The 1,153,433-nt window shown below is 43.7% G+C and overlaps 1 pseudogene; it reads right to left on the bottom strand.

Annotated features, from left to right (window-relative positions):
• Positions 1-34,299: 34,299 nt before the first annotated feature.
• LOC126285601 (5S ribosomal RNA) lies at positions 34,300-34,419 on the bottom strand (annotated as a pseudogene).
• Between the last annotated feature and the right edge of the window lie 1,119,014 nt (positions 34,420-1,153,433).

The following is a 1,153,433-nucleotide window of genomic DNA, read 5'->3' as shown; positions in this document are numbered from 1 at the left end:
CCTGCTACTGGTTTTAGCTGCGCCCCGCCCGCCGAACGCTCTCCGGAATACTAAGTTACTGCCCGGCCCGCCGCACACACACACACACGCACACACACACACACACACACACACACACACACAGGCTTTATGCGCGCGGGACTACTCCTGACGGGTCCGAAAAAGAGAAAATAAAAATGCCTAGAGAAAAAAACGCGGGAGCTCGCCGCTTCAAGTGCTGGAGTGGGTAGACACCAGGAGCTTCCCGGAGCAATTTATGAACATATTTTCGTCGACGGGGTTGCGAGTACCCGGCGTCTGCCCTGGAAGCACGGCTCCGGGCGAGATACGGCCGGTCAGCGGACCAGAGCACGCTTTCTTAAGATCCGGTGGTAAGGTCGCATCACTTTGTGTGCGCGCCGATCTGTCGGAGCCTGAGTCCCGACTGCCTTTTTCACATCACAAAAACTGCCGTTTATCCCGCCAGTCCGCCTTCTAGCATTTTCTGATTTTACTACGATCGAGATCAATGTCTCGTCTGTCATTACCACGTCATTATCATTATAGTCATTACGCTAGATGAAGAGTACGATAATAATAGACAGCCTGACAAAGAATGTGATGCACCCGGAAGGCATGCTCGGATGTCGGTGTACACACGTTCTAACCATCTGCTGGAATGTAAATGTATGGAGCTACAATTCCCAGTAACAAGTAGAACAGCCAGTAGAGTGCATTCGTGGTTAGTATGTCTTATAAGGCCTATGAGAGTAATTAACGGGTGTGAACACCATCAGACGTTGAGTATTCACTGCGAAACACACAGAGCAGCCATGTACATGTGTGGGGTACTGTTATCATCACTCTACAGAATTTGAGAGTCGCCTCATTGTGTGTCTACACATGGCTGGCTCGTCAACTCAGCCAGTAGTCAGATATGTGAGCCACTCGAATTTGACAGTGACTCCATATTGAACTGCATAGGAATATAATGACAGGGGAATTCTTCATCACGTTTCCGGTCGACCACGTCTGAGCACCACAAAGGAGGATCGCCGCATTGTGCAACAAGCACGCATTCTAAACCCATCGCTTCAGCACATTCTAACCACGAACAACTAATGGATTTCCTGCAAAATTCTGCGTTATTGCGCACCTTCCACCATCGGCCAAGCATTAGTAGTAGCCACCTTAGAAAATTACCGTCCCAGGTGTCGGCTGCCGTCAATTCCACAACACAAACGACTGCATATGAAATGGATCCAAATGGGAAGCATGCACTGCAGATGAATAGCGTTGTGTTGTCTTCGGCGATGAACCGCCTTTCCGCCCTACCCTAGGTGGCCATTGCCGGTGAATATTGTAGTGACTGGAGAAGAGGTGTTATTCTTACTATGTTTTGGAGAGGCACAGCGATGTTTTTCCTGGCGCAATGGCGTGGAAAGCCATCGGGTATAACTTCAGGTCTCTGCATACTGTGACTGCACAACGATATGTCAAGGACATCCGGCATCTTCAAGTCTTACCTCTAGCAAGCCCATACCGTGGTGGCATTTTTCAGCAGGACAATGCTTATCCACGTGTGGTATGTGTCTCTAAGAAGTGTCTGCGTGATGCTGAGATACTCCTGTGGCCAGTAAGGTCCCAATTTCTGTCCCCGCTATAACTGGTGTGGGAACAGATCAGACGTCATCTCCGTCCCGCCGCCAGTATCCATGAAACCATATCAAACACCAGTTACAACAGTGGTGGATCAGTTTGCTACCGGAAAGGATACAACGGTTTTATGTCATGGTTCCCAACCGAATCAGTGCATCCTTACAGACTAGAGGAGGTACAACGTCATACTGATGAGTGGGCTGTTACTGTCAAGTTATTTTAAAACTGATTCGATTTACTAATTACTGAAATAACATTACATAGGTATCGTTTCAACCCGTGAAACGTCATTTAGTTTCCTCTCCCCTTCCTGGTGCTTCACTTTATTAGCCAGGCACATTACGTTCAACGATAGTTGAAAAAGATTGCATCCATCCACAGATTCTATTAAGAAGCTTTCTTTATTGACATGGTTGGTTTCAGGGCATTGTTTCCCTCTTCACATGGCTACTCTTGTTTAGTGATGTACACGTAAGAGGAAAGCGGTGGAGTGATACACACATTGTAGCAACAGGCAGTGAAGCACGTGACGCGACAACCAATAGCGTCTGTCTGTAGGGTGTAATGTGGTGTACGCGTACACCATTTAGCGCCAATTTTCATGTTAGTTAACTTATGGTGAAGCTACTTAGCCACTATAGTGGCCACTGGTGGTGGTATAAAGCAGATACAAATTCCGAGCATGTAAATGTATCGAGGAAAAGTCAGGAGCAGAATAAGTGGCCCAAATTATCGCCTACCACTGCGCTGCCTTTTTATCTGGGTACGCATCGGCTGCAGTGTATGGAACGGACAGAGAGAGAGGGACACGGAGCATACTGGTGACTTTGCAAAGTATTCTCCATTTCTGTCTGCACAGAAAGAAGCAGGCAGCCCGTCCGCCCCCCCCCCCCCCCCCCACTCCACTCCTCCCTTCCGTGCACGCATCGTGTTTGGACACCATTCTAGCACATGTCAGAACAGCACTGATGAAATGCGTCGTATTGTGTTCAGCGATGCATCACCTTCCCGCCCTACCCCAGCTGGCTATTGCTGGCGAATATTGCAGCGACCTGGGAAGAAGTACCATTCTTACAGTGTTTTGGAAAGGCACAGCGGTGCTACTCTTGGCGTCATGGTGTGAGAAAGCATCGGATATGACTTCTGGTCACGGCTGGTAGTGATTGGGAGAACTGTGACTGCACAATTATAAGCCACGGACATCCTGCATCTTCACGTCTTACCTCTAACAATACCATACCGTGGTGCCATTTTTCAGCAGAACAATGCTTCTTCACGCATGGCATGTGTCTCTAAGAACTGTCTGCGTGATCCCCTCTTCCCTCCTTCCGTGCACGCATTGTATTCGGACACCATTCTTGCACATGTCAGATTAGCACCATGTCGTCTGCTCCTGTAAATCATAGAATTATTGAAGCAGGTGGTGGCCAATTTTTCTGTTACCTAGAAATCTCTAGCTGATAGGATCGTGGATAAAATAACACGGTAATGTGTGTGACAACTCCCCTTTGGATTTCCGCCCTGGAAATATGACGAGTTTTTTTTAATATTAAGAGATTTTTCACCTGTTTTTTTCTTAAAAAGTAACTGAAAGCGCAGTTGTTATACGAACTAAATGCCTTTCACATTTCCGTTAACTCAACTTCACATGCGTACCCTAGTAGTGAAAAGAACTCGGAAATTAGCCGAATGACGGTTTTAAGGAAGACATCTTTTGTTCCTTGGATTACACAGGAACATCACAGTACGTCTCTGCCGTGCCAGAATTGGATTTATGTAGTTAAATCTCTGCCGATGGGTTACCATGCACGTAAATTTCGATGTGACTGATCCAAGTAACTGACCCGCAGTGTGTAGATAAACAGCATCGAGATTTTCTTTTCAGAGTGTACAAGTGACCGTATGCTCGGCTTGCGCGCACTCGCACATGCATTCAGGATCAAAGAAAAATTTAAATCTTCAACTTCTTCCGCACAATCGCAGTAATGGTATCTGGATAAGGAAAAGAAGAGTTTTAACTGATTTTTTGTTGTTGCCCTAAATCGACGATGAATGCTGTCACGAGTAGTAAATTTAATTGACAGCAGGGAGTGGATGGGGGAAAGGAGGGAAGGTTAGCAATCCATGGGCGACGCTGCAAGAAACTATTTCGAGATTACGGAATGTTCTGCGCTTCATGTATCTAAAAGCTGTCTTCAGACATAAGGCTAAAAGCGTGTAATTTATCTTTAAGGATATGTTACCTTAAGAGCAACGGAGGAAAATGTGAAAAATTCTGTACTGTCGAGGTTTTCAGGGAATTGTTTTCTGTTTCTCTATCATAAATAAACAGAACAGCATCCATATACAGTGTATACTGAGTCTAAAGATAGATCTTTTGGAAACATATATCTATGCTGGAATCGATAATTGCTATTAGAGGTTCGCCAGCAAACGTTTACTGTAAACAAGTTCTCATGAATACAGTTCTTAATGGCAGTACTTTTCAACAGTCATTAGCAAACTTACGTAATTGTTCGAATATTGTAGATGAACTGCAGCTGAACAAGACGGCCGGAAATGTACGATCTTGTTTTCGTATGCGTGGTTGCTCCAGTAAGTACTTCACTGTTAAGTTGTAGCCTTTTGCAAATTCATTCATAGCATGACAGCCGGCCATGACAGAGAACACAAGCTGGTTGTCGGCCTGATTGTTAGTGAAGGTTATGCAACCAGTTTATCACAACACCTCTGAACTTATATACGTTTCAAGTTGGTCCACATTCGTAATAAATCTCCTTTATGATTGGAACTACGAAACAGTACGTTTGAATAAAATGACGAATTGCAGTGACGGCATTGCCTCTTTGCTGTGTTTTAAAACTGCTATTGTCCCAGTTCTAATTGTAGCTAGGTATTGCGAAGTATTAAAGTATTTCCACCGTAGTAAGTATCAAAGTGTTTATTCTCACCTATACGACTGCACGTGTGTGCAGTCGCCTCAGAAAGAGACTGTTCTATGAAGTTATCTTTTACTTTTTGTACTGCCTCCTTTAGAAGTATTGTGAGCTCCCCCTGATCTTATCTGTTGTATCGTCATCAGTCATTCCTGCATCATAGCCAAACTGTCGCCGCTCTTTTCTTAGCTCGCTTGCCGCGCTCGGAATCTTAACAAGATCAGATACTCTCGTTTCTCGAACACCCACACAGCAATTTGCCACTTTGCGACCATTGTTTACACAACTGTATATGTCCAACTCACTGCTTTTCGGAGCGTACTATGTGGCTTCTGTGTAGCAGTATCGTTCGCTTGTCGTAAAACGTAAAAGGTTCTTCCTTTCTCTGTGTACGCTCAAGACATAGTCGTTATCGCCTACTACTCTTAGTTATTTGAAAAATGAGATCATTTGCAGATTAAATATTTTTGAAAAAAATAGACTGTTCACAACCTATGTACCTTTTTACTTTTTGTCAAACTTATAGTTTAGGACAAATACCTGGCCATTCTAACGTGTCTATGTCCTATGAAACAGACAATAATGGGGCACAAAGATCACCAGCCAATATCCATAAATCATTCGTTACACAGCATTTACATACAAAAAACTACATTAATTACAGGGCATGCATCCAATACAGATCATTGGTAACTCTACGGCGTATCATAATTAACAACGAAAACTTACACGTGCTAAAATATGCAACAATTGAAGCAAAAACGTTCCAGTCTAACTGAGAAATGATTTCCAACGCGTGGTTATGAACAATGTGATGATCGTCCCGTCTGTTAATGTACAATACAATGAAAGACGTGAGAAATGTCTTTAATTGTTGTTTAAATCAAGTGCATTAATTTAGCAGTGTCTACGCTAGTACAATACAGCCAGCATGTCTGAGAAAGGAAAGAGCACAATAAGCATTTTAATACTCTCTGTGTCTTTTCGATACTAGATGAAAGCATGGCTCAGAGAAAGATTAACCTTTGTCTATGTAATGTCCTTCAGGTTTCGATTTTCAGATAAGAACACTCTGTGGTAAATATTTTGATCATTATTGTATTCATTTCACACATAGTAATTTTCTTCTTCCAATATTGTCTTCAGATTTACCACTTCTTCATTATTTTCAGTAACGCTTCCACAAATCAAAAATTATGCTGTCTCTTTCAAACAAACCAAAAAAAGTTACCGCATTAGTGCGTAATTGAACTCATTTCGTCACACAGAGTCATTTGAATTAACTTCCAAATACAAAATGATGAAATTAAAACTGCCCGACAGTTCTGTATGTGCCAACACCTACCTCTCACACCCACCAAGCAGAAGGCCAAACATTGCGTATAAACCAAAGAGAGCATTTTATACAACAAATGAATTACTTATTTATTGTCATTTCTTTTTACTTATTTTAAAAGTTAAAATTACGCATATTGATGCCAATGGCTTCAGGTGAATTAATACTGAATAGCTAAATTTTGAAATAATCGCAATATATTAAAAATAATTACATTTTTTGAAAAAATAATAAAATTAACATCATTTATGTTGGATTCATGTTTGAACACGTATTTTGGATAGAGGTGTATAAAACCATTTAATTAATATCCTTAAGCCAATACGAAATGCAGGAATGCAATTTGAACTTTATTGCATCGTGTCGTAAATTTATCGCATGACCAGGTACTCCAATATATGACGAAACAGGAGCCACTGACCAGTTCCATTATAGCAGTCACTGGCTTCAGTAGAAATATAGTCCTCCTTAATAAAAATGTATTTGGTATGCAAAACTTCTACCGAGTCCCCACCTATCTTGGCTCAAGTTTCACCCATAGTTCACGATTGAGGAACGTAGTACATTTAAATAAGACACTGACACATTTTGTTGCTGAAATAATATGAGAATATGGTACATAATTAATAAATCGAGCAGGGTTTGTACCTTGGAATCCGAGATCACCTTATCTCAACCCTCTTGATTTTTTTTATTTATTTATTTTTGGAGTCATTTCAAAATTGAGGTGTACAGCACTTTCGTTGCTAAGGCTACGGAGATATTACATTGAGAAAAAGGAGGCAAGATAGTGTGTAACAATTATTGTAGCATAATTGCCACAGGTACAAATAGCAGGCTGTTAGGAAGGGTTTTAAAATCAGGAATCGAGAAATACGTAAATGAAGTGTAAGAACAAAGTGACTTTAGAAGATGCAGACCATTTCTAGACAACATCTTTACCGTAAGACAGATAATGGAAAAAAAGATGGGAAAGGAATCTAAGCAGTAATTTTGTCATCATAGATCTTGAGAAAGTATATGACACAGTGATACTGAGGCTGTTGTTCGAGGTGATGTGGTGAGGAGAACTGCCAAAAATTTGTATAAGAAGTATTATGAACCTCTACAAATCAGCAGAATGTGTCATTAGTGTTGAAAGAAATTTCTGGAGTGGTCTTCAGAATAACTAAAGGAATGAAACAAGGATGCTATCTGTCTCCCACATTTATAAGATGTATGTGCAGAAGGTCCTGGACCAATGGTGTAGAAAGTGTATGAGAATAAAGACAGTTGCGGGGGAAAGAGTGTACGTAGACACTTTTCTATGCCGATGGTCAGGTTGCTGCTGCAAACGATGACGACATTTTATCTTAGATCGTTAGGATCTAATGGAGAAAACTCTTCTGAAGTAAGAGTGATTTCAGGTGTGCAGCAGGGGGTGTCGTAGGACCGTTGCTATTCACAATATACATAAATGACCTTGTGGATGACATCGGAAGTTCACTGAGGCTTTTTGCGGAGGATGCTGTGGTATATCGAGAGGTTGTAACAATGGAAAAATGTACTGAAATGCAGGAAGATCTGCAACGAATAGACGCATGGTGCAGGGAATGACAATTGAATCTCAATGTAGACAAGTGATGTGCTGCAAATACATAGAAAGAAAGATCCTTTATTATTTATCTACAACATAGCAAGTCAGCAACTGGAAACAGTTAATTCCATAAATTATCTGGGAGTAGGCATTAGGAGTGATTTAAAATGGAATTATCATATAAAGTTGATCGTCGGTAAAGCAGATCCCAGACTGAGATTCATTGGAAGAATCCTAAGGAAATGCAATCCGATAACAAAAGAAGTAGGTTACAGTACACGTATTCGCCTACTGCTTGAATATTGCTCACCAATGTGCGATCCTCACCAGATAGGGTTGATAGTAGACACAGAGAAGATCCAACGGAGGGCAGTATGCTTCGTTACAGGATGATCTAGTGATCGCGAATGTGTTACGGAGATAATAGATAAACTCCAGTGGAAGACTTTGCAGGAGAGATGTTCAGTAGGTCGGTACGGGTTTTTGTTGAAGTTTCGAGAACATACATTCACCGAGGAGTCAGGCAGTATATTGTTCCCTCCTACGTATATCTCGCGAAGAAACCATGAGGATATAATCAGGGAGATTAGAGCCCACACAGAGGCATACCGACAATCATTCTTTCCACGAACAATACGAGACTGGAATAGAAGGGAGAACCGATAGAGGTACTCAAAGTACCCTCCACCACACACCGTCAGGTGGCTTGCGGAATATGGAAGTAGATGTAGAATTGATGGAAGAGTATAAAAAGTGATGATTCGAAATTAATTTTGAAAAGTTGGGAAATCTATGTTGTGCAGAAGAGGGAATGATTTGGGCATTGGTGGACATCTTATTAAAGTGTGTTAAAAGTTTAATTATCTTGGCAGTATGCTATCATGTGATGGGGCATGGGACAGAGATATTGAACAAAAGGTCAGGCAAGGAAGGGTAACTACTAAAATATCAAATCATGTCTTTTGATCCTCAAAACTGAGTTGAAAGGTTAAAATGCATTTATAGAAATCCATCCTGGATCCAATAACAAGATATATGTGCGAGTGCTGGGAACTCGCAGAAAGAAATAAAAAGAGACTTAGAGCTTCCAAAATTGTCTACTTGGGAAGAGCTCGTAGAATTTCCTGCCTTCACCAAATAATAAATGCGGAAATAAAATAAAGGATGCAGACTCATAGGGGTGCTACCAATAGAATAGAAGAAAGCCAGCTATAATATTTTGAGCATTTCAAAAGAACGGATGAAGATTGATGGCCCAAGAAAGTACTTTCATGGCAACCTCTTGGAAAGAGTAGGAGTAGAAGCTACGAAAAGTGTGGGTAAGGAATATCCAAGAGTGATGGAGAGAAAATGAGTAAAGAAGATGTGGAAGAATGGCAACGTCGAGGTGTTTGGCGACAGAGATGCAGGATGCGGCGATTGTAGTAGGATTCCCACAACAAGAACAAGGTATGGAGTTGGGCGTCAGTGGGGGCTAGGAGAAACTTTTTTTATAGTTTACTTTTAAGTCCGACTTATGAATGTGGTATATTAAAAATTCATTTTTATTTAGATAATTATTGTCAGGTAATTAGTCTTGTATATGTGTAATTTTTAAATCGATTTCAAATATTTTGAGAAAATTGCGACTGAGACACATAAATTGCACCTTTATTTTAGTTCACTCAACCATTATATTGCTTTCTCCTACACACACATCACAAAAAGACTGTGAAGGTAAAAACTAGAGAGATATGAACTCACACAAAGGCTTTTCAGCAATCCTTCTTCTCGTAAATCATTTGGGACTGTCATAGGAAAATGGGAAATGTTATTGGTACACAGTACACCCTCCGCCACACACCAGAAAAGAAAGCAAGGTAATATTGCAACATTACATTTTACCCAATTCTGGATTTGTCGGAAGTTTCATGCCTCTAACTCACTGGGAAACGACTGTGGTAAACAAACCATTCTAAGCCACACAGCAGACAAAAAAGTCAGTTATTATTGCACTTTCATCCAGGTGTCAGCTATGTTTGAAGTTTCACCTCCTTACAGTTACATTACTAATCAATTGATGTAGCAATAGCTCATATCCTTGCTATTATCTCTTGCATGCACCCAATGTTACTCGTTTTAAATCTCACAGATATTTTCGTTACTAAAAATTGGCAGTCACATATTTTCAGGAATGTCTGTGAAGGATTAATAATTTTAATGGGGCTTGGAGAATTATTTTACAGCAGCGATTACATTCAAAACTGTTTTTTATTATTATTTTTTGTATTTACTGGTTTCGACAGGTAAAACAGTCACTTTCAGATTTTTAAAAACTATTTGGTTGTACGTCATGTTCCATTGTGCGTTCATTATGATGGCATGTTCATGGACACACAATGGAACCTTATGTACAACCGAAAATTTCTTACAGATCCGGAGATAACCGTACTATCCGTCGAAACTGATCAAAAAGTAAACAGCTTCGAACAAGACTTTGCCCAAAAAAGTTTCTTTAAAGTACATGCAGAGTGCTCCTTCTCAGTTATTATCATTATGAGAAGTTACAGTTTCAGCTCCATTTTAATAACGTGTTATACTAAAACTTAATTTTTATTTAAATAATTAATCCGCTGAAGGCAGACCTTGGGTAATTATGCTTCCACTTAGATGGTGACTTAATCGAAAAGTGTAAATTCCAAATAGATCTCTGCTAACATTTCATACTGAAGTCAGTAGTGGCACCCAAATACACACTCGGAATTAGCTCGTAATCTGCTCATTTGACGACTCATGTTTACTGGAAAGTTTTCACACATATTATCACATATTTTTATTAGTGTCAACTTCCCCTACTATTAATTACTCGTATTTCGATACATCATGTGAACGAAACTTGTACATTAATTGCATCAACATTATAGAATACACAAGTGTATTCGTTTTGTATAATAGGAAACTTGGCCGGCTGGTGTGGCCGTGCGGTTCTAGGTGTTTAAGTTTGGAGCCGCGCTGCTACGGTCGCAGGTTCGAATCCTGCCTCGGTCATGGATGTGTGTGATGTCCTTAGGTTAGTTAGGTTTAAGTAGTTCTACGTTCTAGGGGACTGATGACCATAGATGTTAAGTTCCATAGTGCTCAGAGCCACTTTTAAGCAACTTGTTAACTAGGCAAAGCACGAAGACGTGTTGAAGTAGCTTGTTCTCTTGTATCAGAAAAGGGTGTCAAAGATTGTAGAAGTCATTCCATAGTTACTCTGTGTGGGTGAACCATAGTCAAAGAAGACTAATCTATGAAGTCATAAAAAAACATAGAAGCGAAGAATTGTTGTTGTTGTCATCAGTTCTGGGACTGGTTTGATGCAGCTCTCCATGTACTCTATCCTGTGCAAGATTCTTCATCTCCCAGTATCTACTGCAACCTACATCCTTTTGAATCTGCTTAGTGTATTCATCTCTTGGTCTCCCTCTACGATTTTTACCCTCCACACTGCCCTCCAATACTAAATTGGTGATCCCTTGATGCCTCAGAACATGTCCTACCAACCGATCCCTTCTTCTGGTCATGTTGTGCCACAAACTTCTCTTCTCCCCAATCCTATTCAATACCTCCTTGTTAGTTATGTGATCTACCCATCAAATCTTCAGCATTCTTCTGTAGCACCACATTTCGAAAGCTTCTATTCTCTTCTTGTCCAAACTATTTATCGTCCATGTTTCACTTCCATACATGGCTACACTCCATACAAATACTTTCAGAAAAGACTTCCTGACCTTAAATCTATACTCGATGTTAACAAATTTCTCTTCTTCAGAAACGCTTTCCTTGCCATTGTCAGTCTACATTTTATGTCCTCTCTACTTCGACCATCATCAGTTATTTTGCTCCCCAAATAGCAAAACTCCTTTACTATTTTAAGTGTCTCATTTCCTAATCTAATTCCCTCAGCATCACCAGAGTTAATTCGACTACATTCCATTATCCTCGTTTTGCTTTTGTTGATGTTCATCTTATATCCTCCTTTCAAGACACTATCCATTCCGTTCAACTGCTCTTCCAAGTCCTTTGCTGTCTCTGACAGAATTACGATGTCATCGGCGAACCTGAAAGTTTTTATTTCTTCTCCATGGAATTTACTACCTACTCCAAATTTTTCTTTTGTTTCCTGTACTGCTTTTTCAATATACAGATTGAATAACATCGGGGAGAGGCTACAACCCTGTCTCACTCCCTTCCCAACCACTGCTTCCCTTTCATGTCCCTCGACTCTTATAACTGCCATCTGGTTTCTATACAAATTGTAAATAGCCTTTCGCTCCCTGTATTTTACCCCTGCCACCTTCAGAATTTAAAAGAGAGTATTCCAGTCAACATTGTCAAAAGCTTTCTCTAAGTCTACAAATGCTAGAAACGTAGGTTTGCCTTTCCTTAATCTTTCTTCTAAGATAAGTCGTAAGGTCAGTATTTGCCTCACGTGTTCCAGTATCTCTACGGAATCCAAACTGATCTTCCCCGAGGTCGGCTTCTACCAGTTTTTCCATTCGTCTGTAAAGAATTCGTGTTTGTATTTTGCAGCTATGGCTTATTAAACTGATTGTTCAGTAATTTTCACATCTGTCAACACCTGCTTTCTTGGGGATTGTAATTATTATATTCTTCTTGAAGTCTGAGGGTATTTCGCCTGTTTCATAAATATTGCTCACCAGATGGTAGAGTTTTGTCATGACTGGCTCTCCCAAGGCCGTCAGTAGTTCTAATGGAATGTTGTCTACTCCGGAGGCCTTGTTTCGAATCAGGTCTTTCAGTGCTCTGTCAAACTCTTCACGCAGTATCGTATCTCCCATTTCATCTTCATCTACACCCTCTTCCATTTCCATAACATTGTCCTCAAGTACATGGCCCTTGTATAGACCCCCTATATACTCCTTCCACCTTTCTGCTTTCCCTTCTTTGCTTAGAACTGGGTTTCCATCTGAGCTCTTGATGTCATACAAGTGGTTCTCTTATCTCCAAAGGTCTCTTTAACTTTCCTGTAGGCAGTATCTATCTTACCCCTAGTGAGGTAAGCCTCTACATCCTTACATTTGTCCTCAAGCCATCACTGCTTAGCCATTTTGCACTTCCTGTCGATCTCATTTTTGAGACGTTTGTATTCCTTTTTGCCTGCTTCATTCATTGCATTTTTATTTTTTCTCCTTTCATCAATTAAATTCAATATTTCTTCTGTTACCCAAGGATTTCTACTAGCCCCTGTCTTTTTTCCTACTTTATCCTCTGCTGCCTTTACTACTCCATCCCTCAAAGCTACCCATTCTTCTTCTACTGTATTTCTTTCCCTCATTCCTGTCAAATGTTCCCTTATGCTCTCCTTGAAACTCTGTACAACCTCTGGTTCTTTCAGTTTATCCAGGTCCCATCTTCTAAAATTCCCACCTTTTTGCAGTTTCTTCAGTTTTAATCTACAGGTCATAACCAATAGATTGTGGTCAGAGTCCACATCTGCCCCTGGAAGTGTCTTACAATTTAAAACTTGATTCTTAAATCTCTGTCTTACTAGTATATAATCTATCTGATACCTTTTAGTATCTCCAGGGTTCTTCCATGTATACAACCTTCTTTCATGATTCTTAAACCAAGTGTTAGTTATGATTAAGTTGTGCTCTGTGCAAAATTCTACCAGGCGGCTTCCTCTTTCATTTCTTATCCCCAATTCATATCCACCTAGTACGTTTCCTTTCTCCCTTTTCCTACACTCGAACTCCAGTGACCCAAGACTATTAAATTTTCATCTCCCTTCACTATCTGAATAATTTCTTTTATTTCATCATACATTTCTTGAATTTCTTCGTCATCTGCAGAGCTAGTTGGCATATAAACTTGTACTACTTTAGTAGGTGTGGGCTTCGTATCTATCTTGGCCACAATAATGCGTTCACTATGCTGTTTGTAGTAGCTTACCCGCATTCCTATTTTGCTATTCATTATTAAACCTACTCCTGCATTACCCCTATTTGATTTTGTGTTTATAACCCTGTAGTCACCTGACCAGAAGTTTTGTTCCTCCTGCCACCGAACTTCACTAATTCCCACTATATCTAACTTTAACCTATCCATTTCCCTTTTCAAATTTTCTAACCTACCAGCCCGATTAAGTGATCTGACATTCCACGCTCCGATCCGTAGAACGCCAGTTTTCTTTCTCCTGATAACGACATCCTCTTGAGTAGTCCCCGCCCGGAGATCCGAATGGGGGACTATTTTACCTCCGGAATATTTCACCGAAGAGGACGCCATCATCATTTAATCATACAGTAAGCGAAGAATATAGAAACGCATATAGACTTACCTATGAGCATGTAATACACGAAAATGTGAAGTTAGAGGACGTGGAAATAACACGCAACCATATTTGTTTTTGAAAAGAGAGTAAATGAAGAAAAATTCACTGATAACCCGGAACATTGTGACCACCTATCTACACCGAAGAGCCAAAGAAACTGGTACACCTGCCTAATATCGTGTAAGGCTCCCGCGAACACGCAGAACTGCCGCAGCACGACGTGGCATGGGCTCGATTAATGTCTGAAGTATTGCTGGAGGGCACAGACATCATAAATTCTGGAGGGCTGTCCATAGATCCGTAAGAGTGTGGGTGGGTGGAGATCTCTTCTCAACAGCACGTTGCAAGGCGTCCCAGGTACGATAAATAATGTTCATGTTTGGGGAGTTTGGTGGCCAGCGGAAGTGTTACAACTCAGAAGAGTGTTCCTGAAGCCAATCTGTAGCAATTCTGGACGTGTGGCGGGTCGCATTGTCGTGTTGGAATTGCCAATGTCTGACGGAATACACAATGGACATGAATGGATGCAGCTGATCACACAGAATGCTTACGTACGTGTAACCTGTTAGAGTCGTATCTAGACGTATCATGGGCCCCAATCACTCCTACTACGCACGCCCCACACCATTACAAAGCGTCCACCAGCTTGAACAGTGCCCGCTAACATGCAGGGTTCACGGATTCCTGAGGTTAACTTCATATCCGCACAAGTCCATCTGCTCGGTACAATTTGAAACGAAACTCGTCTGACCAGCAACATGCTTCCAGTCATCAACAGTCTAATGTCGGTATTGATGGGGCCAGGCAAGGTGTAAAGTTTTGTGTCGTGTGGTCATCAAGAGAACACGAGTAGTCCTTCGACTCCGAAAGCCCATATCGATGATAATGTGTTGAACCTTTCGCACGCTGACACTTGCTGATGACCCAGCATTCAAATTTACAGCAATTTGTGGAAGGGTTGCACTTCCGTCAGGTTGAATGTTTCTCTTGAGTCGTCGTTGGTCCAGTTCTTACAGGATCTTTTTCCGGATGCAGCAATGTCGGAGATTTGTCGTTTTACCAGATGTCTGATATTCACGGTACGCTCGTGAAATGGTCGTGCAATAAAGTCGTCACTTTATCTCTATCTCAAAAATGCTGTGTACCATCGCTGGTGCGCCAACTGTAACAGCACGTTCCAAGTCACTTAAATCTTGATAACCTTCCATCGTACAGCAGTAACCGCTCTAGCGACTGCACCAGACACTTGTTGTCTTATATAGGCGTTGCCGACCACATCACAGCATTCTGCCTGATTACATATCCTTTTACGAGAATACACATGCCTATGCTCCTTTCTTTAGCGCTTCAGTGTAATAGCCAGTATGTCCAGCTTTGGCACGGTTAACAGCGGCAACGCGCCTTGGCACGGAGGCAATGAACCACTGTTAGGTCGCTATACGGAGTTGGCACCACGTCTGCACACACAAGTCATGTAATTCCCGTAAATTCCCGTAAATGGACGGGTGAAGGTGAAGGGGGGGGGGGGGGGGGGAAGGATGGGAGGCGGGGGGCAATGAGCTCTGACGACACGACCAACTACATCCCCAGATGTGTACGATCGGGTTCAGATGTGGCAAGTTTAAGACCAGCACATGAAGCGGAACTCACTAACGTTTTCTTAGAACCATTCCATCACACCTGTCCTTGTGACATGGTGTACTATCTTGTTGAAAACTGTGTCTGCTGTCGGGAAACATAATCATCATGAAGGGGTGTATGTAATTTGCAACCAGTGTACGGTACTCCTTGGCCGTGTAAGTAGGCTGTTTAGGTTTTCTTATTGGTAACGCCACATGGCGCTCTGTATGAAAAATCACTGGCTGTGCTGTGCGCAGTCTGTGTTTAGTTTGCATTGTTGTCTGCCATTGTAGTGTCGGGCAGCGGCAGCTGGATGCTAACAGCGCATAGCGTTGCGCAGTTGGAGGTGAGCCGCCAGCAGTGGTGGATGTGGGGAGAAAGGTGGCGGAGTTTTGAAATTTGTAAGTATTGGTGTCATGAACTGCTATAAATATTATGACTATTAAGGTAAATACATTGTTTGTTCTCTATTAAAATCTTTCATTCGCTAACTATGCCTATCAGTAGTTAGTGCCTTCAGTAGTTTGAATCTTTTATTTAGCGGGCAGTAGTGGCGCTCGCTGTATTGCAGTAGTTCGAGTAACGAAGATTTTTGTGAGGTAAGTGATTTATCCTCAAATATAAGTGATTTATCCTCAAATATAATTTGCATTAGTAATATGTCGTTTTCCTTGTAAATATGTTTAGAAATTATTTATTCTGTTCTGTTTTAATGCTCATGTGTGAAGTTGATGTTTCGAAATTTATTCAGAATTTTTATGTATGTGCTCCTGTCACAATTCCTGTAACACTGATGTATTTGTTATTTCGATTCTTTTGTAAAGCCTGTATTACTGAAAATGTTATCTGTGCTATTATGTTCTTTAATGATATATTTTGTGCCTTTGTTATTGTATTCTCATGTTATAAAATTGTAATTGACACCTGTTCATCAAATTAAGTAACTTGTAAGTTACATTTCACTGCACACATTTCAGTTGGTCATAGTTTATGGACTATATGTGAGAAATAGGGACTGATAGTGTTTGCACGTGTGTTAATAATTCAGTAAGGGACTGGATAACAGCATTGCTGGTTGTAAGGACATTTCAAAAACAATTTTTGTGAGTGCACAAGTGGTGGTTATGGACTTGCTATATTATCTGCAAGACTCTTCAATGGTGATTGTGCGCCTGCACAGTCAAACAGATGGCTGCTGGCCATCTCCACAAGGACTACAGTGGGTCTACACCTTTGATGACCCACCAATACCATTATTTCTACAAGGACTGCAGTGGGTGTGCACCTCTGGTGGCCCACCAATAGTAATCTCTACCAGGACTACAGTGGGTCTGCTCTGTGATGACCTACCTACCGATAGTCTTCAACGTCGACTGACTCTGCTGTGGCCCATTACCTGTCTGCATGTCAAGAGTCAGCACTGTCTTTCGTTGGAAGGACAACACTACTTCTTCAAGACTGCTTAGAAATCCACTACTTCCAAGTGCAATTTCTTTTATTGCTCAGACTTTGAAAAAAAAAAAAAACGCTGCAATTTTACTGTGATGAACGATCAGGACTGTCTTTATGGACTGTGAGAAAATTTTAGCTTCTGACCTACATTGTATCAATAAGTGTGTGCATTTGATATCTTTGTTATAGTAATTATGAAAAATTTAATCAAATCATTATTGGCCACTGCCCAAAACAATTTGTAAAAAATTTTTTTGGGCAGCATGGGGGCTATATAAGTAGGCTGTTTAGGTTTTCTTATTGGTAACGCCAAATTGCGCTCTGTATGAAAAATCATTGGCTGTGCTGTGCGCAGTCTGTGGCTAGTTTGCATTGTTGTCTGCCATTGTAGCGTCGGGCAGCGGCAGCTGGATGCTAACAGCGCGTAGCGTTGGGCAGTTGGAGGTGAGCCGCCAGCAGTGGTGGATGTGGAGAGAGAGAGATGGCGGAGTTTTGAAATTTGTAAGACTGGGTGTCATGAACTGCAATAAATATTATGACTATTAAGGTAAATACATTGTTTGTCCTGTATTAAAATCTTTCATTCGCTAACTATCCCTATCAGTAGTTAGTGCCTTCCGTAGTTTGAATCTTTTATTTAGCTGCCCGTAGTGGCGCTCGCTGTATTGCAGTAGCTTGAGTAACGAAGATTTTTGTGAGGTAAGTGATTTGTGAAAGGTATAGGTAAATGTTAGTCAAGGCCATTCTTTTGTAGGGATTTTTGAAAGTCAGATTGCGTTGCGCTAAAAAAATATTGTGTGTCAGTTTAAGCACAGTCTTGTATAATTTTTCTAAGGGGACGTTTCAGCCGTCATGGTGCTTTGTACGAATTGCACTGGACCCGTGAATGTCTTCCAGAGTATAATACAGCCGTCGCCAGCTTGTTTCCATCCCGCAGTACAGGTGGCAAGGAGCTGTTCCCTTGGAAGACGACGGATTCGCGCGCTGCCATCTACATGTTGACCCATATATGGCGATTCATCAGACCATGCAGCGCTATGACAATTCGCCAACTTCCAGTGCCGATAATCAAGTGTCCATTTCAGCCGTAACTGCCGATATCATTGTGATAACATGGGTAAATGTATGGGTATTCGGTTGTGGGGACCCATCGTTAGGAGTGTTCGGTGCACTGGGTGTTCAGACACACTTATTCTCTGCCCAGCATGAAAGTCTGATGTTAGTTCTATAACAATTCACTACCTGTCCTGCTTTACCAGACTACCCAGCCCACAACGTCCCACACGTGTAATGAGTGGTGGTCACCTAACCGCACGACTCCTGCACGTAGCTTCACCTTGGTTTCGCTACGTGTTGAAGACTCTCACCACAGCACTCCTCGAACACCCGACAAGTCGTGCGTTTTCCGAAATTCTCGCTCCGCGCTTCCGGGCCACCACAGTCCACCGTCGGCCAAAGTCTGATAGATCGCACGCCTTCCACATTCTACGTAAGGCCAGCACGCTCATTGATATTACATGCATCATGCGTGTGTCAGACTAGCAGTGATACCTGTCTGGGTGACGCTGTTAACGACTGAAGAGGTGTATATCGATAGTAGTTCGATGGTCATAACGTTCTGGCTGATTAGTATAATTAGTGATTTTTATGAGTTTACCCAAATATTTATGTATGTAAGTTCATACGATCATATTCTATCGTACATTTTATGAAGTTGATTGACCATTTTAAACCAATAAATGGCTTTATAGTACAGTGCGAATAGGAGATTAAGAAATGTACAGCACTGTAAGTCTACAGTCATATGGTATTACGTGGTTAAGCTACTACGTATATTTCATTTCCCAATTTCAATACATATAAACAGACACTCTACATATTTTACCTTAGATTCGTTACGTCATAAATATTGTAAGTTGATTTACATTTACTACGAAATCCAACACAAAGAAGCAACTGTGATATATACATAATCTCATCAAAGATATCCGGACACTAAAATGGACATTAATATGGCGTGTGGTGGCAGGAGTCAAACACAGGGAGCGGAAAGCTGTTTACAATTTGTACAGAAACCAGGTGGCAGTTATAAGAGTCGAGGGGCATGAGACTGAAATAGTGGCTAGGAAGGGAGTGAGACAGAGATGTAGCCTATCCCCAACGTTATTCAATCTACACTCCTGGAAATTGAAATAAGAACACCGCGAATTCATTGTCCCAGGAAGGGGAAACTTTATTGACACATTCCTGGGGTCAGATACATCACATGATCACACTGACCGAACCACAGGCACATAGACACAGGTAACAGAGCATGCACAATGTCGGCACTACTACAGTGTATATCCACCTTTCGCAGCAATGCAGGCTGCTGTTCTCCCATGGAGACGATCGTAGAGATGCTGGATGTAGTCCTGTGGAACGGCTTGCCATGCCATTTCCACCTGGCGCCTCAGTTGGACCAGCGTTCGTGCTGGACGTGCAGACCGCGTGAGACGACGCTTCATCCAGTCCCAAACATGCTCAATCGGGGACAGATCCGGAGATCTTGCTGGCCAGGGTAGTTGACTTACACCTACTAGAGCACGTTGGGTGGCACGGGATACATGCGGACGTGCATTGTCCTGTTGGAACAGCAAGTTCCCTTGCCGGTCTAGGAATGGTAGAACGATGGGTTCGATGACGGTTTGGATGTACCGTGCACTATTCAGTGTCCCCTCGACGATCACCAGAGGTGTACGGCCAGTGTAGGAGATCGCTCTCCACACCATGATGCCGGGTGTTGGCCCTGTGTGCCTCGGTCGTATGCAGTCCTGATTGTGGCTCTCACCTGCACGGCGCCAAACACGCATACGACCATCATTGGCACCAAGGCAGAAGCGACTCTCATCGCTGAAGACGACACGTCTCCATTCGTCCCTCCATTCACGCGTGTCGCGACACCACTGGAGGTGGGCTGCTCGATGTTGGGGCGTGAGCGGAAGCCGGCCTAACGGTGTGCGGGACCATAGCCCAGTTTCATGGAGACGGTTGCGAATGGTCCTCGCCGATACCTCAGGAGCAACAGTGTCCCTAATTTGCTGGGAAGTGGCGGTGCGGTCCCCTACGGCACTGCGTAGGATCCTACGGTCTTGGCGTGCATCCTTGCGTCGCTGCGGTCCGGTCCCACGTCGACGGGCACGTGCACCTTCCGCCGACCACTGGCGACAACATCGATGTACTGTGGAGACCTCATGCCCCACGTGTTGAGCAATTCGGCGGTACGTCCACCCGGCCTCCCGCATGCCCACTATACGCCCTCGCTCAAAGTCCGTCAACTGCACATACGGTTCACGTCCACGCTATCGCGGCATGCTACCAGTGTTAAAGACTGCGATGGAGCTCCGTATGCCACGGCAAACTGGCTGACACTGACGGCGGCGGTGCACAAATGCTGCGCAGCTAGCGCCATTCGACGGCCAACACCGCGGTTCCTGGTGTGTCCGCTGTGCCGTGCGTGTGATCATTGCTTGTACAGCCCTCTCGCAGTGTCCGGAGCAAGTATGGTGGGTCTGACACACCGGTGTCAATGTGTTCTTTTTTCCATTTCCAGGAGTGTATATATTGAGCAAGCAGTAAAGGAAACAAAAGACAAATTTGGAGTAGGAATTAAAATCCACGGAGAAGGAATAAAAACTTTGAGGTTTGCCGATGGCATTTTAATTCTGTCAGACACAGCAAAGGACCTGGAACAGCAGTTGAACGGAATGAACAGTATCTTCAAAGGAGGATATAAGATGAACATCAACAAAAGCAAAACAAGGATAATAGAATTCAGTCTAACTAAATCAGGTGATGCTGAGGAAATCGGGTTAAGAAATGGGACACTTAAAGTAGTAGATGACTTTTGTTATTTAGGGAGCTAAATAACTCATGATGGGCGAAGAAGAGAGTATATAGAACGTAGACTGGCAATGGCAAGAAAAGCGTTTCTGAAGAACAGATATTTGTTAACATCGGGTGTAGATTTAAGTGTCACAACGTTTTTCTTAAAAGTATTTGTATGGACTGTAGCCATGTATGGAAGTGAAAACATGGACGACAAATAGTTTAGAAAATAAGAGAATAAATGCTTTCGATATGTGATGCTACAGAAGAATGCTGGAGATTAGATGGGTAGATCACGTAACTAATGAGAAGGTACTGAATAAAATTGGGGAGAAGAGGAATTTGTGGCACAACTTGACTAAAAGAAGGGATCAGCTGGTAGGACATGTTCTGAGGCATCAAGGGATCAAACATGTAGTACTGAAGGGAAGCGTGGAGGGTAAAAATCGTAGAGGGAGACCAGGAGATGAATACACTAAGCAGAGTTAGAAAGATGTAGGATGCAGTAATTACTAGGAGATGATGCAGCTTGCACAGGATAGAATAGCATGGAGAGCTGCAACAAACCAGTGTCTGGATTGAATACCACAACAACAACATGGCGTGTGACCTCAGTTCGCCTTTATGACTGCCTGAACTTTGTTCGGTACACTTTCAGTGTGATGACAATGTTTGTGGAGGAATGGTAATCATTTATACCACGAATGTCGACACCTGAGACAGCAGTGATGCTGGTCATTGGGCCCTGGAGCGAAGCGGATCCTCAAACTCACACCAAAGGTGTTCCGTTGGGTTCAGGTAGGGACTGTGGACGGTTCAGCCAATTTCAGAAATGTTATTGTCCATAAACAGTTGCCTTACATATGCTGTTTTATAACACGGTGCTCTGTCATTCTGATGCAGTCATCGTTTTTTTTTTGTTTCGTTTTTTTGTTGTTTTTTTTTTTAAGCTGAATAAAGAGACGACACCTTAACTATGAAAAACACCACCATGCTGTAAGGTATCTCTTCCACAGTTCACTGTTGGCAATACGAAGTAAACTGACGGTACACCTGGTGATCATTTCCCCATTACGTAAGGGATACTTTTGATCGAATGGTGTAGAATGGAAGTAGAAACAGCAATAGCAGGAAAACGTATTCGTTCATGAAAAGTATAACAGCAAAGGCAAATTACCAACACACAGATTTAAAATGAGTGTACTACCATCAATGGTTTTAAATTAAGGGAAGAGCGAAGGAGAAGAAAACAAATGTGATATGACGAAGTAATGAGAAAGAGCGAGACGGAGAGAGACAGAGAAAGAGGCAGGAAGGGAGGTAGGGAGAAGGAAGGTTGCGTGACTGATTAAGGAACAAAGTGACAAAAATGTATAGCTGGGAGAAGATTGCAGCATTAGTTTTACGATTTGAAGGAGGAAAATAAGCAATTTATGCCAGTTCTGAAAAGAAACTTTATGCATTTGACCAATGGAGATGGTTCCATTTCTCTTAAATGAAACGCATGTCAGTAACACATTTGTATGTGTATGCGACAACGAGCGCGAAAGATATTTCTTATGGTGCCCATATTAACTGATGTTAACGGAAGAAATCGAATAAAAAACGGTGCTCACGTTTACAAGGTCGTTATTAACTGACTTAGTCGTTTTAAAGAGAAAATTACGATTATCAAAACATTTCATTGTCCTAATTAATTTTATTTGATCTACCATAATTTTCTTTGCGTAATAATCACGTATTTTATGGCGCTGTGGGACTGAAAGAAAACGCGATAACTCGTCAGGGCGGTCTTACTTTGCCATATAGAGTTTCACGCCTTATGTTCCATGTACTTATAAATCAACTCCAGATGTCTGAAAGACGTGTAGCTGTTTGATTTAAGCGTAGTAAGGTCTCATACACAGCACTTACCTCAGTATTTATACAGCAATGGAAACTTCTACGCTGTTCGTGTAACAGCTTGGTAGCCTTCATTCTAAATGGTCGTAGATCATTCCAGTTGTTTTCTCTCGTACCAAAGAAAGTAAAATAAGGCTATACGCCGATAGATGTGGCAAGCACTCCAGTGTTTCATAAAATTGCAACACAGGCAAGACTGAAAATTTCCTTTGAAAACAGCACACTACAGTGCTCTTCAGTGTAGACGTATAGGAAACTTGGTGAGATGGAGCAGTTATTACGACAGTGGTCTCGCCTTCGCGAAGATCTTGGTTCCAAATCCTGTCCAACCATCGGGATACAGCTTTGGCTCTAATATTCTCTGACGGAAAATGCTTAGATGATTTCCTTGAAAGAGATTCGGATGACTTCTTTTATCAATTCCCTCTAGTTCGGAAAGCAGCTTCGTCCTTAACGATCTCTTCGCGGACTGTTCGTTGTGCCTTAATCTTACTTGCTTCAGTCCGGAAGAGAACCACTGCGCTACCCACAGTAGCAAGACCTTCCCACGAAAAAATTGGGGCCAACATTCGGTGCAGAATTTTTACGATTACTCGAGCTATACTGATGAATTGAATACGCCGTTTAATATGTTAGATCATTTCCACTTTTTGTGTAGCGTGAATGTTATTTTCGTACACAGGCCCCGGCCGGCCCAGCGGTAACGACAGACCGTGTCATCCTCCACGCCATTGGACGCGGTACGAAAAGGTGTGGGGTTAGCTCATTGCTCCCGTGGCCGTTGTCAGCTTTCGTGATCTAGAGCGGATACTGAAGCTCCTCAGTTGGTACCACTGAGTGCGTCCCCCTCCCCAAAAAAAGTAAAACAAAAAGGAAAAATTAACTGGCAGTCCCGGGAGACGAACTCTGGTTCTCCGCATGACTGTCAGCCCAGCTGCCGCTCAGCCACGAAAACGGACGTAGGTCTTATGTGTGTCTTATTGTGTACTACTAGAGTCTTTCGCAGCCCAAATTATAACCCTGCGATCTCTTGTAGTTACAATAAATGTGATCGGATTCATATCATCAGCTAGTCTCTCGTGCGACTCATACAGCAGCAATTTTGATACTGGAAACGAAGCTGGATTCTCAAATTGAGTCCAGATAAAAGTCCCGAACACTGTTAGTTTGTTTACCTCATTTGGCTACCAAAACTACATTGCTCATCTTCCGGGTTGACTTTATCCATAGATAAAGTAATTATTTAGTTACTACAAAACATCCGCATTTACGAATGTAGTATCATAGTCCACCCAGCCAGATACTAATTGGTACTGCGATGTAAATTATGAAACAATTGAAGAAGCACAAGCGCAAGTAGTTTCTGCCATTCAGGTGTCGTAAGCTTATGAAACCAATTACAGTTTTAATACTGCAGAGCCTGTGTTATTCCGAATTATGGTGTAACGTTCCTTCGGATATGCATGCATGTCAGAAGGAAATTGCTTAATCATTTGGAATAACACAGGCACTGTAATATCGTAATTATACACCGACACCGGGCAGTCGACTTTCAAGTAAAATGTCTCCACTGTATAGGTATGTTCATAACGGATGTTGTTTGTATAGACGTGGTTGACAACATATACAAGCCTGGCTCTGGTCCCGAGTCGTGCTCGGATACCCAGATGGTGTTCCACTGGCGAGTCTACGCCGACGACTTGGCCTTCGTAGTTCAGCAGCCGACATACAAACTGCGTTGCGATGGATTACCTGGTATAGTGCAGAGGCAGGGAGCGCTATGAACATTGAAAAATACAACACCGTGATGATGGGCTGTGGTCTTCCCACAGACAACGTAGCCCCCTATCAACTGGTGGACGGACACCTTCGATGTCTCGGACTGGAGTAAACACAAGGCATTCGCCACACGTCGGTGATCAATATTTCGGTGCTACTGCAGCGCATCTGGGCAAACATACAGAATCACCTACTAAGTCCGCTGAATATGTCCCAGAGGGTCACCTTCGCCAGTACCCCTCTGGCAGCCCGGATACCCCACATCGCGCAGATTCTGCTCCTCACTGCGACAATGGCGGCCAGACTACAGGCGATCATATCTTAAAAGTCCAGTTGATGCCCTCATCTTACCGAAGCGGGATGGTGACAACGATCTGGTTAAGTTGAGAGCCAGGACTATGGCACTTTACACCAATGCTGTGCTCCGGTTATGGGGCAGCCAAAATGCTAGTTTTACTGGAATATTGACCACCGAGTTCGCACCTCTTTCTAGACGCCCACCAATGTCTTTAGTACACATCCCACCTCCGACGTCGCACATGGTGGAATACAGCTACATATGCACTGAGCTCCCCAGGACCAGGAAGATGACCACCCGCGACATCTACCAGCTTCTCCAAACGTACCCACCCCGAAAACCAGTCGAAGCACGTTAACCTCCCCCCGCCCCCCCCCCCCCTCCAGGTATCATGGCCTACAGTTAGGAAAACAATCCACCAAACATACCACGCCACTGACACCACCGTGACACTGTGACATGGTACCTTCTCGTCAGCGGCAAATATACTGCAAGACAGAAACTGCATCGCATAGCGCTGGTGGACTTACCCCTGTGCCTCTATTGCAATGTCGAAGATACAGATTTACGCGGTTTTATGTGTGGGGCAGCAGCTGTCTGGTCCATCGTACAGAAGATTGTGGCTTTCTACAACTGAGCACCACCACATCACGTCTCTCCTACCATGCCGGTATGTCTTGCCACGACCTACTTTCCGTCATCTAAATGGCCGGTCATCACATGGGTCAGTGACATGGCTATCAACTACATCTTCTGGAACGACATCGTCGACGCGGCAGACTTCTGGACACGTCTCCAAGTGCACCACCACACCCTTCACCGACATCGACATTATCGGGCCACTTTCGCGAACTATATACAAAGTATTTTCTCCAACCCCCTCGCAGCTGGAATCTCGACAAAACGTACAATCCAAGACTGGAAGTTCACACGTTCCCCTTCTAATAATCAGTAATAGAATGGACATTGTTTCGACGGTGCGACAAAGTGAAGCAGGGCTCAGCAAGTCTTCCTAATTTCCTTCACTCTCTTTTCTCATCAGCCTCTAATCTTCTTTCTTTACACATGTTTATTAACTGATCTCTCTGTATCTGAAGCGTATTTGTTTTCTTTCTCATGCGCTCCCCTAAAAAAAGTAAAAAAAAAGGTTGTGATGTTGATGATGTTGAAAAAGTATACTGATTTACGTTTACAGAACAAAGAAGGATGTTGAGAAAATATACTTGTTTACGTTATAAGATGGCAAGAACTGTGCCCTTTACATGAAGTCATTAAAGTTCACCTAACTCACGTTGAGCGAACAGTGGGGCTGAACAAAAATGACTGACAAGGCACAATGCATCTTGTAGAGTGTATAGTATGGACATATTAGAATAATTAATGTCGGGTGTTGGTTTTAAAGTAATTCACACGACATGAAAACTTTCTGGAAACGCGTCGATTTGCTGGAGGCTAGTTTATCCCTGGGATGGGAAGTATTCGAGTTGACTGCGGCCGGAGAGCGGCGAAGGGAAGCGACAATAGGCAGCTTAGGGGGGCTCAAGCTCTGAGAAAGCGGAAACAGGCCGCGGCCTCCAGCTGCCTTAAGATGAGTGACAGTGAGTGGGTGGTTGACCCCATGCTGGTGTACCGGGAAGCAGGCGGAGAACTTGTACGCCTGTTGATAAATGTCCGTCGTCGTTTCAGTGAAACATGCGCGAAAGCCGCGCAAAGCTACGGTGGAGAGGTCACCAGAGGTCAAAATATGCGTGTTCGTGACTATAGCAACTTCACTCTGAATTCACGGTCCGCAGAGTCTGAAGTAAATCAGGTGAAGAGCAACAGAATGAAATACGCCGACCTCCGATGGGAATGTAGGACCAAGGAATCTTAAGGACTCTCCTGGGAGTCAGAATTCCACAAAAATTGGTGTTTTGTGCAGACGCTAACCTTCTTGGATGGCCTGGGAGGAGCTAAATAGCAGAAGTTGAGAGGAAGGGATATTTTGTAGGAATTTGTTCACTTCCCAGAGCAGGCATTGGTCGGCGCTGGGAAGTGACACGTAATTAACCTAACTTGCGCTGCAATTGGCGTATGTGATTTTGCTGGAAGGGAAACCGAGGCGAAGAGCGGACTGGCAGAAGTCTCCGTAGAGGTCTTCCGTTCCCAGCTTAACTAGAGTGCGGACGTGGCGTTCTTTACTCAGCTTGCCTGAGAGAGAGTGAGCATCTCTGCAGTTTAGGATTTAGCAAACGGATCGATTGAGCCTGGAGATAGAAAGTTTTGGTTCAGCTATGTACTGAGCAAGATAGCTAGGAGTGAATAGACGAGCGCAGCCTTGCAGCACCATGAGGTCCGCCGACGTTCGCATAACGACGCCGTGCCGCCACGTTGAATTCGGTGATATTGCGCCCGCTCCGGCCACTGATTAATTTGTTGGATCACGTCGGCAAAGTTTCCATGAGGGTTTCATGAGTCGTGTATTGTAGAATTCTTCTCGCACTTCGCATTACGCCTGGGTCAGTTGACAGGAATTATTTTTGATTTATCGCGCTTTACTTCACGCAAACGCAATTTATTACCACTGCCTGTTAGGAGAGTCATGTAATGTGATGATCGAAGGTCGTGAGTTAAAATAAATCTGGGCTAACCAACTGCATCTGTTTTCAGTCTAGTAGTTCAAATCCCATGTCACTTTCTTAATTAAATTTATGTTCAACATTTGCATCTGGTGTTAAATAGCTGAATATAACATCAATGTGCACCCCTTTCTAATTAAAAGGGATCAATTCTGAATCAATTAATGTCAACATTGCCACCGCAGTTCAATCAGGAGTCACAGGGCCTTATTACTTTCTTTGCGTTACCCGACATTGCGGCAGTTTTGCACTCTCTGTTGATCTGTTAGTCAATTACCTTGGGTGAACACACACCAAAACCAGATAAGTGATGGGTGGGGTGTTACAACGTTTTATGTTTCCAAGAAATATTGTTTTGTTTCATGAAGAATGTCGTCTTTTATTTTCAAACAACAGAGATTTCTTCATTACCACCACCATTTTGCTCATGTTGTAGGTATTTACTTCTTTTTGTTTTTGTTCTCTACAAGAATGACATAATTGTTAATTTCAAGAACAGATATAAATAAAATTAAAAAAGTCGGTAGAGCACTTGACCGCGAAGAAGTAGTCCGTAGAGTACTTGCCCATGAGACTAAAAAGAAAAGAGAAAATGAAAAAAATTGGTAAGACGACCGCTCGCGATAAGCAGGAAATCCGGGTTTGAGTCCTGGCCTGGCACAGATTTTGATTGTCATCATTCCATTATACAGATGATGATAGTCCCTCTTCGCAACTGCGAACACGTTTCGTGTATTTCACAGATGATGGTTTCTCTTAACGACTTTAACACTATGAAGTTAACAACCGTCGTCTTTTTAACTAGTAAATAGATTTAGAAGCACTAAGTTCTATCTTCCTTCTTTTAATAAATAGACGAATTTATTCTCTGAGCACTGTAGTGTGCTATTTGGACAAAAAAAAATTTCAGTCTTGGCTATGTTACGATTTTCGGTTTACACTGCTGTGCTTAGTCCATCTTCTGCAAATTCGATCTTGGCTATATCTTTAACGATGTCATCGTCGATGGGCGTTAGGTCTTTCGTTCCAGTTGTAAGTATGCTGTTTAGGTTTTTATGTTGGTAACATCACGTTGCGCTCTGTATGCAAATCATTGACTGTGCTGTGTGCAGTCTGTGTCTAGTTGGCATTGTTGGCATATTCGCTATTGTAGTGTTGTGCTGTTGGATGTAAACAGCGCGTAGCGTTGGGCAGTTGGAGGCGAGCCGCCAGCAGTGGTGGATGTGGGGAGAGAGATGGCGAAGTTTTGAGAGGTTACTATAAGTGGACGATCTGGACGTGTGTCCGCCAGAAAAAGGAAATTTGTGAGGATGGATGTCATGAATTGATAGATATACATATGATGACTTTTGAACGTTATTAAGGTAAATACATTGTTTGTTCTCTATCAAAATCTTTCATTTGCTAACGATGTCTATCAGTAGTTAGTGTCTTCAGTTGTTAGCATCTGTTATTTAGCTGGCAGTATTGGCGCTCGCTGTATTGCAGTAGTTCGCGTGACGAAGATTTTTGTGAGGTAAGTGAGTCATGAAATGTACAGGTTATTGTTAGTCAGGGCCATTCTTTTGTAGGGATGATTGAAAGTCAGATTACGTTGAGCTAAAAATATTGTGTGTCAGTCTAGTGATGATCAGAATAACTAAAGAGAAAACTGTTTGAGTACGTTGAGTTTTGCTCAGCTGTTTGAAAATAACATAAAGGTTCACCAGCACAGTCATTCATAATTTTTCAAGGGGTTTTTCATACAGTGTTCTTGAAGATATGGAATTAATCCTTCCAAAAGTGCACCGTTTGCGCCATTCCAGGTAGGACTTACAGAAGCGATAGAGAAGATCCAACTAAGAGCTGCGCCTTTCGCCTCGCGTTCGTCTAGTTGGCACGAATACGTTACAGAGATGCCCACCAAACTCTTGAGGCGTTGAGGTTTAGTAGTGAAATTTCGAGAGAACACTTTCCTGGAAGAATCGGACAACATAGTTTTCTTCTACGCACATCTCACTAAATGACCGTGACGAGAAAATTCGAGAAATTAGAGCCAATAAGGAGGCTAACCGACAGTCACTCTAGCCACGTGCCATTGTGGGAGTAACAGGGAAGGGGGGGATGAGTTGGTCGTACCAGAACTACACTCCGTCACATACTGTTAGGTTGCTTTCGGATTATGATGTAGATGTAGACTGTATCTGCATTCTACTCCGAAGCCTAACGTCTGTGGAACATGTATTATTCATTTTTTGTAGTTTTCAGTAGGTTCCAGCCAACGACGGTCCGTTTGCGACCATACAACCAACATCGATGATATATTTTATTCGCCGTTTCAGAAAGTTTTATTGTAATTAATTTTACTCACTTTCTGTCTGTCGAGAGTGAACTAGGAAAAACTTACTGTTTAAGAATGGGGTGAGAATAAGGGCTGCTGAGTTTTTGATCCTATTCGTCTCAGTCAGGACTGATTACGGAAAACAATCTAAGCGAACAACACATCGACGTTCGAACTGTCGGTAACACAATCTTGAGAAATAGAATACTAGACCAATTACCAGAAATTTAGTTGTGGAATTTCGGAAATAAACGAAACTATCCACAACCTCGCCCATGTGTCGGTGTGGAATGTATGCGACAAACCACTGTTTGTAATGATTACAGTACTATTCGTAGTCCAATTTGAGGGAATTTATTTCTGAATCTCTGAACCAGTTTACCCATTTCTTGGAAATTATTATGTGGCTGATAGAGACACAGTTGCGTAGACCAGGAAGCACGGCCCAACATGATGTTTTTCCAAAGCTGTTGAAACACACAATAGCATACGCGTTCTCTTCGGAGGTTTTCCGATGCAGTTGCACACCGGATTAGCGTAACATTTATTCGGTAAGCTCCCTGCTTAACATGTCACTCGCAGCCGATTACGAACACTCGGCACATTGTTGCAGGGAGCAAAGCGATAAATGCATCGTTAATTGATGGCATGCAACTGCTCAGTATGAAAATAATGGCACCCCTAATTACACTTAACTCTATGTAACTCTTTTGACAATACAAACCTTAACGAAGCTACAATATGTGATTATTCCGCTTCTGAATAGCATGAAGGCTATCTTTAGACGCACAAATGAACAGTAATAGCTGTGCTAATAATTGTTTTTCTGCTCTTTTATGCTTTATTAGGGAATTACGTGCGCCATTTCTTTCAGTCTGGTTACTGGCCCACAAAAAAAAAAAAAAAAATACTTACGCTTCTTCGATATTGATGTCTCACATTAGGCTAAATTTGACTTGCAGCGTGTACACAAGCTAACGATACTGTAATCCCTGTAACCTCACAGTACACACCATGACCGCCGGTCGTGGTCTTCCGGTCGCGTACTCGGTTCCCGAGCCTGGGGTCCCGGGTTCGATTCCAAGAGGGGTCTGGGTTTTCACCTCCCTCGAGATAACTGAGTGTTTGTGTTGTCCTCATCGTTTCATCATCATTCATGAATGTCGCTAGATTGGACTGACAAAAGGTTAGGAATTTGTACGGGCGCTGATAACCGCGTAATTGAGCGCCCCACAATCCGAATCGCCATCATCATGATATCTCATCCAGTAAGAGAATCAGTCTGTCAACTAATTTATGAATGATCCGATACAAAACCTTCAGAAATTGCAACAACAGTTCTCATGTTATTTACAAGACCCTATTAAAGAGAAAAGGCGGAAGTTAGTCTATACGATACGGTTAGTAATAAAAAATGATACGGTATTCCGATCGTTAGCAGAAGGCGCACATTCTTGGGAAAGAATTAAAATCCTCAAAGAGAGCCATAAGTTTCTAAACAGTAGTAATACGTTTATTAAACATAGCTAGCGCACGTAACTACCAAACTTTTAGAAGTAAGTTTGTGTACAGCGTAACTGAAGACTTCATGTCTCGAAGAAACCTAAACCACTGTCAATTCAGCGGCAAGAAGCAATGCTTGATACCCAAAAGCAAGTCATTACGGTGAATTTTGTTCACTGTATCATGTGCAAGAACTACGGAAAAGTGTGTGTAGATCAATCATGTCGAGCCACGGCATGTAAGTAGTCTGAATGTAAGAGAAGCTGGACGACATAACAATGTAATTCAAGTTTTCTTGGGCATATTTTCATGGACATCGCAAAAATACTGCACAATGTGACATACCAGATACAGTGGGAAAAATCAGAAGGGTGACATACTGAGAATATTAGAAAGTATGAATCATATTGCACAGAATATTAGCTTACTTTTAGACGATGACACTTTTCCCTGTTTCCTGTGTGTATTTAAGACTCCTTTGCGCACATATGAGAAAGGTAAATAATTATAGGAATCAAAAGTCTTGTGAAAAAATCACAACTGATTTTTTATATCAATCTGCAGTTGTTACTGTCATTTATAAGCTGAGGATTTCATTGATTCTATCTTGTATTCAAGAAAGTTAACATGTAAATATGTTTGGTTGTCAGCAGGTGAAGAGTAACTGCTCCTTGGAAATGGCAGAGGTTACTGTTTCACTAATGCTGATGGCCATTAGAAGACAGGAAACGTGCCGATGAGTAGTAGCCAGTTGTCAGTTATTTCGATAATTCTATCGACTGTCACTTGAGGTTATGTCAGCATTGGCGGAAATTGATGTACCAACGACGAGAGATGTTTCCCCTCCAAGTTAGTTATTGTGATGATATGTGACAGGAATTAACTTTAATATCCTCCCTCACAGGAGCCATGGGTAAATACCTTTTAAATATTAGCTGTTATTACTACTGGAGGATGATTTTGTGGTGATACAGGGCATGTTATAAGGGGCGATCAACATGTTTTTGTTATAAGTCCGTACAGTTCAGAATCAATATACCAATGAGGTAAAATCGTCGTGGGGATTTAGACAATCTCTCCACGGAGCCTCAGCTTGAAGATACTCGTTTGGCAAAACACCGCGTCCTGCTGCATGAAGAAGTCCGTAACTGCTTATTGCACATGCTCGTCCTGCAAGTGTTGTCGACGTTTCAAGGTATTTTCAAGGGACCGAAAGCGTAATAACCACATGGAGAGGAATACCATACGACGGCTGCTCGAGCGTCTCCCACGTAACTTCTGATATCCCACATGTCGATGGCCGTCCTGTGTCCATCGCGACCAGCGTGGAACTTGGCACACCATTCAACTACAGTGGTTTTGGATATAAATGCTGCCCCGTAACATTCTTCACTCTCCGTTGGATGTCTATCGCTGTTTGTCCTTCGGCAGCCAAGAAAAGAATTACATTACGTTGGTCCTGTTTGGGCACATCTGCTAATAACGTCGCCATAGTTCACGGTCCGCATTTACAGCACGCACGTCGAAAGGACACGAGTACCACACTAATCCCTTATCTACAGGCCGATGCTTATGTACCAGCACTGGGGTCGTTCTACACTGCATAAACGCTGCAGGCACTCCTTCGAATGGAAACATTTTGATCGCCCTTTATATCTGAGTGTTGCAAAGCTATTTGCATTCACTTCATGGTCGCGTTTCAGGCCCTTCCAACTTCCTGAATGAATCGATAGATGTAAACTGAAGCCTACCCAGGATACTGAAAGTCATTAAATAATGCGCATAGTTTCATTATTTTTGAAATTTCTTCTGAATGGAAATGGAAAAAAAACTATATGAGTTGTGGCAAAAATGCTGTAAAATATGTTGAACTTCTGCAAATACTTGAATTGTTTCTAATACGAAAAATTCAGCAATAACTAATTTGAGAACTCATGATCAAGTGTTATGGTTTGTATCAAGCAAACACTTAGTATTCGAATAGGATTGTACAAAGAGAAGTATATATACAACTGAAAACATCAACTGTGGTCTTCGGAGGTGGAGCTAAGCTACGAAACGTCTCGTCAACGTAAAAGCTATAACGCTTAGGAATACAGGCGGTTTATTGTAAGGGCCATTTTCTCTTTATCTTTATCTCATACCGTATGTTACACTTCTTGGAAAGTTCTTCAGCGAATCAGCTATTAGCACCTGATAATACCTATTTAAGATCTCCGTAGTAAATTTATTTTTCTCTAGATGTCCAGTTTTTTAGAATCTTCCGCGCTGTTGTAAAATTGTATTTGTTCATGGATAATGGTGATAGGTCAACAAACCTTCGTTAGTTCTCGATTCAATTATACTAGCTCGACAGTGCGACACTTTGACAGATCTGGCGTATAAGAGCGTAGGCTTTCACGCATGAGTCCATTTCAACAAAATTCGTCTGGGCTTGTGACAGCGTTATGGTGCGATAAAATCATTTTAAGGGTGAATGGATGTAGTGAGAAAAGTATAAGGGAAAGATCTACAGAATCTCGCAGTATAAGTTGTCAGTCACTGTAGGTTCCAAGCCGGCCGGCCAACTCTACCAGTGGAGCTGCCCCACCGCACGTCGTAAAACCAACTCTGTAGACAATAGGAAATAGTAAAAGGTTTCTAGCGCCGTCAGCTACGTCACAATGGCAGCTTCCACAGTATTCATCGATGACAACCAATAAAAACTGATATCAAATATTCCTAGTGATAAAAACCTCAAGACTGTCTCTCGAGCCTCTCGTCTAATAAATACACAGCATGCAAGAACCACTTTTCATTAGAGCTGAAGAGATAAGGACGGAATACCATGTACATACCAAAGGAAGCCACGACAGACTAAAACTACCAATCTGCCGAACATGGGAGTTAAATCTCACGAGCGCCTTCATATACACTGACTTAAATTAGTTCTTTTCGAACAGACCATGAAGGCCCAACGGCACCGACCGGCCGCCGTGTCATCCTCAGACAATAGGCGTCACTGGATGCGGATAGGGAGCACATGTGGTCAGCACACTGCTCTCCCGGCCGTATGTCAGTTTCTGAGACCGGATCCGCTACTTCTCAATCAAATAGTTTCTCAGTTTACCACACAAGGGCTGAGTGCAACCCGCTTGCCAACAGCCCTCGGCAGACCGTTGGCAGTCACTCATGTAAGTGCTAGCCCAGCCCGACAGCGCTTAACTTCGGTGATCTGATGGGAACCAGTGTTACCACTGCGGCATGGCCGTTGGCATTCTTGTACACTATCCGATCAAAAACATCAGGACAATCGTATTTAATTCGTAGATGATTACTACATGACAAAAGATGTGAACTAGTGAGTATAAAAGGAGTCTGGGGAAAGAGGGGGAGGGGGTTGTATTGAGTTGTCGGTAGAGAAGCAGTATGAACAGAATGGGTCGGTGACGAGAGTTCAGTGACTTCAAACGTGGACTAGTCATTGGATGTGACATGAGTAGTGAACTCATCGAAGACATTTCAACTTTCTAAAGGTACTCATCTCGACTGTTGGTGACGCGGCTGTGTAGTGTAAACGTGGAGGAACAACTGTAGCTAAACCAATATCAAACAGACCTTATGTCCCGATGGAAGGGACCGTCCAGCATTACATAGGGTAATCAAATGACATCAACGTAAGCAATTATTCGTGAGCCCAGTCTCCTACCAGCAGTCCAGTTAGCACAACAACTCTCTGTAGGCAGTAAAAGAATCCACACATTTTTGTAGTCAAGATAAAAGCGACGTTTGAGATGGTGTAAAGAGCGATGCGTAACTGGAAACGGGTGATTTGGAGTAATGAGTATACCCTGTAGCAATCCGATGGAGGGGTTTGGGTTTCACGTATTCCTTAAGAATGTTACATGCCAAGATGTGTATTACTAACAGTGAAGTACGAAAGAGGTGGTGTTATTGTATGGGGCCGTCTCTCGTCGGAATTTTGTGGTCCGATTATTGCGGTTAAGTGAACCCTAAGTTTGGAAGGGCATAACCACGTTTTACAGCACTGTGGATTGCTTACAAGAGAGAAACATTTTGGAGACAAGGACTGCTTGTATCAGCTTGATAATGCCCCCTCTCATTGAGCGGTATCCTTGAGGCAATGATTTGTGGACCACAACATTATTGAAATGAACTGCTCTTCCAAGAGTGCCGACCTGAAGCCAATGGAGCTCCTTTTGGATGTGCTAGAAGATCGACTTCACTCGAGGCCCCAGCTTCATAACTCACTACCTTTTCTAATTTCCGGTCTTGAGGAGGGTGGGCTGCCCTTCCTCCACAGATTTTCAGACACTTCACGAAAAGTGTCCCTAGCATTGTTGAAGCCACAGTAAAGGCGAAATGTGGACTCATTCAATATTAATGTTCGCTAATAGCTGTCCTGATAATTTCGATCAGATAATATATGTAGATCCGCCATCTTTATCTTTGGCAATATATCATGAAGTTCCACTCCTCCCAAACGTTATCCATCCTTCCAAATCCTCGAACGACATACACTCCACACCGTTTTCTGTATATGGCTAGCTTTCCCCACTTGTATCAGCTCGTAAAATTCCCACATCTTCCCAGAAAACGAGTACTTTCGTCCCTCGACACCTCCCGTAGACGTGAGTCCGAGCACCCTACATTCTACCCCATTATTTGGAACCCAGGACTTTTGACGTTGCACTATCAACACTTCCCACCCTCCCTTCATATTCAAACTCTCCATGGTCTTTCGCAGCGCTATTTTAGTCGACTTCCTCTTCCATACCATGTTCCTCTCAACCATAACGTGCCTTGTACCTACCAAATACGACACTAACAGACCCATTCCTTGTTCAATGGACTTACAACTCATCTCCTAACACCTGCTTCCCATATGTCACTTCTTTTCACACATACAACTCACATCTTTTTTATAAAATTTCCTTTCCAGAACTTCCCGCATCGCAATCCTTACTCAGAACTACCAACACTATCATCACATCACCTTCATAATAATAAATTGTACACCACCACCATCCTCTTGCCATAAAACTCATCACCTATTTCAAACTTTTAAATTTTATTTATATTAAACTATAAAAATATGTAGTCAGAAGGGTGAAAGTGGAAATTTTACCGTTCTGAGCCCTGCCCGGTAGGGTGAATGTAGATAACATCTAAATAAAAACAAAACACAATAACAACCTTTGTAAAGACTGTTCTCAAGAGTATCCCAAACGTCGACAGTTTTATCATGTCTTGACGCTCTCACATACTCAGAGAAATTTATTAGAAAGAACTGATATGTAGTATATTCTTCTAGTCTGTACCTCCTGGCTCGACATAATGGACAATCGATGCTGTGCTAAAGCTGAGACCCAGGACTCGTGTCGGGAAGTATCATTTTTCACACGTTCCATTCCATTGGTATACTCCCGTGAAATTAGCTCTTGACAAGAAGGAAACTGATATCTTTCTGTAGGCTTCTCCACGTCACAGCAGACGTCTGCACTACTCATACAATGTATTGTCCAGAGCTTAGGCTCGCATCGATTGAACACTGAGAGTACGAAAGTTATGTGTTCATCAGCACTCCCAACTCGTCAATAGTTTTGCTTTCGGTAAATCACGAACTGGTCTTTGATTCAATTTGCAATGACATTCTGACACTAGTATCGATATTCAGAGAAGGTTCTTTGACTTGTGACTCTGAGACGTTGTGTCTGGAGGTTTCCACGCGCTCCCAATCACACGGCTAGCGGTTAGTTGGCACATGTTCATGTATAGGCTTAGAACACTCTTGTCTGCGGGAGTCTTGTGACGAAAAGACGCAGGCTGGAGGCGACATGAGTAGTCACCAGAATTAGTGATATCTTCAATTTATTGGAAACAGTTACTAATCGGAGAGATGCTGCACTGAACTCATTCGCGTGGTCTTCGTATTGAACTTTTTATTTTTCATTAATTTCTGATAGGAAACTTGTGACGGTTTGCGAAGACGAGCTGTTAGGAGCGTGTCGTTGTAAAAGTTCACATTCTTTTTGTTTCTCGCGAACTCGAAGCTGGTTACGGGATCATGCTCAACAATTTCTCTAAGCACTATGAGACTTAACATCTTACTTCATCATTTCCCTAGACTTAGAACTACGTAAACCTAACTAACCTAAGGACATCACACACATCCATGCCCGAGACAGGATTCGAGCCTGCGACCGTAGCAGCAGAGCGGTTCCTGGCTGAAGCGCCTAGAACCGCTCGGTCAGAACGGCCGGCACACCCTGTATTGTTGATGAATTGATAACTGAAGTCTCTGTCATCTTGATGGGTCAACAGCCATGCTGCGGTTGATGCACAGGTTCCCGAAGGGAGGGGGAGGGGGCGGTGTGCTAAGCCCTTGCCCTTCCGTTTACGGTGTTATGACGTCAGTTGACTGAAGATGACACAGCGATCGATCAGTACCGAGGGCTTACGAGGTCCTTCGGACAGACAGAAAATATATTTCGCTGGAAGACCTACACATAAATTTGAATCTGTGTGATTACTGAAATTCTCGACATACATCTCACTTGTATCTTGGAAGGCTAGCGCCTCATGTCCTTATCTTACTTAACGTGAAATCAATATAGATCAATTAATTACATACTTTGCTGTTACTCATCTCTACTTCCCCAAGTTATATATGAATATTTCTTGTGCAGCCTTTGTCTGGCGCCATTGGTCTTATGGATGCATCATTTATTTCACGGGCGGTTCCTGTCAAGACCCGAAAACATGCTTTTCGGGAACCAAAAAATGGTTCAAATGGCTCTGAGCACTATGGAACTTAACATCTGAGGTCATCAGTCCCCTAGAACTTAGAACTACTTGAACCTAACTAACCTGAGGACATCACACACGTCAATGCCCGAGGTAGGATTCAAACCTGCGATCGTAGCGGTCGCACGGTTCCAGACTGTAGCGCCTAGAACCGCTCGGCCACTCCGGCCGGCTCAGGAATCAAAACCGAGCCGCGGAATCCTCGACAGCTATACACAGCATATGTTTGAAATTATTTCAATTGATTTCTAAGATCCAGATCTAGAACAACCTTCGAAATTTTCTTGATTTCTTTATACGTTTTTGTATATAGAAGTTCAAGTTGCCCTACTTGTACAAGCAAATTACGCGGATGACATCACATCCCAGCATCCTGTGATTCACTTCCTAGATAACTAATATGTCGACGGAGATTACAGTAGAACTTTTCGTCTAGTCACCACGTAGGTGCGGGCGTGGAGGGGCTCCATCTCCAAATAAAATAAATGAATAACGCACGTAAACTCCAATGTGAGGCGATAACGCAGTTTAAAAAGTGACTTAGCACGGATAAATATGCTGTAACGTGTCTCTGTTATAATTACAAGGGTTCTGCGAACCCTATGTTGTGGTACTGAAGTGTATATAATATTTTGTGCACATAAAATCCAGTCTGAGGTGTGATATTAGTCTTGTGTTAATTTAATTTCACACTAAGTAGACTATCAAACTTTCACCGATCCATAAAGTTCTGTTTAGATGAGTGACATGATCTTCTGAAGCAAAGAAAAGGAAGGAACCAGTGGAAAAAAGCTCCTATCGGAGCCCAAGAAACATGAGTAAGCTCTTGTTTAAAAGACTCTGACGGAAAAGTGGGCACCACCTGCCTTATTATACACTCCTCAGTGTCGTTAAAAAATTTCCAGATATTTTTGGCATGCGAAAATATTCGCGCTCTTTACGCTGAGAGAGAATGAGACAGTCGCAGTGGAAAAGAGAAAAGAAAGTAATAAACAATGGAACATAATATTGTCGTATAGAAAGAGCGAAGGAGGGAACGGCATCATGAGAGAAAGAGGTTGACATAGAGGCAGCGGGACGTATTTGACTGTGACAGAACAGTGTTAGCAAAAGACTAAAGGAGACAGTAAAAGGGGGAGAGGATGAAAGAGAAAGAGAAAGTGGTACTGGGTGAGAGACAGTGATAAAGAGGGACAGAATCTGTGACAGAGACAACGAGGGGGAGTGGTGACGGTGAGAAGAGTCAGCAACAGCGGAAAGGAATTAATGAGTTAGAGCGGTAAGAGAGAGCAAGAGGGGGACAGTGAGTGTGAGAGGAGAGAATAGTTTCTAGAATAAAATTTTCACTCTACAGCGGAATGTGCGCTGATATGAAACTGTGTGCGGGCCGAGACTCGAACTCAGGAACTTTACCTTTCGCGGGCAAGTGCTCTCCCATGGCTAAGCCGTGTCTCCGCAAAGTCCTTTCTTCCAGGAGTGCTAGTTCTGCAAGTTTCGCAGGAGAGCTAGGCGGAATTAAAGCTGCGAGGGGGGGGGGGGGGGGGGGTGAGTCGTGCTTGGATAGCTTAGTCGGTAGAGCAATTGCCCGCGAAAGGCAAAGGTCCCGAGTTCGAGTCTCGGCCCGGCGCACAGTTTTAATCTGCCAGGTAGTTTCAGGAGAGAATAGTACCAGGACAGAACGAAGGAGACAGTGGCTTTGCGACTGGAGACAGTTACAGTTTGAGAGACGCAAAGATATAAAGGCGATCAGGTGGGCCGAATGAGTGAGCGAAAATGGGCAAGTGGGAATCGATTGGTATGGGCGCCTTATAGTGATGGTTGCGTGTTAAGAGCAGCGCGAGTAAGTTCTCAAGCCCAATTTTTTAGGATATTTTAAAGGTGCTGAGGAAGGTAGAATGAGGCAGACTCTTCAGAGTCTTTCAAGACAAGAGCATATTAGCCTTTTTTGTACTCCCATAGATCCACTTCGCACAGTGTTCAACTACTAGTTTGTCTCCATTACTCTCTTGTAATTTTATGCGATCTTCCGAGAAATTTTTCACAGTGCGTGACTTTCGGTTATATAAGATATGCATGCCATTTATTAGTTGCACGATTTATTGGTAAGTGTGAGCTAGTGCGTTAATTTCTTATTATTTTTTTCGAATTCAGATTGCATTGGGAAATTGCTTATTGAGTCACGTATTTGTTTACAACGAGGCTTGGTTTCGCGTGATCGCGGTTTAGAGATACTACTTGAATTGCGAGTCCAGGCTTCTAAAACAGTAGCCCGCTTTCCCGGCGTGTGCCAAGTGCAGCCGGCCATAGCGCGTCTTTTTCCCGTTAGTGTGCTGGGGTGCTGGCACCGTGGTCTACACCAGAGGTGTCTGCCAGCAAACATCTGCAGTCCACACGGCCGCCACACGTGGCCTTCTCGCGGCATTGGCCGGCAATGCCGACGGCTCTGCCAGGGTGAAGTCTTCCACAACGGAACTCGGTGTGCACCGGAGGAGTGAATCTCACTCGCATACGTAACAGGGTTGACGCATCTCCTGCCAGCACCCAGCACAGGCTACAAACAGAGCAAAACTTTTTCGTGGAACATTTACCGGATCCATAGCATAAGGGGCAGTCAAACCGTGCGAGACTCACTATCCTGCAACAGAATCATGCCGCCCGTCAATCTGCTGCTTACTGACTTTCTGTAACACAGTGGCACAATTAACGCACAACGGTACGTGGACACACTCCAAAATTCTAACAGCGTCATTAAGTCCCAAAGTTCATGAATGTTGACGGACAGCATCACTCTGTTGCATTATAACGTCGGCCCTCGTACTGCCAATGTTGTTTCGACTACGCTAGACACGTTTCTCTGGGAAGCACTTTCACATCCTCTATACAGATCCAGACTCTCCCCATGCAATTTCCGTATTTTTCGAGCCCTGAAGAAAGATATTCGTGGCTGTCGATTTGATCCGGTCGAAGAGATACACGCCTGTCTACAATCTTGGTTCCGTAGGTAACTGTAGATTTATTTTTCACGAAGGTGTTAATATTGTGGCGATTACGTTTGATTTAATATACCGTTTACTTTCTTGTTTTCTCTCTGTCTCGTTTCCATAATAGGTAGGGGTGTTCTCCCTCTCCCCCCCCCCCCCCCCCACTCCCAGTGCAGCAACTTAGGAACAATATTGTTTTTAACAAACATCAATCAGTTTCGAGTCAACGATAGAAATGAGGAAAAAAATTCTTTTTTCTGACCACGGGAGCCTTGTAATCACAGATGAAACACCAAAACTTCTAATACAGAAGTGTTATGACACCATAAAGGATTTTTGTAACTAGCCATCGTGCAGTAAACTTACACTGAACACAAAGAAAGAAAATAGCATGAATTTCTGCTGAAAGAAGGAAAATTTCTCTGTAAAATTAATTATGAATGAAACTTTCATAGATGGTATAGCAGACACAAAATATTTCTGAACTAATACTGACAATCATCTGAAGCGGAAGGAATACATAAACCAACTAACAAAGAAAATATCACCATATTTTCATGGTCTCAGAGTCTTGTAACCAATGTGTAACACATAGTGACGCATAATTACATACGATTCCTGTAAGCACTCCAACTATAGCTAAAGAATAAGTTTTTGTAGGTCCCACACACAAACCGTGGACACAGAACTCAAACTACAGTAAAGTGCTTTTAGAACAATAACTAAAATTGTAACTGAGCTCCCAGGAAGTACCTGTATTGACAGCTATGGATTCTAAATGCACCGTTCTACCAAACCGTTATGCACATCAAGATCAACATCAGCAATTATCTCACAAACAGCAGTATTCATGGTCATAAAACAAGAGCCAAATTAAGCTTACATTTACGAAGGAAACACAAACATAAAACAGAAAATAGCATTTTCTACATGGGAATAAAATTGTACTATAAATTTCCCAAGAATATTAAATAGACAACTAATATCCGAATGTTAAAAAAGTCAGTTAAAGCATACCATCTGAAAGAATTCATTCAGCAAAGTCAAAGATTTTTCAGATAATACAGAGAAAGGAATGATAAAAATTAAATTGATTTAATGATGACGAACTGTCATAATCACTCCGAAAGCAGGCGCAAATCCAGGGCTCAGTTCAGTGGAGTGGATGTAATGATAACTCAGTAATTCGCGGCAGATTACTGAGTTCAAAAGATACTGTAATAATGTTTGTTGATTTCAAAAAAGGCCTCAGGCTGTGATGAAAGAGGAATTAGAAATAAAAATATTCGAGATTTTGGTGTAAAGTAGAAATTATCAAATCTGATTAATGAACTGTCAGTGACATAGCATATAAAGTGAAATTTACGAAAGTAATATTTGAGTCCTTCAATATAAACACAATTGTGGGGTAAAGTGAAAGCCTATCACCAAAATTTTTAGTTGTGTTCTAGAAAACATTGTTAGAATTCGGAATAAAAAACTGAATGTATGTAAGATTGCACCAATAAGCTTGGAAAGAGTAGATAAAAATATTGGACTAACGCTACTTCCTGTTCCTATGACTTTGCTGTGCTTTCTGAAAATGTGACATCTGCTGCGATACAAATTAATCTTTTAGGAACAATAGTCAATAGGATCGACTTCAGAATTTGTGGAGAAAAACTAAAATACTGAAATGCAAAAATTTCGTGAGAAGATCCAGCCGTAACGATAATCGCCTTTGTTTTAATGGTATCCATCCCAGATCCTGTATCATGTCCGTGACTCTCTTCCCCTTTTTCGCGATAATGCAAAGCGTGCCTCTCTCCTTTGAACTTTCTTGATTTACTCCGTTAATGCTGGTAACACCGCGGAGTAGTACTCGATAAGAGGTCGGACAAGCGCAGTGTAGGCCGCCGCTTAAGGGGATTTGTTGCATCTTCTACGTATTTTGCCTTCCCCACAACATGTGCTACGTGTTCTTCCCAATTTAAATTGTTCGTAATTGTAATTCCCAGGTGTTTAGTTGAATTTCCGGCCTTTAAATTAGACTCCTTTATCATGTAACTGAAATTTAACGGATTCCTTTTGGCATTCATGGGGTTGACCTCAAAGTTTCCATTATTTAGGATCAGTTGCCAATTTTCGTACCATTCAGACATATTTTCTAAATAGTTTTGCGATTTGTTTTGATCTTATGATTAGTCTACTAGACAATAAGCGACAGCATCATTTGCAAACAACCTAAGACGATTGCTCAGATTGCTTCCTAAGGCGCTTAGATAGGTAAGGAACAGCAGAAGGCCTGTAAAACCACCTTGGAGAACGTCAGTAATCACTTCTATTTTACTCGATGGCTTTCCGTCAATTACTACGGACTGTGACCTCTCCGAAAAAGAATAACGAATCCAGTCACATAACTTAAACGATATTCCATAAGCAAGCAATTTCGCTACAAGCCGCTTGTGTGATACAGTGTCAAAAGCCTTTTGGAAATTTAGAAATAAAGGTGAAATATGAAATCCTTTGTCAATACCACTCAACACTTCGTGTGAGTAAAGAGCTAGTTGAGAGCTAGTTGCGTTTTACAGGAACGATGTTTTCTAAATCCCTATGACTGTGCGTCAATAGATCGTACATTAGTACGTGCTGATGCTAGTACACATGTTAATAGTTCGGTCACTGTGGCTCTAGTTCGTGGTGGTAAAGTGGAGACTGTATCAGGGTTGGAGACTTTTAACAGCCGAGAAGTTATTACTTGTCATACATTTCAGTTACATGAAGTGTATAACAGAGATCGTGGTTCATCTTACCACACGTCTACAACACCTTTGGTTCTTAGGACAATGAATTGTCGTAAAGTAAATGCATCACAGTCTCTGTCCGTATGGGCTATAGGTGCACAGAATTGTGGCAAGATGAAAGTTGTTGGCGATGGGACACATTACTATAAAAACAATAAGATGTGAAGGGTTGATGATGTGCTTGTACACAATACTGATGTGCTTGTACACAATACGACGATGACGCTTTGTGGTGATCAATCATGGTCGACCAGAAACTTGACGACGAGTATATAACCTATATAAAAACCTACAAAAAAACTTCGAATTCAAAAACTATAATAGGTAAGAAACACATAATAAGTGACCAGACAAACATCGCCAAACACGCCTTACTTAAATTAATGTAACATGTTGTTTAGAAACACCCAAGAGTCATAGACGCTACAAAATAACATCGTAAACTAGGCAATATCACCACTCTAGATCATCCACCACTGTACAGTAAAGCAGTAACTTGCACACACACTAGCTACGATATGTTACCTGCCGTCCCAAACACACACACACACACACACACACACACACACACACACACCCCACTTTAAAATAATAAGTAATAATAATAATACTCTATCTCTCTCTTTGTCTCTCTCTCCCCTTTCCACAGACACACACACACACACACACACACACACACACACACACACACACACACACACACACTCTCACACACAATATATATTATCCTTCACACACATACACACATGCATACGAAGATAGTCATATCACTTTTAAAAAATGTACTCTCTCTCTTTCTCACTCTCTCTCTCTCTCTCTCTCTCTCTCTCTCTCTCTCCCCTTTCCTTTTCACTACTTGAAAAAAATAAATACTCACTTAGCGATAGCAGGTGCTTCCACCATCACCAATCGTTGAGTAGCAAAGCAAAACACGCGAAATGTCGAGAGGACGGCTATACTTACCAATACATAAATGGGAGTTTATTAAGTGCAATGAAATTGCTGTATACAATAACTCAAAACATACACGTGGAAGACGAAGAAGAATGCAAAAAACCACTAAGAAAACAATAGTAACGAAAAGTCTAACTGTTTATAGTAATGAGCAAATCATACGAGCTCTTATCGATCATAACCAGTGAAACTGTAAGACAAAAAAAGTATTGTTAAAGTAACCACTGAAGATGCTTTAAAATAAACGCGTCTACAAAACTTTTCCTTGTACGAAAACAGCAATTAACCGATACTACATATACAACTTACGTCTACATTAATGTTTCCATGCAGTCCAGCAGAGGGCCACAGTCACATATGAATGCCCGAGAAATCTGGATACTTTACGATTGGACTAGCGGATCAAATAAAGACCCGCGACGAGGCCAATTTTGAACTCTCTGGGGCTGAAAACGCTGTCTCGTACGAGTACGCAGCGTCTCCCTGTCCTTCACAGTCATCGCTCAACAGCTGACAATTTTCACTCTGCTTATATACTCTACAAGCCTGGGTAACAACACTAAATGCAAAAAGCACTAACGCACTTTGAAGGACCTTCTACCAGTGGCAGGGAATTGCTAGTCCAATGGCGTGTAGTTGTGCGAAGTGACATTGACATCGGACCTTGTCTTCTGGGCGATTTACTTTTTCGTCAAGCAGCGTATGTGAGGACGCATCAAAATAGCTGTCTGAAGGATTAGTTAATCCCCTGAACGTGTCTTCGTGTTTTCAAGAACTCAATTGAGGAGCGAAAGCTAGAAAGACTGAGAGACAGAAAGAAAAAGTCGGAGACATAGGGGGTGGGGGGAGGGGAGAGCGACGCCTTCAGGTATTCTGTCTGCTGAGCCATCAGATTCGGGTATCTCACGGAAAATACCGATTTAGTGAAATCGGAAACAAAACCTATAATTTACTGTACGGACAGGCACAAGAATAGGCTGGTGAATGGTTCCAGGAAGTGTGTGTCCCGGCGCTGCCACAGGAATGTTCGCCGCTTCCGTGGATCGGGGCCTGCGTCGGCGGGAAACTGAGGAATACCAGGAAAAGCTGCCGTGCTGGGGGCATACCGATAAGCGGCCGGCACTTCGGGAAAATGTCGGGGAAGCCCGGAGGGAACGGTGCCGACGGCGGCAGGTAACTTCTGTGGTAAACCCAGTGTACTGTAAACTCTGCAGTTTAGTTGCCAGCCGCGTCATCCGGTAAATGACACGGTCAGTCGGTTTCGCCGTAACCCGGTTCTAGTACCATATTTAAATATTTGAATATCGTACATCACACTCTAACGCCATGAGGATTTTTCATGTACAAAGCATAGCGAATCCTTCTCCATAGTTGAATGACGAAAATATACCCCATATACACTGAGGCGCCAGAGAAACTGAAATAGGCGTGCGTATTCAAATACAGAGATATGTAAACAGACAGAATATGGCACTGCGGTCGGCAATGCCTATATCAGGCAAGAAGTGTCTAATGCAGTGGTTGCTACAACGACAGGGTATCAAGACTTAGTTTGAACGTGGTGTTAAAGCGGCGCCCGAGCGATGCGACACAGCATCTCTGAGCTAGCGATGAATTGGGGATTTTCCCGTACGACCATTTCACCAGTGTACCGTGAATATCAGCAATCCGGTAAAACAACAAATCTCTGACATCACTGTGGCCAGAAAAAGATCCTGCAAGAACGGAACCAACGACGAATGAAGAGAATCGTTCAGCGTGACAGAAGAGCAACCCTTCCACAAATTGCCGAAAATTTCAATGCTGGGCTATCAACAAGTGTCAGCGTGCGAACCATTCAACGAAACATCATCAATATGGGCTTTCGGAGCCGAAGGCCCACTTGTGTACCCTTGATGACTGCATGACACAGAGCTTTGCGCCTTGCATGGGACCGTGAACATCAACATTGGACTATTGATGACTGGAAACATGTTGCCGGATCGGACGAGTCTCGTTTCAAATCTCGTCTGCTGCACGAAGACACTCGAAATCCGCTTGTGCGGGTCAGAAACCGGAAGAGTGCACCTGTCTTCTATGAAATGTCGGATCAATCCCACAACCTGCCCATCGTGGAACTGGGCCACCAACCACAGGACAGGCCGGCAAAAATCTGGGTTAACCTGTGTGAGAATAATTGCCTCTGCAGCAGCCCGAGGTAAACTCACTTCCCTGTCACCAGAGACCAGCCCTGCTGGAGAATATTTTTTTTTCTGCAGCAACATGAGGACAGTCATTTACGCATTACCTAAGGCGAGTCCAGCGCGTCGGATAAAACACAGCTCCACACCGTAACGTTAAGAAAGAATAACACTTTAATTTTTAACTTGCACAGATGCCGAGAAGGCAATGCTCGACAGATATAGCGACTAGTGACCCTCCACGGACTGCTCCCGTCGTGCCGTCCTAAACAAACGACATGGACTGTGGCCTCTTCACAATAACGCTTGCCAACATTCTACTGCGCTGATGAAGGATGTTCTTCGGCAGGTTAAGCGGAAAGTCTTTGAACATAAGTCTTTTATCTCTGACTAGGCTCCCAAATGATTACCATCTTTTTGTTTTCCTAATAGAAGGATTTTTTGATCTGTAAGCAATAAGGCATTAACAGATAACTGAAACACGACGTTAGCGACCGCTTCAACAACTGGTATAGCTGCTTATGCTATTAGAGTTGCTGTAAATTTTGGTGATAAACATATCAGAAAATTATCCAACTATGCCTATTTTCATTCACTGTTTCATATGGCATCATATTTTGAGGTAACTCATCATAACGAGGAAACGCATTCAGTGAACAAAAGCGTGTAATCAGAATAATAGCGGGACCCACCCTAGATAACCATGCAGACATTTCTACATGTACATCTACATCTACATACATACTCCGCAATTCACCATACGGTGCGTGGCGGAGGGTACCTCGCACCACAAATAGCATCTTCTCTCCCTGTTCCACTCCCAGGCAGAACGAGGGAAAAATGACTGCCTATATGCCTCTATACCAGCCCTAATCTCTCTTATCTTATCTTTGTGGTCTTTCCGGGAAATGTAAGTTAAGGTACTCGTGATATTACCAGTACCTTCGATATACATATATTTACTTCTGGAATTTGTTATTAATAACGCGCCACAAATAAAAAGTGTAGCGAAGTGCATAGCTACAACCCAGAAGAAAGGATGACCTTCACTATTCTGTGTTAAATTCGACTTTGGCAGAGAAAGACGTGAATTACGCTGCCATAAAAATATTTGGTCATTTGCCAAGCACCATTAATAGTCTGACAGATAGCCAACCAACGTTTAAAAACAAATCAAAAGAATTTCTGAATAACAACTTCTTCTACTTAATAAATGAGTTTTCAGACATGAAGTAGCAATCGTAAAACAAAGTAATTATTCTGTATAATGAAACTTATGTTAAAGTGACACGTTCCAAATCATTACGGAATGTAGTAGTCATGATCTACGGAAAAAGTATTGATGTTTTTATGACACCAATTGTGTGTTCAGAATGCGTAAGGAGACTTGATGAAGGTCCATGGCAAGTGGCTTCGTAGAAAAATGGCCAAGATATCAAAACGCGTTGCTAAATAAGTTTTATTTTATTATCTTGTATGAGACTCGTACATGCGTGATTGTGTTGAGATGGTTCTCGTGTACCTAACGTTTCTAACAGAGAAGTGCCTGTTAGTACGTTCCTTTTGTGAGAGATCTGTGCGTTCACAGACTGATGCGATCTACGACGATCGTCGGGGCAGAGTAGGAATGTCAACTCCAGCGGCCTGTTCGCCGACTTTCTAGCACAGTGCTCGCTGGCTGCCTCCGGTTCTTACTAGGTAGCGGCTCCGGGCAGGTGGAGACAAGCCAATACGTTTTGTTGCTATCTCGGCATCTGCTCGCCGCCTGCTGCTTGCTCAACGCCACGATCGCGGAAACTGCGCACGGCTCGCAAGTGCGCACCCGCTGCCAGATGTTCCCTCAATAATGTTACTACGAGAGTTTACTATGTCGTGACATCTGTCTAAATTTTTCCGAAAAATTATAACAAATTTGGATGAAGGTAGTGTTGCGTAAACTGACATCGCAGACGGTATCAGGTGGAGTCGAAAAGACCGGCGAGAGGAGAAAACAGTAAGAGAAACACTGTGTGAGGTGAGTCTGTAGAGTGAGGACCATGAAACCATACTTCACTGTATCTGATTAACGGCTGAACGCATTAGGCAACTGTTTAACGACACTCACGGATAAACGAGGCAGAAGGGATAGGTAACACACGTTCTGGATTTCTAAAATTAATGAGGGAATTGGAAACCAAGCTACTATCCAAGTTAATGTGTAGAATGCATGAGACTTAAGACACACCATCGCACTTTCAGAATAATAGAACCCACAAGATCCCGAAAATACTGTCATGTCGTAATCACAATCAAGTCAAAATCCTAAAGCAGAGCCACCCATGAAGCTCAGCACTAAGTACTAAGGCGCGTTTCTTTATTGTACTTGAGGTACCGACACAGTGCGTGCTACTATTTGTATGAACATTGAATATTCTAAAATATGTAAACATTACTAACATAATAAATTTAGAGAACAGTCCAGAAATAATAATTACTAAATAATTGAGGGTGGATGAGTTTGAACTGATACCCACATTACGGCAGCTCCCAACGCTAACCGCTACGCCACAGTCCAGGAACCAGCGTAGCGACTGTACAGTACCTGCCGAGATAAACGTGCGACACGAATGCAGTACCGTTAGGAGAAAACAATGACAGATGACATTGCGTTAGAGAAGAAAGATGAGTGAGGACTATGAATTCATACTTCAAAGCATTTGCAAATGGTGGGACGCATTATACATCTGTACAGCGAAAGTTATGAATAAACAAGGCAGAGCTGATAGATAATTCTGTAAAATTATAGGGGGAACTGGAGGCCAACATGAAGTGTATAACCTACGAGGCTGGACACATACCATCGCACTTTCAGGAGAATGTCTCCCACTCAATTCGGACGATATCACATACTGGTAAAGTGAGAACAACCGCACCGTCGACTACACAGCTCATGCATACCAGTTTCTGACGGATATACTATGCAGAAGAATGAGTAATTGAGGATCTCTTAACCGACATCCAGCTTGGTCGTAGGATAGATAAATTCACCAGAGAAGCAGTTCACTACTTGCTTTCGTGAAGCACTTTCTAATTACAGTTATCACGATATTTTGTGGTTCTGTTAGCCGGCCGCTGTGGTCGAGCGGTTCTAGGCGCTTCAGTCCGGAACCACACGGCTCCTTCGGTCGCAGGTTCGAACCCTGCCAAAGGCATGGATGTGTGTGATCTCCTTAGGTTAGTTAGGTTTAAGTAGTTCTAAATCTAGGGTGACTGATGATCTCAGATGTTAAGTCCCATAGTTTTTTGAACCATTTGTGGTTCTGTTATTATGGGGGTGAATTTGATTTTGGTTCGTGCCTGATAGTTACATATTTAACGTACATCCACAATAATGTGTAACCAGTGTTGATTGTTCTGAAGGAGACGTTTAGAAAGACCTCGAAACCTAGATAAAGCTGAAGAAGACGTTACTAAAGATGTCGAAACCTAGATGAAGTGTTTTAATAAACATTAATATAGCAACTGATTTGGCTGTTTTTCATTTTTTTCTCACAAAAAAATAAAATAAGAAACAAATTATTTGAGAGCCCTAAGCAGGAACACCCATTCTGAAGAAAACAGTTTGGGCTATTAGTACGTGTCATTACCAGACAACGCAACTACACTGCTGGTTTTTCGACCGAGTATGCGGCTGTCTTCTTCAGGACGGTTAACTGCCCTGTAATGAAGTTAAATGCACCGAAGAAAAACGTTGCATTCAGTCGAAACGTCGGTAGTTTAGTTGTTTTAGTGTTTTATAATGACGTGGCCTAGTGCCAAAAATTACATATTTTAAAATTATACGCAATCTAAACCTTCACTCTGCGATACCAACGGTGAAGTCACTGGTGACAGTGCCACTAATTAATTATTAAACACGGATTTTTCCGAAACTCCTTCACCAAAGAAAACGAAGTAAATATTCCCGAATTCCAATCAAGGACAACTGCCAACATGAGAAACATAGAAGTACATATGCTCGGTGCAGCAAAGCAGCTTAAATCACTTAATAAAGGGAAGGCCTCCGGACCAGAGTGTTCTGGTACAATAGCTCCATATTTAGCAATTATATACAACCGCTCGCTCACAGAAAGATACGTACTTAAAAATTGGAAAATTGCTCAAGTCACACCAATACCCAATAAGGGAAGTAGGAGTAATCCGCTGAATTACTGGCCCTTATCACTAACGTCGATATGCAGTAGGGTTTTGGAACATATATTGTATTCTAACGTTATGAAGTACCTCGAAGAAAACGATTTATTGACATGTAGCACGGATTCAGAAAATATCGTTCTTGTGAAACACAACTAGCTCTTTATATTCATGAAGTAATGAGTGCTATAGACAGGGGATGTCAAACTGATAGCATATTTTTAGATTTCCAGAAGGCTTTCGACACCATTCCTCACAAGCGTCTTCAAACCAAACTGGCTGCCTATGGAATATTGCCTCAAATGCTCTACTGGATTCGTGATTTCCTGTAAGAAACGTCACAGTTCGTAGTAATGGACGGAAAGTCATAGATTAAAACAAAAGTAATATCCAGTGTTCCCCAAGGAAGTATTACAGGCCCTCTATTGTCACTGATCTATATTAACGACGTAGGAGACAATCTGGTAGCCCTCTTAGATTATTTGCAGATGATCCTTTCATTTATCGTCTTGCAACGGCATCAGATGAACAAAACGAATTATAAAATGATTTGGATAAGATATCTATGTGGTGCGAAAAGTGGCAATTGATCCTGAATAAAGAAAACTGTGAAGTTATGCACGTGAGTACTAAAAGAAACCCGTTAAATTTCGATTACGCGAAAGTCACACAAATCTGAAGGCTCTAAATTCAACTAAGGACTTAGGGATTGCAGTTACAAGTAACCTGAATTGGAACTATCACATAGATAATGTTGTGGGTAGAGTAAATCATTCATTGGCAGAATACTTAGAAGCTACAACAGATCTACTAAAGAGACAGCTTACACCACACTTTTACGCCCTTTTCTGGAGTATTGCTGCGTAGTGTGGGATCCGCATCAAGTGGGACTGACGAATGACATCGAAAAAGTACAAAGAAGGGCAGCTAGTTTCCTATTATAGCGAAATAGAGGAGTTAGCTCCATAGACATGATATATGAATTGGAATGGCAATTAGGCGTTTTTCGTTACGACGGTATCTTCTCATGTAATTCCAATACCAGTTTTCTGCTACGATTGCAAAAACATTCTGTTGGCATCCACCTACATAGGGAGAAATGATCACAAAGATAAAATAAGAGGAAGCAGGGCTCGCACAGAGAAATTTAAGTGCTCGTTTTTCCCGCGCTCCGTTTCAGATTGGAACAGTAGAGAGAGAGCTTGAAGGTGGTTCATTGAACTGCCAGGCACTTTATTGTGAACAGCAGAGTAATCACGTAGATCCAGATGTAGATGTAGATACTGGCGGTGGAAGCCTCCGAATTTACAACGGAAAGAACTTCGTGTGAGGTAAGATATCGTTTACGGACTTACTTCGGGAGACTTTCAATTGGTATAATGTACACGACCTACACACAATCTGAAGCTCGAAGATCGTTCGGAGGAACGCATCTGGCGCCTGCCGAAACGGTTCTGGCCTTGTTTGCCACTCCACCGCGTGTCACATAAACTGGACGCTTGGCACTCACCACGTTCTGAGATCGGTTTCTCCGCAATTTTTTGCGTCTGGTGTTCGAGCGTCTGGTGCAGGAGCGACCGTGGTTAGTACGTGGCGTCGCGGACACGGCTTCCAGAGGCAATGGCAGCGTGGCGGCGAGGCAAGGCGAGGCGGCCCGCGCGCCCAAAGATCAGAGGTCGGCAGCCATGTCGCAACTAGCGCCGCCGCCGCCGCCGCCGCCGCCACTGACCATGATTGACCGAGCACTCAGGACGGCCTCCACGGCCCTGCGGAGCCGCAGCGTGCGTCTCACACGACCAGGGCACCTCGCTCCGCGTCCTCACTGTGCCAGTAAAACACGACAAACGTGTAAATCTGTCTGGCTCTGAGCACTATGGGAGTTAACATCTGAGGTCATCAGTCCACTAGAACTTGAAACTACTTAAACCAAACTAACCTAAGGACATCACACACATCCATGCCCAAGGCAGGATTCGAACCTGCGACCGTAGTGGTCGCGCGGTTCCAGACTGTGGCGCCTAGAACCGCTCGGCCACAGCCGCCGGCCGTGTGAATCTGAAACGAAGTCAAGTTCCCAGGGTCAGACCAGAGAATCCTCACATTTCTGAAAACCGCAGTCTCTGTCATTCTTACTGCAACGCTACCATTCAAAACAATGTCAGCTGCAGACAGTCGATTGCACATCTTTAGTAGAAACCATAGAAAGAGAGAGTGTAGCGGTAGCCGCCGAGCCGAGAGGACGCGCAGTAAAGCAACAGCAGCACACGTGTGACAAACTGTAAATTAATGTAGTCTTTGTTTTTTGTTGACGTGCTTCTGCAAAAAAGTGAACTGTACGTGTGTATTTTGCTGTGTAGACTGGTGGTTAGAAAATTAATCGTTGTTTTTGTTGTAGCATAAGTACTGCGAATTTCCGTGTGTAGGGCGTCTTCCTAGTGTAAATTTTCCGATTAGGGATATTTATTTCTGTTTAATAGCTTGCGGTCTCAGTGTTCAGTGAGAAATCTGTACACCAACTTTTAGTGTTACTTGGTGGTCCTTTGGTATATTTTCAAATTCAGTAGCGAGATTTGAGACCTAATATCTATTTTATACACAGTACGGTATGCCTAGGGACTGTGCTTGTTGTCATCGGTCACAGGGAGAGTTGGCTGCTGTCCGTAAAAAGCTGGAAGCTGCGTTGGCTATCGTCGACAAGCTTCTAGCTAATGCTCGAAGTTGCGGTGACGTCGGGGCGCCACTGACGAGACCTGCGACACCTTTGATGCTACCGGAATCCCCTGGTTACCCGGACGTCGCTGCGGCTTCCGATACGCAACATCTGACCGGTCCGTCCTCATTCTAGAGTGTGTGTCAGGCAGTGGTGCGTTCGAGTGTCAACGGGCAGAAAGCGAAAGTGCGAACTGACCCCCTACGTCTTAGAAATAGCTACGAGGTGCTTCCCATTGTTGATGATAACTCTGAGCCAGCAAAGGATGCCTCTCCTGTTGGGCTAGTGGTTGATTTTCCTGCCCAGTCCGGACAAGTACAGAGGGTGGGTATCCTAGTCATTGGGAACTCCAATGTTAGGAGGGTGATGTAGCCCCTCAGGGAGATACCAGGCAAGGCGAGAAAGAATTCCGGTGTGAATTCGGTATATTTGTCGGAAGGCCTCATCTGGGATGTTGAGGACGCCTTGCCGGTGGCTATCGAGTGCACTAGGTGTGTAAGTAGGCTGTTTAGGTTTTTTTATTGGTAACGCCAGGTAGCGCTCTGTAGAAAAATCACTGGCTGTGCTGTGTGCAGTCAATGGCTGGTTGACATTGTTGTAATACTCGCCACTGTAGGGGACGTTTCAGGTGCAAACGGCTGCATGTAGTGGCACATGTCGACACAAATGACGCCCGCAGCTTGGGTTCTGAGGCCATCCTCGTCTGCTTTCGGGGAGTGGGTGATTTGGTGAAGGCAACTAGCAACGCTCGCAGGGTGCAGGCTAAGATGACTATTAGCAGCATCGTACCCAGGGTTGTGGAGGAGGAGGATATTTGTGTTCAACTCCCGTCGACAACGAGGTCATCAGAGACGGAGCGCAAACTCGGATTAGGGAAGGATGGGCAAGGAAATCAGCCGGGCTCTTTTACAGGAAACATCCCGGCATTTGCCGCACGCGATTTAGGGAATTCACGGAAAACCTAAATGAGGATGGCGAATCCAGTGTGCTAATCACTGCGCCACCTCATTCGATATCCAGGGTTGATCACTCTCCTCTGGTTTGGAGCAGAGTGGAAGGTCTCAACCAGAGACGGCTCTGTGACGGTATGGGATGCGAATTTTTCAACCTCCGCTATCGGGTTCAGAATTATAGGGTTCACCTTAATAGGTGAGGCGTGTACAACACACAGGAAGAGGATACTAGGGTAGCGGAGTATGTTTGGCGTGCACATGGGGCTTTTTTGGCTTATAGGACCACTCCCTTGGGAGCAAACACGATTTGTTTGGTAAAAAGGGCGCAGCAACCTCAGAGAATCTTGGTTCTCTAAGATCAGAGATAGAAAAGATTAATATGATTGTAGTAAACTGCAGGAGCATCCAAGGAAAGGTCCCAGAATAAGTATCGCTTATTAAAGGTTATATTGCACAGATAGTATTGGGAACAGAAAGCAGGTTGATCCCAGACGTCAATGACAACGAAATCCTAAGTTCAGGGTGGAATGTCTATTGTAAGGATAGGTTAGTCGGCAATGGTGGTGGCTTGTTTATCGCAGTAAAACATTCAATAAAATTTAGCGAGGTTATCATGGATTCCGAATGTGAATTAATCAGGGTGAAATTGAGTATCAAAGAACGGTCAAAAATGATGATCCGATGCTATTATAGACCACCTGGGTCAGTATTTGAGTTGTAGAGCGCTTCAGACAGAGCTTGCGGAATATCATTAGTAATTTTCTTGATCATGCCTTTGTAATAGGGAGTGAATTCAACTTGCCAAGTGTAGATTGGGAGTGTTATGCTGTCAAAAATGGTGCCACAGACAGGGAATCGTATGGCATTGCTCTGGATGTCTTGTCGGAAAATTACCTTGAGCAGATAGTTAGAGAACCAACTCGTGAGGGTAACGTCTTAGACCTTCTGGCAACAAACAGACCTAAACTTAACGAATCAGTTAACGTAGAGGAAGGCATCATTGATCATAAGGCTGTGACAGCATTTATGACAACGGGTCCTACAAGGAATATTAAGAAAGGTAGGAAGATATATTTGCTCAGCAAGGGTTACATGGTACAAATAGCAGAATACTTCAATAGTCAGTATCAAATATTCGGTGATGGGGACGAAGATGTTGAGAGCAAGTGGAAAAAAATTCAAAGGCGTCGTTCAATATGCCCTAGACAAGTATGTTCCGAGGAAGGGATGGGAAAGATCCACAATGGTTTATTAGCTGTGTTAGAAAAGCGCTACATGAACAAAGAGCACTTCATCTCAGATTCAAGAGGAGTAAAAACGTAGCTGACAAACAAATGCTGGACAAAGAAGAAATGAGCGTAAGGAGAGTAATGAGAGAAGGGTTCAATGGTTTCGTAAGTAAGACGTTGTCAATCGATCTGAGTAAAAACGCTAAGAGATTTTTGTCGTATCTAAAATCAATAAACGGGTCAAAATCATCTATTCATTCTCTCAGCGACACCGGCGTCGAAACGGAAGATAACAGAGAGAAGGCCGAAATACAGAATTCGGTCTTCCGATGTTGTTTCACCGCGGAAGATCATAACACTGTCCCTCCTTTCAATCGTCATGCGAACGTCGAAATGGCAGACATTGAGATAACTGATCGCGGAACTGAAAAGCAGCTACAATCGCTTAATAGTGAAAAGTCTTCAGGACCAGGTGAGATATCGACTAGATTCTATAAAGATTATGTGAAACAACGTGCTCCGCTTCTAACAGTAATTTGTCGTAGGTCGCTTGAGCAACGAAAGGTACCTAACGACTGGAATAAAAGCGCAGGTCATTCCCGTTTTTAAGAAAGGCCATTACACACGTCCACAGAATTATCACAATTATAGACCTGTATCGTTGACGTCAGTCTGTTGTAGAATTATCGAACAAGTTTTAGGCTCAAGAATTATGACGTTCTTGGAAAATGAACAGCTCCTCTATAAAAATCAACATGGATTCAGCAAACAGACATCCTGTAAAACTCAGCTCGCTCTGTTCATCCATGAGATCCACAGCACAGTGGACAAAGGCGCTCAGGCTGATGCCATTTTCCTTGATTTCAATAAGGCATTTGACACCGCACTGCCGTTTAATAAAGAAAATACGAGCCTACGGAGTATCGGAGCAGACCTGCGATTGGATTCAAGACTTCCTTGCATGTAGAACTGAACAGGTCGCTCTTAACGGAACTGCAAGGTAATATCCGGAGTGCCACAGGGTAGTGCGATAGGACCGTTGCTGTACACAACATATACAAATGATCTAGTAGAAAGCGTCGGATGCTCTATAAGGCTATTCGCAGATGATGCAGTTGTCTATACCAAAATACCAACGCCAGAAGATAGTAAGAATTTGCAGAACGACCAGCAGAGAATAGGTGAATGGTGCAGACTCTGGCAGTTGACGCTGAACGTAAATAAAAGTAACATAAAAAAATGTCTCTGAGCACTATGGGACTTAACATCTGAGGTCATCAGTCCCCTACAACTTAGAACTATTTCAACCTAACTAACCTAAGGACGTCACACACATCCATGCTCGAGGCAGGATTCGAACCTGCAACCGTAGTGGTAGCGCGGTTCCAGGCTGTAGCGCCTAGAACCGCTCGGCACACCGGCCGGCAAATGCAACATATTGTGCATACATACGAAAAGATGTCCATTACTGTACAGCTACACAATTGATGACAAACAGCTGAATACAGCGTCTGCCGTAAAATATCTAGGCGTAACTATCCAGAGCGATCTTAAGTGGAATGACCATATAAAACAGATAGTGGGAAAAACAGACACTAGACTCGGATTCATAGGAAGATTCTTAAGGAAATGTAACTCATCCGCGAAAGAAGTGGCTTATAAAGCGCTTGTTCGTCCGACTCTTGAGTGTGGTTCATTTATGTGGGATCCTCATCAGGTAGGACTGACAGAGGAAATACAGAAGATGAAACGAATTGCGGCGCGTTTCGTCACGGGATCGTTTAGCTGGCGAGAGAGCGTTACGGAAATGCTAAAAAAAAACTCCACTGGCAGTCGTTACAAGAGAGACATTGTGCATTACGGAGAAATTTACTACTGAAATTTCGGGACAGCACTTTTCAGGAGGAGTCAGAAAACATATTACTTCCTCCCACATACATCTCTCGTATTGACCACGAGGAGAAAATTTGAGAAATTAGAGCCAATACAGAGGCTTACCGACAATCATTCGTCCCACGTACTATTCGCTAGTGGAACAGGGTTGGAGGGATCAGATAATAGTAGCGAAAGTACCCTTCACCACGCACCATTAGGTAGGTTGCGGAGTATGATGTAGATCCAGAGAAAGGAAAATGGAGATATAATGGACTTTATCAGCAAGCACGTGAATAATAGCTGTTTCATACTTTTACGTGTTGAAATGTGTGTGTAATCTCACTTACCCCCTACATTAATGGACTTGCTCTTGTCACACAAACTTGGAAGTACTAACCAGTCTAAAACATACAGATTCTAATGGCTACGATTATTAGCCTCCAAATGACGTAAATACTGATTTAATGTTGTTCAGTATATCCCCCTCAGTCATCAATTAGAAAATCTGTTCTTATACCAATCACACTCTTTATATTTCAGAGAGCAAATACGATTGGAAATCTTACTATTTATATTCGTCTACAGTGTTTTCATCAGCGCTTATAGATTGAAAATGTACATTTCTATATCATAGGTTTATGACAAATTTGTATTTGTACCGAAGAATTAATAAAAATATATATATGTACTGCCTGGCAGAAAGAGGGAGGTACTTGGAAGACACGGCCAGACGCCGATGTCACTTCATACGTGTATGCATCATTGGCGGTTGTCTAAAGGATTAGAGCTGCATTTTTTCTGTGACACGTAGAACGTCCTCCAGAATGCATTGGTATTGTTCGTGTAGAGTATTGTTACCAGCCGTGGTTAGGTATAGAAGCAGTGGTAACAGCGTCAGATGTCGAGTGATCATTGTGAAGGACGCAGAGAAACCATGAACCGTAAGAGACAGCGTTATCCTCACCTGACAAAGTTTGAAAGCGTCTCTATTTGGTCGGTTGATTGAACCGTGGAAATTCAGATTTGTGCGGCGTTCAGATGTAACGGTGGTGCCAGCTAGACTGCATGGAACCATTAGGGCGGGCATACTCCTCGTTGAGGTTCTGGTCGACCGCATCTGACTACCACAAGGGACGGTCGCAGTGTTGTGCACCAGGCACATTTTAACTATTCAACTATTCGTATCTATGCCATCATCCGAGAACAAGTAATGATCTCCCTGCATAGGAACCTGGCTACAAGGCGTCTACAAACCGCCCTAAACGGGACGGAAAACTGGGCGAAGCAGTGGCGAATCACAATAAACACAGAAAAGACACAAGCCATGCTGCTCAGCAGACGATACGGGAAACGCCGACCCCCAAGAAGACCCTACCAACTGCTGCGATTACAGGGGCAGAACTTACCATGGAGAAATTCTGCGAAGTACCTCGGTGTCACACTTGACAGACGCCTGACATGGAAGTGTCACATAGAGGATCTTCGGAGAAAGACTCACGCCAGGATGCAGATCCTGTACCCTGTATTAAACAGCACCAGTTCCCTCGACCCCGCAACAGGAGTAGCGATCTATCGAAGTCTAATTCGACCGATACTTGAATATGCGTGCCCTGTATGGGGCTATGCAGCCAGATCGACGATAGATCGCTTACAGAAGGTCCAAAACAGAGCGCTAAGACGGGCCTTACACGTCCCCACGCGCTTCCCCGCGGCGGACCTGCACGAAGCTGCAGACATAGAGCCACTAACAACACGATTCCGTGCCATGGCAGAAGTTTTCTACGCCACGGCACGGAATTCACAAAAGGAGCTACTAAACACCCTTGGGCAATATGAACAGAATGGGGACAGATACAAAAGACCGAAGTCGCTACTCCTGGAGTAGCACAATCAGAAAATTGACACCTCTTAAAAATCAGCTACGCACAAAAGCACAGCATTAAAAACAACACAAAAGAAAAGAGGAGGAAATGTCTAAATCCGACAACAACCTCCACCAACACCCCCCTCTAACAGTAGAGGACAAAAGAGAGAAGACACATAGGTTTGTGTCCTCCCGCACCATTGGCTGGAGTATCAGCAGCTGGACCAGGGCATTAGCGCCCGTACCTAGGCTGCCGTTATCACCACAGTACAAGCGGATATGTTTGGAGTCTTTTCGTGACTGGGAAGCATAGACTGCCGGTAATTGACGACGTGTTGAGTTCACCGATGAATCGCTGTTCCGCACTACCCCAGATGATCATCGTTGGGGAGTACGGCTGCGACCTCAGGGGAGATGCCATTCTTCCGGCGCTTTGGATATGCACAGTAATCTGTTCTTGGCGTCATTTTGTGGGAAGCCATCGCTTACGGCATCTGGTTAAGGTTGGTAGAGATCGAGGTAACTGTGACAGCACAACGATGCGACATGGACATCCTACGTTCTCATACGCCACCTGTCATGGGATAGTATAGTGACGCCATTGTTCAACAGGACAAAGCTCTTCCACATATCGCACACGTCTCTATGAACTGCGTGCGTGATGCTGAGATACTCTCATAGCCAGTAACATGCCCAGGTCTGTCCGTAGTGGACATGTGTTCGACCCCCTTGGATGTCAACAGCGTCCTAGTGTCTTGAATGGTTCAAATGGCTCTGAGCACTATGGAACTTAACTTCTGTGGTCATCAATCCCCTAGAACTTAGAACTACTTAAACCTAACTAACTTAAGGACATCACATACATCCATGCCCGAGGCAGGATTCGGACCTGCGACCGCAGCGGTCGCGCGGTTCCAGACTGTAGCGCCTAGAGCCGCTCGGCCACTCCGGCCGGCCCTAGTGTCTTAATCATGGACATTCTACAGGGCATGCATCCAGACGAGAGAGGATGCAACAGTATTTTAATAGGAGGACTCATATCTACAAGGTATCTGTAAGTTTGATTTAATTTTGTATTCACTGCATGTAACATCATATACCCTTTTAACACGTGATGTTTCATTTTCTTCCCTTATTTGTGAATCATTCTTGTAAGTCATTATATGTTGCATCGTAATTCCGCAAAATACAATTATGAACTGAACTTAGCTGCCACAGATATGCATTTATGTCGTGTACATATCGCAACGCAGTGCGTTACTCAACATCTGAAGCCCTCATTACGAAGCTGTGACTTCGAAAATGGGGTTGGCGAAATAAATAGAGTACCGAAAAGACAGAAGAAAGATTTCAGTATAAAGTTTTTCATTCATTTCACTACTTTTAAGCAGAGTAACTAATATGGCTATCGTAAGAAGAAATTTGTGATTAATTCCTTCTTATTCTTTATTCTCTATTTGTTCTGCAGTACTGTATGCAATTTTTGATGCGGTCAGTTTCTATTCGTATGTTTATTACCCTGTCGTTTCTTGTGTCCCCAACTGCCCTGAAAATTCTTATATCTGTTGTCTGTGATCTTACTTCCTCTTTGTGAGAGCTTGTATCACACTTCAATATCGAAGAAACAGCCTTGGTTTTACTACATCTCCTTTTGTTCTTTCTTCTTGCTTCCCTCCTAAATCGTTGTCAAATATAACTGAATTGTTTTTTCTATTTTTTTAACATCTGCATCTTTGTGTCATGACACATCTATCCTAGGATGTAGTATGAAAACATTACGTTTTTCATTTATTTTCAGTCACTCAACAGATTCTAGTTGTGTAACTGGATGGAGTGAATCTTGTTGGTCAAAATACTGGGTTAGTACATCTTGAGTTAATACAACGTAGCTTTTCTATGGGGTTCATGAGTGGCTAGTGGCTAGTAGTTTCATTTTTCGCTGTCATCAAATTTTACGTGGTCATCAGCACCTAAAACAGTCATTAGATATGTAATGTTCTGCAAGTTGTGTGTGAAGTTATTAACCTCACGCTCCCACTGCCGCACTACTTCATCTAGGCCTTCATGAAAAATTAAAACGTATTCAAAGACGCAGCACTCTCGGCATAATACTAGATGACCTTGAAACATCCCCTTAGAAAAACTATAAATGACTGTACTTAAACTGACACACAATATTTTTAGCGCAACGCAATCTGACTTTATAAAACCCCACAAAAGAACGGCCCTGACTAACAATAACCTATACCTTTCATGAATCACTTATCTCATAAAAATCTTCGTTACGCGAACTAATGCAATACAGCGAGCGACACTACTGCCAGATAAATAAAAGATTCTAACTACTGAAGGCACTAAATACTGATAGGCATAGTTAGCAAATGAAAGATTTTGACAGAGAACAAACAATGTATTTACCTTAATAGTGTTCAAAAGTCATTATATATATATATATATATATATATATATATATATATATATATATATATATATATTCCAAAAATGCAAACAAGCCACATACGGCACACAGCACAGTCACTGATTTTCATACAGAGCAATACGTGACGTTATCAACATAAAAATCTTAACAGCCTACTTACAACCTTCCTTCTCATAATCGCCACGTCCAGCAATTACTAAGTCTTAATCTACACTACTGGCCATTAACATTTCTACACCACGAAGTTGACGTGCTACAGACGCGAAATTTAACCGACAGGAAGAAGATGCTGTGATATGCAAATGATTAGCTTTTCAGAGCATTCACACAAGGTTGGCGCTGGTGGCGACACCTACAACGTGATGACATGAGAAAAATATCCAACCGATTTCCATACACAAACAGCAGTTCACCGGCGTTCCGTGGTGAAACGTCGTTGTGATGCCTCATGTGAGGAGGAGATATGCTTACCATCACTTTTCCGACTTTGATAAAGTTCGGATTGTAACCTATCCCGATTGCGGTTAATCTTATCGCGACATTGCTGCTCGCGTTGGTCAAGATCCAATAACTGATACAGAATATGGAATCGGTGGGTTCGGGAGGGTAATACGGAACGCCGTGATGTATCCAAACGGCCTCGTAACACTAGCAGTCGAGATGACAGGCATCTTATCCGCATGGCTTTAACGCATCGTGCAGCCACGTCTCGATCCCTGAGTCAACAGATGGGGACGTTTGCAAGACAACAACCATCTGCACGAACATTCGACGACGTTTGCAGCAGCAGCATTGACTATCAGCTCCGAGGCCATGGTTGCGGTTACCCTTGACGCTGCATCACAGACAGGAGCGCCTGTGATGGTGTACTGAACGACGAACCTGGGTGCACTAATGGTAAAACGTCATTTTTTCGGATGAATCCAGGTTCTGTTTACAGCACCATGATGCTCGCATCCGTGTTTGGTGACATCGCGGTGAACGCACGTTGGAAGCGTAAATTCGTCATCGTCATGCTGGCATATCACACGGCGTGATGGTACGGGGTGCCATTGGTTACACGTCTCGGTCACCTCTTGTTCGCACTGACGGTACTTTGAACAGTGGACGTTACATTTCAGATGTGCTACGACCCGTGGTTCTACCCTTCACTGATCCCTGCGAATCCCTACATTTCAGCAGGATAATGCACGACCACATGTTGCAGGTCCCGTACGGGCCTTTCTGGTTACAGAAAATGTTCGATTGCTGCCCTGGCCAGCACGTTCTCCTGATCTCTCGACAATTGAAAACGTCTGGTCAATCGTAGCCGAGCAACTGGCTCGTCACAATACGCCAGTCACTACTCTTGATGAACTTTGGTATCGTGTTGAAGCTGCAGGGGCAGCTGTACCTGTACACGCCATCCAAGCTCTGTTTGACTCAATGCCCAGCAGTATCAAGGCCGTTATTACGGCCAGAGGTGCTTGTTCTGGGTATTGATTTCTCAGGATCTGTGCACCCAAATTGCGTGAAAACGTAATCACATGTCATTGTAGAATAATATATTTGTCCCGTTTATCATCTGCATTTCATCTTGGTGTAGCAATTTTAATGGCCAGTAGTGTATTTACGCCTTTTCTGTTAACAATCAACGCTATTTTTTTTATTTATCCCTATTTACATAGGTATCAGCGCGTGTTAGTGCAGTTTATCGAAGAGACTGCGACTACATAGTGTGGTCTACTAATTTGCTTTCTAAATCGTATATAGTCCTTGGCATTCCTCTCATAGATGTAAAGACGTCTAAGTAAAATCTGGTAAGCAACGAAAAAAACGATGGATGCGCCAGGAAGCATTCACAATAATAAATGAGTTTAGCAATTTGCGAAGTGCGGATGGTTATCAAATTTCAAGGTATAGTTCGTCAGACAAACCATTAAGAGTCCATAATCAGCGTGTTGATGTCTGTTCACATATGAACAGAGCGACCAAAGGGTGTGTGTGTGCATACGTGGCTGAAGAAGAGGGTGGGGGAGAGACAGGGCGAGAACTGAAGAAATACAATCAGGTACACTCACTGTGATTTAAAGTCAGATTCACACTGGCCGAGATATGAGCATTAGTGTCACTTGCTTGTTAAGTCCCAAGCAGCGAATTACGCACCAGTAATTCTTCCAAAAGGTCACTGTGCAGATTTACAAATTCTAAAGCATTTGGCGCGGTCTCTTGAACCGTAGAGGATGGAGTCTTCCACTGTGAAGATTGTCATATTGTTTCAGAATTGTAACTGTTCATCCATGATTCAGAGGCACTTATGACCCTGGAAATGGAAATTAGATCATCACGGACTGTTATCTGCATTCCAGTTCACAGTTAAACCCGATATTCTCATTGGTCGGCGTTCAAAGGACAAAGAATGAACGTCGCTGCAACTCGTGTCATGTTCAGTTCATCAACTGCAATCTTTTAACAAGTCCTGTACAAAATTCCGAACATTTCACAGACATCATGGACTGCCTGCCATTCTTCCTTGTAGATAATCACATCACGCACTAAATCTCGATAGTTCCTTGAGCTGTGCCTGATGACAGTCCACTCAAGTGTTTGTCATCCTCAACAGACTCCCGGCCATCTTTCAGTCGTAGAAACTGCTCACATGCCCTTGCTTGCCACAAAGCTTGATTACCAAAAACCTTCCTTAACATTTAGTAAATATCTACTGAAGTTTCGCGAAGCTTAAAACGAGTAGTAATGCAAGCCTTTTTTCCCTTCTCGTCAGCCTTTTCGAAATTCGCAGACACAGTAGACCATTGTGTTTTGACACCGATGCAGTCACACTGACACCATTTGCAGACTACCAGTTGGAAGACATAATATATAAGATATGCGTAACTGGTTCATTGCTTGTAAATAAACTGACTGAGCTCGATCATTTGATAGTTCCTAAATTGTATAGGAAAGAGCATAGTTATATGAGATGCCTAACGTCAAACCGTACTGTGTTGAAAAGGTAGTAACAAACTACTGCAAAACTGAAATCATTGGCGGACGTTTTGGTAACGTTCTCTCAGGCTAGTGTATTACAGGGTTATTCTCGTTACGAAAACACATTTTGGAACTATTATTTTATTTCAAGAACTACAACAACCAGCTACTTTTCATGAATTTTTATCGATGTAGTACGTGTTTCAGGCTTTCATCCATCTTTAATTCGCGAAATAGATATTTCCACCTTCAGTTAGCTCATTGTTAAAATATCGATGTCAGTGTGTATCCTGAAGATTGCCTAAGCAGATTAACAATTCTCTATAGCTCCTACACTTCAAAAGGTGTATATTTAGGATATATTACTGCTTAGATGTAATTAATTCCTTCTCTCGCTGTTGTTGTTCCGATTTTAGAATTTATAAATGTTGCACAGACACTTTTTCCCCTGCGTCTTGCACAAAAACAGAGCTGTGTGCTCCGCGTTTCTGATTGACATCATTGACACTGGAGAGCTATATTTATGGTTAAAGTAGTTTACTCGCAGATTCTGAAAGTACTTTTTCTAGATTAAGATTCTGTTTGACTAAAAGAAATTGAAATTATTTAGCATGAATTTGTAGTGTACTAATTATGGTTATTTAGTAAGTGCATAATTGACTGTTTAGTTAAACTTCATTAAATAGTATAAAAATAATATAGTTCATTAATTTGAAAAAGAATTAATATTACATATTTTACTCAGAGTCCGTGTGTCATTTACGAGCAATAAAGGCAGAACAACTGATATATATGATGCAGAGTCACAGTATGAATTAGATAGGCTCACAGTGGATTGCGGTTTTTCACGACGGTAGTTAGGTCGCGGCTCTGTAAGTAAATAATGGATATTCCTTAGAAAAATTTTGCTGCATAACTGTTCAATCACTTTATATGTCATTTGGCCATGAACTTTTCAGAAGACTAAACACTGTGACTCGGTGCTCATCAAATATGAATTTATTCAACAATCGATACTAGGAAGTGACTGATTAGTCTTCTTTTTGGAAGAATCAGCTTGTAACCAAAGGAAGAAGGGATGTGCAGGTTTCAGTGTGCACAACGACGTCATTAGACTTGGTAAACAACGTTGGATTGTGAAGAATAGAGAACAGAATTAGACGTGTCCTTTCCAAGGAAACTATTCCAGAAATCATCTTAAACAATTTGAAGAAGCCACAGAAAGCTTGATGCAAGGAAGTAAAGTAGAACTCCGTTTATCCCGAAGGCGAGCTTAATTAGTTAACCACAGCACCGTTTTTCTTAGTGTAGTAATACTACTTATCGGTGGAGAAGAGGCGAAGAGAGTACAGCATAGTACCATGCCCTCATATTGTAGTCTTGACGTAAGAATAACAGAATAACATTTTGTTGTGAAGCAAATTGACTACCTGTCGTTTAACGCAAGGGTGAACATAAAAGAAAGAAAATGTCCGAAGATAAACAGTCTGAAAGCAACGTTGTGTATCGACTGAGCGGCCGGAAGCAAGCCATCAGAGCTGCGGTCTTCCAATGTCTTCATTACGGTTGCGGGTAAGCGGAACTCTTAAAAAGAACCTGACCACACATCCAGTCACAAAACTCTGACGACACGAAAATAAAGGACTAAGACGATGCTTCAACAGACTGGAAAATAGTAATGTTAACTAATTACCTGTTGTTGTTTTCAGCGGTTAGATGTATTTAATGTGAGTGGGTCAGTTAATAACTTAGTGGTTAGGGTGAGTATTGTGTTCTTTTTGGCCGCTTTAGATGGCCTGGCACAGTGAATTACGACATTATAATGATATGTTCCGTAACACATATTTGTGGGAACATTGTTTCCAAACTAACAAAAATCGTCAATATTAGCCTTACAATTTTTGACAATCTTTGCTATATGAAACACTGAACAGCAAGACAACTAGCTTGCGAAAAATGAAGCAGTAACAGCAAGTGAGAGTCTGTTGGGAATTAATTGTTGTTTTAAGGAAAACTATGTATATTTCTTGCCAACTACTACATGAGATAATACGCATTTCTGTTTGTTCATTCAGTACAGAAAACAATCTAAAAATAAATTGTAAAACCACACTGTTCAGGTATAACATAAGTTAAGCGCGATGTTATGTCTACATTCAATGAATTTTGTAATTACGTCGTTCAGTTACGTGGCCCTACGAAGAATTTTTAAAGCCCTCTTGGAATGCTTTTACTTTTCATGAAAATGAAAAAAAAAATTACGAATTAATACACGCAACTTTAAAGAATAACCAACCACAGAAAAATGATGAACTTTTATTTATTTATTTTTTCAAGAATGCCCAGTTTCAGTTACCACTTTGAAAAAGTTTATTATCACGGTAGACAGATTTTCAATTTTGCAAGAGTAAAGTCTCGGAACGCAGAAGAAAGAAATTGACACAGTGGAAAGTAAAGGTCCGTTTTGAGGCTCTAGAAGGGCCGACCAGTCCCGACCGACCGCCGTGTCACCCTCTGCCAATGGCGTCATTGGATATGGTATGGGGAGCCATATGGTCAGCTCACTACTGTGTCATTCGTTGTCGGGGTTCTTGAGCGTGGAACCGCTACTAATCGGTCAAAAAGCTTCTCAGTTGGATTCACGAGGCTGTGTAAACCCAGCACCAGTCTTCTCAACGAGGAAAAATCCCTTCTCCTTTCTTCAGTGATGGCAGTACAAGTGATGACAGGTAAAGTTCTCCAGGCGTCCTTCAAATCCAAACGCTTCCATCCGATTGATACAGGATACAGTGTGATTCATCTCTCTAGATCACTCGTTTCTTATCGCTGGTCAAATGGTTCAAATGGCTCTGAGCACTATGGGACTTAACACCTGAGGTCATCAGTCCCCTAGAACTTAGAACTACTTAAACCTTGCTAACCTAAGGACATCACACACATCCATGTCCGAGGCAGGATTCGAACCTGCGACCGTTGCAGTCGCGCGGTTCCCGACTGTAGCGCTTGAACTTCTAGGCCACAATGGCCGGCAATCGCTGGTCAATTTATGATATCATCCTCCTTTTTTGTTTTTTTCACATTCACTGCCTAGGCGTCTAGGTGGGTTGGGAGGGGATTCTTGACTGCTGTACGCCATTCTAATTGATTTCCTGCTCACGGTCATTGCTCTAGCTGGACAGCTGCTAACAAATTGCACCCTTCTACTAATTTTACGGAAATTATTAACACCACCCCTCGCGCTGCTCCACAGTCTCTTTCTGTCAGTGTACGTGGTCTGCATGGTCTTGATATGGCTTCAGTGTTTTTCAAATTTCCACTTGATAAACGCATCATCGGCAGTAGCTTGGTCAGCTTTACAATGGTTGAATTTTATCTTATGGATTTGTTACTCAGGTGATCCAATACTAGCTCCACATTCCAAGTCAGTGAGCTCTCTTGACTGACAGATTTTGCTGTTCAGTTTCTCTTCTGACAAAACAATATTCCCCGCCTCTTTTTATAGTAGCAAGTGGACCTGTCATAACACCTAGTTGTGAATTTCGCTGAAACCTGGTAGTCAAGGGAGTGCAGGATTCGGCTATGATTGTGGACGGGGCAGTAATCAGTTACTATTGGTTGCCTTTCACAGTTACACACATTTATTTTTAAAACAGTAATTCCAAACTCAAAAATAAGTAAAAAAATACCACATGTTATTAATGAAGGAATATACCACTGTGTAAATAATAGTGTTTTCAATACATTACAGTTTAGCAAATCGCCATAAAATACAGATACCGATAATGTTTAAAAACAAGCCACTGTGATCACGACTGCAGGCCTTACACTCCAGGAATGGCAATAAATTAAGAATTGCTTAAAACTCGCTGCTGCTTACAAATTACAGGTATTGGAATATTAAAGGCAAGTCGTCACAAACACCACAGAAGGCGTCAGACGCCAGGAGTTGCAGTAAATAAGGTTTTAAGGCTTACTACTAAAATACAAATACCAAATTGGATTTTAAAGTAAATGACCACAATCACGGCTGAAGGCCTTACGCACCAGGAACAGCAATAATATAAAAAGAATTTAAAACCGGCTGTATAACAGCAAATAATCTAGGAAATGTAATTTAAAAAAAAAAAAACAAGCAACTAATCCAGACAGTGCTCCAGGAATCGACCTCTAAGAAGGTCCGGCAACAAACACTTTCGCGAGCGATGAGATAGGCAGCTATGAGTTGCATTCACTTCACAAGATGATAACTCAGACTAGTGGCAGTCTAAGGAATGACTATTGATAATCTTGCTGATGCTACCTGTCGTCCGATAATCCAAATTCAACGACGTAACAATACGCCAAAGCCGGTACCGGCGGTCTGCACCACGTCCCCAGAATACTGTGTTTAGAGCGCCCAGAATAAGAAAGGAACCACTACCACCAGAGTAGAAGAATCACCAACCGACCTACAATCAAGAAAGGAGTCAAAACTACACGCCTCTCCAGACAGCAGCGGCAAGGCGAGGAAACGTACACTGCCGTTACATACACTAACCGCCGCTGGTTGAACTTAACAAATTGTAACAAGTTGAACGCAGTAAATAGTAATAAGAAGTCGAGGAAAGCTAATCAGATCCGCTTTTCCCAAACACTCAACTTGTTGCTCTTCGACTCGGCGACACTACGAGCAGCAACACGAACCCAAGTCACTGGAGAATCGCGAGATATCACAATGGTGGAGGTTTCTCCACTTGGATTGAAATACACTCATCTTAAAGCTTGCTGGATCCGGTTTACGACGATGACGTGTACTCTGGTGACCACAGTCTTTCCATCCTGCAGTCCATGCGTGCCACCAGCGGTCCCAGCTTGTTCTGGCACTGCGCGGACCTGGCTCTTCCTGAGTCCCCAACCGAACTGGCCCACTCACACGACCCGGAAAAACAACGACGTCGCCCCAAAGATAGGGCAACAGTTACTACTTATCGATAACCGCCGCTGCTGCCACTAGCGGATAGGCAACGCTTGCGAAACCGAGTGGCACCAGTCAAAATGAGAAGAAGACAAACAACCGCAACCATGCCAACTAAACGACACCGTCTGGCATGCAACAGAGGGCGGAAACCTACAAACAACACCAATGCAAGCCGCAGCACGGCTCATTCACAATACTGGGGGTCCGATCAGTTACTGTACAAGGCCTTAAAACGTGTACACCTTTATTGAAGCACCCTGTACTTCGAAATTAAATCATTGTCAGCGAATTTCTTGGCACTAGCTGTATTAGGTGTAGATCTAGTACCCACTATTGAAATACGAAGACCGGCACTCGAAGCTGGATTTCAACCCTTTATACACCAGTAGTCAAGAAACTGGCACTCAGCGAATTAATTTCGATGTATTTCGCACAACTGTCGATCGCGAAAAGAGTCTTTTTTTCAGACAAGGCTAGGCGGGCACGCGATGGTAACTCAATGGTCTCGATTTCTTGCCTCATTCTCCTTGTTGAGCATATCAAACTAATGTTAGCAGAGTAAAGTTCAAAAATGGTTCAAATGGCTGTAAGCACTATGTGACTTAACATCTGCGGTCATCAGTCCCCTAGACTTAGAATTACTTAATCCTAAGGACATCATACACATCTATACCAGAGGCAGGATTCGAACCTGCGAGAGTTAAGTGACATATTTAGTTGACTACGATATAAAGATATAGACAGTGTGACGTTTGGAAGTTTGCGCTGGTCTGGGAAGCGTGCAGAGATAGCCTAACTACTTATGATTATCGAGAAATTAGGGTTCGAGTACCCGTCCGTCACAAACTTTCATATGTCACTACAAAATAGTGGATCTACACCTGATACAGATGCTGTCAAGAAATTCACAGTCAGCGAAAAACCACTGCTATGTGTCATTTCTCTGTATGGCTCGTAATTTTCACACAGTCTTCTGAAATCCTGGAGGTAGTTATGGAAGGTATCTACGAGAAACTGAGTAACAAGGTTTAAACCCAATCATACAAGTACGCGTTGTTAGTACGGCTGTGAGTACTATTTACAAAGTGGGTCTGACACTGTGTTTGATGTAATAAGACAGAAAAAGATGCTTCGGCTACTCGAGATAATGCAGCAGGTTAACCTAAGGTGATACACAAAATACGTACATGTCGTACCAATTCACATAAATCCACCTGGTGATGATGGTTTAGCCGGCCGCGGTGGTCTCGCGGTTCTAGGCGCGCAGTCTGGAACCGTGCGACTGCTACGGTCGCAGGTTCGAATCTGCCTCGGGCATGGATGTGTGTGATGTCCTTAGGTTAGTTAGGTTTAAGTAGTTCTAAGTTCTAGGGGACTAATGATCACAGCAGTTGAGTCCCATAGTGCTCAGAGCCATTTGAACCATTTGATGATGGTTTAAACCTCTGTAAGGTGTAGTGGCAATATAATGAAGTGTTACTGGTAACAGCGAACATATCAATGCTTGTCAACCTCAAACCTAACCTACAAATGTTCGCATTTAAAGTAGGTAAAGATCTCAGCAAAATGCAGGCTACCTGCTACGAATCTTAATTAATGTTTTATTAGCACTACAGAAACGAGTCAGTTATCTCACAGTCGTGTCAGATGTGTCGGGAGAGAGCTTCATAAATGACTAAGACTGAGTAAAAAAAAGAGGTGACTCTGGAAAGTAGGAGCGCATTCTTCGCAAAATTAGAGCTCTAGATGGCGACCGTGACAGGACTGACAGTCTTCACCAGGGAGCACCAGCGTCGGAGAGCGACATTCGGCTGCGGAATGAATGAGACTAGAGCAGCCCGAGCCTGATTGGCGTGTCGGCGGCAAGAAATGGGCAAAGGCGGGTCGGCGAGACGGTGAATGGCGAAGCGGAGCGGAACGGAATGGTCGGTAGCTAGACGGCGGCCGGTCCGCGATATTTCAGGCGGCTCTGCCGCAGCGAGGCAGGTTTGTGCCGCGCGCTGCCCGTTTTTATGCCCGACGTTCCCGGGCAACTTGTCATCTTTGACAATTACAACACACAGCTTATAGCGGCCACGCAGCCACTGGTTAACAGCTACCGGTTATATATTTAATTGTGAAACACTGTTCTATAATGAATGATGTCGGGTATTACGGTGGTGTTTTATTTGACTTTCCTCGTTTATTTACTTTCTTTCTCCGGCCGGCGGACGCGGTACGCGCACGCAGCGCCTCTGCCGCCTTCGAAATGCTTCGTCGACACGAAGGCTCTTATTTTGTCTAACCGGCTACCGAAACCGGCAAATAAATTCAGCCCGGTATCCGAGCGGAGCCGTGCTGCCGCGTCGTCGCCCAGTCGGTGCTAGGGCGGTCGCCCGGCGGGTAATATTTTCCCTCTGCTCACGCCGCTTCTCGGGAACTGGTCGCGTACTTGACGTTTCTTTATGTGGGCGGCCACAGCGCAACACGCTACCTGCACAAATACGTTCATCTTGATGATACACATCTAATGTGGACGGAGAAAGCGTATCGCTTCATCAGGAACATTACTGTCAAATGGAGTAGGTATTTCAAGTATACACTAAATGTATCGCAGCTCGCAGGAGACGTACGGAACAATCCTACAGTACGCGACCTACTATTTCCCCATTTTAGACGAAACTGCTTCCCTACGAAGTCCGTTTGTGTAGCTGCGTTGAACTCGTTTACGACGCCATAATTTGTCAAATATCTGGGTCGTGTCTTCTTGGACTCTCCCCACAGTTGGGGAGTGCCGTGTTTGAGAAGTTAACCCGAGGTGCATGTTAGTTTACGGTACTGACCGGAACAAGTGATAGAATCATATGAACCCTTTCTTCGTGAACACGTGTCCAGCCTGAATGAAGGGGTAGAAGGATCCATGGACATGTTCATCGATGGCAGCAGTAGGTATCTGTGTAATGTTGGTTCCGCCAGTAGGACGAAGTTCCCGTTCTATTTATGCTTCAGTTTTTTTGTTTGTTAGCTACCTTCTTTACCCCTACAAGGGCACCATTGAAAGAATGTTCGCCATGCGGAGAACCCAAGTTCAATTCCTGGCACTCAAAGGAATTTTGCCTCGTTGAAAGAGTTGAAACGTGGCGTCAGATAAAGGGGCCGTATTTTGGATAATTTCCCAATTTAGAACACGGTAATTTCTCTTGTAATAAGGTGCTGCACTCCACTGTAAATCATTACCATTAGCTTCTAGTAGTGGTAGGAGAGCTTGATGCGAGTTATACGTTTGCACTTCGAGATACAGTGGACTTGGAAGCGTCTTTTGTTCAGTTCAGATACTTTTTGTGTTTTCTCAAATGGTTCAAATGGCTCTAAGCACTATGGGACTTAACATCTGAGCTCATCAGTCTCCTAGACATATAACTACTTAAACTTAACTAACCTAAGGACATCACACACAACCATGCCTGAGACAGGATTCGAACCTGCGATAGCAGCAGCAGCGCGGTTCCGGACTGAAGCGCCTAGAACCACTCGGCCAAAACGGCCGGCTGGTGTTTTCTGAGTCAAGTTGTTATGAAGAAGGCAAGGTTTTATGACATTCTATTTGCTACGTCTAAACAATATATTTACTCTGAAACGTCCCCTTTGAAAAATTTATACATAACTGTGCTTAAACGGAAACACAATATTTTTGGCGCAACGCAATCTGACTTCCAAAAATCCCTACGAAAGAATGGCCCTGACTAACATTAACCTATACGTTTCACAAATCACTTACCTCACAAAAATCTTCGTTACTCAAGCTACTGCAATACAGCGAGCGCCACTACTACCAGCTAAACAAAAGATTCAAACTACTGAAGGCACTAACTACTGATAAGCAGAGTCAGCAAATGAAAGATTTTAATAGAGAACAAACAATGTATTTACCTTAGTAGTCATTATATATATATATATATATATATATATATATATATATATATATATATATATATATATATATATATATATATATCAGTTCATGACATCAATTCTTACAAATTTCAAAACTCCGCCATCTCTCTCCCCGCGTCCACCACTGCTGGTGGCTCACTTCCAACTGCCCAACGCTACGCGCTCTGTTAGCATCCAGCTGCCGCTGCCCGACACTACAATGGCAAACAACAATGCAAACTAGCCACAGACTGCGCACAGCACAGCCAGTGATTTTTCATACAGAGCGCTATGTGGCGTTACCAATAAGAAAACCTAAACAGCCTACTTACAACCCCTTATATTGATTTATATAAGTGAAATTACAATCACATAAACAATGCATTTGAAACGGCTATGTTAAATACTGGATGTAGCATTCCCAATTTCGCATACTGGGGTTGCTTATTTTCAGGTACACATAATTAGGCACTGCTTTGTGTGGTATTTAACGCACTGAGTTTTTTTATAGGAAGCAATTGTTACAACAGAAAGTACGGTTTAAATAAGAACTAGTTCACAGGTATCTGAAATTAAAGGGTGTCAAAAACTTCTATACTTTAAGGAAGTTTCCAAATTAGTTTTAGTCGAATCCTGTTTTGTATTTACGTGTTAATACCATATTCAGCTTACAATACTTTTCACTGATTCATTTTACCTAATTTTCTCAGCCTATACGTATAATTACCGCAGACGGCAACCGGAATTAGAAAACGTAGGTCACAAGAATCAATGAAAAAGGCTATTGAAGCAGTAAGGAAATGGGCTTCATAAAGGCATCCAAATGTTTTAACGTTGCACGGTCTACACCAGAAAATTGCGTGAACCATAAGAGCAAAGAGATTGATTCTTTGTTAAACACAGATTTGCAGGAAGTGTGCTCTGGGAGATAAATTAGGAGACGAACTACTTTCCTACTGCAAAATTGTGGATAAAGGTAAATATGGGCTTCGAATTAGGGATTTGACACAGCTAGTTTTTCAGTGGTTGCTGATAACGGCCTCGATTACCCTTTCAATCCTGAAAAGGCCCAACCGGCAAAAATAAATAAATAAATAAAAAATAAAAATAAAAATTAAATTAAATTAAGGCTCCGGAACTTCATGAGAAGACACCCAGAACCATCTGAGAACCGCGCAGTCGACCGCGTTAGCATGGGTGAAATGTTTCACGAAAGAAAACGCTCATCTGCTTTTCAGTATTCTGAAACCAGAGCTCGAAAAATTAAGTGCGCTCCGTCGAAAATGCATAATGTAGATGAGACAGGGCTGACTGTAGTCCCACTTTCGAACCACGTGACCACTACGGTCGCAGGTTCGAATCCTGCCTCGGGCATGGATGTGTGCGATGTCCTTAGGTTAGTTAAGTTTAAGTAGTTCTAAGTTCTAGGGGACTGATGACCTCAGATGTTAAGTCCCATAGTGCTCAGGGCCAGTCACGCGCTGAAGTCATCAGCATTAAAGGGAGAAAGCTAGTCGCAAAGTTGGCTTCTGCAGAGAAAACTATACTGATTATACTGGTAACGAGTATGAATAATGGGGAAAGCTTTGTTCCACCTTAAATAATCTTTCGGAGAAACAATATGAAGGCCGAGTTGTTAGATGGTGTTTCACAAGGCACTGTCACAGCTTGCCGATCGTCCTGTTGGATTGAGCTTCCGGTATTCACAGAATGGCTGTGGCATTTCATCCAGCGCGTTCGTCCATATGTGGAGGACTCAGTCATATTCGTACTCGATGGTCACTATTCTCAAAATAGTTGAAATGGCTCTGAGCGCTATGGGACTTAACATCTGAGGTCAACAGTCCCCTAGAACTTAGAACTAATTAAACCTAACTAACATAAGGACATCACACACAGCCATTCCCGAGGCAGGATTCGAACCTGCGAACGTAGTGGTCGCGTGGTTCCAGACTGAAGCGCCTAGAACCGCTCGGCCACACTGGCCCGCTATATAAACAGATATCTTTACCTATAGAAACTTTTCCTGGCGTGCACATATACAGACATTATTGAGATTGTATCGAGGTGTAAGTCGCCCACCTGTTTGCATGCAAAGAGGTGAACACATTTATGCCCTTACTCTGACCTTAGAAACTGAATTTTTCCATGGATAACGTGATTTGACCTTTTATTTGTGATAGATGGGAGCGAGCTATCGCAAGGCGCAACAAAAGGGGATAAGTTACTTAGAAGACACGTAATTTTAAACACTGAATACATGCTCACCTACGGCAGAACCTGCAAGTGTCTGAAGCGCACCTTGTAGATCAGGTCAGTGCATGGGAAAATGTCGTTTCCAACTATTAACTATTTTGCGCAGTAAACAATAAAATTTAGCCTTTGTGGTGAACTCAATGATCTGCAGTCGCGTAGCCTCAGCACTCCAAGATCTCGAAGAAGTGATGTCATCGAAGGCTTACCTTGTGAACTGAAAACCTTATTACATAAAAGTGTAACAGGGAACACAAGAGCAATGTAAGCCTGAACACAAGTTTCAAGCGTCATCAAGAAGCGTACCACCTCACGAGAGCGCTTAAATATTCTAGCACTGGTGTGAATACTCATGATTGAAATTGATAATACCGGAGAAGAGGTAGTACTTAATGAAAACACGACAGATAGAAATCATATATCTTTGCAGTGGATAGGGAGGTGATGGATGAACATCGATTAAGAATAGTTACCACTCCCTCCGAAACAACATCTCACAGTTAAAAGGAAATAAAGCTGTAAACCCTATGAAGATTTGAAACTGAGTGTGAAATGCTACTTGTAAGATACCTGAAATAACGAATCTCTAATCCGACGACGGATTCAGACCAGTACGTGCTCTGAATCAAACAGAATATGAACAGGAGCACCATATCTTACTAGTGAGATCTGGTCACAAAAGCTCGCGAAACTGGTACGACACTGTTCCCAATCAACTGAACGCAAATACAACGGCTAGCGGCAAGCTGTGGTCGTAGCAAAGTTCTAGTGCTTGCTGATTGTTTGCCCTTATTTTCACGCTAGACAAAGTGACTGCAAGACTACTTTCTACACCTCCCTGTTCTGGGCGACGGACGAGGTGGATGAACATATGTCCCAGTCGACAAACGAAGAAGAAGAAGAAGAAGTACTAAGCGTTGTCTCCCAGAACATGGAGGAAAAAGAAACTTATTCTTCTGGCTGCATCCAGTCAAAGAACTTCGCTAGCTTTAAGGGTGTCCCACCCTCCCTATCTTATGGTAAAGATACCTTATGCTAGGAGAAAGAGACGTATTCAGCCGCGTTCCATTCTCATTGGCTACAGCCAGTCAAAGAACTTGACTCGCTTTAAGGGTGTCCCGCACTTCGTAGATTATGGCGATGATACCTTGTGCTAGCAGAAAGACAAGACGCGTGACCGAACGTCAGTGATCAAAATAAGTGACTTGAGTTGTGTGCTAGGTAAGCTTAGCATATGAGAAAGGGGCTCGTTCTAAACGGGCGCCCTTGAGATTGGGAGAGGAATACCATAAAAGTATTTGACGTAGCCAGCTGTAACTCTTATACAGTATTTACCACCACTAACTTCGGATAACGGCAATGTAGTAAACCCAAAGAACCTATGATGAGGCAGTTCTGGCAAAAAGTCAACAATGTGCCTGTTTATGAATGTGTCTTGAGGGGAACTTTATTGCCATTAAAAGGAAAGAACTGACGTGAGGTGAACTATCTGTTGAATTGCTCTTGCACAAACTTCAAATTTTTAGTCAATATAGAAAACACAGTTTAACTAGTATAATGTCTGTTGCGTTTTCATGGCAAAGATTTTCTTTTATAATCAGATACTAGTTTATTTATCAGTTTCAAACTATTTCAAACGGAACATTATTTATCGTGGCTCAAGTAAAGCTATTCTCAACGCAAATGTGGTATGAACGCCAAATTATTGTACTGAAAATGATACTATTGGAGACAATACACATTTGCCTCCTCCATATCCTAGTTTATGGATGTACATTTCAAAACTCATCTTATTCTGTATCATTTATAACAGAAGTGACAATCGTACTCTCTGATCGCCCCCTGTTTGGAAGATAAAAGTAACAAATCCATAAAAAAACGTGAACCGAGAAAAGATGAACAGTATTGGTGAGACCACTGCGTGCCATACTTTCGAGTTACACTTAGTTATTTAAGTACCCCATCACCCTAAAATAATGGTGTGAAATGTATCAGCTGAACAGAAGCGGCACAAACCTTGTTACATCTTTGGCCATATGCTGTCCATTTGCACGTCTATAACTGATTGCTTGTTTCAACATAAGAATACTACGACGGTGAAAAACGGTAATCCTGAAAAAATTAGTTAAATCTTCATTACTACAGTCAGCGCGACCTAGAAGATAATCAGTGTGTTTTATTGGTTCAAACGGCTCTGAGCACTATGGGACTTTAACTACTGAGGTCATCAGTCTCCTAGAACTTAGAACTACTTAAACGTAACTGACCTAAGGACATTACACACATCCATGCCCGAGGCAGGATTCGAACCTGCGACCGTAGCGGTCTCGTGGTTCCAGACTGTAGCGCCTAGAACCGCAAGGCCACTCAGGGGGCACTCAGGCCGGCTGCGTTTTATTGTTTCGTATTTATTTCTGTGGCAAAATTAGATTCACTAGAAGGTAGTCCAAACCCTTTTTTTTAATTTTTTTACGTTTATGAACTTCAGGGTGCTCAAAAATTCATTGCCCCAACTAACAGGGATGATGACGGTGACAATAACAAATACACTGCATAAAGGAACGAAGTGTCAGAAACACATATTCTTGGGATATTGAGTATGGAGGTGGTTGTTGTTTGTAACTGAGAATAAAACGGCGTTAAATGTTTTTCACTGATTTATTGTTCTGATCAACGTTTCATTACAATAAATGTTCAAAATGAGCACCCTCAGCGACAGTGCAAAGCCACTATCGAAATAGCAGGGAGGCCCGTGATCTCTGGAAAATGCGTGGTGTATACTGTATTAGTGTGGCTGTTGCACCAATTCTTGAAACCTGTTCCGCCTCCGTGTCAACAGGGGCAGAATGCACCTAGTGTTTGAGGTGATTCCTGAGAAAAATCCTAATGGGGTTGAGGTTGTGAGATCTTGTAGGTAAATGTACAGGTCCTTTCCGGCTCATCCACCGGTTGCCAAAAGTGCTGGTTATTACTGCTAGGACTGGTTCTGCAATGTGCACTGGGGCCCCATCATGCTGAATCCACATCCTCCTTCTGTCTTCTGCCTTCGGCCGCATCGTTAATCAAGTGCATGTCTACATCTACATCTACATTCATACTCCGCAAGCCACCCAACGGCGTGTGGCGGAGGGCACTTTACGTGTCACTGTCATTACCTCCCTTTCCTCTTCCGGTCGCGTATGGTTCGCGGGAAGAACGACTGCCGGAAAGCCTCCGTGCGCGCTCGAATCTCTCTAATTTTACATTAGTGATCTCCTCGGGAGGTATAAGTAGGGGGAAGCAATATATTCGATACCTCATCCAGAAACGCACCCTCTCGAAACCTGGACAGCAAGCAAAACCGCGATGCAGAGCGCCTCTCTTGCAGAATCTGCCACTTGAGTTGGCTAAACATCTCCTTAACGCTATCACGCTTACCAAATAACCCTGTGACGAAACGCGCCGCTCTTCTTTGGATCTCCTCTATATCCTCCGTGAACCCGACCTGGTAAGGATCCCACAGTGATGAGCAATACTCAAGTATAGGTCGAACGAGTGTTCTGTAAGCCACCTCCTTTGTTGATGGACTACATTTTCTACGGACTCTCCCAATGAATATCAATTTGTATCCGCCTTACCAACAATTAATTTTATATGGTCATTCCACTTCAAATCGTTCTGCACGCACACTCCCACATATTTTACAGAAGTAACTGCTACCAGTGTTTGTTCCGCTATCATATAATGATACAATACAGGATCCTTCTATCTATGTATTCGCAATACATTACATTTGTCTATGTTAAGGGCCAGTTGCCACTCCCTGCAACAAGTGTCTATCCGCTGCAGATCTTCCTGCATTTCGCTACAATTTTCTAATGCTGCAACTTCTCTGTATACTTCAGCATCATCATGTTTCGCAGTTCTGTCTTCCGGATACTTTTGATCACATAGCGTAACTCACGTTCTGTTGAAAATAAAGTTTGGTATAGTAAACAATACTTTGAAGTACCCTGTCTCATACCGTTATGGTGGAATGTAACTTACTCCCATTACTTTTTCTTATTTTGGATTTAAAAGAAAAATATTGGCAAGTAGACCCAACTTCGAAGTGTAGTCTAAATTTGGCATAATCCTAAAATGTTGCGGTATCACTGAAAAAAAATTAAAAAGGTCTGAAAACACAACTTTACAAATATTTTATACAGCAGTTGGATAATGATATGGCGTGATTTTAGTTTTAAATGCTTTCCGTTAAAGAAAAAAAAATTGGTCACACAGTGTAAAACATTCTATCCCATTGACAAAACTCACAAATATAAATGTGCTTATGAGTCACTGCGCATTAGCTTTGTGCCCACATACGACACATGATACACAGAACCCGCAGCTCTCCTTGGACGTCATCTGAAAAGATTCCTTTATACAAAATGCATTCTTCATCAATGTCCGGCTTGTTATGTTTCATCAGCGAATGGCATGGTCGTTTTGCCTATCTGTGAATAATCTGAACTACGTTTTTAGTTTTTACTTTCAATTTCTTCTGTGGTTTCTTTTCTCCTTCTCGACCTCTAAATTTTTGGCCTTCTTGTGATGTTGCAAAAACAGATCCACCCAAACTCTCATTTCTATCCGTTTTTAAGCAGTTGTTATAAACCATTCCTTGTCGCTCACTGGTAAGTTGTCGACTTAGGTCACCAACTGGAAAACCATAAAATCTCTCTTGTATGTGAAGTAGGTAAGACAGTAACTCCTTTTCCTATTCTACACAAAACAAATGTTTCCTTCCAATTTTTCGAGAAATTAATTTTGAAGGGTAATCTTCAGCCTTTCTGAATGATTGTAACGTCGATCGTAGCACGTAAAATATTTAAGCTTCCTTCAGTATCGCCAAAGGCTTATATCCGACTGCGCAAATCGGCATGCTCGTTTCTGTTTCGCTCCATTTCTTTCTCTTTCGCTGAGGGATACTTTTTGACTTTCTTCTCGGCAGGACGAAACCGGCACAGACTAGTCATATTGATAAAATGGTCCAAAATCGGTTCTAGCCAAAGAATAACCGATATTAAAACTAATGATATTCTAAAAGGTAGGATAATCCTTACAGTACGAGAAACTAGCGAAATGAGTATTCGTAAACACAGGAAGATTATGAAAACAATAATGAATGTATAACGACAAAAGTTTTGAGATGGTCGGAACCGAATCTATGTTGACTACAATCGCATATGACACTAATCTGACGTGGCAGTATTCCAGTAAAACTGACCTAACCTGAAACACTGTTTAACATTCTTTCCGCTTGGCGGCAGCACCTTCCACAACTAAATACCTAGCTAGTCCAAATTCAGACTCTATCTGAAATTTAGATCACTTTCTCCATCGGTGTAAGTAAAGTGACGAAGGAGGGTCTTGATTCGTCTCTGGGTAGCTCAGTCGGTAAGGACATTGTCCAAGAAAGGCACGATTCCGTATTCGAGACAATTTCCGACACAGTTTTAATCTGCTAGGAAGTTTCAAAACTTTTGTTGCTGTGTCTTTAAAAGTCTGCTCACGTCCGTATCTGACTTGGAAGACAGCTACCTTTGCTGACTTTATCGTCGGTACCATGTAAACTCCCCTTTTATGTCAATTTTGGCACGGGAGGATTTTCCTCCGCGTAGGAGCCGTAGCTATTCTTGAGAGAGGGTCTCTTCACCTTCAGGGAACTGGGACGGAGAAATTGTCGTAGTCGTTGACAGGGAGAGTGAACAACAAAGTGACAGCGAGACACAGTAATCTCGTGGAGCCCCGACGAGAGGCCGTCCCATCCTGGGGCAGCCACAACAACAATACCACTTGTCGCCGACCGGTCGGTGTCTGACTCTGTTCGCTGGGTCCAGCTGTTAGCTGGACAAAGGCCAGTGTTCACCACCCGCTGCGGACAGCGGGTTACATCCCACGCCTTGTCCCTTCCGCCCTGTCGATCCTCATTCCGCGAAGACCTGTCGCAAACGCAGGTGTGTGGAATCTATGGCATCTGTCATCCTTCGTTTCGACCGACGCTCCCTTCTCAAAGTGGCAGAAAGTTAGAAAGAATGCTGCAGACAATAGCAATGAGCTTCGTGACTTCAAAAAGTATATCCATCCTACCAGCCAGATTACTTTCCCCCTCTGCTGATGCGGAGAAGAATCAGGTTTTTTTTTCCTCACGAAAGTATTCTGTCTTGGTTACTGCTTTGCTACAAGTTCTCGTGAAACTACACTGTTTATTGCCAGCTTCCATATAAATATTGTTATCGGGACAGAACTAAAGTGTGAATAGTATGTTTCAGACGTTCACGATACAGAAAACTATATCACACATTAAAATAGCTGCCACACAAAAGAAACGATGTGTATTAAGTAAATAAATGTTATACGAGTTTCAACTCTTGTAATAAGTAGGTAGTAAGTGAGGTGATTTGCGAGAAATGCCGTACTTGCGAGTGTGTTTGTGAACACCGTCTGTTCATATTATCGAGTGCGTGTTTGTAGGGGGGAGGGGGCCGTTGGGGATAGAGAGGGTGAGAAATATACAGTATAAAGGTTAACAACACGTAAACATTTAAAAATAAATTAACGAGAGGTCCCACACAGACGCCAGTTCACTAAATAAAAATCCAGAAAGAGGATGCAGGTGACTAATGCAAAGATGTGACGATAAATCTCTAAAATATACACTCCTGGAAATTGAAATAAGAACATCGTGAATTCATTGTCCCAGGAAGGGGAAACTTTATTGACACATTCCTGGGGTCAGATATATCACATGATCACACTGACAGAACCACAGGCACATAGACACAGGCAACAGACCATGTACAATGTCGGCACTACTACAGTGTATATCCACCTTTCGCAGCAATGCAGGCGTCTATTCTCCCATGGAGACGATCGTAGAGATGCTTGATGTAGTCCTGTGGAACGGCTTGCCATGCCATTTCCACCTGGCGCCTCAGTTGGACCAGCGTTCGTGCTGGACGTGCAGACCGCGTGAGACGACGCTTCATCCAGTCCCAAACATGCTCAATGGGGGACAGATCCGGAGATCTTGCTGGCCAGGGTAGTTGACTTACACCTTCTAGAGCACGTTGGGTGGCACGGGATACATGCGGACGTGCATTGTCCTGTTGGAACAGCAAGTTCCCTAGCCGGTCTAGGAATGGTAGAACGATGGGTTCGATGACGGTTTGGATGTACCGTGCACTATTCAGTGTCCCCTCGACGATCACCAGAGGTGTACGACCAGTGTAGGAGATCGCTCCCCACACCATGATGCCGGGTGTTGGCCCTGTGTGCCTCGGTCGTATGCAGTCCTGATTGTGGCGCTCACCTGCACGGCGCCAAACACGCATACGACCATCATTGGCACCAAGGCAGAAGCGACTCTCATCGCTGAAGACGACACGTCTCCATTCGTCCCTCCATTCACGCCTGTCGCGGCACCACTGGAGGCGGGCTGCACGATGTTGGGGCGTGAGCGGAAGACGGCCTAACGGTGTGCGGGACCGTAGCCCAGCTTCATGGAGAGGGTTGCGAATAGTCCTCGCCGATACCCCAGGAGCAACAGTGTCCCTAATTTGCTGGGAAGTGGCGGTGAGGTCCCCTACGGCACTGCGTAGGATCCTACGGTCTTGGCGTGCATCCGTGCGTCGCTGCGGTCCGGTCCCAGGTCGACGGGCACGTGCACCTTCCGCCGACCACTGGCGACAACATCGATGTACTGTGGAGACCTCACGCCCCACGTGTTGAGCAATTCGGCGGTACGTCCACCCGGCCTCCCGCATGCCTACTATACGCCCTCGCTCAAAGTCCGTCAACTGCACATACGGTTCACGTCCACGCTGTCGCGGCATGCTACCAGTGTTAAAGACTGCGATGGAGCTCCGTATGCCACGGCAAACTGGCTGACACTGACTTCGGCGATGCACAAATGCTGCGCAGCTAGCGCCATTGGAAGGCCAACACCGCAGTTCCTGGTGTGTCCGCTGTGCCGTGCGTGTGATCATTGCTTGTACAGCCCTCTCGCAGTGTCCGGAGCAAGTATGGTGGGTCTGACACACCGGTGTCCATGTGTTCTTTTTTCCATTTCCTGGAGTGTATTAATCAAAATGAGTGTGACAACAGCATACTACAAAAGTTCAAAGATTTTGAAAATGAAGCTGTCTCCCGGTCTAAACTAAAATCATCAGCTCATTCGGTGTTTTGCAAAGGTAGATAACGGATAATACATATATCCAGTCATTCACCAATCATGGTGGGACCGAAACGTAGGATGATGCAGTGCATACCTAAATATAGGGTGACACAGAATAACGGGAATGTTTGAAATGAGTAGTGGCAGCCATAGGCAGGTGGCAGCATTGTGGGTTCGTGACTGTTAGCGAGTAAACAGTGCGTCATTTCAGTAATCATGGATCAGGGGAATGGACGACAGCGTGCGTTAACAATAAAAATGTTTTATAAAAGCAATTATAGTTTAGTAGCGGCGCAGAGGGAGTTTCGACATTTTTATAATTTAGGACGTCATGATGCTTTTGTTGTATTAATAACTTCGAAGAGACTGCATCTGCCCTCAAGAAGAAATGAACAGAACGACCAAGAAGTGTGCGTTCTCCAGCGAACATTGATGTTATACGCGAGCTGACTTACGGAGCCCACGGCGTTCAGTTTCTAAGCAAGCTGCAGTGGTTGGAATGTTCTGGAAGAGTGTTCGCAGAATTCTTCATCTTGATATAGAATTTCATCCGTACTAACTATAGGTAGTGCAACAACTGAAGGACAACGATTGCCGGTTACGATTAGGATGCAGTCAACAAATGGCAACAAAAATAAATAATGATGGATTTCTAAACTTTTGTGTGTCAGATGAGGCACATTTTCATCTCACAGGTTATGTGCATAAACAGAACTACCGTTACTGGGCAAACACAAATCCTAATGACGTTTATGAGTGCCCTTTACACGCAAGTAAAGTGACAGTATGGTGTGTTATTTCATCCCGTGGGATTATCGGACAGTATTTTTTCGCAAATGGACAGGGAAACACAATAGCTGTCAATGCCGATCGTTACGTGGAGATGTTACGAACTTTCGTTACACCTGCATTGAACAACTTTCCAAACGTTCAAGAAATCTGGTTTCAACAGGACGGAGCGACACCATACATTGCACTGCAATCAATGGTACATGTGCGAGAATTGTATGACAACCGTGTGATCTCACGATTCGCTAACATTCCCTGGCCCCTGGATCGACAGACTTCTCCGTTTGTGATTTTTTCTTGTGGGCTACCTCGAGAACAAAGTCTACACGACTGTACCAAGAACCCTAGGGGAGTCAAAACAGAGAATTCGGGATGCAATGACAGTATCCCAACTGAGATGCTGCAGCGGTCAATGAGGAATCTCAACAGCAGATTTCACGTAATTTAAAAAATATGATAAATTCCATCAGTGTTTCGTAGTTGGCAAAGTTGTAAAGTTTCAATTACTATGAGTGCAATTTCTTTCGTTCATCACTTCTAGTTTTATTGGATTGTGGAAATGTTCCCGTTTTTTTGTGTCACCCTGTACTGATCAGTCTTGCGAAAATTCTTCACTGAGTAAAAGGATGCTACGGTTTCTCCTTCAGTTCGTCGCACGAAACCAATGATATTAGTGTGCGTTTAGCTAAGAAGTTTTACCACATGTGTAAAGATTTTCAGATCTTCTTGTGTCTTCTAAGCACTGTAGTGTAACGTGCTGGGCCTGCAGATGTGATCTGCTTTTGGACAAGGAAAAGAAATTCCACTACGTGCCAGTAGCTATATATGTGTTTATTTTACTAACGGATTTCAAAGCTATGTATCTTCATTTTCAAAACACAAAAAAGTTGTTTCTCACTGTACAAGTAGAGTAAACATGCAAGGTAAGAATAATGTCCCACGGATCAACATGACAGTTACACAAGTCTTACGTTTGTAAAGATGGTTTCCCACTTCCGACGTTTGTAACTGGTCATTACTGACTATTTAAACATGTATATTAATTTGTCCTTTCCCGTTCTTCAAAGGTATTTCTACTGTTTTTGTATTTTTTCGATGGGTTATTGCTCTGATTATACGTGTGATATATTTTTACAATCGCAAATGAATTTTCTGCATTGAATATGTTTTGATCCTAGTTTACAAAATAAATACACATACGGTAGTAGCTTCATGGTAGAATTTGCTTCCCTTATAAGGATTCGTAGAAATTAGTGCTGAGCTCTCTTTAATCCAGAACTACACGCATGCCGTCTTCAACTTCGCATAATTGAGAAGTGGCAATACTCTTCAGTGACAACAGATTCCCGAAACTGAATCGCGTTTTGTTTATAAAAAAAGGAATTTGTGCAGAAATTTACGCATTTTAAACACCTGAATTACAATCGCAAAATTCCATTAACATCATTCGTCAAGTGCAGAATATAATAATGCAGTTTCTACCAAGGTAACCAAGTTATAGCTCTGACTATATCCTATTATTTTAGGGACTCATTTTACTTGCAGGTTTTGTTTGTTGGAAGGAACCCTCCTTGCCTCCTGTTACTTTAGTTAATCGTTTTACTTGCAGGGTGTGTATGCTAGACATTAAAATAACATAAAGAATATAATTTTATCTTACACCATGATCTGTTTTTAAAGAAACCTTCGTATGAACCACTGGCTTCTGATCATCATCAGACAACTTCCATAGGAAACGAAGATAATGTAAAAGATATACAGGGTGGGCAAGATGAAACTCGAACTGAAACTCCGTCCGAACAATCCTTGAAGGCCTAAGAGTACCGACCAACCACCGTGTCATTCTCATCCTGTTTGCATCACTGGATACAGGTAAGTAAGGGCATGAGGTCAGCACACCCCTTTCCCGACCGGAGCTCCTACTTCTGAAATAGTTTCTTAATTGGACTCAGAAGAACTGAGTGCACCAACCACACTTGCCAACGGGACTCGGCAGACCCGGATGGTCACCCATCCAAGTACTAGGCAAACCCGACAGTGCTGAACTTCTGTGATCTGACGAGAACTAGGGTGTCCGCTACGGCAAGCCCGTTGGCCAAAATACAGCTGCCCCGGAAAATATTCGTAATATGACTGGCACGGAATTGGCCCTTGTTAATCAATATCACTGAATATGATGGAAATGGCCACCGTTGATTTCGATTCGTGGTGTGCTCGATGTATGAAAAACTGTGACAAACGTAGCTGCTCTGCCCAAGGGACAGCTACAATTGGGTTTTCATTGTCCTGCTGCTCTTCCATTTTGTGAGGATTACTTGTGCCCGTCCGATGTTTCAATTTGTGCCAGAGGTAAAAATCAGAGGAAGAGAGGTTAGGAGATCGAGGTGGCCAGGTGGTTTCACTGCCCCTGGTGAATGTTCTGTCCTCACCGAATACTTCATGCACACGTGACAAAATTATCAAAGCAGTTTGTACTGCTGCGCCGCCTAGCTGAAAATATCCACAGGCCGTACAATGGTTCATCTTATGTGAGTTGACCCGTATATGCATTAAAGAGTTTCTGAACGTATTGGTTAGCATTAAAAGTTTGTTGAAAGAATGGTGTTGCGATGGGAACACCAAAAACCAATCTTGTAATTATGCCCTTCAAAGTACTGATGAGGATACTCTCAAGCATAATGGCACATGTTACGTAAGATCACGTGCCATGACAGGCTGAACCAGGATGCATTTGAAGAAATGCGTAACTGAGGATCCAAGAGTCCTGTTTCCACACCACTCAGAAACGAGCGGCAGAAATCAACAGCTGAACACTCGTCTGGGCACTTTAACTCATGCACGACAGCATTTTTTGTGACTGTCAGTTCTCGCGCTCATTAACAAGGGCCAATTTCACATCTGTCCTATAAATTTACCAAACGAGTGTCATTTTGCCCATCCTATATGGTGAATATTATCACTGAAACTGTCTTAACAGATAGTTATTGAAAAACAAGAAGCCGCTGTGCATAGGTAAATGTAAAACAGATGACATGAAGTAATAGAATAGCTCGTTGGAAAACCGCAGTGGTAGTTATACTCCAAACCCCTCGAAACTAAATGCATTCAGGCCACCTACCCATTAAATTTCAATTGTGCGCCAAGCTCAGTGGAAAATGCTGCTGAGGACAGCGGTCCGTAGACTTACACACTAATTAAACTAACTTGAACTAACTTATGGTAAGAACAACACACACACCCATGCCCGAGAGAGGACTCGAACCTCCTGCGGGAGGAGCCCTGCAATCTGTGACATGGCGCCTCAAACCGCAAGGCCACTCCATGCGGCAAAGTTCAGTAGATAAAGCGAAATTACGGCCCTTACCATAGACCTTAAAGTGGGGGATCTGTATTAAAGTGAATGTGATTCACGTTATCTGACTGGAATAGCCGGCCGCTGAGGCCGAGCGGTTCTAGGCGCTTCAGTCTGGAACCGCGCGACTGCTATGGTTGCAGGTTCGAATCCTGCCTCGGGCATGGATGTGTGTGATATCCTTTGGTTAGTTAGGTTTAAGTAGTCTAAGTTCTATGCGACTAATGACCTCAGATGTGGATTCCTGTAGTGCTCAGAGCAATTTTCACTGAAATAATTTATCTGAGTATGTTTTACTGTGATTGAACCCTGGTTAATTGCACCTTACTTGATGCAGTGAGGGTATTAAATACTAAAATACATGCATAAACATTCATGAACACGCTGCTACTACGGTCGCAGTTTCGAATGCTGCCTCTGGCATGGATGTGTGTGATTTCCTTGGGTTAGTTAGGTTTAAGTAGTTCTAAGTCTAGGTGACTGATGACCTTAGATGTTAAGTCCCATGGTGCTTAGAGCCATTTGAACATCAGTTAACAACATTTAAATTCGACTACAAAAACCGTGAAAATTCTGTTTGCAGACTCAAAGATCAGTTTAAGTGTTTAGCAGTGTTACTTCCCCATCTAATAATTTACGTCTTGTCCACTCAGGAATTTACCCTGAAATAATGTACAACGATAATTGCACTCTATACAACATTGCAAATTTCTGATTGAAACAATTACTGACAATAGGTGACTATCCCCAAAAGTCCGTACATTTACATACACACGATGAACTTGAAACAGGCTTTCGTTCTGAATTCCACAAATGCGAAATCGTACTGAACTACTCTGCTGGTGCTGCGAATTACGCCCACCGTGGGTACAGTTGCTTTTTTTTTGTGCTATGCTGTACCCTGCTGAAGTGCTGGCCCTTCGTCAAACTCGGTGCTAAATCTTGAGTTTTCTGGGGTCGCACCTCATGACGTCATGGTACCCGCTACCTAAGGTTGGCACTAGATGGCACACTCAAAAGTAGTTTTTTTCCAGGCTTTTCATTATGACTTAAAATTGATTTGAGCTACTCTCGCTTTTGTTACGAGCTCTGTATGTGTTTGTACCCTGGTCAGACAGCAGCTTCTATAGATTTTACAACTGTGAGTATATGTGTGGGATATTATCTGGTATGGGGACCTGGTGGACTGGCCCTGTCTTTTTTAACTCTCATCATGTCCATTTACAGTCTTTTTCTGTCCCCATTTTTATCCCCCTTTTATGTAAGAGCTCACCCTCTGTATTTGTGAAGCCCTTTGGTTGAAGAGTGGTGGACTGTGCTGCTGCCGGCCCTCCCCTGCCCGTGTGTGGCAGGGAAATGAAACTACAATAAGGAAAAGAAAAATAAAACTATGGGACAAAATGTCAAAAAAGAAAAACTCAATGAAGTTTCCTGTTAAGTGCAAAAAAATACATGTTTGTCATGTTCATGTTATTATCTTCATAAATAGCAGTGAAGCTTCCTGTTACAATGATTTCATGTCCAAATATCTATTCACACCAATCTTTCTTTTACATTCTCTTTGCATTCTATATTTTTTGTCACATGGGAATTACAATAAAGAAAAACTGAATCATAATATTCTAATGAAAGTAACATAACTGTCATTTCAGTCACATGAACCAAACTAAAATTTTATACTGAGGTATGAAATGACTTATATACATCAATACTAATTTTCAGTCTGCAGCGGATGTGGCTGAAAAGAAAGTTTCTTGTACATTAAAACGAGATTAACCTGCTAGGACGCTTCATTAACAATACTGGTGCACTTCGCATGCTCATTTCTCCATGCAACGAAGAAATTAGTGGGAATTAGCGGTAAATAGAGAAGATATAAAATACTCATGACAAAATGCATTTTCAGTTGGCCAACAGATCTTTCTGTAGATACAGTCCAGTCTTTTGAATTTTTACGTACAGCGCTAGATTCTGCTAGATGACTTACGTGGGGGATGTCTGTCAAGATATTTCTTTGTTTTTTCAATTTTCTCAAAGTGTCTCGCAATGCTTTACGTGACTATATGAGTTTGTTTGTGTAGAAGTCATTTATTCTACCCAGTATGGGAATATACTGATTTTTTCATGGACTACAGCTCTTTAATGTTTCGTGCTTACAACTACCAGACTTTATGAAGGCTGTATTTCCCAGTCAGTGCTGGTGGCGAAAAGATTCAGTCTCAGTTTTATCACGATCCAGACTATCAAGTTTTACTTCGGTTTCGCTATTGCCGCCGACTGTTAGCTCTGATAAATTCTCAGCATTTCTTCTTTTTTCCTCGCACCTGTAGATGGTTGGTGTAGCACTCTTCACTGTAAATAAGGGCCTGCTTGAAGGAATTTTGCTGAATGAATTACCTCGACAACACAGAGTCATGAGATAGCATAAATGTAGATTTGCTGTCTAAATTAAGATATTAATATTTATTCTGTGGTTTTATCTAATCTGGCGTAATGTGTGTTTCATGTTTAACTTCTTGCACCTGAGATGGAAAACAAAAGTTAAAATATCTAAATTTGTAGTCTATGTTGTTGTTAGTTCAGTGATTCGTCTCCCGAAAAAGCTTAAAACCAGAAATATGTAGACTTATATGTATAAATATCTTTTACGATCTCTGCATTGAACTCCACATATTGCTAATGTAAATAACGCTGAAGAGATGTATTGTTGGTGCAGAAGGCATACAGTAGTTCAATTCATGTTTACTAGCGTATTTTCCGCAATCTGATCTTACGTTTTTGCCTCAGTGCAAGAGGTATAACACTCAGGTTTCGTCATTTGGTGTGTACCGCCACAGTTTAAAGACGACTCGCTCAGTGTGACATCTAGTGGCAGCGCAAGGTACCTGGTGTAGTGACGTCACGAGACGCGACCCCAGAAAGCTGTTTCGTGAAGACGAGATCGTCAGCACCATCCTGCAACTCAAAAATGTTGCAGGCCCAACCACGATCCATCTCTGCTACCTTTCATGGATTCGATCCAGTCACGTCCACAACCAAAACGCAAGACGATGTAAATACCTCCATGGCCACAGGCCTAGTCTCGCTTCTTGTCGCATACTTAAGCCGTCCTAATTCCTTCCTGCCAAACAGTGCTAGTTGCCAACTGGAAAGTTGAGAAGCATTGCCGCCCAATCACAAGGATTCGTTCCAATCAAAGAATCCTCTCCTTCAGACGCCATCCACAGCGGGAACATCTACACTACCAAAAAATGTTGGCTTCCAAGCTGCACTCTTGACCTCACACACTGTTATACCAGTCGAGCGTTCTCGCACCTGTGCCGTTAGCCTCGCACCTCATACTCCAGAAATAATGAAAGACCCTCTACAGGGCTACACTTTGTTTTCTGTAATCCAAACTTTCTGCAGTCGGTTGATGGCAATCTTTAAAGGAGGTCCGCAAAACACGGAATGGTGCCTCCACCTCTTGCACTCAGCGCAACACTGTTCACCGACCGGACATTAGCATTTTCATACCTATAGGTGGACAACAGCACGTCGTCCTCACGACGGACATTGCGGCCTCCGTTCTGAGAATTCAATACCTAGGTGGCTAGTACTTGCCACGGGCCAGTCCCATTTGGCCATTGCATTTCCAGCTCGCTGTTTAAAATCCAGTGCTCTGTTTATTCGCATGTGCACCATAAACTTTCACAAACCAGTGAATCGGACACTGTGTTACTAAAGGACGGAAACGGTACGGAGAATTGTCATGTGCGTTTTACATTATCCATAACTGTGGAGGAGGAGGAGATTAATGTTTAACGTCCCGTCGACATTGAGGTCATTAGAACGGGGCACAATATCGGGTTAGCGAAGTATAGGGAAGGAAATCGGCAGTACCCCTTCGAAGGGACCACCCTAGCATTTGCATGAAACGATTCAGGGAAATCACGGAAACCTAACTAAGGATTGCTGGACCCTGATTTGAACCGTCGTCCTCCCGAATGCGAGTCCAGGGTGCTAACCACAGTATTCATAACTGTCAAGGAAATATTACCAGTCATCAGAATGGTAAAATACAATTACCTGAGTAATGGTAGTACACTTGTCGTTTCCATATTCGTTGTTGTTCAAATGTTCGTATGTGTGTGAATTCCTAAGGGACCAAACTGCTGATGTCATCGATCCCTAGACTTATGCTAAGAGCAACACACACACACACACACACACACACACACACACACACACACACACACACACACACACACACGCACGCACACACACACATGCCCGAGGGAGGACTCAAACCTCCGGCGGGAGAGGCCTCGCAATCCGTGACATGACGCCGCTAAGAGCGCGGCGACTCCGCGTGGCTATTCATTGTTGTTACGTGGTCTACACCATGAACACCAACAAACTGAACACCTGATTTAAGTTCATTAGTTGGATTCGAAAATGGCAAATTATCATATGCTGAGGTAGTCGAGATATCTGTACTTAAATGAATTGCTATGGTTGAAATTTTCTTCACAGATACGTGGGCGGAACAGTGCGTAAACTATGAAACAAATTTTCAATAATGTATATAATAACCTACGAACTATGTTTCGTATAAAGCAGTATATTATGTGCATTATGATATTACTGAAAACTATGATTATGATCATACAGAATGAAACTGATACCACATGAAGGTACGTTTATTAGCAGCTCCGTGCTACATACAAATTACTTTCTTTAAGTATTTATGAGATGTAAAGCATCACTCTCGAAAAATATGTTCAACGATTACGTTTGTGAGTAGTTCATAGCGTTTTCATTTTACGTGTTGGTATTCCGATTACTATGGTTCCATTTATTGATTGTCATCTTTTATTAATTCTCTGTTGCTATTTGACTTTACATATCGTCATTCTCTCGTTTGTAGATAGTGAGTGAAGCTGTGGACGCTAGAAAATGGACTGCCAAGTGGAGATATCGGTATAATTCCGACGTATCCTTCTGTTTGAGCTCATTAGAGGAGTGACAGCATCGGAGGCAGCTGAAAACACTTGGGCCTTGTGTGGGGATAATGGCATTGGCCAGCGTCCGGCAAGAAAATGGTTCTCTCGTTTTAAGAAGGACTGTTTTTGCATAAGTGACTCTACATGTTCTGAAAGCCCTTCAGGGTTTGATGAAGATCGTTTAAACACACAATCATCCACTTTAATTTACTCGAGAACTGGCAAATGTGGTAAACTGCGATCACTCCATCATCGTATGACATTTTCAGGCAATGGGGAAGTTTCCAAAATCAGGTTATGGATACCGCATGCTCTAAGTCAAAAATCACAAAAATTAGCGGGTGCCCACATGTGTATGTCTACTTGCTCGTTATCAATTGGTCGTGAACAACATAGACTATTCCTATTCTGTATCGTTGTTGGGGAAGAGAAATGGTGTCTTTATGCTAACTTGAGGCAGCGAAATGAATGGTTGAGCCCAAACAAAGCAGCAAATCCCCGTACAAAGACCCGAGCGCATCCCTACGCTCGACACACGCCATCTTCAGAATCGTCTTGTTTGACGTCTGTCTTCAGACCACACAAACAAATGAGAGGGTTACAAATGAGAGGAATACATTCTGTAGAGTTTCTTCATTACCATTTCCGATGACTGGTGGATCACGTGTGTCGTAGCAAGATGCACTCCAGTGGGAGATCCATAAGAACCAATCGCAATGCCCCTTTCGTTGGATAATTGCTTTTCCTTGGCGTAGCTCCTGAAGCTGCATTAGAAGGGAAGCATATGGAGATCGAGAGAGGCCGCCGACAGCTTTTGTCTGTTAGGGCTATATATTTCGGGCGGTAGCTTCGAAACCGAGGACATGCCGGCTGCCTCGGCGGTGCCTGAAGATCTCACCTCCCCTAAGAGTCTACTGCAGGTTATTCATTCCCCCGTTGATAAATTGCTGTCCTTTCGTCCGGCTCCCTTCTTCGTGCTGACACAAAAATATCGCCATGTAAGACACTTCTCACCCCTCTGTCTCGCGCCGCCGTATTATCCCTCACAGCTTTCGTGCCGCTGTACGTCTTTCATCAACTAAGGCAGTCGTTGAGTCTTTTGCCGTAACCGCGTTTCATAAATTCCGTAAATCTCATGACATAAGAAGATTTCTTTTTTTTTGTCTCTACCTCCAGTCAAATCGCTTCTTCTGTTCACTGCTTTTCTTTCAGGCAAGAGATGAAATACATAAGCAACTTTAACATTTCATTTTATTAAATCCACTGAGCATTTAATTAAAACTAACGCATCCGTGATATTTTCACCACGTGAGAGTATGTATTTTTTGCGACGATTTTCATCTAAAAAAATCGGACTAATAATTCAGCCTTATGCGCATACCTCGCGATTTCGCTGAACACCAAGATTCTTTAGATCAAGGGCTCCCGAACTTCTTCGCTGGCGGAACACTTTGAGAATTCTGGTACTTCGATAGAACGCCTTGATTGTTCTTAAGGTCAATAACCTTTTTTTTAAAAATGAGAAAAAACCTTTTACTGAGTAATACTTCAATTTTAAACCACAACTAAAAAACTAAACTCCGCCCGAACAGGTCTCAGAAGACCCAACGGTACTCAGCAGCCGCCGTGTCATCTTCAGCCCACAGACGTCACCGGATGCGGATATGGAGGGGCATGTGATTATCTTACTGCTCTCCCGGTCGTTTTGTGAGTTTAGAAGACCGGAGTCGCTGCTTCTTAATCAAGTAGCTCCTCAGTTGGCCTCACAAGTGCTGAGTGCAGCCCGTTAGCCAACAGCGTTCGGCAGGCCGGATAGTCACCCATAGAAGTGCTACCCCAGTCTGACAGCGCTTAACCTCGCTGATGTCACGGGATCCGGTGTTACCTCTGCGGCAAGGCCGTTAGCATAAAATCTCAACTCCACTACTGGCCATTAAAATTGCTACACGACGAAGATGGCTTGCTACAGACGCGGAATTTAACCAACAGGAAGAAGGTGCTGTGATATGCAAATGATTAGCTCTTCAGAGCACTCACGTATGGTTGGCACCGGTGGCGACACTACAAAGTGCTGACATGAGGAAAGCTTCCAACCGATTTCTCATACACAGTTGACCGACGTTGCCTGGTAAAACGTTGTTTTGATGCCTCGTGTAAGGAGGAGAAATGCGTACCATCACGTTTCCGACTTTGATAAAGGTCGGATTGTAGCCTGTCGCGATTGCGGTTTATTGTATCGCGACATTGTTGCTCGCGTTGGTCGAGATCCAATGACTGTTAGCAGAATATGGAATTGATGGGTTCAGGAGGGTAATACAGAACGCCGTGCTGGATCCCAATGGCCTCGTATCACTTGCAGTCCAGATGATAGGCATCTTATCCGCATGGCTGCAACAGATTGTGCAGCCACGTCTTGATCCCTGAGTCAACATATGGGAACGTTTGCAAGACAACAACCATCTGCACGAGCATTTCGACGACGTTTGCAGCAGCATGGACTATCAGCTCGGAGACCATGGCTGCGGTTACCCTTGACGCTGCATCACAGACAAGAGCGCCTGCGATGGTGTACTCAACGACGAACGTGGGTGCATGAATGGCAAAACGTCATTTATTCGGATGAATCCAGGTTCTGTTTACAGCATTATGGTCGCATCCGTAATTGGCGACATCGCGGCGAATGCACGTTGGAAGCGTGGAATAGTCATCGCCATACTGGCGTATCACCCGTCAGGATGGTATGGGGTGCCATTGGTTACACGTCTCGATCACCTCTTGTTCGCACTGACGGCATTCTGAACAGTGGACGTTCCATTTCAGATGTGTTACGCCCGTGGCTCTACCCTTCATTCAGTCCCTGCGAAACCCTATATTTCAGCATGTTGAAGGACCTGTACGGGCCTTTCTGGATACAGAAAATGTTCGATAGCTGCCCTGGCCATCACATTCTTCAGATCTCTCACCAATTGAAAACGTCTGCTCAATGGTGGCAGAGCAATTGGCTCGTCATAATACGCCAGTCATTACTCTTGATGAACTGTGGTACAGTGTTGAAGCTGCATGGGCAGCTGTACCTGTACACGCCATCCAAGCTCTGTTTGACTCAATGCCCAGACGTATCAAGGCCGTTATTACGGACAGAGGTGGTTGTTCTGGGTGTTGATTTCTCAGGACCCATGCACCCAAATCGCATGAAAATGTAATCACTTGTCAGTTCTAGTATAATATATTTATCCAATGAATACCCGTTTATCATCTGCATTTCTTCTCGGTGTAGCAATTTTAATGGCCAGTAGTGTACTAACAAGAATTCATAACAAAGATTTAAGAAAATAAGCAAAATGTCGAAAGCAATGCCATCTTATTATAAGTTCGTTGTGGAATACTTTCTCACTTCCTGCGGAACACCAGTGATTCCCGGAATATAGTTTAGAGATCACTGGTCCAGATGGATAAATATTCTTTTCCATTACTATCGTAATCCACTAAACTTAGAAAGAGGGTTGCATTTCATTCTTGAGAAACGAGAAAAATGAAACGAAATGCTGTCTTGTAGTAACGTACTTAACTCACCAGTACACATTTCAAAGCATAGTTCATCATCAGGGCTTTGACAAAATTCAGGAATCTGCGTTTTTGGCGTATTGATGCCACAGTTCAGTTCTTTCGTTATCCAACTGAAGCCGTGATGATCATGTTGTTTTTGTAAACTGACGAATAAAATTTTAAACATTAAAAAGGCTATCTAAAAGACAGCAGACAGACATAATTGTCGGCTTTACCATTTAGACAGATGATGTCAAGGAATATCGGTTTGCAAAGTTTTCCGTTTGGGACCCACTGCATAACGTCCATAGATATGAGACACAATGGAAGTGGTGACTTCAGAGGATCTATGTCTTCAGCTTACATATGTAATCTGCAAGCCATCTTACGGCTTGTAACAACTATTTCTTCTCTTCCCCGCATCGATCGCGAATGACCTGCTAAAAGCAGGACTAACGGAAAGCTTTGCTCGTGCTCGATTTTCTCTGATATTTTTAGCCTTGGTGATTTGCAAGTTATACTTCGGAGAATCGAATAGCTTGCTTAACTCTTCTTGGAACATATATCCTCGAAATTTTAAAATTAAACCTCGCCGTGATGCAAGAATCCTCTTTGGCAGCTTCTGCAGCTGGAGTTCAGTAAGTACCTCCGCGACGCTCTCACACTTTCTAAACGATCGTTACGGAATGCGTTCCTCTTCTTTGGTTTTTCTCCATTCATTCTACCTGTTAATGCTCGCAGACTGGTAAACAATGTTCAGAAATCGATAGAATGGGAATTTCGTGAGCAACCTTATTCATTGAAGAAATTCATTGTCTTACGATTCTTCCACTGAACCTCAGCTAATTTCTTCTTTTCGTGTAATTGATTTTATGGTCCTCCCCACCTCAGATTATCTCCAAACGATACTGCTCGATATTTTTTGACGTTTGTGACTGTTTCCGGCGATAGATAGCCAATGAAGTTATCAACAATAATAGATCTTTTACCATGTGTTCGTGGTGCTTTACATTTGTTTACATTACGGGTCAATTCTTCAAAGGGAATGTCAATCCTCTACACGTCTTCATGTAATTCCTTACAGTATTACAATTTTGCGACTTCATGCTACAGCATCAGTCACAAAAAACTCTGCGGAGCTTCTAATGTTTCCCACCAAGAAGAGTAGCAGCCCTGCAACATTCCCTTTGCGGTACGCGCGTATTACACTGAAGAGCCTAAGAAACTAGTACAGGCACGCGTATTCAAATACAGAGAGATATGTAAACAGGCAGAAAATGGCGCTGTGGCCAGCAGTGCCTACACAAGACAAGTGTCTGGCGTAGTTGTTAGAACGGTTACTGCTGCTACAATGGCAGGCATCAACATCTAAGTATGTTTCAACGTGGTGGTACAGCCAGCGCACGAGCGATGGGACACAGTATCTCCGTGGTATGTAGAAATGAAGTGGTGATTTTCCCGTACGACCATTCCACGAGTGTACCGAGAATATCACGAATCCGGTAAAACATCAAATCAGCGAAATCACTGCCGCCAGAAAAAGATCCTGGAAGAATGGGACCAAGGACGACGGAAGAAAATCGTTCAAGTGACTTGTAATTGCTACAGATTTCAATGGTGCGCCATCAACAAGTGTGAGCGTGAGAACCAGTCAGCGAAACATCATCGATATGGGCTTTCGGAGCCAAAGGCCCACTCGTGTACCCTTAATGACAACACGACACAAATCTTTACGCCTCTCCTGGGCCCGTCAACACCGATAATGAACTGTTTGATGACTGGAAACATGTTGCATGATCGGAGGAGTCTCGTTTCAAACTGTATTGAGCAGTGGGACGTGTCGGGTATGGAGACGACCTCATGAATCTATGGACTCGACATGGCACCTGGGGACTGTTCAAGCTGGTGGAGGCTGTGTAATGGTGTGGGGCGCGTGCAGTAGGAGTGATATCGGACACCTGATACGTCTAGATACTATTCCGACAGGTGACGCGTACGTAAGCATCCTGTCCGGTCACCTGCATCTATTCAAGTTCATTGTACATTCGGACGGACTTGGGCAATTGCAGCATAACAATGCGACACCCCAAACGTCCAGAATGGCTCCAGGGTGGCTCCAGGAATACTCTTCTGAGTTTAAACACTTCCACTGGCCACCAAACTCCCCAGACATTAACATTATTCAGCTGCAACCTGCTATTCAGATGAGTACTCCACCCTCTAGTGCTTTTACGGATTTATGGACAGCCCTGCACGATTCATGGTGTCAATTCTCTCCAGCATTACTTTAGACATTAGTCGAACACTTGCCACGTCGGGTTGCGGCACTTCTGCGTGCTCGTGGAGGCCCTACATGATATCAGGCAGGCGTATCAGTTTCTTTGGCTATTCAATGTAGTATCTGACGATTTGACGCCGTCAGCAGCAATGTGTTCAGTCCTGTCTACTAGGAAGTGTTCAGTCCAAACAAAAAACTGTTTCGATGTCATATTTTTCTCATTTTGTAGTCTACAGGACTTTGTGGAACTATATCCGAAAGCCTTATGGGAACCAAACAACACTTTGTCGCTCTGGTAGCCACTATATACTGCCGTCTTGACCACGACGGAGAACAACGCGAGTTCAGTTTCTAAAATCTCAGTATACACAGCTAATGTGGGGTCCTTCACAAGAAAGTTTCGTTCTAGGAAAAGGACATAATATGCAAACATAAAACGTTTTCAGTGATTCTTTAACTGTTGTGGCATCTCTGTTCTAGACCTTCGCCCCTTTCTAAACACTTGTAACGCTTCGTTGCTGCAGCTGCCTGTCTTAAATTGCAGCTATAGTGTTGTGCATGTAGAGAGCCGGGTGGTGGAACACACACAACACGTCGACAACAGAACACATGCGAGGCTTAGACAACTCTGTCAAATGCTTAACATGCAAAGGAAAGTGTTGAGGTCCACGTTAACATTTATATTCTTTTGCTTGCCTCTGTTTATATAAATATTCACACAATTCTAACTACTAGTTATCTAAGCAATCTGGCTATTTAATTTCCGCACATCTGATTATATGTTCCAATTGTACTGGATTATTCACACAATCTGTCCGTAGATAATCTAACTACTCTACGCCACCAGATAAAGCATTCCGGATTTAATGAACTGTCGTTTTGCCGTTTTAACTGTTATATTATTATGAAGTTAGTTGTATCATCATTTCAATACATTTAATCAGCCCTAGCATCCTAGAACTGAGCGCAACTTCCTTCCTAAATATGCACTAATGGATTATTATTTTCACAGGGAAATAGGATGTTAATTAAGGGTTAAGCAGAAGTACCAATAACTGATTTAAAATGGAACATCTATTCTCTTCAAAAATGTTACGAACATATTTGCTGTTATATTTCGTTAAAAATACCCTCACTCGTTTCAGAATCCTCTCTAGAATCACAAATAATCTCTACCAAGTTACTAAATAAGGCAGTTAGTCATTGCCTATTCGGCGCTACAGTCTGGAGCCGAGCGACCGCTCCGGTCGCAGGTTCGAATCCTGCCTCGGGCATGGATGTATGTGATGTCCTTAGCTTAGTTAGGTTTAATTAGTTCTAAGTTCTAGGCGACTGATGACCTCAGACGTTAAGTCGCATAGTGCTCAGAGCCAGAGCCAGCCATTGCCTATTCGAAGAAAGCAAACAAATTCGTAAACACGAGGGATCTCAAATAACATATTCCTGATGCCACAAAGTTAATCAAGCTGGAAAGTAGTTGATAGAAACGAAAACGTTAATGTACAGTCAAATAATTGGTGTGCATGTATCAAAGACTTGGCTCACTACAAGGTGAGAATTGGTAGCCTTTGTCAATGAGACGTGTAGTATCTCAAATCAGCTCACTTTATCACCTCTTGAATCCGCCACATACTACAGCAATCAAAATGCGGAGCCTCTGCAAACGAAACAAATAGTTTGCAAGGCAGTTCAGCAGCTTTACCTCCTTGAGGAACGATTTCAGTTGATCACATGTGGTCGTCTCGAAGGTGGCAGATGAAGATTGTGAAATTTGGACGCTATCGTTCGAAAAGTGAAACGTTTTCCTCCTCTCTTTCTTACAGTGCACAGTATACACGCTACCATTACGGCAAGAAAGGAAGAATGAATTGATTGTTGGTGTTCATAACGATCATCCTTCTTTACCTCCTCGGCATGTTCTGTGCATGCAGTACACGTGAGGCGCCTAGTTGTTTCCACTACACTGTGTGGAATACGGAGGTTCTGTTATAGTTCCCTAACCTGCTGTCTTCAAGCTGATGTGCCCAGCGCAGAAAAGAGCACGCAGGTCGTAGGTTCCGTATCTTGAGACTGAAACTGACTCTTAGCGGGGTTCTGTTCTGAAATAATGTATCAATTCTTTGGGATGCCACACACGTATTTTAATATAGCCACACGAGAAGACTACATGATCCTAATACAACACCTTCCGCTACAGCAAAGTACATAATCAAACACAATGTTTACGAAAATATATCTTTACACTATTTGTGCCACCTGTCTGTGTCTCATGACTACTGGAGTGAATCTTTTAATACTGAATACTGGCATGCACATCCTGCCATAGACAACATGACTGTACATCTCGACTGCCTAATCCAGAGTGACAAACAGTCCGAAACACTTCACGCGCCTGAAAAGGCATGACCCGAACGCTTCCGAAGTGCTTCGTCTGCGATTTCATCAGCCTTTTATTTTGATTTAAATTGTTTTTAATAATTCTAAAATGACTGATTGATAGTCAGCTGTTGAGAGATATTTATATTAAAAAGTTAAGTCATTTCAATGAGTAGTTTAAGTAATAATAATAACTATACTTCCCGGGTGCGGGAAGAGAGAACGCTACCGCGCGACCACGAGCTGCGGACACACACTGTCATGTTAGAGTGACATTTCCTTTGGATTCTTCTCAAACCGAACACGTCAGAAACGGTTGATGACTTTGTTCAGGGTCTACATATGACCCTGTTTTAATGGTTGACTCTTCTGGCAAAACATCCATATGAGTTACTGGTGACTGCCTTATGGTTTCTAGGTCAGCCTGATGAATCCAGATTTCGTCACCTGTTATGTTTCATGAGAGGAGGGGCTTGCAGTCTACTTTAGACTGTTCCAACACTTGAGATGAAACGTCTTTCCTTGAATCTTGTGGTCTGTTATGAGCATTTGTAACACTCATCTTGAGTACCACTTTGAATATCCAAGAGTCTCAGTTATTGAAAACGCACCTGAAATGCTCACCGATAGTTCTAGAACAGTTGCCGAGTTACGACTAGGCGGTCTGCATCCCATAACGGCACCCGCGTTACTCACCATGTCGGGAGTAGTGGCTGTAACTCTGTGTAACCATCACCCAACTGTACTCCTATGAGCTGCATCATTAATCTACATTGCGCACAAATGTATCAGTATCATGCACTGCACAGAAATGTTGAAGGGTGCTCTCCACGGATTCTTTTTCCGCAACCAAGAAATCAGTTACAGCACGTTTCTTGTAACGAGTGTCTTGTGTATAAGACATTTCAATGCCTTACTACACCTCTGATACCAATCACAATTGTTTGAAACTTCGCGTACATGCAGAAGAAACATCGCAATAGAAGCATCTACGTTTCCCTATATACACTGAAGGGCCACAGAAATTAGTGCACCTGCCTAATATCTTGTAGGGCTCCTGCGAGCACGCAAAATTGCCGCAACACGATGTGGCATGGACTCGGTAATATCTGAAGCAATGCTCGAGAGAACTGGCACTATGAGCCCTGCAGGACTGTTCATAAGTCCATAAAAGTACGAGAGGGTGGATATCTCTTCTGAACAACACGTTGCAAGGCATGACAGATATGCTCAATAATGTCCATGTCTGGGGAATTTGGTGGCCAGCAGGAGTGTTCAAACTCAGAATAGTGTACCTGGAGCCATACTGTAGCAATTCTGGACGTTTGGGGTATCGTATTGTCCTGCTGGAATTGCTCAAATCCGTCGGAATGTACAGTGGGCATGAATGATTGCAGGTGATCAGACACTACGCGTACATACGTGTCACTTGTCTGAGTCGTATGTAGACATATCAGGGGTCCCATATCACACCAACAGCACCCGCCCCACACCATTACAGAGCCTCCACCATCTTGAACAGTCCCCTACTGACATGATGCAGGGTCCATGGATTCATGAGGTTGTCTCCATACCCGTACACGACCATCCGCCCGATACAATCTGAAACGAGACACGTCCGGTGGTGACGTGCCCAGGTGAGGTGTAAAGCTCTGTGTCGTGCAGTCATCAAGGGTAGACGAGAGGGACTTCATCTCTGAAAGGCCACGTCGATGATGTTTTGTTGAATGGTTCGCATGCTGACACTTGTTGATGTCCCAGCATTGAAATCTGCAGCAATTTTCGGAGTGGTTACACTTCTGTCCCACTGAACGATTCTTTTTAGTCGTCGTTGGTGCCGTTCTTGCAGGATCCTTTTCCAGCAGCAGCGATGTCGGACATTTGATGTTTTACCGGATTCCTGATATTCACTGTACACTCGTGAAATGATCGTACGGGAAAATCCCCACTTCATCGCTACCTGTGAGATGCTGTGTCCCATCGTTCGTGCGCCGTCTATAACACCACGTTCAGGTCACTTAAATCTTGATAACCTACGATTTTAGTAGCACTAACCGATCTAACAACCGGGCCAGACACTTGTCTTATTTAGGCGTTGCCGAATGCAGCACCGTATTCTGTCTGTTTACATATCTCTGTATTTGAATATGCATGCCTATGCCACTTTCTTTGGGGCTTCAGTGTTTAATGTCAGGCAGAAGAGGTGAAGCATCCAGAAAAAGATGAGTAAACGAAATAAAACTTCACGGTCTGAAAGGATATGTGATACTATTGCAGTGTTTAAAAAATCGAGTCAAATTTAGTAACACTTGGCAGTAGGACCCACATTCACAGTATAACGTTGCGCCCCATTGGGCCTGGATGCATGCAATTATTCGGTGGGGAAGGGCGTCGCAAGAGCGTTGTATCTTCCCCAGAGGCAAGCTGGCCAACAACGTCTGAAACTGGTTCTTGATATCGTGGATACTGGCACTGGGACAGAGTTGATGTGGGTGCTGATCCCAGACATCTCCTAGCAGGGACAGACCTGGGGATGTTGCTGGTCATGGGAACAGCTCAGCATATCGGAGACAGTTCATAGACACAAGTGTCATTTCTGGGCGGCGACATTATCCTGTAGAAAAATTGCACCAAGATACTGTCGCACGATCTGCGCCAGATAGGATTGATAGAGGAAATAGACAGATCCAATGAAGAGCAGTGTTTTTCTTTACAGGTTCATTGAGTAGGTGTTAAAGTTTGACGGAGATGCTGAGTCAACACCACCAGCAGACCCTCCAAGACAAGCGTTCCGTAATATGGTGTGGTTTACTGTTAAAGTTTCGGGACCGTACTTTACTAGAAGAGTCAACCAATGTATTGCTGCATCCTACGTATATCTTGCGAAAAGACCATGAAGATAGTGTTATACAGTTCGAGCCCATACAGAGGCTTACGAGCAATCGTTTCTCCTGCCAACAATGGCGACTGGTTCAGGAATAGGGGAAGTGACACAAAGTAAACCCCGTGCTATACACACACACAGCTTAAGGTGGCTTGCGGAGAATAGATGTAGATGTAGATGAGGTACAGGACGTTCTGGATGTACCGTTGTGCCGTCAGAGTACCCTAAATCCCTCAATAAGTATCATCTACGACATGAAGTCATACCCGATGACTCCACACACCATGATGCCAGGTGTAACACCACGGTGTCTCTCCAAAACATTCGAAGAACGATACATCTCCCTAGGTCGCCACCACTTCCACCGATGATGGTCATTCGATACAGCTGCCAATCGGCGAGTCACTGCTGAACACGATGTGATGCCATGCGTCAGCAGTCCATAGTTGCTGGTAGTGGCGCGACTCCAGAATCAGCCGTGTGTGATGTGGTGTTAACGGCAGCCTACGCAGGGGGCGCTACTTACCTAGTCCAACTATAGCTACTCTGCCACCAATTGCTCGGGATGGCTCACAATAGTGCAGAGTGTCCTTTACCTGTTCTCGGATGGCTGGCGCAGATGTTGATGGGGCTCAGCTGTGGTTGGCGCACAAAACGGAGATCCTCCTTTGTGATAGCCAGTTGTGGTCTGCCGGAGCCTTGACGTCGAGTACGCCTGATCTCACATTTTAATGCTGTCCGACATCAGGCACTGTCACATCTGGATGCCCCCAAAAACTGGATATTGCATGATCCGACCACCCAGCCTAATGGAAGCCAACAATGATGCTCCTTTCAACCTCTATCAGCTTCTGATAAATCTGTTTCACACATGTTGTAGACATCTCCGTGTCGTTCACAGTGACCATTCAAATTCTGACGCTGTTCACGCTTCCGTTGTGACTGATAATTCCAAAGTTGCAAATACTTTCAACAATCGCTTTCTAAATTTCATCACCGTCGTCATATCCCGTCTCGCGTCTTGATTTAGGCATCATCGCCTCTACCGGTTTCAAGAAGAATGTAGTTGATCTTTCCATCTCTTCTTGGGACTCGCAATATTCCTTTCCCCTTGATATGTATATTTGTATATTAATTTGCCCGGGTTCTCGGTTTCGATTCCCGGCGGGGTCAGGGATTTTCTCTGCCTCGTGATGCCTGGGTGTTGTGTGATGTCCTTAGATTAGTTAGGTTTAAGTAGTTCTAAGTTCTAGGGGACTGATGACCATAGATGTTAAGTCCCATAGTGCTCAGAGCCATTTGAACCATTTGACATCCATTGAATGTATTCATGCTATTTCCTTCTGTACTACTCTATTTTCTCAACTATGCTTTTGACACCCAGTTCATTCCTTATTTCATCATTTTTTTATCCTGTCTGTGAGTTTGTAACCAGGTAGAGGTCTACGGAGGCTCATCTGCACTTCCTCTATCCTCCTCCTTTAATTGGCAGCTAGAGTCCAAGTATCTGACCCATTCATTAGAATTGGCACTTCCATCACATTATAAAATTTTAGTACTGTCTTTTTTCTAACTGAGGAGATTGTGATTTATAGTGCCTACCAACTGCTGGAATTTTTGCAACTTGTTTTTTTCACCACTGTGTGCTGTATATGAAATCGCACATCCGTGGTAATTAAAAGTATTTATTTGTTCTGGTGGTTTAACATTAATTATTGTTTTTCGCTTAAATGCTCCTTACCGTGTAATATCATTATCTTAGTTTTACTTTTAGATTTTGTCACTTTATAATCGTTTGCTACCTTGTGCAAGAACCGAAATTCTTAATATAATTTATCTCACTAGAATTATTTAATCACCTGGAAACAAAAGTGTATTTACGACTTTATTACTAAGCTTAATTGCTAAACGTAGCAGCAATAGTAGTATTAAATGGTCAGTTGAAGAAGCAAAATAATATCTTAAAAATGTCATTCCCCAAAATTTTTAGCAAATAGATGCACTACCAATATCCCTCACCGAAATTATTAGAATTATAATAAGGTAGACTATTTTATTGACTCAGGAAAAGAAATCAGATAGCGAGTCCTACAGGATTCAATTTTGGATCCACTCCTATTCTTTATATACGTGAATGATATTCCTCTTAAAATTCAGATAGAAGAATTCATTCTTTTCGCAGATGATACTAGTGTTACAGTCAAACACGTTGCGGTGAAACCAGCAGAAAAGATGTTAAATGATACTCACCAAAGAACTACAAAGTGGTTCTCAGAAAATGGACTCTCCATAAATTTTACTAAAAAAATTACCATATTCATTTCCATACAAAAAACAGTCACACTAACAGCTGATGTAGCCCATGAGCAGGAGTCAGTAAATAGCAGAGAATGATTAAAGTTTTTTCGAGTACATACTGAAAAAAAATTAAACAGGGAGAAGCGTATTACAGAACTTATTAAACAGTTAAGTTCAATTGCTTTTGCTCTACGTATAATTGTTAATCTTGGAAACAAACGAAACAATCTCCTGCCATATTTTGCATGTTTCGATTCAGTAACGTATTTTGGATTAACTTTCTGGGGTGACTCATCACTTACAAAGAAAGTACTGATTGCAGAAAACTGAGCAGTGAGAATTACATGTGGTGTTCACCCACGGACGTCATGTAGGTACCTCTTCAAGGAGCTGGAGACTCTAACTGCGTCGTAACAGTACACACAATAACTTATGAAATTCGTCATAAGGAATCCACGACAATTTGAGAAGAACAGTGATGTCCGTACCTACACTAGACGGGAAAATTTGCCAGGTACACGTAGGACCTGTGCATTGAGGGTTCCGTACAAACTTAGTTATTATGAACTGAACAGTTCCAGTTCCATTCCGGAAATCGAGGATTTGCCGGTTATCGAAGCTGATACTAAATGGGTCACCTGGATTTCAACATTTTCGAGAATGTTTTAATTTTTAAGTTGGAAGTCAGATAACAAATTCCGCTTTATGGTGAGTAGCAACTATCATTTTCATATAAAATTGTTTCGTGTGTTATATTTACAGATTAAAGATTTTCTGATTCTTTTCCGCTTTACGTTTACTGTGAAACTTTTCTTCTTGCCAAATTTCATGATTCTAAGTCAAGAGTAAGTTCCCCATACTCTTACGTTATGTTGAATGAGTTTCCGAGTGTCAAGATATGTGGCATAAATCGCCGCATCTTTTCATTGCTCTGATTTAACAGCTTAAAATTTTGGCACTACCAAAGTACTGTAGACTGCAGTATGTGACATAAATTTCAGCTTGATACATGAACCAGTTTTTTAGAAAAAAGGGGGTTTGACATACGGATGGACACGCGGTCAATCACATAACAAATGACGAAAACTTTTGTTTTGCATGATATAATTCCATATTCACAGTTTTTGGATTTTTTCCTGTGGTTTTCTTTCGTATGATACAGTTACATGTTCACAATTTTCGGATTTTTTCCTGTGGTTGTAGTGGGATATCTTGTTTTTTGACATATTTCGCTATTGTAGACCAACGGGAAATACCCTACAGGTTTTGATGAGTGAGATCGTGAGTGTTAAAATATGTGATATAAATGGGAGTGTCTTTTTATTGCGTGGACTTAGAAGCCAACGTTTGTTATACCGCGAAGAGGCCAAGGAATTTAATATATGACATAAATTTGAACTTGATACGTCTACCGTTGCTGAGAAAAACAGTGGGACGGACAGACAGGCAGACTGACGGATAGGGTAGTGATGGTATAAGAGTTTCATTGCTACTGACAGACGTAAGGAACCATAAACTTATCCTTATTATCCACTATTAGATCGGCCTTTGCCTCAGGAAGGAGTTCAATGGTCAGCAACAAAAATCTTTGATCATTTGCCCAATAATATAAAAGTCTGACACGTAGCAAAGCAAGCTTTAAATATAACTTCAAATCATTTCACCTGGACAACTCCTTCTGTTCCATTGACAAACTTCCACTTAGAAGCCGGTAGCTAGTTAAAAGGAAGAAAAACAAGCATTCTTTATAAGTGCAATTGCACGAGTGGAGTAAAATAATAATGTGTTAATTAATGTTACACTAATCATATATATTCCGTCATGAATATATGCAGAATGAAGCTATGAATGAAAATTTGTACCAAGGCCGGGATTCAAACTGAGTTTTCCTGCTCGGTGGGCAGATGTGGAAACCACTACGCCACCCTGGTACAATGGATCTGCACAAATGCACAGACTACCAAAGTACACCTCCCTCCTCAATCCAAATTCCCTTTCACGCCTTAGGCTATTTGGTATTCCCTCTAAACTTGAACACCATTGGAGAGGCTCTCTAACTTTTCTGGAATAGCATCTCACCTACATCTATGGTGTGACATACGGACTGAAGCAACGAATGAAAATTTGTACCAAAGCCGAGATTCGAACCCAGGTCTCCTGCTCGCTAGGCATATGTGCTAACCAGTACACCACCCCACCACAGTGACGTTGCACAGCGGCACGGACTATCCTAGCATGTCCCATCCACGGCGTAAATTCCCATTCACGCCTCAGCCCACCTTGCATTTCCCTCAATTCGAACTGCATGCAGAAGGTCTAAAACTGTAATAGAATTGCACCTCAGCATCGAAAGAAATGAGTGAGGCATAGGTTCTTTCAATCAACTGAAACTATACGGATCCAGAGACCTTATCAAGTCTCAAAAGAAATAGTTCAAGTGGCTCTGAGCACTATGGGACTTAACATCTGTGGTCATCAGTCCCCTGGAACTTAGAACAACTTAAACCTAACTAACCTAAGGACGTCACAAACATCCATGCCCGAGGCAGGATTCGAACCTGCGACCGTAGTGGTCACGCGGTTCCAGACTGAAGCGCCTAGAACCGCACGGCCACACCGGCCGGTGGCAAGTCTAAAACATCTATAATGCATATATGCGGACTGAAGCGATGAATGAAAATTTGTACCAATTTCAGGCAGAATAACCAATTTTGTTCGATCCTGAAAGGCTGTTCCAGCACAGCTAGAGAACCTTTGCGGTGGTGTTCGTGTTAAGAGGGAATACCAAGTTATTTGAGGTGTGATGGTGTTTGGATTGAGAAACGAACCACGCAGGGGTAGTCCGAGCAGTTGTGAGGCGTAAATGGGAATACGAATGACGAGGCAGACATACTAGGTCTGTGTGTGGACTTGTGAAAAGCCACTGTGACAGAGTGACGCAGTGGTGAGCAGGAGATCCATCATTCGAATCCCGGTCATGGCACGTTTTTCTCATTCGTCATTTTAGTCTGTAAGTATACATCAAAGATGTTTGACATTTGAAAAGGTCCCTGGAATCATGTATTTCCATACAACTCCGCTTGATATCGTTTCGATAAAAGAATCGTTCAAATGACGTATCGAACACTTAAATAAGTACAGTAAACAAGAACCACCATTGGCAGATTGAAACTGTGTGCCAGACCGAGACTCGAATTTGGGACCTTTGCCTTTCACGGGCAAGTGGTCTACCAACTGAGCTACCCAATCGCGACTCACGCCCCGTCCTCACAGCTTTACTTCTGCCAGTACCTCGTCTCCTACCTTCCAAACTTCACAGAATCTCTCCTGCGAACCAAGCAGAATTAGCACTCCTGGAAGAAACGATATGCGGAGACATGGGTTAGACACAACCTGGGAGTTGTTTCTAGAATGAAATTTTCACTCTTCATCGGAGTGTGCACTGATATGAAACTTCCTGGTTGATTATAACAATTCGGAAGTTAGGAGAGGAAGTATTGCCAGAATTAAAGCTGTGAGGAAGGGGCGTGAGTCGTGCTTGGATAGCTCAATTGGTAGAGCACTTGCCCGCGAAATTCAAAGGTCCCGAGTTCGAGTCTAGGTCCGGCACACAGTTTTAATCTGCCAGGAAGTTTCGTATCAGCGCACACTCCGCTGTAGAGTGAAAATTTCATTCAAGAAGCACCATTGTGCACTCTGATGGCCATTTCAGCTGCCACAGGGAATTGCAATCAATCATTTACGCACCCGCCAACGTTGTGTATGTGTACGAAATTACCCTGACATCCAGCCACGTCTTCTGGGTGCTTCACTTTTCTTCTCAGGCAGTGTAGGCGTAAAAATGACGGATTATCCACTGAAAGAGCATCGTGAGTTGTGAGTGACAACAGTTGACGGGATGCTAACGTGAGACTACCGTCTCTCGGTGTCGGCAGCAGTCGCGGGCTGCAGACAGGTGCACAGCGCTACGCCCCGTGTGTCACCCGCCCGGAGCTGGGTGCGTCTCCAGCGGCTGCTTCCCTAATTTGTTTGCTATTGTTACCGCCGTGCGACGCGGGCCGATGCCTATCTGGTGCGCACACTGCGCGCCGCAGATAAATAAGGAGTCCCTGGTGGCCGCCGCGCGCCGTCACTTCCTCGCACCTGCCACGCTCCGCCGAATGAAAATCCGTCGCCCGCCTCCCTCTCCGCAGCAGACACACGCACCTGCCCGCCTCTCCTACGCGCCCCTGTCTCAGCGGCCACTGCGGGGACACGGCACACCTGATATGCCACACAAACACACGGAAACGAAGGAAGGAAGTAAAAGTAGCGTTTAACCCTATCGCTGCTACAGAAAACGGTTCAAATGGCTCTGAGCACTATGGGACTTAACATCTGAGGTCATCAGTCCCCTAAAACTTAGAACTACTTAAACCTACCTAACATAAGGACATCACACACACCCATACCCGAGGCAGGATTCGAACCTGCGACAGTAGAAGTCGTGCGGTTCCAGACTGAAGCGCCTAGAACCGCTCGGCCACAACGGGCGGCTATCGCTGCTGCAGACGTGCTCTTTGCATTCCGTGCTGTGCGCGGCTTCGTAGTAGCTGCAATGCTACTACTTGTGTTAAGAGACGGCGCTCTGGCTGATATGAAACACTCTAACGAAAAATATCGCAACGCTAAAAAGTAATGAATGTAGAGTAATGAAATTTGCGGAATAGGTTTGTCTAGGTAGCATACGTAAGTCATTAACAGTGAAAGTTCACAAGTTTATGTAAGCGTGAGATAACCCACTGCAAATGCGATATGGTCGTACGTTAATAATCTGTGTATCTGCCAGAATGTTGACTGCAAGCATACAAAAGTGCATGCATTGTGTTGTGGCAAGTGCCGTGTGCCAGTCTGGGGAATGGAGTTCCATGCATTTTGCACTTGGCCAGTCAGTAGAGGGACGGTTAACGCTGGTTGTCGATGACGCTGGAGTTGTCCGATGGTGTCCCATGTGTGCTCAATAGGAGACAGATCTGGTGATCGAGGAGGCAAGGCCACATGTCGATTGTCTGAAGAGTATGGTGAGTTACAACAGCAGTGTGTGGGAGAGCTTTCTGCTGTTGGGAAACACCCCATGGAATGCTGTTCATGAGTGGCAACACAAGACGTCGAATCACCAGAGTGATGTACAATATTTGCAGTCAGAGTGAATGGGATTCCAACTAGAGTACTCCCGCTGTCACACGAAATCACGTCCCACACAGTAACTCAAAGTGTATGTCCAGTATGTCTAGCACGCAGACAGGTTGATTGCAGGTCCTCAACTGGCCTCTTTCTAACCAACACACGATCATCACTGGCACCGAGGCAGAGCCAGCTCTCATCACAAAACACAGCAGACCTCCACCCTGTCCTCCAGTGAACTCTCGCTTTACACCATTGAAGTGGCATAGGGCGCTGGTTTGGGGTCAGTAGAATGCACGCTGCTCGGAGCTGTCCTTGAAGTAACTGAGTTGTAACAGTTCGTTGTGTCAGTGTGGTGCCACCTGCTGCTCGAATTTCTGCTGCAGGTGCAGTACGACGGCCAACCGCCGTGGCCGAGCGGTTCTAGGCGTTTCAGTCCGGAACCGCGCTGCTGCTACGGTCGCATGTTCGAATCCTGCCTCGGGCATGGATCTGTGTGATGTCCTTAGCATAGTTCTAAGTCTAGGGGACTGGTGACCTCAGATGTTAAGTCCTATAGTGCTTAGAGCAGTACGACGCGCCAGAGCAAAGGGACTGAGACGGCGGTCTTCCCTCTCGGTAGTGCGATGTGGGCGACCGGAATCCGGTCTCCTTGCGAGCGTACATTCTCGTGCCCATTACTGCAAACGATGATGTGTGGTGGCCACATTCCTGCCAAATCTGCCTGCAGTCTCACAGAAAGGAAATCCGGTTTCTCGAAGCCCTAATACACGACCTAAGAGAGGTGATGATAATGCCATCTATGTCGCCTTAAAGGCATTCTTGCCTAATATCAACTCATCACATCAATCCTCAAAGGTAACTAACGCTCACGACCGTTATAGCGTGTATATAAAGCAAACCTGATTTGCTTCCTCACAGGAGCGCTACTAGCTCCGCTCTTATGCGACTGTCGTCAAATCTGCCTGGACACCATCTTTGCGATGCAAAAACAGGCCTGTCGACTTTCGTATATAACGCACAACACTTCTTTTTGTTTCGATTTTTTTCCGACAGTCTGTTTATCATCTGATTTTAAGAAAACTATTCTCTGAAACATTTAATTTTCGCATGTGTTACTGTCTGGCGTCTTCATTCGATAAAGGAGTGAATTCATTTCCATTACTCCTCTTAGTTACTGCACTGCATCAAATTAAGTAAAACGCTCTATAAAATTTTTGACAGTTTGCAGAGGTAGAAGCGCATTATGGAAATTTTGCGTATGGTTGATTTTAGTTCATACATTGTAGTGTATAAATGTAGGTGTGATAATGAAATTTCGTTTAAAATTGAGAGTGGAACAGTATCTCATGACATTCTCGCGTTGTCTGTTTTTTTATATCTGATGGATCATAGCTAGAAAGCGCCCATTCCCATACATGTGCGTCAGTAATTCTGTGGTCAAAACAATCGTAATATTTCATAAAGGTTTCCATACGGAAATGATATTCCTTGCAAATGATGGCGCACAAAGAAGCACACATACAAAGGTGACAAACGATATATATACATATACAGATGGCAGTATTTTGCATACATAAGAGTATTGCATTGGCGGAGCTGTCTTTGCACTCAGGTGTTGCATGTGGAAAGGTGTCCAACATGGTCATGACCGCTCGATGGGCATTAACAGACGCGGAATGGTAGTTGGAACTAGACGCATGGGACATTCCACTTCGGAAATCGTTTGGGAATTCTATATTCCGAGATCCACAGTGTCAAGAGCGTGTTGAGAATAACAAATTTCAGACGTCACCTTTCTCCACGGACAATGCAGTGACCCACGACCTTCACTTAGCGACCGGGACCAGCGACGTTTGCGTAGAGTTGTGAGTGTAAGCAGAAATTAATATGAAACGTACGGCGAAAGTAACCGTTAGGACAGTGTGACGAAATGTGGCGTTAATGGGCTATGCCAGCAGACGGAGGTTTCATGGATGCAGACGGAGAGGCTATAGAGGCAGCGTGGTTCTAACTTTCTGCTGGGAACATCCAGCGACTTTTTGAGTCCAGTCTCGTGGGATTAGCCGAGCGGTCATAGGCGCTGCAGTCATGGACTGTGCAGCTGGTCCCGGCGGAGGTTCGAGTCCTCCCTCGGGCATTTGTGTGTTTGTCCTTAGGCTAATTTAGGTTAAGTGGTGTGTAAGCTTAGGGACTGATGACCTTAGCAGTTAAGTTCCACAACATTTCTCGCATGTTTGAACATTTTGTTGAGTCCATGCTCTAAACATTCATGGTCGTGTCGGTCTGTACTATATCGCGTCTCCCTACCACTTTCGCGCAACGACGCTCTGAGCGTGTTTTTTAGGGAATTGACTAGTTTGAACCTGGGACCTGTTGCTGGTAAGGAGACGCCACATCACACATGACATGTAGAGTTCAGAAGAGTTCAGTGAGACTAGTGATGATATAACCAAGTACTTAATGATCTCAGCGTCAGATCCACTGCACTCCCTGTAAAAGAATCTTTATACTAACTAAATTTAGTGGAAGGGGTTCAAGGCTTTCATATTTTTAGTTGGCTGGTAAAATAACGTCGAAAAAGCAGTTAAGTTTACCATTGGAAATTTTATTCTACTCACAAAACATTGTTTATAAATTGCGCTATTGATAAAAGGAAATGTTTTAATACAGGTTGGTAAAAACCAACTGCGTTCAACAAAAATGTGAACGAATATTCCCTGAATGGGTTTCCAAGGTCTAGAATCGATCGAAGGATGACCTATGCCATATCACATCTATAATCTAGGTTTAATTTAAGTTTCACAAAAGAGAAAACTATCAAAATGGTCTACAGTGACCCTCAATTATCTTTAATTACTTATCTAACTTGTCGTAAATTACAGTGGCTGATGTGGCTTCTCAATAACTATATAAAAGAAAATTTCATCGCTTTTCAGATCTGTTCTTCAAGTGGCAAATGTGAACACCATGAGTTTTAATTAACGATCGACACTAGTATTACGCAAGAAGAGGGTGTAATAGATGAGACTTCTCCAGTTCTGAGTGAAGCCTTATGCGCTCAAAAATGCGGCATCGCGTGCGTTCATTACCTTGTCGGTGTTTAGGCAGCGTCACGGCAGCGGCGGGCAGCACAGCTCCGCTCACCTCGCCATCTCGGAAGCAATTCTCACCTAACTTCTCCTTACTACAATTTACCGAACTTGGTTTAAAAAAACTATCTGGCTGTGTTTTCATCTGACCAATCAGGGTTTCAATGTTATCCTTAAGCTCCGCCTACAAAAATTCTGTCTATCCAATGAGAAACGTTACACTTTCTGTGGTGGGGCAATGTTTTTAAAGTTTGCAACGTAACAGAGACGCTAAAAAGTCTCACGCTAAAACCTGCATCTGGTGTGGTCCTTTTAGCGTTATCGTAAGATCTATACTGTTCTTCTGGAGGGCTCTATCTTTTAACATGGGCTGTAGGGTGGTCCTTGACGTACCTGAGACGCGAAAAAGTCTGACGCTAAAACTTGCGGGTGGTAGTGGCCCCTTTTTGTGTTATCGTAAGATCTATACTGTTTTTCTGGAGGGCTCTAGCTTTTAACATGGGCTGGGGGGGGGGGGGGGGGGTTGTTCTTGACGTAACAGAGACACGAAAAATTCTCACGCTAAAACGTGCGGGTGGTAGTCTTAGAGGAAGGCTGGCGACATGGGTGTCCAGTCCGTCCCTTATCGTAGGACCTTCTAGCTTAACACGGTTCTGCTCTCGGCTTCTGTCCTCGTTTCTCCCCTCGGAACTGCGTCTGCCTCACGGTGCGAAGGTACGACATGCATTAAGGCATTCTTGTATTAGTCTGTGGTATTCCATTTGCTCACTCGTTACTCGTATTACTTTGGTTAATTTAATGTCACGATTTATTCCGAGCTATGTGACATACTACTGGATTTGGTTATCATGTCAGGGTTTTCATGGAAGGTGTTGGATTTGCCTGACACCTTACAATGCCACGTCGAGTTTCTGCACTACACCGCGACAAAGGAGGTTCGACACGATGTTATGAGGTATCCCATGGCTTTTTTCATCTCAGTGTATATTGCATAATAAATACTTGAAACTTTTTTATTAGCCAGAAAAAGGAAGTGACTGATATGTGGCAGTGGTGTCCGCTGCTCAAGACGTACAGATGTCAACAGCACTTTGGGAAAACCCGTGCGGCGACTGTATACACGTCAACAGCACCTGCTTGAGATGTATACAAGTCAACAACAGCGATGTAGAATGGGAAGGGCATTCGGCCGTATCCTTTCCGAAGGAAATTGTCCCAGCATTTTCCTTAAGCGATATAGAAAAAGAACGGGGAACATAAACCTGGATGCCTACCGAGCAGCCGGCCAGTGTAGCCGAGCGGTTCTAGGCGCTTCAGTCTGGAACAGCGCTACCGCTACGGTCGTAGGTTAGAATCCTGCCTCGGGCATAGATGTCTGTGATGTCCTTAGGTTAGTTAGGTTTAAGTAGCTCTAAGTTCTAGGGGACTGATGACCTCAGATGTTAAGTCCCATAGTGCTCAGAGCCATTTGAACCATTCAAAGTTACCGGGTATTTGAACCACACTCCTCCTGAATGTGAGTTCAGTTTCAACCACTGCTCCATGTCACGCGGCCACCTATTGCTGCTGGATGGACGTTCCCAATGACTGATAATTTTGACTGTATAAGCCTACTGTATCAAATGAGAATTCGAATGAAGAAGAAACTGCCGCTGATAACCACGATCCTTTAGAAGAAACATTGCTTACCCGAAGAAGTGAAGGACTCATGCATTTTCTAGAATATTTAGTGTGCATCATTAGGAAGAAAATATTTTAATTTTGAAAATTCTCTGATTCCTTACGTTGCATAATAAATACTCCCTTCATTAACATTTTTGTCGATGTTGTACTGCAGAACACAATGATTTTCGTGCAGTGGGTCTTCCTGATTCACATCTGATGTGGAATGTGACTGTTCCTGTGTCTTCAGGCATAGTTCAAAAACTTCCTTAAGTATTTTGATGTTGGAGCACAACACTCACTGTTGACGAAAATTTGAGCATGTAGACGGGATGTGGGATACCACAAAAATGTTTGATTGGCCGAAGTAGAATTTTTTACTTAACGGCAGATAGTCAGCATTTGGTGTGCGATAGAGATTCAGACAAAATCACTAGGGTTCGCGATTGGGTAAATTGTCTGTCAGGTAGATTCAGCAAAACTTTTAAGTTGTTAATTGTCAATTTTGTTGCTTACAGGAAAATATAATGATGACAAAGCTAGTTAAGGAAGCCGACATTGCCCAGGTATCCATGTTTCAAATTTGTATTTGAAATGAAAACAAAGAAGGAATTAAGTTTGCAGAGTAGCATCAAAAAATTTCATTTTCATTTATTCAGGAAAAAACCTGTAAAACTATGAAACAGTCGTACAAACTTTTACCGTAAGCACAGCATACAGATTTTTGTGAAAGTCACTTGGGCTCGTGACAGTGTTGGTTGGACCACAGACGACTGGAAAACCGTACCCTGGTCAGCCGTTTGCACTTCGAAGTTGGAAGCTGTTAAAAACACTGTCATGTGTCACGGGTTTCCTTACGTAGACACGACTGTAGGAGTGTCTTAGTAGTAAAGAGTAAATGTAATAAAACCACTTACATAACCCGGCATTTCTTCACGCATTGTTTATGAGGTCATATCTCCTTACGTGTATGTGGTACAATGCCATAATTATGTAGTGAATTTAGCGGCATATGTGGAAACTGTCAGTGAAAATTTATTGCGAATAGAGTTAGTAACACAGTAACAATTAAACGTCTTGCAAATTGCAGCAGTGTTCTAAGCATCTCATTGTTTATGACGTTACATTTTCTGAGCTATGATAGATATGTGGTATTTATCCCCCCCCCCCTTCTTCCCCCACAACGGTTGTTGCTCGCCAGTAAGGGATGTGTGTATCAAGTTTGGTGGAATCGGTCTAGTGGTTTAGGTTCAAATGGCTCTAAGCACTATGGGACTAAACTTCTGAGGTCATCAGTCCCCTAGGACTTAATACTACTTAAACCTAACTAACCTAAGGACATCACACACAGCCATGCCCGAGGCAGGATGCGTACGTGCTACCGTAGCGGTCGCGCGGTTCCCGACTATAGCGCCTAGAACCGCTCGGCCACCCTGACCGGCAGTGGTTTAGGTGGAGAAGACGATCGTACAAGCATGCACACACAAACACACATACGCACATACGCACGTGTGCGCGTACGCATACCCACCCATCTACACAGTCACTTATATATATGAGAGTGGGTCGGTCGGTGTGTGTGCGTAGGACGAACATTAGTTCCACGTTGTATACTGAACGACAGTGCACGTTGAATATGACAAAATGAGCCGGCCGCGGTGGTCTCGCGGTTCTAGGCGCGCAGTCCGGAACCATGCGACTGCTACGGTCGCAAGTTCGAATCCTGCCTCGGGCATGGATGTGTGTGATGTCCTTAGGTTACTTAGGTTTAAGTAGTTCTTAGTTCTAGGGGACTAATGACCACAGCAGTTGAGTCCCATAGTGCTCAGAGCCATTTGAACTATTTTTTTTGACAAAATGAAAGATAAAGCACGCAAACAGGATAAAGAAATTTGGCAGTATGAGATTACAGCATTAGTAGCAATTTTCTTAACCCATTCATATTATTTAAATATCTATATATTCCGTAATGCAGACACTTGTAATCGAAGGTGGAGAATGTAATGGAACACTTAGGTTTGTTTTGAGGATTCAGGGAAAGTGAAATGAATTTTTTAAAGAAATGATGATGAGTTATAGAGCAGTAGACCAGTGTACGTAGTCTTCTTCAAGAAAAGGTGGAGAAGGCGTTGAAGGAATCACGATATCTGCATCTAGCATCGTAAGAAGACAGTATAGTCCATATCACTGTGTAACAGATATACTGAGACAAATCAAAGGGAAGCTTTATGGAAGAAGTAGAAGAACTTGCATTAGAAGTAAACTGTGCTACAGCTCTGCTGCGTTCATCCCATATCTCTCATATTGATGGTGAGACAAAAATAAGGAGTGACGCAGAAATCATTACTCCTTCACACCACATAACCCATAGCTCAAGACGTGAATAAGGAATAGTTAACAGTCGTATATTCTGACGCAAATTGTGTGAACTACCGAGGAAGTCTGTGCATGCAATTTTTTTTAATTTTCTGAAAATATTTCTGATTCTTGGGAACACCTCTTGCTCTCACATCACCATCCACTGTGTCTAGTGGCTACTGTTTCTGCCTCTGGATCACGGGATCCCGGGTTCGATTTGCGGCCCTGTTTGGGATTTTCTCTGCCCAGGGACTGGGTGTTTGTGTTGTCCTCATCATTTCATCATCATTATCATCATTCGTGACAGTGGCTACATTGGACTGTATAAAAAAAAAAAAATTGGACTGGGTAAAACTTGGGACATTGGGTACACTGGAATGTAGAGGGAGTGGGTTCTAAGGCGAAGTCTAATCAGCTTGTTTTAGTTCGTCCATGGCTTCCGTATACTGCCTCACTAATGTCCTGTCGGCTACTTTGAAAAGGCCAATGGTGTGTGCCCTTTCTCCACTTGAGCTACAAACGACATCTAAAAGAACCTGCCTGGCAACGGGATATTACGGTGTTGTGTTCTTTCGCCCTGATCACATTGATATTTTGTTTCGAATACAGCTCACAACACCGAAGAGTTTTCAGGAGCAACACATGACAGGTCAATACTCGCTAACGACTCTCCAAGCGTGGAGAGGTTATCGTCTAACTTATAGGCACCCCTCTGTCCAGTAGCTCAGATGTTAGGACTGACGTTAAACGATGTCAGAGGCTAGGAAAGCACTAGCATGTACAACGAGCAGCAATTGCAGCCACTCTATCACATTTTTGGAGGGTATGGGTGTCCAGCGGGTTGTTGTAAGAGAACAATAGATTTTTGTGATGCAAAACATATTCTCTAATCCTTCACCGTTAGGCGACGGTACTGGCGTAACCAGTTGTTTTATCGTACCTGCACTTAAATTTTCGACTGTATCTGTATTATTTCTCTCGTGTGCTGTTCTACGCATTTGTAACTTTTCTCTGGCCGCTGTGGCCTAACGGTTCAAGGTGCTTCAGTCCGGAACCGCGTGACCGCTACCGTCGCAGGTGCGAGTCCTGCCTCGGGCATGGATGTATGTGATATCCTTAGGTTAGTTAAGTTTAAGCAGTTCTAAGTCTAGGGGACTAATGACCTCAGATATTAAGTCCCATAGTGCTCAGAGCCACTTGAACCAATTGTAACTTTTCGGCGACAAGTACAATATGGCTATGATCGGAGGAGCAAGTAGCGCTCAGGTGAAGGAAGAGGATTTCCCTGGCAGAACGCTACAGCTGCCATACAGGATGACTTAGGAAGAATTTCCCGTCTAGCGGTGCAGTGATTTACATAAATTCCATCCATGTGCGTATCCTGCGCTAACTATATTTATTTCCAGTTTCGGTGTCATGTCCAGTCTTCATTCATTTAGTATAAAATAAACAGCTCCCCCCCCCCCCTCCCCCCCCCCCCCTCTCACACACCGGCCTGGTCTGTTCATTGCGTCGACACTAATTTCAAAGGGAACTCGTGGCAGTGTCTATATAACATTGTGAAACAATCTGTAGTTGTTGCTTGTGACGTAGCTGGGTAGAGTGGCGACTCGCCTGCTCGCTCTTCAGTTTACAGACAGACTACTGTGGTATTCATCAATACTGGTCTGGCGGGCAACATACGTAATAGCAAGATGCAAATCCCTGCCACAGAAAAGTACTAGCCGACTTGCCGTACAAAGATAGCTTGTTTGCCCGCTAGCATCTCAACTAGTCACTGGACGATGGTATCTATAAATATGAGCAGCACAAAATGAAACAATCAAAACCTTTTTTTAAAACAAGTTACAATTAAGTATTTAGTTTTGAGTGATGCATGGTACTTAGGTTAAATTCCTATACACAAGTCTTGGCCAACACAATGAAAGAGACGTATTTGATCTATAAGAATTGTCTCTGGATAGCTGTCGCTAACTGTTACCTAGAATGAGATTTTCACTCTGCAGCGGAGTGTGTGCTGATATGAAACTTCCTGGCAGATTAAAACTTGGTGCCGGACAAAGACTCGAACTCGGGACCTTTGCCTTTCGCGGGCAAGTGCTCCACCATCTGAGCTACCCAAGCACGACTCACGCCCCGTCCTCACAGCTTTACTTCTGCCAGTACTTCGTCTCCTACTTTCCAAACTTCACAGAAGCTCTCCTGCGAACCTTGCCGAACTAGCACTCCTGGATGAAAGGTTAGCAGGAGAGCTTCTGTGAAGTTTGTGACGTAGGAGACGAGGTACTGGTGGAAGTAAAGTTCTCCATGACTTCAGCTCTTACCGAAATCAGGACTCATTTGACCACGCCACAATTTTCCAGTCGTCTAAGGTCTAACTGCTACAGTCTAGTCTCCAAGAGTGGCGCTGTAGGCGATGTCGTGCTGTTAGCAAACGAACCCGCATCGGTTGGCTGCTGCCATAGCCCTTAACACCACGTTCTGCCGCAATGGCCTAATGGATACGTTCGTCGTACATCGAACATTGATTTCCGTGGTTATTTTACACAGTGTTGCTTGTCTGTTAGCACTGACAAATGTACGCAAACCCTATCGCCCTCGGCCGTTAGGTGAGGGCCGTCGGCCATTGCGTTGTCTATGGTGAGAGGTAATTCCTGAAATTTGGTATTCTTTGCACACTCTTGACACTGTGGATCTCGGGATACACAATTGCCTAACGACTTCCGTAATGGAATGTCCCATCATTCTAGCTACAGCTATCATTCCGCGTTCAAAGTCTGTTAACTGCCATCGTGCGGCCATAATCGCGTCGTAAACCTGTTCACACGGATCACCTGGATACAAATGATAGCTCTGCCAATGCGTTGCCCTTTTATAACTTGTGTACGTGATACTACCGCCATCTGTATAGGTGTATATCGGCATCTCACAGCTTTTGTCACCTCACTGTAGTGGTGGATGGAAGGAGGGGGGTATTTGTGACTCTTGTGGCAGAAGCAGCAATACGTTCCTGTTTATAACCACCCTCTTTGTGATTATAGACCTGATCTTTATTGTGTACATCTTGATCTCCGTTGTATATCTTTCGTGGCTGCATACACAGCAAGAATACGAACAACCACCGCATGTAATCAGTCCTTTGCAGTCAATAGTTTCAGTTAATATCATACGCTTTAACTTAGTATCTTAAGTTTTTGTGGCTGAGTAGCAAAAAAGTTTACCTCTTCAAGGCTGACGTCATCGAGAAAGGATGAAAAGGGAGTACTCACTGGTTTCTACTTACGACCAAAAGTAGTAATAGGTTCACAATGCATTCAGCACTGTCAGGAAATGGCGAAATGGCTCAATAGCTACCCCAACATTCTGAAAGCAGTTATAAAAAGTGGCAAACGTATATCAAAGATAATGATTACAGAGTGAAGCAATGAATTAAACTTTGAACCAAGACAAGGATTCGAATATGGGTCTCCTGCTCACTAGTGTGATGTATCTTTCGCTTTTCTTGCTTTTATATTTTTGTTTTATTCAAAGACAAAGAGAAAGCGTAACCTGTAACCTAGTGTAGAGCCTGCGCATGCCGTTATGTATTTTTGACTTTCAAGTGTTAAAGAATGTAAGATGTTTCTCCTGCTCCTCGGTAGGAGAAAGGACTCACTCTCTGTTAATGAACGAAAGTAGACCCACTTTATTTTAGAGCGTAATCGGCCGTTTTCGTTGTGAGAATAAGTAAAAAGTCTGTATTTTTGATGTGCATCAAAGGCGAATACAATATTATTATATGAGTTATTATATGTGTTATTATTCCAAGTGGTATCGTAATAAATAAGAATCCCAGAAGACCACCTATGTACTTCGGAGTTACAACGAAGATCCGATTACAATACCATGGACACGGTCAAGATTTTGCAGGTGGATACGGCGATCGGTCGTAGTATTTTTCATTGGTAAGCATAAATTTAAACAAGAGAAAGACTATTTCGTCCATGCAGAACTAATATGAACTAATATGAACCTATTCACAGGCATATCCCAGCTTATTGTGCTTGGCCGAGCGCCGAAAAAATAATCTCATTATTTCCATATATCTTAACATTTATTATTATATATTTCTCATTATATTATACTAGGCATATGCGCAAACCATACACCACCCTCACAATACGGCTAAAACAGCTGTACAGACCATCGTAGTATGTCTGCCTCCATAATACAAACACAATTTATGCTTCAGTCCATCTTGATGTTCCCCATTTTAACACTTCCCTGTATAACAGAGGCTCTCCACTACTGGAATAGCACCTTGGTACAAATTTTAATTCATTGCTCCGGCCTGTGTTCACTGTCGTAGATAAAGTCAGGGCGTGATTTGTTTCTGGTGCACGTAATGTCATTTGATTGCTACGTATATCACCCATGCCTGGCACAAAGGCAGGATTATCCCCATTTCGTTCAATGCTAAGGCGCTATTCCAGGGTCTGCACTACTGATATGAGTTAAGAAAGGGAACATCAAGATGAACTGAGCCGTGGAGAATGCATTACTAAGGGAGATATAACAGAGTAATCCTGCTGCTGTGTTAGCTGCAGTGTCGGGGTGACGTTGGGTTCGAATCCTTCACCGGCACAGTAGCTCAGCCTGTTCGGTCAGAGGGTTAACTGCCCTGTGTAATAAAAATTAAAAAAAAGGTGTCACAAGAGAAACTAAGAAACCAGAGATGCTGTATCACCAAGCACATCTCTCTCCTCACATCCACCACTGCTGGCGGCTCACCTTCAACTTCGAAACTCTACGCGCTGTTCAAATTCAACTGCCCAACGCTACAATAGCAAATATTCCAACTTTGCAAATCAGCCACAGACTGCACACAGCACAGTCAGTGATTTTGATACAGAGCGCTGCGTGGCGTTACCAACATAAAAACCTAAATAAGCCTACTTAAGATGTTTCTAGTGGTACCATTTTCATCGTGGCGCCGAGTTTCTACTGAGTTATTATTTCTGGCGGCGCTGATATCCCTGTTGGCACAGATGTGTCTAGTGACGCAGATGTATGTGGTGATGTCATCTTTCTGGAAACATCGTTGTCCTGGAGACACTGTCTTTCTGGTAACAAGTTATGTGTGGTGGCACTGGTGTCTCTTGTGATAGCTGTGTGTCTAGTATCACAAATGTGTTCGGTGGTACAGCATCTCTGGTCTCGTAGTGTCTATTGTGGCACCTGTGTGCCTGGTGACAGTGATGTGTCAGGTGGTGCTGATATGTCTTATGATAATGTGTCTGGTGAGGACCAAGTGTCTGTTGAGATCCACATGCCTGGTGACGAAAATATCTCTGGTGACACAGTATTGTCTGGTGCAACCGATGTTTCTGGCGGTGCCGATGTGTCTGATGACACTGATGTTTGTGATGATGGTGGTGTGTATGGTGATGTCGTATTTCTGGAGATAGAATGTTTCTGGAGGAGCCACGTTTCCATGAAGCTGGGCTACGGTCCCGCACACCGTTAGGCCGTCTTCCGCTCACGCCCCAACATCGTGCAGCCTGCCTCCAGTGGTGTCGCGACAGGCGTGAATGGAGGGACGAATGGAGACGTGTCGTCTTCAGCGATGAGAGTCGCTTCTGCCTTGGTGCCAATGATGGTCGTATGCGTGTTTGGCGCCGTGCAGGTGAGCGCCACAATCAGGACTGCATACGACCGAGGCACACAGGGCCAACACCCGGCATCATGGTGTGGCGAGCGATCTCCTACACTGGCCGTACACCTCTGGTGATCGTCGAGGGGACACTGAATAGTGCACGGTACATCCAAACCGTCATCGAACCCATCGTTCTACCATTCCTAGACCGGCAAGGGAACTTGCTGTTCCAACAGGACAATGCACGTCCGCATATATCCCGTGCCACCCAACGTGCTCTAGAAGGTGTAAGTCAACTACCCTGGCCAGCAAGATCTCCGGATCTGTCCCCCATTGAGCATGTTTGGGACTGGATGAAGCGTCGTCTCACGCGGTCTGCACGTCCAGCACGGACGCTGGTCCAGCTGAGGCGCCAGGTGGTAATGGCATGGCAAGCCGTTCCACAGGACTACATCCAGCATCTCTACGATCGTCTCCATGGGAGAATAGCAGCCTGCATTGCTGCGAAAGGTGGATATACACTGTAGTAATGCCGACATTGTGCATGCTCTGTTGCCTGTGGTCTATGTGCCTGTGGTTCTGTCAGTGTGATCATGTGATGTATCTGACCCCAGGAATGTGTCAATAAAGTTTCCGCTTCCTGGGACAATGAATTCACGGTGTTCTTATTTCAATTTCCAGGAGTGTATGTGGTGACGCTGATGTGTCAGGGGATGCTGATGCGTCTGATGATGCCCATGTGTTTGGTGACGCCCATGTGTCTGATGAAGCCTATGCATCTGGCAAAGCTTCTATTGCGAAGACAGCGTCTCGATAGTGACATCGTGTTTGTGGCGACGCCGTTTCTGACAACACTAGTTATTTCTCTCATCGCCATGTATCCTATTGCGTCGCAAACGCGTGCTCTACTAATGTACTCCCTATCGCCAGGCCAGGCCATTGCCAAGGAGGCAGAGCTTACGGCCTCCATCCTCTCCGACGGCAGGTGGCGTCGGCACGCACCTGCGGCCGACCCGGTATCAGATAGTCTTGCGCCCACCGGAACACGGCGCGTGTTATTAGTGTGACGGCTCGGCGGCAGCGGCTCCGTACAAAAAGGGAGCGGCGCTCTCTATCTGGCAGGAGATCCTTAACGGGGCGCCGCGACGGTTCCGGAACGCCAGGGCCCGCTTCCGGCCGCTAATGGCTCGTTACGGCGCGGCTAGGAGCGGGGATAGAGGATAGGCTGGCCGCCGTGCGCTGGCCCACGGCGTGCATTCCGCGGCTTTTTGTGGCCCGCGGCACGCGCCCCAAATTGACCACAATTTCACGGCGCTCGGCCACACACGCGCGACTCCACCTAATTATGTTATGCGTTTTTGTCTGCGGCCGTGCTCCATCGCTCCCGGTTGCGGTGGCAAACCGCGAGCGTGTCTTTTCCCCTGCTCGCAATCGCCACACTTACGTAGGACGTGAGCTCCACTTTGCACGGGATGATTCGGTCCAGTCGGTAATCGTCCGGCGGAAATAAGTGGTTTGCTGCGGTGCTGTAACAGCCTGCGTACCTATACACTTACTCCAAATAAAGCAAAGAAGAAGAACGAGGAACTTCCAACACATTCTGTAAAGTTACCGTTTGTACGAAGGTTATCCGGAAACTAACGTTACAAGGCACTTAGCCTCAGCATGGAATATCCGTGGGGGAAGTTGGTACCACTGCCGCGTAGCGGGAAGCTAACGGAAGGAACGACCATTCCCGACAGTCAGTAGCTCGTCGGTTAGTATTGTTGTGACTCTTAAAAATGAACGTTCTCATTCCGGACCCCGCCTAGTGCGAAGTGCGAACTGTAATTCGCTACCTAAGTGCTGAGGGCAGCCGCGCGGGATTAGCCGAGCGGTCTTAGGCGCTGCAGTCATGGACTGTGCGGCTGGTCCCGGCGGAGGTTCCAGTCCTCCCTCGGGCGTTGGTGTATCTGTTTGTCCTTAGGATAAAAAAAATGGTTCAAATGGCTCTGAGCACTATGGGACTCAACATCTTAGGTCATAAGTCCCCTAGAACTGAGAACACTTAAACCTAACTAACCTAAGGACATCACAGATATCTATGCCCGAGGCAGGATTCTAACCTGCGACCATAGCAGCCCCGCGGTTCCCGACTGCAGCGCCAGAACCGCACGGCCACCGCGGCTGGCGTCCTTAGGATAATTTAGGTTAAGTATTGTGTAAGCTTAGGGACTGATAACCTTAGCAGTTAAGTCCCATACTATTTCACACACATTTGCACACTTTTCTGCTGAGAGCATGAACACCACTGCGAAATTGTTTCAGTTTATGGAGAGGACGTAATGTCGAGGCAGCATGTGACGAAATGGGTACGGTATTTCAATTCTGGAAGGTTAGAAATTCACGATTAAGACAAAAGCGGAAGGCCGTTTGTTGTGACTGATGACGTGGTGCAGAAAATTGGAGAACATCTCTGTGATCGCGGTTCGACAATTGACGAATTGCAGGCACTTTGTCCAAACATTTCACGAACTGTTGATAATGAAATTGTAACCGGTTCACTAAATTACCGCAAGTTGTATGCGCAATGGGTGCCCAAAACACCTATCGAAGCACACAAATGTAACAAGAGTCAGTACCAGTCGCGGATTCCGTGACCGGTTTGAGACTGAAGGCGAGGCTTTTCTCAACTCTATGGCGACGGGAGATGAAACTTGGGCTTATCACCATACTCCTGAGAGCAAACGACAACCAATGCAGTGGCGCCCTACTCATTCTCCTTCAGCCAAAATGTTCAGAACACAGCAAACAGCGAGGAAAATAATGGTGTCAGTGTTTTGGGACAGATTTGATCATCATGCGAGTGTTACTGAAATGCTTCAGAAACTCCGGTGGGAGTCCCTAGAGGAAAGGAGGCGTCGTTTTCGTGAATCGCTACTGAGGAAATTTAGAGAACCAACATCTGAGGCTGACTGCAGTACAATTTTACTGCCGCCAACTTACATTTCGCGGAATGACCACAAAGATAAGATAAGAGAGATAAGGGCTCGTACAGAGACATATAGGCAGTCATTTTTTCCTCGTTCTGTTTGGGAGTGGAACAGGGAGAGAAGATGCTAGTCGTGGTACGAGGTACCCTCCGCCACGCACCGTATGGTGGATTGTGGAGTATGTATGTGGATGCAGAAAAGGGATTCCGCTCGTTGAGGTTTTGGAAGGAGGTGAAACTGTAAATGCTGCAAGATATTGTGAGACCATGAAGAAACTTCACAGAGCCCAACAAAACATACGTCTTGGGATGCTGACAACGGGAGTCTGTCTCCTTTACAGCAACGCGCGTCCCACACCGCTCATGAAACACTAGAGTTGTTGACTTCATTTGGTTGGGATGTTTTAAGCTACCTCTCTCAAAGTCCCGATCTTGCACCAAGTGAATTAAATTGAAGGAACACCGTCGTGGAAAACACTTTTCCGACGACCACGAGGTGAACATCGAAGTGAAGAACCGGCTGAAAAAGGCGGCAGGAGACGTCTATGACTCAGGAATCAAAAAGCACGTCCCACGGATGACAAAATGTATTGAGGTAAATGGTGATTACCTGGAAAAATAGTTCAAGACCTACACTACAACGCATATACATTTTATTAAAATTAATTCAGTTTTTGTACTTCAGAAAATTCTCGTAACATTATTTTCCGGAGTAGCCCGTAACTAGAGTAACCGACTGCATACTCAGAATCCTTCGCAAGAACGGTTTAAGGACTACGTTTTACAGTCGACACAAGGTCAATGACTTCTCTCCACCTACAATGGATATGCCCATCGGCTTCCACAAAGTGGAGTATTTGAAGTTCTGTGAGGTTGTGACAAAGTTTCTATCGACGTCATTTGAAGTACAATAACAGAACACATCAGATTACGAAAACCAATTGCGTTTAAGATAAGAAGTGCAATCAGCGTTAGTGGAGCTTCATGAAGAATTAGACCAGGTTATGGATTTTAAGAACATATTAGTCAACTACAATACCACTGCATCTGGTGGTAAGGGCGCTTGGTTTGGGTTTTTGTGAGTCAGCGGTAATCAGGATTGACACTATATGCACAGCTGACCTGCAAGGATTGAGAGGGTAATGCGTTTTCGTTATCCACCATTGTACTTATTTGCTGTAATGTTACTGCGTGTTTATCGGTAACGGACAAGTGCAATAACTTTCTCATACTTGCACGCAGAATTTACTCTGTACCCAAACAGACTGGATAGGCAGCTTCTGTCTCCTGGAGAGGGGGAAGGGGGATGGCAGGGAAGAATAGCAGACATTCACCTTCGCTGTTTGGTCTCATTGAAGACTCAATTAGCAGCAACGTTCACAATATACTATAATTCTATATTAATGCCCTGGAAACATTCCCCTTTTTATGAAATAAGGCCCACAAATGAAGGAAACGTGATCTGACTAACTTCAGTTTATAACTTTACTTTTTATAATGTACAAAGGGTTATTCTTGTGGAGCATCCACAACTGCACAACTCCATTTCCTAAAATGAGGAACCCGCAAAAAAAAAAAGTTCAAATGGCTCTGAGCACTATGGGACTTAACATCGGAGCCCATCAGTCCCCTAGAACGTAGAACTACTTAAACCTAACTAACCTAAGGACATCACACATATCCATGCCCGAGCCAGGATTCGAACCTGCGACCGTAGCTGTCGCGCGGTTCCAGACTGTAGCGCCTAGAACCACTCGGCCGCAACGGCCGGCCCCTGTACGCGATTTACAGTGTTACGCCTTCAGTTCCACGGCTCTGATCTAAACCTCATCGAACTTATCTGCAATTTAATGTAACAAAAATTTTCATCTAACAATGTTCAAAAAATGGTTCAAATGGCTCTGAGCACTATGAGACTCAACATCTTAGGTCATAAGTCCCCTAGAACTTAGAACTACTTAAACCTAACTAACCTAAGGACATCACACACACCCATGCCCGAGGCAGGATTCGAACCTGCGACCGCAGCAGCCCCGCGGTTCCGGACTGCAGCGCTAGAACCGCACGGCCACCGCGTCTAACAATGTTAACGTCACCCTTCCCCAACTTAAACAAATGACTACGGCCGTAATTCAGAGCAATACGAAAGACGACTGGACGAAGGCGTGTAGTAAAGCGAAAAGTATTACGGACGAGTACTGGCATAGAGACGCGCTGATGGACGAAACAACTCAGAGCGTAATTACTCAACTTGAATCTAACAGTGACAGTGAAATTTCCTAGCGTAGATCTGATGACATATCTGACGAGGCATATTGAAAGTCGACAGAGACAGCTGCTTCGGACGTCAGCAGCAGCAGATGAGACGGAATTGTGTTCAGAAGAGCTATGTGTCCAGCCCTTTAAATTGGGATTAAAGGTACAGTACATGCTTATTATGCGGCATCTCAACATATAAACTTTTATGTATGAACTATTTGATTATAAGGCAAATTTTGCTTTGAAAAATTATGTGTTAATAAAAATGTAGTTTTATGTTTGTTAGTCTACCTTATTTACTAGATCGTACACCAAAATTTGTATTTATTTTCATTTATTTCGGTTAACTGTAGAATAATAAATTAACAGTAAATATATTTTTATCTACTGGACAACCAACTCAAATTATTAGATCGTAAAACAACAGTTTTATTTTAATTTAGTACGCTTCGCTGTAGAACAATGTATTAATACCAGATGCATTACAATGTCGCTTCAGTTACTAGATAGTAACAAAACAATTTTAACTTCACCTTTAATTTCCTACGCTTTCCTGTAGAAGAACACGCTGGTGAGCCAAGACATTATACCACTGCCTACGCGAGGCTGCATGCGTCCTGGTGGTATTGTGGGCACCTTACGCAATAAGGAAAGAAGGTAAGAGGAAGAGAGATGAATGGGGAGTCACTGTAGTGAAGATACGGATCGCAAATGCTGATATCGACTGATATAAGCTGTTGTGACAAAGTGCACATTGTTACGGCCCTGCGGCTGGAAACGAGAATCTCCGAAACGGCGAAGCTGGTCGCCTGTTGGTGTACTACTGTCGTGAGCACCTATGGAAAGTGACTGAAGGGTGGTGAAATAAAGCGTAAGCCGTATGGTATTGGACGACCACATCTCAACACAAAACGCAGAGGTCGAAGGATCTCCCATTGTGTAATCCCGGACAGACAGCGGTCTGTGGCAGATCTGACGAAAGCGTGCAATCCTGTTATGGTCACAAGCGTTTAGGAGCACTCAGTTCAAAAGCCACGGTCGAACATGGAGCTCCACATCACACGACCGCTATGTGTGTCCTTGTTGCCCTAACAACGTCGTCAGCAATAATGGCAGTGAGTACAGCATCACTGAGCTTACACCGTGGATCAATAAAAACGTGTCGCCTTTCGAATGATTCGCATTTTTTGTTACACCAAGCCGATGGTTGGCTCATTACCCATCGTCATGAAGGCGAATGGCTGCACGAAATATGCCCCGCGCCATAGATGCAGGTTAGTAAGGGCAGAACTGTGCTATCGGGTACACTGAATTGGGCTTCCATGGGGTCTGTGGTGGTAATCGAAGGCATCAGACCACAGTGAACTAAGTGAACATTATTGCAGACTATTTGCATTGCTTAAAGCTTGAAGTCTCCCCGTACGGCGATAACATCTTCCAGCAGGATGACTGTCGGGGTTGCAAGGTGAGAATGGCGCTAAAGTGGTTTGAATGGCCATTGAAATTACTATACCAAGAAGCAATTGATATGGTAAGCGGGTATTCATTAGACAAATATATTATACTAGAACTGATATGCGATAACATTTTCACGCAATTTGGGTGCATAGATCCTGAGAAATCAGTACCCAGAACAACCACCTCTGGCCGTAATAAAGGCCTTGATACGCCTGGGCATTCAGTCAGAGCTTGGTTGGCGTGTACAGGTACAGCAGCCCATGCAGCTTCGACACGATACCACAGTTCATCGAGAGTAATGACTGGCGTATTGTGACGAGCTAGTTGCTCGGCCACCATTGACCAGACGTTTTCAGTTGATGAGAGATCTGGAGAATGTGCTGGCCAAGGCAGCAGTCGAACATTTTCTGTTTCCAGAAAGGCCCGTACAAGACCTGCAACATGCAGTCGTGAATTGTCCTGCTGAAATGTAGGGTTTCGAAGGAATCGAATGAAGGGTAGAGCCACGGGTCGTAACACACATGAAAGGTAACATCCACCGTTCAGAGTGCCGTCAGTGCGAACAAGAGGTGACCGAGACGTGTAACCAATGGCACTCCATACCATCACGTCGGACGATACGCCAGTATGGCGATGACGAATACACGCTTCCAATGTGCACCCAGGTTCGTCGTTGAGTACACCATCACAAGCGCTCCTGTCTGTGATGCAGTGTCAAGGGTAACCGCAGCCATGGTCTCCGAGCTGATAGTCAATGCTGCTGCAAACGTCGTCTAACTGTTGGTGCAGATGGTTGTTGTCTTGCGAACGTCCCCATCTGTTTCCTCAGCGATCGAGACGTGGCTGCACGATCCGTTACAGCCATGAGGATAAGATGTCTGTCATTTCGACTGCTAGTGATACGAGGCCGTTGGGATCCAGTACGGCGTTCCATATTACCCTCCTGAACCCACCGTTTCCATATTCTGCTAACACCAACGCGAGCAGCAACGTCGCGATACAATAAACCGCAATCGCAATACGCTACAATCTGACCTTTATCGAAGTCGTAAACGTGATGGTATGCATTTCTCCTCCTTACACGAGGCATCACAACAACGTATGAACAGGCAACGCCGGTAAACTGCTGTTTGTGTATGAGACATCGGTTGGAAACTTTCCTGATGTCAGCACGTTGTAGGTGTCGCCACCGTCGCTAGCCTTATGCGAATGGTCTGAAAAGCTAATCGTTTGCATATCACAGCAGCTTCTTCCTGTCTGTTAAATTTCGCGTCCGTTGCACGTCATCTTCGTGGTGTAGGAATTTTAATAGCCAGTAGTGTATATCGGGCGCTAGCTGCGTGCCTCCACAGCATTATCCTGTAATTTTTCGAGAACTGGTTGACCTGTGCAAAGATATCTAGTGCTACAATATTCTGTATTCCTGTCAAGGACTTGTAGAATCCATGCCAAGTAGAATCTCTTTTGGAATGTGCTTGAAAAGTTGAACAGCATGCTATTAAACAGGAGGTCACAATGTTTTGGCTCATTGGTGTATTTTAAAAGCGAATATACTGTTGTTTTTTACACGTACAGCTGCTTTATGCGGCCATAAAATAACTGTTTTGTTTTTCTTTTGTTCATACACATTGTTTGTCCGCACAATAATGAGTTAATATAATGCATGTTTGTTGTATCTTCTGTGTGTATACCAAGTACAGTTCAGGAATCGTGATACATTTTGGCTGAGCGCTGTTATATCACTCGTGAGTCATTCGAAGAAACAGTTCGCGGCACGCTCAGCTCAAATGGATATTGTAAAGGGAGCAGGTTATAACTATGTGGTATCATTGTACAGACACCACGTGGAACTGACTATTGAGGTGGGAGTAAGGAAAGGAGATGGAAGAATTTAGTGATGTCAGCTGCATCGGGACTTATGCAGAATCAGCGGCCACAAGTGAAAATGTGTGCCTGACCATGACTCTCCCACACGGGATCACCTGCTTGCTAAGCAGCTGCGTTAATCACTGCGCCATTCGGACACAGTGTTTATCACAATCTCGAAGAGTATTTCTGCACGCCTTCCGGCAGATCCGAACTCCCACCAAGCGCCAGCTATCCGCAGTTCCCACGATGTCCTCCGTGCTTGCTACTTTGAGATTCCCACAGGAAGTCGGATGTACGAGGGTGAGTCAAATGAAAACCTAAAATTTGTAATAACAAATCGAAATTTCGCGCCGTCATCCTGTAAGTTGGTAAGGGTGCTACAAACATCGTGCAGAATGACATGTAGATGGCAGCATAGTGCAGAAGCACACATACCGTCGCAGTGTCAGTATAAAGATGGCCGCTCCCCTTGCGACTTGCACCAGGGAAGAACAGCGTTCTGTTATTCGGTTTTTGCGTAGTGAAGGTCTGAAACCTATTGAAATTCATCGACAAATGAAGGTTCGGTACGGTGATGCATGTTTGTCACAGCAGCAAGTCTACGAATGGAGTAGGAAGTTCGCAAATGGTGTGACTATAGTGGAAGATGCTCCTCGTCCGGGTCAGGCACAACGAGCTGTGACTCCACAAAACATTGCAGCAGTTGAAGCCATAGAGAAGGAAACCCACCGAGTGACACGGAATGGCATTGCAACATGTTTACAGATTAGTCATGGGTCAGCACACCACATTGTCCACGATGTGCTCCAGTTTCACAAAGTGTGTGCAAGATGGGTGCCACGGCAGCTGACTCCTGAAATGAGAGAACGACGTGTTGATGCTTGCGAAGAACTTCTTCGGCGCTATGAACGAAAAGGTGATGGCTTCCTTGCAAGAATCTTTACTGGGAACGAAACGTGGGTTCACTTCCACCAACCGGAAACGAAGTGACTGAGAAAAGAATGGCGTCATTCCTCATCACCAAAACTAAAGGAGTTTCGAACAGAACCATTAACAGGAAAGGTTATGGTGACTCTCTTTTGGGACAAAAAAGGCGTCATTTTGGAGCATAACTTGCCTAAAGGGACCACTGCCACCAGTGCATCATACACAGATCTTCTAAAAAATCATATGCGGCCTGCAATCACATCAAAGCGACGAGGATTGATGTCAGCAGGTGTCGTTTTGCAACATGGCAAAGCAAGGCCCCACACTAACCGTACAACAGTTGCAGCAACCACAGACCTCGATTTTGAGTGTCTTCCTCATCCACCTTACCAGACCTTTCCCCAAGTGATTTCCATATGTTTGGACCACTCAAAGACGCAATTGGAGGAAAGAAGTTCCGTTCTGATGAAGAGCGGTGCAAGAGTGGTTGCGCGGACTACAAAAATAATTTTTTTAAAGGAATTTATGCAAATATGTAAGCGCTGGAGGCTTGCATTAAGCGTGGGGGAGATTATGTTGAAAACTGACACAGCTTTGTACCACTTCTGCACAGTAAAAAATATTTTTAAAAAATATTTAAGGTTTTCATTTGACTCACCCTCGTAATTATGCATCTTCACTGAAAGTGCGAATCAATTACGAGTATATGACAGCGTGGTGTCTGTTCTTTCGGACGTGCCTGAATCCACCACCTTCAGTAAGGATGCACTATTACGTTCGACCTCGTGCGGGAATCTCAAAGTGGCGTGCATGGCGGACATGGACGGGGCTGTGAAAAGGTGGCGCTAGATGGGAATGTGTTTCTGCCGGTAGACGTGCCGAGGTAATCCGCACAGTTGCAGTAAACGCTGTGTTCTGATGACGCAGTGGTTAAGAAGCCGACTAATAAGCAAGAGATCCTGGGTTCCTGTCACACATTTTCACTCGTCGCCGCTGATTCCACGCAAATGACATCAATAACCAATAGTTCCTTCCCTCCCTTTCCTTTCCTCCCCTCTCTACCTACGATTCACATAATAAGTTTCCTTTTTTGTTTATGGGCCGTGGATGTGGACAAGTGCTTCCAGTTGGAGCTTCGCACTATCGCTTCGATCGTGACAGTTTCTGGTGTAGTGCTAGTGTGCCGTTTAAAACAGACCTGGCGGCGACGCCCGCAAAGTGCCTCGGTCAGAGGGCAGGTTGTGGTTCCATAGGAATGTGGTCCCTGCGGCTGCTGTTGTGGGTAGTCAGCACGGACAAGGACGACTACAGGGTGCGTGCGTGGAGTGCGTGTGTGCGTGCGACGCCTGGCGCCGGGGGCGCGGGGGCGGGCGCAGTCCGCGGCGTGGCGTGCGGGGCCCATATTCGGTGCTGCGGGGGGCGGCGGCCCCCCGGGGGCTGAGCGCCGCCCCCCGCCGGCCTGTCCGCCTCCTCGTTAACACCCGAGGTGTCTGCCGAGGAATGCGACGCGCCGGCCGCTGATTGCGTCCTCCCACGCCGCCTGCTGCGCCGCCAACAAAGATCCGTGGGGTCGGGCCGGCTCGCCTCAGACTCTGGAGATGGCATCACGGAATCTCTTCCGCCAGCTGGCGACCGCGCCCCCAACTCAGTTTCGTTCGCGCCACGGTGTTCTTCCTGGCCTCGGGGTCGCGCGAATACCATCTACTGGCGACCTCTCATTTGTCAGCCTATTTTCTGCCTTTCAAAACTATCGGTTTCGCAACTGGAATTGCTTCCTTCCGAAGTACTAACGTTAGATGGTTAAGTACGTCACACAGGGAGTAAGATTTGCCATAACTTTGCTTTGAGGCGCCCTTGACTTTTGAATATTGGGGACGAATAGCTCACATGAGAAAGCTGCCACATGGTTTAAGACAGGAATGGACCATCTTGGTTACCCGCTGACCTAATTCACATTCTTACTTAAAATTGCCGGGCGCTTCATCGTGTGACGCGACAGCAGCACTTCTAGCGCATAATGTCAAAACCATATTGTTCTGTGATGTTAAATCTTATCGGACAACGTACTGATATGAATGGCACCCTTCTCTCGACGCTAAACACTCACAAATTGTGCCTCGAAACACGTGTTACTGTGAATAATGGTTTGGCTCTGAGCACTATGGGATTTAACATCTATGGTCATCAGTCCCCTAGAACTTAGAAGTACTTAAACCTAACTAACCTAAGGACATCACACAACACCCAGTTACTGTGAATAGATACATTTTATATTCACCCTGTCTTCTGATGATTATGCCACGTGAACACTGAACCTTCATCCACGACGAAATTAAGAAACAGGTAGCACAGAACTTTGCGGTTGAAGAGACTGTAAGCGAATTGTCATATCGCTGGCTTAGTTGCGGAGTATCTTTGCTTGAAGCCGCGTCTGCAGAGTCGAGTATGGGACACGGAACTGTTATGTTGTGTTGTGTGTAGTTCTGCATGTGAGAGGCATTGTTAGTATGGACATTGAAGTGTTGCTACAAGTGCTATTACAGTAAAGTGATAAAATAGGCAAATGGCGCAGAGGAAAGTGCGTCGAGAAGTAATATGAAACTGAGCAGTGATGCTGGTAACGGTCCAAATGGCTCTGAGCACTATGGGACTAAACATCTATGGTCATCAGTCCCCTAGAACTTAGAACTACTTAAACCTAACTAACCTAAGGACATCACACAACACCCAGTAATGACGAGGCAGAGAAAATCCCTGACCCCGCCGGGATTCGAACCGGGAACACGGGCGTGGGAAGCGAGAACGCTACCGCACGACCACGAGCTGCGGACAACGCTGGTAACGTATTTGTGTATCCTGTCGTTGCGTCTTGTACTGTATAGTATCAATCATCCGCGCCGTGTTCGGTCTCCCAGAATGAACTGATGTGAACCAGTAGAAATTACTTACCACAAAAGAGTGCAGTCAAATGCTAGTGTCTTGTAGCGAGCGTGAGGACGTGCGTTCGATCATCGCGTTCCGCATCATCAACAATCAACCGCGCCGCAACGGTTACTCGCTCGTACAACTGAGAACTGTGAACTGTAAATTTAACTTTGTGAACAGTGTTAAAATTTATTACTAGTGTCAAGGAGGACTGGTACCAAATAAATGTGTCTGCGTGACGAGCGTAAGAACTTTCATCCGATCATTCGGCTTCCGCATCATCATCAATCACCTGCGTCGTGTTCGGTACGCGTACGCTCGTCCGAGTGATATTGTGGACAGATTATCATCAAGATTGTTAATTGGGATAAACATTTACGACTTAGAGTGTAAACAGTGCAAGCTGCGACTTTCTTTTAGCGTCTCAAAATATAGTTGTTCATACCAGACGTAGAACGGTGTTGTGTTCTGACGATGAGTGGCTCCCCTGACTCGCTTGCATATTTCGATAGGTAATTTCAGGCAAGCCAGCAGCAGTGTGGAGCAGAACAATACGACCGCCGCGGGATCATCAAGTACGTGGTGAGGACAGGGCGCACAGTCAAGAAACGGTCCGAAACGACAACCAGTACAAAGTAGCCCCCACCCCCATTTGTACTCCCGGGCGTGTTACATGACAACAGATGAGTAATCTGTTCACCAAGTTATGGCCCCTGCTGGCATTGAGAAAAAAGGGCCTATTCCGTGAGTAGCTGGTAATTTTTGTAAAATTGTCGCCTACTAGCAACGTTTGCGGCCTATCAGCGTGTAGCAGAGACGAGGCAGCAAGCAGTAAATAACATTTGTGTGCAATCACCACTGATTCAGTCGCGAAAATACTTGTCCCGGCAGCTCTTCAAGGTAATAAGCTGCTTCCTCGTCCATTCTCCGCACGGACGTGAGCACGTGGAACGTAACTTCCTCGTCAGACTAGAAACGAGTTTTTCTTTGTTGTTCAATTTAGTGGCCGCGAATTGGCATTGCTCATGTGTGGCATAAGCAAAACTTTCCCTGGTCGGCGTTATGAGCTGCAAACACAACGTGAACCGGGCGTCGGAGGAAATATAATAAAATGCGTCACGGGACAGCTGGTTGCTCGCCAGTGGTGTAAGATGTAAAGAGGCCACACACTTTCAATAATATTGTCAAACAGTCAACACAAGCATCAGTATGCATTACTGTTGCAGACAGTTAACATGGATCGGGGCAGGGTGAGCAGAACTTAACTCGTAAAGCTGTTTTATCAATAGAACAGCAATAGTGCTTCTGCTCTTCGAGGGTACTGGCGTATGAAAGGAATACGGAGAGGTCCTCTTTCCGCGCCAGGGTTGTAGAACCTGATTCGGAAGATAGAATTAACTGGCGATTTTGGGAATTGCTCCTAGGAGACATCGACAGCTAGTTGCACCAGAAAATTGTTGAAGGCGTTTCTATTGTTATGGCTGGGAATGCTGGACGCAATACTGGATCCGTGAAGTCACTCGGTTACTCCATAGCACCGAATCTGTGACCGATAGTTCCAAACCGCACAGCCAACAAGATGACCAGATTTGAACCCGTGCGATTTGTGGCTGCGCAGTTACCTGAAGGGCAGGGTTTACCAGCGGGACACTAACACCCGTTGGAGGTTCAATGTGAGCATAGCGAGAGATGTAACTAACATATCACCTGAAATATTTTGGGCAGCAGGAGAGAAATCTCTCGTGCGACTTCAGGCTGTCGCCACACAGAGCAACATTTGCAACTTGGAACGTAAACTAGGCGCACAATAACAAATGCTATCCTCTCAAGCAGAGAAGAAAACGTGTGCCTTTCAGTGGTTTATTCATTGTTTCACTGCCACATATCCTTACAAATGTTTACACTATGGTTCATTTCATGGGGCTCTCCCCAGTAGTGGAAGTTTAATTACAACCATCTTGTTTATCCTTAGATTCGTCACTTGAAGTTGGTTCCAAAGCATTTATAATTGGGTTTTCATAGGATAATCTACCTTAAAGTGTCTGCCAGTTCAGTTCTTTCAGCATTATCTTGAGTCTCTCCCATGGTTGAAACAAACCGGTGATCGTTCGTGCTGCCCCTTTATATATTCGTTTAATATCCTCTGTTACTCTCATTTGCTATGGGTCCCACTGCGTATCATCTCTCAGATTCAGTTTCTTGTAATACACAACGGTTTAATAGATAATTTGGAAGGTAATTTATAACGTCCCTTCGACAACGTGTTACTTAGAGATGAAGCACAAGCTTGGATTATTAAAGAATGCGGAAAAAATCGGCGATGGCTTCTTCGAATTAACCAACCCGGCATTTGCCTGGAGCGATTTAAGGAAATTACGCAACACCTAAATCAGGATGGCCAAAAGTGTAATTGAACTGACGTCCTCCCGAATGTAAGTACACTGCCTTGGCCATTGCGCCACCTCGATCAGTCAGTTTCAAAAGGACTATCCATGGGTAATGTTTATTTTTCAACTTTAAGGTGTTCAATAAAAGATTCACTATGGCGTTAGTTATTTTGTTAGTGTGTAAACATAGGATCATTAGCTTGTTGAATTATACAACCGCGTAGAAAGAGACGTGTGCTATATATTCAAAGATTAGTAACAGCTGTGCGAAATACTGGTCACCCTTATCATTTAATCACAAAACATAAAAAGAAGTTTCACTTTTATTGCTTGAATATGTCGTTGCAGGATCAATATAATTACTTCGTAGGTACAATAATAATTTTGCTAGTTGTGTTTTGTGAGAGAACAGCGCTAAACTTCAAGCATACGAGTGGCCTGTCCGTTACCAGATATCTGCAACTTCCTCCCAATATCCAATCGACTCTCAGTAACATATTTTGCTCCTCTGATTATGTCGTATCAACACTGACACTTTGTCCTAAGATGCAGGACTCATCCTAAAATACTTCATGAAATCTTACAATTTCGTAGTTATGATTTTAGCCAGAACAAGCATACGAGAAGTCACTCCTTTTCCCCCTTTTTTCGGACCCATTTCCACTTTTTTTTATTGAGAATTGGCAATATAATTGATAATGTGGAAGTCGCTTGAATATATTGATGGTTCGACAAACTAATACTGTCAATAAATAATGAACAGTGTATGCCCCTTATCATCTGCTCCAACTTTGATCACAAAAAATTTGTCCGCTTAAAATAGAGATATTTCAGAATAACTGGCTTTTTTTTTAGTATATGAAAAAGATTCTTCCCTATATGTATCAATAAAAACTGTGATTCATTCTTTGCTCCGCTATCATAGCCACACTTGCGGTCAGGTTTCGATTCCCGGGCTGTGATGCCAGACACCAACAGTAATCCTGATAAGAGTGCGTAGGTAGCATGGAAAAAGCATGGAACCTTGACGTTTCACGTGGCAGACACACATAGGAAACACGAGGAAAAAGACAGTGAAAAGCTAATCACACTTGTTCCTTTTCAAATCCAAGTAGGGGCTTTGCAGCAGAAATTAGGATCCGTGTGTACTGTCTTACAAGATCCACATTAGAGTACCTATTCTCTGTCTCGGGATACGTTGCAAAACTAGACCTAAAAGGACTCTAAACGATTTAAAACAGACTCCTACAGAGAGCACTCCATGCAGATTGTAGATTTCCAGCAGCTGACTTACAGGCTTCAGAAAAGTAAAGAATTAGGCAGAGAGGGTATGTGGGGAGGATGTTAACCAGAGATATGCAAAGCGGATCTGTTGGTTTTACATAATTAAATCGTTGTCCTCTAACATAATGAACAATTAATTATTTACCTACAAAATTAAACAATAATCACAATTAACTCATTTTACTATATTAAAGAGCTTGATAAATGTTCTGACAAACATTGACAACTCTAAACTAAAACATTTGCTAAGTCTAATTAAAGGGTTTCGTGTCTGGAACTAATTAACATGTATCAGTACAAAACATTATATGTGCACAGTTATACCAAAACTGGCGAAGGGTTCATGTTAGCAGGCAGTTAATACTCTAAAAGGTTATGTTTGTATCTACGGCCGAAGGTGAACGCATGTGGATTGTAAAATCAGCAAGCAAAACTTCAGAGAGAAGTTTGAAATTACTGAAACTCGGTAAAAATTACTTGATTGTCCCTACGGTTCATCTCGTTGTCACGGTTAGATCTCACCTTGTTAAGGTGAACTGACCACAGAATCAGTCATTGGTTTTCTACTAACAACGAGCATCTGCTGCTAAGTTCAAACCAGCCAGCAAAGTTTGTAAGACCGCAGATTGTCAGTTCGAAGAAGTACTTGGCTGCATAGACACATGGCTGATAGGGTGTGGCTGGCAATTCTAACAGAGGAGAGCCCTAGTGGAGAAGTGATTTTGTGCCATCTGCTTCCTAAAATGGAGAACAACATCACTGTTTTTCTTTCATCACATCATTTTAGTTGGTTGAATTATGGATCTTCCGAGCGCTCACCAATGAAAAGATGTCTTAAAGGAAACGGGCCCCCTTCCCTGATTCTTGTTTCAAGTGGTTGACAAGTAAAACGCTACCTCACACTTGTTGCTGAAAATCTGCGTCCTCCTCTTTCTCTCTGTCTCGGTCTATCGCCAGTGAGGTTGGACCTCTGTCGCGCGCCTGTGTTTCTCTTTCTAACTTCTAAATTATTTATTTTACTCAGTCACTGCAGCTCTTACATTGTGTTAAGCATTTTTGTCTGGCAGTGCTTGAGCTCGGCGGCAACTTATGCCCTCAAATGTGTCCTAACTTCCCTGGTTCACATTCCACTTCCAGAAGATATGTATAGTCCGTGTATTGCGAAGAAGCCCTGCTTTCTATGGTTTTGTTTACAAAATCCTTCCTCCAGGGCTTGCCAAAAATGGTGGCACATCTCCTCCTTGCACCCACATGTTGTTAAAAGCAGACTCTGCTGGTGTCCGACGCCACATGAGTTAATATCTGCATTATGACTCCGCGGCTGGCACCAAGGAGGAAACTACATCAAAGCTCAGGCCACTCTCATTGCATGCCACACAACCCCCCCACCCCCCACCCCCCCGCCCCCACCCCCTCCCAGGCTGCCGGGGACTCGCTATGGCAAACTGCCCTATGTCGACCTCCCTGCCTGCTAATGTGACCTGCTGCACGTCCGACCAGTGCAGTATGCTTTCGTAGGGGACTCTAATATCGGTGAACATGCAATTCAGTATTAAAACGTGATCTACATTAGTTAAGTACTGGCAATCGCTGATACTAGTACATATCTCGTTCTTGTCGATGGGGAATAGTTATTACGGCTTTATTTAACTTTTTAACTCTGATTTTATGGCAGTTATGGGACAGAATTGGAAAAAATGATCGCGTGACACAAGAAACTGCCAAAAGTTTTCTACATGTAATCCGCTCCGTTGGCCATGCGGCTTTCCGGGCAGAAAGGAGTTTCGGTCACCGGCACGAATCCGCCCAGCGGATGTGCGTCGAGGTCCGGTGAGCCGGCCAGTCTGTGGATGGTTTTTAGGTGGTTTTCCATCTGCCTCGGCGAATGCGGGCTGCTTCCCCTTATTCCGCCTCAGCTACACTATGTCGGCTATTGCTGCGCAAACAAGTTCTCCACGTACGCGTACACCAGCATTACTCTATCACGCAAACATAGGGGCTACACTAGTCTGGTGTGAAACGTGCCCTGGTGGTCCACCGGGTGCCGAACCGCACAGTAACCCTGGGTTCGGTGTGGGGCGGCGGAGGGGTGAAGTGGACTGCGGTAGTCGTCGTGGGGTTGTGGACCACTGTGGCCGCGGCGGGGACGGAGCCTCCCGTCGTTTCTAGGTCTTTGGTTAACATAACATAACATAACAGTCTACATGTAAGCACGTCATAAACCAAGCGAGCTGATTAGTGGTCTGGGTCAAGGCGACCTCAGTTTATTCAGATGTAAAAAGTCTCAGAACCGGTCTTAGTACCTCGTATTTTAGTTTTTCTCCTTTGTCCCCAAATGAATGCAGACACTATCGGATCTGTAAGGATAATCATCTGACTTAATATAAAACTTTTCGAGTTAATGAAATTGATCTTAAGGACTTATCGTTATGAATCATGGAATAAAGTTGACGGTACTGCAGATGGTAACTTTATTCTCAGCCAAATGTAATATATCACACACTCAAGACTGTAAGTCTTATTTATATTTCTAGTGCTTCAAATACTGAGAACGAAACAAGGAAAATTCTCTACAAACAACAAGGCAGCCAGATGAACGCTGAAGGAACTTCGTGCTACGGTCACATCACGTCATCAGTACCTGTTAATTGCAGTTTTCAACTCGCTTCTGTCCAATGGAAGAATTACTATATTAGCAGCATTTCTAGTGAGACTTGAAATGGTTCGACACTGTAAACTAGTTCGAAGTCACTTACAGCCTTCTGTTTGACATATACGCATACTGGCCCATGTTCACACGTTTTCTTTTCATTTGACAAATCTTCTGTGACTGAGCTTGCAATAACAGCGACTTCTCCAGGTAGACAAGAGATGACTGCTGCGTCTATGTGCACTCTCTTTTATGGTGACCCGTATTTACAAACGTCCTTTCACAGCTTGTAAGGTGGCTATAATTTCGCACCTTACACTCATCTACATACTCTGCGGTGATTTACAACTCGGATTAAGTACCATTTGATACGTTGTATAATGTATATATGAATATTTGAAGAAGAGTGTCATTGTCACGTTCACCTTGTAAACAGATGTTAACACTTATTGCATGAAAGGTGATGGATTGTCTTTAGTAACAAAACGGCGTAATGACTGATTGCCTATAATGGTTCAAATGGCTCTGAGCACTATGGGACTTAACTTCTAAGGTCATCAGTCCCCTAGAACTTATAACTTCTTAAACCTAACTAACCGAAGGACATCACACACATCCATGCCCGAAACAGGATTCTAACCTGCGACCGTAGCGGTCGCGCGGTTCCTGACTGTAGCGCCTAGAACCGCTCGGCCACCCCAGTCGGCGATTGCCTGTACTAGCAGAGGTTGGAACACCAGTGGAAATGAAACGGCAGGGGTAACTCAGGCCCTGGGTGGACAAGTGAGCACAGACGCAACGGACGCAGTACATATGGTGATGTTACTAACTGCTCCGGCTTATTAGGGCTTTAAAGCTAATCAACACTGGAAATATCCCAAGATGGACGGTCGGCGCACCTGAGCACTGAAGCACAATACAGCGGCGGTCGGCCAGTGTTTTAGCTGGGCCGGAAGGATAACCAGATAATACTTCGGAATCTCTGAAAATCTTGGATGCAGTAGGCAGGGATAAGGAAGCGTTACCTCGGAAACCACACAGGCTGGGTTATTTCTGAGCATTTTTACTCTGAGAAACGCACCATTGTATGTTTCCTAATTAACGAGGATAGGTATTTCCTCGTAAACTTTCCGCGCTGGACGACAAAAGATTAAAATATGGTTGGTAAACGTTTGGAAGAACCTATAGAAAGGGAGATTATTCCGTGGTTTTGAGAATATGATTCGCCTTCTACAGTTACGAGGGAGGGGAGTCGAGCTTTGTTGGGAAGCGAGCGGTGGAGAGAAAGAAGGTGTTTGACGGTCGCTCAGTATCAGCTTTTGTTGGTACTGACTGACTTGCTGTCATTTCTCTCAGGGGATTTTATAGTTAGAACGGTTAGGCACTGTACTGTTGCGAACTTAAACGAATCTGAATTTCGCCTCCGGGTAGGGAGTGGTCATTGAGTATGCAGCGTTCAGTGATTGAGAGCACTTCTTCTATCTATAATCACATAGAGACATTATCTGAATACCGTCTTTGTGGCTGGGAATTCGAGTTTCTTTTCTGTAGAATACAGGGAGCAGAAGGCAGTATCAGATTATACTATTCAGAGGACCGCCTTCTGCCGACCTAGTGTTCGTATCAGTTGTTTTTGTATATTTATATTTTGTCGCAGACGTGTACGACATCCATCCCTTCGACGCATCGGACGCAGTACATATGGTGATGTTACTAATTGCTCTTGCTTATTAGGGCTTTAAAGCTAAACAGCTGTGATCACGTAACTTTTATTTCCACTGAGATTGCACGCCAATGTAGATCATTTTTGAAACTAGTGTCTTCTAGTGTTTGATATGTAGATGAAGTCAGTAATCTCACGTTATTTATATTATGTCGCTTAGCCATAAAGAGAGGCAGATTTGGGCAACTGATCAATTATATTAATTAGGAAATTCATTTGTATCTCTTTACGTACATTGGACATTGATATATACACATTTCTAACATATAAAGGATTTTAATATACAATAAATGTAAAAGTAGAAAAAGCATTTATTATTTTGTAGTTGCTAGTTCACTTAATCATTCATTTATGTTTAGGTTGTAACGTATATGTTAAAGACTAAGAAAGAGGAGATGATATCACCATTAAGAGATCGTAAGATCTGCTTCAGGGCGTAGTCAGACAGGGCCAAATCTTCATTTTCGCATTCAGTATTTTCCGTTGCGCACATTCATTTTTACATCGGCGTGGAGTAGCATCTTGGAAGCTCTTTAATCAATTTCATAACACATATACGTCTAGCATTGTGGGACAAATGCTTTTCAAATAAAGTATTTCGCTAACAGAAATTTCTCGGAATTTGTGCTATGATGATATACTTGGTACTAATGTAGCCAACTAATTATTTCTTTTATAAAACATTTCATACATATTTTCGTTACCAGTGTTGTTATCAACCTGATAGGCATCTGCGGAGCGTTAAAATTGCCACATATTGACTATGCCTTATTGCAAGTTATGTTTGGGGGAGGGAGGGATAATAACGAACTATGAATCTCAAGCTCCGCTGCCTCCTCCTTTCAGGACCGATCCCGGGATCCTCACCTGGCTGAAGATGTTAACGTTGATGAGGTCTTCACTCGAAAGACTGCTTTGACAAAAGACAGTGTGTTCTCTGGAAATCTTTTCATTTACGTAGAACTACAGTGATCTACATTCCCTTAAACATTCTTACTGTAGTCAAGCCTTCATCGCTCTCCCTCTACAATTGGCCAACTCTCTCCCTCCACCGCCTCCTCCGCCCCACTCTGCAGCCTCCCTCCATTAGGCCAAATTGACTAAGCCTTATTACCTCATGATGTTCCCTGTCAACCTAGCCCTTCTTTTAGTCAGTGGGAAATTACCAGAATGTGATTCGAAATGTATCTAGATCTATCGTCAGTCAGTCCTACGATTTCTATCGTCGCTTGTCTTGCCTCTTCGTGATTGTTATTCAGTGTTAAAAATTCTGAGTTTCACCGTGGATCATAATCGAAGTAAACTGTAGATGCCCCTGCGAATGACTCAGTAAGTCTTTTCACAGGTTGGAGAAAGGTAACGGCATACATCCCCTAATAGGACTACCTCTAGTAAGGCGCCGTGATGCTGAATCCAACCTTCAAGCTGAAGATGGTTTCAGCTTGTTGCTCATCACTGGGTACTTGACCTAAAGCCCATCTCTTATGGAGTAATATTTACTGTAAACTTACTTTCTGGCTCGCAAGCAGGTTCCCAAGCAGGGTCTGTCGAATGCTAGGCCACTTTCCTGCAGAGGGCTAAGTATTCGGCGCTTGTACCGTAAGTGACGGAGTATGAGGAGTCAGTAGTATGAGATGTATTTCTTCCAAGCCTATAAGGGTAGTTTATGATTTCTAGCTCAATGGGTTGTCCCAACATGTTAGTGCCGTTTTACACGCGAGACATTGTCAGGAAGTAAGTGTACTGGATTCTTATACTTATTTCCAAAAAGTGCATTTGAAAAAAATTTCGGGGTATTGTAGATATACCTATTGACTATTTTCTCTCACAATCTCCGTCCCATTCAATGCACGTGGTGAGCCTGGTGCCAGCTTCTTTACCCCCTTATTGAAAAACTCACCCGCCGGTTCCCTCCCCACTTTAGAACTTCTTTCTGCACTTGCTTGTCGGTTGAAAATGTACTTCCATTCATATGTGCATTGAGGGAATGGGGAAAAAATTGATAATCTGAAGGCGCCAAGTCAGAGGAATACGTGAAATGATTCAAAACATCCAAAGCAAATGAGACCAAGAGCACCTTGGTGGAGAAGGCCAGGTGAGGATGGGCATTGCGTGCAAGAAACACGCTCCTCTAGTGCGACTTTCCCTATTTTCGTTTTGAAAGCTTCTTCTGAGTTTCTTTTTTAGGGTCTCACAATATCGTTGTGATTTGTGGGTTGATGGTCTCGCTCTGAAATTCGTCCAAAACCATGCCTTTTCAGTACCAAAACGCTAAGACCATGGCCTTTTTTGCCCAAAATTATGGTTTTGAATTTTATCGTAGAGGGGGAATTGACGTGGCACCACTGTGACGATTGTCATTTGGCTTCATACTTGTAATGAGCCAATCACGCTTCATCTCCAGTCACAACACAGCTCAGAAAATCCTCACCTTCCAATTCAAGTTGCTCAAGAAACTCGCGGGCGCTGCTCCTACGATTTTTCTTTTTCTGTTCAATTAGCTGTTTAGGTACCCATCTTGCTAACAATTTCCAATATCGTAACGTTTCCGTGGATTTCTCGTACACGAAAGTTTTGGAGAGCTGTGGAAACGTCTGGAAAATTTCGTCTTCTGTCAACTGGCGATCTTCACGAACAATTACCTGGATTTTTTGCTCCAACTCATCAGTCAAAATGGATGTTCTGTCTAAACTGAACTCCGTACACCATTTACACATACTAGTTTTGTTCATAACACCCTCGCTGCAATTTGTTTTCATGCCCGAAAAAATTCGGTACGTGTTTCGAGTCCGAGTAGGAAGTGGATCACGCCACGTGGCTTGCACTTAGCAGAACTCCTTACGACATATTTCAGGCAACTGGACCCAACAAAGAGTGTTTACGTACTAACGCATTCCTGAAGATAATCACCCGTCTGCCCTCCCCCCCCCCCCCCCCTCTAACACTCAATATTACCAATCCTCAAAAAACAGAAAAACCACAGCACGTTATGGAAACTAATAGGCTAAACTTACTTTCTGAACATGTCTCGTAGAATGCCTTCAAAAGTGTAAGTTCTTATTATTTGTTTATTTTATTTATTTATATTTTTCTGTTATCTTCTTTATTTATATGTTTCTCTTACATTACTTATCTATATGTTTGTGTGTTTTTATTATTATTTTTCATTATATTATATTTTCTGTTTGCAATGAAAAGCAACTGCAGGGCAAGAGAAGCAGATCAGTACAAACGCAAGCATCGTAAGCAAAACAAATGTGAACAGCTGAGCTTGAAAATGGGGACAGATTCTTGGAGCACATCATGTTATACGTGAAAAATAAATGTTGCAATATCTTTTTCTTCTCCTTCGGCGTTTCCTACCAAGAGTTTTAAATTTCCACAGCTTTCTTTTTTCCCAGTCATCCAGTTCCAGATTTCGGTCTTACATTATTTGCTGTACGTATTTTTCCCTTCTTAGTGCTGACCTACCTCTCCATCTTCTGGGCGTCTCGCAGTTTTTAAAATGGTTCAAATGGCTCTGAGCACTATGGGACTTAACTTCTATGGTCATCAGTCCCCTAGAACTTAGAACTTCTTAAACCTAACTAACCTAAGGACATCACACACATCCATGCCCGAGGCAGGATTCGAAACTGCGACCGTAGCGGTCACGCGGTTCCAGACTGTAGCGCCTAGAACCACACGGCCACTCCGGCCGGCAAATGATGATGAAGGACACAACAACACCCAGTCCCCTGCCGGGAATCGAACCCAGGCCCGGTGCGTGGTAGTCGGTAACGCTCCCGCTACGCTATGGAGGCGGACTCTCCCAGTTTAAAATTTTCTTTGGCCATCTGTGATTAACCATTCTCTGTGCATGCCCGTGTCACTGAAGCGTTCTATCCTAAGTAGTCTTTGTTACGGAGCACCTCATCTCCCTTTGCTTCCTTACCTCCTCGTTTTGTTTCCTATCTTGCCCCGTTATTTGTAGACATCTTCTCACATGAACCGTTTCTACTGTTTTGATTTTATTCCTACCTTTCCTTGTTGGAGGCCACTTTGTTCTCCATAATACCGTGAGTTATGCTTTCCTTAGTGTCCTGCAAAATAATGCTAATCCATATCATCCCATTCTAAGCCTTAGTAGCTCTCTTCCCCATTGCTATTCCTGTTCCCGCGTTTTATTGTTTAAATCATTATCTAGACCTTCCAAAAAATGGTTCAAATGGCTCTGAGCACTATGGGACTTAACGTCTAGGGTCATCAGTCCCCTAGAACTTATAACTTCTTAAACCTAACTAACCTAAGGACATCACACACATCCATGCCCGAGGCAGGATTCGAAACTGCGACCGTAGCGGTCGCGCGGTTCCTGACTGTAGCGCCTAGAACCGCTCGGCCACCCCAGTCGGCGATTGCCTGTACTAGCAGAGGTTGGAACACCATTGGAAATGAAACGGCAGGGTAACTCAGGCCTTGGGTGGACAAGTGAGCACAGACGCACCGGACGCAGTACATATGGTGATGTTACTAATTGCTCCGGCTTATTAGGGCTTTAAAGCTAATTAACACTGGAAGTATCCCAAGATGGACGGTCGGCGCACCTGAGCACTGAAGCACAATACAGCGGCGGTCGGCCAGTGTTTTAGCTGGGCCGGAAGGATAACCAGATAATACTTCGGAATCTCTGAAAATCTTGGATGCAGTAGGCAGGAACAAGGAAGCGTTACCTCGGAAACCACACAGGCTGGGTTATTTCTGAGGATTTTTAGTCTGAGAAACGCACCATTGTACGTTTCCTAATTAACGAGGATAGATATTTCCTCGTAAACTTTCCGCGCTGGACGACAAAAGATTAAAATATGGTTGGTAAACGTTTGGAAGAACCTATAGAAAGGGAGAATATTCTGTGGTTTTGAGAATATGATTCGCCTTCTACAGTTTACAGCTTTGTTGGGAAGCCAACGGTGGAGAGAAAGAAAGTGGTTGACGGTCGCTCAGTATCAGCTTTTGTTGGTACTGACTGACTTGCTGTCATTTCTCTCAGGGGATTTTATAGTTAGAACGGTTAGGCACTGTACTGTTGCGAACTTAAACGAATCTGAATTTCGCCTCCGGGTAGGGAGTGGTCATTGAGTACGCAGCGTTCAGTGATTGAGAGCACTTCTTCTGTCTATAATCACATAGAGGCATTATCTGAATTCCGTCTTTGTGGCTGGGAGTTCGTGTTTCTTTTCTGTAGGACACAGGGAGCAGAAGGCAGTATCAGATTATACTATTCAGAGGACCGCCTTCTGCCGACCAAGTGTTCGTATCAGTTGTTTTTATATTTTTTTATTTTGTCGCAGACGTGTACGACATCCATCCGTTCGACGCACCGGACGCAGTACATATGGTGATGTTACTAATTGCTCCGGCTTATTAGGGCTTTAAAGCTAAACAGCTGTGATCACGTAACTTTTATTTCCACTGAGATTGCACGCCAATGTAGATCATCTTTGAAACTAGTGTCTTCTAGAGTTTGATATGTAGATGAAGTCAGTAATCTCACATTATTTATATTATGTTGCGTAGCCATAAAGAGGGGCAGATTTGGGCAACTGATCAATTGTATTAATTAGGATATTAATTTGTATCTCTTTACGTACATTGGACATTGATATATACACATTTCTAACATATAAAAGGTTTCAATATACAATAAATGTAAAAGCAGAAAAAGCATTTATTATATTGTAGTTACTAGTTTACTTAATCATTCATTTATGTTTAGGTTGTAACGTATATGTTAAAGACTAAGAAAGAGGAGATGATATCACCATTAAGAGATCGTAAGATCTGCTTCAGGGCGTAGTCAGACAGGGCCAAATCCTCATTTTCGCATTCAGTATTTTCTGTTGCGCACATTCATTTTTACATCGGCGTGGAGTAGCATATTGGAAGCTCTTTAATCAATTTCATAACACATCTACGTCTCGCCTTGTGGGACAAATGCTTTTCAAATAAAGTATTTCGCTAACAGAAATTTCTCGGAATTTGTGCTATGATGATATACTTGGTACTAATGTAGCCCACTAATTATATTTTATAAAACATTTCATACATATTTTCGTTACCAGTGTTGTTATTAACCTGATAGGCATCTGCGGAGCGTTAAAATTGCCACATATTGATTATGCCTTATTGCAAGTTATGTTTGGGGGAGGGAGGGATAATAACGAACTATGAATCTCAAGCTCCGCTGCCTCCTCCTTTCAGGACCGATCCCGGGATCCTCACCTGGCTGAAGATGTTAACGTTGATGAGGTCTTCACTCGAAAGACTGCTTTGACACAAGACAGTGTGTTCTCTGGAAATCCTTTCATCTACGTAGAACTACAGTGACCTACATCCCCTTTAACATTCTTACTGTAGTCAAGCCTTCATCGCTCTCCCTCTACAATTGGCCAACTCTCTCCCTCCACCGCCTCCTCCGCCCCACTCTGCAGCCTCCCTCCATTAGGCCAAATTGACTAAGCCTTATTACCTCATGATGTTCCCTGTCAACCTAGCCCTTCTTTTAGTCAGTGGGAAATTACCAGAATGTGATTCGAAATGTATCTAGATCTATCGTCAGTCAGTCCTACGATTTCTATCGTCGCTTGTCTTGCCTCTTCGTGATTGTTATTCAGTGTTAAAAATTCTGAGTTTCACCGTGGATCATAATCGAAGTAAACTGTAGATGCCCCTGCGAATGACTCAGTAAGTCTTTTCACAGGTTGGAGAAAGGTAACGGCATACATCCCCTAATAGGACTACCTCTAGTAAGGCGCCGTGATGCTGAATCCAACCTTCAAGCTGAAGATGGTTTCAGCTTGTTGCTCATCACTGGGTACTTGACCTAAAGCCCATCTCTCATGGAGTAATATTTACTGTAAACTTACTTTCTGGCTCGCAAGCAGGTTCCCAAGCAGGGTCTGTCGAATGCTAGGCCACTTTCCTGCAGAGGGCTAAGTATTCGGCGCTTGTACCGTAAGTGACGGAGTATGAGGAGTCAGTAGTATGAGATGTATTTCTTCCAAGCCTATAAGGGTAGTTTATGATTTCTAGCTCAATGGGTTGTCCCAACATGTTAGTGCCGTTTTACACGCGAGACATTGTCAGGAAGTAAGTGTACTGGATTCTTATACTTATTTCCAAAAAGTGCATTTGAAAAAAATTTCGGGGTATTGTAGATATACCTATTGACTATTTTCTCTCACAATCTCCGTCCCATTCAATGCACGTGGTGAGCCTGGTGCCAGCTTCTTTACCCCCTTATTGAAAAACTCACCCGCCGGTTCCCTCCCCACTTTAGAACTTCTTTCTGCACTTGCTTGTCGGTTGAAAATGTACTTCCATTCATATGTGCATTGAGGGAATGGGGAAAAAATTGATAATCTGAAGGCGCCAAGTCAGAGGAATACGTGAAATGATTCAAAACATCCAAAGCAAATGAGACCAAGAGCACCTTGGTGGAGAAGGCCAGGTGAGGATGGGCATTGCGTGCAAGAAACACGCTCCTCTAGTGCGACTTTCCCTATTTTCGTTTTGAAAGCTTCTTCTGAGTTTCTTTTTTAGGGTCTCACAATATCGTTGTGATTTGTGGGTTGATGGTCTCGCTCTGAAATTCGTCCAAAACCATGCCTTTTCAGTACCAAAACGCTAAGACCATGGCCTTTTTTGCCCAAAATTATGGTTTTGAATTTTATCGTAGAGGGGGAATTGACGTGGCACCACTGTGACGATTGTCATTTGGCTTCATACTTGTAATGAGCCAATCACGCTTCATCTCCAGTCACAACACAGCTCAGAAAATCCTCACCTTCCAATTCAAGTTGCTCAAGAAACTCGCGGGCGCTGCTCCTACGATTTTTCTTTTTCTGTTCAATTAGCTGTTTAGGTACCCATCTTGCTAACAATTTCCAATATCGTAACGTTTCCGTGGATTTCTCGTACACGAAAGTTTTGGAGAGCTGTGGAAACGTCTGGAAAATTTCGTCTTCTGTCAACTGGCGATCTTCACGAACAATTACCTGGATTTTTTGCTCCAACTCATCAGTCAAAATGGATGTTCTGTCTAAACTGAACTCCGTACACCATTTACACATACTAGTTTTGTTCATAACACCCTCGCTGCAATTTGTTTTCATGCCCGAAAAAATTCGGTACGTGTTTCGAGTCCGAGTAGGAAGTGGATCACGCCACGTGGCTTGCACTTAGCAGAACTCCTTACGACATATTTCAGGCAACTGGACCCAACAAAGAGTGTTTACGTACTAACGCATTCCTGAAGATAATCGCCCGTCTGCCCCCCCCCCCCCCCCCTCTAACACTCAATATTACCAATCCTCAAAAAACAGAAAAACCACAGCACGTTATGGAAACTAATAGGCTAAACTTACTTTCTGAACATGTCTCGTAGAATGCCTTCAAAAGTGTAAGTTCTTATTATTTGTTTATTTTATTTATTTATATTTTTCTGTTATCTTCTTTATTTATATGTTTCTCTTACATTACTTATCTATATGTTTGTGTGTTTTTATTATTATTTTTCATTATATTATATTTTCTGTTTGCAATGAAAAGCAACTGCAGGGCAAGAGAAGCAGATCAGTACAAACGCAAGCATCGTAAGCAAAACAAATGTGAACAGCTGAGCTTGAAAATGGGGACAGATTCTTGGAGCACATCATGTTATACGTGAAAAATAAATGTTGCAATATCTTTTTCTTCTCCTTCGGCGTTTCCTACCAAGAGTTTTAAATTTCCACAGCTTTCTTTTTTCCCAGTCATCCAGTTCCAGATTTCGGTCTTACATTATTTGCTGTACGTATTTTTCCCTTCTTAGTGCTGACCTACCTCTCCATCTTCTGGGCGTCTCGCAGTTTTTAAAATGGTTCAAATGGCTCTGAGCACTATGGGACTTAACTTCTATGGTCATCAGTCCCCTAGAACTTAGAACTTCTTAAACCTAACTAACCGAAGGACATCACACACATCCATGCCCGAGACAGGATTCTAACCTGCGACCGTAGCGGTCGCGCGGTTCCAGACTGTAGCGCCTAGAACCGCTCGGCCACCCCAGTCGGCGATTGCCTGTACTAGCAGAGGTTGGAACACCATTGGAAATGAAACGGCAGGGGTAACTCAGGCCCTGGGTGGACAAGTGAGCACAGACGCACCGGACGCAGTACATATGGTGATGTTACTAATTGCTCCGGCTTATTAGGGCTTTAAAGCTAATTAACACTGGAAATATCCCAAGATGGACTGTCGGCGCACCTGAGCACTGAAGCACAATACAGCGGCGGTCGGCCAGTGTTTTAGCTGGGCCGGAAGGATAACCAGATAATACTTCGGAATCTCTGAAAATCTTGGATGCAGTAGGCAGGAACAAGGAAGCGTTACCTCGGAAACCACACAGGCTGGGTTATTTCTGAGCATTTTTAGTCTGAGAAACGCACCATTGTACGTTTCCTAATTAACGAGGATAGATATTTCCTCGTAAACTTTCCGCGCTGGACGACAAAAGATTAAAATATGGTTGGTAAACGTTTGGAAGAACCTATAGAAAGGGAGAATATTCTGTGGTTTTGAGAATATGATTCGCCTTCTACAGTTTACAGCTTTGTTGGGAAGCCAGCGGTGGAGAGAAAGAAAGTGTTTGACGGTCGCTCAGTATCAGCTTTTGTTGGTACTGACTGACTTGCTGCCATTTCTCTCAGGGGATTTTATAGTTAGAACGGTTAGGCACTGTACTGTTGCTAACTTAAACGAATCTGAATTTCGCCTCCGGGTAGGGAGTGGTCATTGAGTATGCAGCGTTCAGTGATTGAGAGCACTTCTTCTGTCTATAATCACATAGAGGCATTATCTGAATTCCGTCTTTGTGGCTGGGAGTTCGTGTTTCTTTTCTGTAGAATACAGGGAGCAGAAGGCAGTATCAGATTATACTATTCAGAGGACCGCCTTCTGCCGACCTAGTGTTCGTATCAGTTGTTTTTATATTTTTATATTTTGTCGCAGACGTGTACGACATCCATCCCTTCGACGCACCGGATGCAGTACATATGGTGATGTTACTAATTGCTCCGGCTTATTAGGGCTTTAAAGCTAAACAGCTGTGATCACGTAACTTTTATTTCCACTGAGATTGCACGCCAATGTAGATCATCTTTGAAACTAGTGTCTTCTAGAGTTTGATATGTAGATGAAGTCAGTAATCTCACGTTATTTATATTATGTCGCGTAGCCATAAAGAGGGGCAGATTTGGGCAACTGATCAATTATATTAATTAGGATATTAATTTGTATCTCTTTACGTACATTGGACATTGATATATACACATTTCTAACATATAAAAGGTTTCAATATACAATAAATGTAAAAGCAGAAAAAGCATTTATTATTTTGTAGTTACTAGTTCACTTAATCATTCATTTATGTTTAGGTTGTAACGTATATGTTAAAGACTAAGAAAGAGGAGATGATATCACCATTAAGAGATCGTAAGATCTGCTTCAGGGCGTAGTCAGACAGGGCCAAATCCTCATTTTCGCATTCAGTATTTTCCGTTGCGCACATTCATTTTTACATCGGCGTGGAGTAGCATATTGGAAGCTCTTTAATCAATTTCATAACACATCTACATCTCGCCTTGTGGGACAAATGCTTTTCAAATAAAGTATTTCGCTAACAGAAATTTCTCGGAATTTGTGCTATGATGATATACTTGGTACTAATGTAGCCCACTAATTATTTTTTATAAAACATTTCATACATATTTTCGTTACCAGTGTTGTTATTAACCTGATAGACATCTGCGGAGCGTCAAAATTGCCACATATTGATTATGCCTTATTGCAAGTTATGTTTGGGGGAGGGAGGGATAATAACGAACTATGAATCTCAAGCTCCGCTGCCTCCTCCTTTCAGGACCGATCCCGGGATCCTCACCTGGCTGAAGATGTTAACGTTGATGAGGTCTTCACTCGAAAGACTGCTTTGACACAAGACAGTGTGTTCTCTGGAAATCCTTTCATCTACGTAGAACTGCAGTGACCTACATCCCCTTTAACATTCTTACTGTAGTCAAGCCTTGATCGCTCTCCCTCTACAATTGGCCAACTCTCTCCCTCCACCGCCTCCTCCGCCCCACTCTGCAGCCTCCCTCCATTAGGCCAAATTGACTAAGCCTTATTACCTCATGATGTTCCCTGTCAACCTAGCCCTTCTTTTAGTCAGTGGGAAATTACCAGAATGTGATTCGAAATGTATCTAGATCTATCGTCAGTCAGTCCTACGATTTCTATCGTCGCTTGTCTTGCCTCTTCGTGATTGTTATTCAGTGTTAAAAATTCTGAGTTTCACCGTGGATCATAATCGAAGTAAACTGTAGATGCCCCTGCGAATGACTCAGTAAGTCTTTTCACAGGTTGGAGAAAGGTAACGGCATACATCCCCTAATAGGACTACCTCTAGTAAGGCGCCGTGATGCTGAATCCAACCTTCAAGCTGAAGATGGTTTCAGCTTGTTGCTCATCACTGGGTACTTGACCTAAAGCCCATCTCTCATGGAGTAATATTTACTGTAAACTTACTTTCTGGCTCGCAAGCAGGTTCCCAAGCAGGGTCTGTCGAATGCTAGGCCACTTTCCTGCAGAGGGCTAAGTATTCGGCGCTTGTACCGTAAGTGACGGAGTATGAGGAGTCAGTAGTATGAGATGTATTTCTTCCAAGCCTATAAGGGTAGTTTATGATTTCTAGCTCAATGGGTTGTCCCAACATGTTAGTGCCGTTTTACACGCGAGACATTGTCAGGAAGTAAGTGTACTGGATTCTTATACTTATTTCCAAAAAGTGCATTTGAAAAAAATTTCGGGGTATTGTAGATATACCTATTGACTATTTTCTCTCACAATCTCCGTCCCATTCAATGCACGTGGTGAGCCTGGTGCCAGCTTCTTTACCCCCTTATTGAAAAACTCACCCGCCGGTTCCCTCCCCACTTTAGAACTTCTTTCTGCACTTGCTTGTCGGTTGAAAATGTACTTCCATTCATATGTGCATTGAGGGAATGGGGAAAAAATTGATAATCTGAAGGCGCCAAGTCAGAGGAATACGTGAAATGATTCAAAACATCCAAAGCAAATGAGACCAAGAGCACCTTGGTGGAGAAGGCCAGGTGAGGATGGGCATTGCGTGCAAGAAACACGCTCCTCTAGTGCGACTTTCCCTATTTTCGTTTTGAAAGCTTCTTCTGAGTTTCTTTTTTAGGGTCTCACAATATCGTTGTGATTTGTGGGTTGATGGTCTCGCTCTGAAATTCGTCCAAAACCATGCCTTTTCAGTACCAAAACGCTAAGACCATGGCCTTTTTTGCCCAAAATTATGGTTTTGAATTTTATCGTAGAGGGGGAATTGACGTGGCACCACTGTGACGATTGTCATTTGGCTTCATACTTGTAATGAGCCAATCACGCTTCATCTCCAGTCACAACACAGCTCAGAAAATCCTCACCTTCCAATTCAAGTTGCTCAAGAAACTCGCGGGCGCTGCTCCTACGATTTTTCTTTTTCTGTTCAATTAGCTGTTTAGGTACCCATCTTGCTAACAATTTCCAATATCGTAACGTTTCCGTGGATTTCTCGTACACGAAAGTTTTGGAGAGCTGTGGAAACGTCTGGAAAATTTCGTCTTCTGTCAACTGGCGATCTTCACGAACAATTACCTGGATTTTTTGCTCCAACTCATCAGTCAAAATGGATGTTCTGTCTAAACTGAACTCCGTACACCATTTACACATACTAGTTTTGTTCATAACACCCTCGCTGCAATTTGTTTTCATGCCCGAAAAAATTCGGTACGTGTTTCGAGTCCGAGTAGGAAGTGGATCACGCCACGTGGCTTGCACTTAGCAGAACTCCTTACGACATATTTCAGGCAACTGGACCCAACAAAGAGTGTTTACGTACTAACGCATTCCTGAAGATAATCGCCCGTCTGCCCTCCCCCCCCCCCCCCCCTCTAACACTCAATATTACCAATCCTCAAAAAACAGAAAAACCACAGCACGTTATGGAAACTAATAGGCTAAACTTACTTTCTGAACATGTCTCGTAGAATGCCTTCAAAAGTGTAAGTTCTTATTATTTGTTTATTTTATTTATTTATATTTTTCTGTTATCTTCTTTATTTATATGTTTCTCTTACATTACTTATCTATATGTTTGTGTGTTTTTATTATTATTTTTCATTATATTATATTTTCTGTTTGCAATGAAAAGCAACTGCAGGGCAAGAGAAGCAGATCAGTACAAACGCAAGCATCGTAAGCAAAACAAATGTGAACAGCTGAGCTTGAAAATGGGGACAGATTCTTGGAGCACATCATGTTATACGTGAAAAATAAATGTTGCAATATCTTTTTCTTCTCCTTCGGCGTTTCCTACCAAGAGTTTTAAATTTCCACAGCTTTCTTTTTTCCCAGTCATCCAGTTCCAGATTTCGGTCTTACATTATTTGCTGTACGTATTTTTCCCTTCTTAGTGCTGACCTACCTCTCCATCTTCTGGGCGTCTCGCAGTTTTTAAAATGGTTCAAATGGCTCTGAGCACTATGGGACTTAACTTCTATGGTCATCAGTCCCCTAGAACTTAGAACTTCTTAAACCTAACTAACCTAAGGACATCACACACATCCATGCCCGAGGCAGGATTCGAAACTGCGACCGTAGCGGTCACGCGGTTCCAGACTGTAGCGCCTAGAACCACACGGCCACTCCGGCCGGCAAATGATGATGAAGGACACAACAACACCCAGTCCCCTGCCGGGAATCGAACCCAGGCCCGGTGCGTGGTAGTCGGTAACGCTCCCGCTACGCTATGGAGGCGGACTCTCCCAGTTTAAAATTTTCTTTGGCCATCTGTGATTAACCATTCTCTGTGCATGCCCGTGTCACTGAAGCGTTCTATCCTAAGTAGTCTTTGTTACGGAGCACCTCATCTCCCTTTGCTTCCTTACCTCCTCGTTTTGTTTCCTATCTTGCCCCGTTATTTGTAGACATCTTCTCACATGAACCGTTTCTACTGTTTTGATTTTATTCCTACCTTTCCTTGTTGGAGGCCACTTTGTTCTCCATAATACCGTGAGTTATGCTTTCCTTAGTGTCCTGCAAAATAATGCTAATCCATATCATCCCATTCTAAGCCTTAGTAGCTCTCTTCCCCATTGCTATTCCTGTTCCCGCGTTTTATTGTTTAAATCATTATCTAGACCTTCCAAAAAATGGTTCAAATGGCTCTGAGCACTATGGGACTTAACGTCTAGGGTCATCAGTCCCCTAGAACTTATAACTTCTTAAACCTAACTAACCGAAGGACATCACACACATCCATGCCCGAGACAGGATTCTAACCTGCGACCGTAGCGGTCGCGCGGTTCCAGACTGTAGCGCCTAGAACCGCTCGGCCACCCCAGTCGGCGATTGCCTGTACTAGCAGAGGTTGGAACACCATTGGAAATGAAACGGCAGGGGTAACTCAGGCCCTGGGTGGACAAGTGAGCACAGACGCACCGGACGCAGTACATATGGTGATGTTACTAATTGCTCCGGCTTATTAGGGCTTTAAAGCTAATTAACACTGGAAATATCCCAAGATGGACTGTCGGCGCACCTGAGCACTGAAGCACAATACAGCGGCGGTCGGCCAGTGTTTTAGCTGGGCCGGAAGGATAACCAGATAATACTTCGGAATCTCTGAAAATCTTGGATGCAGTAGGCAGGAACAAGGAAGCGTTACCTCGGAAACCACACAGGCTGGGTTATTTCTGAGCATTTTTAGTCTGAGAAACGCACCATTGTACGTTTCCTAATTAACGAGGATAGATATTTCCTCGTAAACTTTCCGCGCTGGACGACAAAAGATTAAAATATGGTTGGTAAACGTTTGGAAGAACCTATAGAAAGGGAGAATATTCTGTGGTTTTGAGAATATGATTCGCCTTCTACAGTTTACAGCTTTGTTGGGAAGCCAGCGGTGGAGAGAAAGAAAGTGTTTGACGGTCGCTCAGTATCAGCTTTTGTTGGTACTGACTGACTTGCTGTCATTTCTCTCAGGGGATTTTATAGTTAGAACGGTTAGGCACTGTACTGTTGCTAACTTAAACGAATCTGAATTTCGCCTCCGGGTAGGGAGTGGTCATTGAGTACGCAGCGTTCAGTGATTGAGAGCACTTCTTCTGTCTATAATCACATAGAGGCATTATCTGAATTCCGTCTTTGTGGCTGGGAGTTCGTGTTTCTTTTCTGTAGAATACAGGGAGCAGAAGGCAGTATCAGATTATACTATTCAGAGGACCGCCTTCTGCCGACCTAGTGTTCGTATCAGTTGTTTTTATATTTTTATATTTTGTCGCAGACGTGTACGACATCCATCCCTTCGACGCACCGGATGCAGTACATATGGTGATGTTACTAATTGCTCCGGCTTATTAGGGCTTTAAAGCTAAACAGCTGTGATCACGTAACTTTTATTTCCACTGAGATTGCACGCCAATGTAGATCATCTTTGAAACTAGTGTCTTCTAGAGTTTGATATGTAGATGAAGTCAGTAATCTCACGTTATTTATATTATGTCGCGTAGCCATAAAGAGGGGCAGATTTGGGCAACTGATCAATTATATTAATTAGGATATTAATTTGTATCTCTTTACGTACATTGGACATTGATATATACACATTTCTAACATATAAAAGGTTTCAATATACAATAAATGTAAAAGCAGAAAAAGCATTTATTATTTTGTAGTTACTAGTTCACTTAATCATTCATTTATGTTTAGGTTGTAACGTATATGTTAAAGACTAAGAAAGAGGAGATGATATCACCATTAAGAGATCGTAAGATCTGCTTCAGGGCGTAGTCAGACAGGGCCAAATCCTCATTTTCGCATTCAGTATTTTCCGTTGCGCACATTCATTTTTACATCGGCGTGGAGTAGCATATTGGAAGCTCTTTAATCAATTTCATAACACATCTACGTCTCGCCTTGTGGGACAAATGCTTTTCAAATAAAGTATTTCGCTAACAGAAATTTCTCGGAATTTGTGCTATGATGATATACTTGGTACTAATGTAGCCCACTAATTATTTTTTATAAAACATTTCATACATATTTTCGTTACCAGTGTTGTTATTAACCTGATAGACATCTGCGGAGCGTCAAAATTGCCACATATTGACTATGCCTTATTGCAAGTTATGTTTGGGGGAGGGAGGGATAATAACGAACTATGAATCTCAAGCTCCGCTTCCTCCTCCTTTCAGGACCGATCACGGGATCCTCACCTGGCTGAAGATGTTAACGTTGATGAGGTCTTCACTCGAAAGACTGCTTTGACACAAGACAGTGTGTTCTCTTGAAATCCTTTCATCTACTTAGAACGACAGTGATCTACATCCCCTTTAACATTCTTACTGTAGTCAAGCCTTGATCGCTCTCCCTCTACAATTGGCCAACTCTCTCCCTCCACCCCCTCCTCCGCCCCACTCTGCAGCCTCCCTCCATTAGGCCAAATTGACTAAGCCTTATTACCTCATGATGTTCCCTGTCAACCTAGCCCTTCTTTTAGTCAGTAGTAAATTACAAGAATGTGATTCGAAATGTATCTAGATCTATCGTCAATCACTCCTACGATTTCTATCGTCGCTTGTCACATCTTGCCTCTTCGTGATTGTTATTCAGTGTTAAAAATTCTGAGTTTCACCGTGGATCATAATCGAAGTAAACTGTAGATGCCCCTGCGAATGACTCAGTAAGTCTTTTCACAGGTTGGAGAAAGGTAACGGCATACATCCCCTAATAGGACTACCTCTAGTAAGGCGCCGTGATGCTGAATCCAACCTTCAAGCTGAAGATGGTTTCAGCTTGTTGCTCATCACTGGGTACTTGACCTAAAGCCCATCTCTCATGGAGTAATATTTACTGTAAACTTACTTTTTGGCTCGCAAGCAGGTTCCCAAGCAGGGTCTGTCGAATGCTAGGCCACTTTCCTGCAGAGGGCTAAGTATTCGGCGCTTGTACCGTAAGTGACGGAGTATGAGGAGTCAGTAGTATGAGAGGTATTTCTTCCAAGCCTATAAGGGTAGTTTATGATTTCTAGCTCAATGGGTTGTCCCAACATGTTAGTGCCGTTTTACACGCGAGACATTGTCAGGAAGTAAGTGTACTGGATTCTTATACTTATTTCCAAAAAGTGCATTTGAAAAAAATTTCGGGGTATTGTAGATATACCTATTGACTATTTTCTCTCACAATCTCCGTCCCATTCAATGCACGTGGTGAGCCTGGTGCCAGCTTCTTTACCCCCTTATTGAAAAACTCACCCGCCGGTTCCCTCCCCACTTTAGAACTTCTTTCTGCACTTGCTTGTCGGTTGAAAATGTACTTCCATTCATATGTGCATTGAGGGAATGGGGAAAAAATTGATAATCTGAAGGCGCCAAATCAGAGGAATACGTGAAATGATTCAAAACATCCAAAGCAAATGAGACCAAGAGCACCTTGGTGGAGAAGGCCGGGTGAGGATGGGCATTGCGTGCCAGAAACACGCTCCTCTAGTGCGACTTTCCCTATTTTCGTTTTGAAAGCTTCTTCTGAGTTTCTTTTTTAGGGTCTCACAATATCGTTGTGATTTGTGGGTTGATGGTCTCGCTCTGAAATTCGTCCAAAACCATGCCTTTTCAGTCCCAAAACACCGAGACCATGGCCTTTTTTGCCCAAAATTATGGTTTTGAATTTTATCGTAGAGGGGGAATTGATGTGGCACCACTGTGATGATTGTCATTTGGCTTCATACTTGTAATGAGCAAATCACGTTTCATCTCCAGTCACAACACAGCTCAGAAAATCCTCAACTTCCAATTCAAGTTGCTCAAGAAACTCGCGGGTGCTGCTCCTACGATTTTTCTTTTTCTGTTCAATTAGCTATTTAGGTACCCATCTTGCTAACAGTTTCCAATATCGTAACGTTTCCGTGGATTTCTCGTACACGAAAGTTTTGGACAGCTGTGGAAACGTCAGGAAAATTTCGTCTTCTGTCAACTGGCGATCTTCACGAACAATTACCTAGATTTTTTGCTCCAACTCATCAGTCAAAATGGATGTTCTGTCTAAACTGAACTCCGTACACCATTTAAACATACTAGTTTTGTTCATAACACCCTCACCGCAATTTGTTTTCATGCCCGAAAAAATTCGGTACGTGTTTCGCGTCCAAGTAGGAAGTGGATCACGCCACGTGGCTTGCACATAGCAGAACTTCTTACGACATATTTCACGCAACTGGACACAACAAAGAGTGTTTACGTACTAACGCATTCCTGCGATAATCGCCCGTCTGGGTTCCCCCCCCCCCCTCTAACACTCAATATTACCAATCCTCAAAAAACAGAAAAACCACAGCACGTTATGGAAACTAATAGGCTACACTTACTTTCTGAACATGTCTCGTAGAATGCCTTCAAAAGGGTAAGTTCTTATTATTTGTTTATTTTATTTATTTATATTTTTCTGTTATTTTCTTTATTTATATGTTTCTCTTACATTACTTATCTATATTTTTTTGTGTTTTTTATTATTATTTTTCATTATACTATATTTTCTGTTTGCAATGAAAAGCAACTGCAGGGCAAGAGAAGCAGATCAGTACAAAACGCAAGCATCGTAAGCAAACAAACGTGAACAGCTGAGCTTGAAAATGGGGACAGATTCTTGGAGCACATCATGTTATACGAAAAAATTAATGTTGCAATATCTTTTTCTTCTCCTTCGGCGTTTCCTACCAAGAGTTCTAAATTTCCACAGTTTTCTTTTTTCCCAGTCATCCAGTTCTAGATTTCGGTCTTCCATTATTTGTTGTACGTATTTTTCCCTTCTTAGTGCTGACCTACCTCTCCATCTTCTGGGCGTCTCGCAGTTTTTAAAATGGTTCAAATGGCTCTGAGCACTATGGCACTTAACTTCTGAGGTCATCAGTCGCCTGGAACTTAGAACTACTTAAACCTAACTAACCTAAGGACATCACACACATCAATGCCCGAGGCAGGATTCGAACCTGCGACTGTAGCGGTCGTTCGGCTCTAGACTGCAGCGCCTAGAACCACACGGCCACTCCGGCCGGCAAATGATGATGAAGGACAGAAAAACACCCAGTCCCCTGCCGGGAATCGAACCCAGGCCCGGTGCGTGGTAGTCGGTAACGCTACCGCTATGCTATGGAGGCGGACTCTCCCAGTTTAAAATCTTCTTTGGTCATCTGTGATTAACCATTCTCTGAGCATGCCCGTGTCACTGAAGCGTTCTATCCTAAGTAGTCTTTGTTACGGAGCACCTCATCTCCCTTTGCTGCCTTACCTCTTCGTTTCGTTTCCTATCTTGCACCGTTATTTGTAGACATCTTCCCACATGAATCGTTTCTACTGTTTTAATTTTATTCCTACCTTTCCTTGTTGGAGGCCACTTTGTTCCCCACAATACTGTGAATTATGCTTTCCTTAGTGTCCTGCAAAATAATGCTAATCCATATCATCCCATTCTAAGCTTTAGTAGCTCTCTTCCCCATTGCTATTCCTGTTCCAGTGTTTTATTGTTTAAATCATTATCTAGACCTTCCAAAAAATGGTTCAAATGGCTCTGAGCACTATGGGACTTAACTTCTAGGGTCATCAGTCCCCTAGAACTTAGAACTTCTTAAACCTAACTAACCTAAGGACATCACACACATCCATGCCCGAGGCAGGATTCGAAACTGCGACCGTAGCGGTCACGCGGTTCCAGACTGTAGCGCCTAGAACCGCTCGGCCGGCTCTAGACCTTCCATTCGTGTTTCTTAATACCATAGCAAAATGAGGTCGTATAACATGAATGGTTAGGAGACCCCAAAGGGCAGATTCAGGCGTCTAATTGGAAATGTCTTCCCTATCCCTCTTGCCCGCAAGCACCTTTCCTTCGACAAATATGAGAAGTTGATGTGGAAATGTATCTGTTGAGTGTAGATGACTTTGATGGCGTGTGTGTGTGTGTGTGTGTGTGTGTGTTTGTGTGTGTGTGTGTGTGTGTGTGTGTGTGTTTGTGTGTGTAGTGTAGTGTCGCCTTCGTGATGAAAATGGTGAGAGAAGGGAAAGGTTGAAACACACTGCCGGGACATGGCCTTCTCCTATCGAAGAGTACCAAGCTTAACGACCCCATTTGGCGAACGGATCACAGCATCGCATGTCCTAACTTCACAAGACAATGCGAAAACAAACCCAGGACACTGGTGCAGGCTGGTGATCAGGTACTTTACGCCACCAAAAGCAACTGTGATAACAGCACGCGACGTACCGTGACCGTCGTCCACCCAACTACTGACCACGCCCGTCGATGCGAAAGGTTACCGATCTCACGGGAACCGGTGTATCTACCTTAGCAAGGCCGCTGACTTTTCTTAATACTGATCTCACATAATCGTCCCACTTGATACCACCTCTTAGCCCTACGTGCTTATTTGATGAGACTTGCTGAAGGTGTTCACCACTAATCTTGTAATAGCTGCAAATAACTGCGTAATTTCTCTCCGTTGCAAGCAGAATTCGTTGCGACCGTTAGTTACTTGTTCAGAACCGATGCAGATTAGCATTTTGTGACACGCTGTTCTTCTGTCCTGCCATGAGCGGACAGAATTCAGTTCATGGTCACTCGCACTGGCTGTGACGCCGAGACCGACGGAACTATGGGTAACAGATGGTTTCTGTGGCCGACGACGGCAGAGTTAACAAAGTGAGCGGGTAGTAAGAAGCTGTCTCCAAAGTGTAGCGCAAATTATTGTAAGCCTTCACAAAACAGTTGAGGGAGGTACCCGTACCTAAAAACGGAAACACAGGCAAGATCAATTACGGCTATCAATGGCACATATCGAAGGCCTGAATGGTATAGCGAGAGTTGTCGGACAAGTGCAACGCTGCCGTATTTACAGACATTATCTCGTGATTGTACCATGGAGTATGTATATCTATGGAGTGAGCACAGCGTAAGGCGCATGATCTCAACATCAAACCCGGTTAGTCACCTGATTTTGGGACGACACTGACTGTCTACAAGCTGCAGTAATAGCGAAACTCTAACATTACACATATTTGTCTTGTTTTATATACGTTTCTGCTGGTTTGTGTTTTAGTATCAGCTACGCTGAACTGTGGACGTTGCTACTGATGCAAAGAGAAGTATGGATAAGAAATACCTTTTAGTCTTCACAGATATATACAACAAATGTATAATTGTGATGACATATTGATATGAGGCACTTTACATATTGAAAAAAATCGAGACAAGGTATTGTAAAGCCTTGTATTGTAGAGACAATTTATGCGATCTTATGACCATGTGTTTGCGAGACAAGCGCTAGATAAATTTACAAGTGTATCTGAGAAAACTACCAGTCAGTGTGTACGTATTGGTGCCAGGCTCATATACAGTTAAAATTTTTACAAGACAATCTGATTAACGTTCTCTACGAAAGTTCTGAAACCCTTGTGTGTATATAAGTAATTCTGCAGTTTCCTACACAGTGTAATTCTAACATAATTAATTAAAACAGATTCGGCAATATGAATCAGTGCAATAGAAAAGTTAAAAAAGTATTCTTGACTGTCCTTTATTTTATCACTCTAAAATTCTAGAATTAATCTTGTGTGTATATATACAAGGGTTGGCAAAATAATGTGAACAGCGGTAGTAACGGGATGGTTGAATGTGACGGTCAACAACGCAGGTAAGGCAGGTGCCACTTTGGACTGTGCGTGCTCAGTACGGACTAGGCACCAATGTAGGTTGTTTAAGAGTAGTGCACACTTCCTATTTGCATTCAGAGGCTGAGATCGACGTGCAATGAAAGAACTAACAAAGTTTCAAAGAGGGCAGCTTTTGGCGGCCCGATTAGCTGGGGCATCAGTAACCAAGACACGACAGCCTACACAAGACATGGAAAGACGTTATCGTTTAAACATAACAGTGAGCGCAAATCAAATCTAAATGACAGATATCGTCGTACGCTAACAGAAACTGTGTCAAAACAACACAAAACTTCGGCGACTAAAGTGACTGCAGAGTTCAATAGCGATCTTCGAATTTCCGTATCTATTGACACTGTCCGCCAAGAAATCCATAAACTGAATATTCACGGACGAGATACCGATGTCATTAGTGATGACAAGCAAAGCAAAGAAGCGTAAAACATGGTATCAGGAGCATAAATCCTGGACGGCTGATCAATGGACACACGTCATACGGTCCGACGAGTCAACGTTTTCGTTATTTTTATCATGGGACCAGGTTTACGTCTGGGGAACGCCAACAGAAGCTTACAATCCTGATTGCATCATTCCAACGGTTAAGCACGGAGTTGGAAATGTGATGTTGTGGGCAGGCATCTCATGGTATTCTGCTGGTCCCACTATTGCTCTCAAAAGGCCGTATGAGGATCATACAACTGAAGTGCAGCGCTTTCCCTGGCCCGCACAATCACTGGTCTCGAACGATATCGAACCCTTGTGGGTGGCATTGAAGCGCAGATCTCGGAGCGGACTTCCGCCTACCTGGTCCCTACATGAGTTAGAAGAGGTTCTGATCGAAAGATGGCACAACATTCCACTAGAGAAACTAAACAATCATTATATGCCAGTATTCTAAGAAGAATCGCAGCTATATTACGGGCAAATGGGGTTTTACAGATGTTCACATTATTATACCTATCCTCTGTATGCATATAACATTTTTAAAATTTTTTTAAGCGTAGTATACGGGTGTATGGTTTTACTGTTTTGACGAAACTAAGAGAAAATGTTATAGAATATTTTACTGATTTTGAAAAGCAAGCAATTAATTAAAGAAAAATTGAGTATAATAATAGAAAAGGATGAGGTGCAAATCACTTATACATTTGCAAGTGTTCTATAGTTCCAAATGCTTTGTTTTTTCGTGACACTTCGGCGCCGTGTGCAACGTCATTGTAACGTAATTAGCTGCAACTGAGACCGGCCAGTATAAAAAAGTGCAACATAAAACGTAAAAAAATATTGTGGTTGTTAATTCTTAACCTGTTACCAAAAAAACGTAAAGAAAGCGGTATCTGTGTTATGATAATGTGGCGAAAAAGCACGATACCCTCACTTCTCACATTTTGTTTTTATTTTATTTACACATCAAGTACCGTAGGACAAAATTCTGGAGGAAATCTCCAAGGTTATGGGATGTGTCAGTACAAGAAGTTACAGGGTACAAGTAACAACAGGCAAAAATAAATGTTTATGAACCCGATATAAGTTTAAGTAAACACAATCAACAGGACAACAAGAATCAGCTTAAATTTTCAAGGAACTCCTCGACAGAATAGAAGGAGTGACCCACGAGGAAACTCTTCAGTTTCGATTTGAAAGCGCGCGGATTACTGCTAAGATTTTTGAATTCGAGTGGTAGCTTGTTGAAGATGGATGCAGCAGTATACTGCATAGCTTTCTGCACAAGAGTCAAGGAAGTCCGATGCAAATGCTGGTTTGATTTCTGCAGAGTATTAACCGAGTGGAAGCTGCTTATTCTTTGGGATAAGCTAATATTGTTAATAAGAAATGTCAGTAAGAAATATATATATCGAGAGGCCACTGTCAAATTATTCAGACTCGTGAACAGGAGGCTACAAGAGGTTCGTGAACTTACACCACTTATTGAAACGACCGCCGGTTTCTGAGCCAAAAATATCCTTTTAGAATGGGAAGAGTTATCCCAAAATACGAGTATAATACCATACGACATAAGAGATTGAAAATAAGCAAAGTAGACTAATCTCAGTGTCGAACGATCACTCACTTCAGGTACCGTTCGAATAGTAAAAATGGCATTATTAAGTTTTTGAACAAGATCCTGAACGTAGGCTTTCCACTATCTTTCTGAACAACTAGAAATTTGAACTGTTCAGTTTCACTAATCATATTCCCGTTCTGTGAAATTAAAACGTCAGGCTTTGTTGAACTGTGTGTTAGAAACTGTAAAAACTGATTCTTACTGTGATTTAACGTTGGTTTATTTTCTACAAGCCATGAACTGTGGTCATGTACTACACTATTTGAAACCGAGCCAATGTTGCACACAACATTATTCACTACCAAGCTAGTGTCATCAGCAGACAGAAATATTTTAGACTTACCAGTAATACTAGAGGGCATATCATTTACATAAGTAAGGAACAGGAGTGGCCCCAACACTGATCCCTGGGGCACCCCTCACTTGACTGTACTCCACTCAGATCCCATATCACAGCCATTATCAACATTTTGAATAATGACCTTTTGCAGTCTCTTGCTAAAGTAAGAGGTGAACCAATTGTTAGCTACTCCCCGTATTGTGTAATGTTCCAACTATGGAGCAATATTTTGTGATCAACATAATCAAATGCTTTAGTTAAATAAAAAAATATGCCAAGCGTTGGAAACCTTTTGTTTAACACATCCAGTACCTCACAGTGAAAAGTGAATATTCCATTTTCAGTTGTTAAACGACTTGTGATGCCGAACTGTACATCTGATAGCAAATCGTGTAATATAAAATGACCAATTATCGTTATATACACAGCCTTTTCAATATCGTTTTGCTAATACTGTTGGCTTAGAAAAAGGTCTAAAATTATCTACACTACCCCTTTCTTCCTTTTTACAAAGCGGCTATACTACTGAGTATTTCAATCGTTGAGGAAACCGACCATTCCTAAAGGATAAATTAAAAATATGGCTAAACACAGAGCTAGCATGTGCAGCACAGTACTTTAATATTCTGCTAGACACTCCATCATAATCATGAGAGTCCTTAGTCTCCCCCTTGTCTGTGTCACAGAGGAGTGTTTCAGACATCAACTCGGAAAGGCATTTGCCAAGAAAATTATATGATTCCCTGTAGAAACAAAATTTTTATTTTATTCACCAGCTATGCTCAGAAAATTATTGTTAAATACTGTACATATATCTGATTTATTAGTAACAGAAATATTTTTACTGCGAACGGATTTCATATCGTCGACCTTGTGCTGCTGACCAGACACTTACTTCCTACTGACCATATGGTTTTAATTTTATCCTGTTAGTTAGGTATTCTGATTGCATTCCACATACTCTTTGCCTTCCTAATAACATTTGTAAGCACCTTACAATACTGTTTGTAATGGGGTACTGTAGCGTGATTGTGACTACTCCTAACATTTTGATATACACTACTGGTCATTAAAATTGCTACACCACGATGACGTGCTACAGACGTGAAATTCAACCGACAGGAAGAAGATGCTGTGATATGCAAATGATTAGCTTTTCGGAGCATTCACACAAGGTTGCCGCCGGTGGGGACACCTACAACGTGCTGATATGAGGGAAGTTTCCAACCAATTTCTCATACACAAACAGCAGTTTACTGACGTTTCCTACTGAAACGTTGTTGTAATGGCTCGTGTAAGGAGTTGAAATGCGTACCATCACGTTTCCAAATTTTATAAAGGTAGGATTCTTGCCTATCGCGATTGCAGTTTATCGTGTCGCGACATTGCTGCTCGCGTTGGTCGAGATTCAATGACTGTTAGCGGAATATGGACTCGGTGGGTTGGATCCCAACGGCCTCGTATCACTAGCAGTCGAAATGACAGGCATCTTATCCGCATGGCTATAACGGATCGTGCAGCCACTTCTCGATCCTCGAGTCAACAGATGGGGACGATTGCAAGACAACAACCATCTGCACCCACAGTTCGACGACGTTTGCGGCAGCATTGACTATCAGCTCGGAGACCATGGCTGCGGTTACCCTTGACACTGCATCACAGACAGGAGCACCTGCGATGGTGTACTCAATCAGGAACCTGGGTGCACGAATGGCAAAACGTCATTTTTTCGGATGAATGCTGGTTCTGTTTACAGCATCACGATGGTCACATCCATGTTTGGCGACAAGGCGGTGAATGCACATTGAAAGCGTGTATTCGTCATCGCCATACTGGCGTATCACCCGTCAGGATGGTATGGGATGCCATTGGTTACACGTCTCGGTCACCTCTCGTTCGCATTGACGGCACTTTTAGCAGCGGAAGTTACATTTCAGATGTTTTACGACCCGTGGCTCTACCCTTCATTCGTTCCCTGCGAAACCCTACATTTCAGCAGGATAACGCACGACCGCATGTTGCAGGTCGTGTGGGGGCCTTTCTGGACACAGAAAATGTTAACTGCTGCCCTGGCCAGCATATTTTCCAGTTCTCTCACCAATTGAAAATGTCTGGTCAATGGTGGCGGAGCCACTGGCTCGTCACAATACGCTAGTCACTACTCTTGATGAACTGTGGTATCGTGTTGAAGCGGCAATAGGCAGCTATACCTGTACACGCCACCCAAGCTCTGTTTGATTCAATGCCCGGGCGTATCAAGGCCGTTATTACGGCCAGAGAAGGCTGTTCTGGGTACTGATTTCTCGCGATCTATGCACCCAAATTGCGTGAAAATCTAATCACATGTCAGTTCTAGTATAATATATTTGTTCAATGAATACAAGTTTATCAACTGCATTTCTTCTTGGTGTAGCAATCTTAATGGCCAGTTGTGTAATTCCCGCTTTGCTCTACAAGATATCCTTATCTTTAATCCAACTACAGTTTCTGGTATCAAATTATTATGACGGCTACAAAAAGTGTATGCCAAGTTTCACGGTATTTGTGAAGGTAATGTACCTGCAGCAGCGAAGTAATGACACAGGCTGAAATGGCCCGTCCCAGAATCACGTGACTGGCCGTGCAGGAAATGTTGTGAACACATTTTTTGTTCTGCGCATCCGGATGCTCAATTCGTAGCTAGTTATACGGTGTGGATTTGGCGGGCCCACGTGACATGCCTGCTGCTGCGGCTGCGCTCTCCGCGGGAGCGAGTTACAGCAGTGGTGTGGAACCCGATTACCTGTTAGCCTTTTTCCATATCGATAGTGGTGCAGCGAGGGGAATCCGTACCTCTATCGGATCCTGAAGTTGGCTTTCGTCCCTTGATAGGAGTCACGTTAAGCCGCGGTACGCAACAGGCAGGCGTATGAAGACGTAGGCGGTGCGTGCGCGGGGTGCGTGCGTGCGTGCGGACGCAGCCGCCGCCGCTGCCGCTGCCGGCGCTCCGTGGCTGACGGACGGACGGCAGAATGGCGTCGCGGTGACGGCCCGATAGACTCGTCGCGACGCGCGCCGCGGTTCGCCGTCATTAGGCGCAACTTGTCCGTCGATAAACGGCGAGCGGCCATTCTTCTGCCCTGCCCTCAGCTGCCCGCGTTTGCTTTTTCGGCCTGTGCACACGGTCTTACTCCGCTCCGCCGACGGCTGCTTTTTCGCGTGGCGACACAGCTCTGGGGACGCTAAGCGGTGGCAAAAAAAAGTTCTGGCGAACCAGACGATCAAGGAGAACCTTGACGTAACACAAAATTCGACACTTCTTTTAAAAAATTATTCTTTTATATCCATACAGGGTGCCTCGTATATCTTGACCACACAAAATACATTTTTGTCCAGAAGAAAAATAAAAAAATGTATCTAGCGGAGAACTATAAGGGCCAAAAGCACACTGTCGTCGATTTTCAGATTGTAACATGATGTTGACATCCGCTGATGTTATGATGAAGTAGCTTTATCTGTGCTGTAGGCCGACTCTCTATAATTGGTGAGGCACTTAAAATTGTTTTTGGAAATATCTGGACAAATACATATCAGATTAACCATCACATTACCTAGGGGGGGGGGCGGCACCTTTTGTAATTACTGTGTTCTAGATAATTATAAAATAATGCAAAATTTTGAAAAAAATATTTATTGTTTTTGATTAATTCTTCTACCACATTCCACAAATCTTATAAATTTTTCTGGTAAACTTAACCAAAAACATTAAATTTTAGTTATAAGTGTGACTATCCACAATGAATGGCAGATTTAATATTTACAGGTTCACGATCGTAGTTACACATACATCATTTTAAAAAGGATTTTTACATTTCTGGTGGTGGTTATTAAGTTTCGCTAGCTTTCATATTACACGTTTTTGAAAACGCGTTGATATTGCTACCAGTGAGCTAAAAGATATGTTCAGGTTTTGGACGTTACTTACTCATCAGTACCTCTTTAAAAAGTATGCTGTCTGTATGTGTCAACAACAATTAACGAGTTGTCCGAGTAATGGTTTTTATAAATTTTCTTTTGGGTGGACACAAAGCAACTCCTTCCCCCTCTTGGTAATGCACGTTATGAAAAATGCTACGCTTAAAAACAGCGTTGTAATAAAAGTTGTTCGTCTCGAAGCGGGATGTCCAATATCACCAAACTCTACCGCCCTGCCCCACCCCCCAGGGGGCTAGAGGGAGGCTGCTAACAATGAAATCTTATTTGGGAATCCCCATATTTCATTGCGGGTTCGGATTCCCCGCGAGGAAAAGCGGAATATTTGTATTTAACATATTTTCGTTGCGTGATACACGGCGATGTAATCGACAAAAGTCACAATGGGTTGGAAATTACTGGAGAATAATAATATCTAAGGAAATATACATCAGATACTTGGTTCTCGAGCCCAAAAAAATATTACTTTGTTCACGCTTTTGGTGTAATTTCTTTCACCGAAGATGCTTGACTGTTCTCAACTAATGGGTTCTCCGGTGACCAATAACGTATGTTATGCCGATTAGGTTGAACGTGAGTCATAAGAGTTGATTCATAAGAGATAAGTATGCGTGGAATACAATCAACGTCGTCTGATTTGCAACCGGTTTTGAAGTAATCGTCGTGTAGTTCTTAATACAGCGTGAAGTGATGAGGTTTGGATATTCGTTTTCATGTAGTATGCGCAAAACACTTTGCGAAATTCCAGAAACTCATGAGATTTGTTAAGAACTAATGCATTTTTTGCTATTACAACCGGTTTCTGCTACTGATTTTAGAATAACTGTCTTTGTGGCCACCTGGAATTATCATCGTATGGGTATTTCTTGCTTGTTTTGTACTGTTTCGCTTTAGGGTGCAAAAAACAATTGGTGTCATACGCGCCCAATTCAGAACTACAGAGCACGAACACAGAGAGGCGTTAAACGACTATATGTCAATCCCAATGGACAGAATAGAAGACAGCTAAAAACAAGCACGTGGACAAAGCGCGAAAAAAACATGGAACGTAAATTGTTAAAAAAAGGGCATTCCAGGAGGAAGTGGCGGACAGTTAAAACTTATGCGCAATGTGTACAAAGAGGTGCGGTAGCGCCACTTAGCAAATGACGAAAGCTAAAACGGCAGTGCTCAGTACGCAGCAGAGTTAAAATAATCTCCTCCCGACGGGAGGGTCGAGAGGAGGTCGTCCAAGGCGCTGGGAGAGGCTTAATGAGCCGAAGCTTGTTCCCATGAAGGAAGGACCATTGGCGATGTCAAAGGGACACCACCACCTGACCTACGGCAACGCAGGATCATCGGACTGAATACAGGTACTTGCAGGTGGAGGTACGAGGACTGCAGCCTTGGCAGCCTCGTCAGCAGGTTGGTTTCCTGGCAGACCGATATGCCCAGGGACCCACAGAAACATTACACTGGCTCCACGAATAGTGAGCAAGTGACAATTTTCCTGCACCCGCTGCACTGAGAGATGAGCAGTAGACAGACCACATAGACTTTGGAGGGCACTGAGTGAGTCGGAGCAGAGGACACAATTGGAAATGCTGTGTCGCCGAATGTACTCCGTGACCGGAAACAAGGCGAAAATCTCGGCCGTAAATATTGAGGAGTGTGCCGGAAGTCGATATCGAAAGACACGGGTGCTAATAACGAAGGGAAACCCGACCCCATGGTCAGTCCGACAGCCATCATTATAGACAAAGGCACTATCGCGAAGTTCCATGTGAAGGCCGTGAAACTGGAGGCGATAGACCGAGGCTTGAGTAGTGTCCTTAGAAAGCGAATGAAGGCCAAGGTTAACATGGGCTGCTTTACGAAGACAAGGTGGTGAAGGGTTCACACCCACCGGGAAAGTTGCAGGTAGTGTGAAGTTAAGCCGCCGTGGCAAGACGAGATAGCGGACTCTAGGAGGCAACAGAGAAGAGGCACGAGCCCCATACTGACGATCAAAGGAATCATCAAAGAAGGAGGCATAGGAGGGGTGGCCACGTATGGCAGACAAACGGCATGAATACCAGCTGAGAAGAAAGTCACGGTGGTAGGACAGTAGTAGTTCAGCAGCTTCAGCATACAGACTCTCAACCGGGCTGGTGTAAAAGGCGACCGTGGCCGAACGGATGACACGATGGTGGGTGATGTTGAGACTGCGTAAGATGGATGGGCGTGTAAACGCATTAAAAAAGCACCTATGGTCGAGTTTCGAACGGACAAGGGACCGGTACAAAAGAAGGAGAGTGGTTCGATCAGCACCCCAGAAAGTACCATTAAGAACACGTAGGAGATTGAGGGCCTGCGTACAGGTGGCTGCCGGGTAAGACACATGGGAGGATCAAGAGACTTTCCTATCGAACATGAGTGCCAGAACTTTCGTAGTTTCAACTAACGTGGGTATTTCTTGCAATGTTTTCATATTTCAGTTTTTTTAACTTATTTCGATTTTATTCGATTACAGCGCAATCTATCACCCAATGAAGAAGAATGTTAACTACAAAAGTTACGTATTTTTTCCCGGAGAATCCGAATCCGCCTTTTAAAGGGGGTTTCCTATTTAGGACTTGAAAGTGGATCCCCTCGCGCTTCCTAAGGGTGGGTCGGGGAGGTATAGTTTGGTGTCATTTGTTGGCCCAACTCGAGACGGAAAATTTATAACAGCCCTCTCTTTTTGTGATTTGTTGTTTTCCAGACACTTTCATCAAATTTTAAACACTCCACCTTGTATATGAACATTCACAAGAAGCTACCTCACCAATTTGTCTGAAATTCACTTCTATATGGCCCCAAAGCAAAAGTCATTATTTGTTGCTTTCTGCTGCTCAGTTATTATCTAGGTTTGTCAATAAAATTTAGTGTCTACATGACGTGCGTACGTCGTAATCGCAGGGTGACTGATTTTGAATGCTTGTTGAAGATGAAGTTGTAGCTGTTAATGAAGAATTGGTGCAAAATATAGTTTGAAAACATGTAAGGGATGAAAATCAGTGGAAAAAAACTCAGAAAGGAACATTGTTCATTTGAATCTTGGGAGGACACCACTTTCTGAAAGTCACTCGAGGGAGATCACACCTTGTCGTTTCTCAACATTTCTTAGATACCTTGCTAAATCTAGTGATAGGCAACTATCAACAATGAAACAAAAACCGTTAACAGAACTACTACATATCGTTCCTGAAGTTGGCAGACAGTTTTACTTGAAACTCAAGACACAGGATATGATTAAAGAAAATGGAGATGATGAATACAATGATCTCACTAGCATATGTAGGAAACATTTTTTGAATTAACGTCAATAATAATAATCCTAAATATTATTTAAGGTTTCATAATGTAAAGTGGTACATTATTTCTTTCATAGGAAATCTAGAATGCTGAGACTTGTATTGACTGGGTACCTAGAAACGACGGAGAGTCTTCGCCCCCCCCCCCCCCCCTCCCGGTAGCCCACAGTGGCTCACAGCCCCACAGGCCACAGCACTCCACCCACCCCACCGCCACCCCAAACCGAGCCCAGGGTTATTGTGCAGTTCGGCCCTCAGTGGACCCCCGGTAACCTATCATCCAGGCGAATGTAGCCCCAAATGTTTGCGTGGTAGAATAATTATGGTGTACACATACGTGGAAACGATGTTTGCGCAGCAATCGCCGACACAATGTAACTGAGGCGGAATAAGGGGACCAGTCGCATTCGCCGAAGTAGATGCAAAACCGCCTTTAAAACCATCCACAGGCTGGCCGGCACGCCGGACCTCGACTCTAAACCGCCGAGAGGATTCGTGCCAGGAAGCAGTGGCTTAGACCGCGCGGCTAGCCGGGCGAGCTATGCTGACACTTTGATAAAAAAAAAAGTCTAATCTAAGAGGCTGGTGGTTTGCCTATTAATCTGATTTTCCTAGACATCTATTTTTCTCAAAACTTTGTGTCTGTGCTTTGTGCTTTTATGGTTCTCTGTACCTAAAAAGTTGTTTAACTACCAGGGGGACATTAAGCAGTATGTTTGCCTTCCTTGAAACTTTGTTCGTTTCAAAAATACGAACAACGGCGCTTCTAATTTAAATAGCACTCTATATTGACGTCTGTTTGATCAGCGGTCGAGATATCGTCAGTGACAAAAGGCTGATAGATTTGAATCGTTAGTAGCTACGACATTAAATAACGCCGAAACAACACAAGCGATAAACCATGTCTGTAGGCGTTTGTCGCTCAGTGTTTGGCTTACAGGTGGCATCATCGTATAAGTGTGTACACTAGGACTGTCTCCAGGGTATTTGCTCTCTCCCCCTGCCCGGAATTTCCAAGAGCCCTTCTTGCTCCCTTCCAACATACCATGCTTCCCTTTCATTTTCAGACACAATGAACCTCTTTCACCACGTTATTCATCCACGACGTCTTATTTTTACCTACCAAACTTCCTCATATCTCTAGTACCTCAACAGTACGTCTTGAAGACGAGAGTTAGGCAAGGTATGGGATGCGGTTCAGTGAAACAGTAATGACACGTTTATAGTGACCGAGTGAGGTGGCGCTGTGGTTAGCACACTGGACTCGCATTCGGGAGGACTACGGTTCAAATCCGCGTCCCGCCATCCTGATTCAGATTTTCCGTGGTTTCCCGAAATTGCTCCAGAAAAATTGGGGTGTGGCTCCTACGAAAGGGAATGGCCTATTCCCTTCCCTATCTCCTCCTTGTCCGATGGGCCCCTCCCCCAAGCCAAGCAACCGTTTACAGTGTAATACATTTTGAGTTATAACTCCACATTGAATTATATAACCAAAATTAAGTTACATCATTCCCAGAGTATATATCTTAAATCTGTTCACTTTTCCCCGTTATCTGACGGTATTGTCGTCGTTTCTGCTGTACGAAGTGCATGGTAACAGGACAGCAAGTGAATTACGTATTAATGTATTATTTGTTGAAAGAAAGTGTATAAGTCGCCAGTTTTCATTTGGTGTGTCCGTAATAAACGGTTCAAACGGCTCTAAGCACTATGGGACTTAACATCTGAGGTTATCAGTCCCCTAGACTTAGAACTACTTAAACCTAACTAACCTAAGGACAGCACACACATACATGGCCCAGGCAGGATTCGAACCTGCGACCGTAGCAGCAGCGCGGTGAGGGACTGCAGCGCCTAGAACCGCTCGGCCACAGCAGCCGACGTGTCCTTAGTACGTAAAGGAAAAACGGCTATGTTAGAATATTGAAAATGCGTGCTTTCCGACCTGATGCGAGTATGGTTTGTGGATCTAAAAGAAACGCTTTTGAAAGCACTTTCAGGTATTGGAGTGGAAAGTAAGAGCTGTAAAATTATATTAAATATTAGGGTCTATTGATTACGACTTCAATACCGAGAAAAAAGGGAAAAAACTTAACAGAAGTTACAGACAAAGCAGAAAAAATTAATTCAGAGGACCGGGAGAAGTAGTGTAATGTCAGTCATTTTAATGGCCGATCTAAATAAGAAAGAGTGGCAGAGCAGGAGTTGGGGGTGGGGGGAAGATGCCAACAACTTTCCACGTGTAAACACCCGTTAATCCCAACGACTGAGTTCAGAAGACTAGGTCACGTGATGGAGAGTGCATAGTTTACTTATTCTTTCGCTATTCATTGCGACATGTTTATCTCAGTGATATCCCTATAGGGATAAAAGAATTGTTACGCCATCATAGGCTGACATTTATCTGCTTCTGGGGGCACATTTCAAGTGTTGTGTAGAAGCACGGTAGAAACAGAGTTACCAACTCTGCCATTTGTGATCTTTGCTGTTTTGAAAAACGCAACCAAGGCGATCAACTCCAGCGGTCCCTTGGTCATTTGTTTCACAATACCGTAAGCAGTTTCCAGTGAGACACTACATTTGAAGTTTGATTTGTATTTACACTTATCCTCACACTACTTCATCTACCTAAGACTTTTATTGCCTTGTTTAAGATTTTACAGATCTCAAAAACCTACCGTTCTGAGCGGTGGCACGCCTCACCCTCTCACCCGCTCACTACAGAGCGGCACTGGTAGGCACATGCGCTTGATTGTTATCAATTATCTTTGTTTAACGCTATAAATTGGTGTAGTGTAGAGCTGCATTTAGCTAAAGCATTGTTTGGGTGTCATTTTAAGGAGCATGTGGATGGGACCTGAAGTAATTCAGCGAAACAACTAGCTATAAAAAAATGTGAAAAATCGGCATTCAGTTAAAAATTACACAATAAGAAAAGCCGTAGTCGCATGACTTGTAAATGTGCTCGGATTCAGAGAAAGCGTAAGTCAGGGGAGAGACCGCGTGGAAAGGAATCCAAAAACCTGAAAAGTCGGATTCCGGGCGAAAACGACAGCTATGGCAGCGTCGAAAAAAAAATAATGAAAAAACTTGTGATTGATCTATTCTGTTACCGTTATGCTACATGTGTAGTTATTCTACTAAAGAGACTGGTAAGTTAATTACTTATTAACGCTAAACACTTGTCTTGATTTTATCTCAATGTTTTCACAAAAGGACTGCGGCCCGGACCGGAATTGCACAGAAAGGTATTTTTGAAACAAAAAATTCGTTAATGTCCTTGACATTACTGGAACGTACTACAAACTTGATTTTGACTCAGCTGCAGATACCCGCGGTGACATAACTCACCCACCTCCTGAACTTAGCAGTAAACAAATAGAGACGCAAGGAAAAAGCGCATTTCTGATTATTTTTCACACTTGCTTTACTGTTTGACTTCTTCAGAACACAAGCATGCCGTTCTCTAGTGCCGAATGTCGCAGTGTTCGATCACAAAGCACAACGTAGGTCACCTATTGCCAACGGGTATGTCGTGATGTTTTGCTGCATGGCGTATAAGTGTGGAGCGTGTCATGCAGTTTTGTTGTATACTGGGTTTGAGATGATCACTGCTCACAACGCTCCAAACGTTCTCCGTTGGGGAGATGTCCGGCGATCTAGATGGCCATTGTAGGGGTTGGCAAGCAATAGAAAATCTCACCATGTCCGGCGGGCATTATCTGGCTGAAACATAAGTCCAGAATTGCTTGCCATGATGGGCAACAAAACGGGTCGTAGAATAGCGTCGACGTCTCACTGTCCTGTAAGGGTGTCACGAATGACCGCCAAAGGCGTCCTGCTATAAACCCCCCCCCCCCTCCCACACCATACCATCACTGCTGCCAATCGGGCCGTATGGTGGCCGACAGTCAGGCTGATATCCCATTGCTGTGTAGATCGTCACCGGACACGTCTTTGATGGTCATTGGCATTCAGTTCGAAGCGAAACTCATCACTGAAGACAATTCTACTACAGTCAGTGAGATTGCAATGTGGCAGGAAGGTCACCGGTTCTCTTCCAATATCTGAAGCATTCTGCATCTAAATCTACACCAAGGAGTGTGTGGCGGAGTGCTTTATTCGCGCGAAAGTCATATTTCCCCCCTCTGTTCCACTCGCGGATCGCGCCAGGGAAAAACGACCTTCCGAACGTCTCAGTACGAGCTCTTATTTCCCTTATCTTTGAATGGTGATCATTGCGCGATTTGAACGTTCCTGGTAATAATATATGCTCTACACCCTCGGCGAAGATCAGATTTCGCGAGCAGCCCCTTCCGTTTAGTACGTCGTCTATCTACAAGTGTGTCCCACTTCATCCTTCCTATGAAATTTGTAACGCTCTCGCGATAGCTAGATGTACCAGTCACGAATCTTGCCGCTCTTCTTTGGACTTTCTCAAACTCTTGAATCAGACCCAACTGGTAAGGGTTCCATACAGACGAACGGTAATCTAAGACTGGACGAACTAACGTATTGTAAGCAATTTCCTTTGTTGAAGGACTGCTCGCTTCAGAATTCTACCAATAAATCGCAGACGTCTTGTCCGTTACTCGTGTAATCTGATCATTCCATTTGAGATCATTTCGAATAGTCACACACAGATACTGGACGGATGTTACCAAATACTGGGTGTTTATTTTGTACTCGTACATTAATGGGGATTTTCGCCTTGTTATACGCAGTAGGTTACACTTACTAATATTGAGAGATAAGTGCCAGTCATTACACCACGCATTTATTTTCTGCAAGTCCTCATTGATTTCTTTCCTGTGGACTACAGCATCATCGACAAACATTCTAATGCCGCTGTCAATACCGTCAACCAGATTGTTTATGTAAATCGCAAAAAGCAGAAGATCTACACAGCAGTGGTCAAGGCCCTCCAACCAGCTCAAGATTTTGACGATCTAAAGCACCAGTTAGACAGAATCTGGCACTATACCGTCTGTCAATCAGTGCCAACCCGCATGATTCCATGCATAAGGGCCAGAGGTGGACCAACGCATTACTGACTTGTTAAATTTTGGAGTTTTTCTCTTGAAGAAATCATCCACTTCTTTGTAATTGTAGTCACATCGACCGATTTCCGCCCATATGGAAAATTGCTTCGTGGTGCGCCGTTTATTCTTCAATCGCGTACCTGAGAATATAAGTGGGTTTACGTTTTCAAGCCTTCTGGTATTGACACTACGTTGCTCTATATTGTGCTGCACGTACAGGAGCATTGATACATTAGCGATAGTGAAATCTAAATGTTCATGTAGGCGTTTTGTAAGAGCAGAACCACAACAGACTTGTCTTATCGCAAGCAGGAGAATGTACTCCCGGAATTCTTTCAAATGGCTCTGAGCATTATGGGACTTAACTTCTGAGGTCATCAGTCCCCTAGAACTTAGAACTACTTCAACCTAACTAACTAAGAACATCACACACATCCATGCCCGAGGCAGGATTCGAACCTGCGACCGTAGCGGTCGCGCGGCTCCAGACTGTAGCGCCTAGAACCGCTCGGCCACTCCCGCCGGAGCGGAATTCTACAGATTCAATCTGTGACGCCAAGTGCATTGTCGGTGTTCTCTGCCAGGTCATTCATTACAAACAGCTGAAAGGAGAGGAGCTCTCATGTGCAGGCGAAACGCTACTTGGAACAAAAGTAGCAATTCCAAGCATATTCATCAACGTCGGCGCTCTAATTAACACAGGTCGTACTCTTCAAAGTCGGCTTCAGTCCATTACGACGGTAATCCGTGTCAGTTATTCATACAAGTAAGAGTGCTGTTGTCTGACGGTGCTGAATACCAACTTTCGTAGTTATGGCTGGTTTGCAGTTGGCAATCGTGCAGAGAGTAATTTAGATTACCGGAAATTAGTCGGCAAGATGATTATGATGATGTTTGGTTTGTGGGGCGCTCAACTGCGAGGTTATCAACCTTTGCTCAGTCCAGTCCCTCCACTTTCATGAATAATGATGAAATTTTGAGAACAACACAACCATCCAGTCATCTCGAGGCAAGTGAAAATCCATGACCGCGCCGGGAACCGATCCCGCTAGACGGTAAGAGGAGGCAAGTAGATGCTGATCAGCGATTTGTACGTTGATATTTTGTGTTAATCTCTGTTATTTCATCGCCATTCGTTGCAGAGTAAAAACACAGTAAAAGCTGATTTTTCTCCCAACTGTCTCGCAGATACGTTGAAGTAGGTGCATTTGACCTAGAGTAAGAAGGATACCTTTTCAATAGTGCAAAATACAAACAAAAAGTTTTAGAATTAGCCCGACGAGAAGCACATTCTGGTCAGTGGTCCGTTGCGACGATCGTGTCGTTATTCATAAATTTATTGATTTATGCTGTTTCTTATACGGAATTTTGGGAAATTTGCAGCCCCTTCTTAAATCTAACCTGGCCTACTGGATATAAAATCCACCTATTTTGCTTTAACGTTGTGTAAAGTGCATTTCATTGTGTAAAGTACATTTATCACGCTATGATGTTCCTGTCAATGAGAGCAATGAGACACTGGCATTAAGGCATAGCAGCAATAACGAAATAAATAAGTCTGTAGAAGTGTCCAGAATGAGTTTCTGTAGAAGTGATTAACTGGCTTGGGGAAGAAGCAGTGGTAGTAACGGAAGTGGTAATGGAAGAAAATGCAACGAGAACAAAAGAAGAAAAAGAAAAATAAAGTGGTAAGGTTGAAGAAAAAAGAAGTATTCACATAAAAGTTTTCTGAATGTGGTAACGCGTCTTTATGTAAAAAACTAAACGGAGAAACCAGTGTTTAGCCCACGGTTACGGTGGCCTTCTTCTAGGTCTTCTACTAAGCCCGTTGTAACTGTAGCCAAAACGACGGTTTTTCCAGATTAGTTTTTTATGTAAATTCAGATAACTCTTACGTCAACTGACTCTGGGCGCGGAAGCCTAAGCATTTATAAACCTGAGTGTGTTGACAATGGGACTCAGATCGTGATTTCCTGTTTGACAGCAGCAACATCTACATCTACATTCATAAATCTGCAAACCACTGCAAAGTACATGGCAGACAGTACCTCCCTTGTACCACTTATTAGGGCTTTCTATGGAGAGTGGGAAGAATGAATGTTTAAATGTCTGAGCCCATGGTGAAATTAATGTAACTTTTGCCCTCAGGGTCCTTGTGTGCCGGCCGCGGTGGCCGTGCGGTTCTGGCGCTGCAGTCCGGAACCGCGAGGCTGCTACGGTCGCAGGTTCGAATCCTGCCTCGGGCATGGGTGTGTGTGATGTCCTTAGGTTAGTTAGGTTTAAGTAGTTCTAAGTTCTAGGGGACTGATGACCACAGATGTTAAGTCCCATAGTGCTCAGAGCCATTTGAACCATTTTTATTATTCTACCAATAAACCGAAGCCTGGTACCTTCTTTACCCGCACTGAGATCTTTCAACTTCATGTCCCTACAAACCCCTATACCCAGTTCAAAAAATGGCTCTGAGCACTATGGGACTTAACATCTATGGTCATAAGTCCCCTAGAACTTAGAAATAGTTAAACCTAACTAACCTAAGGACAACACACAACACCCAGCCATCACGAGGCAGAGAAGCTATACCCAGTTATTTTTATGAATTGACAGATAGCAACAGTGACTCACTGATGTTATAGCCATAAAATACTACTTTTTTCATTTTGTGACGTGCACAATTCGACATTTCTGAACATTTAAAGCAAATTACCACTCTTTACACCGCTCTGAAATCTTATCAAGATCTGACTTAACATTTGTGGAGCTTCTTTCAGACTGTACTTCATTAAACTGCATTATCTGCAAAGACTATGACGTCACTGTTAATACTGTCATTAACACACAACACGCACAGCAAGAGATGGTTCAAATGGCTCTGAGCACTATGGGACTTAACATCTGAGGTCATCAGTCCCCTAGGATTTAGAACTACTTAAACTTAACTAACCTAAGGACATCACACACATCCATGCCCGAAGCAGGATTCGAACCTGCAACCTTAGTGGTCGCGCGGTTTCAGACTGAATCGTCTAGAACTGCTCGGCCACAGCGGCCGGCGAACAGCAAGGGACTCAACTCACTTACATTGGGCACACTTTCACAACCATCGACGACGATACATTCAAAATAACTTCTTGCATACTCCCTGCCAAAAACTCCTCAATCCTGTGAGACATTTCCCTTGATATGCCGTACGATTGTACTTTTCATAGTAAACGGAGATGAGGTAGTGAGTCAAACGCTTTTCGGAGCTACAGAAATACTGCATCTATCTTCCTGCCTTGATCCACGGCTTTCAACATGTAATGTGAGAAAAGTGCTAGTTCGGTTTCACATGAATTCGAAAGTTGGCCTGGTTGGCACGGAGGAGGTCAATCTTTTCGAGATACTTCATTATGTTTGAGATCAGAATATGTTCTAAGATTCTGTAACTAATGGACGTCAATGATCACTTCTACTGCCCTTCTTGCAGACAAGTGAGACCTGTGCTTTCTTCCAATGTACGGACATGGTTTTTGTTCGAGGGATCTATGACAGATTACAGTTAACAAAGGTGCTAATGCAAGCACAAATTGACTATGGAATCTGACAGGAATCCTTTCAGACCTTGGGGATTTATCCAGTTTTAACGATTACAACTGTTTCCCTTTGTATAGGAACATTTGAAAACAGAGCTAAGCAATGCTAATTTTGCTTTGCTAGCCTCAATTTTAGTTCCTGTCTCATTCGTGAGTGACTAGAAACTAACTTTGGTGATACTAATAACCTTTACGTATAATCAGAATTTCTTCGAGGTTTGCGAAAGATCATTCAATAATTTTCTTTTACAGTAATCATTGAAGGCTTCGCGCATTGCTCTCTTAACAGCCAATCGCGTTCCTTTCAGCATCCCTTATCTGCAGCCCGGTGCTTTGTTTTATACCTAGTATGCAGTAATCTCTGTTTCTTTCGAAGTTTACCGTGGATGATACTTCCCAACATGAACTGTTCTAACTAGGTACGTATATATCCAGTGCCTGGTTTATTGTTCATTTAAATTTGAGCCATAGCTCCTCTAAATGCTCCTGTCTTCACCTAATAGGTTCAAGTTCCTCATTACGATATGACTCTACTACTTCTTTGTCTATAACATATAAATCTTTACACTTGTTTCAGTTGGCCTTGGTACTTTGGTATTCATTGTTGCTATGACTGCCTCACCGTCACTGATACCAGTTTCGATGAGGCTGCCACAAGGAGGTTAGGTCTATTTGTTGACATCAGATCTAATATATTTCCATCATTAGTGGGGTCTCAAACAATATGTTGGGGTAGCTTCCAGAGAACGCATTTCAAAATGTTCCACAGGATGTCTTTTCATCCGCAGCACTAACAAAATTGAAATGTTCCCAATTGGATAAGGGTCATTAAAGTCTCCTCCGATTATCTCAGTGCAATTAGGAAACTTACGTACAAGCAAATTGAGGCTTCCTTTAAAGTTTTTGTTACATTAAGAAGTGAGTCTGCTGGCCTACAGAAGGATCCAATTATAATTGTACGCACACCTTTGATAATGAGTCTTGCCTGAATAACTTGGCTTGCACCTTCAGTTTCCGCCTCGGTGGATTTTCTTTTCTACTGTGTCTAAAATACACCGCCATTTGCCATTAACGTATTAAAGTTCCCCCATAAACTCTCACTGCTACCGACTTCAGGTTTTAAACTTCGATCTGTACGTAGTATATTATGTGCGTTTCACTGATTTTTAGGAGCTGGTATTTTGTTGTGAATACTTCGGCAGCTAACCACTAGGACTTTAATATTCTCACCTGAATGGTGCACTTATTTGGTTTGGACATTACACTGATATGTGCAGATCTCAAACACCTGGCGTCAGCTGCACTGAATGGAGAGTAACGTAATCTAAAAGCACTCTTGAGTGCACCCAGTTGACATTCAGCACCCTTGGTAGCTGCTTCTGATGAGCAGTGCACTCCTGACCTATTTAAGGGGACCCTACAGTTCTCATCGCTATGACGCAACTCTAGGAAGTTACAACCAGGTCTGTCAGAGAACCTTTGCAGTCTCTGGTTCAAGCCTTCCACTTAATTCAGTACCACGGCACACGATCTGTTCTGGGGACAAGTCTGCAGATAGTATTCTCAGCCCACCGCACTAGACGCTGGAATGACCCAATATGACTTTGGAGTGCAGATGACAGCCGTTGCTTTTCCTCATGTGTACCACAATCATCAGTTGGTTGCACCCTGTTCCCTCAATAGCTGCTGTAAGAACCTCTTCAGCATGCTGTGTGGAGCATATAAAATGTGTGCAAGTGTCTTGCTGCCATTTCCGCTAAGGGGTACTATTATTAGCCATACATTTGTACCGCCGACGACTAATAGATCCTCGCCTGTTCACGTTCTCCTCCACTTGATATAAGAAACAGCTGGTTTCCGAAAATGTAAACAGAGTCTCACCATTTAAGTTACGGTTTTGAATGGAAGATAGAACCTCGAACATTTTGGGTCGCAAGATAGGTATAACATCCTGATTTTTTCGTGGTACCTATCCACCGTGTACAGGACGCCTAGAAACATCACTGAGAGTCAAGTGGACAAATAGGGAAGGGGCTTGTATTCCCTGTAGAAGAGACAGTATCCACAGGAAAGGATAATACTTGAAGTATCTTTCCGGTACCTCTGATGAACAACCCTCGGGAACCCTTCCACCACATACATTTGCAGCACAAAAATGGCTCTGAGCACTATGGGACTTAACTGCTGAGGTCATCAGTCCCCTAGAACTCAGAGCTACTTAAACCTGACTAACCTAAGGACATCACACACATCCATGCCCGAGGCAGGATTCGAACCTGCGACCGTAGCAGTCGCGCGGTTCCAGATTGTAGCGCCTAGAACCGCTCGGCCACCTCGGCCGGCCATTTGCAGTAGCTTCCAATCACTTGAAAGCAGTCTAGTCGATTTATACAGCTGCTCACGAACAGCAGCCACTTCATCCGGTGCTTGAGCACACCAAACACATTGGGGCTGCATTGTGCCTAGTGCAGTACTTTACTCAACAGTATTCAAACAACTTTGTACTATGCGTAATGATTCATTTTCAAATTGTGATTCTGATACGCTGGAAGTATTAGAAGCAGCGTTTCAGAACTAAAGCGATTAACTACCAAGGCGAGATATCTATTACGACGTCAGAAATTTGGTACTAGTTTTGTCGTTTCTCTGAAACAGCTGTCACTTTATGGTCGCTAACAAATTCTAAATTCTACAACAGCGTTAATTTACTATAAATGGAGACAATACACACTCCTTTTACAATAGAGAACTAGTGTGACACTGTACATTGCTTGATTACACTAACTGTAAGTCACATATATGGATTTACCACGTAATAGGTTTTGCACAATACTTTTAACTTAACGAAATGTCTCGAAATTATACGTTTGCAACCGAACGAAAAGTTGCAATAATATTCATTTTTGACGAATCTATAAAATGGAACTAAGCAACTGTCGGTTTTGAACTAGCTTATTATGAACAAACGTATCTGGAAAAGCACAGGTTAAGTTCACAATTTGAGCAGTGCACGACTTGCTTTTATCCCATTTATTGTTTATCATCTTCTATTACGGTACTGCCACCTCGTTTTCTTATTCCATTTACTGACGTTACTGACTTCCTGTCTTACTAGCTCGTGAGCGGCAGTAGCAGCGCGTATCGATAAGTGCACTGTTGTACCATTTCTGGAGCAACCGATAGTATTTCCAGGTCATCGTGTGTCTGGCAAGTCAGTTCGAGATGGACCAGGCGTGCAGTCGTGACGCAGCAGCAGTGAAGTCGTGGGACGGAGCGCCAGTGAGGTGCCAACAGCCAGTGAGTGCTCGCTGACCGCTGGCGACACACATGCACGGTCCGACGGAGGGAGATTGGAGCGGGACGACCGTTGGTTGGTCGTTCGGTTGGTCGTCTCATTGGCCGATGTATACTTGGTCCTTCCACTGGGAGCTGGTCGGTTGGCGTGGAGTAGCGAGGAAATCTCCGCGGCCCGTAGTTTGGCCGGGCCCACTCGCAGCCTCTATGCAGTGCTGGAATGTGTAGTGCTGTCACCATTGCTACGAGGTTCGTGGCTCACCGATCCTGGACATGAAAGTTGAGTTTTGACTTAATCTACCAGCAAGTCACGACTGTTCACATTGTTTCGTTTGGAGTCAATTGTCGGCTGTTGGGATAATCCCGCGAGTGAAAATATGTGTTATCAAGCTGACAAATTTTAGCCACCCTCCGGTGAAGTTTAACTGTACTTTGTTATTTGAATTGAAGTGCACCAGTGGAATCTTCTACCTTGTGACCGTTAACGTTCCGGTTGCCTGCCCTGGCTGTTGGCGTAAAAACAGGCAGTGTATTTTCTCTCATCGTGTTGTCGCTGTCGAGCATTATGTGTGTAGTTTGACAGCTCAATCTATAATTGGTTGTGGGATCCAATACCTTTCTACGTTGTTTCATTGAACTCCCTGTTGTGTGCTGGTCGGGTGAAGCAGAGGTTAGGTTTTCAGTGGATTCGTTGACTGTTAGTCGTTTGGGTTGTTGTCGGGTCGAAAATGGTTGGTCCGACTGCCTGTCTCAACTAAGTGAGCATTAGTGTTTGAATTCCAGGCCGACCCTAGGAACTTCTGAGCACCCTTGGGTGTACTGCCTTTTCTTGATTGTTCTTGTTGTTTTACTTGTATGGCTTCTAGCCGATTTTTAGATTAAGGTTATTTTGCCCTTAAGGTGTCACATGGTTTGCGCCTTCAGCCTAATTTAAGAACTGTTTTATGTAAAACCTTCGGCATCTTTTAAAATTAATGTTATTGAGTCTTAAGTGTTGGACCTTCAGCCGAATTTAAGAACTGTTTTACGTAAAGCCTTTGGCACTTTTTAGAATTAATGTTATTGAGTCTTAGGAGTTGGTCCTTCAGTCGATTTTGAATTTAAGTTTTTTGCTCTTAAAGTGTCAGATTCTTTGGGCCTTCAGCCTAATTAAGAAACTGTTTTAAGATAAGGCTTTGCCTTTTAAATTTCTGATTCTGGTTGAGCTTTAAGTTATTGGCTTTCAGCCATTTTTAAATTAGTATTGCCCTTAAGGCAAGAGATTTTACGGCGCATTCAGCCGCTGATTAAGTTCCAAAACTAAAGCTATGCTTTTTTTAAAAAATTTCTTGGCTCTTGTAATTTTTGATGAAATAAAAGGTTGTATGTTCGAGTGTTACTGACAGCCGCTTATTTTGGCCCCTTTCCACAACTTTAACTACCTGGCCATGTCCTGTGGGTTTAGTAGGGCGTCTCACAGTTGATGATAAGATCCTACGCAGTCTATCACATTTCTGTAAAGCACAGGTTGTGTTGACAATTGAAGATACAATACTATACGATAAACAGCGGGACCCGAACTAGTCTTGATAAAATCAACATGAAAGACATCTTTCAGTTTTACGGCAAGTTCTGGATCTAAGTTTTAAGAAACGATTTTATCAGACGCACCTATGACAACAGTTCAATCTTTAATAATCTCATCGTGCATCTTGAATATATAGTGGCATGTGATCAGATGCAGCTTACTGGGTGGTTAGTTCAAGAGACGTACAATTGAAATGGAGGATCTAGAGGAAGATTTAGAGGTACTCTGCGATATTGCGTAGACGCTGGACCACGCAGATCTTGAACTAAACTTCTCTTTTCGGTCGATAGCAGCGTGACACCTCTGAGATCCTACATCGCGATGATAAGGTCCTCCTCAACCCATCTATCCTGCCGCTGTCGAAATCCGTCAGATGCTGGTGGACCTTTCTCGTTCTTACACAAGGCTGGACACGGTCTTCTCTCAAAGTAACAAAGGCCAAGTGAAACATCGGAATGAAAGGTCAGCTGCTTAATCTTTACTTGTATACGGAATTCAGATGGTGTGTCTACCATTTACTTTGTGCCGTTGTATTGCAAGGCTAATCATTTGCATACACAACCATGTAGTGTACCTCAAACCAGATTGATGTTTGCTGTTTTCCGCGTTCTTGATGTTCCAATTTTAATGGCCAACAGTGTATTGGGACACTTGCCTAGTACTGTAACATTATTTATGAAATTAGAGACAATTTGTCAGAATACTGCATGTAACATCTGTTTATACTAGTCTTTTACAACCACTCTTCTGTACGAAACATAATTTAGCGTTGTACCAAATCACTTTGTAATGACGAATTTCGGAAGAAATGCTGCCACAGTATTTTCGAGCAAGTCTTCTGGCCATCTTCAGCGTATATGGGCGATGATGCTGTGACCTTCACCTTTTAAGACACCGACGCAACATTCGTAGCGTTCACAGATGTTACTGGGCATACGTTGCTTGAGCAGTTGCGCTTCTGCTGCAAGACTGAGGTTTTCCTCCGCGCTGAAAACCCCCCGCATAGATGGTAGATCGCTAGCTCTTCACTTGTTACAATCGTAAAACGACTCCGCTTACGCATAAAACGAAGTTTTTCTATAACAGGATTCCATGCAATGTCTGACTGATAAGGGTGTCAGATAGTCGCATTTAAACTGATTAATTAATAAGGGAGTTCTAAAAATTTGAGATATTGGCCATAGTTTTTTGTTCCTGAATACACCAGAAAACACTGCGTCGTAATATTATGGCAACAAGTTACTGAGATCCTGCAGTTCGCCCGAAATTTATGGACCAATTTACACTACTACTCGTACAGCTATTAGTGCACATCGATATAGGGTGCGCCCAACCTTCGCCTATACTGCGGCTTGAACTCCGCTGGGAGCACTTTCGGTGCAGTGTGTGAATGTCTTTTTCTCAAGAGAGGTAACCAGAGAAGGTAGTGATGTTGGAGGCTCGGATCTAGATAGAACTCGATGTTTTGTCTCATTCCAGAGGTGATGTCGGGACTCTTGGCCGGCCAGTCATCTCAGGAATATTACTGTCCACAACCAATGCCTCATAGACGCTGCCTTACAAAGGCTACGTTGTCATGCAGATACGAACGATCATATTCTCAAAACTGTTTGTCTATTGTTATTGGTAGCAATACTGTAAAATGTATTTATGTCCTTCAACGTTTAGAATTTTCTTACGTGTGATAAGGGAACCACACGCCAACTACGAAAAACACCCCCATACCATGATGTCACCTCCGTACACATGATAGATGGCAGGTAACGCTCCCCAGGCAGTTACCCAAACCAAGACCTTCCACTGGATTTCCACAGCGTATAGCGTTCTTCGACACTCCAAGTAATTCGTCTTTAGTTATCCACTGCCGAGTGGCGTTGCTTTTTACACCATTTCAAGCTTAGCACTGACTACAGAAATGCGTGGCTAATGAGGAACAGCTCAATCACTTTATCCCATTCTTTTTAACTTCCTACGGACATTCATTGTGCTAGCTGAGATGCTAATAGCACTTCGGAGCTCTCGGTTTCGTGCGATTTTGTCTGGCAACCGTCCACAATGCTCAACGGTCCCTGTCCATAACTACATGGGGTTTACGTGGTCTTGGTTTGTGTACTGTATATTGAACTGGGGACCTAGAAAAGATGTAGAGGCTTCGTCCCCGCCGTAGCCCTCAGTAGTACACAATCCCACAACAGGCTACAGCAGTCCACTCACCCCACCGCCGCCCCACACCGAACCTAGGATTATTGTGCGGTTCGGCCCCCAGGAACTTTGACAGTAGAAGGCTACTACTTTCCCATCTTCTGAAGAGTTACTTCAGCAGTTAACAACCTTATGATGTTCGTGATTTGCCTGGGTCTCTGTGCTGCAGAGCGAAGGTCATGCTTCCCACTAACACGACCTCTCGGCCCCAACTACCTGCTAGGATGTGCACTAGCATCATATTTTACTGCCTCTCGACGAACTCTTCAACCGCCTGCAGCTCCGTCCGACGACTCACTCTCTGTATTGCCGCTGAAACGTACAGTCTGGTTTCTTGTCCCTGCCAAAGATGTTGTTTCCACCAGCCAGTGAATAAGAACTTTTAGCATGCCGATGACGTGATTTCTTCTTGAACAAAAATTCCAACAAGAAAGTATGCCACGTTAAGGTGCTAATAACATTCTGATTCGCCCTACTTTCTCAAAAAGCTACTACTTCTACTTTGTCATTTTGAAGTCACAAACGATTTTACACGTCACATGTACTTTCTCTCAGTAAGTAGCCCAGTGTCAGAGGTCCTCTTAAAGTAGAAAAACTACACCCGAGACCAGGTAGGCCCTTATTTTTCTGCAAGCCCAGTTTGCTTAGAAAAGTACAAAATTGTTAACTGCTAAAGACAGAATTTGGGACACGGGAGACGGTCGTTGTGGCCGAGTGGTTCTAGGCATTTCAGTCCGAATCCGCGCTGCCGCTATGGTCGCAGGTTCGAGTCCTGCCTCTGGCATGGATGTGTGTGATGTCCTTAGGCTAGTTAGGTGTAAGTAGTTCTAAGTCTAGTGGACTGATGACCTCAGGTGTTAAGTCCCATAGGGCTTAGAGCCATTTGAACCATTTGAGCTGCTGTCACTCCTCTATTGAACTTAAATAGAAGATTATGAAAGAAAGGTTCCGATTTTTTCACTTGGTACTCTACTTTATAGCGTCCACAGCTCCACTACCGTTCCCAAATGATGGAGCGACAATATTTAATCTCAATTGGAAACAGTGAACTACAAATGAAAATGACAATCCATAAATAAATCGCAATAGCAACATGAAAACAAAAGGGCTACGAACGCTCCAACGAAATAGTTCGCGCTTCTTCGTGTATGTTAATGCCACATACTTTGTTTATCGTAGGTAGAAGAATATATACCCGGATTACTGCAACTTCTACAGCGACCCGCGGCCGCACGTCGTCACTTTTCTCCCGCGGGTCACGCGTTACGCGCAGGTTAAATGGGAGGAGTTGCCGCGCGGCAGGGTGAAACGCGACTCGAAACAAAAGTGAAACGCCAGGTACATTCCGGGCCGTCATTCATTACCGCCGACGCACTAATTAACCGCGGCCGTACATTTGGAAGCGCGCCGCAGCCCATTAGGCGGGTAATCTGCGCCGGGTAATCGGTTACTCCCAGTCCGGGCGGCGGCGCGCCGGCGGTCGCGCGGTATCTGACGCCGGCCCTGGGCGTCGGGTCGCGTCGCGCAGCGGCGTGGGCGGCGTGGGCGGCGTGGGCGGCCGTTACGCGGACGCTAACGAAATTGCGCGCCTCCGATAGGCGCTGCATTTATCTGGCGCTCGCAGCGCCTAGCACGGATTTAATTAGCGCCGACCGCCGGCCGCGTCCGCGCCGATCAATCTTGGAGCGACCCGCCCTCACCTCCGCCGGGCTCGCCCGGCCGCGGTCCACGTGGGCCGGCCGGCCCACGTGTCGGCCGGAATCCCGTAATGAAGCAGCTCGTTATGCGCGGTATGCCCGCCGATGACGGATCGCCGGCGCGGGAGCCCGCGACAGTGAGCTATCAGTGACCTCGCGGTAGCGGCTGGCCGCCCGCGGGCGGCATTCGCTGTCACGTCCACGCCGCGCCTTCGCAGCTCCCGTCCAAAATCAGTAGCCTGCGTTCTACGTTGCAGCACTTTCGTTCAATCCCTCGTCATAAAAATGCTTCAAAATACACTGAGGCGGTGAAATTCATGGCGTACCGTCTAATATAGTCTCAGACCACCTTACGTCCGACGTGGCATGGACTCAAAAAGTCGTTAGGAAGTCCCCTGCAGAAATATTGGGCCATGGTGCTTCCACAGCCGTCCATAATTGTGAAAGTGTGGACAGTGCAAGGCTCTGTGCGCTAACTGACCATTTGTCATACACCATATATTTTCAGTAGAATTCGTGTCGGGCGATATCGGCGGTGAAATCGTTCTTTCGTATTTGCCCAGAATGTTCGGCAAACCTATTGCGAACAGTTGTACCCGGACACACTGCGAATTCTCATGAAGTCCAGTAAATGGCAGCGTCTGGTCTCCAAGTAGCCTAGTATCATCAGTTCCAGTCAATGTTCGGGTCAACTCAACTAGAGGACACAGGAATGTAAATTATATACTAAGATGGTATCTGTTCTTTCGGACATGTCAGAAAGAACAGATGCCACCTTAGTATTATGAAACGTCCCCTTAGAAAAATTATACACGACTGTGCTTAAACTGACACACAATATTTTTAGCGCAACGCAATCTGACTTCCAAAAATCCCTACGAAAGAATGGCCCTGACTAGCATTAACCTATACGTTTCTCAAACCACTTACCTCACAAAAATCTTCATTACTCAAGCTACTGCAATACAGCGAGCGCCACTACTGCCAGCTAAATAAAAGATTCAAACTACGGAAGGCACTAACTACTGATAGGTATAGTTAGCAAATGAAAGATTTTAATAGAGAACAAACAATGTATTTATCTTAATAGTCATAATATAAATGGTAGTTCATGACATCCAGTCTTACAAATTACAAAGCTCCGCCATCTCTCTCCCCACGTCCACCACTGCTGGCGGCTCACCTCCAACTGCGCAACGCTACGCGCTGTTAGCATCCACCTGCCGCTGCCCAACACTACAATGGCAGACAACAATGCAAACCAGCCACAGACTGCACACGGCACAGCCAGTGATTTTTATACAGAGCGCTACGTGGCGGCGGCGTTACCAATAAAAAAACCTAAACAGCCTACTTACAGTAATATATATAAGGCTCACCGGCCACTGGACCATCTTCTTCTTCTGTGCGAATGCATAAACAGTGCCCAAACTGTTACGGGAATCGGCAACCCGCCGCGGGTAATGAGGATAATGTGCGGGAACACTACGAATTTAGTGCGGGACAATAGGTTGAGAATGTGGGTTTCGCGGGAGGCGTGCCAGAGATAAATCTCTGCAGTGGCGCTACCCTCTGTGTCCTCGGTGGCTCAGATGGAGCGGCCTTCAGTTCCTACGTTTCCGCAGGTCATATCTTTAAAGTACGATACGACACTCTCACCCTCCCAGTGCACAAAGGAGGGCTGGGATTGGTCAACGTCAGGGCGAGAGCAGCTGCCCTTTACATGAGCAACATGAGGAAACGATGGAAAAGTCAATATACCTCTCTCACGGGTCGTTTACTACAGGTTCTGATGCCAGTCTCTAACGTCCCGCCGGTGTCGGTTGCGCACGTCGCACCACAGCTCTCCCATGTGTCGACCTTCATTCTTGATTACAGCTATGTCAGCTTGAACCTCTCCGCCACACGTCCACCAAAGGCGAAAGATTTTTATACCAACCTTCTGCGGGCTGTTCCCCATAACGTGGTGGAAAACATGTACCCTACGGTTCACTGGCCAAGAGTGTGGAAAACGATACACCACAACTTTCTGACATCCACGGTGCGTTCGAAGTGGTATCAGATCGCCAACAAAAAATATGCCACACGACAGCGACTTCACACTATTGGACTGGCAGACTCCCCTTATTGCCCAGGTTGTCACCTTTTGGATACCGATGAACATTGTTTTACTTGCGCATCATCGTCCAGAGTTTGGCGACTAACACAGAAGATCTTGGCTTGTTACCTTCGGGTCACACCTGATATGATTGACCCTCAGACCCTACTCTGTCCCTATGAAACTTACTTTCCGGCTGCAAAGTATCATGCGCTTACAAGGTTCAAAGAACTTACCGTGGCCTACATCTTTAGCGAGGAGAGAAAGAGCAGCTTCATTACTGGTGGTTCCTACAGAATGCTCACAATGCCCTCGAATGCACAACTAAATACCGTACGCTCTTCGCAAATTATTTACGCAGCGTTTTCGTTAACCCCTCACTCAGCTGGGGAGTACCAAGCTGCGATTAATGTTCTATGCCGCATCACACTAACGGCTGAACGTTCTGCCTTGTCAGCCATGAGCGAAGGAAGAGACAAACTGCTGCAAGGATGCTGTTTTCCTTAAGGCACTAGCGAAGCAGAATGCCCCCGTTGCAGATGCCCTTCAAAGGCGCTATTGGAGATATCAGATAACGATGGCGAGGCTCCAAGTGGAACCAGTTACATTATTGAAGAACCTTTTAGTTGGAATTTTTATTTTTTGATTACTCTTTTATGCCACCTTTGTTGTTCTAACACTTACTTGTAACACTTAGTTACTGGGATTTTCATTTCTACTACGTTCCCTAAATGTAATCATCTGAAAAAAAGTGGTAAAGGATAGCCTTCACCTTGAAAAACAAAAGAGTGAGGGCTAGCTGCCCTCTGTAATAAAAAAAATAGTTGAAAAAAAAGAAAGATGGATAGTGTGTCTGCCATGTATGCAGGAGATCCCGGGTTCGAGTCCCGGTCGGGGCACGCATTTTCATCTGTCCCCGTTGACGTATGTTAACGCCTGTAAGCAGCTGAGGGTGTTCATTTCTTTGGAATGTAATTTGCCATCGAAGCACAGCACACACGATTATGGAGCCACCACCAGCTTGCACGGAGCCTTGCTGACAACTTGAGTCCATGGTTTCGAGGGAGCTGCCCTACACTCAAAAATTACCATCAGCTCTTACTGACTCAAATCGGGACTCATCTGACCAACCTATGCTATTCCATTCCTCCAATCGATACGGTCACGAGCCCAGGCGAGGCGTTTCAGGCGACGTTGTGCTGAACACAAAACCTCTCACGTCGATCACATCCCATTAACATCAAATTTCATAGCACAGTTTTTAACCGATACGTTCGTCGTACGTCCTACATACGTCCTACATTCATTTCTGCGGTTATTTGACGAAGGACTGACTGTCTGTTAGCACTGAGAACTATATGCAAACGACGCTGCTCTTGGTCGTTAAGTGAAGGCCATCGGCCACTGCGTTGTTCACATAATGCCCCAAATATAGTATTCTCAGCACTCTCTTGAGTCTGCGGACCACGGAATATGAATTACCTAACGATTTCCGAAACAGAATCTCTGATGCTTCCAGCTAAAAGTACTATTCCGCGTTCAGGGTCTCTTTCCACGTCGCGCTGCGATAGTCACGTCGGACACCTTTTCACATTAACCATCTGAGTAGAATTCCCTACCTCGCTCATACCACACCTAAATACCATCCATGCTTCCTTTTTTTACACAAACACACACACACACACACACACACACACACACACACACACACAAACACACACACACGCGCGCGCGCGCGCGTAATCTCTCCTCCCCCCCCCCCCTCTCTCTCTCTCTCTCTCTCTCTCTCTCTCTCTCTCTCTCTCTCTCTCTGTCTTCCCCCCTGTCATCTCTCCCTCCCTCCTCCCCTCCCCCTTCCCTTTCCATACGGATACTAACCTGTTTGTTAAGCAATGAGCAACATGCCAAACATAACTTCACTACCAGAAATATTGTCCTAAACTCTTTGTTGTAGATTTTGTAAATAGCACAAGAAAATTTTGCAATGTAAAAACATAGTAATAATGTTTTCAAGTAATGTACTGTAATACATATATTTTACTACGAATGCCACACAAAACTAAAAATGAGCAAAGAAAATCTCTTCCTCCACAAACTCTTTGGAGAAAACAGCCACACTCCTTGGTTTCTTTATATTTTGTAAAGTATGTGGGAGTCGCCATCGGTAGCAAAGTTACTGTTTCACTTGATATTTAACGATACTGGTAAGCATCCATTATGTTTTCCAGTGCAGTGCCAGACACAAGAATAAAAACAGTGAGTAATACAGTCAAATTAGTCATTCAATCTTAATATTCATCCCACATACGGTGCTCAATTTTCGTCTCTGTATGTGCCACAGATGCACGACCCCTACAATACTCCAAACTAAATTGTATCATCTGACCGGTCAAAAAAAAAAAAAAAAAAAAAAAAAAAAAAAAAAAAAAAAAAAACGGCGATTGGTTGCAGTAATTCCTGAAATCTTTAAAGTGAACGGTAACAACGACTCTGCGTTCCGTCATTGTCCACTTGGATTCAAAAGATGAAGAAAATGTTAAGTTGGAAAGAAGAGATATCTTTTAATATTACTGATGAAGCGACATCTCGATAATGGAAACTTACAAAGTTTCATTTACCTGCCATAAACGCAAATACTACCAAGCAGTCTAACGATAGTTCATTGTTAGTGAACTGTACTGATTAGCCGGCCGCGGTGGTCTCGCGGTTCTAGGCGCGCAGTCCGGAACCGTGCGACTGCTACGGTCGCAGGTTCGAATCCTGCCTCGGGCATGGGTGTGTGTGATGTCGTTAGGTTTAAGTAGTTCTAAGTTCTAGGGGACTAATGACCACAGCAGTTGAGTCCCATAGTGCTCAGAGCCATTTGAACCATTTGTACTGATTAATTTCTGTTATTTGGCCGACACTAGACTTTCCCGAAGATTCCCCTTCTTTATACAATACGTGGAACAGAGTGAATGAATAAATGCCAAAAACCTAAAGTCATTTTCCAACTCCTCACCGGGCACACAAAAGTAGCACTCACACACTGAAGAACCAAAGAAACAGTTACATCTGCCCAATATCGTGTGGGGCTCGCAAGCAAACAGAAAAGTCGCAGCACGACGTGGCATGGACTCTACTGATGTCTGAATTAGTGCTGGAGGGAAATGACACCACAAATCCTGCAAGGCTGTCCATAAATTCGTATGAGTACGACGGGGTGCAGATCTCTTCTGAACAGCACGTTGCAAGGTATCCCAGATATGCTCAATAATGTTCATGTCTGGGGGTTTGGTGGCCATTGGAAGTACTTCAACTCAGCAGAGTGTTCCTGGAGCCACGCTGTAGCAATTCTGGACGGGTGGGGTGTCACATTTTTTGCTGAAATTGCCCAAGTCCGTCCAACTGTACAATGAACTTGAATAGATTCAGATGACCAGACAGAATGCTTACGCACGTGTCACCTGTCAGAACAGTATCTAGGTGTTTCACGTGTCCCATATCACTCCACCTACACGCGTCCCGCAATATTGCACAGCTTCCACCAGCTGCTGACACGCAGGGTCCATAGGTCATAAGGTTGTTTCCATACCTGTATACGTCAATCCGACGGATATAATTTGAAACGATATTCGTCGGACCAGGCAACATGTTTCCAGCCAGCAACAGCCCAATGTAGGTGCTAACGGGACAATGCAATGGCTAAAAGTTTGTGCCGTGCAGTGATAAAAGGTACTCGATTGGGCCCCCGGCTTCAAAAGCCCATATCGATGATGTTTCGTTGAATGGTTGGCATGTTGACACTTGTTGATAGCCCAGTACTGAAATCTGCAGCAACTTGCGGAAGGGTTGTGCTTCTGCCTCGTACTTGCAGGATGATTTTCCGGCCGCAGCGGTGTCGGAGATTTGTTTTACCTGGCTGCTGGTATTCACGGTACACTCGTGAAATGGTCGTATGGGAAAATTTCCACTTCGTCGCTACCTCGGAGTTGCTGTGTCAGCCGGCCGTAGTGGCCTTGCGGTTCTAGGCGCAACAGTCTGGAGCCGGGCGATCGCCACGGTCGCAGGTTCGAATCCTGCCTCGGGTATGGAAGTGTGTGATGTCCTTAGGTTAGTTAGGTTTAATTAGTTCTAAGTTCTAGGCGACTGATGACCTCAGAAGTTAAGTCGCATATTGTTCATCAGAGCCATTTGATTTTTTTTTTTTTTAGTTGCTGTGTCACATCGCTCGTGCGCCAAGTATATACCCTTCAAACTCACTTAAAGCCTGATAACCTACTATTGCAGCAGCAGTAACCGTCTATCAACTGCGTCAGACACTTGTTGTCTTATATAGGCGTTGCCGACCGTTGAACCATATTCTGCCTGTTTACGTATCACTGTACTTGAGTACGCATGCCTAGACTCGTTCCTTTGGAATTCAGTGTAGTTTGCAGTGACCTTCATTGGATTCCCTGAATGCACTGGTTCAGAATAGCTCCCGAAAACTCTAATACTGCCCATTAACTTTATAGATGACTGCTCTTACTGACTGAGATATCGGCTCACGACCCATCTTCTAAGTTCCACGTTTAGGTTTGCGGCGTTATTTTTCAGCACAGCGAAATTGAATCTCGTAAACTGTACAGTTTTGGATAAATGAAAGCTGATTATAGTGATAAATGTTATCGTTTCGGTCTGTCGTGCTGTAGTTTCAAAGTTGTCATTCTCTCCCGAATTATCTACATCTACATCTACATACGTACTCCGCAAGTCACCGTACCGTCCGTGGAGGAGGGTGGGTTGTACCAGTACTAGACATTGCCCTTCCTGTTTCATTTGCAAATACCGCAAGTAAAAAAAAAAAGACTGTCTATCTCAAATCTTTTGTTCGTGACCCCTACGAAAAAAGTACGGCAGTAGTATTTTTCTACAGTTATCGTCAAATACGGGTTCTCTAAGAGTTGTCAACAGTATTTCTAGAAGAGAACGCCTTGTTGTCCAAAGCTACCGATGATATATACATAGCAGTTCGCCCCTGAATCGCTTCGGTATCTTTCTTTAATAAGATCTAGTTGAGCAGTTCTCAATAATGTGTTATAAAAAAGTTGTTGTCTTATTAAGAGTTGCGTACTGAGAACTTAGTATTCCGATTGCTCATTTTGTAATTCACACATGCTTTTGTCTCTTTGAGGACCCACGTGGACTTTTAAAACAACCATATTTTTTCGGTGGCAATATTTATTATTTTTCAATGAACTTACCTTTGATTTATTTTCCCTTAAACTATGTCGTCTCTTCTTCGACTGTCCTTGATACACTGCCACACAGCTAGGTCACCATATTGGATAAAATTGTTGAAACTAATCACGGCCCGTGAATATTGTTGTGCATCAGAAGCCACTCCCTGAATTAATTTTGCAATCACAAAACGTGAGAAATAAGCAAAGAATCTCTTAACACGCAGTTACATTGCAAATGATGAAAGGAATGTCGACGGCTGCGGTTTCAGCGATCGGTCCTTACTGAAAGTGCAGCGGAGTGATCTGACACCTTACTGAAATATCAGATGAAAATTATACGCATAAATTGTGTTCACTTTGATGACTCAGTTTATCTTTCATGCTGAGATTCAATAACATGTGTGAGGGGACACGCTCATGAGCATTGCTAAAAGCAGATATGAAACACTAGTCTAATTCTTGATAAAAAAAAATTTTATGCATCTATACTTACAGCTCCGTGTTAGAATGGTAGCTATGCAAAAACCCAGGTTGGGCTGCGCTTAAATTATTTGTGTGTGTGTGTGTGTGTGTGTGTGTGTGTGTGTGTGTGTGTGTGTGTGTGTGTGTGTGTGTACGTGTGTGCGCCACTATTCTGTTAACAATTAGGGACCAGATAGTGTTTCCAAAGAGTCGTTCTGGAGCTGCAAGTTTCTTATTTAACGCATAACTTACATGTCCAGCCCTGTTCTATACACTGCTCATGGGAGTACTGTAGCTCATTTCTTTTACACCGCGCGAAACTTACACAATGTAACTCTACGAGTCCTCTTGAAGAGTAGTAACCAAGCACATTAACTGAAGCAGAAGTGTTCAGGGTCAACGATCATCAGTACGACCCTTCTTGTAGGATTGAATAAAAAAAACTGTGACAGTGAATCGGTTCCAGAGGTGCATAGTGAGTCACGATGGGAACACACAACCAATTATTTGGGTAGATCTTGTGAAAGAATTTATGAATCCTAGGAATCGCAGTAAAAATTGCATATATTCTTAATGCAGTTCGGTGACCGAGTTATGACAATAAAAATGTACAGAAATCCGATGAGCGAGTGAGAAGACAGAGGAACAACTACGCCAAGGTTCTGCTAAGCATGTAGAGTTTATCTTCATGATGTAAGATGGTTTGTTACGGCAGTGACATCTACAGCGCACAAACCCGACGTTGGAAACTGAGGTCCATCCTTCACGGAGACAAGTGCATGGCGTGTCTTGTTCTGTCTCTAGTTCTGCCCTCCTGCGAGTTTTCTCTTCTTCCGTCCACAAAACCGTTGACCTTTTGTCCTACTGTTGGCGTCAGTGAATCTGTCTCTATCAAGTCTCTATCTGTTTGTCTCCATCAAGTAGCTTCGTCAGGTCGATTTTTCCTGGGGCCTAAGACCGTCATTATGCCCATATTCTTCACTGAGTTTCACCTTAACTATATCGCTCTCACTTCGTGAAACAAGAAGCGCTCATTGTATAAAATATCTCACAAAACGCGGTCAAGAGCCATGTGTCGCCATCTCCTTGTTCATGTCGCTGACAGTTTTAAAAACGTACGAGGGTTTGAACTTTAACAGTGGCAACTATTTATTTACAGCTCGTACAAAATAGATTTGTGTTTCAAAGTTTTACTGACCTCCAAAGTAGTCATCAGCATTGTGTATAACCCGTTGCCAGCGATGTGGAAATCGTAGGACACTTTTAGCTGTGCCAATTGTGTTGACAGTTCGAGCAGCGCGGTCTGTTGGCCGACGAATTTGTAGCAGTTCTGAAGCGAATGCCGTGAAGTGTTTCCTTCAGTTTAGAAATCGAGTTGAACTTACCAGGGTTTAAGTCAGGGGAGTGCAGTAGGTGGTATAGCACTTAGCAGCCCCATCAGTCAATCAAATCAGTAACAACTTACACTGTACGTGCTTGAGCATTGGCTTGAAAAATGATGGTCAGATCCTACAGAAAGTGCCATCACTTATGTCTCTAAGCTTGTCGTACGCTGTGTTCCAAAAATGAACAGCATAGAGACAGAAATGATGACACTTTCTGCAGGACCTGTCCTTCATTTTGCAGCACAATGCTCAAGCACGTACAGTTACTGCTGCTACAATGCCAGGTTATCGAGGCTTAAGTGTGTTTGAATGTGGTGTTATAGTCGGCACACGAACGATGGGATACAGCATCTCCAAGGTAGAAAAGAAGTGGGGATTTTCCCATATGACCATTTCACGAGTGTAGCGTGAATATCAGGAATCAGGTGACACATCAAATGGTTCAAATGGCTCTGACCACTATGGGACTTAACTGCTATGGTCATGAGTCTCCTATAACTTAGAACTACTTAAACCTAACTTACCTAAGGAATTCACATACAACCATGCCATAGGCAGAATTCGAACCTGCGACCGTAGCGGTCGCGCGGTTCCCGACTAAAGCGTCTGGAACCGCTCGGTCACCGCAGCCGGCTAGGTAAAACATCGAACCTCCAACATCGCTGCGGCTGGATAGAGATCCGGTAAGAACGGGACCAACGACGACTGAAGAGGATCGTTTACAGAAGTGATACACTTCCGCAAATTGCTGCATATTTCAATGCCAGGCGACCAACAAGTGTCAGCGTAGGAACCATCAGTATGGGCTTTTGGATCTGGAGGCCCACTAGAGTACCCTTGATGACTGGACGACACAAAGCTTTACGCCTCGCCTGGGCCCTTCAACACTGACAATGGACTGTTGATGACAGGAAATATGTTGCCTGGTCGGACGAGTCTCGTTTCAAATTGTATCAAGTGGGCGGACGTGCACTGGAATTGAGACAACCTCATGAATCCGTGGACCCTGCATGTCAGCAGAAGACTGTTAAAGGTGGTGGAGGCTCTGTAATGGTATGGGAGAGTGCAGCTTTAGTGTAATGGGACCCTTGACATGTCCAGGTACGACTCTGACAAGTGGTATGTTCGTAAGCATCCTGTCTCGTCACCTGCAGCCGTTCGTGTACATTGCGCTATCCGACGGACTTGGGCAATTCCAGCAGGACAATGCGACGCCCCACACGTCAGAAATTGCTACAGTATGGCTCCAAGAATATTCTTTCGAGTTTATACATTTCCGCTGGCCACTAAATGCCGCAGACATGAATATTTTCAAGCATATCTGGGACGCCTTGCAACGCGATCTTCAGAACAGGTCTCCCCCCCCCCCCCCCCTAGTACTCTTACTTATTGATGGACAGCCCGGCTGGATTCATGGGGGCAGTTCTCTCCTACACTACTTGATACATTTGTCAAGTTTATGCCACGTCGTGTTGCGGCGCTTCTGCGCGGTCGCGGGGACCTTACATGATATTAGGCAGGTGAACCAGTTTCTGTGGCACTTCAGTGTATAAGTGTAACAATGGTAAGTGGATGACTTTTGGACATGTAACTAGCTGTTTCTGTAACTCCAGGAAATTACGCTGCAGAATATACAGAAAGGCCGGCCGGTGTGGCCAAGCGGTCCTAGGCGCGTCAATTTGGAACCGCGAGACCGCTACGGTCGCAGGTTCGAATCCTGCCTCGGGCATGGATGTGTGATGTCCTTAGGTTAGTTAGGTTTAAGTATTTCTAAGTTCTAGGGGACTGATGACCTCAGACATTAAGTCGCATAGTGCTCAGAGCCATTTGAAATATACCTAAGGCTAAATAACAGCGCGAGACAGAAGCTCTATAAATCAGTGTTTCGTGTTTCGACATCGAAAATGGGACGAATGTCGCCACTCGATACAGTGCCAGAAAAGAGGGAAGAATCATATCACGTACTGGTAGTCACTATCTGTCTCTCGTTCCCTTCCATGAAGTGACAGAATTTCCTTGCGAAAACTGCAAAAGACGCGAGTGTGGGCAAATGCGGAATTTGTAAGTCCTCCCGCACCCCTGACTTAGTATTTATGGCACCGGTCTTGGGCTTGTCACTGCCTGTTTGAGAATAACACAATGGCTTGCCAGCATTGTCTGCATCTGTCAGGAATATCATTTGGCGCCTCCCTACATACCTGCCTTTCCAACAAGAAGACAGTGCATGCCTCTTCTTACATTGTATCCTCTTAGGACCGGCAACTCTGTCGACGGTAATACTGTATAATCAGAAGTAGTATAATCAGAAACTCATCGAATTTCCATGTCTGAGAATAATAGTTCTTCGTACAATAATGCATTCCGATAATTAATTCTGTGCAGCTATGAGTTCAGCTTCGCTTACATTTACGAAACATACGGTATGCTTCTCCAGGTTTTGATGCGCCATTAATATCGTACTTTCAGTAGAGACTACATAATTAACCTAAGATGTTTAAAGAATCGTTAGTTTTGCTGAACTGTATTAACACCGTACTTTTCAAAGAGGTACTGATGTGTAAGTAGGGATCAGAACCTGAAAATACCTTTTAGCACACTCTTGAAAATATCAACGCACTTCCTGTAACGTGAACTACCGGCTTCATAATCATCACACGTTTGGTTCATAGTTGCTGGATTTTACCCGCAACAGATTCTTTAAAGAAATATTAATGTGTTAGTAACCCCCTGAACCTGGAAATACTGTTTCCAAAATTCATTGGGGAAAGTGACAACTTCTACTGAGAATTACATTTTTGACATCAGTTTAGCGGAAAACTTAAAAAAGAAGTAGGGACTCTAGTAGAAGAAATAATTAAAAGCAATGAATATTATTTTTAAAAATTTTTGAAATATATGTTAACTGACTGGACTGAAATACTGTATTTTCAGAAGGTGGGCCTAAAGTACTCCTTCACCCTTGGTATTGTGAAGGTTAATATATATAAGCTACAGACGCTTTGATTATTGGGTGAAACTGTCGCCGCAATTACCGTATGTGACAAGGATGGATGAGTTATCAGAATGCTAAGTAACGTGCTCTCTCCCAAAATATATATTGTTTGTAATCAAGTAATCTAATTTCAGAGCACAAAGTGTTCACTGTTCCTCACAAAATAGCTCCCCTGTCTACAAATCACAGTCCTTACAGTGTATGTTCCAGTCTGTGACAGCATCGAGCAGCGATACCATTGCGCTCGGCAAAAGTCATACGTGTGTCCAACGCTATGTGCTAAGGTAAAAAGAAAAAGAACAAGAAATCAAGAGAAACTTAGGGGAAGTTGTGCCTGGTGTAAGTATTCTCTACGAGTATGCTTCTCGAGTTTTATAATATTGTCTGCATTTAGCCGGGAACACGCTTCGGCTCGCCATACTTTCAGAAAACGTTGTAGCAAAGAGCGGCCGTTTTTATTTAACTACTATATTCTTTCCTACTGTTGAGGTACTAACGCACGTTTGTTAGGCGACGCATTAAAACGACAGAAAAAAACTTAACGCCACCAAATCTCCTCTAGCAGCGAAAATTGTCCTCCACCAGGACTGGAAGGGGCGTACCTCAAAGCCGCGCGACACCGCACAAACGTGCGATACAGACCGCCGCTACAGAGGCGGGGGAAACCATGGGGCTTCATTAGATGCAAAAATAGCTGTGTTCGTTTCGTTTGTTGTGTGGAAGTAGATTTACGGTTTTAGTACGAACTATCCACTAAACTGAGAAATAACAAAGAAAGAAAATCAATGAACTGCAATCAATTCTATCCGCTCAACAGTAGCTGTCGGTTTTTGCTAGCCCAGTGATCGAATCTAGAAATGCCTTCCTCGCTTCCTTAAAAACTTGTCACTTCATCGTGAAGTAGAAAAACTGTTTCCAAGATGGTCAGTTTGTGAAAGAAGGTACGAATATATTATCTGATGAATATTGGAACATTTACAGTGGTCGGATAATTCCTTTACAAGAAGAATACGCGCAAAAACAGTTTAAAAATGACCTGAGAATATGTGTCTGTTTTTCTCTATAATTTGTCGCGTCTGCAGGTATATCAAGCACAGCGCAACTGACATTTGTGGTGATAATGATATTTAGTAAATTTACTGTTAACGTAGAGCCACTCAAAATAATACTGATGAAAAATAATACTGATGACAATACGAAATCAGGTGAGGAAATCTTTAACATATTTGGACATCAACAATATCAGAAACTGAGTCCACCTTGATGCAAAACACCATATTATTTGTTTACTTGTTTATTTTCCCAAACTAGTTTCGCCGAAAAATATCGCCATCATCAGTGGATTAAAAAAAACCACTGTTCCATCAAGGCAGACTCAATTTCTGATATTGTTGTTTTTCTATGCAAACACGGACCAAATGGAAGAGTTCCAAGATAATGTTATATAGGACACATAAAAAAGTCGTTACGAATACTTCAACACGGGATGTCGTACAGAGTACCAGCAAAGGTTGGTAATATTGGTGTATTTATTACCATTTGTTAAAAAGATTAAGCATTTCCAAACTGGGTGTCGTGTTATAGCATTATACAGCAAGAAACTTTCAGTGCTGCTCTTTGGACCCACCATGAATGTAATTGCAAAAACAGCATACTTGATTCCAGCAGCCCCTTTTCGACACGGTGTTTTCAAGGCTTAAAGATCGTAATGTCATTGTGCAAATGATGAAAATGTAATACCAAGATTTGCAAACCTGCTGAAGAAATATATCATTGTCTCAGTACATTATAACAAACGTTCGACTAAACTACTGGACTCTCACCGGATAGTGGATCTGTATTTGGTCACAGGTGTAATGGAAAAACTGAACCATTTACAGTTGTAGCTACAGGTAAAAGACAAACATACGTGTTGAAACTGTGTTTTAACTCTTTTAAAGATAAACTGTTCCTTTATTATCATATGAGCAGATAACCTAACATCTGCCTTTCACATACATGTAAAAAATTAAGATAGTGGGCACTGAAATAGACTTACATTTCGTTATCCAGCGTCGATTATTAAAAGTATTAGAAGACTAGTGTGAAAAACTATTTAATCTTCGAAGTGTGACTCCCTATTTACCAGCCCTCTTACTTAGCAATCGAATGTAACCGAAACAGCTTTTTATTGTTCAGTGTCGAGTAGGGACACAAGCAACATTGCTAGAACTTTCCGATCGTCAAAAGATATTGCCCTAAAACGTAAAATACCAAGAAATTGTGGATTGTTCACAGCTGGACAATAAAAAGGAAAGTATCAAGAAGAGGAGGAGGAAATGAAATGAAACCTGTTGAGTTGAGACGGTATGTGGTGTTACAGCGGCGACTACAAAATAGCGTCAAGTTTACAAAGAACTTGGCAGTGTAAGCCCATTCCTCAGTAAGACTTTACATTCAGTCTGGCTGGATACAAGCACCGATTCGTTTGGGAAGGGTATCACAAAGGCATTGTATCTTCCCCTGAGGCAATCTGGCCCACAACTGCTGCAATAGGTTCTATATTTGTGGAGGTATGTACCGTCTATGCAACTAAACCAAGGCAGTTTGTTTATAGGACGGAAAACAGATAAAAATGACGAGGTTCTTCATGGTCGGGATACTGGCAGTGGGTTGCAGCTGACGCCCGATCTAGTCCTCGCATATCCTATTGGAGACGGATCAGGGGATCGAGTAACATGCGGGAGTCATCAACAACAGGCAGATAGTTAGTACAGACACGTTCAACATGTGGACGAGTACCGCCCTGTTGATAAAATGGCACCGCGGGACTGTCACATGAGAGGTAGCATAGATGGCACAGACTGTCCTTGAGGTACCACTTCGCTGTCAGAGTCCCTCAGTCACCACCTGTTATCACCTAAAGTCATACAGGATGGCTCCCCACAGAATGACACCAGAAGCAACGCCTCTCCAAAGCACTGGAAAAATGGAACTTCTGCCCAGGACGTCATACTCGCGGACCATTGATACGCGGGGTAGTACAAAACTGCGGTTCTTCGCTGAACAGGAAGAGACGCCATTCATCAGCAGTTCTTGCTTCATGTTCACAGCTCCACTCCTGACGCAGCCATTCGCCTATAGATGTTAACGGCAGCCTACGGATGGGGCAGTAATTCAAAAGTCCAGCTTCTGCCACTCTCTAGCCAATCGAGCGGTATTACACAGAATATTACTGTGAGTCAATTACTAATTTTCGGATGGCAGGCACAGATGTGAAGGTATCATGTTGTGCTTAGTGCTCAACACGGCGATCCACCCTTGTTGTTTTCAGACGCGGTCGACCAGAAACTTGATCAAGAAGTCACGCTCCCATCCAGCCCAACACCGCGACAGTCACATCAAGATTCCTCAAAAATCTGGATGTTGTACAATTATACCAGCCAGTAGAATGAAGGTCCACGACGACGCCACTTTCAAACTATCAGGTGTTGCTAACGCTGTCTCTGTCAAGTACGCGGCTTATCGTGTCCTGCACACTGTCTCTCAACACCTGACCCAGTTCGCAGCCCTTAGACATCCCACCAGGCATGGTCTCAACACTACGCACGTGCAACGCTAACCAAAGAAACTGGTACACCTGTCTAATATCGTTGGATTTAAGGTCCGCCAGTTATGCAAAACACCGTTTTCAAAGATCCCAAACATGTTTCAGCATCTCTGTGCCATCATCAGAGGGTTTCTGTTTTATTTAATTTGTAATGCGAACATTTACTAAATAATTACAAAACTACAGGAATATTTAGTTCAAACAACTATTTGTTTCTGTTAGTCAGTACCTTTCAATTTGGTTTGTATGGTTTTGCAGGACCACTTGCGTATTATTTCATACTGGTAACTTGTCATCTGCAACCAAATGATGTTGACGAGAAATTTTGTTGGGTGTTAACCTATCATGCGAATAGATTTTCTCCGCAACAAATCCGTAGAGCATTCAGTGTAAAACCTAGAATGCAGACATGTGATAGAGAAGAAAATAGTAATTCCTTCAGATCAAGTGAGTTTTTGCCCTATGTGGGTGCTGTTTCCTCGAAGATAGGCCGTGTTAGGATGATGTTCCGGCCACCCACAGCAGCTTTATTTGTCTCTGTAAAGGACGATTTACTGCTTCATAAAGAGGGTGTGTATCAGATACCTTGCGGAAATTGTGAGAAGTCATACATAGGTCAAACAACTCTCACCGTTCATGAGAGATGTGTGGAGCATCGAAGATACACACGCTTATCACAGCCAGACAAGTCAGCTGTGGCCTAAAATGGTGTTGATAAAGAGCTTTCCATGAATTACAGTGATGTGAAGATTTTAACGTCCACCTCTTCCTTATGGGATCCTGTCTTCAAGGAAGCTATAGAGATTAGGTTAGCTAATAATTTAATAAACAGAGATACTACTTACTATATCCAAAAATTCATCTACTGAGAAGAAGCAGTTGCCATTCAGAAATACTATTAATTTTCTTTCAAATGCTATGTGGCTATGTCAGACTTTTGATGCTATTAGGTAAGTGACCAAAGACTTTTGTGGCAGCATAATTTATCCCCTTCTGAGCCAAAGTTAGATTTAACCTTGAGAGTAGTGAAGATCATCCTTGCTCCTAGTGTTGTAGCAATGTACACAGCTATTACTTTTGAATTCGTTAAAATTGTTAATAACAAATTTCATAAGTATATATATATATATATATATATATATATATATATATATATATATATATATATATATATTGTGAGGCTACAATGAATATCCCTAGCTCTTTAAATAAGTGTCTGCAGGATGATCTTGGATGTGCTCCAGCACTTATTCTGATTACACGTTCTGTGCAATGAACACTCTTCTACTCAATGATGAGTTACCCAAGAATATGATGCCATACGAAAGCAGAGAATGAAAATAGGAGTGGTAAGCTAATTTACTGAAATGTATATCGCCAAAATTTGCAGTGACTCACTCTGAGGATGGCCAGACGATACGCTTCCGAAATGTGAGTGGAGGAAGTTTTATTTCCGCGGCTGCATGCCCGAAATTTAATAGACTATTCATTAGGTCTCTATAAGTTGAAAATGCATGTCAACAGATGTCCGTACGATTTTGTTCTGCACGGAAGGTGGCATTCGGGTCGACGGACAGCCACGCCAACGATGGCGTCAGGGCACCTCTCAAAGGGGTTAGTGTTTGCCGGGTAGCCCCACATGCACAATCGTCGTGTAGATAGTCACAAACGGTGCAGCATGGCACAGAGAAGACGGGTACCAGACTCTCTGTGGTGGAGAGCCATAGGAAGAACGCAAGCAGGACAGTCGCAAACTATTGTGGCCCGATGGCTTAATGTAAATAGGCCTGTTGTTTCTCGGACGTGGCATCAGTTCATAGAGACCAAAACTATATCCCAATTACTAGGACAGGGTCGACCATTTGTGAGATCAGAGAGAGAGAGGACCGATTTTGGCGGTAAGGGCATGACGGTGCCGCCTTAGTACTGCACGGCAACCATCATCTGGCCTCGCAGCATCCACTGAACGTGTTGTATCCAGACATACGCTGTAGAAAAGGCTTCAGCAGAGTGGTCTTGATTGTCGGAGACTGCTGCATGTGTAACACTGACGCGTCTTCACTGAAAGGACCGCCTAGAGCGGAGTTGACAATATGTCACCTGGACGGTTGAAGAGAAGGCCAATGTCATTTTCACAGGTGAGTGCCGATTTGATCCGGAGAACGATTCTCGACGTGTTCGCATCTGGAATGAACGTGGAACATGATTTCGGGATACAAACATTGTGGCAACAGACCAATATCGAGGAGGATCCCTAATGGTGTGGGCAGGGATTGTGTCGACCAGTCGGATGCCTTCCCGTGAAATTGTATGGCTGAATGAGCAAGGCTTAAGTGGTGTCAGGTATCGTGACGAGATCTTGGGACAACATGTGCGGTTGTTTCGAGGAGCTGTGGGCCCAGACTTCGTACTTGATGGACAATAATGCTCGACCTCGTACAGCACAGGTGACTGCGGTTTCCTTGGAAACGGAAGATACTACACGCATGCCGTGGCCTGCTCGCTCTCCCGACTTGAATCCCATAGAGTATGTCTAGGATCCACTAGGTAGACGCGTCGCATCACAGCAGAATACACCAACCAGTCTCCAAGACTTGTGAGGAGATCTGCGGGAATAACGGGCGTTGCTGCCTCAACATGAGATTGACTTCTTCATTTACAGCTTGCCCCGTCGTTCTCAGGCCTATATTGCTGACAGATGTGGTCACACCCCATATTGAGCATATCCTTCAGTTGTCAGCATGTGTGTGCAATTCCGACAAGTTGAAAAAAAACGAATAACGTGACTGTCTTCCGCTATGCATGTTGCAGTTGTTTACATTCTACATTCTTTAGATTGTTCGTAACTTGCCATCACCTGTTTGTACTGTTTTCTGGCAAAATGAACATAACCATTCAAAATTTTCGTTTGTTCCTTTAATTTTGGACGCCAATGTAACACTTTCCAGACGCAACAAAAATTTGATTTTCAGTATTTCATATAATTTTCGACCGAATTAAAAAATCTAAAATGCTGTCATCTGTACTCATTGCAATGCATAATCCTACATTAAAGGTTTAACGTAGTAAGTCAAGATTTACGGTTAAAAACTGTGTATGTGTCTTGATACAATGTAGTTCGCAACGCGACAGTTATCTAAAATGTATTAATCCAGTATTGGAAAGTGATAGCACTTACCTGCTACCAAAAAGCTTCACACATAATTTCAAACCTTAAAAAAAAATCGTTTCTCGTTGTAAACCCCCCCTCCCATCACTACACGATGAAAGGGTAAAAGTTTGTCCCTCACTACATTTTATTTTCACTGTTCATATAATACAACTTCAGCATTAGGCCTGAGGTTTTAATCATTACTTATATAGTGCTAGCTTCGCAACACATTTTGTAGAAACATCCACATTTACCAACAAATTTACCTGCAAAGTCTGTAGGTAGGTTGTTTAGGTTTTTATGTTAGTAACGCCACGTAGAGCTCTGTATGAAAATCACTGACTATGCTGTGTGCAGTCTGTGGCTGGTTTGCATTGTTGGAATTTTTGCTATTATAGTGTTGGGCAGTTGGATGTGAACAGCGCGTAGCGTTGCGCAGTTAGAGGTGAGCCGTCAGCAGTGGTGGATGTGCGGAGAGAGATGGCAGAATTTTGAGAGCGGACGTTCTGGATGTGTGTCCATCAGAGACAGTAAATTTGTAATACTGGATACCATGAACTGATATAGATATATTATGACTTTGAACATTATCAACGTAAATACATTGTTTGTTCTGTATCAAAATCTTTCATTTGCTAACTATGCCGATCAGTAGTTAGTGCCTTCAGTACTTAGAACCTTTTATTTAGCTGGCAGTATTGGCGTTCGCTGTATTGCAGTAGTTCGAGTAACGAAGATTTTTATGAGGTAAGTGATTCATGTAAGGTATAGGTAATTGTTAGTCAGGGCCTATCTTTTGTAGGGATTATTGAAAGTCAGATTGCGTTGTGGTAAAAATATTGTGTGTCAGTTTGGTTTTGATCAGAATAAGTAAAGAGAGAAATGTCTGAGTACGTTCAGTTCCGCTCAGCTGTTTGAAAGTCAAATATCGTAAGAGGTTTATCAGCACAGTAATTCAGTAATTTTTCTAAGGGGATGTTTCAAGTCATATAATTATACGATAAATAACGCAATAAATACTGAGATTCGTGAAAAGCAGCTTTTGGTGAAAATGGAGAGTAAATCAATCACACTACATTCATTGGGAGTTAAATACAGTCACCAATTAGCGACTTACAGCAAACTTTAAACATCATTTCATAGCTGAATTTCACGCATTCTCGACGGATATGCTGCAAGTTCCATCACCCGACGATGTCGAGAAGGTGAATCGACGAAAGATTGTGGGATTTACATAATACGATCTAGCGGCAAACCCAAGAGGTGTATTTGCATAGATTCACACCTTCTCGAAAGGTTTTCTCGTTTAAATGTTTAACGTCAAGTAATTAACATATTGCCTCAGTTGTGAAGTAATCAGACGTTTGAAGCTGTTTCCATACAAGGGAGCTCGATTCTTTAAAGATTTGCGGTTTTCTGGATCAGTTATACTGCCGAAATAACGCGGTTCAAAACAAATATGTAAACTTATTACGAGATGATGACGTTTCAATACCCAGTGCAGACCACAACAGGGTAATTTTTACCATTACCACGTACGCATAGAAGCTGTCAGCATGATAACCGGGCGAATGATAACAGTTAGTCTGTACGCTACTGAAATAGCAGCCACGATATTGCGAACGTAGTTCGAAGCCCACTGGTGTAAGCGATTTGCATTTATCGACATGTGTTCGTCAAGGTGAGCAGAGCTGGCAGCGTACTTTACTGATCACATGATTGGCGTTTGTGGATTAAATGCCACATCCCTCGGCAACGGTTCGTGTACTGGGCTTGTATCAGGGAACTGTACGTTCCTAATGACGGTCCCGACATCGTGGTTCCCTTCAATCGCTTCATGAGATTTGAGAGGCGGAAATTCAAACATTCGCTTCATTCCACGTGCTTTTTAATTCAACAAGTGCTCCATCTCAACTACATCTTACATTCTAAAGTCTAAGCTAAGCCCTTCTTGTGGAAGTACGGTATGTGATATTTACTGCTTTTCTTCGTGCCCTCACATGTTACATTTATCTGTTAATTTTTTTATATTTTCATTTTAATTCAGTTGTATTGTTCTACAGTTGTTTTGTGACACTTTCTTCACCATAACGTTTATCGTGAATTTGATATACGGAACAATTTGATTGATGCTGATCGTTTATTAAGGGTGAATAATGGAACTGCATTTGGTCATTAAGAACTAGATCAAGATATCTTTGGCTGATGTTTATTGATATGTGGAATTTCGAGTAATCTTAGTTTCCTGCCTCTACTTCCTGTATGGAGACTATCACATTTAATATTTGGGTTGTTTTGAAGATGCGCCATATGCAAATGGTATTTATTTCTTTTTACTGATTCAGACGTGTTTCGAGACCTACGTATCGTCTTCCGTGGGTTAAATTTTATTTTTGTAAGGTACAATTCTGTAACGTACATTTATTATCATGAGTCTATTGTAGTTCTAAAATTTGTAACATGTCCGTCTTACTTGGTTTGTTTCGATTGCTCATCTGAAGTATACATTTTTGGTGAAAGTGATTTATTATAGATGGGTTTTTGAGCACTTTTTTGTCGTTTCTGACAGTATCTCATCTGAAAAGTAGCCATTAAGAAAATTCTTTGGCCCATATAAGATGTCTCAACATATCTAGATGAATAAAAAGAAATAAATGGTGTTACATAATGTGGATTTTCGAAACAAGCCAAATTTTCACCAGTAAACATGAAAAAATATCAAGAAGAGCTTCAAACCTTAGGAAGATTGTCACATTTGATATATAATATATCATATTAAATGCGATCTTGTCCACAGAGATACAACTACGGTCTGAAAATTGACATTATTATCAAACACCAATAAAAGAATTCTGGCTTCATCCTTAATGACTATATACAGTTCCATTATTCTCACTTATTGAAGTAGCAGCAGTCATTTAATATTTTTCTAGCTGACTATTCATCAGATTCACCCGTAAATTTGTCCATGTAACATGTAGTCTGTCCCGGTACACGCTTGTGCGCCTTAACGGTCCTACACACACTTACCCATTTAATTTTTTAATATAGAGTTACGTAAGATTTATTTTTTCATAGCTTGTTTTGAATTTCATTATGTTTGTGTCTTTGCGTTGACATGTAGTTGTACAAGGTCTAATTTTTTAGATAAAATAATATCTGTACAACCATAAAGTCTCGCAGATGTTGTATGAACTATCTCTTGAGCCTAAGTTGTCCAAGGAGGGACCAGAAGTCCTAAAGCCGGTTCACAACGAACTATAAATTTGATATTATCGTGGAACATCAGTGTTGTGTATTTAAGTTTTTAATTACGAATTACTGTTACTTGAGTAGGGAACATACGTTTGTAAGTCTGTGTAATTGTCCAAAAATGTTCCAAAGTCGCTTGTAAGTCAAATATCAGAACATTATGTAGAGCATCTTTCGGCCTACAATATGACTTACAGGTTCGAGAATAATTTAAACGTCAATAAAACATTTAGAACTTGTTTAGTGTTAATATATACGAAGTCTTCGCTAGTCTGTCATTACCCTTGATACTGAAGAAAAAGAAATAAGTAGATAAGGTAAAGGTGACATCAAGCGGAGGGTTGGTTTGAATACCACAGTGTTTCGTTATTCATGGCGATATTGGAGGTAGACAGCCGTAGCCTTTCTCCGACCTTGGAATTCATTTACGCTGGCACTACAGGGAAACCACGGTGCAACCCGTCAAATTTTTAGCTATAATTTTATTCCTCTACAAATGTAATCTCTTAAGATACGATCCTCTTCCTCTGAATTCATTACTTTTGTTCAAATAACGTCATTGATGCGACACTGTCATATTCCACGATTTCGTGCATACAGAAATAATGTCTATGGAATGAGCATTCAGATGTGATGAATAGAATTTTTATAGCCATCATACATTGCCTCTTACTTTTCATAATGCGTGAGCGTTGCCCGTAAACGCTCTGCAGATTTTGTCATTACTTCGCATGCACTATCAGATCCCATTTAGAGGTACCTGTGGTTTTTGTTTACAGACATTTAATTGATATATTAATAATCTAGATTCGCTGTCTGTAATGAACTGTGGCTATGCAATGCATTTTATCGTATTCTCGAGACACTGCTGTAATAAATTTTGCTGCGGTGGTATTTGAAAATGGTTTTCTAGTACGTCAACTTAAAAGTATTCTGGAAAACATTGATTTTAGAGATCGATATACAATAAATCAGAGATAATCATCTTTCGAAATATTTTCAGGTTCGATATTCTTGCATTTCCACTCTCTGGTGGAAGGTATTTAATCTTCGTACATCCTTAGGGAAAGTAAAAGGTTAATTGCAGAGACATCCTCTACATCATAGATACTATAGCAGTGCTACAGTTTCATGTCGTGTCTACCTTCAAATATGCATCACTATTCGGAGATTTGTTTAATCTGGAAAAACGACTCACATTTTCATAATATGTTCGTAAAACTGTATGCATTCAACAGACTGAATGGCAGCACACAACATAATTTATACAGCACTTGTCTCGTTAGCACATGGTTACAAAATCACGTAAATTTATTCTACAGTGAATCAATATTTTTCAACACCTCTCAGTATTATAATAAATGTAACTGTAACTTTGCAATACCTAAGAAAATAACTTTGACACCTTTGAAATATTTCAATTCTCATTCGAAGTAGTAACAATTACTCTCCTCTTCGATATCTAATAAATCAATGCATCAAAATGGAACAAATAAGTTTAATATTAGAGTTGCGATCTCAAGGCAAAACGTAAACAAAAAGCTGGATATTGAGCCATGTGAAAATACCTGTTGATGTTGCCAGCGTTCTCTGTGGTCATTCGACAGATATTGATAATCTGTGGATTCATAATAAGTTCCAAATTTCAAGCTGGTAAGCAGAAAAACGCACATCTTCGAAATACTTCCGTTCAAGCTAAGCCCCGTCTATACTAACCTCTGTTACGATGTGCATGTTTTGGTTATAATACGAGCAAACTTTGTTACGGAGGACAATTTGAAGTCTACGTCTATAAAAGTGTACATGAACAACTGATAGAACATTTCCTCAAAAAGTACGTGCATTCAACACACTACGGATGTAACTTGGATATTTTACTAAACCCTCAGAAATACTGTTGTATCCAAAAAGTAGTTGTTGCCAAGAAACGAACCTTCCCCACATCTCTGTAATAGTATTGGAAAAACAAACGATGAATACAGTTGTAACGTCTTCCATGTTTTCCAATCATTTTCTTGCAGCTGTTTGATAATACACAAGATATCTTTATAGAAGAAATCACCTGTGAGAGAAGAAATTGAATGCGTCTTTACCGAAATATTTGGCTTTTAGAGGCAACAATCACTGGTCGGATTAAGCGATTGTGATTACTGTCCCCTTTTTAATGATATTGATTGAGTATTTGTAATAAAAAAAGTAGCTGCAACTGCTGCTAAAGTATACTTCTACATCAGTCATTAAATTTGAGAATCCTTTAAGAGGATGTATGTAGCAGCCATTTTTGATATCCCGTTGAATGATTGGGAGCTCGTAGAAAAGCATTTTAGTAGAATATGGTGAAATAGAATGACTGTAAGACAGCGCCCCCCTCCAACACCTCCAATTCAAGAGTAATATAAATGTTGTAGAATTCGCATACGACGCTGAAATGGCAGATATTGTTTCATTTATAACAAATTTCACTTCTGTTTTGATTGAAACGGGGCAGATATCGTTGTTTAGTTTTTAGTGCAGTTTTAAAAGATTTTCCGTACATATTTGTGATTGTTATTCTATTAAAAACGGTAATCGCCCGTAAAGAATCTTGTGAACATTTTGAAAAATTGAGAAGTTTTAAAGCAGTAACACCTCTTTTGTGCCCACCAGAGCTGTTTCGCTACGAATGCATAGGCATTTATTTGTGGGACCTCTAATTTATGTTCTCCTGGAAATATGAGCAATTCTTAAACGAAAAAAGAACAAGAATGGCTTCGGTTAAAAAGTTTACTTCGTCTCCTCCACGCTCACAGCCAGCGTTTTACATACTTGCCATTTTATAACTCTGTTTATCGTTTGCTAACAGTTAAGACTAGAAAGCAATTGGTTTAGGGAATTTACTTGAGTGAAAGACATTATTATTGTAATGAAGGTAAAATCAACATGAACAGCGCATTTTGCTAGGTGAAACGATGGTAGATAGATTTCTAGACATAAAAAAGGCCAGTCGCTGATGCGTTGTAAGATGCGTCGATGACATCAGGACACATCCAGGATCAACATGGATGTGTATAGCCGAAACCAGCATTAAGCGGCCTTTATTCGACAGTCATCCCGAAGTGGCTACCATTGCTGGTGATGATTACAATGAACGGAGCAACTACTTTAGCGACCTGTCTGGGAACAACTATTAAGAATAATGACGCACGTCTGCAAGAGTTACTGAAACTTCGTTACTTGAATGTGTGAATCTGTACTTAAATTCCTGAATTACTGAGGAGGTGAAACTTCTATGTTATTTGATTCTGAAACAGTTGAGTAAAACTGACCGTACTGAGACTACTCTCAAAGGAAAATACCACCTGACTTCAAATAAATAATACAAAAGAATGGCCCTGAATAAGAAGCAATCCTGACAATAACCTATACATTTCATTGAGCACTTACCCCAAAAAAATCTTCAATACGTGAACTACTGCAATATAGCGAGCGTCAATACTCCGAGCTAATTAAATGATTCTAACTACTAAAGCCATGAACTACTAATAGGCATGTGGTCAGCAAATGAAATATTTAGTTACAAACCAAATAGTGTATTTTTTACCTTAATTATGTGATATACAGTTCAAACACGAATATAAACCGTCACTGACATCCAGTACAAAGATATATAATCATATATAATTTTCATTCTCCAAGTCGGATACTTCCAGATCGTTAGGCCATGCTAACACTTCAGACCTCTACCCTCAGCCAATGCTAACTTCTCACGTTCAACATCCATCACTGCTGGCTGTTCACCTCCAACTGCCCAACAGTACTTCCATCACTGCTAGCGACGAACTTCCAACTGCCGAACAGTAGTGGCGATTAACTTCCAACGAGTCCAACCTGCCACAGAGTCTGTTACAAAGAAAGCGCAGTCAGAGATCCAATGCAAAGCGCTACATAGCGCTGCCAACACAGAAGCAGCCCACTTACATTACGTACCTATACTTCCAAATATTTACACTCCGTTAAATTTTAAAATTATTAAGTAAAAATGATGAAACCCGACTGCAGCAACATCTTCAACTTTTGTAGGTATGTCGTCACTAGCTGCTTGTAATAGATAAAGAAAAAACGTACATATTCCCCGCCATTGTAGATGTCTCGTTTAGATTAAAGACGAAACTCGTATTACACTATAATGCCTTTTATTTAGTTGTGATTAGACAGCCTCAAAGGAATAATTAACAACATATCGTAAGGTGAAACTCGTATTGAACCATAGCTGGATAAAGTTTTTTGTTGTCGCTACTGTATCTCAGGAAAGTAAATGAAAGAAAAATAAGATTTTTTAAATTATTCATGCAACGAGTGATCTGATATTTTCTAAGAAACTCAGAAATTGTTCATTTTAGGAATGAATTTAGTCTGTTTTGTGAACTTGACTAAAATAATGGGCCACTTAGTGTCTTCTGCGAACTGCTCAAAACGTGAATAACAAAACCGCTGCGCCTTTTATTTCTTTCCGGGCACAGTAAAATTTACTGAGGCTCTGACGTCTATAGCTGCTTGCAAGCCGCGCATAATGACCGAGTCGCTGGTGTGTTTAAAGCACGAAACTGTCATTCAGGAGGATCATGATTCAAGTTCCTGCTTGTTAATCCAGATTTAACTTTTTGTTGATTTCCCTAAATGGTTCAAATGGCTCTGAGCACTATGGGACTCAACTGCTGTGGTCATCAGTCCCCTAGAACTTAGAACTACTTAAACCTAACTAACCTAAGGAGATCATACACATCCATGCCCGAGGCAGGATTTGAACCTGCGACCGTAGCAGTCGCGCGGTTCCGGACTGAGCGCCTACAACCACTAGACCACCGCGGCCGGCGATTTCCCTAAATATTTTAAAGCAAATACAGAGATAATTCCTTAGTATAGAGCACAGCCGACTCTCTTTCTAATTCGAGCAAAAATTAAACCTCTAACGCACCTATTGATATTACTTTATTTCCTCTTTCCTTCTTACTTTGTAGAAAATGCATCTGGCTGGTAACATCATCAACTAATTAAAACAAAAACGCTTTTAAGATTGCCAAACAGGTGGTCTGAAGAATGAATCAAATTTTAATTTCCCAATAAACTTAACAAACAATGACATCAAGACGCTGACAGTTGCACCGCATTTGTCTTTCATGCAATGAAATCACAGTTGAATGTAAAAGCGATTGCTGAAAATAGGACTGATGACTTCATTTTTGCGTAACCACACTACGTTGAATTCGGAAGTTATGAAGTAAATGTGTTACATCCTGTATTCAGCTGTAGTTCACAAAATTTTGTAATTTCCAATATTCTTGCGATTACTACATGCGAGTATAGTACAAGGCAGAAAGCGAGTCTTCCATTCTGTTGCTACCATCTTCAGATTTTACATGTACCCCTGAAATGACTGAACGGAACTTAAATTTTGCAACATTGTTCTTATGCATTACGCTACATCCCTGAAGTACGATTACCCAAATCAAAGCTACACCTCAGGGTAACAGTCTTCCATACATAATGCTAACCACTGTGCTAGTGTTTTGTTTCCAGTGTCTTTCAACGACTGTATATGTTATTCATACAAACAGTAAAACAAGATTTTGAAATCGTTTAGAGAACGAAAAAAATCTGTTGTTCTGATGCCTTGCTTTCTTTTAAAAAACTACGAATAATGAAACAGCCTAGTGATTACTGCTCATCAACTGCTGCTATCTTGGCCGCTTAACTTTTTTTCTATTTTTCGGTCATATGTCATAGCAATAGAAAAAAATTGAGTTCTGGGAGAGCTCGTGATCGTTGCTTGTAACTCGGCTGTAAGTTGCCCAAACGACTTCCAGCCGCCTCAGGTGCCCATCCATTTCCTATATTTACCTTTATGACACATTATCTGAGATTAATCAGGAGCTTCCTACATATTTTCTGTGTTCATTCGACGTCAGTTGTACTGGCTCCTAATCATCACCGTCCGCTATCGTTCCGATGCGCTGTCCATTCATCATTAACCTACTGGCGCTCCTGGCCCCAACCGAGATAAGACAGCTTGCATACATTTGGAGTGAAACTGACGAGAATCGACTCCCTCTGTTATTACTCTGTCTGCTCCTCTTCGAGCCTCCATAATTTAATCTGTCAGCTCACCGTTTGGCTCATGTAAATACTCTCTTTTTTCCGAATAGTACCTGTCTAGTGTCTTTTTGCTTTTATCCTGCGTTTATATTATCCAATATATGTTTTCACTGTTCTGTTACATGCACACGTCAAAAGACAGAATTCCAAAGCTGTTTACTGGCAATGAAGCTTTCTTCGCCGTACTTCACATCCGCGTTACTGCCAGCTACATTAAATCAACAACGTCATACGCGAAACATTTAATTTTCTCTTTCCATAGCCATTTTTTGTTAACAGGTCCGATCGTTAACGAGCTGCTTGTGAGTAACATAACGAATAGTTCACGGGAGCCTCAAAATATCTTATAAATCTGTAATAGTGTGCTAATATCTCTCTTTTCATTTGCCTAAAATTCAAACATACCCACATTAAACATCTTTCACTAGTAGTGTTTCATGAGACCTGAGAGCGGTGATGCAGTGGTTCAAAAATGGCTCTGAGCACTATGGGACTCAACTGCTGTGGTCATCAGTCCCCTAGAACTTAGAACTACTTAAACCTAACTAACCTAAGGACATCACACACATCCATGCCCGAGGCAGGATTCGAACCTGCGACCGTAGCAGTCGCACGGTTCCGGACTGCGCGCCTAGAACCGCGAGACCGATGCAGTGGTAAAGTACTGGAATCGTAAGCACTGCCCATCCATGTAGATGTAGGTGATCAGTGATTTTACTAAATCTCTTTGAGCGAATGCAAGGTTGGTTGCTTTTAAACAAATACGATCTTGTTCTCCATCCCCAATGTCATTGTTGTTAACATGATATTTAAGGCTAATCTTCATATTTCGTCATTTTTGTTTTCTGTTGCTTCTTTAATATTACGAGGGTCGGTCAAAAATTAATGCCTCCCATTTTTTTCTACTTAAAAAAATTAAGTTAAGTGAAAAATTTGAATTTGGCGCCATTCCTCAAACCTTCTTCTGCAATCCACTGCAGTAGTAACTTTCTGTGTCAACAGGTGGCAGCACAGCAGAAGTTTGTAAGATGGCCGACATCGATGTTCGTTTGAGACAGCGTTGTGTGATTGAATTCTTGAATGCAGAAGGTGAAACGCCCATACGCATTCATGAAAGACTGAAGAAGGTGTATGGTGTTGTGACAGTGGATGTCAGCACTGTTAGACGATGGGTTCGTCGTTGTAAGGAAGCTGAAGGGCAAACACCGTTGACTGACGAAAAGTGGAGCGGCAGGCCGGTGAGTGCAGTGACTCCACACAACATTCAGCAAATTGATGACATCATTCGTGGTGACCGTCGGGTGACTGCAGATGAAGTGTGTCGCATTATTTCTCTTACGAGTAGTAAAGGCAGTGTGATCACGATTATTAAACAATTGGGGTACTCAAAAGTTTGTGCACGGTGGGTTCCAAGAATGTTAACCGATCAGAATAAAGAGGCAAGGAAAACAATAGCCTCCCAACACTTGCAGCGCTTCCTTTTGGAGGGAGATGAGTTTCTGAAAAAAATTGTGACCGGGAACGAAACATGGGTGCATTTTTTTGAACCCGAATCAAAGAGGCAGTCAATGGAGTGGCGTCACACAAGCTCGCCGAGGAAGAAAAAATTCAAAACTGTGCGATCGGCAGGGAAAGTTATGGCAACAGTTTTCTGGGATACAGAGGGTGTGATTGTGGTTGATTTTTTGGAGCAGGGATGCACAATAAATTCTGTTCAATACGTCACAACCCTCAAAAAACTTAAAGCACGTCTTCAGCGAGTTCGCCCAACAAAATCAATGGCAGATGTTCTTCTTTTGCATGATAATGCAAGACCACACACCAGTCGTCACACCTCTGACGAGATTGTCAAAATTGGATGGGAAGTTTTGCCTCATCCCCCATACAGCCCTGACCTGGCACCATCAGACTTCCATCTGTTCGGGCCACTAAAAGAAGCTCATCGTGGGATTCATTTTGAAGATGAGGAGGCCGTCAAAACATCCGTGCGTCAATGGCTTAGGAAGCAGAGCTGTGATTTTTACCGTGCTGGGATACATGCCCTTGTTCAAAGATGGACCAAAACTGTAGAGATGGGCGGAGATTACATTGAAAAATGACAAAATGATCCTCAATGTTGTGGTTTTCAACCTATGTAATTGCATTTAAATTTCCTGACAATTAAACGTAGAAAAAAAAAATAGGAGGCATTACTTTTTGACTGACCCTCGTATAATTACTATTATTATTACTATTATTATTATTATTATTATTATCTTATTATTGAAGATGTGGTCCGTCCACGCAACTAAATAAAAGCCTATAATTTTTTACATCAAACGCATTTCGCTTCCTTTTATTTACGAAGCGTCAACAATGGCCTATATTATATGTTTGCTGTGTGCATATAAAAATGTGTTGTATAATGTGTAGAGATACAGAACGACTTTAATGAAACGTCATTGCAGATTAAAACTGTGTACCGGACCTAGACTCTAACTCGGAACCTTTGCCTTTCGCGGGCAAGGGCTCAACTGCTCAGATGGTAGAGCACTTGCCCACGAAACGCAAAGGACCCGCGTTCGAGTCTCTGTCCGGCACAAAGTTTTAATCTGTCAGGAAGTTTGATATCAGTGCACACTCCGCTGCAGAGTGAAAATGTCATTCTGGAAACATCCCCCAGGCTGTGGCTAAGCCATGTCTCCGCAATATTCTTTCTTCCGGGAGTGCTAGTTCCGCAATGTTCGCAGGAGTGCTTCTGTGAAGTTTGGAAAGTAGGAGACGAGATACTGGCGGAAGGAAAGCTGTGAGGACGGGGCGTGAGTCGTGCTTGGGTAGCTCAGATGGTGGAGCACTTGCCCGGGAAAGGCAAAGCTCCCGAGTTCAAATCTCGGTCCGGCACACAGTTTTAATCTGCCAGGAAATTTCATATCAGTGCATACTCCGCTGCAGAGTGAAAATCTCATTTTAGAACGACATTAATGTTTTTTATTCTGCTATTGTTAGATCAGAAACAACCGTTTCGAGAGTAAGTTTCGTAGGGTTAAATTACCTTTTGATTCTACCTGCGATTTGTTGGAATCGTGTTATCGGACATATGTCTGCGCGAAATTGTATTTCATTTTCCTGCGTACACTAGCACGTCCGATTTTAGGCGTTTGATAATACGTTCCTCCTATATACTTCAGTTTCACTGTGTGTTTGCTTTGGTTGTCTGCATTTTGTGTTTATAGCGTTGCCAACTGTTGATGTGTGTTCCTCCATATTTCACTGAGACGTACAAAATCATGTTTTTACCGGTTTGTCGATCTCAGAATTTCCTTTAGGGTTGCAGAGAATTGTGTTGGTAATGTGGAGCACACTTGTCTCACTCCTACTTCACTTGTAAGTTTACAGTTACCCTGATGAGGTATAATGAATGGTTTGCTAGTCACACAGGGTGTAAAGTGTGTAAGTACACATATTTTTATGCGTTGTTTCTTAATATGTACACACAAAGGTGTGCTGATTGTTTTTTCTCTGCGTCGAACAGTCTTCCCACAAACATGTCACAAACTTTACGACTTGATGTTTTTTGCATGGCTTTGACTGTACCAGTAAGTGGACTACACCTGTCAGTATAGACTAACAATTTATTGTCAACGTGACCAAATTTCAACACCTGACCTGCTACCCAGGGGAAAATAAGCATTAATGTCTTGCTCTTGCCACATTTACTTGGAGGTATTAACCAACCCAAAAACGTTCTACATCTGATAGCTATAGTTATTAGTCTGCAAATGAAATACATGCTGATTTACTGTGTTCAGTACACCGTGCTCAGCCACCAACAGCAATATCTGCATTTATATCGGTTACAACCAGTATATTATTAATACATAATAGAACATAATCTTAAGCTTCATGAATCGGTTAAGACACCGTTTGCACAGTGGGTTGCACTAGTCGACTGATATAACTATCGAGTACAGTTCAGATTCTCTCTTCTTTATATCAGACCACATGAAACCGGTTAGGAAAACCTAATTTATGACTCTAACGCTTTGTACGGTTTCTCTGCTTAATACAGTAGTTCCCAACCTTTCTAAGACCATTGCCCCTGAATGCTATCAGATATTAGGTAGTAGTCCTACCTCCTTCCCCCACCGTCGTCAACATTATCATCGAACTAAACTTCAGAATGAAAAAGAATTCTCTTTGAAGAGTCTTGTTTTTAAAATGATGATAGGCAAATGGTATTAAGCTTTTGTAGGTGTTTTGTTAAGGCATGTACTAATGAGTCAACGAGATAGTTGGCACCGCTTATTTCTAACAATCTTTTTTTCAGTCGTATGATGACATAGTTCTCAGTGCGTTGCGAGCCCCACCAACAACTCAACCTTAGAAATAACATTCGGAGCATACAATTTTTACAGCTCTTCGCCATTCTTCTCCTTAGTGACACTTCCTTCACCTGCAGCATGTAGCTCCCGTTCATAATCAACCAAATTGAAACGTGAGCACTGTTCTTACTGTTTTTAACTCACTTGATCGCTGAACTCCTTACTTCTGAAATGGCAGAGATTGGAAGACTTCAGGGTCCCAATATTTTGTGCCTGATGACTGCCACTAACAACAACAACAGTAACAATGGCAATAATAACCGTAATAATAATATTGTGCAGGCCCTACAGCACTGTTGCAGTAATTATACAGCTACTGTTGTGTTGTACTGTCAGCTAGTCCATTTATTTTTGCGAAGTGTATAAAGAATCAGTTTATGGTCTACTGCAGGAAACACGTACAAATCGCACAAGGGTTTTTTATTAAATATTCAAGCATGCATTGTATACGTTTCTATTTACTGTCATACATGCGTAGTACAAAATGTGTGTGTTGCATGTGGATTATGTGAGGAAGATGCTGTTTACAAATTCGTTTTACAAGCTGTAACCTCCACCACACTGTGTCACTCGTTAATGCTAGTTTAAAAATTTGGAAAAATTCCATTTTTCGTAACATATGGAATCAGTATTACAGTCTTAATCCTTATCGATAAACGTAATGATCTTTTAAAAATAATTTATATTCGTGACCGAGACGCAACTGAACCCTTTCGTTTTTGCCCCTCAGAAAATTTCGTTTTACGCCTAATGTGGTACTTAATCCAACGTTGGGAACCACTGCTTTAATATGACAGCATTGTACTATGAATACAGGTGACTCTCAGAGTTAACCAACGTAATGTGTGGTCAATAAACATCTGTGGAGACACATTACACGAATGGTGGCAAATAGTGATTTACAATGACTATCACAAAATATCTATGAGTATCCATTCAGAGCAACATAAAGTTGAACGACAACATGTAACTAGCGAGTGAAAGGCAAAGATGCATTGGAAGTAAATATAACTTTGCACAAAAAATTTTAACCTGAAAAATATCATGTGGCACAAAACGAATAGTAGGTACACCTGTGTGTTAGTATTCATTGATTTTAAAAAATCGTAGGATTGAATTGACTGTGAGTTATTATTCAGTGTTCTGAAAATATTTAGTGAGATTAATACATTCAGACACCGCGTGAAAAGTGAAATTTTCAGGCGAGAGCTCGATAGACTTTGAAATCAAATCTGGCCTCAAACACTCAAGCAAGGCAGTGGCCGCTCTCCATTCATTTTTAACTGCTCATTGAAAAACGTCATTCTATAATGTGGAAGACACTAAGTCAAGAGGAGTGGAGTGAAGAACAGCTCTGACTAGGGCTCAAACTTGAAGACGTGTGTACTTATTGCATGGCTTTTGCGGATGGCCTAGATATTTTTTCCAACAATATGAACTCGGCAGTCAAAAAATTTCATCGATTTACAGCGATAGCTGAAATACTACTATTTTTCGTCTCGTTTAAGAAGACAAAAACATGACAAGCTTCAACGATTGAACATAATGAATGCTTTTAAGCCAAGGGAAGATTAATCGTGTGAAGAAATTTACATGTCTACGTAAGTAATCAAACTGACTGTCTTAGAGTAGGAAGGTATCGATTTTAGGATCTGTCTGCATATCTTTGAATTTAAATCAGGAACTTTACTGAAAGATAGAACATCATCGATTAAAAAGAAAAGGTTCTTGTTATACGGGCAAATGTTCAGAATGTGGAACGATGATGTATCACAGAAAATCTGAGAGTTTCATCAGACCAAAGGGAAAAAGATTGGGATGATTCCGAGAATGGGATTAAAATGCTAAGGATATCGGTATCCCTGAGGACAAAATAATGGATGGGAGTGAAGTTAAACAAATGGAGAAAAACTGCCGTGATTTTCTGCTGGGAGAAGAACTTGAAAGACGAAGGGGCCTCTGTCACAAGACCGAAAGAAGACACTGAGTGATGGGCTCAAGAGATACTGCCAGGACATCAAAGCCACGAATCTAACAAGTGCTAAAAATGGAAAATGATACTGATTTTTAAATCACATTCCATAGGGATTCGATTCGAATGTGAAAAAGAAACGCTTGACACGACAGACATGTCTCACAAAACACCCGTTCGACCATTCGTATGTTCTGCTCATTGGTCTGGGATACTTTCGAGGTAGGAGCAGTAGTGGAGGTGCGTTTCGTCAAGTGTTCGTTTACTAAGTGCTTAGGGCCACAGATTCTCGTTAACCTTCAGTGGTGGACGTTGCAGGAGAGTCGTTGTACATAAGGATGAGGTTTACCGCACAACTAACGAACGAGTATGTTCCAAGTACGAGCAGAATCGGGTAACATTCTCCTCCTACCCTTCTGCAACCCCTCTTTACCATAAACTACCATTCCCCCTCCCGCCACAAACTCACACATCTCGGAAAATGAGCGAGGCGAGAACAACAGAGAAATTAGGCTCACACGAAAGCTTACTGACAGCCGTTTTAACCACGCCCCATTCGCGAATAGAACTAGAGAGGCTAGAGAGGAGGGTGAATGACAAAGGTATGAAGTGTGAGTTTTCATGCGGAGGATAGCTGCAAACGTGCAAATAAGTTAAGCATCCAGGAGATATGATCGGATGTCATAGCTACTTAGTCACATACACACCACTGATCAGAGCTGCAATCCTCTGTAATAGACAGAATGGCAAACCGTCCAACAGAGATCATTAGTGTTGTACATCAAAACACCCGTTCGACCATTCGTATGTTCTGCTCATTGGTCTGGGATACTTTCGAGGTAGGAGCAGTAGTGGAGGTGCGTTTCGTCAAGTGTTCGTTTACTAAGTGCTTAGGGCCACAGATTCTCGTTAACCTTCAGTGGTGGACGTTGCAGGAGAGTCGTTGTACATAAGGATGAGGTTTACCGCACAACTAACGAACGAGTATGTTCCAAGTACGAGCAGAATCGGGTAACATTCTCCTCCTACCCTTCTGCAACCCCCCTTTACCATAAACTACCATTCCCCCTCCCGCCACAAACTCACACATCTCGGAAAATGAGCGAGGCGAGAACAACAGAGAAATTAGGCTCACACGAAAGCTTACTGACAGCCGTTTTAACCACGCCCCATTCGCGAATAGAACTAGAGAGGCTAGAGAGGAGGGTGAATGACAAAGGTATGAAGTGTGAGTTTTCATGCGGAGGATAGCTGCAAACGTGCAAATAAGTTAAGCATCCAGGAGATATGATCGGATGTCATAGCGACTTAGTCACATACACACCACTGATCAGAGCTGCAATCCTCTGTAATAGACAGAATGGCAAACCGTCCAACAGAGATCATTAGTGTTGTACATATGTTATCTCTCCTGGTGGAGTATATTACGGGCACAAACGTGTCACTTATTGAGTGAGCATTGTTATGGTCACGGAGACGCCATGCACCCTTGTTTGACTACGTTATCAGCACCCTGACAGAGTTGAAAGAGGCCTCGTTGTGGGGTCGGCTAGTACAATCGTGTAACATCCGGACATGCGGAAATAGCTGGAAAGGTGAGAGCACGGATACATGTCGTGAAGATTCAAGTCGATCGCGTCCTGAGATGCGTGTTACTGGACTGGCGAACCACAACAAATTCTGTGTGACCTGCACGTTCGTCATTACATTTAAATAAATCCTGAAAGACACTGATGTATGAGAAAAATGGCAGCAAGATCACCGAACTGTTAGTTAGTTAACACATTACCGGTGGCTCAGGGTCGAATTTGTGTAACAGCAAGAACCTATTACAGCATCTAAGCAGTTCCACTGCTCTAAGAAGCTCACTTGGAATAAGGTCATACACTGAGGTGTCCATAGTTGTAGGATACCTCCTAACATCCTATTGTACCTCCTTTTGCCCGGGGTATGCAACAACTCGACGTGGCATGGAATCAGCAAATCGTTGTAGTCCCCTGCAGAAGTAGTGAGTCATGCTGCCCCATTAGCCCGGTACTGTTACCGGTGCTGAATTTCGTGCACGAAATAATCTCTCGATTATTCCCATAAATGTTCGATGGGATTAATGTCGGGCGATCTGGGTAGCCACACCATTCACTCGAATTGTCCAGAATGTTCTTCAAACTGCGAAAAATTGGCGGCCGGGTGTCATGGAGCATTTCGGCGCATTTCCATCCATAAAAATTCCATGGTTACTTGCTAACATGAAGACCATGAATGTCTCTAGGTAGCCGGCCATAGCCGTTTCCAATCAATGATCGGTTCAGATGGATCAGAGGACCGAATCCATTCCATGCAATCACAGCGCAAACCTCTAGTTTGTAGAGTGCCCTGTTGACAACCTGGGCCCATGGCTTCGTGGTATCTGCGCCACACTCGAACCCTACCGTCAGCTCTTACCAACTGAAATTGGGACTCATCTGACCAGGACATGGTTTTCCAGTCGTTTAGGATCCAACTGATATAAACTGGAGCGCTGGAGAGGGGCTACAGGCGATGTCGTGCTGTTAGCAAAGGCTCTCGCGTCGGTCGTCTGCTGCCATAGCCCATTAACGCCAAATTACGAGCACTGTCCTAACGGATACGTTCGTCGTATGTCCCACACTGATTTTTGCAGTTTTCACGTAGTGTTGCTTGTCAGTCAGCATCGCCAACACTATACAATTGCAGCTGCTGTCGGTCTTTAAGTGAAGCCCGTCACTCAGTTGACTGAGGAGAGAGGTAACGCCTTAAATCTGGTATTCTTGGCACATTCTTGAAACTGTGGGTCTCGGAATATTGAACCGGCCAACAATTTTCGAAATGGAACCTCTCATGCGTCTAGCTGCAACTCCCACTCTTCGTTCAAAGACAGTTAAGACCTGTCGTGCGTCCATAATCACGTGGGAAAACTTTTCACATCAATGACTAGCGTACAAACGGCAGCTCTGTGAACGCATTGCCCTTGTAAACTCTGAAGAACCAAAGAAGCTACTACACGTGACTAATATCGTGTAGCTCCCCCCTCCCCCAATCCCCACCCACCGCCGATGAAGCAGAAGTGCCGCAACACAACGTGGCATGGACTTGACCAATGTCCGAAGTAGTGCTGGACGGAACTGACACCATGAATCCTACAGGGCTGTCCATAAATCCGTAACAGTACGAATGGGTGGAGATCTCTTCTGAACAGTACGTTGCAAGGCATCCAAGACTTGCTCAATAATGTTCTTGCCTCGGGAGTTTGGCAGCCAGCGGAAGTGTTTAAACTCAGAAGAGTGTTCGTGGAGCAACACTGTAGCAATTCTGGACGCGTGGGTGGTCGCATTGTCTTGCTGGAATTTCCCAAATCCGTCGGAAATCACGGTGGACATGAAAGGATGCACGTGATCAGACAGGATGCTTATGTACGTGTCACCTGTTTAAGTCGTATTAAGTTAAGTCCCATAGTGCTCAGAGCCATTTTGAACCATTTTTGAATCCTGATTTTCACAATACACTCGGGAAAATCCCCAATTCATCGGTGCCTCGGAGACGCTGCGTCCCATCGTTCGTGCGCCGACTTAACATCACTTTCAAACGATCTGGGTAACCCGCCATTGTAGCAGCAGTAACCGATCTAACAACTGTGCCAGACACTTGTTGGCTTATGTAGGCGTCGCCAACCGAAGCGCCGTAATCTGCCTTACATATCTCTGTATTTGAATACGAATGCCCACACCAGTTTCTTTGGCGCTTCAGTGTGCCTCGTGTCTGCGACACTATCGCCATCTGTATGTGTACCTATCGCTATCCCATGATGTTTGTCACTTTATTGTATATGCCAGAGCTGCAAAACACCGTTAACCAGTCACAATTTCCACAACAGCATTCCGAGAAAAGATTCGTCGTGAATATACGTTATCTTTCTGTTCCACATTTCTGATGTGATCATGCTAGTGTGGTAATTACGATACTGAAAATAATGTAGGGACTGAAGCAAGAGGATATTATGGGGAATATCACATTTTCTTTCGAGCATGTGATATTACATTAGGGTGCAGTGTCAACCCGTCTGTGAGACCGAAGAGCGGGACTGGAGAGACACCACCTGGGTGACTGCGAGTCTAGGCGAAGGCTAGCCTGTTGCTAGGCTCTTTAAGGTGACCTAAAGCTGGCAAGTGGAGGGCATCGTCGCCGACGGAAGCACTGACATCAGCGGCAGGAGCGAGCAGCGTTCACGTACAAGAGAAACGAAAGGGAACAAAACGAAATCCCGGCGGGCAGTGTGCGTATAATAAAACGCGGCGAGTACGCGGTGCGCCAGCCAAACAAGAGGCGCTGCCGCGGTGAATACCAAGCGCGGCGCCGCCGCCGGAATCGGCTATGAGGCGGCTTGCGAGTTGTGTCACGGAGCGGCCCGGCCCGGCCCGGCTGGGGACAGCGCTGATGGCCCAGATAGGCGCGGCCCGCCGCAGACGCAGACGCACACGCAGACGCACACGCAGCCGCAGATGCAGGTGCGTCCGCCCGCCGCGGCGTCGAGGCGCCCGCCTTCCGAGCAGCAGCGGCGGTGAGGTCACCAGGCCGATCCCGTGCTCCCATTACGGGTCCCGTACCCTTGTTTATTTATTTACACGTCAAGTTCCGTAGGACCAAAGTGGGGGAGCATAACTCCAAGGTCATGGAACGTGTCAGTACATGAAATTACAACATAAAAGTAATAACAGACAAAAATAAGTGTTCATGAGCATGAAAAAAGTCAGTCTATAAGCTTAAGTAAACACAATAAGAATCGGCTTACTTTTTCAAGGAACTCCTCGACAGAATAAAAGGAGTGACCCATGAGGAAACTCTTCAGTTTCGATTTGAAACCTCGTGGATTACTGCTCAGATTTTTGAATTCGAGTGGCAGCCTGTTTGAGATGGATGCAGCAGTGCACTGCCCACCTTTTTGCACAAGAGTTAAGGAAGTCCGATCCAAATGCAGGTTTGATTTCTGCCGAGTATTAACCGAGCGAAAGCTGCTTATTCTTGGGAATAAACTAATATTGGTAACAAGAAACGACAATAAGGAATATACACACAGAGAGGTCAATGTCAAACTACTCAGACTCGTGAACAGAGGTCGACAAGAGGTCTGTGAAGTTACACCGTGTATTGCCTGATTCACCCGTTTCTGAGCCAAAAATATCCTTGTAGAATGCGAAGAGTTACCCCAAAATATAATACCATACGACATAAGCGAATGAAAATAAGCAAAGTCGACTAATTTTCGTGTCGAACGATCACTCACTTCTTATATCGTCCGGATATTAAAAATGACAGTATTAAGTCTTTGAACAAGATCCTGAACGTGGGATTTCCACGACAGCTTTCTATGTATCTGAACATCTAGAATTTTGAACTGTTCACTTTCACTAATCATATGCCCGTTCTGTGAAATTAAAATGTCAGGTTTTGTAGAATTGTGTGTTAAAAACTGTAAAAACTGAATCTAACTGTGATTTAACATTAGTTTATTTTCTACAAGCCATGAACTGAGGTCACGTAGTGCACTACTTGAGCCGGCCGGAGTGGCCGTGCAGTTCTAGGCCCTACAGTCTGGAGCCGAGCGACCGATACGGTCGCAGGTTCGAATCCTGCCTCGGGTATGGGTGTGTATGATGTCCTTAGGTTAGTTAGGTTTAATTAGTTCTACATTCTAGGCGACTGATGACCTCAGTAGTTAAGTCGCATAGTGCTCAGATCCATTTGAACCATTTTTCACTATTCGAAACCGAGCCAATGTTGCACACAACATCCTTCTACCAAGCTAGTGTAATCAGCAAACAGAAATATTTTAGAATTACCCGTAATACTAGATGGAATATCATTTGTATATATAAGGAACAGGAGTGGCCCCAACAATGATCCCTGGGGCACCCCCCGCTTGACAGTACCCCACTCAGATCCCACATCACAGCCGCTATCAGCATTGTGAACAATGACCTTTTGCTGCCTGTTGCTAAGGTAACAGGTGAACCAATTGTGAGCTACTCCCAGTATTCCGTAATGGTCTAACTTCTGGAGCAATATTTTGTGATCAACACACCAAATGCCTTAGTTAAATCAAAAAACGTTTTGTTTAGCCCATCCAGTACCTCACAGAGAAAAGAGAATATAGCATTTCAGTTGTTAAACGACTTCTAAAGCCGAACTGTACATTTGATAGCTTATCGTAACATATAAAATGATCAATTATTTTAACATACACAGCTTTTTCAATAACTTTTGCTATCACTGATGGCATACAAATAGGTCTAAAATTAGCTACATTATCCCTTTCTCCCTTTTTATAAAGTGGCTTTACTACTGAGTACATTAATCGCTCAGGAAACTGACCATTCCTAAAGGAAAAATTACAAATATGGCTAAATACAGGGCTAACATGTGCAGCACAGTTCTTTAATATTCTGTTAGACACTCCGTCATAACCGTGAGATTCCTTAGTCCTCGGTGATTTAATTATTGCCTTAATCTCCCTCTTGTCTGAATCACAGAGGAGTATTACAGACATCAGTCTCGGAAAGGCATTTGTTAAGAAAGGTATATGATTTCCTGTAGAAACTAAATTTTTATTTAATTCACCAGCAATGCTCAGAAAATGATTGTTAAACACTGTACATATATCTGATTTATCACTAACAGAAATATTTTTATTGCAAACTGACTTTACATCGTCGACCTTGTGTTGCTGACCAGACACTTCCTTCACAACTGACGATATGGTTTTAATTTTATCCTGTGAAATAGCTATTCTGTTTGCATACCGTATACTCTTTGTCTTCCTAATAACATTTCTAAGCACATTACAGTACTGTTTGTAATGGGCTACTGTACCTAGGTTGTGACTACTTCTAACATTTTGATATAATTCCCGCTTTCTTCTACAAAATATCCTTATCCCACTAGTCAGCCACCCGGGCTGCCCATTACTGCTAGTACCTAGTTCAGAATGTTCTAATGGAAAGCAGTTCTCAAACAGTCGCCCTTCCGCATACGAAGGGCGCTCAATAAGTTATTCCACACGTTTTTTTCTGACAGCAGCTTCGTTTTATTCCGGGTTCCAATGCTCCATATTATTCCCCACCCTTTTGACTACAAAACCGTATTTTTCAACGTAACATCCGTATAATACGACGGCCTAAGACCACCTCACTAAGAAGGCCTGTTTCCCCGGAAGGTAGCCTACCACTCCACTGGTCGACGTCGGATTCAACCTGTTGCTGCATCAGTAACCTCCCCATCATCCACGTACGATTTTCCGTGGACTCCATCCATCATTCTTTATGGTATTCCGTTAGGTGGCGAGAGATCCACTAGGCGCATCTACATCTATATGGATACTCTGCAAGTCACGTTCAATTGCCTGGCAGAGGGTTAATCGAACCACCTTCACGATTCTCTATTATTCCAATCTCGTATAGCGCGCGTAAAGAATGAACACCTATATCTTTCCGTGCTAGCTCTGATTTCCCTTATTTTATCGTGGTGATCTTACCTCTCTATGTAAATCGATGTCAGCAAAATATTTTTGCATTCGGAAGAGAAAGTTGGTGATTGGAATTCCGTGAGAATATTCCATCGCAACGAAAAACGCCTTTCTTTTTACAATTTCCAGTCCCAATTCTGTATCGTTTCTGTGACACTCTCTCCCATATTTCGCGATAATACAAAACGTGCTGCCTTTCTTCGAACTTTTTCGATATACTCTGTCAGTCCTATCTGGTAAGGATCCCACACTACGCAGCAGTATTCTAAAAGAGGACGGACAAGCGTAGTGTATGCACTCTCCATAGTAGGTCTGTTACTTTTTCTAAGTGTCCTGCCAACAAAACGCAGCCTTTGGTTAGCCTTCCCCACAACATTTCTTATGTGTTTCTTCCAATTTAAGATGTACGTAATTGTAATACCTAGGTATGTAGTTGAATTTACGGCTTTTAGATTAAACTGATTTATCGTGTAACCGAAGTTTAAGGAGAGAGCACCCGTGTGGATGACCTCACACTTTTCGTTATTTAGGGTCAACTGCCACTTTTCGCACCATTGAGATATATTTTCTACATCTTTTTACGCTTTGTTTTGATCTTCTGACGACTATTAGTCCATCAACGACAGCGTCATCTGCAAACAACCGAAGATGGCTGTTCAGATTGCCTCCAAAATCTTTTATATAGATAAGAAACAGCAAAAGGCCTATAACACTACCTTGGGAAATGCCAGAAATCACTTCTGTTTTACTCGATGACTTTCCGTCAGTTACTACGAACTGTGACCTCTCTGACGGGAAATCACAAATCCAGTCACATAAGCACGTAATTTCACTACGAGGTGCTTGTGTGGTAATGGTAGAGTGTCAAAAGCTTTCCGGAAATCCAGAAATATGGAATCGATGTGAAATCCCTTGTCAATAGCACTCATACCTATCAGGAATACCTCTCAGCAATAGCATTCATACCTTTCAGTAACCCAACTGGTGGACGAGAGTGGCAGCATGACCAACAGAAACGTCCATTTCAACAGCGAGATATTTTATTTTGATCCGCTGATGTCTTCGAAAGAGAGTGTCCGCACCTTCCAGCACTGCAGGGGTCACGGCTGTGTGCAGCCGGTCGGCAAGCAGGAGATCGGACAGATTTCTGCAACCCTGTCACTATGATCACAGACTCCTGGCCCAACGCCTTACCGTGCTTTTGTTCACTGCCATATGTCCGTTGAGATTTTTCAAGCGCCTACGACTATCTGCCATAGTCTGGTTTTCCACCAAAAAAACTCAATGGCAGCTCCCTGCTTGGATCGCACCTACGTTGCAGACACCATTTTAAAGTCTGCTTACAGTGGCACCACCTATCGGAACTTCATGAAGGTATAGGGGCTGAAGGGCGAGTACTCCACGACGTTCTTCAACAATTACCTCATTTTTTCAACCGAAAGTGGCCGAGAAAAGAAGGTGTTGTATTGCTTATTGAACCCCCCTCATACCACAGTAGGCAACCCAGAAGACCATCTGCGGTACGTAAGGAGTGGAGTTGAGACATAGTGCCCTCATTCCACTAAATCCTGCAGCTACCTATCGTTTGCTTTGTCAGCTACCAGAAAAATATTACGATGCTAGTAGACTTAGAGAGCCGGCTAGCCATTACAGCTAGCCACATCTCATCCGTGTAACCAGTGATGGAACTAATTCGTATGTTAGTCACAATTGAACAAGCCAACCGCTCTTAGAATCTTAAGGAGCTATATGGCAGTGATTTCAGGGGACGTACTAACTCTTTGTGATTTCTTAGTCCAATGAGATTTCATGCATGTAGTATAAAGTTGTGTAGAGACAGACATAGGACCATCACGGACCGGCAGGCACTAGGGATAGCAAAGCACCGCTCTGGGGATCATTCCCTAGGGAAATGGAGATGATGTATTTTACAAATTAGACAGTGAACCCACGGCTGAGGGAAAGCATAAGAACGGGACTTTGTGCATGCAAACGTGCAGTCGCTGCACGCCATCAGGGTCGAGGAAAATGTCGGACGCTGTTGCTGTGCTGAAAACGCGATCCCCACTCGGCCTCCCCAATCTAACCTTTCGGTCATACAACGTTTCCTCAGATTTATGAGAAAAACTGGTCCACTGGATGTGCAGCAAAATAGGCTTTGCCGACAGACATCACCTCTATAAAGCGTACTAAAAACACCATCGACTGTGATTTTATTTCACGGCTGGGGGCCCACCAAGCCGACGCCAACATAGTAGGATTTCGTTTGTTTTCGTTTCTCACAAAGGCGGTAACGTGCTGGCGGGAATAGCACGGTGTGTGACAGGTAGGCGGCCTTTGACCTATGTCCTAAGTTCCACTTCTTAGACTGAGAAGAACGTTAAAGAAGTTGATTTGGGAAAGGAGTTTTTACGGAGACATTGGAAAGAGGATGAAAAACAGTACAAAATTATACCATTTCCCAGTGATGGCGTCAAATTGGGTGATAGACCGGAAGTCTTAGGCACGTGGAAAACTATCGCCTGGCGAGGAGAAGTACATTATTAGCGATTCGTGAAGATACGTGCATAAATTGCAGAACAGGATAGTCACAGACATTCGGGTTTGAGCAGTTGGGTTTGGACATTTGCAGACATTCAGTCTTGGAGTCAGACTTTCAGACTCGGAGATTCGGAGACTGACAGACTCAAGAGGAGTACTTGCTTCGTCGGCAGAGATGAAGAGCCCCCTCGAGTTACGTTGTTGTGGTTCGACGCTGACCACCGCTGCTCACATTGCAGTACCAGCGACATAGGAATGGATAGGCGCGAAAACTTGTTAAGGGGAGGTTTACTATCTTTTGGTTCAAAAACATCGATTTTTAAGTAGCATTTTTGGATCCATAAAAGTGTTTTGAATCCACTGCCGAAATGGTTTTTCCGAATACTGAACGCAAATGTTTGTTATTCGCGGTTGAACAAAAAAAATGCACCCTCCTGAAATCGGCCTTTATCACGCACAAGTTCTTTTTTCTTTCTTTCGGAGGACGAGGTATTGTACCTGTGCTCTGGAGAAAACACAAAATTCAAATGAAAGTTTGAACGCGTGTTTATGAAGGTTAGCCCCCAATCATTTACATTCTGGTGCGAAGACTGTGGAGATTGCAACTTTCCTGGCACTGAGCAGCTTCAGCGAAGGGTATTCAGCAATTATGAAGTCCATGACAACGACGTACATCACCCTGGGACTCTATTCACCAAGCATTCGGACGACCACAGGATTCAAGCGGCCGAAAACCGCTTGTCACCGGCTGTACGAGCGGCTCGGGAGCAGCGCAGGATCGCCCAGATCGAGCAGAATGCCCTCTCTGAGGAAGAGGAAGGACTAGTTTATGGACATGGAATAGCAGATTGAACGTACGTTGCATAATATTGAATTTATATGTAGTCAAAACTTAAAACGCGTTTTTCCCGAAATGTTTTTTTTTTTTTTGTGCGCGGTATGGTATCTTCAAATTTACTGAACCGAATTGGAATGATTCTTTGTTTCCGACGAAGCTAACTAAATTGTCTAGGAGTTGTACCACATCCATCAACTATAGATATTTTTACTTCGCCGACGAATTCGAAAAATTGGAGAAAAAAAACCTATTTCTTTCAAATGGCCGCCATTTTGTTTCCTATAGTACAAATGGCTTAAGCGAGACCGAACTCTTAAAGAATTTTACATACTTCGCTAACGTCAATTCAATTTTGATTTCCGACGAGCCAGATGACATGTGACATAACGCGCGTGGAGGTCTACATCGGAATTTTGTTCCGTTCCGACGGCTCTTCCGCCTTTGCTCTTCGACATTTCCGGTCGAAAAAATTTTGGTTTGTAAGTAAAATATCAGTAAACATTTTGATCAAATTTGACTCTGATATCTATAACACATCCTCAAAGAACATGCTTTTTTCGGGCCAAAGATAGTAAACCCCCCCCCTTAATTTGTATGGAAGACGTGAATGATCTATCGATCGCTTGGTCCCAGAAAGATACTTGTTTTCATTTGCTGTCATCCTCATGAAGTGCATTAACTGCATACCTGTTACATAGCACCACGATTTAGTAACAGTAGTAGTGAATGTTTCTAACCAAACTGCCACTCCCGTCCATCTCAGAAAGTTGCCAACAACTAGTAACTGTCATTAATGTGACCATGTACGTACTATTTGAATTGAAACTGTAAACAATGGATGTTAATAATCTTTCAAGATTTAATATGTCAGTTATGGAATAAATTATAAATATATTTTCTTTGGTGTTTTCCCTCCATAATGAACGATTCAGATGTTCATAGGTAGGAGTAAGAGAAGTGAGACCACCTCAGGATACCGTAATCAGGGCCTCATAACAGATCACTTTTCATTAAATTACGTGGCCTAACTTAACTAATCAGCAATGGCTCGTGAGAAATGATCCGACGCCATAACTATATCGATTAAGATTATTATGCGATGATTTTGCTACTTCTATGCCTTCGCCGTCCTCGAAATAGTGTGAATGATGTTTTTCCGAAAGTCTGACGGTGTATCTCCAGTCTAGTAGTTAGTACACACCATCTTGAGCAGTCGTATTGTTACCACTCCACCAAACGGTTATAGAAATTCTAAAAGAATGTTATATATGCCTTCCGCTTTGTTTGGTCGTTCTATGGTACTCTTACTGTAAAACTGGATACTCTATGACTTCCAAATCAACTTTCATTTCTTCTTTCATCATATCAGCAGACAGTTTAACAGTCTGAATGAAATTTTCACTCTGCAGTGGAGTGTGCGCTGATATGAAACTTTCTGGAAGATTAAAACCGTGTGCCGGACCGAGACTCGAACTCGGGATATTTGCCTTTCGTGGGTAAGTGCTCTACCAACTGCGCTACCCAAGCACGACTCACATCCCCTCCTCACAGCTTTTCTTCTGCCAGTACGTCGTCTCCTACCTTCCAAACTTTACAGAAGCTCTCCTGCGAACTTTGCAGAACTAGCACTCCTGAAAGAAAGGATGTTGCGGAGACATGGCTTAGCCACAGCCTGTGGGATATTTCCAGAATAAGATTCTTACTCTAGAGTTGATTACTTGATTCACATGTTGTTAAATATTGTAAATACTATTTTACTTGTAGTTCTTTAACTCATTTTTTCTAAAGACATTTTTGTTTTTATATTTGTAACGTGTTGTGTATACTCCTATCCATAATATATAGAATTTTGTCCTCGTCCCATTCCTCTCTGAAATGACGTTCATAGAAAATTCTACTCGGGGGAGGTGCAGCATATGTAAGGAGGCCATGTGTTTAGATTTTTGTAACGGTGTGCACCTCACACAGAGAGCAAGTAATGTTAAACAACCTATGGTCTTTTTGTGGCACAGTCTATGCCAACATGGAGTCTGAGACATTCTCAGTTGGAGTGTGGTAGATGATGTCCGTATTTAGTAGTGCTGTGTTGACTTGTAATTTTATCTGTTAGATGGAGAAATATTTTTTGTAAAGGACAACAAAGATGAATAATATACGAAAGCGAAAAGTATATAAATCTTGAGTAGTGTCATCATTACTGAAGAAAAGGAGTTTGAGATAAGACTGCCGAACTGGCTAGCTAGTTTGTCAGAATAATTATTGTCAGTTAGTTAAGTTGCTCAGACCTGAGAGAGAGAGAGAGAGAGAGAGAGAGAGAGACCGCCCAAATTCCCTGAATCATGCAGCAAGATATCAACTGATTAACCTGATTTTTTTTATAGAAATTCTCTGTTAACATTGTACCCTTCCAATGCCGTTGTTCACTTTGTTAAGCAATGTATTGTTCAGACAAAAGTTTTTGTGAAGATCACGCCAAGTGTTACTTTGTTTTTTTGAATACACACTTCATTCTAAAACTGTTGTGTTGGAATATCATTATAGGAGTAGTTACTCTCCCCATGACACTGTTTAAAGAAGTTTGAGCATTACGTTTTACTACACTCCTGGAAATTGAAATAAGAACACCGTGAATTCATTGTCCCAGGAAGGGGAAACTTTATTGACACATTCCTGGGGTCACATACATCACATGATCACACTGACAGAACCACAGGCACATAGACACAGGCAACAGAGCATGCACAATATCGGCACTAGTACAGTGTATATCCACCTTTCGCAGCAATGCAGGCTGCTATTCTCCCTTGGAGACGATCGTAGAGATGCTGGATGTAGTCCTGTGGAACGGCTTGCCATGCCATTTCCACCTGGCGCCTCAGTTGGACCAGCGTTCGTGCTGGACGTGCAGACCGCGTGAGACGACGCTTCATCCAGTCCCAAACATGCTCAATGGGGGACAGATCCGGAGATCTTGCTGGCCAGGGTAGTTGACTTACACCTTCTAGAGCACGTTGGGTGGCACGGGATACATGCGGACGTGCATTGTCCTGTTGGAACAGCACGTTCCCTTGCCGGTCTAGGAATGGTAGAACGATGGGTTCGATGACGGTTTGGATGTACCGTGCACTATTCAGTGTCCCCTCGACGATCACCAGAGGTGTACGGCCAGTGTAGGAGATCGCTCCCCACACAATGATGCCGGGTGTTGGCCCTGTGTGCCTCGGTCGTATGCAGTCCTGATTGTGAGTCTCACCTGCACGGCGCCAAACACGCATACGACCATCATTGGCACCAAGGCAGAAGCGACTCTCATCGCTGAAGACGACACGTGTCCATTCGTCCCTCCATTCACGCTTGTCGCGACACCACTGGAGGCGGGCTGCACGATGTTGGGGCGTGAGCGGAAGACGGCCTAACGGTGTGCGGGACCGTAGCCCAGCTTCATGGAGACGGTTGCGAATGGTCCTCGCCGATACCCCAGGAGCCACAGTGTCCCTAATTTGCTGGGAAGTGGCGGTGCGGTCCCCTACGGCACTGCGTAGGATCCTACGGTCTTGGCGTGCATCCGTGCGTCGCTGCGGTCCGGTCCCAGGTCGACGGGCACGTGCACCTTCCGCCGACCACTGGCGACAACATCGATGTACTGTGGAGACCTCACGCCCCACGTGTTGAGCAATTCGGCGGTACGTGCACCCGGCCTCCCGCATGCCCACTATACGCCCTCGCTCAAAGTCCGTCAACTGCACATACGGTTCACGTCCACGCTGTCGCGGCATGCTACCAGTGTTAAAGCCTGCGATGGAGCTCCGAATGCCACGGCAAACTGGCTGACACTGACGGCGGCGGTGCACAAATGCTGCACAGCTAGCGCCATTCGACGGCCAACACCGCGGTTCCTGGTGTGTCCGCTGTGCCGTGCGTGTGATCATTGCTTGTACAGCCCTCTCGCAGTGTCCGGAGCATGTATGGTGGGTCTGACACACCGGTGTCAATGTGTTCTTTTTTCCTTTTCCAGGAGTGTATATTGCACCATATTTATTTAGAAATTGAAATCTAGGTTATCCCCTACCTTCTTGCTGTTTTCTGTTGAGGCTGTCGAGAAATCTATAACAATGTTGGCAAGACGCAAGGTAGGGGACATAGTTTGGTAATACGTAGACTTTTTATAGAGCGGTAGGTACAGTTGAGCTAAATTTTATACAGAAATATGTAGTGGGGAGTTTACATTTGCATGACCTTAAACAACATCCTTCTTTCAGTTGGAAATTACAGAAGACAGTTGTACTGGACACTTGTGTAATACAGTAGTTCGTCGGTTTCTTAGAGAAAGTAATTAATATTGCGATAGCTTGCTATTTCAACTCTTACAATTGTGTCAGTACCATGTAAAATGACAGAGCCAATAAATAATAGAAACGATGATATTATATCGGGCAGCGTAGTGTAGTTGTAAGGTACTGAACTCGTTACTGGGAGAGCAGCATTCAAATCAGCGTCCAGCTAATAAGATTGAAGATTGTCGTACATATTTTGTGTGAACCGTGTTCACAGGTTCGATGTACAGGGCTACTATCAATGATTCATTCGTGTTCATATTTGAATGTTTCCCAACGTATAACGTGTGCAAATAAGACTGACGCATTAACAAAATCTTAAACTCACCGAATTCCATAATGCCCACTGTTTGGCCTTACGATTCAAGTGCCTTGAGTAAATGGCGAGAAAACAAAAAAAGAGTTTTGTGTTTTGGAATATTGGAGGTGTCTACCTGTTACATGTGCAGCATGTATTCGGGTGCATTTATGGAAAAGAACAGCCATGTAAACAGACCATTGTGCGTTGGCTAAAAATGGCTCTGAGCACTGTGGGACTTAACATCTTAGGTCATCAGTCCCCTAGAACTTAAACTTAACTAACTTAAGGACATCACACACATCCATGCCCGAGGCAGGATTCGAACCTGCGACCGTAGCAGTCCCGCGGTTCCGGACTCCTAGAACCGCACCATTGTGCGTTGGTAGGGATGATTTAGGGACACAGTCTCTGTAAACGACGACAAAGTACCGGTCGGCCAAATATGTCAGATTCAACCTCCAGGAGAGTGAGGGAAAGTTTCGTATGCAGTCCAAAAAATCGACAGTCCGTGCAAGCCATGAACTTGTAATACATCAGCAAAATGTGTGGAAGTTTTTTAGACTGCCGTTGTATTTCAGACCGCACTGTCTGCAGCTCGCGCAACAGTTAAAACACGAAGATTATTTAGGATCACATTGCGAGAAGCGTTGGTTAAACGCCATAATATGAGATTGGCTGTAAACATCCTCATTTAATTGTGGCAATTGAACGAGATATGACTAAGGTTAATGTTTTCCATACAGCGACACAGCCGTTTTCCTTGTGTGTGAAGTCTGTGACGGCTACCTCTTACCTTCACACGTTGCAGTTGTGTTTGTTTCCCCAATGTATGCTGATTCCAAGACTTTCGCTTTCCAAGAAGACGAGGCACCCCATGACTGGAGAACAGATGTTCGTCGATACCTAAACGACGACCCTCCGCACCGCTGGATGGGGAGTTGTGTGAGGACGACGTGGTTCTGTTCCTTTGGCACCCCAGGCCTTTTGATTTCCCGCGTGGAGTAGCCGCGTGATCTCAGCCGTCTTACCACGGTTCGCTCTGTTCCCCACGTCAGAGGTCCAAGTCCTCCCTGGGGCATGCTTGTGAGTGTTGTCCTTAGCTTAAGTTAGTTTAAGTTAAATTAAGTAGTGTGCAAGGCTAGGTACCGATGACCTCGGCAGTTTTGTCCCATAGGAACTTAACACCATCACCTTGTGACTTTTTCCTTAGGGAACACATAAAGGATCGTGTTTACGTACCCCCACTGTGAAGAACACTGGAATAGCTCTGGCAACGCATCAATGTTTCTATGATGACCACTGACGGGATGTTGTTACATAAGCTATAGAACGAAGCTGACTACAGCTACGACTTGTGCAGTGTGACCAGAGGGGTACTCATACAGCATTTGCAGAGAGAGAAATTCAGACCTAGTGAGTTTACTGTTCTATTCATGCATCAGTCATATTCGTACGTGCAACTCTTCGGAAACTGTAGAGCTTCAAAACGAATGAGTAATTTGTAGTAGCACTGTGTTTAATAAACGGCATCATGAAATCAGCAAATGCCGCTGTAATGTTCGTTTAAATCAACAACCCGTTTTGGGCAAGCGACCATCTTCACTTGAGGGCAAACTTTACACCAGGTTAAAGGAAGATTCCTTGGTGGCAAATACATAATTTTTATCATTTGCAGCATCTGTCACTTATACATGCATTCATTGTCTTATACCTTTCTCTAATAGTCAGCAAGTGCACGCTGTCTCACCAAAGTCGCGTCGTACACATTTATGACAACTGTGGACATTTCGAGATTATTTGCCACCTCTGACGGCGTCCCCGACGGGACACTAAACCCTGATCTTCATTCCGGGTAATAACACATTTTAAGAGTAATAATAGAGAGCAACCTTGAACATAAGCGGCGCGTTAACGGTCTGAGCCATTTTTGATAATCGAGTAACTCTCACCTGTCACAAAATCGAGATAGAGGGAAAGGTATCGATAGTCGCTAAACCGGTGATCCCGCTGTTAGCTTCTTCAAGTCCTGTTTGCCGACTCCCGACATCAAACTTGAAAATCGAAGACAGTTTATCACACACATTAAATTCAAACATTGTTCCACGTCTACACCGGGACACGCGCGCACACACACACACACATACACACACACACACACACACACACACACACACACACCATGGACGTCAGCTGAAACTTATCTAATAGGGGCAAGATTGCAGAAGGTCCATTTCTGATACTTCAAATTAGTTAACTCTGAGAGCGTTTCGTGTCCCAAAAAATAAATTTGACAGGACGTACACAAAACATACTGTTCAAGAAGGAATAGGCAGTCTCCATTGCAAAATGGCTTTCTGTTTATTTAATTTATGACGCGTTTCTCTCTCACGGGATCATCATCTAACATCTGAGGCAAAAACGAGTTTCCTCAGGAATAATCTATAAAGTTACACTGTTAATTTAATAAAGCAAAAGAGAAACCACAACCCGAGTTGTAAATAGAGCGTAAGGAAAGTTGAACTCATCGGGTAGAAACATTCGAGGAACACTGGCAAGTGTACGGAACGTCCCGTAGTCACAAAAAATAGCACGTCATCCAATAAAATATACAGGACACATCCACCTACGGAAATAAATAAGAATATATTTCAAGGCGAAAGGTGGAAAACGGAATAAATATAACATAAATAAGGGTGGAGGTAAAGAAACAAATATTGGGGACTAATAGACCTTGGCTCACAGTATGTGAGTAATATAAGGAATAAATTGGTACCAGAGTACGTTACATGTGTTTACGCTTACTCGCTCTTAACACAACGCACGACATGTTTACAGAATAGGTCAGATGTAAAATGCTCCCTTACGGCTAACTTTTACGGCTCTTAATCCACAGCTATGAACCACTGTTCTAGGTGGCTCCGCCATATGGGTAAACAGAGAATGTGTTTACAGAGCAATGATAAACTTAGATCCATTACATAACATAAAAACTAAGTAATATCAACGTATAAAACATAGCCATGTGTACATAGACATTTACTTGAAAAGTGACATCATAGCCTCGAAGTAACACTGTTTATGAAAGGTCAGTTCTTCGTTGAGCAGGCCTAAACTTTTAACATAGACTCTTTTTGAAATCTGGTGTTCGTCTTCTTACCTTTGTAAAATATCAAGATCATTTATGGGTGGTGGGTGATGGTGAGAAGTTTCATATGTTACACGAATCTAGAATCTTTTTCTAAGTTGCCCTTTTTTTGTTAAAAGATGCTCATGAAAACGGGCTATAAACGATCTCCCCGTTTGCCGGCCGCTGTGGTCGAACTGTTCTAGGCGCTCCAGTCCAGAACCGCGCTGCTGCTACGGAAGTCTAGGGGAATGATGACCTCAGATGTTAAGTCCCATAGTGCTTGGAGCCTTTTGAACCATTTTTTGATCTCCCCGTTTGGCCGACATATTTTGCTTCACAATCAAGACACGATATATACCCCGATCTCGAAAGGGGAAACACTTAGGTTTCTCATTGTGAGGAAGCAGAAACTGTATCCCTCATTTCTAGAGAACACAACTAGTACCTTAGTATTCCTAAATAGTTTGGTCAAGTCATAAATAAAGGGGACCAAAAAGGGGGAGCTAAATACACATCGGCACCAACCGTTTGTAGTTGTAAACTTAAGCCTTATGCTCTACTCTTTCCTAGTATTCGTTGTATAAACGACGGACCAAAGACGCACTGAAACCATTTTCGTGTTCTATACACGAATGGTTGCTAATTTATTTTTCAGTAGATTCCAAGGTGAGGGGAACTTCAAAAATTCATGCAATCGCCAATCTAAAAATGCTTAACTTATATTGCCTTGTGTGGGCTTCCTGAATCACTGAAGACCTAGTGGCAGCTTTCCTACAAATATCTTAACTTACCTTATTATTAACCAACTGGAGGCATTACTCTGAGTAATACCTTATTATTAAACAATTGGAGGCATTAATATGAGTAATTTAGCACACCCTACTGATCGATGGCTTCATGGGCAAAAAGCACTTTTTATTCAAGACTGTTAACTCCGAGTAAAAGGGGATCAAAATCCACTTCTTGACCTTTAAAAATGATCAATGTGCCATCGACATATCTTCTGTAAAAAAAAGATGTGGGAATTCGAAGCAGTTACATGGGAAAAATAACCGTTTTCAAGATTGCTTACAAATACATTGGCGAGAAAGTGTGAGAGACAACTCACCATAGCCAGGCTATCAGCTTTCTTATAAGTGTGAAGTGGTGTGAATTACAAAACTTAATGTGCCATAAAACTTTAACAGTTATCTAGTTTTTTGAAGGTAAGTTCATTTTTAATATTTTAATGTGAATATGGTTGTAAAGCACCTTCGAAAACAACCATGAAACGGGTCGCTAGATCCAATTCTTATCAGCATAGAATACAGCCAAAATGCTCTTCGTCTCCCTGGTTTGACTTATTAGTGTGTAGACGTGGCAAGTAGACAACGGAACTTTTAGCTCTAAGGCTGGATGTCGTGCTGGGTCGCGCTATATGCTTTAATAAGGTCCAAAAACTTTTTCGATTTTGATATTTGACCTTGTATTCCTCTCAAATGCAGAAGTATGTATTTCTTTTCTCTATTTGGAGCCGGCCGGTGTGGCCGAGCGGTTCTAGGCGCTTCTGTCTGGAACCGTGCGACCGCTACGATCGCAGGTTCGAATCCTGCCTCGGACATGGGTGTGTGTGATGTCCTTGGGTTAGTTAGGTTTAAGTAGTTCTAAGTTCTAGGGGACTGATGATCTCAGATGTTAAGTCCCATAGTGCTCAGAGCCTTTTTTTTTCTATTTGGACCATCTGATGAAATATAGGTGAACACATGTATAGTATAAGATGACGGTGTTTTTCATGTTCTACTATCTCCCTGCCCTGCAAAGCTGTGTGAAGTTTTATAAAGTAGTTATACTCCCCGGTGTATAAGAACGTTTGTGACTCGTGTGCCTAATATTCCGTAATTAATGGAAAAAAGGTATACAAAGCGAAGGATAATGTTTACCGATAGGAACATAAATAGTTATATCATGACCGTTACCGTACGAGTGTTCGACGTTGACAACAACTATCGAAATACACACATGAAAAAACGTTTTTTATCACTCCGGTTCCCAGAACTCCTCAAGATAGAGGTTGACTGTGGCTATTGTATCACATACACAGTCCCTTTGACTCTTCAGAGACGTCACTAAACCCGCCCACAGATGTAAACAACCATGCATGAGCAGCGCCTATTATCCGGAGGGGTTCCGACAGCCGTTCAGTTCCAGTCATTCTTCCAGGAAGGAGATAAATGGTTCGTGTTGTCTGTAGTTCAACAACGCCTAGATGAACACTACCGCGGTTCGATGGCGTCCGCATCGTTACTTTGTGCCCGGAAGGGCTCCTAACAAGGGAAGTGTCCAGGCGTCTCGGAGTGAACCAAAGCGATCTTGTTCAGACATGAAAGAGATACAGAGAGACAGGAACAGTCGATAAAATGTTTCTCTCAGGCCACCCAAGGGTTACTACTGCAGTGGATGACCGCTACCTACGGAATGTGTCTCGGAGGAACCCTGACAGCTCAGGATTGACATCACATTCTTTTCACCGATGAGTGTTGCACATGCCTTCAACCAGATAATCGTAGCCTAAGCTTTTGGAGGCAACCTGGTCAGGCTGAACCCCTTTGACAAGCTGTCCAGCGATTGCAGGAAGGTGGAGGTTCCCTGCTATTTTGGGGTGGCATCATTATTCTTTCAGCTTACATTACACATTCGTAACACTAATTAATAACAAACTTAAAAAATACAAATAGTTCAAAATGTTTTAAATTCGTGAAATCAATTAGACGAAAGTACGTGAGGCACCGGGTTGTTGTGTTTACAGTCATATCATGCCCTGACGGGTCAAATGCAAACTTACTGTTGAGATTACGGTATGTGCAAGCGAAGGGGCTTTACATGTGGGAGTTGGGGCGAGTGCCAAGCAGGTATACTGCAGTCGTCTTTGTACTGTGCTAGATGTTGGAACTATCCCTTTGTATAGCTCAATAAGGGTTGTACAATTAAGCGACATAGAAGAGATCGGGCACTTTACTTCGGTAAATTTCTGTGAACATATCCTAGCCATACGTCCGGAATTATCCCGGACAATTGTGTACTTTCAGTGCTGTGCCGCGTAATGTCCAGAGCTGTAAAAATGACCGAAGTTTGAGAATTAATGACTGGCGGATCATTTTTTTATTTTTTTTATTTTAGACCCATGTACTCAACATCGCGTGTTAAAACATCCGCTTACGGCTCTTCCTCTCTCAGCCGACATTGGAGCAAGCGCTAACGTCGATGGGGAGGCGCACACATCAGTTTCACAACTATTCCCTTACTGTTTGCAATTTGGAAACGCAAAAAGGCAACGTATTTCTGTTGTCGTCATGAGCGATGTCACTCGTCTACGTGTTTCTGTTCATTTTATCCCCGTTGCTTTACTGTCTCACTGTTTAGCAATGGGCAAGAGAAAGTGTGATTAATGTCAATCTACAACAGGAATACAAATTTTTGAAATTGTGTAATGACAACAACAAATGAGCGTGTTTACCGCAATCTCTGCACTGAGGAATTTTCTGTTGCACACAAGGAAAAAGGTGGCATTACGCTGAGATGCCGAAATTCGTACTGTAGCAATATGCACATATACAGATAGCGGGAGTATCACGTGTACAAGAAATAAAAAGGCAGTGATCTGATTTGTACTCAGATGATTTAAGTGAAATGGTTTTTTGACATTAGTATGGCCGCAGGACGGGAATTAACGAACTCTGAATGCGGAATGGTAGTTGGGACCAGACGCATGGGACATTCGGCTTAGCAAATCGTTAGAGGATTCAGTATTCCGAGATCCACATTGTCGAGAGTATGCTTCTTTTTTTTTTGGTTCATCAGTCTGCTGACTGGTTTGATGCGGCCCGCCACGAATTCCTCCCCTGTGCTAACCTCTTCATCTCAGAGAGTAGCACTTGCAACCTACGTCCTCAATTATTTGCTTGACGTATTCCAATCTCTGTCTTCCTCTACAGCTTTTGCCCTCTACAGCTCCCTCTTGTACCATGGAAGTCATTCCCTCATGTCGTAGGAGATGTCCTATCATCCTGTCCCTTCTCCTTATTAGTGTTTTCCACATATTCCTTTCCTCTTCGATTCTGCGTAGAACCTCCTCATTCCTTACCTTATCAGTCCACCAAATTTTCAACATTCATCTAAAGCACCACATCTCAAATGCTTCGATTCTCTTCTGTTCCGGTTTTCCCACAGTCCATGTTTCACTATCATAGAATGCTGTACTTTAGACGTACATCCTCAGAAATTTCTTCCTCAAATTAAGGCCGGTATTTGATATTAGACTTCTTTTGGCCAGAAATGCCTTTTTTGCCATAGCGAGTCTGCTTTTGATGTCCTCCTTGCTCCATCCGTCATTGGTTATTTTAGTGCCTAGGTACCAGAATTCCTTAACTTCATTGACTTCGTAACCATCAGTCCTGATGTTCTCGCTGTTCTCATTTCTACTACTTCTCATTACCTTCGTCTTTCTCCGATTTACTCTCAAACCATTCTGTGTACTCATTAGACTGTTCATTCCGTTCAGCAGATCATTTAGTTCTTCTTCACTTTCACTCAGGATAGCAATGTCATCAGCGAATCGTATCATTGATATCCTTTCACCTTGTATTTTAATTCCACTCCTGAACCTTTCTTTTATTTCCATCATTGCTTCCTCGATGTACAGATTGAAGAGTAGGGGCGAAAGGATACAGCCTTGTCTTACACTCTTCTTAATACGAGCACTTCGTTCTTGATCGTCCACTCTTATTATACTCTTTTGGTTGTTGTACATATTGTATATGACCCGTCTCTCCCTATAGCTTACTCCTACTTTTTTCAGAATCTCGAACAGCTTGCACCGTTTTATATTGTCGAACGTTTTTCCAGGTCGACAAATCCGATGAACGTGTCTTGATTTTTCTTTAGCCTTGCTTCCATTATTAGCCGTAACGTCAGAATTGCCTCTCTTGTGCCTTTACTTTTCCTAAAGCCAAACTGATCGTCACCTAGCGCATTCTCAATTTTCTTTTCCATTCTTCTGTATATTATTCTTATAAGCAGCTACGATGCATGTGCTGTTAAGCTGATTGTGCGATAATTCTCGCACTTGTCAGCTCTTGCCGTCTTCGGAATTGTGTGGATGATGCGTTTACGAAAGTCAGATGGTATGTCGCCAGACTCATATATTCTACACACCAACGTAAATAGTCGTTTTGTTGCCACTTCTCCTAATGATTTTAGAAATTCTGATGGAATGTTATCCATCCCTTCTGCCTTATTTGACCGTAAGTCCTCCAAAGTTCTTTTAAATTCCGATTCTAATACTGGATCCCCTATCTCTTCTAAATCGACTCCTGTTTCTTCTTCTATCACATCAGACAAATCTTCACCCTCATAGAGGCTTTCAATGTATTCTTTCCACCTATCTGCTCTCTCCTCTGCATGTAACAATGGAATTCCCGTTGCACTCTTAATGTTACCACCGTTGCTTGTAATGTCACCAAAGGTCGTTTTGACTTTCCTGTATGCTGAGTCTGTCCTTCCGACAATTATATCTTTTTCGATGTCTTCACATTTTTCCTGCAGCCATTTCGTCTTAGCTTCCCTGCACTTCCTATTTATTTCATTCCTCAGCGACTTGTATTTCTGTAATCCTGATTTTCCCGGAACATGTTTGTACTTCCTCCTTTCATCAGTCAACTGAAGTATTTCTTCTGTTACCCATGGTTTCTTCGCAGCTACCTTCTTTGTACCTATGTTTTCCTTCCCAACTTCAATGATGGCCCTTTTTAGAGATGTCCATTCCTCTTCAACTGTGCTGCCTACTGCGCTATTCCTTATTGCTTAACAATAGCGTTAGAGAACTTCAAACGTATCTCGTCATTTATTAGAACTTCCGTATCCCACTTCTTTGCGTATTGATTCTTCCTGACTAATGTCTTGAACTTCAGCCTACTCTTCATCACTGCTATGCCTAGAATACCCAATTTCAGGCATTACCCCACGCCATGTACAACGCAGTTGCCTGTGGCCTTCACTTAAGACCGAGAGCAGGGGCGTCTACCTAGAGTCTGCCTAGAGTTGTCAGTGCCAACAGACAAGCGGTACTGCGTGGAATAACAACAGAAATCAACGTAGGACGTTTGAACAGTGAGGAGAAACTTGGCATTAATGCACTACGGCAGCAGATGACCGACTCGAGTGCATTTGCTAACAGCACATCACCTGCAGCGCTCTCCTGAGGTCGTAACCATATCGGCTGGACCCTATACGACTGGAAAACTGTGGCCTGGACACACCGGCTCCGATTCCAGTTGGTACCCCATGGAGCCATATACCCAAGTTGTCAACAAGGCACTGTGCAAGTTTCTGGTGGCACCGTAGTGGTGTTGGTTGTGTTTACATGGAATGTACTGGGGCTACTGGTCCAGCTGAACCTCTCATTGATTGGGAGTAGTTATGTTCTGGTACTTGGAGACCATATGCAGCCGGTCGTGGACTCAATGTTCAAAAACAACATGGAATTTTTTATGATTGGCACTGCGCCATGTCAGTAGACCAATGTCATGCGCGATTGGTTTGAAGAACATCCAAGAAGCTACTCCAGGCGGCTGTAAAATGAATGTGCGTAACGGAAAATAATAAATGCTAAAATGAAGATTTGGCCCTGTCTGATTACCCCCTGAAGCAGATCTTAGGATCTCTTAATTCCATAAATTACAATCTAAACATAAACGAATGATGAAGGGAACTAATACTACTAAATGATACATGTTGTTACTTATTAAACGTTTATTTCATATTAAAAAAAAAGCACCCTTCTAACAAATGTCTACATTTCCTAAGTAAAATTATTAATCAATTGCCCAACTTTGCCCCCTTTTATGGCCACGCGATCTAACAAATGTTCAAATGTGTGTGAAATCTTATGGGACTTAAGTGCCAAGGTCATCAGTCCCTAAGCTTACACACCACTTAACCTAAATTATCCTAAGGACAAACACACACAACCATGCCCCAGGGAGCACTCGAACCTCCGCGATCTAACATAAATAACTCATATGACTGACATTATCTACTTACCAGACACTAGAAGACACCGCTTTCACAGATGATTTACAGTGGCGTGGAACCTCAGTGGAAATAAACTAACGTAATCACAGCTTTTTAGTTTTATAGCCCTAATAAGGCGAAGAAATTTGCGATATCATCGTATGTACTGCGTCTGGTGCGTCTGCGTGCTGGTTCTGTACACGTTTGCGTCGATTGAAGAACTCCAGCCACAAAATAAAACTCTTTCAGACACTAGGACGGCAGAAGGCGGTCCTCTGGCTAATATACTCTAACACTGTCTTCTCCTCTCTGTGTTCTACAGACGAGGAACGCGAACTCCCAGTCACATTGACGGAGTTCTAATAACGTCTCAACGAGAGTATAGGCAGAAGAAGTGCTCTCCATCACTGAACACTACGTACTCAACGACTTCCAACCCGGAGGTGAAGACCAAAATCGTATAGGTTCACAACAGTATAGTGCCTGACTGTTCTAACTATAAACACTCCTGGGAGCAAAGACAGCAAGTCCGACCGTACCACACTGGCACTCACAACGGAAAACCGTGTCTCTCCAGTGCTGGCTTCCCAGCAAGGCTTGGCTCCCCACCCTCGTAATTTTGAAAACGAATCATATTCCCGAAACCACGGAATATTCTTCCTCTCTACAGATTCTTTCGAATGTCGACCAACCATATTTTGTGTTTGGTCCACCAGCACGGAAAGTTTGCGACGAAAAACCTATACTCGGTCAATGGTATACTTCCGAGTAAAAATCCGTGGAAATAACCCCGCCTGCGTGGTTTCCGTGGTGCCGCATCTTAATTCTTCTCAGCTGCGTCCAAGACTTTCGTAGTTTCCGAAATGTAATCCTTCCAGTTCTGTTACAAAACCGACCGGTCGTGACTATATTGTACTTCAGCGCTTGCGGCTTGCTATTTCCTGTGTTTAAGCAGGACCAACACACCTGTGTGGGTCTTCCACCCAGGACTTCAGTGCCGCCAACCGTTTCATTTCCACTGGCGTTCCAACATCTATTAGTACAGGCAACCATTCATTGCGCCGTTTTTATAGTAAAGACACTCCATCACCTTTCATGCAATATGCATTAACAATTAGTTACAAGACGTACGTGACGATGTCAGCAGTCTCCTTTATATATTCATATATATGATGTACGACTTATTACTTGATACGTAATTGTGTTTGTAGATCACGGCAAAGTATGTGGATGAGTGCTTGTAAGGGGCGAAATTATAGCCACCTTACAAACATTCTGGACAATTCCAGAAAATGATTTGACCATCCAGATCGCCCGTCATGAATCCCATCGAATATTCACGGCACACTATCACGAGATCATTTCGTGCAGAAAATTCTGTACCGGCAAAAATTTCGCTATTATCGACATCTATGGAAACAGTGTATTTCAGTATTTCTGCAGTAGACTTCCAAGACTTGTTGAGTCCATGCCACGACGAGTTGCTGCATCACGCCCGGCAGTAGGAAGCCCGACGCGACTTTGGGAGGTATCTCACGACCTTTGTCACACCATTATACAGACCAAGTGAAAACAGCTAAATAGGAGTGTTAATAATGCCACTGCTTCATCAAACATATGAGATTTTTTTATAGTCAGGGGTGGAAATTGTGATCAGCTGTGTGCTGCTGCAGTAGCTGCATTCACTGATGGACATGAATTCAATATCCAAAACATGAGACTTCAAATCTAAACTGGTTAAAAAGTTGTACGACCAAAAAAAGGCCAGACAAACGTGTGGTTCCTGAAGTGGGGCAGCAGACTTTTCAGTAGTTGCAGGGGCAACAGTCTGGATGATTGACTGATCTGGCCTTGTAACACTAACCAAAACCGAGGCAGTTATTGCTAACGTTAATTCGCTATTTATATTTTATAATGTGTTCCGTCTTTGAAGAACATTAATTACGTAAAGGTAGCGATGTATGGATAGGACAGAAGTGCAATAAGACTTTTTCCGTTTTTTGCAAGATATTTCAGCCTTGAGTATGAACTCAAGTTAAACTTTTATGTGTCGATTGCGATAAGACTGCTCAAATTTTGACTCATTATCTTTTGCAATCTGCGAAAGAATACAAAGCTGAAGAAATTTTGGTTGTACTGCTGATAACACGAACAGTATATCTGGTTGCGTAAAGGGAAAGGGGAATGAAAACGCATTCTCACAAGTTAACAATGATTTATGCAGACATACTGCAGAAACAGGTTGTTAAATACACATTGTATACAAACCGTGTCTGAAAAAAGGCCATGCTAGTGAAAAATACAACCGAATAAGTAAAGCTAAGTCTTCGAGTCCCTCCCCCCCCCCCCCCCCCCCCCGCCCTTATAGTAGTACAAGTCTATATGCTACCGAGCTCTGCAGATGAAGAAATTGAAGAAACGTATGATGAAATAAAAGAAATTATTCAGATAGTGAAGGGAGACGAAAATTTAATAGTCATTGGTGACTGGAATTCGGTAGTAGGAAAAGGGAGAGAAGGAAACGTAGTAGGTGAATATGGATTGGGGTAATAAATGAAAGAGGAAGCCGTCTGGTAGAATTTTGCTAAGAGTATAACTTAATCATGGCTCACACTTGGTTCAAGAATCCTCAAAGAAGGTTGTATACATGGAAGAACCCTGGAGATACTAAAAGGTATCAGATAGATTATATAATGGTAAGACTGAGATTTAGGAATCAGGTTTTAAATTGTAAGACATTTCCAGTGGCAGATGTGGACTCTGACCACATTCTATTGGTTATGAACTGTAGATTAAAACTGAAGAAACTGCAAAAAGGTGAGAATTCAAGGAAGTGGGACCTGGAAAAACTGACTAAACCAGAGGTTGTACAGAATTTCAGGGAGAACATAAGGGAACAATTGACAAGACTGCGGGAAATAAATACAGTAGAAGAAGAATGGGTAGCTTTGAGGGATGCAGTAGCGAAGGCAGCAGAGGATCAAGTAGGTAAAAAGACGAGTGCTAATAGAAATACTTGGGTGACGGAAAAAATATTGAATTTAATTGACTAAAGGAGAAAATATAAAAATGCAGTAAATGAAGGAGGCAAAAAGGAACACAAACGTCTCAAAAATCAGAACGACAGGAAGTGCAATATGGGTAAGCAGGGATGGCTAGAGGACAAATGTAAGGATGTAAAGGCTTACCTCACTGGGGGTAAGGTAGATACTGCCTACAGGAAAATTAAAGAGACCTTTGGAGAACCACTTGTATGAACATCAAGAGCTCAGATGGAAACCCAGTTCTAAGCAAAGAAGGGAAGGCAGAAAGGTGGAAGGAGTATATAGAAGGTTTATACAAGGGTGATGTACTTGAGGACAATATTATGGAAATGGAAGAGGATGTAGATGAAGACGAAAAGGGAGATACAATACTGCGTGAAGAGTTTGACAGAGCACTGAAAGACCTGAGTCAAAACAAGGCCCCCGGAGTAGACAACATTCCATTAGAACTACTGACGGCCTTGGGAGAGCCAGTCATGACAAAACTCTACCATCTGGTGAGCAAGATGTATGAGACATGCGAAATACCCTCAGACTTCAAGAAGAATATAATAATTCCAATCCCAAACAAAGCAGGCCTTGAAAGATGTGAAAATTACCGAACTATCAGTTTAATAAGTCACAGCAGCAAAATACTAACGCGAATTCTTTACAGCCGAATGGAAAAACTGGTAGAAGCCGACCTTGGGAAGATCAGTTTGAATTCTATAGAAATATGGGGACACGCGAGGCAATACTGTTCCTACGACTGATTTCAGAAGTTAGATTAAGAAAAGGCAAACCTACGTTTCTAGCATTTGTAGACTTAGAGAAAGCTATTGACAATGTTGACTGGAATAATCAATTTCAAATTCTGAAGGTGCCAGGGGTAAAATACAAGGAGAGATAGGGTATTTACAATTTGTACAGAAAGCAGATGACAGTTATAAGAGTCTAGCGACATGAAAGGGAAGCAGTGGTTGGGAAGGGAGTGAGACAGGGTTGTAGCCTCTCCCCGATGTTATTCAATCTGTATATTGAGGAAGCAGTAAAGGAAACAAAAGATAAATTCGAAGTAGGTATTAAAATCCATGGAGAAGAAATAAAAACTTTGAGGTTTGCCGATGACCTTGTAATTCTGTCAGAGACAGCAAAGGACTTGGAAGAGCCGTTGAACGGAATGGACAGTAGTGTCTTGAAAGGAGGATATAAGATGAACATCAACAAAATCAAAACGAGAGTAATGGAATGTAGTCGAATTAATTAGGGTGATGTTGAGGGAATTAAATTAGGAAATGAGACACTTAAAGCAGTAAAGGAGTTTTGCGTATTTGGGGAGCAAAATAACTGATGATGGTGGAAGTAGAGAGGATATAAAATGTAGACTGGCAATGTCAAGGAAAGCGTTTCTGAAGAAGAGAAATTTGTTAACATCGGGTATAGATTTAAGCGTCAGGAAGTCGTTTCTGAAAGTACATGTATGGAGTGTAGCCATGTATGGAAATGAAACATGGACGATAAATAGTTTGGACAAATAGAGAATAGAAGCCTTCGAAATGTGGTGCTACAGGAGAATGCTGAAGATTAGATGGGTAGATCACATTACTATTGAATAGGATTGGGGAGAAGAGGAGTTTGTGGCACAACTTGACTATAAGATGGGATCGGTTGGTAGGACATGTGTTGAGGCATCAAGGGATCACCAATCTAGTATTGGAGGGCTGCGTGGAGGGTAAAAATCGTAGAGGGTGACCAAGAGATGAATACACTAAGCAGATTCAGAAGGATGTAGGCTGCAGTACGTACTGGGATATGAAGAAGCTTCCACAGGATAGTGTAGCATGGAGAGCAGCATCAAACCAGTCTCAGGACTAAAGACCACAACAACAACAAACAGTCGTTGAGTAAAATTTTAAGACTTTTAAGCCCAAAAAAGTAAGGTAATATGTCCTGGCGCTGGACGCAAAAGTAAATTTGGAAAACCTATGTAAAAGTTCACGGTCCTGAGACCGGTAAACAAACACCCCTTTTCCTGACTCAGGATACGTGGAAGGGTGTACGATCCTGCACGACCGATCAAATAACATGTCTGTCTTCTCTTCGCTAGTCGTGTGCGACCGTTGCGATCCAGCATGGCGTTGTGCATAGACTTCCTGGCCCCATTGATTCCATATTAGCATGACAACAGTGGCATGCCGACCAACGTATACATAAATATCGCTAAACGGGAAATAGCAGTCTTTGACTGCCACGATCCAGCATCTCTCTCATCCCGACAACACTTGTTTGAGGTCCGCAGCTTGTGGTCGTGCGGTAGCGTTCTCGCTTCCTGCGCCCGGGTTCCCGGGTTCGATTCCCGGCGGGTCAGGGATTTTCTCAGCCTCGTCAGGACTGGGTGTTGTGTGATGTCCTTAGGTTAGTTAGGTTTAAGTAGTTCTGAGTTCCAGCGGACTGATGACCGTAGATGTTAAGTCCCATAGTGATCAGAGCCATTTTCTAGTTTGGGGTTTGTGACTGTTACACGAAGGCTAATACGATATTCTCATAACAATACTCAGATGCGATTTCCTAACGAGTAACCGGCTGCCTTGCCTTACATAGAGAAAGCAGATTGAGTTACTCATTGATATTTTGTGAGGACACATTTTCAGCTTATCCTCTGCCTATACAAATATGAAGTACCCCATATGTCCGTTTGACGACTATTGCAATCCATCTTCATATCCTCGGAATTTTAATGGCCGTTAGTGTGTTTAGAACTAATCCAAAATTTTCTCTTCAATAGACTGGTTAACTCATAAAAATGTCGTGCAACATCTCTTTCCTTTTTAACCACCGAGTTGTCTTCTGTTTCCTGCGAAAGAAGAAGAGTGTTGCCTCACATTACGAGTCTACATTGAAGTATTTCGAAATACTATTCTTTCATTAACCGATATTATCAAGGGTTTATCCCATTTACCAGCTTGGTAAAATCCTGTGATTTTCCTAAAAGCGATTTAGGATTCGATGTTCGGAAGTAAAATAAGTGACGCGTACTGTAGATTTCACGATCTCCTTGCGCGACTGGCAGCGACTGGTAGCTCGGCAACACGGAAAGATAATCCAAGAAAAGGCGGTCTGTGGAGGCCGGTTATACAGGGTGAGGTGGACTGGAGGAGCCCGTTTGTTTATCTCGCGTGTGGACTGGTTCTGACTGCGGAAGTACGCAGCGGCGACTCCTTGATAAAGGTGCGGCGTGTCCGTAAGTCAGGAAAATGCGGGCATCTATTGCCGTAGTCCACAACTGCGTAAGACGCCTCACTAGATCCTGAGTAATCTTTTGTGAAAGTCGCAGCAAATACTACTTTCTAAAATAAGTCCTAAAACAAATAAGAAACGACGCCCGACGAACGAATTATCCGAATGGGGCAGAATTCTCTAGATATGAAGTACTTGTACAGATAGATACACGGCTGTAATTTGGAAAAAACTGGATGATTTATTCAAAAGCTTAACATATTGAGCAGTCGATAAGGCGTTGGTTCAACTCTGGCCATTGTGCAGGCAGTTATTCGGCTTGGCATTGATTGATGGAGTTGTTGGATATTCTCCTGACTGATCTCGTGACATATTGTGTCCAACTGGCGCCTTAGATCGACTAAATACCGAGCTGTTTGGAGGACCTTGCCCATAATGCTCCAAAAGTTCTCCATTGGGGGAGATCCGGCGACCATGCTGGCGAAGGTACTGTTTGGCAAGTTCGAAGACCAGCAGTAGAAACACTCGTCGGGTGTGAGAGGGAATTATCATACTAAAACGTAAGCCCCGGATGGCTTGCCATGAATTGGAGAAGAAATGGGTCATAGAATGTCGTCGACCTACTACTGTGCTGTAAGGGTGCCACAAATGACAACCAAAATGTTCCTGCTATGATGGCACCCAGACCATCACACCTGGTTGTCAGTCTGTACGATGGTCGACAGTCAGGCTGGTATCCCATCGCCACCCAGAGCTTCTCGAGATACGTCTTTGCTGGTCATTGGAGCTCAGTTCGAATTGGGACTCATCACTGAAAACAGTTCAACTCAAATGATATTTCAGGCCTTCAGGGCAAGTCATTCAGGGCTTACACTTCAACAAAATAATGTCCGCCCAAACACGACAACAGTTTGTACTTCTTGCTTGCTAAACCTTATCTTGGCCAGCAATATCTCTGGATCTCTCCCCCATAGAGAACATTTGTAGCCTTACGAGAAGGGCCCTCCTAGCAGCTAGCGATTTTGACAATCTAACGCATCAGTTGCATGGAATATTGCATGATATCCCTCAAGAGGACATACAAAAACTCTGTCAATGAATGGAGAGCTGAATAACTGCTTGCATAAGCACCAGACGAAAGGCAGGCAACTTTCTCATGCTTGCTCGACACTGTGTATTGAGGTCTTTTTTATTTTTTATTTTTTTTATTTGTTTCTACTCTCTCTTTCTCTTTGCAAGCATTTATCCCGACTTTGTGGGGTTTGCTGGTTAATTGGATGTGACATGTTAATTTAAGGGGTGACGAGATGCCCTTCCTGTCGCCACCCTGTACCTCCCAGGAAGGAAGTAGTGTACCCCAACAGTCTGCATCTAATGTAACCCATGGAAGAGTGCGAATGTGTTCAGATGTCTGCGGGCCGTATAACTAAGGCGGAACGTGGGGACCAGCCCGGTATTCACCTAACGGGTGTCGAAAACCGCCTAAAAGCCACATCCATGCTGGCCGGCACAGCGGCTCCCGTCGCTAATCCGCCAGCGCGCCTTCCCGAGTCCAGGAAGCAGCTCTGGGCTACCCTTTCGCGTCTTCATTTATACGGCTACTGAGAGGGAATTTTTCCCGTCAGCTATATTTTTAACAGCCAGCAAACCAACAAACATAATACAGCACATTAGGTGTTGATAATGAATTTTCTGTTATGGAAAGCCCATAATCATTAGACTTATTCTAGCGGACGTCAATGAGCAGTCGACTCAATCGAAACTTTTCACCCTCGGTGCTGCTTTTTTATATACTGCGCTGTCCGCAGTTGACGATAGCCCAACACTGACTCCTGCCTCGTAAGAAACCGTGCAGGTCGGAAAAAATTACACTGTTTAAAGAACTCTGAACTGTCCTTCGTACATCACAGCAGATGTTTAAACGGCTCGCTCTGGCTTGTACCTACTGAGCACTGAACAAAATACTTCCATATTTTCTGCTACTAAGATGGCGTATTAGTGGTTTCAAGCAGGTAACTTGCTAGGAATTCGTAACTAAATGTCGTATAGACCATTTTCATAGCAATGTTAGCTACACAGATATCGGTAACACGTCGTCTTTTTCAAAAAGAGCCATGTTAGCTATTTACAGCTGACATCGGAAGCTGTAAGGAGCAAAATCATCAGCGTCTCACCAACCAAAATCTGGTGAGTGATTTCGGATAAATTACAATTGTTAAAACTTAAATCCTGTTTTGAATATTTCGTATAAAGAGTAAAAGGGAAGCTGCATAGCCCCAGTACTGATATAAAAGCTGTAGAGAAGAAATGCTGCTTTGCATTCTGTCTTCCACTATTTCGAATCTGTAATTAGTCTCACTTAGCTACAAAAAGCTAGGGTGAGAGTGGGGCTCGACAGTTTGATGTTTAGAGCAAAGAGATCCTAATATTCAAAATAGAAATTCTTTCAAACTAGTTGTCGGACTTCTCGGAGTGAAACGCTATTATATGTGTCTCTTTTTAGAACTAAGATATTACATGCGAAAGCAGTATTCTTTGAAGGAGAGGAATTCATGCCGATGTATCAGCAATTAATATTGTCATGACAAGGAAATAAACGCCGTTTAGTGAAAATTTCTTTCAGTTCATCTAAATGAAAATAGAATTAATATATTTTCTTATTCATCCCGTGTACAATTGCATCTCGCAACGTATAAAAGACAAAAATTTCTCCTCCGTACAAGAGTCTTCACATTACACCCGCCCCAAATATAAAAATCTTCGTGTCTCTTTCCTTTGTCTGCAGTCGCACAACCTCTAAACAACAAAAATCAGTACAATATACCTTATTAACAAATTTTCGTCAGACAACCGTTTCACCAATACTTCCCTCCCGCGTATTTAATTTCTAGATACAGTTTTTTAGTGAGGTACAAACTCAAAAAGGTAATGCTGCCTTCGACGAAACTCAGAACAGAAATCAAATAGGATGTGACCGTCTGAAAACATCTTCGATTTTCGAGTTACTATAGACTAACAAGAAACACGGTAAAATACATACAAAAGTAGAGAATAACAAACTCATAAAGGAAGAAATTCTAAATTAATATAATCTAAGAAGTACGTACCCTAGATTACAGAAAAATCAACAACAGCAGCAAATTGCCAACGAGTGTTATCTAGATATGAACAAAAAGTGCAGTTATTTAGCAACGGTACTTACGCAAACAAAACAAAAAAAGATGTTGCATGTACAAAGAAAGCTAAAGAAAAGGAAATCGGAAACGTAGGAAAGCTGCTGTCATGGAAACAGACAGACTTTTAAACCAAAATTAACTGGAACATGCTACGAATTAAACAAAAATGTTAGGAAAAGTCTGGCAGGAAATGTGAGACAATCTTCATAATAAATGCTTGTCCGTATAAGAAAAATGTTGCAAGAGCAACAGATGAAAATAAAAAGACAATGAGTAATAAATACATAACATAAATTTAGGAGGGATAGATATCAGCTGTCAAGATGGCAGACAGAATGGTAACTTCCTACACTTCATTATATGTTTGTATAGTTCCACAGATGAATCAGATACACAGACAGCTCAAAATGAAGATGGCATTGTCGAAGTAATTACAGTTGACGTATATACGTGGGTTGCCCAGAAAGTAATGCACAAGATTTTTGTCTTCAATTCTTTTTTGAACATAATGAGAATGACACACACGAAAGAATGAGGTTTTATCCACACACCCTAGTTTTCGATGTAATCTCCATCCAGTTCTAAGGCCTCCCTCCAGCGCGAAACAAAGACGTGTATGGCTTGCCGGTACCAATCCCTGTCCAGGTGGCGGTGCCAGTGTTTCACTGTGTGAATCACCTTCTCATCTTCCTCAAAATTTCTTCTCTAATGGAACCCTTTAATGGGCCAAACAAGTGCAAGTCCAAGGGGCTATGTCAGAGCAGTAGGGTGGATGGGTTAACATTGTCCAAATCTGTTTCGCGACGTGTTCAGCAGTCCTAAGGCTTGTGTGGACCGAGCGAGGTGACACAACGCTTAGCACACAGGACTCGCATTCGGGAGAACGATGGTTCACTCCTGCGTCTGTAATTTCCCTAAATCGCTCCAGGAAAATGATGGAATGGTTCCTGCGAAAGGGCACGGTCGACTTCCTTCCCCATCCTTCCCTAATCCGATGAGACCGATGACCTCGCAGTTTGGTCTCCTCCCCCCAACAACCCAACTTGTGTGGACCGAGGGTTATCATGATTTAGCAAAGCATCTCCTGGATCGCTGTGGCGCTGTAGTCACCGGAAGTGCGTCTTGAATTTTGTTAATGTGTTGACGTATGCTTCTGAATTAATGGTACCGCCTCTTGGCATCACATCAATGAGAATCACACTTTCACAGACCCGGAACATGGTGACCATTATCTTACCAGCGGAAGCAGCTTTTTGAATTTTTTTCATCTAGGGGAGTGGGAATGGATCCATTCCTTCGACTGTCGTTTTGTTTATGGATGAAAATGTTGAACTCAGGTTTCATCACCTGTCACAATCTGCGACAAGAAGGCTTCCCCCTCAACTTCAAAACGTTGCAACAGATCAAGACAAATGTTTTTTCTATGCGATTTGTGGTTCACCGGTAGACACCGAGGGACCCATCTTGCACACAATTTTGAATATCCAAGAGTGCGGATAATTGCATCAACACTTTCTTTGCTTATTGACAGATGCAGCACTAACTGCCGAGTCGTAATGCGTCCGTCCTCGCGAATGACATCATCATCTGGCTGCAGCATGTCAGGTGTGACAGCCGTGTATGGTCTCCCCAACCTCTGTACATCGTAGAGCTCCGTCGAACCGTCTTCTGATGACCTCACCCTCCGTGCCGAACGACCAATTGTACTTCTGTCGACAACAGATGCTCCATAGACTTTACACAAGCGTTTGTGACTATTCCCCTCACTTTCATTCTTTGCAGTGAGAAATTCAATAACGGAACGTTGCTTTAAACGTACATCACCTACAGAACCGTTCTGTAGCTACGCTATCTATCGGAAGTGACGCAAACTTTGCGCGCTCATTCAGATTTCAGACAACACATACATAACGTTTTGCATTGGCAGCATTGTTTTCGGCTGAAAAAAAAAAAAATGCCATGCATTAGTTTCTGGACAACCCTCGTAAATTCATTCGAGATATGAAGAAAGGAATAGTGCCAACGAGTAATTGTGTTTCAGTAGGTGTGATTAAATGTACTGACGTATTTAAAAAGGAATTTGCAGAATTATTTACAGATCGCCCATCGATTCAAACATCCCAACAATAGCTGCGGCAATCGTCGTAATGAGCTTACAGATTGAAACTGCAGCACTTGCGACCACTATTTGAAACACTGGAGCGACGCCACTGCCCTTGCTGCCATACAATACACAAGGAACGGAGATGATTTTCGGCGGCAAAGAACTCTGTGTGAACTGAATCTGTGATTAGAGATAGGAGCTGCACTGTTGCGACGTCTTGGCTAGTTGATTTAAAAAAGCACTGAATTCTATGCTTTGTCCCGGCAATATCTACCAGTTAAATCCTTCGCTACACGAATTTACACTGCTTCGTTCAGAAAAGAGTCCTAGACTGATGAAATCTACTCTAGAATATCGATACTGTCTAAAGCACAGAGTTCCCGGTCTCCTCTAGTGTTCTGCGAAAGCCAATTTATTGCGCTGACGGAATCAGGTGTATGTTCGGTAGTCCGATCATCTTTATAGATGGTACGCCTTTTCTGCCCAACGTAAGAAAGGCCACGTTGACAGTGGATTGTACAAATCACGACCTAGTGGAACATCAAGTTATTCTTGACTGAAACAAAAGTGATGCTGTCTTCGGTGGAGGGCGAAAGATCATTTTAACTTTATACATTTCTTGAGGATTCGACCTATACGGCAAGAAACCAACGGAGTTTGATCTTTCTACTTCATTTACCTCACATTCTATCTTAAGCCCGTGGTTCCGGGTAAATCTGTTTTGGATAGTACCCACTGTCTCCAAAAAGTATTTTTACATGTAAAAGATCATCTTGCAGCCTGCTCTCTTAAGCAGTGCTGTATCTCCTGTGAATAACAGTTTAAAAAAAATTCAAGCAGGGTCATACAGATTCGAATTTACGTGTAAATAACTGCCACCACCATTCCCAGACATGGGATGTGGGTCAGTTACGAAGATCCCCAGTTTCAGGAAGGAGCTGCAGTGACGCCGGAATTGTTCTGCCAAGGAAAGTCAAAAACAGGTGGAGAAAAAGAGGAAATAACAAAAAAGCCGTAAACGAAGTAGTGTTGATCAGATGTAGCACGATGAAGAAATGGATGCTTTAAATGTATTATAGCAGACGAAGAAGAAAACGAAATAGACGATGATGATGACAATGGTGGTGAAAGCTATATTTCAAAAGGTATTGCAAGAGTAGATGATGCTAGACATTGATGCTACGAGTGTTCACTGTTATTAAATGTCGTAATTCACTCTTAGTCATTGAAAGTTAGCAAAAATGGTACAGGTAACGTTTTCTTACTCCTCAGTCAGACGGCCATCTCTTGTGTCTTCCATTAAACACACTTTAATTTTAGCTCTAAACACATCCACAACCTGTTTTGTGCCTTATTTATTATCATTATCTAATTTAGCAACAAGTTTAAAGGAAACTTCCTGGCAGATTAAAACTGTGTGCCCGACCTAAACTCGAACTCGGGACCTTTGCCTTTCGCGGGCAAGTGCTCTACCAACTGAGCTACCGAAGCACGACTCACAGCTCGTCCTCACAGCTTTACTTCTGCTAGTATCTCGTCTCCTACCTTCCAAACTTTACAGATTCTCTTCTGCGAACCTTGCAGAACTAGCACTCCTGAAAGAAAGGATATTGTGGAAACATGGCTTAGCCACAGCCTGGGGCATGTTTCCAGAATGAGATTTTCACTCTGCACCGGAATGTGCGCTGTTATGAAACTTCATGGCAGATAGCTCAGTTGGTAGAGCACTTGCCCTCGAAAGGCAAATGTCCCGAGTCCGAGTCTCGGTCGGGCACATAGTTTTAATCTGCCAGGAAGTTTCATATCAGCGCACACTCCGCTGCAGAGTGAAAATCTCATTCTGCAAGTTGAAAGGAAATTGTGTATATATGAACTTTCGTATCGTTTATATGTTTTTTATTCGTTATTTTTTATTTCATCCTTTTATAATATTTTCAACAAAAAAGTACTTGTAATAAAGCTGAATTGCGTGATGTAACATGTAAAATCATATCTTAAGTATAAGAAGAGGAAGAAGGTCTTTACTTGAAAAATAAATAAATAAACACTCCTTAGTCCAGAGTACTGCTTCCACTCTTAATCCTAAACAGTGCAGGAAGCACCTTTTCTTCTTCTGTAAATAAATTGGGAATATTTCTGGACCATCGCTCACACTGGACGGAACGCAAAGCTGCAGTCTGTAAGTAGGAGTCAGAGTCATTTTATTCATTACAGAAATACAAAAACAGTATTTCTTCTCGAGCTTAAGAGCAAAACTCGAGTCACTAATATTCCGCATTATGTATTGTGATGAACACATTCTCCATTCATATGATAGCTCACGTCGGCTGGAGCTGGCGATGAATGCTTGTGTGCAACACATTTCTGATGTTCGCTGTTTCGACCATATCCCTCCTGGCTGCCCCCTGTGTTTGCTCTATCATTTTCTCACTCATTGCACACCTTCCTGTTCATTATGAACGCTCACCTACTATCTTAACAACACAGCAGAAATACTAGTTCCCAACAAACTAAAATTCTCTCTGTACCACTACAGACCACTGAAATGTTACCTAAGTCATTTTCTGTATCATGAACCCGACTTTGAAGAAATCTTCCTTAAAATAGTAGAGAAATTAAAATCCTTTCAAACTTCAAAAGACAGCTAATGGCTCACCTTCTCTGCACAGTAGCTACCTCTTTTTGCAATTCACTCTCGTCAATCCTTCTTCCACCAACTTTCCGTTCCTCTTGTCTACATTCTCCCTTGAACTTCTTTTCCTTCCGAGGGACCACTATTACTTTCATTTCAATCCTCTCCTCTTTCACTATCCTTTCCACTTCCTGTAATAACCAAACGAGGCGTAAAACATGCTGAACTAATCAATACTAATCTTAATGTCTCCATTATTTCATTATTATTGTTACAATTATTGTTATTGATAATTATTACTTTTGTTAATAACGCAAATTATTATTATTATTGTGGTTGTAATGTAATTGTTTGTGTGGGTTGTTCATGGTCAGATTTAGGAGACATCCTTAAGGTTCTAATCTGGAGAAGCGAAATAAACAATAAATAAATGAAATAAATAAAAAATATATTCTAAGTGAACCCTTTACAAATTACGAATAGAAACAATATCTGTAGTTCTGTCGCGTTTCCCATGAAGTAGAAAGCGAGCCTAGCTATAAACAGCCAGCGTATACGTGTCTTAGTACTTTATTAAATATGAAAATAGTGTTAGAACTTCACAGATTGACTGAATTAATTGTAGTTTTTTCGGTAAATAACTCAAACGTTTTGTTGCTACAGTTATCCAGTCGTTTCTCTTTTTAATTATCCCCTTCATCTAGAATAGATGCTGCATCCTACATCATTTACTGATCTGCCATATATCTAGGCTAGACCCTATTACTCTTCCCCTCAACCGTCTCTTCAGCTATTAATGTCGTAAAAAAAGCCTATGTATTTTCTTTATTAGTCATTGCTTCTCGGTGACTAATGAAGTATATCTTAATTTCTTACTCATCTACAATGTTAACAATCTCTTGTAACAACACATTTCAAAGACGTTTAATCTTCGAAATTCTCTGGAACTGGGGTGAATTCGCACGTTAACAACATATAGATTGAAGACATTGTTCGATAACTTTGATAATTTCATTTCATAAAAGATATGAGTGGAAATCCGACTCGCGCTCTCTACTATAGCATACACTCACATCTACAATTTACGGATTAGCTGGTCTATACAATTTGTTTTCATTAACAATTGAGTATTGGTACATACGCTCATTTGTTCTCTTTAATTTACTTAGCGTGTCTGTAATAAAATATTAAATAATGGTACCTATAGGAAAAGAAGGGGAAATGTTGTTAGTAAGTACCAGATCTGCAACGTGCTGAGTTGTGGCACTGCAACGGAAGTGCCTGTTAGCAAGTTACCAACATAGGCATATTAGGACACACTGCTATTCTATTTTACCCGCTAATGGCTCAAAGCCTACCAGCTACTTTTGGAAGCGCATTCATCACCAACTCTTGAGAGGTAATATATAATCACAGAGCCGCTTTCGCGCCCTGAGGGAATGTCTGATTTACGAGAGTTCGGGAGAGTTAATCTCATCTGTTGCTCTGAAGTCGCAGTTAAGTGATTCTCACTTCGATTTGTTAATAAAACGAAGGCGACACGTTCTTCCATTGCAGATGCAATCGGCGCTGCAGTTTTATGCAATCAATGGTTCGTATTTTTTCCCTAACATCACGCCAGTAGGAAATAATACCGTAATTTCTTTTTACCTTTCGTTCTTATCCAGTTGTTGACAGTTGAGAGAAAACAGAAAGAAAGAAAGAAAGAGAGAGAGAGTTTCTTGGGGGAGTGAGAGGCTGTATTACAGAATATCTTGTCAAACACTTATGTTAATATGGCAAAGGCTATTTTTTGAAATAATCAGCAACTAGTTTGCACAAAAGAAATTTTATTTCCTTTACCGGTTTCAGTCACCTAGTGGTCATCTTCAGAAGGGAATAATTATTTATAACTATTGCATTATTTGCGAGTATAATTTTTATTTAACTCAGAATTTGATTATAAACAATATATATAATTACAAATCCAGGAGCTACGATGAACACAGTCATTAGCAAAGAAGTAATAAATTTAAACACTATATATGTTGCGGCAATTTTTCGCGCATTTCAGTGTTTATGACGACATATCTCCTGAACTATTTGTGGTACCACGATGTAATTGGTGTAGTTAAATTTACCAGCATTATCGGATTTCGTCTGAGAAAGTTATTGCGAATAAATTTAGTAGCAGAAAATTAACAAACTTGATCGTCATGCATGATACGACAGTTTTTCATGAATTTCATTGTTTATGACGTCATATCTCCTAACTGTGATAGGTAGCTGTTTCTTACCCCCACAGCTTGACAATAAGGACAGGTGTACCAAGTAAGGTTCAGATCCGTACAGTGCTTCAGGAGAGGATGTGACACATACAAACACTTTTTTAATACGCAAAAATATTTTGAGGAAGGGTACCAATATTTTTGAATACCGGAAGAAATTAGCCTCACATTACCGAGAGGTAGACATTCCATGTGGCAATAGAGCAAATATTCGTAAAAAAGCACGACAGAAACTTAAAAATATGTTGGAACTATATTATGAAGAAAATACGGCAAAATTTTTCAAAGAAAACCGACAAAGGAAGTTTGATCTTGTGAAGACAACTGTTTCTTTGTTTACGGTGTTTCAGTAAGATACATTTAAATTTTTAGTTCGGTAACATTGAAGCACATTAATCATAAGAAAATGTAATAAATAAAAATAACATAAACATAAAATTAATTGTAAGTAATTGCTTAAAACAATGTAATTTAAAACAATGAAATTTTTCACTTTTGTATCGTATTTTATGTTGTCAGTCGGCCTGAATGGAAAGACCATTGTCAGTCACCGATGTCTGACGAGGCACATAACGTGTTAGCAGCTACCGTTTTTGGAACGTTGTTTGGCGTCAGATAATGTAACTCACAAACAACAAAATCTTTTCGTTATGCGTTCTTGATAACCGTGACAAATATTGCCATTATGTAGTACGAATCGACGCTTGATGGCTCATCATCAAAGTGACAGTAGTTGTTCTGTTGTTCCCACTTCTTAGCTCTCCTCTCGATTTTCGCGGATAAGTACTACCAAAAAGCAACAAAAACTTGGATCTTCCCTAGAACACCCACAGCCCTCTCGAAGACACTGCCATTCGTTCGCAAAATAATGAAAAAATACGAGCTAGATTGATGGAAAACTGTGGTATATTGTAAAGATTGTCATTTAGGAAAGTAAAAAAGGAACTCAAAGACTTCTCAGCATCCTCCGTCCATTCTACTGCATTTTCCGTAAATTCTCGGATTTTAATCAAATCGTACACGAACCAGCGGAAGACATTAACTAAGATGGAATATTCCTTTCCTAGTAAAAAGAAAATAAACGGATTGTACTCATGCATCACAATCTGTTACAAATAGTTTTTTACTAGGAACGGGAGATTCCGTTTTAGTTAATGCCTTCCGCTGAGGATGTGATAACAAGCCGAGAATTTACAGAAAATCGACTAGAATCGTTGGAGGATGTGGGGAAGTTCGTGAGCTCCTATTTACGTTCCCAAATGACAATCTTTGGAATATATTGCAGTCTTCCATCAATCCAACAACATGAGTGCAAGACTAAAGAAAAATCAAGACACATTGATAGGATTTGTCGACCTGGAAAATGTGCTCAACCGTGTAAAATGGTGCAAGATGTTTGAAATTCTGAAAAAAGAGGGGTTAGCTATAGGTAGTATATGTTCAAGAGCCATGCTGGAATAATAAGAGTGCACGACCAAGTACGAAGCGCTCGAATTAGAAAGATTGTAAGACCGGGAAGTAGTATTTCTCCCATACTGTTCAATCTGTACATCGAAGAAGCAATGATGGAAATAAAAGAAAGGTTCAGGAGTGAAATTAAGATTGAAGGTGAAATGATACCAATGATAAGATTCGCTGATTACTTTGCTATCCCGAGAGAATGTGAAGAAGAATTAGGTGATCTGATGAACGAAATGAACAGTCTAATGAGTACAGAATATGGATGGAGAGTAAATCGAAGGAAGACGAAAATAATGAGAAGTATCAGAAATGAGAACAGCAAGAAGCTTAATATCAGGATTGATGATCACGAAGTAGATGATGTTAAGGTATTTAGCTACCTATGTAATAAAATAACTAATGAGGCATGGGGCAAGGACATCAAAAGCACACTGTTGTTGTTGTGGTCTTCAGTCCTGAGACTGTTTTGATGCAGTTCTCCATGCTACTCTATCTTGTGCAAGCTTCTTCATCTCCCAGTACCTACTGCAACTTACATTCTTCTGAATCTGCTTAGTGTAGTCATCTCTTGGTCTCCCTATACGATTTTTACCCTCCACGCTGCTTTCTAATACTAAATTGGTGATCCCTTGATGCCTCAGAACATGTCCTACCAACCGATCACTTTTTCTGGTCAAGTTGTGCCACAAACTTCTCTTGTCCCCAATCCTATTCAATACTTCCTCATTAGTTATGTGATCTACCCATCTTATCTTCAGCATTCTTCTGTAGCACCGCATTTCGAAAGCTTCTATTCTTCTCTTGTCCAAACTAGTTATCGTCCATGTTTCACTTCCATACATGGCTACACTCCATACAAATACTTTCAGAAATGTCTTCCTGACACTTAAATGTATACTCAATGTTAACAAATTTCTCTTCTTCAGAAACGCTTTCCTTGTCATTGCCAGTCTACATTTTATATCCTGTCTACTTCGACCATCATCAGTTATTTTGCTCCCCAAATAGCAAAACTCCTTTACTACTTTAAGTGTCTCATTTCCTAATCTAATTCCCCTCAGCATCAGCCGACTTTATTCGACTACATTCCATTATCCTCGTTTTGCTTTTGTTGATGTTCATCTTATATCCTCCTTTCAAAACACTCTCCATTCCGTTCAACTGCTCTTCCAATTCCTTTGCTGTCTCTGACAGAATTACAAGGTCATCGGCGAACCTCAGCATTTTTATTTCTTCTCCATGGATTTTAATACCTACTCCGAATTTTTCTTTTGTTTCCTTCACTGCTTGCTCAATATACAGATTGAATAACATCGGGGAGAGACTACAACCCTGTCTCACTCCCTTCCCAACCACAGCTTCCCTTTCATGTCCCTCGACTCTTATACCTGCCATCTGGTTTCTGTACAAATTGTAAATAGCCTTTCGCTCCCTGTATTTTACCCTGCTACCTTCAGAATTTGGAAGAGATTATTCCAGTCAACATTGTCAAACGCTTTCTCTAAGTCTACAAATGCTAGAAACGTAGGTTTGCCCTTCCTTAACCTAGATTCTAAGATAAGTCGTAGGGACAGTATTGCCTCACGTGTTCCAACATTTCTACGGAATCCAAACTGATCTTCCCCGAGGTCGGCTTCTACTAGTTTTTCCATTCGTCTGTAAAGAATTCGCGTTAGTGTTTTGCAGCTGTGACTTATTAAACTGATAGTTCAGTAATTTTCACACCTGTCAACACCTGCTTTCTTTGGGATTGGAATTATTATATTCTTCTTGAAGTCCGAGGGTATTTCGCCTGTCCCATACATCTTGCTCACCAAATGGTAGAGTTTTGTCAGGACTGGCTCTCCCAAGGCCGTCAGTAGTTCCAATGGAATGTTGTATACTCCGGGGGCCTTGTTTCGACTCAGGTCTTTCAGTGCTCTGTCAAACTCTTCAAGCAGTATCGTATCTCCCATTTCGTCTTCATCTACATCCTCTTCCATTTCCATAATATTGTCCTCAAGTACATCGCCCTTGTATAGACCCTCTATATACTCCTTCCACCTTTCTCCTTTCCCTTCTTTGCTTAACTGCGTTTGCATCTGAGCTCTTGATGTTCATACAAGTGGTTCTCTTATCTCCAAAGGTCTCTTTAATTTTCCTGTAGGCAGTATCTATCTTACCCCTAGTGAGATAAGCCTCTACATCCTTACATTTGTCCTCCAGCCATGTCTGCTTAGCCATTTTGCACTTACAGTCGATCTCGTTTTTGAGACGTCTGTATTCCTTTTTGCCTGCTTCATTTACTGCATTTTTATATTTTCTCCTTTCATCAATTAAATTCAATATTTCTTCTGTTACCCGAGGATTTCTACTAGCGTTCGTCTTTTTACCTACTTGATCCTCTGCTGCCTTCACTACTTCAACCCTCAAAGCTACCCATTCTTCTTCTACCGTATTTCTTTCCACCATTCCCTTATGCTCTCTCGAAACTCTGTACAACCTCTGGTTCTTTTAGTTTATCCAGGTCCCATCTCCTTAAATTCCCACCTTTTTGCAGTTTCTTTAGTTTTAATCTACAGGTTACGCTAGTAATGGTTACACTACACTACACTACACTAGTAATGGTTACACTAGTAATGGTGAAAAGGCATTCCTGACCAACAGAAGTCTACTATTATAAAACATAGGCTTTAATTTGAGGAATAAATTTCTGAGAACATATGTCTGGAGTACAGCATTGTACGATAGTGAAACATGGACTGTGGGAAACTGGAACAAGAAAATCGAAGCATTTGAGATGTGGTGCTACAGACGAATGTTGCAAATAGGTGGACTGATAAGGTAAGGAACGAGGCGGTTCTGAGGAGAATCGGAGAGGAAAGGAATATGTGGAAAACACTGATAAGGAGAAGGGATGAGATGATAAGACATTTGTTAAGACATGAGGTTCAAATGGTTCAAATGGCTCTTAGCACTATGGGACTTAACATCTATGGTCATCAGTCCCCTAGAACCTAGAACTACTTAAACCTAACTAACCTAAGGACAGCAGACAACACCCAGTCTTCATGAGGCAGAGAAAGTCCCCGACCCCGCCGGGAATCGAACCCGGGATCCCGGGCGCGGGAAGCGAGAACGCTACCGCACGACCACGAGCTGCGGACCTAAGACATGAGGAAATGACTTCCATGGTACTAGAGGAGACTGTAGAGGGCAAAAACTGTAGAGGAAGACAGAGATTGGAATACATCCAGCAGATAATGGTGGATGTAGGTAGCAAGTTCTAGTCTGAGATAAAGAGATTAGCACGGGAGAAGGATTTGTGGCGGGCCGCATCAAAGTAGTCAGAAAACTGATGACCGAAAAATAATGCATGAACTGCTCATTTGCCAGAGAAACACTTGACGTCAGTCCATACTTATGTGCATATTATTCGTCAAGTAGACGAGCATTACCTCTCTTTCCTCGAAAACATTTTTGTAGGAACTTAATGCTCCAATACCTCTACCAAACATCCTGTTGCATGTGCTGCCGAGTAACACAGAACTACTTCACTGACGAGCGAAAGCATTATGACCACCTGCTCAATAACTTGTTAGTCAATCGTTGGAAGGTAACACGTCAAAGATTCTGCTTATCATGGATCCGACAGTTTCTTGGAGAGTTTGTGGAGGTATGTTACACAAGTAATGTAATTTCTCTAAACAGTTAGCCGCTGATTTGTGTACGTGGTGATGGCACCACATAGCGACCCAAATGGGTTCCACTGGTATCACATCAAGCAAATTTCGTGGCAAAAACATAGTCTTAAGTACACTATCATGCTCCTCGGATCACTGTAGCACGGTTCTGGTTTTTAGATATGGACAGTTATCCTCCTGGATGATGACGTCTTTGACTGGGAAGACATCGAGCTTGAACGGGTGCAGGTGGTCCACAGCTGTCAGCTTGTCTTCGATTACTACGACACGTCCCACGTCCCACGAGAGCGCAGCAGAAAGTCTCCAGTACCATAATACTGCTACCACCAGCGTGCGTCCTTGCCGCATTGCACGTTTCGAACCGCCGTTCGTGTGGATGACGGCTTTGGACCATCGACCTGGTGTAGTAAAAACTCGGTTCATCCGACGATGCGACACGTTCCCATTGATCTAGGGTCCAGTCTGGATGACGACGTGGCTACTGCAATAGTAAATGACGATGTCGTAAGCCAACATGTGAACACGTGGGGGTCGTCTGCTGCGGAGTTCAATGTACAACAATGCACGAAATTCTCCAAAATACTTACGATTGAACAAGCGGTGTGTTCCTTTGGCAGAGATGCCACAGACCACCACTTATCCTGCTTTACAGGGCAGGCGAGCCTCCATATCCCACGTTCTGTGGTTCTGTGAAAAGTCGTGGACGTCCAACCACTTAGCATCCAGTGGTGGTATCACTGTCGTTCTGCCTCTTTCCATAGATGCAGACTACAGAAGCACATGAATATTTGACCAGCTAAGCTGTTTTCGAGACTTCAGGCTCTGGATAATAATAATATCACCATTTTCAGAGTCGCTTATGCCAGTAGATTTCCTCATTTGCTGTCCATGTAGTCCCTAGAATGATTTCCCATCCGGCTTTTGATCCACTGATATACTTTCCTTACCTGTCATGTTCCCGCAACGCTACCAGACAACATCCAACCTCGCGGTGGGAAGTGTTGATAACGTTCTGGCTTATCAGTGTACATTGTACTGCAAATAATTTCTCTACAGACAGAAGATAAATGAAAGAAAGCTCTTCTTTGCTTGTATACCATATATTGTTGTACATACTACACTGTTTAGAAAAAAAAACATTTTACATTTGTTTTTGTGTAACCAATCAAGAGCGTACGCTGGAGCTGAGCTACGGTGAAGATCAGCCCACGTTAGTTTCGCGTAAAATGACGAAATACTTTTGAGTTTTCACGCCAGTTGGCTCTTACCACAAGTCAGTATCCATTACGTGTCCCAGATCTCTTCAGGTTGATACTGAATTTTGATGTCTGTCTGACTGGGCGGAATGCTGGTATTCTTTGCGAAGTTTTTTTCCGGAAAGAGGGGGGGGGGGGGGGAGACGAGAAGGGGGCAGTTACCTTCTCCTGTCTTTCAAAGAGCACTGAGTACGCCCGGTAACTAGGTCGATTACTGTAATGCGGTGAAACTAATCTGTAAAACTGTCAACATTTTAAACATGGCTAAAGCAGCAACTGTTAAAAACCTTCACGGTAAATGATAAAAGCCAAATGGTTGCAGGCTAAAGGTTTATTGAAATCCTTGACCACGGTTTTGGTTAAATCTAAATATACTTTCATCAGAAGCAAAATTACACCTGAACGGGAATGCACCTTCATTAACAAAAAAATTAGCAACGTAACTGAGACAGAAGAAAAAAAGAAACGCTTATAGCTTAAAGTAACCATGAAAATACCGAAGAATTAAAAGCACAAAAACTTTTAGCCACTTACTAAAATCACATCCTGCAGTGAAGATGCGGAAAACAATCGTGCCAAAGGCGGTACCAGTAGTTAAAATTAAAATATCACCTCCATGTGTATAGCATAATTATGAAGATATGGTCGATGCGAACGCAGCATACTATGAACTAGCGTGAAAAGGGTGTGGAAGCACTAGGGCAGGCAGTTTCCACGAGAGAGGGCACTTGTGGCATGCGCGAGACACTCGCGCACACTAAAACCTAGGATACATACTCATGCGCATCAAAATTTTGAAGGTTTTACTAATTTAAAATCTACTGTGTTAATAAATAAAACATATTAGAACCATTTAAAACACCTGCATACAATAGAAAATATGAACACCAATTGGCCTGTGTCCTAGTGTCAAGCAGGTGAAGCCTGCCCTAAGGAACATATCCGGCGAGAGAGGGCACGCAAAATTAAAGGCTAGGATACATACTAACAAAAACGAACAAAATGTTGTAGAAAATCGAAACCATTTGTCATTATAAAAAAATAACAGAGTCATTTAAACCACACATACACATCGAAAATCGCGAACACCAATCATCAAAAATATGTAAAATACCAACAAGACAGGAAAGAAGCATCTCACCAGCATCATCAGACAACAAAACTAGCTTCTAGTCGGCATAACTAAATAACGTTAGAGCAAGAAGGGTTTGAAAATATAAAAAAAAATTGTTTCTAAGGTGCACCTGTTCGTTAAGAATAAATCCATCTTTTCAAAATATTTCTAATTCCTCGACAGGGTCCAGTTTTTAGCCATTCTACGTCATCCATTTTACATGGCGTATGTTTTAAGAGCAATAGATGTTCAGTAAACGTAGAACTGTAGACGTTTTCCCCATTTTTTCTAGCATGTCCTGTCTGTCCAACGCAATAGTTGGGGCAGTCGTTACAGGTAATTTTGTTAACTCCGGATGTATGACTGTTCTTGAAAACTGCAAATTATCCAACTTCTTTTCCTGATTACTACCCAGTATTATGTGCTGTCTTCTTAACTCTAGGTCTGAATTCCTAATTGATGATTTAATTATTTTATTATTATTGGTAAATACGCTAAAACTTTTTATCATGTGAGGAGATACTCCTTAAGGCATTTGCTGCAAACTGATCTCAATTGAACGCACGACATCACTACTCTATATAGGGCAGTGAAATCTGCTTCTATCGAAGCTATAATTTTACTTCAATGCCGAGCAGAAAAAGTAGCTACAGAGAGAGAGAGAGAGAGAATCATTGCTGAAAACTCTAGCTGAGCTGGTGTATTGTTGTCGTCTTTTTCGTTTTACAGGTCACAGAAAAAATTCTGTATTCTTCTATTGCTGAGCCAGCAAGTACCATGTATCAATTGTGTTATTTGTTTCTGAAGAATTACACTCAGTGGTTAATTTACTACTGGTTATAGTGTCCACACAGGTAGCAATTGTCGCAAGATATTATATAGAAGTGTGATAAATATCTGCTTCGGACAGTCTGTATTGTAAGTTTATTTACCTATTCATTTCTTAATAAGTCAAATCTTTACGTCCATGACTTAAGAATAACGAGTTCGTCAAGATATAGTCACTAACTTTTCATAAAACAGTATGTATCAAATAAATGTTAAATTATAAATTTCTAGAATAATATTTGCAATCATAACAATGGTAATGAAAATAATAAGGCATTAAAATTTACGAAAAGGATATTCAGAGACCGCTATCACTTACAAATGTTTTCATATTATCAAACTGTTCATGATTAATTAATAGACAAAATTTGCTTTAAACTGTTAAAAAATAATTTACACATCTTAGACGTGGACAAGGATTTTGCGAAGTATAGGTCTGTCTCTAGGAAGACATCCTGACATTATCATAAATGACTCGACAAAACCATGGAAAATCCAAATCAGGATAGCAATAACGAGAAAAGAGACCTGAATTCTCTGTACATGGTTACGTTTCTTATTTTTCATTGCATCTCAGTGGATTAAAAAATAAATGGCATGCTCCTAAAGTACCCATATATGAATAGTATCGTCTACCATTCCAATTATTTCAGCCTATTACATTACAAACACAATCAAATGGATCTCAGTTTGCCTACATGAGCTTATCGAGAGAACACCATTAACTTAGGTAAAAAATAAAAAAGAGCTGCTGTTTATAACTAATGGCTTTCTACGCTTGTGGAGGTCTCCTAAAATGAGGGTTGCGGAGTGTTGCACACTTTTGTTCAACAGTAATTGGAAATGTGTTTGTAACAAAGGAATAGTTCTTCTGTCTTGTGTCTGAATACATTTTTCTTGCAAACGAGTGCATTAGACAGGTAAAAATTTCATAAGCGAGCAGATAGACTCAGTATAATAAACTCAACTTCTTAAACAGAGGCCAACAGATGACTAATATGTCATAACGGCTGGCTTTTCTGCCAAAAAATAGTCTCTATACATTAACTCAGGTAACTCATTCGACAAAAAGGGATGAAACCGCAGGAATCAAACAGATTTCAGTGTGCCACCGGAGCAGACCGTGGATAAAATTCTAATTGTAAAGATAGCTTTATTCAGCTTCTACCCAAAGTGCTAACCATATCCTTCCCGTCTGCCCATGTACCCTTAGTCTCAGAAATGTGATGTCTGCCACCAAATAAGGGAGGAGGAAAAATCGTGAGAATAAGATGTGTGGGTAAATGGAGGGCTTGTAGATTGCAGTATGAATGAAGAAACGTCAAACGCTCTAGTGAGATCTGTGTCAGATTATTGACAACATAGCATATCCATTCACTTTACTATGGTTCCAGGCTTCGCGCGTTTCCTGTATACTCACATAAACTTTGAAATTGTTAAAATATTTATGATTTCCTTCTGTTCAATCTACGTATGGAATTGGGAAGTATGCTACTTTCAAGTCACTGTGTAAATATTTTATAACCCATAAATAATCAACAGGGGCAGATTTCTAATGAACTGTGTCACCAGCTGAACAATCAAAGGTAGCACCCAACTAGCTGAAGGCAAGCAGAAGTGATCCACAAAACCACCGTTCGGTATTTATTACATCGCTCTCTTGTAGAATCTTAGGGCATAATCTGATATTCCTCCTCCCATGAACCATGGACCTTGCCGTTGGTGGGGATGCTTGCGTGCCTCAGCGATACAGATAGCCGTACCGTAATTGCAACCACAACGGAGGGGTATCTGTTGAGAGGTGGTTCCTGAAGAGGGGCAGCAGCCTTTTCAGTAGCTGCAGGGGCAACATTCTGGATGATGACTGATCTGGCCTTGTAACAATAACCAAAACGGCCTTGCTGTGCTGGTACTGCGAACGGCTGAAAGCAAGGGGAAACTACGGCCGTAATCTTTCCCGAGGGCATGCAGCTTTACTGTATAATTAAATGATGGCGTCCTCTTGGGTAAAATATTCCGGAGGTAAAATAGTCCACCATTCGGATCTCCGGGCGGGGACTACTCAAGAGGATGTTGTTATCAGGAGAAAGAAAACTGGCGTTCTACTGATCGGAGCGTGGAATGTCAGATCCCTTAATCGGGCAGGTAGGTCAGAAAATTTAAAAAGGGAAATGGATAGGTTAAATTTAGATATAGTGGGAATTAGTGAAGTTCGGTGTCAGGAGGAACAAGACTTTTGGTCAGGTGACTACAGGGTTATGAACACAAAATCAAATAGGGGTAATGCAGGAGTAGGTTTAATAATGAATAAAACAATAGGAATGCGGGTAAGCTAATACAAACAGTATAGTGAACGCATTATTGTGGCCAAGATAGATACGAAGCCCACACCTACTACAGTAGTACAAGTTTATATGCCAACTAGCTCTGCAGATGACGAAGAAATTGAAGAAATATACGATCAAATAAAATAAATTATTCAGATAGTGAACGGTAACGAAAATTTAATAGTCATGGGTAACTGGAATTCGGTAGTAGGAAAAGGGAGAAAAGGAAACGTAGTACGTGAATATGGACTGGGGCAAAGAAATGAAAGAGGAAGCCGCCTGGTAGAATTTTGCACAGAGCACAACTTAATCATAGCTAACACTTGGTTCAAGAACCATAAAAGAAGGCTGTATACATGGAAGAAGCCTGTAGATACTGACAGGTTTCAGATAGATTATATAATGGTAAGACAGAGATTTAGGAACCAGGTTTTAAATTGTAAGACATTTCCAGGGTCAGATGTGGATCTGACCACAATCTATTGGTTATGACCTGTAGATTAAAACTAAAGAAACTGCAAAAAGGTGGGAATTTAAGGAGATGGGACATGGATAAACTAAAAGAACCAGAGGTTGTACAGAGTTTCAGGGAAAGTATAAGGGAGCAATTGACAGGAATGGGGGAAAGAAATACGGTATAAGAAAAATGGGTAGCTTTGAGGGATAAAATAGTGAAGGCAGCAGAGGATCAAGTAGGTAAAAAGACGAAGGCTAGTATAAATCCTTGGGTAACAGAAGAAATATTGAAAATATAAAAATGCAGTAAATGAAGCAGGCAAAAAGGAATACAGACGTCTCAAAACTGAGATCGACTGTAAGTGCAAAATGGCTAAGCAGGCATGGCTAGAGGACAAATGTAAGGATGTAGAGGCTTATCTCACTAGGGGTAAGACAGATACAGCCTACAGGAAAATTAAAGAGACCTTTGGAGATAAGAGAACCACTTGTACGAACATCAAGGACTCAGACGGAAACCCAGTTCTAAGCAAAGAAGGGAAAGCAGAAAGGTGGAAGGAGTATATAGAGGGTCTATACAAGGGCGATGTACTTGAGGACAATATTATGGAAATGGAAGAGGATGTAGATGAAGATGAAATGGGGGATACGATACTGCGTGAAGATTTTGACAGAGCACTGAAAGATCTGAGTCGAAACAAGGCCCCGGAGTAGACAACATTTCATTGGAACTACTGACGGCCTTGGGAGAGCCAGTCCTGAAAAAACTCTACCATCTGGGACCGGACCGCAGCGACGCACGGATGCACGCCAAGACCGTAGGATCCTACGCAGTGCCGTAGGGGACCGCACCGCCACTTCCCAGCAAATTAGGGACACTGTTGCTCCTGGGGTATCAGCGAGGACCATTCGCAACCGTTTCCATGAAGCTGGGCTACGGTCCCGCACAACGTTAGGCCGTCTTCCGCTCACGCCCCAACATCGTGCAGCCCGCCTCCAGTGGTGTCGCGACAGGCGTGAATGGAGGGACGAATGGAAACGTGTCGTCTTCAGCGATGAGTGTCGCTTCTGCCTTGGTGCCAATGATGGTCGTATGCGTGTTTGGCGCCGTGCAGGTGAGCGCCACAATCAGGACTGCATACGACCGAGGCACACGGGGCCAACAGCCGGCATCATGGTGTGGGGAGCGATCTCCTACACTGGCCGTACACCTCTGGTGATCGTCGAGGGCACACTGAATAGTGCACGGTACATCCAAACCATCATCGAACCCATCGTTCTACCATTCGTAGACCGGCAAGGGAACTTGCTGTTCCAACAGGACAATGCACGTCCGCATGTATCCCGTGCCACCCAATGTGCTCTAGAAGGTGCAAGTCAACTACCCTGGTCAGCAAGATCTCCGGATCTGTCCCCCCATTGAGCATGTTTGGGACTGGATGAAGCGTCGTCTCACTCGGTCTGCACGTCCAGAACGAACGCTGGTCCAACTGAGGCGCCAGGTGGAAATGGCATGGCAAGCCGTTCCACAGGACTACATCCAGCATATCTACGATAGTCTCCATGGGAGAATAGCAGCCTGCATTGTTGCGAAAGGTGGATATACACTGTACTAGTGCCGAAATTGTGCATGCTCTGTTGCCTGTGTCTATGTGCCTGTGGTTCTGTCAGTGTGATCATGTGATGTATCTGACCCCAGGAATGTGTCAATAAAGTTTCCCCTTCCTGGGACAATGAATTCACGGTGTTCTTATTTCAATTTCCAGGAGTGTAAAATGTAGACTGGCAATGGCAAGGAAAGCGTTTCTGAAGAAGAGAAATTTGTTAACATCGAGTATAGATTTAAGTGTCAGGAAGTTATTTCTGGAAGTATTTGTATGGAGTGTAGCCATGTATGGAAGTGAAACATGGACGATAACTAGTTTGGACAAGAAGAGAATAGAAGCTTTCGAAATGTGGTGCTACAGAAGAATGCTTAAGGTTAGATGGGTAGATCACATAACTAACGAGGTAGTATTGTATAGGATTTGGGAGAAGAGAAGTTTTTGTCACAACTTGACCAGAAGAAGGGATCGGTTGGTAGGACATATGTTGAGGCATCAAGGGATCACCAATTTAGTATTGGAGGGCAGCGTGGAGGGTAATAATCGTAGAGGGAGACCAAGAGATGACTACACTAAGCAGGATTCAGAAGGATGTATGTTGCAGTAGGTACTGGGAGATGAAGAAGCTTGCACAAGATAGAGTAGCATGGAGAGCTGCATCAAACCAGTCTCAGGACTGAAGATCACAACTACAATCTGATTTTAAACGTAACGATGTATCTCGAACATAATCACCTTCTGCAAGTCAGCTAGCACGGATTGCAAAACCATAGGTCATGAGAAACAGATCTCGCACTTCCCTAGGATGCCATACTGAAAGTTACGGATCTGAGCAATCACATAGATGTAGTACTTCTTGACTTCCAAAAGTATTTTAGTCAGTAGCGTACCTACGACTATTTTAGAATGTACCAGCGTATGATGTACCACGTGTAATATATGACCGGATTTTGGGCTTTCTAGTTGGAAGGACGCAGCATCTTGCATGGAGATTCATCGACAGACCTATACGCAACATCAGTCCAGCCCCAGAGTAGTGTGTTGGGACCCTTGCTGTTCTTGTTGTATACTAATGACCTGGCACACTGCATTAATAATAATGTCAGGATACACGCAAGTATTGCAGTTCTATGCAATGATGTGCTGTCTGAAAAAAATGTACATAAATTTAGTCGGGTCTTGATAAGATTTCAAAGAGGGGCAAAGAGCAACATCAACTTTAAAATGATCGGAAACACAACACGAAAACACTTTGTGTACTAATACAGCAGTTTCATCGAGTCACAACTGGAGTCGTATACGGTTCCATAAACCCTGGGTGTCATAATTTCCAGGGATATGAACTGGAATAATCACATACACCCTGCCATAAGTAAAACCAATGGCACAGTTCGTTTTATTAGTAGGATACTGGCAAACAGCAATCAGATTACAAAGGAGACTGCTTCTTATAAGTTCGTGTTGGCCCGTTCTAGCGAATTAATTAAGTGTGCGGGACTCATACTCAACAGTAACAACAAATGTTACTAAACGTACGATTACACAAAGAAGGGCAACGCGAATGGTCACAGGCTCGTTCGATCCCCGGGAGAGAGTTACGAAGAAACTGAAGAACATGATTGGTAGACACTTGAAAACAGACCCCTAATATCATGAGAAAGCTTGCTTACCAACTTGCAAGAGCTAGCATTAAGTCAGGAACCCAATAATACACAACAGCCTACCTATCACTCCCGTAGGAACCGCGAAAGCCGGCCGCTGTGGCCGAGCGGTTGTAGGTGCTTCAGTCCAGAACAACGCGGTTGCTACGATCGCAGTTTCAAATCCTGCCTCATGCATGGATATGTGTGATGTCCTTAGATTAGTTAGTTTTAAGTAGTTCTAAGTCTAGGGAGCTGACGACCTCAGATGTTAAGTCCCATAGTGCTTAGAGCCATTTGAACCATTTTGAACCGCGAAAATCGGATGAAACTAATAACAACGTGCACTCTGGCATTCACACAATCATCTTACCTTCCGTGCAATTCAAACAAGAATGAAACAGATAGAAGTCCTAAATAGTTACGTGGTACAATGGGAAGTTCTTTGTAGTACGCACATTACAGTGTTTAGTTCCTTACAGCGTTTCTGTATACACCGACGTACAAAAGAAGGGAAGAACCCAGAAGAGATGGTCGGAAAACAATAGAACTTCATGCAGGTAGGTGTGGCGGCTATGCGTGAGGTACTTGTGAAAGTTCGTAGCATTTTTGCTGTGCATGCTCATATTCCGGTTGCTATCATTTTATTTATCAATTTTAATTTTCTATTTGAAGCTCATTGTTGCTATTTCAGTTTACATATTGTCATTTTCTAATTTGGTGATAATGAGTGGAGCTGTGGACGGTAGGAAACGGAAGGCCAAGTTGAGAATTTAGAACATTTCTACATCTACATCCATACTCGGCAAGCCACCTGACGGTGTGTGGCGGAGGGTACTTTGAGTACCTCTATTGGTTCTCCCTTCTATTCGAGTCTCGTATTGTTCGTGGAAAGAAGGATTGTCGGCCGGCAATGGTTCTGTCGTTTTAAGGATTGTAAAATGTAATCTTTCACGGCCGGAACTGTCATGATTAATAAAATTCTTTTCCGGGATATTATGCCGTGGTCTGATGGATTTCGCATTGTAACCCAACGTTTCGTCCCCATCTGCGGAGGACATCTTCAAGGGGGTTCGTGGCTTCTGTTAACTTCCGAAACACACACTGTCATTAGTGAGACAGTGTGTGTTTCGGAAGTTAACAGAAGCCACGAACCCCCTTGAAGATGTCCTCCGCAGATGGGGACGAAACGTTGGGTTACAATGCGAAATCCATCAGACCACGGCATAATAGCCCGGAAAAGAATTTTATTAATCATGACGTTTTAAGGATGTTAATTTAGATATTACTGACTCTTCAAAATCAGGAAGACCTTTGGGGATCTGTGGAGATCGTTTAAACATGTTAATCTACTATGATCACCGTCAGTCTACTCTAGAACGGACAAATGTGATGAACTGTCATCATAACACCACCGTGCGACGTTTGCGTGCCATGTAGAAGATTCAAAAGTCAGATATATAGGCATTATATGCTATAAGCCAAAATCACGAAACTCAACGGGTGGCCATATGTGCATCTCTGATTGCGCGTTACTAATTTTCTCTAGGATAACACAGGCCATTCTTATCCTGTATCGTTGGTTACTGGTGAAAAGAAATGATGTCTTTACACTAACTTAAGGAAAAAAGAGGAATGTTTGAGTCCAAACTAAATAGCAACTCATCGTACAAAGTCCTGCGCGAATCCATAAAAGATAACGTTATGCATCTGGTAGAAGATCGACGGTGTGGTGTGCTACGAATTGCTCCACCGAAGTGTAACCATCACTGCTGACATTTATTGTCAACAAGTGAGACGTCTTGGAGACGCAATCCAACAACTACCATCAGGAAGACTGTGTGAAGTAATCCTACACCATGATAATGCCAGCCCGCATTCTGCTAGACTGACAGAAACCACTATACGGGAATTCGGCTGGGAAGTCATTTGGCACCCACCTTATTCACCTAATCATTGGCCCTCAGATTTCCACCTCTATCCGCTCTCTGTCTAACAACCTTCAAGGGACTTCCTTTCCGGATGAAAATACGCTCCGATCATGGACGGACGAGTTCTTCGCCAGAAGAACAAGCGATTTCTACAGTGGTGGAATCGGAAAGTTTCCCCATCGTTGACCAAAGTTTTTTGTTATGTGCATCTATTGCGTTTATTAAACTTATGAAAAGTCCGCAGCTCGCGGTTGTGCGGCAGCGTTCTCGCTTCTCGCTCCCGTGTTCCCGGGTTCGATTCCCGGCGGGGTTAGGGATTTTACTGCCTCGTGATCACTGGGTGTTTTGTGATGTCCTTAGGTTAGTTAGGTTCAAGTAGTTCTAAGTTCTAGGGGACTGATGACCATAGATGTTAAGTCCCATAGTGCTCAGAGCAATTTGAAAAACTTATGAAAAAGCACTACGAACTTGTGCACCAGCCCAATAAATAGAGTTGCCTATTCGTCTTGTGGCTGAAGCTTCATTTTTGTCCATGTATGTTTTAATTCATAATTATGGAAATATGGTTCTTGTTTGAGATCCAAACATGTTCCAGTGAAGTTTTAGCTTCGTAAGTGGGTTCATTTAATTTCTTGGTATCAGGTATTGAAGTTAATATGGATTTGTGACAGATTTAGCACAACCGACATCTCGCCCCGGTTTCTCATTTATTGCGGGTTCTTGTTTTACATGGCTTTTCAGAGTACGTAAACAGCTCTTTGTAACAACATTGTCATGCCCTTCATCGGAATGTTCAGTGTACGTTTCTTTGTGAACTGTCTGCGTGACGCTGCGGTACTTCCGAGGCCGGAAAGATTCACAGGTCACTCAGCAATAGAACAGCCGCGTACATCAGCTCCAGCCCAGTTCCGGTACCCAGGATATCAACGACCATTTATACTGATGAGCCAACTAAACCAGCACACCTGCCTAATATCGTATAGAGCCCCTGCGAGCACGCAGAAGTACCGCAACACTACGTGGCATGGACTCGACTAACGCCTGAATCAGTGCTGGAGGAACCGACACCATTGAGCCGTGCTGCGGCTCGCGTTGGTGCCCTTGTTAAGTTGGAATCATTTAGTTGGTATAGTTACTGTTGTCATCTTCTTCTTGTGTTCATTGACACCTCTCCATTTGCAAGCGTTGTCTGTCTGCTAGTGGCAGCAGCGGCGGTTATCGATGCCTAGTAACGGTGGTACTATCTTTTGGGTGTAGTTGTGGTGTTTCCGTGCCGTGTGAGTCGGCAGTTCGGTGGGGGACGGACGAGCAGATAGGTCTGTGCAGCACCGGAACACGCCGGGACCACTGGAGACGCACATGCACTGCCGGATGGAACGGCTGCAGTCGTGAGGGGTACAAGCTCGTTGTCAACCGGACCCAGGAAGTTTAAGCTGAGTCGACCTTAATTCAAGTAGTGAAACCTCCACCATTGTGAGATCTCGCCATTGGCTTGCGTGTTGCTGCACGCAGTGTCGCCGAGACGAAGTGCAGCGAGTCGAGCGATTAGGGAAGGCAAACCTAATTAGCCTTCCTTCAGTTCTTATTATTAATTGTTGTATTCTACGTGTTATTAGTTGTGAAGTTCAACCAGTGATATATTCCTGGCTAGTGGCCGCTAACGCCCCAATTACCTGCCCTGGAGCTTAGTGTATGTTATGACAGTGTACTTTTGCTCACCTCGCCACTGCTGTCCGGTAAGGCATGTAGTTGGACAGCTTCCTTGATTTGTGGGCAGGGTGGTGTTTTTCCTTTCCCTACTCTGTTAGCAGTGGTTCCTTTCTGCCTCTGGATGCTCTAAACACCGGAGTCTGAAAACATAGTGCTGACTGCCAGTTCCGGCTTGGGTGTGTTATTCCATCATTACATTGGTCATGGCACTTTAGGTAAATTCGGCAAATGATTATTGGTCATGCGCTTAAACTGCCACTAGTCTTTGTTACCATCTCATGTAGTGAATGCAACTCTTGGCTGCCTGTCTCATCGCTGGCTGAGTTTTGAGGGACTTTCCCAGATCGATCCTTGGAGCAACGCCGCCCCACCCCCTCTCCCCCTTTGTTTAGACACATTTGATGATTTTTTTTCAAAAAAAAATTTAATGACTGTAATTTAAAGTTTGAAGATCTTTAACTGACTCCTAAAAGGATTGCTAGTGAAGCCGTCAGCCGTGAAACAATTTTAAATTATTACTATTGGAGCCTTCAGCCGAGAAGTAGTTTGAAATTGTGGTCATTAAGGCCTTCAGCCGTGGGTGCTATTTGTCTTAAAATTTTAATTAGACGATTGTATTCTAGCAGTGAGATTTTGATGATAGTTCTTTTAAAATATTTTAGTAATTGTAATTGCTGGTTGAAGTAGTTTAATTGATTCTTAAGACTGCTATTCAGGCTTTTAGCCGTTAACCAGTTTTAAATTATCGTTATTGGGGCCTTCAGCCGAGAAATAGTTTGAATTTGTTGTCATTAAAGCCTTCAGCCTTGGAATACTTATTAATTTATTGATGCCTTTTATTTTTGTTGTTTCCAAATAAAGTGTGCGTGATTAAAAAGTAAACTAACCAAAATTGATATTGGCCCTGTCGACAATCGCTACCCAACCCTGCCTTCCTTGGTACCAGGTCTCCACCATGAATTCTGCAGGGCTGTCCACCGACCCGTAAGAGTGCGAGGGGGTAGAGATCTCTTCTGAATAGCACGTTGCAAGGCATCCCAGATTGCTCAATTATGTTCATGTTTGCATGGTGGCCAGCGGAAGTGTTTAAACACAGAAGAGTGTTCCTGGATGCACTCTGTAGCTATTCTGGACATGTGGGGTGCACAATGGTCATGAATGGATGCAGGTGATCAGACCAGACGCTTACGTACGTGTTACCTGTCAGAGTCATACCTAGACGTATCAGGGGTCCCCTTTCACTTCCACTGCACGCGCCCCACACCATGACAGAGCCTCCACTACCTTGAACACTATGCTGCTGACATGCACGGACCACGGATACATGAGGTTATTTCCACACCCATAAATGTCCATCCACTCGACCTAATTTGAAACGAGACTCGTCCGCCCAGGCAACATGTTTCTAGTCATCAAAAGTCAATTTCGGCACTGACGGGCCCACACGAGACGTAAAACTTCGTGTTGTGCCGTCATCAACCTTACATTAGTGGGCCTTCCGAAATCCCATATCGATTATGTAGCGTTGAATGGTTCACACGCTGACACTTGCTCATGACCCAGCATCGAAATCTGGAGCAATTTTCGGAAGCATTGCACTTCCGTCGAGTTGAACGATCCTCTTCAGTCGTCGTTGGTCCCGTTCTTGCAGCGATGTCGGGGAGTTGATATTTTATCGGATTCCTGATATTCACAGTACAGTCGGGAAATGGACGTACGGGAAAACCCCGCTTCATCGCTGCCTCGGAGATGCTGTGTCTCATCGCTCGTGCGCCGACTATAATACCACGTTCAAACTCACTTAATGCTTGACAGCCTGCCATTGTAGCAGCAGTAAGCGATCTAACAACTGCGCCAGACACTTGTTGTCCTATACAGCCTATGCCAAGTGCAGCGCCGTATTCTGCCTGTTTACATATTATGTACACTCCTGGAAATGGAAAAAAGAACACATTGACACCGGTGTGTCAGACCCACCATACTTGCTCCGGACACTGCGAGAGGGCTGTACAAGCAATGATCACACGCACGGCACAGCGGACACAGCAGGAACTGCGGTGTTGGCCGTCGAATGGCGCTAGCTGCGCAGTATTTGTGCACCGCCGCCGTCAGTGTCAGCCAGTTTGCCGTGGCATACGGAGCTCCATCGCAGTGTTTAACACTGGTAGCATGCCGCGACAGCGTGCACGTGAACCGTATGTGCAGTTGACGGACTTTGAGCGAGGGCGTATAGTGGGCATGCGGGAGGCCGGGTGGACGTACCGCCGAATTGCTCAACACGTGGGGCGTGAGGTCTCCACAGTACATCGATGTTGTCGCCAGTGGTCGACGGAAGGTGCACGTGCCCGTCGACCTGGGACCGGACCGCAGCGACGCACGGATGCACGCCAAGACCGTAGGATCCTACGCAGTGCCGTAGGGGACCGCACCGCCACTTCCCAGCAAATTAGGGACACTTTTGCTCCTGGGGTATCGGCGAGGACCATTCGCAACCGTCTCCATGAAGCTGGGCTACGGTCCCGCACACCGTTAGGCAGTCTTCCGCTCACGCCCCAACATCGTGCAGCCCGCCTCCAGTGGTCTCGCGACAGGAGTAAATGGAGGGACGAATGGAGACGTGTCGTCTTCAGCGATGAGAGTCGCTTCTGCCTTGGTGCCAATGATGATCGTATGCGTGTTTGGCGCCGTGCAGGTTAGCGCCACAATCAGGACTGCATACGACCGAGGTACACGGGGCCAACAGCCGGCATCATGGTGTGGGGAGCGATCTCCTACACTGGCCGTACACCTCTGGTGATCGTCGAGGGCACACTGAATAGTGCACGGTACATCCAAACTGTCATCGAACCCATCGTTCTACCATTCTTAGACCGGCAAGGTGTAAGTCAACTACCCTGGCCATCAAGATCTCCGGATCTGTCCCCCGTTGAGCATGTTTGGGACTGGATGAAGCGTCGTCTCACGCGGTCTGCACGTCCAGCACGAACGCTGGTCCAGCTGAGGCGCCAGGTGGAAATGGTATGGCAAGCCGTTCCACAGGACTACATCCAGCATCTCTTCGATCGTCTCCATGGGAGAATAGCAGCCTGCATTGCTGCGAAAGGTGGATATACACTGTTCTAGTGCCGGCATTGTGCATGCTCTGTTGCCTGTGTCTATGTGCCTGTGGTTCTGTCAGTGTGATCATGTGATGTATCTGACCCCAGGAATGTGTCAATAAAGTTTCCCCTTCCTGGGACAATGAATTCACGGTGTTCTTATTCAATTTCCAGGAGTGTATTTCAATACGCATGCCTATAGAAGTTTCTTTGGCGCTCCAGTGTACAACACTTGTGGGTCATTTTGCCTAATGAGAGCTTACAATGGTTTCATAACACCCTTCCCAAACGAACCAGTACACGAACCCAGGACAGAGTTTGTAACATAGTGAAGTAGGCTCGTAACCACCAAGTTTTCTGTAAATTTATCTCGATTTTATACTCACTGCGCTCCATATCCTCTCAGTTCGTGAATTTTCCTTTTGTACCCCTTGTCTTCTTTTGGGTGCTTATTTTCTTTGTCAGATAACCTACGTGTAGTGCTGCCTACGGCCTAGCCGGAGTGGTAGCACCGGTTCCCGTCAGATCACGGAAGTTATGCGCTGTCGGGCTTGTCTAGCACTTCGATGGGTGGCCGTGCAGGTCTGCCGAGCACTGTTGGGAAGGGAGGTGCGCTCAGCCCTTGTGACGCCAGTTGAGAAGTTACTTGATGGAGAAGTAGCGGCTCCGGTCACGAAAACTGACAACGGCCGGGAGAGCGGTTTGCTGTCTACGTGTCCCTTCATGTCAGCATCCAGTGACGCCTAACGCTGAGGATGACACGGTGGTCGGTCGGTACCCTTTGGCCTTCCGAGGCCTGTTTGGACGGAAAGGAGTAGGTGTAGAGACAAATGTACAGATTCAGGAAACGGAAATAGCCTGACAAAATGAAGGAGAACTTTCCTGCCACTGAAACTTTGGCGGGAAGACGCACTCAAGGGATCCCATGTCCAGAGGACTGTCTAAGTGGGCGATGGTGGTACGTTAGCGGCAGTTAAAATTGTAACGCGCGAATCTGCTTGTAGGTCGGCGTCCGGCAGGCCGGGCTCTAATTGCAGCCCGTGGCGGGAGCGTCCATCTGCAGCAGGTGGTGGCGCGTGAAAGCCGGCCGCAGAGATACACGCCAGCCGGCTACACCTGCCGCAGGTGCCCGCCACCCAAACCCCGGCTCCCTCCACGTGCACACTAAACATGTACTGAGGCTGCTTCACGCTCCCGAAGTCCGTCGTCCCAATTTACACAGCATGCCCGCTCTTTTGACACGTATCGGCGATATTATACATGGTTGGACGAAAAGTTAGAATACTTGGAAACAAAACGTCGATTTTGATCCGATGACGACATATTCCGCATGGGTGACAGAAGATGTACTGATAATGTCCACTAACAGGTAGGGTAGTGGAGTACCTACCAGAGCGCCATTTCTGTCTAATCTTTAACAAGGAATGCTCACAACCAAAAAGCTCAGTGAAATGCAAACATGTGAAGCAAGAAGACGACCGTGACATGGAGACGCACTTGTGCTTTCTACAGCCAAGTAAGCGAGTTTGAAAGCGGTCAGATTGTGGCCTTCCGAGTGGCGGTATAGTCCTTTCGGAGAAACGTTGCAAGTTGGACATGCTGCGTCGATTGTGCAGCGATGCTAGTATCAAGGGTCACGTGAAAATTCTAAGTATCAATGACCACTCAACATTCTAAAGCCTGTAGACGAGGTTCTGGACGTCCACGCAGCAAAAACGCCTGTTCTCCAGGATCGTCGGATTGTAGTGGCAGCAGTTGCAGGTCATACAACTACCACAGCTCAGATAAAAGCGCTTGTGAGACCGGATGTATCAACATGAATTGTTGCGAACCATTTATTAGCATGGGCATGCATGCCTCCATCATGTTTTCCACTCACGCCACACCATGGCCGTGCACGATATTACTGGTGGACGTAGATCTGGTAAGCACTGTTCTTAGCCGGCCGGGGGTGGTCGAGCGGTTCAAGGCGCTACAGTCTGGAACCGCGCGACCGCTACGGTCGCACGTACGAATCCTGCCTCGGGCATGGATGTATGTGATGTCCTTAGGTTAGTTAGGTTTATGTAGTTCTAAGTTCTAGGGGACTGATGAGCACAGCTGTTAAGTCCCATAGTGCTCAGAGCCAATTGATTGGTTGGTTGTTTTGGGGGAAGACACCAAACTGCGTGGCCATCGGTCTCAACGGTTTAGGGAAAGACGGGGAAGGAAGTCGGCCGTGCCCTTTCAAAGGAACCATCCCGGCATTTGCCTGGAGCGATTTAGGGAAATCACGGAAAACCTAAACCATGATGGCCGGAGGCGGGATTGAACTGTCAGAGCCATTTGAACCAGTTTGAAATGTTTCTTTGACTACATTTGTCCAACACACGTTGGCCCACCCCAGACCTATACTTCTCGTTCACCGTTGCTATTTCTGGAGGGGACGCTAACCAGCTCTCGGTACATATACAGGGTGTTACAAAAAGGTGCGGCCAAACTTTCAGGAAACATTCCTCACACAACTGTTGGGGGGATCCCCATCATTGCAGTCCAGTTACTGCTGTAGAGCATTTTAAATGAGATTAAATTTAACAGTTCAACTGCTGAAATGTCGAACACAGGTATAACAATTCATATATGACATGTTGTTCCGGTGACATGAGTTTTACTCCCAGAAAGTGTAAGTGAGAAATACGAGATTCCATGCCAAGATCAAAGTTCCCCAGAGAATACTATTAGTGGAAGAAAGGGGATGGCGGATGACTACGGCCATGTTTGAGTTAAAAGTGTATCATTCTGCGCTGTTTGCTGCTTGGCTGAAAATATAAAATAAATGAATAAAAGTTTTCAAAAGTTGTCGTGAGAACGTGACATCTAGGCGTCGGCAGCGCTCTTTGATGTAGGTTTTGGAGTTGTGGGCTATCTTAGACAGAGATAATAATTAACTGTGTCACATAATCTGAAAGCTGAAGATAGTGATCACTTGGCTAGTGCTAGACTGCGTCATTTACTGGCGTGGAAAGCTTACAAGAATTAAAAGGTGCTTTTCTGTGGATACAGATTAGTTTTTCTGCCATATCTGTAGACGAATGTTGCTCATTAGAGCTAACACATGTTAGTGGTATGCCAGTCGATGTATTAGATTGTCGATTTATTAGGCACCGCAACTGCACGTTGATTGCAAAAATGTTCAAATGTGTGTGAAATCTTATGGGACTTAACTACTAAGGTCTTCAGTCATTAAGCTTTCACACTACTTAACCTAAATTATCCTAAGGACAAACACACACACCCATGCCCGAGGGAGGACTCGAACCTCCGCCGGGACCAGCCGCACAGTCCATGACTGTAGCGCCATAGACCGCTCGGTTAACCCCGCGCGGCGTTGATTAAACAGACGGTATTTGCAAACATACCAACTGAAGGATTCTAAGTGGTGCACGGAATAACTATCGTACCGGATACACTTGTCGTCACGCATTTGACTCAGAAATTTATTTCTTTCGTCTAGTTGTTAACATTCTGAAGGCTGCACTTATGCATACTTAGAAAGTGGCTTAGGAGTTGAAACGTTACAGTTACGCAAACAACGAAAAGAGCATAAAATTTGTGGAGCTTCTAGCCGCATCAAGTGGTTGAATATCCACAAACTTTCGCACGAATGCTCCCGTGTCATTGAGAAACTTGTTAGCACTTGACAATCGCTACACAGAACTCACTGAAGAGCTTGATACAGTCAGAGTTTGAAAATAGTATCATTAAGTTATTTTCCCTTCGATTTAACATACAATGATTTTGATGTGACTCATGACCTTCACTGATTTGAACGAGTGCTCTGTTTCGTCCTTCTAGAGATTTCTGCGAAGATTGTAGTGAACCGTGGGAAATAATGCTATGATTATTAGCAGTCTACATTTCCCGTCCAGTGGCCAGATTTTAGAATCACTGCGTGCATTTAGATTACTACACGGCATTCATCATTGATACAACAGTAGTGACTATTTTCACATGCTCCTGTGGACCAAAGTGATGCTTCCGACCTTTGTTAAGATTTTATAAGTGTAGTTGTGCTGGAAATTGATTCGGGTCCACAATGAACGTTTTGCTGCCAATGAGAAAGCTATAGAGAGATGGAACAGTAACTAACCGCAGTAAATGTAAGCACTGAAAGGCAAGATGTAATAGGGAAACACCTAACTCTTGAAGAAAGATGGAAAAGAAGATGAAGAAGAATTTGTCTCGCGTGCCGCACATAGCTAGGAAGGCCTTTTTTATGATTGAGGTTGAGAGTCGTGTTATCGCAGCTGCACGGTATCGCCGAGGACGAGGCGAAGGATCGTTTCAAATGTTTTTGACATGCACTTACCCAAAGGAATAGGTGTTTTGCGATCGTCCGTTTTCTTCACTTTTTTTACCCAGAAAGGTACTGAAACAACTAGGATCCATTTACCGATCTCCATCTACGTCTACATGAGCAACCTGCAGTTCACGCTACAGTATTTGGCAGAAGCTTCATAGAACCGCTTTCCTACTATTTCTCTACCATTCCACTCTAGAACAGCACGAGGGTAAAATGACACGTCAATCTTTCCGCGCGACCTCCGATTTCCCTTCTCTTATCACAAATGTCATTTCTCGCTGTGCCGGTGGGCGTCAACAAAATGTTTCGGCATTCGCAGGAAAAGCTGGTGCTGGAGATTTCGTGAAGAGATCTTGTTGTAAAGAAAAATGACTGTTTTAATGATTGCCACGCCTCCTCGCTTACCATATCCATGACACTCTCTCCACTATTGTGCAACCATACAAAACGAGCTGCCCTTCTTTGAACTTTCTCGGCGTCCTCTGTCAATCCTGTCACCCAGTGATACTGCAAAAGACGGACAATCGCTGTGTAGGCAGCATCCTTAGAAGAACATAGAAACTTGTAAGTGTTCTGCGATTTAAACCTAGCCTTTTGTTCGCTTTCCCTGCTACATTTTCTGTGTGACGGTTCCAATTTAACTTGTTCGAAATTGTAATCCCTAGCTACGCGTAGCGTTTAATAAGTTATACAACACTTTTATACTGAAAGAGGGTTGGTTTTATTCAGGGTTCTAGTACACCGCACTGTTCCCCACTGTTTTGGCTGTAAATCCCTATTTTTCATTTTTTAGCCGGCCACGGTGGTCTCGCGGTTCTAGGCGCGCAGTCCGGAACCGTGCGACTGCTACGGTCGCAGGTTCAAATCCTGCCTCGGGCATGGATGTGTGTGATGTCCTTAGGTTAGTTAGGTTTAAGTAGTTCTAAGTTCTAGGGGACTAATGACCACAGCATTTGAGTCCCATAGTGCTCAGAGCCATTTGAATTTTTTTTTTCAATTTTTCAAAATTATTTGCATCAAATGCGACGAGCTTATGCCACTTTACTGGGGCGAGGGGGTGGTGTACGATCGCATGGTACCACTCTACTAGTCGACATCGGAGCCCACGTCTTGCTGCATCAATAACCGCCCCACCACCCACACGCTTTCCGCAGACTGAAATCTTCATTGCGACAGGCAGATGTGAGTTGGAAGGTGCCAGATTCAGACTTTAGGGTGGATCAGAAGGAACAGTCCAATCAAGTTTTGTGAGTACCTCTCGGGTGCGCCGACTTGTGTGAGGCCTCGCGTTGTGGTGGAGAAGAAGTTAGTTTGCATTTTCGTGGTAACGTACAAGCTGAAACCTTCTGGCAGATTAAAGCCATGTGCCGGACCAAGACTCGAACTCGGGACCTTTGCCTTTCGCGGACAAGTGCTCTACCAACTGAGCTACCGAAGCACCACTCACGCCCCGTCCTCACAGCTTTACTTCTGTCAGTACCTCGTCTCCTACCTTTCAAACATTAGAGAAGCTCTCCTGCGAACCCTGCACAACTAGCTCTCCTGAAAGAAAGGATATTGCGGATACATGACTTAGCCACAGCCTGGGGGATGTTTCCAGAATGAGATTTTCACTCTGCAGCGGAGTGTGCGCTGATATGAAACTTTGGAAAGTAGGAGACGAGGTACTGGCAGAAGTAAACCTGTGAGGACGGGACGAGAGTCGTGCATGGGTAGCTCAGTTGGTAGAGCACTTGCCCGCGAAAGGCAAAGGTCCCGAGTTCGAGTCTCTGTCCGCCACACAGTTTTAATCTGCCAGGAAGTTTCATATCAGCACATGCTCCGCTGTAGAGCGAAAATCTCATTCTGTACACGCTGAAGTTGTTTCTTCAATTGCCTGAGTATAGCACAATACACGTCAGAGTTGTTTTTTGCACGAGGAGTGAGGAAATCAAACAGAATAACCCGTTCTGAGTCTCAGAAGACCGTCCCCATGACTTCGGTTGAGGCGTGGCTTTGAACTTTTTCTTTAAAGGAGAAGTTATGTGGTGCCACTACACGGATTTTTGGTCGTTTTGTTTCCGGTTCGAGGTGATAAAACCCATGTTTCATCGGCTGTGACAACTTTCGACAGTAAAGTCACGATCAGCATCGTAACGCGAAAGCAATTCCGCTCAGATGGTCCTTCGTTGCCCTTTACGACCTTCTGTTAGTCGGCGAGGAACCCAGTAAACGCACACTTTTGAGGACGAGTGTGTCAGCACCACCATCAGAGATGTCCATTTGAGCAATGAGGTGTTTGATAATGGCCCGTCGATCACACCGAATGACAGTCTCCGTACGTTCCATCATTGCACGAGTCACAGCTTTGTGCGGCCGGCTGGCCCGCGAGGAAGATGGGAGAGGCCTGCTTGACCTTGTTGCGATGGTGACTGACTATTTATCCAATGGCTCACGGTTCTTTTGTCCACTGCCGCGCCTCTGTAGACGATCTGCAACAGCCTGTGAAAATCTGCGATGCATGCTGGAAGTCGGACAGGTCTGCACTACCTTGCAATGACGACTGATACCTCGCTCAACGACTCACTGTGCTTTTGTTCAAGGCCAGGTCTCCGTAGACGTTCTACAAGCGCCTAGTAATATCTGCGAAGCTCTGTGTTTTCGCCAAGAGAAATGCAGTGACCGTTCTCTGCCTGACACGCACCTCCATCACAGACGCCATTTTTATGTCTACATATAGAGTAACTGTGCAGCTGGTCCCGCGGAGGTTCTAGTCCTCCCTAGTACATGGGTGTGTGTGTGTGTTTGTCCTTAGGATAATTTAGGTTAAGTAGTGTGTAAGCTTAGGGACTGATGACCTTAGCAGTTAAGCCCCATAAAATTTCAGACACATTTGAACAACATACATTTAGAGTCGCCACTTATTGGAACTTCATGAAACTATGGGGGCTCGAGAGGGAATATTCCACGATGTCCCACAAAAAAATTCCGCACTTTTGCAAGCGGAATTGTTGGAGAAAAAAGTGGTGCATTACTTATCGACTGCACCTCGGATTTACTTACATGATTTATAGAGTAATCGAAATTTTTTATCGGAATTTTTGTAGTATGCCCGTAGAGGACGTCACACGTATTCCTGAGAGTTATCGAGTTATCGGAATTTTTTATCGGAATTTTTGTAGTATGGCCGTAGAGAACGTCACACTTAATTTTGTTGGGGGTAAACTGCCAAGTTTTGCACCATCCCGATATCTTGTCTAAATCATTTTGAAGTTCGTTTAGATCTTCTGAAGACCTTACTAGATCATCTAGTAACATTCTAAGACATGTGCTTAGACCGTCTCGTAAATAGATTCTGTAGGTAAAGCACAGTAGTGTGCCAATAACGCCTCCTTGGGGAACTCCAGATCTAACTTAGGTTTCACTTGATGACATCCCGTGAATTACTACGAATCTGCGGACAGAAAATGTCGCAATGAGATTAGAAGCCGCTTGAGGAGTGGTGTAAAAAGCTTTCTGGAAAATCACAAATATGGAATCAGCTTGAGTTCCCTTGTCGGTAGCACTCAGTACCGTGCTTGCTTCACAAGAACGGTATAAGAAAGATTAGGCTGTAAGCCCAATCGACGATGACGTAATTGGAGAAAGAATTCAGGATTACGAAGGATAGCAGCCGCTGATTTTAAAGAATATATGTGGTATTCACTTTTAATGATTTAGGAAAACCACGGAAAATCCTAATATGGGTGTTTGGCGGGCATTTGAAATGCGGCACTTCCGACTGAACGTCAGTGCGGATAACTCGTTCTAAGACGGAGTTTACGATGTCTTCCAAATAATGATATAGTTGTATTTAGCAGTATAAGATTTCATAAAAGGAAAAGAGATAGACTGGTAATATACTGAATGTGTGGGCAAAGACGTCCGGTAGATCGTTGTTTCATCTGATTATCCATAAACACTAAAAGTTTATACATTTTTGAAGTGGGAGTTTTTCTCCACTCATTCAACAACAAAAATGACGAAAATGATAGCAATTATTCACGATACTTCCTGTGATATTTCGTTGAGGTGTAGTATGCTCTGTCGTTAGATGGTTGAATAACTATAAGCATTTATTGTAAGTATTGGCTAATGCAACTTCGGTAACTTCTGCCAGACTGTTATTTCATTGCATATTAGCCCATTTTATGGTTCGTAATAATATGCGATGAAGTTTTTAAGTAACGGAGGTGTCCACTGCTGGGCAGAATCTTTTCAGAATTCGACTGGCGGTCATCACATCATCAAACAATAAAATGATTTTTTTTGTTCACTTCCACATCCCAACCAAATATCCCGATGGATCTTTTCTTTGTTTCAGGGAGAAAGAATGTGGGCGCGCCGGGGAGGGTGTGGTAATACCTTAGGGACGAGGGCGTAAAAATTTCAGTGACCACGCCCCGGTGCCCCTAGCCAGTCTACACTGGGCCAGTCAGCAATTACGTGCCCGACTTCATTGCGTAGACGACCGGAAGCGAATGTCGACACGTTGCGTAGGATTCGTAACAACTGTAATTATCAGCATCATCTGCTACATTCGTTTCCATCGAAGTGGCTCAGTCGCAAGATACTGGTGCGTATTCGGGAGAACGCTGCCTGATTTCCGCCAATTCTCATCTGGCCATCCAGATTAGGTTTTCCGAGATTCTCCTAAATCGCTTGAGACGCATGCTGGGACGGTTCGTTTGCAAGGAATTTTCTTTCTCGTCCTTCCATAAACCGATCCTGTGCCCTGCCCCTAATGACATCGTCGTTGATGGGTAGTTAAACCCTCAACTCTCTTCGTTCCATCCTTCCAGTCCCCTCTTCTGCGAAAAAAAAAAATTAAGACTTCTCAACCACACTTCGTACCACTCAGCAACTTTATTAGCCATGCCAGCATGATTTAGAGATTTTCACCACTTTTAGTCCTAGCTCACTACATTTGCATTAAATTGCTGCATCTTTACACAGAGCTTCAGGGAAAATATTGAGTAAATAGATAAAAATCTATAATTGATTGTAACACAAGGAAGTGCAGTGGCGTAAGTAATGGAAATGTTACAGAAATAAACAGCAATATTCGGAAATGTCTTTAAGATAATTTGAGTCGATACGAGAGAAAGATCATATGAAAAACAATTAAAAACAATAATAGTATGAAGGAGACGATATTTCAGTGGTTGAGAGGAATAAAATTACACACGCCATTCGAAATTTCTTAAAGTGCCTGTGTCTTTCAAGAGATGAATCAGAAATGACAGTAAATGAAGAAAATAATGAAATTCCGGAAATAATGCCAGATGAAGTGTACAAAGCCTTTCGAGGTACGAAGAAGGGAAGATACCTGGTGACGATACTGTTTCGGTACATGTTGTAAAGTTGGAGGTGTAGAATTATAATGGTTCAAAAGGCCCTGAGCACTATGGGACTTAACTTCTGTGGTCATCAGTCCCCTAGAACTTAGAACTACTTAAACCTAACCAACCTAAGGACTTCACACACATCCATGCCCGAGGCAGAATTCGAACCTGCGACCGTAGCGGTCGCGCGGTTCCGGACTGCGCGCCTAGAACCAGTAGACCACCGCAGCCGGCGGTGTAGTATTATAGTTGAAAGTAATGTACAGAATGTTTACTAGTGAAGCCAGGGACCAAAAACAGAAAAACCCTGTAATTATCATTCTTCACAAGAGGGGACACCGTCGATGTATATGAACGACGTACCAATGTCTCTCCTCTTTATAGCGAGCAAGACAGAGCCTCAACAGTGATTAGCGTCGTTGGTTCAAGATTTCGGGTTCCCGGTGCGGGATTCCCAGCCGAGCAAGATATTTTCTTCTCACCGGCACTGGGCGTTCGTGTTTTCCTAGTAATTTTAGCTCATCTTAGTTGACACGCGAGTCGCCGAAGGGGCATAAGAAAAAGGATTGCATGAGGCGGCCGCACAACCTGGACGTGTTCTCATAGCCAACAATGCCACCGGATTATTTCATGTGTTTCACAACAGTCTCAGGTTCAAATGGTTCAAATGGCTCTGAGCACTATGGGACTCAACTGCTGTGGTCATTAGTCCCCTAGAACTTAGAACTACTTAAACCTAACTAACCTAAGGACACCACACACATCCATGCCCGAGGCAGGATTCGAACCTGCGACCGTAGCAGTCGCACGGTTCCGGACTGCGCGCCTAGAACCGCGAGACCACCGCGGCCGGCAACAGTCTCAGGAGTTTCAGGGTGGGGCATGATAATGACGTTAGTCACTCATTTACTTGAAAAATGTTTTTCGCAGCAAGCTGCCGTAACCCTACAGAAACTAGCTTCTAAAGTGTGCTGTGTCCTGTCATAAATGTGCAGCAGTCTGAATATGTACGATTTCATCAAATTGACGGCTGATAACAATTTCACGAACAATTTATCACACTCTATGGCAATGGTTATTCTAATACATCCTTGTATTGGCAAAATAAGTACCAGAGCACAAAAAAATGAGTTACCAACCCCCCCCCCCCCCCTCCGTAGAACACGTCACGTTAATACTGTGGCACATCCTCTGTAGCCCTAATAATAGTGAGAGCTGGTTGTGGTTTGGATTGTGATTACATATCCACTAGAATATTAGCTAACTATAGCATTAGCTGTCGTCTGCTAATTTTACCAAAAAGCGTTCTACCTGAACACACGCTTCGGATAGGCTTCTGTGATAGGCTTGGTCAGGTTGGTAACGGGGCCCATGAGAAATACAGGCCCCGCAACGAACTTGTGACGTCATACTAGTCGCTCTGTCAGCCATACTTGGAGAATGCTTGGCTCAGGGCAGGCTCCACGGGAAATCAAGATGTCAGTGAAAAGGTACCTACTAAGGGAGTTAATTCTGTAGTGTGCTACACAGAGCTTGCTGGCATCTAAACGCACAGTCGAGAATTATTAAACCGATCTGAAACAGTTCCTCCCACCCTGTCGGAGATGGCTGTTGACAGTCGTAACACCTGCAGCGTCAGGTGTTCTGGCGTACGCCAGGCGGTCTGTCTTCCTGTTGTCTGTTGATAGATGATGTCAAGGGTTTTCTGACAAAGTTAACGGGCAAGTAGAATTTGGTTGTGGCACAACACTTGCTCCCGGGACGTCGCTTGGAATCGACTGACTTCTGCCATTGTGCCGGCTGCCTTCTGCTTGCTGAATGAGGTAACGTATACTGACACTTTAGACGCGCCGTGATGTCAAATTTTTATAATATCCTTAGCGCGGAATAATATTAATGTGAGTTATTCTTCTCATATCAGTTACATTACTAGAAAATAATTGTATTTGACATTGCTTCGTGGTACCCACGTGGACCTTAACATTGTCTGTTTGGGCCTGCAGCTCGATTTCAAAGCACAGTTCAACAGGATTATTAATACTAGGAGCCAGGTTCTCATTCGAGGCACTCAGTGATGTGGTTCAAAAAGGGTTCAAATGGCACTTAGCACTATGGGACTTAACATCTGTGGTCATCAGTCCCCTAGAACTTAGAACTACTTAAACCTAACTAACCTAAGGACATCACACACATCCATGCCCGAGGCAGGATTCGAACCGGCGACCGTAGCAGTCGCACGGAGTTGGAGAACCGCGAGACCACCGCGGCCGGCTCATTGATGTGGTTTAATGTCGTCATATATCGTCCAAGTGCTGTGGACTTAAAAGTAATATGAGTTAACGGACGACAACTGATTTCTCACCTGCATATATTCGGTAAGTTGTCTCGCGGTTTGTGTATTCCATGCTGCTGGCTTAGTGACAGATATGCCTGAAAAAGTTTTTACTTCAAACTGAAAATATAAATGGAAACCTTTCAACATACATTTGTTTTTCTACATTCTATACAAAAGTTGAAATGTAAATTATTGATTCACAGTACCTTAGGAATCAAAACATCACATTTGCTACTGAAAAATCGTATCGCACAATAACATGATTTATTTCAGGTGCAGATGCAGACGATTATATTTCACGTACTGTTACACAGCAGAGCGGATCTTCCGTTGCGAAGGTAAAATTTTTAATCTCAGGGCCATGAGGAGCAGTTCTTTGGAGTGATTTAGAGCTACTTAACACGTATTCAGTTCCTCAAAATTTCCAAGGTACAATGAATGACTCTTTAAGGCAACGAATCGATTTCAACGTTTCACTAGCCTCAGTACTGGAAAGAAGAGAATCTACAAGTTGATTCATGTATGCCGACCTCTGTGACCGAGCCGTTCTAGGCGCTTCAGTCCGGAATGGCGCTGCTGCTACGCTCGCAGGTTCAAATCCTGCCTCAGGGATTGATGTTTGTGATGTTCTTAGGTTAGTTAGATTTATGTAGTTCCAAGTCTAGAGGACTGATGACCTCCGATTGTAGTCCCATGGCATTTAGAGCCATTTGAACCATTTGATTCATGTATACCCGATTGAAGACACTTATTACTGATTACATTCTATAGGACTACTAAACTGCGGGGATGTAGTCTGTTACTTACACCCAGTGCTATAAACATTTCCAGGCATATTCTTTGCGAATCAGATCGGCGGGAGGTGCGATTGGGTGCATGAGTGTTCATCAGATCGTGAACGTATGCGAGAAACCCTGTGAACGCGGGTGTTGACACCTCCAAAGAAGAAGTGTCCCCAACAAACTCATCATGAAGGTTAAGAAGGAAGTGTAACACTTTTCACCGAAAATGTTGAGATAAACGTCCTGGCTCTTGTTCATGTTAACCTGAACAGGTGTACCCAAGTTACTGGAAGGAATAACACGCTCAAAACTTCACCGAACCACCTCCAGTCAAGTTCTGTCCAGTTTCTGTATTCTTTGGTAAGTAACGCCCTTTTTACTGGTACCCGGCTCTATATGTCTGCTGCATCCAGTAGCTTTCGCAGTTTTGACTGGGAAACTGGCTGAGATAGCCCTGCATTCTCTGACAGCAACAATTCTTACCAAATCTGAAACTGATTGTCGCTGAACATGTGCGCTAGCATCCGGTCCCTGTCAGACGATGTCTTCATGAATACCGACGTTACACTTTATCTCACGGCTGCTGGTAGCACTCCATTCTTTGTACAGACGCAGGACAGCCCGTGTCTATGCATTATAATACACAGAAGAGCCAAACAAACTGGTATACCTGTCTAATATGGTGTAGGCCCCCGCGAGCACGCAGATGTGCTGCAACATGATGTGACATGACTAATGTTTGAAATAGTGCTGGAGGGAACTGACACAATGAAACCTGCAGGGTTCTCCACAAATCCGTAAGAGTACCACGGGGTCGAGATCTCTTCTAAACGGCACATTGCAAAGCATTCCAAATATGCTCAATAATGTTCAAGTCTGGGGAGATTGGTGGCTAACGGAAGTGTTTTAACTCAGAAGAGTGTTTCTGGAGCCACTCTGTAGCAATTCTGGACGTGTGGGGTGTCGCATTGTCCTGCTGGGATAGCCTAAGTCCGTCGGAATGCACAATGCATATGAATGGAAGCAGATGATCAGAAAGGATACTTACATACGTATTACTTGTCACAGTCTTATCTAAATATCACTCCGACTGCACACCATTACAGAGCCTCCAAAAGCTTGAAAAGTCTTCTGCTGACATGCAGGGTCTATGGATTTATGAGGTTGTCTCCATACCTTTAAACGTCCATCCGATCGACACTATCTGAAACGAGACTCGTCCGACCAGGCAACATGTTTCCAGTCATCAACAGTCCAATACATGGAAGAATCCTGGAGATACTAAAAGGTATCAAATACATTATATAATGGTAAGGCAGAGATTTGGGAATCAGGTTTTAATATGTAGGACATTTCCAGGGGCAAATGTGACACTGACCACAATCTATTGGTTATGACCTGTAGGTTAAAACTGAAGAAACTGCAAAAAGGTGGGAATTTAAGGACATGGGATCTGGATAATCTGAAAGAACCAGATATTGTACAGAGTTTCAAGGAGAGAATAAGGGAACGATTGACAGGAATGGGGGAAAGAAACACAGTAGAAGAAGAATGGGTAGCTATGAGGGATGAAGTCGTGAAGGCAGCAGAGGATAAAGTAGGTACAAAGACGAGGGCTAATTGAAATCCTTGGGTAACAGAAGAAATATTGAATTTAATTGATGAAAGGAGAAAATTTAAAAATGCAGTAAATAAAGCAGGCAAAAAGGAATACAAACGTCTCAAAAATGAGATCGACAGGAAGTGCAAAATGGCTAAGCAGGGACGGCTAGAGGACAAATGTAAGGGTGTAGAAGCTTATCTCACTAGGGGTAAGATAGATACTGCCTACAGGAAAATTAAAGAGACCTTTGGAGAGAAGAGCACCACGTGTATGAATAACAAGAGCTCAGATGGCAACCCAGTTCTAAGCAAAGAAGGGAAGGCAGAAAGGTGGAAAGAGTATATAGAAGGTTTATAGAAGGGCGATGTACTTCAGGACAATATTATGGAAATAGAAGAGGATGTAGATGAAGACGAAATGGGAGATAAGATACTGCTTGAAGAGTTTGACAGAGCACTGAAAGACCTGAGTCTAAACAAGGCCCCCGGAGTAGACAACATTCCATTAGAACTACTGACGGCCTTGGGAGAGCCAGTCATGACAAAACTCTACCAGCTGGTGAGCAAGATGTACGACACAGGCGAAATACCCTCAGGCTTCAAGAAGAATATAATAATTCCAATCCCAAAGAAAGCAAGTGCTGACAGATGTGAAAATTACCGAACTATCAGTTTAATTTGTCACAGCTGCAAAATACTAATGCGAATTCTTTACAGACGAATGTAAAAACTGGTAGATGCGGACCTCGGGGAGGATCAATTTGGATTCCGTAGAAATGTTGGAACACGTGAGGCGATACTGACCTTACGACTTATCTTAGAAGAAAGAATAAGAAAAGGCAAACCTATGTTTCTGGCATTTGTAGACTTAGAGAAAGCTTTTGACAATGTTGACTGGAATACTCTCTTTCAAATTCTAAAGGTGGCAGGGGTAAAATACAGGGAGCGTAAGGCTATTTACTAATTGTGCAGAAACCAGATGGCAGTTATAAGAGTCGAGGGACATGAAAGGGAAGCAGTGGTTGGGGAGGGAGTGAGACAGGGTTGTAGCCTCTCCCCGATGTTATTCAATCTGTATATTGAGCAAGCAGTAAAGGAAACAAAAGAAAAATTTGGTGTAGGTATTAAAATTCATGGAGAAGAAGTAAAAACTTTGAGGTTCGCCGATGACATTGTAATTCTGTCAGAGACGGCAAAGGACTTGGAAGAGCAGTTGAACGGAATGGAGAGTGTCTTGAAAGGAGGATATAAGATGAACATCAACAAAAGCAAAACGAGGATAATGGAATGCAGTCAAATTAAATCGGGTGATGCTGAGGGATATAGATTAGGAAATGAGACACTTAAAGTAGTACAGGAGTTTTGCTATTTAGGAAGTAAAATAACTAATGACGGTCGAAGTAGAGAGGATATAAAATGTAGACTGGCAATGCCAAGGAAAGCGTTTCTGAAGAAGAGAAAGTTGTTAACATCGAATATAAATTTATGTATCAGGAAGTCGTTTCTGAAAGTATTTGTTTGGAGTGTAGCCATGTATGGAAGTGAAACATGGACGATAAGTAGTTTGGAACAAGAAGAGAATAGAAGCTTTCGAAATGTGGTGCTACAGAAGAATGCTGAAGATAAGGTGGATAGATCACGTAACTAATGAGGAGGTATTGAATAGGATTGGGGAGAAGAGAAGTTTGTGGCACAACTTGACTAGAAGAAGGGATTGGTTGGTAGGACATGTTTTGAGGCATCAAGGGATCACAAATTTAGCATTGGAGGGCAGCGTGGAGGATAAAAATCGTAGAGGGAGACCAAGAGATGAATATACTAAGCAGATTCAGAAGGATGTAGGTTGCAGTAGGTACTGGGAGATCAAGAAGCTTGCACAGGATACAGTAGCATGGAGAGTTGCATCAAACCAGTCTCAGGACTGAAGACAACAACAACAACAACAGTCCAATGTCAGTGTCGACGGGCCCAGGCTAGGCGTAAAGCTTTGTTTCGTACAGTCATCAAGGGTACACGAGTTTGCCTCCGTAAGAGGCTCCGAAAGCCCATATCGATGATATTTCGTTGAATGGTTCGTACGCCGACACTTGTTGATGGCCCAGCATTGAAATCTGCAGTAACTTGTGAAAGAGCTGCATTTCTGTCACGCTGAACGATTCTCTTCAGTCGTCGTTGTTCCCTTACTTCCAGGATCTTTTTCCCGCCGCAGCAGTGTCGGTAATTTGGTGGTATACCGGATACCTGATATTCACTGTACACTCGTGAAAGGTGGTAACGGAAAAGTCCCACTTCATCGCTACGCTGGAGATGCTTTGCCCCATCGGTCGTGCGGCGACTATAACAGGACGTTCAAACTGAATTAAATCTCGATACCCTGCCATTCCAGCAGGAGTAACCGATCCAACAACTGCGCCAGACACGTGTTGCCTTATATAGGCGTTGCCAACCGCAGCGCCGTACTCTGGCTGTTTACTTATCTCTGTATTTGAATACGTATGCCTAAGCAAATTTCTTTGGAGCTTTATTTTATAAGGCAACGTCACTGACTGTGAGATCACAGACACGAACAAACGCGATAGCGCAGTTTTGCCATTCTGTCACGTCAGCTTGTGGATGGAGCTCAACGCTCTGATTCAATACAACCGAATGCCATATACACACCATTTCACTGCAGTGACGAAATTCAGGAACGAAGGGTCACATGATCTCTTGCCATCATTTCTGCACCATATATAGTCCCCAAAGCTATCAGCGCGCTCTTTTAGAGCTGTGTCCAGTGACCTTAACTTTACCCTTAGTGTGCCTTGGACGTTTCTCAGTACGTGGGACATTTCTTAACGTTTCATAAGTTTCCAGGATTACCTTGCGGGCCTTTCTAGAGTCTTTGATAAGGATAGCACTCAGAGACACTTTTATTCATACGAACTTGAAAGGGTACAGTACCACCCCACATTGAAACAGGTACAACGTTGTTCGTTATTCTTGTCAGAACAACATATTTTTTGTAAGAATAACTCACTTTCACTTAATACACCGAATCCGGATACCAGTGTAGGAAAGAAGGACGATTTATGTATTCAATTGATCACATGTGCACTCCCACAAAATAAATCCCTACATCTAATTTGGTGAGATCTATGAAATGAATGAATGTATGGTTGTCTGGTAGCTGCTGATTGTGAATTTGCAATATATGATCATCTTTCAGACGGTCCATTGGTCACCTTTGGTGGAACCAAAGAGACGAAATTTACCTGAGCTTTGAGCGCCTGAAACGTGGATGACCAATACGATGGCATGGTGCTCCCCCACCTCGGCAGAGGTGCGAGATGACCTGAAGAACGGCCATGTTTCAGCACTCTGGCGCTGAATCTTGTGTTGGTAACATCTGTCTTAAGTGTACTCCATAAAGACAAAAAGGTGGAGAGAATTGGTATGCATGTGAAATACTTAAGAGTACATTGGAATAATTATTTCTCTATTTCAGGAACTTTTGGTGGGAGAATTAAATGATAGGCAGGTAATATTAAGGGGATCGTAGCAATCTTCGGAAGATACCAACGGTCACAGTGAAACCACTTGCAGCAATAAGCTGAAATACTTGCGAGTGCTAGTACTAAGTTGAAATACTTCCGAATGCTAAAGTTAAGCTGAATTACTGGCGTGTGTACTATAAGTTGGAAATATTTAAGAAATGGCGCGTGCAAGACTTGAAATTAGAGACGAGCACTTCCACGAGGTAAGTACTGTGTGAGTCTCAATCTGTGTATGAGACAAAGGATAAAGAAAAGTACTCATCCAACGTATCAGTTGAGGACTCGCGTGTGTGACGAATATGATCTTAATATTACTTTGCGTGTTATGTTTCCGTGTGACGCTACACTCGAACTCTAATACTCTGAGAGGGAAGCAAGGTGAATGAGCCGTCTATCCAGCAACGCCACTTAGCTTGCACTGCACAGGAAGACGTGCATATATCTCCAGAGATCGTAGTAGGAAAGAAAATTACGAAGTGGGGCAGTGTCATGAGAAACTGGTATGAATACTAATTGAAGTGGTAAAGCTGAAGGTGAAGTGATTCTAACGTTGTGACTATTCTTTATGATGCATTCTGCGTTGATAGTGCGATGCATTTCATGTAATTTAAGTATGTGTGGTTTGCATGGGAGAGTAGCAACATAGGTTCAGAGGCAGTGGGTTATGCATGTTCCTTTATATACCGCTCGGTCTGGAGTAAATTTTCGTGAAGATGGGTGTGAGAGTCTAAGTGTGAGATACAGCAAAAGATCCACCATCCTAACCAGAAAGTGCAATGTAGCGTCAGATAATTACGAGACCATATGGTAGAGAATCAGCAATGTAAAGCCATGCCCACTGGGCAGAGTTTCTCTTGTGTAAGTGTTGTATAAAATGTAATGGTGTGTTCAGTTGTCTTTGAATCGTAATAGAATTTATCTGAATATAAAAGATAGTGAAAAGAAAAAGATTTGTGGCCTTATTCTTCGAATAGTGTGTAGTCATGATACCCAGAATTTATAACGTGTGCGTCATTCATATTCACGTGTTGATAAAAGCCGATGGTTAAGGAAGAAAATGTGGTATTCCAGAGCGTAGTGAACAATCAGAGTTGTGTAAATTCCTACTAGTCAGATGTGAGATATCCGTTTCCACTGCGTAATATTCAAACAGGAGACCAATTTGAAGCTTAATTGTGGGTACTAGAGCTCATAATCAGTCACTGATGTTACTCAAGAAATAAGAATAAATCCACTCGCTTGGCACACCACTCATCTTGCAGGCCTCACTGCTTGATGCCACAGTATGAGCAAGGCATGTGGGTGCCTCTCAAACTGTCAAGAAACATTGTTACCTGGATATGGCGCTTCATCGAGACTATTACGGCTAGTACAGCGAACATAGCGCTATCCGATGTACGTCCCAGTGCTACTTCGCTGTGTAGATACAGATGGTGCCCAGCGCGATATTTGCTGTGACAGCGTGCTTTCGGAGCCCCGGACGTTGGCGCGGTTCGGGCTGGCGGAAAACAATCACGCCTAGCGCAGGAGACAATAGCGCCATTAAGGAGGTGGCCGCTTCGGAAGAGAAAGGGCACGGAGCGCCGAGCCGCGCGCCCCACCCCACCCTCCTCGGGATCTGCCAGGAGCGGCAAAAAGCGCCCACCGCTCCTGGACCCGATGGCTATCGCCGCGGGAGGCGGAGGAGGGCTCCGCGAACCCCTCTTCACCTTTCTGGGAAAGTGACTTTTAGAAAGGGAAAAATACGTGAAACGTTTGGTTTTTTTTTTAAGTTTTACGTACATCTGTAGTCCCAAACCTGATGGACGGTATCTCTTGGAGTGCACCTTAGCGATGAAGTGACAAATGCACGAAATTTCTACGAAATAACATCAAATTTTGGTAAGCGGCATGTGTGTAAGTATGTGTTTCAGACAGGGCAATAAATCCCACTAGACTGCGTTCTAAGGCAGTTTCCTTGGATTCCGCAACGAATACGAGAGTGTATTACTGCCTGTGGGAGTCACACCTCATACTGATGTTAATAAAAGTTCAATCATACACCACTGGCCATTAAAACTGCTACACCAAGAAGAAATGCAGATGATAAACGGATATTCATTGCACAAATATGTTATACTAGAACTGACAGGGAATTAAATTTTCACGCAATTTGGGTGCTTAGATCCTGAGAAATCAGTACCCAGAACAACCACCTCTGGCCGTAATAACGGCCTTGATACGACTGGAGATTGATTGAAGCAGAGCTTGAATGGCGTGTACAGGTACAGCTGCCAATGCAGCTTCAACACGATACCACAGTTCATCAAGAGTAGTGACTGGCGTATTGCGACGAGCCAGTTGCTCGACCACCATTGACCAGACGTTTTCAATTGGTGAGAGATCTGGAGAATGTGCTGGCCAGGGCACCAGTCGAACCTTTTCTGTATCCAGAAAGGCCCGTGAAGGACCTGCAACATGCGGTAGTGCATTATCCTGCTGAAATGTAGGGTTTCGCAGGGATCGAATGAAGGGTAGAGCCATGGGTCGTAACACATATGAAATGTAACGTCCACTGTTCAAAGCGCCGTCAATACGAACAAGAGGTGACCGAGACGCGTAACAAATGGCACTCCATGCCATCACGCCGGGTGATACGCCAGTATGGCGCTGACGAATACACGCTTCCAATGTGCGTTCACCGCGATGTCGCCAAACACGGATGCGAATATTACGATGTTGTAAACAGTTCCTGGATTCATCCAAAAAAATTACGTTTTACCATTCGTGCACCCAGGTTCGTCGTTGAGTGCACCATCGCAGGCGCTCCTGTCTCTGATGCTGCGTAAAGGGTAACCGCAGCCATGGTCTCCGAGCTGATAGTCTATGCTGCTGCAATCGTCGTCGAACTGTTCGCCTACATGGTTGTTGTCTTGCAAACGTCCCCATCTGTTTACTTAGGGATCGAGACGTGACTGGACGATCCGTTACAGCTATGCGGATAAGGAGCCTTTCATCTCGACTGCTAGTGGTACGAGGCCGTTGGGATCCAGCACGGCGTTCCGTATTACCCTACAGAACCCACTGATTCCATGTACTGCTATCAGTCGTTGCATCTCAATCAACGCGAGCAGAAAAGTCGAGATACAATAAACCGCAATCGCGATAGGCTATAGTCCGAGTTTTATTAAAGTCGGAAACGTGCTGGTACGCATTTCTCCTCCTTACACGAGGCATCAGAACAACCTTTCACCAGGAAACCGCTGTTTGTGTCTGAGAACTCGGTTGGAAACCATCCTCACGTCAGTACGTTGTAGATGTTGCCACCGACGCCAACCTTGTGTGAATGCTCTGAAAAGTAAATCATTTGCAAATCACAGTTTTTCTTCGTGTCGGTTAAATTTCGCGTCTGTAGGACGCCATCTTCGTGTTGTAGCAATTTTAATGGCCGGTATTGTATAATACCCGCTATGTTGTGATCATCATCACAGGTTTAGACCAACAGCGCACTGGTGTTTCATGGCGTAACCTTTACAATTGCCGTGAGCTGTATGTGTACACTGTCTGAAAGAAAGGTCAAGTACCCAGAAGGGGAGGACGGAACGAAATAAAACTCACTGGTTAAGAGCGTATCTGATGTTATTTTAGTGATTACAATATGGAGTCAAATTTACAAAGAACGTGGCGATATGATCCCTCTTACTCTCTTGCATTTTCTCTGCCCCGGACGCGTGCACCGGTTCAGTAGGGAATGATGTAACAATGTCGTTATGTCCTCTCCTGTTAGAAGTTGCTCCGTAGCAGTTGCAACTGGTTTTTGATGTCCTATATACTGGCACTCGGACGGGGTTGACGTGCTGGGTGGCTCCAAACGTATGACACAAGTGAGTGATCTGGGAATATTGGTATCCACAAAGTACCTCAACAGTATGCAGACAACTCATAGACGAACGTGCCATGTGCGGACGAGTGTTGTCCTGCTGAAGAATGGTACCACAATACTGTGACATGAGAGGTAATGCAGCAGAGTCACAGTTCCGCCAGTCACTTTCAGCCATGACTGACGTCATACTCGAAGTTTCCCCATACGACGACTTCAGGAGCAACACCGCTGGGACTCTCAAAACATTGGAAAGTAGGGGTGTCTACCTTAAACGCCGCCATATCTGCTGATCGTTCTCATCCGTTGTAGTGCTCAACCGCAATTCATCGCTGAACAAAATTTTACACCATTCATCAGCAATCCATGCTTCCCGGTTACGGCTCCACTCCAAACGCAGCCATTTTGGATGTGGTGATATTGGCGTCCTAGGCGCATGGGACGGTAATTCTCTCATCTGGGTGCTACTTGCCTCCGAGCAGTGGTGCGGGATGACTCAGAATGTTGCAGTGTGTTACTTACTTGTCCTCGCAAGGTAGGTGAAGATATGGAAAGCTTACTATGCTCGAACCTTGACGATGGGTATGTCTGCCTCCCGTTCCCACTCCCTATAATATTGGATTACCATCACATCACACCCGAACGCTCTACAAATCTGGATATTACACAAATGGACCGATTGGCCCAATCAAAATCCACAGCTCCGTCAGGTGCTGATAATGGCGCCTCACACGAGTAATGGTTTCTTCTTTTTCTTCACAGTGATGACTGAATATCTGACGTTGTTCACTCCCCATATATATACTCTACTATGCCTGGTAACAACACTAAACACGAACAAGACCAATGGAGTCTGGTGTCCGTTCTGCCTGTTAAAGAGAATTCCAAGTCTAATCATTTACATAATCCCTGATGGTATGTACATGTACAAAGCTACACTGACATGGGCATATTTTGGGAGGCCTCACTTGCTTTCAGGCAGTGTAAGCAAGGTGCAAGAACTTGTAAAAACGTAACAGGACATAGAGATTGCTCCACTTATTTACAGCGAACATGCGTGCAAGTTTACGCTACTGTCATTATTTACTTGTACATTCTTTATTTCCCGCAGGGAAAAAGAGAATTGACAGAATTGTAGCTGCCTGTGATGTGATTCGAAATACGCAATGGATATTTGAAAGGGGGCATCAGAATCTGGTTCACCGACTTCTTGCTTTAATTCAGGTTCATGACCATCTATTTCAAAACATTTTATAAGATACAGTACAAATTGTACATTCATTGTGTCAATGACGGTATTTGCAGTTAGCTGTAACTAATGTAAATAAAAACTACACATAATGTGATTTTATTGCTGTTATCTCCTTCTGCATCTACATCTACGTGATTACTCTGCTACTCACAATTAAGTGCCTGGCAGAGGGATCAATGGAGCACCTTCAAGCTGTCTCTCTACCGTTCCACTCCCGAACCGCGCGTGGGAAAAACGAGCACTTAAACTTTTTTGTGCGAGCCCTGATTTCTCTTATTTTATCGTGATGATGATTTCTCCGTATGTAAGTGGGTGCCGACAGAATGTTTTCTCATTTGGAGGTGAAAACTAGTGATTGAAATTTCATGAGAAGATCCCGTCGCAACGAAAAATGCCTATATTTTAATGATTTCGACTCCAATTCACGTATCATATCTGTGGCGCTATCTCCCTTGTATCGCGATAATACAAAACCAGCCGCCCTTCTCTGAACTTTTTCGATGTCATCCGTCAGTCCCAGCTGATGTGGATCCCACACAGCACAGCAATACTCGAGAATAGGGCGGACAAGTGTGATGCAAGCAGTCTCTTTAGTAGAGCTGATGCACCTTCTAAGTGTTCTGCCAATGAATCGCAGTCTTTCATTTGCTCTACACACAACGTTATCTATGTGAAGGTTCCAATTTAGATTATTTGTTATTGTAACCCGTAAGTATTTAGTTGAATTTACGGCGTTCAGATTTGTGTGACTTATCGTGTAATCGAAATTTAGCTGATTTCTTTTATTGATCATGTGAATAACTTCACACTTTTCTTTATTCAAGGTCAATTGTCACTTTTCGCACCATAAAGATATCTTATTTAAATGATTTTGGAATTCGTTTTGGTTATCTGATGACTTTACAAGACGGTAAATGACAGCATCATCTGCAAATGATCTAGGAGAGCTACAAACATTGTCTTCTACGCCGTTAATATAGATCAGTAAAAATATAGGGCCTATAACACTTTCTTCGGGAACGCCGGATATTATTTCAGTTTTACTCGATGACTTTCCGTCTATTACCACGAACTGTGACCTTTCCGACAGGAAATCACGAATCCAGTCGCACAACTGAGGCGATATTCCATAGGCACGCTGTTTTGTTAGAAGACGCTTGTGAGGAATCAATTTTACATCCTCTGTCGATAACACTCGTTACTTAATGGGTATAAAGAGCTAGTTGTGTTTCACAAGAAGGATGTTCCTGAATCCGTGGTGACTGTGTGTCAATAGATCGTTTTCTTCGAGGTAATTCATAATGTCCGAACACAGTATATGTCCCAAAACCCTACTGCAAATCGACGTTAGTGATATGGGCCTGTAATTCAGCGGATTATTCCTTTTTCCCTTTTTGGGTATTGGTGTGACGAGCAGTTCTCCAGTCTTTCGGTACGGATCTTTCTCCGAGCGAGCGGTTGTATATAATTGTTGAATAGGGAGCTATTCATCAGCATACTCTGAAAGGAACCTGACTGGTATACAATCTGGGCCGCAGGCCTTAGTTTTAAGTGATTCAATCTGCTTTGCTACACCGAGGATATCTACTTTTACGTTTATCGTCTTCGCCGTTGTTCTTCATTGGAATTCAGGAGTATTTACTTCGACTTCTTAAAATGTTCAAATGTGTGAGAATTCCTAAGGGACCAAACTGCTGATGTCATCGGTCCCTAGACTTATACACTACTTAAACTAACTTATGCTAAGAACAACAGACACACCCATGCACGAGGAAGGACTCAAACCTCCGCCGGGAGGGGCCGCGCAATCCGCGACGTGGCACCTCAAACCACGCGGCCACTCTGTGCGGCTTCGACTTCTTAGGTGAAGGAGTTTCAGAAAACCGTGTTTAATAACTCCGCTTTAGTGGCGCTGTCATCAGTGACTTCACCGTTGTTATGGCCAAGTGAAGATATTGATTGCGTCTTGCCACTGGTGTGCTTTATGTATGACCAGAATCTCTTTGGGTTTCTGTGAGATTCTGAGACAGAGTTTCGCTGTGGAAATTATTAATAGCATTCGCATTGAAATACGCGCCATTTTTCGAACTTCTGCGGAACTTTGTCAATCTTGAGGATTTTGCGTTCTTTTAAATTTAGCATGCTTTATTTCGTTGCTTCTGCAACAGTGATATGACCCGTTTTGTGTACCATCACTAATCTATGCGGTATATATCTCTCAACTGCCGTCGATACTATCTCTTTGAAAACAATCCACGTCTTTCCTACGCTTACGTGATCAGATCGGAAGGAGTGGAAGACTGTGTCTTAAAAACGTATTAAGAGCATTTTTATCAGTTTTATTTTAAATAGATGTACTCGGCGTTTCTTTTTGACGTTTCAGCCTAGCAGTAACTGCCATGTGGCCGCTGACTTCTCCGATCGAACGTTCCCTGCCTCAAATTGTTCAGTGGAGCATCCTCTATGTCCTCCTAAAATTTTTGCACGCTCTTAGAGAAACATCCTTTATAATCTCACGCTTCCAATAACAATTGTATGTTTTCCGTTATAACCTAGCTGTTGGACGTCGTCTATTTAAAAAAAAATTTTAAAAAGGAGAACGCGTTAAGCGAAGCAAAGTTCTGCATTCGAAGGCTGCTGAGGAAGGTTGTTTGGTCGAAGCAAAAATAGTCTGGAATTTATCCGAACTCTTGTACCTGTCAGGCTCGCTATCTATCGAGACATATGTCTCCGACATCAGGGCAGGGTCGGAGGGAGGCAGGGGCGGGGATATCGGTGGCAGCGTTCAGCCGGCAGCCGGCAGCCCGCGCGGGTTCAGGTAATAAGCGCTGGAACGTTAACTGGAACGGCCGCTGGAATGTTAAACGCGTCGGCATTCCGCCGGTAAAATAGTGCCCCGTGGCCTGAAGGGGCAAAAACTACGGCCGGGTCTCGAGCGAAGACCGGGCCCGCAAGCTCTCAATGAAATGCCTTCCTACTGGGGCGGAAAGGGGGGGGGGCGAGAAAAAGCCAAAACAGGAGGGAAAGACCGAGAAAAGGAGGAGGGGGCAGCCGGCCGGCAAGTGCGCGCCCCGTCTGGCCGTAAAACCCGCTCTGCGCATATTTGGCATCCAATTTGCCATGTGCACCCGGAGGTGAGAGACGTTCTCACCCTCTGGCCTTCTCCGGAGGGCGCGTCCGTGCTTTCCTAGAACGAGGCGCTCTTCCTTGCCGCAACTGTTGCCGGCTAAGGGCCGCTTCTGAGACCACGTATTGTTCACGTATGTGTCCTTTTCTCATTTTCACAGATTACTTAAGTGCGGTCGAGCAGTCGCGTTGGACGTCAGCGCAACGGAAGGTAAGGCGATGTCGCCGTGTCAAATGATGGTACGTTCTAGGGACGGGAAAAACCGACCGGTTAAAACCGATATCTGTAAAAAAAAAAAAAATGGAAATGAGTGTATAGCAGAGTTGCCCAGGATGACCATATTCGGGGAAGTTCTGTCGGTAATCGAGCCAGGGCCCAGTGGCATGGGATCGGAATTTTAGAACTTCATAACCGGTATTTTTCGGTATTTGTTCACAATTATGGCTCTAAAATGGCTCTGGGCACTATGGGACTTGACTTCTGAGGTCATCAGTCCCCTAGAACTTAGAACTACTTAAACCTAACTAACGTAAGGACATCACACACATCCATGCCCGAGGCAGGATTCGAACCTGCGACCGTAGAGATCTTGCGGTTCCAGGCTGTAGCGCCTAGAACCTCTCGGTCACTACGGTGTGTGTGTGTCTGTGTGTGTGTTTGAGGTTTACGGGCGCTAAACAACGTGGTCATCAGCGCCCAAACGCATAGAAACAGGAACACAAGCGGCGAAGGGACGAAGACGGACGCCGAACAAGGAGAACGGCTAAAAGACACAGGCCTGACGCAGTTCCAAATGCGCACATACAGAGGCAAAAGAAGAGGAGAAGAAACACACTAAAAGAGGAAAGGAAACACAAGGAAAAGAGAACAGATACCGAAGGGAAACAAGGAGGTAATCGTGACTGGCGGACCTCTTACCTAAAACCTTGGTGAGCCAGTCACCCAGCAGCACATTAAAACCTTCTCCCTAAAATCCGAGGCAACAGATTGGACAGGACACAAAACCGTAAGACCTTAACCACAGTCGCTGCGTCGTCTTGCAAAATAGAGGGCAAATCCGGTGGCAAGGAAACCACCGCCCTCTGGTCTGAGAATAAAAGACAGTCAAGTAAAATGTGGCGGACAGTAATCTGGACGCCACAAGCACTGCAGATTGGGGGTTCCTCCCGTCGGTCACTACGGCTGGCTGTTCACACTATGATTGGTTTTCATTGTTTACTAATAACAGAGTAAAAAGACCGACACGTCAGTTTTGTTTTTAAACATTTTCTTAAACGAGACATGTTTATTCGTAAAATTTCCATTTCTTTGATAAACTGAAGGATTAGAGAAATTTTGGAGCGTGATCAGCACGCCTCAAGTTAGGAGCTATTAATAAATACGTGGCATAAAAATCAGTAAAGCAGAGCAGAGACAATAAATATTATACCTGCTGACGTGTTGAGTGGTCTATCAGACAGTACGCGTGTACATGCATCATGCAAGACTTGCCCCACCTGGTCTATACACATGGTAGTTTCTCTCCGTTGTCTTTGAACATAATTGTACTGCAGGATGGTTTGGAAATATTTTCCGAAATATGGTAGCTGTTAAGTATAAAGCTCCATTTTCTTTAAAAAATTAAAAACGGAAAGGCGCTTAACAATATTGAGACATAACATCCACAGACATAACGTCCGTGGAATTCCTTGGTAGAGAAAGTAAATTTCATTCATACATCAATACTTTTAATTTCACTGATGTTCTATACACTTGCTTTAATAACTAAGCCTTTAATTACGTGGTTTCCTCAGGGTGAAAAATTGATGCCGTGCAGAAGGGACTGTGTGGGGAAATCAACGACTTGTGATCTTTCGCTCTGGCCGGCACTGCAACATTGAGAGAAAGCACAAAATGCCCAGAGGCAAACATCGTGCACGCACCTTGCAAAAGAACATGACACACAAACAACCCATGATATTCCTTACAACATCCTTCATTCGTGATTTACCATTTACCGTGGTTCTTAAGTGTGTGTGAAGCTGTCTCCTATCTCCAGAGTATGTGCGTCTGTGCGAATTGACGGAGCACCGTTCGTTGACTTTCTGTTAACTTACTTGTCACGTGGGACGTAATAGCCTTTCAGTCAGATGCTGGCGCTGAATTCAATGTGAGCTGCAAGAACTATGTATTCATCACGAGCTCGTGTAGAAGCACTTTCCTTCGATTAGTATTGGCGTTGCGATGAGCACCACTGTAAATGTTTCAATCCATTTCTAAACGAAGTGCTATTCTTTTACTATTCAGAATGGAAGGACGGTTAGAGATTAACGTCTCATTGTCAAGGGACTTATTTAAGATGCAGCACAGGTTGATATCGGTAACGATGGAGGTAAGAATTGGGCGTGCTTAGCGAAGGAACCACCCCAGTGTTCACCTGGAATGAGAAACTGCAGGAAGCGTTAATTCGAATGGAACATAACTAGTCTGGTAATCTTACCACTACGCCCCTACCTCGATACTCAACAGGCCGGCGTAGACCATCCGTTTCCCAGACAGCTAGTTTTTATCATTTTAGCTGTCGGTCTCCTTCACGAAGATGTCAATACTTGAACACAGAAAAAAAATAAATTGTTAAAACAATTTCCTTTCATTAAATATCCTTTTCTAACAGTGAAAAATAGCTCTATTGAAGGACAAAAATACAGTTGTCTTTGATGTAATGTGACACATACTAAGAAAAGAAATACAACGAGTGAGGTAAACACGTTGTCTGTATTAGCTTATAAATATTGTTCGAAGTGTTTGTATGTGCATGTTTTCGCTAATAAGTAAATGAAAATATTTAGAAATTTTGGGATGACAATGAGCTATTGTTCCAGTTTCGGACGTTTACCACAAATCTGCATCAAGGACATCCGCTATGAAGTTTGCTTTGGTCATTAATAAACACTGTTAGCACTAGTTCCTGTCTTATGCTAGTCTATTTTGACTTATATCATGAATGGTATCTGATAACCTCACTGTCCCCGTTTGTACTGGGCTAAGCGAAATGACGTGGTGTTGACGTTAGGGCTAGAGTGAAGTCATCACGTCGCGTGCAGTTCTGTTCCGTTCCGTTGACGTCTACTGTGAATTGGCCTCAACTCTGGTGACGTCACGAAATTCACGAGAATTCCTTTCATAGCGTGATAGAACCGAAGCAGATTCGTGAGTTTCGTCTCAGCGGCTGTCGGTTGGCTCACGCGCGTGAGCAGACTTGAAGTCACGTATGAGCAGTGCCTTCTCCCGCTTCTGATTACTTGAAGCGCGGCTGTTAGCTCTACGAGTAGTGGCAGCAAGCAGCCAGATGTCACCGCAAAACAGTGTCTGGCGCTTTGAAGCTGCCAGATTCGGGCATGCGCAGAGCTGTCTGAGTTGTAGTGAAGGGTAGTCTCCACGTCACCTGTGTTCGTTTACACTTAATTATTTTGCTCTTATCTCTTCGTTTACAGCTCTCACACCAAACGAAATGAAGCGAATTTCTGTAACTGGGAGCTATCAGGTGAATTAAAATACATTAATGTCACCATGGAAGACTGAAATATGCTATTAGGTTCAGTTTTCACATCTTATTATATTTACACGTTATCAGCAATCAAGCATTAATCGTCTTGCAGAAAAATGAAGTTATTTTTGTCTGTTTGCTAAAGAAATTTGTCTTTCATTTATATTTTCTGCAGATGTAGCTAATTTGTTTGAAACAAAGTATTTCATTCCACACTACAGGCTAGTTTCAACTATTCGCTCAATTTCAAGTGCACATTTTCATTTTCTAGCTCGTATGACATTAATACACTATAAAATAAAAACAAATAAAACCAAACTTAAGATGATGCAGTACTTGTACTCGAAGAATATTGGAATCCCGAAAATCACACTGAAAAATTTAATGCCAGACTCTTCAGAGTGAATCTGGATATATGAATGTGAAGTTTAAGCGGAATTATGCATAAGTATGATTTACGAAATTCCAATGATCTTGGACTATTCTCTGATATGTACGTGCGAAACTGGCTAAGATTGCAGCGCCGGGAATTTTATGAGACAGCCGCTCACCGCCTTGTGTCACAGTGTGACAAGTGTCTTAACAGCCAGGGTCACTCCTTCTAACTTAGAGGTACTGGTTTCTGTAATTATGCCTCCGGCCCGTTTCTTTTTGAGCGCCGCTTGTTGAGTAAGCACGCACATTTGGTCAGTAATATTGAATAAAATATTTAGTTAGGAAAAGTTTAGAAATCCGTCTTTAGTGAAACACAGTGTCATAAGGTCACAGGACACCTATCTGGTTCCTCCTTTAGGCTTGACGTTATTTCTTAACTTGTGTCGTTTATGTTTTAAACTGACAGAATGCAATTCTTTGGTAAACTATAGATTGGCCACACACTGCGTTCTATCATTTTAACTCGACACTTGGACTTATATTTCTTGAGGGTATTTTTGTTCTGTCGTTGCACACAACATAGTGAAATATTATGGTGCTTTGGCTGTAGAATGTTGTTTTGAAGTGAATATTACGCCAAGAACTACTTCCTTAATTTGTATTCCTTGCCTGGAAAGGGATGATAAGCCGGAACCGCGATAACTCGGTATGCCCGCTCTGAACTACATGCCGCAGTTCTGGTCATGGCCACGTGATGTCTCAGCACGCATGAAATTCCAAACAGAAATGCGACGAAAGGCGTTATCAGCTGAGTAAACACCAATCACGTGCTTCATACGTCATCGCAAAAGTGCACGCGGAGTAACGTCTATGTTCATTCCCTCTCTGTCAACTGCTCATAAGATCCTAAAGCTGTCTCCACACGGACCGTGCATCCGAACGTTGAGCGTTGAGCGTCCCGAGTTTCTAACGTCATGGCGTGGAATAGCACGTTCGGGAGTCTTTCCGAACGTGCAGAGCAGAATCTGGCATGTCAGATATTCTGAGCGTGCGTCTGAGCGTCGACCAATGAGATGGCACAAGGCCACCTATGTCACAGGCTCGCCATCTCCCTTCAGTACAGAGTTGTGAGGTGCCATTTTGGCGTTCATTTCAAGCCTATATGTATATATGCCGTTTCTGAGCACCAGCAAATTGAGAATGACTGGAAAACCCGTTGTTAGTTGTGTGATTCGTTCCAATAAAGTAATGAGAAACATCTTATTCGTGGCAAATTAATTATTGTAACTTGCTTATTGTGGAGAGTAGGCTGTTTAAAGGCAGCGACACACTGACTATCCACCCAAAACGCATTGTTCTTGGTACAATTTGTTATAATTCAATTTCAGTTAGTAACATAATTATCTACGATTAACGTTTTTAGCAAGAGGTAACAGAATATGGTTAAGTACAAGAAGCGTGTTGTTGGTTTATCGTAATGAGTAGCGTCTATGTCCACTAGTGAGTTTTTGTTGGGGCGGTGGTTCATGTCTAAACACTTCCATTTTTTTTAATTTCGCTTTTTTATTAGTTTTTAATACTTTATTATTAGTTTAATATAAGTATATGCTATAATATTGGATGCTATGTAAATATAAGTCCACATTTTTTTTTAGGGTTGACTTTGTTCGATTATCTTAATCTACAGGACAGCTTGCGTTAATTGTATAGAGATATTTTGCTCCTTTTTCTATTACGCCTCGTAATTCACATGTTGCGAAGATCCTGCTACTGGTTAGGAACAGTGATCAAGTAAGACTGACCTTGGGGGTTTTACTAAAATGTGGGAATGATGAAATAATGTTTATCTTATGCGGAGAAGTATTCCAAATTTGTACCGCACTGTTTGTAATGAAACTTTTGTAAGCCTGTGTCCTAATTGATTGGTCATGGTACTTTCCTTTTCGTGGACGAAGGAGGTAATGTGCGTTTTAATAGAGCTAACGTGGGGATTTTACACGCGCCCGTTGAGTAAACAGTGTGATTTACGAACTAGAACTGCCGCTGGAGTGCGTTGCGATCGCGTATTCCACGTTGGGGCCCACGTACCGTATGCACAAGTCGCATCGTTCCTGAGCGTTCAGCAGCACGTTGAACTCGGCACGCTCAACGTTAACGTTTGACAGCACGGTCCGTGTGCCGACGGCTTAAGGCTTCCCTCGGCAGCGCGACAACATCGAAGAATATTTCCAGCGTCCAGTACTCAAAAGTCCTTCGACTCAAACCACAATCGTGGCGAGACAGCGTTGCGGGATGCCGGTAAGGCTGGTGGAATGTGGCGGACCGTTATGCTCGGCCGCGGGGCGGAAACGCGGGTTTTCGCCTGGAGGCCCACCCGCTCCTGGGAGCCCGGCGTCCGTCCAGCCAGCCATTGTGTTGCTCACCGGTTCCTCGCGATGCGACGCGACACAGTCTATTCAGCGGCAGCGCGCGCCGGCTCCGGTTACCCAGGATGTTACCAGGTGCGGCCCTGGCAGGCTGCCCGTCCCGGCCCGGCCCTTTGTATCTGATGCCACCAATTGTTGTACCAGCCACTCAGAGACAACCAGTCGGTTCTGGAGTTTACAGGGCGATTCCGTTTGCGGCATTCCACGGGTTTCACCACTTCGAGGCAGGATGTCAGTGTTTCTCTGTACATTTGAATGACCAGTGCGCGACAAGTGAAAAGCAGCAATACCTTCTCGGTTCAGTGGGTTCCCGGACAGGAGGATTAATCGGCATCAACTACTGACTCACATTTTCCTATATATACTGATGATCGTAGCAAGTACCCTGAAGGGCCAAAGATACTGGTACACCTGCCCAATATCTTGCAGGGCCCCTGCAAGGACGCAGAAGTGCTGCGACATGACGTGGCATGGACTCGACTAATGTTTGAAGTAGAGCTGGAGGGAACTGACACCATGAATCCTGCAGGGCTGTCCATAGATCCTCAAGAGTACGAGAGGATGGAGACCTCTTATGAACATACACGTTGCAAGGCATCCCAGATACGCTCAATCATGTTCAAGTCTGGGGAGTTTGGTGGCCAACGTAAATGCTTAAACTCAGGAGAGTTTTCCTGGGCCACTCTGCACCAATTCTTGACATGTGACGTATCGCATTGCTCTGCTGGAGTTGTTCAAGTTCTTCGGAACGCACAATGGACATGAATAGATGCAGATGATCAGACAGGAAGCTTACGTACGTGTCACCTGTCAGAGTCGTGTTAGGAGCTCCATATCTTTACAACTGCACACACTCCACGCCGTTACAGACCGTCTACCAGCTGACCCTTGCTGACATGCAGGTCCATGGATTCATAAGGTTGTCTCTACACCCGTACACGTCCATCCGCGCGATACAATCTGAAGCGAGAATCGTCCGACCCCGCAACATGTTTCCAGTCATCAAGTCCAACGTCGGTTTTGACGGGGCATTGCGAGGTGAAAAGCTTTATGTCGTTCAGTCATCAAGGATACACGAGTGGGCCTTCGGCACCGAAAGCTCATACCAATGATGTGTCGTTGAATGGTTCGCACGGTGAAACTTGTTAATGACACAATTTCGAAATCTGCAACAATTTGCGGAAGTGTTGCAATTCTGTTACGTTGAACGATTCTCTTCAGTCGTCGTTGGTTCCGTTCTTGCAGGATCTTTTTTACGCCGCTGCGATGTCGGAGATTTTATGATTTACCCGATTCCTGATATTCACGGATCATTTGTGAAATGGTCGTAATGGAAAATTCCAGTTAATCGCTGCTTCGGTGATGCTGTGTCCCATCTGTCGTGCACCAACTAAAACACTACATTCAAACTCACTTAAATCTAACAGTATCCAATTTAACAACTGCGCCAGTCACTTTTTGCCTTATATAAGCGTTGCCGTCCGCAGCGCCATATTCTGCCTCTTTACACATCTCTGTATTTGAATATGCCTGCCTGTACCAGTTTCTTTGACACTTCATTGTATTACAATAATGGATGTACTTGTGTGTGGGTATATATGTATGTATGTTTCACATCTCTTCCTAAACCACGAATCCATTACAATCAAAACTTGGTACATATATTTCTTACTGTCTGAAAAGAATCGATGTGGGGGTAAAAATGTGGGTGGGGCTGGGAGCGGGGATGAAAAAGCAGTGCAGCACACGACGCTTGAATACGCATACCGTAGTCACCCAATATTTGAGAATGACAGCACTTACACTCATGGAACAATCTTTACACATAAACTGAAACCTTTCCAAAACTTTTTCTCTTTGATGACCCTCACAGAAATATGAAGGGGAAAAACTTTTCCGGTTACTACATTTTCGCTGTTCGTGCAATAAAATTGTCACATGAAGCTTGATGTTTTAATTTCTTACTTCATTACTACTAGCTGTATTCGCGACACATTTTGCTGACGATATTCACATACGCCACAGGATGTAGATATACACAGTTATATCATTGCACGGCACAGAGATCAGGAGAAACGACGTCATACACAATGAGCTGTTGAAAATGAGAGTACCCCAATATTTCACTATGTCGTGACTTTAACTGAGAGTTTTTCATTCATATTCTGCCACGGAGTCCAGGGTTCGATTCCCGGCGGTGTTGGGGATTTTCTCTACCCAAAGACTCGGTGTTTGTGTTGTCCTCATCATTTCATCAGCATCTTCATCATTAGTGACTACACTGGACTCTGAAAAAAATTGGACTGTGAAAAAATTGGGACTCTGTACGGGCGCTGATGACCGCGAAATTGAGCGCCCCACAAACCAAACATCATCGTCATCATCAACAGCATTGGTATTCTGCAATGCTGTTACGTATCATTTCCAATCAGGTTTATATCTACACAGTATTGCGAGAAGCTAGTAAGAAGAAATACAAATCTCTTGCAAAGATACAAAGAAAACAACTGTTGCTTGCCTACAAGCTTTCTTGTGAAGCCTATAAACTGTAGACTGATAGTTTGTATTCTAGTTTAGGAACAAAAAAAAAATTCTTCGTTTGCGTCATCATAGTATCCGTAGTTCTTTATAATTCTTGACTGTATTTTTGTTCTGTCTTCGCAACTACGAAAAATAACGCATTTTTTGTAGTTGCTACGACAGAACAAAAATACCCTCAGGAAATATAAATCCATGTGACGAGTTTAAATGATAAATCGCAGGGTGTGGCCAGTCTATAGTTTATCGAAGAATGGCATTCTGTCAATTTAAGACATAAACTATACAAGTTACGAAATAACGTCAAGCCTAGAGGAGGAACCAGACAGGTGTCCTGTCATCTTAAAACACCGTGTTTCACTAAAGACGGATTTCTAAACTTTTCCTAAAGTTGACAATATATTTGAAACTAAATATTTTATTCAATATTACTGACCACATGTGCCTGCTTAGTCATCTTCAACTGAATATTTATTTACGTTCGTACATATATAGTATAAGGGGCACTCAAAAAGAAACGAGTCAGAGGCATAAATACAGAAACCAGTACCTGTATGTTACAAGTATTGACCCTCGTTTTTGACACAATAGTGATACAGATGAACTGTGTGTACAAATACGGGTGAAATATGTTAAATACATGTGAAACATATATACTTTTCATGTGTAAACATAAACAAACCAACAAGTAGAAAGGTCTTCCTAAACCACTGGAACGATTTCTACCAAATTAGGTACACATTTTAGTTACGATCAGGAAACAACTGTGGCGGTGAGAACTACCAGCTTCCTATTGGTGGTGATGGTGATCGTGTTGGTGGTGGGTGGGTGACAATGATGAGGAAGAAACGAAAGGAGAAGATGGACAGACAAAGAGCGGGAAGGAGGAGATAGACAGTGAGAGGGAGAGGGGGGATGGACAGAGGGGAGGAGATGGGAACGGATACGAAAGAGGAGCATCGAACATTGATAGGGGTAAGGGAGTATGGGCACCGAGAGGTGGGGAGGAGAATACAGACAAAGAGAGTGGGAGGAGGAAATGGATAGGAACCGATTAGAGAAAAATATATACAGAAAGAGGGGGAGGACGAGACTGACAGAGAAAGAAAAGAGAATGATGTGGAGAGAGAACAAAGAGAAGGAGATGAACAGCTATGGGGTGGGAGGAAGAGATGGACAAGGAGATGGGAGAAAGAGTTGGACAAAGTGAGAGGAGGAGATGAACAAAGAGAGGGGGAGAAGGGAGATGGACAAAGAAAGGGGGAAGGGAAGATGGAATTAGATAGGGGAAGGAGATGGACAGAGGGGGAAGGAGTAGATGGACACAGAGGGGGGGGGGGGGATGAGAAAAGTTAGAGAGACGGGTAGTAGGAGATGGAGAGAAAGTGGGTAGTAGAAGAGGCTGACAGGCAAGGGGATGAAGGAGAAGGGCAGAGATAGGAGGAAAGGAGAGGTGAACCAACAGAAGACTGGAAGTAGTGATACCCAGGCAGCGCTGGATAGTCGGTTTGTATGATACAAATGCAGTTAATAAATATCATGGCATGCACAACAAAACTTCCTTGGTTCACAGGCAGATGGCACACACCAGTCCTTACTTTGAATGGTACTTGCGATGACCAGGAATGTATCAATCCATCAAGTTGAAACAGAAAAGAAACTTCCAAATAATGAAAACAGTGGACCCCGCACGGTGGGATAAACACTAGAACGAGAATGGACGATACCTGCAATCACAGCGTTACCCTCAACAGCTAACTCATTGGATACTAGTTGAGCATGATAAGATTAGGAAATAGAAGTGAGTGCAGCTGGTACTACAAAGACTTAGTGAAGCGAACAGTGGCCACCAATTAATTAGCAGGTTACTGGTTAACAGTATGTTTCAGACTGTAATACTGATCAAGCATCTCGGATCCGTATCAGGTAAAACTAATGGGGGATATAACGACCATCTAGATGGAAGTTTGATGGGAATGGTGAAAGGCTCGTTCTAAATGGTTGGAGAGTGTAATACTAATGTTGAAAATCCTTAAGTACGTGGCACATGTAATATAATTCCGCGTGAACGAACTTGGAAAATCCCAAGAACCGGTTTCCAAAACAAATTCCCAGCGGAACCATGAAGAAAAAAACTAGATCACGACAGCTCTCACAAACATAAGCATCCAGTTTTCTCATACACTGTTGACGAACGTATACACTGGTAGCCTTAGAGCACGCTTCTCCACGAACATTACATTGATGCACGGTGGGGGTACACATGTATGATCTGATAGTGACAAAAGTGATCGATACCTTCCGACAGTCACCTGGACCTAATTACCACGGAAATCATAGACCAGAATGGCCTGATCGACATTTTTCCACTCCTCAATACTAGCACAATGTCTTAGCAATGGGACCAGTTTTTACGATGAGTAACTCAATGACAGTGTCGAAGAAAAGTTAAAACATTTCCTTTCGATAACTTTTTGAAATCTGGTGAAGTGGAACGGATGGCACAGTTCTTTACAAATGGCTGAACACTGCTCTGATTATTATTATGTCAGCTTTTAGCACAGCTCATCCCTCCACTCGCACAGATTTTCACTTAAAAATGGTCAACTACATTGTTGTACCTTGCATCTGGATACCTGACTTGCTTCTACGGAGATGTCATTGACTAAGAGGCTTCCAAGTCTCTATCAATGTTTATCCGATTCTACCTGAATCACGTGGGCTTTGCAATGCGTTGTTTTCGGTTTTGCTTGCAGTATACTCTCGTTAGCCGCAGTTTGGCTTCAGTATGTGGTAATGTTTGAACGTAACTGGCTGAAAATGTACAGTGACACATTCAGTCGCCGAAAATTTTCTGCTGGATCTGATTTCGGATTCGAAAACTAACGATCATATCATGTGGCTTTGTTGATCACCCTGGCTTCGCTAGAAATTACACAATGAGGAAATTTTTTAAAATAATATATATTTTTTGAGATGCTATTACTAGGGAGAGCTGCTTTCTCCACATATAAGACTTTGAATAGTTTGCTAAAAGAGATGAGATCACCTATCGGGTGTCTTGAAAGCCATAGTTGGAGATGGGGACATGTAAGCTTTTTCTGTCGCTGAAGACAGAGATTTGCCATTAAGTCAGCAGTTCTTCTTTGAGACTGTGACGTAAAGACTAAACATCCTGAAATATTCCCTGACAGCGGGCTAATTTCGGCACAAGTTTATGTTCGATTATACGTCCCCCAGACACTATCTTCTGAACTATGCATCTAAGTGAAATGCGAGGCAGCACCAGTAAGCGAGACTTCACCCAGCCCTCGTGCGTTCTTTAATGGAAGCTAAGATATCACTAGATGCAGCTTCTGGAAATGGGGCAGTTCCATTTTAGCTCTACGTGTACTTCTGAACATGTAGATTTTCTTTGGGCTCCGCAAGTGGTACAGAGCTAAGTTGTAACTTCTTACGGAGATTGTATACTGACATTGATTTTGTGGTGCCGATGAGTGAAAATTATTTCATTAAGGCGCTTTGGTAATCACCAGAGTTTGTTTTTCATTGCCTGACAACCTAAAAAAAAAGGAGGTGTAGGTGCTCCTTCCCGATTCTTACAAATAACAAACTCTTTTATCATTTAAGAACAATTTTAAAAACTGACTTCTATTAACAAGTAGGAGTATTTAAATTATTTAAAAGGACGAACAGTAACAAGGGATGTAGCATTTTTCATATGTGTATATACGCTAGTCACGGACATGTTTCGTCAAATTTTAATTGGGTTGTTAGATGAATCTCGTAAGAGATGGTGTTATGAGAGCTACGGCTGTTGGTGAATCCAAATAAATCAGTTTCTACGTCAGACACATGTTTATTTTGCCACTAGGCGTAAAGACAATTTATTTACATCGCTGGTGTTGGTAAAGTGCACAGGAACACAGATGTCTTTTCACAGTAGCAGACCTAGATTCGTGTGTATACTCTTCATTTATTTGTAGGGAGGCAGAGGTTTTACTGAGTATGGTGGTGTGCATAGTGTCAGGGAGAACTTCAGATCCGATCTCCGAATTTAGGAATAATATGGATGAGTCAGAACAAGCATCATGTTAATGTCTGAAACTTGTCTTGCAGATAAGTAGCAAGATTGACGACTGTTAATCAAATGTTTTTCGAACCGTGTCGCAATCCATTGTAAGAAGTGGAACGGTTACAACTTTATCTGAAAATTTAGCTGGAAAAACAGAACAGTACAGTACCAGACACCAGCAGTTCAATTTTAGTGTTTCTCTGCCTAAAATGATTTAGATCTGTTATTGAACTATATGAAATAAAAAAATGGCTCCAAGCACTATGGGACTCAACATATGAGGTTATCAGTCCCCTAGACTTTAGATTTACTTAGACCTAAGTAACCTAAGGACATCACAAACATCCATGCCAGAGGCGATTCGAATCTGCGATCGTAGCAGCAGCGCGGTTCCGGACTGAAGTGCCTAGAACCGCTCGGTCACAGCAGCCGGCATGAAATAAAATCGCATAGCTACTGAACGGTTTGCGTTAAGACGTTAAAACTGCACTGTTGGCCGCGGGGCATGATGGGAATTAGTATGCTCGATATGGTATCGTTTAGCAACGAAGCCCACTTTAATTTGGACGGGTTCATAAATGAACAAAACTGGCGTGTTTGTGGGACTCAGGATCTGCATTTTGCGATAGAGGAGTCTCTTCAAGCTCAATGGGTGACTGTGTGGTGTGCAATGTGTGGTCACGGAGTAATCGGTGCAATATGCCTTGATGCATGGCGACTATCGAACGGTACGTGGAGGTTTTGAAGGATGATTTCACACCGATTATCCAAAGTGACCCTGATTTAGACAAGATGTGGTTCAGACCACAAGGAGCTCTACCCCACCGAAGCAGGAGAGTGTTTTATGTGTTGGAGGAGCACTTTGGGACCGCATTTTGGCTCTGAGGTAACCTGGGGCCACTGGCATGGGCCTCGTTTGGTCGCCGTGTTCTCCGGATCTGAACACGTGCGACTCCTATCTGTAGGGCTATATGAAAGAAAAGGTGTACAGCAATAACTTCAAAATCATTCCTGAGCTGAAAACAGCCATTCATGGGGTCATCGACAGCATCGATGTTACGACATTTCAGCGGGTCATGCTGAATTTCGCTTTTCTTCTGCGCTACATGATCGCCACGGATATCGAAGATGTCATGACCTGAATCTGAATATTTGTAGTGAAGTTTACATGTTGAATAAATTGTGTACAGGCCTTAGTTTGGTACTAATTTACTTTTTTGTCATATAGTTCAATAATTGTCACGCTGTATCTCGTAACGGAGAAAGTTTGGGAACATATCGTATCTGAAAAATCTTTTGACAGGTGACATAGCGGCACAACAATCAATGTCATGAAAGAGTTTCTTTCCACAAAAGTTAATAAAGCTAGTACACATGTGGTTAAGAGGAACTTACTGTAGAGTAAAGATAAGTACCGGAATGTCGGAGCATTTTGAAGACAGAAATGTTCTTAGAGTAGGAGACAAATTAGTTCTAACACTTTTTAAATTAAATTTTTGAAAAGACAGGCAGAGAACACCAAACGTTAAACCTAGCTGGAATAAAACTGAGTAATATCTTAAGATGGTGTTCTAATAAATGATAGGAAAGAGGACTTGCAGCTCACGACAAATGTTTACAGAAATATTTCCTTTAAAGCACAGTTACAAACTAGCGAGGAGAGGAAGAGTATATGGTTGTGAGCAAGACACCCAGTGATGAAACCACATTGTAGTTGATGAATTCACTCTTAAAAGAGTAGACATATTTGAATGTTTGGGAAGCATTTTCAGCAGAACAGAATGGAAATTGAGATTAAGGCAAGGATCTCAGCGGCAAACAGATTATATTTTGGCTTACCGGACATACTGTGCAGTAGGGCAGTTTCGAGAAGGCGATACGAGAGTAATTGCACCCGGTAACTCTGTATGGCTCTGAAACATTGAAGATGAACAAAAGTTTCTAGTCTTTGAGAGAAACATATTAAGGAAAATATTGGGCCCCAAGAGGGCATCTCCTCATAGGAACAGGAATTTAAAAACAAGGAATTAGCAGACCCATACCCGCAAGCTGATATTGTACGAGGCATAAAGAAAAGAAGACTGGCATGGGCTGGACACAAAATTACGATGGAATAGGAAAGACTATCTCGAGTTGCATTCTCAAGATCTGTGGACGGCAGAAGGGGGAAAGGGAGGCCAATAACAAGATGGAAGGATGCCATCAACAAAGATGCGGAGGCGATGGGTCTGAGAAAAGGAGAACAGAAATGATTTGTGGAGGAATGTAGAGAACGAACATGGTGTCCCAGGTCAAAACTACAATCAAGAAGAGGGAGAACTGTATCTAAAGCCCGCAGATCCGACCAGATTATCCAACATATTGGAAAGCTGATAACTCTAGAGTGACGAGACTGTAGTAGGCCGGCCACAGTGGCCGAGTGGTTATAGGCGCTTCAGTCCGAAACCGCGAGATTGCTACGGTCGCAGCTTCGAATCCTGCATCGGGCATGGATGTGTATGATGTCCTTAGGTTAGTTAGGTTTAACTAGTTCTAAGTTCTAGGGGACTGATCACCTCAGATGCTAAGTCCCATTGTACTCGGAGCCATTTTTTGAGATTGTAGTAACCAGTATCTCCTGACGATTACAGTACACCAACTTACCGAAATATGGAGCAATTTGGAAGGTTTTTAAAGGTGGAGTCAGTTGTCTTCACGACGCTAAAGACGTTCACTTAGTAGTGAAAACACAGAGTAGGGGAATCCCATTTTTTCGACTAAGATTGGTCCGCAGCTCGTGGTCGTGCGGTAGCGTTCTCGCTTCTCACACCCGTGTTCCCGGGTTCGATTCCCGGCGGGGTAAGGCATTTTCTCTGCCTCGTGATGACTGGGTGTTGAGCGATGCCCGTAGGTTAGTTAGATTTAAGAAGTTCTACGTTCTAGGGGACTCATGACCATAGATGTTAAGTCCCATAGTGCTTAGAGCCATTTGAACCATTTTTGACTAAGACTGTCCATGAGAATGGCTGTGCATAACTATTAAGTGAATGATTTTGCAAAGGTAGCGAAGTACTGGGTACAGTGGAGGGGGCGCAGAGGTTCCGGTGACCCAGGACTGCTGAAGATGCAGTGGAACGGCTTATGGATCAAGGCCATCTTACTGACGGTGGCCTTGGTGGTTGGGCGAGCAGCTGCGGCGTTTTGTGACAGCTCTGTGCCGGGAGGCCCTGCCTGCGTGCGCAGCAACGTGGCAACGCGGGCGGCTAGCGCCCAGCCCCGCCCCTGGCCGCGGGGTGCTCGCCACACCACGCACTCACGCACCTGTTGGGCCGCCCGCGGAGACCCCGGTTCGACTTCCCCGCGGGCGCGCGCCGCAGACCCACCCTGACGCCTCCACCCGCCCCGGCACCCACGCACCTGTACCTGGCCGACAGGAGCCCGCCCGCCAACTGCAGCCCAACAACTGCGGTCAAAGGTTCGACATCGTTACGGCTCTGCGTGAATATTCTCTGTAATAGGACTGCTCTTGTTTATTTTATTTTATTTACACGTCAAGTGCCGTAGGATCAAATTGTGTAGCAAATCTCCAAGGTCATGGAACGCGTCAGTACATGAACTTACAACATAAAAGTAATAACACATAAAAACAAATGTTCATGAACCCGAAAAAAAAGTCTGTCCATAAGTTGAAGTAAACGCTATCAGCAATACAAAAGAAACAGCTTCATTTTTCAAGGAACTCCTCGACAGAACAGAAGGAGTGACCCATGAGAAAACTCTTCAGTTTCGTTTTGAAAGCTCGTGGATTACTGCTAAGATTTTTGAATTAGAGTGGCAGCTTACTGAAAATGGATGCAGCAGTATACTGCACATCTTTTTTCACTAGAGTTAAGGAAATCCGATCCAAACGGAGGTTTGATTTCTGCCGAGTATTAACCGAGTGAAAGCTGCTTATTCTTGGGAATGAACTAATATTGGTAACAAGAAACGACAATAAGGAATATACATATTGAGAGGCCAATGTCAAAATGCCCACACTCGTGAACAGAGGTCGACAAGAGGTTCCTGAACTCACACCACTTATTGCCCGAATTTCTGAGCCAAAAATATCCTTATAGAATGGGAACAGTTACCCCAAAACATAATACCGTACGACATAACTGAATGAAAATAAGCAAAGTCGACTAATTTACGTGTCGAAGTATCACTCACTTTTGATACCGTTCGAATAGTAAAAATGGCAGTTTTAAGTCCTTGAACAACATCCTGAACTTGGGCTTTCCACGACAGCTTACTTTCTATCTGAACACCTAAAAATTTGAACTCTTCAGTTTCCCTAATCATATTCCCGTTCTGTGAGATTAAAACGTCAGGTATTGTTGAATTGTATGTTAGAAACTGTAAAAACTGAGTCTATTTTCTACAACCCATGAACTGAGGTCATGTACTACACTATTTGAAACCGAGTCAATGTTGCACACAACATCCTTTACGATCAAGCTAGTGTCATCAGCAAACAGAAATATTTTAGAATTACCCGTAATACTAGATGGCATATCATTTATACATATAAGGAACAGGAGCAGCCCCAACACTGATCCCTGGGGCACCCCACAACTGACAGTACCCCACTCAGATCCCACATCACAGCCGCTATCAACATTGTGAAGAATGACCTTTTGCTGCCTGTTGCTAAAGTAAGAGGTGAACCAATTGTGAGCTACTCCTCTTATTCTGTAATGGTCCAACTTCTGGCGCAATATTGTGAGATCAACACAGTCAAATGCCTTGGTTAAATCAAAGAATATGCAAAGCTTTCGAAACTTTTTGTTTAGCCCATCCAGTACCTCACAGAGAAAAGAGAATATAGCATTTTCAGTTGTTGAACGACTTCTAAAGCCGAACTGTACGTTTGATAGCAAATCGTGTGATATAAAATGATCAATTAACCTTACATACACAGCCTTTTCGGTAACTTTTGCAAACACTGATGGCATAGAAATAGGTCTAAAATTATCTGCATTATCCCTTTCTCCGTTTTTATAAAGCGGCTTTACTACTGAGTACTTTAATCGCTCAAGAAACTGACCATTCCTAAAGGAAAAATTTCAAATATGGCTTAATACAGGGCTAACATGTACAGCACAGTTGATGGTCATTAATATGGGGTGTGTCCAGTCCTCGCTCTAAGGATGACTTGAACTCTGCTGGGGAGTCTTTCGGTGGGGTGTCAACCTACTTATTCTTCCTCAACATCCGAAAATACTTAGGTCTGTAGTGAAGTCGACGCTCTAACTCATCTCAAAGGTATATGAAGGCAGTATTTGTTTCCGAAAGAACAGATACCATTGATGACCGTGCTGCTCCTCTAGAATGAAATGATAATTAAATCGACACCCTTGCTGCAAACAGGCGTTGATATACACAATTGGGAACATGTTGAAAATATGTGCCCCGACCGGGACTCGAACCCGAGATCTCCCGCTTACATGGCAGACGCTCCATCCATCTGAGCCAACCGAGGGAACAGAGGACGGTGCGCGTCCGATTACGTTGCAAAATACAGTTGGTTTTAAAATTCACGTTCTAAGGAGTTCTAATCTTAAATCAGTAAATGGATCGAAGCCATCTGTCCAAGCACTGTGTGACAACAAACGCACCGAAACGGATGTAGGCAGAGAGACTCCCAAAATACTAAAATTCATTCTCAAAAATGTTTCACTGAAGTAGATCATACTGTGGTTCCACCTTTAACTCGTCCCAGAAACGTCAGATTCACAGGTATTGCAACAGTGACGACGGGACAGAAAGGCAACTGAAATTGCTCAACAAAGAAAAGGCCATTGGACCTGATCCGACTCTACACAGAGCACGAGAAAGAACTAGCTGCTCTTCTAGCAGCAGTATATGGGAAGTCGCTAGAGGAGCGAAGCGTTATTAGTGACTGGAAGTGAGCACAGGTCATTCCTGATTCCAGAAAGGGTCCTCGAACAAACCCACAGTACTATAGGCCTGTCTCTCTGACTTCGGTCTGTGGTAGAACTTTGGAACATGTTTTGTGCTTGCAAATTACCATACTTCTGGAGACCGAAAATCACCCCTGTAGGAATCAGTATGTGTTCCAAGAACACCAGTCGTGTAAAATCCAACTCGCTCTGTAAATCCAAGATACCCACAAAGAAGTAAATACACTATACTACTGCAAGTGGACGTCGCCTTCTTCCATTTCGGAATAGCGTTCGATATAGGGCCGCATTGCCGACTAATGAACAAAGTACTAGCTACAGAATATCAGACCAGCTGTGTAACTGGTTTGGAGAGTTTTCGAGGAAACATATCAACCAAAGTCATTCTTAATGGAGAGAAATCTTCAGACGCTGAATTATTTTCTAGCACACAACAAGAGAGTATTGTTGGGTCATTACTTCCCACAATGTACACTGAGCACCAAGGAAACTGGTACAGGCAGATATATGTAGACAGGTAGAATATGGCGCTGCGGTTGGCAAAGTCTTTATGAGACAACAAGTGCCTCACACAGTTTTTAGTTGGCTTACTGCTGCTAATATGGCGGGTTATCAAGATTTAAGTGCGTTTGAACGCGATGCTGTAGTCGGCTCCCGAGCGATGGGACACAAGATCTCCTAGGTAGTGATGATTTGCCCTCACGACCATTTCACGAGTGTGCCGTGAATGTCAGGAATCCGATAAAAAGCCGAATCTCCGACACTGCTGAAGACGGGAAAAGATCCTGCAAGAACGGGACCAACGACGACTGAAGAGAATCGTTCAACGTGAAAGAATTTGCAACCCTTCCGCAAATTGTTGTAGATTTCAGTGGTGGTCGATTAACAAGTTTCAGCGAGCGAACCATTCAACGAAACATGATCGATATGGTCTTCCGTGTACCCTTAATGACTGAACGACACAAAGCTTTACGCCTCGCCTGGGTCCGTCAACGCCGACATTGGACGGTTGATGACTGGAAACATGTTGCCTCGTCAAACGAGTCTCATTTCAAATTGTATAGAGCAGATGGAAGGGTACGTGTATGGAGACAACCTCATGAATCCATGGACCCTAAATGTTAGCAGGGGACTGTTCAAGCTGGTCGAGGCTCTGTAATGGTGAGAGAGGCGTGCAGTAGGAATGATTTGAGACCCCCGATATGTTTAGATGCGGCTCTGACATGTGGCCCGTATGTAGTCAAGCTGTCTGGCCACCTGCTTCCGTACATGTCCATTGTGCATTCCGACGGACATGGGCAAATCCATCAGGAGAAAGCGACCCCCCACAAGTCCAGAATTGCTTCAGAGTGGCTCCAGGAACACACTTGTCAGTTTAAATATTTTCTCTGTCTACCAAACTCCCGAGCCATGATCATTATTGAGCATACCTGAGATGCCTTGCAGGGTGCTCTTCAGAAGTTATCTCCACCCGCTCGTACTCTTACGCATTTACTGCCAGCCTTGCAGAATTCATGGCGTCAGTTCCCTCCAGCACCACTTCAGACACTAGTCTAGTCGATGCCATGTCGTGTTGCAGAACTTCTGCGTGCTCGCGGGGGCCCTACACGATTTTAGGCAGGTGTGTTAGTTTCTTTGGTTCTCCAGTGTATATAAATGATCTAGTGCCTAGCAACAGAAGTTCCACTAGGTCTTTTTGTTGATGACGCTATTGCATAGATGTAGCAACGCTAGAAAATTGTCCTGATATGCAGGAAGACGTGCAGAGGATCGCTGTTTGGTGGAGAGATTGGTAGTTCATCATCAACATTAACAAATGCGAAGTGTTGTCTACAGACAGGCTATTTGAATGTTTTCTTGAATCTGTCTTAAAGATTAATCGTGTCATTCTACTTTCATAACATACTTCTTTCCTTGTGAACTTATGTGATAAAAAAGTAACCGAAATGAAATCGCATAATTTGAATACCTGCTAAAACGTTTCATTTGAATCATGTGAGTCCTGTGACGTCACTGGTTAGTACGCTGCTCCTGCTGTCATCAAGCTCATTCTCAGTGATAGATTATTTTGGAATTTACGTATCAGAAAATGGATTACAAATAGTGTCTAGTGCCACAATATACAAATACATTTGTACAACTCCTGAAATATTTTTCTTGGGAGATCGAGAGAACGAGAAGATGCGTAAGATGTAGTTGCAACTCGGTAATAAAGCTCCGTAAGAGACAGTGGTCACCTCGTATGTTTATTTCTCTCAGAAGTTACATTTTAACGTCTATTTTCATTCATTAGATTCATTTTATACCTGAACAATTTGCGATGAATCACAAGGACCAACATGCTATTAAGCAGCCGTTCCAATTTTCATGAGCTGTCATGGAGGTGACAGATACAACTAAATGGCGAGACCACTAAATAAGGCAAGCACTCTCACGTCTTTAATCGTAACTTATGGTGACTATTAGCTGGTAACGAGTGCCTATGTTCCTCCAGAGATGGATGACATCTCCGTCACTCATTGTCGCCTGCAAGGAACGGAAATTTCGAATTTCAGCATCAAGCATCACTGGTTGTTCTGCTATTTCCAAGAGATACACACCTCTCGATAGTGGCGTAGTTGCTGGAATCGCATCAGCATTCATCAGAAATTATTTAGAAATCTAGTAGAAGCATCCCATGATTGAGTCGATCATTGCAGTTTATCTGTGGGACACTTAAAAATTCAATGCTGTCCCAAACACTGCATCAACTTCTGTTTATAGAAATGATGGATAGGCTTGCTGGAGTTATTTAAGAAAATCAAGGAAAACCTATATCTTAATGGCTAGACATGAATTTTAACAGCTATCCTCCCAACTGCTAGTTTATTGTGCTAACCACTGCACCACTCTGTTTGGTAGAGACTGTTATGAAAAAATGAGAGCTCACTCTGTGGAGTTTATAAATCTGTAGCGACATTGTTGAAGGACTCCCTCTAGTGGTTGTCAGACAAGATTTAGAAATCTTGTAGGAAAATATGATGCCGTTATCTGACATTTAACTCATTGCTCATCTAGTGTGATTCTTCCAAATACATCGTTTTTTTTTTCCTTTATGAATTTCCGGCTGGCAGAAGCTTAGTACGCTGCTCTTCAGCCAACAGAATTTTTGAAACATAAGAAGAAGATAAGAAACAATAAAAGCAGGCGATAAACGGTGACTTAAATTGTAAAACGGCGGAAAATTGTGGAAAGTTAAAACATAAAACGAAGGGTGGACGATACCAATAAAATACACAGGAAGCAGACAGGTAAAATAGTAGACAGACAATTAAAAAAGAACACGGCAACAGACTGGTTTCTGTTCGCAAGAAGTATAAAAATCACACCCAGCAACAGTATGATTTCCTTTCGCAACACTTCAGAAAAGATGCACGACACTGAACACTGACTGGAAACACTGCACTAAAAAGTCAGCACGAAGATGGCACACCACAGCCAAGGGCTGATGGGGGGGGGGGGGGGAGGGAACCTGGACAGATGAGGGGAAAAAAGGATGAAGCAAGGAAAAACGAAGGGGGGGGACTGACGGAGGGAGAGGACTCATAAGGGGGTAGGGCAGACGCGAGAGGTAATGGGGAAGGCACATGAGGGAAATGCAAAAGGACTTGGGGGAGAGAAGGGAGGCAGAGAGAGGGTAGGCGAGGAAAAAACTGGATGGAAGGGGGGAGGGAGCCCAGCAAAAGGACAGAACAAGGGAGTGGGAGGTGAGGATCAGAGTTGATAGGGGAGTCAAATGGAGGGACAGAGGGCATCATCTGGGAGGGTGAGACGACTGAAGCCACCTTGGGACAGGAGATGAAGGGTGTAGAGATGAAGGTAGGGGGATTCAACCCCCATGTCCAGCCACAGAGGAGTCTGAGAAGCAGTTGAGGGCTTTGGACTGGATAGAGCGGAGATGGAGAATCAGTGAGGTGACTGTCATTGGTGAGGCCAAGGTAGGTGTGGGTGGAGGAGAGGCGGACAGGATGGGCGCAGAGGGTGAGCGAGAAATCAAGGAGCCAGAAGGAACGAGTGGTATGACCGACGATAATTGCCTGTCCAAATAGATATACAACACCACTACTTCTATCTGATCACAATCCTTTCATAGATGAGGAGAATTGGGTAGATGTAGAAACTGTTGTTTCGTATGAACTTTTTGTTATTTTCCGAGAAATTTCATTGAAAATAACAATGACAAGCTGTTACATCATGGCATTGTTTTTCATACTTTAGTGGGGTCTTAGCTACTACATGCTCTTAGGACTCAGGGCACCTTAATGGACTTAAACGTTTACATAAGTAACAGCATGATAATACAAGAGGTGGACAGCCAGCAACCATGGTGTTCCATAGCATAAGCTGGAAGGGAGTGGTGCGATTCTGTGCTGTAAGTAATGATGTCCACCACAGCGGCTGGGTGACATTACAGTACTGTATTTTGTTACTTGACACTTAGACCAACAAGCATTTCATCCACCACTCAGATATCAGATGGAGCTCAGGCACGTGCCTAGCACTATCAACGATTTTTCATCACAGAATGCTGAACACAACTATGTTAAAAACTGATGTTCTCGTAATGTGATGTTCTTTTCTCTCTGTCTGTGTCTGCAGTGTTTTTGTTGATAGTATTTCAATACGTATATAAGTATAAACTTGTCTTATTCTCAAATGTATTTGATGCATGCGTGGTGTATTTTACTTCACACCTTTTTTTGTACGACTGGTGCTTAGGTATTGACGAGACCTGCTCATGTAATGAATTTTTTATGGTGAAACCTTTCACTGTACAAGACGTGCAGTGAATGATCAGGTATAGGCATTGGATGTTTTCACAACTGCCATAAATCACAGGTGCAGAGCTGACTCTAGTAGCATCCCAGATGCATTCAGATGGGACGAACTTGATTGCTGAGGTACAAACATGTGTGCTCCTCAGACTACTGTAGCTTGACTTGAGCCTTATACTACAGACAGTTACAAAGGCACTCATGCAGGAAGTCTTCTCCTAGTGAAGGATGTGAACAGTCATATTAGCTATTGTTAAGTGGCGACATGTCAAATGGTCTTATGTCTGGGCTTTGGAAAAGTCTACTAAGTTGTGGGTCATTAAAATATGCTCAATTGTAGTTAGACTTACATGCAACTCACAATGTGTGATTCTGTTGTGGAACTAATAAATGCAGTGGACTGATAATGCTAGCTTATGCTATCTCACTACATGACACTTCAGCTGAATGCATCGACACGTTATAGCAAAATTGTAAGCAAATGATCATGCCACAAAGAAACTGTAACAAAGCAAACTATGTTACAACAAGAATGTCTAATGTTTCAGCAAAAATTGTAACAATATAGCTTACATTATATCAAAAAAGTAACAATAGCCACACGTTACAGTAAAACTGTAGAAAATTACATCGTATTCCTACAAAATTGTAGCAAACTGTCTCTCAACATACACAAATATTTTGTTGTTTTATTTTGATAATATTCAGAACTAACTGTTATCAATATCTACAACTGTAACGTTCAATTCTCAGATGCTGACTGTGGTACTGATTTGCCATACAATATGTGTAGTGAACTACCCAAGAAAAGTGAAATATGCTATAAAGAAGATACTATGCAGTGCACTGACTTTCAGGAATCCACATTTAGGAAACTGATGTGTGCTAGAAACCCATCCAGCATATGGTTGGTGAGCAAATAAAGTGTTCCATAAACGTACAGATTGTATGGAATTGGTTGATGAAGCATTATAGACCCCACCCATTGGAACACATAGAAGAAGTCAATGTAATGAATTTCCAATAGGTTAGTTACTCACCAGGAATATGATATTGCAACACATTAAACTACTTAGACAAGTACAAACATGCTATTTCTGATCTACTCTACCCTACACTGTTACCACAGAGCCAGTAATCTGCATGAATATGATAGCTGTTAGTAGCTGACCTACTTTCCCCATACCACTTCTACAAATATGTTATTCTCCCACCAGGAGTGTGACACTGTAAACCACTTAGCTTGGTAGAGGTATTTCTATGCCATCAACCTGAATGTAGATGTTTAAGTTATAAGCGCCAACCATCAGCTTTCTAGTGCACAAACATGCCACAGCTGGCACAGATTGCTTGTCAGAATTCATGGACTTTCCCCACTGTCTGACATCAGGATCCAAGGTGATAAACCTACGATGAGTGTGCATCTCCCAATCTCCCTCTGAGAGACTTGAAATAATGCAATACTGTAGAATGTGTGTGTGGGCTGTTGTACAACTGATGGCATTTTAAATTTAGGACATCTGGGCTTGGAAGGGGGGCAAGTTGGTTAGGTTCTTGAATATCCAATCATTTTAAACACAAGGCACATGGCTCATGGATTCTAAAACTTGCATCTCAATATGACTGATCTGCAGGGTAACCATTTCAAAAATGAATTTCACAGCAATCTGTGGTTAGCATCGGTGAGCTACCTGTGGACTGTTGGGGTGGCTTGGCAGATGAAGTTGATGCGAGAATGGCTGAACTTCGCAAGTCAGCCCAACACTGGGACAGTCCAATGGCTAGAGATCTGCTGTCAGCCCACGACCTCAGTTTTTTGACACCAGCAAAGCTGATGTGAAGTGGGACCTGGAGGTGCTTGGGATGGCTGTTTGCACCAATACTCTGACTGTAGAAAGGAACTCTTCCCCTGCAATTTTTGTTTAAATGAAGACATAAAGATTCCTATATTATGTGTAGTGTAATGTTGTCACTTATGACAAGTCACTTCTACCTTGTGGAAGCCACATAATTTTGGTTGAATCATATATTATGGAGGAATCTTCACGCTGCATTAACAATCATTGTAGTGCTTACATCAGTAAGCATGGGTGAGACTTCGGATGGTTACTAACACTTGAGTAAACTAATGCCTACCCCTCTCTGTATCAGAGGCTAAGCATGCTAAGAGTGGGAATCCGAAAACCAAATATACTTGATTTGCAGAGATACGAACTGTTCCTTCATAATACTGAGTAGGAAGATTAGCTAACAGTCAACACATAAAACGATACTGAATTCAGGATGAGCGAGTGAAATCAGAAAACACTGAAATAACTTCCTTTTGTTTTTCTGTTTTTGACGATATTTACCAATTTGCTGTGAATATACCTGGTTATTTTACACAGATAATTTCGAAAATTCATATATATTATCGCAGTAACCGATTCCATTTGATGCCTTGAGACTTTATCCAGAACCAATCCTGAGGCATCAAGGAATATTTAGTTAACTGTTGGAGGGAAAAGTGGGAGGTAATAACTGCAGCGGGCGTTTGGCTACAGTGACCACATTCAGCTGATTGCAGTGGTTATATAAGGACGAAGAGACTAGCACAACATTGAGTGGAGATCATCAGACCCAATTTTTGGATTGAAAAACACAACTAAAACAACGAAACCAAGGCAGACCTAAAGTAATATGTTCGGTACGGATCCGTACCACTCAAGTACGTGGCCCATGTCTTCATGAATCACCACCCTCGTTCATGGGCAATAAGTTTGTCCGTTATTTAGCTTGTTATGCCGAAACCAAATTATTTTCATTCACGCTGTTGCATGGTTCTGTTGTTATTTTATTTTGATTTTACCTAGTAGAGATGTTTGGTGAAGCCGTACGATTGTAAAATCACTCCTTTTGCATATAGAATAACTTCTTCTGCCATCAGCTATGAGGCTGGAATCAGAAAAAAACTGTTTTTTTAGCAAAGGTATTGTTAGTTTATTGTCTACGATAACACGCATCACTGGTTAGGCTGTACAATGAAATCACCTCCCGTCAGTGGGTGAAGCGTATTTATTTGAGTTACAGAATTGTATTCTAGATTTAGCCTAAAAAAAAGATGTAGAGCTAAAGGCTGTCTTTCTAGCTCGCTTCACGAAATATGGTTCGAATGCACTTTCCTATATTCATATTTTTGTTATGTTTAGCTATGATCTCTGGTACAGTCGCTGTAATAGATGGTTATTATTTGTACCGAACAAGATTACGGAAATTATCTTGCATTGTTGGGGAGCGAGATTCAACTCCCATTTATATTCAGATTTTCCTTGGTATCCTTAACACATTCATGGTAATTCTGGAACTGTTCTCTTTAAAAGGACGCCATCGATTTCCTTCCCCATTCAAGTCTTTTCTGAGTTTGATCTCCATCTCTATTCACTTCATTCACTAATATTGCATCTCCAATTGACTCCTGGAAGACTTCCAATTAGCCTATTAGTGTACTGCTCAGGATCATCGTTTGGTAAAAAGTAAACTAACTGTGCTTCGGCGGTCGACATCATAGTCCGGTGTCGTTACTATCGAGAGAGTTTGCTTCTTCCATCGTATAGCCCCTGACGGAAGTGTGGGAGCTTGCATGAAAGTCACATCACGTAGAGCAAGAGACGAATATTCCGCTTCGCGGTAAGCAGCAGTGAGTCAGGCAACAGATAGCCGGGCATTACAGCAACACAGTTGGCACTGTGACCACTCAGCGCGGCAGTTACCTCAGTCAGCGGAGCCGGCCGCACAAGGGCGAGACGGGGTCCTAGCCGCGCGGAACGGCGCCGCATTAGGAACTGGTGCACTTAACTGCTTGCCTCACCAGCTCGTAACTACACGCGAACGAGCCTGCCATTGCGATTACCTGCTTCCATCTTCCCGTTCCTGTTCGCTACACCAGCCTAGCTCTTCTCATCTCAGCAACCCAAGTTCAGCTTCTTCATAACAACCTCAGAATAAATAATTTCAGGTAACTCCTGGTGTAACTAATGGCTCCACAAGATAAGCCCCTCCAAGACTCCGGCAACAATTATACTACGAACCACCCACACCTTCTGCCTCCTTATCATTTACGGCAGTCCAGACCAGTTACCTAACACACTAAAATGTATTGGACTTAACCTCAACTGACAACTAACGTGAAAACCTCACCGACTACCCGTTGTTGTTGCTGTTGTTGTGGTCTTCAGTCCTGAGACTGGTTTGATGCAGCTCTCCAAGCTACTCTAACCTGCGAAAGCTTCTTCAACTCCCAGTACCTACTGCCATCTACATCCTTCTGAATATTCTTAGTGTATTCATCCCTCTACGATTTCTACCCTCCACCCTGCCCTCCAATACTTAACTGGTGATCCCTTGATGCCTCAGAACATGTCCTACCAATCGATCTCTTCTTCTAGTCAATTGTATTCAATACCTCCTTATTAGTTATGGGATCTACCCATCTAATCTTCAGATTCTTCTGTAGCACCACAATTCGAAATCTTCTAATCTCTTCTTGTCCAAACTATTTATCGTCCACGTTTCACTTCCATACATGGCTACACTCCATACAAATACTTTCAGAAACGACTTCTTGGCACTTAAATCTATACTCGATGTGAACAAATTCCTCTTCTTCAGAAACCCTTTCATTCCCATTGTCAGTCTACACTTTATATCCTCTCTACTTCGACCATCATCAGCTATTTTGCTCCCCAAATAGCAAAACTCCTTTACTTCTTTAAGCGTCTCATTTCTTAATCTAATACCCTCAGCTCTCCCTGAAACTCTGAGCAACCTTTGGTTTAGTCAGTTTATCCAGGTCCCATTTTCTTAAATTCCTACCTTTTATCAGTTTCTTCAGTTTTAATCTACAGTTCATAACCAATATACTGTGGTCAAAGTCGATATCTACCACTGGAAATGTCTTACAATCAAAAACCTGTTTCCTAAATCTCTGTGTTACCATTATATAATCTATTCGATACCTTCTAGTATCTCCAGACTTCTTCCATGTATACAGTCTTCTTTCATGATTCTTGAACCAAGTGTTACCTATGATTAAGTTATGCTCTGTGCGAAATTCTACCAGGTGGCTTCCTCTTTCATTTCTTACCCCAAATCCATATTCACCTACTACGTTTCCTTCTCTCCCTTTTCCTACTGTCGAGTTCCAGTCACTCATGACTATTAAATTTTCGTCTCCCTTCACTATCTGAATAATTTCTTTTATCTCATCATATATTTCATCAATTTCTTCGTCATCTGCAGAGCTAGTTGGCATGTAAAGTTGTACTACTGTAGTAGGCGTGGACTTCGTGTCTATCTTGGCCAAAATAATGCATTCACTGTGCTGTTTGTAGTAGCTTAACCGCACTCCTATTTTTTATTCATTATGATCCTTACTCCTGCATTACTCTTATTTGATTTTGTATTTATAACCCTGTATTCACCTGACCAAAAGTCTTGTTCCTCCTGCCACCGAACTTCACTAATTCCCACTATATCTAACTTTAACCTATCCATTTCCCTTTTTAAATTTTCTAACCTACCTGCCGGATTTAGGGATCTGACATTCCACACTCCGATCTGTAGAACGCCAGTTTAATTTCTCCTGGTAACGACGTCCTCCTGAGTAGTCCCCGCCTGGATATCCGAATGGGGGACTATTTTACCTCCGGAATATTTTACCCAAGAGAACGCCATCATCATTTATCCATACAGTAAAGCTGCATGCCCTCGGGAAAAATTACGGCCGTAATTTCCCCTTTCTTTCAGCCGTTCGAAGTACCAGCACAGCAAGGCCGTTTTGGTTAGTGTTACAAGGCCAGATCAGTCAATCATCCAGACTGTTTCCCCTGCAACTACTGAAAAGGCTGCTGCCCCTCTTCAGGAACCACACGTTTGTCTGGCCTCTAAACAGATACCCCTCCGTTGTGGTTACACCTACGGTACTGCTATCTGTATCGCTGAGGCACGCAAGCCTCCCCACCAACGGCAAGGTCCATGGTTCATGGGGGGACTGACTAATCATCCAGCCGAAATACCATAAAAGACTAAAACTACTGACGGACAAAACTAGGGGATTACACCCCTCCACTGTTCTCCACACCTCAAAATCCTCATCCGGTCCATCATCTGCTACACAACTATTGAATGGATCTCTGCCCCACCAAATATCTGCAAGTACCTCCAAATCATCGAACGATATACATTCCGTCTCGCTTTCCGCTTCCGTTTACCTTCCCTCACTTGGATCCTCTATCATCTCATCAAATTCCCACCCCTCCTCACCCACAATGAATAGTTCCACGTCTCCTATACTATCCGCAAACTAGATTCCTATAATCGTATTGTCCCCCCCTGTGATCACCAACCGTGGTAGGCTGCCACGTCTTCGCACATAGATCCCTCTGACCCTACACCTCCATATCCCATCCCACCCCGACGTGAACCAACTCCCTCTCCCTGACAGTGAGATCCAGCCCAATATTTATACCTCCTAACGCTTTTAACTTTTAGCCACCTATACCACTCCCAATCAGGACGCCTTTTTCCCAATTCCTCTCCATCCGTTCCCATTCTTTTCTTCCCCTTTTCCTGCCCTACACACATACAAACTCCTCCCCATACTCTCGCCTTCCCAGTTTCTGTCTTCCCACCATCCACCTCAACATGTAATTCCATCTCCATAGTTTCCCCTACCCTTTAACTATGTGGAACACACTTTCTCCTCCGGAAATACATCTCCCATGTCAGGTCCTTCGGTTTCCATAGCGAAAACGTAGTGGTTTAGCATAATGTTCCTACAAGATCTTCACCACTTCTCTGTGTGCTTTTTATTTTTTACACGTACATCTGTGATTTTTTCAATTTAAACTAGTAGTAAATCAGGCCTAAATTATCTCAGTCTTTTATAATTGCAAAAATTCTCTTGGATGAATACCTAAAGGACCACCCCCCACCAATGTGGAGGGAGAGGGATGAAACTAACAATAAAGGAAAAGAAAAATCTCAGAAGAAGGACCTATTCCCATTGGCTCATTGGACTGTATTAGTTTTTTAGAGACCCTGTAGCTTCTGGAGTACACAAGAGTTAAAGCTTAGCAACACGCACGTATGCGCGCGAAGACACACACACAAATTAAGACGCCAGCGAAAGAACAAATTAAAAACTGATAGTCGGCTTTGTTAGAGGTTCGATCCTCGCCTTTGCGAACCCTTTCTGTTTGGTACGTCAAAAGCGCCAGCCTGCACTGTGCTTTGTGGAGAAGCGTGTTCTCAAGTAGCAGGAAGACTAGTTTGAATTAATCGCAGTACGACATTACGAAGTCTAGTTTCAGTTTTCCATGAACCACTAACTTAATGGACCTCATTTCTGAGAGGAGACAGCTCGCATTGCATCCAGCATAATCCGATAAATAGACTCACAGAAGAAGATACTCGTGTGGAAAATCATGAGACAGCTTTATCAATAATTTAATCATATAAAAACTTCCTATTTCAGTTGCGTTAAAAGGCGGTGGCTAACCACTGTTAATTATATTTTGACTTTCTTGAGTTTATCGCTCTGTTGTTTCAATGAAACAGACTGCTAGGAAAATAAAATAAATCAACAAGAAGTGAAACGTACAATCAATGAACATCGTATGTTATCTTTCCATTCAGTTGACAGGACGTTTTACATCACGCAATGTTAATTGGGTTCCTATTGCTACTCAAGTACGTGGTCAGATCTTAGGATATTTCAGGTCTTAACTAGGAGTACTAACAAACATGTTGCGCACTGAAACTACATTGAATTGTTATGTAACCTGATGGTAGATTTCCGATTCTAATCGATTGTGAAATGCAGATTATTCCGTCTGAACAGCTGCGTGTTACTTTCATGACATTAATAAAAGAAACATTGATGATGAATTATCTGAAAGTCATGTACCAGTCAGTAGTAACTCAGTAATTATGTAGTTTTACATGCCCAATATTGACAACGGTGCACATCTCAAAGTACCTATCCCGGCTACTGCGAGTAATTCATAACATAGTTAGCTCTTGTTCAGTCGAACTACCTCAAATGTTTCACAAAACGTGTCTATAAATATCTGTAATAATAATTACTTTGTAGTTCAGCGTTAAATATCAGAGTTAATATATTGTTTTCCGCTTATTGGCATTACGTGCATATAAATAACCTTTACTATAAAATCAGTGAATCCATAAATCTGTCTCTTAAATACACTGAAGAGCCAAAGAAACTGGTGCACTTACCTAATATCGTGAAGGACCCCCGCGAACACGCGGATGTGTCGTAACACGACGTGGCATGGACTCGACTAATGACTGAAGTAGTGCTTGATGGACCTGACACCATGAATCCTGCAGGGCTGTCCATAAATGCGAAGAAGGGGGTGGAGATACCTTCTGAACAGCACGTTGCAAGGCATCTCAGATATGCTCAATAACGTTCATGTCTGGGGAGTTTGGTGGAAAGCGGAAATGCTTAAACTCAGAAGAGTTTTCCTGCGCCACTCTGTACCAATTCTTGAAATGTGGGGTGCGGCATTGTCCTGCTGAAATCACCCAAATCTGTCGGAATGCACAAGGACATGAATCAATGCAAGTGACCAAACAGGATGCTTACGTACGTGTCACCTGTCAGAGTCGTATCTAGACGTATCAGGGGTCCCATATCACTCCAACTGCACACACCCCATACAATTGCAGAGCCCCCATCACCTTCAACAGTCCCCTGCTGACATGCAGGGTCCACGGATTCATGAGGTTGTCTCCATACCCGGACACGTCCATCCGCTCTACACAATTTGAAACGAGACTCGTCGGATCAGGTTACATGTTCCCAGTCATCAGCAGTCCAATGTCGGCGTCGACGGGCCCAGGCGAGGGGTAAAGCTTCATGTCGTGCCGTCATCAAGGGCACACGATGGGCCTTCGGCTCCGAAAGCCCGTATCGGTGATGTTTCGTCGAATGTTTCGCACGCTGACACTTGTTGATGACCCGGTTTGAAAATGCAGCAATTTCCCGAAGGGTATGACTTCTGTCACGTTCAACGATTCTCTTCAGTCCTCGTTGGTCCCGTGTTTACAGGATCTTTTTCCGGCCCCAGAGGGGTCGGAGATTCGGTGTTTTACCGGATTCCTGAAATTGACAGTACATTCGTGAAATGGTCGTGCGGGAAAATCACCACTTCATGGCTACCTCGGAGATGCTGTGTCCTGTCGCTCGTGCGCCGACTATAAGGTCACGTCCGAACTCACTAAAATATTGATAAACTACCACTGTAACAGCAGTAACCGATCTAACAACAGCTCTATACACTTGTTTTATTTAGGCGTTGCCGATCTCAACCCCTTATTCTGCCTGTTTTTATATCTCTGTATTTCAATACGCATGCCTACACAAGTTTCTTTGGTGCTTCAGTGTATATTTACAAATGAACTTTGAAGATCTTGTTACGTTGAGAAATGACGTTATCAAATCCTCACCTTGGGTAATTGAACTGATGAATGGAAAAACCACACAGAAACGCAACGTATATACTAAGATCCTCCACGACCATTCAGTTACGAAACATGCCTCAAAATAAGTGGGTGTTTGTGTTGTCCTCATCATTTCACCATTCAGGAAAGTGGCGAGATAGGACTGAACAAAGGTTGGAAATTTGTACGGGCGCTGATAACCCCGCAGTTGAGCGCCCCGCAATCCAAACATCATCATCATCATTCAGTTACGAAACAATTTCCTGTATTTAGCATACATTATCCACGATGGATTGCTGATAAATCTCAACCTGACTTAACATCTAGCGCCATCTTGCATCACAATGTGCCTATTCAGCCGGCCGCGGTGGTCTCGCGGTTCTAGGCGCTCAGTCCGGAACCGCGGGACTGCTACGGTCGCAGGTTCGAATCCTGCCTCGGCCATGGATGTGTGTGATGTCCTTAGGTCAGTTAGGTTTAAATAGTTCTAAGTTGTAGGGGACTGATGACCACAGATGTTAAGTCCCATAGTGCTCAGAGCCGTTATTGTGCCTATTCAAAGGCAGGTCGGATGCGAGTCATTCTTTAACTGAAATTCACTTTTCTCCCCCCCCCCCCCGCCCCCGTTTGGTTCATAAACAATGACGTCGGTTCACGACCGTGATTTGTCACTAGTCTGTTCTTAACATCACGACTACTGCTTATCAAGTCATCTCTCTCGACTTGCTCAGCAAAAGCCTGAGGCTGAAAAATATCGTGGCTTAAGTACCGTTCCAAATCAACGATTGAATGAGGGCAAAACGCCAAAGGAGAGTTTGTTATATTAGGAGTCAACACTATGTTGACGAAGATAAACGGAGCACATAATCAGGTCGGACAAGTATGGAGGCAGAAATCGATTGTGTCATCATCAAAAGTTCGCTGTACAGGACTTGGAGGAAACGACAGAAAACTAAAATTTGAGTGAGAGAGCAGAAGTCTGAATTGTACTGTTGCCGAATGCCCCAACCACTGTGGTACCCCATTCACTAAAAAGAATGTAAAAAAGGACAAAAATAGGTCAAATAGAAACTGCCAGTAAGTTTATTTGTATCAACTTATTAAGTCTCTTCTTATGAGTTAAATACGGTTCTAAGCCACAGGAAGAAAAGGATCTACGAACAGAAATGCGATGATGTTCCTCATTTGCTGGCTACTCGCAAAAAATTCGGCGAAAAACTTAACGTCCCTAGTCATCTGTAAGCATATAAAATTTCTATGTTTGATAAGCTGTCAACTGTTCGGGGCGATCTCAGTTGTTACATAATTCTTAAAGACCAGGTTCGTCAGCGTCGCTTGTAAATCTTTTAACTGATTACCAGTTTCGACAGATATGTGCTGTCATCATCGAATCTTGTAACATGAACTTCTATTAATATGCTCCGATGATGACACCATAGATCTGCCGAAACCGGTCTAAACGGCAACACATAAAAATACTTTCAGAGTGTGGAAGAATTTTGGGCTTCACAACTCAATGAGCCCCTGCACGTAAATAATTTCAACTTTCTATCGATGCTTCTCTGAACACCCACGTGAGAAGTTATACAGTGCACACATTCAAATTTAAGAAGTGATACCACGTACCTACACGTTTGTGACTACTTCAGTGCCATCTGTCACAAAGCGAAAAAAGTGGTCCAACTAAAACATTCATATTTCCTTACATACTACACGAATATGTAATAAAAAATAGGAGTTCCTATTTTTAAAAAACCAGTTGATGTCTGTTTGACCTCTGGCAGCGCCATCTAGCGGGTCAAGCATAGCGCTGTCTGTGTTCCCCCTTCAAGCTAGACGAGTTTCGTTCTTTGTAGTTTTTTCGTTTGACGCTTATTTCGTGAGATATTTGGCCCTCTCACGATCAATGGACCACCCTTTATATATCCCATGGTATGTGGGCGTTTCCGTTTCCTTCTTCCGATCTGCTTGTGCGTGACTGTGGTGAGTGTTTTGGGCAGTGTAGTGTTTGAATTGAGTTGTTACCGATGACAGGAAGCGAAAGGGTGAACATAGTGTAGGCACATAGCCTACTCGTCGCTAATATCACCAAAGGGACCACCGAGCTTAACGTCTCCATCTGACGGACGGACCACCGTCAACGGTGTCACATGTCCTCACTTTCTGAGAAACTCTAGAGAGGTTTGAAATTGAATCCCGGACATCTGCGCAAAGACTGGGGATCGGGAACTTTATGCCACCACCTCTCCTCCTCTTGCCGGCCAAATACTGACATTGGAAATTTCATCCATCATCAGGATTTGAACAGTCGTTTTTTCTCTGTTGTCTACCAATCTCCCCACAGACACGTCACATAACTCACTATTTGATGTTTCCTGTATGGTATAAGCACAACATTAAGTAGACTACGCCTGTCAATATAGTCTAAGTGTTTTGAATCCATGTGTCATCTCTTCAGCACCTGACCTGCAGCCTAGGAGAAAACAAACATTAACGGTTTGTCCTTGCCACATGTACTTGAAGGTACTAAACTCATATTACTCTTGCTGGTTACCCTACGTGATCATAAGTGTTCAGACTACCCCCAAAACACACGTTTTTCTTATTAGGTGAATTGCGCTGCCGTCTACTTCCAAATACTCCATATCAGCGACCTCAGTAGTCATTAGGCATCGTGAGAGGGAAGAATGGGGCGCTCAGCGCAAGTCACGGACATAGAACGTGGTCAGGTGATCGGGTGTCACTTGTGTCATTCGTCTGTACGCAAGATTTCCACACTCCTAAGCATCCCTAGGTCCGATGTTTCCGATGTGATAGTAAAGTGGAATCGTGAGGGAGCACGTACAGCATAAGAGCATACAGGCCGTCCTCGTCTTTTGACTGACATAGACCGCTGACGGTTGAAGAGCGTCGTAATGTGCAATAGGCAGACATCCATCCAGGCCATCACACAAGAATTCCGAACTGCATCAGCATCCACTGCAAGTACTATGACACTTAGGTGAGAGTTGAGAAAATGACGCCTCGCTTGCTCTAAGGAGCGTAAAAAAAAAAAAATGTTCAAATGTATGTGAAATCTTATGGGACGTAACTGCTAAGGTCATCAGCCCCTAAGGTTACACACTACTTCACCTAAATTATTCTAAGGACAAACGTACACACTCATGCCCTAGGGAGGAATCGAACCTCCGCCGGGACCAGCCGCACAGTCCATGACGGCAGCGCCTTAGACCTCTCGGCTAATCCCTCGCGGCTAAGAAGCGTAAACATTGGACGACTGAACAGTGGAAAAACGATTTGCGGAGTGACGAATTACGGTACACAATGTGGTCATCCGATGGCAGGGTGTGGGTTTGGCGAATGCCCGATGAACGCCATCTACCAGCGTGTGTAGCGTCAACAGTAAAATTCGGAGGCGATGGTGTTACGATGTGGCCGTATTTTGCGTAGAAGGAGCTTGCACCCTTTGTTGTTTTGCGTGGCACTATCACAGCACAGGCCTACATTGATGTTTTAAGCACCTTCTTGCTTCCCACTGCTGAGGAGCAATTCAGGAATGGTGATTGCATCTTTCAGCACGATCGATCACCTATTCATAATGCACGGCCTGTGGTGGAGTGGTTACACGACAATAACATCTCTGTAATGGACTGGCCTGGTCCTGACTTGAATCTTATAGAACACTTTTGCAAGTACTGCAGCGCCGACTCCGTGCAGGCCTCACCGACCGATATCGATACCTCTCCTCAGTGCAGCACTCCGTGAAGAATGGGCTCGTATTCACCAAGAAACTTTCCAGCACCTGATTGAACGTATGCCTGCGAGTGTGGATGCTGTCATCAAGGTTAAGAGTGGGCCAAAACCAATTGAATTCCAGCATCATCGATAGAGGGACCCAGGAACTTGTAAGTCATTTTCTGCCGGGTTTCCGAATACTTTTGACTATATAGAGTATAATCATTAGTCTAGTGTCGTGATGTTGTTCAGTACACTTCTCTCAGTCACGGATAAAAATATCGCCACTTGTACCCCTAACGTCCTGTAAGTTTATGTGTGTGTCTTCTACAGTAGAAAGATTTTTCCTCGTTTAAGGCAGTTCACATCAGTCCCTTATAGTCAACGAACAACACCGTTTTACTGCGAGGCAGCGGTTTAACATTGTTTTCATCGAGAAGCACTTTTTTGGTGCATTCGAGCTAACCTTTGAACATTCACAATTTTACAGCCACAGGAAACCTATGGCCTCAATTTTAAACAATGGTAAGATATCGCTTGGGCTGAGTTATCACCCTGAGAGAGGAAAGTAGAGTCAGAATAAAATCAAATTTATTCGCGGGAATTACTGTGCTGGTGGACAAAAGACCATTCGTAAACAAGCATTAGAACATTTCATCGTTATTGTTACAAAGCAGTTGGTAGAAATAACAGTTGTGGACAAGCAACATTATTTCTTTATGGACGTTTCTCACACCACATTAATTTGCCTTTACAGTGCTATCTTCCGCTCCAGTTTTATTTTCCACACTTTCCACACAGTTCTTGCAGGTGGAAGCGCACTCTTACGTGCATATTCGGAGATTATACACACACTACACAGACACACAAACACACACGAAGAGAGAGAAAGAGTGAAAGAGAGTACGAATATTGCGTTAGTTAGGGAATGGCTGTAACACCATATTACAAGCACCGGACACGTATTCGAGAGAATGACGGTTCAATCCCGCGTCCGGCCATCCTGATTTAGGTTTTCCATTTCCCTAAATCACCACAGGCAAATGCCGGGATGGTTCCTTTGAAAAGGCACGGCCGACTTCCTTCCCCGTCCTTCCCTAATCCGATGAGAACGATGACCTCGCTGTTTGGTCTCTTCCCCCAAACAACCCAACCCATAATACAAGCTACACATTGTCAGGCTTACATCCTGAGGACAAAACCACTAGTCCTCAAATGGAGCGGCTCTTATTTTTTTGCCCTAGAGTGTGTTTCCAGCACTAGCAGTATATGGCACCGCCTACTGAGAGGGTGACAGCCAAGTAAAGATGCGTCACTCATCTTCGAAACAGTGCGTGTACCAAGAAACAGGGCCGCTTTTTATGCATCTCTGGGCCGAAGGAACAGAGAAGAACCGACGCCTCCTGATGCCGACAAACGAACATCTCCCTTCCTCTCAACTTCTTAACTCCGGGGCACCTCGGAAAATAAATACGCTGCTTAAGACTTCTGAGCCGACCTTGAGCTGTTAAGTTTGAGCACCCGCCCAGAAGACCAGAACGAAATGTCGGGCTGTGACTCTGGAATCCCGGATAACAAGCGAAAAACCTGGGCGGGGTGCGGATGAAGAGACGGCTGGCGGGCGCGCCCTCGTTAAGAGTGGAGGAGTCGCTTCTTTAACCCGCGGCGCCTCGCGTCTAAGCGACCGGAAAACTGCAGATTACCCTCGGCGCAGCGCGTGGGGGGAAAGAGTTGCACTGTATAAAGATGGGACGCGGCCGGAGAGCTGGCCCGGAAGGGTTGCACCCCAGTCCGCGTGGCGTGCGCTAATGGAGATGAAGTCCGCGCTTAGCTAATTTCTGTGGCGCTGGAATACTTCTGTGGCTGCTGTGTCGGAGGGGCATGGCAATATCCTGATCCCAGAACTCAGATGTTAGCTTCTCTAAGTCTGCATCAACTTCGCGAACTAGTTGTGACTACAATTTATTTACACTACTGGCCATTAAAATTGCTACACCACGAAGATGACGTGCTACAGACGCCAAATTTAACCGACAGCAAGAAGATGCTGTGATATGCAAATGATTAGCTTTTCAGAGCATTCACACAAGGTTGGCGCCGGTGGCGACACCTGCAACGTGCTGACATAAGGAAAGTTTCCAATCGATTTCTCATGCACAAACAGCAGGTGACCGGCGTTGCCTAGGGAAATGTTGTTGTGATGCCTCGTGTAAGGAGGAGAAATGCGTACCATCACGTTTCCGACTTTGATAAAGGTCGGATTGTAGCCTATCACGATTGCGGTTTATCGTGTCGCGACATTGCTGCTCGCGTTGGTCGAGATGCAATGACTGTTAGCAGAATAAGGAAACGGTGGCTTCAGGAGGGCATTACGGAACGCCGTGCTGGATCCCAACGGCGCCGTATCACAAGCAGTCGAGATGACAGGCATATTATCCGAATGGCTGTAACGGATCGTGCAGCCACGTCTCGATCCTCGAGTCAACACTTGGGGACGTTTGCAAGACCAAAAATCATCTGCATGAACAGCTCTACGACGTTTGCAGCAGCATGGACAATCAGCGCGGAGACCATGACTGCGGTTACCCTTGACGCTGCATCACAGATAGGAGCGCCTGCGATGGTGTACTCAACGACGATCCTGGGTGCACGAATAGCAAAACGTCATTTTTTCGGATGAATCCAGGTTCTGTTCACAGCATCATGATGGTCGCATCCGTGTTTGGTGACGTCGCGGTGAACGCACATTGGAAGCGTGTATCTTCATCGCCATACTGGCGTATCATCCGGCGTGATGGTATGGGATGCCATTGGTTTCACGTCTAGGTTACCTCTTGTTCGCATTGACGGCACTTGGTTCTGTGGATGTTATATTTCAGATGTGTTACGACCGGTGGCTCTACCCTTCATTCGATCCCTGCGAAACCCTACATTTCAGTACAATAATACACGACTGCATGTCGCAGGTCCTGTACGGGCCTTTCTGGACACAGAAAATGTTCGACTGCTGCCCTGGCCAGCACATTCTCCAGATCTCTCACCAATTGAAAACGTCTGGTCAATGGTGGCCAAAAAGCTGGCTCGTCCCAATACGCCAGTCACTACCCTTGATGAACTGTGGTATTGTGTTGAAGGTGCATGGGCAGCCGTGCCTGTACACGTCACCCAAGCACTGTTTGACTCAATGCCCAGGCGTATCAAGGCCGTTATTACGGCCAGAGGTGGTTCTTCTGGGTACTCATTTCTCAGGATCTATGAACCCAAATTGCGTGAAAATGTAATCACATGTCAGTTCTAGTACAATATATTTGTCCAATGAATACCCGTTTATCATCTGCGTTTCTTCTTGGTGTAGCAATTTTAATGGCCAGTAATGTATTATTTATTTAGCGTATGGCTAATAGAGACATATCATGAAATTAAATTTCATATACATACGTACATATTGACACACTAGAAACTTAAGTTTGTCTTTACAACTGAATATCCAGTCCTTCAGTCTAGCGCACTGCATCTGTAGTTGCTAGCAGGAAGTCCTCTTTGGCGCCGTGATAGGCTCGAATTCTGCTTTCACTGAAAATGTGGTGAACAATCTGGTATGGAGCCCCGCATTTACAGGCTGGATCAGGCAGCTTCTTCCACTTAAAGAGAGCATCCCTGCATCGGCCATGGCCGGTACGGATTCTGTTGAGAGTAGTCCAGGTCTTGCGTGGTAGGTCGAACCCACTTGGAAGTTTAGCACCTGAAAAGATGTTATGCAAGTGCGCATCTGTCACTCCTTCCCACCGACCTTTCCATTCTTCAAGAGGTTTGAAATCCTTAGCTACCATGTTAGCAGCATCGCACAGAGTTCAGACTTTACGATTTAAAAGTGGCAGGTCGCTATGCACAGATAGGTTAGAATTCCTGGAGATCTTGTGGAATTCTCTCATAAGGACAATACACCTGCGTAGATCAGGAGGTTAGCGGTAGAAGCCGATATACTGGAGTAGAGCTGATTGCGCCAGATATCGGGCGCATTGTCGTATTCAGCTGGGTATCAACAAGCCTTGTATGATGACTGTTCGTCCAAACAAGTGTACAACACTCAGCACTTGAGTACACCGAGCCCAGAGCTGAAGATCGCAGTGGCTACGCTCTCTGATCAAAAGTATCCGGACACCCTATAGAATGCGCAAGTTTCGGCTAGATGTTGCGAGAGGCACACTGACCAGCCAGTGTGAAAGAAGGAGTGGAGTACTGAGTAGAGAAGTAGTAACAGCAAAATGTGTCAGTCACCGGAGCTCAGTGACTTCGAACCTAGACTAGTCGTAGGATGTCACTAAAGTATGAAGTATACTCCAACGACGCTCCATGAAGGAATTATCCGTATGGGACAGAATTCGATAGAGTACATATACAAACAAATGATTACAGTGTCAGAAAAAATACATCATTCATCGAAGAGAAAGAGTTTCACAAATTGAGCAAGACGATAACGCGTTGGTCCAACTCTGGTACCTTTGAAAACCGTTATTCGGCTTGGTTGTGATTGACAGAGCTGTTGGATGTTCTCTTGAGAAATAATATGTAAAATTCTGTCTAATTGGATCGTTAGATCTTCAAAATCCTGAGATTTTTGAAGGGCCCTAATCATAATCCTGCAAACGTCCTCAATTGGGGAGAGATTCGGCGACCTCTCTGGTGAAGATCGGGTCTGGCAAGCAGGAAGACACGCAGGAAGAACTCTCTCGTCTGCGTGCGGGCGTTATTTTGCTGAAATGTAAGCTCCGGATGGCTTGGCATCGAGGAAGACAAAACTGGGCATAGGATATCGTGGACGAGCCGCTGTGCTGTAGGGATGACACGGATGACCACCAAAGACTCCCGGTTTGGAAGGAAGTGGCATCCCAGACGATCACTCCTGGTTCGTGGGCCGTGTGGCAGACGACAGTCAGTTTGGTATGCCACCTCTGTCCGGGGCATCTCTAGACAAACATGTAATCTCAGTTGTCTTCAGTTATAACTTCCGCTTCGAATAGAGCCCCGATGACGATCGAAAACGTGATGGAGACCCTCTGGATAGCGGTGGGATGGCAAATTGGCATCGCCAGCCATATGGCACGATGACCAAGAGTAGTGGTCTGGGGAGCCATTTCACCTCAAAGAAGGTCGTCATCCGCGGGCACCCTTGTAGCACAGAGATACGTTGACGATCTGCTTTGCCCCGTTTTGTTGCCCTTCATGGCGAAGTATCTGGTGTTACATTTCAGTAACATAACGCCTGCCCGCACAGGGCGAGAGTTGCCACTGCTTGTCTTCATGTTTGCCAAACCCTGGCTAGCAACGACGCCCCATCTCTCAGCAACTGAGAACGTTTGGGGTGTTGTGGACGGGACCCTCCAACCATCTCAGAATTTTGACAATCTAACGAGCCAGGTAGGCAGAATTAGCCCGGGTATCGCTCAGGAATACCTCCAACAACTGTGTCCATCAGTGCCATGGCTAATAACTGACTGCATAGGACCAGAGGTGGCCCAACGGGTTACTGACCAGCTTAATTTGTGAAGCCCTTTCTCCTGAATAAATTATCTCACTTTTTCTGAAATTGTAATCATTTGTTTGCCTTGATCTCCGTCCCGTTTGGATAATAGAGTATACGTCAGCGACTCTTCTATCCTTCTAAAGCTTCCCAAGTAGACAATTTATGATTCGATTGTGAAGTGTACATGAGAAGGTATAACCACAGCTAAATCAAAACCAGGCGGACATGACGTACTAACGGTGAGGAACTGTTGAGCACTGCGGAGGGTGGTTGCAAAAAAACCCACCTGAGGTCACTGAAAGGAATCAGTCATGAATTCCAAAGTCAAGCTAACACCTTGACTATGTGTAGGGTGTTAAAAAGAATTGCGTAAAACGAAGGAGCAACTCCTGATAGGTCACATTCCTTAGCCAGTGCTAAGTGACTCTTCAGGTGGTGTAAAGAGCGATGTCGCTGTGACAGCGGATGGCGGGAAACGACTTATGGAAATGCAATGGAATTGTTTGCGCCTGGCGAATTCATAGAGAACATTATCGGCCATCATGTATAGTGGCGACAGCGTAGTACGGAGTAGGTAGTGTTATGGTATATGAGTATTTTTCGTAGTTATGGTGTGGTGCCTTTATCGGACTTAGAAAAAAGCTAAATGCGGAAGGATAAGAACTAATTTTTGGCACTATGAACTGCGTAAAATAGAGCAGTAGTATGGAGTCGATGAGTGTTTGTGTAAGTATGACAATGCATCCTAAGGCAGCATCTGTGATACAAGGATTTGTGGACAATAACTTTTCTGATATGCGTTGGTCTGCTCAGAGTCCCGACCTGAACGCTCTGGGGTGAGTTAGGATGTCGACTTCGTTCCAGAGCACAACGTACAATATTACTCCACCTTGTCTGGTAATGGGTAAGAATGGCCAACCAATCTTCCGCAGACATTCGCGCGTGACGCTAGAAGTGTCCCCAGCAGAGTTCAAGACCTCACATAGGCTAAAGATTATGCGAAAAATGGGGTACTGCAGCCGAAATAGCGGAGAATAATATGTCCACTGATAGAAGTCCGGATACTTTTGATCAGTATTAGTTTAGCCCACCAAATGAACCCTGCTATACAAAGTGTGTTTTGAAGCCAGATACAGATCTTTGCATAAATCTTGCTTTTAAAATCATCAAAATATCATGGAGAAGGAGAAGTTCGTTTGCACTTTTGTTTTCGATCCCTCTAATGAGAGTTTGCACGTTCCAGCGCTGCAGGAGTCACTATTGCGTGCGGCCGGCCGCCACGCTGGGGATCGGACAGGTTTGGGCGACCTTGTTGCCATAGTGACAGTAGCCTCGCCCAACGAATCATCGTTCCTTTGTTCACTCCCAGCTCTCCATAGACATTCTGTAAGCGCCTATGAATATCTGCGACGCTCTGGTTTGCCTCCAAAAGAAACTCAATGACAGATTTTTGCATGAAAAGCACCTCCGTCACAGACGTTATTTACAAGGCGACGTATAGTGCCGCCACCTATAGGAACATGATAAAACCCCAAGGGGCCGAAGGGGGTAACATTCCAAAACGTCCCTCAACAAATTTCACTTTTTTTCAACAGAAAGTGACCGATAAAAACGATGATAACGTTTTTATTTTAGTGTGCATCATCTTTGCTTTACTCGCAAGCATACTCTGTAAACCTGTGTCAGAGCGTCAATAAAATACGTAGGAAAATGTCACAAGTTACGAAAAATTATCAAATACGGAAATTAACAAACGCATACTCGTCGAATAAACGCTTACAAATTAATAGCACCTACAATCGCTATAAACATGAGCTACTACAAACATAAAGAAACGATAGATACAAGTGCAACCAAGTATCTTCTGAATAACAGCGCGTATACCTTGTAAACATATGATACCGTAGCTCCAGAACTCTCAAATTACTGTCGTAACGAATTAGTTACTATCTTAATTCAATAAATATACAACGAAAGTCAAAAAACAGTTTCCAGTGACGCTATATGTGTGCCGGTACATCTAGAAAATATATACATAAGTAGCAATCCATACTCAGTGTTATATCATAGTGGGAGTATGTACAAGCAAAATAAAGCCCCTCACATTGAACCGCAGGTCACTCGACAATGGAAAATACCTTTGGTGAAAGAGAAAGACGAAACATTTATGTCACGGAGCATCAATACCGGACACACATTTTAAATGTCTCACTTACTGACTTATACAGAGCTGTAAGACCTGTGGAACATAAACACAGTTGAGATACCTCCATTGGTCATTTTCTGCTCCAGCTGAAGCTCTGTTAAGTAATGAACTGCTTCTCGTCCCTTCCCTTTCAAAGTTTATTTCCTACCATACCAGACCACAAACCATTACAAGTATTACGCGAAGACTCTTATCATCATCTCCAGCCCCCCAGATACCGGAAACCATCTGTAATGTACACGATACATAAGACCCAACCCGCTAGTACGATTAGGAAATGAAGGAAATGGTATCTTGCATTACAGATCCGATTTAATTCTAGATATGACACGACAGACGGCAACGCCGTGGTAGGGTTATTTTCGTTGTTAGCCACGCAAGATCCTGGCAGCGTTCGGTGGGTTTCCGAGAGTCCTGTCTGCCACACTGGAACAGATGGGCTGGGTTCTCATAATAGGTTTGTGTAGGGGAGATACCTGTATGCTGAATGTTGTGGTCGGATGGTACAAGGCTCCGTAAAGGTAAGGGGTCAGACAGTTTCAGGAACTTGGTGTTAGCTATTCCCCCAGCAGCAATAAGTACAAAATAATACTGTGACAAGTCCTCAGATAAGGGAACATACTCCACAGTAGTGTTACCACTGGTTGAAATGGATGGCCGATAGCTCATATTTGAATCAAATGGTATCGCGTCTGCGCTGTTGGCATGAATGAGTGGAAGGCCTCAATGTTTATACTGAAAGTGGGACGGATGTTAATTCTGATTCAATAATTTTTCTTTCTTTGTAATTCCTCTACGTATTGAATAGAGGATATCATATCCGTTTAAATGTAGATGAATACTTGCACTTCCAGTTACGCTACGTTATATTGTAACACTTACGTCAATTAGAAGTAGGTTTATATAATATAGATGTGTATCTGCAATTTATGAAGTGTCTATTCTGTGTTGTTGAAACTCCTTGATCTATGGCATAAAAGTTACAGTTTTGTAAGTTATAAATGAAAAAGCACAAGAATATGTTGCAATTGTAAATTATTGTAATTTGCATATCACCATAAAAAGAAAATGTTTGTTAAAAGCTGGTTCTTGCTTAGGGCAATGCTATTTGTAACACGTAAAAGCTGTAGGGAAGTCCCTCCGCAACGCAAGTGGTACGGCGTGATGTAAAAGGTGGGTTTGGCAGTCGCACTGAGCGGCTCCTTTGTGTGTACGGCACGCAGTTTGTGGCTAGCCTTAGCACGGTACACCTCGACGGTACTAAGAGAGGCAACTGGAAGTTGCATTAGAAGGGGTTTGCCTTAGATGTGGAGCTGGTTATTGTTTGGTATTCACGCATGATAGAATGGCTCTAATATGTTGAAATTCCGACACCAAGAGGAGCTTTTATAGAGCATTCGTACATCAAGAGACGCGAGTACAGTTAGCAGTCATGTCGCCTGCCACCAGTCTTCTCCACAGCTTCAAAAACTCCATACATTCAGTTAAGTAATGCATATGGGCACACACCAATTTATTTGTGTGTTGTTTCAATAATAATCACAAAAACCTAAATTCGATTCCAGAACCATATCTTCTATCCTGACCGCGAACCTTGCAGGATCCTCATCTAAGTGTTACTAAAACCGAGTATCCTGATTTAATTTCTTGCATTCATGTGTTTAAAAGTGATTTTTTGTCTAAAGTTAAAGCAGTAGTAAAAATTGAAGCTAAAACCACAAAAGTGAAGTGGGATAGGCTTTTGCTAAAATATCCTTAGTTTATTAAAAAATATAATTTTGTAGGATTACAGACAAAGAATGTGTGAATATTATTGCAAAGAATACCTATTTCACAGGTAATCCAAGTTCAAATTAATTTAAATCTTTAATGAACAGTTTTACTGTATTGTTAGAAGAAAACTTATGCACTATATTAAAGAAGGTGTATTTTTGGCATCCATCATGAAAAGTTCCTTTTTCGAAGTTAATTAAACCCAATGTTGCATTTTATTGTCTTGCAAAGTAACATATGAACTACTCCAAGTGAACTGAGTGATTAGCTTTTACAGTTAGCCTTTGCTACTGTAATAATCAAAGAGCACTGACTGGTGAAACTATACTAGTTTATGGGTCCCCATCACATTCGCCACCTATTAGGAAAAAATTGAACTATTACTGTTGATAAGGAAAACTGATATATGTAGAGAGCTTAAACAATGTATTTATGATTTAATTCCTTTTTATTTGTGTTTTTTCATGTCAGTCAAGATAAAAGACCCTCAAGTCCAAATTTGTTTCTGCGCTTCATGCAGTAACTTTTCATTATTTGATTACGTAATACTCAGGAGTGTGGCTGCCATTAGTGTGGGCTTGGTGCAAAGTTACTTCCCATAATTTGCTGGTGTGTGTGTGTGTGTTATTGGTAACTGCTGCAACAAGCAGTACAGACTGCACTGTATCAGTTTATATCCAGTTGCTATTCAAAGGGAATTCTCAACAAAAGTTGTTTCAATAACCAATATTCAATTTTCTTAAATATATATTTCCAAATTAATGTGCCTAACTGGGCTGGCGACTGTTCATTTTTTTCATTTATTTATGATTTTACCCCTTTCATTAACTCCAAAGGTTAGAGCCCGTTTAAATTTATAATTTAAAATAATCTTCATCGCAATTTTTTTTATTTATTGGAGTGAGTGACCGGTTTCGACTCTTTCATAGAGTCATCTTCGTATTGACACGAGCGTCGACGAAACTCGTCTGGCAGTGTCCATCCACCGCTCTGGAGTCTGAAGATGACTCTATGAAAGAGTCGAAACCTGTCACTCACTCCATAAACAAAACAAAAATGCGATCAAGACTGTTTTAAATTTTAATTTTAACAAATTTTAAGATCGCTGAGTATGTTTTCAAAATTTTGAAATTTTTTAAAGTCCGTTTGGTTTTTCTGTTAATTCTACCAAACTCGAAATTGTAGTCCGATACCTTTGTCCATTAGACACACGCACGGTCAATCTTCGAAATCCTATCAGAGGGTAACATTAGCCTGTTTTACGTCACATATGTGCCTTTCCCGCGACCGGACTAAATGTTCGGTTGTTAGGGAAGAGAGTGAAATACATTAGTGTTATAAGCTCACTATCATGCTTGGATCAAATATTGATAACGCTGTAAGACTCCAATGGGCTGCGTCTAAACATAAACAGTGCCTTCTATCTGAATCGACTGAACTCGTTCGGTACACGTATCAGTACCCCACTACGACTCAGATGTATCCAGTAAGCTATGCGAAAGGAAACGGAAAGAAGGGGGATGGCCCTGACCATTGAGTCGGGGATGTGGTTCCCGTCGAAATTAATAGTGATAACGTGGATCAGGAGGCTCATCTTTAAATACTGAAGTGAAAGATGGTGCTTAGAGCATCGTTATTACAAAATATTCCTCAGGAAGACCAGCATACGACAAACAAGAATAGTAATGGACTCACCCAGACACTGTAGATGAGCAGAAATCGTTTAAACTCGACGTTTATTACGCAGCAAGAAAAAATTTGATTACTTAGCACAACAGTTAACTCAAAACCAAGCTAGCACGCCAGGGAAGGGAACGCACTGAACGTTGCAACGATCTTTATCACGTTCCACACTTTCTAATACATTCAACTCTCTAAATTTTAGATTAATTCTCATACGGTTTGCATCTATCTCACATGTAGGCAAGCACAATTGCGAAGATGGAAGACGACTGCATGATAGAAAATCAGTTGCCATAACGCAGAGGTACTTTCCATAATTACTGGTAACTATTTGTATACTGAAGTAAATCAAACTCGTAGGAATGTCACCAGCACCACTTAGCAGCGCATTTATCAGACAAAATGCAGTCTGCAAATATGAACACCTACATACAAACGATTATTACTTGGAGGTCCATTAGAATATTATTGTAACTGAACTACATCGGTACGGCGAACATGATTTGGATGTAGATCGCGTCGGAGAGACTAGGATTCCAAACAGAATCACTACGAGCAAACATGTAGCTCATGCACATTCGCACCACTGAGGAAGTGGGCAACGATTTATTTTATCCCCACTGACATTACAACAAAGTGAGAACAAAGACAGAGGTAAGTTACCGCATTTCTTGAAAGTGTATGCAATTTCTATCATTCACTTAAAAATCGAAAAACGGCTTAACTTCAGTAATTCTTAAGGGATGTGGGTGTTCGTTCGATATAGAATTTCAAGGACTGGAAACACCTTTCGAGCACTTCACAAAAGCTACGACGTCACGAACACGTGGTGTCGTGGCAGCACAGGTCACTATTTTAAACACAGGTAATGATCATTTAAAGACGGCACTAACTTCTAGAAAAATTCTCAACACAACACCAACATTATTAAGCAAACAGATTTGACATGAAATCGAGCTCACAGTGTTTATGGCAAATAACTCTGGACACTCGATGTGATGATTGTACATCACACAAAGCTGAAAATGCCCAACTGCCCTCCCACAAAAAATAAATTTTCCCATAATATGGAGAATCAAATTTTTCCTCATCGGAATTAATACCGAAACAGAACGGATATCAGACTTATATAAATTTAAACCACATATTCAAATACCAGAGGACTGTAATGAACCAGCGCTCCAGAGCATCACCTCAAAGAGTCGACTGTATCAGATAGCCGAAACGGTCCCATCTTCATACCGCGGTGGTGGAGAGAGACGTCAGTTGACTCTGTCCAACTGTGGCACAACTAAATATGATCCTAGCGCTTGTTTTTGGCGTTGTTGTCAACTTCGTTCTTTGCCAGACTACCCCACCAGATTAAGTTGGAAATGAATCCACACCATCCATGCTAACTGTGGTTGGTTCTGGAAACATCTGAACTGCAGACACACACGTATCAGTTCACCATGATCAAGTGTAGAATGTGTAAAGATAGCAAAGGAATTTATTGAGAAAATAAATGAGTAGATTGGTCCATACTCTCTCCGGAGGTCACAGGTACCTCCAGTGTTGAGTAACTTGTACTGTGAAAATTAGAACAAAAAGTATGCAAGATATGTCGCGAACACTAGTCATATGAAACGAGTCTGACTGAAACGCTTCAAAACAATTTGGGGAGCCGCTTGGAGCCTGCCAAGTGTGAGTCGACTGCCAGACCCTTGAGAGTAGAAGGCAAGCTGTGAGTCATCTGAGAGGGTGTTCTGTTTGGTGGTGCTTTTAGAGGTACAAAACATCGACATTATTGATGGGTTTTATCAGAATAAAGCAAGTAAGAGAACTAAATTTCAGTGGGTTGCAAGATATTATATGTGTAGTTTTCTTGTGGATAGGTGAATTGTTGGATGTATTATTACAAAGAGAAACAATCAGGGAACATTCACAGTCATAACCGCTCTGATGGCCCCATGAAAAATACACTCATATGAGCCCCTGAATTTTAACGAATCACTCGAGGGACATTTATATTATCCGCTGACTTTCTTTGTTACGCAGGTCCAGCGACAGTCGATACGCTTCCGTTTTCATGATCATACTGTCCCCAGAGAACATTGGTACCGAGGAAAGGGTCACGTCACTAGGGAGAGCAGTGCAAACGACTCCATCATCGGCTTGTGGGGCGACGGAAGAAGCTTTTACAGAGTGATGTGTGACTGTATAATTCGGCACCCAGTATGGTACCATGTGGACCTGTCGAATGTCTGGTGACTGATATTTACGACAGTGCGTTGAAGTAATGATATAGTGTTTTATACTGTTTTGAGTTTCCGACTGTTTTGGTTGATGACCAAAAGATTACAGGTGCTCATGAATAGATCAGAGACAATAGCATTTTTCCTCCTCTATCACAATAATTTTATATTAAATGATTCATATATATATATATATATATATATATATATATATATATATATATATATATATATATATATATATATAAGTTACTATAACAAACCACGCAAATTTCATTTGGAATTTACCAAACATAAATAAACGAACATAAAACTGAAATAATAAAACATGGTAGGTTTATTTAAACAGGCTGCTTAAAAAGCTGAAACCGAACACCCATTAGATCAACTAAAGTCTGAATTGCTTACGTAGCAATTTACCGGAAAAGAAATCTGGTCAATTCTTTTCCGAATGCTTGAGGAAGATTCGAAACAGATTCCGGTTTTGGCGAATCGGAAATTAATGGAGACATTTCACGAAAAATTAAACGTTCTAACAGTAGGATAAGGATGCCTTCTAGGCTATTAGTTCCATGTCTGGCCTCTTTATAGTAAACAAAAACCTTGTGTGGGTCTGTGGTTTCATAGTGTGTGTGGCAAATGGAACCGACAGTTCTTTTACTGATCAGTCATCTTCTGTGAAAATACAATAAATTCGTACAGGAAACGAAGTGTTCACACCTCTTTTGTGAGTACATGTTTGGCTTCCACGGGGCCCCAGACTTTGCAGCATTACTTCCCTTCCATTAACCATCTCTTAACCACACACTCATCAGAATATATTCATTTGCTTAAGTGGGAAACAACATGAGCACAAAATATCTTGTTGTAGTTTGGACAGATCACAAATATTATAAGAAAAACCAGTGTAGGATTACCACCTATCAATTAGAACGACATTAAGCCCTACTGACGTGGCACATGCTAGTTTACACACATGTCCATGCTGCAATCATTTACATGTTCCTTTGTCACATGCAGCTCTCCTGTTTTGCTCGGCGTCAGCGATGTAAAGTTTGGGAACAACGGAGTCAGTTACGCAATATGAAGTATTACTGTCAGCTTTGGCATATGTAAGATCAACCTGAACACATTTCTACCTCTTCTTCATATCAGCCCATCTACGCACTTGGGACAGTTGCTGGTTCGGTCTTTAGTCTGAAGATTGGTTTGATGCAGCTTGCCATACGACTTTATCCTGAAGACTGGTTCGGTGCAGCTTGCCATTTGCTATTTAGCTGAAGACTGATTTGATGCAGCTTGCCGTTTCATCTTTAGTGTGAAGACTGGTTTGATGTAGCTTGCCATTTGGTCTTTAGTCTGAAGACTAGTTTGATGCAACTTGCTATTTTCTCTTTAGTCCATTGACTGATTTGATGTAGCTTCCTTTTTGGTCTTTACTCTGACGATTGATTTGATGCAGCTTGCCATTTGGTCTTTAATATGAAGACTAGTTTGATGTAGCTTGTCACTTGGTCTTTAGTCTGAAGACTAGTTTGATGCAGTTTGCTATTAGGTCTTTAGTCTGACAACTGATTTGATGCTGCTAGCCCCACTACTCTATCCTGAGCAAGCCTCTTCACTTTTCTATAGCTATTGCAACCTATATTCATTTGAACCTGCTTATTGTAGTCAAGCCTAGCTCCTCCTCTTAAGTTTTTCTCCCCCACAGTTCCTACCATTTGTTAATTGACGAATCCTTGATGCCTGTGGATACGCCCTCTACCGATCCCTTCTTTTAGTCAAGTTGTGCCATAAATTTCGCTGTCCCGAATTCGATTCAGTATCATCTTATTAATTATTTGATCCATCCACCCAGTCTTCGGCATTCTTCTGTAGTACCACCGCTCAAAATATTCTGTTCTCTTCTTCTGTGACCCGCTTATCGTCCGTGTTTTACTTCCGTAGCAGTCCACGATTCAGACAAAAAGCTTCAGGCAAGACTTTATAACAGTTAAACTAATGTTAGATGTTAAGGAAGTCCTTTTTCTCAGAAGCGTTTCTCTTACTATTTCCATCTTATTTAATTGTAATTTCTTCTATGTTTAATACAACGCGTTTCGAACATGTTCTGTTCAACGTCAGGCTTTTATATGTACATACACACATAGAAATGTTACGTAAAAATAAATTAACCAAGTCAACGTAGAACTTTTGTCCATTGTTTATTAATGTAGTGGCTGGTGTGGCATTTGGCGGGGAGGGGGAGGGAGGCAGTGGATGGCGAAAAACCGATGTCAGTGACGTCATCTTCTGATTTTTATTGTTGTTGATTATATATGACATCACAGCCTGTATAGGATGCAGATAGTTTTGCATCTGTTGTGTGTTGCAAAAATCGTGTGAAAGACTTTTATATGACAGTTGATCACTGACTATTTTATCGGCTCGTAGTTTCACTTCCACCACTGATGTAACGGCGGAGCTCTTGAGTAACATTACACTACTGCAGTTTGTATTCTGTCACTGTTTTCCGAAGTAATTCACTGCACAAATTGATTCGACATTCATGTAAGCATTATGCAGTTCATACAATATGGCACACTTGTAGCATGTGAGTCAGTATGATGAACAGAACGTGTTCGAAACGCGTTGTATTATGATAGATTAAACATAAAACAAAAGTAAAACTGACTGGTAGCAGAAATTGGAAATAAATAATCATCCCACATAGTCGAAGTTCACAAACGTAGCCATTATAGCCGGAAATAATTGTAATTATACAATGTACATCCGTTCCACTTTTTGCCATAATCACTTATTTTGTTTCACAAATAACAAAGCTATCTGAACGTTTTAATTTTATTGATCTTCATCTTATAACCTCTTTTGAAGTCATTATTCATTGCGTTAAACACTTTTTCCAAGTTCTTTGCCGCCTCTGACAGTATTACAATGTCATCGACAAACCTCAAAGTTTTAATTTCTTTTCCAAATTTATCCTCGGTTTAAGGAAACCCTGGGAAATTAGTATACGATAACCATGGATTCTAAGGCCGTTATGATATGGAATGGAGAATCGCCAGGCTAATCGATTTCGTTCTGAACACCCATCGGAAAAACATCTATGGAGAGAGAACTTTGTTCTTAAACATATTTGGAACAACTAGTGAACAAATAACTCTTTTCTCCAACGCTAGTGCATCCGACTGATCTTCTAGAACTTTGGCTTACTAAGGAGGGCGTGATCTAAGACGAACAGAATCAGAGGTGGACGAGAGAAATGCATCGATATGCTGCACAGATGGGGGAAAGTGAACTCATCAAAGTGTGACTGTTGTGCAATGGAACAGACCATAACACTTTTTTTGCTGTTTACTCCATGAAAACGTATCACGCTGATGCCGGGGACCTTATTATCGTAAATGAGATACTGGGTTCGTGCATAAGTTAGTAGCGCTTTTCTATAAGCAAAATAAAGTCACAAGTTTGTTTGCGTGGCCATCCTCCGCAGCCAGCCTAGAAATACTTGTTTTGTAAATAAAACCACCTGTTCCTGCTGTCACTTAATTTACTTATTCCAGACGCGTTTCGCCTTTTTCTTGTTCTAAGGCATCATCAATGGGATCCATAACCAAATCGTCTGGTTATTTTTAGATTATTAAACAGTTCACTTGGCGATTTTCCACGTAAAAAGGTAATTACATACCAATGGCTGAACTGTGCTCCCTCTCACCTGGTCTGGAGGTCGCACTACCACTTTATTACTGACATATAAGCACAACTTTGCGTTCCCAACTTCTTCGCACTATTCACCTTGTTTCTCCTTTTTTTGTGTCACTCGATACAACTATTTCGTCGGACACTGTTTTCAACAGAGTAACTCCATAACGTGTTTCGTCCTCTTTGGCGTGTTTACCTATTTATTGCGAACCTAACGAAGTAGATGCTCAACAGTAACTTCTATTCATGATGTTTATATCGCGTATGTGTATGAGAGAGAGAGAGAGAGAGAGAGAGCTGAAGAATTTCTCTTTTTTGTAGAGGTTGGTGGTTTGAATTGCATGGTGTAGAGTATGAATGTATTAGCTGTTAGCGTGTGTTTGAGAGCTTTGGCGACAGCTGATTTGACTTTTCGTTTCAGTATTCTGTGGAGGGGTTCATGGATAAGTGAGTGGAAAGATGTTGGATGGTATCATTATTATATTGGATGGTATTGTTATATTGATAAAGTCAACACATACAGATAACAGAAACTTTAGTTGTCAATAATAAATCCTCCTTCACTATTTACTACCGTCTGCCAATGCTGGAGTAATCTTTCGATTCCGCGACCTTAGAAATCATGTGGTTTTGAGGCGAAGAACTCGTCGAGCCGTATTGGGAGCGATGTTCCATTCGTAAAGGAAGTTCCTTGAAGGTTGTTCAGTCCTTGCAGGTTGGTCAGTCTAGAAAGATGAAGGCGCGCACTATAGTGGAGTAGGGCGCTGATGACCTCGACACTGAGCGCCCATAAGCTCCAACACACACACATATAGTGGAGTAGCATCACTTCATTCAGTATTCCTCGTCGCTGGTTTGGACTGTATGTGCGAGACGTCTCAGATGATGACAAGTGTCAGCAGTGATGATTACATCTCGAGATAGCATTTCCTAGTACACCACAGCTCGCTGCTCCACTAGATGCATAACATTACCTATTGTGGATGCACGCAGGTCTTGTGTGGGGAGCTGCTGCTTTATTTTGGCTCAACCATTCCTTTCTTTTCCTTACGTTAGCATAAAGACACCATTTCTTGCCACCAGTAAGAGTACAGGATACTGATGGTCGGTGTTGTTCACGAGCCAGCTGATGACGAACGAGCAGATATGCACATATGGCCACCTGGTGATATTTGTGATTTTGGTTTAGTGCGTGCGGAACCCATACATTCCGCTTTTGAACTCTCCCCCTGAATTCAAGTGTCGCACGATTGTGGAAAGATCAAAGCTGATCACGTTTGCAAGTTCTCGAGTAAGTTGACGCGGATCTTTGCGGATTAATGCATTTACGATCTTCATCAAACCCTAAAGATCTTCCTGAACGCGGAGCGTCAGTAACGTCAAAATGAGAAGCCATTTTCTTCCCCTGCTCGGTCCAACTGCATTATCCTCAGGATGGTTCAAATGGCTCTGAGCACTATGGGACTTAACTTCTAAGGTCATCAGTCCCCTAAAACTTAGAACTACTTAAACTTAACTAACCTAAGGATATCACACACATCCATGCCCGAGGCAGGATTTGAACTTGCGACCGTAGACTGTAGCGCCTAGAACCGATCGGCCACCTCGACCGGCGCATTACCCTCACACACGGCGGAAATATTTCTGGCTGCCTCCGCTCAAACGGAAGAATATGTCGGAAATGTTCCGATTTCTACACTTGGAATTCCATTTTCTAGCATCCACAGTTCCACTCCAGATGACAGAATAACGATACTTAAATAGCAACAACGAACGATAAATAAAGAATGAAGACAGATAAAGCCCATAGCAGCCGGAATACTCACATGAAAAAAAGACCCTACGAACCTATGAACCAACCTAATATATGTGGTATGTGCTATACATTTTAATCATAGAGATTATTATTCAGTACCTATGCTCTTCACCTCTTCAAATCGTGCAGTGATTTTTGTATATCTGTCCTGTTTTTTGTTAGTTTGATTCGATTTTCGCTTTTTTTTTACCGCGCTGCAATCACTAGACGATAAACAATTTAATTATGTGTAAAAGGTAAGATGTATTCTAGAATATGTGAAAATGCAAAAAGTGCCAAGCTCTTAGTTTTTCTGTGGGAACGCAGAGACAGTGCATTTGTTACTAAACAGTTGTCACTCAATTTAAATCGTTAAGCGGATTTGTTCATCATTGCGAAAATGACCTACTGTTCGAATAACCCCAGTGCTAATGTTGCTGCGAACAGCTTTGTTACTTGCAACATAATCCAGCTTTTGTTCCACGTCCGCTTCGGGTACGGTAGGCGGCGAAGGCGGGCATCATCAAATTTAAACAGAGTTGGACAGGGACGGAATGGAAAACCTAATTAATTCAGTGTTACACGCGAGGCAACTGGCTCTAGGCAGTTGGAACGCCATTGCCCCGTGTTAGCGACAGTCGGAGCGGACGTAAAGCAGGGGGCCCAATCAATTCGGGCCCAACGGGATTACTCGATTGAAAACTGGTAATCTGGCGGGATAGGCGGCGACCCGCTAAATGCGGCCTAAACGGCTCACCGAGCTGCCGCGCCGTGGGCCTCGGCCGGTGCTCGCCGCTCGCTGCTCGCTCCGAATGCAGCCGGCACACTCCGTGCTGCTTGCCACTGTGCATACGAGGAGCCTCCTGGTCGATACAACTCTTGTTCATAACCTGGCTAGGAACAAAGTACCAGAAAAACGATCAGCTCTTTTCACCAGAATTGCTCCTATCGTTCTTGAAAATCAACGCATTTCTGTTTGCAAGACCGGAACTAAAAACCTGTCTTCCCCTAATATGCATACGGGATTGTGTAGGGGAAACGTACGATGTATGCTGAATATTGTGGTCGGAGATTATAAGGCTCCGTAACGCATCAGTAATATTACGGATTTGCGTGTTACACTACTGGCCATTAAAATTGCTACACCACGAAGTTGTGCTATAGACACGAAATTTAACCGACAGGAAGAAGATGCTCTGATAAGCAAATGATTAGCTTTTCAGACCATTCACACAAGGTTGGCCGGCGTTGACCGGCGTTGCCTGGTGAAACGTTGTTGTGATGCCTCGTGTGAGGAGGAGAAATGCGTACCATCACGTTTCCGACTTTGAAAAAGGTTGGAATGTAGCCTATCACGATTGCGGTTTATCGTATCGCGACATTGCTGCTCGCGTTGGTCGAGATCCATCGACTGTTAGCAGAATATGGAATTGGTGAGTTCAGGAGGGTAATACGGAACGCCGTGCTGGATCCCAATGGCCTCGTATCACTAGCAGTCGAAATGACAGGCATCTTATCCGCGTGGCTGTAACCGATTCTGCAGCCACGTCTCGATCGCTAAGTCAACAGATGAGGACGTTTGCATGACAACAACCATCTGCACGAACAGTTCGACGACGTTTGCAGCGGCATGGACTATCAGGTCGTAGACCATGGCTACGATTACCATACTGTTTGTAATGGGGTACTGTAGCGTGATTGTGACTACTCCTAACATTTTGATATACACTACTGGTCATTAAAATTGCTACACCACGATGACGTGCTACAGACGTGAAATTTAACCGACTGGAAGAAGGTGCTGTGATATGCAAATGATTAGCTTTTCGGAGCATTCACACAAGGTTGGCGCCGGTGGGGACACCTACAACGTGCTGACATGAGGAAAGTTTCCAACCGATTTCTCATACACAAACAGCAGTTGACTGACGTTTCCTACTGAAACGTTGTTGTGATGGCTCGTGTAAGGAGGAGAAATGCGTACCATCACGTTTCCAAATTTGATAAAGGTAGGATTCTTGCCTATCGCGATTGCGGTTTATCGTGTCATGACATTGCTGCTCGCGTTGGTCGAGATTCAATCACTGTTAGCGGAATATGGAATCCGTGGGTGGATCCCAACGGCCTCGTATCACTAGCAGTCGAGATGACAGGCATCTTATCCGCATGGCTATAACGGATCGTGCAGCCACTTCTCGATCCCCGAGTCAACAGATGGGGACGTTTGGAAGACAACAACCATCTGCACCAACAGTTCGACGACGTTTGCGGCAGCATTGACTATCAGCTCAGAGACCATGGCTGCGGTTACCCTTGACGCTGCATCGCAGACAGGAGCGCCAACGATGGTGTACTCAACGACGAACCTGGGTGCACGAATGGCAAAACGTCATTTTATCAGATGAATACAAGCTCTGTTTACAGCATCATGATGTTCGCATCCGTGTTTGGTGACAACGCGGTGAACGCACATTGGAAACGTGTATTCGTCATGGCCATACTGACGTATCACCCGGCGTGATGGTATGGTGTGCCATTGGTTACACGTCTGTGTCACCTCTTGTTCGCATTGACGGCACTTTGAACAGTGGACGTTACATTTCAGATGTGTTACGACCCTACCCTTCATTCGATCGCTGCGAAACTCTACATTTCAGCACGATAATGCACGACCGCAGGGTGCAGAATTGTACAGGCCTTTCTGGATACTGTGAATGTTCGACTGCTGCCCTGGCCAGCACATTCTCCAGGTCTCTCACCGATTGAAAACGTCTGGTGAATGGTGGCCGAGCAACTGGTTCGTCACAATACGCCAGTCACTACTCTTGATGAACTGTGGTATCGTGTTGAAGCTGCATGGGCAGCTGTACCTGTACATGCCATCCAAGCTCTGTTTGACTCAATGTCCAGTCGTATCACGGCCATTTTTACGACCAGAGGTGCTGGATACTGATTTCTCAGGATCTATGCACCCAAATTGTGTGAAAATGTAATCACATGTCACTTCTAGTATAATATATTTGTCCAATGAATAGCCGTTTATCATCTGCATTTCTTCATTGTGTAGCAATTGTAATAGCCAGTAGTGTATCTATTCTCCAAGCAGCCTCAATTGAAACGCCTGAAATTAACAAACATTCAGCTCACTGTTCAGGTCTAATCTTAAATAATTAAACACAGCTTAATATTTTCTTTCTTCTGAACTTCACACAATCCTCTCAGTTTTTCATTGCTTCCCACACTGTCTGTTCCTTAATATCCCTCATTATCCCGTATTCATTGATTTCTTTTGTTTTATTGAAATTGCCTATGTATTCGTAAAGTGTGTAGCTACCGTTGTTAAGTCTTTCTTTTAGTTGGTACTTGTATTACTTTCCATTTTTAATACCTCTTAAAGTTGTCTCCCTCCTCAAGTGCTGTTTTTATTTGATTTGGTTCATTTATTTAATACAAACTGCTAAAAACACTGTTTTTGAGTGTAGTGTTAATGTTTTTCCTATTTGCTCCTTTTATATTTCTATATTGTTCATTTTTTATTTTTTTAAATGGAGTAACACGACACTTTCAAATATGTTCCCTCACATCCCTCCATTCTCCTGCATTTATCATTACTATTTATCTTACTGATATTACTTAATTGCTTCATATATTCTGTAGTTACAACTGATAATTCTTTATTTTAATTGTTTCGTGTATCACTCCCCAAGTTTCATACCTCTTGTAGCATTTTATTTTACTTTTTTGCTTTTGCTTATTATTATACAATGTTATGCAGGCATGCTTTTCCTCTATTGTATTAGTTTTTTTCATGTTCTCACCCTTTATATTAATTTACTGTTCATTTTTTTTACTTTTTACATTCCATTAACACCGCACTGTCAAAGATGTCATTTACTGTGCACTGTGCATTTGTGCTTCAGTGTAGACATATAACTTCTTATCCAATGTCATTTATAAACATTGTAACTTCTTTGGCGGCAATAATCAATAAATACCTGAAGATCGCCATGTAGGCCGAGAACTGGTTAACGCAATAAATTAATACTGGGGAACAGAAGTAAATTTGTTACTTTCATTTATTATTTAAAAATAATACTGCTGGAAGTCCTGTGACGAGGCAGCATAGTCCACGGAAATGCTAATATCAGGTGAATTGGATGACCAACGTGAACACCCTCATTTCAGGTAAAGGTCATCGCATCAGCACGTGTTTATTGAATGACTGGAAGGCCTTATTGTCTAATCTGAACGGGAGGTTATAACAACATCCTACACTTCCGGTTAATTAGGACTTAAGTTAACCGTGTACCTGTTGCGGGAGAAAGGCATCCACTCCGAACAACAAATGAAACCCGTAAAATGTAGGTATAGTAGTTGTAACGGAATCATTAATGTTCTCTAGTAGCAACAATGACAACAAGAAAGTAAAACCCGATTAAACTAAACGAATATAAATTTAGGCTAGATGGGATTACAGTAGTTAGTAAGTTTTGAAAATATTATAAATTTAATTAATGAATCGATGAAAATTAACGGTGCACAGCTCATTACGTGAGCAAAGTTATTGCCTGTATAATTACTTCCTGTTAATTCTGATAAAATTACGTAAGAATGCTTGGTCTTGTTGCAAGGCGAAAACAGCACAAAAGTGGTAAATATTTCCCTGGCGTAATTTCAAATCGATACATCACAGTGAACAAATACCATTCAGTTAAATAGCAACTCATGGAAATAGTAATAGTCAAAGAATAACTACATGTCATCAGTAATGAGCAGTTACGTAAATGCAAAAATTTCGTAACGTCGCTGATCAAAATGCTTCCTGTCTTTAATTATATTCAAAAAGTTATTTATGTTTATTCATTACTTAATGCTGTTATTTAGCATAAAAATCATCGTAGTAATATAGCATCATTCAACAATCACTTTCCTGTGAGTTACAGTTACGTAGTTTGCAAAGTCAGATTTTCGTTTGTAAAAGAATGGCAAAATTCGTGATATGATTCTACTGATTCATTGGTTTCCTGTAACGTCAACTGTTCTTACTATTCATTAACAGTTACTGTTTATCGCTTCGTGCAGTTACTAATGTTCTTTGCTCTAGACGTTAACAAACTTTTCTGAGTGATTGCGGTTGCGTAAAATTGACAACTTATTTACCCTAGAAAAATACACAAAAAACGTCTTTTACTGTATCTTGGTCTGTTAAGTACTGTCTTTCAAATTACTGTTTGCCAGACTGGACCACTTCAATTTTCAGTCTTGTAAATTATTGAAATTTGAAGTAGTAGTGTTTCTTTCCTAAGACACTGCAGTTGTTGTTGTTGTTGTTGTCTTCAGTCCTGAGACTGGTTTGATGCAGCTCTCCATGCTACTCTATTCTGTGCGAGCTGCTTCATCTCCCAGTACCTACTGCAACCCACATCCTTGTGAATCTGCTTAGTGTACTCATCTCTCGGTCTCCCTCTACGATTTTTACCCTCCACGCTGCCCTCCAATGCTAAATTTGTGACCCCTTGATGCCTCAAAACATGTCCTACCAACCGATCCCTTCTTCTAGTCAAGTTGTGCCACAAACTTCTCTTCTCTCCAATCCTATTCAATACCTCCTCATTAGTTATGTGATCTACCCATCTAATCTTCAGCATTCTTCTGAAGCACCACATTTCAAAAGCTTCTATTCTCTTCTTGTCCAAACTAGTTATCGTCCATGTTTCACTTCCATACAGGGCTACACTCCAAACAAATACTTTCAGAAACGACTTCCTGATACATAAATCTATATTCGATGTTAACAAATTTCTCTTCTTCAGAAACGCTTTCCTTGCCATTGCCAGTCTACATTTTATATCCTCCATACTTCGACCATCATCAGTTATTTTACTTCCTAAATAGCAAAACTCCTTCACTACTTTAAGTGTCTCATTTCCTAATCTAATTCCCTCAGCATCACCCGATTTAATTTGACTACATTCCATTATCCTAGTTTTGCTTTTGTTGATGTTCATCTTATATCCTCCTTTCAAGACACTGTCCATTCCGTTCAACTGCTCTTCCAAATCCTTTTCCGTCTCTGACAGAATTACAATGTTATCGGCGAACCTCAAAGTTTTTGCTTCTTCTCCATGAATTTTAATACCTCCTCCAAATTTTTCTTTTGTTTCCTTTACTGCTTGCTCAATATACAGATTGAATAACATCGGGGAGAGGCTACAACCCTGTCTCACTCCTTTACCAATCACTGCTTCCCTTTCATGCCCCTCGACTTTAATAACTGCCATCTGGCTTCTGTACAAATTGTAAATAGCCTTTCGGTCCCTGTATTTTACCCCTGCTACCTTCAGAATTTGAAAGAGAGTATTCTAATCAACATTGTCAAAAGCTTTCTCTAAGTCTACAAATGCTAGAAACGTAGGTTTGCCCTTCCTTAACCTAGATTCTAAGATAAGTCGTAGGGACAGTATTGCCTCACGTGTTCCAACATTTCTACGGAATCCAAACTGATCTTCCCCGAGGTCGGCTTCTACTAGTTTTTCCATTCGTCTGTAAAGAATTCCCGTTAGTATTTTGCAGCTGTGACTTATTTAACTGATAGTTCGGTAATTTTCACATCTGTCAACACCTGCTTTCTTTGGGATTGGAATTATTATAGTCTTCTTGAAGTCTGAGTGTATTTCGCCTGTCTCATACATCTTGCTCACTAGATGGTAGAGTTTTGTCAGGACTGGCTCTCCCAAGGCCGTCAGTAGTTCCAATGGAATGTTGTCTACTCCGGGGGCCTTGTTTCGACTTAGGTCTTTCAGTGCTCTGTCAAACTCTTCACGCAGTATCGTATCTCCCATTTCATCTTCATCTACGTCCTTTTCCATTTCTATAATATTGTCCTCAAGTACATCGCCCTTGTATAGACCCTCTATATACTCCTTCCTCCTTTCTGCCTTCCCTTCTTTGCTTAGAACTGGGCTGCCATTTGAGCTCTTGATATTCATACACATGGTTCTCTTCTCTCCAAAGGTCTCTTTCATTTTCCTGTAGGCAGTATCTATCTTACCCCTAGTGAGATAAGCTTCTACATCCTTACATTTGTCCTCTAGCCATCCCTGTTTAGCCATTTTGCACTTCCTGTCGATCTCATTTTTGAGACTTTTGTATTCCTTTTTGCCTGCTTCATTTACTGCATTTTTATATTTTCTCCTTTCATCAATTAAATTCAATATTTCTTCTGTTACCCAAGGATTTCTAGCAGCCCTCGTCTTTGTACCTACTTTATCCTCTGCTGCCTTCACTACTTCATCCCTCAGAGCTACCCATTCTTCTTCTACTGTATTTCTTTCCCCTATTCCTGTCAATTGTTCCCTTATGCTCTCCCTGAAACTCTGTACAACCTTTGGTTCTTTCAGTTTATCCAGGTCCCATCTCCTTAATTTCCCACATTTTTTTAGTTTCTTCAGTTTTAATCTACAGGTCATAACCAATAGATTGTGGTCAGAGTCCACATCTGCCCCTGGAAATGTCTTACAACTTAAAACCTGGTTCCTAAATCTCTGTCTTACCATTATATAATCTATCTGATACCTTTTAGCATCTCCAGGGTTCTTCCACGTATACAACCTTCTTTCATGATTCTTAAACCAAGTGTTAGCTATGATTAAGTTGTTCTCTGTGCAAAATTCTACTAGGCAGCTTCCTCTTTCATTTCTTAGCCCCAATCCATACTCACCTACTATGTTTCCTTCTCTCCCTTTTCATACACTCGAATTCCAGTCACCCATTACTATTAAATTTTCGTCTCCCTTCACTATCTGAATAATTTCTTTTATCTCATCATATATTTCATCAATTTCTTCGTCATCTGCAGAGCTAGTTGGCATGTAAAGTTGTACTACTGTAGTAGGCGTGGACTTCGTGTCTATCTTGGCCAAAATAATGCATTCACTGTGCTGTTTGTAGTAGCTTAACCGCACTCCTATTTTTTATTCATTATGATCCTTACTCCTGCATTACTCTTATTTGATTTTGTATTTATAACCCTGTATTCACCTGACCAGAAGTCCTGTTCCTCCTGCCACCGAACTTCACTGATTCCAACTATATCTAACTTCAACCTATCCATTTCCCTTTTTAAATTTTCTAACCTACCTGCCCGATTAAGGGATCTGACATTCCACGCTCCGATCCGTAGAACGCCAGTTTTCTTTCTCCTGATAACGACATCCTCCTGAGTAGTCCCCGCCTGGATATCCGAATGGGGGACTATTTTACCTCCGGAATATTTTACCCAAGAGGATGCCATCATCATTTAATCATACAGTAAAGCTGCATATCCTCGGGAAAAATTACAGCTGTAGTTTCCCCTTGCTTTCAGCCGTTCGCAGTACCAGCACGGCAAGGCCGTTTTGGTTAATGTTGCAAGGCCAGATCAGTCAATCATCCAGACTGTTGCCCCTGCAACTACTGAAAAGGCTGCTGCCCCTCTTCAGGAACCACACGTTTGTCTGGCCTCTCAACAGATACCCCTCCGTTGTGGTTGCACCTACGGTACGGCCATCTGTATCGCTGAGGCACGCAAGCCTCCCCACCAACGGCAAGGTCCATGGTTCATGGGGGGAGGGACACTCCAGTAGTTTCTCAATATCAGTACTCTCTCGGATCAGCAGCGATGGATAGCAGCGATCCTACTAAGACAATTTCCCTTAGGTAAAGTTGGATGTCAATACTTAAGTATTACTCGGTATTATTGTTATTCAAAATGAACACTGACGCTTGCTAGCAGTACACAACTCTGACCAAGTAATTAGTTGGATTTTACTTCAGTTGAGATGTCATCGGTGTAAGGTACGACATTTTTTGTTGACAGTGTGTGGCGCAGGTTCAACTGCTGGTAGCTCAGCAACGAGTGAAGTTATTCCTGCAGTACTCTTCGTGTTCATTTGCATCCTCTTGCGATAATAATATTGTGCCCGTTTCATGCTATATACTTCGTCAGCCCTCCCTAAATTATTGGCCGAGCCATTACATACTTTAGTATCATTGCGTTCTGACCACCTCAAAACGAAAAAGTCGCTCTGCGACTCTACTCGACTTTCTCTCTTAACAATCTCCTGTGCACTGTACTCAACTGCTGCTTCGCTTGCGTTTCCAGCGAGAATGCAGCTGTCAGTTCACTATACTTCCTGAAAGCGTTGTATCGCCCTGACTGCGATTCCAAACAAAATCATTACGAAGAATCACATAGTCCATGGACATTGGCACAATGAAGAAAGTGGACAACGATTTATTCTACCAGCACAAGCCGAGAACAAAGGTAGAGATCAGTGGCTGCCGTTCTTGGAAATGCATGCAATTTCAATCATTTTATTGAAACAGAAAAATGGATTAGTGGCAATAATTCTCTATTGACATTGGGGTTCGGTCCATACCGAATTTCATGGGTTGGAAAAATCATTTGAGCACTTTGCAAAAGCTATGAGATCACGAACACGTGCCGCCGTGGTACACAAAGGCCACTATGTTAAACATAAAGAAGATTACTTAAAAACGGCACTAACTCCACGAGAAATTCCTCACATTACACCAAACAGATTTAATTGGGGATCGAGCTCCGAATGCAGCCAACATGGACCGTGCACCGTACAACTGCGCCAGTGTCTTGGTTGATGTAATTCTTTTTTACAATCTGGTTAAGAACAAGTTACCAGAAAAAGGAATAATTGTTTCTAATGGTCTTAAAAATCATTACGTTTGTGCGCAGTGTGCACAAAACACAATCCGTGTGTTTCAGTATTGACTGGAGGAAAATTATTCTACTCTCTTCTTTCTACAATGTACCTATAATAGGAAAATGGTAGTTCGGCTCGTGCGTTATTTTCCAACTTATTCTCTTTCATTTTCATTGCACTTGGAGAAGTGGTCCACAAGGTAAAATATTCTGGACAAAAAGAAGGTTGTCGGCTGATCGCGAAGCCACTTCCGCGCCGATCATTGCATCTTCACACCTTGGGAAAAATCAGCTATCTCGCATAGCACTCATGTCGTCCCAAGCAAATAAAAGTCGGAGGAAGCAAGATCTGGGCCACACTGAGGTTGTTTGAGCAGTTCAAAATCCAATTTCTTGATGGTTTCATTGGTCTGATGAACACTGTCCGGGCGGGAGTTTTCGTAACACCATTACTTTCTTTGAAAAAATACGTTGTCGATGGTGCGAATTACGGTCTTTAGATTGTTTTGCAAATATTCGCTTGGAGACATTATTGATCGTTGTTCCGTTTGCCATGTACTCTTCCAGTATAGGCCCATTTACTCTCCAAAAGCCGGCCGCGGTGGTCTCGCGGTTCTAGGCGCGCAGTCCCGAACCGTGCGACTGCTACGGTCGCAGGTTCGAATCCTGCCTCGGGCATGGATGTGTGTGATGTCCTTAGGTTAGTTAGGTTTAAGTAATTCTGAGTTCTAGGGGACTGATGACCACAGCAGTTGAGTCCCATAGTGCTCAGAGCCATTTGAACCATTTTTGAACTCTCCAAAAACTCATTAACGTAATAGTTCCTGTCGAAGGCAGAGCCTTGAATGGTTTGTCTGACTATCTGAGATGTTTCTGCTCCATACACTGGCGTTTTGACTGTCGCTCTCAGTGATGATCCCACCTTTCATCACCGATGACTACCTTCGACATAGGCTCTAGGTACTCGCTCCCAGGTTCATGCCATATTTCTCGACTTTCGAAAGGCGTTCGACTCAGTTCCGCACTGTCACTTGTTCCGATGACATATGCGATTGGATAGAAAGTTCTCTAAGAGACAGAGAGTGGTATAAATGGGGTGACTTCAACACAAACAAGTGCAACTACAGGTGTGCCCCAGGGCAGCGTAATGGGTCCACCGCTTTTTACGATTTACATAAACGATCTGATTGATGGTATTGACAGCGGCCTTAGACTGTTTGCCGACGATGCTGTTGTCTACAGGAAAGTAGTATCACACGAAAGTTTCGAACGAATCAATGAGGATTTTCAGCAAATAAATGCGTGGTGTAATGGATGACAGTTATCTCGCAGTATTGGTAAGTGTAGCCTACTGCGTATAACAAGACGAAAATCCCCATTAATGTATGAGTACAAAATAAATGCCCAGTCTTTGAAACCGCTAACATCCGTCAAGTGTCTGGGCGTGACTATTCGAAATGATCTCAAATGGAATGATCATATTACACAAGTAACGGGCAAGGCGAACTCTAGATTGCGGTTTATAGTTACAATCCTGAAGCGGTACGGTCCTTCAACAAAGGGAATTGTTTACAATACGTTAGTTCGTCAAGTATTACAGTATTGTTCGTCTGTATTGTAAATACGCTGTTTAGGTTTTCTTATTGGTAACGCCACGTAGCGCTCTGTATGAAAATCGCTGGCTGTGCTATGTGCAGTCTGTGGCTGGTTTGCATTGTTGTCTGCCATTGTAGTGTTGGGCAGCGGCAGCTGGATGCTAACAGCGCGTAGCGTTGCGCAGTTGGTGGTGAGCCGCCAGCAGTGGTGGATGTGGGGAGAGAGATGGCGGAGTTTTGAAATTTGTAAGACTGGGTGTCATGAACTGCTATAAATATTATGACTATTAAGGTAAATACATTGTTTGTTCTCTATTAAAATCTTTCATTCGCTAACTATGCCTATCAGTAGTTAGTACCTTCCGTAGTTTGAATCTTTTAGTTAGCTGGCAGTAGTGGCGCTCGCTGTATTGCAGTAGTTCGAGTAACGAAGATTTTTGTGAGGTAAGTGATTTGTGAAACATATAGGTTAATGTTAGTCAGGGCCATTCTCTTGTAGGGATTATTGAAAGTCAGATTGCGTTGCGCTAAAACCTATTGTGTGTCAGTTTAAGCACAGTTGTGTACAATTTTTCTAAGGGGAAGTGTTGAAATCGAATCTACTGTGTCCTTTAAGTTTTCCTGAGTTCTTGCAAGTTGCGTAACCGAATCGGTGGATGCAACTGAGTACATTTTAGCTTCCAAGGTGTCGTGATTTTCACGAACAATAGTTTGCAATTCTTTTATGGCTGCTTCGTGATTCTGTAATGCGTTTTCATGCCGCGAAAAAATAGGTTGAAAATGCTCACAAATTTGTGTTTTTACGTCATTACAGATTTTTTGACATTTGGATTCAATGTTATGTAAATCAGTAGTTAAATCTTCACGTGTTTTTCAAGTGTGATGTCTAACTTCCGAAGATTATGTTCCACTGTGTGCAACTGTTGCTGTGTTTGTCTCTGGTGTTGTTCCATTGCGTCTAACTTTCGAAGATTTTGTTCCATTTTGTCTAACTTTTGAAGCTTTTGTTGTGTTTGTCTCTGATTTTGTTCCATTGTGTCTAACTTTTGAAGCTTTTGTTGTGTTTGTCTCTGATTTTGTTCTTTTGTGTCTAACTTTTGAAGCTTTTGACCTATTTGTTGCATTAATTGTAATAACAATGCACTGGTGTCTGAAACATGTTCCTTGGTGCTATTCGGCAATGCATTTGAACCGGCAGTATTCACAGTTTGAAAAACAGAAAATGTGTCTTGACTTATTTGAGAAAACGGTGAGGACGCAAAACCTGAATCTACAGTATTTCCTAGATTGTGTCCTGTCGTTTCGGATTCCTGAAGCGAGCTGTTGCCGACCGATCGATCGATAATGCTTCCCTGTTCACTAATTGTTTCACTGTCTACACCATTATTTGCAGCCCGCTCCATTTCCCTATGCACTATTACCAAATTACTACTTTGAACATTAGTTAATTCATTACATGGTGGCGCTAACACACTGCTTTCGTCTTCACTGTCATTTCTCAGTTTACTTTGGAGCCTAGTATTACGTTTTTTACACGCCATTATTGTCACAATATTTCACACGATAACACAAAAAAGCACAATTTGAAGAGCAAAAATAAGAGAACACATTAACATAGCACTGAAAATAATATCTAGTTAATTGCAAGCGCAGCTGCGAAATACTTGGTGCAAATCTACATGCATGCCACAACTGTTTTACTGTACAACAATGAAAGACTACAGCTACAAAGGAGATTCTCTCTACAATTACGCGCTAGCAGTAAACAAAGTCTACACTTATTACACAAACTACAAGAAAAAAAATCAGAAGATTCCAGTGAGGTATCCTCGGCTAAGGGTCGACATATGAAACGTCCCCTTAGAAAAATTGTACATGACTGTGCTTAAACTGACACACAATAGTTTTTAGCGCAACACAATCTGACTTTCAATAATCCCTACAAGAGAATGGCCCTGACTAACATTAACCTATATGTTTCACTAATCACTTACCTCACAAAAATCTTCGTTACTCGAACTACTGCAATACAGCGAGCGCCACTACTGCTAGCTAACTAAAAGATTCAAACTACGGAAGGTACTAACTACTGATAGGCATAGTTAGCGAATGAAAGATTTTAATAGAGAACAAACAATGTATTTACCTTAATAGTCATAATATTTATAGCAGTTCATGACACCCAGTCTTACAAATTTCAAAACTCCGCCATCTCTCTCCCCACATCCACCACTGCTGGCGGCTCACCTCCAACTGCGCAACGCTACGCGCTGTTAGCATCCAGCTGCCGCTGCCCAACACTACAATGGCAGACAACAATGCAAACCAGCCACAGACTGCACATAGCACAGCCAGCGATTTTCATACAGAGCGCTACGTGGCGTTACCAATAAGAAAACGTAGACAGCCTAATTTCAGTATGGAACCCTTACCAGCTGGGTCTGATTCAAGAGATTGAAAAGATCGAAAGAAGAGCGGCGAGATTCCTGACTGGTACATTTAGCCATTGCGAGAGCATTACAAATCTCATTGAAAGTTTGAAGTGGGACACACTTGGAGATAGACGGCGCCGTAAACGGAAGGGGATGCTCACTAAATTCCGAAATCTGATCTTCGCCGAGGATGTAGAGCATATATTTACCACAAACTTTCAAATCGCGCAATGATCACCATTCAAAGATAAGGAAAATTACAGCTCGTACTGAGGCCTTCCGACATTCGTTTTTCCCTCGCGTGATCCGCGAGTGGAACAGAGGGAGGGAAATATGACTTTGGCGCAAATTGTGACCTCCGCCACACACCGCTTGGTGGCTACCGGAGTATATATATATAGATGTAGATGTAGATAAATGTGTTGCCTTTCCTACTGGAACGATCGAGTAAGCGTTGGCAATGACGACGTGTTGGCGAGTCTTGCACTAAATTGTCTTTGTACCCTTCACACTGGAACGTTATTGAGGCGATTTCATCGTGGATGATTTGATAGGCAGAACTCGTCTACCCGCGAAAATCATTGGTTGAGCTTGCTGAATATTCTGCACCATGGTGGACGATGTCGGGCGCTATGCTTCCTCTTCGTATGTCGTGCTCGTCCGGCCACTTTAAAACATATCCATTAATAAATAAACGCTTTTACGTGACACAGCACTGCCTCCGTATTGTGCTGAAAGCCTAAGCTCAACTTTAGCCCCATTCTCTCCTTCGTAAAAATACTAAGGAAATCGAAGTGGGCTCGTTGTTCTTTCTCGATGCAAAATACTTGCACAAAAGACATGTTTGCGCTGTCACTGGTAGAATGTAGCTGAAGTGGTCATGGTACCGGCTGTAAGCGTGCTCCCACAGAGGCTGTGAGAGAATTCTAAAGCCGTGTAGATATTTGTGGCTCTTCTTCGTACATTACATTCGCTGTCTTCATGCAGCTCCTAACAGCGCTACAGTTGTTTTACAAGGGGAGGCCAAGACGTTTGGAACGCGGATTTACTGCAAACTTCGTACAATCTTAGTACTCCATGAGGACCACAAAATGTGTAAGGAGCAGCGCGTAATTCTCAAGCATTATTGAGAAAATCGCAAGATAATTTCGGTCGTCGAATATATATATCTGTGCTTGGCCAATTTAACCATGAAGCGGCTGCAGCTGAGTGGTGCTGGCACGGTAGCTCAGCGTTGTCTTGTCCCCGTGGTTAAGTGGTCACGATGTTGGACTGCTGAACAGACGAGCCATGTTCAAACTTCATGTCATTTTTAAGCCGACACGGTAGCTCAGCGTGTTCGGTCAGAGAGCTGGTTGGCTTCTGTAATAATAAAAAAACGGAGTGAAACGATCAACAAACGAACTTGAACGGATGTCATGTGACGCCCGCAACGAACAAACACAACGATCAACGACGAACTGTGTGACAAAAAAAAAAAAAAAAAAAAAAAAAAAAAAAAACTGCGTGTTCGGTCAGAGCGTGAACTACCCTTTATAACAAAAAAAATGAGCGAACGGATTATCGACAAACTGAATGGGTGTCATTGGACGTCCGCCATGACCAAATTCAACGAATAATATAGAACAAATTTAAAAAAAAAGAATTTGGCGTTCAAGCCGCTGGATATAGTTGCGTTCGTCAGTTTTTTTTAATTTTCAACACTGTCATTTTCTTTGTTATTTATATTACAACTGATATAATGTGGAAAGCACGTGTAATCGGATGAAATTTTATAAAATTTACAATGTTATTTGGGAGTCTAATAATTTTTATTAACACAAATAAAGTAATATTCATAACTATTGACTACTAAACGACCAAATGCATAAAGACATACTGAAAATGTATGCTTGTCCGTAATTTGAGAAACCCCTTATACCTGGAAGGAGCCCGAAACGACTTATTACCTCCAAGTTTTGACCGTCACAGACGGCTTTCGAAAGATGTACAATTAATCGTCGCTTTCGACATTATGATGGTATTTTTCTTAAAAATATGGAAAACATAAAGTTAAACGGCACCAGGTCAATTGAATATATGCTATGTTTCAGCATACGCAAAGTCTTTTGACGTTTTCTGTGCAAAAACAAACTTTGTTTACATTTTCAAAAACCTCTCTTTTAGACGATAGTTTGGAAGCAAACCATGCATGACGCAGTATTTCCTTAAAAATCGGCGCTGATAATTGGTTATGCAGTATCGAGTGTATTTTAATAGCGTCTTATAAAAAAGTTGTTCTATATTGTTCGCTGAATTTGTAAAAAAAAAAAAAAACCATGTTGTTCTATATTGTTCGCTGAATTTGTTCAGGGCGGACGTCCGATGACACCAGTTCAGTTTTTTCATTTCTCTGTTCGTTCAGTTTTTTTTTATTAGAAAGGGAAGTTAACGCTCTGACCGAACACGCTTTTTTTTGTTTTTATCTCATTTTGTATGGTTTCGTTCGCTACATCTGCTCGGGGCGAACGTCGTAAGACACCCGTTTTAGTTCGTTGTTGATCGGTGAACTCGGTTTTTTTATTACAGAGTGCAGCTAACCCTCTGACCGAACACGCTTTTTTTTAAATTTTCATTTTGTATTATATTTATAGATTTATTTTTGTTTCATTGCAAAGAAAGATCCTACAACCGCAGTAGCCGAGCGTCCGAGTCTTCTTCTCGTCTGTTGGGAGGGGTTCTTCCCTATTCCGTCCGTAGAGGTTCAATATGCTCCAGGGTTCTTGTTCAGTTTCAGCGTCTGATACCCGGAACGCCCCAGTGTGCAGGAGGATCCGCAAATAATAAACCTAAATAATTTGCGAAACGAGTTCTGTACTTCGGGTGGCGGCTGAAAGCTGCATGTGTCCTCATCAGTAGGGACCAAAAGTCGAGTGTGCCTTTCGGAGCATAGCGAAATATGTAGTAAAGGGCCATGAGCACAGTTAACGGCGTTGGTCCTGGTTGATGGAAAGTATACTCCGTCGGGGCGCAATGTATCACCAGGGGAGATAGACTCCGGCGATCTCCGCAAGAGTAATGCCAGCATGCCCTGCGTCAGTAGCCAGCACTCGCTGGTCGCGGCACACGTCAGACGGTGTGTATCAGAGTCAGCGACTGAGCATGTCGGACACTAGGGGTCGTCCATCAGATGTATGGAATATAGCGTCTGACGAGTAGCGAACTTCCCATTCACAACCACGTACCACAATGAACGCACAGTCGTAGGTAGAAAAGGCGTGTGTACCGCTCGCCACACCGTATTCCAGGCAACTTCAGGATGTATGTGGGCGACCGTATTTACAAGTTGCTGTTGCTGATAGAGGCGATAATAGTCTTTCGTGCTGGGCTTCCGTGTCGTCGGAAGTTCTGACGTGGTGCCACTTCCGCTATCAGGGTGCCCGTCAGAGTGGCGTGGGCAGAGGTCCACGTGCGACGCATCGTGCTGAGATAAAGCGATCGCGCACGGTGAAAGGTCTCTGTTGGATTCCTTTAATGTTAATTTCTTAAATATGTTGTCATTTACGGCATAAATTCCTCTTCTAAATTTACTGTGGTGTTTCTGACTATCTGGGAGGAGACTGAGCAGCGAAACGTGTTACTTTTACACATAAAAATGAACGATCTGTCACACTACTACACTTTAAAACATAGTTTATATGTAATTCATGTCACACAGTCTCATACGGAACCTACATCCGCTTTCTTTTATATACTGTATATGATAAGATACTGTCATCCCCCTTCCGTTCTGTGTGAAAGAATGAATGAGCAAATGTATTTCCAGCCGCATGCTGGATGGTAGCAGACAAGCCTGTCTGCTAGAGAACAGTAGGACCAACCTCGGAACAGGTAGCTACGCTTTCTAAAAGCAAAGAGGTTTCTATCCTTATTATGGTCATATCCGTCCCTTGTCATGTTGGTATAGGAAGCTGCCTCTCTGGTCACTTCCGTTTTGTATACGGAAGCACCCATGGTAGGAGCCTAGGTCAGTCTGTCCGCGGGGAGCGTCTGAAGTGGTAAGATCTCCGGCTAAGCGCGTGTCTGCTAAGTCCGTAGGACTATGGATTCCTTAAGTTCAGCCTAAATGAAAATTTAATCACCTTTATTTCAGGTGTAGCTCTAAAATATCTAATGTTATCTTAAATTGCTACGCAGTGTAATTCGAGTGTGAAGTTCAGAATATATTCCGGTAGTTTCTTTGTCGCTAGTTTGTGACTAAAGTGGAACCACGTGTTGATCAGTAACTGTAACTAAGATAATCAATCTTAAATGCCAATGCGCGTGAGATTATAACGTCTCGTCTTGACAATATTTTTCAATATAGCAACTTTTCTCTATGTTCAACTCACGTGGAATGTACTTTGTGAGACCAGTACCACGTGCTTATACAGTTGTTTGACCCATCAGGTTAATAGTAAGACGACAGTAACCAGTTCAAGGTTTTTCTTTTGTAAATTGCTTTTCGATCTAATTTATTTAAATTATCAAAATGATTGTGCAGTTACACTCTTCGTGTAAACCAAGTTGACCACATGAAGCATGTGGTGTCATCATCAAAGTAGCCCTGAGCTATTCTTTTCGGGAAGATTTCACAGAGAGTTAGTATGAATTTAGTATACCAGTGTGTGGTAATTACGTGACGGACAGGATTGCGCTACGAACGTAACATCTTTGGGTGAAAATTGAATCGGTTGGTTGTGTTTAGTTTCCTCTTGCATATGTTTCAACGTTCTTCGTGTGTTATTTTATCAATGCAGTCTCCCAATCTTGTCTCCATATTTGATGTGTTCTATAAGATTACAAACTGACATTTTCACAGTCCTAAATAAGGCACCAGTTCAATTATGAATCAAGTTTAATATGCTGAAATTTCAAAGATGAATGTTAAAATAAATTTCCAAATATAAACCGATTTATTTCTTTACACACACACACACACACACACACACACACACACACACACACACACATATATATATATATATATATATATATATATATATATATATATATATATATATATCACCGTTTGTCGTATGACGATTAAAAGATTATAATTAATGTTAGTCTGGTTGGGAATTTGGTAAGCTAGACTGGATAGCTGGTGAAACAGTTGCTCAGTAATGCAAGGTGAACTTCCCCAGACAGCTCACAGCTTTAAACCCACTTTTATGGTCTTGAATAGCAGCACCGCTTGCAGAACAAATTAAAGCAACAACATTACACATAACAACATTACAACGGTTATATACATGAATTAAACCGATACCGCCCGCCCGCTGCAGCAGTGTCAGGGTGGCGTATCGGACTTTAAAAACCAGACCAGTGCATACGAAACGTCCATATGCTGCTTGAAATCTGTCGGCCATCTGTCGGCCGTCAAGGGAAGGACATGCGCAAAATAGTTTAGTTTGGAGACAAGATAGGTGTTGACATAACGTGTTCTGAGGAGCACATCCAAGCGACGCAGTTTGTTGTCCTGCAGCAGAGCACGTAACACGCTGAGCTACCGTGCCGTCACCACTGGGTTGCAGTCGCTTCATGGTTAAACTGGCCACGCACAGATATATATTCGACGACCGAAATTATCTTGCTATTTTCTCAGTAACGCTTGAGAAGTACGCGCTACTGCTTACACATTTTGTTGTCCTCCTGCAGTACTACGAGTGTACGAAGTTTACAGTAAATCCGCGTTCCAACGTCGTGGCCTCCCCTTGTCAGACATTTGGCAAAATGAGTACATTATTGACGTCCGGTTTATGTTAATATCTTATTCTCTTGTGAGTTCAACACAACACCAGCTGTACCGGCAGCGTGACAAGTAATCGTCTGGGCTACCAAGCTAGTAACGTGCGAAGTCCACACGAGTTGTGCGTGCCAGGTGAGCGTCCCGCCAGCTATCCCGGCGAAGTGAGTGGGTCGGCAGGCGGTGGCGGCGCGCCCGGAGGAAGAAGGATCCGGGCGGCATGGGCGGCGCCGGCCAGACACAATGGTCGCCTGTCTGTCAGCCCGGCGAGGGCGCGCCCCGCCACGGAAACACCTCGGCCGTGACAAAGGCGTCTACTGCCGGTCGTCGCCACGCCGCGGGCCGGCGCTCGCCTTTCCCTCAAGTCTGTTCAACAAAATTGATGGTAACCCTGCTACTGCCTCGGACAGCACGCGTGTTCCGCTTGGGACTAGTCGAAGAACGCAGGACAGGTATAGTCTGAAAACCGAAGAGCGAGTAAACTGTTTCACAAAGCCTTACCGATGCTTCCACAAGCGCCATACTCTGTCCAGTAGCATTAATGCACACCGAGCGAGGTGGCGCAGTGGTTAGACACTGGACTCACATTCGTCCGGCCATCCTGATTTAGGTTTTCTGTGATTTCCCTAAATCGCTCCAGGCAAAAGCAGCGATGGTTCCTTTCAAAGGGCACGGCCGACTTCCTTCCCCGTCCTTCCCTAATCCGTTGAGACCGATGACTTCGCTGTCTGGTGTCCTTCTCCAAAACAACCAACCAACCAACCCATTAATACACTATTGGCCATTCAAATTGCTACACCAAGAAGAAATACAGATGATAAACGGATATTCATTGGACAAATATATTATACTGGAACTGACATGTGGTTACATTTTCACGCAATTTGGGTGCATGGATGCTGAGAAATTAGTACCCAGAACCACCACCTCTGGCCGTAATAACAGCCGTGATACGCCTGGGCATTGTGTCAAACAGAGCTTGGATGGCGTCAACACGTACAGCTGCCCATGCAGCTTCAATACAATACCACGATTCATCAAGAGTAGTGACTGACGGGCCAGTTGCTCGGACACCATTGACCAGACGTTTTCAATTCATGAGAGATCTGGAGAATGTGCTGGCAAGGGGAGCAGTCGAACATTTTCTGTATCCAGAAAGGCCCGTACAGGACTTGCAACATTCGGTCGAGCATTGTCCTGCTCAAAAGTAGGGTATTGCAGGGATCGAATGAAGGATACAGCTACGTGTCGTAACACATCTGAAATGTAACGTCCACTGTTCAAAGTGCCGTAAATGCTAACAAGAAAAAAATGTTCAAATGTGTGTGAAATCTTATGGGACTTAACTGCTAAGGTCATCAGACTCCATCTTTACACATTAATTAACCTAAATTAACGTAAGGACAAAGACACACACCCATGCTCAAGGGAGGACTCGAGCCTCCGCAGGGACCAGCCGCTCAGTCCATGACTGCAGCGTCTAGACTACTCGGCTAATCCCGCGCGCCAATGCGAACAAGAGATGACCGAGACGTGTAACCAATAGAAACCCATACCATCACGCCGGGCGATGACGAATACACGCTTCCAATGTGCGTTCACCAACATGTCGCCAAACACGGATGCGAGCATCAAGATGCTGTAAACAGAACCTGGATTCATCCGAAAAAATGACGTTTTGCCATTCGTGCACCCAGGTTCGTCGTTGAGTTCACCATCGCAGGCGCTCCTCTCTGTGACGCAGTGTCAAGGGTAACCGCAGTTTGTGTCTCCGAGCTGATAGTCCATGCTGCTGCAAACGTCGTCGAACTGTTAGTGCAGATAGTTGTTGTCTTGCAAACGCCCCCATCTGTTGACTCAGGGATCGAGACGTGGCTTCACGATCTGTTACAGCCATGCGTATAAGATGCCTATCATCTCGACTCCTAGTGATACGAGGCCGTTGGGATCCAGCACGGCGTTCCGTATTCGCCTCCTGAACCCACCTACTCCATATTCTGTTAACAGTCATTGGATCTCGACAAACGCGAGCAGCAATGTCGCGATACGATTAACCGCAATCGCGGTACGCTACAATCCGACCTTTATCAAAGTCGGAAACGCGATGGCATGCATTTCTCCTCCTTACACGATGCATCACAACAACGTTTCACCAGGCAACGCCGGTCGACTGTTGTTTGTGTATGAGAAATGAATTGGAAACGTTCCTCATGTCAGCACATTGTAGTTGTCGCCACCGGCGCCATCCTTGTGTGAATTCTCTGAATAGCTATTCGTGTGCATATTACAGCATCTTCTTCCCTTCGGTTAAATTTCGCGTCTGTAGCACCTCATATACGTGGTGAAGCAATTTTAATGGCCAGTAGTGTATGTTCATCTGTCGAAACATTGAATAACCACCTTTTTGCAGCGCGAGACGTGAAGGAGGAGAGTCAGTGAAGTTCTGGAAGGTACTGGCAGGGATGCGGATCCATGTCGATTTCAGGGCCGTAGCCAGCTGCGCTAGGTTTCCAATTGAGGACCGGTGGCAGGAACAGCGCGATAGAGGTGGTCCCACAGATTCTCGATTGGGTCAGCCCGATTCAGCTACTTCCATAGATTCTCGATTGGGCTTAAATCCTGGGAGTTTGATGGCCAGGGGAGTACGGCAAACTCATTATGGTGCCCTTCGAAACACGCTAGTACACTGCGAGCTGTGTGACACGTTGTGCTATCCTGTTAGTAGATACCGTAGTGCTGAGGAAAAACAAACTGCTTGTAGCGGTGGACATCGATCTTCAGGATAATGCATGCTGGTGTTGATCCATTATGCCTTCCCGAATGACTGTGCCACTCAGAGAATGTCATGAAAACTATTACCTAAGCCATAACGCCCCTTCCTCTGGACTGGACCCTTTGATTTCAGATGTTTCACGCCGTACACGCTATCTGTCATCTGAAAAGGGCACTTGTGTCCACTAAATAGACGTCCACCTGTTTTGTTAATTCCAGCCTTCGCAGACGGAACACCATCCGCCTTGGTGCCTGTACAAGGCATCGCAGAAGAACAAATGTAGCAACGTACGCTGAACGGTCGTTGAGCAGACACTGTTGCCAGACCCTCTGTGCATCTGGGCGTTCAGCTGCTCAGCACTTGCACATGTATTCGCCCATACACATATCAACAGCCATCATTTACCGCTGTCACCTATGGCCCGTGGTACTCCATATTGCCTCTTCCCTGGGTTTGGTCATCTCCGTTTTTCAATGCACGGTATACTTTAACCGTTGTGGAAGCCGAACAGTTAGCAGAGTAAGCCGTTTCGGAAATGCTTTCACTCTTGGCCCGAAAGTCAATGATCATACCCTTTCGGATGCCAGATTAACCACTCCGTTAGCACATTACGAGAACGTCTGCGCTGGTTTCGTGTCCCCGACAGGCTTTATATACCTTCAACTGCTGGTGTTGCCACATGCCCCATGCGACTGTTTATTGCACGATGTCGTCTAACAAAGGCGATGATCATGTTAATATGACTGGATTCCATATATCAATTGTGACACAGTCCCAAGCATTCCTGATTAGTTGTATTTTGCACTAAATAATGTGTTAATACCATAAAGACTACAGATAGGGGTAATTAATATAATTGAGGCACGAAACGTATAAGGGTACAACGAACGTAAATCAATGAAAACTGCACGGATTCTTAGTGGTCCTGGACAATTGCGCTGTAGCTTCTCTAATCCGTGGACTTTTTCTGCTGATGCCATTGGTGGCGGGGGATGTCCCAATTACTGCTCACGGTAGAACACAGTGACTGACATACCTAATGGTTTTCGTTTATCTTTTATTGTGATTAACATTCTCTATTTCCTAACCACAGTCCTACATGGATCACACAAAAGCTCAGTTATTTTTAGTCAAATCTCATCGAACTGAGAGTAAGGACACAGAGTTTACCAATTAGGAATCTCTGCTTGCGGATTACCAAATCTAGCATTTACTGTAAAACTAAGAGAAACCACCCAGAAACTTTGGTCAGCTCAGTGGGGGGGAGCTATTTTTAAATTCAATAGCCTTTTTCTTATATTCTAACCTGCATTAAAACTCTTTATGGAAGTACTACATGAGCCTCTTTCTTGCTTGGAATAAACATTATGCTTAATTTAATTTGCAGTTAGCCTCGTTGGGCCCCGTGGGTATTATCGATCAATATCACTCTAAAATAACGTTATATACTAAGTGATCCATAATATATGGGCACCTTTTAAAGGGCTTTAGCATGCATTTTGCCCACTGCAATCCCTTACTATACCCGCAGGACAGGACAGATAGCCCAATTTGTGGAAAGGGGCCAAATTGAGTGGCTGTCTGTCGTACTCGAACATACTACTTTATTCATTTGACAAACATTACAAGAGTAAAGAAGACATTAAAAACAGAGCAAGCCAAACATTAATTTTAGAACTTAATTCCGGGCTAAAAACGCCATTCAGTCTCACGCCTTAAGGGCAAAACAACTTTAATTTAAAATCGGCTGAAGGCCAATAACTTAAAGGTCAAAACAAGAATATGAATTTTAAACGGCAGAAGGCCTTATCCTAAAACTTCTTTAAATCAGGCTGCAGACCCAAAGAATCTCACGCCTTAAGGGCATAACAACTTTAATTTAAAATCGGCTAGAAGTCATACATAAACAAACAACAAGAACAAATAAGAAAAGGCAGCACATCAAACGGCGCTCAGAATTTTCCAAGGGTCGGCCTGGAATTCAAACACTAACGCTCGATTACGTAAGACAGGCAGTCGGCCCAACAATTCTCAATCCGACGGCAACCCAACTGACAGACAGTCAACGGACCAAACGGCAGGATAACTTCCGCTCCACCCGATCAGCACACAACAGGGTGTTCAATGGAACAACGCAGAAGGTATCGGTGCCCACAACGAATTACACATATAGCTGTCAAACTACACGCCGTGCTGGACAGCAACAACACGACGAGGAAAATACACTGCCTGAATTTACCTCAACACCCATGGCAGGTAACTGGTACGTTAACTGCCACAAGACAGAAGATTGCGCTGGTGCACTGCAATTCACAAATAATCAAGCTAACAAGGGGAAGGCCTCAGACACGGCCAACCGATTCGGCTCAGATTTGGCAGGTCGCTTGTGTACAACGTAAAACGAAGGAATCTAAGATATTTTGGGTCAACACCCTCGCGTTTTTGAGAAAATCACCCCTAAAGGTTACGACGAGCAATCGACTCAGTATTGGCGGGATCAATAGATAATTGTAAATAGAGCATTTTTCATCATCAGGTATGGGTCCGCAAACGCATACTTTTCCAGAAATCGAGGTAAGAAACTTTTACAACTGCCGTTCTGTAACCACATGGTAAACGCTTCTCATCGACAGCACCGATATCGCCGGCACGGTAGCTCAGCGTGTTCGGTCAGAGGGTTAGCTGTTCCGTTGGTTTCATGGTGGGTCTCTTGGCAGGCCGGTCCATATTAGGATTGTTATTGTCCACAGATCACTGCCTCACAACTGCTGCTTATGATAGGGTACAGCGTCGAGCTGATACAAACAATCATTAGTTACAACTCACATCTGACATACTAAATGCTCTAAAGTGTGTCGATGTTCTCCCGCATTTACCACGGGAAGCATCCACGTACCACAGCAACACATCCTCTGTATTTCACTGTTTGCACCATACGTGATGGCTGGTAACTCTCTGCAAGCCTTCGCCAGATCATCAGAGTGGCACATGGTATAGCGTGATTAATTATTCGGATTCAGTCGCTCCCAACCATCCATAGTACGGTGCGTAGCTCGTTACACGTTCTCAAGCCAGCTTACAAGTGAGTGCAGAAATCTGTGGCTTACGAGGAGCTGTTCGACCATAGTAAACCACTATTTTTAACTCTCAACGTGCAGTTATTGTGCTGGCTTGGCTGCATGTAATACTTCGAAATTTTACAGCGACCCTCCTTAGTGCTCGGTAGTTCCTGACCGTTGTACGTGAGGTCCGCCTGGTCTGGGTTTGGCTGAAGTTGTTCCTTAGCGTTTCCACTTCATAGTCACATCACCACCAGAACATCTGGTAGCTATAGTAGGGTTTAAATGTCCCTGTTGGATTTTTTACTCATGTGACATCCAGTAACTGGTCCACATTTGAAGTCACTAAGCCCACCTGACCCACTTATTCTGCTGTTACTCCTCCTTTTATAATGACGCTTCCGTTTCTCGTAACGTCTAGTGGTCAACTCCGCATTACATCAGAGTATCCGGATGCTTTTGATTAGATCATGTGTGCTTACAGGACTTTATTTTCCCCACACCAACGTGGAATGAAGAATACGTAATGGTTTCCTTATTAAGAAAGCTATGCATCCGTACTAGGTACCGAGACAATGCTCACATTTGTGAAATTCTGTGACTAAATCCACAAACGGCTGCACTTTTATTAACTCTACATGTAGAACTTCACGTGTGCGACTGTCGTGCACATACGTACTATGTTGTGTAGTACAAGTTCCGTCTGAAAATTTCGGTGGATGGTCTCAGTAAACAAAAGGAAACAAGAGTTCTAAACATAATATCTTAACTGCCCTTCGTAGTAATCGTCATTTGCTACAACACACTTCTGACATCGGTTCTAAGGCTGTTATAAATTGTCAGCAAACGCTCGAAGCATTGTGGCAACGCATTATAGGATCCCATGAATGCATGGTGTTACTCGTCTCTCCCCCCTTTCTAGGGTAGAATTTGATGGTGAATCAAGGCCTCGTAAAAAAACGGCGATGAACAGCGTCTAAATCTTGGATTTTTTTGTGTCTACTGTGGGAGTCAGCACCGACACATACAAGGAAGGAGAAAAGCTGCGATGGCCGGTGGCAGGAATTAAAAATGATCTGTACATAACACTTTCAAATTAATAGAAAACTTAAATTCTATTAAGGAAAGAATCATAGCTTCTCGTTATGAGTTAGCTTGAAGTTCTTCCTGTGCCCCCTAGGAACATGTCCGAAAGATCATACACCATCTTAGTATATACACTCCTGGAAATGGAAAAAAGAACACATTGACACCGGTGTGTCAGACCCACCATACTTGCTCCGGACACTGCGAGAGGGCTGTACAAGCACTGATCACACGCACGGCACAGCGGACACACCAGGAACCGCGGTGTTGGCCGTCGAATGGCGCTAGCTGCGCAGCATTTGTGCACCGCCGCCGTCAGTGTCAGCCAGTTTGCCGTGGCATACGGAGCTCCATCGCATTCTTTGACACTGGTATCATGCCGCGACAGCGTGGACGTGAACCGTATGTGCAGTTGACGGACTTTGAGCGAGGGCGTATAGTGGGCATGCTGGAGGCCGGGTGGACGTACCGCCGAATTGCTCAACACGTGGGGCGTGAGGTCTCCACAGAACATCGATGTTGTCGCCAGTGGTCGGCGGAAGGTGCACGTGCCCGTCGACCTGGGACCGGACCGCAGCGACGCACGGATACACGCCAAGACCGTAGGATTCTACGCAGTGCCGTAGGTAACCGCACCGCCACTTCCCAGCAAATTAGGGACACTGTTGCTCCTGGGGTATCGGCGAGGACCATTCGCAACCGTCTCCATGAAGCTGGGCTACGGTCCCGCACAGCGTTAGGCCGTCTTCCGCTCACGCCCCAACATCGTGCAGCCCGCCTCCAGTGGTGTCGCGACAGGCGTGAATGGAGGGACGAATGGAGACGTGTCGTCTTCAGCGATGAGAGTCGCTTCTGCCTTGGTGCCAATGATGGTCGTATGCGTGTTTGGCGCCGTGCAGGTGAGCGCCACAATCAGGACTGCATACGACCGAGGCACACAGGGCCAACACCCGGCATCATGGTGTGTGGAGCGATCTCCTACACTGGCCGTACACCTCTGGTGATCGTCGAGGGGACACTGAATAGTGCACGGTACATCCAAACCGTCATCGAACCCATCGTTCTACCATTCCTAGACCGGCAAGGGAACTTGCTGTTCCAACAGGACAATGCACGTCCGCATGTATCCCGTGCCACCCAACGTGCTCTAGAAGGTGTAAGTCAACTACCCTGGCCAGCAAGATCTCCGGATCTGTCCCCCATTGAGCATGTTTGGGACTGGATGAAGCGTCGTCTCACGCGGTCTGCATGTCCAGCACGAACGCTGGTCCAACTGAGGCGCCAGGTGGAAATGGCATGGCAAGCCGTTCCACAGGACTACATCCAGCATCTCTACGATCGTCTCCATGGGAGAATAGCAGCCTGCATTGCTGCGAAAGGTGGATATACACTGTACTAGTGCCGACATTGTGCATGCTCTGTTGCCTGTGTCTATGTGCCTGTGGTTCTGTCAGTGTGATCATGTGATGTATCTGACCCCAGGAATGTGTCAATAAAGTTTCCCCTTCCTGGGACAATGAATTCACGGTGTTCTTATTTCAATTTCCAGGAGTGTATAAGGATCACCGGCTACTTGGCCATCTTCTTCTGTGCGGATAAGCGGATACACAAACAGTGCCCGAACTCTTGCGCGTCGCGAGTTATGATTGTAATGGGCAGGGCCTCTACGAATGTAGTTCGGGGCGATATGTTGAGAATGTGGGTTTTGCGGGAGGCGTGCCAGAGATAAGTCACACTCTACTCTCTGTCTTTGGTTGCTCAGATGGATAGTGTTTGCCATGTAAGCAGGAGATCCCGGGTTCGTGTCCTGATAGGGGCACACATTTTCAGCTGTCCCCGTTGATGTATGTCAACGCCTCTAAGCAGCTAACGGTTTTCATTTCATTGTACGATTACTTTTACATACTATTGCTACTCGCAGAATGCAGGCTAGGTGTCGCCTTCCTGTTACTCAGTACTAACACTCTTTAAGTCTGCGACCGAACTGGGGCCGACCAGCGATGGGTGGCTGATTAAATAACATTCGACAGGGGGCGTTGAAGTCTGTCTTCCTGGAGGTGTGGCGCTGCCAGCTCTTTCCATTGGCGCGCGGGTCAGCGCCTTCTTGATATCTTTTCGAGGAGCTTGTAACACCATAGCTCTTTTACTCCAATGATGTATTTTGCTTTTGTTTCATTTAATATTACATCGTTAAGCTTCTGTAAATGTGTTTGATTGAATCGATAACACAAAATTGTATACTCCTTTCTTTGTTTAAAACTTTGATGTTGTGGCTTGATTCTATGCAAAGTAGTGTATCTGTCATTTAAATTCTTTGTCCCATTTGGAGGGAACAAAACTTACTGTATATAATTGTAATTTCTGTGTGAATAATTTTTGGTAGAAATACTAATATGTGCAAATGATCTGTTTTGTTTAAACTATTTGTTTGCTGTTATGTAAACTGCTGATCCTCACTTAGGGTTCTTAGTTAGTTTGTATGTAAACGTTGTTGTGATTCCCCTCGGGAATGGAACTGTGTAGAGCGCGCAAATTGTGGTTGGCCTAGGTAGGAAAGGTGGAACAAGAGTCAGTGACGAGCTAACGAACGGAGAGTCGTGGACGAGCTACCAAACTGTGCACTGCCATGTAAATGTTGCATATTGTGCTGGTCCCGAGAGAGGAATTTTCTGCTCCTTTCCAATGCCTCGGATGGATGGATAAATAGCTGGAACTATTCTGGAATCTGTATCTATCATCGTCGGCAAGAAATGACAGAGTCCAGCAATTCTACCGGCAATTCCACCTACCGACATGCAATCGCCACCACATTGCGCAATCACTGTAATGGAGCACTATAGCAATGTACAGTGAAGGATCAGCTAAATAGATGTGTTAGTGTGCTCAAATATAAGGTAATTTATAACTGAGTTTATGTACCTACCTTGATTTTTCTCCTTATCATAACACCTCTCAGGTTCTTCTCCGTTTGAACTAAAGTGATTTCCTAGTGTCCCTACTGAAAGAACATTAAAGACCAGTGTTTTTGCTAATTAATACCTCTTGAACATAAAAAAAGAAAGTTAATGAAAGTAATTTTCCTAATAAAACTGCTTATTAATGTGTTGTTGCCAACTTCAAATTAAAAGTTCTGAAGACTGAGGCTTATAAAGTTTTCCTTAGTGCATGTCCGCATTACTGCCTGTTGTAAATCGCAGGTGAACCAGTATCTTACATATATGTTAATTTTCTGTCTCAATGTAGTAAAAGTGGAAAACTGCAGTGTGGAACGTTATATACTCAAATTTGATAAGTGTTTGTCTCTCCTGTGTATTAGAAGTGCTTTTAATAATATAATAGGATCCACAGTTTGTCTATTGGGTTGATGCTCGGTAACAAGTAACGGAAAGACCACTAATTAAGAAAACCTTAATTTCTCTAGTCAAATGATAGTGAGGAGCAACCTTTAAGTGGATTCAAATTAACTTTCATTTTAAGTAGTAACGTATTTAACTGAGAGAGTCTTAACCTATATCCAATTAATGATTTTGCAGTTAATAGTAATAATAACGTTATAAAGACCATTCAGTTTGTGTAAGCCCCGAAAGTAATAGTGTGTTTCAGTATCTGTTATAATTTTGCAAATAGTTTGTGCTGCTTTAACTGTTAGTTTCAATCTTACCGTACACATATGTATGTGTCAAGAGTTCACTGCACTCGCGTGTGACAAAGTATAGGTTGTGTTTATCCATTCAAGTTACTAATAACTATTTTCTTGAACGAGAATGTTAATCATTCTCTTGCCTAGTTAGGCTGGCGACCGTTTTCTTTACCTCTTAAACATTGCAGATAGGCAAAACTTTGTTTGTTACTGTTCAAATATTTCCGTAATTCTGACTTTCATTTCCGATAAGCCACCTCCGTTAGGTACAACACGGCCAACACAACAAAATTCCTCCCAGAGGGTAACACTGCTCTGTTGCGTTATACCATAATTGCTTTAATAATATTGTTCTATTTCACAACCTGCTTTAAGGTTATGGTACAGCAGTGACAGCAGACAACAGTGTTATAAGCTGCGCTGGTCGGTGTGCAGTCATGCTTTTCGGACTGCACAGATTTTGCCAGCCGACGTTTATTGGGAAGCAGGGAAAACGATGAACATAGTGTCATAGACTGTCGCTTTGTCTGTTGATCGTAAATGTTGCACCATGTCTCATCTCCAGCAATGAATTTGATGTCCAGCAATGCGTTGTCACGGTGCTTTGAATGATTCCGCAAGAAGTTCTCAACAGCTTTACAATCTATATTAGAAGTGTGTTGTAGCTAATGGTGATTACTTTGAAGGCTCGCCTTGTATTCTCATTTTTTAAACATTAGCCTCTCGCCAATACGTTCCTGATCAAAGAAAGGAAAGGCTAATGTATATCTTGGCACCTATTCCTATAACTAGAAGAGAGTAAAATCGAAGACTTGCTCGATACATATAATGAACCTACGTTGTTAGGTGAAGTATTGCACAAGTCAGCATGTCGTAGATTAGTCGATGAACTGACGATGAAATCGGTTTCTTCTCTTGTGAGAAAGTGAGTCTGTATTAACACTTTCCGTGGTTAGTTGTCCATGATCGCGATTAACATTTTTTTTTTCAAAGTGAAATGCCGAATCTTCGTGTTTCATTAATGTGAACGACGCAAAAAGCACTCAGACTTCAATACCCTACAAACGAGGGTGCTCTATTCTCATAGGTATCTCATAAATACATTTTAATAACACTGATATCCCCGTCCGTGCTCCAATATCCTCCGAATTTTGTATTGTTTAGAAACAAAACAGTGGCGAGAAGCACTTAGCAATGCATCTCTCTCTTCTTTTCTATATGACGAGTGAGGATGAATTACACCTGTCGTGTTTTACAATTTCAAGGTACTGGTAGGATCAACTTCGCGAAATATCTCTTTAGGGATTTCCTAATTCACAAGTATGACTGCTCAAGTAGAGCCTACGTTCGGTACCCTCGAACAAGTACCTAAAACAAAATTTCAGACTAGCGCGCCCCATTTTTAAATACTAATTAATTAAACTAATAGAAAAGTGCCACCTCACAGATAACTTGATGATCTAATAAAATATCAATCCATATACCGGATATACAATAATCGTGATAAATTTCATTGAAGTGTTACTAAGCGGAGGTGCAAACTGACTGATTTTTTCAGAGTCCTGACTTCGAAGCGGAATGGCACTGTAAGATGTAATAGTAACGAATTTAGGAATAATTAACATTTATTTCATCATTAAAAGTAACACACACACATAAACACACACACACACATATGTTAACTTAAAAAATAGCTACATGGAATGCTGGCTCGTGAATCTCGACACATACCACATGCCATACAACGCAACCACTGAACCGACACGAGTGGCGAGAAATCTGCTGAATTAATGGTTACAATTTACCAAGATCGCCCATACCACATTCACACTGACTACTCACACAACAAAAGATAGAACTTAAAAAGAAAGCTCCAGTACTACACTTTTAAACTCACTGGGTCAGAGCGCAGTTGGCCTTAACCGATACTTCCAGATAACAAAGCCCTTTTCCGAAATTCCATAAAACACAGTAATTTCGTAAGTAAATTTATCAAACGTGTGCACATCTACTCCGCGATGATACTGAGAATTCAGTTGGAACACGAGAGCTGTTTACTTCGAATTGGAGCCTCATGATTTACAAAGACACGTACTCGGTGCATTAGAGTGTGGCTGCTAAGTCTGTGGTAATGAAACACAAATTGGACGACCAATTAAATATAATTTAAGACTAGCATTCCACAAAGAACACGACACATTCATGCACGATACACGAAACTAACTGAAATTGTACATCAAGTGGCGAAACAGCTCATCATCCATGCCGAGTTGCAGTTGCACAAAATATCTCATCGGATAAACTGAATACTTTAACATCGTTCCCTGACTGAGATAGTTAGTGCGGCTTGATTATCAATGCCACTCACCACTACCGGAAACTCAAACAACACAAACTCTTACACATTTCAACTTAGCCACTAGAGATACTACTCAGAGCATCGTTTCTCACCGGCGTCGTAGGGAGGAGGGAAACTAACCTGTTCCGTCGCCGGGTTCTATACAGAAACCTGGAAGGTCTCAGAGAGTAAGCAGTTCCTATCTGTAGCGACCTCACTTTTGATGTTGCCTAGTGGCCACTGTCTCTCTGACACAACGTAGCCGTATTCAAAGGCTGACTAAGCAGCCCTTAAAAATTCAAGGAAACCTCCTGGCAACTAAGAAAATCCGAAGTGCTGACTATAGACAAACCACACATTCATACTAGCAGACGACAGTGGGAACAGGAAAGATACGACATGAATACATGATAATGGATTACAAAGCTACATACATTAGGAACTGGAAACTGAAAAAGATATTCTCCTTTGGCGTTGAAATGCCTCTGAGAAATGCAGCTGTAATATCACGATCTCTCTCGTCCATCTTTCTCTCAATGCATAGTCGTATCGAACTTTGGAGTCTTTTAAGAACTGTAGTAAAACCAAAGGTTGCTTTCCAAGATCAGTGGAATAGCTCACATGAAGACGTTTCAAGGAATCACTACCAATATCGCAGCAAGGCGACGGTTTCACAGCCCGTCAACATGTTCAGGAGGAGTAGTCATAAAGCTTTAATCGTCGCTCCGAAAAATAACGTTAAATAATTAATTTTTTGTTTGTTTGCTGGTAAATGTCTACAGTCCTGTTATACACCGTGTCACAGCACCATAGCACGCGGCTATGGGAGCCAGAACAAAATAGCGTGACTCATTTATAAAGTGGAGTATCATGTGACAATTAGTTTTCAGCATTTGAAGGGAACAACGCAGCAACGTGCCATGCTGAGTTTGTTGGAAGGATGCAATAGCGATGCACCCGTGGTTAGATTTCACAGACACTTCCGTGGCAAGTCTGAATGACGAAGAATGAGATGGCAGGTCATCTCTTTGTGAAGAACCAGGAATCGCAAGAGATGTGAAAAGCTTTGCGTCTGAAAACTGGGATATCACAATCGAGGTGGTGGTTAAAATACTGGGAATTAGTTAAGTACCAGTTTTCAAAGTTGTACACGACCGTTTGAACGTGAAAACAGTCGCTACAATGTGGGGAGTGCAATAGCTCTTTCCATTCACTGTAATCAGTCACCATGTGCTACTTCATGGGGCTATCAAATTTTGTCTCACCACCTGTGCTCTCATGTCACGTATCAGTACCACCCCACAGGGATGGCAACAGTAATGCAAGTCTCCTAAGACGCTAATAGCGGCAGTGGGGAATCCAGTGGACCCAATGGAGCACGCCCGCTGAGCCACGCTCCAGCATCTACGAACCACAAGAGCCGTCTTTCCCTGCACTCGGAGCCACTTCGCTACGTGACGCTCCGCAGACTAGTCACGGCTCCAACACCATCGTTCGTTTTTTAGTTCTTCATATTGTATTAGCTGGACTCTGTTTCTTGATGCATTATTTCTAATGAGTCTTTGTACACTTGGGAAAGCTAGCAGTTTTTTAAAGCTTTTGTTTACTGTATTTTCTTAGTCCCTCATCATTTCTGCTCCTGTCCATTTTTCCTACAATGACAGTTGCTGCACTCTGTAGCCCACCTCTCCGCACCACTGTGTACGAAGTCGTACATAATACTCCTCAGGTGGCAAGCAGCAGCCTCTTCCTCTACCACTGGATGAAGAAATCATTGCTTGGCAAGCGTTTCCAAAATTTCTAAGAGGTGATTTTAGAGGTGGAATGTTTCCTGAAAAGGCAAAACGCAGAATTCTATGACCACAGTCTCTGACAAGTCATCCATCGTTGAGAACAATGCTTCACATTTAAGGATGATTACGTGAAGAAGGAATGACGCCATTCCCTATATTCATGGTCGTAGCTGGGATTTTTGGATGTGGTATTTAAAATTTTTGTGACTATACGTCGCAAAGCGATATGCTGACTATTCGAGTTTAATCCTTATGTCAGAGTGGGCGTCTGAACACCTGTCTTGTCTGGCTTAAGGGGGAAACCAGATGGCGCTATAGTTGGCCCGCTATATGGCGCTGCCATAAGTCAAACGGATATCAACTGCGTTTTTTAAAATAGAACCCCCCCATTTTTTATTACATATTCGTGTAGTACGTAAAGACATATGAATGTTTTAGTTGGACCACTTTTTTCGGTTTGTGATAGATGAAGCTGTAATAGTCACAAACATATGAATCACAATTTTAGACGAACAGTTGGTAACAGGTTTTTTAAAATAAAATACAGAACGTAGGTACATTTGAACATTTTATTTCGGTTCTTCCAATGTGATACATGTACGTTTCTGAACTTATCATTTCTGAGAAAGCATGCTGTTACAGCGTGATTACCTGTAAGTACCACATTAATGCAATAAATGCTCAAACTGATGTCCGTCAACTTCAGTGTATTTGGCAATACGTGTAACGACATTCCTCTCAACAGCGAGTAGGTCGCCTTCCGTAATGTTCGCACATGCACTGACAATGCTCTGACCCATGTTGTCAGGCGTTTTCGGTGGATCACGACAGCAAATATCCTTAAACTTTCCCCACAGAAAGAAATCCGGGGACTCAGATCCGCTGAACGTGCGGGCCATAGTATGGTGCTTCGACGACCAATCCACATGTCATGAAATATGCTATTCAATACCACTTCAACAGCACGCGAGCTATGTGCCGGACATCTACCATGCTGGAAGTACATCGCCATCCTGTCATGCAGTGAAACATCTTGTAGTAACATCGGTAGAACATTACGTAGGAAATCAACGTACATTGCACCATTTACATTGCCATCGATAAAATGGGGAGCCAATTATCCTTCCTCCCATAATGCCGCACCATACATTAACCCGCCAAGGTCGCTGATGTTCCACTTGTCGCAGCCATCGTGAATTTTACGTTGCCCAATGGTGCATATTATGCCGGTTTACGTTACCGCTGTTGGTGAATGACGCTTCGTCGCTAAATAGAACGCGTGAAAAAAAAACTGTCATCGTCCCATAGTTTCTCTTGTGCCCAGTGGCAGAACTGTACACGACGTTCAAAGTCGTCGCCATGGAATTCCTGGTGCAGAGAAATATGGTACGGGTGCAATCGATGTTGATGTAGCATTCTTAACACTAAATTCAAAACAGTGCAGACTACCTCCACCAGTCATACGTACATATCACTGTGCACTCTTCAAATCAGTATTCAGCTTTGCAGCTACCACGTGGGCACATAAACTGAACGTGATCACCAACGAAGCATCCATCAGACGAGGGCAGAGAAGTGTCATACTTACGCTATCTGGAGCCTTCGGTACCACCTCAGCGTATGCACTGTGTTTGGTGCTCGGAAAATGCCCCATAGATATCACGATCAAATACAGAGCTGCAAGGTACTGGTTTAGATGGGGAGACTAGATAAGGTACACACAATAGATAGAGACGATACGTCACCTAAAAAGTTGGCGTTTGGATACATGGCAAGGTGAGTGGGACGTAAGTGATAAGGGACGTAGACTGGACGACTTCCTCCCTGACATAAGGGAGCGGTTGAGAATGAGACATATCGATCCCAGCCGCGGTATGGTACATGTCCTAATCGGACACGGACCTTACCCCACGCACTTAAACTGCGTGAGTCTGAGGCAGACACCTACATGCACATGCGGGGAAGAAGGTTCCCCAGAACACACTGTCTTTTTTTGCGGGCAATACGCGAACAATAGACATACACTACACTTAGATTACACAGATACAGACATAAAAATATACACAGCAATAAGAGACGAAGAACAATGGGCACAATTAAACGCACTGACAAACAGTATTTCAAAAACAACACATGAAGAGTATATGCGGACACGACATCACAGACATGCCTATGTACAGCGTAACAGAAATCTCCAGAGGATGGACAGCTATACCCACAGTGACAACGAAAATAGTGACAATGTGGAGGAACAGGAGGAAGAAGATGAGATGTGACAGTAAATAAGCAAACTGCTGGCAATCTAGACAAGAAAACACCAAATGCTGTACATGGATGGGCACCTAAAGTAGTTAATACAAATGATTAGTAATAAATAGGATAAGCAACATTATTTCTCTACTAATAACCATTTGCGCGTGTATGTGTATATGTGTGTGTGTGTGTGTGTGTGTGTGTGTGTGTGTGTGTGACTGGCGGTCAACGGCTCGAAGAAACCATTCCGAGGTATTCACTGTCAGTGACACTCGGTAATGGTACTAACAAATCTCTCACCTATCCTATCTTCTTTTTATATTCTTCTTAAAAAACAACAAAAATTTTATTTACATTTCAACCTTAAAATATTGTTATTTTGAAAAGTATCATTCTTTGTAAATGTTATAGATAAAACAAAAGAAAAGAAAACTGTAAAAAGATGAAAAACGAAAATTGGAAGATGTACGACCTGTTTTAAACATCAGGTAGCAGGTCTATAATTTGGCAATAAATAAATAAATAAATTCTTCAACACCGACGTTCTTGAGATTCCCGATTCTCGCGCAATTTGTCTGCTACTGATGTGCGGATTAGCCGCGACAGCAGCTAAAACACCTACTTCGGCTTCATCCATTGTTGCAGATCGTGGCTGACGTTTCACATGTGGATGAACACTTCCTGTTTCCTTAAATAACGTAAGTATCCGTCGAACGGTCGGACACTTGGATGATGTCGTCCAGGATACCGAGTAGCATACATAGCACATGCCCGTTGGGCATTTTGATCACTATATCCATACATGAACACGATATCGACCTTTTCCGCAATTGGTAAACGGTCCATTTTAACACGAGTAGTGTATCACGAAGCAAATACCGTCCGCAATGGCGGAATGTTACGTGATACCACGTACTTGTACGTTTGTGAATATCACAGCGCCATTTATCACAAAGCGAAAAAAGTGGTCTTACTAAAGCATTCATATTTCTTCACGTACTACACGAATATGTAATAAAAATGGAGGTTCCTATTTTAAAAAACGCAGTTGATGTCCGTTTGACCTATGGCAGCACCATCTAGCGGGCCAAGCATAGCGCCGCCTGGTTTCCCCCTTCAAGCTAGATGAGTTTCGTTCTTTGTAGTTTTTTCGTTTGACGCCTATTTCGTGAGATATTTGGCCCGGTCACTATCAATGGGTCAACGGACCACCCTGTATAGAGACTGGCAGTGTCTGCATTGAATCTGGCCGTGGCCACTGCGCTTTCTGATTTCATGGTGTTTCGATTTCAGACCAACCTGGCCCGTGGAAGGAGGGGGACGTAGAAATCGGATGTGATCCCTGCTTTTCTAAACCATTTACCCATCTCATCAGACATGATATCCAGATACGGGACCCTGCAATGAATTTTTCATGGGGCAATAAAATAATCTGGTAATTCTACATCCCTGGTAATGCTGGATTGAAACATCACGAAACCAGAGAGTGCCAGTCACGTATGTATGACATTGCCGATCTGTCTATATAAGCAAGACCGGTCGTTCCTTTGACGTACGGTTCAGAGAGCATCAAGACCTTAGCAACTCAAAATAAGCTTCGACCAATCACGTAAAAAATTATGGCCACCCTACTTCAGACATGAACATAGACTGCATCATCTTATATCTCCAACCTGAAGGCCGTATCAGATGTCCACAGGTCATCGATCCCTAGGCTTACACACGACTTAAACTAACTTACGCTAAGAACAACACACACACACCCATGCCCGATGGAGCACTTGAACCTCCAGCGGGAGGGACCGCGCAATCCTTGACATGGCGCCTCTTACCGCGCGGCCACTCCGCGCGGCTAGGCCGTATCCTGAACGTTCTTGAGGGAATCGAAATGCTCTGTAGCATCATCCACGACCCGGCAAATACTTTGAATGAACAAATCTGCTTTAAATACATGGTCGCAATCAAGAATTTCTCTGTTTTGAAACAACATCGTACTTCAGTCCTTCTCCTTTCTCGCTTAGAGTAGTTATTTAATTTTGTTTGGTAGCAGTCTTACATTAGGTTTTATAATATGTGTCTTGTACACGAAAGAAAGGACGTTGCATGTACTTTCCTTGGCTTTTCCATGAGTTTAACAACTCTCGCCTTTCACATTGGCAACAGCATGCAGTCATCATCTACATGTAGGGTTTTTTGAAAGAAGGGAATGGATAGCTGTTTGCGCATATTCTGAGAAGTGTGCTCCGAGTCGTTGAAGAGAGGGGTCATCTTTAACTGCCGACTGGTAGTGACTGTGGCACACTAGCTGACACAAGGGAAGCGGGTCGCAACTGCAGTAGAATGATGTACAGTCTGTGTAGCTAGTTAGTTGCTTGCTTTACCATGCAACTTGCTTTGCTTAATTTGGTTGTAATTTGGGCTTCTTGTTATAACGTTAACTTTGATTTCACGCGCTTCGCAGAAAAATGGTTCAAATGGCTCTGAGTACTATGGGACATAACTTCTGAGGTCATCAGTTCCCTAGAACTACCTAAACCTAACTAACCTAAGGACATCACACACATCCATGCCCGAGGCAGGATTCGAACCTGCGACCGTAGCGATCGCGCGGTTCCAGACTGACTGTAGCGCCTAGATCCGCTCTGCCACACCAGTCGGTGCGCTTCGCAGATAAGCTACGCTTACTCCATACTGTCCTTTACACTTTTTTGGTATCTTCTTCACCATTTTGTAATTAGATTTGAGTTGTATAAAACTTTGCTCTCTGTTAAATTGACTGTGGTTATGTTAGTCATTAGTCTTTCATTTCAAGATCCCTTAACTCGTCTTACGGCTTGTCGTGATTACGCAATCCAACTGGTTCACTTCGTTTGGTCGGTGTTGTACGTGTGTCCAATGGCCATCTACAAGGATAATTCACCCATTATTTTGTGAAACCACGAGCATCACACTCGCTCATCTTCTATCAGAAGGATAGAGTTACTTGTTATCTTATGACAACAACGTCTGTTCTTGGGGCAGAATCACTGGCAAGCTGTTCGTAATGCAGGCTGCCAAAAGCCTGGCAAAATTCTTGTGCTCGGCATTTAACAACATACTTGGCTGGCTGTCACTGACCGACTGTCCTCCTGCTTGCTTTTGTAAAAGTATGAGAAGCCATTCGACTAAGGTAGGTGGTACTGTGCCATCCGGGGACGTGAGGTCTCTTAACCATGCAATCCAATGGGGATGTCGCGGAAGGTTCGGCGAAACTCGTAATCCATCGGGCCCTGGAAACTTACTGACCGAAGCTTTGTTCAAAGCATCCCCGACATCCTCAGACAAGACTTCCTCCATTAACACCGCCTCTTACGTGTCGATAGTGCGTGTTACATGTTGTAACGCTTCCGCAGTGCCCTAGTCACCTTTCGTCTTTCTTGGTAAAGATGACGAAATTGATCCTCCTTTGCTTACACTACGGTTGACAGGGTTGTGCAGGAGCTACCACCTCGCGACGTAAGGCGTGTGACTAATTGTAGGCGGTGTCGGTGCATGTTAGCCACAGTGTGGTGCGTAGTGGGTACCCCTAGGGTAGATCGTTCGGGTCGTCCCGAGCTGACTTCGGCACATTCCTGTCGGTTCATCGACGATAGTATGTGAACGTTGATTCAGTGTCGTTCTTGGTGTCTGTCAGGCGATGGGGAAAGAGCATCGTGACCCCTGAGCGCCATCTAGTAAAAGTCCATGGTCTGCCGGTGCCACGCAGCCACGTCCTTGCCAAACGGCGTAAGTGTCTTGCGGGTTGCCAGATTGACGCAGAGGAGCCACCACCCCAAAGTCGAATGGTACTAGGAGTGACGCTGTTCAAGGTAGGCCCGCTTTATCGAGACTTGCTGAGGGAATTCCGAGTCTTGGATGTGTGTTACATTCATCTTACAAAGGACGTTACTACGACAGACTTGTTTAAGTTGGGGATGCATTGTCCAGATACAGCCACTGTGATCAGAGAAGGCCACAGGTCATCGTTTGGCGTCCACCAATCCCGATGTAAGACTTTGTAACGCATATATGCGATCCAGTCGGTGTGCCGAAAGACCATGTGTCGTCGTGTGTGTTTCCCAACGTGCCACACAAGTGTAGATAGGGAATTACCACACCCAGTTCCGAACAAGGCATGCTGTGAGTAAATTGGCCCTTAGGATGAAAGACGCAATTACAAACACCGGCGTACACTGCGTGTTCGTATCGTCCTAGGAAAAGGTGGGGCGACATCAGCGGAGTAGAACCGGGCCCGGTCAAGACGCTTGATGGTGCCCAATGGGGCATAATCATTAATGAATCGAGTGTCGAGTGTCGTGACCACTAATTCTCGTGCAGAAAGGAGATTTAGATGGCCTAGATACCGCCATCCGCTAAAATCGCCACGCCTGTGTCTGTGGGATCACCAGACGTCACGTACAGAAGCTGAAACACTAAACACCTTTTTCCAAAACTGTTTCACAGAGGAAGACCGCATTGCAGTTCCTCTCTAAATCCTCGCACAAACGAAATTAGTGTCCAAGTAATAGAAAAGCAACTGGAATCACTCAACAGAGGAAGGTCCAATGGACTTGACGGGATACCAATTCGATTCTACGCAGAGTACGCGAAAGAACTTGCCCCCCTTCTAACAGCCGTGTACCGCAAATCTCTAAAGGAACGGAAGGTTCCAAATGGTTGGAAAAGAGCACAGGTAGTCCCAGTCTTCAAAAAGGGTCGTCGAGTAGATGTGCAAAACTATAGACCTATATCTCTGACGTCGATCTGTTGTAGAATTTTAGAACATGCTTTTTGCTTACGTATCATGTCGTTTCTGGAAACCCAGAACGTAATCCGTACGAATCAACATGGATTCTGGAAACAGTGATCGTGTGAGACCCAACTCGCTTTATTTGTTCAAGAGGCCCAGAAAATATTAGATAGGGGCTCACAGGTAGATGCTATTTTCCTTGACGTCAGAAAGGCGTTCGATACAGTTCCGCACTGTCGCCTGATAAACAAAGTATATCAGACCAGCTGTGTGGCTGGATTGAAGAGTTTTTAGCAAACAGAACAGAGCATGTGGCTCTCAATGGAGAGACGTCTAGAGACGTTAAAGTAACCTCTGGCGTGCCACAGGGGGGTATCATGGGACCATTGCTTTTCACAATATGTATAAATGACCTAGTAGATAGTGTCGGAAGTTCCATGCGGCTTTTCGCGGATGATGCTGTAGTATACAGAGAAGTTACAGCATTAGAAAATTGCAGCAAAATGCAGGGAGATCTGCAGCGGATAGGCACTTGGCGCAGGGAAGGGCAACTGACCCTTAACATAGACAAATGTAATGTATTGCGAATACATAAAAAGAAGGATCCTTTATTGTATGATTATACGATAGCGGAACAAACACTGGTAGCAGTTACTTCTGTAAAATATCTGGGAGTAGGCGTCGGAACGATTTGAAGTGGAATGATCATATAAAATTAATTGTTGGTAAGGCGGGTACCAAGTTGAGACTCATTGGGAGAGTCCTTAGAAAATGTAGTCCATCAACAAAGGAGGTGGCTTACAAACCGCTCGTTCGACCTATACATGAGTATTGCTCATCAGTGTGAGATCCGTACCAGGTCGGGGTAACAGAGGAGATAGAGAAGGTCCAAAGAAGAGGAGTGCGTTTCGTCACAGGGTTATTTGGTAAGCGTGATAGAGTTACGGAGATGTTTAGCAAACTCCAGTGGCAGACTCTGCAAGAGAGGCGCTCTGCATCGCGGTGTAACTTGCTGTCCAGGTTTCGAGAGGGTGCGTTTCTGGATGGGGTATCGAATGTATTGCTTCCCCCTACTTATTCCTCCCGAGGAGATCACGAATGTAAAATCAGAGAGATTCGAGCGCGCACGGAGGCTTTCCTGCAGTCGTTCTTCCCGCGAACCATACGGGACTGGAACCGGATAGGGCGGTAATGACAGTGGCACGTAAAGTGCCCTCCGCCACACACCGTTGGGTGGCTTGCGGAGTATAAATGTAGATGCAGATGTAGATGTACATAACCATAGGAGTTAAGGAGTATGTTCGTTCATGCTTCTTGCAGGAATTTAAAGTCGACTCCTGTGGTTCATATTTTTTTCTCTCGGGAGATGGGTCTTGATGGGAAAGCTAACCATGCTGATATTCATAGTGGCCAGGCAGTAAGCCTGGTGGTGCGGTGGTTACACAGTGTTACCAGTGGTGATGGTGGGGAGAAGCGGACGTTACGAGTGTCTCACCTCACCGAGCTTGGCCCTCCCAGTCTTGTGCAGACATCAGCGGCTGCCGAACCGGGGTCCTACCCAATCTCCACTTCGTCGGCCTACAATGTGAGCGTGAAAGTCTGTTCATGTTCCATAGGGACATAGATATTGGCAAGAAGGAGCGAGTGCCTGCAGCCTGCTCTGGAACTTACCTTTTGATCAGGACCAGCAGATGGAATCTGCACGCCCTACGGTTTGTTCTCCAGGGGTGGAATCATTGACGATGACGTCACGCTCGGTTGGTGTCCTGCAGGTTTAGTTCTTTTTCCTCCCGCGAGTGAGAGCTGCCGTGTTCCGATGCTGTCTTGCGGTGTCTCTTTCGGCGTTTTAGTGAACGCTGTTTTCGTGTGTGGCCTTTCGTGTCGGACGATGGCATTGACTCACGCCTCATGGACACAGAGGCATCTGTTGGTACCAGAAGTGTATCGATTGCCATACAGTTGTCGGCTGTGCCTGCAGTGTTCGGTTGTATCGGTGGCGTTGTTAGGAGTTCTACCACTGGCCAGGCAGACTGATCGGCCAGGTTTCGGTCTTGTAAGGGTGGTTCCGGTACTGCAACGTCTGTTTGTTGCGTCTGGACAGACTGAGATGTGTCCGCTACCACTGGGAGAATTGTCGGCGTTGGTGGAGATGCCACGACCTGCGGTGGAAGTAGTGTGATGCGACCCTGGAAGCACTCTGAAGGTAGGTGACCTTTCCTTCCCCATACGGAATCCTTTTTATGCTGGCTGTCACAAATAACTAGAGCCAGGCAGCCTCCTATTTACAAGTATGAGGGTACGTGTCCATGGAGTTCAATGCACGCCTGACGTACTCCGTTAAGGACTAAATACGTGTTACGTTGGGCCCAATTTTCTGCTCTGTGTTATTGTACTGTACCATACGGGCTGAGAACGGCCACGACGTCTGCTGCCAGGAGTTCGAAGGATAGTTTGAATATACATTTAGTCCGCAGTCCCTCTCCAGCATTATCAACCTCGACATTGCCAACATTCCCATCAGCGATGCAGGCGCGGAGTCCTTGTTTCTTCTCTCGAAGATCCCTGTCCCATGTAGCTGGTTATTAAGTTTCACATTTGACCGCGTTACTTAACGGCCGAAAAGTGGCTGCCGACGATGTCAGTAGCCGGCATCTTGGCCACTTCCTTTTAAAATGCACCCGACATCGAGTGGTTTCTGTCTACCAAAGTTGTTTCTAAAAGCGAATTTCAGTGTTGATTTTCGGTACTGATTCGCCATGGTTTTGTCTTGCTAGGGCGTCACGTTAATGTCGGCTGAAGGAAGCAAATAGGCGAGGTTGCTGACGCTGCAGGCGGAAACATACGGCACGTCCTCTCTACTCGGCTGTGAATAAATGACATGCGACTATAGTTTACGTTCTACCATCTCCTGAAAGCTGTAATCGTATACATGTTATTATTTGACAGCAAGAACAACGCGTTGTTGATATATCCTAAATCTGCCAACCCCTTGAAACGGAATATTTTCATAATAATTAAGTTAGAACAATTCTTTAACCACCGGTAAGACGTTTACCGTTATTTTATCACAACCAATCGTACAACCAACAGCGGGTTTTCCAGAGATCTTCAGTTTGATAGTGCTTAGAAAAGGGATATACACATGCGAGCTTCAACTGAAAGGTGATGTGACGTCTCGCGACTCTGTACTGAAGAGATATGGCGTCTCGTGACATAGGTGGCGTTCTTCCATCTCACTAGTCTACTTTCAAAAGCACGTTCTGAATATCTGGCATGTTAGTTATTGCCCTGCACCTTCGGCAAAACTCTCCTACGTGTATTCTATCACGCTATGACGTCAGAAACTGTGAACGTGGCATTCTTCTATCTCACTGGTCTACTTTCAAACGCACGTTCAGAATATCTGAAACGTTAGTTATTGCTCTACACCTTCGACTTCACTCCGCTAGCTGTGTTCTATCATGCTTTGACGTCAGAAACTCTGAACGGTCAACGCTGACGTTCGAATGCTCGGTCCGTGTGACTACGGCTTGAGACGCGTACACACGTGGCCAACGAAGTCCAACAAACGACAGAGACTCGATTCGGCCGAACATTGCTAGACAATGCATTTGCATTCGGCTTACCATCCACACCAAACTAAGGACTTGGGGCCAAGAGATTCGGCCATGTGGAATCGCAGTTGGCTCTGATAATATGCCGACGGTGCTTCCGTTTCGTTGTTGTTATTATGTAGCGTTTTAATTGCCGTTTCACCGGCCGATATTATGAGGGAAGAGGAGGATTTAGCTGTCGTTGCATGTGTAGCACTTATTTTGCTGTAAGAAGCTGATTACCAGAGAAGAAAGAAGAAGAGGTAACGACATTGGCGGACGGCCCCTCTTTTAAGAAGAAGGGAGGAGTGTGGTGGGGCAACATTAATGTATACTTTGAAGCCGAATCGGACTATGGGCCATTTCATATTTTTTCCCTGATTTCAAAATTGTTATTGAACTGTGTAGGCCCTAAAGTTTCCAAAGGTAACACCTGTTTTAGAAGAGCCGCACCTACAGTATAAAGTTAATAGTCAATCCCGGTTTTGGTTCAATTGGCTCTGAGCACTATGGGACTTAACATCTATGGTCATCAGTCCCCTAGAACTTAGAACTACTTAAACCTAAGTAACCTAAGGTCATCACACAACACTCAGTCATGACGAGGCAGAGAAAATCTCTGACCCTGCCGGGAATCGAACCCGGGCGCGGGATGCGAGAACGCTTCCGCACGACCACGAGCTGCGGACCCGGTTTTGGAATGAGATTTTCACTCTCCAGCGGAGTGTGCACTGATATGAAACTTCCTGACAGATTACAACTATGTACTGGACCGAGACTCGAAATCGGGACCTTTGCCTTTCACGGGCAAGTGCGCTACCATATCAGCGCACACTCCGCTACAGAGTGAAAATCTCATTCTGGAAACATCCCCAAGGCTGTGGCTAACCATATCTCCACAATTTCCTTCCTTCCAGGAGTGCTAGTTTTGCTAGGTTCGCAGAAGAGCTTCTGTGAAGTTTGGAAGGTAGGAAGGAGACGAGGTACTGGCAGAATTGGAGCTGTGCTTTGGTAGATCAGTTGGTAGAGCACTTGCCCGCGAAAGGTAAAGTTCCCGAGTTCGAGTTTCGGTCCGGCACTTAGTTTTAAGTTGTCAGGAAGTTTCACTCCGGGTTTTATTTGTTTCTGTCTGCCTTTAACGGCGTGAAGATATCAATAAAGACATCATTTTATTTTCCACACCATGCATATCATTTTCTAATAGCTGAGTTATTTCCCACAAAGCGTCTAATCTATTAAAATTGTTTTTATAACCGCAGTTCACAAGCGCGCATAAACATAGCCATTCACGATAAAACTATCAGCTTGATAGCTCTCTCCATATCCTCCTCTATATTCCAGTACTTTTTAATACAACAAATACACGCCGTTAGCGAGAACAGGCATTGCCTGCAGGGGAAACAGCGACTGTTGAAATCAAGTTTTTCGGAACATCCCCAAGACGCACTCAGCATGCTTTTTTATTCACTGGTTTCGCTCTTTCATTTCACACTCAGTTAGTGAAACTTTAAACTTAAAATTACAGAGTTACAGGTGATGCTCTTGTTAAACCAAAGTGCGAAAACAGTCAGTGAAACACACTAAGTGAGAATTTTGGCAGCCACGAAAAATTTAATTCACATAGGTCTTAGGAACACAGCAAATCGCTACTGATCAAACGAACAGTTGACCTGGCGTTCACACTACGAGACGCGTCCCAAAGCCAACCAACCGCCAATGCTTTGAATCTACCGCCAGTACACCGAACCGCTAACAGCTTCATCTACATCTACATCTACATACATACTACGCAATCCACCATATGGTGCATGGCGGAGGGTACCTCGTACCACAACTAACATCTTCTCTCCCTGTTCAATTTCCCAAACAGAACGAGGGAGAAATGACTGCCTACATGCCTCTGTGCGAGCCATAATCTATCTTATCTTATCTTCGTGGTCATTCCGCGATATGTAAGTTGGTGGCAGTAAAATTGTACTGCAGTCAGCCTCAAATGCTGGTTCTCTAAATTTCCTCAGTAGCGATTCACGAAAAGAACGTCTCCTTTCCTCTAGAGACTCCCACCCGAGTTCCTGAAGCATTTCCGTAACACTCGCGTGATGATCAAACCTACCAGTAACAAATGTAGCAGCCCACCTTTGAATTGCTTCTATGCCTCGCTCAATCCTACCTGATAGGGATCCCAAACGCTCGAGCAGTACTCAAGAATAGGTCGTATTAGTGTTTTATAAGCGGTCTCCTTTACAGATGAACCACACCTTCCCAAAATTCTACCAATGAACAAACGACGAGAATCCGCCTTCCCCACAACTGCCATTACAAGCTTGTCCCACTTCATATCGCTCTGCAATATTACGCCCAAAGTTTTAATCGACGTGACTGTGTCTAGGGCTACACTGCTAATGGAGTATTCAAGCATTACAGGATTCTTTTTCCTATTCATCTGCATTAATTTACATTTATCTATATTTAGAGTTAAGTGCCATTCTTTACACCAATCACAAATCCTGTCCAAGTCATGTTATATCTTCCTACAGTCACTGAACGACGACACCTTCTCGTATACCACAGGATCATCAGCAAACAGCCGCACATTGCTATCCACCCCATCCAAAAGATCATTTATGTAGATAGAAAACAACGGCGGACCTACTACACTTCCCTGGGGCACTCCAGATGATACCCTCACCTCCGATGAACACTCACCATCGAGAACAACGTACTGGGTTCTAATACTTAAGAAGTCTTCGAGTCATTCACATACTTGGGAACCAATCCCATATGGTCGTACCTTAGTTAATACTCTGCAGTGGGGCACCAAGTCAAACGGTTTCCGAAAGTCTAGGAATATGGCATCCCTCTGATACCCTTCATCCATGGTTCGCAAGACATCATGTGAAAAAAGGGCGAGTTGCGTTTCGCAGGAGCCATGATTTCTAAAGCCGTGCTGATGCATGGACAGCACATTCTCTGTCTCAAGGAAATTCATTATATTCGAACTGAGAATATGTCCAAGAATCCTGCAACAAACCGATGTTAAGGATATTTGTCTGTAATTTTGAGGATCCGTCGTTCTACCCATCTTATATACAATCGTCACCTGCGCGTTTTTCCAGTCGCTCGGCACTTTACGTTGGGCAAGAGATGCGCGATAAATGCAAGCTAAGTAAGTACCCAATGCAGTAGAGTACTCTCTGTTAAACCGAATTGGAATCCCATCAGGACCTGGAGATTTATTTATTTTCAACCCATTCAGATGCTTCACAAGCCCAGGGATGTCTATCACTATTTCGTCCATACGGGAATCTGTGCGAGACTCAAACGGCGGTATGTTTGTACGATCCTCCTGCGTGAAAGATTTCTCAAATGCTAAATTTAAAATTTTAGCTTTCGTTTTGCTGTCTTCCGTTGCCAGGCCAGACTGATCAGTGATTGACTGGATGGAAGCCTTCGACGCGCTTACCGATTTGGCGTAAGACCAAAATTTCCTTGGGTTTTCAGCCAGATCTTTTGCTAAGGTATGACGGTGGTAGTTTTTGAATGCTTCCCGCATCGCTCTTTTTACAGCAGCACGAATCTCTACTAACTTTTGCTTGTCCTCATTCTTCCTATCTTTCTTGCACAGCTGCCTTTGCTTCCTGAGCATTCTCCGAATCGCGCAGTTAAACCACGGTGGGTCGCATTTGCCGCCTGTGCACAAAAAGCACATCGCGGCCAACTAAGCGGGTGACTGTGGTCCAAAGGCCTCCATTGGCCTACTGTTGAGCGTGGTAACACAGTAGCGTTAGGACTAAGGGAAGGAAACGAAGCGTTAGCTCTTAGGGATGTGCTGGGATGTGCTATGACGGAGTGAGGAGTAATTGGGCTCGTCATAGCAGGGGCGAACGACAACTGAGCCACGAATTATGTTCGGTAGGCGTGTACGAGACGAGAAGTGGAAGGGGGCGCTCCTGCCTCGAGGAATTCCTGGCGGGGACCTTGCACGTTGCTGGGCCATTACCTCCGCGATCGGCGCCGATCACTCCCGCAGGATCGCCGCGCGCCGGCGGCTGCGGGTCAGTTATCACAGCGGGAGGCGTTTAATGAGCGGCGCCTCGGCAAGGTGGCTCTGTTCCTCGCAGGGGCGCAGGGCAATTACGGCGGCAATAACGCCGACCCCCCACCCCCTCCCCCGCTCGCGCGTGATTTATAAAAATAGGCCGATGCCCCCGATGTGCCGGCAGTCGATAGGCGAGCGATATCTCGCCCCAGCCACCCCGAGCCGCCCTTTCTTTATTCGTTTAATCAGCACTGGAGTTGACGGAGGCGGCACGCGCCCGGATCTGCACGGCGCTCCAATTGCTTTCGACTTTAATTAAAGTGGAGTGAGAGCCGGGCAGCGCCCCGCCGCGCCGCGCCGCGCCGCGCCACCATACATCACGGCCCGAGGCGGAGCCGCGGTCGCTGCTTCGAAGCTCGGGCGAGTCTTCTCTACCAGCAGATGTGCTCAGTGGATTACGGATTACGGCACTGATCCTTTTTCATTTCGCATGCCGATGCTTTATAGCGGTTTCTGTTAGTATACAAAATTTTATATTATATCCTAGTAAATATTGTGAGTAAGGTTAAAATGCTCAACACAAAAAAACACACATACTCACACACATGTTGCACCATATATCTTGACTGCCTCAAATAACTGTTTGTCCATATCGGAGGCGAGGGTATAATCTCGAGTGCCGCAGGGACGTGTGTTAGATCCGCTGTTGTTTTCTATCTACATAAATGATCTTTTGGATAGGGTGGATAGCAATGTGCCGATATTTGCTGATGATGCTGTGGTGTACGGGAAGGTGTCGTCGTTGAGTGACTGTAGGAGGATACAAGATGACTTGGACAGGATTTGTGATTGGTGTAAAGAATGGCAGCTAACTCTAAAATATAGATAAATGTAAATTAATGCAGATGAATAGGAAAAAGAATCCCGTAATGTTTGAAAACTCCATTAGTAGTGTAGCGCTTGACACAGTCACGTCGATTAAATATTTGGACGTAACACTGCAGAGCGATATCAAGTGGGACAAGCATGTAATGGCAGTTGTGGGGAAGGTGGATAGTCGTCGTTTGTTCATTGGTAGAATTTTGGGAAGATGTGGTTCATCTGTAAAGGACACCGCTTGTAAAACACTAATACGACTTATTCTTGAGTACTGCTCGAGCGTTTGGGAACCCTATCAGGTCGGATTGAGGGAGGACACAGAAGCAGTTCAGAGGCGGGCTGCTAGATTTGTTACTGGTAGGTTTGATCATCACGCGAGTGTTACGGAAATGCTTCAGCAACTCGGCTTTAGAGGAAAGGAAGCGTTCTTTTCGTGAATCGCTACTGAGGAAATTTAGAGAACCAACATTTGAGGCTAACTGCAGTACAATTTTACTGCGGCGAACTTATATTTCGCGGGAAGACCACAAAGATAAGACAAGAGAGATTACGGCTCGTACAGAGGCATATAGGCAGTCATTTTTCTCTCGTTCTGTCTGGGTGTGGAACAGGGAGAGAAGATACTAGTTGTGGTACGAGGTACGCTGCCCCACGCACCGTATGGCGGATTGCGGAGTATGTACACTCCTGGAAATTGAAATAAGAACACCGTGAATTCATTGTCCCAGGAAGGGGAAACTTTATTGACACATTCCTGGGGTCAGATACATCACATGATCACACTGACAGAACCACAGGCACATAGACACAGGCAACAGAGCATGCACAATGTCGGCACTAGTACAGTGTATATCCACCTTTCGCAGCAATGCAGGCTGCTATTCTCCCATGGAGACGATCGTAGGGATGCTGGATGTAGTCCTGTGGAACGGCTTGCCATGCCATTTCCACCTGCGCCTCAGTTGGACCAGCGTTCGTGCTGGACGTGCAGACCGCGTGAGACGACGCTTCATCCAGTCCCAAACATGCTCAATGGGGAACAGATCCGGAGATCTTGCTGGCCAGGGTAGTTGACTTACAGCTTCTAGAGCACGTTGGGTATCACGGGATACATGCGGATGTGCATTGTCCTGTTGGAACAGCAAGTTCCCTTGCCGGTCTAGGAATGGTAGAACGATGGATTCGATGACGGTTTGGATGTACCGTGCAATATTCAGTGTCCCCTCGACGATCACCAGAGGTGTACGGCCAGTGTAGGAGATCGCTCCCCATACCATGATGCCGGGTGTTGGCCCTGTGTGCCTCGGTCGTATGCAGTCCTGATTGTGGCGCTCACCTGCACGGCGCCAAACACGCATACGACCATCATTGGCACCAAGGCAGAAGCGACTCTCATCGCTGAAGACGACACGTCTCCATTCGTCCCTCCATTCACGCCTGTCGCGGCACCACTGGAGGCGGGCTGCACGATGTTGGGGCGTGAGCGGAAGACGGCCTAACGGTGTGCGGGACCGTAGCCCATCTTCATGGAGACGGTTGCGAATGGTCCTAGCCGATACCCCAGGAGCAACAGTGTCCCTAATTTGCTGGGAAGTGGCGGTGCGGTCCCCTACGGCACTGCGTAGGATCCTACGGTCTTGGCGTGCATCCGTGCGTCGCTGCGGTCCGGTCCCAGGTTGACGGGCACGTGCACCTTCCGCCGGCCACTGGCGACAATATCGATGTACTGTAGAGACCTCATGTCCCACATGTTGAGCAATTCGGCGGTACGTCCACCCGGCCTCCTGCATGCTCACTATACGCCCTGGCTCAAAGTCCGTCAACTGCACATACGGTTCACGTCCACGCTGTCGCGGCATGCTACCAGTGTTAAAGACTGCGATGGAGCTCCGTATGCCACGGCAAACTGGCTGACACTGACGGCGGTGGTGCACAAATGCTGCGCGGCTAGCGCCATTCGACGGCCAACACCGCGGTTCCTGGTGTGTCCGCTGTGCCGTGCGTGTTATCATTGCTTGTACAGCTCTCTCGCAGTGTTCGGAGCAAGTATGGTGGGTCTGACACACCGGTGCCAATGTGTTCTTTTTTCCATTTCCAGGAGTGTATATAGATGTAGTAGAAAAAAAAGGCCTAGAGCAAATGATGAGGGATGACACGATCACCCTGAAACTCTCAGCGACCAATTACACTAACGTTTGTACGAAGTGAAACGCTCAGAAACAATGAAGTGCGGGATGTCATGATAAAGGAATGTGTAGACCAACGGAACAGTAATAAGTTATTTAAACTGCAGAGACTTGACGTGGAAGTACGTACAAAAGCGCCTTTTTTTGTGTGTCCGGACAGCTCGGTATTAAACAATGCTCAGTGGGTACAGACCATTCATAGGAAGTGGAAACGTGTATCCAAGTGCCATTACGCCTCGCCGACATCACAGAGTGGAATATCAGCATGAGTGCGTTAGTACGATGGGTCTTCGGGAGATATGTCAGTCGCTCCGTGATATTGAGGATGGTATGGGGTACGCTTCTTCAACAGTAAGACGTACGTAGAACCTGTGGAGGGAAAAGGGCCGTACACTGTGCCGACAGGGCACAGGCTGACACAGTGTGACGACAGTGCGAGATGGTCGCCATTTTCTGCGCTTTTACCAAACGAACAGAACAGCTTCGTTCATAGGAACAGCTCGACGCTGGAGCACTACAACAGACGTGGACACATCTGCGTCGACGGTTCGTCTTCTGAGGGCTGGACTGGTGACCCGCAAGCCACTGTGTCTGCTTCCGTTGACCAGACCCCACCAACGATGCAGACTTCAATAGGCATAAGAACGCCGACGCTAGAGTGCTGAGTGGGGAATTGTGGTGTTTTTCGACTGTATTCCACTGTGATATCCGCGTGCGCGTTCGACGCCGCCATGGTGAACCCAATCGGGCAGATTATACTATTTAGCTCCATAGCGGACAAACGCCTAATGTGATGGTTTGGGCACCCTTACCTATAAGACGCAACCTTGCCTCCTACGTCTTGAGGACAATCTGAGTAGCTACCGCTACATCAGAGAGGATCTATAGCTCGAGGCACTGTCAGTTCTCCAAACCATTCCACATGTCATGTTTCAGCAGGATAATGCCCCCCATCGTGTGGCGAGAGGTGTGCATACCTTCCGCGAAGACCACTGCATCGGATCGCCCGGCTAGCCACCCGGTCTAATGCGCTGCTACCCAAGGGGAAAGGCGTGCCGGTCCCTGGTACTTATCCGCCCTTCGGATTAGTGTCGAGGTCCGGTGTGCTGGCCAGCCTGTGGATGGTTTTTAGGTGGTTTGCCATCTGCCTCGGCGAATGCTGGCTGGTTCCCCTTATTCCACCTCAGTTACACTATGTCGCCGATTGCTGCGCAAACACTGTCTTCACATACGCGTACACCATTATTACCCTACAACGCAAACACTGGAGTACACTCGTCTGGTGTGAGACGTTCCCGGGGAAGGGAGGGGAGGAGGTGTCTACTGGGGGCAAACCGCACAATAACCCTAGGTTCGGTGTGGGGCGGCGGTGAGGTGGGTGGACTGCTGTGGCCTGATGTGGGGTTGTGAACCACCTACGGCTGCGGCGAGGCGAAGCCTATCCGTCTTTTCTAGGTCCCCGGTTCAATGCACAATACACACCACTGCATCGAATCTGTCTAGAGCATGGTCGTTCGGTAACTTCTTCTTTCAGGTCCTCCTGTACCCACAGTTGATGCTTTGAGGACGCGCATACGAACCACGTGGCGCAGCATTCCGCAGAAACATATTTGATGATCTGTAATTCCGTGCCACGACGTCTAGCGGCTCTGACTGCAGCACGTGGTGGCGATCCTCCGTACTGAATTTCCACAGTCACAGTGCATCAACAGGTCTGTGAAGCTAATCATTTGCGTAGTGCCACGACCCTAATCGTTGGAATACATTTCATTGTTATAATATCTCACGGGCTTGGAGTTTCAATTTTTCCAAAGACAAGTGTAATTGGTAGAAACTAAGACAGTCTTAATATGATCTTTTCTAACAGATTGACGGTGTCTCCTTGAGTAGTCCCCTGTTGCTCTTCACGTCCAGTTTGTTTATGGAGGACTTTGACAGAAAGGCGCTGGAATCTACTCTCCAAAAGCCTATATCTACATCCATACTCCGGAAGCCATCAGACGGTGTGTGGCGGAGGGTACCTTGAGTACCTCTATCGGTTCTCCCTTCTATTCCAGTCTCGTATTGTTCGTGGAAAGAAGGATTGTCGGTATGCTTCCGTGTGGGTTCTAATCTCTCTGATTTTATCCTCATGGTCTCTTCGCGAGATATACGTAGGAGGGAGCAAAATACTGCTTGACTCCTAATGCGTACTCCCAGATAATTGATGGAATTAACTGCTTCCAGTTGCTGACCTGCTATTTTGTAGCTAAATGATAAGGGATATATCTTTCTATGTATTCGCAGCCCATTACACTTGTCTACATTGAGATTCAGTTGCCATTCCTTGCACCATATGTCAATTCGCTGCAGATCCTCCTGCATTTCAGTACAATTTTTCAGTGTTACAACCTCTCGATACACGACAGCATCATCTGCAAAAAGCCTGAGTGAACTTCCGATGTCATCTACAAGGTAATTTATGTATATTGTGAATAGCAACGGTCCTATGACACTCCCCTGCGGCACACCTGAAATCACTCTTACTTCGGAAGACTTCTCTCCATTGAGAATGACATGCTGCGTTCTGTCATCTAGGAACTCTTCAATCCAATCACACAATTCGTCTGATAGTCCACATGCTCTTACTTCGTTCATTAAACGACTGTGGGGAACTGTATCGAATGCCTTGCGGAAGTCAAGAAACACGGCATCTATAGTAATTTGGAGGTTCGTAGATGCCACGTTTGTAATGTGGCCCCACGGTGACGATAAAGTGCAAGAATTTTTAAATCGTCTGAATCCAATCCCTGCACAAATCCAGTTCGTGATGGAAGCTGTAAAGGAGGAATGCTTTCCATTTTTGAATGTTTGGGCTCAGTGCGAAGATGATGGTACCATGGGACATACAGTATTTCGGAAACCTGTGCACACAGATTCGTGTTTACGTGCAAATAGCTATCCCTACCTACTCAGACGAGGAGTGTTCTCAGAACTTTACTCCAAAGAGCACATGTCTTTCTTAACGAGACAGTTCTGCATGAAGAACTCCTACAATTAAAGAGAGATTTTGTAGCAAATAGTTATTCTCCACAGCAGGTATGTGAGGCGCTACGAATGAAACTAAAGGTGACCATAAACAGTGCAGAAAAAGACACAGAAATATTTAAGTCCACGCTTCCCTGCCACATCTTGGAAGCCTATCGCCAAAAATAGGGCGGACCCTCAGTAAGTACAAATTAAAAAATCATTTTTGTGAATACAGCATCAAACTTGAGTTACGGTAAAGGTGATTTGTTGCTACGGAATGCTGGGGATTGCAACGTCTCCTGTGAATGCGGCCTTTCATACATCGAACAAACATTCGTACAGTCCATGAAAGATGTACAGAACACCGTAGGTATCGCCGCCTTTTACAACCCAATAAGGGCCAGACACTGCATTGATACGGGATACTCTATTTTTTATGAAAACATCGAAGTTTTGCTTCTACGTCATCTTTCTGAAACTAGGTGCTGAAAGGGGCAAGTACTGAAATTCGCATCGTGGCAAATTTAGTTATTGGAGATAGTGGCTTGAGCTTTGGTAAGTCATGGAATCCGGCGCTTTCTGTAATAAACTTACAAAGACGTCGCGAGACGGCAGCTCAGCGTGGATCGGCCGCACAGCCGCAGATATTATTCATACAATCTATACTTCTCTTTCGTCGATAAACGTGTCTGGCAACTGCGTCCTTATCCCTGTGGCTCGATCAACGAGCTTAAAAGGACGGAGCGAATGCTGTGACGTCCCTCATGCGACCCACCCTAACATTTTCCAGCGTTGCCGGGTCTACTCCTCGCCTAAATTTAGGAAGTCCCTTGAAATTCTGGAAAGACCTGCACTCTGCCTCTCCTTCCGCAACCTCTAACCTTCCCAAAACTCGCATTTTGTACCAACTCATCCACTTTCCATCCATACTTTATTCTCTTCCTAGAGTACCTTCAGATCTGATACATTAATCCCAGCATCCAATTTCCCACCCACTATACCTTATACATACTCTCCTGCAAGTATTTTAAACAACTCTCACTCCCCCCCCCCCCCCAAACAATTAAATCGGTCCCGAGATATACCCCTCTTTACAACCCTAATCATAACTCTCCCTCTCCACCTGACACCATCCTTCCATTTTCTCCATTTCCCTTCATCCACCTTGCTGACTTCTAGTCGGTACCTACGGTTATGCTGACCCGAATAATCATAACCATCATCACACCTTCATTATGACTTTTTTTATGTGTCACTTAGCATCACCATTACACCATAGCGTCACTTACAATCATCAGTGACTGTATTTTGACGTAATCCTTCAGTATTTTCCATCTATGTGTCACTTCTTGTTATGTAAAAATCGTAAATATCGCCCTCCAAAGTGTTTTTACAAAATCACCAGTTACTGTCATCGTTTTATATATTTTAACCATCTCCTAAATGTAGGTTATGTGACTGAAGAGCCTGTATCATCCGCTGAGAGCCAGTCCCCCTCTATGGGAAACTGAAGCAACGATATAGGAAAACAGGAGAGTCGGCCTCTGTGGCCGAGCGGTTCCAGACGCTTCAGTCCAAAAGCGTGCTCCTGCTACGGTCATAGGTTCGAATCCTGCCTCGGGCATGGATGTGTGGTATGTCGTTAGGTTTAAGTGGTTCTCAGTCTAGGGGACTGATGACCTCAGATGTAAAGTCCCATAGTGCTTAGAGCCATCTAAACCATAAAACAGGAGACCTGAAGCGTCTGTCTTTCGGCTCGCTCTGAAGATGGCTGAGCTATATACAGCCGATATATTATTATGCAGATGCACACCGGAAATTTTATGTAGCCCTAAAACAATCTTTGATCGGAAAGTAAGTAAATATACAAATCTGTGATCAAAGACTGTTTCACTTTCTAAGAATTATTAAGCAAGTGTTGTTCAGGTTTGGGAGGGTGGGGGTGGGGGGCATTAATCAGCATGATTGCCTTTATAGTATCTTTGTTCGTTACGAAGATATGATCAGAAAGTACGTCTTTTTCAAATATCACCCTATATGCTTTATTGAGAATCCACTACCTTTCCTCAAGACCTGTATAAAAACTAGCCACAGTGCACCATTGATGTAAGCAAGACATTACGAACGTAGTACAAATTTTGCTTTGACTACTCTCGTGTGCAGGCACACAGTGTAGGTACCGTGGGTATCAAAACTCGTCCACTTGCTGGAGTTGACAGTAAATAAATGGAAACATCAGGAATATTCTAACCACTCATTCAGTCAATCATCTTGAGTTGAAGGTTGAGTACAGTGTACAGGAAAGAAGATATAGTAGAAAAGATACTTATCTATCGGCTCTGTACTATATGCACCCATCGTATCAATGAAAATATTATTGCAATTTCCGCTACGCTAACTTGCATTTTCCACACATAACCGGTATTTCTATCTTCTGTTCCTGTCATATACACACATAAAAAAAAGGTTTGCAGCACCCCAGTTCCCAGAACTCCTGACGATAAATGTTGACTGAGGATGTTGTATCACAGACAAAGTGCCAGTGCCAGGAATGGCTCTCAACAAGGGAAGTGTTCAGGCGTCTCAGAGTGAACCAAAGCGCTGTTGTTCGGACTTGGAGGAGATACAGAGAGACAAGAACTCTCAATGACATGCCTCGCTCGGGCCACCCAAGGGCTACTACTGCAGTGGACGACCGCTACCTACGGATTATAGTTCGGAGGAACCCTGACAACAAGGCCACCATGTTGAAAAATGCTTTTCATGTGGCCACAGGACGTAGTGTTACGACTCAAACTGTGTGTAATAGGCTGCATGATGCGCAACTTCACTCCCGACGTCCTTGGCGAGGTCAGTCTATGCAATCACAATACCATGTTGCGCGGTACAGATGGTCCCAACAACATGCCGAATGGACCGCTCAGGGATTGCCATCACATTCTCTTCACCTTCAACCAGACAATCCTCGGAGACGTGTTTGGAGGCAATCCGGTCTGGCTGAACGCCTAGCCACACTGTCCAGCGAGTGCAGCAGGGTGGAGGCTCCCTGCTGTTTGTGTCATTATATGGGGCCGACGTACGCCGCTGGCGGTCATGGAAGGCCCCGTACTGGCTGTACGATACGTCAACGCCATCCTCCGACAGATAGTTCAACCATTTCGGCAGCATATTGGCGAGGCATTCGTCTTCATGGGCGACAATTAACGCCCCTATCGTGCACATCCTGTGAATGACTTTCTTCAGAAAAACGACATCGCTCGACTACAGTAGCCACCATATACTGTACAGTGGTACAAAGTGCGATGTATGGTTTTCATGTGCATTACAAAAAGCGGAAATGAAGCTTATGTTGATCTCTATTCCAATTTTCTGTACAGGTCACGGAACTTTGGGGGGTGATGCAAAACTTTTTTGATGTCTGTACATCTACTCACACAAAACTTTGACTGTTGACGTTTGACTGGTCAGCATTTTCCTTGTTCTTCATTTTTTTTTTTTTTGTCGACTCCTGCAAGTGAACGAGTTACGTTTCCCTGGGTACCTGTACTTTATATTAGCACAGAAGAGTTAAAGTCACTTTTTTGTAACGTTTATCATAACGTTATTTTTATGTGGATGTTACAGTGCTATGAATTTTTGAACAGTCCTTCAGGAGATGATATGGACTAACGACAAAACACATGGGGTGCTATTTAAAAGAGACGTACCACTGTTCATGTCTTGGAACTGAACGTAAATACAGTTAGGATACTCAAACGTGTACGCCCACCAGGTTCCTCGCCGCCTAGCAGAAGACCATGAAGAGCAATGAAAGACTATATGTACGGAATTTCTCGCACGTTACAGGCCTGACCATGAGAATTTCTTGTCGAATATCGTCAGAGGTGACGAAACAGCTCCATCACCTCGAACCGGCCACTAAAGTCTTCTGGGATTTTGAAGAGGTTATTCTGTCTGATGTCCTCCTTCGTGGCGCAAGGCTCACCTCTGAAGTGTATTGCGCTACCCTCAAGAAATTGAAGGAACAACTTCAGCTCGTTCGTCGCCAAAAAATGCAAACCAACTTCTTCTTCTCCACGGCAACCCAAGGTCTGCCACAAGTCAGCATCCGAGAGGATCTCAGCAAACTTCAGAGTACTGTTCTTCCTCGTCTTCCCTAGAGCCCAGATCTCGCACCTTCCGACTTCCATCTGTTTGGCCCAATGAAGGATACGCTTCCAGGGTAGCAGTACATGGATAATGGGGAGATTACTGATGCAGCAAGACGTTGGCTCTGGTGCCGACCAATAGAGTGATACGATGTAGATGTAGAAACTTAACAGTTTCATATATGCTTCCGGTCTTAGTTCAAATGCTTCAAATGGCTCTGAGCACTATGAGACTTAACATCTGAGGTCATCAGTCACCTAGAATTTAGAACTACTTAAACCTAACTTACCTAAGGACATCACACACATCCATGCCCGAGGCAGGATTCTAACCTGCGACCGTAGCGGTCTCGTGGTTCCAGACTGAAGCGCCTGGAACCCCTCGGTGACACTGGTCGGCTCTGTATGATCTCAGACGGATAGAGCGTCTGCCATGCAAGCAGGAGATCCAGGGGTTCGAGCCCCGGTCGGGGCACACATTTTCAACTCTCTCCGTTGATATTTATCAATGCCTGTAAGCTGCTAATGGTCTGGATTTCATGGTAATTTCGTTCTTCTAGAGCTACACGGTCACCAGTGGTACCTTTTCTTTCGGACATCTTCATAAACGTACAAAGGAAGTCAGATGAATGAATCCCTTAATTATTATCCAAATATCAAGCTTTAAAAAAAAGTTGGGCGTCTTAAAAAGAGACCTGAAAATGGAACAGGCACCTAAACTAAGCCGGCCAGGGTGTCCGAGCGGTTCTTAGCGCTACAGCCTGGAACCGCGCCACCGCTACGGTCGCAGGTTCGAATCCTGCCTCGGGCGTCATGGTGTGTGATGTTATTAGGTTAGTTAGGTTTAAGTAGTTCCAAGTTCTAGGGGACTGATGACCTCAAAAGTTAAGTCCCATAGTGCTAAGAGCCATTTGAACCCTTTCAACCTAAACTAAAAGTGAATGTGACGATAATGTATGAATTAGGTGTACGAGGACTTTTCGAACACGTTGCACGTAAGACAATATGATCATTAGAAAATAATGTTAGACTACGTTGATTAATATTAAGATAATAGTGGTCCAGAGGAAGCGTTCTATATTTTGTTAATGTAAGTGATAGAGCCCTTAAGTATAGCGCATCCCCCTTGTTTCCCTCCGCTCACACGGAAATTCTTTACAACAGCTATACGGCGGCATATTAGAGCGCACCCCTAAAGTGATGTTCTCCTTTAACGTTAGCGGCCTGAGCGCCTCGCAGCGGAATGAAGAATGGTGCGCGGCTGTAGCGGTCTGCTGTAGTGGTGCAGCAGGCTGGCTTCCCTCCTGCTTCTTAGCCGCGCGTTTAAAAAAACGCGGACTCGTTTCGGGGGTGGAGCGCCCCTCGCCGGTGGCGGTACGCACGTACGGCCACGCGCACGCACGCACTTTTTACTGCGCCAGCGATTGTGAAACCGCCCGCCCGCCACCCCAGCCTCCAAACCTCCATCCTCCGGCGGCGCTGTAAGCAGTAAAAGGGGCGCGGCCCTTGTGCGTGTGCGTGGGCAGACGGCTGCCGCTAAGACGGTACGCAAACAGCGGCTGCGCCGCAAATTGATAAAGTGGCTTTCGCACAGGCGTCCGGGGCCGTACAAACGCTCCGCTCAAAAGACATACTGACCCCGCCGCTGGTCCCAAACCAGTCACTTCAGTGCTCTTCTATGTGTGACGCTGCACCATCCCACACCCTGTACTGTGTTACCTCCTGATACTCTTTCAAAAAGTATGGTACATTTTTTGATAGGACTCACGCAAATGCCTCGGTGTAACACAAGTCTACTGCACGGTCCAGTCACGTAACTGTTACCACTTTTTACGTCAAATGCAATAATCGCTCACAGACGGCAGATAGCAGCACTGGTAGTGGAAGGTACATAAGGCATATCGGGGACGCGGAAAAGAGTGCAGCCTTTGTTGTTATGCGGAAACGGAGCTATTTACCTCCCTTAGAGGCGGTCATGATTATTGGCATTTGGACTAAGACCGGAGCCGGCCGGTGTGGCCATGCGGTTCTAGGCGCTTCAGTCTGGAACCGCGTGACCGCTACGGTCGTAGGTTCGAATCCTACCTCGGGCATGGATGTTTGTGATGTCTTTAGGTTAGTTAGGTTTAAGTAGTTCTAAGTTCTAGAGGACTGATAACCACAGATCTTAAGTCCCATAGTGCTAAGAGCCATTTGAAGCATTTGAACTAAGACCGGAAGCATATATGAAACTGTTAAGTTTCTACATCTACTTTTACATATATACTCCTCTAGCCACCAAGCGGTGTATGGCGGAGGGCACAATTGGCGCCAAAGTCATATTTCCACCCCTCTGTTCCACTCGTGAATCGCGCGAGGGAAAAACGACGGTCTCAACGCCTCAGTAAGAGCTCTAACTTCACTTATCTTTGAATGGTGATCATTGCGTGATTTTAAATTTGGTGGTAATAATATGTACTCTACATCTCCGGTGAAGATCGGATTTCGGAATTTAGTGAGCAGCCCCTTCCGTTTAGGGCGCCTTCTGTCTGCAAGTGTGTCCTACTTCAAACTTTCTATGAGATTTGTAGAGCTCTCGCGATAGCTAAACGTACCAGTCACGAATCTTCTTTGGTTCTTCTCAGTCTCTTGAATCAGACCCAGCTGGTAAGGGTCCCGTACAGACGAACACTACTCTAAGACTGGACGAATTGTAAGCAATTTCCTTTGTTGAAGGATTGCATCGCTTCAGAGTTGTACCAATACACTGCAATCTAGAGTTTGCCTTACCCGTTACTAGTGTAATCTGATCATTCCATTTGGGATCATTTCGAATAGTCACACCCAGATACTTGACGGATGTTACCGCTTCCAAAGACTGGACATTTATTTTGTACTCGTACATCAATGGCAATTTTCGCCTTATTATAGGCAGTAGGTTACACTTACTAATATTGAGAAATAACTGCCAGTCATTACACCACTCATTTATTTTCTGCTGATCCTCATTGATTTGTTCACAACTTTGGTGTGATACTACTTTCCTGTAGACTACAGCATCATCGGCTAACAGTGTAATGCTGCTGTCAATACCATCAACCAGATCGTTTATGTAAATCGTAAAAAGCAGCAGACCTATTACGCTGCCCTATGGCACACCTGAAGTTATGCTTGTTTCTGTTGATGTCACCCCGTTCAGGACGACATATAGCTCCCTGTCTGTTTGAAAAGTTTATATTTAACCGCGTATGTCATCGGATAGACTGTAAGCGGGCACTCTTTGGAGCAAGCGACAGTGCGGAACTGAGTCGAACGTCTTTCGAATGTCGAGAAATATGTCATCAACGTGGGAGCTGGTGTGCAGAGCCTGTTGTATATCATGCACAAAGAGGGCTAGCTGTGTCTCGCATGACGGCTGTTTCCTAAAACTGTGCTGATTTTTGCAGTTGACCTTTTAAGAGACTAGAAAGGTCATTATGTATGAACACAAAATGTGCTCCATGATTCTACAGCAAATCGATGTCAGTGAAATTGGCCGGTAATTATATGCATCCGATTTTCTACCCTTTTTATACATTGCTATGACATGGGCCTTCTTCCAGTTCCGTGGAACTTTTCGCTGTTCCAAAGATCTCTGATAGATGATGGGTAAGAATGGTGCTATATTTGTAGCATAGTCAACATATAATCTTACGGGGATACAGTCTGGGCCAGATGCCTTCCTGGCGTCTAAGGATCTTAACTGTTTTACAATCCAAGATACATCCTTGCGTTTGTTCGATAACTGAAAGGGGGAATGGTGCTGCAGTCCTCTACAGAAAATGAGGTTTTGAAAGCTAGGTTTAGAATTTCGGCCGTCTGTTTATCATCATCAGTTAATTTACCCGTACTGTCAGCAAGAGAAGGTATCTTACTCGCATGCCGCTACGGTTAAAGTGTACCGTGCATGGCAAAATGGCTTTATCTATAAGCGGCGACAAGGGAACTTTGTGCACCCCAGGACATAGATGATATGACTTAAACCGAGCGAGGTGGCGCAGTGGTTAGCACACTGGACTCGAATTCGGGAGGACGACGGTTCAATCCCGCGTCCGGTCATCCTGATGTAGATTTTCCGTGGTTTACCTAAATCGCTCCAGGCAAGTGCTGGGATGGTTTCTTTGGTTCCTTTGAAAGGGCACGGTCAACTTCCTTCCCCGTCCTTCCCTAATCCGATGAGACCGATGACCTTGCAGTTTGGTCTCTTCCCCCCAAAAAGACAAGCTCCCATGACTTATCGACAGTTGTAGAGATGTGTACGAGCGGATATACTTGCAACTGTTGAGCAATTGGGCCTCAAGACGAACCCAGGGGTTCCCGACCGTGTCTCCTCATCTACCGTTCCCATTCCAGCACATGGGCCTCCGCAGCAGGCTCCTGGTCATGCGACCATGCTGCCTCCTGTTCATTGGCGACGAAGGCTGGAATTTGCACAGCAATACCGCAACTCGACGTCCACTGAATGGCGACAGGTGGCTTTTCCACATAACTCACGTTGTACGGTCCATCGAACACCCTGCAACAAACGTCGAGAGGATCCATGCAGGAGGCGGAAGCGTTAGGGTCTGGGGAATGTTTTCGTGGCGCTCTCGTGATGATCTCATTATTGTGGAAGGCACAATAGATCAAAACAAGCATACATCTATCCTTGGGAACCATATCCACCCCTACTTGTAGTTTGTTTCTCCTTGGCACAATGTCAGCTAAATGACTCACACACGATCGAGAATCTGTGGGACCACCTCGATCGCTCTGTTGGTGCCATGGATTCTCAGCTGTGAAACCCGGTCCAGTCGGCCACAACACTGAGTCGGCCACGACACTGACGTCGACGTGGCTCCACGTCCCTGTCTGTACCTTCACTGACTATCTTTCTACACGTCTATAAGCGGTTAGAGCTACAAAAGGTGATCGTTCAGGCTGTTGCCAAGTCACATTAACATGACTGGACAGACTACAAACTATTCACTGATTTTCAAACTCTGTATTTTCCGAAGTATTACATATACATACATGACTGATGCATGAATACTACTGCAAACACGCCACATGTTCTTTCTCCAGTCCACAAATATTAAGTTGAGAATTATAGACTGACGGGAGGCATGCTAGGGTAGTCCGTGCAGTTGCAATGACCACTGTGTCCGGATGACTCAGTCGCCAGCTCATCTATGCCCAGTAAGCAGAATATCCGGGTTCGAATTCCGGTCGCCGAGCTGGGTAACTGCGCGATCTGAGGCTTCTTAACACGGTTAGAGCGGTCGCCCCCCTCCCCCCCCATCTCCCCCCTCCCTCCCGGCACCTTTCTCGGAGTTTCGAGTCCTCCCTCGTGCATGGGTGTGTGTGTTGTCCTTAGAGTAAGTTAGTTTAAGTTGGAGAAAGTAGTGTGTAAGTGTGTAAGCCTAGGGACCGATGACTTAGCAGTTTGGTCCCATAGGAACTTTACACGAATTTCCAATTTCGAATCCCGGTCGAGCACAATTTTTCAGTCAATGCCCACTGGCAGCTAATGGCCATAATTCTGTTGTGTCTTCTCATACGTATCTTTGAGAATACTGATGCAGTACTCTGGAACACAATGCGTACAAACAGCCTGCCATATAAGCTTCTTTGGCATTCGGTCAAAATATTTTTTGAGGTGAATAAACACGAAATGGAGATCTTCCTTATCTATTGAGACTAGCAGGAAATATTGAACATGTAAAATGAATACTGAAATACAGTTCTACAAAGAAGGCCAACACGAATCTTCACTGGTTTGTTCAGGGCGGGAGAGCTGTGTAATCAGAGACTTGTAGCTAGACAACAACTGTTCTGCGAATGTGTGCGAGAGACCGTCATAAAGTTTCATTATCACCGCAAACAAATCAAACTGCGACACTGAAACTTGGCGATGGTGATGGCCCATCTCAAATTATTCGCTCTTCAGTGCGGCTCTTTCCTCAACCAACCGTGACTTGGTGCAGATTGTGGTTGTAGAAAACTGCGTTTTGGATGTACAGGAAATACTCTCGTCATTCTGGAAATATCTGTAGAACTATAACGAGAGGTGAGACCAGATTTGATAGACCAAAACAACATGGACTCTGTCCGGTGTAGAAAGGCCCGAGAAGTCATCGCGAAACAAAACGACCTCCTTGAATATCTTCCTGTGACGCAGGAAGCTGCACAGAGATGTTCATCCATCTACAGTGGCAGACGCTGCAAGAGAATAGCTGTACGTCACAGAGTCGTTTAGTCTTAGAATTCTGAGAACGTACGTTTCTGGAACAGTAAACCAATTTATTGCTTCCTCCTACGTATAGACCGTGAAAAGACCATGAAGGTAAAATTAGAAATTGAGCTTCCGGGGGGGCTTACTGCATACCTATCTTCTGGCGCTCCCTTCGTCACTACACAGGAGAGGGTCAGAAGGGAAACTGGTGCACAAAAGATCTTCCGTCATATAGCATAAGGTGGCTTGCGGAATGCTGACGTAAATGTTGGGTAGAATCCACCGATCCTTGCCACTCATGCTCTCTGTTGCACTGTGATGACCTGGAGTGGATGGGCACATCCGCTTCACGCCAGAGGAGCAGAAAAATGGATCGCCTTGGGTGATGAGCAGCAAAATTTATTATCTGGCTAGGATATCGAACAACTGACCATTGTTAAGCCCAGTTCTGAAGTATTATTATGTAGATAATGTAAAGGGGGGGGGGGGGTGAAATAGATGTCCTGGAGCATATCGCCCCCGTTTCTGTGTCTTACGGGCGAGCAGTACAGTGACCTGTTGACAGGTAATACTCATTTGGTCTCCTGTAGCTGTTATCAAAGTCTCTGTAGACGTAGAACGCTTCATAATGTCGCAGTGGCTCAATAACTGATACATGAATGTGACAATTCTCCAGAAAACATTTCACACACTGCCTAGTGGAATTATCACCGTGAGTTGTGAGCCGCTGTTGAGCTGTCATGAAGCACCATGGTCCTCTACCGCTCTCGATGTCTCGCCGTTGCCGTCCATAGTGCAAATTCCTCTGGTTATTATGAAGGTGACCAGGCAGTAGCCCAAGCGTGCTTGCTCTATCTTGTATATTGTCCATTCGCATTTCCCAAACGACAACTATTGGTCTGCGCAGAGCAACACCCGGCGCTGCTGTACAAGGGCCGAGAGCCCCGCCAGCGGCTGGAGCCCCGTCCCCTCCAGCTGAGTTGGAATTGCCGATCTCTAATCCACTAACGCCCTATTCAGCTGCGAACGCATTTCCGCGGGCGATTTATTTGCAGATTATAAGAAGGGCGGGGGATGAGAGACTTTCTCTAAACACAGGAGTGAGGCGGATTATGTGGGACGGCTTGCGCGGGGTCGAAGTGGGAATAGGGGGAGGTAAGATTGAGCTCAGCAGCTGGCGCGATGTTGAGGTCGGCTTTCGCGCAACCACGGAGTACGGCTTAGCAGTAAACGTCAGACCGCAACACTTTACTGCACGGGCTACATCAAGAGAAACGTTTATTATTTCAACTACCATCACTATGTTTGTCAATTTCTTAGAGTTCAATAACCATTTTCGCAAAAACCACTTTCTTCTTAGTTCAATTGCTATTCTCATGATTTTATGCTGCAAATGTTTACTGCATACAGTGATTATGCCCAGATAGCCGTTGAGTTGATGTTCATCTTCCACCAAAATGAAATAATGTGTCTATGACTTAAGGGACACTGTATTTCTATAGCCTCTACGATGGTGGGCCATTTTTGTGTTGTGTTTATGAGCAATAGTCAGAGACACAAGCATGCGTGTTTAGGGGTTTAGAAAATGTCACATACCTCTACAGGACGTAGTATTGGCCATAGAATAAAATCTCCTGTAATCATATATCTGGAGCGGTTCTAGGCGCTACAGTCTGGAACCGCGCGACTGCGACGGTTGCAGTTTCGAATCCTGTCTCGGGCATGGATGTGGTGATGTCCTTAGGTTAGTTAGGTTTAAGTAGTTCTAAGTTCTAGGGGACTGATGACCTTAGAAGTTAAGTCCCATAGTGCTCAGAGCCAATCATATATCTGGAAACGAATACCTATTTAGGTGTGCTGCAATTTGTCCTTTTATTCTCATCTGTCTGTTACGCAGAGCTACACAATGCAGGCAATGCTGGATTTGGTTGCCATCCATTCTGACACATCCTTCAGCCCTTCTCCGCAGTGAATCGAGAACTCTCTCAAACACAACTAGCTCCATTCGGATTGTATAACTTGCATTAGTCATGCGATCCTATAACGCCTGCACATTCTCAATGGGCGGGGCATAGACCAGTGCCTTGAATGACCACATACCCAGAAATACACGGATACAGGTGCGATGAACGGGGAGACCATGTTACCGGGTCTCCTAGACCAATTGAATGCCCAGGAAACGTTATGGTGAGGCACTGCCGCATGATCCGTAGAATATGGGGTAGTGCCCGCTGTGCATAATCCACAGTCGTTATCTATAGCGCTCTTAATTCACTGCGCAAGATACGCAGCCTCTGTTATTCTGTATGGTAAATTGAATGCCCACGATACCAAAGCTGTGCTGTTGTCTCACTTCCACCATGTTTCATGGCTTTCTAATTTTCCGCACGTGCGCATTGTGGTAATGTATTATTCCAAATCTAGTGAACCCTGCCACACCTGTAAATAACACAAATTACTAGTCACGAGTAAAACGGCCCATATCTCGGCAGTTATTGTTTTCCGCAATTATCATTGTACGAACTTTTATTCTACACTGAAGCGCCAAAGAAACTGATACAGACACGCGTATTCAAATACAGAGATATATAAACAGGCAGAACACAGTGTTGCGCTCAGCAACGCCTGTATAAGGCAACAAGTGTCTGACGCAGTTGATAGATTCGTTACTGCTGCTACAATGGCAGGTTATCAACATTTGAGTGAGTTTCAGCGTGTTGTTATAGTCGGTGCTCGAACTATGGGACACAGCGTCTCAGAGTTAGCGATGATGTGGGGATTTTCCCTTATGACCATTTCACGACTGTACCGTGAATATCAAGAATTCTGTTAACCATCAAAACTCTGACACCGCTGTGGCAGGAAAAAGATCCTGCAAGAACGGAACCAACGGCGGCTGAAGAGGATCGTTCAACATGACACAAGTGTGGCCCTTCCGCAGACTGTTGCAGATTTCGATGCTGGGCCATCAACAACTGGGACAACCTCATGCACCCATGGACCCTGCGTGACAGCAGGGAATAGTTCAAGCTGGTGGAGGCTCTCTAATGGAGTGGGGCGTGTGCAGTTGGAGAGATATGGGACCCCTGATACGCCTAGATACGCCGCCTACAGGTGACACATACGTAAGCATCCTGTCTTATCACCTGCATCCATTCATGTCCATTGTACAATCCGAGGGACTTGGGGAATTCCAACAGTACAATGAGACACGCCACACGTCTAGAATTGCTACAGAGTGGCTCCATGAACACTCTTCTGAGTTTAAATGCTTCCGCTGGCCTCCAAACTCTAGAGACATGAACGTTATTCAGCATATCTTGGATGTATTGCAGCGCGCTGTTCAGAAGAGATCTCCACCCCGTCGTACTGTTCCGGATTTATTGAGAGTCCTGCAGGACTCATTGTGTCAGTTTCCTCCAGCACTACTGCAGATATTCGTCGAGTGAATGGCACGTCGTGTTGCGGCACATCTGCGTGCTCGCGGAGGCCCTGCATGATGTTAGGCAGGTGTACGAGTTCCTTTGACTCTTGAGTGTAGTCTTGACCAACACTATCTCTTGTACGAATAAAAGACTTTTTTCTGAAGATCCGTACAATGATCCTCACTGTAACATCTTGCACTTACTTTGCTGTGATTTACAATGCCATATTGTGGTAAAAAGCGACACACAACAACTACTTCGTACTGAAACGAAGAGTAAGTAAGGCAGACAAGTGACTCGATTAATGTTTGTTTCGTGAATTTTTTAGCGTGAAAACAGATATCTGTGTTGTTGCAACGTATGCATACTATTTAAGATGCGCAACATCTGAAATCTTTAGCAAACAATTCGTTCCCTGCTATCGTTTTTAACAAAAAAATACTCGTCTACTATATATACCCCGCCGTGAAACCAGTAGAGGAATAATTATACAGGATTAAAATAACTTTTCTCTTGTTCTAGTGTAACGTAAATAAATGTAGTTCACCATGTGAAGTACGCGGTGCACTCAAGTTCTAAGATCTCCGATTTTTTTTCTAATTAACTACTCACCCGAAATAGATGAAACTGGCGTTACTTCTCGACGTAATCGCCCTGCAGACGTACACATTTTTCACAACGCTGACGCCATGATTCCATGGCAGCGGCGAAGGCTTCTTTAGGAGTCTGTTTTGACCACTGGAAAATCGCTGAGGCAATAGCAGCTCGGCTGGTGAATGTGCGGCAACGGAGAGTGTCTTTCATTGTTGGAAAAAGCCAAAAGTCACTAGGAGCCTGGTCAGGTGAGTAGGGAGCATGAGGAATCACTTCAAAGTTGTTATCACGAAGAAACTGTTGCGTAACGTTAGCTCGACGTGCAGGTGCGTCCTCTTGGTGAAACAGCACACGCGCAGCCTTCCCGGACGTTTTTGTTGCGTTGCAGGAAGGAATTTGTTCTTCAAAACATTTTCGTAGGATGCACCTGTTACCGTAGTGCCCTTTGGAACGCAATGGGTAAGGATTACGCCCTGGATGTCCCAGAACATGGATACCATCATTTTTCAGCACTGGCAGTTACCCGAAATCTTTTTGGTGGCGGTGAATCTGTGTGCTTCTATTGAGCTGACTGGCGCTTTGTTTCTGGATTGAAAAATGGTATCCACGCCTCATCCATTGTCACAACCGACGAAAAGAAAGTCCCATTCATACTGTAGTTGCGCGTCAACATTGCTTGGCAACATGCCACACGGGCAGCCATGTGGTCTTCCATCAGCATTCGTGGGACCCACCTGGATGACACTTTTCGCATTTTCAGGTCGTCGTGCAGGATTGTGTGCACAGAACCCATAGAAATGCGAACTCTGGAGGCGATCTGTTCAACAGTCATTCTGCGATCCTCCAAAACAATTCTCTTCACTTTCTCGATCATGTCGTCAGACCGGCTTGTGCGAGCCCGAGGTTGTTTCGGTTTGTTGTCACACGATGTTCTGCCTTCATTAAACTGTCGCACCCACGAACGCACTTTCAGCACATCCATAACTCCATCACCACATGTCTCCTTCAACTGTCGATGAATTACAATTGGTTTCACACCACGCAAATTCAGAAAACGTATGACTGCACGCTGTTCAAGTAAGGAAAACGTCGCCATTTTAAGTATTTAAAACAGTTGTCATTCTCGCCGCTGACGGTAAAATTCCATCTGCCGTATGGTGCTGCCATCTCTGGGACGTATTGACAATGAACGCGGGCTCATTTTAAAACAATGCGCATGTTTCTACCTCTTTCCTGTCCGGAGAAAAAAAAATCGGAGGCCTTAGAACTTGAATGCACCTCGTAGGGCTTGGCGATATAGTGATAATGGTAAGTGCACTCTTCGACTGTGTCTAGTGTAAATTATTACACTCTCAAAGTATTTGGAGGTTGTTGTTGTTGTTATCGTTCGTAAACCTATCACATGCTGATGACGGTACACTGTACACCAAAGTGTCGACGTTGGGTACATGTAGGAGCATACTGGATGATTTAGACAGAATTCCTATCTGTTGTGATGAACGGCAGCTTTGTCTAAATGTAGAACGACGTACGTTCATGTAGATGATAGGGAAAATCAATCCCGTAATGTTCGAGTAAAGGATTAGTACTGTGGAAGAGATAGGAGATAGAACAAGCGCTTGAGGTCGGCAGTGTGGAAGTGGAATTGCCGACCTCGGTTTCTTCTACTTTTTGTTCCTGGCTCTTATCCCGTGTCTTCAGAGGGTTTGCGTGTTAATTATTGAATTTGCTAATGTTAGTGGTAGAGGCTGGCCGGATACACTTCCTGTCACGACTCCTTCCTTCCCAGAGGTGGAATGTCTGCGTCCAGTGTCATCCCACCTAAAAGTATGCGAATGTTTTATAAACGTTTGGGAATCGTGTAACAGAGGCAGAATATGGGTACTATACTAGTATTCACCTATTCGGAAGTGAGAAACCCCCCAAAACCACATTCTAGCTGGTCGGCTCGCCAGAAACCTACCACACAGATTCGATCTGGGATCAGTGCACTTCTCTAAACATCGGAAGAACCATGTGAGCTTCGACTTCTGTTGATCGGGAGAATTCTAGACAAATATAGTTCATCCATAAAGGAGACCGCGTACGGAGCCCTTGCACGACTCGTTATTGGAAACCACCCAAGTGTTTGCAGTCTCCAATTTGTCGGAATAAAGAAACATGTCGAAGAAATTCAGAGGCATTTGGCTAGATTTACTACCGGGTGGTTCTATCAACATGCGAGTCTTACGGAGAGGCTTCGCGAACTCAAACGGGAATACCTGAGTGCAAAAAGAATCGTTCTCGCGACGCGTTATTGAGGAAACGGAGATAGATTTTACTGACGCCAAGGTGCATTTAGCGTTAAGGGCTACGAAGACATTAAGGCTCATGCGGAGGGATACAGGCATTCGGTTTTCGCTCTCCTGTTGCCAGTGGAATATGAAAGAGAATTACCAGTAGTGGCACAAGTTACGCTCCGCCATGCATGGTATGGTGCTTCGAGAAGCTTGTAGATGCAGGTGTGGCTGACGTATGACATATGTACATCTCAAATTTTCCTACGAATGCTTTTCGATTTAGACAGTTTTCTGAGCTGCAATTTCTTTGAAGATATGTCAAAGCCATTTAAAGTACCAATTACGCTGCTGCTGTTTTCTGTTCCCCGTCGGTCGAACAGTGAACGACTTGATTCCCATTTTTGAGCAGTTGCCCGAACAATAACATTCGTGTTGATTCCTCTAACTTTCGGCTGACAACTACTCCATTCCATTGCCGCGCAGGCAGCTCAATCAGACTTGTAAATAGTCACTGTATTGTGTGCGTGCGACGGAGGCAGATGTAATGAAAAAAGAAATGTAAAGAAACTGTTAAACAGTTAGTTATGTGATGAATGAAGAAAACTGCGACTATTTCCCACTGACATTTTTTAACCCCCACACAAAAAGATGAGGCATATAAGAAAGCAAGTAACACCAATCTGGTGATTATATTCGTTGACAATGAGACGGTAATTCTCCTCGCAGTTGTAAAGTTTGGACGCAAAAGAATACAAAGGACTGCAGATTTCATTTCGGCCAAATATGGTGAAGAAATATACAGTCATTGGGATTATCAAATGAGTTTAAATCAAAGGAATCTGAAATCGGAAGAATTCTGAAAAGTTCGTTTAGACTACCTCTTCTGTCCCCTAACTAAAGGTAAGATTGCTTCGTGGAAGACCTAATGTCCTGCAGTCCTAACGATGAAGATTTGGATGACTTTTCTGACAATTCACTTAATACCTATATTCTTGCAGATAGCGACTTTCCACCGGCAATGTAGTTCGACTGAATGGACTGCTAAATTCTTTGAACGTTCCACTCTAAACACTTCCCATCCCAACATATTTCATCTGTTAGAGACATCAAAGGATGTTCAAACTGAAACTTACGTTGAAATGACAATCGAGAAGAAAACTACTTCCCAAAAACGCGGGACAAACAAAACTACATAAAAGAACAAATGTAAAAGAGGACTAATGTAACCATTACCTGGTAAGAACATCTTCAAAACATCTGCTGCAACTTTCTCCCACATATTTAGTTAACTTACTTATGCTTGACAACTGTAACTTGGCCTTTACTGTATTTACATTATGAGAATATCAAACAGCAAAACATTTTTAAAAATACGTGCTGCTTGTATACAGTCATAAGTGTGTGTATAGTGAAAAGGGAAATGTTATGCCACTGTTGATAGCTGATGGCAATCAGTACGTACACTACGCAAAAATAAGATGCTGTGGTACGAGGACTATTCGGAGAGTAAAATCCGATCGGAAACCACAGTGAAAATCTGATGAAGCTTCACACGGATGTGTTGCACAGTGTCTCTACTATGCCTGTAGAACTGGTCACATCACTCTTTTGAGCTCAGGACGCACAATGAGCTCGTACAGATGCCTAGAAAACAGTGTCTCCCGATAGGTATGAAGGCCTTGTGAAAGATTGCGCCTGATGTCACGCAGCCCACATGACGTAATAGCCATGCGTTTCCTTCTTCATGACAATTCTTGGTGACACTCTACAGAGGCAATCAAGATGCTGCTGCAGTTTTTTCGATGGGAAGTGTCTGATCACACACAATACAGCCCGCAACTTGCTCCCCGTAAGTGTCGTCCGTGCTGGCAAGAAGCACTGTCTATGAAGACAACATTTAGGAAAAGACAACGAGGTTTAAACCAGCGTAGAGAATTTGCGGAAAGCGCAGGCGGATTCCATCTATGAAGTGGGTATTGGAAAGTTGACACAACGCTACAACAAATGTCTAAGTCGGAGCAACGACTATGTAGAGAAGTCGCTCGAAGGTGAAGCTGATTGTTGCAAAAAAAAAGTTTTTGTTTTTCACTTTCTCAAATAGCCCTCGTATAAATGCGGTGACAGCTAATGGAAATCAAGACGTCCGTTTCGGAATCAGTTCAGGGTCAGCCAATACTTATCGTTACGTTAACACTTTGTATCTATTTCTACGGATCGGAGCGTGGAATATCAGATCCCTTAATCGGGCAGGTAGGCTACAAAATTTAAAAGGGGAAATGGATAGGTTACAGTTAGATATAGTGGGAATTAGTGGAGAACGGTGGCAGGAGGAACAAGACTTCTGGATAGATGAATACAGGAGTATAAGGACAAAATCAAATAGGGTTAATACAGGAGTAGGTTTAATAATGAATTAAAAAATAGGAGTGCGGGTAAGCTACTACAAACAGCATAATGAACGCATTATTGTGACCAAGATAGACACAAAGCCCATGTCTACTACAGTAGTACAAGTTTATATGCCAATTAGCTCTGCAGATGATGAGGAAATGAATGAAATGTATGATGAGGTAAAAGAAATTATTCAGGTAGGAAGGGAAACGAAAATTTAATAGTCATGGGTGACTGGAATTCGTCAGTAGGAAAATGGAGAGAAGGAAACATAGTGGGTGAATATGGATTGGGGCTAAGAAATGAAAGAGGAAGCCGTCTGGTAGATTTTGCACAGAGCATAACTTAATCATAGCTAACACTTGGTTCAAGAATCATAAAAGAAGTTTGTGTACATGGAAGAATCCTGGAGATACTAAAAGGTATCAGATAATGGTAAGACTGAGATTTAGGAATCAGGTTTTAAATTGTAAGACATTTCCAGTTGCAGATGTGGAGTCTGACCACAATCTATTGGTTATGACCTGTAGATTAAAACTGAATAAATTGCAAAAAGGTGGGAATTTAAGGACATGGGATCTGGATAAGCTGAAAGAACCAGATGTTGTACAGAGTTTCAAGGAGAGCATAAGGGAACAATTGACAGGAATGGGGAAAAGAAACACAGAAGAAGAAGAATGGATGAAGTAGTAAAGGCAGCAGAGGATAAAGTAGGTAAAAGGGCGAGGGCTAATTGAAATCCTTGGGTAACAGAAGAAATATTGAATTTAATTGATGAAAGGAGAAAATATAAAAATGCAGTAAATGAAGCAGGCAAAAAGGAATACAAACGTCTCAAAAATGAGATCGACAGGAAGTGCAAAATGGCTAAGCAGGGATGGCTAGAGGACAAATGTAAGGATGTAGAAGCTTATCTCACTAGGGGTAAGAGAGATACTGCCTACAGGAAAATTAAAGAGACCTTTGGAGAGAAGAGAACCACGTGTATGAATATCAAGAGCTCAGATGGCAACCCAGTTCTAAGCAAAGAAGGGAAGGTAGAAAGGTGGAAGGAGTATATAGAGCGTTTATACAAGGGCGATGTACTTGAGGACAATATTATGGAAATGGAAGAGGATGTAGATGAAAACGAAATGGGAGATAAGATACTGCGTGAAGAGTTTGACAGGGCACTGAAAGACCTGAGTCAAAACAAGGCCCCGGGAGTAGACAACATTCCATTAGAACTACTGACGGCCTTGGGAGAGCCAGTCATGATAAAACTCTACCAGCTGGTGAGCAAGATGTATGAGACAGGCGAAATACCTTCAGACATCAAGAAGAATATAATAATTCCAATCCCAAAGAAAGCAGGTGTTGACAGATGTGAAAATTACCATACTATCAGTTTAATAAGTCACAGCTGCAAAATACTAACGCGAATTCTTTACAGACGAATGGAAAAACTGGTAGATGCGGACCTCAGGGAGGATCAGTTTGGATTCCGTAGAAATGTGGAACACGTGAGGCAATACTGACCTTACGACTTATCTTAGAAGAAAGATTAAGAAAAGGCAAACCTACGTTTCTTGCATTTGTAGACTTGCAAAAAGCTTTTGACAATGTTGACTGGAATACTCTCTTTCAAATTCTAAAGGTGGCAGGGGAAAAATACAGGGAGCGAAAGGCTATTCAGAATTTGTACAGAAACCAGATGGCAGTCATAAGAGTCGAGGGGCATGAAAGGGAAGCAGTGGTTGGGAAAGGGGTGAGACAGGGTTGTAGCCTCTCCTGATGTCATTCAATCTGTATATTGAGCAAGCAGTAAGGGAAACAAAATAAAAATTCGGAGTAGGTATTAAAATTCATGGAGAAGACGTAAAAACTTTGAGGTTCGCCGATGACATTGTAATTTTGTCAGAGACAGCAAAGGGCTTGGAAGAGCAGTTGAACGGAATAGACAGTGTCTTGAAAGGAGGATGTAAGATGAATATCAACAAAAGCAAAACAAGGATAATGGAATGTAGTCAAATTAAATCGGGTGATGCTGAGGGAATTAGATTAGGAAATGAGACACTTAAAGTAGTAAAGGAGTTTTACTATTTGGGGAGTAAAATAACTGATGATGGTCGAAGTAGAGAGGATATAAAATGTAGACTGCCAATGGCAAGGAAAGCGTTTCTGAAGAAGAGAAATTTGTTAACATCGAATATAGACTTATGTATCAGAAAGTCGTTTCTGAAAGTATTTGTATGGAGTGTAGCCATGTATGGAAGTGAAACATGGACTATAACTAGTTTGGACAAGAAGAGAATAGAAGCTTTCGAAATGTGGTGCTACAGAAGAATGCTGAAGGTAGAGTGGATAGATCACGTAACTAATGAGGAAGTATTGAATAGGATTGTGGAGAAGAGGAGTTTGTGGCACAACTTGACTAGAAGAAGGGATCGGCTGGTAGGACATGTCCTGAGGCATCAAGGGATCACAAATTTAGCATTGGAGGGCAGTGTGGAAAGTAAAAATCGTAGAGGGAGACCAAGAGATTAATACACTAAGCAGATTCAGAAGGATGTAGGTTGCAGTAGGTACTGGGAGATGAAGAAGCTTGCACAGGACAGAGTAGCACGGAGAGCTGCATCAAACCAGTCTCAGGACTGAAGACAACAACAACATCTATTTTATTATTATTATTATTATTATTATTATTATTATTATTATTATTAAATCCCAATTAAAAAGGGGGTATCGGCCGGAGGAGAGGGTTGGAAAGGAGGAGACAATAGCAAACTATGAATCCCTCCAGTCCAGAACTGATCCCCAGATCACTGTTTTCACTTTCTCTAAGGAAGTCTCGCCATTGACGAACTGAGCCGGGAAGTCAGACAGGGTTTAATGACCTAACTGTTAACACGACGTCTGACACTGAGTAAAAATAATAACGACGGAGACGACACGGAATGAACATGCTGTGTTAACGCAGTAAAGTAGTCTTGGGAAGATCGATGGTGGTGGAGGCGAGTCGGCAGAGGGAAAACGACAGCCGGAGACGTGGGGCGGGGGAGAGACAGGTCAGCCTCGGAGGGCGCCCTTCGGTCTTCGGCGGCGACAAATGGGACAATTCATTTGGCGGAACGCCGTCGAAGGAAAAAAAAAGGAAGGAAGGGAAAAGGGGAAGGATGAGTGTGTGGGAAGGGACACGGCGCCGGTGGGGGGGGGGGGGGGGGACGAACACTCCAAGGAAAAGGGCCGCGCGCTCCTCTCGAGGCGGAACAAGCGACTTGTCGACGAGAATTTATAAAATCAACACTTTACTGCGCGCCAGTCCGTTCGGGGGAGATGTGATCGCGCCGGCCGGACGGACGGTCGGCCGCGGCGAAGAGTCCCCAGGGCGCAGGGGGCGCCGGTGTGGGCAGCCGGGGGTCGGACCCCCTCCGACACTCTCCAAGTGGTCCGCAGTTAGCAGCAGTAGCCGCCAGTCCAACCCACTGCCTCAACCCTGTGTCAGCTTCTTTAGTATTCCTTTCCCTCCAGTTCACTCTGTGACTGTCGAGAATAGAGTTTCATACGGTTCAAATGCCTCTAAGCACTATGGGACTTAACATCTGAAGCCATCAGTCCCCTGTGGCAAAGCGGTTCTAGGAACTTCAGTCTGGAACCGCGCGACTGCTACGCTCGCAGGTTCGAACCTTGCCTCGGGCATGGATGTATGTGATGTCCTTAGGTTAGTTAGGTTTAAGCACTTGCCTGCGAAAGGCAAAGATCCCGAATACGAGTCTCGGTCCGGCACACAGTTTTAATCTGCCAGGAAGTTTCATCTCAGCACACACTCCGCTGTACAGTGAAAATCTCATTCTGGAAACATCCCCCAGGCTGTGGCTAAGCCATGTCTCCGCAATATCCTTTCTCTCAGGAGTGCTAGTTCTGCAGGGTTCGCAGGAGAGCTTCTGTAAAGTTTGGAAGGTAGGAGACGAGGTACTGGCGGAAGTACAGCTGTGAGGACGGGGGGTGAGTCGTGTTTGGGTTGCTCAGTTGGTTGAGCACTTGCCCGCGAAAGGCAAAGGTCCCGAGTTCGAGTCTCGGAGCGGCACACAGTATTAATCTGCTAGGAAGTTTCAGGTTTAAGTAGTTATAAGTTCTAGGGGACTGATGACCTCAGATGTTAAGTCTCATTATACTCAGAGCCATTTGAACCGTTTTTTTTCTTCGACAGTCCCCTGGACTTAGAAATACTTAAACCTAACTAACCTAAGGACATCACACACATCCCTTCACGAGGCAGGATTCGAACCTGCGACCGTAGCAGCAGCGCGGCTCCGGACCGAAGCGCCTAGCACCGCTCGCAGAATATAGGAAAACAAGGGTGTAAGACTATGTACGAAAGCACGGTTTCGCACCGATATCTACTGATAAAAATCTCTCGGGCTTCTAGTCCTTTGAGGTGGTTTAAAATCCACGAGCTTTCGGCCTAGTGTTTCTCGGACATTGTCAGGTTGTAACTGTAGTATGATTGTGGGTGTCTCCTGTGACGTCACTGGTGCTCACTCGAAGCCCACGAGAAAGACCGTGGCCTATATGTCCCAGGACCTGACACTGCAATTCTTGCTTGTGTCAGCAGCTGTCTCCGGTTCAGAGCGAGTAACTATTTCAGACTAGTTTGATAATTGTTGACTGAGCGTTTAAATGCACACTTGCTCTCTACAGCACACGACAAAATTGAGATCTTTAGTGGACACATTTTCAATGATATGTTGATTTCCCCTTGGGCCTTCCGCCGATGTGATCCTTCGCGAAGTGTGAAGGACAAGCCGACTACTGCGACGTCTCATGTTCGTAGCGGGCCCGTATTTCTCTTTGGCCCCAAGCTCACTGCAATGCCACACGGGGGTTGATAAAAATACGGAATCACAGAAAACACAACACTGTACCATGTCATATACGGTGTAGGAAAACAATTGGCTTTCAAAATAGCGTCCATTCGTTTCGGAGTGGATAAATACAGATCTGTATGGTCTTAAAGTGAATATTACACAATTTTTCCTGCAAAATAATAGGAAGTTCAGTTGACGCTGCTGGCGGTGCATAACGATCACGCACCCTCCTCTTCAAACTAAACTACAAAGGCTAAATAATACGGAGATCTGGCGACTGTGAGGGCCAGGTGTGACGTGACGCTGGCCGAAGTCGCCTGTGGTTCTAGCCGCTGCAGTCTGGAACCGAGAGACCGCTACAGTCGCAGGTTCGAATCCTGCCTCGGGCATGGATGTGTGTGATGTCCTTAGGTTAGTTAGATTTAACTAGTTCTAGGGGACTAATAACGACAGAAGTTGAGTCCTATAGTGCTCAGAGCCATTTGAACCATTTCTTGTGACGTGACAGTTCATCCTCGTGCTGCCAAAACCAGTGGTGGACAAACGCCCCGTCGTTTTGCAACACATCATCAACATTGTGGAAAGAACATTCTACCATGATGTTGACTTCATCAGCCGAAACGGTCATATAGTCATTGGCAGTAATGCCCTCTTCAATCGCTCCTAAGTCCAGCTTTTATGACTTCGGCACCACGTTTTCCTGTTACGGGCATTTGAATCACTAATGAATGGTTCTGGAAGCCCACCTCTCCCTGCAATTCCCTCCTTCTAGAGCCCCATCAGCTTGTTTAGGTTTTAAGAGGGTTCGCAGGTGTGACAGTCGGTTCTGAAGTGACTTTTTCAGTTGTCGTTCTCTCATTTTTCGTCTAAGTCTGCTTCAATGATCGTGTGTCACAATCGCTCAACACACACTTTCGTCCGCGTTGTGACTTAGCCAATGATGTTCTTCTGCTTTCCTTCTATGGGGGCTAAATCTTCGGTACGGTGTCGCTTGAGACACCCAACACTTCCACTATCTTGGCTATGGAAGCACCCACCATAGCAGCCCCGACTGCTTGCCCACATCCGAATTCATTTACGCTTAGCACTCACAACTACACAGAACAGTCTTCTGTCAACGACTAACACTTGCTAACATTTTTGCGACATCGCACAGTTGTCATACGTTGTCAAATACAACAGTGCAACGTGCAGACTTGACTAGCATCTGCATTCTTGAACAAGCCTGAATTTCTCGTAGTATTTTGAAACTTTGGTCCAACCACTGTACATACAAATGAATTCGTTGCGGACCTGCCCCGTCCCCTACTGCCTTCAGACGATTGGGTGCTTACCTACAGGTCGCCGTCCTAACTGAGGGCGTTTTTTTTTCTGTTTATTCATTAAACATGCCCTATTATAAAGTAATATCACACGTTGTCCATAAAATTCGGTGCCAACAAGGCGCATACAACTCAGGCGATTGCATAAGGTGCCTTACTTTCCAAATACGATATTAAAATGTGTCAAAACTTAACAGTTAACTTAAATATCACTTTTATATGGTTATGTACAGATCTGAGTCTTCAGGATATTTACAATGATAATTGAAGTATTTATATGCACTGACTGTGTTGTCACCAATTTTAATCTCGATCGCTTCTTTCATGAGTCTATTCCAGAAACCATTAGTTCGTTTAATAACAGTTGTTCCTTCGAATGTAAATCGGTGTCCAGTTTGTGTAAAATACTCTCTTGTCCTCTATCCGGCTCCTTTTAGTAGAATGCACAATTTTTCCGACATAAAAATGTCCACGCCAACATGGTTTTTGATAAACATCTGGCGTTCTGAGACTTATGTCATCTTTCACATCCCTCATGAGTTGTCGAATTGTCGCTGGAAGACAGAAAACCGTGTCGTACTTATGTCTCTTTAGGAGTTGGCTAATATTTTCTGATACTATAAAAACACGAGCTTCTTCGTGTCTTCCTCGGGGGCTTTCAGCTCACGGAAAGGTGGCTTGTGGAATCTGTCGCTTGTTGTAGACTTCTTCCTTCAATGCTTTCCGCATGTGGCTCATTTCTAGGAAACGAACACCGAATTGCATCGATGTTATTAAAGGGACAGTGTCAAGAAAGAATCGATGAGATACACCTTTGTGGCAGCATCCTCAATAAAGACGTCGCCTTGCAGCTAAGCACTGTTTGGCACCCTTTCACAGGAATGGAGAAGCTGGCGCGGCTGGAGAGCAACGGAAACATACCCGCATACAGCTGTGCAGTGACCACCAGTGACGTCACACAGTGCAGCGCTACTATATAAGGATGGCATCACATGAAAGTCATAACTTGACAACGGCAGAAGAGCTTTACGCCGAAAGCTCGTTGATTTTAAACTACTTGAGGCTGCTAGGAGCTCGATAGAATTATATCAGTATAAGAATATGGTACTGAGAGTTTGTTTCCTGACGTTTCCATGGAGCTTCCACACGTGCTTTCCTTTCCTTCTTGTCCTACATCTGTGGTATTGTTCTGAGCTGCCAGCCTGTCTATAATCGTCATGTTGAAGTAATGGCATGCAGACCTTATCGATTTTTAACGACTTCATACAACATTAGATATCGTAACATTTCCGAACCACTTGAACCATGGATCCTGGCGAGGTGCGGTGGCTTGGGTGCCTCAACGATACAGACAATAGTAACAAACGTGCAACGGCAACCATCAGTGGCCAGACCAGAGTAGCATTTGGCCTGAAGAGGGGCAGCAGCTTTTTCAGTAGTTGCTGCGGCAATACTCTGGATGATTGACCAATGTGGCTTTCTAATGTCAACCAACGTGACTTCACTGTGTTTGTACTTAAAAGGAAAAGCAGGGGGAAACGAAGCTGTAGTTATCCCTGAGGATAAACAGCTCTACTGTGTGGCTTGATGATGACTCCATCCTCTCGAGGAAAAATCCCGGACGTAAAATAATCCCATATTCGGATCTTCCGGCAGGGACTATTCAGGAGGGTGCATCATTAGGAGAAACAAAACTGCCAGCCTACGAGTGAGAGCTTGGAATGCTAAATTGCTTAGTAGGGTAGGTAGGTTAGAGGACATAAGAAAGGAAATGGGCAGTTTGAAGTTAGGTATAGTAGGAATTAGTGAAGTGCGCTGGCAGTAAGAACGCTACTTCGGATCAGACGAGTACGGCCTTATAAATTTAAAAAGAAATTGGAGTAATGCAGGGTTAGGTCTGATAACGAATAAGAATACAGAACATTTCATCGTAACCAAGCAGATACGAAAACCAATATCCAATGCAGTAGTAAAACTTTATATGCCAGCTACTTTGGCAGATGATATGGAGGTTGAAATACATTATAAAGAGCAAGAGAAAATATTCAAGTAGTTAAGGGAGGCGGAAATATAAATCCGTTGGACTAGAATCCGATAGTAGGAAAGGAAGATGAGGAAAAATAGTGGAAGAGCTTAAGACTGCAGGGAAGAAATGGAAGAGGAGTCCGCCTGACAAAATTTTGCACGAAGCACAACTTAGTCACCGCTAACACTTGGTGTAAGACAAATCTAAGAAGGTCGTATGTGTGGAAGAGACCTGGAGGCACTCGAAGATTTCAGATTGGTTGTATAATGCAAAGGTAGAGATTTAGAAACCAGATTTTTGTACTATAAGGCTTTTCTTTGGGCAGATGTGGTCTCCGCCCACAATTTATTGGTTCTAAATTGTTGATAAAAATTTAAGAAATAACAAAAGATAGAAAATTAAAGGGATGGGGCCCAGGTAAGTTGAAATGTGGTCGGCAAAGAGAGAAGTGGTGCTGGAGTTCTGTTGGTAATTACCAGACTTTTCGACATGTTTTGAGTGGAATTCTCAATCTCCCTATAGTGTCTCATGAGTTAAGGTCTTATTACGCTGTTAATAGTGATTGATCCACATTTTGGAGGCGGCGCCCTTCTTGTTAGTGGAGAAATGCATTCTATGTGGCGGTACCAGATTTCACTCTCACGTTATCAACAGGTCCAAAACTTTACACATACTCACCCCAGTCGCCTATACTGGACATGTACACTTAAGACATGACACTCACACTTTCCATTTGATGCCGTTGTACATTCTGGTGGAGTAATAATTTGAGACAAGACAAAATAAATAAAAAGAATAAAATTAAGAAAAGGAAAACTTAAAGATTAATGGCCAAATTTACCTAGCGGCTTAATTGCTTTGGAGCCAGCCTGAGTCTAATTATTCCCAGCTGTGGAAAGTAGATGCTGTTCTTTCACGCCTACAACTGACGAGACTTAGTTTGTGCCAGGTGACGGGAGATGTGTGGACTCCCAAAGTTGCACTGTCGGATTTTCGAATTCATGGGGCAGACAGCATCTGGAAGGCAAGGAATCATTGCGCCCAGGGAAGGAAAGAGTTTAAAACTGAAGAACTCTCGGCAAAAGGAAGTCGTGCCCGGAATATTACCTCCGCAGACTGGCTGATCTATCCAGTCACGACTAGACCACACAACCAGTTCTGCTACTACCACTATCCTACCTTAAGAACTTCGCACGCATACGTTTGGAGACTACGCCTTCTGGACGAAAGGACATCACATAAACTACTTTGCCACAACGTACGAGTTGTCTCCAGAATGAAATTTCACTTTGCACCGGAGTGTGCGGTATTATAAAACTTCGTGTCAGACTAAAGCTGTGCGCAAGCCCCTATAATGTTCCTGGTTCGACCTCCAATGCGACAGGTATTTTTAATCTGTCTACAAGTGTTGTATTCAAAGACAATCTAGCTGCCAAAAATGCTACAAGATTTTACTCTTATTCATCAAAACACCATATAAGTATTGATTCTTTCCCCACGGAAACTGAAATTTGGAGTTACTGAAAAAAAATGACTCTTTGTACTAACGGACTTAACACATGAGGTCATCGATCACCTAGAACTTAGAACTACTTAAACCTTACTAACCTAAAGACATCACACACATGAATGCCCGGGGCAGGATTCGAACCTGTGACCGTAGCGGTCTCGCGATTCCAGACATAAGCACCTAGAATCGCTCGGCCACACCGGCCGATTTAATGAAGTAATTTATTTATTTATTTCGAAGTTTTTTGACACATTAAAAATATCTTCATAGTAGCAATAACAAAATTTACAGTATAATATGCATTGCGTTAAAGAAAATTATTGTATATTTTGACAGATTACAGTGTGGACCAGAGGAAGAATAAATGTTAGGTAAACATGAGCTCTGAAATGAATTCTGGAGAGCTACGAGTATTTGTTCATCGTTGATACTGTTAAACATATCTCTTCTATTGGAGCCTTTTTGCTATCACGAACGAGCTACAGAAAACAGAAAACAAATGAGTAAATAAATGGGAACACATTATTATCTTACTGTGACGTGGCTTCTGATGTAATCTGCTTGCCGTGATCTTATTATTAAAACAGTGAATGAGTATAGTTCAGATAGTTTGCACTCCCCTCTAACAAGGGAAACTTCCCTTCGTAACCCCTTCCAATTTCGTGGTAAGATGGCTCAGTGGACAGTACGTCAAAAACTGAATACAGATCAAGCATGAAAACAGGAAGAAGATGTACTGAACCGCGAAAAAAAAGCAGAATAGAAACAGTGACTGGTCCCAGATCAGCAAGTGCAACGTTAAACAAAACGGGGTAGAAGCGGCGTCGTAGGTAAGTACTTACGGTGTTGGACGGCAGGGCGGACATATTAGGTTCGAAACTCCTTCATGTCAATTGTCTTACTTTCTTTTGGGAACATTATGAACTATCCGACCGGTCATTTACATGTGTATTCTCTTTCTGTAGTCGAGGCAGTTGTCATGCCGTACATTGGTTGTAGAATATGAGTCATGTGGTAAGAATACATTACCGTCGCAAGCAAAAGTAATGAATAGTGAGAGCAAGCGTGATACAGCATAGATGTCTCACAGAAATGAAAACAACAAATATACGCGTGTGAACTATGTTACAACAAAGGAATTTAAAAGTAAAAACTTCCAAAGAGGAACGCAACTTCACAAGCGTTAAAACATATATTTTGACAGAGCTAAGAGACTGTGTGATTGTGAAAATATTCCTTTCATTTGCTACAGCTCATGTGACAAGCTAATATGTTTTCATCATTTCTTTGGAAGTATCACATTCACATTCATACGGACACCTATATCGGAAAAGGAGGTGTATCTCACTCACTTAACAGGCGTACAGATTAGGTTCGTCGATAAGAGATTCCTATCATATAACACACGTACTGTCACTAATGCCGTGTGTGACACACCAGATGTGTTTTTCGGTGAAGAATTAGGTTGACTTGTCGCTTTGTCATCAAAAATTATCGGTTCTCGGCTGCTAGTAGAGTAGTTGTGCAGAATCAACTTTCATTACAGGTCCCTTCTTTACACCTCGCTGTTGCAAACGGACGCTACACCACGACAAATTCAAAATGGTTCAAATGGCTCTGAGGTCATCAGTCCCCTAGAACTCAGAACTACTTAAACCTAACTAACCTAAGGACATCACACACATCCATGCCCGAGGCAGGATTCGAACCTGCGACCGTAGCAGACTGAAGAGCCTAGAATCGCACGGCCACCGCGGCCGGCTACACCACGACACATACACAGATTTTAAACAGCGAACAGAGGAGAAAAAAAACAATTGGCACGAGGGAGTTTTCTTTTTTCGACTGGAATGAACTGACACAGTCAGCTTTAGGCCCGGTGGAGGCAAAGTGGGTAGGAGTCGAAAGACCTGGCCACCACGCCTCCCCCTTGTCATTTCTGAACCGCTCCCCTCCATTTTTTTTCTAACCGGAAACGGGTTAAGTAAAGTAAATATCTTTATTTGTACAAGCATATATACAACAGAAAGGCCATCCTTCCGGCGGAAACAACATGAGACATTACACTCGAACAAGGAGAGCAAAAGTTTTTATTAACAAGGTGTGGAAAAAACTTGAGTAAGGTAAGAGTGTGAGTCCGTAGACAAAGAGAGAAGAAGGTGTGGGGAGTGTGATAAGACCTGCAGGAATCGCCCTGCCCGGCAAATGGGATGTGGAGGCACATTGGGCAGCGGTCAACATGCGAGGCCTGGTCACAGTGTTCCTGGCACCATTACCGGGTTGAAAGGAGGGTAGAAGCAAGGAGGAGGGGACAGTAGAGTAGGAAGAATGACCAGCGTGCTCTTGCATAGGGCATAAGAGAAAGGGGAAAAATGTTGAACACGGCTAGCTCGTTTAGCAGTCCAACACCGTATCAACGTAACCACGACGCCGTGGCTATGTTGCTCTTTTTGTACCAGGATCGCTGACTTTCTATTCTTGCTTTTTTTCACAGTTCAGTACACCTTCACCCTGTTTTCATGTTTGATCTATGTTCAGGTTTTGGCGTGCTGTCCACTGGCCCTCTTACCATTGAATCTGAGGGGTGTATAGTGGGGAGATGCCCTTGTAAGCAACAATTAGTTCTTTTAGCATCTCAATGATTATGGTGTCATATCTTCCGAACTACTTTTCATATACATTCTGCGCTACAAGTGGGTACTGTCTGCAAAATTTATTGCAAGTAGAGTTAGTAGTAAAGAAACAATAAGTTAACATGTCCTTTATTGTGCTGACTTTTCTCCCTCTCATTATTCTGCGGAGGGTGTCACCAAAACAAAGTTTCGTAGAGCTTTTTAAATTATGTGTAAAGTTTTTGTGAGATGGATAACCGTTCCGGATAGTCATATCTCATCCATACAAGCGAGGATATAACGGATTAGTATGTAAATAACAATCTAACGCACCAACTAGACTTGGAATTTCAGGGAGGGATATAATACTGATTGCAGTGGCATTCTAACTCTGTGTGCTTTTACAACTACAGAGACCCATCACTCCTAAGGATCCAGTGCTGATTAATTAAGTTCAGCTACCGAATTTAGTAAAACGCGATCAATTGTCGGCGCCTTACCAAAATGGTTGAAATGGCTCTGAGCACCATGGGACTTAACTTATAAGGTCATCAGTCCCCTAGTACGTAGAACTACTTACACCTAACTAACCTAAGGACATCAAACACACCCATGCCCGAGGCAGGATTCGAACCTGCGACAGTAGCGGTCGCGTGGTTCCAGACTGTAACGCCTAGAACCGCTCGGCCACCCCAGCCGGCGGGGCCTTAACACTGTATCCTGAGCGGGTCTCAGTTAACTTCCTATTACTCATACCAATGGAAACGGATTTTATTAACTATGAATCGAAAATCTAGGAGTAAAATAAGCTTGATATACGGCGAGGAAAGAGCGAAAGCTAGAGAGAGCCAGAGCTGTAACGAGTAGTGGGACGAGAAATCGAGGCGTAACCCATCCACCAGTGTCAGCCCAGTTTGCAAGTGAATATAAGTTTAATTTAGTGTTTTGTTTATATGTTTTGTATAATTTGTAATGTTTGTGAATTATCTAAAGTTTTGTATTTATTTTTATGTTTCATGTACGGAGAGGGCGGCGCAACGAACGGAGACAGCATCTTCAGTGCCGGGACCAGAGAGAAAATTGCTGGTCACTATACGTTGCGGGTCGACAGCCAAAGAGCAACAGAAGATCCTGAAACCGTGTTGGTGCGTCGTGCTTCTAAAAACCGAAAAAATAAGAATTTGTAATGTTTCTACAACAATGACGTCATAGAAAGTTTAAGCATGTTGTAAATGTTCAGTCCTGTCTTGTCAAAGCTCATGTTCACGTCTATATGTAGTATATATGAAGATAATAAACTAGTGTATACTACAAAAGTTTAAATACGTGTTCCGAGAATTTATTTATGAAGAATTATGTTAAGGAAGAAATATTACTGATTTATAGGACAAGATTATTAATTTTTGACAACGTTCATCGCGAGTTTGAGTCTTAAAAGTTTATTCAATGTGGTTTTAATATTTATTAAAGCAGATAACTTGCATTAATATAATTTCTGAGAAGAAACAAACGACATCTAAATTGAAGAAAAGTTTGCGCAAACTGAGTGACGTAATTCTGCGCATATGACTCGAATGATGATGTTTTTATTACAGTTTCGTTCAGGAACCACTCAGAGACAACTTTAAAAAGAATTTAAATAATTTTGAAGTGTTTTGTAACTGACGTAGGTGACGAAGTCTGCACATGGTGATATGTCAAAAGAAAATCATTTATTCAAAACTTACGTCGTTTACTAACGGTGGTCGTCCGGTAGAACATAGAAGGCAGTGTCCTTACAAGCTGGACAGTGAAACCACGGCCAAGGAAGAACAGAAGGATATCTGGGGATGAAGCCGTGGTATTCAAACGCAACCCCCCGCCCCCCTACCCAACCCCGTCCCCCTCTCTAAAGTGTTAGCCGTACACAGCGTGTCAGGTTAACGAGACAACGTTTTAAAAAAGGTATAGACGGTGCACGAGCGATGGGACACAGCATGTCCGAGGTAGCGACGAAGTGAGATTTCCCCGTACGACCATTTCACGGGTGTACCGTGAATACCAGCAATCCGGTAAAACATCAAAACTTCAAAATCAATGCGGCCGGGAAAAGATCCTGCAAGAACGGGGCCAACAACGCTTGAAGAGAATCATTCAGCGTGACAGAAGTACAGCCCTTCCGTAAATTGCTGCAGATTTCAGTGCTGGGCCTTGAACAACTGTCAGCGTGCGAACCATTCAACAAAACAACGTGGATGTGAGCTTTCGGAGGCGAAAGACCACTCGTGTACCCTTCATGACAGCACGACTCTGACAGGCGACATTTACGTAAGCATCCTGTTTGGTCGCCTGCATTCATTCATGTCCATTGTACATTCCGGCGTGCTTGGGAAATTCCAGCAGGACAATGCGACACCCCACACGTCCTGAATTGCTGCAGAGTGGCTGCAGGAACACTCTTCTGAGTTTAAACACTTCGGCTGACCAGCCAACTCCCCAGACACAAATATTATTGAGCATATCTGGGATGCCTTGCAACGTGCTGTTCAATAGGGATCTCCACCCCCTCGTACTCTTACTGATTTATATGTACAGCGCGGCACGAATCATGGTGTCAGTTCCTTCTAGCACTACTTCAGTCATTAGTCGAGTCAATGCCACGTCGTGTCGCGGCACTTAGGCGTGCTCGCGAGACCCTACACGATATTAGGCCCGTGTACCAGGTTTTCTGGCTCTTCAGTGTATTTTTTGCCCCGGTAAGCCAATGTGGACTTGAGATTGAGTGTTTTCTTTGGTTGGTTCAGATGGTTCAAATGGCTCTGAGCACTATGGGACTTAAACATCTGAGGTCATCAGTCCCCTAGATCTTAGAACAACTTAAACCTAACTAACCTAAGGACATCACACACATCCATGCCCGAGGCAGGATTGGAACCGGCGACCGTAGCATTCGCGCAGTTCCGGTTCTGAGTTCTAGGAGACTGATGACCTCACATGTTAAGTCTCATAGTGCCCAGAGCCATTTGAACCATTTTTGATTGTTTTAGTAAGTTACACCTTGTGCCCATTTGTCGGCGTTAACTCCATGAAGAAAATTAACAGTCTTCGTTGCGGAGGTCGTCGCAGGCTGCAATGGACTCGAAGGTCCGCGAGGGGGGAGGGGGGGGGGGGGGGGGAGGGCAGATCGTAGCGTGTCCGAAACCAGGAGCTGGCCGGGGCGTTTGTCGGCGCGCACTGTGTGGGTACGTGCCGCCGCCGAGGGCAGTTGGGGCTAATAAGGCACGAAGTGTGTGCCCGACGGGAGAGAGACACACTGGAAATGAATAGCGGCGGGCTGTGGCGGGCCGCCGCACGACGCCTGCGCCCCCGGCTACCGCCGCCGCGCGCCGCCACCTGTAATCAAGTCTCAATTTGCAAGCGGTCCGAATTATAAAATTGCAAGCCTCCGTAATGCGACTCTCTTTAATGCGCACAATTTTTGCATTCCGCGGGACCGCCGCGCCGAGCTTCTTTCCCCTTAGCTCTTGTTTTATTTTGTACTCTCTTTTGTTTTTTGTCTCTCCCTCGTCTTTACCCTTCTCTTTGCGGTTCTTCCTTTTTTTTGTGGCGCGCATGTGTGTGTGTGTGTGTGTGTGTGTGTGTGTGTGTGTCTACAATTACGGCGGAATGCGTGGAATCTCCGGGGCGCGCGAGAGGTAGGAGCTTGTGCGTGCGTGCGTGAGTCTTGCGTCGGGCCGCACCGCAGGACGGCTTGCCGGCGCCACGCGCGAGGGGCTGGAACGTCCGGTGCAGCTTGCGTCTGGGACACTACCTGTACGGCTCACGGTATAGCCATCCGTATCTAGGTCTTCCGCCACTCGGCGTTACAGGCTTTTGCAAGGGCGTTCTTAGGAACAAAAACTGAAGGGAGTCAAAAGTAGCGTGAAGCTGGACATCGACTAAGGGAAACTGACGCGTGTTACAGTCGGTGAGCGCCAAACCTGTGCGTCTTGACACGTGCCAGTCGTGTTTTATTCGATACGCCGCTAACAATGAAACGTCCACTTTGAAAAATTATACATGACTGTGCTTAAGCTGACACACAATAGTTTTTAGCGCAACGCAATCTGATTTTCAATAATCCCTACGAAAGAATGGCCCTGACTAACATTAACCTATACGTTTCACAAATCACTTACCTCACAAAAATCTTCGTTACTCAAGCTACTGCAATACAGCGAGCGCCACTACTGCCAGCTAAATAAAAGATTCAAACTACTGAAGGCACTAACTACTGATAGGCATAGTTAGCAAATGAAAGATTTTAATACAGAACAAACAATGTATTTACCTTAATAGTCATAATATATATATCAGTTCGTGACACCAATTCTTACAAAATTCAAAACTCCGCCATCTCTCTCCCCACGTCCACCACTGCTGGCGGCTCACCTCCAACTGCGCAACGCTACGCGCTGTTAGCATCCAGCTGCCGCTACCCAACACTACAATGACGAGTATTACAACAATGCCAACCAGCCACTGACTGCACACAGCACAGCCAGTGATTTTTTCATACAGAGCGCTATGTGGCGTTACCAATAAAAAAACCTAAACAGCCTAATTACAACTTTGTGGAGGGTGTTCGCTCTGTTGCTGGTTACTCAACGCGTGCGGCAGCGCCAATGAATCCAAATCATTCAGCGGCAGTGATGCACAGGGGTTGGACAAAAAATGGAAACATTGCGAGAAATGGATGCTTTAACATAAACTGAAGAGCGAAAGAAACTGGTACACCTGCCTAATATTGTGTAGGGTGCCGCGAGTGTGCAGAAGTGCCGCAACACGACGTGGTATAGATTCGAGTAATGTCTGAAGTAGTGCTGGGCTGTCCATAACTCCGTAAGATTCAGAGTGGGTGGAGATCTCTTCTGAACAGCACGTTGCAAGGCATTTCGGGTGTGTTCGATGACCATCCGAGGTGTTTAAACTCAGAAGAGTGTTCCTGGAGCCACTCTGTAACAACTCTGGACGTGTGGGCTGTCGCATTGTCCTGCTGGAATTGCCCAAGTCCGTCCGAATGCACAATAGACACTAATGGATGCAGGTGATGCGAATGGATGCTTACGTACGTGTCACCTGTCGGAGTCGTATCTGGACATATCAGGGATCCCATATCACTGCAACTGCACAGGTCCTCGCCATTACAGAGCCTCCATCAGCTTAAACAGTCCCCTTCTGACATGCAGGGCGCACGGATTCATGAAGTTGCCGCCATATACGCCCAACAGCTCGATACAATTTGAAACGAGACTCGTCCGACCAGGCAACGTGTTTCTCGTCAACAGTCCAATGTCGATGGAGATGTGCCCAGGCTAGGCGTAAAGCTTTGTGTTGTGCAGTCATCAAGGGTACACGAGTGGGCCTTCGACTCCAAAAGCCCATATCTTTGATATTTCATTGAATGTTTCGTACGTTGACACTTGTTGATGGCCCACCATTGAAATCTGCAACAGTCCGCGGAAGGGTTGCACTTCTGTTGCGTTGAGAGATTCTCTTCAGTCATCTTTGGTCCCGTTCTTGCAGGATCTTTTTCCAGGCTCAGCGATGTCAGAGATTTTATATTTTACTGGGTTACTGAGATCCACGCTACACTCGTGAAATGGTCGTACAGGAAAGTCCCCACTTCATCGCTGTCTCGGAGATGCTGTGTCCTACCGCTCGTGCGCCGACTGTAACACCACGCTCAAACTCACTTCAGTGTTGATAATCTGCCATTGTAGCAGCAGTAAGCGATCTAACAGCTGTCCGAGACACTTTCCGTCTTAGTAAGACTTTGCCGACCGCAGCGCTGAATACTGCGTGTTTACATCTCTCTGTATTTTACTATCCGTGCCTATACCAGTTTCTTTGGCGCATGTTTAGCAAACTCAAGTGGCAGACTCTGCAAGAGAGGCGCTCTGCATCGCGGTGTAACTTGCCCGCCAGGTATCCACAGGGTGCGTTTCTGGATGAGGTATCGAATATATTGCTTCCCCCTACTTATACCTCCCAAGGAGATCACGAATGTAAAATTAGAGAGATTCGAGCGCGCACGGAGGCTTTCAGACAATTGTTCTTCCCGCGAACCATACGCGACTGGAACAGAAAAGGGAGGCAATGACAGTGGCACCTGAAGTGCCCTCCGCCACACACCGTTGGGTAGCTTGCGGAGTAGAAATGTAGATGTAGATGTACATGCGGATGCTAGCCAGGCCTGCTGGCTCCACTGTTTAATTTGGCCACTAACTGCACCTGCTCGTTGCAAATATCAACTGCGCTCATATCAGTGTCCTGTGTAGTTGTGACTGCATTACGTCGAAGCTAAGTGGATTCGTGCATGGGCAAATTGTTGATACTCGTGTGGTGAGTGCTTCCTTAATCAACGTGGCTGGAGTGTTTGGTGTTAAAGATGCAACATATAGAAGGTTTACAACATGTGCAGGGAAAGCGGAAAAACATTATCTGGTAATTCACAAGGGCGACAAAAGTGTGTGTTGAGTGATTGTGACGGATGGACCTTGAAGATGATTGTGCAAAAAAATAAGAGGATGATAGCTGCAAAAGCCACTGCAAAACTGAATGTCGCACTCGCAAGTATTGTCAGCACCAGAACCACAGCAAGGGAGCTCCTTAAATGGGGAAGTGCAGAACGATGTATAATTCTAAAACGTTGCAAATGCCCATGAGAGGAAAACGTAGCGTCGAAGCCATAAAACTGTCTAGGGCAATGGAACAATATCATTTGATCGAAAGAGTCACCTTTCACACTGTTTCCACCTTGTCGGCTTTAATCTCAAGAGTGAGACACGGCAGGGGTTCGGTTCCGACCCAGGCGTATCGTGGTATTTCGTGGACTCTGAGGGAATTCTGCAACGTCGCGAAGGATTATTCAGATCCGATGATGGCACCTTCAGAGTGCTAAAACCGGTCATCTGGTAAACGATATTGAAGCGATCGTGACTTTTCAACTATTTTAAAAACAGAGCGATCGCACCACGACACACCATGTGTTCACTGCAAGATTATATGAGCATTTTGGTGGATCAGATCCATCCTGTCGTAGAATACTTGTTCACCAATGGTGATACTTTGTTCCACAACTAAAGCACCTTGTTCACATAACGCACATTGCCCACGACAGCTTTTCTGAGCAGGAGAATGACTTGTTGCTTCTACCCTGACCACCACAGTCGCAAGATTTCAATATTATCGAGAGTCTGTGACGTACTTTGAAGAGAAGGATACATTGGAGAGAAGGCTGCTTGATTGCAGTCCACTTGCACCACCTTTACCTGGACTTGCCACCATTTTGGAGGAATTATGGTGTAAAAGTACCTTGAAACAATACAGGACCTGTGTTTATCCATTCCGAGTCTAATGGGAGCTGTTTTTCATGCCAGCGTATTTCCTATGCTGCATTAGGCATGGTAATATGTTGTGTTTATGATGTTTCCATAAGTTTTTCCAGGCCCTGTACGTCATTGAAAACACAGTACCATTGGCATTATTTTTGCCTCTCATACACTCGAACTAATCGTGAGAAAACCACTTGTTACGGTGCTCGCTTATTTCCAAGTCCGTATCGATCTTAGTGCTGAGTTTTGACTCAGATGGCACTTTGGCGTTAGGCGGTCGTTTCCGTGTGTGATCGCTGGCCGGGGCTTAGCTGGAGGCGTGAGAGGAGGTGAGAGGTGGCTGCCTTAGCGTGGAGACAGTTCGGCTCGGCTGGGGTTGTTTGCGTCTGGACGCCGAGTGGGGCCTGATGGGAAGACCGGACCGTGATTTTACCGTTAATAGTGTGGACAGCGGCTTGGTGTGCCGTTTAACTTGATTCGCAAGGACAGCAAAATCTCGCCTGTTGTAGTATGTCGAGCTTGAGTTTGAAATACCTTCTATGTGCGGCGAGATGTCATTTCGTCCGCCTGTCTTTCCGTCGCTGGGATTGCTATCCTCGCTTACCGTCCCTTGGATGTATATCGATGGGCTACGCTGCTCTCCGTACTCTACTAGACTCTGGCGATGGAAGTGCGTCGTTCAGCGGCACGTTAGTCTGAGTGCTTTATGTTTGATCTTCAAGTGCATAGTCTTCGAGTGGCACTCCTTAGAGTTTGGCTTGCGCAGTTAGATTGGAGTTTATTTTGTCTTGTGGTGCTTCCGCTTTCCCGTAACGAAGGTTAAGCTCGATTCGGCACTCCGTACGACGTTTGGCACCTCAGCAGGCGGGTCGGAGCCACCATCGCGACTAAACGGAAGCCTTTGGACTGAGAGGTCTTGTGTTTGGCATATTGTTCATAAATTTTTGTTTTGGTATTAAGTTGGCTGAGGTTTCTGATGGGTTTGCCGGCATTTGGTCTGTTGTCCGGCCCGGGCTAGGTCTCGTTATTTTAAATGTCGGTCCTTGTTATGGCTGAGTACGATTTTGGTTTACTGCCTGGTGGTTCTTGTAGTACGCCGGGTCGCTGAGGTTGTGTTGCATTTTGTATTGAGCTGTGTGCTCGGAGCCGTGGAGTACCATTTGTGTGAACTGCTTCACTGGGGAGTACTGATCGGGTCATTCTCGGTCCTCTTTGGTATCGAAATAGTTTTATCATTATTTTACAGTAACATTATCACTTCAATGATTTAATTCTTGTTGCGTTAATTGCAACTTGGATACTGAGAAATGTAGTAGTGTAATTTACGCAAGATTTAATAGTGGCACATGCCCCTTTCCCTTTCGTAATCTGTTACTTACCGAAAGACCTTAAGCTCATACTCATATGATGTGATTTTCTTAAATTATTGTATTTTTATGTCACGTTATTGTTTTTAAATTCGCTGATCATTGGTGTACTGTTCCATGTTTCAAATGTTTCAGGTAGCTATTACAAGGGTGGAACGCGCGGAACCGCAACGGAGGGAGTAGCTGAGAGCCTTACGTGTCCGTTGTTGGCACGGCCTGATGTCCGTTGTTTGTTTTGGTGCACCCGAGTTCAGTATTGTGTTGCCTCCTCCCTTGCGGCCCCGTCGAGTTCTTCTCATAAACATTTCCTTCAAGGCACTTTAGTTAATTTTATGCTAGTATAATGTTAATTTCTTACATTGGTAAAATTGTGCGGCCTTCATTGTGCACACTGTTTGCCCTACTGTCTCAAATATCATGATGTACTTGTGTAATGGTGCAATAAATGGATGATTGTTATTTCTGTTTTGGCGCCCTTAATGCCTCCTTTCCTGACCCTATTGGTACGCTATTCTTGTACTTGTGTTGGTATCCCATATCACCACTTGGAGACAAAAAACTGTTAAATTCGTGTAGCCTTGGTGTATGAATATATTATTCAATCTTTAATGTTGGTCCCACTACGAAACGGGAGTTTTCTTAGACATACACGCAATATTTTACGGAACTGTCGTCACTGGGTCGCAAGTTATATATAACTTACAATCTTTTTGAAATTTTGTCAGTTCCTTAAACGCACTTCTTTGTACATAGGAAAATGTAAAATATTTGCAGTTTGTCGGCTACTGTCATATTCTAACGAAATGAAACGCGTATGGTGAAGGAAACTTCTAACAAAACGAAACGTCTATGGTGAAGAAAACATGCATCTAGCAACTGCACATACAGGTAAAATATACTAAGCGCAACGAAATAAAAGGATCACTCTTTTTTGAAAAGCCGTAAATGTCTTCCATTCCGACGTATAAGTTTGAAATTTGGCTCAAAGGTGCCTACAGCTTTCGTCTATACTGATGCAAAATCGTAGAGCTCTGCAAAGTCACCCTCGGGCACAGCGTCGCATCAAACAGTAAGGTGCCCACAAACGCGAAAAAATACCACAGATCAAAAGTTCATCCGAGCTTCAAATGGGTTAATGAAGTCACATTGGCACTCAATCCCACCACAGTTCTATCCAAAGCAACAGTGAGCCCGTCACACGATGGGAAAGTCTTCACACTCCCTCTCATCCGTATTTCATCCCTTCTATTGCCGCCTCTGCAATGGAGGTCAGAACCGCGACGCCCAGAGTTGAAATCGTGAGATTTTCTTATGGGTGTGCGAGGAAAACATTTCAAGGAGACCACCGCTGAGAATCGACACGAAAATACCTTACATAGTGGCGCGAAGAGTGTCAATGAAATAACCTCTCCCCTTCGGTCGTTGACTCCCACACATTTCGCTCTCAAAATGACAGTTTGCAGTGCGATCAGCAAAAAGACGACGTTCTTGACAACGTTCGACAGTGGAGACATTTTCTGGGCGTGTCAACCCCTCTCCAAGGACAACGTGAGGCTGCAACCTCATTGAACGCGATATGACGTCTTTCGAGTGTACTGCGACAGCTATTTTTCCTCTGGTGCACCTAACAGAACCACTAGGGACATTTCATGGCCATTCGACGAAAGTTGAACGTCATCTGAAGCAGCAGAGGTGTTTTACGCTTTTCAGCGCTTCTGTCGCTGAGATCGTGGGGGACAGCGCAGGCCGCCACGCTTCTGCACCATTAAAGAGAAGGTTGTATACAATTTTCACTCAAATTTCTAACTTATGCGTCGGAATGGAAGACATTTACGGAGTTTGTAAAAAGTATGTCTTTAGTTTTGTTACGCAGATGTTCTGTCACGTTATCACTGTTTATCAGCGGATTCTACAGTTCCTTAATTACAAGCAATCCGAGCTGTATACTCTCTAGAAGTTTAATAAAAATGTGTACCTCATAACCTGTTCTGTGACGTTACTGCATTTGAGACTTATATCTTCTTTAGAAAACGATGTCATTACATTCTTCGGTTCCTGAATCGACATTTTCATTTCCCTGCTTGTATCGATACATGCACCCTCGCAAGGAATTTTTTGTCGTTGTCTGTTCATTGGGTCCCACAACAATTTTTATTGTATGTACCGGCTTAGCAAAGCAAAACACGTGTTGCTGTACAATTTTGCCTCGGACAAACAGTAGAACTACCGTTATAAACCGAAATAATATTCAGTTGTAAAAGACTAGCAGTAATTATTCCTAACCAAAAGAAGAAAAACATATAACCAGCAACTGAAGAAAAGTACCCGGAAATATTAACAACATTCTTGGAACTGTCACTTCGGTGAATTGAATTTTCTTAGGTTCGTAGCCGCGCGAGGTAGCCACGCGTTGTTCCTCCGTCGGAGGTTCGACTCCTCCCTCGAGCATGGGTGGGTGTGTGCGTTGTCTCCAGCGTAAGTTAGTTTGAGTTACATTCAATAAAATTTTTCAGGGTTTGTGTCCGCATTATCAATATGTATAAAACTACCAACTTTTTGGTCTCTGCTGGAAGCGACCTTCTTCAGAGTGTTTTTGCTTACTGCAGTAAGCAAAACCACCCTGAAGAAGGTCGTTTTCAGCAGGGACCGAAACGTCCATAGTTTAATTTACAGGGTGTTTCAAAAATGACCGGTATATTTGAAACGGCAATACAAACTAAACGAGCAGCGATAGAAATACACCGTTTGCTGCAATATGCTTGGGACAACAGTACATTTTCAGGCAGACAAACTTTCGAAATTACAGTAGTTACAATTGTCTACAACAGATGGCGCTGCGGTCTGGGAAACTCTATAGTAAGATATTTTCCACATATCCACCGTGCCTAGCAATAATATGGCGTAGTCTCTGAATGAAATTACCCGAAACCTTTGACAACGTGTCTGGCGGAATGGCTTCACATGCAGATGAGATGTACTGCTTCAGCTGTTCGATTGTTTCTGGATTATGGCGGTACACCTGTTTTTTCAAGTGTCCCCACTGAAAGAAGTCACAGGGGTTCATGTCTGGCGAATAGGGAGGCCAATCCACGCCGCCTCCTGTATGTTTCGGATAGCCCAAAGCAATCACACGATCATCGAAATATTCATTCAGGAAATTAAAGACATCGGCCGTGCGATGTGGCCGGGCACCATCTTGCATAAACCACGAGGTGTTCGCAGTGTTGTCTAAGACAGTTTGTAGCGCCACAAATTCACGAAGAATGTCCAGATAGCGTGATGCAGTAATCGTTTCGGATCTGAAAAATGGGCCAATGATTACTTTGGAAGAAATGGCGGCCCAGACCAGTACTTTTTGAGGATGCAGGGACGATGGGACTGCAACATGGGGCTTTTCGGTTCCCCTTATGCGCCAGTTCTGTTTATTGACAAAGCCGTCCAGGTAAAAATAAGATTCGTCAGTAAACCAAATGCTGCCCACATGCATATCGTCGTCATCAATCCTGTGCACTATATCGTTAGCAAATGTCTCTCGTGCAGCAATGGTAGCGGCGCTGAGGGGTTGCTGCTTTTGAATTTGGCATGGATAGAGGTGTAAACTCTGGCGCATGAGACGATACGTGGACGTTGGCGTCATTTGGACCGCAGCTGCAACACGGCGAACAGAAACCCGAGGCTGCTGTTGGATCACCACCTGCACTAGCTGCGCGTTGCCCTCTGTGGTTGCCGTACACGGTCGCCCTACCTTTCCAGCACGTTCATCCGTCACGTTTCCAGACCGTTAAAATTTTCAAACAGATCCTTTACTGTATCGCTTTTCGGTCCTTTGGTCACATTAAACCTCCGTTGAAAACTTCGTCTTGTTGCAACAACACTGTGTTCTAGGCGGTGGAATTCCAACACCAGAAAAATCCTCTGTTCTAAGGAATAAACCATGTTGTCCACAGCACACTTGCACGTTGTGAACAGCACACGCTCACAGCAGAAAGACGACGTACAGAATGGCGCACCCACAGACTGCGTTGTCTTCTATATCTTTCACATCACTTGCAGCGCCATCTGTTGTTGAAAATTGTAACTACTGTAATTTCGAAAGTTTGTCCGCCTGAAAATGTACTGTTGTCACAAGCATATTGCAACAAACGGTGTATTTCTATCGCTGCTCGTTTAGTTTTTATTGCCGTTTCAAATATACCGGTCATTTCTGAAACACCCTGTATATTGACAATGCGATCGCAAACCCAGAAAATTTTTATTGAATGTGACAATGGCCGCGGAAGCCTATGTTTATATAGTTGAAGTTACATTAAGTAGTGTTTGGTCCCATAGGAATTTACCAAAAATTTTCAAATTTTCTTAAGTTCTTTTCCATCCAGAAGAACTCGCTCGTATACATAACTTATTTTCACTTTGAGAAACTGTACCGATGTGTTTTCTTAATCTGTAACCCGAAGACTGGTCTTTTGCAGCTTTCTTCATTTCCGTATTACTACTCCAACCTAAAAGCACTTTAAGTTGTTCATTTCTAAAACTGTTACCTCTTTCTTCCCTCTGTTGCCAAACTGACTATTTTTTGATACATTAGGATGTATCAGATCAAGTGATACCTTCTTTTAGTCATGTTACACCAAAAACGTGTTTTGTTACCAGTTAGTTTTGGCGCTACCCCTTCAGTAGTTATCAGATTTACCCACCTCAGCTCTGTTCTTCTGTAACCCCACACTTAAGTAGTTTCTGTTCTCCTCTAATCGTTGACTTTTCACTTCCGTGAAAGCCAGCATTCCTGACTAATACCATTACGACTTGATAACACTTAATTTTTTTTGAATAATTTATTTCGCACACAGTAATTTCAATAAACAGTTAACGGTTTCGAGAACCGCCAGCCATCTCCTTTTTCTAAAACTTAAAAAAATCTCTTAATTTTCTCTGTTTCATTTAACATTAAAACATATTTTACAAAGTTATGACCAGCTTTGGTAGCTTAAGTACCACCTCCAGATCTGAGAACAGACAAACCATTTACAGGGGATTTACACGCTACATATAGTATCCTAAATGCACTGTGGTGCTGTATCGTCCATAGCATTCTAATTTTAAATCTTCAAGTAAAATGCGCTATATGCAGCCTAAAACGAACGTAAGGGCAAATATATTACGTATTGGCAAACAAATAAGAATAACATGCTATCTATGTTTAAAACTTTCAAATAGTCTTATACAAAATTTTAATTTTTTTATAATTTTACATTTGGTTATCTGCTTACGATCGCTTTCTGTTGTGTCTGACAATGTCAGATATATTCAAAAAAATTTAAAAGTTAAAGGACAAGTTGCGCAGATCACGTCAAAACTAAAACTCAATAAAATAAAGTGATGTCGTACTATAACACAAGACCGTACCATATCATGAGACTTTATCATACCATAAGACCTTATGACGCCATAATGTTACCGTATTTTAAATTTGACGTACTATGGGCACCTTCTGTTTTAACTTTTAAACTGGTTTCTCCGGTAGATCTGAGAATCCGGTAATTTTGTACCGAAATTGTCGTGATAGTGCCGGGAAATAAAATTCTTTCAAAATATCTGAAATATCGTCCTTTCCAGTTGATGTTTATCTTCAACATTAATGAATTACTCTTTTTCAGGAGTGCTTTGGTTGCTATTTCCGGTGATAATTTTATGTGTCCAGTACTTTGGCTGTATCGGTTATCTTTCTGTCCGAACAGCAAACATTATCTACTACTTTCAGTGCCGGCCGCGGTGGCCTCGCGGTTCTAGGCGCGGAGTCCGGAACCGTGCGACTGCTACGGTCGCAGGTTCGAGTCCTGACTCGGGCATGGATGTGTGTGATGTACTTAGGTTAGTTAGGTTTAAGTAGTTCTAAGTTCTAGGGGACTAATGACCACAGCAGTTGCGTCCCATAGTGCTCAGAGCCATTTGAACCATTTCAACTACTTTCAGTGTCCAATTACCTAACCTAATTCCGTCAGCAACACTTTATTTGACAACATTCCATTACCCTTGTTTTACTTTTGTTAATATTCATCTTACAACCTCATTGTAAGGCACAATCCCATCATAAAACAAGGAGAGCATACAAATTTAGTACGGCCAGAATGAGATGAAATATGAATCTGAACACATTACGCACCTCTCTTCCACGTTGACGTAATGTACCACATGATGTGGTGGTTATATGCAAATCAACATTACGTCCTCTGCGAGGACTAAACAGTACGTTACTGTCCACTCTAGAAGCCCTGGAAGAACATCAACAACACATCGTATTTATTTGCATCTTAAATTCTTCGCAACGTTTCAGGTAAATTTATCGCGTGTCTTTATGCGGTAACACAGCTGTACAGTTACCACGGACATGGTTGTTCAGATGCAAACGACGTGATTACGTTAGGGAAGAGATGGGCAGACGCAAGACACCGTTCGCAGTGCTGCGCGCAAATGAATGTTGACAAGGCTATTCTTGGCGGAGACACAGCTATAGCGTTTGCACAATGGCTGTACCGGCCGTGAAGCCAAGGCGATGTCAGCTTTTATTTTATTTTTGCAAGAGTAGTTGTGTTAAAATATTTTGGATGGACCTAAAAGAAACAATCTGTCATAGTCAGCCTACTTACATTCATTAATGGCCGAAGAAGTTTCAGAAATTTGTTTAAATAAAGGGGAATTTCTGAAATTTTAATTTCCTTCTCATTTTTGTATGGACAGTGCATAATGAGATTTGTGACACGACGAAGCACAGCTTGCCATCTTTCTTCTTAGGAACAGCGATATATTGATATTATTAAGAAATTGATAATGGCTGTAGATATCCGCATTCAGTGGTGACTGTGAGGATGACGCGGCGGCAGGTCGGTACCGTTGGGCCTCCATGGCCTATTGGGCAGAGTTTAGTTTAGTGCAGGCTGTTATGCTACCTAATTATCGGTTTTTCTTTGAAAATTTTCACCAATAGGAAAACTGACTTAAGGAACGGAACACATCCTCTATTACAATTTGTGGTAAAAATTGAGATAATTAACTACAAAATTTGATTTTTTTCTAAACATAAAGTTTAAAACGTAACATATCATTCACTTTTTTATAAATTAAATAGATTCTAGAGTTTCAGACACCTGTAAGTATGATTTGTATGCTGTGCAAAATTCATCGAACAGTCTCTCTTACTTGAAGAAAAGTGTACATATAGCAACAAATGCAGCCAATAGTAAGTGAAAAACGATGAAATTCCACATGTAAGAAATTTTTTTATGTTTTTGCACTTCTGCTATGAGTGTGAATCCTGAATCCATCCCGGTCATGCTGACGAAGTTTTATGAATTTTCTTGTAAAAGTATAGACAGTGGAAATAATTAAAATGTCCTGTGCTGCCGCTCCTGCTAAGGTTTCAATGGCAGTCCACAGTCTTTAGACGACCAGAACTTTATACCTTTTGAAATGGCGTCGCATCGGTAAGAATCCATCACTGTGCTATGATACGTATGTTATGTAATAAGTGAGTTCGTATTAATTAAAAACTGTTAGAAGTTCTTGCTACGGGCTGTATTTGATATTGGTGGCACTGAAGGAGAATAGTTTGAGTACTAGTTGAAGATACGCCGCCTATTGCGGGAGCACCAATTACGAAGAAGAAAGTAGTTACTTGGTTTACAGTCACGTACTGCTGTATACCGGCTGCCCATTTTTCGTCGAGTGTACGTTACCGGGAGACTTTCGTGCTCGTATGTTGGCCACCCTGTCTTCGCGTGCTCTCGCCTCGCCTCGCCGGGACACCGGTACAGCGCCTGGCGCGCGCCGCCGCGTCTGATAAATTATTTAGCCGCGACAACAAGTGTTTTCTGATTCTCATTCAAAACAGTTTCATGCAATATTCATGCGGCCGGCTGGCGGCCAGGCGGCTACCGTATAATTGCCGGCCCCTCTCGCGCCATCAGCTGATCCGCTCGCTACTGGGTCACCGGCGGACACGCCGCCGCGCCGCGCTACGCCGGCACAGGACAGCCTTACGCACGTGCTGACGTCTTCGTGGTTCCTTCTTCTTCCTCTTCCTCTTCCCCGTCCACGGTGCCACACTGTCAGCCATGACTACACTCCCGGAAATTGAAATAAGAACACCGTGAATTCATTGTCCCAGGAAGGGGAAACTTTATTGACACATTCCTGGGGTCAGATACATCACATGATCACACTGACAGAACCACAGGCACATAGACACAGGCAACAGAGCATGCACAATGTCGGCACTAGTACAGTGTATATCCACCTTTCGCAGCAATGCAGGCTGCTATTCTCCCATGGAGACGATCGTAGAGATGCTGGATGTAGTCCTGTAGAACGGCTCTCCATGCCATTTCCACCTGGCGCCTCAGTTGGACCAGCGTTCGTGCTGGACGTGCAGACCGCGTGAGACGACGCTTCATCCAGTCCCAAACATGCTCAATGGGGGACAGATCCGGAGATCTTGCTGGCCAGGGTAGTTGACTTACACCTTCTAGAGCACGTTGGTTGGCACGGGATACATGCGGACGTGCATTGTCCTGTTGGAACAGCAAGTTCCATTGCCGGTCTAGGAATGGTAGAACGATGGGTTCGATGACGGTTTGGATGTACCGTGCACTATTCGGTGTCCCCTCGACGATCACCAGAGGTGTACGGCCAGTGTAGGAGATCGCTCCCCACACCATGATGCCGGGTGTTGGCCCTGTGTGCCTCGGTCTTATGCAGTCCTGATTGTGGCGCTCACCTGCACGGCGCCAAACACGCATACGACCATCATTGGCACCAAGGCAGAAGCGACTCTCATCGCTGAAGACGACACGTCTCCATTCGTCCCTCCATTCACGCCTGTCGCGACACCACTGGAGGCGGGCTGCACGATGTTGGGGCGTGAGCGGAAGACGGCCTAACGGTGTGCGGGACCGTAGCCCAGCTTCATGGAGACGGTTGCGAATAGTCCTCGCCGATACCCCAGGAGCAACAGTGTCCCTAATTTGCTGGGAAGTGGCGGTGCGGTCCCCTACGGCACTGCGTAGGATCCTACGGTCTTGGCGTGCATCCGTGCGTCGCTGCGGTCCGGTTCCAGCTCGACGGGCACGTGCACCTTCCGCCGACCACTGGCGACAACATCGATGTACTGTGGAGACCTCACGCCCCACGTGTTGAGCAATTCGGCGGTACGTCCACCCGGCCTCCCGCATACCCACTATACGCCCTCGCTCAAAGTCCGTCAACTGCACATACGGTTCACGTCCACGCTGTCGTGGCATGCTACGAGTGTTAAAGACTGCGATGGAGCTCCGTATGCCACGGAAAACTGGCTGCCACTGACGGCGGCGGTGCACAAATGCTGCGCAGCTAGCGCCATTCGACGGCCAACACCGCGGTTCCTGGTGTGTCCGCTGTGCCGTGCGTGTGATCATTGCTTGTACAGCCTTCTCGCAGTGTCCGGAGCAAGTATGGTGGGTCTGACACACCGGTGTCAATGTGTTCTTTTTTCCATTTCCAGGAGTGTATATACTGTCTTCGGTTGGCTTATCGTTCAGTACTGCACAAATTATTATTACCTGCTCTGCACCAGATTATTTGATAAATACCAGGGCAAGTCATAAAGTTTTAACTGTCACCTTTAAAAAAAAAGCTACGACTGTGAATCTACGTAATGGCATTAGTGCTTCTGCACATACTCTTCCTTCAATGCGACACGTTTTTCTCAACAACTGGTGACTTGGCAGAGACCTTAATTGTAGAGGTCAGCTTACTGGCTATTCAGGAAATGTTCTACATAGAAAATGATGTCGTTCTTCTCGAAATTACTCCCTCACAATAGTTTCTTCGTACGAGAATAGAAGGAGAACTTACTATACCATTTCAGGAGAATACTGATGATAAAGCGTGGTCTCGAAACTCAAAGAAAGAGAACATATGACTGTCGAATGATCTGGGGCGTCTTAACCCTTGACTACCATGCTCATTCACAGCAACACAATTACTATGGAGAGGTCTCACAGACCACATTTTTATATTTTGTATATCAAACGAGAATTTCTTTACTTCCTGTCTTTTATTACACTTCTAAGAGGTGGCCTTTGTAGAAAATTGATTTTTTTAAAACAATGCACTATTTTAAATACTTCGACAATTACAACAAAGCGAAATCTGGAGCATATTTTTATTTTATGAGTTACCGAAATAACAGCAAATAGTTAGCCTCTGCTCACACACAAATTTCCATCAGAGGGATTATATTAGAAATTGGCAATATAACTAGGTGGGAAAATCCAACCTGACATACGATAAATTGTGTGCGAACTCAGCTTTCAGTTTACGAGTCATCTTTGTAATGTAGAGCGAATATTTCAGTCCATAAGTCTATAAATGGAGAAACTTTGTCACATTTTACTTCTAAAATTGCAAGTAAAAACTAAATACTTTTTTTAATGTGCCACTGAATCATACATCAGTCAATTTCCATCTGCAAACACTTCACGCAGACCTTCCTGGAACACTCCAAACAAATCGGAACACAACACTGTTGGCATGGATACCTTATTTTCCTCTTCAGAGGAGGGCAAAAGGCACACGTTTTTCGATTTTCGAATTCATTCGGTGTCTGAGGCTCATCTTTTAAGTGAAGTATTCTTCTGAATGTGTCACTCAACTCTAGTGGCAAGCGTCCAATAGAAATTCTACGCTTCGCTATAGAAGTTTCAGCTAGGTCTCTTTCAAGAGTCTTCAAGAAGCTCAATCTCGTCATTACCTCTGCGTTTGAATAAGCTGGATGTCCCAGTTAACAATTTACACCGCAAGCAACATCTACTAATGTGAAGAAAATGGCCAAAGGCCATCTTCTTGTCCGGCGACTTGACGCATAAGCTGCACACCTTTGGTCGAGACAGTCCACACCACATTTTGTCGTCTTATAAAACAGGATGATCTCAGGTTTTCCTGATTCAGTATCGTTCTTTACTGAATGGCGCATAGAAGAGATCAGTATTACAGCTTTAGACTTCTTGGGCAAGAAGGAAACCAGGGTTATGTCTTCTGTAAAACCGTAAACAGATGTCTTCACACCACGTTTCTCGTTAAGTAAGAAGCTCTGTGGTATCTCTTTTTTGTTCTTTTTCAGCGTACCAACGTATGTGATACCATTTTTTGAAAGTTCATTGACTAATTCTACTGATGAGTACCAGTCATCACCTGTAACATTTCGTCTTGTCTTTTCAATGGGTTTCACCAATCGAAGAACAGCCTGTGTGGAAACACTGTGACCTTTCTCATGGCTGGGAAGGGGGTGACCATCGCTGCCTTTTCCAGAATAAATGTATGCATTGTACAAGTAATTTATACGAGGGTCAGTCAAACACTAAACTTTCAGGTCATACTTTGCCGGTTTGTTTGGCATGTACATTCTAAACCCACACCTTCCACGAAAAGGAACAAGCATTTCATCGACACACGCTGTTGCACCTACAGGGTAGCAGAGTTGACTGTTTTCGATGAAACGCAAAAGGATTTGTGAAATTGCTGCTGATTTGTCTATTTATTTCTTTCCACCCGATCATCTGGATTGTCAAACCGTAATGCAGACAATAAAAACAAAAATCTTTCTTTGCTAACAGTGCATCTGAAAACATCTCTGCCTGTTCCATCGGTTGCAAACAAGCTGTAAACAGACTCGTTCCCCGACTTGGAAATGGCTGAATACACGAAGATTCAATGGGGCGATCTTGAACGTCCACATCTGCCTCACGTAACACACGTTACATAGAAGTCTCAGCTTTCCCCAGAGACAGTAGCATGCAACAAAAAAGAGGCACACTATGGTACGTCTATGAGGCCTCTCAAGGCTAATAATTACGAAACAAAGAGCAGCAACAATGCAAGAATGCTGGCACGTGTAGCTTGACAACCAGAAGGAAGGTACCCGGAAGAGCCCATTTGGCTTTGCAGGGGTTGCAGGGGTGTGAGATATATCTCGACACAAAAATTTGTAGCGGTCTGAGAGACGGGAGACGGTCGATAGTAGTTAAGGGTTAACCCTTGGACGCCTAAGGGGGGGGGGGGTTCGTTGAACCCACAATTTTTTTATGTCCCCTGCTTTTTCCCAAGCAACTTTCATACTACATGTTCCCTTGGAGTTATTGTTTGGCTATTTTATGAAACATTAATGTCAAAATATTTTATCGAAAATTCCTGCTTTGAAAGAAAAAATAGATAAACTTATTATGGGGCCAACAACTCCCCCCCCCCCTTAGGCTTCCATGCTATATAAAATTTCCCTTAGTAGTATTTCCTATTTTTCACCTCTTCAACAATGAAAGTTAGTTTCTTGTTAGTTGGTATTCTTGACATTCACAACAATCAGTTTACTTTCAGAGGAAGTGATTATTGATGTCAGTCAGCTGTTATTTATCTTGTAAACGTGCAGTGAGTTAGTGCAATTCCCTACTGTTCACACCCAGACTTAGAAATGACTAAAAGAATACGTGACTCATCTTCAGAAAGAGTTCTGAATGAAATTTTAGTTGAAGATTGTGACTCGGGGAGTGAAAGTGAATTTAGCATGGCGTTATGGAGTATGATTCAGATCGGGAAAGTGATGTGGATGTTACAGAAGATGAAGATAGCACAGCTTCAGGCAGTGACCATCAGGATGTTTTTGTGGCCAAGTCTGGAAGAAGGTACGTAAGCACAAAGCCTAGAATTCCTCGGAAGTCTGTTGGTAATATAGTAAGAGAGCAGGCAGGAGTAACTCCAGCTGGTGTTTGCCATTCACCTGGAGAAGCCTTGAAGTTACTTCTTACGCCTGACATCACGGATGTTACAGTAAAACATTCAAATGAAGAGGCAGTTAGATGAAATGTTACTTTGACTAATGAGAAAGAATTGTATGCCTTTATAGGATTCCTGATACTTATGGGGGCAAATAAGGACAATTATATCAGTGTACACGATCTTTTGTCAGACCTAATTGGTCGGCCAGTTTGCAAGGGTATTATAGCAAGAGAACGTTTCAAGGAATTTATTGCAATCATAAGGTTTGATGACAAAAGTACCCGCCAGCTAAGAAGCGAAGCAGACACGTTCACAGCAATCCGTGATGTTTTCAACAAGGTGAAGGATAGGTTTCCCCTACTGCATAAACCAGAGGTTCACCTCACCATTGATGAGATGCTCAGCTTGTTTAGAGGGCGCCGAAACTAGTGAAATTGCAGGTAGAAGAAAGAAGGGCCAATGCAAGAGGGTTATCTAACCAAATTGTTCAATGAATGGAGACTATTCTACAAAAGAAAATCAAAGAACTGACAACAGAAGCACGTCAGCCTCCTGTAGGGAATGATCGGTGCCATATTTGTGCAAGAGAAGCTAAAACAAAGGAACAGAAGTACAACAATCTAAGTAAACCAAAACAGTATTGTGGACAGTGTCATAAACATGTGTGTAACACACATTCACAAAAAATTGTGAAGTGTGTTTCTTGCCTTGCAGTTGAGGAATCAGAGTAGTCTATTGTACATGAACACATCTGTATTTTGTATTGTAATATGTCAATTTTTTATTCACTCAATCCAATATTTATAACAATTAACAACATTTATAAGGCGATGCCTTAGTTAAAATACATTAACCATTTTGAAAGTTGTAATTTTTCGTCAGTAAACTTATTTAATACCTGTGTGTTCGCCTAACCACCCCCACCCCTTAGGCATCCAAGTTAGAAAAAAAAGGCTTGGGCGTCCTAGGGTTAATAGAACATAAACGCCCTCTCTGACAAATTACCTCTACAATTTGCCTTGAGAGTCTCCCGTAATGTGATCTGGTGATTACGATAGTACGCTCCTGTAACGGTTTGGTCGTTACGAACATTATCTGTTGGTATAAACTTGCTTCCGCGGGGATCTACAGCCTCTAAACCAGTGGTCGTCAAATTGTAGCACGCGTGCCGCATGCGGCTTGAATCAAGTATTCTTGCGGATCGCTCTTAACCATATTTTATAGTAATGTGTGTCTGGCAACTAACAGCCTCATCCAAAAACGTCAAGCAACGTTAAGAGCTTATTACAAGTGTATTTTTCCTACTATGTAAGAAGCAAAAAAATACTTTAAGAGACAGTAATATTTTAGGAAGTGCTACATTTAATTGACTCTGGCTAATTCTGCATGACCTGCTGAAGTGTCGGAACATCGGAGCTGTCGATGACCTCCTCAATGGCTCTTTCCAGCTAAGCAGTGGTTTTGGGTTTATTGCTGTGCACCATGTCTTTAACATAGCCCCACAAAAAGGAGTGGCATCCAAAAATATGGCGGTCAGTCGAGGCTCATGCTAGTGTTCTCTGGATACCCCAGTGCCAGAATGCAGTCCCCAAAGTGCTCCTTCAGGACATCAAGCAATCTCCTCAGTCGATGATGTCGAGCTCCATCTCGCATGAATCACATCTTGTCACAGCCAGGGTCACTCTGGATAATGGAGTTGAAATGATCTTCCAAAACCTCCACTTACCGTTCGGTAGTCTCCGTGACATCAGGGAGTAACTGTATCCCACCGATTATTCCCTGACTGCACATTTCACACCGCACGGTCACCCTTTGATGGTGAGGAGGCTTCTCTATCGCGAAAAATGCGGATTTTTGGTCCCCAAAATGGTCCAGTTTTGCTTATTAACGGACCCATCCAAGTGAAAGTGACCGACAACAACAGGGCGAGTGCGCACACGCGCGTACTCATATTCCCATCATGCCCCGCGGCAAGTCGTGCAGTTTGAACGTCCTAACGGAATCACTTCAGAAGTTACGAAAACTTTATTTTATATAGTTCAATAATTGTCACCCTGTACATGATAACACGCCGATGGCGCGTAATCGTCACATCGCCAAACTTTCGCTTTCCAGCAGAATAAAGTGCTTAAACATGAAGTTAACTTGTACAGACAGTTAAGTGATTTTAAGGTAGATATCCAGTAAATACTAAGTGATTTTAACTCAAAATCAAGAGCAGTGTTGAAAAATTAACGTAAAGCTACAAACATTGTGATTTCATATGCATCTATACAGAAGAAACTGTGAAAAGTAAGAAGGACCCTGAGGAACATTCTTTGTTACATATAAAAAAAAAGAACGGATTTACTTAACTGACTCAAGCTCATCGAGTTCCATGATACACATGTGTCTCAGAATGCTGCTCAATCAAAAGACCAAATTTAATTTATTACAGTGTCCTGTAGTTCATTTTCCATTGGTACAATCTTACTCAGCCTTCTAGCTCACAACTACTTGCTACTGAGATGTTGATGCCTGCATCCGGCCGCATTTTATTAGAGAATTGTACACAACTAGATTCTGCTGTCTGAAACATGACTTCATTTACAAGGGAAAGGCTTGTCCAATTGTTGCCATGTTCTGTGAGGTAACGCTGAGTGCGTGAGATCGTGTCTCGTCCTTGGCCAGTTGCGCCCCCAGTAGTTCAGTTAACACCCTGCGGTGTTCTTAAGTTACATGCGGGCTGCCGCCACACACTGAGGCGTTAGAGCTAATGCTTCTTTTGTGTACTGCTGTCAATCAGCACAGAGGGTCCGGAAGAGAAAACAGACCCGCCGGAGAGGCTGTTAAAAGTTACAAGCGTCCACGATGGTGATGGCCGTATCTTTTAACAGGTTTCGAAATAACGCAGGTGGTAATCCTACATTTATCGTTTACCTTGCATCATCTCGCAAATGAACAGGTGAATAATAGCTTTATACAACGAACAACACGCATTGTGCCTGTTGTTTTTCATATCGGGAAAATGATTTATCTTTTATCTCTATGCTTGACGAGTACCTCTGTGAACACGTCTACAGTATAAAATGAAAGGTATTGAACGAAACAAGAAAGTGATTAACCGTTAATGGTCCAGCGTAAGTCTAGCCAGTAATATATAAAGAAATGAAAAGGTAAAGATATGGAAATGCGAAAATGGAAACTAAAATATAGACTGAACACACACTCACACACACACACACACACACACACACACACACACACACGCACACACCGGTCTCCATACTGTAAACGGCGGGCCACAGATGAACCAACGGGATATTAAGTGAACGAAAATATTCAGGACACTAACAACATCCACTAGCAATTATGCCACTCTTTTCCACGAACGTAGGAAGGAAAAATTACAAGAAATCCGACTGAAAGCTTAAGCTCTCAATAAAATTTAGCTCTAATGACGCCGTTTGAGTAACATAAACGCACTGAATTTTCGTTTTGTGGTTGTTGTTGTGGTCTTCAGTCCTGAGACTGGCTTGATGCAGCTCTCCATGCTACTCTATCCTGTGCAAGCTGCTTCATTTCCCATTATGTACTACAGCCTACCTCCTTCTGAATCTGCTTAGTGTATTCATCTCTTGGTCTCCCTCTACGATTTTTACCCTCCACGCTGCCCTCCGATACTAAATTGGTGATCCCTTGATGCCTCAGAACATGTCCTACCAACCGATCCCTTCTTCTGGTCAAGTTGTGCCACAAACTCCTCTTCTCCCCAATTCTATTCAATACCTCCTTATTAGTTATGTGATCTACCCATCTAATCTTCAGCATTCTTCTGTAACACCACATTTCGAAAGCTTCTATTCTCTTCTTGTCCGAACTATTTATCGTGCATGTTTCACTTCCATACATGGCTACACTCCATACAAATACTTTCAGAAACGACTTCCTGACATTTAAATCTATACTCGATGTTAACAAATTTCTCTTCTTCAGAAACGCTTTCCTTGCCATTGCCAGTATACATTTTATATCCTCTCTACTTCGACCATCATCAGTTATTTTGCTCCCCAAATAGCAAACATCCTTTACTATTGTAAGTGTCTGTTTTCCTAATCTAATTCCCTCAGCATCACCCGAATTAACTCTACTATATTACATTATCCTCGTTTTGTTTTTGTTGATGTTCATCTTGTATCCTCTTTTCAAGACACGGTCCATTGAATTCAACTGCTCTTCCAAGTCCTTTGCTGTCTCTGACAGAATTACAATGTCATTGGCGAACCTTAAAGTTTTTATTTCTTCTCCATGGATTTTGATACCTACTCCGATTTGTCTTTTGTTTCCTTTATTTTCGTTTTACAGAAAACTAAAACTACTGAAAGTTAATAAATGTAATTGTTCGCAAGGTAAATTAATTTCAGGCCACTTATTCAATAAACAAAGTAAAAAACAGGGCGGCGCCATACTACATTGTTTTAATTTTAACAGACGAAACTTGAAATTGAAGTCTCTAAGTTGCAATCTTCCAGCAGCTACTGATTTCACACGATTCATGTACGCAGATCTTATCACAACCTGTCACTGTATGCAATCTGTGAAATGCTTTACTTTACATACGTCCTTTCAGATATAGGGTTAACAACAAAGTGTACTGCAGTAGGTCTGTCTTTACAGATCACAGCTATTTGTTGTTAGATGTGTATTGCTATGATCATTTGTACAATTGTTCATGATGTTGTTTATGAGACTTTTTTTAAAAAAATAGAGGTGTGCATTCATAATACCTGTCCAGCACCTGTTATGTTTTATGTAAACAGGAATTCCTTTACCGACAAGAGGGGTCTACAAGGAGAAAGTTTTTCAGTTTGTTTTCAAATTTCACTTTGCTGTCTGACAGTTTTTTTATATCTCTGCGTATGTGATAAAAAATATTAATGGTAGCATTGTGCACCAGGTTTTTTACTGAACAAAACTTTATTGTGAAATACTGAGCGGGATTTTTTCTGCTGCTCTAATTATGTACTTCAATATTCCTTTTGAACTGTAGTGAGTTATTTACAGTAAACGTTTCTCGTATTTATAACTCAAGGAAGTTCCGACGCAGTCGTCGTATCATCTCCTTTAGTTACCGGTCTGCAATTTGGTTCAGTTATTATTCGTATGATTACTATAAGTGAACATCCAAATTAGGTCTACGTTAAAGAAACCAAATGGTCTTTAATTAAATTAGTCAGATCTAATGCCATGAGAGGAGTTTAAAATTACTCTTTCTTTCAACAGACCTTAGTCATACCTAATGTGAATTAACAGTTGAAAATATTACTCCTTACCTAATTTTAAAACTTGCTGTGCTAAGTGAAATAGGTGGAATTTAAATACGTCTTTGCTGGTGTTTCTACGGCAGATTTCCAAATTTTAGGAGCGAGCAGCCTCTCTGCAGTATTCTCGTTATAGTTTGTTGAGGGTTTCTGCGACGCCCTCGGGCTAGCTAAACATGCACGTGACAATTCGTACAGATTTTATTTGTGTTTCCTGTACCTATTTCTTTAAACAAAGTCGGCAAAGGTTTAAGACTTGTGAAGACTATGCAGCAATCAGTTAGACTACATTTTATAAAGTGATCTCGTTGGTGGATACTTTTTTCTTCATAGCCGAAGAGATATTTGCGAATCTCGCGTTTCCCACGTCCTGTATTTTGAAGCTGATATTTTCATGTAACTTATTACTTCTAAGCCAACGGACATTAACATGCCATACCTTTACAGTTTAACCTACTCGCGAAAATGCATCTTTACTCTGTGGACATTACCTTCCTTCAGCTGCATCTGGCAAGTAACAAACGACTCCATCCAAAATCTTAACTCAAATAAGACATAGAAATGTATTAATAAAAATCTAAAAAAGCAAATTAAGAAACGCCTTGGTACAAAAAATCGGGAACCTACACAGTGGAAGAACATTCAACATCGTAAAGAGAAATTCAGGTCACTGGTAAAGAAATTGTTTTCAGTATAGACATGTAACAAGTTGTGGTAATAAAAGCGAAACATCAGTAGAGACACATAGCTTAAACGCTGTTAAACCGTGAGATAAACTAAAAAGAAAAAAGAAAAATCTGAATTTAAAAAATTACTGTGTGAAAGGGGAGAGTAAAGACGTGTGAAATTAGACTTTCCTCGAAGTTCAAAGGACAAGTTTAGAATAGGAAAGTGTTCGATGAAATTGGTGTATTTATTCGTGTGCACTGTGTACTAATCGAACACATCAGCAACAAACGTCTGAATAAGGACTTAACGAAATGTATTAAACGTACAACACACTTAAGATATAAATTAATCTTCCTATACTTGGATACTACTTCACTGGCACACCCAAAAACGAGACCACATCATGTTTCAGATTAATGTACATGTGGCTATAAAACACTTGATGGTGGAAGCATTCTGTCGAAACGCGTCGTGCTAATAAATATTAGTAAAAACTGACTGAAGTAGAAGCAAGTATTTTATAAATTTACAATACCGTCACTGATCTCAATGAATTCCATACAATGCGGATAAATTTAAGTTTTACAACAGTTAACGAGACGTTCACTGGAATGTCTACAGAAGATGTTTGCAGGACAAATAAAATGGGTACTGGATGTGGGATCACTGGTACGAGGAAACAAATCTGTTACAAATAAAAATGTGGAAATACAATATTTAGCAAACGTATTTACTCAGATTAAAAAATGTTATAATAGAAGTACAAACTTTTTCTACAGACGATTCTCCTAATTCGAAAAACTTAAATTCTCGTTTCAGTCATGTCACTACTTGTATATGAAGATGGCTAATTGTAAAAATTGTGAGATGCTGAAACAAACTGGAACTATGAAATTCTATGCGAAAAACTTCTGTCTAGCCCAAAAGCCAGACTTACTTCACTTTTAATGGAAGCAATGGTATATAGTAAAAAGCTGCAAAATCATCTGGAATTCTTTTTATATACACACTAGACCTCCATTCCAGTGCTTATTATGTTGTTACGAAGCGTTATAGCTCAAAAGTAACTTCTTCCCCATAAATTATTTTATAATACCAACTGAATTGTATATTGCTAACCATTTTCTTATTTCCACACATTGTAGTGTTACTATCACTGGGTGATGAAATAGTGAGCAGGAGGCTGATTTACTGTGAGTGATATCTATTTCACCACTGCGTCGCTAATGCATTTATGTTGTTAGTAAACTGAGAAACTTTTCTTGCAATCTAATACTTACGAAAAAGAATAATGCTTTACTTTTCAGTAAAGCTAAAATAGTGCTCAAATTGCGAACACATTCGATAATTGACTTTAAGTTTTTTAATTGTTTACAGCCATGTTCATACAACGTTCACGTAATTGATTGTACAATAATAAATATTAACACTGCTAGAAACGGGCTATAGATCGTACGTAAAAAGTAAAAGGAACACAAAAACATCTAAAAATGCCTGGTATTTGTTCATCTGTGGAGTTCAATATAAAAACAGCCATAGTTAAAAATTAACATCTATCAGTAGAGGTATTAACGTTTCTTAACCATTATATATCATTTTGTTCTCAATTACATTTTTAATATATCATCCTAGATTTACTTCAAATATTTCCATGCAACTCTAATAATGTGTATTTCAACTTTATAGATAGAAATATTAATAAATGCTGTTCAAACTAAAAAAAAAGGCTAGTTTTAACTGCGTGGTCTTCCTTTTGATAGAAATGTTTTTGAGTATCGTACCGCGACATACTGTAAAATCTGTATTGCAGAAACCAAAGTGTCGGCCATATCTACAGTGGCCTTCTTCTGCCTCATCAGTAGACCCAGAATAAGGTCACTGTAACAGTGGCGAAAACGTTGGTTTCTCCAGTGCAGTTTTTACATTATGTCGCGGTACGATACTCAGAAATATTTTGTGTCGAAAGAATGATTTTGTCAAAACTCTGTCTGGAAATAAAAGATATATTCAATGTTTTTACTAATCATAATTTAAGCACAAGGTATGCTAACATCTTTCAGAAAAAGAATAGAAGTTACAGTTGCTGTTTATTGAACTGTACTGGACTGTACCTATTTTGTTTCGACAGCTGTTGTAGGACCCTGTCACAGCAAATATAGTTCTATTTTATTTCTCCTTCGTTGAATAAAAGTTACGGTTTTTTATGTAACGCTATAAGGTGCTGAGTATTGCTAGAGGAAATAAAAAACACATTAAGCAGTTCAGTGACCTGTTTCCTCGTACTTGAAGTGAAGGAGATACGCGGATCGTTAGAGATAATGAGGAAAAAAGTGAAGTTATCCGGTCAACCATTTTCAGTCAGAACCAGCAAGAATATAGAAAACGAATCGTGATAAAGCGACTGTTCAGGCACGTGCTTGCATAAAAAAAAATTAAGTCTCTTCCAAACGTTGGTTGTTTTCCAAGAAGGGAAACGACAGAGGAACCATTGCGTCTGTCTTTTCTAATCTACTTCTCCATGGGAATTTAACGCAGCAACATCAGTGTTGGGGAATATAATAGCACTGGTGCTTAACTTTCTCCTAAAATTAAACCTTTTCAAATTATGGAAGCAACTTCTATGACAAATGTTCTTGTCATAATTTTTTTTTGTAAAATTGCGTTACATTCTTTCCGAAAATAATCAATAATGCATCAACAAATTTCTTTTGATATTCACTAAGTTAATTTCCTATGACATCACCGAGAAAGCTGTCTTAATGGCATGCTCACCGGAGTCTTATTAGAAACGTCGCCGCTACATATCCCCATTCATGGTTTCAGTGGATATATGAGGGCAAATGACTAGATGAGTTAATTAAAAAACGCGGCACATTTCCTCCTCCAGTTTTCGCCAATTAGTGTTCGTGCTCCACGTGTAACTGTGTAACATCATAGTCCTCGACAGGATGTTCAATCCCTTCCGATATGTTACTTATTTTTGCATTACTCTAACGTATATCATGCAAGTGGATAATACGTGAAGCATCTCTGCCAGTGTATAACTTGTTTGGGTATGACAACATTTAAAGAGAAACGTAATATTCTGCTGATTTTGTGTTAATGTTGTTTTGTTTGCAGTGAGTCTAATGTACTAAACCTCTACTGTATTCAAATATACATTGCGATATAATGTGCAAGTGCATAAACATCACGTTAAACACGTAAAGTGAATCGTGAATGAATACAGATTTGACAAATGCTAGGTAATGATCACAGATGGTGGTACACAATAGCAGTCAGTGGATTTACATGCATTAGCTCGGACAACGCAGTGACCTACGGGATTCACGTAACGATCGAGAGCAGTAATGTTTGCATAGAGTTGAAACTTCCTGGCAGACTAAAACTGTGTGCCAGTCCGAGTTTCGAAATAAGGACCTTTGCCTTTCGCGGCCAAGTTGTCCTTTCTTTCAGGAGTGCTAATAATGCAGGGTTCGCAGGAGAGCTTCTGTAAAGTTTGGAAGGTAGGAGACGAGATACTGGCAGAAGTGAAGCTGTGAGGACGGGGGCTGAGTCGTGCTTGGGTAGCCCATGAAAGGCAAAGGTCCCGAGTTCGAGTCTCGGTCCATCACACAGTTTTAATCTGACAGGAAGTTTCATGTTAGAGCACACTCCGCTCCGGAGTGAAAATCTCATTCTGATTTTCAAAGAGTTGTCAGTGCTAACAGACAAGTAACACTGCGTGAAATAACCTCAGAAACCAATGTGGGACATACAACGAACGCACCCGTTATGACGGTGGGAGAAATTTGGAGTTAATAGGCTATAACAGCAGACGACCGACGCGAGTGCCTTTGCTAACAGATTCAACTGCAGCGACCATATCGGTTGAATCCTAGAGTTCTGGAAAACTGTGGCCTGGGTGTAAGATGAGTTCCGATTTCAGCTGGTAAGAGCTGATGGCAACGTTCGAGTGTGGCGCAGAGCCCACGAATCCATGAAAGCAAGTTGTCGGCGAGGCACTGTGCTAGCTGGTCGTGCCAAAATAATGTGGTCTGTGTTTACAATGGATGGAATGTGTCCTCTGGTCCAACTGAACAAATAAGTGTCTGAAAATGTTTATGTTCGGCAACTTGGAGACCAATTGCATCCATTCGTGGGCTGAATGTTTCCAAACAAAATTGGAATCCTTGTGAATGAGAGTACGCCATGTAACAGGGCCTCAACTGTTCGTGCTCGGTTTGAACAACATTTTGGACAATTCGAGCGAATGATTTGGCCACCTAGGTCGCCCGATATGATTCCTATCAAACGTTTATGGGACATAATAGAGATACCTGTTCGTGCACTAAATATCGCACGAGCAACACTTTCGTAGTTATGGACGGCTGTAGAGGCAGCTTGGCTCCATATCTCTGCAAGATATTTCCAGCGACTTGTTAAGCCCATGCCGCGTCGAGTTGCTGCAGTGCGCCGGGTAGACTGAGGTCCGACACGATATTAGGGGGCATCCCATGACTGTTGATACTTCAGCGTACTTTCCCTATTTTGATAGGGAGCCGTACTATCTGAACTGAAGAGTTCTGCTAACTCATGATATTAGCGATAACCTAACCGGTATTAGTGTCATAAATAATACACTCCTGGATATGGAAAAAAGAACACATTGACACCTGTGTGTCAGACCCACCATACTTGCTCCGGACACTGCGAGAGGGCTGTACAAGCAATGATCACACGCACGGCACAGCGGACACACCAGGAACCGCGGTGTTGGCCGTCGAATGGCGCTAGCTGCGCAGCATTTGTGCACCGCCGCCGTCAGTGTCAGCCAGTTTGCCGTGGCATACGGAGCTCCATCGCAGTCTTTAACACTGGTAGCATGCCGCGACAGCGTGGACGTGAACCGTATGTGCAGTTGACGGACTTTGAGCGAGGGCGTATAGTGGGCATGCGGGAGGCCGGGTGGACATACTGCCGAATTGCTCAACACGTGGGGCGTGAGGTCTCCACAGTACATCGATGTTGTCGCCAGTGGTCGGCGGAAGGTGCACGTGCCCGTCGACCAGGGACCGGACCGCAGCGACGCACGGATGCACGCTAAGACCGTAGGATCCTACGCAGTGCCGTAGGGGACCGCACCGCCACTTCCCAGCAAATTAGGGACACTGTTGCTCCGGGGGTATCGGCGAGGACCATTCGCAACCGTCTCCATGAAGCTGGGCTACGGTCCCGCACACCGTTAGGCCGTCTTCCGCTCACGCCCCAACATCGTGCAGCCCGCCTCCAGTGGTGTTCTTATTTCAATTTCCAGGAGTGTATTTGCATGCTTTGATGCCTGAAGCTAATACTAGTGACTTAAATCACGACGCAAATTAATTACGGTAACTAGTGGTATTCCGCCCCCCCCCCCCCCCCCTCCGAATGAACCATGGACCTTGCCGTTGGTTGCGAGGCTTGCGTGCCTCAGCGATACACATAGCCGTACAGTAGGTGCAACCACAACGGAGGGGTATCTGTTGAAGGGCCAGACAAGCGTATGGTTCCTGAGGAGGGGCAGCACCCCTGATCTGGCCTTCTAACACTAACCAAAGCGGCCCTGCTGTGCTGGTTCTGCGAACGGCTGATAGCAAGGGGAAACTACAAATGGTTAAAATGGCTCTGAGCACTATGGGACTTAACATCGGAGGTCATCAGTCCCCTAGAACTTAGAACTACTTAAACCTAACTAACCTTAGGACATCACACACATCCATGCCCGAAGCAGGATTCGAAACTGCGACCGTAGCGGTCGCGCGGGGGAAACGACAGCCGTAATTTTTCCCGAGGGCATGCAGATATACTGTATGGGCAAATGATGATGGCGTCTTCTTGGGTAAAATATTCCGGAGTTAAAATAGTCCCCCATTCGGATCTCCGGGTGGGGATTACTCAGGAGGACGTTGTTATCAGCAGAAAGAAAACTGGCGATCTATGGGTCGGATCGTGGAACGTCAGATCCCTTAATCGGGCAGGTAGGCTACAAAATTTAAAAGGGGAAATGGATAGGTTACAGTTAGATATAGTGGAAACTAGTGAATTTCGGTGGCAGGAGGAACAAGACTTCTGGTCAGGTGACTACAGGTTCATAAATACAAAATCAAATAGGGGTGTTGCAGGAGTAGGTGTAATAATGAATATAAAAAATAGGATTGCGGGTAAGCTACTACAAGCACCATAGTGAACGCATTATTGTGGCCAAGATAGATGAGAACACCATGCCTACCACAGTAGTACAAGTTTATATGCCAACTAGCTCCGCAAATGACGAAGAGATTCATGAAATGTGTGATGAAATTATTCAGATAGTGAAGGGGGACGAAAATTTAATACTCATAGATGACTGGAAGTCGATAGTAGGAAAAGGAAGAGAAGGAAAAATAGTAGGTGAATATGAAATGGGAGTAAGTAATAAAAGAGAAAGCCGCCTGGTAGAATTTTGCACAGAGCACAACTTAATCATAGCTAACGCTTGGTTCAAGAATCATAAAAGAAGGTTCTATACATGGAAGAAACCTGGAGATAATGGAAGGTTTCAGATAGATTATATAATGGTAAGACAGAGATTTAGCCACCAGATTTTAAATTGTAAGACATTTCCAGGTACAGATGTGGACTCTGACCACAACTATTGGTTATGAAATGCAGATTAAAACTGAAGAATAAAGGTGACTGCGCGCTATCTTAGCGCTGCAGTCACAGACTCTGATGCTGGTCCCGGCGGAGGATCAAGTTCTCCCTCGGACGTGGGTGTGTGTGTTTGTCCTTAGGATGATTTAGTTTAAGTAGTGTGTAAGCTTAGGGACTGATGACCTTAGTAGTTAAGTCCCATAAGATTTCACACGCATTTTAACATTTTTTTGCGAAAGGGTGGGAATTTAAGGAGATGAGACCTGGATAAACTGACAGAACCAGAGGTTGTAGAGAGTTTCAGGGAGAGCAATAGGGAACGATTGACAAGAATGGGGGAAAGAAATACAGTAGAAGAAGAATGGGTAGCTTTGAGAGATGAAATAGTGGAGACAGCAGAGGATCAAGTAGGTAAAAAGACGAGGGCAAACAGAAATCCTTGGGTAAATGCAGATATATTGAATTTCATTAATGAAAGGAGAAAATACAAAAATGCAATAAATGAAGCAGCCAAAAATGAATTCAAACGTCTCAAAAATGAGATAGGCAAGAAGGGCAAAACGGCTAAGCAGGGATGGGTAGAGAACAAATGTAAGGATATAGAGGCGTGTATCACTAGGGGTGAGATAGATACTGCCTACAGGAAAACCAAAGAGGCTTTTGTAGAAAAAAATCCACTTGCATGAATATCAAGAGCTCACATGGAAATCCAGTTCTAAGCAAAGAAGGGAAATCAGAAAGGTTGAAGCAGTACATAGAGGGTCTATACAAGGGCGATGTTCTTGAGGACAATATTATGGAAAGGGAAGAGTATGTAGATGAAGATGAAGTGGGAGATATGATACTGCGTGAAGAATTTGACAGAGCACTGAAAGACCTGAGTCGAATCAAGGCCTCGGGAGTGGACAAAATTCCTGTAGAACTACTGCTAGCTTTGGGAGAGCCAGTCCTTACAAAACTTTACCATCTGGAGAGCAAGATGCATGAGACAGGCGATATACTCTCAGACTTCAAGAAGAATATAATAATTCCAATCCCAGAGAGAGCAGGTGTTGACAGATGTGACAGTTACCGAACTATCAGTTTAATAAGCCATGGCTGCAAAATACTAACACTAATTCTTTACAGACGAATGGAAAAACTGGTAGAAGCCGACCTCGGGGAAGATAAGTTTGGATTCCGTAGAAATGTTGGAACATGTGAGGTAATACTGACACTACGACTTATCATAGAAAATAGATTAAGGAAACTCAAAACTACGTTTCTAGAATTTCTAGACTCTGCGAAAGCTTTGACAAAGTTGACTGGAATAGTCTCTTAGAAATTCTGAAGGTGGCAGGGGAGCGAAAGGTTATTTACAATTTGTACAGAAACCAGATGGCAGTTCAAAGATTCGGGGGGCATGGAAGGGAAGAAGTGTTGGGAAGGGAGTGAGACAGGGTTGTAAGCTATCCTAGATGTTATTCAATCTGTATATTGAGCAAGCAGTAAAGGATCAAAAGAATGATTTGGAGTAGGAATTAAAATTCATGGAGAAGAAATAAAAACTTTGAGGTTCGCCGATGACATTGTAACTCTGTCAGAGACAGCAAAGGACTTGGAGGAGCAGCTGAACGGAATGGATATCGTCTTGAAAGGAGGATATAAGATGAACATCAACAAAAGCAAAACGATGATAATGGAATGTAGTCGAATTAAATCGGGTGATGTTGAGGGAATTAGATCAGGAAATGAGACGCTTAAGGTAATAAATGAGTTTTGCTATTTGAGGAGCAAAATAACTGATGATAGTCGAAGTAGAGAGGACATAAAATGTAGACTAGCAATGGCAAGGAAAGCGTTTCTGAAGAAGAGAAATTTGTTAACATCGAGAAGAGATTTTAGTGTCAGGAAGTCGTTTCTGAAAGTATTTGTATGGAGTGTAGCCATATAGGTAAGTGAAACATGGACGATAAATAGTTTGGAGAAAAACAGAATAGAAGCTTTAGAAATGTGGTGCTACAGAAAAATGCTGAAGGTTAGATGGGTAGATCACGTAACTAATGAGGAGGTATTGAATAGAAGTGGGGAGAAGAGAAATTTGTGGCACAACTTGACTAGAAGAAGGGATCGGTTGGTAAGACATGTTCTGAGGCATCAAGGGATTATCAATTTAGTACTGGAGAGCAGCGGGGAAGGTAAAAATCGTAGAGGAAGACCAATAAATGAAAACACTAAAAAGATTGAGAAGGATATAGGTTGCAGTGGGTCCTGGGAGATGAAGAAGCTTGCACAGGATAGAGTAGCATGGAGAGCTGCATCAAACCAGTCCCTGGACTGAAGACCACAACAACAACAGTGGTATTTACACATAACCTTCATTCTTTCCACATCTAATGATGTCCTCCCAGCAAGCTGGCATTTTTACTTTTTCTTTAATATCCATTGGAAATCTAACCCTTGCTTCTTTGCTGTGTATCAAAATGCATACAGATTTAAAAATACTATCGAAATGTTAATATCCCCAGTCGTTTTACGTCATCTGCTATTTGAGGTATACTGTTTCACCATGTAGGCAAGAAAAATTCCATCTTTAGTCACTAAGAGTTCTATTTGTGTGCACCACGCCACGACATAAATGGGACGAAATAGCATAAAGGATGTTATACTTCTTGAAAGACATTCACATACGAGAGTGAAAAATATTCAATTCCAAGAAGTACATACGGGAAAACAATCAGGTGGCCATGAAACACGTTTTAGGAAGTACAGTATTGTACGATCACCGAAAACTTCAAAAAAAATTGAGTTTAGTACCAGGTTTGCGATGGTTGAGGCCATCAAAATAATGCCCATACATTGTTAAATAGTCTGTACTATATGTGTGATAAATATTTTCCAAAAGTTAAACTAATTTTGCTTTAGGCCTATTTCGGTTCAAATAACTTTGTTACGAATTTTTGTTTATTTCAGTGAACTTGCTTCATACGTGGGAGCTTACTAAGATGTGTAGATGGTTCTTACTTTCGTTTTAATTTTATAACCATTTACGGTCAAATTAAAACATCTTTGTAACAGATATGATGATTTTATTCCTTAAAATTTCGTATCCGATACAGCCATGCAAAAATTTAAATTACAAAAATGAAAAGTATTTAAAAGATAAATAAACCTAGACTAGTTCGCAAAACTTTGTCACTGCGGGTGAAAATAACCAGATCACACATGGACGATACCCTGAGAGAACTGGTAACGTATAGTGCAGAAGGTATCTGAAAGAAATTTGAAATAAGACGAACGGAAATAACACTTTTATTCATAGACAGTAATTACACTGACGTCATCAAGATTTACAACAGTTTCCTGGGCATCCAAACGACGGGATGTAGTTCTCAGTAGGGTGTGTGACTACCACGGATGTCAATGCATGCTCTGCAACCTGCTCGCAAGCTGACCACAAGGTTGGTAAGGAGCCGTCATGGCAGGGCGTTCCATCCCTCCAACGGCGCTGTTAACAGCCGCTGGATGGTCGTTGGTGCCTGCAGACGTGCTACAATTCGTCTTCCCAACGCATCTCCCTCCGGCTCGATGGTGTTTAAGCCGGGGATAGGGGAGGCCAGTACATTTGCCAAACATTCTGTCGTTCCAAGAGCCCCTCCACCTGCGCTGTCCAGTGCGATCACGCACTACCGTCCATAAAAGTGCAGTCAGGTCCGAATGCATAGCTGAAAAGACGCACGTGAGGAAGGAGTACTGTGTCCCAATAGCGTTAACCAGTGAGTGTACCGTGTTCAAAGATTTGGACACCAGGACGCCCATCCAACTTTATGTCTCCCACATTGTAACAACTGGACCACAGAAAACGATAATGTCCGTCAATTTGTTTTGTTTGCGTTAGGTGGTCTCACCTCTCGACATATGAGGGTCCGCTTAGAATCACCATTCAGTTTCACTCTGCTTTCGTCTGAGGAGACCATGTAATCCCACTAATCGTTAGTCCAGTCCCTGTCGCAAACGCTGTCGCTGAAGGGCGGGTGTCAACTGAACACAACGTACTCGGGCAAACAGACCACCCAACAATCAGTCGCCGTGCCACTGTGGTTTTTAAGTCTGGTTGCCTTCAGTACTATTAAATATGGTCCAGCTGCACTTACTGTCTGACGTGGGTCCCATCTCCCCTGTTGCGTTTTGTTGCGGTCACCCGCTGCTGTAGCTGACCGTGGTAGACCAAATGGTTCAAATGCCTCTGAGAACTATGGGACTAACATCTGAGGTCATCAGTCCCCTAGAACTTAGATCTACTTAAACCTAACTAACATAAGGACATCACACACATCCATGCACGAGGCAGGATTCGAACCTGCGACCGTAGCGGTCGCACGGTTCCAGACTGAAGCGCCTAGAAGCGCACGTGAAACAATGCTGTGCGCACTAACAAACTCTTGGCCCACAATCGTCACAGTCTGTCCTTCTCTCACTTTCCCGATGATTCTTCCCCGTGTAAAATCTTCCAGCCACGTTGCAATGAAGAACACCGCTACGGTGTACTGCACCTGCTCGTTGATTGACACACACTGTCTTTTCCGTTCCTTATCTGCCCTGTGTTGCGGGGCCAGCAAAATTTTCAGCTATCGTCATGCTGGTCTCCCGCAATTGACTTCCAGCTTCTTGTACTAGACTGGGAGATTTCTGGCAACATGCTTCCTCACTTTCATTCGCGTACATCTCCATCATACTCCACAAGCCACCTAATGGTGTGTGGTGGAGGGTACTTTCGGTACCACTACCTGAGGTCTCCAACCCTGTTCCACTCGCAAATAGTGAGTGGGAAAAATGATTGGCGGTAAGCCTCTATACTGTCTCTAGTTCCACGAATCTTCTCGTCGAGGTAAATAAGTGAGGTGTAAGGGGAAGTAATATGTTGTTCGACTCCTCCTGAAAAATGGTGTCCCGAAATTTCAATAGCAAATCTCTCTGTGAGACACAGCGCCTCTCTTGTAACGTCTGCCAGTGGAGCTTGTTTAGCTTCTCCGCAACGCTCTCTCGCCAGCTAAACGATCCCGTGACGAAACGCGTCGCTCTTCGTTGGATGTTCTCTATTTGATCTTTCAGTCCTACCTGACAGGAATCCTAGATAAATGAACAATACTCAAGAATCAGCCGAATAAGCGCCTTATGGTCAACTTATTTCGTGAATGAGCTACATTTCCTTAAGATTCTTCCGATGGATCTGAGTCTGGTGTCCGCTTCTCTCACTATCTGTTTTATGTTGTCATTCCACTTAAGGTCGCTCTGGATGGTTACACCTGGGTATTTGACGGAAGACGCTGTTACTAGCTGTTTGTCTTCAATTGTATATTTCTTTTCCTACGAATGCGCAATATGTTACAGTTATTTAAGTTCAGCGTCTACTGCCAGAGCCTGCAGCATTCATCAATTCTCTAAGGTCGTTCTGCGAAATCGTACTATCTTCTGGCGTTGCTACTTTGGTATAGACAACTGCATCACCTGCGAATAGCCCCAAAAAGCATCAGACGCTTTCTAGTAGATCATTTATATATATATTGTAAACAGCAACGGTTATATCAGACTTCCATGTGGTAGTCGGGAATTACCTTTACATCTGTCGATCTTGTTCCGTTAGGAGTGAGATGTTGAGTTCTATCTGCAACAAAGTCTTGACTCCAATCGCAGGTCTGCTCCGATACTCCGTAAGCTCGTATTTTTTTGATTAAAAGGCAATGCGGGACAGTGTCAAATGGCTTACTTAAATCAACGAACACGGGATCAACGTTAGCGCCGTTGTCAACTGTGCTGTGGATCTCATGGAGGAACAGAGCGACCTGAGTTTCGCAGGATTTCTGTTGGCGGAATCCATGTTGATTTTTATAGGGGAGATGTTCATTTTCCAAAAACGTAATGATTTTACAGCGTGAAACATGTTCAATAATCCCACGACAGATTAACGTCAACGATAAACACTACTGGCGATTAAAACTGCTACACCAAGAAGAAGTGCAGATGATAAACGGGTATCCATTTGAAAAATATATTACACTAGAACTGACGTGTGATTACATTTTCACGCAATTAGCGTACATAGATCCTGAGAAATCAATACCCAAGACAACCACCTCTAGCCTTAATAACGGCCTTGATTCGCCTGGGCATTGAGTCAAACACAGCTTGGATGGCGTGTACAGGTACTGCTGCCCAAGCCGCTTCAACACAATACCACATTTCATCAAGAGTAGTGACTGGCGTATTGTGACGAGCCAGTTGCCACCATTGCCCAGACGTTTTCAGTTAGTTACAAATCTGGAGAATGTGCTGGACAGGGCAGCAGTCGAACATTTTCGGTATCCAGAAAGGCCCGTACAGGACCTGCAACATGCGGTCGTGCATTATCCTGCTGAAATGTAGGGTTTCGCAGGGATAGAATGACGGGTAGAGAAACAGGTCGTAAAACATCTGAAACGTAACGTCCACTGTTCAAAGTGCCGTCAATGCGAACAAGAGGTGACCGAGACGTGTAACCAATGGCTCTCCATACCATCACGCCGGGTGATATGCCAGTATGGCGACGACGAATACACGATTCCAATATGCGTTCAACGCGATATCGCCAAACACGGATACGACCATCGTGATGCTGTAAACAGAACCTGGATTCATGCGAAAAAATGACGTTTTGAGTCGCTGAGTACACCATCGCAGGCGTTCCTGTCTGTGATGCAGCGTCAAGGGTAACCGCAGCCATGGTCTCCGAGCTGACAGTCCATACTCCTGCAAACGTCGTCGAACTGTTTGTGCAGATGCTTGTTGTCTTGCAAACGTCCCCATGTGCTGACTCAGGGATCGAGACGTGGCTGTACGATCCGTTACAGCCATGCGGATAAGGTGCCTGTGATCTCGACTGCTAGTGATATGAGGCCGTTGGGATCCAGCACGGCGTTCCGTATTACCCTCCTAAACCCACCGATTGCATATTCTGCCAACAGTCATTGGATCTCGACCAACGCGATGAGCAATGACGCGATACGATAAACCGCAATCGCGATAGGCTACAATCCGACCTTTGTCAAAGTCGGAAACGTGATGGTACGCATTTCTCCTCCTTACACGAGGCATCACAACAAGGTTCAACCAGGCAACACCGGTCAACTGCTTTTTGTGTATGAGAAATGCGTTGGAAACTTTCCTCATTTCAGCACGTTGTAGGTGTCGCCAATCTTCTGTGAATGCTAATCATTTGCATATCACAGCATCTTCTTCCTGTCGGTTAAATTTCGCGTCTGTAGCACGTCGTGTTCGTGGTGTAGCAATTTTAATGGCCAGTAGTGTAGTTCTATAAATAAGTGTATCTCTCATTCATTGCCACACAGCATTTAACTTCTAATATTAATTGAACTATCTCGTCCATACGTTTAGTAGTGTGGATAATGTTCCAACGAAATCTCCAGAAAATAAGTAATTTCGAAAAATCTTCAAGGGTCCGCTAGTGTCCGAGCTTTCCCTAAAAAATTTGCGAGATGGCGTTGCTCGGCCCTTATCGTAACCCTGCCTGGAGCTGGCGCGTGGCAGTGGCTCTCAGCAGCAGCCTAGCAGCTCGTGCGCCGTCCCCGGGCTCGGCACACGTATGCTGGCCGCGCGTGCGTCGCGTGATGTCAGCGGCACAGGAATCTGGGCGTGTGGCGCGCCCGCCACCCAAATACCTGCGTCACCTCCACAGCAGCCGGCGCTGCTGTCACGGCCGCCGCGGTGACAACTCGTCACCCAGCCGGGCCGGGGCTTGTTCCTCGTGTGGAGTTTCCTTCAGCCAAAGAATCTACGTGACGTGACAGAAGTCAAGCGAGATGTGCCTATACAAATGGCGGTAGTATCACGAGCACAGGATGCAGAAGGGCAGTCCGTTGGCGGAGCTATCAGTTGTAGTCTGGTGATTCATGCGAAAGGGATTTTTTCTTTTCTTTTCTTTTCTTTTCTTTTCTTTTCTTTTCTTTTCTTTTCTTTTCAGTTAATCGGCTTCCTGTCCGTTCCCATGCAGCCATCTTAAGAGTAATGTCAATTATGATGATACGAATGTAAGGACCACACTTCCCTCCTCCTTTTTATGTGTACTCTCCCCCAACCCTCTTTTGCTTTTCCTCTGCTCCCCCTTTTCTGTACCTGGGTACTCACTCCCCTCTCTCCCCTTCTGCCATAGGTTATGATGTGTCATCCTCACGTCTACTCTACAGGGAGTTACAAAAAGGTACGGCCAAACTTTCAGGAAACATTCCTCACACATAAATAAAAAAAGACGTTATGTGGACATGTGTCCGGAAACGCTTAATTTCCATATTAGAGCTCATTTTAATTCTTCCACCTACGCTCAATGGAGCGCGTTATCATGATTTCATACTGGATACTCTTCCTGTGCTCCTAGAACATGTGCCGTTACAAGTACGACACAACATGTGGTTCATGCACGATGGAGCTCCTGCACTTTTCAGTCGAAGTGTTCGTACGCTTCTCAACAACATATTCGGTGACCGATGGATTGGTAGAGGCGGACCAATTCCATGGCCTCCACGCTCTCCTGACCTCAACCCTCTTGACTTTCATTTATGGGGGCATTTGAAAGCTCTTCTCTACGCAACTCCGGTACCAAATGTAGAGACTCTTCGTGCTCGTATTGTGGACGGCTGTGATACAATACGCCATTCTCCAGGGCTGCATCAGCGCATCAGGGATTCCATGCGACGGAGGGTGGATGCATGTATCCTCGCTAACGGAGGACATTTTGAACATTTCCTGTAACAAAGTGTTTGAAGTCACGCTGGTACGTTCTGTTGCTGTGTGTTTCCATTCCATGATTAATGTGGTTCGAAGAGAAATAATAAAATGAGCTCTAACAGGGAAAATAAGCGTTTCTGGACACATGTCCACATAACATATTTTCTTTCTTTGTGTGTGAAGAATGTTTCCTGAAAGTTTGGCCATACTTTTTTGTAACACCCTGTCTACTGCAGTGTTTACGTGAGTGTTCAGTGTTGTGCATACCCTTTTTTCAGGTGTTGCGGACAGAAACCAGACTGTCGCCGTGTTTTTTAATTGTGCCTATCTACTTACTGTGGGTCTGCATTAGCATCTCAATCATGTGTTATTATATTTTAACTTCCACAACTTTTCACCATTTTACAGTTTTTAAAAAGTCACCGTTTTATCTCCGGTTTTTATTTTAACAACACAACAGCCTGTCTCAGAGTGAAAAACTTTCCGACATGATTACGGCCGCACGACGGGAATTAATAATCCCTGAATGGGGAATGGTAGTTAGAGTTAGACGCAAGGGACATTCTAATGGTTCAAATGGCTCTAAGCACTATGAGACTTAACATCTGAGGTCATCAGCCCCTAGACATAGAATTGCTTAAACCTAACTAACCTAAGGGCATCACACACATCCATGCCCGAGACAGGATACGAACCTGCGACCGTAGCAGCAGCGCGGTTCCAGACTGAAGCGCCTAGAACCGCTCGGAAGGGAAACCCCATTTCGAAAATCGTTAGGGAATTCAATATTATGAGATCCAAAATGTCAAGAGTGATCCGGAAATACCCTTAACGACCGAGAACAGCGGCATTCGCGTAGGGTTGTCAGTGCTAAAAGACTAAAATCGCTGCTCGAAATTACCGTAGAAATCAATGTGGAAGGAACCGGCGAACGTATCCGTTAGTACAGTGAGGCGAAATCTGGAGTTAATGGCTGTGGCAGCAGACGACCTGAGTGTCTACCCTTGTTAACAGCTTAACACGGCCTCTAGTGCCTCTCATGGGCTCCTGACCATGGCGGTTTGATTCTAGATGCATGGAAAACCGTGGCCTGGTCACATGAGTCCAGATTTCAGTTGCTAAGAGCTTATAATAGGGTTCAAGTGTAGAGCAGATCCAACGAAGCCGTGGACCCAACTTGTCAACAAGGCACTGTGATAGCTGCTGGTAGTTCCATAATGGTCTGGATTGTGATTACATGCAATGGACTGAGTCCTCTGATCCAACTAAACCGATGATTGTTCGGAAACGGTTACATTCTCCTAGTTGTAGACCATTTCAGCCATTCGTGGACTTCATGCTCTCAAGAAAAGATGGAATTTTTATGGATGACAATGCATCATTTCACCGGACCACAATTGTTCGCGACTGGTTTGAAGAACATTCTGGGCAGTTCGAGAGAATGATGCGGCCACCCACGGAACATTTATGTGACGTAATCGAGACGTGAATTCGTGCACAGAATCCCGCAACGGCAACAGTTTTGCACTTATGGACGGCTATAGAGGCAGCATGGCTCAGTATGTCTTCAGGGAATTTCCAACGACTTGTTGAGTCTACGCCACGACGAGCTGACGTACTACCCTAGGCAAATAGAGGCCCTACATGATATTAGAAGGTATTGCAAGACTATGTCACCCCAGTGTGCATAGCTATAGACCATGGTGTTTTGAACGAAATTATATAGACAATGACAAAGACCTGAGTGGCATCAGTGTTTACAACATACTTCACTGTCTAGAAACGAGTTCCGTGGTGGATAGGTTGACAGATTAGCTCTACCATTTAAAATACAGACTCATGGTTAGTCCATGGGCAGCACTGCCGCAGTAAATGGAAGAATTGGTGCAATCACTAACAGGGGCCAGATGCATCTCGGTAGGGTTTACCAGCTGCGTCGACAACTTCGGAGATTGTCCCAAGTCCCATAGTGCTCAGAGCCATTTGAACCATTTTGCACTCGCAATCTCTGTCAGCGCCAAAAAAACACGACGAAAGTTCCATAAGTAGAAAACTGGAGAACGACCAGGAATTCCAACACCATTCATCAGTGTTACAAATGTTCGTAAGAGGAAACCGATGTCTCGAAGGCATAAAATCTGGACCATGGATCAATGGAAGAAAGTTAATTGGTCGGATGAGTCTTATTACACCGTGTTTCCAACATGAAGCCGAGTTTACGTCTCAAGACTGAAACCTGGCATTGGTTCGGTGATGACTTAGGCAGTCATATCGTGGTATTCCATGGACGCCATTGGTACTCTGCACGGTCGCGTTACTACAAAGGAATATGTAACCATTTTGGATGATCAGGTCCGCCTCACAGTAGAACGTTTGTAAGTTTGTTCCTCGCCGCGCGGGATTAGCCGAGCGGCCTAGGCGCTGCAGTCATAGACTGTGCGGCTGGTCCCGGCAGAGGTTCGAGTCCTCCCTCAGGCATGGGTGTGCGTGTTTGTCCTTAGGATAATTTAGGTTATGTAGTGTGTAAGCTTAGGGACTGATGACCTTAGCAGTTAAGTCCCATAAGATTTCACACATAATGTTTGTTCCTCAGTGGTGATGGTGCACTGTAAGACGACAGGGGTCCTTTTCACACAGGTCGCGTTGTCCAGGACTGGTTCTGGGAGCACGAGGACGAATTGTCGCATCTGCCCTGCCGACCACAGTTACTAGATCTCAATAACATTGAGCCTTTGTTGTCTACTTTGGAGAGAAGGATGCTCGATCGCTATTCACCTACATCATCTTTACCTGAATGTGTCGCTATTTTGCGTGAAGAGTGGTATGAGATTCACTCTGAAATCCTAAAATATCCATATTTATCCATCCTGAGTAGAATGTAAGCTGTATTGTGTGCCAACGGTTTTCCTATGGGTATTATGCATGCTAATGAGTAGTGTGTTTTGTGTTTCCGTATTTTTATCCACCCTCCAATATAATCTGTTGCGTGATGACATCACTGGCGTCACATTATGTGTAGAGCTCATGTACTGCGACAGCTTACGCTTCCATCGCCGCCACGAGACGAAAGTGACACTTCGAGTCTCTAATAATCTCGACATCTACGCGGTGTTGAGTACTAAGGTTGCCTTACATACACCATTCCGCTCTGCGTGTTAACACTGAATAGGTGTGGCTCGGAAAGGAACTGTGTCGCGGTGGTCGCTTTGCGCTGCGGTGCGCAGCAGGTGTGTGGTGGAGGCGGGCCGGCGGCTGACGGAGCGCCGGCGGTGGCGGCGGCGTGTCGCTTGTTCTCCATTAGCCGCGGAGATTTGTCAGCCGGCCGGCTCTGCGGGGGATGCCGGCCGACCGCAGCCGCACACTGCCCGCGAACCGCAGCCTCGCCACGTCCACACGCCGTCACTCAGTCGACTCGTTACTGCCGGCCCGCAGATAGCCCGTGCGCCGATGCTCTCACTTGCGAGCGACTCGTCCTGTACGCAGACCATCCTCCCCTCGATGAAGCTTTACAGGGTGTTACAAAAAGGTACGGCCAAACTTTCAGGAAACATTCCTCACACACAAAGAAAGAAAGTACGTTACGTGGACATGTGTCCGGAAGCGCTTACTTTCCATGTTAGAGCTCATGTTATTACTTCTCTTCAAATCACATTAATCATGGAATGGAAGCACACAGCAACAGAACGTACCAGCGTGACTTCAAACACTTTGTTACAGGTAACGTTCAAAATGTCCTCCGTTAGCGAGGATACATGCATCCACTCTCCGTCGCATGGAATCCCTGATGCGCTGATGCAGCCCTGGAGAATGGCGTATTGTATCACAGCCGTCCACAATACGAGCACGAAGAGTCTCTACATTTGCTACCGGGGTTGCGCAGACAAGAGCTTTCAAATACCCCCATAAGTGAGAGTCAAAAGGATTGAGGTCAGGAAAGCGTGGAGGCCATGGAATTGGTCCGCCTCTACCAATCCATCGGTCACCGAATATGTTGTTGAGAAGCGTACGAACACTTCGACTGAAAAGTGCAGGAGCTCCATCGTGCATAAACCACGTGTTGTGTCGCAATTGTAAAAGCACATGTTCTAGCAGCACAGGTAGAGTATCCCGTATGAAATCATGATAACGTGTTCCATTGAGCGTAGGTGTAAGAATATGGGGCCCAATCAAGACATCACCAACAATGCCTGCCCAAAAGTTCACAGAAAATCTGTGTTGATGACGTGATTGCACAATTGTGTGCGGATTCTCGTCAGTCCACACATGTTGATTGTGAAAATTTACAATTTGATCTCGTTGGAATAAAGCCTCATCCGTAAAGAGAACATTTGCACGGAAATGAGGAGTGACACATTGTTGGATGAACCATTCGCAGAAGTGTACCCGTGGACGCCAATCAGCTGTTGATAGTGCCTGCACACGCTGTACATGGTACGGAAACAACTGGGTCTCCCGTAGCATTCTCCATACAGTGACGTGGTCAACGTTACCTTGCACAGCAGCAACTTCTCTGACGCTGACATTAGGGTTATCGTCAACTGCACGAAGAATGTCTTCGTCCATTACAGGTTTCTTCGTCGTTCTAGGTCTTCCCCAGTCGCGAGTCATAGGCTATAATGAATGTTCCGTGCTCCCTAAGACGCCGATCAATTGCTTCGAACGTCTTACTGTCGTGACACCTTCGTTCTGGAAATCTGTCTCGATACAAACGTACCGCGCCACGGCTATTGCCCCGTGCTAATCCATACATCAAAAGGGCATCTGCCAACTCCGCATTTGTAAACATTGCACTGAGTGCAAAACCACGCTCGTGATGAATACTAACCTGTTGATGCTACGTACTGATGTGCTTGATGCTAGTACTGTAGGGCAATGAGTCGCGTGTCAAGACAAGCACCGAAGTCAACATTACCTTCCTTAAATAGGGGCAACTGGTGGTGAATTGATGAAGTACAGTACATACTGACGAAACTAAAATGAGCTCTGACATGAAAATTAAGCGTTTCCGGACACATGTCCACCTAACATCTTTTCTTTATTTGTGTGTGAGGAATGTTTCCTGAAAGTTTGGCCGTACCTTTTTGTAACACCCTTTATAAATGGACGCTGTGATCGCTCACACGCAATTTTTACATGACAGTTCATAATTGAATACTTGAGGATAAACACCGAGGCCACAAAACGCACGGGAGAGTGTACCAGAACATGCACCGGAGGTGTGTAACAACGTTGGTGCTCGCCACATCGAGTCACTGTTGTAATGCATCGGTACGTTGCGGCTGGTGCCGTAGATAATTGGTTCTTGTTGTTGTCGACTAATGTAAACCATAAGGTTTAAGTTGTAATGCAAATGCGTAAGTAATAACGGGACAGTCAGTATTATTTCCAAATGGATTGTAGCAATTGTACTGGGTCACGCCTAAGTACATTCCTCGATTGGGTGTTGATGAGATAATCATCTGCATTGAAACTGTAGTAAAACATGGGTTCCTATTCAAAATGTTCTGTACTCACTACCCTCTACATGTCCTAGAAGTTTGTAACGGGAATTTCCGACCACCCTGTACACAGATGGCGGTATCATCGCTTACACAACATATAAAAGGGTAGTACATTGCCGCAGCTGTCATTTTCAGTCATGTCATTCATGTGGAAAGCTTTGCGACGTGATTATGTCCGGTCGACGAGAATTAAGAACAGTAGTAGGAGCTAGTCGCATTGGACATTCCTCGAAAATCGTTAGGGAATTCAATATTCCGAGATCCACAGTGGTAAGAAAGTGCCGTGAATGCCACATTTAAAGCATTACCTTTTATCACGGACAGCGCAGTGACCGACGGCCTTCTCTTGACGACCGAGAGCAGCGGCGTTAGCGTAGAGTTGTATGTACTAACAGACAAGCAGCACTGCTTGAAATAACCGCAGAAAATAGTGTGTGACGTACGACGAACGTATCCCTTAGAACAGTGCGGCGAATTTTCGCAATTTGACGTTAATGGGCTATGGCAACAAACAACCGATGCGACTGCCTTTGCTAACAGCACGATGTCGTCCGCTCCTGCACTCTTCACCGTCTCGGTTGGGCGCTAGACGTCTGGAAAACAGCAGCCTGGAAGGTGAGTCCCGATTTCAGCTGGTAAGAGCTGATGGTAAGGTTCGAGTGTGACCCAGGTCCCACGAAGCCATGAACCCAAGTTGTCAACAAGGCACTGGGCAAGCTGGTGATGACTCCACAGTTGTGTGGGCTGTGTTCACATGGAATGGACTGTGTGTTCTGGTCCATTTGAACAGATCACTGACTGGAAACGGATATATTAGGCTACTTGGAGACCATTTCAGCCACTCATGGACTTAACGTTCCCAAACAACGATGTCATGCCACTGGGCCACAATTGTTCACAATAGGTTTGAAGAACATTCTGGACGATTCGAACGAATGATTTGCCTACAAATATCGATCGACATGAATCCCTTCGAACATTTATGGGTTATAATAGAGAGCTTATTTCATGCACAACATCCTGTATCTGCAACACTTCCGCAATTATGGACGGCTGTAAGGGAAGTAAGGCTCAATGTTTCCACAGGTGACTTCCAACGACATGTTGAGTCCATACTGCACTACACAGCGCAAAAAAAGTCCAACACGGTATGACTTTCGTCACCGTAGTGTTATGCAAACACTCATCTTTGGGATAACTCTGTTTATGCCAAAACGAGTTTCAGGCTTACACTCTTTATCAATTGGCGTAATACAACTACACACGGGCACGGGCAACATGCGGTGTAGCGTTTATACCTCGAAGCCGTCAGGCTACACTCGTAAGAAATGTAGCATCTGTTGGAAAAATAATTGCTTGTTCAAAAATAGGTGATCGTGTTGTGTACACAGTGACACCTCATATTATCACGCCACTAGTGGCCCATATGACTATGACAAAAGCAATGTGGCAACGTTCATTCCTTCAGAGCCTCCATGCACGATTACATTCATCGTGAGGTCTTGTCTGTAAAGAGAACGTTGTGTTACTCCTGGTTCCGATGTTGTCAGGTGCACCACTTCCTCCATTGCCGTGTCAAGTGAAACAGCAGGAAAGGTCGTCCTTCTGACAACCTGTAGCGCTGAAGACGTCTTCTTGCTGTCCGAATGGACAGCGGTCTTAGCTGAAAAACAAGCCCATATTCTGACTGGACGTACGTCAGTTGGCTGTACGACCTAGCGAACAATATGTTTGTTCTCTCAGGTGCTAGTCGCATCGGGCTGTAGGCATTCAGTACGGCCTTTCAAATCCCATTATTCTATATTCGCATGACTGTCATGGGGTACAGTCCAGCACGAGCAGCAGTATCACGAAGCGATGAAACAGTGTTTCCATACGCAACCGTCTGCCGCTAAGGAATCCTGACACGTCCAAGCAGACGTTCCTCCTAACATGTAACATTACATGATCTTCTCAAGATTTCCGAGTAAGAAACCTGCCACCTTATCTGCCTTTAAAGACAGAAAATATGAGAAGTAGTCAAATGAAAACCGAACAACCACCACAACGGGACCATAGAATGGTTCCATTCAAAAGTGATCAACACACCTGCTAAGACATCTATCCCACAGGGAGAAGAGACGAGAAATTTCTGTTTCGTAGAACGGGGTTGGCCGCTCACGGTTTCACAACTGGTCACAAAACAAATCAAAATTTCACGGTGGTAGATCCGGGCTACACAGAAGATGCTGCAGTGTTTCTCAATCAAGTCGCCGAAGCGTAACCTTCGTTACACGGTCGTGGAACAGGATGGTTCCGTCCGACGGCATTCCTACAGACTGAGGGAAAAAGCAAAGCAAATAGTGGAAACATTCCACATCTCCCCCACCAAAAAAGTCCAGTGCTGGTCATAGAACTTTCGGAAAGTCCATGATGACCACCTTTTTCGACTGCGGGAGGTCCTCTGCTCGTCGAGTTCCTAGAGCGTGGACCCACAGTCAGCTCTATGAAATTACTTTGCAGAAGCTGCAGCGCGCCATAAAGGCAAAACGTCCAGGAATGGTGTAAGTTGGAATCATCTTGCTGCACGACAAGTTCTCTTTCGCACTGTCAATCGGACGAAGCCTAAGCTTCAGCTTTTTTGTGTGGATACACTGTAACATCCTGCGTACAGCCCCAATCTTTCACCGCGTGATTTTCACCTCTTTGGTGTCCTGAAGAAAGACATGCGCAGTCGTCGGTTTCAGTAGGGCGAGGATGTGTAAGAGTCCATGCAGTTGTGGATCCATCAGCAGCCACCCGTGTTCTGCGAAAGAAGAATTGGCCGTCTCCTCTTCCTGTGCGATAAATGTCTTTACGAGTATGGCGATTACTTTTGGACGGAACCATTCTATAGTCCCATTATGACAGGTGTTCGGTTTTCATTTGACTGGCCCTTACTGATATCGTTAATGTGGGAAGGATAGAATCCCAATGGGTGTGGATGGTACTGGCTTGAGAGTGAATACACTAAAATTCATACGTCACGAAAAATATTTATTAAAATCCGACCATCAAAATGGTTCAAATGGCTCTGAGCACTATGGGACTTAACTACTGTGGTCATCAGTCCCCTAGAACCTAGAACTACTTAAACCTAACTAACCTGAGGACATCACATACATCCATGCCCGAGGCAGGATTCGAACTTGCGACAGTAGCCGTCGCGCGGTTCCGGACTGCACGCCTAGAACCGCTAGACCACCGCGGCCGGCTCCGACCATCAGCACATTCCAAGAACGACTTGAAACTTCTTTATTATAAAATGTTTACTTAAACTGCTAACTGAAAGTGGACGTACTGTCTCTTTGCTTGTCTTTATCATTTCATATCTGACCTACAGAATTATTCCTGACAAATACAACTCAAACGCAGTCTGACTGCTCAAATAATTAACACGAAAGAATGACCCTGAATTGTAAGAAATTCTAACAATAACCTATACATTTCAGAAGACACCTCACAGAAATTCTTCGTTACGTGAACTACAGCGATACAGTAAGCACCAATACGGCGAGCTAAATAAAAGATTCTAACTACTGTAGGCTCTAACTACTATTAGGCATGTGGTTAGGAAAGGAAATATTTTGTTGCAGAGCAAACAATGCATTTAGCAAATCTTACCTTAATAATGTGACTTCTAGTTTTAAAAAAATATATAAACGTCCGTGACATCCAGTTCCAAAACTTACATAATCATCAACTAAATTAAATTTCCACGACGGACACATGTCTAGACCGTCCGCTCGCGCTAACACTTCAGAACTCTAACCTCCATCACTGATAACTATTCATTTCCAACCTCCATCACTGCTGACTACACACTCCCAACTGCCATCATTGCTGGCTATTAACTTCCAACCTCCACCTCTGCTAGCTATTCACCTCCAAATGCGAGCCCGACCAGCCACACAGAGTCTTTTACAGAAGGCGCACAGCGCTCTCAGAGTTATTAACGCAGTCTATCGCGCTGCCAACATATAAACACATAAATAGGCTATTTACAGACTCTACTCGCTCCCGTAAGTGAATGTTCATTCATAAATTATGAAGCTTCCTTAAGAACACTGGGACAAGCCAGATGCAAATGGCCATAACTTCAGTCATGCTTTAGCAGCTAGCATATATCCTATTACATTTATCCTGACATTTGCTCAAATGGAATATACATAAAGCTCCCATAATAGGTCAGCTACGTTTGTGTCTTTCTCTACCAAACTCCGTTAGTTATACGTTCGTCAGAAACTTGGTATTCATCCAGATCCTCAAAACTTAGATAACTGACACTACTGCTGAAGCATTTAGAACAGAGAAAATTTCTTTTACAATTTAGTTAAAGTAGCAACTCCCGGACCCAGTCGTCCAACAAACACCCTTAGTCCTTTTCCTTACTGATAACAAGTCACAAGAATTCAGGTAGCATGTACGACTAGTGACGCAAGGCTAATTCACATCGCAGCTATCACACTGAAGAAAGCAACTGACTGCCGTTCATGAAGAAAGAACCAGGCAGATATCGACTGACAGGAGAATCGGGAAACGGCCATACACCACCCACAGTTTTTAACAGAAAACTTGCCAATGAGTATTTCTCTAGAATTAAACGTATGGTGTGAAGCATCGCAATTACAAGCACTCCCTAGTTCACACACAGCGCCCAGTGGGCTCGAAACCGAAAACACATAAATACAATCCTTTAAGCTAAACTAAACCAGCAATAAGAAGATGACAACAAGTAAACATCCACGAATACCGCGGGCCGAGACTTCGCCCGTTCCTGATGTGCAATCGCACAAGATAAGCGATCCGTCAAATACAGTGAGCCTTGCGTTTATTCTGTTTCCTATACCCCATGTATATGCAGAAATTCCACGAACTCCGCAATTTCTATTCCACACCTCGTCGCAACATACAGTCTCTCCTTCACTCCGGCTAATTGTCCGTCAATACTGACCAAAAGCACGGTGAAGATTCCGCAACTTCGGAACTGCTCAGTACACCAGCGAACACGTCCTCTCCACTCGGTAGCCAAAACTCAAGGGCGCTGCCGCCGAATTCCGCCGCTGGCCACCGAAACGAAGTGCGGACGGCGTGGACTCGTGCAACAGAGGTGCGATGCTATGCAATTTCCCACCGTGGCGTGAAATTTAAGCTGTTGCTCGGGCGATGACGTTGATAACGGCACAACTAGATCTTAGGTACCACGCGGAAATGCTAAATCTTTGCGTATCCAAGCACTAGTACACTTATCGCTCATCTGCAGTTTGCTACATGCTGCTTTGATCTTACTGCAGTTTTTATGGACAGTTGAGTAAAAAGATGACGTCCTATGCTGAGGAATAGCAGATGAAACTGTGACAATTAACTATGAAAATGAGTCAGAGGTCGTGTTTAGATTACTGTCTAGGCAGCTGGGAGAAGCAGTGGAATCGTCCTCTTGCATCATTCGAAAACTGTATTATTTGGAAAACATGGTCCTATCTACTGCTCGGAAGTTTGTATGTCTCGCTTTCTGATAGTTAATTTTGCTGTTATAATTGCACATAGGTTTTATAGTTAGTTAGTTACGTGTTCCATTGATCAAGAGCACGGAAAAACCGTTAAGACGTGGAACGTATCTAATGCACAAGAAATGCGCACAGGAAACAAGTTTTTTTGTTTACATTATAGTGTTATACCTAAATATTTCTATTATCTATCCCATTCCCTTAAATGGCACAAAATGCGTATGTTATATCTCCATATTTATTTACTCATATTCAAGAATTCACCTATGGTGTGGAAGGAGTTGTCAAAGAGGTATGATTTCAATTTGTGTTTGAAACTATTACTGCTGTCTGTCACACATTTTATTTCATCTGGTAATTTATCAAAAAAATTTATAGCAGCATATTTTAACTCTTTCTGTGCCAAAGGTAGGTTAAGTAAGGACAGTGGAGGTCTTTCTTTTTTCTGGTATCGTTATCATGAATGCCGCTGCTGATTTTAAACTGGTCCATGTTGTTGGCAAAAAATTTCATTACTGAGTACATGTACTGTGAAGCAGTTGTAAGGATTCCTAACCTTTTAAAAAGATGCCTACAAGATGTGCGACTATGAGCCCCACACATTATTGTAACTACTTCCTTTCGAGTAGTGAATACCTTTTGCGTAAGTGTTGAGCTGCCCCAGAACATTGTTCCGTATGACATCAGAGAGTGGAATTAGACAAGGTATGTTAGCTTACTAGTTACTACATCCTCAAAATTGGCAGTTATTCTGATTGCAAAACCTAGTCGCTTTAGGAGATCCAAAATATGAATTTTCCAATTAAGATTATCATCTATATGTACATCCAAAAACTTAGTATGCTCTACCCTAGCTACTGACTTCTTTTGATGTGTTACGTTTATTGAAGGAATTATACTTTTTTCAACAGAAAATTAATTACCAGCTGAGTTCCTGGCGTTCCCCAGGTATTTATTTATACGTCTTCTGTTGATTTACCCACTTTGTCCATCCTCCCCCCCCCCCCCCCAACTTCTCCCTCTGTCAATCTTCTCGCCTCTCCTCTATGTCTGTCCGTCTCCTGGTCCCTTCTCTGCCCTCCTCCTCTCCACTCTCCAACCATCTTATCCTTTTCCCTTTCTCTACTCATTTCTTCCTGCCAATCTTCTCTCTCCATCGCCATGTTATCATCCCTCCCCCAAAAGCAAACTGGTGATTCTTGACACCATAATATTTCTTTCCGGAAAGAAGTAATAACTGTAGCAAGTTTGGGTGAAATCGATCCAGGAACATCTTACCCTCTGCTTTGTCATAGTAAGCACATGTCACAAATACTTCACATACATTTAGCACATTTGATACATATCTCTACCCATGTTTCACCTGTATATGTGGCAAAAATCGCCCTACAGCTTCATTTTCAAGCAACTCAATCCGTATGACGTATCTCCCGAACTAAGTGTCATGCAATGCTTTAATTCTGAAGAAACAGTCAGTGGTACATACGAATACTGCCTGAAAAATGTATCCAGGTAATATTAAGAAAGTATTTGGCCCACAACTTTTCTCCCTCATTTTTTGGAGAAATTTGGGGCTTTTTTGTGAAAAACGTACAAAAAATTTACGTTTCGTAATATTGGCCACTACTATGTCCCATATTTCGGGCAGCATACGAACCCTGCAAAGGAAGAATAGGATGCATTTTGAGGACATCCATGAATCGATCCAACGTCGCACTTGTTCATATGACCGGAGGTGCTGGTCAGCCAGGCAACGTGCTTTTGATCGTAATAGGGAGTAGAGGGAACAATGTGTAGAGAATACAGCGAATCGGCCCAGACTGCCCATTTCAACGTTTCCAAGTTTGTTTTAGTGGGTTTCACGACATGAGGTCGAGCACTGTCATGCTGAAAATGTGGAATCCTGCACATTCCGATAACTATACAATGTACAAGCAAATCATATTAATGGAGTTTATTACAGTAATTGAATAGACAATACTTCGATGGGAGTTTGAAAAGTCAGTGCAAAATCCGAGAGGTAGCACCATCTTCACGTATCGAGATCATGTTAAGTTAGTACCATCTTTGGAAAGAAGGCACACCAATTTTCAGCCATATTGGTCTATTTCTTTGTGTTTGGCTTTCGTGTGAATCAAGGAAGTCGAGTAACTGTCAAAAAGTGGACGAGAAAGAATTTCGTGTGGTGATTAAACATTACTTTATGAAAGGCAAAACGCCTCAGGAGACTAAAGAGAAGCTTGATAAACGTTACGGTGACTCTGCACCTTCGATGATAACAGTTTATAAGTGGTTTCAAAATTTTTGGAGTGGCCGTGTGGGCACAAGTAATGCTGAACGTTCTGGACGCCCTTTGGAGGATACGACTCCAGAAAGCATTGATAAAATCCATGATATGGTGATGATTGACAGAATATTTAAGGTGTGTGACATTGCTAGAGCTGTGGCATCTTGAATGAACGGGTACATAATATTTTGCATAAACTTTTGGACATGAGAAAGCTATCCGCAAGGTGGTTTCCGCGATTGTTCACGCTTGACCAGAAACGGAAGTGTTGCAAGGATGGGTTGCAGCTGTTTAGGAAAAATCCGCAGAGTGGTTTTGTCACTGTGGATGAAATATGGATTCATTACTATACTCCTGAGACCAAACAGCAATCTAAACAATGATTTACCAAGGGAGCATCTGCACCAAAAAGGGCGAAGACCGTTACTTCGGCCGGAAATGTTATGGCGACTGTCTTTTGGGATTAGCAAGGGAAAATTCTCATCGACTATCTGGAAAAGGGTAAAACTATTATAGGTGCATATTATTTCTCGTTATTGGACCGTTTGAGAACCAAGCTGCAAGCAAAACGCCTGCGATAGGACCGCAAAAATGTCCTTTTCCATCACGATAATGCACCAGTACACACCTCAGCAGTAGTGGTCGCAAAATTAATGAAGATAGGATTCCAACTCGTTTCACATCCCCCCTGTTCTCCAGACTTGGCTCCCTCGGACTACTATTTGTTTTCCAATTGGAAGAAAAGGCTGGCGGGATAAAGATTTCATTCAAACAAGGAGGTGCTCTCAGCAACTAATAGCTGTTTTGCAGACTTGGACAATTCCTATTATTCGGAAGGGATCAATGCATTAGAACAGCGTTGGACGCAGTGTATAAGTCTAAAAGGAGACTATGTCGAAAAATAAAAAAGGTTTGCCCCGAAAGCGTGAGTGGTTTTTTATTTTTGCACGGACTTTTCAAACCCCCCTCGCTTAACATACGTTTCTACATGATGGCTCGCAAGAAATTGGCGACATGCAAATAATCAGTGTGCTTTGATCGATACAATTTCCTTGCAAGCTAATCACACATTTGCCACTGCTATCGATAATATCACTGTGGCTAGCGTCTTCTACTGTCCAGCCGCGGCAAGGCGGCGCGTCGCTTTTATTCTCTTCGTGTAGAGGCCGCTTCTGTCGTGGTGACATGCTAGTCAGCGTGCTATTGGCTAACGTTGTCTCACAGCCCTCTCTGCTGTACCGTTCTTGATCTTCGTGCCGGCGCTTGTCGTTACGCTGGAACAGCAAAGCCACCTTTTCGTGTCTGTCGATGTTTTGTGTCCTCTTGTCTTTCAGTGCTTGGCTCAAACGCATTATCTGCTGTTGGTAACGATCTCTTGTAATTGTTTCCATCAGTTTCAGTAGCTTCGAAAACTTTCCCTTTTATTCCGCAATGCTGGTCTTCGAGATCAAAATCACCATTCTTAAAGCGTTGAAACTATTCTGCGCATGTTCTTTCACTAACAGGTGCATTACCACAGTTCTTACCCAGCATTTTATGAGCCTAAGCAGCAGATTTATTCATGTTAAAGCAGAAAATTAAAAATTACCACAGTTGACAAGAATTGGGCACGTAAGATGACTTATTCAATTGAGAGTAACTTAATGATGCAGCCACAAATCGACTAACATTTTGATGGTGTTATGTTTACAAATGCGTAAGTTTACTATATAACGTTTACGACCTACCATCTGCGCCATCACTTGCCGTTACTACCATCTTGCGCAAAACGGTGGAAACAACGTTATAGACCTAAAAATAAATTAAAAGGTTATGCCTTATGGGGCAATATTACTGCATGAACAGCGAAAATCTAGTTGGCGATAAACTCTTCCCCTTTCATCACTTTGCGGGGATTTCGATCGAGAAAATGTTTCATAAAGGTTATGTATGTTTGTTGCAGCTCTCTAAGTACTGTTATTCACAAATAATTAATGGATAAAATCTGGGCTAATCGCTCGTCATGGACTACTCTACTTTTCAGCCCCACACCTTTGACTGGTAGGACGGTCTTACCACCACAGAATTTTTTGTTTTCGGATAGTAAGAGATGTATGTACCAAATTTGGATGAAATCGGCCCAGTGGTTTAAGAGGACATGTGGAACTTACAAACACATTTTTATAATATGTATAGATTTTATGCTTTTAAACTGGCATCGGGCAACAATTCATTTTTACGGATTTTAGAAGCAACAGCAGGCTCTGTGAATACAGCAGTTTTATATCGCCTAAATTACGATACGCTTCACACATGGTTTAATTTACGAAATGATCTGTGAACATGTAAGTAATACAATGAAGTAGGCTACCTGCACTGGATTCATGAAAGACGTGTGACCACACATGTGACAATTCCCACAGGTTAAGTAATCACATCGACACGTGTCGATGTAACCTTGAGCACCAGAGAACTCGTTACATTATATAATCTTACTCACAATGCGAAGAGTTGCTACTCCAAAAGAGAAAAATCTCGTTAAGTGAAAAGTTATGTTCTGACTTATTACGATAATACAGTGCTGTTCCATTTAAAAAGAAAATAAGCAATTTAAAATCCGAGCACGATCGATATGTAACTGATATATCAGGATATGACGTGTCTGCTAGGCAGAGATATATGCTCAGAGTGGAGTTCGTACAGTCTCTCAATACGTTCCGATAATATAAGTAAGCCTTCGATGTTACAGTTTAACATTGTCTCGCTAAGCGGTTACGAGGAACAATAGAGCGAAATGACGCGGTGGTAAGAGCGCTAAACTCGCACTGGTGATAATCGAGATTCAAAAAAATCTGTCTGGTCACCCAGATTTAGATTGCTCGTGATTCCCGTCATTTGCTTGAGGTTACTTTGGAAAGTACTTGATGTCCATCATGCGCTTGTAGACATTTAAGTACGGTACCTACTCTGTACAAACGGAATACATGTTCTTGTGTGGAACAGTGAGACCAGTTTATCTTTGTGCAGATTTTTAACGCTTATTAAATAAGGATCGTCGATTACGATTTAACGTCCGGTCAACGATGAATTCATTCGAGATGGACCAAAAGCTCTGACCGGGTAAAGATGTCGAGCGAAATCAATCTTGTCCTCCCCTATACAAGTACATTATCTTACTACTACACCACCTCATTCGATAAATTCATCCTGGTAAAATTAGCTGCTGCTACAGAGCGACTTTTATCAACAAGGGAATGAATTTTGCATTCATACAGAAGGTTTTTTACAGACTTAGTGAATGCCTGCTCTTACGCAAGAACTTTAAGAAAGCACACATGGAAGGGACTAATAGGACATTAGAGGGACCGATTGAGGCCATACTCTGGTACTTGTTTGCTCGTTGACATCTCGCTGCTGCTAATTCTATAAATCAGAATCAATCAGAAGCAGTAGTGGTAGTAATCATAGTAGTAGTAGTAGTAGTAGTAGTAGTGGTAGTAATGATGTGATCCCTTGTGTTGTTTGTAACGTATAGATTGCCTATGTGAGGTTGCATAATATTGTCTCCGCAGTGGAATTCTCACATGTACAAATGATTAAAGCGACACTGCCACTGACAACCTACACTTAGGGATTTCCATCAAACGGAGTATCACGTTGTGGTTTTACTTCAGTTTAGAAAATGAGACCAATTATTGCTATCGGAATGCTTCTAGAATGAGTCACAACTTTGATACCACAAATGATTTATAGAGTGCCAAAAACGGTATAAATGGGAAGTGCACAATGTCAGAGTCTACCCTAAATGTAATTTCGAGATTGTCAGAACATGTGTTTAACTTTCTTTAGACGTCTTCATGGACGACAATTCGCGCCCCCGTGGTGCAGATCTTGTGAATGTAGTCCTTCAGAATAACGGCATCGCTCGGCTAGAGAAGCCAGCATCTTCTCCAGACATGAACCCTATCGAACATGCCTGGGATAGAGTGAAAATGGCTGTTTATGGACGACGTGACCCACCAACCACTCTGAGGAATCTACACCGAATCGCCGTTGTGGAGTGGTACAATCTGAACCAACAGTGCCTTGATAAACATGTGGACAGTAATGCAACAACGAATACAGGCATGAAGCAATGCAAGAGGACGTGCTACTGGGCATTAGAGGTACCGGTGTGTACAACAATCTGGACCACCACCTCTAAAGGTCTCTCTGTATTGTGGTACAACATGCAATGCGTGGTTTTGATGAGCAATAAAAAGGTCGGAAATGTTATTTATGTTGATTCCTACTCCAGTTTTATATACAGGTTCTGGAACTTTCGGGACCGAGGTAATGTGTGTAGAACACGAGCCAATATTCCTGTTTACCCAATAGCCAGAAACAGAATTCAAGTATTCTTCCGTCTGAGTCCACAGACAGGTAAAGAACATTCACGCAATTAAACAGAATAACAATTCTTTCATAGAGAAACGACTTCTTGCCCTTCTTATGGTGAAATCAGCACTTCTTAGAATCTAAGATTCTCCCTGTGCGTCTAGCCAGCGAAGTCCCTTGGATAATTTGCTAACCGCAAATACCAATATACACTTTAGACTACTGACGGTTTTTGTCTGGAGTGCAGCTTTTACGGAAGTGAAACGTGGACGATAAAAGATTCAGATAAGGAGAGGAGAGAATCTTTTGGAATGTGGTGTAGAGAAGAGTGCTGAAGATTAGGTGGGTAAATCGACTAACTGGTGAAAATGTGCTGAATCGAATTGAGAAAAAATAAATTTATGGTCCAACTTGGTCAAAAGTATGGATAGTTGGATAGGACACATCCTGAGTCACGAAGTAATCTTCAATTTAGTACCAGAGTAAAATGTGAAGGGTAAAAATTGTAGAGGATGACCAAGACATGAATACAGCAAGTTGGTACAAACAGATGTCGGTTTCAGTAGGTAATTAGAGATGAGGAGCTTGCTCTAGATAGACCAGCGTGGTGATAAACATTACACCATTCTTTCATGACATAAATGATAAAAAATGTATCAGTTACGTATTTTTTCATGGTTAGCACGACATGTTAAGAAAATGTTTTTCTCACTGTCATGTGTACTTGTTAAGGGTTGCATGCTTTCCTAAATCATCGATTATAGTGGATGAATTGAACCAACCTTTGCACTGACGACCACAACATCAGAAAAATAGTAATAGTAGGAGCTTCATCTATCCATGGACTATTTGACAAAGGTACTGAATACGTCATGAGTCCACTTTTTAAGAAGGAAATGATCGCAATTCATGTGTAGAGCTGTATCAATATTTACAGTTCTAGTTTAAGAAGGATAGGACAAGTTGTCGACAGAGACGTTTTCTGAAGTAATTTAGGGAAGCCACTGAATGCCTTCATCCTATACAATACAAAGCCAGTCAGTATAGAACGGTGCTAACGCATCCAGTTTATTCATAATGTTTTACAAATAAATTATTTAATAATGCAAAAAAAAACTAATGCTAAACTTTTCATTCATTTCTCAATACAGGTTACTGCACGCTGCTCACACAACACACATACTATTTCACACCCACTAGCAGCTGACATCAGGACCACAGCTACAATTTGGTGTTTCGCAGCTTCACATTTGCTTGCCTGAAACAGCATTCATCCGTAATGAGTCAAATGTAGAGCTGAAAAAGAGAACAATGCTTTGAATTATCAGTTGTATAGTTTTTGAGTAACTCTTCCCAGAAAAGAGAAAAAACTATTGTAGTGAGAAAGTGTATTGTAAAATGACATGTTTTATTCATTTATTTATTTTTCGCGATGTTGTGCTCACCTATGGGGCGCGACTGAATCTATTTCAGAGATGTAGAGTTTTCCTCACGTTTTTCTGTTCATTTTCTCTTAGATGCAACAATTGGGTTAGCTTTAAACTGATGCTTGTCAAATGAAATTTTGAATGCAGCTCCATCCTGCAGATTTTTTTAAAGGCTTATTTCCTGGAGATCTTTTTCTGTTTTAAATATCTAATTCTTTTTAACTTTCATTGAGGAATTCTAGAAATGTGACCACAAAATTTCTATCATTTTTCCTGATAGTATCCGAGATTTTCTCCAAATTTTGATATAATTAGTCGTACATAAGCCTCATCCATATTCCTTCTACACAAACCAGACCAAAAGTTTTCCTTAGTATTTTCCCTTTATTCTTTTTCTATGACATCAGCAAATTATCTACGTCCGATGATTATAGTGTCTGATGCATATAATGTTTCAGGTTTGACTGATGTGATCCATTGTTTCAATTCTGCATTACATATATTGATTTTTGTTGTACCTATTTCATGAGCTATTTGTAATTTATTAATTCCTTCTTTGTTTGCCTCACAATTTCATTCAAAGGGTTGGATGATTTCTCTTAAGTATATGGTACTGGGATTTTTCATGAGAAAGTTTCAGTCCACTTTTGATTGCTATTTCATGGCGTTTATGGAAGGAGTTAGTCGCCTGTTCCCTTTTCTTGGAGTGGATACTAGATCGTTTCCATGAAGCCAAACTTTATTATTGAAATTAAGTTTCATGTAGTCCGCCAAGAGTTCTTCCTTTTACTTCTTTTTACCATGTCCTAAATACTTTTCTAGTATAAGATCGAACAGGAAGGCAGATAGTTGTTCTCCGTATCGGACCTCTGTTTTTATATGGAAGGAGTCAGTCATTTCACCCTGGAAATTAACATCTGAGCTTGTATCAGGTAACGTTTGTTTAATCAACTGTCTTGTATTTCTATCCGCTTTAAGCTACTCCCATATATTAAACCGTGTACATCGATAGATTTAACCTTTTTTATTTTTATTTTTTTTATGAAGTCTGCAAAGATGATCACAACAACGTCATTTACAAAAATCTGCTTGATACACACCACTTAAATTGTCCGTTTATACTTCAAGATTTTCAAGTAAGATTTTTTAAAGAATTTTGTAAGTAACTGGCAGCAACGAAATCACGCTATAATAATTTACGTCAGTCTTATCCCCTTTCTTGGGTAATTATGGCACATTACCATCCTTTAGGGATGATTTCATCCAACCAAGTAACTGTAACAATTTTCTGGATTTACTGCGTTAGGCTTTCATCAGCTATGTTCCACATCTTTCTTTTTTAAGTTCACGCATTGCTTTGTCAGCTTCTTCTATTGTTAAGCTTTGTGATTTTGTGTTTGGTTCGGGATTTTCTAATCTGTTAAATTTGTCATCTAATAGTTTAGAATTCTCTTTATTATTTACTTCCAGAGTCACATTTGATCGTCTAAAACAGAGAACGCCTGATATGTTGACATTTCTTCTCTAAAATTTCTTTAGAAATTCTGAGTGTTATTTTTCTTGAACACTTAATTTACTGCTGTTAGTCTGCTTTTATCATTAGTTTCACCAATTGAATAATATTTAAAGTCCGTTCCAGGACTACAGTGAATTCATGCCACTTTTATGTGATTTTATGGACGTTCCAGTCTTTCCAGCTTTTAATTCTTTGCTCTATAGCCTTGTCACAGATATTATACCACCACCTATGTTTATGTTTCCTAAGGGTTTACCAGTGTTTTGGGAAACTTGAAGGAGAGTATGTGAAAGTTGTTAGCAGCTGGGAGATTCTTAGCTAAGGATATTTACAATGAAGATGTTCCAATTTTGTTTAAGAAGTTCTAGATCAGTTATCAGATTTCTACGTGCACTGTCATTTTTTTCTGTTTGGCAGGAATTTAACTTTAATTAAGCACAGGTGGTGATCAAAATCGATTACTCCTTTTGCTTTTACATTCAAAAATTCATTTTGATATCTCTTTGAGATAATTATCTGATCTGCTAACAACACTATTATTATTATTATTAATACTATTTCTTATATATTACATTTTTTACCACATCTCTGCCTCGTATTATGTAATAAATCTTTCACTGTACTGACTGTATTGGTAAAAGACACTTTTAACTGTTTTTAAAAAATTATAATTTTAGTAATCTCTTTAATCTTTTTGGGTAACTTATAACACAAAAAGCTCTGTATTATCTTGCCGCGTCCAATTCAGTTTAAATGCCTAGTTTTAGGCGACTGTCTCCATCGCCGTCTTCTGGTGTTAAGTCTGACTGTCTTGTAAGTGACGAGGCACCTACCATAATACCCAAGAGACGGTATGTGAAGGGTTAGATTACGACATTATGTCGAGTATGGAGTAGTAGGTAGTAGTAGAGGGGTTTTGGGCGCACGACAGCATGGTCTTCAGCGCGCGTTCAGTATCATAGTGAGACGGGTGTCATGAAAAATCCCAGAACAGGAACATAAAACGAAACAGAAAACATGGATAACAATCGTTGAAAAAAATGTGCTCACCCACACCAAACGTGGGATGAAGTAAGAGCGTCAGTAGTGAAACATGGACAACACAGGAAGAAAATGTTAGAGGGAGCTGAAACAATGTAGCAGATGGAAGTGGCTGGCTGACCGCAAGGAAAAAAGGTGAGGAGTCAGCTACTCTGCAATACACTAAAACCTCCAGCCTAAAAGTTTAGGCCAGAGTCAAGACACATCACAAAACTTAAAAACCCTAGACACACACGTCTCATGATTAGCTAAAACAGAAGGTAGATCCCAATCAACTTGTGCTTCTGCCCGTGCATCACGGTATAAAGTGCAGTCTGTTAAAATGTGCCGCACAGAGATGTGCACACCACAAGCATCACAAAACGGTGGATCCTCCCGCCGTAACAAAAAGCTATGTGTGAGAGGACAGTGCCCGATCCGAAGACGTGTGAGGGCCACCTCCTCCCGCCTGAGCAACCGGCAGGAGGAACGCCACGGCCGTGTGGTTGACTTTATCAACCGCAGTTTATTGGCCGTCACCGCCAGCCATTCGTCCTCCCACAACTCAATGCACTTCCTGTAGAGTGCAGCGATGACTGACTGCAAGGGAATAGGACACTGGACCACGTCCTGCTCTCTGCAGGCCTCCTTGGCAGCCCGGCCTGTTCATTGCCCCATTTGCCGACATGACCAGGCACCCAGCAGAAGGATACTTCTGTACCCCGCCGTTGGAGCAAGTACAGTTGGCCATGTATCAGCTGGACCACCTCCTCAGTCGGGTACAGGTTCTGCAGTGATTGTAAGGCACTAAGAGAATCGGAGCAGAGAAGAAATCGATCGCCCCGAACACGATTCATCTGCTCCAGTGCCTTCAGGATCACGTGGAGCTCCGCTGCGAAAACGGTATATTCAGCAGGGAGGCGAATCCAGGTAACTTGATCGGGGAACACTACAGAACAGCCAAGGAAATTCTCCTGTTTGGAGCAATCAGTGTAAACGACAGTGAAACCGTGATGCACATCTAAAATGTTAAAAAAAAACAGAGATTGGAATGTAAAATCTGGTGTGCGATCTTTCTTAAAATTAGTCAAATCTAAAATAAGTTTGGTCTCCGGGGGAGCCAAGGTGGAGATCTGCTCCAACCGCGACGCAAAACACGAAGACCAGCCACAGACATCGCAGCGAGGCAATCCTGTGCGCGAATCCCATAGGGCTGCGTCGCATGTTGCCGGTTATGAAATACTTGTGCCAGAGGAGGCTGAGCAACGGTATGGTATGCAGAGGTGTATGGTGTGGACAAAGTTTTATACGCCTGGCACACTGTAAGTAGCCGTCGCCGCATATGAAGTGGCAGTTCACCAGCCTCTGCACAGAGGCTCGGTTTGGGGCTAGTTCGGAATGCCCCAGTGGCCAACCGAAGCCCTTCATGGTGCACAACGTCCAACATCTTTAAGTAAGAAGGCCTCGCAGACCCATACACAGTGCACCCATAATCGAGCCGAGATCGCACAAACGCCCTGTAAAACTGGAGCAGACAAGTCCTGTCAGCTCCTCATGTACTGTGGCTAAGACATTTTAAAATACTTAAAGCCTTAAGTGACCGCCATTTCAGGTATTTAAGATGAGGTAACCACGTGAGCTTCGAGTCAAAAATGAGCCCCAGATACCTCACCGTGTCTTTAAAAGTAAGAATAGTATCCCTCATCCGCAACTTAGGAAAGGTTAAAATCGAACGAGAACGGTTAAAAAGAACACATACAGACTTCTCGGTGGAAAACTTAAAACCGCTCTTCCGCGCCCAGTTATCCAAACGCCTAATCGTAAGTTGCAACTGACGAGTTGTCGTTGCAAGGCTTGAAGAAGAGCAAAACAAAGAGAAATCATCCACAAACAAAGAACACTGGACAGGACTTTTCACTATGGACGTAATGCTATTAATAGCGATGGCAAAGAGAGTCACACTTAAAACGCTACCCTGAGGGACACCGTTCTCCTGCTCAAAGCAATCAGACAGGACGTCACCAATTCGGTATCGAAAATGTCGTGGCGAGAGGAAAGACTGAATAAAAACAGGAAGACAACCACGAAAACCCCATTCGCGGAGCTGCTCCAAGATGAGACGCCTCCAAGTAGTATCGTAGGCCTTCTCGACGTCGAAAAATTCACCTAGAAGGTGATGACGGCGTAGGAAAGCTTGTTGTATAGCCGCCTCTAGGAGGGCAAGGTTATCGAAGGTGGAAAGAAACCTCCTGAACCCACAGTGAAAGCGACTAAGGAGTTGCCAGGATTCTAACATCCAGAAAAGGCGACGGTTGACCATCCACTCCAAGGTCTTCCCCATGCAACTAGTGACGGCAACACTACGATAGCTACTTGGGCTCATGCGGTCTTTCCCAGGTTTTAAAAAAGGGATTAAAACTGCCTCACGCCAAGCGTCAGGAAAGTGACCCGACGCCCAAATGGCATTAAAAAGTGCGAGGAGGATTTCTTTGTTGCGCATTGTGAGGTGCCATAGCATACTGTAATGGATCCTGTCGTGACCAGGGGATGTGTCACGAGCTCCAGACAATGCAGAATCCAGCTCCCACATAGAAAATGGGCAGTTGTAACCTTCATGACAGGTGGACTGGAAGTCCAGACTACATCTCTCAGCAACGGCTCTATGGCGCTGGAAACCTGGATCCTGACTGGTTGTTGCAGTAACTGTGGCAAAATACGCTGCCATAGTCTGTGCAATGTCTCGCGGATCTGTGTGGAGAGTGCCGTTATTCATTACAGCAGCTATGAGGCTCCTCCCTCCTCTGCCAGAAAGTCTCCTGATGGTCTCCCACACGATGGAACTTTTGGTGGAAAGGTTAATGGTGTTCAGGAACTTTTTGCCACGACCTCTTCTTGCTCTCGCGAATAATACGGCTACATCTTGCCCTCGCCACCCGAAAGGCTGCAAGATTCTCAGCAGTCGGCCGACACTTGAACCGACGCAGAGCCGCACGCCTGGTCCTGATTGCAGAGCGGCATTCGGCACTCCACCAAGGCACAGGTGGCCTCTTCCGGTCCCGTGGACTGTGGAACGGATGCTGCAGCTGCGTGGTGGACCGTTTTGGTAATATGATCCACCCACACCTCAACATTCGCACAATGTTCGAATTGGGCCAACTGGCTATAAAGTGTCCAGTCAGCTCCACTAAGCACCCATCGTGGTGGTCTCCTTTCGGGGGCCACGCCATCTGGCAGGTGAATCCAGATTGGGAAATGATCACTGCCGTGCAAGTCAGCGACCACTTCCCAGTGAGCACTGGCAGCAAGAGCAGAGCAAAGTGAGAAATCAATGGCGACTATCCAGTCGCCGTGCAGAAATGAGTACTCTGTCCTCCATTGAGCAAGTAGGCACAGGATGACAGGAGAAGCCTCTCAATTGCTCTACCCCTGGGGCAGGTAATTGCAGAGCCCCAAAGCACATTGTGGGCATTCAAATCACCACAAATAATGAATGGCTGGGGAGCTGTGTAAGAAGGCCGGTGAGGGCCGCTTCATCAAGTGCAACATGTGGGGGCAAGTACAGCGAACACACAGTCAATGGATGACGCACGTGTACAGACACAGCGACGGCCTGTAAAGTCGTCGTAAGTGAGAGAGGCGAGGAGTGGTAGTCCGTCCTGACGAAAATACCTACGCCTCCTCTAGCTCTCTCTCCACGCAGGTCGTCCTTTTTGTGGAGTGTATAGCCTCGTATCTCAGGGGAGTATGATGGATGGAAATACGTCTCCTGGAGACATAGACACAGTGGTCTACCCTGAGAGAGTAGACGAAGTTCCTCCACATGCGTCCTGAACCCTTGCAAGTTCCACTGTAGTATGGGAGCCATCTATGTCGGGTGTAGCACGTTCATCCTGTCTCCCCGACGGGGCGGGGAGACCGCAGCACGTGGAGGGGCATGCGTGGGACGAGATGATTTCCCCACACATACGTCGAATTCCATCAACTCAGGAGAAGAGTCAAATGAAGCCTCACGTAAAACAAGATCTGCATGGTCAGATGGTTTACCACGGGATTTGACCCGCTGTTGCTGCTGTACAGGAACTTTATGTGGTTTGGTGGGCATTGGGGGAGCTGATGTAGGAGTGGTAATTGGCGCACTGGTCTTAGCCTCAGCTGCTGGAGGCACCAGGGGCTGGCCCAGGTTCGCCACTGTTCCTTTGTCTGCCGTTCGAGTAGGGGCTACTGGCTCTGAAACACTGGCTGCGTTGCAAGTGCACTGACAGCTTTAGGAGTTAGTGCCAACACTCACCACCTCGATCTGCGTTGAGGCATCGACTTTTGGAATAGGCTTCTGAACCAGGGATGCAAAAGATGTAGCAAATGTGGGAGGTTGCATCGACTTATAGATCTTCTTGGCCTCACCATAGGGGATACGCTTGGTTGTTTTTATTTCCTGGACTTTGCGTTCCTCTAAAAATATTCGGCAGTCCCTACTCCAAACAGGGTGGTCCCCAGAGCAATTGAAACATTTGGCCGGAGACAAGCAACCAACTCCTTCATGAGCAGCCTTACCACAGTTTCCACAAGTCGCTTCGCCTTTACATCCTAAGGTGGTATGCCCAAAACGCTGGCATTTAAAACAGCGCATTGGGGTCGGGAAATAAGGCCTCACACTAAGGCGAAGGAACCCAGCTTTAATATGTTGAGTAAGTTTTGTGCTACTGAAGGTCAGAATAAAGGAGTCGGATTTGACAAGATTGCCATCAACCCTCTTCATAATGTGTTGGACATCAACGATACCTTCCGGAGCCCACTCACGTTGCAGTTCGTCCTTGGGAATGTCAACTAGATCCCGGCATGTCACAACACCTATGCTGTAGTTCAAGGTGCTAGGCAGTTCAGTGTCTATGGCATACTCCCCAAGGCATTTAGCAGCTTGCAGGTTAGTTGCTTGGTGGGAAGTGGAAGTTTAAACTAGCAAGGTCGCATTACGTAAGCGCTTCACCGATTTTAAGGAGCCACAGATGCCCTCCAACCCTTTTGTATACAGAAGGGCGAAACCTTCTCGAAACTACCCCCCTTCCGTTTCACAATGAGAAACACATTCGGATTACCAGAATGCATTCTGTTACCTAAGACTGGACTTGTCAAAGTAGTGCCGGAGTCAGGGGTACTGACTGCACGAGCCCTCTTAAGAGACTGGGTGTTAGCACCTTCTAGCGGCCCACCCTTTCCGCAGGGAAGAAGAAAAGAGGATTTCGAAGGATCCATCTCGGTCCCACGAGCAGCTAGGGAACTAGAAGTCCACCTAGACAGACCCCCGCATGCCTAGGTAAGCCTTATACAACTGAGGTGCGGCAGATTCCCCAGAGGTTGCCCGCTAACCACTGTTCCACCTCAACAGCCATGCATCTCATACGCGCGCAACACACCTTGAGATTGAGGGGTTGTTTATAGAGGTTTATTCCATCCTCGCGATCCGGGCGGCCAAGCCAAGATCCCCACTCCCTGAGACACACAACATTCCAACGCCGCGCCGCACGGGTGTCGTTGAAGCATGCCCAGAGATTACGGTGACAGAGGACTAGCGGCGCTTACCAGTCTCCAGCTCAGGAACCCCGGGGTCGCCAAGCCCGTACTCAGCAAATGAATGCTGAGCCCCTGGGGGCGATGACTATGGAAGCAAACATTGGAACTTCGGGAATCTATCCGAATATAACTTGGGAAACTATCCGAGAAACTCTTATCCAATTATTGCGTCACGAAAAACCTCGCAGGCAATTAATTGCCAAAGTTTTATTGCTTGGAAGACAGTAATGTTTAGATTGCAATGATTACTCTTCCTTGGTAGAAGAACGAGAGGCGTTGATTAAGTAATGCAACATATTTTTTCTAACAGCCGTTTTTTCAGGATTCAAGTACATGATTCTATCCCCACTCTTTTGGCTACAAACTTTCTTTATCATCATAATCTCCATTCATACCGACGGCCCTGAGCCACCTTATTAGAGGGGCCTGTATGCCCACATGGTACCACTCCACCGGTCGACGTCGGAGTCAACGTCTTACTGCATCAATAACCTCCCTATCATCAATGTACTGCTTCCCACAGAAAGCACCCTTCATTGGGCCAAACAGATCGAAGTTGTAAGATCAGGGCTGTAGGGTGGATGAGGAAGAACAATCCAATAAAGTTTGTGAGCTCCTCAAATGGCTCTGAGCACTATGGGAATTAACTTCTGTGGTCATCAGTCCCCTAGAACTTAGAACTACTTAAACCTAACTAAGCTAAGGACATCACACACATCCATGCCCGAGACAGGATTAGAACCTGTGACCGTAGCGGTCACGCGGTTCCAGATTGAAGCGCCTAGAACCGCACGGCCATACTGGCCGGCTGTGAGCTCCTCCCGAGTGCTCAAGACTTGTGTGATATCTGGCGTTGTCAAAGTGATGAACCCACGTTTCATGATCTGTGATCATGTTCGACAAAGAATTGTCACTACGAGCCTCCTAACGCGCAAGCAATTCCTCACAGATGGTCCTTCGTTGCTTCTTAGGTCTTCTGTTAGGCGGCGAGAAACCCAGCGGGCATACACCTTTGAGTACCCCAGCTTGTGGACGAGGTTTTGGAACTATCGACAGAGACTTCTCGTTGAGCAGCGAGATGTTTGATTGTGATCTATCAATCAACTCGAATTGAGTGTTCCAATAATAAAATACCAACAGCTGTTATTTTGGTTTTATTTGATAGTCAACCAGTTTCGAGATTACCTTATGCCATCTTCAGGCCTGCGTATATCAAGCAACCCTCATGCTGGAACCAATGCAGCACTCTCAACTGGTATCGTGACGATTGTTTTCCCACGGGCATGTGCGCTCCTTGGACAACTCTCAGCAACTGTCTAACCATCCACTCGAACTAGAAGGCGAAAGGTATCATCTTTAACCTTCTGGTTCGAGTGGTTGGGTTGACAGTTGCTGACAGCTGTCCAAGGAGCGCACATGCCCGAGGGAAAACAATCGTCACGATACCAGTTGACAGTGCTGGATTGGTTTCCAACAAGAGGCTTACTCGACATATGCTGGACTGAAGATGGCATAATGCTATGTCGAAACTGATTGCCTAACAAATAAATCCGAAATAACGGCTGTTGGTATTTTATTATGGGAAATCGAGCAGCCGAAGTCCCGCACTCCGGACATATGATAGAGTTACATTTATTGAATGAGAGTGCCCGCACATTGCAATATCACAGAAGTCACAGCTACGTGCGGCCGTCCGACGGGAGATCGGAGAAGTTTGGGCGACCATTTATGACGGTGGTAGACGCCTCGCCCAACGACTCAACGTGCTTTTGTTCACTGCCATTTCTCCCTAGATATTCTACAAGCTCCTATGGGTACCTGCGATGCTGTGATTTTCCGCCAGATGAAACTCAGAAACGACTATTTGCTTAGAAAGCACGTCCGTTACAGGCGCCATTTTCAAGTCTGCATGTACTGCCGCCACCTGTCGGACCCTCTTGAAACTATAGAGGCTGAAGCGGTAATTTCCCACGATGTCCTACAAAAAATTCCACATTGCTTGGCGGAGGAAAACAGATGTTGCACTACTTACTGAACGCCATCGTAGCTGTTTGAATAGTAATTGTCAGGGTTGCAGTTGACGTATGTTTTGGTCCTGCTGGCGACTACTCTCGTGTGCTGTGGCTTCCTTATTAATGGAAGAAAAGCCGCCCTGTGAGTACGGGGAGCTCTCCTGGGAGCCAGGCGCCACGACCTCCGCACTGGCGCCACCTCGGCACAGGCGCAGGGAAATCCGCGAGCAGCGAGCGACCTGCTCGTTACCGAGGTCGTGACTCGGCCAGTTACGTGCCGGCCGGCTGCGACGGCCGTGGCGCCCACCTCCCGTCTGGCTTCCTGGTCTGGTCCACACCAGCTGTCAGCCGCCACTCGCCTCCATAAATAACACGCCGTGCTTTCTCCTTCCCTTCAGCTCTTCCCCCGTCTTCTCACCTCCGTGACGTCATAACTCGAGTATAAGCACTCGCAAATTTGTGTGTATGTTTGTGTGTGTGTGTCTGTGAAGAGAGAGGGGGAGGGAGAGAGAGTGTGTTAGAGAGAGTGGGAGGGGAGGAGTCTGTGAATGCTGTAAATCAACTTTCTTTTTCAACTGGATGAGCTCAAACCCCATTCAAGCCATACAGTAACTTAGCCAAGCCATTTCAGGTAATTAACGTAATTGTTCCTTGAAGCCGCCCTCAGCCATTTATGGTGTCTTTTATTACACGCTTCTGTGGAATATAATAATTCAATCACCGTTGGCACCTCCACTAAATAATGTGCTGAGTTTTTCTATCTGCCCTTTCAATATTTTTGTAAAATCTTCTCGTTTGTCATTTTTTTGAAGATATTTCACTTCCCTGCAGTGACTATTACCAGGATGTAGCCATCAAGGATCACCTAGCCCCGCGAGCCTGACAGGTAAGGGGTAAACAAATGTCACGAGTCATGGATAAGTGTTGAGTCTCTCAATGTTCAGCCCTTGGTTCTTTTCTCCTTGAATGTCAATGATGTCTCACGTGTGATACATTTTAGTAACTGCCAGTTATAGTCTGACAGCAAGCAGCGTCGGTGCTGAGACTACTGCTTCTGTTCACAGATTTGTTCAGTGACACGATGGGTACAAAACCTGCTTCTCCAACCAAACCCTAAGAAGTTACAGATAATCCTTATATCTTCATCTACATAATTACTCTGCAATTCACAATTAAGTGCCTGGCAGATGGTTCATCGAACAACTTTCGAGCTACTCCTCTACCGTTCCACTCTCGAACAACCCACGGGAAAAACGAACACTTAAATCTTTCCGTGCGAGATCTGATATCTCTTATTTTATTCTCCCGATGTACGTGACCACCAACAAAATGTTATACCCCCTGAGGACAAAGTTGACGATAGAAATTTCATGAGAAGATCCTGCAGCAACGAAAAAAAACTTTGTTAAATGACTGCCATCCCAATTCGTGTATCAGATCCACGGCACTCCCACCATTATTTCGCGATAAAACAAAAGGAACTACCCGTCTTAGAATTTTTTCGAATTCTTCCGCTAATCCTACCTGATGCGGATCACACATCGCAGAGCAGTACTTCAGAAGAGAGGAGACAAGTGTAGTGTAAGCAGTATGCTAAGTAAACTTGTTGCATTTTCTAAGTGTTTTGCCAGTAAATCGCAGTCTTTGGTTTGCTTTCGGCACAACATTCTCTATATAATCGTTCTAATTTAAGTTCTTCGTAAATTTAGTCGCCATGTATTAAGTCGAATTTACAGCCTTTAGATTTGCGTTATTCATCGTGTAACGGAAATTATCGGGTTCTTGTAGTGCTCACGAGGATGACTTCCCAGTTTTCTTTATTCAGTGTGGGTTACCATAACCGAAAGTTGATCATCGAATATTTTGATTAAAACTTTACTCATAACTTCTTGATGAAACAAGTTCCCTTGTGAGAACAATAAAATATCTCGGCATAATATTTGAATATAGTAAAAGAAAAATGGTTCGAAAACCTTTAGCTACACAGAGATACTAAATTGTCTTTTTCGACTTTGATCATTTCTATTATGGACTCATGAGTAAGATCCTAGAAAAGGGACAGCGAGGGGGGGGGGGGTTGGAGGGAGCGGGTGTAGGATTGTTTACTCTGGAGAGAGGAAGAGTATGTTTCCCAGCTTCTGGAATATTGGAATATGTTCAGGTCGCTGACTTGAAAGAGCACCAGAAAAACACTTACCTTATATGCTTTTAGAAATTACTATCAAAGTGTCTGAATAAGATTTAAGACGCTCAGGTAGTCTTCGATTGCTGTTGTACTATAATGGGTATAACACAAGTTTGAAGCTACCTTTCAAATCTCCTTCTCCACGGCACGCGCACGAACTGTGAAGAGGGGATTAGTCGTTGTTATAATTATGACATTCCATACCATTTTCGTCCAACTGCAACAAAGGCTGGGGGAAATTAGTATGTTCGCGACTAGGAGGGTTCACTGTGCTCTTCCACGGCAAAGCCGCACTCTCGAAATTGAAGAGATGTATTTATCAGGTTACCTTCCATTAGGAACGAGGGTGCACTGAGCGACTGTGATGTCGTTTACAAATGATAGAGCACATCAATCAGTCGTCTTTTTTTCAGGTTTTATTTGGCAAATCTAGATTTGCAGTATTTTTTAGCATCAATGCATGTCCGTTCGGGCGTCCGTCACAGTTCTTTTGACAGAAGGCCGAGCAACAGGAAACTGACATGCTTTGATACTAAAAAGTAATGCATTGATAATGGCTAGCCGGCCTTGTAGCCGAGCGGTTCTAGGCGTTTCAGTACGGAACCGCGCAGCTGCCAAGGTCGCAGGTTCGAATCCTGCCTCGGGCATGGATGTGTGTGATGTCCTTAGGTTTGTTAGGTTTAAGTAGTTCTAAGCCTAGGGGACAGATGACCTCAGATGTTGAGTCCCACAGTCCATAGAGCCAGTTGAACCCTTTGACATTGCCTAGGCACTAGCAAAAAACTATAGTTGAAAAATAAAACCTTCCATATGGACGACTGATTGCTGTACTCTATCATTTGTAAGACGTACTTATTCACGTAGAAGAGAATACAATGACGAATACTCGAAATAGTGTCCGTATCATGGGCTCTTGCAGAAAATATACGTCAGAGTTTAATGTCTCCGTTTCGTGTGCACCGTAAAATGAGAGATTTGAAAGTGGTTTGATATTGAGGCTCAAAATTTTTTCTCCTAATAAACCTGTAAAACCCTTTGAAGCCTGTAATACCAACCGTAAATACAGTATACAACTGTAAAAACATATTGTTAGACGTGGTCTTACCAGTATAAATGAGCAAGCAATACATAAATCAATATGTTGAGGAATACAAGCGTTGAGAATTAGAAGCTGACTGATCGAATAAATACATTTGTTGAGAAAGGTAGTTGCTAGACTCTCACTGATCAATAGGACACTAAGAAAATATACTTCACGCACGATGAACGTCGCTTACAAATCTGTTGCCCGATCGACTTGTGACTATTATTTGTCTTTCTGGAACCCCATCAGATTCGATTAATAGCAGAGATAAAGAAGATTCAAAGTCCAGTTTCGACGTTTTGGAAGGCTCTTGTTATACAGCTGACGAGCAGCCAAGAAGTACTCAATTTTGCAGAGAGATATGCTGCCGAAAAATTTTGTCATCGCCTTGTGGATTAGGGTAGGGACGGGTAGCATCGGACACTTAAGCGTCTTCAAAATTAAAATGTGATTTGAAGATTGTACTGGAACATTCTTCAAAACAAACAATACTGTGATACGTCGTTTAATACAATCATAAAACTTTATGTCATAAGAATTTACGATCGTTGAATTTGTAACCTTTTTCCATCCTTTCCAATTAGGTCTTTCAAATTTTTGGAGAATTATAGGGCACAGTAAACTGTATTTCTTTTTTAAAAAAAAGTCATTTTGTTGAAACAACTTTTATTTGAATTGTATATGGTTATAAACCTGAACTTAAGCAATAGAACACCTAATTTGTCACAGAATCTGTTACCTTGTTCCTCACTTAGGCAGGCAGATCGCAGCAAACTTGTGGTTTCAGCTGTGCTTAACCTTAAATCTTCATGTCTTTTCATTCAGTCATAGCAAAAGTCTTTACCAGCTTTCTTTCTTGTTTTATTGAGTCATCGCTTTGATTTTAACTGCTCTACTTATTTGTACGCTAGATATAAGAGCTCAGTTCATTTCATTTAGTTAAATGCTGTGCATTATCTCTGTTTGATGCAAAAAGGAAGGCGTGGCGTTTCTGTGCCAGATTGCGCAAAGCGTCAGGAAAAGTGTCATATCTCACGAAAAAATTGTCGTATTTATATAAAACAAAAACTGTTTCACGCAGGAAAGACAAGACATTTCAAAAATGCTGAAAGCTAAAATTCGAATTTTTGAAGCCCACTTGCCTTGCGTCTCCCCTCTCCCTAAGTTCAGGGAGGGCGCAGCCCGTTCCACACATTCAATATCTTTCTTCACTTTGCATTGTGCTTGACACATCAGTGGTCCCGCTTGAGCGGGCATAGTCGTCCATTAACAGAACGTTGGGACGTACCGCACCCCTGAACAGACGGACATGATCCAGAATAATATCCCTGCAATGCCGCTGTGCTGTAACGCTAGCTCGCGTTGAGGTAAGCACCGGTTTTCGGCCATTGTGCGTAGTGACTGCCCACACCATGAAGCATAGGGCATACAGATGGCGTTTACGAACATTGTACGGTCTGTAATGCGTTCTAACTGGTGACCAGAAGCACATGTTACAATGGAGCAAGATTCATCGGAGAACGTCACTCTGGACCACTGTTACTGATCCCCGACCGACATGCTTCTACACCGACGAACTCCTTCTCGATGGGGGCGTGGCGGAAGTGAGATGCATTTAACAAGCTTCGGAGCATACAAACCAGCCTCATTCAATCGCCGCAGAACGGTTATGGCAGAGAGAAATGTTTCCGCAAAGGTTGTAGGACCTGCAGCGATCTGCCTCGTAGTGAGATATTTGTTCGTTTGCGCCACTGGAGGCTATGTATCGATCCTCTTGCCTTGTGGTGGTCCGCCTAATACCACGGCCATGCTTTACCAAATCATTTCCACCGTCAGCGGTGTTTTTCAATCGCGACATAATACTTTTGCGCGCAGTAGTAACACTTTGACCTGTTACGAGCTATCCAAATGCTTGTCCACGCTCGTAGGCATTCATGTTTCCATACCATACAGAATGTCGCACTAATCGGCTCCACAACAACCTTCGTAGACACGGTGCTGCATAAACTGTCGAATGCATACAAGCGTCGTGCAGAAGCCTCGCTGCAGTTAATGCGTCGCATACTCTATATTTCCTTTTTACTATCATTGGTACTGTACTCCGTAGCAATTGTTGGTTTTTCCGTACCAATTGGCAGATGTTCCTTAACAAGTGTCAGTTGTTCCTTAGTAGTTGTGAAGCAGTTTAATATTATTACTTGCAAAAAAAAAAAAAAAAAAATCGGGTAATATCGGGCACCGAAAACTTACCAGGAACAGATAACTTGTTGTCACACCGATGCGCACTGTTGTTTTGATTGAAACTCATGTGTGTAATCTTGTTCCTCAATAGCTCTTGCCCGGTACTGTCCACTGAGCGATACTAACCGATCTCCCCTTACATGTCACCAGTGATCTGGATGGCTGTATTGGCGTTCTTTGGTATAGAACATACGAGGATCTGGAAATCATCGGTACAGAAACTATATTTACAATAGAATAGTACGAGCCACATGTCAGTGACACAGAAGAACCACAATGGGCGAATTGCTGACCCTTGTGGCGTATGGTAATCCTGAGAAAACGAGACTTTCAGGGGGATTTATCATTCCCAGTGGTAAAATGCTTCTGTCTCCCAAGCAGCCACTCAACAGATTAAAACTATGCGCGAGAGTCAGTTTTCATCGCTGCCGTTTGATTTGACTGCTGGACTGCTGACTTAAGGTCCATTGTTTGAATCTGTCACGTAGTTAATACGAATCATTTTGGCCTACTTTGCCGTGCGGGGTAGCCGTGCGGTCTAGGGCGCCTTGTCGCGGTCCGTGCGGCTCTCCCCGTCGGAGGTTCGAGTTCTCCCTCGGGCATGGGTGTGTGTGTGTTATCCATAGCGAAGGTTAGTTTGAGCTAGATTGAGTAGTGTGTAGGATTAGAGACCGATGACCTCAGCAGTTTGGTCCCTTAAGACCTAACCACAAATTTCCAAATTTTTGGTTCACTTTCTTCGACAACAAGAAATAAAACATTGCCGTCAGTTAAAATATTTCGTTACACTCACTTGTATGCCAATGACGTGTAAAGATGAAAATTGGGAAGCGATGAAAGGTGGGTATTTTCGTCCTTCGCCGTTCTGGACTAGAGCGGAAAATTATCTTAACCAATAATCAGCAGATCTGCAATAGTTTTGCATTGAGGCTGACTAAGTCGCTATGGTAAAAGTCAACCATCAAGCAAGGAATGGTTTTATTCTTGATATACGAATACAAGCAATTATATCATTCCATGTTTGATGTTTGACTTTTACCATCGAGACTCAGTCAGCCTGAAGACAAAAATAGCGATTAATAGTCGCCTGCTGGACTTTAAAATGGTTCAAATGGCTCTGAGCACTATGGGACTAAACATCTATGGTCATCAGTCCAGCTTGACTTTATGTCACGTTTATATTATAATATTAGTTGTTTTATGCGTAACATATAATTAAATCTCTACGGCTGTTTCTGATACTCATAATGTGGTGATGGTAGGAAGTTAGTACTAATTTCGCCAAAGTGGTCTCAGTCGTGTCGCACTTCTTCTGTGGGCTCAATTGTTTTATTTTATTTCTTTAGGTACTTACAGACTTTTATCAACACTCACAGGCCATATGTTTACAGAGTGTTACTACCGTCCACGAGAAAGAAATACAGGAGTTGGGCGAAAATGTGCAATGCTTGCTTGAACGTAAAATCAAATGCTATCCAAGCCTGGAGGCTGCACTGCTGTATTTGACCACGAACGGAACCTGTGCGATGTCCTCAATACTTTTCAAATGGTCAGTCATGATCAGAATAGTGCCCTGTGTAGTTGTGAGTGCACTATGTCGAAGCTAAGTGAATTCAGTCGGGGGAAAATTGTTGGTGCCCATATGGCGATTGATTCCATAACCAAGGTAGCCGAAGTGTGTGATGCCTCAAGAGGCATCGTACCGAAGATTTATACAGCCTAGAGGGAAAGCGGGAAAACGTCATCCGCTAAGTCACAAAGCGGTCGATAGTGTGAGTTGAGTGATCGTGACAGATGATCATGAAATAGGATTATGGCAAAACATTAAGAGGACAGCAGCTTCAAAGGTCACTGCAGAACTGAATGTCGCACAGCGAACCCTGTCAGCACCCAAACAAAAAGAAGGTACTGCCATACGGAGGGAAATCCAGGTGAATTGAAATCTGAAAACAACTCTTCAGTGATGTAAATTCCAGTAACGCAAAAACATGGTGCCGAAGCCATAGAACCTTGGCTATGGAGCTACGAAAGAATGTCACTTTGTCGGATGAGTCTTATTCCACTCTGTTTCCAACTTCTGGTCGAGTTCATGTCACGCGAGTGAAAGACTACGGGGGTTGATTTGTATAGCCGCACCGTGATATTCAAGGCCCCATGGTTACTCTGCAAGGTCGCAATGCTGCCAAAGATTATGCAACCATTATGGCTGATCAGATCCATTCCAGGGTACAATATTTACTCCCCAGCGACAGTGCCCCTGTTCACACAAGTCGCGTCTTCCAGGACAGGTTTTGTGAGCACGAGGATGAATGTCGCCTTTTCCCTGGCCTTCAGAGTCAGCACATCTCAATATTATTGAACCATTGTGATCTACTTTGGAGAGAAGGGAGCGTTATCTTTATCCACCTCCATAATCGTCACCTGAAATTGCGACTATTTTGCAGAAATTACGGTGTGAGATTCACTTGAAAACTGTACCTGCATTTATGCCTTCCGAGACAACTGGAAGCTATTTTGAATGCCATCGGTTTTCCTATACCGTATTAGATGTGTGATGTGTTGTATTTTTAGTGTTTCCCTATGTTCGTCCACCCCCTGTATGTGCTGGGGGAGACGGGCGATATGGATTTCGTCTTGGAGAGGAGCGAGTCGACTCGGGGAAGGACAAAGGAAATCTGTGCAGACGTCCGGGCAGTGGGCAGCGCGACTGTGCACTGGCCGGCCAGCGTAGACGCCCCCTCGCTCGTCCGGCGCCGGCTAATTGAGTTAGCGCCGCTTCTATATCCCGCCCTTGTGTCATAGCGGGGAGCGGCGCTCACCACACAACAAAAACACAGTGGTCCACGACTCGTGTTAACTCTCGTATTTACCAATCGGTCCTCCTCTGCGCTTCCTCCGTTTCTCGAGACAGGGTGCGTAGCATTGTTGCACTTCTGCATGCGTAAGAATCTCCTTTACTTCTGTAACACTGCATTCTAAGTTTTGACTAAAATGTCTGATGAAGAAGAAAAGGCCGGCCGGTGTGGCCGAGCGGTTCTAGGCGCTTCAGTCGGGAACCGCGCGACAGGTTCGAATCCTGCCTCGGGCATGGATGTGTGTACTGTCCTTAGGTTAGTTAGGTTTAAGTAGTTCTAAGTTCTAGGGGACTGATGACCTCAGATGTTAAGTCCCATAGTGCTCAGAGCCATTTGAACCTTTTTTTTTTTTTTGTAGAGGAAAATCGGAACACACGCAAAGAAACAATTTCATTCCCCGTCATAGCATTCTCAATTACTCATACACTGTGGTGGCAAACGTCATCGGATAGCGATATGTACACATACAGATGGCAGTAATATCGCGTTCGCGAGGTATAAAAGGACTATACATTGCCGGACTTTTCATTTCCACTCAAGTCACTCATGTGCAAGGTTTCTGTCTTGATTATGGCCGCACGAAGGGAATTACCGTACTCTGAACGCGAAAATGTAGTTGGAGCTACACACATGGGACACTACATTTCCGAAATGGTTAGGCAGTTCAACATTCCGAGATCCACAGTGTCAAGACTGCGCTGAGAGTACCAAATTTCAAGCATTAGCTCTCACCACGAACAAAGCAGTGGCCGATGTCCTTCACTTAACGACCGAGAGGAGCTGCGTTTGCGTATATTTGCCGGTGCTAACAGACAACCAACACTGCAAAAACGAATGTAGGACGTACGAGTAACGGATCCGTTAGAGCACTGAGGTGAATTTGGCGTTAATGGACCTTATCAACTGAAGACTGATGCGAATACCTTTGTTAGCTGCTCGACACAGCTTGCAGTACCCCCCTGTGCTGGAGCCTAGACGACTGGAAAACCATAGCCTGGTCACATGACTCCCGATTGCAGTTGGTAAGAGCCGATGTGGTGTTCGAGTGTGGCGCAGACCCCGCGACGCCATGAATGCAAGTTCTCAACAAGGGACTGTGCAAACTGGTGTTGGCACCATAATGGTATGGGCTATGTTTACATGAATTTGACTGGGTCTTCTCGTTATGTTCGGCTACACGGAGAATGTTTCCAGGCATTCAAAGACATCATGTACCCCATAAACGACGGTATTTTTATGGAAGCATTGCACCATTTCAGCAGACCACAATTTTTCGTGATTGGTTTGAAGAGCATTCCGAACAGTTTGCCCACCCAGATCCCCCGATATGAATCCCATCGAACATTTAGGGGACGTAATGGAAACGCCAGTCCGTGTGCAAAATCCAATACCGGCAACACTTTCGCAGTTATGGATGGTTATTGAGGCAGTGAAAGTGAAGAAGAATTACATGATCTGCTGAATATAATGAATAGTCCAGTCATTATAGAATACGGACTGAGAGTAAATCGAAGAAAGAATAAGGTAATGAGAAGTAGCAGAAAGAAAATAGCGAGAAACAACATCAGGATAATGGTCATGAAGTAGATAAAGTTAAGGAATTCTACTACCTAGGCAGTAAAATAAGTAATGACAGATGGAGCAAGGAAGAAATCAAAAGCAGACTGGCACTGGCAAAAAGTATGAAACATAGGAATTAATTTAAGGAATAAATTTCTGATAATGAGCATAGCGTTGTACGTTAGTGAAACATGGACCGTGCGAAAACCGGAACAGAAAAGAATCGAAGCAATTTAGGTGTAGTGCTATAGACGAATGTTGAAAATTAGGTGGACTGGTAAGGTAAGGAGGCTCTGCCTAGAATCGGATAGGAAAGGAACATATGGAAAACACTGATAAGGAAAAGGGACCGGATAATAGGATTTCTGTTGAGACATCACGCAATGACTTCCATGGGTCCGGCCAGTGTGGCTTTAAGTAGTTCTAAGTTCTACGGGACTGATGACCTCAGATGTTAAGTCCCATAGTGCTCAGAGCCATTAGAACCATTTAAACATAACTAACCTAAGGACATCACACACATCCATGCCCGAGGCAGGATTCGAACCTGCGACCGTAGCGGTCGCGCGGTTCCAGACTGTAGCGCGTAGAACCGCTCGGCTACACTGGCCGGCGAAGACTGATGACTAAAAAAAAAAAAAAAAAAAAGGCAAAATGGCTCAATAGTTCTGCAAGGAACTTCCAACGACTTTTTGTGTCCACGACAGGTCGAGCTGCTGCATATTGGGAGGTATCCCATGACTCTTGTCAGCTCAGTGTAATGCATTATTGCTGATTTACACAATAGTTTTGAAAATACGACAATTGGACCTGTCTAGAAAGCCTACAGAGAAACAGATATCAGCGAGAGTCGTCTGTTGATTCGAGAATACTTCATGGAAATATTAGCTTTCAAGGTTCCCCATAGTTCAGCTCTTGGCCCAAAGTTTTTCTGTTTGTGTATCAATGACATTTAATCTTCGTTACAGTCTTGTATCTCTGGCTTATATTCTGACGACAACGACAGCCTGCCCCCGGAATATTCTTTCTGACATTTCATGCGCGAATGTCGAACTTTGCTCAGTATGACCGTATGCACTACAACTGGGTCTCAATCTAAGGCCCAAGAAGTTACTGGTGATCCTCATATCGAACAGTAAAATGATCATCAAACAATTTCGTGAATTAGTTTCGTGACATCTATTTTGCTCGGTACAGCCCGAAATTGCCTTTCCGGGTACTATCCGGCCATAACACTTTGATAGTTTAAAATTCTCACTGGTTTTGCGTAGACTAGAAATTATCACAGCCCGTAGCATAGAGAATAATATCAGTTATACCTAAAGACACAATAAAAGTGTATTATTACTAGCAAACGTTGTTTCTACTACGAAATACAGTGTCGTTTTGCTTCAGAATCGTGTGAGCTGTTTTGTTCCTCAATATTTCAAACAGCAGTAGCGTGACAGGTGTTGTCACCAGCACGTAAGTTTAGAAACAGTTCTTGTCCGATACAGTCGACTGTGTTACGCTACTCGACTTTCTCCAGTATTAAATTTTTCTCGGCCATTTTACCATCTTTGTCGCGAGCATGTGATCTTCATGTTCAACTGGAAAACGTGTAAAATAAGTATGCGTTGAGTATTTTCCATTCGGTTTACCAACTATTTAACGTGCTTGAAACCCCCTCGATCATGTAGGTTAAGATTAGGGTCGCTCAATCGAGTATGTCATTGAGGTGGGTAAGGCCCAGAAACCCTTAATATCGCTGCGGAAATAATTAAAGACAACATCAGATTTCATTATATTAGGATGATGTATAGTTTCGTAGGGTTTTTCCATAAGTTTAATAAGCTCAACAGATACAAATAACACGAACTTAAGTCATCAGTAACATATTCTCCTTCCCTATGTACAACATACTGCCAACGCTGCGGTAGAGTTTTGACTCCGCAGCTGCAGAAATCACGTGGCTTTGAGGCGAAGAACTCATCGAGCCATGTTTGCAGGGCGTTTTGATCCAGAAAGGAAGGTTTTTGAAGGTTGCATGAATGACAGCGGAGTAGGTGTAAATCTGGGGTCACACGATTTGGTGAATAAAATGGCTGCGGAATAACTTTCCAACAGAACTCCTTTGTAGCGGGTTTAGACAGTATATCAGAATGTTGCCAAGCATTATCGTTGACTAGCATCACTTCACGCAATATTCTTGCATTGCATCTACGAGGCGTCTCAGTTGTTGACAACAGATGTTAGCAGTGGTGGTTATACCACGGGAAGCCGGCCGCTGTGACCGAGCAGTCCTAGACGCTTCAGCGCTGCTCGTACGATCGCAGGTTCGAATCCTGCCTCGGGCATGGATGTGTGTGATGTCCTTAGGTTGGTTAGATTTAAGTAGTTCTAAGTTCTAGGTGACTGATGACCTCAGATGTTAAGTCCCATAGTGCTCAGAGCCATTTGAATCATTTTTTGAACATCACGGGGAAGCACTACACCGTCACTGTTCCGCCAAATGGATAACATTATCTTTTGTGCATGCGCGCAGCTCTTTGTACCGGAAGCAGCTTCTTTGTTTAGGTTCAACTGTTACATTCTTTTCCTTATAATAACATCATTTCTCGTCACCAGTAACGATACAGGATAGGAATGGTCAGTGTTGTTAACGAGCCAGTGGATAACAAGCAACCAGAGATGCACATATGGTCACTCTCTAATTTGTGTGCTTTTACCTTGGGGCATGCGGTACCCATACACCCGATCTTTAACTTTCCCCAATGTATGCAGATACCTCACGATGGTGTAATGATCACAGTTCTCGAGTACACCGAGGTGTATCGTTGTGCATTAATGCATTAATTAACCAAACTCCATCATACCCGGAAGGTATTCCTGAAGGTGAAAAGCCATTAACTTCAAAACGACCTTAAAACGAGAAAACCATTTTCTTGCCGTGCTCTGTCCAGTGGCATTATGTCCATTGTTGTTGTTGTTGTTGTTGTTGTGGTCTTCAGTCCTCAGACTGGTTTGATGCAGCTCTCCATGCTACTCTATCCTGGGCAAGCTTCTTCATCTCCCAGTACTTACTGCAGCCTACATCCTTCTTAATCTGCTTAGTGTATTCATCTCTTGGCCTCCCTCTTCGATATTTACTCTCCACGCTGCCCTCCAATACTAAATTGGTTATCCCTTGATGCCTCAGAACATTTCCTACCAACTGGTCCCTTCTTCTTGTCAAGTTGTACCACAAACTCCTCTTCTCCCCAAATGCTATTCAATACCTCATTTCTTATGTGATCTAGCCATCTAATCTTCAGCATTTCGGAAGCTTCTATTCTCTTCTTGTCCAAACCATTTATCGTCCATGTTTCACTTCCATACAGGGCTACACTCCATATAAATACTTTCAGAAACGACTTCCTGACATTTAAATCTATACTCGATGTTAACAAATTTCACATCTTCAGAAACGCTTTCCTTCCCATTGCCAGTCTGCATTTTATATCCTCTCTACTTCGACCATCGTCAGTTATTTTGCTCCCCAAATAGAAAAACTCCTTTACTACTTTAAGTGTCTCATTTCCTTTGCATTCAGCCCTCTGCTGACAGCAAGCAGAAGAATACGTCGAAAAAGTTCCGATTTCTCCAGTTATCGCTCCATCTTCTAGCGTCCAAAGCCCCACTCACACTTTCCAAACGACGAAATGACAATATCTAAACTCAAATGGCAACATCTAACTGCAAAACAAAAAATAACAATCGATAAAAAAACTCAATGCAACCGGAATATCAACACGCAAAACAAAAACGCTACGAACTTCAGCACCAATCTAATAGTATTACTCCCATCCTTGTTGGGAATTCTACCAAACCCGCAGCTGCGGTTGCGACGCCATTTGTACACGCCGTCACTGGGTTGTTGGCCGGCGTGCAGCCGCGCGGCGGATCTCTGAGGAGGGGTGGCGCGGGTCTTAAATTTGCTCGTCCAGCCGGCAGACGTCTGAAGCAGAACAGAGAGGGCGCCGCGCGCCTTAACGGGCGGCCGGATTCCCATCACGGCAGCAATCGGCACCGCGAGCGCCGCCACCAGCTCGCGAATGCGTAATGTGCCGGCGGCGGCTAACCATCAGCGTGCATCAGCCAGCTCTAGGCGGCACGGGCTTTTGTAGAGTCGCTCGTTCGTCTATGCTCTATCAGTTGGAGCACTGACCTGGCCTTGCTGGTATCTTCTCCTGTCCCTGCGCTACGAAGGCCAATGCCCAGTTCACTCGATGCCCATGCCCGTGTGAAAGTAATCTCACTATCTACAACGAAGAGCCAAATCAATGTGTACACGAGCCTAATGTCGCGTAGGGCCTCCGGAAGAATGCAGAAGTGCTGCAAACACGACGTGGCATGCTGTCCACTAATATCTGAAGTAGTGCTGAAAGGAACTGACACCACGGATCCTGCAAGGCTGCCCATAAATCCGTAAGACTACGAGGGGGTGGGTGCCGTTTCTGAACAGCACATTGCATGGCATCCCAGATATGCTCAACAGTGTCCATGCCTGGGGAGTTTGGTTGCCAGTTGTAGCAATTCGCCGGCCGGAGTGGCCGTGCGGTTCTAGGCACTACAGTCTGCAACCGAGCGACCGCTACGGTCGCAGGTTCGAATCCTGTCTCGGGCATGGATCTGTGTGATGTCCTTAGGTTAGTTAGGTTTAATTAGTTCTAAGTTCTAGGCGACTGATGACCTCAGAAGTTAAGTCGCATAGTGCTCAGAACCATTTTGTAGCAATTCTGGACGTGTGCGGTGCCGCATTGGACTGCTGGAATTGCTCAAGTCCTTTAGAATGTACTATGGTCGTGATTGGATGCATGTGGTTAGTTAGGATGCTTACGTACGTGTCAACTGTCAGAATCATATCATGCGTCCCATATCACTCCAACTGTACACGCCCCATACCATTGCAGACCCTCCACCAGCGTCAACAACCCCTGCTGACACGCAGGGTCGATGGATTCATGAGGTTGTCGCCATACCCGTACACTTCCATGCGCTCGATACAATTTGAAATGAGGATCGTCCGACCAGGCAACATGTTTCCAGTGTTCAACAGTCCATTGTTGGTGTTGACAGGTCGAGGAGAGGCTTAAAGCTTTGTTTCGTGCAGTCATCAAGGGTACACGAGCGGTTCTTCGGCACCGAAACCCAATATCGATGATGTTTCGTTGAATACTTCGTTCGTTGACACTTGTTGCTGGGCCAGCATTGAAATATGCAGCAGGTTGCGGAAGTGTTGCACTTCTGTCATGTTGAACAATTCTCTTCAGTCTTGTTTGGTCTCGTTTTTGGAGGATCTCTTTCCAGCCGCAGCGCTGACGGAGATTTGATGCTTTACCAGATTCCTGATATACACTAACACTCGTGAAATGGACGTACGGGAAAATGCCCACTTCATCGTGACCTCGGAGGTGCTGTGTTCCATTTACCAACTATAACACCACGTTCAAACTCACTTCAATCTTGATAGCCTGCTATTGTAGCAGCAGTAACCAATCTAACAGTTGCGCCAGACACTTGTTGTCTTATACGAAGCGTGAGTGGAAAGATTTAAGAATGGATCCGTTATTGCTTACTGGTATGTCGGGCAGGTACACAGAGGGTGGGAAGTGAGTCATTGAACGCCCTCTGACAGGAAATTGCGTTTCCTTTATCATTTAGTTGTGGCGGCTGGTTGAGTTCGGGTCTATTAGAGCTTATTGCCGGATTCTGTCTGCGTGAAGATGGACGTAAAAACGGAACAACGAGTTGGTGTGAAATTTTATTTTAAAATCCGGAGATCAGAGTCTGAGACTTACGAACTATTAAAAACAGCTTTTGGAGATAATTGTATGAGCCAGTCACATGATTCTGTCTGGTTCAACAGATTTACAATAGCCGTGAATCATTGGAAGATAAACCGCAGTCCGGCCATCCTTCCACTTCAAAAACGAATGAAAATGTTGTGAAAGTTCGCAAATACTTAATGCGCTCCGATTGTAGACTTACAATTAGAGAGATGGCTGATGAACTGAATTTAAGTTTCTATGCAGTTCATTCAAATTTAACTGAAGATCTGAACGTGCGTCGAGTTTTCGCAAAATTCGTTCCAAAAGTGTTGTCAAGTGACCAGAAACAATACCGACTTCAAGTGTGCCAAGAACTGAATAATCGGACTAAAAATTACCCAGATTTGTTAAATAGGGTAAACCGTGACTTTAGTGGGGGATTTTCACGCTGAGACGGTTATACTCGGTGCATTTCAGTGGCAAATTGACAGAATGTAAACTATCCCAGTAGCGTGTTGCAGTCGGAATTAGATTAACAGGACTTATGATGGTAAATATATAGAGTGAGATACCAATCGAGCTCTGAATCACAGCTGATAAAAAAATTGACTCTGTCTTGATCCACGCGAAACAGACAGCCGAACCGCACAATAACCCAGGGATCGGTGCAGGCCGGCGGTGGGGTGGGTGGACTGCTGTGGCCTGTTGTGGGGTTGTGCACCACTGAGGGCTACGGCGGGACAAAGCCTCCCCGTCGATTCTAGGTCTACGTTTTAATACATACATACAATACCTTGCCGAATAGATTACTGGCCAGCTAGAAGCACATTTACATGTATGGTATGATGGTTTTAGATTGAATGCTACTCCGGGAGCTACCGTGCCTAAACTTACTCAAAGTTTCGAAAGCCTGCACGGCAGATACATCTGATAAAATGCGGGCTGGAACCTGCAGCTCCAAGGCGTATGTGTTGCTGCAACTGGATGAACCCCAGAGTCAGTTGCAGGACGGTCAGCTGTCCCTCGTCTCTGGCATCCTTCCATAGTGACAATCGTCAGTGCGAATTTTTTCCATTTCCGGAACGAGTGTTTAACGAAATCTAAGCCCTGAGACAACATCACTCCAAGAGTGCCTATCATATAATCGACCTCGAGACTCTTCTCCTTCTCTGCACCAGAGATCGGTTTTATAATTTCGGGCAGCTCATTCTGCCAGTCAGAAGGCTACCTCAAAAGCTTCTATCGAATAAAATGTTTAATAACAAAGTTACATTGCCCAGTTACGATATCTTCTGAATGTACCAATGGGCAGTGTTCCCACGCATGCAGAAACAGGCAATCAGACTTTCCCCAGGCTTGGTGCCAATCAACACCTTCTGTCTCCACAGAACAGAAAACGAAACAAAGCCTAAAGTGGTGACTGCTTCACACACATCACAGACAGTTTCTATCACGGTCGAAACGTTTTTCAGTCAGCATTTCTGCAATGCACTCTTTTAGCGAAAAACTGCTTTCGTCCTTTTCCTGCATCCGGAGGGCATCTTCTGAAAAATATTATGTGGCCCGCCCGGAACGTGAGCATTGTCTGCCTCTACGTTTATTGAAGCAGACCCGTATCCATGGATACTATCCCTTTGTGACAGTGGGGTGCCCCACTGCCAACATCATCCCACCTCCCGCTAATGCAACGCTCGCCCTCAGTGGTTCACTCCAGAGTAGCGGATCTCCGCTGCAGTAGGAATCTCCCCTTCAAGGCAGCCAACAGGTAAACTGTGACCAACTTCCCTCTTCCACACTACCACACAGGTCACACAGAAACCATAAGACTAGCATGCAGTTGGCATTGCTGAAAACGTGCCTTATATACCATTGAACCTAAGGGAAATTAGAAATAAGATATCAAGTGACACTGCAGATGGATCAATATCCACTCATCGATCTCCGTGAATCAGTTCAGTATCACAGCCTTGATTTAATTTTTTCCAGTTAACATTTCATCATGAAGAAATGAATTGAAAATGAGATAGACGGCCCAGCCTCAGGCTGACACCTCTCAACTAGATCGAATTTGAGAGCAGCGTTATTTCATTTTCCATGACCTGTAGAATAATTTCTACTCATTCTCTCCAACATTTTTTCATAACTTCAGTCCATAAATTAGGAAGCAATCTACATAGATGTCTCAAAACATCCTGTAACACATCATGCAAAGGCGGAAGCGTCTTAAAGTGAAGCAGGATGCTTGAGTACATCATTAACAGGAACGGATGTGCTGATCCACAAAGACATGTTATAGTTCTAATGTCGGTAACGTTAGGCAGCTGTGTAATAGGGAACATATGGAGATCTATTCGCCAATGTTAATAAGAATTTATATTGAACGATTATTACAGAAAAGCAAAGAGAAATTTTCGAAATGGAATTACAATGTAGAGAGAGAAATAAAAACTAGAATGTCTTTTCAGTGAGCCGGCCCCTGTGGTCTAGCGGTTCTAGGCGCTCAGTCCGGAACCGCGCGACTGCTACGATCGCAGGTTCGAATCCTGCCTCGGACATGGATGTGTGTGATGTCCTTAGGTTAGTTAGGTTTAAGTTGTTCAAAGTTCCAGGGGACTGATGACCACAGATGTTAAGTCCGATAGTGCTCAGAGCCATTTTTTTCTTTTCAGTGATGTAATTCTGCTAGAGACAGATGATGGAGAGAGATTCGAACACATTGTATAATGTGTTGATGGGTTGAGATGAAAATGTATTATGACCATCAACAAAAGTTAAAAAATAGTTGTGAGAGTAGTAAACCGATGTCAGGTGATGCTGTAAGTAGATTGTTTAGGTCTTTATGTTCGTAACGCCATGTAGCGCTCTGTATGAAAATCAATGACTGTGCTGTGTGCAGTCTGTGGCTGATTTGCATTGTTGGAATATTTGCTATTGTAGTGTTGGGCAGTTGGATGTGAACAGCCCATAGCATTGCGCAGTTGGAGGTGAGCCGCCAGCAGTGGTGGATGTGGGGAGAGAGATGGCAGAATTTTGAGAGCGGACGATCTGGACGTGTGTCCGCCGTTAGAATCTTTTATTTAGCTCGCAGTATTGGCGCTCGCTGTATTGCAGTAGTTCGAGTAACGTAGATTTTTGTGATGTAAGTGATTCATGAAAGGTATAGGTTATTGTTAGTCAAGGCCATTCTTTTGTACGGATTATTGAAAGTCAGATTGCGTTGCGCTAAAATATTGTGTCAGTTTAGTGATGATCAGAATAACTAAAGCGAGAAATGTCTGAGTACGTTCAGTTTTGCTCATTTGTTAGAAAATCAAATAACGTAAGAGGTTTACCAGCACAGTCATCCTTAATTTTTTCTAAGGGGATGTTTCAATGCTCATGGAATTATATCATCAAATAAGACAGTGAAGATAGACGAGTTTTGCTTTTTGGATCAAATACGGTGGCCAAGGTAGAGAGGATACAAAATGCAGTCTTTTTACAACAAGAAAAAAAATTGTTATTGTCTCATATCATTTAACTGTCAGGGAGTCTTTTCTGGATATACTGGTCTGTAATGTAGCCTTGTGCGCAAGTGAAACGTGGATGATAAACAGGAGAGACAAGAAGAGAAGCTACGTGTTGCTAGAGATGGATGCTGAAAATTAGATGATTAGATCAAATAACTGATGAAGATGCTATGAGTACAACTGGGGAGTTAAGAAATTCATCGCACAACCCGACTGAAAGAAACAGTCGGCTGACAGGACACATTCTGAAGCATTAAGTATTCGTAAATTAGTTTATGAAGGCAAATGTGTGGCGGTAAAAAATGTAGAGGGAGAACAAGGCTTGACCACAGCAAGCAAAATGTTTTTTTTTTTTTTTTTTTTTTTTTTTGCTGCAACAGTTATGCAATGCACTTTTGAAACGGTATATAAAGGATATAGTAGTGCGGAGAGCAGCATGGAACCCGTATTAGTATTTTAATGAAACGTTGTGGTCAGTGATACGTTGGCTAAGCAGGGCGGTCGTAATTCGGAAGACTCTTACTTTTTGTATCTTGCGATGTGCGCATTGTTGACACACTGACGACTACCTGCTGAGAACGAGCCAACAGTGGATTCACAAATGCATACGGCGAAGTCAGAAAAGGAATAAAGTAATTAGATTGCAGTACAAGCTATAAATTGTGTAAGACATTGTACTCTCGAAGAACAGTTAATTATGGACGAAGCATTTTCATTTTGTGATTGGAGACCATGCTTGGTACTGTCATGTTTCAATTATACAAGTGTTATGGGTATAGGAACATCAATTTCGATCGTTTGTGCTTTTATATATCACTTCGGTGTGTTAGTCGTTTATTCTCTGTGTCAAACAATCTTCCCACAGACACGTCACATAATTTAATATGTGAAGTTTTCTGCACAGTCATAACAGCACCATGAAAAAGACTACGCCTGTCAGTATAAATTCTCCATTTTGCGTCCACGAAGTCACGCTTCAAAACCTTACCTGCTGCCTAGGCGAAAACAAACATGAATGGCTTAATTGTGCTTTGAGGTACTAACCAACCTAAAACCATATTAATCGTAATAGCTGTAATTATAAGTCTGCAAATGAAGTTAATACTAATGTACAGTTGTTCAGTACTCTGTCATCAATAAAATTATCTACACTTATACCTCTAACACCTTGTATGTTACACGTTTATGAAAATTTTGATTAAGTGAGATATTAGCATATTCAAGCACGCTAGCAGAAATTCCGTTTGCAATAAAATGCATACACAGGCGCTTTCAATATTGTTATCAACGATAACGCTATGGTATATTGCGAGACAGGCATCAAAGCTCGAACATTATAAGTAAACCGCTAATATCCTATTTCTGATAATACAGCTACATGATCCCAACGGCCGATGTAGGTTGCATGCTATATGAGTGTGTTCTTTGTGTGCGTCTAATAAACGACTGCCCTACAACGACGCTTCCCCTGACCTGGGATGTGCAGGCACTCTCTAGCCACCTGGCATCGCACCTGCAGATTGCTTTGTATGTAACTGCCCTCACGTTGTTAAGGGCGTACGCGATTTTCGGATCTCACACGAGCGGCAGGGTTTTCAAGTCGATGATTAGGCCCTTCTCAAACAGACTTATCTGCGGGAAATGTCGTTTAACAAATTTACCTGGCGTTCTCCGCCTGCTAAGGTCCTTCTCGAATCGGAACGTGAATGTCACGTGTGTGACCAGTCACTATGCGTCGCTTAAGTAGGGACCATTGCAAGGTCTGTCGGCATGCACATTGGCACCGAACTTGGATCATTTGCACATCGAATCTTACTGTGCTTATTTGCAAAGATTCGAGTTTGTACATTTCTTTCCTCTGTGTGCGCTATTTCCAATGTTCTTTAATGTATTACGATACAGGTATCCTTCGTAAGAGACTGTTTTGCAGAAAAGACTTAAAGCATTCAGTGGATGTAATGGTGGATTCTTGATAGCGAGAGCACAAGGCAGCGGAATATAGATGTATAAGCAAACCAGTGGCAGTGTTATAGCCACTTTTTTAGATGTCCTTATGTGAAGTATTTGGATAAATGTGAAGAATGTTTTATATGTCTTAAAACTGGAATCGTTATTTTGAATGTTATTCTTGGAAGAGGACTTGCAATAGTCGAAAGCTGCATGGTTCAAAAACGGAAAGGGAAATAAGAGAAGATGTAACTCATGAATTTTTTTATATTTTTCAGTGAAACGAAAATTTCGCAGGGTGGGGCCTTAAAAGGGTCGTAATGTCTTTATAGAACCCGATGGTTGGCCGTACGGCTGCTGCCTTGGTGGAGAAACCGAGACAAGCTATGAGTTGCACCTCTGCGCTTTTCCCCACCTTTAATAATACAACACTGCATCCCACTCCACGCACATGCATACACACACACACACACACACACACACTCACACACACACACACACACACACACACACACACACACACACTTAAAAGTCTTGCGTCAGGCGGTGAGCCGAAGAATCTATATAAATAAAAATGTAAATGTTAGTTAGTTCAAAATTGTATATCTCTGAAAATTCTTAACCGATTGCTTTGAAATTTTGGCAGAACGTTGCATTCGAATAGGAGCTTGTTCTTATGTACCTAGTATTAATATAGGTGGTATAATAATATGTAGAATATAAAGGAGAAATATTGTTATCATAAATCTCGTAAAGTTATTGCCCTGTTTGCTTCAAAGTTTTACACGATACTCTGATGAACCTCCGAATTGACACGTATAATACAAGGAATACCGGTATACGTAACACATAAAGGCGAAACATTGCTACCAAAAATCTCAAAAAGTACTCGACCGATTTACTTCTAATTTTTACACGTCAAAGTTATAAAAATTTGGACACATATTGCTTATATATTTCCGTATATAAGACATATAAATATATATATAATATAATAGTAGAAAGATGTTTGCAAACAGGCAACTCGTATTTATAGCCTGGTTTATGGAACTTCCTGGCAGATTAAAACTGTGTGCCGGACTGCGACACAAACTCGGGACCTTTGCCTTTCACTCGCAAGTACTCTATCAACTGAGCTTATGACTAGAACACTTCTACAGAATCTGAATTTACAATTGCAATAAACATGTCGCAAGGTCCGACGGAGGGGGAATGGAGACGAAAGTGGTTGGGAGGAAATGGACATAGAAGCTTAAATGAAGAGGTGGACAGACAGAGGGAGCCATAAGGAGATGGAGAGAGAGGGGAAGGAGAAAATGGACATAGAAAGGGGTGAGCGGTGATGGACAGACACAAGGTGAGAGAAGGGAGTAGGAGGTGATGGAGAAAGATGGGAGACCAGAGGAGGAAAGAGGTGATAAACAGAGAAAAGGGGAGAGGGGGGATGGTTCAGAAAATGGTTCAAATGGCTCTGAGCACTATGGGAGTCAACTTCTGAGGTCATTAGTCTCCTAGAACTTAGAACTACTTAAACATAACTAAGGAAGGACATCACAAACATCCATGCCCGAGGCAGGATTCGAACCTGCGACCGTAGCGGTCACGCGGTTCCAGACTGCAGCGCCTAGAACCAGAGGGGATGGACAGAGAATGGAGGAGGGAGGGGATAGGGCAGGAGGTGATGGAGAGAGATGGGGGACAAGAAGAAGGACAGAGAGAGGTGGGAAGAGGTGATGGACAGAGAGAGGTGAAACAAGGAGATACACGGAGACATGGGGAGAAGGTGATTAGAACGTATATTCAATCCCCACACATATTAGAAAAGTGCGCTTTCTCGATTCTTTCTTTTCCATTTAAGAAGACGGAGCCACAGTATCGCGTGACCGGGAACAGCTATCGCAGCTGGGAGACTGCCTTCGATTACCACTATAGCCTTTACTTTCCAGCTACCGACAACCACAGAATCAAAATATGGATATTGGCAGAGGCATTTCTTAACAAAAGTTCTACGAGGAAAATGCCAAAAAACACAGGAGGTCAGCATGCTTTTATTTACAACCACTAACATAGTGCCCAATCTCGGCAGTTTCAGAAAAATCTTTTCGATTGAAATATGTGTTCATGTAATATTTCTCTTCAGAATGGTGCACACTATCAACCCGTAACGTATTCCGATTTCCAGGAGAAATAAACTGCCCTGTGGGTACAACCGCATTTCGACAAGAGTCCTAACGAATGGCTTGTTGTTGACGGTAACTTCGCCGTTCCCGCCTGCTGAAACTAATTCCGTACACCTGCAGTTACGAAAGCAAGAAACAACGAAACGAATTACACAAGGTACCCGGCGCTCTCGGGACCTGATTCCGCACCGTCTGTTGCAGCTGCGGGTTGTCTGGTCGCTGGGATCGAGGAGGGGGGGGGGGGGGGGGGGGGAGGGCGGAGTGTACCGTAGCGGTAGATATCGCACGGGCTTTGACGGACGGTCTGCGCGAAATGCGCTATCTGACATTCGAGATGCATCAGATAGCGGGAATTGGCGGCCGGTATTGCGGAGATGCGGTGCCGGCGATACCGCCACAGCAGGTGGCGTCGGCGTCGGCGTCGGCGCCGCTTCCGCACCTGCGCATGCGCGCGCCGCGCTCGCAGCCACGCAGGCAGGCAGGCACGCACGCACGCACGCAGCCCCGCGTGGCCCACCGCGCCGCGCCGCGCCGCTTCAAAAATCCCCCCTCTAGCAATTTTTCTCGGCAAGTACGTGATTGGCGTGCCAAGTGGCGGCGGCACCGCACGCCCGCATCAATACTCAGCGCGGCGTGGCGCGGCGGCTGCACCGTGCCACCGGCGGTCCGCCCCCGCAGTGGAGTCGGCGCCGCACCTGGGTCCAGTCCATAACGTGCTGCAGCCAGCTGGAGCCTGCCTGTCGGCTGCTGCGAGCTACACCTCTCACCGGACAAGACATTAGTCACTCCGTTACCAGAGTTCCCTGTCGCGCTGGAGCGCTGTTTGTGGCATACACTGAGGTCGTGTGGGACCCAACTCACTTTATTTGTTCACGAGACCCAGAAAATATTAGATACAGGCTCCCAGGTAGATGCCATTTTCCCTGACTTCCGGAAGGCGTTCGGTACAGTTCCGCACTGTCGCCTGATAAACAAAGTAAGAGCCTACGGGATGTCAGACCAGCTGTGTGGCTGGTTTGAAGAGTTTTCAGCAAACAGAGCACAGCATGTTGTTCTCAATGGAGAGACGTCTACAGACGTTAAAGTAACCTCTGGCGTACCAAAGAGAAGTGTTACGGGTCCATGGCTCTTCACAATATATATAAACGCCCTAGTAGATAGTGTCGGAAGTTCCATGTGGCTTTTTGCGGATGATGCTGTAGTATACAGAGAAGTTGTAGCATTAGGAAATTGCCGCGATATGCAGGAAGATCTGCAGCGGATAGGCACATGGTGCAGGGAGTGGCAACTGGCCCTTAACATAGGCAAATGTAATGTATTGCGAATACATAGAAAGAAGAATTAGTACGTTATATGATAGCGAAACAAACACTGATAGCAGTTACTTCTGTAAAATACCTGGAAGTATGCGTGCGGAACGATTTGAAATGGAATGATCATATAAAATTAATTGTTGGTAAGGCGGGTGCCAGGTTGTGATTCATTGGGAAAGTCCTTAGAAAATGTAGTCCATCAACAAAGGAGGTGGCTTACAAAACACTCGTTCGACCTATACTTGAGTATTGCTCATCAGTGTGGGACCCGTACCAGGTCGGGTTGACAGAGGAGATCGAGAAGATCCAAAGAAGAGCGGCGTGTTTCGTCACAGGGTTATTTGGTAAGCGTGATAGCGTTACGGAGATGTTTTGCAAACTCAAGTGGCAGACTCTGCAAGAGAGGCGCTCTGCTTCGCGGTGTAGCTTGCTGTCCAGGTTTCGAGAGGGTGCGTTTCTGGATGTGGTATCGAATAAATTGCCTCTCCCTACTTATACCTCCCTAGGAGATCACGAATGTAAAATTAGAGAGATTCGAGCGCGCACGGAGGCTTTCCGGCAGTCGTTCTTCCCGCGAACCATACGCGACTGGAACAGGAAAGAGAGGTAATTACAGTGCCACGTAAAGTGCCCTCCGCCACACACCGTTGGGTGTCTTGCGGAGTATAAATGTAGATGTAGATGGAGGTGACAAAACTAATGGAACAGAGAATTGCAGCTATGTAGATGGCTGTAGTATCGCGTACACCAGATATCAAAGGACAGAGCTGTCATTTGTACTCAGCTTATTCTTGTGAAAACGTTTCCGACCTGATTATGGCCGCAAAAAGTGAATTAACAGGCCTTGAACGCGGAATGTTAAATAGAACCAGGTGCATGGGACATTCCACTTCGGAAATCGTTAGGGAATTTTATATATCTAGATCCACAGTGTTAAGAGTGTGCCGACAATACCAAATTTCTTCTCACCACAGACAACCCACTGACGACGACCTTCACATAACAACCTAGAGCAACGGCGTTTGCGTAGAGGTGTCGGTGCTATCAGACAAGCTACATTGCGTGAAACAGTACTAGAAATCAATGTGGAACGTATGACGAACGTATCCGTTAGGACTAACCAAACTAAACTCTGCCTGAGCAGGCCATGAAGGCCCAACGGTACCGACCAACCACCGTGTCCTCCTCAGCCCACAGGTGTCACTGGGCTTATGGTCAGCACACCGCTCACCCAGCCGTATGTTGGTTTACGGAACCAGAGCCGTTACATTTCAGTCAAGTAGTTCCTCAGTTTGCCTCACAGGGGCTGAGTGCGCTCCACTTCCCAACAGCGCTGGACAGTCTAGATGCTCACCCATCCAGCCGACAGCGCTTAACTTCGGTGATCTGACGGGAACCGGTGTTACCACTGCGGCGAGGCCGTTGACATCCGTTAGGACAGTGCGGCGAAATCTGGCGTTAACGAGATATGGCAGCAGACGATCGTTGTGACTGTCTTTGCTAAGAGCACAAAATCGCATGCAACGCCTCTCTTGGACTCATGGTCATGACGGTTGGACCCTAGACAACGGGAAAACCGCGGACTCTTCCGGTAGTCCCGATTTCAGTTGATAAGTGCTGATGGTGTAGCTCGAGTGTGATGCAGACCCCACGAAGCCATGGATCCAAGTTGTCAACAAGCCAGTGTGAAAGCTAGTGCTGGCTCCATAATAACGTCGGTTGTGTTTACATGGAACGGACTGGATTCTCTGGTCCAGCTGAATGGAAATGGTGATGTTCGGCTACCTGGAGTCCATTTACTTCGATTCATTGACTTCCTGTTCCTAGACAACGAAGTCGTATCAGCGTGCCACAGCTGTTCGCAATAGGTTTGAAAACCATTCTGGACAATTCGAGCGTATTATTTGCCCACTCACATCGTCGGACACGAATCCCGTCGAACATTTATGGGACATAATCGAGAGGTCAGTTGGTGCATTAAATCGTGCACCGCCAACACTTTTTTTATGGACGGCTATAAAGGCAGTATTTATCAATATTTCTGCAAGTCTTCCAACGACTTGCTGGTCTACGCCGGGCGAAAAGACATCCGACACGATATTATTAGATAACCCATGACTTTTGTCAACTCATTGTAAATAGTCATATGGCTATTTAGCGTGGACGTGCGTCACGAAAGTGAAATTTTCTGTATGTGGCAGCCAATAACGTGGATTCTGCACAGTAAGCGAGGTCGACCTGGAGGCGTGACTACATGGCACAAAGGAGATAAACAAACTGAAGTGCTAAAGGAGACCCCGTTGTTTTGGAACTGTGTACCAAATGAGTCTGTAGAATTACGAGTAATCGATGGTTTGATCAATAGAGACCGTGGCTTCCCTCTCGATGATGCATTGCATTCAGTGTGGGTTCAGCCAACTGAGGTGACAACGTCGGCCGAAGGCGTCTTTCGCGGCCAGCGGCGGCGGCAGAAGCACTGAGAGACCGATCGTGTCCGCTCGCCACTCCTGAAGGCGCGGTGTAGCATAGACGCCCACTGCACGAGTATCACCTGATCAACTTCACCAATCTCGCCACAGGGTGCTTGATACTAACTTCAGGCGAGAAGATCCAGGTTATGTTCAGAATAGCTCCTTCCAGTATCAGGTGGATGGTAAGAGCGAAATCCGAGTGGAGCAAATTCAACACTGATGGTGGACTCCCACTTCTTTTAAATGAACCTGTTTCTCGAAGTCTTCGCAGCAACAAAATATTCATATCAGGTACCTTACTATTAGTGAAGTGAATGGAGGAAACGAGGGTTCAGTGCTGTTAGGAAAGAGCGATAAGTGATAGGGCACCACCAAAACAGGAGCCAACAGCAGAAAACAGCCTATCATGGTGAACATGGATATCACTCAGAGGCGCGTGAGCAGCGCCAAAGTAAAACTCTCATCTTAAAATGGGGACTCTGTGATAACCAAGATATACCCTGCGCGAGTCGTGTTGAGCAGAGGATTATCCATTTCCTTCACTGCCGTGTTTATACATCTCCTGAGGCATTGTCGCGCAAGACGATCAGGAAGTCTAAATGCAGTGCATCTCACCGAGGCACTTTATTTCATTTAAATGGTTGTCGCCGATACGCTAAGAAGAAGACATGAAGATGACGGCAAGGCACGCTATCGAAATATCGCGTATCGGAAACAAATGGTCTCGGCTAGACAGACGAAAGCAAGACAAAACAGCTGGCGTGTTTGGGCGTGCCCTAATCTTAGCACGGATGAAGTTGCAATTACATTAACTGGCCAATGTGTCCCCACTCTACAGAGCATTTTGTTCCTCTTGTACCTACGCAACGTACCTTAAGAACGGTTGTTGTCAGATGCTAACCTACAAGGACTGAAGACGATTGTCAAAGGAATTGTGATCGATGCAGGGATCTGTTGGTGCAAGGTGGCTTTGTTTTTAAAACTACATGATCATTCTAACAGGTTCCACAATAACATCAGGATGGCCTCGAAAATTGACTGGGGGAAGCTATGGCTATTAAATGATTACTAATGTGACACGAATTAGAATTACTTTCAATCATTGTGGCAAAATTAGTGACAAAAAACAAACATTCGATGGGTTCTGGGTGTTCTGAGTGATGACCGATAAAAGTGCTCATTGAAAACATTGCTACCTCCCAGCCGACTGCACCGCGTGGAGATATCCTCCCTGGTCCTCACCAACCGACCGACTACCCTCAGAATGCCAACATCTAAAATAGTCGTCCGTGGAAATAACGCCAATTACACACAAAACCTGACAAACACTTGCATGAAGACCTGAACGATACCCAGCAGTAACTAAGCATGCACCAAGACAAATCGGGAGTCGATGCACACACACACACACACACACACACACACACACACACACAGCCGACACTTGAACGATCGGCGAGCCAAAACGCGTCGTTCGGTAGGGTGACCGACCGACGATCTACCAAGACCGTGGGCTGGCTCAAGTGGAGCGTGGAGGCAATGGCCGGGCGAGTCATGTCGACGCAGACCTCACAGCTCCAACCCAACTGCACGAGTGCCTCATTGCAACTCCCCGATTGGCAAGTCCGGACTGCGCTCCCGACGCGTTCCAACTGACTGACAGCCCAAACTCGCAACCCGAACTGCCTTACTACAGACAACTGGGAAGTAATAGCAGACGAGCAAAGATACTACGATAGGGTATATATTGATACGCGGTGCTAGCGGCGCTCACGGTCAGGTAAAGCAACAATTCAGTGACATCAGTAATTAAAATTAACTTAGTGAGGTGGAAGTAAGTTAAAAACAAGGTGTAAAATACGTGATGACGGGAACATGAGCCACGCACGGCTCAGTAACTACCCAACCACAACACTCAACAAGCTGAGGTACACGCAGCACGTGACATCAGCCTACAAGGCATCAGTAAACACGGCTTCCATATCTACCACTGAAACTGCAGCTCAACAGCACACTTTCAGAGATTTCCATCAGGGACAGCAGTGGACTAGAAACTACACTGGTGTCCAAAATTAGAGCAACGAACACCCATTTCCCCGTGCTGTGTATAATTTACGATTTAGTCGTACTAACTGTCAACAGATGTCCATAGGATCGTGTTCTGCACGGAAGATGACATTCCGGTCAGTGGGCAACCACATCGATAATGACGTCAGCTCACCTATCAGGGGGGGGGGGGGGGGGGGGAGAATGCCGAGTAGTCCCACAACCACAATCGCTGTGCACAGTGTCACAGACGGTACAGTATGGCACAGAGAAGGCGCCTATCAGTCACTCTGCGGTGGAGGGCCGTGAGATGAATGGATTCAGGACAGTCGCAAACTGATATGGCCCGGTAGCTTAATTGTGGATCGTTCTGTTGTTTCTCGGATGTTGCGACAGTTTATAGAGATTGAAACTGTATCCTGAAGACCAGGGCTGGGCCAACCACGCATGACATCAGAAAGAGGGGACCGTTATTTGGCTGTAAGAGCAAGATACCGTCTCAGTAGTGCACTGCAACTGGCATCTGACCTCGCAGCGCCCATTGGACATGTTGTAACAAGGCAAACGGAGCACAGAAGGCTTTGTCAGAGTAGCCTTTATTGTCGGAGACTTGCTGTATGTTTACCTCTGACGCATCTTCACAGAAGGGAACGTCTAGGGTGGAGTCGTCAACATGCCAACTAGGCGGTCGAGCAGCCAGTCTTCTGGCGAGTGATTCTCGACGGATTCGCATCTGGAGGGAAAGTGGAACACGATTTCGGGACACAACCATTGTGGAAGGAGACCGATATCAAGGAGGATCTCTATTGGTGTCGGCAGGGATTATGTTGACTTCTCTAATGCCTCTTTATGAAATAGTACGGGTGAATCGGCAAGGTTTAACTGCTGTCAGGTATAGTGGCGAGATCTTGGGGCCTCGTGCACGGTTGCTGCGAGGACGATAATGCTCGACTTCATAGAGCTGATGTTTTCTTGGAAATGGGATGATATTCCACGCCTGGCGTGGCCTGCTCGCTCTCCGATTTGAATCCTGTGAAGTATGTCTGTGATGCACTAAGGAGACTGGTTGCGTCACATCAGCATCCACCAACAACTCTCTAGGAGTTGCGAGCTTCAAGAAGAATGGGCGTTATTGCCTCAAAATGAGACTGATGCCATCATTTTAGTATGCCCGTCCTTGTCAGACCTGTGTTGCTGCCAGATGTAGCCACAACCCATACTGAGCACATGAACCAGTTGTGCGTGCGAACCCGTCACGATAGAAAAAACGAGAAACATTTTTGTCTACCGTTATGCTTGTTGCAGCTGTTTACGTTCTGTATTCTACACATTGTTCCTGCTTCACTATCACTTGTTTATGGTGTTTTGTGGCAAAATAAATAGAATCTTGGAAAATTTTCGTTTGTTGCTTTAATTTAGGACACCAGTGTACTTGGATCCAGAGCAGTGGGCATGGAAGTGGACTAAAAAGAACTGGTTTTTTCCCATTACCACTCTCAATCCCCCGATTCCGAGAGAGGCTTCTTCAGATTGTTCTGCACTAAACTGCGCCAGCAACGGAAGGGTCGTGCTCCAAAGTCGACGACAGTTTTAATATACAAGACAATGCCCCTTGCAATATGTCTTCTCAAGCAGCTGAAGTGACAGAATGTATTATTAATATAATATTTTGCAGCATCATGTATCTTCACTAAACAATTTTTTATCACAATATTAATCATTGAATAAAAAATTTTAACAGTTAAAGAACAGCAACAACTCTCTGTTCATCGTGGACCTGATGTTTTGCCTGGCCCTTCCATTGTCCAAAACGCTTCGCCTGAACCTTCTACTGACCAAGAAACATTGCGTGGGCCACCTACAGCCAAACGCAGACGAGTAAAAATACTGCGTACATAAGTACGGACATTTATTGATACATGGATAGTTCACTATACAACTCATCTTTTTGTATTCACAGTGTATCACTAAATGCCTTCTTTCTTTTCCAGAGAGAATGTGATCGAAATAATGAGCAACTCTTGGGCTCGATATTCAGTCATTTCTTGGTGCATGTATTTTACTATATACAGATTTCATATTCATATCTGTCACGTTGTAAACACAGATTCTTAATGTTTTCATCAAACATTATTTCCCATCAACCCATTCAAAACAAACTTTTTTAAGCGTAATATACTGAAATCATAGCGCCGATGAGAGACACATTTGGGTTGGCTAGAGAGCCAGAATATTTGTTTCATAATTTTCGCTTTGCTGCTTCCTCCCTTGTGAGAAAATCGAATGTTATGGACGTTTATTGTACTAATTTAATGTACTTTCAAGTGGTGTGCGGTTGCCGTTGATCACATGTGATTTTCTTTTTAGCTGTTACATATGAGAGTGGGTGTATCTGACGTTTCCGCAGAAGAGCCAGAAAACGGTCTCTTGCAGCGTGCTCTAGCGTCGATGTCACTCTTCAGGAAATAAAATGTGTAAGTGCCTTTTGTAGGAAATCTTTTGCTAATGTGATCCTGTGTAGAGAGATCGCCTTCGGAAAACTCATAGTTCTCGAGATATAAGCGAAAAACTGAAAAATTTGCAAATTTTGATGTTTTTGCACGTTTTCTTGTGTCGCCGGCGTCACAGAAGGCAGCAAATCGGAAATTTGGTTTCAGCACCCGAAGAAACATATGCGACCTTTGGGAGAAATTCTTTCTCAATTATGTTTAGGTGTTAAGGGATAACCGCCATGCCAGCCGCTGTGGCCAGTCTGGAACCGCGCGCCTTCTGCGGTCGCAGGTTCGAATCCCGCCTCGGGCACGGATGTGTATGATGTCCTTTGGTTAGTTAGATTTAAGTAGTTCTAAGTGTAGGGGACTGATGACCTCAGATGTTAAGTCCCACAGTGCTTAGAGCCATTGTGAACCATTGTGTGATAACCGGCATCTGACAGGCCTGCAACAAGAAACTTAAATAAGGGTGGTCAGACTGACATTTTAACCCGACTGCTTCAGAATGTGAGCCCAGCACCTAAACCATTGCACTATCTCTCTCCACCGTAATTTTCTACAACTTTCCTGCTCTGTGTTCAGCGATGGTGTGCAATGAGTGAAGAGGGTGGCGGAGCCGATATGCTCAGGACACAGACCCATATCTGGAGCAAATTGTCCTTGTGCGCTCTGGTGCACGAGAGCACGGTTCGACGGACAGCAACGATAGGACACCACCACCACCCGCTGCTGTTGCGTAGCATCCCCAGAGTTCGGCAACCGGAAGAGGCTCCACAGAGCAGGGCAGCCTCCCCCCCCCCCCCCCCCCCCCCCCCTCCCAGTCGCGTGAGAATGCCAGCATCCCATTGTGGCAGTAGCCTCGTAACCCTAGACTGTCGCCGGTCGACAAAAGGCGAGCGCTGCACCCGTCCGCCAGAGTAACCCTTTGAGGGCGCGCCGGCTCCGAAATGGGTTCTTAACGTTCTTCTGTTGCAATAATGTTTGGGGAGGACGAGTATCCATTGTAGGAGCAGGTAGTGGAGACGCGGGCATCGTCTGCCGAGCGCTGTCTATGGATACGCCTGCGGACAGTCTCCTTCTTTAACAGCTGTTCACCAGTGGCAAGTAAACGTGAATGGTTCCGTTCCTACACAGCACACGTGCAGTTAGCATCTCGAGGATAAGCGCTCCACCACTCACACACATTCGATGCGTTTCATGACGGGTCCAGCCATAAATATCGAATTCCACTCTCAGTTTTGTTTGCTGCAGCTCTCCACACGTATCTGTATTCAAGAATTCCCAGGAGTATTTTGATTCATGATAATTCTCTACTTTGGTAAACATAAAGACGACGAAACAGTCCTCTGTTTTTATTTATAGAATAATTATTCCGTTTCAGTCTCCTTTTGCTAATATTTACTAGCGGAACGAATTTCAGCAGCATGCTGCCATCATCAAATGTTTTGCAGTTCAATGTAGATTACTTTTTAATTTTAGATTCTTTTAGACTAAGGTGAGCTGATGATGGAAGCATGCTGCGAAAAACATCATGTTAATAAACGTTAGTAGAAAATGATAAGCTGAAAAATTATTTCATAAACTTTGGAATACAGTCGCTGACATAACGAATGGATAAATTTAAATGAGCGTTCTTGCTTCCCGCGCCCGGGTTCCCGGGTTCGATTCCCGGCGGGGTCAGGGATTTTCTCTGCCTCGTGATGACTGGGTGTTGTGTGATGTCCTTAGGTTAGTTAGGTTTAAGTTCTAGGAGACTGATGACCATAGATGTTAAGTCCCATAGTGCTCAGAGGCATTTGAACCATTTAAATGAAATGACACAGTTTCAGAGACTTTATTAGCCTCATACAAATATTATTTTATGTATACAGACTGAAGCGACGAGTGAAAATTTGTACGAAGTTCGGGACTCAACCCCCAATCTCCCGCTTACTAGGCAGGGCATTAGCCACAAAGCCACCTCGGCTCATAGGTTAACACAACTGCACGCCTCCCTCCTCGATACAGATTCTCACTGCAATTACAGTCTATTTTAAATTCTCCCTTACACCTAGTAGGCAGGAGATCTGAGTTCGATTCCCAGCATTGGTATAAATTTTCACTCACCACTTCAGTCTATACGGATAAATTTAAGTTTAACTCTACCTTTATCAGGTATTTTTCCTCTTTACAAAGCTTAGCGAAACTTTTGCATACTACTTGAATGACTGAATCGGTTTAAAATGTCTACACATGTCGATCATAAAGTATAGCATGTAAGATCATTCCTTTTACTGAAGGGTACAAAATAATACTACCGTAATTATTGGGTCACGAAATTTCATATTTACTACAAATGAACTAGTAGAGTTAATTTTAACTTAATTGCAATTTTGAAAATGCTTATGTTAAAGCTTTATTTAGAGATCAATATATCACTTTATAAATTGTAAATATATCTAAGGAATAAAATTTTTATTTAACATAGCACTTCCGCTTATTAATCATGGAACAATGAAAAGCTAAATGGAAAACTCAGTTCTGAATTGTTTAGAAATACATTTATGTAAGTGTGACAGGTGTATGTCTCGTATTTTTCAGAAATAAGAAGTAAAACGAATAAAACTTAGCTTCTTACTGGAACTGAACATTGGTATACAGTTTCCTGCCACTAAAGCGTCAAGAGTAAACCATGCATGAGAGCAATACGACTATTCGGTGGTTTCAAATCGTAGTGTCCCTATCTCATTAGATTTAGCATTTCATCACCACCATCGTAGACTAAACTTCAAGATGGCCTTCTTGCCTCCATTTTCTTCCTTCTTAGTCGTGTTTTCAGTACTGGAACTGTTTGATGTTGCCTTCAAAGATGGTCAACGTTGTCTTGCTATGTTCCATCCGTCCGCACCAATGCACTTGCCAGAGGCAAGGGTGAAGACCAAGTTAAAAATTAACATCAGAAGTAGGCCTACCAATGCACATTTGCCCTTGTTCTTGCTTTTAGCAATTTCTTGGCCATATCAGTGCTTGCCCCCATTGAATTAATTTTTTCGCTTGAAATTAATTAGGTTCAAGCAGGTTTTTCTTTTAGGAGCTACTATCCTTTCTCTTCTCTTTTTTTTGTGCGTTTCTTTCTGATGTCTCAGCCGCAGCAGAACTGCGTAACGTAGCCATCGCCATTTTTGAATTAGTTTCGAAACTACAACAGTAGCTATCATGTTTTAAAAAAGCAGAATAGTCTTATGTAAACGAACTTACGTTTATCTGTTCTCATTTCTAAAAGGTATGCTCCCTAGGAGCTCCGATATTTGAATAACAGAATTTATTTACTCATCTTGTACAAAAACACAAATATGTTGTCACTCAGCTGGTCCCATGAAGTTTGTGGGTCCCCTCAGTAGACAGCACTACTAATCTTCCATTGCTGTAGCACTGTAGTAAGAATGGTCCTGGAGAAAAATGCTCAGTGTAAACAGGCCCTGGTCTCTGCTACGTTTCATGGCTGCAGTTGAAACCACAAATTGATTCAGTCAAGAGGTGCATATAATATTTGGCGACGGGGGCGTGGGGTGGGGGGGGGGGAAGGGGGGATTTAGAGAACCCCTTTCCGGTTACCTTAAGATACGATTCACAAGTTTTCCTGAATCTCTTCAGCCTGACGCCACTGCTGCATAATCAAGAACAATTTCGATTCTTCCTCACATTCTTGTGCAACTGTGACAGTGAAACGACACTGTAAAATATTACACGGTTAAAGTTACCTTATGTAGTTCATCTTCTTCTTGTTCTGAAGTCAAAAACGTCTTGTTACGAATTGATCAAGCAACTGTGTTAACTTATAAACCTCAGTCGTAGCTGAACTAATTCAAACCCAGCCCAAGTAAAGAAGAACCCAAGTGCTTCCACTCCATTAACAGTAAAGCTAAAGCCAACTGCAAATCTATTCCATTGGAAATCTTGTACAATACAACCATACCTCAAGGTATTTTGATGTCACGCTTGACAGATCTATGACATGGCGATCACACTTTGTTACTACTACTACTACCAAAGTTCGCACCAGGAATCATATCCCCACACAGCTGCCTGGTGCTACTTCTGACTCAATAGCTGCTATGCACTGGGGTAACTTCACTACACAGTAGAAAACGTGCTCAACGTCAGCTATACCAACCAGCGCGACATCCAACTCAGTTAAACACGAGGGTGGTTTGAAAAGTTCTCGGAAAGGAAGAGAAAAAAAGTACTTACATCAGTGAAACTTTTGTACTTTTCAATGCAGTCTCCTCGTAGATTATTGCACTTGGTCCAACGATGTTCCGGTGCCTTGATCTTATATCGGAAGTGAGTTTCTCCGGGCGTGCAAAATAGTTGTCAACCCCGGCTATCAGTTCTTTGTTTGAAGTGAATCTTCATCCACCAAGAAAAATTTTCAGTTTTGCGAAGAGATGGAAGTCTGACAGAGCCATATCAGGTGAATAAGGCGGGTGTGGCAACATTTCATACCTTAGTTCGTGTAATTTTCCCATGACGATGGAACATGCGTGCGGGCGCAGCGTCAAGAGTCGCAGTATCCATCTTGACGATAATTTTTCACTTCTAATTCTTCAGTGAAAATGTGATATACCCTTTCAGATTAAATGTCGCAAGCGACAGAAATTTCACACACTTTCAATTGGCAATCCTCCACGACCATTTTGTGCACTTTTGCAAATAATTTATGGAGTAGTGACACATCTTGGCCGACCACTGCACATATCATCATCTAAGTTCTCCTGACGAAATTTAAATTCATTGTTTGAATCTGGATTTTTTCCATCTTCGCAAAGCACCACAACAACAGGGCCACGTCACCGCTACAGCTCTCACGCAAGAGCACTGACGTGGCACGTTTCTAGAAGCAACAGTCCAATGAAGACTACGTGAACAACTCGTTGCACTAGCGCTGACCTCTCGTGGCGATTCAGAGAACTTTTCAAACCACCCTCGTACAACAGTGCGTTCTATCGCTGGCTGTCTGAAAACCACTCCAGTTTTATGGCTTTCAACACTAAGTCATATCGCTCCACCTGAGCTCAGAAAAAGGCAACTTTGTTATACGAGTATAAGAAAATAATGGTGAACACAGAGTTTCGATTTCAAGGCTCCATCGGACAGGCTAAATTCCAGATTGCCAGCTGTAAAAACTATTGCTAAAAATCTTGACGTGGAATTTGACTTACTCCGTAAAATGGAGAAAAATGGATCAAGCAGTCACCATCAAAAGTAAAAACTGATCTACACACCGCAGTAAACCAGAAGACTTCGATTTGCTCAAGTAAATAGACAACAGCAAGTAGAATCCGCACAAACCATGGAATATGGAAGTACTCCCTTTTCAAGTCTACCCATCCCAAGGGCGACCATACGATAGTTTGAAATAGGGAAGGGCCAGGAGGTGGGGTGGGGGGAGGGGCAGTGGTGAAGTCATGGGTGTATGGAGTATTTTAATATCTTGAAAGACGAATGACGACTTGTAAGCAGCCATAAAAAAGTGTCAATTCCAAAACTTGTGTAATAACCACTTTTAAATCATTTTCTTGAAAGGAAAACACCCGACTACACAATATTTTATCCTTTCCCTGTGAGCTACGCGGATCCGTGACCCTCGCTAGCCCTGGGGGTATGAGCGCCCTTGACCTAAACAATCATGGAGCTAGTAGATACACCAACCATCCAACACATCTTGCAGGTGTCCATTATAATATAATATCTGGACAATTCAAAGGACTTCCAGACACTGACCTCAGTCGCCGTTGACTGAATTGAGACATTAATTTTAATATTTTAAATAATGAGGGGCAAAGGCCTTGCAGCAGTGGTTACACCGGTTCCAGTCAGATCACCGAAGTTAAGCGTTGTCGGGCGTGGCAGGCACTTGGATGTGATACTGCGGTCGGATGGTCCCGGTAGGCCACTCGTGGCCTGAAGACGGAGTGTTTTTTTTTTTTTAAAAACAAAAAAAAAAGAAAGATGGTGAGGACACCAGAAATTGGATTAACAAGAAGACATACGAAGTAACTCTGGAATCCAAAGCCACAATTAGGAAGTATCAAGGAAATCGTAAAGGGTACTAGAAATAACCCAGAATGTTCTCAAACATAAAACAGAAAGTCTCAAGGAAATAAAAAATAAAAAAATAAATTTAACGCAAAAATAGACGAACGACAACAGGGAAATGGGTTTTCACAGGTGAAGAAAGATGGAAAATATCAGGATGAATTAAAAGCTATTGGATACTACGGAAGGAAGTAAAAAAATGAAATGGTAGTATGACATTATTGGTCGGTAGACCCTGCTCGGCATCGTGGTGCAAATGTTCCAATCTAATTACACTTCGCCGTCTTTTGGGTCGTTGAAGCTGAGATGATATGAATCGTATGAAAAACGGGCCCAGACCTCGAGCTAAGAATATTTATGATCAGGGGACGAATCGAACCAGGGACACTGCGATGTAGTGGCAGTGATGCTAATTACTAGTCCGCAAACTAAGGATGGACGGAACGAAGCATGCTCTTATCGAAGAATATGACCAGCAAATGACTGACGTGGTCCAAAGAGGCCATAAAAGTACAACAAATAACTAAATAATCGTATATCAAACATTTGTACAATATACTACAGCTGATTAGAAAGTGACAGACGTTTTGGTCTACCGCGGCAATGGACGGGGCTACAACATCCATTTTGGTATCGTAACGTTCCTGCAGTTAGTAAGTATCCAGCGATTGTAGCACGTGGTCTGTATCTCTGGTACTATGCTTTCTGTGCCGTGTGAAAACGTCCACTGCAGTAGAAAATCTCGCCACTTGTGAGGTGCGTTCTGTGATTAGGCTTTTGTTGGCAAAAGTCTGCAAACTAGTAGAAATGTGTTGCGACTTAATGAAGTGTATGCAAAATGAATAATGAATGACAGCCGAGTGAGGCAGTGGTGCAATGATTTTAAAAATGGCCGCACCGATGTTCACGGTGAGGATCGCAGTGGTGGGCCTAGCCTTGTGACTGATGAACTGGTGACGAAAGAAAATTCGTATAAATTATATTGTCACTATAACAAAACCTTAGGAACATTTTCCCCAAATTGTGAGGAGTTTAGTGTATGAAACCATGGCGAAGAATCTTGGTTACCCAGTGTTTCGTGCTAGGTGGCTTCCCAAAATACTAACAGAATACCACAAAAACAAAGACGTTCCTCGAAGATGACGAGAAAAATGCTAACAAAGTAACCAATCATATCGTGACTGGGGACGAGACTTGGGTTGTTGTTGTTGTTGTTGTCTTCAGTCCTGAGACTGGTTTGATGCAGCTCTCCATGCTACTCTATCCTGTGCAAGCTGCTTCATCTCCCAGTACCTACTGCAACCTACATCCTTCTGAATCTGCTTGGTGTACTCATCTCTCGGTCTCCCTCTACGATTTTTACCCTCCACGCTGCCCTCCAATGCTAAATTTGTGATCCCTTGATGCCTCAAAACATGTCCTACCAACCGATCCCTTCTTCTAGTCAAGTTGTGCCACAAACTTCTCTTCTCCCCAATCCTATTCAATACCTCTTCATTAGCTACGTGATCTATCCACCTTATCTTCAGCATTCTTCTGTAGCACCACATTTCGAAAGCTTCTATTCTCTTCTTGTCCAAACTAGTTATCGTCCATGTTTCACTTCCATACATGGCTACACTCCAAACAAATACTTTCAGAAACGACTTCCTGATACATAAATCTATATTCGATGTTAACAAATTTCTCTTCTTCAGAAACGCTTTCCTTGCCATTGCCAGTCTACATTTTATATCCTCTCTACTTCGACCATCATCAGTTATTTTACTTCCTAAATAGCAAAACTCCTTTACTACTTTAAGTGTCTCATTTCCTAATCTAATTCCCTCAGCATCACCCGATTTAATTTGACTACATTCCATTATCCTCGTTTTGCTTTTGTTAATGTTCATCTTATATCCTCCTTTCAAGACACTGTCCATTCCGTTCAACTGCTCTTCCAAGTCCTTTGCCGTCTCTGACAGAATTACAATGTCATCGGCGAACCTCAAAGTTTTTACTTCGTCTCCATGAATTTTAATACCTACTCCAAATTTTTCTTTTGTTTCCTTTACTGCTTGCTCAATATACAGATTGAATAACATCGGGGAGAGGCTACAACCCTGTCTCACTCCTTTCCCAACCACTGCTTCCCTTTCATGCCCCTCGACTCTTATTACTGCCATCTGGTTTCTGTACAAATTATAAATAGCCTTTCGCTCCCTGTATTTTACCCCTGCCACGTTTAGAATTTGAAAAAGAGTATTCCAGTCAACATTGTCAAAAGCTTTCTCTAAGTCTACAAATGCTAGAAACGTAGGTTTGCCTTTTCTTAATCTTTCTTCTAAGATAAGTCGTAAGGTCAGTATTGCCTCACGTGTTCCAACATTTCTACGGAATCCAAACTGATCTTCCCCGAGGTCTGCATCTATCAGTTTTTCCATTCGTCTGTAAAGAATTCGCGTTAGTATTTTGCAGCCGTGGCTTATTAAACTGATAGTTCGGTAATTTTTACATCTGTCAGCACCTGCTTTCTTTGGGATTGGAATTATTATATTCTTCTTGAAGTCTGAGGGTATTTCGCCTGTCTCATACATCTTGCTCACCAGCTGGTAGAGTTTTGTCATTAGTGGCTCTCCCAAGGCCGTCAGTAGTTCTAATGGAATGTTGTCTACTCCGGGGGCCTTGTTTCGACTCAGGTCTTTCAGTGCTCTGTCAAACTCTTCACGCAGTATCGTATCTCCCATTTCGTCTTCATCTACATCCTCTTCTATTTCCATAATATTGTCCTCAAGTACATCGCTCTTGTATAAACCTTCTATATACTCCTTCCACCTTTCTGCCTTCCCTTCTTTGCTTAGAACTGGGCTGCCATCTGAGCTCTTGATATTCATACACGTGGTTCTCTTCTCTCCAAAGGTCTCTTTAATTTTCCTGTAGGCAATATCTATCTTACCCCTAGTGAGATAAGCTTCTACATCCTTACATTTGTCCTCTAGCCATCCCTGTTTAGCCATTTTGCACTTCCTGTCGATTTCATTTTTGAGACGTTTGTATTCCTTTTTGCCTGCTTCATTTACTGCATTTTTATATTTTCTCCTTTCATCAATTAAATTCAATATCTCTTCTGTTACCCAAGGATTTCTACTAGCCCTCGTCTTTGTACCTACTTTATCCTCTGCTGCCTTCACTACTACATCCCTCAGAGCTACCCATTCTTCTTCTACTGTATTTCTTTCCCCTATTCCTGTCAATTGTTCCCTTATGCTCTCTCTGAAACTCTGTACAACCTCTGGTTCTTTCAGTTTATCCAGGTCCCATCTCCTTAATTTCCCACATTTTTGCAGTTTCTTCAGTTTTAATCTACAGGTCATAACCAATAGATTGTGGTCAGAGTCCACATCTGCCCCTGGAAATGTCTTACAACTTAAAACCTGGCTCCTAAATCTCTGTCTTACCATTATATAATCTATCTGATACCTTTTAGTATCTCCAGGGTTCTTCCACGTATACAACCTTCTTTCGTGATTCTTAAACCAAGTGTTAGCTATGATTAAGTTGTGCTCTGTGCAAAATTCTACTAGGCGGCTTCCTCTTTCATTTCTTAGCCCCAATCCATATTCACCTACTATGTTTCCTTCTCTCCCTTTTCCTACACTCGAATTCCAGTCACCCATTACTATTAAATTTTCGTCTCCCTTCACTATCTGAATAATTTCTTTTATTTCATCGTACATTTCTTCAATTTCTTCATCATCTGCAGAGCTAGTTGGCATATAAACTTGTACTACTGTAGTAGGTGTGGGCTTCGTATCTATCTTGGCCACAATAATGCGTTCACTATGCTGTTTGTAGTAGCTTACCCGCATTCCTATTTTCCTATTCATTATTAAACCTACTCCTGCATTACCCCTATTTGATTTTGTGTTTATAACCCTGTAGTCACCTGACCAGAAGTCTTGTTCCTCCTGCCACCGAACTTCACTAATTCCCACTATATCTAACTTTAACCTATCCATTTCCCTTTTTAAATTTTCTAACCTACCTGCCCGATTAAGGGATCTGACATTCCACGCTCCGATCCGTAGAACGCCAGTTTTCTTTCTCCTGATAACGACATCCTCCTGAGTAGTCCCCGCCCGGAGATCCGAATGGGGGACTATATTACCTCCGGAATATTTTACCCAAGAGGATGCCATCATCATTTAATCATACAGTAAAGCTGCATGTCCTCGGGAAAAATTACGGCTGTAGTTTCCCCTTGCTTTCAGCCGTTCGCAGTACCAGCACAGCAAAGCCGTTTTGGTTAATGTTGCAAGGCCAGATCAGTCAATCATCCAGACTGTTGCCCCTGCAACTACTGAAAAGGCTGCTGCCCCTCTTCAGGAACCACACGTTTGTCTGGCCTCTCAACAGATACCCCTCCGTTGTGGTTGCACCTACGGTACGGCCATCTGTATCGCTGAGGCACGCAAGCCTCCCCACCAACGGCAAGGTCCATGGTTCATGGGGGGAGACTTGGGTTAAGCATGTCAATTGTGAAACAAAAAGGCAGTCGATGGAATGGACACACACAGATTCTCCCAAGAGACCAATGAATTGTTTGCAAACGCTGTCAGCAAGAAAGATCATTGCTTCTGTGTTTAAGGACGCTAAGAGAGTGATTTACGTTGATCTCTTTGAACGTGGCACTGCAGTTCACTCTCAGAGATACTGTCAAACTCTGAAAAAGTTAAGGTGGGCGATACAAAACAAGCGGAAAGCTTAGAGCAATTCTTTTTATTTTTCACCACAACGCATATCCACACACGCCCTATCATACCCGGAAGTTCCTGTCGTATTTTTATTGTGAGGTGCTTTATCATCCACCATACACCCATATTTGCCGCCGAGCGACTACCAGCTCTTCCCAGCAATGAAGACGTGGATCGCAACGCAACGCTCTGATCCTGCATCGAACTGCATACCGGTATAAACCAGGGGTTCCAACCTGTGGCGGCAGATTTCTACAGAGACGGCATTGAAAAACTTGCGCTGTGGTATGACAAGTGCCTCATCTTGAACGGAATTTATGTGTAATAATAGCTTAAGAATGTACCATTAAAATGTACGAGGGGATTCAAATGAAAACTTTATATATTTTTTAAAATATTATTTATTGTGCAGAAGTAGTACAAAGCTGTATCACTTTTCAACATTAATCTCCCCTACGCTCAATGCAAGTCCTCCAGCGCTTACAAAGTGCATAAATTCCGTTAGGAAAAAATTCTTTTGATAGTACGCGCAACCACTCGTGCACCATGTGGCGTACCTCTTCATCAGAACGGAAATTATTTCCTCCCATTGTGTCTTTGAGTGGTCCGAACATATGGACATCACTTGGGGCAAGGTCTGGTGGGTATGGTGGATGAGGAAGACACTCAAAATGCAGGTATGTGATTGTTGCAACTGTTGTACGGACAGTGTGGGGCCTTGCATTGTCATGTTGCAAAAGGACACCTGCTGACAGCAATCCACGTCGCTTTGATTTAATTGCAGGGCGCAGAAATTTTTTAGGATATCTGTGTATGATGCACTGGTGACACTGGTCCGTCTAGGCATCTAATTCTCCAAAATGACACTAGTTTCGTCCCAAAATGACGTTAGCATAACCTTCCCTGTTGATGGCTCTGTTCGAAACCTCTTTGGTTTTGGTGATGAGGAATGGCGCCATTCTTTGCTCGCTCTCTTCGTTTCCGGTTAGTGGAAGTGAACCCAGGTTTCGTTCCCAGTAACAATTCTTGCAAGGAAGCCATCACCTTCTCCTTCAAAGGGCCGAAGAAGCACAAGCATCAACACGTCGTTCTCTCATTTCAGGAGTCAGCTGCCGTGGCACACATCTTGCAGACACTTTGTGAAGCTGGAGCGCATCGTGCACAATGTGGTGTGCTGACCCCTGACTAATCTGTAAAAATGCTGAAATGTCATTCAGTGTCACTCAGCGGTTTTCCTTCTCTATGACTTCGACTGCTGCAATGTTTTGTGGAGTCACAGCTCGTTGTGCCTGACCTGGACGAGGAGCATTTTCCACTGAAGTCACACCATTTACGAACTTCCTACTCCATTTGTAGAGTTGCTGCTGTGACAAACACGCATCACCGTTCTGAACCTTCATTCGTCGATGAATTTCAACAGGTTTCACACCTTCACTACGCAAAAACCGAATAAGAGAACGCTGTTCTTCCCTCGTGCGAGTCGCAAGTGGGGCGGCCATCTTTATACTGTCACTGCGACGGTATGTGTTCATCTGCACTATGCTACCACCTACAGGCCATTCTGCACACTGTCTGTAGCACGCTTACCAACTTACAGGATAACGGGGCGAAATTTCGATTTGTTATTACAAATTTAAGGTTTTCATTTGACTCACGCTCGTATATAACACAATTTGGTTTTTCTGTAATCGATAATATTTTATTTCAAAACGACTGTTACATTCTGGATTGCACTCGTATGTAAGATATTCACATTCTGACATTTTGTCTACCTTTCATTAGTATCACCGTTTTATATCTATGTAACAATACCCCGTGATCCACAATAAATAGCTAGTGAATGTTCTCAGTAGGGAGTGTAATGTAGCTTAGACGAGAATACTGCGTCCGAATTTCTGGAGAATCGCTCGCCGTTTTGAAGCCACAGTGTCGGAAATAGCCCGCCTGCGGGATTTTTCTTCAGTCGCTGCCGTGTCTCCGGCATTTGAGGCAATCACAGCCTTGTCATTGCGGAATGCATGACGAGACACGCCATCCCCTTGTCCCAGCTGTAATTCGAACGTGCCACGGGGGGACTATACTTAAGACGTCGAAGAACGGCATTCTCTGCTACTGCTCGGGGCGAGGAATGTGAAAATTCCAACTAATTGTGTACGTGACCGGTAGGCGCGATGAGCAGCGGTCTGTCACGGTCGTCGTGATCGGCGGCCGACAATTCTTGCCTTCTGAGGCTAAAAATCGCCAGCGACCTTTTTTGTCCCACGCGACATATCTCTCATTAACGCTTCATCCTGGACGACATGGCGCGGTGTTGTCGCGTAGGATATTTTTGCCACGGCGATACCGAACGATTATGATCGCGACGTGGAAGCAATTCTTATTATTTCTTCGACATTATCTTTCCCGTCTCGCATCTCCGGGTTGCTGCGTGATGCTGTGGAGACGATTGTTGTGCTACGAGGGCTGATATTACCACGACAATTACAGGCTGTTCTACGTGTTTATCGGCTACATCTTCAAAAACTGGTTACATACTGTTTCAGGAGTGGGATGCAGGGACTTCTACCTACGATGTTCATCTGGCAGAATTGCAATGGCAGATGCCACTGCATTAACGTCATCTCTGAAGAGTGGAAACTAAATATAATACGATGGTCACTCCAAAAGAAATGCACACATTTTTTTTTAAAAAAAATCATCTCTTATTCTGCATGTTTGAAAGTTTTACAGTATGTAGACACATCCTTTAGGAACAATATTTTCATTTTTCCACATAATTTCCATCCCTCTTAATTGCCTTACGCCATCTTGGAACCCGCCCCTGTATACCCCCACCGTAAAATTCTGCGCCAACCTGTTGGAGCCACTGTTTGGCAGCGTGCACAAGGGAGTCATCATCATCAAGCCTTGTTCCACGAAGAGAGTCTTTCAGTTTCCCAAAGATATGACAGTCACATGGAGCCAGGTCAGGACTGTAAGGCCGGTGTTTCAGTGTTGTCCATCCAAATTTTGTGATCGCTTCCATGGTTTTTTGACTGAGATGTGGCCGTGCATTCTTGTGCAACAGCAAAACATCCTGCTTTTGCCGATGTGGTCGAACATGACTCAGTCGAGCTTGAAGTTTCTTCAGTGTCGTCACATATGCATCAGAATCTATGGTGGTTCCACTTGGCATGATGTCTACAAGAAAGAGTCCTTCGGAATCGAAAAACACCGTAGCCATAACTTTTCCAGCAGAAGGTGTGGTTTTGAATTTTTTTTCTTGGGTGAATTTGAATTTGCATGATGACACTCCATTGATTGCCTCTTCGTCTCTGATGAAAAATTATGGAGCCATGATTCATCAGCTGTCACAATTCTTTCAAGAAATTCATCTCCACCATTCTCGTACTGTACCAAAAGTTCGCTGCATACCGTTTTTCTTGTTTCTTTGTGAGCCACTGTCAACATCCTGGGAACCCACCTGGCACAAACCTTTTTTAACGCCAACACTTTAAGTATTCTGCAAACACTTCCTTCCCCTATCCCAACGCAGCGTGACAATTTGTTCACTGCGACGCGTCTGTCAGCAGTCACCAGTTCGTTAACTCTCTGCACATTGTCTGGAGTGTGTGCAGTACGAGGCCTGCCGCTGCGAGGACAATCCTGAATATTGCCGTACCCGCTTTCATCACGTAACCTGCTTGCCCACAGACTAACTGTAATGCGATCGACAGCAGCATCTCCATAAACCTTTTTCAACATCTTGTGGATGTTTCACACTGTCTCGTTTTCACAGCACAGGAATTCTATGGCAGCACGTTGCTTCTGACGAACGTCAAGTGTAGCAGCCATCTTTGAAGACATGCTGTGACGGCACCACTCACGGGAACAGGTTGAACTAAGTTAAGCGGGAAGGATGTATCTACACACTGTAAAACTTTCACACATGCAGAATGAAAACTGTATTTTTACAAAAATAGTGTGCATCTCTTTTGGAGTGACCATCGTACAATAATATCAAACGTTCGTAAAATGTTTAACATTAGAGAAAAAATATCTTCGGAAAGACGCAGAGTATCTCAACCACTTGTTTGATCTATTAATTTTAAAAGTCTTTCCATTGCAGGAGTTTGTGCATGAACTAACCTTTCGAGCATGTCCCACAAATATTCGATAGGATTCCTGTCGGGCGGCCAAATCATTCGCTCGAATTGTCCAGAATGTTTTTCAAACCAGTCGCGAATAACTGTGGGTAGGTGACAAGATGCATTGTCATCCATAAGAAGTCCATCGTTGTTTGGGAACATGAGGTCCATGAATGGTTAATGGTTTCGAAGTATCTGAACATACCCGTTTCCAAATAATGATCGATTCCAGAGACCCAGGGCGTTTCATGCAAACACAGTCTTCACCATTAGGGAGCCATCACCAACTTGCACAGTGCCTAGTTGACAACCTGGGTCCATGGCTTCTTGAGGTCTGCGCCACACTCGAATCTCAGCATCATCTCTTACTAACTGAAACTGTCACTCATCTGACCAGGCCATGGCTTTGCAGTCGTCTGGAATCCAACCCATATGGTCACGATCCCAGGAGAAGCGTTGCAGGTGATGTTCTGCTGTTAGCAAGTGCACTCCTGTCGGTTTTCTGTTGCCATAGCCCATTAATTTCAAATTTCTCCGCGCTGTCCTAACATCCAACATTGATTTCTCCGGTTATTTCAAGCAGTGTTGCTTGTCTGTTAGTACTGAAATCTCTACGCAAACGCCGCTGCAATCAGTCGTTAAGTGAAGGCCGTCGGCCGCTGCGTTTTCCGTGGTGAGAGGTAAAGCCTGAAATATGGTATTCTCGGTACTCTATTAACGCTGTGAATATAGGAATATTGAATTCCCCAACCAAATGGAATGTCCCATATGTGTAGCTCCAACTACCATTTCGCGCTCAAAGTTCGTTAATTCTCATTATGCGGGCATAATCATGTGGGAAACCTTTTCACATGAATTACCTCAGTGCAAATGATGGCTCTGTCAAGGCACTGCCTTTTTATACCTTGTGTACGCAACACTATCGCCATCTGCATACCAGTATGTACGTATTGCTGTCCAATGAGTTTCTTTGCCTTAGTGTAAGTTTTATTTGGGACGAAAACGCGCTACCATGTCGAGGTGTTGTATGGAAATGACACAAAGTCGGCTAAATGTCTCTTGCAATTTGTAAAGTACTTATTAATGAAGACCGACAGCATTACCTCAAATGAACTGTATCTTCTAGGAAATCACGACTACATTCGTCTTGAGAGATTCTTGTATACAGTATCTGTATCGGTTGGCGTTAAATACAAAATCTTTGCAGCGGATACACGGCCAAATGACATGCTACTACATCTATTCTCTTCCCTCTTACAAATACGCCATGTTATAACAAAGAAAACACGTATGCTAAATATTCTTTTATCCATTTTTGATGTTAGAACTCAGTGAATTTTCATATAATGAAAGACTTAAATTGCGACCCCTCACCTTTTTATAACAAGCTGTTGTAGCATTACCATTATATATATCGTTGCTACATCCGGGAAGCAACAATTTGTGCACAATTGATGGGCTTGTAAATGTACACATTTAGCAGCCATCTGCAGACGGGCAGTCCAGCCTGAGACCGGTAAAGTCGAAATAAATTATTACAAAGAAATGACTGGTCGCAGTTTTTTCAGCCTTTCGACACATATTAAGACTAATTCCTAGTAACACGAGCTGTAGACTACAGCACACGTTGCTACACTGATAGACAAGGAACAAATTACAGTTGTATCTGTGTACTACCTGCTAAATATCGCTTATCGCAGGAACATTCCTCTGCTCCACAGATGTGTCACTCCTCGCGAGAGTTGCAACCATTGCTCTGTTTTCATTTAACTCGTCTTTTATAAGTAAGTTAGAAAACATTCTGCCTCCCCAAGATCTAATGCACTTACATGTATTTTCAGTAACTGATCTGTTGCATGTTCGGTGAACTGTTTCACAGCTTTGATTATTGATACCCCATAATCTCTTTTTTAGGTGTTTTGTTTTTAGGTAGATATCGTGATCGAGAGTATATTAACGCAATGCAAGTATGTAACACCTTTTTGTTGTTGTGAAGCATAGGGATGTGCTGGGGGGTGGGGGGGGGGGGGAGGACAGTAATGCGTTTCGTTTATGTAAATATTACGAGTTCTGCATATTTAAATGCTGTATAATAAATTTAAAGCTATATGGAGGATGTTGTTAATCACCTACAAATTTTATGGAGAATAACATTATTCGACGTAACGCGTTGACGGTTAAGCCATACTTGTTCTACCGTGCACCACCTTGTACCTTGAAACGGAAGCAATCTCCTGCAACGGAAAACGTGATATTTGCAAATGAAACAAGTTTCTTCAATGGTTTCACAATTTCCTGTGTCATGAAAACAGAAATTTGTATTGGTTGTCAAAACCTTTTATTTCAAAATTTTTATTATCTTGTAGCTGGTTTTTTTAAAATACTTCTTAAATTTGATTTCATTGTCTGATTATCGGGGTGTCGTAGAGTAATAGTGTAATACATAGACTATTAAATGCTGTACTTTTCCTAAGTTTGAACAGAATATGTGTTCCACAATTTTCTGAGTCTTAAAAATGCAATTTTGTATTGGTTGTCAATAGCTTTTATTTCAAAATTTTTCTTAGCTTGTAACCGGTTTTTGAAAATGCTTCTTAAATTTGATTTCACTTTCTGATTATCGATGTGTCATAGAGTGACAGTGTAAGACATAGACTATTAGGTGCCGTACTGAAAACCTTTTTTGAGTCGAACAGAATATGTGCTCCTATACGCAATATCACATTTATCTTTCAACAGTTTTTCGTTTTTGGCAGAACTTTACAATTACGAAGCAGTTTTTGTAATTTCAGGAATACAGTGCTGTACACATAAAGTGAATGCTGTCATTTCAAAATGGAACAAGAAAATATATCAACGTTCTGTTACATCACTGAATAGGTGCTGAAGACTGGAAAGTATTTGGAACGTAGACCCTCTCCCTTACTTCTCAAATTTTAGGACAAATGCTTTTAATTACTGTATATTTCTGAATTACAATTTCTTGGACATTATTCTAAAACAATGTAAAAACAACTCGTGTATACAAATTTTTATTGTTGTCATTATTACTGTTATTATTATTAACATCACGTTTATTACAATTTTTATTCTTATTGTTATTATTGTATTAACACATTTGAGGTATATTATTTCCATTACTATTAAAATCGTACACACTTTTTATGCTCTAACAGTGCCCTAGAAATTTAGCGACAAACTTCGAGGGGCTGCAGTGGATGTCTTGAGGAACAAATTGGCGACAGGAACCATTGTCTGGAAACGTCATACAATAAGGCTACAGTGCAGCGAAGTCATAGGCGCTGACGCCTACCATTAAGCCATCTCTTCGGTAGCGAACGTGCCTTTGTATGCTGACAGACTGTAGGCTGATTGTCTTGCGATGTTGTTTGTTATTCAGTGATCGCGACTGATTACCACAATCGCCAGTGGAGAAGACGGAAATAGCTACTTCGTAGAAAGGCCTTGTCTCCTATGAATGCAATGCCCTGTTGCCGTGGTGGATGACCGTTTAGACCTTAGTATCCATTCACAGATTATTTATCTCCGGGAACCCTCTAAAATCACCATTGTTTGTAGAAGAAAAAGAAACTGCATACGGAAACTGGTGTCCAAAACCGCCATCCACCAAGACCACAGAGCATCGAATTCGACAAGACTTGTCTACGCAGCAGCCAGTTCCATCTTCTCCTGTGTCATCTGCGACGAACAGTCGCCGTCGCTGAATAACAAACAACATAGCGAGAAGTTCCACGTACAGTCCATCAGCGTATAAAGTCACGTTTGCTCCTGATGGGATGGCTTAGTGGCAGTTGCCGACGCCAAGAACTTCGACGGTCTGTAGAGTGGTTGAATGGCGTTTCCGAATATGGGATATGAGTTCCTATTCTACATTTGTTCCTACACACACACACTCGCACTACAACCCTTCGAAGTCTGTCGTAACGTTTCTGGAACGCCCGTATTTATCGGGAACGGTGGAGCGGAAGGAAAAACAGCGAACAGTGGCCTTCTCCAGAATCAGTCCCTGGAGTCGCAACTGCGTCAGCTGATCTACAGCTGCATCTGTGTCACACAATTCACCATGTGGTGTTGTGGTGAAGAGTACATAAAATTCCAAACTTAGCCATTTTGGAAGTGTGCTTAGCTTTGGCTCGAAAAGCAATGATGATGCTCTTTTAGACGTCAGATAAATCCCTCCGTTTCCGTGTTATGATAACGACTGCGCTGGTTTCCACGTCTCTCCAGCTAACGGCATTCATGAAAGCGCTTTTCTGAAAGTAAGGGACGTTGTGGTACGAGCGAGTTTACCGCTGGAAGGTTTGATACACGTTGAGCAAAAGTTCATGAAGTGTGGATCTTGCCACGAAGATGAAGAAGACTGTACAAAAGAAATGAATTTGACGGAGGTGTCCGGACTGTCTGTTAATAGGCGTCAGTGAGAGCTTACTGCACGCTGATGTCGAACACATGCTAGGTCACATTAATGTGACTAGGCCGTGCATAATTTGTGCTTGTGTAACAATGTGATGTTTTGTGACAAATATTCGGATGAAGAACAATGGCCAAAACGCTTTAATAATTTTCATCAGTCGGCGGATTTTTATTAGCGACTTAAAGTAGGGCTAATGACCGCTTTTTATTCAAATAATATTCTCATGCCTCCTGAGCGACTTTATGTCGCAAGTTATTCTTCTTCTCTCAGCATTTACTGTCTATAAATATACAGCATATGACGCTACACAGTGAATTGCACTGGGCACTTTGTTCCCTCTTCCTTCTGCTCCTTTCACGACCCATTCTTGTATGAAACGACCGTCCGGAAGCCTCTGTAAAATTCATTTTTTGTACTGTTTTCTTCGTCTTCATGTCATATCTAGTTTGGAGTTCGCTTTTTTAGGATTTGGTGCATTCAGTTTTATTATTTGACTTTCTGGCTGTGTGCCCAACCTGACGCCAGAGTCATCAACCTATGGGTTGAACATACGTGTGCAATCTGTTGATGAATAATAAAGGCTCTGACCTGCGTGCTATTACTTACTGTTTGGTGTACGAGTATTGTGTTCTCTAAGGGAGCATTTGGGGAACAGCTCGGAATTTGCCTAAATGCGCGTGGGAAACCACCTGAAACCACTATCAGACTGGTCTTTAAATCAGCCCATAGTCGTTAATCCAACCCAGGACTCAATACGTGTCCTGCAAGCTAACGTGGTGAGCGCTACACTATAAGAGCAGCGTAAAATGTCACAGATGAATTTATAACTCAATGTGATACTCAAATAAACACGTACGTGTGAAAACAACCAAAGGATGCTTGACTAGTTATCGAATCAGATCTGTTTATCGACCACTCACATTCGTCCGACGACTCCCTCGTTTCGTAGACTCGCGAATTGACCCAAGCCTGTTGTTACGTTAGCCGGGAAAAACACAGGTAGTAAACTTACACTGGTTCCAAGATTCCATTAATCGATACTGAATAATAACGTTTTTCCGACTTACAAATCACATTCACGGATATTCATTGCATATAGTTTCCTTCCTCGCTATATTTTATACAGGGTGTTACAAAAAGGTACGGCCAAACTTTCAGGAAACATTCCTCACACACAAAGAAAGAAAATATGTTATGTGGACATGTGTCCGGAAACGCTTACTTTACATGTTAGAGCTCATTTTATTACTTCTCTTCAAATCACATTAATCGTAGAATGCGCAGAACGTACTAGCGTGACTTCAAACACTTTGTTACAGGAAATGTTCAAAATGTCCTCCGTTAGCGAGGATACGTGCATCCACCCTCCGTCGCATGGAATCCCTGATGCGCTGATGCAGCCCTGGAGAATGGCGTATTGTATCACAGCCGTCCGCACCGGGGTTGCGTAGACAAGAGCTTTCAAATGCCCCCATATATGAAAGTCAAGAGGGTTGAGGTCAGGAGAGCTTAGAGGCCATGGAATTGGCCCGCCTCTACCAATCCATCGGTCACCGAATCCTTTGTTGGGAAGCGTGAGTACACTTCGACTGAAATATGTAGGAGCTCCATCGTGCATGAACCTCATGTTGTGTCGTACTTGTAAATGCACATGTTCTAGCAGCACAGGTAGAGTATCCCGTATGAAATCATTATAACGTGCTCCATTGAACGTAGGTGGACGAAACTAAAATGAGTTCTAACATGGAAATTAAGCGTTTCCGGACACATGTCCACATAACATTCTGCATTACTTCCTCGGAGTTGGTGTCCTCAAACAAAATATGTACAGTATATCTTCAGATTATTTGTCCATTTTCATGTATATAAACGAATAATCAAATTTGTTGAAACCCCTGAAACAGTAACAAGTGACGCCAGAAAAATATCGCAGAAATCGCAGCTTAGTTTTTGTATCATTAGCTCAAAAAGCACAAAATACTTGCAAGCGCTCGAACGTAGCTTGACTAAACAGTCTTGGGATCCGATTTACCCTCTTGTTTCCCGGCAAGGAAAAATCCTTGTATGATCATTACAGTTCATAAAACAACGGTCAGGCTGTTCATTAAAAGTACGTAATACTTTCCTTGTACGTGCAATGAGAATGTGATGTTGAACGCGATCATCTTATTGCTGAAACATGTACAACAAATGACAGTTTCTCACAACACAGTGAAAGGTCTCTATAGGCGAACCATTCCTAGATCTTATCTCGACATTAGTTCAATTCTACTCTCACATACAGAGTGGAGGTCTAGCGTTATATCGGAGAATCCGACATAGAACTCTCCTGGGTGAAGAGAAAAAGGCATCACGTTGTCTCGTAAAAAACATCGTTAATCCGTTACGTGGTAATCGCTTTTTTCCAGTGATACAGTGAAATAAAACGAGGTGACGAAATTCATGGGATAGCGAAAGGTACGGCCAAACTTTCAGGAAACATTCCTCAAACACGAATAAACAAAAGTTGTTATGTGGACATGTATTCAGAAACGCTTAATTTCCATGTTAGACCTCATTTTAGTTTCGTCAGTATGTACTGTACTTCCACGATTCACCGCCAGTTGACCCAATTGAAGGAAGGTAATGTTGACTTGTGCAATCACGTCATCAACACAGATTTTCTTTGAACGTTTGGGCACTCATTGTAGGCGATGTCTTGATCGGGCCCCATGTTCTCCCACCTACGCTCAATGGAGCACGTTATCATGATTTTTCATACGGTATATTCTACCTATGCTGCTAGAACATGTGCCTTTACAAGTACGACACAACATGTGGTTCATGCACGATGGAGCTCCTGCATATTTCAGTCGAAGTGTTCGTACGCTTCTCAACAGCAGATTCGGTGACCGATGGATTGGTAGAGGCGGACCAATTCCATGGCCTCTAAGCTCTCCTGACCTCAACCCTCTTGACTTTCATTTGCGGGGGCATTTGAAAACTCTTGTCTACGCCACCCCGGTACCAAGTGTAGAGACTCTTCGTGCTCGTATTGTGGACGGCTGTGATACAATACGCCATTCTCGAGGGCTGCATCAGCGCATCAGGGATTCCATGCGACGGAGGGTGGATGCATGTATCCTCGCTAACGGAGGACATTTTGAACATTTCCTGTAACAAAGTGTTTGAAGTCACGCTGGTACGTTCTGTTGCTGCGTGTTTCCATTCCATCATTAATGTGATTTGAAGAGAAGTAATAAAATGAGGTCTAACATGGAAAGTAAGCGTTTCCGGACACATGTCCACATAACACATTTTCTTTCTTTGTGTGTGAGGAATGTTTCCTGAAAGTTTGGCCGTACCTTTTTGTAACCCCCTGTATACAGATGACGGTAGAATCGCGTGCAGAAGGTATAAAATGTAAGTGCAATGGCGGAGCTGAGATATGTGAAAGGTTTTCGGACTGGTTATGGCCGCACGACGAGAACTAACAAACTTTGTATGCGGAATGGTAGTTGGAGTTAGACTCATGGGACATTCCATTTCGGAAATCGCTAGGGAAGACAATACTCCGAGATGCATAGTGTCAAGCGTGTGCTAATAATACCAAATTTTAGGCATCACCTGTCGCCATGAGGAACGCAGTGGCCGACATCCTCTACTTAACTACCAAGGGCAGCGGCGTTTGCGTAGAGTTGCCTGTGATAACAGAAAAGGCCCTTCGCTTAACGACCAAGAGCAGCGGAGTTAGTGTAGAGTTCCCTGTGTTAGTGGAAAAGTAACATTGCGTGAAATAACAGCGGAAATCAATTTGGGACGTGGACGAACTAATCCGCTAGGACAAAAATGCGAAATTTGGCGTTAAAGGGCTATAGCAATAGTGCTTTGGCTAACAGCGCGATATCGCCTGCAGCGCTTCTCCTAGGCTGATAACCATATGTGTTGGACACTAGACGACTGTGAAACCGTGGGCTAGTGAGATGAGTCCCAATTTCAGTCGGCAAGAGCTGATGGTAGGGTCCAAATGTGGTGCAGACCCCACGATGCCATGGACTCAAGTTGTCAAGAAGGCACTGTGACAGCTTACAGTGGGTCTATAATGGTGTGGACTGGAATGGGTCTTCTGGTGGAACTGAACCAATCATTGATTGCAAATGGTTATGTTTGGGTATTTGGAGACCACTTTGAGCCATTCATGGACTTCATGTTCCCAAACTACGATGTGACATGACCAGGCCGGATCTGTTTGCAACTGGTTTGAAAAACATGGTGGATAATTCGAGCGAATGATTTGGCTACGAAGCTCACCCATCGTGGATCTCATAGAAAATTTATGGGGCACTATATCTACCAGTGTTACTTAAAGGGATAATAAAGATAAAAAAAAGAGGGTTTGGGTTGGGTTGTTTGGGGGAGGAGACCAGACAGCGAGGTCATCAGTCTCATTGGATTAGGAAAGTCGGCCGTGCCCTTTCAAAGGAACCATCCCGGCCTTTGCCTGGAGCGATTTAGGGAAATCACGAAAAACCTAAATCAGGATGGCCGGACGCGGGATTGAACCGTCGTCCTTCTGAATGCGAGTCCAGTGTGCCAAAAAAAAAAAAAAAAAAAAAAAGAGGGACATATGGCTAAGACACTGGATCATATTTGGGGAAACTGTTGTTCCAACGCCCATTCAGATTTAGATTCCTAGCGTATTGTGTATTAAACTGGTGACCTAGAAACAACAGAGAGGCTTCGTCCCTCCATAGTCCTCAGTGGTTCACAACCTCACAACATGCCACAGCAGTACAGCAGTCCACTCACCCGACCGCCGCCCCACGCCGAAACCAAGGTTATTGTGAGGTTCGACCCCCAGTGGACGCCCCCCACCCTGGGAACGTCTCATACCAGACGAGTGTACTCCATAATGGTAGAGTAATTATGGTGTACACATACCTGGAGACATTGTTTGCGCAGCAATCGCTGACATATTTTAACTGAGGTGGAATAAAGGAAACCAGCATGCATTCGCCGAGGTAGATGGAATACCGCCTTAAGAACCATCCACAGGCTGGCCGGCACACCGGAGCTCGACACTAATCCGCCGGGCGGATTCCAGCCAGGGACCGGCCTGGCTGCCCGTTCGGGAAGCAGCTCGTTAATCCGCGCGGCTGGCCGGTTGGGCAAAATTACTTTGAAAGAGCACGCTTTATTTCGTTTCCTATCATTCCTTAAGCGAACCGGTGCTCCATCTCAAGTGGCATCGTCGTCGACAACCCATTGCACTCCAATCCATTTTCCTTTCGTTCCACAAAAAAATAATAATGTGCTGTGATGACTGAGCAGGAAGTTGACTATGGTCTTCTCGTCCGATACAATGTTGTGATAAACGACCCCTTGAAAAAGAATATCAACAGCTCATTTGAGTGGTAAACCGTTCTGCTGTGATGTTCAACACATTTTGATTCTTGAATGAAAGTGCAGTAACTCATATCTAAATGCTCATCAAGTGTCTTTAGGATAGAAGTATGCTACTTTAACCTTCCTACGTTGTCTGGAGTGTGTCGAACGATAAGTATTGTATTGTGGAAGAACGAGCATGAAAGTGACACCAACTGGCATACGGGAGAGCTAAACAGTCCAAAACCTGGTACACTGAGAAAAATGCCACATATATCCCTACATTATTGTTTTATAAACTTTAAGAATCACCAAGAAAACTCTTGGCCGGGTTTTATAGCGCATGCCGAAAGCTTTTGAACCACACAGCTTATACGTTTCCTTCGACCATCTCTGTAGCTGTTTTCTAAAACTCACGATCATCAGTTGTCTTCCATATAGTGGCAGATGTTGTAGATCTTCTTGAGCGTGATACCAAAAAGTAAGAGACTATCAAACGCATTAGCTCGTAATTCACAATTGGGCCTCGATGTGTCTACTCTAGCACCATGTCACTGTTGTTTATGTTGTTATAGGTGGACCATGCCACGCGTTATGACTCCAGTAAGATCTTAGTTGCATATATCGTCGGCAACGCAAAACGATACTTGTGACGCTGGAAATGCTAAAGCAGTAGTGTAACGCAAGTAGAAAGCTCCTCAGGATCGCAGCGTGCTACCGAAACCCGCCTTTATTTGAATCATATCGACTAAAACTGAAAATTGTGTTTAATTTATTGTAATACAGAATAAAGTGCCTCTTGCTGTTCGTACAGCTTGACGCGCAACGCACTGGATGGCGAAACAGGGAGGTGAGTCAGTCGCGCATCGCATCGCATCCGCGTGACGGATTAACGAACGTGTTCTACTATGTCAGCCAGCCCGAGTGGATTTTTTAGGCGGTTTCTCACGCTCTTTTAGGCAAATCCTGGGATGGTCTCCAAATAATACCCCAGAGAATACGATATGCAATAAAATACGATACGCACTTAAAATACCATAACACGCAGAACATAGTTTACTCGATTCAGAGATAAATGAAGCACCAGAAATCTTTCCTTTAGGTTACCTCAACTACTGTGGCCCTAGGAAGGGCATCCGAAAGCGAGTTTAAATGACAAAAATGAAACTGAATATATCCTGAAAAGTGGCCTCTGTACTAGACGGGATAAACGAAACAGAAAAGAAAGAAAGAAGGTTGATTAAAATGCCACTGAAAAGTACGTCGTTTACGGTGTATTCGAACAGTGTAACGAACGGACCACTCCTTCGAAACAGGAAAAATGGGAGAGGCTCAGATCGAGTTATCCACAGCCCGTCCGGTATACTGACCAACCAAGTTATAAATCTGTTGCAGCTTCTGACAACAAAGAAAATTTTAAAAGCCGTTAAAACACATCAAACTATGTTTCTGAGTTTCGCAGTCTGATGGCATTCAGGAAACCACTTTCCTGAGAGTAAGAATGCGGTGTGGTTCAATATGCATCATACGTCCGCCGAACAAAAAGTTTGTCGCTCGGAAACAGCAAGAATGGATTTTCGAATGACCAAAAAAAATTGGGAGGTGCACTTAAGAAACCATTAAAATAAAGATGCACACAGTTTAAAACTCGGTTTTAATTAATGTTATATACTGATACCAGATTTGCTTTCGTTTCGACTAGAAGTTGGTCTGCCTACAAAAAGAAGTAACGCTATAATTACATGTGGTCGTGAAGACAAACATGTTTCCAGTAATAAGTGCAACTAGACCTCACAAACAGCAGAATTGAAAAAAAAAAAGGATGGAGAAGAGAGCGACGATAGCAACGAAAAACATGCATATTTAAACATCTGCAATTTAACTCATATCGCCAATGTTGTGCTTAGAAACTCATGTAGTTAAAAGTAGCTGATAGGTTAAGTAATCCTCATCTACAAATCGTATTCCCACGGCGACGATTCGATAATCTACATCATTTTCTTTTCACAATCAACTCGTCGGTGTTGTAAGAATTCCATTTCATCGCTCAAGAAACTCAGATCTTCGCACTGTAGCAGCGACAGAAAGTACTAACTGAAAACGGTAATGGATATGTTCCATAACTAATGTTAATTCAGTGCGTGGAATCGAAGCTGTGGCGTCCCTTTATTGTGACGCCTGAGTCCCTCGCCAGGGAACCAGTAGCAAGCCATTGCCGTACTTCCACCTTTAGTTTCATGGCGTTTAGCTCTATGCTGTGAAGTGTACGGGAGCCTATTCATGCATCTGAGCCAACCGCTTGACGCTTGGAGGATTTTGTAAGCCTTTGTCCGTGAACAGGAGACACCGTTTCAGGCTCGCAACGGGCGTGAAAAGATGGCACTAACGGCATGGCTGCCTAGTTAAAGGCTTTTCTGCCCCACTGACGTTAATCTGGTAAGGGCATCCACTCAGCTACAAGCAGACGTGCAACACCGGAACGGACGGATTACGTCATAATGGTGTTGGGAGAGAGCTCTGCGCCGTTCACCGAAAGTGAAAGAACTTTAACAGTAACTCACTGCAAACATCTGCATTATGGTGACCCAGATAAGCAACCAATCATTCTGCTACTGAAAATCCCACCTATTAAGACTAATCTTCCTACGACTAAGTGGCTGTCACTAGTTTTGTAAAACCATTGCGTAAAGGAAATATTGGCTACAGCCTCCCTTATTTCCCGCTCCCTAGAAAACCCTTTTCGTATTAGTTTTGGCCATCTGGTTTCATTCATCCTTCTTCTTGATTCCATACAGATCACATGATAATTCTTACGGTTTGATTTCACACAATACACTTCCTTGAAAAGTCCCAGATTTTACTAAAAAGGATTATTTACATTACAAGTACCTCTCGGGGTTGTATCTCGTTCAACTATTCCGTACAATAATATTTTAGGTTTATCATTAAATCTATGTTCTCCAATAAAATTTAACTATTTCCTCTTGTAGCAATAATCAAATGCTAACATGGTTTTTCCTGCTTTACTTACTGTATTAGCCTCCTTTTGTTGTCTACATGATAAAGTCAACATGCATCAACTCCGGTTTTCACGTTAAACCGTAGGACCACCCGAAACTAGTTGGGTGAACCTACTCAAAGGCCACAAAAACAATGAAAAGTGTACCACGATAAAAAAAAACTATCTAATGTGATACTGTGACTTTAACTGCAACACTGTGCTGTTTAAAAAAGCTCTCAGGTTGACTGTCACTTTAATGTTCACATTTTCATAAGTTAAACTAACATCAGATCCGCATAGGTGTGAGCTCTACGAGCACTCGAAAATAAACGATATACTGTCTATGACGATGAAGTGATCGAGTGATTATGTTCTCATGCCTGAACTGCTATAAGGCGTTGGTATAGTTAGTGAAAAATATTAATATATCTGTATAAATTAAACTGCACGGAGTTACGGCATCGTGAAACGCTCATGTGATTGTCTCGTAAAAATACACTGACTCGCCAAAGAATGTGGTGTAGTCATACGTATTAAAATACAGAGATAGACTATGTGATCTAAAGTATCAGGACACCTGGCTGAAAAGGCTTAAAAGTTCGTGGCGCCCTCCATCAGTAATGCTGGAATTCAGTATGGTGTTGGTCCACCCTTAGCCTTGATGACAGCTTCCACTCTCGCAGGCATACGTTCAATAAGGTGCCGGAACGTTTCTTGGGGAAAGGCAGCCCATTCTTCACGAAGTGCTGCACTGAGGAGAGCTATCGATGTCTGTCGGTGAGGCCTGGTACGAAGTCGGCGTTCCAAAACATCCCACAGGTATTCTATAGGATCCATGTTAGAACTCTGCTTACGCCAATTTATTACAGGTATGTTATTATCGTTTGACCACTCCGCCACAGGCCGTGCATTATGAACAGGTGCTCGATCGTGTTGAAAGACGCAGTCACCATCCCCGAATTGCTCTTCAACAGTGGGAAGCAAGAAGGTGCTTAAAACATCCCCGTCGGAGGTTCGAGTCCTCCCTAGGGCGTGGGTGTTGGTGTTTTCCTTAGCGTAAATTAGTTTCAGTTGCGATAAGTTAAGCCTAGGGACCGATGGCCTCAGCAGTTTGGTCCCATATGAACTTACCACAAATATCCAAAATTTTCAATTCTGTGCCATCAATAAGTGTCAGAGAGCGAACAATTCAACAAAATATAGTCGATATAGGCTTTCGGAGCCGAAGGCCCACTCGTGCAGTCTTGATAAATGTGTAACACAAAGCTTTACTCCTCGCCTGCACGCGTCAACACCGTCATTGGGCTGTTGATGACTGGAAACATGTTGCCTGGTCCGACGAGTCTCGTTTGATATTATATCGAGCGGATGGACGTGTACGGATATGGAGACAACTTCATGAATCCATGGACCCTGTATGCCAGCAGGGGACTATTCAAGGTGCTGTAGGCTCTGTAATGGTGTGTAGCTTGTGCAGTTTGGCTGATATGGGACCACTGACATATCTAGATACGACTCTTTCAGGTGACACGTACAGAAGCATCCTGTTTGATCACGTGCATCAATTCATGTCCATTGTGCATTCCGACGGACTTGGGCAATTCTAGCAGTACAATGAGACACCTCACACGTCCAATATTGCTACGGAGTGGCTCCTGGAACACTCCCCTGAATTTAAACACATCCGACTGTGCGTCGGTGGGTTTTGTTATGTCTATGGTTGTTATCACAGTTCGCCGTCTTTCTCACGCGAACCTGTCAACTAATTTAGTGGTCAGCCAGAAAGCGAAGTAAAACATACTGACATTAGTTTCCAGTCTTCACAGCCATATTCTGGTCCAGCCCACTGAAAGAAATGTTTCTATTCTCCTACTACTTAGCTGGATCAGATTTATGATTTTAAATGAAAGCATGAAGTTCTAGTTCATACATCTATTGAGCAAAGTTCCTCGTGTACAACACTTTGTAAGTCACTAAGTTCAATTGACAGTAAATCTTTCTATTCTAAACAGCACAACTAGCAGTTCAGAGGCGACCTCTACGGTAAGTTTCCGCCAACATGCCTGTCGCCCTGACTAATAGTACTCAAATAAAATGTCCGAAATAAATGCTCGCCACAAGAGTGGAAATAATATTCACCACTTGTCACGCGGATTGTAGTTATCACGGACGGCACACTAACAGTTACTTTAGCGAAATCTAAGCGATCCCGGACGGTGTAGAGTCCTCGCGAGTTCACTATCCGTTATTGCCGCAAATACGCGATTTGCTCCAGTTCGTCTCTGACGACATCCGAGGCAGAACGCAATCCGACATATAATAGATGTGGATCTTGCTGAGTGCGAAGTGAACCTTTTTTACTGCCTCTCGGGTTGTATTTATATAGGTGCCGCAGCGGACGGCCGAGGGAACATCTGTTGTCTACTGCCTTAGCACACAGCAGCAGCGTCAGAATGACCACTTTGTCGGAGACATAATCTTTAATAACATAGTTATGAATTAATTCAGAATCTTCTTAATTTTTACAGGTATTTCTTTGAAAATAAAGAAAAACTTTGCCTTCTAGAATTTTTATAGAGGAACTAGCGAAAGATCGTTACCTCTGAACCATACATTTACTAGAACTTGTATTGGTTGTTATTATTAATGCAACTCTAAAACTTGGTATAGCTCTATTATTTAGTATGTTTTATCATCTGCTTTAACCAAAATTCTCTACTGTTAAAATTATAGCTACTTAATCTTCTACAATTGGGTATACTGTAGATACAAATTTGGTTTACATCTAATTACTCAAAAATTATAAGAGGCAGCTGAACGTCGTCTGTTAGTTCTTAAAAACTTGGATTCCGGTCGTAATTTTCATTCATTAGCTTTGAAAGTTGCACCACTTACATGTGAGCTCTACAGGCACATACTGGTCAAATTCTGTTTTTGTGTCCTTTTTATTTAGCGCCACTTTTATTTATTTATTTATTTATTTATGCATTTATTTTACCTGGCAAGATTAGGGCCTTCAGGCCCTCTCTTACACCTAACCAGGCATACTCAGGTTGAACGAGTTTCAGTTTCTACTTAACATTAAGGACATATAGCCTATTATGCAGTATTGATGTTAAAGAAAAAAATAGATATTATAACAGTAGTACAATGATAATTATAACAAAAAAAATAATTATAACAATCAATAATAATAATAATAGTAATAATAATAATAATAATAATAATAATAGTAATAATAATAATAATAATAATGACTATGTATATGAAAGTAAACATACTTTTCTTTTCTGAATGTCAGTCCCATTGTTAGTTGGGAATTTTCTCGTTATGTTCTTGCAGCTTGTGAGTTATTCTCATCGAGCAGAGACATAAGACGATAGAATGGGGTGAAAGAGATATATAAGAGGTAGATACTTCTTAAAACTACGTCTTTACCGAAACTATCAAGTCAAGGTACATAAAGATTTGAAATTTGAAATATTAGTGTAATAAAATATATGATAACAAAGTTTTAAACGCTTATTTTGACTTTTAATTTTATACGCGATTGTGGTGCAATACTTATGAGCTACGCGCTGACGCGTTAAGGTGACGAGGCGCTACTAGCAGTGAACTGAAGTACGTCCCAGAACACTCGCTCGCCTCTGTATCTCACACCCGATACAGCGCTTGCTTTGCTTCACGTTGGCCACCAAACGCCTCAGACATGAAGATTATAGAGCATATCTGGGACGCCTTGTAACGTGCTGTTCAGAACACTTACGGATTTATGGACAGAGCTGCGAGATTCGTGGTGTCAGTTCCCTCGAGCACTAGTTCAGATGCCTCCTTGTACGAGTAGTTCAGAGTGTCTCGCTGCAATGCGGAGGACCCGGATTCGATTCCCGTTACTGCCAGTGAAGTGCATGCCACATCGTATTGGAGCACTTATGATTGCTCGCTGGGCCCTACATGATATTAGGCAGATGTACCAGTTTGCTTGGCTCTTCGGTGTATAAACACTATATTAACTCATAAATCATGAACCACAGTTCCTGTTATTATAGTAATCTTACAATTCGTTTCTTAGTCCCACATCTTACTGCTTTCGTCAAGTACTTTAAACTGCTATAAAGGCAATGTCGTAGTTAACTGAGAGCCTAAAAAACGTTCGTGTTAGCAAGGGTCTCTGGTATTCCAGGGAGGGTTTTCAGCTTGACTTCAACCATTGCTGGAGACATGTGCAAAGTAACGTAAAATCTTAAAAAACTGTACTCCTAGTACGTGGCCGAACTATGTGCAAAAGAAAAATGAATATCGTTCTTACTATCTCTTCTTCCTTCGTTTTTCCCACTATTAATCCCACTGCAATCTGCATATTGCTGAGGATAATAAAATTTTGCTTTGTGGAGGAGTCCTGACGCAGAGCCACAACAGCGGTGAGTACGACCTTCGTAGTGAAGACAATGACATAAACCTCTTGAGAACGCATTCCCTGTCCAATTTAAAACTTATATGATAAGTAGCTTTAATCTGCATCCACCGATTATTAACATCCTTGTGTACTGACCGCAGGCATCCACATGACGATACGTGACAGATGAGGACACGGTGGCTCGTCTACAACTCGTAACCTTCAGTGCCTATTCGCGGGGTTTAGTTCTGTTAACTTGTCACTTTTCGGTAATGAAAGTTCTATGAGTAGACCATTGTGATGTGAAATATTTAAAGAGCTACAGAACTGTGGTAGAAGAGAAACACTCAAAGAAGATGTATGGTTACGGAACCCAGCCACACGCCTTCCGAGTTAAAACATCACAGAGCGAAGCGCTCGGCCTATAAATAGGCTGCGTCGAATGTAAGTCCTTTTAACCCTGCCTGCGGTGCGGTATAGAGTAAGAAACTTCGCTGATGGACAAAAGGATTATAGCCACTGCCCACAGCGAAATTCAGTCACGCCTGTTGGTATTGCAGAAACGTGTCGCGGTAAGGTAAGAGCAGAAAGGTAAATAAGGAGTCACTGTAACGGCGATTAGGGCCTGAGCTGGGGAACCTCATCACATGAGTGACCCTGAAAAGACCATATTGTTATCGCACCTGGCAACAAGCATCTCGTAAAGGGCGAAGCTGACCGATGTTCTCGTCTTAGTGTCTGGAGCCTGTATGTAAAGTGGTTGGAGGATGGTCGCCGGCGTCTCTTCACAGGAAGTGACGGCCGGGTACTTAGAAGCTCTACCAAACAGGATAGGGCTGATCTGCGGCGCATTAACCCCAGAGTACAATGCTGGTGCACGTAAAAATGTTCGGAGAACACCGTTCAACGCACATTCTGTACGCGGCAAGCGGCACCAGACGAACCCTACATGGTCCCGTGGTGACCCAACGACACTGTCAGTTACGATTACCATGGGTACTGGATCATCGAGATTGGAAACCTGTGGCTGGCTGGCTGGATCACTTTTCTTGTAACACTTGGTCAATGACCGTGTTCGGATACACTGTGATCCAAACGAAAGGGCTTTTCGAAACATGCACCTCGTAACGCTACAAGCAGATGGAGGCAGTATTGTGCTATGAAAGGTATTCAGTTGGTCTTGCAGGAACCTATGGCAGTAATCGAAGGCAACGTGACATTGCCGGGGAGCACCTGCATCTCTTCTTACTTGAAGTCTCCTCTGACGGCGATCGCATCTTCCAGCAGGACAACTATCCATGTTGCAAGTCTGGAAATGTTCCACTATCGAAAAATATCAAAAATTAATTGTAACAGTTAACTTAGTTGTTGATGCTGCATCTTTAGGGGACTCAACATCGAGAACAGCGCCAGAGTTAACTCGGGACTTGAAGAAACAGTAGACCGAAAAGATTGTAGTTACAAACAGTAGACAATAAAGGTTATAGAGGATGTTGGACATACTGCTTACACGGAGCTGAAAATGTGTGTGAAATCTTATGGGACTGAACTGCTAAGGTCATCAGTCCCTAAGCGTACACACTACTCAACCTGATTTATCCTAAGGACACACACACCCTTGCCCGAGGGAGGACTCGAACCTCCGCCGGGACCAGTCGCACAGTCCATGACTGCAGCGCTCAAGACCGCTCGGCTAATCCCGTGCGACACGGAGCTGAAAACTAAGCATAAAACAGGAAAAGATAGACCACATGTAGCCAGTCTCAACAATGACGTCGTAGAAAAAATGGGATTGTTATCGTTGCATTTCGTTACCATGCATATGGAATTATGACCGCATTTTAACAAATTCGACTATAGTATCATGAGAGCTTCATCGCTAACTCGTTTAAAAGGAAGCAGACGCCACATCCCTCAAAAAACGTTTCAATAATTGCATTAGGTACATTCTGCAAAACGTGAAAATTTGAGCCAGAATAACCGAGCGGTAATATTAATTCCATTCTTCCCGAATACGAGTCTTTTGCACACGATGCCTAGAAGGGCAATACTATATGAGTCGGTGCTGAAAGAACAGATATTCGTCAGATTTTTACCAGGACGCCGTGGTCATGTGACGTGTGATATCTAATAGCCCGTACGGTATCTCAGCGTGCTCGGCCAGAGGGTTAGCTGCCCTCTGCAATTAAAAAAAAAAAAAAAAAAAAAAAAAAACTGAGTGAATGGATCAACGAAGAACTTAAACGGACGTCATAGGACGTCCGCCCCGAACACACAGAACAAAGTATATGATTACACAATTGCAGAAAAATCAGTGGAAGCAATTATATCCTTAAAATTTCTAGGACCGTGAGAGTGTACGGATCGATTTAAAGTGGAGCTACCACTTGAAACTCAACGGTCTTTCGGAATGTAGACGTAGATGTAAACGTAGATCGATTAGAGCGTGTGTGAGAGAACGTAGACAGTCATTTTTCTCTAACCAATGCATGAAAGGAAAAGGATGGGAAACTTATCTAATTGATAACATGTACCCTCGACTTTCCACTGTAGTAGCTTGCTGAGCTTTACTGTAGCTGGCTGATAGAAATTCATTGGAGGAATCGTCTGGAAATGAATCCCACCCACAAAGGAGGTACTTACAGAACCCTCGTTCGACCAGTGATTGAATATTGCCCGTAGTCTGAGATCCGTACCAAACAGGACTAATAGAGGAAACAGATAAAATCCAAAGAAGTACAGAGCGTTTCGTTACAGGTTGCTTTAGTAAACGCAAAGGCGTCACGGAGGTGCACACGTTAAGCCAATGTCAGACGCTGCAAGAGAGGCGTTGTGCAACGTGGTGTGGTTTGCTATTAAAGTTCCGAAAGCGTACGTTCTTGCAAGAATCAGCCAGTATATAACTTCCCCCTCACGTATATCTCGAGAGAAGACCATGAAGGTAAAAATTAGAGAGATTAGAGCGCGAATGCCGGACATTTGCCACGCCGAGCATTTGACACGCCGGACATTTGCCACACTTGCCCCTTCGCCAGGTAGCTTGAGTAGCGACCCCTCAGGTAAGGGACGCCCTTCCTCGTACTACTTCTGTCCGCTTTAAAACCGCCGTCTCCACATCTTACTCGATGCAACCAGTACGTAAGGGACCTTGTTCTTCGACATCTTGGTCAAATACAGAGCTTCTTTTCCGAAATCGAAATATTTATAACTTTTGGGAAACGAAAGCAATCCCGTCGATCATGTCAGTATGTACTTAGTTCTGCCAAGTGTAAATATAGATCCCTCTGTCTGTACGGTAGCTTCCTTTCACGCTTACTGGTTGCGATAGAAACAGTCCATTGCCATCGGAGCAACAGGAAAGGAACGATGTAAAGAGAATGCAAATGTACGCTAACCATTTCTTTTTTATCACTGCATTTGTGCCTACTTTAATTACTACAACTGCATGCCCAAAAGACAATAAGGAAAGAAGAAATGGGTATGTGAATGTTTGAAAAGAAGAACGACGTACTCCGTATTAATTTACTCTATAAAATGCGATATCCCTTGCGGCGAAACATTAGTTAACAAAGTGTAGCGGGACAATGTTCAAAACATTACTGAAAATACGCTCACTAAATAGAGATAATAACATCTATGTCTGACATGTCATCTAAAGTCGTCGTACAATTTTAAAATGTTACAAATAAGGAAATGAAGTAATACAGAATACTATGCTTGTAACGTACATTGTTGTTCTACATTGTTTAGCTCTGGTATTTACAGGTCACAGAGAAAGTGTCCTAGGTTTTGGAGGGAAAAGCCGTAATTGTAATGATATGCACTACAACAGAAACAAGAAGCACAACTGAAAGAAAAATAATGTAATGCGTGCTCTTGCTCACAAGCGACATTGGAGCAGATAGTTCCTGTGACTTAGTATGAGCAGAGCTTATATTCGACAACCGGAATAAATTAATAACTGGCTCCTGTTACCGACCCCCGGTCTTAGATGAAACAGTCGCTGAACAGTTCAAAGGAAAGTTGAGTCTCATCACAAAGAGGTACCCAACTCATAAAATTATAGTTGGCAGGGTTTCAATCTACCTTCCGTATGTTGACAAAAATACACTCCTGAAAATTGAAATAAGAACACCGTGAATTCATTGCCCCAGGAAGGGGAAACTTTATTGACACATTCCTGGGGTCAGATACATCACATGATCACACAGACAGAACCGCAGGCACATAGACACAGGCAACAGAGCATGCACAATGTCGGCACTAGTACAGTGTATATCCACCTTTCGCAGCAATGCAGGCTGCTATTCTCCCATGGAGACGATCATAGAGGTGCTGGATGTAGTCCTGTGGAACGGCTTGCCATGCCATTTCCACCTGGCGCCTCAGTTGGACCAGCGTTCGAGCTGGACGTGCAGACCGCGTGAGACGACGCTTCATCCAGTCCCAAACATGCTCAATGGGGGACAGATCCGGAGATCTTGCTGGCCAGGGTAGTTGACTTACACCTTCTAGAGCACGTTGGGTGGCACGGGATACATGCGGACGTGCATTGTCCTGTTGGAACAGCAAGTTCTCTTGCCGGTCTAGGAATGGCAGAACGATGGGTTCGATGACGGTTTGGATGTACCGTGCACTATTCAGTGTCCACTCGACGATCACCAGAGGTGTACGGCCAGTGTAGGAGATCGCTCCCCACACCATGATGCCGGGTGTTGGCCCTGTGTGCCTCGGTCGTATGCAGTCCTGATTGTGGCGCTCACCTGCATGGCGCCAAACACGCATACGACCATCATTGGCACCAAGGCAGAAGCGACTCTCATCGCTGAAGACGACACGTCTCCATTCGTCCTTCCATTCACGCCTGTCGCGACACCACTAGAGGCGGGCTGCACGATGTTGGGGCGTGAGCGGAAGACGGCCTAACGGTGTGCGGGTCCGTAGCCCAGCTTCATGGAGACGGTTGCGAATGGTTCTCGCCGATACCCCAGGAGCAACAGTGTCCCTAATTTGCTGGGAAGTGGCGGTGCGGTCCCCTAGGGCACTGCGTAGGATCCTACGGTCTTGGCGTGCATCCGTGCGTCGCTGCGGTCCGGTCCCAGATCGACGGGCACGTGCACCTTCCGCCGACCACTGGCGACAACATCGATGTACTGTGGAGACCTCACGCCCCACGTGTTGGGCAATTCGGCGGTACGCCCACCCGGCCTCCCGCATGCCCACTATACGCCCTCGCTCAAAGTCCGTCCGCCGCACATACGGTTCACGTCCACGCTGTCGCGGCATGCTGCCAGTGTTAAAGAATGCGATGGAAGTCCGTATGCCACGGCAAACTGGCTGACACTGACGGTGGCGGTGCACAAATGCTGCGCAGCTAGCGCCATTCGACAGCCAACACCGCGGTTCCTGGTGTGTCCGCTGTGCCGTGCGTGTGATCATTGCTTGTAGAGCCCTCTCGCAGTGTCCGGAGCAAGTAGGTGGGTCTGACACACCAGTGTCAATGTGTTCTTTTTTCCATTTCCAGGAGTGTACATTTTCAAACCCTATTGTAGATAGAAAACAACTTCCTTAATTGTTCTAAATGCTTTTTTAAAAAATTATTTTCAAGAATTAGTTCACGAGACCATTCAAATTGTATATGGTTACGAAAACACACTTTACCCCTTAGTCACAAATAATCCTGAGCATCACGACGGATACAGGGATTAGTGAACACACAATCGTAGCGAGGCTCAATTCCGTAACAAAGAAATTCACCAAAACTAAACGAGAAATATATCTATTTATAAAAGCAATTAAAAATTCGATTGACGTCTTTCTAAGAGACAGTCTCTAATCCTTCCAAACTATGTAAATGAAGACCATATGTGACTTAAGTTCAAAGAAATAGTATCAACAGCACTCGAGAGGTTCATACCAAATAATAAGATGGTTCAAATGGCTCTAAGCATTATGAGACATATCAGCTGAGGTCATAAGTCTTCTAGACTTAGAACTACTTAAACCTAACTAACCTAAGGACATCACACACATCTATGCCCGAAGCAGGTTCGAACCTGCGACCGTAGCAGTCACGCGATTCCGGACTGAGCGCTTTAACCGCGAGACCACCGCGGCCGGCACCAAATAATAAGAGACGGAACGGATCCCCCATGGTACACAAAACACGACAGAAAGCTGCTGCAAGAGCACCGAAAATGGCAAGTATAATGTAAACGAACGCAAAATCTTCAGGATTGGCGAAGTTTTACTGAGCTCGAAATTTGGTGCGGATTTCAGTGCGGGGTGCATTTAATATTTTCTACAACGATACTCTCTCTAGAAATGTGGCGGAAAATCCGAAGAGATTCTGGTTCTATGTTAAGTAAACCAGCGGAAAGGCTCAATAAGCGATGAGGAGGAGGAGGATGAGGAGGGGGGGGGGGGGGCAGCAAGGGGCCAAACCCTTCGGAGCAGGTAAAATAGTGGCAAATGTCCGGCGTGGCAAATGTCCGCAGACATAGAGCAGACACGGAGACTTACCAGCACTCGTTTTTTCCCGTTGGTCTTTCGCGCGTGGAACAGAAAAATTGGAAAACGACAGTGGTACGTGAAGTGCCCTCAGTCACACACTGTAAGGTGTATTTCGGATAATAGATGAGTCAGGTAACGATGCTTAAGGAGTCATACAGATAGTCATGTTCCTCTCGCTCAATGCGTTGTAGGGACAGGACTGAAAATTGATATAATTGATACAATGCACCCTCGACCTTTCGCTATACAGTGGAATGCGGAACGTTTATGTTGGTGCAGATGGAGAGACTGGACGGCACTGGTGACAACTAAGGCGTAGGGAAATCCTCTTCAGCACAATATTTACTTTCAGTTAGCCTGTCTGCATTTTTAAAGTGGAGGTAGGTCGTGCATAATGTCGTAAGTACAAATCTTCTTACGGTGGGTGTTTTACACTAGTTGGACTTGTGTGAGTCGTTTTGACTATAATTGACAGCACTGGTGCAGAATAACTCAATAAGTCATGTTTACATAAATTAAAGTAAAACGCGAAAAATTATTTGCAAATTGGAAGAAAAGGGTCTTGTCTTTTCCCGACATATATTCAGGCCGCCAGCACACCGTGGTACCACATTACATAAGCTAACGAAGATTTATCATTATACTTATTGATTTTTAAAAACTTGAGTGATTCTTGCACCAAACAACGTTTTTTTAATGATGTAAAGTAAACTCACAAGTAAATTAGAAAACAGCGACTGTTAGCACTTTACAGGTTAGTGAATATTATGAGGAGTCTGAGTATACCCTAATAAAACCCATAGGTGCGGAAGGTTAATAAGAAATTCAGCGTGTTTCTGTTTCTGATGAACTATATAACCGTAACATTTCTATCTAGGACAAATTTATTGTAAAATTACGTGTCTGAAGGTGGCATGACTTCTTGGGAAGTTTCATAACAACTTTATATTAGCATCAGCTGGCAGAAACAGTTTACTCAGTTTTACTCAGGAAAAATCAGTGTCTTATGTATATATATGGAGTGAAGGCGCGAATGAAAATTTGTACCAATACCAGGATTCGATCCCAGGGCTGCTGTTCACTAAGCAAATGGGCTAGCTACTACGTCACCCTTGTATTGTATTGTATGGAACTGGGGACCTAGAAACGACGGAGAGGCTTCGTCCCCGCCATAGTCCTCAGTGGTTCACAACCGCACAACAGGCTGCAGCAGTCCACTCACCCCACCGTCGACTCACACCGAACCCGGGGTTATTGTGCAGTTCGGCCCCCTGTGGACGGGTCTGTTTCTTGCACTGTACGACCGGCGAATGTTCATACCATGCCACGGTCGTCATCAGCGTTGTGCCCAAAGGCAGGTTTTCACGTGATAACTCCACCTTCTTCTTAGTCTCCTCCCACGAACTACACGTTCCAAAGGGTCTGTTAGCAGGCACTCCCGTCTGATTGAATGCGCCATCTACTTCATCTTCCTTTCTCTTATAAACTGCAGTAGTCTTCTCCTCTCATCAAATCTTTCCAACCCTCTTTCGTTATTTAATCATTCCGTGCAGCGTATGCCATTCATTCTCTTCCACATCCACATCTCAAATACTTCTAGCCTTTTCCCATCCTCTCATCTGTTTCCGCCCCATAGAGTGACACATTCCAGACAAAACCCTTGCCAAGTCTTTTGACCAGAGCGTTGTCTAGTTTGCCAAATGTCTGACGGCAAAAAAAAAAAAAAAAAAATAATCAAGTGGCTCTGAGCACTATGGGACTTAACATCTATGGTCATGAGTCCCCTTAGAACTTAGAACTACTTAAACCTAACTAACCTAAGTACATCACACACATCTATGCCAGAGGCAGGATTCGAACCTGCGACCGCAGCGGTCGCACGGTTCCAGACTGAAGCGCCTAGAACCGCTCGGCCACAACGGCCGGCGCCTGATGGCAACTCAAGTCTTCAGTAATCGTACTTCCTAGACACTTACATGCTCTGACTTGGCTAATGACAACTTGTGTTATCCTAATAGGACAATAGAAATTTGGGCTCCTACTGACGCATACAGACAGTCGGCTTTCCCTCGCTCTGTTTGCGAGTGAAACAGAAAAGGAGTGGTAGAAGGTACCCTCCGCCACGCACCGTAAGTGTGCTTGCGAAGTATTTACGTACATGTAATATGTGCCAATCTCCTCCCTTTGCCAATCACCATTCCCTCTCTTTTTGCTATACTGATTCTCAACCCATATTCCACACAAATATCATTCAGATTTGTACATACAGTTCGTTAATTTTCTGCCACTAATACCACATCGCCTCGTTCCACCAATGGATACTCCTCTATTCCCAGCTAAGCCTTTTGCAATAATCTCTTCCATGTATAAGCTGAACAATAAAGAGGACACACAAACAAACTTGTCTAATACTGCTTCCGATGCCACTTCTATGGTGGAAAAATCTTAGGAGGCGTATTCGGAAAGTAAGGTCCCATTAGCCGAGAAATGGAAGCCACTGTAAAATTCCGATGGAACTTTGCACAGATGTCTTGCGCAGTGCCTTTAGTGAGCCTCTCGATCACTTCATATTGCTCTTTTCAGTTCAATGTGCGAAATGATGACGTAGAAATGCCTAAAGCAACAGTATCTCCAGCCAAGTATATGGATTTGGTGAGAGATTTCAACTGAAGCTATGCAACCCTTGTAACATAAATGTCACGTGTTACTTTCTTCAAGACAATTTTCAGCCGCATTCTGCAGGGGCAATGAAGACGCTCTGAAACATCCCCTTAGAAAAAGTACTGAATTACTGTGCTGATAAACCTGTACGTTATTTTATTTTCAAACAGCTGAGGAAAACTGAACGTACTCCGACATTTCTCACTTTACTTATTCTGATCATCACTAAACTGACACACAATATTTTTAGCGCAACGCAATCTGACTTTCATTGATCCCTACAAAAGACTGGCCGTGACTAACAATAACCTATACCTTGCATGAATCACTTACCTCACAAAAATCTTCGTTACTCGAACTACTGCAATACAGCGAGCGCCAATACTGCCAGCTAAATAAAGGATTCTAACTACTGAAGGCATTAAATACTGACAGGCGTAGTTAGCAAATGAAAGATTTTGATAGATATATATATCAACTCATGACATCCAGTTTTACAAATTTCGTTTTTCTGACGGACACACGTCCAGATCGTCCGCTCTCAAAACTCCGCCATCTCACTCCCCACATCCACCACTGCTGACGGCTCACCTCCAACTGCGCAACGCTGCGCGCTGTTCCCATCCAACTGCCCACCACCACAATAGCGAATATTCCAACAATGCCAACCAGCCACAGACTGCACACAGCACAGCCAGTGATTTTCATACAGAGCGCTACGTGACGTTACCAACATAAAAACCTAAACAGCCTACTTACAGCTCCTGCAGCGTTTGCGATAGGACGTATTTGATCACCCACAATACAACTCTTAAGTGGCTCCCTCTTTTGATCATCTCTGCTCACATGAACCACTGGCTTCGATGACAACATTATGGCACAAACAACGAAAGGCAGACCACCGTAGAGAACTGGCGAAAAGCACAGGTGGCTGGTTTCTGTGACGAGGGTACTGGAAAGTTTGTACAACATCACGATGAATGTCTAAGTCGGAGCGGCGACTACTTATAGAGGTAGCTGGAAAGTGTGGCTAACTCTTACTAATTAAAACATTTCGATTTTTACCTTGTTTTTCAGCTCGCGACCGATGGGACCTTGCTTTCCGAACAGCCCTCGTATTTATACTAAGATGGCTCACCGGCGACTTGACCATCTTCTTCTTCTTCTGTGCGAATGCACGAACAGCGCTCGAAGTCTTACGGGATCGGCAACGCGCCGCGAGTAATGAGTATAATAGGCGGGGGAACTACGAAAGTAGTGAGGGACAATACGTTGGAAATGTGGGTTTCGCGGGAGGCGTGCCAGAGATAAATCCCTTCAGTCACGCTATCCTCTGTATCCTCGGTGGTTCAGATGGATAGAGAGTCTGCCATGTAAGCAGGAGATTCCGGGTTCAAGTCCCGGTCGGGGCACACATTTTCATCTGTCCCCATTGACGTATGTCAACGCCTGTAAGCAGTTAAGGGTATTCATTTCATTGTAATTTAGCCCTCGTATTTTCGGCCCAAAGTGGTTATTGCAGGAATGCCTTCAATTATAACGTCATCGTGACTCAAAGAAGTGTTTGGTAAGGACAGGTTCAGCATTTCCGATTCTGCTGTCGTTTTCTCGTTACAGGACCATTCGCCAAAAATTACCGCTGCAGCCTATCGGCTCACGGCAGGGAGAGACTGGCGAACGCGTGTCGCGTCGGCGGCTGCAGCGGTCAGTGTGGTCGCACACGGCCGGAATGTCGATACGGTGGTCGATCGGACTTTTGAGGCAGGCGGCAACAGGTGCGGACCCTGACCTGAGGAGAGGAGCAGGGAGGAGCGGCGGCGCTGATGGCCCGAGAGCCGGCCGTGGCCGGGCGGCGGCTCGCATCCAAATGCCATTCAAATGAGGGCCGCCCATTGAGCAGCAGCGGCTGCAGCGACGGCCGGCCGGCGTCAGCTGAGCGCCGCGGCCGCCGCCGCCGCCGCCGCCGCCGCCGCCGCAGCCGCTGCTCTGCGGCCGCACTGCCCCGGCAATTGCTTAAGTGGGGCAGACGCCTCCACGTCACAGTCATCATCATCGGCACTCTCCTTAAAGCCGAGCTGCCGCTGCGTCTCGCCCGGCGCCGCCGCAGCCTGCATACCAACTAGCGCGCCACAGCTGACCGCCGCGACGGCACACGCACGCACGATTTACTACGCGAAAACACACGCACTACGCACGAGACACAAAAAGCCTTTGCTTAGTTTCAACTACTGCAGCCGATGTGACGACTCACACCAGTCTTGTTCAACTCCACATACAACCAATCTCATTATTAGCTTCCTGACCGATTCCATGACCGGTACATAAACATTAACCCTCACCTTGACAAGCAATTCCATTACCAAATAACTGCTTCAGCTATGCCTCATGGTCCACTGCAGAACTAGAGCTACATCGACACTAAGCATATCATCCTAAGTTATGCAATGATATCCGGCCACTGTGGCCCAGCGGTTCTAAGCGCTTCAGTCCGGAACCGCAAGACTGCTACGGTGGCACGTTCGAATCCTGCCTCGGGCGTGGATGTGTGTGATGTCCTTAGGCTAGTTAGGTTTAAGTAGTGCTAAGTTCTAGGAGACTGATGACCACAGCAGTTAAGTCCCATAGTGCTCAGAGCCATTTTGGTATCAGAAAGTCAACGCACCCTGTCATAAAGGACCATCCGTGAGGCAATGGTCTGTGAACAGAATTATTCCAGGACTGGACTGACCTTCCCTGAGTCGCAACCGGAAACCAATGGACTACCTTCGGGATGAGTAAGAACGTTGAATTCGCTCCAGAGGTCAGGTCCAACACTACTACCTGATTTGCTTCTGGCTCTTGAAAAACGTTGGGCTGCCAATCGTCCACAGACACTTAGATACCTCAATGAAAGTGTCCCCAGTATTGTTCAAGCCGCCACAAAGGCTAAGGATGGACACACCCGACCTACAATAACTCCGACAGTATGACAGTAGCTGAAACGTTTGTGGGACAAATATTGCATGGGACAACGCGTGCCACAATATGACGTTGGTTTTTTGTTACTAGGTGGAGTCGCGTTAGAGATATGAAGGTCAACTTGTTTTTTTTTAATGGAATGCTATAGTTTAGTACTTATTTTCTGATAGTGCCTATTGAGACGAATCCAGTGATGTGTAACAGTAAGGTCTTTGAAGGTCAACGAAGGTCGCAAACGTGGCGTGAACTTCGATTTACAGAAGGTGTTCGATGAGATGACCATTGGTATCAATGCAGTGTTGCAATCTTCTTATCATGGATTGAGAGGTATTCCTTATCACTTCAGTACTTATCGAAGTACACGCTCTGACAATTCTCTCTCGGATATCTTCAGGTGTAGTTGGAACATCATTATAAACAATGCCTTTCACGAATCCCCAGAAGAAAAAATCCGGAGGCGTCAAGTCTGGCGAACGAGCCGGCCACGGCACATCTCCATAAAAAAAAAGTTGACTATATCTTTGAAGCAACCATGTCATATTATGGCCCCATTTGTCCCATGCAACCTTTGTCCCACAAACTTTTCGGAGTTATTCTTGGTAGCGATAGTTATTTACTCACCCTGTAATGTTCAGTGATAGGTGTCTGGATAGTTTTGATAATATAGTGTAGACGTGTCGGGTACCTGCTATTGTTAACCCAAAAATACGAGGCGTGTTTTTTAAAGAAGTACGGTTTTGAAATTTAAAAAAAAAGACGTGCTAAGATATCCCAATAATTTCATTTTTACATGAAAGCCTGTACCTTAATCTACTTTTCTACATAATTTTAGTCAATATTGAGGCACTTCTCATAACGTTGTACCAGTTTTTGAATACACTCCTCATAGAAGTCTGCCCCTGACTTCTTAACCACTGCATCACAACTGTTTTGACTTCGTCATCGTCTTGAAGACGCTGACCGCCCAGGTGTTTCTTCAAGTGCAGAAACAGATGGTAGTCACTGGGCGCAAGGTCGGGGCTGTACGGAGGATGATCTAGAGTTCCCCATCGAAAAGATGTGATGAGATCTTTGGTCTGATTCACCACATGCGGACGGGCATTGTCATGGAGCAAAACGATGCTCTTGCTCAACTTCCATGGAGTGTGGCTTTGATTGTGGTGTGACGTAGACCACCCATGTTTCATCGCCCGTAACCGTTTGCCTTAAGAAATCATCACCGTCATTGTGGTACCGCTCAAGGAAAGTCAATGCACTGTGTAAACGTCTGGTTTTGTGCGCATCCGCCAACATTGTCGGTACCCAACTGCGCACAATTTTCGGTAATTCAAGAGCTCGGTCGCAGTGCCATACAAAACACTACGAGAAACATTAGGAAAGTCATCCCGCAAGGAGAAATCGTAAAGCGTCTGTTTTCTTTCACCTTATTGTCCACTTCTTTCACCAAACTTTCATTAACGACCGAAGGACGCCCAATCCGTTGTTCATCATGTAGAATTTTGCGGCCATCTTGATATGCTCTCCACCACTTTCTTACCATTCCATCACTCATAATGTATTTTGGTGTTTCGCAATGTTCCAGGGGCACTCCTTCCCAGTTAAGTTGTAGTCTTCTAGCATATTGTCTGTTCTTTAGGTGGAGGACGCAGGTTTGCGTTTTCCCTGGGTTGGGTTTGAGATGGTTCCCCTGTTAAACAGTTTCAAAGCTGTCTGATTAAGCGGTAATGGCGCAATCATCTACATATATGAAGCTGATGATTGCGCCATTACCGCTCAAGGAGACAGCTTTGATTCTGTTCAACAGAATCAGTCAGAAGCCCTCGAACAGCTTGCCTCCTACTAATGGGGAAACATCTCAAACCCAACCCAGGAAAAACCCAAACCTGCGTCTTCCACATAAAGAAACAGAAAATCTGCAAGAAGACTACAACTTAAATGGGAAGGAGTGCCCCTGGAACATTGCGAAACACCAAAATACACTCCTGAAAATTGAAATAAGAACACCGTGAATTCATTGTTCCAGGAAGGGGAAACATTATTGACACATTCCTGGGGTCAGATACATCACATGATCACACTGACAGAACCGCAGGCACATAGACACAGGCAACAGAGCATGCACAATGTCGGCACTAGTACAGTGTACATCCACCTTTCGCAGCAATGCAGGCTGCTATTCTCCCTTGGAGACGATCGTAGAGGTGCTGGATGTAGTCCTGTGGAACGGCTTGCCATGCCATTTCCACCTGGCGCCTCAGTTGGACCAGCGTTCGTGCTGGACGTGCAAACCGCGTGAGACGACGCTTCATCCAGTCTCAAACATGCTCAATGGGGGACACATCCGGAGATCTTGCTGGCCAGGGTAGTTGACTTACACCTTCTAGAGCACGTTGGGTGGCACGGGATACATGCGGACGTGCATTGTCCTGTTGGAACAGCAAGTTCTCTTGCCGGTCTAGGAATGGCAGAACGATGGGTTCGATGACGGTTTGGATGTACCGTGCACTATTCAGTGTCCACTCGACGATCACCAGAGGTGTACGGCCAGTGTAGGACATCGCTCCCCACACCATGATGCCGGGTGTTGGCCCTGTGTGCCTAGGTCGTATGCAGTCCTGATTGTGGCGCTCACCTGCACGGCGCCAAACACGCATACGACCATCATTGGCACCAAGGCAGAAGCGACTCTCATCGCTGAAGACGACACGTCTCCATTCGTCCCTCCATTCACGCCTGTCGCGACACCACTAGAGGCGGGCTGCACGATGTTGGGGCGTGAGCGGAAGACGGCCTAACGGTGTGCGGGACCGTAGCCCAGCTTCATGGAGACGGTTGCGAATGGTCCTCGCCGATACCCCAGGAGCAACAGTGTCCCTAATTTGCTGGGAAGTGGCGGTGCGGTCCCCTACGGCACTGCGTAGGATCCTACGGTCTTGGCGTGCATCCGTGCGTCGCTGCGGTCCGGTCCCAGGTCGACGGGCACGTGCACCTTCCGCCGACCACTGGCGACAACATCGATGTACTGTGTAGACCTCACGCCCCACGTGTTGAGCAATTCGGCGGTACGCCCACCCGGCCTCCCGCATGCCCACTATACGGCCTCGCTCAAAGTCCGTCCGCTGCACATACGGTTCACGTCCACGCTGTCGCGGCATGCTGCCAGTGTTAAAGACTGCGATGGAGCTCCATATGCCACGGCAAACTGGCTGACACTGACGGTGGCGGTGCACAAATGCTGCGCAGCTAGCGCCATTCGACAGCCAACACCGCGGTTCCTGGTGTGTCCGCTGTGGCGTGCGTGTGATCATTGCTTGTACAGCCCTCTCGCAGTGTCCGGAGCAAGTATGGCGGGTCTGACACACCGGTGTCAATGTGTTCTTTTTTCCATTTCCAGGAGTGTACTTAGGCGTCACCTTGGATAGAGCACTCACCTATAAAAAGCGCTGCATGAACACTAAACACAAAGCAGCCGCGAGAAACAACATTGTGCGCAAACTAACGGGCACTACAAGGGGGGTACAGCCTGGAATAGTGGGAACCACGGCTCTTGCTTTGTGCTATTCAACAGCGGAGTAGGCGTGCCCAGTGTGGTACACTTCTAGCTACGCCAAGCAAGTGGACATACCGCTTAATGAATCCTGCCGCATCATCACTGGCTGAGACTAACCCAGGCTGATAAATTGTACTGCCTGGCGGGCGTGGCTCCACCAGATATTAGAAGGAAAGCAGCGGCCAGGAAGGAAAAGGCGTTGACCTCACCAGCCCACCCGTTGTACAAACACCAGCCAGCCCACCGTCCACTAAAATCTAGAAAAAGCTTCCTGCACACAGCAGAAAACGTCGTCGGGACACCGCAGCAAGTTAGGGTGGCAATGTGGCGAGAAGAAAACGCTCTCCTTGGAGAATGGTTGGTGTAAAATTAAGAACTCCCTCCCGGCCATATGGAAGGATGGACGATATGCGCAAATAGGGCCTCTCAAATGAACCGGCGCTGTGTGACTGTGGACACACTCAAACCACCACCCACCTCAGGCAGTGTGTGCTGTGCCCAAGCACCTGCACCTTGAAGGATTTGATGAATTCCACCCCGGAAGCGCTGGACGTGGCCAGATTCTGGTCCAGAACTTCATAAAATAAAAAACTACTTGACCCTGCTTATATATATGTAAACTTTTATACTCTTTTGTATTTGTTATATACTTGATTATTCTGATCCTATGTACGATGCTTCTAACACGATTAAATAAATAAATAAACTCACAGTGTTTTCTCCGGAAGCTGCACAGATCTCACGATGAATATCGATTGCTTTTAGGCCTTTAGCACTAAGAAATTTTATAACAGCCTGTAATTCACAGTCGGCGGGAGTCACGATTATCGGTGGCATCTTAAACACTAAGTACACAATGTAAACCACGAAGAATCAGACTGAAATGGCGTCAGTGGGTAGATTAAGGTACATGCTTTCATGTAAAAATAAAATTATTGAGATATATTAGCACATCTTTTTTTTATTTCAAAACGGTGCTTACTTTAAAAACACGCCTCGTACTTTCCGTCAGGCACCTAAGTCTGAAGTCGTATAACTCTAACATTAGTTTTTTTTCTGAAATAAATTGCGCACCAGCACGTATTTGAACCGTCCTGCAGTGCGAATGTTTCCAGCTATTGCGCAGCGGGTGGTCTCTGGACGAGTGGCGGCTCGCGGTGCGGCTGAATTTTGCGCGACGCCTGGAGCTCCGGGGCTGGAGGCAGCGCTCGCTGATTGATGGGTCGCACAAAGCACGGGGCCCTCATTCCGCGCACCGAAAGCAATTAAACGCCGCGAATATTTGCGCGCGATATCATTTTGCCGGGCGATGCATACAAAACTTGTTGTAAACAGCGCGCCGCTCGGTAATATGTCGCGGTGGTCGTATGGGCGGCGCCGCTCGCATTCGCAGTATGCAAATGCGGCCACGGCAAGGGCCGGCCGGCCGCGGTCACAGGACGCTGGACGGGTGCTGCCCACGTGCCGTCCACACTGTGCGGCCAGCCCAACGCTGCGCTCCAGAACAGTGTGCGACCTTCCAGCTTCTCAGGGCTACCTTCAGTCACTGTGGACTCACTGTGAAAATTACTGAAGGGTCTACGAGAGGCCCCCAGACCACCAGGGTTTCTGGTGTTGATTGGACGATCAGCCTTGTTTGTGGTGGTTAAAGAATGGGGTCCCTCTTGTCGGTCGAAGCTCGAGAACTCAGTTTGGATTTCGGAAGGGTTCTGATATCGAGAAGGCTATTTACACCTACAGTGAAAATGTACTTAATTCATTAAATAACAAATTATAATAATCAGGTATTTTCTGTGATTTGTCAAAGGCATTTGATTGTGTGAACCACAACATCCTTCTAAATAATTTAATTCTATGGTGTTACCGGCAGTGCTGCAAAATGGTTCAAGTCATACCTCGCTAACAGGAAACAAAGGGTGTCAGTGCAAGTGACTAGTAAATTAAGTTATCAGTCATCATCAGAATGGGAAGAAATTTCATGTGGTGTCCCACAAGGATCCATCTTATGGCCGTTGCTTTTTCTTGTGTACATTAATGATCTCTCATCAGTTACACTGCCAGAAGCAGAGTTCGTTTAGTTAGCAGATGACACAAGTATTGCAATAAATAGTATGTCGAGTGTAGTTCTAGAAAAATCTGCTAATTATATTTTCATGGATAGTAATAAATGGTTTAAAGCTAACTCAGTGACATTAAACTTCGAAAAGACTCACTATTTGAAATTCAGAACCTGTAAGAGGTTTCCACCCAGCATGAAGAGGAGCAGATAGAAGAGGTGGACAGTCTTAAATTCCTGGGATTACATCTTGATAATAAATTCAGTTGGGAGGAGCACACCACACAACTGCAGAAACGCCTTAACAAGTCTATATTAGCAATTCGAGTGTTAGCTGACATAGGCGACATAAAAACGAAAAAGCTTACATACTTTGCCTACTTCCATTCCATAATGTCATAAGGTATAATATTTTGGGGTAACTCTTCAAGTCAAACAAAAGTTTTCAGAGTCCAAAAGGGTGTAATAAGTATTATTTGTGGAGTAAACTCACGGACGTCTTGCAGAAACCTCTTCAAAGAACTGGGTACACTGCCCCTCAGTATATTTACTCCTTAATGAAATTTGCCCTAAATAATATATCTCTTTTTCCCACAAATTGCTCAGTTCATACATACAACACCAGGAACAAAAATGATCTGCACAAGGACTTAAAAGCACTTACTTTAGTTCAAAAAGGGGTCCACTACTCAGGAACACTCATCTTCAATAATTTGCCAGCAAAACATAAAAAATTTAGTTACAAATAAAGATCAGTAGAAAAGGAGCCTGAAAGACTTACTAGTGGCCAACTCCTTCTACTCCATTGACGAATTTTTTAATAGAAACAAATGACGTATTGTATATATTCATATTATAAGTAATGTTAATTCAGCATTAAAATGTTCCACATCCACGAGGATCTGCTCAGAACGGATCTATGGGACGAAAACTAATCTAATCTCGTAGATCGCGTGCGGATTATTACATGGGTCAAACAGGTCAAACAGATAGAACGTTCGATATCCGATGTAAAGACTATGTGAGAGCCTTGAGGTATGGGACAAATTACTCCACATTCACGGAGCATCTCAGAGAGCACAATCACAAGCCAACCTCTACAGGGAAAGATGTGAAAACACTCAGAACAAACAATAAGAGGCACCTTCTAGCTTTGCAAGATCACTATCGTATATAAAAACTTAAAGCCGAAAATGCAACGCAGTATTCACAGTCTTCTTTCCCCTGACCTTTACACCGTATCTTCACGGGGTCACAAAGTTAATTCTTGTATTTGACAATGTTAGTAGTACAGGGTGGCCAGATGCCATTCCTATCGCCGTCCTGTTCCCCCAACCCCCACCACCACCCTCTCCGATCAGTAAAGGACTGCTGTATCCCATCAGCTCGGGACTAGTGTTATCTGGTATGAAGTGTGCGAAGCCCTTCTAAATGTTTTAGAATCGTATGTACGAGGGAGGACGTGGGTAGTGGCCCTTTATGTGATAAATCGCCTAAACACCATATCCAGGCTGCCCGTCACACAGACCAAGTCGTTAATTCGCGGGGCGGAGTCGATCCGGTGCTGGTGGTCCTTCCCGAATCCCGGTAACGGTGTGCTGACGTGTGCGGCTAACCGCTTCACCATTCACATGTTTATACAGGGTGTTTCAAAACGAATAACCCGATTTCAAAATACCATTTTTACCGATAAAAACATACTACAAAATACTGAAGTTTTAGCTATGCTGTTGGAAATGCTGTATGTGGCCGGCCGGAGTGAGCGGTTCTACGCGATTCAGTCTGGAACCGCGCGACCGCTACGGTCGCAGGTTCGAATCCTACCTCGGGCGTGGATGTGTGTGTGTTGTCCTTAGGTTAGTTAGGTTTAAGTAGTTCTAAGTTCTAGGCGACTGATGACCTCAGATGTTAAGTCCCATAGTGCTCAGAGCCACTTGACTTTTTTTTTTTTTGCTATATGTGTTCATCAACAGCAACACAAACAACATCTTAATAATAGCTAAATTCCTTATAACCTTTACACAACGTGTCTGCTTTCCCAGAAATTGTGGTAACTGTTTCTCTGTTCTTCACTTCTCCTGTGTCACTATGTAATGTCCTTCACACATCCGCACAGTAAAATGTCGTGTGGGTTCACGTCTGATGATCTTTCAGGGTAGGGCAGTATCTGTTGTTGTGCCAGCGAGGTGGAGCTCCAGCCTGTTGGAAAAGAAAGTCAACGGAGTCATCCTGAATTTATAGAAAAAGCCAAATCCGTAGATTTTTAAAAGAGCTCATGCCAATCGCACGTTTTGCTCAAAAAAGAAGGGACCGTACAGTTTTTCAAGAGACATAGCAACAAAAAACCTTCAGTTTAGGTAAGTCTCTTTCGCACTCAGAAATGTCATGACGGTTGTGAACTCCCCATATTCGCACGTTATGTCGGTTTACTTTTCCGTTAGCATGAAATGTTGTTTCATTACTGAAAATGAACTATGGTGAAAACGTATCGCCTTCCACGTCCTCTGGCAGAGCGTTTCTGAAGTTAACCCTTTCTCTTTTATCACCAACCCGAAATGCTTGCATGAACGGTAGTCTGTATGGTTTATGGACCAAACTAAGAGTTAACATTCGTCAGACAGTCGTATGATGCAATGCCAGCTGTCTGCTTTAGACCATGTCATCAGAAGTGCGAGGTCGACCTGGAATTTGTCCCAATATAAAAAAAATAAAATAAAATAAAGAAACTGGAAGTAACTCCAGTCCCCCGGTTCTAATCAAGGGCTTAGGGAGGTGATGCGAGTTTCGGGACTTGTATTTTCCTCGAATATTTTAGCAACTGGGATGCACTCTGGCCCATCTTCTATGTTTACTGAGATTTGATTGCGAGCAGCCAAGCTCTAAAAAAGGCTAGATCTGAAACAATCCACCAAACCTTGTGACAGGAAATGAAAAGTCTTGCCGGCCGCGGTGGCAGAGCGGTTGTAGGCGCTTCAGTTAGGAACTGCATGACTGCTACGGTTGCAGGTTCGAATTCTGCCTCGGGCATAGATGTGTGTGATGTCCTTAGGTCAGTTAGGTTTAAGTAGTTGTAAGTTCTAGGGGACTGATGACCTCCGATGTTAAGTCCCATAGTGCTCAGAGCCATTTGAACCTTTTTTTTTTTTAAAAGTCTTACTGTCCTGGTCATGGAAATGTCATAATGTATCCAAATGACAGACTCATTGTGCAATACAGTATAATTTCGAATAGAAACATTCCTACCATTTCCCTGTACTATTCGTGATTGAACAAAAAGGCGAGTTAACAACTCTTATGCATTTCAGTCAGTCTTTAATGCCCCCGTTAGGACACCTGCGTAGAAAACCTCTAGGGCGCTTCAGAGGCAGTGCTGTACATATTCAATAAGAGTTTTGTGGAGGAAAGTGTACATGTTTTTCCAAAGAAGTTCGAGATGGTCACCTACAGCCTAAACAATCCAGTACCGACTTAGATGAAGGCGCCAAAACTGGAATACCTGTAACAAGGTAGTGGGGATATGCACTGTCAAATTTTGGAGGTTCTCCATGAGAAGACGTTAAGTCAAAATGTTCAGATGTATGTGAATTGCTAAGGGACCAAACTGCTGAGGGCATCGATCCCTAGACTTGACACACTACTTAAACTAACCTATGCTAAGAACAACATACACACCCAAACCTGAGGGAGGACTCGAACCTCAGGCGGGAGGGGCGACGTTGACTGTGTCAACGGTTTACAGACGAGTGAGAACGTTCTGTTCAGGACATAAGAGCGTTCACGACCAACGATGAAGAGTATGACCGTCATAGGTGACTTAGCAAGAGGTAAACTGGTCCAGGGATTAAAAAACGCACTTTCATTATGTAACAAATTAGTGAGCGGACCTAGTTTAAAACGTAGTAAGCCCCATTGTTAGGTTTTTCTTTTCGGCATAGAAAGGCAGGTTACTCCACAAATGGGCCTCGTAGCTCAAGACTAAAATATTTATACCTCAGAGTAACTTTGGCTGTGCTGATTAATGCTCTCCATATGAAATAAATGTTGCTGATGGCATCTACGGGTGATATCAGCAGAACTTGTTGAAATTTTGAGCAGGACATTGCTTTTCATCTTCAGCCAACGATATCGACAATTGGATTCTTCCGACGATATCGACATTATCGTCTGGATATTAGCTTGTGTCTCGTCGAAATATCGCAGAGTTTTGGCAACACCATCCGTTCGTACACGCAACATCCCCGACAACGAACCCCATTTACCACTAGAAAAAACAAATTCGAAAGATCCTTGGAGATGGAACACCGTTCTGCTGTCTTAACTGGTACTTGTAGTGACATTACGTAGATACAGTGTCTGCTACACAAAAAAGTAGGTGTTTTTAATTCGATATATTTTCCTTTCGTTTCTTATTGCGATGATGTTCGCTGCAAGCGTCTTACGTTGTCTATTATTTCGCTCAGCTCCACACTGTTTAAATAGACAAGGAATTATAGTCACGGGGCTAGCTTTAGAAGGTTCAAGCAATAATCCAAAGGACACATTCGTGACAAAATATCGAACACTTTTTAAATAGCTGACAGGGACATTTCAGACGGCGAATGAGTACTTTGATCTCCGCCACCGCCGACCTTCTACGACCCAGCAGCCGCCTGTTCCGGACATCACTGCCCCACTACTGTCTGTCCTTGGAGTCACTCACAATCTTAAAGGCGAGCGAACGATACGTGCAAGCTGCGGGTACTCAAGCGGCGTCTCCCATGCCGACGCTGCCCTAAGTCAGACTTGAAAGGGTAGCTGGCTCGTCTTCGTCACTTCAGTACACCTGCGAATTTCTACCACGCGTGTAGTGGCACTGCGGTGCAGGTGTCCTAAATGGCTATTGTGCTACGCCAATCACTTGTAAGCTCACCGGTCTGTCTCGATGCCTCCAAAGTGTCGTACAGCTTCTCGTGCCGCCATCCTCCCAATGATAAATAGATACCTTAAACAGGTACTAAATGGTTCAGAACAATTTCGTTAAGTTCATTCACATCTTATGTTCTTCAGCGCACTTTGGTTGATCATATTGCAGGTACTAACACCAGTATTGCAGCACAGGACAGCAGGTCACATAGAAACAAAGCAACCTAGCGAAAAGAAACATATGGCGACCCACAAGTATAGAAGTAACTGAATAACGTACCTTTGAACTAATAACAACTGTGATTGACCGTTTTGGATGCAGAGCTTGGACTAACTGACGCAATAACTTTACTACTAGTGTTAAGAGAGGACTGATTGAATGAACATTATGATAGTAAAACTTATGGACGGGACTGCAGTAAATGGTGTAACACCTAGAATATTTTCGCAAAATGGTAAAATACACAGCAATTACATATTCAACACTAACATGAAAGACAGAAAAATAGGTTAGACATTTACATACTGGACAATTCAATGTTTACGTTTAGCTATTACCTGTAGTCTCTTAATTGGTAAAGCTAGTAGGAATTATTTTATGAGCTGGTATTTTGAGCGTGCACTTTGGTCATTCACGCCCCCCCCCCCCCCCCCCCCCATATAGCGAACATGTTAATTTAGCAAAAGTCTACATTTGTGGAAAGTGAAAAATGCGACTATAAAACTATAACACTGGATTTCGCAAAGGATTACATTTTATTTCTACTAAACGATAATTCTGAACAGAAGTAACTTTTGAAATACTAACTATTCTGGAACAGAAAAAAGTTTGTCTGCAAGAAGAGAATGAATACGTTAGGATAGATATGTCAATATTAGAACATGTAATTATTATAGGGGGCGATTGTTAAAGTACACGTGGTTTACAAGACTCTAAATTTGTGAATATTTCTTTAAATTAAATGTCTGAATATAAACTAAGTATATAGCCTCCATCAGTATTCTGAGGGCAAAAGCGTGAACAATTAAGTTTAACTAACTGCAGTAGTGGCGGTAATTTACCATTTTCAAGTATCCATGGTATACGAGTCGATCACATAGTCTTTTAGAAGGTGGAACAGACCACAATCGGTGTGCCAATCAAGCAAAAGCCGGCGTCAACATTGTGGCAATCGTCCCACCGAAGTATCAGGTTGAAGACACGCATTTCGAAAAACACCGTATTATGCTGTATGAAAGAGTCCGTAACTGCCTTTTGCACATGAATAGTCAAAACATCGAGGCCTTTTTAAGGGACTGAAGGCGTGATAATAGTAAGGGAAGAGATCAGGACTGTGGGACAAATGCCAGTTTTAGCCCGTAATGGATGAGATTTTCCTCCTAGATTGACCTCCGTCTTGAACAGAATCGGGACTAGCGTGGAAATTCCTCAGTTGTAGTCTTCAACAAACGTGCTGCCCTATACACATTCTTCATTGTCCAGTGGATGTCTACCAGTGTTTGTTCTTCGGCAGCCAAGACAAGAACTTCAGCATGTTGGCCCTGTTGTGACGCATTTAGTGATAATGTCGCCATAGTTCACGTTGCCACATTTACCGCACACACAATGGAAAGAAGAATGTCACACTAATCCCGTGCCTGCATGTCATTAGTGAAACAGTGTTTGTTCTAGTGTACATTTGATATCAAATTAATTGGCAAATTAATTAAACTGATCAATTAAAACACACCTCATCACCCCTCCCATTTGGGAGACCCCAGCCCCTCCCTTCTCCTGTGAAATAACTCGTCCACCCTACCCCTCTCCTCTTCTCCTCACCTCTCTGTTCCTCCCCCCCCCCCCCCCCCAAACCAACGAGAAATTGGCAGGAAACCCATAGTCTGCGCTGAGCCGTTGGTGTGGAGTGATCTCTCAACACGAAATGCAAATCAGTGTCAATTACATTGCGGGGGACGTAATAATATATTATTTATAGAATTTAATTTGTATACTCTTCATTTAACGTGTTTTCGGGAGACAGGGCTCCTTCCCTGATCCAGTTGTGAATTAGTAGGAAAAAGATCAGTCTATCCGAAGCAGCTGGGGGAGAAGGATGCATCGGATAGTCCTAGGGCAGTCTCCCCTCCTCCAGTTGCGAACTGGCGAGAATGAGGCTGGAGAGAAAGGACATAAGGTACTTATGTTTATTTATTTTAGGCGGACATCTTTTACGTGTTGTGGAGATGACTTAGAAGCATCTAAGTACGTTTCGCCATTTCATCTTTTCTTCCTTCCTTTTCCTCAGTGAATGGTTGGCTTACCTCACTTTAACACGTTCTTATAGAGGGGCTAGGTCTGCTTATATCCGAATGGTTTATCTAAACTAACACGAATTCTTTACAGACGAATGGAAAAACTGGTAGAAGCCGACCTTGGGGAAGATCAGTTTGGATTTCGTAGAAATTTTGGAACACGTGAGGCAATACTGACCTTACGACTTATCTTAGAAGAAAGATTAAGGAAAGGCAAAACTACGTTGCTAGCATTTGTAGACTTAGAGAAAGCCTTTGAAAATGTTGACTGGAATACTCTCGTTTCAAATTCTAAAGGTGGCAGGGGTAAAATACAGGGAGCGAAACGTTTTTTACAATTTGCACAGAAACCAGATGGAAGTTGTAAGAGTCGAGGGGCACGAAAGGGAAGCAGTGGTTGGGAAGGGAGTGAAACAGGGTTGTAGCCTCTCCCCTATGTTATTCAATCTGTATATTGAGCAAGCAGTAAAGGAAACAAAACAAAAATTCGGAGTCGGAATTAAAATCCATGGAGAAGAAATAAAAACTTTGAGGTTCGCCGATAACATTGTAATTCTATGAGAGACACCAAAGGACTTGGAAGAGCAGCTGAACGGAATGGACGGTGTCTTGAAAGGAGGATATAAGATGAACGTCAACAAAAGCAAAACGAGGATAATGGAATGAAGTCGAATTAAGTCGGGTGACACTGAGGGAATTAGATTAGGATCTGAGACACTTAAAGTAGTAAAGGAGTTTTGCTGTTTGGAGAGCAAAATAAGTGATGATGGTCGAAGTAGAGAAGATATAAAATGTAGACTGTCAATGGCAAGGAAAGCGTTTCTGAAGAAGAGAAATTTGTTAACATCGAGTATAGATTTAAGTGTCAGGAAGTCGTTTCTGAAAGTATTTGTATGGAGTGTAGCCATGTATGGAAGTGAAATATCGACGATAAATAGTTTGAACAAGAAAAGAACAAAAGCTTTCGAAATGTGGTGTTACAGAAGAATGCTGAAGATTAGATGGGTAGATCACATAATTAATGATGAAGTATTGAATAGAACTGGGAAGAAGAGGAGTATGTGGCACAACTTGACAAAAAGAAGGGACCGGTTAGTAGGACCTGTTGTGAGGCATCAAGGGATCACAAATTTAGCATTGGACGACAGCTTGGAGGGTAAAAATCGTAGAGGAAGACCAAGACATAAATACATTAAGCTGATTCAGAAGGATGTAGGTTGCAGTAAGTACTGGGAGATGAAGAAGCTTGCACAGGATAGGGTAGCATGGAGAGCTGCATCAAACCAGTCTCAGGACAGAAGACCACAACAACAACATTACCTATTCCGCTGCAACTTCAGTGATTGAATCATAACCATGATGCCAGAGTCTTAACGTGTCTTCAATCACAACATGTGCCCTGAAGTGTAAAGGAGGCGGAATTGAAACGTTCTTTGGAAGAATTCCGTCATCATGGCTTGGGTTTCCAGTGATTTCTCAAAACTCATTTAACTCGAATTTTGGGGTGGCTACTTTGGAAAGGCATGGCCTCTAACCCACGTCGTTCCTCCCCAGTCCGTCTCTAATGACCCCATCGTCGATGGCGCGTTAACCCCAGCCTTCCTTTTGAACTCACTGTGGAAAATCTGCGGAGAAGAAGATCGGTGTTTCAACATAATTAGTTTAGGTATTGCGATGCCAAGCGATAATACGCAGAGCACAGTTACCGGCAATGACACGCCTGTTTGTTTATAGTGTAAGCATAGTCTATGCTGATTTTTGCACACCGCAATTCACGATACAGTGACTGGCGGATGTTACAAAGTAAACTGTAATTTTCACTCCCTTTCTCGCCTACTCGTGCATAGTGGAGGGAAGGATGCTTGTTCGTACGGCTCAATGTAAGTCCTAATTTTTCTAGTTATAGATTCATTTATACAACAAGATTTTTCTTTAAGGCTCAACTCATTAATCAGACTATACTTCACATTAGTTATATATTTTTATGCAGATTGCTTTATCTTTTCTTGTTTTGGGAATGAAAGCACGTGGCTCGAGCAGCGTTGTGTTTGGTTGCAGATGACAAGCTACCAATAATAAATAACACACAAGTGGTCCTGAAAAATCATGCACACCAAGTGTAAAGGTATTAACAAAAGAGACTAACTATTGTTTGAACTAAATAACCACTTAATTTCGTAATCATTTAACAAAAACAATCTTCACATTACAGTGTAAATAAAATGGAAACCCCCTGATGATGGCACAGTGTTGCTGAAACATGTTTGGGTACTGAAACGTCCCCTTAGAAAAATTAATGAATTACTATGCTGATAAACACCTTACGTGATTTGATTTTCAAACAGCTGAGCAAAACTGAACGTACTCAGACATTTCTCTCGTTACTTATTCTGATCATCACTGAACTGACACACAATATTTTTAGCGCAACGCAATCTGACTTTCAATAATTCCTACAAAAGACTGGCCGTGACTAACAATAACCTATACCTTTCATGACTCACTTAAGTCACAAAAATCTTCATTACTCGAACTACTGCAATACAGCGAGCGCCAATACTGCCAGCTTAATAAAATATTCTAACTACTGAAGTCACTAACTACTGATAGGGATAGTTAGCAAATGAAATATTTTGATAAAGAACAAACAATGTATTTACCTTAATAGTGCTCAAAAGTCATTATATCATAACATCCAGTCTTACAAATTTACTCTCTCTGATGGACACTCTTCCAGATCGTGCGCTCTCAAAACTCCGCCATCTCTCTCCCCACATCCACCACTGCTCACCTCCAACTTCGCAACGGTACGCGCTGTTCACATCCAACTGCCCAACACTACAATAGCGAATATTGCAACAGTGCAAACCAGCCACAGACTGCACACAGCACTGTCAGTGATTTTCATATAGAGCGCTATGTGGCGTTACCAACATAAAAACCTAAACAGCCTACTTACAGTACTTAGAAAAAACGGTGTTTTGCATAACTGGCGGACCTCACATCCTACAATTTTAACTGCAGACACGGAAAACACAAGGAGCTGCAAATACAAATGGTGAATATCTTCAGTGATCTGATGGGAACTTGTGTAATCACTGAGGCAAGGCCATTGGCTGTACTCCAAGCAGCCCCAGGAAATTATTTTATAACATCTATCTCTTTCATCCTGTCAGCCTGATAAAATTCAATCTGTCCATTTCCTGTTCCCATTAACGGAATTTCTCTAGTGGTGCCGCTTCCTGACAGGTGCTACAGATTTCTTTTCCAGTAGATACTGGAAGACACCGATGAACATTCTGAAAATCGCTCTCGCTTGAAATCAACCAAGAAGACCCAGATTTTTGTGTCCGATAGTCCAAATTCCAACAGAGCCTCGGTAAGGACATGAGGAAAAATCAGAGAAACACACTTAGGCTTAGTAGCACAGTTACAGCCTGCCCCCTCTGAGGACGTAGTCGCTGCAGTCGTGTCACAGGGGCCGTTCGCTGCTGCGAGAGTACCGTAAAAACTCCACACCTTTCGCTCAGTCCTTCGCTGTTCTCTGAAGCCTTCAGTACGTGCAATTGACAGTAAAGTGATTGATCTTGCCTGTGTTTACGTTTTTCGTCTTAGCTTGGTCCCTGGACTGTTTCGTTCACACGTTACGACTACTTTACTTCTGGGTAGTTTTTTACTTCTTGGACTCAGCCGTCGTGGAGTCCAGGAAATTTCTGTTCGTACCGCACGTCCTGCTTCACCGCTAGTATCAGTGTACAGAAAAAGTGTTACAGCTATACAGAGTAAGAGAACTCATTTTGGTAGGCCAGGGAAGACCAGCCCAAACCTTTCAGACAGAATATGAACAATACCTCCCCCTTCCCCTCCTTCCCCGTCTCTATGCCGCTTCCGCCGTAGTTTCCATGATACCGAAGAGGATGACGACACAGGTGCGGCGTTCTGGCGATATAGTGATATTAATAATATTTCCTAAAACAACGCTTTCGCTTCCCGGTTTGTGCCGTGCTGGTAAGTTCCGTAATGGGCGTTATTGATGACATAGTCAGTGCAGTTTACGGCGCCGTGTCTCCGTTTGATCGCCCGTCATTACCGGTAACGTATAACGAGCCGAAGCCCGTAATAGCCTGCTAAGCAGGCGGTAACAGCCGTAAAAGCACCACCTGGCCACCTGTTAGGCGACGGCAGCTGTCTCACGAGCCCGCGCTCGCGCCCGGGTGTCGAGTGTCGCTGGCTATGCGTAACGCACTGCCGTGCTGCGCCACGCACCTGCCCGACACTTACACGCATCGCGCATTAGCCGGCGAGGACGCGCGGGGGCAGACTTTCTCCGGACGGGTTCAAGCCGCAGACGCCGTATGCTTCTTTTTTCCCGCGTCGGAGGCTGCCGTTCGTCAGAGCCGAGAGGTCGGTCGTCCTGCGCCGTGGGGTACCTGCAGCGTGACGCCAAGCTGCGGTCGCGCTTATCTGTTCGTTTATTTATTGGCCTTTGGTGTACACACCATACAGCCGGCGTAGTATTTCATAGGAACCACGTGTGGTGATGACAAAAAATACCGAACAAGTAGGATTCGCGCTCTAAGAGTTCAGTACGATCTTAATAACATTATGTGATCGAAAGTATTCGGACAGCCCCAAAAAACATACGTTTTCCATATTAGGTGCATTGTGCTGCCACCTACTGCCAGGTACTCCATATCGCCGCCCGGGGTGGCCGAGCGGTTCTAGGCACTACAGTCTGGAACCGTGCGACCGCTACGGTCGCAGGTTCGAATCCTGCCTCGGGCATGGATGTGTGTGATGTCCTTAGGTTAGTTAGGTTTAAGTAGTTCTATGTTCTAGGTGGCTGATGACCTCAGAAGTTAAGTCCCATAGTGCTCAGAGCCATTTCGATCATTTTTACTTCATATCAGCGACCTCGGTAGTCATTAGACATTGTGAGAGAGCAGAATGGGGCGCTCTATGAAAACCATGGACTTCGAATGTGGTCAGGTGATTGGTCGTCACTTGTGACATACGTCTGTACGCGAGATTGCCACACTCCTATACATCCACAGGTTCACTGTTTCCGATGTGATAGTGAAGTGGAAACGTGAAGGGACACGTACGACACAAAAGCGTACAGGCCGACTTCGTCTGTTGACTGACCGAGACCGCCGACAGCGTAAGGACATCACACACATCCATGCCCGAGGCAGGATTCGAACCTGCGACCTTAGCTGTCGCTCGGCTCCAGACTAGAACCGCACGGCCACTCCGGCCGGCTGAAGAGGTTCGTAATGTGTACCGGGCAGACATCTAGAGATCTATCCAGTACCATCACATAGTAATTCCAAACTGCGTCAGGGTCCATTGCAAGCCCCATGACGGTTAGGCGGGAGGTGAGAAAACTTAGATTTCATCGAGCGGCTGCTCATAAGCCACACATCACGCCGGTAAATCCCAAACGACTCCTCGCTTGGTTTAAGGAGTGTAAACATATGGACGATTGAGCAGTGGAAAAACGTTGTGTGGAGTGACGAATCACGGTACACAATGTGGCGATCCGATGGCAGGGGTGGTTATGGCGAATGCCCGATGAACATTACGTTGTGGTCATGCTTTTCATGGCCGGGGCTTGCGCCCCTTGTTGTTTTGTGAGGCATTATCAGAACACAGGCCTATATTGATGTTCAAAGCACCTTCTGGCTTTCCACTGTTGAAGAGCAATTCGGAGATGGCATCTTTCAACACGATCGAGCACCTGTTCATAATTCACGGCCTGTGGCGGAGTGCCTACACGACAATAACATCCCTGTAATGGACTGGCCTGTCCTGACTTGAATCCTATGGAACACCTTTAGGATGTTTTGGAACGCCGACTTCGTGCCAGGCCTCACCCACCGACATCGATAACACTCCTGCGTGCAGCACTCCTTGAAGAATGTCCTGCCATTCCCCAAGATACCTTCCAGTATCTGATTGAACGTATGCCTGCTAGAGTGGAAGTTGTCGTTAAGGCGAGTGTCAGAATTATGTGACGTAAACGACCATATCTTTTGACTGCACTGATCACAAGTTTTACATTCATGACATCATCAAGAGGCAATAGAACATAAATGCCACGTCCCAACTAACTAACGCTCAGGTCCGCTAATGCGTGTATTTAAAACAAACCTGATTTTCATCCTCACAGTAGAGCTACTAACGTCACTGTTAAGTGACTGGCGTGACATTTGAATAGACATCTTCCAGATGTAGAAACACAGGTAGCGTTTTCGTTTATGCAGCACCATTTTTTGTTTCCGCTTGCTACATTTTTTCTGTCAGTGTTGATATGGACTTACTATTTGGCGAAGAAATATCAGAAGAAGAAGGAGAACAAGATCCTGGGACTTCAAGGAAGAATCAGAGGACCTAACAAAGTATGCTGTTTACATGGTGTCTAGATATCTTAGCCTCAGTAACTAAACTCTTGCAGTTTACCCTACTAATTCTACTTCCGTGGAGAAGAAAATATTATTTTTGTATAACTGTTTTTAAGCATTACGTTCTAATTTACGATACAGTTCGGTTCAAAATTTTGTTGGATAACTTGGCTACAATACAGCAATGTTACAAAGAGTTCTTTCAAGTCCTTTTGACATGCAGTCATCGATTTTTTTCCAGGTTTATCGCAAATGGGGTAAAGACCCGCACTGCGGTGCTTTATTCCTTTTTGTGGAGCAAAAGCCCGCACTTTTTGTGTTCGCCATACTGTAAATTTGGCTATAATTAATAATCAGACAAAGCTGGAAGCTGGATGCGTTATAGATCAACACAGCTTATGACTTCAGCTTGAAATAGAGTGAAAATATTCCCCTCATTAACCAAAATCGTCGAAAAACTGAGAATTTCTGGGCTTTTCCCGGCACCTACCCAAAGTTTGTAGCAGATTCGATGTGAGTAAAAAACCATAGAACTGTAAGTGGAACATCAATGAAGAAAATAGTGGAAAGTATCTACAAGCATCTCACGGAACGGAGATATAATGCCTTCCTTCCCTCAGCCTCTTTCCAATTTTCCCCAAGTACACAGTGTATAGATAGACCTGTCAAGTGGAATTACACCGCGTGAAGGTACACTCAGCATACAGATACTACATGATTGGTAAACAAACAGTACTATCATCATAAGGATGGTACATAAATATGACTAGAGAGGTAACTTTAGGTAACGTCATCAGAGGATATTTTTAACCATGAGCATGTTTGATCAGGGCGTCTTGACTTCGTGGAAATAGTGTCTCTTCGATCGTTCACGATACGCAGCGCTATCTGCAGTGAATTTTCGATTAGAAGCCTCGCCGCAGGAGGTCGGAGAAATGTATTCTGTATGTCCACTGAAAGCCAAGTTCTCGAGGCTACAAGCGAAAAAAAGCAGCTGAAATCGTAAGGTTTCGTTGAAGCCGAGGTTTAGGAGGGACGGAACACTCGGACATTTGAATAAAGATGCGTGAAGGATGAGAGCCTTATGATGAAGGAATTTCGGCATTCAGTTGAAGTGAGTCAATTAATCAACTGTAAATCTAAGCCACGATGGCTGGACGGCGAATTCAAATTACGTCCTCGTTGATGTAATCTTTTTTCCAGGCCACTTTTGATCCAGTCGTTCTGCAGTGTACTCACTTTCCAGTTCCGCAATTGTTATTCTTTGCTAAAAGATTTCTTAGACTTCTGGGAAATGTCTTCGCAGCCACTAGGAGACTACATCACCTTACCATAACGTCTACTGGATACATTCCTAGAATCAACAACTAAGTATCTGTTGTTGATTGGCGGATGTTCACTGCGAATTGCTGGTACTCACCCAGTTTTACGCATCCAAAGGATTTCCAGTTACATGCCCACGGAAGTGTGTGAGTCCAGACTTTGGTCGCGAAGTCGGCGATTCTAGTGAAAATGGCATCGTTGTATGTTCTCACCACATGCAACGATCTTAGTTTCACTCTCTAACTTCCTCTGAGGTATTCGCCTTTGTACATGAGAAATGTCGCTGCTTAGTCTCTATATTCCATTTTGTCGGTAATGTGGCTTACGTTCTTTTTATCGATTGATTCCCTTGTGTTAGCTCTCTTACTACGCATGAACACTATCTGTGGACATAAAATGTGGTGTGTACACCCTTCATTTTTGTGGAGTCTTGAACTCTGCAGTTCACTGCCAAGCCCGTGCTAATTCTGACACAGCCACGCATATAAGGATACGTTTGATTAGATATCTGAATGTCTGTGGAGGAATGGACAGCCATTCTTCCACATGAGGTGAAACCAGAGAAGCTAATGATGTTGGGAGCTGGGACCTGGAGCGAAGTCGACGGTCTACCTCATTGCAAATGTGATCCATTGGGTTCATGTTGGCGCTTTAAACAGGCTTGTCCATTTCAGGAATGTTTGCCCACAAACCATTGGCTCGAAGATTGCTTCATGATTCACAGGACTGTCTTGCTGATATAGTCCGCGAACTTTATTTAGGCCAGTCATTTCAGGAATAGATACTGCTTTACGACAGGCTGCATTGTCATCCTGATAAAGAATGTCATTGCCTCCTTAACTTTATGGAGTATACAGTGCTGTAAAATTTGTTAATATCGTTCAGTATTTTGTGTTTTCTTAAGTATAATAAGGGAACGACACCGTCATCACAAAAACGCCCCCAAACCACAACACTACCTCGTGCTCTCTAGGCATTCGCGAAACCCAAGTTCTTCCATTGGATTTCCTTTAGGTCTAACGTGATTCACCACTGCAAATCACTCGTTTCCAGTCACCTCTTTTCCTCCGGTGCCCTTTATAATAGTCCGCTGGTCGTGGTCTAGTGACTAGCGTTGTTGCCCCTGGATCAAGGGGTCCCGGGTGAGATTCTCGAGCGGGTTGGGAATTTATTCTGCTCGAGGTCTGGGTGTTTGTGTTGTCTTCATTATTTCATCATCATTCGCGAAAGTGGCGAGATTGGACTGTGTAAAGATTGGGAACTTCTACTGCGGTGGCTCGGTTCCTTTCTGGGTTTTTACCGGCACCTACACGTGAACTCATTGCAGTAGCACCCAGTAGGAAAGCCGAGCACAAACCTACCGTACTGCAACTCGCACCAGGCACCATACAACTTAACTGTTCTAAAAATCGGGAGAAGGTCTTAATTTTGAATGACACATGGAAATACTAAACTTTAGAATTACAAGTACACTGCCAAGGCCGTGCTAATCCTACAACAGCCAAGCGCAATCCCTTTCATTCACGTTAGCAAGTTTATGGTGACGTACTTCCCCAAATCTGATCAGCTACTAAGAAAGGATTTTTCTTAAATGAAAATTCTCGCCACACTATTAAGTTTATCATTATCGGTTGTAAGGTGTCAGGCAAATCCAACACCTTCCATGAAAACCCTGACTTGATAAGCAAATCCGGTAGTATGTTACATAGCTCCGAATAAATCGTGACATTAAATTAACAAAACTAATACGAGTAACGAGTGAGCAAATGGAATACCACAGACTAACACAGGAATGCCTAAATGCATGTCATACCTTGCCACCGTGAGACAGACGCAGTTCCGAGGGGAGAAACGAGAACAGAAGCCGAGAGCAGAACCGTGTTAAGTTAGAATGCTCTAAGATAAGGGACGGACACCCACGTCTCCAGCTAACCGTTAGGACCACCCCCCAGCCCATGTCAAAAACTAGAGTCTTAGCGTGAGACTATTTCGCGTCTCTGTTACGCTAGGACCACCCCCCAGCCTATGTTAAAAGTTAGAGTCCTCCAGAAGAACAGTATAGATCTTACGATAACACGAAAAGGGCCACACCACCCGCAAGTTTTAGCGTGAGACTTTTTCGCGTCTCGGTTACGTTAGGAACACCCCCTAGCCCATGTTAAAAGATACAGCCCTCCAGAAGAACAGTATAGCTCTTACGATAACGCTAAAAGGACCACACCAGCTGCAAGTTTCAGCGTGAGACTTTTTCGCGTCTCTGTTACGTTGCAAACTTTAAAAACATTGCCCCACCACTAAAAGCATAATGTTTCTCATTGGATATACAGAATTTTTGTAGGCGGAGCTTAAGGTTAACATTGAGACCCTGATTGGTCAGATGAAAACACAGCCAGATAGTTTTTTAAACCAACTTCGGAAAATTGTAGTAAGGAGAAGCGAGGAGGGAGTTGCTTCCGAGATAGCGAGGTGAGCGGAGCTGTGCTGCCCGCCGCCCCCTGACGAACACCGACAAGGTAATAAACACACACGATGCCGCATTACAGCGCATAAAGCTTCACTCAGAATTTCAGAAGTTTCATCTGTTACACCCCCTTTTTGCGTAATACTAGTGTCGATCGTCAATTAAAGCTCATGGCGTTCACATTTGCCACTCGAAGTAAGAATCTGAAACGCGATGATTTTTCTGTTATATAGTTACTGAGAAGCCACATCAGTCACTGTAATTTACGACAAGTTAAATAAGTAATTAAAGATAATTGAGGATCACTGTAGACCATTTTGATAGTTTACTCTTTTGTGAAACTTAATTTAAACCTAGATTATAGATGTGATATGGCATAGGTCATCCTTCAATCCATTGTAGAACTTGGAAACCCATTCAGAGAATATTCGTTCACATTTTTGTTGAACGCAGTTGGTTTTTACCATACTGTATTAAAACATTTCCTTTTATCAATAGTGCAATTTATAAACAATGTTTTGTGAGTAGAATAAAATTTCCAATGCTTTTTCGACGTTATTTTACCAGCTAACTAAAAATAGGAAAGCCTTGAACCCCTTCCACTAAATTTAGTTAGTATTAAGATTCTTTTACAGGGAGGTCAGTGGAGCTGACGCTGAAATCATTAAGTATTTGGTTATATCATCGCTAGTCTCACTGAACTCTTCTGAATTCTACATGTCATGTGTGGTCTGGCGTCTCCCTACCAGCAACAGGTCCCAGGTTCAAACTAGTCAATTACCTAAAAAAAAAAAAAAAAAAAAAAAAAAACACACACGCTCAGAGCGTCGTTGCGCGAAAGTGGTAGGGAGACACGATGTAGAACAAACGGACACCACGCCGAATGTTAGACGGTGTCTAATGCACTCAAGTTTTTGATCACCGATCTGCTCAATATGCCACGCAGAATTACTGTCTTTTCTCATACACAAAATTACTTTAAAAATCCGCACTTTCAAAAAAAAAAAAAAAAAAAAAAATATGCGTTCACTCTAAAGCACTTTTGATGCATGTAGCACAACTGAAACCGGCACACTATAATTTCCTTCGGGCCTCATACTACACACGACTGTACCAATGAAAGGCACGGCTCAGACTACAGTAGACTGCTGTAAGCATTCTCTATCTCCAAGAGAAAAGATGCGGCAGAATAATCCGTTCTCATTCGCCAGTTTTCTTTAAGGGCAGTAGAAAAATATTACTCTCCCGCATTAGTTCGCGGTTTTCATGACTAACCAATCAAAAAATAACATACTTTCGAATTGTACTTTTTCCCGAAATAAATATTTAAGATTCTGATATTTTATTTTTACTTTGCGTTATTAAGTATTTTCGTTTGCACTCGAATTAGCTTTCCTTTTATCATTAACTTACTTAACATATTATGATACAAAATACCCCGTCGTCTGCATTCACAATGTCTTAAAAAATTTTCACGCTGGTTCGTACAGCGTTTGTCAGTATAACAATAATCTACATGTTTACTTTAGACCACATTCACACTACTAAAAACATATACAAAACTGTACAAACATAAATAAACGATGCCTTCAAGAAATAAACAGAAGAGTTCACAAAAGCATGCTCTTGACATGTTTCTTGAATGTCTCTGTCCGCTACTGAACTCTGGTGGATGAAAATTAGAGCTACGTACTGCACTAAACCCGCTTCACTGTGCACGTGTGAGTCACTCTCCCGATACACAGGCTCCAGACAGGAGCGATATGAAGTACAGACGCAGCTGAATGCCCCACAAACCAAATACCACCATCATAAACTTTATTGTACCTCAAGAATCGCTTAGCAATGACTACAGAAACGTGAGGCTTATGAGGAGCTGGTACATAATTTTACACCTTTCTTTTCAAGTCCCCACGCCCAGTAATTCTTCTGCCTGGACAGACGGTATCCTTTTGGAACTTAGAGTGATTTCTTCTGCTGGTTTCATGTGCTTTTTTACAGTCACCCTCCGCAGTGCTCGATTGTCCTTCCTTTCCATTACAGTCAGCCTGGCCTTCACCGAAGAGTCACTTTTGGCAAGTTTAGATGGATTGAAATGTCTCTGACCACTTTGTTTCTCAGGGTTCCTGCTAAGACTATTTCACGTTCGAAGTCACTAAGGTCTCTTCACCGACCCATTCTGCTGCACTGGTTCTCTACTGACAAGACAGTACTCCCCGCCTTCCTTTATACTGGCGAGTCCGCTTCTTGTGACATGTATAGTTCAATTCCACATTACCTTCGACTGTCCGGATAGTTTTTAACTATCTACAAATAATACCTATCCTGTGATCTATTTTACCTCGAATCTTCACCAAGTCTCACAGTCTTACCTGGCTGGTATCTTTCACTGTCCATAATGAAATATAGGCTTAAAGTTACAGGTGGATAAACCTGTAAAATACAATGGGTCAATGCAAAATTTACTGGGAAAAGCAACAGTTTATTTGGCACACCAAATCATCCTTAAGATGTTGGCCGTTGGAACGTCAGCCCTATGTGTTATGGCCTGGGGAACCGTTATAAAGTATTAAAACTCAATACCTTGTAAACGAATTTGATCAACACCTGTTCCCGACCCTCAAGCAGTTACCAGTTCCTTTTCGTGTGCAGAATCCTCCTTCATCTGCCACCTACACCTCTCGCAACGACTCCCAGTCACAAAGCCCTGCACCCTGCCTGCAGGTACCTGAGCAAACCCTCCCTCTTTCACCGGAAGTGCAGCCCTCTGCAACAGCCTACTATATGTCACACTTTTCCCTTCTATATGCTGTAGTGTCACAAGCTGTCTATGACTTGCAGAGCTAATAAAATTTGGTTTAGGATTTACAAAACTCTGTCCGCTCGTAAGATTACAATACCTTCGATATCTATCTGTTCACTATCTTTTCCATTGCTTTTGACGAAGAATACAGTATATAGCCATTATCGATTACAAGAAACCCTTTGAAAAACCTAACAGATTTAAATAAGAGAAATATCTGAATAGTTCTGGAAGCAACACGCGTAATTCAAAACATGTATATAACCAACAAAAACCGAAGCACCAGAAATAAGTCCGTTAGTGAAAACTATCTCTCAGGGAGTGAGACAAGGATGTCTTTTATCAAATAGTTCAAATGGCTCTAAGAACTTTGGGACCTAGCACCTGAGGTCATCAATCCCCTAGACCTATAACTACGTAAACCTAACTAACCTAAGGGCATCACACACATCCATGCCCGAAGCAGGATTCGAACCTGCAACCGTAGCAGCAGCGCGGTTCCGGACTGAAACGCCTAGAACCGCTCGCCACAGCGGCCAGCTTGTCTTTTATCATCCACACCAATATACAGGGTGGACAAAAATTGCCTCGCGAAATTTTAATCCTGGGTAGCTAATGCTAGTAGGAACCAAATTTACCAATGTTGTGTTGTTCGACAACGCACTATTTTTAAACTACTGGAACTTGGCACCACGCGCTCCGATTGTCCGTGGAACTGCTCTGTTAACGCTCGTCGGTTGATAGGAAGCGCTATGGCTGTCTGTTCACACATACAAACGTCCCTCGCCCCGTCAATGCCCCAACGTGATACGCACACGTGTCGAATAGGTCTTGTGTTTGTCTACACCTCACGTCAGAGGCATTCACACGTAAGCTTCGCTTCGGAGCACACACACGTCACCTGCGATTTAGTCATACAGGAAGCATGGCGGCACAGTATTCGTTTGAAGAACAACGAGATGTGGTTTTAGTTTATGGACTAGCCGACGGTAATGCGCATGTAGCTCGACTGTTGTAGAGGAACGGTACCTAGCAGGACGCCACCCACACCCGCAAACGTTTACAGCAATTCACCAGCGGCCTGGTGAAACAGGCTGGTTAGCAGGAAGACCTCGAACACCACAGAATGCTGAACGGCTGGACAATACATGGGGGTCACTCATCGGTTACTCTGGGAGGTTCTGAGGGATGATGGCCAGTATCCATTTAGTTTCCACCCTTTCTAAGACCTAAATCCTGTGGCGGACCAAGAACACAGGCTAGGGTTATTCCGGCGTTTTCTATGACGTTTTGCACCAGATCCCGTCTCCCCCCCCCCCCCCCCCCCCATTGTGTTGTTTACCGACGACTGCACCTTCCATCGGGAAAGCCTTTACAACACTCGAAATTTTCATTACTGGGCAAAGGAAAATCCACAGGTCATGTATGTCCACGGACACCAAGACCGGTTTTCCTTCAACATTTGGGCAGGCATTATGGGCGACCACCTGATTGGGCCGGTCCGTCTGTCTCCACGACTTACTGGGGAAAATTACCTTCACTTTTTGCAAGAAACTCTACCTGGCCTGCTGGAAGATGTTCCCCTGGACATAAGGCTGCGCATGTGGTTGCAGCGTGATGGGGCGCCCACACATAACATACGCGGATATTTAAATGAACTCTTCGACGGCCGGGTAATTGGCAGATGTGCCCGTAGGACATGACCCCTCCGATCAGCAGACATCACGCCACAGGACTTTTTCCTCTGGGGATTCTTCAAGGTTCTAGTTCATCCACCCGGACGCGAACCACTTACAAACGAAGAGGAATTAATGGATCGCATTCAACATGTCTCTAATCACATCAAGCCAATGCTAGGAATCTTTGAATCAGTTCGTCAAAACACCGTTCGACGTAACCAAGCTTGTTTCCCGTAAGAGGGTCGCCAGTTGGAGCACCTGCTTTAAGTAAACAATGTCCTAGCTATAAAAAAGGCCCTTTTCAGCGTCAACACAATTTGTGAAATTCTTTACGGGAACTATCAGCTGTTGACGCGGTTGTTCGCGGTACGTCTTATCATGGAAGTACGATGGATGTGTCAGGACCCCGGCGAGAGTGGACTCCAGGCAAATGCCGGGATGGTTCCTTTCAAAGGGCACGGCCGACTTCCTTCCCCGTCCTTCCCTAATCCGATGAGACCGATGACCTCGCTGTCTGGTCTCCTTCCCCAAACAACAACAACAACAACAACCCAGAGCGGGAGGCTGGCGAGCTACCAACGAGCGTGATGACCGCCTTGGATACATCGCGATCTCCGGCTTGCAAAACATTCACGGTCATGCGTTGTCCAGAGCATCCGGCAACAGGGCAATCCCGCGGCCAATCGGAGCGCGTGGCACCAAGTTTCCGTAGTTTAAAAACTGTGCTTTGTCGACCTACACAACATCAGTAACTTTGGTTACTACTGACATCAGCTATCCAGGGTTAAAATTTTGTGACACACTTTTCTCCACACTGTATACATACATGACGTTCCAAAAATATGGCAGAATAAATTAGTGTACCATTACAAGCTTAACAATGAAGTTAATAATGTACAACATGAACAGATGATCAATTAACCGGACTTGGAAATAAAGGACAGAGAGTAATTTGTTTCTTGCACAAAGTAGTAAATGATTATAATATGACAATACGCAAAGGTAGAATTAAGATAATGGCATTCCATGGCAAAGAGCATTTAAGAGCAAAAATAGTAATTGTTAATAAACCACCAGAACAAGTAAATACTTTTAAATACCTGGGATTTGAGATCTCATGTATTACATTCAATCAACAAGAACTCAAACTGAAAAAAATTGACATAATAGGTGCTATAAATCGCACTCTGCCTAAAAAAGATATACAAAAATAAAATTTTACAATGTACTGGCGGTATCAGTTCTAATGTATGAGTCAAAGACTTTTACTCTAATCGCCAATGAACGGAGGGGGATTGAATCATTACAGCTGAACATCCTGAGACCCCTAGCAGCTTACAAACCCCAAACTCGGAAAAAGAACAGTGAAATTAGGAATGAAAGTCACGATTCAGACAACAGTGGAGTAGAGACAGAAACGGCATGAGCAGATTAAAAGGAAGCCGTATGAACGAATAACTAAGTGAACAAACAGGATGGTTGTAATTAAAGTTTCGCTACTTGAGCCAGTGCAGACGGAAAACTATTTGCGGCATGGGTACTCAGCTGTATAAGAATTATGTTTAGACTGTGCGCCGCAAGGTTTCCACTGTTACGGCGAAGTAAGGGTGAAACACAAAACCAGTGTGCAGTACAGTAGCAGACACTCAACACGGGTCTGCACAAGGTGAACAAGGCGTTGCTCGTAAAGCTGTTTTATCCAAACAACAGCCACAGTGATGCTCCTGTGCGTTAGTATCGACGCATTAAAGGAATACGGAGAAGTCATCTTTCCGCACAGGGGCTGAAGAAGACGAATCGTAATTTGGAATACAGTGGAGGTTTGGAAATTGTTGCTGGGAAAGACAACTGCCAACTGTGCCACAAATTGTTGACGTAGTTGCTGATGAAGTGGCTGAAAAGGCTGCATGCAGTGTGCGATCTTCAAGCAGTGCACGAGCTGCGTTAATACAGCTGAACATTTCATGACCCACCGCGCGAAAAGATCTGCGAGCATTTGTGAAATGGCCAAGGTTGTCGGGGATGCAGATGGTCGTCACACTGACCAATGAACTTGGAACGTAAACATGACACGCAGTTTACAAATGTTATGCAATCACGTGGGAATAAAAATGTGTTTTTTTTTTTTTTTTTCAATGGGTTATTCGTTATTTCTCTTCCGCAAATCGTTTCAAATTTTCAACAAAGTTTAACTGTCCTACAATCATTCGTTTTTCATGGAGGCTTTCTCAAATTACGTAAGTCTGATTATAAATACCCTGTACAAACTTACACCTCAAGGGAAAATAAATATTGGGCTTTCGAAGAAGGGAAGGAAACATCAGTTGCAATCTACTTGAAATTTGAACAAGCAAGTTTTCCTAAACTAAAACTGAAAGTGATGATGGAAACACTGATATTTATGCAACATAAGACTATATTTACTGACAAACTAACAGTTTTCCAGCTGTTAGGCCATTATTAGCCACAAAGATGAAGATATATGGCTGTGCAGGTGGTGAAATGAAAGATTTTAATCCAGGTGCTTCCAAAAAGTGTCTCAATTGCTGTCAAAGATGGCAATTAATAAAGTACAATATAGGGCTAAAGTGAGAAGAACTACTTCGATAAAAATTCGAATTAAAAACGATTTAGTTTAGGTAAATATATAAAGAATTACAAAAGTTGCTCTGAGAAGAAAAATAAGTTGAGGAAAACAGAGTTAACTTTGGTGACATCTTTCAAGGACATGACTGAGAAAGATAATATTGTCTTTAGCAAGTATACCATTAAGTGTGACACACATGGTAACTATAGAAAGCAAAGCTAAAGGGAAAGTGAAACCACAGTAACAGAAATAAAGTAAAATACGGGACTTACAAGCAGAACGAGAAATTTGAAAAACAGTCTGGATAGGTTTACTTTGTATCTGCATTCATACGTGGGAAGATAACTATGTCTCATCTAAAGTCAGAAAACGGATTGTTAAATAAAATTGTTTTTAAATTTTGCACGAGCATCGTGCTTTTAATGTGTTTTTTACCCATGATAAATTAAATATTCTGCCATAAACCTTCGAAACAGTTAACGTGAAAAAGTATTTGTTTCAGAAATTTGCGTTCCACTATTTATTTATCTTCGGTGCTTTGCTAGTAGTTTCGTAGTCGCAGCCCTGTTTTCAAGCCGTCATAAGTGTCACAAGGAACGGAAGAAAAAATTAAATTAAAATGTCGAGTCCTATTTTATTTGTATATTTTTGGGAGAAACGTAAGATGCTAATTACTTTGTAATTTACCACCTAGAAGCGGGCCCAGGTCAAATACCACCATGACCGCTCGTACCTCTGAAGTAAGTGTTAAACTCTTAAGATATCTATCTTTATTTTTGTTCTCATTATCGTTCTTCTCATCATCGTCGTGGAGTGAATAAATTTTTTGTAGTCGATTCAGAGTTCGCAGCAGAGGCGCGCTGCAAATGTCGAGCGTTATCATTGACGTTTTACTTTGTATACACATAAACAAATGCAGCTATACATACCGTAAGCTTTTCATACTTTTTGACTGGACTATATCGTCACAGCTTTGACTGGACCATATCGTCACGGAATTGAATTAATGATAGGTCCCATGCTTCGCTTCTGACCAAGGATCTCCTACCCCAAACGGTAGGGCGCACTAATGGAACAATGTCCAGTTGTAGAGTGCAATTCCAGCTACATGCCAGGCAAAGAGAGTCGGAACTCGGAATACATGGAAGGAGATCTCCAGTTCCTGCATCTACTTTACAAACAAGTTAAACTACCCGAAGTACTTGGTCGTAATCGAGGGGTGAGAACTGTTCTCAATTTAATTCTGGGACAATATGTCTTAGCCAATGTACGTGTGAGTCTAGGTGTACTTGTTCACTTGTGTACAGAGCAATTCCTCTGCCCCTACCGATGTCATTTTGTGGAACCCGCAATATTATATCTGGCCTTCAAAAACCACGAGCGAGTTTTCATATTCTCTCGCTAACTACACGCAAACGTTTACTCCTACAGAGAAAAATGAACAGGACTTTATGTAGAAAATTTACTGTAGTTTAATTTTGTACCGGGATACGTTTTTGCTAGAGGTGACTGTTTTCCGGTAATTCAAGAAAAACGTACAGAAGTAACCTTCAAATGCAGCTCCAGCCCCATACTCTTCCTCAACAGTTGGGATTTCTAGTATGTTGTTTGTAGGATTCACTCCTATCACTGTACAAAAACTTCCGACTACACGAACCATTTCCAACATTCGATTGTTTTCGGACTCTACTGATGGAGCTCTTACGCCACTAGCATAGTCGGCTATTCGGTTAACATTATTAACTTGAAACTGCCCGTGAGGATAATGAAAGAAAAACGACTTTTATAAAATTACGCTAAAATTAATTAGTCCTTAAAAGCACGATAGTTTGCTAACCACAAGCCATGACGAAGACAACGACTTAATTGCGTATTTTATGCGTATTACGTAAAAGTCAGTTTCACGATATGTAAGTGGCTGAATTTTTGTACAGTGGTAGGAGGGAATGCCATGAACAGCATACTATAAATACTGACTGGGAGGGGTTGAGTGTGGGAGTGAGGGTGCGTTTGAAGGTCACTTTTGTACGTTTTTCTTGAATAAGTGGAGAAATGTGGTCTCCAACCAAGAAATATCTCGGTACAAAATTTAGCTATAGTAAAAGTGGACAACTTTGTGACTACTTTATGAAACAGCGCATTTTATTTTTTTTTATTCTTAAGTACTGTAACTCTGCTTAACTCTGCACATATGGGTCGTATGTAGTGTGTTCTTGGATACTGTTGCCAAAAGCGATGGAAGATACAACCTCGTGCCTACACCTGAGCTGAGCAGAAAGCAGTATTTGGAAAATCCAGTTTTGGAAAACTGTTATTGTAGATTTCTTTGAAACTTGTTGCTACTGCCTGTAAAGTTTAAGAGCTGACTACCTGAAGGTTAATTGATGCAAATGAGGTACAAGTGCTGACCATTCTGCATAAGAGTTTACAAATATTTTCCTCGGCCGTTAGAAAGCGAAAAAAATTGATTACCATATGTTATGGAGGTAACTTCATGATATCACACATATTTGCATAAATAAGTGTGAGAATAGAAACTGTAAAAAACAAGTCTCCTTTATGAAATTAGGGACATTTCTGAATGGTTTATTAAGAAACGCAATGCTTTCTTTCGCATTATAACTTTGTTTTTAAAATAATGTACAGTTTCTCAGAATACTGTAATACATTTGTACCCAAAATTTAAGCAACAAACTGTTATTTCGCTCTCTTGTGTCTTAATTCACGATGTAATCACGCAGACTGTCGAATGATGTCCGAGCGATCGGCTTCTGCATGGAACACGGCATTCTGGTCAAGGGAAAGCCACGCTAAAGATAACGCCGGGGCACCTCTAAAACGGAATAGTGTTTGACAATTAGTTCCACAGCCACAATGGCTCTATTCAGAGTCACAGACGCTGCAGTATGGCACAGAGAATAAGGCCAGCAGTGCTTGCGGTGGAGGGCCATAGGAAGAACGGAAGCAGAACAGTCGTAAACTGATGTGGCCGGATGGCTTAATGTGAATGGTTTTGTTGTTTTTCGAATGTGGCGACAATGTATAGAGACCTAAACCGTATCCTGAAGACCAGGGTAGGACCGAACATGTGTGACATAAGAAGAGAGAACCGCTATACGGCTGTAAAGGCACGGCGGTACCGCCTTAGTACTGCACGGCAACTGGCGTCTGACCTCGCCTCATCCACTCCACGTGTTACATCGAGACAAACGGTGTGCAGAAGGCTTCGGTTGAGTGCCCTTTGCTGTCTGAGACCTGCTGCACGCGTTTCTCAGACGCGCCTTCACAGAAGGTAACGCCTTAAGTAGAGCCGTCAACATGCCATCTGTACGGTCGAAAAAGGAGCCAATGTGATTTCCACAGATGAGTCCCGATTTGATTCAGAGCTTCTCGATGGATTCGCATGGAGAGGGAACGTGGAATACGACTTCAGGACACAAATATTGTGGAAAGAGACCGATATCGAGGAGGACCCCTAATAGTGTGGGCAGATATAGTGTTGCCCTCTCAAACCTCTCTTCAAGAAGCTTTACGAGTGAATCAGCAAGGTTTAACTGCCCTCAGGTATCATGACGAGATCTTTAGACCTCATGAGTGGCTGTTGTGAAGTGCTGTAGGCCCCAGACTTCGTAATGATTGACGAAAATGGTCGATCTCAAAGAGGGCGGGTGTTCAATGTTTCCTGGGGAACGTAAGATATTGCACTCGTGGCGTGGCCTGCTTGGTCTCCCAATTTGAATCCCGTAGAGTTTGCCTGGGGTGCACTATAGAGACTGGTTGAATCACGTCAGCTACTCTCCAAGACTAGTGATCAACAGCCGTCCGCTGTGGCCGAGCGGTTCTAGTTGCTTGAGTCCATTTCGTGAGCAACTCTTGAGGAATAATGGGCGTTATTGTCTCAATATGAGATTGATGACATCATTCGCAGCACGCGCCGTTATTGTCAGATGTGGTCACACCCCATCCTGAACACATTAACCGGTTGCCGGAATGTGTGTGCAAGTCTTTAACTTTGAAAAACCGAAGAACATTTTTTGTCTATCATTATGCATATTGCAGTTGATTACGTTGTACATTCTTTATATTGTTTATACTTTACTATCACCTGTTTATACTATTTTGTGGAAAAATACACGCAACCTTGCAACATTACCGCTTGTTGCTTTACCTCTGGACACCAGTGTATACGAGTGTCATGAAAATTTTTCTCACATCGCTGAACTTGTAAGTAAGTGTCTAACGGTTTCAATTAATTCTCTTGCTCAGAGGATGTTGTGTTAAGATAATGTATTGTGACCTGTTTGTCTTTCACACGGTTCCACTGCAAATATGCGTAAATAAGTGTTTAAAAGCTTTTTTAATTAGTTTACATAATGCATTTTAGTTTTATATGAGGATAGAAATATAATTTTTGTGACAAAAGTTTTTCTTTTTGTTAATAAAATGAAACACATATAAATGAAAATCCGTAACAAAGCTGTAGCTGTATGCCATAAAGAAAAACTAGGACAGCCAATCTTTATGAAATTGGAATTCAATTCTACTTACCTGTCTTTATGTGACAATATTTCATGAGTTGGGAGATAACTATGTGACAGCTGATGTTTCATATTTAGACTACCTTAAAGCATATAATAACTTCACTGCAATCAAAATTACAGCTTGATTGTTATCAAATTCCAAATTCCAGATATAACATTGCATGTAGGTTAATTCTTACAAAGAAGAAAACAGCAAAAAAATGGTTCAAATGGTTCTGAGTACTATGGGACTTAACTTCTGAGGTAATCAGTCCCCTAGAACTTAGAACTACTTACACCTAACTAACCTAAGGACATCACACACATCCAAGCCCAAGGCAGGATTAGAACCTGCGACCGTAGTGGTCGCCCGGCTCCAGACTTCAGCGCCTAGAACCGCGCGGCCACACCAGCCGGCCGTTACCGGTTTAGAACTGACAAGTTCATCATCAGACGGCTGTTCACATGATTTTCAAGTTACACTTTACATTATCGTCTGTTTTCGATTTTTATTATTCCACTGTGGCGAAGTAATTTTGGTGTGTTGTTGCCTCGAAAATTTGTTACGAAGTTGCGCAGAATTTTCGGCGGCAACAACACACCAAAAATACTTCGCCACGGTGGAATAACAAAAATCAAAAACGGACGATAATTTAAAGTGTATCTTTAAAATCATGTGAACAGCCGTCTGATGACGACCTTGCCAGTTCGAAACCGGTAACGGCGCTATTTACCTGAATAAAGAGCAGTATTAATAGTGGCTGATTGCTGTTTTCTTCTTTGTAAGAATTAGTCTACATTAGTTGTACACAGCCACGATCTCACCATGTCAGTTTTAGACAAAAATCATAAAACACTGCAGGTTACATAAATCGACATCGGTAGGGGCACCTGAATCATTCTCCACAATCGATGCCTTTGGAATAAACGCTGTATACGTCTGTGCCGAACTCTTAAGTAAGCAGCTGCGTAATACAGGCGCTCTAGGTGTTGGCCTTTCTAGGAAGCGATTCGCACTGCGCGTGGCGGCATGCAGCGCCCGGCGCATCGCCGGCGAGCTTCTCGTTAAGCGCGCAAGCTTTAATAACGTGGCCCATTACAAAAGACACCGGCCGGGCCGCGCTAGCTGGCCGGCTGCAGCTGCACGCGAGGCGGTAGTTTTTGTAGAGCGGCTAATGTCTAATTTGGGAGCGCCGCGCGTGGCACACCTAAACGCCGTCATTAACACTTTTTTGCCCGTGTCACTGCAGCGGACGCGGTCTCTTCTTCCCTCGCTATGGCCGTGTACGCTGCTGCCCCCTCAGTAGCAGCAGCCAGTTAGCTAGGTGCACTGTGGACTGCTGCCGCCCTAAGCCGCACCGCGCCCAGTGCGAAAGTGGCGCGAATTGCATTGCAAGGGAGTCCTCGGTCGAGTACCGGCTGCTCTTACCACCACCAGACCATTTCCTGAAATAAACCTGTAGTGCGGTTGCTGCAGTTTCTTCTTGCAACGGCGATATCGATATCCGGGTTCACTAGGGAATACTTAGTCCCAATTTGGATTTCGAAGGGGTTTCTGCATACAACATGCCATTTTCCTATTCACGAATCAGATTATACACTACTGGCCATTAAAATTGCTACACCAAGAAGAAATGCAGGTGATAAACGGGTATGCATTGGAAAAATATATTATACTAGAACTGACTTGTGATTACATTTTCACCCAATTTGGGTGCATAGATCCTGAGAAATCACTACCCAGAACAACCACCTCTGGCCTTAATAACGGCCTTGATACGCCTGGGTATTGAGTCAAACCGTGCTTGGGTGGCGTGTACAGGTACAGCTACCCATGCAGCTTCAACACGATACCACAGGTCAGCAAGAGTAGTGACTGACTTATTGTGAGGAGCCAGTTGCTCGGCCACCATTGACCAGACGTTTACAATTGGTGAGAGATCTGGAGAATGTGCTGGCCAGTACATGCAGCTGCAAACGTCGTCGAACTGTTCGTGCAGATGGTTGTTGTCTTGCAAACGTCCCCATCTGTTGACTCAAGGATCGAGACCTGGCTGCACGATCCGTTACAGCCATGCGGTTAAGATGCCTGTCATCTCGACCGCTAGTGATACGAGGCCGTTGGGATCCAGCACGGCGTTCCGTATTACCGTCCTGAACCCGCCGATTCCATATTCTGCTAGCAGTCACTGGATCTCGACCAACGCGAGCAGCAATGTCGCGATACGATAAACCGTAATCGCGATAGGCTACAATCCGACCTTTATCAAAGACGGAAACGTGATGGTAAGCATTTCTACTCCTTACACGAGGCATCACAACAACGTTTCACCAGGGAACGCCGGTCGACTGCTGTTTTTGTATGAGAAATCGGTTGGAAACTTTCGTCATGTCAGCACGTGGTAGGTGTCGCCACGGGCGCCAACCTTGTGTGAATGCTCTGAGAAGCTAATCATTTGCATATCACAGCATCTTCTTCCAGTCGGTTAAATTTTGCGTCTGTACTAGGTCATCTTCGTCGTGTAGCAATTTTAATGGCCAGTATTGTAAATAATTTACTGCCAGAATATTTTCAGGCGGTATTTTACATCACAGAAGAAATGGTTCAGATGGCTCTGAGCACTATGGGATTTAACATCTGAGGTCATCAGTCCCCTAGAACTTAGAACTACTTAAAACTAACTAACTTAAGGACATCACACACATCCATGCCCGAGGCAGGATTCGAACCGGCGACCATAGCAATCGCTCGGTTCCGGAGTGAAGCGCCTAGAACCGCTCGTCACCGCGGCCGACGTCACAGAAGGATTTAATTGTGGAGTATCCTCCCAGAAGAATTCCGACAGAGCGGATAGCTTTACTCTTTAAACATCTTGACTGAATACCACCAAACTGATTCTCAAAGTTTCTGCACCTGTGGGATGTGTTGATTAAAATTTCATTTTTATCCAATCTTATTTTCAATACAGAAAAAAGTCGTTCCTACATATGAGAAATAGAGGAAGTATAATTACGACCCCTGTTGGGCGTGTCTAACGTTACTGGAACTTTTCGCAACCCGCCCAGTGTCCGTGTAGGTGCAGCATTTCACAATCTTACCAACCTGAAAGAAGACCACACCATAGGCATGGGGAGTATTATACTAAGAGACTGCACATATGGTTTGATGGTTTGCTTTCGATTCCAGAACGACTGGACTCAGGACAACAATTTCGCAAGAATAATAGGAAAGGTTCTCTTTCGGAAGTAGTAACAAACTAGAATTCCGTACGATTGTCCCAATAACGATGAAGAAAGGTGGCTGACAAGCTCAAAGTCGGATAGGTGTTACACGCATAGCGTCACCAGGAACAGTCAGGAACAGATCACTGAAGGCCGGTTTGAGGTTTAGAGTTGTCATGCGTCTTATGCCGCACCAGAGGTAATATCGAATTGTGTATGATATCGCAGGAGTGGTACAAAATGGTTCAAATGGCTCTGAGCGCTATGGGACTTATCGTCTGAGGTCATCAATCCCTTATAACTTAGAAGTACTTAAACCGAACTATATCACACACATACATGCTCGAGGCAGGATTCGAACCGGCGACAGTGGCGGCCGCTTGGTTCCAGACTGAAGCTCCGGTCACATCGGCCGGCGCAGGAGAGGCATTCTATGGTTTTCAGCGAGTAGTTTCGCTTCTGTTCATGACGTCAGATCGATACCGCCAGGTTCCTAAACGACTTTGTGAGGGGTTGCAGGATGCAGCGCTTCTCGTGACCCATTCCTCTCCAGCTCTTGGTACCACTATGTGCGTATATGATAAGGGGTTGGACGCCCACTATCATGTCGCAAACTTGGTAGTGAATGCTGCTGCCCTTCCCTTCATGACGATTATAACAAGAGCATGTTCCAGCAGGACAATGCAGGACTGCCCGTTCCACCTAGCACCCCAAACTCTTTGAGGTATACGCTGATCGCTGACTGACCTAACCGCTGTTCTCGTTTTCACCCTTACAACTCGTCTGGGATGCGATGGGAAGACATACTATCATACCAACGTCCAGCCAGCAACTTTATGGATTGACGTGGCAATTGGCTTCAGACTTAGCCAGAAATTCCTCAAAATGGCGTTCCAAAGCTTTTGCTACCATGCCAGAACGAATATAAATCTGTATTGGGGCCCGAGGATCGCACCTCTTGCCGAATTTGACAATGGAAATCATTTTAGAATGGCATGGAAAATTAGTCTTTTAATAACCATTAAGATATGAGTGTCTCAGCAAAATTGAGAAATATCAGACTGGTGCTTCGGGGTGTATCACCTTTCATTTCTTTTATTATGGTACCAAATATATTGGTGAAGTATGGTTTTTACTCTGTCGTAATACAATGACTCAGATTAAGAAACGCAACGAAGCAAGATGTTCAAAGTGGCGGATAATCATTATATGTGCACCACAGAGATTTATAGTGCATTAGATCTTGATTTTATTACAAGTCAGTTATCTATTATCATGCATCCATGAAACTGGAACAGCTCTCCTCATCGGTGGTACTAACATTATATTCAAGCTTAATCAGGGAATTGCAGCTACTGGAAATCCAAATAAAATTTTGTTTGGAAACGATAACTGGTTCTTTTTGAATGGACTGTCACTGAACTTACGTGGAACACAGTTCACGCAACTTTGTCCTGCACAACGCCAAGTCACATCGCTGTAACTAACACATGGAGGGGAAAGTCAACAAACGGAATGGGATATTCTAAATTCTTGGGTGTTTATGTTAATAAAAGGCTAAGTTAAAAGTCATCTGTGATAGATATACTTAAATGTTTGAGTCCTCTAACTTTTGCTCATCTTCTGAGTGTCTTACTACATCATATTGTGGGGTAGATACTTATTGAGGATTAAGCTCTTCCTCGGACAGAGTGTGTACAAGGATAGTACGTCCAAGTCACTCTAAAACATCTCGTAGGCGTTCGCGGCTTGTGGTCTTGCGGTAGCGTTCTCACTTCCCGCGCACGGAGTCCCGGGTCAGGGATTTTCTCCGCCTCGAGATGACTGGGTGTTGTGTGTCTTTCACCATTATTTCATCCTCATTCACTCGCAAGTCGCCGTAGTTGCGTTAAAGAACTTGTGGAGCGGCTGCTGAACCGCCCCGCGAGGCGCCTCCCGGCCATACGTTCATATATATATGTCTCGTAGGCAGCTATTTAATCGATTGGGCATACTGGTTGTAGTTTCACGGTAAACGTTCCCGGCCCACAAAAAATTATTACAGTTTTAAGACATGCTTTGGGCCATTACCAAGGAAGGACGATTGTAGAGTGGAGGCAGGAGTTCGTCTGTTGCACTTAGGCACAATAATTGACATTTCGCCTACGTCTGCCTGCACTATTCGCGCAGCCCTGATGCCTCTACCACGTGGTACTTGAAGGAGGATTGTGTTCGGATGGTGGCTCGTGGCCGACGGGACTGTCAGGCACCATGTGAAGCTGCCGTCCTCGTCGTCAGGGCTGCTCTGCCTCTGGTGATCAAGGAAATCAGGAAGGACGACATTCTAGAACCCTCTGCCTCCCTACCAATTTCTGGAACACATTTACCAGGAGTGGAAAACATCTAAACAAAACATTTCTTAAAGTAATTCTTGAGTCAACATTAACTGAATTTTCCGTCGGTGCTGTGTTTTATGGACTTTGTGTATGGGTGACAGAGGCGTTCGCGGTGTGCACTCCACTGAAGTGTCATGTGTTATCCGCCTGGAATATGATACTTAGTTATGAAGGATCTGACATCAAGGGTTGCCATTCCTGCGGCACACTGGCGAACTTTCATCAGCCCTTTAGTAATTACCAGACTAGCCCTGTTGTCACTTCCAATAGCTCCCTACATCAGGGTTCAAGAAGTTCGACGGTTATGAAACTCGAGCATCGCTGCATGCTGTGACCTTTCACCAGGTCGTCTACGGACTCGTTGGCTTCGATCTGACCTTTGCACACGTGTACGTGTCAGAGTTTACTACACTTGCAAGCTGACTCTAGCTCCTCACCATGCAAGACTCGGTCGCCTGTGGTATGGTGCGGCAAACGTCGCTTGGCGACTTAAGATATCTACCCAGCTTCCAGTTAACTTTTCCCGACGATTCGCACCGATCGAGGTGGTGCAGTGTTTAGCACAATGGACTCCTGTTCGAGAGGATGACGGTTCAGATTCGCGTCCGGCCGTCCTCATCTAGGTTTCTAATGAAGTCACACCAGCCAAATGCCGGGATAGTTCCTTTGAAAAGAGCATGGATGATTTCCTTCTCCACCTTTGAAATATTCCGAGCTTGTGCTCTGCCTCTACCGACCTCGATGTCGAGATTTTGTGACACTCCAATCCTTGTTACACCCTTCCGACTTTCCCTATAATCTCTGTCCCGAACTCAGATGATGACATGTCAGTTCCCCAGATCCCGCTGAACTATCCAGTTACGTTTCCTGGTGTAGTCCTTTGGGAAGGACATTTGCCTTACCTTTTATCCACACTGGTCCCCGGAGGCTATCTACTTACCATAGTCTGTCTAGTTACCATTGGTTTTACAGCCATTGCACTCTGTCGGTATGATGGTCCCCTGACTCTCATTCCACTGATTCGACCTTTCTGAATGACAAGCTGCTGATATGATGCTCGTGCACGTCGTCTGGTCGTGTGTAGCCACGTCTACTGAGAAAGTACGAATAACCATAGACACGACCAATAGCCATCCAGTGTTCATCTTCAGATGTGGCCTTTTTCTAGATTGATACTACTGGAAATAATATCGCACAAGGATGACATTTTAATCAACACATCGTACGAGCACGAAAACATTAGGATATCAGTTTGGTACTGTTCGGTCAAGATGTTCATGCTGTATTTATTTATTTAAACTTACGAGATTAGGCCTTAGGGCAATCTCTTACACCGGACAGGGATTTCACACATAAAGTACGATTATTATCGTAGTTATCTAAGCAATAACAATAATTTTATTATGATAAATGGTAATGAAATAGTACAAGCAGAATTTAAAATGATTTGGATCTTTGTGGTGATATTTTGAATGAAAAGTATTAAGAACCAATAATGTCAATACTGCCAGTACTAGTACTACGGCTGCTGCTCATGGTTTCTCAAGAAATAATAACATAATAGATACAGACTACAGAATCATATTAACAGATACAGAAAATATTTGTCGGTGTGCAAGGGTGATACTGACATAGCGAGAGGGAAAGAAATGTACGTAGACTGCACCAGCTAAGAGCATTGGAAAGTGGGTTTGTCATACACCGTTTTTCTAAGGCGGAGATGTTACTCAATTCTGTCAATGAGGTTATCCCAGAGTCGGATTCCTGCAACTGAGAAGGACTTAGAAAAAGGGTCTGAGTAGTGCAGTGGGCAGGAAAGAATTTTGCTTTGTTGCGAACGGGTGTTTCTGCAAGTTGTTCAGAGAAGAGCGTTAAGGTCGAATATAGGTTTGAGGGACAGTATATAATCTCCTCCCCCTCTCTCTTTTCATCTCCTCCTCTTCCTTCTCACTTTGTCCATCTCTTCCTCCTCCCTTTGCCCATTTTCTCCATCTTCTGTTTTATGCCCATCTCCTCTTCCTCTCTCTCTCTGTCCTTGAGCCTTACTTATTGTTATTGCAAACGAAACCTTGATTGGGAAATGAAGCCACTTAAAATGAATGGGTAAATCGGTTGCGATCATCAATATGAGGGGTACAGAAGAGAACATTGCAGCTAAGGGATTTGTGAGCATAGCAGCTTCAATGACAGTATTTCTCATATTTTTAATCTGTGAATGCGTAAGAGTGCAAAGTTTCGGATGATTCAGATTCCATTGTAGTACTCTAATCATAACTCAGTAAGCCATAAATATAACATTGCTCTTTCCTCTCGATACTGACTGCAATGGAGTAAAAAAACCAATAGAGTGTTTTGTGTACTACTTTTATTTAAAATTATACATAAGTAGAAAGAATAGATGTGGAAGAAATAGTTTGTCTGATTGTTTAAATGCCCTGATATCTAACTTTAAACAGACTGCGATAAAGAAAACGAAACCTCATATATTCACAACACAACATTTTCTTTCTCGCAATCGGTTTTAACAGAAAATTTGTACATTGTTGTTTAGAAAAATAAATATCTTTCGCCTGTCCAAACCTTTATTAAAGTATCACGTAAACATCTGAAGTAGATGCGTCAAGATCTTTTCGAGATTTCTGATAACAATGTTTACCCTTTGCGTATGACATACATATATTTGTGTACAGACAATGGAAACTCCAGGTAGGAAAATCAACAACAGACGAAAAGACAGATTGCTACTTACCGTAAAGAAGACACGTCAAGCTGCAGACAGGCACAATTACAAGACACTTGCATAAGGCTTTCGGCCACAGCTTCCATCAGTGAAAGAGAGAAACACACCATTCACACGTACAAGCAAGCATACCTCAAGCCCACACGACCGCCATTATGTCTCAGATATTGAAACATGCCCATCAGAGCGTTTATTAGAGCTTTGTGTAAAAATTTTTAGTAAATCGATAGAGAACTCTTCGAGATTTTTGCTAACAATGTTTCCCATTTATGTATTAGATGTATATAAGTCATAAGTAATAAAAATTTGTAGCCTGTGTCTGTATCAACGTTTATTAGAGTGTTGCGAAAAATTTGAAGTAAATCGGCCAAGCACTTTCCGAAAATTTCGGTAACAACGTTAATCAATGACTGGTCTTTATACAATATATATTACATAAATATGAAAAATATATAGCCTTTGCCAGTCCAAAGATTTATTATAGCATCGTGTAACAATTTGACTTAAATCGATGAAAATCTACTCTAGGTTTTTGGTAACAAAGTTAAGCAATAACTTATTTTTATGAAGTGAATCAAGTATATGATAGGTTTTTGTGTATCACATTATTAAAAAGTGTATAGCCTATATCTGTCTGAACACTTATTATAGTATTATGTATAAATTTGAAGTAAATCGGCCAAATTCGAATTTTCTTATATACCATACATTTAAAATTTGTGCGTATGTATGTCTGAACGTTTATTGGAGTAGCGTGCAAAAATATAAAGTAAATCGGTCAAGAGATTTTCGATTATTTTAGTGACAACCTTTCTATTGCACTATTGCATGTAGTACTGTGTGTATAAACCGTACATTAAAAAAAAATAAAAAACTAGTATATGTCCATCTGTATCTTTATTGGAGTATCGTGAAGAAATCTGAAGTATATCGGTCACGAACTTTTCGATATTTTGGGAACAGCGTTAAACTACCACTTGTCTTTACATAGTACTATGGATGAGACAGTAGATAAGACAGAGTTCTTGGAGTTCTCTGCGCCTGTTTGCACATAGCCACTACAGCTGTGCAGAGGACAGTGGAATATGATCACAGACATATTCAACACAAGAGCTGATCACCAACTCCGGGATCCGTGAGCTGTTCTGAGAAAGACCTTGCAGAATAACCTCGCTGTAATCGAAAGTGATATTTTATGACATAGCCCCTGACTATTTCCCTCTGCATGTATAATTGCTTTCTTAAACGATTTTTGCGAGATAACAATTCGTTTCCTTTAGTCTAAATATAGCAGACTTGTTAGATATCCACTCCCTCCTCTGACAACTCCTTTTATTAATGAGTTGCCGCGACTGCTATTGAGAAAAGTTACATACACTGTCGGATAGTTTGTGTTGTTGGACTTGCCACGGCCCGTTTACCTTGCACCTCGGCAGTTCTGGGAGGGAGATGGCGGGGAGTGTTTCGGCGAAACCAAGTTCCGAGAGGCAGGTATGTCCGGGAGGAGGGCTACGGTATGCGGAGAGGAGTCGGATACCTGGCGGCGCAGGCGCGAAGAGGCGCGCCCCGTAAGACGATCCCGGCCAAGTTGCTCGCGCCCTCGGGACTCCCAAGACGGGGACCCCTGCCGGGAGAGCGCGCCGCCCCCTTCCTGCGGGATCTCGGCACGGGGGCGGCGGCGACAGCGGGGGGCTCACGGATACACCCACGCCGCGACACCAGGAGGGTCGCATCCGCGGCACACCTGGCGAATTCGAGACCTGTGCCAGTCACGGCGCGAGGTGCACACAAGAGGGCGCAGCATCGGGGTGGACGCTTTACGGGCTCAGGCATCTACCGTCTGCACACAGTGTTGGCCAAGAAAACTTCAACATCAGGAAGGATAGCCAGTAACGAAATTTGACTCGATACCGTATTATAGGAAAAATACATTATCAAAATTACGGGTGACTTAGAAGTATCATCAACATCATCATCGCCATCATCAGGCAGGTAGTGTGGCTTCTTTGAGTCAGCATCCGAAATTCACTGCAGAGAGAAAGAAATTAGTACACTTGCCTAATGTCTTGTGGGGACTATGCAAACAAGCAGAAGTGCCACAGGACGACGCGGCATGGACTCGATTAATGTCTGAAGAAGTGCTTACGGGAACTGACACCATGAGTCCTGCAGGGCTCTCCAAAATGCCGAAAGAGTACGAGGGAGTGGAGATCTCTTCTTAACAGCACGTTCAAGGCATTTCAGATATGCTCAATAATGTTCATGTCTGGGGAGTTCGGTGGGCAGCGGAAGTGTTTAAACCCAGAAGAGTGTTCCTGGAGCCACTCTGTAGCAATTCTGGACGTGTGGGTTGTCTCATCGTCCCTCTGGAATTGCTCAATGGACATGTCAATAACTATTAAGTTGTGAGTGTCTCAGCAAAATCTGAGAAATATGAGATTGGTGCTTCGCTGTGTAACACCTTTCATTTCTTTTATTATGCTATGAAATATATTGGTGATGTATGGTTTTTCCTCTTTCGTAATGCAGAGACTCAGATTAAGAAATTCAACGAAACAAGATGTTCAGAGTGATGGATAATCAATAGACATGTATCGATGCAGCTGATCAGACAGGATGCTCATGTACGTGTCACCTGCCAGAACCCTATCTAGACGTATCAGGGGCCACACATCACTCCAATAGTAGACGCCCCACGCCGTTACAGAGCCTACACCTGCTTGAATAGTCCACTGCTGACATTCAGGATCCATGGATACATGACTTTGTCTCCACATCCGTACACGTCCATCCGCTCGATAGAATCTGAAACGAGACTCGTCCGACCAGGCAACATGATTCCTGTCATCAACAGTCCAAAGCTGGTGTTGACGGGCACAGGTGTGAAGCTTTGTGTAGTGCAGTCATCAAGGGTACACGAGCGGGCCTTCGGGTCCGAAAACCCATATCTAAGATGTTTCGTTGAATGCTTCGCACGCTGACACTTGTTTGACCCATCATTGAAATCTGCATCAATTTGCCGAAGGTTTGAACTTCTGTCACGTTGAACTATTCTGTTCAGTAGTCGTTCGTTCCATTTTGCAGGATCTTTTTCCGCCCGAAACTCGTGAAACTGTCGTACGGGAAAATCCCACTTTATCGCTACCTCGGATGTGCTCTGTCCCATCGTTCGTTCGCCGTCTATAACACCACGTTCAAACTAACTTCAATCTTGGTAACCTGCCATTGTAACAGCAGTAACCGATCTAAGAACGCATGCCTATACCAGTTTCCTTGGCGCTTCAGGTGTAGGATAGCCGCACGTTCTTCCATTTCAGTCGATATTGAGCTTCTCCTTGCAAACTGAATCCAGCTGTCTTTCGTAAGTCTCTGCCACAGTTGTTCAGTGGTGTTCCATTCGGTATTTTTCGGTAAGGTATACTCCAATGTACTATATATTTTGGCCATCTGCCATTCTTTCTTCGAGTGACACGACCAGCCCAGTCGTTTCATGGCATTAACACCGTAATTAATTAATGGGTTATGGGAGGGAATATATAAGTTGGAAGCACACAGTTCCAAAAGATCACATCATAAGTGAAATTTTTAATCGATGAATACCACAAAAAATAATTAATGGCTGTGAGAAATGGACATTAAATTCGCTCATTATTATAAAACTTGAAAGATCATTGTAGGGCTACACAAAGGAAGACAGAAAGAAAGTAGTACACATCAGATCAGACATACAACAAAGGTCAGTGACGTAATGGAAAGAGTAAATACCCTGAAATAATGGTGGGCTGATCACTTCACCTTGAATCTGGGGAACTACGATCATAACCACAGATGGAAGCATAACCGCCCAGCAGCACTTTTCCTCAGGGAAATCAACCACCTATGAAAGGGCATGTTATTTTTAATTGCACACAACCGCAGCCAAATTTCCACATTTTGAATGAAACGATCGAGGCTGGCATTAAAATCACGACCGCCTTCGCGTCGATTGAAGATGCATTGTCGGGTGGTAGACATTATATTTAACATATGGAAGGTTTAAATTAAGCACAGAAACAAAGCTATATCGGTGAAGCTCTGTGTTACAGCAAACCTAGCAGGCACCACCAGCTGTACTCACGAGAGCAACTCGTCGGCAAAAGCAGGGAAGCCTAACACAGTAAATACAATCAAACCCCTCACGACTCTACACAGTGTAAGTGACAAACCCGGCATTCTCTGGATATTCATTTTGCCATTTTTTCTATTAGAAACGGGAACAAGACATGGCATGCGTTTCTAGTGTAATACCCCGGACAATTTCTGTACGTTGGACGCAGTTGCTTCGCGTGCATCCGATTTTGTAAACGTATCTATGACAACTCCTTTTCAGAGCTCTATAGATGGCGATTTCTTTCGCCTACAGCCATTTGCGCTTTACAGACGAAAGCAATCAGTGATTTTTCCTTAAGGTGACTCGACTGTAGGAGTGTCTTAGCAGATAAGAATAAGTGTATTAAAACTTGATATGGCAGTTCTTCACGCGTCTCACAATTTATGACGTCATGTACCCTAAACTATGTATGATACCATTATTAAGATTTTTAGGTGCATTTAGCTACATAATTAGACACTGTGTGCGAAATTTATTGCGAATAAAGTTAGTAGCACCGGAAGTAATAAATTGAACCCTCGTATATGATGTAGCAGTTTCTCGTGCATCTCATTGCTATGCCGTCATATCTCCTGAACTATGATAGGTATGTGGTACTTACTCCGAGATCGATTATTGTGAGACAGTAAGGGATAGAAATAGCAAGTTTGGCTGAAAACGGTCCTGTGGTTCAGGAGGAGAGACAGAAAACATACACACGCACTCAAGCACACACACACATTCATACATTTAGGTACGCTGGCGCCTCAGATGGGCCAGATGGTTTCGTCTGATAGCGGCTACAATGTTTACATCTCTCCACTAAAATTTCCCAACACTCAAGTATGAGCTGTCGCCGCTGGCACAAATCCACCACCAGATCTTTTCCCGCACGTGCTCTCGCAGAGGTGACACTTGCAGAAGTACTTCGTCTCCCTCCCCGCCCCTCCCCATCGCTCTTCCCCTAAAACCACAACTCTTCAGTCGCTTTCTGTTTTGCCGGTCGCGGTGGCCGAGCGGTTCTAGGCGCGTCAATCCGGAACCGCGTGACTGCTACGGTCGCAGGTTAGAATCCTGCCTCGGGCCTGGAAGTGTGTGATGTCCTTAGGTTAGTTAGGTTTAAGTAGTTCTAAGTTCTAGGGGACTGATGACCTCAGACGTTGACTCCCGTAGTGCTCAGAGGCATTTGAACAATTTTTTTAACGCTTTCTGTTTGCTATTTCCTCGACGATGGGACCGTATTAGTGAGTGATCACATGCAGGTGTATAGAGAACATCACGGACCCACACTGTGACTCCTCGATTCGAATTCTATCCTTGTTGGAGAGAATGAAGTACAACTTTTTGTGTTGGCAACTATGCTAGTGCGATTGTGGAGGGGCTTCACTTATCCAGGATTTGTCATAGCTCAGTTCCAGACCAAGTTTAGACCAGACTAACGCAAGTTCGCTAACTAAGATTTCAGGTTCATCTATACTGTTTGTAAACAGATCATCATCATCAGCAAATGTTGTTGTTGTTGTTGTGGTCTTCAGTCCTGAGACTGGTTTGATGCAGCTCTCCCATGCTACTCTATCCTGTTCAAGCTTCTTCATCTCCCAGTACCTAATGCAGCCTACATTCTTCTGAATCTGCTTAGTGTATTCATCTCTTGATCTCCCTCTACAATTTTTACTCTCCACGCTGCCCTCCAATACTAAATTGGTGATCCCTTGATGTCTCAGAACATGTCCTACCAACCGATCCCTTCTTCTAGTCACGTTGTGCCACAAGCTCCTCTTCTCCCCAATTCTATTCAATACATCCTAATTAGTTATGTGATGTACCCATCTAATCTTCAGCATTCTTCCATCAGCAAATATCAGACTATTTAATAGGTTGCCCAGAAATTGAACTCCATTTATTTTCCAACTGAATTTAGACGTCGCTTTGTTTAGGACTGCTAGGGGAATACAGGTTGCTAAATTTAACACTCAGGACTGCTACCTCTGTCACCAACATTGACTCTAACCTAGCTGGGAATCGTGTGGAAATGTGCTTGTACGACAAATAGGGGTAGGTTATTCCATGAGAACGTACTGGTCTGACCAACAATCAAGCAAGGAAAGGCCAGTGCGGATAATGTATGGTCTTGTATTGTCTTGTCCAAAGGCAATGACGGAGACTTGCAACATAAGGCACTATCACCGGATATGCATGTCCCACATGTGTCGCCTGCTAGCCGAATTACCAGTCATGCGAACCAGACGTGATTACCTTATGTACGCAACCGCTCCTCGTATCATCATGCGAAATGCTGGGCCCATATCATCATTACGAATGCAATCTGGATATGTTCATATTCTCTCGCTCTCTCTCTCTCTCTCTCTCTCTCTCTCTCTCTCTCTCTCTCTCTCTCTCTCTCTCTCTCTCTTTCTCCCTTTTTCTTTTTTTTTAAGTCCTGACTGGTTTAATGCGGCCTGCCACGAATTCTTCTCCTTGGCCAACTTCTTCATCTGTACCCGCTACACCTATCCCTGGAAGTCCTATCGTCCTGTCCCTTCTCCTTTTCAATGATTTCCACATACTCCTTCCCACTCCGATTCTGCGCAGAACATCCTCATTACTTAACTTATCAGTCTACCTAATTTTCAGCATTCGTCTGTAACACCACATATCAAATTCTTAGGTTCTCTTCTGTTCCGTTTTTCTCACAGTCCACGATTCACTGCCACACAACGCGGTGCTCCAAACGTACATTCTCAGAAATTTCTTCCTCAGATTAAGGCCTAGTAGATTTCTTTTGACCAGGAATGTCCTTTCTGCCACTGCTAGTCTGCTTATGGAGTTCTCCCTGCTGTGTTTGTCATTGGTTATTTTGCTGCCCAATTAGGGCATCGATTCCATATTATCATGACAATTGTGGGATCCTGACAACGCGAGCAGCAATATCCCGCTGTCGAATTCCGACCAATGCTGGTAAGATGTCACACTGAAATGCGATTTCTTGATAAGAAACACGTTGCGTCAACTTTTCTGATATATAGAATGTGGATGACAGTACTCCTACCTACTTTGTGTAAATCCGCTGCAATGTTACGTACGTAAGGAAGATAATTTTGTCGCGTTGCTGATTTAATGGCAAGTAGTGTGTAGTAATAGTGAACGTACCCTCATATGGTGAGAGGTGGGGACACGTATTGCACCCAAGAAAGATGTCAAGTATGGTCGTTTGGTGTACCAGGTGTCAAGTTGTAGGGCGACATAATGTCGCTTGGGTGTATTGACCTCCGGAAGTCTGTAAACACTCACCGATCAGTGTTACTGTGACAATGTGCTCCTTCTTCGTGTGCGTCTTTTCAGGAAGCGCATTTGGCCCTGACTTCATTTTTATGCATGACGACACGCAACCGCACTGAACAGTACTGGTGGAGAAGCTCTTGCAACGACAGGGTATTTGCAGTATAGAGAGACCTGTCCGGTCCACCAATGATAACAATGTTAAGTCACTGAGTGTGTACGGGATGTATTGGGGAGACGCATTGCAGGTCATCCACAACCATACAGCCGGAGAGAGGTTGTGCTGATCACATACCCCTCCATATCGGCATCCAGTGACGTCTGTGTGCTGAGGATGACACGGCGACCAGTCGGTACCGTTCGGAGTTCATGGCCTGTTCAGGAGGAGTTTAGTTTAGTTCATGGTGCTATACAGGAACGTGTGTTTAGGTATTATAGTTTACGAGTATAGAGGCATTAACTTCCAAATAACGAGGTGATTTGTTTTATGTGTCTGCCGAAAGAGCAAGACCAGGACACATGTACCAAATCAGTCTTCATGTTTGCAGAAAGGCAATTTCTTGTAATATGTGGCTCAACGTCATCTTGCGTAGCATAAAATGACCAAGAACACATCTAGCTGTTTGAAATTAAAAGGAAGTGTAAGCGATATACAGTGCCTGTTGTCTGTGCTAAACGAAGAAGATAAAACCAGTGTCCTATAAAGCCTCCCGTCCATAATTTGCGAATCAAAGCCCAAGTAGGACGTATTTTGCATCAGCTCATTACTCTAAAACACGTTTCCCTTTCCAAAGCGAATAATTGCAGTGGCTGTCGTGAGCACTTGAGGTTATGTAGCACATGTCATCAAGATAACGCCCTATTACGTATTTCCTGGGATGTTAGTACCCCCTTGCTACCTGGGAGATGGTACAAGTTTCTTTTCACCAGTCTTTTCATCGAGTAATTGCGTACAGAGTGTGATTCTTTGAGAACTACCCTGTCAAAATTTTCACCGTTTAAAATCATAGGAATTACAAGCTGTGTTGACAATATAGCCCTTTCTTGACTATGGTATTTCTTACACTGTGTTACATAGTATCTACAAGACGTATTCCCAATTTAGCTCTATCGTAATTCTATTTTCCCTAGTTAATGGAGAGTAGCTGAATATGATCACGCGATTTTAACGCGTAGTGTAGTAAAGTGCTTACCAACAGCGGCGGACCAGAAACCTCTTGTTTATTAATACACTGATGGAAAAATCACAACACCAAAAATAATCAATGTAGATTAGTGAAATTTCAAGAATACCTTTCTATAGGCAACATATTTAAGTAATTAACATTGCAAGACACAGGTTAATTTAAGAACGATATAAGCCATTACAAACGCTAAATGCTGGTACATTAATAACCAGTGTAACGCTTATGCGTTGTGTTCTACATGTTTCGGATGTCAGTTTGTGGGACGGAGTTTCATGCCTGTTGCACCTGGTCGGTCAATACAGAAACGATTAATGTTAGTTGTAGATGACTCTGGAGTTGCTGTCCGATGATATCCTATACGTGCTCGATTGGTGAAAGATCCGGTGATCTAGCAGGCCAAGGCAAGATGTCGACCCTCTGTAGATCCTATTGTGCTACAACAGCGGTATGTGTGCAAGCATTATCCTGTTGGGAAACATCCTTTGGAATGTTCTTCATGAATGGCGGCGCAACAGATCCAATCACCAAATTGACGTACAAATTTGCAGAGAGGATGGATGGTATAACCACGAGAGTGTTTCTGTTGTCGTACCAAATTGCACACCAGACACTAATTCCAAATGTAGGTGGAATGTGTCTAGCACACAGACAGGTTGGTTGCAGGCCTTCGACTGGCTCCTAACCAACAGACGGCCATCACTGGCATCGTAGCACCGAGCACTATTGGACTTAACATCTGAGGTCATCAGTCCCCTAGAACATAGAACTACTCAAACCTAACTAACCTAAGGACATCACACACATGCCCGAGGCAGGATTCGAACCTGCGACCGTAGCAATCACGCGGTTCAGGAATGAAGGGCCTAGAACCTCTCGGCCACCTCAGCCGGCGAAGCAGTGATGGATATAATAGAAAGCTTCAGGAGTAGAATTAAATTCGAGGTGAAAGGTAATGAGTGACACTATTCTCTGATGGCACTGCTTTCTTGAGTGAAAGCCAAGAAGGATTACATGATATGCTGAAAGGAATGAACAGTCTAAGGAGTACAGAATACTGATTGAGAGTAAATCGATGAAAGACGAAAGTAATGATAAGTAGTAGAAATGAGAAGATTGAGAAACTTAACATCAGGATTGATGGACACGAAGTAGATGAATATAAGGAATTCTGCTAACTAGGCACCAAGGTAACTCATAAAGGACAGAGCAAGGAGGACATAAAAAAGCAGACTAAGACTGCCAAAAAGGGAATTCGTGGCGAAGAGAAGTACACTAGTATCGAACACACGTCTTAATTTGAGGAAGAAATTTCTGAGAATGGACGTTTTGAGCACAGCATTGTATGGCAGTGAGAAATGGGCTGTGGGAAAATCGGAACAGAAGAGAAAATAAGCATTTAGGATGAGGTGCTACAGAGGGATATTGAAAATTATGTTTGCTGATAAGGTGGGCAATCAGGAGGTACTGCGTTGAATCGGAGAGGAAAGGAATATATGGAAAACCCTGACAAGAAGAATGGACAGTGATAGGATATCCGTTAAGATGAGAGAATGACTTCCATGCTACTAGAGGGAGGTTGCAATTGCTATTCTAAGATGTAGAGGTTGACACAGGAGAGGAATTCGTGGCGGGCAGCATCAAACCATTCAGAAGACTGATGACTCAGAAAAAATTAATTAATTAAAAAAAATCACACTTCTCTATACAGCTACGTAGCCCTCCAGCACGAGTTTTACACTTCGGTCTCCAACTGTTGCAGTGCTCTCGAGATGCAACAGCCAGGTACGACTACTGATTCTGCGACAGTGAATGAGAAGCAGAGGTTCCAAGGCCTGGGAATTTGACAACAGTCGGGTCAGATGTATCTCCTCATACAAATGACGTCATCTGGCATAGGATGACGTGGCCATTCAGCATCTCGTGGTGTCTGGGCCTGATCACAGGCTTACGTTTTAGGTTAAGAAGTAGTTGATACCAATTTATAATGGTCACACAGGGCGGCAGCTTCGGGAGAATGTCTATGAAGCGGTGTTCTGTGAGAAGAGGTGTGGACGGAGATTTGTGGCTCTGTGTCAGAAGTATACACCCTCATTTCATCGCCTCACAGTTCGATGCACACAACGGACTTTGGCTCCAAGAATCAGATACATCTCCGACACCCGGGTCAGGGATGAAGCAGAGTTCCAGATACCTAAATGTTCCTTGCATGTGGGAGATATAGTGCCATGAATACAGTAATCTCATCTAATAATACTTGATAGTCAATGTTACAAAACTACTAAAATGTAATCACGTATAACAGACCACTGACCATCTAACTATGCTGACAAAGATTCAGCTTATATTGTAATTGTTTTATAATATAGTAAAACGCTAATTTATAAGCATAACACATGTTTTTGTAGTTTACTAACATTACGCAGCTGGGTAGTATCCTCAACTTGTTAAGCAAAATCTGTGTACAATTAAATAAAAATTATGTTAATAGATGTAACACGTGAAAGTTGACTGCTATATTTTCCAACTTCCATATAATGTGTTTATTATGTGTATACTACTCGCGAGCAATCTTCTCTGTAAAATCTGCTCCCACTGATTCACTGTTGCTTCTGCTATGCTAATTTGTCTGCCTAAGTACTTTGAGAAGAGAGCAGGCTCAGCCAATAGGAAGTGAGAGCACAAAGATACTCCACGGGGCTTGTGAGTTTTGGTTTTGGACGGGAACATAACGCTCTTCTACATGTTTGTTCTGATCGAGACGCTTCTTGAGTGGAGATGCACTTTTGCCTGTGTCTGATATTTTGTGCTACTAAACGTGGATGTGTTGAATTGTACCGGGAAAGGGAGAGAGTATGTACGAAAGGAGCTATATGTTTATACTGGTGAAACTATAATGAGCATTGTACACAGCTTTTTTCCGTGCACCATCCCTGACGTACAAGGTAATATTTTTCTATATTTACATGCTTGGAGAGCCGTACTGCAATAGTAAGATTTCTTGGGCACTAATACCGTATTAATAACACAGTAGTAGTCATGGTTACGATTAATATCGGCGATATTACATTCTGTTTACGTACTGTATTTGATTTGTGATCAGCTTTAACAAGCCAGTCTTTGATTCACCAAACGGTTTCGTATCTAACAGATTTTCCAAATCACCGTTATGGAACTGGTCACTGTATGACTCTGCCGAGGGCACCAAGTGGGTTATGTAACAATAATCTTATTGTTATGATTAAAACCTTTGTATTCTTAGGATCCAATAATAATTGCAAGATTAAAGAGAACTTCGTGTCCGTTTGTTCTTCATTAATTTAGTTTAAATGAAATATTTATTTACTTATTTATTCATATGGCTCATTCGCAGTGTCAAAATATATATAACATTAGTATATGTTTCAGCAAAAACACAGAAAGAAAAAACTACATATAAAAAAAACTAAATGTCAATATCTAAGTTTCTAATCCGACCTGTATCTTCAGCACTCATGAATTCGCTCCAACTCCGCTGATAGGAATGCAAGGGGAATTAGTTGTGAAGGTGGTAGTGAGCAACAACAAGACCTAGCACCAATGCTTCGGGCTTAAGCTATGCTTTTAATTCAATCAGTTGTTCAGTCAGAACCATTTCTGCTCTAACAAAAATCATTCAGACAGCAGAAACAGAAGAAACTTGTCACTTTAGCAAATTATTTTCATATGATGAATGGTAAATGAGACTGGGCAAGTGGGAGCAGACGGGGATGCGCGTTAGCTAATTAAGTCCCACAGCATTGTGCATAAAACCGGGAGTTTTCGATGTTCGTTCCTTGGATCCTATCAGTGATATAAAGGCAGGTCAAGTGTTTTTGATAGCTCTTGTGCTAGGCACCATTTGTATACTCAACAGGAGAATCGTCATATTGTAACTATCATACAGTACAGGGACAGCGCTTGAATATTATACATCTTCCCCAGGTTAGGCAAAAGGAGCAAATCGGCAGGTCTTTTTTTGTATTAGATGTGGTCTACGGTGCGCGTTGAGGAGCTTATAGAGACACCATTTGGTTCATGCGTGGTTCCTGAGAAATCCCGAAAAAAGCGTTTTCCTCCATTTTTTGGCATTAGCAACGGATATCTAAACAACGAAGCACAGGAAACTACTAACATTTTGACACCGTATTCTGAAGGCATTTTATATGGAAATTTCAACTTCCCGTTTCCAACAATCTTAATCCATTATCGACAAACACCACAAAATGGTTCAGATGGCTTGAGCACTATGGGACTTAACTTCTGAGGTCATCAGTCCCCTAGAACTTAGAACTACTTAAACCTAACTAACCTAAGAACATCACACAAATCCATGCCCGAAGCAGGATTCGAACCTGCGACCGTAGCAGTCACGCGGTTCCGGATTGAGACGCCTAGAACTGCTCGTCCACAGCGGCCGGCAAACACCACAAAATCATGGTTTTTGGGTACCAAAACAAAGTCGCCGATTCCAAGGCGGCTATGTGCAGAAAATGACTGCAATTTTTAAATGTGTTCCTAAGATCCACAACTCGAACAACATCGAAAATTTTCTTGATATCTTTATCCGTTTCGATGATACAGAGCTTCAGAGTTAACCTACCTGTACACGTTAAATACGTACAAGGTGAGAACATAGCCTATAAAGTGACGTAGCACGGCGAAATAAGCTGTAAAATGTATCCATTATCATCAGAATGTTTCCGGGAACCCAGTACTGTTTTAGTACAGAAGTAAATGAAAATGTTTGTGCACGTAAAATCTAGTCTGAGGTGCAAAATTATACAGTTTTGCGTTATCTCAATTTCACAAAAGTAGACTATCGGAATTTTACTGACCCATAAAGTGCTTTCCATATGAGTGACACGCTCTGCTGTGGCAGGGAAAGAAGGGAACCATCGGGAAAATGCTCCTACGGGAGCACAAAAAATCCATATAAAAACTTTTGACATGCTAACATATTCGCGCTTATGTGTGCTGAGAGAAAAAGCAGAGATCGGTAGTGGGAAACAGGCGGAAAAGTATAGAATACAGGAATATAGTAGACAGTGGTTGTGGTACAGAAAGAGCGAGAGAGACAGTGGAAGTGTGAGTGAAAAAAAGAGGGACGTAGCAGCAGTACAACATACTTGAGAGTGACAGACATGCTAGGGAAAGAGTGAAGGAGATAGTGCTAGTGGGAGAGGAATAAAGAAAAGGAAAAATGGAAGTTTGTGGCTGCCAACAATAATCAAAAACGGAGTCTATGAAACTGACAACGAAGACGATAGAGATAGTGACTCTTAGAAGAGACAGCAGCAGGGCGACAATGAATGAGATACACTGATGCGCCAAAGAAACTCGTATAGACATGTGTATACATGTATATTCAAATACAGAGATAAGTAAACTGGCAGAATACGGCGCTGCGGTCCCCAAATCATATGCCTATAAGACAAGTGTCTGACGTAGTTTTTAGATTGCTTACTGCTGCTATAATGTCAGGTTATCAAGATTTAAGTGAATTTGAACTTCATGTTATAGTCGGCGCACGAGGAATGGGACACTGCATCTCCGAGGCAGCGAAGAAGAGGGGATTTTCCCTTACGACGATTTCATTAGTCTCCTTTGAATATCAAGAATCCGATAAAACGTCAAACCTCCGACCGCTGCGGCAGGAAAAAGATCCTGCAAGAATGGGACCAACGACGACTGCAAAGGCTCGTTCAATGTGACAGAAGTGCAATCCCTCGGCAAACTGCCGCAGATATCAATGCTGGGCCAACAACAAGTGTCAGCGTGCGAACCATTCAACGAAAAATCATCGAATTGGGCTTTCGGAGGAGAAGGCTCTCTCATGTACCCTTGATGTTTACACGACACAAAGCTTTACGCCTCGCCTGAACCCGTCACCACCTAAATCGGGCTCTTAATGACTGGAAACATGTTGCTGCTTGGACGAGTCTCGTTTCAACTAGTATCGAGCGGTTGGACGTGTACGGGTATAGAGACAACTTCATGAATCCATTGACACTGCATGTTAGTAGAGGACTCTTCAAGCTGGTGGAGGCTCTGTAATGGTGTGAGGAGTGTGCAGTTTGAGTAATATAGGACCCCTGATACGTCTAGATACGACTCTGACAGGTGACACATACGTAAGCGTCCTGTCTGTTTAGCCGGCCGGGGCCGGCCGAACGGTTCTTGGCGCTTCAGTCCGGAACCGCACGACCGCTACGGTCGCTGGTTCGAGTCCTGCCTCGAGCATGGATGTGTGTGATGTCCATAGGTTAGTTAGGTTTAAGCAGTTCTAAGTTCTAGGGGACTGATGACGTCAGATGTTAAGTCCCATAGTGCTGAGAGCCATTTGAACCATTCTGATCAACAGCATCAATTAATGTCCATTGTTCATTCCGACGAGCTTGGACAGTTAGAGCAGCGTAATTCGACTCCCCACACATCCAGAATTGCTACAGAGTGGCTCCAGGAACACTCTTATGAGTTTAAACATTGTCCAGACATGAGCATTGTCTACGGATTTATGGACAGACCTGAAGGATTCATGGTGTCAGTTCACTCCAGCACTTCTTCAGACATTAGTTGAGGCCATACTACGTCATATTGCGGCACTTCTGCGTGCTCGCGGGGGCCCTACATGATATTAGGCAGGTGTTCCAGTTTCTTTGGCTCTTCAGTGTAGTAGCCGTAAGAGAGAGCAGGAGGGAGACAGTGACAGAGGAGACTCTAGTAGCAGGACAGAACGAAGGAGACTGTGACTGTGAGACAGGTGACAGTGAAAGAGAGACACAGAGAGATAATGAGAATGAGTTGGGCTGAATGACTGACTTTCAGTAGCAAAGTGGGAAAGGATGGATGTGAGCGATTTACTGTGATGGACTAGAGGGTGTCAGAGAGTTGCAGATAGGTGAGTGGTAGTTTAGTTGCTTGTTAAAAAAAGCGCGAGCCGAAGTCTTTGAGATACTTTTAAAAGTGATGAAGACGGCAGAATGAGGCAGCTAGCACTCCAGTCTGCCGTCAGATTCTGTTAATAAAGAGGAGCGCATTCGTCTTATTTGTTCCGCCAAGAGTAGTTTCAAAATGGTACAATTATGATTGAATTCGCGATTTGATATCTACATCATGCTGATTAGGTAAGATCTACGGGTTGCTCTTGACATCGAAAGCTAGGCTCAGTAATGAGGAAGTAAATCGGTGATAAGCTGCAAATCGTTTCACATGCCAAAGATGATATGTACGAGTGTCTGTGACGCATTTTATCTGACGGCTGTCAGAGCACATAATAAAATTACTTTTTTATCGGTTTATTCGCTTTACAAAGAGGGCACCACACCAGTTTTAAATGGGCCTTTAACTGCTACAGGTAAAAGATTTTGCATTTTCATTTTCAGTTTGTATTTTTCACAGACACCTTACGCACGACCTGCTACCGTATATAGACAGCAGATCGAACACCAAATCCGACAGATAAATAAACATCAGTTTACACTTAATTAGTACTTGCTCATTTCTTTCACTATGTTTATATTACCAATAATGACATATATAAGCATTGTCCGAGCGCACCTGCGTTTTTTTGGAAGCTTAGTCCTACAAATTATACATAGTGAAACTTTCGACTCATCATGTCTATGAGAGTCATATAAGAATTTTTAAATGATAGCGCAGAAAACTTAGCGTTTGTTGCACTAAATTAGAAAAGCGGAATCAATGTTCTTGCCATCATGTCTATGAGAGTCCTAGAAAATTTTTGAAATGATACCGCAGAACTCTCAGCGTTTGTTGCACTAGTTTAGAAACAATACGTTTTGTTCTTCTTCATAAATCTGGAACATCCGATGTAACGGGCTGTCGTGGCAAAATACCCAGACACTATTTTTCTTTGCGGTTCTAGTAGCCGCCATGTTGTAGTTGCCGAAGTTCGAAATTCAGTTTAAGAAATGGTGCAAGGAAGATTAGGGTTTAAAATCAAGTCGCTGACGAGAGCGTTAAAAATAGAGGACAATCTGACGTTTCTGACGTTGATGTGGGAACTCAGCTGCACCCTTCAAAAGGAACCATTCCGGAAATCGCCTTCTGCGATTTAGGGAAATCACGGAAAATCCAAAGCTATATGATTGGGCGTAGGTTCGAACCGCTTTCCATTATCTCACTTTTGAGGCAATTCTCTCGATGTAGCCCAACGTGTACATGTCAGCTTAGCAGTCAACTTGTTTGACTGGCTGACAATGATGCACGATTGACTAAAGCTATCAAACAAAACGTTAAGAAATCTTATTTCTTCCTCTCTTTATAACACATGGAGAGAAGATTTGTCGGTATGATATACAGGCTTGAAACTTACACGTGACTCAAGAGCTGGAGAAAATATGCAATAGAGTGACGTTGTTGTAGATCACTGAAAACACACATCTGTCCCACAGTTCTGTCACTCAATCATACCGCCTTCTATTTTGCATGTCCGAAGCCAGCCTGATCGAGCTGTTCTAGGCGCTTCAGTCCGGAACCATTCGGCTGCTACGGTCGCAGCTTCGAATCCTGCCTCGGGCATGGATGTGTGTGATGTCCTTAAGTTAGTTAGGTCTAAGTAGTTCTAAGTCTAGGTGACTGTTCACGTCAGATGTCAAGTCCCATAGTGCTTAGAGCCAATTGAACCATTTGAACTGTGCGGCTGGTTCCGGCGGAGGTTCGAGTCCTCCCTCGGGCATGGGTGTGTGTGTTTGTCCTTACGATAATTCAGGTTAAGTAGTGTGTAAGCTTAGGGACTGGTTAACTTAGCAGTAAAGTCCCATAGGATTTCACACACACACAACCATTTGAAGCCAGCCACGAACACCCATCTCGTGGAGAGCTTTGTTGACAAAGGTTATGTATCTCTGCATATCCCTTGATAACAGTACGACAGGATGTACTTGCCCGAATGTTACCTTTAGACATGAGACAAATCACAATGAGTCCTGCTATTATCAACGTACCGTTGGAGTATATTGTGAAACGAAAGGGATGGAGGATTTGAATTAATCGTTCCTTCGATGTCGATATTCTTAAGGACGCACGAACTCTGATCAGGAAGAAGGGGGAAGGAAATTGGTCGCTCCATTTCGAAGGAATCATTCCGGCATCAGCCTTAAATGGTTTTGGGAAATCGCAGAAAACCTAAAAGTGGTTGGTCGGGGATCGGAACCGTTTTCCCCCTCCCCCTCCCCCCATTCCTCCCTCAAATATGACTTCTGTTCTTTATGTCGCGTGTCTTCAGTGGGAAATATCCAGTTAAATACGCGTAAGCAGCTAAGCACCGCTGGCGGTTTTGGCCTTAGTCCTATTCTGACTGTCCGATTGCTCCCTGCAAGACAGTATGAGGAGCTATCGACACGGATGGACAGAATTACATTAACAACAAAAGCAAACGCATTACCATGTCTAATACTGTGTAAAAATTCATCGCGCACAAAACAGCTTCCACTCGTCTAGAAATAGATAAATATGGTCCCGAAATGGTTTTCAAGAAAGCCTTACATCATTCTTCCTGCAAAATAGTCGCAAGTTCAGATAATGATGAAAGAGCTGTTGAGTGCCCTTCTCTTCGAAGTAAACCCCAGTATTGAGGTCTGGTGACCATGGCGACCACTTAAATGGCGACAGTTCATCCTCGTGCTCACAATATCAGTTCTGAACGATGCGAGTTGTATGAACAAGGGCTTCGTCGTCTCTAGCATCATCACTGTGGCAGCAACAATGTTGCACGGGATGGAGATATTCAGCCGAAAGGGCCGCATGGTCCTTGGCAGTAATGCGACCTTGCGAAGCGGACATGGGATCCATTGAATACCACGATACTGCTGCCCAAGTCACCACGAACCCCTGTTATGTTTCAGTCTTGACACGTAAACTCGCCCAAAAGTTGAGAACAGTGTGAAGCGAGACTCGTCCGAGCAACTGACATTTTTCAATTAATGCTCAGGTTTTATGGTTGCGGCATTTGGGTGGCTTTGGATCTCCGTCTCGTCTTGCAACCACCTGCTCGTGAAATTGCCTTGGTGTTGTTTTGGTGCTGCCGTGGTTCGCGAGTGCTACATTCAACTCTGTAGTGACTTCTGCCGCTCTCCTCCTCTTATTTTTGTCACAATCCTCTTCAGTGACTGCCCGACATCATCACTTAACACAAATTTTCGTCCACATTGTAACTTAGCCGATAATGTTCTTCCAGTTCCCTGTATGTGGTATAAATCTCCGATATGGCACCTCTTCAAACACGGAAGACCTCCGCAACCTTGGTTACGGGACCACCGTACATACAAGCACCAACAACATGCCCAGGTTCGAATCCACGTAGCTCCCAGAACACTGCGAACGCTACGGGTACAGGTTCGAATCCTGCCTCGGGCATGGATGTGTGTGATGTCCTTAGGTTACTCAGGTTTAAATAGTTCTAAATTACAGGGCACTAATGACCTTAGAAGTTAAGTCCCGTAGTGCTCAGAGCCATTTGAACCATACGAGAACACTCTCAGAACACTGTTTTGACAATAGACGACACTTGCAACGTGCTGAGGATGTAGCGCAGATGCTGCTCATGCCCCAATACGATAGCGCAACCTAGAGGTTTCCATATTTTAGTCCACCTCCTCTAAGATCAAGGGATGTGTGATCAGCAAGTGCCCAATCGCTCCATGATCAGCATAAAGCCAATCGCTATAGACTTTATTGTCAGCAGATGAATTCTGATGATTTCGCTGATTCGTTATTCATAAACCTTCTCATTTGGCCACGCGAGGCAGAGCGGTTTGTGTTCTAGACACCCCTGCCTCAGGAAAATAGAGGAGGTACCGGGAATCGAACCGGATCATATCACACTACCCGGGAGAGAGACGGTGACAGTTTAGGTCTAGAACACTGCCCGCAACAGGTTGTTGTTGTTGTTGTTGTTGTGGTGGTCTTCAGTCCTGTGACTGGTTTGAAGCAGCTCTCCATGCTACTCTATCCTGTGCAAGCTTCTTCATCTCCCAGTACTTACTGCATACTACATCCTTCTGAATCTACTTCGTGTATTCATCTCGTGGTCTCCCTCTACAATTTTCACCCTCCACACTGCCCTCCAATGCTAACCTGGGGATCCCTTCATGCCTCAGAACATGTCCTACCAACTTCTTCTTGTCATTTTGTGCCACAAACGCCTCCCCAATTCTATTCAATACCTCCTCATTAGTTATGTGATCTACCCATCTAATCTTCATCATTCTTCTATAGCACCACATTTCGAAAGCTTCTATTCTCTTCTTGTCCAAACGATTCATCGTCCATGTTTCACTTGCGTACATGGCTACGCTCCATACAAATACTTTCAGAAACGACTTCCTGACACCTAAATCTATATTCGATGTTAACAAATTTCTCTTTTTCAGAAAGGCTTTCTTTGCCATAGTCAGACTACATTTTATATCCTCTCCACTTCGACCATCATCAGTTATTTTGCTCCCCAAATAGCAAAACTCCTTTACTACTTTAAGTGTCTCAGTTCCTAAGCTAATTCCCTCAGTATCACCAGACTTAATTCGACTACATTCCATTATCGTCGTTTTGCTTTTGTTGGTGTTCATCTTATATCCTCCTTTCAAGACACTGTCCATTCCGTTCAGCTGCTCTTCCAAGTCCTTTGGTGTCTCTGATAGAATTACAACGTTACCGGCGAACCTCAAATTTTTATTTCTTCTCCATGGATTTTAATTCTTACTCCGAATTTTTGTTTTGTTTCCTTTACTGCTTGCTCAATATACAGATTGAATAACATAGGGGAGAGGCTACAACCCTGTTTCACTCCCTTCCCAACCACTGCTTCCCTTTCGTGCCCCTCGACTCTTATAACTGCCATCTGGTTTCTGTGCAAATTGTAAAAAAACGTTTCGCTCCCTGTATTTTACCCCTGCCACCTTTAGAATTTGAAACGAGAGTATTCCAGTCAACATTTTCAAAGGCTTTCTCTAAGTCTACAAATGCTAGAAACGTAGGTTTGCCTTTGCTTAATCTTTCTTCTAAGATAAGTCGTAGGGTAAGTATTGTCTCACGTGTTCCAACATTTCTACGGAAGCCAAACTGATCTTCCCCGAGGTCGGCTTCTACTGGTTTTTCCATTAGTCTGTAAAGAATTCGCGTTAGTATTTTGCAGCTGTGACTCATTAAACTGATAGTTCGGTAATTTTCACATCTGTCAACACCTGCTTTCTTTGGGATTCGAATTATTATATTCTTCTTGAAGTCTGAGTGTATTTCGCCTGTTTCGTACATCTTGCTCACCAGATGGTAGTGTTCTGTCATGACTGTCTCTCCCAAGGCCGTCAGTAGTTCTAATGGAATGTTGTCTACTACCGGGGCCTTGTTTCGACTCAGGTCTTTCAGTGCTCTGTCAAACTCTTCACGCAGAATCATATCTCCCATTTCATCTTCATCTTCATCCTCTTCCATTTCCATAACATTGTATAGACCCTCTATATACTCCTTGCACCGACCCAGAAGTGCAGTGGTAATGGAACAATGCTTCTGTTGTTTACCGGCTAACAGCGAGACCTTTGCACGTCGTCTTGGTCGCCGTCAGGTGCCCGACACAAGATACAGGCGCCATTTGCGTGCTCCTTCGGCCTTGTGAGGAGACACAACGGGCCGCGGCATTCTTTTCCAAGGCGTAAAAATCCATCAAGGACGGCGCGAACCAGCAGGTGCCATCCCGAAGAGTCGAGTCGTGGTCCGCCGGTGCTGAGGCCGATCACAACGCGGAAGCAGTGCTGCCACTTACGTGTTTGTGTGTGTGTGTGTGTGTGTGTGTGAGAGAGAGAGAGAGAGAGAGAGAGAGAGGCGGAAGGCACGGCCGCCTTGGCTCGCTCCTCCAGGCCGCACCTCCTCAACTCACCTCACCGCACCTCTCCCGTCTTCAGCTTGGCCGTCGTCCAGGCAGGCGTGCCACATACGAGCGCTCACACACACACACACACACACACACACATGTCACTGCTGCCTTCGCCGTCTTCTAAGTACTCATGCGGTCTTCAACTGACTCCAGGAGACCTGCGACATACACAAAGCGGGTGGTTATAATGTTATGTGCAGCTACTCACAAACGTCTAGTGTCTACACCATCTAGTCAAAGTCTCCGGTGCTCATACTGAACCAATCGTGTAAGCGGCGGTTAACAATAAAATCAACATTATGCCTTTCTCACATGTCTAACCTATCCCGCCCACGCCCCCTTGCTAATCCAGTACATTTCATCGGAGGTGAGAGTATCATCTGGAGTTCCCCAGGGAAGTGTGGTAGGTCCGCTGTTGTTTTCTGTCTACATAAATGATCTTTTGGTTAGGGTGGGTAGCAATGTGCGGCTGTTTGCGGATGATGCTGTGGTGTACGGGAAGGTGTCGTCGTTGAGTGACTGTAGGACGATACAAGATAACGTGGACAGGATTTGTGATTGGTGTGAAGAATGGCAGCTAACTATAAATATAGATAAATGTAAACTAATGCAGATGTATAGGAAAAAGAATCCCGTAATGTTTGAATACTCCATTAGTAGTGTAGCGCTTGACACAGTCACTTGGATTAAATATTTGGTCGTAACATTGCAGAGCATATATGAAATGGGACAAGCATGTAATGGCAGTTGTGGGGAAGGCGGATAGCCGTCATCGGTTCATTGGTAGAATTTTGGTAACAAGTGATTCATCTGTAAAGGAGACCGCTTAAAAAACACTAATACGACATATTCTTGAGTCCTGCTCGAGCGTTTGGGATCCATATCAGGTCGGATTGAGGGAGGACAAAGAAGCAATCCAGAGGCGCGCTGCAAGATTTATTACTGGTAGGTTTGATCATCACGCGATTGTTACGGAAATGCTTCAGGAACTCGGGTGGGAGTCTAGAAAAAAGAAGGCGTTCTTTTCGTGAATCGCTACTGAGGGAATTTAGAGAACCAGCATTTGAGGCTGACTGCAGTACAATTTTACTGCCACCACTAAGATAAGATAGGAGAGATTGGAGCTCGTACAGAGGCATATAGGCAGTCTTTTTCCCTCGTTCTGCTTGAGAGTGGAACAGGGAGAGAAGATGCTAGTTGTGGTACGAGGTGTACCCTCCGCCACGCACCGTATGGTGGATTGCGAAGTATTTATGTAGATGCAGATGAAAAAATTCCCATACATCTTTCTAGCATTCACAGCGCCAGATTTGCACCTAATGGGCAAAACTGGAACTAATTTTTCCCAACGTAAGTTGGTTCCACGTTAACCAATATCTACCAACCTTCGTTGCCATACGATAATTACAGTCCACACTGGACCTCTGTCAGTGGTTACACCTTAACCGTAACCACCCGGTACATTGACCGCTAATGTAAAATGCGAAAAAAATCTCGACTGCTTGTTGAAAGCAGGAATATACTTACACTTAGAATTATTTCAGGTGATTCACACTAATGGTTCAAATGGCTCTGAGCACTATGTGACTTAACATCTGAGGTAATCAGTCCCCTAGAACTTAGAACTACTTAAACCTAACTAACCTAAAGACATCACACACATCCATTCCCGAGGCAGGATTCGAACCTGTGACCGTAGCGGTCGCACGATTCCAGACTGAAGCGCCTAGAACCGCACGGTCACACCGGCCGGCCATATTCACACAGTCCTGTTAGGCAGATATCAGTATTATGTCAATGGAAGCCCTGTCCGTACTTCTTGACGTACAAGTAGTGGTCGAAAAGTTATATCACCAAGAAAAAATTGTTACGTTATTAAGATTATTTTGAGAATGCGGTGTTTTATAGCTTTCAGAAATGTCTGGGAAGTCATCTTTTCCACACAGTAGTGTTCTCACCGTATTAACCTAGCAATTTCCATCACAAACACAGTATCCCAAACTAAATAGTGGTACAAATGGCCCTGAGCTTTTTAAAGATTTAAGTGTCAGGAAGTCGTTTCTGAAAGTATATGTATGGAGTGTAGCCATGTATGGAAGTGAAACATGAACGATAAACAGTTTGGACCAGAAGAGAATAGAAGCTTTAGACTTGTGGTGCTACAGAAGAATACTGAAGATAAGGTGGGTAGATCACATAACTAATGACGAGGTATTGAACAGGATTGGGGAGAGGAGAAGTTTGTGGCACAACTTGACTAGAAGAAGGGATCGGTTGGTAGGACACGTTCTGAGGCGTCAAGAGATCACCAATTTAGTATTAGACGGCAGCGTGGAGGTTAAAAATCGTAGAGGGAGACGAAGAGATGAATACACTAAGGAGATTCACAAGGATGTAGCCAGCAGTACGTACTGGGAGATGAAGAAGATTGCACAGGATAGAGTAGCATGGAGAGCTGCATCAAACCAGTCTCAGGACTGAAGACCACAACAAAAACAACAACAACATGGCTCTGAGTACTATTGGACTTAATACCTGAGGTCATCAATCCCCTAGAACTTAGAACTACTCAAACCTAACTAACCTAAGGACAGCACACACATCCATGCCCGAGGCAGAATTCGAACCTGCGACCCTAGCAGCAGCGTAGTTCCGGTCTGAAGCGCCTAGAACCGCTCGGCCACAACGGCCGGCTCATGTCATTTTAATATTTTTTTTCCTCCTAAAAATGTTAAAAGTTATCTTTTTACACAAATAGCTTTATGATTGCAAATTGAGCAATAATGGAATATAATATAGTGCCACGTGTGAGTCAAATGTCCTCTTGTAAAACACAATTGAAAGTGGAAAACCGGATATTTGCAACAGACTGCAGAACGATCCCAGTGCCACCAACTTACGTCTCGCGTAAAGATCGCGAAGACAAGCTCAGAGAAATCAAAGCTTGTACTGAAGCTTATGACGGTCGTTTAGCCTCCCTTCATCTGCGTAGCGAACGGAAAACGGAAAAAACGACGAGCTGCGCATTAATTGCGACTCTTTACTTCTACAAGGCGGTAATTAAAACTTTATGACTCGTTGTTCATCCAGTGGATAGAACTGTGGAATATACAACTACATCGTACTGTTTATGGCGGGAAGACATAAACAGGGTCCATGATACTGCATATTCCAGAATAACGGATACAAGTAGATTAAAACTCTTGGAGACAAGTCGTTCGAAGAAGCATGACTGGGATGAATTTACACTGCTTGACAGTTACTGATGAACACAGACATTGTTGGACATGAGTAATCACAAGCAATGATGGACGACATGAAACACAGCAGAGGTGGAGTCGTATATTTATAACGAAAAACGGTAGAGATTTCACCACATGGGAAAGCAGGATAGCAAATACAATTAACGTTCATTAAATGAAACAACAAGTTACTGTTACCAGTCACCGTTTTATTTACTTCGACGACGCGTTTCGAAGGTTTAAACCTCCATCATCGGGTGGATTGATGTTAGTTAGTATTACATTTGTGTGTGTGTTGTGTTACGATTTTGGAGAAACTTGTGGCACTGTCTAGTGGAGAAACAAGATACTAATTCAAAATATGGTTTAGGATTCCTTTTGACAAAAAATTAAACTGATATCTAATGGTAAACCTTAAATGAGTAAACTAGAGTACCTCCAGTGGTCACAGGTTCCTTTTGCTGTCGTAAAACATCACATGTATACTGCCACGTTTGTAAACATTTTTAAAAGTTCACACACTCACACACACAAACATGTGCACACATCCTAATATTTACCATAAATATTGACAGCCGCCAAGAGTACAAGAAACTGACCTCACTCACAGATAATTCATCACACCAATAGCTTCTACCCCTCGTCATCTTAAAACTGTATGTACATCAACTACTGGCACAAATGTATATCTATCTGCATTTACCAATGTTTCACCCCAACCATTAGGCAGCTAATATATGTAATATGTAATCTTAAAACTCCTTGCCATGTAAATGTTCGCTCTCATATAATCACTCTTTCCTCTCACTCTCTCTCTTCAAAGAGTGTCATTTATGTATGATTTTACTGCTGTAGCCAATATAATCGTTGTATTTCAAGTCTGTAACATTTCACCTAATTGTTATTAACAAGTATGAAGTTTAAGCCATTTTAACATTTCACCTGTTTGTATAAACGAGTACGAATGTTTAGCTGTTTTAACTTGTCAAAAATAGATTTATGTACCACCTGAAGTACACACACATATATTCGACACCTCAAAACAAACACCTCCAAATGCTTTAAACAATTATTCTGTAATAATGTTGTTACGATGTATATTCTTTGCACTTTGCGATTATGTCTTCTCTTCTACTATGCGAACCTTGCACCCAACTGATTCCAGATGCCATATTTGTTTACAAATGTGGCAGTATACATGTGATGTGTCACGACAGCAAAAGGAACCTGTGACCACTGGACGTACTCTAGTTTACTTATTTAAGGTTTACCATTACATATCATTTTTAATATTTTGTCAAAAGTAATTTTAAACCATATTCTGAAATAGTGTCTTGTTTCTCCACTAGGCAGTACCACAAGTTCCTCCAAAATCGTAACACAACACACACACAAATGTAATACTAACTAATGTAAACCCACCCGATGATGGAGGTTTAAACCTTCGAAACGTGGAAATAAATAAAACGATGACTGGTAACAGTAAACATGTTTTTTGTTTTTTGTTTTTTTTTTACTGTCAGTAACAGTCACGGTAAAGCCTAACCTAAAAATATTCGCATTTAAAATTAACGTTCATGTTTGACACAGTCAGACTCCAACATAAAGGTCGATATCGGACTCTCAGTAAGAAATATGCACTCATCGAGCTCTAAAACACATTTGACACGAGTGTGTTGAGGTGTCCCTGGGGGATACTGTCCCTATTCTCTCTCAAAGTGGTTGACAGTCCTTGCACGGTCTGGCGAAGGCGTGTCCTTTGAGAAACACGTGTGCTAAGAGCATCCCAAAGAAGATCTCCATGGACTACGGCCTGGGAGTACGTGGGCCAATCCATATGTTCAGTATATGCGCTTTCCTGTGTGTCCGACACCTCAGCGTTCCTGTGTGGGCAGGCAACTTCGTCCATGTCGGGATCCATTACACCTCTAAACAGACGGACATGATTCAGAATAACCTCCTTGCAATAACGTTCTGCTGGAACGGTACCTCGCGTGAAGATATGCAGCGGTATTCGGCCACTGTGAATAATGCCTACCCATGCCATAACGACTAGACCGTACCTATGATGTTCATGAACATTCTGTGTTGGTCCCTGATACCAAGGAAAAATCTAAAGATGAAATATTTTAACCAAAGTCAGAGAGTAGTAAATCCTATTAGTGATAATGGTTCCAATCAACAATATTTGTTTAAACTGGGGATCGGTCGTCAGAAATATGTAGGGGTTGACAGGACGGGCCTTCCAAGCACGCACCATTAGTTGGTCCACTTTTGGCAGATGTCAGTGGGCAAGCACCTGTTAAAAGGCTGTATAACGATCTAAGACAGTCAGAACTTTGTTTATCAGTACACACAAATTAGATTAGATTAGCTTAGATTAGTACTTGTTCCGTAGATCATGAATACGACACTTCGTAAATCCTGGAAATGGAAAAAAGAACACATTGACACCGGTGTGTCAGACCCACCATACTTGCTCCGGACACTGCGAGAGGGCTGTACAAGCAATGATCACACGCACGGCACAGCGGACACACCAGGAACCGCGGTTTTGGCCGTCGAATGGCGCTAGCTGCGCAGCATTTGTGCACCGCCGCCGTCAGTGTCAGCCAGTTTGCCGTGGCATACGGAGCTCCATCGCAGTCTTTAACACTGGTAGCATGCCGCGACAGCGTGGACGTGAACCGTATGTGCAGTTGACAGACTTTGATCGAAGGCGTATAGTGGGCATGCAGGAGGCCGGGTGGACGTACCGCCGAATTGCTCAACACGTGGGGCGTGAGGTCTCCACAGTACATCGATGTTGTCGCCAGTGGTCGGCGGAAGGTGCACGTGCCCGTCCACCTGGGACCGGACCGCAGCGACGCACGGATGCACGCCAAGACCGTAGGATCCTACGCAGTGCCGTAGGGGACCGCACCGCCACTTCCCAGCACATTAGGGACACTGTTGCTCCTGGGGTATCGGCGAGGACCATTCGCAACCGTCTCCATGAAGCTGGGCTACGGTCCCGCACACCGTTAGGCCGTCTTCCGCTCACGCCCCAACATCGTGCAGCCCGCCTCCAGTGGTGTCGCGACAGGCGTGAATGGAGGGACGAATGGAGACGTGTCGTCTTCAGCGATGAGAGTCGCTTCTACCTTGGTGCCAATGATGGTCGTATGCGTGTTTGGCGCCGTGCAGGTGAGCGAGCGCCTCAATCAGGACTGCATACGACCGAGGCACACAGGGCCAACACCCGGCATCATGGTGTGGGGAGCGATCTCCTACACTGGCCGTACACCTCTGGTGATCGTCGAGGGGACACTGAATAGTGCACGGTACATCCAAACCGTCATCGAACCCATCGTTCTACCATTCCTAGACCGGCAAGGGAACTTGTTGTTCCAACTGGACAATGCACGTCCGCATGTATCCCGTGCCACCCAACGTGCTCTAGAAGGTGTAAGTCAACTACCCTGGCCAGCAAGATCTCCGTATCTGTCCCCCATTGAGCATGTTTGGGACTGGATGAAGCGTCGTCTCACGCGGTCTGCACGTCCAGCACGAACGCTGGTCCAACTGAGGCGCCAGGTGGAAATGGCATGGCAAGCCGTTCCACAGGACTACATCCAGCATCTCTACGATCGTCTCCATGGGAGAATAGCAGCCTGAACTGCTGCGAAAGGTGGATATACACTGTACTAGTGCCGACATTGTGCATGCTCTGTTGCCTGTGTCTATGTGCCTGTGGTTCTGTCAGTGTGATCATGTGATGTATCTGACCCCAGGAATGTGTCAATAAAGTTTCCCCTTCCTGGGACAATGTATTCACGGTGTTCTTATTTCAATTTCCAGGTGTATATATATATATATATATATATATATATATATATATATATATAGTGATGCTACAGTGAAGATTTCTAGTTCTTTATGTAAGTGGCTGCAGGATGAACGTGGATGAGCTCCAGCAATTATTCTGATCACACGCTTTTGTGGAATGAACACTCTTTTACACAATGATGAGTTACTCCAGAATACGATGCCATGCGAAAGCAGAGAATGAAAATAGGCGTGGTAAGCTAATTTACTCAGATGTATATCGCCAAAATTTGCAATGACCGTTAGAGCATAACTAGCTGAACTCAAACGTTTCAGCAGATCCTTAGTGTGTTTTTTTCCAGTTCAACCCCTCATCAACGCATACACCTAGAAATTTTGAATATTCTTCCTTAGCTACCGGTTTCTGATCGAAGTCTATATTTATTAATGGTGTCTGCAAAGGTATCAAAAATGGAGGTCCATAACAGCCTTGACTGATCTCTTTGCAGTGATACATATTTGCTTACATTCAGATTTTACCACTACGAATTGATTTTTTATGTGGTGCTGTCTACCAAGCGTATAGAATTTAGTATAAGAACTAGAACAGCGATAAACCGAGGACACGAGCAGTTTCGAGAAACTACTTTAGGATGCAGAGCAAGAACTTGGCAAAGCATGAAGTCTTTCCAAGACAGTCATGTAACGTTGAACACGTTCATGAATGAAACAATACAGTAAGCAGATGGGTTTCGTATAGATTTTTAGTAGATTTACACTAATTTCATGTCATTTTAATTTGTTTTATTTTACTCATAAAAATGTTAAACGTTGTCTTTTCACGCTAATAGCTTCATGATTGCAATTTGAGCAATAATGGAATATAATATAGTGCAACCTTTGCGTCAAACTATCCGAATGTAATATTAAGAGGGCAAGTCTAGGTGAAATAGTAATAAATAAATTTAAGTGCCTTTAGGATTTTTATCCTTATTGACCTGAACTGCTACTTGCCCAACTACTCTCGCCTTCGCCCACATGGGGCAAGTGGGGCGCTATGTTACGTACACAGGGGACAGTCTGAACACACTAGAAGTGTGGTGTCCCACAAGTCTCCATCTTAGGGCCATTGCTTTTTCTTGTGTACATTAATGATCTCTCATCAGTTACACTGCCAGAAGCAGATGTTTTCAGATGACACAAGTATTGCAATAAATAGTATGTCGAGTGTAGTTCTAGAAAGATCTGCTAATGATATTTTCATGGATATTAATAAATGGTTTAAAGCCAACTCACTGACATTAAACTTCGAAAAGACTCACTATATGCAATTCAGAACCTGTAACAGGTTTCCACCCAGCATATGCATAAAGTACGAAGAAGAGCAGATAGAAGAGGTTGACAGTCTTAAATTCCTGGGATTACAACTTGATAATAAATTCAGTTGGGAGGAGCATACCACAGAACTGCAGAAACGCCTTAACAAATCTGCATTTGCAATTTGAGTGTTAGCAGACATAGGCGACATAAAAGTGAAAAAGCTTGCACACTTTGCCTACTTTCATTCCATAATGTCATATGGTGTAATATTTTGGGGTAACTCTTCAAGTCAAACAAAAGTTTTCTGAGTCCAAAAGCGTGTAATACTTATTATTTGTGGAGTTAACTCACGGACGTCTTGTAGAAACCTCTTCAAAGAACTGGGTATACTAACTACTGCCTCTCAGTATATTTACTCCTTAATGAAATTTGTCCTAAATAATATATCTCTTTTTCCAACAAGCAGCTCAGTTCATACATACAATACCAGGAACAAAAATGATCTGCTCAAGGACTTAAAAGCACTTACTTTAGTTCAAAAAGGGGTCCACTACTCAGGAACACTCATCTTCAATAATTTGCCAGCAAACATAAAATTAGTTACAAATAGAGTTCAGTTCAAAGGAGCCTGAAAGACTTACTAGTGGCCAACTCCTTCTACTCCATTGACGAATTTTTTAATAGAAACAAATGATGTGTTGTATATATTTACACTTTTAGTATTGTTATTTCAGCTTAAAAAAATAAAAAAATAAATAAAATAAAAAAGTGGCATGTCCCACATCCACGAGGATCTCATCAACACGGATCTATGGAACGAAAAACTAATCTAATCTAATCTAATCTAATCTATAGCTATTTCATAATTTATTTATGGCTTTTGGGCATCATCTGAACAGCTAGCCTCAGAACATAAAAAAAACAAACAAAGTTGTTGTTACATCAACTTATACTGGCCTTAAGTCAATGATCGAAGCAAATTAATATATTTACGACATTACAAGGTACACAAGTCTGTTTCCTATATTCTTATTTGACCGACTCATATAAAATCACATCAGGGGTTTTGCGCCTTTTGTTACAAAAAGAGTTTCAGTGTTTGTTGGTAAAGAAATTCCAGAGATCATCAGCTGCTGAATTAGTTTATTGGCCTCATGATCACTTTTGTGGCAGCCTAAGCAAATGCGATTAACATCTTCCTCACTGACGTATTCACATGAAGAAGGAGTGACCATGTTGAGGCGGCAGAGATGTTGCTGCAACCGCCAGAGATTGAATCGAATTCGTGCTATTGTCACTGTGAACTTCCCTCTGTATCTACAAGTTTGGCACTAACGACGTTATGGGAAATTAGGTACCATTGTGGCTTCTCGTCTTCCTTTATTTCGTAAGACCTCCTCAAGTTTTCATACCATCCGGCCTTGATAGCAGTCGTTATAGTACGAAGAAGATCGTCGGGTGACAGTTTATCATATTTTATTGAACCAGTGTAGTCAGCTTTCTTGGCCAGAATGTCTACTGTTTCATTTTCCTTAATTTTGCTGTGCGCTTTCACTCTTAATTTGATTGTCGTCTTATTTAGGCAAGAAAGTCCCTGAATTACTTCTATAATGTTATATACTAGATAATTTTAACAGCATCACTGGTGAGAGTGAATCTTATAAAATTGATAGTTTCCTCTTGCCCTACTTTTGCGTATTTAGGTCACCGCAAAATCGTTATTTTTTTGCAGTGAGTATTGAGAAAACTAAAGAGAGCTTGAATGTGAGTTTTCGATTAGTCTTGCAAACTGTAAATGCACTTCATGCCCTGTCGTTTTGTTGGGCTCAGCTGTCTAGATCTGTTTGGGGGTGGCCATGTTGCTAGGCTGACAGCTAAAATTTTCTCATACAGTGGCCCGGTGGTTATAATTAAAATTTCACTGCTTGAGAGGGCCCTCCATGAAACACTAGTCATCGTAGGACAATGAAATATCATAAAACATGGAGAAGAGAATTAAAAAATGCGTCATTGATACAAACAAATTTTAGTTTCGACATAACAGGGTGACATTAGTTAACTGTGTACGCTGTTTACGTTCAAGGTTACAAACGTTGCACAATTTGACGACCATCAGCATCCGCGGCAGCCTGGAGGTTGGCATGGATACCATTTCACAATTTTTTGCAGCACTTTTCGAATGGCAAAGAATGAACTCTACAGCTATCGTGAGAGAGCTCATGCACTGCTTGATGCTGGCATACTGCGGCCAGCATACTCAGACATAACAACAGCGCCTTCTTCAACAATTTTTGGCACAACTGGCAATCAGCCTCTCCCAGGAGAAATTCGCGAATCGCCAATTAATTTGAATATCCGAATCTTGTTTTCAACCCCAGTGCGGAAAGAGGACATCACCGTATTCTTTTAATGAGTCGATACTCATGAAGGGCAGCAGCTCTTTTGCTGTTGTTCTGAAAAAACAGCTTTACGAGTAAAGCCCTGCTCACCTTCTCCAGACGGATGTTGACTGTCTGTAACTGTAATGCACACTGTTGCTTGAGTTTAAACCCTACGTCGCCGTATCAGTACCGCCGCCTAACGGCAAGCCATGCCACTTAAACTACTAACAGCGCTAATCCAGCAGCGCATAGTGTAAATACACACTTCAACGTTGTATTTTTATCTTTTCTTTAATGTTTTAATTTCATGTACTGACACCCATGACATAGAAGCTTTTCTCCTCAATCTTGTCCTTCGGAACTTGATGTGTAAATAAATAAATATATCAAAAAAGTTTTATATCACCAGGTTCCGGAATTTCCGCAACCTGTACAGAAAATTGGGATAGAGATTTATGTAAACTTCATTTCTACCCTTTTTATTGATCATGAAAACCATACATTGCATGTTGTACTATCATACAGCGAGACCTTCAGAGGTGGTGGTCCAGATTCCTGTACACAACGGTACATCTAATACGCAGTAGCACGTCCTCTTGCATTGATGCATGCCGTTATTCGTCATGGAGTACTATCCACCAGTTCATCAAGGCACTGTTGGTCCAGATTGTCCCACTCCTCAACGGCGATTCGGCTAGATTCCTCAGAACGGTTGGCGGATCAGGTCGTCCACAAACAGCTCGTTTCAATATGTACCACGCATGTTCGATACGGTTCATGTCTCGAGAACATGCTGGCCACTCTAGTCGAGCGATGTCGTTATCCTGAAAGAAGTCATTCACAAGGTATGCACGATGGGGGCGCAAATTGTCGTCCATGAAGACGAATACCTCACCAATAAGCAGCCGGTATTGTTACACTATAGCTCAAAGGATGGCATTCACGTGTCGTACAACCGTTAAGGCGCCTTCCATGACCACCAGCGGCGTACGTCTGCCCCACATAATGCCATCAAAAAACAGGAGGGAACCTCTACCTTGCTGCACTCGCTGGACAGTGTGTCTAAGCCGTTCCTCCAAACACGTCTCCGTGTGGTTAAAGGCATATGCGACACACACCGGTGAAGAGAACGTGATGTCAGTCCTGAGAGGTCCATTCGGCATTTTGTTGGGCCCATCCGTACCGCGCTGCGTGGTGTCATGGTAGCAAAGATTGACCTCCCCATGGAAGTCGGGAGTAAAGTTGAGCATCATGCAGCCTATTTCGCACAGTTTGAGTCGTAACACGACAAGCATTATTCAACATGGTGGCATTGCTGTCAGGGTTCTTCGGAGCTTTAATCCATAGGTACCGGTCATCCACTGCAGTAGTAGCCCTTGGGTGGCCTGAGCGAGATATGTCATCAACAGCTGCTGTCTCTCTGTATCTCCTCCATGTCCGAACAACATCGCTTTGGTTCACTCCGAGACGCCTGGACACTTCCCTTGTTTAAAAGCTTTTCCTGGCACAAAGAAACATTGGGGACGCGATCGAAACGCGTTATTGAGCTACAGACAACACGAGCCGTGTACCTCCTTCCTGGTGGAATGACTGGAATCCATCGGCTGTAGGACCCCCTCTGTCTAATAGGCGCTGCTTATCCTAGGTTGTTTACATCTTCCGGCGGGTTTAGTGCCATCTCTGAACAGTCAAGAGGACTGTCTGTGACACAATATCCACAGTCAACGGCTATCTTCAGGAGTTCTGGGAACCAGAGTGATGCAAAACATTTTTTGATCTGTGTATAAAGTAGGGTGCCATTACGGTAGATAGTTTTCCATCTACAGTGGCTCAACTAGGGAAGGTTTAATTAAAACCATCCTGCACCTTGGTGCGTCTTGATATTCAGTTTCACCAACGTGTTAGCGTAGGAAGTACTGAAACAGCTTATATATATGGGTAAGTGGCGACGTATTCATGGAAAGACGAACCATCGAAGGAAAGCGCTGCGAAGGGTAATAGATGCAAAATCGAATGTTGAATGTTCAACATTTCCATTTATTATACAAAGTCCAAGTTGAACAGGACACCATGTGTGGCCAGCCCAAGAATCGCAAGAGGTCAAGAAGGAATAGATATAAGAAAGATACGTCTCAGAACATTTGAACCACGCATACAGATCACTCTTCTTAGAAAAAGAGGAGCCCGGCAAACCTAAGCTCAAGAAAACCTAGGGTCCAGTCCAAGTGATCAAAGAAAATAATTACCAACCTTTAGAAAACTGGTGACTGCATTGCACCTATGGTGTCCACGACTCTTTCGTTGCGTGATGCTGTTGGCCACGGTTGAAGCGATGAATGATGGGAAGTTAAAGTGACGGAATGTGAGCCAGATGTGGATAGCCAATGACATTGCTCGTTCATAATTTTCTATGCTTCGTAGCTGGTATTTGGTCTCACATAAAATAACTTAACGTGTTGTACCAGGTTCCAACCCAACCACAACTTCGTAAATCGTGACGTATTCGGAACAAACGATATTTGTGACAAGCGAGATTATAAGCCTGAATAAGTCTCTCTGCCTACCGCATACCAGCACCCGATCGGCTTCGAACAGCGGTAAGGAATTGCCAACAGTAGCGTGCAACTGAAGAACAGTGTACACCGTACGTACACTTAAGGTCTCTATCAAGGTTCACAATGACTAGTGATACCTGGCCACTACAATTCTCGATAATTCAGGACCCTTCGATGCACATATATTTCTCCCTCAGACTACGAGAGCATGACCAGTCATCTGCTAATATAAATGTGATTTTTTAAATCTTAGAAATTACAAAGTGTAAGTTTTACATTCGAATATAACGAATTAAAAACAACACAAAGAAGAATGCGACTTAGTTTTCCGTCCGATAATTGCCAGTGAGTAAAACTTTGCGGCACGCTGTTTGTTGTCAATCCCCCTGGACTTTAAACCGAACTAGAGTTCCTCCGCACCACGCTATCTAAAAAGCGAACGTCCGGAAACAGCTGCGACAGATTGCCTCACGATCACTAATGAACCTCACATCACGTAAGGTTATGTGCCAGTGCAACAAGGATCTAGTGACCACAAGTTTCATGAGTTGCGAATTCATCGAGCTTTAGTAATTAGTACATGACGGAAAGATGTGAGAAATGATCAAAGTAAGGAAACTCAAGTAGACTCTTGTCACTGTCTGTTAGAATTTATATTCTGGTGCTCATAACTACAGCAAGTGTGAAAGTGGAAATCTTTAACGATGGGCTTGTATACACTGGTCCAAGCAGAACATGAACGAGCAGTAGTCTCAAGTCTGGGAGGAGGACGCGGTCGTGTTGGTGCGATGGTGACGGTGGTGGTGGGGGTGATGGTGGTGGTTGTGGTTATTATGGTGAGTAAAGGTATTTTTTCGGACAGATTGCATCGCATCAGAAAACACGAATAATAGGGCCGTTTTTGATAAAGAAGTGCCTCGTACAGATGCGTTTGACAGCTTGCACAACAAAGCGACACAAAAACAAGAGATGGGTGTACGATGCCACAGTAGAGACGATCAGATGTAGCATTACGATGACGTGTGATTCGTACATTTGAAATCTGTAGGATTTGCATCTTTTGATGTTGTTGTTGGTAGGGAGAACTTTCAGTGCTAATATCTTGGTTCTTTTTTATTTTTCAAACCATACTATACACATTGATATTGATAGGGCTCTTTTAAATCACAAATGTGTTTCACTTACATCGATAAAATGTACACAGTCCGTCCAAAAACTTTGATTTCATTCCTGGCGTACAGGCGACGTCAGCGCAGTGACTGCGGCACTAGCGTGAACTAATAACAGAGAGCTGTGCTTCCTATCAGTCAGGTGTGAGCAAGCAGTATAAAGTAGAGGAAGTGCACCCGTAACGTACCAACACTGTTGTGCCACAAATCGCAATGAAGCGGGAGTACGTGTGAAGATTGTCCAGCACACCTTCAGTCCAGAACAGTAACAGCGACACATGGACGGCTGCGGTGACTTGGTTGAAATGCAAAGCGCGAATGGTTCTTTTTTTCAAAAAGGTTATCACACGTTGGTATTATCAACATGAACCTTCATATAAAGAGTAAACACTTTGACGACATAACCGACATCCAAGCCAGTGTGACACACGAGTTGAACGACATCCAAAGGAAGAACTTTTCTGACAGTTTCACGGTTTTCGATGTACGTTTTGTGCGTTTTACCATGTAAAACACCTCAAACAATAAAATCACAACGTTTTCCCATTTTCATTAATCCAGTCTCGAAACTTAGTGGACTCACGAAAATTGGAAATCGATCTAGAAACGATATCTGTGCAAACCTCACCTGTCTTGCATTGTTTAGTGGTCCCGTTTTTCTCTGGATACTTTCATTCCTTAATATCGCGAGGAGTAATACAGTATAACGCCATGGATGCCAATATTTAATAAGCTGCAGCAGAGTTGGAGAAAGGAGTTCTTTGACACTGGCAGTGGGTTTGCCGCGGCTGCTTCGCGCGCTTATCTGACCCAGTCAGTTGAGGCGACTTTGGATTCGTCACTACAGTACAGACTCGGTGTTGTCACAGCTCTTTAAACGGCTATTGTTCCCGCTTGCAGCCATTTGCTCTGCGCGGCAGAAAGTTGGCAACAGTACTGACAGCTGCAAGGGACTGTACTAAAAGGATTCTTGGACAGGATACGTGGTACCTATAGTCGCTTTTGAGATGTGTTGTTAATAGCATGATCTCTGAATCTACACTCTCTTTTTAGATGTGTTTTCGATAGCATGATCTCGCTTAAAACGAAGAAAATAAAGAGTTCAGTGAACACACGACAAAGGGACAATATGTATTATTTGAATTCATCACAGTGTTAAAAATTGTGCAGTAGTCTGCAGCATACTGTTTCAGTAAATTGAATGAAAGATCAAGGCTTTTAATGACAAAGTGCACAAATTCAAACCGTAAGTGAAAAACGTTCCGGTTTGAAAACTTTCATTTCCTCTTTAAATAATTTAAGTCAAGTGACTAGTTGCACTAACTGCAGTGAAATGTATCAGGAAGTAGTACAGTACTGAGAGTGAATTTTTCTGCTGTCCACAGAGAATGTTTTGCGCTGATTAAATGCTTAGAACTGTGTGGTGGGCCCGGATTCAAGCGCGGATTGCTGTCTTTCGTGGATAGTGCGCTAAAATTTATAGTATGTGAGCATTCATTAAGACTTGGTTTAAAACTCTGAGTCTTTCTGCAAGACGTGCTCGAGTGGGCAACTTGTAGCGTAATATTCGCGAAATGAAAGTATCTGGGTCTCAAATTCCACGCAAATACAGTTTAACCAGAAACACATTAGGACCGCTTGGTTGGGTAACGCTGACTGAAACTGGCCAAAATAAGAAAAGAAAGTTGTAAAACTATTCACGAAAAGAAGTCGCAGGCACGTTATATCGTTGTACCAACGTTTTTTGGGTTTTCTAGAGGTTTTCCCAAATAGTTACCGACCAGTGGTGGAACAGTTTCTCTGACTTTCGTACTTCATCATTTTTTATTAAAATGATTCAAATTCTCAAACTGAGTGATTTAATTACTATTAGTAGTAGCGTCTCTCATAGAGATATTCTTATTTTATCGTTCAACACTTTTTGTAGTTCAACGTTTTTTTCCCATACTTCCACATATGTTTTGGCCTATTTCATGAGTTTATGACTGTGGGTACGGAAACATAGCTTCGATGCACTATAGCTCTTTTTTTTTTCCTTCTAGTTGTGTGCAACTCACTCTTGTCAGCTTCTCCTCCTCTACATCATTCCCGCGCGGGGTAGCCGTGCAGTCTAGGAGCCTTGTCACGTGCGACTGCTCCCATCGGACGTTCGAGTCCTCCCTCGGGCTTGAGTGTGTGTGTGTTGTCTTAAGCGTAAGTTAGTTTTAATTAGATCAAGTAGTGTGTAAGCTTAGGCACCGAAGACCTCAGCAGTTTGGTCCCATAGGACCTACCAGAAATTTCCATTTTTTACCTCATTTCCTCCTCCTTGCCTACAGAGTCCTCTGTTGAAAGTCTTGTTATTTCTTAACAGCAACTGGCACTGTCATTAAAAATCTCCACCTCTTTCATTAGCCCTTCTATTTCCGATCATGTTAAAACACAGTTTCAAACGTACTAAGCAAATAATTGTTATTACTATTCTCAATGTCCTTTATTTTTATTATTATAATTATTATTATTATTAGAGTCAATGACAATTATTAATATTGTTTGTCAAAAGTCTGCTGCAGTGGTTACACCAGTTCCCATCAGATCGTCTAAGTGGAGTGCTGTCGGGCTATGGTGACTACCCGTGTCTGCTGAGCGTTGTTAGCAAGCAGGATGCACTCAGCCCTTGTAAGGCCGAATGAGGAACTAGCTGATCTAGAAGCAGCACCTCTGGTCACGAAAACTGACAATGGCTGGAAGAGCAGAGTGCTGACTACATGCCCCTCCATAACGGCATCCAATGACAGCTACCAGCTGAGGATGACACAGCGGTAGGACGGTGCCGCTGTGCTCTCCTACGCTTATTTGGATGCAGTTTAGAATTATTATTATTGTTTTCCACTGTTGTTATTTGTGTTGTTAGTTAAAGCTGGAAATGTACGTAAATGAACTGCAAGTGCGCGAAGAAACCGAGAATGCTTTGTATATTTTTGGGTTATTTATCGTGCCTGGTTTGAAGTGGTTGTGGTGGTGGTGGTTAGCGTTTAACGTCCCGTCGACAACGAGGTCATTAGAGACGGAGCGCAAGCTCGGGTTAGGGAAGAGTTGGGAAGGAAATCGGCCGTGCCCTTTCAAAGGAACCGTCCCGGCATTTGCCTGAAACGATTTAGGGAAATCACGGAAAACCTAAATCAGGATGGCCGGAGACGGGATTGAACCGTCGTCCTCCCGAATGCGAGTCCAGTGTGCTAACCACTGCGCCACCTCGCTCGGTGGTTTGAAGTGAGAGATGGCTATAATTCCCTAAACTGGTCAGTCTCAAGAAACAATAAATAAATAAGCAACTAAATATTGTGTACCACTTTGTAAACAATGGTCAAAAGTTGTGGGTTACGGAGTGGAGCAGCAGCTGTCGTCGTAGGGACGTTGGCAGGAGCAGAAATGATTAACGAACATGTAAATATAGTGAATAAAAGTTTTTCTTAACTTGTAGCTTTCTCCAAGCGTTATAGACAAACTTTGCAAACAAACAAACACCAATAAATTACAAGAAGCAAACTAAAGAGCGGAATACAGTGGGAGGCTTCCACCATTTTAATTCGTGGGTAAACTGTCGAAGGCTGACTAGGACTGAAGACTGTCGTAGACTGGGAATCAGACAGGGCCGTGTAGCTGCTGACCATAATCACATGTCGCGGCGGCAGATGGCGCTCGTAGTCCCAGACACCGAAGGCACGGATGGCTCAGTGGACGCGCATCATTGGAACCGCCGTGAACCCGAGCGACCACTATCGGCGTGTGTCGGAAACGTGCGTTTCCGTTGCCAACTGTGAGACACCTGCGGGTTGGAATCGATTCATGATACAACAATAAACACGTTTCAGTTGGACAGTTACGATTTTTTAAATTTATTTACGATCGATCCCGGTTTCGACTGTTATGCCACTCTGTTGTAACAACATGCAGTTGCTGAAGAGCCTGTTCAGGTCTCTGAAAATTATTTCTAGCAATTACTTCATGAGCTTGCTCGAATATTAAAGGGCTATGAAAACACGCTTGACCTCTTAGCAACAAATAATCCTGAGCTACAGCGATCATCGAAACGGATACAAGCATTAGTGAACACAGGATTGTAGTAGCAAACTGAATAACGTAACCCCCAGATCCAACCAAAATTAACGAAAAATATGTTTATTCAAAAAAACATATAAAAATTCGCTTGACCCCTTCCTGAGAGACCATCTCCATACCTTTCAAGTTAACGCTGTAAGTGTGGACCAGACGTGGCTTGAATTCAAAAAAACGGTATCGAAAGCGGTTGAGAGATTTATACCAAATAAATTAACAAATGACGGAGCTGATCTCCCACGGTACACAAAACAGATCAGAAAACTGTTGCAGAAACAAAGAAAAAACAATGCCAATTTAAACGAAGGCAATCTCCCCAAGATTAACGATCTTTTACAAGAGCTTGAAATTTAACGCGGACTTCAATACGAGTAGATTATAATAGCTACCACAACGAAACTTTGTCTCGTAACTGGGAGCAAATCCAAAGAGTTTCTGGTCTTGTGTAAACTACACCAGCGACAATACACAATAAATGCCTTCTCTGCGCGGTAGAAATGGAAATAATATCGATGACAGTGATGCTAGCCCGCATCTCGTGGTCGTGCGGTAGCGATCTCGCTACCCGCGCCCGGGTTCCCGGGTTCGATTCCCGGCGCGGTCAGGGATTTTCTCTGTCTCGTGATGGCTGGGTGTTGTGTGTTGTCCTTAGGTTAGTTAGGTTTAAGTAGTTCTAAGTTCTAGGGAACTGATGATCATAGATGTTAAGTCCCATAGTGCTCAGAGCCATTTGAACCATTTTTGAACAGTGATGCTAAAGCACAGTTAGTAAATACAGCCTTCTGAATTCCTTCATCAAAGAAGACGAAGTAACTATTCCAGAATTTGAATCAAGAACAGCTGCCAACTTGAGTAACTTAGAAGTGGATATCCTCTGAGTAGTGGAGCAACTTAATCACTTAACTAAAGCAAGTCTTCCGGTCCAGTTTGTACACCAGTTAGGTTACTTTCAGAGTATGCTGATGCAATAGCTCCATACTTATCATATGCAACCGTCTCTTGAGGAAAGATCCACACCTAAACACTGGGAAGTTGGATAGATCACGCCAGTACTCAAGAAAGGCAATAGGAGTAATCCTCTAAACTATAGGCTCATATCATCAACGTCGATATGCAGCAGGAAATTGGAACATAAATTGTGTTCCTGCGTTATGAATTACCTCGAAGATAATGTTCAATTGACACAGAGACAAGATGGTTCTAGAAAACATCGTTCTTGTGACGGACAACTATCTCTTTGCTCACACAAAATGTTGAGTGTTGTCGACAAGGGAATTCAAAATGATTCCATATATCTAGATTGCTAGAAACCTTTTGACGCCGTACCTCACAAGCGACCAGTAATCAAACTGCTTGCTTTTGAAATATCGTCTCAGTTATGCGACTGGATTCATGATTTCTTGTCAGAGAGGGCACAGCTAGTAGTAACTGACGGAAAGTTAAGTAAAACACGAGTGATTTCTGGCGTTTCCAAAGGTAGTGTTAAGGCCCCCTGCCGTTCCTTATCTATATAAACGATTTAGGAGATAATCTGAGCAGCCGTCTTAGGTAGTCTGCAGTTGATGCTGTCGCTTACCGTCTATTTAAGTCTTCGGGAGATCAAAACCAATTGCAAAACTATTTAGATAGGGAATCTGTATGATGCGAAAATCGGCAATAAACTGACTAAGAAATGAAAAGCTTAAGGTCATCCACGTGCGTGATAAAGAAAATCTGTTAAACTTTGGTACACGATAAAGCAATCAAATCCAAAGCCCGTAAAGTAAACTAAAAACTTAGGAATTACAATGACGACCAACTTACTTAGGAAAGAACATGTAGAAAATGTTGTGGGGATGGTGAACCAAAGACTGTGTTTTATTGGCAGACCACTTAGAAGATGCAACTGATCTACTAAAGATACTGCCTACATTACGCTTGTTAGTCCTCTTTAAGTTTGTGCTGCGCGGTGTGGGATCCTTACCAGTTGGGATTAACAGAGTGCATCGAGAAAATTCAAAGAAGAGTGGCACGTTTTCTATTATACGGAAACAGAGGAAAGAGTGTCACGGATATGATACACTATTTGGGGTGGACATTACTGAAACAAATGTGTCTCTCGTTGCGGCAGGATCTTTCCAAAGAAATTTCAATCACCAACTTCCTCCTCTGAACCCAAAAACTTTTTGGTCAACAACCGAAACATGGAGAAACTATCATATAAATAAAAAAGGGCAGTCAGATTTCGCAGGGAAAGATATACGTGTTTGCTTTTTCCGCGTGCTGTTCGAGAACGGAATAACAGAGAATTATTGTGGATGTGGTTCGGTGAACCCTCTGCCAGGCACTTAACTGTGATTTGCAGACTATTCATGTAAATGTAGCTGTCGATGTAGATGTAGATTTAGAATACATTCTGTTCTAAAACATTTCTGTAAAAGACATTTGTAGCTGTCCTTCCACTTCCTGTCTCAGTTGAAACGGGCAAGGAATATTCATTTCACATACCAATCACACACACGTATTTCAGATCATATACGTAAGGGAACAGAACTCTTCGTCATCTATATACATGGTCGTAGCAGTTAACTACAAATGTGAAATTTATTCAAAAGTTTAAGAATAAATTTACTCTACATATTACACACATGTTACTGTAATAGCTCCAATCGAATTCATTTTAGTACCGCACTCTTGTTTATAGTGCTGTGTGCACCAATTGACATTTGGTGGCTATTTCTTGATAACAGCACAACAGACGAAATAATCAATATAAATGCGTGGTATGTTCAAAAAATTCCGGAGCATTCGTAATTTCGCGCCAATGGTGTGTAGGAGTGAAATGCTGTTGGCATCCCTGCACTCTCCCCTGTGTTTAACGTATAACTGCCGGAAGTTTCATTCCTATTAGATACAATTCAGTGCTGTACGAGTAGAACGTTGTGTCCCACTGTTTGCGAATGTCGAGATGGCAGAATTAGAGGAGCAACGTATCTGCATTAAATATTGCGTGAAACTCAAGAAAACCTTTACAGAGACACAGAAGATGATGCAGGATGCCTTCGGTGATGAGTGCTTAAGCCATAATTGGTGTCGCGAACGTCGACGAAATCGTACGTGCCAATCGAAGACTGACATTCCGAGAGATTGCAGAAGAATGTAACATTTCAGTTGCCTCATGTCATAATACGCAGACACAGCATCTTGGAGTGGATCGTGTTGCCGCCAAATTGGTCCCACGGATCATGAGTGAAGACCAGATAGACCTTCGCCTCGCAATCTCTGAAAAGTTTTTGGGTCGCGCAAATGAGAACGAGATGTTTCTTCAGAGAATCGTAACTGGTGATGAAATGTGGATCAACGGTTATGAATTTGAGACATTGAAAGGACAATAGACGAGATAAAAAAAATCTGCAGGTCGTGCCTCAAGCAATCCAGCAAAAGGCATACCAAGACTGTTTTCGGAAGTAGAAAAGGCGTTGGGAGCGGTGTAGCAACTGTGGAGGCGTGTATTTCGAAGGAGACCGTCCACAAATAAAAGGTAAGTGCAGAAAAATTTTGTGAACAAAGTTCCGAAATTTTTTGAACAGACCTCATAAATTCAATTAATAGGGTACATTGGAACTACTGACGGCCTTGGGAGATCCAGTCCTGACAAAACTCTACCATCTGGTGAGCAAGATGTATGAGACAGGCGAAATACCCTCAGACTTCAAGAAAAATATAATAATTCCAATCCCAAATAAAGCAGTTGTTGACAGATGTGAAAATTACCGAATTATCAGTTTAATAAGTCACAGCTGCAAAATACTAACGCGAGTTCTTTACAGACGAATGGAAAAACTAGTAGAAGCCGACCTCGGGGAAGATCAGTTTGGATCCCGTAGAAATGTTGGAACACGTGAGGCAATACTGACCATACGACTTATCTTAGAAGCTAGATTAAGGAAGGGCAAACCTACGTTTCTAGCATTTGTAGACTTAGAGAAAGCTTTTGACAATGTTGACTGGAATACTCTCTTTCAAATTCTGAAGGAGGCAGGGGTAAAATACAGGGAGCGAAAGGCTATTTACAATTTGTACAGAAACCAGATGGCAGTTATAAGAGTCGAGGGACATTAAAGGGAAGCAGTGGTGGGGAAGGGAGTGAGACATGGCTGTAGTCTATCCCCGATGTTATTCAATCTGTACATTGAGCAAGCAGTGAAGGAAACAAAAGAAAAATTCGGATTAGGTATTAAAGTCCATGGAGAAGAAATAAAAACTTTGAGGTTCGCCGATGACATCGTAATTCTGTCAGAGACAGCAAAGGACTTTGAAGAGCAGTTGAACGGAATGGATAGTGTCTTGAAAGGAGAATATAAGATGACCATCAACAAAAGCAAAACGAGGATAATGGAATGTAGTCGAATAAAGTCGGGTGATGCTGAGGGAATTAGATTAGGAAGTGAAGTAGTAAAGGAGTTTTGCTATTTGGGGAGCAAAATAACTGATGATGGTCGAAGTAGAGAGGATATAAAATGTAGACTGGCAATGGCAAGGAAAGCGTTTCTGAAGAAGAGAAATTTGTTAACATCGAGTATAGATTTAAGTGTCAGAAAGTCTTTTCTGAAAGTATTTGTATGGAGTGTAGCCATGTATGGAAGTGAAACATGGACGATAAATAGTTTGGACAAGAAGAGAATAGAAGCTTTCGAAATGTGGTGCTATAGAAAAATGCTGAAGATTAGAAGGGTAGATCACATAACTAACGAGGAAGTACTGAATCGGATTGGCGAGAAGAGAAGTTTGTGGCACAACTTGACCAGAAGAAGGGATCGGTTGGTAGGACATGTTCTGAGGCATCAAGGGATCACCAATTTAGCATTGGAGGGCAGCGTGGAGGGTAAAAATCGTAGAGGGAGACCAAGAGGTGACTACACTAAGCAGATTCAGAAGGATGTAGGTTGCAGTAGGTACTGGGAGATGAAGAAGCTTGCACAGGATAGAGTAGCATGGAGAGCTGCATCAAACCAGTTTCAGGACTGAAGACCACAACAACAACAACAGGGTACAGCACGTAGTCGTTTTTAAAATCCCGTAAGAATTTGTACTCAAGTAAACAGAAAATCAAAATAACGTCCCAAATTAGTGCTGACGGATGTAGGGAACCGACGGATAGGTCAAGTCGAAAATATCAGAGTAAAGTTTACTGTGGGAAACTGGGAGTATCACCACTGTACTCAATGGGTTAGCGAGACAAAACTGTTACATACGTAACGAAGAGCCTTCACAGTTTCTCTGTCGCGCTAATCATCTAACACTTCCAGGCATCTAGCAGTCAGAGCCAATTTGATAACAACTATTGTGCAGTTACAACCGAGAAAAATCAGCTTTTCGCTTTCCCCGAGTGAAGGGAGTCACTCACTGTTGAGGAAGTGCCATGGCGCCGGTGTTTATGTGGCTGTTTTTTTATCTCCCCATGCTTCAGCTTCCAGGCTATATGGGACGATTAGCTTTATCGCACCTTTTTAGGAATACTCAGAGGTAATAAAGTAATGGAATTACAGTTCCGGCGATAGAAAATTAAGTATGAGGAGAGGAATATCTGACATCAGAGTGTTATGATTATTAATTTGGCTCTACGCAAGACTGGTTTTCATTGCTGGGCAAAGAAGCGACGCCACTTCGAGCGGACGTAGCAAATGCTTTCTCCTCGAGATACGCTCGGCCGCAGGAGACTAGGTAATTACACAGCTCTTCTGACGTACGGCCCAGGTCAATGGAAGACGTCAATGAATGCTGGCGAACCGGTTCCGCGCGCATAAATGCGATAATAATCGGTAGGCGGAACCGAATGCGTTCGCTGATCGCGACCCGCGTACCAGTTGTGTTTCTCCCCGGGGGAAGTTACTTATATCACTGTGTAATGGTCGGGGAGTCAGCTGACCTCCTCCGTAGCAGCATAAACTTAAGGCGGGAGCGCAGACATCAACAAACAAATATGGCACAGGAGAAGGCATTACAGATAAGTGGAAGCATTCGGAACGTGCATCTCTACACACAAAGGTGACAAAAGTCGTGGGATAGCGGTATCCACATAAACAGATGGCGGTAGCATCGCGTGAACAAGGTATAAAAGTCCAGCGCGTTGGCCGAGCTGTCATTTGTGCCCAAGCCTTCTAGACAAACAAAAACAACAACGCGAAGCGAAATGTAGTGTGAGGAGGGCTATGCGAGAGGCGTTCAATGAATTCGAAAGTAAAGTCCTATGTACTGACTTGGCAGAAAATCCTAAGAAATTTTGGTCTTATGTCAAAGCGGTAGGTGGATCAAAACAAAATGTCCAGACACTCTGTGATCGTGTGAAACCCAGCTCGCGCTATTCGTTCATGAGACTCAGAGGACCATAGACACGGGTTCCCAGGTAAATGCCGTGTTTCTTGACTTCCGCAAGGCGTTCCATACAGTTCCCCACAGTCAATTAATGAGCAAAGTAAGAGCATATGGACTATCAGACCAATTGTGTGATTGGATTGAAGAGTTCCTAGATAACAGAACGCAGCATGTCATTCTCAATGGGGAGAAGTCTTCCGAAGTAAGAGCGATTTCAGGTGTGCCGCAGGGGAGTGTCGTAGGACCGTTGCTATTTACAATATACATATATGACCTTGTGGATAACATCGGAAGTTCACTGAGGCTTTCTGCGGATAATGCTGTGGTATATCGATAGGTTGTAACAATGGAAAATTGTACTGAAATGCAGGAGGATATGCAACGAATTGACGCACGGTGCAGGGAATGGCAATTTAATCTCAATGTAGAAAAGTGTAATGTGCTGCGAATAATAGAAAGAAAGATCCCTTATCATTTAGCTACAATATAGCAGGTCGGCAACTGGAAGCAGTTAATTCCATAAATTATCTGGGAGTAGGCATTATAAGCGATTTGAAATGGAATGATCATATAAAGTTGATCGTTGGTAAAGCAGATGCCAGACTGAGATTCATTGGAAGAATCCTAAGGAAATCCAATCCGAAAACAAAGGAAGTAGGTTACAGTACACTTGTCCACCCTCTGCTTGAATATTGCTCACTAGTGTGGGATCCGTACCAGATAGGGTTGATAGAGAAGATAGAGATTATCAAACGGAGAGCAGCGCGCTTCCTTACAGGATCATTTAGTAGCCGCGAAAGCGTTACGGAGATGATAGATAAACTCTAGTGGAAGACTTTGCAGGAGAGACGCTCAGTCGCTCAGTACGGGCTTTTGTTGAATTTTCGAGAACATACCTTCACCGAGGAGTCAAGCAGTATATTGCTCCCTCCTATGTATATCTCGCGAAGAGACCATGAGGATAAAATCAGAGAGATGCCCACACAGAGGCATACCCACGATCTTTCTTTCCATGAACAATACGAGACTGGAATAGAAAGGAGAACCGATAGAGGTACTTTAAGTACCCTCCGTCACACACGGTCAGGTGGCTTGCGCAGTATGGATGTAGATGTAGATGTGAAAAAGTTTCCGACGTGATTGCGGCGGCACCACGGGAATTAACAGAATTTTGGAATTCAGTATTCAGTGACCCATGGGGTCAAGAATGAGCCGAGAATATCAAATTTCTAGCATTAAGACCCACCATGGATAAAGCAGTGACCGACGACCGAGAGCAGCGGCTTTTGCGTAGAGTTCAAATGGTTCAAATGGCTCTAAGCACTATGAGACTTAACATCTGCGGTCATCAGTCCCCTAGACTTAGAACTACTTAAACCTGACTAACCTATGGACATCACACACATCCATACCTGAGGCAGGATTCGAACCTGCGACCATAGCAGCAGCGCGGTTCCGGACTGAAGTGCCTAGAACCGCTCGGCCACACTGCCCGGCTTTGCGTAGAGCTGTCAGTGGCAAAAGACAAGCAAAACGGCGTGAAATAACCGTAGAAATGAGAGTGGGCCGCACTACCAACGTATCGCTTAGGACATTGTGGTGAATTTGGCATTCCAGGACTGTAACAGCGGACAACCGATTCGAGTGCCCTTGCTAACAGAACGACATCGCCTGCGACTCCTCTCCTGGGCCCGTGACCATATCGGTTGGACCCCATACGGCCTCGTCGGATGAGTACCGGTTTCAGTTGGTAAGAGCTGATGGTAATGTCATAGTGTGGCGCAGACCCCGTGAAGCCACGGACCTAAGTTGTCAATAAGCCACTCTGCAACCTGGTTATGATCCCATCTGATGTGGGCTGTGTTTACGTGGAATGGACTGGGTTCTATGGACCATCTGAATTGATAATTGGTTGGAAACGGTCACGTTAGGGTACTTGGAGACCTTTTGTAGCCACTCGTGGACTTCATGTTTCCAAACAACGGCGGAATTTTTAAACGTAATTTGTGAGAGTGGTATGGCCACCCAGACCGCCCGACATGAATGCCATCGAACATTTATGGGACATAATTGAGAAGTCAGTTCGTGCATAAAATCGTGGCCCGGTAACACTTTCGTAACTATGGACGGCTATAGTGGCAGCGTGGCCCAGTATTCATGCAGGTGACTTCCAGCGACTTCTTGAGTCAATGTTACGTCGAGTTGCTGCACTACGCCAGTCAAAAAGAAGTCCATCACTACATCAGCACGCATCGCATGGCTTGTGTTATCTCTGTGTACGTCTAGATGAATACTATGCGATTCACACTAGTGTGGCAGTGTGATCATAGCACCACATACATTCTTTTTCTCGAAAGTTCCACTCTCGAATAGCACTTACAAACTCTGATTTTTCTCATTTCATTAAGAAGGTCATTTCTCCCAATGGATGTGGAGTCAACAAAATATTTCGCATTCGAAGAAGAATGTTAGAAAAGATAAACGCCGTGCCACCCCAACTCGCTTGCCATAAAGGTGTTACTCTCTCCTCTGTTTCGCGATATTATCAAACGAGATGCATTTCCTTGAATTTTGCGGTCTCTTCCGTCAATCATACCCGGCAACGACCCCATGTCGTATGGAAATACTACAGAACAGGACTGACAAGTGTAGTGTAAGGAGTCTTTTTCTTTAGTAGATTTGTTGCATATTCTAAGTGTTCCCCCTATAAAATGCAGTGTTTTCAATCTGGAAAGCCCAGCTGCTAAGGTTTGATGTCAATTTTCTCATGAAACGTGTCCTTTCGGTACTAGCATGTATTTCGTTTTGGGTTTAAGTTATAGTCAGTACTGAAGACGGGTTAAAATATACTGAAATCGGTTGCGCTAGTAAAATCATCGTATTTTTGGTAGAGTTGATGAATGAATGAACCTGATACAGCTGACGGCGCGGTGAAAAACTTTTTCCGATTAATATTAAAAAGAAGTGTATCGTCTTCCTTCTTACGAGCATCGTTGCTTACGAGGTATATAAACAATACATATAATCTTTTAAATTACCTCTTTTCCCCATGCGGAATTGAATTTTTTAAATACACTGACCTTTCAAAAGAAAGGGCGAAATTACTCACAAATTTTCTTATGATTATCGCTCATTGAATATGTATCGTTGCACAAGCCATTAGTAAACTTCCTTATCAAGCCCAGAAGCTTTGGAAACCTAACCTTCCGAATTGCGCATTTGGTATCGCCATGGGGCCTTTACGTCTACGCAGTGACGATTCACACACTGGGATTATTATATTAAATGTCAGAAGAATCCTTCATATTCTGAAAACCTGTTTGACAAAAATAGTGCCTTTAAGATTTCGAATGCTTTGATTTAAGATCTTTAGGAGAATGGTCGTTCTCTGCCTCGTGATGACTGGGTGTTGTGTGATGTCCTTAAGTTGGTTAGGTTTAAGTAGTTCTACGTTCTAGGGGACTGATGACCATAGATGTTAAGTCCCATAGTGCTCAGAGCCATTTGAACCATTTTTGAGAATGGTCGGGGAAGGGGGATCGTGTGGTGGGTGAGAGTAATAGCAGGTCGTATACGAATAAACGAAGATTTACTATAGTCGAATTTCGATTAATTCACAAGCTCTTCTGACGCGATACGGGTACAATATTAGTTATGAACAGTCGCTCAACACACAGTTGGATTGTAAATCACTTTCTTGAGCATATATTTGAGCATGAATATCTGCGAGATGAATTGTATACCAACTCCAGGAATCTCCACGGAGAAAATAGGTCTGTTGCACAATTTATGTAATCAAATTCACAAAGAAAATTGCAAGAAGCGTCTACTCACCACCCCAGGCTAGGAAAACCTTATTAGCAGACAGTGAGGAAGCTACAGTCGATGGCACTCAAGTTCGGAGCCATCTGACAAAGGCGCATAAAATTTAATAGATTTTTATTATTGGTAATACGTTCGCCCACACAGGGGCTCGTTTTACTCAGGAGAGTTCACTTTCTCGAATGGAATTACAATTGCTTTTGTTACACATGGTGGCTGCTCGACACCAGAGACCAATTCGTAATATGGGGAAAATGGCTGTGAAACCACGAGAAAATCAATAAATAGCACAAACAAATACTACAAATAAATCGCTGCGGGCAATTACTCACTGAACAGTGAAGGACTTTCCATAATGTGAACAATGCACAGGGAGTCATGACTCAGGCCACACGGATCTGATTACATTACGAAAATTTCATTGAAATCACTCGTTCTGATGAGTTTACTACTTCGTGAACTGGCACATATTATTTACTACGTTTGGGGAAGTTCACGGAGGTAACAAACCGAAGTGTTGAAGGTACATGGTCTCCTCTGGACCAGAAACAAAGTACGACTCCAAGTCCATAGATTTCATTGACACCGAGATTTAATCAAATAATGCCCCCAGTTAAATATAAAAAAAATACATTTCTGAGCACATAATTAAGCTAAGCTCTTTGAAAGAGGCACAACATCCATAATTTAGAAGATACGGCAATGAAATTTCGTAACATGCTTTACATGAAACTAACACATTTACTGTTAAGTCCCTAGTATTAAACAACGGGCTTCCCTATGAGTCGTCAGGCGCATTTTCTCTGGGATCTCAGCAGATACTCAGTTTTGTTTTTGTACTGTGTATCTGGGTTCAACCCAAATGAACTGTGCTCATCACGTGTTTCTTCCAACGGCCTGTGTCGGCGTAGGTTGGTTTCCCGTTACGTGCGATATTTGTATTATCGACGTGTGTTAACACAGACAGTAAATCACAAAGGACAAACGGTACTCCAACAGCATAGCTGTTTATTTTTGGTGTTTTACTGCGTCTGTTAATATTGATAAAACGAATATCGGACGAGGTTAATGTGGGAGCGCTATATCAAATAGGCACGTAAAATTCAGATTTAAAAGTAATTTTGCTTATATCGGGAAACAAAACCGACCCTTTCTGTTAACAGGGCGTCGTAAGACAGATTTGACGAGCAGTAACTATTTGGGCTGACTCCATCTACACGAAGCAGAAACAAGAACTGTAGGTATGTGCTGAAACACCAGACAAAATGCGCCTGACGACTCTTAGCGTAGACATACGGTTACGTTTAACGTATGGAATTTAGAAATTTTATTTTCAGAAAATTATATATATTCACCTTTATCTCAGAAACTGTTTGCGATATTTCGATAAAATTTCCTCTGTTTACTGTCTTTGCATACAGCAAGCTTCTCTCATGATGCTTCTTTAATGTAGAGTAGGAGAAAGATAATAATTTTTTGTTGTAATTCTGTAAGAATTACATTAAATTCATACAAAATTCCAAGCATTTAGCCCCATTTTCAGCTTAGACTGAGAATTTCAGAATTCTCTCCTGAGGCAACATTTATTGGGTTTATAGAAGTAAGTGTAAGAAATTTCATAATTCTAGCCATTGTCAGTTTTGAGTGAAAGTATATAAAATTTAAAAAAAGTAATTTACAGGAAATGCAATTGGAAGTTCAATCTAATGTCTTTTTCTTAAGTCACCTCTGCAGAAGGCCCAAGATATGTACTTTCCCTTCAAGACTTCTCTTCTAGTTTCTTGTTTACTGTCTTCTTTCCTTTACCAGATTTTCAACTTACTTTTCAGCTGGTACAGTAAATCTCAGAGGTACTTTAAATCTGCACCGATAAGCCAAAACATTGTGACCACTGATCACAGCACCATCGGCGTTGCTGTCATGTGACGCGGTACCAGAGGTATGTAAGCGGAATGGCCATGGACGGGCGAGTACCTAGCGAAGATATGGGTTGCAGATGGGAAAGCCCAGTGAGACAAGCGGCTTTGACAAAGGGCAGTCTTGTGAAGACTGTCTCGCAAACGGAGAAGTTAGTCGAATGTTCACGTGCTACTTTTCCGAACATTATGGAAAGAGGTAGAAGGGCAGTGAAAGTAACTCTAGCAGCTAAACGGTTGGACGTCCACGAATCTGCAGACAACGTGGGGTTCTGAGGCTTTTTTGCTCTGTAAAGTAGGACAGATGATGATCTGTGGCATCTCTGCCTAGATAGCACAATACTGGTGTACGCACAAGTGTTTCGCAGCACACCGTTCATCGTACATTGCTGAACGTGGAGTTCGACAGCAGACCGCCCTATGCGTTCACAAGTTGACTCAATGACAACGTCAATTACGATTGTAGTTGGCACGAGGCCATTCGGATTCCGTCGTCGATCAATGGAAATGTGTCGGCTCTTCGAGTGAAACACATTTTTACTACGCTAGGTCGCTTGCTGTCTTCACAAACGCCGTCATCGAGGTGAATGGCGGCTCGAAACGTGCAGCACGCAACGGACGCAGGCTGGTGGGTGCAGTATTATGCTACAGGAGACATTCTCCGGCGCTTGCATGGGACCTATGGTAGTAATCGAACCACATCTATTCCTTCATGCTTGATGTCGTCCCCGGCAGCGGTGTCATGCTTCTGCAGTATAATTGTCCTTGTCCCGAAGCCAGAAGAGTGCTACAGTGGTTTGAGGAGCATTATAGTGAGCTCACGTTGATGTCTCGCTAACCAAATTCGCCTGATGTAAGTCCTATGGAACCCTTCTGGGTCGCTATCGGGCGCCAACACCGCACACGCAAATCAGCGGCCCGTTACTTACGCGAATTACATGACTTATGCGTAGACATCACATACCTCCTCAAACCTACCAACCACCTTCGGATCCCTGATACGGAGAATCAGTGATGTATTTCGTTCCAAAGACGGGCAAAGAAGCTATTTAGCTGGTGGTCATAATGTTTTGGCTCGCCAGTGTAATTTTCTCATGCTGTCTTGAGTGGAATTTTCTGTCTCAACGCTAATTGTCTCTAGTACGTACATGCTCCATACTTTCCCATCATTAAATACAAGAATTACGTGATAAGTTACGCTTCTGAAAACTCTAGCAGATGAAAATATGTCAAAACTAGAACTGCTTCTTCATAAATAAAGCAGCTGGTTCGTTATTGTTTCTAAGGTACGGACCAGAGTACGGATAGTCTGTAAAACAATTGATGACTCAGCGTGCTTCACAATTCATGTTACTCACTTCTAGGGGTTTTAGATGGGCTTAGTAGATAAAGTTTTACATAGGAACCTATGTCCGGAAAGCTCATCCAATGACACTGACCGTCAAACATACGGGCGCGGGCGTCTGCGGATGTACGTATATACAGCGTGATTTCGTGATGATGTTACAAACTTACTAGGATGATGGAGAAGGACAATTATGTGAAGTGTCCCTGTGTCGGAAACGAATGAGTCGAAAGTTATAAGCGAAAACTGTTCTGCTTCATCTGACAGTAGAACGTATCTGGTGGTACTGTTATTGTGAAGACTGTAGGGCAGGAAACTTTTTGAGGTGGTAGTACGGATCAAAAAAAGAAATACTGTCTAGTGAATATCGGCTATAAAACGCATACCTGAGTGTCTACGAGCACTTGTTCATCTTCGATAGTGCGAAAAAATCTCTTCTACTGAGTAGATACCCTTAGTTCTTAAGGTATGTATTTTAGGGCCCATGTTTACTGCACGTTCTTCCTTGTTTTGATCCACGTTGCTACCTCTGAACGTTGCCTACTCTATAATCTTAACAACAACTGCATGAGCGCACGTATTTCACCGTCAAGGTATCAGAACGGTTCTGCCATATAACTTTGGATTAGTTCGTTTCCAGTACGGGAATCCTTACCTCAAATTGATACATTTATACTTCTCATTCATCCTAGAACAAAATTAGAATTATAAATTAATACCTTCAGATGCTGACGGATGTTGATATATATCAACGGAGACACATTCGTAGTGTCCCTACTTAACACACTCAGTACTCGAGGAAGACATTCTTACCAAGTCCCGTAAGAGTTCGGGTAATATGTGTGCGATTCTAGGCGCGCAGTCCGTAGCCGTGCGACTGCTACGGTCGCAGGTTCGAATCCAGCCTCGGGCATGGATGTGTGTGATGTCCTTAGGTTAGTTAGGTTTAAGTAGTTCTAAGTTCTAGGGGACTAATGACCACAGCAGTTGAGTCCCATAGTGCTCAGAGCCATTTTTAATATGTGTGCAACCTCACAGAAGAGGAAAGTCATGGCCAGTACTGCCAGAACTATATACCGGGTGATCAAAAAACCATTAAAAATTTGAAAACTGAATAAATCACGGAATAATGTAGATAGAGAGGTACAAATTGTCACACATGCTTGGAATGACATGGGGCTTTATTAGAATAAAAATACAAGCGTTCAGAAAATGTCCGACAGATGGCGCTTCATCTGATCAGAATAGCAATAATTAGCATAACAAAGTAAGACAAAGCAAAGATGATGTTCTTTACAGGAAATGCTGCAAAGATGATGTTCTTTACAGGAAATGCTCAATATGTCCACCATTATTCCTCCACAATAGCTGTAGTCGAGGAATAATGTTGTGAACATCACTGTATGGTATGTCCGGAGTTTTGGTGAGGCATTGGCGTCGGATGTTGTCTTTCAGCATCCCTAGAGATGTCGGTCGATCACGATACACTTGCGACTTCAGGTAACCCCAAAGCCAATAATCGCACGGACTGAGGTCTGGGGACCTATGAGGCCAAGCATGATGAAAGTGGCGGCTGAGCACACGATCATCACCAAACGACGCGCGCAAGAGGTCTTTCACGCGTCTTGCAATATGGGGTGGAGCTCCATCCTGCATAAACATCGTACGTTCCAGCAGGTGTCTATCAGCCAGGCTGGGGATGATGCGATTCTGTAACATATCGGCGTGCCTCTCACCCGTCACGGTAGCAGTTATGCTGTCTAGCGCCATCTGTCGGACATTTTGTGAAGGTTTTTTTTCCTAATAAATCACCATGTCATTCCAAGCATGTGTGTGAATATTTATATCTCTATCTACATTATTCCGCGGTTTATTAAGTTTCAAATTTATACTGACTTTTTGGTCACCCGGTACTTATATGGGAAAGTGGTGTCTATTCTTTCGGACATGTCGGAAAGAACGTACACCATATCCATATAAGTATCATCTTAGAAAGCTTGTAACATCATCTTGGAATCACCCGGTATATACAGGGTGTTTCAAAAATGACCGGTATATTTGTAACGGCAATACAAACTAAACAAGCAGCGATAGAAATACACCGTTTGTTGCAATATGCTTGGGACAACAGTACATTTTCAGGCAGACAAACTTTCGAAATTTCAGTAGTTACAATTGTCAACAACAGATGGCGCTGCGGTCTGGGAAACTCTATAGTACGATATTTTCCACATATCCACCATGCGTAGCAATAATATGGCGTAGTCTCTGAATGAAATTACCCGAAACCTTTGACAACGTGTCTGGCGGAATGGCTTCACATGCAGATGAGATGTACTGCTTCAGCTGTTCAATTGTTTCTGGATTCTGGCGGTACACCTGGTCTTTCAAGTGTTCCCACAGAAAGAAGTCACAGGGGTTCATGTCTGGCGAATAGGGAGGCCAATCCACGACGCCTCCTGTATGTTTCGGATAGCCCAAAGCAGTCACACGATCATCGAAATATTCATTCAGGAAATTAAAGACGTCGGCCGTGCGATGTGGCCGGGCACCATCTTGCATAAAACACGAGGTGTTCGCAGTGTCGTCTACCATGCACGAAGAATGTCCAGATAGCGTGTTGCAGTAATCGTTTCGGATCTGAAAAATGGGCCAATGTTTCCTTTGGAAGAAATGACGGCCCAGACCAGTACTTTTTGAGGATGCAGGGACGATGGGACTGCAACATGGGGCTTTTCGGTTCACCATATGCGCCAGTTCTGTTTATTGATGAAGCCGTCCAGGTAAAAATAAGCTTCGTCAGTAAACCAAATGCTGCCCACATGCATATCGCCGTCATCAATCCTGTGCACTATATCGTTAGCGAATGTCTCTCGTGCAGCAATGGTAGCGGCGCTGAGGGGTTGCCGCGTTTGAATTTTGTATGGATAGAGGTGAAAACTCTGGCGCATGAGACGATACGTGGACGTTGGCGTCATTTGGACCGCAGCTGCAACACGGCGAACGGAAACCCGAGGCCGCTGTTGGATCACCTGCTGCACTAGCTGCGCGTTGCCCTCTGTGGTTGCCGTACGCAGTCGCCCTACCTTTCCAGCACGTTCATCCGTTACGTTCCCAGTCCGTTGAAATTTTTCAAACAGATCCTTTATTGTATCGCCTTTCGCTCCTTTGGTTACATTAAACCTCCGTTGAAAACTTCGTCTGTGTTCTAGGCGGTGGAATTCCAACACCAGAAAAATCCTCTGTTCTAAGGAATAAACCATGTTGTCCACAGCACACTTGCACGTTGTGAACAGCACACGCTTACAGCAGAAAGACGACGTACAGAATGGCGCTCCTACAGACTGTGTTGTCTTCTATATCTTTCACATCACTTGCAGCGCCATATGTTGTTGAAAATTGTAACTACTGTAATTTCGAAAGTTTGTCCGCCTGAAAATGTACTGTTGTCCCAAGCATATTGCAACAAACGGTGTATTTCTATCGCTGCTCGTTTAGTTTTTATTGCCGTTTCAAATATACCGGTCATTTTTTAAACACCCTGTACATACATTTACAGGCGCCGGCAACTATAATTTCGACGCTCTATAGCGTAGTTGGATGACGTCTCCGGACATGGGTTCCTGTGTTCCTAGAAGTAACATAAATTGTAAAACACCCTGCATATCACGGCGCTCTAGATACATCCCGCGCCGGTTCGCTTGAGGGTATCCACGAAATCGTTGTTCACCGAGCTACCTTTGAAGTGTTGCTTCAGAAAGTGGTCGTGGCAGGAAGGTCGTGTCACGCATTTAATTATTTTTCAAGCATCTTGGATATTCGGGAATCCAGCCGGATGTTCGCGTCGTTCTCGCACGATATTTCAACAGCGTGCCTCGCTGTCTTCTTCAGGTGCTACCTGAGACTGGTCCTTGGGTCGATCGAGTCCAGTATTTATGCCTGGGAGGAGCTGGGCGTTCCCTAATCGGTCCGCGCCGAGTCGAGTGTTCCATCTGTGGTCCGCGCCCGCCAGACTCGGCTTCAACGGACCCCTCCAGTCGCGGATGTTCCGACTGCCGTCGGCGCCGGTTTTGGCCGTCCTCAACGGTTGTGGTTGTCATTTGAAGTGTGTCAGACCCGATCTGAGATGTTAGGTACTCTATCTCATGACTGTTCCTACGGTTTCCACTTCTGTTGCGTGCTGGGCGCTCCCTAATCGGTCCGCGCCGCGTCGTGTGTTCCATCTGAGGTCCGCGCCCGCCAGACGCACCAGTCGCTACGGGGATGTCGACGCGTACAGACCACGTTAGCTGCGCTCCGGAGGGGACTGACCGCCGCGCGGTGGGGCTTGCCCCGCCGCCGGCCCCGTCAGTCACTCCACTTACGACGACCAGGCAAAGGAGGAGGGGAAATGATCTGCTGACGGCCACGGCGAGGAACTTGGAGTACGATATGGATTATTCGACAGATGTTTCGACTGAAGATGATACTACTCGGCATTCTACTGCGTCTGCCACGCAGTACCGCCGAAAACGAAGCGACCCAGGACCTGCAACTCAGCCTGCAGCGGCCACGGACGACGGTTTCGTCAGACCACCGCGGAAAAAACAAGCCAACAAACAGCAGCCAGAGGCAACCACTTCACTACCGCTAAGCAACCGTTATGACGTCATCCAAGATGGCGGGACGGCGGCCGCGGACGATGCCGCACAGCAGCAACCGCAACAACAAGAACAACAACAACAACAGCCACTGCAGCAGCAACAACAACAGTCTACGAGGATACCGCCGATTGTTTTGCAGTATCCTAACTCTTACAAGGAACTGTACGACTGGCTGAAGAGTAATTTGAAACAACCTTTTACGGCAAAACAGGCTGGCGGCGACAAGTTAAAACTTTCTGTTGCCACTACTGACGACTATATGACGGTCATGGACATGGCTGGGGCGCGCGGGATACCAAGTTACACCTTCCCTATGGTGCGGCCACCGACGCTGAAGATCGTCCTGCGTGGAGTTGTGCAGTCTCTCTCCAATGAAGATATCAAGGACGAATTGGCGAAACTTGGCTTCCATGCTTCCATCGTGGACTACCACAAGATGCCTGGCACGAACAAGAGATCTGGACTTCGCGTCGTCATCCTGCCAGACACGCCTGATAATCGGAAGATCTTCAATGTGACCCGACTCTGTGTCTTGTCTATCACTGTAGAATCACTACGAAAATCTCGTGGTGTTACGCAGTGCTTCAGATGTCAAGGGTTCAGTCATGTGGCTCGACACTGCACCATGCCCTTTGTGTGTGTGAAATGTGGCGGGCCTCATGACAGCCGACTGTGCCCTGTGCCGAAACAAGACCCAGCTAAGTGTGGTCTCTGTGGAGGAAATCATACAGCTAACTTCCGATCGTGCCCCAAGCACAAGGAAGCTAGTCGTCGGCAACGCGGGCTCCCTCCGCTTACTGCCAAGGAGAGGAATAGGAGGACCAACGTCGTCCGAGGTATCCCAGCAAGCTCTCGCGGCGCTGCAGTATTTCCACAGGAACAAGTGCCGCCGCTGCAGAGTCGCAATGCGGCTCCCCAGCAACGCCGTTCGACTCCCTACGTCATTCGGCACGACGCTGCCCCTTCAGCGTCGCCTCAGGACGGTTTTGTGGCTGATACAGCTGCTTTCCCGACTGCTCCCAGATGGCCCTCTACTGTGCCTGACCGCCAGCAGCGTCGTCCGTCTCCAGCTGATTCCACTGATCTTGTTGACCTGCTCAAAACCATGATGACTGCAGTAACCGAGATGAGTAGAGCTATCCAGGCTCTCCCCACGACTCTTGCAGCAACTGTGGAGGCCACGATTCGAAGTGTCCTTCGACCGGCGAGCGGCTCTACCACACATCAACATGAATAGAGCGCGTCGTTTTGAAGATCTTCGCATTGTCCCTTACAATGCTGATGGGCTGTATCACGATCTCCAAGAAGTCAAGCACTTTCTTGTGGACCATAACATCGACATCATGATGGTCACCGAGACGCACCTGAAGCCTGCTCTACGGGCAAACATCTCCAACTACAGCTGCCATCGTACTGATCGCCTGACGCGAGGGGGCGGCACGGCCATCTATATCAAACGTTCCATACAGCATTACGCTGTCCCTCTTCCAGCCCTTCGGCAGATGGAAGCCACGGCTGTCGCAGTTGAGACGTCGGCGGGGCTCATCACCTTCATCTGCGTTTATCGTCCGCCGAAATATCACCTGGACGCTGACGATGCCGCAGCGCTGCTCCGGCTCCCTGGCAAGCTCTTCCTTGCTGGGGACTTCAATGCTAAGCATGCGGCGTGGAATTCTCTCCACACCACCTACAGCGGCAGACGACTTCTCCAGGTCCTTGAACGCGCGAATGCCTACGCCTGTGGCCCTGAGGAGCCGACGTGCTATCCCTCCAGAGGCACGCCAGACATCCTAGACATCGCCATCACCAAGGGATTGCACCAGTTTCTGACGGCTGACGTCATTCACGAGTTAAACTCCAACCACCTGCCTGTCCTGTTCGACTTGGCGGTCGGCGCTACCGCCAGGCCGCGGAAGTACAACCTCCGCCGCACGGACTGGGAAGCTTATCGCACCGACATCACGGCCATGCTGGCACCCCATCTGGACGCGGATCCTCCTGCTGTCGATGCTGGCATGGCAGTTTTTACTGATGCCGTCGCAGCTGCTCTGCACTCGTCAACTCCGCCATCGCGCGGCCCCTCTCCCCTGCGCCCAGGACTGTCTGCCGATATCCTCGACCTCATCAAAGCCCGGAACCGCCTACTGAAGGAATGGCGCTTAACTCGCAATGTGGAGCTTAAGCGAAGGATCAATCAGTTCCGCCGGGACATCAAGGCCGCCACAATTGAGTACCGGAATAGCCAATGGGCGCAGAAGCTCGAATCGTTCACTCCTGATCCTGATGCATGGGACACGGTGCGGTTTTTCACCAAGAGGAGGGCCACTATTCCACCTTTGGACGCTGCAGCTGGAGTGGCATACACACCGTCGGATAAGGCCAACACCCTCGCCGACGTTTTTCAGGAGAACTTCCTTCCGGTAGCGGATCCCATTGACGCCCAGCATGTGCAACACGTCGAAGGCAGCCTTGCGGCGTATCTTACTGCAGAGCACGCAGATGACCGACTTCCACCTATTACCACGGATGAAGTCTCTTCCTGTATACGGGCCTTGGGCACCAACAAAGCACCGGGAGCGGACGACATACCAGGAAGGGCGCTTAAGGAACTCCCTCATGCAGCGTTTACCTATCTCGCGCTGCTCTTCAACATTATACTTCAACTGCAGGTTTATCCTGCGGCGTGGAAGCACGCTATCATTGTGGCTGTCCCCAAGCCGGGACGCAACAGGAAAAATCCGCTTCATTACCGGCCGATCAGCCTCCTGCCGCAGTTAAGCAAGATCTTTGAACGGCTGCTACTTCATCGCCTCAAGCGGATTATTGATCGCAGGCAGCTGCTACCCCCGGAACAGTTTGGGTTCCGCAGCGGGCACTCCGCGACACTTCAACTCATTCACGTGGTTGAAGAAATTACGAAGGCCTTCAACAACAGGGAATATTGTGGGGCCCTGTTCCTTGATGTCAGTAAGGCTTTCGACAGCGTCTGGCATGATGGGCTACTCTGGAAGCTGACTCTGCAGGGATTCCCGCGATCTGTCATCAAGCTGCTCCGTTCCTACCTGCAAGGACGGACCTTCGCTGTTCGCATCGATGATGCCCTCTCCACGGTTCGACCCATTGCTGCTGGCGTGCCGCAGGGTTCGGTGTTGGGCCCCACACTCTATTCCCTGTACACGTCTGACCTCCCTCGGCCTCCACGCATAGAACTGGCGATCTACGCTGACGACACCGCTCTCTTCACGCGGAGCCGCTGGTCCCAAGCGCTGTATCGACGCCTCCAGGACGCCTGTGCCGCCCTTGAAACCTGGGCCACCCTTTGGCGCGTTGGATTCAACGCTAGGAAGACTCAAGCTGTCATCTTCACCAGGAAACGGGTTAAGCCTCCAGACCACCAGCTTCTGCTCTTTGGTGATGCTATCCACTGGACGACGTCAGCCACCTATCTTGGGGTGACCATGGACAGCCAACTCATCTGGCACTTACAGGTAGCCAACGTTCGCCGGAAGGTGGATCAACGACTGGGAATGTTGTACCCGCTCATTAACGAACGGTCTTCCCTGTCCATCAACAACGGGCTCCTGATATACCGGATGTTCATCCGTCCAGTCATGGATTATGCCTGTGCTGCATGGGGTAATGCGGCAAACCGCCATCTCCACCGCCTCCAAGCGCTCCAAAATAAAGCGCTCCGAAGAATTTTTCACGTGCATCCGCAGTTCCCATCACGGTACCTCCATGACGCGGCGTCGGAACTCGAGGTCCTCGCCAGATTTCAAGCAACAGCACGCAAGATTTATCACCAGGTCGCCGCCTCTGCTAATCCCCTATTGCGGGCGCTCGGAGCTCCTTCGGATGACAGAGTTGTGTATAAAAACCCTGTTGCGCTGCTAAACAGGTAACAAGCACTTAGCCTGAAGCGCGGCTAAACAAACCAGAAACCCAGGATGCAATGACCTATCCCACACATAACGAAGACATACACAACTCCTGAAGTCAATCTACTTCCTATCCATCGAAGCCGTAGTAAATGCCTTCGGGTAAAAGCTACCTTGCCTCACTTGCAGTAGTTCGAAGACGTGGACTGGAGCCCGCCAGACGCGGCTACATTGTCCCTCTCTGGTGGCCGGTGTTCCCTCCGCCGTCCGCGCCCGGCCTGGCCGTCTTCTGAAGTCGAGTTCATGACCTGGGGTGTGTCAGATCTGGTCTCTAATGTCCAACACCTTGTCTCACGGCTGTTCCCTTGGTCTCCACTTACATTTCTTGCTGAATCCTGGAGTGTCCTGCGTTGAGTTTTCACAAGCTCAAGCGCAGGATTCCAGGCAGTGCTGATTTGGTATCCCGAGTCACGGTTGATTAGATTGTCTGTGACCTTAATCTCAATTGCTTCTTTAATGACACTGTCCCAATATCTTGAGGTCTGTGTCACAATCTTGGTGTCATTGTAATCCATTGAATGACCAAGTTCCAGACAATGCTCTGCTATGGCTGATTTAGTTGCCTGCCTGAGTCTGGTATGTCTCTGGTGTTCTTTACACCTGATGTCCACAGTTCTGGTGGTCTGGCCAATGTATGACATCCCACACTGGCATGGTATGTTGTAAATACCTGGCTTGCGTAGCCCCAGGTCATCTTTTACAGTCCCCAGCATAGTGCCAATTTTTGTGGGTGGGCAAAATATGCTCCTGATGTCATATTTCTGGAGAATCCTGCTGATCTTGGTAGAGATAGGTCCGGCATATGGCAAGTATGCCATCTTCTTTGCCTCTTCTGGTTCTTCTTCTGGATCCTTTGGCCGGTTGGCAGGTTGAAGTGCCTTTTGGATATCTCTAGAGGAGTACCCATTCCTGCTGAACACTGATTGTAAGTGTTCTACTTCTGTGGCCAGACTATCAGGATCTGACAGAGTTTGTGCTCTGTGGACCAGTGTTTTGAGCACTCCATTCTTCTGTGCCGGATGGTGGCAACTGCTGGCTTGAAGGTATAAGTCAGTGTGCGTAGGTTTGCGGTACACACTGTGTCCAAATGTGCCATCTCCCTTTCTCTTCACCAGAACATCCAAGAATGGAAGTATTCCATCCTTCTCCATTTCCATTGTGAACTTAATGTTCGGATGGCAAGAGTTCAGATGTAGCAGGAACTCATCTAACTTCCTTCTACCATGGGGCCAGATGACAAAGGTATCATCCACATACCTAAAAAAGCACTTGGGTTGATATCTGGCTGAGGAGAGTGCTTCCTCTTCAAACCTTTCCATAAATAAGTTGGCCACCACTGGTGATAGAGGGCTACCCATCGCCACCCCTTCTGTTTGTTCATAAAATTGACCCCCATATAGGAAGTATGTCGATGTCAGTACATGCCTGAACAGGTCAAGGAGAGCCCCATCGAACTTCTCTCCAATAAGCTCAAGTGACCCCTTCAGTGGTACACGTGTAAAGAGAGACACCACATCGAAACTAACCATGATGTCTGTGTCTGTGATGTGTTGCTGGCCTCCAGAAGTTGTTGCACCTTTCTGTCATATTCTGTTTTTAGTAGGATGACTGTGGAGTTCCCCTTGTCTGCGGGCAACACCACAATGCTGTCATCCTCCCGGAGTCGCCTCAGTGCCACCCTTTCATCACCTGAAATGTTGGATTTGGGTGGCTTGGTCTTGGTGAGCGCCCTGCAGGTTTCCCTTCGGATCTCTTCGGCCACACTAGAAGGAAGCGTGATGGCCACTTGCTCAACTGCACTGACAAAGGCTGTGACAGGAACGTTTCTAGGGGTCACTGCGAAATTGAGGCCCTTGCTAAGTACTCTTAAGATGGTCTCATCGAGCTTCTTGTCAGTTAGATTGACCACTGTGCGTGTGTCCACAGTCTGTTGCACCTTGTTGTTGAGACAAGGGGAACTCCACAGTCATCCTACAAAAAACAGAATATGACAGAAAGGTGCAACAACTTCTGGAGGATCCTGCATACAGGTCAATAGCCAGCGACCCTACAGAGAAAGTGGACAAAAAGACCAGGGCTCTGTTGAAGGAGATAGGCCTGCCTGAACAAGTCATCAAGAAGCTGCGTCCCAAAGCGCCAACACCCCCTAGACTTTATGGACTCCCCAAGATTCACAAGGATGGGGTTCCACTGCGACCTATTGTCAGCAATATTGGTGCAGCAACTTACCCTACTGCGAAATACCTGAAGAAGATGTTGACACCACATGTGGGTAAATGTGCACATCACATCCGGAACTCAGAGGATTTCCTACATCGACTGGGCCAGCAACACATCACAGACACAGACATCATGGTTAGTTTCGATGTGGTGTCTCTCTTTACACGTGTACCACTGAAGGGGTCACTTGAGCTTATTGGAGAGAAGTTCGATGGGGCTCTCCTTGACCTGTTCAGGCATGTACTGACATCGACATACTTCCTATATGGGGGTCAATTTTATGAACAAACAGAAGGGGTGGCGATGGGTAGCCCTCTATCACCAGTGGTGGCCAACTTATTTATGGAAAGGTTTGAAGAGGAAGCTGTCTCCTCAGCTAGATATCAACCCAAGTGCTTTTTTAGGTATGTGGATGATACCTTTGTCATCTGGCCCCATGGTAGAAGGAAGTTAGATGAGTTCCTGCTACATCTGAACTCTTGCCATCCGAACATTAAGTTCACAATGGAAATGGAGAAGGATGGAATACTTCCATTCTTGGATGTTCTGGTGAAGAGAAAGGGAGATGGCACATTTGGACACAGTGTGTACCGCAAACCTACGCACACTGACTTATACCTTCAAGCCAGCAGTTGCCACCATCCGGCACAGAAGAATGGAGTGCTCAAAACACTGGTCCACAGAGCACAAACTCTGTCAGATCCTGATAGCCTGGCCACAGAAGTAGAACACTTACAATCAGTGTTCAGCAGGAATGGGTACTCCTCTAGAGATATCCAGAAGGCACTTCAACCTGCCAACCGGCCAAAGGATCCAGAAGAAGAACCAGAAGAGGCAAAGAAGATGGCATACTTGCCATATGCCGGACCTATCTCTACCAAGATCAGCAGGATTCTCCAGAAATATGACATCAGGAGCATATTTTGCCCACCCACAAAAATTGGCGCTATGCTGGGGACTGTAAAAGTTGACCTGGGGCTACGCAAGCCAGGTATTTACAACATACCATGCCAGTGTGGGATGTCATACATTGGCCAGACCACCAGAACTGTGGACATCAGGTGTAAAGAACACCAGAGACATACCAGACTCAGGCAGGCAACTAAATCAGCCATAGCAGAGCATTGTCTGGAACTTGGTCATTCAATGGATTACAATGACACCAAGATTGTGACACAGACCTCAAGATATTGGGACAGTGTCATTAAAGAAGCAATTGAGATTAAGGTCACAGACAATCTAATCAACCGTGACTCGGGATACCAAATCAGCACTGCCTTGGAATCCTGCGCTTGAGCTTGTGAAAACTCAACGCAGGACACTCCAGGATTCAGCAAGAAATGTAAGTGGAGACCAAGGGAACAGCCGTGAGACAAGGTGTTGGACATTAGAGACCAGATCTGACACGCCCCAGGTCATGAACTCGACTTCAGAAGACGGCCAGCCCGGGCGCGGACGGCGGAGGGAACACCGGCCACCAGAGAGGGACAATGTAGCCGCGTCTGGCGGGCGCGCCGGTTAGCCCGGAACCGCCTACTGAAGGAATGGCGCTTAACTCGCAATGTGGAGCTTAAGCGAAGGATCAATCAGTTCCGCCGGGACATCAAGGCCGCCACAATTGAGTACCGGAATAGCCAATGGGCGCAGAAGCTCGAATCGTTCACTCCTGATCCTGATGCATGGGACACAGTGCGGTTTTTCACCAAGAGGAGGGCCACTATTCCACCTTTGGACGCTGCAGCTGGAGTAGCATACACACCGTCGGATAAGGCCAACGCCCTCGCCGACGTTTTTCAGGAGAACTTCCTTCCGGTAGCGGATCCCATTGACGCCCAGCATCTGCAACACGTCGAAGGCAGCCTTGCGGCGTATCTTAGTGCAGAGGACGCAGGTGACAGACTACCACCTATTACCACAGACGAAGTCTCTTCCTGTATACGGGCCTTGGGCACCAACAAAGCACTGGGAGCGGACGACATACCAGGAAGGGCGCTTAAGGAACTCCCTCATGCAGCGTTTACCTATCTCGCGCTGCTCTTCAACATTATACTTCAACTGCAGGTTTATCCTGCGGCGTGGAAGCACGCTATCATTGTGGCTGTCCCCAAGCCGGGACGCAACAGGAAAAATCCGCTTCATTACCGGCCGATCAGCCTCCTGCCGCAGTTAAGCAAGATCTTTGAACGGCTGCTACTTCATCGCCTCAAGCGGATTATTGATCGCCGGCAGCTGCTACCCCCGGAACAGTTTGGGTTCCGCAGCGGGCACTCCGCGACACTTCAACTCATTCGCGTGGTTGAAGAAATTACGAAGGCCTTCAACAACAGGGAATATTGTGGGGCCCTGTTCCTTGATGTCAGTAAGGCTTTCGACAGCGTCTGGCATGATGGGCTACTCTGGAAGCTGACTCTGCAGGGATTCCCGCGATCTGTCATCAAGCTGCTCCGTTCCTACCTGCAAGGACGGACCTTCGCTGTTCGCATCGATGATGCCCTCTCCACGGTTCGACCCATTGCTGCTGGCGTGCCGCAGGGTTCGGTGTTGGGCCCCACACTCTATTCCCTGTACACGTCTGACCTCCCTCGGCCTCCACGCATAGAACTGGCGATCTACGCTGACGACACCGCTCTCTTCACGCGGAGCCGCTGGTCCCAAGCGCTGTATCGACGCCTCCAGGACGCCTGTGCCGCCCTTGAAACCTGGGCCACCCTTTGGCGCGTTGGATTCAACGCTAGGAAGACTCAAGCTGTCATCTTCACCAGGAAGCGGGTTAAGCCTCCAGACCACCAGCTTCTGCTCTTTGGTGATGCTATCCACTGGACGACGTCAGCCACCTATCTTGGGGTGACCATGGACAGCCAACTCATCTGGCACTTACAGGTAGCCAACGTTCGCCGGAAGGTGGATCAACGACTGGGAATGTTGTACCCGCTCATTAACGAACGGTCTTCCCTGTCCATCAACAACGGGCTCCTGATATACCGGATGTTCATCCGTCCAGTCATGGATTATGCCTGTGCTGCATGGGGTAATGCGGCAAACCGCCATCTCCACCGCCTCCAAGCGCTCCAAAATAAAGCGCTCCGAAGAATTTTTCACGTGCACCCGCAGTTCCCATCACGGTACCTCCATGACGCGGCGTCGGAACTCGAGGTCCTCGCCAGATTTCAAGCAACAGCACGCAAGATTTATCACCAGATCGCCGCCTTTGCTAATCCCCTATTGCGGGCGCTCGGAGCTCCTTCGGACGACAGAGATGTGTACAAAAACCCTGTTGCGCTGCTAAACAGGTAACAAGCACTTAGCCTGAAGCGCGGCTAAACAAACCAGAAACCCAGGATGCAATGACCTATCCCACACATAACGAAGACATACACCACTCCTGAAGTCAATCTACTTCTTATCCATCGAAGCCGTAGTAAATGCCTTCGGGTAAAAGCTACCTTGCCTCACTTGCAGTAGTTTGAAGACGTGGACTGGAGGGCGCGCCGGTCCGCATCATCAGAGTGTCTTCAACTTAGGAAATGTAGTGTGTACCAATTAGGCATTTACTACTAACAGCAGATTTATATAAGGAAAGAAGGGACATCACTTTCATTCATATGTCAGCATGCAGGCGGTGGAGAAATCGGAATTACAAGAAGAGGGCTATACTGTGCACCTTATCGAGTAAGTATAGCACTGGGCCGCTTATAGCGGTCTCTGTCATCAGACGGGGCACCGAGGCTCCGGATGAGTGGATTTGCAGAGTCCCCAGCAGAACGATAAAGAAGTCTGGCCTGGCGTTGAAAACGAGCCAGAACATATTCTTCTTGAGCTGCCTCGTGGAGAAAGCGAGATGGGAACGTGGCAGGAACGTGAAAGATACGGCGGAGGGCCTTGTTTTGTAGCTGTTGAAGGCGATGAATATGCTTAGTCGCGGCGTTGCCCCAGACAGCGCTGGCGTAATCCATCACAGGGCGGATAAAGAGGCGGTAGACGAGAAGCCCGTTCCTCACGGAGAGAGCAGAACGTTCATTGAGGAGGGGGTACAAGGCCCCCAGACGTTGGTGCACTTTAAGGTGGACAGCCGCTGCCTGCCGTTGCCACGTCAGTTGACGGTCCATAATGACCCCCAGGTAGGTGGCGGCTTCGGTCCACTCAATGTCCACACCAAACAGGCGGATCGGCTGGACTTGCGGCGAGCGTCGTCTGGTGAAAATGACGGCCTGGCTCTTGAGGGCATTAAAGGAGACTCGCCATCTCGTCGCCCACGTCTCGAGGTCAGAGCATGCATCCTGCAACCGACGGCGGAGAGCTGCTGGCCAGCGGCTACGCGTGTAGAGAAGGGTGTCGTCAGCGTACAGGGCCCTCTCGACGCGGGGAGACCGAGGGAGGTCCGACGTGTAGATGGAATACAACGTGGGGCCCAGGACAGAGCCCTGCGGAACGCCAGCCGTTATCAGCCGAGTCGAGGACAGGGCGTCGCCTATCCGCACCTGAAAGCGGCGTCCCTGCAAGTACGAGGCGAGGAGATGGACGATCTTCTTCGGGAAGCCCAAGTCCTTGAGTTTATACAGCAGCCCGCAATGCCACACACTATCAAACGCCTTCGAGACATCCAAGAAGATGGAGCCGCAGAACTCCCTATTGTTGAAGCCGAGGGTAATTTCCTCCACCACACGGATCAACTGGTGGCAGGTGGAATGCCCCTTCCGAAAGCCAAACTGTTCAGGCGGAAGAATGCGTCGGTGGTCCAGGAAGTCCCGTAAGCGGCGCAGCAGAAGCCTCTCGAAGACTTTGCTGAGGTGAGGCAGCAGGCTGATAGGCCTGTAGTTGCGAGGATCCTGACGGGTTTTACCCGGTTTAGGAACAGCCACAACAATCGCACGCCGCCAAGCTGTTGGGTAAGTGGACGTCCGGATGATGCTGGTGAAGATAGTGGCCAGTATCACGAAAGCGATGTGCGGCAACTCCTTCAGGACCCTCACAGGAACGTCGTCAGCACCCGGCGCCTTGGTCGACGATAAGGCAGCAACGGTGGACTTGATTTCCGCCGGAGTGATGGGAACGAGCAGATCGTCCTCCTCGCCAGTGTCTTCCGCCAAGTACGTGGCCATAGCCCCCTCCACGTGGTGAACATGCTGCAGATCGATGGGGTCATCGATGGGACGAAAGTTTGCCTCAAAGACGTCGGCCAACGCGTTGGCCTTGTCTAAAGGTGCATAAGCGACGCCGGCAGGAACGTCCAGAGGAGGAACGGAGGTCTTCCGTTTGGTGAAAAACCTCACAGCGTCCCAGGAGTGGGCATCCGGTGTGAAGGAGGATAGCTGCGACGCCCATTGACGATTCTTATGTTCAATGATGGCGGACTTGATGGTCCGGCGGAGAAAGTTGACATGCCGCTTCAGGTGAGGGTCCCGTGTAAGCCGCCAGTCCTTGAACAGCCGATTTCGCTCACGGATGAGATCGAGGATGTCCGGCGGAAGACCAGGCCGTGGCGGTGGAGATCGTCGAGGGCGCGGCGTGGAAGAATCCAAAGCATTCCCCACAGCGGCGGTGAATTCATCAACCGCCCAGTCCACGTCGCGAGCGTCGTCCTCAGGGTGAAGATGAACAGAATTCGTGAGGCGGGCACGGAAACGGTCCCAGTCCGTCCTCTTGAGGTCCCGACGAGCAGGCTGTGACGATGGGGTAACAGCAAGCCTGAAGAGGACAGGGACGTGATCCGAATTCAGCGCATGGATTGACTCCGCTGTGAGAAACTGCCGCAGCCCTTTGGTGATCGCAAAGTCCAGGACATCCGGAGCGCCCCTGGATGGAAAACAGGTGGGAGTGTCTGGCCCACAGGCATAGGCGTCCACCTGGTCCAGGACGCGAAGAAGTCGCCGGCCATTATGCGTCGTGGTGATAGAGTTCCACGCGGCGTGCTTTGCATTGAGATCGCCTGCGACGAAGAGCCGGCCACGAACTTGGAGCAGCGCTCGGGCTTCATCCATGTTGAGAGGTCCACGTGGCGGACGATAGGCCGCGATGAAAGTCACGAGGCCGGCAGAGGTCTCAACCGCGACCGCCGTCGTCTCAAAGGTCTGGAGCGGCGGCGTGGGTGCAGCATAGTGACGAATACTGGCTTTGACATAGATAGCAGTGCCGCCCCCAGCCGTCAGGCGGTCAGTACGGTAGCACCGGTAGTTAGCAATGTTGGCCCGGAGTGCAGGCTTTAGATGGGTCTCCGTGACAAGGCAGAGATCCACGTCATGGTCAAGAAGGAACTGCCGCAGGTGCAGGAGGTCGTGATAGAGTCCGTTGGCATTGTAAGTAACAATGCAGAGATCCTCCAGGCGTCTAATTCTGGCCATGCTGGGTAGAGGGTGCTTCGCTGGTTGCACGTAGTGCTCCTCGAACGGTCGCCTCGACCGCGGCTGCAATAGTAGCTGGGAGTGCGTGAATGGCCTTGGTCATCTCCGCAAGAGCAGCAAGCATCGTGTGAAGAAGAGTCTTCACGTCACAGTCGGCATCGAGGGGTTGACTCCCGGAGGGGTGCTGACGGCCAGCATCCGGAAGGCGACGCGGTGGTAACGCCGGAAAAGAAGTCTGCGACAGGTCCAAACCAGGAGCAAGAGCGGGGTTCTGAACCCCACCCCTGGCGACATCGGCAGCCGTAGGGCGCTGCAGGACGTAGGCTCGGCGCCGCTCCATCAAGGTAGGCGGCTGCGCGCGAGAGTCTGCTGCCGCCCGTGTAGACGTTACAGTGTTCCTAGTGGCGCCTCGCGGTGAGCGGCGCTTGGCGTTCAACGGTGGTAACCCACGCTGGCGCCGACTGGCCTCCTTGTGCTTCGGACAAGCACGATAGTTGGCCGGGTGGTTCCCACCACAAAGGCCACACTTCGCAGGCTCCTGCCGAGGGTGAGTGCAGATCTTACTCTCGTGACCCCCGCCGCAACGGACACACATAGCCGGCATGGTGCAATGGCGAGCGACGTGGTTGAAGCCCTGGCAGCGATAACACTGCAGGACTCCACGTGATTTCCGAAGTTTCTCCACCGTCACAGCCAGGGCACAGAGCCTGGTCAGTTGAAAAATTTCACGATGGCGGTCCGTGTCAGGCAGCACGACGACCCGCAAGCCCGACTTCTTGTTCGTGCCAGGAATCTTGTGGTAATCCACGACGGTGGCCACGAAACCGAGCTCTTCAAGCGACTCCTTCACATAGTCATTTTGAAGGGAGTTGAGAATCCCTCGAATGACAACTGTCAGAACCGGTGGGCGCACCATCGGGAAAGTATAACAGGCGATGCCCTGGGCGCCAACCATATCCATGACTGTCATGTAGTCGTCCGTGTGAGTCAGCGTCAGCTTCAGCTTATCCCCGCCGGCCTGCCCAGCGGTGAAGGGCTGTTTGCAGTGCTGCTTAAGCCACTCGTACAACGTGCGATAATCTGCAGGATACTGTAAGACGATGGGCGGTATCCTCTGCTGTGGCGGCGGTGCAGGACGTTGCTGCTGTGGCGGTGGCTCCGGCGGCGCTGCCGCACTCGTTCCCTCGTCGCCTTCTTCCATAGCCTCAAAACGATTTTGCAGGGCGATCGCGTCATCAGAAACTTCCTGCCGATTTCGTGCCACTTTCTTCTTGGGAGGGCGGACAAACCCTTCCTCGTCGATTTGCGATGTTGAAGGACGTTGGCGCAATTTTCCTCTCAAGCGTCTGTCACTCCGACGGAGGTTGGAAATAAACTGCTGTTCAGCGTCGTCCTCGACCGACGCGTCCGTGGAATATTCCGCTGCGAAGTCCAGTTCACGTGCCGTGGTCGTCAATAGATCGTTTCCCGTCCTCCTTTGCCTGGTCGTCACCGGTGGAGTGACTGACGGGGCCGGCGGCGGGGCAAGCCCCACCGCACGGCGGTCAGTCCCCTCCTGAGCGCAGCTAACGTGGTCTGTACGCGTCGACATCCCCGTAGCGACTGCGTCTGGCGGGCGCGGACCTCAGATGGAACACACGACGCGGCGCGGACCGATTAGGGAGCGCCCAGCACGCAACAGAAGTGGAAACCGTAGGAACAGTCATGAGATAGAGTACCTAACATCTCAGATCGGGTCTGACACACTTCAAATGACAACCACAACCGTTGAGGACGGCCAAAACCGGCGCCGACGGCAGTCGGAACATCCGCGACTGGAGGGGTCCGTTGAAGCCGAGTCTGGCGGGCGCGGACCACAGATGGAACACTCGACTCGGCGCGGACCGATTAGGGAACGCCCAGCTCCTCCCAGGCATAAATACTGGACTCGATCGACCCAAGGACCAGTCTCAGGTAGCACCTGAAGAAGACAGAGAGGCACGCTGTTGAAATATCGTGCGAGAACGACGCGAACATCCGGCTGGATTCCCGAATATCCAAGATGCCAACAGATCGCCGGGAAAGCATGAAGAATTACATTTTTCAAGCATTTCGGATGAAATTTCATCATCGAAACCTCAGAGATCCATTGTTCACAAGTTCTTGGAAATTGACGTTACTGTCAACTTCACGAACGCGTCCCCCATCTCCCCCGCCCCTCCCACACACACATACACATACGCAGCTAACTCTTTATTCGCACGAAGTAATGGCCGCTATCGACAGGGGATCTCAAGTTGATTCCGTATTTCTAGATTTCCGGAAAGCTTTTGACACCGTTCCTCACAAGCGACTTCTAATCAAGCTGCGGAGCTATGGGGTACCGTCTCAGTTGTGCGACTGGATTCGTGATTTCCTGTCAGGAAGGTCGCAGTTCGTAGTAATAGACGGCAAATCATCGAGTAAAACTGAAGTGATATCAGGTGTTCCCCAAGGAAGCGTCCTGGGATCTCTACTGTTCCTGATCTATATAAATGACCTGGGTGACAATCTGAGCAGTTCTCTTAGACTGTTCGCAGATGATGCTGTAATTTACCGTCTAGTAAGGTCATCCGAAGACCAGTATCAGCTGCAAAGCGATTTAGAAAAGATTGCTGTATGGTGTGTCAGGTGGCAGTTGACGCTAAATAACGAAAAGTGTGAGATGATCCACATGAGTTCCAAAAGAAATCCGTTGGAATTCGATTACTCGATAAATAGTACAATTCTCAAGGCTGTCAATTCAACTAAGTACCTGGGTGTTAAAATTACGAACAACTTCAGTTGGAAGGACCACATAGATAATATTGTCGGGAGGCGAGCCAAAGGTTGCGTTTCATTGGCAGGACACTTAGAAGATGCAACAAGTCCACTAAAGAGACAGCTTACACTACACTCGTTCGTCCTCTGTTAGAATATTGCTGCGCGGTGTGGGATCCTTACCAGGTGGGATTGACGGAGGACATCGAAAGGGTGCAAAAAAGGGCAGCTCGTTTTGTATTATGGCGTTATAGGGGAGAGCGTGTGGCAGATATGATACACGAGTTGGGATGGAAGTCATTACAGCATAGACGTTTTTCGTCGCGGCGAGACCTTTTTACGAAATTTCAGTCACCAACTTTCTCTTCCGAATGCGAAAATATTTTGTTGAGCCCAATCTACATAGGTAGGAATGATCATCAAAACAAAATAAGAGAAATCAGAGCTCGAACAGAAAGGTTTAGGTGTTCGTTTTTCCCGCTCGCTGTTCGGGAGTGGAATAGTAGAGAGATAGTATGATTGTGGTTCGATGAACCCTCTGCCAAGCACTTAAATGTGAATTGCAGAGTAGTCATGTAGATGTAGATGTACATACACACAGGCCGGAAATTCGGATCGAATAACTTCTCGTTCGATAGCGCGTTCATATGGGCATGGAAACAGCTCGTTGCAGTGCGAGCTACTGGCTGCTCGCAGCAGGGCCGGCCCTTCCAATTGCCGTGCTTTGTTTCTCCGCGGCGTCGGCGCCAGCTGCTGCTGCCGCTGTTGCTGAGTTACGAGCTGGGACCGGCGCCCACCCACCCCCTCCCCCACCCAACACACGCCAAATAAGGGCTCGCAGCACTCATTAGCGGACGGCGCGCGCTACAAAGACGCCGGCCGCACGCGAGGCACAGCCACCGGCTGCCCAATTGTGACTAGCAGGGCTCCTCAGCGCGCATTCCTCCGTGCTCCACCGCCGCATTCGTCGATTGTGTAAAACACATTCGAGGTGCACTGCTACCGCCTGCGACACGGCAGTTACGCGACTTTTGCACCTATGGGTCAGACTTTTTGCAATAAGGAAGACAGTGCCGGACTACGACGATAATATATAAGAAACCACCCCCTACATATTTTACCAGAGTTTTCACGGTACTGATCTAATTTGTACCGAATATGTAGTCTCTCTGGCGTCGCAGTTAGATCTTGAAGCAATGAAAAATATGCTCAGCTCCTGTAATTGTACTGACTTGGTGCCTTCACTGCAAGTAGTTGTCCAAGCGTCCGCCCCCGGTAGCTGAATGGTCAGCGCGTCAGGATGTCAGTCCTAAGGGGTCCGGGTTCGATTCCCGGCTGGGTCTGAGATTTTCTCCACTGAGGGACTGGGTGTTGTGTTGTCCTAATCATAACCATTTCATGCCCATCTACGCGCAAGCCGCTGAAGTGGCGTCAAATCGAAAGACTTGCACCCGGCGAACGGTCTATCCGACGGGAGGCCCTAGTCACACGACATTTACATTTAGTAATCCAAGCACGGTGACAGGCGAAACGTCAGTCGCTGTTGTTGTGGTCTTCGGTCTGAAGACTGGTTTGATGCAGATCTCCAGTCTGAAGATTGGTTTGATGCAGATCTCCATGCCACTCTATCCTGTGCGAATGTCTTCATCTTCGAATAACTACTGCAACATACATCCTTCTCAATATTCTTACTTTACTCATTTCTTGACCTCCCCCTGTTATTCCCCCCCTCCCCCCACCACCCACATTTCCCTCAAATACTAAACTGGTGATACTATGACATCTCTGAACGTAATCTATCAATCAATCTTTTCTTTTAGTCTGGTATTGCCACAAATTTCTTGTCTCGTCAATTACGTTCAGCATCCCCTCATTAGTTCCATGATCTACCCATTTAATATTCAGCATTTTTCTGTAGCACCACATTTCAACAGTTGCTATTCTCTTCTAGTTTAAACTGCTTATCGTCCACGTTCAACTTCCATACATGGCTACACTCCAGACAAAGTTTTAATAAAGATATCTATACGCGATGTTCACAAATTTTTGTTCTTCAGAAACAATTTTCTAGTCATTACCAGTCAATATTTTATACCCTCTCTGTTACAGCCATCATCAGTTATTTTGCTGTCCAAACAGCAGATCTGATCTGTCACTGTAAGTGTATCGTTTCGTAATGTAATTCCTTCGGTATCTCCTTATTTACTTCGACCCCACTCCATTATACTTGGTCTATTCTTATTGATGTTGATCTTATATCCTCCTTTCAAGACATTTTCCATACCGTTCAACTGCTTTTCCAAGTCCTTTGTTATCTCCGAAAGTATTACAATCTCATCGGTTAACCATACTGTTTTTCTTTCTTCTACCTTAACTTTAAGTCTTATTCCAAATTTTTCTTTGGTTTCCTTTACTGCTTTCTCGTTGAACAGATTGAGTAACATCCGGGATAAGCTACAACCCTGTCAAACTCCCTTCTCAATCAGTGTTTCCTTTTCATGATCCTTGACACTTAAAATAGCCGTCTTTCTTTTGTACAAGTTGAAAATAGCATTTAGCTCCCAGTATTTTACCACTGTTACCTTCAGAATTTCAAGGAGTGTATTCCAGTCAACAGTACCAAAAACTTTCTCTAAATCTACAACCTATTTTCTAAGAGAAATCTAGGGTCAATATTCCATAGAGTATTCCTACATTTCTCCGGAATCCAAACCGATATTCCCCGAGCTGGCCTCTACCTCTTTTCCCATTCTTCTGTAAAAAAACTCGTGTTAGTATTTTGCAGCCATAACTTATTAGACTGATAGTTCGGTAATACTCACACCTGTCAGCACCTGCTTTCTTTGGAGTTGGGATTATTAAATTCTTCTTGATCTGGCTCTGATCACTATCGGACTCAACTGCTGTGGTCATCAGTCCCCTAGAACTTAGAACTACTTAAACCTAACCAACCTAAGGACATCACACACATCCATGCCCGACGCAGGATTCGAACCTGCGACCGTAGCAGTCGCACGCTTCCGGACTGCGCGCTTAGAACTGCGAGACCACCGCGGCCGGCTCTTCTTGATATCTGAGGGTATATTCCTCTATCTTATATGCCTTGCCCATACATGGAGTTTTGTCATGGCTAATTTTCCCTAGGCTAACAGTAGTTCTGTCATCTACTCCCGGGGCCTTGTTTTGACTTAGGTTTTTCAGCGCTCTGCCAAATTCTTCTCTCAGTATCATATCTCCGATCTCATCTTTATGTACATCCGCTTCCATTTGTACAATGTTGCCCTGAAGTACATCTCCCTCATATAGACTCTTTACATTTACCTTCCACCTTTCATCTTTCCCTTCTTTGCTTAGGACTGGTTTTCCACACGAGCTCTTGACATTAATGCAGCAGCTTCTCTTTTCTCCAAAGGCCTCGTTAATTTTGCTGTAGGTGTTATCTATGCTTCCAGTTACTTACACTTGTCTTCTAGCCATTCCTGCTTAGCCATTTTCCACTTCGTGTGATTATCTTTTTATTTATTTTTGACATTTGTATTCCCTTTCGCCTGCTTCATTGACAGCGTTTTTATATTTTTCCTATCATCAGCTTAATTCAATATCTTCCGTGTTATCCAAGGAGTTCTACTAGGCCTTTTATTTATACCTATTTGATTGACCGCTGCATTAACAGCTTCATCTCTTGAAGCTACCCATTCGTCTCCTACTGTATTCGTTTCTCCTATCCTTGTCAATTGTTTCTTAATGCTCCCTCTGAAACTCTCAACAACCTCTGGTTCTTTCAACTTATCGACGTCTCACGTCCTTATTTCCGATATGTTTGCAATTTCATAGGTTTCAATCATTAGTTCATAACCCATAAACTGTTCTCAGAGTCTACATTTTCCAGTGGAAATGTCTTAAATTTAAAATCTGGTTCGGAAATCTCTGTCTTACCTTTACAAAATTAATCTCCCGATCTCTTCCCCGTATGCAAACTTCTTTCATGATTCCTGAACTAGGTGTTACCGATTATTAAATTATGCTTTGTGCAAATCCTACCAGGTAGAATTCGCTTATTTCCCCTCAGTCCATAATCACCTACTATTTTTCCTTGTCTTCCCGTTCCTGTTACTGAATTACAGTCCTCCATTGCTTAACTATATCAAAACTTTTTTATCTCATCATACATAGCTTTAATCTCTTCATCAACTACAGAGCTAGTAGCTAATAGCAGCTTACCTGCCTTCCTCTTATATTATTCCTTATTAAATCCACTCCTGCATTACTCCTACTCGATTTCGTATTTGTAACCTTTACTCACCTGACCAGAAGCTCTGCTCATCCTGCCACGGAACACTAATTCCCATTATATCTAACTCGAACACTTTTTAAATTTCCTAATCTACCTTCCCTGTCAATAGATCTAAATTTCCACGCTTCGATCCACAGAATGCCATTCTTGTTTCTCTTGATGACGACGTCCTCCTAAGTAGTCCCCTCCCAGACATCCAAATAGATAACTATGTTACCTCTGGAATATTTTACCCAAGAGGACACCATCATCATTTAATCATACAGTAGAGCTGCATGCCTTCGGGAAAGATTAAGGTTGTAGTTTCCCCTTGCTTTCAGCCGTTTGCAGTACCAGCACAGCAAAGTCATTTTTAGTTGATTTTACAACGACAGATTAGTCATAATTCAGACTGTTGCCCCAGCAACTACTGAAAAGGCTGCTGCCCCATCTTCAGGAACCACAAGTTTGTCTGGCCTCTCAACAGAGACACCTCCGTTTCGATTGCACCTACAGTAGGGCTATCTTTATCGCTGAGTCTCGCAAGCCACCCCACCAGCGGCAACGTCGGTAGTCATGCACAGTTGGGAGGGAGCATTAGTCAGTTAGTGACAATGTACTGTTGGCTGAAATGAAGTGCTATCATACTTAACTCGGATATTGAAGCTTAGAGAAACTACTAAGTGACGCAGTCGAGATTTCATTCGGGATGTGAGTTACTTTCATCACAAAACTGGCGTTGCTCAAAATAAAGAAAACATGGTTCGGAAGTCGTGTGCTAGTTCATAACGGTTAACGATCTACAATCCACACGCAAGGTAATCAACTTGCGTTGAAAAGTACTTGCCTTCGACAATGGGGAATAAGTAACTTCCATAATTTGTAAACGATCAGTGTTGCTCGGGTACTCGTGTCAACATGCAACGCAGTGCTGCCTGTAAGGGTCACAGCCCAAGGCTAACTGTCTTCGTGGGTTATGGTTGGGGTATCTATAGCAATATATCAAAATATTGAAGTATTGGAATCAATCACGCGGTGTTTTAATCGATATTTGTGCAGCCGATATTTCGTTAACTTCGATATTTTGTGGCGACATCGGATAATATTACTATTACCATCGTCATCTAACACATAACAGAGAAAACTCAGTTTTACATTGCTATCGGTGATGAAATATTTACAATAAGAACTTTACATACAGTTCCTTACTTTGAATTTTTTAGAGAAATTTTGACGTTGTCAGTGGGCTATTTTCATAATCTCCCCAGAGTCAAACGTGGTTTTCGCAGTAATATTGGAAAACAAAAAAAAAAGAAAAGAAAAAGCTTCAAGAAATATCGGTAAGTTCACCAATATCACTCCTGCTCGGTTCGGAGGTAACCCATTAATGATGTGGAGAGAAATATCTCATTCTACTTCCAGTCTATATCAGATAGATAACAGTTATGTACCTGTTCTTGGGGCTTCAGTTTCAGCAGAAGGACTATTTACAAAAGCTGGCGAAGTGATTTACGTACAAAGAAGCAGGTTCAAAGCGGAAGATGCCATAAAATTAATTTTTTTAAGTCCTTTAGAAAGTAAGTTTTGGTACTGATAATTTACTCATTTATATTACCTGTATTTTGAGTAATTTTTCTGTCTGTTTTTTCATATTGTTGTAATTTTTTTCCTCAGATTCACTTATTTATTTGCAACATAATGTGTAATTATATTTTATTTCCTTTGTTTTTGTTAACTCATAATAATCACTCCTCATAGTTTTAAATAAGATGTAGACTCGTAACTATTCTGAATTTTAAAACTAAATTTTGGCGCTGGTGTATCGAAATATCGATATTTGTCATTCGGTTAGTCATCGATATCGATATTCTTGTGCTGTGATTCTATTATATCACCTATAGATACTGACGTTCGTAAGTCCCAGCCCTAGCGTTGATCACTTCCTGAGACACTGTTCCTAACAACCTGACAATAAAAAATAAAAAAATGGGTCTGAGCACTGTGGGACTTAACATCTGTGGTCATCAGTCCCCTAGAACTTATAACTACTTAAACCTAACTAACCTAAGGACATCACACACATCCATACCCGAAGCAAGATTCGAACCTGCGACCGTAGCAGTCGCGCGGTTCGGGACTGAGAGCCTAGAACCGCTAGACCACCGCGGCCGGCGAACCCGACAATCCACACAGTGATCCGTGCTGTTTATTTCCTTTCTTATCTTACACGAGTTATAGCCAACTTTTTTTATAATACCTGCTAATGAGTACACTGAACAGAGGTTTCTCAACCTTTCGCTAATCCCTATTTTATTGTACTGTTTACTTAATACATGGTCTTGAAGTTTGTAACATCCACGCCTATATTTCATTCAAAATAATATTCACGACAGCATTTTATGTACAATGTGACTGAAATTTGATCCTGTTCTCGCAATATTAATAAAAAAGGACTTCATCGTTAGTAAAATAATCAATAATTACTGTCAACGACATAATTTAATATTTTGTATAAAATTATAACTTAGACAATATCCACGCAAATAGACAATGAAATCTCAATCTTGTGTTATCTATGATTTTTGTAGAAAAATCCTTCTTCTTGTTCTAACTGTTGTACTCATAAGATGTGACTAATGTCTCTTAACATAGAGGTCTGTAAAAATCAGATTTTGGAAAATAGAGTTTACGTGTTAATAAATGAGTCTTTGTTTGGAATTTTATTTCATTGTAATTCTCGTCCTATATAAATGTTAAGTTTTCCGCACAGCTACAAAAGAGCACTGCCATTAGCTCTACTCTTCTACAGCACAGTTTATTAGTAAATGGTGAATATTATATCTTGTAACACTGAGAAATATTTTCAAATGTTAATGCATATAGGAAAGGTGCGAAACTGACTTAAGAAATGGTCTTGAAGTTTGTAACATCCACGCCTATATTTCATTCAAAATAATATTCAAGACAGCATTTTATGTACAATGTGACTGAAATTTTATCCTATTCTCGTAATATTAATAAAAAGGACTTCATCGTTTGTAAAATAATAAATAATTACTGTCAACGACAGCCTGAAGCCGATGTATGAAGCCTGGTTATTTGATAAAAACTATTATGAAATATTTTGAGAGGAAAATACATAAGTGTTGTGCACATGTGGAATTATGTGACAAAGCTGAGTATAAAACATTGAGATATATTTTTTTACAAAATATAAAATGATGTCGTAATTATTTATTATTTTACTAACGATGAAGTCCTTTTTATTGATATTACGAGAATGGGATCAAATTTCAGTCACATTGTACATAAAATGCTGTCGTGAATATTATTTTGAATGAAATATAAGTGTGGATCTTACAAACTTCAAGACCATTTATTAAGTAAACAATAAAATAAAATAGGAATTTGCGAAAGGTTGAGCAACCTCTGTTCAGTGTACTCAGTAGCAGGTATTATTAAAATAATTTGGCTATAACTCGTGTAAGATAAGAAAAGATATAAACCGCGCGGATCACTGTGTGGATTATCGGGTTGTTAGCAACAGTGCCTCAGGAAGTGATCAACGCTAGGGCTGGGACTAACGAACGTCAGTATCTATAGGTGATATAATAGAATCACAGCACAAGAATATCGATATCGGTGAGTAATCGAATGACAAATATCGATATTCCTATATACCAGCGCCGAAATTTAGTATATATATATATATTAGAAGTAAAACACAGCCTGAAGCAGAATCGATAAGTGATTGTCTTACGCCAGCCGCTAGCTTAGTGAAATATTGCAGCGGTATTTTTAAAATTATTTTCTATACAGACGTAAATATTGTTGGATATAATTGCGATAATAATTGTGTGTTGATCGCCGGGAACTTACTATGAGGTAATAAATTCCAGTTTGACTGTGAATACATTTAACTTCTATGAATGCAAATAGCATTTTACATATAAAGCCGTATCTGCTGATGTATGAAGCCTCGTTATTTGATAAAAACTGTTATGAAATATTTTGAGAGGAAAATACATGTGCTGTGCACATGTGGTATTATGTGACAAAGCTGATCATTTTGCTTAAAGGAAAGTGTTGTCACCTCGAACTACAATAGCGTTAAATTGCATAAACGATCTTCAACTAGCAAAGAGTCTTTTAAACAACAGCACTGAAATTACTAAAAATCATTACTCTTGTTTAGTTCAGATTAGTTATCATACATTTAGCATGTTTGCTGGTTATAAATGATTACTTTTGTGAATGAACTTAGTGACATTTACACTGCTTGGCAGGCAACATCCACATTCCCAGGTGGAGATTTCCTTAACAAAATAATGATCATTAGCCAGGAAAAGCAGTGATTAAACCTCATGTTACGTTAATAATAAGTAACTAGTTTTATTGTAATCTTGCTGAAATTGTACAACACAAAACACCCAAATACACTACACGCCACAAGTTACAGGGTTTGGTGCGCAATCTGTAACCCAGTAGTCAATGAAGGAGTAGCATGATGCGCTAGTTACACGTTAGCTAAATGTAGGAGCTCTCGCTGAACTGTAGTCTTGCGCATGGCACCTTTCCTTCGTCCCAAACGCCGACCAACACTTTTTTGTTACGTTAACTGCCTCTCTACGAAAGTAAAGTGCTTTGAATTACAAAGTAACAGTAATCATGGGTGCTAGAACCAGAAATATTGCAAACTATCAGCGTGCGAGAACAGAAGACGCGAGCACCTGTAAGCAGCCCTAGTGGATATGTTCAGTCTATGTACTGGGGAATCAAGAACTAGTAATAGTATGTGGCAGTGTAACATACCTTAGCTTCACCATTAAATGAATTTTCCGTCCTTGCTTGACATTACACCACATTAATATTAATAAGAAACAATTTCATGCCATCCTGTAAAATATTATTTACTCGATTATCAGCCAGCTTTCGGATTCTTATGCCACAGTCAGGTAACAAGTGAATCTCCCAACCAGAGACAAAATGACGCGCAACTCGCACAGACATTGCTGATACACACACAGAAGTTAGATAGTGATGTTGAGACACGTGTTGTGTAGAATGGAAAGGATTACTTTTTATGCAACGCCGATATCAGGACCGTTGACAAAAACTGAAAGAAGTAGTTTAAATTTTTTTTTAAATCTTTTCGTTTAACAAAAAGTGGAAGATAAAACGGAATTTACTATTGTAAACGAACGTTTACTGATAGCATCGTCCTGTTTTCCTCCAGTGCAGTTAAATTGATTCAATGAGCACGTATTTAAATGCACTTGGACATCGTTTACATCTACATCTACATTTATACTCCGCAAGCCACCCAACGGTGTGTGTGGCGGAGGGCACTTTACGTGCCACACTCGTTACCTTCCTTTCCTGTTGCAGTCGCGTATGGTTCGCGGGACGAACGACTGTCTGAAAGCCTCCGTGCGCGCTCTAATCTCTCTAATTTTACATTCGTGATCTCCTCGGGAGGTATAAGTAGGGGGAAGCAATATATTCGATACCTCATCCAGAAACGCACCCTCTCGAAACCTGGCGAGCAAGCTACACCGCGATGCAGAGCGCCTCTCTTGCAGAGTCTGCCACTTGAGTTTGTTAAACATCTCCGTAACGCTATCACGCTTACCAAATAACCCTGTGACGAAACGCGCCGCTCTTCTTTGGATCTTCTCTATCTCCCAAATCAACCCGATCTGGTACGGATCCCACACTGATGAACAATACTCAAGTATAGGTCGAACGAGTGTTTTGTAAGCCACCTCCTTTGTTGATGGACTACATTTTCTGAGGACTCTCCCAATGAATCTCAACCTGGTACCCGCCTTACCAACAATTAATTTTACAATTAATTTTATATGATCATTCCACTTCAAATCGTTCCGCACGCATATTCCCAGATATTTCACAGAAGTAACTGCTACCAGTGTTTGTAACGCTATCATACAATCATACAATAAAGGATCCTTGTTTCTATGTTCTTGCAATACATTACATTTGTCTATTCTAAGGGTCAGTTGCCACTTCCTGCACCAAGTGCCTATCCACTGCAGATCTTCCTGCATTTCGCTACAGCTTTTTAATGCTGCAACTTCTCTGTATACTACAGCATCATCCGTGAAAAGCCGCATGAGACTTCCGACACTATCTACTAGGTCATTTATATATATTGTGAAAAGCAATGGTCCCATAACACTCCCCTGTGACAAGCCAGAGGTTACTTTAATTTCTGTAGGCGTCTCTCCATTGATAACAAAATGCTGTATTCTGTTTGCTAAAAACTCTTCAATCCAGCCACACAGCTGGTCTGATAGTCCGTAGGCTCTGACTTTGTTTATCAGGCGACAGTGCGGAACAGTATCGAACGCCTTCCGGAAGTCAAGAAAAATAGCATCTACCTGGGAGCCTGTATCTAATATTTTCTGGGTCTCATGAACAAATAAAGCGAGTTGGGTCTCACAGGATCGCTGTTTCCGGAATCCATGTTGATTCCTACAGAGTAGATTCTGGGTTTCCAAAAACGACATGATACTCGAGCAAAAAACATGTCCTAAAATTCTACAACAGATCGATGTCAGAGATATAGGCCTATAGTTTTGCGCATCTTCTCGACGACCCTTCTTGAAAACTGGAACTACCTCTCCTCTTTTCCAATCATTTCGAACCTTCCGTTCCTCAAGAGAATTGCGGTACACGGCTGTGTAGAATCGAATTGGTATCCCGTCAGGTCCTGTGGACTTTCCTCTGTTGAGTGATTCCAGTTGCTTTTCTATTCCTTGGACACTTATTTCGATGTCAGCCATTTTTTTCGTTTGTGCGAGGATTTAGAGAAGGACCTGCAGTGCGGTCTTCCTCTGTGAAACAGCTTTGGAAAGAGGGGTTTAGTATTTCAACTTTACGTAAGTCATCCTCTGTTTCAATGCCATCATCATCCCGGAGTGTCTGGATATGCTACTTCGAGCCTCTTACTGATTTAACGTAAGACCAGAACTTCCTAGGATTTTCTGTCAAGTCGGTATATAGAAATTTATATTCGAATTTACTGAACGCTTCACGCATAGCCCTCCTTATGCTAACTTTGACATCGTTTAGCTTCTGTTTGTCTGAGAGATTTTGGCTGCGTTTAAACTTGGAGTGAAGCTCTCTTTGCTTTCGCAGTAGTTTCCTAACTTTGTTGTTGTACAACAATGGGTTTTTCCCGTCCCTCTCAGTTTTACTCGGCACGTAGCTGTCTAAAACGCATTTTACGATTGCCTTGAACGTTTTCGATAAACACTCAACATCGTCAGTTTCGGAACAGAAATTTTCGTTTTGGTCTGTTAGGTAGTCTGAAATCTGCCTTCTATTACTCTTGCTAAACAGATAAACTTTCCTCCCTTTTTTTTATATTTCTATTAACTTCCATATTCAGGGATGCTGCAACGGCCTTATGATCACTGATTCCCTGTTCTGCAGAGTATAAAAGTTTGGGGCTGTTTGTTATCAGTAGGTCCAAGATGTTATCTCCATGAGTCGGTTCTCTGTTTAACTGCTCGAGGTAATTTTCGGATAGTACACTCAGTATAATGTCACTCGATGCTCTGTCCCTACCATCCGTCCTAAACATCTGAGTGTCCCAGTCTATATCTGGTAAATTGAAATCTCCACCTAAGACTATAACATGCTGAGAAAATTTATGTGAAATGTATTCCAAATTTTCTCTCAGTTGTTCTGCTATTAATGCTTCTGAGTCGGGAGTTCGGTAAAAGGAGCCAATTATTAACCTAGCTCGGTGGTTGAGTGTAACCTCCACCCATAATAATTCACAGGAACTATCCACTTCTACTTCACTACAGGATAAACTACTACTAAAAGTGACGAACACTCCACCACCGGTTGCATGCAATCTATCCTTTCTAAACACCGTCAGTACCTTTGTAAAAATTTCGGCAGAATTTATCTCTGGCTTCAGTCAGCTTTCTGTACCTATAACGATTTCAGCTTCGGTGCTTTCTATCAGCGCTTGAAGTTCCGGTACTTAACCAACGCAGCTTCGACAGTTTACAATTACAATACCGATTGCTGCTTGGTCCCCGCATGTCCTGACTTTGCCCCGCACCCGTTGAGGCTGTTGCCCTTTCTGTACTTGCCCAAGGCCATCTAACCTAAAAAACCGCCCAGTCCACGCCACACAACCCCTGCTACCCGTGTAGCCGCTTGCTCCGTGTAGTGGACTCCTGACCTATTGAGGACAACTGGATGGACATCAGAAGATATAAAACGGCGAAGAAAAATGGTATGGAATTCTTTTGGCAAAGTAATTAATGTTTTCCAAACTAGGCCTCTACTATGTCTAGAAAGGAAATTTTACAATAATTTTTAACAGTGGTAGCTTATGGCTCCAGGGGAGCTATTTTTAAAGTGAAACACACTAAAAAACTGATGTTAACCTAGTGAACAAAGAAAGTCTGCATGTTGGGAATTACTAAAAGAGGCAGTAAAACAAAGAACTTCATTAGGGGACTAAAACGGTGTGGAAGTCTTAATCATGACGAAAATGAAGGTTCAAATGGCTCTGAGCACTATGGGACTTAATGTCTCAGCCCCCTAGAACTTTGAACTACTTAAACCTAACTAACCTAAGGAGATCACACACATCCATGCCCGAGGCAGGATTCGAACCTGCAACCGTAGCGGTCGCGCAGTTCCAGACTGTAGCGCCTAGAACCACTAGGTCACTCTGGCCGGCCTCGTACGTGCCTCCCAGGCGGGGAATCGAACCCCGGTCTCCCGCGTGGCAATGAAGGAAAGCAGGACGTGTAGCGAGAGAAATGGATGGTAGATGGATGAAGGACATTCCTCGCTGTATTCTAACAGATGTGAAAAGACTAGACGACGGCCTAATTGAAACTGAGTGGATTGCATCAGAAAATCTGAATGCTTACAGCAGGGGGGTACTGCAACGAGAAATCTGTTGGAGTCTTTTATTTAACAGTGTATTTTAAACGACTGATGACAACAATGATGATGACGGTGACGACGATAACGAATCAGGACAACTTTGCTGTTTTAGTAATGGAAAGCAAAAAATGAGCGACGTCGAAAGTGTTAAATAGGAACACCGTTTTCCAGTCGGCCACTTATAAGAGGTAACAGTGATTCGAAGCCCTGCTCTGTGGTAACAACGTTGCATTGGACTGCGCCCGTAACTATAGTATATGAATTGCGCAGAAAGTGGAAAATTTTTTTTCTTTTTTTGGTTTCGTTCTGGGCTAGCAAGCATTTTTGACGTGCCTGAATGGCGCAGGTGGCCGTAATTCGCGCATTTACATAATTTCAATGAGGTTGTATTGTTGGCCGGCAAATGGCAGGATGATCCATCCGATGAACTGCCGAATATGATGGCCATTGAAACTGTAACTGTATTTAGAAGTGGCAAGACAGCAGTGGAGGGACGGTTTCCGTGGGCCACAAAAGGTCGGCGCGATTTGTCAAACTATCTAAAATTCCACCCTACAGACACTATTTTATGTTGCTAGAAACTATGTGATACGTTTTTTAACGCTTCATATTTTTTTAGATAGTAGGTCGATCTATGTGAGAGGAAACTGTAAATTTTCGGTCAGATCCAAGAGAAATAAATCGGACTGAGACGGAAAATTTCCAAACAAATGTGCATAGGAGATCTACTTATAGAATCTGAGTCAGAACCAAACCATCAGAAAATCTGGGTTGGAACCAGGGACTGGAGCTATCTTTATGTCTGGGATAATGTGTCCCGGACATAAATATAAAGGCCCAGTTTGCTTTTATCTCTCAGTTGGCTTGTGTAAAATAGTAGGCCAACAGTCAATGACTTGCACGAAATATGCCGCACGCGTACTTGATACTACATAATGTTCAGGTTTGGTTAAGTGGACAGCATCATAAATAGGCAGAGAGACAGACTTCGTACTTCGCTTCTCCAATAAGTCTGTGGTAACATACTTTGAGAGTAGCCGCCGTTATTAGATCTGTTTACTAAGTGAAGTGTTGAAACAGCTTGTTTCATTAACCTGGACTTAATGGTCAGCATCGGAGCTGTGACATTCTACTTACGAGAGAAATTATATTGATCGCACGTACCTTACAACCCGACGTATAGGCTGTGTATCAGTGTTGGTGCCAGCGGAGCAAAGACAGTCTCGCTCTTGTTGTCTAATATCTGCAAAATGTACCCACTCTTGTAATGCTGTATTACACAAGTACCCACTGCTGTCACATTTGGATAGTGCAGCACACACTGAAAAAACTGCTACACGTAAACAGACGGTTAGAACTATCAGCTCGCTACGGCAAGCCTAGAAGCAGAGGTGCATTTCACGGGGAATCCGTCAATTCCTCAGATCATGCACAACCAGTTGGACAGTGTGTCAAACGATGTAAGTGGCAGGAAGAATATCGTTACACGTAATAGTTCTGAGCACTTACCTTGGTTGTTAAATGTCTCGTATTAGTAAGCTGTATTTGTTTTGTTAGCAAGAAACATGTTGAATGGTGTGTACATATAATTGTTCCGAGAACGTACCTTGGTTTTGAAAAATCTCGTAACATTAATTTACGAGGATGAGTCAAATGAAACCCCTTAATGTTTTTTTTAACATTATTTTTGTGCAGAAGTGGTATAAAGCTGTATCACTTTTTAACATAATCTCCCCCACTCTCAATGCAAGTCCTCCAGCGCTTACAAATTGCATAAATTCCTTTAGAAAAAAATTATTTTGGTACTTCGCGCAACCACTCATGCACCGCGTGGCGTACCTCTTCATCAGAACGGAACTTCCTTCCTCCCATTGCGTCTTTGAGTGGTCCAAACATATGGATATCACTTGGGGCAAGGTCTGGTTGCTCGCTCTCTTCGTTTCTGGTTGGTGGAAGTGAACCCAGGTTTCGTCCCCAGCAACTATTCTTGCAAGAAAGCCATCACCTTCTCGTTCAAAGCGCCGAAGAAGTTCTTCGCAAGTATCAACACGACGTTCTCTCTTTTCAGGAATCAACTGCCGTGGCACCCATCTTTCAGACACTTTGTGAAACTGGAGCACATCATGCACAATGTGGTGTGCTGACCCATGACTAATTTGTAAACATGCTGCAATGTCATTCAGTGTCACTCGGCGGTTTTCGTTCGCTATGGCTTCAACTGCTGCAATGTTCAGTGGAGGCACAACTCGTTGTCCCTGACCTGGACGAGCTGCATCTTCCACTGGTGTCACACCATTAGCGAACTTCTTACTCCATTCGTAGACTTGCTGATGTGACAAACATGCATCACCGTACTGAACCTTCACTCGTCGATGAATTTCAATAGGTTTCACTCCTTCACTACTTGAAAAACCGAATAACAGAACGCTGTACTCCCCTGGAGCAAGTCGTAAATGGGGAGGCCATCTTTATACTGATACTGCGACGGTATGTATGCATCTGTACTATGTTGGTCCCACAGGCCATTCTGCACGCTGTTTGTAGCACGCTTACTAACTTAAAGGATAACGGCGCAAAATTTCGATTTGATATTACAAATTTAAGGTTTTCATTTAACTCACCCTTGTATATTTACTCTGTTAGCAGACAAGCAAAATTCTCAGAATATTTCGCTTAACAACTTCATAAATTTTGTCGGTGGAGTTCGGATTCATAGTGTTTAGACAAGTCGCAGACCCAAAAATTGGTATCGAACAGGAGGAGGACCTGTAGAGAGCTGAAGTTTGTTGCAGCGATCTGCAGTTGACTCGTATCTTAATTGGATACAACATATTGCGCATAAATCGACGAAAAAACGGTCATTACATAGTTATTAGTAAGAGTCACTATTACCAAATATCTTGGGAGTACATGTGAGGAGCGATTTAATGGGGAGCGACTATACACTGAGGTAACAAAAATCCTAGGATAGCGATATGCACAGGTATACACACATCAAAAAAAGTTTTGCATCACCTCGGTTCGTAGAGTTCCGGAAATTGTGCCGAAAATTGGAATAGAGATCAACATAAACATCATTTCCGCCCTTTTTATTGCTCATAAAAACCACACTTCACATGTTGTACCACCATGCAGTGAGACCTTCAGTGGTGGTGGTCCAGATTGCTGTACATACCGGTACCTGTAATACCCAGTAGCACGTCCTGTTGCACTGATGCATGTTGGTCCAGACTCTCCCAATCCTCAACGGCGATTCGGCGTAGATCCCTCAGAGTGGTTGGTAGGTCACGTCGTCCGAAAACTGCCCTTTTCAATCTATCCCAGTCGACAGGGTTCATGTCTGGAGGACATGCTGGCCACTCTAGTCGAATGACGGGGGTGCCAATTGTCGTCCATGAAGACTAATGTCTCGCCAATATGCTGGCGATATGGTTTCACTATCGGTCGGAGGATGGCATTCACGTATAGTACAGCCGTTAGGGCGCTTTCCATGACCACCAGCGGCATAAGCCAAGCCCCACATAATGCCACCCCGAAACAGCAGGGAACCTTGCTGCATTAGTTGGAAAGTGTCTCTAGAGCGTTCAGCCTGATCGGGTTGCCTCCAAACACGTGTCCGATGATTGTCTAGTTCAAGGCATATGCGACACTCATCGGTGAAGAGTGCCTGAGTGGTCCATTCGGCATGTTGTTGGGCCCATCTGTATCGCGCTGCATGGTGTCGTGGTTGCAAGGATGGACCTCGCCATTGACGTTGGGAGTGAAGTAGCGCATCATGCAGCCTATTGCGCACAGTTTTAGTCGTAACCCGAAGTCCAGTAGCTGCACGAAAAACATTATTCAAACAGGGTGGCGTTTATGTCAGAGTGCCTCCGAGCCATAATCCTTAGGTAGCGGTCATCCACTGCAGTAGTAGCCCTTGGACGGGCTGAGCGAGGCATATCATCTACAGTTTCTCTGTATCTCCATGTCCGAACAACATCGCTTTGGTTCACTACGAGACGCTTGGACACATCACTTGTTGAGAGCCCTGCCTGGCACAAAATAACAACGCGGACTCGGTCAAACCGCAGTATTGACCGTCTAGGCATGGTTGAACTACAAACAACGACTGAAACTAATCGGCTGGTGGACTCCCTCCGTCTAATAGGTGCTGCTCATGCATGGTCGTTTATATCTTTGGGTGGGTTTAGTACCATTTCTGAACAATCAAAGGGACTATCTGAGATACAACATCCACAGACAACATGTACCTTCAGGAGTTCGGGGAACTGGGGTGATGCAAAAATGTTTTTGATCCGTGTATTTAGCGATATTACTGCTTGCACAACGTGTAAAAGGACAGTAACTCTTATTTATAATGAGGTGATTCATGTAAAACGGTTTCTGACGTGATTATGACCGCACAACGGGAACTCACAGGCTTTGAATGGTAGCTGGAATGGTGGTTGGAACTAGACGTATAGGACATTCCGTTTCGGAAATCGTTAACGAATTCAGAATTCCGAGATACATAGTGTCAAGAATGGGCTGAGAAAACCACATTTCCGACCATACCTCTCACCGCGGGCAACGCAGTAGCCGACGGCCTTCATTTAACCACTGTGAGCAGCGGCGTTGGAGTAGAGTTGTCAGTTCTGAGAGACAAGCTACACCTCGTGAAATAAGCGCGAAATTAATGTGGGAGATGTGACTAACGTCAGGACAGTACGGCGAAATGTGGCGTTAAAGGGCTGTGGCATCAGATGACCATTATGAGTGCAATCGCTAACAGCGCGACATCGCCTGCAGCGTCTCTCCTGGGCTGGTGACCATATCGGCTGGACCCCAGACGTCTGGAAATCCGTGGGCTCGTCAGATGAATCCCTATTTCGGTTGTAAAGAGCTGGTGGTAGGGCTGGAGTGTGGTGCAGAGCGTGCGAAGCCAAGGACGCAAGTTCTAAACAAGGCAATGTGCAAGTGGTGGTTGCTCCAAAACGGCGCGCGCATTATTTACATGGAACTGAACCGATCATTGGCAGAAAATGGCTATGTTCGGCTTCTTGGAGACGAATTGCAACCATCCATGGACTTCATGTTCCCAAAGAAGGACGGAAATTTTATGGTTGACAATGCCTCATTTCACCGAGCCACAATTTTTCGCGATTGCTTTGGAGAACATTTGGACAATTCTAGGGAATGATTTGGCCATCCAGATCGCCCGACATGAATCCCATCGAATATTTATTGGACACCATCAAGAGGTCAGCAAAAAATGCTGCACCTGCATCAATTTCGCACCTATGGACTGTTCTAGAGGCACCGATGCTCGATATAAAAGCAAGGGTTTCGAATGATTTGTTGAGCCCACGCCATGTGGAGTTGCTGCCCTACCCACGCCAAAAGGAAGTCAAAGAAGGTGTCCTATCACTTTTTTCATCTCACTGTATAGCAGGTAGCTGATCCTGGTTCCTTGAAGAACAGTTTCTTCGCCGACAGTGGGACAATTAAAACCGCAGTGCGGTATGTTCCAAAAACTTCAAAGCGCTTCGTCTCTGTCACTGACTTGCATTCGTGATGTCGTCCTGCGAAAGGAGAAGAAACAGTTGGTTACGGTTTGAGTACTAATGAACTGAAGTAACTTACAGATACTCTCGATCATCGTTTATTATTTCAATCGATTGCGAGTCATTCTCGTTTGCCGATGAACTTTACTACAGGAGAAAACCGCATCTTACGTCTTTTCACGTAAAGCAACGGAAATCAGTTCGCAGGACCTAGATTGAAATAGTTCAACACCCATCAGTATAATATATTTCTGGATCTCCAGTTGGTCGCACAACTAAGAATAAAGAAAAAGAGAACCATGTTTATTGATCACAACTCTTCTAACGTGACACTGAATAATTTCTTACATCATCAGCCAGTCACTATTGCTAAATCGTAATGTAATTCATCTGTGCACACTATTCACTACACATGCAGTAAGGGAATAAGAAATATATGGTAATATATTGCAGCATGGCTCTCAACGTGATACGACTCCTCACATTGCTAGCTCAGCTTCTCTCGTGGACCACTACCGACTAACTGTTGGCCACTGCCGATGATCCTGTCAAACGGGATGTCACATAAATCTATTATATGTGCCACGCTGTTGCTCTACTACTCAATAATTTTATGCTAAATCTCACATACAGGCATCAACTACAATAACTTTGCGGTCACTGGCTTTCAAAGGCCTACTGCGTTCGTGGAACGCTGCTCAATAGTATGACGTGATCCTCAAGAATTTAATGGTTCCTTTTTTACTGACCGGGAACATCTTTCTCAGTATTCTTTTGCCACATATAGTCGATACGTACAATGTGATTATATCAATCCTAGGACGTAATCTGAATCGTGCAATGCCGGCGGGTATAGATAATTTCATTTTATAAATCAAAAAATTTGTATTGAGTTTCATCCACTAACAGAAATTATTTCGAACTCTTTATAAATTATGTGTTTAGAACAAATTTTGATCTTTTAACATAAAATTTATAAATTTAAACCTGGAAAGCTCTGATAAATATTTATCAGCCGACGTCTTTGATAATGGTGTAAACCTCTTCGCAAAAGGGCAGACATTTATTTCATTTCGTAGTTAATGATTCATCAGACTTTCAGAATCCTAGAATCGTAAAAACCAGACCTGCTAGCATTATCACGCCTCCAAAGAAAGACAATGAACCCAGCTTTCGGAGAATTTGCTATGTAAGAAGTAATTAATTCTCATTCTCCAACACTCCGTTCCCCATAGCTTTGGTTGCTGCACGTAGCTTCACTGTTTAATTTATTGTTTTGCATTTTATTCGCTTTATTCTATCATTTTCAAAAAAAAAAAGGCATAACGTTCACTTTATGTAGTTTCAGGTCCTCAGCATAATACCACTTTCTCAGTTTTACGATCTTAATGTCTTTCACCATTTATACATTGACTGTTCTAGACCTCTACTTTTAATATTAAAAAAAAATTTTTTTTCAATTCTATTTTTATCCTTTTAGAGTAAGAACTTATGAATTTATACTTTCAAAGTTCCAGACATTATTCAGTTTTCGCTACTTTTTTTCGACTTTTATTACCTGCTATTTTATCCCCCTTTTCCAGTTTTACGCGTCCATTCTGGTATCTTAATAGATTTTTTTTCTTACATTATTGACTTTTGCAGTTTGGTTATAAGAATCCCCTCCCGTTTTGCCCTCTTTACACGCTCTACATACCATCTTGTTAGATTTTATAATTTCTCTGCTATATGTCTTATACATTTCACATAGCTACCCATTGTTCTACATTAATAGTGTTTCAATGAGGGGTTTTACATACGTTCTATAATTTAAGTATAACCTCTCTTGTTAAGCTTATGACGCCTCCACCGCCCCATCCTTGGTTTCTTTCCCCTCCCTCAATCAGCCTCACTCCATTTCCCCCTACCTCCAACAAATACCTACTTAAAACACTGACAGCCGTAACAAAACACAGTACTCGGATAACGTTTTTCTGAGAAAACAAGATGTGCTGCTGACGCAATTACTAAGGTAAGTTTATGTAGAAATCTTGTCTTTTCTACTTATTGTAAAGTATTAAATGTCATATGTTTAGTTTCACTTTTTGTTTTTGATCTGAAGATGATCCAGACTGATCAAAACGTGTAATCTAATTAAAAATGTGCAGCTGAGACGGAACAATAAGTGAGAATTATCTTACTCGTCTAAAAAGCTGCTGAATCTCTCAAGACGATTACGTCGTCTATAGTAAGTAAAGAGTTACGCATTCTAAGGAAAGATAAAGACGTACAAAGGAGGTATCTGAACGGTACGAAAATCAGTAGATGTGATGTACATATACAGACAATCAGATAATTAATGATTACAGTTTCAGGTAAATGGATTCAGGTGGAATAGCTTCGGAAATTGAGCAAATCAATAACGCATTGGTCCACCTCTGACCTTTATGCAAGCAGTTATTCGGTTTGGCGTTGTTTGACATAGTTGTTAGATGTCCTCATTGGGTCTATTGTGTCAAATTCTGTCTAACTGGAACGTCAGATTGTCAAAATCCCGAGCTATCTCGAGGGACATGCCCATAAAACACCAAATGTTTTCATTTGGGGCGAGATCCGGCGACCTTGCAGGGCAAGATATAGTAGTGGACAGAAATTAGCACGGCAACCCTCAGGAAGACACCCAACAACTCTTTCAATTAATGCCAGGCCGAATAACCGCCTACATAAGGGCCAGAGGTTGCCAAATCCATTGTCGACTTGCTTAATTTGTGAAGCTCTTTGTCTTAAATACATCCTAAATTTTTTTCTGAAATTGCAATAGTGTATTTGTCTGTACATGTACATCAAATCTACCGATTTCCGTACCCTTCAGAAAATCTCTTTGTGGTTGCAAGCTGATGTATGGTGGCGGCATTCTCCGTCTGCCAAATGTCTAAACAGTCGTAACCCCTGCATCCAAGAGGTGCCACGTTTATCAATAGCACGAGGAAATCTGGCATTCATTAAATAATGGCCCCTGTGTGGATCACCTAGTGAGTGACTAGCTTCACATAAAATTAATTTAATTCCTTCAAACCCACAACATAAACGATATCGTAGGAAATGAGAATGGGTGTCGTTGAAAAATTATTAATAAGGACCTATCGTATCGCAAAGAGATTTATTAACTAATATCAAGGTCAAGAGAGAAGAAACATATAATTAGAAACTTAAACCGTATAACATTTCATTAACACGAAATCAGGTTGGTTGGCAACAGACTTGGGGAATCTAACTGGAACTTACATGTAGATGAGACTGGCTACTGTTAGTACAAGGATGGCAATCCAGGAAAGCACCCTCTGCTGTATCGTTCCACCGTTTGGTCTCTCATGTCAAAATATAATTAAGCACCAATGGATACTGGGAGTGACTACTGCGAGTAGAAGGCTGCTATAAAGAAGGGTGGCATTGAAAACGATTCATAAGCTTCAGAATTTGCCGAAGCTGCCCGACGTTATCAATATAGCTGGTGAGAAAAGAGATGCTGTCGTATGCGAGCGTGAACTGCCGAAGCTGCAATGTTCAGTGGCACGTCGTACTGCCGGAGATTGTCTTCACAGAAGCTCTTCTGAGAACCTTGAAGCTGTGGGGACGGGTCCTGAGTCGTTCTTGGGTAGCTCAGAAGGTAGAGCACTTGCCTGCGAAAGGCAAAGGTCCCGAGTTCGAGTCTCCGTCCGGCACACAGTTTTAATCTGCCAGAAAGTTTCACATCAACGTTGTCTCCTAGTTAAGTCCCATTGATAACCAGAGCAGAATCCCTCAGGACTGCGCCCTGTCTTTGAGGGCTGTATCAGGCACTACACCCACGTCCCCATGCTATCAGTTCGGTCTCAAGCCATCCGTTAAGGACAACAGTACAAAGTCGTGACGTACGCACAAGTTGTGACAGGAAACACCTGGAATGGAACCAGGATCAATGGCGTGGGGCTTGTAACGACCCTGCTATATTTATTCTGCAAATATCGTGAACTTTTATCTGCTGCTTCACGAGCGGCTGGTTTCGTCTGCGGAGTCGCGTGACCTTCCTACAACGTGTACCTGTTATCGTAGCATACGCTATACACTTGGAAAAACTAATAAAATCACACTTCGGCACTTTTCACAATTTCTTATACTAAAACTAGTTTTTAATAAAAGTGGGCTATGTGTAAAACCTGTTTGACTGCTTGCCGCATTTATCGTTTAGATAACTCAGTATTTTCCACTAAAGAAGAGCATCAGTATTTACAACGGGTTAGAGACGAGCACGAACTCACCTTGTCTATTGTCCTTCTGTGGAAATGAGTCACCAGTTTTGAAAGCACAAATTTCAAGATTATATATTTTAACTGAAATTAAAATCGTTTTTTAAATATTCCTTGAATGACTGCATATGAACTTTTAGTAGTAGAATGAAACTTGTGAGACATTAAGTGACATTCCCCTTTGCAATAAAATTAAAGAAGCTACTCAGTTAGAAATCAAGTTAGTCGGTTTAACTTATTATCTTCATCTTACAAAGAAGACTGGTAGCCTTTACCACTTCTCGTAGCGGCTCCAAATCAGGGAGTATCTCTTTCAATCCAAAGCGACACACATCCCTGCTACCGACATGAGCCACCACCTACAGATGAATGCACCCTGTGCACTTCATGGCATCCAGAAGGAAATGTTTCAAGTCCGGAATGAGTCTACCGGGTATGCACACTGGAATGCACACTGGCTTTTATTCCCCTCCATGGCAGGGATGTTACTAACAACTTGTGCAAAAAGGTTAAGTGCAGACTATGTGTTACGCCTGATGATTGTGTGACTCCTGATTATCGTCGAGAGGAGTGTGTTGGCGCGTAGCTGTCCACAGTTAAGCAGAGATGCGAGCCATTCATCAGCCTGTTTGCATCGACTACTGACGCCTCTGATCGCTATCAACAGTAATTTGGGTGCCGTGCGGTATCAGGACAGTATTCTCCATCCATGCCGTAAAGTTATTTTCCTAACTTAGGAGGCCACAATGTATAGTATCTTGCTTCTTTTGAACGTGACCACATGCTGGTGGCACAAAACTATTTTATAGTAATTTTCATCATTACCGCACTGTCCTGCAGCTTAACCTTTACAGTGTCACAATTTCACCATTCATCGACTCGCACCATGGGGTGGTTGGGTTTCGGGTTCCGCTGATTAGGTCAGGAGTCCACTATACGCAGGAGGAGGCTACACAGGTAGCAGGGGCTGTGTGGCATGGACAGGGCTGGTTTTTTTTTTAGGTTAGAGTGTCTCGGGAAAAAACCAAAAGGGCTTCAGTCAGAAAGGCTGCAGGCCGAACACAGGAAGAACAGAGATACAGGAACCATCGGATTAGTAGTTGTAAAATGTCGTAGCTGTGTTGGGAAATTACCAGAGTTCCAAGTGCTAATAGAAAGCGCTGATGCTCAAATCCTTACAGGCACTGAAAGCTGGCTAAAGCTGGAGATAAGCTCAGACGAAATTTTTGCGGAAAACCTAACGATGTTCCGAAAGGATAGGCTGAACACGGTTGGCGCTGGCGTATTCGTTGCTGTCAGAAGTAGTTTATCACGTCGCGAAATTGTAGCAGATAGTTCCTGGGAGTTAGTATGGGCAGAGGTCATTGTTGACAACCGGAATAAAATAGTAATTGGATCCTTTTACCGACCTCCCAATTCAGATGATACAATTGCTGAAAAGTTCAAAGAATACTTGAGTTTCATTTCAAACACGTACCCAGCTCGTACGATTGTAGCCGGTGGTGACATTAATTTACCCTCGACATGTTAGCGAAGATACAGAGATACGGATAAAACATCATCCGAAATTGTGCTTAACGCATCCTTTGAAAATTATTTCGAGCAATCAGTTTATGAGCCCACGCGAATAGTAAACGGATGTGAAAGCACACTTGACCTCTTAGCAACAAATAATCCTGAGTTAATAAGGACCATCAAAACAGATACAGCGAGTAGTGAACACAGGGTTGTCGTACCGAAGTGAATATTGTAATCCCTAGATCCTCCAAAAATAAGCAAAAAGTGTACCTATACAGAAAAGCGGCTAAAAATTCACTTGATGCCTTCCTGAGAGACGATCTCCACGCCTTCCAAATTAACAATATAAGTTTAGAGCGGATAGGGCTTGATTTCAAAGAAATAGTATCGGCAGCAGTTGAGAGAATTATACTAAATAAATTAACAAACGTCGGAGCTGATCCTCCTTGGTACATAAAACGGGTCAGAACACTGTTGCAGAAACAACGAAAAAAACATGCTAAATTTAAACAGACCCAAAATCTCCAAGCCTGGCGTTCTTTTACAGAAATCCGAAATTTAGCTCGGACTTCAGTGCGAGATGCTTATAATAGTTTCCACAACCTAACTTTGTCTCGAAACATGGCAGAAAATCCAAAGAGATTCTGGTCGTAAGTGAAGCATGCTAGCGACAAGAGACAATCATGCCTTTTCTGCGCGATAGTAGACAGTGCTGTCAAAGCAGATTTACTAAACACAGCCTTCCGAAATGCCTTCACAAAAGAAGAAGAAGTAAATATTCCAGAATTCGACTCGAGAACAGCTGCCAACATGAGTAACGTAGAAGTAAATAACATCGCAGTTGTGCAGCAACTTAAATCACTTAATAAAAGCAAGTCTTCTGGTCCAGACGGTATACCAATTAGGTTCCTTTCGAAGTATGCTGATGCAATAACTCCATATTTAACAATCATTAGCTCCATACTTAACAATCATATACAACCGTTCGCTCGACGAAAGATCCGTACCCAAAGACTGGAAAGTTGCACAGGTGACACCAATATTCAAAAAAGGTAGTAGGAGTAATCCACTAAATTACAGACCCATATCATTAACATCGATATGCAGCAGGATTTTGGAACATATATTGTGTTCGAACATTATCAATTACCTCGAAGAAAACGGGCTATAGACACACAGCCAACATGAATTTAGAAAATATTGTTCTTGTGAAAGACAACTAGCTCTTTACTCGCATGATATGCGATTGACAAGGGATTTCAAATTGATTCCGTATTTCTGGATTTCTGGAAGGCTTTTAACAACGTAACACATAAGCGACTTGTAGCGGAATTGCGTGCCTGTGGAATGTCGTCTCAGTTATGGACTGGATCTGTGATTTCCTGTCAGAGAGGTCACAGTTCGTAGTAACTGACAGAAAGCCGTCGAGTAAAACAGAAGTGATTTCTGGCTTTCCCCAAGGTAGTATTATAGGCCCTTTGATGTTCCTTATCTACAACGTATATTAACGATTTGGGAGACAATCTGAGCAGCCGTCTTTGGTCGTTTGCAAATGACACTGTTGTTTATGGACTAGTAAATTCATCAGAAGATCAAAACAAATTGAAAAACGATTTAGAAATGATATCTGTATGGTACGAAAATTACCAGTTGGCCCTAAATAGCAAAAAGTCTGTGGCCATCCACATGAGTGCTAAAAGATATCCTTTAAACTTCGGTTGCACGGTAAATCAGTCAAATCTAAAGGCCATAAATTCAACCAAATACCTAGGAATTTCAATTACGAACAACTTATGTTGGAAGGAGCACATAGAAAACATGTCACTGAAACGATACAGGATTTGCAATGGACAACATTAAAACAAAGGCGTTTACGTTGGGGAACAATCTTCTCACGAAATTCCAATCAGAGACTCTCTTCTCCGAAAGCGAATATATTTTGTTGATGCCGACCTACATAGGGAGAAACGATCACCATGATAAAATAATGGAAATCAGAGCTTGTACGGAATGATGTAAGTATTCGTTCTTTCCGCGCGCTATACGAGATTGGAATGGTGGAGACCTGTGAACGTGGTTCGATGAACCCTCTGCTAGATACTTAAATGTGATTTACAGAGTGTCCATGTAGATGTAAAACTGCTTACAAAATACGATTATTTCAACTCTCAAGTGAAAGAACTGCGACAGAAGCACAAACAACAGGGGACTGACGTACTAGAACATGCACGGATTCTATGAAACTGTGCACTGATAATGGCTAGGCACTAGCCCAAATCTAGATTTACCGAATCCGCAAGAAAAGCAAGATTGATTGCTGTGCTCTATCATTTGAAGCTCTCACGTAATTACTACTGCAGTCCACAACAACGAGAGAACTTGTGGCCAGCGGCATTTCACAAACAGTCTCTTCTACTGTCTTCGATAGTCATATTTTCAATGGCTGGCAGCTCTGTGGCCGCAGGCACGATACAAGGAACTGCCAGTGACCTCCCCAGAGGCACGTAGTACGTTAAGTTGCCACCCCTAATGTACGAGGGTGTACTGAAAACTAAAGTCCCCAAATTTTTAAGTGAAAACTGTTAAATGTTTTTACATAACACAAACTTTGTTAACATATTTTTGTCATTTCTATATATTTACTACCCAACATAGTCACCCTGGCAACGAACTCACTTCTACCAACGACCGTCATTGTAGAACGCTTGACTATCTTGACGAAGCCACAACCTAACCTGTGCTTGCACCGCTTCATCACTACCAAAGTGAAGTTCCGTAGCTGTTCTGTAAGTTTTAAAACACATGAAAATTGGATGGAACCAAGTCTGAGCTGCACAGAAAATGATCGCTGACAGTGAACCCAAGGCGTCGGACGCTAACAATGTCGCACCGCTCTTGCGTGGTCTGGCATTGTCATGGTGAAGGAGAGGGTGCTCATGTGTGGGCGAACTCTTCCACTTCAAAACTCGATTACAACAATGTTTCTCACACACCGACTTAGTTACGTTACACGCTACAGTTCGGAGGCATCTAGTGTCAGAGGGGTGCCACTATGCAGACATGAAGGATAAAGATGTAGAAAGTTAGTAACATTTGTTTTCTCTACTAGCTCTGAGAGTTTTCACATAATAATTTCGTAGGCATTACTTTTACAAAATGTATTATTCGGAAAATGAACGTTGTAAATATAGACATCGTTCCGTTGGGGTCGTGTTAAAGAACAGAAAAAAATAAAACATGTAATGAGGATAAAAATGTTGAGCAAATGTGTTAGACATGCTTAAGGAGTGAACAGTTATTTCGATCACCGTATTATACTGGTAATTGTGTACACTCCAAAAGACACCTTAGAGCCGTTAATAGTCTAGTGAGTTTGTTCTGAACGCGTGCCAGGCAGGAGTACTCCTTCCGAAGGATTTTCTGAACATGTAGTCATCAGCCGGGTACCGTTATTGTTGTTGTTTTCGGTGGTGGGGGTGCTGGTGATGTAAGGAAAGTTCTGCAGCGACGAAGAGATCCATTCGTCCAGTACATAAACTTTAATACACGAGTCTAGGCTGTGGTAGTTAAACATAATACAAGAGTTTCACAATAACCTTCCCACTTCTCTTAACTTTACCTTCCACCCCCACACAGAAACATACCGGGTGATCAAAGAGTCAGTATAAACTTGAAAACTTAATAAAACACGGAATAATGTAGATAGAGAGGTAAAAATTGACACACAACACACATGCTTGGAATGACATGGGATTTTATTGGAATAAAAAAAAAAAACAAAAAAACGAAGTATTGCTAAACGCGTGAAAGATCTCTTGAGCACGTCGTTTGGTGATGAACGTGTTCCAGCCGTCACTTTCGTCATGCTTGGCCTCCCAAGTCCCCAGACCTCACTCCGTGCGATTATTGGCTTCGCGGTTACCTAAAGTCGCAAGCGTATCGTGATCGACCGACATCTCTAGGGATGCTGAAAGACAACATCCGACGCCAATGCCTCACCATAACTCCGAACATGCTTGACAGTGCCGTTCACAACATTATTCTTCGACTACAGCTATTGTTGAGGAATGATGGTGGACATATTTAGCATTTCCTGTAAAGAACATCATCTTTGCTTTGTCTTACTTTGTTATGCTAATTATTGCTATTCTGATCAGATGAAGCGCCATCTGTAGGACATTTTTTTGAACGTTTGTATTTTTTTGGTTCTAATAAAACCCCATGTCATTCCAACATGTGTGTCAATTTGTACCTGTCTATGTACATTATTCCGTGATTTATTCAGTTTTCAAATTTATACTGACTTTTTGATCGCCCGGTATATCAACCGAGCTACCTCGCTGCAGCTTGAGTTATTCCATTGGCTTATGAAAATGTTTATAAGTAAGCTGCCTTCACACCAAGCAAACGGCAGAAGGCGATGTTTCGTGTGTGTGTGTGTGTGTGTGTGTGTGTGTGTGTGTCGTATAACCGGCTCGCTAAGAAACAGGGACAAATCAAGTCTGGCGACCTACGCCGTGGACTAGTTGCTGCGACACTTTCAAGTAGTTACATAAACAGTGTCGCCAGATAATTTGTCGATGGAAGGAGAAGGTGAACTTTGAAACTGTTACCCACTCTTTTTCCTTAGCAGGGAAGCTAAAACGAAATGGGCACAGGATAAATGTGAAGATGTCTAAAAGAAAATGGCCTTCGGAAGGACATATTCAGAATACAGTAAACACAAAATAACTTTTGGATAATTTAAATACAAAGATGTCGACATAAAGAGTGCAAAAGAATTTCCTCACTTGGATGTAGAGCGTAGAATGGACTGATGAAAACAGTACCCTGATGTCGCCACGAGAAAGAGGAACTGTTAGTAAAAGAGATAGAAAATAAATGAAGTCAAGTTACAGGACACAAGGGATCCTGTATTAGAGTATGAGTCTGATAGAGCTCTAGAATTGCAAAGGGCTCTGAGCACTATGCGACTTAACTTCTGAGGACATCAGTCGATTAGAATTGCAATCAAGTGAGGCAGGAAGGAAGTGGTAAATGATCAATTATTCAAGTACACCTACAATGAAATAATTTCGAAGAAACATTGAGTGGCAGAAGAGGTACCTCCAATAGTCGATGGAAAAGGGGAATACAAAGATGCTTAGAGAAACTCAGGAATGCGGAGATATATGTCATTTCTGAATGAAGTATATAGGAAGTGCAGGGAAGTCAAAGCTAAATGGCTGCAAAAGAAATGTGAAGAAATGAAACAGAGATGGTCAAAAAGACAAAAGTAAAACTCCTTCGCTGACATTAAAAGCAAGTTCGTCAACATTAAGAGCACAATGGAAATTCCATTGTTAGACACGGAGTGAGCGGATCGGCGGAAAGAATACAGCAAAGTAGGCTACGCTGCGGAGGATTTGGTAACGTTATGGAGGAAGAAATGGGAATAGATATGGAAAACGTAGGGGATCCAGTATCAGAGAGAGTTTCACAAAGCTTTGAAAGACTTGGGTTCAAACGATCCAGAAGGGAAAGATAACGTTCCTTTGGTATTTCGGAACCAGGGACTGGGATGACAACTAAGTGACTATTAAAGGTAGAATGTAAAATCTATGAGCCTGGTGACATACCATCAGAATTTCGGAAAAATGTCATCCGCACCCTCTCGAAGACTGCAAGGGCAGATAAGTGCGAGGTTTATCGCACAATCACCTTAACAGCTCATATATCCAAGCTGTTGAATATGCAAAAGAATGGCAGACAAAACTGGGGATCCGTTAGGTGACTCAGTCTGCCGTCCGGGTGCGTAAGAGTACTAGAGAAGCAGTTATGCTGTTGCGTTTGATAATGCAAGCAACGCGTAAAAAAAATTAAGACACGTTCATAGGAATTATCTCCTTGGAAAAAGCGTTAGACAACAGAAAATGATGCATTATTTTCAAAATTCAGAGAAAAACAGGAATAAGCTATAGGGAATGTCGAATAACATACAAATTGTACAAGAACAAAGAGGGAACAATGGAAGATGAAGAACGAAGTGCTCGGATTAAAAATCTCGTTCTGGGAACATCCCCCAGGCTGTGGCCAAGCCATGTCTCCGCAATTTCCTTTCTTTCAGGAGTGCTAGTTCTGCAAGGTTCGCAGGAGAGCTTCTTTGAAGTTTGGAAGGTTGGAGACGAGATACTGGCAGAAGTAAAGCTGTGAGTACGGGGCATGAGTCGTGCTTCGGTAGCTCAGATGGTAGAGCACTTGCCCGCGAAAGGCAAAGGTCCCGAGTTCGAGTCTCGGTCGGGCACACAGTTTTAATCTGCCACGAAGTTTCAAATATGGTAATATCATATATCGGCCCTTATCAGAGTAAGAAATTTCTGAAAGAGTATGTTTGAAGCAAAGCATAATGTGTTAGTGAATCATGGATTGTTTGAAATCCGAAAAAGAAAACAGTTGAAGTGCTTGAGATGTTGTACTACTGAAGGGTGTTAAAAATTATGCGGACAGACAGGTTAAGTGAAACGTGGTTACTTAGGGAAAAGGTAGATTCCGGTGTGGACTGACCTTCCTCAGTTACCGTTGGTTGCTCAATTTGTTACTGTAAATCACTTCCACTTTATTTGGAACCAACTGCATTCAGGGTTGACAATGAGGAACAATTATCAAATTTGACTGTTAAGACAATATCTAATTAAAAATTCTTTAGAGAAATTGCATTTATGGCTGAAGGCCTTGTTGATCAGAAATTCAAACTATTTCTCGGATGAAGGCCCCAATAGTAATAACTCAAAAACCATTTGACGGCTGCCAGACCTCAGTGCTGCTCCGTCCCAACCAAACCGCCCGACACACTCCGTCCCCGAAAACACTTGACGTCCTTCCAAAGATAGTACTATGGTACTAGGTATCGATAACCGCTGCTGCTGCCATTCGCGGACTCACAACGCTGGAAAACGTAGTGGCGCCAGTAAACACAAGAAGAAAACGAGACGCCATTATCTCTATTACACGATGCCAACCTACCAACGGCACCAATGCGAGAATCAACACAGCTCAATAAGGAATGAGAAGGTTTTTCGCAGAGAGGATGGAGGAAAATAGGGAAAACACTGACGAGAACAAGGGACAACCTGATAGGACATGTGTTTCAACTTCAGAGAATATATTGCACGGTGCTATATCGAGAGCAGAAGATAAAAACTAAAGGGGCATACTTAGATTGGAATAAATCCAACATATAATGGAAGGCGTAGGGTGGAAGTGCTACTGTGGGATGAAGAGGTTCGCACAAGAGGGGAATGCATGATGGACTGTTACTGTTGCACGTCCACAACATTCTTTTTGAAATTAAATCTTTCACATGGTATGTTAACCATAGCTGAATGTTTTATTGTTGTTGGTTTTTCACCCACACAGTCAAGCGAATCACCGGTTTCGTGGAATACACACAGTTTCGGTGTTCAACAACTATAGTATCGCTCACATTCCGAAGGTTCAAGACGGAGTGGCGATGTAAGTGCACTCTGTTTCAGCATTCACGTTCACGTAAACTGAATCAGCATATTTCAGACTAACGTGACACTCGTCTTGGTGTCAGTAAGAGATAATTACATACATGAGTGAATAAAAAAAGTTAATCCGTTCGTCTGCTACCAGACTTATTGGAGAGATAATATTGCCCCACTTCGCCATAAAGTGACGAAGGTATTTGCAGTGGGTCCGGTTAAGAAACAATCTTGTTATTCGCTGGATATTTTGTACAGAAAACATTCAAAACTAGAAGGTATACGTAGGGACAAATATTTAGATCTGTTGTCTGTCAACCATTACTTTACCTTGATCAACAGGAGACACATGCACTTCCAATTAAATTTCATGTGAAGGGAATAAAGATGTAACATTTCAGTCTTGGAAACTAACCTGAGCTTCCAACTGAAAGCTGCTGTCTGATATTTCATTTCGAAGACTGTAACTTCTTGACTTCTTTGATCTTTAATTTTTTGTTGACGTATGAATAGCCGCCCTCATATAGCTTAAGGAAAGTAGGTCAATGTGTCTATGATCTAGGTTGTATGAAATACACTTTGATAACTTAAGAAGTATATTATGAAATAGCGACTCATCTGGTACGTTATCTGTCATATTTTCAATGCAATGATTTTGCCTCTCGACATCTCACTTCTGTTGCACCTTAATTTCAAGACTTCATATAATGTATGATCCATATCAATCAATCCCGGCAAATTACATGGAGTAAAGAAGCACTTTACATTAAACCCATCCTTACTAATTTATTAAGGCAGCGTAATGAAAAGTAATGTCTCTGAATTTATTATTCTGTTGTCAATATCGACTGGGTATTGTGTGTCATTCGTACTACTCGGTCGACTTTCCTGCTTCGCTGAAGAAAGTTTGCAATCCTCTGCCGCTGGAGGGCAGCGAACTATAGCGTGTAACATGGCGGTGTGTAAAGTTACTACATCAATGAGTCAGAAATAGTGATCGACTTTCTGCCAGTGGAAAATTTCCAACTAATGGAAATCCTTCAAGGATTGGAAACTGTGTACGGTGATAATTGCATCGACATCAGTAATATGCTTATAATGAAGGAAACGGTGGTGACAACGTAAGTAACGATTGCTTACGGGAACCGACGAGACCGTCGGCTTGAAGAACTCATCAGAGAAATCGTTGAATAACTCGGACGTGGTTCTCAGGTAAGTAAGGCTCATCACGAGACCGTATACAGGCCATCATTGCAGAATGCCGCTACAGGAAATTGTTCGGTGGGTGCCTCGAATGAGGCACCTGAAATGAAACAACTTATTTTGGGTTTGGAGTGTGAATGTGATGAGTTAGTTAACAAGACTGTGACAGATGATGAAAGCTCTGTTCACCGTTTTCTTTCAAAGGTTTCCAAAACCTAAAAGATTTCACTTTGACAGAAATGAAGCGGAGCAAGCAGAGGTAAGCTTGAGGCTCCGCCAACAAAGTCAAATTTTCTGCAGTGACGGTATCAGCAGACTGGTCTCAGGTCGGCAAAATTTGTTTGTCTCCAAAATGACTATTGTGGGAGATAAATAAGTAAACGTGAAAAACAGAGACGTAGTATGTTAATAAAGTTTTTTTTTTTTTTTCAAATGCTTTACGAGTTTTCACAAAAGAAATTCAGTGGCAATACTCTCCATCACGTCCTCGTACGTTCCGTACAATAGGCTCAGTAGGAAGTATAGCTTTGAAATTTGACTAAACTATTTAAAGGGAACCCAAAATTAATTACAACTACTAAAAGCTAGAACACAAGAATTACCTTCTACCAACACTTCTCAGACTTATCCTTACTTTCTGAAACCTCGGATTTATGATTCTCACCACTCTACTCTTCATTTGATGTCAATAAACCGACTTTTTTGAGACCTGATGGTGACAACAAAGTATGTAGGAACGGTTGTTCAAACAAAGAAAAGAATATGCGGTGTTGGCTTCAGAAACTTTTCACTTGATGTCAACTACACTACGTGATCAAAAGTATCCGATCACCTGACTGAAAATGACTTACAAGTTCGTGTCACCCTTCATCGGTAATGCTGGAATTCAGTATGGTGTTGGCGCATCCTATGCCTTGATGACAGCTTTCACTCTAGCAGTCTTACGTTCAATCAGGTGCTGGAAAGTATCTTGGAGAATGGCAACCCATTCTTCAGGGAGTATTGCACTGAGGAGTGGTATCGATGTCGGTCGGTGAGGCCTGGCACGAAGTCAGCGTTTCAAAACATTCCAAAGGTGTTATATAGGATTCAAGTCTGGACTCTCTGCAGGCCAGTCCACTACAGGGATGTTATTGTCATGTAACCACTAGGCCACAGGCAGCACATTATGAAAATGTGCTCAATCGTTTTGTAAGATGCAATCGCCATCCCCGAATTGCTCTTCAACAGAAAGATGCAAGAAGGCGCTTCAAACATTAATGTAGGCCTGTGCTGTGATACTGCCACGTAAAACAACAAGTGGTGCAAGCCCCCTTCATGAAAACACGACCACGTCATAACGTTCACCGGGCATTCGCCATACCCACACCCTCCCAGCGGATCGCCACATTGTGTACAGTGATCGTTACTCCATACAACGTTTTTCCACTGTTTAATCGTCCAATGTTTACGCTCATTTCTCCAAGCAAGGCATCGTTTGGCATTTGCCGGCGTAATGTGTGGCTTATGAGCAGCCGCTCGACCACGAAATCCAAGTTTTCTCACCTAAGCCCAACTTTCATAGTAATTGCAGTGGATCCTGATGCTGTTTGGAATTCCTGTGTAATGGTCTGGATAAATGTGTACCTTTTACACATTACGAACCTCTTCAGCTGCTGGCGGTCTCTGTCAGTCAACAGACGAGGTCGGCCTGTACGCTTTTGTGCTCTAAGTGTCCCTTTACGTTTCCACTTCACTATCACGGCGGAAACACTGGACCTAGGGATGTTTAGGAGTGTGGAAACCTCGCATACAGACGTGTGACACAAGCGACACCCAGTCACCTGACCACATTTGAAGTCCGTGAGTTCCGCAGAGCGCCCCATTCTGCTCTCTCACTATGTCTAATGACTACTGAGGTCTCTGATATGGAGTAACTGGCAGTAGGTGGCTGCAAAATGCACATAATATGAAAAACGTAAGTTTTTTGGGGTGTCCGGCTACTTTTGAGCACGTAGTGTAATCTGCCTCCAAGGGTCTACCTCCACCTCCCTGAACGCTTCTTTTGGCAGTTAGTAAGATTCCAACCCCTATTAAAATCCTGAGAGCACCGGCGACGGTCCAGTGCACCCCACAAAACCGACCGGCAGAACGCGTTATCGTCTTACCACTCCTCAGGAAATGTGGTCGACTTCCACATCTCTTCCACCGTGTATTCTCTTTCTGTGACCCCCACAAAGCACGCAAACTTGTTCGAAGGCATATTTTGTTTTTCGCATTGCCCCCTCTCCCCCCCCCCCCCCAAATGGTTACTTCCTCTTACAGGTAGTAATAACATTTAAATGAAATGATAATTATTTGGAACATTTAAAAGGAATGACCATAGATACCAAAAAAGTAAACTTAAAATTTTTTAACAGCTTACACATTGTCCACTTATGATCTCGTCACCACTCTGTCTATATTTATAGCCTCAATCACATGAAATCTATAGTTTCGTTGGCCCTCTTTCTACCAGCTTATCTCCCCTACTCATCATTATACATCCTGTCACACGTGGTCTTCGTTTCCTCACTCCAGCGGGAATTAATAGTACCCCAGTTGCTGTCTCGTCATCTACTAAATCGCTCTTCATAGCCCACAGTATTGTTTATCTAAAAGTCAGCAGCGTAAGGCACTGGCAGCCCCTTGAAACGTCCCCTTTGAACAATTAATGAATTACTGTACTTATACTGACAAACAATAGCTTTAGCGCAACGCAATCTGACTTTAAAAAATCCCTACAAAAAATGGCCCTGACTAACATTAATCTATACGTTTCACAAATCACTTACCTCACAAAAATCTTGGTTACTCGAACTACTGCAATACAGTGAGCGCCACTACTGCCAGCTAAATAAAAGATTAAAACTACGGAAGGCACTAACTACTGATAGGGATAGTTAGCAAATGAAAGATTTTAATAGAGAACCAAGAATGTATTTACCTCAATATCATCAAAACTCATAATATATATAGCAGTTCATGACATCCAGTCTTACAAATTTCAAAACTCCGTCATTTCTCTCCCCACATCCACCACTGCTGGCGGCTCACCTCCAACTGCGCAACGCTACGAGCTGTTAACATCCAGCTGCCCAACACTACAATGGCAGACAACAATGAAAACCAGCCACAGACTGCGCACAGCACAACCAGTGATTTTAATACACAGCGCTAGTGGCGTTACCAATAAAAAAACCTACACAGCAAAATCGTTGAGGCAAAACCCACCGGATAATACAAACGCTGGTCCAACCGTTTATTGCTAGGTTATCACACTAGGAGTGCAGTCTATGGCCCCATAAAATTGTCTTTTGCTTTTATTAGATATACTCCATTTTTATGTCCACTCTTTCTTATGATTTCCTGTTTGTATTGTTCGCTGTTATCGTTATTACCCTGCCTCCGTAACCGAATTCGCTAACGCGCGCCTGTGCAGTGGCGTTTGAGTAGGAGGTAAGCCAGTTCGAATTCTAGCGGTAGAAAATTTTCACTGCCAGTATCTGGCGGTAAACCGAAGCAAAGGTACTCTCGTTAAGTTGCTGATCACCAGCCTTTGTGCCAGTGCTCTGGGCTACACTCCTGGAAATTGAAATAAGAACACCGTGAATTCATTGTCCCAGGAAGGGGAATCTTTATTGACACATTCCTGGGGTCAGATACATCACATGATCACACTGACAGAACCACAGGCACATAGACACAGGCAACAGAGCATGCACAATGTCGGCACTAGTACAGTTTATATTCATCGTTCGCAGCAATCCAGGCTGTTATTCTCCCATGGAGACGATCGTAGTGATGCTGGATGTAGTCCTGTGGAACGGCTTGCCATGCCATTTCCACCTGGCGCCTCAGTTGGACCAGCGTTCGTGCTGGACGTGCAGACCGCGTGAGACGACGCTTCATCCAGTCCCAAACATGCTCAATGGAGGACAGATCCGGAGATCTTGCTGGCCAGGGTAGTTGACTTACACCTTCTAGAGCACGTTAGGTGGCACGGGATACATGCGGACGTGCATTGTCCTGTAGGAAACAGCAAGTTCCCTTGCCGGTCTAGGAATGGTAGAACGATGGGTTCGATGACGGTTTGGATGTACCGTGCACTATTCAGTGTCCCCTCGACGATCACCAGAGGTGTACGGCCAGTGTAGGAGATCGCTCCCCACACCATGATGCCGGGTGTTGGCCCTGTGTGCCTCGGTCGTATGCAGTCCTGATTGTGGCGCTCACCTGCACGGCGCCAAACACGCATACGACCATCATTGGCACCAAGGCAGAAGCGACTCTCATCGCTGAACACGACACGTCTCCATTCGTCCCTCCATTCACGCCTGTCGCGACACCACTGGAGGCGGGCTGCACGATGTTGGGGCGTGAGCGCAAGATGGCCTAACGGTGTGCGGGACCGTAGCCCAGCTTCATGGAGACGGTTGCGAATGGCCCCGGAGCAACAGTGTCCCTAATTTGCTAGGAAGTGGCGGTGCGGTCCCCTACGGCACTGCGTAGGATCCTACGGTCTTGGCGTGCATCCGTGCGTCGCTGCGGTCCAGTCCCAGGTCGACGGGCACGTGCACCTTCCGCCGACCACTGGCGACAACATCGATGTACTGTGGAGACCTCACGCCCCACCTGTTGAGCAATTCGGCGGTACGTCCACCCGGCCTCCCGCATGCCCACTATACGCCCTCGCTCAAAGTCCGTCAACTGCACATACGGTTCACGTCCACGCTGTCGCGGCATGCTACCAGTGTTAAAGACTGCGATGGAGCTCCGTATGCCACGGCAAACTGGCTGACACTGACGGCGGCGGTGCACAAATGCTGCGCAGCTAGCGCCATTCGACGGCCAAAACCGCGGTTCCTGGTGTGTCCGCTGTGCCGTGCGTGTGATCATTGCTTGTACAGCCCTCTCGCAGTGTCCGGAGCAAGTATGGTGGGTCTGACACACCGGTGTCAATGTGTTCTTTTTTCCATTTCCAGGAGTGTATTTTTCAGATCACTTCGCAGTGTTTCTCAAAGAGAGGGCATGTGACACTTGATTACGATCCGTCCTCAAGATGGGACCCTCAAACTTGGCGGCCCTCTTTGTGATATTCGAGAGGAATAGGCTATGTTTACGTTGCGAGTTTAACCCTCTCCCTTTCTTCATCCATAACAACACAATCCCTCCACTAGACTGTACAAACACTCAACACATTTATTAAAAAACTAAAAACCCGCCTCGATTGCGAAAAAAGCACCTAGTGTTAAGTGTTAACCCAGGTTTCGGCGTAGATAACCACACCTTCTCCAGAACAACAATAAAACCCACAAGTGCCTAAGAAGCTTATAGCTATACATTTATAAACGAAAAAGAAAAGGAAAGCACAAACAGCAGTTTGTTCTTTTAATCATTGACACAGGTCTTCTTAGGCACTTTTGGATTTTATTGTTGTTCTGAAGAAGGTGTAGTTATCTATGCCGAAACCTGGGTTAACGCTTAACACTAGGTGCTTTTTTCGCAATCGAGGCGGGTTTTTAGCTTGTAATATATTAACCAACGATTGCAGACGCGCTGCGATGTTTTCAAACTCATCACATTCATCCACATAACACATATGCACAACTGACACGTCTTAACATGTCAGACAAAGGCAATAGGAAAAACCTCTACTAGGCCCTTGACTGCACCTACTCTCCTACACTCATTCCTTGAGAACGTAACCACTTTGACATCTTTATTATCTTTATTATTCGTTTACAAGGCACATATCTGCTTCGCATAATTTGTGGTAAAGTTGAATTATAGACGTTGACAATCTCTTTATTAACGATGCTTCTTCTGCCTCCATTGAAATCAAACGAACATTTTGTTTTGAAATGTTCTGAAAACGGAAGTAGTATATCACCATGTATTTATTGAACAACCAGTTAATTAATGGAAGTCATCTTCTAGCATGCATCAGTGTCCATGGTTTTTCAATACACAACGGCACTTCAGTACCAGCTTTTCTTAGATTTTTTCCATTGATATTGAAATTAATATATACAACGAAAGGCGGTGACTCTTGCGGATAAGGCTGTTTCGTGAATGAGTTTGACTGCTGTACGTTATGATACATTGTCTGTCATTTAGTATATTTTCGGAGTTTGGTTACAGTAGAAAAAAGAGCGTATCATCTGCAAAACAGGAATTCGTTTAAGTATATTGAGATGCTTTCTAAGAAAAGAAATAATAGTCATCCTCTTCACCCAGTTATTGTTATTCATGCCACTTTGTTAACTGACAATCATACACCGATGAACTGGAAATCTCAACTAAACAACGAACTTCAAGGAAACTAGAGGCTTAGAGTTTCCTTGTAATTCTACTAGAACGACGTTAGCTAAGACAGTAATGCAATAATGAAAATAATGAGGGTTATATGAGCATGAGAAAGTAAACCATTCTCTCTTCATTTATCGTATTTTAAACTTTACATGGAATGCTGTCAGGGGTCGTGTGTTTAGTGCCGTAAATCGTGTTCTTCCCGGTATAGTTCCATTCATTACTTCGAAGACTGGTTTGATTCAGATCCTTAGTCTGTTCTATGCAAGACTCTTCGTTTCTCCGTAAAGATTACAAAATGTATGTGCTTGGAGTTGCTGAACAAGTCAAGCCTTTGTCTCCCTCTATCATTTTCGTACACCACACACACACACACACACACACACACACACACACACAGTTGCTGAACAAGTCAAGCCTTTGTCTCCCTCTATCAGTTTCGTACACCACACACACACACACACACACACTCACACACACACACACTCAGCCCCAACACCAAATTATACTGTTACTTCATGCCTCAAGATCGGTTCTGTCAACTGACTCATCCTATTTATAAAGTTGTGCCATAACGTTCTTTCCCCCCATTCAGTATCTCTTCATGTATTTCTCTTATCTACCCATCCAGTCTTCACCACTCTTCTATGTAACTGAATTTTCAAGATCTTCTATTCTCTTCATCTACGAACTATTTATCGTTCATGTTTCACGCCCTTACAATGTAACACACACTGGTACACTGCTCACCTCAGTCATTGGTTCCGTTTGATCTCCACAGAGCTAGAGGTGGCGATTCGCGTTGTTTGAATCAGCTTTGTGGAGTCTGTCGAGCGGACGTCAGGAACATGGACGCAAGGAGTGTAGCGGCGTGAAAGACATGAAAGAGGCCGTTGGACAGTTATTTAAGAGGGAAGAGATGAAACAATATGACTAGTGACTAACGCGGAATGCATCTTACGTTAATCGTCTCCCGCAACTGGAAAAATTATTGTTGGCAATGGATATTCATGGAGCAAAAGTAGAAATGTAATTTCACCGGTGTACGTGTAAAAGCTAGGGACCATAGTGACCCACATTTGATAATAAACTCGAAAAGTGCCGTGAAACTTGAACTCTTATAATTCAATACTTTCCTACTCATTGACGGTACATACCGGCACTTTGACCCAGTCATATCAAATGCTGAGCTGTAGTCCCACAGGAAACGGGATGAAAGTGCATGACAGTGTGATAAGTGCTGCGTTGATCCACATTTGATGGTCTGTTTAGAGGTCTACCACAGTCAACAATGAAATTAGCTGCTACGTGAAGCAGTCATACCAGCTGTATTGTATTAAATATCATTTTATAACAGCCAGTTGGGTATTTAAAAACACTGTCACTAGTTAGACATCCCAGTTGCAAAAATTAATTATGTTCACAGTTTAATAATAGGGAGCATTCACTTTGTAGACAAATCCATTACGAAAAGGGATGCTAATATTTAAATTTATATCAGGGGTTAAAATACTTCCCACTGGCAGCAACATATGTCTTGATATTTCCTGTCCCCATTTTTATCGTCTCAACAATCACTGATTACTCGCATGCCTAAACAGCAAAACCAAACAACTTCTTTTACTGTCTCACTTCCTAATCTAATGTCTTCAATATCGACTTTTTAACTCGCCTACATTCAAATACCCTTGTTTCGTTTTCTTTATATTCATCTTGCGTTCTCAATGAATGACGAAATCCATTCCATTTAACTGACTTTCGCGTTCTTCAGTTTATTCTGTCAGAATTACAACGTCAATGCCAAAAATTACTTTTTTTTATTTCTTCTCTCTGAACTTCTGATCCTTCCAAAAAATTGTCTTTGGTTTCATTTAGTTCTTGTCCAGTGCTCAGATCTGATAATATTGGGATCGGCTACAACCATGTCTCACGTCTCTCTCGACAACTGCACCTGTCTCATGCCTTTCGACTCTTAACACTGTCGTCTGGTTCATGTACAAATTGTAGATAACTCTCTGCATTCTGTATTTTATTCCTTGCAAATTCAGTATGTCATAAAATGCATTCAAGTTTCGCTGAATATTTCTAAAATCTAGAAACGTAGAATTTGCCGCTTTCCTTAGTTCTATCTCTTAAGATGCTCCGCGTTCCTATATTTCTCTGGAATCCAAAGTGATCTGTCCCATAGTCGGCTTCTATCAATCTTTCTAATGTTCTATCAATATACTGTGTCAATAATTTACAGCCACGACTTATTAAACTGGTTATGCTGTAATTTTCACACCGGTAAGCAGAAGAATTCATTGGAATCATGATTATAAAATTCTCCTTTAAATATGAAGGTATTTCGTGAATCTTCCATGCATTATACTACTTGGAATAGTTTTGTCAAGGTTAGTTCAATAACTCTAAAGAAATGTCTAACAGATTTGTCTCGTTTCGTTTTGGTATTTTAGCGCTTTATCAAATTCTTGCAGTAGCACATTTCTCATTTCATCATCATCCACTTCTTTCCCTTTCCATAATACTATCTTCAAGTTTGTTTCTCTTATATGGCCATTCTAATTGTTCCTTCGGTCTTCCAGTTTTCCCTTGCTTGCTTGGTAGTGGAGGGCCAAATGAACTCTTGATATTCACACTACAACTTCCCCTTTCCGGAGAGTTTTCTTTAAGTATCCTATGACGGCATCTGTCTTTCACATGGTCATGAATACTTCTACTGTTTTCTGGTTCTCCTCCATCCATTTCTGTTTTGTCATTTTGCACTTACAGTCAACGTCAGTTTTTGGACCTCTGTATTTCCTTGCACCAGGTTCATTAGCAACATTTGCATGCTTTTTCCGTATGTCGTTTAAATATCTCGAGTGGTTTTAAACTATTTGTACTGAGCCTTATATTTTGGCCTATTGATAATCTTCTGCCTTTGCTATTTTACCTGCCAAAGCACATCATTTGTTTTCTATTTAATTCCCTTCCCCTGTGTTTGTCAGTAGTTGCGTAACAACTTCTTCGAAACTCTTAGCAACCTCTGGTTCTTCAGTTTTTTCAGATCTCATAACCTTTCTGCATTTTCATCATTTTATTGTTGGAGCTCATAGCCAAATAATTATAGTCAGATTCCACAGCCATCGCTGGGAGTGTTTTGAACTTTAAAATATTTTAAAATTTCTGTGTGACCGTTATATAACTTTCGGTCGTCTCCAGGTATGTTTCAGGTATAAATACTTAACTGCGTGTAGAGCAGATGGATACTATGTGAGTCAGGTTAAGCGCATTTGCTGGCAGCAATTTAAGCCCACGAACTAAAGACACAAGAAGAATAGGGAAAATTATTGAGGAGTAATACACTTCTAATAATAAGAAGTATCTGTATAATATACAGTGCTGGTCTGAGTATAGCACAAACCTAGAATTAGGCCACCTATTCTGGAAAATATGTTGCAAAAGAAACGACTAAAAATGGAGTGAAGCATTTGACATAACTTACAGAATGTAAATGAGGCTGACATTAAGCCTTGGTATCATTCGTACACGTACACTCATTATGTGGATAAGATTAGTACCATAACGGCGAGTACAAGGTATTAGGGTCCAATCCTCATGATCTCGTAAAAGTATTAATTGTAGTGTTAAAATAAATGCAGAGATGAAGGAACGGTCACCTTTCACACTGGCCCTATTCATAGATTTCAGTAAGACATCCAACAAAGTTAAAGTGTTTAACAGTGAACCGGATGTGATGCTTTCTTTGACCCCATAGGCGAGAAGATGTTTGTTTTGATTGCTCAAGAGAAACACTTATTTTGGTCTGCACAGTGACACCGATTCCTAAAATGTGACATCCAGTGCAGTCGCTTCATTTCCCCTGAGTAGTGTAGTTGTGCCAATCCAGAAACCAAGGATGCCATCATCCCCTTCCCCCTATGACACCATTGAGGACATCATGCAAGGCTGCCAGATTTCCCCCGTACAAATTCATCTGCTGTCGTCAGATTTCTCACCCTCTTACACAGGTCAGTTTTCCTACGTATGAAATGGCGGAAAATTAAAAAAATGGCCCGTGCTACAGGTTCTCCCCTCACTCCTCTAATGTTACTGTTGCAAGTGTCTGTTACCCAAAGTATAAACTGATTGAAAATTCTAAAATTCTAAATGGAGCACTGTTCTCTTGGTGTGAAATAAAAAAAAAATCAAGATGGCGAGCCAAGATTTCTGACTAGAAATACTGGCACAGGTCTATGATACAAAAATCCGATACTGGCTTCGAGGTTTAAGGACAAATGATGATAACTTTGAGAGGTAAGCAGCCTGAACTTGTTTGCTATTTATAGCTGACCTACTTTCAGCGACATGAAAAATCATTTTAGTAGATGTATATATGTTTTCCCCATTGAGGTAAATACTATTTTAGTCACTCTGACATGTAGAGACCCGCAGAGTAGTTCATAGCAGTCTTAGTTGTCAAGCCACTCGTTATATGGGCAGAAACCATGATGGATTGTCAGTCACTGATTATATGGGCAGAATCCAAGATGGCTTGTCTCAAGTTAAAGTCCAGTTGTCTAGTTGATACAGCTGTCATCCTCAGTTTTAATACGACATTAAGTGCGCCTGCGCTATGCATAAAGCATTGTGACAACTGCTGGAATTAGGTAGCAGTATTTGTGTCTTTACTGAAACAAACACACCACTGGGGAGACGCCCCTCGCCATTTGTCCATTGCAGCAGGTGCAGGCAATACGCATGCCACTGCCACTGCTACTGCTGCTGCTGCTGCAGTCAAGAGAACCACGCGACACCTAACGCCAATTCGATAGTCTTACGTGAAGGTATAACTGACGTTCTAATTTCTGGCACTAGTTTCTTGTTTGCAATGGCACCACAGTCATAGCCCATATGACCCAAGTTAATGTGGCACTGAAATTTGAAAGAATGAAAGAAACACACTTACTTTTTAACCCACATCGAAAAATTTTAGGCAATTGAGTACAAACAATGGCCCACTCAGACATCCTGCAGGGAAGTTAAAAAAATTTCCTCTCGGAAGACTTGTGCGAACGACGCAGAAGCCAGAAACAACGAAGGTACTATGTTTATTTTATAATTCGTCACAAAAATTAATCTGTAACTGCTATTGAAAAAAACATTAAGGTCCCTTGCTCGTAGCAGACAACTAGTTGTGCTAAAAAGCGTTTGACATTATGTACTTCATTTATATATTAAATGCATAGAGAACAAAACACCTCTACACGAAGTGGAATGGTGAATCGTGACCGCCGGAAAGGGAAATAATGATGTCTTACGAAAGTAATGGTCTGTACCCTTCTTATCCATGGCATTTAGACACAAACAAAACTGTTACTAGTGTCAGACGCTAGACCGCAAACGTCGAGTTGGAGTGATCCGGAGAATACAGGCCCTTGCTCGTAGCAGACAACTAGTTGTGCTAAAAAGCGTTTGAAATTATGTACTTCACTTATTTATTAAATGCATAGAGAACAAAACACCTCTATACGAAGTGGAATGGTGAATCGTGACCGCCGGAAAGGGAAATAATGATGTCTTACGAAAGTAATGGTCCGTACCCTTCTTATCCATGGCATTTAGACACAAACAAAACTGTTACTAGTGTCAGACGCTAGACCGCAAACGTCGAGTTGGAGTGATCCGGAGAATACAGGCCCTTGCTCGTAGCAGACAACTAGTTGTGCTAAAAAGCGTTTGAAATTATGTACTTCACTTATTTATTAAATGCATAGAGAACAAAACACCTCTATACGAAGTGGAATGGTGAATCGTGACCGCCGGAAAGGGAAATAATGATGTCTTACGAAAGTAATGGTCTGTACCCTTCTTATCCATGGCATATAGACACAAACAAAACTGTTACTAGTGTCAGACGCTAGACCGCAAACGTCGAGTTGGAGTGATCCGGAGAATACAGGCCCTTGCTCGTAGCAGACAACTAGTTGTGCTAAAAAGCGTATGAAATTATGTACTGCACTTATGTATTAAATGCATAGAGAACAAAACACCTCTATACGAAGTGGAATGGTGAATCGTGACCGCCGGAAAGGGAAATAATGATGTCTTACGAAAGTAATGGTCCGTACCCTTCTTATCCATGGCATATAGACACAAACAAAACTGTTACTAGTGCCAGACGCTAGACCGCAAACGTCGAGTTGGAGTGATCCGGAGAATACAGGCCCTTGCTCGTAACAGACAACTAGTTGTGCTAAAAAGCGTTTGAAATTATGTACTTCACTTATGTATTAAATGCATAGAGAACAAAACACCTCTATACGTAGTGGAATGGTGAATCGTGACCGCCGGAAAGGGAAATAATGATGTCTTACGAAAGTAATGGTCCGTACCCTTCTTATCCATGGCATATAGACACAAGCAAAACTGTTACTAGTGCCAGACGCTAGACCGCAAACGTCGAGTTGGAGTGATCCGGAGAATACAGGCAGATAAAGCCCCCAAACATCCATCTAACAGGCAACGACTCTGTCAGCATAAGGAAACTAAAAGCCATGTGCACAGTTCTACAGAGTTGGCGGCTGGGGGCTATAGGCAGCAGCGCCCATTACAAACCTGCCGAGCAGTAGCAGCGGAAGTTGTACGTCACCGGGGCAAGACGCACCACAGTTCCTTTCACGAAACATTAATGCGAAAATTTACCAAAAATACATTTGAGAGAGACAGCAGAACGATTTACATCTCATGTACAGGTCTCAAAGACAAGAGAAATCCTCGATAAAGTATCGTTACAAACTGTGTGTGATGACACAAAAATGGTTCAAATGGCTCTGAGCACTATGGGGTATAACTTCTGAGGTCATCAGTGCCCTAGAACTTAGAACTACTTAGACCTAACTAACATAAGGACATCACACACATCCATGCCCTAGGCAGGATTCTAACCTGCGACCGTAGCGGTCACGCGGTTTCAAACTGAAGCGCTTAGAAACACACGGCCACACCGGCCGGCTGTGATGACACAACAATGTCAGATGCCGACTGCACTAGGAGGAGCGTGAGACCTAAGACAATCCATTAGAGTACTTTATACACTCCAGCACGAACGCTGGTCCAACTGAGGCGCCAGGTGGAAATGGCATGGCAAGCCGTTCCACAGGACTACATCCAGCATCTCTACGATCGTCTCCATGGGAGAACAGCAGCCTACATTGCTGCGAAAGGTGGATATACACTGTACTAGTGCCGACATTGTGTATGCTCTGTTGCCTGTGTCTATGTGCCTGTGGTTCTGTCAGTGTGATCATGTGATGTATCTGACCCCAGGAATGTGTCAATAAAGTTTCCCCTTCCTGGGACAATGAATTCACGGTGTTCTTATTTCAATTTCCGGGAGTGTATTTTGCCTTGAAATTCGAAAACAAACGATATTAAGTGCCGGTTGTTGAAAATGGGAATGACTGGTCAATAGCGTGTCATTATACGGGAGTCCACAGTGCAGCAGCAATCCAGTACCTACGATTTCGCAGAAGGTATTTCATGCTGGTAAGCGGTTGGCGAGGAATGGTACTGCTGTTAGCTGCTTGGTTGGTTGACTTGTAGGAGGGGACAAACAGCGAGGTCATCGGTCCCATCGGATTAGGAAAGGATGGGGGGAAGGAAGTCGGCCGTGCCCTTCGAAGGAACCATCCCGACATTTGCCTTAGCGATTTAGGGAAATCATGGAAAACCTAAATCAGGATGGCCGGGAGCTATCTTCTGTTAGCAATGTGGGAAGCGTACACAGTATACTGCATATATACAACAACGAATCATTTAATTTTTACGTGAACTTTTCGCTGAAATCAGTGTATATTCTACCTAAATCAATAAATTTTGCATCAGACGTGCTCCTTATCGTTACACTTTCGTCTAGGTTACACAACTATTTCGACCCTACCATGGTGTCTTTGATTTCGTTAAGAATCCATTTTCATGTTTACGTCATAAACACGCCACACAGACCTTTAGGAAAGTTCACTAGCATCTTGACACCATCTAGTTAAAAGTACATAGGTTTTGCCAAAATCCATTCAAACAAATCTAAGTTTACCATCCACTTCTCCTGTACTTTACGAAGTGAGAAAACAATATCACCGTACCTGAGAAAGCTTTTCATGATCATAGTCATAAGAGTAGGTATGTTTTACGCAATTTCACATGTTTAGTGGTACTATACCTGTCAAGTACATAGTGTTTACGTATTTAGCTGGTGACATACATAAATTTCATTCTCTGGAAGTCTCTGGAATGGTACGGCACTCAGCGTTCAAGTCTTTCAAAGATGCCTACGGTAAGCTGTCGTCATTTGCCACAGTTCATTATCTATTCTGCTTAAAGAGGAAACAACTATTATCAATACGCATCACACTGGGCAATGCAGTCAAAGCAAAACTGCATGTGTTTTAGGTTTGAACTTAACAGTACGCTACTGATATTGTACCAAAGTAACAAGTGTCAAGCACTCCGTTAGGGAAATGTGTGCATAGTGCTGAAAGAATGTCACCAATGTCTATCATTGACTCAGAACCGCTACAGCTCAGAAAATTTACGATTCAGTTTATGTCTATGCCTATAAGTATACTAGATGTGATGGAGAAGATTCTTTGAAAGGTTTGACACACAGTAGGGCATTCTCTGCAGTTCATCTATACATAATGGCAACACCCGACACCCAGTAGCACACAGTTAATTCAGCAGGTAGCAGAAGTGCGGTTCCTGTATATATTAGACTACCTTTACAGAGCATGCTTCAGCCCTAGTATGACAAACACCTATCCTGAATAACTGCAGTGTCTTAATTGACAAACACATCACTTAAACCTAACTAACCTAAGGACATTACACACATCTATGCCCGCGGCAGGATTCGAACCTGATACCGTAGCACCTGCGCGGTTCCGGACTGAAGAGTCTCGAACCGCTCGACCACAACGGCCGGCTACCCGAGTCAGCAGATTACGCTATTGTATTTGACCTTGAATGGGATCTCAATTTGTTGCCAGCGTCAGTCGTGTTGTTGTTAGTGCATATGTCGGAGCTAAGTGAATTCGAAGATGGGAAAATTGTTAGTGCTCGTGTGATGAGTGACACTGTAAGCAAATGGTTCAAACGGCTCTGAGCACTATGGGACTTAACATCTGTGGTCATCAGTCCCCTAGAACTTAGAACTACTTAAACCTAACTAACCTAAGAACATCACAGACATCCATGTCCGAGGCAGGATTTGATCCTGCGACCGTAGCGGTCACGGGGTTCCGGACTGAGCGCCTAGAACCGCTAGACCACCGCGGCCGGCACACTGTAACCAACGGAGCAGAAGTATATGGTGTTTCAAGAGGCTTTGTGAAGGTGATTTATAACGAATGTACGGAAAGAGAGAAAGGGCATCATCTCCTGAGGAAAGCGGACGAAATAATCGTGACGATTGGTCGTTAAACAGGACTGTGAACAAAAAATAGATGACGACAGCTACAAAAGTCACTGCAAAACTGAATGTTGCACCCGTGAGTCCTGCCAGCACTAAAAAAGACGTGAAGGTAGCTCGATAAGAAGGGAACTGGAGAATGAACAGTAATTTCAAAATCACTCATCAGTGATGCAAATACCCGCAAGAGGAAAAAGTGGTACTAAATCTATAAAACTTGGAATATGGAGCAACGGCAGAACGTCTTTTGGTCGGATGACTTACGTTACACTGTTTCAAACTTCTGGACAAAAACGACACATGGCAGGAACTTCGAGACGATTTGGGTAGTGATATCATGGCATTCCACAGAGCCATATGGTTACTGTGCAAAGAATTGTGCACCATTTTGGCATGCCGTCGGCTGTGGCCGAGCGAATCTAGGCGCATCAATCCGGAAATGCGCTGCTGCTACGGTCGCAGGTTAGAATCCTGCCTCGGGCATGTGATGTCCTTACGTTAGTTAGGTTTAAGTAGGTCTAAGTCTAAGGGACTGATGACCTCTGGTTATACTGTAATTTTCAAAAATCAAATGGCTCTGAGTACTATGGGACTTAACATCTGTGGTCATCAGTCCCCAGGCACTTAGAACTAATTAAACCTAACTAACCCAAGGACATCACACACATCCATGCCCGAGGCAGGATTCGAACCTGCGACGTAGCGGTCGTGCAGTTCCAGACTGCAGCTCCTAGAACCGCTCGGCCACTCCGACCGCCCAGTAGACGAGGTATTGGCACAAATGCGCTGCTGCTACGGTTGCAGGTTCGAATCCTGCCTCGGGCATTGATGTGTGTGAAGTCCTTAGGTTAGTTATGTTCAAGTAGTTCTAAGTTCTAGGGAACTGATGACCTCAGATGTTAAGTCCCATAGTGCTCAGAGCCATTTGAACCATTTGAACCCGAGTTCGAGTCTCGATCCGCCAGGAAGTTGGATAAGTCTTGTTCCCCACTGTTTCTAACTTCTGCCCAATTTATGTCCAAAGAATGAAACATGGCACGGCCTTCGTTGAAGATTTGGTCAGCCACATCGTGGGTGGTATTCCAAGGGCTCCTTGATTACTCTGCTAGGAGGCATTATCGCCAAGCATTATGTGATCGTGTTGGCTGATCACGTCCATCTCATGGTACACTTTTTGTTACCGATGGAGTTGCTGAGTTACAAGACGACAGCTTAGCTGTTCAGGCAACTTGTGAGCACCGGAATGGACTGCCACATCTCCCCTGGCCACTACAGTCACCAGATCTCAGTATTATTGAGTATTTGTGATCTGCTTTAAAGAATAGGGTGCATCGTTAACTGATCATGCCACAGTTTTCCAGGAAGAAGGGTACAAATTCCACTAAAAACTATACAGGGCCTGAAGGAAAGACTTGGTAAACTGTGTACGAAGACGGTGGCTGGTTAAAATGGTTCAAATGGCTCTAAACACGGTGGTACTTAACATCTGAGGTCATCAGTCCCCTAGACTTAGAACTACATAAACCTAACCAACCGAAGGACCACACACATCCATACTCGAGGCGGGATGCGACCGTAGCAGCCGTGTTGTTCCGGACTGAAGCGTCTAGAACCGCTCGACCTCAGCGGCCGGCGGAAGACGGTGCTGGAGCGTTTCGGCACTTGTTTGGAAGAAGCACGCTTTCAGAGAGGGAGTGGCCGTGACGCGCTAGGGACGCGCTAACAGTGTTGTTGGCGTCGCTGGGCCGGCGACGGCGCCGACGCCGACGCCGATGCCGCCAAGGCCGTGGCGGGGTGAGCGTGCCTGGGCGCTGGTGTCATCCGGGCGGACGCCCACCACGAGCCCGCTCCAAGGGCGCGCGTGCTGCACGGGGCACGCCGCGGGCCGCACGCCTTCAGCTACCGCGCAGCTCGGCGCACACAGCCTGCCTTTACAACAATAACAGAGAACACTGTTCTTCTGGAAGCTGGTAGCACTGCTCATGTGGTGCTCGGCATACAGATATTAACTGTTGATGAACACTGCTGTTTATTTGCAGTTTGTATTTGGATTCATTGTTATCTTTGAGAAGGTGGCACTCTCGCCATACGAGTACCAACAGTTTTCCCTCCTTGGATACGACATATGCACAAACAACTACACGACTCACACTGGCAACAAATTAAGATACCTATCATAGTCAAATACAGCTGAAAAGTTGGAACTCTTCTACCAGCATGCAACCATACACCCAGAGCAGATAAGTCCGCAGCTCGTGGTCTCGCTGTCGCGTTCTCGCTTCCCGAGACGGGGTCCCGGGTTAGATTCCCGGCGGGGTCAGTGATTTTCAGCTGGATCGAGAAGACTGGGTGTTTGTGTTGTCCTAATCATTTCATCGTCATTCATGAAAGTGGAGAGTTTGGACTGTGCAAAGGTTTGGAATTTGTATGGGCGCTGATAACCGCACAGCTGAGCGCCCCGCAATCCACACACATCACCATCATCACCATCAGAGCAGATAAGTAAGAAGTACATGACACTCAAGAGTAGTACGAGGGCTGTTCAATAAGATATGCTAAACACTTTTTTTCTCGGCCAGTTCTGGCTGAAAAAATGCGCGATGTGTTGTGGGACATCATGGAATATTCTCCCATCAACCCCTCTAGTTTCATAAGTTGACAGGTGGCACAGCATTCAAAGTGGTGCCTGCAACGTAGGTACATTCCAAGCAGGGAGCTGTCATCGTTCTTCTGACAGAAAACCATATATTCATAGGAGGTTGCAGAATGTCTATAAAGATCCGGCGGAGAGCAAAAGCGCGGTGAGTCGTTGGGCGAAGTGTCTCTCACCATTGCAGCAAGGTTGCGCAGGCCTGTCCGATCTCCCTCGTGCTTGCTGGCAGCACCACACAGCCGTGACTCTTACAATGTTGGAACGTGTGGAAGCGCTCATTCGAGGAGATCGACGGTTCCCAGAGTGAGATTTTCACTCTGCAGCGGAGTGTGCGCTGATGTGAAACTTCCTGGCAGATTAAATCTATGTGCCAGACCGAGACTCGAACTCAGGACCTTTGCAAGTGCTCTACCATCTGAGCTACCCAGGCACGACTCACGCCCCGTCCTCACAGCTTTACTTCTGCCAGTACCTCGTCTCCTACATTCCAAACGTTACAGAAGCTCTCCTGCGAAACTTGCAGTACTAGCACTCCTGAAAGAAACGAAATTGCAGAGCCACGCCTGGGGGATCATGCCAGAATGAGATTTTCACTCTGCTGTGAAGTGTGTGTTGATATGAAACTTCCTGGCAGATTAAAAGTGTGAGCCGGACTGATACTCGAACACGGGACCGTTGCCTTTCGCGGGCAAGTGCTTTACTATATGAGCTACCCAAGCACGACTCACGCCCCGTCCTCACAGCTTTACTTCTGCCAGTACCTCGTCTCCTCCTTTCCAGACGGTGAGGACGGGGCGTGAGTCGTTCTTGGGTAGCTCAGATGGTAGAGCACTTGCCCGTGAAAGGCAAAGGTCCCGAGTTCGAGTCTCGGTCCGGCACACAGTTTTAATCTGCTAGGAAGTTTCATATGATCGACGGTTTACAACCAGACACAACGTTGCTCAGCTGGACATCTCTGTTGGTTGTGCTGACACACTCGACCACCAATTGAGGTACTTAAAGTTGTGTCCCCTCTAGGTTCCTCGCTGGCTAACAGAAGACAGTAAAGAGCAACGAAGGACCATTTGTTTGGAATTGCTTGCTCAGTTCGAGGCTGACCGTGACGGTAATCATTTGAGTGGGGCTGCAGCTCCTCTCCCCCGAAGAAAAAGTTCAGATACGCACCCTCAGTCGTATCTTCTGGGACGCTGAAGGTGTTACTCTGTCGGATGTTCTCTGTCATGCTGCAACGATAAACTCCGAAGTGAATTGCGCTACGCTCAGGAAACTGGAGAAACGACTTCAGTGTGTTCGTCACCACAAAAATGTAAAGGAACTCCTCCTTCTTCATAGCAAGGAACGGCGTCATACAAGTCTGCGCATCCGAGAGGAACTCACAAAACTTTCTCCTCTCGCATTCTACAGCCTGGATCTGGCAGCTTCCCCCTTCCATCTGTTTTGCCCAATGGAGCAAGTACTCTGCGAGAAGCGGTACTTGGATGATGGGCAGCTATTGATGGACCAAGACGTTTCCTCCGACGTCGAACCGTTGAGTGGTACTATGTCGGTATAGAGGCTCTTCCAGCGAAGTGGCGTAACGCCATTGCTCAGAACGAAGATTATGTTAAAAGATTGGGTTTTGTAGCCCAAAGAGTTTAATAATACCGTGTATTAGAATCCTGAATAGAGCCAACCTGCTTTTAGAAAAAAATGGTGTATTACATATCGTATGTATTTCACGAAGCAACCTTCCTGTTTCCACTCGTTCCACCCCCTTCCCCCACCTCCTCTCCCGCCTCTCCGGTGCTGACCGCGTTCAGTGAAATGTGTATGTGGTTAAAATGACACATATAAAATAACACTGAAGAGCAAAATGTTCACAAGTTGAAATTAGCTCCACTGAATGGCGTTCACTGTCGAGAAATGAATACCTTGTAGAGATGCTATTGTTGTTAAACTACAGTTTGGAAAATAATTTTATATAGTGAGCAGTTTGTTTGACCCACGCTGGAAGTTAACTTTCGTGCTGATTGATTTCAAACAGCACTCAGTTTAAGAAGCTACTTTACATTGACTGCATTTTGTTATACTCGCAATATACATTTAGTGTCAAACAAAAACATGTGAAAGCAAGTAATCTCCCTGCCACCGAAAGCAGTTGGTATTACAAGGTCGCTTCCTTGCAGGCAGCAGTTATACAGCCTCGTCACACTGCCAAATAGCGTTAGGGCAAAGCTAAAAATATTTTGGTAACTACACATTAGCAACAATTTACAGTAATTTATTGAAAGATATAGCACCGAACTAAACTTCAGTATGAAGCTGGTGTGTGGCAATACTTAATTATACACATGCATTGAACTGTATTTAAATCTGGTGTAGTCCTGAATCCACCGAACAATGACTACTATACACTAAACGGAAATACAAGCAAGGTGAAACTATCAGCACAGTGAAAATGAGACAGGCGTATTTACATTGTTAAGTGAAGGAAAAAGTTTATTAGATAAGATCGTCATATACTCTTTGTGATCGGGCACTCTAAGACAGCGTACAAGCCACCGAGCACCTAGTTCCGCCATTGTGGTCGATAAGGGGTGGCACAGATCGATACCACCCTCAGCACCTTCTCAAAGATGCAAATGCATGTTTCTGACAGATGCCGACAGCGGTCGCTATGGGACCTGGCGGATCCAATGAAGCGCATATATTGAGCCCTGCATTCAGCGGTTGCGACTGCGGGCGCCCTCTGCCGCCACGATAGAGGATGGCCAGCGGCAGCTACATAGAGCGGTCTCAGTCGTAGTTTTCTGCAGTCTTCAGACTTAGTCAGCTTCCGATATTTCGCACGGACATCAGTAGCGGGAGCCTCACACTACACGACGATCTTTGCTTCTTGTAAGAGCTTGACTTAATTGCTGTTTGTCGTCCAGCGCAACGTTTGGAGAAAGCTGTAGGTTAAGCAAAACTATTGTATTTACGTGTTCACTAGTAGTTTCTGCTCCTGTTTAATGTACCTAGGAAGACAGCTGCTGCACTACTCTGTAGCCCACTTCTCCTTACTATTGTATACGAAGAAGAACATAACAACGCAAATCTGATAAGTATAGCAGCAGAAAGAAGAAATGCGTGATGCTGGTCTGGAGCCTACGTGCATCTCCAGCTCACACTCTGTTCATGTTCCTCGGCAACAGACGTCACATAGTAGGGCGCAAAGTGTGGGCTTCAGCAATTCGAACTGCTGCTACCTACTACTGGCCTGAAATACAGGTTTGCTTTGTCACGTAGGCCATGGATAGCGCACCGAGTTAGATGTTTACACCTTAAAGAACGTTGTCAGTGTAAATATATTTCCAATAAATTGTTCCCATTAATCTCTCCAAACGGGTGGTCACCTGTACACTAAGATCACTTGAAGAAGCTCCTGTTTCGCTCTCGTAAGCAGCGACTGGAGACACGGTCCTGGTGCTGGCTTGAGGTACTGTTGATCCTGTACATACTAACGCACACGCAGACTGAGAGGGTATCAATGTCCACTTGGGAACCATTTCAGCAACAAATGGCAGAAGCATAATATAGTTCCTGCCGTCTAACGTTCTCTCTGGACGCCAGTCTTAACTCGTACTATCTGAGATGCACACAGCTCGCTGCTCTGATATGTATGGTTGTGTATCGTACCTCTGGAAGATATAGCACATTTGTTTAGTACGAGGGTCAGTCAAAAAGTAATGCCTCCTATTTTTTTTCTACGCTTAATTGTCAGGAAATTTAAATGCAATTACATAGGTTGAAAACCACAACATTGAGGATCATTTTGTCATTTTTTAATGTAATCTCCGCCCATCTCTACAGTTTTGGTCCATCTTTGAACAAGGGCATGTATCCCAGCACGGTAAAAATCACAGCTCTGCTTCCTAAGCCATTGACGCACGGATGTTTTGACGGCCTCCTCATCTTCAAAATGAATCCCACGATGAGCTTCTTTTAGTGGCCCGAACAGATGGAAGTCTGATGGTGCCAGGTCAGGGCTGTATGGGGGATGAGGCAAAACTTCCCATCCAATTTTGACAATCTCGTCAGAGGTGTGACGACTGGGGTGTGGTCTTGCATTGTCATGCAAAAGAAGAACATCTGCCATTGATTTTGTTGAGCGAACTCGCTGAAGACGTGCTTTAAGTTTTTTGAGGGTTGTGACGTATTGAACAGAATTTATTGTTGATCCCTGCTCCAAAAAATCAACCAGAATCACACCATCTGTATCCCAGAAAACTGTTGCCATAACTTTCCCTGCCGATCGCACAGTTTTGAATTTTTTCTTCCTCGGCGAGCTTGTGTGACGCCACTCCATTGACTGCCTCTTTGATTCGGGTTCAAAAAAATGCACCCATGTTTCGTCCCCGGTCACAATTTTTTTCAGAAACTCATCTCCCTCCAAACGGAAGCGCTGCAAGTGTTGGGAGGCTATTGTTTTCCTTGCCTCTTTATTCTGATCGGTTAACATTCTTGGAACCCACCGTGCACACACTTTTGAGTACCCCAATTGTTTACTGCCTTTACTAAGAGAAATAATGCGACACACTTCATCTGCAGTCACCCGACGGTCACCACGAATGATGTCATCAACTTGCTGAATGTTGTGTGGAGTCACTGCACTCACCGGCCTGCCGCTCCGCTTTTCGTCAGTCAACGGTGTTTGCCCTTCAGCTTCCTTACAACGACGAACCCATCGTCTAACAGTGCTGACATCCACTGTCACAACACCATACACCTTCTTCAGTCTTTCATGAATGCATATGGGCGTTTCACCTTCTGCATTCAAGAATTCAATCACACAACGCTGTCTCAAACGAACATCGATGTCGGCCATCTTACAAACTTCTGCTGTGCTGCCACCTGTTGACACAGAAAGTTACTTCTGCAGTGGATTGCAGAAGAAGGTTTGAGGAATGGCGCCAAATTCAAATTTTTCACTTAACTTATTTTTTTTAAGTAGAAAAAAAATGGGAGGCATTACTTTTTGACCGACCCTCGTACAACCGGCAGCTGTAGCTGAGTGGTTCTAGGCGCTTCAGCCCGGAACCGCTCGACTCTTACGGTCGCAGTTTCGAATCCTGCCTAGGGCATGGATGTGTGTGTTGTCCTTTGCTTAATTAGGTTTAACTAGTTCAAAGCTCTAGGGGACATCAGATGTTAAGTCCCATAGTGCTCAGAGCCATTTGAACCATTTGTTTAGTATAAAAATTGCGTAATAACAATGCAGTAGTAGTCGGTAACAAATAAAAGTATGAGCATGCTGTCCGCAGGAGCATAATGATAATACATTGTTTTTTTTCTTTTATTTACACTCAGTTCATCATATTATGGTCCACAGATGAACCTTGTGCAGCCACTAAAAATTACAATATTTACATAAGTATGACCTTGTAAGATGGTTATAATTTCGCGCCTTAAAAGCACTCATCCATATACTTTGCTATGAACTACAACCACAATTAGTTATCATTTGATAGGTTGTACATCGTATATATGAATATTTAAAGGAGACTGACATTGTCACGTATGCCTTTTAATTATTGTTAACGCTTATTTCATGAAAGGTGACGGAGTGTCTTTATTATAAAATCGGCGTAATGAACGATTGCCTATGCTACTAGAGATTGTAACACCAGTGAAGATGAAACGGCAGTCAGAACTCAAGCTCTGGGTGGAAGGCCCGCACAGGTATTGGTCCTGCTTAAAAACAGGAAGTAGCTAGACGGACATCGTGGCATCTGAGCTCTGGGGCACAATAGGGTGACGGCCAGCCACTACTGTAGCAGGACTGGAAGGATAACCGGGAGCTCTGCAAATCTTGGATGCAGGTGAGAGGAACGAAGAAGCGGCGCCTCGGAAACCACGCAGGCTGGGTTATTTCTTAGGATTTTTACTCAGAAGCGTACCATTGTACGAGTATAGGTCTTTCCTCGCAAACTTTCCTCGCTGGACGACAAAAGATTAAAATATGGTTGGTCGGCGATCGGAAGAATCTTCGGAATTACGAGGGTGGGGAGCCGAGCCTTGCTGGGAGGCGAGCGGTGGAGAGACGAGGTCTTCCATTGTGAGCGCCCGTGTGTGACGGTCGCTCGGTATCAGCTTTGTTGGTACAGGCGGACTTGCTGTCTTTGCTCTCAGGAGAGTTTATAGTTAGAACAGTTAGGCACTGTACAGTTGCGAACCTATACGATTCTAAACTTTACCTCTGGGTTGGAAGTCGTCGTTGTGTACAAAGCTTTCACTAATTGAGAGCACACAGTTGAGACGTTATCTTAACTCCGTCCTTGTGGCTGGGAGTTCACGTTTCTCGTCTGGGGAACACAGAGAGGAGAAGACAGTATTAAAGTATATTAGTCAGAGGACCGCCTTCTGCCATCCTATTATTTGAAAGAGTTTATTTGTGGCTGGAGTTCTTCGATCGTCTGTAGATGAGTACGAGAACCATCATTTCGACGCATCGGATGCAGTACATACAGTGATATCGCAAATTGCTTCCGCTTATTAGGGCTATAAAGCGGAACAGCTGTGATCACGTTTCTTTATTCCCACTGAGGTTCCACACAAACATATATCATTTTTTTTAAAATAGTGTTTTCTAGTATGCAGATGATATCAGTCATTTCGAATTTTCTATGTCAGATCGCGTGGCCGTAAGGAGGGGCAGAGTGGGCAATTGATCTGGAGTTTTAGTTAGGAAATATAGACAATTGTACTTAAAGGGTTGATTTTAATCTATAAAAATAGTATATTGAGCAACAACGTTTATCATTTAGTAGTATTAGTTGCCTTCATCATTCATGTAATTTATATCTTAAACAGAATTAAGAGATCCTAAGATCTGTTTCAGGGGGTAGCCAGACAGGGCCAAATCATCATTTTAGCGTTTTTTATTTTCCGCTGCTCACATTCATTTTACACCCGCTTGGAGTAGAATCTGTAAAACACCAGCAGAAGTAAAGGCCACCATACATCCTTAAAACCAAGAAATTGTAATGGCTGTGATAATATATCAAAAAAGTTGATCGAAAACTGTGCCTCTGTGTCTAGTGAGATTTTACGGTATTTACGTAACCAGTCTTTTATCAGTGGAACATTTCCTGAATGGTCACCTATGTGTTCCATTCATGTTGCCTATTACGTACCCACTCATTTTAATGGGGTACAGTGTATGTTCTTTTCTAATGGTTTCACTTCTCTCTCTATCTCGCAATGTCCTCCCAGCAACCCTTCGCAGAATTTTCATTTCTGTGTTTTCCATATGTCTTTTTGTTTTTGATATTTCCGGTCTTCACTCAGCTGTGTATTTCATAATTGCTCTCACTATCAGCATATTCTTGCCTTTGCGTCTTTTCCTACATGTTTGATTCTCCAAATAGTGACGTTTAAACACCCTGCCACTTTAATTGCTTTTGCTACTTATTCTCTAACTTACTTTTCGACAGTTTCATTACTGGACAGCTCAGTACCAAGATACTTAAATGTCGTTTCGTGAAGAATATGGTTTCAAACCACGTCCAATTTGCAACTAATTGGCTCCACAGATGTCATCATACAATTCGTTTTTTGAGTGGATGTGACCACATTAGGTTTTTGGCTGACACGTTAATATATGTAAGGTTTCTGGAGGCTGTCTTCGCCGTTTACAATCAGAACTGCATCGTCAGCATCACAAATCATTTTTATTTCTTCGTCCCGCGGTCTATAACCACTACCAGCTACTACCAGCGCCTAATATGTGGGTTAAGGACAGGAAAGACTCACCGTCGTTTAATAACAAAATTAGGAAAATGCTGAGGAATCAAAGGCTGTTGCACTCTTGACTCAAAAGAAGACGCACAAATGACAGCAAGCAAAGATTAATAGAGATTCGTGGGTGTGTGGAAAGGTATATGCACGAAGCATACAACCGTTACAATCTTCACTATCTGGCTAAAGATCTGGGGGTGAACCCGAAAAAATTCTGGTCGTACGTAAAAGCCATTAGCGCTTATAAGGTTGCCATTCAGTCACTCGTTGACCAGTCTGGTTTGGTAGTAGCAGATAGTAAAAGGAAGGCCGAAGTTTTAAATTCCACTTTTAAGAAATCGTTCACGCACAGGAACAGTGCAAACGTACCGCCCTTAGACCATTGTACAGAGTCCAGTATGGATGACACTTACCCCTGCCGCAGAAAATTAACTGAGAGAGTAGTCAACGAATAAGTTGCCAGGTCCGGATGGAATCTCAGTTCGGTTTTACAAAGAATATTCTACGTCATTTGTCCCTTACTCTGCATTATCGCGAACCTCTCGACCAGCGCAAAGTGCCAAGCGACTGGAAGAAAGCGCAGGTGACTCTTGTATGTTGTTGTTGTTGTTGTAGTGGTCTTCAGTCCTGAGACTGGTTTGATGCAGCTCTCCATGCTACTCTATCCTGTGCAAGCCTCTTCATCTCCCAGTACCCACTGCAACCTACATCCTTCTGAATCTGCGTAGTGTAGTCATCTCCTGGTCTCCCTCTACGATTTTTACCCTCCACGCTGCCCTCCAATACTAAATTGGTGATCCCTTGATGCCTCAGAGCATGTCCTACCAAACGATCCCTTCTTCTCGTCAAGTTGTTCCACAAACTTCTGTTCTCCCCAATCCTGTTCAATACTTCCTCATTAGTTATGTGATCTACCCATCTAATCTTCAGCATTCTTCTATAGCACCACATTTCGAAAGCTTCTATTCTCTTCTTGTCCAAACTATTTATCGTCCATGTTTCACTTCCATACATGGCTACACACCGTACAGATACTTTCAGAAATGACTTCCTGACACTTAAATCTATACTCGATATTAACAAATTTCTCTTCTTCAGAAACGCTTTCCTTGACATTGCCAGTCTACATTTTATATCCTCTCTACTTCGACCATCGTCAGTTATTTTGCTCCCCAAATAGCAAAACTCCTTTACTACTCTAAGTGTCTCATTTCCTAAACTAATTCTCTCAGCATCACCAGACTTAATTTGCCTACATTCCATTATCCTTGTTTTGCTTTTGTTGATGTTCATCATATATCCTCCTTTCAAGACACTATCCATTCCGTTCAACTGCTCTTCCAAGTCCTTTGCTGTCTCTGACTGAATTACGATGTCATCGGCGAACCTCAAAGTTTTTATTTCTTCTCCATGGATTTTAATACCTACTCCGAACTTTTCTTTTGTTTCCTTCACTGCTTGCTCAATATACAGATTGAATAACATCGAAGAGAGGCTACAACCCTGTCTCACTCCGTTCCCAACCACTGCTTCCCTTTCATGTCCCTCGACTCTTATAACTGCCATCTGGTTTCTGTACAAATTGTAAATAGGCTTTCGCTAGCTGTATTTTACCCCTGCCACCTTCAGAATTTGAAAGAGAGTATTCCAGTCAACATTGTCAAAAGCTTTCTCTAAGACTACAAATGCTAGAAACGTAGGTTTGCCCTTCCTTAATCTAGCTTCTAAGATAAGTCGTAGGGTTAGTATTGCCTCACGTGTTCCAACATTTCTACGGAATCGAAACTGATCTTCCCCGAGGTCGGATTCTACTAGTTTTTCCATTCGTCTGTAAAGAATTTTGCAGCTGTGACTTATTAAACTGATAGTTCGGTAATTTCCACATGTGTCAACACATGCTTTCTTTGAGATTGGTATTATTATATTCTTCTGGAAGTCTGATAGTATTTCGCCTGTCTCATACATCTTGCTCACCAGATGGTAGAGTTTTGTCAGGACTGGCTCTCCCAAGTCTGTCAGTAGTTCCAATGGAATGTTGTCTACTCCGGGGGCCTTGTTTCGACTCAGGTGTTTCAGTGCTCTGTCAAAGTCTTCACTCAGTATCATATCTCCCATTTCATCTTCATCTACATCCTCTTCCATTTCCGTGATATTGTCCTCAACTACATCGCCCTGGTATAGATCCTCTATATACTCCTTCCACCTTTCTGCTTTCCCTTCTTTGCTTAGAACTGGGTTTTCATCTGAGTTCTTGATGTTCATACAAGTGGTTCTCTTATCTCCAAAGGTCTCTTTAATTTTACTGTAGGCAGTATCTGTCTTAGCCCTAGTGAGATAAGCCTCTACATCCTTACGTTTGTCCACTAGCCATCCCTGCTTAGCCATTTTGCACTTCCTGTCGATCTCATTTTTGAGGTGTCTGTATTCCTTTTTGCCTGCTTCATTTACTGCATTTTTATATTTTCTCCTTTCATCAATTAAATTCAATATTTCTTCTGTTACCCAATGATTTCTACTAGCCCGCGTCTTTTTACCTACTTGATCCTCTGCTGCCTTCACTACTTCATCCCTCAAAGCTACCCATTCTTCTTCTACTGTATTTCTTTCCCCGATTCCTGCCAATTGCTCCCTTATGCTCTCCCTGAAACTCTGTACAACCTCTGGTTCTTTCAGTTTATCCAGGTCCCATCTCCTTAAATTTCCACCTTTTTGCAGTTTTTTCTGTTTTAATCTACAGGTCATAACCAATAGATTGTGGTCAGAATCCACATCTGCGCCTGGAAATGTGTTACAATTTAAAACCTGGTTCCTAAATCTCTGTATTACCTTTATATAATCTATCTGAAACCTGTCAGTATCTCCAGGCTTCTTCCATGTATATAGCCTTCTTTTATGATTCTTGAACCAAGTGTTCCCTATGATTAAGTTGTGCTCTGTGCAAAATTCTACCAGGCGGCTTCCTCTTTCATTTCTTTGCCGCAGTCCATATTCACCTACTATGTTTCCTTCTCTCCCTTTTCCTACTACCGAATTCCAGTCACCCATGACTATTAAATTTTCGTCTCCCTTCACTATCTGAATAATTTCTTCGATTTGATCATACATTTCATCAATTTCTTCGTCATCTGCTGAGCTAGTTGGCATATAAACTTGTACTACTGTAGTAGGTGTGGGCTTCGTATCTATCTTGGCCACAATAATGCGTTCACTATGCTGTTTGTAGTAGCTTACCCGCATTCCTATTTTCCTATTCATTATTAAACCTACTCCTGCATTACCCCTATTTGATTTTGTGTTTATAACCCTGTAGTCACCTGACCAGAAGTCTTGTTCCTCCTGCCACCGAACTTCACTAATTCCCACTCTTGTATGTAAGATGTGTAAAAGAACAGACGCGCAAAATTACAGACAAAAATCCTTAAAATTGGTTTGCTACAGAATTCTAGAGCTTCATCTGAGTTCGAGTATAATAAATTTCCTACAGACTGAGAAGCTCGTGTCCACGAATGGAAAGCTTCGCTCGTACAAAACCCAGCTTTCTCTTTTCGCATATGATATACTGCTAACTATGGATGAAAGGCAACAGGTTGATTCCATATTTCTAGCTTTCGGAAAAGCAGTCGACACTGTATCGCACTGCACACTGTTAACGAGTGTACATGCGTACGGAGTAGCCTCCCAGATGTGTAACTGTCTCGAAGACTTCTTACGTAATAGAACCCAGTGTATTGTGTTCCACGGCGAGTGAACTTCCGAGACAGGGCTAGCATCAGGAGCGCATCAGGGAAGTGTGATAGAACCGTTGTTCTTTTCTAAATACTTAAGTGATGTGACAGACAGGGCTGGCAGCAGTGTGCGGTTGTTCGCTGACGGTGTTGTGATGTACTGGAAAGTGTCGAAGATAAGTGACTGTAGGTTGATGCAAGGTGGCCTAGACAAAATGTTTGGTTGGTGTGATGACAGCTGGATCTTAATGTAGAAAGCCGGCAGCAGTGGCCGAGCAGTTCTAGGCGCTACAGTCTGGAACCGTGCGACCACTACTGTCACAGGTTCGAATCCTGCCTCGGGCATGGCTGTGTGTGATGTCCTTAGGTTAGTTAGGTTTAAGTAGTTCTAAGTTCAAAGGGACTGATGACCTAAGAAGTTAAGTCCCATAGTGCTCAGAGCCATTTGAACCATTTTTTTCTTAATGTAGAAAGAAGTATATTAATGCGGATGAATATGAAAAAGAACCTCGTAATGTTGGGGTACAGCATTAACGGTGTCCTGCTTGACACAACCATGTCGTTGAAATAACTGGGTGTAACGTTGCAAAGCGATATGAAATGGAATGAACGCGTAAGGATTGTGGGAGGGAAGGCGAATGGCCGACTTCGGTTGTTTGGAAGAAGTGTAGTTCATATCTAAAAGAGACCGTATGTAGGGCACTAGTAAGAAATATTCTTGAGTGCTGCTCGAGTGTTTGGAATGCTTACCAGGTCGGAGTGAAAAAAAAACTCGAAGCTATTCAGAGGCGAGTTGATAGATTTGTTACCGATAAGTACGATCAGCACGAAAGTGTTAAGGAAATGCTTTGGGAGAACAAGTAAGAATTCCTGGACGGAAGAATACTTCCCTTTCCAAGAACACTACTGAGAAAGTTTAGACTGTAGAACGATCCTTCTGCCGCCAACGTACATTTCGCGTAGGAACCACGAGGCATATAGACAGTAGTTTTCCCCTCGCTCTATTAGCAAATGGAACAAGAAAGGAAACGACTATTTGCGGTACAGGGTACTCTCCGCCACGCACCGTTCGGTGGCTTTCGGAGTATGAATGTAGATATAGTTGTGCCTTCTTTATCACATCGTCCATGACAATATCAAAAAGTAGTGGGCTCGAAGAGTCACCTCTCCTAATATGATTATTGACTGCTATGCAACCTGGACTCAATTTTCGCATGTACGTAATTGTTGGAATGAATGTCTTCAATTATTTTGTTAAGTTGGAAGAAATCCCCAGATTGCAGAGCAGGTCTAGCTCATATGTTAACTGAATCTTATCGAAATCAATCAGTAAATACATAAAATAAATTGGTCTGTTGTATTCAATGGACAAGCTGTCTATGAACAAATACTGCATCTGTGCATGACCTACCGGATCTAAAGCGATACTGCTCCTATACAAGGGTTGTAATGCTTTTTACTTTATTTGCTGTAATTTTTGGTACGAGTTTAAAATGGTTCAAATGGCTCTAAGCAGAATGGGAATTAACATCTGAAGTCATCAATCCCCTAGACTATGAACTACTTAAACCTAACTAACCTGAGGACATCACACCACACATCCATACCCGAGGCAGGATACGAACCTGCAACCGTAGAAGCCGCATGGTTCCGGACTGAAGCGCCTAGAGCTGCTCGGCCACTTTGGCCGGCTTACGAGTTTAAAAACTGAACTCGGTAGATTTATCCCTTTGTAGCTGGAAGGGTCTTTCACACCTCCTTTTTTAAACTTCAGAATTCTAATACTTGTTCTCTTTTCGTTTGGAATTTTATTACCAGTTATACCATCGTTAACCGACTTGGTTAATTGCTCAGTTAGTGGATATCTTTCATATTATAGTAAACAGCGTAGGAGAATACATTATTTATGACCCAGGTCTGTGTTTTTGGTACCTATTGTGTGTATTAAACTTATGGAAAACGCTACGAACTTATGAAAAAACTCAATAAATAACAGTTAATCTCTATCTTGAGTCATATTTCAAGATCTTTCAACTTGTCCTGACAAGGTTCACTCGTAGACTGACCATCAACAAGACTGATGTACTCATTATTCTGTGAAAGCGAGGAGCGTTTCGTTCGCTCGTCTTGTATTACTATAACTTGTCTTTATTTACAAAGGTGTTGGTACTTTCCAGAAGTGTGGAGGCGGTCATGTTCGTCTGCTCCAGATCGGAAGAAGTCTTTTACCTTGTGTTGACGGAAGTGTAAACTGTACTAGACATCTGAGGGATTACGTCTATGCAATCCGTTACTCTGGACATCCAGCGGCACCAATGAAATGCCGAAGAAGATTCCAGAAGACAGCTCAAAACTTCGAACACTGAAGAAATTTGAAAAAGAAGATATTGCAAGGTAGTGACCCTGAAGATCTTCAGAATACGATAAATGACAACTACTATGAAAGCCTGCACTCCTACAGAGTGTCAGCCAGGAGAAAATGTACATACATTGAGTCGTGATAGTATGAGCGATTCTGAATAGAGGACGTCCTGTGAACGAATGTCCTGTTCTTAACAGTTTCCGATAGAACTAACAAAAACAGTGAAGAACAGGACGAATACAGGGGATAGTGAAACATTGTTAGCTAGTGTTTGGTCTATCTATGTATATTTCCTCACAAGAGAGGTTCAAGAGGTCCGTCAATTGCTTTGCATTTTGCAACTCTTGTAAACAGATCAGATGTTGCTGTTCTAAACTCACTTGTACGGTCCTTTACTTGAGAATTTGACATTCTATCACTTGCACCTTGTCCCGCGGTTACGCAGGGTCGGCCATGGTTAACCGGATTTGGTATGTCAATTTTAAGGGGTGGCCAGATGCCGTTTCTTGCCGCCACCCCGTACCCCCCAAGACGGAAATAGTGGACCGCAGCTGTATGTGTCGAGGGTAAATCGTGAAATAGTGTGAATGTGTTTCAAATGTCTGTGAGTCGCGTAACTGAGTCGGGACGTGGGGACCAGCCCGGTAGTCACCTAGTAAGATGTGGAAAACCGCCTAAAATGCACATCCAGGCTGGCCGGCACACCCGCCGTCGTCGTCAATCCGTCGAGCGGATTCGATCCGGGGCCGGCGCGCCTACCTGAGTCCAGGAATCACCGCGTTAGCGCTCTCGGCTATCCTGGCGAGTAATTCAGCATTTGAAATGCGAGCGACAAATTCCTTCTTTGTGTCCACTCTACCTTTGTAGACTTCGCTCTTATATAAATCCCACAGACAGTAATCTAACTGACTAAAATCGGGTGACCTCTGTGGGCAAGAAATAACTCCAACGCCCAGGTTACGTTTCAATGAGGTACTGTGTCACTGTCCATATGGAATGTGGTCGATAAAGGCAACACTAAGTAGCCTAACGTCGCGTTGGTGGCACTCGCATGTAAGAGCTGAAGAAGGAGATGCGACTGCCGTCCGTGATTTTCAAACAGCGTTACACTGACATGACGAAATTTATGGAACAGCGATATGTAAATATACAGATGGCGATAATATCGCATACGCGAGGTATAAAAGGGCAGTGCATTGTCGGAGCTGTCATGTGTGTTTAAGTGCTTCTTCTGAAAAGGTGTTCGCTTGACTATGGCCACACGACGGGAATTAACAGACTCTGAACGCGAAATGGCAGGTTGAGCTAGACACAATGGACATCTATTTCGGAAATCGTTAGGGAATTCAATATTCCGAGATTCACAGCGACAAGAGTGCGCCGAGAATACCGAATTGTGGGCATTACTTCTCACCATGTACAAAGCAGCGGCCGATGGCCTTCTCTTAACGACCAAGGGCAGCGGTGTTTGCGTAGTCAGTGCTAACAGACAAGCAACACTGAATAAAGTAACAGCAGATACCAATATGGTACGTACGGCTAAAGTATCCTTTAGGACAGTGTGGCGAAATTTGGCCTTAATGGGTATGGCAGCAGATGACCGTCGTGAATACCTTTGCACCAGCACGAGGTCGCTTGCAGCGCCTCTCCCTGGCTCATGGCCGTATGGACCCTAGACAACTGCAAAGGCATGGCCTGGTCAGATGAGTCACGATTATTTCGGTGGTAAGAGCTGATGGTAGGACCCACGAACCCATGGAACCAGGTTAAGAACAAGGCATTGTGCTGGCTGATAGTGGTTTTATAATGGTGTGGGCTGTAAAGGCATGGAATGGACTGGGTCCTCTGATCACACTGAACGTACCATTGACTGGAAATGGTTATTTTCAGCTACCTGGAGACCATTTGCAGCCATTCATGATTTCATGTTCCCAAACAACGATGGAATTTTTGTGGATGGCAATGTGCCATATGAATGGGCTACAATCGTTCGAGACCAGTTGGAAGAACAGTCTGGACAAGTCAAGGGAATGATTTAGCCATCCAGATCGTCCGACATTAATCGCATTGACCATTTACGGGGCATAATCGAAAGGTCAGTTAGTGACTAAATACAGAACGAGCAACACTTTTGCATTTACGGACGGCTGTAGAGCCAGTATTGCTCAATATTAGCTCAGGGGACTTCCAACAACTTGTTGAATCTATGCCATGTCTAGTTGCTGCATTACGCTTTGCAAAAGGAGGTCGGAAGGAGCGTAACTTATGAGCCGTGCACGGCTCGTGTTCATACCATTTATTGTTTGTCATCTTCTACTACGGTACTGCCGCCTCGTTTTATTATTCCATTTACTGGCGTCAGAAACTTCTTGCCTTAGTTGCCCGTGAGCGGCAGGAGCAGCGCGTATCGATAAGTGCTCTGTCGTACCGTCTCTGGAGCGACCGATAGTATTTCCAGGTCGTCGTGCGTCAGGCAGTCAGTTGGAGACGGACCAGCAGTGCAGCCGGGACGCAGCAGCAGTGAAGTCGGGGACGGAGCGCCGGCGAGGCGCTGACAGCCAGTGCTCTCCGGCTGCTGGGGACAGACACGAACTGTCCGACGGAGGGAAATTGGAGGAGGACGACCGTTGGTTGGTCGTCCGGTTGGTCGTCTCATCGGCCGACGTATATTTGGTTCTTTCACCGTTTCTGGGCCTGGGGAGTTGTTCGGTTGGCATGGAGCAGCGAGTAAGTCTCCGTCGCGCGTACTTTGGCCGGAGCCGCTGTCGGCGTCCACGCGCCGTTGAAGTGTGAGGTGCTGCTTGCGGGTGCTACGAAGTTTGTCAGCCACCGATCTTGGACATGAAAGCCATTTAACGTACTCTCGAGTCTCAACTGTTTACATTTCTTCGTTTGATCCTCAGTTGTCGCTTTTGCGACATTCCCGCGAGCAACAACGCGTGTGTATTCAAGTCGACTAAGGTTCTAGCTGTCTTCCTGTGGAGCTAAACTTAATTTATTCTCTTTTATTGAAGTTGACCAGCAGTATCTTCTGCCTTGTGGCCGTCGACGTACCGGTTACCTGCCCTGGTCGTTGATGTAATTTTTGGCGGTGTACTTTCCTCGTCGTGTTGTTGCTGTGCAGAGCGGTGTGTAGTTCGACAGCTGCGACGTTGTTGGTCGTTGTGGGCGCCAATATTCTGTGTATCGTTGTATTGAGATTTTGTGGTCATTTTACTGGTTGCGTGGAGCGGAACTGATTTTGTTGATTGGTTGGTCGGCTGTCTGTCGGTTGGGTTGCCTTCAGATTAAGAAGTCGTCGGACAGGCTGCCCGTCCCACTTATATGGGCGTTAGTGCTACAATCTCATGCCGACCCTTGGGAACATCTGAGCGACGTTCCTTGTGTGTTACATCGTAATTTCCCTTTTTGGGTTTTAGTTATTTGGTTGATGTGGCCTTCAGCCTAGTATCGTTATCTCTTAAGTTAATGTTCTTGTCTTGCCCTTAAGCCATGAGATTGTTATTTTTTATAGGGGCCTTCAGCAGAATTTTACGGCCTTCTGCCTTTTAAAATTGAAACTCTTCTTTCTAGGGCTTAAGCCGTTACATTATTTGCTGATGTGCGGCCTTGAATCCAGTTTTAATATCTCTTAAATTAATGGTCTTGTCTTTCCCTTAAGGCATAAGATTGTTATGGTTTTGTATCACGCCTGCAGCCGAATTTTGCATGGAATGTTTTAAGGTAAGACTTTCTGCCTTTTGATTGAAACTCTTCTTTTTGCTTAATATGAAACCTGCAGCCTGTTCAGATTGAAGATTTAGAAAATGTTTTTGTATGAAACCTCCAGAAGAACCTCGTATTTCAATTTCTTGCTTAGGCCTTGCGTCTTGGATTTTGAGTGTGGCTTTCAACCGATCTAAAGTTAAGCAAAGGAGGTTGATTAAAGTTTTGAGTGTTTTGAATCCTTGTGGTAATACTGTGTGTGATAAATAAAGTTTGTGTGTTGAATGCAACTGACAGCAACTTATTTTGGCACCTTCCCACAAACTAATCCGCTCTGTCCTGCTAGCCCAGGCATTTCAACTTCATGTGAAGTTTTTTGTTCAAACCTGCAATACTATCACCCCTTAAAGCAGGTACCTCTCCTCCCGACTGACCTTGTATAGCCTGCGAAATCTACATCTACATCTACATACATACTCCGCAATCCACCATACGGTGCCTGGCGGAGGGTACCTCGTACCACAACTAGCAAATTCTCTCCCTGTTCCACTCCCAAACAGAACGAGGGAAAAATGACTGCCTATATGCCCCTGTACCAGCCCTAATCTCTCTTATCTTATCTTTGTGGTCTTTTTGCGAAATGTAAGTTGGCGGCAGTAAAATTGTACTGCAGTCAGTCTCAAATGCCGGTTCTCTAAATTTCCTCAGTAGCGATTCATGAAAAGAACGCCTCCTTTCCTCTAGAGACTCCCACCCGAGTTCCTGAAGCATTTCCGTAACACTCGCGTGATGATCAAACTTACCAGTAACAAATCTAGCAGCCCGCCTCTGAATTTCTTCTATGTCCTCCCTCAATCCGACCTGATAGGGATCCCAAACGCTCGAGCAGTACTCAAGAATAGGTCGTATTTGTGTTTTATAAGCGGTCTCCTTTACAGATGAACCACATCTTCCCAAAATTCGACCAATGAACCGAAGACGACTATCCGCCTTCCTCACAACTGCCATTACATGCTTGTCCCACTTCATAAAGCTCTGCAATGTTACGCCCAAATATTTAATCGACGTGACTGTGTCGAGCGCTAAACTACTAATGGAGTATTCAAACACCACAGGATTCTTTTTCCCATTCATCTGCATTAATTTACATTTATTTATATTTAGAGTTAGCTGCCATTCTTTACACCAATCACAAATCCTGTCCAAGTCATCTTGTATCCTGCTACAGTCACTCAACGACGACACCTTCCCGTATACCACAGCCAACAGCTGCACATTGCTATACACCCTATCCAAAAGATCATTTATGTAGATAGAAAACAACAGCGGACCTACCACACTTCCCTGAGGCACTCCAGATGATACCCTCACCTCCGATGAACACTCACCATCGAGGACAACGTACTGGGTTCCATTACTTAAGAAGTCTTCCAGCCACTCACATACTTGCGAACCAATCCCATATGGTCGTACCTTAGTTAGGAGTCTGCAGTTGACGACGGAGATCACATTCTCACTATGTACAGGTTACAAGACATGACAAAGAGACCCCGGAAACTGCGTCTGCGTAACTCACAGTGCACCACATGTGGGAGCCAGTAATGCGTTCCCTGTTACGCTGCTCGTAAATATCCCGGTAAACAAACTGTAAAGCATCGTTGCTACATTCCGCGACACCTGGTGCACGCAGCACGACTGCTAGAACGGCGGCCGTGAACATGGAGGCGGGGCCAGCGCGCGGCGCGCCGGCTGCCGATAGAGTTAGTACGGCAGCCAGCCAGCCCGAGACGTGGCGATGCTATCTGCGCACGCCTAACGCAGGCGCAGACTGCGATCGCATTTCGGCCAAACTTATGCGACGGCGCGAGCGCTCACCACCACCGCCCGCTCCACCACCAACACCACACCACAGCACGGCACCGGGGTGCCCAGTAGAGTTGTAAGCTGGATCGGCGGACACGGTAAACTGCGAGAGACCCTCTACTACTTGCCAATTCGTATTCCTTTGCAACTTTAGTAAACAGACAACAGAATGTCCTTGAAGACCCGCTATCCATTCAAAAAATCCTAACTTGGAAACTATTACACCGGAAGTACAAAACTTAGGGACGAAGGTGCATCTACGGGATTATTCTGATATTCACATAAAGTGTCTGGCAGAGGGTTCAATAAACCAAAAAAAAAGTGGTTCAAATGGCTCTGAGCGCTATGGGACTTAACTGCTAAGGTCATCAGTCCCCTAGGACTTCGAACTACTTAAACCTAACTAACCTAAAGCCATCACTCACATCCATGCCCGAGGCAGCATTCGAACCTGCGACCGTAGCGGTCGCGCAGTTCCAGACTGAACCGCCTAGAACCGCTCGGCCACTACGGCGGGTTCAACCACCTTCAAACTGTCTCTCTACCGTTCCACTCTCGAACGGCACGAGGGAAAAACGAGCACTTAATAATTCTGTGCGAGTTCTGATTTCTTTGTCGTGATGATCATTTCTCCCTATGTAGGTGGGTGCCAACAGAATATTTTCGCAATCGGAGGAGAAAACTGGTGATTGAAATTTCATGGGAAGGTCCCGTCGCAACGAAAAAAAGGCTTTATTTTAATGATTACTACTCCAAATCACGTAAAATGTCTGTGACACTAATTCCCCTATTTCGCGATAGTAAAAAAAAAAGAGAAAAAGAAAACGAGCTGCCCTTCTTTGTACTTTTTGGATGTCATCTGTCAGTCCCACCGGATGCGGATCCCACACCGCACAGCAGTACTCCAGAATAGGGAGGACAAGCGTAGTGTAAGTAGTCTGTTTAGTAGACCTGCGGCATATTGCAAGTGTTCTGCCAACGAATCGAAGCCTTTGATCTGCTCTACCCACAACATTAACTGTGTAATCGTTCCAATTCGCGTTATTTGTAATTGTAATTCCTAAGTATTTAGTTGAATTTACAGCCTTCAGCTTTGTGTGACTTATCGCGTAATCGAAATTTAGCTGATTTCTCTTACAAGGGAACCTCCCCATCGCACCACGCTCAAATTTAGTTATAAGTTGGCACAATGGATAGGCCTTGAAAAACTGAACACAGATCAATCGAGAAAACAGGAAGAAATTGTATGCAACTATGAAAAAAATAAGCAAAATATAAAAACTGAGTAGTCCATGTACAAGATAGGCAACATCAAGGATAGTATGAGCTGAGGAGCGCCGTGGTCTCGTGGTTAGCGTAAGCAGCTACGGAACTAGAGTGAAAAGTTTACTTTCTTTATTTTCGCAAAGTTACGATCTGTCCGTTCGTTCATTGACGTCTCTGTTCACTGTAATAAGTTTAGTGTCCGTGTTTTGCTGGATTCATATAGCCCACGGATACATCTCACGTATTTAATGCACTCTCGTCCAAAGTAGAGAACAGTCAACTGCCAGCCAGGGAGCTTCGTTAGCAGGAATACTCTCTCTTCCGTGCGCTGTAATCGACTGACGTCGTGTATTTCGATGTTTGTTTAGGTGCAGCGTCCCCATACTGCGGCGCAGTTACCTCGCATCGGACGGACGGACGGACAGATAATAATTGCCTGAAAATAAAAAATTAAACTTTTCACTCGACGGAAGACCTGAACCAAGGACCTCTCGTTCTGCAGCTGCTCACGCTAACCACGGAACCTCGGGGCTCCTGAGCTTACACTGTCCTCGATGTTATTTACCTTGTACATGGACTACTCAGTTTGTATATTTTGCTTATTTTTTCATAGTTCCACACAACTTCTTCCTGTTTTCTCGATTGGTCTGTGTTCAGTTTTTCAAGGCCTATCCACTGTGCCAACTTATAACTAAATCTGAGGGAGTCCGTTCCCTTGTTGATACTCATGTAAATAACTTTTCACATTTCCTTACTCAGTGTCAATTGCCACTTTACGCACTATACAGATATCTAAATCATTTTGCAAGTCTTTTTGATCATCTGATGACTTTACAAGACGTTAAATGACAGCATCATGTGCAAACAATCTAAGACGGCTACTCAGATTGTCTCCTACGTCTTTAATATAGATCAGGAACAACAGAGGGCCTATAACATTTCCTTGGGGAACGCCGGATATTACTGCTGTTTTACTCGATGACTTTCCGTCTATTACTACGAACTGTGGCCTTTCTGACAAGAAATCACGAATCCAGTGGCACAACTGAGGCGATACTTCGTAGGCACGCAGTTTGGTTAGAAGACGCTTGTGAGGAACGGTGTCGAAAGCCTTCTGGAAATCCAAAAATATGGAAAAAATTTGACATCACCTGTCAATAGCAGTTATTACTTCATGAATACAAAGAGCTGGTTCTGTTTCGCAGGAACCATATTTTCTGAAACCGTGCTGACATGTGTCAATAAATCGTTTTCTTCGAGGTATTTCATTATGTTCGAATACAGCATATGTCCAAAAGCTCTACTGCAAATCGACGTTAGTGATATAGGACTGTAATTCAGCGGATTACACCTACTCCCCATTTTGGGTACTAGTGTGACTTGAACAATTTTCCAGTCTTTAGGTACGGATGTTTCTGTGAGCTAATGGTCATAACTGCTAAATATGGAGCTATTTTATCAGCATACTCTGAGAGGTACCTGACTGGTATAGTCTGGGCCAGTGGCCTTGCCTTTATTAAGTGATTTAAGCTGCTTCGTTACACCGAGGATGTCTACTTGTATGTTTCTTTTCTTGGCAGTTGTTCTTGATTGAAATTCAGGAATATTCACTTCGCATTCTTTGGTGAAGGAGTTTCAGAAAACCGTGTTTAATAACTCTGCTTTGGTGGCACTGTCGTCAATGACTTCACCGTTGTTATAGTGCAGTGAAGGTATTGATAGCGTCTTGCCACTGGTGTGCTTTATGTATGACCAGAGGGTAAGTTTCTCACCATGTGTCACTGGCAAGTAACATACGAAGGACGTTTAATAAGCAATGCAGCGTGTTTTTCTTGGCCAAGTTAGGATTAAGAAATGAAGAATTTGTTATGAGACATCGTGAAATATTCCCGTTTCGGCTCCTACATTTTCATGAAGTTACGATAGGTGGCGGCGAAATATGTAGCCTTAAAAATGACCTCTGTAACGGAGTTGCGTTCTAAGCACAGAGTTTGGTTTTGGCGGAAAACGAGAGCGGCACTTGCAGAATGTCAACGGAGACCTGGCAGTGAACGAGAGCACGGTGAGTCTTTGGGTGAGGAGTCTGTAATCACTACAACAAGATCGCGCAAGGTCTCCCTGTTGCGGGCCGTCAGACGCATCTGTGACTCCTGCATCGTGCAACGGTGGAACGTGTCGACACTCTGACTCACGGTGATCTCCTTCCCCATGAGAACGCAAGGCCTCTCATAGTTTTTCGCACCCGACAGGAGCTAAGAAAGCTTAATTTGAGTGTTCTTCCTCATCAACCTACAGCCTGGATCTCACACCTTCTGATTTCCATCTCTTTGGCCAAGTGAAAGATGCACTCTGCGGAATGTGGACAATGTGGAGGTTATTGACGCAGCAAGGTGTCTCCGATGTGTAGCAGTAGAGTGGTACCATGCGAGAATAGAGACCGTTTCAGTAAGGTGGCGGCCGTCGCATTGAAAGGAGGTTATGTTAAAAAATAGCGTTCTGCAGCCAAAAGAGTAGGAAATAATATTATGCATTGGAATCCTGGATAAAACCAACAGGCTTTCAGAGATAAAAATGGGTTTCATCCCTTATTGAAGGCCCTAGGTAGCTCGATGATACCTGGAACGACATAGCAAAAACTGCTAAAGCACAGTATACAAGGTAGCTGAAAGAAATATGCAAATAGGCGAACAGAAATACTTATGCGACTCTTCAAGCTTTCCCGGTGGATGTGTTGTAAGTAGTCTTCATGGATTTGCCGCCGGATCACGTTGTCCAAATTCCACAATATTTCCTCGACATCTTTAGGTTGTTGAACCTTGCTGGTGGCTGGGTACGACTGACGGTATCCCCACATCGACGCTCCGTTTATAGAACACCTGCGCGAAGAATGCGCAGCCTCGGAAATCGCGCATGCGCAATGATTTGCCCTATTCGAACTCCCGCTGCCGAAAATCGCAGAGCGGCTCGCCCGCGCGTGCGCTGTACGCTGCGTTTGTCAACAGTTCGGCCAGACGTTACTCAGCAACGCCCGTACTAAGCCAATGTTATGACAGTATATTGATCTTCGCGTCGTCATTTAATAGCCAATGCAGGGTTCCAGACTGTGGTGAGTTGAAATCCCGTATCCTTCTTGATGAGATTATCGGCTGTACGAATATGTATTGCTTCCTTTAATGACACAATCCCAGAAAGATGATGCCGGGGATAAAACTTCAGCCGGCCTTGTAGCCGAGCGGTTCTAGGCGCTTCAGTCCGGAACCGCTCTGCTGCTACGGTCGCAGGTTCGAATCCTGCCTCGGGCATGGATGTGTGTGATGTCCGTAGGTTAGCTACGTTTAACTAGTTCTAAGTCTAGGGGACTGATGACCTCAGAGTCCCAAAGCGTTTAGAGCCATTTGAATTTGATAAAACTTCCGTCTTTTCATAAATCATATGATGTCTTCTATTCAGACAGTGTACCGCAATTGCCGACTTTTCCGGTTGACGAAGGCGTGTACGACGCTGACGTTCATCGCAGTGTTCTTGTACTGTGCGGTATGTCTGGCTTATATACACTGCTCCACACTGACAAGAAATCTTGTACACAGCACATTTCCTAAGTCCAAGGTTATTCTCTATGAACTAACGTACGTAATGCACTATCACATTATACAGGATGATGGCAGCTAGTCGCCTGCAGATATAGATCTGTATGGACATGTGGTATCTGATCCTGAGAGCCTGTCCAGTGAAATGCAACATTTGAAGACAGTGTTCAGGCAAAACCGTTATTCTGAGAGACAGGTACGTAATTCATTCACATCCAGTCTGTGGAGCAGAATGAAGATACTAAGACACCCACCGCTTTGGCCTTTTTGCCGTATTTTGGTGCCATGTAGTCAAGAATCGGAAGAGTCCTCGGTAGATATGGAACTAGGTGTGTATTTGAACCTTCTGCAAAACTGAGAAACCTACTGGGTTGGGTTAAGGATGCCGGACTGAGATTCAAATCCATATCTCCTGCTTAGCTTTTTTTGGGCCGCCCGGTTTGGCCGTGCGGTTCTAGGCGCTTTAGTCTGGAACCGCGTGACCGATACGGTCGCAGGTTCGAATCCTGCCTCGGGCATGGATGTGTATGGTGTCCTTAGGTTAGGTAGGTTTAAGTAGTTCTAAGTTCTAGGGGACTGATGACCACAGATGTTAAGTCCCATAGTGCTCAGAGCCATCCGAACCATTTGAATTCACACCCATAGGCGAAGCGCTGCAAGTAATGAGAATAACAGCCAACGGGCACTACATCTGCAACTTGTGTATAAGTCTGAGAAGAAGCGTGCTGCGGCAGTCCGTGCTGTTGCGATGATTACTGTGTCTGGTTGGCGCAGTGCACATCTGCCAAATGAACAGGAGGCCGAGGTTCAAACCCCAGTTCGGTGCAAATTTTCGAACTTTCCGCATTGATTTATATCAGTGCCCACTAGCAACAAACATGCATTAATCCCTTTGTGACTGATGTCTGATACCTTATAATGAAACTATTACTGATAGCTATCGAAACAAAAATATCGACAGTTACATCAGGGAAAAAAGGGACGTTTCTACCTGCGCAGTCTTCAACTCACCCTTTACACTTACTGCTACAGAATATTGGCGTTGAGCTCACGGACAACCTCGACAGCAGAACAAGTATTTGGATAAGTGGAAAGATATAGACGTAATTGCAGCCAGGTTGAGGGCGCGGCCCCGGGCCGGCTCCTTCGGCTCATTACGACGAGGACAATGGTGTGGCTTGGTGTGGCGTGGCGGGCGCGCCTGAGCCGTGTACGGCCTTGGCGGCCAGGCGTCTGGCTTTATTTATGGGCCGCGGCCGGCCGACAGTATTTGTCTTCGCGCTGCCCTCTGGCTTCCCCTGATGACTCCGGCGGATACCTGCCGCTCGCTTAGCTTCCTGCTCCTCTGATTTACAGGCGGTATCTCGCGGAGGCGCGAATCAGCACAGATCCATCGACAGTGATGGACTCTACTTCGCGCCATGTCGACGGCTTGTTACTAACCGCCAGAATGTTCTGCGCCTTCGCGTTCTAAGGCACTTACAGAAACAGGACTGCTTCCTAGTAGCGCAATCTGCAATGGAAGCGCCGGCCACTGTGGCAGAGCAGTTCTAGGCGCTTCAGTCCGGGACTGCGCTGCTGCTACGGCTGCAGGTTCGAATCCTGCCTCGGGCATAGCTGTGTGTGATGTCCTTAGGTTAGTTAGGTTTAAGTAGTTCTAAGTTCTAGGGGACTGATGACCCACAGTGCTTAGAGCCATTTGAAACATTTTTTGCAATGGAAGAATTTTCCTATCGACAAACTCCTCCACGAAATCGTGTGATTTTAAGTATGCGAATCACAATATCCTTTCCGTGAACGGCTTTCGAGGTACAATGAGCTAACGATTCGCTTCATACTTTACTGTATACTAAAAATGGCTCTGAGCACTATACCACGTAACATCTGAGGTCATCAGTCCCCCAGAACTGAGAACTACTTAAACCTAAGGACATCACACACAGCCATGCCCGAGGCAGGATTCGAACCTGCGACCGTATCGGTCGCCCGGTTCCGGACTGAAGCGCCTAGAACCTCTTGGCAAACTGTGTACTGTTAGATAGCCCTTGCAGCTGCAATGATCAGTATTCCTCTGAGTGGGAACAAATTAATACTGGCGTTCCAAAAAGTTTAAGTCTGGAATCGTTCCTCTCCTCACATTTACAACACGGATTGGCGAATAGCGGACCACAGGCCGAATTTGGCCCGCGTGTAAAATACGAACAGTGATTTTGTTCAGTCCGGCCCACGTCTGGTTTCATTCCGGCTCACGGAAGAAATACGTGGGCGAAAGAGCTAGGTGCAGCAGAATTTTGCAGCGCCAAGCCATAAGACAGTTACTGTAAAACGTCGAAAGTATGGATACAACGTTCTTGGTGCGTAAATAAATATCAGCACGCGGTAATGGGATGAACATAAAATGAACATAGTCTCAAAAACTCGTGTTTTGTGTCCTAATGTCTTGCCGTGACCGGTTGAGAAGCGAGTGCCATTCATATCGGAGCGTTAACCAGTACACTTTAAAATCACCGACGCTACAGCTTCGACTCAGGCGCTAAGAGTGAGAGCACTGCTGTTGCGACACGTGATGAAGTGCCTTGCGAGCTGAAGTTATGTGAATCAGTCCCGCAGGTCAGCAAAGGCTACTCGTGCCTCCGTGAAGGGACGGCTAACCATCTGTGTAAGAGGTGATGGGACGAATTAGCATTTTCATAGCAATTAAAGGCGACAATTACATTTGGAATTCAAACGGGCGAAATGGCAGTGATTCCCATGGCATTACTAACTCTCTGTGATTTTATATTGTGTTTGGAGCTCCTGATATGTAGATGTGGACAAGATGGACGTAGAAGGCAGTGTCAGCTCAAGACGGTCAGTGAACACACGGCCAGGTGAGAACGTAAGAGCAGCTCTTGGCGCGAATGGCCGGGCAGCCACCGAGCACCAAGCAAGAGCCAGGCCATGGAGCACCAGTGCCAAGGTGAATACACTGATGCAGCAATTATATCAAAATTCAGTACCCTCACCCACCCCCTTGTGGTCCATACCATGCCCCAACAGGTTAACTAGCAACACTTAACAGATGGTGTGAGTGATTCCAAAGCAGCGCTGTCAGCATCTCTGGTAGGCTCCTGTCGCAGATAACATCTTTAGGAAGCGTACCCTAAACACTACCGACTTCGACTTACCTGCGTGACTGGTGGCCGACCAAGTTAGTGCTACGTTTTCTTCCTTTTTGTTTTCCGGGATGGAGAAACCGTGCCAGTGGGAAAAACATGAATCCACGGGGGTACACGGCCTGTGATGTAGAGTCTGAGTAGCACTTTTTGGATTGAGAGGGTCAGTAACACTGTCCATTGAGACAATAGCTTATGGGGCCACAGCAGGAAGGATGAAAAAGTTACAAAAATGCAATATGCACCAGTGTTGGTGCTTAATTTTGGGACTGGTCTGAAAACCTTAGGCACTCGAAAAACTGACACCAGGCCGAGAGGACATTCAGATGGAGTGATGACTTAACGAGCAGAGAAAGGAGACGATGGGCTTCTCCTACGGCCTGTAGACAGGAAGTGTGGAGACCTGAAATTTAGACTCTCAGAAGAGACGGAGGGCTCTCTCGAGCTCACGCTATTACACCTCATACTCCGATAAGAACAAGTTGCAGAAACAGCATGATAGGGCTAAATAAGAGCGTCACCTCGTTGACTCTATAGAAGTTGTGAACGATCGATCGGTAGCTCCGCCACAGTAGTAAGCTTATCTACACTTACTGCCATCCTCTCTCCTTGCAATCAAAATGGTTCAAATGGCTCTGAGCACTATGGGACTTAACATCTATGGTCATCATTCCCCTAGAACTTAGAACTACTTAAACCTAACTAACCTAAGGACATCACACAACACCCCTTGCAATCATCTTGTACTTTTTGTCTGCGATAGGATAAAACGAGTAGGAAATTACTGTAATCAAAATACTGCAACCATCCACCCGAGAATCTTAACAACAAGTAGACACAGTCATTAGTTTGACCATCTGTGAACTACTTGAATCGGAACTATTTGTAACGAATGTTGGGCTTTTTCAATAATTAACAAGCCAATTATAGAATAAGCTATAGAGTCTTAGCGTCAAACTTGTAGAGGTGATAGATCACGTCTTCGGGAACAACTTTTATTAGACAGAAAATATTCACTGGTGGTTCCCTGCAATCCTAGATGTTCTTTACTGGTCCTGGGACGAAGAGATTTCACAGAGTTAGTAGGGTTAGCAGGGTTACGGGAGAATATGGGCTTGGTAGTAGGAATGAGAGGGGCAAAAGATTAATTGAATTCTGCAATAGCTTTCTGGTGATAACAGCGAATATCCTGTTCGAGAATCACGTATAGAGGAGGCATACATGCAAATGACCGGGATGTGCAAGAAGATTTCAGTTAGCTTACATCATCACTCTTAATGTTACTGCACTTGCTTTCAATTTCACAGAAGGTTGTTTCGACTTTTGTATATTCTGAGTCAGTCCTTATTACATTCATTCCTTTTTCAATATCTTCACATTTTTCATGTACCAGTTTCGCCTTAGCTTCGTAGCACTTCGTATTTATTTCACTGCTAAATGACTTTTATCTCTGTGCTCGTGAATTTCCCCGAATATTTTCTTACTTCCTGCTTTCGTCCTTCAACTGAAATACTTCTGTTACTCACGGTTTCTTCACAGTTAGCTTCCTTGTACTCTTGTTTTTCTCTCGAGATTTTGTGATTGATCTTTAAGCACTTCAAGCGTATCTCTTCTTTTCTTAGTATTTGCGTATTCCACGTGTGTGCGCATAGATTTTTGCTGACTGGTCTCTTAAACCTCAGCCTACTCTTCATCAACATCAAATTGTGATCTGACTCTATGTCTGCCCCTGGGTAGGCCTTAGAATTCCATATCTGATTTCGGGAACAGTGGCGCCTGCCTTCTATATCTAGGGTATTGGAAAGTTGGTACATCGCTACAACAAACGTGTAAGTCGGATCGATGACTATGGAGATAAGTAGCTGGCACTTGTAGCTAACTGTTGCAAATCAAATAGTTTTGATTTTCTCTGTGGTTTCCATTTCGCGACCTATCGTTCCTTACTTTCCGAACAGCCTTCGAATAAGCATAATTTTGATCTCCAGTTGATTAAAATGCTAGGTATACTTTCAACATCGTCAAAGTACATTTACCGTTTCGAGAATTTCATTGTGAAGAATGAGGCCTAGTTCCAAAATAAAGTAACTTTCATTAACAGAGCGATAGGGAAACAAACTCCTTCACTATCCACCAGTTAACCTTACTTTTACACAGAACAGAGGCAAGTGTGCAGCTACAAAATATTTGACCACCTCCCATGTGAATGAAAGGTGCTGGCAGATAGTGAAAGAAAAAGAAATTGGCATCGCTTCAATTCGATAATTCCTTCTACTTTGTAGATGAATTTATGAACAGACAGTATATAGGACCTAACAGAAAAAAGCACCGATATTTCTGTTGGTGGCCGAGGATGTTGCACTGAACAACATTACATCAGGATTTACATCATGCAGACCTCCGAGCATATAAGGCAAGAGCAAACAATTAATGCTTACTTTCCTCTAGGCAACAGGTCAGACACTAAAGTGTGAACACATGGACGCAAAACTGTTAGTCTATACTTATAGGTGTAATCCACTTACTGGTGTATTTATAGCAGTGCGAAAACACCAGGTCGTAAAATTTGTCATGTGTTTGTGTAAAGACTGTTCGACACAGAGTAAGAACAACTAACATACTGACATGTGTAGATATGACGGTACCACGTATAAAAATATCTTCTCCTATAACTGATACGTTTTGTATATGTGGTTAGGTTACGTTTATCAAATATTGTTTTAGATTCATCTAGGTATGTAAGGGACCAATATGTAACATATAGTAACAGATAAAATTGATCGTATTATCAAACTTTTTGATACTTTTCATATTATTCTCAGTTATAGTTTAAAGAAGCCATGAATCATGCAGGACACTTAACTAAGCCAAAATAAGCTAATTTCTGGAACTGTTTGTCGTTACTAGTGACAGCAGACCAAGTCCCGCGATAGACTAGTCTTAGGACAATTTAGTTTGGTGACTGAATTGAATTATGGCTAGGTTTTTAGTTTGCAGATACTGGTCGCCAGCAGAACACGGACGGTATTCGTAAGAGTAGAAGAACTCAGTCTTCTCACTGATACTCAGCAGTCTAAAAGCCGTGCCGTACCTTAAATACTCACCAAGAAAAGACACAGATCTAGTCAGCACTGCACAAACTAATACCACAACACAGTCTGGCAAGTATTTCCATGGTGGATAACTGCTTGTCTGAAGCAGCAACGTTGAACATGTTCAGGAACGGGAGCCGTCATTTGAATATCTATCTACTGTAAACAGCTGTTAGTGTATGAACAATGACATCAGTCACATATATATGAGTGTATTTTGCAACTTTAAACGATTCGCTTTTTTTTAGTAACAAAATAGATGAAAGGAAAATGAGTAAAACTTATCGAAAAAAAGTAGGAGCATTTGTTTACTACATAACATCGAATATCGAGGAACACTGTATTTTATTACGACTGGTTAAGCCCAGGGTATATTATACTAACAGTTACAACCTTAACCTATGTACCAACGCTTAAACATTGATGAGGACTTCTGTCGCTTACAGCGACTATCAGGAAACTCAACGTCGCGTTAAACAATTTCTTTCCTTCAAGGAAGGAAAAACTGTCGCATGCTATGAACGTTGTGTGTTGCAATAACGTAATTACCAGGAAACGCTATTTTATGTGTTTATCTTAAGAATGTCGAGACATGAAGAACTTCTAGCGTGAGAGACAACAAGCTCGAGTATTGTCCTTTTTCAATTTCCAAATTACTTTGCGATTATGTCGGACCCCAACCCCAATTTTAGGCAACTCGGCACGACAACTAGACAAATTACAATCGAAAACCAGTATTTTCGGGTTGTTTACCAGTTCTTAGTGAAAAAGAGAGTGGATTTTAGAGATTATCGTCTCTTCGATATTTAGGAAATTAGAGATGAAACACAAGAAAGAATGAGGAAAGAAATCAGAGAACCACCCCGTGATTTGCCTTAAGCAATATCACGAAAAATCGGGAAACCTAAATGTGGATGGCTGGTCATGGGGTTTGAACACGGTATTCTCGGAAACAAGTCCGGTGTCTACCCACGGCAAAGCCTCTCTTGAAGTGGCAAACGTAAATTAATAAATCAATTTAAAAGTTTTAATTAACAGCAACAGAGAAGTATGCGAGTGAAAGTGGACACTATAGTAATATAAATTTATATGGAGGTGTGCCCTGCTTACATGTAACAACACTGTTGCGTTATATGGACACCCTGCCCTAATGCAGCATTTTTGGGTGCAGGCTGTCGCAACATCTTCTTCTTCCCTCCCCTTCCACCCTCCTACCACTCAGCTAGCTCGGTGTAACTATTAGTCACCCGAACTTTTAAAACACCCTCATTCCAATCTGTCCATAAAGAAATGGCGTCCCGCCTATATAGTCTTCCGTATGTCCACATCTTTCGCATTACAGGTCACTATCACACTCTACTAGGTGACACTTGAAGCGGATGTAGTCATTTCGAATCACAGCAGTACTTTGAAAACTGGTGTAGGAGCGATGGCGGTATACATTTCTTAATAGTTCGACTATGCGACAACGTATGTATTAAAACACAAGCTCTTACACGATAACTTCTCGAGTTAGGGCAGGTGGCACTCATGACGGTGGCCAGTCCATCACATAGGGTCGTTAAGTTTTCCTTACCTTCCACACATTTGATTGTATTCTAGAGTAGTAACTCAGCTAAGGTCAATCTGAAAACCTTCAAAGTGCAGATGACGTATTCTGCCAGTCTGAAATAATAAGTACCAACAAAGAAATGTAACATTTAAGAATGAGGCGTGAAGTATCTATTTTGATCCAAAATTAATAAAAGCATCCTTAAGACCAAAACGACTCATGCATTTAAATTTCTCCCTGTCTTATATAATGTAGCCCTGATGAATCTCTTAAGTTAAACATGCAATGCCTCGCCGTTCGATTTAAAAAATTTTAGAAAATTCGTATATCACTCTCTATCTGAAAAATTCTTCCTAGCCATGATACTGAATTGAAATAACGTTACGATACATGTATTACGTATTCTGAACCCTTAAATATACTGAAGAGCCAAAGAATCTGGTACACCGGAGTAATATCGTGTGGGGCCCGGCGATCAAGCAAAAATACCGCAACACGAGGTGGCATGAACTCGACTAATGTCTGAAGTAGTGCTGGAGGGACTTGACACCCTGAATACTGCAGGATTGTCCATAAATCCGTAAGACTATGAGGAAGTTGAGATATTTTCTGAACAGCACGTTACAAGGCATCCCAGGTATGCCCAATAATGTTCATATCTGGGACTTTGGTGGCCAGCGGAAGTCTTTAAACTCAGTAGAGTGTTCCTGGAGCCACTCTGTAGTAATTCTGGACGTGTGAGGTGGTTTTTTGTCCTGTTGGAATTACCAAAGTCCGTTGGAATGCACAATGGTCATGAATGGATGCAGATGATCAGACAAGATGCTTATGTACGTGTCACCAGTCATAGTCGTATCTAGACGTATCAGGCGTCCCATATCACTCCAACCGCACACGCCTTACATCATTGCACAGACTCCACCATCTTGAACAGTCCTCTGCTGACATGGAGGGTCCACGAATTAACGAGTTTGTCTCCGTAGATGTCCATCTGCTCGATACAATTTCAAATGAGGCTCGTCCGATCAGGCAACATGTTTCCTGTCATCAACAGTCCAATGTCGGTGTTGGGGGGCCCAGGCGAGGTGCAAAGCTTCGTGTCGTGCAGTCAAAGATACAAGAGTGGGCTTTCAGAGCCGATGATGTTTCGTTGAATGGTTCGCACGTAGACACTTGTTGACTGCCAAACACTGAAATCTGCAGCAATTTGTGAAAGGGTTGCAATTCTGTGACGTTAAACGATTGTATTCAGACGTCGTTGCAGTATCTTTTTCCGTCCGCATTGAAGTCGGAGATTTGATGTTTTATCGGATTCCTCATATTCACGGCACATTCACGATGTGGTTGTACAGGAAAACCCCCATTTCATCGCTGCCTCGGACATGCTCTCTCCATTGCTCGTGCGCCATCTGTAATACCACGTTCAGACTCACTTAAACATTGGTTAGTTGCCATTGTAGCAGCAGTAACCGATCTAACAACTGCACCAGACACTTGTTGTCTTATACATGAGTTACCGACTGCAGCGTAGTATTCTGCCTGTATACATATATCTGTATTTCAATATGCATGCCGATACCAGTTTCTTTGGCGCTTCAGTGTAATTTTAGTAGCATGCTGTGAACGGTACAGTGAGATGGATGCAGATGAAAAAGGAAGGAAAATTAAGAGTTTAACGTACCATCGACAGCACGGTCATTAGAGACGTAGCACAAGCTCGGATTAAGAAAGTATGGGGAAGGAAATCGGACGTGCCCTTTTTAAAGACACCAGCCAGGCATTTCCCTGGATCGATGTAGGAAAATAACGGAAAACCTAAATCTCCAAAGTCAGACTGGGATTTGAACCATCCTCCTTCCAAGTGCAATACACTAACAAGTCGACCGCCTTGCTCGGTGATGCGTCAGAATACATAGAATACTTGAGAACGTTACTCCAAGTAAAATAAAGAAACGTAACTTATGTGTGTAACTGTTCTGGCAATGTCGCACTATTGCTGAACTCCAACATGATACAAAGAATCACATGCGCTTTGACATGTGTTACACAGGAGAAATGCGCAAGTTGCAACAAACAAAAAATTACAAATACATTCGTCTGGCGGGAACTACTTTAAATGGAGAAATTGGTAAAAATCACATTAAGTTGTTATAGTTCAATTATCTAAACAGTTCATGACACGGATGCATGAAAGATTCATCATCCGTCTATATCCAAAACCATTATTTTTACGTAGATAGATATTTCTAAGTAAAACTGCTTTATTGAAATCGTAAAAGTCTCGTTCACGTGACGCTACGTATTAATTACTGCGAAGAAACTGCACTATCAGCTGTCGTATGTTTTTCCGCAGCATGTATATCTCTAAATTACGTCTTACGTCTTGCGTTTCTTATCGTCGATCTTCTCGCAGTATCGCTACTAACACTTCCAGGAAGTCAGTTAGCTGTCACCTGTTCCTCGGATTACGATAGCAAGCTACAGTACCCTTCCTCAACATTGTCTGCCAGAAAAGGTTACATATAAGTCATTGCGGACAGCAAACTCGTGACTGTTACTCTTGCTACGACGGTAAGACATTGTGTTTTTCTGTCCCGCTGGTCACCGTGAGGCTATTTTTGAACCATATGCATTCTCTGCTGCCCACTTTTCACCCTCGGTGTCGTGACTGCGTTTACAAGCTAAACGTGCAATCCCAGGGATGGTCTCAGTTTCTGTATATTTTTTTTTCTATTGAGGAAAGATCATTCTCTATAGTAGATATATAATGTAGCTGACGATTTTAGTTATAATTAAGCAAAAGCGAACTTGTAACACCGAAAATACAGATAAAATACCTTCTTCACCATCCAAAATTTTTCGCCGTTTAATATCCGTTGATAACTTGTAGTATATTTCTGATTCTGAATCTGTAAACTTTATTACATAATAAGTAACAGATGTAATAATATATTTGTGATTCTTGAGTTTCTCCCGGCGTATTTGATAATCAAAATATCCACGGGTGTCCAACGGGCACAATATTTCGGCGATCAAACATGTCGCCATCATCAGGTGAACTGACGGACTGAGCTCCTGTGAACGTGCCGGCACGGAGATCCGTACGTTATGGGTGCTCAGAGGGAACTGGGTTCTGTCGCGGCGGCGCCAGATTTAAATACCCTCCGCCCGCGGCGCGCTCCCTCCGCCGTCCGCGCCCCGCGCCACGCTCGCGCGGTGGAACAGATTACGACGGCGTCTGAGATGACGTCGGTGTGATGGCTCTGTCCGCCGTGGTAATCACAACTATACGTTTGTTCGATTTACTCTCGATTAACCCAATCGCTGGTTCCCAAGCCTTGCTAAGATTGTAGCCACAGTCACGGTTTATGAGGTCTTCATTGGTGCGAATTTCGATGGCCTCTCTAACAACGCTGTCACAGTATCTCGACATCTGTACCAGGATCCTCGTGCGGTCATACTCCATAGCGTGATTTTCCGACAAACAATGTTCAGCGACCGCCGACTTGCTCGGATCCATCAGTCGAGTGTGCCTCTGGTGTTCACGGCATCGATCCTCGACGGTACGCATCGTGTGACCAATATACGACTTGCCACATTGACACGGAATCTGGTACACGCCGGCCTTCCTCAAACCGAGGTCATCTTTAGCGCTCCTCACCAGTGGCTAGACTATATGGACTCCCGAAGGTTCACAAAGAGGGGATACCATTACGTCCCATTGTCAGCAACATCAGGGCACCTACATATTTGTTGGCCAAATACCTGACGGGAATATTAAGTCCTTATTTGGGTAAATGCCCTCATCACATCCGTAATTCTTAGGATTTGGTTAAACGCCTTGATAGCTTCAGGTTGGATGAGTCAGATATCATGGTGAGTTTTGACGTCGTTTCCTTGTTTACGAGGGTACCCCTGCAGGAGTCGCTAGAGTTGATTGGTCAGAGGTTTGACGAGACTACCACTGAACTTTTTAGGCATGTCTTGACTTCCACGTATTTTCTTTTTAATGGAGAATACTACGAACAAACGGAAGGAGTCGCCATGGGTAGCCCACTCTCACCGGTGGTAGCGAATTTGTACATGGAGAACTTCGAGGAGGAAGCCCTGTCGTCATCCGAATGGAAACCTACTTGCTTTTTCCGTTACGTGGACGACACGTTCGTCATCTGGCCACATGGTATGGATAAACTCCTTGACTTCCTTACACATCTAAACTCCATACACCCCAACATCAAATTCACTATGGAGACTGAAACGGAGGGTAAATTACCTTTCCTTGACGTCTTGGTCAGGAGAAGGGCTGACGGCACTCTAGGTCATGGGGTGTATCGAAAGACAACACACACTGATCTGTATTTGCACGCAGACAGCTGCCACCACCCTTCACAGAGGAATGGGGTACTTAAAACTCTAGTACATAGGGCGCGCACTATCTCTGAGACAGAGAGTCTACCCCAGGAATTGGAACATCTGAGAACTGTATTTCGAAAAAATGGGTACTCAGAGTGGCAGATCCAACGTGCTCTCCGCCCAACCACTGCATCACAACCTGTTGAGATGGATGAAGTCACGAGGGAGGAGGTAGGCACTGCATTTATTCCATACACAGGCGCACTCTCGGGGAAAATCGCCCGCATTCTGAAGAAACACCGGGTCGGAACTGTGTTTTGTCCTCCGAATAAAACTCGTGCACTGGTGGGGAGCGCCAAAGATGACCTCGGTTTGAGGAAGGCCGGCGTGTACCAGATTCCGTGTCATTGTGGCAAGTCGTATATTGGTCACACGATGCGTACCGTCGAGGATCGATGCCGTGAACACCAGAGGCACACTCGACTGATGTATCCGAGCAAGTCGGCGGTCGCTGAACATTATTTGTCGGAAAATCACGCTATGGAGTATGACCGCACGAGGATTCTGGTACAGACGTCGAGATACTGTGACAGCGTTGTTAGAGAGGCCATCGAAATTCGCACCAATGACGACCTCATAAACCGTGACTGTGGCTATAATCTTAGCAAGGCTTGGGAACCAGCGATTGGGTTAATCAAGAGTAAATCGAGCAAACGCATAGTTGTGAGGACCACGGCGGACAGAGCCATCACACCGACGTCATCTCAGACGCCGTCGCAATCTGTTCCACCGCGCTGCCGTGGCGTGGGGCGCGGACGGCGGAGGGAGCGCGCCGCGGGCGGAGGGTATTTAAATCGGTCGCCGCCGAGACCGAACCCAGTTCCCCCTGAGCAGCCATAGCGTACGGATCTCCGTGCCGGCGCGTTAACAGGAACTCAGTCCGTCAGTTCACCTGATGATGGCGACATGTTTGATCGCCGAAATATTGTGCCCGTTGGGCACTATAGACCGGCTGTACACCCGTGGATATTTTGATTAATAATATATTTATTTCAGACTCTATCCAACTGGTGGTAACTACAATGACAATATTGTAAATTGGTGGGTATTAGCCATGGAAACTTTGTTTGACATCTATCGATAGCAACAACGAAACGGCAATAGCTGTGCCGTTGTTTATCTTAGCGTATGGAGCGTCTCTATAGCGCTACGTGCAGAGAGGAAGCAGAGCAGCTTGAGTCATGAAAGAGTGTGGAAGTGTCAGCTGGGTGCTCCCGCAGAAGCGGTGTGCAGCTTTTATCGCGCCAGTAGAGGTGGTACTACTTCGTTAACCCGCGAGTATTGAGAGCACCGTAAGAGTGAATTGGCGGAGGAAAGCTGCAATTCTAAAAATTGCTAGTCCCATAATTATCTGTGGCTCTGAAGACAAATAGTGGTTCTCAGCCAGTAGCAGCTCAGCATTTTCCTCGGTTACATTCTTCGTCGTCCGCACAGCTATAACATCGTAAGACTGCTACAAAGTACAACTATTATTATAGAGGCATTACCCTGTGGCATTTCCTTTACAGTTTTCGACTAACTTTCAGGAATAATATCCAGAAATAGTTAAAACTTGTAGGTCACCTGTGTTGTCATTGTGCTCAGACGATATTACCAAGCAAGGTCCCTTTTTTTCCACGTAGTCACTGAGTGTCGTAAAAATATGAAAATTCATTCCTTATTTACTGCAAGTTTTGTTTGTTTGATAATGACCAGTTGCAGCCTAAATTTTGCTTCTTGAATAACTGTTCATTCTTCTACTCCATAACACGGGCTAAACTAATTTACAACTTCGAGCATTAACTTCACTCACTCAAAATAACGTAAAATTACGCTGGGAAAAACTAATAACCAAAGATACAGAACAAATTAAGAGTGTACAGTTTCATTTATTCTGTATATAGCTTAGCAAGTGACTTCTGCTGGCTTGGTATGTATTTATTTCTTGTTATATTAAAAGTAAAATCAGTATTTCATTTGTTTAAAGTAAATACAATTCAAACTTTAAACAATCAAAAGTAAATTGCTTGTCTTTTTTCTGAATTTGGCATTACGTTAAACTGAGGTTCCTGAAAGTAATTTTTTACATAACAAAGTTTCACTTACTGCCAGTCATTTATTTAAACAGTAACTTCATTTAACTTTACTTTCAAAATTTAATATTTCAGAACAAGTAATTACAAACTCAAGGCTTTCTGATTCTTTAGATTAGAGTAGAAACTATTCCTACGTACATTTCAGACCATTCAAGTGTCTTAGCTTTCATAAATCTAACAAGACAGCCAGTTCGCCGATTCAAAATCAGTGAAATTTGAACATTTTCTTGTTAGTAAATCATCATTTAGAAGACCTGATTTAAGAAAGATGGGCGAAATGCCTTCGTGCTCGTAGTAGATATGCCACTGCTATCGACTGATGGATAATGGAGAAGCAAAAGTTGAGGAAGGCTCATATTCATTACAGTGTCCAGAGCACAAGAGAAATGAAATGCACTACAGAACATTACTATTCGGTTTTGAGAGGTCTGTATGATCAGGCCTCAGCAGGTTCCTCACTCTGGATAGAAGACATAAGAAAAGTGCAAGCCAAGTTACTTAATATCAAGAGAAATCAAATGGAAGTATTGAAAATAAAATCGAAGGCAAATTCGGTGTCAGAAGACGGAAAAAGGACTTTTATTGATGAAATTCGTGCAAAAACGGTACGATTTTCAGAACCCGGTAGGATATCATGGACGAGATTTGTCGCTATTATTGCAAGCTATATCCGTAGATCAAAGTAGTGATGCATCCTTGGAAGAATTCCTTGGGGAAGATGACAATCAAAATTTGTTTCGAGGTTGTCAGTGAAGAGGACGTATATGAGACACTGTAAGCCTCACCACCAAAAAAATCCCCAGGACCGGGCGGTCTTCCAGCAGAGTTTTACATCCGCTACTGGCCAATAGTGGGTGCGAAAATCACGGATACTTCAAATGAGGTTATTCAGGGTAAAATGCTTTCGGTTGACTTTAAGGAGACTAAAATTGTTCTTGTGCCACAACACTTAACATCAAGAGCCATAATGCGGGAAAGAAAGAAAAGCGAAGAAAGAAACAATATAGAACCAAACCTTTATTGCACTGAGATTTGGAAAAACATTAGTTCTATTGTACTCACGTCTAATATAAAAACGTCATGGTACAAGAAAGCTAACAAAATAGTTAACACCAATGAAAGACTGTACGCAATCTGACTCTGTGAAACAAATTTGTGTCAACAATGCCATCTAGTTGACACAATAATTCATAGATACACTTGCAGCGGTCACATGAATAGGTGGAAGTGGATCCGAGAGCAAATAGCTCTGATTACAGGGACATCCCCTGAGAGTATGTCGCTGTCATTGATACAAAGGCCTGAAGCACGCTATTTCTCAGCGGCAAAAAATAACGCTTTGTACTGGTTGCTAGGAAATTTTGTTAACTACTTCATTAACAAACTAGGATCCTACAGCACCACTAATGCTATGTGACTACCACTACATTAGAAGGTATTCGAATCACGAGAAAAAATTCGGAATGGACGTTGGTTAATGTAAAAAAAGAAGACTATGTTGACAATGATGTATTGTAGTTACCACATGGATATTATTTAAATTATTGCTTTAAATTTTTTGTGTATGCTTTTTCTACTTCTGAAAGTAGTTTTTGAAAATTTATATGTTAAAGTACAGAAATAAGATGACAGTCAGATTGTGTGTCTAATAGTGTCAAAACACAAAACATTAAAACTGCATTATTTTTTAGAGTATAAATATGAAAATTGTCAGTTCTTATTGTTGATTGTATCTGATGTAATGTAATATTCAATGGCCGGCAAATTGCGCTGTTCATTTTTGCACTGTGATGTGTAAGTCAGTTTTCCAGTGAAAGATCTATTAAATAGGTCTGATCACTTCAGACAATTAACTTCCCATTAACGTCCAGAAATTGTAGTTGGCAGGCTAGTCAACTTTATAACATCTCTTTTTCGCAATTCTCAGGTATTCAAGAGATTGCCTAATATGTTTATTAAATTGTTTTTATGTGCGATGAGCATAAGTCTTCTGTATAAGTTTGGGTGACTTCCATACAGTTGTGTGAAATGCTCATAGCTAGCCTGACTGTGCTGAGGAGGTTAAAGATCAGTTTCTTCCCTGTCTCTCACAGAGACGATTTCCTTGTGTACATTAATATATTAAAAGTTATCCCACAAACTAGCTGATATCCTTTATAAAGTGCTATTTATCCTTCTGTAAAGATTGGAGCAGTTTTTTATTTATTCATGCTTGAAGAAATTTGAATGACTTTAAAAAACTTTTCTTGATGTTCAAATTAATTCTTTCTGGTAATTTAGTCAGTAACACAATCTTCTGTTGTATTTCTTTAACATCAGAATAATTGCAATAGTCAAACTGTTTTTGTTCAAATCATTTCAGATAGTTCAAATGGCTCTAAGCACTATCGGACTTAACATCTGAATCATCAGTCCCCTAGACTTAAAAGTAATTAAGCCTTACTAACTTAAGGACACACACACATCCATGCCCGAGGCAGGATGCGAACCTGCGACAGCAGCATCAGCGCGGTTCCGGGCTGAAGCGCCTAGAACCTTTCGACCACAGGCTTTAAATCAATTCATACATAAAATGAGTGCGTGGTTAGTAAATGTATTTAGTATCTATTTGGAAGGTGTAATATTGTTCCTTAAATAAATGTTAAAAGAAATAAAATGGGTAGCATTCCTGCCTCGGGATCACGGGGACCTGGGTTCGATTCCCGGCCGGATGGGCGAATTTTTCCGCCAATGAGTTGGGTGTTATGTTGTTCTCATCATTTTATCATTTGGGAATGTGCCGAGACTGGCCAGTGAAACGACGATAACCGTACAGTTGAGCGCCTACAAACCGAATATCATCGCCATCATAAATGTCTGAATTTTTCCGTATATCGCGAACGGTGGTTTTGACTGCCTCTGGCATCCAGAGAATGTAACTGACAGCCTCCAGTTTCCAACTGATCCACGCACTGCTAATGTTGTACCCCTTCCCATTACCCTCATTATTCGCAGCGATTCGCTTTATTCCCAGAGAGCTTCGGTCTCGTTTGTACATCTGCAGGGAAACGCCCACTTTTGGCATGGATTGAACCACTAATACATCGTGGCAGGAAGCAATGAGACCCTGGTAGGGCGTTGGATGGAGTTAGCACCACATCTGCATACACAGGACAACTAAATCCTGCAAATTCCGGGGAGGGGGCGATGGGTTCTGACGTCCACACATCCCAGATGTGTTCGATCGGGTCCAGATCTGGCGAGTTGGGGACCACCACATCAATTGGAACTCCCCACTGTGTTCATCTCACCACTCCATCGCACTTCAGGCCTTGTGGTATTGCGCATTATCTTGCTGATAAATGCTACTGCGGTAGGGAAACATGATATTGATGAAAGGGTTTAGGTGGTCTGCAACCAGTGTACGCTCAGACACTGCGCCAATGTCCTGTGCCGCTGGTCATGTGCACATTTCAGTCGTTGTTGCCGACGTAATGGTGTTAACATTGGCATATTCATGGGTCGTCGACTGCGGAGGACCATCGTTAGGATTGTTCTGAGCATCGTGTGTTCAGACACAGTTGTTCTCTGCCCAGCATTAAAGTCTGATGTTAGTTCCGCCAAAGTTCGCCGCCTGCTCTGTTTTAGCAGTCTACCCACCCTGCGACATCTGACATCTGTAACGAGGGTTGGTCCTCCAAACCCACACGTCTAGATGTAGTTTCACCTTCATTTCACCAAGTGTTGAAGACACTCACCACAGTTCTCCCCGATAACCTGACAATTCGTGCAGTTTCCGAAATGCACATGCCAAATCTCCGGGCCATCACTATCAGCCATCTGTCAAAACAAGATAGATTGCGTGCCTTCCACATTCTACACAGGGAGAGCATACTCAATGATACCACAAGTGCGGTGCTGTGTCTGACAAGCAGTCACTCCTCGCAAGTTAACGCTCCTATATTGGCAATAGGTCGGTGGTCATAATATTCTAGCCGATCACTATATGTCATACTACATATGTATCAACTAAGCTACAGCAATGAAAACTGGTGATGAGCTACTAACCTTATGCGACGTATTTTACATAACGATAGATTACTTGGCAGAGAGCTTGGGAGTAGTAAACTATTTTGGCAGCTCAGGAAAAGTTCCACCTTGAAAATGACCCCGTCGTCATTCTGGAAACGCCTCACAGGCATTGGGAGCACTGGTGCCTTCATCACAGGAAAGAAGATGACGTCAATGAATGTCATAACAGTAACATATAGGGGGTGAGGCAAAATTTGATAACCCGAATGGTGTGTGCATACTGTAAGACTTTCGGTACACACACCTTCAGATTATTTGACTCGTAGCTCTAATGAAGTAGACGAGTGTCAGCAATATGTCTCGTCGTCTTATTGTGGCGTGTTTATCTTCTGCCGTTAGGTCAGATGATAGAAATGCCACTTGCATGCTTAGAGTAGCAGATTGACGGTGACCAACTTTAAAAAGAACTTGATTAATTACCACACACATTTATTAAAATAGTAACAAGCATAAAACTCACGTAACTTTATTCTGGATGCTATTTACAATTGACAATCTGAAGTTCCTTTTGTCTTGGTACATCTTATTCTCACATATCTCTGATACTTGACAAAGTGTCTATACATTTCTCTTCATGGCTATGTACAGGAATATGTTAACCTTATTAGGTGCAGACTGAAACTTGGCTATAGACTGGTACAGACAAATGCAGACTGGTACCGACTGGTGCACATAAATGCAGACTGACTAATCGGAGGTCTGTACACTCGTAATAATACCTCACGCGTTCGGGTATCACTGCTCGAGTGTGATCCGTGAGGAGAAAAGGTTCTACGTTAGGAGCAATCTGATTCGCTGCGTTACATATTAATACGTGGATCGGCTGAAGCAGAATTTGGTCCAACTCTAAGGCAGCGCCATCTCGTAGTGCGGAGACGGACGAGCGCTGCGCCTGCGCTGTTGTGCTTAGCGGGGCGCGCTCAAGTGGGAAAGTTGTGTACGCGCTGACTACGCGGATCCATGTACACAACACCAAAGATGCACCATATAAGACGGTGCCCATTGCCGAATGAGATGGGTCGTTGTTGTGGCGCATGAACACCCGCTAGCGAAGCTTCTAGCGATGCTCTGTCTTGCAAGCTCCAATACGCATAATGCACAATCAAACATACCTTAGCACATCTATGTACTTTGCGTTTTATTGTGTACTGTCTTTTTTAATAGCATAACAGTAGTGCATCACCTCGGTTCCTAGAGTTACGGAACCTGAACAGAAAATTGGAATAGAGATCAATATAAACACCATTTCTGACCTTTATATTGCTCATGAAAACCCCACATTGCATGTTGTGTAACCATACAGCGAGACTTTCAGAGGTACTGGTTCAGACTGCTGTACACACCGGTACCTCTAATGCCCAGTGGCACGTCCTCTTGCATTGATGCATGCCTGTATTCGTCGTGGCATACTATCCACAAGTTCATCAAGGCACTGTTAGTCCAGGTTGTACCACTAGTCAACGGCGATTCGGCGTAAATCCCTCTGAGTGGTTGGTAGCTCACGTCGTCTGTAAACAGCGCTTTTCAATCTATCCCAGGCATGTTTGAAAGGGTTCATGTCTGGAGAACATGATGGACACTCTAGTATGTCTCTCGAACGATGTCGTTATCCTGAAGAAAGTAATTCACAATACGTCAATGATAGGGGCGGGAACCGTCGTCCTTGAAGACGAATGCCTCGCCAATATGCTGCTGCTGATGTGACCGCACTATCGGCTGGAGGACGTCATTCACGAATCGTACAGCCGTTACGGCGCCTGCATGACCACCAGCGGCGTTCATCGGCCCGACATAATGCCACCCCAAAACAGCAGGGAACCTCCACACATGCTGCACTCGTTGGACAGTGTGTCTAAGGCGTTGAGCCTGATTGGGTTGCCTCCAAACACGCCTCCTACGATTGTCTGGTTGAAGGTATATAAGACACTCATCGGTGAAGAGAACGTGATGCTGATCCCGAGCAGTCCATTCGGCATGTTGTTGGACCCATCTATACCGCGCTGCATGGTGTGGTGGTTAAAAAGATGGAACTCGTCATGGACGTCGGCAGTGAAGTTGCGCATCATGCAGCCTATTGCGATGTCCAGTGACTGCACGAAAAGCATTATTCAACATGGTGGCACTGCTGCCAGGGTTCTTCCGAGCCATAATCCGTAGGTAGGTGTCATCCACTGCAGTAGTAGCTCTTGGGCGGTCTGAAAGAGACATGCCACCGACAGTTACGGTCTCTCTTTATCTTCTCCATGTACGAACAACATCGCTTGGGTTCACTCCGAGAAGGTTGGACACTTCCCTTGCTGAAAGCCCTTCCTGGCACAAAGTAACAATGTGGACGCGATCGGACCGCGGTATTGACTGTATAGGCATGGTTGAACTACAGACAACACAATCTGTGTACCTCCTTCCTGTGGGAATGACTGGAACTGATCGGCTGTCGCACTCCATCCGTCTAATAGGCGCTGTTCATGCATGGTTGTTTACGTTTTTGGACGGGTGTAGTGACATCTCTGAACAGTCGAAGGAACCGTCTCTGTGATGTAATATCCACAGTCAACATCTCTCTTCAGGAGTTCTGTGAGCTGGGGTGATGCAAAACGTTTTTGATGTGTTTATATGGACATGGTCAAATGTACACTGTGCAGTTGGACTTTGAATGCTTAATTTATGTCACGGCTTTATACAGGGTGTTTCACAATTCGTGTTACACACTTCATAGAGGTTGTAGCGGGCACTGTATATCAGTTTTTAGACTGGAACTCATGTCCAGAAACGTCATCCAACGACGCTACAGGGAAGGGCTGTTGATAAGATGTCGATGTATCAGTATATATTTTTACTAAAAACTGTCTATAGCTTTCGGTGATGTCCTTTTTTCACATATTTATAGTCCATATCGAAATGGCAGTGTCAGGTGCCGATTATTTTCGTTTTTTTATATTTTTTCGCAATTTACAGTAAATATTTGAAATTGTTCATTTGAAATTGTAGTAGAACAATGCTCTGACTGTGCGAAGGTATCTTACTTTTTTTTGAACTTTCATCACGTCCCTTCTTTGTGTGAAGCAAGAATAGGTGGCGCAAAAATGAAGTCCAACTGTACTGCGTGGTTGCGGTGTAATTGGAGCAACAGGCTGCGATAAAAAGCAATTTTCTAACTCAACCAGTATGCTGTTTCAGCCCCTAGGCATTCTTCAAAAATAACTGCAGAAAATGATGAACAAAACTGTAAATGAGAAGACTGATCTTTGCGGTGGGCGCTGACGTGTGAGGGGAAATGCTGATGTAATCGGCGCTACTAACAGAAAACTGCAACGTTTAATCTCACCATGCAATTTTGACGCTACAGCTGGTAGTTTACTGGCGTTTGAAAAAAATGAAAAAACATGTAACTCGACGTGAAGTGTGTTGGCAAATCCGATATGTGACGAAACCGAAAAACGAACCCATCAGACTCCTTTTATTGTGCCAAGAGGTTATTTCCAAGCGTGAATGTGCGTAGTTTTCCTTTCAATTCTTACTTTAAGGGGGTTAATGAGGCTGCTAGCTTGTTCATAAGCTGAATATCTAATGACAAATCAATACTTAAAAATATACAGCTCTATTTACGATGTGTAACCAATATTTCTATAGGGCGGTCCATAGATATATTATTCATGTCCGTCGATATATTATATATGTTGATATATAGATAATTTTATCGACATATCGAGGAGCGATGTGTTACTTTTTTCAATAACGATAAACCGGATTCCCGATATTTTACAAATATCAACAGCCCTACAACAGGGCGTCGAAAATACAGGTGTCCGTGCCTGTAAATGCAGGTATATACAAAATGACATGATGATGTTATAAACTTTCAAGAACGATGGAGTCGAAGAAGTCCATCAGTTTGAGCTATTGGTCTCTCTTTCTGAAACAAAAGAGTTGAATGTTACAAGCGGAAGTCTGCTGACAGTGGAATACACGTAACTGTACTGTTTTTGCTAGAAATGTAGGATATGAAACTTTCAGATGTTGTAATATGTACCAAGCCAAAAAGGAAACATAGCTAGTAGACATGGGTTCCAAAACACATACACGAGGTACTATGAGCACTTGTTCATCTTCACTCTTGTGAAACCCATTTCGTTCATTGAACAACTGTGAGCTAGTGGCTAGCGTTGCTGCCTCTGGATCACGGAGTCCCAGGTTCGATTTCCGGCCGGCCGGGTTGGGGATATTCTCAGCCCAGGGACTGGGTGTTTGTGCTGTCCTCCTCCTCATGAACACCATTCGTGACAGTGGCTACATTGTATTACGAAATAATTGGACTGCCCAAAAATTGGGACTTTCTATGGGCGCTGATGACTGCGCAGTTAAGCGCCCCCCCCCCCCCAATAAAACACCATCCATTATCATCCACTGAAAACCTGTTCATAGCTGTTTCTTACACATTTTTTCGTCTTTTGGTACATACTACCATCTCTGAAGTTGTAAACGTGCTGTCTTAACGACAACACTACCAGTATATGTGTTCCATTGTCAGACGTATCAGGCGTTTCGGTCTGGAACCGCGCGACCGCTACGGTCGCAGGTTCGAGTCCTGCCTCGGGTATGGGTATGTGTTATGTCATTAGGTTAGCTAGGTTTAAGTAGTTCTAAGTTCTAGGGGAGTGATGACCCCAGAAGTTAAGTCCCATAGTGCTCAGAGCCATTTGAACCAGAGGTATTACAACAGTTATCGCTATTAACTTTCGACTCGTTCGTTTCTGATACAAGAACGCTTACCTCAATTGACACCTTTATCCTTCTCCATCATTCTAGAAAATGTATATACAGTCACCAGCGCCTGTAACTTCGTAAAACTTTGTCTACTGAGTCCCCTCTACAACCTCCAGAAGTGTGTAACACAATGTCTATCGAAACCGACTGTTTGTAAATATAGAATATTTAACCGTTCTAGGCTTTAGAGATTTTCCACTATACTCTTCTCTGGTTTGGTTGCGAGTTGACAACCTTGTTTTGGTATCCCGTTCATCGGACGACTCTAATCTTTGGTTTTAGATGGGCAAGCATCTTCTTATGACAAAGAACACAACTGACGTCTTTTTCTGTTTTCCATTAACGCCGGTGTTCCAGTTTTTTGAGACTATATACCCCAACTCAGACAACATGCTGTTAGACAACAGGAAAAAGGAAGATAAGGACCTAATTAGGATGTAAGTGGACTTCGAGCTCGTGTAGAACTGAGAGAGAATGGGAGAGAGTGAAAGTTAGGAGTGTGTTGACCTCCGTGTAATGACGCTGCCGTCAAGAGGGTGGACAGTGTGCCGGAATGCGACGTCTGTCCGCCTGGAGCCGCTAAGGACCTTTGTAAGGAGCTCGCCGCAGGCAGCAGGCAGGTGGACGCTGGAGGGGCGCCGGCGCCGCACGGAGGCGGACGCCGAGTCATAAATCACGGCCCTGGAAAAACACTTGCCGCTGTTTACCAGTGCGCCTCGCCGCTGTCTTTCACAAACAGCCCGTCCGCGTCGGCCGCGTTTCTCCGCGGAGAAAAACACCGCCGCCCCGTAACTGGAGCACGCGGAAGGTTGGCAGGCCTGACGTCTGCCCAGACGGCGGCGGTTAATTGCGGCGTCGTTCGATCCCCGTACGTCTACCACGCACCGCCTCGTGGCTGCATGCGCAGAATTGGACATCACACGCCGTAGGCAAAAACCTCGTGGGACACAATGAGTAGGCCGTCTCGGCTTTACGGTGGGATCGTAGGAGACACAAAGCTTGCATCTGAGCAACAAATGCTTGTAACTGGGGACGAAGGTCCTGTGATAGCTTTCACACGTACACACTGCAACACACTGATCTGATTCCATTCCATCCATCTTTAGTGTAGCCAACTCTCACTTGCGAATTTGGTTCCCAGACCATTAAACGTTTGACAGTTTACCCATTATTTCTTGAAATACAACCGGCATTGGCTGATTATGTATTTACTGCAATCTTGTACTAGTCCATCTCCTCCTTCTCCCTCCCTCTGCACATCTCCTCCTCCCCGCCCCCACCTCTCTTCCCATCTCGCCCATCCCCACTCTCTGTCCACCTCCTCCACCTGCCCCTCTCTCTGTCCATCTGCATCTACCCCTGACTCTGTCCACCTTCCCCTCTCCCCCCTCTCTCTCTGTCAATCTCCCTGCCTCCTTCTGCCCATCTCCTCCTTCCCCTCTGTCCATCTGCTCCTCTCACCCTCTTATCAAGTCTCCTCCCCCTCCTACTTCTCCTCCTCTGTCCGTCCCTTCCTACCCCTTCTCTTTGTCAATCACCTCCACCCACTCTTCCTGTCCATCTCCTCCTCACTCTCCCACTGTTCACCTCCCCCTCCCTCCCTCCCCCCTGTCCACCACTCCTCTCTCCTCTCACTCATCTCCACCTCTTCCCTTTACCCATCTATTTCTTACTCCTCCTCTGTCTTTGATCTCCCTCTCTCTCTCTCGGTCCATCACTCCTCTCCAATGACTCTGTCAATCTCTCCTTTCCTCTCCATGTACGCTACACCTCTTCCTCTCTCTATCTCATCCTCCCTCATATCTGTTTCTATCTCCTCCTTCACCCTCTCTGTCCTTCTTCTCCTTACCCTTCTCTCTTCATGTTATCACTCACACCCCAATAGGAAGCTGTTCTAACCTCATAGTATTTCTTTCCTGATGGTAAGTAATATATGTGCCAGGTTTGGTTGTAACCTAACCACAGGTTTAACAGCAGTTTTTCAACCATAGCTTTACCTGCATATGCCCTTCTCATATCTACTCATGCTCATAAGGATAATTGGAGAATGTGGTGCCCCACATAGTGGCACTACACAAAACTGGCGCTAACGGCATAGGCACAAAGGGAACGCACACGGCACAATTCTGTAAGTCCACAGTACTGGTCACAAGCTAAGAAAACCGTCCCTAAACACATGCGCTACAGAACACCACTGTTTCCTGCGCATGTAACCCGACATCAATATGGGATATGATCAACATGTACACGTACATAGGCCGCACAGCGGGTTGGCATACTCTGGATCAGGTGGTCGAGCAGATGCTGGGGTGTAACCTCGCATTCTTGCATCAGTTCCTGACGGAGCTCCTGAAGTGTCCTAGGGGTATGAAGACGTGCAGTGATACGTCGACCGAGAGCATCCCAGACGTGCTCAATGCAGTTTAGGTCTAGAGAACAGGCAGGCCAGTCCATTCGCTTGATATCTTCTGTTTCAAGGTATTCCCCTACTTTGGCTGCTCGGTTGGGTCATGCGTTATCATCCATCAGAAGGAAGGTGGGACTTACTGCACCCCTGAAAAGGCGAAAGTACTGGTGAAAATGACATCCCGATACACCTGACCTGTTAAAGTTCCTCTGTCAAAGACATGGAGGGGTACACGTGCACCACTCATAATCCCACCCGACACCATCAAACCACGACCTCTATACAGGTCCCTTTCAAGGACATTAAGGGGTTGGTATCTGATTCCTGGTTCACGCCAGATGAAAACCCGGCGAGAATCACTTTCCAGACTATACTGGACTCGTCAGTGAACATAACCTGGGACCACTGTTCCAATGACCGTGCACTATGTTTTGACACCAAGCCTTACGGGCTCTGCTATGACCAGGGGACTGTGGAATGCACCCTGCAGGTCTCCGGGCGAATAAACCACGTCTGTTCAGTCGTCTGTAGACAGTGTGTCTGGAGACAACTGTTCCAGTGGCTTCGGTAAGGTCTCGAGCAACGCTACCTGCAGTACTCCGTGGCCGTCTGCGGGCACTGATCATGAAATATCTGTCTTATTGTGGTGTTGTACACTGTGAACGTCCCGCACTGTAGCGCCTGGACACGTTGCCTGTCTGCTGGAATCGTTGCCATAATTTTGAGATCAGACTTTGTGGCACACAGAGGGCCCATGCTACGACCTGCTGTGTCCGACCAGCCTCCAGTCGCCCTTGTATTCTACTCCTCATAACATCATTAATATGTGTTGTCTTGCCATTTTCAACACACAGTCACCATTACCATGTCTGAAAACGTTTGCACACTTACTCGCTGCACCATACTCTGACGTGCACCAACAAACGTCAGCTTCTGTGGACTGCTGCCAGACCCTCCGTGCGACGACCTCAGGTCAAATGCACAGCATGGTCATATCCTGAGTTGATTTAAGCCCGCAAACCGCTCACCACAGCGTTATTTCACGGTATATCCTTAATTTATGAGCATGATTTTATTTCATATACATTTAACGTATTTAACTCATATTTGTGCACACATTTCACCTCTAAGTCCAGCGAACTTCACCCTGCAGTTCCGTTTTCGCGCAGTTAAATGTTTATGACGTCGTCTCTTTGGATATATGTCTGGTACAATGGTATAACTTTGGAGGTACTTCCAGTTGTATGTATAAAACCTGTCTCCAAAAGCGTCGCGAGTACAGTTAGTACTAAAGAAGTAACAGACTAAAACGTTATGCTTTATGAACAGCGAAAACATAGTAGGCGATAAACTTTTTTTCCTTTCAGGACTTTGTGGACGTTGTCAGACCGATGACGTGCCTGGATACGCCCCGAACAGCAGCAGGATACCATCCTGACTGTCGCCGCCATACGGTCCGACAACCAGGATTGATGGTCTGGGGCGCCATTTCTTCTTTTCATATGGAGTCCCTCTGTCTGTCATCCGCAGTACGTTGACAGCGCAGACCCGTTTTGTTGCCCTTCACGATATGCCATCCTGGGCTCGTATTTCAACAAGATAGTGCCCGCCCGCTCACGGCGAGAGTTTCTACTATCTGTTTTCGCGTTTCATAAATCTACCTTGGTCAGTAAGGTCGCCGGATCTCTCCCCAGTTGAGAACGTTTGCAGCATTATTCGCAGGACACTCCAACCAGCTCGGGATAAGACTATCTAAGGCGTCGGTTAGACAGAATTTGGCACTGTATGCCTTAGTAGGCAAAGCCAAGCCAAACAACTGGTTTCAGTGAGGCCAGAAGTGGACCAAAGCGTTATTGACTCGCTCAGTTTGGAGAACTCTTTCTGTTGAACAAACAGGTTAATCCAGTTTTTCTGAAATGGTAATTATATGTTTATCTGAACGTGTATATCACATCTACCGATTTCATACCCATCCTTCTTGACGCGTTGTTCATTTTTTTTGTCTTAGAGTGTATATTTAGTTATCTTACACTCAAGAAATATTAATACAATACGTATCGCAATATAACCCACGAGATCTGACTGATAAAATGTCTGAGGCTGAACCTATACTTTACTGTCCGCAGGCCCAACACGTCCTTCTCGTTTCAGGTTAGATCGTAACTGGTGCCACTCTAGAGTGTCCTCCTCCTTCTACCAACAAAAACAGAATAAACAGACCAACAAGAAGGCTTAATTTCGCCAAGTAAGCTATCTTCCTGTAATAACTTCATTAATTTTCCCTATTAAATAATTGCAGCAGCTTCCGAGTTCAACACGTGAGAAGCGCACTCGAACTTTCCTGTATTGCCTTTAACCATGTAATGAAATATAATTTATCCGTGTGATTAAACATAATTTCGGTAAGCAAAATTCTGGAAGATATGCCGCTAAGGTAGCACTTTCTGCTCTTAGACTAACCGTTATTTATTGTCAGTAAACGTCATCCCTCTCTACAGTGGTGTTACGAATACGAAACGACTCCGGATCTCAGCTTTTTCCGCCTTAGCAGAAAAAAAATGCTATGTCCTAATGTATCTTCTTTTATAGCACACTACTGGCCACTAAAATTACTACACCACGAAGATGAATTGCTACAGATGCGAAATTTAACCGACAGGAAGAAGATGCTGTGATATGCAAATGATTAATTTTTCAGAGCATTCACACAAGGTTAGCGCCGGTGGCGACACCTACAACGTGCTGACATGAGGAGAGTTTCCAACCGATTTCTCATACACAAACAGCAGTTGACCGGCGTTGCCTATTGAAACGTTGTTGTGCTGCCTCGTCTAAGGAGGAGGAATGCGCACCATCACGTTTCCGACTTTGATAAATGTCGGATTGTAGCCTATGGCGATGGCGGTTTATCGTATCGCGACATTGCTGCTCGAGTTGGTGGAGATCCAATGACTGGTAGCACAATATGGAATCTGTGGGTTCAGGGGGGTAATACGGAACGCCGTGCTGGATCCCAACGGCCTCGTATCACTAGCAGTCGAGATGACAGGCATCTTATCCGCATGGCAGTCACGGATCGCGCAGCCACGTCTCGATTCCTAAGTCGACAGATGGGGCCATTTGAAAGACAACAACCGTCTGCACGAACAGTTCGACGACGTTTGCAGTAGCATGGGCTATCAGCTAAGAGACCATGGCTTCGGTTACCATTGACGCTGCATCACAGACAGGAGCGCCCGCGATGGTGTACTCAACGACGAACCTGGGTGCACGAATGACACAACGTCATTTTTTCGGATGAAAGAGGTTCTGTTTACAGCAACAGGATGGTCGCATCCGTGTTTGGCGACATCGCGGTGAACGCACATTGGAAGCTTGTATTCGTCATCCATACTGGCGTATCACCCGGCGTGATGGTATGGGATGCCATTGGTTACACGTCCCGGTCACTTTGAACAATGGACTCTCGGTCACTTTGAACAGTGGACTTCACATTCCAGATGTGTTACGACGCGGGCCGGCCTGAGTGGCCGTGCGGTTTTAGGCGCTGCAGTCTGGAACCGAGCGACCGCTACGGTCGCAGATTCGGACCCTGCCTCGGGCATGGATGTGTGTGATGTCCTTAGGTTAGTTAGGTTTAAATAGTTCTAAGTTCTAGGCGACTGATGACCTCAGAAGTTAAGTCGCATAGTGCTCAGAGCCATTTGAACCATTTGTTATTACCCGTGGCTCTGCACTTCATTCGATCCTTGCAAAATCCTACATTTCAGCAGAATTATGCACGACCTGCAGGTCCTGTACGGGCCTTTCTGGACACAGAAAATGTCCGACTGCTGTCCTGGCCAGCACATTCTCCAGATTTCTCACCAGCTGAAAACGTCTGTTCAATGGTGGCCGAGCAACTAGCTCGTCACAATATGCCAGTCACTACTCTTGATGAACTGTAGTATCGTGTTGAAGCTGCATGGGCAGCTGTACAGGCACACGCCATCCAAGCTCTGTTTGACTCACTGCCTGGGCGTATCAAGGCCGTTATTACGGCCAGAGGTGGTTGTTCTGGGTACTGATTTCTCACGATCTATGCACCCAAATTGCGTCAAAATGTACTCGCGTAATATATTTGTCCAATGAATACCCGTTTATCATCTGCATTTCATCTAGGTGTAACAACTTTAGTGGCCAGTAGTGTATTATTTCGTTATAAGCCACGAAATTGATAAAATTGTCGTAGACGTTCTGCACAGACGAGTCCTATGCTGTTTCAAAGTAGGAGGCTATCCACACATAGCCAAACCACATCAGGGCGCTGAACTGTAGCTGAAGTAAATGCTTCAGCTCTTTCTTGAGGGGCGCGCATTTTGTCTTACATTCAACGCTTCTTGCTGTTTAGTAACAATTTTATTCTTTAATAAGTTGCCCATGTGAGCATAATAGCAATTTAGCCGTAGTAAGCGTTAATACAGACAGAGGCCGGCTGCTGTGTGCCGGTTGATTTACGGCCGGCCGTGCAGCGTGATAATGCATATGCAGCCGTTGCGTCCTCCAGTTCTCAGCGTCCACAGTCGGATAATGGGCCTTTGTTTCAGCGGATACAGCGTGCTAGCACGCCACGTTAGCATTGTTTAGAGTCGCTCCCGAGGTGTATGTCAGTGCCTGAAACGTAGGAGTCCGAATAAGAAACGACCTTCGCCACATGCCTGGCTGATGGCCGCAAGGCCGCCACCGCTGAGGCGTGGTCGCACGCTAGCGGACACACACTCGTACACACAATCTGTAGGTGCTTATTGAAAAACATAAACGCATTACTTATCTAGGTGTTAAGGAAAATTTTTCGACGAGAGCAAAGATTGCAGTCTAGCTACTACTCCCACGCTAATATTTGTAGTATGCCACTGAACCAGCCTCATAAGTTAGTAAGAGGCATTATCGGCCATGCTAAAGGGATCTTAATGAAAACAAGTGATTCATTCTGAATGTAGACTCTTGTATCGTGAGGAAGCAAGGGAGAGTACGTTGGTATGGGTGGCCGGTATCGTCTTTCTACAACATACACTACTGGCCATTAAAAACTGCTACACCAACAAGAAATGCATATGATAAAGGGGTATTCACTGAACAGATATGTTATACTACAGCTGACAAGTGATTACATTTTCACGCAATTTGGGTGTAGAGATCCTGAGAAATCAGTAACCAGAACAAGCTCCTCTGACCGTAATAACGGCCTTGATACGCTTGGGCATTCAGTCAAACAGAGCTCGGATGGCGTGTACATGTACAGCTGCCCATGCAGCTTCAACTCGATACCACAGTTCATCAAGACAAGTGACTGGCGTGTTGTGACGAGCCAGTTGCTAGGCCACCAGTGACCAGCCATTTTCAATTGGTGAGAGATCTGGAGAATATGCTGGCCAGGGCAGCTGTCGAATATTTTCTGTATCCACAAAGGCCCGTACAGGACCTGAAACATGCGGTCGTGCATTATCCTGCTGAAATGTACGGTTTCGCAGGGATCGAATGAAGGGTAGAGCTACGGGTCGTAACACATCTGTTCAGAATGCCGTCAATGCGAACAATAGATGACCGAGACGTGTAACCAATGACACCTCATACCATCACGCGTGATACGCCAGTATGGCGATGACGAATACATGCTTTCAATATGCGTTCACCGCAATATCGCAAACACGGATGCGACCATCATGATGCTGTAAACAGAAACTGTATTTATCCGAAAAATTGACGTTTTGCCATTCGCGCACCTAGGTTCGTCGTTGAGTAAACCATGGCAGGCGTTCCTGTCTGTGATGCAGCGTCAAGGGCAACCGCAGCCATGGTCTCCGAGCTGATAGTCTATGCTGCTGCAAATGTTGTCAAACTGTTCGTGCAGATGGTTGTTGTCTTGCAAAGGTCCCCATCTGTTGACTCAGGGATCGAGACGCGGCAGCACGATCTGTTACAGCCATCGGGAAAGATGTTTGTCATCTTGATTGCTAGTGATACGAGGCCGTTGGGTTCCAGCGCGACGTTCTGTATAACGCAATGCCGCAATATGATAAACCGCAAGTGCGATAGCCTACAATCCGACATTTATCAAAGTCGGAAACGTGATGGTACGCATTTCTCCTCCTAACACGAGGCATCACAACAACGTTTAACCAGGCAACGCCGGTCAAATGCTCTTTGTTAATGAGAAATCGGCTGGGAACTTTCTTCATGTCAGCACATTGTAGGTGTCGCCACCGGCGCTAACCTTGTGTGAGTGCTCTGAAAAGCTAATCATTTGCATATCACAGCATTGTCTTCCTGTCGGTTAAATTTCGCGTCTGTAGCACGTCATCTTCATAGTGTAGCTATTTTAATTGCCAGTAGTGTAAATGCACACGTTAATTAATACCGTTCTTTATTGGCATGCAGCTGCTTCCTAACTTGAGCACAGTCCATGCTCGTGATACAAGTTCATTAGTAATAGTCCTCTTGCAGACAATATCGGTAATCTTTCTGTTACAAAGACTAGTAACTAATTTGGTCGCTGTGCACTGCCTGAGACGAACTACAACCGCCCTGTGATTGGACCGACAGACGCCAAACTAAAGTGTGAGTCAGCGGGGTTCTGCAGTCAGCGGCGACAGCCAAAATACACTGATGCTCATAAATTAAAGACAATGCTCATACATGCTGAAACAAGGCTCTGGTGGGCGGTTTGCGGATTTAAATCACCTCGGGGTATGACCATGCGTTGCATCCGACCTGCTGTCGTCGCACGATGGCGCTGGCAGCAGTCCACATATGCAGAGGTGTATTGGTGCATGTTAGAGTACGGCGCAGCGAGTAAGCATGCAGACGTTTCCAGACGTGCTAATGGTGACTGTGTGTTCAAAATGGCTCAAAGAACACATATTGGTGACATTATGAGGGGTAGAATACTTGGACGAATGGAGGCTGATCAAACACAGTAGGTCGTAGTACGTGTGCCACAAAGTGTGATCTCACGATTAAGGCAACGATTCCATCAGACAGGAAACGTGTCCAGCCGCTACAGTACGGGACGTCCACAGTGTACAACACCACAAGAAGACTGATATCTCACCATCACTACCCGCAGACGGCCACGGAGTACAGCAGGTAGCCTTTCTCGGGACCTTTCCGCAGCCACTAGAGCAGTTGCCTCCAGACACAGTCTACAGACCATTGAACAGACATGTTTTACTCGCCCGGAGACCTGCAATGTGCATTTCACTGACCCCTGGTCACAGGAAACTCCGTAAAACTTGGTGTCATGAACTCAATACATGATCATTGGAACTGTGGTCACACGTTATGTTCACGAACGAGTCTAGGTGTAGTCTGAACAGTGATTCTCGCCGGGTTTTCTTTTGGCGTGAACCAGGAACCAGATACCAACCCCTTAATGTCCTTGAAAGGCACCTGTATGGAGGTCGTGGTTTGATTGTGTGGGGTGGAATTATGATCGGTGCACGTACACTCTTGCATGTCTTTGACAGGGGAACTGTAACAGATCAGGTGTATCGGGACGTCATTTTGCACCAGTATGATCGCCTTTTCAGGGGTGCAGTGGCTCCCACCTTCCTCCTGATGGAAGATAACGCGCGGCCCCACCGAGCTGCCATCGTGGTGGAGTACCTTGAATATCAGGCGAATGGAGTGGCCTACCTGTTCTCCAGACCTAAACATCATCGATCACGTCTGGGATGCTCTCGGTCAACGTATCGCTGCACGTCTTCAAACCCCTACGACACTTCACGAGCTCAGACAGGCCCTGGTGCACGAATTGGAGGCTATACCCCAGCAGCTGCTCGACCACCTGATCCAGAGAATGTCAACCCGTTGTGCAGTCTGTGTACGTGTACATGGTGATCATATCCCACATTGATGTAGGGGTACGTGAGGCGTTTTGTAACACATGTGTTTCGGGACGGTTTTCTCAACCTTTCGCCAATACCGTGGACTTACAGATCTGTGTCGTGTGTGTTCCCCATGTGCCTACGCTATCAGCGCCAGTTTTGTGTAGTGCCACGTTGTGTGGAATCACATTCTACAATTATCCTTAATTTATGTGCATGAGTGTACATGCTGTGGAGAGCCCATTGGTGACGCGCTGCTATTTTGGTGTATCTCTGGCCTCGTCCGTGATGGGAGCACTTGATGCAGCTCCTGCTATCGATCTTCGCTCTACATCTTTGCCGACTGGTGTGCTGGCGACAGCTTTAGCCAGCAAACTAAATTGGTGGCATTGCAATGTTTGACATTCCAATGCGTCCCTTAGAATCAGTACAAAAGACGTTTCATTATGTAAAACGGGCGATTATGCTTACTGTTGTTCGCGGCCCCTGGTTATTAATCATTTCATCACTGTCATCGGTGCTGTACCATATGAAATACAACCCAGATGTTGCATCGGTTGCATTAAAGGTGTTGGTACAAGGCTGTCAAGAATTATGTACAAATTTTTATTATTGCCGTAATTTACTTCCCTCGTTAGAGATACAGTGCTGGAAGAAAAAGTAGTACACATGGAAAAAGCTGTCGATTTTGACCAGATGACGGCATATGCCACCTGAGGAATAGTAGATTTACTGATAATGGTTTCAGCGTCGTCCGCGAACAGATAGCACAGTGCATAGCTTCCAGAGCGCCTATTGTGTCTAACCATTAGTAAGAAATGTTCACAGCCAGAAGGTTCAGTGTGGCGTAGAGATGTGAAACAAGCAGGTAATCTTACCACTGAGGCGCACTCGTACTTCCTACACCCAGATGAGCGAGTTTGAAAGTGTTCAAATTGTGTCCTTCCGAGTCGAGGGATGGTCCTTTCGGACATTGCCAAACAAAATGGAAGTACACGTCAGTTGAGCAACGATGCTATTATCAGTGGTAACGTGAACGTTCTCACCCCCGTACACAACGTACACAGACGCCCACCAGGATAGTCGTATTGTAAGGGCAGCAGTGTCAGATGGTACAGCTACCACTGCACAAATGTCTCTGAGCACTATCTTCTGAGGTCATCAGTCCCTTAGAACTTAGAACTACTTAAACCTAACTAACATAAGGACATCACACACATCCATGCCGAGGCAGGATTCGAATCTGAGACCGTAGCGGTCGCGCGGCTCCAGACTGTAGCGCCCTCCGCCACACACCGTTGTTCGCAATGGAATTACGGGCACTCACGCTTCTAGCCTGTCTTCGAATCACGCACACTGTCGACGTGCACGGCTCGATTGGTGCCGTCAGAGGATTACTTGGAAGATGGAATGGCGCGCCTTGGTCTTCAGCGGTGCAGGCAGATTCTGACGTAAATGACTGTTGTTTGTATGACATAGACCAGATGAACGATGTCTCGCAGAATGCATTCGTACAAGACACACTAGCCCTGCCCCAGGACTTATGGTCTGCGGTGCGATGAGCTACAACTCTCGTTTTGGTGTTTCTGGAGGCGATGGTCATCAGAGCTCGATACGTGCAGAATGTTCTGAGCCGTGCGCCGCTCGCTCTCATGCCGTTCATTGCTCGTCACCTTGTTTTTGTAGTTCTGTCGCCTCGTTTATCTTTTAATTCGATTTACTGGCGTCACTAGGTTACTGGTTTGCTTGCCCGTGAGTGGCAGCAGCAGCGCGTATCGCTAATTGCACCCTTGTACTATCTCTGGAGCGACCGCTAGTATTTCCGGGTCGTCCTGTGCCTGCAGAACCAGTTGGGAGTTCAGTTGGAACGCAGCAGCAGTGAAGTCAGGGTCGGAGCGCCAGTAAGGTGCGGACAGCCAGTGCTCGCCGATCGCTGGCGACGCACACGAACTGTTCGACGGAAGGAGATTGGAGCGGAACGACCGTTCGTTGGTCGTTCGGTTGGTCATCTCATCGGCCGACGTGCACTTGGTCTTTTTACCGTTTCTGGACCTCGTCAGTTGGTCACCTTGCCGGACGTGCGTCTGTTCCTTCCTTCTGCAGAGATGTCGTGACCAATGGGCAAGAGTTACCTCTGCATGGTTGGGTCCGAGTCAGTAAGCCCGGATCGCCGTGTCTCCGGATTCCGAACGGACATCGAGCTGAGTCGGGTTGGAGCTGCAGTCAGCTACGGACAACCAAGAATCGCCCGACCGTTGCCGGCACACGTAAGTTCAGTGGGAACGTCTGGCGTTGGTCGTTCGGTCTGTCGTCTCATCGGACGACGTGTATATGGTCGCCGACCGGTTGTGGAATATCTCTCTGTGTCGAACTGATTCGTCTTTGTTGTTCCTCAGTGATTGCTTTTACGATTTTTCTAGTTCTTGTGCAAGTGTGATTACGTGGAACTGTGTGTAGCTTCTGTGATTTCCACTGAGCAGATCAATTCTGTCTGCACACGGGAGTAGTCAGTCGGTCGGTTGAAACAGAGCAGCGAGTGTGTCGAGTGGAAGGGAATTGATTCGGCTGTTGGTTGGCTCTTCACCTGTCCCTAGGTCGTGTTATCACCCGATTGTTTAGTGTTACGGTTGGCTGCCTGTCTCACCTAAACTGTGCTTAGAGTTAACTGCCCAGGCCGACCCTTGGAACGCTCCTGAGCACCACTGTTTGTTGTTTGTGATTATGATTTTATTTGGGCGCAGGTACTGTGCCAGGCCGTCAGCCGTGTATTATTATTGTCTGTTTTATGTTTAGTATATGGCCTTCAGCCGAACTTCATGTCAACTGTTCTAAGATTAGGCCTTCAGCCGTGTTCCATTTAAAATTCTTGTTGCTCAGTATTTAAGCCTTCAGCCGCGTTTGTTTCAGAATCTGTGGCTTTAACATGTAAATCCTTGTCTGTAAGGTTTCTCTTTAATTATCTTGTATTCTCGAAACGTCCTTCAGCCGTGTTCTGTGAATGTATATCCTTATGTTGTCTTTAATTCTTCTTGAATAAATATTTGGGCCTTCATCCGATAAGATATTTCAGGTTTTCTTAACATGTTTATCTGTTGTACTGTGTAAAAGCTTATCGTTAAAGCTTATCTTTTATTATGTAAAGACAATTTTTTATTGGGCTTTCAGCCGAAGAATTAACTTGAATTTTCCTTGATATGACCTTTAGCCGGAATTTGTAAATGCTTGGCTTTTCCTTAGCTGATGTGAAATATTATTTCATCCTTAAGCGGAGAAGATACTGTAAATTTACTTAAGGCCTTTAGCCATCATTCTAAATCTTGGTGTTTTAAAAGCAATCGTTTAAATCTATTCTGGAGAAGTTATCTGGGCCCCCAGCCGTGAATTGATCTTTGTTGCTTTAAAGAGAAAAGTGCATTAGTTTGAGGAACAAAGTTGTGTGTGTTCTTTTATAACTAACAGTAATTGACGTTGGCCCCTTTCCACAACCTGATCCGCTCTTTCCTGCGAAACCAGATTTCATGTTGTTAGACCCGTTCTTTTGCGGTTCTTGCAACAGGGAGGTGATAGGTTTTTCCATCAAGACAATGCTTGTCCACACACTGCCCGTGAAACTGAACGTGCTCCGCAAGATGTGCAGCAACTTCCTCCGGACTTGTCTCCAACCGAGCAAGTGTGGGATGTGGTGGGACGAAAAGTGTTTCGTGCGACTCGTCGACCAGCAACTCTTACAGAACTATGAGAACAGGTGGAGTAGGCGTGGAATAACGTATGGCAGTATTCACCATCTGTACCGTCAGCTGGATGCCACTCTCGGTGCCTGCATTTCCGCCCTTAGAAGCTACACTACATACTGGTGTGGGTGTTTCAGCATAGGTCGATACCTAGTACCTCAGAACCGATTGCTATTCACCTGTAAATTTAATCATTTCATCTACTCCATAAGCACTCTTGTAGCAACAAATCTTTATCGAATTAGAAACTTCTAAAAGTATGTACAATTTTTTTTCTGGCAGTGTATCTTCTGAGTAACAGTTTCTATAAATTTGGGGACTTTCCCCTAAACCTTAAACTGTGAGAGTCTTCCCATTCAGTTTATTTTTTATTGCGTATCTCATCAAAACTTGAGGTGAATATCTTGTGTCTCCTTTCAACTTCTCTTTCACTAAATTCACGTTTTCGGCGTATTCTTCCCTACTCCAACACGTATCTTCGCCGATGTGTAATTTTCTCGGTGAATCATTGGCTAATAAAACATAGTGCGAATTACTACACGCATCAATGTTTTACAGAAAATCAGGTAACATCAGAAGCGACCCAAACAAATGTAAAACCTCCTCTTCATGTTCTCTGTGTACAATGGGATGCAAAACTTGGGGACAAAGTAGCTTTCGCCTGATGTGTCACTGCCAAGTAACATAGCTCGATGAATCTGGGACCATACACAGAAAGGACTGGTACAGTATAGGACAGAACGTAACTGAGAGGAATACCTCATGAGGCGAACAGAAATGACTCTTTCACACAATGACAGTAGCCACACTGTAGTCCCCGCGATCCATGATGGCCCCCTCGGCAGTAGAAAAGACGGATAATGGCCCTTAAACGGGCGAGTGATAACCACCTCTGCAACGTACATCCACGTTGGACAAAAGTCTCTGTAATGCAGGGGAGCGCATGCACTTGGAGTAATATGGGACCCCTGATATATACGACTCTGAAAGGTGAAACATACATAAACATTCTGTCTGATCACCTGGATCCATTCATGTTCATTGTGCATTCCGACGGACTTGGGCAATTCAGCAGGACAATGCGACACACAACACGTCCATAATTGCTATAGGGTGACTCCAGGAACACTCTTCTAAGTTTAAACACCACCGCTGGCTGCCAAACTCTCCAGACATTAACATTATTGAGCATATCTGGTATGCCTTGCAGAGTGCTGTTCTAAAGAGATACCCATCCCCTCATACTCTTAAGGATTTATGGACAACTCTGCAGGATTCATGGAGTCAGTTCCCTCCAACACTATTTCAGACACTAGTCGAGTCCACGCCACGTCCTGTTGCGGCACATCTGCATGGTAGCCGGGGCTCTACGCAATATTAGGCAGGTTTACCCGTTTTTTTGGCTCTTCAGTGTGAAACGTCCCCTTACAAAAATTATACATGACTGTGATTAAACTGACACACAATATTTTTAGCGCAACGCAATCTGACTTTCAAAAATCCCTACAAAAGAATTGCCCTGACTAACATTAACTTATACGTTTCACAAATCACTTACCTCACAAAAATCTTGGTTATTCGAACTACTGCAATACACCGAGCACCATTACTGCCAGCTAAATAAAAGATTCAAACTACGGAAGGCGTTAACTACTGATAGGTATAGTTAGCAAATGAAATATTTTAATAGAGAACAAACAACCTATTTCCCTTAATAGTGTTCAAAAGTCATAATATATATGGCAGTTCATGACATCCAGTCCTACAAATTTCAAAACACTGCCATCTCTCCCCCCACATCCACCACTGCTGGCGACTCACCTCCAACTGCGCAGCGCTACGCGCTGTTAACATGCAGCTCCCAACACTACAATAGCCAACAACAATGCAAACCAGCCACAGACTGCACGCAGCACAGCCAGTGATTTTCATACAGAGCGCTACGTGGCGGTGGCGTTACCAATAAGAAAAGCTAAACAGCCTACTTACATAGCCCCCATACTCCCCACAAAAAATTTACAAATTGTTTTGGGCACTCGCCAATACATATTTGAAGAATTTTTCATAATTATAATTACAATAACAAAGATATCAAATGCACACATTTTTTGATACAATGTTGGTCAAAAGCTAAAATTTTCTCAAAGTCCATAAAGACAGTCCTGATCGTTCATCACAGTAAAATAGCAGTGTTTTTCTCAATGTCTGCGCAGTAAAAGAAAATGCACATGGAAGTAGTGGATTTCCATGCAGTCTTGAAGAAGTAGTGTTGTCCTTCCAACAGAAAGACAGTGCTGACTCTTGACGTGCAGACAAGTAATGGGCCACAACAGAGCAAACCCACAGCAGAATCAGTCGAAGTTGAAGGATACTGGTAGATAGGTCATCACAGAGCAGACCAACTGTAGTCCTGGTAGAGAGTATGGTATTGGTGGGCCACCAGAGGTGTAGACCCAGTGCAGTCCTTGTAGAAATATGGTATTGGTGGGCCATCAAAGATGCAGACCAACATCAGTCCTTGGAGAGACGGCCAGCAGCCATCTGTTGTGACTGTGCAGGTGCACAATCACCATCGAAGAGTCTTGCGGAGAATGTAGCAAGTCCATGAACCACCACTTGTACACTCACAATTTTTTTTCTGAAATGTCCTTAGAACCAGCAATGCTGTTATCCAGTCCCTTGCTGACTTATTAACACACGTGTAAACACTATGAGTCCCTACTTCTCACATATTTTCCATATACAATGACCAACAGAAACGTGTGCAGTGAAATGTAACTTGCAAGTTACTTAATTTAATGAACAATTTTATAACATGAGAATACAACAACAAAGGTACAAAATACATCATTAAAGAACATAACAATACAGATAACATTTGTAGTAATAGGGGCTTTACAAAAGAATCGAAATAACATATACATCAGTGTTACAGGAATTGTGAAATAAGTAAATATTTAAAATAATGAGAATAGTTTTCAAAATATTAATTTCACACATGAGCATTGAAACAGAACAGAATTATATATGTCTAAACGTCTTTACAAAGAAACCAACATATTATAAATGCCAATTATATTTGAGTATGACAGTATTTCTCATCATAGTGAATGTACCTTAGTACTAGAAAAATCTACAACATAAATCGTATTAGATAAACACATAAAGACAGGAAAAATACAAATACACAAGGGCACACCAACACATAGCAGAATAACGCAGGAGGAAAGGACAGGGTTTGTTTTACTGCAGTATTTTGCATAGAGAACTCCCTTCGTTCATCATTATTTCCAAATAGTCCTATCTAAGCCTGATTTCTGTATTCTATTCATCCTCTTCCAAAATCCTTTTTTGGCCAAACCATTTTCTTATAGCTTATCAATGCATTTCTTCCAATTCATCACAAATCGTTCTCTTATATAGCCTACCCCATCTTAAGCTAACTTAAATCTACTGAGCTCAGATGCTAAACAAAGGGATGAGGCAATGCAGCAGCACAAAACAATTAACACAAACAGCAATGACAAAAAATGCAAATTGGCAAAGCAAGCAGCAATATTACAACTAAAATAAGGCAATGAGCAGCAAACAAGAAAAATAAATCAGTAGTAAAACTGGCTTAACAGAGTAATGCAAAGTGAAATTTAGTAGCACTATGCCTGGCAAACAGCAGCAGCAAATGCAATAACTTATATCTACACATGATGTAGCTCAAGCAGAAAAAAATATTACAGTAAAAATGGCCATGTTCAATACCTATTGCAAATCTTAACACTAGGGTGATGCATCACGAGAACTTACGCTAGCAGATAAGTTACCAAATCTAAAAAAAATATTTAGGCAATTCCTGTGAAGGGAAATGTCTATTTATGTGCCCTTGTTTTCTTGGAAGTAGATCATAAATTTATTATTGACTGGATCTGTAGGCATAAAATAACTATATTAGTACATATATTAATTTTTTAACCAACGCTGCAGCGCAGCTAGAAATTAGATATTAAACAAAATGAGTAAATAAATACATAAAGCAAGCCATATGGCATTTCTCTCAACTAGCAAGACAATAGCCGTGAAATGTTTCTCATCGTTTCATTAGGCATTTAAGTAAATATCATAAATTAAGAGCTCCACAGTATAATCATATGTTTTCAAGTCTGAGAGTCTCGTTTTTGCGATGCTTTCTACAAAGGAATGTCAATAACGAGGATAATGGCCTTCCTTTTTTTTCTCCACCTGTGCCTCGAAAAGGCGCTCACTAATGACTTTTTTTTTCAGGCGACTGTCGTACAGCTGGGTGCCCACGACGCATTACGTGGACGTGGTTACTTATCTTTCTTACTGAAAAATTTACGACAGCAGTTTCCACTACAGTGACAGTCTCATATAAAAATATTTTTCCAGGTTGAGAATTTGCGTTACAAATGTGTACATAATAAAATCCTATAAATATAACAGGGTCCAAAAAATTTTCGCCAGCATAGTGATACATTCACGCATTTACACACATTTCATAACTCTTAAAGTACGTTTTTCGGTTTCCAACATCCTTTTTCATAAACCAGAGTCACTAACCACTACTCATTATTCCTTGCTTTATTACACATACACATATTCGTAGACACTTCTTCAATATTTCATCATAAGAAATACGTAGCATAATCAAATTCCTCATATAGCATCAGCTTATTGATCACAAACATACCGCAACAGCGTAATACACATCGTCATCAAAACATCATAAAACCTCAGTCAAATCTCAAAATCGTCGTAGCTTCCTTCAATAATTTCAAAACCTATAAAAATTCTGTGCTCATGTCAAAAGTGTCATTTACCTCAAACGTACTTTAAAAATAGGACATTCAAAGCTCTCATAGTATCACAATGGTTCCGAAAAAATATGAACAGTTCACAAAGTACAGACAAAATAAAATTTCGTAAGTGTGAAGTTATCCAACTGTGTAATTACGTAAACACCTGTCACTGATGTAGTAAAATAAATATTTGTCTCTCTCAGTTAAATGATCAGATAGCTGTGTAATTCTGTGTTAGAGAAATATGGTACCGATGTGTAAAGTTGTATAAGCAAATACCATATTAGCTAGGGCTCCTTGTGCTTGCCACGCACATGGTACACAACGTAAGCGCGTACCCCCCTGAGGATTAATGCAATTATACCCTCAGGTGTTACAGAGTACAGCAATGGAATGAAATGTATCACAGAACACCTTTATATCATTGTAATTCAAATATCTTTAAAAATGATGGCTTTAAGTACAAAATTTATCACTCAAATACGTGTACTGTAGCGCTAAACTGTGCGTCTTGTTGTAAGATAATCTCTGTGGAAGTGTCGTAGTTATGTCCTCCGAAAGCTAAGTTCTGCAAAAGTCAATGTACTTACCTCATGGTAAACAAAAGTGAAATGCTTTGCATATAGATATCTTAGTTATTACGCTTATTGCCTTGATGAACAAAGTACTGTGCTGTAACGTATTGTTGTGCTAAAGAAAAGGCTGTCTGATTGTAGCTATACCACAAAAGTTACTACTAAAACATGTTTTACTTTCCAGAATAATACAGAAAAACTGTGCAGATATAAAACAGATAAAGCGCATTCTTACAGCTGGTTTATTCTCTAAGTAGCCACATATAAATTCTAATCTGTGCTCTAATGACCAGTTGGGAGAAAAACAATGAGAGAATTCATGGAGCCATGCTTGTGGATGAATGTCGTTGCCAGAATTCTTAAATGTTTTGAATTTACGTGTAGTAATGAACAGCTTATAGTCAAAATCATCATGTCGGCGAGTCGCACATCGCTCATTGTTACTTCGTTTCTGTGGTTCCATCTCAAAATTCAATGCACCTTGCCAATTTCTTTCATAATTCCCGAAGTGCCCTGTGTTATTATTTTGTGGTTGTTCCGTATTTCTATGTCCCTCTTCCCGTACTGGAGCGCGAGTGTCCTCTGAAATATGTAATTCTTGTATTACTTGTGCCAACTGACCTTGTATTTCCCGGATTTCTCTTTTGTACTGTGTATTGATTTGATTTTGATTCTGTTTGAATTTTCTAATTTGTTAACACTCTTCAGTATCAGTGATGGCTACAGGTCTTGTGTCATTCAGATCATCAACCACCTTTGTAGATAAGTTAGTGAACTCATCCGAAAGTTCGGCTACTTTCTCCGATAGTGAACTTATTTCCTCAGTGTGTTTTTCTGAACCAAGTTTCATAGTGTCCATTTGTGTTGAAATCGTATCTACTGTGTCCTTTAAATTTTCCTGAGATTTTGCAAGTTGCGTAACCGAATCGGTAGATGCAACTGAGTCAATTCTAGCTTGCAAGGTCTCATGATTTTCATGAACAATAGTTTGTAGTTCTTTTATGGCTGCTTCGTGATTCTGTAATGAATTTTCATGCCGCAAAAAAATAGGTTGAAATGCTCACAAATTTGTGTTTGTACCTCATTACAGACTTTTTGACATTTCGATTCAATGTTATGTAACTCATTAGTTAAAACTTCACGTGTTTGTTCAAGTGTGGTGTCTAACTACTGAAGATTTTGTTCCATTGTGTCTGACTTTTGAAGCTTTTACCGTGTTTGTCTCCGGTGTTGTTCCATTGTGTCTAACGTTTGAAGCTTTTGCTGTGTTTTTCTCTGGTGTTGTTCCATTGTGTCTAACTTTCGAAGATTTTGTTCCATTGTGACTAACTTTTGAAGCTTTTGTCCCATTTGTTGCATTAACTGTAATAACTGTGCACTGGTGTTTACAACATGATCCTCAGTGCTATTCGGCAGTGCATTTGAACCAGCAATATTTGCATTTTGAAAAGCAGAAAATGTGTCTTGACTTATTTGAGGAAACGGTGAGGACGCAAAACTTGAATCTACAGTATTTGCAAGATTGTGCCCTGTAATTTCGTATTCCTGAGGCAAGCTGTTGCCGAACGATCGATCGATAATGCTTCCCTGTTCACTATTTGTTTCACTGTCTACGCCATTATTTGCCGCCCGCTTCATTTCCCTATGCACAATTGCCAAACTACTACTTTGAACATTAGTTAATTCATTACTCGGCGGCGCTAACACACTGCTTTCGTCTTCACTGTCATTTCTCAGTCTACTTTGGAGCCTAGTGTTACGTTTTTCACACGCCATTAAAGTCACAATATTTCACACGATAACACAAACAACCACAATTTGAAGAGCAAAATAAGAAAACACATTAACGTAGCACTGAAAATAATATCTACTTAATTGCAAGCGCACCTGAAAAGTACTTCATGCAAAACTACTTGCATGCCACAACTGTTTTACTGTACAACGATGAAAGACTGCAACTACAAAGGAAATTCTCTCTATGATTACGTGCTAGCAGTAAACAAAAGCTATACTAATTACACAAACTACAAGAAAAAACCAGATGATTCCAGTGAGGTATCCTCGGCTAAAGCTCGACATATGAAACGTCCCCTTAGAAAAATTATACATGACTGTGCTTAAACTGACACAGAATATTTTTAGCACAACGCAATCTGACTTTCAAAAATCCCTACAAAAGAATGGCCCTGACTAACTTTAACCTATACGTTTCACAAATCACTTACCTCACAAAAATCTTCGTTACTCGAACTACTGCAATACAGCGAGCACCACTACTGCCAGCTAAATAAAAGATTAAAACTACGGAAGGCACTAACTACTGATAGGTATAGTTAGCAAATGAAAGTTTTTAATAGAGACCAAACAATTTATTTACCTTAATAGTGTTCAAAAGTCATAATATATATGGCAGTTCATGACATCCAGTCCTACAAATTTCAAAACTCCGCCATCTCTCCCCCCACATCCACCACTGCTGGCGGCTCACTTCCAACTGCGCAGCGCTACGCGCTGTTAACATCCAGCTGCCCAACACTACAATAGCCAACAACAACGCAAACCAGCCACAGACTGCACGCATCACAGCCAGTGATTTTCATACAGAGCGCTACGTGGCGGTGGCGTTACCAGTACGAAAACCTAAACAGCCTACTTACAAGTGCAACAAGTATAACATTACGGGAAAACAGTCCTCAAAACAGGCAGCAGTAAACATCTTTAGAGTGTGTTTGACTAAAATAGAACTTATTCAGGTTTACCTGAAATGAATTCATTAAAAGGAAACAAAATCAATTCAAGTTGCTTGATATGAAACCACCACACTTCAAGCAACGTGGTGCGGACGAACAACCCCCAAATTACTTAGGGCAGGACGCGTACTCTACTCACCAAACTCCTCCTTTCTAAGCAACCAGTGGGCACATGCCCCAAGGCATAAACACACAGTGTTTGTCTGATGAACAGGGAAGTAACTTGTAAGTAAAAGGAGTGAAAACGTAAGTTATCAAACGAGACAGTGGCAGCGTAGTTCAAAAAATTCTAATAAGTCACTAAAAGATGAAAAAGTAGTTGCCCAATGAAACCCCCCCCCGCCCCCCCCCCCCCCCCACGCACACATACACGTACACTAGATCACATGTAAGGAAGTTCAGCGGCCAACGGAGATTCAGTTCAAATCACGCCACAAGGTGGAAACTGCAAATACTTAACCGTCGTACAGGATGGAAAAAGTAGGTGGAAGGGAGACACGAATGGTTAGCTGTTGAACCTTAACTACGTTAAGTACAAGTTTGGCTTGGAAGTACAACCCATAAGCTTGCGGGGTCCAATTAACTTCAGAAAGTGACTTGGTGGTTTAGTGCACAGCATTCCAGGCAAAAAAAACGAACTATTTTTAACATCACGAATAATGACACATTTAAGGCGAAAAAGTTCCGCAGACCAATAATTTAAAACACACAATCAAATCGCAGTTCTCTGACAATTACCAGATTGAAGCTATTATACACTCCTGGAAATGGAAAAAAGAACACATTGACACCGGTGTGTCAGACCCACCATACTTGCTCCGGACACTGCGAGAGGGCTGTACAAGCAATGATCACAGGCACGGCACAGCGGACACACCAGGAACCGCGGTGTTGGCCGTCGAATGGCGCTAGCTGTGCAGCATTTGTGCACCGCCGCCGTCAGTGTCAGCCAGTTTGCCGTGGCATACGGAGCTCCATCGCAGTCTTTAACACTGGTAGCATGCCGCGACAGCGTGGACGTGAACCGTATGTGCACTTGACGGACTTTGAGCGAGGGCGTATAGTGGGCATGCGGGAGGCCGGGTGGACGTACCGCCGAATTGCTCAACACGTGGGGCGTGAGGTCTCCACAGTACATCGATGTTGTCGCCAGTGGTCGGCGGAAGATGCACGTGCCCGTCGACCTGGGACCGGACCGCAACGACGCACGGATGCACGCCAAGACCGTAGGATCCTACGCAGTGCCGTAGGGGACCGCACCCGGACTTCCGCATGCCCACTATACGCCCTCGCTCAAAGTCCGTCAACTGCACATACGGTTCACGTCCACGCTGTCGCGGCATGCTACCAGTGTTAAAGACTGCGATGGAGCTCCGTATGCCACGGCAAACTGGCTGACACTGACGGCGGCGGTGCACAAATGCTGCGCAGCTAGCGCCATTAGACGGCCAACACCGCGGTTCCTGGTGTGTCCGCTGTGCCGTGCGTGTGATCATTGCTTGTACAGCCCTCTCGCAGTGTCCGGAGCTAGTATGGTGAGTCTGACACACCGGTGTCAATGTGTTCTTTTTTCCATTTCCAGGAGTGTATTTGTTGCAGTGATAACTTCAGTCATCACCTGCCGACTGTTAGTGATGGTTGAAGTGATCACTGCAGCAAATATCTATTATTACCAGCATTTCTGGCCCATGTTCTAATCACAACCTAGGTACATTCTTTCTACACGTCGGTCAGGGGCCTGAAGATGGCCTAGTAAAACGCTGAAACTGCTTACCAAATAAAATAAGGTTGGAAATTTGACGGGTGAAAGGTGTTTAATTTGACATCAGGACATGAGGTATGCCAGGTCTTTGAACCGTGATTTGTTTTCAAACAACACTCTTAGGAATTTATTTTATTTACTAGCGATTCATCAAGGACATGAACACATTTAATCAGACTATGTAAGCATGGAAGTAGTTGCGAAGGAGTGACTGAAGAAATCATAACCAAATTCCTTTTAACAAATGGGAATTTTATTCACTTTAATAGTGCCTAGAAGCATTTTTTAAAAGAAACAGATTTAAAAGTATAATCAGAAAGCACCCTCTAAATATCAAAGTTACAATTTATTCAGAGGCAGAAAGAAACAAATTTTGACTGTATGAGCTTTCGGGCAGAGAACCTTGCCTCTCCCTTTTGACACGGCCGTAGTTACTACCGCTCACAACGGCCTCTGGAAGACTAGAATGGTGCAAATCATCAACACACCAGTTAACTTTGAACTAAGAGTTTTAACAATTTACACAAGCACACAAACTATGCACCCCCCGTAGGAGGGATGGAAATGGTACAAAACACTAACAGTTAAAATAGCCACTGAAGGTGCAACTCGATTTTAACTTCTAAGTCTTACGGTGAAAGGGTGGCAACTTTATACGCTAAAATGATCATTTAAATAAAAGCCCTTGAAATGCAATCTTATATAAAATTCTACGAGGTTGATCAAACAATAGTTAAGATGCTCTACAGTACACAGATACCGCCTCTCAAGATCATAGGCAATAATATCAAGGTTTCCAAAGCCCAAAACATATTTCAGGTATTAGGCCGTTACATTCCAAGAAATAAATTCGTTAACACACCAAATCCGACAAACATGACAGAGGCTGCTACTGACGTACGATAGATTGATAGGGAGATTACCTAACAACCAGAACCGCAGGTTTCTCTAACCAGCCACTACTCCACAAGGGAAAAATGGACCACCCAATTTATAAACAACCACCTTCCCGCGGGTGGGCAAACGGAGAAGAATGGTTGGACGACCCCAAAGGAAAACGGCTGGTGACCTCACCAAGAAAACAAGTAGAATTTAACAAGAGTAAATCAAACAATATATCACCAATCACTTAACTTCTAATAAACTGCGATTTCTTGAGAAGATCTGGCGCAGCACCCCCAAGTTGCTCTCCCGAACCGTCCGCTGCCAGCCGCTTCAATAGACGCAGGAAGACGCGCCGATGTCCCGTCTCACGGCGTCGCAGCTCGCACCGGCCAGACTGATGTCGCGGGTTCACTGCTGTTGCTCTCGTGTCGACCGCCAAGTCACTACCCCTCGCTATACGGCGCGGCCCACTGGCCTCACGTGGCGACCTCACGTGGCAACCTCACATGCGCTGACGCTCAAGACAGACAAGTCATCTTGTGTCTCAGTGCGCGGCCGACCAACCGATCGATCCAACCGCCAGTTACCACTGCCTGAGCAAGCTCGAGCAGGCAGGCAGCCTAACGCCCAGACTCATATGCAGGAACTAAGCCCCGACCGGGCGACAGCTCGCTGAGTTCTCTTACGGAGTGGAAGGACTCTCATTTTGCCGGCTTTAAAGGTTGATTGGAACGACAGTCATACTAGCACTCCGAACAACAGACAGACACTAACTGCCTAACAAATGCGGACGAGAGACAGACTTGCAAGCTGGGGACGAGAGACTGACCCAGACTCACCCACTGGCGAGCTCAAAGCGCCCCTTAAATGCACGTGAATAGTCAACCTTTCCCCTTTCCCACCAGAGGAAGACACTAAAGCTGAGATTGCCACAGCGGCGCCACCTCCAAAAACGGAGGTCGACTGCTTCACACTACGCGCTTCACCACGCTCTTTAAAACAGCAAATTTTACCACGGCTAAACCTCCTCCCCTCAAACTAGAACAGGCGCCCGAACTCAGAGACTTCGCCTGGGTCAAATGGACTCGATATTCCCTACCGGTCTGATCATGTCTGACTAACAGGTTAACCGGCCCCAACACACGATTCTGGAGGACTATGGTTCAATCCCGCGTTCGACTATCCTGATTTAGGTTTTCCGTGATTTCCCTAAATCGCTCCAGGCAAATGAAAGGGCACGGACGACTTCCTTCCCGTCCTTCCCTAGTCCAATGATACCGATGACGTCGCTGTCTGGTCTCCTCCCCCAAACAACAACCCAACCCCAACACACGGAGCACCGTGCATGGACCTATAAAGCGGGGTGTGAACTTCCCTACTCGTCCGCCCATTCTTCCTCGATCCTGAAGATTTCTTAATATAGACTTGATCCCCCGGTTTTCCCTGATAAGGATGGCTATTGCGGTTGTACCGCACGGCTTGAACCCTCCTGATCGATCCATTCTGCTGTTAATGCTTCTTTACTGACAACACTGTTCTCCCTGTTTCCTTCTTTAGAGGCTGGTCTGTCTGTAGTGTAATCTAGTGGTCAATACTGCATTGTATTGGGCTGTGCGGTTACTTCTGATCAGACGGTGTATCTGCCATTATCTTATTTCCACCGTTCGCTGCTCACTCACTTCGATGCTGTGGGCTGACACTGTGCCGCATGGGTGCGCAGTACTTGCTCGCGGGTCTTGCACCAACCCTTCCGGCCTCCCCCAGCCGCCCACGCAGCGAGACGAATGGCCGGCGCCCGAGGGCTGCCGGCCGCTCGCGCGGACACTAAGCACCTAATTGGCCCGAAATGCCCCGGAGGGCCAACACGACACGGCGCGGTCGCGTGTGCCCGCCTCGTCCACGCGGATCGGCGGGTCGCCGCGCGTGACTCACTCGCCGGTGTCCGCACCCCCGCATTAACACCCCCTCAACCCCTTCGCCGGGGAGCTAAATTGAGTGTGGCTCTTAAGGGTTGAGACGGGCGGGCAGTTTATTTTATTCGCCGCTCCTCCTTGCCCGCGGCGATGTCTTTCTCCGGCTGTTAAATTAGCGTTAAGCTCGGCCCGGCTCGGCGCGGACGCGAGCTTCCCTCTCGCGCGTTAATGAGCCGCGGACGCCCGCGCCCTACAAATCATCCCGGCCACTTGTCGCCGCTCCTGCTCCGGCAGTTACTTGGCCTGATTTATGGGGCACCAGCGTTCATTCAGTCGAGTCGTCGTTCATTAAGCGAGCTCCGGCTTATGATGGGGTTAGCGCCGCCGAGCGCCGGGGCGCCGGCGCGCGACGGAACGGGACGGTCCTTTTGCTAATGCTCGCCCGACCCAGACCCAGATGGCACCAGCGGCGCCGAGCCGTTCCGCTGGTACTCATCCCTGACGGAACGCGCAGCTGGTGCACTGGTCTAGGCAAGTGCGAGACTACGGTTCCGAACTGCAGAGCAGGCAGGTTGGTACAGCAGCAAGTCACTGGACCTGTATTCCGGAGGATGGTGGTTCAGCCGACCGAAGTGGCCGAGTGGTTCTAGGAACTACAGTCTGGAACCGTGCTACCGTCACGGTCGCAGGTTCGAATCCTGCCTCGGGCATGGTTGTGTGAGATGTCCTTAGGTTAGTTAGTTTTAAGTAGTTGTAAGTTCTAGGGGACTGAGGGACTGATGACCTCAAACGTTAAGTCCCATAGTGCTCAGAGCCATTTGAACCATTTCAACCATTTGATGGTGGTCCACATGCCTTTCCGATCACCTAGACAGAGAAGGTTTTCCTGTTCAATACCCTGGCAGAAAGAAAGTGAAATGCTGGTACATTAATAACCGGTGTAACCGCCAGAATGTTCGATGCAATCATGCAAAAGTGCATGCACTGTGCTGTGCTGTCGCCGGATGTCAGTTTGGAGATGGAGTTCCATGCTTGTTCCACTTGGTCGGTCACTGCAAGGGCACTTAAAGGGAGGTGTATTATCTTCTGGTTTAAAAAATCGATGTTTTTAAATTCCAGTTTTGGATCCATAAGAGTGATTAGAATCTACCCCTGAGACGGTTTTGCGAATACGGAACGGAAATATTTGTTATTCGCGGTACGACAATAAAAAATGCACCTGCCTGAAATCGGCTTTTTTCACGCACCAGTCTTTTTCTTTCGGAGGACGAGTTCTTGTTCAAATGTGTGTCAAATCTTATGGGACTTAACTGCAAAGGTCATTAGTCCATAAGCTTACACATTACTTAACCTAAATTGTTCTAAGAACAAACACACACACCATGCCCCAGGGAGGACTCGAACCTCCGTCGGAACCAACCGCACAATCCATGACTGCAGCGCCTCAGACCGCTCGGCCGGGATATTGTACCGGTGCTTGGGAGGAAACACGAAATTCAAATGAAAGTTTGAACGGGTGTGTTTGGAAGTTAGCCCCCAAGCATTTGCACTCAGGTGCTAAGACTGTGGAGATTGCGACTTTTCTGGCAGTGAGCACCTTCAACGAAAGGTATTCAGCAATACTGAAGACCATGACATCGACGGACGTCACTCTGGGACTGTATTCGACGCAGTTCGCTAAGCATTCGGACGACCACAGGATTCAAGCGGCCGAAAACTGCTTGTCACCGGCCGTACGAGCGACTCTGGAGCAGCACAGGCTGGCCCAGATCGAGCAGAACGCCTTCTGTGAGGAAGAGGAAGGACTACTTTATGGATTCGGAATAGCAGACTGAACGTACGTTGCATAATATTGCATTTATATGTAGTCAAAACTTCAAACGCGTTTATCTCGAAATGACCTTTTTTTATCGTGCGGTATGGTAACTTCAAATCTACGGTACTGAATCGATTGGCATGATTCTTTGTTTCCGACGATGCTAACTAAATTGTTTAGGAGTTGTACCACTTTTATTCCGATCCATCAACTAAAAATATTTTTACTTGGTCTACAAAGTCGAAAAATTGATGAAGAAACCCAGTTTTTTTCAAATGGCCGACATTTTGTTTCCTAGGGTCCGAGCGGGGTGCAACTCCTAAAGAATCTTATTTACTTCGATAAAGTCAAGTCAATTTTGAATTCAGACTAGACGGCTGACCTGTGACATACCGCGCGTGGAGGTCTACATCGAAATTTTGTTTCGTTCCGACTGCACTTCCGCCTTTGCTCTTCGACATTTCCGGTCCTAACAATTCCAGTTTGTAGAGGAAATAACAATAAACATTTTGACCAAATTTGACATTGATATCTGTAACACATACCGCGAAAAAATTCTCAAAGAACATGCTTTTCTCGAACCAAAGATTGTAAACCTCCCCTTAATGCTGTTTGTGGATGACGCTGGAGTTGTCGTCCGATGATGTCCCACATGTGCTCCACTGGAGACATATCGGGCAACTGGGTATGTCAGGACACTCTGCACAGCATGGTGGATTACAGAAGCGCTGTGTGCGCGAGCGTTAGCACGTTGGAAAGCTCCCGCTGGAATGCTCTTCATGAATGGAAGTAGAATAGGTGAAATCACCAGACTGATGTACAGATTTGCAGCCAGGGTGTGTGGGATAACCAGAAGCGCGCTCATGCTGTCATAAGAAATCGCACACCAGAACAAAACTCCAGGTGTAGGTCGAGTGTGTCCAGAATGCGCTTAGCTTAACTACAGGCTTTCAACTCGCCTTCATCTAACCAACACACGGCCATCACCGGTACCGACGCAGAACCAGCTGTAATTAGAAAAAAACAACGTCCCTTCGCCCTGCCCTCCAATGAACTCTCGCTTGACACCACTGTTGTTGCAAATGGCCGGGATTTGGTTCAGTGGTATGCACTTTAGAGGGCGGCTAACTAGAAACTGTCCTTAAAGTATCTGATTTTAATTAAACGAAAAAGTTCAAATGGCTCTGAGCACTAAGGGTCTTAACATCTGTGGTCATCAGTCCTCTAGAACTTAGAACTACTTAAACCTAACTAACCTAAGGACATCACACACATCCATGCCCGAGGCAGGATTCGAACCTGCGACCGTAGCAGTCGCGCGGATCCGGACTGCGCGCCTAGAACCGCTACACCACCGCGGCCGGCTTAATTAAATGAAACAACAAGTTTATTGTTACCAGTCAACTGTTACCATGTATACTGTCATATTTGTAAACAAATAAGGCGTCAATACTTGTTTACAAACATGTGATGTGTTACGACAGCGAAAGGAACCTGTGACCACTGGAGACAGTGGCACAAGTTCCTCCAAAAAATCGTAATACAACACACACACAAATGTCACACTAACTAATGTAAATCCACCCGATGATGTAGGTTTAAACCTTTGAAACGCGTCGAGGAAATAAATTAAACGGTGACTGGTAACAGTAAACATGTTGTTTCATTTAGTGTCAATAACAGACACGGTAAAGTATAACCTAAAATATTCGCATTTAAAGTAAATGATTTGTAACTGCGGTGCCAACTGCTGCGTTAATTGATGCTGCAGAGGCAGTAAGATGGGTCAGAGCCATTCGACAAAGACAATGGCTCTCTTTCTTGGTAGTGCCAAGTGGCTGAACGAAGCCTGGTCTTCTTGCCTCAACCTTCATACATTGATGAAAAGAATTAGGGAAACATTACTATACTCCACTGAGCAGTAATTGAAAGGCTGTGTATGTAAACAAAGTGTACCTTCATCTCTCACAAATTAAGTACACAACAAAATCATTATTACATCCTCTACCATTCGCGTAAAAAGAACTCAAATGTCGTAGAGGTGTGGAAAACAAAGTGGGGACAATCATTCGTCCCGTCATCTTAGGTGTTTTTTTGTTGGACTTTGAGAAGTTCAGTAGCTTGTATACCCTCCATGAGCGTTAATCACTTACTGACACTTACGTGGCGTGCTCCATGTAAGTCTCCGGAAGTCGTCTTGTGGTATCTATTACCATTCTTTAATGAAAGCCCATCAGAGTTCGCGGAGAGTCTGTAGCGAAACAGTGTAGAAACGAGGACAGAAGCCGAGAGCAGAACCGTGTTAAGCTAGAAGGCCCTACGATAAGGGACGGACGGGCCAGCCTACCTGTAACACTACACAACCCGCACGTTTTAGCGTGAGGCTTTTTCGCGACTCAGGTACGTCAAGGACCTCCCCCAGCCCATGTTAAAAGCTAGAACCCTCCAGAAAAACAGTATAGATCTTACGATAACACAAAGGGGGCCACTACCACCCGCAAGTTTTAGCGTGAGACTTTTTCGTGTGTCTGTTACATTAGGACAATCCTCCAGCCCATGTTAAAAGATAGAGCCCTCCAGAGGAACAGTATAGATCTCACGATAACGCTAAAAGGACCACACCAGCTGCAGGTTTTAGCGTGAGACTTTTTAGCGTCTCTGTTACATTGCAATCTTTAAAAACATTGCCCCACCACGAAAATTATAACGTTTCTCATTGGATAGACAGAATTTTTGTAGGCGGAGCTTAAGGTTAACATTGAGACCCTGATTGGTCAGATGAAAACATAGCCAGATAGTTTTTTTAAACTAACTTCGGTAAATTCTAGTAAGGAGAAGTTAGAGGAGAGTTGGTTCCGAGACGGCGAGCTGGAAGGCTGCTGCGCCGGCCGCTGCCGCCCTGACGCTGCTTAAACACCGACAAGGTAATGAACGCACGCGATGCCGCATTTTTGAGCACATAAGGCTTCACTCAGAACTGCAGAAGACTCATCTGTTACACCCCTTTTTTGCGTAATACTAGTGTCGATCGTTAATTAAAACTCATGGTGTTCACATTTGCCACTTGAAGTAAAAATCTGAAACGTGATGATTTTTCTGTTATATAGTTATTGAGAAGCCACATCAGCCACTGTAATTTACGACAAGTTAGATAAGTAATTAAAGATAATTAAGGGTCATTGTAGACCATTTTTGATAGTTTTTTCTTTTTGCGAAACTTAAATTTAACCTAGATTATAGATGTGATATGGCATAGGTCATCCTTCGATCGATTGTAGAACTTGGAAACCCATTCAGGGAATATTCGTTCACATTTTTGTTGAACGCTGTTGGTTTTTACCATCCTGTATTAAAAAATTTCCTTTTATCAATAGTGCAATTTATAAATGATGTTTTGTGAGTAGAATAAAATTTCCAATGGTAAACTTAACTGCTTTTTCGACGTTATTTTACCAGCTAACTAAAAATAGGAAAGCCTTGAACCCTTTCCACTATATTTAGTTAGTATTAAGATTCTTTTACAGGGAGTGCAGTGGAGCTGACGCTGAGATCATTTAGTATTTGGTTATATCATCGCTAGTCTCTCTGAACTCTTCTGAATTCTACGTGTCATGTGTGGTCTGGCGTCTCCTTACCAGCAACAGGTCCCAGGTTCAAACTAGTTCCCCAAAAAACACGCTCAGAGCATCGTTGCGCGAAAGTGGTAGGGAGACACGATAAAGAACAATCAGACACCACCATGAATGTTTAGAACAGGACGACCACGAACTCGCCTATCAAGCATGTCCCACATATGGACGATGGTGTTTAGTTCCGGGACTCACTGCCAGCCATTCCATTACTTCAATATCCAGACCTCTGAAGACACCCCCGCAGACGCCCGACACGTGGACTCTGGCATTAGGAGTAATTCGGGGCCTCCACGGTATGTAGCATTCATCACGTGGTCCAACACAACATCTGGGAGGTTCCACTCACCAGGGGTCTCCACACGCGAACACATCGGTCATCTTGCGTCAGAGGATATTTGGACTCATCTGTGAATAACACATTTCGGCTGTGACGAAGTTGCCAGTTGACATGGGAACGGGGTAACTGAAAGCGAGCAAGATGTGGTCGTGTCAGGAAGTGTACTCGAACGGGACGGCTGGGCCACACGGTCCTTTCTCGTAACCTGTACATTACAGTCGGATCGGATGTAGCGGCTGAAGTCATATTGCTGTACTCTGGTGATATCCAGGCGATGCTACAAGACAGAGATGGCGGGATACCGCTCTTCAGATGGTTTTGTAATGCGTCGGTGACATTGTCCAGTTCGCCTTGTGTACTGACCTGTCTCCTTGTAGCGTGTGCACAGCCTATGGATGACAGATGGAGAGACATTGGCATCTGCAGCAACACGATGGTAAGTCCATCCTTTTTGGATGAGACCGGTCTTGCAAATTGCGTTTAATTAAGATGTCGCATTGTGTATCCTTGGCGGAATAAAACGCCTACAAATGACAGCTGCTACCTGCTGTGTACCTCACTAGGACACAATGGGACATCGGTACTCACTTCCTTCTGAGTTGTCACCTGATGCAATAATGCATGACACTACCAATAGATGGCGAATGATTTTAATTGTTCCACACAATGAAAGCGAGTTTTGGATTTGGCCTGGAACCAAAGTTGTGTGCTCTCGTCCTAGAGGTACGTACGCGTGGGTCATGTGCTTGTGTGCGCGTTTGTATTCGCAATTTCTCTTACTCCGAATTGAGGAGTCCTTCGCGTTATAGATGTACATTTTAACCAGCCATCTGATATTTGGTGCGTATCCAAATTACATTGTCTGTTAGTCCCTAAGAAGCATCAGTAAAGGTATACCGCGTCTCATTTAATCTTGTTTGTATTATTATGTAATTATTTTTAAATGACTTTGTACATTGTTTCTTGTTATTACTAGGAAGGTTAACTTGCAATGTTTATGAATGGCGCGCTCCTACGTTCAAGTTTTGATTGTTGGTTCCTTGAAAATAATCTTTACTTGGCCGTTTAAGTAGTACTGTCTACGTCAGTTTCTATCACACGTGCCTGCTGTTTGTTATTTGGTATATGTTGAAAGCTTTGTATCGGCAGTGATTGAAGCGTAGCTGTTCTGCTGGCGCGGGGCCGGGACGCGTTTTCATTCTGCTTCGGCGGCCTTCCCGCCACCGCACGAGGACTAGGTGGTGGTGGGTCACACGCGCTTCTGCGGACCTCCCCTTCCAGCCTCAAGTTGAGTAGTTTATTATTATTCTTTTGGTATAGTGTCGCGGCAGGGGTGTCGCCGGATTACGGAGTAATTTACTCAGTGTTTCTATTATTGTAAGGTCCTAGTGGGCGTCTGGCAATGGCATTACCTACCACAGTGGATACTCCGGTTCCCGTCAGATCGCCAAAGTTAGGCGCTGTCGGGAGTGGCCGGCACTTGGATGGGTGACCATCGAGGCCGCCATTCACTGTTGCCACATTTCTGGGTGCACTCAGCCTCGTGCTGCAAATTGAGGAGTTACTCGACAGAATAGTAGCGGCTCCGGTCAAAGAAAACCATCATAACGAATGGGAGAGCAGTGTGCTGACCACACGCCCACCCTATCCGCATTCTCAGCTGAGGACGACACGGTGGTCGGATGGTCCCGATGGGCCACTTGTGGCCTGAAGACAGAGTGCATAGTGGATGTCTGATGAAAGTGTTTAGCCAACCTGAGCACTGAGTTTCTTGATTTCTAGAAAAAAGGGGTTTAATTGTCATTATCTTTATAATAGTGATTCAGAGGCTCGGTAGTTTATTTCAGTACTTAACTTGATTTATGTGTAACAAGCTTGTGGCCAGCCAGTGAAGTACTACTAATTGCTTCAGTTTTTAAACGTGGGTAGCGCTTGGTCATGTTGGCCCTATCTTGTCTACACGAGAGCAGAACAACCAGTGGAAATGTATGATGTATGCATTTTAATATCTTTTATTTAATGTTTTTTTAAACTTATATTCAAGTCCTTTTGTGGGATTAGCCCACAGTTGTAATTCTAGTCGTGCAGACGGAGTGCCGCCAAAGGTTTATTTAATTAGTTAACTGTTTGTAATTGGGCCACCATTGTATTGCACAGTTGACACCTCCTTCGTGTACCATTTGCAGTTTGATAATAATAATGTAAATATAATATAATATAATAATAATGTAAATATCCTTATGCATGGTAATTTTAATCTAAAGACTTAAACTATTAGTACGTATTTGACAAAAATTGTGTTAATTGTTATTTGTCTTATCATACAATTGTTATTAAATAAAAATGTTTGTTTGGGAATGGTAAATGACCGTTCCACACACTTTCCATAAATTAATCCCGATCCTACTCCTCGGTCTCAGTTTCTTCAAATATTCTAAAGTGTTTACGTACCGCTGTGCGTTAACGGTGGTGCCCTGTTCCAGAAAGTCGAGGTGCAGCGTACTCATGAAATTAAAGAAAAGGCTCACTATGACTTTCCCGGAACTGGCGTGTTTGGTGTTTGGCTTATGTGTTGATAACCTCGACGTTGAGTCCTCCTAATCCAGAAGTTCCATTACGCTGCAGAAGTTCCATTACGCTGCAGAAGTTCCATTACGCTGCAGAAGTTTCGCTGGGAAGCCTTTACACATCCTCCACGCCACCGTGAACAGTAAAAGATATTGTAGGTATGATAATTTAAGAAAATATAAAATGCTGTAATGCACCTGTTACAGAGGAACGCACGAGTTTCAAGTGTAATAGAAGCATTGCAAAATATTCTAAATTACACAAAACTAAACAAAAATGTCAACAAAATTATGTAAAAGGGTACATTGGAGATTTATAAGTGCAACGATTGAACAAAAGTATGAATAAAGCAAAATAGAAACTAAGGTTGGTTCAAAAGCATATTACATCAGTTAAGATGCCAGATATCATAGTAATAGTTCTGTTCTGCTGTGGGACTTGGAGAGGGTTGGAACGTGTATTGAAAAGACAGATTAGACACCGTAGGAGGTGGTGTCTTCATTGCAGTTGACAAAAACAAAACAAAAAAAAAAAATATTGTCTGCTACGGTCGCAGGTTCGAATCCTGCCTCGGGCATGGATATGTGTGATGTCCTTAGGTTAGTTAGGTTTAAGTTCTAGTGGACTGATGACCTCAGATGTTAAGTCCCATAGTGCTCAGAGCCTCCGAGCCAAAAATATTTTGTCTACTGAGGTCGAAGTACAGTGTGACTGTGAAGTTAATGGGCACGTTTAACAGGGCTAGGGGAAATAAAGTTAATTGTGGGGTGCTTTTATCGGCCACCAGGTTCCACCGTGACAGTTCTAGAATCGTTCAAAGGGAGTCTACATTCTGTATCGCAGAAGTACCCGGATCATACTATATTAGTCGGAGGCGACTTCAACCTACCTAGTATAGACTGGGATGTCTATCGATTCATTACAGGTGGTACAAGCAAGCCGCCGTGTGAATTACTTTTGAACACATTATCCGAAAACTGTCTTTAGCAGCTAATTCGACAGCCAACGCGTAATGGAAATATTTTAGATCTGGTAGCCACGAACAGACCAGACTTCATCGACGGTGTCAGTGTTGAGACAGGGATTAGTGATCATGATGTTGTCATTACGACTATGGTTAAGAAAGTTAAAAAGTCAATCAAGAAGGCTAGGAGAATATTCTTACTAGAAACAGCAGATAAGCAGTTGTTAGCATACCACTTAGCAAATGAATCGACTTCGTTTACTTCCGGTAGCATGGACGTGGAAGAACTATGGGACAATTTTAAACACATTGTAAATCACGCATAGGACAAGTATGTGCCGAAAAAGTGGGTTACGGCCGTAAAAGACCCACCGTGGTTTAACAGCGCAATTCGGAGAATGCTCAGACAGCAAAGGCAGTAGCACTCGCGGTACAAGAAAGATCGGGAGAATGAGTACAGGCAATAGTTTGTAGAGATTCGTGCTGCCGTAAAAAGAGCGATGCGCAAAGCATTCAACCACTACCACCGTCATACCTTAGAGAAAATATCTTGCTGAAGACCCAAGGAAATACTAGTCTTACGTAAAATCGGTAAGTGGGTCGAAGGCTTCCATCCAGTCACTCACTGATCAGTCTGGCCTAGCAACGAGACAGCAAGAAGAAAGCTGAAATTTTAAATTTAGAATTTGAGAAATTTTTCACGCAGGAGGATCGTACAAACATACCGCCGTTTGAGTCTCGTAGAGATTCCCGTATGGAGGACATAGTGATAGACATCCCTGGGGTTGTGAAGCAGCTGAATGGGTTGAAAATAAATAAATGGCCAGGTCCTGATGGGATTCCAGTTCGGTTTTACAGAGAGCACTCTACTGCATTGGCTACTTACTTAGCTTGAGTTTATCGCGAATCTCTTGCCCAAGGTAAAGTCCCGAGCGACTGGACAAAAGCGCAGGTGACGCCTGTATATAAGGGCAGAAGGACGGATCCTCAAAATTACAGACCAATATCCTTAACATCGGTTTGTTGCAGGATTCTCAAACATATCCTCCGTTCGAATATAATGAATTTCCTTGAGACAGAGAAGTTGCTGTCCATGCAACAGCACGGCTTTAGAAAGCATCGCTCCTGCGAAAAGCAACTCGCCCTTCATATATCATGCGAACCATGAATGAAGGGTATCAGACGGATGCCATACACCTTGACTTCCGGAAAGCGTTTGACTCGGTGCCCCACTGCAGACTGTTAACTAAGGTACGAGCATATGGGATTGGCTCCTAAATATGTGAGTGGCTGGAAGACTTCTTAAGTAATAGAACCCAGTGCGTCGTCCTCGATGGTGAGTGTTCATCGGAGGTGAGGGTAGCATCTGGAGTGCCCCAGAGAATTCTGGTAGGTCCGCTGTTGTTTTCTATCTACATAAATCATCTTCTGGATAGGGCGGAGAGCAATGTGCGGCTGTTTTCTGCTGATGCTGTGGTGTACGGGGAGGTTTCGTCGTTGAGTGGCTATAGGAGGATACAAGATGACTTGGACAGGATTTGTGATTGGTGTAAAGAATGGCAGCTAACTATAGATAAATGTAAATCAATGCAAATGAATAGGGAAAAAAATCCTGTAATGTTTGAATACTCCATTAGTGGTGTAGCGCTTGACACAGTCACGTCGATTAAATATTTGGGCGTAACACTGCCGAGCGATATGAAGTGGGACAAGCATGTAATGGCAGTTGTGGGGAAGGCGGATAGTCGTCTTCGGTTCATTGGTCGAATTTTGGGAAGATGTGGTTCATCTGTAAAGGGGACCGCTTATAAAACACAAATACGACCTATTCTTTAGAGCTGCTCGAGCGTTTGGGATCCCTATCAGGTCGGATTGAGGGAGGACATAGGAGCAATTCAGAGGCGGGCTGCTAGATTTGTTACTGGTAGGTTTGATCATCACGCGAGTGTTACGGAAATGCTTCAGGAACTCGGGTGGGAGTCTCTAGAGGAAAGGAGGCGTTCTTTTCGTGAATCGCTACTGAGGAAATTTAGAGAACCAGCATTTGAGGCTGACTGCAGTACAATTTTACTGCCGCCAACTTACATTTCGCGGAAAGACCACAAAGATAAGATAAGAGAGATTAGGACTCTTACAGAGGCATATAAGCAGTGATTTTTCCCTCGTTCTGTTTGGGAGTGGAACATGGAGAGAAGATGCTAGTTGTGGTACGAGGTATCCTCCGCCACGCACCATATGGTGGACTGCGGAGTATGTATGTAGACGTAGATGTAGATGTAATATCTGTTCCGTTTCACCATGTACGCCCCTGAAATAAATTTCGTAATAATTAGAGATAGTATGGTAGATTATTTTATATGAATTATTATTATATAATCGGTTGTGCAGTTCTGTTCTGGTGTAGATATGTGCATAGACCTGCTTTATATTCATCGTTCACCTCTATTCCTTTTCACTAGTTAAAATCCTGAAACAAATTTAATTTGAGATATCTGTGATTTGCAGAGGGAGACAATTTCATTTTCCACCCTGACTGTTATAAAATCACTGCTATTTATACAACTACCGGATGATTTCGGTAGTTAGCTGTTTTCCAAGTGCGTACGCCTGATCTGGTTAATTTAGACTATCAGCGTTCGTATTTGTTTACAAATGAGCATCTTCCATTTTATTGCGTGACCGTTGTAGTAAACACGAACGAGAAAAGCGTTACATACATTCGTCAACACTTTCAAATAACATTACTGCCCTAGTGACATACATACGTAAACATTAAACTTATATTGCACAGAACGTTGACCTATCCGGGTTGATTCGATGCTTCCATAAAATTTGTTCCTAAGTCCTGAAGACAAAATGCAAGTAGATGAGAAGGAGCCTGTGACATTACTCTCGAGGCCAGCGGCGAGTGGATTGCACCTTGAATTTTTCTTGCACTTTTGAACACCTACCCACGCTACGTAGCCTTTGACTGTGAGTGTAACCGGTTTGCCTTCCTACGAAAACCGCTTTATTCAATGGCAGTGCTGCGGTAAAAATCTCTACGTATAAAAACAAAACTGAAGAATTAATGCGGTATTTAGCGCCAATGGCACGTAATGACGACGGGAAACATTACGGTGACCATTTTTGGTTCCTTTTTTATCTTTCAAACACAATATTTTTCAGATCAACATTGCTTGAGCCGACCGTCTTGCAGTAAGTGGTATCTCCTACGTGCTTTCTCCAGCTACGAAAATTTCACTGCTGCTAAGCGACTCACTGGTACAATAGTACTTAGTGGACTTTGGGCAGTATGTTTAAGAATGGAACGATATTATAGCGCATATTAAAACAAAATATTGACGGAATACCTCATACACTACTCTCACATTTCCTAGGTTTCATCGCTAGATCTTGTGGAAGAGCTCGGGGTAGAGACTTATATCAAATTGTGCAAGACATTCGAAATTCTGAGGAAAAGGGGGTTAAGATATAGGGAACGACGTGTAGTATACAATATGTACAATATCCAAGAGGGACCTGTTGTGTTGGCACGAGAGCCAACACCGTGTTACTAGGGGAGGCCGAAAGGCACGCGTTTTAGCTCACGCAGGCTGGCGTGAGGAGGGAAGAACTATACGACGTGAGGTCTGGAACATGACAAGGAATTAGAATTCAGAAAGCGGACGTAATTAATTTGATACTCAACTTTAATCCATTAATGATGAACGTCGCTCTTGACGGTACATGATTCACAATATTATCTGTTCAGAATACATTAATAGTAACTGAATATGGCGCCTTGATAGGTCGTAGCAAATGACGTAGCTGAAGGCTATGCTAAGCTGTCGTCTCTGTAAATGAGAGCGTATGTATACAGTGAACCATTGGTAGCAAAGTCGGCTGTACAACTGGGGCGAGTGCTAGGGAGTTTCTCTAGACTAGACCTGCCGTGTGGCGGCGCTCGGTCTGCAATCACTGATAGTGGCGACACGCGGGTCCGACGTATGCTAACGGACCGCGGCCAATTTAAATGCTACCACCTAGCAAGTGTGGTGTCTGGCGGTGACGCCACAGGACCAATAAGACTGAAAGACAAAGAATGAAATACCCGGGTTGAAAAGGGTGCAAGGCACGGATTTAGTCTCTCAACCCCTACTGCTCTGTCTATGCAAAGAGGAAGCAATGACGGTTATAAAAGAAAGTTTCAAGTGTGGGGTTAAAATTCGATGTGAAAGGACGTCAATGATAACATTAGTTGATGATAGTTAAAGTGAAGAAGAATTACAGGAGCTGTTGAATGAAATGGACAGTCTAATGAGTACAGGATATTCCTTTTGAGTAAATAGAAGAAAGACGAAAGTAATGAGAAGTAACAAAAACGGGAACGGCGAGAAACTCAAGATCAGAATTGGAGATCGCGAAGTAGGCCAAGTTAAGGAATTATTTTAACTAGGCAGCTAAATAGCCCATGATCGACGGAGCAACGCGGACACAAAAAGTAGATTAGTACTGGCAAGAAGAGATTTCAAGTCTGCTAGCATCAAAGACAGAACTTAATTTGAAGAAGAAATTTATGAGAAAGTACGTTTGTAGAACAGCATTGTATGGTAGCGAAACATGGACTGTGGGAAAACCGAAGCAAGAGGGAATCGAAACATTTGAGATGTGGTGCACAGAAGAATGTTGAAAAGTAGGTGGAATGTGAAAGTAAGGATTGAGAACGTTCTCCGCAGGATCGGTGACGAGAGAAATATACGGAAAATAATGACAAGAGAAAGCCACAAGATGATTGAACAACTGATAACTCATCAGGGAATAAGTTACATGGTACGAGAGAGAAGTGCAGAGGGTATAAACTGTAGAGAAAGACATCGAATGTGATACATCCAGCAAATAATCGAGAACGTAGATTTTAGGTGTAACTCTGACATGGAAAGGTTGGTACTGGAAAGGAATTCGTGACCCAGTCGAAAGACAGTGAGAGGGTGACAATGAGGCAAAGTAACATCTTGTTCTAATGTTCAGGAAGATCGCATAGACTTAAAGAACCTTACCTTAGTTAATCCTATCCTGTTGCCTACTATATGACTTCCATCTCTTCAGCCGATTTTATAGGTATTTCCAACATCTGCGGCAATCTGAATTATCTTGTCCGGGCTCTTTTTGCCCAGTTGCTATGAGACTGCTTGACACCCGGAAGTAATTTCTATCAGTTAAAGAAAAAGAGTGCTTAGAAGCCCAAAAACACGCCGAAGTGTATACAGCGTTTCGGGCAGCCATGATCGCGTATCGTGCCGAAATGTTCCTACTCATACAGCAAAATATTTATATATGACTTTACACAATCTTTAGGCTAATAACAGAGGCTTCAATAATCTGAAGCCAGGTTTCTGTTTAAGAAAGGACCACTTCAGCAAGATGTTGGCTGAATATTTAAGTGGCAGCTTGTCAAGCGTGCATACTGAAGCACTCGACTCAAGCATGCTTCAGCGCCTGTAGGGGTACTTACTAGGCCACATTTCAAATGCACAGCCTGCACCGAGTGAGGCGACGCAGCGGTCCAAATACTGGACTCAAATTTTGGGGAGAGTACTAGGTACTAGTTCAGACTTGAAGAATCAGACTTTAAGGTTTCCATTTTCTGTCTAAAGAATACGCTCGATTTGTTTCCCTACTCTTGTCCTATTCAAGATAGGGTTCCGTCTATAATGCCCTAGTCGTTATCCGGACGTTTAAACTCTCAATTTCTTTCCTATTAAAACAACTTACTTACGTCTGAATTTCTAGTTCTGCAAGTTGCAAAGGTTACTTATTACTTGGAGCCTTGTACAAAAAAACTTCGACCGGCACACAATCTTCGCAGTGGCAATGTGCTCAGCGACCTAAATCAAATCAAAAACATCTTAACGGAAGGTATATCCGGCCGTATGATATCCAACTTCATCCCTGGCGTGTTAGCTTTTCATAATGCAATTAACTCTCCATTAAAAAACAGTTATTAAAACACACTCTTCCTGAGGACCTTCCTAGGGTAAGGAAAAGTTGCAAGGTAATTGAAATTTTGGTCTGTCACAGATGAAGTCTGCAAACCAATAGTACTGTAGATACATGTAGATGTGTATCTGAGCTCCTTAGTACCTTTCTGTGAACGCGATAATTCGTAATGCTGTTTTCAGTTTTTCTCCTGGAGTTTCATGTGTTATTAACCTTGCTAGATTAGAGCGTGAAAGTCATTTATGTTACTGCACTGCGATTCCGAGGATAAAGTAGAGTGTTGTGACATAGAGGACGGTGTGCCTAGGGACACGTGATGCTTTCTGGTCGGTATTTTGGTCTGATTTTAGACTCCTATGAAGGAACGCGCACTAGAGACCACCATAAGCAGTAGCCGCCATTTTCTACAATTTTTGTAGTTGTTACACATGAAGCTGTGTTTTTCGCAGCTTTTGTAATTATTTCGCGCTCAAAACATATAAGTGCTGTATAATACACATATTAAAAAATGTTTTGCATCGGTTCCGAGAGTTCCGGAACCTGTACAGAAAATTGGAATAGAGATCAACATAAACATCATTTCGGCCGTTTTTATTGCTCATAAAAAACATACATTGCATGTTGTACCACGAAAAGCGAGACCTTCAGAGGTGGTGGTCCAGATTGCTGTACACGACGGTATCTCTAATAACCAGTAGCACGTCCTCTTGCATTGATGCATGCTTGGATTTGTCATGGCATACTATCCACAAGTTCATCAAGGCACAGTTGGTCCAGATTCATTCATAAGAAGTGCACGATGGGACACGAATTGTCGTCCGTGAAGACGAATTCCTCGCCAATATGCTGCCCATATGGTAGCAGTATCGTACAGCCGTTACGGTGCCTTCCATGACCACCAGCGACGGACCTTGGTCCCACATAATGCCACCCCAAAAACAGAAGGGAACCTCCAGCCTGCTGCACTCGCTGGACAGTGTGTGTAAGGCGTTCAGCCTGACCGGGTTGCCAAACACGTCTCCGACGATTGTCTGGTTGAAGGCATATGCGACACTCATTGATGAAGAGAATGTGATACCAATCCTGAGCGGCCCATTCGGCACGCTGTTGGGCCAGTCTGTACCGCGCTGCATGGTGTCGTAGCTGCAAAGATGGACCTTGCCATAGACGTCGGGAGTGAAGTTGTGCATCATGCAGCATATAGTGCACAGTTTGAGTCGTAACACGACGTCCTGTGGCTGCACGAAAAGTATTATTCTGTCAGGGTCCTCCGAGCCATAATCCGTAGGTAGCAGTTATCCACTGCAGTAGAAGCCCTCGGGCGGCCTCAGGGAGGCACGTAATCGATAGTTCCTGTCTCTCTGTATCTCCTAAATGTCCGAACAACATCACTTTGGTTCACTCAGAGACGCCTGGATACTTCCCATGCTGGGAGTCCTTCGTGGCACAAAGTAAAAATGCGGACGCGATCGAACCGCGGTGTTGACCGTCTAGGCATAGTTGAACTACACACAACACGAGCTGTGTACCTCCTTCCTGGTGGTATGACTAGAATTAATCGGCTGTCGGACCCCATCCGTCTAATAGGCGCTGCTTATACATGGTTGTTTACATCTTTGGGTGGGTTTAGTGACATCTCTGAATAGTCAAAGGGACTGTGTCTGTGATACAATATCAACAGTCAACATCTGTCTTCAGGAGTTCTGCGAATAGTGGTGATGCAAAACTTTTTATTTTATTTTTGTATATTAAAGCTATTTGGAATATACTGGTGACACTACATGTGTAGAATTTTATCGTGACTAAAATGATGTACGTACATTTATAGAAATATTCATATAATAAGTGGAAAGTTATGCCATACTTCGTCGGTCGCGCACTTATTGTACTCTGAAACATAAAAAGGTCTTTTACCATGTAAAATGTGATCCTTGCGTAAGAATTAAATTTGTGTTAGTCTCCAACAGCTTCTACGAGTTTTTCATAATGTATTTAGCTTGTGACTAGTTATTGATATACTTCTGACTAATTTGATTTCACTTATTGATTGTTGTGTATAACAGAGTTATAATGCAACAGGAAGATTATTAAATACAGCATTGACTAGATTTTGCCGACTGTAGCCTTTTCAGTCGAATATTTATTCCTAAGTAAATGACCATGTAATAACTTGGAACATGTTTTCATATGTGGGAAGCCTGAAGTTTGTAATTTCCAGGAATACTGAATGCCATAATTTGAAAACGGGATAATAAAATACTCTTCTATTGCGGTGCTCGCTAAAGCCGACATCTGGAAAGTGTACGAAATGCAGCAGTGTCCCCCAATTATTAAATCGAAGTCATTTAAAAATGAAAATATTTTTGATATGAAAATAGTAATAAAATGATAGTAACGTGATTAAAAATGATTCGAAAGGCGATGTGGATGTATATAATGACACTGTGAATCACGGTATTGATTAAATCCTAGAAGCAGTTACTAACAGTACTAATACTACTACTACAACAACTACAATTACTGATAATACTGCTTCTGCTGCTAATAATAATAGTAATAATAACAGTACTATGTCCTATACACAGTCGAAATATTGCCACCAACAATGGTACAGATGGAAGGTGTATGATAAAAGAAAGATGTTAAGCAAAATCTTACTCTCCCAGTTCTGTAACAACAAACTGACTAACATCAGCAACGAAACCCTTTATCCAATGATCAAAAACTCTCAGGATGCAAGAGGAAAAGAAAACTGGTTTTATGGACACACCCTCAGAATGAACTGAAATAGACTATCCAGTAATATTTTGGACTACTTCTTGAAAAACGAAAGGAATTGTTTTAAGGAAACGGAAAAGGAGTTAACACAACTCTAAATCACAGATAATGTGGTCACAGAAAAAAGTGATAAAAATGCAAAAACAAGAAAAAGAGGTTCGCCTTCAAAATAAAAACCAGACGAACGATCCAAAATCTCAGAAAGAGAAAGGAAAGGAAGTGATTAATCTAAAGTATTCCGAAGTTGGGTGAAACGAAAAAAGAATTACACTACCAATATTAAAGATACAGGGTGTTTCAAAAATGACCGGTATATTTGAAACGGCAATACAAACTAAACGAGCAGCGATAGAAATACACCGTTTGTTGCAATATGCTTGGAACAACAGTACATTTTCAGGCAGACAAACTTTCGAAATTACAGTAGTTACAATTGTCAACAACAGATGGTGCTGCGGTCTGGGAAACTCTATAGTACGATATTTTCCACATATCCACCATGCGTAGCAATAATATGGCGTAGTCTCTGAATGAAATTACCCGAAACCTTTGACAACGTGACTGACGGAATGGCTTCACATGCAGATGAGATGTACTGCTTCAGCTGTTCAATTGTTTCTGGATTCTCGCGGTACACCTGGTCTTTCAAGTGTCCCCACAGAAAGAAGTCACAGGGGTTCATGTCTCGTGAATAGGGAGGCCAATCCACGCCGCCCCCTGTATGTTTCGGATAGCCCAAAGCAATCACACGATCATCGAAATATTCATTCAGGAAATTAAAGACGTCGGCCGTGCGATGTGGCCGGGCACCATCTTGCATAAACCACGAGGTGTTCGCAGTGTCGTCTAAGGCAGTCTGTACCGCCACAAATTCACGAAGAATGTCCAGATAGCGTGATGCAGTAATCGTTTCGGATCTGAAAAATTGGCCAATGATTCCTTTGGAAGAAATGGCGACCCAGACCAGTACTTTTTGAGGATGCAGGGACGATGGGACTGCAACATGGGGCTTTTCGGTTCCCCATATGCGCCAGTTCTGTTTATTGACAAAGCCGTCCAGGTAAAAATAAGCTTCGTCAGTAAACCAAATGCTGCACACATGCATATCACCGTCATCAATCCTGTGCGCTATATCATTAGCGAATGTCTCTCGTGCAGCAATGGTAGCGGCGCTGAGGGGTTGCTGCGTTTGAATTTTGTATGGATAGAGGTGTAAACTCTGGCGCATGAGACGATACGTGAACGTTGGCGTCATTTGGACCGCAGCTGCAACACGGCGAACGGAAACCCGAGGCCGCTGTTGGATCACCTGCTGCACTAGCTGCGCGTTGCCCTCTGTGGTTGCCGTACGTGGTCGCCCTACCTTTCCAGCACGTTCATCCGTCACGTTCCCAGTCCGTTGAAATTTTTCAAACAGATCCTTTATTGTATCGCTTCTCGGTCCTTTGGTTACATTAAACCTCCGTTGAAAACTTCGTCTTGTTGCAACAACACTGTGTTCTAGGCGGTGGAATTCCAATACCAGAAAAATCCTCTGTTCTAAGGAATAAACCATGTTGTCCACAGCACACTTGCACGTTGTGAACAGCACACGCTCACAGCAGAAATACGACGTACAGAATGGCGCTCCTACAGACTGCGTTGTCTTCTATATCTTTCACATCACTTGCAGCGCCATCTGTTGTTGAAAATAGTAACTACTGTAATTTCGAAAGTTTGTCCGCCTGAAAATGTACTGTTGTCCCAAGCATATTGCAACAAACGGTGTATTTCTATCGCTGCACGTTTAGTTTTTATTGCCGTTTCAAATATACCGGTCATTTTTGAAACACCCTGTATTAAATGCATTTGTTAGCGTTCTAAAGTGAGATTTTTCGTCACAGTGAGCGCTGACGGACTGGAATTGAGAAACACTGCACGACAGGAGACTTTGAGAAATGAGAGGTACTTAGTTGTAATGAGGTATAGGTTAGGTACAAAACACAAGTTTTTGAAGCTGGAGTTGGTTCAGTTTCTGCTACTGAAGAGGACTTAAACAGTGTGGCTGGGAGATGTAGTGAGACAGAAAGGGTTTTACTCTGGGGGGAAGAAACATTTCCCTTGAGTTGTTCAGACACGATACAAAGTTACTGTATGTATCTCCCGAGATGACTACGGCAATAACGCCGATACAGCTTCAACTTTCTGAGTAAAATAAGGTAGAACTATCTCATTAGTCAGTCTGTACACCCCATTTCCGAGCACTTCATCTTGTTCTTCATACACACTCCGCGAGCTACGCCACGATGCTTGCCGAAGGGTACCATTACTAGTCCTCCACTCACCGTTCCACTCGCAAACAGAGCGAGGGAAAAACGACTATTTATATGCCTCTGCATGAGCCCAAATTTCTGATATATTAGTGGTACTTACGCCCAGTGTATACAAGCGGCAACAGAATCGTTCCGCAGTCAGCTTCAACTGACAGTTCTCTAAGTTTTCTCAAACCCCTACATCTAAAAGAACATCGCCACCCTCCCCCCCCCCCCCCCCCCCCATCCCTACAGGGGTTCCGATTTGAGTCCCCGAAGCATCACTGTAACACTTGCGTGTTGTTCGAACCTACCGTTAACAAATCTAGCTACCTGCCTCTGAATTGCTTCAATTTCGTCCTTTAATCAGACGTGCTGCGGCTCCGAAACACTCGAGCAGTACTCAGGAATAGGTCGCATCAGCGTACTGCATGGGAACTCCTTAACAGGTAAACCACAGTTTCTAAAATTCTCCGTAGAAGCAGAAGTCGACCATTTGCCACCATTACCAAAGTCCTCACATGGTCTTTCCATTTCATATCGTTCTGTAACTTTACGCCCAGACGTTTAAACAACTTTACTTTGTCAAGCAGGCCAGTGCTAATGCTGTACCCGAATATTACTGGTTCGTTTCTCCTACTCACCCGCATTAACTTAGATTTTTCTACATTTACAGCTATCTGCTACGTATAAATTTTGTCTAAGTCATCTTGTATCAACCTACAGTCACTCATCGTCGACACCTTACCTTGCACCACGGCGTCATCAGCAAGCAACAGCAGATTGCTGCCCAACCTGTCCGCCAAATCATTTATGAATGTAGAGAACAACAGTGGCCCCATCTCACTTCCCTGGGGCACTACAGACGATACCTTTTTCTCTGATAAGCATTTATCGTTGGGGACAACATACTGGGTTTCATTAGTAAAGAAGTCTTCGAGCGATTCACATGTCTTGGAACCTATTCCATATGCTCGTACCTTCATTAAGACCCTGCAATGAGGCATCGTGTCCAAAGCTTTCGGGATATCTATAAATACGGAATCTGCCTGTTGTCCTTCATCAATAGTATGCAGTATCTCAAGTAAGAAAAGGACAAACTGAGTTTCACACGAGCGATGCTTTCTAATACCGTGGTGATTCGTGGACATAAGCTTCTCAGGATAAAGAAATTTATTATATTCAACTGAAAATATGTTCAAGGATTCTTCAGCAAACCAAACCTAGGGCTATTGGCCTGCTATTTTGTGGTCCGCTCCTTTATCCTTCTTATAAAAATGAGTCACCGGCGCTTTTTTCAAGTTGTTTAGGACTTGGCGCTTGGCGAGAGATTCGCGATAAATGCAAGCAAGGAAAGGGGCCAGTGGCATATACTTCGTCCTTTTCTGTCCACATCACAAGACTAAAGCGATCAAAGGATGCGCATCGTCGTCTTCTGAGCTCAGTGTACTCGAAGTACATTTTAACACTCTAAAAGGCACTGTTATCGTCGTCATTATCACCATCATCGAAATATAAATTTTTTTCTTCTATACGTAATCTTGGGCAACGGCATTGCCGCAGTGGATACACCGGTTCCCGTGAGATCACCGAAGTTAAGCGCTGTCGAGCGTGGTCGGCACTTGGATGGGTGATCATCCAGGCCGCCATGCGCTGTTGCCATTTTTCGGGGTGCACTCAGCCTCTTGATTGAGGAGCTACTCGACCGAATAGTAGCAGCTTCTGTCAAGAATACCATCATAACGACCGGAAGAGCGGTGTGCTGACCCCACGCCCCTCCTAACAGCATCCTCCACTGAGGATAACACGGCGGTCGGATCGTCCCGGTAGGCCACTCGTGGCCTGAAGACAGATTCCTTTTTATTTTATACGTATACTTGGGTCTACGTGGAACCAAAAGTAATTTGCACTTGCTTCCGCAAGACGCTTGCTCTGAGCTTGTCAAACTCGTAGTTCATGTGTAGCCCTCGTAAGTCATCTTGGTGGTAGTTGTCGACGACTTGTTATTCCTGCGTTAGTGCTCCATTGGCTGCGTATTCCCTGACGCACTTTCCAATTACGCAGCCCTAAGACCGTTCTAAACCACTCCAGCTGTCCGGTTGCATTGGAAACGTTCGTGTATTTACCCCTGTCAAAGAACGTAAGTACCTACTTACACCTTCCTTTTAGCCCACAATAAGAGACCGCGGGGTCGCACAGACTTCCTTCATTCGCTACACCCACCATGCTGCGACATGTCACACTGAACGTAAGTCTGTAGTCCTGTCCTGTGTGAAAGAGCATAAGGCGTTACGGAACAGCTGCTGATAGAAACCGTTCGGTCAGACGTGTAATTTCAACGTCTGCATCTACGCACTTTTCAGCTCCTGAGTAGCGTTGACAAACAGCTTTCAAAAAGAAAGAAGGCAGAATATGGCAGCCTAGTGCAAGTAACACGTTAGCGTTTCTGCTGAACAGTATGAACTGAAACCGTGTTATTTTATTTTATTTTACATCCTAGTAAATGCACTCTAATATCGTCGACGTACCGCTGTGCTCCAAGGGTGCCGCGGATTACATCCACAGAGCTCCTGCTATGAAAAGATATGGTACCCCGGACCATAGCTCTTGGCCGACAGGCCGTATGGCAGACGACAGACGTTGGTATCCCACAGCTGTCCGGGCCGTCTCCAAATACATCTGTGGCCTGTAATTTACCTGGAGTTGAATTGTCTTCAGTGATGTGATTCAAATGGCTCTGAGCACCTTGGGACTTAGCTTCTCAGGTCATCAGTCCCCTATAACTTGGAACTACTTAAACTTAAGGACATCACACACATTCCCGAGGCAGGATTCGAACCTGCGACCGTAGCGGTCGCGCGGTTCCAGATTGTAGCACCTAGAACCACTCGGCCACTCCCGCCGGCTTCAGTGATGTGTCCCACCAGAAACTGAGCCCGGATGACCAGCGAAGACGATGTTCTACGCCTCGTTGTGTTGCCCTTCATGGCAAGCGATCCTGGGCTTGAAATTCAGCAAGATAATGCCCTCCCACTCACTGCGAGAGTTTCAACTGCTTGTCTCCGTGCATCCCACGTCTCACTTGCCCGCTGGGACTTTCCCCAATTGAGAACGTACGGAACATTATGGACAGGTCCCTGCAATCGACTCCGGATTTTGACGACCTAGTGCGCTACTTATACAGAATTCGGCACGATGTCTCCAATGAGGACATCCAACAACTTATCAGTTAATGTCAAGCCGAATAACTTCTCGTAAAAGGGCAGTGGCGAATCACCGCTTTGTTGACTTTTTACAATTCGTGAAGCTGTTTCCCTTGAATAAAACATCAAATTCTTGTGAAATTATAATCACTTGGTTGTCCGTACATTTAAATCGCTTCTACCAACTTCTGTCCCTTTCGGATAATTATTTCGTGGTGCGCTATTTTTCTGTCTTAGAGTGTATTATAGCGTATTAGTCGGCCGCTGTCGCCGAGCAGTTCTAGGCAGTTCAGTCCGGAACCGCTCTGCTGTTACGGTCGTAAGTTCGAGTCCTGCCTCGGACCTGGATGTGTGTGACGTCCTTAGGTTAGGTTTAAGCAATTCTAAGTCTAGGGGAGTGATGACCTCAGATGTTAACTCCCATAGTGCTCAGAGCCATTGTTTCGCAAATCACTCGTTTCCAGTTATACACTCTTAAGTGGTGTCAGTCTTGATAACACCTCATGCATCGGTTACCATCGACTTCAGAAAATTGTCGCTAATAAGAGGCTGCTCGGCCATACTATCTCATGCTTTATAACTTCCACACCCACACTCATTTTTCTAAATGTAATGCTAGTAGCACTTTGAAACTCACAACCGATTCCTTCCACTGATTCTATGCGATTTTTCACAACCACCCCCGCACTGCTGAGCGGTTATTGTCCGTCGGTACATAAGATGTATCTTGTCTTGGTTTAGCCATGGTTGTCCCTTCACCTTTCTGCTACACGGTCACCTTATCAAAAGTCGATTCGAGTAGCTTTAGATTAACTGAAACATCCCTGATGGATTTGTTGCACGGGTGATGTCCGACGACTAGTCCACGTTCGATATTACTGAGCTCCCCTCAGCGATCAATTCTATTGTTATTGATTCTCTAGTGACTACATAATACTCCCTGACTCCTTTTATACAGGCGAGTACATGTGTTGTGATATGTAGTGGTTATTTCTGCATTACATGGAAGTGACCAGAGAGCTTTGATCAGATAGTGTATAGTTTTGGTGGCAGATTTTGATTCCAACAGTGTCATGGAATCTTAGGTTACCCAGTAACTTGTCGGAAGAAGTAGTGATTTTTCTCTTCTGTTGCACTAAGTTCAGGAGGAATCAACAGTCCTCTTATGTCATCCTTAATTACAAGGGACGTTCTATTAGTAAAGCAACACATTTCTTTCTCGGCCAATTTTTGTTGAAAAATGCAGAATTTTTTGTGGGACATCGTGGGATATTCCTGCTTGAGTTCCTGTAGTTTCATAAAATTACGGTAGGTTGCTGCACTGAAAGAAGCGTTCAAAATGGAGTCTTTAACGTAGGTGCGTTCCAGACACAGAGCTGTATTTGAGCTTCTTTTGCCAAAATACAGGAGTATCGCATGTTCACAGGCACTTGCAAAATGTCTACGGAGGCCTGCCAGTCAACAAAAGCACTGTGAGTCATTGGACGAGGCGTCTGTAATCATAGCAACAAGGTCGCGCTAACCTGTTCGATCTCCCGAGTGCTGGCTGGTCAAACATAGGTGTGACTCGTACAATGTTGGAACGTGCGGACACTCTCATTCTAGGTGATCGAAGGCCCGTAGTGAAAGACCACGCGCTACCACTGGACGACTCTGTTGGTAATGATGACATACTTGTGCGCTATATGGGGTGCTGAAAGGTGTGGCCGCTGGTTTCCTCAACACCTAAGAGAAGACCATAAAGAACAACGAAGGACCATGTGTAGGGTATTGCTCCCGCGTTATGAGGCTGATCGCGACATTTTTTACAGTCGCAGGTTGTAAAAAATGGGTTCATCACTTCGAATCTGAAACTAAACGGCAGTACGTGGAGCGGCACCACACCACCTGTCCTCTGAATAAAAAGGTCAAACCAACAACGACATGGTCGCGCCAGCAAACAGTGATCCAATAGTGTCAAATGTTTTTTTACTCCAGTTTTTTATCACAATATGAATTCTTTAGACGATGACCGGTTTCCGTCCGCAACGACCACCCTCACATCTTTTTTATGCCATGTCCTAAAGTGATGCCAATATGGTCTTATCACTTTGGGACATGGTGTAAAAAAGATCTGAGGATGGTCATTTCGGATTGAAACTGCCATTGTCTAAAGAATTCGTATTGTGATCAGAGTGGAATAAAAAAACGTTTGAAAAGGTCAGAACCGCACCCTCAGCCTGTAAAGTGACGGGGATAGTCTTGTGGGACTGTACAAAGGTCGTCGTGTGACTATTGCCTCCCTTCGGGTAGACCGTTCGCCGGATGCAAGTCTTTCGATTCGACGCCACTTCGGCGACTTGCGCGTCGATGGGGATAAAATGATGATGATTAGGACAACACCCAGCGGAGAAAATCTATGACCGAGCCAGGAATCGAACACGGACCCTTTTCGTTTATCTCATTTTGTTCTATATTGCTCGTTGAACTTGTTCCGGGCGGACGTCCGATGACGCCCATTTAGGTTCTCCCTTGATCTGTTCACTCAGTTTTTTGTTACAGAGGGTAGCTAACCCTTTGACCGAACACGTTGAGCTACCGTGCCGGCGACCCTTAGGACTGACGTTCTGTCGCGCCGACGACTCAGCTACCTGGGGCGGACGCTGTACACAGGTAATTCTTTCTTATGCCCTCCCTCATAATGCAACTCTCAACTCTTCAATGTATTTTACCACCTTCACGAAATTGAAAAAAACTACTTCATCGTGTTCGCCTCCACAGAAATTCAAAGGAACGTTTCTCTCTCCATGAGAACGTAAGGTCTCACACAAATCTCCCTAGAGGAGCTCGCAAAACTTAACAATACAGTTTTTCCTCATTCGCCCTACTGCTCGGATTTCGCGACTTGCGACTTAAAATCTATTTGGCCAATGAAGGACACACTCAGCGGAAATCAGTATGTGGAAGATAGGAACGTCATTCATGCAGCAACACGTTACCTCCGACGTCGACATGTACAGTGGTATCATGCGGCGATACAGACCTTCAAATAAGGCGGTTTAACGCCGTTGCACTGAACGGAGATTGTGTTGAAAAATACACTACTGGCCATTAAAATTGCTACACCAAAAAGAAATGCAGATGATAAACGGGTATTCATTGGACAAATATATTATACTAGAACTGACATGTGATTACAGTTTCACGCAATTTGGGTGCATAGATCCTGAGAAATCAGTGCCCAGAACAACCACATATGCCAATAATAACGGCCTTGATACGCCTGGGCATTGAGTCAAACAGAGCTTGGATGCCGTGTACAGGTAAAGCTGCCCATGCAGCTTCAACACGTTACCACAGTTCATCAAGGTTAGTGACTGGCGTATTGTGACGACCCAGTTGCTTGGCCGCTATTGACCAGACGTTTTCAATTGGTGAGAGATCTGGAGAATGTGCTGGCAGGGCAGCAGTCGAACATTTTCTGTATCCAGAAAGGCCCGTACAGAACTAGAACATGCGGTCATGCATTATCCTGCTGAAATGTAGGGTTTTGCAGGGATGTAATGATGGGTAGACCCACGGGTCGTAACACATCTGAAATGTAACGTCCACTGTTCAAAGTGCCGTCAATGCGAACAAGAGGTGACCGATACGTATAACCAATATCACCGCATACTATCTCTCCGGGTGATACGCCAGTATGTCGACGAATATACGCTTCCAATGTGCGTTCAACGCGATGTCGACAAACAAGGATGCTACCATCATGATGCTGTAAACAGAACCTGTATTCATCCGAAAAACTGACGTTTTGCCATTCGTGCACGCAGGTTCGTCGTTGAGTACACCGTCGCAGACGCTCCTGTCTGTGATGCAGCGTCAAGGGTAACCGCAGCCATGGTCTCCGAGCTGATAGTCCATGCTACTGCAAACGTCGTCGAGCTGTTCGTGCAGACGGTTGTTGTCTTTCAAATGCCCCCATCTTTCGACTTAGGGATCGAGACGTGGCTGCGCGATCCGTTACAGCCATGCGGATAAGATTCCTGTTATAACGACTACTAGTGATACGAGGCCGTTGGGATCCAGCACGGCGTTCCCTATTGCCCCCCTGAACCCACAGATTCCATATTCTGCTGGATCTCCACCAACGCGAGCGGAAATGTCGCGATACGATAAACTGCCATCGCGACAGGCTACAGTCCGACCTTTATCAAAGTCGAAAACGTGATGGTACGCATTTCTCCTCTTTACACGAGGCATCGCAACAACGTTTCACCAGGCAACGCCGGTCAACTGCTGTTTTTGTATGAGAAATCGGTTGGAAACTTTCCTCATGTCAGCACGTTGTAGGTGTCGTGAAAGCTCTGAAAAGCTAATCATTTGCATATCACAGCATGTTCTTCCTGTCGGTTAAATTTCGCGTCTGTAACACGTCATATTCGTTGCGTAGCAATTTTAATAGCCAGTAGTGTAGGATTTGGGAACCCAAATAGTGGGGAATAATGTGACGTATTTTAAAGCTGGCCTCGTAATTTGTAAACATTTTTTCGCCTTCTAAAAGAAATTGATTTCGAAGAAATGTCAAGCTTTCACTCTTGTTGAGCGACCGCAGAGGGTATAAGAATCTGCTGATTTGCTTTCACTTTCTTTGCGAGTGCAGTAGTAAAGTGTACTTACTCTGTGACCTATCCCGTTCGCTTCAGCGGGCACTAAGCAGCACGGCGGCCCCATGCGTTGGTCAGGCCGCCCCAGCGTCCGCCGTGCACCGCCGGCCCACCCGGGGCTACCCGACCCTCGCAGGCGTCCGCCGCCCTCACGGACCCAAGCACGCGCGCCGACACGACGCCCGCGGGCGGCGGTGACCGGCGGGGGTGTCGATCGCGGCCCCCAGGCTTGGCTCCTCGCCTCGGCTCGCCTCTGCTGGTCCCTCCTGGCCCGCGACGCCGTATTGATCCCTGGTCCGCGGCGCAGCGGAGCGCCGCATGTCGGCCGCATTTTTCCTCCTTGTTTAGCGTCCGTTTTTCTCCTTGTTTAGCGTCCGGTCTTCCTTCCCGGTGCCACCGCGCAACCCTCCCTCTCCTCCTCCTCCTTGCCTGCATCCTTCATCCGGCTTCCGGCGCCTCTTCCTGCTCGGCTTCCGCGTCCCACTATTTGTCTGCAGCGGTCGACAACTGCAGCACCTGTCAACAAACACTGTCTACGAGAGGCGATCAATTAGTAATGTACATTTTTTTCCTGAATGCAGATTTGCTTCATTCAGAATTCCAACACACCATATTGTTCCCCATTCTCTTGGCTATAAGAAACAATTCTCCAATGTTAGCTCCTTCAAAAATGGTGCAAATGGCTCTGAGCACTATGGGACTTAACTTCTGAGGTCATCAGTCCCCTAGAACTTAGAACTAATTAAACCTAACTAACCTAAGGACATGACACACATCCATGCCCGAGGCAGGATTCGAACCTGCGACCGTAGCGTTAGCTCCTTCACTGCATTAGTCTTACCCCATCTTACTGGGAGGGCTGTGTGCCCACATGGTATCACTCTACTGATCGACGTCAGAGCCAACGTTTTGCTGCATCAACAACCTCTCCATAGTCCATATACCGCTTCCTTCAGAGCGCATCCTTCATTGGGCCAAACGGATGGAAATCGGAAAGTGAGAAAGTGGGGTACATAAGGAAGAAGAGTCCAATTAAGTTTCGTGACCACCTCTCATCTGATGGAGGAGTGCATCAGCACTACCAATAGAGTCGTCGAGCTACACAGCGAGGTATATGATATAATCTTTCAATCAACTCCAATGAGAGTGTTCACACGTTCCAGAATTACAGGGCTTACAGGTGTTTGCGACGAGCCGGCACCTGGGATATCGGTTAAGTTTGCACGGCCTTGTTGCGATGAAAACAGATGCATCTCCGAACGATTCTATGTGCTTTTGTTGGTTTCCGCGTCTCCACAGACGTTCTGAAAGCGCCTTTGAATACCTGCGATACCTTGGTTTTCCACCAAAATAAACATATCGGTGGTACTCTGGTTTTCCACCAAAATAAAGTCAATGACAGCTGTCTGCTTGGAACGTGCCCCCATTGCAGATAAGTTTTGAAGTGAAACTTCAATATTTATTGTCTGAAACTGCTGAATTCAACTGAACCTTCTTGAACTGCTAGGTGAAACTGGGCCTACAGTCAATTTACTTGTTTTTTATCATTTCACTGACCTACAGAAGTTTCCCTGACAAATACAACTCAAATTTATTCTGTTCATTTGTTGTCCACAATATACAAACGCAACGCAGTCTGACTGCGAATAGTTAACACAAAAGAATAGCCCTGAATTAGAAGAAAGCCTAACAATAACGTACACTTTTTCATAACTCACTCACCTCACAGGCAATCTTCATTACTCGAACTGCAGCGATAACAGCAAGCAGCAACTACAGACAGCTATATAAAAAATTGTAACTACTCTAAGCTCTAACTGCTAATAGGTATATTGTTAGCAAAGGAAAGATTTTGTTACAGAGCAAACAATGTATTTAGCAGATTTTACTTTAATCATGTGACATGCAGTTCCAAAATTATGTAATCATAAAAAATTCCAACATTAGCAAACACATCAATCATCATTTTACAATCCATGTTCAACCGATACTAATTCTGCATGAATGACACACGTCCAAATCATCCGCTTGCGCTAACACTGCTAACCTCCATCACTACTAACTATTAACTTCCTATCGCGAGTCCGTAACGGCAGAGCCTGTTAGCAAGGGCGCAGAGCGCTGTCAGAGATATTAATGCAGTCTACAGCGCTGCCAACATACAAACGTATAAACAGGCTACTTACATAAAGCAACGTACAGTGCCCTGACCTATCTTCGTAAAACTACAGTGGCTGAAGCGAAAGCAATCCACGCTGTTCCACAGTAAATCTCGAATTTTTTCAACCGACATTGGCCGAGAAAAAATCTGTTGCATTACTTACTGAACGACCCTTGTATTTATCCAGCAGATAAAAATGATTGTATAATTATTTTAAATTTATTTTCGTTTATTAGCCCTTAGTCAGCGAACCACTAACAGACTACATGTATGCACTGATGAACCGAAACATTTTGACCACCTGTTTACTAGAGTGCTGGTCCACCTTTGGAACACGATACATCACCTATTTTGAGTGGCATGGATTCGACGAATCATGGGCACGTTTCCGGAGGTGTTTTGCTCCAGATGTCTATGCACAGGCCACACAGTTGCCGTATCTTACGGCCACGTAATTTGCAGACAAGGATCTGGCATCCGGCAGCGTACTGGACGTGTTCCATCTGGAGAATGGGGCAGCCAAGCCATCAACACAAATTCACTGTCACGTCTATTAACCAACTGTATCGCAATTCTGGCGTTGTGGCATAGAAAGTTATCCTACTAAGGGGTCTGTCTAGTTTTGGTTTAGCTACAGTTGTTCCTTCGCTTTTCCACTTCGCAGTCACATCGACTTTGTCGGCTTTAGAAAGGCTGAAATGTCCGTTATGGATTTGTTACTGAGGTCACACCCAGTCACTAGTCTCCGACTGAAGTCATAAAACTCTCCTGGCCGGCTCGGTCTGTTGTTACTGCTTCTCTGCTGACCAAACAGTTCTTCCCCCCTCCTTTTATACAGGCACGACCACATCTCGTGATACCAAGTCATCAATTGCGCATTGCATAGGGGTGTCCGGTCACTTCTGATCATATGGTGTGATGTTACGTGACAATGGTAAGGAAAAGTCAGACTAATTTTCTTTTTCAAACAGCTTGCCTTAATCACTGAAGAAACGACTTCAGAGCGTTCCAGTGTTCCCGTCGCAAGCCGGGAAGCGTAAACATTTCAACACAGTGAAACGTCCCTTAGAAAAATTTATACTCGACTCTGCTTAAACTGACACACAATAGTTTTTAGCGCAACGCAATCTAACTTCCAAAAATCCCTACGAAAGAATAGCCCTGACTAACATTAACCTATACGTTTCACAAATCACTTACCTCACAAAAATCTTCGTTACTCAAGCTACTGCAATACAGCGAGCGCCACTACTGCCAGCTAAATAAAAGATTCAAACTACGGAAGTCACTAACTACTGAGGCACAGTTAGCAAATGAAAGATTTTAATAGAGAACAAACAATGTATTTACCTTAATAGTCATAATATATATATCAGTTCATGACACCAATTCTTACACATTTCAAAACTCCGCCATCTCTCTACCCACATCCACCACTGCTGGGGGCTCACCTCCAACTGCGCAACGCTACGCGCTGTTAACATCCAGCTGCCGCTGCCCAACACTACAATGGCAGACAACAACGCAAAGTAGCCACAGACTGCGCACAGAACAGCCAGTGATTTTTCATATAGAGCGCTACGTGGCGGCGGCGTTACCAATAAAAAAACCTAAACAGCCTACTTACAACAGTTGCTGGCTCACGAAGCTAACCACCACGACACTCTGAAGACGTAGTGTCAGCAACCCGGCAGAAAGTTGTTCGGGCAGTGGACCGCCATCACACTGCAAAAGAGACATTAGGTAGGAGACAGCAACGTCTAGGAGAGGTTTGACTAAGCAGTAAAGACAATGTAACAAATTCTTTAAGTAAATGTAGTGGAACTGAAGATCGCCGACGACCCGGGATGAGAAGAATAAATTCCGTCATTACGAGCAAAGTCGTAGAGCACAGCCTCTCGCGGGCAACATAAATACTCAACTCCCACTAGCTTTTGGCACTCGACTAATACTATCTATGGTGTAACGTTTTCAATAGTCTGTGTGGTTTCCGAGTAATGGGCAAAAACTAGAAGAAAAGTGTCAAAATTTCTTGTTTTTTTTGCCACAAAAAATTGTGCCGTGGGTTCCGAAGGTCGAAAAGTTGGATTCAATACACTCTCAACTATCTACACAATTTAAAACCTCGTTCTTTCCAAGAAAAAGATCTTTATTTGTGACTCGATTGTCTGGTTATGATATGATAACATTGTTTGAGACTATTCTGGTGTTGATCTTGCACAGCAGCCAGCGCTGATAGATAGTCCGAGGGTCTAGCAACATGATTCCGGTCCTGGGCAGAAGCTGTTCTGAACTCCAGCGACGCACGGCCTGAAGGCCTACCGTACAGGCGGGCCAGGTTCAGCAGACAGCAATACTACACGGCAGCTGACATTGCGGTCCACCCGAGTGGACAACGCAGACAGTGTTCTGGGAGGGGTTGAGAACTCGCTGAAACTGCGTGTGAAACAAAGCACACAGGTCGTGATCACCACCCTCTTCAAAAGCAGAGATGCCGACAGGGCATGCCTACCTCAACAGCTGGCGGCAAAACCGCCACATCAGGGAATCATCGCCTTCCACTCACAACTGATACAGCATCCTCGGCACCTGTGAATCTGGTTTGAATATTAGTTTATTGACTCTCAGGAAGCTGAACAGGTCCTCGGTCTGCATCCCGACCAATTAGTAGGGATTTCCAGCTCGGGAGTGGACGGTTCCTAGAGTACGCCGAGTTGCAGAACTAAACTACTTAGTGCGCCTTCAACAGTTAATGTCGGCTGTAGTCACAGGCATCTTGGTGCTGTGTGATGCGTGCGTCTGACTCACAGTATTAGAGTCTAAGAGAAGCGAGATGTAGCAAATCTTGTGAATATTTGTTAAACAGTTGATAACTGATAAAGCGTGTTTAAAACCTCCTGGAAACCTTTCGTTGCAAATGGCGGAATCTTACAGTGTGAAACAAAGATTGTATAAACTCATCTCAGTAATAAGGGATACTTAATAACTACAGCATTTAAAGGAAGCAACCCATGCCATGAAGGTAGTTTCAGCCTGATCATCTGAATATTACTTTCCGTTGAAATAAGACACTGTACGTCATCCAACGATTCATTGGCTCATTTACTTCATTTGCTCTTCATTCGCGAAACAGAAGCTGCAGTTGGAAACAGATCCTGTGCAAGTGTAGTTACTATTCCCCCTCCACCCCCCTCGTCAGAGAGAGAGAGAGAGGGGGGGGGGGGGGAGAAGATAAACAATTCTCATCCTTACCAAGCCAACAGTGTCGGAATGACAACATCTCTCAATGCAGTCTCCAGCACTGTCATTTACGGCTCATAGCAACTAGCTCATGTGATGACCATAATGGCACATACGACAGGAAAGCAAATTTCGGCGGCTACACCATCCGAATATGTGCCTCTCTCTTCTGAATAGTACAACCAACCACAAGACAGCAATGCGTATCAAGACCATATAGCCTGAGAATATCTCTCAAAACCGTCTCCTGCTATTGCACCATTGAGACCCAATCTTCATCCATCACAGAATAAATCAACAGAATCATGTATAAAGGGTGTTACAAAAAGGTACGGCCAAACTTTCAGGAAACATTCCTCACACATAAAAAAAGAAAATATGTTATGTTGACATGTGTCCGGAAACGCTTACTTTCCATGTTAGAGCTCATTTTACTACATCTCTTCAAATCACATTAATCATGGAATGGAAACACACAGCAACAGAACGTACCAGCGTGACTTCAAACACTTTGCTACAGGAAATGTTCAAAATGTACTCCGTTAGCGAGGATACATGCATCCAACCTCCGTCGCACGGAATCCCTGATGCGCTGATGCAGCCCTGGAGAATGGCGTATTGTATCACAGCCGTCCACAATACGAGCACGAAGAGTCTCTACATTTGGTACCAGGGTTGCATAGACAAGAGCTTTCAAATGTCCCCATAAATGAAAGTCAAGAGGGTTGAAGTCTGGAGAGCGTGGAGGCCATGGAATTGGTCCGCCTCTACCAATCCATCGGTCATCGAACTGAAATGTGCAGGAGCTCCATCGCGCATGAACCACATGTTGTGTCGTACTTGTAAAGGCACATGTTCTAGCAGCACAGGTAGAGTATCCCGTATGAAATCATGATAGCCGGCCGGAGTGGCCGTTCGACTGAAATGTGCAGGAGCTCCATCGCGCATGAACCACATGTTGTGTCGTACTTGTAAAGGCACATGTTCTAGCAGCACAGGTAGAGTATCCCGTATGAAATCATGATAGCCGGCTGGAGTGGCCGTGCGGTTCTAGGCGCTCCAATCTGGAACCGAGAGACCGCTACGGTCGCAGGTTGGACTCCTGCCTCGGGCATGGATGTGTGTGATGTCCTTAGGTTAGTTAGGTTTAATTAGTTCTAAGTTCTAGAAGTTAAGTCGCATAGTGCTCAGAGCCATTTGAACCAAATCATGATAACGTGCTCCATTGAGCGTAGGTGGAAGAACATGGGGCCCAATCAAGACATCACCAACAATGCCTGCCCAAACGTTCACACAAAATCTGTGTTGATGACGTGATTGCACATTGCGTGCAGATTCTCGTCAGCCCACACATTTTGATTGTGAAAATTTACAATTTTATCACGTTGGAATGAAGCCTCATCCGTAAAGAGAACATTTGCACTGAAATGAGGATTGACACATTGTTGGATGAATCATTCGCATAAGTGTACCCGTAGCGGCCAGTTAGCTGCTGATAGTGCCTGCACACGCTGTACATGATACGGAAACAACTGGTTGTCCCGTAGCAGTCTCCATACAGTGACGTGGTCAACGTTACCTTGTACAGCAGCAACGTCTCTGACGCTGACATTAGGGTTATCGTCAACTGCACGAAGAATTGCCTCGTCCATTGTAGGTGTCCTCGTCGTTCTAAGTCTTCCCCAGTCGCGAGTCATGGGCTGGAATGTTCCGTGCTCCCTAAGGCGCCGATCAATTTCTTCGAAATTCTTCCTGTCGGGACACTTTCGTTCTGGAAATGTGTCTCGATACAACGTACCGCGCCACGGCTATTTCCCCCTGCTAATCGATACATCAAATGGGCATCTGCCAACTCCGCATTTGTAAACATTGCACTGACTGCAAAACCACGCTCGTGATGAACACTAACCTGTTGATGCTACGTACTGATGTGCTTGATGCTAGTACTGTAGGGCAATGAGTCGCGTGTCAAGACTAGCACCGAAGTCAACATTACCTTCCTTCAATTGGGCCAACTGGTGGTGAATATGTGCCTCTCTCTTCTGAATAGTACAACCAACCACAAGACAGCAATGCGTATCAAGACCATATAGCCTGAGAATATCTCTCAAAACCGTCTCCTGCTATTGCACCATTGAGACCCAATCTTCATCCATCACAGAATAAATCAACAGAATCATGTATAAAGGGTGTTACAAAAAGGTACGGCCAAACTTTCAGGAAACATTCCTCACACATAAAAAAAGAAAATATGTTATGTTGACATGTGTCCGGAAACGCTTACTTTCCATGTTAGAGCTCATTTTACTACATCTCTTCAAATCACATTAATCATGGAATGGAAACACACACAGCAACAGAACGTACCAGCGTGACTTCACTTTGTTACAGGAAATGTTCAAAATGTCCTCCGTTAGCGAGGATACATGCATCCACCCTCCGTCGCATGGAATCCCTGATGCGCTGATGCAGCCCTGGAGAATGGCGTATTGTATCACAGCCGTCCACAATACGAGCACGAAGAGTCTCGACATTTGGTACTGGGGTTGCGTAGACAAGAGCTTCCAAATGCCCCCATAAATGAAAGTCGAGAGGGTTGAGGTCAGGAGAGCGTGGAGGCCATGGAATTGGTCCGCCTCTAGCAACCCATCGGTCACCCAATCTGTTGTTGAGAAGCGTACGAACACTTCGACTGAAATGTGCAGGAACTCCATCGTGCATGAACCACATGTGTCGTACTTGTAAAGGCACATGTTCTAACAGCACAGGTAGAGTATCCCATATGAAATAATGGCGGTGAATCGAGGAAGTACAGTACATACTGACGAAACTAAAATGAGCTCTGACATGGAAATTAAGCGTTTCCGGACACATGGTCACATAACATCTTTTCTTTATTTGTGTGTGAGGAATGTTTCCTGAAAGTTTGGCCGTACCTTTTTGTAACACCCTGTATAAATGGGCGCTGTGATCGCTCACAGGCAATTTTTACATGACAGTTCGTAACTGAATACTTGAGGATAAACACTGAGGCCACAAAACGCACGGGATATCGATATGCACATACAGTGTGGTCGGAAATTCCCGTAACAAACTTCTAGGACATGTAGCGGGTAGTGAGTACATAACATTTTGAATAGGAACCCACGTTCTACGACAGTTTCATTGCAGATGATTATCTCATCCACACCCAATCGAGGAATGTACTTAGACGTTTCCGGGCACAGGTTCACATAACATCTTTTCTTTATTTGTGTGTGAGGAATGTTTCCTGAAAGTTTGGCCGTACCTTTTTGTAACACCCACTATAAAGAAGGGGCAGGCATTGGTGGCGCGGAGTACAGTTCGTACAGAAATTAGGAGTATGGCATAGGTGCTAACCCGGTCATGATATCTTCCCTGCCTCGTGGCAACAGTGTATTTTTGATCGAGCTGTTCGGCGTCATGATAGGCCACGCCTTGCTGAGGCTGTGAGGCGGATTAATGTATCGTTAGAAATAAACAACATGTCGTCAAGGTTGTTGGCAGTACGATGTAGAAGTTTCTGTGCCCATGCACATCCTCCAATAAATCCCAATCTCTCACAATGCGATTTCCATATTTTTGGAGCCCTAAAGAAAAACGTTCGAATACGTCGCTTTGATTCGGAGGAAGAGGTGCAGGCATGGGTACAATCATCGTTCTGTATGCAACGGAAAACATTTTCCCACTTAGACACTGATAGCTTGTCTCGCAGTGGAATAAATATACTCGTATTTACAGTTACGGCGATTATGATAAGCGGTTTACTTACTGCTTTTCCAGCTGTCTCCTTTTCATTTCACTGTCCCTTATATATTACGATCAGCATTCTAGAGACACCGATGGTTTTGTACCTTTCCTCGGAGTATAATGGCGATCTCCCATTGAAAACGTGATTAACATAAGTTGTTGGGGTGAGTAGTTTAGCTCTTAATTTAAATTTATGATTGGTGATTTAACATGTACGTTGTACTGTTTAAAGTAAACCTAACACATTCACATTGTGCCAACCAACAGCTATTGTCACAGGCTGTATTTACGATACATACGATGTGTTTATATCAGGTAGGACACCGTTTCCAGACAGACGCACTTGTAGAATTATTTACTCCTTTATTAACTTAAATTTTTGTTACATAGACGAAATGGGAAGATGCATACAACCGCAACACACTATGTAGATGCAAGTATTTTCATTGTGTAGTCAGCAACAGGTGTACAGTTTACTTGCCTCGTCACTAATAGGATCTCATTGTTGCAATATACCACGCTTACAGAAATTCCGTCAGGCTGCATACCTCCCTCATTTGGACGAAATGCGTGGGGTATCGTAGTTAGCCACGTTACTGGATTACGCTGTAAATTTTATTTCTAGCCTATGTGGATAGTTTCTTTAACATACGTGTCAGACCAAATTAACTTTAAGAATATGACAATCGAATTTTTTTAAATTTCTTATATTTATGGTTCTCGAAGTTCCGATGAATTACAGCTAGCAGTTCTCCGCAACTCGCAAAAATTCTCGATAAAATCGAGCGTCTTTACTACAATAAACCAAGGCCCATTTTTCGACAGGCAGGAAGGTTTAGTGGTCGACTGTTTGCGTGATAGGTGGCGCCTGGGTAAGATTCCCAGCCGATGTATATTTTTCAAGCTCAGGTGCATGTTCGATTTCTATGAAGCGTGAAATAAACCAAGAGGAAAAAACTGGTAGCAATCGAGACCACTAAACCCTAGTTCGAGGCTAGTTTCGGTCATTATTTCTTTTTTTCGTTCAGTTGGAATACCTACATACGTTAAATATAAAATGCATCAAATACGATATTATTAACACAAATCTTCCATTTATATGAAAATGCATATCTCATTATTTATACATATGTACACAAATATCAGTGTTCTTTGGAAATGTAAATTCTTAATTAGTGATCCTTTGTAAAAGGTAGTCAATAAACATAGAACAAATTAATTATGTTTCATTATAACGCTTTACGTTTCACGGAAGTGCTCGTAGAACACGTAGATTTATTTATAAATTTATTGTAATATACAATCGAATCCGAGCCACTCCACTGACAGGAAAGTAGTCTGTCACAGATCCAAGCGGCCCATCGAGAAAACGATGTTCCTTTAAGATATTAAGGTTGATCGGAAAACTTCAAAGACAGCTTTCTCGACAACTGTTAAGAGTTGCATCGAACTGCTTTCATCGATGATTTTTCAGTCCTGAACTTTGTACACCATAGATATAAACCAAAAATTCGAATGCCATGTGGCCTCCTGTAAGTGTTTTATTACATGTCTCTGATCTCTTCACGCAAATGATACTTCGTACACAGTAGCATTTCACACTTGCACGTGATCGACATAATCCTATATACGTAAAGTGTAAGCTATTTCGTTTTCCAACAATTATTACAAATGTGCTGCACTAGAGACGCTTTACGTAGCTAATTTCTTGCCGTTCTGATGTTTTATTGGTCACACGCACACGTGTAATGAAATCTGTTTCAGTCTAATATAGTTAGCATTTCATTGTTTTAAGAAGTAAATAAATATCTTTTGATTTTTTAGTTTTATGTTGAATGATACGTTTGATGTATCTAAGCACCTGATGAAGGTGAATTGTATCACACCTGGAGGTGTTATTACCATTGCACATTGTCCTAGAACCTGCTATCCCGATAACTACCATAAAATGAATGTACGTAAAAAGTTGAAAAGTTTATTTACTCAGTCACCGACGATCGAACTGAAGAGAGTCATTCTCACTGAACCCACATATAATTAATTACATTTCTACAAATACGTTTCATCTGGAGCAAATAGGAAAAATTTGGAGTTCCTAGTGCATAAGAAACTAATTTTTGGTGACCGATGTTAACTTTACAAGATTTTCAAACTTACGAAATATTATTTGAGGCACTGAGACCAGAATTGTTGAGAAAATCCTATTAATTCAAACTTGCCACGTGTTTTTTTAATTAGTTATTCTTGATGTTAAGTTTATTTGTATTTACTATGTAATGTGTCAGATTTCCGCTTTCCAATAGGACGAACGTAGAATCGGCATTGTGCTAGCAGGATATGATCCATTGTGTAGATCTTGATATTTTATGGGTCAGAGAGCAGCGGTTCATCTACTGTAAAGAGAGGATGTTACCTGATTTCCTTATTTTATTGACCTATTAAAAATTATAGGTGAATATAAAAATGCACATCAGGACCTGGCAGTAAAATGAGCTTTCAAATAACTGTAGTTGCACCTAGCGGTCGATGGCTACCACACAGAATTAGTGTTTGCTTCAGATTACCTCTCTTGCGTATTTACATTGTACATAGTTGTTCGGTGTTTGCAGGATTAGAAGTCAAGAAAATGAGAGGCCAGTACTTTATTTTCAATAAGTCGTCAGCAATTCATCTACGTTTTCGTATCTCAGCGAAGGGCTTACGACACTAGGGTCATCGTGGTTTTTAAACTTAACAGAAAGGTTTGATATTTGCATAGCGTTACCAAGATAAGTGTTAGAACTTTTCCTTTATAAGGATCTTCAACTTAATCTTTTCGCGCTCGTGCAGTTCCCGTTCGTTTTCGGCTGCTTGAACTATAATATAAATACTGTCTGATTTGTTATCACAGGTGATAGAAGTAAAAGCTAATGTGTTAAAGTCCTAGTGTTAAATATTAATATAAACATTCCCATTCTTCAAAACAAAGTCGTAACCTGCCGTAACACTCACTCGCGCTCAGGCACACACTCTCACCCACCCACCCACCCACTCACACACACACACACACACACACACACACACAAACACAAACACACACACACACATCAGACACACACACACACGGAAGAAGATACCACGGCAGAAAGTTAGTTAGTTAGTTGACATGTATTTTTGAATGGCCCACTTCCTCTGAAGCTGTCACGTGTCTATCATCAGTTTACTTTTCAGTCTCAGGCGTAATGTGGTACACTTGGAGCAGAAAAACACTAACAGTAACTGATTGGAAAGTTAAGTATCTTCAGATATGGCAGTTCACACAGGAGCCAGCTAACACTCATTTATACTCTGTGTAAGTCTTCTAAGAAGGTATGAAAATGTTCTCTAAGAACGTAAACAATAAAAAGTCACTGAGTTAAGACAGATAGGTTCATAGCGTGTAGTTCTGAGAACCGGATTTTAGAGGAAAGAAATACTCCAAGATTGAGAGTTCAGAGACGACATTAAACAGACCTGTTGCGTGTTACTCCAGCCTACATCAAAAGCGAAATGAAGACGTTAAGGCAGAACATGACATCCGTAACTTTTCCAAACCCGTAGAACATCGAAAGACGATTTAACACCTTCTCTCTCCAAGGCAAAAAACTGAACGCATGAGAAAGGCTTACTCACGCACAGACCAAATGCCATCAGCACATTGCTAGCTCAGTAGTACGTAAATGGAAGAGAGAGACATATAAATAAACTCAGGTCATTACTGCGAAAGAGAAATGCTTTAAAAAAACGAGAGAATCGTCACTTAGATTATTGCTCCAACACTGCATGCGAAGTAGTATGCAATTTACGTTTATCAGTAGACGCTTAAAACGTTCTGCGAGATTATCATTCATGCGATTCATATTGACAAAGAAAGAATTGATTGGTAGCAACTGAATATGTTTTGGTGGTATTTTCACTTCACCCCGCTTTTGCGTCGGTAGTGCTCTACTGGCGATGTGTTCGGCATATGCCACATGAGAGAGAGAAAGAGAATGCATAGTATTTTGACGGAAGGTCGTATTCAAGTCATTTCCCATTCTGTAATTTTTTAAGTAAAGACGGAAACCTGCCATTAATTTTTGTGTCCGAAATGGCGAAATAATCATATCACATTCAAAACCACTACTAAAGAACCGAGCAAATGGTTCATAGCCTAACTGCTCTGACCTGTCTGTCAGGCTCATACACTTAATGGTGGTATATGCATTGTGTGTTGGCTAATAACTATGTCTGTAGCCGCACATTAGTGTGGAAGCGTCTGATACAGAGGAAACAAGTTCATGTCCTAATGGTGAAAGAAATTTTCAGATCTAACATTTGCCTGAGGGGGAGAAGTTAGGTTTCTTGTCATCATAGTGGATGCCGGTGTCTCGAGATAATTTCCAGGTTTATAGTCACTGTATGATAAAATTACTATCAATGCTCAACATATCTCAAAACCAACTGACCTTGGAGGGAGAGGATTAGATGTGGAAATCATCAGAACTTTGAGATACATTTCGAAGCGACTTGATGGCAGAATATGCAGATCTGCAAGAGGGTGCTCTTGGAAAGAAGTCTGGTGTACATGTTACGTCACCATGTTGCAGCAACTTTTACTTGTGAACGATGATTACAGACATACCAAGGGCCTTATTTCATTTAAGATAAATAGTCTTCATGCGTGGATAACATGACTGGACGCAATTTTATCCCGCATTCCGACATAGTTCAAGAAAAAAATAAAATAACGTCGCTGTGGTGCTACAGGAATTGAGTATGATAGGTAGAATTACAATTTATGCTTTAGACTTTAAGCTCTCTCTCTCTCTCTCTCTCTCTCTCTCTCACTTAGAACATTCTCTACGACTTTCCCTCAATTACTCAATTAATGTCTTATGTTACACGTATCAGTCTTGATCCTATATATTTTCCAACGTCACCCACCGAGCTTGAATATATTTTCATTTCGAACTTTCCGCAGATGCTAGAATCCAGCAAAGATATTCACTGGTCAATACACCATTAGTTCGTCTGGCTGTATCTCATACTCACTTTCACTGCATTTTCGTTACATTCGTAACTACGTTGAATGTAGCACGTACATTTCCAGCTATTTGTCATTATATGTCATGCTATTCCGAATCTTCTTGCTTTATTTCCCAGAACCATGCACTTGGGTCTGTTGCCCTTTCCTTATCTCTCGCGGACCAAATTACATGGCTCTGAGCACTCTGGTACTTAACTTCTGAGGTCATCAGTCCCCTAGAACTTAGAACTACTTAGACCTAATTAACCATAGGACGTCACACTCATGCCTTGCCGGAGGTAAGATTCGAACCTGCGACCGTAGCGGTAACGCGGTTCCAGACTGTAGCACCTAGAACCGCTCGGCCACCCCGGCCGGCGTGTAGAGCACATGAGTGTACGACACAAAAAGCATATTCCATAGTTAAAAGTCAGAGTAGACATTACTGCGAGTATATTTATTCTGATAAGTCAAAATTAACATCAACAACAATACTCACACAAAGTAATAAAAAAGGTTTGTATGGGTAATATTCACACCGGCAAACTAATAAACATAGGTACAATTTGTAAATCTTATGTAAACAGAAGATGACCAAAGCTCAGCCTACAAGCCCGTTCAATCAGCCTGCCGAAATAAATACCAGGTAAACTAACTGTATCTTGTACAAACATTACGTGATATGCTTACATAAGTTAAAAATATCTCATATGATTTCAACAAGGGAGTCCCTAAATCCAAGTTGGATCACTGCACAGGGATTTATGAGACCCTTCCATGGTACCAAGTGGTGATATATCGGCAATTCATTATTGTTCTAATTATTATAATATTTTTAATGTTGTATTTGTCTTTGTAATGATTACCAGTTTCGTTTCAATTTTGGACATATTCAGATCCATTGTAGTTGCAGAGAAAGCCGTCTGTTTTATATGCTGAGTTCAGCCTCCATAAGTCACTAATGTCACGGATTTTTCCTCCTGTGACTACACAGTGTGTACCGGCTCCGTCAGCACTGATTGTTTGTAATTCCAATGTGTAGTGCTATTTCCTAGAAAGTCAAAGTGCACGCGCCCTGACCAAAAATGTAACATAAATAAAGTCTGACACTTTTCGGAAAATGGCAGAGAGGCAGCGACGCAACATCGAGATTTTTGAGTCCTCCATCGCTTGTGGACGAGAATTCGTCGAATTCGACCTGAATACCGAAAGACAGGTGTCTTGTCCCACCTCCACAACAATGACACAGCCCAGAAAGTAAAGACAGTGTGCGCGTTTTTGGCCAGCAAATGTATCACAATCCTGGATCACCCGCCGTTGCAGTTGAGAGAGATTACGATGCAATTGAGGATATGCAAGAAAATTATACCCCTACACTAAATACAATTCCAAACAAGAACTGTAGTATCTGTTTCAAAACACTTTGAAAATGATTTTACAGGTAGCTGAGTGCTGATTCAGGGGGAGACTATTTTGAATAAGTACTATGATTTTGTGAACATAACCAGTGACTTTTATTTTTCATAGCCGCTGTTGTAACGGAACTGGGACACACAGTTTATGTGGTCCTGAATATCCCCAAATTAATGTACGTGTTCTGCATGGTAGTCGATTTAACAAATTTCGGGAACTTCGAGGGATTATAATTTGGGTTGCAGCTTGATCTATTGCAAACAACAAAATGGACATAGTGAATCAGCTTCTTCGAGGAACTTTCCAGTCCGTAGCACATCGTGGCACTGTACGTCGGTCGATGTAGACCGCGCCCAACTCCGGAAACAAATGCCAACACGCCACACATTCCCTTGCATAGAGCTTACGGCGGAAGCAACCGCCGAAGTTAACCTCGCTACTGCGAAGCATTCTCGTACCAAAGAACTTGGAACGCCAAGTAGTTACTTACCACGAGCTTAGTAAAGTAGCCGTTTATCGAACTTCAGTTCCTGCAGAATTGAAACATGATGTAAGGCAATGTGCGAGAATAAAATAGAATTTCTGTTTCTTCAACCTCAGTCTGTTCCTTGATTTATTTGATTGTTTTCCTATATCTCTCAGTAATTTTCAAAAACCGTCTCTCTGTCACTCGTTGAACAACCCTCTGTATATGAACAGTTTGCACATTAAGAGTCCATGTTACATCGCTACACGTCTATATTGCTTGTAAATATGATATTTGGAACACATGGGTTAATGTGTTTTAAAAATTCAATTCATTGTACCGAACCCTGCACACGATCTTCACATTTCTCTTAATGTATTTGGATGCGCATCAAGCCTCAGTTGCTGCCATCGACTGCCCTTAATACAAAAACTCGTCAACAGGCTCCAAGATTTCGTATTTAATAAACGCTATTCATCTCGAGGTTGAAGCTCACTCGTAAGTACTTGTCCGTGTTTGCCTACAAATTAATTTGTTTTTGAATGGGTTCTGCTTCAAAGTAACACAATTTTTTCATATATCTGTTTCACCAGACATACGTCCCACATCCACAGCATCGTTGGAGGTTTTCTTTTATTTTCTTTCTGTTAAATAACTGGAAAAATTGCTATTTATTATCTGTACATGAAGAAAATCCAGTATTCAAGAAAGCGCATTTATAAATTTGATAGAAGAGAATTTTCTTGTAAGTACATGCTGCTGTTTTTGTCACTTTCTATACACTGGGTTACAGTTGTTTTCCTTTCAGAGCAGATAACAGACAACCACAAAAAACGCAGCACATGATAACAAGACGTATGAAAAAAAACTGTCTGTTACCACATTTGCTCCTTGAGCTTAAATTTGATATACGTAATTATTAACGAGTAACTACCCGACCTCTTAACACAATTCTTCCTCGCAACACAGTGTTTAGCTATTTCTGTGACCGTTCCAAAAGTCCGAACAACACTTCTACTGCCGGCCGGAGTGGTCGAGCGGCTCTAGGTGCTACATTCTGGAACCGCGCGACCGCTCCGGTCCCAGGTTCGAATCCTGCCTCGGGCATGGATGTGTGTGCTGTCCTTAGGTTAGTTAGGTTTAAGTAGTTCTAAGTTCTGGGGGACTGATGACCTCAGAAGTTGTGTCTCACAGTGCTCAGAGCCATTTGAACTACGTTTTGAACACTTCTACCTCCCGGCAGAGACCTACTCGCATGGTCGCTCGTTACGTACTGAAACATTACCTGTGCGACTCGTCAATGCTCCCGTTACCGAAAAAAGGTGAGTAACGTACCGACGATTGTAGAATGTCAGAGTCGCTGGCTAGCTCATGATAATCTAAAAGTACTCTTACATCTATGTCTCTATACTGGCGGATGCCAACACTATCTGGATTTGGATGACAACGCCATCGATCGCACACCCTGTAAACAAATGCGACTCTGGACTATCGATAGTTGCATGAAACGATTTGCAGAGATTATAAACAACACGTAGAAAATTTTTCCACTGTGATGTAAATGTTGCAACTTGATTTTCCCGTTATAGGAAATGAGTTCAAACCGCTCCACTTATTTTGACGCAGTTGTGCCGAAATTCGTGCAAAATCTCCTTATGTCCCACTTAGAAAGTTGTTTCAGTGAGGCGTCCTTCCGTATGTCCGTTTACGGGAGCTGTTCATCATTCACTAATGATGTGAACATTGATTAGGCGTTACATCTCCTAGGGTACTCCAGTTAGTGCACCACAGTTTGGTTTCCATAATGGTAGCTCGACTAAGGATGTTATTTATGTATTCATTCACGAAATATTACAACTCTTGAATAATAAAATCTTTGCAAGCCATTTGATTGTGTAGTTCACGCAACACTTTTAGAAAAACATAAGTTTCATGGAATTAATGGCTTTACACATAACTGATTTCAATCATACTTAACAAACAGAATGCAAACGATTGGCCTGAATAATTAAGATAAAGTTGGAAACGTAGGATATTTAAGTGACCGGGAAGAAGTCACGAAGGGAGTCCCACAGGATTCGATTTTTGGTCCACTCCCACTCTTTATGTACATGAAAGACCTTCCACTCAATTTCAACATACCTGTGTACGCGTTTGCAGAATACACCGACAAGATCGTTCGGATTGGCGAAGTTCACAATAATGGAACAGCTGCTCGTCGCCTTTATCAGACTGGTTCTCCACAACGTCCGACTCCATCGCATAAACTTCTCGCCACAGTTACGCAACGACTTTGATGAAGAGAACCTTCACCATCAGCAAGTGTGACTGTAGTGCTCCAAAGAGGCTCCGCAGACCTCATATGCTATTGTAAATAATTTACCTTTACTGTACTGGGACCAAGGCAAATGAGCGCGCCTCTTGTGTAATGAATAAAACCCTTTACTCTGTGTTTATCTATGTTGACTTGCTAGTTTGTCAGCTGTGTAGAGCTGGGGCATACTGATTTGAGTAATAGTAGCAAGCAGTTATTTTTTTTTTTCAGATATAGAGGTCTGTCAATTGGGAATCTGAGAGATACTATCTGGAATACTTTATGATGGAAAAGAAAACTCATTTACGGCACTTTCTTTCTTTTATATTGATGGAGTAGATGTTGGAAGAATTTTTAAGATATGTTTGTAGTTTCTTTGTAATGATAGAATTTTGAATGTGTTAGAGACTTCTTACGTTGTGCAGTCATTTGGTGAATAATCAGAGTTTGATTTCTGTAGTACGATTTTCTTTAGCGTACAGTCTACCTCCATAATTTACAGCAAAGCTTTAAATTTTTGCGGTGTGTGTGTTGCACCTTGCTCCACATGCAGCAAGAGTTTATTTTTGAAAAAAGGTAATTGTAGTAAATTATTTTACTGTAGCTGCTGCATCTGCTGATTTGTACTTGCTTTCTAGAAAGTCAGTACTCCAGACGCAAAAAAACATCATGTTGAGCAAGAGGTAAGACGTTTTTATTTCAGTGTAGATCTCACGTTCCATTCTTAAAGAAGTGGTGTAGGCAGGTTGGTCGTTTATTTGGGGGCTGTGGGGGAGGGGGAAGGGGGGAGGAAGCAAATGGCGAGGTAATAGATCCCATTGGATTATTAAAGGACGGTAAAGAAGTCGGAAGTGCCCTTTCAAAAGAATCATCCCGGCATATGCCTGAAGCTATTTAGGGGAATTACGGTAAACCTATATCAGGATGGCCGAACGCGTGTTTGAACTGACGTCCTCCCAAATGCGAATCCAGTGTGATAACCACTGTGCCATCTCGCTCAACAATGTACTCGGGATTGTCATTTGACGAGCAAGGAAGAATATTAATTTTCAGTGAACAGTGTTGATTGTTTCAAACAGTTATTTTCTTCCGAGTAGAGCAGTAATTTATTTTTGTTGGTATTATTAGTCTAACATTGCACTTCATATCAGGCATCGTTTATAATGTGCTTTGTTACTGAGTTTTATTTATATACAAAGACTATTCCGATCGGTCTCCAAATGGAAACCACAATAAAATTCCGAATAGTTTTGCACAGATGTGATGGGTACTGTCTCTAGTATACCCTTCGATCGCGCCACGACGCTCTTTTCAGTTCTAAGCGCACATTGAGCATGTAAATATGCCTAGAAAATAGTATCTCCCGCCAAATATGCGGGCCTGGTGCGAGATTTCGCTTATGGTTCAAATGGCTCTGAGCACTAAGGGACTTAACATCTGAGGTGATCAGTCCCCTAAAACTTAGAACTACTTAATCAACCTAAGGACATCACACACATCCATGCCCGAGGCAGGAATCGAACCTGCGACAGTAGCGGTCGCGCGGTTCCAAACTGAAGCGCCAGAGCCTCTCGACCACAGCGGCCGGCTTTCGCTGAAGTCGTGTAGCCCACATAAAGTAACTGTCATGCATGCTGTAGAGGTATTGAAGATACACCTGCAGTGTTTTCGATGGGAACTGTCTGATCACCTACAAAACAGTCAGTAATTGACCAGTCCTGTGTCAATCTGTGCTCGCATAAACCGCTGGCTATGCAGACAACATTTTGGCACAGATAACGACCTCTAGACGAGCATAGATAATTGGCGGAAAGCACACGTGGCTGCCTTCCATGACGATGGTATTGGAAAGTTGAAACGATGCTAAGACAAATGTCTAAGTCGGACCGGCGAGTATGTAGAAAAGTAGCAATCTATTGCAAATAAAACATTTCTGATTTCACGTTGGTTTTCATTTCGCGGACGATCGCAACTTACTTTCGGAAAAGTCATCGTATTTTTCATTGAGCAAAAAATTAGTTTGTTTTAGCATTTTACTGGATTCATTTTCTTCATCTTAGGTTCCGCATTTTATGAAGTTTAAAGTTTTATTTCACGACTCTGTTCACATGCGCAATACAGGACTAGCCTACAGTCAATTGAATACGATATTTAAAGTACACGTTACACGAGAGAAATTTTTTGAAATAAATATACGAGGGTAAGTCAATTATTATCCGCAATGTAGTTATATTTTTGTTTATTTTTTAGTACTGTCGTTTTACGTTGTTGACGCATGCTTTGTTTATTTGTTGTTACATCTTCGCAATTTTCAAGCTGACAGGTTAGTTTCGTTATCGCTGCCGCGGCGTCAATCGTGTCTGCTCCAGTATCTATTAGCACCAAAGAAGAGCAACGTTGAGTGACCCTTTAAATTTGTGGTCGGAATGCATGTCAGGGGCCGAAATTCATCAAAGACTTTCGGTACAGTACGGGAACAGTCTTTTGCCACTACGGAGTGTCTACGAATGGATTGAAAAATTCCGAAATGGTCACACAAGTGTTACGCATTATCAAGGAGCCGGAGTACCGTTTACAACCACAAATGAAGGAAGCATTGAGCATTCACGTGAAATGATTCTCTTAGGCAGACGATTAACTATTGACGAAGAGGCACATCGTCTGCAAGTTAGTCACGGTTCTGCCTGCGAAATCATCCACAACAGACTTACGTTTCATAAAGTTTGTGCAAGATGACTCCCAAAACAACTCACACAGTTGCTTAAACAAACACGCTTGGACGTCTGCTAAAATCATTTGGATTGCTATGGTAGCGAAGGGAACAACTTCTTAGACAGGATCGTTACTGGTGACGAGACATGGATCCATCATTACGAGCCGGAGAGTAAACGCCAGAGTATGGAATGGAAACATCCAAATTTGCATGCAAAGAAAATGTCAAGAGCCAACCGGCCTCAGAAAAACTGATGCTTACGGATTTTTAGGACGCACAAAGTTCAGTACTGGAACATTATGGGGAAAGGGGCACAACAATAAACAGTGTACGTTACAGAGAGATGCTTACAGTCACGCTGAAGCGTGCAACTCGAAGCAAACGCCAAGGATTGCTGTCAAAAGATGTGTTTTTGCACGACAATGCCCGTCCGCATACTGCTGCCCACACTGCTGAAACGCTCCAGAAACTCAAATTTGAAGTACTGTGGTGTTGTGTACATAGTTCCGCGTAGTCAGCGCGTACACAACTTTCCCACTAGAGCGCGCCCCACTAAGCACAACAGCGCAGGCGCAGCGCTCGTCCGTCTCAGCACTACGAGATGGCGCTGTCATAGAGACGGACCAAATCCTGCTTCCGCCGATCCGCGTATTAATACACTCCTGGAAATTCAAATAAAAACACCGTGAATTCATTGTCCCAGGAAAGGGAAACTTTATTGACACATTCCTGGGGTCAGATACATCACATGATCACACTGACAGAACCACAGGCACATAGACACAGGCAACAGAGCATGCACAATGTCGGCACTAGTACAGTGTATATCCACCTTTCGCAGCAATGCAGGCTGCTATTCTCCCATGGAGACGATCGTAGAGATGCTGGATGTAGTCCTGTGGAACGGCTTGCCATGCCATTTCCACCTGGTGCCTCAGTTGGACCAGCGTTCGTACTGGACATGCAGACCGCGTGAGACGACGCTTCATCCAGTCCCAAACATGCTCAATGGGGGACAGATCCGGAGATCTTGCTGGCCAGGGTAGTTGACTTACACCTTCTAGAGCACATTGGGTGGCACGGGATACTTGCGGACGTGCATTGTCCTCTTGGAACAGCAAGTTCCCTTGACGGTCTAGGAATGGCAGAACGATGGGTTCGATGACGGTTTGGATGTAACGTGCACTATTCAGTGTCCCCTCGACGATCACCAGAGGTGTACGGCCAGTGTAGGAGATCGCTCCCCACACCGTGATGCCGGGTGTTGGCCCTGTGTGCCTCGGTCGTATGCAGTCCTGATTGTGGCGCTCACCTGCACGGCGCCAAACACGCATACGACCATCATTGGCTCCAAGGCAGAAGCGACTCTCACCGCTGAAGACGACACGTCTCCATTCGTCCCTCCATTCACGCCTGTTGCGACACCACCAGAGGCGGGCTGAACGATGTTGGGGCGTGAGCGGAAGACGGCCTAACGGTGTGCGGGACCATAGCCCAGCTTCATGGAGACGGTTGCGAAAGGTCCTCGCTGATACCCCAGGAGCAACAGTGTCCCTAATTTGCTGGGAAGTGGCGGTGCGGTCCTCTACGGCACTGCGTAGGATCCTACGGTCTTGGCGTGCATCCGTGCGTCGCTGCGGTCCGGTCCCAGGTCGACGGGCACGTGCACCTCCCGCCGACCACTGGCGACAACATCGATGTACTGTGGAGACCTCACGCCCCACGTGTTGAGCAATTCGGCGGTACGTCCACCCGGCCTCCCGCATGCCCACTATACGCCCTCGCTCAAAGTCCGTCAACTGCACATACGGTTCACGTCCACGCTGTCGCGGCATGCTACCAGTGTTAAAGACTGCGATGGAGCTCCGTATGCCACGGCAAACTGGCTGACACTGACGGCGGCGGTGCACAAATGCTGCGCAGCTAGCGCCATTCGACGGCCACCACAGCGGTTCCTGGTGTGTCCGCCGTGCCGTGCGTGTGATAATTGCTTGTACAGCCCTCTCGCAGTGTCCGGAGCAAGTATGGTGGGTCTGACACACCGGTGTCAATGTGTTCTTTTTTCCATTTCCAGGAGTGTAGGTAATGCAGCCAATGAAACTGCTGCTAACGTAGATCCTTTCCTCCTCGCGGATCACACTCGCGCAGTGATAAATGAACGCGCGAGGTATTATAACGAGTGTACAGACTTCCAATTAGTCAGTCTGCATCAGTCTTCATCATTCTACGTTAGTCTGCATTAGTCTATAATGAAGTTTCAGTCTGTGCCTAATAAGATTATCATATTCCTGTACATAGCCATGAAGATAAATTAATGGACACTTTGTAAAGTATCAGAGATACGTGAGAATAAGATTAACGTACCAAGACCAAAGGAACTTCAGACTGTCAATTGTAAATAGCATCCAGAATCAAGTTAAGTAAGGTTTATGATTGTCATTATTTTAATAAATGTGTGTGAAAATTCATCAAGTTCTGTTTAAAGTTGGTCACCGTCAATCTACTACTCTAAGCGTGCAAGTGGCATTTCTATCGTCTTACCTAACGGCAGAAGATAAACACGCCACGATACGACCACGAGACATATTGCTGACACTCGCCTACTTCGCTAGAGCGACAAGTCAAATATCTGATGGTGTGTGTACCGAAGGTCGTATAGTACGCACACCACATATATAGTACCGATCTTACCCTTTCTTACTATCACTTGTTTGGTCCACTCAAACAGGCATTAAGGGGTCGTCGCTTAGCCTCGGACGAAGCAGTGAAAGAGAGGGGCATTCCTGGCTAGCAACTCAACCGAGAACCTTCTTTTATGAGGACATCAGGAAGGATGTACAACGAAGGACCAAGTGCGTTGAAACGCAAGGAGACTATGTCGATAAATGATATTCTTGTAAGTTTCCTAATTGATTACAATAAAAATTTTTAACTACTTTGCGGATAATGGTTGACTTACCATCGTATTCAGTTTTCTCATATACAGACAATGCTTGACTGGAATAATCTCTTTCAAATTCTGAAGGTGGCAGGGTTTAAATACAGGGAGGGAAAGGCTTTTTACAATTTGTACAGAAACCAGATGGCAGTTATAAGAGTCGAGTGGCATGAAAGGCAAGCCGTGGTTGGGAAGGGAGTTAGACAGGGTTGTAGCCTCTCCCCGATGTTATTCAATCTGTATATTGAGCAAGCAGTAAAGGAAACAAAGAAAAATACGGAGTAGGAGTAAAATCCATGGAGAAGAAATAAAAATTTGAGGTTTGCCGATGACATTGTAATTCAGTCAGAGACAGCAAAGGACTTGGAAGAGCTGCTGAACGGATTGGACATTGTCTTGCAAGGAGGATATAAGATGAACATCAACAAAAGCAAAACGAGAATAATGGGACGTAGTCGAATTAAATGGGGTAATGCGGGAATTAGATTAGAAAATGAAACGCTTAAAGTAGTAAATTAGTTTTGCTATTTGGGGAGCAAAATAACTGATGATGGTCGAAGTAGAGAGGATATAAAATGTAGACTGGCAATGGTAAGGAATTCGTTTCTGAAGAAGAGAAATTTGTTAACATCGAGTATAGCTTTAAGTGTCAGAAAGTCGTTTCTGAAAGTATTTGTATGGAGTGTAGCCGTGTATGGAAGTGAAACACGGAAAATAAATAGTTTAGACAAGAAGAGAATAGAAGCTTTCGACATGTGGTGCTTCAGAAGAATGCTGAAGGTTAAATGGGTAGGTCACATAACTAATGAAGAGGTATTGAATAGAATCGGGGAGAAGAAAAATTTGTGGCACAACGTGACTAGAAGAAGAGGTCGGTTGGTAGTGTAAGTAGGCTGTTTAGGTTTTTATGTTGGTAACGCCACGTAGCGCTCTGCATGAAAATCACTGACTGTGCTGTGTACAGTCTGTGGCTGGTTGGCATTGTTGAAATATTCTCTATTGTAGTGTTGGGCAGTTGGATGTGAACAGCGCGTAGCGTTGCGCAGTTGGAGGTGAGCCACCAGCAGTGGTGGATGTGGGGAGTGAAATGGCGGAGTCTTGAGAACGGCTGATCTGGACGAGTATCCATCAGAGAGAGTAAATTTGTAAGAGTCGATGTTTTGATATAATGACTTTTGAGCACTATTAAGGTAAATACATTGTTTGTTCTTTATCAAAATCTTTCATTTGCTAACTATCCCTATCAGCAGTTAGTGACTTAAGTAGTTAGAATATTTTATTCAGCTGGCAGTATTGGCGCTCGCTGTATTGCAGTAGTTCGAGTAACGAAGATTTTTGTGAGGTAAGTGATTCGTGAAAGGTATAGGTTAATGTTAGTCAGGGCCATTCTTTTGTAGGGATTATTGAAAGTCAGATTGCTTTGCGCTAAAAATATTGTGTGTCAGTTTAGTGTTGATCAGAATAAGTAAAGAGCAAAATGTCTGAGTACGTTCAGTTCTGCTCAGCTGTTCGAAAACCAAATAACGTAAGAGGTTTATCAACACAATCATTCATAAGTTTTTCTAAGGGGAGGTTGGAGTAGGGCATATTCTGAGACATCAAGGGATCACCAATTTAGTATTGGAGGGCAGTGTGGAGTGTAAAAATCGTAGAGGGAGACCAAGAGATGAATACACTAAACAGATTGAGAAGGATGTAGGTCGCAGTAGGTACTGAGAGATGTAGAAGCTTGCACAGGATATAGTAGCATGCAGAGCTGCATGAAACCAGTCTCTGGACTGAAGACTTCAACAACAACAGCCTATGCTTTTTACAGCAAGTTTACAAAATGATCCACAGAACATGTAACTAATTAACTCTAATTGGTCAGCTCCCCTACTGCTCCAGCTGCTTAACTTGACGCATGTAACATAGAAAGTGGCAATGTTGTCCAAGAGCGACTGGAAAAAAGCGCAGGTGACGCCTGTATATAAGAAGGGTAGAAGGACGGATCTTCAAAATTACAAACCAATATCCTTAACATCAGTTTGTTGCAGGATTCTCGAACATATTTTTAGTTCGAATATAATGAATTTCCTTGAGACAGAGAAGTTGCTGTCCATGCAACAGCATGGCTTTAGAGAACATCGCTCCTGGGAAACGCAACTCGCCCTTTTTTCACATGATATCTTGCGAACCATACATGAAGGATATCAGACGGAGCCATATTCATTGACTTCCGGAAAGCGTTTGACTCAGTGCCCCACTGCAGACTGTTAACTAAGGTACGAGCATATGGGATTGGTTCCCAAATATATGAGTGGCTCGAAGACTTCTTAAGTAATAGAACCCAGTACGTTGTCCTCGATGGTGAGAGTTCATCGGAGGTGAGGGTATCATCTGGAGTGCCCCAGGGAAGTGTGGTAGGTCCGCTGTTGTTTTCTATCTTCATAAATGATCTTTTGGATAGGGTGGATAGCAATGTGCGGCTGTTTGCTGATGATGCTGTGGTGTACGAGAAGGTGTCGTCGTTGAGTGACTGTAGGAGAATAGAAGATGACTTGGAGAGGATTTGTGGTTGGTGTAAAGAATGGCAGCTAACTCCAAATATAGATAAATGTAAATTAATGCGGATGAATAGCAAAAATAATCCCATAATGTTTGAATACTCCATTAGTACTGTAGGGCTTGACACAGTCACGTCGATTAAATGTTTGGGAGGAACATTGCAGAGCGATATGAAGTGCGACAAGGATGTAATGGCAGTTGTGGGGAAAGCGGATAGTCATCTTCGGTTCATTGGTAGAATTTTGGGAAGATGTGGTTCATCTGTAAGGGAGACCGCTTATAAAACACTAAGACGATCTATTCTTGAGTACTGCTCGAGCGTTTGTGTTGTGTACATAGCTCCGCGTAGCCAGCGCGTACACAACTTTTTCACTACAGTGCGCCCCACTAAGCACAAAAGTGCAGGCGCAGCGCTTGTCCGTCTCAGCACTACGAGATGGCGCTGCCTTAGAGAGAGACCAAATTCTGCTTCCGCCGATCCGCGTATTAATATGTAACGCAGCGAATGACATTGCTGCTAACGTAGAACCTTTTCTCGTCGCGGATTGCACTTGCGCACTGATACCTGATTGCGCGAGGTATTATAACGAGTGTACAGACCTCCGATTAGTCAGTCTGGATTTGTCTGCATAAGTCTGTACCAGTCGGCATTTGTCTGCAGTAGTCTGTACCAGTCTGCATTCGTCTGCACCAGTCTGTACCAGTCTATAGTCAAGTTTCAGTCTGCGCCTAATAAGATTATCATATTCCTGTACGTAGCCATGAAGAGAAATGTGTAGACACTTTGTCATGTATCAGAAATATCTGAGAATAATATTAACGTATCAAGACCAAAGGAACTTCAGATTGTCAAATTTGGTCACTGTCAATCTGCTACTCTAAGCGTGCAAGTGGCATTTCTATCGTCTGACCTAACGGCAGAAGATAAACACGCACCGATAAGACCACGAGACATATTGCTGACACTCGCCTACTTCGTTAGAGCGACAAGTCAAATAATCTGATGGTGTGTGTACCGAAGGTCTTACAGTGCGCGCACCACAGTTTGGAACCCCTATCAGGTCGGATTGAGGGAGGATATAGAAGCAATTCAGAGGTGGGCTGCTAGATTTGTTACTGGTAGGTTTCATCATCACGCGAGTGTTACGGAAATGCTTCAGGAACTCGGGTGGGAGTCTCTAGAGGACAGGAGGCGTTCTTCTCGTGAATCGCTACTGAGGAAATTTAGAGAACCAGCATTTGAGGGTGACTGTAGTACAATTTTACTGTCGCCAACTTACATTTCACGGAAAGACCGCAAAGATAAGGTAAGAGAGATTAAGGATCGTAAAGAGGCACACAGGGTGTTACAAAAAGGTACGGCCAAACTTTCAGGAAACATTCCTCACACACAAATAAAGAAAATATATTATGTGGACATGTGTCCGGAAACGCTTAATTTCCATGTTAGAGCTCATTTTAGTTTCGTGAGTATGTACTGTACTTCCTCGATTCACCGCCATTATTTCATATGGGATGCTCTACCTGTGCTGTTAGAACATGTGACTTTACAAGTACGACACATGTGGTTCATGCACGATGGAGCCCCTGCACATTTCAATTGAAGTGTTCGTACGCTTCTCAACAACAGATTGGGTGACCGATGGGTTGCTAGAGGCGGGCCAATTCCATGGCCTCCACGCTCTCCTAACCTCATCCCTCTCGATTTTCATTTATGGGGGCATTTGAAAGCTCTTGTCTACGCAACCCCGGTACCAAATGTCGAGACTCTTCGTGCTCGTATTGTGGACGGCTGTGATACAATACGCCATTCTCCAGGGCTGCATCAGCGCATCAGGGATTCCATGCGACAGAGGGTGGATGCATGTATCCTCGCTAACGGAGGACATTTTGAACATTTCCTGTAACAAAGTGAAGTCACGCTGGTACGTTCTGTTGCTGTGTGTGTTTCCATTCCATGATTAATGTGATTTGAAGAGAAGTAATAAAATGAGCTCTAACATGGAAACTAAGCCTTTCCGGTCACATTTCCAATTAAAATATTTTGTTTCTTTGTGTGTGAGGAATGTTTCCTGAAAGTTTGGCTGTACCTTTTTTTAACAACCTGTATAGGCAGTCATTTTTCCCTCGTTCTGTTTGGGAGTGAAACAGGAAGGGAAGATGCTAGTTGTGGTAAGAGGTACCCTCCGCCATGCACCATATGGTGGATTGCGGAGTATGTATGTAGATGTAGATGCAGAAGTGTGGGTTTGGTCGCCACGTGGCAGCCTAGCACGTAACTAGTCAGACGGCTGAATGAGCCAAGGCGAGTGGGCCAGCCGCGGCACAGTGAAGTGCAGATGGAAGGCTGTCGGTGTGGCGCAGGCGGCGGCCGCGTGTTGGCGGTGGCGGTGGCGGTCACTCACCTCTGCGGGCGACCGGTCGCGCGGCGCCTCTGGCAGCCACACACACGGCCACCTGTCTGCGCTAGGCGCCGCGTACTCGCGGCCTCCACATACGCGAGCGTGTCGCCTGACACTCCAGCGGCTTCACTAGGTAAGTTCTGACCAGTGCCGGTGTTATCCTTTCATTCAGTTCTTCAATCATTAATTTTACCTGCGATACCGGATGTTAATGGCACAAGCTGCAAAAAAATCCTGTTAGTACCGGGCGTGTTTTTTAAGTAAAAAAATACGTGCTAAGGTATCTCAATCATTTTAATTTTACATGAAAGCCTGTACCGCAATCTACTTTTCTAAACAATCTCCGTCCATATTGAGGCACTTGTGCTAACGTTGTACCAGTTTTTGTATAGCCGCGCGGGATTAGCCGAGTGGTCTGGGGCGCTGCAGTCATAGACTGTGCGGCTGGTCCCGGCGGAGGTTCGAGTCCTCCCTCGGACATGGGTGTGTGTGTTAGTCCTTACAGGGGAACCTCCCCATCGCACCCTCCTCAAATTTAGTTATAAGTTGGTACAGTGGATAGGCCTTGAAAAACTGAACACAGATCAATCGAGAAAACAGGAAGAAATTGTATTGAACTATGAAAAAAAAATAAGCAAAATATACAAACTGAGTAGTCTATGTGCAACATCAAGGACTGTCTGAGTCAACAGCACCGTGGCCCTGTGGTTAGCGTGAGCAGCTGCGGAACGAGAGTTCTAGGTTCAAGCCTTCTCTAGAGTCAGAAGTTTACTTTTTTAATTTCAGACGATTATTGTCTCTCCGTCCGTCCGTCCAATGTATAGTGACTGCGCCGTAGTATGGTGACGCTACACCTAAACAAACATCGAAACACATGACGTCAGTCGACTACAGCGCACGGAAGAGAGAGTATTCCTGCTAACGACTGTGAAACTGTTGCATTCATTTGTTGAAGTTTATGTGACAAACTCTAATGTTTTCATTACTTTTTTTGGGAGTGATTTTCACATCCACAAGAAAACCTAAATCAGTCAAGGTAGAAGAATCTTTTTACCCATTCGCCAAGTGTACAAGTTAGGTGGGTCGACAACATATTCCTGTCATGTGACGCACATGCTGTCACCAGTGTCGTATAGAATATATCAGACGTGTTTTTCTGAGAAGGAATCGGTTGACCTATGACCTTACGATCAAATGTTTTCGGTTCCCATCGGAGAGGCACGTCTTTTCGACAAATAATCGCACGGTTTTGCGGTGCGGTCGCAAAACAAAGACACTTAACTTATTACAGTGAACAGAGACGTCAATGAACGAACGCTCGGTTCATAACTTTGCGAAAATTAAGAAAGTAAACTTTTCACTCGAGGGAAGAGTTGAACCATGGACCTCTCGATCTGCAGCTGCTCACGCTAACCACAGGACCACGGCGCTCCTGACCTCAGACAATCCTTGATGTTACCTATCTTGAACATGGACTACTCACTTTGTATATTTTGCTTATTTTTTTCATAGTTCCACACAACTTCATCCTGTTTTCTCGATTGATCTGTGTTCAGTTTTTCAAGGCCTATGCACTGTGCCAACTTATAACTAAATCTGAGGGGGTTGTGATGGGGAGGTTCCCTTGTTAGGATAATTAGGTTAAGTAGAGTGTAAGCTTAGGGACTGATGACCTTAGCAGTTAAGTCCCATAAGATTACACACACATTTGAACATTTTTTGAATACCCTCCTCATAGAAGTCTGCCGCCTGACTTGTTAACCACTGCATCACCACTGTGTTGACTTCGTCATCGTCTTGAAGACGCTGATGGCCCATGTGTTAGGAACAGATGGTAGTCACTGGGCGCAAGATCGGGGCTGTACGGAGGATGATCTAGAGTTTCCCATCGCAAAAAAAGATGTTATGAGATCTTTCGTCTGATTTGCCACATGTGGACGGTCATTGTCTTGCAGCAAAACGATGCCCTTGCTCAACTTCCATGGACTGTTACTTTGATTCTGGTGTGACATAGGCCACCCATGTTTCATCGCCCGTAACAATTTGGCTTAAGAAATCATCACCGCTGTTGTGGTACCGCTCAAGGAAAGTGAATGCACTGTCTAAACGTTTGGTTTTGTGTACATCTGTCAACATTCTCGGTACATAACTTGCGCACAAGTTTCAGTAATTCAAGTGCTCGGTCACAATGCCATACAAAACAGTACGAGAAACATTAGGAAAGTTATCCCGCAAGGAGGAAATCGTAAAGCGTCTGTTTTCTCTCACCTTATTGTCCACTTCCGGCACCAAACTTTCATTAACGACCGAAGGACTCACAATCCGTGTTCGTCATGCACATTTGTGCGGTCATCTTTAAATGCTCTCACACACTTTCTTACAATTTCATCACTGAGAATGTTTTCTCCGTAATCTGCACAGATATCGCGATGAATATTGATTACATTTCGGTCTTTAGAATTAAGAAATCCTGTAACAGCCCGTACTTCATAGTCAGCGAAACTCACGATTGTCGGAAGCATCTTAAACACTCAGCACACAACGTAATTCCCGCACCCGAGTTCCCGGGTTCGATTCCAGGCGGGGTCAGGGATTTTCTCTGCCTCGTGATGACTGGGTGTTGTGTGATGTCCTTAGGTTAGTTAGGTTTAAGTAGTTCTAAGTTCTAGGGGACTGATGACTATAGATGTTAAGTCCCATAGTGCTCAGAGCCACACAACGTAAACAAGGAAGAATCAGGCTGTATTGGCGTCAGTGTGTAGATTACGGTACAGGCTTTCATGTAAAAATAAAATTATTGAGATATCTTAGCACGTCTTTTTTTAATTTCAAAACGGTACTTACTTAAGAACACACGCCTCGTACAACACAAATAACTGATTTAAAACGTCCATGAACATATTTATCCATTTTTTATGACAGACCCATAAATAAACAGTTTATCCCGGGATAATATTTTTCGGAAAGTAGACATTATATTCGCGCGTATTAACCTCACCCATGAATCGCCGACGATAGATTTACAGAAGGCTTTCGACACCGTTCCTCACAAGCGTCTTCTAACCAAACAGCGTGCCCTAGAATATCACCTCAGTTGTGCTACTGTATTAGTTATTTCCTGTCAGAAAGGTTGCAGTTCGTAGTAATACACGGAAAGTCATTGAGTAAAACAGAAATATCAGGCGTTCCCCAAGGAAGTGTGATAGGCCCTCTATTGTTCCTGATCTATATTAACGGCATAGGAGACAATCTAAGTAGCCATCTTAGATTGTTTGCAGATGATGCTGTCATTTACCGTCTTGCAAAGTCATCAGCTGACCAAAAGGATTGCAATATGACTAAGATAAGATATCTGTATGAGGCGAAAAGTGGCATTTGACCCTGAAAAGAGGAAAGTGTGAAGTTATTCACATGAGTACTAAAAGAAATCCATTAAATTTCGATTACTCGATAAGTCACACAAATCTGAAGGTTGTAAAATGGTTCAATAGGCTCTAAGCAATACGGGACCTAACATCTGAGGTCATCAGTCCCCTAGACTTACAATTACTTAAACGTAATTGAGCTAAGGAGATCATACACATCCATGCCCGAGGCAGGATTCTAACCTGCGACCGTAGCGGTAACGCAGTTCCAGACTGTAGTGTCTAGAACCTCTCAGCCACTCCGACCGGCTACACCACCCTTGTCCCTCCTATTCTGGAGTACTGCTGTGCCGTGTGGGATCCGCATCAAATAGGACTGACGGAAGACATCGAAAAACTACAAAGAAGGGCAGCTCGTTTTGTATTATCGCGAAGTAGAGGAGATAGTGTCCCAGACATGATACGTCAATTGGAGTGGCAATCATTGTTTTAACAAAGGCGTTTTTCGTTGCGACGGGATTTTCTCATGAAATTTCAATCACCAGTTTTCTCCTCCGATTGCGAAAACATTCTGTTGGCACCCACTTACATAGGGAGAAATGCTCATCGCAATAAAACAAGAGAAATTAAGACTCGCACAGAAAATTTTTTTGTGATCGTTTCTCCTACGCGCCGGTCGAGAGTGGAACGGTAAAGAGACAGTGTGAAGGTGGTTCATTGAACACTCTGCCAGGCACTTTATTGTGAATAGCAGAGTAATCACATAGATGTATGTGTAGATAGCAACGGCCTGCGTGGAGGAGCCACTGTAATGCACCGATCGTTCGCAGTCGTCGAGTTACCTGTGCAGACGGTATTGCAACTCCGTTAAATGTTAGAATGGTAGGGAGCTTTACTATCACTGAACAGTGTGAAATTTAATTTATAGCGAGACAAAAGGTGTTGCGAGGGCAGTTGTACGAATTTATCCACAACGAAGATTTCTTGCACGTTCGACATTTGTCGCCGTTCACCGAAGGTTTGTATCGCCATAATTCTCTACTTTTACTCGATTATTTAGTGATTCATTCGCAATAAAATACAGTAGTTACCTTTACCTTTAATTCTGTAAGCGAGACGTATTGTCTGTTCTGATATACTTCCGTTTCAGTATTACGTAAATAACGTCAGAACACAGCTTAAGAGTCACTAATCTGCATAGATTAAGAGATACTGGCTCTTTACTACCCAGCGCTGAAGGCAGAGGCCCAGACTGCGAAAACGTACAGTGGCAGCTGAAGAACCAATTCTGGACCACATCCACGAAAATCCCACTCGGAGTACTAGAAGTATCGCCTGCAAAAGTCGGTGTACCGCACTTTGAAAGAGGACGGTGTGCAGCCTTGTTTCATTCGAAGTGCACAGGCGTTGAAGAGTCAGATTGCCCTCCACAACAAGAGTTCTCAGAGTGGTTTATGTTATATAGTCCGCAGCATAGTTTTGTAAACAAAATATTTGGCACATACTAAGCGTGTTTCACTCGCGACGGAATAACCAATTTCCGTAACATGCACGCGTGGAGTGTACACAACCGCGCCAAGTAGCAGCAACACATTTTCAGCGCCACTTTTCCGTAAATATGTGGGCGGGTTGTGGTATCGATAGCAACGATGCCGCAACGTAGTTCCACTGTGCTAGGTTGGCACTACGAGAGTCGCCCTCTAGCCGATGCTATCGAGGTGTACGAGCTCCGCGACTGCTTCTGCCCATTTGATCAACTGCCGACAGCCAGGACACTTCGTTTCAACTTCGCACTACCTTGCAAGTTATGTAATATGTTTGCATATGTTACCCGCTAGTAAAGGTGCTTTAACGTTATCTGCAGTACCGAGAGATTAGTACCTTATCATGTTCCTGTTACTTACTCACGCGCGACCTCCCAGGCGGGATACTAAACGGGTATTTTCGATGATTACAGTATTGAGCCGGTGGCCGAGTGGTTCTAGGCGCTGCAGTCTGGAACCGCGCGACCGCTACGGTAGCAGGTTCGAATCCTGCCTCGGGCATGGATGTGTGTGATGTCCTTAGGTTAGTTAGGTTTAAGTAGTTCTAAGTTCTAGGGGACTGATGACCACAGCAGTTCACTCCCATAGTGCTCAGAGCCATTTGAACCATCATCGCATGCGTGCACCCTTCGGAGAACGAGTTATACTGGGGTACAATAAAATGTCAAAGAGGCTGGGTGGGTAAGACACAAACGTGAGCGCAGCTAGCCTAAAAGCAAAGGTACATTAAATGTGTTCTATCTCGGAAACCGAACGGGATAAGGCATGTGTCGATACGAAGAATTCTGCAACAAATTATCGTTCCTGTCACCATCCTTGAATATTGAACATTCTTCCTGCGACAGCCGTATCCACTTTTGTGGAAACAACCACAACGTCTTTCCAAGATACAAGAGCGTCACAACTTACCTTACGTTCTGAAAAATGCGTCCAGAGAAGAGGCTACATAGCGTTATATTCAAAGTAGTGGATGCTAGACTTTATGTAAAATAAATGACAAAAATCATCAAATATATCAGCTATTGTGGAAAAAGGTTGCATTTTGCAACACGCGATCGCATAATAGCTGTGGAAAGAAAGTCACGTCAAAGTAATTAAGCAACAAGTAAGTGACGAGGGGGACTGAAGTGAAAGATAGTGGTTAGGTACATTTCATGTACTCGATTTTATGAAATTAGTGCCACGTAATAGTACACGTCCTATTAATGTGCGCGCAACACGTGGCTGTCGAACCTCAAATACGTGGCCAGTATACAAACAGAAATTCCATACGAATCACAAATCATTTTGGCAACTACACTGGAGGGACGAGTCTCTGAGATGTCTAAAAGCTCTTAGGACTGACTACGAACAGACGTCGTACCAAGCCATGAAGTCACCAGCCTCACAATGACCACAGGGTCGGTAACGCTTCGTGAGATTCAAACCCAGTCGCCCAAGACAAGACTAGTTCGCAAAGTGAAGTAATGAAGTTTGAACTCTGAACTACGTCATGATTGGTTAACGGATTAATATTTCAGATTTTCGCTGGTTATGGACAAACCCCATTACATGAAATCATCTTATCAATCACGAACTCAGCTACAGGCCGAATTCCGTACTGAGCTCGCCTAGTCTACGCTGCCGAATAAACCAGAGCAGAATGAATCTGAAACCCAGACGCAGCGTACTCTGTGATCGGCCAGCGTTCCAATTACCTAGTACTACTGGAAGTAGTGTATGCTCTTCAAACTTCAAATATTAAACTTCCTAACACACTAGTATTCGTAGTCGATAATGTGTACAGAATCATCTTTGCGTTACCCCAGTAATAAACCGTTTTGCGAAAGTGGCTATTTCACTGGCAACTTAACTACACTCCTGGAAATTGAAATAAGAACAGCGTGAATTCATTGTCCCAGGAAGGGGAAACTTTATTGACACATTCCTGGGGTCAGATACATCACATGATCACACTGACAGAACCACAGACACATAGACACAGGCAACAGAGCATGCACAATGTCGACACTAGCACAGTGTATATCCACTTTTCGCAGCAATGCAGGCTGCTATTCTCCCATGGAGACGATCGTAGAGACGCTGGATGTAGTCCTGTGGAACGGCTTGCCATGCCATTTCCACCTGGCGCCTCAGTTGGACCCGCGTTTGTGCTGGACGTGCAGACCGCGTGAGACGACGCTTCATCCAGTCCCAAACATGCTCAATGGGGGACAGATCCGGAGATCTTGCTGGCCAGGGTAGTTGACATACACCTTCTAGAGCACGTTGGGTGGCACGGGATACATGCGGACGTGCATTGTCCTGTTGGAACAGCAAGTTCCCTTGCCGGTCTAGGAATGGTAGAACGATGGGTTCGATGACGGTTTGGATGTACCGTGCACTATTCAGTGTCCCCTCGACGATCACCAGAGGTGTACGGCCAGTGTAGGAGATCGCTCCCCACACCATGATGCCGGGTGTTGGCCCTGTGTGCCTCGGTCGTATGCAGTCCTGATTGTGGCGCTCACCTGCACGGCGCCAAACACGCATACGACCATCATTGGCACCAAGGCAGAAGCTACTCTCATTGCTGAAGACGACACGTCTCCATTCGTCCCTCCATTCACGCCTGTTGCGACTCCACTGGAGGCGGGCTGCACGATGTTGGGGCGTGAGCGGAAGACGGCCTAACGGTGTGCGGGACCGTAGCCCAGCTTCATGGAGACGGTTGCGAATGGTCCTCGCCGATACCCCAGGAGCAACAGTGTCCCTAATTTGCTGGTAAGTGGTGGTGTGGTCCCCTACGGCACTGCATAGGATCCTACGGTCTTGGTGTGCATCCGTGCATCGCTGCGGTCCGGTCCCAGGTCGACGGGCACGTGCACCTTCCGCCGACCACTGGCGACAACATCGATGTACTGTGGAGACCTCACGCCCCACGTGTTGAGCAATTCGGCGGTACGTCCACCCGGCCTCCCGCATGCCCACTATACGCCCTCGCTCAAAGTCCGTCAACTGCACATACGGTTCACGTCCACGCTGTCGCAACATGCTACCAGTGTTAAAGACTGCGATGGAGCTCCGTATGCCACGGCAAACAGGCTGACACTGACGGCGGCGGTGCCCAAATGCTGCGCAGCTAGCGCCATTCGACGGCCAACACCGCGGTTCCTGGTGTGTCCGCTGTGCCGTGCGTGTGATCATTGCTTGTACAGCCCTCTCGCAGTGTCCGGAGCAAGTATGGTGGGTCTGACACACCGGTGTCAATGTGTTCTTTTTTCCATTTCCAGGAGAGTATAATTGTAAATGACGCTCTGCAACTGCGTTCACTAAAATTCTCTCTCTCTCTCTCTCTCTCTCTCTCTCTCTCTCTCTCTCTCCCCTCTCTCTCCCTCTCTCTCTCTCCCCTCTTTCATGTATATGTATGCATACTGTAGAGCTAAAGCTATACGACCACTTGCTCAATAGCATGTTGCTACAGCTTTGGAACGCATTTCAGCGGCGCTTCTGTGCGGCATAGCCGACCGCGGTGGTCTAGCGGTTCTAGGCGGGCAGTCTGGAACCGCGCGACTGCTACGGTCGCAGGTTCGAATCCTGCCTCGGGCATGGATGTGTGTGATGTCCTTAGGTTAGTTAGGTTTAAGTAGTTCTAAGTTCTAGGGGACTGATGACCACAGATGTTAAGTCCCATAGTGCTCAGAGCCATTTGAACCATTTTGTGCGGCATAAATTAGACAAGTTCAAAATTGTTCATATGGCTCTGAGCACTATGGGACTTAGAACTACTTAAACCTAACTAGCCTAATGACATCATACACATCCATGCCCAAGGCAGGATTCGAACCAGCGACCGCAGCGGTCGCGCGCTTCCAGTCTGTAGCGCCTAGAGCTGCTCGGCCACTCCGGCTGGCAGATCAGAAAAGTACTTGCTATGTTTATGAGGTATGTGACATCAGATATCTATGGTCAGATCATATAATTTCTGTAAATTAAGAAACAGTGGTTTGAGGGCGCGGAGCTCGTCCTCGATAGCGTCCCGGGTGTATCCACGGGGTTCATATCAGGCGAATTTGGTGGCCATGAGACCTATGTGCGTTCGCTATCACGCTATTCACAGTTCTGTAGCACGATTCTGCCTTGTGACATAGTCAGTTGTGTCCATTATAATTATCCGGGCTGTTATGCCGTGGTCGGTTGATGAATTCTTTTTCGATTCCCAACGCTTCGTCTCCGACTGCGGGAGACCTCTTCAACGGGGTCCGTAGCTCGATGGAAGGTCCAACACAACCACTGGCCTGCTACTGACTGCCGCTAAATTCCGTGTCCGCGCGCTCCCGCGCCGCGACGTGACGTCGCGTGTTTTGAAAACGTCAGTGCAGTTGGCCGCTGTCCGTCGCCGTCGATCGCCGTTGCCATCACTCAGTAGTGGACGGGTGGTACACCTCTTCTTTAACACCGGCATCCATATACCGTTTAATTTCACGCTCTCCTCCTTTCGGTTGATATTATTTGGGTGTTTAGCGATTTCGATTGGCTCACTGTAGAGCCTTTCGTAATATCCGCTTGTGGCCGCTAGTACTTGCGTCTCCTCGAAACGAATATTGTGGTTCCCTGGCTGGAAAGCATGCTCCGCAACAGCTGATCGTTCCGTTTCTCCTCTTCTACAATTTCCCTTGTGCTCTTCCAAACGTTTAGAAACAGTTATTTTAGTGGTACTCACATAAACATCACCACAACTGCATGGGATCCTATACACTCCAGCTTTTTCCAATGGTTTGCGAGCGTCCTTGGCAGGCTTATGGTATCCCTGTATCTTCCTGGTGGGCTTGTAAAATACGGTAATATTCTGCTTCGTCAAGATGCTCCCTATTCTTTCCTTTACATTTTTAACAAACGGCAGGAAAACCTTAGATTTTGCAGTAGCCTGTACGTCAGTATGATTTCTGCGTGGCTGCCTCGAAGCACGTTTTATTTCGGGGACCAATATCCTTTCGTCATGAGTGCATTGTGGAGATGTTCCATCTCAGCGTTCAGCAACTCACGTTCACAAATATTTCTAGCTCTGTCCGCTAACGTCTTGATAACACCCCGCTTCTGCTGTGGGTGGTGATTCGAATCCCGGTGCAAATAACGGTCCATGTGCGTGGGTTTGCGGTATACTAAGTGGCCCAAACTACCATTTTCGTTTCTAAAAACAAGCACATCGAGGAAATGTAATTTGCCGTCTATCTCCTCCTCCATTGTAAACTGAATTCTCGAGTTTATACTGTTCAGATGTTCGTGGAACCGGCTTAGTTCCTCCCTACCATGTCTCCACAGCACAAACGTGTCATCCACGTATCGGAACCAAACATTTGGTTTTTTGCTGGCAGTACCTAAGGCCTTTTCTTCGAGTTTCTCCATAAAGAAGTTTGCAATTACGGGACTAAGGGGGCTTCCCATAGCCACGCCATCAGTTTGCTCATAAAACTGTTCATTCCACTTGAAGTATGTGGTCGTTAAACAACACTTAAACAGTTCTGAAATATCGGCAGGAAAAATTCGATCCAGCTGTTCCAATACATCATTAAGTGGAACCTTGGTAAACAGCGATACGACATCGAAGCTGACCAGTATGTCAGGGGTGATGGCAACGGCGATCGACGGCGACGGACAGCGGCCAAATGCACTGACGTTTTCAAAACACGTGATGTCACGTCGCGGCGCGGGAGCGCGCGGACACGGAATTTAGCGGCAGTCAGTAGCAGGCCAGTGGTTGTGTTGGACCTTACATCGAGCTTGAAGATGTCTCCCGCAGTCGGAGATGACACGTTGGGAATCGAAACAGAATTCATCAACCGACCACGGGATAAAAGCCCGGATAATTATAATGGACATGATATTTCCGTCCGTGAAAGTCTACATTTTGGTATAGTCAGTTGTCCCGTTGGAAGATGGTATCGCCATAAGCAATACATCAAATATGAAAAAAATGCATGTGGACCATAACAAAGGTCGTGTAGTCCATAGTAGTCATGGTGCCCTCATTTTCTACGGCAGGTCCCATAGGAATCCACGTGAAGGTCCACCATAGCGTAAGACTCCCCCACCTGGCCTGGGTCCGTGGCCCAGTGCATGTTTCGGGCAACATTTCGCCTGTATGATGACGTATATGGACACAACCATCGAACTGGTTCTGGCATTATGAGAGACTGGCTTGCAGCCTGAGCGGTGGTGGTAAGTATTTGGGATGTCGACAGTGTCGAATGAAAAGGTCGCGGCAACGTTCTGTGCTATGTTTTAAGAATGTTGACCTTTATTTGGGTGTGCCTCTATGGAAGTAATGTCATTTAAAAGTGTTGATAGATTTGGAATGTCGTCCTCGCTCGTATTACTACTATAGCATGTATGTATTAAAATAACAGATGTGCATTTGCGTACACTTACGAAGGCCGACCGCGTAAATTTACGAGTATGGGAGTTGTTTTAACTGTTATAGTCTTCAGTCTGGAGACTAATTTCATGCACTTCTCAATGCTACTCTATCTGCTTACTGCATTCATCATACGATTTAGTAATGGAGGGAAGTATGGGGAGTAAAAATCGTAAAGACAGAGCAAGTGATGAATGTAGTAAGCAGATTCAGAAGGATGTAGGTTGCAGTAGTTATTTTGAGATGAAGAATGTTACAGAAGATAGCGTAGCATGGAGAAGTGCATTGGTGTTTCAGAATGCCTACTACCAACCGATCCCTTATTCTGTTCAGTTTTATCTACAATTCTATGCAGTGCGTCCTCATTAGTTAAATGATTTACCCATCTACTCGTCAGCATTCTTCTGCAGCACCACATTTCTAAAGCCTTTTTTCTGTTCTTATCTAAACTGTTTATCGTCGCTGTTGCACTTCCACACATGGCTACATGCCAGAAAAATACTTTCAGAAAAGACTTAAAAACACTTACAACTGTATTTTATGTTAATGCTCTTCAGAAAGGTTTTCCTTGCCATTGCACTCTACGTTTTATACTATCTCTACACTTGCCACGACCACTCATATTTCTCCCCAAGCAGCAAGTCTCATATACTACTTTTCGAGTCTCGTTTCCTAATGTAATTCCCTCAGCATCGCCTGATTTAAGTGACCACAGCCGGCCGCGGTGGTCTCTCGGTTCTATGCGCGCAGTCCGGAACCGTGCGACTGCTACGGTCGCAGGTTCGAATCCTGCCTCCGGCATGGATGTCTGTGATGTCCTTAGGTTAGTTAGGTTTAAGTCGTTCTAAGTTCTAGGGGACTGATGACCACAGCTGTTAAGTCCCATAGTGCTCAGAGCCATCTGAACCTTTTTTTCTTAATTGACCACATTTGTTTATCCTTGTTTCTCTTTTGTTGATGTTCATCTTACATCCTCCTTTCAATATACTCTCCACTGCATTCAACTGCTCTTCCAAGTCCTTTGCTGTCTCTGTCAGAATTGTCCTTTGCTGTCTCTGTTAGAATTACAGTGTCATCGGCAAAGCTCAAAGTTTTTATTTCTTGTCTCCGAACTTTAATTCCAACTCCAAACTTTTCCTTGGTTTCCTTTGTTGCTTCCTGAGTGTACAGATTGAATAACGTCTTGGAAACGCTACAATTCTATCTCTTCTCAATCCCTGCTTTCCGCTCCTGAAGTACGCACTTGAAATGGCAATAAAGGGTGGCCATGTAAATTTACGAGTTAGGATTAAGCTCTTGAAAGTGACAAACAGTTAAAATCAGCTGATTGTGGTAATCATATAAAAGCCAGAGTGGAAAATGGAATATTATTTTATTAAATTCGTAACTGTGGTACCCGAAATGAAAAGTCTTGTCATGATACTACTCTTATCGACCTGTGCCCGTGGCACGGTGCATGTCTTCAGCAGCCGTTCACCTGGATGACGACGTGTGCTGACACGACCATCGAACTGGTGTAACAAGAAACGTGATTCATTCAACCAGCTGACTGGTATTCACTGATCCGCAGCTCAATCTCCATGATCGCATGCTAACTGCAGTTGTCATTCGTGACGTCGTTGGGTCAAAATTCGAATACTTAGGGGTGATTTAATACGGAGCTCCATGTTCAACAGTCTGCTCTGACCGCTATGCCCCGAAACTCTTGTGTCTGTACCAGCACTGCACTCTGCCGTCAGACCTGTCACGAATCGCCGCCTATCCCGCTTTACGGAGCGGACTGCCCCTATTTCTATATCTTTCTCCCTCTCGTATTACGTCAGTTTTTTTCTGTTCTTTACCTAAAACTAGATCACATGAAAAGGGCAATGATTTTTACCAGACGGTCCCGTGAAAGGTTTAGCAGTTGGATACTGGATTTCGGAATTAGTAATTGTAATGAAATTTGGCTCAAATGTGAGGACCAGATATAAAGAAACATCTTACTTATGCACAGGCTTAAATACGTGGGACTGGATGTAAGACCTACAATGTTATTGAGAACATTTTAGTAGTTATGCCATTGCCTGTTTAACTAAGGGATGCCGTGAAACTGAAATAATGACAGAAGAGTTTGAACGCACCGGACTTAGAAATCGCCGAACTAAACGTTCGAGAAGTCAAGGTCGTTAAATATTTGGGAAGTGCAATTTGTACTAACAGCACTGGCAATTCTGATGGCCAAATGCATCTCTTTGTTATCGGTATATGGCTACATTCCCATAGACAATCTAAAGCTGTAATGAGAAACTTGGATGATTAATATAGTGGTTATTAAGATTAATTAAATTATTATAACAACTGATGTAATTAATTTAAATATATTTTATGATATTTACGTAAATTTGACACATTACAAAATGGTTTCCGCAAACAAGCGTCTAGTCATAACTAGAGGTAAAACAGAAGTGTATCTCGGCAGATTAAAACTGTGCTTCGGGAGTGCTAGTTCTGCAAAGTTCGCAGGAGAGCTTCTGTTAAGTTTGGAAGGTAGGAGACGGGGTACTGCCAGAAGTAAAGCTGTGAGGACGGAGCGTGAGTCGTGCGTGGGTAGCTCAGTTGGTAGAGCACTTGCCCGTGAAAGGCAAAGGTCCCGAGTTCGAGTCTCGGTCCGGTTTCATATCAGCGCACACTCCGCTGCAGAGTGAAAATCTCATTCTAGAAGTGTGTCTCCTTCGCGGCGGAGAGGAAGAAGTAAAACAATCATTCATTTATTTCAACAAAATACATCACAGATAGTTGCTAACGGTTCTTAAGCGCAGATAATCCCTGCTTTAGCGATATGGGGTGCTACACCTCCGACCTCAACATTCTGTGATGAGGCGTGGAGGTCCAACACTTTGTCGTCTACTTGTGGTTTTACCGTCCTTCAGCCTTTTCATAACAGTAACAAGCGAGTGGCCCACCAGCTGCGTCGATTCCATGATTTCTGTTTCCAGGCGCCCTGTCGTAACAATCTGTACTTTGTCAAAGTCGTTTACGTCCGTTCAGTTCCCATTTTCGACCCATATCCTCGTTAGAATGATTCCCCATTCGCCTTGGCTCCGCGCATATACTTATATGCTTAGTCTATATGACAGAAATATATATATATATATATATATATATATATATATATATATATATATATATATATATATATGTGTGTGTGTGTGTGTGTGTGTGCTATGCAGGACGTGATTGGTACACACATGTAAACATGAAACGTAGGACGAGGAAGGAAAAAGAAAGGATTGGTGGGAAATACTGACGGCTAGCCGCACACGGTATCGTGTTAATGCAATTCGGATGACCGAAACGGTTGAAGCAGCCGGTCTTGAAAGCGGTAAATCTGGGTTCGAGTTCCGATCATGCACAAATTTTCAACTTTCGTCAGTGCATTACCACAATGCCCAGTACGGTTAGCCGTCACGATTTTCCACCCGGCTTTTCCCTTTCCTTTCCCTTCCCACTTTTCAAGTTTACACGAGTGCATATAACAGATGATGTACTTCGAACGAGCCGAATTCAGAACAGGTTATCCCGCGACTATGACCATAAGTTGCAACGCTGCACTCGGCTCAAGACATCCCGTACCGAGTAAGCCACATTTACTGGACATCGCACTGTTTCCCAAGCGTTGCACCATTTGCTTCGCAAACCAACGACACCATCAACAAAAGTCTCACGTTTGTGGAATTACTTTCTGCAAGTTCATTATGGTAACATTATTTTTAGTTATCCTTTAAAAACATGTCATTAGTTCGTTTTCATAAAGCATTGCTGGATTTTCCTCGTTTCAACTCATTCTAGCACTGAACTCAAACCAAGGCCACTGCCGTTTATGGTGGAGGGCAGGGGGAGGGGGTGGAGGGGGTGGAGGGGGTGGAGGGGGTGGAGGGGGTGGAGGGGGGGGGGGAGAATTCCTCAATAGCTTCTGTGTAAATGACAGATAGTTTGTAGAACGTACATTGAATGAGACAAAAGATCCTCGTTTGAATTTCAACTGCGCTACGACATGTAATCCGTCAAGAAACCTGTTTACAGAGTGCACTGCGTAACAAAATGCAGATTTCATTGTAATATCTCTTGACAGCTGCTGTTGCTATGAATTATGACCATTTACGCTCCGACTGTTTCATAATGTAACAGAAACTGGCTGACGAAATTACGTAACATAAAAACAAATTTGTCGTACTGGAACGTTTTCCACTCGTACATTGTCGTCCAACATCTTTAGTTCCTGTGGATAGTCCACATCACTTAACGGATATCGGCTGAAAAAGGTTAATTTCCAATATTCCGTGTAATCGGCTTATTCCACAGTATGGTTTTTGTAGTTGCCTGAACGTGATTTGCTTGTACGAGAGCAAAAAATATGAGACGCATAGGGCGAGCGAGACTGCAGATAGTGGCAAGAAATGAGTTTTAACTGTTGGCGAAAGTACTGTAGTTCGAATCTGAGCAGTAAGTCACCGTTTATTTTGTGCTTCTTGTCGTTTGCATAAAAGACTTACAACAAAAGCATTGCTGCTGGTTTCTTATGGAAGATCTATTTTCCATTGTTGTATACTCGAATGCAATGGAATATTCATAACACAGTTGCCTAGCAACAGCCGTTTCGTAGATTTCGCAGTCTAAGTTCGCAGCTATAATCGTTTTGAGGCACTCGGGTTAAGTAGAGAAGTGGTCTAATGTACGTCGTTCGCGAGTACACTCCGATAGCCCGTTCACTTTGTTAAAAGTGCGTGATCTTGCCTCAATACATGGGCAAAATTTATTCGTATCCACGTTTTAGTGTTATTACGTTGTTCGATTGATATTCCCGTTCCGTCAGCAGTTTATCTTTTTGTGCGATCTGTGAGGACGGAGAAATCATTACGCCCTCTGCGTAGCCGCCGGCAACATAGCTACAGTCATCGGCAGAAATTTTCAAGCAAAAGAAATAAGCGAAAGCAATTTACTTGTTATCCAACTGGAGTGCTTCGAACAAATCAATGACATGCCACAGGATACTAGGACGTCGCCATGGCTGGTCCAACACTAGAAGACCAGCCCCAGAAACGACATAACGAGCATGTTACCGATCAACGAAGGGCTAAAATCAATAAACTCAAGAGGTAAGAGAGGACTAACGAATTTCTGATTTTGCTGCTTCCATGACGCTGTTCTCTGGGAAGTAATCACTGCTGCGGATGTCCTCGGATATGCGCAACCACGCTTTCATGTCTATTAGTATACTGACACCTTTGATTATCTTATTCCAGTCTATTTAGGAGCCTTTTGTTGTTTTGTCTTCGGGCTCTCGGAAGCAGTTATTGAAGTGAAATGCACTCACAGGAATGTGTTGCTCTGTAGCACAGCAAACTATAGTGTAGTAAAACTCAACCACATTGGATAAAACAATATCGTGTATTGGGCTGCTTGTTGTAAACTAGTAAAATAACTAAACTGCCGACGTTTCGACCGTATTTACTGCGGCCCTCTTTAGGATGGTTGCAGTACCCACCGAAATTGTTTTATCCAAAATGACACCGGCTGTGGAAACCTACGAACTTAAATCAGCCAAATATTTATCACGTCAGCCGATGGTTACGTCAATCTGTCTTCTTACTTAGCTGCTTGGGCAATGCGCTTCAAAGAAGCTTCGAAGAAGTTACAAAGAAGCATATAAGGTAAGAACACTTCCTAAACGTAACATGTATGCGGTCATCGTAATGAGGTGATTGCATAGGCAGACTAATACACATGTCTGCGTGGTTGCGCATACCCGAGGATATCCGCAGCAGTAATTACTTTCCAGGGAACAGCGCTTACTCCTGTCGCATCTGCAAATATTCATAATAGTAAGGAATTTGTAATTAAAAGATAAGTGATAATGTCTATATTTCGGTTTTCGTCAGTATTGATTGCTTATGATCGATAATAATAGTTATTATACTTTTAAGTGACTTTTATGACCCATTCGGGTTAGTTTGACTATATTGGCTACAACGGACAATGTCCTGGAGAAGATAGAGGAGTTGTTGATTTTTGAAGGGCTAAAGATAGGGACTTGAGGCGTTCCTCTCTGCTCTGCCGCAAGATTCCATGCACATACTGTTTCTGTCTTCCTAGCAGCTGTCTTACGTATGAGTCATTCCTGTTTCTCATGCATTAACATCTGTCACTTATAATATAATTACCGTTGGCTCTCACAAAACGACCTGAGGGATATTCTAGGACACTACAGAGTTTCAATCCTTCGCTTCACGTTGAGACTTCTGCTTTGTAAAGGAAGAAAGATGAATGTTTAACGTCCCGCCCAGGACGAGATCATTAGAGACGAAGTAGAAGTTATGATTAGGAGAAGACACAGAAGGAGATACAGAAGGAGATACAGCCGTGCTCTTTTCAAAGGAACCATCTCGGCATTTTCCTGGAGCACTTTAGGAAAATAACGGAAAACACAAATCTGGATAACCGGTCGGAAATCTGAAAAGTCGTCCTCTCGAATGCGAATCAGTGTGGTAACCTCCGCGCCATCTCCCTCAGTACTTCCGTTTGTGTTTCACATACGTCATATGCGATGTATGGTATAAAATTAGTGAATCTCCTAACATTCCTTTTCAGTTTCTGTACAAGTACACAATGCAAAGCTTGTTACACTGACAAGTGTAGCAAAATAACATGACTCAGTATTATGGCGAGTTAACATACAGGAGACAGGCAAAATAATGTGAACAGTGGTAGTAATGGGATGGTTGTGTTTGACGGTCGACAACGCAGTTAAAGCACGTGTTTAGTACGGACTAGGCTTCAATTCAGGTTGTTTACGAGTAGTGCACAATTTGTAGTTGCATTCAGAGGTCGAGGTCGACGTGCGATGAAAGGCCTAACAGAGTTCCAAAAAGGTCAGATTGTGGGGCCCGATTAGCGGAGTATCAGTAACCAAGATAACCCACTTATTGAGTGTTTCAAGAGCCTCTTTTTTAACAGTCATGGCAGCCTACACAAAACATGTAAAGACAAAACTAAGGCTGCTAAAGTAACTGCAGAACTCAATAGCCATCTTCGAGACCCAGTATCTGTCGACACTGTCCGCCAAGAATTCCATGAAGCGAATATTTATGGACGAGCTGCTACAACGAAACCATTAGTGACTACAACCAACACAAAGAAGCACAAAACATGGTTTCAGGAGTATAAAGCATCGACGGCTGATCAGTGGAAACACGTCATATGGTCCCACGACCCAACGCTTTCGTTATTTCCAACATCGGGCCGGGTTGATGTCTGGAGAATACCAAAAGATGACTACAATTATGATTGCTTGATTCCAACGGTTAAGCATGAAGGTGGAAGTGTGATGGTGTGGGCAGCCATATCATGATATTCTGCTGGTCCCATCATTACTCTCTAAGGCCGTGTTACAGCGAACGATTATGTGAACATTTTAGATGATTAGGTGCACCCCATGATTCTAATGTAGTTCCCCAACAATGATGCCATACTTCAGGAGGTTAATGCACCCCTTCAGAAAGTCAGGACAGTACAATGGTGGTATCAGGTGCACGCAAATGAACTGCAGCGTCTTCCCTGGCAAGCACAGTCCTCGGACTTGAACATTATGGAAAACTTGTGGACGGTATTGGAGCGCACAACCAGGAGTAGATTTCCACCTGCCCTGTCACCACAGGAGTTATAAGAGGTTATGATTGAAGAGGACAATTACATTCCACTGCAGACTACGCAATCATTATATGCCACTATTCCAAGAAGAATCGTAGCTGTATCACGGGCAAAGGGGGATCCAATCCCTTATTAATAAACCATTCTCAAGTAAGAACAGGTATTCACATTATTTTGCCTATCCCCAGCATATCTGATAAATGAAGTACGTTACAAATATTTAGCAGAATGCAAATCCTAACGATAACCCATAAAGATTTAATTTGAACTACATGTGATACAGAAATAGAATATTGCAGGCACAATCAGTAGTACATGACGTTATTGTACGCAAAAGCAAACAGAGTTAGCAGTGAAGAAGTAATAAATTAAAACGTCATACCTGTTGCTGAAGTTTTTACTGAGTGAATAGTGAAATTCTAGAAAACGGTAAACTTTCTTCCTATTATCATTTTCAGGATTTTCCATTGGGAAACAGTTTCTTTAAGGTTAGGAATTCTGTGTAACGTTTGTTGCAAGTCGCTAAGTGCTCACATTCTCAAATAGCGGAAAAATATACAAGGCGCTGAAAAAAAATAAACGAGTTTTGAGATATTGTATTATGGACCAAAACAGGACAAAACTATCCAATAAATATGGGCTCTGAAATGCGTGACTTAACAGACGTTACCATTGGATCCTCTTCGCTACTGCGAACCACATCTAGTGTAGTGTAAGCTTTTTGCAATTACAAAAAACCTATAGAACAAATGGGGACACATTCTGCTGTTATTATCCATGGACACAACATGCAGCAAACATCTTTTGATATTGTTCTGTAAACCGTCTTCACAGCCTTGGGTAAATGCAGTGCATACATTTTGTTCGAGGACAGCTCGGAATCAGACGGTCTGTAGCGCCCATTCCACTGACCCGAGACTAGCGACATTTGCGACTACAGTGTCGTCAAGTGGGAGCTAAGTGCAGGGTACGGTGGATGTCTGTTGTGTTTTCTGGTAACAGCTGGCTCTCCTGCGGTGCTAGTGATGAACGTGTGTTGCTTAGAAGGCGGCAAGTTGAGGGCATGGAACCAAGCTCTCTGTGTGCTATACATGCTGGAATTACACCTGGAGTTACAGCCTGGGGTGCGATTTCCTATGACAGCAGGAGCACTCTCGTGTTTATTTCACGCATTCTGACTGTAAATTTGTACGTCAGTCTGATTCGACAAATTGCACTGCCACGCATGAGCAGCATTCCAGGGGTGTTTTCCAACACGATAACGCTCGCACACACGTCACTGTTGTTACCCAACTTGCTGTACGTAGTGTCGACATGTTGCATTGGCCTGCTCGATCACCGTATCTCTCTCCAGTCGAGCAGATATGGGACACCATCGGACGACAACTTCAGCGCATTCCACAAACAGAATTAACAGTCCCTGTATTGACTGACCAAGTGCTACAGGCAATGAACTCCGTTCCACAAACTGACATCCGGCAACTGTACAACAAATTCAAGCACGTTTGCGCGCTTGCGCTTAACATTCTGGCGGTTACACCTGTTATTAATGTATCAGCATTTTCCGTTTGAAATTGTTTATCTCACCCTTACTTTAACCGTGATCTTGCCATGTTTATCATTTAAATATTTTACATAGACAAATGTATTCGCAGAAGTTCATTAACCTACATCATTTATTTTTTCGTGCTGTTGTAATTTTTTCAGGCGATGAAGGCCGAAAACAAAACTACATTAAATGTGTTTGGACGTGTACACCATTCGGAATAGAGCTGATGTCCACATGAGGTTTCTTGCTTCAAATGAGAGTTTCTGTGTATTGAAACGTCCCCTTAGAAAAAATAATGAATGACTGTGCTGATAAACCTCTTACATTATTTGCTTTTCAAACAGCTGAGCAAAACTGAACGTAGTGAGACATTACTCTCTTTACTTATTTTGTTCAACACTAAGCTGACAATATTTTTAGCGCAAAGCAATCTGACTTTTAATAATCCCTAAAAAAGTATGTCCCTGACTAACAATAACCTATACCTTCCATGAATCACTTACCCCACAAAAATTTTCATTACTCGAACTACTGCAATTCAGCGAGCGCCAATACTGCCAGCTAAATAAAATATTCGAACTACTGAACTCCTAACTATTGATAGGCACAGTTAGCAGATTTATATATATATATAAATCAGTACATATTTGTAAAAAATGTTATATATCAAATGCACATACTTATCGATACAATGTTGGTCAAAAGTTAAAATTTTCTCACAGTCCATGAAGAGTGTCCTGATCATTCATCACAGTATTAATTACAATTTTATGCACAAAGCCCGAGCAGTAAAAGAAAATGCACATGGAGATAGTGGATTTCCATGCAGTCTGGAAGAAGTAGTGTTGTCCTTCCAACAGATGACAGTGCTGACTGTTAACATGCAGACAGGTAATGGGCCACAGCAGAACAAACCCACAACAGAATCAGTCGAAGTTTTGAAGAATATTGGTAGGTAGGTCATCACAGAGCAGACCCACTGTAGTCTTGGTAGAGAGTATGGCATTGGTGGGCTATCAACGGTTTGCACCCACTGCAGTCCTTGTAGACATAATGGTATTGGTGGACCACCAAAGGTGTTGACCCACTGTAGTCCTTGTAGAAATTATGGTATTGGTGGGCCATAAAAGGTGCAGACCCACTGTAGTCCTCCTATAGATGGCTAGCAGCCATCCGTTGTGTGTCTGTGGCTGCACAATCATAGTTGAAGAGTCTTGCGGATAATATAGCAAGTCCATGAACAACCCTTTTGCACTCACAAAAAAATTGTTTTGAAATGTTCTTGGAACCAGCAACGCCGCTAACCAGTCCCTTGCTGAATTATTAACACACGTACAAACGCTAACCGTCCTAACTTGTCACATATTGTGCATATACTATGGCCAACAAAAATGTGTGCAGTGAAATGAATGCTTACAAGTTACTTAATTTGATGAACTGGTGTCAATTACAATTTTATAACATGAGAATACAATAACAACATTAAAGAACATAACAATACAGATAACATTTGTAGTAATATGGGCTTTACAAAAGAATAGAAATAACGTATGTGTTACAGGAATTATGACGTAAGTACATACATAAAAGATCAGAATAACTTTTGAAACATCAACTTTATACATGAGCATTAAAACAAAACAGAATAAATAATGTCTAAACATCTTTACAAAGTAAACAACGTAGTATTAGAAAAATTCTACAATATAACTCGTATCAGCTAAACACATAAAGACAGGAAAAACACAAATACACAAGAGTACACAAACACATAGCGGAATAACACAAAAGGAAAGGACAGGAATTGTTTTACTGCAGTATTTTGCAAACAAAACTTTTCTCGGAGATCTCCCTTTGTTCACCATTATTCCCAAAAAGTCCTATCTATACCTGCTTTCTGTACTTTTTTCATATAACTTCTCAATGCATTTCTTCAAATTCATCGCAACTCATTCTCTTATATATCCTACCCCCTCTTAAGGTAACTTAAATGTACTGAGCTCTTATGTATAAACTAGGGGACAAGGCAATGCAACAGCTCAAAACAATTAACACAAACAGCAATGACAAAAAATGCAAATTGGCAAAGCAAGCAGTAATAAATATAAATTAGTAGAGCAAATTCAACATTACAACTAATATGAGCCAATGTGGAGCAACAATAAATATAAATCAGTAGTAAAACTGGCTTAATACAATGTAAATTTCAGTAGAACTATACCTGGCAAACAACAGCAGCGAAAGCTATAACTTATACTTAAACATGACAACGCTCAAGCAAAAAAAATATTATATTAAAGATGGCCATGTCTAATACCTATTTCACATCATAACACTAGAGTGATGCATCACCTTGACTTACTCTATGAAACAAGTTACCCAGTTATTGACAAAAATTATGTATGCTATTCCTGTGAAGGGAAATGTCTTTTTGTGCTCCCTCGTATTTTTGGAAGTAGATCATAAAATTATTATTTACTGGATCTGTAGGTATAAAATAGTGATATTAGCACATCTATTAAATTTTATTTTAACCAACGCTGCAGAGCAGCTAGAAACTAGATATTAAACGAAATGAGCAAATATATATATAATATAAGGTGTGAAATGTCATTCACTAGGCAAATGGCGTCTCCAAAGGCAGAAAAAAGTCTCTTAACTAGAAAGACAATAGATGTAAAATCTTTCTCATCATTTCATTAGGCATTTTAGTAAATATCATAAATTAAGAGCTCCATAGTGTAATCATATGTTTTCAAGTTTGAGCGTGTCGTATTTGTGATGCTTTCTACAAAGAAATGTCAATAGTGAGGATAATGGCCTCTTTTTTTTTTCTCTCCACCTAATGGCTTTCTTTTTTCAGGCGACTATCGCTCAGCTGGGCGCCCAAAACGCATTACATAAAGGTCACTTACCTTTCTTACTGAAATTTACAACAGAACTTTCCGACAGTTTGATACAAATAAAATGTCACAAGTCGAGAAATAACAGTAGAAATGTGTTGAAACAAAATCCTATAAATATAACAGTGTCTAAAAAATTTTCGCCGGCATTGTGATACATTCAGTTTCTAAAAAAATTTCGCCGGCATTGTGATACATTCGCACATTTACACACATTCACACTTTTACACTATTCTTGGTTTCCAACATCCTGTTTCTCAAATCAGAGTCCCCAACCACTACTCATTAGTCCTTACCTTATTACACATATACATATTCGTTGACACTTCTTCAATATTTCATCATAATAAATACATAGCATAATCAAACTCCTCATATAGCATCAGCTTATTGATCATAAACATACCTCAACAGCATAATACACATAGTCGCCATAATAATAACATCATAACACCTCAGTCAACTCTCAAAAACGTCCTAGCTTTCTGCAATAACTTCAAAACCTAAAAAGAAAGTCTCTGCCATTTCAATAGTGTCATCTACCTCCAACGTAGTTTAAAAATCATGATCCCATACCAATTACATCATTCAAAGCTCTCATAGTATCACCATGGTTCTGAAAAATATGAACAGTTCACAAAGTACAGACAAAATACGATTTCATAAGTGTGAAGTTATCCAACTGTGTAATTGCGTAAACATGTGTCACTCACATAGTAAAAAATATGTTTGTCTCTCTCAGTTAAATGATCAGATAGCTATCTAGTTTATGTGTTAGAGAAATGTGGTACTGATTTGTAAAGTTGTATAAGCAAATACCATATTAGCTAGGGCTCCTTGTGGCTGATACACACATGGTACACAAAGTAGGCGTGTTGCAGATTACAGCAATGGAATGAAATGTATCACAGAAAACCTTCGTATCTTTGTGATTCAAAAATCTTTAAATATAAATGTTTTAAGTACAAAAATAATCACTCAAATGCGTGTCCTGTAGCGATAAATGTGTGTCTTGCTGTAAGATAATTCTGTGAAAGTGTCGTAGTTATCGTCTCCTGCTGAAGTCAATGTACTCACTTCATCATAAACAAAAGTGAAATGCTTTGAGTATAGATATCGTCGTTATTACGCTTATTGACGTCATGAAGAAAGTACTGCACTGTAATGTATTGTTGTGTTACAGAAAAGGCTGTCTCATTGTAGCTATACCACAAAAGCTACTACTAAAACATGTTTTACTTTCCAGAATAATACAGAAAAACTGTGCAAATATAAAATAGATACACCGCAAAAGAAATAATATAAATTGTCACTCATTAGTAGCGTCGTGATATAATCGTGTAGCTGTCACATAAACTAACCACTGTGTCATCAGGTATCTCTCAAAAAGTACTTTAAATCCAGAATGTATTTTCAAGTAAAACAAATTTGTTGCATTTAAATCTCATTAGCAGTACCGGTATATTCTCTAAGTATGTAAGCCTTATAGTCGCTACGTAATCGTGTAACTAACAAGCAAGAATGTACACACACAATAACACTGTGTTCTCTGTTCACTATAACAATGCATTTGTAATTACTTTTCTAAATAAGTTCCATAGGTTCTTGACTGGATAGTTAACTTTAAAACAACTTCATATGTTAACAGTTTCTAAGTGTGACAAAGCACACTCGTAACGTGAAGTGGAAAATTTTATATCAAAGGCTAAGTTAAAAAGCAGATTATCTCTCAATAAACGGTTTTACATGTGAAATGTGGTGGAATCCTTTACTCTTCATAGTACTCAGAGTTTCAACTTGAACGCTATTATCATGCGGTAAATGTCGGTAAGGAATACTGGAATTTTTCTCAAGGTTAGCGTCTATGTTATTTTTCTCTGAGCCAACCGGCGCACGTGGCTGCCTCTGGTGCGAGTCATTGTCTGCCTCTTTGTTGGCGTGCGTCGTTATTGGGATTAGGAGACCCAACGTCTACAAATTCACCTTGACGAGAAGGCCCTGCCCTGTTTGAATCTCGCCAGTTCTGATGAAATTCAGGTCTGTCGTTATGATTATATCGTCTGTCGTCATGTCGGTAATTTAGGTAATTAATTTCTTGTCGTTCACGTGGTGGAGAACTGAGTCATAAATGCGTGGAGGACGGTTGTGTCTGAAGTTAAATCTGTCACCCTTGATAATAACTGTTTTGGTTCCCATTTTGTCTGTTTCTATAGTTCTCTCTGTCCACATTCATTACTATGGAAATGTGATCTTTCTCTGTAATTATTACTACTCGGCCAATGGTTGTCATATGGGTGGTGTCTGTTTTGATCACGATTTTCGTTGTAAGAATAGCCTTGTCATATCCAGTTATTATTTCTGTCATAGCGAAACTGTGACGTATGTGACCTGTAATTCTTGTGCTCCTGTTTTCGCGTTCAGCGATTGTCAGTGTCAATTTCCAATTCTTGTAACAGTCTTTGCAAGGTCCTGCCAAAATAATATGTCGTAAATGTTCAGGCAATTTGATTAAGCAATTGCGGATGAGGTCTGAGGGGCTGTATGGGTTTGAAAAATACTGATTCATATGTAACATGTGTTCGAAATATTTGACAAGACTGGAAAATTCAGATTGTTCGACATGTTTCATCATTATGATGCTATGTTTTCCTCGGTCTTGTGTAGCTTGAGACCAATATACTGATATGAAGGCATGATAAAATTCTCCTTCACTGTGACAATCGTGAATGACCGATCGCATTCTTACAGCTGGTTCATTCTCTAAGTAGCCACACATAAACATTAATCTGTGCTCTAATGACCAGTTGGGAGAAAAACAATGAGAGAATTGATGAAGCCAGGCTTGTGGATGAATGTCGTTGCCAGAATTCTTAAATGTTTTGAATTTACGTGTAGTAATGAACAGCTTATAGTCAAAATCATCATGTCGGCGAGTCGCACATCGCTCATTGTTACTTCGTTTCTGCAGTTCCATCTCAAAATTCAATGCACCTTGCCAATTTCTTTCATAATTCCCGAAGTGCCCTGTGTTATTATTTTGTGGTTGTTCTGTATTTCTATGTCCCTCTTCCCGTACTGGAGCGCGAGTGTCCTCTGAAATATGTAATTCTTGTATTACGAGTACTTTTGCCAACTGATCTTGAGCTTCCCGGATTCCTCTTTTGTGTTGCGTATTGATTTGATTCTGATTTTGTTTGAATTTCTTAATTTGATCATATTCTTCTGTGTCAGTGATGGCTACAGATCTTGTGTCATTCAGATCATCATCTACCTTTGTAGTTAGTGAAATGATCCGAAAGTTCGGCTACTTTCTCCGATACTGAACTTATTTCCTCAGTGTGTTTTTCTGAACCAAGTTTCAGAGTGTCCATTTGTGTTGAAATCGTATCTACTGTGTCCTTTAAGTTTTCCTGAGTTTTTGCAAGTTGCGTAACCGAATCGGTAGATGCAACTGGGGCAATTTTACTTGCAAGGTGTCGTGATTTTCAAGAACAGTAGTCTGCAGTTCCTTTATGGCTGCTTCGTGATTTTGTAATGCATTTTCATGACGCGAAAAAATATGTTGAAAATGCTCACAAATTTGTGTTTTTACTTCATAACAGATTTTTTGACATTTCGATTCGATTTTAAGTAACTCAGCAGATAGATCTTCACGTGTTTGTTCAAGCGTGGTGTCTAACTTTCGAAGCTGTTGCTGTGACTGTTTTTGATTTTGTTCCATTGCGTGTAACTGTTGCTGTGTTTCTCTTTGGTGTTATTCCATTGTGTATAACTTTTGAAGATTTTGTCCCTTTTGTTTCTGATTTTGTTCAAGCGTTGTGTCTAAATTTTGTAGCCTTCATACCATTTGTTGCATTAACTGTAATAACAGTGCACTGGTGTCTGAAACACGTTCCCCAGCGCATTCGGTAGTGCATTTGAACCGGCAATATTCGCATTTCGAAAAGCAGAAAATGTGTCTTGACTTATTTGAGAAAACGGTGAGGACGCAGAACCTGAATCTACAGTATTTGCAAGATTGTGTCCTGTCATTTAGGATTCCTGAGACGAGCTGTTGCCGAACGATCGATCGATAATGCTTCCCTTTTCAATAATTGTTTCACTGTCTACCCCATTTTTGCAACCTGCTCCATTTCCCTATTCACAATTACCAAATTACTACTTTGAACATTAGTTAATTCATTACTCGGTGGCGCTGACACACTGCTTTCGTCTTCACTGTCATTTCTCAGTTTACTTTGGAGCCTAGTATTACGTTTTTCACAAGCCATTATTGTCGCAATATTTCACACAATAACACAGAAAAGCACAATTAGAAGAGCAAAATAAAAAAAAAAACACATTAACATAGCACTGAAAATAATACCTCGTTAATTGGTAGTGCAACTGGGAATTACTTGGTGCAATTCTACACGCATGCCACAACTGTTTTACTGTACAACACTGAAAAACTACAACTACAAATGAAATTCTCTCTACAATTACGCGCTAACAATGAACAATAGCTACACTAATTATAAAATCTACAAGAAAAAGTCAGAAGATTCCAGTGAGATATCCTAGACTAAGGGTCGACATATGAAACGCCCCTTTGAACAATTAATGAATTACTGTGCTTATACTGACACAGAATATCTTTAGCGCAACGCAATCTGACTTTAAAAAATCCCTACAAAAGAATGGCCCTTATAAAAATTAATGAATGGCTGTATTATTGTTAATTAGAATGACTGTGCTGATAAACAATGTATTTACCTTAATAGTGTTCAAAAGTCATAATATATATATCACATCCAGTCTTACAAATTTACTGTCTCTGATGGACAGACGTCCAGATCATCCGCTCTCAAAACTCCGCCATCTCTCTCCCCACATCCACCACTGCTGGCGGCTCACATCCAACTGCACAACGCTACGCGCTGTTAACAGCCAACTACCCAACACTACAATAGCAAATTCCAACAATGCAAACCAGCCACAGACTGCACACAACACAGCTAGTGATTTTCATACAGAGCGCTACCTGGCGTTGCCAACAGATAAAACTAAACAGCCTACTTACAGTATTCTTGAACATTAACTATTTCTCCTGGGACATCCCATAGATATGCTACTGACCGTCCTATACTTTCTGAGTTAGTAGAACGTAAATAACGAGTTCCAATGTCAGCAGGCACAGATACATCCCGAGTGCAAGTGTACCGTTACAGCTACGATAAATGTGAATGACGTGTGACTAGGGCCTCCCGTCCAGTAGACCGTTCGCCGGGTGCTAGTCTTACGATCTGATGCCACTTCGGCGATATGCGCGTCGATGAGGATGAAATGATGATGATTAGGACAACACAACACCCAGTCCCTGAGCGGAGAAAATCTCCCACCCAGCCGGGAATCGAACCCGGGACCTTAGGATTGACATCCTGTCGCGCTGACCACTCAGCTACCTGGGTCGGACACAGCTATGATGAACTGAAAGGATAAAAGTAATGCACAATACTTCAGACTCTGTGGGTGCGGTTAAACTGACCTGAGTACAAAAAACTTGTGCGTTCTTTGTACACTACTGGCCATTAAAATTACTACACGACGAAGATGACGTGCTACAGACGCGAAATTTAACCGACAGGAAGAAGATGCTGTGATATGCAAATGATTAGCTTTTCAGAGCATTCACACAAGGTTGGCGCTAGTGGCGACACCTACAACGTGCTGACACGAGGAAAGTTTCCAACCGATTTCTCATACACGAACAGCAGTTGACCGGCGTTGCCTGGTGAAACGTTGTTGTGATGCCTCGTGTAAGGAGGAAAAATGGGTACCATCATGTTTCTGACTTCGATAAATATCGGATTGTAGTCTATCGCGATTGCGGTTTATCGTACCGCGAAATTGCTGCTCGCGTTAGTCGAGATCCAATGACTGTTAGCAGAATATGAAATCGGTGGGCTCAGGAGGGTAATACGGAACGCCGTGCTGGATCACAACGGTCTCGTATCACTAGCAGTCGAGATGACAGGGATCTTATCCGCATGGCTGTAACGGATCGTGCAGCCACGTCTCAATCCCTGAGTCAACAGATGGGGACGTTTGCGAGACAACAACTAAGTGCACGAACAGTTCGACGACGTTTGCAGCAGCATGGACTATCAGCTGAGAGACCATGGCTGCGGTTACCATTGACGCTGCTTCACAGACAGGAGCGCCTGCGATGGTGTACTCAACGACGAACCTGGGTTCACGAATGGTAAAACATGATTTTTTCGGATGAATCCAGGTACTGTTTACAGCATCATGATGGTCGCATCCATGTTTGGCGACGTCGCGGTGAACGCACATTACAAGGGCGTATTCGTCACCGCCATACTGGCGTATCACCCGGCGTGATGGTATGGGGTGCCATTGGTTACACGTCTGTGTCACCTCTTGTTCGCATTGACGGCACTTTGAACAGTGGACGTTACATTTCAGATGTGTTACGAGCTGTGGCTCTACCCTTCATTCGATGACTGCGAAACCCTACATTTCAGCAGGATAATGCACGACCGCATGCTGCAGGTCCAGTACGGGCCTTTGTGGATACAGAACGTGTTCGACAGCTGCCCTGGCGAGCACATTCTCCAGATCTCTCACCAACTGAAAACGTCTGGTCAATGGTGGCCGAGCAACTGGCTTGTCACAATACGCCAGCCAGTACTCTTGATGAACTGTGGTATCGTGTTGAAGCTGCATGGACATCTGTACCTCTACATGCCACCCAAGCTCTGTTTGACTCAATGACCAGGAGTATCACGGCTGTTATTACGGCCAGAGTTGGTTGCTCTGGGTACAGATTTCTCAGGATCTATGCACCCAAATTGCGTGTACTCACATTTCAGTTATATTATAAAATATTTGTCCAATGAATGCCCGTTTATCATCTGCGTTTCTTCTTGGTGTAGTAGATTTAATGGCCAGTGGTACAGATGCAGAAAGCGTTTCAGTTATACGCAGATACTTTTATGAGTACCACTGGCGACTGTCCGGTACGTTGCACGCAAGCGCCGGCTCGCGTGTGTCTCGTCGGCTCAGAGGGACCACAGTGTAGTGTGGTGTGGTGTAGTGTGGTGTGGTGTGGTGTGGTGTGTTGTGTGTGGCGTGGCGTGGAGCGGCTAGCGAGCCGGGGCTGACCCCAGGCCCGGCGCCGGGTCTGCGTGACCCCTGACCGGCCGGCCGCGGGGCTCGCACGGTAATTAACAACTCACAATAACATTCGTGAAATTTAAAACCCGCCGGCGGACCCAGGCCTCTCTCTAGAAGCGCAGGCGCAGGCGCGGCGCTGTGCGCTGCGGTCAGCCTCGGCTCTCCAGAACGCGGGCCGGCTAATAGTCGGCAAGTGATTGTTCCTACGTGAGGGGGCGGCCGGCCGCGCCAGGCCAGTTATCGGGGCCCGCGGACGTCGCCGCACACGCACACGCACAGACACAAACACACATACACTCACACACGTCTGCCTATAAATAAGCGTGACGCCGGCGCCCCGCTGTACCTGGGAAGTCGCCTCGTAGCCGCTAGGAGCCATTCAAGTCACTAACGGTGCCCACCTGAGGTTCATTTCGTCCTCCAAACCATTGCTAAGTCCTCACCGCTCTAAGCATCTTCAACTGCAAGTGGACAGACGATATACATTCCTGTCGAAGACAGAAAACAAAACGTAGGTAGCATATAACTTTTCTGTCGAAGTGGTTCTTCACTGAGGTCCCAGAGAAACTGGTATAGGCACGCGTATTCAAATACAGAGATATGTAAACAGGCAGAATAAGGCGCTGCGGTTGGCAACGCCTATAAAACAAGTGTCTGTTGCAGTTGTTAGATCACGTACTGCTGCCATAATGGCAGGTTATCAAGATTTAAGTGAGCTTGAACGTGTAGTCATAGTCGGCGCAGGAAACGAGTGTACCGTGAATATCAGGAATCCGGTATAACATCAAATCTCCGACATCACTGTGGCCGGAGAAAGATCTTGCAAGAACATGACCAACGACGACTAGAGAGAATCGTTCAACGTGGCAAAAGGGCCACCCTTCCGCAAATTGCTGCAGATTTCAATGCTGGGTCATCAACAAGTGTCAGTGTGCGAACCATGCAACGAAACTTTACCGGTACGGGCTTACTCGTGTACTCTTGACGACTGAGCGACACAAAGCTTCACGACACGCCTGGATCCGTGTACACCGACATTTGGCTGTTGATGACTGGAAACGAGTCTCGTTTCAAATTGAATCGAGCGGATGGATGTGTACGGGTTTGAAAACAACTGCATAAATTCATGGACCCTGCATTTCAGGAGGGAACTGTTCAACCTTGTGGAGGCTGTATACTGGTGTGGGTCGTGCGCAGCTGGAGCGATATGGGATCCTTGATACGTCTAGATACGATTCTGACAAGTGGCACGTGCGTAACTATCCTGTCTGATGACCTGCATTCACTGATGTCCATTGTGCATTCCGACGGACTTGGGCAATTACAACAGAACAATGCGACACCCCACCTGTCCAGAATTGCTACAGAGTAGTTACAAAAACACTCTCCTGAGCTTAAGCACTTTCGCTGGCCAACAAACTCTCCACACATGAACTTTATTCAGCGTGTCTGGGACGACTTGCAAGGTGCTGTTCAGAAGAGATCTCCACCCTCTCGTACTCTTATGGAGTTATGGGCAGCCCCGCTAAATTCATGGTGTGAGTTTCCTCCAGAACTTCTTCAGACATTAGTCGAATTCGTGCCACGTCGTGCTGAGGCACTTGCGCGTGCTCGCTGGGGCGTTGCACGATATTAGGCAGGTGTACCAGTTTCTTTCGCTCTTCAGTGTACGTCCACAACCACATTCCGCAAACAACTCTGAAGTGCATGACAGAAAGTACTTCAGACCGTACAACATGCTAGCGTTTTTTCTCATTCGCTTCGTGTACGAGGTTCGGGGAAGAATGTCTGTTTAAATGTACACTCCTGGAAATTGAAATAAGAACACCGTGAATTCATTGTCCCAGGAAGGAGAAACTTTACTGACACATTCCTGGGGTCAGATACATCACATGATCACACTGACAGAACCACAGGCACATAGACACAGGCAACAGAGCATGCACAATGTCGGCACTAGTACAGTGTATATCCACCTTTCGCAGCAATGCAGGCTGCTATTCTCCCATGGAGACGATCGTAGAGATGCTGGATGTAGTCCTGTGCAACGGTTTGCCATGCCATTTCCACCTGGCGCCTCAGTTGGACCAGCGTTCGTGCTGGACGTGCAGACCGCGTGAGACGACGCTTCATCCAGTCCCAAACATGCTCAATGGGGGACAGATCCGGAGATCTTGCTGGCCAGGGTAGTTGACTTACACTTTCTAGAGCACGTTGGGTGGCACGGGATACATGCGGACGTGCATTGTCCTGTTGGAACAGCAAGTTCCCTTGCCAGTCTAGGAATGGTAGAACGATGGGTTCGATGACGGTTTGGATGTACCGTGCTCTATTCAGTGTCCCCTCGACGATCACCGGAGGTGTACGGCCAGTGTAGGAGATCGCTCCCCACACCATGATGCCGGGTGTTGGCCCTGTGTGCCTCGGTCGTATGCAGTCCTGATTGTGACGCTCACCTGCACGGCGCCAAACACGCATACGACCATCATTGGCACCAAGGCAGAAGCGACTCTCATCGCTGAAGACGACACGTCTCCATTCGTCCCTCCATTCACGCCTGTCGCGACACCACTGGAGGCGGGCTGCACGATGTTGGGGCGTGAGCGGAAGACGGCCTAACGGTGTGCGGGACCGTAGCCCAGCTTCATGGAGACGGTTGCGAATGGTCCTCGCCGATACCCCAAGAGCAACAGTGTCCCTAATTTGCTGGGAAGTGGCGGTGCGGTCCCCTACGGCACTGCCTAGGATCCTACGGTCTTGGCGTGCATCCGTGCGTCGCTGCGGTCCGGTCCCAGGTCGACGGGCACGTGCACCTTCCGCCGACCACTGGCGACAACATCGATGTACTGTGGAGACCTCACGCCCCACGTGTTGAGCAATTCGGCGGTACGTCCACCCGGCCTCCCGCATGCCCACTATACGCCCTCGCTCAAAGTCCGTCAACTGCACATACGGTTCACGTCCACGCTGTCGCGGCATGCTACCAGTTTTAAAGACTGCGATGGAGCTCCGTATGCCACGGCAAACTGGCTGACACTGACGTTGGCGGTGCACAAATGCTGCGCAGCTAGCGCCATTCGACGGCCAACACCGCGGTTCCTGGTATGTCCGCTGTGCCGTGCGTTTGATCATTGCTTGTACAGCCCTCTCGCAGTGTCCGGAGCAAGTATGGTGGGTCTGACACACCGGTGTCAATGTGTTCTTTTTTCCATTTCCAGGAGTGTATATGTGTGTGTTGTAAGTAGTCTAATCTTGCCTTCGTGGTGCTACGGGAGTGGCATATATGGGGCTGGACAGTGTTCACTGTCACGGACGTAACTGATAGCGGAGAGCGGCAGTACACATAGTCAGGCGCCACGTAAAGCGGGGTCTCAAGCGCTATCAGCTCGGTTCTTGGCGGAACCAACGAAACCTACGGCACCTCCGCGGCAAAAGAGAAAGACAGGCGACGGGACGTACGTCACAGAACGCGACACTGCTGATATTACCAGTGCCAGTGTCCGTCTCCATCGCGGAGCGAGTAAATATTTCAGACGAGTGTAATAATTTTTAACTGCGCGTTTAAATGCATGCAAGCTCCCGATAGCACACGACAAAGTTACGACGTTTGGTGGGTACCTTTTCAGTTACATATTGATTTCCCGTGGGTCCTACACGCAGCCGAGCGTTCGCAAAGTGTGGCAGACAAGCCGGGAAGTGTGACGTCACAAGTTCTTTACGTGGCCTGTATTTCTCATGGGCACATGACACTACAGGTATTACGTGCCCGTCTCCGGGGTGAAGCGGAATACTATTTCAGACCAGTTTAATACTTCTTGAAGCAATAATTTACCAACGGCAGTATGTATTGTAGAAATTTCTTTTATTTTATGAACTTCTATGTGCCATCTTCAGGCCCCACTCGTTATAGTTGTAAAATCGCTATACACGAAGGAGCCATATAACTGGATCCGTGAATCAAATCGTCCTGCAACAGCTCTTGGTGGCCGGGCGACACAGACTGTGTCCTCTTTAGGAGATAGGACCGTCACTGTTGATACACTTAAGAGCCAAAGAAACTGGTACACCTGTCTAATATTGTGTAGAGCCCCCACAACCATGCAGAAGAGCCGCACCAAGATGTGGCATGGACTCGAATGTCTGAAGCAGTTCTGGATGGAAATGACACCATGAATCCTGCAGGGGTGTCTATCAAATCATAAGCTTACGAGCGAGTGGAGATTTCTTCTGAACAGCACGTTGCAAGGCGTCCAAGATACGCTCCGTAGTGATCATATCTGGGGAGCTTGGTGCTCAGTGGAAGTATTTAAACTCAGAAGAGTGTTCCTGGAGCAACCCTGTAGCAATTCTGGATGTGTGAGGTGTCGCATGGGATTGCTCAAGTCTGTCGGAATGCACAGTGTACATCAATGGATGAAGGTGATCAGAGAGTATGCTTACGTAAGTGTCATCTGTCAGAGTCGTATCTAGACGTATCAGGGGTCCCATATCACTCCAACCGCACACGACAAACACCACTACAGAGCATCCATCAGCTTAAAAAGTCCCCTGCTGACATGCAGGGTCCATGGATCCATGAGGTGTCTCCATACCCGTACACGTCCATCCGCTCCATACGATTTGAAGCGAGACTCATCCGACAAGGCAACGTGTTTCCAGTTATCAACAGTCCAATGTTGGTGCTGACGGGTCCACGTGAGGTGTAAAGCTTCGTGTCGTGCAGTCAAAGGGTACACGAGTGGGCCTTCGGTTCCGAAAGCCCATATCGGTGATGTTCCGTTGAATGGTTCGCACTGTGATACTAGTTGACGGCCAGCACTGAAATCTGCAGCCTTCTGTGGAAGGGTTGCACTTGTGTCACATTGAACGATCCTCTCCAGTAGTCATTGGTTTCATTCTTGCAGGATCTTTTTCCGGGCGCAGCAATGTCGGAGATTTGATGTTTTACCAGATTCCTGATATCCACAGTGCACTCGTGAACTGGAAGTATGGGAAAAATCCCCACTTCTAAGGTACCTCGTAGATACTGTGTCCCATCGCTCGTGCACCGACTATAACATCACGTTCAACCTCACTTAAATTTTGATAATCTGCCATTGTAGTAGCAGTAACCGATCTAAAAACTGCGCCAGACATTTTTTGTCTTATATACGCGTTTACGACCGCAGCGCCTTATTCCGTCTGTTTACCTCTGTCTGTTTTCGAATACGCATGCCTATACCTGTTTCAGTGTATATAATATAGCAGAAATCCTTCGAAGCTCTTTAAGGCTGTTCGCATGGGAAGCGGTTCTCTACAAGAAAGCAGCAATGCCAGTAACAGTAATGACTTGCAGATTGCCCTTCGGAGGTCTGGTGAATGATGCGGGGAGTGGTATTTGACACTGATCGTAAGTAAATGCGACATATTGCGGTCACATAAGAAATTAAATCCAGCAGTGTACAACAACATTCTTGATGAATGATTGCTGGAAACAAGATCTAAAGTAAAATATCTAGGAGTAACTTTCCAGAGCGGTCTTAAGTTGAATGACCACATAAAACAAATAGTGCGAAAAGCAAGCCCCAGACAGATTCATAGGAAGAATCTCAAGTAAATGTAACCCATTCACGAAAGAAGTGACTTACAAGGCGCTTGTACGACCGATTTTAGGTTACCGTTCGTTGATCTGAGCCCCTTACTAGGTAGGACAGATAGAAGAGATAAAGAAAATCCAACGAAGAGCAGCGCGTTTGGGCTCGGGTGCTTTTAGTTGACGCGAGAGCTTTACAAGACTCTTACCAAACTCCAGTGGCAGACACTACAAGAGAGGAGCTGTACACCACGCATTATTCAAATTTCTACTCTTCAGATCTCGATAAAGAACTACTATCCCAATTTCGAGAGAGTATTTTCCTGGAAGAGCCGGACAACGTATTACTTCCTCTCACATACATCTCACGAAATGAGCATGACAAACGAAGTCTAGAAATTAGACCAATACAACGCCTTACCAGCAATTATTCTTCCCACCCGCCACTCACGAGTAGAACAGCGAAGCGGGGTTCTAAATGGTTCAAAGCGCTCTGAGCACTATGGGACTTAACATCTGAGGTCATCAGTCCCCTAGAACTTAGAACTACTTTAAACTAACTAACTTAAGAACATCACAGTAATCCATACCCGAGGTAGGATTCGAACATGCGACCGTAGCGATCGCTCGGTTTCAGACTGAAGCGCCTAGAGCCGCCCGGTCACAACGGCCAGGAAGCGGGGTTCAATTATTGGTAACAGAAGCACCCTCCGCCTCACAGCGTTAGGTGGCTTGCGGAGTATTCATGTACATGCGGACACAGAAAAGTACGCTAGTAAGTCGAACACTTAAATCTTCCCTGTTAGCTTCAGTTTCAAAATGTATTCAACTTGTAACCGGTTTTTTACGATACTTCTACTTAATTTTATTTCAGTGATTGATTAATGGTGTGTAGCAGAATAACGATGTAGCAGATAGACGATTAAACACGATTTCAGCAGCATATTTGTTTCTAGTGCGTTCCCATCTAGTATATTGGAAGGTGTTGTTACATCTGGCAAAATCTTAATTTCAGGAGTATTTATCGTAACTTCAGAAAGAGACTACAGAACTTAAAAGGTGAATGCCATCATTTAAAAATGGAACATCAAAAGATATTAAACTTCCATTACTGGACTATCTAGAGGCGAAAGCTTGAATAGTGAACTAAGGTAGGAAATTCACTCCTGCCGTAAAAAAAGGAATGTCACAAATAGTCTAAAAGTGCAAGTAAGAAACGATGAAATAGCGCGTGTAGACTCTTGGAATAAAAAAAAAAACTATCTGCAGTACATGATAAATAAACTGTATTGGCTTGAGTATGGGTGTAGTGTAATCTCGCTTTTGGTCATTGAAGTGTGATAAATTTTCCGTAATGAATGTTATTTTCCTAAAGTGGACCTTGATCAATCCCATTTCACACCAGCAAAATTTGATAAAAATATTAGTACTTAACGTAATGTCGACAACGATGTTAATAGAAATAAAGAGGAGGAAAAAATAAAAGATAAGGTTTAACGTCCCGTCGACAAAGCGGAAAGTAGACATGGAGTACAAACTCTGATTCAATAAGAAAATAGAAGATCAGCCATGCTCTTTATAGGCATCATCCTAAAATTCATTCCAGTCGATTCAGGAAATCCTCGGAAAACCTAGACCTGGATAGTCAGAAAGGGTTTTTAAATCCAGTATTCCTGAATGTGACCCCAGTTTCTTTAACACCGGGACAACTTTCTCGGTCCTTGCCCCAGGTCTATACAAAAATATGAGTCATTGATCCATATTATGTGGGCATAATGACTGCTTGTGTAGCTTAATACTGTGTTACATTTATTTGAAAGAGTGAAGAATTGACGCAATGGAAATTGTGAAATCAGAGGCCGCTTAAGAAATTATTTTGTAGTTAGTCCATCTCTGTTCTCTTGAGTTAGCCTTTTCTTCTCTGGATACCTTCTTCCCACAGTCACGATAATTTGTTGTACTGATTGTAATTTTTTACTGCCTACGATTTATATTCATAGATGTACCTACCAGTGTCAAGTTAACCTTTCTTGAACACATTTGTAGATGTCCCACCAAGGTATCAATCCCATTCATAAGTGTTCTTCGAGGACACATTTCGTCATTTGCTTAATTCTTCTTCATTTCATGCCTTATAAAATAACTGCCTTTCAATGTCTTCCTCTAGCTCAAAATTAAAAATTTCTATATTTTCTTGTTCCTGTTTCTGTTCTCGTATTGGTGTTTCACTTTCACACACTGCTGCTCTGAGAAACCTCTTTCTCTTTCCGTATCGTTTGCTGATATTCAGAGGTTTTACATTTCGTCTAGGCAAAAATTCGCCAGATTAACTGTTTTCAACTGTGTCTCACGATATATCATTTTGAGGCTCAGTACTTTAAAATAAATACATACTTCACTTCCGCACTAATTCACTTTCTTGTTTAGAAAATTCGTTTCACCTGTAGAATTCTACTGGATTCTCTGCAAGGCAGATACAACCACGTTACACCAGAAAACCGAAATAGTCAACGGTGGTGTGTGCGACTCTGTTGTACCATTGAGTAAACTGTGTCGTAGTGCTAACCATTATGTGTTGGTTATTGTCTTTCGTCTAAAGATTGCGATGTCTACATGTTGCGAAAAGTGGCAGTTTTCCCTAAACAATTGAAAAGTGAGCGGCCCTCCCCATAAGTACTAAGAAAGGCTATCGACTCAACTAAATACCTAGACACACAACTTAAATTGAAATCATATCATAGAAAATCTTATGGAGAAGATGCGCCAAAGACTACATTTTATTGGCAAATTACTTAGAAGATACCACAAATCTACTAAGTAAAGAGACAGCGTACACTACACTTGTCTGCCATCTTCGAGAGTACTGGTATGCCGTATGTTATTCTTACCATATAGGACTGATGAAAGACACCGAAAAAAATCCGAAGAAGAACAGTTCATTTTGTATTATCGCGAAATATGGGAGAGTGTGAAATGTATACGATATGTAAGTTCTGGTGCAGTCATTAAAATACAGGTGATTCTTCTTGCAGCAAGATACGTATTTTTCACAAGATTTAACTCACCAACTCTCTGCGAGTGCAAAAATATTTTATTGACTTCCACCTCCATAGTGACAAATGGTCATTGTAAATAAAATAAATCAGAGCCCACATCAAGAGATTTAGATGTTCAGTTCTCCACACGTGCTATTCCAGAGTGGAAAGACTGAGAAATGATCTGACATGGGTCTATGAACTCCCTTGAAGTTCTTTAGTATGAGTTACAGAATAGTGATGCAGATGTAGAAGTTGTAAGTAGGTGACATGTAGCCAAAGTATTTACCTAATCATATGTACAGAAGTGGAAACGACCTAATCCTAGTTCAGTTCATGAAAGATTGATGCATCTGAGGGAAGAACTGTGTGGCTGAAACCCAATTAGAAATGTCCTACATCCACGTTTCAGAATGGAGACTATACATAATCTTTAGCTGTCTGTGTATCCTCCTGAAATGACTATACCGATGAAGTTGAGGCGTTAACAGATTAAGATACAGTTTATCTGTCACTACACGAAGGACTTTGAGGTCACTGGATTCCTGAGATGAAAGTGCCTCTGAGCAGCGCACCAGCGCGGCGCCTGCTGTAAAGGAAGCCGTCAGGCGTCCTCGCAGGGTCGCCATATCCGCAGATGGACCGGCGCGCCAGCTGCGGCCCACCCCCTCCCCCGCCCCCAGTTTCCGCGGTCATGCTCTCCCCCAGCAACCGCGCCCCGACCGCAGCTGCCGTTCGGCGGCAGTAGCGATTCATTTTTCAGAGTTATTACATGTGAGATTGGATTAGAGCGCCGGTCGCCAGTACATCACGCCGCAGCCTCCCCTCGACGGGCCTTATGGCCGCAACAAGCCGCTGGGCTCACCGACGCTTCCCTACCACCAGGGCGCAATCTCCAGAAGTTCGACAGTCACTGCTCGACACGCTGTTTCGCTATTTTTACTTCCTTTGCTTATGATTGACACCTGTTCGTCACTCAATACCGTTGTCAGGGAACACAATGTAAGATACTTCACTGAATTAGAGGCTGTATGTATCAACTTCAATTTGAAATATGCCTCTAACAGCCTTTTTAATAAAGGGTCGTTAATGCTAAGATTATTTCAAGCACTAATGAGAATTCAAGTCTAACTGCCAAATATGTGCATTATGATTCCATTTAAATCATTGTTTACGTTGTATAAAAAATTCTCAGACTTTTTACAGCGTCAGTTCAGGGTAAAGCCTATAGTTTTCGACGATTACCCCCATCTTCTTCATTAAGAGCAACTGACTGTCAAAACTGCAGTAATCCTGACCTTATGCAGCCCATAGACGGGTTCTAATTGGTCGGTAATTATGCAATGCTGTCACAGACGTCAACCCCTGTGCTGGTCTCAGCGTAAGTATTGCGACGAATCACTCTGCCTCTTCTCTACATAGAACGCTCGCTTCCACGCACCACTAAGATTATATCTATTGTCTCGGCTGAAGATCTTCTCACACATTCTAGTTTCTACAGCTTCTTTAACTGTAGAATCCCAGTATGTAGGATTCTTGGACAAAACTTCTGTTTTGTCAAACAGAATTTTGTGTTTGTTTGTAAGGCTGTGCTCAGTACTATTTCTAGATTTTTAAAACGCCTTTGATGTTCGGCACAACGGATGGAAGCGGTGTGGATAAGTTACCGATGTAACTGCTTCTGCACTCACAAGCGATGTTGTAAATCCCTGGAATTGTAGCCGAAATTTGCGGCGTATCATTTCCCTTAACATATTAAGAAGTACGAAAATAGATCTTCCTAGGACTTCCCTACTTTACTACATGTAGCGCCGCAGAAGCAAAGAAATGCAATCGATGGCTCATCACGTGAATTTTCAACATTTTCACGTTTCCTTTTCTTGGAGAACTCTGACTTCATACCGCGTGACGCAAAGCCATTCTTTCGGAACACATACTTCAGATGATTCATTTCGGAATCCAGTTTTTATTCTCTATGTACCAGTCCGAGAATGTTTTATACAATAGTGCCATCGCCGAAGACTTCATTCTCGTTGTTTACGTATTTCATTCGAATTTTGTAGGCTATATAGTAATATGTGGATGATAAGGTACAGTAAGCGGTAGTGATTCTGCAGCGTTGTAATGTTCCTATGTTCGTAAAATAAACATCACTGCTTGTTTTTACAGCTAGGGTCGTTACTCGTAAAGGTGTAGTGAACCCGTACGACTTGGAGGATTGCAGAGTAAACAGGAACACCATCGATAAAATATTACAGGTAGTTTAGGGGTGTTTTCTGAATATTGTGGTATAAGAGATCCGCGGTATCCAACGGTTATTACAGTGTACATGCATTTTGCCTTATTTCTTTCTCCCATTACCCTTTGCATATGCACCTGCACTGAAAATATTTGCACTTTATTCTTCATCTCCAACCTGCATTCAGAATTGCTAGGTTCTGTCCCGTGTTGGTTTTTCTAGCACTGTTTGCTGTATGTTGTATATTATCTGAAAAATACCTTGAGCAGTTAAACAGAGAACCGTTTCTTGGTGGTAACACATTATACCTTCTAGTGACAAACAGACCCGAACTATTTGAAACAGTTAACACAGAACAGGGAAACAGCGATTATAAAGCGGTTACAGCATCGGTGATTTCAGCAGTAAATAGAAATATTAAAAAAGGTAGGAAGATTTTTCTGTTGAGCAAAAGAGACAAAAAGCCGATTTCAGAGTTCTTGACGGCTCAACACAAGAGTTTTATCTGAAGTACAGATAGTGTTGAGGATCAGTGGACAAACGTCATAATCATCTTACAATATGCATTAGATGAGCATGCGCCAAGCAAGATCGTTAGGGATGGAAAAGAGCAACCGTGGTACAATAAGCGAGTCACAAAACTGATACGGAAGCAAAGGGAACTTCACAGCAAACAAACATAGCCAAAGCCTTGCAGACAAACAAAAATTACAAAAAAAATGATTCAAATGGCTCTGAGCACTGTGGGACACAACATCTGAAGTCACAAGTCCCCTATAACTTAGAACTACTTAAACCTAAATAACCTAAGGACATCAAACACATCCATCCCCGAGGCAGGATTCGAACCTGAGACCGTAGCAGCAGCGCGGTTCCGGACTGACGCGCCTAGAACCGCTCGGTCACACCGGCCGGCACAAAAATTACACGAAGCAATATGTAGTGTGAGGAGGGCTCCGCGAGAGACGTTCAACGAATACGAAAGTAAAGTTCTATGTACTGACTTGGCAGAAAATCCTAAGGAATTTTACTCTTATGTCAAAGCGGTAGGTCGAACAAAACAAAATGTCCAGACACTCTGTGACCAAAATGGTACTGAAACAGAGGATGACAGACTAAAGGCAGAAATACTAAATGTCTTTTTCCAAAGCTGTTTCAGAGATGAAGACTGCACTGTAGTTCCTTCTCTAGATTGTCGCACAGATGACAAAATGGCAGATATCGAAATAGATGACAGAGGTATAGAAAAACAATTAAAATCGCTCAAAAGATTAAAGGCCGCTGGGCCTGATGGGATACCAGTTCGATTTTACACAGAGTACGCGAAGGAACTTGCTCCCCTTCTTGCAGCGGTGTACCGTGGGTCTCTAGAAGAGGTAACGTTCCAAAAAATTGGAAAAGGATATAGGCCAGCCCAGTTTTCAAGAAGGGACGTCGAACAGATGTGCAGAACTATAGACCTATATCTCTAACGTCCATCAGTTGTAGAATTTTGGAATACGTATTACGTTCGAGTATAATGACTTTTCTGGAGACTAGAAATCTACTCCGTAGGAATCAGCATGGGTTTCGAAAAAGAAGATCGTGTGAAACCTAGCTTGCGCTATTCGTCCACGAGACTCAGAGGGCCATAGACACAGGTTCCCAGATCGATGCCGTGTTTCTTGACTTCCGCAAGGAGTTTGATGCAGTTCCACACAGTCGTTTAATGAACAAAGTACGAGAATATTGACTATCAGACCAATTGTGTGATTGAATTGGAGAGTTTCTAGATAAGAGAACGCAAATGTCATTCTCAATGGACAGAATTCTTCCGAAGTAAGAGTGATTTCAGGTTTGCCGCAGGGAGTGTCGTAGGACCGTTGCTATTCACAGTATATATAAATAACCTTGGGGATAACATCGAAAGCTTACTGAGGCTTTTTGCGGATGATGCTGTATTATATCGAAAGGTTTTAACAATGGAAAATTGTAATGAAATGCAGGAGGATCTGCAACGAATTGACGCATGGTGCAGGGAATGGCAATCGAATCTCAATGTGGACAAGTGTAATGTGCTGCGAATTCATAGAAAGAAAGATCCTTTATCATTTAGCTAGAACAGGTCAGCAACTAGAAGCAGTAATTCAATAAATTATCTGGGAGTAGGCATTAGGAGGGATTTAAAATGGAATGACCATATTAAATTAATCGTCGGTAAGGCAGATGTCTGACAGATTCATTGGAAGAACCCTAAGGAAATGCAGTCCGAAAACAATGGAAGTAGGTTACAGTACACTTGTTCGCCCACTGCTTGAATACTGCTCACCGGTGTGGGATCCGTACCAGATACGGTTGATAGAAGACATGGAGGAGATCCAACGGAAAGCAGCGCGCTTCGTTACAGGATCATTTAGTAATCGCGAAAGCCTTAAGGAGATGATAGATAAACTCCAGTGGAAGACTCTGCAAGAGAGACGCTCAGTATCTCGGTACGGGCTTTTGTTGAAGTTTCGAGAACATACCTTCACCGAGGAGTCAAGCAGTATATTGCTCCCTCCTACATATATCTTGCGGAGGTTTCATGAGGATAAAATCAGAGAGATTAGAGCCCATACAGAGGCATACCGACAATCTTTCTTTCCACGAACAATATGAGACTCGAATAGAAGGGGGAGCCGATAGAGGCACTCAAGGTACCCTCCGCCATACAACGTCTGGTGGCTTGCGGAGTATGGATGTAGATGCAGATGTACATATACATGTTAACAGTGATTCACAAGAATATAAGAATATCGGTAGGTTTACTGATTAACGGTTGGGCAGCGTGCTTCTTGTGCACGCTTCACGCAGTGAGAGAGCATCACGATGACGCTATGTTAAGCTGTTTACGCAGCTACGGCAACCACATTACAGTACCTTGACGTATTACAGGCTTCCTCACTACTTTGAAGATAAATTCACAAAAAGATACCTTGCTGGAGTAAGAAACTGAATAAATCATAATTACGTTACTCCTCTGTAACGAGCCATAGAGGTCACAGTTCTCATATATATGCAGAAGATGTCTTTGAACGACCTCCAGACGTTTGTCAATGGAGTTCGGGTTAACCCTGCGTTCGAAAACATATTGGTCATTGCGGCCTTTCTTTTTCATAAATGGGTACGGGTGCAGTTCTCTGATTCCGCTGGTGAAACTCCAAATCCATGTTCTAACACAGCTGTATGTTGAGTGCGGTCTAAGTGTTGGTTCTGAATTATCCTCAAGTTCTTTGCGTAAGAATAAAAGGTTTTTTGTGCCTGTCAGGATTAATGGTGGAAGAGATTCTCTGAACTGCGGGGCAACAAGTCTTTTGTGAGGATTTAAGGTTGTCTGCGTTTTATATTGTTAAGTTTCACACGTATGCTCTGTGGCTACTCTGGCAGGGCAAGTAAATCATCATTTACATGCTGGATGGCTGTGCACAGGTTTTTTGGACTTGCACTTACGTACGAGTGAAATTCGTCAGCGTATAGGTGATGACACATCTTTGACATACAATGGGAAGAGTCATGGACCAAATACTGATCCTTGTGTGACCCCTAATTCAATAATTCTCCAGCATAAAAAATACGACGACGTCAGGGTGCGCGTAGATAAATCCACAAAAATGTCGTCAAATAAGTGGGAGAGCAGAAATGTTGAGTGGAGACGCAGTTGCACGACCCAAACGGAATGGGTAGGCGTGTTTCTACATGTAAAAGTTGATGTTGGTTCAGATTTAGCTTCAGTTGCATAAGAGTGGCGCTCGGAGCGCCACTATGAAGATGCAAATCACGTTTGCCTTAGATACAGGCTGTAACGATCGTGAGCGGTAGCTACACGTGAGATTGGACGTGGTGAGCTGATGTTAGTCAAGAATCAATTTAAGGGCGACAAAGACGCCGTCATCAACCCCTCACTGAGTTTGAATGATGCCATGTAATACGGTTACGAGAAGCTGGATGATCCTTTTGCGACAGTGGAGAAAAACTTCGCAGGGATGTAGCCACTGTAACTTGATTGTTGGGATTGGTGCTCACGAGAATGTACTGTTGCAAGAGGACTGCGCGCCAGTCGGCCACGTGACACTGCCGTGAGGGAAGACCATCGTGTTTGGCTTGTGGCTGTCGCGCATCGTGCTGTGACAGCAGCAGCAATTTAAGCAGCAGTAGGACCCCAGTGACACAACGAACTGTTACAATCCGGTCACTTCAAGAACAGCTGCGAGCCAAACATCCTGTGAAGTGCTTACGGCTGACCTCAAAGCAACGTTCGTTGTGACTTCAGTTGTGCCAAGCGAGGTGGATGGTTCAAATGACTCTGAGCACTATGGGACTTAACATCTGAGGGCATCAGTCACCTAGAAACTAGAACTACTTAAACCTAACTAACCTAAGTATATCACACACATTCATGCCCGACGCAGGGTTCGAACCTGCGACCGTAGCGGTATCGCGGTTCCGGACTGAAGCGCCTAGAACCGCTCTGCTACCGCGGCTGGCTAGAGCTCACTGGAGGGCAGGTTGCAGGTATGTTGTGTTTTCTGGTGAAAGTTAGTTCTGCTTCGGGGCTAGTGATGGCAATGTGTTGGTTAGGAGACGGAGAGTTGAGGGTATGCAATCAACGTGTATGCGTGTTAGACACATTGGACCTACCGTTGCTGTTATGGTCTGGTGTGCGATTTCGTATGACAGCACGAGAACTTTCGTGGTTATGCTACGCACATTGATTGCTAATTTGTACGTGAATCTGGTGATTCGACTGTCGTGCTGCGAAGTTGTAACCCAACAGGCTGTTCAGGGCGTCGAAATGATGGCTTGGCATGTTAGTTAACCATGTCTGTCTGCTATTGAGCACGTGTGGGATACCATCGAACGACAGCTCCAGCGTCATCCACAACTATCAGTAACCGTCTCTGTAATGACCCAACAAGTGCTACAGGTATGGAAATCCATCCCACGACCTCAAATCCAGCACCTGTAGAACACAACGCATGCACTTTTTCATGCTTGCATCCAACATTCTGGTGGTTACACCAGTTACAAATGTACCAGGATTTCACATTTGCATTAACTTACCTCGTACTTACGTTAACTTGTGATCTTGCAGCCCGCACCTCGTGGTCGTGCGGTAGCGTTCTCGCTTCCCACGCCCGGGTTCCCGGGTTCGATTCCCAGCAGGGTCAGGGATTTTCTCTGCCTCCTGATGGCTGGGTGTTGTGTGATGTCCTTAGGTTAGTTAGGTTTAAGTATTTCTAAGTTCTAGGGGACTGATGACCATAGATGTTAAGTCCCATAGTGCTCAGAGCCATTTGAGCCTTTTTTTGTGATCTTCCAATGTTACTCAGTTAAGTAGGTCACGAAGACAAATGTATTCGCGGAAGTTCTTTACTCTACATTAATTATATTTTGATGTTGCGTTTTCTTTCCCATCACTGTATAATGAGAATAATAATGGACCCAATAATGATCCTCCTGGGAATTCTAGTTAAAATATTCTCCACCTTACATAGAATACGATGACGTAAGTAGATCCAAAAACTTGTCGTTAAGTAAGAGGGGTAGCTTTATACACATTGTGAAAAATAATCTTGTTTTAATAGTTCCTTATGATATGCTCGGAGTTACTGTTACGTCTGATGGCTTCATTCCGTTAAGAATGACAGAATGTGTACTGTTTGCTACGAACCCTAATTTTAGAACATTTTTTTTTGCTCGAGTATCATGTCGTTTTGGAAACCCAGAATCTACTCTGTAGGAATCAACATGGATTCCGGAAACAGCGATCATGTGAGACCCAACTCCCTTTATTTGTTCATGAGACCCAGAAAATATTAGATACAGGCTCCCAGGTAGATGCCATACTCCTTGACTTCCGGAAGGCGTTCGATACAGTTCCGCACTGTCGCCTGATAAACAGAGTAAGAGCCTACGGAATATCAGACCAGCTGTGTGGCAGGATCGAAAAGTTTTTAGCAAACAGAACACAGCGTGTTGTTCTTAATGGAGAGACGTCTACAGACGTTAAAGTAACCTCTGGCGTGCCACAGGGGAGTGTTATGGGGCCATTGCTTTTCACAATATATATAAATGACCTAGTAGATAGTGTCGGAAGTTCCATGCGGCTTTTCGCGGATGATGCTGTAGTATACAGAGAAGTTGCAGCATTAAAAAGCTGTAGCGAAATGCAGGAAGATCTGCAGCGGATAGGCACTTGGTGCAGGAAGTGGCAACTGACCCTTAGAATAGACAAATGTAATGTATTGCGAATACATAGAAAGAAGGATCCTTTATTGTATGATTGTATGATAGCGGAACAAACACTGGTAGCAGTTACTTCTGTAAAATATCTGGGAGTATGCGTGCGGAGCGATTTGAAGTGGAATGACCATATAAAATTAATTGTTTGTAAGGCGGGTACCAGGTTGAGATTCATTGGGAGAGTCCTTAGAAAATGTAGTTCATCAACAAAGGAGGTGGCTTACAAAACACTCGTTCGACCTATACTTGAGTATTGCTCATCAGTGTGGGATCCGTACCAGATCGGGATGACAGAGGAGATAGAGAAGATCCAAAGAAGAGCGGCGCGTTTCATCACAGGGTTATTTCGTAACCGTGATAGCGTTACGGAGATGTTTAAGAAACTCAAGTGGCAAACTGTGCAAGAGAGGCGCTCTGCATCGCGGTGTAGCTTGCTCGCCAGGTGCGTTTCTGGATGAGGTATCGAATATATTGCTTCCCCCTACTTATACCTCACGAGGAGATCACGAATGTAAAATTAGAGAGATTAGAGCGCGCACGGAGGCTTTCAGACAGTCGTTCTTCCCGCGAACCATACGAGACTGGAACAGGAAAGAGAGCTAATGACGGTGGTACGGAAAATGCCCTCCACCACACACCGTTGGGTGGCTTGCGGAGTATAAATGTAGATGTAGATGCATTGTCAAACATAGTCGCATATACTGTACGTTCGTACTCTGTTCGTTAGGTGACATCTCCCAACTTAATGAACAAGAACATGTTATCAGTCCATGCAAAATTTACGTCAGTGTGGCCGAACAGGTGTTGTAAGAGGTCCGTGATTAAGGAATTTGTTTTTAGCGCAATCGAGGAGATGTAATTTCGATGGATTGCCCACTCGCTGCCTGCGATATGTAAGCTGTAAGAGAATCTCACTCCAGAGAGCAGTGTTGTATGCAGTAGGAACTGTGTTGCAGTTGTAGTAGTAGTAGCTATCAGTCTGGTGTATGGAGTTGGCTGGGCAGGTCGTGGCGAGCGATGGCGGTGCCTGAGCGTTGTAGTATCAGGTAAAAGCAGCCTCGCGCATATATACTATTGTTATATCAAGTCCCATGTAAATGTTTTTTAAAAAAAATCTCTTAATAATAATCTTTCTCACAAAAATTAACTTTTGACAATCATTCATCTCAATTTAAAGAACTTACTGATTTCTCCAATCCATGGTCATCCCGATTATTGTAAAGAAAAATCTGTTGTTTCTTTTTATACATGACAAATCTATCGGCCAGCATTGCACTGGGCTGTTCCAGAAAAATTTCTTATAGGAGCAGATATGTATGCGTTATCGGGCGACCTTATTCAAGTAAGAATTTCAATTTATTATTATTGTTGAAAGTTTATAAGTGAGGCACAATTTTATTGAGAGATTAGTCACATTGTTTTATTGGTAGGTTACGGAATTTATCTGTTGGTAGGTTACTCTGAATGTGAATTACCATACTTATATTTTTTACTGCTGGGAGGGTATTATATTTTTTTTATCTGTTGGGAAGTTACACTTCACCTCTTTCTGATATTACTGACATGAAACGTGAATTCAACACCGAGAGTGAGAAAGTGACTAGTAGAGAAAGAAGAAAATTGGGCGCGGGGCGGGGGGGGGGGGGGGGGGGTTGAGACGGAGAGGATGCGCTTGTGGCACAGAAATATATAAATAAACGTAGGAAAGAAAACAGGGTACAGCGTGATAAATCGGAGGCTGATTCGGAGGCTGTCGGCAGGTTCGGTAGCTGGAGACGAGCCCGCGAGGTAATGAGAGGGCCGCTAATTGGAGCGCGCTTGGCGCCGCACGCCGGGCTTAATTTGATTACGGCGGCAGATAGCGCGAGACCTGCGTCTCGCACCACGGCGCGCCGCTCCCTCAGTAGCCGGGCCGGGTCCCCGCGGAACTCAATATTTAATACGGGCCGCCGCCCTCCGCGGCGCACCGTCCATAAATACCGCAATCTCCAGGATGCGCCCGGACCAGGGTCGGCGCACGCGCCGCCAGCACGCACTTGCCGGCCAGCTTGCGTACTTGTGCCCGAGCAGGAAACGTGGTGGAACATCCAACCGCCACCTCACGAACCACCTAGTCACAGTCTGGGGACTTTGCGAACATCTGATAGCTAAACAAAACGTTTTCTATACCTACGAAAAGTCTGTCCCCGCCATCGTTCTCTAGAAACCGAGCTACGAAACCGAAGATCACTCCACAAATAATGTTTTAACCGAATAAACTGTACTAAATGGAAACTTGATTGGCGCAAAAGAGGAAAACAATCATCATATAACCAACTTTTAGGTTTGATTCCGTTGGGAAACAATTGTACCCAGCGACTATATTGTTTTCAAGAAGGAAAGATTATAACAATTAGCCCCACCGCTGTTTCATGCGCATCTAGATTTCCGTCACTGTGCGGCCGTCTTCAATACAATAAATGTGAGACGCCCAGCTTAACCCGCAGGACAGGACAGGTAGTTTAAATTGAGGGAAGTGGCCAAGATAAGGGGCTGTCAGTTACAATCGATCATAAAACTTCATTGTTTGATCGAACATTACAAGCCCCAAAAAATTTTTTTCAAACATACAGCTTTCATCTTTAGGACTTCATTACCAGCTGAAAGTCACATTAATTTAAAAATGGATGAAGGCCAATAACTTAAAACGCAAGCGTAATCAGAAATTTAACAGGCAAGCCGGCCGGTGTGGCCAAGCGGTTCTAGCCTCTTCAGTCTGGAACCGCGCGACCGCTACGGTCGCAGGTTTGAATCCTGCGTATGGCATGGATGTGTGTGATGTCCTTAGGTTAGTTAGGTTTCAGTAGTTCTAAGTTCTAGGGGACTGATGACCTCAGAAGTTAAGTCCCGTAGTGCTCAGACCCATTTGAATTTGAAAGCCCAACACTTAGGGCTAAACAACATTAATATATTTTTAGGAAAAACAAATGCCTTACATGAAGCAGTTCTTAATCAGGCAAAACTCAACCAAAACAAAAATTTAAAAGGCAAAACCTTATCTTAAAACGGTTCTTTAGTTAGGCTGAAAGCCCAAAGAATCAGACATTTCAAGAGCAAACAAGTTAAATTTAAATCGGCTCAAGGCCTAAGACTTTAAACTCAGTAACAATATTTTTTTAAATACCAAAGGCCTTACGTGAACAGTTCTTTAATTTAAGCTGAAGGCCTTAAGATCAAAACTACTCAAACTCAAAAATGGCTGAAAGCCCAACACTTAAAATTCTACAACATTAAAGCGTTTAAAATGTCAAAGGTCTTACGTGAAAGCGTTCCTTAAATTAGGCTGAAGATCTAATGAGTCTTGCGCCTTAAGGGCAAAACAGCCTTAATTTTAAAATAAATTGGCTAGAAAACATACAAGTACAAACAACAAGAACAAAAAAAAGCCAGTACACCCAAGGGCGCTCAGCTGTCCGAGGGTCGACCTGGAATTCAAACAGTAACTGTCGCTTGGGTGACACAGGCAATCGGGCCAACCATTCATGATCCGACAACAACCCCACAGACCGACAATCAACTCACCCACCTACAAAATAACTTCCACTTCACCCGACCAGGGCACAACAGGGACTTCAACGGAACAACGTAGAAGACATTGGCGCACACAACCAATCATGCATGGAGCTGTCACACTACACACCATGCTGGACAGCATCAACATGATGAGGAAACTACACTGCCTAAAATTTACGTCAATGGCCGTGGCAGTTAACCGGAATGTTAACAGCCACAAGGCAGTAGATTCAGCTGGTGCACTTCAATTCAAATGACCAAATACAGTGAAACTCCGCAGGAATAGCCCAACAGTCGACAACGAGTTCCAAACGACACAGTCTTGACTTGCTGCTAGATTAAATCAAAACTCAACTCTCGTGTCCAGGGTCGGCGAGCCACGGAGCTCGTAGCTATGGGAACAGCCCCACACAGTCCGACACTGCATAGAGACCGCCAGCGACCCCAGCCAACCTACAACCCGCAGAGAATTCCTCGCTGCTCCACGCGTACCGACCGACTGGTTGCACACCGCGCAGCCGGAAACTGTAAGTGGCAGGTCAAAGATAGTCCAAGGTGCGAATATCGATACACACAGCTGCTGCCACCCGCGGTAGGAGAGGATAACAGCATAATAGCGATGACCGCGGGGGAATAAACACAGAATCGCGACGAAGGTTTAATCCAGCGCTTAGCATGAGCCAGCCACGGCTCAGTAAATTCAAATATTGAAAACGGTTGTAGATGCACATAGTTCGAACTGCACTATTCATGTCAGAGTTTGAGGATCAAGTACCGGTCAGGGGAAAATGGATGCATATACACATACGAACATGTGATAATCATGGATGTTCGGGAAGAAAAAGACCAAAAAAGTCCTCATACCATAGACTCAACGGACAAGAACTCGTGTTGACTGACTGCTCATCGGAAAATTACATTCGTGATAATGACTGCATAGGAAGATTAGCGAGTAGAAGGAAAGAGAACCTGAAAGAGTAAAATCTTGCCCCAGGGAATATTGAGTTTGATGTCACGTCGACACCGTGATCATTAGAGACGGAGCACAAGCTCGTAATGTGTCAGGGACGGGGAAGGAAATCAGCCGTACCCTTCGAAAGGAACCATCCCTGCTTTCGCCTGGAGCGACTTAGGGAAATCACGGAAACAGTAAATTTGGATGGGCGGACACGGGTTTCAATCATCGTCTCCGGAATGTGGGTCCAGTGTGATAGCCACGGAGTCACGCCAGATCGGTCAACATATCCTTTGACTTTTTGTACTGTTTCAATGTGACATTTACATTAATTGTGTGAGATTAGGCGCCGGTCTCGTTGGCCGAGTGGTTCTAGGCGCTTTAGTCCGGAACCGCGTGACTGCTACGGTCGCAGATTCGAATCCTACCCCGGGCATGGATGTGTGTGATGTCCTTAGGTTAGTTAGGTTTACGTAGTTCTAAGTTCTAGCTGACTGATGACCTCAGATGTTAAGTCCCATAGTGCTCAGAGCCATTTGAACCACTTTTTGTGAGACTAGGCGTTGCGAAATCGAAGGCAGAAACGGACGCTGACATTGCACGGCCCATCTGCTAGCAAATCGACTGCTCCTATCCAAGTCCACCTTCGCTTTGTGAGGGCGCCAAAACTGACATTTGGCCAGTCTGAGATCACATATTTTATTTCTCCAATCAGAAAATATCTACTAGTTCGATTTTTTTCTTCTTCTTTTTCTCAGGTACATTTACCGTCGCTTTATGGAAGTCTGTGAGTCCCAGCCCATCACATCTCCTCATTCCAAGAAGCTGCGAATGTTGCTCTATGACAGATCGCTGGTCCCAAAGTAGCGAGCGCTGACCAATTGTAACTTTCATTTCTCAATGTTTGCACTTAGGTGGCTGGCAGGCCTGGAGCACGAGACCAAAGGCTCTCCTGTTGAGATGCCCCAAGGCTACTTCAAGGCAGTGATACTTTATAGGGCACACCGTTTGCGTGGGTGGTCTGGTTTCTTTAGAGAAAATTCCGTATGTATATTGGCCACTACGGCGAGGGCTGGGAGAGTTCACTGAGGCCAGCACGCAAGTGCTTTCTCCTGCAGGCATTGCTAATGCAGTCAAAGACGCATGACGGCCTCTGCCGCAGTAAGTGGAGCAGTGAGGTGTGCTCCCAGGAATCATGGCAGCCTCTGTTTATCTCGTGTCTGGTGTGTCCGGTAACTCCTCTTATCATCTGACGCCAATCTGAGGCGAACGGAAATGTGCCAGTCAATGATTCCACTCCCTTTTACCTATCAGAAGAATGAATTCAACATGCATTTTATAATTACAAGAAATTAAAAAGAATCTTCTACAATCAGCCTGCTTTCCCAAGGATAATACTGCTCTTTGGCATATACACTGAAGAGCCAATTGTAAGGTGTCAGGCAAATCCAATACCTTCCATGAAAACCCTGACATGATAAGCAAATCCAGTAGTATGTCACAGAGCTCCGAATAAATCGTGATATTAAATTAAGCAAAGTAATACGAGTAACGAGTGAGCAAATGGAATACCACAGACTAACACAAGAACGCCTAAATGCATGTCATACCTTCCCGCTGTGAGACCGACGCAGTTCCGAGGGGAGAAACGAGAACAGAAGCCGAGAGCAGAACCGTGTTAACCTAGAAGGCCCTACTGTAAGGGACGGACTGGACACCCACGTCGCCAGCCTACCACTAAGACCACACCACCCGCACGTTTTAGCATGAGACTTTTTCGCGTCTCTGTTACGTCAAGGACCACCCCCCAGGCCATGTTAAAAGCTAGAGCCCTCCAGAGAAACAGTATATATCTTACGATAACACAAAAAGGGCCACACCACACCCAAGGTTTAGCGTGAGACTTTTTCGCGTCTCTGTTACGTTAGGACCACCCGCCAGCCCATGTTAAAAGATAGAGCCCTCCAGAAGAACAGTATAGATCTTACGATAACGCTAAAAGAACCACACCAGCTGCAGGTTTTAGCGTGAGACTTTTTCGCGTCTCTGCTACGTTGCAAACTTTAAAAACATTGCCCCACCACGAAAAGTATAACGTTTCTCATTGGATGGACAAAATTTTTGTAGGCGGAGCTTAAGGTTGACATTGAGACCCTGATTGGTCAGATGAAAACACAGCCAGATAGTTTTTTTTAAACCAACTTCGGTAAATTATGGCAAGGAAAAGTTGGAGTTGCTTCCGAGAGGGCGAGCTGAACGGAGCTGCGCCGGCCGCCGCCCCCCTGACGAACACCGACAAGGTAATGAACGCACGCGATGCCGCATAACAGCGCATAAATCTTCACTCAGAACTGCAGAAGTCTCATCTGTTACACCTCCTTTTTGCGTAATACTAGTGTCGATCGTCAATTAAAGCTCATGGTGTTCACATTTGCCACTTGAAGTAAAAATCTGAAACGCGATGATGTTTCTGTTATATAGTTATTGAGAAGCCACATCAGCCACTGTAATTTACGACAAGTTAGATAAGTTATTAAAGATAATTGGGGGTCACTGTAGACCATTTTGATAGTTTTTCTCTTTTGTGAAACTTAATTTAAACCTAGATTATAGATGTGATATGGCATAGGTCATCCTTCGATCCATTGTAGAACTTGGAAACCCATTCAGGGAATATTCGTTCACATTTTTGTTGAACGCTGTTGGTTATTACCATCCTGTATTAAAACACTTCCTTTTATCAATAGTGCAATTTATAAACAATGTTTTGTGAGTAGAATAAAATTTCCAATGGTAAACGTAACTGCTTTTTCGACGTTATTTTACCAGCTAGCTAAAAATAGGAAAGCCTTGAACCCCTTCCACTAAATTTAGTTAGTATTAAGATTCTTTTACAGGGAGCACAGTGGAGCTGACGCTGAGATCATTAAGTATTTGATTATATCATCTCTAGTCTCACTGAACTCTTCTGAATTCTACATGTCATGTGTGGTCAGGCGTCTCCTTACCAGCAACAGGTCGCAGGTTCAAACTAGTCAATTCCCTAAAAAACACGCTCAGAGCGTCGTTGCGCGAAAGTGGTAGGGAGACACGATATAGAACAAACAGACATCACCATGAATGTTTAGACAATGTAACTGTTACACCTGCCTAATATCGTGTACCCCCCTCCCTCCCCCCGAACTCGCAGAAGTGCCGCAATACGACGTGGCGTGCAATCGACTAATGTCTGCAGTACTGCCAGAGGGAGTCGACGCCGTGAATCCTGCAGGGCTGTCCATAAATCCGTAACAGTACGAGGGGGTTGAGTGCAGCACGTTAAAAGTCATCCCAGATATGCTCAGTAATGTTCATGTCTGGGTAGTCTGGTGGACAGCGGAAGTGTTTAAACTCAGAAGAGTGTTTCTGGAGCCACTCTGTAGCACTTCTGGGCGTGTGGGGTATGTCGTGGCGCTGTTTGAGTTGCCCAACTACTTCGGAATGCACAATGGACATGAATGGATGAATGTCATCAGACTGGATGCTTACGTACGTGTCACCTGCCAGAGTCGTATATAGAAGTATCACTAGAACCGTATACGCCCCACACCACTAGAGAGCCTCCATCGGCTTAAACAGGCCCCTGCTGACATATAGGGTCCATGGATAGATGACGTTGTCTTCTTCTTCCATCCACTCGATACAATTTGAAACGAGACTCGTCCGACCAGCAACATGTTTCCTGTCATCGACAGTCCAATGTCGGTGTTGACTTGCCCAGACGAGGCGTAAAGTTGTGTGTCGTGCAGTCATCTAGGTTACACGAGTGTGTCTTTGCTTCCGAAAGCCCATATCGATGATGTTTCGTTGAATGGATCGCACGCCGACACTTGATAGCCCCCCATTGATATCTGCAGCAATTAGTGGATGGGTTGGACTTCTGTCACATTGAACGATTCTCTTCACTCGTCGTTGGTCCCATTCTTGTAAGATCTTTGTTCCACCACAGCGATGTCTGAGATTTGATATTTTACCAGACTCCTGATATTCAAGGTAAAGTCGACATATGGTCGTACAGGAAAATTTGCACTTCGTCGCTACCTCGGAGATGCTGTATCCCATCGCTCGTGCGCCGACTATAACACGAAGTTCAAAATCACTTAAATCCTGATAACCCGCCACTGTAGCAGCAGTAACCGAACTAACAACTGGGCCTGACACTTGTCTCAGATAGGCATACCTATACCAGTTTCTTTGGCGCCTCCGTGTGTATTGGAAATTATCAATTAATTAGAACTACCATATCGTGGTATCACGGTTGTTGAGTGAAGGGGAATGAAACACGGAGCTAACTACAAAGTAACGCGTTTTATACGCCATATAACCCGGCGTAAGAACTGTCATCTTAAACAAAATCATAATCGATAATCAACAGAGACGAATCACGCCTTATCAACTGAAACTAGCTTGAGACTCTAAAGGAATCGATGCTGTCAGCGAATACAGGCCCTATCTCAACCAGTTTATGAGCCATTACGAACGGCGTTGCATTCTGTGGACACTTGGACGTGGGTACCATGCAAAACGCTGTTGTTCTGGGCACATGAATCAGTCCTTTCTTCCGTATATGAATGATGAGTGCGCTGTGGACACTCTCATCTTCCACGAGGACAAGAAGCGTGCTCAGGGGGCTACGCTCATGCCCTCTCGGTTTTTGCGCACATTCCACTGCACCACTAAATCACACACAAAAGTCTTGATTTTATTTAGCATAGCTGGTGAAACGAAAAACTTTAGCTCTACAGTATCTAGTTATTATAGAGTAGCTTCATCTGAATATTTGGTAACTGAAGAATCAGAAAACGGTTGCACAATAAAACAGCGTGTCAGGTTAATAAGAAGGTAAAACTTACAGTATTGACGATCTTTTACAGATGCTCTAAATTTGGCGCGGAATTCAAAGCAACATGGTTTTAAAAGTTTACAAAACGAAACTCTTCCTCGAAATGTTGTAGAAAAAACCGAATAGACTGTGGTCATTTGTGAAGTATACAAACAGTGAGACACAATCAATATTTTCACTCCATGTCAGCAATAGCAACATTACTGATGACAGTGCCACTAAAGTAGAAGTACTAAACACGGTTATCCAAAATTCCTTGATCAAATAAAACGAAGTAATTATTCCAGAATTCGAATCAAGAGCACGCGCCCATATGAGTAAATTAGAAGTAGATGTCATCGGTGTAGCTAAGCAGCTTCGAATCCATACTCATTATAAAAACAGATCTAGGTATGTATGCATATATGTTCCACATCTCCTCTTGAAGTAATGGATCGATTTCAACCAAACATGGTACGTATGTCACTTAGTGTCTGGAAAAAATCGCTCATGGGCTAATTAACCACCTATATATCAAAACAGTGGGGTAGGAGTGAAAAAGCGGTGCAGCACACAATGCACTAATACCTATACTATATTTATCCATCGTTTAAGAGTGAGAGCACTTGGTGACGTGCAACGAACTTTACACATTATCTCTACCTTTGAGATACTTTTTGTCGCTGGCAGCACCCACAAAATGATGAAAGGGAAAAAGTTAATAATAAAGTTTCGCTGTTCATGCAGTAAAACGGCCGCATGAAGCATACCATTATAATTTATTGCTTTTTTACTACTACCTCTATTCGCAATACATTTAGCAGACAGCAGCTGCATGTACCACCGGATGTACATGCGAAATTATATCACTGTAAGGCACATTAAGGAGATACGACGTCATAGACACTGAGCTGCTTGAAAACTAAACTGAAGGGTGAAATTCACTAGACATAAAGGTGAAATATGTGCACGAATACGCACATGAAAAAAAAAATTGTCACCCCGGTTTCAAAAACTCACGAAGATGGACGTTGACTGAGGATATTTTATTACAGACACAGTGCCTTTGACTTTTCAGAGATGTCACTTAACGCGCCCATGGATATAAACAACCATGGGAAGTGTCCAGACGTCTCGGAGTGAACCAAAGCGATGTTGTTCGGACATGGAGGAGTTACAGAGAGACCGGAACTGTCGATAACATGCCTCACTCAGGCCGCCCAAGGGCTACTACTGCAGTGGATCACTGCTACCTACGGATAATGGCTGCGAGGAACCATAACAGCACCGCCACCTTGTTGAATATTGCTTTTCGTGCAGCGACAGTACGTCGTGTTACGACTCAAAATGTGCGAAATAGGCCGCATGACGCGCAACTTCACTCCCGACGTCATAGCGAGGTCAATCTTTGCAACCACGACACCGTGTAGCGCGGTACAGATGGGCCCAACAACGTGCCGAATGGACCGCTCAGGATTGGCATCACGCTCTCTTCACCGTTGAGTGTCGCATATGTCTTCAACCAGACAATCGTCTTAGACGTGTTTGGAGGCAGTCCTGCCAGGCTGAAAGCTTTAGACACACTGTCTAGCGAGTGCAGCAGTGGCGTTATGTGGGTCCGACGTACGTCGCTGGTGGTCATGGAAAGCGCCCTAGCAGCTGTACGATACGTGAATGCCATCCTTCGACTGGTAGTGCAACCATATCGGCATCGTATTGGAGAGGCATTCGTCTTCATGGACGACAATTCGCGCCCCCATCGTTCACTTCTTATGATTGACTTCCTTCAGGATAATGACATTGCTCGTCTAGGACGACCAGCATGTTCTCAGACATGAACCCTATTGAACATGCCTGTGATAGATTGAAAATGGCTGTTTATGGACGACGTGACTCACCACTCAATCTGAGGGATCTATGCCGACTCGCCATTGAGCAGTGAGACAATCTGGACCAACAGTGCCATGATGAACTTGTGGATAGCATGCCACGACGAATACAGGCATTCATCAATGCAAGAGGACGTGCTACTGGCTATCAGAGGTACGTGTGTACGGCAATGTGGATCACCACCTCTGAAGGTCTTACTGTATGGTGGAGCAACACGCAAGGTGAGGTTTTCATGAGCAATAAAGAGGTCGGAAATGATGTTTATGTTGATCTCTATCCCAATTTTCTGTGCGGGTTCCGCAACTTTCGGAACCGGTGTGACGCAAAACATTTTTTATGTGTGTATGTTAAATATGTGTGAAATACATTTAACATGTGCGTACAAGGGTGAAACACAGCCTAAAACTGTGAACAAATTCAACTAAATGTGATACATATAACAGTTACTATCTGGAAAGAAATCCTCTGATAGACACAGAAAGTGAGGAGAAGACTGGCAGAGGGAAAAGGCGGGGGAAATGAATAAGTGAAGAGGAGCTGGGCACTGAATGAAACAGGAGGAGATAGACTAGGATGGGAGGGAGAGGTTGGCACAGAGAGGGGAAGGTGGAGATGGACAGAGAGAGGGGGTAGAAAATAAACAGATGAAGGGGAGACGAGTAGATAGATGAAGACTGTTGCGAGGAGGAGATGGAGGGAGAAATGAATGTTGAGGCGATGGACAGAGAGAGGAGGGAGGAGAAGATGAGCAGCGAGAGGGAGGGGGGAGACGGACAGTGTGAGGAGGGAGAGGAGAGGGACAGAAATAGGGGCAGGAGCAGATGGACAGTGAGTAGGGGGTGGAGGAGGTGGCCAAAGAGAGTGTGTGAAGGAAATGGATAGAGAGCGGCGAAGGAGGAGTGGGCAGAGAGAAAGGGGCAGGAGGAGATGTACTAATAGAGGAAAAGCATAAATACATACTCGGAAAACGCCGGGTACTCGCCTAGGCAATTAACTCAAAGCTCCGATCAAGATTCTGGACGTTAGTTTCCTTTCATATTATGCTGATACTATAGCTCCTTGCCTAGCAATCATATAAAACTACTCGCTCGACTGAATACGGCACCTAAAGATTGAAAAGTTGTACAAGTCACACCAACACTCGAGAAAAGGAGTAGGAGTAATCTGCCGAATTACAGGCCCATAGCACTGGTTTCGATCTGCGCTCCAACAACATGCATTACCTCGAACAAAATGATCTGTTGACAGATACTCAACACATATTCAGAAAACATTGTTTTTGTTAAACACAATTAGGTTTTTTTTCGTACGAAGTAATGAGTGCTATCGCCGTGGGCTGCCTAACTGTTTCTATATTTTTACATTTAGAGAAGATTTTTGACATCGTTTTTCACAAACGACTTCTAAATAAATTGTGTGCTTATGAAAAATGGTCTGAGTTTTGCGACTGGATACCGTTATTTCCGGTCAGGAATGTCACACTTCGTATTAACTGACGGAAAGTGATCGAGTAAAACAGAAGTGATGTCTTACTTTCCCTAATGACGTGCTACGGACCCCCTGCTGTTTCTGAACTGTATAAACAATTGAAGACGAAATCTGAGCAGCCGTCTTACATTATTTGCAGATGACGATGCCTTTTACCGACTTGTAAAGTCATTAGAAGATCAAATTGCAAAATGATTTAGACAAGGTATCTGTATGGTGCAGAAAGTGGCAGTTGATTGTAAATAGTGAAATATGTGACGTGATCCACATGAATACTAAAGGAACACGTTAAATTTGGATTACATGGAAAATTACACAATTATAACGACTATCAATTCGATTAAACTCTTTAGGATAAAATTATTAATAATTCAAATTGGAACGATCACACAGATAATGTTGTGGGGAAAGCGAACGAAAAACTGCGTTTTGTTGGTAGAACACTTAGAAGATGTAACAGGTATCCTAAAGAGACAGCCTACATATAATTTAACCGACCTCTTCGCGATTATTGGTGAGCTGTATCGGAGCCATACCGTATAGGATTGACGGAGAACCTCACAAAAGTTCAAAGAAGAGCAACTCGTTTGTGTTATTACGAAATAGGGGAGATTGTGTCACGGACGTGGTGCGTGAGTTGAGGTAGCAATGATTCAAAGAAAGGCGTTTTTCGTTGCCGGGAGATCTTTTCATGAAATCTGAATCACAAACATTCTCCTCAGAATGCAACGATATTTTATTAGCTCCCATGTACATAGGGCGAAATTACTAACGTAATAAAATAAGGAAAATTAGAGCTCGCACGGGAAGGTTCACGTGTCGGCTTTTCCCGCGCGCTGTTCGAGAGTGGAACTGTTGACAAATGTCTTTAAGTAGGTTTGATGAACCGCAGAGAAGTGATGTAGATGTAAATGTACTTGATGGCACTCGTCTTCAGCGAATTAACCCCATTGTGTATAAGCGGTGGTACACAGAGTCAACGAGATTGTTTCCTGGCTGCGACTAATTTACTTTGTAGCCGATGTGCTTTTGAAGTATTTTTCGTGCCGTCCGCAAGGCCGATCTGCACTAAATAGCCCACTATTCATCACGTTTTCTGGCCCGAATGCAACACAATAACAAAATAACCTTTTTGGCAGCAATCTCTCATTTAACTGATCAAAAGGAAAGGAATTATACACAGTGCAGGTTTTCAAGACCGACATTTCCTTGCTTACCGACACTTGCAATGTAAGCCCGAAGTCATACTTTTCTCCATAAAAATTCGTCGCCCACTGCGAAAATATCCGGTCAGAATCTGAAGATATTTTGTTGCACTGTCCGATGCTTACTGCCTCCACGATTATAAACTTGGAACATTTTACTGACAGAGATGCAGATACAGCCAAGCTGTTTAGTCTTAACTGCGCAAAGGTCCTGGCACCGTGTCGCCAATCGAACATGATCGAAGATTGCTGAGTTGCGATTAAATAGTTTGATCAACATCGTTTGTTTCATTATAATGAGCCCTCCTTCTTCTCTGCTGAAGTTTCTCATATATTTTTTATGTTTATTTCAGTGAACCATCGGTACACTCTGGAGTACTGTATATCTGGAGAGCCCTTTAATGTAATATCTTGATGATCAGATGGTCGTAACGCATGTTAAGGTACAGCTGATATGTGACTATATGTGTGCCCGCATCTCGTGGTCGTGCGGTAGCGTTCTCGCTTCCCACGCCCGGGTTCCCCGTTTCAATTCCCGGCGGGGTCAGGGATTTTCTCTGCCTCGTGATCTCTGGGTGTTGTGTGATGTCTTTAGGTTAGATAGGTTTAAGTAGTTCTAAGTTCTAGGGGACTGATGACTATAGATGTTAAGTCCCATAGTGCTCAGAGCCATTTGAACTATATGTGCAAGGGATTCGGTATAGTCCAGCCGTTAGGAGCGCAGGTCCCCAGTGGAATGTAAATATTCTCTCGCATTTATTATTGGTTTCGACGCCGCATCAATAACGCGTCGTAATAAAACTTTGGTGATTCGATCAATGATTATTTTTAGAAAACTTCCACATATTTGTCATAAAAAATTGGTAAATTATTGGGGTAAGAACTATAAGCATTTACAAGCATTTGTTATAACTACAGCCCCTGACAAACTTTCTAAAGTGAAAAATTAAATCTATTTTTTTATAACTCATCGTCAACTTGAATCTATAGGTGAAGCTATCGCAACCATATTTCATAAAATTTATTGGAATTATCTGACATCAATAATAAATTTTTAATCCGTTCTCATAGTAAAATAATGTGACCAGTACCAGAAGGTTGAGATTCCTTGTAAGTGATCTTGACATAAAATTTATGAACGCTGTGTTGGTGATCTTAATATCTTTTCTACGTATTTTGTGTCGTTGAAGTACCTGCCCTAATACTAGGCTACATTCCTTCAAATGGTTCAAATGGCTCTGAGCACTATGGGACTTAACTGCTGTGGTCATCAGTACCCTAGAACTTAGAACTACTTAAACCTAACTATCCTAAGGACATCACACACATCCATGCCCGAGGCAAGATTCGAACCTGCGACCGTTACATTCCTTCTTCATTCGGAAGTTTAACATAAAGATTCTAAAAGCAAATATCATCTCACATTGCAAGAAACTTGTACAGGGTGGGACAAATACAAGTGGCCTGGAGAACAGAGTCGCAAGGTACAAAGAAACACAGCGGAGGAAAAGAAGTACAGCACTAACCTGATGGTTCAAATGGCTCTGAGCACTATGGGACTCAACTGCTGTGGTCATCAGTCCCCTAGAACTTAGAACTACTTAAACTTATCTATCGTAAGGACATCACACACGTCCATGCCCGAGGCAGAATTCGAACCTGCGACCGTAGCAGTCGCACGGTTCCGGACTGCGCTCCTAGTACCGCGAGACCACCGCGGCCGGCACTAACCTGACGATAGTAAGTGTTGAAAATGGTCACCATTCACCTCTGGACCCTTTTGGATCCTAGCCAGCATGTTGCTGAAGACGTATCGAAGCTGGAGTCATGGAATTGCTGCAGTCTCATCCGAAATGTTCTGCTGCTGTTCTTGAGGGCTGTGAGAGTTGTTGCGATACACCTTACACTTGGGGCTCCCCACACAAAGAAATCGCACAGTCAGATTAGGCGACGTGGATAGCCAGGTAAGGCCGCGACCAGGCTGACCCCTGCTAACAACTCTGTCAGGCGTGAACTTTGTGTAAAAGTGGTTCAGATGGCTCTAAGCACTATGGGACTTGACATCTGAGATAATCAGTCTCCTAGACTTAAAACTAGTTAAACCTGACTAGCCTAAGGACATCACACACATCTATGCCCGAGGCAGGATTCGAACCTGCGACCGTAGCAGCAGTGCAGTTCCAAACTGAAGAGCCTAGAACCGTTTTGCCACAGTGGCCGGTTGTGTAAATGAGCTCCAAGGTTCGTTGGTTGTATGAGCAGTTGCTCCCTCCTGTTGGAAGTAACTGTAGGTCTTTTCTTTCTCCGTTAATTCAGTCGCAAATGATTTCAAAATCTCCGGACCATTTTTATTTGCCCCTACTCTGTATAAGATGCCCAAACAAGCTACCGCTGACCGCCCAACCCTGTGTGTGTGTGTGTGTGTGTGTGTGTGTGTGTGTGTGGCTGTGTACGCTCTGTGTACTTCTATTCGTATGTTTACAAGTGAAGCAATAAACATATAATTCAGCCGCTCGCATTTCACTAATTCTACTCTTGCTGCCGCGTGTTTACACAACGGCTCATCCCCCCTGCGCGCATGTAATTATAGATACATAATCGCCACAGAGTGCAGTTCACCTAACAACAATGTCCATGATACACGCAAAATGTGGGAATTATTTTGCCACTCCTCATGTTTCCAGTTTATTTGAGATACACATGTACGAGAGGGATCAACACAAGTACGCCTGCAGTAATAATCTGGTACCTCCATACCTCCAAAACAAACCAACTCAAACTCCCCCCCCCCCCCTCCGTCCTCTCTCTTCTCTCTCTCTCTCTCTCTCTCTCTCTCTCTCACTCTCTTTCTGTCTCTATCTGTCCGTCCCCCTCTATGTCTCTCCATCACTACCACAGGACGTGCTTAAAAATTACAATGGCGGGACAGAGACGGAATACACAAGAAGAAGTGAGAATTTTAGGTATATAAATAAATTCCTTGTGCACTGCGCTCCGAATGTAAACAACGCACCACCGATGTTTCGCAATGAAATGCCACTCCACACATCAAAGCTCTTTGTTCTCTTTTGTGATATATGGACTGCTCGTGCATTAAGTCTTAAATGTTATCCATTTTCTCTCAAAACTTCAGCTCCACGTGTCTCTCACAACGTAAACTATCTGCGATTTAACTCTAACAGTAGGCTGAAATGGTGAAATGGATCTGAAAATAATTGTTACTTATGATCCAGGAGTTGATTACCGAGAGCGACTGGCTTTCCCGTTTATCCTTGTGCCTACTTTCTCTGTTCTCTTTTATTGTTACTTTCTGATTTTCCAGTGGAACGCTGACCGAGCACAGCTTTGAACAAGAGTTCCCGTTCCATCACAAATCTGTTTTAGGTACTCGTATTATTAGTGGTAGGTACGTCTGTGTAACAGGTCGAAGGGTGGTAACGGTAAACACCTTAATGAGAATTTTTTTATATGAACAACATACAGTTATTACACTAGATACATTATTTCTGTCATCGTTAGACTATCTTTTAGGCGTCCAATGTTATAAGCTACCATGTGATCAGGTACTGTACTACTACTACTGTCATAGCTTAGTTGGGGTTTCTCCCTCCTGTTGCTACATACAATAGACGGCGAGAAATTTCAGTCTGCATGTATATGTAATGGAGTTATCACTTGGACTCTGTTGCAGACAAATCAGATTGCAGCCTCTTCGATTGTTTGTCAGAACACTATGAGAACGCTGCTTCGCTTACAAAACACTCCAGGAAATTGCTCATTTTCTGAGACCAGTACCAAATAAGACTAACAGTGCTTATAAAGAAGGATAATGCAATTGTCATAGGTTTGTTTGGCTCTACGAAGAGTGTCATAGAGAAGCTGGAAAACCGGAACAGACGCTAGAAGTCTGATGTTAAGTATTCCACCAATTCCCACTTACGAAGCCTCAAGAAAAAGTATTGAAGAATTTAGGAACACGAACATCGCTTCTGCGGGATTAAACTAATTACAGCTCGCACAGAGGCATTTAAGCAACATTTCACAGCACTTCACACACGAGTGGAAGCCCTAGTATTTGGTACCGTGATAAGTACCCTCTACGTGATAAGTACCATCCACCTCACAATGGTTTGCAGTGTGTAAATGTAAGTGTAGGAACAAGAAACATTTAGATGTATTACGATTAACATATGTAAGCAGTTCAGCCTTTGTTTGCTTCATAGCTGAGTAAGCCATGCAAGTGGTAGCGTCGAACCCTGTTGCTCATTAAACTTCTCTATACTTCGTATCTTAGCAAACGGTTCACCAGCATATCGTCAGAGGCTGCGTAGCCGCATACCGAGCGAATTCAGCTGCCTGCACGCATGCTCTTTTTTCAGAGATATTTGTTTGCTATTCTGCGTGGTAACTACGGACGTTCATGAAGAACGGAGCTCCGTTTTGCCACTTTGTAGACGGTGATATGTACATGCGGAAAGCGTGCCTACAGCATTCGAAGAATTACTACTTACCGTCGCCTGCGGGTTCGCAAGTTCGTACCTTCAATGTTGGTACACTTCTCGTCGGTACGCAAGGGACAGCTTGTGCTACCTGATATGTTCCAAAACGCCACTCATTATAAGTGACCTCTTCCGGTGCTCGTATCATGTTTTCTATTGGTAACAGAAATCGAGGGTCATGTGTTTTGGACAGATCTTGGGCTTGGGAGCAAGTCGTTTGGTTCTTTTGCACTGTGATGTTGTCTACGGTGGGTCTTAAGGGGGTCATGGAGCACCATAAGTTCATGGGGGGCTCCTCAGTAAACCTCGTAAAAAGGTTTTTTACCAGTTTTTCGTACCAAAACCGAGCCGTGGTGTCCAAGACCGCTATACGTAGCAAATGGCTAAAATTTTTACGCTATATTTCTAAAATCCCTTTGTCAAATAACCCTGAATATTTTATTTATATCTTTATCCTTTTTCGAGATACGGAGCGTTTAGGTGCCAAGACAGAACCACATATTTCAAGACGGCTATGCACTGCATGTATGTGTATTTTTTCCGATGCATCTCTCATAACCCGACCTCGAACAACTTTGAAATTTTTTTATATCTTTACCTCTTTCCGGGGGGTTCAATTTTACCCACCATGTACACTTAAAATACGCACATAAAATCCGGTGTGACGGAAAAACGTAGATAATAAACTGACAAAGCATAGAAAAACAAGCTGTAAAGTGACTACATTATCAACGGAAGAGTTCTGGGGAACCCATGTTGTAGTACTGAAGCACATGTAAAATTCTTGTGCATGTAAAATCTGGTCTAAGTCTACGTTATTTCAATTTCGCATAAGTAAACTATCAAAGTTTTACTGATTCCTGAAGTTGTTTCCATATGAGTGACAAACCCTGCTATGGCAGGTGAAAGAAGGGAAGTAGGGGTAAAATGCTCCTATTGGAGCACAAAAAGATTGTATCCCAAGAAAAGAAAATATTTCTCTTGAATTTAATTCTTCATTATTGTCAATATCTTCGAATGACGTTGTGACGAATAAATGCTATAAAAAAAACCTTTTTTTTTTTTTGGACAAGTTGAGTTCAGTAAATTCCCCGCTCCTAACTCCATGCTACCTGCCATTTCACTGAGAATAAACATAGACTCACCGATACTCTAAAGAACATGGAAATATTACACATTGCGAAAAGAGAAAAATAGACTGACTCACTACAAAAAAAAAAGACATCTGCACACATAAGGAACACATATAAAATGTTGTGGGGAAGGCTAACCAAGGACTGAGTTTTATTGGCAGAACACTTAGAAAATGTAAGAGACCCACCAAGGAGACTGCCTACACTACCCTTGTCCGTCCTCTTTTAGAATACTGCTGAGTGATGTGGGATCCTTACCAGATAGGACTGATGGAGTACATCGATAAAGTTCACGTTTTGTATTATAGCGAAATATGGGAGCGTGTGTCACAGAAATGATACAGGATTTGGGCTGGAAATCATTGAAAGAAAGAAGTTTTTCGTTGCGACGAAGGAAACCTTTCCTGAAATTCCTATCACCAAATGGCTATGAGCACTATGGGGCTTAACATCTGAGGTCATCAGTCCCCTAGAACTTCGAACTACTTAAACCTAACTAACCTAATGACATCACACACATCCATGCCCGAGGCAGGATTCGAACATCCGACCGTAGGGGTCGCGCAGTTCCAGACAGAAGCGCCTACAGCCGGAAGGTGGTTCGATGAACCCTCTGCCAGGCACTTAAATGTGATTTGCTGAGTATCCATGTAGATGCAGATGTAGATCTATAACGTACGTTTTCAAATACGGTGTAAATCCCTAAAATTATTATCACAGCAATAATCTTGCACAAGCATGAATAGGATTTATATCCTAATTTTGGGCACGACGATAATGCAAAAATCGATTCTAAATTCCGCTACCCATTTGCTACTGCATCTAGTCATGCAAGAAACTCAGTTTCATTAAGCATATAAACTGCGTTTCTTCTAAGGAATTCTAAAAAGATTTCTGTAGCTACACGTTTAAAAAGAAACAAATATATTCGTGTATTGAGGTCCAGTTCCGGAGCTGTTTGATTTGTGTTGTGAAACTAAAATTGCATCTTTCTTAGATTTCTCTGAAATAATTGGAATTGCCAAAGGGAAACGATTTAAGCTTGTTAACCCTAAGAGTGACCTAGCTGCAACTCCTTCGTCCAACATTCTATTATCGACAGTTAAATTTTTTTATTTTCAACCCGCAGTTCTTTGTTGATCACTTCCGCCGTTTGCTTCCCCGAGGCACATAATTTTCCCAATTGCTTACATTCGCCGTCGGGAAATGCGTAAGGGAGTCTGCTGTCGCATGTGATGTGCTTTCCGCTGCAGTATCCACTTTCTGTTTTCATGTGTGTTAAATTTCTTCAGTCTAGAGCAGAGTCTTAATTTCTTCTGATGCGTGATTAATCCTTTTTAACCGCCTGCTTTTCCTTTTCCACCAAAATATCATTAATCTCTTCCAGTGCTACACATTTTACACCTGCAATTTCTGTACATTTCACACATCCCCTTATATGCATTTTACAACGTCCAGTTGTGAACAGCCTAAATGGTCTCTCATATACCAGTGACTCGCGGTTCACATCTTCCACTGGAGTGTAATTCATGTATGGCAGCGCTGTTCGGATAACATCTCCAAGTGCTCTGTAATTCACAACTTGCATTGCTGTGTGGTTTGTGTTTTGCCGAACCTTTGTTTTGTTTCCATTGCGATTTAGTTGGTTCTTTCCGTTTCATCTTGCTCCACACAGTACGCTCGAGCATTGCCTGTGTCTTGTGTCACCTTACACATCTTCAAAGATAGCATGCCTTAAGAACTATATGTAATGCTTGTAAGATGATATAAAGTTGTTGTTGTTGTTGTTGTTGTGATCTTCAGTCATGAGACTGGTTTGATGCAGCTCTCCATGCTAAAGTATCTAGCTTATGAGAGTGATACAAGATCTCGTTTCACTCGATGAGTCATATGTTATACATGTACACTGTACATTTCTCACACAGATGCCTTCAATAGTCGATATGTTGCGCACGGAAGCATCGAGTACAAGCAATGATATACTTGGTTGTCTGTAGTTTGTCGTTGCCAGTAGCATTCAAGTGTATCATGCTCTGATGTCGGTCAGGTTCTGAGCGGTTTCGGAAAATAGCTAGCAGAACATAGACTTGCAGACGCGGAGGAGGTTGTTTTTTTTTAATATGCTTTTGTAATGATTGATTTTAGAAGTACGGTGGTTATTAAGGTAACGTTGTCGCTGCATTTCATTGTGGAGCGTACTTAATGATTAGTTTAAGATAACCAAATTTTCGGTACGATTTTTCTTTATTGATTTGTGTCGGTTCGTTTGGTTGTGGATACGAGTCTAAACAAAGTCATCCGCTCAAATCGATCGCACTTAGAGTCCTAGATTCACAGCTCCGTTACTACTTTATTAACTAGTTACATAGCAGGGTTATGCAACAAACAACCAAAAACCTGGTAAACCTGACAAATATGGTGTACGGACCCCGCGAACACGCAGAAGTGCCGAAAACGACACGGCATTGACTCGACTAATGTCTGAGGTAGTGCTGGAGGGAATTCGGACTTCGAATCCTGCAGGGCTGGACACAAGAGTACGAGGGGGTAGAGATCTCTTCTGAACAGCACCTTTCAAGGCATCCAATATATGCTCAATAGTGTTCCTTTCTGGGTAGTCTGGTGGCCAGCGGAGGTGTTCGAACTCAGAAGAGTGTTATTGCAGCCGCTCTGTAGCAATTCTGAACTTGTGGGTGTCGCATTGTTCTGCTGGAATTGCCCAAGTCAGTCGGAATGCACAATGGAAATGAATGGATGCAGATGATCAGACAGGATGCTTACGTACATGTCACCTCCCAGAGTCGTATCTAGAGATATCAGGGGTCCCATATCACTCCTACTGCACACGCCCCAAACCATTACAGAGCCTCCATCACCTTGAACAGGCCGCTTCTGACATGCAGGGTCCATGGATTCTTAAAACTTGTCTCCATACCCGTACACGTCCATCCGTTCGATACAATTTCAAACGAGACTCGTCCTGCCAGGCAACATGTTTCCTGTCATCAACAGTCCAATATCGGTGTTGACGGGCCTAGGCGAGGCGTAAAGCTTTTCTCATGCGGTCATCAAGGGTACACTAGCGGACCTTCGGCTCTGAAAGCCCATATCGATGACGTTTCGTTGAATGGTTCACATGCTGACACTTGTTGATGGCCCAGCATTGAAATCTGCAGCAATGTGCGGAAGGGTTGCACTTCTGTGACGCTGAACACTTCTCTTCAGTCGCCGTTGGTCCTGTTCTTGTAGGATCTTTTTTCGGCAGCAGTAATCTTGGAGATCTGATGTTTTACCGGAATCCTGATATTCACGGTTCACTCATGAAATGGTCGAACAGGAAAACCCCCACTTCATCGACACCTCGCAGAATCTGTGTCCCATCGCTCGTGTGCCAACTACACTCCTGGAAATTGAAATAAGAACACCGTGAATTCATTGTCCCAGGAAGGGGAAACTTTATTGACACATTCCTGGGGTCTGATACATCACATGATCACACTGACAGAACCACAGGCACATAGACACAGGCAACAGAGCATGCACAATGTCGGCACTAGTACAGTGTATATCCACCTTTCGCAGCAATGCAGGCTGGTATTCTCCCATGGAGACGATCGTAGAGATGCTGGATGTAGTCCTGTGGAACGGCTTGCCATGCCATTTCCACCTGGCGCCTCAGTTGGACCAGCATTGGTGTTGGACGTGCAGACCGCGTGAGATGACGCTTCATCCAGTCCTAAACATGCTCATTGGGGGACAGATCCGGAGATCTTGCTGGCCAGGGTAGTTGACTTACACCCTCTAGAGCACGTTGGGTGGCACGGGATACATGCGGACGTGCATTGTCCTGTTGGAACAGCAAGTTCCCTTGCCGGTCTAGGAATGGTAGAACGATGGGTTCGATGACGGTTTGGATGTACCGTGCATTATTCAGTGTCCCCTCGACGATCACCAGAGGTGTACAGCCAGTGTAGGAGATCGCTCCCCACACCATGATGCCGGGTGTTGGCCCTGTGTGCCTCGGTCGTATGCAGTCCTGATTGTGGCGCTCACCTGCACGGCGCCAAACACGAATACGACCATCATTGGCACCAAGGCAGAAGCGACTCTCATCGCTGAAGACGATACGTCTCCATTCGTCCCTCCATTCACGCCTGTCGCGACACCACTGGAGGCGGGCTGCACGATGTTGAGGTGTGAGCGGAAGACGGCCTAACGGTGTGCAGGACCGTAGCCCAGCTTCATGGAGACGGTTGCGAATGGTCCTCGCCGATACCCCAGGAGCATCAGGGTCCCTAATTTGCTGGGAAGTGGCGGTGCGGACCCTGCGGCACTGCGTAGGATCCTACGGTCCCAGGTCGACGGGCACGTGCACCTTCCGCCGACCACTGGCGACAACATCGATGTACTGTGGAGACCTCACGCCCCACGTGTTGAGCAATTCGGCGGTACGTCCACCCGGCCTTCCGCATGCCCACTATACGCCCTCGCTCAAAGTCCGTCAACTGCACATACGGTTCACGTCCACGCTGTCGCGGCATGCTACCAGTGTTAAAGACTGCGATGGAGCTCCGTATGCCACGGCAAACTGGCTGACACTGACGGCGGCGGTGCACAAATGCTGCGCAGCTAGCGCCATTCGACGGCCAACACCGCGGTTCCCGGTGTGTCCGCTGTGCCGTGCGTGTGATCATTGCTTGTACAGCCCTCTCGCAGTGTCCGGAGCAAGTATGGTGGGTCTGACACACCGGTGTCAATGTGTTCTTTTTTCCATTTCCAGGAGTGTATAACACCACGTTCAAACACACTTAAATCTTGGTAACCTGCCATTGTAGCAGCAGTAACCAACCTAACAACTGCGCCGGACACTTGTTGTCTTACATAGACGCTGCCGACCGCAGCACCATATTCGGCCTGTTAACATATCTCTACCGGCCGGAGTGGCCGAGCGGTTCTACGCTCTTCAGTCTGGAACCGCGCGACCGCTACGGTCGCAGGTTCGAATCCTGCCTTGGGCATGGATGTGTGTGTCGTCCTTAGGTTAGTTAGGTTTAAGTAGTTCTAAGTTCTAGGGGACTGATGACCTCAGATGTTAAGTCCCATAGTGCTCAGAGCCATTTGAACCATTTAACATATCTCTGTATTTGAATACGCGAGTCTGTACCAGTTTCCTTGGCGCTTCGGTGTATTTTTTTTAGGGAAGTGAATTTTGTAAAGGTAGGTGTAATCGTTAATGCTCACTGCACTGCATCCCAAAGAGTTTCACAACATAGCTTCCGTAGCCTACAGTTTTAGGTTTTCTAATTATTTTTAGCAAATGTTAGTGGAAATAAGTTACACGATATCACACGGGTTTGGCGACTAATTTCATCAGAAATCGTTTACGAAGACATAACTCTTGCATTGCTCATTTGATAGAACGTTTACATTACAATATATACACACACGAAAATTAAGAATAGCAGACCTACGACCTATATGCAAAACAACACAAAATAGTTACAAGGCTGTCCTCAACCCGAAGATTGAGTTGAACATTGCAGTACTTTTTCAGACATGGTCCTGTTGCAGACGGTGAGTCTTACCTTCATCCAGCCTTCGATCAAACTTAGCCTACCAATTGTAGGGAACCTATAGTTTAACATAGACTGGAGACCACGGTACAAGTTGACAATCTTCATGGGAGCAGATAGTTGATAAGGCAGAAAGTGATAAGTGACAGAAAAATGTCCAAGGATGGACTGAAAATCTAAAATGAGACCTTTGGATTTGTAATCTGCCACTTAACGCTTCGGACTTTGTGCTTCAAATCGACTCACCTCGAACTTTTCTACTACGTATATTGATTATATTTCGGTACTAAAACTCTTACCATTCGATGCTTTCTTGTGAAAATGGGCGCTCCTACTTCTGTACCCAGGTGCCTACAAAGAACAGAAGGATATACAGACACTTGATACTGATATATACCATCTGATCAAAAGTAACCGGACACCCCTCTGTAACGAGGAATTGGCATCTACATTCATGAGAGGCGGACCCAACAATGGAAAAGGAGGCGGGGAGTGTTTTGATGTCAGCAGAGAGTTAGTAACAACAGAACTGATAGACGAGGAGAGCTCAGTGAGTTTGAACGATGACTAGTCACTGATCGTCACCTGAGTAACTAACTCCTCAGGGACCTTTCAACTCTTCTAAAACTGCCCATGTCGACCGTTGGTGATGTGGCTATGAAGTAAAAACGCGAAGGGATGATCACAACTAAATCAAGATCAGCAGACCTCATCTGCAGGTGGAGAGGGACCGTTTATCATTGCAGCTGGTGGCTATAAGAAATCGTATGAAATGAGCGAAATGAATCACTCGTTCATTCCGTAGCGGTGCCAGTAGTTCAGACAGCACAAGGACTCTACATAGGGAGTTAGAGAGAATGGGGAATAAAGGTTCGAGCGGCACCTCATAAGCCACAAACTTCTTTAGCCAGTACTAAACAAAGCTTGACGTGGTGTAAAGATTGACGCCACTAGTCAATGGATGACTGCGAAAAAGTGGTCTGCATTGATGAATCACGCTATAGCCTGTGGCAGTCCGATAGAAGGGTTTGGGTCTGAAGTGTATGGAAAATGTTACCTACCATCATGTGTAGTGAAAATAGCGAAGTACGGAGAATGTGGTGTTGCAACAGAGGAATTTTTTCCGGTGTGTGGGTTCGAGATAAACTATTATTTCCATTCCGGGAATACTTTGTGCCCATAAAAATACGTTTGGTATCATACGGTCTGAATTCTGCATCGATGGGTGACTTGTTAGCTACAAGAAGTGAGAGAGCATACAAGGTCTAGTGAAACATAAACAGAAAATACTACAGCATTTTAAAGCTAAATCTATGAAGTGATGCAATATATTTATGGAAATGAAAGTTTCTAAGGAAACCATAGGAACTCAAAACCGTAATAACTCAAAAATCAAGATTAACAAAAACTTCCGACGCCAGCTACCAGACTCGCTTTTCGGTTAGACGTTCGTTCGGGAAAGACCATGCTTCGACGGCCATAATTGGCTTGAAAATTCAGGGAAGTATTACAACTTGTGCACTAACTCAAGAAAGCTTTTAACAGTCACGACGAAAACTGGCTTTGTCAGAATTGCATAGAGATAATTTTTTCAGTAGGTCTGATACATGTTTATATCACTCTTTTCGTAGTAATTAATACGCAAACTACTCATTAGTGATGACAAAATAAATACCACGTTTAAACGCAATTCTATGTATTCGTTTGAGATGAGGAAATTCAACATCAGCAGTAGAAGTGGAGCTAATAAGTACGGAACGACTTGCTGACAGACTTATCTTTTTTTTCATTCTTTTTTCCCTATATGAAATGAAATTAAGCCTGCTGGAACACTTTAAATATGAAAGACGGGGGCACTAAATCCTTTATAGAGAGTAGGTTATTTGGTTCGCCCAAGATTATTTTTATTGTTTCAGTTTGTTGTGTGAGTCATACCGATTCGATAAACAAAAAGCCTATTCAGACTCTACAGTTTACGCGATAGCAGCAGCAAGCGCTAAGCTAGTAGAATGTATATGGAAGAACTTTTTTTTTTCGTGCTGTAGGGATTCGGTATATAGGAAAAGACGAGACGATGTTCATACTCTTCTCAAACCTTGAGCACCATTTCGGTGCTGACGGTGTCTACAGCAGCTGCAGGTCGCTATGATAGCTACTGTATGCCAAAGATTGTGGCAGCTGCAACACAAGTACTTTTTCTTCCACATAAATCTATAGAACAGATTAGAAGGGGTAAGTCTGGTGACCGTAGAGGCCATCTGCACCATCACCAACGTGACTGAGCCATCGTCGAGACAGATGTGTGCTTAGGTGTCTACAAACAGCCAAGTGGAAATGAGGAAGTGGGCCCTACTTTAGCAAGACGAAGTTGTTCCAGCCTCCTTGCAGTCAAGGCAGAAGCCACAAAGAGAACTTGCCGAGGTATCAAACGCCTCTGACGGTTTCCTTCATGAAAAAGATAGGGCCATAAATCTTCTCTTGCGACAGTGTGCAAAACACATTAACCTTTGGCGAATGCTGCTCATGTTCGATGGAGAAATGGAGATTTTTTGTAGCTGAAAAACGAACATTATGCCTTTCACTTTACCATTAGCGTGAAAAGTTACTTCTTCAATAAAAATTAACCTCTTCGACGCGTCGTTGTCATTGTTCGGTCTTGCTTATACCTCTGTGCAGAAGACACATCGTGCATCATTATCTCCTGGGGTGAGTGCCTGGATCACTAAAATCCCATGCGCAATAATTATGCGTGATTTTGGAAAAGGTTGTTGTGAGGTCTGAAGCTTACGATTTGCATCATTAGCTGATTTCTGTGAGCTTAGCGGTAAGGCTGCTCGAACATTTCGAAACTTTACTCAGATACAGGAGACCGACCGGAGTTTTGCCTTTACAAACACAGACTGTCTCTTCAAACTGTTTGTATGACGAATAAATGAGACCTTACAGGGTGACTCCTCGTGAAAATGTCTGTTACATACACCCTGTTCGCTAACCGCTTGTCACACCAGCTCTTCTGTTGTGGTATAATTGCCATTTTCTACACTTCTACGCCATCGCTTTATGGCGGCGACAGCCTGCAATAATAGAATTTCACCCATACCGAAAATAAACTTGTAGTGTTAGGCTATTAAGAGGTTAAGGTGTGAAGCGAGTTGGTTGTACAGCTTCGTTTGTGCAAATTTTTGAGTATGTGAAGTTCTTTTGATCTCACCCTTATTTTTTAATTTCAAGAATTTTTGCTTTTTACTAGACCCAAAATTTTCCACAAGGTTCTTTTCTCAATTATTTTATATTGTACTGTTTGTTTATTTCCAGCATTTTAGTTTATCATTAAGTGATGAATGAGTTCTTCAGTCCGTCATTTAGAAAGATTCAATCAGTACACAAATACAAGGTGCTACGGGTATAGATACAGATACTGTGAGATGGTAGCTCAAAATGTGCTGACCTCAGTGCGTTAGTTGTTTTTCCCTGCGTCTGACAGTTTCCCAGCAAACACTTGACTCAGTTTACTACATGATGTTGCCTATATGGTCGTAACCGCGCCACGACACGTTTCAGTGTAGACTGTCCGTTTTGCGTCCACATATCCTCAGTTCAGCTGACCTGTGTGGCCGAGCGGTTCTAGGCGCTTCAGTCCAGAACCGCGCTGCTGCTACGATCGCAGGTTCAAATACTGCCTCGTGCGTGGATGTGCGTGATGTCCTTAGGTTAGTGAGGTTTAAGTAGTTCTAAGTCTAGGGGACTGATGACCTCAGATGTTAAGTATCATAGTGCTTAGAACCAGTTTTTACGCAGTTCAACACCTGACCATGTGCCTGGAGATACTAACAAACCCAAAAACATACGACTCCTAATAGCTGTAATTTTAGTCTCCAAATGAAGTAAATACAGATGCAACATTGTTCAGTACACTGTCCTCAGTCACTTCTACCTCAATCACCCTGTATAGTAGTGATCACTACTTCACGAAAATTCTTTTCCTTTCCAAACGACCGTGGACACAGTGAGTTGACAAAAGTCATGATCCCACCTAATATCGTCAGATCTTTTTTTGCCCTGCGTAGAGCAGCAACTCGACTTAGCATTTACTCAACAAGTCATTGAAAGACTTATTGAGCCATGCTGCTTCTATACTCCTGCATAATTCCCAAAGTGCTGCCGGTGGAGGATGTGCATGAACTGCCCTCTCGATTTTCTGCAGAACGGCGGCCCAATAACATAATATTATTCTTTGGGAACATGAAGTCTATGAATGTCTACAAATGGTCTGCAAGTAGCCGAATATAGCCATTCTCAGCCAATGATCTGTTTAACTGAACCACAGGGACCAGTCTGTTCCAAGTAAACACAGCCCACACCGTTGCACAGTGCCTTTTTGACAACTCGGGTCCATCCACGAAGGGATGATACACTCGAACCCTGCCAGCAGCTCTTTCCAACTGAAATTGGAAGTCATCAGACCAGGCCACGGTTTTCCAGTCGTCTAGGCTCCAACTGATATGGTCACGGGTTCAGGGGAGGCGATGTCGTGCTGTTAGCGAAGGCATTTGCCTTGATCGTCTGCTGCCATTGCCCATCAGCGCCATATTTCGAGGCACTGTCCTAACGGATACGTTCATCGTAAGTCCAATAAGTCAAACGTTGATATCTGCGGTTATTGCATGCAGATTTGCCTGCCTGTTGGCACTGACAACTCTAAGTAATTGCCGCTGCTCTCGGTCAGCCGGCCGCTGTGGCCGAGCGGTTCCAAGCATTTCAGTCCGGAATCGCACTGCTGCTACGATCGCAGGTTCGAATCGTGTCTCGGGCATGGATGTGTGTTGTGTCCTTAGGTTAGTTAGGTTTAAGTAGTTCTAAGTCTAGGGGACTGATGACCTCAGATGTTAAGACCCATAGAGCTTAGAGCCATTTGAACCATTTTTTTGAGCTTCGGCTAGTGCATTATCCGTGTTGAGAGGTAATGCCTGAAATATGATATTCTCGGCATACTCTTCACATTGTGGGTAATGGAGTATCGAATTCCTTAACGATTTCCTGTGCATGTAGCTGAAACTAGCAATCTGCTTTCAAAGTCTATACGACCACAATCACTTCGGAAACCTTTTCACATGAATCAACTGAGTACAAGTTACAGCTCCACCAGTGCCCTGCCCTTTATACCTTGTGTACTCGATACTAGCACATACTGTACATGCGCATATCGTTATCCATCACTTTGGTCACCTCAGTGTCCATGAGCTAAATCAGCGTTTAGTAAGGGCTGCAGTTGAGCTGAGTGAACCCTTTACTCTCTCCAAAACTGCAGACCAGCGAAACGCGAGCTCTTTGCCGCTATCGGCGGGGCGCTGCTCCTCTCTTGTGTACACACTAGGGTTCAGCCAGAACGCGTTCCCAGGGCGGCCGCACTGCTGCCGCAGACGCTGCACCAACCTGCTGCAGAAGGGCGGGAAGGGGGAAAAAAAGAAAAGAAAAAAAATTGCGCGTGTCTGCTTCTCTGTTGGTCAGAATTAAACACAATCAGTAGAATAAACCGTAGCCGGCAAACGGAGGAAGGAAAAGGAGCGCTTGAGGGGGTGGGTGCCGGTGGCAGGGAGCGGAGGCGCGCCGCCATAAAGGTAATTGGACAGTGGCTGGAGAGAGCTGCAGCCTGGAGCCGGAGCCAGCTGGAACGAGCGGGCGAGGGCGCATTTGCATACCGAAGGAGCGTCCGGGCGCGCTCGCGGCGCCGCCGCTTGAGATCGCGGTAACTCACGGGCGATCATTACTCGCAGGCCCACGGCGCGAGGGGGTGCGATCCTCTGTGCAGGCTGCAGTGCGCGGTTGCCGACACAGTCGCGACGCCCCCGGCTGCCGGCTGGGTGGCCTCGACGAGGGCCTGCATCTTCCAGTCTCTGTACAAACGGAACAGACTTCAAGGACATTTGGCCAGCATGCGAAAAGAATATCTGGAAGACAACGCTCAGATATCGCTCTAGCCATATGCTGAACTAAATGACAAATGACTACCTCAAGTATGAGTATCGGTTGCACCTTAGACCTCATTCCGTGCGATTATTGGCTTTGGGGTTACCTGAAGTCGCAAATGTATCGTGATCAAACCGACATTTCTAAGGATGATGAAACACAACATCCGACGCCAATGCCTCACCATAACTCCGGACATGCTTTAGAGTGCTGTTCACAACATTATTCCTCGACTACAGCTATTGTTGAGCAATGATGGTGGACATATTGAGCATTTCCTGTAAATAGCATCATCTTTGCTTTGTGTTACTTTGTTATGCTACTTATTGCTATTCTGATCAAATGAAGCGCCATCTGTCGGACATTATTTCAACTTTTTTTTTTGTTCTAACAAAACCCCATGTCATTCCAAGCATGTGTGTCAATTCGCACCTCTATCTATATTATTCCGTGATTTATTCAGTTTTCAAATTTATAATTACTTTTTGATCACCCGGTATATGCAACTTCCATTTGCACTTCCACTTTCTTGGTAAACTTTATTTTATGGGCATTACGCCGTGGTCCAAAACGTATTTCCGTGGCTCAATTTTCGCACCTAATTCTCGAAGGAGGCCTGGAGAAATTTAGTGTAATAATGGAGAACCTAAATCTGGATAGCCGGATGCGGATTTGATCCGTCTTCCTCCCGAATGCGAATCTAGTGTTAATCATTGTCCTAGTGGTCGAGACATCGTCAGAGACTGTAACGACTCCGATAAGAGTTTCAACCTTAAACAAGCTCAAACATTAACATGCAACGACCGGGCCGGCCCGTGTCTTCAGACGGCTGCCTAGGATATGTAGTCGTGCCAACGTTAGGGATGGGAACAACCCATACCGGTATTTTAGTTATAAAATAATCGTTACATTTCGGTATTTGAGTACTGTACGTCATAATATTTGTTATTTTTATTTTTATTTTTACTAATAACCAAGTGAGAGAAACGACATATCAATGGCCACAGCAGCACTGTTAAACTTTTTCGCTTAAAAAAATTTAAAAAAGTGTAATTTTTATTCGTAAATTTTATAATGGTTTTAAATATTCCATTATTATAAGAAATTGGAAAAGCAACAAAATGGTTCAAATGGCTCTGAGCACTTTGGGACTAAACATCTGAGGTCATCAGTCCTCTAGAACTTAGAACTACTTAAACCTAACTAACCTAAGGACATCACAAACATCCATGCCCGAGGAAGGATTCGAACTTGCGACCGTAGCAGTCGCGTGGTTCGTGACTACAGCGCCTAGAAGCGCTCGGTCACCGGGGCCGGCTGGAAAAGCAACCAGTCCTTTTTTAATGACAATGCCGACAGAAACGAGCAACAAGCAAATAGCATAATAACATGTATTGTATTGCTGAGAATATAATATCCCTGTTGCCGTGTCTTGTGACTTAAGATTCGCGTGTACATGCAGTGTGCAAGATTTCTCGGTGCCTCAGAGTTGTCTGCGAACATCCGTTGCATTGCAAAATAGCATCAATCCCAGTCTCGAAATATTTCTACGAAGTGATATAGCAATGTAGTAAAATTCTTCAGTTGCTGTAAAAGATTAAAGATTTGTCTGCCATTTCTATGAAACAGCAAAAAAGAAAGGAAATTAGAGTAACAGTAAAAAACTGAACTTTAATAACAGTTCATTTAAGGTATACGATAAAAAATATAATGTAGCTAACCTGCTGCCTTTGTCTACATAATATGTCTTCATCTGCTTGCAGTCCTTGAGAACGGTCAAATTAACCCGAGAAACAGAGTTCCTCAGTCTTAGTTTTCACCCTTTAGCAGTGACTATTCGTAATGCCCAAACAGTGCTACGATACCATGATTACAACTTAAGTTGAGTTTCAAAAAATTAGAATCAACAGTGCAGATTTTTTGCAGTACTCAGCCACCTATCAACTTTCGAGAAAAGCAGCGACCAGTGGACGGAATAAGTTTTCTTTCATTTTCCTATCTAAGTTAATATTTTGATTCTATTAATCTTGAAACTGAGAGTCAATTTTTTAAACCTTTATTCGATTTCTACGTTTACAATAGGAAATAATAGTAACCAAAAATCGAAAATACTTTATTTCAGAAAACCAGTTATTTTGAGCGGTTTTAACAGTCATGTTAAAGTGGTGTGGAAAAAAGCGATATAACCGAAAACCGGTTGTTTCAGTGATAACCGCCTTACCTAGCCGACATGTGTTGTGGAGTTCATAGTGGGGAAGAGTTGATGACCTTCACGTTATCAATATTATTTAAGAGCTGTCCAACTTCATTGTTCATTGTTCATGGTTCATAGTTTAAGATAGCCTGTCAAATGGATGTTTTTAAATATTTGCGTTACTACTGACCAAATTTAAAGATTCCAAATACTGTCATAATGTATAATGTACTCATTAACAGACATAAACTTATATTAATGGTTTAATGCAACAAGACAAGTATTACAGTTAGAAACTGCGTATAGATGATGTTAGGTGTAGATATTTGTATCGGTGACTGAGAACAGTGCATTGAACAATGTTAAATTAGTATTTAATTAATTTGTAGACAAATAATATTAGCTATTGCGAGAGTATGTTTTAAGCTTGTTTAGTGCACCCAAATACACTTGACACAAGCAAGCCACTAATGCTTCTTTACCCCTGAGCAGCGCGTCTGTTATTAAAGTGTGGACGCGTGGACGCAAACGGATAGCCCACGGCGATACGCATACTCCACTCTATGGCACACTTACAACCGTGGAGAAAACATACCCTAGTCAGTTATGTGGACTGTTTGGGCGACGACTGTTAGACATGGAGAAAACCGACTAGCACACTAAAGTGGATAAATATTAATATAAATATATTAATATAAATATACCAATCATCACAATATCTGTAAGTGTACCCTTAACACCCTGCATATCTTGAGGCAGCCTAATTCAGAACGTACAAATACCCAGACTATATTTATCCATTAACTTGAGTGTGAGAGCACTTAGTGACATGCAACAAACTGTGTACATAGCTTAATCTTTAAACTTTACGATTATGTTGAATGAACGTATGAACCGTGCAATGGATACTAAACTCGAATTACTGTGTGGCGTCTTATAACTGCAAGTGGTGTGCTTACTCTGTGTTATTGTTAGCAAAACTTTACACGAACTGATTGGGCAATGCAACTCCCAATACCAATAAAGACATACAGTCACTGCAAAATACTCGCTGCCCCTTAGGCACTGAATCATCTGGCTCCGTTCAAAACTGATAACCGAAGTCCCTGTGCACATAACAAATAAATTAAATAGTCTTACCTCTAAAGCAGCAACGGTGGAACGCGATATATTCTGGTCTCTCATGAAAAACAAAAATATGCTAGCTACAGGCTCAGCAGTATACAGTGCTGGCCATAATACTTGAAACGCACATGAAATTCTTTTGGCTGATAAACGAGAAAATTTACGAAAACCCATCTTTAAAAAATATGACCTGGCCAGGGAGATGGTACTGATTATGGTGAATTACCAACACTGAGTGTCTTTTAACAAAATTTTGTTGCAAGTTAAGTTTGTTTTTTCAAAAACATCAGACAGTTGAAGTTACATTACCCACAATTAAATCACAAACAATGAGATTTAAACAGGAAGTAACTTCACTGATCCAACATAAATGCAAATACACATAGCTCTGTCAACAAATCTTAGAAGCATTACAAAAGTGAAATATCTAACAAGCCTTTTTATCAAAACAGCTTAACTACATTCTGGAGTCACTCAACAATTACAAAATAATCAGCCAACTCATCTGAACTAACGCGCTGGCAAAAACAAAAATCATAATTATTTAACATCTTTACCTTGCTTGTATGAAGACTTCTGCTTCCACGTTTAACAAAACTGACATACCTACATTAATCTGACACTTGCTGGCTTCACACAGGACACTACTAAAACTGCCTACTCCATCGTCTTCCGCTCACAGACAGGTACCTACACCTGTGCGTCAAGCGTTCTCTTACTGCAGCACTATAATAATCTCAGACCAGAAGCAGTATCTCTGAGTTTGCAGTCTTACACAGTCAGCCATATGTTGTTGTTGTTGTTGTCTTCAGTCCTGAGACTGGTTTGATGCAGCTCTCCATGCTACTCTATCCTGTGCAAGCTGCTTCATCTCCCAGTACCTACTGCAACCTACATCCTTCTGAATCTGCTTAGTGTACTCATCTCTCGGTCTCCCTCTACGATTTTTACCCTCCATGCTGCCCTCCAATGCTAAATTTGTGATCCCTTGATGCCTCAAAACATGTCCTACCAACCGATCCCTTCTTCTAGTCAAGTTGTGCCACAAACTTCTCTTCTCCCCAATCCTATTCAATACCTCCTCATTAGTTATGTGATCTACCCACCTAATCTTCAACATTCTTCTGTAACACCAATATTTCGAAAGCTTCTATTCTCTTCTTGTCCAAACTAGTTATCGTCCATGTTTCACTTCCATACATGGCTACACTCCAAACAAATACTTTCATAAACGACTTCCTGATACATAAATCTATATTCGATGTTAACAAATTTCTCTTCTTGAGAAACGCTTTCCTTGCCATTGCCAGTCTACATTTTATATCCTCTCTACTTCGACCATCATCAGTTATTTTGCTCCCCAAATAGCAAAACTCCTTTACTACTTTAAGTGTCTCATTTCCTAACCTAATTCCCTCAGCATCACCCGAATTAATTTGACTACATTCCATTATCCTCGTTTTGCTTTTGTTAATGTTCATCTTATATCCTCCTTTCAAGACACTGTCCATTCCGTTCAACTGCTCTTCCAAGTCCTTTGCCGTCTCTGACAGAATTACAATGTCATCGGCGAACCTCAAAGTTTTTACTTCATCTCCATGAATTTTAATACCTACTCCAAATTTTTCTTTTGTTTCCTTTACTGCTTGCTCAATATACAGATTGAATAACATCGGGGAGAGGCTACAACCCTGTCTCACTCCTTTCCCAACCACTGCTTCCCTTTCATGCCCCTCGACTCTTATAACTGCCATCTGGTTTCTGTACAAATTATAAATAGCCTTTCGCTCCCTGTATTTTACCCCTGCCACCTTTAGAATTTGAAAAAGAGTATTCCAGTCAACATTGTCAAAAGCTTTCTCTAAGTCTACAAATGCTAGAAACGTAGGTTTGCCTTTTCTTAATCTTTCTTCTAAGATAAGTCGTAAGGTCAGTATTGCCTCACGTGTTCCAACATTTCGACGGAATCCAAACTGATCCTCCCCGAGGTCCGCATCTACCAGTTTTTCCATTCGTCTGTAAAGAATTCGCGTTAGTATTTTGCAGCCGTGGCTTATTAAACTGATAGTTCGGTAATTTTCACATCTGTCAGCACCTGCTTTCTTTGGGATTGGAATTATTATATTCTTCTTGAAGTCTGAGGGTATTTCGCCTGTCTCATACATCTTGCTCACCAGCTGGTAGAGTTTTGTCAGGACTGGTTGTCCCAAGCCCGTCAGTAGTTCTAATGGAATGTTGTCTACTCCGGGGGCCTTGTTTCGACTCAGGTCTTTCAGTGCTCTGTCAAACTCTTCACGCAGTATCTTATCTCCCATTTCGTCTTCATCTACATCCTCTTCCATTTCCATAATATTGTCCTCAAGTACATCGCCCTTGTATAAACCTTCTGTATACTCCTTCCACCTTTCTGCCTTCCCTTCTTTGCTTAGAACTGGGCTGCCATCTGAGCTCTTGATATTCATACACGTGGTTCTCTTCTCTCCAAAGGTCTCTTTAATTTTCCTGTAGGCAGTATCTATCTTACCCCTAGTGAGATAAGCTTCTACATCCTTACATTTGTCCTCTAGCCATCCCTGTTTAGCCATTTTGCACTTCCTGTCGATCTCATTTTTGAGACGTTTGTATTCCTTTTTGCCTGCTTCATTTACTGCATTTTTATATTTTCTCCTTTCATCAATTAAATTCAATATTTCTTATATAAAGCCTATCAAAGACATACATCGTTTATAAAATCATATTCGGGTGCCACATACAAATGTACCCCAGTATACTTCTTTCAACTAGTGTAAGAATGAGGCCCACGATTTGTCAGTTTCGGTGATTCTTCTGATCTCTTTAAGTTGTTTTTGAGCTTTTCGTTTCTATGGCCTTACTGTATATCTAGGGATAATAATGAATTGATCTTGATAAAACCGTAGCACCCGACAAACAAATCTGGTGATTCCCTGGTTCTGTGCACAACTACGTGCGATCACATTGTCGTAAGGTTTTCGTGCGAATGAACCGCAGGAGTAGGTGGTCTGGTACTACTTGGGTTGCACGATATGGGTAGGTTGACGGGCCATTGGGGAGACGGGAAGAATCTTGCGTGGACTCACGCCGGCGCTGACGGATGAGGGCCTCGTGCTCTGCCTCGTAAACCAGGCAAGCAAAGGCCTGTTCCTCGCTCTGACAATGCCATCCCACGTCCCGCACTCCAGTCGTACAACTGACAAGCGCGAGGGCCGAATGAGCGTCGCACGCCGAAGCAAAACTATAAGTTTTACCTTTGTTATGGATGAAACGGCTATTTGAGAGAAAAAAACGGAATTGTCTCAGACTGAAATTAAATGGTCGTCAAATTTATTCTAACATGATGCGTTTCGAATCTATTAGCCTCATCTCCTGCTGCATACTTCATAAGTGGGTAAGAGAGTAGATCCCAAATACGCGCTACAAACATACACTAACGGAGACAAAATGCATAGTCAAAAACTAATTAATGAAGAGTAATGATATTTCGTGAATACATTTACCTAAGTAATATATTTAAGTGATGAACATCGAGAGATCACAGGTTAATGTAAGAGCGAAATAAGCCATCGCAACAGTGAAATGTTGGTACATCAATAACCGGTGTAACAGCCAAAATTTTGAATGCGAGCAAGTAAGAGTGCCTGCACTATGTAGTACAGTTGTCGGATGTCAGTATGCTGTGTTCCATGTATGTTATACTTGGTCAGTAAAATGCTGTTTGTGGATGACGCTGGAGTTGTCCTCTCGTATTTGGTGAAGACCTTAGGAAATATTTCTTCATATGGCTCTTTTGGTACATCAAATCGTGTATGAACAATGCGCGTGATCGTCGGAACACTTTACTCTAACTTGTAATATTCCTGTACCAGAAACACACGCGGTTTAATCGCGTGCATGATCTTCGCCTGCTCCTACTGTATGCTAACTTACTTTCACGCTTAAGCAGTGAAAAGCATCGCTGTAGGCTTCGGAGTACTGTTTATGGGCACTACGTTTTACGATTACAGCGTCATCTCTTAGCAGCTTTTGTAACTTACATTTAGAAACTTCTGTATAAACTTATTTCGGAATAAATTTATCGTTTCTTGCATTCTTGAATTCAGCGACTCCTTTGTTGGATACCTTGTAATCCAACCACTTTCTTGTGCTGTGAACTTCAGAAATGTGCTCTGAGTAAGTGCCGCTTTTTACATGAAGTTTTTACCCATGAAGCGACTTACAAAGTAAGCTGACCATATTTTAAGGGCCTATTCAATAGCTTACTCTGAGCACCAGAAAGAACTGTGGCCATAAAACAATATTTGAGTAAATTTTATGAGCTCCGCTTCATAATCTGATTCGGAGAACGTATAGATGAGCCAGCATGTAGGTAAAGTATGGCCAGTGAGCTTGTACGGTTCCACCTGGTTAACTTAACAATTTTCTGGAGGAAACCTGAAATGTAGAGATCGAGAGTAATCACATGTCCGAATCTCCACACCATAACTTACCTTCTAACCGGGGATGGATGCAAAGAATAACCAAAGGCTTCTGCTGATTGCAGTTCTGAAAAAAAAGTACATTGATTGCAATTGTACCCGGTACTGACTATCAGTCCTGCTAAAGGGAAAAAATGGATGAACTTAAGTTCGAAGTCCAAAATTCATACCGTGCCACGTAAATAGCAGTGTCTTTAAACTTGATAAGGGAATGTAAATAAACCATAGAAGCTTCAATTCAGTGTATAATTATTACGAATTGAACCATAACCATGGATACAGGAAAAGTTTAACTGTCCATAAGTGCTGCACATGGCACACAAGGCCACCACCTAAGAAGGAATTGAACAAAGAAGATTCTAATGACATTATAAAATCATGGAATCATTTCAATAACTGATAGTGTGCTATACTGAATATGTGTATATTTCGATGGGTTCATGAAAACCCTATTATGTGATTATGTTCCACATGCATCGAAAACTAACACACTCAGAAACGAACGTTAAGTTGGAACGCAAGTAAAATCACATTAAACACCTGAAAATGCTGGAAGTAGGTATTTCGCCAAGTTGGCGAATTACTAGCCACAGTCTCAAATACTGCATTAGAATGAAAATCAGAAAGCAGCTTCAAAGCGACTTATTACACGAGTACTCCACAGCAAAAATGAGGATGCAGTAAAGCACATAATTCAGTAGCATTTTCCTGCTCAACTGTCAAGGATTTTTTTCTAAATTTTGTGTGTGAACATTCACACATGTCCTCGACGAATGTTGGGTGGTTTAACGTTCGTCGAAACAACACTGGACGAGTTGCAGATATCTGTTTGACTCCATGCGCGACCTCACCCAGAACGAGTGTGAATTTCCTATATGTATATATATCAAATACTTCGTTTAAAGAAATGAAATTTGTGCATCTTGTACGACTGTATGCATTCTCTTGAGAATAATAATGAAAAGTATTTTACGAGCTATATGCAGTAAGAAAAGTTCCGACGAAATCATCCTAAATATTGGTGGCTGAAAAATTTGAAAAATTACTAATTTTAGCTTTAAATCACGGGGACTAAAGGTATAACGAACATCAAATGTCACATGTAGTAATCTAACAACACAAGATTCTCAGGTACAAAGTTTCATTTATGTGTCAGAATCTAGAACTGAATAATTGAAGTGCAAAGTTGAAGATTTTGTACAATGCCAAAAATGCTGTATTTTCGACCTGATTTTGCAAAAGACTAGCATCTATAAAACTTTTACAACTACACTCATTATCAACATGGTTTTAATCACCTAAATCGTTCGTTTGATTCTCCAAAGAGCACCAACAATGCTAGATAATATGAATTAAAGTTTGGAGCAAAACTAGCGCCGTGAAAAAGTGTAAACTTTAGGTTCTTACATCTCGTAGAGTGAAGGCACGATGAGCATGATACTTAACTCACAATAGCTCGGTAGCACAAGGATGTGGAATACAAAAACTGATTCGCCTACAATTTTCCAATAATCTGCAAATTCGTAGAAAAGTAACGATTTTTGTGAAAGAATGAAATAGTGTACGTTCGACACTTCTTCCGCAAATACCGTTTCACATTAAAGCTTCAAGACCAGTCTCGACAGAAACAAAAGGTTTTAAGCCCCCGTAGAACTGCAGGATTCATTTACAACATGGGCTAACAATGCTACATAAACTGGGCAAACTAGCAGCAAAAATCACGCTGCGAATATAGTTTTAACTTTTCATTCTCATACCTCATTTATTAAAGGCATAATGAACATGAGACTTTGGACACAACGTCTTAGCAAAATAAGGTTTTTCCATGTAAAATATCATTCAACTATTGCTCTATAAATTTCTACAAACTCAGTTCAAGCTCGATTTTCGTGGAAGTTCGGTTTCCTTTTAGAAAATCTGTTTTCCGTAATTGATTTCAAAGTAATTACGGTTGAAAAAAGCATTCTATTTTCAAGTGTGCGATAAAAATACTTAAAAATCTGAGTTTATAGACCAGGGCAAAAGGCTACATTGCAGCAACATTAAATTTTTCAAGTACTATCTCACTAGTCTGCGTTGATGCACCGCCCGCGTGGACGAGCGGTTCTTGGCGCTTCAGTCCGAAACCGCGCGACTGCTACGGTCGCAGGTTCGAATCTTGCCTCGCGCATGGATGTTTGAGATGTCCTTAGGTTAGTTAGGTTTAAGTGGATCTAAATTCTAGGGGACTGATGACCTCAGATGTTAAGCCCCATAGTGCTCAGAGCCATTTGAACCTGCGTTGATGCATGGTGATATTGTCATTACCGCTTCAAGAACATAACCGGCAATGCCATCACCACAGGGTTCGCGCCCGACAGCCCTGAAATACCTGCCACAGTTTTGTTTCTTCTTACAGGTTGCCAAATATCTTAATTGGTTTCTTAATTTAGGTTCTAAGGCCTTGCGGTTTTTTATTCAAATTATATAGCATCATTAGTCCGCTTTGGACACTCCAATAGACTATTTAACTGTTAAAAAATTTGGTATTTCTAATGAGTCTAGTTTTAAAAGTCTTACAGACCGTACCTTTCTCCAAAATCAGGTCGAAAATACCGTAATTTTTACCTTTCTGCAAAGTCTTCAACTTTTCACTTAATTTATTCAGTATTGGAAAGTTGTACATAAACAAATCTGTATACTTGAGATTCTTGTGTTGTTAGGTTAGTACATGCCAAATTTCATGTTCGTCATACCTTCAATCCCAGCAATATAAGAAGCCAAATTTAGAATTTTTTTCTGCAGCCGATTTTTTCGAGCGACTTCGTACAAACTGTTCATACTGAATATGGCTCCTAAGATTTTTATCATTATTATTCTCAAGAGAATACATACAGTTGTAGAAGAGAGCCAAATTTTATTTCTTTCCACCATGTATTGCCCGAGATATAACAGCTCAGTCGCCAGAAATTCACCCTCGCTCTGAATGAGGTCGCGCATGGAGTCAAACAGATGATTATATCTTGTACAGTATTGCTTCGACGAATGTCAGCAGTGTTCATCTCGTACATGTGCGAACGGTCTCACAAAATTTCAACGAAATCCGTGATGACTGATCGGAGATGGCACTGGATGACCCTGCAGCCAGAGCCGCTGGTGTTACACCACCGGCAGACCCGGGCAGGGAGGGACTAGAATGCTTTGTGTCGTTCGAACAGGGCAGAACGCTGACACCAAGCGATTACGCTCTCATACTGTTGGTTCACTCCTCTACTCACCAAATCACCTGTTGGCGGACATGGCTTTGCTCTAGTCGTCAAAGACTATGACACTTTAGTGAACCATCACTTGGAAGAGACCATCTTTGCAATATGTATGCGATTCAGAATACGTGGAAGATTTTATCAAAGCATACGATCGCGAAATACTCCGAGGACACGGGGGAGAAAGGCTACTTTAGAAAGTTGACTCTGAGATAACTTTCAGTCTTGATACACGAATCCACACTCCTGGAAATTGAAATAAGAACACCGTGAATTCATTGTCCCAGGAAGGGGAAACTTTATTGACACATCCCTGGGGTCAGATACATCATATGATCACACTGACAGAACCGCAGGCACATAGACACAGGCAACAGAGCATGCACAATGTCGGCACTACTACAGTGTATATCCACCTTTCGCAGCAATGCAGGCTGCTATTCTGCCATGGAGACGATCGTAGAGATGCTGGATGTAGTCCTGTGGAACGGCTTGCCATGCCATTTCCACCTGGCGCCTCAGCTGGACCAGCGTTCGTGCTGGACGTGCAGACCGAGTGAGACGACGCTTCATCCAGTCCCAAACATGCTCAATGGGGGACAGATCGGAGATCTTGCTAGCCAGGGTAGTTGACTTACACCTTCTAGAGTACGTTGGGTGGCACGGGATACATGCGGACGTGCATTGTCCTGTTGGAACAGCAAGTTCCCTTGCCGGTCTAAGAACGGTAGAACGATGGGTTCGATGACGGTTTGGATGTATCGTGCACTATTCAGTGTCCCCTCGACGATCACCGGAGGTGTACGGCCAGTGTAGGAGATCGCTCCCCACACCATGATGCCGGGTGTTGGCCCTGTATGCCTCGGTCGTATGCAGTCCTGATTGTGGCGCTCACCTGCACGGCGCCAAACACGCATACGACCATCATTGGCACCAAGGCAGAAGCGACTCTCATCGCTGAAGACGACACGTCTCCATTCGTCCCTCCATTCACGCCTGTCGCGACACCACTGGAGGCGGGCTGCACGATGTTGGGGCGTGAGCGGAAGACGGCCTAACGGTGTGCCATGAAGCTCATGGAGACGGTTGAGAATGGTCCTCGCCGATACCCCAGGAGCAACAGTGTCCCTAATTTGCTGGGAAGTGGCGGTGCGGTCCCCTACGGCACTGCGTAGGATCCTACGGTCTTGGCGTGCATCCGTGCGTCGCTGCGGTCCGGTCCCAGGTCGACGGGTACGTGCACCTTCCGCCGACCACTGGCGACAACATCGATGTACTGTGGAGACCTCACGCCCCACGTGTTGAGCAATTCGGCGGTACGTCCACCCGGCCTCCCGCATGCCCACTATACGCCCTCGCTCAAAGTCCGTCAACTGCACATACGGTTCACGTCCACGCTGTCGCGGCATGCTACCAGTGTTAAAGACTGCGATGGAGCTCCGTATGCCACGGCAAACTGGCTGACACTGACGGCGGCGGTGCACAAATGCTGCGCAGCTAGCGCCATTCGACGGCCAACACCGCGGTTCCTGGTGTGTCCGCTGTGCCGTGCGTGTGATCATTGCTTGTACAGCCCTCTCGCAGTGTCCGGAGCAAGTATGGTGGGTCATTTCCAGGAGTGTATTTAGGTGACTAGATTCATTCAATAGTTCAGGTTGCGTGAGTGCCAAGATGATGACGATAGCCACACAACTGGAAATCGGCAGTATCAGTTTTTCAGGCTGAGAATGGAATAACATGTCTTCCTTCGGCACTATGATTACCCAGAATTTGATTACCACCCATTACCATTCTCCAAAATCTCTCGCAGAAGTGGAAAATTCTCAATGAGAAAAACGGCATATAGTTCAATGGCTAACCATCACGATTTATATGCAACTATTACCACGAGAATTGAGTCACTGGCTATTGGTTAGTGGTTACTGACCTGGGGTTAATTACCCACTAAGAGATAAAATGTGTAATTTTGTAAGGGCTGAAACGAAATGGTTCAGCTGCATTTCGATGTCATTGCTATCATCACTGTTTCGTTAGACTGAAATACTGATCACATAAGTTACCAATTATTAGATGTTTACTGAAATACTATCGTTACTGGCTGACAGAATGCGGGGAAGTTACAGCTTGTGAAACGAATATATGGACAACATGTTCCTAATACTGTCCGCTCACTAAAACATATGTGTACTTTGTACCACGGATCTTTGACATAAAAATTGAGAAATAAGTATATATGCAACACACAAGCTCTTATGTCTCAGAAACATTCCTTCTCCGAGTTGTGGGTAGTTTCCGCAATATAACAAAAGTTCCTTCATTATTCACTTCTCAACAACCGAACTAATTGACAAAGTAACATTAACTATTAATGGCTACGACACTGTTGTAGGGCCTACATCGTATTAATATTAACATTATTATTTACTGTTAATAATAATAATTGCCGGCCGGGGTGTCCGAGCGGCTCTAGGCGCTACAGTCTGGAACCGCAGGTTCGAATCCTGCCTCGGGCATGGATCTGTGTGATGTCCTTAGGTTAGTTATGTTTAAGTAGTTCTAAGTTCTAGGGGACTGATGACCTCAGAAGTTAAGTCCCATAGTGCTCAGAGCCATTTGAACCATTTGATTTTTGAATAATAATAACAATAATAATACAGACGCAAAACAATGGCAACCTCAAGTTTTTTAATTTCTGGCGTTTCAAATGTAAGGAATCCAGCAATCAAGTGATTTACAAACAGTGGGCCGAAGTATAGTCGACACTTTTTAATTTGGTTGTTTTTAAATGTGAATGTTGGGTGACAGTGAAGTAACTGTTACAAGGCAGAATAGTGTGGCTGTGAAATTATGTTCCATAACAAGTGTGTATCGTCAACGTGGAACCTTACCTTTCTTTCCTGAGAATGAGTTCCAGGTGGTACTCACGATGCACTTAGAACTGCATCATCAGTCTATAAAAAATGTTATTACAAGTAAATGGAACCAGTTGTTTCATTGGTTCATTAGTTCGTGGTTTAACGAAACCCCTACAAAAACTATGATTTGCACTGTCCAGTCGCATTAATGATATCACCTGTCCAAAGGCTTAACCTCCATCTTTTGCAGCGAGGATCGCTTTTAGAGTTGGAGAAGGAGTATCAGTGACGTTCTGGAAGGTAGAGACAGTTATGTGGAGACATGCCGACCTCGGGCCATGGTTAGCAGCGCTAGGTTTTCGGGTGAGGATGCATTGCGCATGTAGCCCACTCGACGTGTCCCACCGATTCCGGATTGCATTTAAATCCGTAGAGTATGGTGGACCGGGGAGTACTGTGAAGTCATACAGGTTCATTTCGTACAACGCACATTCACCATGATCTCTGTGAGATGTTGCATTGCCCTGCTGGTGGATGTCATTGTGACGGTAGATGCCATTGCGCCGGTAGATGTCATTGTGACGAGGAGAGGCATACTGCATGTAGGCGTGGATACGGCCCCAAGGATAGACGCTCACTTGCGTCGATGCATTGCGCCTTCCAGAGGGACGAGATCAACCAGTGAATGTCACGAAAACATTTCCCAAATCATAACGCACTCTTCTTCGGCCTGGATCCTTCCGACGGTATATGAAGGGTGTTTGCTTCCAGACATTTCACGCCGTAGACGCATCCGAAAAGGCCTGCTGTCGCCACTCAGTGTACGTCAAGTTGTGGTATTAGAGTGGAAATTCCAGCTTTCGTCGCCATTAAACAGCAGTCAGCCCCTTGGTTCATCTTGGTCGTCTGTTGATCAACAGTTGCACGTCTATTCGTCCGTACATACCTCAGCTGCCGTCATTCAGCCCTGTCATCAAATGACTCGTGGTGGACTACATTTGCCCCAACGCTTCATTTCGTTGGCGCCATTTCTCCATATGCGGAATACTTTGACAACAGCGGCGAGCGAACCGTTTAGAAACTTAGCGGTTTCGGAAACGGTTCCACCCTTGACCCAAAAGCTAATCATCAAATCATTTTGGACATCAGATAAATCGCGCAGTTTTCTTATTTCAACAACGACATCACTGTTCACCACATTCCCCCTACACGCTTCTCTTACCGTCCATTGAAAGTGGTGCCACGTGTCGTCTGTGATTGGCTATGGCACGTTGACGTCGAACAAAGGCGGTGGTCACGTTAATCTGACTGGACCGTATGTATTTCGTCATGTTAACAATGACAGTGTTCAAACGAAGTAGTTTTTCATTCTAAAATTTAATTAGGCACTATTGTTGATGACGATTGGTTGGAAGGGTGGACGGTTTTGACTAATATCTGACAGCACTCTGGAGTAATGTCTCAGAAACGTAGTGAACCACTGCTCTAGGCCATATTTGGTGGGCATTCCCATAATTTTGTGCGGCTGAACCGTCGTCCTGTCCAATTCTTTATAAAATCAAAATTACCATCTCATCACAGTTATTTAAAGGAAATAGGAAGCCCGGGATCATTGGTGATGGACAAGCTTGTGATTGTTTTACAATTTTAATTTGACTCAAAACAGACTTTATTACAAACTTCAATTCGGACATTTGCCCTCTTACTGATGCAATGTACAAATCTTCACTTTGATTGAATTACATAAAAACGAATAAGAATTATTTTGCGTCCGCAACCAAAATCATTGATAGTAGCGACGGTGAATATTCAGTCACAAACAAACGTTCTTGTTTAACCATGTGTCAAGAGAGTAATAACACTATACACTTCGAACCAAAGTTACACAGCCACATAATACCACAACTTCATAATGAACAAAGAGATCTTAAAACTTAATAAAACTGAACTGACCACATAAAGGTCCATAGTGAAACATGTTTTTACTAAAAATAAAAAGTGGGCCAACCAAAGTCACAAAACTTGCACCCGGAATACACGTTAATTAAAGATACGCAAATGATTAACATAAGTGTTAAATAGAAGAGCTAGTAATAATAACTCAACCAAAAAAGTGACTTACAGAAACACCAGTATTAACAAGATGGCCTCACTTAATTAACGAACATAAGGACACAGAATGATTCCCATATTGCACTTAACTTTAGAGAACAGCTTTAAGGACAATAGCAGTGTTTGGAAGCAATAACGCTACCATTACCAGTCTCCCAGTAAATTAGCAGGTAACTTGGAGATCACTTCCATTTGCCTTAAGGCGCTTTCAACATTTAAATAAACATACCAAATACTGCCTTGACAAATTATTAAACCATTAACTCTACGGCTGCCGGGCACGTACACAACGGTAGCCAATCGCAAATCGGACAATATGTCCTAAAACAAGTTAAAATTTGCATGAAAACCACTTAAAACCCACACTCCACGGATGATCAAAAACGGAATGAGGAACACCAGCCTCCTTAAAATAGCCACTGCGGAACCAAGTTCAGAATCATCTCCTGCAGCTACCCATGCCACAATAAGTGTCAACTATATTCTTAGCTAAACACAGAATGAAAGTCATACGTAACTTGGAGCTTGAAAATTACGAGCTGAGAAGCTGTTCAGCGTGAGACGACGAACCCACCACAATTTTACACCCAAGGCGGCCAATGATCGGCACCGTGCATCCTGCGCGCGCCAAAAGACAAGTACGGCGAGGCCCATGCACCATGGTTAGGAACGTGGGCTTGTTTTCAACACAAGTTGGCTCGTTGAACGCCGATCAGAGACTCACTCGTCACACGTTCACCCGGAAAACCCACCGAGGGGGCAGTCAAAGATAGCAGGACAGCCGAATATCGATATCAGCGATGCGAGTCGAACAATCTAGCGCCAGCCGCCACGGCTATCTTTGTTGTGCTCCTATTTTTCGCGGTTTGTCATCGACAACAGATTTCTCGCGGAGTGAGTTCAGGTGTGCCGCAGGGGAGTGTCGTAGGACCGTTGCTATTCACAACATACATAAATGACCTTGTGGATAACATCAGAAGTTCATTGAGGCTTTTTGCAAATGATGTAGTGGTATAACGAGAGGTTGTAACAATGGAAAATTGTAATGAAATGCAGGAGGATCGGCAACGAATTGACGCATGGTGCAGGGAATGGCAATTGAATCTCAATGCAGACAAGTGTCGTGCTGCGAATGCATAGAAATAAAGATCCCTTATCATTTAGCTACATTATAGCAGGTCAGCAACTGGAAGCAGTTAATTCTATAAATTATCCGGAAGTACCCATTAGGGGTGATTTAAAATGGAATGATCATATAAAGTTGACCATCGGTAAGGCAGATGCCAGACTGAGATTCATTGGAAGAATCCTAAGGAAATGCAATCCGAAAACAAAGTAAGAAGGTTACAGTACACTTGTTCGCCCACTGCTTGAATACTGCTCACCAGTGTGGGATCCGTACCAGACAGGGTTGACAGAAGAGATAGAGAAGATCCAACGGAGAGCAGCGCACTTCGTTACAAAAGACTCTGCAAGAGAGACGCTCAGTAGCTCGGTACGGGCTTTTGTTGAAGTTTCGAGAACATACCTTCACCGAGGACTCAAGCAGCATATTGCTCCCTCCTACGTACATCGTGCGAAGAGACCATGAGGATAAAATCAGAGAAATCAGAGCCCACACATAGGCATACCGACAATCTTTCTTTCCTCGAACAATACGAGACTGGTATAGAAGGGAGAACCGATAGAGGTACTCGAGATACCCTCCGCCACACATGGTCAGGTGGCTCGCGCATTAAGGATGTAGCTGTAGATGTAGATGTAGACTTTCGATGATGATATGTTTGGTTTGTGGGGCACTCAGCTGTACGGTTATCAGAGCTCGTACAAATTTCGAATCTTTACTCAGTCCGATCTCGCCACTACAAATCCCCAACCCGGCCGGGAATCGAACCCGGGACCCCGTGATCGTGAGGCAGCAACGCTAGCCACTAGACCACGAGCTACGGACGCGGGGTTTCGAACGACGCTTGTGAAATCAATCCATCATCCGTGACTCATCGCTGTGAAGTTGAGGTATCGAGTGTAAACGATTTTGGAAGGCTTGTCTAGCCACTCGGCAGTGGAGTTGCGATGTGCTTCGGTCGCAGTAAATGATCGATAGCAGCAATCGGACGCGACCCGCCCTGGAAGTATGCTTCGGGGCGGGACACGCAGCTCAATTTCAGACGCAAATTGCCGAGAAGAATCGGAGAAAGCGGCAGTCGTGACTAACGAGAGCCATTATCGGCGGGACACCCGCCGCGTCCCACGCACGGTAGCGGCAATCGAGTTTATGCGCGGCCCCGAGGACTACCAGAAATCAACTTGTTAGCCGAGTAATTCTGAAGAGGCGCACCACGTATTGCCGATACAGGGAGGGGAACGGAAAAAAGAAACAAAGCCACCGGGACGAAGACGGCAGGGACGGAGGGAGGGTCACGAAAAAATAAAGCAACGATTCAATTAACGACGCCACCGGGAACACGAGGGGGGTGCGCCTGCGCCTGATAGGAAGATGAGCCGAAGAGAGGAGCGGAAGACGCGGCGAGGGACCGGGAACAGCGGAAATGCTGATGAAGGTGCGGGCGAGGGTCAGACCGACAAGAATTAAAACGGGGCGTGCCGCGGCGGCCGCCGGCTTCAAATTTGACGTCTGGGAAATGCGAATCGTGCGGAAGTTGGAACGCCGCGGCGGCGGCGGCCCGTCTGCAGGCGCGCCGCGGCGCCAGGGCGGCAGTGCCCGGGAAAAGTGCACCAGGTTGTCTGGGCCACGCGGCGCAGTCTGCGCCCAGATCGAGGGATCGCGGCCGCCGTGCGTGGTGGGCTAGGGCTGTTCCGGGTCGGTAGGCGGTTACGATGGCGTCACATTCGTTTGCCGATATCGCTACTACATCCACAGATTATTTTTATACACAATATCTTACTTTTGGTTTGGGGCCTCCTTTTTTTCGCAGTTACAAATACGTAAGTAAAACATCGCTTCGCATGGGACAGAAAGTTGTAACATTATGGAGATGGTATCGGTAGATTCAGCAAAACTTTCTACTTCATCTCTACGATCTGTTCAAACTGTTCACGCCATATTTCGACAGATAACAGTTTCAGACACACTAAAAGTTCTATAGACAAGAAATATAGGGTGGATTTTAAAGTTTATAGAAAATTATCTTCAATTTAGGCTTACAACCAAATTTGCAACTACACAATTATCAAGAAACCTAAATTTTTGGAACAGAGAAAACGTATATTACATCTAAACAAACCTCTGAGAAATAGCTATGTTAATTTGGATAGTGAACCAAAATAGCCGGCTGTGGTGGCCGAGCGGTTCTAGGCGCTTCAGTCCGGAACCGCACGGCTGCTACTTTCGCAGGTTTGAATCCTGCCTCGGGCATGGATGTATGTGATGTCCTTAGGTTAGTTAGGTTTAAGTAGTTCTAAGTTCTAGGGGACTGATGACCTCAGATGTTAAGTACCATAGTGTAGTGTTGTTGTTGTTGTGGTCTTCAGTCCTGAGACTGGTTTGATGCAGCTCTCCATGCTACCCTATCCTATCCTTCATCAGCACTACCCTATCCTGTGTTAAGTATCATAGTGCTCGGAGCCTTTTTCATTAGTCCCCTAGAACTTAGAACTACTTAAACCTCACTAACATAAGCACAGCACACACATCCATGCCCGAGGCAGGATTCGAACCTGCGACCGTAGCTGTCGCGCGTTTCCAGACTGTAGCGCCTAGAACCGCTCGGGCACTCTGGCCGGCTAAGAATTATTATCAACCTGTAAGTTTAATAACTTTCTAATTTTTGGAGCAGTATTAACTTACGTCGAAAACTTGCAAACAAAACCCAGAATAACAACTCCTGGATCTTTTACGAGGTTTTTGGCGTCTTGAGGCAGACGACGTTCTTGGTTGTGAGGAACGGCAGGAAGTGGGCGTGTTTTGATGGTCGCTCTAAAAACTGTTGCCGTCATTCATATATGTGAATGTTGAAAGCAGTAGCGGAAGTGTTATCATAATTTGGAAGTAAAAAATCTGGTGGAAAATGACGTCAAGGCCAAGACTTATAATTTAAAGAGGAAACGTCAATTGTCTTACCGGAACCAACTGTAATAGATCTGCACAAGAAGCAGCCTGGCGGACGTTGCCCAATACTTCAACAACAGGAAAAAGCTAAGTAGACACTAGTTCAGCTACGCCTTCTTCACTTTGTCGAAAATTTAAATTCTATAGGGTAGAAGACGAGCACTAGAATCTGGTCATAGCTAAAAAGGTATTAGGTAAGGTGTATGAAGTGACGTTAGAATATCCAGCCTGATATGTTAAAAAGCGTTACGCGTAAAAGTCGGATTTTTCCGGGCTCATACATTGGGTTCTGTTGCTGATAGAAAGGTACGGTCAAGTGTTTTGGATAGCTTCTCGATTTGAGACTTTTTGTATACCCAACAGAAGGATCGTCTTACTCTAAGTATCCTACAGCACAGAATAGAAGTTCAAATATTACACGCTTTCTCCACCTCAGGCAAATGGAGCAAATCGAATGGCACTTTTTGCATGGTATGTAGGCTATAGCGCCTTGTAAGGATCTGATTTAGGTACCAATTAATTCATGGTCGGTTCCTGAGAAAACCTGGAAAACATGGTTTTTGTGTACCAGAATCAAGTTTCGTATACCAACAGAGAGACGCACAGCAATACGCTCAAATTTGAACGATATATTCCTAAGATCCCGATTTCGGACAGCCTTGAAAATATTCATGATGTCTTTATCGGTTTCGTAGATACAGATGTTTAGAATTACGCTACGTGTACACGTAAAATACGTACGCACGTAATATCCGCTGTGAGGCAAAAACTTGTTTATAAAGTGACGTAGTACGGAGAATACGCTGTAAATTATCTCCGTTATCATCAGAAAAGTTCTGGGAACCTGCTGTTGTAGTACTGAAGTACATGCAAATTTTTGTGCACGTGAATTCAGCTCTGAGGTAAAAACTAGTTTTGTGTTGTTGTTTTAATTTCACAACAGAAAACTACAAAATTTTGCTGACCCATAAAGTTCTTTTCATATTCATATGAGTGACATACTTTATGTAGCAGAGAAAACAGGAGAACCAGAGGAAAATATTGGGTACCAGCTGCCTCATTTTACCTTCCTCAGAACCTTTAAAATTTTTCTCAGGCATTTTTCGTGTGAACATATAGCGCTTTTTGTGTTGAGATAGTAGGCGACAGTGTTGTGGGAAAGAGATGTGGAAGGTAGTAGACAGTTGTAGTACGGAAATGGTGAAGGAGACAAAGGCAGTGTGTGGAAAAGAAAGGGACACAGTGGCAGTGGGACATAGTCGGCACGGACAGAACATTACTAGAAAAGAGTAAGTGAAGGAGAGGGTGCCAGTGGGAGAAGAATAAAGAGAGGGAGAAAGCGGAAGTGGATGAGAGACAGTGATAATGAGAGAGAAAGTCTATGAAAATGACAACGACGAAGAGAGATGTGTTGGCAGTGGCAGTACCGGCAGTATTGGCAGTGAGAAGACACAGCGATGAACCAGTGAGTGTGAGCCATGTTACACTTACGGGAGGTTGTGGTAGTGAAATGTGAATTGCGTATTAAAACGAGCGCGAATATGATTGCAAGCCAAAATTTTTGAGAAGAATTTTAAAGATGCTGAGGGAGGTAGAGTGAAGCAACCGGTGCCGCACTTATCAGTAAGTCTTTTAAACAGGAGCGTATTGGTCTTTTCGTGCTCCGCTGATAGGTTATATAGGGGCTTATGGACTGTACTATCTTGTTTACACCAGACGCGTTTCGTTTAGTTCTTCAGTGGTCAAATTTATTGCTTCCTACTTCATTGCTAATGTTCTTCCATATATCAGTTGCCATTTTCTTAGAAATTGCATTTCACTAACATTGGATGTAGGCCTATTTTCAATTTCATATTGAGTAGATGCCCTTAACCTCATGTTGTCTGTTTTAAACTTGTGAGATTATTTGTATAATAACAACCTACCGTGTACCAGACGTAATACAATCTTCAATTTTATGCATTTGTGATATAATTTTATACAACTCGGAGATGTTTTCTTAAATTCGGGCTCGATGGTCTCTCAATGTACATCTAATATATTGCTTGACAACTAGACTCATTTTACCTTTTAACTTTTCGTAATCGGTTTCTTTTTCAGAAATTATCCCTCCTTTCCTAAGATGTATTCCCAGTCAAAACTTCCTCTTTCTTGCAGCTTCGTAATAGAGGTTATGGGGGAATCGCCTTCACGAACTGACGTTGTAGTGCCTGATGCAGGAGTAGAGGTTATCGTAATTTTGACATATATTTAGAAAAGCTTTTTGAGAAATTGAGGTATTTCATTGCAAGCTCGATGTAAGAATACTTCGATTTTGAAAGCTAGTTTTACTTAAAAGATGTTTTAATTTCTGTTAATTCCAACTTTGATTACGGCACACCGATAATTCTCACCTAGAGGTGGTGCAATATCGAATTCTCGAGAACGACTTTCAAATTTACGTCCGGCTATCCAGATTTAGATGTTCCGCGTTTTTCATAATTCGCTGCAAGCAGATGTCGGGATGGTTGTTTTGTAAGGGCATGGTCTCTTCTCTTCCCTGCCTTCAAAAATTGTGAGCTTGTGCTCCGTCTGTAATGACGTCAGTGTTGGTAAAACGTTAAACACTAATCTTTCTTTCCCCTTCCTTCGATAACTCATGTAATACTTCGCCTAGACAAAATCCTGTTTTATTTCGTAAGCCTCTGATCTTAATTCATCTAGCGTGATAATCACGATGGTAAAACTAGATAAATTCGGGGTCATGCACAGGGGTGACGACAGTTTTTCTTGTTATATCACCCACAAAACAATATAAAGACAGATAAATCACTTTGGTGCACGATCTACTGTTCGCCACACACCAAATGCTGACTTGAAGACTACAGATGTAGCTGAAGAAGCAGAAGAAGAATGCCGATATAGGTACCGCCAACAACATGTCTCTTTATTGATATACCATGCAAATTGAGAGTGAAAGAGTGTTTCTTATAAACACGACTTTTAACAGCAACATTCCTGCTTATATGAAGACCGTCCTTATGCTTCAAGTACGTAGTATTTGATGAATCTATTTTTAATCTGCTTTCTCCATATCACTGCTCCATCAGGACGAACTAGCGAGGCGTAAAAAAAGAAATCTGAATCGTAATAGGAAATAACTGAATCATGGTCCTCCCATACACATCCACAGAGCCTTCACCACTATCACAATACCACTTCAGAACAAATTAGTGCAATTGTGTCGCTCATTACGTTTTTCCTAAATAATCTAAAACATTCATACAAGTCTTTTATTGTCATGACGTTTGTTGTGTTATGCGCTAATAGGTGCCTTGTATTTGCTTACACAATTTTGTTTCGAGAATAAATCCTTCACTCTGCAGCGAAGTATACTTCCTTTTGATACTTACAGGCAGATTACAGATCTATGCTGAACCGGAACTCGAAATTGGAACAGTGGCTTTCACGGGCAATGGTCTTACCACCTAAACGTTGCAGCCCTGTCATCACCGTTATGAATGCATGAGGTAGATACTGGTAGACGTGAAGCTAGCAGGACTAGTCGCGATTCGATGTAATTCCAAAATAAGCAAGCGTGGACGAAAATAAGTAAAACATTTTCGTTACAGGGTGATGTTTGACGGTCACGAAGAGGGACTGATGATGAAGATTCATCAAACAAGTTATAAAAATATATATCGCTTCTGTTTATCATCCTTTTGCTGGTTTTGTCCTTGTTGTCTTCGGTTCGAAGACTGGTTTCATGCATCTTCCATGTTACTATATTTTGTGTCAGCCTCTTCATCTCCGAATAGTTACTTCAAAATACATTCACCTGAGTCTGCTTACTGTATTGAAGCTCTGGTCTCTGTACACGCTTTCTAGCGACCACATTTCCTTCCTTTCTCTAATGACCTCGATATCATAGGGATGTTTGGTTGGCTCTGAGCACTATGGGACTTAACTTCTGAGGTCATCAGTCCCCTAGAACTTAGAACTACTAAAACCTGACTAACCTAAGGACATCACACACATCCATGCCCGAGGCAGGATTCGAACCTGCGACCGTAGCGGTCGTGCGGTTCCAGACTGTAGCGCCTAGAATCGCTCAGCCACCCCGGCCGGAAGGGATGTTAAACCCTAATCTTTCTTCTGACATCCTCCCATTACCAAATTCACGATCCTTGATGCCTCGAGATGTGCCTCATTCAGCTTTCCTTTCCTTTAGACAAGAAGTGACATAAATTTCTTTGTCCTCCAGTTCCATTCAGTAACTCTTCGTTAGTTATTCAATCTATCCATCTTATTCCCAGCATTCGTCTGTAGCTCCATTTTTCAGAAGCTTCTATTTTCGTCTTCTGTGAACTACTTTAAGTCTGCGCGTCACTTTCACACAAGGGTAAACCCCAGTCGAATGCCTTCAGCAAAGACTTCCTAACGTTTAAATCTGTATTCAATATAAAAAAATTCATCTTTTTCCAATGAATCTATTCTTGCTGCTGCAGGTCAGTATTTTATATCTTGCCTACTTCTACCATCGTCTGTGCCTTAGCTGCCCAAACTGCCAAAGTCCTTCACTACTTTTAGTGTCTCATTTCGTAATCTAATTTGCTTAGTGTCATCGAATTTATTTCCACAGCATTCCATTACCCTTGCTTTATTTTTGTTAACATTCATCTTACAATCCATTTTGAAGTTACTATTCATTCCGCTCTACAGCTCTTTCAACTCCTTGGCTGTCTCCGACAAAATTACAATGTTATAAACAAATACCAAATGTTTATTTACTTTCCCTGAACTTTAACTCCCGTCCCAAATTTCTCATTACTTTCCTTTACGGCATGCTGAATGCACAGGCTGTGCACCACCAGGATAGCTGACAACCCTCTCTCTCTCTCTCTCTCTCTCTCTCTCTCTCTCTCTGCCTGGTTTCTGCAGAAGCTCTGGATACCCTACCACTCCCTGTATTTTACCCGATGCTGCCTCCAGAATCTCAATAAAATGTGTTCCACTCTACATTGTGAAAAGCTTTCTTTGAATTTACAAGTGCTATAAACGTAGTTTTGCCTATCGTATTTGAGTTTATAGCTGTATTTGCCTTGTCAAGATACAGCTATCGGGCTCACTAATACATCTAAGCAGACATTCTACATGTTTTGCATTACATTCATTGTGACAAGCATCTTATAAGTGGTCTTACAGCGAACGTAAGTCCAATATTTCGTTATATCTATGAAACAGAGGAAACAGTGGAAGCCACAGAAAAAACAAATTCTTCATAAGAATGAGAACATCAAAGACAAATTACTTCTGTTTTCAAGACACTATCTACCTCCGAGGCCTTTGCCGTCTCCTACAAAGTTATAGTGACGTCGGAAAACCTCTCCGAGTCATAATTCCCTCCTCATAATTTTCCTTCTTTCATCCAGTGCTTGATCATTGTACAAATTCACTGAAATCGGGGACAGTATACAACCTTATCTCACTCCGTTCTCAACTTCTGCTTCATCCTTCACTCTTACACTGAAGAGTCAAAGAAACTGGCATGCCTGCCTAATATCATGTAGGGCCCTCGCGAGCATGCAGAGGTGGCGCAACACGACGTGGCATGGACTCGACTAATGTCCGAAGTAGTGCTGGAGGGAACTGACACCCCGTATCCTGCAGGGCTGTCTACAGGGTGTCACAAAAAGGTATGGCCAAACTTCCAGGAAACATTCCTCACACACAAATAAAGAAAAGATGTTGTGTGGACATGTGTCCGGAAACGCTTAATTTTCATGTTAGAGCTCATTTTAATTTCGTTAGTATGTACTGTACTTCCTCGATTCACCGCCAGTTGGCCCAATTGAAGGAAGGTAATGTTGACTTCGGTGCTTATGTTGACATGCGACTCACTTCTCTACAGTTCTAGCATCAAGCACATCAGTACGTAGCATCAAAAGGTTAATGTTCATCACGAACGTAGTTTTGCAGTCAGCGCAATGTTTACAAATGCGGAGTTGGCAGATGGTCATTTGATGTATGGATTAGCACGGGGTAATAGCCGTGGCGCGGTACGTTTGTATCGAGACAGATTTCCACAACGAAGGTATCCCGACAGGAAGACGTTCGAAGCAATTGATCGGCGCTTTAGGGAGCACGGAACACTCCATCCCATGCCTCGCTACTGGAGAAGACCTAGAACGACGAGAACACCTGCAATGGACGAGGCAATTCTTCGTGCAGTTGACGATAACCCTAATGTCAGTGTCAGAGAAGTTGCTGCTGTACAAGGTAACGTTGACCACATCACTGTATGGAGAGAGCTACGGGAGAACCAGTTGTTTCCGTACCATGTACAGCGCGTGCAGGCACTATCAGCAGCTGATAAGCCCCCACGGGTGCACTTCTGCGAATGGTTCATCCAACTATGTGTCAATCCTCATTTCAGTGCAAATGTTGTCTTTAAGTATGAGGCTTCATTCCAACGTGATCAAATTGTAAATTTTCACAATCAAAATGTGTGGGCTCACGAGAATCCGCACGCAGTTGTGCAATCACGACATTAACATAGATTTTCTGTGAACGTTTGGGCAGGCATTTTTGGCGATGTCTTGATTGGGACCCATGTTCTCCCACCTACGCTCAATGGAGCACGTTATCATGATTTCATACGGGATACTCTACCTGTGCTGCTAGAACATGCGCCTTTACAAGTACGACACAACATGTGGATCATGCACGATGGAGCTCCTACACATTTCAGTCGAAGTCTTCGTACGCTTCTCAACAACAGATTCGGTGACCGATGGATTGGTAGAGGCGGACCAATTCGATGTCCTCCACGCTCTCCTGACCTCAACCCTCTTCACTTTCATTTATGGGGACATTTGAAAGCACTTGTCTACGTAATCCCGGTACCTAATGTAGATACTCTTTGTCCTCGTATTGTGGACGGCTGTGATACAATACGCCACTCTCCAGGGCTGCATCAGCGCATCAGGGATTCCATGCGATGGAGGGTGGATGCATGTATCCTCGCTTACGGAGGACATTTTGAACATTTCCTGTAACAAAGTGTTTGAAGTCACGCTGGTACATTCTGTTGCTGTGTGTTTCCATTCCATGATTAATTTGATTTGAAGAGAAGTAATAAAATGAGCTCTAACATGGAAAGTATGCGTTTCCGGACACATGTGCACATAACATATTTTCTTATTTTCTTTCTTTGTGTGTGAGGAATGTTTCCTGAAAGTTTGGCCGTACCTTTTTGTAACACCCTGTATAAATATGTAACCGTAAGAGGGGTGGAGTTCTCTTTCTAGCATCACGTTGCAAAACATCCCAGGTATGCTCAATAATGTTCTTGTCTGGGGAGTTCGCTGGCCATAAGAAGTGTTTAATATCAGAAGGGTGTTACTGGAGCCACTCTGTAGGAATTATGGACGTGTGGGGTGTCGCATTGTCCTACTGGGATTTCCCAACTCCATCTGAATGCATAACGGACATGAATGGATGCAGGTGATCATACAGGATGCTTACGTACGTTGTCACCTGTCAGAGTCGTATCTAGACGTATCAGATATGCCTTATCACTCCACCTACACACGTCCCACACCATTACAAAGCTTCTACCAGCTGTAACAGTCTCCTGCTGACAGGCATGGTCCATGGATTCATGAGGTTGTCTCCATACCCGTACACGTCCATCTGCAATCTCAAACGAGACGCGTCCGACACGGCAACATGTTTCCAGTCATCAACAGTCCAACGCCGGTGTTGGCGGATCCAGGCGAGGCGTAAAGCATTGTATCTTGCAGTCATCAAGAGTACACCAGTGGACCTTCGGATCCGAAACCCCATATCGATGATGTTTCGTTGCATGGTTCTCACGCTGACACTTGTTGATGTCCCAGGATTGAATTCTGCAGCAATTTGCGGATGGGTTGCGCTTCTGTCGCGTTGACCGATTCTCTTCCGTTGTCGTTTGCCCCGTTCCTGCAGGATCTTTTCCCGGCCACAGCGATGTCGGAGATTTGATGTTTTACCGGATTCCTTATAGTCACGGTACACTCGTGAAATGGTCGCACGGGAAAGTCCCGACTTCATCCCTACCTCGGAGATGCTGTGCCCCATCGCACGTGCGGCCATTGTAACACCACGTTCGAACTCACTTAAATCTTGATAACCTGCCATTGTAGCTGTAGTAACCGATCTAACAACTGCTCTAAACACTTCTCTTGTATAGGCGTTGTCGACTGCGTCGCGTATCCGGCCTGTTTACGTATCTCTATATTTGAATACGTGTGCCTATATCAGCTTCTTTGTCGCTTCAGTGTATAACAGCACTTCGTTTTCTGTAAACTTGTAAATAATCAAATGGTGACTAACTGAAACCCTCAGCTGCCGACAGGTGTTGTTGATATACCTCGATGTGGACAGCTGAAAATGCGTGCCCCGACCGGGACCCGAACGCGGGATCTCCTGCTTACATGGCAGACGCTCTATCCATCTGAGCCACCGAGGACTCAGATGAATAGCGCGACTGCAGGGACTTATCCCTTGCACGCTCCCCGTGAGACTCACATATCAACAACACCTGTCGGCAGCTGAGGGTTTCAGTTAGTCATCATTTGTTCCAGGGAAAAGCTGCACGGTCATCTACAGAATCTGTTCTTTCTAGAACAGTTACTGTCTTCATATATATTTTAAATAATATTTCGCTCCCTGCATTTCGTCCCCGAATTTCAGTGCACGCGCTCTCCAGATTTCCTTAGCGCGACCTACTGGGCTCGAGATGGAACTCGTTTACTCAGAATCCGGGGTTACGTGGGTGTGAGGGTTGTTCGGTGGGCTGGACGACTCGTGGGAATGCGCGGCCGTAAGTGGCGGGTTGCCATAATGACGGCGTTCACCGCACTCCCACAACAAGCGCGCGCCGCTGCCGAGATACCGCCGTGCCGGGCCCGCGGGCGGTCAGCGCTCCGACTGGGCCGGCTCGATCAATTAGACGACGCGCTACTCCGCTGCCACCCGTGACCAGACTGGCCGCTGGGACAGACCGCAGTGCTCAGACGGGCGCCGGCCACCGCCTCTCAAATGACAAGGTTGCCCCTTCCCTCCGCCGTACGAAAACAATTTCCCACGAATTTTCTGAGGCTTGCTGCTCTGTCTTCTTCCTCCCCCCCCCCTCCCTCCCCCCAGTCTCTCTCACTCTCTCTCCTCCTCTCTCCTCTTCCCCGATCCCGTCGCCGCCGCCAACCTGGCTATCGTTCTCCGAGTCCCGACGTCGAAGCACCGAATTACGCCGGGGAGCATTGCAGGGTAACACAAAAGCCCCACCTCCACGCCTCCTCCTCCTCCCTCGCCACGGTCACGGAATTTCGTGCGCGGTCGCCTCGCTCAGCGAGCGTCGTGAAGTTTTCTCTCGGCCGCTTCCCTAACCTTCGCCGTTCTCTGAAATTTCCCGAGGAGAGAAAAAGAAAGCAGGCGCTCGGCGCGAAACTGTCGAAAGGGGGGGGGGGGGGGGAGTGAAAGGACGTCGGCAATTTTTGCACATTTTGCAATCTCGAGTGGCGGATCGTGGTCTGGTGTCAGGGGGGCCAGCGACTGCGCAGTGAGACTATTGTTTGCAGAAATATCTCCGGCCATCAGAGCCAGTGGCGTACCGTTATCACGCCCAGCTTTCATTGCCAGGTGCCAGACCTGACTTTCGGTAATACCTGAGTCACTAAAGTTTCTTATGTTTTCACTATAAGGTTAAAAAATTAAATGTTGCACTGCCCGAGAAAAAAAGTGAAGTGGCCAGAAAGGAGGGGGAGGGGGATGGCAGAGGAAAAGGGATGAAGTGAAATGAAACTTTACGGCTTGAGAGGGTATTTAATGTTATTTCAGGGATTCCAACATCGAGTCAAATTCACGAATACCTTCGCTCTATGAGCCCACATATCAATGTCTGGCTTGGGTGTATGTGTGCCTTGTTTTAATTGGAAAGGGTGTCATAAAACTATGGTATCCTGACATTAGGTAAGGTGCTCCAGAACTGTTGTAATTGGTCCTTGATATCCTGAATACTTCAGTGAATGGAAAGGACGATATCACCAAATGGCCAAAAGCTGCAGTGATAACGTTTAATCGCTACGGTCGCAGGTTCGAATCCTTCCTCGGGCATGGCTGTGTGTGATTTCCTTAGGTTAGTTAGGTTTAAGTAGTTCTAAGTTCGAGGAACTGACGACCTCAGATGTTAAGTCCCATAGCGCTCGGAGCCATTTGAACCATAACGTTTAACCACGGACAAAAATTTTCGGTCAAGCGTACACCTTCACCGTTTAGTACTACGTTAAGCTTAAGAAACGCTTCTTGGCATCTAAAACATAATACTGTTTTTAGTAGCAGCATCTATTGCATACACTTGTTTCTATTATCTTATAGCTTGCGGTGCGACTTCTGCTAGACAGTATGGTTAACAGCACGATGGACTGTCTGTTTTTGCTATTTGAAACTCATTGAAAAATGTGTAAGTTTCATATGTCCACTCGTACGTGACAGATTATGAAACTAAAAATACACTCCTGGAAATTAAAATAAGAACACCTCATTGTCCCAGGAAGGGGAAACTTTATTGACACATCCCTGGGGTCAGATACATCACATGATCACACTGACAGAACCACAGGCACATAGACACAGGCAACAGAGCATGCACAATGTCGGCACTACTACAGTGTATATCCATCTTTCGCAGCAATGCAGGCTGCTATTCTCCCATGGAGACGATCGTAGAGATGCTGGATGTAGGCCTGTGGAACGGCTTGCCATGCCATTTCCACCTGGCGCCTCAGTTGGACCAGCGTTCGTGCTGGACGTGCAGACCGCGTGAGACGACGCTTCATCCAGTCCCAAACATGCTCAATGGGGGACAGATCCGGAGATCTTGCTGGCCAGGGTAGTTGACTTACACCTTCTAGAGCACGTTGGGTGGCACGGGATACATGCGGACGTGCATTGTCCTGTTGGAACACCAAGTTTCCTTGCCGGTCTAGGAATGGTAGAACGATGGGTTCGATGACGGTTTGGATGTATCGTGCACTATTCAGTGTCCCCTCGACGATCACCAGAGGTGTACGGCCAGTGTAGGAGATCGCTCCCCACACCATGATGCCGGGTGTTGGCCCTGTGTGCCTCGGTCGTATGCAGTCCTGATTGTGGCGCTCACCTGCACGGCGCCAAACACGCATACGACCATCATTGGCACCAAGGCAGAAGCGACTCTCATCGCTGAAGACAGGACCGTAGCCCAGCTTCATGGAGACGGTTGCGAATGGTCCTCGCCGATACCCCAGGAGCAACACTGTCCCTAATTTGCTCGGAAGTGGCGGTGCGGTCCCCTACGGCACTGCGAAGGATCCTACGGTCTTGGCGTGCATCCGTGCGTCGCTGCGGTCAGGTCCCAGGTCGACGGGCACGTGCACCTTCCGCCAACCACTGGCGACAACATCGATGTACTGTGGAGACCTCACGCCCCACGTGTTGAGCAATTCGGCGGTACGTCCACCCGGCCTCCCGCATGCCCACTATACGCTCTCGCTCAAAGTCCGTCAACTGCACATACGGTTCATGTCCACTCTGTCGCGGCATGCTACCAGTGTTAAAGACTGCGATGGAGCTCCGTATGCCACGGCAAACTGGCTGACACTGACGTTGGCGGTGTACAAATGCTGCGCAGCTAGCGCCATTCGACGGCCAACACCGCGGTTCCTGGTGTGTCCGCTGTGCCGTGCGTGTGATCATTGCTTGTACAGCCCTCTCGCAGTGTTCGGAGCAAGTATGGTGGGTCTGACACACCGGTGTCAATGTGTTCTTTTTTCCATTTCCAGGAGTGTAATTATGTATTTCACGCCAATGATCTTCTTTAAAGTTGATATGCTGGAAACGTGTAATTTGAAGATCATCACTTGACTGAAACTAGTTGACTGTGAATAACTATTATCACACCAGCCTCTGGTAGTTCCAGAAATTAATGAAGTAGATAGAAGCTAAACGCTTCGCGTTAAAAAATTTCTACACCTGCTCGCTATATTATGGTCGGAATTTTCAGCAATGCGCAAGAAATTATCCGCACTGATTATCTTGCCAACGTCATGACAAAATTGGCGAATATTACAGAAGCCCCCAGTACCACACGATTTTAAAAATCGTGGGAAGCTGCTGTTCTGATTGTATTGGTAGGGCTCGTACTGCACTGTGATTTGCGGAGTGTATATCCACATTCCGATACAGATAAAAGAAAAACAAAATAGAAAAACTCGGTCATCTGTACAAATTACCTCACACTATAAAGTTTCTGGTCAATGGGAAAACTGAGTGATTAGAAGTACGAATTGTTTCATTCATCCTATTCAAAAGTCGTGGTACTCTCGGAGAGCTACGTATTCCCACATCTAAAGTGATTGTTGGCTGGAACACAGTTTCGGTCAATGAAGAGGTTGTGGAAAGATTATATGCGTGTTTTGCAAGCTGCCACGATGACGTTTCATGGACGGATGCCACTCAATGGAAAATGATCAGTGACCTACAAACGAACTATACGAAAAATACAATGACAGGAATGTAAAGTATTTCAGGTGAAGCACCTGTTCTTTATTTTTAACAAAGAAAAAGAAAAAATTTATGAAGATGTGCATCGCGTAACGGGTATTAACTCATCCAACATCATTCCATTCTGGAGTGATGTTCATCATCAAGAGCAGCAACCATTTGGGCATGAATACACTCTTGTGGTCATTCTGACATGGAAACAAATAGCCTTTCATTGCCCCCTTCAGGAATTTCTTGACATATCCAAAACAAATGCTGTGTTACTCCACGAATAGCACTGCCTGGAGGCTGGTATGAAAGTGTACGTCTTCCCACTGCAGCCCAGGCATGAGCTGTGGGGTGATACACCACGCGGCCGGGCAGAGTAGTCAAGGATTCATAAATTGCCCAAAACGTTTAAAGTGTGAAACTTCAGAGTGTGGTCTTGCCTTATCCTGCGAGAACATATAATTTACTACTCTGGTTGTGAAGGGTTTATCATTCTTTCCACATACATACGAGAAGTGGAGGCAGAAGGCTTCCGGCCTAAGAAGGTACCCTCGTCCTGCCAGGAGCCTCGTCAGAGGGGCCGGAGGAGTGGACATAGGTCCAGGGCACCCTGTTGCCCCTGAGGTGCGAAACTGCCCCCAAAATGCGGAAAAACCATCAGTGATCAACGGCATAAGCATGCAGAAGGCAGTGGAAACCACTGCACTAACGACACATAATTTGATTCCAGGACATGGCATGTAATTGAAAAAGTGTTGTAATAATTCCTCTGTTGGGAATATTTTGCGGATTAGCACACCCTTTCCGATTTCTGGGAGGGAGGTGATCATGAGAAAAATATGGAATAGTCATCGATGGGTTAACATTCTTCGTGTCGGAACATGGAGTCTCCAAGTTTATACTTAGCAGGAAAGCTAGAATATCTAAAAAGGGTAATGCAAAGGACCAGTCTAGATACAGTGGGGGTCACTGAAGTGAAATGGAAAGAAAATAGGGATACTGGTAAGACGAATAAAGGGCAATATCAACAGTAGTAGAAAACGGTACAATGGCAATAGGATTCGTTTATGAAGAAAAAAGTAGTGCAGAGAGAGAGTTACTGTGAATAGTTCAGTAATAGGTTTGTTTTAATCATATTAGAAAGCAAACTAACGGCGACAACGCTGGTCTAAGTATGGATATCGACGTCGCAATCACAAGATAAAGAAATAGCGACAGTAGATGAGGATATTGAACGACTAAGTGAGTATGTAAAGTCAGATGAAAATTTACTAATCAGTGGGGATTGCAATACAGTTGTAGGCGAAAGAATAGAAGAAATGCTTACGGAAGAACACGGGCTAGGCAGTAGGAATGAGAGAGAAGAAAGACTAATTGAGGTCTGCAATAAATTGCAGATGGTAATAGTAAATATTCTGTTCGTGAAACACAGGAGAAGAAGGTATACCTGGAAAACACACGGAGACATCGGGAGATTCTAGCTGGATTACATCATGGTTAGGCAGAGATTTCGAAATCAGATATTTTAGATATTTGATTGTAAGGCGTTCCCAGGAGCAGATAGACTAAGATCACAATTAACTACTGATGATGATTAGATATAAGTGTAAGAGAATCCTGTGGAAGAATCAGTGTCGAAGGAAGTGGGATACTGAAGTAATGAGGAATGGAGAGACGCCTTAAGAATGTGGATACTGCGAGAAGGAATACCACATTGCGTAGTTTAGTTGAACTGAATTAACATCTCTAATGAGGGCAGTCACGGACGTTGGGCAGTTAGACATAGTTACAGGAAAGGAAATTCCGAAGAAACTCTGGATAAGAAGTACTTCAACTGATCGAGGAAAGAAAGATATACAAACATGTTCAGGGAAAGACAGAAATACAGTAATATAAAACATTAAACAATGAATTAAATAGCAAGTTCAGGATAGACAAGACGAAATGACTGCAGGAAGAATGTGAAGAAATCGTAAAGGAAATAATGGTTGGAAGAAGTGGCTCAGCATATAGAAGAGCCAAAATTATGTTCAGTGAAATGGATTTGTAAAATTAATAATTCAATGGCAATTCTACTGTTTAACGCAGAGGAGAGAGTTGATAGGTGGAAAGGGTACATTGACGTCTCTGTGAGGATGATTTGTCTGATCAATTGATAGAGTAAGGGAAGAGTAAGGAAGTGGAGACGGTAAGGAAGACCTAGGGCACATCCAGTTTTAGAGTCAGAGTTCAAAAGATCTCTGGAAGACTTGATATCAAATCAAGCAGAAGCGATAGATAACGTATCATCGGAATTTTTTAAAACCACTTAGGGAAACGGCAGTCAGACGACTGTTCAAGCTGGTGAGTAAAATGTATGAACATGGCGACGTACCATCGCACAGTCAGCTTAACATCTCACACATCAAAGCTAGGGGTAAGAATAATATACAGGAGAATGGGAAAGAAAAATGAGGATCTTTTAAAAGACGATCAGTTTGACTTTAAGGAAGGTAAAGGGGCCAGAAAGGCAATTCTGACTTTGGGCTTGATAATGGAAGCAAGAATGAAGGAAAATCGAGGTACGCTCGTAGCGTATTTCATCTAAGAAACAGCGTTCGACAGTGTGACATTGTAAAAGATGTTCGAAATCCTGTGAAAAAAGAGGAGTAAGCTACAATGAAAGACGGGCGGTGTAAAATATGTGGGGGAGCCAAGAGGAAACAATAAGACTAGAACACCAAGAACGAAGTGCTAGGATTAAATGGGTCTAAGATAAGGATAAAGTATTTTCGCCCCTCCTGTTCAACATTTACGTCGAAGAAGCAGTAGGGAAATAAAAGAAACGTTCAAGAGTGGAACTAAAAGTTAAGGTAAGAGGATATGAATGGTTACATTCGCTGATGACATTGTAATCCTCATTGAACGTGAAGAAGTATTACAGAATCTGTTGCATGGAATGAACATTGTAAATGAGCACAGGACATGGACTGAGAGTAACGCGGGAAAAGACAAATTAATTAGAAACCGCATAAATGAGAATAGGGAGAAACTCAATATCAAAATTGGTGGTCACGAAGTACACGAAATTAAGGAATTATTCTACCTTGGAAGCAAAACAACCCACGACGGAAAAAGCATGGAGGACTTAAGAAGCAGACTAGCACAGGCAAAGAGGGCAGTTCTGACTAAGAAAGATCTCCTGATCACTATAAACAGAGATGAGACTCATCGCCGAGTAGCAAAGATTTACGCTGATTGTCCACGGCGGCTCTTGCTCTGCACCAAGCAAGTGAGTGTTATCTGTGGCATGCTGTCTGCGGTAAACTAAGCGTTGCACCAGCTTCCAATAATCCGTCCCCGATAGTTCATTGCGACATTCTGCCAGTGAGCTCTGCTTGGATTTCAGCACAGATCCGTCTGTTCATGAGATGCAATCGAAAACTCCTACCAAATTCCTACGATTATGTATCTTTATAGGATTCGTGCCTACGCTTGTGTCCACACAATTGTGTGAGTCCATCTTGTTACCACTCGTTCTGTCGTCATCACGTTACTGAGAAATGACCTTACGATATGTCCCTGATGCTAATAATTCGACTTTGGTCAGTGTCCGAAAGATGGCGATAAACTGCACATGCAGGTACTCTTGGGTGTGTCGTGTTGCAACCCTCACCTTTAAAGGTCCTGTCACATTAGACACACCTCTTAGCTACCATATACTGGCAGCACTCTTCATCCGCACGAATATGATCCACCACCAAAACTAAGGAAAATACGCTCATGCAAGGATCAAATGTTAATCAACACATCCCTCAGGCATGGAAATAATGTGATATAAATATGGTAGCACTCGATGAATATGTACATGGCATACATTTTGCAGGTTATTGAATGTAGGTTCCTTTTTTACCTGAAAGATATTACGAAGCCCTACTTGACTTTTGAAAGGGACTCGGAAGCGTATATTTGTTGACAGATATCGAAATGAGAGACTATGGGACAGAAAAATCATTCCGTTCGCTCAATAGAGGGAAGACAATTGGACCTGGCGGTGTATAAAAAGGTTATACATAGAGTATGCGAAAGAACTCGTCCCTCTTCTAGGAGCAGCATACCGTACGTCTCTGTAGGAGCGAAGAGTATCTAATGAATGGAAAGAAAGGACACATCGTCCCCGTTTTCAAGAAGGCTCATTGAACAGACTCACAGACCTGTGTACCGTACCTCTGACGTCAATCTGACTTAGAATTTTGAAATAAGTTCTATGGACGCGTATTGTGACATTTCTGCAGCCGAAAATCTCCTCCGTAGGAATCAACATGGTTAAGAAAACAACGAGTGTATGAAACCTAACTCGTCCTTTTTTCCACGAACCCCACTATGGAACATACGCTGATAAACCAAAACATTATGACCACTCCGACCGCGAGGTTCGATGCCATGGTGTTGCGGTCACGTGACGCAGTGACAAGTATGTAAGCGGAGCAGACAGGGACGGCGGACCACCCTAGTTAAGATCTGGGCTGCAAATGAGGAAATCCATTGAGATAAGTGACTTTGACAAAGGACAGATTATCATTACTCACATCCTGTGTACGACGATATCGAAAACAGCGAAGCTGGTCGAATATTCACATGCTACTGTCGTGATCATCTACGTAAAGAGGCACAAGGATAGTCAATCTACCACTAGGCGGTAAATTGTCGGACGTCCACGACTCTTCAGAGAATGTGGTGTTCTGAGGCTTGTCTGGTCTGTAAAGTAGAGTAGATAGTGATTTGTGGCAGCTATGCCGAAAGAACACAATGCGTAAGTGTTTCGGTTCACCACCGTACATCGTACATTGCTGAACATGGAGCTTTGCAGAAACATGTTCACATGGTGACCCAACCACATCGTCAGTTACGATTGCAGTGGGCACGGGACCATCGGGATTCGAACGCCGGTCAATGGAAACGTGTCGAATCTTCGGGTGAAGCAAGTTTTTGCTATACTAGGTTGCTGGTCATCTCCGCAAACGCCGTCGCCGAGGTGAATGGCGGCTCGAAACGTGCAGCGCCCAACGAACACAGGCTGTAGAGAGCGGTAATATGCTATTGGAGACATTCCCCTGCATTTGCATGTACAGCACATGAGACTGTAATCGAAGAAACGGTAACAGCTGAGAACGATTCGCGTCCCTTCATGCTTGACGTCTTCCCAGACATCGATGTCATCATTCAGGAGTGCAGATGTCCGTGCTGGGAGCCAGAACCGTGCTACAATGGTTTGGAGAGCGTATAGTGAACTCGGCCGCGCGGGATTAGCCGAGCGGTCTTAGGCACTGCAGTCGTGGACTGTGCGGCTGGTCCCGGCGGAGGTTCGAGTCCTCCTTCGGGCATGGGTGTGTGTGTTTGTCCTTAGGATAAAAAATGGTTCAAATGGCTCTGAGCACTATGGGACTTAACATCTTAAGTCATCAGTCCCCTAGAAGTTAGAACTACTTAAACCCAACTAACCTAAGGACATCACACAACACCCAGCCATCACGAGGCAGACAAAATCCCTGACCCCGCCGGGAATCGAACCCGGGAACCCGGGCGTGGGAAGCGAGAACGCTACCGCACGACCACGAGATGCGGGCCCTTAGGATAATTTAGGTTAATTAGTGTCTAAGCTTAGGGACTGATGACCTTAGCAGTTAAGTCCCATAAGATTTCACACACATTTTGAACATTTTTTGACTGAACTCATGTTGATGTCTCGGCGACCAATTTTGCATGACGTAAATCCTATGGAACCCATTAGGGTCTCTATCGGGCGCCATAGCCGAGTATGCCAATCTGCCGTCCGTTATTTACACGAAATACATGATATTTGCGTAGACATCTAATGCCACATACCTACAAAAACCTCCTAAAACAACCTGTCGGGTCCCTAGTACGCAGAATCAGCGGTGTATTTATTTCCAAAGACAGACAGACAAGCTATTAAGCAAGTGATCACATTGTTTTGGCCCATCAGTGTATACCGACACCTAGATTGATAACGTGTTCCTTGATTTGCACAAGGCATTAGAGACCGTTCCGCACTTATGTCTAATGAACAAAATACGAGCAAACGTAGTATCAGCAACCTGAGTTGAAGAGAGCGAACACAGAGTGTCATTTTTAACGGAGAAAAATCTTCAGACTATAAGTAAGTTGGAACGTACTACAAGAGAGTGTTATAGAACCGTTAATTTCACAGTATACGTAAACGATCTATTGAATAACGTCGTAAATTCTATGAGGCTATTATTGTGGATGATGTTCTGTAGAAAGAAGTCGCAACGTTAAAAATGGCTCTGAGCACTATGGGACTTCTAGGATCATCAGTCCCCTAGAACTTCGAACTACTTAAACCTATATAACCTAAGACATCACACACATCCGTGCCCGAGGCAGGTTTAGAACCTGCGACCGTAGCGGTCGCGCGGTTCCAGACTGTAGCGGCTAGAACCTCTCGGCCACCCCGGCCGGCCGCACCGTTAAAAACCTGTAGTGAAACGCCGAAAGACCTGCAGAAGATCAACATTTGGTGCAGGGACACAGACTAACCTAATGTACTGCATATAAGCAGACGGATAAGATCCATTACTGTATGTTTACTGTAAATAATTGCATACGTTAAGTATCTAGGAGTATGAGCACGAAGAGATCTAAAGTGGAATGACCACTCAAAAGTAACCGTAGGTAACGCACCTGCCACATTGACAAAAATTGAATGTATCAGCAGGAACTATTGTCTGTCAATGAAGGACTTAGCTTATAAAACCCACTTACGACCGATATTTGAACATTACACAACAATCTGGAATCCGTGGGAGAGGACATAGTAGAATTACAAAGAAGAGCAGTGCGTTTCGTTATGGATTCTTTTAACAAGCGCGGAATCGTCACGGGGACTATCATGCAACTCCACTGCCTGAAGCAAGACAGGCGTTGAGTATCACGGAGTGGTTTATTCTTAAAATTCCGAGAGTAGAACAGTCATCGCATTATGTTGCTTCCTCCGACGAAAATACACTACTAGCCATTAAAATTGCTACACCACGAAGATGACGTGCTACAGACGCGAGATTTAACCGACAGGAAGAAGATGCTGAGATATGAAAATGATCAGCTTTTTAGAGCATTCACACAAACACCAGTTAATTGGCGTTGCTTGGTGCAACGTTGTTGTGTTGCCTCGTGCAAGCAGGAGAAATGCGTACCATCACGTTACCGAGTTTTATAAAGGTCGGATTGTAGCCTATTGCGATTGCGGTTTATCGTATCGCGACATTGCTGCTTGCGTTGGTCGAGATCCAATGACAGAATATGGAATCGGTTTGTTCAGGAGGGTAATACGAAACGCCATGCTGGATCCCAACGGCCTCGTATCACTAGCAGTCGAAATGACAGGCATCTTATCCTCATGGCTGTAACGGATCGTGCAGCCACGTCTCGATCCCTGTGTCAACAGATGGGGACGTTTGGAAGACAACAACCATCTGGACTAACAGTTCGACGAAGTTTGCAGCAGCATGGACTATCAGCTCGGAGACCGTGGCTCCGGTTACCCTTGACGCTGCATAACAGACAGGAGCACCTGCGATGGTGTACTCAACGACGAACCTGGGTGCACGAATGGCGAAACCTCATTTTTCGGATGAATCCAGGTTCTGTTTACAGCATCATGATGGTAGCATGCGTGTTTGCCGACATCGCGGAGAACGCACATTGGAAGCGTGTATTCGTCTTCGCCATACTGGCGCATCACCCGGCGTGATGGTATGAGGTGACATTGGTTACACGTGTCGGCCACCTCTTGTTCGCATTGACGGCACTTTGAACAGTGGACGTTACATTTTAGATGTGTTACGACACGTGGCTCAAACCTTCATTCGATCCCTGTGAAACCGTACATTTCATCACTACGGGCCTTTCTGGATACAGAAAATGTTCGACTGCTGCCCTGGCCAGCACATTCTCTAGATCTCAGACCAACTGAAAACGTCTGGTCAATGGTGGCCGAGCGACTGGCTCATCACAATACGCCAGTCACTACTCTTGATGAGCTGTGGTATCGTATTGAAGCTGCATGGGGTGCTGTACCTGTACACGCCACCCAAGCCCTGTTTGACTCAATACCGAGGCGTACCAAGGCCGTTATTACGGCCAGAGGTGGTTGTTCTGGGTACTGATTTCTCAGGATGCATGCACCCAAATTGAGTGAAAGTGTAATCAGATGTCAGTTCTAGTGTAATATATTTGTCCAATGAATACCCGGTTTTCATCTTCATTTCTTCTTGGTGTAGCAGTTTTAATGGCCAGTAGTGTCTGATGAGGGAAAAATCAGAGATATGCGAGCTCACATGGAGGGTTACGAACAATTGATCTTAGCATGTGCTATTCACTACTGGAGGGGGGGGGGGGGATGGGAGGGGAGTGCAGAGGGGGGGGGGGGGGGAGAGCGCGACAGTGGTATAGAAAGTACCCTCCGCCTCTCACCATAAACTGGCTTCGCAGAGAATGGACGTAGACCTAGATATCGATGTAGACTTATCTAATTTCATCCTGTACTTTAACCCGAAAACAGAAGAGCCTGAGGCTCCCTGCACGATCAGTTCGTCTGTTTCTGAAGATGACGCTGAAGACAAACACTGAAACATCGTGTTGTGCTGTGTTTACCCGCGTAGCCCTGGCCCAGCCGCAGGTGTCCGATGTCCAAACCGCGCGCTGAGACGGGCGCGGCGGCCGTTACCTGGTCGTCGATCCGCCGTGCCGTGTAGCCGCCGGCCACCCTGCCCCGGGGCGCGCAGCACGCCAAGCTACGCTGCGGGCCACGCCTCGCATGCAACACGGCCCGCGCTGTAATCTGCTGGCGGTAAGGTCCCCCGGCGGCCGCTTAATAACCGTAATCCTCGCGCCGCCGCCGTCATCACCGCCGCCGACATCGACGGCCCGTCCCCGGCTACCGGCGCGCCGGAAAAGCCACTCGCCGCCGCAGCTACGCCCCCGCAGCTGCCTACCACTACCACGCAATTCGCCGGCGCTGCCGTGTACTACCGGGCTATCGGGCACTGTCCACCCACCGCCATTATCATAATTTTCTGCCGCCACTCTGGGATTACAGCTCCGGCGCCGGTAATGGATTGTAAGTATGGCGGCGATTCACTCAGTGCCAATTCTGCATTAAATGCATAAGGTCCACAATGGGTCTATCAGTTGGTATGGTAACAAGTTCAATATTTTGACAAGAATGTAAGATATAACTGTTCTCCTCGTTAACTTAATTCCAAGGAAGAGAAAGCTTACAAAACTCAATTCTGAGCGATAGCGGTAACTTAGTTTAGCTAGTCACTCTTGTACTATTAGTGGACAGAAATCGATCGAGGTGGCACAGTGGTTAGCACCTTGTACTTTCATACGAGAGGACGACAGTTCGAATACCCCTCTGCCTAATCAGGTTTAGAGTCTCCGTGGTTTCCCTAAATGGCTCCAGACAAATGCAGAGTGATACAGAGCAATGCGATGCAGAGCGCCTCTCTTGCGGAGTCTGCCGCTCTTCCTCCGGCATGGGCACGGCCGATTTCCTTTCCTATCCTTGCAACAATCCAGGCGTGTGCGCTGTCGCTAATGACCGAGCTAGCGACAGGACGTTGAACTACAATCTTCCTTCCTTTCTTCTTACTGGATAAACTAACAGCCATTCCCCATAGACGGAGAAAATAAGGAGCTGTACATCTACAGCTACATTTATACTCCGCAAGCCACCCAACGGTGTGAGGCGGAGGGCACTTTACGTGCCACTGTCATTACCTCCCTTTCCTGTTGCAGTCGCGTATGGTTCGCGGGAAGAACGACTGCCCGAAAGCCTTCTTGCACGCTCGAATCTCTCTAATTTTACATTCGTGATCTCCTTGGGAGGTGTAATTAGTGGGAAGTAATATATTCGATACCTCATCCAGAAACGCACCCTCTCGAAACCTGGACAGCAAGCTACACCGCGATGCAGAGCGCCTCTCTTGCAGAGTCTGCCATTTGAGTTTGCTAAGCATCTCAGTAACGCTATCACGCTTATCAAATAACCCTGTGACGAAACGCACCGGTCTTCTTTGGATCTTCTCTATCTCCTCTGTCAACCCGACCTGGTACGTATCTCATACTGATGAGCAATACTCAAGTACAGGTCGAACGACTGTTATGTAAGCCACCTCCTTTGTTGATGGAGTACATTTTCTAAGGACTCTCCCAATGAATCTCCACCTGGCACCCGCCTTACCAACAGTTAATTTTATATGATCATTCCACTTCAAATCGTTCCCTACGAATACTCCCAGATCTTTTACAGAAGTAACTGCTACCAGTGTTTGTTCCGCTTTCATAACTCTGCAAGCTAATGTAAAATATTACAATTAAGCTTAGATGACGGCGCCGGCCGCGGTGGCCGTGCGGTTCTAGGAGCTGCAGTCCGGAACCGCGGGACTGCTACGGTCGCAGGTTCGAATCCTGCCTCGGGCATGGATGTCTGTGATGTCCTTATGTTAGTTAGGTTTAAGTAGTTCTACGTTCTAGGGGACTGATGACCTCAGAAGTTAAGTCCCATAGTGCTCAGAGCCATTTGAACCATTTGAAAAAACGCAAAACAAAAATATATCAATATACCAACCGTCGCTTCAGTACTTCGTTTAGTTTGTATAAATCATGTTCCGGAACCCTAAACGTTCTATGACTGCATTCGATAGCTCTTGAGACGACAATTACAGTGATATAGCGTCTGTCAGTCCTGACGTTGGAACATGTAAAAAAATTCGGAAAATGTCCTAGAATTTGAGAGCACGGTGGCTGGAATCGGTATTACCCGTGCAAACAATGCCAAGCAGAGCTCTCGTGCTACGCTGTGTCGAATGTCAATACATCTGCCTGTTTACTTGTCTGCATTGCAGGGCGCCCATTTCCTCTTCAACATTCGCTGCGTGCAGGCATGTACACCAATGAGGACAAGTTGGGTGTACTACTTAAATATGCTGAATGTAAAATAAATGCCGTAAAAACAGTACAGCAGTATAGTGCTATCATTCCGGATCGCCAATGACTGTCGAGCCAGGCAGTTGCACGAATTATTGTTACGATGTTAGTGTTGACAGGCTTCTCCAGAGCTATCAAATGCTGTTAAAAAAAGTATACAGTTTCATTTTTTAAAAACGGACTTGTGTCAGTGTCTCTGTCGATACATCACTAAAAATATTATTTGAACCAAAAAAAAATTCCATGTCCTTCGACGCTCTAACATTTGCCGAAAACCGCTATGTAACGGTTCACGAAATAAAAGGGGTGTCATGTGACTCTCCCAATGTACAGAGCGTTTCCGTAAGATCGTGCAAAAATTTAACAAAACATAGTAGATGCTTCACTGAAGAATTTAAGGTAGGGCACCTGGGTTCGGAGAAGCGTGCTTAAGGAGATAATAGGAGTAAAATCACATTAATGCGTACTTTCTTATTTGCATCAGTTACGTTTAATTACAAATGCCATCATTGACACAATGAACGTATCATTTTTGCTGTATCTTACAAAATGTGCTGAAACATAGCCATCCACCTCAATACAACCATGACATCGGCGAACAAGATTCTGACGCAGCCTGACAAATATCCCTGGAGTGTTTCGAATCATATCACAGGCAGCTACAATCCTGGCCACTAATTCCATCCCATATCCATAGGGGTCAAATACACAAGTGTCTTCAGATATCCCGACAGGAAATGATTCACGTCAGGTGACCTCGCAGGCAATGGAATACGATCTCCCCTTCCAATCCAGCGACCAGAAAATACAGCATTGAGCTGCGGAGATCCAGACTTCAGATAGGCGGTGCACCGTCATGTTGTATCCACATCCTATCACGAAGAGCCATTGGTACGTTCTCCAACAACTCAAGCAGAACTCTTTGCACGAACCGCAAGTACAGGCGGCCATTCTGACGGCCAGGTGGAAGATATGGCCCAATGAGGCTGTCGCCAACAATTTAGGCCCAGATATTCACAGCAAAACGTAACTGATGGTGAGAGTCTACTACAGCGTGAATGTTTTCCTCATCCCACACATGGCTATTCGTCGTGTTCGAAATATCATCACCATCAAATGTGGCCAAGTCAGTAAACGACATTATTTCGAGCAAATATGGTCGATCAATCCATTGTTGGATTGGCAACCATAGACACAAAGCGACCCTATGTGCAAAGTCAATCACAAGCATTCGATGGACTCTTTGTGGGTTATACGGGTGTAATTGTTGTTCGTTGATTACTCGTCACATGCTAGTATGTGCAGTGTCCATTTCATGTGCAGTACGACGAGTAGATACTTGTAGTGGGGTTCGCTGCAATATGTTCCAGCACCTCCTCTTCAAAATCGGGTGTGCCAGTGGTTCTCATGTTGCCGGGTCCGTCGTTTCTTCTTTCCAATGAATCAGTCTCCCGCAGAAATACACACTCGTCGTCACGGATGATGCCTGTTAGGAAATCGGTCCCTGTCCAGCCTTTCAGCAGCGAGAGCGTTGCGACGGACTTCCACATACACTAGGTGCCTGTGTGAATATTGCGAAATTGTACCGGTACTGATCCATCGTATCGTATTGAGCTGTGGGTCTCTGAATGACACTGAGCAATGCAGGAGTGCCACGTTGATTCATAGTACGTCCTGTCATGGGATAATGTAAATACGATACAATAGAGCCATATTATGGACAAGTAAAGTAAATAAAACTTGCATCATGACTTCCTAGCAATCGGGTTCGTCCTACTTCTTTACTTGCAGGAAATGAATAATGTACGTGTAAATAAATAACACAGTATGTGATAACTTGTAAGCAGGTTAGTTGCAAATAAGCTGAAAAAAGTAATGCTAGACATAGCGGTAGACACGTTTACATCCAAATCTCCTTAAGCTGACTTCCACGACCCCAGATGCCCTACCTCAAATTGTTCCGTGGAGCATTCTCTACGTCATGTTACATTTTTCTCGCCGTTACGAAAACACCCTGTATAACGTTTGTGCCTGTAAACTGTTCCTCTATCAAAAGCAAATGCTTTGGTTACATAAAAGGTCATAAATTACGGTATTAACTGATTTTTATTACTCAAAAAATGCATTTTATACTTTTTAGGGATATAAAATGCACACAGGACTAACACTAAATGATGTCCAGTTGTAATTATGTGCAAACTCAGTGTCTGTCTTACTTACTCATTTATGTTTCTTCCCCAATCAACGCTACCAATATTACAGGCATTCCTGTCATTTGCTATGTCATTTATGCAGTGTACCAAAGCTACTGAACCGTGAAACTGCCTGGCAGATTAAAACTGTGTACCGGACCGAGACTCGAACTCGAGACCTTTGCCTTTCGCGGGCAAGTGCTCCACCAACTGAGCTACCCAAGCACGACTCACTCCCCCTTCCTCACAGCTTTACTTCTGCCAGTACCTTCTGTAAAGTTTGAAAGGTAGGAGATGAAGTACTGGCAGAAGTAAAGCTGTGAGGAGGGGGACGAGAGTCGTGCTTGGGTAGCTCAGTTGGCAGAGCACTTGCCCGCGAAAGGCAAAGGTCCCGAGTTCGAGTCTCGGTCCGGCACACAGTTTTCATCTGCCAGGAAGTTTCATACCAGCGCACACACCGCTGCAGAGTGAAAATCTCATTCTACTGAACCACAGTGTTGGTAGAGCACAGTCTTCTAACGTTTCTGAAACCTGATGATGATAGCAGCCGAAACAGCGTAATAAGGAAAATTTTAATAGTAATCTGGACGGTTTTACTTTGTAAAAATGTAATGTGCCATGGCGAAATTCCTCTGATGTGGGTCCGGACTTGCGTGGTGGCGTCGGCAATATTCCAGGCTGCCTTGCTGCCTAAAATGCAGAATATCCGCCGGGAAGCGAAATCAACAAATAAAATATTCACGACATACGAGTAAAGAGGATCTGTTCCCTCCAAACCATGTGAACACAGTAATTACTTTTCAAAGTTGCGAGTATAGTGAAAGTAGCCTGAAGAGAGGCCCGGCTTCTGTTAGTCTGTTAAAAACTCTCGTTATTAGAGGCACTGTGTAGAAGATACTGCTCAAAAAATGACACTTGTTCCTGACCACTCACGAACAAGGGAAGTGCCAGCCTTCGTCGTCATAGGTTAAAATATGATGCACATCACTGGAGAGATGTTGTAATCAGTTACTTTGTTCGATTGGCGTTGGATCCACCACTACGGGGCCAATTCGTCGCATAACCAGTTGTACGTAAACAATCAACGCAGAATTTAACATCTACTTCCTAAAATCAATACTGTGCTGTTAATGTTATTCAATAAAATCCAATTTTCTCTTCAGCTAACATTCTTTATATCAGGACGAAACCCGGTGACATCCTGCTGATGTCTTTCCATATGCTGTATGCAGAGTTTTGGGTGTATTCATTGCGCCACGGGGCACAGAGGTGAAAGTAGAGCGTTAAAAAGCAGGTCTCGATCTGCTGGATTCCGCAAGTGACATAATATCCGCGGACTAGCACAGCTCTGTAACAAAATTTTCACGCCGACAGTGTTTCTGCAAGATACAGCAGATAAGCAGTTATTAACATCGTACTTAGACCGTGAACTGGCATCGCTTAGTTCCAGTAAGATGAATGTAGTGGAATTATGGGCAAAGTTTAAGCAGACTGCAAATCGTGGTCCGAAGAGTTATGTGCCTAGTAAGGGATAAAAGATGGAAAAGACTCATCATGGTTTAAAAACGAAATTCGGAGGATGCTGAGGAACGGAACGCACAAATGACGTCAAGCGAATGTTAGTACAGACTCGGGCGACTGTAAAAATATCTTTGATCGAAGCATACAATAATTACCACCGTCACACTTAGCAAAAGATCTAGCAGAGAACGCGAGAAAATTCTGGTCTTACGTAATATCGCTAATCGGGCCTAAGGCTTCTGTTCAGTCCCTTGTTGACTAGTCTCGTGTGTCAGTTGAAGATAGCTAAAAGAAAGCCGAGCTTTCATATTTCACGTTCAAGAAATCGTTCACACAGGAGAATCATACAAACATAGCGTCATTTGACCATCGGACAGACTCCCTTGGCGAAGGGAAACAACTGAAATATTTGAAAGCAAATAAATCACGAGCTCCAGATGGAATCCCCGTTCTATTTTACAAAGAGTACCCTATAGCATTGGCCCCTTACCTAGCTTTCATTTATCACGAATCTCTCGCCCATCAAAAAGTCCCAAGCGACTGTAAAAAAATAGCAAGTGTCTCCAGTAATATAAGAAGGCTCAAAGAAAGCATCCGCAAAATTACAGACCAATATCGCTAACTTCTGTTTGCTGCAGAATTCTTGAACATATTCTCAGTTCGAATACAATAAACTTTCTGGGGACTGAGAAGCTTATGTCCACGAATCAGCATGGTTTTAGGGCGAATAATCTACTTTGGGTTGTTGGGAGAAATTTGGGAAAGAGTGGTTCTCCTGTAAAGGAGATTTCATATAGGACGCTGCTGCGACATGTTCTTGAGTACTGCTCGAGTGTTTGGGATCCGTACCAGGTCTGAATGAAGGAAGACATTGAAGCAATTCAGAGGCGGTCTGCTATATTTGTTACCGGTAAGTTCGAACGACACATAAGGGTTACGGAGATGCTTCGGGAACTCAAATGGGAATTCCTGGAGGGAATGCGACGCTCTTTTCGAGAAACACTATTGAGAAAATTTAGAGAACCGGCATCTGAAGCTGGTTGCCAAACGATTCTACTTCCGCCGAGATATTAGGGCTCATACTGAGGCCTATACACAGTCGTTTTACCCTCGCTTTGTTTGCGAATGGAACAGGAAAGTAAATGACTGTCAGTGGTACAGGGTACCCTCTGCCACGCACCGTACGGTGGTTCGCGGAGTATCTATGTAGGTGTAAATGTAGATGTCGAATTAGAACACACCAAAAAAGGGTCACGATGGCCTTTATAAAGCGCTTGTTTAGTAAGCACGAGAGCGGACCTTTGTTACCAGACACCACAGGTAGATGTTACAAGACAGGCGTTGTGCGTCACACGCTAGTTTACTGTTAAGAGAAAGGATGCTCAAAGAAAAGGCAGGCGGCATATTCTATCATCGGAAATTCATCCCATGATATCACCTCCACAATGCCACAAATATTGGCAATAAAGCAATAACATCTTTTCTGAAACTAGAAATATGTAAGCATCGAATCTAAAATTAGTAAGATTTAGGAAGTTTGTTGCTGAAAACATTCATCTAGCGTGTAGTGTTTAATGGCAATGAAACGTGGACCATAAACAGCGCAAAAAGAAGAGAACGCAAGCTTTTTAATAAAGGTGCTACATAAGAAAGGTGAAGATTAGATGAATGAAAATCGACGACTAATTAAGATGTAATCCAAACGACGAGTAAACGAGTTTATGGCACAGCTTGACCTACATAAGGGCCGCTTTGACAGGAGAGACTTAAAGGCCACGAGAAATAGTTAAAGTGTTAATGGAGGAAAATGTGGAAGACAGAAACTGTAGAGGAAGGGCAGTACTTGACTACAGTAAACAAGTTGAACTGGATGAAGGTAAAAGTGGATGTGCAGAGGACACAATGGTTAGCGAGAGATTCCTAGTAACCAGTCTTCGGACTCAAGAACTCAATAACGCAAGTCTGTTATGGCCTCTGTGGTTGTATTCTGTTAGTAAGTCATCGGTGTAGCGAATTTGGTTCAAATTACACAAGACAATTCAAAGCTATGCAGGAACACACCCACACACAGACACACACACACACATACATACACACGTACTAACCCATAAGTGTTTCACAGTCAGGGAGAGGAAGACCATTCCTGGCCAGTGGGACTAATGATGAAGTGGCAGAGAGCGCCTAATATCAAAATGCCAACAGCAGATCTGCAGTATACGTTTATTAGGTGAGAGGAATGGCGCACTGTGTGACAAATATGACCCATTAAAGACCGGAAAAATAAGAAGGAAATCTGCACTTTGGATAACTGACGAATTTAAAAACCTCATGAATCTCACAGGCGCTCCACATCAGGCATACAAACTACACTCCGTGCCTGAAAATCATATTACTTACAAGCAGAAGCGGAACAGTGAGTCAATCTGTGAGAAATTCTAAACTCAGGTTTACCTATGCATTAACCGACAACAAAAATAGAACAGCGTCCTACAGAAAAGACTGCATGATCCTAGCTTTGGCAAAGTAAAGACTGCAGCTCATTCCATAGTCCCATACGATGAACTGGACCTACAAACCACAAAGGAAACAGAGCCATTGATTACTAAATTGGGGTAAATGATTGGAACCACGAAAAATTACACCTGAACTATGTTACTTCGAACACAGTCAAAACAGCCATCAAGTGTATCAGATCAGGATCCACTGCACACTGTAGCACACAGTGCAAATGACGAAGCCTATTATTGACACACTACTGCCCACTATAATAGATATCTTCAACCACTCCTTAATCGCAAAGGTTTCCCTTGGGCCTGGAAACCGGGACTAGTTAATCCATTACCTAAAAAGACGTTGCCACAGCACACTCTTGTTACCGAACTATTTGCATTTTTCCTGCACTGTGCATAGCCATAGAATTTATAGTCCACGACCAGGTAACAAACTACCCAACTCTAAACAGCTGACGAGACGAATACCAATCAGGTTTTCGGAAACACAACATCTGCCTTAATAAAGGTAACAGTTGACCTGATGCTTGCCATGGATGCACAAGAGGCATCTATTATGTACTCCTAGACTTCAGCAAAACCTTTACCACTGTCGACTTAACCAGCCAAACTTACCAGTCTGAATTGCTCGCCATGTGCAGTGCAATGGTGTCACTCATACCTGACGTCTCGCCAGCAGTGCTCAGGTCCGCCACCATAAAGTTACAATGGAGGCTGCTGGTATCAGGTGTCCCCCAGGGTTCGGTATTAGATCCCAAAATCTTTACATTGTACTTTTATGGTATGTCATCAGTTTTATCCTATCGCAAACACGACACGTCAATTGATGACCTCCAGTCACTTTGATACAACTGCAAAACCAATAAACCAGAAGACTGCTATTAGAATCTCAGTATCGACATAGGTGCACTATCAAATTTGGCACAGTACGCAGGGATAAAACTCAACCCGTTCAAAACTCAAGCTATACTGGTTGGTCATTCTAGCCTCATTACTTCGAAATATCGGAAATCCCTATCATGTTCAAACCTAGATGGGACAAACATCAACTTCTCTCCTTCAGCAAAGAGTCTACGATTAACAGTAAATGAAAATCTAAAGTGGACTGAGCACGTAATTCCAATGTGCTAGAAGGCATCAGCATCTGTCCAAGCTCTTCAAAAATATAACATGTTCTTCCCTTTCAACCTGAAAAAGAAACTTTTACAGACTCTTATACTTTCAGTTATTGATTACAGCAATGTTATCCTGCTAGGCTTTTTGTCGGGAAAGCTCACAACGCTTGTAACAGGTTACTAATGTATGTGTTGGTTATGTTAGTGATGTTCGACTTTTGATCACATTTATACATAGCTATCCTGGAGTGTGCAAATAAGGACAGAGACTTTTATTCCGTCTGTCTTTGGCACTGTCTTATCACTGAAAGTTGTCTTCTCGACCTTAATGCTGTTGTCTGAACAACATTGCAGAAACACCCGATCCCATCAGAGCAACATCCTCTGTGTCACATTCCATCATTCAGCCACTTGAAACAAGTCATTCTCAACAGCAAGAAACCGGTTCTGAAGAAATAACTACTATTATATTAGAGAAATGAATAATGTCTCCAACTTCAGAAGACAGTTAATGACGTCTCTACTAAAGCAACAATAAAGATTCTCATTCTACCTCCACACACTCGTTACCCTTCTACATCCCAGTTCCCAATATGATTTTTCCTCATTTCCCAGTAGTCTTCGCCGACGCAGTCTCCCTAAATTTCCTTTTCTCACAACTCTTTACGTTAGGAAACATCAATTTTGCACACAGATAAGTTCGTTTGGGATACACCAGTTTTTTTTACGCATATAAGTTCTTCTTAAGTCTGGCAACACCATTGTTGTTGTTATTGTCACTATAACTGTCATCATTATTGTCATTATTTTTAGTGAATTCTCCCAATAAATGGAAAACGTTAAGCAAATAACTCAATCATCTTTCCTTTGGGTTCTTCCTGTTGTTCCAATAGCCTTTCATTCCTTCTGAGAAGGCATGTTTACTTTCTTCCGATCACTTTGGTCACTACTGTCTTTGTTTTTGTTGCTCTAATGTAAGTTCCCATTTGTCCACTTTGCGTCTCAAGGTGTCTCTTCCTTAAACGTCAGTTGGCCTTACGTTTGTGTTGTTGAAGTCCTTTCTAATGGCGTTGAATGAAGGTGTTACGTAGACTGTCATCCGTTTTGTCAATCGATTTCTCCTAGTCTGTTGAGGTGACCAAAGAACTTCATTCGCCTTTCCTTAACATGCAGATGAGATCAGTGACACGTCATCTGTGGCAACACAGAGGAAGTATAAAGGAGAGAAGTTTTCGAGGGAAGGCTTTTCTCAGACGCACGTGTATCTCACCCTCTCTCTCTCCCAGTCTCTGTTTTCCAACTCGCCGTACCGTCTTACTCTCAAACCTATGGATTATTTGACACCTGGAGAGGACACGTACATACTACATGGTCACTGGATTACATGTAATAGTTCCGTCCAGTGCTAGTCTTGTAATAAAGTATAATCAAGCGAACATATTTGCGTTTTGCCAAGACACTAACGTTTCCTACCGCCTTTATGCGAGCGTGTGTAGTCACATTAACACGCCTGGTAAGGTGACTGGTCGGCCGCTGTAGCCGAGCGGTTCTAGGCGCTTCAGTCCGGAACCGCGCTGCTGTTACAGTCGCAGATTCGAATCCTGCCTCGGGATGTGTGTGCTGTCCTTAGATTGGTTAGGTTTAAGTAGTTCTAAGTCTATGGGAACAGATGACGTCAGATGTTAAGTCCCATAGTGCTTGGAGCCATTTGAACTATTGTTTGAAGGTGACCATCATGGTCTCCGAATTGTTCCCTTACTATACGCCTACACAAGGCTATAAAGCGTGGTCGTATCTTTCCTCACATAGCATTTTCTCCCCCGTACTTCAGTGACGGCCTATACATGATTGCAGGTAAAGTTCTGAGGCAGTCGCCAGATCCCATAGGATTAATATAAGCTATCACATGGTTCATCACTTCAAACAGGTCGTTTCCAGCCCATCCACAGTCAAGTGACGTCACTCTATACGTCATCACAGAGGTGGTGAGAGGTGGCCTACGGAGATTTGTAGCTTACGAGGAGCTGCTCGCCCGCTGTATCCTATTCTTTTAATTTCCTACTTACAGTCATTATGTTACGTGGACTGCTGGTAGCGCTAAAGGACTTAAGTGTGATTTTTTCCACTGATTTCATTCGATTTTTTACAGCAAAGGTCTACCTGATCTTTGTTTACCTGTGATTGCTCCTTTGCTTTTCTGCTCCAAAATCTTATCGCCGATAGCCGACTTGGGACGCTTTAAAAGGCCCGAAATGTCCCTGATGGAATTCTTACTCAGCTGACATTCAATGGTTCACGTTGAAGTCGCTAAGCGTTCCTGAACGATCCACCTTTGCCTTAATGCATGTCTGCTGACAATGTAATACTTCCCGGTCCCTTTGATATTGGAGGGCCTGCGTCTTATCACATCTACTGCTCAACTCCGCATTACATGGGGGTGTCCAGATGCTTTTGATCAGTTAATGTGGACATATGAGGGCGAGTCAAATGAAAACTTAAATCTGTAAACAGCGTGCAGAATGGCCGTATGTGGCAGTATAGTGCAGATGCACACATACCGTCGCTGTGTCAGTATAAAGATGGCCGCCCAACTTGAGACTTTCACCAGGGAAGAACAGCGTTCTGTTATTCGGTTTTTTCGTAGTGAAGATGTGAAACATATTGTAATTCATCGACGAATGAAGGTTCAGTACGGTGATGCATGTTTGTTACAGCAGCAAGTCTACGAGTGGAGTAGGAAGTTCGCAAATGGTGTGACTTCAGTGGAAGATGCTCCTCGTCCAGGTCAGGCACAACGAGTTGTGACTCCTCAGTACATTGCAGCAGTTAAGCCATAGAGAAGAAAAACCACCGAGTGACACTGAATGACATTGCAGCATGTTTACAGATTAGTCATGGGTCAGCACACCACAATGTGCATGATGGGCTTCAGTTTAACAAAGTGTCTGCAAGATGGGTGCCGATGCCGCTGACTCCTGAAATGAGAGAACGACGTGTTGATGTTTGTGAAGAACTTCTTCGGCCCTTTGAAGGAGAAGGTGATGGCTTCCTTGCAAGAATCGGTATTGGGGACTAACCCTGCGTTCACTTCCAACAACCGGATACGAAGGGAGCGAGCAAGGAATGGTGCCATTCCTCATCACCAAAACCAAAGAAGTTTCCAACAGACCCATCAACAGGGAAGGTTACGCAGACTCTCGTTTGGGACGAAAAAGGCGTCATTTTGGAGCATTACATGCCTAGAGGGACCACTGTCAGATCTCCTAAAATATCATCGGCGGCCTGCAATCAAATCAAAGCGACGTGTAATGCTGTCAGCAGGTGTCCTCTCGCAACATGACAATGCAGGGCCCCATAATGCACGTACAGCAGTTGGAACAATCACAGACCACCATTTTGAGTGTCTCATCCACCATACTCACCACACCTTGCCCCAAGTGATTTGCATATGTTTGGACCACTCAAAGACGCAATGGAAGGTAAGAAGTTCCGTTCTGATAGAGAGGTACGCCACGTTGTGAATGAGTGGTTGCGCGGACTACCAAAAGAATTTTTTTTTTTCTAGAGGAATTTATGTACTTTGTAAGCGCTGGAGGACTTGCATTGAGCGTGGAGGAGATTATGTAGAAAAGTGATAGATCTTTGTACTACTTTTGCACTGTAAATAGTATTTCAAAATATATTTAAGGTTTTCAACTGACTCACTCTCGTAAAATTACTTTATTTTTGGAGTGTTCTAATGATTCCATCGGGTCTTAAACGGATCGTACGTCATTGGCTTTGAAATCTAGTGCATAAGAAACGGTACTACAGTGATCCGAAGCATTTGGATTGGTTCAAATGGCTCTGACCACTATGGGACCTAACTTCTGAAGTCATCAGTCCCCTAGAACTTAGAACTACTTAAACCTAACTAACCTAAGGACATCACACACATCCATGCCCGAGGCAGGATTCGGACCTGCGACCGTAGCGGTCGCGCGGTTCCAGACTTTAGCGCCTAGAAACGCTTGGCCACTCCGGCTGGTGAAACATTTCATAGCCGTTATCTTCAAGTGTGCCCCGATTATTATGTTAAATTTCGTCAAAATGTCCGATCCACTACTCATCATAGTGTTTAAGGCGATCTACAGGCGTTGAAGGAATTAAACTCGCATCGTGATTGAGCGATACTTGGCACGATGTGGACCAGAGATGGATGGCTACGCGGCCGGAGCCGTTGTAGAGGCTCCCGATCGCCGGCGAGGGAGAGCGTCGTGTCGTGGGCCGTGGCTCCCTGGGGGCGTCACGCCCTGGATTACGCGCGCGCGTGTATCGAATCGACGCGGGGACCCCCGTGACGCGAAGCGCTCCGCGATGCGCCGGCGATAGCTCGCAGCGGGCTCCGGTCGAGAGATCGATATCGCCGAGCGGCGGCCCCCGCTGTTGTGTCGCTGTCAATGCCGCTAAATCATCGGCGTTCATAAAACGGCGCGTGGCGGGGTGCGGCCGCGTCTTGGCCGCCCGAGCTGGCATAGTGGGGGGGAAGGCAGGCGAGGGGAGGGGTGGGGAGGGGTGAAGGCGTCGCGACGCGGGACGCGGGATAGCGGCCGTCCCCCGGGAGGCGCCGCGCCCGCGTTCTGAATGACAAGCAGCCGGTACAGTCGGCGCACCTCACCGCGACAACGACGCGTCTTACGGCTTCGTTGCTGCCCTTGCGGTACTTACTTGTGTCGTCAGTGTCCCTCAGCAAAATGTTTCACACACCGAAGAAACGACGCAGTGTTTCTACAGTGATCTGCGTGAATCCAAAGTGTATCTAAACGCATAACAAAATGTTCAAATGTGTGTGAAAACTTACGGGACTTAACTGCTGAGGTCATCAGTCCCTAAGCTTACACATTGTTCTTGTTGTGGTCTTCAGTCCTGAAACTGGTTTGATGCAGCTCTCCATGCTACCCTATCCTGTGCAAGTTTCATCATCTCCCAGTACCTAGTGCGACCTACATCCTTCTGAATCTGCTTAGTGTATTCATCTCTTAGTCTCCCTCTACGATTTTTACCCTCCACGCTGTCCTCTAATGCTAAATTTGTGATCTTTTGATGCCTCAGAACATGTCCTAGCAACCGGTCCCTTCTTCTCGTCAAGTTGCGCCACAAACTCCTCTTCTCAATTCTATTCAATACCTCCTCATTAGTTATGCGATCAACCCATCTAATCTTCAGCATTCTTCTGTAGCACCATACTTCGAAAGCTTCTATTCTCTTCCTGACCAAACTATTTATCGTACATGTTTCACCTCCATACATGGCTACACTCCATACGAATAATTTCAGAAACGACTTCCTGACACTTTAATCTATACTCGATGTTAACAAATTTCTCTTCTTCAGAAACGCTTTCCTTGCCATTCATATTCTTCATTTTATATCTTCTCTACTTCGACCATCATCAGTTACTTTGCTCCCGAAATAGTAAAACTCCTTTACTACTTTAAGTGTCTCATTTCCTAATCTAATTCCCTCAGCATTACCCGATTTAATTTGACTGCATTCCATTATCCTCGTTTTGCTTTTGTTGATGTTCATCTTATATCCTCCTTTCAAGACACTGTCCATTCCGTTCAACTGCTCTTCCAAGTCGTTTGCTGTCTCTGACAGAATTACAATCTCATCAGCGAACCTCACTACTTAACCTAAATTATCCTAAGGACAAACACACACACCCCTGCCCGAGGGAGGACTCGAACATCCACCGAGACCAGTCGCACAGTCCATGACTGCAGCGCCTCAGACCGCTCAGCTAATGCCGAGCGGCAAAACGCATAACAGAGAAGACAAGTAGGTTCCGTAAATGTGACTCAGAATTAGCTTATACGCTTGCCAACACGTTTTGGTTGCTTATTATCTTTTTAGTCTTGAAGCTCTTCCATATTTCCGTGTTTCCATATAAACAAGAACAACATGGTATTGTGAGTCGTCGGCCGGAGTGGCCGAGCGGTTCTAGGCGCTACAGTCCAGAACCTCGCGACCGCTACGGTCGCAGGTTCGAATCCTGCCTCGGGCATAGATGTGTGTGATGTCCTTAGGTTAGTTAGGTTTAAGTAGTTCTAAGTTCTAGGGGACTGATGGCCTCAGAAGTTAAGTCCCATAGTGCTCAGAGCCATTTGAGTTATTTTTTTTTTAATTATGTGTGTACTGCTTTTGTTCAAAATACTGGATTCTGTCAACGGTTTCATGGTACATTACTTGCTTTACATCTCAGTATTATTTATGGTTTTTATGTTTGTTACAGTTGTTTCCGGATTGTTTCCTGTGTTACCGTTGCCATTTCTTCTACTGTTGCCGTTTCAGCCTGTCAGCTGCCACTGTATGAGTGGCTGCTATTAAAAAATATGAAAAAGTGAAGTTAGTTTTTCTGTGATCAAAAGCTGAAGCAAGCGACCAACGAACGGGAGAATATGACAAATTACGTAACAACCTATTGCACACCAAAACTATATCCACAACACTACCGCAATTCCGAACAGGAAAACGCTGACGCCTGCCAGTTAACTTTTTCATATCTGTTAATACCAGGCACCCATACTGTGACAGATAACATGCTCTCTGCCAAAGAAACGACAACAGACACCCAGAAAATGTGACAGAAATAGAGGCACGTAACGCAAGAACTACGCTGTGACGTGTAGTTAATACGGTATTGTGAAACTGTTCACAGAATACACTAATTTGAACCAAACAGGAAAATAATTTTTCTAACCACGCTATTTTTGCACATTTTAGAATAAAGGGAAAAAAGAGAGTAAAGACGGCGACATTGTTGCTGATTCTAGCTTGGAAATGAGAATAAATTAAATTAAAACAAAAGTTTCTTACACCAGAGAGGACCTACAATCGCATATTGTTCTTGTTTTTATGGAAACACGGTCCAATGGAACGTATTACGAAAATATTCACAGAATATAATTTTGGTACCAAGCAATGCACACGTAGTTATGTTTTATACCTAATGTTTATAGCGATGATATTGTTGCATGGTTTAGAGTAAAGAAAAAAGAACGCTCTGATGATGACGATATTTTCGCTGGAACTAGTTTGGGAAAGAGAATAAAATAAATAAGAACATAAGTGCCAGAATGAGAGCGGACTGTACGCTAATATGAAACTTCCTGGCAGATTATAACTGTCTGCCGGACCGAGACTCGAACTCAGGACCTTTGCCTTTCACGGGCAAGTGCTCTACCATCTGAGCCACCCAAGCACGACTCACTACCCGTCCTCACAGTTTTACTTCCTCCAGTACCTCGTCTCCTACTTTCTTAACTTCACAGAAGCTCTCCTGCGAAGGAAGTTTCAAAAACGTAAGTGTCTTCTAGCAAGGCGGCTCACAATCCTCTAATGGTGTGTTGAAATACGACCAGCATCGCGCGTTTCTTTCTCTCAAACCTATACGCCAGTGCAGACACACGACAGCTGTGTACGTACACTCATCAGCCAGAACATTATGAACTCCGACCTGCTATCGATATAAACCCGTCCAGGCGATACCTACATCACAGTCACGAAGTATGTAGTATCAGTGAACGTGTTGTCCGTGTATAGAATGGGAAAGGTACACGACCTATCTCTGTTTGATCGAGGGCAGATTGTGATGGCCAGGAGGCTCGGCGTGAACATTACGGAAACTTAACGACTGTTCGGGTGTTCAGGGAGTGCTGTGATGAGTGTCTTCAAGACGTGGCGAAACCAACATGAAACCACGTCCAGACGTCAAGGTGTTGGGCGGCCACCCCTCATTACAGAAGTCGGACGTCGTAGGCTGGGCAGACTTGAAAAACAGGACAGATGGCGAACTGTGGCGGAAGAAACATCAGACTTTAATGCTCGGCAGAGCACAGGGGTGTCTCAGCACACAGTGCACCGGACACTCCTAACGATGGCCCTCCGCAGCCTACTACCTATGCGTGTGCCAACATTAACACCACGACATCGGCAACTACGACTGAAATCGGCACGTGACCATCGGCACGGGATTTTAGTACAGTGACAGAGCGTTACATGGTCTGATGAATCATAATACCATCTTCATTACGCAGGTGGGAGGGCATGAATCCGTCGTCTTCCAGTGGAATAGCTCCTTGGCACTTGTACTGGGAACGGAGACCAAGCTGGTTGTGGGCAACATTCCAATGGACATCCATGGAGCCAGTGGAGCTCGTGCAAGGCGCTAATGGCCAAGGAGTGTCGTACACTAGTTGTATACCACGAACACTCCTTCATGTCGATCACGTTTCCCGACGACAATGGCATTTTTCAGCAAGATAATGCGCCATGTCAGAACAGCAGAGGTGTAATGGAGTGCTTCGAGGAACACAGTGGCGAGTTCCCAGCGATGTGCTGGCCAACCAACTCCCCAGATCTGAATCCTATGGAACACAAATGGTTCAAATGGCTTTGAGCACTATGCGACTTAACTTCTGAGATCATCAGTCGCCTAGAACTCAGAACTAATTAAACCTAACTAACCTAAGGACATCACACCCATCTATTCCCCAGGCAGGATTCGAACCTGCGACCGTAGTGCTCACGCGGTTCCAGACTGAAGCGCCTAGAGCCGCACGGCCACACCGGCCGTCTATGGAACACAACAGGGATGTAACAGGACGTGGCATCAGAGCTCATCACCCCCCTCCCTGGAATTTACAGAAATTAGGTGCCTTGTATGTGCAGATGTGGTGCCAACCCGCTCCAGCGACCTATGAAGTCCTCATTGCTTCCTTGCCACGATGCATAGCCCTGTCAGCCATGTCTAAGGTGGGCATAGCTGGCCGATGTGACCGAGCGGTCTGGGCGCTTCAGTCTGGAACCGCGCGAGCGACCACTATGGTCGCAGGTTCGAATCCCGCGTCGTGCATGGATGCGTGTGATGTCCTTAGGTTAGTTAGGTTTAAGTAGTTCTAAGTTCTAGGTGACTGATGACCTCAGATGTTAAGTCCCATAGTGCTCAGAGCCATATGAACCATTTTAAGGTGGACCGTCTATCAGGTAAGCGGCCATAATGTTCTGACCGATCAATGTAAGTTTCCCAGCTGGCAGCCTATTTCCGGAGTCTCTCTTTCATACCGAGGTGACATAACGATTAGTCATGGGAATAAGACGTCCGGTATTTATGGCTTACTGTGGCAGTTCTAGTTTTCAAGCATTGACAATGTGAACGCAGTTCATCAAACTTACTAGGTAATCTATTTTGCTAACTTGATCCTTAATCTCTTCTCTGCGGTTGTATGTGCCTTTATTATCAACTTCTTTTCTGTAAGACTTGTTTTTTGCTGTGCTGCGTATGAGCGAAAACAGACTCAAACCGAAAGCAGAGATATAAAGACAGCCGGTCGTCAGCCTCCTCTGTCGTATCGGTTTTATGTTCATATGGCTCTGAGCACTATGGGACTTAACATCTGAGGTCATCAGTCCCTAGACCTTAGAACTACTTAAACCTAACTAACCTAAGGACATCACACGAGGCAGGATTCGAACCTGCGACCGTAGCAGCAGCGCGGTTCCGAACTGAAGCGCCTAGAACCGCTGGGTCAAAGCGGCCGGCTCGGTTTTGGGGAAATAAAAAGAAATGTTTCGCACTTTGCTGGTGACACTCCATAAAGATATCAATGCCTTAGCGGCCCACTTTCAAGGGAAGAAGCCGCTTTGAAGTCACAACTACACAAGTTTCGTTTTTCTCTCTGGTAACACGTGCATCTGTGAAATTGTTATATTAGCCTTAGAGATTACCATACATGAATTATAGAGTGTATGAGAAACCTTAATTTTCAAGCAGCAATGCAATGTAAGTTGTCAACAGTTGTCACACGTAGTAATAATAATGATAATACTACAGTAACACTGCACTCATAAGCAACGGAAGAAGAGGTTTCCGTAGTTTGTGAGAGCAAGCTGTAACGTGTTTGGAGTGTCGTTAGATATTTTACGGTCAATAGAGAGCAGCACGGTCGAGATGCGCTATATCAGCGCCCCTGGCAGCAGCCAGATCACGTGAGTCTGACGCACAGGATAATTGAGTCGGTGTGTCCCCCGTCCCTCGTATGTGCCACACTGCCTAGGGTCAGCAGTAAGCACCTCTGTTAGGGGAAATACCATACTAACCGGAATCGACTGAATTGCTAAGGGGTGTTGTCGAAAAAGAGTTCCGTCCACTACCGAGGATTTTAACAGCGGCTATGTGGGTCAAAGGGCAAGAAATCACTCATCAATTCAGTGTTGGGCTACACCAGCTGGAACTAACTCTTTCATTGAGAACGGACGTCGCAACTCTCTCGTGATCCTCTAAACGTCATACGTGACACTTCACAGTGTTTAGCGAAACCTCAGAAACATGGTCACTGGACGCTTGATATATGGAAAATATAGCTTGCTTTGAAAAATCACGCTACGGCTTGACAGACGGCTGTCGCAGAATAAAATTATTCTATAAACCAGGTTAGCTTACACTCCATCTTCTTGATCCGGGTATCACACAGGCAATTGCAGGAGGGATTCCTAACTGGAGGATAATTACGAGGAATAAAATGTGGCCCAAACGTATTCCATAGTCTGGCGCCTATACCACACAGTACGCAACCTGTACCGTTTGCCTCGTTTCATTATTCCAATAGAGTATTATTATGATACAACTGTTCCGCACACGCATCACTGCCGAATGGCATCTCCAAAGGTGCGTGCGGTAGTCGGTGAAAGCCTGCCATGTGCCATGCCCTTTCAGTCAACTAGAGGGTGGTCGACAGTAATACCTTCACGAGCCCTTTGCACGACTACAGAGAAAGCTCGGTGCACGACCACGTTGGAATAATGGAGAGTTCTGTCCTGGTGTCTGGAGATAAAGTACACAGACCTTGACAGCATCGTATGAGATTTTTCTTTGGCGAGAGCTGTCCAGGCATTTTGTGTGAAACGCATTTCGGCCTAACTCGCAACATTTTTCCAGTGACGTTGCGTCAGTTCCGTTTACGAATCATTTTTCGTAACGATTGTAATTTCATATGGGACAAGGACTTGTAGAATCTCCGAGTGATTTTGCACGAGGCGGCCACGTGGACTATTGTATCGATTCTAAATTCGTCCGTCCCTACCTGTATCTGCGCTGGACCGCTTCTCTCAAATGGAAATGTGTGGAAACTCTCGCTTGTAGACTACAGTTTGCAGATTTTTCCTCGCCATATTCTTTGAAATTATTTTATTAGATGTGATTGGAAAATAAATGTATTTGTTTCCCTTCTTTTAATATCTCACGTGCTTCTTCAGAAGTGTTAAGAGAGGCATTTCCTTATCACTTGCTTTTTCTTGTCGTTTCTCTGTGAGAGAATGAATTTTTTTAAAGAGTATGTTTTGGTCAGCGGATTCATCTGTAGCTGATTTACTTTTATGATTGACGAGAGCACGATCAGTGCCCCAATTTCTCCCTTCTTGCTTAAATGAAGAGATGGTCGCAAACTAATTTCGATCATGTAAGTGGTTTCTCTTGGAATCACAGTAGCATCCCCTTCCTTTACGTTACTAGAGGCTATCTCGATCATGTGTCAGGTCCTGGGTATTCGAAGAGCTTAATTTTATCGTGAAATTCTCTCTGTTACACCTCCCACAGCATCAGTTCTATGTTTGGCTTTTTATAATTTTCGTCTTTGTTAAGGTGAGCTCAGCGAACTGAGACCACGTCTCAGTTATTGTTTTACGTAATTTTTGACCTTGCTGTACGACCGTTTTTCCACAAACAGTCACATAGCGTATGCATACTCGTAACGAAATACCCATTTGACCTGAATATTTAACTGATGCAAGGGAATATGACAAAAAACAGTACTAATGATTGTGGCCAAATGACTAATATAACGTTACTCATCGTTTTTAGTCCTGATCAGAATTTGCATGTCCTGTAGAAGTCAGAGAACATTGAAAGCGTTCTGAACGGTGGAAAAAGCACATGGATTTTCAAGAACAGTGAAGTCAGCCGCCTCCCCTGGAATCAATTCGCGGAAGGCTTGCCGAGGGAGAGACGAGGGTCAATAGCCCACTAACCATCAGCCATACTTTTGTTGCGCCATGCTAGGACATCCAGCTTTGTTCTGAACGAACACAGATAGGATCTCTTGTGGAACAATCTTCTGGTGATAATATTTTGCAGCCTGGGAGTAGAGTGAGAAGGTTCACTTTTTAGCAGAAGGCTCTATTGTGCTCAGATGTAGAAAGTTTACTGTGTCTCCAAAACTTACGAAACACAGAGATAAACATCTCGAAGGTGTATCGGTGTATCACAGAGATAAATGTGAGATGTCGCTGAATGTACCCACTCCGAAAAAAACTAATAATTCCACGATGTAAGAATCGCCAGCGCTGGCTAACATAAATTAATTACAGGTTAGAGAGAGAAACGCAACAGTGAAGGGGAAAACAACCCCAATGGTTACAGAGAGAGACAGAGAGTGAAGCGACTCTCTTTTGTGGAAGATGGTAGAACAAACCAACTAGAGGGACGAAAGTAGTGTTTTATAAGGATCATTTTTGTTTACTGATGCTCTTAAGATCCGGAGCCTAGCAAGTATCTGTTTAATAATAGACACAAAACAACCAATGTGAGGTTTCCTTTTGATTAACGTTTGATCAATAATTACTTCTCGATCTTCGGGAGCATCTGGCGCCAGACTTCACCATTGAGAAGTGGGCCTGCCATGCCGCCTAAGCCGCTGTATTGGGGATTTGTTATAAAAATTTCAAGCTCATATCCACTTAGTCACTGGCTAGGGTAGTTGGTTCTGACAATGATTGGTTCCGCAGCCACTTCAACCCTCCACCTGCAATAGTATGACCACATGGAGCCGTAACCGCGAGACGAAGTGCAGGGACAGTAAAAACCTTTTTATAATAATGCGATTTTCTCAAGCTTCACTCTGAACACTTGTGTTTTAAAGCCAAAAACCAGACTGCTTTCAACTACAGCCACGGTGTCACGGATTCCCTTATGCAGTACTGTCTGTTTTCAATTAACACTACTACAAACACTTGGCACTTTGTGGTTACAATTAATTCACTCGCGTGGTTATTAGCATCGTTCCCTCTGATCCCCATGTCAGGTATTCTGAGGCCCTATCATGTTACTGTTGTCAATATTTATCGTTTGTTTTCTCAATAATTTTATCAGAATAAATCAAAATAATTGTGGCTCATGTCTCATTTAGTAGTCAAATGTTTCACCATCCATTAATCTGGAGGACACATAGACATTATTGCGACACCTTGAAGGTTTACCTTTCTGTTTTAAAAACCAAGCCACCTTGCAACGTAATACAGATAGCACAAACATACGTTTTTCTACTAAAGTATAATCAAGCACTCTCTGTTTCCTAGTCTTAACATTTTAAAGTAATTATTTCGTTCATTCTCCACTCGGCCTATAAGTCCAGTTCAGTAGTTAATTCCGACTGTAACTTTAAAAATGCAATTTTCCTTTAACTACTCCCGCTAGATCTAAGGTCACGTATATGTCTTTCAACGTTCAGAAAGACTATCCAAACCACCTGGTCGCTCCCGGCGCAGAATAGTTTGAGGAAAACTCCACTGGCACTAGGTGGCATGCCAGGTTACACAAAGTCAATTCAAATGAGCGTGTCTAAAATGTGTAGAAGCACATGAGCTCACCTTGATCTAATCTAGAGTCCAGAACGCAAGTTTAGAATTCAAACATCAGTGAAACGCCATCAATCTTGTTCTTGCTTAGAGGCTGACAACACTCTGTGGATGTCGAGTTTCCATAGCACTATGAGGCTACTGAATTCAAGTGTACCTTAAGACATGGTCCGAACATCCAATTATCAACATAGACAGAAAACGCTGGTACTTGCCTACAAACTGGGACTCAAAGGTTTAAATCCCCAGCTTGTGCTAAAGCTTTCTCAGCCATGAGGTTCAGTGAGAATGCCGGATTTGCGTTGCTTTTCTCACAGAATTCATAATTTCAGTTCTTCATAATCTTCTTTAGCTTTATGAAAGATTTTATGAAAATACACTCATGTACACAAATCGACAACACCATGAACAGCCGGAGATACGACGTTCATATTCACAGGACATGTACATTAGTACATTGTGCAGAAATGATTAGCATTTGGACGATGTCGGCCCGCAGGTTCAAGATCAACATCGACATCACGGCGCAACATTACGTACCGGTAAAAAGTGCCCGCGGCTGTCTGAACCGTATAGTCAAATCAGTGAGTTTGAAAGAGGGCTCATTATTGGCATGAGAGGATGTGATACATCCATCCGGTAAACTGCTGTTCATGTGGGACTAAGTGTTTCGGCAGTGCACCAGTTGTGTGTAGAATGGATCGTAGAAGGCCACACGACATAATCCTTTGGATGTTCAGCAATACATAACAATCAAGTTACTTTTCACTAACTTTTCATCATTGACGCCATTTCGCCTCAATTTCTGCATTTAGTCTCTACACATGAAAGACGCCTCACATATTTTGGACAACTGGGCATGTAAACATGTCAAACACCACACATGCGAGCGTATTAGTTTCCTTTTCTCTGCTCAACAGCAGTTGTTAATGTCTAATTCCAACTCATGATAATGGTACGATAGGAACTGTTGACGTTCTCACTGCTCTGGTTACCATCCGTCCTTCCCCAGCTTTCTAATCAATATAGAATCATTCTGAGACACATGTCTCCCAGCTGGAAAGATAGTACACTACAATTCCTCATATCATAGCAATGCAATGTTACTTTTATTGAAATTAAGTACGAGGATGAGTTAAATGGAAACCTCAAATTAGTAATAACAAATCGAAATTTCGAGCCGTTATCCAGTAATTTGGCAAGCGTGTTACAAACAGCGTGCAGAATGGCCTGTAGGTGGCAGCATAGTGCAGATTCACACATACCGTAACAGTATCAGTAAAAAGATAGCCGTCCCACTTGCGACTTTCACCAGGGAAGAACAGCGTTCTGTTACTCAATTTTTGCGTAGTGAAGGTGTGAAAACTACTGAAATTCATCGACGAATGAAGGTTCAGAACGGTGGTGTATGTCTGTCGCAGCAGTAAGCCTACGAATGGAGTAGGAAGTTCGCAAATGGTGACTTCAGTGGAAGATGCTCCTCGTCCAGGTCAGGCACAACGAGTTGTGACTCCTCAGAACATTGCAGCAGTTGAAGCCATAGTGAAGGAAAACCGTGGAGTGACACTGAATTTCATTGCAGCATGTTTACAGATTAGTCATGCGTCAGAACACCACACTGCGCACGAGTCCTTCAGTTTCACAAAGTGTCTGCAAGATGGGTGCCACGGGAGCTGACTCCTCAAATGAGAGTACGACGTGTTGATGCTTATGAGGAACTTCTTCGGCGCTTTGAGCGAGAAGGTGATGGCTTCTCTGAAAGAATCGATACTGGGGACGAAACCTGGGTTCACATCCACAAACCGGAAACGAAGGAAGCTAGCAAGGAATGGCGCTATTCCTCATCACCAAAACCAAAGAAGTTTCGAACAGAACCATCATCAGGAAAAGTTATGCTGACTCTCTTTTGGGACAAAAAAGGCGTCATTTTGGAGCATTACATGCCTAGAGGGACCACTGTCACCAGTGCATCATACACAGATCTCCTAAAAAATCATCTGCGGCCTGCAATCAAATCAAAGCGACGTGGATAGCTGTCAGTAGGTGTCCTTATGCAACATGACAATGGAAGGCCCCACACTGCTGTACAACAGTTGCAACAATCACAGACCTGCATTTTGAGTGCTTCCTTATCCACCATACTCACCAGACCTTACCCCAAGAGATTTCCATGTGTTTGGAGCACTCAAAGACGCAATGGGAGGAAAGAAGTTCCGTTCTGATGAAGAGGTACGCCATGCGGTGCATGAGTGGTTGCACGGACTACCAACAGAATTTGTTTCTAAAGGAATTTCTGCACTTTGTAAGCACTGGAGGACTTGCATTGAGCTTGGGGAAGACTACGTTGAAAAGTGATACAGCTTTTTACCACTTCTGCACACTAAATCATATTTTTAAAAAAATATTTAAGGTTTTCATTTGACGCATCCTCGTGTATTGTGGGGGAGCGCTAGATTTGCCAGATTTGCCACGAGACAAATTTGTGATTGAACATTAAACTGTGTTCTAGTTCCTCATTTAGCGCTGTCAAGCGTTGTGGGAGATAAGTGATCTTGTACTCATGCGAAAGTTTAGTGCTGTTACAGCTGAAAATACTGAAAATTATCTGGTTTACCACCCAACTTGGCAATCACTTCTACTTTATGAGAAGAACTGCATTCTCCAGCAGTCGATTTTATTTGGCATGCCGAAAGAACACTGCACTCCTCCAGCTCATAATTGAACTATGCACGTCCTGTTTGGGCCTGAATGCAGTAAGGCGAAACTCTACATCTCAATGAAAGGACGAGATACTTTGAATATTACGAACATATCAAACTTGGTCATTTCAGAATTTAAAATTAATTTGACACATACAAATATTTGGTAAGCTATTTCTGTGACTATCTATTTAAAAGATACATAACAAAAATGTAAATAGTCAATATTTTCTAAGTTTTATTGAAAAGGCGGTCCAGAATCCTTGTTCCGTCATCAGGTGGCAGTTCCAGATTTACCTCAGGTATATCGCTCCTACGACACCACTTATGTCGAAATATCTAGTTCTGCAATCAAAGTGATGAACTTACCTTCGCCGGCCAGAGTGGCCGTGGGGTTCTAGGAGCTGCAGTCTGAAACCGAGCGACCGCTACGGTCGCAGGTTCGAATCCTGCCTCGGGCATGGATGTGTGTGACGTCCTTAGGTTAGTTAGGTTTATTTAGTTCTAAGTTCTAGGCGACTGGTGACCTCAGAAGTTAAGACGCATCGTGCTCAGAGCCATTTGAACCATTTGAACTTACCTTTTACGGACTCCAACATTATTGGTTTCCCATGAGTAATTCACCTGAGCCAAATACATGAACTGCTATGTAACGATGGTACAAAACCTGCGAAAATCCTCGTAAGGAAAAAAATATTTTAAAATTTAGTAACAGATTACGTTCTTTTATCTGTACGTATTTCAGCGTTAATTTACGAGTTTTACTTTTTTTTCCTCTATGCCAATTCTTTAGCAACCGTTTTTCCAGCAACTCTATATACATGTAGTCTAGTACGGCGATTCGTCGATTTTGCACAACTGAATCCTGGCAACAGATGAATGCCATAGCTGATTTTGCGCGCAGTCTGACGAACGGGTCTGACGGTTTTGCCCACGGCCTGCACCATGCCAGGGGGAAGCGCCAGTAGTATTCAGAAATGTCGGAATGAGATCGGTTCCGCAACGCGGGCGTCGCACCTGCAGACGGGAACCGACCAGATGCCTGAAGGAGCACCGTGAGGGTGGCAGCCCTGTCCCAAGGGAACCCCCGAGTCCCCTCCAGCTGCGGCCATATTTCACGTGATTCCCGCAACTTTTATACACACGCGCCGCAGTAACGGCGCAGGATTTCGCGGCGGGCCTGCATTTTGCATGAGCGGCAATACAGGCCGTCCTGCCACGAGGTGATCCCACACGTCACGGCCGGCTGCGGAAGATGACAGCTCGGCTCACTGGCTTCAATATCCAGCCGGGGGGCTCGGACAAGCGCTCATCCTTCGTCACATATGACGTGCACTGTAGGCGGAGAAACGAGGGGGCAGCAGTTCTTTTTTATTTTTTTAAAATTATGCTGGTATGTTAGGGAATGAGACACACTGGAGCTGACAGAGCAACGCCGCTTGAAATTTTGTTGGTCTCGAGGCACATCAGGCCAATACAATCCCAAAATGTATGGCTAAGCTCTGCTATATCCAGTGTTAGCCAGTCAGTCAGCATCCGGTAGTCGAAATTCATACATCTATAGTTAGTGGGGACACCCGTTATACGAAATTTTGCCACTTGTCAGTTTTGTGAAACTTTTCAGAGGGTGCAACATAACCAGCTCTGATGTAATGAATGCTACCGAACAGAAGAGCCGGCCGAAGTGACCGAGTGGATCTAGGTGCTACAGTCAGGAACTGCGCGAGCGCTACGGTCAAAGGTTCAAATCCTGCCTCGGGCATGGATGTATGTGATGTCCTTAGGTTAGTTAGGTTTAAGTAGTTCTAAGTTCTAGGGGACTGATGACCACGGCAGTTAAGCCCCACACTGCTCAGAGTCATTTTTGAACAGCAGATGTCCGATTGATTCCATGATTCTAAATTTCCAGAACGCTTTCGATACCGCTCATCAGAAATGGCTTCTAACCAAATTCCATAGCTGTAGAGTAACGTCTGCGCTGTGGGACTGGGTTCGTGATTCCTTGTCAGAAAGATTAAATCTTGTAGTAACTCTCGTACAGACACGTAGTAGAATAGAAGTGGAAATGGAGATGAGTGTTTCCCGTCATTGGCCGGGGGGCCCCTTACGGGTCAGGTCCAGCCGCCTTCATGCAGGTCTTATATTCGACGCCACATTGGGCGACCTGCGCTCCGGATTGGGATGAAGTGAAGATGAAGAAAACACAGCACCCAGTCCCTGAGCGGAGGAAATCCCCGACCCAGAAGGGAATCGAAACCGTTCCCCTTAGGACGGAAGTCCGTCACGCTGACCAATCAGCTAACTCAATTTTTTCGCTTTCGTTCGTTGTATCTGCTCGAGGCGGACGTCGTAAGAGATCCGTTTTGTTCGTTGTTGATCGATTAACTCAGTTTTTTTAGTACAGAGGGCTGCTAAATCTCTGACCGAACACGCTGAGTACCGTGTCGGCTATCGAGGCGGACAGAATAGAAGTGATACGTGTCGTTCCCGATGGAAGTGTTATAAGTTCTCTGCTGTTTTTAATCTGCATAAATGTTTTAACAAACAATCTGAGCAGCCATCTTAGATTGTTTGCAAGTGGTGCTGTCATTTACCGTCTATTAAAGCCAATAGAATATGGAAATTGCAAAATAATTTAGAAATATGCGTGCATGGTGTGAAAAGTGTCAAATCACCCTAAGTAGCGAAAAGTGTGAAGTCATACACATCACTACTCAAAGGATTCCATTAAATTTTGGTAACGCAATTCAGCTAATCCCTAGAAACAACAGTTACGAGCAACTTGAATTGGAACTGTCACACAGATAATGTTGTGAGGAAGGCGACCCAAACACTGCGTTTTATTGGTAGAACGTTCAGAAGATCCAAAAATTCAAAGGAGGACAGCTCGTTTTCTGTTACAACGAAACAGGAGTGTGTGCCAGGGATATGATACCCGAATTGTGGTGGCAATCATTAACTCAAGTGTGAATTGTAGAGTGGTCACAAAGGTCTGGACGTAGATGTAGAATATAACTTGCCGATTTGTGTTACTAAATTGGTTTTAATCAATTACAAGAAAGCTGTTTGTATCCGTAAACTAGAAGAGAACGGAAAATTAGAATTGCCAATGTTGTATAGATTTATTTAGTCACTGCTTTCCACATCAGGTAATCATAGCAGGAAGATTAAAGAAGATGAATATCCAGGAGCCTCAATGGGAACAAAGACAGCACTGCAACGTTAGAGGCAATGATGAAAAGTAGCCGATTATAATACAGACAGTAGTGATAGTTATGATCGTTATCAGCAGTAGACTAAATGAAACCTCCAGAGTCTTTAAATTGTATTCGAGACTCGTTCACAAACCTGGTCGCACGCAATTCATGGACAATTTTGTTGCCAACTTAACTATCATAGCTATCCAGACATACTTGACACCTCAGAGCCACACAGGCTCACTTGTACACTTTGCTGGACTAACAATTCGGGAAGAAAAAGATATATCTGTTAATGTAGGTTTTGAAATGTGTGAATGACGTAGTGACGAATTTGCGGTTGAATGGGGGGTGGAGGGAAGAGAGTGGGGTGGGGCGGGAGGAATAGCTCATTTTGTGAAAGTGTTTTTCGAAAAAGACAAAGTCCAAGATCGAGCCTCAGTTTAGCACGTAGTGTTCATTTACCATAATCTGTCATTATGGTGCAGTAAAAGATTCATTCTGCACGAAAATACTTATTTTATCCAGCGTTCGAAGGCCTGTAGAGCGATTGCTTTGTCAATAGTTTGTTTCCACTGCATTCTGTTTGTTGTCGTTTCCTTCGAGCTGATTACATTCAAATCTTCCGCATCTTTTTTGACGTCATATTCCTGTAAGATTCTTCGACGACAAAAGAGTATTTTTGTTGTAATGTGGACGATCAAGGCTTCCTTGAGAATCCTGGTCTGTGGCATATGGAATACGTGGCCTGTCCATTGAAGCCATCTGCTATTTTGGTATCGTAAAAGGATGGGCTCGGTCATGTCGTCATAAACACCATTTTCTTTGTTCTTCTGTTGGAAGGAAAACAGGAGATGGAAAGGGACGGGGAGAGAGTGGAAATTAAAGGAAGATGGATCGCTGTGAGACACAGTTTATCTGAATCCTCCGCTGAGTCCTGTGCTTCAAGGTTAGAGTTGCCAGAAGCTACGCCGTAGCTCTTAGCTTCACACGAACTCTTCCGCTATTAAGGTCAGTGCTGCATTAAGGTGGTGCGTAATGGGACAGATTCTGTACAAAAATAACGTTTAAATCTTGGAAGAGTATAGCTGCATAGCGGATACACGCTTATGAGATGTTGTATTACAGCATTTGCTTGATATTTATTGCTTCATTTTACATAAGGGCTCATAGTCCCAGTCTTCAAGAAGGGTCGTCGAGCAGATGCGCAAAATTATAGATCTATATTTCTGACGTAGATCTGTAGTAGAATCTTAGAACACGTTTTTTGCTCGCATATCATGTCGTTTCTGGAAACCCAGGATCTACTCTGTAGGAATCAACATGGATTCCGGAGACAGCGATCGTGTGAGACCCAACTCACTTCATTTGTTCATGAGACCCAGAAAATATTAGATACAGGCTCCCAGGTAGATACCATATTCCTTGACTTCCGGAAGGTGTTCGATACAGTTCCGCAATGTCACCTGATAAACACAGTAAGAGCCTACGGAATATTAGACCAGCTGTGTCGAAAAGTTTTTAGCAAACAGAACACAGCGTGTTGTTCTCAATGGAGAGACATCTACAGACGTTAAAGTAACCTCTGGCGTGCCACAGGGGAGTGTTATGGGACCATTGCTTTTCACAATATATATAAATGACCTAGCAGATAGTGTCGGAAGTTCCATGCGTCTTTTCGCGGATGATGCTGTAGTATACAGAGAAGTCGCAGCATTAGAAAATTGCAGCGAAATGCAGGAAGATCTGCAGCGGATAGGCACTTGGTACAGAAAGTGGCAACTCACCCTTAACATATACAAATGTAATGTATTGCGAATACATAGAAAGAAGAATCCTTTATTGTATGATTATATGATAGTGGAACAAACACTGGTAGCAGTTACTTCTGTAAAACATCTGGGAGTATTCGTACGGAACGATTTGAAGTGGAATGATCAAATAAAATTAATTGTTGGTAAGGCGGGTACCAGGTTGAGATTCATTGGAAGAGTCCTTAGAAAATGTAGTCCATGAACAAAGGAGGAGGCTTACAAAACACTTGTTCGACCTATACTTGAGTATTGCTCATCAGTGTGGGATCCGTACCAGGTAGGGTTGACGGAGGAGATAGAGAAGATCCAAAGAAGAGCGGCGAGTTTCGACGCAGGATTATTTGGTAAGCGTGATAGCGTTACGGAGATGTTTAGCAAACTCAAGTGGCACACTTTTCAAGACAGGCGCTCTGCATCGCGGTGTAGCTTGCTAGCCAGATTTCGAGACGATGCGTTTCTGGATGAGGTATCGAATATATTGCTTCCCCCTACTTAAACCTCCAGAGGAGATCACGAATGTAAAATTAGACAGATTAAAGCCCGCACGGAGGCCTTCCGGCAGTCGTTCTTCCCGCGAACCATACGCGACTGGAACTGGAAAGGGAGGTAATGACAGTGGCACGTAAAATGCCCTCCGCCACACACCGTTGAGTGGCTTGCGGAGTATAAATGTAGATGTATATGTAGATGTAGATTTGGCTCTAAGCCAGGTCGTGAGTTGAATTAAATTTTCTGGGACGAAGCACTGCTTTTATAATTGCTAAGAAATAGCTGGCACTTGCTAAGGAACAACTGCCAGTTGCTACGGAACAATTGATGACTGACAACGAATACGCGACCAATGACTGTGAAAGGAAACGTTGAAAGAGGGACGTGTTAACTGCAGCGAGGCTTGTGCACGAACACTGTATGCATTCTGTATGCACAGTATGTTACATGTATTTACATTAATGTTTGACTGCCTGGGTCAGCACCATTCATCAATCCTCTGAAGGTCATTTGCTAATCGATACATTTTCTACTTTCTTGTAAACATCTGCTGCGTCTGTGAAGAGTCGAAGAACATACGACGGTTTCTACTAGATAATTTATATACATTGTAAACAGTATGGGTCCCATCATTCAACCCGGAAATTACATTAACACATACCGATTTTGTTCAGTTAAGAGCGACGTGTTGAGTTTCATCTGCAAGAAAGTCTTAAATTCAGCCGCAAATCTGGTTCGATACTCGATAAGCTCGTATTTTTTTCAGTAACTAGCAGTTCGGTTCTGTGTGAAATGTCTTCCTGAAATCAAGGAACACGACAGACCTGAGCGCCATCGTCTACAGCGCCACGTATCTCATGGGGAAGAGACCCAGCAGAGTTTCCCAGGCTCTCCGTTTGCTTAATCTATGTTGACTTTTACACAGGAGATTTACAATTTTAAAAAACCTCATAATTCTTGGGTTTAAAATATGTTCCATAATTCTACAACAGATTGACGTCAACGTTATAGGCCTATAATGGTGTGCATGTAAGTGTGGGGAGCTATTGGATATAATAATAGGACAGATACAGTAATAGCCGATAAGAGGCTGAATGCTCGCAAAAATGAGGCAAGAGTAATAAACTCTGTTGTGATCCTCTTCATTACCAGATAGAGTACCAAATGACATATTCCAGCAAGATAACGCATGACCCCACACTGTATTTTACACTACAGATTCCTTGAAGAATTTACGAATTCATGAATTTCCTGGCCATCTCTCGCTTGTGTCACTCACATATCTTGTGTGACATGTGAAGGTAAGACGTGTATATCGATGCCAGTCTCTAGCAATGGCACAGCAGGTGCTTTAGGTACTGTTAGAAATTTCTCATGATTGTGTTAACTGAATGTTCCGCCACTTCTTAGTGGCACAGCTTCATAAGTATAAATGAAAGGCACAATATTGTGAATGATCTACTGCATTAATTTATTTGGGAAACTGCTTATGGGTTTACGAGTTCAAAATCAATAATTAAAGCTGGATAGTAGCTCGCGAAAGTAAACAAATATGGTTTTTGAATTGTTTATTGGATAATCTACTTCGTAACTAACAGCTCCATTTTCGTATTGACCTAATTGTATCAGCTTTTCGGAATCACAGCTGGCTCTCGTTAGCGATAAGCCACGCGTGCAAGCTCAAATGGTGCACATGGCTCTGAGCACTATGGGACTTAACATCTGGGTCATCAGTCCCCTAGAACTTAGAACTACTTAAACCTAACCAACCTAAGGACATCACACACATCCATGCCCGAGGCAGGATTCGAACCTGCGACTGTAGCAGTCGCGCTGTTCCGGACTGAGCGCCTAGAACCACCAGACCACCGCGGCAAGCCCCGTGTTCACAGCAACACGCAGAAGGCAACACCTCAGCAGTCTGCAGCAGACTACGTATACAGTCAACCGTTTGACATCTACTTACCTCTTGTTTTACAACGTGCATATGAAGATTGGTCTAGTAGTCCCGAAATCGATTATGCAGTTAAGACATACAACACCTTCTTTGCAGCCACATGCTAATTTATTTATAACTGCAAATCATCACAAGTCCATCCATTACGATGGAAATAAAAAAAAAATATGATGACAATGTAAGCCGAAAACTGGTTAGCGAAAGAAATGAATGCTGTAGAACACACTGTGTCGGACCTCCTTTTGCACGGCGTCGTGCAGAATTTCGACGTGACAGGGACTCAACAAGTCGTTGCAAGTCCCCTGCAGAAATATTGAGCCACGCTGCCTCCGTATCCGTTCATAACTGCGAAAGTGTTGCCATAAATGTTCGACGGTATTCATGTCGGCAGGCTGCGTGGCCAAATCAGTCTCCCGAATTGTCCAGAATGTTCCTCAAACCCATTGCGAACAGTTGTGGCCCGGTGATAAGTTTGGACACATGAAGTCCACGAATGGGTCCAAATGGTCTCTAAATAGCCGAACGTAAGAATTTCGAGTCATTGATCGGTTCAGTTGGACCAGAGGACCCAGTCCAGTCCGTGAAAACACAGCCCACATCAATTATAAGGGCACCACTAGCTTGCACATTACCTTATTGACAACCTGGTCTGAAAATCCCTGAGCTAGCAGGACAGAGTGGATGAGGTTTATTAGCGGAAAGGGGCAAAATAAATTACTGTCAGTTGCACTCAACATATAAACTTTATTTGTTAACACACACAGTCACACAAGCAAGAATCAAAAACGTTCAAGGTTTTAACGAAAGACCTCCTTTGATTTAATTTAGATCGGCTGGAGCCACATCGAAAATCCAAGGCACAAGGCCTAAGCAAGGAGCTGAGGAACAAGAGTTCTTCTGGAAGTTTGACTTCAAAAAAAAAAATACCTCCAATATTTCGCTGAAAGCCTTAGCTTAATTTTTTTCGATAGAACTCGCCTGAAAGTCACACGTTAATCAAAAGCAGTGCTACGGATTAAGGCCGAGACAAAGATTTTCAATGTTTAATCTAAATAGGGTGAAAACTCGGCTGAAGGCCGTATATCAACAAAACAATTTAACGGCTTAAGGCCTAGGAAGAATCGTTTGCAATTTGAAACGGCTGAATGCCTTATCCTAAAATATTTCGTGTAAAACTCGGCTGACGGCCTCGTACTAAAGGATAGCAGTGTAATGACTTAAGGGCAAGACAAGGATTTTGAATTTTTAATTTAAGAGAGATTAAAACTCGGCTGAAGGCCACACACCATGCAGAAAACAATTTTATGGCTTAAGGTCTAAAGGAAGAGTTTCTAAATTTCAACTAAAATAGGCCAAAGGCTTTATCCTAAAATGCTTCACATAAAACTCGTCTGAAGGCCGATCTCATGGCTTAAAGGCCAGACAAAGAAATCTGAAATTTTTAATTTAAGCTGGAAAACTCGGCTGAAGGCCACATACAACCTAGAAAATATTTCTTACGGCTTAAGGACATACAAATTTTTTCAACTTTTGATTTGAGAAGGCTGAAAACTCGGCTGAAGGCCACATACCAACTTGAAAAATATTTACGGCTTAAGGCCTAGGCACAAGGAATTTTCAATTTTAATTTTGAAAATCTGAAACTCGGCTGAAGGCAACACAGAGTAATTAAGACTAAAAAGGAAATTACTACGTAAAACACAAGGAGCGGCACTTAAAGGTTCGAAGGGTCGGCCTGGGGAGTAACACTAACGCACGTTTAGGTGAGACAGGCAGCCAGACCGACAACCTCATAGTCGGAAGGCAACCCAGCCAAAATCCAGCTGACGAACCAACCAGCAAGATCAGTTCTGCTCTATCCGACCAGCAAACCGGCAACAAGATGTCAATAGCACAACGTTCTGGATACTGGTGCCCAATCCAGTCAAGTCAGAATAAACGCCCAAAACTACCAACCTCAGCCGTCGAACCACACGCCGTGCTAGTCAGCATCAACACAAAGAAGAAAATACGCTGCCGAAAAGTACGTCATCGCCCAGGGAAAGTAATCGGAACGTCAACGGCCACAAGGCAGAAGATACTGCTGGTACACTTCATTAATAAAGGAGTGAATTAAATTAAGTTAAACACCACACAGGAAGACGGCTACAATTCTAGCTGACTTCAATGCACACACGTTGTTGCTCACAGGGAGCTCCCAGAAACCGAAATCCAGTATCAAACGAAGAGATTTGATAGTAGTTGATGCTTGATAGTAGGTTAAGTGAGCACTCAACTTAAGTGTCCAGGATCGGTGGGCGACGAACTTCATAACCCTCGCAAGAAGCGCCTCACAACTCCAGCCGCGAGTGCACGCCGCCAGCGGCTCCGCCATGACTAAGCGTCACAGAGAGTTCCTCGCTGCTCTGCCCCAACCGTCCGACTCTTCAACACCCGGAAACGACAAAAGATCAAATACACGTCGAGGATAAGATGACCGACTGAACGACCAACCAACGGTCGTTGCCGCTCCGGTCTTCTTCAGTCTGACAGTCCATGTGTGTTGCCAGCGGTCGGCAAGTACTGGCTGTCCGCACCTCACTGGCGCTCCTTCGTCCCCGACTGCTGCTCCGTGTCCGACTGCACTGCTGGTCCGTCTCCAACTGACTTCCAGACACACGACGACCCAGAAAAACTATCGGTCGCTCCAGAGATGGTACAGCAGTGCACTATCGATGCTGCTTCCACTCACGGGCAAGTAAGGCAGGAAGTTGGTGACGCCAGTAAATGGAATAAGAAACGAGGCGGCAGTACCGTAATCAAATATGACAAACAATAAATGGCATGAACACGAGCCATGCACGGCTCATGGTCCATGGTTTCGTAGGATCTGCGCCGAACTGGAACCGTACCATCAGCTCTTGACAACTGAAATCGCGACTCATCTGAACAGGCCACGGTTTTCTATAATCCAACAGATATGGTCATGGCACCAGGAGAGGAGCTGAAAGGTGTTAGCGAAGGAACGTGCGTCGGTCGTCTGCTGCCATAGCCCATTAACGCTACATTTCACCTTATTGTCCTAACGGATACGTCCGTCGTACGTCCGAAATTGATTTTTGCGGTTATTTAATGCATTCTTGCTTGTCTGTTATCACTGACATCTCCACACAAACGCCGCTGCTCTCGGTCACTAAGTAAACGTCGTCGGCTTCTGCCTTTTCCCGTGGTGAGAGGTAATGCCTGAAATTTGGTATTCTCGGTACACTCTTGACACTGTGGATTTCGGAATATTGAATTCCTTAACGATTTCCAATGAGGAATGTCCCTTGCATCTAGCTCCAACTACCATTCCTCGTCCAAAGTTTGTCGTGAGACCATGAAATTTCTTCAAATGAATCCCCTGAGTGCAAATGACAGCTCCGCCAGTTCACTGCCCTTTTATACCTTGCGAACGCGATACTAATGCCGCCTGTGCAGGCGTATGTCGCTACCCGATGAATTTTGTGACCTCAGCGTATAATCCCCAAGATTACTTGTGGAAGCAATTCGTACCCATGTCACGACGTAGAGACGTGTGTATTCGTGCCAACTGGGCTACTGCTATCACTGAAGATGACGATGGTTATGATGAGAATATTGTGATGATGATGATGATAATCCGCCAGGGTAGCCGAGAGCGCTAACGCGCTGCTTCCTGGACTCGGGTAGGCGCGCCGGCTCAAGATCGAATCCGCCCGGCGGATTGACGAAGAGCTCCGGTGCGCTGGGCAGCCTGGATGTGGTTTTTAGGCGGTTTTCCATATCCCACTAGGTGAATACTGGGCTGGTCCCTACGTTTCGTCTCAGTTACAGACCTCGCAGACATCTGTACACATTGACACTACTTCATGGATTCCACCAGACAGTTGGGGTACATTAATTCCGTCCTGGGGTGTACGGGGTGGTGGCAGGATGGGCATCCGGCCACCCATTAAACTTAACATGCCAAATGCGATTAACCATCGCCGGCCCTGCGTAGCCACGGGACAAGGCGCAAGCGTAGAATAGAATAGAACTGAGATGATGACGATGATGACAATGAACTTAAGTTGTGAATGGAATGAACTTTACATCGCTGAAAATCCGTTATGTGATAAATGTCTTCAGAAAGAGTGGTAAGTGCTTCATTATGTAACACGTTTCCATTGGTGTCCGTGTACTTAATGCTGGTTACCGTTTGTCCTGATTCTTTGTCACGTGCACATTGTTCAGTTTTTCAGCTGGTGCTTGTTATCTATGAATGCAAATAGCTAATTAAGAAGACTTCTTGCCCTCTCGCCGTTATGCTGGTCACTAGTAGGGCGCTTACGTAGCCCCACGGGGAGTCCCCGGCCGCCAGAGGTGGATGTTATCAAGCGAGTCACCCGCTACGTAACATCATTACAACGTCCGGCTGCCAATGGACGCAGCGACTTTCCCAAAGGCTCGGGGAAGACGACAGTGGGGGTGGCAGGGACGGCAGTGTTTTGGGACTCCCCCGAGCCAGTAAATAAACATGAGCGCGAGGCGAGGCGAGGCGAGGCGGGCGGTGGCGGCTGCCGTAATGAGGTTGTTAGGGTGGCCTCCCCGGCTGCTTGACCATTAGCCGGCCGCGCCCAAGACGGCGCAGGCGGGCAGCGCGGCCCGTGTCCCCGTAACGAGGGATGGCCGGCGCCCGCAGCCGGCACCGGCGCCGCTAACTAACCCGATAAATCAATGCGCGGCCGGCGGATATCGCCTATCTGCGGCGGGGGCGCGAGCCGTCTTTGACGGATGGACGCGTAACGACCGGCGGCCGCCCGCGACCTGCCCCTCGCGCCGCGTCACCGGCCGACGGCTCCCCGGCTGTCTGGGCCGATGGCCCCAGCAGCCGCTAAACGATCGCGCAGGTCGTAACGAGGGCTGCAGACCGACCAGCCGACCGCTCTGGTACGCCCTCACTCGGCTGACCGTACATCACCATTTGTGAATTCCACAGTCTGGGAAACACTACTGGCTATTAAAATTGGCACACCAGGAAGAAATGCAGATGATAAACACGTACTCATTGGACAAATATATTACACTAGAAATGACATGTGATTACATTTTCACGCTATTTGGGGGCATAGATCCTGATAAATCAGTACCCAGAACAACCACCTCTGGCCGTAATAACGGCATTGATACGCCTGGGCATTGAGTCAAACAGAGCCAGGATGGCGTGTACAGGTACACCTGCCCATGCAGCTACAACACGATACCACAGTTCATCAAGAGTAGTGACTGGAGTATTATGACGAGCCAGTTGCTCGGCCACCATCGACCAGACGATTTCAATTGGTGAGAGATCTGGAGAATGTGCTGGCCAGGGCAGCAATCGAACATTTTCTGTGTCCAGAAAGGCCCGTACAGGACCTGCAACATGAGGTCGTGCATTATCCTGCTGAAATGTAAGGTTTCGCAGGGATCGAATGAAGGGTAGAGCCACGGATCGTAACACATCTGAAATGTAACGTCCACTGTTCAAAGTGCCGTCAATGCGTACAAGAGGTGACCGAGACATGTAACCAGTGGCACCCCATACCATCACGCCGGGTGGTAGGCCAGTATGGCAATGAGGAATACACGATTCCAATGTGCGTTCACCGCGTTGTCACCAAACACGGCTGCGACCATCATGATGCTATAAACAGAACCTGGATTCATTCGAAAAAATGACGTTTTGCCGTTCGTGCACCCAGGTTCGTCGTTGAGTACACCATCGCAGGCACTCCTGTCTCTGATGCAGCGTCAAGGGTAACCGCAGCCATGGTCTCCGAGCTGATAGTCCATGCTGCTGCAAACGTCGTCGAACTGTTCGTGCAGATGGTTGTTATCTTGCAAACGTCGCCATTTATTGACTCAGGGACCGAAAAGTGACTGCACGATCCGTTACCGCCATGCGGATAAGATGGCTGTCACCTCGACTGCTAGACGTTGGGATCCAGCACGGCGTTCCGTATTACCCTCCTGAACCCACCGATTCCATATTCCCCTAACAGTCATTGGATCTCGACCACCGCGAGCAGCAATGTCGCCATACGATAAACCGCCTTCGCGATAGGCTACAATCCGACCTTTATCAAAGTCGGAAACATGATGGTACGCATTTCTCCTCCTTACACAGGGCATCACAACAACGTTTCACCAGGCAACGCCGGGGAACTGCTGTTTGTGGATGAGATATCGGTTGGAAACTTTCCTCATGTCAGCACGTTGTAGGTGACGCCACCGGCGCCAGCCTTGTGTGTATGTTCTGACACGCTAATCATTTGCATATCAGACCATCTTCTTCCTGTCGGTTAACTTTCGCGTCTGTAGCACGTCATCTTCCTCGTGTAGCAAATTTGATAGCCAGTAGTGTATATGGACTAGACATCTAGAGTGAAGTCAGATATTTAAAGAAACGTCGGAAGTTGAAGAAAATTCCTTCTAATGTTTCTGTTTATCATATGCAGCTTATCGGAATACTGAGAAAGATGTCCGGAGCCACGGATGGATTGAGAAATAGACCATCAGTGTTAAGCGAAAGCGACCGAATTCGACAATTTATTTCTCATTTATTTATTTTAAGCAGACTTTTAACTGTGTGCTTAAAATGACGTGCCATACACAGGTTGTTTGTTCTAATTTCAGAGCGCTAATTATCTCGAAAACGTCACATCGTACGAAAAAATTGTTCCAGGTGAAAATATTAGTAAATGGAGCGTCTGTCTATGCTTCAACTGTCCACCCTTAACAGCCCCTCCTTCGTGCTTGGGGTCAACTTTCTATTTCTCAGTGGGAACTTCCCATTTTTATTGCCTATTCGGACTCTGCTCCATAAAATATACGTATGGTTTACTCAAACAATTATTTCCCATTCGTAGTAATAAATGCACTGTAATTGACGAACATCAAGTGTGCCTGTTTTCACACTTAAAAACAGGCGGATTTGATTCTACATTTCATTTGCGATATGCACGTAAACCGTTGTGTTCTAACGATTGTTGCAAATGTGATGGTGCAGTGTAAATAATATTGTCAGATATTGACACTTCCGGCAAATTAGCTACTTGTATGGTAATGTAGGTTTCTGTTCTTTATGGGGGTGATTGCGTATTTTTAGGTGTTTGACACCCTCCACAAAGGAGGGGCGGTTCGGAAGTGGCCAGTTTTAAGACAGACATACAGGTATGTCTATTTTACTGAGATAAACTTTTCTCCTAGAACATTTTTTTTCTTTTTTGTTATACGTCATTTTCGATATAATTATCTGTCTCAAGTTAAAATAAACACCCAGGATGATTCAGAGTCAATTTATGGGTGTTCATCGTATTGTATGGGCGAGGCACTTCAGCTGATCATATATATGAGAAAAAGTACCCCCACAGCTGTATCTTGAGAATGTCTTTATTCTATTACGCGATTAGTTGCAGCGGCACATTGCCGCTGTCCTCAGTCCCCACCGCTACCAAAAGGGCATTTGAGGTCCTTGGCGCATTTTCTGTAGCATCTCTGTTACTAGCACGGTGGCCTAGCTTTCATCAGGAGTCTATACGCGACACTGTGTTGTCTCATACTACACGATATCGTGTACAGATTCCTGATGAAAGCTATCCCACGTTTGCTAGTAACAGATATCCCACAGAAAATGTGCCATGGAACTCAAATTCCCTTTTGTCAGTGGTAAAATGGAAATGAGTGTTTGGCGTCATAGGCCGGGAGGCCCCTTGCGAGGCAGGTCCGGCCGCCTTGGTGCAGGTCTTACTACATTCGACGCCACATTGTGCGACCTGAGCGCCAGATGGGGATGAAATGACGATGAAGACAGCACAGCACTCAGTCCTTAAGCGGATAAAATCCCCGTCCCAGGCGGGAATCGAACCCGGGCTCGTAGGACGACAATCCGTCACGCTGGCCACTTTTTTTTCGTTTTGTTCGTTGTTGGTCGTTGTGTTTGGCCGTGGCGGACGTCACATAACATCCGTTCAAGTACGTTGTTGATCCTTTCACTCAGTTTTTTATTACAGAGGCCAACCAGCTCTGACCGTACACGCGGTGCTACCGTGCCGGCACCACTCAGCTATCGGGGCGGACTTGGCAGTGGTGGGGCCAGAGGAAGGCGGTAATGTGCCGCTGAAACTAGTCGTGTTATAGATTAGACATTCTTAATTTTTTCTATTAAGCTAGACTGTCTTTGCGGCAAATGTCTTGGATGTGATAGATCGCTTCATGGGAAACAACGTTTGTTACGGATATAACGATCTCTGATGCTTCTCAGCGATGCTAGGTGTCCTCTGGTATCCGCTGGACATGAAATGATGAGATTTCACTGAACTAGCAAGGTTTGCTTACAAGGTGTACAGCATACTACCTAACAGGATGATTTTCAACAAGAAAACAGTAGGAATTGATGTCTCTAGGCGGATAAAGGTATTTTAGAAGGAATTCATTAATTTTAATTTGGCCAGAACTACCGCCTTTCACGTGAGTTACATTGACTGAATGATGGGCAAACAAACAGCATACGAATGCTGCAGATTGCCTATGCTCTATCGCCACTCAGGGGCACAGCCAGTACATAAGGATTCCAAGGGCCACTAGGAAGAGTCAGCGAACAGATTCTTTCTAACGATAATTGTTCCCTATAACGTAATCTGGCACACCCAGAAGTATATCAAAAAGACTTGAAAAAACCCTGCACAGACAAAGTCACACGTTATTATGGCAGGTCAAGTAACTCTTACTGAATGCTTCACAACACTGAAAATGATAATGGTCGCGACACGGTTTTACAACATAATTACCAAGCCTCTGTCAAGAGCAGTCATAATTTTCTACCAGTCGTTCAATCCCTCGGCGAGAGAACACCGCTGCTTCGTCAAGGAGCGGTTCGAGAACCACTGTGTGGACATCCTCGTTGGAAAATCTCTTCCCCTAGATGTTTTTCAGTTTGCCAAAAAGATGGAAACTTTGTGGTGCAAGATCTCGACTTCCCGATCACCATCATCCATGTCTGGGCAATATTGGCCAAATTGTTAGCATCATTTCACTACAGCTGGATACGACATAGTATCTGGTCCACAAAATGCTAGACTTCACGGTGAATCTGTGTGCGATTTAGAGGTTTCGTCCGCAAAAATCGCACAGTCCTGCGTAATTCAAATTTAGAGTACGTTTCCAGTTGCCACACCATGTTAATCACACACTGTGAACTGCCTGCTATCCGCATGCCAGCAGAACTGTGTATGCAGGAAACTCATAACTATTTTCTTCTTGTTGAAAATCCACACTGACTCTCATTTCACCAGATATCGATGGCCTTTAAAGTCATTATATTATTTCACACCAAAAAAATCTGTAGTTACTTGTACTCGGTGGTCAGAAAGTGTGAAAAGCTTGTGAGAGTGTTCCATCGTAGGTTGTGCTAAAAAGCGGCTGGTATTTAACATCGGCCTTAATCTGAGGAAGAAAGTTTCGAGAATGTGCGTTTGGAGCACGGCTCTAAATGGTAGTGAATCATGGACTGTGGGGAACTGGTACACAAAAATGGTTCAAATGGCTCTAAGCGCTATGGGACTTATCATCTGAGGTCATCAGTCCACTGCTACATTTAGAACCACTTAAACCTTACTAACCTAAGGACATCACACACATCCATGCCCGAGGCAGGATTCGAACCTGCGACCGTAGCAGCAGCGTGGTTCCGGAATGAAGCTTTTGAACAGAAGAGAATTAAAGCACATGAGATGTGGTGTTATAGAAAGTTGTTGAAAATTAGGTGGAGTAATAAGATAAGGAATGAGGAGATTTCCGGCAGAATCGGCGGAAAGGAACATGCGGAAAACACTGTGGAAGAGACAGGACGGTACAACATGTGTTGAAACATTAGAGGATAACTTTCAAGATACAAGAGAGAGCTGTACGGTAAAGCCTGGGCGGGAAGACATGGACTGCAATACACCCGACAAAGAATTGAGGACGTATGGTGCAAATGCTATTGTGAGGAATTCGTAGTGGCGCGCATCGATCCTACGGAAACAATGGTGAAAAAAATACAGTCAAATATTTTGTGGAATGATCTGTGTAAAACTAATAAACAAAGTACATCAGAGAAATATTTGATGGGCTCCAGGTCATGTGCACCAAATGGGGTACGTCATATATATTTGTCTAATATAGTTTAGTTCTTACTTTCAGACAAATCATTTCACGAAACATTATACCGTTTTTTTTTTAATTTTTTCCGGATTCTTTTTTATTTTCATGTTTGGGCCGGAAAACATGAACCATATAGGTTATGCTCAAAAGCCTGCTAGTATTTAACATCGACCTTAATCTGAGTCAGAAATTTTTGGGAATGTAAGTTTCGAGCACAGCGGATCATGGAGTGTGAGAAACAGGAACACAAGAGAACCGAATACCGGAGAGTACACTTAAATACTGATCGGTATTGTATTATTATTATTATTATTATTATTATTATTGGTATATGGATCAAGACCAAAGAAAAAGCTTTCAGTTTATGCTACAATTTAATATTCATTTTATTTTTTAAATACGAACGAAAGAATTCCACAATTTCTACACAAATGTAACTTTTTGTCCACATTATAGGTAGGCCTCGAAGGGATGACGTTCTCGATACTTCATTTACACAGTTAACAGAACTGCTCTTGAAATACGTATTTAATTGCTCTCTAAAATCACTAATTAAGTTTTTTTTATCTACCAAGATTAGTTCCAGACAGTCAAACCTTTCTTTGCAAAATTAAACCTCATTGTGATCAAGTTTATTCCCCATTTATCTATTTCCCACTCTTCGAGTATCTACGATAATTCAGACAAAAATTCATTTTGTAATTCTCTCAAATTACAAACTAAGACTTTATTAATTACGTTGATTACTTTCACGCAGATCTTTTTTTTCTCTACACAAACATTTTGTACAAGTGAAGCACCTAAACACTTTGGCCTGCTACAAAGGGCGAACAACCTCCCACATAAAAGCTCGTACTGCGACTCTCTCTCGCGTACTGACTGGTAACATTATTAATAAATAATGATTTTCTTCTGTAATTTTCTATTGCGTTAGTAGAGCCGAACGTAATAGGCCTGTTCGCTTACTATTCTCAGGAGCGTCTGGCGGTACTGCAGACTGCGTCACCAGGCCCACCGGAGGATGGACCAGGGGAGGGACGCAAGACTCGCCGGCTCCATGGCGCGTGTCGGCGGCAGGGTCCCCGCTTCATTTCCGGTCGCGTGTCATTGCCCTTAACAAGTTTTTAAAAGGGCTGCCGTACTCGGCCGCTCCCGGCGGGCCGCCGTGTTTAGGGCGGAGGCGAACAGTGCCGCCTTTAATGGATCGGGAGATGTGCCCGCTGCGGCCGGGGACGCGGCGAATTTACTGTTATGTCGGGGAGCACCGCCCCGGATCTTTCGGGATAATTAATTTTTCTGCGAGACGCTTTCGAGAGGTAACTTCTTCCGTTCTTTTTATAGCGCGTCTCTAGGGCGAAGGGAGCGCCTTCTCCCGGAATTGCGTGCATTATTCACAAAAAGTCTGATCACCGTACGACCATCCCAGCGCCGAAGGAACGTTAGCAGCACGGGAGCTGTACATGCCGTGACAGTAGCAGCACCAGCAGAAATTTGTTTAGCGATATGCTCACTACTTGCTGAAATTACAATCCTTCCCAGTACATGAGTGGTCAGAGTATCTAACTTCCATTTGGAGGACCCGTATTCAGTTGTCGGTGCTATCAGGACTTTTGCATTGGTACGAGGAGTGGAACGGTGTAAACAGCCTCGTGATTACAACTGAAAAAATAATTGTGTAACAGGTATCGCTAAAAGCCATGGAAAGCTGATAGCGCGTGGGAGGGTAGTTAGCTGAGGCCGTAACTCTGCATGTTGTTGTTGTGGTCTTCAATCCTGAGATTGGTTTGATGCAGCTCTCCATGGTACTCTATCCTGTGCAAGCTTCTTCATCTCCCAGTACCTACTGCAGCCTACATCCTTCTGATTCTCCTTAGTGTATTCATCTCTTGGTCTCCCTCTACGATTTTTACCCTCCACGCTGTCCTCCAATACTAAATTGGTGATCCCTTGATCCCACAGAACATGTCCTACCAACCGATCCCTTCTTCTGGTCAAGTTGTGCCACAAACGTCTTTTCTCCCCAATCTTATTCAATACTGCCTCATTAGTTATGTGATCTACCTATCTAATTTTCAGCATTCTTCTGTAGCGCCACATTTCGAAAGCTTCTATTCTCTTCTTGTCCAAACTATTTATCGTCCATGTTTCACTTCCATACATGGCTACACTCCATACAAATACTTTCAGAAATGAGTTCCTTACACTTAAATCAGTACTCGATGTTAACAAATTTCTCCTCTTCAGAAACGCTTTCCTTGTCATTGCCAGTCTACATTTTATATCCTCTCTACTTCGACCATCGCCAGTTATTTTACTCCCCAAATAGCAAAACTCCTTTACTACTTTAAGTGTCTCATTTCCTAATCTGATTCCCTCATCATCACCCGACTTATTTCGACTACATTCCATTATCCCCCTTTTGCTTTTGTTGATGTTTATCTTACATCCTCCTTTAAAGACACTGTCCATGCCATTCAACTGCTCTTCCAAGTCCTTTGCTGTCTCTGACAGAATTACAGTGTCATCAGCGAACCTCACTACTTAACCTAAATTACCCTAAGGACAAACACATTTGTCATCGGCAAACCTCAAAGTTTTTATTTCTTCTCCATGGACATTAATACCTACTCCGAAATTTTCTTTTGTTTCCTTTACTGCTTGCTCAATATACAGATTGAATAATATCGGGGATAGGCTACAACCCTGTTTCACTCCCTTCCCAACCACTGCCTCCCTTTCATGTCCCTCGACTCTTATAACTGCCATCTGGTTTCTGTACAAATTGTAAATAGCCTTTCGTTCCCTGTATTTTACCCCTGCCTCCTTTAGAATTGGAAAGAGGGTATTCCAGTCAACATTGTCAAAACCTTTCTCCGAGTCTACAAATGCTCGAAACGTAGGTTTGCTTTTCCTTAATCTTTCGTCTAAGATAAGTCGTAAGCTCAGTATTGCCTCACGTGTTCCAGTATTTCTACGGAATCCAAACTGATCTTCCCCGAGGTCGGTTCTACTAGTTTTTCCATTCGTCTGTAAAGAATTCGTGTTAGTATTTTGCAGCTGTGGCTTATTAAACTGATTGTTCGGTAATTTTCACATCTGTCAACAACTGCTTTCTTTGGGATTGGAATTATTATATTCTTCTTGAAGTCTGAGGATATTTCGCCTGCATGACGCAGCCTAATGTCGAAGTTCACGGAGGACGACACGGCTTCCATTCGGTACCATATAATCTGTCACGGTCAGAAGTCTCAGATGGTTTGTGGAATTACATTCTGTGGCTTCTTAAATAGCTTTAATTTATCTAAAAAAAAATGGTTCAAATGGCTCTGAGCACTATGGGACTTAATATCTGAGGTCATCAGTCCCCTAGAACTTAGAACTACTTAAACCTAACTAACCTAAGGACATCACACACATCCATGCCCGCGGCAGGATTCGAACCTACGACCGTAACGGTCGCGCGGTTCCAGACTGAAGCGCGTAGAACCGCTCGACCATAACGGCCGGCATTAATTTATCTGGTATGAGCGATAGTCACATAGTTTGAATTATCTCCTTACTTCGACCAACCGCGCACGAATCACGACCAGACCCAAACATCCATATTTCGTCGTGACACAACGTTTACTTGTACGTTACGTATATTTCCGCCCAGGAAGCGCATAAATATTCAGAGTCGGGGGCATGGTACTGGCGAATAAATGTGAAGTACTAGTGCATGTGTTATCACGAAGCAATATGCAATGTTCCTTCGGACATGCATGACATTGCATGCTTCTTCTTTATTCACCAGTACTAGACCCGCGACTCTATGTAGTTATGTTCTTCCTGGATGGGAATATACATAACGTACAAGTAAAGGTTGTGTCACATGGGTGACGACATATGGAAGTTTGGGTTTGGCCGTGATTCGTACACGAAGAGCTGAAGTGGTCAAGACGACCGCTCACTTAAAGCGGGAAACCCAAGTTCGAGTCCCAGTGTCTCACAAATGTCATTCGTCTATACATCTATGTCTACATATATACTCAGCTCTCAGCTAGCCGGAAGCACTGTGTGGCGGAGGGCACAATTAGCGCCAAAGTTATACTTCTCCTCCCCCCCCCTCTGTTCCACTCGCGGATCGAACGAGGAAAAAACGACTGTTCGAATGCCTCAGTACGAGCTCCAATTTTCCTTATCTTTGAATGGTGATCGTTGCGCGATTTGTAAGTTGGTGGTAACATTATATGCCGTACATCCTCGGCGAAGATCGGCTTTCGGAATTTAGTGAGCACTCCCTTCCGTTTAGCGCACCGTCTATCTGCAAGTGTGTTTCACTTCAAACTTTCTATGAGATTTGTAACGCTGTGGAGATGGCTAAATGTACCATTCACCAATCTTGCCGCTCTTCATTGGACCTTCTCCATCTCTTGAATCAGACCAAACTGGTAAGGGCCCCATACAGACGAACAATACTCTAATACTGGACGAACTAACATATTGTAAGCTATTTCCTTTGTTGAAGGACTGCGTCGCTTCAGGATTCTACCAATAAACCGCAATCTAGAGTTCGCCTTACTCGTTACTTGTGTAATCTGATCGTTCCATTTGAGATCATTTCAAATAGTCACACCCAGATACTTGATGGATGTTACCGCATGCAAAGACTGGGCATTTATTTTGCACTCGTACATTAATGGGGATTTTCGCCTTGTTACACGTAGAACCAAAGACGGTTTATATTCACAACAGTGAATACATTTCCAGTATTTCTAGACGGCTGACATAGGTGCAGTTCCTTCAGAACGGGCATGTCTGAAGGAACATTGTTTAGCAAGTTTATGGCGTGGCCGTCATCCGTAGCTAGCACAGACATACTTGTTTTGTAAATAAAACCACGCCGGCCGTTGTGGCCGAGCGGTTCTAGGCGCTTCAGTCTGGAACCGCGCGACCGCTACGGTCGCAGTTTCGAATCCTGTCTCGGGCATGGACGTGTATGATGTCCTTAGCTTAGTACGTTTTAATTAGCTGTAAGTTCTAGGGGACTGATGACCTCAGATGTTAAGTCCCGTAGTGCTCAGAGCCATTTGAGCCAAATAAAACCTCCTTTTCTTGCTGAAACGTCTGGGAAAAATAAATTAAGTTGCAGCAAGAAAAGGGGATTTCATTTACAAAGTAAGTATTGTATAGTACTTAATAATAACAAAGGCACTGCTACTTCGCACTCAAGGACTGTGTTCCGTGGCACCAGGGTATAGTAAGTGCGTAATGAGGGATTGCAGTGTTAATGATTTTTTTGTCGTGGTCATCTGTGGTCGGATGACGCTTAGGAGGAATTTTTCTTTTGAGTCTGCAGGCAGCAACTGTGGTGAGTTTAGAGATGAACAGTAATTGCTACATTCGTTCTAGAGTACACCCTTGCCCCATCGTCGAGTAAATACTCCTGCCGAAAAACTGCAACCATTTGAATGTAGACGATTGTGGGCCTGCTGGAAGCACATATTGGGCATAAAGTGTTGGTGGTGCGTCGCTGTATTGAGCAGTGGTCTGTGGAACATTTCCCCACCGCTAGATCAGGGTTCTGGGTGACCGCATGTTATACGGTCAAGTCAAGATCGGCGCTGTGTCAGCAGCAATGGCCGGCCGAGTGTCACCCTGGGAAGAACTCTGGAGAGCTACTGTGTCAGCAAGGGCCACTGGGGATCGAATGTTTGCACCAGGACTGATACTACAAGTCCCTCTGGAGAGGCTACCACTTATTACACGACACCACCATGCACGGCTACAATGGCATTGTGGAAGCGTCCACTGGAGTGCAGAATGGCGCTTGCTGTAATCAGTAATGAGGCCGTTTCTGCCTGAGTAATGAACATGCACGTGGTACAGAGTAGACATGGTGGGCGGCATATTCTGGATTGCATACGCCCATAACACAAAGGTCCAACCCCATGCTTCACCGTATGGGTGGGTGGGGGGTCATCAGTTACAAGCTACGGTCACATTTGGTGCGTGTACAGCGTGAAGTAACCAGTGTCCGCTACAATCCACAGACTGTTATCCCCGTGCTATTGCCATTGGTGATGGTGACCTGTTTTTCCAACAGGACAATGCGTGACCACATGCGGCTTCCGCTACGCAACATGCTCTTCGTGGTCAATAAAATCTGCCCTGGGCAGTATGATCACCATGTCTGTCGTCAACTGAACACGTATGTGACACAATGGAGGGGTAATTATTCATTCTCCAGAGCCTGCTAGAACCACTGCAGAATTGCAACAGAGGTGCAAGATATTTGGGCCAGTTTGTGACGTAGGATACCGTTCGGCTCATGTATGAACGTTTACATGTAATAATAGGCACGCGCGTGGCCGTCAGAGGGAGATACACTGTGTTGATGCAACTATTTGGGCTTCCCTTACTGTGACATGTGCGTTTCATTCGTTATGAAATTGTTATTATATACTCCTACAACTATGAACTACCTGACACCTGTCTGACCAATAAAATGCCCATGTCTTTGAAGGTGTCCCAATTTTATTCCCGCAGTATATTAACCCTCCAATGTGACATGCTTCTCTCAACGACCTGTAACCTGTAGGAGAACTTCATCATACACGTCTGAATTTTGGATGTTGACTAAATCTTACACTTCTAAAATCACATCTTCGTGTAAACGACTGCTACGTATCTTCACTGGGACACAGACGAAGCTGGGTGCAGCGTCAAGAGAATATGGGTCGAGGGGGGATCAAAGGGGGAGGAAAAATTTAATGCTCCGAAGAAGAAGTCTATGTGACTGCCTCACTCTCCTAAGTACAGTTAATGTGCAATGTGCATGAAAATGAAAACTGGGAATGAGGGACATCGAAGTCAAGAAACGAAACCTGGAGTACATGGCGAAGACAGCTGCCAGAAAGGAAGAATATAAACCCCAATTAGAAAAAAAAGTAGCTATTTCAAATGTGCAAGAAAGGTTTACATATGGCTTTAAACATAGTATATGGGGAAATCTGGCTATGACTGGGGAATATAAAATATCTGCATTTACAGTAATGAGCAATGGAAACTGGTCACACGTTAGAGTGCCGGCCAAAATCAATGGAATCCAGAATTTTTACTACATTAGAGAATACACGAAAAAACTTTTTACAAACCTCCATTCCCGTCTGGTCTGGTTTAAAAATGGTTATATTCTATCTCAATGTAGCGAACTGGATGTTGTGTACCTAGCAACAGAATGGCCATTTGCAGAGATTGAAACTGATGAAATATCTTCATTTAATGGACACTTGTTTGCAAAAGTTTTAAACTTTAAGTTCTACACAGAAATCTCTCTAGAATGTGCAGAATGTTTAGGAAATTGGCGAACACACAGGAAGATGTTGCATGCTTTAACAATAGTGTCAAGGAGGAAATAAGTGGCAAAATTAAAATTCCCAAGTGCTCCCGTCTAGAAGAACTGCAAGAAGGAACAGAGATAGTTGTTAAAGCCTTAAAGCGGATATTTTACAGGAAGAATATTAGATATGTCAGTTTACTGGCTGGAGAAGAAATTTCTGATTCAGATGTTGATTTAAGTTATAAGTTAAAGTTGAAGTAGGAGTCATTAAAATTACACCCAACAAACATAAAAAGAATTGTTTTCTTCGTGTAAATATATATGCAGAAATTAATAATGATTTTGTTCAAGAATATTGGCTTGTCTTATTTGCTATACTGCCTAAAATCCTAAGACATTTCCTATTTAAAATGATTTACGTGTACGTATTTCGTATGGGGAGGGGAGGGGAGGGAAGTGTGTAGTTGGATAACCTTGAAAAGTAGGCGAAACTAGGTAACTGAAAGCGTACAGACACCTTTTCTCACCTGTATGAATATAACTAGCCCAATTGCCTGGGTGACCTAGATTACTTTTTAGTGGTTCCTCAGAGGAGAGGAAGTGGGGGAAGGGCAAAGAGCCCAAATAGATAACCTGACATCGAAAGCGTAACATGACACTGCATGTGACAAGACCGTTATCTTGGCCTGAACCCTCTCTGGATAACTACCAACGGGCTCTCTTCAACGTGCTGCAATACACCATCTTCAAATTCAGGCATGCGGCGTTGTCGTGGAGCACTGAAGCTCTGCCTCCTCATGGTGAAGATAGCTGTTTCTCAGAGACACTGCATAACTTGAGGAAAAATTTTGTGCATTAGTGTGCTACGTTGCGAAAAACGTTCGTGATACAACCGACTAGCAGCTTTTCCGTTCTACATCTACATCTACATGGATACTCTGCAAATCACATTTAAGTGCCTGGCAGAGGGTTCATCGAACCACCTTCACAATTCTCTATTATTTCAATCTCGTACAGCGAGCGGAAAGAATGAACACCTATATGTTTCCGTACAAGCTCTGATTTCCCTTATTTTATCTTGGTGATCGTTTCTCCCTATGTAGGTTTGTGTCAAAAAAATATTTGCACATTCGGAGTAGAAAGCTGGTGATTGTAATTTCGTGAGAAGATTCCGTCGCAACGAAAACCGCCTTTCTTATAATGATTTCCAGCCCAAATCTTGTATCATTTCTGTGACACTCTTTCCCATATTTCTCGATAATACAAAACGTGCTGCCTTTTTCTGAACTTTTTCGATGTACTCCGTCAGTCCTATCTGGTAAAGATCCCACACCGCGCAGCAGTATTCTAAAACAGGACGGACAAGCGTAGTGTAGGCAGTTTCCTTAGTAGGTTTGTTACATTTTCTAAGTGTCCTGTCAATAAAAGGCAGCCTTTGGTTAGCCTTCCCCACAACATTTTCTATGCGTTATTTCCAATTTAAGTTGTTCGTAATTGTAATACCTAGGTATTTCGTTGTATTTACTGCATTTAGATTAGACTGATTTATCGTGTAACCGAAGTTTGAGTTCCTTTCAGCACTCACGTGGATGACCTGACACTTTTTGTTATTTAAGGTCAACTGTCACTTTTCGCACCATTCAGATATTTTTTTCTAAATCGTTTTGCAGTTTCTTTTGATCTTCTGATGACTTTATTAGTCGATAAACGACAGCGTCATCTGCAAACAACGGAAGACGGCTGCTAAGATTGTCTCCCAAATCGTTCATATAGATAGGGAACAGCAAAGGGCCTATAACACTACCTTTAGGAACGCCTGAAATCACTTCTGTTTTACTCGATGACTTTCCGTTAATTACTACGAACTGTGACCTCTTTGGCAGGAAACTGCAAATCCAGTCACACAACTGAGACGATATTCCATAAGCACCCAATTTCATTTCGAGCCGCTTGTGTGGTACAGTGTCAAAAGCCTTCCGGAAATTCAGGAATACGGAATAGATCCGAAATCCCTTGTCAATAGCACTCTGCACTTCATGTGAATAAAGAGCCAGTTTTGTTTCACAGGAACGATGTTTTCTAAATCCATGTTGACTGTGTCTCTATAGACCGTTTGCTTCGAGGTAATTCATAATGTTCGAACACAATATATGTTCCAAAATCCTGCTGCATATCGACGTTAACGATATGGGCCTGTAATTTAGTGGATTACTCCTACCACGTTTCTTGAATATTGGTGTGACCTGTGCAACTTTCCAGTCTTTGGGTACGGATCTTTCGTCGAGCAAACGGTTGTATATGATTGTTAAGTATGGAGCCAATGCTTCAGCATACTCGGAAAGGAACCTAATTGGTATACAGTCTGGACCAGAGGACTTGTTTATATTAAGTGATTTGAGTTGCTTCACTACTCCGAGGATATTTACTTCTACGTTACTCATTTTGGCAGCTGTTCTCGATTCGAATTCTGAAATATTTACTTCATCTTCTTTTGTGAAGGCACTTCGGAAGGCTGTGTTTAGTAACTCTGCTCTGTTTTCGATAGTACGCCGAGCTTCGCCATACACAAGGAGCATGTCAATGTATTCTGAAAATGCATACCGAACGATTTTTACTGTATCGCAGACGAACAGACACTGAAAAGGTCTCGCACCAAGGCAGACGTTACGTGACATCAGGTGACCGTCTCGAGTAGTACACGTCATTCTGTCTCCTCTATTTGCATACCAGGACAAAAACTGGTCACAGATATAGAGATAACGGAGTGCATAAATGTAAATTATCTACAATCCTTCAGTAAGTGAATATCCGCTGCGCTTGTTCAGTAATTTGTTTTACTTCATCTAGCTTTTAAGAAATAACTTGCTTCTCCTCTGCTACCGCTTTTCCTTGCTTGCTAGAGGATAATGAAATAATTCAAATGAGATACATCGATATTTACGTAGGTACTCGGCAATCCACCACATTACGCCTAGCGGGGGAGATACCACGTACCACTTACCACTTCTAGTCATTTTCTTTCCTGTTCCACTCGCAAATAGAGCCAGGTAGAAACGACTGTCTATATGCCTCCGTTGTTGTTGTTGTGGTCTTCAGTCCTGAGTCTGGTTTGATGCAGCTCTCCATGCTACTCTATCCTGTGCAAGCTTCTTCATCTCCCAGTACTTATTACAACCTACATCTTTCGGAATCTGCTTAGTGTATTCATCTCTTGGTCTCCCTCTACGATTTTTACCCTCGACGCTGCCCTCCAATGCTAAATTTGTGATCCCTTGATGCCTCAGAACATGTCCTACCATCCTGTCCCTTCTTTTTGTCAAGTTGTGCCACAAAATCCTCTTCTCCCCAATTCTATTCAATACCTCCTCATTAGTTATGTGATCTACCCATCTAATCTTAAGCACTCTTCTGTAGCACCAAATTTCGAAAGCTTCTATTCTCTTCTTGTCAAAACTATTTATCGTCCATGTTTCACTTCCATACATGGCTACACTCCATACAAATACTTTCAGAAACGACTTTCTGACACTTAAATCTATACTCGATGTTAACAAATTTCTCTTCTTCAAAAACGCTTTCCTTGCCATTACCAGTCTACATTTTATATCCTCTCTACTTCGACCATCATCAGTTATTTTACTCCCCAAATAGAAAAACTCCTTTACTACTTTAAGTGCCTCATTTCCTAATCTAATTCCCTCAGCATCACCCGACTTAATTCGACTACATTCCATTATCCACGTTTTGCTTTTGTTGATGTTCATCTTATATCCTCCTTTCAAGACACTGTCCATTCCGTTCAACTGCTCTTCCTAGCCCTTTGCTGTCTCTGACAGAATTACAATGCCATCGGCGAACCTCAAAGTTTTTATTTCTTCTCCATGAATTTTAATACCTACTCCGAATTTTTCTTTTGTTTCCTTTACTGCTTGCTCAATATACAGATTGAATAACATTGGGGAGAGGCTACAACCCTCTCTCACTCACTTCCCAACCACTGCTTCCCTTTCATGTCCCTCGACTCTTATAACTGCCATCTGGTTTCTGCACAAATTGTAAATAGCCTTTCGCTCCCTGTGTTTTACCCCTGCCACCTTTAGAACTTGAAACAGAGTATTCCAATCAACATTGTCAAAAGCTTTCTCTAAGTCTACAGATGCTAGAAACGTAGGTTTCCCTTTTCTTAATCTTTCTTCTAAGATAAGTCGTAAGGTCAGTATTTCCTGACGTGTTCCAACATTTCTACGGAATCCAAACTGATCTTCCCCGAGGTCCACTTCTACTAGTTTTTCCACTCGTCTGTAAAGAATTCGCGTTAGTATTTTGCAGCTGTGACTTATTAGACTGATAGTTCGGTAATTTTCACATCTGTCAACACCTGCTTTCTTTGGGATTGGGATTATGAAATTCTTCTGGAAGTCTGAGGGAATTTCGCATGTCTCATTCATCTTGCTCACCAGATGGTAGAGTTTTGTCATTACTCTGCCAAGGCTGTCAGTAGTTCTACAGGAATGTTGTCTACTCCCGGGGCCCTAGTTTCGACTCAGGTCTTTCAGTACTCTGTCAAACTCTTCACGCAATACCTTATCTCCCATTTCGTCTTCATCTACATCCTCCGTATGAGCCCTAATTTCTCATATCTTATCTTAGTGGTCTTTACGCGCAGTATATGTTGGAGGCATTACAATCGTACTGCAGTCAGCTTCAGAAGCCTATTCTCTAAATGTTCTCCCGAAAAGAACATCGCCTTCCGTCCAGGGTTTCTGATGTGAGTTCCTGAAGCATGTCCGTAACACTTGCGTGTTGTTCGAACCTACCAGTAACGAGTGTAGTAGCTCACCTCCGGATTGCGTCTATGTCTTCCTTTAATCCGAGCTTTACGGATCCCAAACACTCGAGTAGTACTTAAGAACAGGTGACACTAGCGTCCTATATGCGGTCTCCTTTACGGATGAACCACACTTTCCTACAATTCTCCCAATGAACCGAAGTCGGTCACTAGCCACAAACCTCACATGCCCGTTCTATTTCACATCCCTTTGCAACGTTACGGCCAGATGTGTAAACGATATCAGTGTGTCAAGCAGGACACTACTACATTAACATTACGGGTTTACTTTCCCTAATCATCCGCATTAACTTACATTTTTCTAGATTTAGAATTAGCTGCCATTCATCACACAAACTAGAAATTTTGTTCAAGTCATCTTGTTTCTGGATACAGTCACTCACCTTCTATATCTTACCGTACACCACAACATCATCAGCAATCAATCGAACATTCCTGCCCACTCTGTGCGCCAAATCATTGACGTATGTAGGGAATAACAGTGGTCCTATTACTTTTCCCTGGGTCATACCTGACTATATTCTTGACTATGATGAACACTCACCGTCGAGGACAATATACTGGATTCTCACATATCTGTGAACCTATTCCATTTGCTCGTACCTTCTTTAACAGCCTGCGATGCACCGTGTCAAACGCTTTCCGGAAATCTAGATATATGTTGTCCCTCATCCATAGTTCTCGTTACATCATGTGAGAAAAGGGCAAGTCGAGTTTCGCACCAGCGTTGGTTTCTAAGACCATCCTGATTCGTGGACATAAGATTCTCGATCTCAATAACTTCTAGTATTCGAAATAAGAATGTGTTCAAGGATTCTGCAGCAAACCTATCTCAGGGATATTGGTCTGCAATTTTGCGAGTCCGTCCTATTGCCCTTCTTATATACAAGAGTCAGCTGCGCTTTTTCCCAGTCGCTCGAGTCTTTGCGCTGGGCGAGAAATTCACGGTAATTGACAGCTAGGCCAAGAGCCAATGCTGTAGAGTACTCTCTGAAAAACCGAATTGGGATTCCCTCCGGACCTGGTGTTTTATTTGTTTTCAACTCTTTCAGTTGTTTCTCTGCACCAGGGATGCTTATTACTATGACGGTTGCGTAGAAAGTAATGCATCGCATATTTTCTTCAACCATTCTTTATTGTACATAATGATGTTGATGTTTCGTTCGTGGGGCGCTCAACTGCGCGGTCATCAGCGCCCATACGAATTCCCAATTTATACGCGGTCCATTTGATGAAGACAACACAAACATGCAGTCCCCGCGCAGAAAAAAATCCCCAACCCGGACAGGAATCGAACCCGGGGCCCCGTGATACAGAGGCAGCAACGAGCTGCGGACTGAACATAATCAGAATTACACACACGAAGGAATGGTATTTATCTACTCACCCTATTTTTCACGTAATCTCCATCCCGTTCTATGGCCTTCCTCCAGAGCGGAACAAGGGCGTGCATGCCCTGTCGGTGCCAATCCTGGTCCTGGTGGCGGAGCATCCACACTTCCTTTGCTGATTCCCAGATGCAGCGCCAACTGCCGAGTCGTAATGCGTCTGTCCTCGCGGATGACATCAGCTCGATCCAACATGTCATTCGTGACGGCCATGAATGGTCTCCCCGACCGCTGCAAATCGTGGAGCTGCGCCGAACCGCCTTCTGATGACCTCACCATCCGTGTCCAGCGACTAACTGTACTTCAGTACATAGTCCATAGGCTTGGTACAAGCGTTTGTGAATTTTCACCACAATTCAATGACGGCACGTTGCTTGTAACGTACACCACCTACAGACGACATTTTGAAACTGTCCTGCAGCTACGCTGTCTGTCGAATGTGACAGAAACTTGGCGAGCTCCCTCAGGAGACTTCAAATAATACATACGCAACATTTCGCATTCGTAGCATTGTTTTCGGCCGAGAAAAAAAAATGTGGTGCACTACTTCCTGGACAACCCTCGTATTTCTTCAATACAGGACTCTGTTCGATGGTCAAACGATGGTATGTTTGTACGATTCTCCTGGGTGGTCGATTTCTTAAGCTTCAAAGTTAGAACTTCGATTTTCGTTTTGTTATTTTCAAGTGCCACGCCACACTGGTCAGCAAGTGACTGGACGGAAGCCTTAGACCCATTTACCTATTTTACTTAAGACCAGAATTTATTTGGATTCTCTGCCAGATTGTTTGCTAAGGTATGACGATGGTAGTTGTACGCTTCGGTATAGATCTTTTCACAGACGGACGAATCGTTACTAAACTTTGTTGACCATCATTTGCGCGTTCTCTTTTGAACCGAGAGTGCAACAGCTTCTGCTTCCTCAGAATTTTCCAAACCTCACTATTAAACAAAAATGGTTCAAATGGCTCTGAGTACTATGGGACTTAACATCTGAGGTCATAAGTCCCCTAGAACTTATAACTACTTAAACCTAACTAACCTAAGGACATAACACACACCATGCCCGAGGCAGGATTCGAACCTGCGACCGCAGCGGTCGCGCAGTTCCGGACTGAAGGGCCTAGAACCACATGGTCACACCGGCCGGCCACTATTAATCCATGATGACTCTTTGCCTTCCTTAATTCACACACTAGGCATATAATTTTCCAGAACACGATTTACAAACCGCTTAAACTCACTAGAACTGAGTGATGTTAATTCACTGTGTAAGTGAGATGCTAACAACTGCTTACCCGCTCTTTCCAGCAGAAACACTGCCATGGCCCCTTTGATTGATTTATTAACTTCCGTAATCATATGTGCTATAATGATATCACGATTGCTAACCCTCGCTTTTATACAGTCGTTTGCTAATGCCTTCCATGTTTAGTAACAGAAACTCCAAACTTACCTGTAAGAGTTTGTGTGCACTTCTTGTATGAATGGAATGCGAACAACAGTCATCACATCGCAGAAAAGCCGTACCTGTTTTCCACTAAGTTATCAACCTGTGACAAAAGGTTCGTCATCCGTTAGATTGTACACGAAATCTTACTTCAACAGCACTCCCTCCATAAAACTAGTCTTTGTTTAGCTGTTACGTAGCTCTCGGACATAACGGGCTGATGTCACCTCCATTGCCAACGACTTGTACGCGAGCAGTCGCTGAAAGGACAGTATAAAAGGAAGGTGAGCCAAAGATTTTAATATGTAAGTGCAACCGCTGCGTTCAGTATCCCACAGGAAGGTCCTGATGTCATACTATACGCTGTAATAAGTGCTTGTTATGTGTAGTATTGTTTACTCAGAGAATACAGGATATGCAGATAACGTCCCACTAAAACACCAAATAAACACACAAACTTCTTACGCATCGACTTCACGTAAATGTCTGAATATAAGGCGTTAGTGTCACACGCAAAAGTAGCAGTAATTTTGCAGATTCCACTAACAGGTAATCAATTAGGACAATTATGAGCGCACAGGGTGGCTTTTGTTTTTGTATTGAGAAGTACAGAAACTTATTCCTGCTTTTTCTTTCTTCAGAGTATACTACTTATGTGGTAGTGGTGGCGTAAACTTAGTGACAGTGTTTTAAGCTTAGTATCACTTCCCTCTCAACCTGATTACAATTTCATGCTAACCTATGAACCTCCTAGCTCCTCCCTGATAGATTAATAGAGAGCTGTTACATACGGCTAGAGAATAGCAAGGTGTAGCATCTCCAGCATGGCAATGTGTGCTAAGCACTATGCTTGCTTTGGCCCCTACTTCTCTTATAAACCTACCTTTTATGGAAGTAGCGAAATCTAGCGGTCCTGTACGCCACTGCATGGTGAGAAACAATTGGTGCCATACGAAATATGATATTAATGGCCCTGGGATATTGCGACAGGGGTTGCCTTTCTGCGGTTGCCCGCTACCGCCTGCAACAGCGCCGCACGTTTTCGCAAATGGAGAAAACATGTAATTTCGTTCCCTTGCTTTTGTGGAGGCGCTATTTTTCTGAATGATTTTGTTTCCCTCCCCAGATATGAGCGCAGTGGGGCGCGCGCAGCGCCAGAGGGTGCACGGCCAGCCACGGGCAACCACTGCTGCACACCAGGTGCTGGCCGCACTGTTACGTTTTCTGGAACACAACAGCGACTTCTATACCCCGGGCTTCCTTCGCGTGAAGTGAAATTGTGGTGTTATCACGCAATGAATCTGAACATTTTTGTAGTCTCTTCAATTTTGGTATTGTTTCTGATCGTCGACTTCCGCTGTATACAGGACACAGACATCGAGAGGAAGTCAAGAAATTGGTTTGGTTCTCATTCTTCTTTAGCACTACATTTCAAAAGCTTCTATCTCTTCATGTCTAAACTATTTATCGTCCATGTTTCCTTTCCATACATGGCTTCACTCCATGCAATTACTTTCAGAAAAGACCCCTGGCCGGCCGCTGTGACCGAGCTGTTGTAGGCGATTCAGTCTCGAACCGCGCTGCTGCTACGGTCGCAGGTTCGAATCCTGCCTCGGGCATGGATGTGTGTGATGTCCTTAGGTTATTTAGGATCAAAATAGTTCAAATAGCTCTGGGCACTGTGGAACTTAACATCTGAGGTCATCAGTCCCCGAGAACTTAGAACTACTTAAACCTAACCTACCTAATGACATCACACACATCCATGCCCGAGGCAGGATTCGAACCAGCGACCGTAACAGTCGCGCGGTTCCAGATTATAGAGCCTAGAAAAGCTCGGCCACCAAGGCCGGCGGTTAGTTAGGTTTGAGTAGCTCTAAGTCTAGGGGACTGATGACCTCCGATGTTAAGTCCCATAGTGCTTGGAGCCATTTGAACCATTTTGAACCTTGGCCTATCTTCTATGAGAAGTGTTAAGGTCATTTCTGCCTCGCGTGTGAGTGTACTTCTCTGGGATTCACACTGTTCTCCCCTGAGGTCAGCTTCTACCAATTTTTCCATTGTTTTGTAGACAATTCGTTAGTGTTTTGTCAGCACCTGCTTTCATTGGAACTGGAATTACTAAATTCTTCTTGAAGTCTGAGGGTATTCCACCTGTTTCATACATCTTGCTCATTAGATAGAAGAGTTTTGTCATATTTCGCCCTCCCAAGGCTATCAGAAGTTCTAATGGAATGTTGTCTACTCCCGGGTCCCTGTTTCAACTTAGGTCTTTCAGTGCCCTGTCAAATTCTTCACGCAGTAGCACATCCACCATCTCATATTGACCTCCGTCTTCTTCCATTACCATAATATTGCCCTCAGGTACATCTCGTTTGTAGAGACCCTCTATATAGTCGTTTCACCTTTCTGCTTTCCGTTCTTTTCTTAGAAATAGTTTTGAACTCGAGGTCTTAATATTCATACAAGTCGTTCTCTTTATACTCCTTCTACCTTTCAGCTTTCCCTTCTTTGAATATAGGTGGTTTGCCATCTGAGCTCTTGATATTCATACAGGTGGTCCTCTTTTCTACAAAGATCCCTTTAATTTTTCTCTAGGCGGTATCGATCTTATCCGTAGTAATACATGCATCTGCATCCTTAAATTTGTCATCTAGCCATTCCCTCTTAGCCGTTTTGCACTTCCTGTCGGTCTCATTTTTGAAACTTTTGTATTCCTTTTCAGCTGCTTCATTTACTGCATTTTTATATTTTCTCCTTTCATCAGTTAAATTCAATATCTCTCGTCCTACCCAACGGTTTCTACTAGCCCTAGTCTTATTCAATACTTGATCCTTTGCTGCCTTCACTGTTTCATCTCTCAAAGCTACCCATTCTTCTTCTACTATATTCCTTTCCTGTGTTCCTGACAATGGTTCTCTAATGAACCCCAAGAGACTCTCTGCAACCTCTGTTTTTTCAGTTTAGGCAGGCCCCATCTCCTTAAATTTCTAACTTTTTGCAGTTTCTTCAGTTTTAACCTGCAATTAATAACCAATAAATTACGGTCAGAGTTCACATCTGGACCTGGAAATGCATTAAAATTTAGCATCTGGTTCCGAAATCTCTGTCTTATCATTAAATAATCTATCTCAAACCTTTCGGTGTCTTCAGGGTTCTTTCATGTATACAGTCTTCTATCACGATTCTCAAACCAAGTGTTAGCTGTGATTATTATGCTCTCTGCAGGTGGCTTCCTCTTTCATTTGTTTCCCCCAGCCCGTATGCATCTACTGTTTTTCCATCTCTTCCTTTTCCTAGTATTGAATTCCAGTCCTCCATGACTATTAAATTTTCCTCTCCCTTACCTACTTGAGTTATTTTCTTTGTCTCGTCACACTTTTTCGATCTGTTCATCATTCGCGAAACTAGCTGCCACATGAACTTGTGTTGCTATTGTGCATGTTGGCTTTTTGTCTGTATAAGCTACAACAATGTGTTAACTATGCTGTTCATAGTACCTTATCCGTGTTCTTATCTGGTTTTTTATTTATTTATTTGTTGTTAAATCTACTCCTGCATTACCCTTGCTTGATTTTGTATTTATAACCCTGTATTTATTAGACCAGAAGTACCGTTCCTCCTGCCACTGAACTTCGCTAACTCCCTCTATAACTTCAGCCTATACATTTCCCTTTCTAAATTTTGTTATCTATCTGCCCGATTAAGGGATCTGACATTTCACAGTGCGATCCGTAGAACGCCAGTTTTGTTTCTCTTGCCGGCCAGTGTGGCCGAGCGGTTCTAGGCGCTTCAGTCTAGAACCGAGAAACGGCTACGGTCGCAGGTTCAATTCCTGCCTCGGGCATGGATGTGTGTGATGTCTTTAGGTTAGTTAGGTTTAAGTAGTTTTAAGTTCTAGGGGACTGATGACCTCAGATGTTAAGTCCCATAGTGCTCAAGGCCATTTGTACCCTTTTTTTTTTTCTCTCTTTGATAACGGCTTCCTCCTGGGTAGTCCCCGCCCGGACATCCGAATGGGAGACCATTTAGCTCCGGAATACTGTACCCAAGAGGATACAATCGTCATTTAACAATACAGAAAGGCTGCATGCCCTCTGGAAAAATTACAACTGTAGTTTCCCCCTGCTTTCAGCCGTTCGCTGCACTAGCATAGCAAGGTTGTTTCGGTTGATGTTACAAGGCCAGATCAGTCAACGATCTAGAATATCATCCTTGCAATTACTGAAAAGACTGCTGCCCCTCTTTAGGGACGACACGTTTGTCTTGCTTCTCAACAGATACCCGTCAGTTGTGGTTACACCTACATTGCGGCTATTTGTATCTCTGAGTCGTGCAGGCTTCCCCACCAACGGCAAGGTCCATTGTGGCTTTGTAGGCTTTCGTGGCGTAATAAGTCTTGAAAGTCTCTCCGGGTTTGCTACCGGATCCTAAAATCAACTCGATTCAATATTTCGGCTATCTAACTGTTCGCCATCTTCAGGTTAACGGTGCTTCTGTTGATGAGTCCCGCTGAGAAATACGTGGATCTGGGTATGGCGACTTTTATAGAGAATCTTGAGCGTGGAAGACAGTCAATACTATGTCGATTTACACTCCGCCGCAGGCATTTTGGCCACCATCTATAAGGGTACAGTTCTGCACTTTTTACGTATTTTACTGTACAGTGGCAGAACAGATTGAACATTCCGCGATAAAAGAGGACGAGTTTCGTGTGACGGTGGTAGTGTTACTGTGTGTGATGTGCGTTTTGGTGATTACGTATTAACGGCTCATTTACTGTTGCGAAGGCATTTTCACAGTAACAAACGTAACTGAGGTAACAATCTGAGTAAATCATAATTAGACTTCACTCTGGAGCCCACGTGTGCCTTGTACCAAAATACTCAGAAAATGTCCCTGAACAATCTCCGACATTTGGTCTGTGGAGTCCTCATTTAAATGTATTTTACGACGTATATGAGGTTTCTGCTTTTTAAGAAAAGGTGCGACAAGTACCGGACAGATCCTGTAGTTTCTTTTAAGCGATGAACGTCAAATGCCGTTTTACTTCCGCCGAACAAAGATTCATCTCTTGCAAAGTTACTGAATAGTGCTCACGTTACTGCTATCGCAGGACAGGAAATCATACGTTAGGTTAAAGAAGATCCAACGTCGTGGACAGTTTATCACGATCGTATCGTATACTTTACTCCGACTTGCTCCACCCGCCTGCAGCAAGTGCCTGGCGCTGCGTTTTGTAGGACGGGCATCGTAATAGTGATGCAGGGATCCGACTTTGGAAAGAATAAGGAAGAAAAGAGAAGAGAGTGGCAAATGACTTTTTCGGCCTTTTTCGCTGAAGTCGCGAGGACAGCGGCGGTGGGTACCTCAGGATTTAGGTGCTGCTCGTGGCACATAAGTTATAGCGACGTTAATGGACTCATTCGAGGCGCGTCGGCCATACCGCGCAATCTATACTTCCTTATTCGCCGCGGCGAGCTGTCCGGAGGCGTATTTCCACGAGTTATAAAGTACGACCGCCCACGAAATTGATTCTCTCGGCTTAAATCCGCCCTGCGATGGATGTGCTCCATACATCCTTGTTCTGCGAACCTCAGCATCGCGCATCCTCGAGCCTGAGGAAATTTTCTCCGTCTTGGTATGAGCTACGTGTCCAGTCCATCCGCAGTGAGCTAACCTTGATACCCTTCCCCGGTACCATAAAACCTATGTTGAGATGTACTTGTACATAAAATGGGTTTAGCACCTAACACGTTGAATGAACGGAACAAATCAAGAATAACTGATGTTAATACCTCACAAGCCAGACAAGACATTTGTATCTCAATGTAGACAAGTGTAATGCGATGCGAATACATAGAAAGATAGGTCCCTTATCATTTAGCTACAAAATAGCAGGTCAGCAACTGGAAGTAGTTAATTCCATAAATTATCTGGGAGTACTCATTAGGAGTGATTTAAAATGGAATGATCATATAAAGTTGATCGTCGGTAAAGCAGATGCCAGACTGAGATTCATTGGAAGAATCTTAAGGAAATGCAATCCGACAACAAAGGAAGTAGGTTACAGTACGCTTGTTCGCCCAATGCTTGAATACTGCTCAGCAGTGTGGGATCCGCACCAGGTAGGGTTGATAGAAGAGATAGAGAAGATCCAACGGAGAGCAGCGCGCTTCGTTACAGGGTCATTTAGTAATTACGAAAGCGTTACGGAGATGATAGATAAACTCCAGTGGAAGACTCTGCAGGAGAGACGCTCTGTAGCTCGGTACGGGCTTTTGTTGAAGTTTCGAGAACATACCTTCACCGAAGAGTCAAGCAGTATATTGCTCCCTCCTACGTATATCTCGCGAAGAGACCATGAGGATAAAATCAGAGAGATTAGAGCCCACACAGAAGCATACCGACAATCCTTCTTTCCACGTACAATACGAGACTGGAATAGAAGGGAGAACCGATAGAGGTACTCAGGGCACCCTCCGCCACACACCGTCAGGTGGCTTGCGGAGTATGGATGTAGATGTAGATGTAGAGAGTAGACGATGGTTTCGGAAGAACAGAAATACGGCGAAAGCATCATTCTTGTTTGAAACCGTAAAATTTCTAATCTACTTCGGACCGTCGTGTGTTCTATAACGCTGCTACATAGACAACTGTTGTGTAGCCATACTTCCTGAAGACGTTACGCGATACACTACCGTTGTATGATATGTTTCCTGTGACTAATATGCCAAGATATTTTACAGAGGATTTATCTGGAAAGAACGTGTATCATTTGACGTTAGTCTTAGCATTCTTTCAGTTAACTGCAGACGTTAACTGAAGAAAGGGTTTGCGCAAATGAGCAAAAATACCAGCTGTAATTTTCTTTCCTAAAGCCTACTTTTCATTGGGGAGCCAGAGATAAGCGAGAGTACATAGTTCGTGTTGTGTTTTGACCTTCCTTTGAGTTGGGCCAGTCGTTAATTTATAATACTTCTACTTGAATACTTGCTATTGGAGCATTCAGTCTGGTAGGTGCTATTGTAAAACTAATCGTGCTACGTTTGCATCAAATTGTGTCTATCAGTTTCAGTGATGCTGGAGTGGTTTCGAGAGTGGAAATGTTAGATAGATTTAGGATAAGTTACCAGACTCTGTTTAGTTGAGGATGAAAGAAATGTACACCAATACTAACCCCTCCATTGTCACTATATTGTAAAAGCGATTTAATGTAGAACACTGTTACGGTTGTTGGAGAATGCTCAAAGGCAGATAATATAATGACACTCACATAAATTGTGGAAGTTTTAATGAACGGTTGCCTGACCAATTTGGACACGCACTTCTGTTAACCAAAAATTTGATACATAGGTCCCAACTTCCACAATACTTTTTTTAAACTCTGTTTCAAATGACTGTAAATGAAAACTGTTGAAGAACATTTGGTTTTTTTTTCCGTGAGAGTACGCTATTTTGAATAGTAAAGAAATCTGCAAATGAAAACACGTCCTCACCTAACGTGTAATACTGTGACTCGTTGATATTTTAGTGATGTACTTTATAACACTATTCTGGTTGTGAAACAGTAATAAGGCAGTAACAAAGATTATGCAGCGTTTATAAAACCACACACGAATAGTATATTAAACAAAGTTACACAAACTGCACATAATGAAATACAGTATTCTCTAAAGAGTTTCAATATTCTGTTACGAACAAAAATATTCCTTTTGACTATAAAGTATTAAAGTTGTAAAATACTAATCATAGTTCTGTATTTTTTTTCAAACATGCTTTGAAGTTCCTCACATTTCGTGAACAAGATACTACATCGGAAAGCTGGCAAGTCACAAGTGCTCTTTTTACAAATGGTTTGCTAATGCAAAGTAAACCTAACTTGCCCTGATAAGAAATCTATGGGTTTTAATAACCCCTGTAATGACAGAACTGCCGCATTAATAAACGCAATCTGACTAACGAAGCAACTGAAATTAACTGAGCGGCACGTCCCTACAATATCAGAGCAACGTAGCAGTAACAGAGTACGGGAAACTGAATATTAGTGAACATGAAAAATCAGTCATGAGATCCTGACAATACCTAAAAAGTTACAGTTAGCAAGTTATAATCAAGTATGAACTGTGAATAGCCACTAGCAGTATGTATTAAAGTCAGTTGAACGATAGTGAACTTCGAAAGATTTGAATATGCGTAATTTCACATGTCATGCTAGACACCTAGAGATAATACTCTTTTTGAAATGGCTTGTAGAACATGAATAAGTGCACTTTTGGAGGATAAGGCTCAGCGGCTCTCCAAACAGCGTCCATCGTCAAAACCTACATTTATCAAGTCTGAGACAACACGCAATCACGAAATGACTTACGTAGTTAGTAAGTGAAATGGGAGTTAATATTTGAATTCAGACTATATAACTGAGTCAAAACTGAATGAACATAGTAACACATGACCCCATGGCATCATAAATACATGTGAACACATGTCAGACAAAACAGCATCACTAGAGCTAAATTTCTTATACGACAGAAATCAAGTCATTGGGTAAACGAAACTGAAGGAAAGAGGGACTGAACTGATTGTATAATTGTTTCATATTACATATCAGAAGTTTCATTCTGTAACCAGAATCGGGTCTACTGGCTACACAAAGACGCGAACCTATTGCAACACCACACAGTTCAGTCCTGGAATTCATAGCAAATTCAGCAACACGAATTTACTAGCGGAAAATTTTGCCGTGAAATGCGAACATTTCATCAGTGTCCTTCAGACAATCTCAATAAATAGAATAATCTCACCAAGACTGCAATGCCGCGATAGGTGTTGGTTGTATGTAATGGTTGACGGAAAATTCTCTAGAATATATCTGTTATTACGTTTCTTGTTGGTATCCCTTACCGTTAGTGGCCAGGTCTTATACACGTTTAATGATGCGAGATAAGGTTTTGGAAGAAAGTACTATTGTTAGGCTACAACAAGCTTTATTGGCTGCCACTAGCTGTATAGTTCATTGTGGAAATGAGGCAACGTTTGCTTGCCCAAAATAGTAATGTGTGTCCGTGTCCTTTCCAGAATGACGTGGTTGCAGAGCAAAAACACTCCCTTGGATTCGTCTCGAGATCTTCTAATAGTATGCTCCTGTAAGGGTTTGCTCTTTACAAAAGTAATCTCTTAAGACCACGCCAGGGCAGTGCTAAAACTCACTCAACATGCACTCAGATTGTTAGTTGGATCTTCCCTATTTCTGGAGGTGATGAATACACTTGTTTCTACTCCACCCTTTCCTCCTTTGTCTTATGGTCATAATAATACCTTCAGCACTCGTCCAAGGTGATTAGGTAGCTAAAGAAGTCGTTTGGTTCGGCCTCACACTGCTACAAGAATTCTACTGAAGCCTCTTTTCGAAGGAAGGAAGGAAGACTAGAATATAAGGTGCCGTCGACATCGAGGTCATTAGCGACTGAGGACAAGCTCGGAATATTTCAGCGATGGGGAAGGATATCGGCCGTTTCTAAAGGACCATCCCAGCAGTTTCTTTGAGCGGTTTAGAGAAATGGCGGGAAACCTAAGTCCGGATAGCTGGGCTCGACTTTGAACAGTCGTCCTCTTCAATGGAAGTCCAGTCTGCAACAACTAAGCCACCCCGCTCTGTTAGCCTCATTATGGTGCATTGTTGAGATTCGAATGCAACGATTGTGTGTGGATTGTTACAGCGTTCTTCGCTGTCAGTCACAGGTAACGAATTTCATGCTATACTCCACTCTATCAAAAGGAAAGCTGCTAACACGTGGTCCAACACAAATCATTACAAACCAAAAGAACACAGATTCTAACCAAATGGGTCTATTGGTGATTAGTGTCGAAATATAAACGCACAGTTCTAGAAACGGACCTAAACAACGAAGTAGAGATATATTCTTCCAAAAATATAAATTCATGTGATTTTATTGATGTTTCCAATAGAGTACTAAAGACTTGTTCCCATACAATGAGGCTAGTCTTATCTGAAATATATATAATGCATCATTAACTCAGTGCATTTTTCCAGAGAGAATGGAACATACCATTGTTAAACCCCTCTTTAAGAATGGTGGTGAGAGAGATATCAATTAACTACCGACCTACTTCGTTGCGGACATCATACACCACAATCTTTGGGAAATTGATGTATTCTAGAATAGTATCTCACCTTAGCAGCAACGACATCCTCAGCAAATCACGGCTTTTGTTTCAGAAGAGTTGCGCTACTGTGAATGCCATTTACATGTTCACGCACCAAATTTTACAAGCATTAAATAATAAAACAGTGCGTGCTGATATTTTCTGCGACCTGTCTAAGTTATTTGACTGTGTGAATCATAGTGTTCTCCTAGATAAATATAAAGTCATATCCAACCGAATGAATACAGAAAGTGGCACTTAATAAGTCCACCAATACAGTCCGGGGATGTAATTCTGGTTGGGGAAAAATCAACTATAGTGCTTCCCAAGGCTGAATCTGGAGTCCGTTACTGTTCCTCATATACGTAAACGATATTCCGTCTAATATACAACAATCAGAATTTGCTCGTTGGGTAGCTGGGGCTAGTGTTGTAATCAGTTAAAGTACACATACAGATACAGAAGAGACGCTAAACAATGTTGTTAAAATTGTCATTGACTTGTTTTGTGCGAATGTTCTCAACCAATATATTCAGTTCTGCACATCTAGGGATACTACACAAATGATAAGTGTTGTAACACAGGGTGAGGAAATTATAGATAGGGTGAAAACTTCAAAATTCTTTGGTCTCCTTATTAATGAGAGTTTAGAAACTTGAAAAAGGCACATTGTGAAACGCCTGAAGCAACTAACTTCATTCACATTTGCGCCTAGAACGGTTGCAAATCCTGGGGAGAGACAAACCAGGAAGCTGATTTGTTTGGCATATTTTCATTCAGTGATGTCATATGGAATAAAGTTCTGGGGCAACACATTTCTTTTAAGAAAGAAAGACTTTATAGCTCGAAAACGTTATGTAAGAATAATATCTGGTGCTCACTCACGATCATCTTGTTGTACACATCTGTTTAAGGAGTTAGCATTCTGACCACTGTATTTATTCCCTCATGATAAATAATCCACTGCAGTTCAAAAGGAAGAATAATGTACATAATTACAGTACCAGAATGAAAAATGGCAGTCATTACTCCACGGTAAGCCGGCCGAAGTGGCCGTGCGGTTCCAAGCGCTACAGTCTGGAGCCGAGCGACCGCTACGGTCGCAGGTTCGAATCCTGCCTCTGGCATGGATGTGTAAGATGTCCTTAGATTAGTTAGGTTTAATTAGTTCTAAATTCTAGATTCGTTGAATGGTTCGCACGCTGTCACTTGTTGATGGCCCAGCATTGAAATTTGCAGGGATTAGCGGAAGGATTGCACTTCTCTCACGTTGAACGATTCTCTTCAGTGATCGTTGGTCCCGTTCTTGCAGCATCTTTTTTCCTGCCGCAGGGATGTCGGAGATTTGATGTTTTACCGCATTCCTGATATTTACGGTACACTCGTGAAATTGTCGTACAGAAAAATCTTTCTGACTGGGTTTCTTAAAGACACAGTCTACCAAACGCCTGAGAACCACAGTGATCATTTAAAGAACCGAATCGTTGCTCCCGTTGCCGCAGTTGATGCAGATATATTGCCCCGAGTGTAGATAGAGCTCGAATACAGAGTGGATGCTGAGCGTGCCACAAAAGCTGCTCATATTGAAACTGATTGATTCGCATAAATACTTCAAAAATGGTTCAAATGGCTCTGAGCACTATGCGACTTAACATCTGTGGTCATCAGTCGCCTAGAACTTAGAACTAATTAAACCTAACTAACCTAAGGACATCACACATATCCATGCCCGAGGCAGGATTCGAACTTGCGACCGTAGCAGTCGCGCGGTTCCGGACTGAGCGCCTAGAAACGCGAGACCACCGCGGCCGGCACATAAATACTTCGTGAGATAGTGTGTCTTATAAGCCAGTCATGATGTGAATATCTTAATGAGTTTGGATGCTAACTGACACAAAAATCACAACACTAAGAAGGAGTTGTGCGACATAAAAGACAGTTGGTACGCGTGTTTCTACATCTGAAAGATGATGTCTATTAAACTCTCGTGCCAGTCACATAAGACTGGCACCAGTTGCGACACTATAAGGATGCAAATCAGGTTTAATTCAAATATGCATATTAAGTGTCGTGTGCGTCAGTTACCTTTGAGACTGGACGTGGTGTGTTGATGTTAGCCAAGAATCCCTTTAGGGAAACAAAGACGCTATTGTCAACATCCGATTGAGCTTGAACGAGGTCGTGTAACAAGTACACGTTCTGAACGTGAATTGTATAGATGGAAAAAAGAAGTCGCTGGACGACGTAAGAGTCGACTGGAAATTGCGACGGAGATAAATGCGCGACTTTTTGAGCTATTTACCGATGCCAGACAACAGTCATTTAGTGTCAGCGATACAACTTTACGTGATTGGGAGTTAGAGATTGCCAACGCGATAGGCATTAAAGAATTTACAGCTTCTCAAAGATCACATAAAATTGTAGCAAGGGAAATAACAAAATTTGTATCGAGAATCAGGTCGGAAAATGAAGTGACACAAATCTAAATGATAGAAACTTTTCTTACGAATTCAAAAAATAAAATCTCTAGTTTTAGTGAATCGTACGTGTACAATGCTGATCAGTCAGGTTTTCAAAAAGAAATGCGTGCGAATAGAACACTATCTTCAAAGGCGAAAAACATATTGAGACTATTGCGCAGTCCACGACTGCACTCATCCATACATACACTATAATGCCCATAATTAGTCATGATGGTTCATCGCTGCCTAAACTATATGTGTGTCTTCAAGAACCAACTGGACGTTTTGGACCACGTGTCAAAAAAACAATGTTCTACGCAAACAAGTTCCATCTACGATATTGCAGAAAGACGTGGCAGGAATGTAGCCACTGTATATGACTGCTGGCACGAGAATGTACAGTCGCAAGAACACCGGTCCTGCAGTGCCACCTAGAGGGAAGATTGCGTTTGGCGCATGGCTCTGCCGTATCGCACTGCGTCTGCAGCAGCAATTTGAGCAGCAGTTGGCACCACAGTAACAACAACTACCGGTTACAAATCGGTTACTTCAAGGACAGCTCCGAGCCAGACGGCCTTCAGCTCTCAAGCCAGTGACACCAAACGACCGCCAGTTGCGTCAAGCGAGAGATCATTAGAGGGCAGGGCAGGGGTAAGTTGTGTTTGACGATGGTAGCTGGTGACGGCCGTGTTTTGGTCTGGGGTGCGATTTCGTATGATGGTACGAGCACTGTCGTGGTTCTCCCACACACCCTGACTGCAAATCTCTACGTCAGTCTGGCACGAACAGCATTGCAGGGAGCTCGCCAGTATACCGCTGTTGTAACCCAGCACGCTCTGCGGGGTGTCGACATGTTGCCTGGGCCTGCTCTATTACCAGATCTGTCTCCAGTCCAGCACATATTTCATATAACTGTGTGACATCTCCAGCGTCATCCACAAACAGCATTAACCGTCCATGTACTAACGGACGAAGTGCCACAGGCATGCAACTTATAACGGAACCTATTAAAGGCTTTATTATAACGAAGTATGCGATACTCTCCTAATTCAACTAGTGTAACTAGAATTATGGTAATAGAAAAGTAATTGTGTATGTTAGCAATGATTGCATAACATGTCCACATAAACAGTCAACCCATTAAAATACAATTAATAACTGACACACACAAAAGTTAACACCACTTGAACACTGATACAGCACATGTCATTATGTAAAAACACTATATTCAACTGAAATAATTAATATGAAATACGAATAATATTGGTCAACCTACGTATTTTGGATCTCCTTAAATGAAAATTACCCAGTGAAACCTATTTATTCATCAGTACTGTTTTCACTCACTATTCACGTAAACACATCTGTTTTAAACGAGAACCACCGTAATTTTTAAAATTCAAGTTATTTACTTCTGTACGCAAATCAGAGAAGTCAATAGATGTACCTTTGAAAAACGGCCTTTTTGCAACAAACAATTGTTCTGACTAGTTGACAAATCTGTCTCTCATTTTAATGACCTGTGAAATTATGTCACTCGATGTAAATTAATAACTTTTTTGTACAAATTATGATAACAGATGGATGCCTGACTTACAAATCACATCTCTTCTTAGTAGTTCTCTGACGAGGTCATATATAGAAGCAGCAAGAAGCCTCGTCAGCTCAGTCTTGATAGAACTTTTGTAAAGTGTGTATGTTATTATCTTATGTGGAAAAGCAATGCAAAGATGTTGTAAAAGAAGTGTTACTCTGTACTGTGACAACGTCTTTGGGTGGTCAGCGGAGTTAAGATGGCTACCATGCCAATAAATAGTTGAGTTTCACTCATGTTGTCGTTCATTATTTATCAACAAGCACATCAACAACACGGGACCTCATCATTTTACCCCTAGACGAATACATATAGAGCCAACATTAACATCAAGACACAGCAGTGAACCAGCCAACAGCAGCAGCAACTACTACCATACAATTTAATGGCGCCAACCGAATTCTCTACATCAACTGCTAACAAGCTTCGTATATTGGAGTGATATATCGCTAATATAGGAATATCAACAATTGGGCGACCATTATAAACTCCATCCCAAACACTGTAGAACAAAATACATGTTCGTTTGCATGTTTGCAGTCAACATTCTGTTGGTTACCCCGATTATTGATGTAGCAGCCTTTCACATTTGCAATGAGTTATCCCGCGCTTACATTAACCTGTGATCTTGCATTTTTAATCACTTACATACGTTAACTAGACAAAATTAGTCCCGAAATTTCATTACTCTATATTAAAGATTTTTTTTGGTGTTGTGATACTTCTTCCGTCTGTGTATAACACATTAGATTTGTAGCGTATCTTTTGGGACACCCTGTGCCTACACAGAAGTGGCACATGTGTCGGTGGGTCGCCCAGATAGGCTGTTGGCTGGACAGCGCGGCCTCGCCTCCCTGCACCATAGCGCCCCATAAATCGCGGCGTGGCTGGCCGGTGGCGGCGGCGGCGGCGTTGGTGGGGCCGCGGTCAGCCGCCGCCAGTGCCGCCTCCGCATGCGGCCGCCCCCGCTCCGCTCCGCCCTGCCACCCAGCTGTATCGGCTTATTGATTGGTGGCCGCAGGCACAACCAGAGGGGGGTGGCCTGTCCACAGACCCGGGTTCGGACACAGACCGCACTGTACGCCTGCCTAGTTGCTAAGTGTATTACTGTCGCCCGGCACACATCTGCATAATGGGAATATTACTGTCGTTAGCGGTCTTGGAGAAAAATCTAGCACCGTAGATGGAAATCAAATCGTTCCAAAGTCGTCAAAGAGCAAAAAGACCATCTACCACTTGAGCACTGGTTGTATATTGCCTTTCCTTGTAAACACGCCATCTGTGCAACAGCCTTCTTTTCTTACTATTACAATGTCTAATATCTTGGTACGTAGTACACGAGATTATCTCTCAGTGAGGGCCAAATTTGTTTCTGTTCTTCCCACAGCACGATTAAAGCCTTTTGTTCAGAATTTAGTGCGAAATCATCCTGCTCTTACACGACGCTCTGTTTCTATCCAAAGACATTCGATAATTTTGGACTCTGAGCGGCCAAACCTGAGGCTAAAAACGGCCCTAAGACTCACAGTAAATAATGTTGCATGCTCCACGCACAGTAGATCACAGTAATGGGAGTTCGTCCCAGTTACTGATATTTGCGGGGAGCTACAGAGGGTCTCCCTTGCTCATCATCCAGACAGCCCCACTGGCAGCAACGGTGCATTGCATGAAGTGGCAGCCAATTACTGTGCTGACCTCTTACGTTATTTGATTTTCAAAAAGCTGAGCAAAACTGAAGTACTCAGACATTTCTCTCTTTACTTATTCTGATAATCACTTAAATGACACACAATACTTTCTTAGCGCAACGCAATCTGACTTTCAATAATCCCTACAAAAGAATGGCCCTGACTAACAATAACCTATGCCCTTCATGAATCACTTACCTCACAGAAATCTCCGTTACTCAAACTACTGCAATACAGCGTGCGCCAATACTGCTAGCTGAATAAAAGATTCTAACTACACAAGGCACTAACTACTGATAGGCATAATCAGAAAATGAAAGATTATGATAGACGACAAACAATGTATTTACCTTAATAGTGTTATATCAGTTCATAACATCCATTCTTAAAAATTTACTCTTTCTGGCGGACACACGTGCAGATCGTCCCCTCTTAAAATTCTGCCATCTCTCTCCCCACATCCACCACTGCTGGCGGCTCACCTCCAACTGCGCAACGCTACGCGCTGTTCACATCCATCTGCCCAAAACTACAATAGCAAATATTCCAACAATGCAAACCAGCCACACACTTCACACAGCACAGTCAGTGATTTTAATATAGAGCGCTACGTGGCGTTACCAACATAAAAACCAAAACAGCCTACTTACACAATTCACGGCAAGAAGTAAGTAACCTTTCATATTAAGAATAAATCAGAGTTCTGAATGGATGTTCGACACAGTTGCTGGAAGTTGCATTACTGTTAGTCTTGTCAACAATTCAGTAGTTTTAAACAAATTTTCCGCATTGGTCCAAAATGACAGACAAAATTTCTAGTTGTTGTGAAGATTGTCAGCTAGACCGTGAGTGAGAGAACACTGTGTGTTCCTGCTGTTAACAAGGCGAGCTCACCGTTCGTTTATTACATATTTTTACGAGCTTCAAACAGAAGTGACTTATTTTCAGTTACCTGTCTAGTTACTAGTATACCTTTGTAATTTCATGCGTGTTTGGGTGCTTACTAGTAACAACTTTTTATTTCCAAAACAGTGTTGCGTACAGTACCGCCGTTGCTATGGACCCTTGTATCGACCTTCGTATCGTACAGGCTTTTGTTTGTTTGGTTTAGAACAGCTAAGTGTCGGTTAGACCACCAGTGAGAGAACAATGCGTGTTCCTGCTGCTAATAAGGCAAGTACATTGTTCGTTTATTACATATTTCTACGAGCTTCAAACAGGAGCGACTGGAGTAATGGAAAGGAACTGTGATTGCTGTGTACAGATCCGACCTGAGTTGGTAATCCTTCGCTCACAGCTCCAGACAGGGTTGGCTTCCGTCACACAGCTTGAGGCTGCTGCCAAGGAACATCACTGTGGAGGGTCGGACGTGGGGTGCGAGGGACATCGAGCACGACCCACGTGTCCCCCGATCGGTCCACTGCTATGGCCGCCCCAGGTACTGCCTGCACTGAGTTTGACGCCTCATCCGTGGTCGAGTGGGAGATCATTCCAAGGTCTGGCAGGCAGCGAAAGACTTTCCGCGGGGCCGATCGTATGGCCTCCCCGGTTCGTTTGACGAACTGGATTCGGGCGTTATCTTCTCTGACGAGGTCTCTAAGCCGGATGCAGTCGTGCACCCTGTTCCAGAGGAAGCTTCTCGGCCCTCAAGGCCTGGGCATTCACAGTGGGTAGGTTTGCTGGTACTTGGGAGCTCCAACTAATTTGGGGCCCCTTAAGGAGTACGGCTGCCAAGGAGAGGAACGAAGCCAGTGTGCACTCCGTACGCATACATATGGGGGGGAGTCATTCCGGATGTGGAAAGGGTGCTTCCGGATGCTATGAAGAGTACGGGGTGTAACTAACTATAGGTGGTGGCTCATGTCGGTACCAACGACGTGTGTCGCTTTGGATCGGAGGAGATTCTCTCTGGTTTCGGGCGGCTAGCGGAAATGGTAAAGAATGGCAGCCTTGCTTGCGAGATTAAGGCGGAGCTCACCATCTGCATCATCGTCGACAGAACCGGCTGTGGTCCTTTGGTGCAGAGCCGAGTGGAGTGTCTGAATCAGAGGCTCAGGCGGTTCTGTGACTGTGTAGGCTGCAGATTCCTTGACTTGCGTCATCCGGTGATGGGTTTCCGGGTTCTGATTAATAGATCAGGAATCAATTCCACACAGGAAGTAGCTACACGAGTAGCGGTGGCTGTATGGAAGGCACTGGGCTGTTTTTTAGGTTAGAGGGTCTCAGGAAACCACAGTAAGCGCGTCCGTCTAAAAGGGGGGCTGGTAAAACACAGTAAGGTAGCTGTAGAAACGATCGGTATTGTAGTTGTAAATTGTCAAAGCTGTGTTGTGCAAGAACCAGACCTCCAAGCTCTAATAGAAAGCACTGAAGCTCAAATAGTTATAGGTACGGAAAGCTGGCTAAAGCCGGAAATAAGTTCATCTGAATTTTTTTCAAGCGGCCAAACAGTGTTCAGAAAGGATAGGTTAAATACAGTTGGTGGTGGAGTATTTACTGCTATCAGAAGTAGTTTACCTTGTAGTGAAATTGAATTAGATAGTTCCTGCGAAATAGTATGGATAGAGTTAATACTTGACAATCGGACTAAACTATTAATTGAATCGTTTTACCGACCCCCGTGTAAGAAGATATAGTTTCTGAACAGTTCAAAGAAAACCTGAGTCTCATTTCAAAAACGTACCCCACTCATAGAATTATAATGGCGGCGGTTCAGTCTACCCTCGATATGCTGGAAAATTATACGTTTAAAGCCGGCGGCATGCATAAAACGTCATCCGAAATTGTACTGAATGCTTTCTCAGAAAATCATTTTGAACAATTAGTTCATGAGCTCATTCGAAGCGTAAATGGTTGCAAAAGCATTCTTGATCTACTAGCAACAAATAATCCTGGACAAATAGGGAGTATCATAACGAATACAGGAATTAGCGACCGAAAGGCAACTGCTGCTAGGCTGAATACCTTAACACCCACAACTATCAAAAAGGAACGCAAAGTATATCTATTTAAAAAAGCTGATGAAGATGCACTTAACGCCTTTTTAAGAGACAGTCTCCACTCCTTCCGATCTGATCACATAAGTGTAGAAAAGACGTGGAATGATTTCAAAGAGATAGTATTGGCCGCAATTGATACTTACCACATAAATTAATAAGTGATGGTACTGATCTCCCATGGTACACAAAACGGGTCAGATCACTGTTACAGAAGCAACGATAAAAAGTATGCCAAATTTAAAACAGCGCAAAATCCCCAAGATTGAAAAGTTTTGCAGAAGTTCGAAATATATCGCGTACTTCAATGCGAGATGCTTTTAATAATTTCCACAACGAAACTCTGTCTCAGAATCTGTCGAAAATACATAGAGATTCTGGTCATACGTAATGCACACCAGTTGCAAGACGCAATCAATATCTTCACTGCGCGATAACAACGTTAAGTCACTGATGAGAGTGCCACTAAAGCTGAGTTATTAAACACGGTTTTCCGGAACGCCTTCACCAAAGAAGACGAAGTAAATATTACTGAATTCCATTCAAGAATAACTGCGAAGATGAGAAATATAGAAGGTGATATCCTCGGTGTAACAAAGCGGCTTAAATCACTTAATAAAGGCAAGGCCTCCGGTCCAGACTGTACACCAGTCAGGTTACTTTCAGAGTATGCTGATGTGATAGTTCCATATTTAGCAATTATATACAACCGCTCGCTCGCAGAAAGTTCCGTACCTAGAAACTGGAAAATTCCTCAGGTCACACCAATAACCAAAAAGGGACATAGTAGAAATCCGCTGAATTACAGGCCCATATCACTAACGTTGATTTGACATAGGCTTTTTGAACAAATACTATAGTCGAAAATTATGAATTACCTCGAAGAAAACGATTTATTGACACACAGTCAGCAGGCATTCAGGAAACATAGTTCTTGTGAAACACAACTAGCTGTTTTGTAAGTAGGCTGTTTAGGTTTTTTTATTGGTAACGCCACATAGCGCTCTGTATGAAAATCACTGACTGTGCGGTGTGCAGTCTGTGGCTGGTTGGCATTGTTGTAATACTCGCCATTGTAATGTTGGGCAGCGGCAGCTGGATGTTAACAGCCCGTAGCGTTGCGCAGTTGGAGGTGAGCCGCCAGCAGTGGTGGACGTAGGGAGAGAGATGGCGGAGTTTTCAAATTTGTAAAAATTGATGTCATGAATACATTGTTTGTTCTCTATTAAAATCTTTCATTTGCTAACTGTGCCTATCAGTAGTTAGTGCCTTCAGTAGTTTGAATCTTTTATTTAGTTGGCAGTAGTGGCGCTCGCTGTATTGCAGTAGTTCGAGTAACGAAGATTTTTGGTGAGGTAAGTGATTTGTGAAAGGTATAGGTTAATGTTAGTCAGGGCCATTCTTTTGTAGGGATTATTAAAAGTCAGATTGCGTTGCGCTAAAAAATATTTTGTGTCAGTTTAAGCAAATTCGTGTATAATTGTTCTAAGGGGACGTTTCATATGTCGACCCTTAGCCGAGGATACCTCACTGGAATCTTCTGATTTTTTCTTGTAGTTTGTGTAGTTAGAGTAGCCTTTGTTTATTGCTAGCGCGTAATTGTAGAGAGAATTTCCTTTGTAGTTGCAGTCTTTCATTGTTGTACAGTAAAACAGTTGTGGCATGCATGCAGAGTTGCACCAAGTGTTTCGCAGTTGGGCTTGCAATTAACGAGATATTATGTTCAGGGCTATGTTAATGTGTTTTCTTATTATTGCTCTTCAAATTGTTCTTTTCTGTGTTATTGTGTGAAATATTAAGACAATAATGGTGTGTGAAAAACGTAATACTAGGCTCCAAAGTAAACTGAGAAATGACAGTGAAGACGAAAGCAGTGTGTTAGCGCCACCATGTAATGAATTAACTAATGTTCAAAGTAGTAATTTGGTAATTGTGCATAGGGAAATGGAGCGGGTTGCAAATAATGGTGTAGCCAGTGAAACAATTAGTGAACAGGGAAGCATTATCGATCGATCGTCTCAGGAATCCGAAATGATAGGACACAATCTTGCAAATACTGTAGATTCAGGTTTTGCGTCCTCACCGTTTTCTCAAATAAGTCAAGACACATTTTCTGTTTTTCAAACTGCGAATATTGCCAGTTCAAATGCATTGCCGAATTGCACTAAGGAACATGTTTCAGACACCAGTGCATTGTTATTACAATTAATGCAACAAATGGGACAAAAGCTTCAAAAGTTAGAAACAATGGAACAAAATCAGAGACAAACACAGCAAAAGCTTCAAAAGTTAGACACAATGGAACAAAAGCTTCAAAAGTTAGACACAATGGAACAAAATCTTCAAAAGGTAGACACTATGGAACAAAATCAGAGACAAACACAGCAAAAGCTTCAAAAGTTAGACACAATGGAACAAAAGCTTCAAAAGTTAGACACCACGCTTGAATAAACACGTGAAGATTTAACTAATGAGTTACATGACATTGAATTGAAATGTCAAAAAGTCTGTAATGATGTAAAAACACAAATTTGTGAGCATTTTCAACCTATTTTTTCGCAGCATGAAAATGCATTACAGAATCACGAAGCAGCCATAAAAGAACTGCAAACTGTTGTTCATGAAAATCATGAGACCTTGCAGGCTAAAATTGACTCAGTTGCATCTACCAATTCGGTTACGCAACTTGCAAAAACTCAGGAAAACTTAAAGGACACAGTAGATACTTGGTTCAGAAAAACACACAGAGGAAATAATTTCACTATCTGATAAAGTAGCCGAACTTACAGATCAGTTCACTAACTTATCTACAAAGGTAGATGATGATCTGAATGACACAAAACCTGTAGCCTTCACTGACACTGAAGAGTATGAACAAATTAGAAAATTCAAACAGAATCAAAATCAAATCAACACACAGTACAAAAGAGAAATGCGGGAAGTGCAAGATCAGTTGGCTCAAGTAATACAAGAATTACATATTTCAGAGGACACTCGCGCTCCAGTAGGGGAAGAGGGACATAGAAATACAGAACAACCACAAGATAATAACACAGGAAACTTCGGAAATTATGAAAGAAATTGGCAAGGTACACCGAATTTTGCGATGGAACCGCCGAAACGACGTAACAATGACAGACATGCGACTCGCCGACATGATGATTTTGACTATAAGCTGTTCATTACTACACGTAAATTCAAAACATTTAAGAATTCTGGCAACGACATTCATCCACAAGCGTGGCTCCATCAATTATCTCATTGTTTTCCTCCCAACTGGTCATTAGAGCACAGATTAGAATTTATGAACCAGCTGTAAGAATGCGATCAGTAATTCACGTTTGTCACAGTGAAGGAGAATTTTATCATGCCTTCCTCTCTGCATATTGGTCTCAAGCTACACAAGACCGAGTAAAACATGGCATCATAATGATGAAACATTCCGAACAATCTGAATTTTCCAGTCTTGTGAAATATTTTGAAAACATGTTGCACAAGAATCAGTACCTGTCAAACCCATACAGCCCCTCAGAACTCATCCGTATTTACTTAATCAAATTGCCTGAACATTTAAGAAATATTATTTTGGCAGGACGTTGCAAAGATGACATTGAAGCTTTTCAGGGATTCTTACAAGAACTGGAAATTGATACTGACAATCGTGGAACGCGAAAACAGGAACACAACAATTACAGGTCACATCCGTCGCAATTCCGCGATGAAAGAAATAATAACTGGACACGACAAGGCTATTCTCACAACACAAATCGTGACCAAAATAGACACCACCCATATGACAACCACTGGCAGAGTAATAGTTACAGAGAAAGATCGCATTTCCGTAGTACTGAATATAACAGAGACAATCAGAGAAACAGACAATATGGGAACCAAAATAAATATTATCAAGGGAGACAGAATAACTTTAGACGCAACGGTCCAGCGCGCATTTACGATTCAGGGAGAAATTCTCCACCAAGTGACCGACAAGAAAGAAACTATGGAATCTACCGACATGACGACAGATGTGATCGTAACGACAGACCTGAATTGCATCAGAACTGGCGGGATTCAAACAGAGCAGGGCCCTCACAGCAAGGTGAATTTGTAGAAGTTAGGTCTCCTAATCCCAATAACGACGCCAGCCAAAAAAGAGGGAGACAATGACTCGCACCGCAGGCAGCCACGTGCGCCGGCTGGCTAAGAGAAAAATTAACTTAGACGGTAACCTTGAGAAAAATTTTAGCATTCTTTACCGACGTATACGACATGACAATTCCGTTGAAGCTCGAGCTTTGCATAGTAGGAAGAGTAAAGGTTTACACCACATTTCACATGTAAAGCCGTTTCTTGAATGATAATCTGCTTTTTAACTTAGTCTTTCCTATAAAAATTTTCACTTCACGTTACTAGTATGCTTTGTCACACTGAGAAACTGTTAACATGCAACAATGTTTTGAAATTAACTACCCAGTCTAGAACCTAGGGACCATTTTAAAACAGAAATTACGAATGCATTGTTATAGTGAACAGACGACACAGTGTTGTTATTTGTACATTCTTGCTTGTTACTTGCACGATTACGTAACGACTATAAGGCTTACATACTTAGAACATATACTGTTAATGAGATTTTAATGCAACATTTTGGTTTAGTTGAAAAGACATTCCTTATTTGAAGTAGTTTGGGTGAGATTAAAGATGACTTAGCATTTGGTTTCTTTGATAGCTACACGATTATATCTCGACGCTACTAATGTGTGACACAATTTGCATTGTGCTTTTGCGGTGTTTCTGTTTTATATCTGCACAGTTTTTCTGAACTCTTCTGGAAAGTATAACATGTTTCAGTAGTAACTTTGTGGTATAGCTACAATGAGACTGCCTTTTCTGTAGCACAACAGTACGTTACAGTACAATACTTACTTCACCACGGCAATAAGCGTAGTAACTACGATATCTATACGCAAAGCATTTCACTTTTGTTTATCATGAGGTAAGTACATTGACTTCTGAAGAACTTAGCTTTCGGAGGACGATAACTACGACACTTCCACAGGGATTATCTTTCAACAAGACGCACAGTTTAGCGCTACAGTACACGTACTTGAGTGATTAATTTTGTAATTAAAACATTTATTTTTAAAGATATTTGAAGTACAATGATACAAAGGTTTTCCGTGATACATTTCATTCCATTACTGTAATCTGTAACATCTGAGGGTATAATTACATTAATCCTCAGGGGGGTACAAGCTTACATTGTGTACCATGTGTGTGGCAAGCACAAGGAGCCCTAGCTAATATGGTATTTGCTTATACAACTTTACACATCGGTACCATATTCCTATAACACAGAATTACACACCTATATGATTATTTGATAGAGTTAGAAGCATTTTTTTCTTACTACATCAGTGACAGATGTTTACGTAATTACACGGTTGGATAACTTCACACTTATGAAATTGTATTTTGTCTGTACTTTGTCAACTGTTCATATTTTTTTGGAATCATTGTGATACTACGAGAGCTTTGAATGACATAAATGGTATGAGATCCTGATTTTTAAAGTACGTTTGAGGTAGATGACACTTTTGACATGAGCAGAGAATTTTTTTAGGTTTTGAAATTATTGAAGGAAGCTATGACGTTTTAGAGATTTGACTGAGGTGTTATGATGTTATTATTACGACGACGATGTGAATTACGCTGCTGAGGTATGTTTAAGCTGATGCTATATGAGTTATTTGGTTATGCTATGTATCTGTTATGATGAAATATTGAAGAAGTGTCGACGAATATGTATATGTGTAATAAGGTAAGGAATAATGAGTAGTGGTTAGGGACTCTGGTTTGTGAAAAAGGATGTTGGGAACCGAGAATCGTACTTTAAGAGTTATGAAATGTGTGTATAAGCGTGAATGTATCACTATGCAGGTGAAATTTTTTTGGACACTATTATATTTAAGGGATTTTGTTTCCACAGATTTGTAACGCAAATTCTCAACCTGTGAAAATATTTTTACATGAGACTGTCACTGTAGTGGAAACTGCTGTCGTCAATATTTCGATAAGAAAGGTAGGTGACCGTGACGAAATGCGTTGCGAGCGGCCAGGTGTGCCAGCCGCCTTGAGAAAAAGTCATTTGTGTATGCCTTTCAGAGGCACAGGTGGAGAAAAAAGGAGGCCATTAACCTCGCTATTGACATTCTTTTGTAGAAAGCATCGCAAATACGACACGCCGGAACTTGAAAACATATGATTACACTGTGTAGCGCTTAATTTATGATATTTACTGAAATGAAATGATGAGAAACATTTTATATCTATTGTCTTTCTAGCTGAGAGATTGCTCATTTTGTTTAATATCCAGTTTCTATCTGCACTGCAGCATTGGTTGAAATAAAATTTAATAGATGTACTAATATCACTATTTTCTGTCTACAGACCCAGTAAAGAATCATTTTATGATGTACTTTCTTAGAAAAGAGAGCACAAATAGACATTTCCCTTCACAGGAATCGCAAAAATAATTTTTTTAATATTTGGTAACTTATCTGCTAGCGTATGTTGTCGTAATGCATCACTCTAGTGTTAAGATATGACATAGGTATTAAACATTTTTACTGTAATATTTTTTCTGCTTCAGCTTTGTCATGTTTAGATATAAGTTATTTCATTTGCTGCTGCTGTTTGCCAGGCATAATGTTGCTGAATTTGACTTTGTATTACTCTGTTAAGCCAGTTTTACTACGGATTTTTTTTTCTTGTTTGCTGTACATTGCCTTATACTAGTTGTAATATTGTTGCTTGCTTTGACAACTTTCATTTTTTTATTGTCTTATATTAGTTTTAATATGGCTGCTTGCTTTGATTACTTGCATTTTTTTCATTGCTGTTTGTATTAATTGTTTTGTGCTGCTGCATTGCCTCGTCCCTTAGTTTAGCATCTGAGCTCAGTAGATTTAAGTTAGCTTAAGAGGGGGTAGCCTATATAAAAGAATGAGTTGCGATGAATTGCAAGAAATGCACTGAGAGGTTATACGAAAAACGTACAGAAAGCAGGTATAGGTAGGATTCTCTTGGAAATAAATGATGAGGTAAGATACTGGAAAATAAATGATGAGGTAAGAAATATGTGAACATATAAATGCAGAAAGCATGCTTGGATAGGATTTTTTTGGCTGGAGCAAATGTTGAAATAAGAGGGATGATCCATGGAATGAAGTTTTGGGTTGGACTGCAGTACCAAATGTTACACTGAAAACAAACCCTGCCCTTTCCTCTTGTGTTATCCCACTATGTGTTTGTGTACCCTTGTGTATTTGTTTTCTTCCTGTCTCTGTGTACTGTTTCATAGAATTTTTTCTCTTCTAATACTAAGCTACATTCACTATGATGAGGAATACTGTTATCCTCAAATATAATTTGCATTAATAACATGTTATTTACGTCTTAAAGATGTTTACACTTTATTTATTATGTTTTGTTCTAATGCTCATGTGTGAAGTTGATGTTTCAAAAGTTATTCTGATCTCTTATGTATGTACTTATGTCATAATTTTTGTAACACTGATGTATTTGTTATTTCGATTCTTTTGTAAAGCCCCTATTACTACAAATGTTATCTGTATTGTTTAATGATGTATTTGGTACCTTTGTTATTGTATTCTTATGTTATAAAATGGTAATTGACACCAGTTGATCAAATTAAGTAATTTGTAAGATATATTTCACTGCACACGTTTCTGTTGGTCATAGTATGTGGACTATATGTGAGAAGTAGGGACTGATAGTGTTTGCACGTGTGTTAATAATTCAGCAAGGGACTGGGTAACAGCATTGCTGGTTCTAAGGACATTTCAAACAAATTCTTTGTGAGTGGACAAGTGGTGGTTCATGGACTTGCTATATTGTCCACAAGACTCTTCGATGGTGATTGTGCACCTGCACAGTCGCAACAGTTGGGTGCTAGCCACCTCTACAAGGACTACAGTGGGTCTACACCTTTGATGACTCACGAATACCATTATTTCTACAAGGACTGCAGTGGGTCTGCACCTCTGGTGGCCCACCAATACCATAATCTCTACCAGGAATACAGTGGGTCTGCTCTGTGATGACTTACCTACCAATGGTCTTCAAATTCGACTGACTCTGCTGTGGGTTTGCTCTGTTGTGGCCCATTACCTGTCAGCATGTCAAGAGTCAACATTGTCTTTCCGTTGGAAGGACAACACTACTTCTTCAAGATTGCATGGAAATCCACTACTTCCGTGTGCATTTTCTTTTACTTCTCAGACATTGACCAAAAACACTGCTATTTTACTGTGATCAACGATCAGGGCTGTCTTTATGGACTGTGAGAAAATTTTAGCTTTTGACCAACATTGTATCAGTAAGTGTGTGCATTTGATTTCTTTGTTATTGTAATTACAATTATAAATTTTTTTTTCAAATCTGTGTTGGCCAGTGCCCAAAACAATTTGTAAAATTTTTTGTGGGGAGCATTGGGGCTATGTAAGTAGGCTGTTTAGGTTTTTTTTATTGGTAGCGCCACATAGCGCTCTGTATGAAAATCACTGACTGTGCCGTGTGCAGTCTGTGGCTGGTTGGCATTGTTGTAATACTCGCCATTGTAGAGTTGGGCAGCTGCAGCTGGATGTTAACAACGCGTAGCGTTGCGCAGTTGGAGGTGAGCCACCAGCAGTGGTGGACGTGGGGAGAGAGATGGTGGAGTTTTCAAATTTGTAAGAATTGATGTCGTGAACTGATATATATATATATATATATATATATATATATATATATATATATATATATATATATATAATGACTATTAAGGTAAATACATTGTTAGTTCTCTACTAAATCTTTCATTTGCTAACTGTGCCTGTCAGTAGTTAGAGCCTTCAGTAGTTTGAATCTTTTATTTAGTTGGCAGTGGTGGCGCTCACTGTATTGCAGTAGTTCGAGTAACGAAGATTTTTGGTGAGGTAAGAGATTTGTGAAAGGTATAGGTTAATGTTAGTCAGGGCCATTCTTTTGTAGGGATTATTGAAAGTCAGATTGCGTTGCGCTAAAAATATTGTGTGTCAGTTTAAGCACATTCGTGTATAATTGTTCTAATGGGACGTTTCACTTTATATTCATGAAGTAATGAGTGCTGTCGACAGGGGATGTCAAACTGATAGCATATTTTTAGATTTCCAGAAAGCTTTCGACACCATTCCTCACAAACGTCTTCAAACCAAGCTGGGTGGCTATGGAATATTGCCTCAAATGCTCGACTGGATTCGTGATTTCCTGTAAGAAAAGTCACAGTTCGTAGTAATGGACGGAAAGTCATAGATTAAAACAAAAGTAATATCCAATGTTCCCCAAGGAAGTGTTAACAAATGGTTCAAATGGCTCTGAGCACTATGGAACTCAACTGCTGTGGTCATTAGTCCCCTAGAACTTAGAACTACTTAAACCTAACTAACCTAAGGACATCACACACATCCATGCCCGAGGCAGGATTCGAACCTGCGACCATAGCAGTCGCACGGTTCCGGACTGCGCGCCTAGAACCGCGAGACCACCGCGGCCGGCGGAAGTGTTAACAGGCCCTCTATTGTCACTGATCTATATTAACGACATAGGAGACAATCTGAGTAGCCCTCTTAGATTATTTGCAGATGATGCTTTCATTTATCGTCTTGCAACGGCATCAGAAGAACAAAACGAATTATAAAATGATTTAAATAAGATATCTAAGTGGTGCGGAAAGTGGCAATTGATCCTGAATAAAGAAAAATGTGAAGTTATTCACGTGAGTACTAATAGAAACCCGTTAAATTTCGATTACGCGAAAGTCACACAAATCTGAAGGCTGTAAATTCAACTAAGTACTTAGGGATTGCAGTTACAAGTAACCTGAATTGGAACGACCACATAGATAATGTTGTGGGTAGAGTAAATCAAAGACTGCGATTCATTGGGAAAATACTTAGAAGTTACAACAGATCTACTAAAGAGACAGCTTATACCACACTTTTACGCCTTTTTCGGGTGTATTGCTGTGTAGTGTGGGATCCGCATCAGGTGGGACTGACGAATGACATCGAAAAAGTACTAAGAAGCGTAGCTCGTTTTCTACTGTCGCGAAATAGACGAAATAGTGCCACAGACATGATACGTGAATTGGAGTGGAAATCATTAAAACAAAAAAGGCGTTTTTCGTTGCGACGGGATCTTCTCATAAAACTTCAATCACCAGCTTTCTCCTCCGATTGCGTAAACATTCTCTTGGCACCCACTTACATAGGGAGAAAGGGTCATCACGATAAAATAAGAGAAATCAGGTCTCGCACAGAAAAATGTAAGTGCTCCTTTTTCCCGCGCGCCGTTAGACTGGAACAGTAGAGACAGCTTGAAGATGGTTCATTGAACCCTTTGCCAGACACTTAATTGTGAATAGCAGAGCAATCACGCTGATGTAGATGTAGAATGAGAGCTACCTGTAATTATAGAAAAATGTAAGTTAATACAAATGATTAGGAAAAACAAACCCATAATGTCCGAATATAGCATTAGTTGCGTGCCGCTTGACAGTCATCTCGATTAAATATCTAGGCGTAAAGTTGCGAAGTAATATGAAACTGAATGAGCATATAAGGACGGTAGCAGGGAAGGGGCATGGTCGACTCCGATTTAGTGGCAGAATTTTAGGAAATTTGGGTTTATTTGTAAAGGAGACGCATATAGGACACTAGAGGGACTGTCGAGCAGCCTAATGCTTGACTGTTTGGGATCCGCACCAGGTCAGGATTCAAGGAAGACATCGAAGGTATTCAGAGGCGAGCTGCTACATTTGCTACCGGTAGGTTCGAACAACACGCAACTGTCGCCAACGTACATTTCTCATAAAGACCATGAAGATAAGATTAAAGAGATTAACGCACATACGGAGTCATACAGGCAGTCTTTTTCCCTTGCTCTATTTACGAGTGGAACAGAAAAGGAAATGACCAGTACAGGTTACCCTCCGCCACGCACCACACGGTGGCTTACGGAGTATGTACGTAGACGTATATATAGGACATGTCGATAATATTAAATGGAACACTCTTCCTAATGTTCTACAAAATTATATTTATTTCGTCATGAAATTTCTTAGCACATCTTGAGGTGACAGTGAATGTCGCAAACAATGACGAATAATGACGTTCAAATCACACAGATATTATTTATACGGAAGATATAAAAGTTATTAATAACTGACACTTAGAGAGTTTATACACGGAAGTATTACATTATTTTGGCAGGCAGTTATAGTTACATTAACTACAAAGCTAATAACGCCACTTCTGAACGCTCAATTTCCACAGGCATGCAAGCGCGCAGACGCACTCTGTCTCTCTCTCACTCACTCTCTCTCTCTCTCTCTCTCTCTCTCTCTCTCTCTCTCACACACACACACACAAGCACACATACACACACACACACACACACACACACACACATTCTAACGAACCACAGCTCCACCGACAAACTTTCTGAGGTGATGTTATGGACCGGAAAATGAGCACACTGTCTGTTATACGAAGGCATTAAAGTGAATTCCTCAAGAGTTACGTGCATTTCTTCCTCTTCAGTGATATGAAATATATCACTTCTGTACGACAAGACCCGTTTCTACCTCGCATTGTTCTTGTTTTGGTCCACACTTCCTACTCCCAAAATATGGACATCCAAGAGTTGGCAGTAGAAGAGGTATGTTCCACGGTATCGATGACGAAGTAGTCATAGCTCTTAAGGTATGTATTTTAGAACCCATGTTTACTATAAAGTTGTTCTCTTGTTTTGATCTATACAATACCCTCTGAGAATTTGTAAGCTTAGTTATGGTTCACCACATACACAAGACAAACTTAAAGAGTTTGATCGCTTTAGCGAAAGCAAATTTAATTTGGTACATTAAAATGGTTTGTGAAAGCCTGCAACTGTCGAAACAACGGGTTTGTTTATAAATAACTTTTCAGATACCAGTCACAATTTTCTTTTACTTACTTTTGCACGGCGCATTTCGGTAAATTAGTCACATTTTAAAGTGCGTTTGTCTCTGTGTAGTATACCATTTTTTTCTAATGTTTTTGATGTGTGGGGTTCTGCAATGTTGTGTTCTCTTTAGTGGATTGTATAAAAAGTACAATTTTTAGTTAGTTATCAATCTTCGTATGCAGTTGGTGGTGAAATTTAGAAAAACTTGTACTTACAGTTTGTTTCTTTGGTCCATTTGTGCAGTGTCTCGAAAACTAAATGCAACACAATTTTCTGTGCACAATATACATCGAAAAATAACAAATATACATAAATAAACAGTTACAAAGCCTTTAGGTGTGTCCTCATTCCTTGGGACAGTGATCGATGGTCTCTGACTGAAACTATTTCATCGTATCTTAGAACATCTCAGTTTTACTGGATTAGGAAGCTGGGCGTAGTAAGTCATATTTAATGGTACGAAATTAAATTGTTAGTTTCATTCTGGCTTCGAAACTCATCAAAAAATTAACTGCACTACTGTTGAGTATTAAGTCTGTTGCACAAAACTGCCCCTTTTGCACTTTATACCAAACCAATTGTCGTTAAGTCACTTCTGGGCAACAGCTGTATTTTTCTGCAATCTTGCTGCATCATAATGATAAGAGAATCTATGACATGCAGTGTCTATTCTTAAATATTGAGTACCATTGTCTTCACATTGAAAGGATGTTTTCCTGTTCCATCTGCCTAAAGTGATGGTCCCCGGAAAATGACAATAATGTTCTCTGTTTTAGTTGAGTCAGGTAGAAAACCCTGGTTGAGTGCGTCACTTGCAGTATGTTAATATCGCTGCAAACCTTTGAAGTGGTACTTGTGGGAAGGTGACTATACTGAATAAATAACCATATTTTATTCATTTTTGAGCTAATTATTGTTATTAATCACTTAGGTACTCCATATCAACTGTTAATACACAGAGATTGTACCGATTAAACCCTATTCGTCAATAACGCTAGACACTTCTGCAGCCAGTGAAATGAACACAGAATTTTGGCTCTTATTTTTCTCGCGATGCTCGCGCCTTCTGGTCATTTGGGCATGAATTTTACCTTCCTTACATATTGTCAATTCCGCGCGCACTCTCCCGACCGTGAGTTCACGCCATTCTCTCTTCCGTCCCTCTATGTCCGTCGCCACTTTCCCATTCCCCCAGACTACGACCTTCGGAACTACCATGCGACCGTCCCTCTAGCACGATGTCTCCACCTGCCTGTCACGCTCTGATCACGTGAACACCACGCAAGAATTTACGGTGGCAACATGTATTTCTCACGCAACAATATATCGAGTACAATACTGTTCGGAACGATTCCTTTTCGCAAGGCACTCACATAGACGAAGAACGAAATTAAAGAGGCACTGAGCAAAAAATGTATTAATTTATGTACTAAGATAAATAAAATTGCTCGTTAGTAACAATGTGAGGTGACATCTGACGATATGTTCACGTTAAATTAACTCATAATAATGTGACATGACGGCAGATGTCAGCACGTAAACTACGAGGTCGTGAACGCTGGCAAAGGAGCATGATGTGCTGCGAGGCGGAGTCAAGTAAAACCGGTCTGAATTACAAGAAGAATGTCGTGGATGAATCTGCACAGTACTATGACTGTGATTGGTTCAGCTGCCCAATTGGTAGGTTTTTCGCAACTCACAATGCCTGCAAATACCACATGCAATATTTTCATATTCTCTCGCTCGGTATCTGCAAATTATGAGTTCTTCCGAAAAAATGAATAGGACGTTTTTGAAGCAAATTTGCTGGAGGCTGCAGTTTGCGAGTTAATCAAGAAAAACTCGTTTGAAGGTTACTTTCACACCTTTTTCTTGAATAATTCGAGAACTATGGCCGCTACTGGAAACGTATCCCAGCACGAAATTTAACTATCCATACACTACTGGCCATTACAATGGCTACACCTCGAAAATGACGTGCTACACCCTAAAAATTTAACCGACAGGAAGAAGATCCAGTGATATGCAAATGATTAGCTTTTTAGAGCTTTCACACACCTACAACGTGGTGACATGAGGAACGTTTCCAACCGATTACTCATACACAAACAGCAGTTGACCGGCGTTGCCTGGTGAAACGTTGTTCTGATGTCTCGTGTAAGGAGGATAAATGCGTACCATCACGTTTCCGACTTTGATAAAGGCCGGATTATAGACTATCGCGATTGCGGTTTATCCTATCGCGACATTGCTGCTCGCGTTGGTCGAGATCCAATGACTGTTACCAGAATATGGAATCGGTGGGTTCAGGAGGGTAATATCGAACGAAGTGTTGGACCCCAACGGGCGCGTATGACTATCAGTCGAGATGACACTCATCTTATCTTGCAGCAACGTCTCGAGCCCTAAGTCAACAGATGGAGACGTTTGCAAGACAATAACCATCTGCACTAACAGTTCGACGACGTTTGTAGCAGCATGGACTAACAGCTCGGAGACCATGGCTGCGGTTACCCTTGACGCTGCATCTCTGACAGGAGCGGCTGCGATGGTGTAGTCAACGACGAACCTGGGTGCACGAAGGGCAAAACGTCATTTTTTCGGATTAATCTTGGTCCTGTTTAGAGCATCATGATGGTCGCATCCGTATTTGGCGACGTCGCGGTGAACGCTCATTAGAAGTGTGTATACGCCATACTGGCGTATCTCCCGGTGTGATGGTATGGGGTGCCACTGGTTACACGTCTCGGTCATCTCTTGTTCGCATTGGCGGCACTTTGAACAGTGGACGCTACATTTCAGATGTTTTACTACCCGTGGCTCTACCCTTCATTCGATCTCTGCGAAACCCCTACATTTCAGCAGGATAATGCACGACCTCTTGTTGTAGGTCCTGTACGGGCCTTTCTGGATACAGAAAATGTTCGACTGCTGCCCTCGCCAGAACATTCTCCAGATCTCTCACCAATTGAAAACGTCTGGTCAATGGTGGCCGAGCAACTGGCTCGTCACAATACGCCAGTCACTAATCTTGATGAACTGTGATATCGTGTTAAAGCTGCATGGGCAGCTGTACCTGTACACGCCGTCCAAGTTCTGTTTAACTCAATGCCCATGCGTATCAAGGCCGTTATTACAGCCAGAGGTGGTTGTTCTGGGTACTGATCTCTCAGGATACATGCATCTAAATTGCGTGAAAATGTAATCACATGTCAGTTCTAGTATAATATACTTGTCCAATGAATGCCCGTTTATCATCTGCATTTCTTCTTGGTGTAGCAATGTTAATGGCCAGTAGAGTATGTTCAAACTAAAAGGACCTGTTCATTTTTTATGTAGTGCTAATAGTTAGCATGTTTGTGAGAGAGATTATGAATCTTGCATGTGTTATGCATAAAACCCATCAGTAGGGGCATCTGATTCACCCTTTATATTAAGTGCTGGTCTGTGACTTAATACAGTGTTACAGAATCTCTGCTTGCTAGGCAATCCAGAATAAGTTTATGAAATACTAACTGAACATGATCCGACCAAAGTAGTATTTGATGACCGGCAACCAGGTATAATTAAAAGCATTTTTTTTCCATCGATTTGAAAATGTACAGGTAATGAAGAAATAAGATTATTCAATCAAGCTGTTCACACTGTACCGCCTGTATTTACAAGTTGTTGGCACTTATTTCTTAGGTAGATAGCTTGTACATTAATATCCATATTACACACGGCTTATGGTAAAAGGAGGTACAAATTTAAATGTGTGTGACGCGTCCATACGATATCAGAGATGAGCAATACGTACTCAGAAGTGACCTTACAGTATGGTGATCAGAAACTCGATGCCTCCATTGAACTTCAATTACCAGCCATCAGGAATGGAGACAGATTACCTACTGATCGAGGACCACAGATCTAGCATTCGAGTTAAGGGACACGGTACTTCGTTAATTGAAGATAGCTGTGTAAGATGGCCATGTCTTCAGAAGCCTCTGATTCACCTCTCTTTTGATTAACTCATAAATGATTATAATTTTATGTATGTAAATTAATAATTAAATTCACCCGAGCTCAGCCACAATTTCATGTAGCAGTTCGACGTGAAGAAGAACAAATTATTAGTGGAATATTACACACATTGGGAGATTCCGTGAAAGACATGTGTAATTATTGTGGATGACAACCCCATGAGAGGTTTAGGTAAGCATAGCGTACGATTCATTGATGTCAGCCTGCTCGATGGAGGCCAGGGTTACCACGCAACCCAATGGAAATATAGAGAGAGCTAGGAAGCCGTGAGCGTCGGAAGGTGGCGCGAACAACGACAAATGACGTGACAGTACGTGTAAAAATACTTAGAAAATCAATATTGAGACAGAATACTGAGGGCGCAAGATAGTATTGACTATTGCAAATGGAAAGAACCGATCAAAGTGGTGCAGTTGTTAGCACACTGGACTCGCATTCGAAAGGACGAAGGTTTAGACCTCACCCGGCTATCAAAATTCAGGTTTCCCGTGATTTCCATAAATCGCTCCAGGCAAATGCCGGGACGGTTCCTTTGAAAAAGGAGGGCCGATTTCCTTCCCCAGTCTTGACAGAACCCGAGCTTGGGCTTCACTTGTAACGACCTTGATGTCGACGGGACATTAAACCAAATGTTCCTTCCTTCTTCAAACGAAAATTGATTGCCAGGTCTTACCTGACAAAGTGTCGAACACCGCGAAACAATATAGTATAATCGGTGCCAATATTTTATGTGAACCGTTCATGCCAGCCGTGAAACAAAGTGAATAGAATAATTTATAATTCAAAAGAGAATATTCATAGGTGTCTTCATTCACTTAATCACTTTCTTATCAATGATCGTGAAGAAAAGATCGAGGCATTCAACCAGAGCTCACCAACGTCTTGAAGACAACGAAGAGAATGTTATACGCATGTGTGGAAGAAAAGTTCTTCAAATGTAGTTGTTGATACGTGGTACTTACTGGAATTAAGGAAAACGTGGAAGGACGGACCCATCAATATAATTTTGTTTTCCCACAACCTGTTTATTTAACAATATGTAAACTGTGTTTTACAGATAGTCGAAGCATTAAACCATCAAATTTTCTTTAACAAAATAACCTAATTTGCAAAATTCTTTTGACCTAAAAGTTTAAGTTAATAAGCTTTTAATCTCTGCCAAAAAATTTGAAGTGCTGTATTGCCAAACGGCAAACAATATGACAATGATTACGAGACGGTCAGACCTAAAGACCGCCCGTTATCGCGTGAAACAGCGGCGTTTATTACCACGCTGGACACAGTCTGTCTTATTAAATGCCCTTCTGCAACACATGAAAACTATATAAGCACCACTGATCACAAGAGTGATTCAGCTACTCAAAACAGATGATTTAACCTTTAATTTGAAAGTCATATGTCGAGAAGTTCGGAGTTAAGATGAGCACCTGTGCTTAAAGTTAAACAGATGAGCAAACAATACGACAATGCTAAGGCTTACATCAAGAGGCAATCAACTTCTTAATTTCAAACGGCAACCAAGGTGCGACTGGATCCCAAACCGTCCTTTTTTGACAATTTAATTTTTATTAAAGCCCTGGTGACAGTTGGCTGTTAATATTTTCAGAGTTTAATTGATAGTCAGTTATTAAGACCGCTCTGAAGGAGCGTCTTAAAACATGACTTGTGGACACTTATTACCAGAGAACTCATTCGATAGAGCCACAAGGTCCAGCTAAAATACACCTATAGTTACCCGTATGAAGATGGTATCCGTCCTTTCGGACATCTCCGAAAGAACAGAGACCTGTAATGGGCAAGAGCACTACGATTACAATCTATGCACATTAAGTTGGGAAGGTGGGTCTCACTGGGAGCGTGCAATGGATAAGTCCCTGCAGTCGCACTATCCTCTGTGCCCTCGGTGGCTCAGATGGTTAGAGCGTTTACCATGTAAGCAGGAGATCCCAGGTTCGAGTCCCGGCCGGGGTACGAATTTTCAACTGTTCCCGTTATGTACATCAAAGCCTGTCGACAGATTAGGGTCTTCATTTAATTATCATGTCAATAATGACCCGGTCTTTGAAACTCGGAGACGAACAGTTTAGTACAACAGGTTGTTCAGATCATAACTAATGACTGAAAAATGTAATTGCAATCAAAGAATTGAACCGGTTAACAGCTAAATCTAACCTCAAGGTCCCTCTTCTGTGTAACGGCAACCTGAGCCTTAGTACAATTGTTCCGGCTGTATTTACAGCGACGAGCTGATTAATTAGAACATTAACGATCGGGTACAAACCAGAAAGGAAAGGCAATACAATAGTGGGACAAATTTTCAAACGACAACTAGTGTCTTAGTATAATAATACTGCCTATGTTTACGACCAAAGAGCCGATCGAGTAAAACTCTGAGGGTCGGTTACAAACTAGGAAATAATAAGGAGGGCAGGTAGACAAAGAAACAAATCACCGCGAGGTTTACAGAATGTCACTCCCCTTTATCAGCAAGCAGTTCCACGGATCCACGGTGCGTCGCAGCGGTTACTGACAAGGAAACCTTCCCATCGCACCCCCCTCAGATTTAGTTATAAGTTGGCACAGTGGATAGGCCTTGAAAAACTGAACACAGATCAATCGAGAAAACAGGAAGAAGTTGTGTGGAACTATGAAAAAAATAAGCAAAATATACAAACTGAGTAGTCCATGTGCAAGATAAGCAACATCAAGGACCGCGTAAGCTGAGGAGCGCCGTGGTCCTGTGGTTAGCGTGAGCAGCTGCCGACCGAGAGGTCCTTGGTTCAACCCTTCACTCCAGTGAAAATTTCATTTTCGCGAAGTTATGATCTGTCCGTCCTTTCATTGACGTCTCTGTTCACTGTAATAGGTTTAGTGTCTGTGTTTCGCGACCGCACAGCAAAACCGTGCGATTAGTAGACGAAAGGACGTGCATCTGCAATGGGAACCGAAAACATTTGATCTCAAGGTCATAGGTCAATCGATTCCTCCACAGGGAAACTTGTCTGATATATACTACACGACACTGGTGACGGCATGTGTGTCACATGACAGGAATATGTTGTCGACCCACCTAACTTGTACACTTGTCGAATGCATAAAAAGATTCTTCTACCTTGCCCGATTTAGGTTTAAATAAAATAAATTAGACTTTTTTTTAATGTCATTTTGTTCGCTTTCGTTCGTTGCTTGTTCGCTTCATCTGCTCGGGGCAGACGTCGTAAGACTTCCGTTTATGTTCGTTATTGATCGATTAACTCAGTTTTTTTTATTACAGAGGGCACCTAACCCTCTGAGCGAACACGCTGAGCTACTGTACCGCGACGGAATGGCGTGCTGGTTGTAGTCGACGCTGACCCCGGTGAAGTACTCCGGTATCTTCGCTCTGCGCAGGACCTCCTTGCGCAGCTCGTATTTTCCGCCGCTCGGATCTCGTGAACACCTCTTGTCGCGACGCTACCGTCAATCCTCAAACTACATGCCTCCATCTCGGGTCAACGAACCCCGTATATATATCGGCAAGCAAAGACTATCTAAGGACACAACCCACAGATATCAACCCTTCCTCATAGATATTAGCAATGGGGCCGCAAGAGGGACAGTCGATACTACATCTGAGCAAGTAACGCCAGACAGAACAGCCTGCTAATTCAATGTCTCTCGGCTCAGATGTCTCATTAAAACGCTCTTTTTAGGTAACGACGAAGAAACGATTTTCTGAAAATTAAAAAAAACACATGTCGCAGATCCTGTCATTAGCATTTAATTGCAGTCACGTTATATCATGTGAACAAATAAGCAGGGTCTCGATAAATTATCTTTACAATTTAATATTATCGATATTAACAAATGCTTCTCAACATGTGATAAGATGACATATACAGTTTTATTTCCTCATTCATACACATCAGTGTGTGCACCGTTAGAGGCACGGATGATGTCTAGTCGGAATTCCATTTCTCTGCACGTACGATTCAAGATCTCCACAGTGACGAATTCAATTGCATTGCGAAAGCCTGCCTTCAAGTCCTGCAGGTGTGTAGCCTTGGTTCGGTACACCATATCATTATCAAAACCTCTCAGGAAGAGGTCTAGTAGTGTGACGTCACGGGATCGTGGCCGCCATCGAACTGGATCATATCGTCCAACCCATCTACCAGTAAACTTTTCGTTTAGATGTTGGCAGACATTTACGGACCAGTGGGGTGGTGCCCTGTACCACTGGAATATGTCGTCAGGTTGTAGGTGTTCAAAATATGGCACAGCAAACTCTTGTAATAAGTCCAGGTAAACACCACTATTGACTGCAGACTTGATAGAAAAGAATGGACCAATGATGCCATTGTGCGTCATATTTCCAGGAGGGTTTTGATACCGTTCCTCACTTGCGACTATAAATCAAATTGCGTGCATATGGTGCATATGGGGTATCGTCTCAGTTGTGTGACTGGATTCGTGATTTTCTCTCAGAGAGGTCACAGTTCGTAGTGATAGACGGTAAATCATTGAGAAGAACAGAAGTGATTTCTGGTGTTCCGCAAGGTAGTGTCATCGGCCCTCTGCTGTTCCTGATTTACAGAAATGATCTAGGCGATAATCTGAGCAGCCCCCTCAGATTGTTTGCAGATGATGCTGTGATTTACCGTCTAGCAAAATTATCAGACGATCTATTCCAATTACAAAATGATTGAGAGAGAAGGCACTAAACAAAGAAAAGTTCGAGGTCATCCACATGGGTACTAAAAGAAATCCGATAAATTTTGGGTATAAGATAAATAGCACAAATCTAAGGGTTGTCAATTCGAATAAATACCTAGGAATTACAATTATGAGCAACTTAGATTGGAAAGACCACATAGATAATACTGTGGGGACGGCGAAACAAAGACTGCGTTTGTTTGCAGAACACTTAGAAGATGCGACAAACCCTCTAAAGAGACAGCTTACATTACACTTGTCCGTCCTCTGCTGGAGTATTGCTGCGCGGTATGGGATCCTTACCAGGTAGGATTGACGGAGGACATCGAAAAAATGCAAAGAACGGCAGGCCATTCCGTGTTATCGCGCAATAGGGGTGAGAGTGTCAGTGATATGATACGCAAGTTAGGTGGCAGTCACTTGCGGAGAGATCTATTTAGGAAATTTCCATCAGCAACTTTGTCTTCCGAATGTAAAAATGTTTTGTTGACACCCAGCTACGTAGGGAGAAATGATCATCATAACAAAGTAAGAGAAATCAGAGGTCGAACGGAAAGATTTAGGTGTTCCTTTTTCCACGCTCCTTTCGAGAGTGGAATGGCAGATAAGTAGTATGAAAATGGTTCGACGAACCCTCTGCCAGAAACTTAAGCGTGAATTACAGAGTAACCATATAGATGTACATGTAGAGTCCACACCAACCATGACCTTGGAACTCTCTCTTTCCATTCCACGTGTTAAACATGAGGATGCTGACAACCCCATAAACGAATGTTATAACGATTCAATTTGCCGGACACATGAAACGTTGCCACACATCGGAGAAAGAAATCATTTCCAAAAAGTCATTGTTTGTGTCAGTTTTGCGTAGCATATCCACTGCAAACTGCAGTTTGTTCGTAGGCTTTAACGCCTGAAGCAGCTATAGTATGATTATAGTCGTAACTTCTTATGCAGGACATTGTGCGCTGTTAATCATCTCATTTTCATCTCTCTGGCCGCCGTACTCTTACAGACACCTGCCATATCTTGTCCAAGTTGACATCTGAAACAGGTGAGAAAGCCGCCCCTTTTTTTATGGAGGACACCACCTGCTTACATAAATGACGTATGTCAAGCCAGAATAGTTGGTAAGAACGGTAGTTTCCACCCATCTCTCACTGCAGTGCCGTAAATGGGTGTCGGACGTCGCCTCCATGCACCAGGCCACACATTGAGCTTTCTCCTGTAGCGTTCATGGTTTATCAGGTTTCCAGGTTCAATTTTGCGTCAAAATTGCGTCTCCTGGAGGGTAAAGAAGTATGAGTTGTTTTGTCACATGTTTCGAACCATTTGTTAATATCTAGTATAGTTTTAAAGTCTTAAATCGTAAAGGCAGTTAATGGACATCTTGTACAATCCACTTGGCAAATAATCGGTAAGATGAACGTACAATTGAGTGAATGAATTTAGGCAGTAAAACTACAGTCGTATTTAAGTTGTAAGTCAAAAAATTTTGTGGTACCAGGTGATCAAAAAGTCAGTATAAATTTGAAAACTGAATAGATCAAGGAATAATGTAGATAGAGAGGCACAAATGGACACACATGCTTGGAATGACATTGGGTTTCATTAGAACAAAAAAAAAAAAAAATACAAAAGTTCAAAAAATGTCTGACAAGTGGCGCTTCATCTGATCAGAATAGCAATAATTAGCATAACAAAGTAAGACAAAGCAAAGATGATGTTCTTTACAGGAAATGCTCAATATGTCCACCATCATTCCTCAATGATAGCTATAGTTAGTCAAGGAATAATGTTGTGAACAGCACTGTAAAACATGTCCAGGGTTATGGTGAGGCATTGGCGTCGGATGTTGTCTTTCAGCATCCCTAGAGATGTCGGTCGATCACGATACACTTGTGACTTCAGGTAACCCCAAAGCCAATAATCGCATGGACTGAAGTCTGGGGACCTGGTAGGCCAAGCATGACGAAAGTGGCGGCTGAGCACACGATCATCACCAAACGTCGCGCGCAAGTGATCTTTCACGCGTCTAGCAAAACGTAGTTTGTTTTCTTTTATTTTTGGTTCTCATAAAACCCCATGTCATTCCAAGCATGTTTGTAAATTTTTAGCTCTCTATCTACATTATTCCGTGGTTTATTAAGTTTTCAAATTTATACTGACTTTTTGATCACCCGGTATACTATGATTTCATAAACGGTAAGGCAGCTTTTGTTAAAATGGGATGGTCGGCTTAACGGATTACATTGGTTGCACAGAGAAATCGCACTGACAAGAAATAAATGCCTGTAATGGTGGCACTAGAAGTGAAACTCACTTTCCAATCGTTTGGCGAAAGTAACGGAGTTCCCGTGACGCGATCGCAGGCACTGTCCGGTCCGGCCGCTTTTGACTCGGTCGGCGTGCGACACGGCGAGATGTGAATTACTGTAATCGAGTTGTTTTTTCGGAAAATATTGCTGTTTGTGCGCGCGGGGCGTATCGGCGACGTTTTAATCAGCGCGCGGCGAGGTAATGAATAGCCAGCCACCGGCGGCTGCGGATTTTATTCGGTTACACGGACGCCTCGCTTGTTTCGTCTAATTCAGCGGCGGGCGGAGCTTCGCACCATGGCGGTCGAGTCTGCGGCCTGTGCTGTGAGCTGCGGCAGTAGGCTGACTCATTGTATTGGCTAACGCTTCTGCCCTTCTCCATTCTCACTAGTGCTGCAAGCACAACTCTACTGAGGGGACAAGAGCCATGGGACGGCAATATGCACTTACGCAAATGGCTGTAGTATCGGGTAGACAAGGTATAGAAGGGCAGAGCATTGGCAGATCTGTCATTTGTGGTCAAGCGATTTATGTAAAAGGTTTCCGATGTGTCTACAGCCGCACGACAGGAATTAACATGCTTTGAACGTGGAAATGGTAAATGAAGCTAGACGCATGGGACACTCCGTTTCAGAGGTCGTTACGAAATTCAATATTCAGAGAACCACAGTGTCTAGAGTGTGCCGAGAATACCAGATTTCACACATTACCTCTCACCATTGACAACCCAATGGCCGACGGCCTTCTCTTAACGACCGAGAGTTTGTGATTGGGTGGCACTTGTGGTAAACTTCCATACGCGCGATTTCCACGCTCCTCAACAACATTAAGTGCACTGTGTTTGATGTGACAGTGAAGTGGAAACGTGGACGGACACGTACAGCACAAAACCGTACTGGCCGACCTCGTCTGTTGACTGTCAGAAACTGCCGACAGTTGAAGAGGGTAATAGGGTAATGTGTAATAGGCAGAAATCTATCAATATTATCACACAGAAATTCGAAACTGCATCAGGATCCACTGCAGGTACTGTGACAGCTAGGCGGGATGTGGGAAAATGTATTTCATGGCAGAGCGCCTGCTCATAACCCACACATCACGCCGATAAATGGAAAACGACGCCTCGCATGATGTAAGTACGATTGAACAGTGGAAAAACGTTGTGTGGAGTGATGAATAACGGTACACAATGTGGCTATGTGATAAAAGGATGTGGGTATGACGAATGCCCAGTAAACGCCATCTGCCAACGTGTGGAATGCCATCAGTAAAATTCGGAGGCGGTGGTGTTATTGGGTGGTCATTTTTTTCATGGAAGGGGCTTGCACCACTTGCTGTTTTGTGTGGCACTTTCACAGTACAGGCCTACATTGATGTTTTAAGCACCTTCTTGCTTCCCACTGTTGAAAGCAATTCCGGGATGGCGGTTGAATCTTTCAACACGATTGAGCACCTGTTCATAATGCACGGCCTGTGGTGGAGTGGTTACACTAGAATAACAACCCTGTAATAGACTGGCCTGCACAGAGTCCTGACCTGAGTTCTATAGAACACCTTTGGGATGTTTTGGAACGCCGACTTCGTGCCAGGCCTCACCGACCGACATGGATTCCTCTTCTCAGCGCAACACTCCGTGAAGAATAGGCAGCCATTCCTCAAGAAACCTTCCAGCACCTGCCTGAACGTATGCATGCGAGAGTGGATGCTGTCGTCAAGGCTGAGCATAGGCCAACACCGTAATGAATTGCAGCATTACCGATGGGCGGTGCCACTAACTTTTAAGTCTTTTTGAGCCATGTATCCGGATTCTTTTGATCACAAAATGTAACTCATTACTTCATGAAACAATAGGGTCTGAAGTGGGAGTGTTCCATGATGTCCTAAAGAAAGTTCGAATTTTTTCAACCGTAATTCGCCGGAAAAGAGAATGTGTAGCATTATTTATTAAACTCCATATTATAAAAATCTGTTGCTAAACTACTGAACCAATTTCAACCAAACTTGGTACGCATATAACTTACTGCCTGGAAAGAATTGCTGTTGGGGGGAGAACTACCTACTTATGAAATAGGTGGGTTGTGGGGGGTGAAAAATTATCCCAAGAGATGTGAATAGCAGATTTTATGTATCCAGTATTTTAGAATTTACCGAAGGTATGGGCTGTCCAGCTGGGATACACTTGGATGGATAACCATTCGGTCTACCGAGCGCTGTTGGCAAGTGGGGTGCACTCAGCCCTTGTGAGGCAAACCGAGGAGCTACTTTTCTGAGAAGTAGCGGCTACGGGAGAACGGTGTGCTGGTCGCATTCCCGTCCATGTCTACATATAGTGACGCCTGTGGGCTGAGGATGATAAAGCCGCCTCTTGGTATCTTTGAGCCTTCATGGCCTTTTCGGGCAGAGTTTAGTGTCGTTTCATATTTCAGAATAAGAGCCCTTAGTGACTTGCAACAAACTTAACATATAATTTCAAACCTATATAAAACTATTTTTGTTGACAAGCTGGAGAAAATTATGAAAGGGAAAAAGTTTATCGCTTATTACATTGTCGCTGTTCGTGCAGTAAAACTGCTGCCTCAGGCGTGATCTTCCATTTTATTACTTCTTGACTACTAGCTCTATTTGAAAATCATCTTGCAGACACTATTCACTTATGCCAGTGAATATACCTATAAAATTATATCGTTCTACGACACACATCATGCATGACGTATAAATTTATTACTTCTGTGCTATTAACTCTATTCGCAGCACATTTCGAATACAGTATCCAAATATACCGCTGAAATATACCTACAAAATTATACCATTATATGGCACATAATTCAGGAGATCTCAGGCATAACATTGAGCTGCGTGGATTCGAAACTGCAGGACGAAATTTTCTAGAGATACAGGTGAAATATGTGTGAAATATATTAAATATATGTGAGATGAGTGTACGCGGACAAAACCTCTGGTAAAAAAAATTAAAAAAAATTAAAAAAAATTAAAAAATAAAACCTCCTCCTGATCACTTGGATCGATTTCAGCCAGTGTTTGTACACATATTACTTACCGTTATTTTCTGGAAAGAAAAACTGTGGCGGAGAAAAGACTACCAGTCAGGCACACGCACGATGCACGTAGCATCAGTGAGCCTACTATCCGTGTGTAGAATAGGGAAGGCGCGGTCTGAGTTTGAGCCAGGTCAGATTGTGGTGTTCCGGAGACTTGGCACCAGCATTTCGTTAACTGCAAGACTTCTACATCTACGTCTACACATACACGCCGCTAGCCACTAAGCGGTGTGTGGCAGAGGGCTTAATTCGCGCCAAAGTCATATTTCCCCCCTCTGTTCCATTCACGGATCGCACGAGGGAAAAAAGACTGTCTGAACGCCTCAGTACGAGCTCTTATTTCCCTTATCTTTGAATGATGATCATCACGCGGTCTGAAAGTTGGTGGTCATAATGTATGGTCTACATCCTCGGTGAACACTGGATTTCGGAATTTAGTGAGCAGCCCCTTCTGTTTAGCGCGTCGCCTATGCGCAAGTGTGTCCCACTTCCAATTTTCTATGAGATTTGCAACATTCTCGCAATGGCTAAATGTACCAGTCACGAATTTTGCCGCTCTTCTTTGGACCTTCTCAATTTCTTGTGTAAGCTATTTCCTTTGTTGAAGGACTGCATCGCTTCAGGATTCTACCAATAAACCGCAATCTAGAGCTCGCTTTACCCGTTACTTGTGTAATCTGATCATAGTTCCATTTGAGATCATTTCGAATAGTCACACCCAGATTCTTGACTGATGTTACCGCTTCCAAAGACTGATCATTTATTTTGTGCTCATACATCAATGGGGATTTGCGCCTTGTTATACGCAGTAGGTTACACTTACTAATATTGAGAGGTAACTGCCAGTCATTACACCACGCATTTATTTTCTGCAAATCCTCATTGATTTGTTCACAACTTTGTTGTGATACTACTTTCCTGTAGACTACAGCATCATCGTCAAACAGTCTAAGGCCGCTGTGAATACCATCAACCAGATCATTTATGTAAATCGTAGAAAGCAGAGGACCTATTACACTGCCCTGGCGCACATCTGAAGTTACTCTTGTTTCTGGTGAAGTTACCCCGTTCAGGACGACATACTGCTCCCTGTCTGTTAGAAAACTTTCTATCCAACCACATTTGTGACTGGATAGACCGTAAGCGTGCACATTTTGTAGCAAGCGACAGTGTCGGGTATCCGAGGAGTGCTTTAGTGAGTGTCTTCGACACACGGCGAGATCAGTGTTAAAAGACGCTCAGAGGACATGGGGCTACAGATGTCGGACGTCGTAGACTGGTAAAACAGGAGAGAAGGCGAACTGTGGAGGAACTAAAATCAGACTTTAATGCTGGGCAGAGTACAAATCTGTCTGAACACACCGTGGGCCTCCGAAGCCGTCGACCCATGCATGTGGCAATGTTAACACCACAACATCAGCATCCACGACTAAAATGGGCACGTGACCATCGGTACTGGACGTTGACACAGTGGCAGACTGTTGCATGGTCTGATGAATCCCGATACCTTCTTCATCATGCCGATCACAGGACGTGGGTCCGTCTTCTTCCAGGGGAACCGCTCCTTGACATCTCTACTGCGGGACGGAGCCAACAGGCAGCGGTTCCGTTATGCTTTGGAGAACATTAATGTGGCCATCCATGGGTCTAGAGGAGCTCGTGACAGACATCGTGACGACCAAGAAATGACGTACAGTAGTTGCAGACCACGTACACACCTTCAGTGCGTTGTAGTGATTCGAGGAACACAGTGGTGAGTTCCAGCTGCTGTGCTGTCCCCCCCCCTCCCCCCTCTCCCCCAACTCACCAGATCTGAATCCGATCGAACACATCTGGGATGTGATTGAACGTGCCGTCAGAACTCATCGCCCCCTCCCCGAAATTTACTGCAATTTAATGATGAGTGTGTGCAGATGTGGTGTCAACTCCCCCCAGCCATCCACCAAGGCCTCATTGCGTCCATGCCACGACATGTCACCGCTGTTATACGTGCCAAAGGTGGACATACTGGCTATTAGGTAGGTGGTCTTAATGTTGTGCCTGATCGGTATATTACACTAAGATCATAAGATGCCAGTACAGGCTATACGGAAGTACAACATAGACACTCAGCAAAGGTAAAAGGCAAGTCCTTCAACAAAGAAAATAGCTTACAATACGTCAGTTCGTCCAGTCTTGGAGTATTGTTCGTCTGTATGGGACCCTTACCAGTTGGGTTTGATTTAAGAGACTGAGAAGGACCAAAGAAGAGCGGCAAGATTCGTGACTGGTACATTTAGCCATCGCGAGAGCATTACAAATCTCATAGAAAGTTTGAAGTGGGACGCACTTGCAGGTAGACGGTGCGCTAAACGGAAGGGGCTGCTTACGAAATTCCAAAATCCGATTTTCCACCGAGAATGTAGAGCATATATTATTACCACCAACTTTCAAATCGCGCAATGATCACCATTCAAAGATAAGGGAAATTAGAGCTCGTACTGAGACGTTCAGACAGTCGTTTTCCCTCGCGCAATCCGCGAGTGAAACAGAGGGGGGGGGGGGGGGGGGGGGGATATTACTTCGGCGTGAATTGTGCCCTCCGTCACACACCGCTTAGTGGCTAGCGGAGTATATATGTACATGTACATGTAGAGCAAGAAACATATGTTATTTTCGTGGAACCCTGTTGAGTGTATTTAGAGAATTGTGTATGCGACAGTTCTGTTACCCACGTCATCGCACATAGAAACCACGAGACGCAGATGACATACATTAGGACGCCTATCGAGACACACACGATCAACGCATCATAAAAATTCAGCATCTAAGCGGCCTCTCTTTGTACTATGTAGAGCTGTGGGTGGTCAGGAAAGCACCGGAGGACATGAGGCATTTTGGTGGGGGAGAGCTATTCAGCAAATGTTCTCAGCGGGTAGGATATGTCAGGCAGAGCAGAAGAAAGGGGTGGTCTTCTGCTGGGTCCACGGAAACATGATAATCAAGTGGAACGAGGAAGCTGAAAGAGTACACAAAGCAGCCTGCCAGGGAAACGACACAGTCCATCATAACGTCCACTTTCCGAAGTTTGTGTCATGAGTGACAAAAAGAATGTTGGCTGAGTGGGAAAGACAATGACTGGAAGTGGGCAACCACACGCTGCGGTCGTTGGAACCATCTATTCGACCACGGCTCTCTTCCTTTCGAACTCCAATAAGGCAGGAAGTGGTCCTTACGCGCCCTTGTATCGAAGACTGAGCAGTAACGCATGTTTATCTATTACGGCATGAAGGTCCATCGGAATGCAGATGCACTATGTTTCAACGTCGTGCGTTTCGGGCGCTTATTAAACATAAGTCTTTGGTGGGTCGAGAGCTTAACATTAATTTTAAGCGATGACGAGACAATAGTAAGGAAATTGTTGACATTTTGTGTGGCCTCAGGACTCCTGCTCATTTAACTGGACGACGGTTTTAATGTGTTTGTGAGTGTCTGGCTCATCATGTTATTTCCGCGATCAGTCATCCATCTTAATGCTACCCAGTATTTTCCTAATACTATTAACATATGACAGTGGCATAAATTGACATACTGGTGATTGTATGGGAATTTTTTTTTGTGACTGTGGCTGTAGTTATACAGCCTGTGATTTTCATTTAAACAACAGTAACTGCTCATACCCCAGTATCACTATCTTGAGTAAGGGGCGCTGATGACCACGTTGATTAGCACCCAATAATTATAAAACCTTCCCTTTATCTACATATTTCACAGGATGTGGTTTATTAATGTAAAAAACAGGTACTGATATTTCTAGAATAAAACATTTTTCCATTTAGAAATATAGCCACTTGGGTCGGCACCTACAAAACTCAAGTAATCCTCCTGGTTGCGAAAGGTATTAAGGACACGATATTATTAGCTCCATTTTATATGTATTCAGAACAGAATATCAAATTTTATTTAAACCTCGTATAAATAATATTAAAAGTGTGGATGCAAGTAAAAGTTTTTACGATTAATACCATATGTGTTTGACACGAACATGAGTGCAAGATGGCAAAATCTAAGAATAGCAACGTATGGGGAGATTTCTTTAACCTTAAGCGATATTGCAAAAGAATTCATCGATATGCTACAGGCCAGTAATGCTACCTAAGGACATTTAGTGTCACCAATTTCTTCCATTACAGAAAGGACACTTACAGATTTCTATATTCGTGAAATAAGGTCAAAGTTCGCAGTATAGCTTTTCATCATCTACTGCAACTGACATTGTGTGTTTCGGCAACAAGGTGCTACCTTCATTGGTCGAATAAATATTATTAGCAGCATTAAAGGTAGCCAGGAAATACATATCATTTTTAATCGCAATGTTTTCGCTACTGAGGTAGCTGTCTGAAATAACATCTTGTTGAGGAAATGCATCTTGCCAATTTCACTTGGTAATTAGTCACTGATGCAGAAACTATTCTTCTAAGTTAATGAGATTCGGTATATTTTTAGCAAGTGTACAAAATGCTGTTATTTCATCCAGCTCACCCTAATCAACAAGCATAGGTTGTCAGGGGTAAAAATTCCACCGGTACTTCATCACTTTCTTTTAAAGTAGGTGCAGTTGTTATAAAACAATTTTACCTTCAAATATATGGTTATAAAAATATTGATACAGCTGAGTCAATGTTAATGAAATCATTGGCCTTATGTGAACTTTGTTATGAGGTTTCAGTGGAAGGGAGGAGATATTGGACGTAAAGAACAGAAATGATGCCTGCCTCTGTGACCGAGCGGTTCTAGGCACTTCAGTCTGGAACCACGTGACCGCTACGGTCGCAGGCTAGAATCCTGCCTCGGGCTCAGACGTGTGTGATGTCCTTAGGTTAGTTAGGTTTAAGTAGTTCTAAGGTCTAGGGAACTGATGACATCAGATGTTAATTCCCATAGTGCTCAGAGCCATTTGAACCATCTGAACAGATATGGTGCGAATATGGAGAATGATCTGTGTATTGGGTGAATGAGTATTTTGACAAGGCTTGTTGAAGAAGAGATGGGGATACGAGTTTAGGAAGAGAACTCTGGAGTAAGACTTTTGAAAGAAGAGGAAAGAATAGGAGAAAACAGAAAATTAGAAGAGGAGGGAGGAGAGAAGACACTGAGTACAGAAAAAGAGCATAAATGGAACAGGGCAGACAAGGAGAAGACAGGACAGAGCAACATAGGAGAGGATACAATGCAATAGGGTAGGACATGAGAGGATAGGAGAGGGAAAGATACAATACGAGAGAATAGTGTACTTCAGCATACGAGAGGCTCTAGTAATATAGGACAGGATATGTAGCTTAGGAAGAGAATTCCATAATAAGGCTTTTGAAAGAAGAGGAGGGGTAGGAGGGGACCGGAAAGGAGGAGAGAGAAGAGGAGAGAAGTGAGGAGAAATGGAAGAGAAGAGGAGAGGAGAAAAAGAAGAGAAGAGAGAATAGAATAGCGTAGGAAACTATACAATGCGGCAAGGTAGCACAGAAGAGGATACGGGTGGGTAAGAGAGGATACGAGAGTATAGGGTAGTTCAGGGTTCGAGAGGCTGTGGTGGAATAGGGTAGAACAGAAGAGAATAGGAGAGGAGACTGTAGGAATGAGGAGAGAGGGGAAGATAGAATAAGAGAGGAGGTATTGGGGGGGGAGGGATAGAACGGATAAGAGTTAGGATAGGTGATTATAGTTGGGAGCAGGTGAGAATAATGACAACACGAGAAGAAAGAAGAGATCTTAAAGGAAGCATACGTACCTAGATGGATTTCATAGCAGGCAAGAGATAAAATTTCGTTGGAAGAGAACTGGAAAAAATTTTGGTGTCAGCTTGATGTGATTTGTTGGTAAAGACGCGGCTCTTTACTAGGACTGGAAGTTTTACAGGAGAGATAACAGCGTACTTTCGGAGTCTTCTGCGGTCATATGACCGAATGAAATCCTCTCAGTTTGCAGCCGGCATCAGTTGAATTGTAATTATCGATGTTTCGACCGCTATCGTGACCATCATCTTCAGGCGTTAAAGGAAATGACGCCATTTAATGCCACGACAGACTGGCTGACTCGCGACGGGCGACAGACCCGCGGCGCCCGCGCCAGCGAGGCGGCCCGGTCAGTGTCCACCATTCATCACGGCGTTCTCGCGATCGCGCGGGGTCGGGCGCGTTCTCGGCCGGCCGGCCTCTCCGGCGGTAACCGAGGCTCAGCGGAGCGCGACGCCGACAACTACTGAACTGCACGAAGGCAGCCCTAATCGCCGCTGCGTGCATCTTAACCGCACCATTAAATAACTTATTTGGGATCCGAGAAACAGCACGCGCCGCCGACAAAAACCCGCCCGCGCCTTAATCGCGTGATTGATATAAAGCGCGCGCGTTTAGCTCCGGCAGCCGTGAAAGGGCGGAACAGCCAAATTTGTGCCGAGTCCCGTATTTTTTGTTATCATCATCCCCGGCGCTCTCTCTCGTTTCGCCTGATAGGGCAGCTCGCCGACAGTCGCATTAAGATATTCAATTTGAGGAAACCAAGTCCACACTCGGCAGGAAAGCGAGCCGTGGTTTTCGACTCCGCCGCCGACCGCCGCAGATATCGATCAGAGCTGCGCGCGGGAGGCGGTCGAGTTTACTCGAGATTAACGCGCGCCACAGCAACAAGTCCGCGCTGCGTGACGCCGGCGCAACGCCGTCGCATGACGAACGGGAGCGTGGCCACGCAGCGCTAATTAATCTAGCTGGGGCTCCAACCTCGGCGCAGCGCGTTTTTATGCTGCCGCAACTCTCAGAGGCTAAGATCACGCCAACGGATGACAACCACTTGTCGACCTGAAGCGTGTGATAGCTGTTTGTTTTCGTTTCACCCTCTCAGAAATTATGCTGTAAAACTCAGTGCCTCCGAAGATGTGTTACTCAGAGATAATTTAAGAGTTTATTGATATTACAATGAAAAAAAACCGCTCCTAGACGGAAGAACGGTACAAACACGAACTTAACAAGTAAGTACAGTGAGACCTGATATGTAAATGATACACTCCTGGAAACGGAAAAAAGAACACATTGACACCGGTGTGTCAGACCCACCATACTTGTTCAGGACACTGCGGGAGGGCTGTACAAGCAATGATCACACGCACGGCACAGCGGACACACCAGGAACCGCGGTGTTGGCCGTCGAATGGCGCTAGCTGCGCAGCATTTGTGCACCGCCACCGTCAGTGTCAGCCAGTTTGCCGTGGCATACGGAGCTCCATCGCAGTCTTTAACACTGGTAGCATCCCGCGACAGCGTGGACGTGAACGGTATGTGCAGTTGACGGACTTTGAGCGAGGGCGTATAGTGCGCATGCGGGAGGCCGGGTGGACGTACCGCCGAATTGCTCAACACGTGGGGCGTGAGGTCTCCACAGTACATCGATGTTGTCGCCAGTGGTCGGCGGAAGGTGCACGTGCCCGTCGACCTGGGACCGGACCGCAGCAACGCACGGATGCACGCCAAGACCGTAGGATCGTACGCAGTGCCGTAGGGGACCGCATCGCCACTTCCCAGCAAATTAGGGACACTGTTGCTCTTGGGGTATCGGCGAGGACCATTCGCAACCGTCTCCATGAAGCTGGGCTACTGTCCCGCACACCGTTAGGCCGTTTTCCGCTCACGCCCCAACATCGTGCAACCCGCCTCTAGTGGTGTCGCGACAGGCGTGAATGGAGGGACGAATGGAGACGTGTCGTTTTCAGCGATGAGAGTCGCTTCTGCCTTGGTGCCAATGATGGTCGTATGCGTGTTTGGCGCCGTGCAGGTGAGCGCCACAATCAGGACTGCATACGACCGAGGCACACAGGGCCAACACCCGGCATCATGGTGTGGGGAGCGATCTCCTACACTGGCCGTACACCTCTGGTGATCGTCGAGGGGACACTGAATTGTGCACGGTACATCCAAACCGTCATCGAACCCATCGTTCTGCCATTCCTAGACCGGCAAGAGAACTTGCTGTTCCAACAGGACAATGCACGTCCGCATGTATCCCGTGCCACCCAACGTGCTCTAGAAGGTGTAAGTCAACTACCCTGGCCAGCAAGATCTCCGGATGTGTCCCCCATTGAGCATGTTTGAGACTGGATGAAGCGTCGTCTCACGCGGTCTGCACGTCCAGCACGAACGCTGGTCCAACTGAGGCGCTAGGTGGAAATGGCATGGCAAGCCGTTCCACAGGACTACATCCAGCACCTCTACGATCGTCTCCATGGGAGAATAGCAGCCTGCATTGCTGCGAAAGGTGGATATACACTGTACTAGTGCCGACATTGTGCATGCTCTGTTGCCTGTGTCTATGTGCATGCGGTTCTGTCAGTGTGATCATGTGATGTATCTGACCCCAGGAATGTGTCAATAAAGTTTCCCCTTCCTGGGACAATGAATTCACGGTGTTCTTATTTCAATTTCCAGGAGTGTATTTTTGATACCAAGGCTCATGTCCACAGACGCTGCAGTGGCGCTGCAATTGACCAGAGAGACTTATTTAAACGACACCTAGTGGACGAGTCATACTAGTGACGACCACATCCCGAATCGATGAGGACTATAGTAGGTGCAGAATGCCAGGTAGACGTGTTACACCATATTTCTCACAGCTAAGACTGTTTTTCTCGTGTGTGTGTGTGTGTGTGTGTGAGTGTTTATTTGTGGGTGTGTTGGTAGTGGGACCACAATACTGACTGCTTTAGGAGTTCATTTTTGCTGAGTGTTAGGTACACACATTTTATGTCTCTTTGTTTAACAGTTGACTAACACTTTGCGAGGTAGCTGGCCGCTCACTGGATCCTTTGTTGCTCTAATAAGGTAACATTTGTTTTTACAATATGGGTATTTGCTATTGTAGGTGACATTTCTTTAATTCGTTCCACGAGCCGTGGTACTCGCAGCTTTTCGAAGATTGGTGCACAAACATAAGGCGGTTGCCAGCGAACTAAGGCCCGTAGCACTTTTTACTTATCATAGCACTTGGGCTGAATGGTGCTTGTTAGCCGGTGGGGTATTTGGTGCCTTACGCGATTCACTTTGGTAAAGAACTGTGTGGCGTAGTCTTATTTTTTCATGCAAGTGTTTCTCCTTTAGGCCTTCGTGTAGCTCTCTGGCTCTCGTCCATCTGTGAGACCCCAAGGTCCATCTCAGGCACCAGTTTTGTATTGGTTGGAGTGCACGTATATCGGTAGCACATACGACTCCCCAAGATGTACAGCTGTAGAGGAGTTTCGGCGGGACTTACGATCTGTAGAGTTGGTACTAGGTCTTGGCACTGGGATAAGTGCGGGTGAAGAATACGGTCAGCGCCTTCGCCCCCTTCATGGTGTCCTTTTATCCTTGCTGTGTGTGTAACGTGAAGGTCGGAGACATATCCAGAATGATCCCCAGATACTTCGTCGATTGTGACCAAGGGATAAGTTGCCCTAAGACCCTTAATGGGTAACAAAGTACGCAGTAACCACCTTTTAGTAAAGAGAACTGCAGCAGTGTTCGTGAGATTCATTGTTATTTTGTTTAACTGTGGCCATTCTTCCATGATATCTATTTGGGATTTAGCCCTTTTTATAAGCTGGTCCAAGTTGCGGCCAGACGGGCAAAAGGCATGAACCGTCTGGAAATAAAGTGCAGGTCACCAGAGGAATTGTTGGCCGGGTCATTTATATATACGTTGAACAGCAGTGGTGAGATGACAGATCCCTGCAGGATACCAAGTTAAGGTGTTTTCCTCGATGAACGTTTGCCGTCCACTGTAACATAGAAGTTTCTTCCTTGTAGAAAAATATCTACAAGCTTCACATAATAGTCCGATAAGGCTGTTAGACAATATAGTTTTGCTTTGAGGTTATCATGCCATACTCTGTTCGATGTCGATATCGCATGAGTTTGGTGAGTCGTACCAGTTGTAACTCTGCCGAAATGTTCTGCCGAAAGCCAAACTGCTCTGGGCCGATAGTTCCGTGTTCCCGGAAGCAGTTCGTCATCCTAGCCAATAGCACACGTTCCAATATTTTTCCCAGCGTAGGTAGTAACGTTACAGGCCTGTGGTTCGTGGGTACCTCCTGATACTTTCCCGGTTTTGGTATTGGTACGATCTTCCGCTTTTACCACGCCGTTGGGAAGTATGTGGTCATCAAGCAGCTCTTTATGATCCTCTTGATGTGGACTAGCGCTTTTCGGGGTAGGTGCCGGTGTCCACTGTTCGATTCCCGGTGCCGAGTTGTTAGCCTTTCCGATAATGTGTGCTACCTGTCATGGAGCGGCAAGACTAGGTTGGTTCCTAGGCGGTTCCGTTCGGAATCGTATGATGACCGTCTGTATTTCTTCTTCAACGTCCCTCAGTTGTCCTTGGTGGTCCTGTCCAATGTCCGGAGACGTTATTTGCTGGACATACGAGCCTGCAAACAGTTCGGCCTGTTGCATAGCGTCGCATGTCAATCCATTAGGTCCCGCAATAGCTCGCTTAGCTGGTGCTTGACTACGAGTGATTTTACGAGCTTCCACTTGTGCCTCGTTTGTAAAGCAAATTCGGCCATGGTGACAATTCCTACGACTGACAGGTGGTTCGATGAAAGTCATATATTGTACATATCTGTGCGTTTGGATCGATTCTTTTCGTCAACACAATGTCGAGGACATCGTCTGCTTGCCACTAGAAGTGATTGATACAGGTAGGACGTAGTGATCTGTGCACGACACAGTCTATGTTCTTTCGAAGCTCGAAAAGTTTGGTACAATTCTTGTTGTTCTTTATGGAGTTCCGGTTGGAGTGTTTGGCGTTTAAATCGCCCACTAGAAGAATTTTTGGGTATCTGTCGAAGGTTGTAAGTCTTCTCGAATGAGCGGCTGTTTGGGGTGATGTATCCTAACAACCAGTAATATTTCCAGTTTCCGTGTGGACCTTTGCAGCTGTAGCTTCCAACGTCTGCAGCGATGGTGATGTCTCCATATGGTGTCGTATCGCATTTTCGTAAGAAAATCGCTGGCCACCTCTGCTCCAGTCCATCCTCTCCGTCCTGTATGTCTGTATATTATGTAGGTGGAAGATGTCTGAGTTACTGTTGATGGGGGTGTTGTGTTATAAGGTAAGTTAGTTCAGATTCTTTTCGCAGTCCAATTAAGACAGCGGAGGTGTCCCATTGGTGTTCGTGGGACTACCTCGTATTTAAGGCGGCACGAAGGATTTGATCATTCCTTCCACCAAACTGAGAAAGTATGTGGTTTTCTGCTGGAGCGTCGTGACGAGCATTACGATGTCCGTCAAAGCTTGTGAAAATATCTTCATAATGCTTCGCGATGTCGCTTGGGGAAGCGGGTGCTGGTTCGTGCGTTTCCGGATGGTTGTGGAATGCATCAGAATAGGTTCTTGTCGTTCGCCTGCCTCCCACAGCTGTAGTATTTGTGTTGGAAGTTGACGGCTATGCTGCTGTCAGCTATGGGGACTGTGTTTGCTGCGGTCTTTCAGCTTGTTGCGCCAACACCAGCTTCGGTTGCGGCGTCTGTACTTACTCTGGCGTCTTCGCTTTCCTAGTCTTGGTCTTGTGAAGTAATTCTTAGTATTTTTCATGGCCTTTCACAATTTGCGCATTTTGCCTTTACTGTGCGCAGCATTGAGCATTCTTTCGATGCGTGGAAACCAGAGCGGCAGACACAACGTGCTAGAAAAGAACGACAACTAACTGTGTGCTCTTATCTCTGACACTTCTAACACTGTTCTGGTCCGTTTTTGTCACAATATGATTCAGTTCGCACCATTGCATACAGAAGATATTACATGTTTTAGATCTTGTCGTTTTCCTTCCATTTGGGAAGGTTCAAGTACGAAGCCGCTGTTTGGTTCCTTTCTCGTCTTATTGAAGTACGCTTCCGGCCGGGAAGCATTTTTAATGTAGTTACCGGGTCACTTCTGCTACTGGAACTGATGTAGGGAGACGTGTAATTACCACTTTCAGTTCCTTTTCCTCAAAGGCCTGATGAATGAAAAGTGGAAGTTGTTTTGTTTAATGTACTTCATTGCCTGTTAATGATCTCCATGGGATTCCAAATGGTACTTTATATAGTCTCCTGATATGCTGCTTTGAGTGAATCATGTAGCTATTTTTTGAGAGTTGTATTCAAATGCACATAATCTTACGTATAATATACGGTAATTAGCGGTGTTTTTCGGGGCCACTGTGTGGGACGGGAGGGGTCAATAGGAGTAACTAGATTGGCTGTTTCCACCTCTACTTTTCGTTTGCGCGGATTTTCCTACGCTGTTTTCTGCCAGTGATGGTGGTATTTATGTTGCACCGTCTCGAACCCATCCTCCTGTGGATTCTGCGTTTCGTTTTCTTGTTCCGTTTCTTACTCGCTTTTTGATGGTGAAGAAACTTTGTGTGGCAGAGCTTCTTCCATCATTTCTTGGTTGACAATGGTATTGTTCCCATTTGTGCGTTGTGTGCCAGTGACAGTTGTTCCAAGTGTTGCACAGCGCTGCTTAGGCAGAGGTGTACTTCTTCTTCGTTGGCAGGGGCGCCAGTGGCGGCCACGTGGTGAGTTGTTGGCCACCCAGTGTCCGTATTCATTGAGAGTGACGTCGTACTAGTGGTCATGGAAACAAAAGCGTCCCGCCTCAACGCAACAACGGCAGCATACGTGGCTCCAAGGCGGCGTTTGTGTACTCTGTGGTAGTTGGGTGCTGCCAGAGCGAACAGTGACCTTGTTGACACAAGGATGGCCTCAGCCAGTGGATGCTGGACCTCTGGTAGCCCTAAACTGCTGATAGGCCATGTAGACGCCCGGTGCTGAGTCCAGGACCTGGGGAGTCACTCGATGTACCAGACAATGTCACCTGGGAATTGAGCACCACTCGGCAACAGCGGCTAGACATCCAAAACCATCACGTCTAGGTGGCAGCTCATAGATATTCGGCCTCGGCTAGCTGCAGACGCTGGCTACTGCGTGTAGTTGAAGCTGTGCTGCCCATAATTAGTCTGCCGGCTGGGTGGAGAGCATCATGGCTTCGCCCAGAGTCAGAAGTCCAGGAACCAGGGGTGCTCGTGGTTGAGTGTGGAGAATTCATAGTCTCTCTGGTCAGCTACTTTGTAACAGGACTCCGTCTCCTGTCGTGTAGATGACTGAGGAACTGCAATAGTGAGACATGGCACCACTATGACAGATTGCTGTATTGCAGATTGCTACGCAAGAATTATTTTAGCATTCAACGGCAGCTTTTCTCAGGCGATTTGCCTGCAAGCCCTTCAGCTGGTTGCGAAGTCTGGCATGCGGCTGATGCCGCAACAGCTGTAATATAATCTAAAACCCTTTGAAAAGGCCTAGTAGACCATTTTCCAATGAAACAGTTCTACTTTTCTACTTCAGTTCAGAGTCGTACATGTTTAGTACATTCTTATCTTGACTAATTTAATTTTTTTTTTTTTCACTTGTCATATTATTCCCTCCCACAAGGAGACCACACTGGCAGAATCCATATGGCTGCTCTTAAAATACATATATATCTAACTGTTTGTTATAACATTAAAACAGTTTTGAAAATGAAACAGGTTCAGTCGTAAGTACTTTATTTATAAGTACGACCTGTTTCGTAAAATTTTAGCTGCAGCGTCAGGTGCAATAAAATCAAGTCATGTTCTGACCAGAAAAGAGAATGGGATGACACAGCGTTCATAGTCAGCAGTTTTTCGATTTATAGTGGACGTTAACCATAATATAGCATAAAACAACATAGAGCGCTCCCATTATATCTGGAGAGTCAGTATATGATGCATACGCCGCTTGTCGGTATACATCCAGTACGAGCGCTTGCGGTGGTAAATGAGGGACCGGTACTGCTTAATTTTACATGTATGATCATACACAGCCGGTTTTTATCACTTTCTCAGTATGAGGGGACCCGTTAGCTAACCAAGTACCGGTACTCCTGGTGTCACGGGAGCGTTCTATGTTGTTTTATGCTATTTTATAACTGACGTCCGCAACACTATGACCGCTCTGCCATCCAGTTCTCTTTTCTGATCAGAACATGATTTTGTTTTATTGCACCTGAAGATATAGCTAAAATGCTGCGAAACCGGCTGTGCTTATAAATAAAACACTTGCAGTTAAAGTCGTTTTATTTTCAAAATGATATATGTAGGTCGTGGCTGCCCTGAATACAAAGTCTTCTGCATTAAAATAATTAGACTGACGTATAGTAACGTCATCCATTTTGGTGATTTACTATAAAACACTGATGGCATGGGTGTGGCTGGGGAAAAGACGACACATTTGGAGAGATGCTTTGGGCTAAGAATGAATGAAGGATGGTGGTGGTGGTGTTTAGTGTTTAACGTCCCGTCGACAATGAGGTCATTAGAGACGGAGCAGAAGCTCAGGTTAGGGAAGGATTGGGAAGGAAATCGGCCGTCCCTTTTCAAAGGAACCATCCCGGCATTTGCCTGAAATGATTTGGGAAATCACGGAAAACCTAAATCGGGATGACCGGAGACGGGATTGAACCGTCGTCCTCCCGAATGCGAGTCCAGTGTGCTAACCACTGCGCCACCTCGCTCGGTTGAATGAAGGATGGAAGGATGAAGGGCACTAGGATAGTACAGGTAAATGGGTTAGTATTTCTGGTAGTAGAGGAAGGACGTTTGGCTGGGAAATGGGATGTATAAATGGACGACAGACCTGCAGAGAGCGAGGGTTGCCCTGAAAGCTTGGAGAGGCATAGATATTAGGACTAGCTTTATAATGGTTTGTCAGCTACAACTGAAACCATTCGCATTTCATGCAGGATGTATTTTTCGTCTTCCCAGTACAGGTATCAAGTCGTCTAGCGACTAACATTAGATGGTACAGGTCTTAGTTCGTAGCATTGTGGATTTCGCTGTATAACGTTTGCGATTGCATAAGATTGCCGATAGGGCACAAATAATTTTTAAAAAAATGTTATTTGTGCTCGCCAGCTATGTTAGTTAATCAACACCATGCGCATCTTGCTACAGGTAACAACTACCATGTGGTTTACATGGTATATCCTGTATTTTGGTGACAGTGTTACCACTTCGCGAACTACTACAGATTAGCGGAAGAACATAGTGTGCGACGATAAATCACGTTGCATGTTGTGAGACTTGTTTCTAACCTAGCAAAAAATTCAGAGATGTAAGTAAAACTGCTGTTGGTACTTAAGATCGATGTGTTACACAATTTCTCTTCCTCTTTAGTGCCACTTGTTAGATATTCTCCATAAGGGAGTTTGCGGAATGATTTTTCTGAAATCAGAACTAGGCTTCGATACCATGCCCTCTATGGATAAAAGATGCATGTTGTAGAGCATCACCCAACAAGCTGTTCAGTCTATTTTTCTAGCGTCTTAGGTACACAGGTTCTGCAGCAGCGCCATGGGCAACCAACACGCTTGAGATGGAGGACCGTGTGCTACACACGGTGTACGAAAACCAGTATGATACGAATAGCGTTAGTGGGAGATGTGATTCTTCTTCTGGTTGAGTCTTGGTAGAAATGTTTTAACTCCGAAGAGTGTTCCTGGAGTCACTAGGTAGCAATTCTGGACGTGTGGGACACCGCATTGTCGTGCTGGAATTGCCCAAGTCCTTCGGAAGGCGCAATAATAATTAAAGGATGCAGGTGATCAAACAGGATGCTTACATGTCACCTGTCACAGCCGTATCTAGACGTATCAAGGTTCCCATACAGCTCGAACTGTATACACCGGACATCACTACAGAGCCTCTACCAGCTTGAACAGTTCCGTGCTGACATGCAGGTTCCACCGATTCATGAGGTTGTCTCCATACCCGTACACGTCCATCCGCTCGATACAATTTGAAACGAGACTCGGCCGACCAGTCAACATGTTTCCACTCACCAACAGTCCGAAGTCGGTGGTGATGGGACCAGGTGAGGCCTAAAGCTTTGTGTGCAGTCATCACGGGTACACGAGTGGTCCTTCGGCTACGAAAGCCCATATCGATGATGTTTCGTTGAATGGTTCGCACTCTGACACTTTCTGATGGCCCAACATTGAAATCTGCAGCAATTTGCGGAAGAGATGTACTTCTGTCACGTTGAACGATTCTCGTCAGTCGTCGTTGGTCGCGTTCTTGCAAGATCTTTCTCTGGCCGCAGCGATGTCAGAGATTTGATGTTTTACCGGATTCCTGGTTTTCACGGTACACTCATGAAATGACAGTACGGGAAAATCCCCACTTCATCGGTGCCTTGGGGATGGTGTGTCCCATCGCTCGTGCTCCAACTATAACCCCACGTTCAAACTCACTTAAATCTTGATAATCCGCCATTGTAGAAGCAGTAACCGATCTAACAACTGTGCCATGCATTTGTTGTCTTACATATGGTTCAAATGGCTCTGAGCACTATGGGGCTTAACACATGAGGTCATCAGTCCCCTAGACTTAGAACTACTTAATCCTAACTAACATAAAGACATCACACACATCCATGCTCGAGGCAGGATTCGAACTTGCGACCGGTGCAGCAGCGAGGTTCTCGACTGAAGCGCCTAGAACCGCTCGGCCACAGCGGGCGGCTGTCTTATATAGGTGTTGCAGACTGCAGCGCCATATTTTGCCTGTTTACGTGCCTCTGTATTTGGATACGCATGACTATAGAAATTTCTTCAAGGCTTCAGTGTACATTGCGAACCTTATTCCTTAACAATTACAATCTTCTGTACGAAAATCAATTCTAATTAAAAATATGACTCTACCATGAAATTAGGTTATAGAATGGTAAAGAAGTCGTGAATCCTTAACTCTGTGTGTAAATTATGCGACCAGATAATTTTTCTTAACCTCGCCTCAACCGTCAATGTAAAACACCGAACCAGTAAAGAGAAAACTACTAAGTATCTGTACTTACTAAGTATCTCATGATAAATTACGTGTACGCAAGGGATGCAGCGGTAACATTACCTGAATATCTTCACAGTTCTCAAATTAGTAATCACGGAATCATATTTCTAAATAGCAACATCCATTGCATTTACATGTCTGTGTTCTGCTGGTTATTTCCTATCAGCGCAGCAGTCTAAGCAACATACGACTCCCTCGCTTACTTCTCAGTGCCTTGATGCGGCCCGCCAAGAATTCCTATCCTGTTCCAGCCTCTTCATATCAAAGTAGTAGTTTCAACCTCCATCCTCCATTATTTGCTAGATGCACTCAAATCTATGACTTCCTCTACAGTTTTCACCCTCCACATACCCCTCTAGTACCATAGAAGTTTTCCCTCATGTCTTAACAGATGTCGTATCATCCTGTTCCTTCTACTTGTGAAGTGTTTTCCATATATTCTTTCTCTCACCGATTGTGAGGGGAATCTCCTTACTCCCTACCTTATCAGTCCACCCATTCTTCAACTTTCTTCTGTTGAACAACATCGCAAATGTTACGATTCTCTTCTTTTCCGGTTTTCCTACAGTCCATGCTCACATGCTGTTCTCCAAACGTACATTCTCAGAAATTTCTGTCTCAAGTAAGGGCTGTGTCTGATACTAATAGATTTCTCTTGGCCATGAATTACTTTTTTGCCAGCCTGCTTATGATGTCGTCCTCGCTCCGTCCGTCATGGGTTATTTAGCTGCGTAGTAGGAGATTCGCTTAACTTCGTCTGCTTCGTGGTCCAGAATTCTGATGTTAAGTTTCTCGCTGTTCTCACTTCTGCAGCTTGCGACGGGTCAGGCTCTTATCGCGCAGTTTCCTTTCCCTGAAAGAAAATCCACCTACCTCGTTTCTTAGGTAGTTGCTGCACTCGCCTCTCCTGATAGCAGCTACTGGAAAAATTGCAGAAAAGCAGTGTTGAAGAAACTGCAATTTAATAGCCGCTCACCGGAGGCCGCGATACATGTTTGCTGAAATACAATCTATGAGCAATCTTCCTAAATAAATTGAGTTATTGGAATGGTAGTAATTGTTTACTCAAACGAGAACGAGAAGTTGGTAATTCTATTTAAGCTCTTTATTGTCTTTAAGCCTGATCATCAGCCCGCTAATCTACGTTTGAAGAAAGTTCAGTTCACAATTCTATCCACACTCAAACCCCGCCAGAATTAGCTTTCAAAGTTACGGAATTTACTTAACTGCAACACAGACGATTTTCTAACATACACGTTTGCAGTCGATGTTCAATAATAGTTCGTTTTTTAACGTTAATGCTCGCCATAAGCACTTAGTAAAAGTTTACGAAGTACCGCCACGCTTTTAATTATTGAAGTTACTCGCGTCTTTCGCGGAACGAAAAGTCACAACTCGCTCAAACTCACACTACGCGTTACTGGACTCTTCCAGTCTCAAATCGCACAGTACCGAACCGATGAAGCCGTTTTATGACTTCATTTTACACATTATTCGCGAGGACACATCAAGCATGTCTCTTCTCGATCACAGTTCCTTCGCGACTCCTCATCCACTCGCGACTCTCTCTCCTAGTCTGCTAACCCTCCTCGCATCTCATTGGCTCACACATCACACAGCCAATCAGAATTAACTCTTTGGGTGCGCCTCGCGCCAAAATCTAGCACGCACCAGTCATGACTTCTGAATCATTTACGTCATGATTTCTTGTTACACAAAATTTACTGTATAATTTAACAAACCGAAAGGAAAACTAGACTTTACTTTATTTCCAGAAATTATTTAAATACTCGCGAACGTTCTGGCTGCTTGTACAATACCATACACTCTTGGACATCCGACATTCACTAAGATGGGGAACCACTGGCGACTCTGTTCCCACGGTTACATCGTCTGAACACTTGCGAGTTCCAACCTAGATTTTATACACTTGCAAAGAATGGCGAATGTCCCTCTTTCATTCACTCAGGCACACTCATTCACTCTCACCTACTCATATAAAATAACTGTTCACAAAAATTCAAAACATTTATGGTTTTAACAAAGTTATAGGTGAATTTCTAAAAGTAAAATTCTCAAAATAAATACAAAAGCACGGAAGGTGATTTTGTTTCATAGTTGGATGGTCACTGAAGGTGATCTATACATAATGGTATTTATTTAGACTCGAAAATTGTAGAAATTTGCGTTTTCTGTAAGATTTTTCTAATTTCCAAAATATACAGGTTTCAAAACTCAAATTTGGATGACTTATTTTTATTCATAACAGAAACTAGTATATTAACTTTTAATTTCCTCAGGTTCCTCAGTTAGAAGTTATTAAAGATGAAAGTTCCACGTTATACACGCGGCTAGTTAGCGCACAGGTCTTACATTCTCACGGTACAGACATGCCATATGGTCGTGACGTCAGACGAACGGACACCGGTAATCTGCCCGCTACAGCACATATGCTAATCTGATGGCTACTTTACAGTCTGTCTACATTTCACAGTAAATATTTGATAGAAAACTGTGCGCTCGCACTAGTTGCGACGCCACACACCTCCTGAGGAAACTAAATTTTTTCATTCATGACAAACTTTTAGTTTTCTAAAAAAATTTCTATTAAAGATTTACTCAAACAGCTATTTAACATTTATAGTTCCTGTACATCAATCATCCACTTATACCTAGGGCTGACGACCTACAAAACATCTTATATCTAAACATGCACTTTTATCATCATTCAAAAAAAAATTTTTCAGATTACAAAATTCTATTTACAAATTCCTGAAAGAGAAAACAAACCTAAATACTATCTTGATGTACGTCACACGCACACTAACACTACTATCGCTATGGTGAGCGTCACTTTTTTTTTTTTTTACCACTTACACTTAAGATTTTGATAGCACTCGTAGTTCGACCGGGTCCTGCTTGGGAGGTCCATTTCAAGTCTCGTGCTACCACCTCTGTTTACTTCGGCGCACCTGAAACATCAGCTGGCCTCAGTTCCCTTTCTAACTGCTACGTCTTAACCTACCGCAGCGATAAATGGCGCTATCTGCTTGACTCTAAAGTCTCATATTTTTGATAAAATTTACTTTACAGTATGTACAATTTTCAAATTTTTTTTTTTTTTTTTTTTTTTAAGTGAAAAGTGAATTGACTTTCCTAATGCAGTACCGAAGTGGCACATTTACTCTTTAATTACTTCTTCATCTCATAATCAAACAAGTTATGGTTACATAAGAAATACTAAGAAAAACAATTCCTACAAATAGTTCACAAATACCTAATAAATCTCCGCCAGCACTGGTGACTCTCCAGTTCCTGTACAATACACAACAATATAAAATATACACAAAATTATCAATATTACAATTCTGTCTCCAGGCAATCTCCTGTAGTCCTGTATCATAAATTAAACACTGAAAAATACATATTTACTTATTCATTTATCAACACTACAATCCTTATACTAATCTCTACGACAAACTTGGGGAGCTTTGTGTGTCTCTGGTCAAAAATGGAATCGATGTCATGGGTACTTTCCTCATCTCACATATCTGGAGTTACTTCAATTTCTTGTCAACATCAGGTTTTCTCTAGTCACATTCGGGTTTAATTTACAACTCTCATACTCATACTTCACACACTCAGGTTAGTATTTGTTAAAGCGTTTCCTACTAATCTGCGAAACCTCGTTACCCATACTTTCTAACATACATCCACCTCCTGAGTTACCAACGTCGCCTCAGCTCTGTTTACATTCGTAGCCTCACTTCCTTTTGTTTACAAACATCTCCTCTGTTTACCAACAAACGCCACCTCTGGTTACCAACATTAAGCTTTTTATTTACTCACCTTCGTAGCCTCACTTTTTCCTAATATCGAGCTAGCCAAACACTATGCTCATTCTTTCTCCTTTTCTCACATATTTCTCTTCATTTGACAGTCAGTCCTGCTGCACTGTCCCTTTAACTTAACTTCCTTTACCCCTTTGACAGTCAACCTTGTTGCACTGTACCTTTACTCATTTTACCACTAAATCACCTCCTGAGGCTCTGACTTCATTGAACAGACAGTTTTGCTGTACTGCTCCATTTCCTTTCCTAAACATTAGCTTAATGCTACGTCTTAACATATCGTTCTGTTACTTAACAAACAGCTTCAATGTTCGTCACCATATTTTCTGAGGCTCTTACATTTCTTAGTTATTTTACCTTTCTAAGGGCATTACTCACACCTTAGGCCAAACATTTACTTTACTGAGACTTATTACTTATCTGAGGTATCTTAATCCTTTTTGATTTTCTCTTACACTCATTCCTTACGCTTAACCTATACTGCACTGAGGTTCTTTCCTACTCATTACTTAAACACTTTATCACTTAAAAACTACGATAGAGAAGAAGGAAAGACGATAGAATTTTAGTTCTGAATGAAAGAAGAGGTAGGTTGACAATACGGAAAAGAAAGTGGAAGAAATATTGTCAAACGACTCGAGACCTAGTGCTCGTCACGCACTTAGCTCTGCAAAGAGTGCAAAGCTCTCTGAGGTATCTACTCACTCCTGGCCACGTCTCTCTTTTGAACATATCTTTTCAAATCCACAATGTTCCTAAGCCCTAACACCTTATGTGATTTCACAAACTCCAGTCTATAAGCATTTGGGTGAGGCTTCTCTACGATTCTAAATGGGCCCACGTACTCATCGGTAAACTTCTTTGTTTCTGACGTAAGTTTCTTAGATCTTTCCCTAGTTTTCACTAGCACTAGATCCCCTACCTGAAAACTAGTGGGATCAGCTCTTGCGTCATGCCTTCTCTTTCTTTCCAGGGCCTTCTTTCTTATATTAATACGTGCCAGTCTCTCCTTCTCTTCGATGGCTATGT

Source organism: Schistocerca gregaria, chromosome 8 (genome assembly GCF_023897955.1).
Source record: "Schistocerca gregaria isolate iqSchGreg1 chromosome 8, iqSchGreg1.2, whole genome shotgun sequence".
Classification (NCBI taxonomy): Eukaryota; Metazoa; Arthropoda; class Insecta; order Orthoptera; family Acrididae; genus Schistocerca; species Schistocerca gregaria.
The sequence above is the reverse complement of the archived record's forward strand: the minus strand, read 5'-3'. Positions and strand labels throughout refer to the sequence as shown.